The following is a 946,946-nucleotide window of genomic DNA, read 5'->3' on the forward strand; positions in this document are numbered from 1 at the left end:
ATAGTGACTCATACTTTCTTTGTAGATAGACTCATTCTTACACTAAATTTGGTTTGAGCTTTGAGTAAGTTGTAGAGCCTGGGGGAGCAGCTTGGAGTGTTCAAGGTTAATGGAGGTTGCTTAAGGGTATTTAAATTTGATCAAGATTTTATATAGCTTTCCATGTCCTTTCCAAAGAGCTGCCCTAAAGTATTTTTCACACCTGTCAATTAATCAGCCAATATCCAATCAGGTATGAAAATGAGTACCCTGGGAAAAGGAGAAAAAATGTAAAGAAATGATTTGAGTTTAATTTAAAGAAATGGAATTTACCATTTTTGTAGGCATGATGTTTTTATGTCATCAGTTCACAAAATTTTGAGCTGGAAGGAGTCTTAGAACTAGGAATCTTTGAGCTAGAATCATCTAGCTCAATGATTATACAGTCATGGTGGAAAAATTATAAAGAGAGACTGTGCAGCAATTTAAACTTTTGAATTTGTCAGTTGGGTGAATTTTAGTTGAATATGTGGATTGAACATGTTTTTACACCAAATTCCTCCATAAGTCTTATGAAAATTACAACAAAGAAATTTAAAAGAACAAAAAAGAAGTGAGAGAAGACAGTAGCCAAGGAGACATGTCTATGCAGTTTTTTGAAGATGAAAGCAAATGGAGGGGTAAGTGAATGACTTGAATGGAGGAAGTTAATAATATCTAATGATTTTTGAGCATTTATTATGTGCTAAGCACCATCATAAAAGTTTCACATAATTTAATTCAGTAAACCCTCACAACAACACTATAAGGTAAGTAACATTTTTATCTCCATTTAATAGGTGATGCTTCTTAGGCAGAGTAGGTTACTAAGAAAGCTGTTAAGTGACAGTAACTGGTATGTAATCCCAGAGGATCGAACTCCCGCATCTGTGAGAGGGGAATATCAATGACAAGCAAGCCAAATTGCCCCACCCAACACCCCCAAAAGCTAAGTGGAAGAAGGAGTGAGCAGTAGGGCTGAATGATGGTTGAAAGAACATAGAGAAGAAACTTAGACCACTAGCTCCCCTTTACCACACCAAATGAAAGGAGATTTTGAACATCCAAGTGGATCAGAAGATTGGAGGAGTCTTTACGGCAGAAACTGATCTCCTTGAAAAAATATTTACAATACCTGACATTATGGGTTCCCATAAAAAAGCCACATAGCCAACAAATCCCCACACAGTGGTGCCTGTTTACAAGCTCCACTCGTGTACAGAGAGTGTTAACAGTCAGATTTTACTGCATCTTTCTTGATGTCTGTTTATATTGACTGCTTTATCTTTCACAAAAAGGTTGCTTTTCCCTTGCTTCTTTGTGTCTCATTTTCCACTGAATGCCAGACAGTATGTGCAGAAGACCAATGGAGACTGAGGAAAATTTCGTCTGAATATCCATATTAAAAAAAAAAAGAACCTTGACTCCTACCTTGCCCCATACACAAAATTAATTAAATATGAATCATAAACCCAAATACAAGACAATTAAGCTTTTAGAAGAAATCACAGGAAAATATATCCAGGACCTAGTGGAGCTTTCTTAAAGGGCACAAAAGGCATGAATCCTAAAAGAGCAAACCGATAAACTAGATTTCATTAAAATTAAGGAATTTGATTCGCAAAAGACAACATTAAGAAAGTAAAATAAGGGCCTCCCTGGTGGCGCAGTGGTTGAGAGTCCGCCTGCTGATGCAGGGAACGCAGGATCGTGCCCTGGTCCAGGAAGATCCCACATGCCACGGAGCAGCTGGGCCCGTGAGCCATGGCCGCTGAGCCTGCGCGTCCGGAGCCTGTGCTCCGCCAACGGGAGAGGCCGCAACAGTGAGAGGCCCGCGTAAAAAAAAGAAAGTGAAATAAAGACACAAACAGGAATTATAAATCTGTAATACAGATGTATGACAAAATACTTATGAGATTATGCAAAGAACTCCTTCAAATAAATAAAAGACAAGTTATTTGTAAAAATTAAATGAAATACTTGAAAACAAACATCGTAAAAGAGTATATCCAAATGTCCAATGAGCATAGGAAAAAACTACTCAACATCACTAGTCATCAGGGTTATATAATTTAAAATGACAATGGGATATCACTGTTAAACCACCAGAATGGCTAAAATTAAAAAGAGTGACTATATCAAATTTGGGTGAGGCTTAAGAGCAATTTGAACTCATATACTGCTAGTTGATGTGAGTATAAATTGATGCAACCACTTGGGAGAACTGTTTGGCAGTATCTACTAAGTCTAAATAAATAACTAGTATCTACTAAGTCTAAATAAATAACTATTGCACAAGTCAGCAACTCTAGTCCTAGGTATATACTCAAGAGAAATGAGTTTATATGTATACCAAAACATATGTAAAAGAATATTAACAGTAACTTTATATATAATAGCCTCAAACTGGAAATAATCAAAATATCCATCAGTGGGAAAATAGATAAGGAAAGTGTAGTATATTTATATGGTAGAATAGTAAACAGTTACTTTTTTTTTTTAAGTTTTAAAAAAGAATGAACTACTACTATATACAACAACATGGATAAATCTGCCAGGCAATATTTTAGTGAAAGGCAGATGTAAAAACATATATACTACATAATTCAATTTATATGAAGTTTAGGTACAGGCCACACCATCTATGGTATTAGAAGTTAGTGATCACCTCTCTGGGGGTCTTATCTGCAATGCTGAAATGTTCTGTATCTTGACCATCTGTTGGTTACTTGAGTTCATACGTGTAAAAATTCATCACGTACATTTAACATCAGTGCACATTACTGAATATATACACTATTCTCAATGAAAAATTTTAAAAGGCTAAAACAAGTTCAGCTAGGATCATGACATATTTGAAGAAACCTCTAAAAGAGAACAAAATGAAACAAAACAGACTATCCTTTTTCCCAGAAAGGCAAGAGGATATATATATACATCCATGAAATAGAAAGCAGGAATTAAAAACATAAAACAAAGAACAGAGAAAAAGAAATAGGTTTTTTGGGGGAAAAAAAAGATAAAATGTAAAAATTCCATAGAAAATAAAGTTGAGGAAATTATCTAGAAAGCAGAACAAAAAATTGGGAGATAGTCCATAAAAGTTACCAGGGTTTTAAACAACTTAGCCACTCTAGGCAAAAATGCTCATCTCAGGACATGGTAGTCCTTGCCCTCCATGATTTCAGCCTGACCTTGGGAGGGCCTGGGCATATTTTCCTGTAACAAGGCTGCTCAGTGACTGCAACAGTGTATTTTTGATTTTTTGAGAAATTATATCAACCCAGCTTGGTCACAACTATTTCTTCAACTATGATTGGCAAATATAATTTTTTGAAAACAATTGAGAAAGCACATTAGTTAACCTTTACTTAATTTTGTTTGGGAGGTAGAGGAAACATTTCAAAACATGAGGTCTATATGAGAGGGAGAAAATAACAAATATAGTCCCTGGTGGTTATAAAAACAACAGCAACAAAACAATAAGACAGGTGTGAATAGTTGAACATACTCCTTTTGGTGTATCACAGAATTATTCAACCCTCTGGATTTATCCATTTTAGAATATTGTATGTTATCATTTCAAAATTGTTTGTTTTTCTATTTTCTTAAATAAATAATGTACATTCTAGAAAATCTGGATAATACAGTTAAGACACAAATAGAAAAATCAGTGATGTTTCTTCTGCACACAGATAATCACTACTGATATTTAGCTAAGAATTTTTAGAGTTTTTTTCTCTTTTACCATATATATATATTTGGGGTGATAAAATCGAGATCATACTATATATATATCAATATAAGCTTGAACCATTTCTTTAGTTAATAATATATTGTGGACATCTTCCTATGTATATAATCATTTTTAACTGGTAATATTTCACAATATGGATGGTACATGGTTTATTTACCATTATCTTATTGTTGGACATTTAGTTTGTTTCAATTTTAAAATATTATAAATGATATAAAATATTTGTACATTTTTAAGGTATCTGATTCTTATTGCCGAATTGCCCTGAGAAATGTTATCTAAATTTACATTTACACCAGAAACTGCAAGAAGTGCTTGTTTCACTGAGCTGCAGGCAAATCTGAAAATTTTCATTTTCATAAAATCCTCAACAATCAAAAGGGAAAAAAAAGTAACATTGCTCTTTAAACTTGAATGTCTATGTTTCTAATATTGTTGAACATTTCTTCATATGATTGCTGGCATTTTAATTTTTTTCTTTTATGACTTGCTCATTCATGATTTTTTCCCCAAGTTTCAATTTTTCTTATTAAAGTATAAAATCTTTAATAAATTAAGGCTAAGACCAATAATTTTCAAATGCTTTTTCTCTTTGGGTGTTTTTGTTTGGCAAATTATGCATGTCTACACAAAGGAACACGTGTGATGGGAAGATAAGTGGAAAAACAAGGGTCAGAGGGGTTGACAGCTCACAATACCTTAAGTGTGGACATATTTGAAGATGGCATCAGTAAATCAAGAAGGAAAAGAAGGCTAGAAGAAAATGGTTCTTATGGATAAGATGTATTTTGGGGAGTTTTTCATATATTTGTATAACATAAGTAGGGTATTAGCAGAATAAAGTCTCTCTCAAAATCTGGAAGTCAATTCTTTGAATGATGATAGAAATCTTTCTTTTGCAGAATGAATAAGTCTTTTGGCTAAACATAGATAAAAGCTTTTGCTCAATATGGCATAATAATTCCAGTAGGCTCACAGCAGCAAAACTAAGTCTGTCTCAAAGTGTCTTATTACAGTAAAATCAAATTTAACCTCCTAAACCCAAGACGTACATCACTCACTTTTCTTTTCTTTCAAACAATTTGTTAGTATATTATCATAAATGCTACCTGTCACAAGACTGATAGCTGTCAGTAGCTCAAAACTATGAATAAAATTGAAAATGAATTTGAATATGGGAACCATAATAGCATTTCATAGAGAGGTGACAATAATAAGAGGTTGTGGCAGACAAGAAAAATTCTCAGGAATAAGGAAATCAAGAAAACTTTCTTCAAATTAAATAAGCTCCCAAATCAGTCTCACCAGAGTTATATTTCCACCAAACTTAACAGTCAATAAAATACTTATTGGCCCTTGGTAGTCTGTAGCAATGGCAAATTGAGTTTACCTTGTGAATTTTTATATTGTAAGTATGTATCAAGTTGCAGAGCATAATTTCAAAATAACACAATCTGAGTTTATGTTTCTTTCCAAATGATACCTGAAACTTTCATTAATATTTCTCCAACAATGTAAAAATCTCACTTGAATTTTAAAATATAATTTTAATCACTAACTAGGATCAATAAACACAATGCCTTTTAAAAGATCCAAGTCAATATATTTCAGATAAAAGAAGTTTCGTCCAAATTTTAGGACTCAATTTATATTTCTTTTGCATTTTCTGGTTTAAAAAACAGTATTACATGCAATTATTTGGATGGATCTCAAGGGTACTATGCTGAGTGAAAAAACTCAGTCTCAAAATTTATATACTTTATGGTTCTATTTATGCAACATCCTTGAAATGACAAACTGTAGAGATGGAGAAGAGATTACGGTTGCCAAGGGATGGGTGGAGGTGGGTGTGACTAATAAAGGGATAGCATAAGAGAGTTCCTTTGTGTTGCTAGAACTGTTCTGTATCTTGATTGTGGTAGGAGTTGCAGAAATCAATACACAGGACAAAATTGCAAGAACAATACACACACAGATGAATAAGTACATGTAAAAACTGGTAAAAAGTGAACAAAATCTGCACTCTCTGATGGACATACTAATGTCAGTGTCTTGCTTTTGATATTGTACTACAGCTATATAAGTTGTCACTATTGGAGGAAACTGGGTGAAGGGATCATGGAACTCTAGGCATTAATTTTGCAACAGCCTGTGAGTTTAAGTATTTAAAAATAAAAAAGGGTTTTAAAAACATGTTTTCCACTTATCCACATGTTTAACTTTATATAGACAATTGTCAGAAAGGGAGCAAATTAGAACTCTTAGCAGCCACTACTGATCACAAAAATTCATGCACTGACAATAATTCATTTTACTTATTGGAGAATTCCTCAGGTTCTCATGCAGTGCTGACTTGCTCGGACTTCAAACACATTTCTAGTATACTTGGTAATCTGTTTTTCTCAACTATAGCAGATACATTCATCCAATCAGTCAGCAGTCATTTATTCATTTATTTATGTTTATTCATTCATACTTTTGCTGATTGTGCCAAGTAATGTGATAAGCATGACGTCCTGATGAATGACACAGTTTCTGTCCCCAAGAAACTTATGACTTAGAGTGGTGATTTCTACACAGAGGTTCAAAGAGAAATGAGGAAATATGTATCTGAAAGTAACAAGCTTTTCAAAATACATACTACCCCACCCCCCAAACTCTTATATATCCCTGAGGAAGACATCCTCCCACTTCCTAGAATTGAGGGAAGATGATAAATGGGAAGGGAGAGGTGAAGATAGATGGGACCAGATCAGGAAGAGCCATATATGTAGGAGCTTTGGACTTCATCCTTAAGGTAATGGGGCACTACTGAAGGGTTTAGGCAAGGGGGTGGGGTAAATAATCAAATTTACAGTGTCTTTCAAGATTACACCAGCTTTAGCATGCAAGTCTGGAGGATGGATGACTAGTTAAAAAGCTGTTGCAGTGATTTTGAGATGGCATAATAATGGCTGTGGGGATGAAGATAAGTAGACATGTTTTTGAATTCATTAGGAAGAATAACTGACAGGACTTGGTGAGCAGTTATTCCTCATCTCCACAGAAATGGAGGTAGCCAAAGTTTACCCATTGCAAGGTGGAGAGGGTAATGACTGGGTGGGACATAGGAGGCCTTCCAGGTTTCCAGTAATGTTTTGTTTCTTGACTTGGGAGCTAGTTAAACTGATCTATTTACTCTGAAAATTCATTCAGCTTGTACACTTATGATCTGTGCACTTTTGTTCCTGTGTATGTTAAACTATGATTAAAATTTTACATAAATTATGTACATAGTAGCAAAAATGCACTGAAATGCTATATGATTTACATGGTAATGAAATGTATTCAACTGCACATCACATGGGAAGAAAAAAGATAAATTTTAAAGATTCTCCTGTCATAGTGATAAGTCCTTAAAAGCCAATATATATATGCAAATAAAAGAAAGAATTAGGCCTTTGGGCTATCAACCATCACATTCAACAGGCTGAAAAAAATATGTGCAAAATTTGGCAGTTTTGAAAGTACATATTTTGTATTAGACCTACAGAGACTGAAAAAAGTTTTCTTACTGACCTTTGATAAAGATGAACACGACTTTCTTTACTTAAACATCATCTAGAGACAAGTCTAGGTTTACCCATAAAAGTAGGTTCAGGGACTTTGTGTTTCTCATTGGTGTAAGGGGCTTAGAAGATGCCATTTCATCCTAACATCAAGTATAAAAGTGAACAAACTGAAAAGTCAACAACTCTTCCTAGATCTGTCAGAGAAGTGAGGTCATAAGCAAACCCTTGCCCCCCAGATTGGAGAGAGAGACAGGCAAGTTCAGAGAATGCCAACCTACTAGAGCAGGAAACTCAGCAGAACCAGTGCTGGGGTAAGAAAACCTAAACTGTAATTGATGAATTGCTAGAGGCCCAGTGTGGACAAGTCTGAGAGTTAAAAACTCCAGGTAGACACAGTCATAGAGGGTACAATACTTTCATTAGTTGTACCTACCAGTTCCTCATATTGAATATCAGAGAAAAATCTCTCCTTGTGCTTCTGGCAGGGTGAGAGGAAAGGAAACCATTTTGAAATACACCAGAGCATTCTGTTTTTCTTAATATAGCCTGCCTGAGGAGAAACTATTTTACTAGAGCCTAACCTGCTAGGGTGTTATCAGAGCATAGCCTGGGAAGTGAGATACCTAACTCCAGCCTCCTGTAGCCATCCAGATTCACCAAAGGAGGGTAAAGGGAGAGAGAGAGAGAGAGAGAAAGAGAAAGAGAGAGAGAGAGAGAGGGAGAGGCGCATTGGTGAAGTTCACAGTCCAGAGACGCAGGCTCACCAAAGGCTGAGACCTAATCATAGAACTGTAAAATGCTTTTCCTCCACACTTGCCTTGCCACTTCATTATTAAAGTCTTAATTACTGTAGTTCCTTTTCCAAGTACATCATGTACACCATTCAACAAAAAATCAACAAAAAATTACAAGGCATACTAAAAGACAAAAAAATCACTTGGAAGAGACTGAACAAGCATCAGAACCAGAGTCAGATATGGTGAGAATGTTAGAATTATCAAACAGGAATTTTTAAAAACTATGATTAATATGCTAAGGGACTTAATGGAAAAAGTAGACAACATGCAAGAACAGATGGATAATGTAAGCAAAGAGATAAAAATTCTAAGGAAGAATTTTTTAAATACTAGAGATTAAAAACACTGCAACAGAAAAGAAGAATGCTTTTGATGGGCTCATTAGTAGACTGGACATGGCTGAGGAAAGACTCTCTGAGCTTGAGTATACAGCAACAGAAACTTCTAAAACTAAAAATCAAAGAGAAAAAAACCTGAAAAATTAAAACAGACTATCCAAGGATTCTAGGAAAACTAAAAAAGGTATAACATATACATAATGGGATTATCAGAGGGAGAAGAAAGATAAAAAGGAAAAGAAGCAATGACTAAGAATTTCCCCATATTAATGCCAGACACCAAACCACAGATCCAAGAAACTCAGAGAATACTAAGAAGGACAAATACCAAAAAACCCTACACCTAGGCATATCATATTCAAACTTCAGAAAATTAAAGATAAAGAAAAAAATCTCAAAAGAAGTCAGAGGGGGAAAAAATTCTAAGAATTACATCCAACTTCTCCTCCAAAACCATGCAGGCAAGAAGAGAGTGGAGTAAGATATTTAAGGTGTTGAGAGAAAAAATATCCACCTCTCTAAAATTCTGTACCCTGCTAAATTATCTTTCAAACTGAAGGGGAAATAAAGACTTTCTTAGACAAAAAAAAATTAAAGAATTTTTTTTTTGCAAGTAGATCTACCTTATAAGAAATGTTAAAAGAAGCTCTTTGGAGAGAAGAAAAATTATATAGATCAGAAACTTGGATCTACATAAAGAACATTTGAAGAAAGAATAAGTGAAAGTAAAATAAAAACTTTTATTTTTCTCATTCTTAATTGATCTAATAGATAACAGTTTACTCAAAATAATAGTAGTAACAATGTATTTAGATATATGTAAATCATACATAATTATATATAACCATATGTGATACATAATTATATCTATGTACATATATGATTCTGTATGCTTATGTATAAGTGAAATGAATGACAGCAATGAAACAAGGGACAGGAGGGAGATATTGGAATATTTTGTCATTATAAGTTATTCACACTACCCATGAAGAAGTGTAGTGTTATTTGAAAGTGTATTTGGATTAGTTGTAAATATATATTGTGAATTCTAGGGTAACCACTGAAAAAAGCTTTTAAAATGTATGATTGATATGCTAAGAAAGGAGAGAAAATGGAATCAGGTAAAGTGCTCAGTTAAAATCACAAAAGGCAGAAAAAGTGTGGAAAACAAAAATAGGAGCAAGGAAAAAAGACAACAAATAGAAAACAGTAACAAAAATAGTGGATATTAATCTACCATATCAATAATAACTTTGAACATCGATGGTCTAAATACACCAACTAAAACACAGAGACTGTCAAAATGGATCAAAAAACATGACTTATCTATACATTGTCTCAGAAAACCTGCTTTAAAGATAATGGCCCATACATATCAAAACTAAAGGAATGGAGAAAGAAATACACTAATCAAAAGAAAGTGGGACTATGTTTTAAATTTCAGATGGAGCAGATTTTGAACAAGGAAAGTTATTGGGGATAAACAGGGGTACTATATGATAATATCTCAAAGAAGACATAGGAATTCTAATGTGTATGTACCTGGTAACAAAGCTTTAAACTACATGAGGTAAAAAATGGAAAAATCTACAAGGAGAAACAGATGAATCCACTATAACATTTGGAGATTTTAACACAGTTTCATCAGAAATAGACAGATCCAACAGTCATATAGTAAATCAGTAAGCATATAGTTGAACTCAACAGCATCATTGATCAACGGGTTATAATTGACATCTATAGACTAATGCACCCAACAACAGACGCCTACACACTTTTCTCAAGCTCACATGAAACACTTACCAAATAAACCACATTCTGGGCCATAAAACACACCTTAACAAATTAAAAAAAATAGAAATCATATAATGTCTTCTTTTAACCACAGTGGAATTAAACTAGAAACCATTAACAGAGAGATAACTGGAAAAATCCCAAAGTATTTGGAAATTAAACAACATACATCCAAATAACACATAAGTCAAAGAAGAAGCCTGAAGATTAAATTAAAAAATATTTTGAACTAAATGAAAATGAAAATACAACTTATCAGTATTTGTGGATGCAGCAAAAGCAGTGCTAAGAGGGAAATTTATAGCATTGATTGCAGGTATCAGAAAATAAGAAAGATTTAAAACCTAAAATCTAAGCTTCAATCTTAGGGAACTAGAAAACAAAGAGCAAAATAATCCAAAGTAAGTAGATGAAAATTAATAATAAAAATTAGAGCAGTAATCAATGAAATTGAAAACAGGAAATCAATAGAGAAAATCAATAAAAACCAAAGATAGTTCTTTAAAAAAGATAAGTAAAATCAATAAGCGTCTAGCCATGCTAACTAAAAAAAAAAAAAAGAGAGAGAGAGAGAGAGAAGACACAATTGATATCAGAAATGAAAGTGGGAACATGACTACGGATCCCATGGACATTAAAATAAAGATATATTAAAATAAAATAAAATAATTATATTAAAATAAAGATAATAAAGAAACATAATGAACAACTCTATGCCCACAAATTTGATAACCTAGATGAAATGGTCCCAGTCTGTGAAAGACACAATCTACCAAAACCCACACAAGGATAAATAGACAACCTGAATAGGCCTATATCTATTAAAGAAATTGAATCAATAATTAACCTTCCAAAATAGAAATCACCAGGACTGGATGAATTTACTGGTAAATTGTACCAGAGATTAAGGAAGAACTTATACTAATTCTCTACAATTTCTTCCAGAAGATAAAAGCAGAAAGAATATTTCCTAACTCTTCTATGAGGCCAGCGTTAAGCTAATAACAAAACCAGACAAAGGCATTACAAGAAAACTACAGATCAATATCTTTCATGAACATAGATGCAAAAATCCTCAACAAAACACTAGCAAATCAAATCCAACAATGTATAAAAAGAATTATACATGATGACCAAGTGCGGTTTATACCAGCTATGCAAGGTTGGTTCAACATTCGAAATCAATTGATAAAATCCATCAAATTAATAGGCTAAAGAAGAAAAAACTCACATGATCATATCAATAGATGCAGGAAAAACATTTGACAAAATCAAACACCTATTCATGATAAAACTCTTGACAAACAAGGACTAGATGGGAAACTTCCTCAACTTGATAAAGAATATCTACAAAAAAACCTAACAGCTAACATCATACTTAATGGTGAGAAACTCAAAGCTTTTCCACTAAGATCAGGAACAATTCAAATTAAAACAATGAGACAGTACTACCCATCTATCAGAATGGCCAAAATCTGGAACACTGACAACACCAAGGACGTGGAGCAATAGGGACTCTCATTCATTGCTGCTGGGAATGCAAAATGTTACAGGTACTTTGGAAGACAATTTTGTAGTTTCTTAAAAAACTGAACATATTTTACCTACAATCCAGCAATTATTCTCCTTAGTATTTAACCAAATGATTTCAAAGCTTAAATTCACACAGATATTTGCACATGGATATTTGTAGCATCTTTATTCAGAACTGTCAGACCTGAAAGCATCATGATGTCCTTCAGTAGGTGAATGGATAAATATATTGTGGTACATCCAGACAATCAAATATTATTCAGCACTAAAAACAAATGAGCTATCACATCATGAAAAATATGGAGGAAACTTAAAAGTCTATTACTATGTGAAGGAAGCCAATCTGAAAAGGCTACATACTGTATGATTCCAACTATATGACTGACATTCTGGTAAAGGCAAAACTATGCCGATGGTAAAAGATCAGTTGTTACAGGGGTTAGGGAGGAGGGAGGAATGAATAGGGCAAGCTCAGAGGCATTTTTAGGGCAGTGAAACTACTCTGTATGATACTATAATGAATACTTGTCATTATACATTTGTCCAAACCCATAAAATGTACAACACCAAGAGTGAACAAGAGTGACAATGATGTGTCAATGTAGCTTCATCAATTGTAACAAATGTTCCACTCTGGGGGAGGATGTATGTCGATAGTAGGGGATATTGTGCATATGTAGGGATAAGGGCTATGTTAAAACTCTCTTTACTTGGTGCTCAATTTTGCTGTGAACCTAAAGCTGCTCTAAAAAGTAAACTTTATTAATTAAAAAAAGGTATGTTCAGAAAAACTTACACCAATTTTCACACTCACATTTAGAATTTCCCTACACACTGAACTGTGAAAACTAGAGAGAGATGATTTTATTCAGTTGCTTTTAGAATCATTGACACCACTTAGGTCTCTTATTTTTTTGAGCCTTGAGGCAATGCTTCTTTTCATGGCAGAAATATAGAGAAATTCTCTTCTTCTCATGCTACTTTCCATTTCATATTTTTATATAAGATTTCCATTTCATATTTTTATACAATCCTCCATGATTTTATATTTTTATAGAGAAAACTATTTCATTAAATCTCTTAAAAATAACTTTTTGGTGTTTCTGCTGAGGCTTTAAAAATATGCTAATAATTATTTTACTAATCTCTTTTACTTAGGCTAGCATAAATATGAACATATACATAATTTCACTTTAATGCTAATACATAATACATTGTGTTTAGATTGGTTAGATATTGAAAAAAATTTTTTCAATGTGATTTTTTTATTACCGAAGAAGTAATTTATGTACTTGAAGAAAAATGGAGCAAAGTATATGCTATCAGGTACATTTTGTGATTATCTGCAGGTGGTAATGTTTATGAAGAACTAGGCAATTTTTTTTAAAAAAGTGTTCATCCCTGAGCAGATCTTTTTCTGTCGTCTAGTCTGTGCCCCCTTCTAACTGCACCTGTTATATTCAGAGATCATGTTGCATATAATGATATAATTATCTGCTTTGGGAGATTATTGATATGCTATGAATGAACGATAATGGATCAGTCACTATGTGTGATTATAATTTTAAAAAATGTTACCAATAATATTTGGACAATGAACTCCATGAGGAATGAGTAGAAATCGATTCTCAAGACTTGGGGAGTCCTGAGAACCAGTGGAAAAAATATTTTAAAAGACTTCTCAAGGTCTCAAAAGCAGAAAGTTTCTACAGACTCACTGAAAAATTTTTAATGTATGTTTTTTTAAAAAGTAACTCCCAATATATTTATAGAAATGGCCATCTGATGTTTCAAGACTTCATTCTCTACTAGAGAGTATTTCCTTCATACCAAATTTACTGACCTTACTTCTAATTATTTTCAACCTCATTTTTCTCTGATTTTACTTAATTGCCTATCCTCCAAAGAATTCCTATAAATGGTCCTAAATAACTATCTTTTAGTTTTCTTCCATGATTTCTGACTGCACTTCTATGCATTATTCTCTCTTCTGACTCTGTAGGGATAATGAGCTCCATGCTTTGACTCACCTGCTCAGGCCTCTTGAGAGATGTCTGAATGTCACCATGGTGACGGGGTACCACTCAAGGCCCTGTTGGGAATGGGATAGGGCTCAAGGGCTGAGGCATATGTCTGACAGAATGAGTTTAAGTACTCTTAGTTGGGAGAGAATAAGAAGTAGACAGAGGTACATAAAAAAACTATGTTCTGATGCTGACAGGCCTTGGAAGCCAAATTTAATTCACTATTTCAAGAAACTAAATCTTGGTTTTGCAGCTTCTCTCTCTATTCAGGTGTAAGGGTAGTCAAAATTAAGGCCCCAGAAATGTTGCTGTGTCACCTCTGTGTTAATGAACCTGGAAGGGTGTGTGTGTGTGCGCATGTGTGTACGTATGTGATACTATAACACTCTCAAACTAGGCTGAATGTTAGGTTCCTAGTCTTCTATTTGTAGAGGTAGTTTGGGAGTAATTAGTGTTAGGGGAAATAATTATTAGCAACCTTGTTTTATCAAAGTGCCCTAACAGAGGACAAATAATTCAGCCATTTCTTTTTTTTTTTTTTTTTTTTTGCGGTGCGCAGGCCTCTCACCGTTGTGGCCTCTCCCGTTGCGGAGCACAGGTTCTGGATGTGCAGGCTCAGCAGCCGTGGCTCACGGGCCCAGCCGCTCCGCGGCATGTGGGATCTTCCTGGACCGGGGCACGAACCCATGTCCCCTGCATCGGCAGGCGGACTCTCAACCACTGCGCCACCAGGAAGCCCAGCCATTTCTTCACTGACTGATTTTAGATCACTATTGTTTGGAGATGTCCCCACAAATGCTGAACATCTAGGGAAACCTGCTTCCTTAAGAGTCCATAATTAATGATGCAGTAGCCAGGGGCTTCCCTGGTGGGGAAGCAATGGGAGAGGCCACAACAGTGAGAGGCCCACGTACCGCAAAAAAAAAAAAAAAAATGATGCAGTAGCCACTTCACAACTGTGGGCTGGCATATAGAAATATATATATATATATATATATATATATATATAAAGATCTTCAATACAAATTTAAATCTAGGTTTTTCATTACAAACTTTTAGAAAGCAAAATTCTAAACCACATCTTTTCTAAAATGTCAAAGCTATTCCAATAACATTCTCAAATGGCTGCAGAAGGGGTAAATAAGAATCACTTATTGATCAAAGTCAAGAAAAAAGAATCACTGGCTCAAAGGCTAAAGTTAAAGAAAGATTTGAGGTTACAAAATGTGTTTCGAGTTTCAAAATGCAGGAAGTAAAGAAATAACAGACCACTTAGGTAGTGCTTTGTAATTCTAATTTCAAAGGTTTGGTGTGAGAACTGAAATGAACATCTTTTTATATAGGAGAAACATTATAACCCAGCATCCTACATAGTTTCCTCCTCATTATTTGGTTCCATGTGCATCACTCTCCAGTTGGACCCTAAGTTGTTCTTGTCCAGCATGGTGCTAGGAATGAAAATGTTTTCTGCCTCTGGAACACGCCCTCCACAAATACTTCGGGATTAGGGAAATTTAAGGATAATGACTGGATTGGAATGCAGTTTCCTTGAGTGCTAGAGCAATGGATCTCAGACTGGAGCCTGCATCATCTGGAGGACTTGTTAAAACAGAGTTTGCTCAACCGCCATCCAGTTTCTGATTCAGTAGGTCTAGGGTGGGATAAAGAACCTGCATTTCTAACAAGCTCCCTGGTGCTCATTTGGGGAGCACAGGTTGAGGGCCTTTGTTCTAGACCAGTGGTCTCAACCGTGGCTGCACATGACAATAAGCTGGGGAGTTTTTTGACTCCTCACGCCCAGATTATTATCCAGACCAATAACATCAGAATCTATGGTGGTCGTGACTAGGCTTCAGTATTTTTTAAAGCTTCCTAGTAGATTCCAATGTGCAGCCCAGACTGGGAAACACTGTTCAGTCTCATAGTTGTTCTCAGCCCAGGCTGTATATTAGAGTAACTTGAGAAAGCATTTTTTTTAATTGAGCTATAATTGACATGGTATAAAAATTACCCACTTCAAAGTGTACAAATCAGTGGTTCTTATTTATTCACAAAGTTGTACAACCATCACCACTATCTAGTTCCAGAACCTTTTCATCAACTTCTAGGGAGATTTTTAAACAAAGTTCTGATACGTCGGTTCTGCTCTTAGAGATTCTGATTTAACTGTTTTACAAGGTAAAGGCATCAGTGTTTTTGTAAGTTCCTCAGGCGATTCTAACGTCCAGCTAGGGCTGAGAACCACAGCTCCTGAGTTTGATTACTGACCTTCCAAGACTGTTTTAGGAGTTAAGACATATTCAGGAGATTTCACTGACCCAGGCAGGGATGTGGTAAGTACAGAGGAACTAGCACACATTTTCTGTCTAAACTCCTGCTTGTCCATTAAATATGGTCAATCACAATACAGGGAAAACATCATCCTTGATTTCTGGTGCTCAGAGCAGAGAGCTGGGTGACCTTTAACAGATGGACCTGGAGGTGACTCTGGTAGTGAAACTGGCTCCACTGTCTGCGGCATTTCCCTGAAAACCATAGCTCCATCTTAGAGACTTCAAGAGCCTCTAAGGCTCTTTGGGCCCCCAGTAGGACTCAGAGCTGTTAGTTAAATTTTTAAACATTTGCTTCCGTTGGTCTGATGTTGTTTCAGTGACGGGCTTCTGTTGATTAAGGCACAGAAGCCGAGTTAGAGTCCTGGCTCCTGCAATTACTATTGTCTGATGTGGGGTAAAAACAGTTTCTTCATTTTGTAATAATCTCTTCCTCCCAAAGATATTTCCATTATTAAGGAAAATAGTGTATTGGGTGCATTCACCTCTGTACAATTAATTCAGTAGAAAGATGATGAGATTTTACATCATGTGATCTGGATTCAGTCCCTGGCTCTGGCCCTTTTAGCTGATATGATTTGAGCAAAATGTGAGCATTCACACTCTATAAAAGGGGAATCCAACAATGACAACAATAATAATAGTACCTGACTCACCTTGAATAACACCTTTACATATTTTTGTGAAGATAAAATGGTATAGTTCACATGAAAATGTTTTATATACTATGGCACCATATAAATGATTATGCCTTAGGATGTAACTAGAGGGACAGACTTATGAAAGGAGGAAAGAATGCATAATTTATAAATTAAGATGATTCCTTTTGCTATGTAGACAGTTTGAACTTTAGGACCTCAGGAACAAAAGGATACTTCTTCTACAGATCATTTAAAAGCAGCTATTGGGCTTCCCTGGTGGCGCAGTGTTGGGAATCTGCCTGCCAATGCAGGGGTCACAGGTTCGAGCCCTGGTCCGGGAAGATTCCACATGCCTCAGAGCAACTAAGCCCGTGAGCCACAACTGCTGAGCCTGCGCTCTAGAGCCCGCAAGCCACAACTATTGAGCCTGCGAGCCACAACTACTGAAGCCCGTGCACCTAGAGCCTGAGCTCTCCAACAAGAGAAGCCACCGCAATGAGAAGCCAGAGCACAACAATGAAGAGTAGCCCCCGCTCGCAGCAACTAGAGAAAGCCCGCACACAACAAAAAAGACACAATGCAGCCAAAAAAAAAAAAAAAAAAAGCAGCTATTGCCTGAAATCTAGGTAATGAAACCTCATTAAAATGATTTAGGGAGACGGGGACTTCCCTGGTGGCACAGTGGTTAAGAATCCGTCTGCCATTGCAGGGGACATGGGTTCAAGCCCTGGTCCAGGAAGATCCCACATGCCACGGAGCAACTAAGCCCACGAGCCACAACTACTGAGCCTAGTGCGCCACAGCTACTGAGCCTGCGCGCCTAGAGCACTGTGCTCTGCAACGAGAAGCCATGCAATGAGAAGCCCGCGCACCACAACGCAGAGTAGCCTGCTCTCACCCCAAATAGAGAAAGCTAGCGCGCAGCAACAAAGACCCAACACAGCCAAAAATAAATAAAATTAAATAAGTTAATTAAAAAAAAAAAAGATTTAGGGAGAAGGAGATCCTAAGTTGGTATCCCATAAGTAGTCATTTTTTTACTTTTCCTGATTCTATCTATCTCCCCCTTTTCTGGGGTCTTTGCCTATACAGAATTGAGTTAATTCTCCTCTTTAGTTCATAGCACTTAACTGGTCCATATGAGGCCCCTCCTTTTAATTTATTCTCCTCCTTCATCTCCATCCCTGATCCCATTTCCCATCCTTACATAGTCCCTATTCTTGTGCTTGCAATGTGGATTCTTCCAATCTACCTTCTGTACATTTGTTTATATACCTGTAAAAATATTTTTTAGTATGTATGAAATTTTTGACATTTACACAATTATTGTGCTATAAATTTCATTTGTTTCACTTAGCAGTAGGCTTTTATTCATGTGGTAAGAATACTTACATGAGACCTACCTTCTTAATTATGTGTATAATACATTATTGTTGACTATAGGTACAGTGTTGTACAGTAGATCTCCAGAGCTTATTCATCTTGCTTAACTAAAACTTTATGCCTGTTGAGTAATTACTCCCTACTTCCCTCTTCCTTCAGTCCCTGGCAACTACCATTCTACTCTTTGATTTTATGAATTTGACTATTTTAGATACCTCATATAAGTGGAATCATGCAGCTTTTGTCTTTCTATGACTGGCTTATTTCACTTAGTAAATGTTCTCAAGGGTCATACATGTTGTCACATATTGCAGAATTTCCTCCTTTTAAGGGCTGAATAGTATTCCATTGTATGTATATGCCATTGTGAGATTGGTTGTCCTACTATATGAAGATCTAACTCATTTTTTTTTGACTGCTGCATAACATTCCACTTTAGGCAAGTGCTCTATCATACATACCTATTCCCCTAGAGAGGGATACACACTGCCCCCCAACTCCCACTGCCCAAAACAATGGTGCAGTGTTCCTCCTTGTGTGTCCCCTTGTACATCACGGTACCAGGAGTGGAGTCCCATTTTTCTGTTGGGCTTCTGTCTTTCCTTGAAAATTTTTGAGAATTTCTAATATATTCTGGAAGTTAATGTTTGCCGGTTATAGATGTTAAGATCTTCCAGTCCATGAGTTACTATTTATTATTAATTAATTAATTAATTAATTTTATTTTTGGCTGCATTGGGTCTTCATTGCTGTGTGCGGGCTTTCTCTAGTTGTGGCAAGTGGGGGTTACTCTTTGTTGTGAGTGGGGGCTTCTCATTGTGGTGGCTTCTCTTGTTGCGGAGCACGGGTTCTAGGCACGCAGACTTCAATAGTTATGGCACGTGGGCTCAGTAGTTGTGGCTCGCAGGCTCTAGAGCACAGGCTCAATAGTTGTGGTGCAAGGGCTTAGTTGTTCTGTGGCATGTGGGATCTTCCCGGACCAGGGATCGAACCCATGTTCCCTGCATTGGCAGGCGGATTCTTAACCACTGCTCCACCAGGGAAGTGCCCATGAGTTAGTTTTTAATATTGTGTATAATGTTCTTTGTTCAATAGAAACCATGAGTTATTTTGATGTAGTCAAATTCCATCCTTACTCTTTTTAGGGATTGTACTTTGAGGGTCTATTTTAAGACACCCTTTTCTGCCCTGAGGTCCCAAAGGTTTTCCTGCAGGGACTGTTTCATAACTCTATTATTTCTTTATCATTTGTTCTTTCCCCAGTGACATATTAACTACTATAGTTTTTCTTAATATCCATAATATTTCTTAATATCTTTTAGGTCAAGCTCCTTATTTGTTCTTCCTTTTCAAAACTGTCTTAGCTGTTTATGGGCTTGTATTGTTCCATGTTAATCTTAGAAGCACTTTATCCTGTTCTCCCAAAATATTCTGCTGGAATTTTTTTTGAAATTGCATTGAATTTATAGATCAATTTGCAGAAATCTATATCTTTTAATTGTAAAGATATCAATCCATTCACATGATGTGACTTTACATTTATTCAAATCTTTGTTCCTCTTTTATTATAATTTTAAAACTTCTCTATAAAGATCTTTATTAGATCAGTTTGTAGACAGTTTTTAGCTTGTGTGTTATTGTAAATGATGTTTTATTTTCTACTGTATTTTCTAATTGGTTATTGCTGGTATAAAAGAATGTTACTTATCTTTGATATTTTATTTCTCGAACTTGCTAACCTCGAACTCCTTTATTTATTACTTTTCATAGCTTATTAGTTCTCTTGTATTTTTATGTAAATTATATAATCTACAGACAATGGCAATTCTGTCTTCTCCCTTCCAAATTTTATCACTCTTATTTCAATTGATTGTCTGATTGCATTGGCCAAAACCTCCAGGACTATGTTGATCAATAGCATTCAAAGAAATTAGCCTTGTCTACTTCCAGACCCAATCATATCGTGGTTATGAAACTCACTGTCATATCTTCTTGGTTAGAAATGTGGTAGGTTTTTCCATAAGGCTCTTATCTTCCTGTGGTGGGGAAGGGGAATGGGGCAGAACCTGGCTAAAAAAGGAAATATATGAAAAGTCTTAGGTAACACTTATAAAGCCAGGGACTCATTATACCAAAAGCTGGGTAATTCTAGTAAAGATGCATTTTCAGTTTATACTTGAGTGATTACTATAATCCAAAATAAATCCCCTTCCTTTATTTTCACTCTATTCTCTCATGCCTTAAAATTGCTCTGAAGCCCCTCTGTCTTTAAACACCTCCAAACTCTTTCTTGATATGAGCCCACTGGCTTTTCTGTCTCTTCCTCTACAGGTCCTCCTTTCCCGCTTTATTATGTAGCTTACTTTTTCTCCTGGAGAAAACATAACCCTTCATTTTTGGAAATAGAGTATCCAAATAGCAAGTGGGTGCAGAAAGAGGGCTGTGAACATTCTCATTATTAATTTTTATACTTTCTGCTTACATGGCTTGGCACATTGAGGCAGATAATTAGATATCCAGGTAGAAATATTTGGAAACTCTAGTTCCTTTGGCTCTATATCCCTCTGCCCTATCAGTCTAACCACAATTTGTTCAATATGACATCTGCCTCCATCACCATTGTGTCCTATTTATGTGATAAAATGTAGCTTTATCTGTTTATTTATGTAGGCAGCTGTATCACATTTCTGATCCATTTTGAAATTACACTTAACTAAGCTTCTAGTGTTACCCATTTATTTGTATAATTTGTTTTTGGATTTAATTGAAAGATTTTACATTTTTTCTTAAAATTCCATTCTGACGCTCTAACATATGAAGAGTTTTATAAACTGATTTCTGTTATCTAACATACTATCTATTGCTCCAATCATCTTGTCATCTGTGGAATTTGATAGGGAGGCCATCAGTGTGCTCATCCAAATCTTTGATAAATATGTCGAAAAGGACAGGGCCAGGGAAGAACCCTAAGGCACACCACTATAAAATTTCCTTCAGCTTGACATGGAATTAGCATTCTTGGACATGACTCTTCAATTATTGATGAAGTCACCTGACTGTACTTGCATTCACTCCACATTTCTGCACGTTATCCACAAGGTTTTCATGAGAAACACTGTCAGATTCCTTGCTGAAATACTAACTCACTGTGTGTGCAGCATTTCCTTGACCTACCCAATTAGTAAATCCATGTATTATTCAGTTCTATTTTGGCTTCAAGTGACAAAGTTTCAACTTAAACTAGAATAAGCAAAAGAGATAATTCGTAATTTACCTAACTGTACATTCTATACCATCAGAGCACTGGCTCTTTCCACCTCTTGGCTCTACCATCCACTGTGTTGGCTCCATTCTTACATTGTCTCTCTACTCTTGGCTTCAAGATGACTACCCGCGGGCTTCCCTCATGGCGCAGTGGTAGAGAGTCCGCCTGCCGATGCAGGGGACACGGGTTCGTGCCCTGATCTGGGAAGATCCCACATGCCGCGAAGCAGCTGGACCCGTGAGCCATGGCTGCTGAGCCTGCGTGTCCGGAGCCTGTGCTCCGCAACGGGAGAGGCCACAACAGAGAGAGGCCCGTGTAACGCAAAAAAAAAAAAAAAAAAAAAGATGACTACCCGCAACCAGGGAGTTTTAACCCAACAGTTACTCTGACATCTAGAATTGAGTCTCATTGTCTCAGACAGGATCATGAGCCCATCTCTAAATCAAACCCAAGGAGATGGAAGGATCTGAGCAGCCAGCCTGGGTCACATGCCCACCCTTGAAGCTGGAGCTGGAGTTTGCTTCACCCAAATTACATAACCTGAGAAAACCTCAAAGATAGCAATGATATCAAAGGAAGAAGAATGAATGGATATTTTCTCACCCAACAAAAATGTCTCAGCCCTCAGTGTATGCTCCAAAGTATCTTCTCAGGAGCCTCACAACTCAAGGATTATTCATATTATGCCTACATTTGTATAATCAGTTACTTTATACAAATACACACACACACACACACACATATATGGAATACATATATTCAACTATGTATATATATATGTCCAGTTGTTACACAGTTGGAAGCAAAGCTCTGTTTGGATAAACAATGTATCATCAGAAGTTTATTTCTATAGGGATGACTAATGAGTGTTCTCCACTCTGCAGCTGGCCGGCTGACTTCAAACCCACTCACCACAGAAATCTGGGCAAGAGAGTGGTCTACAGATGAGGGGTGAGGGTATCATGTATGTATTTGTGGTGAGTTGTCCTGCAATGAAGAGATAATTTCTTGTTCCTGATTTATCTGGATGGCAACAGTAATATATGGTCCAAAATATAGTGGTCTTAAAGCAACAGGAAATGCCAGGGGTGAAAGCTATAAGAACAAGAACTGTATTTGGCTTTAATATATCTATTACAATTCAGGGCTGAATTGCATTTTCAGAGATGGATTCTCTAAAGGCACTTAATGATCTGATTGGTTTGTCACCAAGGTACTTTTCTATGTGCTTAATTTTATTTGTTCCAACCACATTCAAGTCCATGGAGAAGTCTTACTCACTTGTGCAAATCTGCTAATGAGAGAGCCCAGCAATGAGCACTAGAGAAGATGCTCTTAGGGAACACTTTAAGGGGATGCTCTTGCAGGGGATAACCTTGGGAACTTTTATTTCATGGAGCTTTTCTAGAATCATTTATAACCAGACTCAAGGACAAAATGAGGACACTTCAGGTCTGACTGCCTGATAAGAGCAGCTTTCTCATGTCTATGCTGTCAGGCATCCCAGAAAGAAAACCAATATCAACAAAGGCAGGACCCCACTCCTGCTGCTTGACCACCCAAACAATACAATAAGGCCCTGGCCTGAACTATATACCTCTATACATTTTGGGTAGTGTCTGCTACCTTTCCTGTTCTTATTTAACAAATGTCCTGTCTTTTGTGTTAGACACACTTGATGTTATCAGAGTCAATATCTAGGCAGCAGCAGAATCACTATATCTTACTTACACTGAGAGACAGATAGGCTGGCAGCAGAGAAATAACAAGAGGATTGTCAATTGTCAGGAATATATTAAGCTTTTCCTGAATGTAGTAGATATAAGAATGAAAGCAAAAATCTGTTGGGAATTTTGCAGCTATGCTATGAATATTAGTATTCATATGAATAATAATTCATATTAATTATATTAGGGGACCACCTTCAGAGAATGTAGGGAACCAGTGGATATCTTAGGAATCCAACAGAGAAGACAAATAAGCCTCATGTTTTGACACAGTAGAGCCAACCGTATAACCATAGGAGTGTTGGGGCATCCTAGCACTTTTCAGACTGATCAATAACATTAAACACTGCAGTTAAGTCTGACAAAATGAAACTAGCAAGAACATATCAATGAACACAAAGAACCTGATCATTATCACTCCTAGAGTGTAAAAAGCAACAAAATTGTAATTTATCTGAGGGTCCCACCATTAGAAAATAGGACAGAGTCTGAATTTCCTTTCTCATTTTCACAATAAGAAAGTCAATCCAGTGCTCCAGGCGCTATTACATTAAATACTGATATGGAGTCACTGTATAGTAAGTTTTCCTTCTAAGAAATTGATTAATCCTTAATGAAGAATAGGGAGACAGAGCCCAACCTAAATGGGTAATTCGTTCAAATACAGTTGACTTTTGTCTTTAGAGTCATTCTTTTCCCATATTACACAACGAATGATTTTCTTTGGAATTTAATTTTTCTGACAGTAACACATACATACCTAATAAATCTTTCTAGATTCTAAATGGACACTCTTGGAAAACTTTCATTTGGCACAAATGAAAATGAGCTAAAGCTAGCAGGGAACTGCCTTAAAACCTATGTTTCATGTCAGGCCCAACAATCAATAGTGCCCACTAAGGATAAAAAGATATATATATATATGTGGTTGGCTGCAAGGCTTCTGCTCCTGCTGCTTTCTGAACCCTTTGAGGCTATCAACGTTCTCTGTGCTTCTAGGGAAGAGTGGAGGGTACAGGTTTCTGGAACTAAGAGGGCCCTGAGATGTCCATCTGCATCAGAGCTACACAGAGCCATGGAGGTGCGTCACTGTCAATTCAAGAGTTCAGTTCCATTCACTTCAGCTCAAAAGTTTTCTGCTGAGCACTTAAGTACAGAGGTGTAATGACAGCTAGAGATAGGAAAGGTGCAAAAGACACAATTCCAGTCCTCAAGATGCATATCATCTAGGACTTATTCAAAGCACCCACACATGAGCTAAATAGTCAGGATCAATGTGTGATGATAATATTTACCAAGCTACATGCAGAGATGCTAAGTGGGTGGAGTTATTTTTTGGATTGAAGTGTAAAGAAAATGACAGGGTCATCTTTTGGCCTTAGGATGCACACACCTATGGTATCACTGGAAGAGTGTCCCAACTGAGATGTGCCTTAGGAGCTCTGGATGAAGAAACCCAATGGGGAATGCTCTTGGTAAGCTAAAAAGGTGTGTTTTCTGGAACTGAGTGTGTATTTTTTCTGGAGATCCCAGCAGAGCACTGCTCAGAGGATGGCCAATGAGATGTTCCATACAACTTGCAGATGACCTCTAACCAAATAACCAGAAACTGGAGGGGGCCGCCCAGTCATTATTTTGCTGTTCCCCATTCCAGGATCATACAGAATTGGGGAGCTTACCTGGATCCCAGAAAAAAAGGGATCAGACTGCTAACTGTCTATTCCAGTCTGAAGATGCTGACCATATTCCAGTCTGAAGAAGCTGACCATTCTTATTTACTGAGCCCATAATGGCCCCTTAAAGTCTTGTGACTCTGCTGTTTTGAGACACAGTGGCATATAGGAATCTTTGCTAAGGCTTTGAACATGGTCTCACCCCCTGGGTAGAACCTAAAGCCAATGTTTGTGAAGTTGTGCCTTTTGCGGGGGACATTGCCGCAAAGGACACACTCAGTTCTCTATCTCAGCAAACTCTACGCCCTTTTCTGAATCTTAAGTAATCACTCTCTCTCTCTCCTGTGGCTACCTTCAAAGTCTTCAGGGAACTCAGGTTTTAAGAACGTGCCTTGCAAGGTATCAGTTAATACAAATTTCCCTCCAAGGAAGAAGACAGCCAAAAAGCTGGGCTGCCTTTGTGGAGTGGGGTAGGGAAAAATAGATGGGGAGATCTCCTATTAATTAATATTTCAAGGTGTTTTCCTGCCACACCTGGATATTTGGAATTTTTCTTATAGACAATGATGCTTTAAGTGGTAAAATGATTCTTCTGAGAGCAGGGGGCAGGATGGATTGGAGAGGGGAAGGCATTATTGGGAAACCAGTTAGAAGTGTATTGTCAAAATCTAGACATGATGTGAAAGATCCTGGACCTTAGTAATGGCAGTGGCCATAGGAAACAGGACAGACGTTAGAGGCATATAGTCACTGACTAGACACAGAAGTTGTACGAGAAGGAGGAGTCAACGACAAATGTGAGCTTTCAAGTCTCAGGGACTGGAAGATATTGACTTGGAGAGATAGGAAGGGGAAACAGGGGGAATGGAGATATGAAAGTGTTAGCAAGATAGTCAGTGACGTGAGATATTCAACCAGATGAGCAAGTTGTGAGGTTGAAATTCTGGAAAAGAACTAAGGGCTAGGGAAGAAAATTTGGGGACTCACTTGAAAAAGGAAATAGTTGAAAATGTGAAGATGAATGAGAACTCTGACAGAAAAGTATAAAGGAAACCAAGACAAGGCTGGTTCCTGGAGTTTGCTGGTGTCTGGCATAGGCAGCTAAAATCCAGAAAACTGTCTCATGAAAAGGAAGAGAATCTCTTCAGAGATCTGTCCCTGAAGCTTCAGGGTCAAGTCAGGGTCAATGAAACTAGACGTTTTAGAAAGAACAGGAAGAATGGGAATAGCCAACTCAATATCAAGTTGGGAAACTAATATTAAAAAGTTATTGGAGTGGGTTTCTAGCATCTTTGTGAGAAAAGATTTAGTCATTTAGTGGGAAGACAAACAAGGATTTCAGGAAAAACTAGGTGGTGAAGAAAAGGAGACAGGGCTTATAGACCCATTCTTTAAGAAATCTGGCTGTGAAAATATGGTGACAAATAGAACAATAGCTAGAGGGTATTGTAGAATAAAAGGAAGAGTTGTTTCCTCTTTCCACATACCTCAAGAAAATATCTTTTCTGAGGGCCAGAAGTATCAGCCAGATACTGTTGAAGGAAATAACCAGGTTTTATAAGAGTTTGCCATTTGTAATAGGCATAGTGGAAGCTGTTTGCCTAGATTAGTTGGCTTAGGCTCTACCATGACTCAATAAATGATTAAATGTCCATTTTTGTGGCTTTCTGAAAGAGACATTGACCACCATGGCACGGTCAGCAAATGACAGTGGGTTCTTTATTCTCTGTTGTCATCACAGTCACTAAAGTTGACCACTCCTGCCCAGTGGCTGTCAGTTCACTGCAGAAGATACAGGAAAGAGAGCAAGAAGTTGGAAAGGAAATGTATACTTCAGTCCCACACAGAGATCCAAAGGGCTGGATCTAGACGTGTTCTCTTTTCAGAATTTGGATTAGAAATAGGCAGAGATGGAGTCTAGGAGAACAGTGCCTCTGGCATTATGACTCACTATTTAAGGATTTCATTAGGAGGGGAAGTACATGTCCTTCAGCCAGTCATCAGCAAATCACGACTGGCCGCTTATTCTACCAAATCCTGCAGAATTTAGCTGGAGAGGGTAAGAATCTGGAGGTGGAAACTTCGACATTGTAATGATTTCCTTGCCTAAATCCAATCTTTTCTATTTCAAGTCATGAAAACACATATTTTTAGATGGATTGATAGACATAGACACATACAGAGTGCATATATATTATCTTTTCATAAACATTTACCTGTCAATGTCGGTAACTTAGGGTGCCTTTAAATAAAATCCCAACTGAATTAACCTAAAATACGATGTTCTCTATACCAGTTCCTAAAAGAAGATGGATCCTAAGAAGGACTACTTAAATTCCTTCCAGAGAAAATAGGGAATAAATGAGAATACCAGGTAGAGTTAGAGGGTTATTATGATGAACTGATTTCTATATAATATGACGGAAGATTAGAGCTCATAGGGTTCTGCATTTTAAAATAAATCACTGCATGGAGGCAGAGGAAACATTACTATGAATTTTGTTCTGATGTCTGGTTAACACTTTCCTCTCTTTAGAGATTTCAAAATTTCAGAGGGAAAGCACAATTTAAGCAGTCTTTTCACCCATTCAACAAAAAAGGCATTGAGGGCCTCCCGTGAGCTAGGCACAATGTTAGGCTCCAGGACAAGAAGGTGAACAAAAAAGACCTTTCTCATTCCTGGAGCTGAGAGGATAGTGGGGAGAGGGGGAGAGCAGTAACCAATACTGGCACTGATGAATGTGTAATTACAAACTGAGATAAGTGCTTTAAAAGAAAAGAATGGAGCCCTCTAAAAAGCAAAGAACAAAGGACTCAAGGTGGAAGGGGGGTGCAGGGACACGGAAAGGCTTCCCTGAGAAAGGGCTATTTGAGCTGAGAACCAGGTTGAGTTAAAGCTAACCAAGGAAGGGGTCGGGGGAAGCTGCCGATACCCAGAGAAGAGCATGCGCAAAGGTCGATCCCGCCCCCAAGCTCAACCCTCACAGGGGCCTGGCTGTGCAGCTCCTAGTTAAGGCTTTAGTCTTTATTCCGAGAACAGTGGGACGCCATTCAAGGGTTTTAAGCAGGTTGGTGACATGATCAGATTTGTGTTTTGAAAGAGCACTCTGGCTGCCACGTTGAAAACAAATTGAGAAGACATTGTCTAAAAGCCATTGTTTCACAAAGTAAATGCTAAGGCCTGCAGCTGTCACAATCACTTGCTTGTGGTCACCTGACCCCACTCATATTTTTCTGCCCCCCTGTGGACATTTGGAAGCTATTTGAGGCTGAGGATTAAGAATTTATTGATCCCAGATTATTATACGATTATGTCAACATTTGGGCTAGAGACACAACACCTTTCTGTCTGCTCAAAATTTTGATTAGCATGACAAGTCACCATTCTTGTCCGTGATTGAACAAACAAGGCCTAACAAACAAACTTCCGCATTTTACAGTCAGTCACGGTATCATATTACCCTTCTCCTCCTTCCACCTCCATCGTTGTAAATGCTCATCATCTTTCTAGTGGCCCTGTCTGTGTTTTGACTCTCCATGTATCTCACCCTGTCTCTGACTTCCCTGGTTTCTCATCATGAGCCCCTGGTCAGTCGTTTCAACAGTGCTCTTGCTGTGGTGCGTGACTGAGGACAGCAGAGAAGGCACCGTCAAGAGCAAGGCAGAGTCTTGGGTACCGGGCAGATTCCAGTCATCCTGAGTCGTTTGTAACTTTATTATAGAAAGGCCTGATTGCATAGGCCAATTTACCAAATTTCAACTAACCAGGACTAAAACCATGAGTGTGCAATTGCCCTCACCAGAACCCTGCATTGCCCTCAGGTTGCCTCAGCAGTAGTCCTGGAGCCCAAGGAGGGCTGAGCTGCAGTATACACTGGTGGTCTCGGCTGACATACACAGAGGAAAGCAGGGACGGGGAGCCAGGCCGGTCCTGATGATACCAGCCTGGAGAAACCACCTTTCACCATACCGGCTGTGAAATGTTGCTGTAGAGCTGATGTGCTTAGGGAGCATCCAAAACCTCCCCTCCACCGTGTGAAAAACCCTCTTCAACATTCCAGGCAAGTGGCCATCCCTTGGTGTCAATAACATGGCTTTAGTTGTTATATCTTCCTTATATGGAGCCTAAGCAGACTCCTCCCTTAACTTCCACTAACTTAAACTAACTGTGGCCCCTGCCACCACACAGAAGGCGAATTCTTCCTTGACAAGGTGGCCCTTTAGTACTTTAAGTGTGTCATTATGTTTCCTCAATCTTCTCCATGCTGAAGCTCCCTATTTTCTTGCATGGGTGCTTCTCTGGTGAGGTTACTAGGGCCCTGTTGTCTTGGCTGTAGTTCTCTGGACTTGCTAAGAGTTTGAAAAATACCATTCTTGAGAAATGTGTAATTGGCTGATTAAACAAGCTGGGCCCAATCAACTTTATTCTTGTATCCGTTCTTTTCAAACCAGTTCTTTTTCCATCTGTGTACAAAATTTGAAACAGACCCCATAGCTTTTCCACTATGGGAAATATTATTAGTCTCTTTGTTTGGGCACTAAAAATCTAATAACTCTGTCCCAGTCCAATCCACCCCAGTTCAGTCAAAATTCCAAAATACCAAATTCCAAATTCCAAAATTCCAAATACATGTCCAGTTTAGGGCTTACCCCCCACTCCTGCTCAGATCTGACCCAGTCTTTGAAGCCTGGAGTTGTGAACAGTGTGGTTGCCTGCTTTACTGTTTCATAGCTCTTCCTCTTCTTCTCGGCAGCTGCTGTTTCCAACCACACCAGAGCTGGGCTGGGGTTGAAGAGACTCAGGGAAACTGGCTGGTACAGTTAGGTCCTCTAGGCATAAGAGATAGGCAAAGCTGATTCTCTTATGTGGCACTTTTGCCTGTTCCTCAGAGATGCTCTGCTGGTGACATCTAAGCCACTGCTTCTCAAAGTGTGGTCCACAAATGAAAAAGTTATTATCACCTGGGAGTTTGTTAGAAATACACATTTTGGAGCCCTTCCATCCTAAGGAATCAGAAACCCTAGGAGTACGGCCCAGGAATCTGTGTTTTAACAAGCCCTCTGGGTAATTCTAATGCAGGCTAAAGTTTGAGAAACATCGATCTAAACAATGGCTCCTCCCCTCTGGCTGGTCACTTACAACTTTGTTCATACCCTGGGTTCCTGGGCACATTGCACCTCCAGGCCTGTGTTCTCCTGCTGAGCTGAGCCCACAAACCAACCTCAGGAAGCTACACTTTCCCTGCAGCTAAAGGCGGCACAATTCCCTCCCAACATTATCTTCTCATTGCTGTACTCCTCAGGGGTCCTTGCACCTAGATTGTCCATCTTAGACTTATGGGGACATGTAGATGTGAATGTCTCTGTGCCCCAAACTTCAGGAAGTAAGTGCCAAGCTCTCAAGATGTTCCCTTGAAGCCTCCCTCTCTTGGCTTAAGGAGAAGAGTATGCTCCCCTCCTTTACCTCCTATTGAAGTGGGTGATGAGCTCTTGCTGACCAAACTGGACTTATGATCTGTTAACATGTTTCATGAAATGGATCTAGCACACCCCTTTGGGACATGGGAGGACTTTGATCACCCTTGTACTATTCATGTCCTTTGGGGCCTACTGCAAAAATCCAAGACAACAGTAGAGTTAATATTTAACATCTTTTTGGACATGGCAACCAAAACTCAGTCCAATTGGGTGGTCGTACTTTGTTCTGCATGCTACTTTTAGTAATGCAGTCCAAGCTTACATTGGTCAGATCCCAGCATTGACATATAAGGAATATATTGTCAATTTCCTTAAATAATTTTCACTCATGTTCCTCTTAAGTCATGTCTCCCAAAATTTATTCTTAGTTAGGTCTTTGTGTCAGTTTTAAAACTGATTTATGCTTCTCTTTATATTTAGCATGGTTATGTGCCACTCACGCCTTCTTGTATTCATACATTGCTGAGCTCATGGGACTTTTCAGACATTAACTTGCCTAATATCTAGACTATCTGTCCAACTATGCTATCTACTTTTAAGTGAAATAATCACTGTTCCCATTATTCCTAGCGTTTTTCCTTCTTGTTGATCAGAATTAAGAACAAATTGCTCATTTCCTGATCAATTCCTCTACATCTGAGAGATGAAATCATCAACAAGGCAAATGAAGAACTTATCAGATGTCCTGCTGTCATTGCATTAAATATCCTACAGATGCTCATTCTGTATATGAGCTTTGCACCTTTCCTAGTTGGGCACACACTGCTGCTTGGCAACTGATTTCTTAACTGCTCTTTATTGCATCTCCATGGAGCTTACACTAACTCTTCTTTACCCCTTAAAATCCAGGCACCATTTCTTCCCATCACTACTCATAGATGACCCCTCATCCATTTAACTAAAGAACTAACGTCAGACAATATGAGCTCCCTCAACTTCCCGCCTCTTGATCTCAAAATCTCCCATAATTTGATTCTTTTACTTTCTCCCTGTTATTATCTCAGAAAACATACCTCTTATGCTTGCCAAGACCATGCCTCCATCTTTGTCATCTTTTCTCATCCTCTTTGGGACTTTCATTTCTTGTGCCTCCTTAATGTGTCTCTCTCCACTAGCCCCCTGACACTGGCCAAAAAAACAACAGTTTTAGTCCCATATCCTACAAACCAACCAACAAGAAAACACCCCTAGACGCTGAAGTTGCCATCATGTTGTTTTCCTTTGCTTCACTCCTGTTGACCAATCTCAGCTCGCTTTTCTCCATTCTCCTGATAACTTTCCATTCAGAGTTACTCAATGATCTCCTAACCATCAAATTCAACAGCTTGTTCTTATTTTTCTTCTTCTTGGAACCATAGACTTTTCATATTACACTTTATAGTCTTGACTCTCCACTGGGCACATGATAAGTCCTCAATAGAGATCAGTCTCGATTGTTGTAATCGCATCAGCTTCAAAACTGATCTCCCTACTGAAAATCTCATTGTATATTCCATTGTCAGAATTACTTTTGTAAAGGAAATACAGCTTTGCTTAAATCTCTTAAATAATCTAGCCCCAATATCCATCTCCAGCCTTATTGCCTAATGTTTCTTTTTTTTTTTTGCAGTACGCGGGCCTCTCACTGTTGTGGCCTCTCCCGTTGCGGAGCACAGGCTCCGGATGTGCAGGCTCAGCGGCCATGGCTCATGGGCCCAGCCGCTCCAAGGCATGTGGGATCTTCCCGGACCGGGGCATGAACCCGTGCCTCCTGCATCGGCAGGCGGACTCTCAACCACTGCGCCACCAGGGAAGCCCCCTAATGTTTCTTGACACACCAACCAAAGTGGATGACACAGGATAGAACCATTTCCCTCTTCTCCAAACAAAATGTTTTTTATTTCTTCAAGCTTTTGATTATGATGTTTTTCCACTTTGAACTTCTCCTCCATCCCAGTTCTTTGTCATAATACTTATTCTTTAAAATCTATCACAAATGCTGCCTCTTCTGTGAAGACTTGCCTGATTCTGTTAGATGAGTGACTTCTTTTCCTCTAAATTTCTATAGTCTATTGGCATCCCTCATGTTATGCATTCAAATACACGAATATGAATAATCACTAAATTTAGACAGCATAACTTTTTTTCTAAAATGACTACATCTTTCTTACACAAGGAAAACAGTATAAAACCAATCCAGCACTTCCCTGGTGGTGCAGTGGTTGACAGTCCGCCTGCCGATAAGGGGACACAGGTTCATGCCCCGGTCCGGGAAGATCCCACATGCCGCGGAGCGGCTGGGCCCGTGAGCCATGGCCGCTGAGCCTGTGCGTCTGGAGCCTGTGCTCTGCAATGGGAGAGGCCACAACAGTGAGAGGCCCGCGTACCGCAAAAAAAACAATTAAATTAAAAAAAAAAAAAACCAATCCACCTTTCTTGTCTTGCATTAGTTTAGACAAAACACCATCTGAGAACTGGGAAAACCATAATTTTCTTTAATGTTTTGCCTGTAATTTGTAAAACAACAGAAAATATTCCTGTGGACGTGTTTAAAATTTTTCCCAGATGCCATAATCTCAGTACTGTATGGCAATGTCTTCATGACACCCACTGAACATCCAGATGCTGAAAGAGTCTGGAGGACAGGAACTAAAATGATTAGCAATTGTGGAAATAGGCCCTTTGTGGAAGTAATTTATATATGAAGAAGAAGAAGGAGGAGGAGGACAAAGAGGAGGAGGAGGGTGAATTATTTGACTCAGAGAAGAAAAGGTAGGGGCAGGAAATGTTAGTTATTAGTATCTGAGTGTCTAAAAAAACTATTATATGAGAGACAGTGAGCAGCTTTTTCGTGTTCCTACTCAGAGGAGGACAAATGCTTTGGGCTGTTGCATGAGAGATTACAAAAAGACAGTGGGATAAGTCTCCAGACTCTGAAGTTGATAAAATTGTGAGGTGTGATAACATGTTATCAAAGAAAGGGAGGAGAGACATCTTTCTACACTGGGGTCAGGGTGGTACCTTGGCTGAAAGAAAAGATACTGGAGATAGGGTTTTTATTCCCATGAGGTCACACATGTAGAGAAAGAAATGATTCTATCACACAGCGTATGAGAGAGCTCTTTCAGGAATCTAATTAGGAATCTAATCTATACTCAAGGAAGGAAGAAAGGTTCTGAGAATATGGCCCTGTGGGTAGATGCAGTCTTTGAAATGACATTCTGTTTACTTCTCATGGATCACCCACTCCCTAGCATTGTGACTCTGGGAAAGTTATTCGACTACTCTAAGAATCAGTTTTCTCATCTGCAAAGTGGGGATAATAGCTGTGCCTCCTTCACAGAGATGAGAGTACTCTCTGAGATGATGCTCAATAAATGTTAATTTTTAAAATTGTATTCGATATGTAGCACCTTCTAGGTACTATGTTAGGCATATTCCCAATCATTATCTCCTTTACAGAGCAATCATCCAAGCCCTATATAAAACAGATGATGTGACGACTTTTCACCAGAGTTATGTTCTTTAATTAAAAGTGAAAGCCCTAGGTATCAAAGACCAGCCTGCTGAGTTTCCTTACCTTTCCCAACCACGAGACATTTCCCTGATGTCTGCAGCACGTCTTTGACATCTGGGACAGAAGACCAATTTGCCTTTACCCCCACATGGCTCCACCTGTCACCATTATTATGTGATCTTTATAAAATTAAACAGAGAATATACCAACCTTTTTTTTTTTTTTGCTATGCTTTCTACCAAAGCCATTAAGCTGACAAATATGGTGTCTGTTTAATAAGATGAATGGACACAAGAAAGAAAATTCCTGTATTTAAGTTTATATTTTCAAAACAGTATTTATACCCACTAAAGTATGTGTGATCAATTTGAGCTATAATGTATTTCTCATCATCTGATGAACTTGTGATAGAGGGTCTATTTTTAGCCAGTGGTTATTATAGAAAGCATATTTTCCTCTGGGTCATTGCTTCTTTCTTCCTCTGCCACTTACCTTCACAAAAAACCATTTTCTCAAGGATTCCAGGGTGTGAATCCTTTAACTCTTCTCTGTTTCTATCAAGAGATCACCATTCTGATCTGGGCAGTAGTTACTGTGTATCAATATAGACAACTGGTAAGCTTTCAATACCCCCATTTGAGAGTCAGTTAAGAAGCACAGAATGCTAAAGTTACCTATGTAGTTGTATTAGAGTGTGTATGTGTGTGTGCGCGTGCGTGTATGTGTGCGTGTGTGTATACATATGCATTCCCTTTATTTATTTATTTATTTATTTATTTATTTTTTGCTGTCCGCGGGCCTCTCACTGTTGTGGCCTCTCCCGTTGTGGAGCGCAGGCTCAGTGGCCATGGCTCACGGGCCCAGCCGCTCCAAGGCATGTGGGATCTTCCCAGACCGGGGCACGAACCCGTGTCTCCTGCATCAGCAGGTGGACTCTCAACCACTGCGCCACCAGGGAAGCCCTCCCTTTTTTTAAGGAAAGTTTGGATACTCAGGAGCAAGGATAATGAGACATATGCTCCATTCTTAGCAAAATAAAGAGTTCAGTACAAAGCATTATATATAGCTTAATGCAAAAATATATTAATGACTATCTCTACGCTAATAGTGAAATTTAAAAATCCGAACTGCCCGGTTGAATTTATATGGCTGAGTCAGAAAGAGTCATCATAATTGGAATTCGGCAACATGTCTGGATGATAGAAATCAGTGGGGCATGACAATCTTTACTTTGAGTTATACATAAAGATAGCTTAGGACTGGAATGAGACATGTGTGATGTATAAAGGAATCCTTAGACACTATGAAAATAGTTCGCCACTGTGAAGAGAAAAGGGGAAGGTTAAATTACTTTGGCTATAAAACCCCATGTAAGGCTTCCCTGGTGGCGCAGTGGTTGAGAGTCCGCCTGCCGATGCAGGGGACGCGGGTTCGTGCCCCGGTCTGGGAGGATCCCACATGCCGTGGAGTGGCTGGGCCCGTGAGCCATGGCCGCTGAGCCTGAGCGTCCGGAGCCTGTGCTCCGCAACGGGAGAGGCCACAACAGTGAGAGGCCCACGTACCACAAAAAAAAAAGGAAAAAAAACCCATGTAATGCAAAAACCAACTGAACCAACTTTGTTTTCCAGATGTCTTAAGAACTGCATAATTGCAGAAGTTGGAGGAGTATATGAAGATGATTTCAGGGTATGCCTGATACATTATTACAGAAACAGCAACAATAATGATAAAAGTTTTAACTGATCCTAAGATGAACAAAGGAAATACTACTGCACAGGTTTAATAAGACATCCTTTTATAGAAGATGCCTAAACTATCAGCCTTTAGAGTAAGAACCACTTGAGTTTGAGCCCCAGTGTCACCACTTACTCTCTGTTGGACCTTGAAAATGTCCTTTACCTCACTGAGCTTTAGTTTGCTCATCTGTAAAGGCTGACCAAACAGGGCTAATGTGAGGTTTAAATGAGATAATAAAATAAATTTCTTAGCATAGAGTCAGGAGCAAGGATTAAGGGCTCAATAAATGTCAGCTATGGTGTTGATAATGATGAAGAAGAGGAGGAAGGAGAGAATGAAGAGGAAAATCAGCTAGATTGTCTATCTATAAATGCTTGTTAAAAGAGACTCCCGGGGCCTCCCTGGTGGCGCAGTGGTTGAGAGTCCGCCTGCCGATGCAGGGGATACGGGTTCATGCCCCGGTCTGGGAGGATCCCATATGCCGCGGAGCGGCTGGGCCCGTGAGCCATGGCCGCTGGGCCTGCGCGTCCGGAGCCTGTGCTCCGCAACGGGAGAGGCCACAACAGTGAGAGGCCCGCATACCGCAAAAAGAGAAAAAAAAAAAAAAAAAAAAAAGAGACTCCCAAGAAGAAACAATTGTCTGATGATGAAATGAGAGAATCCTCTCCTTCTAGGGGAAAGTTATATTATAGTAAATCATTTAGGTGCATTCCTATCTGTCCTTGTAGAAGAATATTCACTGTAAAATTGAAATGGGGTCATATGACTTCTCTCAGATGGAAAGAGGAATCTTTTTTACCTAGAATTAAGAACAAACCTTAAATATGCTATTAAAAAAATCTGTCCTTTGGCTAAATCCCTATATAGCTAAGAGTTTATGAAAGAGAGCAGTTTCTTCACTGTCCCTGAGTCTGCAGGGACAGTGGGGGTAGAACGTGGTACATCAAAAGTTAAGGCGCGATGAGCAGCAGTTCTTGAAATTGACAAGCCAATCCTAATATTTATATGAAAATGTAAAAGACTTCAAATATTTGGAGCAATCTTGAAAAAGAATAACAAAGTTGGAGAACTTACACTACCTGATTTCAATATTCTGGGAGGCTACAGTAATCAAAGCAGTGTGATTGTGGATTCACAGAGCAATGGAACAGAATACAGAGCACGAGACTCCCACTCAGGTGGTCATTGGATTTTTGGCAAAGGTGCCAAAGTAATCCAATAGGAAAAAGAAATTTTTATCAATAAGTTGTACAATAAATAAAAGAAAATAAGTATCAATAAATAGGATATCCATATGGAAAAAAGTGAATCTTGGCCTCTACCTCACATATACACATACATTAATTCAAGATGGATAACAGACCTACACATGAAAGTTAACACCATAAAATTTTAGTAGAAAACATAAAAGAATGTCTTCATGATTTGGGGGGAGGCTAAGGTTTCTTTTGTGTGTGTAATGGGACAAAGAAACACTAACCATAAAAAATGTTTTGATAAATTAGTCTTCATTAAATGAAAAGCTTTTTTCATCAAAAGACACTACTAAGAAAATGAATAGGCAAACTGAAGACTGGGAGAAAATATTTGTAAAATAGATATCTGACAAAAGACTGGTATCCAGGATCTAAAGAACTTTTACAACTCAGGGACTTCCCTGGTGGTGCAGTGGTTAAGAATCTGCCTGCCAATGCAGGGGACATGGGTTCGATCCCTGGTCTGGGAAGATCCCTCATGCTGGGGAGCAACTAAGCCCATGTGCCACAACTACTGAGCCTGTGCTCTAGAGCCCGTGAGCCACAACGACTGAGTCCGTGTGCCACGACTGCTGAAGCCCGTGTGCCTAGAGCCTGTGCTCTGCAATGAGAGAAGCCACCGCAATGAGAAGCTCGCACACTGCAACAAAGAGTAGCCTCCGCTCGACACAACTAAAGAAAGCCTGCGCACAGCAACGAAGACCCAAAGCAACCAAAAATAAATAAATAAGTAAATAAGAGCAATCATTAAAAAAAAAAAAAAGAACTTTTACAACTCAGTAATATAAAGTCAAATAACTCAAAAATAAAGGGGGCAAAAGACTTGAAGATGTTTTCCAAAAGAAGATGTATGAATGGACAATAAGTACACAAGAAGATGTTTAACAACATTAGTCGTCAGGGAAATGTAAGGTAAAACTACAATGAATACCAGTATGTATCCATGAGGAAGGCTAAAATAAAAAAAAACTGACAATATCAGAATTTGATAAGGATGTAGAGTGATTAAAACTTGAAAATATTATTGGTAGGAGTGAAAAATAGTACAATCTAAAGTTAGTACAATCTACTTTATGACCCAGAAACTCTACTCCTAGGTATTTACCCAGGATAAATTAAAACATGTGTCTACAAAGGCTTGTACAATACTGTTCATAGCAGATTTATTCATTATAGCTAAAAACTAAAGACAGTCCATCAACAAGATAATGTAGAAACAAATCCTGTTCTATTTATGCAATGGAATACTGCAATAAAAAGGGGAAAACCCATACTGATTACAGACAACAATATGAACAAATCTCAGAAACAATACTGAGGGGGAAAAAGAAATTTTAGAACAGGCAAAAGTAATTTATGGCAGAAAATGTCAGAACAGTGAGTGCCTGAGGTGGGGAATAATTGACTGGGAAGGAGCATGTGGGAGCTTTCTGGAGTGTTGGTGATGTTCTATATAGGGGTTTGGGTTATATAAGTGTCAAAACTCATGGAATGTTTCTTTAAGATTTGTGCATTTCATTACATATAAATTTTACCTCAAGTAAAAATAAGACCATAAACAAATATTGAACCCTAATTAATAATATGCATACTGAAATGTTTGGGGGAAAGTGTACTGACATTTGAACTGGCTTTGAAATGCCTCAAAAAATAAGATGGATTGATAGATGCATTGAGGGATGGATAGATGGACTGTTACATGATATGTGATAAATCATGTGACTGATATGTGATAAAGTAGGTATAGTAAAATGTTAATGGCACAGTCTAGGTGGAGGGTATGTGGGTGTTCACTGTAAAATCCTCTCAACTTGTCTGGATTTTTGAACAGTTTTGTAATAATATGTTAGAAAAAGAAGTTAAGGTTGAATGGGTAGTTGATGGGTTGATCTGGGTCTGACCAAGACCCAGATGAGTGAGTCTGGTCCTCTCCTGTGGAGTATAGAATAGAAGAGCCAGGAAGGTTTTAAGCAGGGCAGTGCTATCATCAGATTTACATTTTAGAACGACCTCTCTGCCTGAAGTGTACAGGGTGAATTGTAGGCAGAGGGAGAGGAACTAACTGCAGTCTAGGAGACCAGTTAGGAAACTATTCCAGTTGCACATGTGAGATATTTAACAGGGTAAGGTCTATAGAATTACAGTAGGTGATAGTTAGGTAATGGGGGAGAGGGCCAGGAAGGAGTCCAAAAGGGCACCCGGATTTCTGGCATTGTTCACAGAAAGAATGGCCTGGCAACCTCTGGAGGAAATGGAGATGAAGCAAATGAGGGGTTGAGGGTGGTGGGTGAGAAGAGATGTTTCATTCCATATCAGACATGCTGACTTTGAGGTTCTCTGTGGTTCTCTGAGATGAAGATGTCCAGGTGGCATTAGCAATAAGGGTCTAGAGCTCAGAGAAGTCTAGGTTGGAGATATGGATTTTGAAATCATCAGCTAAATGATGGCAGTTGAAGCCATGCCAATGGATAAGATGGTCCAGGGGGAGAACATAAGTGAAAGAGCCCTGGGGTTACTCACTCTTTAGGGTTTGGCTGAGGAAGAGGAGCAGGCAAAGAAGGCCAAAGAGGAACAATGTAGAGCAATGTTTGTGGATCTCAAAAGGACTAAGGGCAAAATTCATATAGAGGAGGGTACAAATAACTCTGTTCCGGCTTTTGGAGTGGGAAGAAATGGGTGCAGGAAAGTTTTCACAAAGGAAATACCAGTGGAACAAGACTTGAAAGGGTGAATAGGAGTTTTCCATGTGAACAAGGGAGGTAAAAGAAAGGCAAAAGGAACAAAACGATAGGCCAGAAGTTTCAAGGAGTATTTAGGGAATTTCAGGCCATGTTTTGTGGGGGTTTGTTTTGTTTTGTTTTGTTTTTGACCCTAGGTTGGGGATTACAGTTTGGCTTTTTCACCAAATATCAGCCTGTTGGAATATAGTGTTGGGTTAGGGAAGGACGATTTCTGTACTTCTCCCCGATATAAACTACTAGTTTTCAACTGCAGTGCACACCAGAATCCCCTGGACAGCTTGTTAAAACAGAGTGCTGGGCTCCACCCCCAGAGTTTCTGATACAGTAGGTATGGGTGGGCCTGATAATTTGAATTTCTAATAAGATCCCAGGTGATGCCAATGCTGCTGCTCCAGGGACCACACTTTGAGAACCACTGAGAATGCAGAGAAGAAGAGGTGCCACACTACCCCCCAGAATCAACTTCTAAGGGCAGGCTTTCCCTGTCAGAGGGGACTAGTTATATTGGGAATAAGGGACTGTTCACATCACACAGTCTTCACATCTTTCTCACTTTCTTGGTAGACAGCTCCTTCCTGTTTAATCTTCAACTTATAAAAATTTTGGAAAATTTCAAGGCTGGGTTCTCTTCAACAAAGCAGACTCATGCTCGTGAGTCCCAGGGCCTCCTCTGTCCACTCACCCTGGTGACACACAAAAAAGAAAATGACTGCCGTGCCTTTCTCCCCAGTCTTGGCTGCCTTGTGGAACTGATTTACATCAGTTCATCATTTTCCCCTCCTAAGCCAGCCCAGTTATTACTAGAAGATAAAAGAAGCAAGCATAGGGCCTCCCTGGTGGTGCAGTGGTTGGGAGTCTGCCTGCCGATGCAGGGGACGCCGGTTCGTGCCCCGGTCTGGGAAGACCCCACATGCCGCGGAGCGGCTGGGCCCGTGAGCCATGGCCGCTGAGCCTGCGCGTCCGGAGCCTGTGCTCCGCAACGGGAGAGGCCCCAGCGGTGAGAGGCCTGCGTGCCGCAAAAAAAAAAAAAAGAAGCAAGCTGATAATGTATCAAATTCCCCACAATAGCTCCTGGTCTGGTGGTGACCTTGTGACACCACAGCCTGTCCTAGAAACTGGTGACACTTTCTCATTTAAAATTTATCTCTTCTACAGTTCTGCGACATTTCAACAACACAATCTAATGCAACACCCCCAAATTAATCAGGAATTGTTGTCCCTCCACACTCTCCCCTCCCAGATTGTAGGGGTTTATGGCAGTTGAATTTAGGATGCCTATTACTTTGTGAGAATGAGCTGCTTTTAACTCTCCTCCTTCCCCCCAAACCTTGAGAGTACGGGGGTCTTGCGTATATCTCTGTGCCACCATGGTGTGGGAATAGCATAGTTGATATGTCTGCAAGGTGAGTGCCAATTTACTACCCCAAGCCTCCCTGAATTGGTGGAGAAGAGCTGGGCTGTTCCTGTGCCCACAAGAGGAGCACAAAAGGGATGAGCAGGAATCAGAGGATCAAATTAATCTGTAGCAAGGAGGACACAGCGTGACCTGCGGGGCCCATGACAAAGGCCATGGTGAGAGGGAAACTGAGCTTGTTAGACGACTGATCATAATCCAGAGAGGTGTTTACACCAGGTAAGAAAGTTTAAATAGGGAGAATTATACACAATGGTAGAGACAGGGCCAAACTAGAATATACTTGCGAGATACTTCAGAGTTTTAGAAGGCATTCAAATCAAACTTAGCCAAAGAAGAGATAAAGTGATACAATTCCAGGAGATTCTAAGGGAGACATTATCACCAAAATACGAGGCTCCTATAGTCTAATGCATTCCTCTACCAAACTAGGTTCAGTTTATGATAAAGATATTAAAATGGGGGGAGGGTGTAGGATTCAGAGCATCAAAGAGCCCTTACACAGTGTGTGATCTAATAGAAAAAGAAAACAATGCAGCTGAGCCTCAAAAACAGACAATTCAGGGGGATGTGACACTGAATATTTAAAAGTCTGTCATGTGAAAGGGGATGAAACTTGTATGGATGGGTAGATGTTACAGGGAAAAGATTTTAGAGCAAGAAATATAATAAGGAATTTTCTAGAAGGTAGAACAGCTTGAGGAGTTAGGAGATGGGGTTTGGAGCAAAGCTGCTTAGGTTTGAAGGTCCTGTAGTAACCTTCTGATTGATTTACCCTCTTGGTACCTCAGTTCTCTAATCAGCACAATGGCATTAAGAATAGTATCTTCTAAGAGTGTTGTTGGGAGATTAAAGAGTTAACAGTTCTAAAATGCTTACACAGTGTCTGGCACATGCCAAGGGTTATAGTTGTTGTTATTCTTGTTACTGATAGAGCTACTGATGGAAGAATGGCTTTGAGGGATGGTGTGTACCCTCTGAGTTGTTGTCTGAGCAGAGATGTTCAGGTAGGCAGGAAATCAGAGAGGAAGCAGTGGTAGGAGGGCAATGGCGCCAGATTGATGGTTTCAGCGACAGGCAGACACGGGACTTCAGAACAACTACAAAGGATTAATTCTCCACCATCTCTATTTCCACTCGTAACAGCATCGTGACTACTTGTAAAGGTTGTTTTTGCTTTAGTAAAAGCATGAGAACTCACTCCCACAAATACTTCCACAATTGTAATATCTTTAAAACTGTCTATAGATGATATTTACATTTTCACAAACTAATAAAAGTCAGTCTTGAGAAAAAGTGAGCATTTTGAATCAGGTAAGATGCGGGGACATTCATTCATCCTTTCATTCAATATTTACCTAGTAATTCATACGTCGGGCACTGTGCTAGCATTGGGGATATATATATTAGTAGTGATAAGCTACATTCCCTTGCCTTCAAGGAGTTTACGATTTAGTCACATTGGTCAGAAATAAGATACAAGAGGTTAAGAACCACTATGTGACATAAACCTAAGAGAAGCCTTTCAATACTGAGTGAGAGTCTACAAATCTACAATTCTTGCCCCAGTAAGTAGCAGCAGCAACAGTCCCGTGGACAAATTTAGTACAGAGAACAGATAAAAACCAAAGCCAAACCCCAAAATCACAAAGCACCACTCCCTCCGCCACCCAACCCACAGACAGCAGCCTAGAACCAGCCTTGAGGTTGTATAAGCATGTTGAGTTAAAGGCACTGAGGGTCACTTTGCTTTTGAGAAGTAAAGCATAAGGGTAAGAAAGAGCAATCCCTGTGTGATGAAGCAGAGAAATGACTTCTTCAGAAAGAAAACAGAAATTCTTTAAAGTAAAATATAATCTAAAAAATAAAAATCTACCTGGCTATAGCCATTGAGGTGTTAAATACATACATTAAATTCCAATGGAACGAGGTAGATAAACATAGGGTACAAAAGGGAGATTGTTGAGAACCTTTATGAAAACTACGTATTGTAGTTTAGAAGCTGGATGAAAGAATCTGCTGCTAAAGATAAATTTAACAAAGAATAGAGAATTTAAGACATACAGTTTCAACAAAAGAAGTTTAAGGTAAAACAAAAATTTCTCCTGCAATCATTTTTAGCAAAATGTAGATGGAGACTAAAGTCTCTTCCAGGCAGTCGTTACGTAGCACTTAAGACATGTAAGTGTTTCAACTCTCCAAAGCCAGATGGTATTCATTGTGGGGTCCCAGGAGGACTCACATGTGAATGGCCACAGTATTGGTCAGGATGTAAAATACAGCCTCAGTGTTACATACTTACCTAAACATCAGGCTCCACTGGGATTTTTTTCTTGAATAAAGGTTTGAGAATTGGGTCCCATCATCTATTAGTGCAGAGGAATTATTTCTGGAAATTAGAAAGGTGTTTTGTCCTCCAGAGATACAAGAAATGTAAAAACTCTGAGCCTCTTGAATTCTAAAACACTTTCTTCAAAGATTAATTGAATCACTATGCCGTTATAATCGTGATATATTCTGAAGTAAAAAATAAAATCAATATTCAATTTAAATTCTTTCTGGGGAAGGACAACAAAATGGGGAGAAAAATAATCCAACATTACTTTCTAAAAGTGATTTATATTTTTCTGTTCTTTCCCCCAAATTTTGTCTCTTGAATATGTATCATTTCCATAATCAGGAAAGATGGTTGAAACAAAGAACTATAATATACCAATATTAAGACATTTCTTAAAATATTTATCTTAAAGAGTGCAATTAATTCTGGTAGCTCCACTCAAAAAGATTTAGGATAGCCAAGCATAATAAGAGTTAAGGTGACCACTCTGGATTAAGATTCCAAATAGAGAGTGCAAGTTGGATGGTCCAATACATGGTATGAAATTGAACAGTCTAATGTTATTTTATTCTAGAACACAGAAAAATTATTAGAGACTTTGTTGAGCTATTTAAGCCCTCAGTGTAATCTGAGCAACTCCACATTTTAACCTGTGTGCTAAGGGGAAAAGAGGGATGCTGCATGAAATTAATAACCAGGAGAATTAGTAAAAATATGAATTAATTTTTCACTCCATATAGAGCTGAAGTATAGAATATTGTGTCAAAGTTTATAGTGGGAAAATCATGGAGGTATATGTTTTACAATCATTAGTTATATTTGTCTCCACAAGTATAAAAATATTATTCTATCAAGTAGGTAATATAAAGCTATCAAAAGCAACAGGACATCAGTTGATTACCTACAAAAGAGATTACATTTATTTCCCTTGCTCAGTAATATCACACATACCCATTGGTTATTGTACTATGGGGTCAATGGCCAGCTTATTTTAGTATTAGCAGATGTTAGCTACTAATGAAACAGGACACCTGGTGAGGGGGACCAAATATTTGATCATTTATGAGAGATCTTTATTTCTCTTGCAAGATTTTTCTTTAAGAGAAGCTCTTGGTCCTTAGTTAGGAAGACTAGTATATTTCCCAGGGAACTGAAAGCTCTGTGTAAAATAACCTCTATTATGCATGAGATACCATCTGTCTCTGGGTCAAAGAGATGATATACTGTGTTGCAGGACACTGGTTCCTTTTTGCCCCCATTAGATTAAGTCAGACACTTGGCTTCAAGGGACCGTCTGCACCAGTCCCATACCCCAAAGTTTACCCATGGCCTAATGTCAATCAACAGTCTGGAGGGAAGAAGCTCTTCCTATGTAGCAACAATACTTCATTTTAACTGACAGCTGACATCCTCCTTAATAGCAATTAGCACACGGAAAACTCCCAACAATTAACCTTGGCGGGAAAATAAATAATTACGATTAATGTCTTTACCAGGGTCAAAGACTATCATTTCATTATGCTCATACCCTTGTTAGTACATAGATTTTCTATTAATTTGCTGATCATGTATGGACTTCAGTCTCAGTGTACATATTTAAAATTTGTAGAAGTTGATCCTATAAAAAACACTATCCTGTGACCGCTTTAATAGAATTAAAATGCCTAAGCAGCCCTGCCGATACAATTCTTCCTTTGCGTATCTGACTTCTAAAAAACACACATTCTCTTTGTAGTGTTCAAGCAAGTAGCCTTGAGCTGGAAGCAAGAGTGAAGGTCACATAAGAGAGGAAATCTTAACTAAATCAGATACATTTCATTTTGCACAAGAATTTTCTATCAGTCACCTCTATCAAAAACCAGCCTATTTTCCAGTTTACTTTTTACCAGGAGTAAAAATTAGTTTGCAAATTGTAAATGTAGGGGGGAAAGATAATTCAGCACACTGTTTTATCACCGTCAACCCAGTGGTTTTCATAACGGAATCCCACATAGTCTGAGAACGTCATTACTGCCTTGCAGTGTTTGTAAAGCGGAGTGGAACAAGCCCATCTCCGCCAAAGGTCAGAGAGAGAAACCGAATGACCCAGGGAAGTGACCTGTTTGTGACTAAACTCTGAACAAGATCAGCTGAGTTAGTATAGTAGGCAGAATGAGAGCGAAGGAAGATACACACTGGGAGCTCAGCCATATTCCTGAGGTTTTTCAGCCCGCCTGCCCCTGCACACCCTGATGACGCCAAGGCTGATAACTGCTCTTTTTATTTTATTTTATTTTTATTTATTTATTTATTTATTTATTTTTGCGGTACGCGGGCCTCTCACTGCTGTGGCCTCTCCCGTTGCGGAGCACAGGTTCCGGACACACAGGCTCAGCGGCCATGGCTCACAGGCCCAGCCGCTCCGCGGCATGTGGGATCTTCCCGGACCGGGGCACGAACCCGTGTCCCCTGAATCGGCAGGCGGACTCTCAACCACTGCGCCACCAGGGAAGCCTGATAACTGCTCTTTTTAGACCAGGGCATAAATGCTCTTTCCTCAGTGTAGTCATTAAAGCCGGGAGAAGGTCAGGATCTTACTTAGTGATGCCAGGATGCACTTCTGTTTATTCCTTTCTACTTAAGGACAGAAAGAGGCAAGGGGAGTTTACCCTGGGTTTCAACATCTGTCCACATCCCTACAGAAACGTTCAGCAGCTGAAGTCAATCAGTTTCCACAAAGTGCTAAGCAACCGTACCAAGCGCTCTCAACCAACATTACCTCCGAATGTGCATGACCAGGCATATTTCAACGTGCTCTGCCAGGCGGTGTTAGTAATGTGAGCAATATGCAGCTCACTTTACTTGCTGACTGGCTTAAAAAGAGAAAATTAAATACATTTCTCATAAGGATATTTTGTGGAATTTTTCCACATCATTAAATAAAATGTAGCCCTGGTTTAAAGGCATTTCCTGAGAGAAAACATTCCCTAACCTAAACTAACTGAACGATGTGAAACAATCTGCCTGTATACACCATAATATTTTTTTCCTGATTACATGTAATGGCTCTCCTATCATCCTGCAAGCTTACCCATATCATCGAATGTTTCATGGCCATCCGAAAAAATTGACTGCCAACTTTTTAAAGCTGTTCTAGGGAAATGGGTGGTTATTCAATTTTCTCCTCGTAGGTACAAAAGACTGGATGGTATCAGAGATGACGTTTCGGAAATAATTAAGAAAAATAACGACTTACTTTCTTCAGCTAGGTCCATGCTTCCTTCACGACTTTGGCATAACAAGCTATAACATTGCTTTCTTATTGCTAGAATAAGGAAGATAAGCTCAAATGTGACAGACAGCAAGAAGCAGATGCTATAAAGAAATACAGAATCAAATGGAAAGCTTTCTTGTTTGCCATCAGAATGCATATTTTTCACTTTCTTCCCAAGGAAGGACTGCACATCCCTAGTGATGACTTAAATCCATTCAGAGTTTGGGTTTGCAACACCGTTTAATTACTTTAGATCCCCAGTGAGGTAAATTACCACTCCTAACTCCGTCAGTTTTGGTTCCTGCATAGGGACTGAGGTGCTGTACAAGATTTGTGTTTCTTTTTATTTTCCATTGGAATAGCCACATGAGATGTTCTGATTTTTCAACAGACTCTCCTGGCCTCTTTGTCTCAGTCAGAAGTTTTCTATTAAAAAGAAAGAAAAAAAAAATGCTCCTTACAGGAAGATACCACACATCTTCTGTTTAACCCCAGGAGTCCTCGCTCCAATTTGAAAGTCAACATCAGACAGAGAGGTAACGCTTTTTTGTTTTGTTTCAATCCGAACTCTCACAGTTGTTCAAATTGAATCAAGAAGCAAGAGTTTCAAACTAAGTGGTGAGCTAAAATAAAACTGGGAGACATTCGTTCTAAAGGTTGTATGGGAGAAGTGCTGAGTACACCCTGAGAGAAGAATAAAAGAGGGGGTAAGGTCTCCATAAAGAGGTTATGGCTACACAAAAATCCACAAAGCAATGTGTAGGAAGAAAATGTACATACCGCCCGCAGCATAATCCAAGTTGCTGTAATACAGCTTGGTGAAACATTTCAGCACCGGGGTTTTTGAAAAAACTCTGTGAGTGAGATGCCTTCAGAAATAAAAACAAAGTTGGGTTCCAAGAATCTTAGTGATTCTTGTCCCCATCTGGCAACACGGACAAATGTGCATGTGTGAGTGCGTGTGCACCCACCCCACACACACACGTGATAGGACAAGGCTGCTGTGTCTAAAGAGAAACATAGAACAATTTTCTCTTTGGGATGCTGGATCAAATTCCCAGTCTCCTAACTAGGTTAGGACTTTGTCCCTGCTTTGGGCATTGCCTTGTGGCAGAGAATAACCTCCTGCTCCATTTCTATTCCCTGCAAAAATAAAACCTTCAAGAAGAAAGAATGTCCTATTGTTGGAGCAGAATTATTCCTCCAGCTTCTCAAAGAGGAGGTATTTTTGGCATCTGGGAAGAGATTGTGTCCAGAGGGGCTTCTTAGTTTTACAGCTGGGTCCACTCAAACCAGTCCAACAAGCCAGCATTACATAGAGGAGCCCAGCCAAACACAGGCACTTCAATCACGCTCAATTCACTTGGGTTCTGGTAAATGAAATAAAACCCCAAAGCTTGGGCTTTTTATTTTTCTTAGGGCAAAGTCCATTTAGAATTGATATAATCGCTTGCTATGGTTACATATGCCACATTTATTTTTAAATAGCTCCACATCCCCAGGGCTCCTGATTTCCATCCACACGGCAGGTAGAAAGGCTCCAGGAAAATAATTTTCAACACAGCCTACATTTTACCAGGTTCCAAAAAAGCACATCTGGAGATGCACACCTAAGTTGGTAAGAAGCTGGGCTGCTTGGTAAATATGCCCTGCATTTTGTGTCCTGCTAAAGGATGCCCAGCCAAAGACATGGCTGGGGATGAAATCTATCCCATAATCTGCTAGCCAAGCTGAACATCCTGTCATGGGGCTGCAACTGCCTAGAGGAAGAGGCCTTTTTTTCCCCTACCCTGTGTAAATATGTCATCCACTCATAACTCTTGTGCATGTGGGGCTGTGTCTGCAAGTCACCTAATAGGCGACTGGGGGCCCTGATTAAGAAGTCCCGTGTTTGCTCTCGAATACCAGTGGAGGTGGATCTATAGAAGGCTGTTCCTCTGCTATACGAGGGCTCAGGGGCCAGACTTTCACAGCCCCTGCCAAGAAGCTGACTAAGATGCGGACCAACACTGGGATAAGACTCAAGCTCTCTGACTCGGGTTCCTCTGCTTCCTGGCTGAATGGTATTTTGTGCTTCTCCTGAGGAAGGTGACGACATTTGCCTACTGTTATCCAGGACTGGTGCTTTACTTCTCTTCCTTATCAGTTCCTTGCAGTCAGGGACTGGGTCTCACTCATCTTTGGATGCTAAATAGAGTCCAGCTGAGTCTTGATGGTTAATATCTTGTTTAATCCAGAAACTGCAAACTGTGACCTGTAGACTAGCCTGGCTGCTTGTGTATCATCTGGCACAGATAGAGTTTAGCAAGTTATAAATTAGGTTTTATGTTTTACATACATTCTTACATTTACAAACGGAGAGGTTTCACATTAAAATCTGCATTTCTGGTTTCTTTGGAAAAACTGGGAATGCTGGCATCACTGGCTTTGCTTTGTCTCATGACAGCATTCAGCCAGAGCAAAGGAGCTGCTATGCTTTTTGATCTGGCGTGTTCTCTAGGTCACAGAGTCACCATGGTGCCTTATTCCTTCCTGTGAACTATCTGCCTTGCTCTTCTACGAATATGGTTTAATTGAATAGGAGTCCATTGGAATAATGATCCAATAATCTCCCTTATTATATTCAGTTACCGGATCCAATGCTGTAGCATGGAGTTTGTCAACTTTTTTTCTTCCTTATCATCCATGGTAGATGACTTTCACATGTGCAACACACTCTCAAGGGTGCTGTCAGTGTTATTCTAGCTATAACAAGAATGTGAGATGGTTGCTATAGCCTGGAAAACTCTCTTCTTAGAAAAAGAAAGCAAATACTTTGCAGGCTTCAGAAAAGCTATTACTGGTAACAAATTTCTTGTGACATCTCACAACTGATCATGACACACTAGTGTGGAGTGAGAGTGCAGTTGCGAATAGCTTTGAAGCTGAAAAAGGAAAAGCATAAATAAGTTTAGAGAATTGTGTTTATAAAGCACGATAGAAAAGAAGCATCAACAAGACCTCCCAGTAAATAATTTTAGGTCAGGGTAAATACTAGGTTTACTAACTTCAATTCAGTTTCCCACACATATATTTATGACCAGGGCCAGCTCACTACATGGGAGAAATTGGCAGCCACCTTCTTCTTGTGATCGGGCTGGTAAGGAATCTCTACTATTAGACTCATTTCTAGGATTTAGGTAAAGACAGGGTATTGTCTCTAGGAGACTCTTGAAGACAGAGAAGATCAACAGATTCTCTCAGATGCTCTCCTAGAACTTGAATTAGGGTTGGTGTCTTAGATTTGTAGTTTGTACCAAGAGAGTAGCAGGAAACCTGGATCTGTCTCAAGAGAAGGCATGGAGGCTGAGAGCTCAGCAGCAATCGGGAGGGAGAAACAGTAGGTCTGGACAGGGGGTGATAGAACCAGATGAAGGATTGACAGAGAGCCCTGGGGTGCTGAGTGCTGACTTAGGGAAAGAGACCCAGGAGATGAGGCTTTTGAGAAAGAAGAATGGAGTAATGGCAAAATCCATGGGGATAGATTACTCCAGAAGTTCTTTCCAAAGCTGGCTTTGCTGGTGATTTTGAAATTCACCAGTGTTATACTGGCTCATTTAAGGCATGGTTGATGGATTGCCTTCACCTGGGGGGCAAGTGGAAAGTCAGATGCTAGTCCCTAATGCAGAGTGTGGTTTTTGTCTTAATCACCAATCTTTGTTTTTCAGGATTTTTAATAGGGTGACTGGCATTTTGCCTGAGAGCAATAGGGTCTTAAGATAAAGTATTGAAAGTCTGATGTTTCTAGGAATTAGATTGTTAACAGGCACAGTAAATGGATCAGGTGGTTCATTTTTCTTTGCAGTCTGGATTATGTACAAGTTGGCCTGGGCAAATTAGGAACCATCTATTGAGAATTAAGTATTTATCACTCTGCCCAGGCTCTGATTTCTTCAAATTCTAAGATGAAGAATTTTGAAAGAAAAAGCGGTTTCAGAAGCTTCTAAAAAGGTGGTGTAGACTAATGGTTTTAGTCATAGCTCTTTAAGTTGTTTTTACCACCTCTCAGAGGGACTTACATTTCAGCTGTCTGAGGCTGGCTAATTACTGAGGTAAAGTCAAAAGTTGTTCTGTGCTCAGAGAGGACAGGGGAATAAAAGCAGTGAACCACAAAACGGTGTCAGGAAAGTTTACTTTTCATGGTCATTGAATTAACGAAGGAACACGGCAGCTCTGGTCTGTCTCTGTCTGTCTTCGTGTCACCCTGGGCCTCGGTGCCACAAAGGGAGAGACTCTTGTCAGACCAAGCACCTTTTCCACCAGAGGGGAGCTGGCAAAACAGAATGCTCCTTGATTAGAAAAAAAAAAAAAAGGTTGGAAATCGCTAATTCTCACTTTTTTAAAATGTGACAATTGTGTTTCTGGGGTGTCCTTTGAGAGACACAAGGATGAGAAGTGGAGTGGGGAACAGAAAATACAATGCCTGCCTTTTTTCCCTCTGGAGACGGAGAGAGAGCAGAATGACTTGCAGGTGGCCCCATCTGCAGCCACAAGGAATGCAACGACTTGGAAAAGAGCTCTACTTTTTTTTTTTTTTTTAATTGCAAAAAAAGAATGAGAAGAAAATGCTAATAGTTGCAGCTAGAAAATACGCCTGGGAGAATGGCCTTTATCATCTGCTTTTGAAGTAGCGGTTGAGAAAGAGATGAAGCCGGGGAGAGAACCCAGAGGGCTGATCAGGCTTACAGAGCGCTGTGGGCACCAGGACACATTTGGCACCTGAGGGGGAAACTTTTCTGTAAAGTCATTTCAAACTTGCTCTGTGATTTGGTGAGAATAATTTACATGGTCTTCTAAATGGTATATTCCTGTTTCATCTCCAGACAAGAGCACAAGAGATGTTTATAAAGACCTTAGCCTCTGTTTAGGGATGTCTAAATACATTCTGGTAATTAACTTAACTTTGATCCAATGCAGTGCTTTTTCTTGGTAAAATAAATAAATCAGTGAAGGTTCTGGAACACTCTCCCCATTGAGACCCCTATCATTAATATCAAACTGAATTATTTCAATGGATATTGTTAAGTCTGTTTTTTTTAAATCTCCTATCTGGTTTTCCTATTAATAAATAATATTAACTATCTATTAATAAGAGTTCAAAGTGAAAAACTTTAATTATTAGTGCAATGCTTATCTTTTCTCAGAAAACAAAACCTAAAAGTGTTCTATATAAGACTGTCCACACGTTGGTAATATTCTTGTCATAATCTTCATCTCAGTTTCTCACTGTATTGTTAGAAAGGCTTAGTCACATGGCACAAGCAATAAAGAGAAGAGACCACAGTTCAGCTTCCATAACAATGAATGGATTACGTACATTCAACTCCTCTTGCCATTTTTATGTATCTCTCTTCCCTGAAACCCAGAAGGGAAAGAGTGAGGTAGAATTACTATTTAGCTGAAAAGTATCACAGGCTAATATATACTAGATATGCTGTCACCCCCCTCTTGTCCCTGTTTCCTGGTATTTCCTCAGTTGTGGTGTCTGTGAAATGGGCTGGTCCCATATCAGACCTGGAGTTATGAAAGGAAGTATGATTCTTTTCATAAAGGAAGAAACAGATATATTTAATCATTTCATATGAACATTGAATTTCATCAATATAGAGCATAGTCTCATGTACTAACAGCTGATATCTTTTTAAAGAAAGATTTTAGAATGCTGTTTCAAATTGTTTAACTGTAAGAGTTTCTAGATAATATTCTTCTATAAAATAGACCTGACCCAAAGGTAACAAAAAAATATACTTTAAGGAAGAAAATTTACTTGTATCTCACCACTTAGAGATAATCACAATTAACATTGTGAACTATTCCCTTTCAGAGTTTTTATATGCACACAAAATGACATTTTTATAAAATTTGGATCCTGCTGTATACATACTATTGTACTCTCATTTTTTATTCAAAGTTAAATCCTTTCTCCCATGTGTTATTTTAAAATGACCATTACCTTTTCGTAAATGAAAATTATACCTTTATATGGTGGGGAAAAAACCAATACACTGCAAAATATGATGATGGAAAGGAACACTCCCATTATAGACCTCAGTTTTAAATGCTTCCTAGGGTTAGGTAAGCATGGTCAACAGTTTCTCATAGAGATTAATTTTTAGTGACTGGGCTATACTGTCTTTCTAAATTAGCATCACTCTAAAGCATTGAGCAAAACATCCCACAGAATGTTAATTAATGAGAAAGGGAAAGTTCCCATGCTGTACTTCTAAGATGATGTGAAGTCAAGCCCATTGTTAACGTCAACCGAATTATTTATGTGATTGTGCAGGTGAACAACTGAGGATTTGTATAGGTAAGTGCAAACAGCCCTAGAGAGTCATAGTATGGTTTTGCAGCGGTCCCCAACCTTTTTGGCACCAGGGACTGGTTTCGTGGAAGACAGTTTTTCCACGGAGGGCGGGGATGGGGGTGGGGAATGGTTCAGGCGGTAATGCGAGCGATGGGGAGCGGCAGATGAAGCTTCGCTTGCTCGCCCCTCACCTCCTGCTGTGTGGCCTGGTCCCTAACAGGCCGTAGACCGGTACCAGTCCACCGCCTGGGGGTTGAGGACCCCGAGTTAGACTATCCAGTGACATTGGCCCCTAACGAAAAGACTGTGGCATCCTTGAGAAAGGCAAGGTATTGTCATGCTTGATATAGGATACTGCACCCCACAATTCTTCCCAGCCACACTCTTGCAACTCGAAGGTTACAAATTCAGGTGCCTACTTGGCCAGGAGAGGAAACTGAGTGACTGAAGTGGGAAGGTGTGAGAAATGAATAGGGAAAGATGGGAACCATGGTAAAGAGGAAAGAATGTCTCATGGTGTGAGGGTGGAGTTACCATTCAGACTAGTACTTAATGGAAATGCAGCCTAGTGTTACCCTTTGGATTTTTTAAATGAGAAATATGAAACGTAAATTTTCATGTGAATTTGCCCAATTTTTTAAGGTTGGCAATTTATTAAAAAATTTAACAGTGCTGGACTATCCTTGCCTATTGGCTGCCTTAGAGGGCACTCTTATTTTTCTTCCATAAAAGCCCCCTCACTGAAGACGACCATTGCTTTAACTTTACCTGCAAGCCCTAGCTTCTCTAATCTCTGGAACAGACCTCCCCCTGCCCATCTGTTTCCCAGAAGGAAGCTCATGTGACACGGCTGGCTGGTACAGGCCCTGACATAACATCACAGCATATCCAGGGCAAAAGATGAGCAGGGCCTTGGGGCAGGCATAGAATGAGGACAGTCCCATTTTTGCCATAGACAGAAAGTGGCATTTTGACCTCCTAGCTCTGCTACTGTGATAATATAAGGGGACACCCGAGGCTGCAGGGTTAGGACGGTATCCACTGCCACAAAATGGCCCTGTCTCCGGTGGAATTCTCCTTCCTGTGAGGGAGCACTTAGGCCAGGGAAGTTGTGGGTAAGAGATCTGAAAATGGTCTAAATATCCTTTTTTAAAAATACACTTAAGATGGTCTAAAACCTTTTCCCCCATCCTAAAATACTCTTTCTGAAACCCAGCCCAACTCCCTTTATTTGTGTTAGCATATTTGCCCTTGAGTGTGCCTGGGTGAGTTTACTCTGTCACCTAAGAAGCAAAAGAAAGCAAATTCAATTTTATGTAAGTAGTGAAAGAAAAATACCATCAAGAATCTTCAGGGGGCTTCCCTGGTGGTGCAGTGGTTGGGAGTCCGCCTGCCGATGCAGGGGACACGGGTTCGTGCCCCGGTCCGGGAAGATCCCACATGCCGCGGAGCAGCTGGGCCCATGAGCCATGGCCACTGAGCCTGCGCGTCCGGAGCCTGTGATCCGCAATGGGAGAGGCCACAACAGTGAGAGCCCCGCGTACCGCAAAAAAAAAAAAAAAAGATAAAGATTTCTTGGGCTTCCCTCGTGGCACAGTGGTTGAGAGTCCGCCTGCTGATGCAGGGGACACGGGTTCATGCCCCGGTCCGGGAAGATCCCACATGCCGCGGAGCGGCTGGGCCTGTCAGCCATGGCCGCTGAGCCTGCGCATCCGGAGCCTGTGCTCCGCAACGGGAGAGGCCACAGCAGTGAGAGGCCCGCGAACCCAAAAAAAAAAAAAAAAAAAAAGAATCTTCAGGGCAGCAATTGTAGATGTTTTGCACCAGGGGAACTGAGAATGTGCTTTGTGAAAATGACAAAAGGTTGCTAACAAGTGTCAACAAACCAGTTTGGGAACTGATGTCCCATAAAAATGATGGCCACTTGACAAGGTATGGGTGCCATAAAGGGCACTGGTACACAACAGAGACCTCAGGTCCTATTTTTACAATGAGGCAGACATCAGTTCACTCAAAATGGCTTACAATTGATGTCTTTGCTATTCTCCTACCTAAAGCAGTGTCTCATTATTTGAATATTGAAACATGGAATCAAACAAACCCATCAATCTATTTCTCCTAGTTATTTGCATTTCAAACTAGTGAGGTCTTTTAAAATATTCATGTTCTTCGACTCAGTAACACCACTTGCAGGAATTTACTCCAAGGAAACAATTCTACACAATAGCAAAAAACAGAAAACAAGCTAAATATTCAATAATAGTGGAACGGTTAAGTAAACCACAGTCTATGATCTCAGTGAAATGTTATACAACCATTGCAATGATTATAAGGACTATGCAATAACATAGAAAATACTTATGTTAAAATGTTGTCAGAAAGGCAAGATGCAAAATTCTAAACCAGCATGATTATATATTATACAAACCAGCCAACTAGCGAGCAAAAAAATCCTTTGTACAGGAAATACAGGATTACAGGAAAATTCATTGAAAAGTTAACAGTAGCACTGTCTGGGTGATATCAGTTTTTCTCTTCTTTCCTTAATTTTCTGTATTTTCTTAAATGAGCATATATTACTTGTGTAATGAAAAAAAGTATACATTTAAAAATGGGGCTCAGTCCCAATGCTTTAGAAAATGATAGCTAGGGACTTCCCTGGTGGCACGGTGGTTAAGAATCCGCCTGCCAATGCAGGGGACACGGGTTCAATCCCTGGCCCAGGAAGATCCCACATGCCGCGGAGCAACCAAGCCCGTGCACCACAACTCCTGAGCCCGTGTGCCACAACTACTGAAGCCCGCGCACTCTAGGGCCCTCGTGCTGCAACTACTGAGCCCGCGTACTGCAACTACTGAAGCCCGCGTGCCTAGAGGCTGTGCTCCACAACAAGAAAAGCCACCGCGATGAGAAGCCTGCGCACTGCAATGAAGAGTAGCCCCCACTTGCCTCAACTAGAGAAAGCCTGGGTGCAGCAATGAAGACCCAAACGCAGCCAAAAAAAAAAAAAAAGAAAGAAAAAGAAAATGACAGCTAACAAAATGAAGCAGTCTCTTCAACAAAGTGGATCTAGGGTTATCATTAGCAGGATTTTCTAAAGCGAAAATGTTCATCCAGCACAATAATGATCCAAAAGCACTGCTCATGAGGAGCGGAAATAACTCCAACATTTCCCTCAAATAACTCTGCCAACACTGTGCACAGAATCAAGTTAATTATTCCAAGGATGGTTTACAACCCAAAGCAAGAGATTTTCTTATTTTTATCGTAATCTCAGTGAAACCTTGTACATGTGGTACAATCAGTGAGAAAATTAACCTTATTAAAATCCAGCTACAGTATTAAATAAGGGATTTCCATGGAAGCAGATTCAGAAAGTTGAATGAATGTAATGTGAAGTGGAATTTCCTTTCATTTTGTACCCCCTCCCCTCATAAATCTCTGCCCTTCAATTTCATCAAGTGATCCTTTGTTCTGACATTCTGAGCAGGAAGTATGGAGAGAACTGATCAGCTTTCCTAACACCTCTTGTGAGTTTTGAATATGCACGTGTTTGAATACATCAAACACATCTGCTTCAAGACAGTCCATGCTAAATAATCTCACCATGTGTAATTCATACACCACACCAGCTCCCTTCCTCCTGTCTCCCCTTCATGTAATAGCAACTCACACAGACACACACTAGAGTTTTCCCAGCCTGATCTTTAAAATGGAGGAAAACAAATTTGCAACAGGAATGTGAAAAGCACTATGTTGCTATGTCCAAATAACCATCAAGAGAGAAATAAATCAAATTCAGCAAGTGAGGGGAGAGATGGGAAAGGGAGAGGACTGAGAGGAGAGGAGAGAAATTTAGGCTGGAAATTCCATTGTGTGTTTTCAAAGGCTTTTCTGAGCTTTCTCTTTCTATTATCACCTTACAAATAGCCTACTGAGTAGAAGAGGATGCAAATATTTGTTTGGGGTTTCTCACTACCTTCTTCTACAAGATGGAGAAAAATGTTAAAGAGGATATTTTATTATTCTTGTATTGTTTTTGCTTTATTTCGCTAAAGTGGCAAAAAGACACAAAGTGAACACACAAAAACAAGCATTACTATTGATGCCACATTGACTTACTTTTTCATCTTGTTTTCTTTGTGTGTGTGGCTCAGGCTACTAGAAGAAATATATTGATTGGTCGACAATTATTCCTAAGATCCTTCCATAGGGATGTATGTGAATTAAGTTTGTATGTTTTAAGAATTAAGTTTGAAGTAGACAAAGTTTATATTAGCTTTCCCTAGTCATTATCATCTTTCCTTTCATTTGTACAAATTAAATACTACATGCTTTCCCCTGGCCTCTTTCCTAGTTTGCTTGGTTGTATCTGAAAAGTCTTCAAATTTGCCACGTCTTATCCTCAGAGGAACAGAATCACCGGCATTGACATCTGCAACAAGGCTTCAAATTGGGTTCTGAAAGTAATCTGGGCAGAATTATTTTCTGTCTTTGAGCATTAGTTTACTTATTTGAGTCTGTTCAAAAAACAAGGTTAAGGGCTTCCCTGGTGGTGCAGTGGTTGAGAGTCCGCCTGCCGATGCAGGGGACATGGGTTCATGCCCCGGTCCGGGAGGATCCCACATGCCGCGGAGCGGCTGGGCTCGTGAGCCATGGCCGCGGAGCCTGCGCGTCCGGAACCTGTGCTCCGCAATGGGACAGGCCCCAACAGTGAGAGGCCCACGTACCACAAAAAAACATAAAAAACAGAAAACAAGGTTAATAGTACAGAGCTCAATTGAATGGAATTCCCAAGATGTTAAGTTAAACATTTATGGAAAACCGCATTTAGTTCATAAGCCCATCAGCAACACTCAACGAGGACATGAGGATGGATGTCCGATCACTAAATGCTGCCTCACAAATCCAGCAAGTCCTTCCCTTTCTTAACTGGTTTTCGATTCACAAAGGGATCTGACCTTTACCCTATGGTTTCTTATTTCCTTTAAAAGTCAGAAAAAAGTTATGAAAGAGTTTACTAAAATGTCTTATAAAAGACTGTCCATTCCTCAAAAGCTGGCTCTTGCCTCTCAGCTTTTCTCTTCATCCATTTCCACTGGGATTTGAAACATTACTTTAGTTCCCAAGTCAGGGAGGGCATTTCTCTTTATTTCCCACATATTCCTCTGACCGGAGCGTATATTTAAAATAGCAGTAGCTTGCAAAATTGAATAAACAATTCCACAGGTGTTCCAGTGCCCACTCAGACTTACCAGGAGGTGTGGAGATGGCCTCTGAAAGGTTGGGAGACTGGCACAGTGGTGCTAGAATTAACCAATGTTAAGAGTTCCTCAGTGAGTTGTTTCTCAATTAAAAAAATAAAACAAAAATACGGCCCCATAGCTACTGTGCCCTGTGTTAGGAACATTATGCATTACCTATTCCAATCTGAACGATTCCCTGGGCTCTACGAACCCTTCGTTTTTCCTCCCAGTCCGCTGTCCCAGGAGGAATTTTGCTATGTGTGACCCTAGCAGCCAGCCCAAATCTTTACTGGTCTCAGCTCCTTAGTGACTCCACCAACATCCACCTCGAGAACTTTGACACTTCCTTTTATAGTGACATAGGACAGACCATCTCTTTGTGATTGTCCTAATGAAAATGGAATTCAGCTAGAACGAACACACACACACACACACACACACACACACACACACCCCATATACATACAAATTCTTCTCTTGCTTCCAAATCCAAATGCTTATACTTTCCTTTGATTTTCAGCATGCCTCTTTGGGAGTGAAGAGCTTCATTGTTCGAGGCAAGTTTCAGTGAATGGGTCATTTCCTGGCCTTCTGCATTGGGAACACACTCATGATAACAATTAATGAGAGGAAGGGTTTTTATGATAGTGTCTAGCTTCCGGTTTTCAGCTCTTAGATTCTCCCTATGCGCGCACGGTTCCTATTACCTCTGGGAGAGCTCTTATTAATCTCAGTGTCAGAGCTGTTTCAACAAATCTACTGTAATAATGAAAAGTCATCTTATCACACTTTGCTCTCAGTAAATTTACCATTCTTTGATAAGGTTGCAAACAACTGGGAAGTAATTGATCTGTAATTAGCGTGGCAACTGCTGAAGAGAGTCTGGGCTGGGGTTTCATCATTTATCTGCCCAGCACAGCACATCCTTCTCCCCAATGCTACATTATTTAGCATTCCTTTCAAATACAAATGGTCTCAATGGGTTCTCCATTATTTTAAGAACTTTCTGAAGAGGAGGCTAACATTTAAATTTGTGATTATCTGTCACCAGTTCAGTGCTTAGAGGAGCTGGGAGTGGAAAGGGATCATTTTTCACACATGACTTGCCTGCTGAAGCCAGCCTGTGCTATGAATGGAGAAGGACAGGGGCTCTTTGATCTGAACCAAACTTGCACAATTTATCTTTCAAATGCACTAAAGCTTCTGATAAATGTCAATTTGACAATTAAATTCTTCAAGGGCCACAATATATCACCATCACAGTGTCTATTTTTGAGGGTTGGTCAGCCATAACATCTTTCAGCAGACTGCAGCAAGCAGAAGTCACAGGAGAAATGATAGCTCTCAGGCTTTGCTCTTCTACACATGGTATTTTTATCTCTTGCTGAGTAAAAGAGCTGTGATCTTTTCCTTCAAGACAGGGCACAGCTCTGACGGCAGAGTTTAGGGTTTGCCTTGCAACCCAAAGGGATTGTGTTTGAGATCTGTCCTCTATCATTTCTCTGATAGTTCAGGGGAGAAATGAATGAAATTTTTCTTGTCATTTGCCCTTTTTGACAGTCTATTTGCTACATTAATATATATATGTATAGTCTACTATATTAATATATATATGAATATATATGTATTTCTCTTCTCAAAGGTATTTTCCTTTGTGTTTTGCAAGAGACAAGGCAAGCCTGCCATTTTCAAAAGTGTCAAAGTTGGTAGGAGGGCAAAAGTAGGATCACTGAGTTAGGACTTTGGTTTTATGTAAAACCCAGTTTAATGACAAAAGCCATTGTTAAGTCAAAGAGTGTAGATCGTAGTTGCAGGTTGAAGGGAATGGAGAAAATAAATGGTAGGCATGAGGGTTTGAGGTGAGATTTCACCTTCAAGGCCATTTCAATCTTTTAGGGTACAGGAACTACAAAGTTATTTCATGCCTAAGCCTGGATCTTTCTATGCTTCTTTGAGAACTAAAATAGCTATCGGATCATGAAGAAGGACTGGTCGCTGCCTTCTCAGGGTTGATGTTCAAAAGCACTTCTCCTCTTTGCTCTTTTTGCTCCATGAAAACTCAACCCTTACTGGAAGAATAACAATTGTAATGTGACATTTTGAAATGTTTCACATGAAAGATTATTGCGAACTCCATGGTTACGAAGGAGTTTCTGAAGTGCTGACAAAGGAAGATGCTTTGGACGGAGCAACAGTGCCTCTGTGATCACCTTTTAAGCTCTTCGATCATCACAGATAGTGCTGCCATGGCCCAGTGTGGTCCCACCACCCAGACATTTATTTGGCACGGATATGATGCTATTGTTTCTTTTAAGATTACCATCTCTGGACATCTTAGTTTGCTTATTTATTAATTTATTTATTTTTGCTGTGTTGGGTCTTCGTTTCTGTGCGAGGGCTTTCTCTAGTTGTGGCAAGCGGGGGCCACTCTTCATCTCAGTGTGCAGGCCTCTCACTATCGCAGCCTCTCTTGTTGCTGAGCACAGGCTCCAGACGCTCAGGCTCAGTAGTTGTGGCTCACGGGCCTAGTTGCTCCGCGGCATGTGGGGTCCTCTCAGACCAGGGCTCGAACCCGTGTCCCCTGCATTAGCAGGCAGACTCTCAACCACCGCGCCACCAGGGAAGCCCTGATTCTATCTTTTGACAAAACTGACATTTCAGTATGATTCTGAAGAAGACTAAAGCTCCCTCATCAGTTGGCTGACCTGCTGAAAATACAGACATAAGATGCTGCTCTGATGTCTACGTGGTACCTTGTCTCAAGAACTGAGGAGAATTGCTATAATCCTTACTATCTCTAAGAAAAAGTAAAAAAGAACCAACTGACTGAGTGTCTTGAGGGCATCTCACTGTTTCCAACACAGATTAATTTTTTGGATGGGCTATCATGCACTATTGTCAATCAAACCCTCCTAGAATCATAATGTGACATCAGCCCTCAGTACAGCTAGAGTCATGAGTGCTGAAAGTTAGCTACAAAAGAAATGGAGGTCACGTCCCTGACCTTCAAAATGTTTGCAGTCTCTAACTTTTTTTTAAGGACTGAGAATAACAATTATTCTGTAGTTGGAGCTACCAGGGGATATTTGTCATATGCTTAAGGTTATTTCATGATGGCAAAACTGGGTGTAATGACAGGAAAAGAAAAAGTTATTTTGGTCAATGCCATTTCAAAGTACGGTTCTAAATAGCACCAACAACTCTAGTTGAAATTTAGCAAGTGATCATTTAGCTTTTCTATGGCAGCCGTGTAATATTTACTTCTTTGTTCTGCTGTGCCTATTATTGTAAGGTACACACATGCCCTGCAAGTAAAATTCTCTTTTTTGTTTTTCTCGTATTTTCTCCAACCGTATCTTATTGGATACACTTAATAGATCAGTAAGTAGGTAAACCTCTACGGATGGATAAACAATTATCCATTTTAAGCACTGATATGCAGACATTCCATATATCATAATGCCTTTTTTAAGAGATGGGCAACGTCCTTTGGAACGATATTGCTGATGTAATAAACTTCTAAACTTTCATTCTCTATGTAAATTGTCTACTGAAATATCACTAAATTAATCATTGACATTAAACATATGAAATCAGATTAAAAAATTAATCCATAATTGAAAATTTCATCATTTACCCCCAAATAGCACTTGGTAAGTATCTCATGTTATCTAACACTCTCCCCTGCATCACCGGACGAACTGCTTCCAGAACTGCCCAGATTTTGTCCTTTTCACTGACTTTTGATACATCACACACTGTAGTAGGTGGAGTCTGAGGCAGAAGCACAAATATAGGCCAATATATCACATCTAAATATTTAAAAGTTACACATTATATCTAAAAATTATAAAACTTACACATTAAAACTAGCACTCAATAAAATATGTTTATTCTTCTACTTTGGTAAATATATGTTCATAATAACAAAATTGAGTAACGTGTTAAAAACAAGTAGAGTTTTTATATGACTGAAAGTCAGCAAAATATAAAAGATGACAGGGGCTTCCTTGGTGGCGCAGTGGTTGAGAGTCCGCCTGCCGATGCAGGGGACACAGGTTCGTGCCCCGGTCCGGGAAGATCCCACATGCCTCGGAGCAGCTGGGCCTGTGAGCCATGGCCACTGAGCCTGCACGTCCGGAGCCTGTGCTCCGCAACGGGAGAGGCTGCAACAGCGAGAGGCCCACGTACCACACATACATACATACATACATACATACATACATACATACATAAATGACAGAATTCAGTTACTTTTACACATGTCTGGATGTTTTGGTGATATGCTGCTGATGTTTGGATGAATAATAAAATAAGACATATATAATTCATAAGTTATTATATATATTTATCCCCTAAAATTCTTTTTCTTGCCTTCCTTTCAACAAAATTGTATTGCTTTATTTATTTTTAAAAAATTGTATTTAGGTGAAATTCACATAATATAAAAGTTACCATTTTAAAGTGAACAATCAATGACACTTAGTATATTCACCATGTTGTGGAATCTAATTCCAAAACATTTTCATGACCCAAACAGAAACCCCACCCCCTAAGTACTAACTCACCGTTTGTCACTCCCCCAACACCTGGCAACCATGAACAAAATTATATTGTAATGATTAAGATTTTTTTCATAAATTTTTGTTCTATTGCCAAAAATCATCATGTGTTAAATGTGAAAGGTACTAGTAATCAAATATATGAAATTCAAATATATTTTTTAATCAAAAACTTAAATCACTGGGTGGGAAGGAGGGGACTCTGCCCTGCAGATGCTGGGCCCGCTGGCACCATGCGTGTGGCTGTCCTGCTATACCTGTGACGTTGGGGCAGAAAGGAAGCAGCTATTTCTATGCTTTAGTGCTCAGAACAGTGGGTGCTAAGGATGGTTTGTAGCCTGACATCGCAAAAAAAGCCAAAAAAACAAAAAAAACCCCACTTAAATCAAACATAAAAATTTATTATTATTGGGTTGGCCAAAAAGTGCCTTCAGTTTTTAAGTAAAAATAAGACACATTTTTCATTTTCACCAAGAACTTTTACTGAACAAAGTAGTCTCCATTTTGTTCCACTACCTTCTGCCTTTTTTCAGGCAACTTCATAATTCCATCTTCCCAAAACTTTTTATCTTTTTGAGCAAAGAAGTGCTCCAGGTGCCTTTTACAGTCTTCCAAGGAACTGAAATTTTTTCCATTAAGAGAATTTTGTAAAGACTGAAACAAATGGAAATCCGAAGGTGTGATGTCTAGTGAATATGGCAGATGCATCAGAACTTCCCAGCCAAGCTGTAACAGTTTTTGTCTGGTCATCAAAGAAACATGCGGTCTTGTGTTATCCTGATGGAAGATTATGCACGTTCTGTTGACTAATTCTGGACGCTTTTTGTTGAGTGCTGCTTTCAGTTGGTCTAACTGGGAGCAGTACTTGTTGGAATTTATCGTTTGGCTTTCCAGAAGGAGCTCATAATAGAAGAGTCCCTTCCAATCCCACCATATACACAACATCACCTTCTTTGGAGGAAGACCGTCCTTTGGTGTGGTTGGTGGTGGTTCATTTTGCTTGCCCCACGGTCTCTTCCGTTCCACCTTGTTGTACAGTATCCACTTTTCATCACCCATCACAATTTGTTTTGAAAACAGAACGTTTTTGTTACGTTTCAGTAGAGAATCGCACATGGAAATATGGTCATGGTCAAGAAGGTTTAGCTTCACTTATGTGGAACCCAAACATCAAGGCAATTAACATAACCAAGCTGGTGCAAATGATTTTCAACACCTGATTTGGATATTTTGAGTATGTTGGCTATCTCCCGCGTGGTATATGATTGTTCTCAATTAATGTCTCAATTGGATCACTATCAACTTCCACTGGTCTACCTGACCATGGAGCATCGTCCAGTGAGAAATCTCCAGCATGAAACTTCAAAAAACACTTTCGACAAGTTCGATCAGTCACAGCACCTTCTTCATACACTGCACAAATCTTTTTTTGCATTTCAGCTGCATTTTTACCTTTCTTGAAATGATAAAGCGTAATATGCCGAAAATGTTGCTTTTTTCTTCCATCTTAATATTAAAATAGCTACAAAAAATTCACCGATTTTGATGTTTTTTTAAAAAATGCAAGCTGATATGACAGCTGTCACAATACAATCTAACAAAATTGTTTCGAATGAAGTTAAAGACAACTAAGCACTACTAGAGCCAGCTTACAGAAAAAACCGAACAAACTTTTTGGCCAACCCAATAGTTTTCATACATTTTCCAAGAGTGTTATTTTTCTTCTACAATATTAAAATCACATATTAAAATTAAAAGGCAAAATATAAACTACAATTACTGACTATATGAATTTTTCATAAACTTTCAAAAGTAAAGTTGACTTTTTAATGTACTTTTAAAAAGTTGTATTATTTTTACAAAAATATACACAATTTTAATGTTCAGTGTTCGATACCTACATATATATAAATTTAATAGTAACATTAATTATTTTATATTGCAAAAATTTCCTCAGCTACCACACTTTCAAAACTGTTGCAAATACCATGCTAAGTTGTTGGTACCTCCAGAACAATGAAAAAGGACATGACTAGACAAAAAAAAGAAAAAAAAAAGGAAACTTCACACCAGTATGCTGCTAAACCAGCATAGGGAGAGAGGGGATTACTACTAATTAATTACTAATTAGTACTAGTAATGTCCTGATTAGTAGTATTTACCAATTTCATTTAAGGCTACCAGTGATTTAAAATCTGGCTTGCAAAATTCCTGCCTTTTTAACTACTGGCTCTTGGGAGCGGGTATAAGCTAGCTCCAGCATACCACTGTTAGCACCTTGGGAAATGATACTTCACTAGGCAGGATTTGTAACATTTATGCGCTCTGAGAGTAAGAATTTGACAAGTTACTTAATATGTCTTTTCTCATAACTAAGCATCCTCAGCTTAATGCTCCCCACTCTCGGAAGCAGTCTCCATCTGTGATGTAGAGAGAAGCACAACGTCCAAAGTTTCAGGTCACTTGGACATAGTTCCCTTTTGCTTCAAAGACATAGGGCAAGAGATGTGGTGAAGTGTTTCTCTGGGGCCTGAATGGTGTTAATGAAAAGATGGATGTTTAGGAATTCTAGTCACTCTGTGCCAATGCTGAGCATCAGATTCAGAGAGAAAGAGACTCCTGTGTATTATTTAATCAGTTTTATGTGTTTGCAAAATTCAGAGTCCTTTAAATTACAGGGCCCCAGGGTCCCTTAATGGTGAAACTGCTTATCAATCAGATCAACTATACTACTTATGTTTGTTAGATCTATCTCTTTTTTAGGCTCTGATCTACTTGATCTGTCTTACACTCAGAGAAGTAAATTAAAATCTTCCACCTCTAGGACTTCTATCTATTTCTCTGTACATATCCTTGTGATTCTGACATACATTTGTCTCATGATTAATGATGTTGAACATACATAAAGGTGCCATCTGTATATCTTCTTTGGAGAAATGTCTATTCAAATCCGCTGCCCATTTAAAAACTGAGTAATTTGTCTTTCTACTGTTAAGTTGTAATAATTTTTATATATTCTATCCAAGTCCTTTATCACATATATGATTTACAAATATTTTTTCCCATATTGTGGTTATTTTTTCACTTTATTGATAGCATCCTTTGAATCATAAAAGTTTTTAATTTTAATGAAGCCCAAATTATCTTACTTATTTATATTTTTTCTTTCCTTGCTTGTATCATTGTCATATCTAAGAAACCATTGCCTAACCCAAGGTCGTGAATATTTACTCTAATGTTTTCTTCCACATTTTATAGTTTTAGCTCTTATATTTAGATATATGACCCATTTTCAGTTAATTTTTGTATATAGTGTAAGGAAGGAGTCCAACTTATTCTTTTGCATATGGATATACAGTTGTCTCAGCATTGTTTGTTCAGAGGATTATTCTTTTCCCCATTGAACATTCATGACACCCTTGTCAAAAATAATCTGACCATAAATGTAAGAGTTTGTTATGGAATCTCATTTGTATTCCATGAGTTTGTATGTCTATCCTTATGCCAGAATCACACTGTCTTGATCACTATGGCATTATAGTAAGTTTTGAAATTATGATATATGAGTCCTCCAACTTTATTCTTACTTTTCAAAATTATATTGCCTATTCTGGGTAACTTGCACTTCTGTATGAATTTTAGGATTGGTTTATCAATTCCTTCAATAAAGGTATCTGAAATTTTGATAAGAATTGCATTGAATGTGTAGATGAATTTAGTGATTATCGCCATTTTATCACTATTAGGTCTCCTGATTCATAGACATGAGACATCATTCCACTTATTTAGGTCTTTAATTTCTTTCCACAATGTTTTGTAGCTTTCAGTGTTCAAAAAACTTTATCTTCTTTTGTTTAATTTATTGCTACCTTTTTCTTTTTGGTGCTACTGTAAATGGAAGGCTGGAAGTCCAAGATCAAGGTTTTGGCAGGTTTGGTTTCTCCTAAAACTTCCCTTCAAGCCTTGCAGATGACCTTCTTCTCACTGTGTTCTCACATGGACTCTCCTCTGTGTGTATACACCCCTGGTGTCTCTTCTACCTCTTACAAGGACAAGAGTCCTATTGGGTAAGGGCCCCTCCCTTATGATCTCATTTAACCTTAATTACCTCTTTAAAGACCTATCTCCAAATACAGTCACTTGGGGGCTTAGGTCTTCAACATATTAACTCTGGAGAGGATACAGTTCAGTCCATAATGATCGATAACTTTTGCTTTTGTTTTCTGCCATTTTAAAAAACAGAATCTTTGTATCGATGCTGGGCCTATTCCTTATTTCTTATCACTGAATGAGTTGTATTTTTTCAGATGAACTATTTGCTTGTATAGCTTCCTCTGTTTCTCTGAATCAAAATCAGCCCAGCAGAAGGCTATACAAACTGCCACCCATCATTCAAAACAAAGTATATATAGCTTGTCTGTTTCTGAGTCTCACCTTTAGAAAATGTATTTAAAATTGAGGTATAACTTATATACAGTGAATTGCACAAATCTAAAGTGTTCAAGATGATGAGCTGACCACTGTTCATACCTTGTAACCATCACCCATATCACGTTATGGGACATTTCATCACACAGTAAAGTTTCTTTCTTGTCAATCACTACCCCTTCCCACCTTCATTTTCTTGCATGTCAAATGCTATTCTTATCACCATAGATTAATTTTGCTTGTCCTATGATTTCATATAAATGTAAGCATACACTATGTACTCTTGTATATGGCATCTTTCACTCAGCATAAATTGTTTGAGATTAATTCATGTTGTTGGGTAAAACAGTAGATTATTCTTTTTTACTGGTAAATAGTGTTTCATTATAAGACTATACCACAAGTTGTCTATTTATTCTCTTTTTGGTGGACATTTGTGTTGTTCCTAGTTTTGACTGTTATGCCTAAAGATGGTATGAAATCTCTTATACATGTATTTTTATAGACAAATGTATTCATTAATCTTGGGTAAATATCTGGGAGTGGAATGCTGCATCATAGGCAGATGTATTTTTAACTTTATACATCAATCAAAGTTGTTGTACAATTTTATATCTTCACTGGAAATGTATGAGAATTCTAGTTGGCCCACATTCTCACCAATACTTCATCTTATCAAGCCATTTTAATTTCACCCATTTTCACGGGTTGTAGTGGTATCGGTGTTAATTGGCATTTCCATGATAACTATCAATGTTGTACTACATTTTGTGTACACTTTGATCAATCATATAACTTCCTTTGCAGAGGTTCTTTTGCCCTTTGTAGTAAAAAAGTTAGTCTTCACAAAGAGGAGGTTTGGCCTTTGCCTTTGCTTCTGGAAGATAATCTATATCATACCTGATAGAAGTGTCTTTACTAAGGACAGAGGCTGGCCACCAAAAGATCAGTCATATGAATAGAGGGTGGGTGCTTTAGGTCACATGGAGTCAGTTGACCTAGAGGCTGAGATCAACCAGATGGGCAATCAATCAATCATGCCAATGTAGTGAAGCCCCAATAAAAACTCTGCACCTCAAAGTTTAGATTAGCTTCCCAAGTTGGCAATACTCTATGTGTACGGTTACACATCAATGCTGGGAGGGTAATGCGTCCTGGGGACAACAGAAGCTTCACATTTGGAACCAACCCCAACTATGCCTTAGGAGTCTCTTCCTTTGACTGATTTTCTGAAAAATTTTTTTCTCTCTAATAAACTGTAACCATGAATATCAATAGCTTTCAGTGAGTTCTATGAGTACTTCCAGAGAATAATTGAACCTGAAGGTGGTTTTGAGAACCCCTCTTCTCAGAAGTGAGGGTGGTCTTGTGGAGAACTGTGCCCTTAGGCCCTGTAATTTAGCTAACTCTGGGTATGCCCCCTTTTATTGAATTATAGATGTTTTTACATATTCTGAATACAAACACTTTGCCAGATATATATATAAGGCAAATATTTTCTCCCTGTGTGTGGAGGGCCTCTTTACTTGTTTAACAGTGTCTTTCAATGAGCAAAAGTTTCAGCTCTGAAGAAGTAAAATTCATTATTTGCTTCTTTTATAGTAAGTGCTATCTATGTGCTAAGAAATCTTTCCTGGCCCTGGTGTCATAAAGATATTCTATGTTTTTTCTAGAAGTTTTATGCCCCTTATATGTATTTTAGAATTTCTTGATTATATCTGTCTCCTATCTTCTCACTGAAAATGACGTTTACAGAAATTTCTTCATTTTCTTTTGCTTTTGTACAGAGCAAAGAGGAGACCATGCTGACCTGTACTGCTCTGGTCATACCAGGAGTCTACATCAATGTAATTTGAATTTAGAAAACCAATCCCAATATCCCATTAATTTTATATATTTGGAATCTGTTCTATTACAAAAAGTCATGAATTTATAGCTCATTTAAAAGTAAACTTTGCTCCAGGAGATTGTAGGACCAGCCCCAGATAAGCCAAGTATATGATATTGAAAGAACACCTCAATCCTGAGGGGGGAAGAGGAGGAGATTAATGACATGTGCTTTTGAGACAGGTACACAATGCCCCATGCACAAATATTACCAGCTGGTGTGTGAGTAAAGGAGGAACAATGGAAGAAACAGAACAAAAGAAACCATGGTAAATTCTTCAATCTAAATGTTTTCTTTTTCCTTAAAATAATATTTAGAAAATCTGTAATTCCTCTTTCTATAATAAGCTCAAAAGTCCCTCCCACAACCCTGATGACTTTTACAAATGCTGGTCTGGTCCAGATGAAGGAATGAGAACTACATGCACTTTGCATAGAAAAGAAATATTTGGTAAACACAATCTTGAATAAGATTGGTAAACTAAAGTCATAAATACAAATATGTTACTGTCTAGGCCTACTTACAACTAGTAAAATATAAATGGGCTCAGAATTTCAGTGTTGCAAGAGATTAGATGATGAGTTAGTAAGGTTAGTAGAAGGAATGCATATGACAGTGGATTTAACTATTACTGAGTATCCTAGACTTAGTTGAGATCATGTCAGAGCGTTTACTACTGTGACACTATAATAAGACAGCATTGCTGGGAAAAATCTTTTGTATAAACATTTTGCTGCAGTATCAACCAAATGTGTACCTACATGTATGTGTATACATATGAATGAATATTATTTGTAAAATATGCACATGGTTTTCTCATTCATCATTTCCTGTCTAATAATACAGGGCAAGAACAACGTCTATATGAGTTAAGACCAAGTAATTCTCAATTTTGTTTGTTTCCTTTTGAGTTTTTTATGGTAAAGGTGACTAGTTTAAGAAATTAAGATGTTATATGAGCTTTTTGGTCCCATTTGTAAAACTTATGACATTTAACTCAGACTCTTTATAAAACCCTACTCGCCCTTCTAATATGACAGTCTGAAAAGTTTTTTAAATAGGATATAGTCTGGAGCTTGCCCTCTTGTGGTGGCTCTGAAGGTGTTTTGCGGCCTCCCTGTGTTTAGAAGGCAAACTTAATGTTCGTCATTGGCTATAAAATAGTAATTTCCTCTCACAGATGGCTGCTGAATGCACTACACCCAACAAAAGAATATTCAACTGGTTCTTGCTAATGTAAGTTCATGAAAAAACTGAAGCAGAACTCCTTGGAAAATAGAAAATGTTCTTTCCCTTTCTCTGTTTCCACAAAATGACAAGAGTATCAATGAACTGACAAATGAGCAGAGTGTCAATTTCATCTGAGGATTTCACTATTTCAGAAATACAGGTGCAGATTAATATGTCTTTAGATTTGTGTGTATATATATATATATATATATATATATATATATTATTTTTTTTTTTTTTGGCTGTACGTGGGCCTCTCACTGTTGTGGCCTCTCCTGTTGCGGAGCACAGGCTCCGGACATGCAGGCCCAGCGGCCATGGCTTACGGGCCCAGCCGCTCCGTGGCATGTGGGATCTTCCCGGACCGGGGCATGAACCCATGTCCCCTGCATTGGCAGGCGGACTCTCAACCACTGTGCCACCAGGGAAGCCCTAGATTTATATTTTGAGATGAAATTTTAACATTGTAATACCCTTGATATATAATAAAATATAAATAATATTCAGCTGTTATGTTCCATGCTGAAATTATCCTACCAATTCTCATCATTTATCATTCCTTTCTAACTAAAGAAATCTATAACTCTTAAACTGATGAGTTCTCTTTCATTTACTTTGAGACTGTGATTGTAGCAGGATTAATAAATTCACTTCTTGCCTCAGTTCAGTAGCTATCTATAACCTCCATTTGACATATTTTTAATCCCCTCCCTAATTTCAATAAAATGGTTCTTTAGAAATAATAAAAACAAAATAAGTGTATTATATTCACATTCATTGATTATATTCTGGAAGGTTTACCTATTAAAGCCACCAGGTCATTTGTACTTTTAATAGAACTGCACTCTGCTGATAGTGTTTTCCTTCTAGTTTCATTTTGCGCTAGAAAAACCCTGTAGCAGCTTTTTCCAAAGTGTGTTTCTTGAAATATCAGAGTCCTGCAGGATATTGTAGTTCTTCAGCCAAAATAAAGGGAGGCAGGATTTAATGAGCCAGTGTATTTGGGAACTTCTGGGTTAAAACAAGGGAAGGCATTTTCACCTCTTTACTACAGAATTCTCAGGGTTTTTGAAATGCTGGTATGTACTGTGACTTTCTAAAAATGCCATGAATTCTAAAACTTTTCTCAAATATTGGAAACCATGAAATCATTCAAAAATATATGTTTTTAAAATGAAAACAGGTTGTATCAAGTTAATATCCCAAGTCCCTTTCCATCAAGATACTGAAATCAATCTTAAATCAGTTAAAGAATAAAGAAATAAATTACAGAATATACAGAATATTGTACAGCCATCAGAAATAATTCTTTAAAATATTTTTAATGGTATTGGGACATGCTAATGATATAATAATATTGAATAAAAATAATATACAACTATGGAGAATTTGGCAATATTACTGGATGTTATTGAAAATTACCAGAAAAATAGTAGAAAATTAATGAAAGGAAATACACAGGAAAAAAATGGCCATGGTGTTCTGGCTTATTTTTTTCCTTGCATTTTTCTATAAATTTTACTTTAAATATTAACATGTATTAACTTTATAATACAAAGAAAGTGAAAACTTTCCCCTTCATTTCATTTTCTCTACTATTGTCAACCCATCATTATTTCTCTGTTTTAGCTGACTCTTTACTTTCTCTTTACCTCAATTCAATCCTCTGTATCAGGAGTCAGCAATTGGGATGCTGCCTGTTTTTTGTCAATAAAGTCTTATTGGAACATGGTCATGCCCACTTGTTTATATATTGTCTGTGGCTGCTTTTGCTCTGTGGCAGAGTTGAGTAGTTAAGACACAGACTGTATAGCTTGCAAAGCCTAAAATATTTACTTTGTCACCAGGCTAGGACCAGAGAGGCAAATAGGGCCCCAGGATGCACTCACTCTCAGGAAAGAGGCACTTCCTCTTGGGGCAATGATGGGTTCAAATGTGTATGGAACTCATCTGTCCAGTAGATGCTTGTGTCAGTTTGGCCTGGGAGGAACAGATGCAATAAAAGAATTGGATGTGCAAGCGATTTATTGGAGGAAATGCCTATGGAGAGGAAGAGAAAGAAGCAGCAGGAGGAGGTGTGTGCTCAGGGAGAGGAGTCATCAGACCCACATGCAGGTCTGACCACTGTAACAGGAGACAGGGACAGAAGATCTGTTAGGAGGAGCCTCACAGTGCAGAGCTGTTCTGTTTCAGCACTGGCCCACACGGAGCCCAAGAGCAAGACTGACGGTACAGGAGTCCCACAGTGAGCAGGAGTGGCCTGAATCTAACACCCCTGCTTCAGCAGGAACGTCCAGGTGTGTCCACAGGTGCCACTGCTGGAGGCTGTCACCTGAATATACATGTATCACAGAAAGTTCTTTTGAAGAGACATCTGGGCGGTACATCTCCATCCACCACAGGGCTTATAATCTTTGCCTCTGTGATTTGAGGTGTGTGGTGAGCATTGTGATTATTTTCTCCAAACCATCACACCTCTGATTTTCAGCTTGGGAGAGACTGATTGCATTTTGGACTAAGGCAATCAGGGGTAAGTCATTCTGGGCGATAGTGGTGCATGGATGGTTCAGTCGGAATGAACTTTATGACTTTTATTAAGTGGGTGGAGTTTGTAGCAGGTTCTCTCTCCTTGGATATGAACAAGGAAGCATGTAACCATGGCTGTTGCTGGGTTAGTCAAGAATGCTTTCAGCTAAAGGTATCCAAAACACCTGATTGGAGTAGTCTGTTACAGTTAAAGAACAAGCGGATCAGAGATGCAAGGTTGCTGGCATTAGTTCAATGGTTTTGAGGGAACATCCACTTGGCCTCATGACTGCAGCAGCTCCATCCTCAGGCATTCATATTCAGCAGCAGGGGGTAAAGTGGCACAAGGTACCTGGCATTATTTCTCCTCAAGTGCCTTCCGGCCCTCGTCCCATCAGGGGTGAATAAGTATCATTATCAGACACCTCAGAACCATGACTGGGTTACACACTGACATCTAATGCAGACCGTGGACCCACATTCCCTGAATCAGGGAATCTCTACACATAAAACAAAAGTAGGGTTTCACCTAGCGTGCAGGTTCCAAGGAGGTGGAAAAATAGCTTCTGGAAGGGCAACACACAGAACTAGCACTTAGTTATCTTACAACGCCAGCCTGAGGATGAAGCTGACACACAGAGATAGAGCTGGGAAAACAGAGAGAAGTGGAGCCAGAGCCCCCATCAAACCACAAGACGATGTTCACGACGAATTTTCTGTTACGTGAACCAATGTAACCCTTTGGCAGTACAGTAAGTTTTAATTGGTTTCCTCGTTCCTGCATCTGAAGAATTCTAGTTAACTGAAGGAAAGAAAGGTATCTTTGTCTTTAGACTTTCTAAAGTTGAAAATAAAGGGGGTTGGGCTGTATTAGTTAAGATGCTTTGGGTTATAAATTACAAACAAACAAAAAAATTCCTAACTCAAAGTGACTAAATGGTAATGAAACACATGCTCTCTCTAGCAGGAAGTCCAGAAGTAGGGCAGCATGCAAGAATTCAGCAGCTCAAGAACATCATCAAAAAATGAGATTCTTTCTGTCTCTCCACTCTGCAATCAGCATCAACTTCAGCCTAAGGCAAAGACGGCTGTCACTGGCAATGGAAGCTACATCTAAGAGGAGAGAGAAAGAACACAGAACCCGAGGTTTCTCTTCAGTTTGATAGGATCAACCTGGACCAACAACACATGAAAAAAAATGGAGAAGCAGCAAGGATGAGATTTGGGAATAGCTGATAATGTATGTATATACATGTGCATGCACACACACATACACACATATCTATGTAGCTAGTGGCCTATTTCTTCAGTTTAGAATAAATATAGTCTTAAGTATCACTTTCATCATCATAATTACATAAACGAATAACTGCTAATTGTTTACCATATGCCAGACATTCTTCTAAATATCTGTACATGCACTATCCATTAAATCCTCACTGTAACTGCTCTTTGAGGCTATTTTCATCATCCCTGCTGTACAGAGGAGGCAACTGAAGGCACAGAAATGTTAAGTAATTTGGAAAAAGTCACACAGCTAGTAAGAGGCAGAGCTGACACTTGATTGCAGGAAATTTGAGTACAAGTTTTAGTTTCAAACAGTCCTGGATTTGGGTCCTTGGCTCGGTTATTTTCTGGCTGTGCAACCTTGAGCAAGTCACTTCCATTTCTTCAAGCTTCATGTTCCTCCTCCATGCAATGAATCAGATAATAGATTATGATCCACATCATGGATATGCTCATCACTGTGCTGGAGTTCTCCAAGACCACCCTACAATTCTTCATTAAAAGGACTCAGAACTCAGAAAAGCTGTTTTACTTATGGTTATAGCTTATTACAGTAAACAGATACACATTAAAATCAGGAAAAGGAGTACAGTGCAGACATAAGCTTCCAGTTATCCTCTCTCAGTTGGAATCTCCAGACAATGCTTAATCCTCCCAGCAATGACGTGGAGCAATATGCACAGTGTACTGCCAACCAGGAAAGCTCATCTGAGCCTTGGTGTCCAGGGCTGCTGTTGCAGGTTGGTAATGTAGGCATGGGGTACCCACATGGCTGACCATAGTCACTCAGGCTCCAGCCCAAGGACAAACTGATGGAGTGTGGCCCAAGGCTGCCACCATCAATCACATCATTAACATAAACTCTCTGGGGTGACCCAAGGCCCTAGCTATGCAAAGTCACTCTTATCAAGCAGGATATTCTGAGGATTTAGAGGTTATCTCCCAGAAGCCAGAGAAGGGCCAGTCCTTTCTTTGGGATACGAAATGTTTCAACAACCCAGGCCTGTTAGTTAACCCTTTACTGCATAATCAGATTACATGAAATTTGTAAAATGTAATCAGTAACATTTGTCTCCTGGCAATCACTCGGTTCTCTCCTTTTACCCCCATCTTCATGGCCAGAAAGCAGCATTTAGCAATTAAAGACTTGAGAGGATCTATCCAGTTTCAACTCATTGATTACCCTTATTCAGAGATTAATACTATTCCTGGTCCCACAACTCATAAACATCAATAAACTGCAATTCTTTGAAATCTCAGAACCAAGCGCTTTTAAAAGGGAAGATTCCTCAAAAGTCATAGCAATGGGCAGAGTTCACGTCTCCCCACAACTGGGGCACCTGCCAGATGCTGGTGGGAGAACCCAAGGAGCCCAAGGAGACTGGAAGAACCCCCAAGTGAACCAGTAGGACGTGGGGGGACTAACGGGGGAGGAGAAGTGGAGATCAGATAGGACTGGCGCCCCTGAGGGGTGGCTGAGAGGGGGGAGGGGTTCCCACACCTGGAGGGACCCTCAGGGGCTCAGATCAAGGGGGAACAGGCCCAGTGCTTCTCCTGCCCAATCAGCTGGGGAAGTCTGCCCAGTTCTCAGACCAGGTCCTACACCCTCAGAGGTCCCCTCCGGGCTGGGTTGGTCCTGAGGGCGTAGGAGGGAGGCTGGGGAGATCAGGAGAGGCAGGCAGGGGGGGCCCTCCAGGACCAGAGGAGCAAGAGAGGAGTGGAAGGTGTTTACCCCACCCACTTGAGCCCAGGAAGCCTGCTGGGCTCCCAAGTGGGGTCCCCTGCCCTCTGAGACCAGAGGCGGGAGGCACGTCTGGGCCCCTTCTGTTCTGTTGAACCTAAGCCCACCCCCTACACCTCCCGGGCCTTTTCCAGGCCTGTGGGTCCTAAGTATAGGCCCCGCCCACCACCCAAACCTCACTCCTGCTTAGGCCCCGGCCTCCATATCCAGGGCCTTTTCCACCTTTTTTTTTCCCTCCTCCTCTTTTTTACTACTGTGGTTCTGTTTTACCTTCTGGTTGTTGTTTCATCTATGTTTTTATTTTTATATTTTTTCTAATGTAGCTGTTAGTTTCCTAGTCTAATTGTATTTTTTACTTTGTTATTGTCCTCCCTTTTTTTTGCTGCCCTGAGCAGCTTGCGAGATCTTGGTTCATGAGCCAGGGGTCGGGCCAAAGCTCTTGCAGTGGGAGCTCTGAGTCCAAACCACTGCACTAACAGAGAACCTCAGAACCCAGGGAATATTCATCAGAGTGAGGTCTCCCAGAGGTCCTCATCTCAGCACCAAGACCCAGCTCTACCCAACAGCCTACAAACTCCAGTGTTGGAAGCCTCAGGCCAAACAACCAGTAAGACAGGAATACAATCCCACTCATAAAAAAAAGAAAAAAAAAGAAAAAAAAAGAGAGACAGCAAAAAAGTATGTCACGGATGAAGGAGAAAGGTAAAAACCTAAAAGACCAAATAAATGAAGAGGAAATAGGCAACCTATCTGAAAAAACATTCAGAGTAATGATAGTAAAGATGATCCAGAATCTCAGAAATAGAATGGAGGCACGGATTGAAAAAATATGAGAGATGTTTAACAAAGATCTAGAAGAACTAAAGAATGAACAAACAGAGATGAACAACACAATAACTGAAATGAAAAATACAATAGAAGTAATCAATAACACAATAACTGAGGCAGAAGAACGAATAATTGAGCTGGAAGACAAAATGGTGGAAATAACTGTTGAGGAGCAGATTAAAGAAAAAAGAATGAAAAGAATTGAAGACAATCTCAGAGACCTCTGGGACAACACTAAACACACCAACAGCAAATTATAGAAGTCCCAGAAGAAGAAGAGAAAAAGAAAGGGTCTGAGAAAATATTTGAAGAGATTATACTGGAAAAATTCCTGAACATGGGAAAGGGAATAGACACCCAAGTCTAGGAAGCACAGAGAGTCCCAAACAGGATAAACCATAGGAGAAACACACCAAGACACATATTAATCAAACTAACAAAAATTAAATTCAAAGAAAAAATATTAAAAGCAGCAAGGGGGCTTCCCTGGTGGCGCAGTGGTTGAGAGTCTGCCTGCTGATGCAGGGGACACGGGTTCGTGCCCCGGCCCAGGAAGATCCCACATGCCGCAGAGTGCTAGGCCCGTGAGCCATGTCTGCTGAGCCTTCACGTCCAGAGCCTGTGCTCCGCAATGGGAGAGGCCACAGCAGTGAGAGGCCCGCATACCACCAAAAAAAAAAAAAAGCAGCAAGGGAGGGGCTTCCCTGGTGGCACAGTGGTAAAGAATCGGCCTGCCAATGCAGGGGACACGGGTTCAAGCCCTGGTCTGGGAAGATCCACATGCCATGGAGCAACTAGGCCCATGTGCCACAACTACTGAGCCAGTGCTCTAGAGCCCACAAGCCCCAGCTACTGAGCCCATGTGCCACAACTACTAAATCCCATGCACCCAGAGCCCATGCTCCACAACAAGAGAAGCCACCACAATGAGAAGCCTGCACACTGCAACAAAGAGTAGTCCCCAATCACCACAACCAGAGAAAAGCCCACACGCAGTAACAAAGACCCAACACAGCCAAAAAAAAAAAAAAGCAGCAAAGGAAAAATAAAAAATAACAGACAAGGGAATCCTCATAAAGTTATCAGCTGATTTTTCAGCAGAAATTCTGCAGGCAAGAAGGGAGTGGCAGGATATACTAAAAGTGATGAAAGAGAAAAACCTACAGCCAAAATTACTCTACACATCAAGGATCTCATTCAGATTGGACGGAGAAATCAAAAGCTTTTCAGACAAGCAAAAGCTAAGAGAATTCAGCACCACCGAACCAGCTTTATTACAAAGACTAAAAAAACTTCTCTAGGCAGGAAACACAAGGGAAGAAAAAGACTCACAAAAACAAACCCAAAACAATTAAGAAAATAGTAATAGGAACATACATATTGATAATAACATTGAATGTAAATGGATTAAATGCCCCAACCAATGTAAATTGATACAGCCACTATGGAGAACAGTATGGAGGTTCCCTAAAAGACTACAAGTAGAACTACCATACGACCCAGCAATCCCACTACTGGGCATATACCCTGAGAAAACCATAATTCAAAAAGAGTCATGTACCAAAATGTTCATTGCAGCTCTATTTACAATAGCCAGGACATGGAAGCAACCAAAGTGTCCATCATCGGATGAATGGATAAAGAAGATGTAGCACATATATACAATGGAATATTACTCCGCCATAAAAAGAAAAGAAATTGAGATATTTGTAGTGAGGTGGATGGACCTAGAGTCTGTCATACAGAGTGAAGTAAGTCAGAAAGAGAAAGACAAATACCGTATGCTAACACATATATATGGAATCTAAGGGGGGAAAAAAAGGTCATGAAGAACCTAGGGGTAAGACAGGAATAAAGACACAGACCTACTAGAGAATGGACTTGAGGATATGGGGAGGGGGAAGGGTAAGCTGTGACAAAGTGAGAGAGTGGCATGGACATATATACACTACCAAACGTAAAATAGATAGCTAGTGGGAAGCAGCCGCATAGCACAGGGGGATCAGCTCGGTGGTTTGTGACCACCTAGAGGGGTGGGATAGGGAGGGTGGGAGGGAGGGAGATGAAAGAGGGAAGAGATGTGGGAACATATGTATATGTATAACTGATTCACTTTGTTACAAAGCAGAAACTAACACACCATTGTAAAGCAATTATATTCCAATAAAGATGTTAAAAAAAAATGCCCCAACCAAAAGACACAGACTAGCTGAATGGATACAAAACAAGACCCATATATGTGCTGTCTACAAGAGGCCCACTTCAGACCTAGGGACACATACAGACTGCAAGTGAGGGGATGGAAATAGATATTCCATGCAAATGGAAATCAAAAGAAAGCTGGAGTAGCAATTCTCATATCAAACAAAATAGACGTTAAAATAAAGACTACTACAAGAGGCAAAGAAGGAAACTACGTAAGGATCAAGGGATCAATCCAAGAAGAGACATAACAATTGTAAATATTTATGCACCCAACATAGGAGCACCTCAATACACAAGGCAAATGCTACCAGCCATAAAAGGGGAAATCGACAGTAACACAATAATAGTAAGGGACTTTAACACCCCACTTTCACCGATGGACAGATCATCCAAAATGAAAATAAACAAGGAAACACAGGCTTTAAATGACACATTAAACAAGATGGGCTTGATTGATATTTATAGGACATTCCATCCAAAAACAACAGAATACACCTCTTCTCAAGTGCTCATGGAACATTCTCCAGAATAGACCATATCTTGGGTCACAAATCAAGCCTTGATAAATTTAAGAAAATTGAAATTGTATCAGGTATCTTTTTGAACCACAATGCTATGAAACTAGATATCAATTACAGGAAAAAAACTGTAAAAACCACAAATACATGGAAGCTAAACAGTGCACTGCTAAATAACCAAGAGATCACTGAAGAAACCAAAGAAGAAATTTAAAAAAATACATAGAAACAAATGACAGCAAAAACAAAAGGACGCAAAATCTATGGAACGCAGCAAAAGCAGTTCTAATAGGGAAGTTTATAGCAATTCAATCTCACCTCAAGAAACAGGAAAAATCTCAAACAAACAATCTAATCCTACACCTAAAGCAACCAGAGAAAGAAGAACAAAGAAAACCCAAAGTTAGTAGAAGGAAAGAAATCATAAAGATCAGAGAAGAAATAAATGAAATAGAAACAAAGAAAACAATAGCAAAAATCAATAAAACTAAAAGCTAGTTCTTTGAGAAGATAAACAAAATTGATAAACCCTTAGCCAGATTCATCAAGAAAATAAGGGAGAGGACACAAATCAATAAAATTCAAAATGAAAAAGTAGAAATCACAACTGACACCATAGAAATACAAAGGATTATAGGAGACTACTACAAACAACTTATGCCAATAAAATGGACAACCATGAAGAAAAGGACAAATTCTTGGAAACGTACAATTTTCCAAGACTGAACCAAGAAGAACTCGAAAATATAAACAGACCTACCACAGGAAATGAAATTGAAACTGTAATTAAAAATCTTCCAACAAACAAAAGTCCAGGACCAGATGGCTTCACAGGTGAATTCTATCAAACATTTAGAAAAGAGCTAACACCAATCCTTCTGAAACTCTTCCAAAAAAATTGCAGAGGGAGGAACACTCCCAAATTCATTCTATGAAGCCACCATCACCCTGATACCAAAACCAGAAAAAGATATCACAAAAAAGGAAAATTATAGACCAATATTACTGATGAACATAGATGCAAAAATCCTCAACAAAATACTAGCAAACAGAATCCAACAACATATTAAAAGGATCATACACCATGATCAAGTGGGATTTATCCCAAGGATGCAAGAATTCTTCAATATATACAAATCAAACAATGTGATACACCACATTAACAAATTAAGGAATAAAAACCATATGATCATCTCAATAATGCAGAAAAAGCTTTTGACAAAATTCAACACCCATTTATGATAAAAATCGTCTAGAAAGTAGGCATAGAGGGAACTTACCTCAACATAATGAAGTCCATATATGACAAACGTACGGCCAACAGAGTCCTCAATGGTGAAAAACTGAAAGCATTTCCACTAAGATCAGGAACAAGACAAGGATGTCCACTCTCGCCACTCTTATTCAACATAGTTTTGGAAGTCCTAGGCACAGCAATCAGAGAAGAAAAAGAAATAAAGGATCCAAATCTGAAAAGAAGAAGTAAAACAGTCACTGTTTGCAGATGGCATGATACTATACGTAGAAAATCCTAAAGATGCCATGAGAAAACTATTAGAACTAATCAATGAATTTGGTAAGGTTGCAGGATACAAAATTAATGCACAGAAATCTCTGGCATTCCTATACACTAACAACAAAAAATTTGAAAAAGAAGTTAAGGAAACAATCCCATTTACCATTGCAACAAAAAGAATAAAATACCTAGGAAAAAACCTACCCAAGGAGGTGAAAGACTTGTACTCAGAAAACTATAAAACACTGATGAAAGAAATCAAAGATGACATAAACAGATGGAGAAATATATCATGTTCTGGGATTGAAAGAATCAATATTGTGAAAAAGACTATACTACCCAAAGCAATTTACAGAATCAATGCAATCCCTATCAAACTACCAATGGCAGTCTTCACAGAATTAGAACAAAAAGTTTTACAGTTCGTATGGAAACACAAAAGACCCTGAATAGCCAAAGCAATCTTGAGAAAGAAAAGCGGAGCTGGAGGCATCAGGATCCTAGACTTCAGACTATACTACAAAGCTACAGTAATCAAGACAGTATGGTACTGGCACAAAAACAGAAATATAGATCAATGGTACAGGATAGAAAGCCCAGAGGTAAACCCACGCACCTATGGTCAACTTATCTATGACAAAGGAGGCAAGGATATACAATGGAGAAAAGACAGTCTCTTCAGTAAGTGGTACTGGGAAAACTGGACAGCTACATGTAAAAGAAAGAAATTAGAACACTCCCTACCTAACACCATACACAAAAATAAACGCAAAATGGATTAAAGACCTAAATGTAAGGCCAGGCACTATAAAACTCTTAGAGGAAAACATAGGCAGAACACTCTTTGACATAAACCACAGCAAGTTCTTTTTTGACCCACCTCCTGCAGTAATGGAAATAAAAACAAAAATAAACAAATGGGACCTAATGAAACTTAAAAACTTTTACACAGCAAAGGAAACCATACACAAGACAAAAAGACAACCCTCAGAATGGGAGAAAATATTTGCAAATGAAACCACGGACAAAGGATTAATCTCCAAAATAGCTCATGGAGTTCAATATCAAAAAAACAAACAATTCAATTACAAAATGCGTGGAAAACCTAAATAGACATTTCACCAAAGGAGACATACAGATGGCCAAGAGGCACATGAAAAGATGCTCAACATCACTAATTATTAGAGAAATGCAAATCAAAACTACAATGAGGTATCACCTCACACTGGTCAGAATGGCCATTATTAAAAAATCTGGAGACAATAAATGCTGGAAAGGGTGTGGAGAAAAGGGAACCCTCCTGCACTGTTGGTGGGAATGTAAATTGATAAAACCACTATGGAAAATAGTATGGAAGTTCCTTAAAAAACTAAAAATACAACTACCATATGACCCAGCAATCCCACTACTGGGCATATACCTTGAGAAAACTATAATTCAAAAAGAGACATGTACTCCAATGTTCACTGCAGCACTATTTACAATAGCCAGGACATGGAAGCACCCTAAGCATCCATTGACAGATGAATGGATAAAGAAGATGTGGTACATATATACAATGGAATATTACTCAGCCATAAAAAGAAATTGAGTTATTTGTAGTGAGGTGGGTGGACCTAGAGTCTCTCATACAGAGTGAAGTCAGTCAGAAAGAGAAAAATAAATACTGTATGCTAACACATATATATGGAATCTAAAAAAAAAAAATGGTACTGATGAACCTAGTGGCAGGGCAGGAATAAAGACATAGACATAGGGAATGGACTTGAGGACATGGGGTGGTGGTGTGGGTAGGGGGAAGCTGGGGCAAAGTGAGAGTAGAATCGACATATATACGCTACCCTATGTAAAACAGTTAGCTAGTGGGAAGCAGCAGCATAGCACAGGGAGATCAGCTCAGTGCTTTGCAATGACCTAGAAAGGTGGGATAGGGAGGGTGGGAGGGAGGCTGAAGAGGGAGGGGATATGGGGTTATATGTATGCATATGACTGATTCATTTTATTGTACAAAAGAAACTAACACAGTGTTGTGACGCTTTTATACTCCAATAAAGATTTAAAAAAAAGTCACAGCACTTATCATAGCAAGAAATGTCAATGGTTTGGGGTTACACTTTATGATGCTACATCAGACTGGTTCCTTTTAAAGTCAGATTATCTCTTTTCATTGTATTCAGAAATATGTGGACAGATCAAGGTAGCTATTTTTCTGTTTGCACTTCTATGCCAGTGCTCTCAAAGATTTTTTGATTGCACACCTACTTCTAAAATAACTTTGATCTCTCCCCTCCAATTTATGTGTATTAATTATAAATTACATGTACCTATCCTACTGTACTAATATAATACATGTATGATAACAATTATACTCTCAATAAAAATCTTAAGAGGATGAAATTGAAAAGTAAATGTAAATAGAAGTTCTAATACTGCCTTCCCTTACTTGAGTGGATCATCTTGTGAAACCCTTGGGGTACATGTCTCCAACGCGGATATCGTTATTCTCCACATGGGAACCACACCACAATTCCTTTATGTCATGCTATCCTGGTTAGCCTGGGCCTCTCTGAGGTCCTCACTTTAGTATTATGGCAACAGCATTGAATTATGGAGAATATTACTTGATAAGGGAGGAGGAGAAAGAATCGATATGTAGGAAATAACCCAAAGCAATGGAATGCTAAACTGTGTGTCAAGGGGATTAGAGGTTGAAGGCAATCTCCAGGTGTTGGACTTATCGGACTAGCGTAGCCAGGAAGGGTCCATGAAAGAGGGAGAATATGGCTGGCTTTTAAGATGGATGGAACTGGGTTGGAAGATGGGAAGCATAAAGTGAGCAAAGCCCTGGAGGAAGGATTAAATGTGATCAAAATTGGGGAGAATGTGAGACCGGCCCAGCTGAAAGACACAACCCAGGCCAACCTTGAAGCTCTTGACCCTTTCTCCCATTAGGCCACTAAAGTGATTCAATCTGGTTCCTTTCCTAATTCTCAGGAGCTCCAGAGGCTGAAAGCTGTCCTCTCAAGCCTCATCTGTCAAGGTAACTAAGGACTGTCCATAGTTCTCAGAGGTCAGCTCCTTGCAAACTCCTTTCTGAGCTTTGTAGCCTCTGGCTGGCTTTCAGGCTCTCCCCTGAGAAGTCATCAAGCCCAGGCTTCCCCTAGGTAGAACTAAGCTGTAGGTGATGGAAAGGGAGTTTTTGACAGGATTAGGACCTCCCTGCATGGTAAGCAATTTGTGTTTTCAAGTTAAAAGTCCTGACAGTAAGCTATGTAGTGTCATGTGCTGTGTGCAGTTTTCATTTAAAACGTGTGTGGGGCTAAGGTTGAAATAAGATTTCACTGATACATCAACTCTCTCAGTCAAGTTCACTTGGGATCATGTCTTGAGAACACGCCCTCTCCTGTGAGTGGGTCTGAAGGAAGATCACTGAGAAGAGAGCAAGGATAGTGGGTGGTGTGTCAGGAAGTATGAGTTAATGGAGTTAAAAATTAATCGGTGTGTGTGTGGTAACAGGAAAAATGAAAGGAACAGATGTTGAGGAGAGGCCAGTTGCCAGCACACAGGGATGGATGGTCTGTCTCTCTGCCAGGGCTCAATCCGAGCTCCAGGGAGAAATGATTTCGCTGCCTCAAGGTCTTAATGGAACATTAGTCAGGGCTGTGGGGACTAAGTCTTTGCCAAGGAGACGTCATCTCAGACCAGAATTCAGAGAGGCAGGGGAAGTGTGGGACTCTGCCCCTTATATGCTGTTTCAGACAGACAACTTCCCGGCTTGTGTGCTTTCGTAGCACCTTTACGAAAGCAAAACTGAAGGAGCCTGTGGTTTTCTCTCGACACTCATTCTGAGTGATCGCTGACACATTATAAGCCACTGAATCTCCAGATTCAATCCAGCCACAAAACAGGACTCAGACTGCGTCGGTTATCCTTTACAGAATTACAGCCTGTTAGGACACTGGGGCTTCTGCAGAGATAGGTTTCCATGCATAATTCTGTTCATTCATTAAATCACAACAAAGATACAGTGAGTGCTCCTGCTGTACTTTGTGGCTATGTACCAGAAATATATCAGTGAACAGAACAAACATTTCTGCCCTCATGGAGCTTACATTCCAGTGGGAGAAGATAATCAATAAACAATATTCATAACAAATAAATTATATATTATGATGGAAGGGATGCGTGCTATGGATGGAAAGAAAAAGTAAAACAGAGTAAAGGGGATAGGGAGTGCCAGGGCTGGAAGTGAATGACAATTTTAAATTGACTAGTCAGGGCAAGCTTCTTCATTAAAGGGGGTATATGGATATTAGGGGGAAGAGTATTTAAGGCAGTGGCAACAGCCAGTGTAAAAGCCCAACGTTGGGAGGTACATGAGCAGAATGAGCAGAGGAGAGAATAGTAGCAAATTAGGTCAGAGAAGCATGGGGCCAGAGCACCAAGGACCTTGTAGACCACTGTAAGGGCTTTGGCTTTGAGTCCAAGTGAAATGGGAGCCACTGCAGTGTTTTGAGCAGAGGAGGGACATGATCTGACATGTTTTGAGAAGATGTCTCTGATTGCAGTGTTAAGATAAGGGGCAGTTATAGACACAGGCAGATGCTTTAGGAGGTCACTGCAGTGATGCAAGAAAGAGATGATGATGGCTTGGACCAAGATAGGAAGGTAGGAAGAAGCAATTGGATTCTAGACATATTCTTTTGAGACTGTCCTCCTCTTATGTTTGAGTGTCCTAAAGTATAAGCTACTGCATGGCCTTCACCATGTGTGAGTGACTCACTCTATCTTGAATTTCCCAAACATACTTTTTCATATAACACTCGTTATGATTAATCTTGGAAAATGTTGTTTTAATGTCTAAGCCTCGGGGTGACATGGGTAACTGGCATCCACAGGCTATATCTGGTATGAAGCTTTTTGTTTCTGTAAAAACTGAACTAGCATTCTAAGAACAAGAGATTCACATAAAAATCTGAATTCCCAGTTAGCTTCATTTAAAAAATCAGGAAGTTGGCAACACATTTTCTTATGGCAACCATCAGCTGGAATTGAGTAACTGTTCCCATTGTGTCCTTCAATTCCCCGCAGTCCCTACTTGGCCTCTTTCACACGTTGACCTTACTTGCTTAGACCATATAAGTATCGGGGTTTATGAAATGGCCCTAGTCCAGGGGGAGTTCTGAGGAAGAGGAGGAGGAAGAACAGGGCTATGGGTCAAGACCACAGAAACTACTGGGCCATTAGTCTTGGACTCTGGGACACTCAAGCAGACGAAGAAGTTTAAAGCTCTTTTGTCTAAACAAATACCCTCTTTAGATTTTCTCTATGGGCACGTCTGTCTCTCTTCCTCAGTGGCTCTGTCACCTCTCACACAGTGGTGTGATGAATGAAACCAGGCCTCTTCCAGCTTGTGGGAAGACTGCTTCTCTCCTGTAGAGAGCCCAGTGGGTCCAAGGAGGGCTTCAGGCACTAGGACCCATGGAGTGGGTGGCAGAGGCCACATGTTCTAGTCTTTAGGGTGAAGACTGCTCTCTCTTGCTTTCGTATCTACCATTTTCTGCTTTTTCTTGCCTTCTGACCAGTAAGGATTGGAGGGTCAACACTAGTAAGAAGTTCTAAGTGACAGACTTGAGCCAACGGCCTTGGGCAACTCCCCTGCCCAGCTCTCCAGGGCCAGGGGCTCCATGGAGGCCTCGGGACAAATTTTCTCTAGTCATGAAACATGTGCATCTGCTTAGTTTTCCTTGTAAACCTAGAGTGTCTGTAAACAAGTGTTCAAAGACATGGTGACTTGAGGCTCTGACCACCTTTCTTTACATAAGAGGTATGTGGCCCTCAACTGAGAGTGCTTGTCAAAGAGAAATATTTCAAAAAGCCTTATTTCTGAATTTATTAGGAAAATGCAAGGAAAGACTCATTCTTTCCCCTCTCCTCTTGCTATGGATCCTGAGGATAGAGCAAAAAGGTCTACCTTACCCATTTTACAAAACAACCTCAAGCACACACTCTCTTCCATGACCCTTACCAAAATCATCCACACTCTTTTTTGTGTGTGTGTGTGTGGTACGCGGGCCTCTCACTGTTGTGGCCTCTCCCGTTGTGGAGCACAGGCTCCGGACGCGCAGGCCCAGAGGCCATGGCTCACGGGCCCAGCCGCTCCGTGGCACGTGGGATCTTCCCAGACCGGGGCACGAACCCATGTCTCCTGCATCGGCAGGCGGACTCTCAACCACTGCGCCACCAGGGAAGCCCTATCCACACTCTTGATGAGGCTTGAAATTCCAACAGTCTTTCATTCCACAGCTAAAAATAAGACTCAAAATGCAAACTGCAGAAACACCATCCTCTAGTACTGCTGCTCCTATTAAGGTCTCAGGGAAGCATGGAGAAGGCAGAGGTGATAAGAGAAAGAATCCAGGTGTCTTTACCCTTCATCACATAATGAGAATCAAGCAATTTCTTGGTCTAGGCTAGACTCAGAGGAGGACATATTCACAAAAGTTTTATAGCATCTCCTCATCTTTTCCTAATTCCCATCCTCCCATCACCATGGCAACCCACATGTTACAAAGGCAGGTGAAGAGGTTTGTGAATCTTAGCTCCTTGACCTTCAGGCCTCTTTAAGTTTTATTCTGTGCTTTTGAAGAGCATAAGTTACCTAACTTGTGCATTGCAGGGAAGAGAATTTCTATGGAGGGTGTAAGAAACAGAACTTCTAAATGTTTAGCTGAAAATAGCAGGAGAGCCTTCACACTAATGACTGGCCACTCAAGGCTATTCCACCAAGAGAAGAAGATGTCAGGCCCCTAACTGAGAATGGCTGTGGGGAGAGAACTAAAATGCTTATGACTCATCTAAGTTCACTCCAGTCTTGTTCAAATGTTAGACCTTCTTATCATTAAAGTTTACCTTTGCAGGCTAAACTTATTACTGCATATAAGTAGAAACACGTGAGAAAAGTGATGCGCGCGCGCACGCGCGCACACACACACACACACACACACACACTCTAATTCTCACTAAGGTAGAAATGACTGACTCGAGATCATTCCAGAAGAACCCAGTTTTAAACAGAGGAAAGAGAACACCAAATCTAAGAGCAGAGGTGAACACAATGGAGCAAAGAAAATCAACTAACTAGAAAAGTTAGTAGGCGATAGGTACAGAAGAATGCTGGAGTATAGCATTTAAACAGTTTGCTTTTAGATGTATGAATTACACCTGAGTCTAGAGTGCAATGGGAAGGTCAAGCTGTAGGCATGGTCTTTGCTCTCACAAATGAGTTTACATAGTGAGTTTGATAGGGTTTTAAATTCTAATGCATGTCTTGATTCTGGGTGAATTTCAGAATTTCACCTTTCTGGTTCAAATGGGTCTCAGCATTAAATCATTCCTGGTATGAGGCAAGTCCATTCAATGTGGTTCCCAGATGCCCCTTAACAAGCTCTAATTTGAGCCAGGTGCTCAGGCATGGTCACCTCCCTGTACTCAACTAAGTCTGAGCTGTTGCCTGAATGGCATGTCCATTTTTCTAAGCCCGAAGAAGCATACGGTCAATGCATTATTGCTAACGGTAATTAGTGGCCCTGCTGAGGTCTGGTGCTTTCTCCTGGCTCCTGCACAGAGCCACATTTGTTGCTGCCCACAGCCAAAGAACTGGTTCTTTTCTTTTTCAATCGTTTGAAATCTGAAGAGGGATTTAGACCTCAGGATGTGAATGACAAAATGCACGTTGTACCCTTGTAAGTGGTTGGAGCCCCTGAGATTCTAGTGTTCTCATCACTGACACAAGGACACAACATGCCAAACGAGGAGAAAGATTCTGCTTCAGCAGAGAGCGATTCCCGTGGACAGCCTGCTGTTCTCCAATAATAGCGCCGAAACGGAGAAACAGGAAAACAAGATCAGCCATTCCGGAAATCAAAAAGAGATGGAGTGGAGGGTGAGGAGGGATGAGACAGCAAACATATGGAAAAGTTTTCAGTTATGGAGGAAGGAAGCCAAACACGGGGGCCATTATTTCAATTTTCTTCAGTTTTCAGCCTTAAGAGATGCCCAGGAAATACTTTATGCTAATTCTCTTTTCTTAAAAAGCTGAAAAATCTTTCAAAACTAGAGAGAAGTAATTGTGGCTTACAGCTGGTTTGGTGTTTTTTTTCCCTGTCCTTCAAAATAATCTGCATTTTTTTTCCACCCGGGGGGTTAACTAGTTCAAATTCGATTCATGAGTGACAATTTCACTAAAATAATCTGAAAATATTTGCTATGAGGAAATTCTCATGAAGCTAAAGACTGCATGGGAGCCTTTTATACAACACTGGATTCATTCACTTTAGAAATCCTGAACACATAGAGGATACCTTCTATTAAGAAGAGCACTGTGGACTTTTATAAATTTCCACAGTGCTTCTTGGCCTATTTTCACCTTTTTGTCAGTAGCATTCTCTGTAGAGAAGCAATTTAGCAGAAAACAAGAAACAGATCAGAATTTAAAGCAACTCTTTTATTCTTACAAGCCTTAAATGGCTTCTGACTATTTCAATCAACATAGCTTAAAATTTTCATGGGGATAAACATCCTTTTGTAATATTTTTCTAACAAAAATTTTCATACTTCTTTTCAAAAATTACATTAATTAATGCTCATAGCCATCAAGGTGAAAATTGTACTAGTTCTATTACGAAGTCACTTTAATCACTTAATAAACATAAGGTGTTGATTGTTTCCTTGGATAGCAAGACAATCCAATCAAAATAACAGAGAGTAGAAAATAATCTCAGGCAAATAGACCCCATCATCTCTTCATACACAAGTGTAAGTTTGTGAGTGTATGTTTGTGAATGCAAGGTACATTTTAAAGTAAGTTTTAATTCTCCCAAAATGTCACTTTTGAAACAAAGCAAGATTAAAGGTGAAAATTTGAGAAATTAAATCTTAGCAATAGTTCTATCTTTAAGTTTAGTAATAGTACCACCTTTTAAAACACAGTGTTGCTTGGAAAAGAGTTCCCCTAACCTCGTCTTCATCTTAAAATTTAGGTATTTAAATTAAATATGCCTATTCCTTGGTACATATACCAGGATCACAAAAGCCATCGTATCGTTTGCCACAATCAAGAAATAAATATATCATTATCACAAGTAATAAGGAAAATTGAGATGCTTACAGTCCCTTGGCAGTGAAACCTCTTGTATGTGCCAGTTCCTTGTGGTATCAGAGTAAATCCTTTTAGAGAAATCTGTGGAGAACCACACCAATCCCCATAACCAGTGTCAAGGGAGCAGGTAGTGGAGCCATGGGAACAGAGGTGCGGTTGGGAAAGGACGTCTGTTGCGGGAAACTAATCAGAAGTTCTGGCTCCTCTTACAAAAGGGGACAACCCGACAACAAAGAGCATGCGTTCCTACCAGGAAACGCTGGGCTGGAGCCCTGCCCTCTTTAGACTTTTAGACGGTGCGCTCATTCTGTTTGCAGCGTTTCTCACACCTCGCCTGTTGCAGTCACGTGTTACCTTCCTCACAGCTGTAGGCACTTGAGTTGACTGACTTTATGGAACACGTGACCCAACACCCTTCACCTGGCAAAATTCTCCCCGGCCTTAGGCGCCCTCATCTAGGAGCCTTCCCTGCTCCTCTGAAGACGAGCCTGGTGTCTGCCATTGCGCTTTTCACAGGGCCCTGTACCCTTCTCTGCCCTGGCACTTTTCATGTCACCTGTAGAGGACAGCTTAGTGTGTTTGCCACCTCAAGGTTTGTATATAGCCCCTACTCTCCGCCTGGTCCTGGAAGGATGCTGGAATAAGCATAACATATTCTCCAAAGACATGAAAAGATAGAAGATGGGATAGGATAAGGGCTATATTCATTGCTCACTTAAGGAGATCAAGAAGGGCTTCTTGGAGTAATTGACATGGAAAGTGCTTTGTGGAGGTTTTCACAGGAAAAATGAGGCAAGGGATGTGTTCCAGAAGGAGGAGACAGAAACTGGAGGAATATTTAAGGATCAGTGAGTTTATAGGGTGTGTCTGAGGCACAGGAAGGACCAGCAAGCAGGGTGGAGGAGTGGGCACTCGTATAAATAAATGAGAGCTCTTTGGGTTGCACAGAGTGACATAATCAGTGCTGGACTGTGGTGACAAAGCAGGAGGAACCGGAGAGGAGAGACATAATGGGAAAAGAAGCAAGCATTTGTTGAGTGTGCCAGACCTGAGCTACATGCTTTTTATCTATGGTTTCTCTTATCCTCACAGCCCTGTGAAGAGGTTGCTAGGATTTTTGTTGTAATTTCAGAGGGGAAAGCTCAGACACAGCTGGTTAAGTAAATTGCCAAGCTCTCAATTTCTGTACCCTTAACATCTTGCCCAGTGTTTGTTGTATGAGTACAGAAAAAAAGAAACCAATGGGGACTTCCCTGGTTGAGAATCCGCCTGCCAATGCAGGGGACGTGGGTTCGAGCCCTGGTCTGGGAAGATCCCACATGCCGCGGAGCCACTAAGCCCATGTGCCACAACTACTGAGCCTGCGCTCTAGAGCCCGTGAGCCACAACTACTGAGCCCTCGTGCTAGAACTACTGAAGCCTGTGCACCTAGAGGCCGTGCTCCACAACAGAAGCCACCGCAATAAGAGGCCCGCACACTGCAGTGAAGAGTAGCCCCTGCTCGCCCCAACTAGAGAAAGCCTGCACACAGCAATGAAGACCCAAAGCAGCCAAAAATAAAATTAAATAAATAAATTTAGAAAAAAGAAAGGAATGAACAAACAAATGAATGGAGATGGCACTGAATCAGTTCTGCCTCATGCTAAGCCCATTTCTTGCCTTCCACTGGCTGGAAGATATTCAGTAGGCAAGAACAGGCTCAGTAAAGGCCAGACCTTGGGTTGTGGTGCTGAGGGTGGATGGAGGAGCCAGCAGGAGAGGGGGCGGTGTGCTACAGACACAGCGTGGAGATGTCATTTCTAGGGAGGCCAAGCACCTGATTTCCCTGGTAAAACTGGGACAATACCAGACAAACCAGGACTGTTAGTTCTCCTAACTGGGAGCCCAGAGGTAAGAGTCCTATATTCCAAGGCAGAGGTTCCAGGACACCCACTGGAAAAGAAGTAATGCTATAAGTGGACAGTGGTGGCTCTAAAACCACCAGCAGGCATCCGCATCCCCTGGAGGGCTTGTTGAAACAGAGTGCTAGATCCCACCCCCAGAGTTTCTGACTCGGTGGTGTGGGGTGGAAACTGAGGATTTGCATTTCTAACAGGTGATGCTACTGCTGCTGGTCTGCAATCACACTTTGAGAGATGCTGCTTTCCAGTTTGCAAAGCTCTTCTGCAGCCTCAGCTCATTTGCTCCTCATGATGACCTTGCAGGGTGGGCTGGGACCACTGGGAAGGTCTGAGGATGACTGCTGGCCTGTGGAGCTGTACGGCGTCAGACCAGAGAAAATTAGAAACAAATGTCAGACTAGACACTGCCTTGGAGTCGAGTCCCTGGGGGTTTCTGTGTACTTTCTTGTCAAAACTAACCCTGTTGCTCTTATACTGTATACATCTTCGCACCCCCAGAGAGCTTTTACGCACAGTGAATGCTATCCTGAAGTCCCAGAATTCATGAAGTCGGTCTCTTATAACTAGACAGAATCATAAATGTCTTTCCTTTTCCTGCCATATGCTGTGCATTTCTTACCCTGTGATCGTGAGCAAATGGTTTCTTTAAAAAATTTTATTTTATTGAAGTATAGTTGATTTACAATGTTGTGTTAATTTCTGTTGTACAGCAAAGTAATTCAGTTATATATATATTCAGTTTTATGTATATGTGTATTCTTTTTCATATTCTTTTCCATTGTGGTTTATTACAGGATATTGAATATAGTTCCTGCTTCCCAAAAGTACTCTTCCAGAAGCTGCCCTCTTCTGGTGTTTACAGAGATGCCTGGCTATAGGAAAGGAGCTATTCATTTGTAATTATCCGTTTTCCAAAAGCACCCCTAAATCTTTATCTGACAGTCTCTGGGTTAAGCCAAAAGTCGCTTGCATTAGTTTTTATGCTTAACTATTGAAGATGGTATATAGGCTACCAACTTTTACAAAAGAGATCAGAGGGGAAAAGCTTATTTTTATGTATTCCTTACAATTTACAAAGTCTTTCATAGGTCATGTCGTGCTCAATCCACATAAAATCCCTCTGGGTATATTCCATGTTTCATAGATGAAGAGGATAAAGTGATGTATCTTAGGGTTGACAGCTAAGAAGAAATACAGTTAGGACACATTCTCACTTCTACCCATTGTCTATCTCTACCATTCATAAAGGCAGAAAGTCAAACCAGCTGCATTCTTTCATATGTACATCATGAACATGCATCATTCTTTCATATGAATGTCAAGTCTGTGAAATATCCAGATCCTAGCCAGACCTTCAAACCCATATCCCCATCGTGAGCACCCCCTCCTTTCCTATAGTTCTTCATCCACTTTGTATCATAAATTTCATATGTACATGTTTATTTTCTCCAATTAGATGGTAAGTCCTAGCAGACAGAGTCTTGCATTCCTTCCATTCTTCCTAAGACCCTAGAACAATGCTATATACATAGCAGGAGCTCAGCGAGCATGTGCTGAACGCTCAGTGACTATTAAATAAGAACCTGGCCTTCGTGCAGCTCTATAAATACCAGACAGAGTGAGATGTGTTTTAGTTTCCTATTGCTGCTATTACATATGACCACAAATCTAGTGGCTGAAAACAACACAGATTTATTATCTTACAGTTATGGAGGCCCAAAGTTTGAAATGGGTTTCATGGGGCTGAAACCAAGGTGTTGGCAGGACTGCATGCCTTCTGGAAGCTCTAGGGAAGAATCCCTTTCCTGGCTTTTTCCAGCTTCTTGAGACTGCCTGCATTCTTTGCCACACCCATGACCTCTCTCTTCCATTTTCAAAGCCAGCAGAGGGGGTTGAGTCCTCACACTGTGTCACTCTGACCTTCTCTTCTACCTCCCTCTTCCACTTTTGATGACCCTTGTTGATTAGCAATCTTAATTTCACCTGCAACCTTAATTTCCCTTTGCAGTGTAACATAATATTCACAGGTTTCAGGGATTAGGCTGTAGACCTCTTGGGAGGAGAAGGAGAGCCTTATTCAGCTCACAACACTGAGGGAGGAAGAAAGTAAAAGGTGTCCAGAAATCGGTAAAATCCAAATAAACATAACTCACTAAAAGTGCCTGCTACCACTGCCTACTGTTTGAGCACTTATGAGGCATCTAGCTCTTACATATATGAGCACCTTGTGTATATTTTGTGCATCATTTAATCCTCACATCCATCTAGTGATACTGGTATTAGGCCCATTTTCAGACTAGGAAACAGAGGCAAAGAGAAATCATGCAAATTGCTTATTATCCGCACAAGGGCTCAGTAAGGGAGCCAAGAGGGCGCTATGCTCTTCACACCACTGCACACCCAGCCTCCTGGGGTCCATCTCAGCTCTGCTCTGCAGGCCACACACGGCCTTGCATTTTCCTCAGCTCCCTTTCTGTAACTCCCAGCCCCAGAACCTGCTTAACTACACAACAAGAGGTAGGGTAAAACAAGACCTGGCAAAGCTCTCCAGCAGGTAACTCTTAGGGGATTTGTTTTTCCTCTTATTCTTGTTGTTCAAGGAGACATGATAATTAAAATGTCAGAGCTCTTCATGCTTCCCTGATCAAGATAACTACTTTACCACAGGTGATAGAAAGGCAAGGAGGAAAATGTCTGCTGCGGGGGAAGGTAGGTGATGATTCTGACAGGGGGCAAAGCTGGGGAAACTGATCCCACTGAGCTCAGGGGGGAGTTGATTACAGCTTCGGCTGAACCAGGATGAGTGCTCACCCATGGGGTCTTCAGGGAGCTTCCCTCCCCAGCCCTCCTCCCCAAATCCCCATCCCCACCGGCTCGAAGGGAGCCAGTTCCCAGCAGATCCATCCAACAGCTTGCTAATTCTATCCAATCTCTCCAATTCAGTTAATTCCCAGTTTTAGTGACAGAAGAGCAGCTGTCAAGCTCGGCAGCTGTGTTCTTTGTCTCTCTAGCTCTACCTCTCCCCCTTCTCTCTCCAAGTTAACTGAGTGGATCACATACAACCTTCTAGGGGGAAACAGAATAAAAGTCCTGGATAAGATGAGAGAAGAAAGGAGAAACAAACTGGTAGGTGCTTGAAATTGTCAGGTCAGCTGGAGACAATGGAGAGAATTCTTTCCCAGCCTGAAGTCTCGGCTTAACACTGAACAGCCTCCTCAATGCTCATGTGCTCTCTAGAACAGACAGGGAAGTAGCTTTTAAGTTCTAATCTGTTGCAGGCCAGTGCATGGATCTACTGTGCATGACTAGGGAGCAAGCTCACACCACACGTGACTCACCCCCAAGAGCAACAGTACCCGGGCTGCCCTGCACCCTGTTCAAGAGACCCCATGCATGTATGTTGCAGTAATGACAAGCTGCCATAAAAAATTCCTATACACTTCAATTTCTGTATTTATCTCATTGACTAAGCTGCATTGTCCTATGGGCCTCATGGAGAAAGTATGATCTGCACAAGGATTTAAGTTATGTTAGTTAGCCTTGTGAATTTCTCGGGAAAGCATACTTCAGGCAGAGGGAACAGCTAGAACAAAGGTGGGAGACAGGATGGGTAGAGTGGAAGGAATGAGGGGAGAATTTTAAAAAGATGAGATCCAGCAGGTAAGGGAGGGTAGTAGGCCATGCTGGGCACTGCAGGTTGTTCAAAGATTTTGAATTTTTTTTACTCTGAGTGAAATGGTGTGTGTTATAGGATTTTGAGCAAAGGACTGGCATGATCTAGCTGCAGTTAGGGGGGCAAGCCTAGATGCAGGGAGAACAGTAGGTGCTACAATAATTCAGGCAAGAGATTGGAGGACTGACTGAAGATAGAGGATGGACAGGGTACAAGAGAAGAGGAGCCAGGGATGGTGTCATTGTTTTTGGCCTGAGCCACAGGAAGGGTGGAGTTGCCATCACTGGGTTGGGGAGGGCATCACGCAAAGTAGATCTGGTGAAGGAGAATCCGGACTTTAATATTCAGCACGTTGAGCTATTGAAATATCTAAAACACCTCCAAACTGAGATGAGAGATGCTGAACAGCAGTTGGAGATACAAGTCTGGAGTGTGGGAGAGACGTCTGGGCTGGAAATAGAAATGAGGGAGTTGTATTTCAAGCCATGGGGTTCAATGAGATTTCCAATGGAGTAAATTTAGAAAAGAAGGTACTCCAAAATTAAGAGATCAGGGAGAAGTGGAGGAACGGGTAAAGGAGGGGGAGGATGGAAACCAGAGAGTATAGTGACACGAAAGCCAAGGGAAGAAAGCACTTGAAGCAGGGACTCGGGCAAATTGCCAAGCTTCACTTTCTACATCTGCTAAACGGGAATATTAACGCCTCCTGTGAAGTTATCGTAAAGATTATAAATGAGTTAATCCATTTAATAAATATGTACTAAGTGCAGTCACTATACTGGGTACTTGGATTTGAGTAACGTATGGGTTCCCTACCTCGAGTGGGAGGTTACCCATTTGTAAAACACCCAGCCCAGTGCCTGACCCCAGAAGGTGCTCAAATAGGTAACCTTACTGCTCGGGTAAGAATAGCAATTGCCTGTGTGTGGCCTATGTGGATTCACACTCTCCTCTGTTTCTTGAGGCCAATTAAAATTACTTAGTGCTAATTAGTGAGTCTGGGTAAAGCAGGGGATCTTTCAGTTCCCCACCACACCAACCATCTCGGTCTAATGCTCGGATACTCCACAGAACATATGGATTTCTTTCTTGGTTGGGGAATAAGAAGGGACCGCTTCCGGAACTAGTAACTAGTCTTACTTGTGTACACAACTCAGCCCCAACTCCCCACCTCCCAAGCCTCGAAGGAGATGAAATAAGGTAAAGGGCAGTTTCCAAAGGGGAAGAAGATCAAGAAAGGGGAGCCTGGATCCTGTGGCCTGGAGAGCAGGCCCAGGGAGAGGCTGTAGAGCCTTCATTGCCTACATGTTCCCAGAAGGTGCACATGGATTTATGTGTTGATATATAAGATTCACTTTTTAATTTTCCCATAAGCCAATCAGCTGCCTCCTTCACCTGTTCGCTTTGATATTCCAGCAGCCTACGGCCTCCCTTCTACAGGCTGGATCCGACACTAGGGCTCCACGGGACAGGTAGCCAAGGTAGCCAGAAGCCCCTGGAGCCCAGGAGGCCTCCCTGAGGACAGTCCCCAAGGGCCATGGGCTCCAGGCAGTCAGCATAGGGCGCTCTCCCAGCTGCCTGTTTTCTCCCCTGATGTGCCCTGCCTACCTGGCCTGCTGCAGAGGGAGGCTCCTGGGGCCTGCTGTTTTCCTTATGACTATGGGTGACATTGCACAGGCACTCCAGTTTCTTTCACAATGCCTTTGTTTTGATCTACAAAAGTCTGCTGAGTTTCTTTTGGGCCTTGTCATGTTAACAAAAACAAATGTAATAATATGCACTTGAAAAGGCTCGCAAGTCTTGATATTCTAATAAGCTTTTGATGCTACAGGGACCTCTGAGGTTTTTAAAAGTTTAAAGTTAATAAAGAGAGTAAAAGAAAAAAATATGAATTGTTTTTAATTATTATTATACAAGATTAACCAAACCAGTTGTGTATAATTAGACAGTAGCTACCTTGCATAGTAGAGGCAGTAAATAGGTCCACAGGGGGGCTGCCAGAAGGCTGAGGTGTTTACAAGGCACTGGAGATGTTTTCACCAAGCACATAATCCCCATTGCAGTTACTATTGCTTTTATAATGGATGTGTTCATTACAACCAGAGGCTAATAGACGTATCCGTCTTCTTTCTAGCACAGATGACTCTGAAGTGGGGGATGGCAGTGGAGAGTGTATGATATAATCTGGTGGTAAAATTATTAAGAGGGCCCATTAGAATGCAGCTTTTTTTGTGGTTTTATTTTTGTTGCCATTGTCAAGAGGAATTTTAAGTTAAAGAAACAATTGCCAAAGGAGTGATGATTAAGATGTTGCTAAGAAAGTGTGGTTTAAAAACAAAAAACAAAAAAACCCTCCAGCATTGAAAGCAATGGGTCAGGAGTTCCAGGGCTTTGTTATGAACCAACCTATGACTTCGGGGAATCCATTCATTAACTTAACATTTATTGAGTGCTGCCATATGCCTGGCATTGTCTTAGGTGCTGGGGGAAAATAATGAGTAAGAAACACTGAACCTTTCTTCCCAGGTGTTCTCAAAGAAGGACATCCATCAGAGTCACCTGGAAAGCTTTTCAAAACATACTCATTGAGACTGCAGCCCAGAGTCAACAGAGCTGGGTATGACCCTGGGCGTATGAATTTTTATAAAGTGTTTCAGTGATTCTGAAGGTTGTTGACTGGAGTGGGAGAGATACATAATTAAACAACAAATATGATGAGTGTTTGATCTGAACTTCCAGTCCTATATTTTTATAGTGGGGATAATAATATCTGTCCTACATATCTATCTTGGGTCAGGTTCCCCAGGAAGCAGACTCTGAGAAGGAGTGTGTAGGGAATTTATTGGGGAGTGGTCTCATTTTCGGGAGTGAAATGGACCAGTCATTATCTCCCCCCCGGTAGGGATGTGACTTGGGGCAGGGCAGCTCTCTCCAGCTCTAGGCTAGTTCCTGGTGTAAGTTAGCTGACAGTTGTCAGCCACGACCTCTGCCTGCAGTCCCACTAGCTGAAGGAACAAGGCCCTCAGTCCTGAAGGGGGATGGGAGTGGCATGTCATAGCACCCTACAGTATAGCTCTTTCCTACAGAAATAGATATTGAGATGGAGACTGGGAAGTAGTCTAGACTAAAAGTTACTCAAGACTAGAAGGTACCCATTTTCTATTATTAACCCATCACCAAATTTGCTCTTGACAATGGCTTTTGAATTTTATTCATTTTTGATGTGAGAATGATCTGACTGTGAAGTGTCACCCCATAATTACCAGTGTTGATTAGGCTGAGCTGGCTGGCTGGGTCAAACCTGCACACCGGACTGAGAAGGAAACAAAATGAAAAGACAACCCACAGAATGGGAGAAAATATTTGCAAACAATGCGACCGACAAGGGATTAATCTCCAAAACTTACAAAGAGCTCATGCAGCTTCGTATCAAAAAAGCAAACAACCCAATCAAAAAATGGGAAGAAGACCTAAACAGACATTTCTCCAAAGAAGACACACAGATGGCCATCAGGCACATGAAAAGATGCTCAACATCACTAATTACAAGAGAAGTGCAAATCAAAACTACAATGAGGTATCACCTCACACCAGTCAGAATGGCCATCATCAAAACGTGTACAAGCAATAAATGCTGGAGAGGGTGTGGAGAAAAGGGAACCCTCCTATACTGTTTGTGGGAATGTAAATTGGTGCAGTCACAATGGAGAACAGTATGGAGGTTCCTTAAAAAACTAAAAATAGGGCTTCCCTGGTGGCGCAGTGGTTGAGAGTCCGCCTGCCGATGCAGGGGACGCGGGTTCGTGCCCTGGTCCGGGAAGATCCCACATGCCGCGGAGCGGCTGGGCCCGTGAGCCATGGCCGCTGAGCCTGTGCGTCTGGAGCCTGTGCTCCGCAACGGGAGAGGCCACAGCAGTGAGAGGTCCACATACCGCAAAAAAAAAAAAAAAAAAAAAAAAAAAAAACTAAAAATAGAACTAACATATGACCCAGCAATCCCACTGCTGGGCATATATCTGGAGAAAACCATAATTCAAAAAGATACATGCACCCCAGTGTTCATTGCAGCACTACTTAGAATAGCCAAGACACAGAAGCAACCTAAATGGCCACTGACAGATGAATGGATAAAGAAGATGTGGTACATATGTACAATGGAATATTACTCAGCCATTAAAAAGAATGAAATAATGCCATTTGCAGCAACATGGATGGACCTAGAGATTTTCATACTAAGTGAAGTAAGTCAGACAGAGAATGACAAATATCATATGATATCACTTATATGCAGAATCTAAAAAAATATATATGTGTGTGTATATATATATATATGAACTTATTTACAGAACAGGAACAGACTCACAGACTTATAGAATGAGCTTACCAGGGGGGAAGGGTGGGGAAGAGGGATAGATTGGGAGTTTGGGATTGACAAGTATACACTTATATTTAAAAGAGATAACCAACAAGGACCTACTGTATAGCACAGGGAGCTCTGCTCAATATTTTATAATAACTTAAATAGGAAAAGAATTTGAAATAGGATACATGTATATGTATAACTGAATCACTTTGCTGTGTACCTAAAACTAACACAACGTTGTTAATCAACTATACTCCAATATAAAATAAAATTTAAAGAAAGAGAGAGAGAAGGTACATTTCCAGGGATAAAATAACTGAGTGTTGATAAGAGACATAAATGAGCTGAGTGCTCTTGCTACACGCTTTAAACAAGTTTGCAGGTTCCACTCATAGTCATATTGCAACTACGTAAGAAGCGGTAGTTTTTTAATTCACATCTGTCAAAGTTTTTTCTTTGATTCTCCTACTCAAGGACGAGTTGCTGGAGTTGATTCACGCATTCAAGCAAAGAGTTGAAACCTGTGCTTCTCCATTCCAGCATCTAGAAATGAAGGGATTAATTTAAATGACCTTTAAGATTTCTCTGGCTCTAACCTTCTATGATGACCCAAGTATTTATCTTGGGCTGGGAAGACCAGAATTCCTCTCAGACAAGAGCAAGCAATGCAAGGAGACCTCCAAGCAGAAGCCTGTTATACTAGAATGAAAGCTTTATAAAACGTCTCTAAATAACAATAAAGCTGGAAGATTTTTTCCATGCAGCTTCTCCAGTACTGTCTCTTCCTTGTCTACACTGTGGAGCACGCATGTCAATAAGTGTGTATACACAGTGGCAGGAGGGGTACAAATAGGAAGATACTATAGATGGGAAGAAAAAAATTGATTTAAAATTGGGTAAAAAGTTGGAGTCTCCTCCATTGTCTTGGCTGGACACATGTTACACTTCATCCCCACCCTCAAATCGTATTTACCCATGTTCTTGATGTAGTCAAGCAATCTGATGTGTCAATTTTTTTTTTAATTTTACATTTATTTAAAGAGTCATCTCTTATGAAAGCTGCTCCATCTCTCAGCATGTTCAAGAATATTTTAAACAACAAGAAATGCTCCATGTGACTTCACTGGGGCCTAGAACTCCCTGCTCTGGGAATTGAAAATCATAAACCAGTTTGCTGGGGGATAGTAAGCCAAAACACAAATAGAGCTAGAAAAATACTTGGAACTTGAGAACCTAGATGGCAAGTTGGAAATGAGTTTTCAATATACTCACTTGATTTCTAGGACTTTGAGCTTCAACCACAGGCCATTGTATTGGATAGATATATAAAAAGGTATTTGCATAAATACATGTTTGTATAAAATTTCCATAATTTTCTTCCCTCTGGAGTTAGAGATGGGGCCATCAGGACAACCTGCCAGGCCTGAAACCAGACTATTTTGGGACCTGAAAGGGAAATTAGGAGATGGGGTAGCTACCAGGATTTGGTGACTAGGAAAAGTGAATAATGACAAAATGGTTTAAGAAAAGATGAAATCCTTTGGAGCAGAAATGGCTAGGAGGAATGTTAATGGTCTGCCTTCATTGTGCTGTAAAGGAAGTGAAGTACTGAGAATCCAGCGAAGAACCCTCATCCCCCTGGTATAGCTGAGAGGTATAATAGATGGAATTTAAGAAGAGAAATTTGAGACAGGCATTAGGGAAGAGACCAAACTTCCATGTTCCCAGGGGAAGGGGAACACACTCAAGGCATTTGAAAATTGAGGTTGAATTAAACTCTAGGAAATATTTTCTATTGTCAGCAACAATTCCATGCTGGCCCACTCGGATGGAGGATGTCATCTACCAAGACGTTTTCATTTCTAATTTCTTTAACTTCATGGAAAATCCTTCCTGAATTCTCCACAACTCTCTGTAGTGTTTAATAAGTGAAATAACTTAGTGCCCTCCACGGCCTTCACTAATTTACTATCCACTTGCTCCTCCAAATCAATAATAAACACATTAAATAACATTGGTCCCCAAACGGACCACACTATTAACCTCCCTCCACTCCAAGAGACCAACCGACACTGTTTCCTGCTGCTAGTCTTTGATTGCTCCTGCCCAGCTGAAAGAAGAGTCCAACTCCGCTTTTGTCCTTTCCTGGCTAATGCCGCGTGACTATCAGGTCACAGGGCCTGGACCCCTGGGTGCAGGGGTGGGGTAACACCAGTTGCTTTGATGGGAGGTGCCAAAGATTGAGCAAGGGAGCAAAAGAAGGTAGAAAAAGTTCATTGTTCTTGCTGAAAACTGAATTGCACTGCCATTTTTCAATTCCATTGAGAAATGTCAATGTTCTTTCCTAGCGTCTGGCGGAGGCAGATTTGACCAGGTGTCTCCACACAGAGTGGGTTCTCACAGTTGGGCTGCGTGTGTGTCATAAAGCTAAATAAGGAGCCAGCTCAGCCCGCCACCCCCCCTTCGCTTCTGCCGGCCAGACACACTTCCGCATATGACAGTCTTATAAATAGATGCTGAGCAGCTGGTCCTCCTCTCACCCCCTGACTCCATCAGCTTCCCCCATCAGAAGCCCCTGACAGTCACGCAGCTGGGAGCTCTCCCTTTCCCTTCTCCACCCTCTACCTCCGACACGTGGCCACCACCCTCAGCTCTGTCCACTATAACCATTCAGAGATTGGCTGGTGTGGGAGAAGGGCTCAAGGAGATGGGGGCTGGATTGGACCACTGAAGCAAGCTGTCACCCCACTAAACGAGGGGATGGAAGGTTGTGTGACACCCAACAGTCCATTGTATGGGGCCCAGATGGCTGCCCTAGCCCAAAATCCCAGGAATCATTCCGAAGTGAGTTAAACATTCTAAATATCTATGGGGCTCTGCTATACCTCTATCTATATATGTACCTAGTCAAGAATAGTTTGGGGCAAATAAATATAAGATAAAATGCATTTATTAACGTCTACAAAGTACCAAGAATGTATTCAGGGTTCAAATGAGGGTAGGATTTAGGATAAGGAAAATATATGAAAGAATTAAAGATCTGGAAGCCACTATGTAATTAGGAGGTAATATAATAGAAGTGCTATTTTCTTCCTAAATAGTGTTATTTTTTATGAAAAATTAAGGCTTTACAGGATATCAGAGTTACAGGAATGGTCAGAGTCAAGTCATTTTATAGGAATTAATTGAGTGTCACTATGTGCCAGACACAGGGAATGCAAGGAGATATCTCCTGGCCTCGATTGGCCCCTGGGCTGGTGAGACAGACAGACAAGTCGAGGGCCAGGGAACGATGCAGAAGATGGAGCGGCCAGTTTTGCTTTCCGTAAGGAGAGTTTGGGAAGTATGCCGAGAGGACATAGTGTCGTCTAGGCTACAGAGACAGCAGGAGGTGCATCTCCGGCAGGTCTAGGAAACAGTGAATGGAGCCACTGAGGCACAGGGTGCCTGGTGGGGACTGGCTGACACGGGCTGGGGCGGAGTGTGCCACCACAGGAAGGGGATTAAAAATGTGAGAGAATGAAGTCTTTGGACAAAATGTGTGGTACCCACAGGTTAATGCTGAAACTACAGATCTCGATGGTCACCTAAAGAATCCTTCCACTTTCTGGTTCATTCAGGTAGGCTAACCTGAATATTTAAATCTCTCATAGTTTAAATCTCCTACCGAGGAGTCATCCTTAAACCATGGCCCCATCAAGATCGTTTCCCAAAATACCCAGATATTCACTGGAAATGCACGGGCACACCTCCACTGAGGGATCCTTCACAAAGTGGATAAAAGTTCTGGTCCAGCTAATGCTGGACCAGGGCTCCCTCCTGGGTTAGCACACACCAAGTTGTCACATTCTATGGGAAGCCCTCCCCGGCCCTTCCTTATATACTCTCATAGCACCATGTACCTGTTCTTTTCATTGTTGTTGTGACTATGATTTTTTTATTGATATCTGTTCCTTTCTCCTGGAGGACGGAAGGATAGATTTCCTCCCCGTTGAATCTCCTATTTCTACACCTGCCTGGCACACACTATGCACTCAGGAAATAACTATTTCTTGAAGTTTTATAAGAGCTAGTGTTTATGGAGAAGTTTGTGTTTAATCTTTCACAATATTTTATTTATTGTGAAATAAATAGTGTTAATTGATCCCATTTTACAGACAAGTAAATGGAGAATCAAAGGATTAAGTAATCTGCCAAATGCTAATGAGTGGCAGAGCTGGGATTTGAACTCTGGTGTCTGAGTCTAGAGGCCATGCTTTACCAGCTTGCACGGGCTAGGAGCGGCCATGGAGAGGGCCTGGCGGCAGAAAAGGAAAGCACAGCGACCCAGAGAAGGGGAGGCAGGGAAAGTGGTGGATAAGGAGTGGGGGCTGTATGGAAATCCTTTCTTCCTTTTAGGCTCAAGGGACCCCAGTCTCTGGCTTTACCACTAGCTCACCTCCATCTCAGCTGTTGAGAGTATTTTAGTCAGTGAATGAGGCTGGTCATCCTCAAGAAACGCTGCCCACCCACTCGGACGGCCCTCCCCAGCCGTGCACTGCCGAGTTCAAGCTGTTGATTGTTTCCTCAGGTCCCCTCGGCAGCAGGTCCCCCCAGCTCCCCATGCAGGCTCCCTCGCTCTCACTTCTGACCTAGGCCCTGTTCTTGGGAGGGTCTCCACAGCAGGTTAAGAGGCCAGGTGGCTCTGAGTTCAAGGGTCACATAGTTCCTGGGAAATACAGGAGATGACCCTAAGACTATCATTACATGCGTGAATCTGAAGTGTCCCGTAACCTCCCTGAGCCTGGAATTTAGATGGTCCCCTGCAAATGTGAGTCCTTCTCTATTTCAAAGCCATTTCATTACCTCTAAGTCTTAATTTGATGCCAAGTGGACAATATTTTGTCCTGTCCTGAAAGTCAAGCTGGCTTTCTCAGGGTAGTTTTCTTAAATAAACTGAACACTGACCTGTGCTAAGTGCTCTACATTTATCGTCTCATTTCATCCTCACAGTAGCCAACGAGTAGGTATTAGTATCTCACATTTATAGATGAAGAAACCAAGGCTCAGAGTGATGAAGGCACTTAGTGTCACCAGGGAGTGAATGGTGGAGCTGGGATCAGAACGCTGATTTTTCTAAATGACAACTAGGGTACTGTAGGTTAAGAGCCCATTATAGCATAGCACAGGGAGATCAGCTCAGTGCTTTGTGACCACCTAGAGGGGTGGGATAGGGAGGGTGGGAGGGAGGGAGACGCAAGAGGGAGGAGATATGGGGATATATGTATATGTATAACTGATTCACTTTGTTATAAAGCAGAAACTAACACACCATTGTAAAGCAATTATACTCCAATAAAGATGTAAAAAAAAAAAAAAAAGAGCCCATTATGGCCGCCAGTATACTATATGTATAATTTTTTTCCATTTTGGGCTCTTGAAAATAAGATTTTTGAGCAGTCAAATCTATTACCTGAAACATTGTAAGGAGTCATTGTGAGGATTTCTTTCTCAATCAGCAGCTTGATTGTTTAATGATCTTTTCTTTTAAGAAAATTAGCCACCAGATTAATAAATCCCATCTTGGTCTGTAGTGCTAATTCTAGGAAGCCTAATCTTTATCTTCATAGAGAAAAATGCAAGGGGAAAAGGGGGGGGTAGTATTGGCTGAATGGTTTCATTTGGGGATATTTTCAACAACAGCTTTTGTCTAAGAAATTAAATGTGACAAGAAATTAATCCACATTGTGATCTAATTATTTTTAGAATTATGAGAAAAATGTAAGGTGTCTCAACTATTTAATTTTGAAAAGTGTCTACCAAAATTAACTTTTATTACCTTTCATAAAGATTTTTAGTTTTTTTGACGTCCTTAAATGGCATTTTCAACAGTCACTAATGTTGCTATTGTTGTCATGCAAGGTCACTAGCATATAAGGTAGGGTGTCTTACAAAGCCTGACTTTAAAGAACATGTGACATATGATGATCTGGGCTTGTCCAAATATAATTTATCAAGTTCATGAATCAGAATGTGGGAGTGAATTAAAGACCCAGCCATATTCCTGACTTCCTTTATGTCTCTAAAGGATCAACTATTAATCAGGAAGGAATCCCAAACACGGGGAGCTTCCTTGTGGGGTGTTAAAAGCAATATCAATCTGCCCCTTGAAAATTAGACTAAAGTAAGACCAACAATAATGGAAAAATGGCTAATGGGGATGGAATTAGTTAACCTAATGAAAAATATTTGAATTGGGGAAGAATTCACAATTGTGACATTTTAATAAGGAATGTTTTGAAGATGTTTAAATCCCACCTATCTTTCCCAAAATATGTCCCCCAACTGCAGGATCCAGTGACCCAAATTCTGAATATTGAAGCTGATCTTCAGGGGAAAAAGCCACTGGATCCAGAAGGCACCAATCAAACTCAAGAGTGTACTCTGGGAAGAAACCTGTCTAAGTCGCCTACTCTCAGGAAAAGTGGGTTTTTACAGCATTTGGTAGAGAACAAGTCACAGGTGAACTACAAGAAGTTCTGTTGAGGGGAAAGTAAAGGGGAGAACATGGAGCCCCAACAAGAGAGGGTCCACAGTGATGGTGGAACCCCCAGGACTGCGGGAAGGAGCTCCAGAGGTAGGGAAAGCCAGGGGATGCTACATTTTATTTACTTAGCAATTCTGTAGGCCCTTCCATCATTCAGGATCCTAAATTCAGTGCTAACCCCTGGGTATCTGTAATCCAAAACACCGGTTCTCCTGAATACCACCTTTAAGCCCCGGGGAAACTCACATTCACTTCTCTTGTCCTAGATCCTCAACACAAATGGCAACCACATCCAAACGCCATGCAGGTCTGCAGCTAAGGTGCAAGCTGGAGGGGATGGACTCTGCTTCAGAATATGGGAGGGGGAGGATTTCCTCAGCAGAAGCACTTAGGTAAGAGAAATGACAAATTAATTAACTTGTCAAATTCTTACTTTCACAAAGCTTGAATGCAATGGATTTTAACATAACAGGACACCATTTTCTGGCAGTGTCAAGTATCCATTTACTTGCTTCTCTTCTTTCTCCAACTGGGGATTCCAAAGGTACTCACACTAACGTGGCATTCAGAACAGTTACACATGGCTGCTAATGTGTATCACTCTGGTATTTGAATATATACACTGGTCTCTATGTAACATGAGTGAAGTATGATACTGATTCTTTACATTGATGGCTAGATGGACATTTAATAATGGGGCTACAAATAGTTTTTTTAACAAAAATATATGACAAGATTTATATTTAAAACGTTAAATGGAAATCTAGCCTTTAAATAATGTATATTTAAATTTTTTAAAATTTTAATAGACTTTGTTTATTTTAAAAGAAAAATATTTTTTTGTATAAGGATATTTTAAAAGAAAAATATTTTTTTTGTATAAAATACATAACATAAAATTTACCATCTTAACCACTTTTTTTTTTTCTTTTTTTTTTTTTGCAGTACGTGGGCCTCTCACTGCTGTGGCCTCTCCCGTTGCGGAGCACAGGCTCCGGACGCACAGACTCAGTGGCCATGGATTCTCAACCACTGCGCCACCAGGGAAGCCCCCATCTTAACCACTTTTAAGTGTACAGTATAGTAGTGCTAGCTATATGTGTCTTGTTGTATGACAAATCTCTAGAAATTTTTCACGCTGCAAAACTGAATCTCTATATCCATTGAACGATACTCCCTCTTTTCCCCCTCCCCAGCCCCTGGCAACTACCATTCTCCTTTCTGCTAAAGAAAAAAATTTTTTGAATATATAAGTCAATTTTAACTTCTTTCATTTTTAAGCTTTACTTTCATTTACATTTTTATAAAAATAAATTCAAATTGTATGTATTTTAATAAAATTGTATCTTAATATTTTAATTCTTTAGACTACTTTCAATAAAACACAAATTATATGAAAAATCTTGACTGTAATGTCTTAATTAGTGATTTTGTTGAAATGAAGTCAAAAAATAAATTTTATGGAATAAATACATGATTTTTTATGAATTATGTACATCTTTGTTATTCATTCAAATATCTCTAGCTCATCAACATAACACAGACAAATGCAGTAACAATTAATTCAGTCACTTTTGACATTTTGCCAACTTTAAGTCATATAAAGGCTATAATTTTTCATATTTTTCAATTTTGTCTCTATGAAATATGTTTTTCAAGGAAGGAAAATAGAACATATTTTGTTTAACAGTGTATTAGCTTTAAATATTTAGACATATGGTATGTGGGCCTGTATTTGTACTCCTGTCTGGCCACCAAAATATGAGCCTGCCTGATTGCAATTGCATGTCTAATTATCATTAATAATGATACACATGTTATCACCATGTCTTCACCATGTTACTATAAACTTTCAAGGGGCAATTATTTGTTTTATCATCGTATCTCCAGTGTTTGGAATAAACCTGGTGTATAATTGATCCTCCTACAAATGTGTTACATTATATTGAAGTCACCTTCACTGATGACAACTAATTGAGCTACTGAGTGAGCCATTGTATTAAAAATCCATATAGGTACATACCAAGTGCTATGGACAGTAAGTATTGCTAAATTCTAGATCCCATGTGTAATACAGGGATAATAAAATTACCTACTTTGCAAGGTTGTTGTGAAGATTAGAAAAGAGAATGCATGTGAGGCACTTAGCCCAGGGCTGGCACAGAGTATCCACCCAATAAATGGTGATGGTAATACAAGTAGTAGTTTTGTAATAGTAGTAGTGGTCCTGGAAATTGTAGTGGTGATAGTCGTAACAGTAGTAATGGTAACTGATATGGAAGTACAGGAACAAACAGTGTCTATGGGCTCAGATGGTCAGGAAAGGCATCATGAAGGAAAACACAGAGGTATTAGAGAGTTGAGCATACTTGAAAAAATGCATTTTTGAAAAGATGTGTCAAGGAGTCTAAGCTAGATAAAAAAGAATTGAAGAAAGGTAAAGTGGAGAAACCCATAGGTTAGTAGATGAAAGCAGCTGTAAAGGAGATAGGGTGATATAGCTGAATGGTATAGTTCACAACGGAACTTGATTGCAGGGAAAGAAGGTCAGGGAGTTACAGTCAAGGAATAACAGCAAGAAGCAGAGAGAACAGACTCTGAACCCTCTTGCCAGCCTCGAGGTTTACTGGATGGGAAAGGATTAAGAGTCACACTGTGAAAGAGCTTCAGGGGATGCAAAATTTGGGGGAAAGATACAAGCTTCAATTAAGGGAATGAGTTAAAGAGAGCACTCTAATAAAAGACTATAGACCTGTTTTTCTGGAATATGGCAATTCTAGACAGCAAGGTAGAAGCGTTGACAGACTTATGGTGAGGACTGGATCAGGAGCAAGGAAGAAAACAGGTGATGGAGCAAGGAAGAAAACAGGTGATGGAGCAGCTCAGCAGGATGTGAAGAATATATCATCCCAGTCCTGTCACCAAATCTGTATGAATTTAGATAAGTGACTCAACTTTCTGGGTTCATCTCTTCATTTAAAATATAAACTTAATAATACTTGCTTTGTGAATCAATGAAAAAAAATTTTAATATATAAATATTTGGAAGCTTGAAAAAGTGAAACATGCTTTAAAAATATAAGGTATGATTATGATATTCATATATCAAGTCAGATTGGGTTCTCAGTTCAAATATTCCAAATACACTAGTAAATATGTAGAGACACGTAGGACACCAGCTTCAACTACCTGATGGATTTTTGTGAAATACAAGTGATTCAGAGCATTGGTAATAACAATAACATCGACCATTGGCATGTTACAAGTCAAGCTGGATAAAGAGGTACATGAAGAAAGAAGAGAGCAGACTAGGAGAAAGAAGGAAGGACAGACATCTGGATGGTTCCATGAAAACAAAAAACAGGGGTGATGGAAGAGAGTGCTCCATAGACAGGGCTTCCACTGCCCCACTGGAGCCACAGCTCCATTACATGCCACAAACTCAGCAGTCTTGAGTGCAGAAGCAAAGAATAACTTAACAGGATACAGTTTAAATTAGCCTCATGGGAGGACCTGAGTCATATTTGGGTAGAACAGCGATATGATCTCCCTGGCTCTAGCAATATTTTTCCCCAAAGCTTGGCTGTGTATAGCTTTAGTCACACATCTCTCTAGAAAGCTGTAATTCACTGTAGTTTCTCACGTGTTAATATATCACATTGAGTGTTGACAGAATGGGCATTTAATTATCTGGGGATTGCTGTACTTTCTTTGCTTCTTGAGTAATGAACTGGATTCTATACCAAAGTGTGAGGTACTTACAGCTTCTCTGAAACGCCAGGGACTCTTCCTTAAGTTGCACAGGGATTCAGCTATTCACATATACCCCAAGACAGTAAGTGAAGCAATTATCTGGAGATTTCAGGAAAGCCACTGACTCATCTTAATTATCTGGATATAAGTAAAATCCAGTTTCAACAAACTTTAAGACACTGTCCTAATTACTTTGAATGTTGAATACTGTTTACAAGAAGTGACTCATCATTTGGGCATTAGATCTCTGTTGTATAGGCTGTTATCATTGTAATGGTGTCTGGGATAATTAGATTTAACCTGCTTGAATTATCTAGAAAATGGCCTTAAATTATCACTTCATTTTTGCAAAAGTATGTAATCCACCTTGAGTAGAGACAAGCAAAGCAGAAAATACCCCTATTCAGTAATGTACTTGGATTTGAAGACCATGAACTCTGCCACAGTCAAACTATGATTCTTAGAAAACAATTTATTCTGAGTTCACTGGAATGAAGGCAGCAGTGGGTTTAGGCTCCCTGTCCTAGTTAGTTTTGCATTCCGGGTTGCTTGTTTGATCAGCTTGTACATGGTTTAGTTCAGTTGTTTCTGAGTATTGCCTTTCCTTAGCCTGGCCCTTCATGTGGGCTGGTTTTGTGAGCTGCTTCAGTTGCCAAGGTCATCACTCCCTGGCCACATTTAGACAACACTACAGGAGGCTATGAGGTCTTGTAATGTTACATCTTCATACCATTATAAAGGCTTTAAGTACTACAAGACCACAAGAAGGTGAGCTCCATTAAGAAATGGAAGAGCAGCATACCAAAGTATTACCTGAAGGCCTAGCACGGTGTCTTACACACAGAGGGTGCATGAATGTTTACTAAGTAAATGAGAACATGGTGTGCCCCATATTCAAACACAGCTGCCACAGAGCTATGTAAAAAATTGCTTCACACACTATTATAGTTTGATCCAACTTCCCTTTTCAAATTCAGATTTATACTTTCAACTAACCAATCGACATCAGCATCTTAAGACCCCATAAGCAGCCCAAAACCAACATTCTAAAAGGTGGTGGGGTAGGCAGACCCTAAAATGGCTCCCACTGATCCTGCCCCTTGGTATTCATGCCCTTGTGTAATCTCCTCCTCTGAGCAGGCTGAAGTTGGTGACGCACTTCTAACCAATAGAATATAACCAAAGTTCTGGGGTACTACTTGTGAGGTTAGGTTCCCCAAAGACTCTGGCATTTGATTTGCTTGCCCTCTCTTGCTCCCTCACCCTCTCTCTGTCTCTCCCTTGTTCATTCTCTCTCTCTCTCTCTCTCTCTCTCTCTCTCTTTCTCAGAGTCCTTGCTCTGGGCAAAGTGAGCTGCCCTGTTGTGAGCAGCCCTGTGGAGAGGCCAGTGTGGCAAGGACCTGGTACCTTGGCCAACAACCAATGAGGACGTGTGGCCTGCCACAGCCACACAAGTGAGCTCGACAGTGGGACTGTTGAGACCTTCCAAGAGCCATGTGAGTGAGCTTAGGCATGGATCCTCCCTTAGTCAAGATTTGAGATGTCTGCAGCCTTGGTTACACCTTGATTGCAGCCTTGTGAGAGACCCTGAGTCAGAGACGCCCAGCTAAGCCTTGACTGGATTCCTGGCCTATAATATCTGTAAGATAATAAATGCTTATTGTTTTCAGCTGCAAGGTTTTGGGGTAATTTGTTACACAGCATAGATAACTAATACAGTCAGTTCTGTGTTTTCTAGGTTATATAATGATCTGATAAATGGCATCCTTGCTTCACACTCTATTTTTTCCCACCACAAATGCAATCATACTCACCTCACTAAAGATGTTTTATGGGCTGTTGTTGCTCCAAAAGAAGAATTCTAAAAGTCTGGCACAGAACATCCTAAGTCCTTTGTAATCTGACATTTACCTGCAGCTTTTCAACCTGTTTTCTATCAGTGATCCAACTTCTAAATGTCTCTGCTCCAACTACACCAAATTACTTGCAATTCCCAAGTGCATTACATATTTTTATGTTCCTCTGTTCTGTCCTGGCTGTTCCCTCTGCCTGGTATGCCCTCTCCATCTCACACCTTACCCTCCTGGAGAACTGCTACCCATCCTCCAGGCCTCAGGCCCCAATCTTCCTCTCTGTAAATTGTTCTATTCCAGACAAAGCAAGGCACCCCCTCCTCTGTGTCCCATAGCACTCTGCTCCCACTACACCATTCTCTCTCTGAATACAGCATGGGTTTCTCATAGGTAGGAAACATGTTCCCTAGAGCATGATCATTAAAAGCAAAGGATTGGGAGCCAAACTGACTGGGTTCAAAATCCTGACCCGACCTCTTTACTTAGGGGCAAGCCTTGGACAATTTTTTTAACCTAAATCTCAATATCCTAATCTGTAAAATGAGGATAATAATAGAACCTACCTATTGTGTTGTTTTATAGTAAATGAGATAGTGAAATGTGCCGAGCATAGTGCCTCATGGTAATAAGTGTTCAATTCATGTTATTATTATTTGCATTGCTAGCCACAGAAACCAACACATAGTAAAATTTCAATTAATGTTTCATGATTCTTTGAAACTTATTTGCACTTCCAGTGGGGACAAAGTTTGGCAAAGAAATAAATGTTAACAGTGGTAGAATTTCAGGCATTGTGGACACCTGTTTTGCCTCCTCCTAAGGTTGGCCCTGGATATTAATATGAAAAGAGCTAATAAATTAGCAGGTAGTCAAGAGAGCAGGGTTCATTTATTCACTGGGAACTATTTGTCAAGGGTCTGGAAATGAGAAGATTTTCCCTATTAATGTGATGAAGTGATTATAATTTGAGGATGAATAAACAATTTCCATTTTTTTGAAAGAAAAATTGCCAGGGAATCAATTTGAGAAGCCCATAGTCTTTGACAAGCTCTTTCAAGCAGCATGAGACAATAGAAGGGGCCTAGGCTGAGGAGTCTGAAGACCTGGGGTCTAGATCCAGCTCTGCATTTACTGCTGTGTCTCAGGGCAGGACACACTCATGCCATCTGTAAATGGGGGATGGTGGTACCCATTCTCCCTAAGTCACAGCACTAAGCCACAGTTGGGAGGAGCAAATGATCATATATGGGAAGACAATGTTTGAAAGTTTAAGAAAACAGAAATGTACGATGTGTGTATTTTTGTGGTTTCCTATTTAAATAAGAAATAGTCAAGCACGTGTAAGGACAGCAATGGAAGACATAATTGATTCTGCTTATGTAAATGTGGTGTTTTTCTTACACGCTTTCCAAAAAATTCAAAGGAAGTCATAAGACTAAAAGTCATTTTAAGGAACTTTTTTTTGTAAATTGGAGTAAAAGTGATTTTTCTTTTTTGGAACTAACAGAACATGACTTAAAAAAAGAAAAAAAAAGAAAAAAGGAAACCCTGAGGGATTCAATATTTAACACAAAGGAACTCAACGTTAAGAGCCAGGAACTAGCTTCTTTACTGTGTGCTTGAGTTCTCACAGATGTCATTGGGTCAGGTAGATCAGCTCCAAGATATTAGTAAGTCTCTGTATTCTCAGGGGGTCTATTTGGAATCTGCTCATTGTTACTTGTCTTGAAAGGGCCAACCTATCTGATCTCCTTCAAAACCATTGTTGTAAGTAGGAATTTGAAAACATCAAATGCAAAAGATGATTCCAGATAAACTAGATGAGCATGGTTATCCTTAAAGATTGATTCATTCCAATAGAAAAAAATAATGAAGGAAAATGGCAGCCAACCAACATGGTCTCCATATTAAACAAGGCATTCCAAATCCAGAGGTTTCTCCTTTGATTATCTCTCAGAGACAAAAATCACTCTTCACAATTTGAAACAAAAGTAAATGGAAGTTTGCAATGCTAAGAACCCCTGTGGAAATAAGGCGAAATAAGACAAGGCCTTTAGACCTGTGAGAAAAATCAATCTGATGGAAAATTGACAAACTTGTTTAACGTGAGGCACAAGAGCTGAGGGCTGACCCCAGAGACCTCCACTGAGACACCCCTCAAGTTCCCGTCAGATCCCTTAATCCATTCAATTACACAACAGCATCTCAAAGGGAACCTTTTTGTTTTTTAAAACCAAACATCATTTTATATTAACTTTTTTGCCATTGTGATTTAAATTCCAATTTCTTTCTCTTCATTCTCTCTTCTATACTAAATTATTAAAATCACCAACTGCTCTACAATCAAAAATATTTCAGAAAGCAGTGATGCCAAATTTGGACTGACTAAAGTGAAATCAGACAGAAGGAAAGATATTTTAAACATTTCCATGCTTGGTGCATTGTTTAAGGATATGGCAACAAGTAATTAAAACTGACTACTTGGCTTTTCCCCATGAAACCAACACTAAGCTCAGTGTTTGGCCCCATTACAACCTAATTCAGACCAGGGAGGCATCTGAGTGAAATGAAACACATTAATATATTTGTAAATAAACAGATTTTTTTCTTCATCTATAACTTGTTCCTTTTTTTAATATATTTATAAGCCACGGTAAGATGATAAAATAAGTAAAATTACATGTTGGTTGGAAAGCCAAATTGGAAAGTCAGAATGAAAAGACAAGATAGATAACCTTTTACAACTAGAGAAAGGAAGAGGTTCTTGATTGTTTTTAAAGAACAGATTTTACTCAAATGTCACTTAAATGGACTTGCATGCGTAGCTAGCCATAGCAATTCTGACCTGTATGCTTGTCATTTACCATCATCTATCTATATACACACTTACACAAATAAAATAGCGTACCCAACTACACAGAGGGAGCAGACTTGCACTTCACCTTCACACACAAGTAACAAACACACCTCCACCACTGGCCTTGCTGCCTTCTGATGGGTGATCACCACTGTCTCCTGGTCAGGAGTTTCTATTCAACGCCTGTCAGCTTCTGGCCTAGCCCCTGGCTTTACTATGCTGTCATATGCATCTGTCATCTCAATTTCATTCAGTTCAACAGTTAAGTTCAACCAACACTTACTGAATTTTCTCTGTGCCAAGCACTGTGCTATGCACTAGAGATGCAAAAATGGCCCCTGTTCTCAAAAAATTTATGGAATAGTGAGTCCCTTAAAGTTCCTTCATTGAAGGGCCCTGTATTCCAGGCAGCACGGAGCAGAAAAAAATTGGTGAATCCCAAACTAACAAGTAGGCTTTGTTTAAAAAGAAAAAAAGGGGGGGGGGACTCATTATTTGATTGGAAATCAGTTCACTTTTTTTTTCTGTGAAAAAAGAATATTCACAGCGATGGTGGTGATTACATGGCTGGGTCTATGGATACTTATTTAACTCCTAATGTGGCTGAAATTCCCTTTGATGCCAAAGAAAAGTGCAATGAAAGGAAACTGCACTGCTGTAAATGTGGACCATTTCAGATATAAGTTTCCTACTTTTAAAAAAGTCTGTACTAACTTTCAGAGACTAGAAACCACTTTCAAATATTACCTCGTTTGACCCCATGAGATCAGAGGCTTACTGATCTCAGTTATTACAAATTAGGAAACCAGGCTTGGTGAGGCCAAGGAACTCATTAAGGGTCACCTGGTTAGGAAGTGGTGGTTCCAGGACTGAGGGTCTCGCGATGCAAGAGCCCGTGTTCTTCCTTCTACGTGAGGCTGTCTCGGGAGATCTCTTGGGTAATACAAGCTATTGCACCAAAACATTGAATTACATTTAAAAATAGAAATACAATGTTTCACTTTGTTATAAAGCAGAAACTAACACACCATTGTAAAGCAATGGAGATCCAATGAAGATGTTAAAAAAAAAAAAGAAATAAAACGTTCACCTAGAACTTTCCAGTGCTCCTGGTATATTTGATTTCTTCCTCGTGACTTCAAGGAGTAAATATACCTTGGGGAAGAATGAACTTATCCTGAAGCCATTTTTCTGGCAGTGGATGAGTAGCTGGTGAACCACATTTTACTTGGCTTACTATTGCAATAGTTAGTTCTTGGTTCCATTTCTAGATAATGACAATCTTTAAAAAAATTTTCCCCTTCAGTTTTCAGGTTTGGAAATTGACATACTGATTAATTAGAAAAGAGAGAAAGGAGCTGCTGCTAAGGTAAAAGGGAATGTTTGTAAAGACTGTTTCGTTTTGGACATGGGTCACCTAAATTTTCATTTATTTCTTAAATGAAGGAGTTAAAAAAAATGTCAAGTCGGTTATCAAGGCATTAGTTGGACAAAGATTGCATATTTTATCAAGCATTTTATGCAAAAGATAGATCTTTAAGAAAATCAGACGTAAGTAGCCTTTCTAATTATGGGGGCCCATGGTGTCAGCAAATGAGTGACACTTGGAAAAACTTATTTTAAAATTAAAATGTCTGAATTTCAGTCCTGTGCTGAAGATAAGGAAACAAAGGTGTTTAGACCACAAATTGCTACGCTGAGTGTCAGAAGCAAATCTGTTGTAAGAAACGCAGTATCTCCTGCTATTTTCAAGTCCACAATACATTTTCTGTGTGCAGACTTGCTCTTATCTCCTCCACCTAACTCCATTTCACTTAGAATACACACGTACTTTATTACTCTACCATGCAATGGTGACATATTACTTTTACTTTGTGAGCCGAATATTGCACTTTCCCACATGTTACTGAGCTGCAAGCTTTTGTGAGCTCTCATGGGAAATTTGTGATGGTGTGAAGTGAACTCCTGTCACCACTCAATGGATTGCAAAAATAGTGTAGCTCTTGCTAAAGACCTGCATCATATCTTGAAAGACTGCACTGTTAAAATGAATACCTTCAACAAGATTTGTTGTAGCCAGCCTCGTTTAAATGTGTGAAATGGATATAGTATGCTTGAGAACATATAGTTGGCTATCTCCTTCCATTATACTCCTTCTAGCTAATCTTTTGGTATGGATTTTTATAAGTATAAAAAACAAAAGGTAAGTATCCAAGCACGAATATTGGCATTCTGTGGAAAGAGGATGTTTTGGAGTCTCACAGACCTAGATTCAAAGCCAAGCTCTGTTGCTAAGTAGACATGTCGCCTTGGGCAAGCTTCCTAACCCTTCTGAGCCTTGGTTTCCTTCTATGCAAAATGGAGGTGATGATGTCTGCATCACAGGCTTGAGAAGTACCAAGCACAAAGCAGTTACCCCCTATATGCTGATTTACTCTCTTTTCTTCCCTACTAGGCACCATTCTTCTTTTGCTCCATGATTCACCCACTTCTCATCTCTATATTATCACACTCTTGAGTATATCTGTACACTTATAGGTGTTCATGCATATGTGTGGATTTACCCCTTTATAGTCATACCATTGAATATTGAGCTGAACGGTGACTTTTTTCCTGTATTACCTTTAAGGAATTCCAAAATAAGTTCCTTTTTTTTTTTTTTTTTTTTGCGGTACGCGGGCCTCTCACTGTCGTGGCCTCTCCCGCAGCGGAGCACAGGCTCCGGACGCGCAGGCTCAGCGGCCATGGCTCACGGGCCCAGCCGCTCCGCAGCATGTGGGATCTTCCTAGACTGGGGCAAGAGCCCGTGTCGCCTGCATTGGCAGGCGGACTCTCAACCACTGCGCCACCAGGGAAGCCCAATAAGTTCCTTTTTTATATGATTTAACATAGGCCATTAAAAAAAATTTAATAGCTATTTTAATTTCTAATTGGTACAATCAATAAAAAGAAATGTTCCTCTTAAAAGATGGGATTCCTGACCCCAAAATATGTAAAAGGGATTTGTAATTAAAAAGGAAAGTCTAAATGAGTTCTATTTACTTGAAGCTTATCTGACAATATACTGAAAAATTAAGCATATGAAAAAGGGTGTTTATAAGAGACTTAGTCACATACTAAAGAAAATATTGGCTTCTAAATGGGAGAAATTTAAAGTGAAATACTAGAAAAGGTGTTAAGAAAAGAAAGAGAGCAACATATTGCTGAGGGCCACACACTCCATTTGCATATGAATTTTGCCCTCAGGATATACCAGGAAGAACAAAGGCAGGCTGGGAACAAGACAGATCAGGTCAGAAAGAGTCCTGGTAATATGGCTTTAGAAAGTGTCTGCAGTCCTTTGCTTAAGCCGGGACCTTAGAACACAACAATTTCAGAAAGTAGAAACAAAGTTTAGTGTGCAGAACAGCAGCCATATTTGAAAACCTAGTGGCAAAATTCATAGACTTTGCCCCAAGCCTTCATCCTGATACACTATGCTTCACCCTTAGCAAGCAGGCATTAGGAGCTGCATCAGAGGGACCCCCTCAGGAGAGATTTTTTGTTTATTAAGCTCTTTTACCCTTGTGGCCGAATAATATTTTTGAAATTTTAATCAATCAATTTTAATCAACCCTTTCAAGCAGCTGGGCCACTTTAGGGTCACTGTTCAAGGTTAGGAGGCTACAGCAGGGTGGAAGCCAAAATTGCGTTCATGGCTTTTGTCATCCAAAAGCCAGGGCCCCCGAGTGTCCTGAGGAGAGAAAGTGACAAGAAGTTTGAGAGCGGAGGATCTGAGTGGGAAAATGTTGTATTTCTCCCCACCTTTAACTCCTCAGACTAGAAAAAATTCCCTGGGCTGGAGAAGATGGAAAAGAGATAGGAAAGAATCCATAAGAAAACAGATGGTGGTGGCTCCTGGTTAGAAGGGTCTTTTGTCCCTATCTCCTGGGCTGAACCCTGTGGAAGCAGGAAAACCCTAGGCGCTTTCCAAAAGCTGAGACCGGAGAGCATCTGTGCCCTTTCCCAAGGGGTGAAATGGCTGTGCAGGGAATCTAGGTAGCCAGGGTAGGATCTACAATAGTCTTGCAAAGATTTTCATGTCTCAGCCTGGCACATGGCACAAAAAGAGCAAAATGATGACTCTGACATCAAGCACGGCACCGAGAAGCAGAGAGAAGAGAGAGGGATTGACCTCAGGGGTCCAGGTGAACAGGAACAAGAAGGCTGACAGACTACTAAGCAGAAACCGGAGCGGGAGAGGCTCCAAGGACTAAAAGCGTCCCCTGTCACCCTCCTTCCACGTGGCCCCTCCGTGCCTTCAGATGCCGCCCCAGAGAGAAAGGCAGGGTAGAACCTTCGATGACGGAGGGTAACTTTCCTCCACCTCAGCAGAGCCCGGACTTAATATAAAATTAACCAGAGTTAAAGAAAAATAAACTCCGATAACTCTTGCATACCTGATTTGTGATGTACAGCCTTATCAAAACCTAATAAAAAGTCCAGAGATGAAACTAGATAGGCTGCCGAGGAGAGACAAGGGGGCGGGACAGGGGACAGCTGGAACATGGCTGGGGCAAGAACGTCTCCTTTGGTCGGAAGAGCGTCCCCTCCGCTCCCTTCCTGAGTCTCGCTTACAATTCTGTTTAAGTTTTGAAGCTGAGAGAAGAGAAGGCCCGTCGGAGGGAACTGAGGCCTTTAACACCCTGCACTGCAGTGAGTTCTTGAAGCACAGCAGCTCTGCCAAGGTGTTTAAAAATGAAGTGCAGTTCCTACCTCCCCATGCCTCACATTCAGGAACTTCAGTCAGCTCACATTCCTTTCACATTTGTTGCAGAAGCTCCCCTTACACCTGAGGGGGAAGCTCTGAGTTTTTCAACTGTTCAAATGCAGTGTATTGAGACGAGCACAAAGTTTCCATTCCAAAGCAGTAGCGGTGGAGGATGGAGCCCGAGGCGCAGCAAGCCTTTCTTGCCAGGTCCTGAGCAATGTCAGGGCCTCTGCGAGGCAGCCTCCGAGGAGCTGCGGACTCAGACCCTCCAACAGGAGCCAGAAAGAGCCCGAGTCCAAAGAGAAGACTCTGTGCTCATGAAAACATTGAATAGCTAAGCCAAAAAGACTTCTGGTCACTAAACCACAATAAAGCGGGCTTTACTTTACAATAGGGCATGGGTGTTAGTCCCTGACACGGAAAGAAGCTGACAGATGAGCCATCTATGTCCCAGGAAGGAAACAGGGCTGGCTGAATTTTAAGCAAAAACCTTGGAACAATAGAAACAAATACGTTAAGGGCTGGCCAAGGGCAAGTCAATAAATAAATAAGGGAAAGGCTCCCTGGTGTGGCTGCCAGAGGTTGAGATTGATTACTTTGCATGTGTTATAAGAGAAGTTGCATGTAATGCACTTCATATTTTTGCTTCCAATCACACCATTTCTGTCTAACAGGGGAGAGCTCTGGACCCGGATGCACACTGCCAGGCCTGCCAGATAAGGGAAATGTATTCCTCTGGGCAGCCTCCCTGTAATTTGCGGTCACAGTGAAATCACTTGTGCTGTCTCGGATTCCTTTCAGAGTGTGGGAAGGAAGATGACAAGAGCATCCCCTGGGGGCCGCAGGGTCCTCTTAAGCCACCTCTAAGGCAGGTGGGGCCTTAGAAGGTGCGGGTCTACCTGGTAATATTTCAGTGACACCTGGAAGGCTCTTTGTCCGCCTCCTCCAATTGCTCTCAGTTGCTCAGCACTCTTCTAAATAAATACAATCTTTCTTTCCACTGTTAGAAAGAATTTCATAGTAAGGTGTAAATGACTGATAGCATATCCTTTCCCGAGGATGGGTTTTGATAAGAGGAAAATAAGGGAAACATGGAGTTATTACTGAGAGCTGGAGTAGTGCCTTGAGGAAGGGAGGAAACTCTGCGTTGGGGAAAATGATGAAAAATGGGAAAGGCGTGGTTGCCAAAAGTTGATCACTTCATAAATTTCCATAGAGTCAGTCTTATTCAAAAGTACTGAAATGGCTTTGCTGACCCATGTGAAAGTGTCATTTAGAATAATCTACCAGTTGAGAGATCTTGTATGTTCCACATTAGTAACATCGAGGTAAGAACTCCCACTAGAACATCCTGCAAACGCTTGGCATTCTCCAGCTCTGGCTTTCTGGGTTACGTAACCTCTGAGTAAAACATAGTCCTAATACCTGCCCAGCAGAGCTCATTGCAGTGCCTGGAGGGCAGTGGTCAGAAACCATCAGAATCCCCTTGGACATTTTACAAATGATGGACCCAAAGTGTTCTTGATCAAGAAGTCTTAAGAATCCAGGGCTTCCCTGGTGGCACAGTGGTTGAGAGTCTGCCTGCTGATGCAGGGGACACGGGTTCGTGCCCCGGTCCGGGAAGATCCCACATGCCCCGGAGCGGCTGGGTCCGTGAGCCATGGCCGCTGAGCCTGCGCGTCCGGAGCCTGTGCTCTGCAACGGGAGAGGCCAGGACAGTGAGAGGCCCGCGTACCGCAAAAAAAAAAAAAAAAAAAAAAAAAAAAAGTCTTAAGAATCCGCCTTCCAATGTAGGGGACGTGGGTTCGATCCCTGGTCGGGGAACTGAGATCCCGCAAGCTGTGCGATGTGGCAAAGAAAAAAAAGTCTCTTCATCATAAATATCCTAATTCTTCCTAAACTAAGTTATGAATTTGACATGACCTCAACAGAAGTACTAACAGTTCTTTTCTGTACCTAAACAAGCTGTTTTTAGAGGGCAGGGGGTACTACAAATCAGCTCTAGTAGATATTAGAACATACTAAAAAGCCTCAATATTTAAAAAGTGTGACACTGCCACATAAAATGACAGACCTTTGGAACAGAACAGAAATTATAGAAGAATAAAATACATATAGAATTTAGTATATGATAAAGATGGACTTTTTATACAGGGTGTTGGGACAACCAAGTATCATATGCTAAAGGATAAAATTGGATCCATACTTTACACTATACAGCAAAATTAATGATTTAAATGTGCAAAATGAAACCATAAAAGTACTAGAAGGAAACGGGAGAATTCTTTTATAATCTTGGTATAAAAAAGGCCTTTTTAACTATGACTAAAAATTTAGAATCCATAAAAAAAAGATTGATAAATTCAGCTACATTAAAAACAACAACAACAAAGTCTTCTCCATGTAAAAGTAGCATCAAGTCAAAGAGAAAAAATAATTGGAACTCATATATAGACAAAGTGTTCATTTCTCTACATAAGGAGCTCCTAGAAAAGAAAGAGGCTAACAACCCAAAATAGAAAAATGAACAAATGACATGAGCTAACAGTTTGTAGAAAAAGAAACACAAATGCAAAACATCAAGATTATCAGTGTCACTCATTACAAGAGAAAAGCAAATTAAAAATATACAGAGATGCTATTTTTCCCTGTGAGATTGACAAAAATCCAAAAGTAGGACAACACATTTTTTGGTGAGGCAGGAAAAGAGGAGCTCTCATTCACTGCTGGTCAGAGAGCAAAATAGCAAATTTGGAGGTAGGTATTGGGGTGGCCAAAAAGTTTGTTCAGGGTTTTCTGTAATATCTCACTTTTTGGCCAACCCAATAATTTGTCAGTACCCCTAGATTAATAACGCCATCTGCCAGACTTCTGCTTTCAGCCATGATAGAGTAAGATAAACCAAATTTACTTTCTCATCTTAAACAACAGCAGCAAGAAAAAGGAAGAAACATTTGAAGCAAAAGTTTTTAGACACTGGACAATAAGCAGCACAGGACAATTTTGATGGTTAATTTTATGTGTCAGCTTGACACATGGGTCATGGGGTACCCAGATATATGATCAAACATTATTCCGGGTGTGTCTGTGTGGAGGTTTCTGGATGAGATTAACATGTGAAGCGATAGACTGAGTAAGGCAGATTGCCCTCCTTCATCCAATCAGGTGAAGGCCTGAGAAGAACCAAAAGGCTGACCCTGTTGTGAGTGAGAGGGAATTCCTCCTTACTGACTGCCTTCAAGCCACCACGCTGGCTTTTTTCCTGTTTTCAGACACAAACTGAAACACTGACTCTTCCTGGATCTTGAGTCTGCCAGCCGACAGACCAGAACTACGCACCATCCTGGCTCTCAGGCATTTGGTCTTGGACTAAAACTACACTGTCAGCTGTCCTGGGTCTCTAGCTTGCTGACTACAGATCTTGGGACCTGTCAGCCTCCATAACTACATGAGCCAATTCCTTATAATAAATCTCATATATATTCTGTTGGTTCTATTTTTTCTGGAGAACCCTGACTACCACAACAGTGAACCCTGAAAAGAGAGAAACAAGTAAGGTGATGCTGCTGTTGCTACAGCCTACCACCTAGAGTCAGGTTCCAGCCCAGGGAGGGGCCTCCCCAAGAGCCCACAGCCTTGCTAAGTTGAGGAGACAGAGTTCAGAATTCTGAGAGGCCAGGGAGACTAGAAATCACAGGGCAAAATACCAGAGAGGTAAGAGCTCACAGAAAGTTCAGAGATCAAAGTGTTCCCCTTGAGGGTTACCCTAAGTCAGGACTCTCTCGATCCATAATTTAGTCAGTTCTGGGCTCTCATGGTGGGAGCATCTTTACAGACTATGATTCTTGAGCTTAAAAGACCCACTTCCTACACAACAGGGTCTCTAAACCCCAACCTGCTACTTCATTTGGTGCATGAATTAAGAACAACAATCTACTCTGAAGGAAAATTTGGCCGTGTTGGACTCAGTGGAAGACATGTGTTTGTTTCCAGCATGGTGCCTTTCTAAGAGATTTTCAGAGGCTATTTTTTTGACCATCTGCTATTTTGACCTGATGTAGGCTTCATCTCTGTGCAAAATGCAAATCAAATGAAATGGCAAGAGCGCTCAGTTTTGCATCAGGAGCCTTGCTGTTGGTTCTAGTCTGTCACATAACCTCTCTGGGTTTGTTCTCATCTTTACAAAAGGAAGTTGCTCCACTCTGTGATCTCTAAAGCCCCTTGAGTTCTAGAATTCTATGAAAATTTCTGATAATACATCACAATCACAAAGAATTTACAGTGCTCCGAGATAAGGCATAATTGCACCAGTTCTAAAATATATAGTTATGCTATTTAATTTTACAATGAGATTTAATTAACTTTCCTTTCCCACTGTCAAAAGCCTCCGTGGAATAATTGTCTTTGCAAATCGTGCAGAGCTTTGGTGCCCTGATCAGACACTCCAGATACCCAATTTGCTCTCATAGCAGCAGGAAAAACCTTGGAAAGCAATAATGCTTTATTCACTGGAGAAAAGGACAGCGTAGTTGCCACAGGAAAGCCACCTCCATCCTCCTCTCCACAGCCCCAGAAGAGCTGTGGTACCAGGTGCCGGCTAAATGCCATGAGAAGGATTTAGCCCGATGGATAAATCTTGTTCCTTCGGCTGCCTCAAACAGGTGGATACATCTGAAGCAAAGGTTACGAATTGGACTTTTTCATACAGCCTTGTGGAAATATCCATTGCCCTAGGCCCCCAGAGCCATCAGGGAATGTTTGACTTAACCACAGTTTTACTCATCTTTCAGCTGAAGCAGACCTTCAAACATAAACCTGAGTCACGTTGGGGCACTGAGTGGATTTGTGACCTTCCCTGGAGGCGACTGGCTCCAAACCCCGGGAATGTGTTATATGAAAAAATAAATGCCTTTTTTTTTTTTTTTTTTTTACCATCTGTAAATGAAAAACATTCTTCATATGTTTAACTGTTTCAAATTGCCATATGTCACACACACACACACACACACACACACACACACACGCATGCTGCATGCCTGCTGGGGGCTGGGATCAAGTTGGTACTCGAGATTTTAGGTCCCTCTTCCAACCCTCTGCTTTTTCTTTCAAGGAGGCTACAGGTAAGAAGCTTCCAAGTTCGTACCCACCCGGAAATAGCACAATTTAAATCTTAGTGGGGATGCTATGGCTGGCTTTTCTGGAATTTCAACCATCTGCTGCAATTCTCCCCCTCCCCTTTCAGCCATTCACTTAAACTGTCCCCATGCTGCCACAGAATCATAAACATCTAAGGACTAAAACCATGGCAAAATAGGGTAATGTATTTTATGTTTTATAAGAGGGATGGATGGGTAGAGAGAAAGGGAGAAGGAAGAAACTAAAAGAAACTTTTGAATTCAATTGTCCCTCATTAACTGATTAAGAGGACTAATTAGCTTCTTTCAGAGACTTTTTGTTGGGTGTTTGCTGCTTGAATTAATTTTCCTGGAAAGCTAACAAGCCAGAGCTTTTCTTATTGTCTAAAGTTCCTCATTCCTGCCTCAAAACCATTAGGGGATGAAGGCAAAACCCCTAACAGTACCCACTGCAGGATCTATTTTGGTCTAACCTGACCATGGTGACTGAGGAATGGTCAGTGAGCAAGGTGGTGACCCACGGAAGACATGATTCTCTAAATCTAGAAGGAAACCCTCCCATGGAGGACCTTTTAAATTGACTCACAGGTATTGCCAAATAAGTCCTTTTATAGCGAGCAGTGGGTACTGCTGTTTGCTTATCCAGATCGATCCCTTCCTGACTGGCTGGCACAAATGTTTCTTTGCTTCAGAGGGTTGACACTGACTCCATTCCCCCGGATAGGGTTTCAATGTAGTCATGATCATGTGACCCAATTCTGGACAAAGAGATATAAGAGGCTTAGAACTTCTGGGAAAAGCTGAACAACACAGGTAACGTTCACTAATATCTGGTTCTCCTTTACTTCTGAATACATGGAAAATTGTACCTCCCTACCCCCTTGAAGTGAAGCAGGGCCATGGCAGGTTTCTGGCCAATGAAATCGAAGAGGAAGTTACAAGAACTATAAGAGGAAGTCACTTCGGGCCAAAAGATTTATCAGCAGCCTTCTTTTTTCTTGCCACTACAAACTCTGAAGTTCTTTTTAAGATGAGAACCTCCATTAGTCTGGGTCCAAGACTGAGCCAGCAAATCTGTGTAAGACATGCAGCATGGGCAAGCAATATGCTTTTGTTGTTTTTAAGCCACTAAGATTGGGAGGTTATTTGCTACTGCAGTATAATCTAGTCTATAATGACTGATACAGCTTTTCTTGCTCCTGAGAAACAGACATAAGATGCAATAAGGAAGAGCTACTTTTCCTACCCTGGAGACAATTTTGTGAGAATATGACACTGGATCAATTTAGTTCAGAGGAGGATGCCAACACATAAAAACCTAAAGAAACTGGGCCTTTGACAACATCACTGAACACAGAATAAACCTGGAAGTCACCAGACTTCTTCTTATGTGAGATAATAAACATCTCATTTTTATGCCACTTTCAGTCTCATATTCTCTTATTTGCAACCAAAAGCATCCTAACCAATACACTACAGAAGAGGTTATCCACCTCTCTCCTTCTTTCTGTATCTTTTTTTGTTTCCATCTATCCATCCATTCATTCATCTATATGACAAACAGATATATCAGTTATTTTTCAGGCCACACCAACCATAGGAAACAAAACACAGCAAAAGACCCCCATGGTTTTAACCAAAGCCATAAACAGATTCCCCGGAACTCTGGCTCCACCAAATCCCCCCCGTGATCACTGGTGCTGTTCTTATTACTGACCACCTCCCAGAGTCCACAGTGACTCCTCTTTTTTTTTTTTTTGCAGTATGCGGGCCTCTCACTGTTGCGGCCTCTCCCACTGCGGAGCACGGGCTCCGGACGCGCAGGCTCAACGGCCACGGCTCACGGGCCCAGCTGCTCGGCGGCACGTGGGATCCTCCCAGACCGGGGCACGAACCCGCGTCCCCTGCATCAGCAGGCAGACTCCCAACCACTGCGCCACCAGGCAAGCCCCACAGTGACTCTTAAGGTATTACTGGAAAGCCAAGGGTCATCTGGGCCTGTTTCTTTTATACTTGCAGTTTTTTTTTTTTTTTTTTTTTTTTGTGGTACGCGGGCCTCTCACTGCTGTGGCCTCTACCGTCGCGGAGCACAGGCTCCGGACGCGCAGGCCCAGCGACCATGGCCCACGGGCCCAACCGCTCCGCAGCATGCGGGATCCTCCCGGACCGGGGCACGAACCCGTGTCCCCCGCATCAGCAGGCGGACCCCCAACCACTGAGCCACCAGGGAAGCCCGCTACTTGCAGTTTTTAAATTTACTCCATCTATAAACATGTTTCCTGATATTAGCTCCATGCTGAGCACTGTAGTGACTGCAGGGGACAACACATAGTTACTGCCATGGAAAAGAAACAGGGTGATTGGGCAGGGAGGTGAGACAGGCAAATCAACAGGCCAGTTGAATACAGGGCCTGCCACTGTGATCTGCAGATCCCCTGCAGCTTCTCACCATGTTCTCTTCTGGACACCAGTCTGCCTACCACATCTGGTCACTCCTGTCAGCAGGTTGTGCCTGTCCTATATGCTCCAAACCATCATAACAAAGGATCCGTCAGGTCCTGAAAGGACTTTGCTCTGCGAGGTCTAGACGGATGCCCGGAGTTGGGTTAGAGCTTTTCTTTCATTCTCCACTTGCCACATTGCAGCCTTGCTTTCCCTACCTCTAACCAGTGATTGCTTCAGGACAGTCCCTTACCTGCAGTCACAAAGCCAGAGCTTTTCTTATTGTCAAAAGTTCCTCATTCCTCCCTCAAAACCATTAGGGGATGAAGGCAAAACCCCTAATAGTACCCACTGCAGGATCTATTTTGGTCTGACCTGACCATGGTGACTGAGGAATGGTCAGTGAGCAAGGTGGTGACCCACGGAAGACATGATTCTCTAAATCTAGAAGGAAACCCTCCCATGGAGGACCTTTTAAATTGACTCACAGGTATTGCCAAATAAGTCCTTTTATAGCAAGCAGTGGGTACTGATGTTTCTTTATCCAGATTGATCCATCTATATGACGAACAGATATATCACTTATTTTTTCAGGCCACACCAGCCATGGGAAACAAAACACAGCAAAAGACCCCCATGGTTTTAACCAGAGCCATACACAGATTCCCTGGAACTCTGGCTCCCCCAAATCCTCCCAGTGATCACTGGTGCTGTTCGTATAATGACCACCTCCAGGAGGTGGTCAGTAGTAAGAGCTGGGTCTGCCTGGTCCCCTGGCAGGTGGCTTCCTAAGTATCCATTCCAAGGACTAGAAGGCAAAATTCATCCCTGTTCCTTGATGCTCGGACCAAAGCCCCTACAGAGCTTGAAATGGAATGTGTTCTCCAGAAGCAGACATTTAGATAGACTTTGGGGTACAAGATGGCTTGGGTTTTTTTTTAGCGAATAATGGCTGTGAACAAAAGGCAGGATTAGGCAGAGGAAGAAGTAAAACTATGATGCAGGACTGACCAACCTCAGCCAACCCAGTACACTGTGGGCTGAAATGGCCAGGCCTCCATTCTGCTCCTGCTAGCTCAGTCACCAGATGAGAGGGGCTCCAGGAAGAGTGTGACCCTGAGTGAGGCTCCCCTACAGCTGAGGCAGACCATGACTGAGCTGACAGGGAGAGCTGTGTCTGCTGGGCTCCCTGCAACTGGGCGGCAAGTCCTTCTCCGGAAGGGATCTGGCAGACCCAGCTCAGTGTGAACCACAGTCCACCCTTCGGGCTTCTTGGATCTACTTCTCCAGGTGTGCTCAGTGAGCAGCTCCTCCAGGATTCCTGTGGGCCTCTTTTAGAAAGTGGGAACAGGTGGACAATTATAGCCCCCAGTGTGATCGTCTGAGCAAGGCAAGTGCTTTCAGGGCCCACAGTTGATGCTTATTTTCTCCTCCCCCATTCACTCTTGGGTACCACCTCAGCAGACTCAGACCATCCTCTCCAAAGTTCACCATATCCTTCGCTGATGGGGTTGCTGAATCTGTCCATCCACAGTTACAATCGGGCAAGGAAGTAAAAAGGGGCACCCATTTGGTTCCGTACATATTCCTCACTGGTCCCACGGTGTAACAGAAGCCCACCTCCTCCTGATGATCAGGGTCAGCTACACCTGCAATGATCTTGCCCACTTGTCCCCTGGATACAAGGATCCTAAAATGCCTGGGCAGCAACTGCAGTTCGAATTCAATGGGACTCTTGCTGTGTCCCCTAGAGAAAGTCTGTCCCCTCTGGGACAACTTTGGGTTGCAGGGACATAAAGCACAAAGTTCCCCAGTGAGTCACTGAAAGTGGGGCGGGGGGGTCACTCCTACTTCCACCTGTTGGTTCCCAGATCCATGTATACTTCCTACTGAGAGCATAGTGCTATGGGGACACAGCGCCCTATAAAGGCCTTTGGTTCAATGCATGCATTATATCCTTCTGGGCAGTGGGGAATGTGATACGACCAACCCGTGGATCCCATGGTAGTGTGCCCATTCCTCATATCTTTGCTGTAAAGTGGGTCCCCTGATGGAATGCCATGTTATACGGGATCCTATGCCAATGGATCAAATACTGCACAGGCCCCTAGAGAGTAGTGCTGGCTGAGCCCTGATGGTGGGAAAAGTCAAACTTGTGTCTATTCTTATGACAACAACTGCTGGCTTTTCCAGAATGGAAGAGGCTCAAGGTAGTGAGCTTACCACCAAGTGACCAGTTGATTTCCTTCAGGACTGATGCCATATTGGGCACTCAGTGTCAGTCACTGTTGCTGGAAGGTGGGACAATTAGCAGAGGAGTAGTTAGATCAGCCTTGGGAGGTGGGAATCCCTGCTGTATGTCCTGCATGTAGACTCTATCTCTGTTGCCATGGCCACTACATTCATGTGTCCATTATGCCAGCACTAACGTGGCTGATGGCAAAGGCTAGATAATTTCAACTGGCCTGGTCGTTCTGTCTACTTGGTTGTTTACTGCTTCTTCTGTAGTGGTTGCTCTCTGGTGGCTTTAGCGTGTTGGATGATGATCTTCACACTTGGTGCCACTCCCCACGTTCATCTGCATGCCTCTGCCTCAGATTGGCTTATCCCCAACCTTCTAATCTTTTCTCTATCGGGCATCTAACCAGAAAGCCAGGACATTTGCTATATCTAGCCCACAATATATATTCTAATCTTGGGTCATTTCTCTTTTTGCAATTTGGTGAACAGGTACATTGGGAAACTTCCCACTGGGAAGATTTTCCCTTGATGCTCTCTTTCAAGTCCATTGCTGATGAAGCTATATTGAAGCTGCTGTCCGTTTTTGGCTTGAACCCACATACTGAGCTAATCCATCTGTGTACTAAACTCAGGCGTTTCCCTCTATTTTAAGCTGGTTGTACAAGATGTCCTATGCACTCATTAGCAAGAGCTGAGGCAGGGGAATGTACAAAAATGGTGGATGCTCTGGTCTGGGCTACCTGTTCATGCAGCTTGCTTGTGCAGTAGGTCCTCCTTGGGCTTGATCCCAGATGGATCATGTCCATCTTATGATGGATTGCTGCTGGGCTCACCCAACCTTCTGATGTGAAGGGTGTGACAGGACCCAAACCCTGATGGATAATGCCTGGTAACTTAGTGTCCTGTGCTTAGGGTGACTATCTGTTAATGCAGGACTGAGGGATTTGCCATGATAAAAGACTTTCAGTGTTAAAACTGAAAATCTGGGAAAGTCTTGGGCAAACTGGGATGTGTTCGCCATCCTACCCATGGTCAGTCACTCTGTCTCCAGGAGGGCCCTGTTAACATGCCAGCAGTTGTATTTCAAAAGGTGCATAAGGGTTTCCCTGGTGGCACAGTGGTTGAGAGTCTGCCTGCCGATGCAGGGGACGTGGGTTCGTGCCCCGGTCCGGGAAGATCCCACATGCTGCGGAGCGGCTGGGCCCGTGAGCCATGGCCGCTGAGCCTGTGCGTCCGGAGCCTGTGCTCTGCAACAGGAGAGGCCAGGACAGTGAGAGGCCCGCGTACCGCAAAAAAAAGAAAAAAAAAACCAAAAGGTGCATAATTCTCCACTGAAAGTAACATGGCTTTGTTCCAGAACCCCAGGAGCCTCCTTCGTTGTTCTTCCACTGGGACTTGCCACAACTCTTTGAGGGCATCCACCCAGATATTATTGCATGTGTCAAGGTCCCAGGTTTCCCAACCCGGCTCCTGACCTTGGGTTAACATACCTGTCTTGGTTGAGTTCGTCCACTCCGACTTGAAGTCCTGGGCTTGGTCCTTGGCTTGCTGCACTCTCCAGCTAGAGAAGATGAGAGCTTCACTGTGTGTGAGCAAAGAGACCCTCCGGCTTTAATCCCTGACTTTCAGATAATTGCCTGTTACTCATTTTCAGGTGTTCACGATCTTCTGTGGAGTAGCAACAGCGCCTAGCAACAGCCATCCAGTCCCACTTGAGGGCTAGATGTTCATAAGTTTCAGGTGCCTCATATACTGCTTTCACTAGTACATTCTCTGTTACAAATACACCATCCCAATTCACCACTGAAGGAAGTTTTAATGATAGGACCACCACCTGGTGCCGTAAAATGGGCCCTAATTGCCAGACAGGCGGTGAGTGATTCAGCTTTAAAGCTCCATCTTACCCTCTGCTTTCTAAGACTCTTCTCAGCACCAACTGTTGCAAGGCCGGTTCTTCAAACTGAGACAGTCTGGGGAGCAGGATAGCTATTACAGATGAATATACCTAAAAGGGAAAGGGGGAAGAGACAGGATTGGTCCCAGGAAGAAGACGATCTGTGATGCAGGCCCGACAAAGCTCTGGTGAAGCTGGCGAGGCACTCTGGAATGAGTGTTGTCTGTAGAATCTAGTGCAGGCTGCCCTGAAAGAGTATGACGGACCACGTGGCTTCTGTTGAAGGAGCCAACACCTGGAGGCTGGCTGTTAACTGCACCCACTCCCTGTAGCTGACCAGGAAGTCCTTCCATGATGGGGGCTCTGCACAGTGCACCTCCACACCTACCACCTAACTCTCCTCCGACAACTCAGAGCCCCCCTGCAACATGGCTGTGGCATTGCACAGGGCCCGTGGTAGGCATGGGCCCTAAGCCATACTGTGATTCCTGGCTTGTGGGTTCTACAAAGTGAGTCCTTTGTTTTCCCATCGGGGAGGAAGGGGAAAGATGGCGGGGAGGACCCAAAGAATCACTGTTTGTAAATTAGGAGGTACAAAGAAAAAAGCACCACAACAATCTGAGGAGAAGAAAAATGAAAGCTGGTCTCTCTCCAGATATCCTCTTTCATTGTCTTTTCTTCTCCATATTTTCCAGTCCAAGACCCAGAATAAAAGCATCTGGACTAGGACTTTTCTTAAAGTGGCCTAGAAAAGAGCCAGACATGTCTGTATGGACCTTTCTTCCAGCTTTCTGCCAGAAATGTTCAATCAAATGATGACTGCTCTTCCTTGTATTGGGGTATCCAAATAGGGAAAGAGAAATCTCTTATCTTGTTCCATAAATCCAAGTCCTAGGAATTCCACCACTGGCCGCATTTCCCACTCTCTCCCCAACCATCTGTGTTCACCCCACGCTGGCCATCCTGCAGGGAACTGACCAAGTGTGTCCCTTTGGCATGACCAGCCACGCAAACGTAGTGAGACCACTTTCTAGAGGTCTACTACATTGCATGTTTAAAAAGTTAAGAGCAATTTAAAGTGCAAGTATTACTCTGAAAATGCTCCCTAATTAATAAATGTTCTACATTTTTATGTGGGAATGTTTAATATTTAATTTTTCAATAATTTTATCATTTATAATTTATTAAATTTATTTTATGGCTTGTATTTATTAAAAATTGATATACTTCCTATTTCTTTTACTCCAATGTTAGATTTTTATGCAAAGTGAAAAAAACTGGTGCTTTTCAGTCATATGACTTTTTTTAAAGCCTCAATTGCAGTCTACTAAGGCTCCAACATCCTAAGCTTCCCTTATGGTATCTCTCCTGACATTTTCTCAATGACTTGCATTTGTGTAGGTCAGGGTATCAGCAGCTCTTTGGAAGTGGGCTAAGATGTTCAGCATTTTTCTCCAATGAGCTGGTTATAGCAGTTATTGCAGCACTAAAACTTCATGGTGTTGGAATTGTATGGACTTGGAGCTACAATGTTCTATATGCCCCTGAAAATTCAGACCCTGTATCAAGATGGGCTGAGTAGGGATTTCTGGCCCTCAGGCGTTGACAGCTCAAGTGCATTAAGTTTCCAATCAGGTAATAGAAGGGAGGGGCTGGCAGAGAATACTAGAAGTGGAGTTGGTGTTAAATGCCCCAACCATTGAAAACCAAATATTTTCAAAGAAACAAAGCATGTCTGATGTCTTTGGTCTGGATTCTGCAAGTTTGCAGCCTCTGCAAGGGAATCTTTGAGACTTTGAACTGAAATCTGAATATTGGGCTGTACATCTTCGTAGGTAGAGGGAGTGCCAATATTAAAAGTCTCCTTTCCGTACTGTGGATTTTAGGCAAGCCCAAGTTATGTTTAAGGTCAGGAGACCACATATGCGTTAAGTGGAGGAGGATTTCATACCGATAAAATCAGCAGGCACAGAGTGGGTTCAGTTCATTCAGTGCACACATGTTTATTGAGCATTTACTATGTGAGGTGCTCATGAGGTCAGATAAAAAGAGAGGTGCAAGGAGTGAGAGGGCATTTCGATGAACGATGGCTGCAAAAACAACAGAGGGGAAGAATGACCTTTGTCACTCTGTAAGTCACCACAATTCTATAACAAAAGCCCATCAAACAGGGCTGTGAAGTATTTCGAGATGCTGGGTTAAAAAATATGATATAAGGGCTTCCCTGGTGGCTCCGTGGTTGAGAGTCCGCCTGCCGATGCAGGGGACATGGGTTCGTGCCCCGGTCCGGGAAGATCCCACATGCCGCGGAGCAGCTGGGCCTGTGAGCCATGGCCGCTAAGCCTGCGCGTCCGGAGCCTGTGCTCCACAACGGGAGAGGCCACAACAGTGAGAGGCCCGCGTACCGCACACACACACATAAATGATATAAAATCATTAATGTCAAAATCTACCACTCATCATGTTCGACATTTTTAAAAATTTAATTAATTAATTTGTTTGTTTATTTATTTATTTATGGTTGGGTCTTCGTTGCTGCGTGCAGGCTTTCTCTAGTTATGGCAAGTGGGGGCTACTCTTTGTTGCGGCACGCGGGCTTCTCATTGCTGTGGCTTTTTTTGTGGAGCACAGGCTCTAGGCGCAAGGGCTTCAGTAGTTACAGCACGCGGGCTCAGTAGTTGTGGCTCACCCAATCTAGAGCACAGGCTCAGTAGTTGTGGTGCACGGGCTTAGCTGCTCCACGGCATGTGGGATCCTCCTGGACCAGGGCTCGAACCCGTGTCCCCTGAATTAGCAGGCGGATTCTTAACCATTGCGCCACCAGGGAAGTCCCACATTTGACATTTTTTATGACAACTCTTGAACATGTTTTCTCACCCCTGTTAGAACCGAGGGCAGAGCCCACCTCTGTTTTATCTTTACTTCCCTGCATCCTGTATAGTGCTTTGCTCACAGTAACTCCCATAAAGATGAGCTAAATGAGTTCATGTTTACACCCAGACCATCTCTAGCTTGTAAGCTACAGGAGGATAGGTTGGATGCATTTTTCATTGATGTTTTCCAAGGAGCCTAGAATGGTGCTTTGCACTGAAGGTGCTGAATAAGTGCTGGTTCCGTCAAAGAGAAACCTCTGACACCCTATTCTTTTTAAGATCCAGGCCTCCCCCAGTGCCCTTCTCTCAACCTGGCAATGCTGAGTTGGGGCTCCTTTAGTGCCAAACACAGCTCGCTCCTGTAATATATCTGCTGAGTGTCTGTAGCATTTTGATATAATGCATTAAAACATTTCCTCAGCCAAGTGTTTTACACAACATACAATATTTTCCTATGCTAATGTTTCTTTTATTGAGTTTTTTACAAAAAAATTATCACACATTCTACAGATATTCAGCAACACTTACTCAACTGAAACACAAAATAAAATTACATAAACACCAAATACAGACATTCTCTTAAATTAACTGGAAAGAACTGTTTGTTAGTGAGGAATCAACTCCACGTAAATTGCTGTGTGGCCTCTGCATAGGGCCCTCTTTGGTCAAACGTCACATTGGTGGGGCACTTTCCAGGTGGGTCAACTCCACTGTCCCTTTATCTGCCAACCCAGCAATCAGGACAGAGACTGAGCATCCCAAGTTTAAGTTCATGGAAGAGGGCTTATATTGTAGCTCCAAGGGTCCCAAAGCAGACAGTTGCTACACCTTGTACAGCCCAAGATGAAGGCAAGTGAGGAGGGTATGTAGACTTGGCAAGAGTTACTGAGTTGAGAGAAACACTTGTTGCCAGAAGAATGTGCAAGTGGCCCCTCCCTGTGGAAGGACCATTGTCTGGGGAAAAGGTGACTTAGAGAAGAGAGCAGATAGCAGAGGTCTGGGCATGGAGATGAAAGCATGAGGAGGAGGAGGTGTAGGGAGCAGGTCAGGTAGGAAATCAGTGAGGGGAGGTCATGTGGGGGCACCTCCATCCTGGGAATTGAGACCACAGCTTGTGTCAGGTGCTCAGGGAAGACTTAGAATAACTGCCCAAAGCTCAATCGTTATACTTCCACTTGAACTCTAAATCACACCAATTTCATCCCCCTGTGAGGTAGAGGCAAAGGGTCAAGGAGCCTAGACCTTGGCAGATAGGGTTAATAGCATTCATGCCTACGTGCATCACTTCTGATCCTTGAAATCACCCCCAAATTCATCAAAATAAGTATTTTCACTCTTAGTCAGATGAGGGGACCAAGCACCAGGAAGTTTAAGTATCTTGCAAATTGTTGCACTTGGCATAAAGGGGGAGACCCAGGACTGGGATTCAGGTCCTCTGACCACTCACCTATTGGTTTCCTCCCTTGTTTCCTTTATACCTCTGTGCAAATTTTACCCTCTCAGTGAAGGTGATCACCATTTATAAGTAGGAACCCTTACTCCACATCTGTACTCCCTCACCCCCATCCCTTCCCGAATACTCATCAACATCAGAAATACTAATACTTACTTGTCTGCTTATTTATTGATCTTGCTTCCTTCCCCTATTACAATGTAAGCTCAGTGCAAGCAGGATTGTCTGTTATATTCACTGCTGTATCCTCCAAACCTACAACTGCAACCGGCACGTCACCCTTGCCTAATCCTATTTGAAATGTCTGGATTAGGACTTCTGAATCATCCAGGGATCTTGCTTGAATGCAGATTCAGAGCCTGGGATAGGTCCTGTACGCTCATATGGCTGGTCTGGGGAACACTCGCCATCACATGTGGTTTTCCTTTAGCTCTGATTTGGTGGTAGGTGGAGATGGCTAAAGAAGAGGGCAGGGTGGGGCCCGAATGGAGGGGAATAGCTGAAAGGAATCTCTTATAGGTAATTTTCTATCCTCAGTAGTTCCCCTTTGATCTCACGTGCATCATGAATGTGCAATATTTCTGAATGGTACTTAAGGAATAGGTATTCTCATCCCACAGCACTTTGACAAGCACCCAGCCTCATTTCCACTGGGCCTCCCTGATGAATACGCTAGGAGCCGCATTCCTGTTGAAAACTTGGTTCAATTCCAAAGCCTACCTTAAAAAACAGAAAAGCCTCAAAGGCTGCAGCTAAGGGAACCAACTCTCTCAAACAGGGATTTTCTTTAGGATCTGTTTGGCAAACACGTATGTTTCTTACTTTGAGGCAGGCCATGTCAGCAGTTTAATTTAAGACATCAAATGAGAAACAATCTGTCTGGCATAACCTTTTGCCGGTGAAATGAACAGCCTCTGAGCCAGCTCCCAGAAAACACTCTCATTATCCTGGTCTCCGTGACATGGGACATATTGTCTCTTTTCTTGACTTGACCTTAACACATCACTGATGCAAAACATATTTTTAGTTTGAAAAACAGTCATCTAGAAAATAAAACCATTTCATCGTCTCAGCCACAGTTCTGAGCCTCAATGCTATTGAAAATGTGTGTTATTTGTTTGATTTGCACCACTGACTGGTTCTGGCCTCTTAAAAAATTAGGGAAATATTTGTGAGCATAGAGGTACCCTGCAAAAATTTATTCTTTCCATTCAAAACCTAAGGTTAACAAACTAAGATCAGTGGGAACATGGACTCTTTGACTCTGGTCACAAAATATTCTTGGAAATTGAGGGATAAAGGGAGTTTTGTTTGGACGTAAAGACTCATGATCAAATTAAAGAAAATAATATCTCCATAACTGTTTAAAATAGCAAAAATGTGATCTACATCATGGAGAGTTCCAGTGGAATGGGGGAGGAAAATTAGAGACCATTTAGTTTAATGAGACATTTTCAGAGATGAGGAAACTGTGGCCTGGTAGGGAGACTTGCTCAAAAATATGTAGCTATAGTGGGAAGAAGCAGGACTAGAATTCAGGTCTCCTGGTTTGTGGCTAATGACCTCCCACTTCACCTACTTTCTTCCCTGTAAAAGTCCTACGCGACAGATATACTTGCACTAATTGGTGCATTGCTTATATGAGAGCCTCTCGTACCTACATCAGTTAGGATTAGCATCAACTACTATTAACAGGGGCTAGAGCAAGATAAAAATTTATATTTCACTCATTTAAAAGAAGCCTGGTGGTAGGCAGATCTGGTGTAGTGACTGCACAGAAATTAGGGACCCACTCTCCTGGTAACTCTTTACTCCATCTTTCTATTGCCAATTTATGACCTAAGATAGATGCTGAAATTCCAACTATTATGTCCACACAACATGCTGGAAGATGAGAAGAAAGACAGTGGACAAAGGGGCTTCCTTCTGCTGTCTCTTTCTCTTTTAAGGTGACTTCCACAAATTTCCTCCCAACAACTTCTGCTTATATCTCACTAACCAGAACTTATATTGCCACAAGGGAGACTGGGAAATGTGACTTTCCATCAAATTGGGGTTCTATTCCTGAAGAAGAAAGAGAATATTGGTATTGGAAGGCAATGAGCTGCCTCTGTAACCGTACAAAGTATATTCATAGCACTGAAAGCCATCCTCTGGTCTAAATTTGGCATTTTTACAGTCAATACATTAGGAGTCATGATTCTGATAGTGGTATAGCAGCTTGTATTGGACTAACCATCTCACAGATAATGATTAAACTCTAGGGAAAAAACAAACACAAAAAACTTCCTGAAGTCACTGGAGAACAACCCAAAGTAGGAGCTAAAGGGAATTCAACCATTTAAAGAAAGGAAGGGGGGGGGGCAGAGTCAAGATGGTGGACAAGGAGGACGCAGAAGTCGAGTCTCCTCACAACTAGGGCACCTACCAGGCACTGGTGGGGGGCCATGGACACCTAAGGGGACAGGAGGAACCCCCAGGTATTGGGTAGGATGTGGGGTGTGTGGGGAGTGAAGGGGGAGGAGGAGTGGAGGCGGGACAGGACCGGCACCCCTGAAGGGTGGCTGGTGGAAGGGAAGGGATCCCACGCACTTAGGGGGAAACTGGGGGACCACTGGGAGAGCAGAGGATCAAAAGGGAGCATGGCCAGGTTTCCCCTGCCCACTTGGACCCCCAGGAACCTCTTGAGATCCCCAGCCTGATCCTCTGCCCACCGAGGCCCCCTCCAGCAGTGCGGGTCCTGAGGGAGTGGAAGGGAGGGAAGGGGGAGCAAAAGTTAAGGCCGGACCTCCAGGACTGGCACGGGAGGTAGGAGTTCCTACACCCAGCGGGACCCACCCACAGTTAGGGGTCCAGCAGGGACAGGGGAGACCCTGGGGGAGACAGTGGGGGAGGGGTTCAGAGGAATGGAAGGGAACGCGGCCAGTGCTTTCCCTGTCCACTTAGGCATCGGAAGCATGTTGGGCTCCTGGGCCTAATCCTCTGCCCTTGGAACCTCCCTCCTGCCGTGCAGAACCCAAGCCCCACCCCTACACCCCCAACCAGGGCCCTACCTCTACACTAAGAGACCCCCTCCAGTGCGCTGGGCCTAAACCCCACCCACACACCCTCACCCAGGGCCTTACCTCCAAACTCCAGAAATCCACACTCCAGAGGCCTTCCTTTCCAGGTGCTGCCTCTCCCCTTCCGTACTGGTCCTAAGCAGCAGCCTCGCCCCAAGCTTGAACGTCGCCCCGCTGAGGCCCCGCCCCCAGGGCCTTTTCCAGCTATGAGGGTCCTGAGCCTAGGCCCCGCTCCCCTCTCAAACTGTCACCCTCCCACCCACCTAGGTCCTGCCCCACCCTAAACCCCACCCCTGCCTAAGTTCCACCCCGCCTAAACTCCGCCCCCCATAGCCAAGGCTTTTTTTTTTTTCCTCTTTCAGATTGAGGTTCTGTTTTGCCTTGATTCACTGTTAATTCTTTTATATTTTTAGTTTTCCTAATAAATCTTTTATTTTTCTAATTTTATTTTATTCTTTATATTTTGTTATTGTTCTCTTCTTTTAGCTTCTTTCCCCCTCCCCCACCACTTTTCTTTTTTTCTTTTTTCTGTTGTGGTTTTATTTTACCTTGTTGCAGTTGTTTCAATTATAGTTTTATTTTTCCTAATGTAATTTTTATCTTTCTAATTCTATTTTGTTTTTTATTCTTTGATATTGTACTGCTCCTTTTTTTCTTTCTTTCTTTCTTTCTTTCTTTTCTTTTTTTTTTTTTTAACTGCACCATGAAGCTTGCGGGATCTTGGTTCCCAGGACAGAGGTCAGGCCCAAGCTCCTGTGGTGGGAGCTCTGAGTCCAAACCACTGGACTAACAGAGAACCTCAGACCCCAGGGAATATCAATCAGAGTGAGGCCTCCCAGGTGTCCTCATCTCAGCACCAAGACCCAGCTCTATCCAACTGCCTGCAAACTCCAGTAATGGACAACTCAGGCCAAATGACCAGTAATACAGGAATACAGCACCACCCATCAAAAAAAAAAAAAAAAAAAAAAAGAAAAAACAAAAAAATAAGTTACAGATGAAGGATCAAGGTGAAAACCTACAAGACCAAATAAATGAAGATGAAATAGGCAACCTACCTGAAAAAGAATTCAAAGTAATGATAGTAAAGATGATCCAAAATCTTGGAAACAGAATGGAGAAAATACAAGAAATGTTTAACAAGGATCTAGAGAATTAAAGAGTAAACAAACAATGATGAACAGCACAATAAATGAAATTAAAAATATTCTAGAAGGAGTCAATGACAGAATAACTGAGGCAGAAGAACGGATAAGTGAGCTGGAAGATAAAATGGTGGAAATAACTGCCAGGGAGCAGAATAAAGAAAAAAGAATGAAAAGAATTGAGGACAGTCTCAGAGACCTCTGGGACAACATTAAGTACACCAACATTTGAATTATAGGGGTCCCAGAAGAGGAAGAGATAAAGAAAGGGACTGAGAAAATATTTGAAGAGAGTATAGTTGAAAACTTCCCTAACATGGGAAAGGAAATAGTCAATAAAGTCCAGGAAGCACAGAGAGTCCCATACAGGATAAACCCAACAAGAAACACATCAAGACACATATTAATCAAACTATCAAAAATTAAATACAAAGAAAATATTAAAAGCAGCAAGGGAAAAGCAACAAATAACATACAAGGGAATCCACATAAGGTTCACAGCTGATCTTTCAGCAGAAACTCTGCAAGCCAGAAGGGAGTGGCAGGACATATTTAAAATGATGAAAGGGAAAAACCTATAACCAAGATTACTCTACCCAGCAAGGATCTCATTCAGATTTAATGGAGAAATCAAAAGCTTTACACAGAAGCAAAAGTTAAGAGGATTCAGCACCACGAAATAAGTTTTTAAAAAAATGCTAAAGGAACTTCTCCAGGCAGGAAACACAAGAGAAGGAAAAGACCTGCAAAAACAAACCCAAAACAATTAAGAAAATAGTAATAGGAACATACATATCGATAATTACCTTAAATGTAAATGGATTAAATGCTCCAATCAAAAGACATAGACTGGCTGAATGGATACAAAAACAAGACCAGTATATATGCTGTCTACAAGAGACACACTTCAGACCTAGGGATACATTCAGACTGAAAGTGAGGGGGTGGAAAAAGATACTCCATGCAAATGGAAATCAAAAGAAAGTTGGAGTAGCAATTCTTATATCAGGCAAAATAGACTTCAAAGTAAAGACTATTACAAGAGACAAAGAAGGACACTACATAAGGATTAAGGGATCAACCCAAGAAGAAGATATAACAATTGTAAATGTTTCTGCACCAAACAGAGGAGCACCTCAATACATAAGGCAAATGCTAATAGCCATAAAGGGGGAAATCAACAGTAACACAATAATAGCTGGGGACTTCAACACCCCACTTTCACCGATGGACAGATCATCCAAAATGAAAATAAATAAGGAAACACAAGCTTTAAATGACAAATTAAATAAGATGGACTTGACTGATATTTATAGGACATTCCATCCAAAAACAACAGAATACACTTTCTTCTCAAGTGCTCGTGGAGCATTCTCCAGGATAGACCATATCTTGGGTCACAAATAAAGCCTTGGTATATTTAAGAAAATTGAAATCATATCAGGTATCTTTTCCAACCACAATGCTATGAGACTAGTATCAATTACAGGGAAAAAACTGTAAAAAATACAAACACATGGAGGCTAAACAATATGCTACTAAATGACCAAGAGATCACTAAACAAATCAAAGAGGAAATCAAAAATTACCTAGAGACAAATGACAATGAAAACATGATGACCCAAAACCTATGGGATGAAGCAAAAGCAGTTCTAAGAGGGAAGTTTATAGCAATACAATCCTACCTCAAGAAACAAGAAACATCCCAAATAAACAACCTAACCTTACACTTAAAGTACTTAGAGAAAGAAGAACAAAAAAAAAAACCCCCAAAGTTAGCAGAAGGAAAGAAATCATAAAGATCAGATCAGAAATAAGTGAAAAATAAATGAAGGAAACAATAGCAAAGATCAATAAAACTAAAAGCTGGTTCTTTGAGAAGATAAACATAGTTAATAAACCATTAGCCAGACTCATCAAGAAAAAGAGGAAGAAGACTCAAATCAACAGAATTAGAAATGAAAAAGGAGAAGTAACAACTGACACTGCAGAAATACAAACGATCATGAGAGATTTATTACAAGCAAGTATATGCCAATAAAATGGACAACCTGGAAGAAATGGACAAATCCTTAGAAAAGCACAAACTTCTGAGACTGAACCAGGAAGAAATAGAAAATATAAACAGACCAATCACAAGCACTGAAATTGAAACTGTGATTAAAAATCTTCCAACAAACAAAAGCCCAGGACCAGATGGCCTCACAGGTGAATTCTATCAAACATTTAGAGAAGAGCTAACACCTATCCTTCTCAAACTCTGCCAAAATATAGCAGAGGGAGGAACACTTCCGAACTCATTCTACAAGGCCACCATCACCCTGATACCAAAACCAGACAAAGATGTCACAAAAAAAGAAAACTACAGGCCAATATCTCTGATGAACATAGATGCAAAAATCCTCAACAAAATACTAGCAAACAAAATCTAACAGCACATTAAAAGGATCATACACCATGATCAAGTGGGGTTTATCCCAGGAATGCAAGGATTCTTCAATATACGCAAATCAATCAATGTGATAAACCATATTAACAAATTGAAGGATAAAAACCATATGATAATCTCTAAATGCAGAAAAAGCTTTTGACAAAATTCAACACCCATTTATGGTAAAAACTCTCCAGAAAGTAGGCATAGAGGGAAGCTACCTAACATAATAAAGGCCATATATGACAAACCCACAGCCAACATCATTCTCAATGGTGAAAAACTGAAACCATTTCCTCTAAGATCAGGAACAAGACAACGTTGTCCACTCTCACCACTATTATTCAACATAGTTTTGGAAGTTTTAGCCACAGCAATCAGAGAAGAAAAAGAAATAAAAGGAATCCAAATGGGAAAAGAAGAAGTAAAGCTGTCACTGTTTGCAGATGACATGATACTATACATAGAGAATCCTAAAGATGCTACCAGAAAACTCTAGAGCTAATCAAAGAATTTGGTAGAGTAGCAGGATACAAAAGTAATGCACAGAAATCTCTGGCATTCCTATACACTAATGATGAAAAATCTGAAAGAGAAATTAAGGAAACACTCCCATTTACCATTGCAGCCTAGTAATAAACCTACCTAAGGATACAAAAGACCTGTACGCAGAAAACTATAAGACACTGATGAAAGAAATTAAAAATGATACAAAGAGATGGAGAGATATACCATGTTCTTGGATTGGAAGAATCAACATTGTGAAAATGACTACACTACCCAAAGCAATCTACAGATTCAGTGCAATCCCTATCAAACTACCAATGGCATTTTTCACAGAACTAGAACAAAAAATTGCACAATTTGTATGGAAATACAAAAAGACCCTGAATAGCCAAAGCAATCTTGAGAAAGGAAAACAGAGCTGGAGGAATCAGGCTCCTAAACTTCAGACTATACTACAAAGCTACAGTAATCAAGACAGTATGGTACTGGCACAAAAACAGAAATATCAATGGAACAAGATAGAAAGCCCAGAGATAAACCCATACACATATGGTCACCTTATATTTGATAAAGGAGGCAAGAGAATACAGTGGAGTAAAAACAGCCTCTTCAATAAGTGGTGCTGGGAAAACTGTACAGCTACATGTAAAAGAATGAAATTAGAACACTCCCTATCACCATATACAAAAATCAACTCAAAATGGATTAAAGACCTAAATGTAAGGCCAGACACTATAAAACTCTTAGAGGAAAACACAGGCAGAACACTTTATGACATACATCACAGCAAGATCGTTTTTGACCCACCTCCTAGAGAAATGGAGATAAAAACAAAAATAAACAAATGGGACCTAATGAAACTTAATAGCTTCTGCACAGCAATGGAATCCATAGACAAGATGAAAAAACAACCCTCAGAATGGGAGAAAATATTTGCAAAGGAAGCAACTGACAAAGGATTAATCTCCAAAATATACAAGCAGCACATGCAGCTCAATATCAAAAAAACAAATAATCCAATCCCAAAATGGGCAGAAGACCTAAATAGACATTTCTCCAAAGAAGATATACAGATTGCCAACAAACACATGAAAAGAGGCTCAACATCATTAATCATTAGAGAAATGCAAATCAAAACTACAATGAGATATCATCTCACACCAGTCAGAATGGCCATCATCAAAAAAATCTATAAACAATAAATGCTGGAGAGGGTGTGGAGGAAATGGAACCCTCTTGCACTATTGGTGGGAATGTAAATTGATACAGCCACTATGGAGAACAGTATGGAGGTTCCTTAAAAAACTACAAATAGGGCTTCCCTGGTGGCGCAGTGGTTGAGAGCCTGCCTGCCGATGCAGGAGACACGGGTTCGTGCCCCGGTCCGGGAAGATCCCACATGCCGCGGAGCGGCTGGGCCCGTGAGCCATGGCCGCTGAGCCTGCGCATCCGGAGCCTGTGCTCCGCAACGGGAGAGGCCACAACAGTGAGAGGCCCGCGTACCACAAAAAAAAAAAAAAAAAAAAAAAAACTACAAATAGAGTTACCATATGACCCAGCAATCCCACTACTGGGCATATACCCTGAGAAAACCATAATTCAAAAAGAGACATGTACCACAATGTTCATTGCAGCACTATTTACAATAGCCAGGACATGGAAGCAACCTAAGTGTCCATCGACAGATAAATGGATAAAGAAGATGTGGCACATATATACAATGGAATATTACTCAGCCATAAAAAGAAACGATACTGAGTTATTTCTAGTGAGGTGGATGGACCGAGAGTCTGTCATACAGAGTAAAGTAAGTCAGAAAGAAAAAAAATACCGTATGCTAACCCATATATATGGAATCTAAAAAAAAAAAAAGGTTCTGATGAACCTAAGGGCAGGACAGGAATAAAGACACAGATGTAGAGAATGGACTTGAGGACATGGGGAGGTGGGAAGGGTAAGCTGGCATGAAGTGAGAGAGTAGTAGTGACATATATACACTACCAAATGTAAAATAGATAGCTAGTGGGAAGCAGCTGCATAGCACAGGGAGATCAGCTCAGTGCTTTGTGACCACCTAGAGGGGTGCGATAAGGAGGGTGGGAGGGAGGCTCAAGAGGGAGGGGATATGGGGTTCTCTGTATGCATATGGCTGATTCACTCTGTTGTACAAAAGAAACTAACACAATACTGTAAATATCCGATAAAGATATTAAAAAGAAAGAAAGAAAGAAAGAAAGAAAGAAAGAAGGAAAGAAAGAAAGAAAGAAAGAAAAGAAGCACAGTCATTTCATGAGATCTACTTTTACATGGGTTTTCCCTTGAGGGGACTCCTCAGTCCACATGGTACCAGGAAGATTAGAACCTGAGAAGAAAGCTTCTGTCTATAGACCTGAAGGGGCAGGGAATGTTCCAAGAGATGGGCAAATTAAATGGGAAATCCTGGAAATGAAACAGCCTCATCAGAATCTGCATATAAACCCTATGCCAATCCCTGGCTGACTCCTGTTCTGCACATACATGGGGAAGGCTATAAAGAGACCAGTTAAAGCAACAATTGGAAGGCTGAAAAGATTTAAAAGATATTTCAGCTCTGCCAACACAGGCAAGAGAGAGTTGAGAGTTTAAGTCCTTCAAAGTTAGAGGGACTTGGCTATTATTTTTAAAAATAATTTTCACCTCTATTATTTTCTTCCTCTTTGCCTGGGATTCAAATTGCACATACATTAGGCCAGTTGTACTACTTGTCAGTGAGACGTTTTTCTGCCCCCCCCCAACTTTTTTCTCTCCATTTTCCAGATTAGATCATTTCTACTGCTATATATTCACATCCACTGACCCTTCTGCAAACTCCATTTGCTCTTAAACCATATTCAATAAACTTTCTGTTTTAGGTATTGTACTGTTCAGTTCTAGAATTTCCATTTTTTAAATGTAATTTCTGTTTCTCTTTGGAGATTCCCCATCTGTTCACTCATTATGACCACTTTTTCTCCTAATATTTGGGCATATTTATAATAGTTTCTTTAAAGTCCTTGTCTGCTAATTCTAATAACCGTGTCATATCAGGTCTATTTCAACTGATTGATTTTTTTCTTGAGCATGAGTCAGATTTTCCTTCACATATCTATTAGTTTTTGATTGTACACAGGACATCGTAGATCATGTGCTGTAGAGATTCTGGCTTATGTTATCTTCCTTTGTTGATTTTTAACGATTTTTCCATTAGGTAATTAGATTATTGGCTAATGACCTTGAACTTGTGGAGGCTTGGTTAGAGAGAAACACAGATCTCTTTGTTAGAGAGAAAATATAAATCACCAATGGCAGGATTGAAAAGGGGTATCATCATACAGCTTACAAACATTAAAAAGATTACAGGGAGTTATAAACAACTTTATGGCAATATTCTATAACTCAGGTGTAATGACAAATATCCCTGTGTTGTCCTGATACAAGAAAAATTTCACTGGGGAATTCTTTTAACTATTTAAGAAATAAATAATACCACTTTTACATCCTCCTTCAGAAAATAGAGGGACATTAAGAGGCTAGAGTATACCAGAAGAAAATAAAAGAATCTATATGATCATATCAATCAATTACAAAAAATACTAAAAAAAAATGTTCTTTAGGATGGAGAAAAATGACATTAGAAGAAGCAATAGATATGAATAGACATTAAGAAAAACACTTGACAAAATTCAATATCCTTTTGTAATAAACACTCTCAGCAACCTAAAAATAGAAGTGAATTTTTCAATCTTATGATTGGCATCTACAAAACTCTACAACTAAGATCATACTTACTGGTGAAAGATTAAATGCTTTCCCCTAAGACCATGAACAAGGAGGTCAGCTCTCATCATGTGTATGTAATATTGTACTGGAGTTCATAAGCCAGTGCAATAAATCAAGTAAAAGAAATAAAAGGTATAAAGATTGAAAAGAAATCAGCATTGTCCTTATTATTGCAGTTTTTTTTGGATTAAAAAATCCTCAGAATCTGCAAGACAGCTACTAAGAACTAATAAGTGAATTTAGCAAGGTTGCTGGATACAAAGACAATGTACAAAAATAAGTAGCACTTCTATACACTAGCAGCAAACAAGTCAAAAATGAAAAAAATTAAATTCCATTTACAGTAGCATCAAAGCATAATATACATAGGAATAAATTTAATGAAAGCAGTATAAGACCTCTACTCCGAAAGCTACTCTGAGTTGCTGAGAGTAATTACAGAAGACTGTAATAAGTAGAGAAATGTACCATGCTAATGGACTAGAAGACTCAATATTGTTAAGATGTCAATTATCCTCAAATTTATCCAAACACTGAAATAAAAGCCCAATTAAATCTCTAATGGGCCCCTAAAATGGCTAAATTTGAAAGACTGACAACATCAAATGCTGGTGAGGATGTAGAGTAATTAAAACTCTCATTCATTGGTATTGGTAGTAGTGGAAAATGGTATAGCCACTTTAGAAACCAGTTTGAGAGTTTTCTTATAAGGACTATGTTTATACAAGTATCCTATGACTCAGCAATGCCACTCCTAGGTATTTACCCAAGCTATTCCACTCCTAGGAATATATCACATAAAAAGAGTTACAAAAATGTTTATAGCTCCTTTATACATTAGTCAAAAACTGGTAACATCCCAAATGTCTATTAAGAGGAGAAAGGATAAATAAATTGTGGTATATTTATACAATGGAATACTACTCAGCAATGACTGATACACACAATAGGATAAATCTCAAAAACAGTCATGTGAGGGAAAGACATTAGACACAAAGAATATGTGCTCCATGATTCCATTTATAAGATATTCAATAACAGCCAAAAATAATATGCAATAGAAATCAGAACAGTGATTGTGGTGGGGTGAGGTGATAGGGGAAATTTCTGGGATGGTATACACACACACATACACACACAAGTGTTTATATATGTATACACGCATACATTGTATAGCTTGTTTTATATATATTATATAGCTTGTTTGAGATATTTGTTACAAAATCTACATATTTGTCAAAATGCAAAGAACTGTACCTTAATACATACGTATTTTATTGTAGGTAAGTTATGCCTCAATTGAAAAAAATGTGACTTTTTAAACCAGGAGTGCCTATCAGTTGGGCATCTGTTTTGGTCTAAGCAGGTACAGTAAAAGTCCTCTTATCAGCATAGTAAGGACAGCTAGTTGGCCACTTACTTTTAAAAGCTTATTAAAAATCATTTAAAAACATATATGTACATATATTTTTTCAATATTTTACTTTTAATATAAAAACACACACATATATATATGTGCATTCATTTGCTAATCTTTTGATGTAGAGCCAAGGCCTTTTTTCTTTGATGTGTGTTCTACACTGTCATTCTTGAATAAACCATCTCCATAACGTATCTATGATTTCTAGTTTCAATTTCTTTTAAAAGCAGTAAGAAATTAAATTCATTTTTGAAGCAATCTAAATGCAAAATTCCTCCAGGTTTTAATAATTTTTCCACATTCTACATCTTGTGTGCCCTATAGCTAACCTGAAAGATTTCTCTTGTGCCTATCTTTTCATCTGAATTTCCAAAGCATTCAACTTTGTTTTTATAGCAGAGGAGAGAGAACTCTCTTTTTCCCATTCTTATTTCACTGGTTTACACAGTATTTAATTTAATTACATCATCACAATAACCATACAATTACATAACCTTAATAACCATACAGTTACAGATCCCTGTAATTTCTCATTTAAATCCAAGACAATGGCCTCCTTCCATACAAAAAGATGTAATAACGTCATAGGAAGATAAAGGGCTAAAGTCACAGGAAGATGAAGGGAAAGAAAGCTCTGTCTTTTTAATAAATAAACCTCTTACAGGGTCTCTCACTTTCCTTGCCCTCTTTACATACCTTTTTACCCACGAGCTATGATCCACAGTGAAATTGTGGTAATCCTCTCAGGCCTTTCCTGTCTATGTTCTTTCTTTTATCTGAAACGGGAAGGCAAACATTGGTTTAAAGGTCTTTACAACCATTATTTCCTAAGTAGCCAATAAACATATGAAATGGTACCTAGTTTTTTAATATTCTGGAGAATGCAGACTAAATCATGATAAGATACCACTACAGGGCAATTGGAAGCAAATAGGTGCTCAATAAGAATTTCCATACTCTGCTGGTAGAGATGTGAATTGGTTCAACAGCTTTGGAAAATGGTGTGGCATCACCTAATAAAGTTGATGATATGCAAATAGCAGCACTTCCTCTCCTAAGTATGTATCCTGTGTGCTTGTGTGCACTATGACACTTGTACAAGAATGCTTTCGGCAGCAGAATTTTTAACTGTCCCAAACTGGAAACAAACCAAATGCTTTTCAGTAGTAGAATGGCATTTCCACACAATAAAATGGATGGATCCTACAAACACATTTCATCAAGTAAAAAAAGAAAGTTACAAAACAATACACACAGTATGATTCTTTCATGCAAAGTTCAAAATCAAGCAAAACCAAACTATATTTTTCAGGAGGCACATAGGTGGTACAAGAAAAATAAAAGCAAGAAAATTATTTCTATAGAGGCCAGGAGAGTGATTATATCTGGAAGGAGGGAGATGCCTGGGCTTGGGGAGGGGTATTTTGGGGGGAGCTTCTAGGGTGCCAGTGTTGCTCTATTTCTTAAGTGGTGCTTGTTTTGCGATTTTATTACAACTGTATGTGCATGTGTTATGTGTTTTTCTCTGTTATATTCAAAACAAAATATTTTAAAACATGGAGTATTTTACCTAATTCACTTAATTCTCCCTGTCTCTCCCCAGTTCCATGTTTGGGGATTACTTTCTTTTTTTTTTTTTTTTTTGCAGTACGCGGGCCTCTCACCGCTGTGGCCTCTCCCGTTGCGGAGCGCAGGCTCAGTGGCCATGGCTCATGGACCCAGCCGCTCCGCGGCACGTGGGATCCTCCCGGACCGGGGCACGAACCCATGTCCCCTGCATTGGCAGGCAGACTCTCAACCACTGCGCCACCAGGGAAGCCCTGGGGATTACTTTCAAATCTATCATTAATCCTTGGAGGCATGAAGAGCCTGATCAATAATTTTCTTAGACTCTTTGGTTAATTATAAGAATGAAGTATAGCTAGGAAGAAATGGGGACAGTAACATTCAACAGCAGCCACAGGAAGAGAGTAAGGAAGTGGACTAAACATCCATTAGTATACGTGTGAGCAAATTCGGTCATCTGAATTATCTAATAACAAGGGATGTCAGTAACTTAATTTTCACATTAAACCCAATTATTTAAGTTATCTATGAGTGTGTTTCCCAGTATTTGCCTCTCTATATTCAACCATGAACCCTGAATAGTAATCCATCTTTTGATTTGGAATCGAAGAAACACTAATAAAAGCTTCATTGAAATCCAGTTATCAAAGATGTCTTTTTTTTTCACTTAAGCCAGAAAGTGAGCCAGTTGCAAGATGCTGCTTAAATTACAGTAGAATTATTTGCTAACAAAATTAAGGTTGCTGAGCTTTCTCCATTAATTTTGGTATTATTTATAAAAATCACCCTTGTCAGTAGCCACCAGGCCCATCAAGGCAGCATCTATTATTTTAATAACAATTCTTTTTAAAAGCCCTCCTTTAGGGCTTCCCTGGTGGCGCAGTGGTTGAGAGTCCGCCTGCCGATGCAGGGGAAGCGGGTTCGTGCCCCGGTCTGGGAGGATCCCACATACCGCGGAGCGGCTGGGCCCGTGAGCCATGGCCGCTGAGTCTGCGCGTCCGGAGCCTGTGCTCCGCAACGGGAGAGGCCACAACAGTGAGAGGCCCACATACCGCAAAAAAAAAAAAAAAAAAAAAAAAAAAAGCCCTCCTTTAGTCACTGATTTTTCATTTTTGATTATGTTAATCACTAAAAACTCCAAGGAAAAAGAAGACTAAATAGATTGCACTCAGTAGATGTCATTTATGATTGTATGGTGTATGTGAGCACATGAGCGTACACACATACACACGCACACACATACACACATAGTCACACCATTGAAGATTTCAGGCTAGAGAAAGGAACTCAGTGAGTGCCCATCAGCCTGGTCTAGTCATGAATCCTCATGCCACTCGACATGATGCCAAGCTGTGGAAAAAGTACAAGAAACATCCATCCGTTATGTGGTGAATGAAAGAGTTGAAATAAACACTTGCCCTTCGAATGTTTCTTTTTTCTTGGGCTGATGACATCCATACATAGTTTTTTTTTTTTTTTTTTTTTGCGGTATGTGGGCCTCTCATTGTTGTGGTCTCTCCCGTTGCGAAGCACAGGCTCCGGACGCGCAGGCTCAGCAGCCATGGCTCACGGGCCCAGCCGCTCCGTGGCATGTGGGATCTTCCCGGACTGGGGCACGAACCCGTGTCCCCTGCATCGGCAGGCGGACTCTCAACCACTGCGCCACCAGGGAAGCCCCATACATAGTTTTATTAGCCAAGCAAAATCACAGGAAAGGAGAGAGGAGATGATTTTAGTTTTCTGAAGTTTATTTCTTGGAGACAGAAGATTGCATTTCAGGGACTGAGGAAGCAATATTGATACATTTGTATCTACTATCTCTCTCAAAAAACTGGGATTAATATTAATAAGCATAATGCCCAAACAGGAAACAACCTAATATCCACCAATGGTAGTATGGGTAAATAAATTGTGGTTTATTCATATAATGAAATAGATAGACTTGACCCTGCCTGTTCTATTTCAGCTATAGATTATCACATTATCAGACAAGCCTCTGTATTATTAAAAGGTTTTGATACCAGATTTGTGTAATTAAAAATGAAGTGATAGTTCTATTTGTAGTGTTTTAAGGAACCTCCATACTGTTCTCCAGAGTGGCTGTACCAATTCACATTCCCACCAACAGTACAGGAGGCCCTTTTCTCCACACCCTCTCCAGCATTTACTGTTTGTAGATTTTTTGATGATGGCCATTCTGACTGGTGTGAGGTGATACCTCATTGTAGTACTGATCTGCATTTATTTAATAATTAGTGATGTTGAGCATTTTTTCATGTGCCTCTTGGCCATCTGACCCAGTAATCCCACTACTGGGCATATACCCTGAGAAAACCATAATTCAAAAAGACACATGCACCCCAATGTTTATTGCAGCACTATTTACAATAGCCAGGACATGGAAGCAACCTAAATGTCCATCGACAGATGAATGGATAAAGAAGATGTGGTACATATATACAATGGAATATTACTCAGCTATAAAAAGGAACAAAATTGGGTCATTTGTAGAGACAAGGATGGACCTAGAGACTGTCAAACAGAGTGAAGTCAGAAAGAGAAAAACAAATATCGTTTATTAACACATACATGCGGAATCTAGAAAAATGGTACAGATGAACCTATTTGGAGGGCAGGAATAGAGACACAGATGTAGCGAAGGGACATGTGGACACTGCAGGGGAGGGGGAAAGGGGGGATGAATTGGGAGATTGGGATTGACATATATACACTACCATGTATAAAACAGATAGCTAGTGGGAACCTGCTGTATAGAGCAGGGAGTTCAGCTCAGTGATCTGTGGTGACCTAGATGGGTGGGAAGGGGGAGAGGTTCAAGAGGGAGGGGTTATATGTATATGTATAGTTGACTCACTTCCTTGTACAGCAGAAGCTAACACAACATTGTAAAGCAACTATACCCCAATTTAAAAAAAAAAGCTACTTTCAAATATTAAAAAAAAGAAGTGATAATGAAAGGGTCCCCCACTGTTTTACAAAACGGTGTAGTGGTCCTTTGATTCCTGTAGTGGTAATGACATGACAGGTGTGCCAGAAGAATTCCCACAGCTGTCTCCCTGCCACATGGACAGCTGTTCCACTTAAAATTCCAATGATGGTCGGATAGAAACCAAAGAGTTACGCAACACTATGCTCCCAGCACAGGAGAAAAGAAAGGTGAGACAAGAATGTTCTCCCACTTCTGCCACCTGCTTAGACATGGGATTGTGTAAACTCTGTGTCACACAGAGCTAACCTCCACTACCAAACAGGTAGGGAATCTTGCATCTAGGTTTAGCAATTTTGGATAATCAATCAGTTTAAACAAGGTATAAAATTTTCTTTAAAAAGTTAACAAAATATTTGATACAAAATAATTTGTTACATATGAACACATTATGAAGCATATTAATAAAGCAAACACTGGTGAATCCACACTTCAACTAATGAAGTAGAACCTGCAGATTCAGTTGAAGCCCTCCATGTGGTCCCACGCCTGCCCACCCAAGGGTAACCACCACCCTGAAACTGTGCAGTTGTCACCTTTTCCTTTTTCCATTTTTATTACTACACTGTGTCCCTAAATAATAGCTTATTTAATTTTGCTTGTTTTCACTGGATTCTAGGGTAGAACACACTTCTGGTTGTCCTCCTTCCTCTCAGGTTATTCTGTGTCACTCTCCTTTGAAGAGTTTGCTTCCTCTCCCTGCCTTCTGAATTTTGGAGTGACCAAAGACACAGTCCTTAGACTTGATTTTCTATCTAAAGTAATGGATGATGACCAGAGATGACGATTTCAGACCGGCTTATGGTTTGAAATGCCATCTGTATACCTCTCCTCAGAACTGAACTCCTATATCCAACTGCATACTCAATATACTCATTTGGAAGTCTAATGAGCATCTAAAAATTAAATCATCCAAAACTGAGCCTTTGATATTCTCCTCCAAAATCTTTTTTTTCTTCTTAAATGGAAACTCCATTATAGCTTTAAACACTGCCATTCCCTTATTCTATTTTTTCTTCTGCAAGATTAGATATATTGGAAAGTTTCATACTGTGTCCCATGTGTCTTAACCTCTCAGTCATCCATATGGAAATTATCCACGCAAAAGAAGAAAAGCTTTTTTTTTTCAATTTTCCTTTTAGTTTACTCACATCTACCTTTCTGTTTACAAATTATCCCTATAGCTGAATCTTTTCTACTAATGCCTTTCCATTTTAATGGTCAATTATATTTTTCATTTCTAAAAATTCTATTTAGCTCTTTTAAAAATATTTCTGTTCATTTTTTGGCAGTTTTTTTCTTATATATTATAAATAATTTTTAATATATTTGAATATATCAAACATTTATTCTGAATTATCTATCTTAACATTTAATATTGAAGCCTTTGAGGATGTGGGTCTATTGTTTGTTTTTTCTGTTGACTTGAACTAATGTTGGCTTACCCCTGCTATTCTCTGTGATTTAGACTGTGAGTTCATATTTGCTGGCAGGCTATTTGTTTTTCTTTTGAAGCTTCGGATGATTTTTGTCTGCTTTGTTGGGCAATGAGCACTCCTGAAATGAATCCTTTTAAAAATAAAATTACAAGCGATACAAACAATGCAAATACCATAGATTCAGAAAAACCCATGTGAATGGTAGCCAGTGGCCACTTATTTTCAGAAGAACCTTTTTAAAAAACAATCCATGAATAGCCAAGGCTGAAAATGGTAATTTTTCTTATTGTCTACCTCTTCAACTTTTGTTTTGCTTTGCTTTATTTTAGTTCACTCTTTATAAAAGGGTATTGCCTTTCCTATTTGTGCTCCTTCTAATAATTACATCTACTGTGCTCCGCTACTATGGCTAGTTTTTAAGACTGTCTCCTTGCTATGCTATGAGCAATTGCAGGATGGGAATGAGTTTTATTTATCTTTAAATGCCCAGTGCCTGGCACATGTTTTTTACTCAATAAGTTTATTTATTTACTTTTGAGAAAATGAATAAATGGCTAAGTTAATGAATGAGGGTTTAGGGAATGGTACTTTAAGCGGACCACCTGTTTAAACCCTTGAGGTTTTAATCTTATCTCAGTACTCACTGGCCAAATGCAAATCTCCTAAATTCAGTCTTGTTTATTATTCTGGGTTCACTGAACCTACATAAAGTCTGCAGTGAAACACCCAAGGACACGGACCGCTGCATGCATCACACCCAACCAGCATAAGGGAGGCCATTTATTGTCTCTAAAATAAAACAAAAGACACTGTGTTTTCTTTCTCTTTTATTGCAACCCATTGCAAGGTCAAAAGATTCACAGAAATATAGAAACTCGAAACTGGATGAATTTCCTTTATCCACTCAAAGAGATGTTAAAGACAAAGGACCAAAATTTTCCACCACAGCAATGTATTTCATAGTCTTTATTCTGAAAATACTGTTGACATTTTGGAGAGGATAAAAAGCCCTGCATTAAACATGTTCACATATATTTATGACATTCTAAGCAAAAAAAGAAACTATATTGCCCAGAAAAATCATTTTAAGCCTTATTTCAAAGCATCTAATGAGAGTACATTCAACAACCATCACAGGATCATTCAAGGTGGTGCTTTTTCTGGTTGTTTTTGTGATTAATGCTTTGAGGCTGGATGTGATGTTTCTACAGATTCCTACAAACACACCAAAGCAGTTTTCCAGGTTATGATGCATCAGGCTTTCTGGATTAGTCAACATCTTAAAGAATAAGTGCAAGTCCCCAACCCACCCCCACCCCCAAGCTAAAGCATATTATAGTGCTGTACTTGAGATTCAAACAACGCAACATTAAAAAAAAATTGATTACACACTTCTGAAACCATCTGCCAACCAAACTGTGACATTCCAAGGATTATCACAACTTTGAACTGAAATGGCACCATCTATATCATCGATGGTTCTCCTTCCTTTTGTCTTTTTTAACTATTTAAAATATAGTGTGACATATATAAAAATTAAACTTGCTTATTCACTCAAGCTACTATTACTTTACATATTGTCTTATAAATTAGTTTTGGATTAAAAATCAGTTAAAATATTGTGAATTAAGACAGTTTTCAGTAGTGGGGAAATGAACATGAAGATGATACAGTTCAACGTTTAAGAAGAATAACAGTTTGTTAATAGTGAACAGCTTTTTTTTCTTACATAAATTTTATTCCCTTGAAATTAAATTAGTAAGCCATTTAGTGATGGAAAAAATACTCTCGGTGCTTAGTGACTGGATTTTCCAAACTGATTGGGATTAAAAGCAAAAACATGCCACATCAGAAACAGGTTGACATAATCAAAGGAAAGTTGTTTACACAAAAAGAGTTATTATAAATAAGTGAATGGCATTTGAATGTAAAGCTATTTTTCATTTCTTACAGCTCGTATCATTTTAGCAACACTGGGACTTATATAAAGTGAATCTCAAATCTTAGCATATCTGTTAAAGACCAAAAAACACGTATGTCCACATTGGGAAAGAATAAATAGCAAACTCACAAGTCAGGGTTTTGTATATCTAACTCTACTGTGAAAGACAATCACTCTTTAGCTTAAAAAGCCTCCCTGCTGTCTTGATTATAAATCTAGACATAGGAAAGGTTATTTGAGCCTGAGTCCCCAATATGAATTACTCGTAAAGATGTGTGAAATCAAAACATATATTCATTGACTAACAGATACTGTCTAAACTGAAAACTGGTAATCTTTAATTAAACAAAGAAATGCTTATTTCTGACAAGTGTAAACAGAATCTTAATGAAAAGATTTTCTAATTTTTCCTCTTAACTCATACATTAACCAGCAACAGATCTTTGCCATAGCATAATAGTTATTCAAAATATGATAACATGCATATATCCAAAAAACCTGTTCTAAAGCCCAAAGCAAAAAAAAAAAAAAAAAACTTAATAGAAAGATTGTCTACTCATATCTCACTCATTAACCTTCTATTAACGTGACTAGCCCCAAATCTCAGAAATATACTTTCATAATTACCAATATTAACAAAAATAATTAAATGATCTGTAGAGTTTTTTTTTTTAAATAACTGCACACTAGTAATTACATTGGTGGCTTTAATGTGGATAATGCTAAGATTAGCTCCAAATATCATGAAAACATATCCAGACCAGTTACTATCCATTGTATTATAAAAGCTAATACAATGTTAACATGAAACTCAAAATACTTAGTACTCAACAGAATTTTGTACAATAATGAATAATTAACGTTTGTGAGCTGGTCAGGGGAGTTCAGATTGTTGCCTCCATATGAAAACTTCACAAAAGGTTTTGTCCTCTATAGTCCCTAAGTCGCCCACCAGACAAGCAGGTTGGGCCACCTGTGGGGACAGTGAGTTAGGCAGAGTGACGGTGGATGCCATGCTCCCTCAGTGGCCTGAAGAAAGGCCCCTGTGTCAGAAAACGATCTAGAAAGAAAGTGCTGTGGGGTGTGTGTGTGTATGAGAGAGTATGAGAACCTATATGTGTGTACGTGCTTGAAATCTTGAAAAGTACTGCTTTCCGGGCTTCTAATTGGCGCAACGTGGCTCCTTTCCGGTCATCATCAGTAGAATCGCACAATTCTTTCCCATCAAAAAAGAAGGCAGTTGCCTTCATTTGGGGGCATCTCCAGTGGCAGTCATTATTAGAAGCTCAAAATAATGGATCCGTTTTTTTTTTTTTTGATTCTACAGCAAAAAAAAAAATATTTTTTTTTAGAGAAATAAGCCTTTGAACTTAAAAACTAAATGTCTGTGCCTGTCAAAATCGTTATTTAAGGAAAAAACCAGCTCACCTGGGAACAAAATAGCAATTAAGCTTACGCTACGCAGTATGCAAACGAGACACAGATATACACACTCGGGTACACATGGAGACACGGGACAGTCAAAACCTTTGCAAGAGATCACCCACCCCAACTCTACAATTCCTCTCCGCCCTGCTGGCTGATCCACATGGACCCAAGCATGGGCAGGGCTGTCAGGAGGAGGCAGCAGACATGTTGGGGGTCCAGCCCATCTGGTAGGCTCTCTCCAGGGTCCTCTTGCAGTCCTGAAGGACGGTGCTGAAGGTGATATGGGGGTACTGCTGCACCAGCTGCTCCACCGTCACTTCACTGACCTGCAACCACAAAGAAGAGCCACGGTCACCCACAGGGACCACCGAAACCACCAGCCACCCACGCTCACTGGGATGCGCTTTCCATGGCACCGAGAACCCTCGTCTCCTTCCTTTTCAGCAGTGTGACCAATGCTTCGTGAGAAGACAGTGTCGCTTTTTGTGTGACCTCCCTGATTTCCTAAGTACTACATTCACCCTAAGGGATTTTCTGAAAAGACATGATATCAAGAAGTTAGTGTTTTCTAGACGCATAGATAACTGTGACTTGTCAAGATCTTAACAATGTCCATTGAAAATGGAGTGCTTGGGAGGTGAAGCAGCAGTTAGCATCCTAGTGTGCATTTGACTTCATCATCCACCTGACAGCTTTTTTAGGAGAGAACTGGTGATTGGGGGAGAGGATACACAGGATTCTGGATAGAAGTGTTGGGGAAAATGTTTATTTTTCTTCCCTTTAAACGTTAAGGTATTGCAAACTTCAAGTCCCTTTGTGGAAAGGGCTGAATTGTGAAGAATCAATAATTAAAACATACATGGCTGGCAGGTCAGGGATGGCCCCGATAGACCTTAACCATCAAAGATACCACTTTGATTCTTGATTAGACAAGGCAATCAGACAGGCCTAATTAAAACTAACACCTTTACAATTGCTGTGCTGTGAAGGGATTAATTTGTCAATTATTTTTAAGCTGATTGCAGTTCATATCACAAAAGTAGACAGCTTCCTTCATCCTTTAGATAAATAAATGATTAACCTAAGAACTGCAACTTTTAGGTAGCTTTATTTAAAATCTTTATTGAACACTCGGCATTTTCAAATACATCAATATTTCATTTATACTGGGTAAGCTGGTCTGAAAGAAGGTGCTGGTGATACTCATTTTTGTGCTCCCTCTCCATGTCTGTCCACTATTGAAAAAGATCAGGACCACAAGGAAAAACCTAAAACAACATCAAACCCTTGCTGTTTGCTTTGAAAGAACGCTTGGGAGTATGACGACCATGACATTAAGTCATCTGCACTTTTCTGAAATAACATGGTGTTTTCTGGGTGATTTGGTAAACCATGTTATATATAATCTTTTTGTTACATTTAGATTTGGTATTTCCACATTGCACTGATGATACTTAGTCTTTGTCAGCATTTCTATTCAAGACTTTCTTGTATTAAAATCAATTTTAATTCCAAATTCAACCAAGCCATGCAGTTAATTCTTTTTGTGATATAGATACAATGTATAACATTTTATTCACAAAAACACAAAATAATTTTGAAAAAAAAGAAAAACTGATATACAAATTAGAGTTGAGAATATCAATTAATGATGTTAAAAGGAGTTCTAAGCAACATAATTTTTGATTTTTTAAATTTCAATTTCTATCCTAAATCTTGCTTGAGTTGAGGCTGCTTAGAACAGTACACTTAGAAAGTCATGCATCATCTAGCCATGCCTATCTCTCTAGTATATTTTTGATACTAACCAGTCACCTGACCTAATTTAAAGTTATCAAGCTGTCCAAGTTCCTCCTGGCCTCAGGATCTTTGCACATGCTGTTCTCTTTATCTGGAATACTGTTAAATCCACTTCCACCTGAATGTCCCCTTCTCATGCTTACTCCACCTTATTCTTAGTTCTTAGTTCAGTGTCATTTCCCCAGGGAACGTTGATCACTGCCCTCACTCTGCTCCCCTCCCCACATTAGGTAAGGCTTCCAGGTTATTCACTCTTCCAACACTGCCTACTTTTCGTTCATGGTACCTTCAAAGTTAGTTTATAGTTGCTTTGTTTAATGTCTACTCCTGTTCCCATGTAAGATCTTACAAGAGCCATGACCAATTTTGTATTCATGAGCCAGGCCTACTTCTCAGTGAATGAATGAGAAAACAATGACAAACTACAAATAAAAAATAGAAACCCAAGAACAAGGCAAAGCCAGACACTAACATACTAATCACAACATACTAAAGACCAGCAATTCCCAGAGGAATTTGTATTCAGCTCAGGAATTCCCTCCTTCAGGAAACCTTCCCTAAGCAAGCTATCTCCCCATGAGGTTGGTCTCAGTACACCTTCTCTGTGGACCCATGGCGGGTAACTGAAAGGCTTGTCTCTTATTTAAGCACTCTCACATTGTGTTGCAATCATCTCTTTACTTGCCTCTCTCTTCTACCTGAACCAAAGTCTGGGGACCAGAGACTGCCTTTTATCTTTAAGGCTATAGAGCTGTATACAAAGTAGAGAAGAAACATGACAACTGTAGTTGACTTGAGAGTCAACCAGGCACAGGTTGGAATCCTGGTTTCACTTTACAATTTGGTTTCCTCAACTGTAAAAACTGGATAATAGTACTGATGTCACAGGACTGTTACAAGGATAAAATAATATGCCTAACACTGTGACTGACATAAAAAGGTCCCCAAATGGTAGCTCTTATTAGTACAGCTGGCATTCAGTTAACGGTCATTCACTGAGTTAATTAATGCTATGGTAAGGTGACCAGTTCTCTATAGTGATGCTCAATATTGTTCAACTTCTGAGATATTTCAGAAATAAACCTTGATAACATAAGTTGTAATGCTCAAAATAAAATCATCGCAGGATGAGAAGTAACTATACACTATTGATACTATGTATAAAATAGATGACTAATGAGAACCTACTGTATAGTTCAGGGAACTCTACTCAGTGCTCTGTGGTGATGTAATTGGGAAGGAAATCCCAAAAAGAGGGGATGTATGTATACGTATAGCTGATTCACTTTGCTGTACAGTAGAAACTAACACAACATTGTAAAGCAACTAAACTCCAATAAAAATTTTTTAAAAATACTTCAGATACAAGAAGAATCTATTCTATCTTAATGCTCTCTGGAGAAGAGCTCAGAACTTTTCTTAGTAATACAGTCCAGGTTTTAAATATCCACTTTCAGGAAATCCTCCCTTTTCTTTACCTGACATTCCCCAGGCTGTGGTTAGGTTACGTTCCACCCTCTAGCCATGAACAAACCCAGAAGGATGCAGGTCCTTCTAAGGGACAGATGAAGTCATCTGGTCAGAGGACTTTCAGAAAATCTGCATTGAATTGGAAAGGAAGTAAACACGGCCCAAATCACTTAGCATTCAAGGAACAACTAACTGAAAAATAGACGAAAAACGGAGGGAGAAGGGAAAACATTTAAACCCACCATAAAGATGGGGCCTGTCTTCTACAGTACATCTTTTCTAATCTACACATAGGCCTGTACAAAGTTTTATACCGAGGGTTGACAGGCATTTCGTTTTGGAGGTCCAATTTTTAAAAAGTGAAAATATCACTAAGTGATAACTGTTTTGCAAGAGGAGATATAAAGTTCACCTTAAGCAAACTTGATACATGAGATATGGATTTATGAAGTACATAAATTAGGAGATAATTGTTCACTTTAGCAAAGACTTTCACGGTAGGGTTATTTTGTCAGCTCTCTTAATGTGTTTTATATTCCTTTGATTTACCAAAATTCAATTTACCTATTTCTGTTGCATAAGGTAAGGTCCACCTATAGCTAAGAATATAGAGTGTGTTAGATCTCTGGCTTTCATAGGTTATGGGTCAGAACAGACAGTAATTTGGCTTTGTATAGCTGTATGAAAAACGTTACAGGTAATCTTCCATGGATATAATGTGTCTTCTAAGCAATCTTTTTGCTAACTGTGTTAGCAAAACAAAGCAGTAGGGAAAATGCAAATATTCCATTTTAGAGCTTTGTTGGGTAGAAGCTATTCAGGGGAAATACATGTACTCCCACTAGGGAAGGTTCTATCTTTTACTTATAGTGTCTCCTGGCGATACGGTGTGACAAATTTTATACTGAAGTTATTTTCATTTACTCCTCAGAAGTATAAATTATGCTCACCTCTTTGTATAGACTCCATAAGTGCTTTGGTGCCTCAGAGAAAAAGTTGGGTGCAAGACACCAGGAGGGTCCAAATCATTTTAAATCGTTACGCCTACATACACATTTCTGTAGATATTTTGTCATGCACAACTCCACTTGCTAGAATGAAAAGAACCATTCTCTGTTCCAACTCATAAAATGTATGTAATATAAAAAAAGGAACATAAAGATGAATTTTAAAAAGTTTCCCCACGATCCCTGGTTTTCTGTAATTTCTTTTTAACCTGCTGAAAACTATCAATGGCAATTCTTATATTACACATGAGATTTGAAAAATGCAGAGTATCTTCCTAAAGAAGTATGCAGTAGTGTCATTTGAAGAAATTACTGTGATTAAAGGGGAAAAAAAGCATGTACCACAGGTTTTTTTAATATGTGAAATATAGTTCTCTCCAAAGACTGTATAGCCCTAATTTACATTTTCAAAATTATTATAACTCTTTTTAAGGTAACAGCAATTTGTCTGGTATTTTAATCTATTTTGAGCTAACATCTATTAGCACTTTTTGAAAATGTGAGGCAAACTGCTATGCAAATTAAGGTAAATCATACTATAGTTTCATCCTATTGCTGCTGCTACTATAGAAGCGTGAGGAGAGATCCTTCAGAGTTTCTGAGATTCAGTTTAACCAATTTATCCAGACCATCACCCTGTTTCTTCACCTCCTTATTGACACTTGCCCCAGAAAATTCCAGAAAGTGCAAGCCTAGGCCTGAATTATCTCCTCAATAATACCTATTGTTCAAAAAATACAATTTCTAATGGAATTTGCTGCAGAAACCATTTATGTTAAGTGATTCTTATTTCCTCTTTGACTCTTGTTATAAAATAGAACATGCTTCTTATGTCGGGGGGGAATATTTGACATCTGAGTACATTAAAACCACACTTGAGAATATAATGAACCACTTAGGGACTTCCCTGGTGGCGTAGTGGTTAAGAATCCACCTGCCAAGGCAGGGGACATGGGTTCAAGCCCTGGTCTGGGAAGATCCCACATGCCGCGGAGCAACTAAGCCCGTGCGCCACAACTACTGAGCCCACGTGCCACAACTATGAAGCCCGTGTGCCTAGAGTCCATGCTCCACCACTAGAGAAGCCACCGCAATGAGAAGCTTGTGCACCACAACAAAGAGTAGCCCCTGCTCGCTACAGCCAGAGAAAAGCCCACGTGCAGCAACAAAGACCTAACATAGCCAAAAATAAATAAATTAATTTATAAAAAAGAATATAATGAACCACTTAAAATCATCTTTTTTTTAATGAAGAAAGTTTCTCTGCAAAAAGTGGACACTATTTAAAATACCACAAGCAATAAATGTATTGCATTTTTCCTAGACCGTAAGTTCCTTGACAGCAAGGAGGATTTTAGTCATCTTCTTGTTTTCAGTCCTATACACTCTCTCTGGCACATTCTCATCCCATTAGAATATAAGCTCATGAGAGAGGAGTTTTTGTTGTTTCTGTCCACTACCAAACCCCTAGCAGCTAGTGAATGCCTGGCACATAATAAGTACTCAATAAATATTTGTTGGCTAAATTAATATAGTAGTTGTTCTATGAGTGTGTATTGAAGAAACAAAAAGGCACCAAATAATACTAATACCCAGAAATCATGGAGATAAGCTCACCTTGTTCCCAGGGCATTTAGCTATGGTGGTGGCAGTCTCTAATGTCTTGACATTAGGGCAGCTCCAAACTCCTTTAATCTTCCGAAGTTCACAACCAAGGTGATTGTTTCTGCTACTCTCCTTTCTCTTCTTTCCATCTGATATCACCGAGTGCCTCCTTCCAGATACACCTTGCCTGGGCTTTCCAATAATTTTGCACAGGAGACCAAAGCAGCCCGTGATGGTGGTTCAGCATCATGAGCTGGTGGTCACTGGGCCATGTGGCTGTTGGGCAGTGCTCAGGAAAAGCCTAGGCTATACTTCAGATTAACTGATGGCAGCCTTCCTACTGGAGATGCGTGACACACTACACTGGGTAGGTGACATTGAGAAACATGCTGATGGTCACTGCACATGCGCCAGTTTCCAAAACTTTGCGAAAACCCACATGGTTCAGAAGATTTCATACTTCAGCCTTCAGCATCCAGTGCCCTGCTCAGGGTAGCAGACCCAGGAGGGCCCCACAGAAGATTCTGAAGTTTTGTGATATTTAAGGTTTCTTCTGATGTCACAGTTGTCTGGCGACAGGCGGAACTGTGGGCAGATCTCCTGACTCAAAACAATGCTATTTCCACCCTCTGATTTCTTGGGCTTCAGCAGTTCTACATGTCTTCACTGTTTACCCAGGGGCTGGTTTTTGGTTGTTGTTTTTCCTTGTCACAGTGGTATCTGGCATTTGTTGTCCCAGGGAACATGTAAACAATACTCCAATATACAGTATAGTCCCAGACAAGGAAAAATTCTCCAACTAAAACTGCCTCATGCTCTCTACCGAGAGACACTGTACTCATCAGGATTAGGCTCTCATGTGCTACGGGATAAATCAAACGCATTCTTCAGTGTGGTTTATTTTGGCAAAATACTTGAAAGTAATTTGTTAATTTTTCAGCCTAATGACCAATAGGCAAAATAAAAGTATGTCCCCATTCCAGTAGGGATGGAGGAAGAGGGCAAGGGAAAAACATTCAGTGAGCATCTACTATTTTCCAAGCATCTAAGCATTAATACCACTGATTACAGATGAACTGTGGCTCATACAGAATTAGTATTTCACACAGGGTCACACAGCTAGTAAATGGCAGCCAGGATTTGAATCCGGGACCCTGCAACACAGGCGCTCTCTGCCCTGGGACACATTGCCCTGCACACAATGCGATCCATGAAGCGTCAGACTAGGGCCTAGCTGAGCACCCACTCAGTGAAACGTCCACTGACATTCATTTTCCAGCTAACATTTAAAAAGTGATGGCGGTTTACATATAAATACAATTCAAAGTCCTTTACAAGCTCTTCAAAGTGGCTGCTCTATGGGAATGTAAATTACAATAGATCTCACTTGGCCTGGGGAACATTCTGCTGTGGAACTGTGGTTGTGGAGACTTTGACACATGATGGAAACATGACGGAGCTGTAGGACTAACAAGGGGCCTTTTAGCAGGGCACCATGCCATAAACTGGCGTAGCTTTCCCTCCAATCTTTTACCCTTCAAAACGTTTTTCTGTGTCCCAGAGGTAGAATGGCCAGCATGACAGATATGGTCCCTGCCCTCTTGGTGTGGGAAGATGGACAATTACAACAACAGCAGCAAGGCCTGAGAAGTGCTTTCTAGGGGAAGTACAGGTTGCTGTGGACAAAACTTAGTAGCTCCTGACCTCCGCCAAGAGGGCTGGAAAGGGCTTTCCAAAAAAAGTGATACTTAAGGGGACTCCTGAAGGACAAGGAGGTATCGGCTTGTGTACCCCATGCACTAAATATACACATATTATTCAGGGGAGAAAGGAAACCCGCTCATGAGCTAGAATAAAACAAATAATCTGTCCTTCACTTTGTAAGCTTTGTAAGGCAATGCTTCTCCAGCCCACCTAACAAACTCAAGGGTATAACTGAAGTAAGTTCTTGTTTCCAATAGCACTGCTCTGAGGACAGGGGTGGGTGGGTGCAAAGAAAAGGCCCCCCCTCCCTTTCTGCAGGCTGGAAAAGTAAGGAGCCCAGAGTAAGTCTGTGAAAGTGTCGCAAATAGCACAGTCAACTCCTGCGTCCTAATTCAGGGCTCTTGCCCTCATGCTGGTCTGTCACTATTCACAGACTCCTGGGCAACGCTACTCACTGCTAACAGCCCCACAGGCTGACTCCTGGGCAATATGCCTCCGGAGTTGGCCTCCCTCTGAGCTTCTTGGCTCCCGGGACAGTGTACTGGCTGTCCGTGGGACCTGGCATTCACCAGGTGCCAGCTGCTTTCACCAAGTGCCCACTGGCCCCAAGATGGGCGTGTATTAAAACGGATAAAATAAGGGTGACATGAATTTAGTAATACCTCAAATTTGCATGTAAATGAGATGAGTCATCTAAGTGCAGTTTAAAATATTGTAAATAGGACACTAAGAAGAGAATAAAAGAGCAGACAATGCAGTGATTTGGCCAGGACCCTCACAGCCAACCACATGCACTGGGCTCTCCACAGGCCAGGGTAGATTTCTTTTATGATTCTCTTTCCCTCCCTTTGCAGCAGGACGTTTCACATCCCTGTTTGGGTGACATACCCCATCCGGCTAATGTTTCCCTATGATCAGAGCAGGGAGGTCCAGGACACCAGGAATCTGGCGCCACTGTTACAATCTCTCACCTCATCTCTTTCCCTTCAGCTGCAAGCCTAGCGTCCCAGCAGCCAGCAGCTCCACAGGCAGAAAGAGGCTGCAGGCGGACCCACAGGGAAGGCAAAGGCTGGTGAGGGCTGTGGAATGACTCTGGGCATGAGTGGAGCACCCAGCTCCTTTTCTCCACCCTGCAGGCAGCTTCACGTGCCTTTCCTTCCCGCTTCCTTTCTCCACACTCCACAGTGACTCATACGTAACAAATGATCAATCCACGTTTACTGATGTGGGATGAATTAAGCTGTGTCAATAATGCCCCCAAAGGAGAATCATTTAAGAGTTCTTTGGACTTCATCCTCAGAAGTAGCCAAAGAATTCGAGGGACAGTTTGCCCCAGAAAACCTTTTGCAGTTATTGAAATTAGGGTATAACTAAGAATGTTCAGAACACCACACACACAGTTTAGGTTGTCTTGGTATATAACTCATAGGGGTGGAACAGCAGTGATTGTAAAATGAAAGTAATTAACCTGAACATGCTCTGTCTGGGAGGACTAAGGGGAAGCAGGTGTTCAGCCTCCGAAAACGTTTCTCAGTGGATTTCCTATGAAGTCAAAGTGTCTTGGATTTAACTTTGAAGTACAAGTAACGAATTTAAAAAATTAAACTGCATCTGCAACCAAGAATACAAACAAGAATACAGTGGTTCTCAGCCCAACTGCTCATTAGAATCACCTGGGGATCTCTGAAAAATCCCAGTGCCCAGGCCATATCCCAGACTAAACGTAACCCAACCTTGGAGGAGTGGGACCCAGGCATTAGTATTTTTTAAAGCTCCTAGGAGATTCCAATGTGCAGCTCAGGCTGATTGAAGAGCTCCTAGAGAGCACAGGTGGTTTCTGCACTTGGCAATCTGAAACCAAGGTCTGAACTACCATCACTTACAGGTAACAAGTACCCACCCACCTCCCATGCCACCCACCACATTAAACACTGAGTCAGGGGTTCTGGAGGAAAGAAGCTGTTGCTCCTACAGCTTGTTGGTCCATCTTGTTTCAGATATTCATCACTGTCTGAAACAAAATGTATATTCTTTGAGTGTAGTAAAAACAGACTGGTTTCCTGTCCTTCCACCTTGGCCTTCCATCTCCAGTAGGGCACAGCCAAAGGAGGTGGCCACCTGACCTTCCCAACAGCTAACGGAGAGAAAGATTCCCCTAAACCCAGTTCACACAAGGACGTAGTGCTTCCTCAAGGACCACTCAAGAGGTGGAAGGAGAGGGCACACATAACTGAGTAATATGATTTTTAAAAGAAAATGATTATCTTATTGGAGCCTAAAAGCCACCTGCTAAATTATGGGCATCAGCTGATTATAGGACACCCATAATGCACTAAGCCTCATGCATGAACCTCATACCAAGAGCCTGAGGCCTTTAAGGATGTTTTTTTTTTTTTATATAGAGGTAAGAAATATTACTTTTGGGTGGCAAAAAACTCATCTAAAAATCCCAAAGTGTAGAAGGAGACAGATACTGAGAATGCAATGAACCTGACAGAGGCAGGCTCATAAATTCAGTCAACTTTGTCAAAGGCAGTCATTCCATTTCAGGATCTGCAGTGACTGGAAGTGCCATGCTCTGTCAATATCACAACAGGCCTGGATTCATGCTGTCTCTTTTTCATGAAATGTGGGTTTCCTGTTAACACTAGCATTGCTTCTGTTCACTTGAATTAGCATGGTGAGAAAGCTGCAAAGAACCTGGGAGGATGGAGATCACAGAAACGCCTGCAATATTAAGTGAGAACCGGGGCTCACCAACCTGAAGCCTCTAATTAGAGATTAGTGTGACAGGAGTTCAAAAACTAGACTGTCAGAGAGAAAAATTAGTGACATTTTCATTCCCTGTTTCACCAAGTGATCCTTCACCCAGATGGATGTTTCAAGCCAATTGGCAGCTCCAGGTACACAGTATTCCATAGGACGTTCTGAGGCCACAAACCCATGGAATTGACCCATCGTGCAAGTCTGTACATTTTTGGTATAGATTTGCATGTGCAGTGCAGGTTAGAACCAAAATTGACATGTGTGGGACACCAGGATGGAGAAAGTCACTTGGGGAGTCTTGGTGGTGCTCTAAATGATTCAGTAAAAGACTATTTGAGAAAACCTGGGTCCTAATAAGATAATTAACACTGTCACTAAGTGAGCGGTAAGTGTAATGTATTTACAGAACACATCTGCGTGTTTCTAAATTAAACTTGCAAAGTTAAGCTAAAAAACACAATTGAGGGAGAAAACTCTCAGAACCAAAAATTATGTTTTCTTTTGTGCGTAATGGCTTTCTTGATTTCAGTTTTTATTTTCTTCCATAACGTCTAGGACGGTGGTAATTACCCGTGGACACCTGACGAAAAAGAAATCTCTCTAAAATTGAGTCTCCATCAGGTAGAATTTATGGATTTGACCTGTTTCCTAAAACAAGTTTATTAGCAGCAAAAATGTATTCTGTATAAAAGTGATAAATCCATAAATTAAAATTAAAAAACCTGAAAATAAGTGACATTTTTGGCTTTCAGAAGAGAGACTCTACATAAATCAGAGCATTTCAGGGTTAGGCTCTGAAGGATGCTGAGTCCCGTCACACAGCAGATGTCTGAACTCTGTCCCTGACTGACCTGAACCCTTAAGGCTGCACTCAGAATTCCCCAGCTACAGGAAACTGGTATTAAATCTAAGGTGTCATCTTTCTTATTTATTTCCCTCCGTCTAGATACTTTTTGTTACCTATCAAATTATTCAGAGGCAGTGGGATCTAATGGTTTTCAAACTTGCTTTTGGCTGTACAATACTTCTGCACACCAAAGTAGTAAGTATACAAACCAAATAAATAACCGGATAAAGCAATATAAGTGGGGTTGCTCTGGCTGATGTTAGGTGCGACCAGGCACCGCGGCCTCTTAGCCACTCTGTCATTCCTAGAGGCTCTGAGGAACCTCCTCGGAACCTTGGGGCCACACAGAATGCAGATGAGAAATAACCCCCAATCCATCTATCCATCATCCAACACATATTTGTTTAGCATCTGTTACGTACCAGCCACTGTGGTAGGGCCTGGCAATATAACATAGACTAGAAGCCCATGGATCTTATATTCCAAGGAGGAGGGGAGTCATGGGGATGAGAATGTAAGAATTCACCACCACTACAAGTAAGAGCTAATGTTCACTGTTTACTTCATGTAAGGAATTTTACACATATTAACTCACTTAATCCTCTCAACAGCCTAGGAGATAGCTGCTATTTTTATTTCCACTTTACAGATAAGGGAACAGAGGCACAGAGAAGCAGTATGGGAGGTGGAGACAGAAAAGCCAGGAGTGTGGCGACATTGGAGACAAGAGAAAAGCATCCTCGCTAAGGAGGGAGTGGTTACCATGTGGATGCAGCTGCTCAGAGATGGAGCAAGTTGCGGTCAGAGAAATGGAAACTGGATTTGGTGACACAGGAGTCACTGGTGACCGTGCAGAACAGAAAGAGAGTGTATGGAGTGGTGAAAAGTAAGGACAACTGTTCACAGTCAGTCCTTTTCAGGAACGGAACGGTCGAGTGCCAGAAAGATAAAACAGTAGAGGACCATAGCTGAAAGCCAGGTGGGACCCAAGTGAAGTTCTTCATGTAGAAGAAACAGAATTGCGGGTGCCGCTTTTGAAAATTAATTTGCAGTCTGATAGCACGATAACTGCCCATTTACTTGTCTGTCTTCCCCAGCAGGCTGCAGGCTCCATGGGGTACGAACTCTATCTCGTTCACTGTTTTTTTCTGACCTGTCTCCTATTACAGTTACTGGAACACAGTAAGGAGCTCAATAGATATTTCTTGAATAAATGGATAAAATATATAATAAAAATTGGACGCTGGGGAAGGAAGCTTAGGTTTTCTCTTGAAAAACTACTTGCCAAACAAAGTTTTCACTAGACCCAGCACGGCAGGCCCCGGTAACCTGCTGCTGAGTGGCTGGGCCTCGGGGGTGGGCTGGCCCGTTCCTTTCCACGGAGCCACAGTCCTCCAGTCTCCTGAGCCTCAGCAGGCTGTCCTTGTTTCTACTTTGTGAAGTCAGGTGCTTCGGAGTTCTGGGATCTAATCTGAGCTCCATTAAGAAACTGCTGTTACCTTTTCTATTCCTAAATTAGAAAAATAATACGATCCTGCAACCTAATTCTTTCTTATAATTACTTAAGCCAAATCAAAGTTCCAAGGAGATTATTTACTGCAAAGCAATGATGCTCCAGGGAGCCTTCAGGCAAAGACCAACGTAACATTCTATTCACCCCACAGCATTTGGGGAGCAGTAGGCCCCTCCTGCCTCCTTTTAAAAAAAAACAAACAAACAATTTCACTATACATCCATCCCGTAACAGAAGTGAGCAAAACATAAGCAACTACTTGCACACTCCCTTAAAAAGTTCCAGGGAGATGCCGTTTTTCTTGAAGAAACAAACCAGCCTGGAACTGACTGGCGGTCAGACTTGCTGAGTCTTACTCTTACTTACTCTCTCTGTTCACAGAGCCCTGCTGATCTCTAGGTTTCTTCTTCCTCTATAAGTTTCACTGTAATTTAATGGGTCCTAACTATTAAAAAATAAAAGTGGATCGTATTTTTTTTTTTTAAGAATTGCGGTCTAAGTCTCAGGGGCCTAGTTTTCTTTGGAAGATCTTAGCATGTGAATTTATATTCATGGCTAGCATATATGAACTAGGCAGTTCATATCATGGTTAAGTATCAGATAGGATTCCAGAGCAGCCATGTATACATGAATAAATAATAATGATAATAATTATAATAGTTGACATTTACTGAGTGCTTACAGAGTACATGACATTAGGCTAAGTGCTTTATTGCAATATCTCATATAATCTCATAACAACTCCCTGAGGTAAATATTACCCCCATTTTTCAGATGGTAACACAGGCTTTTAGAGATTAAGTTGTCCAAAGTCCCACAGATAGTAAAGTGAAGGACGTAGAATTTGAAAACGTAGTGGTTTGACACTAGTGCTCACCAATTTAACCTCTGTCATAAAGCTCCACACCAGTGTCTCTTGCTTTATTACTTAAATACAGGAAAGGCCTTTCAGTTACCACTTCGTAGAAGTTTAGGTGAGGAGGGCTGGAAGAAGAAGTGATGGAAACTTAGCTAAAATGAGGTTGAGAGATAACCTCTGAATTTCAGCTGATGTGTTTTTCCCTGTTTCAATTACCAGCAATAATCAGGAGAGGGTTGTAAAAATGTGTTTTAAAGTATTCCTGCGCGGAAATCACTGGAAGAAACTGTTTTATCAGCAAAAGGAACAAGATGCTGATACTTCAAGTGAAGGACTTAAGTGCAGATTTCAGAGCCCCAGCCATACTCTCTCCCCATTTTTCATCTCCCCTTTCTCTTGGCACGCATGGCATTGGGGGCTGTTAGGGCAGTGGTTATTGTCTCCCATGATCTATAGGACTGCACGATCTGATACAGTCAGACCACTCCTGTCTTATTAGGAGAGAAAGTTTTGTTTTGTTTTTTTCACTTTATTTTCTTTGATAAGGCATACTTTGCAATATTCAATTTTGGCCATGGGCAATCTGGAAACAGCTGTGGATACATTGTGGGGAGAGGGGAGTCCCTGCAGGTACGCACTTTGTTTCATGGCTGAATTGCTACCCAAACAGTCCTAGACAAAGTGCCCCACCAATTATTATTGCCTTAAACTGATTTTTCCAGTTAGTTCTGTATATTAGTTACAGAGTCCTATATTATTTTCCCCATAGGGCTTTCCTGCTCATGATTCCTAAACAAGCTGATAAAAACTCCATTTTCCCCACAGAAATCTTTACGTTGTTGAGGCTTTCTCTTGCCATAATTACTTCCTGAAAAATGCAGTGGTCAATTCTTCCTGAATATTTTTACATTAAAATGGGCACATAAAACTTGGCCCTTGAGATTTTAAGGTTGCAAAGCAGATTCCTGGCTTTAAAGAGCTGACTGGTTGCTATTACTTGCTTTCTGTATTGACTTCTCATTGACTTGATTCAATCTCTCTACCATTTCAATGAGGAACTCTGTGCAAAAACAAGGATTCCTTATGACCTGAAGAAATCTTTTCTTATGAAAAAAAATCATGTTTCATTCCTCCACTAAGTACTTCAGGAATTAGGCCAGGTGAGGAGAAAGGTCTTGGCAGTGGCAGTTTGATGAGGAATGAATTAATTTGATTATTTCCATGGTGTGGATCAATAATAGTCAGCCTCCACAGAGGCCCCTGGCCTGAAGGCAGCTGGATAGTCAATAGGATCACACAGAGGTGATCTCCTCCCCCAGCAGCCTCTCTGATCTTTCCTGGGTGGACTCTTCACGCCTGTGTAATTCTAATTTATGTCAACTAGAAATCAAAGAAATTCCAAGAGGCTTTGGTCATAGGACATTGGGATGGACCTTTCAAAATCTATTTATGTCTATTCCTTAAGTAATGTGTCCCCCACAGCCCTCCTGGCGTCTCTACAGGCCAAGGAGAGGTAGCTTCCCAGCAGAAGGGCTGCTACCTGCTCTGGGCAAAGGCAGAGGAACGCAGTTAGGTAAATCAAGGTACCCTTTCTCCTTCCTATTGACAACTCCGCAGAAACATAAGAACTAATAAGCATTTTAAGCAAAATGCTTTGCCAAGAGTGGCTCCCTCAATAACGCTCTTTGATGATACCCCAGACGCTGGCATTTTCAAATCAAACGAACAGTGTATAAAATTAGTTCTGCATGAAGTTAAAAAAAAAAGTAGAAAGTGAAAGGGAGCTTTTAAAAGCTCCAGCACTTCTTCATCCAACTGCTTTTCACAAGGGTTTGGCATTTGAGAATTGTTACATTTATGATGCTATTTGCTGCTCATAATTCAGGCCCTCTGTCTCCAAACTTCTGTATTAACACTTGCTGCAGAGGTTTCCACCGTGACATTTTATCACTGAGGTTTCCCAAACCAGCCAGGCTGCCTCTGGTGAGGTCTGGTTTCTCAGCCAATACCATGCCACTGGGCTTCCTCCCTTTTCATCAACCCTGTTACCCCAAACATTTTTCGTTAACATTGAACATTGCATTTCCATTTGCCCTACAGCTTTCCCAGGAATTTTTTTTTCTTTTTGTCCTTTTTAGTTTTGTTCTCCATCCAAACTGCCATGTAAGAAGTGAGAAAAATATCATATTAGTAGAAGAAACAGATCTGTATAGAATCTAGAATTCACTGAAGTTGTGAAAATGATTTCTATGACCAAAGCCACTGACTGTCTGTAATCGTGGAAAGCAGAAAAAACATACTGCTCTTATTAGACAGTCCCGTTGGTTATACAAGTAGTTTTAACTAAATCACCAAATAAATGCGTGTTAAGTTGATAGGTGATTTCGGGTCAACTCTAATTCCCAAGGTCAAGTAAGCCTTTGAACAGTCTTTAAGAATATAAGTTCACCCCAATTCATCAAAGCTGTCTCACACAGTGTTTTCTTCTCTGGGTTCTTACAATGCACTAAAGTTTAGGAGATTAAGTGGCGTCGGCTTCAAAACCGAAAGTAATGCCTCTAACGTGCTTATTCATCCAGCAATTGGAAAAGCTACTCAAACAGGGGCTTCTTAATGCGCTTCCTAATTTTACAAGTGTGTGGGGAACACTGCATTTGTCTAACCGCTGGAGGACTCCTTCCTAGGAGTCACCAATGTTGCAGCCAAATTTACTGCTTAGACCCTGACCCTGACTGATAATCTATATACATGTTGCTTTCATCTGCAAAGCATACATTTAATGTTTCTTATCTGTTCTTTGTCTACCTAATGAAAATGGGAGAAAAAGAAACAGAGGAAAAACACTTTTTTTCCTACAACAAATACAATGCATTTCGTTAAATAACGTATTAAATAATTCTTCAGAAGCTCAAGTGAGGAAAAAAGCAGACATTTGGTATAGCTTCCAAATCAAATATAAGTGGCCCCAAATGAAAGAAAATATGATTAGCCTTCAAAATTTCTGAGAACCCCAGAATTGCAGGACACGAACCCTGGGACACACAGATATCACAAACCCCATCTCTCTCCAATGCAGGGATCCCATTGGCAACATGCCTGACAAGGGGGCTAGTTGTAGAAACCAGTGAGGTCTCTTGCCCCTTCCTTTAGCTCCAGTTGGTTTGCAGAGGGGAAAGAGAACTCAAATGAACAAGTTTTTAGTGGTTAGCAGATTAGGTTAAGGTACAGGGAGAAGAGTAATAGATCCAAATTAATTTTGTTCTTTAATTCTTTGTTGGCACAGATGATACCGTGAGGCAGACAGTGGCTCTTTGTCTCTGTATCCTAATCGTAATTTCACTGTTTCCTGTTTCTGTTCTTCTATTCTTTCTCCATTATTTTTCTTATCCTAGCCACTAGACCACCAGGGAGCCACATCTCCATTATTCTCCTTAATACTTTCTTTTTGTTTCCTTACCTATTTGAATTGTTTTATCTTCAACCCACCCTTTTCTCCCACTGCCAAATCTTTCTTCAGCATTATGCCTGGATCAGTAAGTTGATTCCAAATACACTGTCCCACAGAGGCATTAGTTTTCCTTCGTAAAGTGTGTTGAAAATGTAACTATTGATATATTTATGTCGAAAATAATAATCTTAAATTTAAGTGAGAAAAAAGTAAAAGAGCAACATCTTCTTTAATCTGAGTTCATTTCTTTCTTCTTTTTTAAAATTTCCTTTCAAAATGGCGGGCAATACAGTTTTTTTTCTCATTTGGAAATTCAAATATCAAAACACAGGTTAATATAATGATGATGATAAGAATAATCATTAACACTGAGCATTTTATATATAACAAGCTTTACTCTAAGGGCTTGATATATGTTCACTCATTTAAATGCTCGTAGCATTTCCACGATTATCATCCTCATAGTAAACGACGAAACAGAGAGGTTAAATAACTGCCCAAGATGACACAACTAAGTGCAGAGCCCAGATCTGAACCTGAACTCTGGCTGTGTCCATGTCCTCGGCTACTACTAACTTCTTTTCTTTGCTACTCATATCTTCCTTTGAATCTTGATAACTTTAAAATCTGGAGACAGACAGCATAATACAAATGTCAAAGACAGAAGAGCTACTCACACTAGATCTCCAACCAACTAAATCAACCCGTAGGCTTTTAAGCGCAAGGCTTTACGTGCACTGTGTGTGTGGTTTGGAAACTTCTTCCGTCCTAACAGAACTTCCCGTGTTTGGCCCTGAGCTGCCTTAAGTCTGAGGATGCCATATGGCAGGGCTGGGCCATGCTGCACCAGGCTGTGGTCGGACGGCTGGGTGCGAGAGCCAACGGGCTCTCCGAGCAGCAGGCTGGTTGGAGAAAGGATTCAGAGGCCACCTGAGGAAAGGGCTAAAACCCTCAGGAATATTGCTCATCAAAACCGCCTTCTGATCCCATTTTGGACTAATTTGCATTTAGGTAGAAAAGGATCCATTAGCTAACTGCAAATTGGCAAAATGCTGGTCAGCAAATATGTCTGGAATAATCTTCTGCACTAACTGGAACACAAATTTCTACAATTCATCTCTGAAGGTGAAGCTGATCTCAACAAATCTAAAGAGTATGGACTAGGAACATGGTGACTTCTGAGGATGGTTGTGGCTACAAAGATACATTTTGAATGCATACATTTTGGCATCCTTGCTTAGGTAGTTCTCATGTAGCAATTCCTTCTGGTGAAGCTGAGAAGCTCTGCTGTCACTGTTTAGTGTTTCTAGAACACTCTGCCTACTGTGGACCCTTTTATCTGTTTTAAAAGAAGTCATTTTAAAGTGACAGGGTTAGTAGCAGTGTTAGGTTAGTTAGTAGTGAAATCTGAGGGAGACTTGCAACCCCTGGGTCTCTGCTGTTGCTTAGTAACAAAGTCAGTCGGTTTCTAGGCTGGGCTTAGAATATATAATAAAATCTCTCTAAACATAACTAACTGGCAAAAGCCTAGTATAAGTTGGGATTGCAAAGCATATGGAGAAAAGAACTAGGTCAATTAACAAAAATGACAAAGATCTTGGACCATTCTTCTTATTTGCCCCCAGATTTGCTACATTTAGAAAATGCATGTCCTTTGAGAGGCATACATTTTTAGTTTCACTCTCATTTGTTGGATTTGCTAGATTTGTCCCTAATCACCAATTGTAAAAGTAGCACACATGTGTAAACCATTACATGATGCCAGCACTTGGAGCAAGTATCTGAGGTGGGTCTTTTCCAAGGAAGCATCCCCTTGCCTGGAGATAGCCCCCAGGGTTTGCCACAGGCACTGGACACAGACTTGAAGATCTGGGGTAAAGTCTTGGAGGAGTGGCCTTGGGCCAGTGCCTGGTCTTTCTGAGCCTCTATTTTCTCCCCTTCACAGTACAAATGATTACTTCCTAGACTTGTTATAGGGGAAAACATAAAAGCGACAAAGGGGAAGGCACCTCTCTAATGCCTGGTTATCAATTCAGGTTTTGATCATCTTTAGTAAATGCAGCACAATTTCTCAAACTCATGCTCACGTCTCTGGCCAGCTCCACTGACCTCCCGTGGGGCCTCTGGGACTATTTCTCATCATGTGCGAGAAGTGGCGCCTGAAACGTGGAGAGAGGCAAATTCCCACATAACATTCCCTCACTGGCCCTTTCTTGCCCCCAAATGGCCAGAATACATAGATGTTGAGCACTGAAATCACACACTTCAGATTGCGACAAAACAATTTGGCACTGTGCTTTTCATCTTACTGTTGTAGGAAACTTGGAACCCAGAACAAAATTTTACAGTTAGACCGTGCACATTGCAGTGTGCCATGGAAACATTTTTAATTGTGGTCCATAGACTTATGGATAGGAAGCCAAAATCTAAGCTGAGCGTGTGTATGATTGTTTTTTCTTTCTGCATAAGCACGAAATTCATTTTTAAACAGAGAAATTCAAAAATAATCTCAGATAAGTTTAGAAAACCAGGCAACTTACAGTGTAATGGTATATGCACATATGTGTATACAAACATATATATATATAGGAAGAGAGGAAGAATATAATATCAAGCTATTAACTACAGTGATATGTAGAAAAGAAACTTGATAGGCAACTCTTACTTTATCGCATCTCATCAGCCCCAAATATCTTAGAGACTTGCTGCTCTGTGCAATCAGGGTGGCTCCTTGGTCTGTAATTTCTTTACACCATCCAACATCCACAGTCTCTATTGTCATGCTGTATCGCCCAATGGCTATCAGTGCTGCAGGGAGGGACAAAGGGGAAGAAAGCAAGCATAAATGTTAGCAGGGTAAGGGATCTCTATCTCATTATGACTATTTCTCTCATTTCCTCACTAAATTTGTTCCTGAAATGTTGTGTGTAAATGAATGTTTTGTAAACGAAATTCAATTTAAAATGCTTTAGGAAAGATTGCTCTATGACAAACCCTTTCACAAAGTGAATAATCATGCCATAATTTCCCTTTCATTGGAACACAACATTTTATCAGTTTTACTCATTACAAGGTTACCTGTACTTCCAAACATTCGTATCTGCAGAAGGCATAAATTAAAATGAATTACACATATAACGTTACAGAAAACCCTAAGCAGTAATTAAATTTTACCCAAGATAACTTTAATAATTAAAAAAAAGAAGAACCCATGTAAACACCATTTTGAGGTGTGTTATACTGCATATGAATTTCTTTACCAATTGGCATTTTTTTCCATCTGTTCATGATCTGTAAAATGTAAGAGTATATAATATTTTTCACGTTAGTCCTTCTTGGGACCGCTAGGAATTAAACGTACATTATACATACAGCTGAATTTAATTGGTGCTATGCTAGAGCACAATAAAGGGAATGCATTTGTTATGGGGAACTTCCTCACCATATCAAAAGTCTTCCTTCTATTAACATATGAAATGAAGCCTGTCATCTGAACATTACGACAGCATCTCTAGTCTTCTTGACTGTTTAGCACTGTACCACTACTGACATGCAGATGCTTAGCCCACAATCTATGATGTGTATTACTTATCACTGCAAAGCTCCATAACCCATCTCCCTGTCAGAGCAACCAGTCGGTGAATTTGGCTCTTTGCTACAGACTTCTGATTAAATAGACGTGCACACTTCTACCTTTGCAGCACAGGAAAACAGATTTCAATACCTCCAGCCAGAAAAATTTACGGTGCATTGGTTTGTAAATGAAAACCCTGAAAACAATGCCAAAAGCGTTAAAAAGAAATAATAAATTGTTTGCTAATTATTTCCTCATTCTAAGATAGGATGAGTTGGTTTCTGTGACATTAAAAGCAGATGATATTTTCCAATTGATTAGATTGATAAGAGCAGAGTGAATTACTCATGTAAATAAACATTAACTTTTTTCACTTTAATTTTTTTTATACAGCAGGTTCTTATTAGTTATCTATTTTATACATATCAGTGTATATATGTCAATCCCAATCTCCCAATTCATCCCACCACCCCACCCCACCTTCACCCCCGCTTTCCCCCCTTGGTGTCCATACGTTTGTTCTCTACATCTATGTCTCTATTTCTGCCTTGCAAGCTGGTTCATTTGTACCATTCTTCTGGATTCCACATATATGCGTTAATATATGATATTTGTTTTTCTCTTTCTGACTTACTTATAGCTTGCAGAAAAAAAACACTTGGCAAAATCTCTTTGCTAATTACCTAAGTAATTTTTTTAACTAGAAAACTCATGCCCATGCATTCAAGTATCAAAGCACTCCGAAGTAGCCAGATATCTAAAGTTTATAAAAACAATAATCATGATCCCAGTGTTTTCCAGTGAAAATGCTATAAAGGAAGAAAAAAATTCCTGGAAGTTCCTCATGTTATCAATTTGTTGATGTTCTCATCTGTGCACATGCTATTTTGGCATTTAGTTTTCCAAGGAGGTGGGGTGGGGCAGGGGAAATCTGCAAAGGTTTGCTGAATGGTCTGAGTGATATTTTCGTGTAGTATAAGCAATATCCCAGGTTAATCCCATCGGTGTTCCTGACCTAAGAAAACTATTGTTCTCTCTGATATTGTCATAAATTTCATTGGTTATGATATCCTGAGGATCTTATATGATAAAAGAAGTAGAAGGTGCAAAAAGAAATTCCTTTCAATACAAAGTGCTCAAACTGTTATTTCAAAAGATGGAGCACAAGATGCAGGATGACTTCACATTAGTGGATAGCATATTTTTACTGAGGTTTGAGACTAGAATGTGAAAGCCCTGCACTATCCAGAAAACAGTAAATCAAGTGATCTGCGGAGTTTCCAGAGGCTGCTTGATAAGCAAATGAAGAGTTAACAGCTACTAAGTCCAGATGCTAAAATCACTAGTGTTTGGTATTTTCCTTTTTTTTTCTTTCTTGTCCAAATTAAAACAAACAGTAAATAAGACAACTGAAGATAAATCAAGGTATTCAGTTTTTGTTTTGCCATAGTTCTATTTACTGAAGAATTAAATTTTATTTTTCCTTAACTCATTCATTTACTCAACAAACACCTCACAAACACTCACCCTAGAGCATTTCTCTCCAATACTTATTGACAATCCATGTGCTAGCATTGGGCTAAGAATTTTAGGTGCATTATCTCGTTTAATCCTCACAGCAACCTTACAAAGTCTTATTGGTAGTTCCATTTTAAAGATCAGGAAACTGAGTCACAGAATGATGAAACACCTTTCCTGGTATCACAAGATAGTAAGTGGGGAGTAGATAAGTAAGCTGAGAGCCGGCTCTCAGTCCTGGCTGCACATTAGATCTACTAGTTCAGAATCATGGGCCCAGGCACCTGGCAATTCCAACATGCTGCACTGCCAGCGTATGGAACTGTGGTGTGACACACCTGGCCTGTGCTCGGTCACAGGGACAGAAAGGTTCACAGAGCTCAGAGGTCAGTTCAGTGGGGATGGCGGGGGGAGGGACGGTTGGGTGGAAATGAGGAACAACCAAGTAAACAGTCACAACACAATGCTCATCCCCCATCTCTTCCCATCCCTAACTTCTCACTTTTCAGATCTTGAGTCAAAGGTCAGCTTCTCAGAACCGATCGCCCTGTCATTTTCTGATATCGGAAAAGTTACTATTTATTTGTTCAGTTATGTACTTTTTTTGCACCTCACTTCTCCCATTAGAATGACGGATTTCCTATTCACTGTTGTATCCCCAGCATCTAGCATACACCTGATACAGAATCAGTTCTTAAAAATATTAGTTGAACATGCCAATGACTAAAATGTGGTTAGGTCTATTATAGAGGCATGCCAAGGGGCATGCGAGCCCCTCACTCTTCAGGGGAGAAGAGAGATCACGGGAGCCCTCATGGAAGAGTTAAGCTAGGTCTTGAGGGATGACTAAGGATTCTCCAGAAAAACAAAGGCATGACTATGGTGGGCTAAGGAAATAGCATATGTAAGGGCAGAGAGATGTGAAAGGACTGGGGAGCTGCAGGTCATTCCGTGTGGCTGAAATAAAAACGAGTACAAGGAAGTGGCAGATTTATTCCAGAAATATTCATTCCATGATTAGTAGCACTGGGGTTGGCATAAGACATACACGGAGTAGCAAAAATAAGCAGAGTCCTTGATGTCATGAAGCCCATATTCTAGAAGAAGAGAGAGATGTGAAGTGGACACAAAAGTATATATAATTCTAAATTGTAACAAGTGCTTTGAAGGAAATGGAATGATCATTGTAAGAATGACATTTACATGGCACCAGGGAGAGTCTTCCTGGTGAAGTTACTTTTCATCCCTCCAACAGCACTGCAAAAACAATATCCATGGTAGAGGTAAAAAAACTAAGGTTAAATACCTCACCAAGGCCCCATGCCTATTAAGTGGCAAAACTAGGGTGCAAATGGAGATAGTTTGGCTCCAAAGCCAGGGCTCATTTTTTCACAGCAGCAGCATCCAGGGTGGTAGAGGAGCCTGTGTATGTTCAGAATGTATTTCCCTTTACCTCCACTCAAAATTTAAACACTACTGCTCATAGGTAGCCAGGTAGCCAAGTATCACCCTGTGACTATAAAACAGGGTCCAAGAGTGTCTTTAAATCCCGAAATATATACTGAGTAATTTACCTCTCTGTGAATATATCCTACCTTTGGATATATTTTTTTATTGTTTTTCATGAGCTAGCTGTGGTAGAGTCTCAAATTCATTTCCAGCCTCACTACTTAGTAGATGTTGACCTCAGGATGACATTTAACTTTCCTGAGTCTCAGCTTCCTCACCTGCACAATAGCGATGGTGACTATATGTCCTGTCTACTTCACAGGGTTGGTCTGAGGTTCATATGAGATAATACATGTAAGGGACTTCACACTACATAAATGTACTACATAAATAAAATACTGATTTATTCGATATTTTCCCACGCCATTCTACAGTGGTGCAGTTGATTGAAAATGAAAAGACTTGGAAGAGTTTTGAAAAATAAGAAGCTCTGGGCAAATGGGACCATTATATAAATACTTAGTCATTATGTCACTGCTAGAGTTCTTGAACTGCCTGCTCTCCATCGGTGACCACAAACTTACAGACTGCACCTGGGATGATACGGCTGTAAATGGAATGTATGATTACTATCTTCACTAGGGGCTGTTGACACATTATAATGGTATTTATTAAGCCTTGAAAAGGGATAAATTATGCAAGACTAATTCCTTATCCCAATGCCATTTTAATGCACTTTTTAATGTGCTAAGTGTAACTAATAAAGTTAAATTTTAAAAAGTTACAAAAATTCAAAGCTGTAATTCAGAAACATATGATGATCAAGGCTATACATTAACCCACTAAAAGGTGTTTCCATAGGCATACAGAGTGATGAAAGACATGAGCATATACGTAATTAATTTTGACGAAGAAACTCCATTTCTAGGAATCTATCCTGAAAATATACTTCTAATTATACAAAATTACACACATACAAGTTTACTCATTAAAGCGTTGATTGTAATTGCAAAATAATGGAAACAGCCCCTAATGCCCATACATAGGAGAGTGGTTAAATAAACTATGCTACATCCTCACAGTTGAACACTATGCAGCTTTAAAAAAAATTAATGGGGGAAGATCACTAGGAGCTTCCAAATCATTCAGTGAAAAAACCAAAGTGCAAAAAAGAGTTTACATGATGTGCTACCACCATCCAAAAGACAATGCAATTAAAAAAATAATCAAAAACAAAAACATGAATCTGCTCACTTGTGAAAAAAGAATATGGGAAAGACACACCAGAAACTACAGAGACTGTTTAACTATAGGGGGTTGGTGGGAAAGGGGAGAAAAGAAGGGGGCATGGAATGTGGAGGTGACGGTGGGCGAGTGAGGGGGACAAACACTTCTTAGACTCTCTCTTTGGCTAGAGCTTTGACTCTCTGAGCCACAGTAATGCTTTACATACTTCCCCAAATTAAAAATTTAAACCAGCCAGGATGGGGAACCCCAAGTGGAATACCAACAGTAACAAATGAACCTAACTGTGTTACAAATGAACAACATGGCCCCAACAAATAATATAACCACACCAAAGGGGATGGGAATTAAGAATTAAGTGGCTTCGGAAAACATGATTTTGACTGGATATTGTAAAGTGAAAACCAAAAAGAACTGTCAGCAAATACTGCATTCTAGTAAGGAAATCTATTTCTCACAGGGGTGTGAGTTAGCAATTCAGTAACTACTTTACGCATAATCTAGGATTATAAATAATGAGAGCCAGTCTTTTCACTGTTAGGGAAAGAAGTTACAAATAAGAAAAGGGGGGAGGCTTATAATGAACCTTGTGGTATTGAACTGGAATCAGAGATATTAGAATGAACTCATGGTGTTTTATACACACATTATAGAAAAATACATGTAGAAATAATATATATGATGTATGTGCATGCATGCATGGCTTAGTATACATACATACATTTCTTAGCTCTTTCTGCTGAGAGGAACTCGGAGCAAGGATACTCCAGTAGCAATGATCTACTAGCACCCAGATCTTAGTTTTTAAGTATCATTCTCCAATAAAGTGAATAAAAGAAATCAGGGCTTCTTAGAAAAATGGTTGATTCCAGAACTGGGGCTGGGAAAATAGACGATGATTCTGGGGTATCTTGTGATTGTATAAAAAAGAAGTGCTTAAAAAAGAGTGAGGGTACATCAAAAAGACAGAGGATCCAATCAGAAAGAGCTACCAATGGCCACAGCTGGAACAATTTGAGCAGCAAAATAAATAATGATTGTACTGGATTATAATTCAGAAAACTGAATAAGCATTCACAGATTCACACTGATATAAATAAAAAAAATAGCCAAGGAAGGGCACCTTACAGAAGAATTCCAATTAATAAATGTATAAGGAATGAGGGAAATAAAAAAAAACATTATCAGGCGAAGACTAGAGTAATAATTATTGCAGGCAAGACCCACCAATGGATGCTCAAATCAGCGAGTGAAAGTTTGAGGTGAAACAGAATATTGGTATAGTGCCAAAGATATTTATCAACTACCGAAAATTGTAACTTTATAGTGGAGAGACCCAGCAGACACCACCTTACCCAAATGATCAAGGTTAACATCACCAGTAATAACATATAGAGATATACTGTATCGCCTGATCACTTCTGCAGTATTCTCACCAAAATGAATAATTTCAATCTACTCATAAGAAAACACCACACAAACCCAAAGTGAGAAACATTCTATAAATAATTCACCAGTACTCATCAAAAGAGTCAAGATAATGGAGTATAAGAAAAGAATGAGGAAGTGTCACAGATTAGAAGAGCCTGAGGAGACATGACAACTAAATACAATGTGGGATGCTGGATTGAATCCTGGACCAGACAAGAAAATTAGGGAAAAACCTGGTGAAATTCAAGTAAGATTTGTAGCTTAGTTAATCTTGTTGTTTCAAGTTAATTTCCTAGTTTGATAACTGTACTGTGGTTATATGTCGTCAACATTAGAGGTAGCTGGATGAAGAGTATACATGAACTCTCTACTATTTTTGCAACTTGTCTGTAATTCTAAAATTGTTTGAAAGCAAAGAGAAAAAAACATGGATAAGTTAATAAGAGATACCAAGTGAACGAACTAAGTAGAGGATTAAAATTTTCTAAGTGAAAGCAGGTATTATTTTTACACTGTAAGATCTGATATATAAATGTTAGGACTAAAAATACATTTTTTCCTCATAGAAGAAAGATTAGTCATATGAGTGCACTAACAAGTGACCTGCATGTGCCATTTTGTCCTTTCCAGTTCTATCATCTGCTGTAGATCTATGTACCTGTAATAAAATCAGAAGAAATGCCCTAGTGCATGAAAGAATCAGGGTTAAAATTTAACAGTAGGATTAACATCTTTCATGTAATACTTGGATAAAAGCCATTTGCAAAGAAATTTCTTGGCACGGATACAGAGAGATAAATAGGAAAAGTGCTCTTCTTTGTGGAAGCCACAGAAGCCCCCAAAACAAAGGAACGGCGCTTTCAGAGACACTTGTTATTGCATCATGGTCCCTGCAAAGGCTCCCTCTACCCCGCAGGGACTACAGCAGTGGCTCCTAACCCTGGCAGTTCAGGAGAATCACAGGTGCCTAAAAAAAGTACAGATGCCCGAGTCTCACCCCTGGAGATTCTGATTCAGGAGAAGCTATAAAAGCTCCTGTGATCCCAATGTGAAGTCAAGGCTGAGAACCACTGGAACAGAGTAACCTACAACTCCAGCAAAGTCAGTCAACTAAAAACAAAAGAACTCATTTTTAAGGATATAAATAACTTATGTGTTCTGATATTTTAAAACAACTTTGCCTCTCAAACAGTTACGACTTCTTGTACATAATCCAATGCTTTTAATCCCTTTATTTCTTATTTATAGCTTTAATTCCACTTTTAAACATTATTCTGTTCCTCCCATTATTATGTAGCAAACCCAACAGTGACTACACCTTACATTTTTCCAAGTTATGCTTTTTTGTACATATTTTTCTTTATTTCACTGCACTTACTTATATTTCTAATGCTGCACTTATCAGAGTTCGTTTCATATTAGAATTATTTATCAAAATGCCCGTCTTCCCCAAGACTGTAAAATCTTTGAAGCAGTGAACATGGAGAGTGTTTTCCTAGGACCCCTGAATCTCTGAAAATCAAGTGTCACACATTTTTTATAGTTTTAATATAGTTTTTGGAAGTATAACATAAAGGTAGAAAATTACACAAATCCTCAAGGTACAACTTGATGAATTTTGACAAAGTTAACATAGCTGTGTAACAGTATCTGGACTGAGAAACAGAGCATGACTAGCACCCCTAAAGCACCCTCATCCCCGACTCCAGTCACTACTATTCCCCCAAAAGGATAACCACTATCTTGACTTCCCATCACACAGATTAGTATTCTTGTTTTTGAACTTCATACAAATAGTCAAACATCCAACACACTTGTTTCTGGTTTTTTAGCTGTCCATCATGTTAATGAGATTCACCTACATTGCTATGTGTACTGGTGGTTCGTTCATTCTCAATGCTGAAAAGTATTCCATTCTATTCTAGATGAACATTCGGGCTGTTTCCACTTTTTGGCTATTAGGTATAACGCTGTTATGAACATTAGCACACATGTCTTTGTGTGAATATATGTTCTCACTTCATTTGGGTAAATAGCTAAGAGTGGGATTTCTGGGTCATATGGTTAAGTTTATGCTTGACTTCCTAAGAAACTGCCAAAATGTTTTCCAAAGTGGCTATACAATCTTACATTCCCACCAGCAGCATATGAAAGTTCCAGTGACTCCACATCCTTGCCAATACTTGGTAATGTCTATCTCTTTGATTACAGCCACTCTAGTAGGTATGAAGTGGTGCCTGATTGGGGGTTTTAATTTTCATTTCCCTAAGCACTAATGATTTTGTGAATCTTTTCATGGTGTCATACATTTTTAAAAAATCCTAGCTTAGTGCCTCTATCCTTGTAAGTACTCAGTAGATATCTATTAAATTAAATTGATGAAGAGGAAAAGCACATAGATAATTTTTCTATTATTAGACTATAGCAGAGAACTAGCTTTCTAGACAACAGATAATTTTCCATGTAATTTGAAGGAAACTACCAGTAAAATAAACTTAGTCTATCCTCTGGAGACATGAAAAGTCTTGAAGTTTCTTAAAATAATAAAGTAAACTCAGGGAAAAAATAAGGTTATAGATAACTTTCCAAATGCTCATTTACTTCTGGAAATTTCAAAGATTGTGGAGTATGCTTTACTTAGGAACTCTAAATCTCTAAAAATCAAGTGAAAAATAAATCTGTACGAAAATTGTCCAAAAATGGTGGATAACAGAGTGGAAACACTGAATTGTGCTAGAATTTTCAAGATGCTGCACATAGGGCATTTATTTTACATAACTCTGCTTATGAGTTCAGAATAGCAACATGCGAGTATTGTCTGACTTACAAAGGGAGCAAGCTGGCTGTGGCCCTTGACCTTACTGGGAAGAGGCTCTCCTGCCCTATACATCCTGAAACAGAAATGCAAGCACTATTTATAGGCTGTGTCTGCTTTCCTTCCTATGAGATAAACAAGTTGGTGGAAAAGTAAAAGTTCAAATGAAGGAATTTTTTAAATAAAGGTCTTTTGATACATTAGGAGCAAGGATAAGTATTTTTCCTGCTTTATCCCTTCTTAATTATTTTTAGTTTAATGCAGAAAGATACAAATCTGATTGAGTAAGTAGAAACTATTTCTGAATATGTGACATCCAAAAATGTAATGAACAAGGGGTGCATTTAGAACTAACCTTCATTTAACAGGAATCTGATCCACTACTCTGGTTTTCAGTGGTGCTGTATTTGGTGGTAACCAACCCTTTGAGTGGAATGTTAGGCTCCCCTGACGATCTCCTTATTAAATCTTAGAATTTGAGATGAGGAAGAAAAAAAGCCTTACCACTCTAACATTAGCTGAGAACCTAAAGTCCCTGGTTCAATGCTTCTTTTTTATTCCAGCCTGCATAAATACATACATTACTTATCAAAGAATTATGCATCCTTTTCAAAATCCTGACATTATATTAGATTTCCTCACTTTATAAGAAGTGAATTCTGGCTTAAATATGTTGGTTCATAGATATGGAAAAGTACATTAGTGTCTCTGTCATCTACCTGCCTTGGCCATCTTTCTGAACTGAATTTTCCACACCACGGTAAAGACAGGGCATCAGTTTCAAGCAGGCGTCAGATACAAACATCTGTCTGCCCCAGTGTGCAGAAAAGTAGGATGTGATTTCAGTGACTACCACTTAAGAAATACCAAGGTTAGTGACAACATATGTGTTGTCGAGCTGCCCAGTAAACATTATAAGAGTATCTTGATACTGAAGGGAAGGAAACCAAAGGAAGAAAGAACATGTGAGGATGTCAGCCGAGTGAATATATCATCTCTTCTTTCTTTCAACAACACTAATTGAGCACCTACTACGCATCAGGAAATGTTTTAGGAGCTGGGGATAAAGAGATCAAATCCCTGCCCCCGTGGAGCTCATATTATGAACACAAATAAATAATACTATATAATATTTTGGATGGTAATAATGCTTTGAAGAAAAATAAAGCAGGGACCAGAGGTAGGAGTGCTCTAATTTTAATTAGGATGGAAGGAGAAGGCCTCACAGAGAAAGTAACATTTGAACAAAGATCTGAAGGGGAGGGGTTCAAGCCATACAGGTATCTGAGGGAAAAGCATTCTGTGCAGAGAAAACCTAGTGCCAAGTCCATGAGGTGGGAAGGTTGCTAGCTTGTTCTAGAGTGAGCAAAGGAGCAAGATGGCAAGCAGCAGATTTTAGATCAAGGAGTTGATGGAAAAGGGGGTGGACAAAATCATCTTACAGGCAAATTTAATGACATTGGCTTTCACTCTAAATGAAGTGGGAATACATTGGAGAATTTGTGGCAGAAGAGCGTCATGAGCTAAAAAATTTTCAAAGGACTTCTCTAGCTTCTGGATTGAGGACAGAGTGTAAGGAGGCAAAAACAGAAGCAGCGAAACCAATAAGGAGGCCATTGCAATTATCCAGACAAGAAGTGATAGTGGCTTGGGCCAGGGCAGCATAATAGAGATGGAGAGGAGTTGAATTATGAATAGAATTTAAATATGGGCCCAACAATATTTGCTGATGGAGTAGATATGGAATGAGAGAAAGAGAACAGTCAAGAATGTCAAGAGAAAAGAAATCTTTTTGGCACTTAGATTTGAAAGAAATTTCCTACGTGGGATTTTACATAGCTGCTCTTGGCGTCCCTGTGTGTCTAAGTGTCCTTGTATTGGTAGGGATTTATTGGCTTCGTCTACCGGATATAAATTCCACTGAGAGTAGCAAAGGCCACCTTTATTCATCTTTATATCATCATTGTCTAGCATAGGGACTTTACTTGTTAGTACTCAAGGTATGTTCATTTAAATATGGGTATCTTAGATATCACAATTACAGGCACTTAGGGAAAATAACTCAGAAAGGGGTTTTATGTGTATTCTCTAGAGTTCATACTATTCTTTTATTCTAAAAATATTTATTGAGTAGCTCTAGTATGTCAGACACTGTGATGACTGTAGGTATCTTTGGGGAGATTATAGGTAACATATATTTCCTTAAATATTTATGCATTCGAAAATGTTCAACACTAGGCAAGTTTTACTTTTATGAAGGATTAAAAACCAGTTTCCACTAAGATCAGGAACAAGACAAGGTTGCCCACTCTCACCACTATTATTCAACACACTTTTGGAATTTTTAGCTACAACAATCAGAGAAGAAAAAGAAATAAAAGGAATCCAATTGGAAAAGAAGAAGTAAAGCTGTCACTGTTTGCAGATGACATGAGACTATACATAGAGAATCCTAAAGATGCTACCAGAAAACTACTAGAGCTAATCAATGAATTCAGTAAAGTAGCAGGATACAAAATTAGTGCACAGAAATCTCTGGCATTCCTGTACACTAATGATGAAAAATCTGAAAGTGAAATCAAGAAAACACTCCATTTACCATTGCAACAAAAAGAATAAAATATCTAGAAATAAACCTACCTAAGGAGACAAAAGACCTGTATGCAGAAAATTACAAGACACTGATGAAAGAAATTAAAGATGATACAAATAGATGGAGATATATACCATGTTCCTGGATTGGAAGAATCAATATTGTGAAAATGACTCTACTATCCAAAGCAATCTACAGATTCAATGCAATCCCTATCAAATTACCACTGGCATTCTTCACAGAACTAGAACAAAAAATTTCAAAATTTGTTTGGAAAAACAAAAGACCCCGAATAGCCAAAGCAATCTTGAGAATGAAAAATGGAGCTGGAGGAATAAGGTTCCCTGACTTCAGACTCTACTACAAAGCTACAGTAATCAAGACAGTATGGTACTGGCACAAAAACAGAAATATAGATCAATGGAACAGGATAGAAAGCCCAGAGATAAACCCACGCACATATGGTCACCTTATCTTTGATAAAGGAGGCAGGAATGTACAGTGGAGAAAGGACAGCCTCTTCAATAAGTGGTGCTGGGAAAACTGGACAGGGACATGTAAAAGTATGAGATTAGATCACTCCCTAACACCATACACAAAAATAAGCTCAAAATGGATTAAAGACCTAAATGTGGGGCCAGAAACTATCAAACTCTTAGAGGAAAACATAGGAAGAACACTCTATGACATAAATCACAGCAAGATCCTTTTGGACCCACCTCCTAGAGAAATGGAAATAAAAACAAAAATAAACAAATGGGACCTAATGAAACTTAAAAGTTTTTGCACAGCAAAGGAAACCATAAACAAGACCAAAAGACAACCCTCAGAATGGGAGAAAATATTTGCAAATGAAGCAACTGACAAAGGATTAATCTCTAAAATTTACAAGGAGCTCATGCAGCTCAATAGCAAAAAAACAAACAACCCAATCCAAAAATGGGCAGAAGACCTAAATAGACAATTCTTCAAAGAAGATATACAGACTGTCAACAAACACATGAAAGAATGCTCAACATCATTAATCATTAGAGAAATGCAAATCAAAACTACAATGAGATATCATCTCACACCAGTCAGAATGGCCATCATCAAGAAATCTAGAAACAATAAATGCTGGAGAGGGTGTGGAGAAAAGGGAGCACTCTTGCACTGCTGGTGGGAATGTGAATTGGTACAGCCACTATGGAGAACAGTATGGAGGTTCCTTAAAAAAGTACAAATAGAACTACCATATGAGCCAGAAATCCCACTACTAGGCATATACCCTGAGAAAACCATAATTCAAAAAGAGACATGTACCAAAATGTTCATTGCAGCTGTATTCACAATAGCCCGGAGATGGAAACAACCTAATTGTCCATCATCGGATGAATGGATAAAGAAGATGTGGCACATATATACAATGGAATATTACTCAGCCATAAAAAGAAACGAAATTGAGCTATTTGTAATGAGGTGGATAGACCTAGAGTCTGTCATACAGAGTGAAGTAAGTCAGAAAGAGAAAGACAAATACCGTATGCTGACACATATATATGGAATTTAAGAAAAAAAAATGTCATGAAGAACCTAGGGGTAAAACAGGAAAAAAGACACAGACCTACTTGAGAATGGACTTGAGGATATGGGGAGGGGGAAGGGTAAGCTGTGACAAAGCAGCGAAAGAGAGGCATGGACATATATACACTACCAAACGTAAGGTAGATAGATAGTGGGAAGCAGCCGTATAGCACAGGGAGATCAGCTTGGTGCTATGTGACCGCCTGGAGGGGTGGGATAGGGAGGGTGGGAGGGAGGGAGATGCAAGAAGGAAGGGATATGGGAACAGATGTATATGTATAACTGATTCACTTTGTTATAAAGCAGAAACTAATAAAAATTTAAAAAATAAAAAAATAAAAACAAACAAACCAGTTTTTAAAAAGGTGCTACTGGACAGATCATTTAATTTTACCAAAGTGAAGAACTTGACATTTCCTATAATACCATTTCTCTCCAACTCAGCGCTCCTTAAGGCAAACAAACACACTTACTGGTGCCAAAATTCAATATCTAAAATCATGGGAAAAAAGCAAAAAGCTATTTGTAAACTAAAATGAAACACAGAAAGTTGAGCTCAGTTATTCCTCCCTGACTATAACCAGAGCAGCTGTAACTCAGGGGCTGTTGTCCAGTATATGGACTAGTTTAGAAACTGGCAATAATTCTTGCTGATGGGCATTTCTGCCATAAGAAGGGCAAAGTAAATAAAAATACGAAATTCAAAGTATCTCAATCTGAGATTTTAAAGTTTAGTGCAGAACTAGATTAAAATGTAGAAAACACTAAACTTTCCTATTCTTTTTGCTTTTGAGGGAGAAGAGAGAGTCCCAGCCCTGGATCCTCTTACCTGGGAGCTTGAACCCTGCACACAGGTTCACACACTCACATGTGCACACAGACACAGATGCAGACATGCAAACACACATTTATTCCTAGGCCCTAGCCCACAGGTAGGCCTACCCTGAAGCTAATGAAGGTTAAGCTTCAGGGTCCATCATTTACATGGACCTTTACCAGGGCCTGGTCCTAGAAATGTATTCACATGGCCATATATTTTTGTAAAATCGGTTAAAGCAAGATATTTTGCATTCATTTTCTTAAAGAGAAACCCCAAACTGTACAAACCTCAGGCCCTGAGAAACCCTGACTTTGTCCCTGACCCAACCCAGAATATTCTGATTCAGTGGCTTTGCGGGTGTATACCAGGAGGCTGTATCTTTTCCTGCTTCTCCTTCTTTTTAAATGTCACCAAGTGATTTTGATACACAGCCAGGTTTGGAAATCACTGACAAAGGACTACAGACTGATCAGTTTAATGAGTCCCTGACATCTAGGTAGTATTTCTTTCTGGAGCTTTGCCACCATTGATTGGGACATAAACCATATAACACTATGTAGTTTGGAAAAAGCTGAATATTGGCAACATTCACTTCCTCATTGCAGTGATGAATCACATAACCCTCTGTGCAGAGTAATTAACTATCCATTTGTATGTATTGGCTGTAGTGATAGAGTTTTTTCCACGAGGAAGGAAGGGAATTTGGACATAACATTAACAGTTGTTAATACCAAGCAAATAGAGTAAATTGGATTTATTAAAGAGTATGTGTGTGGATTTTTTCCCTAGGAGTTGATATAATTTGTCTAGCTTTCTAATTATAGCTAGGACAGAAAATGGCTGAACCCAGAGACCTCTCACGGTATCTAATAAACTTTTACTTACAGGGAGAACATTTCTTGGGCTGGAGAATGACAAATAATTTACTAAGCTTTTCCTGAAAGACAGCTAAAGGTGTTTCACCTATATCTAGCTGATGAATTAGCTTTAGCTAATAATCAGTGTCATGAGACAGGGAAAAAGCAGCCTGTAATTACCTTGAAAGGAATGAAGGAACAGATCTGATAAAGAAACTAAATCAGTTAATTCCTCTAGAGGCATACTGAGTGAGAGAAGCTTACTTTACTGCAAGTTTCAAGTCAGGCAGAGATGGGGGCATCGGTAGTTTTTACCTGCCCGGCATCCATTCATTCCCACTTTCTGGTAACAAACCTTCAATTTTCCTTTCCATAGGTGCAGTTTGGGGGCTCTAATCAAAGGTCCCCTCCCTTCTCCAGGCTGCAGGTGGGCATGTGCCCCAAACTTGACTAAGCACACTCACCAGCAGATATCTGAATTCTGCCTGGAATGACTTAAGAAGAAAAACAGCTAGAGTCCATGTATCCTGGGGGAGTTCCCTAAAGAGACTCTTATTAGTCCCAGCTACTTAGAGATCCCACGTGCTTATCCTTCCCAAGGCCTACCTTATTTAGGTTTTATTTTTGATTCTGGGAATTACCCCATTTTTTTTCAATAATTTCTGTGCTTTTGTTCTTGGTTTTGTTTTCACTTAAAGTAGCCTCTGTTGGTTACTTGCAACCAAAGAATCTTAACTGATACAGAAAACTATGCACAGGATGGCTCAGTTATTTTCTACAATAATATGAAAACCCCAAAAGGATTCTCAACAGTATTCAGCTGAGTCACAACAGCAGAATATATAAATATGGCTCAGTTAATAACCATTTGTTTTGTTGGTAGATGTTACTGAAATATCTGTACTCACTTTTTAAAATTTTACTTTATTTTTTATTGGAGTATAGTTGCTTTACAATATTGTGTTAGTTTCTACTGTACAACAAAGTGAATCAGCTATATGTATACATATATCCCCTCTTTTTTGGATTTCCTTCCCATTTAGGTCAACACAGAGCACTGAGTAGAGTTCCCTGTGCTATACAGTAAGTTCTCATTAGTGTACTCACTTTTTTAGCCATCAAATGAAAATAACTTTATTCAGATTTTTAAACAATGACTCTATTGAGTAAAAATGGCACAACTTATTACAAAAGTTAAATTAATAAAGGAAAGTATAAGAAAGCTTAAAAATTATCCCAAATCCCACTATCCAGAAATAGCATCACTAACTTTGGTAAGCATTCTTCTAGCATCTTCTGCATATACACAGCAAAAGAAAGATAAAAATAATTTCAGAAATACATATTATTATACATGCTTTTAAAAAGTATTTAATTGATTTTTACTTGAATTTAATGAAATAAAGAAACTGAATTGAAATTAAAAGAATCATAGAACTTCAGTTAAATATTTCTTCACCATAAAAGACAGCAACTCTTAAAAGAGTTTACATAAATTAATTTTAAAATTTCATGAAAACTTTTAAGAATTCTGAGCTATTTTAAAAATTCTACACTTTAATCTCAGACAGAATCTATTGACTCTCTTCTAGAAAAGATGAGAAAACTGGCAGGCTTTTCTTCCTCCTCTCATATTTGTTAGCTATATTATTATTTTTACATTATCAGGTTTCAACGTTTCCATCTGCTTTTCTAACCACAATTCTCATGGCTGTTTTCTCTGGTTCTATATTAAATGGGTGAAATACCATGAGTTTCTCCATGATTGTTTTTTTATCCCTGGTTTTTTTTTTTTTTTTTGATTAATCTCTTGGGTGGCTAGGTAGCATCTTTAAGTAGTTTTGCTTTTTTTCAAAGGCAGATTCATTATATAATTCCCGAAGTTCTTGAATGTTTGAGAAAGACTGTTACCCTTATGTTTAAGGAACAACGTAGCTAAGTATTAAATTTGGGGGTCATACTTATTTTTACTTTCAGAGCTTTATAGACAAGTGCTTCAGTTTTGCTGTGGAGAAACCTAAGTACAACCTGATTTCTCCCCCTTCAAACGCGTCTTGCTTTTAATGTCTAGAAGTTATGTGATTTACTTCTTAGGATCAATACTTTTATCAGGATATGTCTTGATTATTCTGTAGTGATTTAATCTCCTGGAACCTGTCAGATGCTTTTGACTTTTCTACAAAACTCTTCAGACACAGGATCCATGTGTTTCACTCTTGTTCTGTCTGCCTAACTTCCCCCCATCCTACCCCTCACCTTGCAAACGATGTGCTCAAATGAAATGAGAAGCATAGATCTGTTCCTTTCAAAATCGTCTTTGATTGACTGGGATTGGTTATCTGTGGGGAATGTGGGGAATATGGGGAGATGAGTCATGAGCTAGAGCCATTTGCAGCAACTACTTGGGAATCTTCATGTCTGGTATCTTCACCACAAGTCCATTATTTCCTTTATCCTCTCAGGTTTCTATGTTCAAGATGTTACATATTACTAATAACTAAACTATTGGGGTCATTTTTGTGTTGAATTTTGGAACTTTCTGCTTCTCTCCCTCATGATTCATCCACTTCACTCTGGCAGTCCTCCCCATTCCAAAGCAAGCTGGTAGATGAGAGAGATGGCTCATCAACATGGTTTCTCCTTGAGTGACCCCTTCCCCAACATTTTTGTAATGTGAAACTGGGACTCTGCTTGAACATTCCCACCTCTTCAGGGACTTGGAGACTCATGGCTCTAATCAAAAATTGCTGGATATGCCTTTCTGAATAGGGGATACCTATTTCATGTTAATCAAAAGTATCCCCCAGGATTTTTTTGTTTGTTTGAGAATTATGAAGTTAAAGAGAGTCAATAACGTTGAGAAATAACAAATTACACACAGAATTGTTGAACTGTAGGTTAATTTGACTAATATTTGTTGTATGATTACTGAATGCAAAATGACAAAGGGGATAAAAAATGAGTAAAAGAAAGTCCCTTTCTTTTATGTTCACTGCTGAGCCAAGTAGTGTACTACGACCAACCTTTATTCCTTAATTTTTATCTGGAGTTTATATTTGCATCATTATTTTTTGAATGTTCCTATAGATGGTTCAAATCCCTACCAATATTTTTCCAAAAGCTTAAACACATAAATTAACTTATTAGTTCCATTACCCAACCACACCCTCCTGTGTCTATGCCCTCCACTCTGAAGTCCTCCAAACTCCTGCTCCTGCTGAGGTGAAGACTGCTACAGATAGGTGCCCAGACATCCTAAGATTTCCCTTTTCAGCTGTCCTGTGGATCCCATTTCTTCCCCCTATTGTAGTTTATTGTCTTTTGTGATGAAACACATCTTCTGAAGTGCTAACGGGAGATAAAATTTGAGCCCTTAAATGTCTAAAAGAATCTTTATTTTATTTTCACAATTAATTACTAGTTGAACAGTGTATAGAATTCTAGGTTGAAAACCATTCCTCCTTAGTTTTGAAGGTATTGCTTCATTATCTTCTAGCTTCTCATACTGCCTTTTCCTCTCTCAGCTTAATTGAGATATAACTGACATATAACATTGTATAAATTTAAGGTATATGTTGATTTGATACACTTATAGGTTGCAAAATAATTATCAATATGGCTTGTAAGAGATTTGGAGCCACTCATTTCTGATCTATAGCATGAATCTGGTCTTCTTTCTTGGGTAACTTCTAGAATTTCCTTTTCATCCTTGGCAATATAAAATTTCATGATGATGTGCCTCCATGTAGATCTATTTTCATACATGTTGCTGGGCATTTGGTGGGCCCATTCAATCTGGAAACTCATACTCTTCCTTCTTTCAGAGCAAACTGTTCTTTTTCAAGGATGTAATTGCTTTTCTTATCTCTGAGAATAGTACTTAAGGTTTTTGATGTTTACTTATGCTATTTGCATTGCCTCTGTTTCCTCTTAGCCTCATTTTTCTGTTTGTTTTCATCTCTCTATTTTACGTCAAAAGCTTTTCTCAAATGTCTGGTCACTTAAGTATTTTTGACCATATCACGAAGGCCTTTTAGCATATCTGATGCTTCTGAGAACTGAGCCTTGCAGGGGTTCTGCAGTCCAACAGGCTCACTTGCAACAAGCTCACCTGTCATGGAGGCCCTCTCTGAAAGCATTGAGGTTATGAGTTCCTCTGCTTTGTTAAGACAGTTAGCACTCTTCCTTCTGATTTCTGTTTTCTAAAAAAGTGTTGACATCTTTCTCATCCTCTCTTATATCCTTTCCTACTCTCTCTCTCTCTCTCTCTTGTTTAATCCCATTAATGTCACTTTAGCAAGATTTTAGGAGGAAGAGAAGATAAAATGCATGTGGTCCATCAGCCATTTCAACTGGTGAGAAAGAACATGGGAAACCTACGGTCTTTCCTAATTGTTCCCAGTTTTAGGCATTCATTAAAAATTGCTTTTTTGGGCTTGAATGAAATATATAGTTAAAGGAAAGGTCAGTCTCTTTACATGTGTACATGTTACATACCCAGTCTATTAAAAGCAAAAATTAAAGGCAGAGTAAAAAGCAGCCCAACTTAGCGTCAAAGTTGAGCAGTATATCCTGGAAAATATAAGTAAACCTAATAATTAAATAATAATATCTTCTTAGTTATTCCTGGTTCTTGCACTATTAATCTGCTCTATATTTTATATTACTCTTCTCTATATTTAGGTTAATCTATGTGGGTGAATAGATTATTTTAAAAATCTATTGGGATATACTTTATCAGCCAGAGTAATATGTTTACCATTGAGTAAAACAATATTTGAAATAGAATCTCAGATGCTTGAAAATTCTCCATATATTCTCAAAGAATAGTTTCTACAATTTAAATCTTTCCTTCATAACATATTTGAAACACTTCTTCTGATTTCACCAAAACCTTAATACGCTAAATATTTTTATTTCAAGATATTTGAAAATAAACAAGTAAACACCTGGCATTTTATGCAAAAGTATATTTTCAGTAAAGGGACTATTTTTGCTAAAGTAAGTGTATTAACATGACTTGATTCAGTGTGTTTTTTGGTAAGAGAATTCAACTCGATTTAATTGCAGCAAATCTTGATGAAATTCCATCATCTATCCACAATATATGAAATAGTCATTAAATTCAGTCAACTATTTTTTAGGTCCAGAGAGAGATGTCTTCAAGAAAATAGACTATGATTGACAGTTCCCTTAAATAAATCAGTAATATCATAAATATTTATATACACAGTTATAAACAAACTATTATCAGTTTAGGAAATGCAATTTATCCTCAGTGATAATAGCTTCGAAATTTAAAAGCAGAATTTAAACATTTTAGTTCTCTGAAATTTTATGCTTTAAACAAAACCAAACTCTTCCAACTAAAGAATATCAGATAATGTAGTTCTCTACTAATTATTACATTTCAATTTTTTGGGATATGTATGTAGCATAGGGTAACCACCATGTGCTTAAAAATTATTTGTGTGCACTAAATACATCACTTGCAAGAATGGTTCAGATGCTAAATGAAAGATTTTAAATAAAACCGCATCCCCAAAAGCTTCTATTTAAGTTCTTTGCATTTACTGAAGATTCTTATAAAATCTACTGAATTTCAGGTGATGATCTCTTTCTCAGGTAAAGCCTATAAAAGGTGAAAGTTGCATCCACAGAGGAAAACAAACGAAGTGCAATGTAGTTAATTTCTAGAACATATTTATTAGATGCTAAATAGAGTAAGTCTCTCTAGAGAAAGCACTACATCTCAGGGGATTAGAAGATTTGTGAAGCTACTATCCTCTCATAATGCAGGGATCATCAACTGCAAAATATTTTCAATCATTACACTCGGAGTACATTAACACATCCATGAACATAAGCTATATTTCAGACTGTAATGAAGCACGGTACTGTATGTTTTAATTGCTTTTATAAGCTTCACATAATATCTGTAAATATTCTTCTATATATTTTGAATTTTATTAACCCAGATAAATCACTATCTCATTTTTTGATATTGTGGGAAAAGAAGGAATTCCATATAAGTGAAATAAGCAGGTAGCAGAAACTTACTACTTTATCGTAGGTTAATTAATGTGAAGCTGCCATTTTTGTGGGTTGAAATGATTAAATATTGGCAACTTCAAATGCTTCAACTTACACACTGAAAGTTTCTTATTTTGGCTATTCTAGACTGAAGTAGTTTTGGAAAGTTTTATCTACTTCTTTATCTTTTAAAATAGCATTTACTGGACCTAGCAAAACTTTTTCTTGATTATTATAACTTTACTGTAATGAGAAGCTGTGCTCCAACCTAGAGAAGAATTCTTTACTAAGCGCAAATGCCTAAACGGCCATGTAGATAAAGTAAATGAGCAAAGCTGCTTTATTATATTTCTTTGACACAGACACACTTTGTTTGCATATTACACACTGAAACATTTTTCTCCTCTATAAAAAAAAAAATGCACTTGCTCCCTGTCTTTTAATAACACTCAGCCCACTAAGCCTGCCTTCCCATTCCTCACTTTGATGGACACTCAGATGTAACAAATACTTTCTTCAGGTTTTTTTTAGCCAGACTGTAGATAAATGTCAACTAACACTAAGCTTCAGTATTGGTGAGACAATGGGGATGAGTGGGGACTGTGAATATTGAAATGCCCTCCTTAAAAGTAGGGGCAGTAGAAAACCAGATACCTCCATCTGCAATCAATATACTGCAGTCAATCTAAATTCCCAATAACTAATTAATGTTTTTTAGGAATGTAGATTCAGTGCTTCCAGATCTTCAGTTCTTCAAGGGAGATGTGAAATAATTTTTTTTAAATGTGAATCACCTGATACTTGTGTTAGGAACTGAAAAAAATCAACAAACAAAAACAAAAATGCTGTGTAGATCAACAGATTGAGAGCTAAACTAAACATGTTTGTGAGATGGATATGGACCATAAAGCATTAGTTTGGAATCTCTGCTCTAACTGTTCCCACATGATGCTGTGTGGTTTTGCATCTCTCTATGTATTTCTCATTTCCCTGTTGTCATAGCTATTTTACAGTAACTCCAGGTTGTTGGACAGCTTGAGAAATCAGATAATCTCACTTGTCACAACATATAAGGTTGGAATGAATGGGCTTGGCAGGAGTAAAGGACAAGAGGGTTCTTTGAAAATATTTAAATTTACTTTATTGATTCCAACATGACATCACAGGGTGGGTTTTAATGAAATATTTACTATTGGTACAGTACTAATGCAACTAGGAGTGCCAGAGGGACAGGAAAGAAGAGCAGGTGCCAAGGATATTACCCTCTCACAGCATCCCCCTTTTAGGGTAGGAGTTACAGTCAGAGTCATTAACACTATAACATTTCAAAAAGCTAAACAAGGATTATCCTTCAGTAACTAAGCAAAGCATGGGTATCTCAGAGGTTGTTTTCTTTCTTCCATAAAGTAAAGCAGCTCTCTGAAGATGATGCAGTCTTGAAGACCATCTAAAAATATCTTTTCATACTTTCTTCTCATCTGTCTTTATTTATTTCTTCAAAGTTCTTATTATGGAAATTTAAAAACAAAAGTACAAGAGATTTTATGCATGTACTTTGTGGTATCTATTTTAATTGCACAGGGTGTTTTTTTTTTTTAATAACTTGCAGGCTTCTGGTTTGTGTTCTAGTTGAAGTTGGTTGATAAGTGATCTCCAGACAACTGAAATTTCACTACAGTTTGTATAATAAAAATCATCATTCATGGCATTGCCTGAATAAAAATTGAAGAGAACAGAAATGTTGTTTTATCTCAGTAATTTATGAGACTGAAGAACTTTTCTTGTGTATTTCATCAACATCTATATAATAAAAATGAAAACCATTAAGTCATTTTGATTTTGTCTTTTTAACTGTAACTTGATTTGTAATCTTTTTTTTTCTTTCATATCTTTATTGGAGTATAATTGCTTTACAATGTTGTTAGTTTCTGCTGTATAACAAAGTGAATCAGCTACATGTACACATATATCCCCATATCCCCTCCCTCTTGAGCCTCCCTTTGATTTGTAATCTTAAGCTTAAACAAAAAGGTTTAAGAAACATACTTCTGGAAAACATTGATATTTCATATTTCACAGATCTTATTGTAAGACATTTCCTCCTATATTTATTTTACTTTAGATTTTCAATGTAAGCAATTTTAACTTTCCTGATATCATTTTGAAAATAGTTAATTGAGGCAATATTTATAGCGGTAGTAGTCAATCATATAATCATTATTAAAAAATTTATTTATTGAGCACTTTCAAGGTAGTCTAAACACAATATCTCATCCTCACTGTAACACTGCACAGTATTGGATTGAACCACTTGAAATTGTTGTCTCTGTAGACTGAACATCTGCAGTTGCAAATGAATCAACCCATAAGTAATATTAGCATAACCCTTATGCTACAGAAAAGAACACTGAGCAGACAGAGGTGGAATGTAGCCAGTTAACAGCAAAGCTAGGATTCACACCCAGGTCGACCTGGTCCCAAAGCCTGTATTCTTAAATTGAAGAGCTGTCACGGGGGCATGTGATGACAGGTGAGGACAGACAAGGGCAAAAAGGAGGAAGACAGTCCCTTAACTATAAGACGTTTACAGTTTGCTTGGGGAGAAAATAATAATCTCAAAATTAACCAGGGAAAATAGAAACCATCATACCACAAAGTGCAAAATGACGGGACATTTGCTTTCACACCATGGTCTGAGCTTTACTATTACAATTTCAGAAGCAATTTTTCTCTGACCCTCTTCATCCCCCCCTGAACTGGTTTTCTTGAGGCCATCAAGGCACCATGTCACAAGCTGGCGAGAGGGAAGCCTTGGTCATATGATCCAAGGACTACAAGGGAGCTTTCTTTAATACACCCATAATCACACATTTATAAGAATAACATTTTGAGGGAGATCAGCTTGGTGCTTTGTGACCACCTAGAGGGGTGGGATAGGGAGGGTGGGAGATGCAAGGGGGAGGAGATATGGGGATATATGTATATGTATAGCTGATTCACTTTGTTATAAAGCAGAAACTAACACACCATTGTAAAGCAATTACACTCCGATAAAGATGTTAAAAAAAAGGGTCATATAAAGCTACTGTTATGCAACTTGTACTTTTCCCTTGTTGGACATCTTTATATTTGTAGAAAAGCACATTCTATTTATAGTAATGCTGTATCAATGTTTGGCCTAAAATCTGTCATTTTATTTTATTAAAAAATGTTTATATCGTTTTCAAAAAAAAAAGGAATAACATTTTGACTTTGATATCAGTACAATTCACTGTACAAGAATGAACTTCTAAAACATTAATGACTCCAAGCCTAGTCCTCTCTCCAGAGCTCCCCATTGCATTTTTGCATCTGGGACCTCACCTAGATATTCCACAGGTGTTCAAAGGCCACGTGTCCAAAAATAAATTCACCATTCTTGACTCCAAACCTATTACTCCTCTGATTCCTTATCAGGTCATGGCACCAATGAGTTGCCCAGATCAGAGCCAGGAGAGTCATCCTTTACTCCTCCTCTTCCTTGGCCGTCATATTCATTCAGGAACTTACTCTACTATTGATTCTATCTCCTCAACAGCTCTTCAACCTCCCCCAGATTCTGCATCCCCACTGTACGTATTTGGATCCACAACATCTCTTGCTGACCAGTGACCCAGTTCAATTAGTTTCCCTGCCTCCAGTCTTGCCCCACTTCAATCTAGCCTTCACAGAAAGAAAGTTTTCTAGTTTCTAGTCGTATCAAGCATACTTAAAAGATGAAGAAACAACCTTATTTACTTGCAAAGCACAGTCTAGGGCTTGAACCCCAAAGCCGGGATATAATAAACATCTCAATTTTTTGATAGGTAAGTAGCCCCCACTGACAGCAAGGTCAGGCCTATAAACTTAAGTTCTTAATGGGAAGTTTATACATGGCAATAATCAAATAAAACAGCGAAAACCAAACAGAAGTATATTTTCCCTAAATAAAGTTACTAAAGGATCAAAGATATAAAACAGTAACAACTATCTCAGTGCCTACGTATTATCAGTCTGGGGTCACGCTTGCGTATTATCAGTCTGGGATCATGCTTGCATATTATCATTCTGAGATGATGCTTACGTATCATCAGTCTGGTGTCACGCTCACGTATTATCAGTCTGGGGTCACGCTCGCATATTATCAGTCTGAGATGATGCTCGCGTATTATCAGTCTGGGGTCACGCTGCGTATTATCAGTCTGGGATGATCCTGAATTGCTATTTAGACTTTTTACTCCAGGAGTAACTTTCCAGAAGATTGCTAAAGAACCCTGAATTCTGCTGAAGTACCCCCAGGTACTTCCTCAATTCCAGGGATGGGGCAAAAGGAAGAGGAAAGTGAAAGAGAAAGCAGAGGGAAGAGGGAAGGAAAATGCAAGTAAGCTGGATTCCTGGTTTCCTGCTTCCAGCTCAAAGAGGGCAGTTCAACTATGTTTTGCTAAATATATTGTGGCTCTTCATAAGACTTAATTATAAAAGGGTAATAATGCTTTAAATAGTAATTTAAAACTTACTGCTCTAGTTTAATAGAGTAGATGAAAAATGTTAATTCAGGTGTAGCAACTAATTATGCAAAGATAGCTTTTAACAAAATAATCATTAACACAATACCAATCTCTCTTTCATAAATATAGAACTGTCTATTCTGTGTCTTCTTAAACATTCTCTGCTTACAAAATATATCTAAAAGCAGCTTATCTCAAACTCAAGATTTTATCTGATATTACTGTAATCAATTCCTTTTGCTCTGATTTCTAACATGATCTACTTTTGATTAATGAGCAAGTATACCCTTAAAACAAGGTATGTGGAATACCTCTTCAGACTTCTATCTTAATATTTGCTTACTATTTGTGGAATAATGTACACTTAGTACTTAGTATCTACTGTGAAAATGAGACCTTGAAATACATCAAATACATACAATTGCAGATATTTATAGTTAAATACAGCCAGTTACAGGTAAATCTGAACATACAATCACAACATATGTGATGTACATATATACATAAATCAGATACACACACCACACCACATAGGTACATACATGCAACAGATGTACACATATACATACATCTCCTGTCTTTGGATATATAGTTGAAGCTATAACTTACCTATACTAAAAGATTATTTTCAGGCCTTTGTCCATCTGGAATGATTCTCACAGTAAAATTTCAAATCATACTATTTGAGTGGAGACTTGCCTTTTAATACATACTATATGTTTTATATTTTCTCTGGGCCTCACCTGCCTTAGGCAGCTGTGGTCTCTAGTGCTAATCTGTGGGTTGCCTTTGGGCAACATTTCTTGAGAATGATGTATGGAACTGCAGTTCAACTAAGCAGGAATATAAGGACATGACCATGTTGGGAACCAATCTAATATTAGGCCCAAATGAACTAAAAAGGAAAAGAGGTAGACTGCATGCCTGGAGCAGACTTTTTTTCTTGGGGAGTTCAGCAAATCTGCTTAAATTCCCTAGATCCAAATGTACATTTTGACCTTTTCTTGGAAGCTAGATGACAGGCCAGTCAAATAGCGAGAATAATTTCTACTAATACATATTTTTTGAAAGCATATTCCTTAAACATCACAGGCATTCAAGGTATGTTATATCTAGCATGTACATCCGGAATTTAGTACTTTAAGGTTTCATATACTAAAGCATAATGGGTAAAAACTACTTTAAGTAAAGGTAAAATAAAAGATAAAGCATACTCTGTAATGACCTATATGGGAAAAGAATCTAAAGAAAAGTGGATATATGTATATGTATAACTGATTCACTTTGCTGTACAGCAGAAACTAACATGACATTGCAAATCAACTATACTCCAATAAAAATTAATTTAAAAAAGAGATAAGCAATATAGCAGCCATCAAAGAGACTATGAATAACATAACAACAACAAAAGGAGTGACAGGGGACTTCCCTGGTGGCGCAGTGGTTAAGAATCCACCTGCCAATGCAGGGGACACGGGTTCGAGCCCTGATCCGGGAAGTTGCTGCAGAGCAACTAAGCCCGTGTACCATAGCTACTGAGCCTGCGCTCTAGAGCCTGTGAGCCACAACTACCGAAGCCCACACGCCTAGAGCCCGTGCTCCACAACAAGAGAAGCCACTGCAATGAGAAGCCCGCGCACCTTAATGAAGAGTAGCCCCCGCTTGCTGCAACTAGAGAAAGCCCGCGTGCAGCAACGAAGACACAACGCAGCCAGAAATAAATAAGTAAAAGTAACAATTAAAAAAAAGGAGTGACAGTTTATGAATATGTATTATCTGATAACATGGTGTTAAGTTCTTTTATATACATTTACTCAATTAATCCTCATCCCCTTCTTGTGATGTAAATGCTATTTGTGTCATATAAATGAGGAGGTTACATTTCAGATGAGGTTGTATGACTTAAGGACCACAGCTAATAAGAGGTAGGGACAGGACTGGAGCCCAGATCTGTTGATTATACCAGACTCCAACATTGCCCCTCCTACCACTGGATAATTAGAAACAACTCATAAAGAAAAGAAGGCAACAGGATTCCGGTGGGGAGAACATATCTAGGAACATGACTAATAAACGTGAATTGTTACGAATAGTAAACTGAAGTAACCAAAGAGATTCAAAAGCAGCTAAGGACTTTCATTTAAACAGTCTGAACAAGACAAAGAAACTACTCAGTCATAAACATTATACAATTTGGGGGTCACTTATAATACTACTGTTACATTAAACTTAATTTTCCTTTAATTAGGCATATCTCTAGTTTCCATTCTGCATGGAAAGTAATTTGATACTAGATTACAAGGGCAGACATTTCCCAGTCAGACTTGGAAATATAGTCAACTTTTGAATCACAATTAATACCTTCATAAAATAGATAAAACTCCCATGACATATACAGTAATTCCTTGATAGAGGAAAATATTAATAGCTAATTTGCACCTTCCTAAACTGTTGTCCTCTACCTCTCCTTGACCATATCATACATTTACACTTCACACATTTACCTTGTAAAGATCTATGAAGTATGACTACAGTGTAATGAATAAGGAATAGTCTCAAAAGATGACTAATTTGAAGGAGATAACAGTGATGTAAATAGGAAAGTTCTAGTATGTTGACTAAAGGTCAGTCATATTACTTTATAGATTGCTACTGAACAGTTTCACATGCAATAGCCACAATACGTACATATAAGCTCAGTACCAAACACTGTAATCTCAGCACAGTGCCAAATCAGAATAGCTGCAAACTATTTTCTCTCCAAAACAAGCAAAAAATCAACCAAGCAAACAAATAACCAACAGGACTCTACTTGGTATCTCCTGTACTTAGTATTAGGGTAAGAACTAATTCTCATGTATTTTGGTTATTTAGTCATGGTAGATTTATTTGCTAATTTCACCAATATTCAAAATACTGTCTTCTGTATACAGAAAAATCTATTCATTTATCCAACAAATGATTATAAGTATCTACTAGGTTCCAGGCATAGTTCTTAGGCACTGGAAAATGAAAGAACAGGTTAGCTGGAAGACAGATAAAAAATACATGATTTTAAAGCTAAAAATGTCCATATATTCAAATTTAAAGGAACCTTGGGCCCATTCAAGAAAACTATATATACAAAAACTGAAAAATGTGACCAAAAATCTGTAAACAATTAATTCCCTATAAAGAGCCATGAGTTTAAAGAAAGGGAGAATCCCTGTGTCCTGGAATCATCAAAAAAGACTCCATAGAAGTGGGTTGTGAGCTGGATCATGAAGCATAAATGGGCTGATAAGTGATGAGAGGGTATTCTAGAAAGTGCATAGGGGAAGCAAAGGCTCTGAGGTGGGAATGTACATGGTAGGATGGGGTTCAACAAGCACATCAGTGAGCATATGAATCTACGAACAGAAACAGTGGGGGGCTTCCCTGGTGGCGCGGTGGTTGAGAGTCCGCCTGCCGATGCAGGGGACATGGGTTCGTGCCCCGGTCCAGGAAGATCCCACATGCCACGGAGCATCTAGGCCCATGAGCCATGGCCACTGAGCCTGCACGTCTGGAGCCTGTGCTCCGCAATGGGAGAGGGCACAACAGTGAGAGGCCTGCGTACTGCAAAAAACAACAACGACAACAACAACAAAAAAACAAGAAACAGTGGGTATCAAGGTCGTAAATGAAGATTGGGCTCTTCCTACAAGGGTCTGAAATGCTAGTTTGGAAAGTTGAACTGTATTGAAAGATCCCAACAGCCTTATACTTATGGATCTGGGATAGTGATCTCCTGCTGAAATGGCTCTTTCTGCTGTGCCAACACACACTTTTGCTGACTGCAGCACAAGTGGCCACAGTGATAGATTCTGCCCCATGTTAATTATGACTAACCAAACCTGTGATGATCTCACTTGTATACTTAAATGAACATAAACAGATATTTAGAACAACTTATACTGAGATTCCGGGGGAATAAATGAACAAAATTAAACAGAATTCTATATTGTGAATCAATGCAGATTGAGTAAAAATACAGTGAAGGGAATGTTTCCAGTCAAACCATTTTGAAGACTCATTATTAACTCCTTTAAGTGGATCCTGAGTACTTAGACAGAACAATTGCACCAAGTTTCCATGGAAAGAACCACAATTTGTGCATAGTGTCTCAAGTCTGTCAAATTAGTTTCAAATAATGATACCTACTGTATGCGAACAATGTTTATTGCTCAGTGGCTACACATAACTTACATATTCTTTAGACTAACAGAGCTTCAAACCATAATTAGCTGCCTTGCTTAATGAGCACATGGAACTTCAGGAAGGTGGCTGAATGAAATTGTCTTCAAAATCCTTAAACGACAATGGAATGATGGAAATACAAAGAATAGCTATTAGTTCCGCAGGTCTCTGAAACATTTTCCCCCGAACTAAAACATTTCTCCAGCCTATCCTGCATCATAAGCTTAAGTAGCAAAATCTTACTTTCCCCACTAATTGAGGCCTCTTTGCCTCAGGGATTTCTCAAGAAAACATAATACAAATGGCAGCAATCTCCTTCAAATCCTTGCCCAATGAATTCTGAGACTTTAAATACAATATAAATCTTGAATGCAAAAACAAGAGAGGTAAGTGGGAGGGCTGCATCCAAAGATGGGGGAGGCTGTTAAAGTTAATCAATGCTAAGGTTAACTTTCCCTAAAGAATCTTGCTCAGAATTCAGTAAAACTCACACTTCAGGCACTGGGACAGGACCTGAGCTATCTTCTGCTTCAAGGAGGTTTAAACATTTCAGGGATAAAATTCAATCTTGAGGAAGGTTAACAAATATGTTTATATTTACCGTACTATAATTGAAGCTAAATGGCTTCATATATAGGATATATATTGGTTGCATTCTAAGAATCTGCTTCTTTAGAAAAGTAGGGTCACTAAATTCTTCTTGGAGAGCTACGCTGAACTAAAGTAACCTCACCATAAACCACTCAAATAAATGCAGTTCAGAATCTCCAATGTCATTTGCTCACAGTATGGGATGGGCGTTGTGAAGAAAGATGTTCCAGGGTGGGTAAAAGCCTGGCCAGGGGGAAATAGGGGACAAACTTTTCAAAGAAGTCAAGAAAAGAACCATTAAAGGAAGGAAAGAAATAATGGAATTGGGCCTGACTTTTCTGAAAACGAACAAAGAAGGAAATGAAGTAAATTAAAATTCTTTCATTCTTAAAAACTTAATCAGTAACAAATTATAAGTAAATATATTAGGACTTCTGCTTTACAGATGAAGAAGGCTGACAAAATTTTTAAGGCAAAAGTGCAAAATGAGAAACAGCATGGTGTAGTAGAGAGAGTCCCACTAAAGAGTGTTCATCTAAAACTCACAGCAAACATCAGACTGGAAGGTGCAATAATGTAAGTGTCCATTAAAGCCAGGAACAAGCCAGAGATTCTCTGACATTCCTAGCACCCAGGGTATTTATGGTCCTAGATAATGGCAATAAAATAAAAAGAAGAAATGTGAAACCTAAAAATTGGAAGGAGACAAAATGATCAGGATTTTCAAAAGATACAATTACTTACCTAAAAAATGCAAGAGACTCAAACTGACAAACTATTAAAAATACTAAGAAAGTTTAGTAAGTTGGACAGTTACAAGATTCATAAAACCAACTGCATTTCAATATAGTAATAACAACCAGTTAGATTTTTTTTTTTTTTTGAGGTTGAGCAGAGGAAGGTTATTGCAGGGTCAAGCAAGGAGAATGGGTGGCTCGTTCTCAAAAACCTGAACTCCAATCAGTTAGAATTTAAAAGAGAAAAAAGATCCTACTGACAATAGTAACACACATGCAAATAACATTATATAGGAATATACCTAACAAAACATGAAATAGCTTTGTGAGGAAAATCATAAAACTTTATTAAAGGGCATAGAAGAAGAAAGAAATGGAGAGTTGCACCTAATTTATAGATGGGACGATTTAATGTTATGAAATACATCCTCTCTTCAGAAAAACCTATACATTCAGTCCAATCCCTCCAAAAACCAATATTGTTTTTAAATAAAATTTAAGAAATTGATTGTATAATTAGTATGAAAGAATACTTTGTAAGAATGAGAAAAGGTAATTTTGAAAAAGAATTAAGGGGGAATAAATCTACTATATTTCCTGTCAAAATATAAAGTTACAGTAACTAAAACAGTATAGTATTGGTGACAGAATAGACAACAGATAGAAGAGATTCCAGAAACAGGCCCATAAATATATGGAACTTCTGTCTATGAGAGAAGTGCCATATCAAATCAAAGGGAAAAGACATGGATAAATGATTCAGAGACAGCTTATGATCATTACATAAAAATGTGTAGATCCCAACCTTACATGTAAAAAAAAAAAAATTCCAGGTCAATTAGAGACCTGAACTAAAGAAAATAAAATTAAAATAATTACAATACTATAGAAGAATATCTTTTTGACTTTCGGTTGAGGAGGGCTTACTTAATATTAGAAAACAAAAAAATAATAGAAAATGGTGCTCATTCTGTGCCTGACACTTTGCATGTATTAACTCATCCACCTCACAACAACCTATGAGGCAGGTATTATTACTATCCTCATTTTATAGCTGAGGAAATGAAGGCATTGAGAGGTTATGTAAGTTGTCTAAGATCTCAGGGTAGGTAAGTGGCAGAGCTGGGATTCAAATCTCAAGTCTCAAGGCCTAAAGCACATCAAAGAACAGACTGATAAATGTGGCCCCATAAAATTCAATCTCTTAAAGACAAATATATTTTAAGCTAGGGTAAATAAGTGGCAGATTGAGAGAAAATATTTGCAGCATGTAACAAAGAATTAGTATCAAGAATATATTTTTAAAAATTTGACAGAAGTCTATAAAAATAGAAAAATAAACAATGGCTATAAATAATTTAGAAAAGAAATCAAACTGGCTAATAAATATGTAAAAATATTCATCTTCACTACTAATTGAGAAAATGCAAATTAAAATGTCACTGAAAGGATTTTCTTATTGGACAGAAGAGCAAATAAAAAGGTTTGCTAATACAAGGTGTTGGGAAGAATTAGGAAAATGAGCACTCTTACACTGCTGAGGGAATTATAAATCTGTGTGGCCACTTTGGAGGGCAATTCAGAAATACCAATTAAACTAAAAATGAGAGTAACTCAGGATCCAGACATTTATGCTGTATCATAAATGCTCACTTTATGGAGCACTTACTATGTTCTGAGCCTGTAACTCAGCACCTGATATATATTACCTCATCTAATGCTTATAACAACTCTATGTTGAGGAGAATGAAGCTCAGATTGTTTAGGTAACTTATACAAGGTCCCACAGCTAGTAACTCGAGAGCTGGGATTTAACCAGCAAAATATATTGCTTTGTTGCACACAAGGAGGTCCACCGAGGAATTTGTAATAGTGAAAAATGAAAAAGAGCTTAATGTTGATCAACAGGGGAATAGATGAATATGACATGGCATGTTCATTTCATGAAATTCACGAAGTGGTTAAAAGAATGAGCTAGATATATATACATCAACATAGACAAATCTCAAAAGGATATTGTTAATATTGTAAGGGTACATACATATGAATATGTATAAAAACAGTCTGCAGGAAGTACACCTGTCACAGTGTTTTCCATTAGGGAAGGGGAGCGGTAGCTAAAAGGAATTTCAGATTTATTTATAACATTATACATGCTCTTTAAAGGACAAAGTATTCATATATTATTAGTATAACTAAAATACAATATTAAAAAAAAGTTCCCAATTTGGTGCCCAAAAGACTTAAGTTCAGATTTTAGGTTTGCCACTTATTTCCATATTTAGCCAATGAATCAAATGTTGTAAAGAGGTGTAATATAAGGACTTGGGGAAGACTTCAGGTTTGATGTCTAGGTGGGCACTGGGGACCATTTCTGAGGGAGTTTCCAGGTGGCTTAACCAGGGTGGGGAATAGCTATCATAAGAGTATAAGTGGTTTACATAGGCAAAACATTCTCTGACATAAATCGTACCAGTGTTTTCTTAGGACAGTCTCTCAAAGCAATAGAAATAAAAACAAAAATAAACAAACGGGATCTAATCAAACTTACAAGCTTTTGCACAGCAAAGAAAACTATAAACAAAACAAAAAGACAATCTACAGAATGGGAGAAAATATTTGCAAATGATGCAACCGACAAGGGCTTAATTTCCAAGATATACAAACAGCTCATACAACTCAACAACAAAAAAACAAACAACCCAAACAAAAAATGGGTGGAAGATCTAAACAGACATTTCTCCAAAGAAGAAATATGCATGGCCAACAGGCACATGAAAAGATGCTCAACATCACTAATTACTAGAGAAATGCAAATCAAAACTACAATGAGGTATCACCTCACACCAGTCAGAATGGCCATCATTAAAAAGACTATAAATAACAAATGCTAGAGAGGGTGTGGAGAAAAGGGAACCCTCCTACACTGTTGGTGGGAATGTAAGTTGGTGTAGCCACTATGGAAAACAGTATAAAGGTTTCTCAAAAAACTAAAAATAGAATTACCATATGATCCAGCAATCCACTCCTGGGCACATATCCAGACAAAACTGTAATTCAAAAAGGTACATGCACCCTTATGTTCATAGCAGCACTATTCACAATAGCCAAGACATGAAAACAACATAAATGTCCATTGACAAATGAATGGATAAAGATGTGGTATATATATTCAATGGAATACTACTCAGCCATAAAAAAGAATGAAATAATGCCATTTGCAGCAACATGGATGGATTTAGAGATTATTATACTAAGTGAAGTAAGTCAAAAAGAGAAAGACAAATATCATATGATATCACTAATATGTGGAATCTGAAATATGACACAAATGAACCTATCTACGAAACAGAAACAGACTCACAGACAAAGAGAACAGACTTGTGGTTGCCAAGGGGGAGGGGGTGGGGAGGTGAATTGGGAGGTTGGTGTTAGCAGATGCAAACTATTATATATAGAATGGATAAACAACAAGGTCCTACTGTATAGCACAAGGAACTATATTCAATATTCTCGCATAAACCATGATGGAAAAGAATATAAAAAAGAATGTATATATATATATATATATATATATATATAACTGAATCACTTTGCTATACAGGAGAAATTAACACAACATTGTAAATCAACCATGCTTCAATAAAAATAAATTTAAAAAGAAGATTGTAAGTGGTTTAAAGACAAGGCCATATTTTGTATCATAACAGTAAGTAGCTTTTCACACAATAGGCTCACAAGAAATACTGATTAGAGATTTTAGGAGGACGTGTGTTTGTGTGGGAGGGTGAAGGCAGAAGGAGTATCAGGAAGCTGGTATGGACTATGATACTGACTACCAAGAGGCTAGCCATGAAGAAAACAGAGGTGTCATTTGTGTGGAAGTGACAGATTGAAGAGAAGTTTGTTTTGCTGCCTTTGTTATATTCTGAATAGGCAGAGGGGGAGGGGGAGAAATGGTGTCAAGTTTTGGAGTAGGACAGAGGAAAATGGGATGAGAGAAGCACACGTGCTGGGTTAAGAGAAGTGACATTTTCTCCTGGGAAGGGAGCAAAGGAAAAGAAGATCTGTAAAGAGTTGGTGGTGATACTGATGATGGTGATGATCACAATGATAATGACGTCACCTTGTAACTTCCCTTGATTCTCTTGGAACACTTCTTAGATACGAATGGTTTAGAGCTTCCCTGAGAATCTCTGATCCTTAAGTGAAGCAGATCCATTAACTCTTCACTGCACTGCATCCTGGAGACTAGGGGTGCAGGTCAGGAGTGATGAAAGGCCACATTCTAATCCCTAGACGCCTTCCCCTTTTTGTCTAAGGACAGCATTCAGGGCTTAGCTTCATAAACTTAGCACGAGAGGATGATATTTGCTAAGGGCAACAGTATCACTGCTCATGCTGCAAATACTGACAGCAGTGGGTAGAAATTCAAACCCAGTTGAGGGCCAAGCCAGGGAACTTTCAGGGCTGTTAAAAACAGCACAAGAGCATGTGCCACACAACTGAAATGGATGCACTCGGATGAGCACAGGTAAAGAAACAGGAAAAACACAGGGAAAAACTTCAGGTTTCATTCTATGAGGTTGGTTTGTTTTTATTTTTTTAATGGGAGACACTTCACACAATCACATGAGTATACAGTGCAACCATGAGTCCACCGTACGCAAGTTCAGCATTCTACAGGAATACATCATTATAAATTTAGTAGAAAATCTAAATGTAAAACTAGTAAAATGTTTATCAAATGTAGCTTTTCTCTAAACCGTATAAGCAGTTCACTGAAACCAGAACAGTGTTTCAAATCGGAGCATACAACTTAAGGTGGAATGATGAGGCACTAGAGTCAAGGGGGAAGACTCCAGTTACATCTGCTGATTACACTCCTCCTTTGAAAAGTGAATTTGTTTTCAAATGGATTAAGAATTAACAGTTGAAGTAAGGTTGCAAAAGTCCTACTGGAAAATACCCAAATAATGGGACTGGATGACCTCTCTGCTGAGAGGTAAAGGGGGATAATGGGCAAGATAAACTTCCCCCGACTGATTAAAGCCTAGGTATCTAAGTCTGTACCCTTTTTAGGTACACAGTTGCAGAGGATATTTGCTGGCTGTTTCCTAATTATTTGCCATCCTCCTTCCCTTGTCCTAAAACCACTCAGATTTCCTTTAAGAATCAACCAATCCCTGAATTCTTAGCTGTACTTGGGTTAAATGGAATCCATCTTTAACCCTGGAGTTAGGCTTTGAAGAGCTTAAACACATCTATGAATTCCATACACCTGGCCAAAGCGATAAGTGGACATTTGATACATGCCAGTCCCACTAGAGTAAACCCCAGGACTTTGCTGGGAATGCTGGGACACAGATTCTTTCTTTCCTTGGGATGATATGTGTGAATTACTGGGTCTACAACTACTATAGCCCTTTTTGCTACCACAAGGAGAGTCAGCCTAAGGGCAACACCAATAGATTGAGGGAGACAAAATGCAAAGAACTGCAGGAAAACAGAACTGGAGCCTGAGAACACGAACCTCACAGGTAAATAGAACTACCTCTTCAGGTCTATGAGTCAATCAAATTCGCCCCTCCTTTTTTGTTTAAATCAGTTGAGTTGGTGTTTTTATTAACTGCAACCAAAAGATTCCTAACTGACCATATTCCATTCGTTTGATTAATGGTTTTTTTTGTTTGTTTGTTTTGTTTTTGCGGTACGCAGGCCTCTCACTGTTGTGGCCTCTCCCGTTGCGGAGCACAGGCTCCGGACGCGCAGGCTTACTGGCCATGGCTCACGGGCCCAGCAGCTCCACAGCATGTGGGATCTTCCCGGACCAGGGCACGAACCTGTGTCCCCTGCATCGGCAAGCAGACTCTCAACCACTGCGCCACCAGGGAAGCCCTGATTAATGGTTTTAAAAATAAATATGGATAGAACACGTAACTACATTTTAGTCTTTGATGAAGAGGCTAATAAACTATATTTTGTGTAGAGAAAAACTAGTTTCTTACTATAATTGAAATCTTAAAATATATTATTTGCTTAGACCCAAGCATCCCTTCATTATTTTGGGAACTTCCTAAAATTTATGCCATATGGAATCTGGAGGGGTATGTCTGAATTCTAAATGAAGACACTCAACCATTAAAAGCTGCATTAAACATAAGTAAAACATTTTTGCCAATTTTTTTTAATTTGTATACCCTATTTTAGATCTGGGAATCTGACGCTAAAAATGGTCTCAGATTTAATGCTGATTTGTATTCAATGCCAACAATAATAAAAAAAAAAGAACCCTAGTTAATGTCTTTGGTGTTTTTATTTTACAGAACTGCTACTTCATAAGAGCTGTTTCCCAGATTGAATAGAGGCTGGGGTCAGGGAATGGTTTGTTCTTTATATGTGAAGAAAAATTTCCACCAATAGTCTGGAAAAAATATGCAACAGTCTTTTCTGCAAGAACTTATGAAAGTAATGAGATTTTTTTTCTTCCTTAGCTTCTAAGAAATTTACAGTGAACCACATTGTTCTTGCGTAATCTAGTCTTGGGACGTATAATTTTAGAAACCAGATGTACCTTTTTGCATGTAAAAATAAAAGTAATTTTGGTGCTTATAATAAATCAATAGCCAAACAGGAGAGCTGTGTTTACTTTAGCCTTGTCTGCTGCCTTGTTCAGCTGCTAGAACAAAATACCTTAATCCAAACTTGACTTCCCAAACATTTCATCGTTATTGCTAGTTCTCGCTGTCTCCCATCTGTGTTCAATCAGGCTGACATCTATTGGTTCAAAGAACTTTACACATATGCCAACAGACAAAGGATGCTTGGTGCCAGATATCCGCGCTCACCCATAGGTACCTTTGGACTTCTCACCTCATCGTTTTGCAGATATTTTCTCTGACTATCTAAAACCTCATTTAATACTTTCTTCCTCAGACAATAGATTTTTCTTCTTGTGGTGGGGCAGTCTAGTAAGCACCTAAACTGGTTGCTTAAAGGTCTTCTGGGTAGAGCAGACTTCACCTATGCCCCACTGGGTGGTGTAGCTGGTGCAGTAAACACAAAATCCAGATCCCAGGTACTATGTCCATATTTATTCAATAAAGACTAGGTGGTTTGGGACTATAATAATCAATCCCTTGTTTTCACAACATTTTATAAAATGTAAGACCACCTAAACATGGTTTAAGGTCATGCTTTTAAAGTCTAAAACAAAATGTACCACAGAGACTGGGAAGGCTCTTAGTCATGGCTAAAGTTACTGTGAGAACTCCACTTGATCCACATGCTAGGTGAACAGAGGGGTGGGTAGAGTTATCCCATTAACTTCAATTTCTTTTCTGATGTAATTTTCCTTAAAGCTGCATCACTTCCTGCTTACCTTTTTTGTTGTTGTTGTTAATATATTGGAAAATGTCTTTTATTCTTTTTTTTAATATATTGGAAAATCTCTTTTATTCTTTTTTAAATGTTATTTTATTTTTTATACAGCAGGTTCTTATTAGTTATCTATTTTATACATATTAGTGTGTATAAGTCAATCCCAATCTCCCAATTCATCCCACCACCGCCACCACTCCCGCTGCCTCTTTCCCCCTTTGTGTCCATATGTTTGTCCTCTACATCTGTGTCTCTATTTCTGCCCTGCAAACCAGTTCACCTGTACCATTTTTCTAGGTTCCACATATATGCGTTAATATACAATATTTGTTTTTTTCTTTCTGACTGACTTCACTCTGTATGACAGTCTCTAGATCCATCCATGTCTCTACAAATGACCCAATTTCGTTCCTTTCTATGGCTGAGTAATATTCCATTGTATATATGTACCACAACTTCTTTATCCATTTGTCTGTTGATGGGCATTTAGATTGCTTCCATGACCTGGCTATTGTAAATAGTGCTGCAATGAACATTGGGGTGCACATGTCTTTTTGAATTATGGTTTTCTCTGGGTATATGCCTAGTAGTGGGATTGCTGGGTCATATATAACTCTAGTTTTAGCTTTTTTAAGCAACCTTCATGCTGTTCTCCATAGGGGCTGTATCAATTTACATCCCCACCAACAGTGCAAGAGGGTTCCCTTTTCTCCACACCCTCTCCAGCATTTGTTTGTAGATTTTCTGATGATGTCCATTCTAACTGGTGTGAGGTGATACCTCATTGTAGTTTTGATTTGCATTTCTCTAGTAATTAGTGATGTTGAGCATCTTTTCATGTACTTCTTGGCCATCTGTATGTCTTCTTTGGAGAAATGTCTATTTAGGTCTTCTGGCCATTTTTGGATTGGGTTATTTGTTTTTTTAATATTGAGCTGCATGAGCTGTTTATATATTTTGGAGATTAATCCTTTGTCCATTGATTGATTTGCAAATATTTTCCCCCATTCTGAGGGTTGTCTTTTCATCTTGTCTGTAGTTTCCTTTGCTCTGCAATAGCTTTTAAGTTTCATTAGGTCCCATTTGTTTATTTTTGTTATTTCCATTACTCTAGGAGGTGGATCAAAAAAGATCTTGCTGTGATTCATGTCACAGAGTGTTCTGCCTATGTTTTCCTCTAAGAGTTTTATAGTGTCTGGTCTTACACTTAGGCCTCTAATCCATTTTGAGCTTGTTTTTGTGTATGGTGTTAGGGAGTGTTCTAATTTCATTCTTTTACATGCAGCTGTCCAGTTTTCCCAGCACCACTTATTGAAGAGACTGTCTTTTCTCCATTGTATATCCTTGCCTCCTTTGTCATAGATCAGTTGACCATATGTGCTTGAGTTTATCTCTGGGCTTTCTATCCTGTTCCATTGATCTATATTTCTGTTTTTTTGCCAGGACCATATTGTCTTGATCACTGTAGCTTTGTAGTATAGTCTGAAGTCAGGGAGTCTGATTCTTCCAGCACCGTTTTTTTCCCTTCCTGCTTACCTTTTTTAAATGTAGTTTCACAAGATAAAAATGACATCAAATAAAGAGATTTGAGGATATGCAGTTTCTGACAAGACTATTCTTTCCTCCAAGAAACTCAACAATAAATAGGCATTATGGTTAATCATTTTAAATGAAGTCAAGTCTAAAATTTGCTATTTTTATTCCAGATCACAGGCTATACCAAACATCTTTCTTCTTTCTTATATAAGAAAGTAAACTTCTTAAATAAGCTATCCTATTTCCCCTGGCAGCTGGGCATAAAATGTGCCATTTAACTAAAGAGTATTTTACCTCTTCCCTTTATCCTGTCCATTTCCAGCAAAATAATGTACATCTTTTACCTTCAGAATAGACTGAATGAGAAAATGCCTCAAACATATGTGGTTAAAGAAGTTTGTTTTCTGAATTAAAAATCCTCAGAATGAGAAACCGTTTTCTCAACATGCTGAAAATTTAGTCTTTGAGCATGATCAAAGGTGTGTCACTATGACATAGCAACTTTGGGTGTAAGAATCCTATTTAGGATTTCCTATTTCACAGCCTGTCAGGGCATTTCTATCCTTTCCTAAGGGCATTTCAAAGACATGAGTAAAAGTTTCTTCAATATATAAACCTTAAATATATTTAACCCTGTTAACTTGCAAATATTAGTAGATTAGGACCACCATGACCACCACTACTATTACATCTATGATTCCTGGTTGCTGACAGAAACTGTCAGCTTCCTAGAAAGGAATAAATGCAGTGTCATGGGGAGGCTTCTCTATTTTTTTTTTTTTCTAATTTCTAAGATTCCTGAGGATTTAAAATGATCTTGTGAGGACGTTGGTAAAACCACAGCTGAAAATCCAGAGACTGAGCATTCTATAAAACCTAAGAACGAAATAATATCAAAAGCTTTAGAAAGCTGTGGATTTTTTTTTTTAAAAAAGAAGGTGAAAGATGAAAGGAAAATCTGCACAAGTAGCATACCAAGAAACAGATGGTCTTTTTAAAAAATGAACCAAGAGTGTGCCTTCCACAAGCATGCTTCTTAATTGTAGCATACTGAGCACTTTTATGCAGATTATTTCATTGCTAAGCAAAGAGCTGAATAAACGGGGTTAGCTCATTGACATTAAATGACATAGTATACTTGGAGCTCATCTACTATTTAGTCTGTAAACACCTGATATGCAAAATCGTATGAAGAAACTAGTGCCAAGAGGGTTTAAGATTGACCAATGTTCAGTGAAGATTTAAAAGCTTGCCTTTCATTTTGCAAAAGATGCTCCCTTTCATATTTAATCAATGAACTCAGTTCTGTTTTAAGCACTCGATTTAGAATATATGATTTTGTTTCATTTCAGCTTATTCCAAATGAGTTAAAGAAAGCTTAGAAACTAGGCGGGGGACGGGGGGAGGGAAAAAATAAGAACTAATGTGAATTAAACAGAAAATTTCGCAAGAAAATTTCCGAAACAAGTAGATTATCAACTTTACCTCCGTTGGACAGACTGAGGAATAATGGTTTAAATGTTTATTTCTATTTAGCACAGGATAGTAGAAACATTAATGACAACCCTCAGCTAAGGTCTTCCTCCTCACTTAGGTTTGCCAGCTTAATGTCCCCTCACTCCTTGCTGAGGAAGCCTTCCAGCGAGGGTGGAGGCAGACCTACCGACACTTAAGAAAGCCAGCTGCTGCCCCAGCTCCTTGATGGGAGAAGAGCTGGACCAATGGGGGGGCCTGCTCTGAAGAAGAGGAGGCAGATGTCCCTTGTCGGGGGGGTGGGGGATGGAGGGGGGTGCTCATGGTGGCAAAGCCGGAAGTCATTCAGAATCTGCACACAGCAGCTCTCCAACCTTCTGGGATGGCTGTAACCCAGGCAGGGGCACCTTTAGAGCTGGGAGGGAGCTCTTGGCACGTCTACGAGAGTTGCTGAGATTACCGCACCCTGTTACTCAATGCACCAGGCTTTTTCAAGGAATCTGGATCAATATCTTCTCATTAACTTGGGTACTAACTTTCCAAACTGATCTTTTTATTTTTGTGGACAAAAAGCTTTGTGTAGCTTACATGACCTCTTACTTTACTATGGCTCTTACTGATCACAGCAGCCAAGCAAATTCTGAAGACTAAAATTTGGAACAAGAATATGCATAAGTTTGTACTCACATCCTATATTGCTGGTCTGTGTATACATAAAAGACATACATTGAAATATCTATCTATACAGATCTATATTTAATATATCTATATTTATATTTGAAATAGTCACATTATTGACATATATCTCTGTAAATGATATAACTAAAATCCTAGTGCTCCACTGAGTTATGGAAGGCAAGGTACTTTCATTAGACTTTAAGCTCCGCAAAGATGAGGATGTGCCGTGTTCCTTTGTTGATTTCCATGCTTAGCCTTGCTGAGTAACTATTGCAACCAATCTGTGTTCAGCTCTCCTCCGGATTTTGTCTCCCCATCCAGGGAACTCATGCATGAGCACTTGTTTTTGTTCTTTCTATATTTCAAATTTGACCCTCCCTCTGCTTCCATTACTCATGGATTGTACTTTGGGAGAGAGGGGTGTAGTACAGAACCTGAGCATCTGGTAATTTAATTCTCAAGCAGCATCTCTATTTTGTTACACCATAGTATAACTTTGTTTACCTTGCAGCAAATACTACTTGTATTGTGTTGTTCTTTTTATATACAGAGACACAGATTTTCACTGAGTCAGAAAGAGAAAAAATATGTAGGGTCCTCAACTAAATGGAAATTGGATTTCTTGTTTTGGCTACTACATAACAAGTAATCGGGACTATAATGCTGGCAGGCTTGACTCCTCTCTTGCTCTCACATCTATATTTGCTCCATCAGCAAGTCCTGTTGGCCCTGCCTTCCATCCATCCAGAATCCAAGTGCTTCTCCCCACCTCCTTTGCTACCACTCGGGTCCAAGCCAACTTCCTCTCCCACCTGAATTACGGATTACTGCAACAGCCTTCTCATCAGTTCCTCTCCATCTGCCTTTGTCTTCCTAGAAACCATTCTCACGAGCAGCCAAAGGGATCCTTTTAAAGCTAATCAGTGCAAGTCCCTCCTCCTTGCAGGAGCCATGATAGAGTCTCACCTCACTCAGAGTAATGTCCTAAAGGCTTAAATGTTCTGGCTCCCTTTACCTCCCGGTCTTATCTGCTTGTGCTTTTGATTTTGCTCACTCCACTCCAGCACACTTGCCCTCTTCACTGTTTCACCAACAAACAAATCATCCTCCCATCTCATGGTCTTTGCACCTGAAGTTCCCCTCACCCAGGTATGCTCAATCCTCCCTCTCCCAAATCTTCATGGCTCACACTCTCACCTCCCTCAGATCTTTAAGAGTTCCCTTCTCAGTGACAGCCTTCCTTGATCCCCTTGTTAAATGGCACTACTTCCCACCCTCCCTTATCTCCCCTGCCAGGTTCTATTTGTCTCCCTATCACTTATGAGCTGATTCTACTTATTTACTTACACTAGAATGTAAACCCCCTGAGGGCAAGAATTTTACCTGTTTTCTTCACTGCTTTATCTCCAGCAAGCCTGGGGTACAATGCTCAATAAATACTTAAAGAATAAATGAATCGAATGATGGCAAAATAGTTCAACCAAGCAAACTCTTAAGATCTAGTTTTATGCCATAGTTGCAGAATGCATACTTAAAACTTAAGCTCAGACAGCCAAGTTATTTAGTTTTGTGACTCTTTTTCAGTCATTAGATATTTCAAAATGACATATTAGTTCTTTTTTGACAAATTAGCAAATTGAGAACCAAAGTGACTGGGGCTGCTGCATTTATATCTAAACTGTGGATGTGAATCTTAGTACATGGCCCACAAGTCTCTGCAGCACTGACTTTATCATTTAATCAGCAAAACTCTGGTGGTCAAAAAGGGTTAACAAAATTTTTAGGTGAATATGAATTATTACAGAGGATTGGGACAACCTAGCTTAATATGAATCTGAGATTTTTTGGATGGTCAACTTTAGGGGACAATGAAGCGATATCTGGGACGTGAATAAATCCACACCCCAAATTCTGAACGTAACTTTTGAGAAAATTGAATGACTTCTGTATAGCACCTTTTATGAATCTAGCAGAAACCAAATTTACATCAATGCCAAAGGCAGAGTGACACTTTCTCCAGGAAGTGCCTAATCCTGCAATAAACCTGTTGAAGAGACAGATTTAATGTTTACCAAGGCTAAGTGTTTAAGAGGTCTCCATGGTATAATTTATCACTACTACAAGTTTTTGCTTTCCTTTCAAAGCTGTGAAAATTGCTCCCCAATCCCACTAGGAACTAAGCTGCTCATGTCAGGATCACAGTTTACAATTCGTTTCTATTTTCATAGCACTTCTTTGTTTATTCCTTGTTGAAAAAATATATGCTATTATATACACTACAAAGCCACAGGATGTAGTCACATGAAAATTCAAAGGATAAAATATTTAAAAACTAACACTGCTTGACTATAATAAACTGGGTAAAAACAAGGCACAATGATTTGAATAAAAGGTTTCAGATTTAAATGGGAATGAGGGAGGTGGTCATTGAATTTTTATTTCCAACCTAGTCAGAAGTTAATTATCCACACTCTTAGCAAAACCTTACAGTCCATGAGGTTTATCCAGGAATTTTGAAGGCAGAACCTTCCTGAGTTCTTTTCATCACACTAGTTGTAAAAGAAAATGTGTGCTAAATTTACCTGCAATAGCGTTCAAAATTAATGCTGCAGGAATCTAAAGAAAACATTTTTGTATTTACATGCCAAATATATAAAAAGAATAAATAAAGACACAGTTGGCAAAGACTTATTTTCCATTTATTCTCCTTTAAAAACAAACCAATTTTTAAAATTGTATAAGTCTATATGCACGCACATGCTAATTTGATGTCAGGGTCCATTTTCAGGGAGACATTCATTTACGACAGTACTGTTTATTAATGGTCACAAGGGGACTGATTAGGCTGAGGAGCTTCTATCATGAATGATAAGCTGAAACCTTTCTCAGACTTCATCTCAGAGCATCCTTTGATAGGGTTTTAGTGTAAAGTGTTAGGAGGAGATTCGGTACGAGTTTTTGAAAATCCTAAACATTTACCCCCCAATTTTTTTTTTTTTTTTTTTTTTTTTTTTTGCGGTACGCGGCCTCTCACTGTTGTGGCCTCTCCTGTTGCAGAGCACAGGCTCCGGACGCGCAGGCCCAGCGACCATGGCTCACTGGCCCAGCCACTCCGCGGCATGTGGGATCTTCCCGGACTGGGGCACGAACCCACGTCCCCTGCATCGGCAGGCAGACTCTCAACCACTGCGCCACCAGGGAAGCCCCCTCCCTCCACCTCTTGCTTTCCAGGGAAGATAAAGGCACATAACTCAAACCTGATTTGGCTCAGATTTACTGAGTCCTGATTCAATTCAATTTCAATATCTATGGAGCACCTGCTGAATACAAAGCTCATATTTCCTGTGACCACACAGGTAGGACAGTACTGCTGGGAACCTAAACCTTGTGGCAGAGACCTGAGCATCACCAGGCAGATCCTGAGCAAGGATGCCTGCATTGGCTTCCTTACAAGGTACCAAGGGATGGCAGAAGTCAGAGAGAGGCCAATAAGATGTGCTTTCCCTCAGTGTACAGAACATTTTATTTCCAAAATGGATTGAGGTCAGACAGAAATACCACAAGGCACACTGAATCTCTGAATGTGGAAGGTTTGCAATGTGTGCTTTGGGCACTAGAGTCACTAATATGTATGGAAGTCCTCAGGACTACCTCACCATGTAATATATTACAGCATCTGAAAAATCAATGTCCTAGGGCACAGAAAGATGAATACAGAGCTTTTCAATTATCTTTTTTTTTTCCTAAAAATATTTCTCCCTTCAAACAGATTCAAAAGGCAATATGATACTGTTTTCATTTTGGTTAAGAAGATGTTGAGTTTATGCAAGGATCTCAACTGCTGCAATCCCACTGGGTAATGGCCCACTGGGCAAAAGCTGTATAGACCCTGAAAACACAGTAGGTTAATAAAACTCTCCCTAAGAGCTCAATGAATGAGGATGAGGCATCTTCAGTAAATTGACTTGTCTGTTTAACAGTCTAGCTGCACCCAACTTCTTTAAGACTGACACTTTTTTTCTTTTTTAAACCAATGTCTTCTGTCAGTAAGTACGTGGATCACAGTATTGTTTTAAAATAAAATTTCCTGTCACACTCACATCTTGGGAAATATAAGAGAAGCAATCCTAAAAGCCCAGCTTCTTCATATTCAGTCAAATGAGAAACCAGAGTGAGTTTAATACAACAGGCAGAAACCTAAGTTTCAATCTCAGTTATCCGAAGGCACAAGGTCATCTGCCACCTTTGAAAAAATAGGCCTGCACACAAATGATGCAATATCAAGAATAGCCTTGGAGACTTCCCAATTTCTTGGTGGGGAGTGGCAGAGAGGAATATTCTGGTGGGACATAGAGCATTTATCCTGTGTTTCAGAACATCTGTATTCTACCTAATGCCCAAGCACTTCCTACTAGTGTTAATAATGTGTGCAGAGAAGGCTTGGTGGGTTTGTTATAGTGGCAAAGCCCTTTTTCCAAACCAAATTTTACAAGAGAAGTCAATGAATAATGAAGTCAAAAGCAGAGTGTCTCCGTAGCAATGGGTACGCAAGTGTGTTGGGGGTGAGAGGAGCAGGAAGGAACGAGGCTGGAGTCTAAATGGTGCTACGATAAAAGAGGTTTGATAAATATTTGTTAAAAGAATAAATGACCTACCATTTCAGGACAGACTGGACTGCTGTGAACTCCCATGGTATGTTTACCTTAAACACACCCAGCTTGTGCTTTCCTCTGGTGGCCTATAATGGCACTTTCATCTTTGTCCTGGTCTTGGTAAATAGGCCCCTGCAACCGGGGAATAGCTCGACTGTTTGAGCCATGAGAAAGTGGAGATTTATTGAGCCTTTGATTCCTCCTGTTTCTTGGCTGATTCATGTCATCTTAACTTCCAGGTACTTCCCAATTATATTTCCACAGCTGCCTGGCACACTGACCAAGAGTGTCTGCTCCTGGCCATCCTCCAAAACCCTGTACCTAGTGCTCCCTTGTCAGAAAATCCATGGTCAATAGCTTAGCATTCTACTCCTGAGAGGATGCCTCTTTTTCAGATCTTTATATTATTGCTGCAGTGAAAGAAAATGCCTCTTTTTAAGCTGGAAAGAGTTAAAGTTTTTTCCTATAACCCTAAGGCACTTGATATGCTACATTGATTTTCAAGGACACAGGATTCTTAATATCCATTCTTTCATTGAGTCATTCAACAAAAATTTATTGAGCGCCTACTCTGTGGGAAGCACTGTCCTTGACATTGGGGTATAATAATGAATAAGACAGATCAATTCTCTTCCTCCATGGTGGTAACGTTCCAGTGGGAGAAGTCAAACAAACATACACATAAAGGAACAAGAATAAATAAAGAACACAAGATAGTGATGAATGTGCTGAAGAAATATAACAGGGTGAGGTGATGAACTGAGTGGCCGGGACAAAGGGCTATTTCAGATGGGATAACCAGCGAAGTTCCACCTGAGGAGGTAACATCTGAGTCAGTGAGACTCGACTTTTGAGAAAGTGTTCCTTTGAGACTTCAGTTTGTATGTAGCTTTCACCAGAAAATATCAAAAATATGAAGGAAGTACATAAAAGATCTTTTCATTTGTCTGCACTTATGTGGTTTAGGTTCCACTAAAAGCTAAGCTTCAGGGCAGAGAGCCACATACATTTCTAATCGGGTACAAGGAGTCTTATTAGAAAAATATTTATTACATGTAACTGGGTAAAATACTCCAGATGGCATCCGGGCATTTGCATAGCGCTTCATGTCAAATTAATAATCATTAATTAAGGGTTAGAGTGTTCAGAATAAGCTGGCTTGAAAGAAGATAAATAAGTAGTCAGGCTAGGACTTAACCCTCTATAAAACTTTCAAGCAGATAAGGTTGGGCCTTGAGGTTGCTCTAGTCTCCTAGAATTCTCTTTTTATCACATTCACCACCAATGTATCTGGAGTCCATGTACTTTACAGTTTAGCAATTCTGGATTTAACAAATAATCAAAAGGATCTGCCCTGAAAAGAATCTGAGGAACCCTCATTTTAACCTAAAAGCAATATCACCAGATGATCTGTTTTAAATTGAGTAAACCACCCATCACAAATTTTTTTTTTTTTTTTTTTTTTTTGCGGTATGCGGGCCTCTCACTGCTGTGGCCTCTCCCGTTGCGGAGCACAGGCTCTGGACGCGCAGGCTCAGCGGCCATGGCTCACGGGCCCAGCCGCTCCACAGCATGTGGGATCCTCCTGGACTGGGGCACGAACCCGTGTCCCCTTCATTGGCAGGCGGACTCTCAACCACTGCACCACCAGGGAAGCCCCCATCACAAAATTCTTGAGACCAATATAAGAATTCAACAAAACTCCTTGTGCCTAATAACACCTTGCTTAGCTGCAGAGGAAAGCTTACAAAGATAATAAGTGAAATACAGCAATTCTGAAATCTTTGCATTTTCCGATTTGTGTTATAGTATAATACAATGAAAGAATTGCTTTTGACCCTGCCAAGTGGAACCTCAAGGACAAAGATTTTACTGTTTCTTTTCCTGGAAAATTGATGTAAAGATTCAATTTACTTTGGAGTGTCCAAGTGCTTCAGCAACTAAGGGGGAAAAAAAAGATTGATTTTTCATATGGATGTTATGTAATTAAGTTCTAATTTGATAAAAGAGTTGATCAAAAAGTGGTGACCATTCTAAAATGTTCCTCAGAGCTGAACAATTACCTGTAATGCTTTTAGAAGGAAAATTTCTCAAGTAAATTTCCTTTATGTTATTCAGGTGTTGTGTTTCCATACTAATGTTCTCACCTTTATTTAAAAATATATACATGTAAATCCAGTATTTGTACACTCCTCTTATGTTTACTATATATTTTGAGCTTGCCACATTCAGCCTCATGTTGTAGCTTTTGGGTGAGGCTCTATGTAGCCAATGCTATTGGTGCCCTCCCATATCCCTCTATAATTACTGTTTCTGAAAAGGCCAACAGTTTCCCATTGCAAGCACCTGTGACTCCACTGAGAGCGCTCTCTGGGCCCAGAGCAGGCCTGGGCAGCACACAGTGCTGGTTGGAAATGCCATGGAATTATCTCCCCAGAAGCAGCCCTTGGCCAACAACATAAAGTCAATGGTTGATAAATACCCCATTTTCTTTTCTCCTTGGGGAGACATGTTCTATGTCAACTTCTTGGGCCCCTCAACTGGGACTGAGCCCCAGTTGCCCACTGCAGTAATGTGTTCATAAATGTGCCCTCTCCTGGCTTTCTTTTCCTGTCCATTTTCCATCCCCAACCCTTACAACTGCTCCTTGAGATAGGCTCCTAAATACTTGCATTCAAATCCTTGCCTCAGAGTCTACTCTCAGGAATTAAAACCTAAAGTAATCTACATCTCAAGTATGCAAAGAAACTATTAATGATAAAGGATAGGTCCAGTCCAAACCTTTTTCTGATTTCTTATAAGACATAACTCAGTGCTTTGTACGCAAAATGTGGCATTAATAATGATGAGGAAAGCATGTAACATCGACTGAGCACGTCCTCTATGTCAGGCACTGTACCCTATTCTATACCCTATTGACTCTCCCCACAGCCTTGTGAGGTAGGTACTATGGAAGGTACAGCCTTTTTTCACGACTCACTGTTCACAAGAAGTACTAAAATGTTCCTAATTTATTTTGAAGCAGAATTAAATACTACCACTACAATCCCTCTACCTGCCTCCTTCCATATTATTACCTTTTTAATAATAATAATAATAAAGGAGATACATTTACTTTTTTTACCTAGCACAGACTGGCTAGTTATTATGCCATCCAAACTTCACTGTTAAGCCTCAGCTCCTAGAATAGTACCTAAAACATATCAGGCACTCATTAAATACTTATTGCATAAATCCAATTTTACAGATGATGTAATAGTGACTTAGAAAGGTAAGTAACTTCCCAATGGTTCTGCTGTAAATGGTAGAGCTGATTCCAGAGTTCAAGCTCTTAATCCCGCATTACACTAGAAGATGATCTACATGAGGAGGAGGAGTGGGGAGTCCACTTAATACTTATTTGCTCTGGGCTTGCAGAGAGACTAAGAGATATGAGGGGTTGCTAACATATTTGTTGTCATACCAAAAAAAAAAAAAATCTGCATTACTGCATCTTCATTTACTGATTATACTAGTCATAATCCTTCTGGCTACCTGCATCCTTTCCTGCTCTTTCTCCTTGCATCTCCTGAATAAGTAAATTCATGTGTCTGCCTTGCGTTTGATGAGACTATTCCTATGTTTAATTTGGTGATTAATGTGTGTCGTGATCTATGGTAAATGTCCTACTTGTCTAACAGTCATTTCTCAGGTCAAAGAAAGCAGAATAACTAGCCTGTCTGTGCTATGTAAAGAAGTAAATGTCTCTCCTTTATTATTAACATGAGGGAGGCAGGTAGATGAGGTAGTGGTGGCAATTTTTTTCCACTTCAAAATAAATTAGGAACATTTAGTACTTTAAGAAAAAAATTTTTTCTCAGTTACTAATGTACATTTTTGAGCTACCTATACCTACCTTCTCCAATTAGTTAATGGAGAACTGGAAACCTATCTATTTTTGTTGGACTACTGACTTGAATTTTGTTTAAAAACAAAGCACAATAAAATTACTGATGAAACATTTAAAGAAAATAAAGCAAAAAATGATGTATCTAAAAATAATAATGGTACATTACACAGGTGAATAAGCAATTTAAAAAATATGCTGAACTTTGTCATCAACAGAATGGGTGTTTAGTGGTTATTAAAATGATGTCTCTAAAGTCCACCGACTTTTAATAAAAAACACCAAATAGAAAAACAAATGCTAAGCCAATTTCTCTTCAAATATTTAAAATGTTAAACGTTCATCTATTTTGGTGAATTACCCATGACAGAGTGAAATGTTGTAAATAATAAACAGCCTCTAATAATAACTGTAACTACATTACATAATAGCAGTATTTAAATAACGGTTCAGAGTCACGTCGCATGCTGTCAGTAATTAGCCACATGAGGAAAAAATGCAATGGTAACTCCTACTCCAGAGTTACGTTACCCAAGATTTTGTAGAAGAGCAAGTGAGTACTTAAGACTCTGTAGAAAGCTTTAAAGTCTTTGATTCTTGAGCATCCCATCTGCCCAACAGCTAAGAACAATCACTTCCTTTTATATAAAAGATTATGAGCCAAATGTGAAAACTGAAACATACAGCAAAGAATTTTTCCAGTTAATCAGCTCTCATAAGATTTTAACTATAAACACATAATGATTCTCTAGTAAATAAAGCTGGATATAAAAAAGCATATTATCTATTACAAGGTTATGTTTTTCACTAACACAGTAATTTTCTTCTGAAGAAAAGATTCTATAATTTCAAAGAAGTATATTTTAGGGGGAGGAAAAAACACTCAGTTTTAAAAAATATTATGGTAATAAATTGACACCCAACATAACAAACTCCTTTTCTTGGCACATGATGATCGGTATTCTACATGTATTCCAAGAAGCTAAGGAGGAAGCATAAAAGAAATTGCACATGACCTCTTTTCATATCATGCTAGCAATCACTCTTTTCAATTCACCTGTTCTTATAACTGACCTCATTTGGCATGTAGATATTAAACATCCAAATATTTTAAGGATGGCAGATGATATTATAAAATGATTAATTTCTTACCATTCGTCTACAGAGGCTTTAAAAATATTAAGGCTACCCTGGGAAAAGAGGTTCTTGGATAGTTCCTCTCAACCATAACAAAGGAAATTCTAAACAATAATTAATATGAGAAAATATGATTGCTCTTTGAGCACTGGTGAAGGAAATGTGGATATATCTCAAAATCTGGTAAAGAGAAGCAGCATGTAGAAACACATAAAGAGAAAATAGGGCTCCTATGGGGCCTTCTCAAGCTCTAAGGAAAGCTTTTCACAAAGATTAAAGAGGCAGTGGGAAAAAAAAGCCTTTGACTAGCTTTGGAGGAAAATACATATACAGTAGCAATCCATCACACCCTTAGTTGTGAAACATTTATTCTTTTAAACCTTTATTTACTTAAGAGAGTTCAGCTCTAGGATTTGTTCTAAGAGACAAAAGCTGTTTTGATTTTTTTATAAGTCAGAAAAGATGACCTCCCCAAAATAATTCCTAGATATTCCTTTTAAAGAGGCTATACTGCATTTAGAAATATTACATTTTAATTTTACATACAGAACCTCAACAATTACTACTACTTCTAAATGACCTTATATACTCAGATTTAAGGAAGGCATGTAGCTTGCACACTTAGTTCATTGATCAATAGCTTCAAAATTTTATTTTATGGGAAGGACAAGAACCTGAAGATAAAGAGGTAGTGGTTTTAGCAGGATTCATTCCTAACATATTATTACTATAAGAGCAAAATGATGTATCCCTAATCTTCCCAGTAAGGGTCTTTCATCTGTTATGTAGTTGTGGGTCTGCCTATGATTACACAATCATCACTATAAGTGTATGTAGCCATCTGTAGAAAATATGCTCTTAAAACAGAAGTTATGTATTTCCTAATTACCTCTCTGGAAGGAGAATTTCTTGCTAAAGCAGATGTTTTTTTTTTCAAACATACATGACACTAGAAAAAAGAAAACAATCTCCTTGTACAGGACTGAATAATCTAAGTCTCTCCATCTCTGCACCGCCATTTTACCATTTACCTTTCTTTACATAGTTCAGTAGAGGGGAAATAACACAAGGCAATGAAAGGCAAAATCTCTCTCTACCTCAAAGGAACTTCCCATATTGGTGGTGAAAAGAAACTCACTGTTAATGCTGGAAACTGTTCAGACTAAACAGATACAATAGGGAAAGTCTTCAGAGAAAAATTCATTTTTAAATGGCTTGTCCTTTTATTTCCTTTGGGGTAGGGTGGAGAATATGGAGCCAAGTGATTTTGAAAGCCTAAATCTAATTATTCTGTGGTTTCCAATTTTTCCTGATGCTTCTTTTCCTTCTCTAGTCTCATTACTTAAAATGAGCCACATTTGTTTGGCATTATTAGATCTGATAAATTAACCTAAATGCTCTAAAATTACTTTTACTACTACTTAGTGGGAAAACATATTAAATTATTATAAAAACAATATTTAACTATGATACGGTATATAAGTGTATAAGTGTATGCTAGTAAAAATAAAAATATTTTAAATATTTTTTCCTGATTTTTAGTTTCTAAATGCTTCAGCAGATTTTCTTGGATTTTACTCTCAATCTAAAATGTTGATTTATTTACAAAATAGAAATAGACTCACAGACATAGAAAACAAACATAGTTACTAAAGGGGAAAAGAAAGTGGGGGGGGTATAAATTAGGAGTTTGGGATTAATATATACACACTACTATATATAAAAGATAACCAGTGATGACCTACTGCATAGCACAGGGAGCTATACTCAGTATCTTGTAATAAATCTATAAGGGAAAATAATCTGAAATATATATACATATATATATGCATATATATAACTGAATCACTTTGCCATATACCTGAAATTAACACATTGTAAATCAACTATACCTTAATAAAAAAGAAATTTTTAAAATAAAAAAATAAAATGTTGATTTATTGACAATCTGAACATGGTATAAAAGTCAAAAATACGAGTTGTAATCAGATATCTGTGAAACACAATGGTTCCAAGAAACATTTTCCAATATAATTATAGGACCCCACAATGCTTACAGATCTTTGTGGGAGGAATCAAAGAGAGAAAGGCTGTAGGAAAGTAACTTGTTCCATCTTCTCCCACATCTGTGTATACAAAGGCAAAACATTTCTGTGGTGACTACCCTAAAGAGGACAAAGTCCAGGGTGAAGAAAGGATGGGAGCTAGCAGCTGTGAAATTTTTATCCCCTATTTGCTTACATTTCTACATCTACAAAGTCTGGATTTACATATATTCTTCCTGAAAATAATGCTCTAATAACTTCATGTAAATTCCAGAAGAAAATCCAATCCATCAGCAAAGTCTGTTTATTCTACCGCCAAAATATACCTTGAATCCGTTCACTTTTGTCCATCTCCATGGTCATCATCATTTGTCCTTGGACCACAGCAACAGTCATCTTTCCACCACAGTGCCCCCACCCCCAATCCATTCTGTACACAGCAGCCAAAGAAAATTTAAAAAACATATTTCTGGGCTTCCCTGGTGGCACAGTGGTTGAGAATCTGCCTGCTAATGCAGGGGACACGGGTTTGAGCCCTGGTCTGGGAGGATCCCACATGCCGCGGAGCAACTGGGCCCGTGAGCCACAACTACTGAGCCTGCGTGTCTGGAGCCTGTGCTCCGCAACGAGAAGCCGCAATAGTGAGAGGCCCGCATACCGCGATGAAGAGTGGCCCCCGTTGCCACAATTAGAGAAAGCCCTCGCAGAGAAACGAAGACCCAGCACAGCAAAAATAAATAAATTAATTAATAAACTCCTACCCCCAACATCTTCACACAAAGAAAACCACAGCTTTAAAAAAAAAAAAACATATTTCTGATCACATTTCTCTGCCTAATACTCTTAAATGGCTTCCCACTGCATTTGGAATAAAAGCTAAGTTCACTGCTTACACAGAACAGTCTACCTATCTATCTGACTTCTTGTGTATTCACCCTGTCATTCAGGTTGTACTGGTCTCCCTTCAACTCATAAGACTTTCCCTCTGCAGGGCCTTTGTGTCTGTCGTTTGCTCAGTTTCTCGATCCAACTCTTCTTGTGCCTGGCTCCTTCTCATCTTTCAGGTTGGGGCTGAGATATTTCCTTCTAGGGGTAGCCTTCTCTGCTAATTCTGTGTAGAGTTGGACCCCTGCCCTGTTCTGTACTTTTCTGTCATAGAATCTTGTAAGTTTCCTTAAGAACTGTTTTATTACTTGGTTTGTTCATGTTTTCATGGACTACTCTCCAACTGGTATACAAACCCCAAGTGGTAGGGGTGATTACATGTGCTCATTCTAGGCTGCAGCCCCAGGGCCTAGGACAGTGCCTGGCACTGTCACTTAATAAGCATTTGTTAAATGAATAAACACAAAAGAAGGAAGTGAAGTGAATAGGAAATCTAGCAGCATCCTAAAGTTCTTTTATATTTCAATGCATGGTATTACCTATTTATATATAATTATGTCCTATAGTACAAACAGTTACTGCATGCTTATCTACGAAAGGTGACTGATTTATAAAATGAGTACCTTATTAATAAATTCTGGAAAGCTATATCCTTTTTGGGGGGCTTTATTTATACTGGTTTGTCAGTGTTTTCTACCTTGACATTTTCAAGTGTTTTCAAGACTGTACAAGCATCTTTTGCAGTTTAGCTCTATTTATCATTCTGTAGTGCTGGGTAAAAAGTAAATAAGGACATTTTTCCTTGGGGCTATATATACAGTCTTTGTGAACAACCACTTTTGGCTGAGCTGAGCAGTTGGTAGAACTGAGCAGAACAGTAAAACCCAGCACTACGAGGCAGTAGTGCTGGCCTCAAGTAGAGTCACTTGATACTGCTTTTGCTGTGAAACATCTAAGAAGCCAAGACCTCTTTAGCATTTTTGAGCTATCTTTTTAATTGAGTAACTTAAATAGGTATCTTTCTACTTTACTGCATGGCAGATTTATTCCCACTCCGTGCAAACATGAGTTCATTCTGACATTTCTACTTCAAAACAGACAGAATCTCTAGAACAGTATGTTTAATTAATTTCTGTTAAGACTTAAAGGCACCAAAGGCATGGAATTTTAGATAAATACTTATCCATGTGCTCACTCCATATGATAGGTCATATGTTCGCATTACATACATTACAAACATAAATTTAAATAAAATATCTATCAATGCCAATTCTATTAGAATAATTATCACTCAGTGTTATACTTATTTCTTTTGAGGTCCAGCTTCTTGATATACAGGGGCCTCTCAAATTAATGAGCCTCAGAATCACTGGATAAGTTATTCAAAAGTGCAGATTCCTGATCCTATCTTCAGATTATGGTGCTAAAGGTCTGAGGTGGGGTCCAGGAATCTGCATTTTTAACAAATTCTGCAGGTGATTTGGATACTGATGGAAAGGGCACACATGCTGGAAGTCACTAGTCCAGTCTTCTCCTTAGCAGGAGGACTTTTATCTTGCACTTTTTAATGTCTCCATCAGCACTTTGCACATCACCTGGCATCTTGTAGGCATCAATAAATTTTTACTGAATGTTCATGAGAATAGAAAGTTTTATGACTTTATGAAACATCTAATGGAATATTATCATTGGTGTATCTTTTGAATAGTAAAATTAGCTAATACTAGTTATTTTTTTTAAAAGGAATACATTTGGGCTTCCCTGGTGGCGCAGTGGTTGAGAGTCCGCCTGCAGATGCAGGGGACATGGGTTCGTGCCCCAGTCCGGGAAAATCCCACATGCCGCGGAGCGGCTGGGCCCGCGAGCCATGGCCGCTGAGCCTGCGCCCCTGGAGCCTGTGCTCCTCAACGGGAGAGGCCACAGCAGTGAGAGGCCCGTGTACCACAAAAAAAAAAAAAAAAAAAAAGGGACTACATTTAAGGAATATGTTTATGTTTAAAACTTTCTGTGAATACAATGAAATTGGATATTTTAATGACTTCCATGTGGCTAGCAGCAGGTGGAATTACTGTGAAGAACAGAAAAGAACTCTTTACTACTTGATCTATTTTATTCAGTTCCATTAAATGGTTTGAAATAAAATGCGACTGTTGTCTACTGAACTCTCAGCACCAAATGTATTTAATAAAACAAATTTGATTTGTTTTATTAATATTATCATATCTCAAATCACTGAACTAAGTCTCTTTTCTCTAATACATGGTAAAAGATTTTTAAAGATCAAAGACAATCTTAAAATATTTGAATTGAACATGATTTATTTCAAAATAAGAGATATCTATTAAAATAAATTTAAAGAGACACTGGAAAGAATACCAGAAGGAGGGGGAGGGACTCATAAACTATCTCTAAAACAGCGTTTAGAATCCAAGTTACTTCTAAGCCTAAAAACTATCAGCACCGAAAGCAAGAAGCATGCTCAGGAATATACAGAATGTCTAGTTCAATGTTGATTGTGCATATAAACTAGGAATTCTAGGAGCTAAGTGTAAGGTTATGGGTATTATAAAAACTGAAAATGGAGATAAAAGTTTGAAGAGGAAAAACTGAATGGTATCAGAAGACAGGAGGAGGCAGCAGTGAAGAAAGGATAGGCTTTAGAATTAGAAGGTAAGAGTTCGAGGAACAGCAATGTGACCCTAGCCAAGTCACTTTAAAGAAGTCTCGGGGACTTTCCTCATGGTCCCGTGGTAAAGAATCTGCCTTCCAATGCAAGGGATGCGGGTTCCATCCCTGGTCAGGGAACTAAGATCCCACATGCCGTGGGGCAACTAAGTCCGTGCGCCACAACTACTGAGCTCGCACGCCTCAACTAGAGCCCATGTGCCGCAAACTACAGAGCCCAGCGCCCTGGAGCCTGTGTGCCACAACTAGAGAGAAGCCTGCATGCCGCAACGGAAGATCCCATGTCCTGCAACTAAAGCCCGACACAGCCAAAAAAATAAGTAAGATAAATAAATAAATTAAAAAAAAAAGGAGTCTCAGTTTTCTTATTTGAGGGATGAAATGGCACTGAATTACTGGCTTATTCTGGGGATCCACCATGATTTATGTTATGGGTGCCTTGTAAATGGCTGTCTTTTATTATTGGCTTACCATTACAGAGGCACAGAAATAGGATCAATGGGTAAAGAATGAGATGGGACTTGGAAGATATCTACATTTGCCATTTTATCCAATTTCATCAGTTTGCACGAAACTCACCCTCTCACGGATCCCTCCATACACAGCCTGGGAAGACGCATCACAACTATTGACTTACCAACAATAAACAGTCACTTAAACTACACCTAAGATAATGTGACTTAATAGGCTTCTCAAGTATTCTTTACACCAGGTTAATTAGAACTCAAAGAAATAGAAAATCTAAATCCCTTCTTATTTTCCTAATTATTTCAAATATATAAGGAATCTGTGGTAGGTATATAGACTTTAAACAATACGCCATCCCCCAGATAGGGTTACAATATAGCCACTGACATGTATCCAATTCTATTTTCTTACTTTTTACCAATTTGCCTTTGATTCTGCTTGTGAGTTTTCATCTTGACTTGCTATTCCTCCTTTTGCAAAGTGTGGGGTAGTGTTACAAGTTAAAAATCTGTGATATATTTCAGGATACATTTCTCCCTAACTGTCTGACTTTGACCATTCCATTTATTTTCATTTGAGAAACTCTAAAAAAAAACCAAACAGATGGGAACTGGAGGAGAGGAAGAAAGGATGTGAACTCTTATCCCACATAGCTTCATACCAGGACTACATAAAGGAAGAGGTCTGGATTCTCAGGATGAGATAAGGACTGTGGCTGCTCTTGAACACAAGGGACTGTGACTATGCTTCCACGTAACATGGACTTGAGGGGTGTAAGCACGGCCTGTCTTTTGACATCACAAGTGCTACGTTGGGAGACCTGAAAAATTGCATATTCCTTTGTGGTATCTGGAATTCTTCTCCCTGTAATTGACTTAGATTTGCATTACCTCTTTTACTTTCCATGACAAATCTAGGCTTTGGGAAAAGAATTATTTCCATGGTAGAATAATAATCTAAAAGTGAAGTTTGAGCAAAAATACTATTTCAAATGACATATTTGACTACATATGTTGCACTGCAGACTTCAAAGAGAACAAGTCTAGTTAAATCACTTTTTCACTATCATCCAATATTAAATGAGCATTTTAACATAAACTAAATGAATCGTTTTCTTAATTTCAAAATAGTCAATATGAAAGAATAAGCAGACTTTTTTTTTTTTTTTTTTGCGGTACTGGCGCCTCCCGCTGCTGTGGCCCCTCCTGCCGCGGAGCACAGGCTCCAGACGCGCAGGCCCAGTGGTCACGGCTCACGGGCCCAGCCGCTCCGCGGCATACGGGACCCGCCCCTGGGCCAGGGCACAAACCCGCATCCCCCACATCGGCAGGCGGACTCCCAACCACTGCACCACCAGGGAAGCCCTTAGACATGATATTTTGATACTCAAAAAATACTTTTAAATTACTCTCCCTTCATTAAAGTTATTGAAAAGTTCAGTTAAGCCTTAAACCTTTTTGAAGCAGGTTAACTTTGCCAAAGATGTTTGTTTTCTTTTTGAAACTAGGTACATACAATGTTAAAGGCTGTTTTCTAACTTTCTTTCCTATTTTGTTTTCTTAATTTCATTTTCTTTTCATTCTTTCACTACACACTCTTTAACTGCAGACTGGCTCTAGTTACCATATCTGAAATGTAGCCTCTGGTGTCCTTATTGGGGGTAGGTGGAGAGGGGAATCGCAACCATTGCTATGACTGCATTTCAGACAGACCCCTGACTTTAGGAGTCTTAAAAGCTGGAATCTCTTACTATGTACTGTATTTCCTACAAAAGTATGAAAATGCATTTTGAACTACTTATACACATTTTATCACATACTTCAATGTACTTTGTAAAGTACATAAAGTCATGTTAAAAAGTTAGGTGCCAGATGTTGGCCTAAAACATAGTACCGGCATTGGAAATAAAATGTGTTCTGAAAGCGTGGACGTCAAGTCAGGTGGTCTGTGAAATTTATTCCAAGGAGGTTATCATTGTCATTTGTCTATAGAAAAGAATGGTCAGTAGATCAACAAGATGTCTTTTGTTTTATGGTACTTGTTCTGTTGAATAAAAAGTGGTATTTTAGGGCCTCCCTGGTGGCGCAGTGGTTGAGAGTCCGCCTGCCGATGCAGGGGATACGGGTTCGTGCCCCGGTCTGGGAGGATCCCATATGCCGCGGAGCGGCTGGGCCCGTGAGCCATGGCCGCTGGGCCTGCGCATCTGGAGCCTGTGCTCCGCAACGGGAGAGGCCACAACAGTGAGAGGCCCGCATACCGCAAAAAGAAAAAAAAAAAAAAAAAAAAAAAGAAAAAGTGGTATTTTATATATTACTTACATGTCTATTTCCTTACAGAAGATGCAAAGCGTGCCTAGATTAGTCTCTTTGTTTGCTATGTATGTACAGCAGCCTTCAAAAGTCAAGGACTCTTAAGAATTGATTTGAAAGTAATTGCTGTCCCTTTTACATTGGCAGGAGACCATAGCAAAGGTATATAAATATTACTGACTCGCCTCAGCTTTCGTGTAAAAACCAAACTAAAGCAAACAAAACAATGCTCTTGATTCTCAGAAGAGGCATATATACACCTCTCTCTCTCTCTCTCTCTACACACACACACACACACACATACACACCTCATCTCAAAATATTGTGCAACATCTTTTTCAAAAAGTGTTGTCAGTGGTAACAGAAAACTTTCCACAGTGATTGTTAGGGATCTTTAAGAGAAAGAAGGTGAATGTGCTCTCATGGTTTGCCTTAAAAACAGCTTTAGAAGGAATGATAAAATAAAAGGTATATCAAATAGAATAACATACACCATTTTTTTTCTTTGACACTTTTGCAAGATACAAACGTGTAAGTTGGCATAAAGGGCCATTTTCCATTTATTAAGCCAAAGAAGAACATTAGGTAACACATCTGAACTGAAATGCCAGCACCAGTTTGTCCAATAGGTTCACGAGACCTCATTCTGCAAATCAGACTGAACAGGGGAAGAGGCAATGGAGGGGAACCTGAGATTGTAGCAACCATGGAGGGAGGGGGAGATGCAGGGCACCACATGCCACCTGCTAAGCAATTAGGAGAACTGTTTGCAAGCTCAAGAAATCCTGGAGAATTTGGGGTTGTAGATAGCACTATAGTTAAGAGTCAAGTAACACACAGAAACTTAATGGGAATTCTCTTTTGAACTTATAACACTCAGTCATAATTTTAACACCCATATATTAATAATACTATAATTCATACCAGCCAATTTGCTGTGTGCCATCTGCTCCAAAAAAGTCTTATATCTTTACATTATTACTATAAGCATGAAAGCTGTTTTTAAAGTTGCACTGATATTTTCCTTTTAGTTTGCATTAATGGCACTGTTGGATGAGTTTGAAAATGAACTTGATTTTTCAAATGCAGTATTTTATAATTTCTCATTAAGGCATTCTGTAGCTTCAATGTTTATGTAACTATTTTACACTCTTAAATTTGTTCAAATTCTTAATACTGAAAAAGTCAAAGTAGAAATTCTTTCCTAAGATTTGTTTTACATAGCGGATGGGGTCAAAGAAGCTTGTAAGTCACTTAATTTACTATCTATTTCTTCTAAAATTATTCCCAGAGTCTCTGAATCCTCTTAAGTCTGTTGCTTTTCTTTTGCCTTCTGGCTAACTATTCCTCCTCCCCTTGTGCCACCTTCTACCTTGGAAGATCTAACAAGTATTCTTTTGTCCTACTTTCTTGTATTCGGAACTATTGATGACTTTACATTAGAAGGCTGACTGATGTGTTACACAAAGGCCCCTATGTAGGTGAAGTCTGAAGATGTGCTAAGCAGCCCATTATTTTCACAGTACAGTGATCCGCTTGTGGAATTTTCTGAAAACATTTCCAAGGGACAAGACATCAGAGCCTCCATTCCTGTTTTGCATTGACTTTTGACCTAACATTGGACCAGTAAATCCCATGTGTAAATAGGAGGCTGGGTGGCAAGGCCACTTTCCTAAATATTTACAGTGGTAAACTCTCCAGGTTATAAATTACAAGAGAGACAAGATGATCACCTTTACCCACCATGAACTTGTATTTAACACTTATTTTTGTATTATATTAAGCAGGCTAGCAGAAGTTTAGCAGTATACAGAAACTCAAAGAGGAACAAAAATTAGATTAAATAATTCATCATTTCAAATAACCATGGATAAGAAAAACAGCTGAGAAAAAAAACAAAACAGCCAATGTTAGCATAGGAAAATGTTTCTTAAATTTAAAAAAGCAAGATAAAACTTGAGTAACAAATAAGTCCTATTATTAAGCAAAAATGCCATGTTCTCATTTATAAACATAAAAGGGTGTGAATTAACAAAACATTATACAATGTATGTGAAACATCCAATAATCGTCTGAACGTAAATAGGCTGAGATGCTCAGTCACCAATCGGTGCAGCAGGGATGCAAATCACCCCATCTTATTCAGTCTGTTGTGTGCAGTGATTCTCTGAGAGTAGAATAAAGGGCTCAGGAGCCAGCGTTAGACTGTGATTTTTGTCCTCTGGGAAACTCCACTTAACAGCTCTGAATATCATTAAAAGCCTGTGAGAGTCATTCAAGGGCTGCTGCTGTAGGTTGACGTGGGAGCTTCCAAAATGCACACATGGAAAGACAGCTCATGGTTACAGATCTTTCTGCAGAATAAATCCAGTGGCCAAGATGCTGAAAAGCTTACTCTGACCTCCAACAGCACTTCTCATCTGTCTCTCCTAATCGTGAGATGGACTTTTATCAGCAGGCAATAATACTGTAAGCCCCTTGAAGGTAGAAAATGTGCCTGCATATCTTTCTAGCCGGTGGCACTTGTGTATTTCTAAGCCAGTGGCAGGTGTGCCATAAATAGATGCTGAACTGAATTACAGAATGAGATCACATACTTGGCCCCGTCAGCAGAACCCCACACACCACTCACTGGCAATATTGAGATTACAGGGGTCACGGGCAGCACTCTGCCTAATGGTGTGCTGACTGACAGAGTAGAAAATCAAATCAAGGAGGCCAGCGTGACCTCTGAGTTGGGCAGACAGGGTGCGCACTTACTGTAGCAAGAAGGTCAAGATCAAAGTGACGAATGTCCAACCTTCCAGTACATGGCTAGAGACCCTGACTGACCACATCTGATTATCTGCGCAATTTCATCAGCATCACCTGTAATACTTTAGCTAATAGTAAACAATGAGAGAGGAGCACAAATAACACAATCCCAGACCACAGCAAATTTACCAGGTTGAAGAAGTGCACTTGACAACAGGCTTCTCGTGGATTATGCAAGCCTGCCGATTAGACATGAAAACAACTGCTTTATGGTGACCCAAAATGGGATTAACGTAAGCCGGATGAGTGTTAGAAATTCTTTAAAGAACTCAGTGAAGTACCATTCAAAATGATACAGCCAAGCTGTTAAAAAAGAAAAAAAAAAAAGTCCTGGGAAAACAGAGAAGCTGAGATGAAGCTGGTTATCAGTAATCAAGAAATGGGACAGCTCCTACTGAGAAAACTTATGTGGGAAAACATGATTCTAGGCATCAAAGTCACTAGTTTCTATGAATCCAGGGTGAAAAGGGTTACTAGTCACTTATCTGTCTGTTAGCCACATCAGTCCTCACAAATGGTAGTCAGGCCATTTAAATACTAAAGACAAAAATAAATATGCTGTATGTAAATATGTATCTAAATGACTTTTACATTTAAAAATAACTTCACTCTCAGCTACTAAAAAGCTCCTTTAATTCTAAGAGAGATAGTCATTGGGTGACTAGGGCACTGCAATTTACATCTGCCTAGTAGTGATATATTAGTCCAGTCTCCAGAGGGCTTCACCTTGATTTTCTCCATATGTTACCCATATGTTACATTACCATAAACATATCTTCTAGAAAATATCCATATGCTTCACTTCTATACCTGAATAATAGTGGCCCTTCTTTATCCTTTGGTTGTTATCTCTTCTGTGGATTTTGAAATATTTATAGGAATTATATATTAAAAGAAATATTTTTAAATCAGTTGAATATAATCCCTATCATGCATAACATTGCATTTCTAGGATCTATACATTTCTTTCCTATAATACTGAAGTTCTCACACTCGAATATCAAGATAGAATTACTATTTACATTTGGGTCAAACAGAATTTAGCCTGAATTTTAATGCATCATCCCAACCAATGTTCCTAAGTGTGCTCTGGAAGTGGAGGATTTTCTCCTTTTGATGAATGAGTCATGGATAATCATCATCAACCCCGTGATATCAATAACAGTTTATGGTTACTGAGTTCAGATGACATGCCAGGTACTGTGCTATGGGACACCACACGTCATTTTTCATTTTACCTACAACTAAAATATAGGTAAAAACGTAGTAATGATGTTTACAGCTATATTATTTTCAGGTAGAATTCACTGGAATTCTCAGTTACCACAATGGTAATTTTGCACATATGAGACCCTAACAATCCTGGTGCTTCTAGGGCACACAGCATGAGAAAGAGTAAATAAATAATCTGACTCTTTGCTCGCTCTCTTTTTTCTCCATCTTCTTTCTTCTTCTAGCTTTCTAACTACTGGAACCTCCACAGATCAGAAAGGGCTATGATGATCTGGTTTCAACGAATGCCTCTGGGTGGATGACTGTAGCCATAAAGTTTTTTATTTCAGGCTGCTTTAAAGTAGGAAATTCAGAGTCAGTCTCTACCCTCAATAGTCTCATTATTTCATGTCAGATTTTGGGGAGAATCACCCTGTTTCCAGTATCTCCTATTTCCAATCATGTAAAATTGTATAGAATAATTCTGCTCATATACAATCTGAATTATTTCACTCTCTTGCTAGAGCATATCCTTTCAAAACCAAGGATCCTCTCTTCGTCTTTCAAAGTCTTCTACCAGCTGAGTCCATGAGCCCTGTGTACTCCTTTCCCAAAGCCAGCCGATAAGGCCTTGGAAGAGAAGGGCAGGAGGGCTCCATCAACCTAGACCGGACTAATGCAAACTTCACTGACCATGTTTCACCTATTTCACGCTCTAATCCCTATCGCAGATAATACTTAGACTTATATCCAGATAGAAAACAATTAGGAGGTAATAAGAATAATAGCAGTGAACATTTATTTAAAGCTTCCTGTACATTAGGTACAATATTAGCCACTTTACAAATAGTATCCCGTTTAATTCTCACAAGTAGGAAACAGTATTATTCTCACCTAACAGAAAATGAAGTTGAGGCTTAGAAACACTATGAAACTTGCTCAAGGTTACACAGATAGTAAGTGGTAGAGCTGTCATTTGAACCCAGGTAGTCTATCTCTGTAAGCCATGCTACTGCTCCCCATAAAATGAATTTTTATAATAAATTTCATTCCTTCATATGTTGAGTCCTCACTATGATTTAGGCACTGTATAATAAGACACAGAGTAAGTAAGGCGCGCCCCACCCCTCAAATAACGCGTGTTTTGTTGGGGGGAGGGGTCGTGTAGCTAAATAGTGGGACTGCCTGTCTGAGAAAATGGAGTATTACTGTGGTAATCATTTAGGTATATATGTCCAATAATTATGCTGTACGCTTTATACTTATACAGAGCTGTAGTATATCAATTATATCTCAAAAAAACTGGAAAACAATGGAGTCATTGGAGGGTATGTACAGCAGACTAGCATGAGCTTATCTGGATGAGTAGTGGAGCCATGCTGGGAAGGATCTTAAATGCTAAGTAGTTAAGCTGTTTTCTGTGGACAAAGGGTTTTAAAGTGTGGAGGCCCCCAGTTGGATGTGCATGTTAAAAGGCAGGGGTTCTCAAACCTGGCTGCACATTAGAATCATCGGGGGATCTTTTAAAGAAATACTGGAGCCCCGACCCCACTCCCAGAGAATCAAATTCAATTAATCTGAGGGAGGGTGTGGGCATGAGTAGTTTTAAAAGCTCTCTAGGTGATCCAAATATGCAGCCTAGGCTGAGGACCACAGCTTCTCGGCTTCTAGTGTCTCATTGACAAAATTTTTTAAATGTACTTTTATTAAACATTTGCCACACAAACAGCAGAACATAACCACCAGTTCAGAAGATTTTACCTAAGATATGATTCTAAACAATGTCTCAAGCAAAATTATTGCTAAATCAAATGAAAAAAATTTTTAATAAATTTTTGGCTTGTGATTATATGCTAAAAGGTAAGGATTTGCTTGCAAGACGTGAGCCAGAATGCTGAAAGGTTAAGTCACAGCACATGATGATGAAACAGTGGGGAAAATGACTTTAAAGGGGTAAAAAGAAAATCAACCACTCATCTTAAAAACCTTCTTTTCCTAAAATTCTGCAGTTCTCTCTCAATGCATCTTGGGTGACAATAGTTAAAAATCAAACGTATCTTTATTCTACAGAATCGTGGCTAAATTCTGCCACAGCAATTGCAGACCACTCTCAGCTGAGTTACATAACAGAAGTATCTGCAATAGTGAAAGTTATTCCAGCTCTTGGGTAAAATGACGGATGCTCCACAGTTTCTTCGGATGTGAAGCCACTAGGGACCTGGCTGCAAGCATGTATTTTTATAGACACCTCAGCTAATGTAAAAGTTCTAATGCGAACTTCAGTGCTTGGGGACATTAAATAGGTTTGGGATGCTTCCCCAGAGAGTTTTAGTTCCATTAACACAAGACTTGGTGGCTGAGGAGGATGTAATCCTGATCCCTTGTTAGAGATATAGAAAGAAAATCTCCTCACTGTCTTCAAGTTAGCACTCACGTTTCAAAAGATAAGGAGAACCTTTCAATGTCGAGAGGACTAAGGAATTCAAGCGGAACCTAATTCAGCATCTTATACACACCCCCTTCCCCCAACAGAACTCAAGTGGCAGAATATAGCTAAATTATTTCAGCTGTTAGAAGAGAGAATTTGTGGGCCTCCTTCAGTGACTACCATGATAGGAAGTTCTGTTTACTAGCTCTTGGCCCTTCAGGCTCTGACTGTTGGCTCTCAAATGGCTACGGGTGGCAGCTGCATGTGAAAATGTCTGCTGCCAACTCAAAGGCACCATGGTGGTCACTGCACATGGAAGGCCTCTGTACACAGATGCTCCTGTATGGAGCTTCTACCTTCTGGCACAAGGCTGAAGTTTGGATACAGGCAACACCAGCAAATCTACTGAGCTCCCATGATTGTTCTCAGAGGGTCTAACGTTCCCTCAGTAGGCCCTTCCCCACCATCATGATCCCAGGAGTCATACAAATTGGACTCTAAAGTAGACTCTAAAAAAAACAAGACTTGGGCTTCCCTGGTGGCGCAGTGGTTGAGAGTCCGCCTGCCGATGCAGGGGACGCGGGTTCGTGCCCCGGTCCGGGAGGATTCCACGTGCCGCGGAGCAGATGGGCCTGTGAGCCATGGCCGCTGAGCCTGTGCGTCTGGAGCCTGTGCTCCGCAACGGAAGAGGCCACAGCAGTGAGAGGCCCGCGTACCGCAAAAAAAAAAAAAAAAAACAAAAAACCCAAGACTTTGTCCTCTTGGAGAGTTCAGAGAATAGTTGGTACGGTGTCCAAGGACATTCAAGGCTTCCTAGAGGCAGGTCCCACAGCAATTCTTCCCTCACTACCAGCCTCCACCCCATTCCAGAATACAACCGTGTCAAGTATACTTCCACAACATGTCCTTAGCCATCCCTTTCTCTCCATCCCTACTTTCACAGTCCTGGTTTGGAAGATTTTTTATTTTATTTTTTTACCCAATCCAGTCCAATAATTCTAGTTCATCTTGTCTCCAATACATCTTCTCCTCAATCTATCCTCTATTCCAGTGGTCAGTAAAGTATGGCCAAGGACCAAATCCTGCCTGCTGCCTGTGTTTGTATATAAGTTTAATCAGGCCACACCTATTCATTTATGTATTATCAATGGCTGCTTTCATGCCACAATGGTGAAAGAGAAGGCATGGCCCACAAAACCTAAATTATTTACAATCTGGCCCTTTACAGAAAAAATTCTCTAACTAACTGCACCATTGTCAGGATGATTTTGATCAGAATATAGATCTGATCACACTGCTTCCATGCTTAAAAGACTTTTGTGGCTACATTGGTGGTGAGGGACCAAACTGAGGTTGCCAAATGTAGTATTTCTGACCACATTAAATAAACTCCTGATCTTGAAGGTGCCTTGCATATTAACACCGACTTTATCCTTCTGTGCCTACGCTGTGTGTTTTGCATATCATGCTCTTCATCTGAAGGATTTCTATTCATCCTCCCAGTTCAGTTCAAATGTCATCTTTATTACCATGTAGACTTCTTTGACTCCTCTCAATGGTCAGATCCTCCCTATGTACTTTCTTCAGTTCCGCAGCACATTTTTCAATTTTGTATTTATCACTCAGTATTTCATTCATTTATCTATCTGCAGATCTGGTTGCCTTGCTAAGTCATAAGGAATTGGCTTAAATATATCAGGATTAAACTTCCAAATAAACATAATGGAGATTTTATGCCCTTATTTATATTGAGATTACTGTTATTTCAAAATAGTTTGAGAATTTCTCTAAAAGTCTGCCTTCAGAGTCATTTTATGTTCACACCAGAAAAGGAGTCTTAACAGTTTGTAGGTGCATCTCATTTCAAGTTAAATGAAAAATCACTCTTTAGTTTCATCACTAAGCTTATTCTAAAGAAGTTCTAATCCTTTCCAAAACTTAAATCTGCCCTTAAAGAAAAATTTACCAATGACGGTAGTTGTGAAATAATTTTTAGCAGGCTTTGAATGTAATTTTAAAAAGATAAATTTCCAAAATATTTTGAGCAATGGCAGCCATCTTGAGAGAATAGATACTTTTGTTAGGCTATTAACTTTCATGGGAATGATACATGGTTTAGAATGTATTTTTTGTTTCATTAATTAAATGGCACTATGTAAAGAATGGAATACTCAACAATTTGGTTAACCACTTTTTTTTTTTTTTTTTTTTTTTTTTGGCTATACGCGGGCCTCTCACTGTTGTGGCCTCTCCCGTTGCGGAGCACAGGCTCCAGACGTGCAGGCTCAGCAGCCATGGCTCACGGGCCCAGCTGCTCCGTGGCATGTGGGACCCTCCCGGACCGAGGCACGAACCCGCGTCCCCTGCATCCGCAGGCAGACTCCCAACCACTGCACCACCAGGGAAGCCCCAATCTTTATAATTTTGAATAGAAAATGCCTCTAAAAGGCAAAATAGAAGCAACAAAACAAAGCAAAAAATGATAAATGCAACTTCATTAAAACGAGAGACTTGTTCATGAAGATACCATAAACAACGTAAAGTCAAGCCATAGCTTTGGAGAAGATATTTGCAAAGCATATAGCTGACAACAGCTTCACATCCAGATTGTCTAAGAATGCCTACAAATCAATAAGATAAAAGCAATCTCCTAAACAAACAAACAAACAAACAAAAAGATAAGAACAGGCAGTCCAAGATAAGATGAAACTTGAAGGTCCAATAAACATACCTAAAAATCCTCTACTTCATCAGAAATCGAGTAAATACAAATTAAGCCATAATGAGATATCATTTCACACCGATCAGATTGGCAAACATTAAAATGTCTGGCAACACCAAATGTTGGCAGGGATGTTGAGCAATGAGAAATCTTATACCTGATGGTGGGAGTGTAAATTAGCACAACTTTGGAGAGCAAATTGGCAATACCTAGTAAAGCTGGAGATGCACTCCTAGGTTTATTCTTAGACACAAAGAGATATATCCAAGGATATTCATTGCAGCACTGTTCGTAATAGAAAAATCACCTAAATGTCCTTCAATTGGAGAATGAATAATTAAATTGGGATTGTTTATAGAATGGCAAAAACGAATTAACTAGGACACATATACCAAGTTGGATAAGTCACAAAAGCATAATGCTGAACAACAGCAAAAAAAAAAGTGAGAAGCAAAAAACATATATAGTAAAATACCACCTACATAAAATTTTAAAACCTGCAAAGGAAAGATCTATATTGTTCAGAGATACATACAAATAAAGCAAAAAAAAAATAGTTGTGTGTGGGACTGATAAGTACCAAAATCAGGAGAGTGGTTACTCTTGGAGGGGAAAGATGGAATGTAATTATGGACTTCATAATCATCTGGTTTTTTTTTTTTTTTTTTTGCGGTATGCGGGCCTCTCACTGTTGTGGCCTCTCCCGTTGCGGAGCACAGGCTCCGGACGCACAGGCTTAGCGGCCATGGCTCACGGGCCCAGCCGCTCCGCGGCATATGGGATCCTCCCAGACCGGGGCACGAACCCGTATCCCCTGCATCGGCAGGCGGACTCTCAACCACTGTACCACCAGGGAGGCCCCATCTGGTTTTTAAAGCTAAGGTATACTGATGTTTGTACACTATCCTCTATGCTTTTCTGAATATCTAGAATTTTCACAATTTAAAAAGTCAATCACTTTGAAGACAATTCTTTTTGAAGGACGTTGATATAACATGCACCTCCACAATAATAAATCCAACAGCCATATTCCAGTACCTGACAGCAAACTGGTGAGATTTTAAACTACTCAGACAGTGTTATCAGGTCTAGAATTAGAATTTACCTTCAAGTTTGGCCAGCCTAGCTCTCTCCCATTTACAAGAAAGGAAATGGCAGGGATAACTCAATTACTCAGTATTGTCAGACTGGCAAGTGACAGGCTTGGAACAGCTGGGTCTGTACCCAAGCTGCTACAACCGCAGACACGGGGTATAATCAAATAGGGGCATTTTCAAGCAATGTCCAACATTCTCGCATGATTACTTTCATCAATCTTACTTAATTTTGAATTATAAATATGTATCTTGAAACTTTCCTTAGGGACAGAAACACCTGGATACATTTTGGATTTAAATGACTCCTGTATCATGATATAATATTTATCAGATGAAAACAGTAAGGTACAGAACAGTGTGCATAATGCAGCACCACTTTGTAAAAAATGAAGGGAAACAAGAACATTGTATTTATTCAGCTTGCATATGCAAAAAAGAAACAAAAAACAAAACTGGACAGGATAAATTAGAACAGTGGTTAGCTGTTAGCAGGAATGGGTACTGGGCAGAGTACCAGAACTGGGAGGGTTACTTTTCCCTATATATTTTTTTATAGATCCTCTATTACAAAGCATACATTATTTTTCTCATCCTCTTTTCTCAATGAACTCCTGTTCCCACTTATTATCATGCCTACGTAACCTTTTTCATGGACTGATCAGACAATGATGGCTTATGGTCAGGGCCTGACAGGTGGTACAATGCCCATTACCTTGGCATTGCTTATGGACCCCAATTTCAATGGCTCAGCTTCTTATGTACTAAGATTCTGGTTTTTAGCTCCCAGGTTGAAATGCCTCATGCCTATTGCTTTCTGCTTAAGCTCTGGTCTCAAGCTCCTGCAGGTCTTAAGCTTTTCTCACAAGGACACTGTCTTATAAAATTTTCCTTAAGACTATGAGGTAATAGAGAAGTAAACCTTTGGAAAGTAGCGAGCTTTGCCTGGGCTGTAAGATGCTCAGCTTTCTTTTGATGTCTGAAATACGCCTACCAGTCCACTTAGCAACCGCTCTACACCTGACACCTAGGCTCCTGGGTGCTTACTGACTCTCATTATCCTGTCTGAGGTTTGACTGACCTTGACTCTGTGCTGTTGACTCTCACCAGGGTATCTACTCTAAGCTCCTTTCTCCTCTCTTCTCACCTGTTGATCCCTAAAATGTAGAGTTCTCACTGATATATTTTTCTATGATTGTTTCCAGCAATCAAGTGGAAGCTACTTCTTCCTTAACTTAGAATTTGGTTCTTGTTCTACAGCTCTTTTCTAAAGAACTGGGTTCTAAAAGATACTCCAAGAAAAATCATGGCAGTCAGGAGAACCCTAGCCTGAGGATCTAAGGCTCCAGGCTGGATGAAGAACAACTTCTCTGGCCCTTAATTTCCTCAACTCTAAAATGAGCAGTTTAGTAAATATTATCTGTAAGGTTCCTTACAGACCTGAAATTCTATGATCCTCCTCTTTCTTTTATTCTCTTCTACCTTCTTCCAGCTCTATTCCTTCTTTCACCTCAACATTTCAAACATACTCTGAACAGATGTGTTTAGACACATGTACCCATGATTTAATCTCATAGGAATATATCAGAGAAGACTAAAAAGCTTGGAAACATAAAGGAACAAATGAGAATTGCTGCCTGCCAACTTTCCTCACGGGAAAAAGGCATTTTCTTCTAGAGAGAAAAATCTCTCGAGGTACTATTGTTAAAAAAAAAAAGGCTCCATTTTCTCATAAGGACACTGTCTTATAAAATTTTCCTTAACAATAGAGGAAAATAGAGAAGTAATAGGAGGTAATAGAGAAGTAAATCTGCAGAAAGTGTTCTTTTAACTTTAACATATATCATCCATTCATGTAGTCACCCACTAAGATATATTATGAGCACATAATCATGTAAGTAATTAGGTCTCTATAACTAATTTGTATTTTTAATCATCACTGTCATGTTGTGGCTGAAGTTAGAAATCTGGGAGTCCTCCCTTTCCTTGACCACAGATCCAGCCAACCACCAAATCCTGAGGACTCAAACTCCAGAAAGACCTTCCCTTCCACTTCTCTGCTGCTCTTCTGCCTGCCTAGCCATGGCTTGCCTAAACTCTTTAATAGCCTCGTGGTGGCCTCTTTGCGCTCTGGCCATTCTCCAATCTTCTCTCTGCAGAGCAGCCAGAGCAATCCTTTTAAAACCACAAACCTGGCTATGCCACTCCCCAGGGAACACACTTCAATGTCATATCAATGGCTTTTCAATCAAATCTACACTCCTTCCTGAGACTTCAGGGCATACAGGATTTGGTTCCTGTCTACCTTTCCGTCATTAACTAGCTATGTGAGCTTCAGCAAGTTATAGGATCTCTCTTTACATTATAAATTTTATGCTATAAAATGCAGCTAAGGGTTTCCCTGGTGGTGCAGTGGTTGAGAGTCTGCCTGCCGATGCAGGGGACACGGGTTCGTGCCCCAGTCCGGGAAGATCCCACATGCCGTGGAGCGGCTGGGTCCATGAGCCATGGCCGCTGGGCCTGCAAGTCCGGAGCCTGTGCTCCACAATGGGAGAGGCTACAACAGTGAGAGGCCCGCGTACCGCAAAAAAAAAAAAAAAAAAAAAAATCTGGTGGATAAATAAGATAATGACAAAGAGCAGAATACCCCACAGAATGCACAAATATTCTGGTCTGGTAAAAACTTTTGGGTATATTACTATGCTTCGATGACTTACATGGTCTCATCTGGCACAATTTTGCAGTGATAGTAAAAAAATACAATTTGCTCATTTAGAACATGTTTTAGAGCTGGGTGAGAAATAATTTCCCTAAATTGAATATGTGGGAACGAATTACAACCCCAAATCTGCTATTAACCTCAAAATAGGTAATTGCAAGTTTGTGTCTAAATCCATTTGTCATAATAGAACAAATGAAGAATCAACATGATGGATGTGGTTAATGTGTGACAGTTATCATGAGCACCACGAGCCCAAACTAAAAACAACATCAAAGAGAGATTCCAAATGTGATGCAGCCATGAAGGCAAAACTAATTTTCGAATTATAATAGCAACATCCAAGAAAGCGAATGTTTTCTTTGTGTGATAGTCACAGCTGGGCATCTGGAGGATGGCCGGCCACTAATGTCCTAATAAATGGTAGGCACACACTGGAAAGGTTGTAATCACGTGGTGAGCTGAACAAAATTGCTGCTGCTTTTGTCATAATGGACCGGCCTGGCAGCACATCACAAGGTGCTGGAAAAAAGTGAGTCTCATTACCAGTTCGGGCTCCGGGCTGGACGTGCCTAAGAATTCTCAATCCTACGGCATAAACACATTTTCAGTGCATACGGGTAATACTCCTTCTTTACTCTTCTGCAACACTTCTTCCCTGTTTTTCTGTTGGAAGAATAGCAGAAGTCCTGGAAACTACTTGGTAGCGTCACAGCAAGAGCTTGCTTTAGGCAACAGTCACCTCGCAGTTAAGACAGAAAACTGCCTGCAGATTTTGTGAGAACAGAGGCTTTCGTTGATGCCACTTGATACCGGGGGAGAATAACCACTCTGGTAGCCACTGGCAGGCCTGGTACTGCCTGGTGAACTGTACAAGGAAAGGCAATGACCCTACCCTGCTAGACTGAGTGTCATGAGATCAGAGAGAAGGTCTTTTTCATCTTTACATCCCTGGCACCAAGCACTGTGCCTGGAATGGATAGCCAAGAAACAAAGGACAATATAGAAGAGAGTTAAGCAAACAGGCTCAGAATCTTGGCTCTGCTGTTGACTAGCCTATGGGACTCTGGGCAACTTATTTCAGCTAAGTCTCAGTATCTCTCTACAAAAAGGAAAAACAGTTGTGGGGATTAAATAGTGTATTAAAGCATTTAATACACAGTTGTGCTAAAGAAACCAGCAGTTTATTGCATCAAATACATTTTAATGATGAAAGCTGCCTAGGAAGTATGAGGTAAGGGAAAATAGAGAAAAAGCCCAAGATGGTCATTTTTCACAGATGAAAGGGGGCAACAAAAGTTCTCTGCATAGCACTTTGAGGTGAATACAAATGACCTTTACTTGTCCAAAGCAGTTTTTTAAAAAAAATCTAATTGGCTTTTTATCATTGGTCATACAAGGGTTCAAAGACAAAGTCTGTCCCAAAACAGTAAATTCTGAGAGTAAATAGAAATTAGAATTAATATTCCTTGTCTCATTTTAGCTCAACAAATTTCTTAAAATCTGGACTATTTTAACACTTGTAGAACCTCAAGGACAGGAATACACATACATTAAAAAAAAAACTTCTTAACTTTTAGTCATTGGTTTAAGTATGAACATATCTGCCAAACTAAGTAAGTGTAGACACATAAAATAATTGATGGCTCCTCTCTTTCAAACATTTTTACATTTATCTACTCTTGGCATTCTTCTATAAAATCATCTTTCTATGGTTTTCTCTCTTTTGACAGGATACAATTTGGATTTTTATTTGCACTGCTCATAGTTTTAAAATTAAAGTAGATTATCTTAGATGTTGGCAGTTTTCCACATCTGCCTCCAACATGACTGAAACTGTCTTGGTATCATCTCCGGGGATAAATAACTAATTAGTTATTTGAGTCTCCAGTCACAGAATTGGTTAGCAATGATGAGTATTTTAATATAATTGTTTCTTATTGGAGGGTTAAATTTGAAAGAAAGAAACTGTTAGGCCTTCGAAGACTTCTCCAAATTATGGATTTCTGATGTGTGTCAAATTTTAGGTTCACAAATGTGTTTGTTATTTTAATATACCATCAAATAGCTCAGATAATCAAATGATGTTTTCAGTGGTTCTGTTTAATACATTGGCATGTTTCCAAAATACAGACCTGAAGTAAGTAATCAGAGATGAAAGCAAGGTTATTTGAACTATTTAAATGGCATAAATGGCACTTTCATACATCCACATATTCTGATTAAACTAGATTGTGTACATGAATGTGTATGTGAACATGATTCAGCCTAAAGAAGTCCAGCTTTTCTTAGAACGGTCAATAAGTTAACTTGACTTTCCTGATGAAAAATACACAAATATTCAATGCAAGGTGAAATCCATATGTATATCTTGTGATTAGTGATTACAGCCTCTTAAGAACCACCACTCCAGTGCTAGAGCATGACATGTGTCTCATCAGATACAGACTGGTCAGAAAGTCAGGAGACATGAACTGTCACTCCTTACTCTGTGATGTCACCACACATGCTGCTTCTCTTCTCTCCTCACACTATCATCTGCCCCATGACAACACATCCCCTTCTGCTTTGTCTTCATCCACTTGGAAACCTCAGTGTTCCTCCAGGATCAGTCTTCCTCCTTTACTCTCACTAAGTATTCCTCTGACCGTAAAAGGTCAGATGTACTTTTATGGGCTCAATTATTACTTGTGTGTAGCAAACTCTGAAATGTTGCTTTATGGAATGTTAAAATGCAAGGAATCTCAGGACTCTTATTTTATGCACAAGAAAATGGAAGCTGGAAGCCATGAAGTCTCTTGGCTAAACTTACCCATCTAGTTGGCATCAGGGAGAGCACTAACTAGAACACAGGTCTCTGCAACTCCAGTTGCCTGCTCTCTACTACACAACACTGCATCCATTTCTATCCTTGGTGCATCATTTGGTCTCTTGCACCTCTACCTTCTTACTGGACCTCACACTTCAGATGTCCAAAACCAGATTCTTCACCTTCTCTCTCAAGCCAACTCCCACGACTTTTTTTTCCCCCCACTAATGTCATCTCAATCTCCAGGTTATCCTAGCATGAAATCTTGAAATCTCCTTTGAGTCCTTCCTTTTATCTTCTGAATATAATCAGTAGCAGGTCTTTGTTATGGATATGATATTGAAATATACCTATCTTTCAAGGACAAGTGTAAATACTAACTCTTCAATCAACCCTTCCAAGGTCATCAATTCATATTGATTTCTCTCTCCTCTGAACTCACAGAACATTGACTGAGTCTACCAATTTTTTTCATACTTAATCATATATCTTATATCTTACTGTGTCACAAATTACCAAACTTTAAATTTTTTTGTAATTCTCATAAGACCTAGAAAAGTTTATGCATATAGTAGGTACTCAATAAATTCTCATTGTATTGAATCATATTTCTTTGTAACTTGTTATTGGCTGACATAGCTCTAAAACATGAATACGATGCTTGCAAATATTTTCTGATAGTTTTGAATATTAAAAGAAAAAAATTGAGTACTGACTAAATATTCCTCTCAGAAGAGCATCTCATTTAATATAATATTTATAAGTGAGAATAAAGGTAAATAGATATGCACAAAACAAAATGAATATAAAATAACTCTATCAAGTATTATGGATATTACCAAAATGTGGCCATTTCAATAATGTTTTTCCTGACACATATATGAAACACAAAAATAATGTAAAATAGCAACATCTTTAAGCGGACAGTGCTGTCTCAGGAAAGATCAGTTGAGAAAGTATACTGAACCACACACCAAACAGCAGTCCACTGGCCTGTAGTGCAAAGGAGGGTGCATTGTTACAGAGTGCAGGGGTCCTCACAAAGAAAACATCCTATTGCAACCTCCCACGTCTAACTTGCGGAATCATTAGTAGGCAAAGACAGCTGATTTGAATTGTTGCACTGGTACACAGGGAGAATGACAATCTCAAAAGTAAAGAATTATTTTTCCCCTCCTAATTAGTCAAAGAAAGTTGACATACCATGGCATATTCATGAGTCTACAGGAGAGGAAACAGATTTTAAAAGGAGAGATGAATGAAAAGATAGCAGGCGGAGGGAAAAATGATTTTGATCACAGAAGACTAGAAATGAAGGAAAATTTAGATAAACTAATATTAAAAAGCTGAAATGGTTAGGACGAAATTAATAAATGTAAAAAGCAGAAAGAAATGGAATAAGGTTATTTATAGGAAAACTGACTTTCTCCTTTTTCTTATCTGTAAAATTAGGCTCAAGGAACTATAGATTGCACAATTACTGCTCTGATACAAAAAGTGACTTTAAAGCCAGAAATTTACTTCAAATTCCACACAGGAAATTTAATCTCATTAATTTACTGACATACCTTAGATATGTTAAGTATGGAATATGTAATGCATTTTGAAAATCAACTCTAAATTTTACCCAACTTCAAGGAAACAAAATTTTTCTTTCAAATAATAAGTTTTTAGAAGTAAATGCTGAAAACTAGTAAACTATAAGGAATTTCATTTTTTAATTACATTTGCTGATATTTGAAAATTGTTTCCAACAAATAGAATAATTCATATGAACAAAATAATGCATTGAGCAGGAGGAAGTACTGACCCTGAAGAACCGCAAATTCAATACACACCACAAAATCATTCTCCCCTTACATAAATAGCTGTTAGTCTTAAGAAAAAAAAAAAAAAAAGAAAGAAATTAGAGTGAATAATATCAGTAGCGTGCGTTTGTGATTTTTTTTAAAACAAATAACTAAGAAAGATTACAAAGATGTTTTACTTTTAAAAAACTAATAACTAGAAAGATCACAAAGATGCTTTACCACAGACTGATTCTGTAACCCTCTTTAATGTTGATTTTGCAGTCAGAGTAGAGGCAGCTCAGAGCTATTGCAGCTCCCTGTGACAAGAGTCTCCGAAGGAGATGAATAAGATCATCCTATTAATAAGGTCGCAATGGATCTGAAGTAGACCTTTTATAAATTAGCAAAATGTTGCAGCACTTTAGTAAGTGTCAACAACAGCCTTTCTCCATGAAAAATGCACTGGCTTATGGAAAACTAATTTTTTAAATTAAAAATTTCTCATAACAAAAGATGTGCTGCTACACCTACTTTTTCCCAATTCGTTATTATTTCAGAGACATAGATTCTCAAGGTAGCCTACACTTACATCTGGGTTCAGAATAGCCCACCTCCCAAAAATCTTTTAAAGTAAGTTATGTCCACTAATTAAAATCAATCTCTATGGTTAAAGTGTCAAAAGAAAGTTTTCTCAAAACACTAATAGACGTCAATCTTAAATAAAATTCTGACCCTATTAAAACGAAAATATCTTTAGCAATACTTGAAAAGACTTAACTCAAAATCAATGAACTCTTGTATCAACCTGAAGAAAGCAAAACCAACCCTTTGGCTTTCTTGGGATGAACAAAGTGGACAGAAAAGGAGTGCTTAGATTTAAAGGGGTTGTCATTAAAAGTATCAAAAACATAACCATCTTTTTTTGTATTTTTATAATGGGATATAGCTGGTTTTCAATGCTGTGTTTTTTGCTGCTGTACATCCACTTGATTCAATTACAGAGACATCAATAAATTCTTTCTAAGAAAAAAAAAACTTAACCATCATGTGGCAAGAGAAGTCAGCCTTTTTTCCTTCAAGTAAAAATTATTACGGAAACTCTTCCAAATATACATACACGATAGATGCATGGATGGATGGATAGATAGATAGATATTTACAGATAATTTTATTAATACTTATAGAAAAGCAGTCCTCAAAGTGGAAATCTGCTTCAAAATTACCTGGGGGTACTTGTTAAAAATTCAGATTCCTGGAGGTATATTCAGATTCCTCTGCAGGTATAATAAGGAATCTGCAATTTTACTATGCTCCCCGTGTGATTATTTTGCACAGTGAAGTTTCAAAACTACTGCTGTAGAAAGACTTGGTTGGCTACTTTGCTGTGTACAGTATGGTGCTGGTAACCTCTAGCTTTCTTTCCACAGGCATGAGGTGTAGTGGTCAGAGTTCAGGTAGAATGAGGCTCCAACTCTTGTCTTCCCTTTACAATCTAACTTTGGGCAAGTGACTTCAACTCTCTGTGATTTGGGTTCCTCATCTTGACAATAAGGATTTTAACCTCCCATAGAGGTGCTTTGGGATGAAAGAAAATGTACGTTAAGTCTGGCACACAGGAGCCTCTCAAAGATCATATTATTAGTTCAATCCCCACAGTGGCAATTAACTTGTCCTGCAGCTGGTCCACAAAATGTACCTCAAAACAGCAGCCAAGGGCTTCCTTGGTGGCGCAGTGGTTGAGAGTCCGCCTGCCGATGCAGGGGACGCGGGTTCGTGCCCCGGTCAGGGAAGATCCCACATGCCGCGGAGTGGCTGGGCCCATGAGCCATGGCCGCTGAGCCTGCGCGTCCGGAGCCTGTGCTCCACAACGGGAGAGGCCACAACAGTGAGAGGCCCGCGTACCGCAAAAGAAAAAAAAAAACAAAACAGCAGCCAAGAAAAGAAACCGACTATTCTGGGGTGATGTGCTCCTAACTCTCTAAGATAAGGTGATATGATGAAACTCTGAGAAGTTCTACCAACCCTTCACAAAATTAATTTTGTAGCAGTGGGCAGAAGAGAGACTGCCAATTGAACAGTTTAGGGAAAGTCAAGAGAAGCACTGAAAAGAAATTGTTCCAAATCAATGGTAAATTTTTAGTTTTTGTGCCCAAATCTAGGCACCGATAGTGTTGGGAAGGTAGCAAATGAATCTGCATCGATTTCACATTTAAAATTAGGACATAATTTGTCACCTTCAGGACTGTGAGGCTGATTCCTTTCATTTTAAATTTACATGGTTTCACTGCTTTGCTTAATATGGTCATTTCTTGATTATTAGTTTCTTTCCCTTGTGCTTTCTCAACCTTCCAGTGTCACTGATTAAAAATCTTGGTGCCAGAAGTATACAGCTAAGAGGACAAAGGGCATTGGCTTTATAACTAATACAGGTGAGGAAAACGGGGATAGAGACCCTGGAAGAGCGGGTGTAAACAACATCTGGTTCCACCAACTGCTCCACTAGACTCAGCCAATTAGTGTGATCAGGAAGTAACATGCTAATAAACAGTTCTAACACTGGAAAGGAGAGAAAGGAAACAGGATTTTTTTCATTGGTTAGAAAAAATGGCTTCAGGCCAAGTTACAAAAAAACCCCCAAAAACCAAAATCACTCAGGAAGAAGAGATTCTTTATTTCCTACTTGAAATACACATTTAGAAATACATTACTAAAAAGTACTACACTTAAAGTTGATATTAGTGAAGGAAATGTTGCATGTCATCTTTCAGAGCTTCATACAGATTTTAACGCATTGACTACATGTGATTCCTCAAATTGGGGCATATTCCTTTTCTCCACCTAACATAACTGTATAACTTTCTGCCCACATCAACTCAGGTGCCACCTAAGCTGCTTTGTATGTCCAAACACAGCACAAGCACACACTTATGTACACATAAAATGAAAACTAGCACTTTGGATTGTATTTTAATTACAGAGAATACAGTTTGCAAGTATTTATAATTAATTGTGGTAGAAACTTCCTGATGATTCAGTTGGATTGAGGAAAAACAAAAAATGTTTTAAAATGAACCCCTATTCCCATTTTTACTAAGCAGTTTTAAGATGACCTAGTTGATTCTAGGCGGCGATGGACATTGACATGTAGAATGCAGCCGTAAACAGCAGTTTGTGAATCAGGCATCCTGTACAGGGCATGAGGCTCTGTGTCCACGCAATAAACTCTTAACTGTTGATGTGGTAGGGAAAAGATCTAAGGTGAAATGGTACAATGGCCACGTAATCCAGGTGGAGAGCATAATTATCTCCCTTATGATTATGAGTCAACTATGGTACACAGAGATGAAGTGGCTTTAAAAAAAAAGTGAATCATGAGTAAAAATAGAAGGAGAAAAGATAGCCCAGATTCTGGTTTCTTTTTTTTTTTTTTTTTGGTCAGTTGTTCTCAGCACATAGAGATATAGAACTGTTCCTTTATTTTTTGGTAATTTTAAATATCTCTCTTCCTTTCATAGGCCATCACCCTTTCCCCTTATTTAGTTTTAAGACTCTTATTGACTAATGTAAAATATTTACTCTCAGAACAAAAGATATACTATACAGACCTCAGAGTGATCCGCACTTCAGCCAGCTCAAAATTTAAGAGTCAACATCTAATATATCTTTTTCTATCTCCTTTTGTGAATAAAGAAAAGCTTAAATTATTTATCCCTCTATAGTTGGGCCAGCTACAAGTTAACTTGTCCTTAAAAAGCACCAAAACGCAAATGATTGGGCTACTTAATACAGAGATATTTACAGTGTGCTTCTCTGACCTATGGCCTCACTTAAAAAAAAAAATCATCCATTTCTTAATTTTATTTCAAAGTGATGTCACACAACTAGAGTTCAGTAAAAACAACATGACAAATTAGAAAGAATTTACAAGAAACCACGTTCTTTTAAAATGTGGCCTGCAGCATGTTTGCATTTTGCACATCTCAAAAAATATATCATTAAGAGCTCCTTCCTCATCCTCAAATGAAAAGTTACCAGAATTTTCCATCCTTCAATCGCTCCCCCTTCAATGGCCACTGCTCATGCTCCAGCTGTGACTCATCCATCAACAGCCTATGATGATACTATCTAATGGGAGCTTTGGGATCACTCAAGCTCTGGCCTCACTTCCTTGAGGAAGGGGGCAAAGGCTCTAAAATGAACACTCCTATGGGTGCTCCTGGCACACCTCTAAACAACAGTCTCCTTCTAGTCCTTGTCTCACCTCAGATCATGTGTCTGCCAGCTAACACCCTGTGGCCCATTTTCCCTACATTGGACAGGCCTGTGCTTTCTCCTAAATTAAAACAGTAACATTCAAAATTACGTAGAAAATAATCCTGTGATAATGCTAAGAAGAAAACGAAGGAAAACTTGAATCAAGTTCCAAATTTTACAGGGAATATTGCACATTTTTCAAAATTTTGCATCCTCAGTTTTATGAATGATGGTGCAATCACATATTTTCTTAAAATAAACTGTCACATTAGAGTTAAAAATGTCAAGTATGGTCAAGGTTCTGTGGAAATTAGTGGAGACATGAAGATCAGGTGCTTTAGCATCAGGAAGTGACTTGAATGTGGTCGCCATGGTAACAGCCTTGGTGCTTACATCAAAGGCCCTTCTCTTATATGCACAATACCCCGTGATGTTTCTGACTTTCTGACGAGTGCTTGGGCCATGGAATTGTTCTCCTCTTAGGTGGGGGCCCACTGCATTCAGGGCTGATCACTAAGTTTAGTTTAGATGCTGGTGGGTGAAATTCTCTCACAGAACCCTGGGTCTAGCAAAGTACAAAGACCACTTTATATAAAGAGAGGGGTTCAGGAATCATGTAGAAGAACCTCATGTATTTTCAACTTACTTTTATTCAGTTACACAGAAAATTAAAACGTTCTGAATCACGATCATTATTTAATATGTAGGGCTGAGAAATAATCACACACACTCACATGCACACAGGCAACTCTTTGTTAAGGAGATAGATTTTACTTCTGTATGCATTTTGTGATATGCCTCACCTGCCTTTCACCTGGTTCTAATCAACTTCATACTCCCTTCTACCCACTCATCAAATTCACTAGTTTATTTGCTTGGTACGTTTCAATGACCACACTGTGAAAAGCATGCTAATCACCCCATCATATGTTATATTTTAGTAGGGGTAGCTTTTATTATGTAAAAAAGTTCACATGCTCAATGTACTAAGTTTTGTTATAGTGGTTCTTATAGCATGGGGACTATGTCTGCTGAATTTCACTGAAAATATCAGTTTCAGGTCCCTTCCAACGTGGTCTCAACCAACACAGACCAGAGCTTAAAGCAGTTTGCTAAAGTTGTGGCCAGAAATGGCCTCTGAGTTCCCTGTTTCTTTTATGCATTTTTTTTTTTTTTTTTGTCTTTCGAACTAACATGGTCTCACAAAGGCAAGAAAAGCTCTGGGAGGTTTATTCAGCGCTTTGCAGTAAAATCCATACTTACTGCAGGGAACATTTCAGTAGATCTGTTCTCAATGACTAAAATTAATCTGTGTACTTTCCTTCTCATGCGACACACAAGTCCTGGGGCCTTATTCTGTTGTGGAAACTGATATTCAGATTAACCAAGAACAGGAATGATATGGGCAGAAGGCAAATTTGGGGAACTTTGTGGTTCCTGTTGGTTCTTGATTCGTTTTTATTTTCACTCCTTTGGATACCTTGCTTTTCATGTGGGCCGGAGCTCACAGTTCTGGGACTCAACTTGTCCTCCTTACATGCACAGTTGCTCATTCATCTACTCTCACCTTAAGAGTAACCCCCAAATGTGAACTGGTACAGCCACTATGGAGAACAGTATGGAGGTTCCTTAAAAAACTACAAATAGAACTACCATATGACCCAGCAATCCCACTACTGGGCATATACCCTGAGAAAACCATAATTCAAAAAGAGTCATGTACCAAAATGTTCATTGCAGCTCTATTTACAATAGCCAGGAGATGGAAACAACCTAAGTGTCCATCATCAGATGAATGGGTAAAGAAGATGTGGCACATATATACAATGGAATATTACTCAGCCATAAAAAGAAACAAAATTGAGTTATTTGTAATGAGGTGGATGGACCTAGAGTCTGTCATACAGAGTGAAGTAAGTCAGAAAGAGAAAGACAAATACCATATGCTAACACATATATATGGAATTTAAGGAAAAAAATGTCATGAAGAACCTAGGGGTAAAACAGGAATAAAGACACAGACCTACTTGAGAATGGACTTGAGGATATGGGGAGGGGGAAGGGTAAGCTGTGAAAAAGCGAGAGAGAGGCATGGACATATATACACTACCAAACGTAAGGTAGATAGCTAGTGGGAAGCAGCTGCATAGCACAGGGAGATCAGCTTGGTGCTTTGTGAATGCCTGGAGGGGTGGGATAGGGAGGGTGGGAGGGAGATGCAAGAGCGAAGGGATATGGGAAGAGATGTATATGTATAGTTGATTCACTTTCTTATAAAGCAGAAAATAACACACCATTGTGAAGCAATTATACTCCAATAAAGTTGTAAAAAAAAAAAAAGAGTAACCCCCCAAAAGGTTCTGATAGACTGAAAATACAAACATAAGCAATCCATTGTACTTGGGTCTGAAAGGTTGACTACAACTGGAAAAACTCTAGTACTGTAACATTTATTAACTATTTACTAACTGCCTCCTCTGTGCCAGTACTGTGCTAGAAAATAGGGTTATAAATATTTATAAGTAACACTACCAAACCTTAGGGAGTTCCCAATCCAGAGGGAAAGAAGGCCGGTGAGTACTTATTCTCAGCAGAGTGTGATGCAGGTTACCAGAGGGTTTGCACAGGAAGCTACCAGAGTACAGAGGAGAGGCAGGTGGGCTGGGTGCCAGAGAAGGTTTCCTTGAGAAGCTGAGTCTGAGCTGACCACAGAGTGATAGTAACAACCAGCCTGGCTGCAAAGAAGTGGAGGTTCAAGTTGGGGAGGGACACTAGGGCAGAAAAAGCAATACATGCAAGAGGCGCAGATACGGGATCACCAAGTGTGGTCACTGTCTGTTAACTAAGGGAATGGCGGTGGGGAGTGGGCCCTAAGAGTGGGGCAAGGCCTGGGGAAATAGAGATGATTTAAACTCATGGGTAAATCAAAATCAGTCAAAACCTGGTACACTGTGGATAAAATAGAACTAATGTCAAATGTTTTTCCTGATAAATATTTACTTCTTGAAAGACAGCTAGTTTGAGAATGCCTTCATTTGGATGTGAGAACCCCTATCTCAGTTGCACAGCTTTCTCAGCTAAACTTCTTAATTTCAAGTGATCATGGGTGGGTATGTGGCAATGGGTGGGAGGGAACAAAGGATAGGAGATGGGTTCTTGGAGTTTGGGTAAGAAAAGATCAAGATTTTTATAATGATACCTTTATTCATTAATTCTTTATAGTAAATGTGACTCATAGAAGAGTGAAATGCCTTTGGAATTTAAAAAAAGGGAACACAGTAAATGTTCACAATAGATCTGTTATATATTTTTTTGTTGTCTAATTCTTTAAAAATGGAAAACAATTTAAAATAAAACATATAACAGTTTCTGTTTGGAAAGTTCTGGAAATGAACAGTGATGATGGCTGCACAACACTGTGAATGTACTTAATGCCACTGAATCGTACACTTAAAATGGTAAATTCTGTGTTATGCATATTTTTACCAAAAAATTAAAAACTATATAAAGTTATATATAATATATATACACACACACATACATATATATATATATATATATACAGTTGACCCTTGAACGAGTTTGAACTGTGTGGTCCACTTATACACAGATGTTTTCAATAAATATGTACTACAGTACTTCATGATTCCTGGTTGGTTGAATCTGGGGATGGAGAATCATGGTTACAGAGAGTCGACTGTAAAGTCATACATAGATTTTCAACTGCAAAGAGAGTCGGTGCCCCTAACCCTTGCATTGTTCAAGGGCCAACTTTGTATATACAAGTTAGGACTTATAGTACAAAACTCTTCATGTAGGGTAAAACACCAGTACTGACATTATTTAACAACCCATGCTTTCACTGTGACTAACATTCCACTATATAAATAGCTACCAATTACTGACCATCTACTCTGTCAGGCCTGTGATACAACCTACAACACATGCCCTTTGATACTGGTATTATTCCCATTTTACAGATGAGGAATATATACTATTAGGATAAGAAATAACATTTACATGCAAAAATTGAAAGACCATTACATGGAAGTTACTGCTACTACCTTACACGCCACATGGCATTTTAAAATTTTTTCTTACATTCTTTTTTTTTCTTACATTCTTAAATGCAATTTTAGAAGATACCTATGGGCCAGTTGGTTGTAAATAACAGAGCAAGTGTTAGTTTTTTAAAATGAACCACTTTCCATTTTATTTTAAGGAATCTTGTGTAACCATAAGCTAATTACTTTCTTCATAAATTAGAACAGATAAGTGGATACCAGTAAATTTACACAGCTGATAAATTTCTTTTAACAATTTAAGTAATTTCAAGATTCATATAGGATTCCTCATAGATATGCCAGAATTTGGCAAAAGCATAAAATTTTATAGAGAAGACAGTTATTTCAAACAATGCATGCCACCCAATAATCTAAATTTAAAAAGCTATCTGAATAATTTCATGGTACAAAACCCACCCTCCTTTAGGGAAGTCTTTATCTGTAACAGAAAATTATGTGTTCATGATGAGGAGGAAAAAAAACCACTTAAAATATTTGGAAGAAGTAATCACACACTATCAAAGAATAAAGTATTTGTAGGATTCTCAAATCCTGATCTTTTAGTAAACTACATATATATTGTAAATCCCAGGACTTTACCTGAATACTTGAAGGGTCTGAGAGTGAGAAGCCTGTGGCTCTGGTCCTGGGCATCCTCCCATTAATTGACAGCCTACTGTGGGCCAGGCACTCTCACTAGGCACTGATGAACAAGACAGACACAGTCCCTTGCTTCTCAAATGGGGAATGAGAAATTTAACAGGAACAACACATAAATATAAATTATAAGACCTACATAAGAAATGTACAAGATGCTAAGACTAAACATAAGGGAAGGGATCTAATTTGCCACCGATACAAGCTGAAAGCAAAGGCTTTGAAGTCAGAAAAACTGGATTTTAGTCCTGGCTTCTCTAGTTAGTAAGTAGTCGGGTTACTTAACAACTGTGCTACTGAGCCTTTCTAAGCTTCAGTATTTTTACCTGGAAAATGAGGATAGCACTGCTTTTTCTTTCAGTCTCATAGTAAGAAGAGATAAAGTATGTAAAATGTCTAATAGTACCAACTGCACACATAGTAGGTACCATTATTATTTTAATACCGCCATTTATTATAAAATACACAAACAGCATGAAACACATTTGACTCTGGGAGCATGGAAAATCATGTTACTACTCTCTGACACTCTGTTGTTGTTATCTTTAGCATACTCAAATTTTGGAGATGCAAATCAACAATTTTATTATTTGAAAACACACTCTAGGGTTTATATAACAGAAAGTAAAGTGTGGGAAGTAAATTCTTTTCTAGTTAAATGAGGTTAATCATCAGATAATTCGGAACATCTAAAATCCTGGATAAATGCTTAAGTTTGTCTTCCTTTGCCAGTACACAGGAGACCTAGCACTTTTATCACCTAGGCAAATGTCCAAATAAACAAAGTTTGAGGAATGTAAATAAAGTGGAATAGGTTTTATGTCAGTAAGAGCTTTTTTTTTTACATCTTTATTGGAGTATAATTGCTTTACAATGGTGTGTTAGTTTCTGCTTTATAACAAAGTGAATCAGTTATACATATACATATGTTCCCATATCTCTTCCCTCTTGCGTCTCCCTCCCTCCCACCCTCCCTATCCCACCCCTCTAGGTGGCCACAAAGCACCAAGCTGATCTCCCTGTGCTATGCAGCTGCTTCCCACTAGCTATCTATTTTACATTTGGTAGTGTATATATGTCCATGCCACTCTCTCACTTTGTCACAGCTTACCCTTCCCCCTCCCATATCCTCAAGTCCATTCTCTAGTAGGTCTGTGTCTTTATTCCTGTCTTACCCCTAGGTTCTTCATGACATTTTTTTTCTTAAATTCCACATATATGTGTTAGCATACAGTATTTGTCTTTCTCTTTCTTACTTCACTCTGTATGACAGACTCTAGGTCCATCCACCTCATTACAAATAGCTCAATTTCGTTTCTTTTTATGGCTGAGTAATATTCCATTGTATATATGTGCCACATCTTTATTCATTCATCTGATGATGGACACTTAGGTTGTTTCTATGTCCTGGCTATTGTAAATAGAGCTGCAATGAACATTTTGGTACATGACTAATAAGAGCTTTTTAAGATTTATCATGGACCCAATCTAATATAGACAGGTGAATTCACTCCACAGCTGCCCTTTCTTTTTTTTTACTTCACTTTATGTAAGGAGGACCCGGCATCAAGCAAAGGTTCCCATTTTCTTTATCCAAATGGATAATTTTGCACAAAGAGATCACTTTGTCATACGAGCTTTCATGTGGTGAGCTGGCAGAGTTGTTGCTGCCTTATATGATCAAACAACAACAATAAAAATCACAGGGGATGCAGTGTATGGGCAAAGCTTAATTAGAGCCACGAATAATTCTCGGGGATAAAAATTATGATTTAGAGAATAAACATCATGAAATTACTGATTATCTCTTCCTTTCGAAAAAATTACCCAAAGTGAAGAGTACTTAAATGTGATACAAATATCAAATGTAATACAGATATGCTAACTGGATCCTAACTGCATGAGATAACAATCCTGAGCCAAGAAGCTGCACCCAATTCGCATGCTTTAAATGAAGAACCTTAATAAAAATCATAGTTTCCATTAAATGTTGTCCCATTATCATTAGCACACAGTTAAGACTCTTTATCTTCAAGGCTATTTATAGGAAGCTAATAACTGGGACCCCAAAGACCTCAATTTGCATAAAAAGGAGGCAAGGCTACATTCACTCAAGTATACAAATGGCAACCTTATAGACAAAAGCTCTAAGAACTCATAATCTCTTCTTTTTGGATTTCATCAGAGATGGCTGGCTAATTGGAGGAACTCATGAAAGTTCCTTACAATCCAATTAGCACTTCAGTGCAATTAAGTGGTAGAGGCTTCCCTATTCTGCAGAGAATGGCTTTGATCTTGCAGTGAAAAGTGTCCTTCCTTAAAGCTGTGGTTTTGATTTTTTTCTCAGTAATTAGTGCTAATTGTAAACCCAAGCCTGACCTGCCATAAACAGAGTGTTTTACCGCATTTGACACTAGGACCTTAAATCAGTGTTCTCTTTTGTCTATATTGTACTTGCTTATTAGAAGTCTGGCTATTTTGCTCATTATTTGATGCACAATGGATAAGTACATACTAAAGTCAGCTGAAACAAATGCCTGGATCTTAAGAGCTTGTGTAGGTATTTTCACTGATGTCTTTTAAGCCCAGTTACCATAAAAGTAGTTGATTGAATTTCACTTAAGGAATATACTGTAGTTTTTCCACACAAAGAATGACTATTCAGAAACAATTTCTAAAGAGGTTTAGTGACCCTTGTATGTTTTGAAAATAAAAACAAAAGATGAAAATGGTCTTTTCACAGGAGCAAACAAAGAACTGTACAAATCAACTGCAGCAGTCTGCTGAAAAATACCTATTACAACAATGTCTGTTAAATCAAATCATTGTTTAGATTCATAAAAATGAATTAAAACATAAGCCTGTTAGTGACTAGGCCAATGAGATATCTCTATATGGAAATAAGATACTGCAAAATATAAAATCCCATTCCTTCTCTAAGGTATAGATAAGACCTTTTGAAATTAGCACACATTTTCTATGCAAATGCAAAGCGGCTGGATATTAGATGGGACACTTTTCCCTAAAATATGTTTTTAAACATACTCTATTCCATTACTTAGTAAATGGAATAGAAAAAATAAAAAAGATAAAGGAAGCTAGCCCAGTCCAGGTTACATCATTAGACATTCTGAATCCGGACCAATTTACTGATCTTGAAGTAGACACAGTCTAATGTACAGACATATAATTACTAGGAGAAAAAATATCTATCTAAATACAAACATACTCTACACAAAAAATATGACGACGCCAATTAGCACTACTTAGAAACAGCTATTTTGGTAAAAAAAAAATTTCCCTTATGGAATAAAGTCAAGAATCTACAAACAGTATTTTCTCTAAAGGACAACATGACTGAATATGACTAAAGCAAACAAAAGGCAAGATGGACCGTTAGAAATCATCCCTTATTTTATGTCTTTTAAATTTATTCTAATCATTAAAAAAAACCAAAGTATTGCATGCATACAGTTTAGAAATCAAATAATAATAAAAGGCCAGTCAAAAACTTAGGGGTGGGCTTCCCTGGTGGCACAGTGGTTGAGAGTCTGCCTGCCGATGCAGGGGACACGGGTTCGTGCCCCGGTTCGGGAAGATCCCACATGCCGCGGAGCGGCTGGGCCTGTGAGCCATGGCGGCTGAGCCTGCGCATCCGGAGCCTGTGCTCCACAACGGGAGAGGCCACAGCAGTGAGAGGCCCGCATACCGCAAAAAAAAAAAAAAAAAAAAAAAAAAAAACTTAGGGGTACTTTCCCATTCCCTCCCCTCCTCCTTCCTAGAGGCAATGAGTTTCAACTCTTTTAGCCATTGCTTCGGCTCTTCTTTGGCTCCATATTTTAAAATCAGCTACGACTGTAGTGACGTGGCTCACAGGGATAAGCCCTGACTATCTGCATTTTGGAGCTCCTCAGGGGAAGAGGCTAGAGGCTCAGGTTTAGGACCACTAGACTTTCACCTGTGTTTTCAGTGTGGTTCCCTCACCCTCTTCAGTCCCTGTAGCCTCTAAGTCCTGAGACTCCCTGATTCTGTCTTCCCCAGAGCATCATCTCCTACCTGGAAGGAAGGGGTGAGGTCATCTGACCAGGGGCAGTGGAAATGACCAGGAGGTCTAGTTGCAACTTGTAACATTTTCAAGCAATCCCTATTTTCACTACCCTCACCCTCTATTACTACATGACCTCCAATTCTGAGATCTTTTTGGGAGGCAGACTGGTAAACTGTTCTTTGGTACTCTCAACCTGCAAGCATTTTTGTTTGACCAAAATCTACTAAATCACTTATCATTCCTTCAAAAAAATTTATTGTGGTAAAAAATATATTCAAATTGTGCCACTTTAACTATTTTTAAAGGTATAATTCAGTGGCAACAATCATACTCACAGTATTGTACAACCATCAACACTATTTCCAAAACTTTTCCATTACTCTAATCATTTATCATTCTCCCATCTGCCTTCCAACTTCACAGGCTGTGTTCTTGGACTACAGTGGGTGATTCCCTACTTTAATCATAATCAAACTTTATGTTTGTGCGTTTTTTTTTCTAGTTGTGGGTGTGATTTTCAAGAGAAGGGTGCAAAAATGCTTTTGTTCTATCATTGTAAAACCTAAATTCCCATCTCCTTATTTTAAAGATGTGACAACTCTTGCCTGGAAAGAGTAAGCAATTTGCTCTGGGTGCCACTGAGATTTGCTTAATTACCCAATGGGGCACTTTCCATCAACTAGACTACTCGTTTCATTACTGGGGTCCTTATGGGTTTAGATAATTTTGTGGGGTACACAAAAAAACTGTGTATACTAAAGAGATTGAGAATGATGTTTCTGTAGAAATTATTAGAACAGTAACTGTTGGACAGTCGATGCTTAGGCACCTAGATCTTCCTAAATTCCTGTGGTGACAGCAACTAGGAAATTGAATAATAGAATTAAGTCTCTGGAACATCTTGGATGTGCAGACATGGAGAACTTGTTGACCAGTGTTGACAGCTAAGCTTATCTCCTCCTAGAGCTGGCAGACTTTATTTTAGGACCTGTTTCATACAAAATTTTCAATGTTTTACTGTGCATGCATGCCAAATTCAATGTAGATAATACCTTAAACATCTAGTAATGTAATAGCAAAAATGATAAAATAACATTTTCTGTACTTGGATGTGGCTTTTTATGTTATAAATCCTCACTTTCTGTATTTCATGCACCACTGTGGCCACCATTTTAAAGTCTGGCAAGTTATTTTAATCTCAGGTGTCATCTGCTTCAACGATGAACTGAAAAAAAAAAAAAGGGCCTTAACAGGATAGTATAACTTAAATAGTATGGTAAGATTTGAACCTATGGTTGATCTGAATGTCTCTTGAGCAAAGGAGGATGAAAAGAGGAGGAATTATAAGGGCAACAACATCAAAGAAACAGAACAACTATGCTCTCGGGTAGGTACCCTTGTCACACCTACTCTGTAGATGAAAGAGCCAAGGCTCAGAAAAGTTAGGTAACTTGCCCAATATCACACAGCTGTAAGTGACAGAATTACAATTTGAACCCAAATCCAGTGCTCTCAACAACTCAGCTATGTGGGCAGATGGAAGAGTTCCAACAACTCAAAACCAAAGTTTAGTTATGTGAATAAAGTAAACTAGAGTAGGCACAAAATATTATAGAACACTGATCATGGTGAGGGCAGGGCAATTTCTTTTCATCTGAAAGGCAATTTAGTCTCTTCTTTTAGAGTAGACACATTTGTTACTCTTGATAAACTAATTCATAAATATGAAAAACAGTGGACGAGACACACTAAATTACACCCATGAAAATGCAGTTGAAAAATTTTTTACTTTTAAGCAAATGTGATGTATAGTTACAAAAGCCCATTGAACTACAACAAAATTCTTTTAACACAAAACTTATTTTCCACATTAACAATTTGTTCAAGAATGTAGAAATAAATAAAAATGGCCCCTGAGCAAGTATCGAGAAGGAAAGCCATAGTAAATGCACTCTGTGCCTTCTTGACTAGAAAGCCTTTTGCCCCTCCCTTGGAGTCTACTGATTCTTACTTTAAGTACAAATCTAACAAGCTACGTTCTTTTCCCCTGTAGGCCAAACCACATCAAAAGCAATAAACAGAAAAGGGTGAGACATTGCTAAAGGAAGGAATACAAGAACATCAGAACAGCAAGAAACGAGAATCATGAACTTCTAATAAGTTACTCGAGAAAGGTGGTAGTTGAGGTCAGAGGTTGTCAAACCACAGCCTGCAAGCCAAATTCAACCACTGCCTATTCAATGACGAAGTTTTATTGGAAATCAGCTATGCTCATTCACTAAATATTAGCCATGACTGCTTTTGTAATACAGTGGCAGCGGAGTAGCAGCAACAGAGACCACCTGGACTGCAAAACTTAAAATATTTACTACCTGGCCCTTTACAGAAAAAGTTTGTCGACCTTGTGGTTGAGGTCATTAAAACCATGAGTAAACAGCGTTCTACACCTCATTAGGCCACGTGGGCCCAGCACAACTGAGTTACCCAGAAATTGTTGGCTTATCTTCAGTATATTTCAGTATATACTGTTTAATAAAGCTTTGAAGGATATGATGCACTTTAGAACAGTTTCCCCCAAAATGATTTTCTTTTAACCAACACAGCTCAAACATTTCAGTTATCCAGAAATCTGATTATAAATGAAATTTAATATTTAAAAAAAACTATTCAGAAGTTGAAATCTTAGAATTATTCACTGGCATAAGCAGGTGAACAAAATGAAATCATTTCGGTTGCACTTGCTAAAGTATTCTTTCCCCTTGAGATCAAAGTTTGTCTTCTAATTTCCTCCAGGTGATCCAGTCTCAGGGCTCTAGAAGCCTCGTGTTCCCTAAACTGAGCACGTTGGAAACACTGATACTGGACAAGTGAATTGGCATTTTTTGAAGAACTAGTGCCGTAATCTAAACTACTCCTTGATCTTCCCCCAAAGCATGCTAGAGAACCTAATTTCCATAAAACTTTCTAACCCAGTTTGAACAGTATAATGTGGACAGTGGGGAATAAATGAGTTTGATCAATTATGAATTTATATGATATGTTAGTAAGCTATTCAGGCTAAGTCTTACAATTCAGTATTTTGAACACTAATGCCATGCTACATAATTTTAAAATGGTGCATTTCAGAAAAGCCTCACTAGGGCATATTTGCATATTTGGAAATCTAATTAACCCAAGCATATCTTAAAGCTTTCAAGAGAGAACATACAATAACATTTTTGTCAGCTGAATGTTTGCTTGAGGCTATGAAAGGATTTTATCATCTGGTATAATTTAACTCTTTAGCTTCCAATTTTTACATAGACCTGTCGGATCTGGAAGTTAAGTGTGGATAGATGGAACCTTTCCCTCTCTCTGGGCCTGTGACTCCCGGGGTTCAGTGTGAACAGGAGGACTCCAGCCACTTCAAGAACACCATCAAGTGCCTCTGACGACCCTGCTACCCAATCCAAACCCAAATGCAAAACTCTCTCTTTTCCCTGACCTCAGATAAGGTAACTCTGAGCTGCCTTTCTTGCACAAACACGTGAATTAAGTGGAAAAAAAAAAAAAAAAGACCTCCACATTGCATAGAGAACAAAACAAAACATCGTTTTTATATCTTTTGTGGTGGAAAATATTTCACAAGGAGACAGAAGCCCAGAGAGGGACGCTGCCTGACCTGCCTCCCCAGCTGCTACCTCCTCTGTCCCTCACGAATTGCCACCACTGGGGTTTTCCTCTCCCCCTAGGCCAGAATCTATGCCCGTTGACAAAAAGGAGAGAGCAAAAAAAGAGTCCAGTTCTAAGGACCTACTGGCTTCCTACTAAAAGGCAGCAGTGATTCCTGTAGGCATCAATCTGTCTGCGAGCCTGGTCATTGAGGTTGATCCATGCCATCTCCAGACATCTTCCTTTGCATTTCTGGCCATTTACCTTGTCAGAGTGAAGAAAAGACCTGCAGTCCTTGTGACTGCATTTCCCCAAGGACTGCTGCAAATATGGAGGCTCAGGCTGCCAAACACTATTTGCAATCTCATGGCCCTCACCTGTTTTGCCATGTTCCCTGCAGATGCTCCCCTGTTACAGAAGCTGAGAGGAAAATGTAGCTCTGGAAAAAATGGAAGTCACTTATATCAGCATTAAGTAGGAGACTGGATTTATGAAGAATTCTGACATGTCCAATAGAATCTAAACACACTATGTTAGAGATTTCAGGATATACTGTAAGAAAATTATGAACTTAATTTGCAACAAATACAGTCAGTTCTGCAATAAGGCTTGTTTGGAAATTGCAAATTTGTTCCAACAGAATTGATACATTAGGGAAGGACTTGAGCATAATGCAAATTTCACATTTGCTTTTACTCCAAGATCTTGGTGAGAAACACTAGGGGAGCACAGAAAACTGTACCCAGCTGAACTGAATTGTGGAGAAATTTACAAAACACACGCAAGCTCACATCTCAAACTTCTCGTTTCACTTCCCGTGTTATGACTCAGTTATGAGCCATATTCATGCCTATCTCTCATCACAATTTTCTATCCTATTTCAGATCACCTCCCTCCACCACTTCACCCTAGGACTTGACTTCCACAAGTAAACTCCAGGTCTTCTTCAAGGTACACTGCCACATTTTTTGTAGAATCTATGTAGTACTGTAGTATTAGTATGTATTCCTTGACTCTTCAATATGTGTAAACCATGCTACCATTTTCATTAAGTTCCTATCATTTAAAAATTTTGTGTCCCCCAGATGAAGTTTTTGGAGTGTTTGTCCCTAACCCCTTTTTCCTCTAAGCTACAATTTTCTGTGCAGCATGATGAATTTAGAAACATGTATGTCACTTATAACAGAACTGACTGTAAATTAGCTTTCATTGTTTTATTAAAGATCAAAGAAAGGGCAGAGGACAGAATCAATAACATTTTAGTTGATAAAAAGAAACAAATGCTTTCATGTATCTTGCCAGGTAGTAACAATCAGTTCCTGTGATAGCCCTCTTGGCATTCTGGAGCACAATGGACTCCCTTCTCACCACGCCACAGTTCAGCTCAGATGGCATCTCCTCCAGTAAACCCTCTGAAATCTCCAGACACTGCCCGAGTCTGTACTAGATGCACCCACCACGTCTCACATGTTTCCAAGCCGCCTGCTTATACCTTTGGCACAGGCCAAGTCACATCACACTGCAATTCCGTTTACTTATTATCCTCATTCACTAGCCTGTGGGCTCTTTCGAGCCATCTTCGCACCTGTAGTTGGATTCTGAGCGCGTCACATAGTGTTTAGCACAGGGGAGATGACTATCAAATGCTTGTGAAGAAAGAATAAAGGAGTGTTCAGTTATTTGTATCACTCATAGCCTTGAGCAGTGCTTTACACAGAGCAGGCACTCAACAGACATTGTTAAATAAATGAAAGAAAAGGAAACAAAAAAGTGTACTTACTTAAGAGATAGGGAAACAGTGAGCAAAGTCATCTCTTGAAATTGTCAAATAAAGCCTTCATATTAATAACGTACATTTATCTTTATAGATGAATAGGAAAGGAAGATGACTACGACATTTTATTTTATAACCACGATAGAACTGTTAAATTCCTCAAAAAGGTTGTCTGGCTCAGTTCTACCATCAAGCAGGTCAACTGTTAAGCCCTCCAACCAGGTGGGTGCTCATTTCATTTTAAACATATTCAAAGATTATATTCTGTCTCTCGGTAACCTTAGACAATGCTTATTGATATTTTATAATCAAGAAATCCCTTCCAATGTAAATGCAAGCTCTCCCTTGCTACTTTAAACTAATTTTCTTTTGTTCCTTCTTCCGTAGGGATAGAGAACTGGTCTGCATTCTTATGATAAACCTCTATATACTATAAGACAGTTATTAAGTCATCTCTTAAGCTTTCTATTTTCCTGGCTAAGCAACCAAACTCCTTTTAATCTTTCCCCACATGACCTATTTTACATCCCATTAAGCATTTCTGTTGTTTTGCTACAGACCTTTTCCAATTTTCACACTTCCTTTTAAAATGCAGAAATTCAAAGCTGACAAAATAATTTAATAAAAGCTTATACAACACCAAACATAACAAAGGATTATTTCCTACCTCCCTAAATGCCGGCATCATAGGAGTTTTATAGCACACTTTGCTGAAAGCCAACAAGCTCTTACAGCCTCTCTGTGTCCGCTGGTCCTCATGCACTCCCTGAACGCGTGGTGTCTGAGGTGGGCCTGGCACCCACATTCTCTCTGTGGACAGTTGCTCAGAGGTGCCCTGAGCACACGCTACACCCTCTGTTCTGCTCTCACCAGCTCGCTGAACTAGAGCTTCGGGGCGTGGCGCTGTCCAGGTGGGCCTCGTCTTAATTTTCTGTAGTTCTGGCCGCAAATGAGCTACACGTGCCTTTTGCGGAGCAGGGCTGGCCCTTGTAGTCTTGTTTTAGGGTGAGCACCACTCTGCTGACTCTCCTGGAGCTCAGTCTTTTTCTTGTCCTATCTGTGCTTGGACAACCTTCCTCCCTCTGCTGACAGTATAGTTTGCTTTTCTCTCTTAGGATATAACCTTGAATTTGTTCCATATTTTTGAAATGAGATTTATATAATTTATTAAGATCATTTCAAATTCTAGTTCTAGCTTTCCAAGCATCGTAACCCCTGTTAGCTTAGTGTAATCTCCAAACTTAATCAGTATGCCTTTTATTCTGTCGCCCAGGAATTAATGAAAAGGCAGAATGGAATCTATCATGAGCACCAGGACTGAATCCTTAAGATCTTCAATTAACAGGCCCTTACAGCTCACAACGAGGACTTTAGAGGGTAATCTCCTAAAAAAATTTTTTTTAAAAAACATGTTTACCTAATTGTGATTGTCTTGGGATCTACTTAGACAAAATCTTATTTATTGATAAAGGGTAGTAATTTATGGGGTGGAATTAAAGGTGATAGTGAATTGATAATGACTTTATCCATTGCTTTTCTTTAGCCTGTATGGGTTAATATTTCATCAGAGAAGGAAATTATACCACTTTGGGTAGATTTGCTATTCACAAAACAGAGCAATAAAATTATAACCAAGATTTTGTAATGATGCTTTTCATTATACTGGTTATTGTCACTGTGCAACTTAAAAATAAATCAATACCTAATTAACTATTAAAATGTAAAAAGATTTTAAGTCAATATAAGAAACTAAAGGTAGAAACTTGATCAATCTAGGTAATTGTGACAGTGGTATTATCATGAGATCAAGTTGCTGAATGATTCAACAAAATACTGAGTAAACTGCAGACAGAAGCAAAAACTAGCGAAAAGTAACTAACATTAAGTGCATTCAGCTAAAATGATTGTTAGCTTCTAAACTTCAAACTAGATATCCTATTTATACAGTTAAAAAACGGTAAAGCAATTATGTCGATAGTTGCAAGGTCTTTCTTCTTTGGTAATTTTTAACTAGATAAGTGAATTTAACTTCCACTCAAAAATATTTAATCCTAGAGCAATTTCCACCAGACATTTCTGTCATTGTTGCTACAATCTTCAAAAGATTGAAGACAATGAACAATAATGTCCTTAAAGAGTAGTGTTCAGTTAATCAAAAATATTTATTGATGGAAAATTTGATTGCTATATGGAATCTCTTTCTTGATTATTTCCTAATTTCTTTTAGTTCCAGGTTCAGTTATTTTAGACTACTAAGTTGTTTCGTGCAACTGTTTTAGATGTTTACAAAACTCCATGCACAAAAATGGGTCAAGGGAGAATTACAAAATATTATCTCACTAGGCTCCGATTTATGGAATGTTTCATAAAGGGATATCTGCTGTTAACACAAAAAGGAAAATATATCAAAAAAGGAAAAAAATCTGAGCTGTGATGTTCAGCAAAGAGTTAGTGAACTGACCTTGGAATAGTATTGTATAAACATACAATTCTCCCGCATTTAGATTTCTGCTGGCATATACCCTCCGTCTGCATATAATGTTAATGCATCTTTTATTTATATCAAAAGGCTGCCCTAGACAATCATCCTAAAAATATAGTAAGATAACAGTCTTTGTTCTGGGAGTAAAAGAACTTGAGAAAGTTCTCATTCTTAAAATATGCCATTTTATAAAATCAGTTCTCAGATATTCAGTGTCTAGTCATTGAGCTATGGATTGCCTATAAATGTGCTCAAATACTTCTCCTCTTCCTTTTTTTCATGTATTGGCTTTGACTGCTCATTAGCATATCCAGGACAAGACAGGCTGGGTGATGCAAATCTATCAGTTTAGAAGCCTTGCCAAAAACTTGTGGAAATTCACTTCCCTACAGTAATCTTATTTTTCATTACAGTTCTTGAAATATGTTTAATTAACAGGATTAAATCCAAGGTCAGGTAAACAGATCACATAAAGAAATATCATAATACACATTCAATTCTAACATATCATCAACTTATAATGTATTCTTACTAAATACTATCTGATATTTGTACTTTTATTTTATATAGTTTTCAAGATTAAAGATGTAAGTGAACCCTTTTAAAATTAATATATTTAAAATTTTGTTTTGGAACAATCTATTCCATTAAAGAGGACTTGAAAAAAACATGTCATTGCCTGAGATTTGGATACTTTTTTATTATAGTATTTTTCATTTTAATGGCATTAGGATTAGTGGAATTTGACTTATGAATTGAAATGGGTTGGATGAACTTACCATTTTCTTAGGTAATACACAAAGAATTCTAGAAATCAAAAGGATGCATGGAATCTGAATCAATCTAAATGTAAATTTGACAGTTCATTTTTGTTACAATGATAATTGAAGTTTTTGAAATAACAAGCTTAAAAATAACACCAAAGATCCCATTTGTAAGGGTCAATGAGGAACCTTGCTCTTACTAGATTGTTTTGTTTTTCCTAGCTTAGTTAAATCTGATTATTCCAAAAAGAAACTTAAAGACAGTTGACCTAATATAGGCAACAAAGTTTTATGGGGGAAATGTTTAATGTTCTAACATGAAGATAATTATACCAATAGTGGGTATGTAATAAAGTGGTTGTATAATATCAAAATGAATATAAATATTAATTTACTCCAGCCCTTTGTTTTATAATACATTGAACAAATGTGGACTTGATAACAGGAAATTCAACAAAAGGTTAGAATGGTTATGTTTGTATATTTGAATGCCGGTGATGGGAATTTTTTTCCCCTATAATTTTTATATCTTTCAAATATTTGACTATGAATATCATGTTTACAGACAAATAAAAACGTATTAATAAGCTAAATACAATTGTGAGAAGACTGGAAGATTTCTGCTAGCATTCTCCAAGAGATCATAAATCTCCAGATGTTATATATGATACAAGCTGACTTCTCTCAGGGCTGATATACGGCCACTTGGAAGAATCATGACTATTTTAAAAGTCTATCTTATCTTCACTAGTTACAAGTATAAAGAACATTTTTTTCTTTCATAATTGAGATTTTATTGGTTTTGAGGATCAGTATGCAGACATTTCAAGTTGTACACAATTCTTAACATATGTACCAAAAATCTAAAATATCAGGTAATTGTGATTCTTTTCTGAACAGTTATTCCAGTGACTTTCCAGCTTAAAATTTGGAGGCAAATTTTCCTTGACAAGATATCAAGTACCAATATCTTCAAATATTGATATGCTGTTACATCGCAAGTCCCACTAATTCACAATTTAATATCATATACACTACATACTCAAATTGTCAATCGTTTACAGCACATTAACAAAGTTACTAGAAGAACTGGACTACCACCACCAAAGATGTTACAGAATGCACAAAATTCTGCCCAGGAGAGCCAAGATCAAGGAGTGAGTGGTTAGCTTTAGGAAACAATTCTACCAAAAACAACATGGGAGGAGAAACACTTTAAAGAACATTTTTAAGTATTAAGGAAGCAGAAGAATCTAGAAATCTGTATCTGCAATTTTTCTTCTCATCACTGAATGTCCCTTAAACCAACAATTATTGAAGTTGGTATAAGAATGTCTGAAATATGGGGGAAAAAGATATTTGAATTGTTCATGCTTATTTGAAGCTAATACATAGCATTCAGTCAACAAAGAGTTATTGGGTAAATTGTTAATTTTACGCAGTACTAGATACTGGACAAAAATGAAGAAAAAAAGACCTACACTTTCCTTCTCAGGGCTCATAATGTATAAACTCAAAGACGAAGTGGCGGTGATACTGGTGTCAGGGATCTGAGGGCAGGTAGGGTCTGCCCATGATTTCCTGTGATTGTAAAGTTTGGGCTTTCAGTTTGACTATTTGGGGACACCCATTCCAGACAACCATGGGAGATAAGATGTGAGTAGAAAAAGAAACATATTTTACTTTTTTAAAAAGTGCTTGAATGACATTTTTTCCTCTTACTTCTTGAGACATTTCATGTTATGGCAAGCAACTGGAGGAAAAGAAAAGGCTAAGACAGTAAAAGAGATCATGGAACAGACTTCCATATAAATAAATGGTGCTTAAATTGTGGTCTCAGGCTGTAACATCTAGAGATAAAACACAATTAATTCTAGTCTTGCTGGAGGGAAATTATAAGTATTAGAATACACTAAGAGAATGAGAGATTTTAAATCCACATTCACCTCCATTCCCTTCCCACTTTCCAAACTCATTATCACTGGGAATTGACTGCAGAAAGTGGTTGGAAATTTCAAAGATGTTTGCTATTTAAGAACCAAATTAAAATTAAAAAATGCTTATCCCTTGCCACTATTATAGGACAAAGAATATATACTTGGGTGTAGGCATGCGAAATCTTATTCGTGTATCATACTAAATTATTCATTGGAGATAATTCTTTCTAAGCAGGTTTACAAAGAATCATAATATACTATTTAGTAAAAACGGGGTTTACTAAACTGTGCATATCCCAAATGTTGTTTTTTTTTTTTTTTTTTTTGCGTTACGCAGGCCTCTCACTGTTGTGGCCTCTCCCGTTGCGGAGCACAGGCTCCAGACGCGCAGGCTCAGCGGCCATGGCTCACGGGCCCAGCCGCTCCACGGCATGTGGGATCTTCCCGGACCGGGGCATGAACCCATGTCCCCTGCACTGGCAGGCAGACTCTCAACCACTGAGCCACCAGGGAAGCCCAGAGATCATATTTTTTTAAAGAAAAAAATACTACTGAACACAGAGGTCAGATTTTTTTAAAGGAAAAATACTACTGAACAGAGATGAACTGCTTATTATTGTGTTGTGAGGGGCATATAGGGGCCTTGTATATAATCTTGATGATACTTTACAGCTGCTACCTGAGAGTCTTCACCTGAACTCCATGGTCATCCCATGGATTGGCGCCAGGGAAACATGATTAATGAGTTCTACATGGACATATACACATGCATTTCTCTGGGCAGGAGGTTCATACAAACCTTTCATCAGATAATGATTAAATAAAGTGCTTGTTCAAGAGTAAAAGCTAGCACATAGTTTGTTCTTTCAATAAACTTAAGTAATATTCCTTGTATGGCTGGATTCGTGAAAGACAGCAGGGTGATTAGAGGAGGGGCTGGAGGGGTCGGGGTAGATGCCAGAAGGCAGCTGCAGCTGGGCACACACAGGCTGGGAACCTATGCTTGAGAGGGGAGAGGAGTGGAAGGCTGTGATTCTCAAACTTCAGCATGACCAGAATCACCTGGAGGGCTTGTGAAAACAGATTGCTGAGCCCCATCCCCCGAGTTTCTGATTCCTGTCGGTCTGTGGTGGGGCCTGAGAAGTTGCATTCCTGACAAGTTTCCAGGTAGTGCTAGATAAGGAACCACATATAAGGGTTGAGGTCTAGGCTCTGGGGCCCGATGGGGTTTAAATCCTTTGTCTACCACTTACTAGTATGGAATCATTGACAAGTTACTTAACCTCTCTCCACCTCAGTTTTCTAATCTGTAAAGTGGGGATGATTATACCTAATGAAATTTAATACGCTAATGCATGTAAAGTGCTTATTCCAGTGCATGACACATTAAGATATATAATAAAGTTATATACACACACATACATACTTGGATTAAACAAAATTATGTAATACTGAAAACTTCCATAGACAATATGTTAAATCAAAGCAAGCTGAGTATGATATAGTTTTGTCTTTCAGATAAATAAACCCTTTTCAAATTACTGAGTCAAGTTAATCGTATCACTGCTATTTCCTTAAATTTGCAGCATTTCAATCACAGCAGGCCTACCAATAAGGGAATCCATGGTAACCACACAAAGTAAACATCCACCTACCCATTAGTGCCAGCAATTATTTGGCATTTGTTATGTTAGTTAAACTGTGTAATGGTGTGTGAGAAATCAGTTTCTGCTTCCTTGACCCTTTGGAAAGCTGGTTTTCCAACCCAGTATGCCTTGCTGAGACTCCAGAGTCTGACAGCTGTGACTTCAGACACTGATTCTCTCACAAGCCTCTTCTGAAAATGAGGCAGCAAACATTGTGGTCTCCTCTAAAAGAGTAAGAATCTATTACAGGGACTTGATTATTGATAATGACCATTTCTATTTTGGGGCTAACAGCTAACTAAGGACTTTTATTGTTCATTTTAATAAGTATTCATCATGAACCCTGAACTATCCTTCAGAGAACATTAATTTTAGATGCATGAGATACACAAGAACACAATGAAAGGATTATTTTCATGCCTTTAGATTTCAAGAAATATAACCTGTTTACTTATACTGAAGATGTACACAGAAAAGGAAAAGAGATTTAAAAATAAAGAAATAAACTTTAACAGAACAGTTTTAAATATAAATGCATCTTCATGCTCTTATAAATCCTTAACCTTAATTCTAAAGATATTACAGACCTAAAACTACACAGAAATTTTACCTAATAAAATAATATTTTTTAACTCTACGGATATTTACTGTCTCTTTAGTAAAGTATCCTGTATTAAATTCTGGAAGAGATTCAAAAGTGAATAAGTGCTTGACTGTTATCAGGGAACTGATACTTCAAAGAGGAGATGATACACGATAGTGAGGGGAAAAGGGAGGGCATTTGAGGCATGGGCAAGGCCACAGAGACTGGACTGAGGCTGAGAATGAGAAGAAGTCCGGCTTGGCTTGAGGAAGAGCTCATGATGGAGAGAAGCAGGAGATAAAGTGAAATAGGAGACTTGGGGGTAAAAATGAATTCTTTGGACCTGATCATCCCTTTCATGGTCAAAGGCCTTCTTAGCCAGAATCCTGATGTCATCATAGCATTTTATTTTTCCTTACTGTTTCTGCACCCCTGTGCCGGTCACAGAGACGCCTTCTCTGTCTCCGCAGGGATAGAGATTTGACTAAGGGAGTAACCCTTTGCTACAGGCAGACAGAAAGTGCAGAGGTGGAAAGCTGCTGAGTCAGGGCAGGGAGAGGAGGAGAGACTGGACTACGTCATTGTTATCTACTCCTTTGGGCTTTAAGTGTCCCATTGGTCTAACGAACATTTGCTCTACTCCTGCCAGAGGAAAGTATGTTTTCTTTAAAGAAATCTGGGTTGGCAGTGGCAGCTTCTATTTTAAAGCATAATACAATATGGCACCAGGGCAGGGGACATTATATGAGAAAAACATTCTCCTTGATACTCTTGCCAGCATGTGAAAGGGAGAAAAACCAATGAATAAACATAGTAAGTAAAAACAAATAGTTATTCTCGAGCCACGCCCAGATGACTTTTTTACTCCACCATGTTGGTTGACCTCTTCCACTACTTTCCTTCACTGCAGCCAAGAACACAATGCCTCCCTATGGATAAAGCTATGTTTGCATATATATAACTTGATTACAGAAATACAAAGAGACTTGAACCAAGGCTGATTATGAAAATGTTAAACATGACTCCTTGGTCATTGTGCAACATTTCTAATATAATTTTAGAGCAATACAGAGTGGAGTCCTAACTATAATGATAACTTAACGAGAAGAGTCACATATTAGGTGAAAAAAAAAAGACAAGAATGAACCTTGAGCACAGGGTAAAATACATTTGAAAATACATACTCTCCACTTAAAGTCAGAGATTCTCATTTTTAACTGGTATGCAGATAATACATAAATGAATTTTCTTTCATTTGTAAACACAAAAGCTTAAAAGGATATTTGTACTTTAAGAAACATCAGGGCATACTTTACAGAATTAGAGTACTGGGCCATCAATATTGACCTTATCTATACAAAAGATTTTTATATTAGGATGTCAAGGAAATGTACCAGGTTCACATAAAAACAAGTCCTTCAATATTCAGTTACACAACTAGGAAGTGAGTACTCTTATAATCCTTTCACACAATGCATTGATGAGTAAAATATATGGCAATGAACTTGCCATGGAAACACTTTTATTTCAAAATGAAACTTTGCTGAGAACCAGAGGAAAAACGCATCCATTTTCTCAGGGTGCTACACTGGCTATACCTCATTTATGCAGAATTTAGGTTAATTGATAGGACTCACAGACAAGGGTTCTATAAACCATTTTACTGAGCATACATCCTGATTATAATGTCATGTTAAGAAATGGAGTGCAATCTGTCTTCGTGTCATATTTAATAGATTTCTAGTAAATAGCCCACAAGTGCTCCTTCTAACAGGTGATGAATTATATTAATGCCCTGTTGTACTTTCCTAATTAAGGGCCTGGCAGGATTTCCATTATAATCAAGACTCCTCCGAGGGAGGGAACAAAAGGAGTGGTTTTCATGTTTCCTGGCACTGACCACAGGGCTCCCCTCATGCTCCGCTATGGGGGCCATGGGGAACACACCTATGAGGCCTCTCTCAGAAAAAAGTTTGGGAAGTTGGCTGTTTAATTATTAGCAACGTTCGTTTTTATCAAGTCGTCCCCTTTCTTTTCCTAGCTTACTTGCCCTTTCTCTCAGCCTCTGCTTCTCTACTTTCTTACTCAAAAGCATCCTATTCTCCTTCATCAGGGGTGGACTTGATGACTTCTCTTTGATGCCATTTTCTTTCCCAGACTTGGTTGCTGCCCTGCTGTTTGCTCTGGAAGAAATCTGTCTGCCCTGCATCTGAGCTGCACAGTGTCAGCATTCTTTGCCTTTTGAATAACAATGAAGGACCTTCATAAGCAAAACCAATACTAAAATGGCAAAGGGAGAGGGGTATATGGTTGATGAGGAACCTCTCTCCACACAATAAACATGAACTTATCAGAAAACTCAGAGGATAAAACTACAGCCTCTAAGGTCCACCCCCAAAGTAGCGTTTCTAACAGTGAGAACGTCAGAACAGCTAAGCCAGAAGAGGTGGGTAGAGCCTGGGTAGGACTGGAAGCTGACGACTTGCATGTTCCCCAAGTTATTTTGTGGGCATGCATCACATCCCACGCGCATTAACACTTATCAGAAATTGAAATAGCAGGGATTGGGCAGTGCAGGGAATAACAAAAGTAGAGGGGAGCATAGGACAAAGAGGAAGACACAATGATAAAAAAGGTGGAGGGGTGTTCTGGATTGGTTTAACCTGCTTTGAAATGAACAACAACAACAAAAAAATTGAGGACCTAAAGAGAAGAAATGGAGTGGCCAATCATGCCTCTCAGACATGTGATTTTTATTTTTATTTATTTATTTTGTGGTACGCGGGCCTCTCACTGCTGTGGCCTCTCCCGTTGTGGAGCACAGGCTCCGGACGCGCAGGCGCAGCGGCCATGGCTCACGGGCCCAGCCGCTCCGCGGCATGTGGGATCTTCCTGGACCGGGGCACGAACCTGTGTCCCCTGCAACGGTGGCAGGCGGACTCTCAACCACTGCGCCACCAGGGAAGCCCCTATTTTTATTTATTATTATTATTAAAAAATTTTTTTTTCCATAAGTGATTTTTAAGTCTTGTTATTTCCATCACAGGCAGATTGTGTGGTCTCATGAGCAAGCACAGCCTTGGGGGCTTGCACAGGTGAGGATTTTGATTCTCAGCTTTTCCCCTTATGAGCTGGTTCATCAACTTGGACAAGTCACCCGGGGACAATAACATAAACTATCTGGAGCTATTATGAAGGCAGGCTTAGATATTTAAAACATTTTCAGAGTCACAGTCACATTTCCATCTCCTATTATGAACTTTCAAGCTATTTAATTCTTTAAATTTGTAACATAAGTTGTGCTTAATTCTTATTTTTATAAAATTCAGATATAGTGTATTGAGTATTAACAAGTGAGCACACATTGTTGGAGTGACAGTATTAACAAAGGTCTACTCCCTCATACTGTGAGGTCCCCAGAGGTACTCTGGATCTAATTCCAGGGTAAAGGAAGCCAGCCACACAATTTCAGTTCCCAGGTGCCCATGAGTTCCTGGTATCCACTTGCTATAAGGCACACTGCATTCTTCTAATGACCTATCCCTTTGCTCATACCCAAGCAAAGTTTTACTTCTTGCACTAAAATAGCCTAAAACAGTTAAATAAAAATTAAAAATGGTTATCACACCATCTAACTTCTTACCTGTTTTGCACTGGAATTATATGATCATAGAGGGCAAAATAATCTGATATGCTTTTAAGGTGGATAAAAGATATTTAAATATTGAAAGACATTATTCAGAAAATTAGTATTCATTTTAGCACACAATAAGGATATTGTACATAGAATCCCCATATATTCATTTTTGGACAAAAAGAAGAAAGTATTTCTGTTGCTGAAGTTGTATATACTTTTCTAGAGTAAAAACTTTATACTAATCTTTTGTAGAAAATCAGAATGAATTAGTATGGTGTATATGATAATCTACTATGTCATCATGCCAGAAGTTTGACCAATTCCTTTTCATGGAAGTTTGAAAATGTCAAGTTCGTTTTTAAACCCATGGCTAGTTTCATCTACTTTAAACCAAAAGTGACAAAATAGGAATCGACTGGGGGGAAAATTCTGCAATCCACTGTTCTTAATATTTGATAATCCATGTGAAGCAGGTTTACCACAAACTGCTGTGACAGAACAAAGATGACAGATAAACTCCTGTGACCAAATTAATTGGAAATAGGTGCCTCAGACTTGTGATCCTATTTCAGTTTTTGAAAGAATTATATGCACCTTCAGAGCATGCCACATCTAAGGATGATTAGTCCTTGTACCTCTGGCATCAGGCTGATATGGCATGTTGCCAAGTGTCTCAAGAGAAAGCTAAAAAGTTCAGTGGAGGTGGTGCAGACTGTGTAGCTATTCCAGGATTACCTCAGAGAACATTCTGGCTTTTCTGTTGAAAGCCTGTCAGAGTTTGATATCTATTCTCTTTGTGCCTATGATGTGTGTTTTCAGACTGCCCTAAGTGGACCTTCTTAAATTGGTCTCTTGTTTTTTTCACTCTGCCATACTGCTAAGAAACATAATACAAAGCAACTTTAGGCATTTTTATCAAGCCATTTTTACCCACATATCTTTTCCTACCTTTATTATGATTTATACATGTCAGAATGATCTAGTATAAACTATGGCAACTAATTCCAAACAGAACTTAGTGTTTTCCATTTGTCTGAAAACAATGACACTATGCAAGAAGTTAATGGTCAACTGTCTATACATTTGCAGGTACGCAAAATACAGCCGAATATTAAACATTGACCAAAAGATCTATTAATTAAATGATTACATGTCATACAAATTGCTAATTGTAAACACATAATAATTTCTCTTGGATTTGCTTCAAAATAATTCTGTGTGTGGGAAGAGAGGAGAAGGTGAGCTATGTATAGAGGAAAAAAGATAAGCTGTCTATTGGTAACTGTTGAAGTTGGGGAGTATGTATTTAGGATTTTATTATTGTTTTTTGTAGAAACTTGTTAATATTTGAAATTTTCCATGATAAGAACATTTTAAAAAGAAAAACCTAGCAACTTTAGAAAGTTATAAAATTATCTAATGTGGCTGAAATCGATTTACTTTACAGAATAGAAATATAATCTATTGAATCACCTGTATTGAATCTACTTTGCACAGTAACCATAATAAATTTATGAGATTAAAATATATCTGCAGCTGGAGTAATATTTCAATGTCTAATATAGATATACATTTTTTTATACTGTTAAATCTACTTCTTGCCTTGTCAAACCAACCATAACTAAGATAATACATGGAAACCTGAAATAAATAATTATTTTAATAGAGAGGGTTTTTGTTGGCATGTTTAACTTCTCTCATCACAAAAGACATCAATGCTCTCAACTTAACTTTTTTTAGGGCTAAGAAAAATTATAAGATTAAACACCCAAAAAAAGCAGCTTATTCAAATGTTAGAACAACAGAACACAAGCATAACACTGATTTAGATATACTTATCACTTTACTTGCAATGTGAATAAGGTTGCAAGAAGTATCCCTATTTACATTAAAAGAACTCAAACTTCAATATCATATATTGATAGCCTTTTGAATGTAACAGGAATACACACTGAAGTCAAGTAAACTGTTTAAAACAGATCTAAATCACTTAGAATAGTCTATTAAATTATATTTTATTGGAATTATTTTGACAACTTGATAATTATTTTAATTAAAAAATAAAGCATATACATTAACACACTAAACATTCTAGTTAATAGTGACACATTTAAAAATGTGCAGTCCTATTTATAATAACAATTTTGAAAACTATCAGTCACTCAAAATTTAACAATATATCCCAGTAATCACATTTGAAGGTGGAAATATCTAACAAATAATATCATTTTAACCTTACTGTAAAATCAACTGTGGGAAAGCTATGTTTATACGGTTAAGCAATATTTTTTCGAATATAAAAGCTACTAAATTTTCCAAAAGTCCATACAAATTTACTGACATCTTAAGTTGAAAATTACTAATAAACTCAGGCTAAAAAAGTCACATAACTGAAACTTTAACACATTTTTTAGCAACAGCATTTATAAAAGGATGGCTGGATATATGATCTGCTCCTTTGAGAAGAGAGAGAAGGAAAAACACAGGAGTCAAATTTAAAATATATGATAGCTCATACACTTCAGATAAAATGTCTGTACGATACTGGATTATTTGAAAAAAAAAGTGGCACTAAGAGAACTATATTTTCTAAGTGATATATAAAAGCCAAAACCACATAAATAGTGAAGATTTCCAGCTTTTCATATATGCTACTGCTTAATTTTTTAACCAACACTCATCTTTTCTTAAAACAAAACAATATATAATGGTCAGGCAGATAAGTAAAAATTTTTTCTCCAGGTGCTAAAACCTACCCTGAAAAAAAAAAATAAGATTTTCATTTTAAAAGAATAATAACAATCAATTACAGAATGAAATCTACTATAAGCCAGGTGTTTTGTATAAGTTCTTTATTCCCTCCTTCGTAAATCCTTCAATTTTTTTCAGGTAAGAAAAAAGACTCACGTATATTTAGTAGCCCAAGACACATACCTAATAAGCAAGTAGTAGTGATTCAGCCTGAGGCCTGCTCATGCTCTTTGCATATTGTGTGTCCAGAAAATAAAACCTGTCTTCAGTGTTTTTAAGGAATGTCTACTATAAAGATATGCAAAGCCAAGAAATCTAGCGTAATTTAGCACATGTTGAATAGATGCTCTGCAACCACGGCTGGGTATGGGAAGACTGAAAAATGGGTTTGAGTGTCCCTAGGAATGATTGAGAAGCTCTGGTCAGGCCAAGTAATCACTAAATCTATACCTATTTTAATGATAAAGACAACACTTTGATAGTGTTTATTATTATTATTATTATTATTTTTTTGCGGTACGCGGGCCTCTCACTGTTGTGGCCTCTCCCGTTGCGGAGCACAGGCTCCAGACGCGCAGGCTCAGCGGCCATGGCTCACGGGCTCAGCCTCTCCGCGGCATGTGGGATCTTCCCGGGCCGGGGCACGAACCCGCGTCCCCTGCATCGGCAGGCGGACTCTCAACCACTGCGCCACCAGGGAAGCCCTGATAGTGTTTAATTGATCATGGATGGATTAGGTGAAATTGAGTTGATGCTGATAGCTGAGAGAATTATTTTCTAAACTAATTAAATCTTTTTGTATAAATATAGGCTAAAAGGGAACACTGTTGGATTTATTTTTTTATACCTACATGTTTGAAAACAAAAGCTAACTAATGATAATTTTAAGTCACCAATACAAACACAAATATCGTCAGGTTTACTTTAGCGCACAGAGCCATTTTAATATATTTATTCTTTTTCTAAAAGAAAAATAATTTAAAAAATAAAGATCAAATGATAAAAAATTCAAATGTCCTCTTCATAATATATGCTGTATAGCTACAATATCCTGAATTCTATGATTAGTCTGAAACCAAGTAATTCTATACCTAGGAGTCTAGCAAGATATTACCTTTCAACTCATTACCACTTTTTTCTACTGCAGAAACAGATTAATCTGAGAACTTACTGGTCAAACACTTTTCTTCCACTTTTGAAATTAAAAAAAAAAGAGTTTCAATCATTTTCTCCTGAAGATGTCATGTAGGGTGCTAACACTTTCATAAGCACGATCAACACCTTTAGAGCACTGAAAAACTGATATACGTTGAATATATAGGCTGCTACAAATAGTCCTTTCCTAAGTAGTATAGTTTTAGGAGTAGTATTCTCATAGAGAACCAAAGAAATTATTTTATAAAAATTCAGCAATGCATTTAAATTAAAGATCATTTTCTATACATGAGTGAAATATCAAACACACAAATAACCAGTACTATTGATAATAGACCAAATTTGGAGGTTTAGTTTTTTTTTTTTTTTTTTCTTTTTGCGGTATGCGGGCCTCTCACTGTTGTGGCCTCTCCCATTGTGGAGCACAGGCTCCGGATGCGCAGGCCCAGCGGCCATGGCTCACGGGCCCAGCCGCTCCGCGGCATATGGGATCCTCCCAGACCGGGGCATGAACCCGTATCCCCTGCATCGGTAGGCGGACTCTCAACCACTGCGCCACCAGGGAGGCCCCGGAGGTTTAGTTTTTAAATGTAAAAATTTTGCTTAAATGGATTAAAAGAATAAAATTTCTCATCTAGATATGGTACTATATTTGAATTTTTAGACCCATTAATTAAATGTAAATTGAAAAACAGCCTGATGATCTGATCTTTTGTTTAGTGTAATGTAGGTAACTGCCCACCTGGAATTTAAGCCCAAGATAAATTTTCTCTTAGACAGCAATGAAATTTGAAAAAGAACGAACTTTGGGCAAAGAAGTCTACTCTTGATTATTCCTGAGAATAAAGAGGATAATCCCAAATGGCTATTTAACCTCATATCATGTCTATTTGCCCATGCGGGTGTTGTCATCTGAACATATAACTAAGAGTGTATTTCCTATATTTGGAGTTTGTAATATTTCTAGATAAATAATGACATACTGTGATTCCTTGAATTAAGATAATTTCTCCACCAGGTTCTCCCTGTTGAAACCATTTGTAGATCTCTACTCAAAAAGGACCACGACTGCTGGGCTCCAAGAGAAAGCTTTGAAGTTCCTTTCTGTTCCTTTCCTAACCCCTCTTCATCTCTCTGTGGAAGAGGAGTGTGGATCTGAAGTTGGATTCCAGGATGGTAATTGAGCAACATGTTCTAGGGATGAAACTTTCAAGAGATAAGAGCTTTTCTGTACCAGCTGTGGTGGCTGCTTTCTTCCGGCATCCTCCCATGAGGCTCTGCTCAGCAGCCTCCCTACCATCCATTTTCCTTCAGCATGCGCAGACAGAACTGGAGCTATTGCCCCAGGGAGGACAGGCGGGTGAGGGTGCGGATAGATGTGCCTTTTTGTTTCAATGGGGTTATTAATTCTAAGATTGGTGTTTAGTGGCAGGAACACCCAGGTGGTCCTACAACCAGGAAAAAAGGAGCCCTCCATGTTTTTTTTTTTTTTCTTAATTAGAGTTCTGTGTTAGGTTTGGGGCCAAAGGTGGTCATCATCATTTATTCAGTTAACAATTAATTATTAGGTGAGTAATGAATAAGGGTACAAACTCTGGGGTTAGTCCTTGTAAATCTGAATTCTAGCTCTGTCACTTAAAACCTGCATAACTTTGGGCAAGTTATTTATTTGTGTCTTCATTTTCTCATCTGTAATAGGAGAAAAATAACAATAATAACTCCCTAGTTAGGACTGTTGTGAGAATTAAGTTAATAAATATGGAAACCCTTAAAATAGACCTCACACATAACAAGTGCTCAATAAATATTATTAGTAATTTTTAATATAAGAAATATGAATAATGCTAAGTCTTGCTTGACAAGCAGCTAAGCAAGGGAGGATGCAGACAGACATGGAAGACAAGGTCCCTGCCAGGGAACCTGTCTGCTGATATTGGGCATGCATCTTCTTAGGGACTGATAGGATCTGTCTGCAACAGGATTCCTGAGGTGAGGTACCATCTTAATAACCACCTAATTTTATCCTTATAACAAACACCAATTTTCAGAATGAAGCCAGGATCAAATCTGAGGCTAAGTGGCTAAAATCTTTTTTAGATTTGAAGAAGCCCAACTTTATACTTCAAGGTTGACTTATATTAACGAAAGATTTTAAAAAGCGATAATATTGATAGGCATATGAAAGTAAGACTTCCTGAAGATGAATTGAAATGTACATGACTGTAGATAACTGGAAGCCAAAAACACAAAGAACGTCCGCCTTTCTTCTCGGCTTCTTGTGCCTATCTTCAAACGCGGGGGCTTGCTTTCTAAAAGCCTCTGTTCGGTTTGTCTAACATGACTACACAGCTTCTGAAAGTAGAGATGAGACTATAAAGGCTGAGTTCAAGGAACAAGGCTGAGGCTTCATGGTTTGTAGTCCTGGAGGCCTGAGAAGTGTTGTGGAAAGCAAATATCATACACATAGAAGATGTATATGTTTCTAAATCCACATTTTTTTTTTTATTTGAAAGAGGATAACGTTCTCTGGAGCAGTGATACCTAAATCTAACTAGTCATAAAATTCACCAGAAAAACACTAAATAACATTAACAAAAAGCTACAGAGCTCTGCCTACCATCCTTACACCCTTACACCACTCCTGCCAAGAGTCAGATTTTAGTAAGTCTGATATAGGGGTAGTAATTTGTACTCCCCAACGCCCCACTTCCCGCAAAGACACCCAGAACATTTGAAGGCACTACCAGGATTGGATGCACTCATCTCGATCTGATCTTTAGAATCATCACCCAGTCCCCAGCTTCCATAGAGACCCTGGTTTCATCAGTCTGGGGTGGGGCCTGATGCTGGTGTGTTAGAGAGCACACCCAAGTGGTCCTAAGGTGCAGTGAGGGCCCCTGTGGACCAGGGGCCCTAGTTCAATGCTTTCCTGCTGAGCCTTTTATTGCAAAACTGGACATGATTTCTGTGCTTCAAAGCAAAGACCAGGTGCTACTGTCATTACCAGAAGGTGTAACCTGAGCTCTTACTCTGCATAAGCTATAGCACTGAGTGAAGACACAAACATAACTTGTTACATCCTAACCAGTGATGAAGCCAAATTACAGATAAGATTTAAAAAATTAAAAAAAAATTAAACTCCAGGATGGCAAACGTGCTATGTAACCTTCATCCACTTCCCCAGAAATAACCTGAAGGCTGCTCTTTCAGATCTAAGTTCCTCTTACTACTTTATCTCTTTCTGCTTTTGGTATTTAGCTACTGCTTATGCTGGAAGAAAAACAATCCTGCATGGTTTATCTGTTATTTTACAATATCCTGTCATCAGCTTGGAAAATGAGGCATCAACATAATTTATTTTCAGGGGCACCTTATATAAAACACACTTTAACATATCTAAGCATATCATTCCATTGCTTCCGGTAGGGAGATTTAATCACAATATTTAATGAAATAAAAACTAAATCAGAATTTCTTTCAAATGAAGGGAGAGGAGAGATGAAATATGACTTCACCTGTTTACATCTAAAAATACCGAGATAAAATTATACACACACACACACACACACGACTTTTAAAAATATTAAATTGGGGCATGTATATAACCATGTAGGCAGGTATATAACCATGTAATGCTGGGATTTTCCTTATGACAAACAAGAACTGGGAGGAACTAGGTACAAATCATCTCTTTTTATACAGTTTAATGATCAACAGATCTAGTCAGACTAGGAAGAAATTTACTTTCTATTATGGAAATATAACATATTACAAACATCCTGCACTAACATGAAAAGTATAGTATTAAATTCAGAGCACGATGAAATTTTCTATTATTGCACATCAGACAAGAATACTTTGTCTCCTTGAGACTGGAACTAGAATCCAAAAACTGTTGGCCTTGAGAAAGATGTATAAACAAAGCTATGACTCTTCCAATTTTTATCATTTTTTTAATGTTAAAAATCTTGCCATTATAAAGCGGATTTTGAAACAGGAAGAATATTTCAGGTCAGTTCTAAGAGTGCTTTGGGGGACAAATTTTTAAAACTTTTTTATCACAGAAAAATTTCAACATACACGAAAGTAAAAAACTAGTATAATGACCTTCCACGTATTCATCACCTAGCTTCAACAATTAACCCATAGGCAAAATTGTTTCACATATACCTCTGCCTACTTCCACCACCCTCATGGGCACACAGACTGGATTGTTTTAAAGCAAATGTCAAACAGCATGACATACCATTGTGGAGGGAGGGTGTCAGCGTTTCATCAAGCGATTATCCAGCACCTGAATAATTAGGATTTTGTTTTCTTTTTCAAGGCATAGCTCTTACACTTTTTTCATTCCTAGAATTTTTTTCTCTTATGTCTTAATACTTTTATTAGATTGCCTGGACAAAATAAGATTCTTCTGGACTCACATGGTGAGATGATGAGTGATCATTCTTTAGCCATGTGTTTTTCTGATGTGTAACCTGTGGCTCTATCAAAACAGATCATCAGGTAAGAAATTAGAGATGCAGGGATTTTCTAAACCCCCATTTGCAAACATGTTCCAAACAAAGCTATTAAACACATGTAGTTTTTCTGACATTTTTGATATATCAGGAAAGTTCAATGTCAGTGCAGCCTTTACTTTTACATTCATTTGACTAAGCAATAAATAGTCTAGGCAGATGTTCTTCATGTATCTAAAAGTCAAGGCCTGCATAATTATGAACATTTCTTATATTTTCCTTTATTTAAGCTGATATATATTCTAATATATATTTTTCCGAGAGTGTCCCATTTTTACATATAATATCTTCTTTTAATATAATGCTTAGCTTCAAAAAGTGGGTGTGTGTTATTGTTCTTCAGGAATCTTCCTCTAAATCATACTCCTCTGTATTATAGTGCTATCCCAAATACATAAGTTATGGCAGTACTAAAACAAAATGTGCTGGTAAACCAAAATTTATACCCAATAATGCCACAGCCAACCAATTTTTGAATACAGCCCATCCTAATGGATGAAGCTCACTTCAGACTAACATCCTTTAGCTCAAGAATGCACGGCTCAAGAATGCACGATCCCGGGCTTCCCTGGTGGCGCAGTGGTTGAGGGTCCGCCTGCCAATGCAGGGGACATGGGTTTGTGCCCCGGTCTGGGAGGATCCAACATGCCATGGAGCGGCTGGGCCCGTGAGCCATGGCCGCTGGGCCTGCGCGTCCGGAGCCTGTGCTCCGCAACGGGAGAGACCACAACAGTGAGAGGCCCGCGTACCGCAAAAAAAAAAAAAGAATGCACAATCCCTTCAGTGTCCTATTCAGGGCTGTGGTGCAGAGACTGAAGAGTAAGAATTAGCTAGTAGAGATTTTCCAAATTATGTTAAAATTATACTAAAATCGACTTCCAGGGAAGATGGCGGAAGAGTAAGACGCAAAGATCACCTTCCTCCCCACAGATACACCAGAAATACAGCTACACGTGGAACAACTCCTACAGAACACCTACTGAACTCTGGCAGAAGACCTCAGACCTCCCAAAAGGCAAGAAACTCCCCACGTACCTGGGTAGGGCAAAGTGGAGAGATTCCCGCACAGAGGATCGGTGCCAACCAGCACTCACCAGCCCGAGAGGCTTCTCTGCTCACCCGCCAGGGCGGGCGGCGCTGGGAGCTGAGGCTCGGGCTTCAGTCGGAGCGCAGGGAGAGGACTGGGGCTGGCGGCGTGAACACAGCCTGAAGGATCTAATGCGCCACAGCTAGCCGGGAGGGAGTCCGGGCAAAAAAAGTCTGGACCTGCCAAAGAGGCAAGAGACTTTTTCTTCCCTCTTTGTTTCCTGGTGCACGAGGAGAGGGGATTAAGAGCGCTGCTTAAAGGAGCTCCAGAGACGGGCGCGAGCCGCGGCTGAAAGCGTGGACCCCAGAGACAGGCGTGGGACGCTGGGGCTGCTGCCGCCGCCAAGAGGCCTGTGTGCCAGCGCAGGTCACTGTCCACGCCCCCCTTCCGGGGAGCCTGTGCAGCCCGTCACTGCCGGGGTCCTGGGATCCAGGGAGGGCTTCCCTGGGAGAACGCACAGCGCGCCTGGGGCAGTTGCAACGTCACGCCGGCCTCTGCCGTTGCAGACTCGCCCCGCACTCCGTGCCCCTCCTTCCACCCCGGCCTGAGTGAGCCAGAGTCCCCGAAGCGGCTGCTCCTTTAACCCTGTCCTGTCTGAGCGAAGAACAGATGCCCTCCGGCGACCTACACGGAGAGGCGGGGCCAAATCCAAAGCTGAGACCCGGGAGCTGTGAGAACAAAGAAAAGAAAGGGAAATCTCTCCCAGCAGCCTCAGAAGCAAATGATTAAAGCTCCACAATCAACTTGATGTACCCTGCATCTGTGGAATACATGAATAGACAACGAATCATCCCAAATGAAGAGCCAGGAGTCAGTGCTGTGCCTCTGAGGTGGGAGAGCCAACTTCAGGACACTGGTCCACAAGAGACCTCCCAGCTCCACATAATATCAAACGGCGAAAATCTTCCAGAGATCTCCATCTCAACACCAGCACCCAGCTTCACTCAACGACCAGCAAGCTACAGTGCTGGACACCCTATGCCAAACAACTAGCAAGACAGGAACACAATGCCACCCATTAGTAGAGAGGCTGCCTAAAATCATAAAAAGTCCACAGACAGCCCAAAACACAGCACCAGACGTGGACCTGCCCACCAGAAAGACAAGATCCAGCCTCATTCACCAGAACACAGGCACTAGTCCCCTCCACCAGGAAGCCTACACAACCCACTGAACCAACCTTAGCCACTGGGGACAGACATCAAAAACAACGGGAACTACGAACCTGCAGCCTGCAAAAAGGAGACCCCAAACACAGGAAGATAAGCAAAATGAGAAGACAGAAAAACACACAGCAGGAGAAGGAGCAAGATAAAAACCCACCAGACCTAACAAATGAAGAGGAAATAGGCAGTCTACCTGAAAAATAATTCAGAATAATGATAGTAAAGATGATCCAAAATCTTGGAAATAGAATAGACAAAATGCAAGAAACAGTTAACAAGGACCTAGAAGAACTAAACATGAATCAAGCAACGATTAAAAACACAATAAATGAAATTAAAAATACTCTAGATGGGATCAATAGCAGAATAACTGAGGCAGAAGAATGGATAAGTGACCTGGAAGATAAAATAGTGGAAATAACTACTGCAGAGCAGAAGAAAGAAAAAAGAATGAAAAGAACAGAGGACAGTCTCAGAGACCTCTGGGACAACATTAAATGCACCAACATTCGAATTATAGGGGTTCCAGAAGAAGAAGAGAAAAAGAAAGGGACTGAGAAAATATTTGAAGAGATTATAGTTGAAAACTTCCCTAATATGGGAAAGGAAATAGTCAGTCAACTCCAGGAGGCACAGAGAGTCCCATACAGGATAAATCCAGGGAGAAATACGCCAAGACACATATTAATCAAACTGTCAAAAATTAAATACAAAGAAAACATATTAAAAACAGCAAGGGAAAAACAACAAATAACACACAAGGAAATCCCCATAAGGTTAACAGCTGATCTTTCAGCAGAAACTCTGCAAGCCAGAAGGGACTGGCAGGACATATTTAAAGTGATGAAGGAGAAAAACCTGCAACCAAGATTACTCTACCCAGCAAGGATCTCATTCAGATTTGATGGAGAAATTAAAACCTTTACAGACAAGCAAAACCTGAGAGAGTTCAGCACCACCAAACCAGCTTTACAACAAATGCTAAAGGAACTTCTCTAGGCAAGAAACACAACAGAAGGAAAAGCCCTACAATAACGAACCCAAAACAATTAAGAAAATGGGAATAGGAACATACATATCGATAATTACCTTAAATGTAAATGGACTAAATGCTCCCACCAAAAGACACAGATTGGCTGAATGGATACAAAAACAAGACCCATATATATGCTGTCTACAAGAGACCCACTTCAGACCTAGAGACACATACAAACTGAAAGTAAGGGGCTAGAAAAAGATATTCCATGCAAATGGAAACCAAAAGAAAGCTGGAGTAGCAATTCTCATATCAGACAAAATAGACTTTAAAATAAAGACTACTAGAAGAGACAAAGAAGGACACTACATAACGATAAAGGGATCAATCCAAGAAGAAGATATAACAATTGTAAATATTTATGCACCCAACATAGGAGGACCTCAATACATAAGGCAAATACAAACAGCCATAAAAGGGGAAATCGACAGTAACACATTCATAGTAGGGGACTTTAACACCCCACTTTCACCAATGGACAGATCATCCAAAATGAAAATAAATAAGGAAACACAAGCTTTAAATGATACATTAAACAAGATGGACTTATTTGATATTTATAGGACATTCCATCCCAAAACAACAGAATACACATTTTTCTCAAGTGTTCATGGAACATCTCCAGGATAGATCATATCTTGGGTCAAAAATCAAGCCTTGGTAAATTTAAGGAAATTGAAATTGTATCAAGTATCTTTTCTGACCACAATGCTATGTGACTAGATATCAATTACAGGAAAAGATCTGTAAAAAATACAAACACATGGAGGCTAAACAATACACTACTTAATAACGAAGTGATCACTGAAGAAATCAAAGAGGAAATTTAAAAATACCTAGAAACAAATGACAATGGAGACACGACCCAAAACCTATGGGATGCAGCAAAAGCAGTTCTAAGAGGGAAGTTTATAGCAATACAATCCCACCTTAAGAAACAGGAAACATCTCAAATAAACAACCTAACCTTGCACCTAAAGCAATTAGAGAAAGAAGAACAAAAACATCCCAAAGTTAGCAGAAGGAAAGAAATCATAAAGATCAGATCAGAAATAAATGAAAAAGAAATGAAGGAAACGATAGCAAAGATCAATAAAACTAAAAGCTGGTTCTTTGAGAAGATAAACAAAATTGATAAACCATTAGCCAGACTCATCAAGAAAAAAAGGGAGAAAACTCAAATCAATAGAATTAGAAATGAAAAAGGAGAAGTAAAAACTGACACTGCAGAAATACAAAAGATCATGAGAGATTACTATAAGCAACTCTATGCCAATAAAATGGACAACCTGGAAGAAATGGACAAATTCTTAGAAATGCACAACCTGCCAAGACTGAATCAGGAAGAAATAGAAAATATGAACAGACCAATCACAAGCACTGAAATTGAAACTGTGATTAAAAATCTTCCAACAAACAAAAGCCCAGGACCAGATGGCTTCACAGGTGAATTCTATCAAACATTTAGAGAAGAGCTAACACCTATCCTTCTGAAACTCTTCCAAAATATAGCAGAGGGAGGAACACTCCCAAACTCATTCTACGAGGCCACCATCACCTTGATACCAAAACCAGACAAGGATGTCACAAAGAAAGAAAACTACAGGCCAATATCACTGATGAACATAGATGCAAAAATCCTCAACAAAATACTAGCAAACAGAATGCAACAGCACATTAAAAGGATCATACACCATGATCAAGTGGGGTTTATTCCAGGAATGCAAGGATTCTTCAATATACGCAAATCAATCAACGTGATACACCATATTAACAAATTGAAGGAGAAAAACCATATGATCATCTCAATAGATGCAGAGAAAGCTTTCGACAAAATTCAACACCCATTTATGATAAAAACCCTGCAGAAAGTAGGCATAGAGGGAACTTTCCTCAACATAATAAAGGCCATATATGACAAACCCACAGCCAACATCGTCCTCAGTGGTGAAAAACTGAAACCATTTCCACTAAGATCAGGAACAAGACAAGGTTGCCCACTCTCACCACTCTTATTCAACATAGTTTTGGAAGTTTTAGCCACAGTGATCAGAGAAGAAAAGGAAATAAAAGGAATCCAAATCGGAAAACAAGAAGTGAAGCTGTCACTGTTTGCAGATGACGTGATACTATGCATAGAAAATCCTAAAGATGCTACCAGAAAACTACTAGAGCTAATCAATGAATTTGGTAAAGTAGCAGGATACAAAATTAATGCACAGAAATCTCTGGCATTCCTATATACTAATGATGAAAAATCTGAAAGTGAAATCAAGAAAACACTCCCAGGCTTCCCTGGTGGTGCAGTGGTTGAGAATCTGCCTGCCAATGCAGGGGACATGGGTTCGAGCCCTGGTCTTGGAAGATCCCACATGCCGCGGAGCAGCTAGCCCCGTGAGCCACAATTACTGAGCCTGCGCGTCTGGAGCCTATGCTCCGCAACAAGAGAGGCCGCAATAATGAGAGGCCCGCGCACCGTGATGAGGAGTGGCCCCCACTTGCCGCAACTAGAGAAAGCCCTCGCACAAAAACGAAGACCCAACACAGCCTTAAATAAATAAATAAAATTAAAAAAAAAAGCAAAAGAAATCTGAATGAAGTATGGTCTTAAAAAAAAAAGAAAAAAAGAAAAGAAAACACTCCCATTTACCATTGCAACAAAAAGAATAAAATATCTAGGAATAAACCTACCTAAGGAGACAAAAGACCTGTACACAGAAAATTATAAGACACTGATGAAAGAAATGAAAGATGAGACAAATAGATGGAGAGATATACCATGTTCTTGGATTGGAAGAATCAACATTGTGAAAATGACTCTACTACCCAAAGCAATCTACAGATTCAATGCAGTCCCTATCAAACTACCACTGGCATTTTTCACAGAACTAGAACAAAAAATTTCACAATTTGTATGGAAACACAAAAGACCCCGAATAGCCAAAGCAATCTTGAGAACGAAAAATGGAGCTGGAGGAATCAGGCTCCCTGACTTCAGACTCTACTACAAAGCTTCAGTAATCAAGACAGTATGGTACTGGCACAAAAACAGAAAGATAGATCAATGGAACAGGATAGAAAGCCCAGAGGTAAACCCATGCACATATGGTCACCTTATCTTTGATAAAGGAGGCAGGAATGTACAGTGGAGAAAGGACGGTCTCTTCAATAAGTGGTGCTGGGAAAACTGGACAGGGACATGTAAATGTATGAGATTAGATCACTCCCTAACACCATACACAAAAATAAGCTCAAAATGGATTAAAGACCTAAATGTAAGGCCAGACACTATCAAACTCTTAGACGAAAACATAGGCAGAACACTCTACGACATAAACCACAGCAAGATCCTTTTTGACCCACCTCCTAGAGAAACGGAAATAAAGACAAAAATAAACACATGGGACCTAATGAAACTTAAAAGCTTTTGCACAGCAAAGGAAACCATAAACAACACCAAAAGACAACCCTTAGAATGGGAGAAAATATTTGCAAATGAAGCAACTGACAAAGGATTAATCTCCAAAATTTATAAGCAGCTCATGCGGCTCAATAACAAAAAAACAAACAACCCAATCCAAAAATGGGCAGAAGACCTAAACAGACATTTCTCCACGGAAGATACACAGACTGCCAACAAACACATGAAAGGATGCTCAACATCTTTAATCATTAGAGAAATGCAAATCAAAACTACAATGAGATATCATCTCACACCAGTCAGAATGGCCATCATCAAAAAATCTAGAAACAATAAATGCTGGAGAAGGTGTGGAAAAAGGGAACACTCTTGCACTGCTGGTGGGAATGTGAATTGGTACAGCCACTATGGAGAACAGTATGGAGGTTCCTTAAAAAACTACAAATAGAACTACCATATGACCCAGCAATCCCACTACTGGGCATATACCCTGAGAAAATCATAATTCAAAAAGAGTCATGTACCAAAATGTTCATAGCAGCCCTATTAACAATAGCCCGGAGATGGAAACAACCTAAGTGTCCATCATCGGATGAATGGATAAAGAAGATGTGGCACATATATACAATGGAATATTACTCAGCCATAAAAAGAAACGAAATTGAGCTATTTGTAATGAGGTGGATGGACCTAGAGTCTGTCATACAGAGTGAAGTAAGTCAGAAAGAGAAAGATAAATACTGTATGCTGACACATATATATGGAATTTAAGAAAAAAAATGTCATGAAGAACATAGGGGTAAGACAGTAATAAAGACACAGACCTACTAGAGAATTGATTTCAGGATATGGGGAGGGAGAAGGGTAAGCTGTGACAAAGCAAAAGAGAGGCATGGACATATATACACCAGCAAACGTAAGGTAGATAGCTAGTGGGAAGCAGCCGCATAGCACAGGGAGATCAGCTCGGTGCTTTGTGAATGCCTGGAGGGGTGGGATAGGGAGGGTGGGAGGGAGACGCAAGAGGGAAGGGATATGGGAACATATGTATATGTATAACTGATTCATTTTTTTATAAAGCAGAAACTAACACACCATTTTTAAGCAATTATACTCCAATAAAAAAAATGAAAATTGCAAAATTACACTAAAATCATCATTATGATTAATTCTACATATTTTAAAATAAATTTTAAAGGTAAAAATGAATAACCAAGAAAGCTTGGAAGAGGCTTATGCTGATTCATAAATAGAATAAACACTGATTCATAAAGCTGGATTGTTTTTCTGACTATTCAAGGAGGTTTCAAAATTATTTCCAATAAAGGCTAGTGACATGGTATCACAAAAATTGTTTTTAAAAAGAAAAGCTTCCATTTTGATGCCAAATAATTCCAAATGCTACCAAAAAATCAGTGAAATAGTGTGTTTTCTTAATATTGCATTGGTTTAAGTCAGAAGAATTTGTGGTAGGGCAAAATCTGTGTGTGTGTGTGTGTGTGTGTGTGTGTATTAGCCTCCCTTTCTCCCTTTGACGCCACAGATAATTCATTTATGAACCATTTATCTTCAGGCTGAAGATAGCATTTTAAATTGAATATTAAAAAAACATAAAAGACAATAAGCATACTAAAAACTTATTTAGATATTTCTATAATGTTACATATGTTTAAAGAAAAATGTTTTTTTAAGTAGAAAAGGAGGCAAAATTAATCTATGCTGTCAGAAGGAATGATACTGATTACCCTTGGGGTAGGGTAATGACTGGAAAGGGTAAAAGGAGGGGTGAGGATTGTGGGGTACTGGAAATGTTTGTTTCTTGATCTGGCTGCTGGTAATATGATGTATTCCATTTGTGAAGAGTCACTGAACTTATATGTTCACTTTATACTATACTTAGAGGTTTTTTTAAAAAGCAGAAAATGAATTAAAATGGTATTAGACCATTTTTCACACTGTATCACCTGTAGCATTTGCTATTTCTGAATTTTATGTATTAATAAATACTTTCATATACATATAAAATATACAGAGGTGGTTCTTCTAAATAATTTCAATGGTGTACAAGGCCAATTTTTTAACCAGATTTATTTAAAATATATGCACCTTTGAGGTTTTAGGAATAATTTTGAATGTAACATAGCCTCCATTAAGAGTAAAGATGGCTAACTAAACTCTTTAGTACAGGATATTTAAACTATGTCAGGTGAATCAAAAGAACCAAAAAACAAGGATATATTCCTTATCAATTCCAGTAGGCCTTATTTTAGAGACTACAAAACTTCCCTTACTTTTAAGGAAAAATATCATCTGTCCCTTAAGAGTTTGTATAGGTATGTATTAATGTAACCCAAAGCCTAATGAACTCAAATTTCCGAGGGGTTTATAAATTATTCAGATCTTTAAAAGAGTTATTTTTGAAAAATAATGAGATGTAAGAAATTCAAGGAGTCTGGTCCCACTTAAAGTTTAATTTAATAATATTATCAAATAAAAATAAATAATATTAAATAAGTAGTATTAAATTAATGAGTATTTAACTTAGTTCTGTGAAACCTAGTAAAAGGCCTAAAACTTCTATTACAAAAGAAGGTGAAAGTTCTAGACATGTAACGTGGAAAATGAAAAAACGCAGACATGGAAAAACGCAGGCAATAAAGGAGTCAAAAAATTGAAATCTGTGACTGATGAAGTACAGTGGGGTAGCTGAGTCTGGAAGAGACAGCCCACCACAACAGATTTATTCCTTTAGCTACAGTTAGACACTCAGGTAGAAGAAGCTACTTAATTTTACGGTTAACTTATCACCAAAAACTCAACAACTTGAACCATGTTGAAATGCTCATAAACCATTACAAATTCCGAATGTTCTCATATCTGCCGTGCCTGGTTTTCACCTTTGTTCATATAACGCTGCTCACTCTGCTGCCCAGTTTTCCTGTCCAAATCCTTCCTTCCTTCTTCCACCAGCCTAAAATCTTCATCCTCTCCAAAATCTTCCCTGATCCCACTCCAGTGCTCAATTATCTTTTTCCTTCTCTGAATTCCTTTGACACGGCTTAACTCTTATGTAAGCAGTGTTTTACGAATGAAACTCTCATTTTTTCTGATGGGGAAAGTAAAGAAAGGACAAATCCTGTCTACTCCATTTTCTCTTTGCATCTCTATGACAGTCCAATTCACAGACAAAGAAACTGGCACTCAGGGAGACTGAATAATTTGCTTGTCTTCACACAGATATTAAGAAGCAAGATTGGGTTCTGAACTAGGGCCTGCTTGACTCCAAAGTATTAAAGCCTCTGCCTTCAAGCAGATGGTGATTTGGGAAGACAGAGAGAATCATATTTCACCACGAAACCTCTCCTAGAAAATGGACTGCATTACTAACTTCACTACTCCCAGCACATTACCTGAGACAGATGTAGATAAAAAATATTGGAAGGAAGATAAAGAATTTGCACATGTTCGTACACACAGTGGCAGGACAGGGACTAGAAACCATCTCCTGGCTCCTCTGTGCCACACTCAAGAGAGTTCAAGGATGAAAGATTATATCTAAGCAGGCAGCACATTGCAGTGGAAAGAGTACCGGATTTAGGGGCAGAGAGATGCGGGTTTAAATCCCTTCTCTACCATTAATTTATATCCTTAGGCAACTTTTGAGTATATTTCCTTATCAGTACAACAATAATAATACAGATATTGAAGGTCTATAATGTGAAGACTAAGGGATCCAGCATATGTTAAATTACTAACAAAACACTCAGAGCTAGTCTCTCTGCTCCTCCCAATTTATATGTAATATTAAAATGCTGAATTCTGGTATTCTACTGATACCACATCATTTCCAAGGGTTCATCATAAAGCACAGCCCAGAAATCAGACGGATGTCCTCTACAGGGGATCCACCCCACATGGGTTTCCCGTGACCCCTCTAGGCAGCCTAATGGGAAAACAGTGCTCCGTGCTTTTCATTACCCAAGAATATTAAAGAGATGGCATCTTGAAAACAATTTCAAGAATCGATTATCATATCACCTAATACAGGTTTCATTACAAAAGGGCCAGGAGTTATGAAGAAGATGGTTTCCTTTTTATTTGTCTGATTTGTTCCTATCTGTCTTCCAGGATATCAGATGGATAGTCTGCTCTATTTATAAATGATACTACAGCTGAGAACAAAGGATGAGATTATAAAAAGAAAGAAAAAGCCTCAGAAAGATGAAGAAGGAGGTAAATTTAAGGCCCGTTAACTAGATGTATGAATTAACACCCTGAGTCACCAAGTCAATAAAATAAATAAAATCCATTTTCAGTGACTGGTTGCATCTTTGCCACAAAGAAGAAAAACAGAAGTCACACTGACATCCACTTTTCTCATATTACACTAATTTAGAATGAATTCAGAAATGGAGTTTTACATTAAAGATGGTTAATCTAGAGCTGCACTCTCCAATATAGTAGCCACTCAGCGAATAGTGCACTGGGGCACTTGCAACATGGAGAGTCCAAATTGAGATGTGCTTAAAGGGAAAATACACACCAGATTTCAAAGACTTCATATAAGAAAAAAGAATGTAAAACATCTCGGTAGTAATATTTTTAATTAATTGCATGATGGAATGATAATATTTTGATTACATTTTATTAAGTATATCATTGAAAGGAATTTCACTAGCTCCTTTTCACTTCTTTCAATATGCTATTAGAAAACTTTAAATTACATATGTAGCTCAAATCTGTGGCTTGCATTACATTTGTATTGGACAGTACTGGCCTAGAATGAGAATCAAAGATATTTGATACTCAGGCAAGTGACAATACATGAGAAATACTCTCTCTGACTCAAACAGAAGGGGTTGAACTTCATTAAGAATTCCATGTGCAAACTGTTTCTTGAGTCACAGATGCTGATGTGGTTTTATACAGTAGGTATTTAGCATGTTACATTGCTACCTGAAACATTTTTGCTCTTTAGGATTATGATCTACCAAGATAAGATTTAAAGAACTTAATTGTAAATATATACTATAAATATAAATTCTAATACATAAATATAAATTCTAAATGACACAGATGTCACTAGAATATGGAGTTCAGTACATATATATATGTGTATGTGTGTGTATATATATATACACACACATACACATATATATATATGTATATGTAAAAGTTTTGAGGTCAGAAAGTCTAAAACAAAAACCTTGAGAAAACTGAGATTTGTCATTTCTTTCCTAATCTACTCCAATATCTTTCCTGTTATCAGTCTCTCCACTGATCTCTTCTCAGTGCAACTCATCCTCACACCGCTGTTAGAGCCCTGTTTTGGAAGATAAATTGGATTTTATCACTTTCCTCCTCAAACACCTCCAATAACTCCCAACATTTATAGCATAAAGTCTAAAATCTTTAGAGTTAAAGCTTGCCAACATCTCACTCCAAATTAACTTTCCACTTTCATCTTTGAGAATTCTCCACCGCAGGCAAATGCCTCGCCCTCCCCAATCATGCCAAGCTTGCTCATAGCTCTGCTGCCCCGTCTCCCTCCTTGTCTGCTGGTGAGCTCTCCCTGCCTTCAGTGCTACCCCCAGGTGACCTCCAGGAATCTGGTACATGGCTATCGTCATATATCCCACTCACCACACTATACTGTACAGGTCTAGCGCCCCTGCCAAAACCAGTTTGATAGGGAGTCGGATAAAGATAAGAACCTAGTAATGTTTTTTTTCTTATTCTTTTAAAAAATTATTATTGAGATATAATCAACATATAACATATTAGTTCCAGGTGTACAACATAATGATTTGATATATGTATATACTGTGAAATGGTTACCACAATAAGTTCACTTAACATCTATCTCCACACATAGTTACAATTTTGTGTGTGTGATGAGAACTTTTAAGACTTACTCTCTTAGCAACTTGTAAATATGCAATGCAGTATTTTTTTGATGTGTTAATGTAGGTTTATTTATTATTATTTTTAAATTTTTATTTCATTTTCATTTTTTATACAGCAGGTTCTCATTAGTTATCTATGTTATACATATTAGTGTATATATGTCAATCCCAATCTCGCAATTCATCACACCTCCCCCGCCCCGCTTCCCCCCGCCTTGGTGTCCATACGTTTGTTCTCTACACCTGTGTCTCTATTTCTGCCTTGCAAACCGGTTCATCTGTACCATTTTTCTAGATTCCACATATATGCATTAATATACGATATATGTTTTTCTCTTTCTGACTTACTTCACTCTGTATGACAGTCTCTAGGTCCATCCACATCTCTACAAATGACCCAATTTCATTCCTTTTTATGGCTGAGTAATATTCCATTGTATTTATGTACCACACCTTCTTTATCCATCCATCTGTCGATGGGCATTTAGGTTGCTTCCATGTTCTGGCTATTGTAAATAGTGCTGCAATGAACATTGGGGTGCATGTGTCTTTTTGAATTATGGTTTATTTTACCTTTGTGTCCCCAGTACCTAGTACAGTGACAGACATGAACTAGGTGTTCAATAAATATTTATTGGTTAAGAAAATTATGTTTTTTTCCTCTATCACCTTAGTCACTAGCCACGTAAGACTCTCACGTTTCTGAAACATGTAGCACTTTCCAACATGCCTACTGTCCCATCACAGCTTGGAATGCTTTTCTTTTTGAAATTTGTTTACTTTTGCTTTTAGATCTATCAGAATAATACATGTTTATTGTTAAAAAAAAAAAAGTTAAATGCTACAACCAGCAGTCTCATGCTGGACGTGTCCTCATTTCCAAACCCTACTTCCTGAAATCAACTACTTAGGTCTTTTTAAAATTTTTCCCTTCATTCTTATATTTCTCAGGCCTTGTCCTCAAGGAGGACATAGGCAAAAGAAGGCAGGTCTATCTTAATCTTCATGCTCACTAAAATGACTTGCAGAGTACTTTACTTTACATATAATAGATACTCAATAAACACTTGTTGCTTGATTAAATGAATGGATAAGTGAATATTCATGCTCTTTGGTGCTTGAGGACAAACTACTCAACAGTCTGAATCAGAGATACCTTCATATACCACAGTCAAAGCAAAGTAACAAGTTAAAATGGGGGTCAATTAAGAAGCAGTAAGGAGATAATGAAAGGCAAGACAAGGTGGGTGGAAAACACGAAATTCTCCAAAGTTAAAAAGGTCAGGGTAGTCACATAATAGAATGTGAATGAAATTTAGATTCAGATAAACTTAGATTTGCCTTCTAGCTGCATAGGCTTGGGTAAATTACAGAACTTTCCTGGGTCTCAGTTTTCTTATCTATAAAATGGGGATAATGCTCCTTCCTTTCCAGATTTGCCATAAGTGTATGGTATGCTCTATAAATGGAAGCTGCTTTATTATTACTGGGTATGTATATGGGAATAATAATAACAATAACAACAACATCACTCTGGAAACCTTGAAGATGAGGCAGACTGATGGTTTAACCAGAAGCTTCTTATACACTTTTTTTTTAAACATCTTTATTGGGGTATAATTGCTTTACAATGGTGTGTTAGTTTCTGCTTTATAACAAAGTGAATCAGCTATATGTATTCATATACCCCCATATCTCCTCCCTCTTGCGTCTCCCTCCCACCCTCCCTATCCCACCCCTCTAGGTGGTCAAAAAGCACCAAGCTGATCTCCCTGTGCTATTCAGCTGCTTCCCACTAGCTATCTATTTTACATTTGGGAGTGTATATATGTCCATGCCACTCTCTCTGTCACAGCTTACCCTTCCCCCTCCCCATATCCTCTAGTCCATTCTCTAGTAGTTCTGTGTCTTTATTCACGTCTTGCCCCTAGGTTTTTCATGACCATTTTTTTTCTTACATTCCATATATATGTGGTTAGCATATGGTATTGGTTTTTCTCTTTCTGACTTACTTCATTCTGTATGACAGACTCTAGGTCCATCCACCTCATTACAAACAACTCAATTTTGTTTCTTTTTATGGCTGAGTAATATGCCATTGTATATATGTGCCACATCTTCTTTACCCATTCATCTGTCGATGGACACTTAGGTTGCTTCCATGACCTGGCTATTGTAAATAGAGCTGCAATGAACATTTTGGTACATGACTCTTTTTGAATCATGGTTTTCTCAGGGTATATGCCCAGTAGTGGGATTGCTGGGTCATATGGTAGTCCTATTTTTAGTTTTTTAAGGAACCTCCATAAGGTTCTTTTTAAAGAACCTCCACTGTTCTCCATAGTGACTGTATCAATTCACATTCCCACCAACAGCACAAGAGGGTCCCCTTTTCTCCACACCCTCTCCAGCATTTATTGTTTGTAGATTTTTTTGATGATGGCCATTCTGACCAGTGTGAGGTGATACCTCATTGTAGTTTTGATTTGCATTTCTTTAATGATTAGTGATGTTGAGCATCCTTTCATGTGTTTGTTGGCCACCTGTATATCTTCTCTGGAGAAAGAAATGTCTACTTAGGTCTTCCTCCCATTTTTGGATTGGGTTGTTTTTTTTTTGATATTGAACTGCATGAGCTGCTTGTACATTTTGGAGATTATACACTTATTGCTGAGGTTTCACCAGACTAGGGTGGAAACAGAAAGAAGCGGTTACACTTGGTAATGGAAAGTATGTGGGGAGGACATGAGGACAGGTTCCTTCTAGCAGCACTGTAAAGGCAGAATTCTATGTACATCTATATGTTAATCATCTTTTTTGTTTGCTTGTTTTTTTCCAGAGAGTCTACCAAGGAAAATCAAGTCTCTTTTTTAGATGGCACACTCAGAAGCACAATAACAATATTTCAGAAATGACAATGGATATGTGATTACTGCTAAAATTTAATACATATGCTTGATGGAAAAGTAAATTTCCTAACATCCTATACTAATGTAATCCATACACTGAATAAAAACTCTATCTTCAACTTTCTATTAAGAGAGATAGCCAGAATCTCAAGACAATAAAATCTCACTAGAGGGTATCAAATAGCAGAGCCTTAAATTGCTCTCAGTATCTCCATGATGATTCAGTGCATTAATGATAAGTGATTGGTTAAAAGCATTTAAATCAACCTTACATCCTTGAAATTTTCCATGAACAAAAACAATATCCATTTAGAAAGATCTCGCAAAAATGAGTTTGTTGTAAAGAAAAAGAGAAATAGCACAATAAATTATTTTAAAGCATTTGGCTAGTGAAGTAACATCATCTGCTAGGTGGAATATAACATAAGCCCTTGAATCACAAAGTAGTCATAGGTGATGGGTAATCAAAAACACCTGTGCTCACTTCTATTTACTATGGACACATGGAATTATGAACTAGCTGAAGCACATAATCATTAAACTGATCTGCAAATAGAAAACCTCAAATGATTGAGGTTTTATATGATGTTTTATATGAATGATGTCCTCATAGCCCTAAATAACCTAAAAGTAGAAGGAAGAAAAATTCTCTTCATATATGGTAGTAGACTTTGCTAGTTTTGCAATATTTTTATATATAACAACTGTAACTATTTACTAGCTATGATCCAGTTTAGAGAAGAGAAAACCCCAAGCAGAAATAAGGACGGTATGCGTGGATGTTTTTATGTTTGTAATGAAAGCATGACAAATCAAAACCAAGTCTCCAAAATGGAACTAATTTCTAATTAAATGACTTCATCATTACAAATTTTTAAGTTAATGCTCATTATAATATTAAATGCTCATTATAATAACAAAAGTAGAACTCAGGTAATCTGAATTTAAATATTTGAGTAAATTAAAAATGTATCTCTTTCAACCTAATTCTTTGGCTGAAAGAACAGAAAAGAAATTAGTTTCTTGGGGTTAGCTCTCTTGGGGTTAGCTCTCCTATGTCCTAGAATAAAAACAAAAACAAACTACAAACAAACAAAAACATTCCCTTTCTGAATGAGAATCTGACCTTTGGTTAACTTCCTAGATGTGTTCTCCAAAAATGGTACATCAACCATGTTGCTAGGCAACACTGCTTATAGTATCAATGATCCCCTAATTGGTAGACAGCATCTGTCTGGTTTAAGGGAACTATAAATACGTGGTGGGGACACCACTGCTTAGATTCCCTGAGTACATTCATTCTTATAACTGGACATGTAACTGTTAGGGATGCTAGATGCTATGCCTATTGGTTGTTTTAAAAGATTATTAGTTCTCAGGGGTTTGAAGCTTCTAAGCCAGAGTAGTGCCCACACCCATGCAATGTGGATCTCATCTCCTGGTACTTGAGCCTTCACCTGGTTGGTGAAAGAAGATGTTTCCTGGCTGCTGGGTGAGCTGTGGAATGGGCTGCTGCAAGGTCTCCCACAGAAAAGGACCGGCTGACACTGCCCTATGGAAAGCTGAGGTCCCCATCCTTAGCCCTTCTGAGTAGACTGTGCCAAGTGCCCCCTGCAACAGCTAAATGTCTAAGTGTTTAGTTGAACCTAATACGACCTCATGGTAGGCAAGGCACCTAAATGTTTAACTTTTAGTATTACTTTTGGTTTTAGCCCTAAAACCAAAGCCCTTTTGGTTTAACCCAGGATAAACAACAATATTGCTAAAGTCGTGAACAAATTAACTTTAATAACATTTTAATTCATTCATTCACCCAAGAATATTTTAGAAAGTTCATCGTAGCTGTTCTGTGATAGACTGTAAGGTAAGGAGAAGACAAATAGGGGATACAATTAAGTGGCCAGTGCAGTTATCAGTGGAGCTGGCTCTATTCGAGATACATTTCGAGGGTAGAGTTGACCTGGCTGGTTAATGCATGTTGATGAGGTATGAAGAAAAGTGAGGCATCAGAGACACCTAAGTTTTGGCTGGAGTACTTAGGTGAATAGTGATGCCCTTTCTGAGTCAGAGAAGGCCGGTAGTGCTAACAAAGACGTGGCAGACATGGTGAAGAGTAAACAGCCTTCCATTCTGCATTCAAATTAACCCACTGAAAAGTAAGTACTTACATAAGCCAGTGTGGGGAAATGATGCTCTGAGAATAGTGATAATAAGGATCCAGTTTTATAATCAGCATTACATACTTAATTCCTTTACAGAGAGCAGGAACGAATAAAGAAGAAAAAGGAGGAAAGGCAAAACACATCTTTAAGTGTGCAGCACATCATGTGTTAAATTGAAACAACCCCAAAGTTCAACTTCCTTCACTGTTCAAGGAGAAAATCCTTTACTATGTACTTCACGATAAAGGATTTGCAACTATATGGTGCTTGAGAAATATGCTGTTGCTGTAATTTAACTCACTGTATGTGGGCTTCAAGATGCACAGTGGCATTCCAAACCAACTTTTAAAGAAAATTGCATGGAATTTTCAAGACATCAGGAGCGTTCTTAAAAGTTATGCAGAGAAAACGGATTTTTGATAGTTATGAATTACATTTAGTGCTGCCAGATTGCAGGGAACGCTCTTTTTGCCTCAGTATGGTAGAATTACTGTTGACAAAGTTTTAATTTAAATTTTTAAGGGTTTAAACGGAAGAATATAGGTCACTGAATTTTCATTCACTGTGTGAGTATTACTAGTGGCAGAAAGCAGGCTTTGTTAGTGAGGGTCCAATTTTGGGCCTGGAGTCCATCTTTTCTGTAGTAGTTGGGAATTGAGTATGTGTTGGCGAGCATAATTTAGCTCTCAGTCAGTCAATCAGTGGACTGAACACGCACAGTTAGAAACCTGCTTGGCACAGAACAGAAACTCGGTTCAGAAAATACTAAATGCATCTGTGAGACAGACTCAAGTCTGCACAAATCATATATTACAATCACAAGCTGGAAGGGATTCGATCTTGCCTAGCAGGTCGTAGATTTAGATAGATTTGTAACAGTCTGAAAACACACTACACAGCTCCAAAGTCTAATTCTAAAATTTTCAACTGGTTTCCTGAAGTTCAAAAAAAAAAAAGAGGTAAATATTTGTAGAGCCCACTGCATGTAAAACATGTTTTAAAGAGGCTTGCAATATATCAGGAAACCTTAAGAAATTACAGTAGGTATCCAATTTAAATGCTGTATCTTAAAATAACTAATTTAAAGGTATATGCTATGTAGGTTATTAAAAATAAAAATTATTTTCTTGAATAAAAAGTTAAAAATTCTATTTTTTCATAAATTTGAGAGACTAGAATAGATTTCAAATCAACATTCTGTTTAAAGAAAAGATGAAGTATGAGCTATGTGAGAAAAGCGGTATAATTATTGAAAGGCTTTTCCCACTTAATTTGCCTTTCTGCACAATTTGTGGGTGGGGAGTGGATCTTTCTCCAGGTTTGTGCTGTGTTTGGTGCCCTATCTGTCCTGAGTGCCCCCAGCTCTAGAATCCATATTTTCCTCCACAGATTGATGAATGTGATGGATAATACTGACATGTGTAGCACATACTCATGCACATTCCCTGAATTTGCTCTAACCCCAAAATACTGTGGAGGTAAATTTTAGGGGAATATGCTTATGTGGAGTAAAGGACTGGCCTTCAATAATAATATATTTTGTAAGCATGTAAATAATTAGTAATGGTATACTGGTAAGTACCGCACTGAATGCTCTGACAACAAAGAAGCCAGAAATTATGTGCAAATTTCAGCATGCCTGCTAAACTTATCTCTCTTTCTGCCACTCAAGAAGAAATTATCAGAGTCCAAGTGGGTGAAAAGAAGAAATCACTGAATCTGTTCTAATTTCTAATTTTTTAGAAAGAAAATCCTTTGCAAACCTTGATTGCAAGGTGTGTTGTAATCCCAAAGTTGAAAACGAATGCTTTAGAGGATTTCACCCAATTTCTTAGGTAAACTAGTGCAAAAGGTATGATTCTCATAAAAAGCCAAGTACATTTGCCTCAACATAAAATAGGACTGATTGAATTTCAAACTCTTCATTTATTTTGTAGAGCTGAAATGTTAATAAGTTCCTTACTGTTGTTCAAAATTGGCTTGGATCTTATTTATTCTGATATATATGTATATATATCATATATATACTATTGTAATATGTATGTACTATTATCAATATATATACATAACAGTAGTCCCTCCTTATCTGTGGGGGATTTGTTCCAAGACCCCCAGAGGATGCTGAAACCTTGGATAGCACCAAACCTTACATATACTATGTTTTTTCCTATACATACATGCCTATGATAAAGTTTAATTTATAAATTTAGGCACAGTAACAGAGTATCCAAATTGCCATCATCACTACTCTTACAACTTTAGGGCCATTATTAAGTAAAATAAGAGTTACTTGAACACAAGCACTGTTATACTCCAGTAATCATCTGAGAACTGAAAGGGCTACTATGGCTAATGGGTGGATACAATAAGCAACCTGGACACACTGGGCAAAGGGATAATTCACCTCCTGGGTGGGATGGAGTGGGACAGTGCAAGATTTCATCATGCTACTCAGAAAGGCACAAAATTTAAAACTTACAAACTTTATTTCTGGAATTTTCCACTTAGTATTTTTGGACCGAGGTTGACTGTGGGTAACTGAAATCATGAATAAGGGAGATTACTGTATTCTCATTCATTTAAAAGAAGTTTTTGGTTACTATAGGATATAAATGATTTAAAATTTCAAATATATTCTCCTTAAGTATGTTCAGAAAGTGTTATTCTAGATGGTTTTGTCTTGGTCATGAGCTGCTTCCTGCATGACTGTCTCATCCTCAGTACCCCAGAGAAGCACCTCTGGACTTCAAATCTCCAAATCTGACTTTCCAAGGCTGACTTCAGAAAGATTCTCAAACAGAGGGCAGAAGAGGGGGCTGGATCCTATGAGGGCATTATTGTGATTTCAAATCTAAAAGAACAGAAGAATCCTTTATGAGAGGAAGTGAAATATCTTCAAAGCAAAACTGCTTTCTTGGAGAAGCTCCTAGAGCCATATGTGAGGAAAGAGATAATAGAAAGAAAGAAAATGGGAAATTTAACCTAAGAAAGAGATAGAGATGATTAAAAATATATTACAAGTATCAAACAGTACTTAGCTAGTTTTCTACACACTTTTTTTTTCCGCTTCTAAGAATTATTTACCATATAAAAGTATTTTTGGCAAGCAAAATTTACATTATACCAGTATGAAGGTAGTTCATTTAAAAAAGCCATACATATTAATATATATAGAATAACTCCCTGAAGACAGAGAGAACTTTTTTGTTTACTTCTTATTTCTAATTTTTAAAATCTCCTTTTCTCTGCCCATACTCAGTCATTCTCAGTGAAAGACAAGTTGCTTGCAGGCATTTGGTATGCACTGCATACAGAGGCACATAGGCTGGATCAGCCACATCAAACTCAACACAATTGTTTGAAAAGTTGAAAAGTTCAAACTATTTATTTAATGTCATGCAGATAAACCCAAGAAAAGGAACATATCTGACAGATAAATTCTCATTGACTGAGTCTTAAAAAGCCAAGGGAATGTTTTAGGATATGGGCTAAAATGAATAGTTTAATATTCAAGTTAAAAGTAACTTTGACTTAATTAGGAAATTAAATTAACCAAACTACCTTTCTGCCTCAAGTGAAAGTTCCATTTAATATCTATCCTAAAGTGAAATCATAAAGGGAATCTATTCGATTCTCTTACTCCCAAAGATATGAGAGGAAAGGAATACTAACTCCTTATTTCATAGATAATAAGATCAACACACTGGATATGATGAGCTTGGGAAGGTTGGCACCTTCTACGTCAAGAACAGTGTCCATTTTGTATCAAGGAAATTCACCAGTTTCCTACTCTTAAGCAGGTCACTGACTGACAGGTCTAGTTTTTATCTATACTTTGAAGGAGATGAACTAGAGCAGTGTTTTACAAACTGCTAGTCATTCTAGTAAGTGATGAAATAATTTTAGTGAAAATCCAACAAGCACTTTAAATGCAAAATGTATTTTTCACGGTAGAACAAGGAAGTTTAAAAGCCCTGAATAAGATTATGTAACACCATACAGTTTGAACACTTTTCTACGTATTTCCAAATGGGTCCAGGAGGTCATATTTTAGGACTTACTTAAAACAAATGCAGAATATCTGAGACAAAATTAGAAGGAAATCCCCAGAAAATTGATGGGGTAGCTAAAATGTAAAAGTACCTCTCCTTCCCAAGTTCCACCCCTAATTTCTCCAAAAGCAGAAAATATGGGTAGAATTAAGAGAGTGTTGGATACAGGCATACCTCGGAGCTATTGCAGGGTAGGTTCCAGACCACCACAATAAAGTGAATATGGCAATAAATCGAGTCACACGAATATTTTGGTTTCCCAGTACATATAAAGGTTATGTTTATACTATACTGTAGCCTATTATGTGTGCAATAGCATTATGTTTTAAAAAACAAGGTACATAACTTAATTAAAATATACTTTATTGGGCTTCCCTGGTGGCGCAGTGTTTGAGAGTCCGCCTGCTGATGCAGGGGACACGGGTTCGTGCCCCGGTCCAGGAGGATCCCACATGCCGTGGAGCAGCTGGGTCCGTGAGCCATGGCTGCTGAGCCTGCACGTCCGGAGCCTGTGCTCCGCAACGGGAGAGGCCACAACAGTGAGAGGCCCATGTACCGCAAAAAAAAAAAAAAAAAAAAAAAAAGATATACATATATATATATATATATATATATTTTATTGCTAAAAACTGCTAACCATCATCTGAGCTTTCAGTGAGTCATAGTAGAACGTCAAAGATTACTGATCACAATAAGAAATAAAGTAATAAAGGGAAAGTTTGAAACATTTTGAGAATTACCAAAATGTGACACAGAGACACAAAATGAGCAAATGTGTTGGAGAAATGGTGCCAGTAGACTTGTTCGACATAGGGTTGCCACAAACCTCCAATTTGTAAATATCGCAGTATTTAAAGTGCAATAAGGCAAAGCAAAATAAAATGAGGTATGCCTGTGTAAGGAACTAGAAATTTCTAGGGTGCTGAGAATCCCTAAATGAGGATTCTCTAAAACCCAGTGGGCTGATGTTACTGGGTTGTAATGGAAAGGTTGGACTTGTGATGAGATCTAAAATAGGTTTTAAGCTGGAGGCTTAAAATACAGAAAATACTGTGATGTAAGATTCAGAGAGCGGCATAGATTTTGAAGATACATTTTTTTAAAAAGCCTAATTCATTCGAAAAACCAAAGTTCTTTAGAAAAATGGCTGATGCCATGTCTCCAGCATGGAATGCACAAGATGAGCCGGGCATATCTTGACATAATCAGTCTATGTCAAATGGACAGGAGAACCATTTTGAAGAAGCTTGTACTACCAAAAGATAGGACAATTTGAGTATCAATTTAAAAATAACTGCAGTGGATTATTGAGCTTATAATAATACTTAAACAAAAGCAACAACAACACCTCATTGGTCACCTCTGAAGAATAATGGAAATGAAATTAGCATTTTAAAAACTGGTAAATAAAGAGAAAGAATCATGTATTATTCCTTCCTTTCCTATATAAATTGAACTCAAGTAAACCAAGAAGTCAATAAAGGAAAGTTTCTCTTAATAATAAGGAAATCCGGGCTTCCCTGGTGGCGCAGTGGTTGAGAGTCAGCCTGCCGATGCAGGGGACACGGGTTCGTGCCCCGGTCCGGGAAGATCCCACATGCCACGGAGCAGCTGGGCCTGTGAGCCATGGCCGCTGAGCCTGTGCGTCCGGAGCCTGTGCTCCGCAACGGGAGAGGCCACAACAGTGAGAGGCCCGCGTACCGCAAAAAAAAAAAAATAATAAGGAAATCCTGTTAATAAATAAAAAGAGAAAGAACTTCTGGTAAGGTTTAATCCTACCAGTGTTAATGGATATAACAATGTGAGACTAATTTGTGAAAGACATACAGTAAAATCAATTAGTTTAATGTTTAATTTATATTTTGCTATGAGTGTTACTATCGTTTTCTAATGGGAAACTTGGTGGACGTTTGTTTTGTTTTGCTTTTTCGTTTTTTTTTTTTTTCCCCAAAATAAATCAGATTCCAACTGTCTTAAGTAGCCTAGTTAACCAGTAAATAGTGAAGGAGATTTAGTCAAACACACAGCTGGGGAGGGCATAATTATCTTAAATTATCTTAAAGAGAAGGTGAGACCCTAAGAGAGCACTTGTAGATATAATTTACTGCTTTAGAAGGAAGAGATGCAGCCCTTGGGTTTTCACCCCCTTTCTGCTCCTACTTCTCATGATATTTCAGAAAATGAGGAGCACTGATGCTAAACAGCATAAAGGAGGCAGAGAGCAAAGCCACGCTGAAGAGCGATTCAATTTTGACTTCTCAGAGGACATTCTCGGAAGTGGCTCTCCTAAGAGAAGAAAAGCAAGGGGCACCTGACGCAGGTGATGACTCTGAGGCCCTGGGAACTTCTGAGCCCAGGTTTAAGGAAGAATTTAAAGAAGAGAACAATTGCTTATGTTTTTGAGAATGGTACAACTGTGTATCTTTAGAAATATCTGTACTTTAAAAAACTGCTATGGAATAAAATACCTAGGAATAAACCTACCTAAGGAGACAAAAGACCTGTATGCAGAAAACTATAAGATACTGATGAAAGAAATTAAAGATGATACATCAGATGGAGAGATATACCATGTTCTTGGATTGGAAGAATCAACATTGTGAAAATGACTCTACTACCCAAAGCAATCTACAGATTCAATGCAATCCCTATCAAACTACCACTGGCATTTTTCACAGAACTAGAACAAAAAATTTCACAATTTGTATATGGAAACACAAAAGACCCCGAATAGCCAAAGCAATATTGAGAAAAAAATGGAGCTGGAGGAATCAGGCTCCCTGACTTCAGACTATACTACAAAGCTACAGTAATCAAGACAGTATGGTACTGGCACAAAAACAGAAATATAGATCAATGGAACAGGATAGAAAACCCAGAGATAAACCCACACACATATGGTCACCTTATTTTTGATAAAGGAGGCAAGAATATACAGTGGAGAAAAGACAGCCTCTTCAATAAGTGATGCTGGGAAAACTGGACAGGGACATGTAAAAGAATGAAACTAGATCACTCCCTGACACCATATACAAAAATAAACTCAAAATGGATTAAAGACCTAAATGTAAGGCCAGACACTATAAAACTCTTAGAGGAAAACATAAGCAGAACACTCTATGACATACATCACAGCAAGATCCTTTTTGACCCACCTCCTAGAGAAATGGAAATAAAAACAAAAATAAACACATGGGACCTAATGAAACTTAAAAGCTTTTGCACAGCAAAGGAAACCATAACCATAAAAAAGACGGAAAGTCAACCCTCAGAATGGGAGAAAATATTTGCAAATGAAGCAACTGACAAAGGATTAATCTCTAAAATTTACAAGCAGCTCACACAGCTCAATATCAAAAAAACAAACAACCCAATCCAAAAATGGGAAGAAGACCTAAATAGACATTTCTTTCTCCAAAGAAGATATACAGATTTCCAACAAACACATGAAAGGATGCTCAACATTACTAATCATTAGAGAAATGCAAATCAAAGCTACAGTGAGGTATCACCTCACACCAGTCAGAATGGCCATCATCAAAAATCTACAAACAGGGCTTCCCTGGTGGCACAGTGGTTGGGGGTCTGCCTGCCGATGCAGGGGACACGGGTTCATGCCCCGGTCCGGGAAGATCCCACATGCCATGGAGCGGCTGGGCCCGTGAGCCATGGCCGCTGGGCCTGCGCATCCAGAGCCTGTGCTCCGCAGCGGGAGAGGCCACAGCGGTGAGAGGCCTGCGTACCGCAAAAAAAAAAAAAAAAAAAACTACAAACAATAAATTCTGGAGAGGGTGTGGAGAAAAGGGAACCCTCTTGCACTGTTGGTGGGAATGTAAATTGATACAGCCACTATGGAGAACAGTATGGAGGTTCCTTAAAAAACTAAAAATAGGACTACCATATGACCCAGCAATCCCACTACTGGGCATATAACCCGACAAAACCATAATTCAAAAAGAGTCATGTACCAAAATGTTCACTGCAGCTCTATTTACAATAGCCAGGACATGGAAGCAACCTAAATGTCCATCGACAGTTGAATGGATAAAGAAGATGTGGCACATATATACAATGGAATATTACTCAGCCATAAAAAGAAACGAAATTGAGTTATTTGTAGTGAGGTGGATGGACCTAGAGTCTGTCATACAGAGTGAAGTAAGTCAGAAGGAGCAAAACAAATACCGTATGCTAACACATATATATGGAATCTTAAAAAAAAAAAATTGTTCTGAAGAACCTAGGGGCAGGACAGGAATAAAGATGCAGATGTAGAGAATGGACTTGAGGACACGGGGAGGGGGAAGGGTAACCTGGGACAAAGTGAGAGAGTGGCATGGACTTATACATACTACCATATGTACAATAGATAGGTAGTGGGAAGCAGCCGCATAGCACAGGGAGATCAGCTCGGTGCTTTGTGACCATCTGGCTGGGTGGGATAGGGAAGATGGGAGGGAGATGCAAGAGATAGGAGATATGGGGATATATATATATATATGTATAGCTGATTCACTTTGTTATAAAGCAGAAACTAACACACCATTGTAAAGCAATTATACACCAATAAAGATGTTAAAAAAATGCTATGAGACGTCACTTGGCATTAACTAAAATTGCTTTTAAAGGATCATTTAAATGAAGAAATCATTTCTATATGAAAGGCAGAGAAACTTAAGAAGTTATCTGCACATAATCCAATAAACGATTTGGAGGGAGGAGATTATAGTTCCGGTTTTGTTAATTAATTAAAACCTGTCTGGGCTCAATTTTCTCATCTATTAAAAAAGTAATATTTCTGCTTCCTTTATAAGCTTTTGGTAATGATTTAGAAGGAGAGTGTAAGAAAAAATTTTAACTCATGAAGAATTATATACAGTTTTGAAATAATTAAGAGAACATTTATTGAATACATGAATACACACTGAATATCAATAAGAGTCTCTATCTTCCAGCTAGGGAATGTTTAATCATAGAATATAACTGATATTTGGTGGCAGCACAACAAAGTTATAGTGAATAAGCACATTAAACCTATTAAGTTCTATAACTATATAATTAGATCTCATGGGGTAGCTGCTTTGAGACATTGTTTTTTTTATACACAGATGGACAAACATGGTTATTATGGGATTCAGTTACCTTTGTTTAAGCTTTGACAACTGGGAAAATCCAACAAAGCTTTCTAGTAATAAATACTACTAAGCATATCACTGACCTATGAGTGATTATCCAAGAGATATTTAACACTGAATCCATACCATATGGTTATTCACAGACAGTGTGAACCTGAGGCTTTCCTAGCCACAGTTTCCACATCTCTAGGCTTGAATACTAACAGCCCATATCTAAGGGGATTAAATGAATAATGCCCCACAGAAAATATCCAATAAATGGTAACTATTCTATTATATTATGATGAAAATTTACACTTGACTTCTCTCAATTGAACTGGGTATTTGATTAGTAGTTAAAAGCCAAAGTAGTGTTTCCTTTTATATATGTTAAGTGAAGTTGTTACCATGGGAATGGTGAATAAGACAGGAAAAGTCTAGATGAAAGTTGGAACTTACCCTGAATTTTCAACTAGAATATTTTCATAAGGTTTCTTCAAAATTTGCCTGTGTGTGCACGTAATCACTTTGGATGATTTCTGCTCTTTCTTTAGATTAACCAATGCATACAAACTCATCCATTCAGACACCTGTTCTTGCTCTGAGCCTTTCCTAAGGCTGTAGTACCTCAAATGCCCTTGCTTCTCATATCTGTCCTCCCATGCCTCCTCCAAAAAAAATCCTTCCCCAAAGACTTCAGCCTCTTATGACCTTGTCCTCCTGAGCCCCTACATCTTGTAGGGCCTATTTGTTAAAAAAAAATTGACACCATCATGTTGCTTAATATGTTGGAAAACATTTTCACTGCTTATGTCTTCTTTCTCTATGTAAGAGTATATACTTCTCACCCATCTCTGTATTCTCCTCAGCACCCAGCCAGTACACATACAGTAAACATTTGCTGAATGAAACAAAAATGGAACTGGTCCAGTATAAATCCCAGGAGTAGAAAGAAATTTAAACATTATGTACGTCAGTTCCTTACCTAGTGCTTCCATCTTTCCATATTCTTTTCGAGAGATTATCTCGGTGTGAATAACTCTTGTAATAGAGAACTCACTACCACTCAAAATTTCTATTTTTAAGAAGTTTTAAACATTAGAAGATTGTTTATTTTGTGGGATACTAGAAATTTAGTATTACTGCAGTTATCTTGGTCCCCTTTAGATCTACTCATTGCTGATACAATACTGATAATGGTCAATAATGACTCTATTTATACTACAGCATATTTCAAGGAAAACAAATGTTTAGTCTGCATACTTAAGGGTACTAAGCAGTGGGGGTTAAAAATAGGAACTCCAAAAAATTACTTTTCATGTGATTTGGGATAAATTTCTTTTATCTGTAACAGGACCCTTCATAAGATTAACGCTGGGCCTCCCTGGTGGCGCAGTGGTTGAGAGTCTGCCTGCCGATGCAGGGGATACGGGTTCGTGCCCTGGTCTGGGAGGATCCCATATGCCGCGGAGCGGCTGGGCCCGTGAGCCGTGGCCGCTGAGCCTGCGCATCCGGAGCAAAAAAAAAAAAGATTAACGCTAAAACAGCTAATTAATACTAAAATCAAACACTCTATTTTAGAAATGCTAAAAGCAGTTGAGAAGACATGCTAAAAGCAGTTGAGAGAAGGAAAGTGGGAAAGTCGATATTTTAGCTAGTGATTCGGTTGTATATGGAAACCGAGTATTTGGCTATAAAAATTAATAAACTAAATAATTTGCAGCAACAACATTCATGTATTTGGAGGTGTAAGAAAGTTCAGGGGCAAGCACATAACGTCCATTCGTCTTTTACATGTAAGTTAAAAGATTCCTTAATCAAAAAAAAAGAACTCTATTATATAGGAAGCTAGAGATGGCCTTTGAATTGGTTATGGGAGACTTTTCTTAAAATAAATGTCTTAAGGGCTTCCCTGGTGGCGAAGTGGTTAAGAATCCGCCTGTCAATGCAGGGAACACGGGTTCGAGCCCTGGTCTGGGAAGATCCCACATGCCGCGGAGCAACCAAGCCCGTGCGCCACAACTACTGCGCCTGTGCTCTAGAGCCTGCGAGCCACAACTACTGAAGCCCACGTGCCTAGAGCACGTGCTCTGCAACATGAGAAGCCACTGCAATGAGAAGTCTGCACACTACAACGAAGAGTAGGCCCCGCTCGCCGCAACTAGAGGAAAGCCCGCGCGCAGCAACGGACACCCAACGCAGCCAAAAATAAATAAATAAAATAAATACATTTATTAAAAAAAAAAAGTCTTAAGAAGTGCTCCTCGGGCTTCCCTGGTGGTGCGGTGGTTGAGAGTCCGCCTGCCAATGCAGGGGACACAGGTTCATGCCCCAGTCCAGGAAGATCCCACATGCCGCGGAGCGGCTGGGCCCGTGAGCCATGGCTGCTGAGCCTGCGCATCCGGAGCCTGTGCTCCGCAGCGGGAAAGGCCACAACAGTGAGAGGCCCGCGTACCGCAAAAAAAAAAAAGAAGTGCTTCTCAATACATTTGAGATGAAAGTCTATTATGATAAGCATGGTTATTGTTCAGTCTTTTATTTCAGGGTTATATAGCTGCAGGCTTAGGATGACCTAGGAAATAGGGAAGAAAGTCAACAATTTCTTTGCTGTTGAGCAAAAAGAAAGCATTTAGAAAACAGTTATAATTAAATACCAATTTTTTGGTTAAAAATCATGACAATTACTGAAAAGAAAGAAAAAAGAGAAAATAACACTTGCTAAGTACAACAGTAGACACATAAATACAATAGTGAGGAAATCCAGGAATGAAAGAATTAGAAGTGGAGAGAAATAACTTTTAAGATGGACATAAAAACAAGGGGAATTTGCAACAGTAGAAGATTTAGCAATTTAGTACTATTTTGTTAGAAACAATAAAAGCTATCTATATTTAAATGACAGAATGGAGAGAAAGTGTGAATAATCAACAGTAAACAATAAGACATCCTTTTTGACTTGCAACTGTATTTTCTAAAGTTCTTCTCTGTCACTTTACAACTATTAGAGTTATTCCTGCTGACAAAAGGACTTGAATCTTACCCAGCAACCTTGGAGCAGTTTGAAATACAATTTGAAAATGAGACAAAACATAAAAGAAAAAGCCAAGAATTAAATATTAAATGGAACATCACTGTATGTAATGCATACCTAATAATATGAAAAATAAGATGGTTAAGAAAGAGCAAAATTATTTTTGGTATAAGATTTTTTTCTTGAATAATATATCAGTGTTGGTTTGGCAAGAAAAAAAAAAGTGAAACACTCCTGATACTAGTATAACCCAGAATGCTTCTTGGGGTCTCCTTTTGTTTCTTTAGTGTGCTTATTTTGAAAATGTATCCCAGATCCCAATTTGGATTAACTAACAGCTAAAGAGGTCTGGTATTCCAAGAAGAGGTAGCGAATGTACAACTTATTAATCTTTCAATAGCGTCAGAAGGCCAACAAGGCTGGGGTGAGGCACGGGTTAGACCAAAGCAAAGATTTATGGCTGCAGGCACTCCCTGCCATTCTTCTTGTCTGGAAAAAGATGCATTACCTGTTTTTTTTTTTTTTTAATAAGCAGGCCAGCCCTGTCCTCTGGATCCCAACAGGATGAAAGCTCCAGGAATGCAGAAACTACATGTCCTGCCTCTAGCACAGAGCCCAGCACATAGTAGGTAGTGAATCAATATTTGTTAACAGAATGAATATACATCACATCTGTCGTGTGGCAGACCAACTGAAACGACAGATCACATGATAACCACTGGAACAAATGACCTCCTTGTCTTGGAAGACCTTTTGCCCAGAGCAATCCAAAAGCTTTTATGGCAAGCCTTGGGGTTAGGTTTAAAAGTCCCAGATCAGGCAGAAGCGCATTGGCAAGCAGAGTAAGGGGCAGTCAAAGACTGTCCTCAGAGAGCAGCCCCAGGGCCTGCGGGAGTGACAGGAGAATGTGGAGCGGCCCAGATGAGCCTGTGGGTTGTCAGAGACTTGTAGGCCCCAGACATCGATGTCAGTAGTTGAGTGTTTACAGTCCTCTTTAATTAAAAGGTTATTTGACAACTTGAGATGGGAAGCAAAAAGATATCCTCTAGAGTGTATTTCAAGGGCCCTGAGGAGTGCTAAATAAAGTCAAAGGAAATGTGATAACAACCCAGAAAGGAACCTGGGTCCTTTTTACAACTGCTCCCTGACACAGGGTCACACTGGTAACCTTCACTACGGAGATGCTAATGGAGATACGGGCTTTATTCATCCATCCCATTTACTATATCACATGTTCTATGCCTTGCAGCTGGAGTAAGACTGGCTCTGACCTCTGTAGGCTTGAATGATACAAGTTGTTTTCCCTTTAATCCTAAGGATACACTGTTCTAAAGGAGGAGAATTTTCAACAGAAAAGTGTTTGAAGGTGAGCAGAAAGGTTGGTTGGAAATTATTAGTTGATAAATTATTATAAGAACAAAAAACAAAAGCAAAAGGGAAGCCAAGAGAAAATTATCCAAACAAAAATGAAGGTAACATAGAGAAGAGATAGGGAAGGAACCTAAGATAGGGAGACAAATTAAAGATTTTATACTTTTTGCTGCATCTTTCTTTTTATTCCCCACTAATAAGAATCTGGTTTAGATAGCTTAGGTGTGGAAGTCAACTAGGCATGTATAGACTAATACAGGTCAAACTTCTAAATAATGATTCCCACAAACAGAAAGCCACACTTGGAGGAGGAGGGCTGATTCTTCTTCAGAAAAAGAGATGATTCTATAATTATAAAAACTGCCAATTAGTGAGTATCCACTATGCCACCAGGCACAACACAGATGTTTTATATTCATTTTCATTACCTTTTATGGTGTGTACTATCATGTGCTTAACAGATGACAAAACTAAGAGGTTAAGTAACTTGCTCAAGGTCACAAAGAAAAGAAGAGGCGAATTCTAACCTACTTCTCTCAGTTTGAGTTTTCTTCCCACGATACGACCTATAACATTTATTTGTTTAGTTACAGAAGAGTGACAATATTAGGTTTCTCTTTAGGGAGCAATTTCCCAAGACTGTATTTTCCATTTAGCTGTGCCTGAATTATTGATTTGTTTATAATTGTTATCCTTTACCATAAAGATCTATGTTCAATCTGGGGAATAAGAAGCCTATTAGAATGATAGTTTTCTTCATGACAACTGTATCATATATCAATTAAAATGAACATAACAGGGCTTCCCTGGTGGCGCAGTGGTTGAGAGTGCGCCTGCTGATGCAGGGGACACGGGTTCGTGCCACGGTCCGGGAAGATCCCACATGCTGTGGAGTGGCTGGGCCCGTGAGCCATGGCCGTTGAGCCTGTGTGTCCGGAGCCTGTGCTCCGCAACGGGAGAGGCCACAGCAGTGAGAGGCCTGCGTACCGCAAAAAAAAAAAAAAAAAAAAAGAACATAACTGGGCTTCCCTGGTGGCGCAGTGGTTAAGAACTCGCCTGCCAATGCAGGGGACATGGGTTCGAGACCTGGTCCGGGAAGATCCCAGATGCTGTGGAGCAACTAAGCCTGCAAGCCACAACTACTGAAGCCTGTGCTCCTAGAGCCCATGCTCCACAACAAGAGAAGCCACTGCAATGAGAAGCCTGTGCACCGCAACAAAGACCCAATGCAGCCAAAAATAAATAATAAATTAATTAATAATTTTAAAAAATGAACATAACTTCCTAACAGCCTGGGCAGGTGTTGCTAAGTACTATAATACTACACTCAACAACTGTGAGAATCTTGAGAAAAATTACAAATGATAAGCCAGGGGAGCTGCTGTTTCTGAATCAATGCATCCTGCAAAAACACTTCAAAAATTGCAGGATACTGTACTGAAAGCATGTACGAACACAGCACCAAAGAAAAAGGAGGTGAGGAGGAGACTAGCTAGAATATGAGCAAAGCAATAGGAAGCAGAATTAGGGAGTAGTCACTTGAAGGATGAAATTCCCCTGGTATCAGGTGTACATCAAATTTTACAACTTCTAAGTAGCCTCAAAACTCAAAAAGTCCCACAGAATATGTCTTTAATTATCCAGTTAAAGAAGGAAGAAAGCATCTGCTTTTCCTTCTTAAAATTTATAATTAACACAGGGCAAGGGATCACAGCCTCCCCTAGTAGAGCAATGACCTCCAATAACATGCTGTTTCTCTGGTTACAATGAAGAATCTTTCTTGCTGTCTTTTTGACAAAAATTGTTCACGTATTATTGGCATGGTACCAGAGAAAAAAAGATGCACTGAGCTGAGTGTTTAGTAAATTCTTTTAATTTTAAAATCAACTAGCAATTATAGTAAAATCTCATAAACTATTGAGCTTTCCCCCTCATCCTCAACTGTGCCCAAACATTTTGAAAAACAGAACCAACAGATGCACAGAGACTTTCGCCACAAATCCTTAGAACACCTAAAACCTCACGGAAGAAAGAAGAGAGACTAGGTGGGGCAGACAGCTTGAAAGCTGGAGGGACTGAGGTATGAAAAAAACTGTCATAGATTTCATGTCTGGGTGGAGGAAGGAAGTCCTCAAAAATTTCACTTCTACTTCCTGTCAACTAGACTAGATGAGTGCTTCTCAACTTTGGCTGACATTGACATCACTCAGGCAGGTTTTATTGCCTGGGCCCCACCTCCTAGAAATTCTGATTTAATTAGTCTTGTGTAAGGTTCAGGCATCAGAATGCTCTAGAAACTCCCCAGGTGATCCTAATGTGCAGAGAGGGCTGAGAACCGCTGACCTAAATAATTCAGAGATAGGAATAAATGCAAACCACATGGGCAAAGTTCCAACAGTTTTCACCTCACCAGGAGAAAAAAAATCCTGAGATCTCAAAATATCAGAACCTGAGAATATCACTCAACAATAGCAATAAACAACAGCAATAAACCTTCCTTCCTTCCAAGGAAAGGAAAGGAGGTAGAAGAATTTTGTGTGAATCTTTTCTCTGTCCCATTCCTGTAGGAAAGCAATTTTTCTCAGCAGTATACATTGTGCTAATCATTAGACTAGGTACCAGGTACACACAGGAGCATGAAGTCAATTCACAAATGAGGAAACAGCCTCAGAGACGTGAAGGAACTTCCCTAAGGCCAAAGAACAAGGAACGAAGACAGAACTTGATCCCAGATTTGTCCCAAGTCCAAAGCTTTTTCTCTTTTCCGTATCTTCTGGAACATTTCTTTGCACTGGCTAACTTAAATGGTACTGGGACAGAGTATAACTTTAGCAACATTTTCCACTGCAGGACCTTGAAGAGTTCATTCTAAGGAACTTAATCCATAGCTCTCCTGGCAATTAGCAATCTGACATTGACAGCAAACAGGTAAAAGGGAGAAATATAAAGTAAGGTTGTAGGGGCAGGTAGGAGACTAATGGTAAAGGATCTTGAATGCCAAGTAAAGAGTTTGCAACGAATGAATGTACTAGTTAATTAACAAATCTACAGGTATTGAGGATATGCCCTGTGTTGGGCAGAGAGAACACTCTAAGGCCTAGACAATAGGGAGATATTGGAGGTTTTAGAGTTACTGTATCTAAATGGCAATCTAATATGCCAAACCAGAAAACAAACTACAAGTAAAAAGAAAACATATCAAAACACTCCTTTCTCATGCTATAATTAGGAAAAAGACAACAACCCAGAAACATTATGGATAAATCCATGTACGACATTTACCATTCTCAAAAACTAAACTTTGAAAAGAAATTAGGGTTATTTTCAAGCCAAATCCTTTATGTTATTTTTTATTTTTTGTTACAGCTTTCATAGAATTTTTCCAAAGGATGAATTTAGTAGCTGATAAAATACAACTCTCCCACCCAGGGCAGATGGTCAGTATGACATCTTAGGATTGGAGTCGGTTATTAGCATATGTTGGAGTTAACAATAAAAAACCTAATGGATTATTAGAGTTTCCTTCAAGGCAGAAAGCATATTCTCCACTTTAAAGGAACAAATTTAAAAATCAGAAAAGAAAAATGGAAACCATTTTAGTCTCCCATAAAGCCAAATAATTAGTTAAAACTCTGTATTTAGATTACATATGCAAATTAATAGGAAAAAATATATAAAGCTGAACAAAAAAGGAAAGGCTAGGTTACTTTTCTTTATTACTCCAATTGGATGATTTCATACTTTTCATATTTTTATAAAACAACTTGCTTTTCTCCACTTTAAAGAGATATTTAAAATTAAGATAATTTAAACTCTTACAAACAAATGTATACTCTTTACTTCCTGTATATCTGAACTTCCTATTGGAAGTTTCCAGCGCTTTAAAGAATTTAAGGCATTAAGAAGGTTGGCATTTGGAATGGCACAAGAATGCATTTTACATGACATTAAGCAAATCAACTCTGTAATAATTACTTTAGTTATATTTATTATATCAAATATTTAACTATCCTAGCATTTATTTTCATCATACAGCAATTTTAGCCATACTTTTTAATCCTATGTGAGTGTGTATGTGCATGTGCACATATGTGTGTATGATTACATGTGGTGATAAACTGATATACATGTTCGTTTTTACTCTGGTTCCATTATCATGATTTCTTGATTCGGGGGTGTATGATCAGAAAGTACAAGTAAAGATAAATCTCCTAGTCTCTATGAGTTAGTAGCTTTTGATTTCTTTTAAAAGAGCTTTCAAAGATCTTGTACCTTTTTATTCTTGAAAATGATTAGGACAATGGCTCATTACATACCATAATCTGTGATTTTACAGGACACCAAATACAGCTCTTTCAGGTTTTGTCCTTCCTTTGCAATGACCTCCACACACCTAAAACATACAAAAAATGGTGAGTTACACTAATGCGTTTCAAGTTAAATTAGCAAGAGTTTGGCCAGGACTGTAACAGGAAGAGGTCAGCGTTTGATGAATGCCACAGCTCTCTCCTTTCAAAAAACCTCTTTCAAGGTGTTTCAGGAAAAAGTATTATATTCCCTGCTTCAAACTCAAGTGCTCTAATACCTAAATGACTTTAATTAAATACATTTATGACTAGCACATCTTTTAAAACCAAAGTGATGAAAGAGAGATATTCCTGTAAGAGTAGTGTTACATTTGGTAATAAAGGATTAGTAAACATGTGCTATATAATGAACATATGTTATTTACATAAAAAATAATGTAATGAAGGTATAGAATATAGACAGATGGTCATTATAAAAGAATGGTAATATTGCTCATGGTTTAATTATTAATGATGGACTTTGATAACACTGAAGTACACATTTTGTGAAATTTTATTCAAAATAAAAATGTTTTAAAAATCTGTAACACTGATTAAAGATGAAAGAAAAATCGTACACTTAAGAACTTTAAAATCTTTTACTTTAAAATGTTTTATTCTTAACATTTTAAATGAATTGTTGCATACATATAGGCCATATCTATAATATATAGATATAGATATGTAAGATTTAAAGACTTTTCTGGTTTCATTTCAGTTAAAAGGTTTTTGAATGGTGTACTCTGCTCTAATGGCCATAGTGGAACATGTAGTACAGAATTGAATAAACTTTGAAAACAATGATTAACAGTGTGGCTCAGTCCCCTGAATTATCAGAAAAACCTGTACAGTCAAACTGACACATTGGCATATGCATCCTTCAAGGCAGCCCCTGTTTTAATCTTTATAAATAACAGTTAAGTAAAAGGGTAAAAGCAAAAAGAGTCATTAACCTTTTCTAGAAAGTAAGGATCAAGTAATTTGATACCTATGTGTGTAATCCATCAAAAAATTACTGAGTATCCATCTATGTCTTTCAGATATTTTATTTGCTGTCTGGCTTATTTGTAGGTATCTTCATAAAATGTCAGGAAATTTTATACAATTTTACTTCACATAATTTATTACTGAAGGTTAAATTAGTTATAGAGAAGATATGTTTTTCTTTTAAAAATATTTTTATAGAATATGGTTTTAATGGAATGATAAACATTTCTAAGTTCCTCAGAATCACTTAATAAACATTTTTTTGGCTATTTAAAAAAAAAGATATATGATAAAAATGGGTAAGCTCTTCCATGGTTACAACAGAAAACTTAAAACAGTAACAATGTAATTATGATTGATACAGGTTATTATGAAGGGAAATTTTTAAACCTAATTCCGTGTCATTTCGCTTTACTATAATATTTGAATAAAGTCATAAAAAAGGGAAAATAAAACATTACAGGCAACAATCATGTTTTACATATGACTTTAAAAACTAATTTTCACATACTAAGGATAAAAATAAAGGCCCTACATGATAATATTATAAATAGTTAATAAAAAGTCTACTTTCTACCGTATCAAATATACATAGCTCTCTGTCCTCCTCCATTACCTACCAAAAAAGTTAGCAGATCCAACATTTGGTATGACCACCACAAAATGAAATACGTTAGTGCAGAAATAATGTTCATATAATTTATTTTGTTCTCATGGTCTTTTCAAATAGTTCAAAACACCTGATTTTACATCTGATTATGGAAAAACTCTAAGAAATACAATATTCTATTTGTGTTCCTGCCACTTGATTCTAAATTAGGTATGCTACAAGCACACGAGAACATTAAAGACACACAGAGCAGACTACAGACAGCAAATAACACAAATTGATTTCAGTGTACAAGCCAGATCAAATGCTATTTCATAGGCAACAAAAACCGGTATTCACATAAAATCAGATAATCAATCACTGGATAAGAACTGTCCTAAAACTGATGAAAGGCCATGAGCATCAGGTTTCCTCCCTACATGACAGAGAAAAGTTATGAATAGATATTACACATATATTTAGCTTACTCAAGAGGCAATAGCCAAGAGAAAACATGTGATTAAGAAAAAAAAAACAGTACAGTACATACCTTTTAGAGGAAAAAAAAGAGAAACATAAGAGAAAAGCATTTTGCTTTTACAAAGGAGCACCTAGGATTTTTGTTCTTTTGTTTAAATTTTTTTAATTAATTAATTATTTATTTAAAAAATAAGGAACGCTTCATGAATTTGTGTGTCATCCTTGCGCAGGGACCATGCTAATCTTCTCTGTATCGTTCCAATTTTAGTGTATGTGCTGCCGAAGCAAGCACTTGCTCTGTTTTTAATAGTTCAGTCACATAAGGTTTTCCAAATACTTTTAAGTACCCTGTAATCACAGCCAGTGTGCTAGAAGTTATGCACAACATAAAACTATTCCGCAAACAGGAATTCATGGAGGAAAAAAAAAGTATTCCTTGGAAGATTTTTAGCAAACATTATTTTTTTAATTTAAATATCACATATTTCATGGATGTGATATTTGAGAAGTCCCAAGTTCTGTGAACCTGGACTGAAACTCAATATCATATTAACACACAAAATTGAGTGGTTCAAATAAATAGGTAAAATAGTTATTTTTTTGAGAGTTGAAAATGGAAGTGGTTTATATTATCCTGTTACTGCAAATTGGTGAAAATGGAACCCCACATCAGGTCCCTGGCTAGTGTCTTAAGTCCTGTGATTAGTCTAGTCCTAGTTTCCCAGGCAGCTTGTAGTGATAGCAAGTCATGATGAGAGACCACGCTGGTGACTGTCCTTTCCTTCTAAAACTTTTAGAGTCCATTCTAGAGTATATTTACAGGAGGTACCCTAACACAAGTCTGTCGACCACATTTACTCTAAATAATTCTACTCTGTTTTAAGAGTCTTGGCTTTAGTCGTGACCTTTAGTGTATTAACATCAGAGAATTTCCCAGTTCACTGCATAGACTGTATGCAGGCAACAAACAAGGCTTAGTAATTATTTACACCTTTTGACTACAGGTATTCATGTAAATTTTTAAGGGGTATTAAAAATGATACCAAAAAAAAGGGAGGACTGTTTGCAAAGTCACAGTCTGTGAGAAGGAGAGCGAAAGAACCAAAGACCACATTTCAAACCTTTGCTTCTCCATCCCCTTTCCTATTCACAGATATCAAATAGGAGAACATTCATTAATCTCAGTGATTAATTATAGTTTTGTCCCTAGGGGTAAGCCATGAATTCCTAAACTCAGAATCCAGAATTCAAAATTTTCCCATTATCCCCCTACCCGTCCCCACCATCCCTAAGGATAAACCTCAGAATACCATATGACCAACATTTTCTATGGGTCAGTGCATTCAAAGATTTCCTATTTCATGCATGACAACCTAAGGAATTACAAAACTTGGGAAAAGAACAATATCCTTAGGGAAAGTAATAATCTATAAGATTATTAAGAACAAATTCATAATATAGGAATATGGCATAGTGGACAAATGCAGGAGAATATCAAATATTGTTAAAGTAGCCCATGAACATCAAACACAAGCCTACTAAACCACCTTTCTGAGTTCTGAGAAACAAGAGGAGACATGTTTTAACAAGAGTGAATAAAGAATCAGAAGACATACATTCTATTTTTACCTGCATGAAACCACAGAACAACCCCTATCTTTTTCGAAGTCCCACATCATTATTCTTTATAAAACTGAGGGCCTATATGAAAAATTTCTCCAAATCAAATGTCCTAGGTTCATTTAAATATATTTTAGTTCATTCTGAATTGCCTCCCCTCAGATTATTTTCTTGCTTTTATGTTTTCGCAGGGTCCTGAAGAGAATTTAAAAATTGCAACCACTGTAAATTCCTGAGTAACAGCTGTTGAGTACACATATATATAAACTCCTTTAGAACAGTGAATAGGGCTAGAAAACCTGCTCCAAAGTATCCAAAGCATCCAGAATTATTTTTTATAATAATGTGATTTTATGCTCACTTGCTTTTGATAATGTTCTAAAATGCACCTAAAAAATTTGATGAAATATGAAAAACAGCAAAAAGGTACTTTTGTGATCAATATAGGTTTTTTTTTTTGTTTTTTTTTTTTAAAGAAGAGAAGGCATTACTTAGTTCAGTGGAGGGAAAAATCTGTTTCCCTAGCAATAGATTCCTAGTAACCTGATTTATGTGAAGGGTAAAGGTTAATGAATTAAGCTGTGTAAGCTTCAAAACTATCAAAGGAATTCAAAAGAGCCTTGAATTATAGAAAACAATGGCCATTCTACATACATACCAAATTTTTATGTTTTTTGTCTCCAACTCAAAAGCTGGAACATGGCATTAGTGACAATTGAAAAGGACTAATGAGGAAATATGACTACATTGCTTGCAAAGAGGAGTGTCCTAGGAGACCTTGTTACTGTTTGTGATGTGTTTCAAATCCAAATGAAGCTAATTGGAGCTGCCAGACACTGGTTTGCAAATCTCACTTTAAAGGACAGGCTCAATCACCTTAGAGGTGTGAAAAGAAATGTCCCCGTTAGAGATGCATTAGTATGTGGCTTGGTGAATTTCTAAATAAACTTTAGGATGTTCTTTCCTAAGTCACTTTTATATTTGAATAATAGATATATCTTCAAGCAGAAGAAAAAATGCAACAAGACAAAAACAACCCTACAGATTTAAAACAAAAGTATGAACAGTGCTATAAAGTAATTGGCAAATAAGTGCAAAGGGGAGCTAAGTTCGTTTAAGGTCGAATAAACACGTAGATCAAACGTTAAAACTCCTGAAATACAAACACATCATAAAAGTAATCTATTTGGGGGTTTTAGAAATCGAACTTCATTTTCATAATTTCCTGAAACTAGACAAGCCAACAAGCCACCCTGTGTTATATAGATTGTAAGTGGGTAAAAGCAGAAGAGCCTGCAACACACACACACACACACACACACACACACACACGAAAAGGAATAAAAAGGATTTACAAGCTCTAAAGAGAGAAACAAGGGAGCAAACTTGGTCCAATTCTGTGCTACAAAAGCTCATCCTGACTAACTCATATATGGGTCATTTAAATGATAGCAGAGGTCACCAAAACACAATTTGGCATCTACAACAAAGAATAATGATATTTGATTGATTTTTCTAAAGCCCCAAATCGAGTTTTACTGAAGTATAGTCCAATCCCAGTGCAACAAATGAATGGACATGATTTATAGGTATACCCTGTTTTCAGAATGTGCACTATATAACAGATTTCTATGTTAAAAAAAGATAAATTTACAGTTAAACATTTACAAGATGAATCAATTCAAGAATTTACTAACAGTACCCTTCCTGTTATATGTGAATATAATTTCATTTATAAACATTCCATTCATAGGTACTTTTCCTAGTAACATGACACCTTAACCTTACATAGCATGCAGTGGTTATTTTTATCTTTAACTTAAAGAAATGTACATAATGACAAATGAAAGCCTATTTTGAGAAAGTGATACATGGCATCAAATTGATACGTTGAGCGCCCTTTGTATTTCATAGTACACTTTCTTGTAAATGTTCTTCTATTCCATCCCTTTAACAGCGTAGTATCAAATGTATGCTTAAGTCAATTTTTCATGCAAACATCTAAAGATAATCTCATAAAAGAGATGTTCACTGCAAGAGAGATTTTTTTAAAAGGATGACTTGCAATTAAAATGCTAACGCGTTTGCTCAAAACACAATATATCTCAGGGGCAAAGACTAGGAGTGACATGCAGCTCCACCAGTTACAATTCTCTTGGGATATTCATTAAGTTCTCACTTACCAAATGTTATTCTCTGGAAAGCCAATATCTGATTAGTGAATCCAAGATTAATTTAGGTAGTTGCTACTTAAACAGCGGAAAACTAATGCCCATTTTGTCACACAGAGATAGTGAAAGATTACACAATGAGAAGAGTGGTTTGTTTGTTTTTAATAAGATGTACCACAATAAGTGGCCTGAGATGTTATTGAAACATAAATTCTATGGGTTTACATCTCTGCCAACAGAGGTGTTACACCTTTGGAAGAGGTGGAGCAGATGTTGTCATCTGCTGATTCTGTCTGGGCCACCCTTTCCCTGACAGTCTCTAGCATTAGGTAGGTTTCCTAACTGGAGAGTAAGTAGGAGTCAGCATTGAAAAAGGAGTAATACCACAGCAAAATAATATTTTCTAACATATTTAGGAGTGACCATCACAAACCAGCTCTTACGGGAACATTTTGTTCCTTCATTTATATAGGAAAACATGTTTAATGTAATTTGAATGTTTCTTAGAGAACTTTAAAAAATGTTTTTCAAATAGAATAAAGCCTGCAGTATTTTTTTAAATGCACATTTTCCTTAAGCTACTAAGAAACAAAATGGTTAAATGTTTTTTTCCAAAGCAAGGGGGCAGGGGAGAGGAAACCAAACTAACACAGTTGGATAAACTTGGTTCTGGCTTTAATATTTCAGATACATTTATCGAAAAGTCTTGTTTTTAATTTTAGCTGTTGTTCCATCCTTTTACCGCAGCTACACTAAACCATTATATAATAACTTGAGCTAACTTTTTCTAAGTGTGCCTCTGAATATGCAAGAAGCAGAAAAAATATTCTAAGCTATTTCTGATTGATTTATTTCAACAAGGTTTTATTAAGTGCAAATTATGTGTTAGAAATGTTAAAAGGTCTAATCAGAAAGCCACATTATTATAAAATGATAGACGTAATACTTATAACCTTGATAGATCAACTACTATTTATTTTTGCTGCTACAGCTGATATTAATGTTCATACCCAGCAGCAGAAAAAGCATACCACTATCTCTATATTTACTGAAAATCAACTGAAAAGAGTCATGTTTCAGGACTGAAGGAAATGCTAGAAAGAAAGGGAAGGGGAAAATTTAAAGGTAAGACCTCCTAATTCAGCAGTTTAGTCATTCTTCGATGGAAAAAAATGTAGTTATTTTGAAATAGGAGAAGTTAAAAAATCTCTTCCATCCTTAAAGGTTTTTGGGGTTCCATCAATTTATAGCCAATATCTCTGGGGGAATCCAGGCATTGCACAATGTTGATACAGTTAAGACTGGTGCTATCTTTATGGTATTCTGGCATATTTTAAGATAGAGGGTGGAAGAGAAGATTTTATTATCCTACATGTAACAAAAATTTACTGTCTGGAAGCAAAAGCCCAGGCCCTGAAAAAAAAAAAAAAACCAGGAATATAAAAACATATAAAACTATGGTCCAGTTCAGTGAATTGTGATTCATCAGAGGCCATTCCTTTTCTGAAAAAAAAAGTCAGGCAAAATTCTGGCAAGTTCCAACTCCTACCCCGTCCTGCAATAATAAATAAGAACTTTAATGGTAAAGCTAGAAATATTTCAGAGACTTGTTAGGCTTCCAAACAGCTAACATGAAATTTAGATGGAATATTAAACATACAATTGATGATAATCTCCCTGCCCATCTCCACCCCCATTACACTTACTTCTTTAAGTATTGATGAGAAAGTCTCAATTCAACAGACATCATATATTTTAAGCTCACCTTTAATTTAAAATGGATAAGACAAAATTATTTTAGTGGACTATAAAAATATACTGAAGATGAGATTTAAGGCATTATTCAGGAAAGAGTTAAGTACTTCCTTACCAGAAGACGCCACAAGTCGGCTTTGTAGTGACTAATTGCCTCTTTAACCTCTGTACTGGGGGAGCTGGCCTGTGCTTCAATACCAGTTTTGTGATAGAGCCAAAGACTGATGTTCAACAGAGACCTCCCATGACCTGTGTAGCCAAGGAGTTAACTCAGAGAAGATGCTGACAAAAGGTTTCCTTCTCACTTGGGAAGGCACAGAATCTCTTTTTGGATAAGGCAAATTCTCAGAAGACTATAAAACACAGCAGTAAAGACAATTATAAAAGTCAAAAGAATGGTTTCACTTTAGCTAACAATGATTCCCAACATCCCAATGTACCACTCAAAATTTTGTTTGAGAATGGTTTTAGCAATATGAAAAAACTATATTTGTAAAATGCAATGAAGAGGGCACCTAATTTGATATCTTTGAAAGCTTATAATTAGATAGCTGTAGTAGGACACAAAGAAAGCAGGTCAACATTCTCCATTCCAAATGTTTCCCACATGCTTCAAGCGTTCATATTCAGGAAGCCTGCACTTTGTCACTAATTTTTAAGCTTAGCAAATTTCTGGCCCAATCAAAAGCCAATAAAAGAATTTTTACAGGTGATTTTAAGTACAATTATAAAAAACTAATTAATCCTGTAATTGGGAGAGGAAAATGGTGAAGGCTTCTTATTAGTTTCTGAAAAAGAAAGTATGAGGAAGGAGTTCTAGGTTAGGGAGTGGGTAAAGTATAAGCAGTAGGAATAAAGTTATCCACATATTCATTCAGAAAGACCAAAGGAGAAAGATCACATGGCACTGATGAAGACAGGGACACTACATAAATTTGACCTTATTGATGTTTAGCTAGATTGAACTCTGAAACTTTTGAGGCTTAAGGGTCATCACTGCTGAATTCATAAAATCTACTTCCAAAGCTCTGGGACTCCCATTACTTTATTCCTATTTTCTTCCATATCATTACATATTAATGTCATGTCAGGGGTGAAATAATCTTTGCTCTAACATTTACAGGAAAGAGAGGCAGTGGGTCACATTTAGTTGTTTTGGTACATTATGTTTACACGGAGAGATAACTTCCTTACTTAGTAAAAAGAAATAATATTTACACTTCTTTAAAAATAAAAAAGAAAGAAACAATTCATATATTTCTACAGACTACAATAAGGGACATTAACCAAGAATCCTCTTATGAAAAGTATGCAGTTTACATTTTTAATCCCAAAGGAAGAATGACAACTGATTTCAGTTAATTTTTATTTATCTGAAGGATAGAGAAACAAAGGCCTCCCCACTTCCTTCTTAAATAATATTCAAGTAAATGCAATAGAATGAGATTTTAAAATTCCAGAGAAAGGCTACTGAACCTTACCTAGCTTCACCTGGCCAGTTCAATGATACTTGACACTATAAAGTCCATTTGCCTGTAAAATATACTTCTAGAGGATTCTTTCTTAACACTTTAATTTATCCATCAATGACAAGAACTGATTATCAGCAATTTAATTTATATTCAAAGTGCTATGTAGTATAGATGTCCACATGTATATAAATACACTTATAAATACAATTTTTAAATACTTTTCCCTTCCCAATCAACAAATATCTAATTGTTGTAAATCAACAAATTATCTCAATCAAAAAATATCTAATTGTTGTAAATGCACATAGTAAAGGAATTTTAGCAGCCTAGCCCCTGAAATGCCATGATCACTAAAATTCAGGTTGCTTTGCTTGAATTAGTCCTCAGTCTATTCCCTATGAAGGGAAAACACATCTCTTTGTTCTTGGAGAAAGTGGTGGAAAGCTAATGAAACCAGTGCTAAGACTGATAGAAACCATAGGGGGGAAGCATTACCCATTTTCTCCTTGCAGAAAGTTGCAAAAGCAAGACAGTAAGTAAGCATGGAGAAAGAAGACAGCACATTTCACAATTTGTTTCAGACAGCGGGTACCTTGCAGGCAACATCATGTCTGACAGCCAGCAGGAACAAGCAACACTCCCAACCCCAGTCCTCAGTTTTATGTTATTTTTAAAAGGTAAATCAGGGCTTCCCTGGTGGCACAGTGGTTGAGAGTCCACCTGCCGATGCAGGGGACGTGGGTTCGTGCCCCAGTCCGGGAGGATCCCACATGCCGCGGAGCGGCTGGGCCCGTGAGCCATGGCTGTTGAGCCTGCGCGTCCGGAGCCTGTGCTCCGCAATGGGAGAGGCCACAACAGTGAGAGGTCCGCGTACCGCAAAAAAAAAAAAAAAAAAAAAGGTATGAACAGCACATCTCTGGCATGTTTCTAAATGTTCCGCTGTTGATTAGTTGTTGATTATTATAGTTACTGTTCTGTCTGCATAATCAACAAACCATGTAGCAAAATGGAGTGGAGTAACAGTATTAATATTTCTGCTCTACACACAATACACTTCTGTCACGTACCCAAGTAAATAAAGAAATACATTCTGATATTCCGAGGAAGAAGTCTGAGGTGAGGAGAGGGGCAATTGATTGTTTTCTAAGGTTGTTAGTGGAATAAAGAGGCAAGAGCAATGCCAGGCGTTTGAAAGGGACGTCGGGTAAATGTGCTTGGAGTCAACTGATCAGTTGTGTGTTCCTATGGTTGGTTACTGGGGGGTACCGTGAGTGCTGCCCTCGTAATGATAGAATTTTATTAAAAAATTAAGTTAGAGAACAAATTCCTTTTTGTGATCCGTTATTGAAAGGTTAAGTGCATGCTCATCAGACACAGGACACTCTTTGGCCATTGGGCAAAATTTGGGGCTTTGGGAAAATTAATGGCAATCCAACGTCACATCATACTTTGAAAAAGGTGAAAGAAAATATAAAGGGTAATAGTATAAGCAAGTCAGTGAACATGATATATACTCAGGGACACATCAGTTGAAATAGTGGCTGTAAAGAGGAAAAAGAAGAAAAACAATATATACAGAACATAACACTATCTATATAAAATAACATTTTATATGTAACATATACAATAATACATTCATATATTTCATAATTACTAAGGAGCCTAAGTTCATTTCATCTGTTTACTTATATCCAGCCTTATTTCCCTAGAAATGCATACAAAACTACAAAAGAAATATTTGAGAGGGGTAAAGAAGGTAGAAAATATGGATAGTAAAATAATAAAGTTAGGGATATACTCACCCTGAAGTGATTGATATGATTCATCCTGAAAAGCTGTTACAAGTGGAATAAGATTTTGGAATAAACTTTCAAGAAACCAAAGTAAAGAGGGAAGTATGATTTTTTAAAAGATTCATAATATCAATGAGTTAAAAAAATCTGATCAAAAGAAGTTACAAAAAGACTATGTAGACTTGACATATCTCTGGGGAAAGGCTGAATTTTTAAGAAAGTGTTAAAATATTTGGTATCATTTGGAAAATTTCCTCCCATTTCTTAATACCACTGTGGATTTAATTCACATGAAAATGGCCTCTCAAAAAGCTAAGAATTTAAAAGTATATTGCACATGATTAATAATATAATGCAGTAATAAAACAGATGATATTTAGCTATATCAAAATTTTACTGAAATTTAATGTTTCTTGTACAAAATCAATCAGTCATGGACAGTAGAAATATGCTTCCAATGCTCACACTGTCAAAGTTTTGTATGTGTGTATGTGTAAGACACAGTCCTGGGGTTCAGAATGTAATTGAACTTCTCTAAGTCTTTTCTGTAAAATTCTGGAAATTACAATACCTATCTCCAAGGATTTTGTAAATGTTACATTTCATAATGTTTGCAAAGGTGCTTTTAGTTATTCAACAAACATTTACTAACCCTTACTCTGCCCCTAACTAATGGATACAAAGATGGAAAAGACAAGTCTCTTCCCAAAGGGAATTCACAATCTTGTCAATTTAAACATCTTCCACACAAATAAGACAGGGTTATTTAGGATCCAATAGAATTTTCAAGTACATTTCTTAGAAAACTAGCACTGTGGGACTTTAATAGTTGACACATGCAAGAAAGAAATGTATGCTCCAATAAGTTCATGTTAAATCAGTTTTTTCCTTAGTAAAAAAATGAATGTAAAGCACATAGGACAACACCTAGCACACAGTAAGCAATTACATTTTAATTATTATTATTTAGGCCCTAGCACAGAACTTGGCACATAAAAAAATGCCTGTGGTAGGCTGAATAATGGCCCCCAAAGACATCAGGTCTTAATCCATGCAACCTTTAAGTGTTACTTTATATATACTTTATACTTTTTTATGGAAAAAGGGTCTTTGCAGATGTGATTAAAGATTTGAGATGGGGAGATTATTTTAGATTATCTGAGTGGGCCCTAAATACAATCACAGGTATACTTACAAGAGAGAGGCAGAGGGAGATTTGACATAGACAAGAGAGGTGATAGTAATATTACCCCAGAAGCAGAGACTGGAGTGATATGACCATAAGCCAAGGAATGTTGGTAGCCACCAGAAGCCAGAAAGAAAAGGAATGAATTCTTCCCTCCAGAGGGAGACTGACACCTTGATTTTGGCCCAGTGAAACTGATTTTGGATGTCTGACCTCCACAACTGTGAGAGAATAAATATTTTTGCTTTCAAGCAACCAAATTTGTAGTAATTCGTTACCATAGCCACAGGAAATGAATATAGTGCCTATAAATGGCATTAAACTAATCACTGGATTACACATGTGGCACCAAGAAATATGACTTATAAAGGTAACAAACTGGGGCTTCCCTGGTGGCACAGGGGTTGAGAATCCACCTGCCAATGCAGGGAACACGGGTTCGATCCCTGGTAAGGGAAGATCCCACATGCCACACAGGAACTAAGCCTGTGTGCCACAACTACTGAGCCTGCGCTCTAGAGCCCGTGAGCCACAACTACTGAGCCTGCATGCTGCAACTACTCAAGCCTGCGTGCCTAGAGCCCGTGTTCCGCAACAAGAGAAGCCACCGCAATGAGAAGCCCATGCACCGCAACAAAGAGTAGCCCCGCTCACCGCAACTAGAGAAAGCCCGCATGCAGCAGCGAAGACCTAACTCAGCCAAAAATAAATAAATAAAACGAATAAACTTATTTAAAAAATAAATAAATAAAGGTAACACACTAATTGCAATTAAGATGACATAATTAGATAAGACAAAATTTTAAGTTGTGAAAGGGAGAAAAAACGAAAACCTTAAAGAATCCTACCAACTCTTCAGCCAGAATTAGAATAAATTCCAAAAAGGTATGTCTTCTAAACTTTTTTAGAATAAACACTCATTTTTGCACAATTTATTATTGAAAATTTGAAGCATACCGAAATTTAAAGGAATTGTTTACTCAAAGCCATTATTCACCACCTAGATTCCATAATTAACATTTTTCTACATCTGCTTTATCTCAGATGTATCCCATCTATTTCTCTATCCACCCAGGTATCTATCTATCCATTCTTACTTTTTAATGCATTTTAAATTTAAGTGCAGACATCAGTACATTTCACCCATAAATACTTTATCATACACATTATTAAAGTTCAATGTTTATAATGGTTCTCTTTTAAAAAAAAAAAAAGTTTTACCTGCTGTGAAACACACAAATCTCAAATGCAATCAGGTTTGACAAGTGCATATATCTGTCTACCTTGAACCCCTATCAGATCTAGACTATCCCTAGCACCCCACCAAGTTCCCTCATGCCCCGCCTTCCAGTCAATGCCCATACCCACCCACAAAGGCAACTACCATTGTATACCATTGTATATGTTTTGTTACTTTATTTTATTTTACCGTAGCTTAGTTTTTTTTTTTTTTTTTTTTCGGTACGCGGGCCTCTCACTGTCCTGGCCGCTCCGGATGCGCAGGCTCAGCGGCCATGGCTCACAGGCCCAGCCGCTCCGCAGCATGTGGGATCTTCCCGGACCGGGGCACGAACCCGTGTCCCCTGCATCGGCAGGCGGACTCTCAACCACTGCGCCACCAGGGAAGCCCCGTAGCTTATTTTTGTCTGTTCAGAAATTTCATAAAAATAGAATCATACTTGAGTAACTTATTTTTACTCAGTGTAAGAGGTTGAGATTCATCTATTTTGTTTAACATTTCAGTAGTTTTTCCTGATTGTACCTTTCAGTTGCCAAGAGGCATTCTATTATACGAATATAGCATAGTTTCTTTATCCATTCTTCTCTTGAAGGGCAGGTGAATTGTTCACAGTTTGGGGGGAATTCATTAATAACAATGCTAGGAACATTCTTATACAGTCTTTTCGTGGACATATGCTTTCATTTCTCATGGGTAAAAACCTGGGAGTAGAATTGCTAAGTCACAGAGTATTACAAGTATGTATGTAGTAGATGAATGAATTTCCTTCCAAAGTTGTTATACCATTTTACATGCCCATCAACATCTATGAGAATTGTAGTTTCTTCAAATCCTCACCAATGCTGATGTTATCAGGCTTTCAGCCATTTGAGTGAGTATGTAATTAAGACCATTCTAAATTAAAAAATTCAAAGATCCCATCATGATAATAATAGTACTCTTTTTTCTTGTTTTTTTTTTTTGCGGTACACGGGCCTCTCACTGTTGTGGCCTCTCCCGTTGCGGAGCACAGGCTCCGGACGCGCAGGCTCAGCGGCCATGGCTCACAGGCCCAGCCGCTACGCGGCATGTGGGATCCTCCCAGACTGGGGCACGAACCCGTGCCCCCTGCATCGGCAGGCGGACTCTCAACCACTGTGCCACCAGGGAAGCCCCTACTCTTTTTATCTTTTAAGAAAATACACAATACTAAAAGATAGCTAGAAACTGATCAATATTTTAAAATTTATTTGTATATTTCCAGAATTTTTTTAATGCACGTGATATAAAAGTACACATACATGATATAATTTATTCATTAAGCAGACAATGCTCACTGCAGACTCTTTGCAATAGCCTTCTGGCCCAGATGCAACATTCCATCTGCTTGTTCTTTGGGATATCTTCAAGGGATATCTAATTCTATCTCGTCTATCATCTTATTCCAAGCACCTGACTATCCAACAATAACTAGATAACTTCAGGAAAGGGATCTCAGACGGTTCTTAGCCTTCAATGCTATATGCTGTCTTCCACGTTATCCCTCATGAGTTGAACTAAAAGTTAAAAACCAATATAAAATCAGCCCAAAAACTATGATCTCCTTGATAAGCATCAAGCTTTTCATTTAAGGTTCCTACCCTAACTGAATATTTGGTGAAAGACATTATATAATGTTGTGCCTTAAAAGGTAGACTGCTTATCCAGTCACCAAGAGCATTTTTTAAAATGTGTTGCCGTAAACTGGGTTAGGATTCTGGCACTAGTCAGCATATAGTAAAAGCTGGATACCATGGACCTTTCAGCAGAGTCTTCCTCAATCTGGGAAAAAAAATAATGGAACTGCCTTTCTTTTAGTGTTACTAATTATCTAAGTGAATTGCTCAATTTTAAGTAACACACAGTCTGGTGATTTTCATAGCTACATATACTGCACATAAAATAAAAGACTTCACCAAAACATGCTGAAAACCATGGAAGTTGCAAATGAACATAAAGATGCTTAGTACTGCTGAAGAGAAAAGGTCAGTGTTTTTCTCTAATCGTAAGTAAACAAAGAACAAAACAGATCAAAGAAAATTTAACCTGACAGTTTATCTTTTTTCATTCCATTGTAAATTTTATTTTTGTCTCACATAAAATGATTCACCTATGATCGAGATGATTTGTGTTAAGCAACCAAACATTAGGTATTTAAAGAACTCTTTGTAAACAAAGCCCCCAAATAGGATCAAGGAAAGAGTCACACATCTCTTAAAGCATTTAGTTAAGGTTCAAGACATACAAAAGTTTGTGAACAGCCATATTAACATTCCCAAGCACAGCATAGGTTTCTATATTTGAGGATATCTATTAGATCTGAAAGATCTTTTTCATACATAATATAAAAATAATGAAGATATTAATAACATTGGGCATATTACTATAAACCTCACATGACCAGTCTGATATTCAATGAGAGGAAAAGATATTATACCTTGATTTCAAAATATAATATATAAAAACATAGTAAGAATTATATAACCATTACATTATTTTTCAAAAGTAATATTTAAAAATGGAAACCACTGAGAAATAATTGCAAAGTTACTGTATGAAAGCCTTTAAAAGTTATTTTATACTTTTATATTATTCAATTACACCATATAACTTTTAAGACATTCAACTTAATTCTTTTCGAAGTAAACTTTAAACACTGATTAGAATCAATGTCTGTAAATCCCTACAAAGGGAGAATAAATGCATGTTTATTGCAAAAATTAATACAGAGCCCAAATCTATGAGTTTGGAAATCTCTCTTAATAGCTAGTACAACCAATGTCAAACATTAATTATAAAGAAACACTCAGAATTATTTGGGGTTGAAAAAAGTTTTAATGGCCAGCAGGTTGTGTATTCATACAAACTGGGTACAGCCACATTTGTTACTGAGCCTACCTTCCAACATCCATGCCCAGTTACCCTGAGTCTGGTCTTTAGCCAAACACCTAATTCCTCTATGCTTGGAATCTTCCATTTTATTGGCTTATCCAGGCCAGATTAAGGCATGTAGAGGCCATGAGTCCTGGAAAAAAATATGGTTCCTCTTCCATCTCTAATTTCATAATAATAATTTAAAACTCCACTAAACTGCACAGTTCATGAACGAAACACCAAACTCTAATTTTAATTTTTTTCTCAGGTTGTTGATGCTGTCCTTCTGGGGGTGATACGCTAGGCATGTGCTTGGTCTGCTTAACGGTAATCCAACAGAATGCCAGACTTGTACCAACCTACTGCTATATCCTTCACTGGAAACCTCTATGCCCCTGTTTTATGGACCAAGATGACTTTGGCACATTTCTTTTGTTCAAATTTTGTCCCCCATTTATTTCTTTCATTGTAGCTTGAAACCCTAGATATTGAGTTCTGGCCCCCAAATTCTACATAAGTCTATCTGACTTGGCCCACTAAACAGAATTATTACATAGATAGTTTCTCAAAACACTAAATTTTTCATGTACTTACACCTTACCAGAGTCACAAATAGGCATCCTAGTCATAGCCTGTGTGGCTGAGTCAGTGTTTTAAACAAACCTGTGAATATGAGTGTCCTTAGATCAGACATGCATTCTTCAGTTGTTACAGTCCCCACTATTCCCCAATAATTACATTTGACCCACTTTACTCATTTACATTCTATGTTTGGTCAGACCCCAGCAGTGGACTCTTCTCACACTGACAGTTGCTCTTGACTCCTAGTTTTTCCTCCCTCTGTTGTGACCACTGTATGAAGTATATGTCATCACCCTGACCTGACTTCGAGTCTGATCTGACATGGGGCCTATGTTTTACTCATCCTTGATGAGATGCTCAAGACAGCTTTGTTGAATGAATGTGTGAAGGATTGGTACACACTGATAAGACAAGTCATGCTCTTATATATACTTGGAATTCTGAATAAAAATAGCAAATGTACCACTTTTAATAAGCATATGTCAACAAAGCAGAACATTATTTTTAGGCACAAGGAATGAATTACTTGCAGTTTTAAAGAGAAATATCTATGTAAAATCTGTCTAATAAAAAGGATGAAGAGCATGTATTAAAATACAGAGGGACTTAAAGGGAAAAAAACTGTACATGAAGATAGGCAGACTTTAAAATATAAATAGGATAAGAATGTGCAAAGGAAACATAAAGTGGATTTTGTTGAATTTCCCTCAGCAAACATATCTCCTACAATAGTTAAGCCAAACTGATTGAGAAGACACTAGAATACTCATCCTTATGTAAGCAAAAGAAGCAACAAAAACTGTAATAATTTCTTTCGTAAATGCTATGGCTATTGAAAATTACAAACTGCCATGAATTTCAAAGAACTCACTTTATATTTCTTGATGTTGCAAAAGAAATGTTTACCTATTTACCTAAGGGAAGTAAGTTTACTTTCTATAAGTTTCACTACAGGAAAAGGAAAATATCACAATTTGTCAATGTAAGAGTAAATATCACAGTAAGAAAATAAACATGGGTTTTATAAGGTATTATTTTCAAAGAAGGTTGATGTGGTAAACAACATAGCTCAAAAGTACTTTTTATTTAAAATATATATCCTTTAACATTCATTTGCTTATAGAATTAAGACAGTATGTTTACTGGAGGGGTCTGGTACACACCTATTTTTAGTGTAATTTAGAAATGTCACTGCCTTCAAGAGGCAGAATGGGTGCTCTGGAGCACAGACTCAGTAGTCTCAGTTCCAGAGACCAGACCAAATCCAGGCTTGGGAACCTCAACAAGTTATTTAGCCTCCCTGTGCCTCACTTTCCTTATCTGTACAGTGGATGTAATAAGAACATCTACTTCAAAAGGCTTTTGTAAGGATTAAAAGAAATGATATATATATATAAAGTGTTTAGAACAGTGCCTTGCACAAATTAAATGATACATATCTTAGCTATTATAACTTAATTTAAAATTTCCATTATCTCTAGATAATATGTGCCTCCTGATTTAATATAATAAGAGCTATCCAGCACTCCAGCACTACCTATGCAGTATATTGCCCCCAAACCAGGAACCTAAATTTAATCGAGACTCTAATTTATCTATCAATTTATAGACAATATATGGGGGTGGGCAGGTAGCAAAGCATATTGAATGGCACCATAAGAAGACAATCAGCTAAATGCAGTATGAAAGAAATTTTGCAGGACAAACAATTCATGTTCTACAACAAATGAATGACAGGCAAAAGAAGAGTAGTATTATTCATTAAAAGAGACCAAATGCAACATGTAACCTAGTTTGGATCCTAATTCAAATAAATGAGCTGAAAAGAGGCTTCAAGAAATTATCGTCATGTTCGTTAGCTGTAATAATAGTATTGTATGTGTGCATTTAAAAAATCTTCATCTGTTAGAGATAACTGAAGCGTTTCCAAATGGTAATTTGTCCAGAATTTAACTTAAAATACTCCAGGAAAAAGTAAGTTGCAGGGATCAATCAATAAAATAAGGGGCTTCCCTGGTGGCGCAGTGGTTGAGAGTCCGCCTGTCAATGCAGGGGACACGGGTTCGTGCCCCAGTCCAGGAAGATCCCACATGCCGTGGAGCGGCTGGGCCCGTGAGCCATGGCCGCTGAGCCTGTTCTCCGCAATGGGAGAGGCCACAACAGTGAGAGGCCCGCGTACCGCAAAAAAAAAAAAAAAAAAAAAAAACCTTCCACAATAAACATAAATTTAAAAAATTCATTATCTTGTGTGTTTGCCCTCAAATCTACTATGCCAATCATATTTGTTATTCTGATTGTGCAATTTAACTAAATGCTACTAAATTTAAAATTTTAAATTGTGCAATTTAAAATTGTGCAATTTAACTAAATTAAATGTGAAAGTGAAAAATAATTATTTTTATAAAACTACACTAAATGCTTCACATATATTTGATAAAAGTCATTAAAAATGATTTTAATTAGGTATGAAATGATTTAAAAGTTTAGGAGAATCAAACATCTTTTACAACCATAATGGTATGAGACTAGAAATCAAGAAGAAAAAAATTACAAAACTCACAAACTGGAGTCTAAATAACATGCTACTAAACGACCAATGGGTCACTGAATAAATAAAAGAGGAAATTTTAAAAATACCTTTAGACAAAATAAAATGTAAACACAAAAATCCAAAATCTATGGGATAGAGCAAAAGTAGTTTTAAAAGATAATTTTATAGCAATACAAGCCTACCTTAAGAAACAAACAAAAAAACCCTCAAATAAACAATCTAACCTTACAACAAAAGGAACTAGAAAAAGAACTAACAAAACTCAATGTTAGTAGAAAGAAAATTATAAATATCAGAGTGGAAATAAATGAAATAGGGACTAAAAAAACATTAGAAAAGATCAATGAAACTAAGAGCTGCTTTTTTAAAAAAATAAACAAAATTGATAAGCCTTTAGCAAGGCTCACCAAGAAAAAAAGAGGTAAGGCCCAAATAAATAAAATCAGAAATGAAAGAGGAGAAGTTAAAACTGACACCACAGAACTACAATGGATCATAAGAAATTATGATGAGCAGTTATATGCCAATAAAATGGACAACCTAGAAGAAATTGATAAATTCTTGGAAATGTACAATCTCTCAAGATGAACCAGGAAGAAATAGAAAATATAACAGACTGACTACCAGTAATGAAATTGAATTAGTAATTTAAAAAAACTCCCGACAAATAAAAGTCCAGGACTAGGTAGCTTCATACGTGAATTCTATCAAACATTTAGAGAAGAGTTAATGCCTATCCTTTTCAAACTAATCCAAAAAATTGAAGAGGAATAAATGCTTTTGAACTAATTTTACAAAGCCAGCATCACACCAATACCAAAACCAGACAAAGATGGCACAAAAAAGAAAAAAAAAAGAAAGAAAATCACATGTCAATATCCCTGATGAATACAGATGCAAAAATCCTCAACGAAATATTAGCAAACTGAATTGAACAATACTCTAAAAGGATCATGCACCATGAGCAAGTGGAAATTATGTCAGGTATGCAAGGATGGTTCAGTATCCACAAATCAATCAATACGATACACAACATTAAAAATTAAAAAATAAAAATCATATGATCATCTCAGTAGATGAAGAAAAAGCTTTTGACAAAATTCAGTATCCATTTATGATTTAAAAAAAACTCTCAGCAAGGTGGATATAGAGGGAATATTCCTCAACATAATAAAAGCCATATGTGACAAATCCACAGCCAACATTATACACAACAGTGGAAAGCTGAAACCATTTCCTCTAAGATCAGGAACAAGACAAGGATGACCACTCTCATCACTTTTATTCAACATAATATTAGCAATCCTAGTCATGGCAATCCCCAGACAAGAAAAAGAAATAAAAGGAATCCAAATTGGAAAGGAAGAAATAAACTGTCACTGTTTGCAGATGACATGATACTATATATAGAAAGTCCTAAAGATGCCACCAAAAAACTGTTAGAACTAATAAATGAATTCAGTAAAGTTACAGAATACAGAATTAACATACAGGAGTTCAGATAGTTTGTTATTAGTGTACAGAAATAACAAACTATCAGAAAGAGAAATAAAGAAAACAGTCCTATTTACAACAGCATCTAGAAGAATAATATACCTAGGAAAGAATCTAAGGAGGTAAAAGACTTGTACTCTAAAACTATAAGAGACTGATAAAAGGAAGTTGAAGACAACCCAAACTAATGTGTTTATGAATTGGAAAAATTAACATTGTTAAAATGATATTACCCAAAGCAATCTACATATTCAATGCAATCCTTATCAAAATATCAATGGCATTTTTCACAGAATGAGAACAAATAATTCTAAAATTTGTATGGAAACACAAAAGACCCCAAAAAGCCAAAGCAATCTTGAGAAAAAAGAACAAAGCTGGAAATGTCACGCCTCCTAATTTCAAATTATACTACAAAACTACAGTAATCAAAAACAGCATGGTACTGGCACAAAAACAGATACATAAATCAATGGAACAGAATAGACAGCCTAGAAATAAACACCCACTTATATGGCAAGTTAATCTATGTCAAAGGAGGCAAGAATATACAACAGGGAAAAGACAGCCTTCTCAATAAATGGTGTTGGGAAAACTGGACAGCTATATGCAAAAGAATAAAACTGGACTACTTTCTCACACCATATACAAAAAGAAACTTAAAATGGATAAAAGACTTAAATGCAAGATGTGAAACCATAAAATTCCTAGAAGAAAACATAGGCAGTGTGCTCTTTGACATCGGTCTTAGAAATATGTTTTTGGATCTGTTTCCTCAGGAGAGGAAAACTGAAGCAAAAATAAACAAATGGAACTACATAAAACTAAAAAAACTTTTGTACAGTGAAGGAAACTATAAACAAAACAAAAAGGTCCCCTACTGAATAAGAGACAATAGTTGCAAATGATATATCCAATAACAGGTTAATATTCAAAATATACAAAAAAACTCACACAACTCAATATCAAAAAAAACCAAACAACTTGATTAAAAAATGGGCAGAGGACCTGGATAGACTTTTTTTTTCCCCCAAGAAAAGGCATACAAATGGCCAACAGATACATGAAAAGATGTTTAACATTACTAATCATCAGGGCAATGTAAATTGAAACCACAGTGAGATACCATCTCACACCTGTCACAATGATAGTAAGACAACAAATAACAAGTGTTGTTAGGGGATGTGGAGAAAAGGGAACCCTTGTGCACTGTTGATGGGATTGTAAATTGGTGCAGCCACTATGGAAAGCAGTATGGAGATTCCTCAAAAAATTAAAAATAAAACTGCCATATGATTCAGCAATTTCACTTCTGGGTACTTAATTGAAGAACACAAGAACACAAATTCAAAAAGATATCACCCACTATTCACTGCAGCATTATTTACAATAGCCAAGAAATGGAAATAACCTAAGTGTCCATCAATAGACATATGGATAACGAAGATGGTATATATACACACAATGGAATATTACTCAGCCATTAAAAAAAAGAAATCTTGTCATTTGTGATAACATGGATGGATATAGAGGGTATTATGCTAAGAGAAATAAATCAGACAAAGACAGATACCATATGTTCTCACTTATACAAAACAAAAATATAGATCCAGAAAACAAACACGTGGTTGCCAGAGGGAAGGGGAGGCGAGGAGAAAGAGGTGAAGGGGATTAAGAGGTACAAATCTCCAGTAATAAAATAAATAAAGCAACAAGGATGTAATATACAGTATGAGGAATATGGTCAATAATAATCTAATAATTTTGTATGGGGACAGATGGTTACTAGATTTATCATAGTGATCATTTCATGATGTATGTAAATGTCATTAGTTAAGCCAAGCAAGCAAGCAAAAGCAAAAACTTAAAAAAAAAAAAATGTTTAGGGAAAGGTCTTTAAAATTTAAAAGGATTCTATTTATATTGCTTTACAAGTATCTTTCTCACCCCACTTGAATGTACTGAAAATTGGAAATCACCGATGATGCAATTGGGGTGTAGTTTACAGAAGAAAGATGACGTGACTCCCATCAGCATGCTCTTATACAAATAAAATGCCTTGGTCCTTCAACAGAATACTCATGAATAAATGGGCATTTATATAATTTTAAATTACGCAAATTCCTTGAATATATTATTTTACAATGCTCCTACCTTAACTCTTTAAATCAACAAATACTAATCTCCATCAGGGCAGAAAAGAGGGCTTTCACTGAGTTACAAGTTTGCTTCGTTGTTCTTTAATAAAAGTTTTGGACCCCTTTTTTGGTTAACAGAGCCCAAAGGTTATTTATGTTTTAAAATCCTTTTCAAAATATTATTTCAAGTATTTAGATTGATTAATTCACAATATAAGATTAAAGTACTATAAAATGAGAAAATGATATGATGTTTTAAAGTTTAAATAATGAAAATCCTATGGCCCAACTATTGTCTCAATAAATATAGTCTAGAAGCTAGAGGCCTTTCCAAATTGCAAAAAGCCATGTTTTGTATTTGACCAAAGACAAAATATACAATAAAATGTACTGATATCAACTAGACTTAATAAATACTATAGCTGTGACAATTTATTTATATTATTCCCATTTGACAAAAGAGTTGGCAGTAGCTTAAAATGAAAGAAAATGTTCATTTTAGTTAGTTATAAAATAAGATGACTTTGAACTTTGCTCTAAAAGGAAAAACAGTGCTTAAAATAGGCTTTCTTCTGAAAGCCGTTATGTAAAATATTCAAAGTCATTATTACAAAGTTCCAGAATTTAAATATCTTTTCTATTAAAAATTATCATTCTTCATTAGTACAGTTGAATATCAACACAAGCATAATTCTGAGTTTGATTCATACACTTTGGGGACAACAGTATAATCACAGAAAGCTAACCAAAATCCTGGCCTGTGTGTTCTAATAAACTGAAGTTGGGGAAAAAAAAAAAAAAACGGATCTCGATAAAAAATATTTTATCATAGATTTGATTTAAATATAGCCCCCATCTCAAAGCTGTTGGAAATTGAGACAAAAGCAACAAATCAGCATAAAATGAATATATAATTAGTGCCTAAAGCCCCATGCCAGAATTCCTCATCATAAATTTTAAAATGACATTGTTTAATTGTTTATTTAAAAATAGTAAAAATATTGAAGCATATTACTTTATATCTTGGGAAACAAAATAGAAAACTTTATATTATAGTTTCTCTAAGCCAAACTTTCAAAATATTAAAAAATATTTAGGTATAATAAAATCTTGAATTACAAATAAGCACTTATGAATCAGACTAATGCCTCTTGAAAAACCAGCGGACTATATGACTGCCCTCTCAGAGCCACTGGAAACAGTCACCACTATGAGTCTCTGGTCATTTGGAGCTTCTATTCTCACTCTAAGAGCAGTTTATTTATAAAAAGGTAACTGTGGACTTAGTTGTCAACTTTCATACCTTGTTGAGGGTAAACAGATACACATGTAGCAACAACACAAATTAGCAAAACCATTCTGGAGTGTAGTCTAGTATTATTCACTCCTTCATTTATATATTTATGGACCACCACATATGCCTAGGGATACACTGGATCCTAGAATTACAGGATGAACAAAACTAAGAAAGCTTTCAATGAATATGTCCTGTGACCCAGAAATTCTATTACTGCAAATAGAATAGGTTAAATAAATTATGGTATCCACATGCAGGTATGTAATAGGATGATATATATTTTCCTTGACATGTAAAGATGCTCAATTATTATATTAATTGCTAGCTATGATTAAATACTTCTAAATCAGAAAATATATATTTGTAAAATATTTTAAGATTTTTTTCCTTAGTATTTTATATTGAAGGTCTCAACCTGAGAATGTTCCTCCTTCCAACAAAGGAGGCTCATGTTTAATCAACTTTCATGACTGAGTGCTAAGTGGGAAGGATTTCTCATACCATGGTGTTGATACAGTGCTGTGCCCAGAAATGGAACTTACAGAAATTCACAGCCTCATACACTCTACAATAAACACCTGATCTATGATCTTGGGCAATGTCACCAATTTAAGCACATCTTAGATGGAACACAGTGTTACCAATAATTTACATGTTTTGAAATCTTTTCTCAACAGTACAATTTTAAGACGTTTTCTGTCTACACACTTAACTCCTACAGGAAATTACAAAATGCCCACCTAACAACTGGCACTTGGAAAGTGAATTATGAATAGATGGCTGCAAGAGACAGAATAAGCAGCAAGGCCTTTAGAGACATACCTGGTAATCTAGATCTCTCTCCTAAATATCCAGTAAGGAAATGGAGATTTATCAGAAAAGACAGGTAACCTATCTACTACCCAAAAGCATTTTGCAGGTGTCTTCAAAACCATTAGTCTATGCAAAGACATCAGATACACAAATGAAAAACTTAGGCAAAAAGTGTTTGACATAATATAAGATAAACACAATACAGGTCTCACAAATTTTAAAATCTAGTTTTTTTAAAAAAAAGGCCTAAGCTTTTTGTACTAAACTATCAAAATCTCCCATCAGAAATTAATTTCAGATTGGGATTGACATATATACACTAATATGTATAAAATAGATAACTAATAAGATCCCGCTGTATAAAAAAATAAAATGAAATTCAAAAAAAAATTTTTTTTAAAAGAAATTAATTTCAGAAGAAAATGCTTTAAAATAATTTGAACAATGGGAGTTCCCTGGCGGTCCAGAGGTTAGGGCTCCATGTTCTCACTGCCAAGTGCCCGGGTTAGATCCCTGATCGGGGGAACTAAGATCCCACAAGCTGTGCAGCACGGACAAAAAAATAAATAAATAAAAATAAAATAAAATAACTTGAACCCGATTTCAATGCCAATCATATCTTTGCGTTATGAAATTGAAAGATTTAATAATGACATATCTTTAATGTGATAGAAATCAGTAGTATGATTTTTCAAGTAAGAATTTACAGCATTAGTTTCCCACAGTTCTAAAATGTAGTTTTTAAGTCAAAAACAGATTTTTTACATCTTTCCCATTTAAGGGTCCCAAAGACATAAATTTTTAACTCCATCTCCCCAAGCTCTATAAATTCTCTTTTTGTAGACTTTCTGATGCATGGATTTGATCTATATACAATTCAGCTAAAAATTAAATGCACAATCTTCAAAAACTCTAAATCTTTTACAGTTGTGCAGTTGAAGATGAAAGAACTTGTACACAAATGTTTAAATTATATAAACCTTCCTATGTAAGATGGAAAACAAGAGGCTCAGTACTGTTTTTTTTTTTTTCTTTGGTGGTACGCGGGCCTCTCACTGTTGTGGCCTCTCCCGTTGCGGAGCACAGGCTCCAGACACGCAGGCTCAGCGGCCATGGCTCACAGGCCCAGCCGCTCTGCGGCATGTGGGAACTTTCCGGACCGGGGCACGAACCCGTGTCCCCTGTATCAGCAGGCGGACTCTCAACCACTGTGCCACCAGGGAAGCCCTCAGTACTGTTTCTTAAATCCGTCCTAAGGGATTCTATTAAAACAGTATGCTCTTACAAAAGATCCTATTACAGCAATCCCATTACAATCCCATAACAATAGATATTGCACTGGAAACAAAAAGGTTCCTTTGTCAGACTAAAAGTCAATAATAATTTTACCACTACTAAAAATAAGTAACATTTATTGGTACTTTTGAAATTAACTACAGCTCTATTATCTCAGTTTATACTTTAAAACACCATGTAAGGTAGTTTTATCTTCATTTGATAAGTGAGGGGGCTGAGTTATAGAGAAATTAAATCCTGGGGCCAACATAGTATATGTTGGGATAGTTAGTAATAAATTAGTAATGAAATGAGACCAGGTTACTCACTCCTAGATCTAGGACCTCTCTGGTAGACAATGAAAGAATTAAAGTAGCTAATATTAGTGAGCATTCATTAGCTGGTAATTTGTTAAATATTTACTTATTTAATTCTATAAAATACAACTCCATTTTACCATGTCCATTTTACAATGCAGAACAATGGCTGAGAGTTAGATCTAGTAAGTGGCAGATTTAAACTGAGCTCAGCATGAGTATGATTACAAAGTTCATGCTTTTTCCCTACAAGAAAAAACTTAAAGCTAGAAATAATTCAGAAGCTAAGATAAGCCTAGTACTAGAAGCCTAGTACTTGTCTACATGGACACTTTCTTACATGAGAAAGGGGAGAGGGGAATGAACTCAAAATACCAGGTAAATTTGGGCCTGGTCTGCAGATTCTTAGTATCCTGACATTCCTACAGTTCTGCCTACCCCTGAACTCATAGCCCAATGCCTTCAGGTGCTCCTGCAGAAGTTGCTCCTGGAGGCCAAAGCAAAGTAGAAGGGCAGATTTTAGGAAGAGGAACACTCACTAAATCTGAGGATCATTTAGTTGAATATGTCTGTGGATAGACTGAAAACAGCCAAAAACATCGTTTCTCAGAGCATAGAGACTTTACACACAAAAAAGGGAGACTTCACTCAAATCAATTGGAAAAACACTGCATTGTGGAACCCTCAGATCCTTGGGTCACAATGCATTCAAGCACAGAAGAAGCTTTGAGCAGTACTGCAGAACAAAGGCTTATTTCATTTGGCTTGACCAAGTATTTCCCAAGGGTAAGACCTATTAATATTCTAGGGAACAGCTTCTGATATTTCAGACTTGAGTCTGAAAATAATCTATGAGTATGAAACCCACTGTGCTTTTCTCTTAGGATAATTACTACAGAGTGAAATCTTTAGGGCATTATCTCCAAGGTCCACACCTCTAGTGCATTATTCTAAAGGTATAGGTAAGAAATAGCCCCAGGGCAGATGAGACTAAATGGTGTAATCTCTGGATATTACAACTGGCTGGGCCTTAAAGGTCTTATCATTCCTTCATTTACATATGAAGAAGCAAGAGCCCTGAGTGATTGAGATCCTGCTCCAAGATCCTAGGACCTTGAGAAGTGGCTGCACTGCTAGTGAGAGATGGCCTCTCCTCACCAGGGTAAGGCCATGGTGTCTTAGCAGCACGGCAAGTCAGAGGCTTCCCATCCACTACATCTTGGCATTCTCTGCTGGTCTGACCCAGGGCCAACAGGCAGAAGGCTAAGGAGGTGTTCTGCCTGCTTGCTTTGCTGTTTTGTTCTCCAAAGGAACCACCCCAAACATAGACAGGTTGCAATTTTGAGCATGAAATGTTTACAGTGGGAATATCAGACAGGTGTCTGACATCCTAAGATGTTTGTTTCTAGGCTAATATACCCACAATTTCCCCCCAACTACTGTATTGACAGGCATTTACAACACCTAAGAGTATTTCTAAATTTTATAAGGATAATTTGAGGTAAAAAAAAGTACTTTTTACCATATCTATATAGGGAGGGATTTTAAAGTGGTTTTCTAGGGGAAATAAATACATAAATATCTTGGAATTCAGCAGGAAATTCTAAGTTGCTTTCTGTGATGAGCGGGACTTTGGGAAGATAGATTTCTGAAAAGGATTTTTGGAAGTGTAACTAGATAGTGAGAGACTAGTGGCTAGATAAAGTGCTACTGAGTCAGGGATTATTGAACTCGCCTGTGTGTGATACTTTCTGCCAGGTGAAAAAAGTATATCCAAAAAGTGCTGTGTCCCCTACACTCATGTTAGCGATGGGTGACTGAGAGCTAAGGATATCAAATAATGGGTTGGTTGAACAGCAGAGGAACGTCCACGTGATCTCACTGTATCTCTTTACCATTTATAACGCAAACCAGATTAAATTCTTAAGTAACAGAGTTACTGAATCAACTCTAATAAAAGCTCTCATTTCCTCTAACCTCCACATTTAAACCTCTAAATTCTACCACCACTCTCTCAAAGACACAGGCTTCTTTGGTTTTAATTTTTCTCCTTCCACCACCACCTCCACACCTTATGCCTCCTTTCTCAATGTAAGTCAAACTTCCCAGTCATCTCCACTCCCCACGCATGCCTTAAACTAATCTGAACACCACCACCAAAAGTGCAAGAGAGAAAAAGACCTTCTGAGTCCTCATTCCTTTGATTTTCTACATCCCCAGTCCCCTGCCCCATAGACCCAGTGCAAGGCAAGTTGAGAATCACAGACCTACATCCAGTCATCCTTAGAACAAGATGGTCTTCTAAAATTAATATTTCAAAAAACTGCCTATTTTCTATTAATCTCTTACTCATGCTTTTATGACTAATAATCCACATTTGAATTCCATTGAGATCATTTATGTCTTTGGCAAAAAAAAAAAAAAAAAAGGGAGAGAGATTAAATGAGGAAGGGGCTCGTTCCTGAGAACCAGCCTCACCTGCTACACTGACTAGACCCCAGCCATAGGCTGCCCTTTCTCTGGCCTGCTCAACCATAGCCACAAAACTCTAAAAAGTCTGACCCTGAAAACACTCTTTCTTTCCAGCTGAGTTCTTTTTATAATTTTGAATTTAAAGACATGAAATGAATAGTCATGCTCATGAAGTTTCCCTCTGTTAGCGCTCATTTTTGTTATGGCACCATTTCCCCTGACTGGGCCATGACAAAAATGTGCTAGTACCAATTTTTACTCTCCACAATTGTGTCACTCTTCAAGCACAGCATATAAACGGATATCCAGGTCAAGAAATCCTGAGTATTTTCACAGATATATATTTAATTAAAATCACAACTTTCATTGTTGCAGGTGTGGGCTTCCTTCAGTCATTTAAGCTCTCTAGGCTTCATTTTTCCTACTTTAAAAAAAAAAAAAGCCAGGGGAAACACTACTTATGCATAAAACACTTTGAGCTCCCCAGATGAAAGCCAGAATATATAAGTGTGATGCATGTTTATTGCCTCTTCTCTGATGAAAAATGGCAGCCTTCTGCTTGAACTGGGATTAGAAATTCTGACTATAATGGAGAAGAGAGAAGCACAAATGAGTAACAAGCAGTCAGAATAAATAAAACTGAAAAGATGGAGAGTACTCCTTTTACAAAAGGAACATCAGTTGCAAAACTTGTGGTTTAATTTGGTATGCTTTCCACTTTTAAAAAATTGGGCTCCGCTGCATGTATAATGAGCTACAAGCAGAAGGTACAGTCAGTAGTACATGAATTAAAAATAACCTTTTCATTTGCTTTTCTGTAGCTTGGCATTCCTATATTATTAAAATATAATGTATTAAAGATTAAGTAAGCATATTAGCCTACAGACATCATGCTTATGTGGCCATGGATATGAGGCTATCCAACATAAAGCTAGAAATCCATCTATATAAAATTCACATTTATCATAGTATAGCTATCAATTAAAAAGAATGCAAACTTTTCTAACAAAGTCGGCTATTCCATCCGGGATAAAAAAGAAAGGAATGAGGAGAGAATCACTAAAGAGAGCCACAAATAATTACAAGCTATTCAGTAATTGGGAGAGAGCTGGATTCTATGCTATAGGAAACATTAAATAAACTCCCTAGCTTAATGAAAATTAATATTCTCCATGTAGAATTTAAAATACTAAGGCAATTTTCATACCAATATTTTTGGGGATAATAAAGCATTTATTAAATATTTTTCTAGTATTTATTCCTTTCTATGGTTTAATATCCTTTCTCATTTTTTCTTTTTGACATGTAATACATAAATTTACAGAATATTAAGAGAATGGACAACGAAGTAATTGCAAAGACATAAACAACTTAAAATTATCAAATTTCCAAGGACAGGGCTTTCCTTTCATCTCATTATTATGTAAGCAATACAGGTTCATAAAAGAAAATTTGGAGTTCAGGAAAGTGAAGTGAGAAAAAAAGAATCCTATGAGTCTAATGCAATCAGTAGTCACTTCTTTTATATTTCCTTTATTGTTTTCCAATACCTAGCTTTTTTTGTTTGTGTGTTTATCTTTCTTGTATCTCATACACTGTTATATTAGGGATACAATGTTATACCATGCTCTTTTCAGTTAATACGTCAAGAAGCATTTTATACCCAAAGCATGTGTTTCTTTTCTATTTAGAGTTCATATTTCCTTTCAAAAAGTTGCTTTATCAACGAAAAGCGGACATTCCCCAGAACTTGGTCATTTGTCCTACAGACTGTTCCTCAATGGCTTCACAAATGATGGTGATGGTCTTACTTAGAGCACTCCAAGAAAAGTAGATGTCATAGTGCACTGGTATCTAAACTTAGAGAGGGGCCAGAATTTCTCCTAGTCAACTATCTAAGAATTTAGCCTCATATTTCAGTTACAGGAAAGCCTGAGGTGTGGTTACGTATAAGGTAAAAGCTATTCAGTAACCTCAGCTTAACTTGGTTTTTAAAGATGTGAGCTGTCAATTTCTCTCTTCAGCAGCTCTTCCACCCTCTGGGCCCCTCAGCCTACTGCTGTTAACATGTAAGAAAATAAGAAGCCCAATCTTTGAACTACTATTCCCAATTTGTCAGATTCACCAGTGAAGGATCTGTGTTTGAACTTGTAAGAATGTACGAGACAGAAATTCCTTCATACTCACATTCATTGAAATGAATAAAATTCTTCCTTATGTTTAAGAAAATTAGGTAAGATGGAAATCACACAAAGAGGAAGACTAAATTGAAAATTTGGGAAAAAAACCAAACCTTTACTTTTAAAATGACATAAAATCAAAACAGACATTTACAATAGATGTGTCTTGTTTTCTCCATTGTTCTCTTGGATGAAAGACAATAGTGATCTTTTTAAAACAGTTTGCTATGAACAAACTTTATCATCTACTGATGCATTATTTCTCAATTTTTTTCTCTTATTATCTCTCAGAGATAAATGGCAATAACAAAGACACATTAAAACGACACTAAGAACAGCGTTTTATAGTTTTAATTATTTTTTTCTGTTTTTGCAATAAAAATGATGTGGTATGTTTGCATGTCTTATATATTGAGAAGCAATAACACTGTTTAAAAATTCATAATTGTGAAGATAATTTTTACTTGATATTTAAAATATGAAACAGATTGCTTCTGGCCTCTAATATTATAGCCCTGTTTACTAACATATATTGTAGGCACACCTATATTTATGTCAGTCACTTACTGTGCTTTTTATTCTGTTCTGAGGTATTCTGCATAGAGATAATATTCACTTACGAGTCCATCAAGTGTTTTCTCTTTCTGAGAAATAATTTCACAGTTTGTAATACAGATAAACGAGCACTCATTTTCCCAACTTCTCTTGGATTTGAACTCAGTCTAGCCTATGAAGTAAAAACTGAAGACCTGAAATGAAAATCTGAGACAAGGGAGACTGTGGATGGGCAGTGAATGACATGTGCCTCCAGCCCTGCTACAGTCATGGAGGAGAGGGGGCATCTGCGGGTGCCCAGCGGAGGCCTGGCAGGCGTCTCAGGGGCAACACTTCATGTAGGTCACTGCAGTCAGGACCTAGTCCCTACCTTCGCACTCCAGAAATGATTTTGTGCTTAAATTAAAACTGAGAAGGCTCTCTGGGATAAACCCATGAAAATCAAATTCCTATAGAGTGCTAATTTATTAATTTAGAATGACACATTACTGTAATGCAAGCTGGATCTCTGGCCTTGTCAGATTAGTGCATTCTCACCCACACAGAAACTGACAGTACAGAGTTTGCATCATGGACAGAGCTAAACCTAAAGGGCTTGGTGATTTTATCTCAGCATTCCTAGGCTTAATCTATTCAGAGCACTCTTCCTTCCTACAACTTCATTCTGTCAGAGGTTCTCAACTGGGCTGCTGCTTTTTAATTTTAACTTTTTAAACATAATATTAATTTTAAACATTCTATTTACTTCTAGATGGGCATTACATTTAAATGATACAACAGTAAGATAGTGAAAATGAAGTCTACCTCCTTCTTCTATTCCTAGATGCCCAGTATCTTTCCCTGGAGGCCAGCTACACTACTAGCAATTTCTTGAGTAGCCTTCCCGAGATAATCTATGTACTTATAAATATATGCCATATGTGTGTGTATACATATACGTGTATCTTACATATATATACAGATACATATGTATCTGTGTATATATGCAATTTGTCTGTCTATAAATACCATATGTTATTTTGGCATTTTTCTTTAAACTTTCCATATACAGAACTTTTTAGTTTTAAAATGTACATTGGACATATGAATAACAACAAACATCCTTAAATATTATTTTACTCATGTGAGAGTTTATCTGTTAGATAAATACCTTGAAATGGAATTCTGGGTCAAAAAATATGCACATTTTTAATTTGAAAAGTACTGCTAATTTTTGGTCATATTTTATAATGGTTAAAACTTGGAATTTAAAAACACAACATGGCAATTAACTTCTTGCATGTCGTGACCACAGAATGGTTTACTGTGAATTTTTACAGAAGGGAAAGACAATTCCAATTCAATAAATTTTGCTTCTAGTCACCCTCTTATCCTCAAAGGTAATAATTCAAGGTGTACGACTGATTACTGAACCCTAGAGAATAGGCCATGAATTACATGAAGTATATGCCTGATAGATGGGAAAGCAAGAAAAATAAACGGAGAGAACATGAAAGAAAAGATTTTAAACTTGGGGTTCAAAAGGTTTCCCTTTTCTAGTAACTTTGGAGTTTCACGGCAAAACTCCTCTCAAGCAAGAGGTGATAAGAATAATTTTTTTTTTAAAGTGAGAAAAGTGAAATAAAACTACCAGGGCCGTCTGAATAGGAAATTCTAACATTACCAATACAGTCTCATATGAGGAAGGAATGGCTGTCAAAGGAAATACTGAGGGAACCTGGGGAAGAAAGGTTTCTTAAGAGGACTGGGGACTACTGAAGATCAGGTTTCTGGCAGGAATTTTCAGATATCCTTACTGGTAAGAACTTCTTCCAAATGCTAAGAAGGGGAAGGGAGGAAGAGAAAATGCGCAGACTAAGTTATGAAACTTCAGACCCCAAACCCAAAATGTCTTTATTGAGAACAAGAGCGATATCATGACATTGATTATGAGGAAGATTACAAAATCTTAGAGCTCCTTCACAGTCTGCTAATACTGTTATTAACTAAGTCAATATGTTGGGCTAAAGAAAAAAATATTTTTTAATATCCAAGGTATAGTAACCATTAAAGGTTTTTTTTTTTTTTTTTTTTTTTTTGCCATATACGGGCCTCTCACTGTTGTGGCCTCTCCCGCTGCGGAGCACTGACTCCGGATGCGCAGGCTCAGCAGCCATGGCTCACGGGCCCAGCCGCTCCACGGCATGTGGGATCCTCCCGGACCAGGGCACGAACCCGCGCCCCCGGCATCGGCAGGCGGACTCTCAACCACTGCGCCACCAGGGAAGCCCCATTAAAGTCGTTTTTAACATAAAACCTAAATTTATAGATTACCTTTTAAATATTTTTAAACTTAAAAAGTCTGGGATATATATTTGGCATGGCCTCATGCATGTATATGACCCTCACTGCCTTATCAGAATACAAAATAAAAGGATCAATCATAATTATAATTTCCATTCTAAAGTGACTTCAAACAACTTATATAATTCTAGAGAACTATAATATAATCTTTAAAATTACCTATATATTGATTTTCTTTAATAAAGCAGAATATAAAATAGGTTTAAATGTATTATTTGCATCTAAAATTTAAGGACAGTGTCAAAATACTGAAGTGCTCTTTTCATTATTTATCATTTTGGAAGGCAAGTAATTACAATTTTCCTCCATTTTATTATCTTTTTTACAAACTTACATATTTTCACAAAACCATCACTTATTTTATAATTTACCTGAAGTGGGATTTAAGAATTTCTCAGTTTTATTCTCAATTATTCAAAATACAACTAATATGCCTTTAGGTTTTCTGATTAGTATATGAAAATAAATGAGATAATTATATCTGAAATTAAATAAAGCATTTGGATCTTGAAAATGAGCACCAAGCATTTAAACATAAAAGCTAAATAATAGTTTAAAGCAAAAATATATTTTACAAATGAAATAATTCAGTTTATCTTCTGAGAATGAATTATTAATTTTCATCTTATATCTACAATAAAGCAAGGTCACAGTATCATATAACTCTGAATCTACACCATGTTTTAAATAGATGTCTTAAAATACATTACCTAGACTTATCTCATGTTTGTTGAATGAATATTCTAAAAGAAATGTGATGGATATCATTAATAATTTATGTAACAGAGAAAAGTTTGTATCATTATCATAACAATATGGATTTTTTGGTACTAACTATATGGAATATTTGAGTCACATAAGATAGACAATATATATACCTCATATCATTTTATTGTTATATGTGTCCTTATTTTATCTTCTCTCCAGCAACATATATATCACTGTATTCCTATTAGTAAGCACCAAACCTCATAAATATTAGGAGTTCAATAATTGATCTCTCAGTGAATACTGAATGAATTAATTGACTATAATATTCAATGTTCAGTTAAAACATGCTAAAGAACTCTTAAAGTAAATGGTAAAATGAGAAAAATTGCTATTATACACAACGAGAAAACAAAACCTTAACAGAATAATTATATTGACTAGAATGTTAGTTTCTGTCATCTACAGTCTTGAGGGCCTCTAGATTGCATGAGCCCCTTCCAAGGCCTGGAAGTACTCCTAGCATTGTAGTCACATGATCATAAGTTTCCATAAGATATTTTAACAGTCATTTAAACTATTGCACATTTAGAACGAATTTTTTATTTGTAATTTTGTGTTTGATTTCTTAAGAGGCGGAGGGAAAGTTATAATAGTGGCAGGCTCCACAAACTTGGATCCGCTCCACCATAGTTTCCTATTACACTGAAGATTCCTGACACAAGAATTGAAAGTAAACCAACATTTCGACAGGTAACAAAGATTTGATTTACAATTATAAATATCTGTCATTTCTTGTTAAAAAATCAAAATATGGCCAATTCTAAGTTATGGGCTAGCACACTACTCTGAAATACAGTTCATCATCTAACAAATCATGTGGTGAGATTTCAATTAGTTATCAGCACATTTTCTCAAACTGCAGTTTTCTTTTCTGATAATTATTCTTGGACATTTATTGACAGTTAACAGCCGCTCTACTACTTCACTTATTTTACTTCATGTGTTGACATTTCACATTTAGTCATATTTTCAGATAGCCTAAGGTACTTGAAGAAAACAGACACTTTGATATTACTTTTTAAATTCTTTATGATTCACTCAGCATGTAAAATATCATCAAGTTGTTGTTTTTGCCTGTGTGATCTTACGTCTCGTTAAAAAATGTGCAGTAATTACAATACACATATAACACTCAATTTTCTGTTAAATATTTTGACATACTTATTCTACCAAAATATCAAAAGTCAACCATCATGAAAGCGCCACGAAATACTTGAGTCAATGTTTTTGTTAAAGCTAGAAAAAAAAAAAAAAGTTCTCTTTACACCAATAAAACATAAATACTCCTAATTGCTAACAGACTTTTTTTGACAAGTGTTAGCCCAAAACGAATGCTTACAACCTATGCTGAGTAATGGATGCCTGGAAAATAATATTTACATGGAAATGCTGACACAGTTTTCACCAGAAAAAAATACTAAACTTATATATCAGTGCTAGCTTAACAGGGCAATTAGAATACTCTTGGCCTTGGAATGATGTAAGAAAACATTTAAAGAACATCTGATTCTGCTGAAAATAAAACAGTAAGATTTTTGTTAAAACAAATGCCTGAATGTGTGAGTATGATATTACTTAGACACACACACACACACACTACACACACGCCACACACACACACCATGGTCTACAGCAAGAAATATTTTGATCCTTTTCAAAGGACATTTTGTTATTTTGGGGGGTAGAAGCTAAGAGAAATAAGAAAAACTATATGGAGAACATGCCCTACAATTTACAACTGAACCATGTTTACTACAACTATTACATCATTTGCTTTCCTTTCTTGTATTATGCTATATCTACATTATTTTGTAGAGTATGTATTTTAAGAGATGGATACTAAAGATTTAGGAGAACAGGACTTAACAGTTTGACTTATAGTAAGGCTACTCTAGAATGCTTATTTTATTTGGAAAGTAGAAACATTAAGAACATACCCTTTTTAAGTCAAGAAGATCAGGAATATGAGTGATGGCCATGTGCAAAGCAAGAATAAGGGAAAAATCATTTTTAAAGGATAATTTTGTGTTATCTGTTACTGTGTTTTCGTGTATGCATCATGCCAACAGTAGGTATAAACAGTAGGTATAAATAGAAAATAAGAACTCAAAGGAGAAAGTCGCAAAGGAAGTTATCCTCATTAAAAAGCTAGATTCTATAACCAGCAAGTCAGAAAATCACAGAGGTAAACTAAACTTCCTGCTGATTCACTGAGAAAAGGAAGATTATTTTATTTTTCCTGCTCCCTCCCCTCACCTAGCCCCAGTGGTTAGAGTCAGTCAAGAAAGCTGCCTTCCTTTTCTTGGTTTCAAAGGGTGTCGTGCCCCCCACACTGCTGGAAGAAGAAATGAGAGCTGACGACCCCATACAAATATCTTTCTAATTTCAAAACCTTCCTCATGCAGATGCCTGAAACCAAGTTCTACAGTGCTGATAAATGATTTTGTTTCACTTTGTATTCTAGGCTGCTAGATATAATTATTTTGAGGCTAGACAGCACTCCAGTGGTCAAATAACAAAACGAATCTGCAGACTGCTCTTACAAGGAGAATTACCCATCCAGATTAGTTGTTGGATTCTTCCTCTACTGACGTCCTAAGATATTTCTTTGGACACATGGCATATATTTCAAATTAAAATATTATGCATTAAAACAGCAGGTTAAGTAGAAGTTTTTCTCCTTATAACAGATTTGTAAATGAATCTATCAATGTTGGAAATCTCATCATAAATTACTCTGTTCACTATGTCATTCCCTTATATCCAATTAGGCCCTACAAAGCCAAATTCTGCAAAACGTTCAATAACACATCTAATCTTAAGGCTCTGATCAGGTTAACGACAGTTTCCTTCAGGATTGCATTCATCTTCACAAAGTGTGGTTGTCTTTAAAAACCACTGTTAGGTTCAGAGACATTAACTTTTAAAGATACTTTTAACAGTTCTTCCCTATTACTAAAAATCTTATCTTTCGTGCTAGTAAATACAAAGAGCGTTTCATGATAGCATAAAGAAAGAAACTGCCATAAAATGAAAACTGAAAAACATACTGTTTTTAAGTTACCAAAAAGGGTTTATTTAACAAGGGTATACTTTATCACTACAAATGCTTTCAACCCATCTCACAAGATGCATCTTCTTTTCCTACTGTCGTTTCTATTGCATAAATCAAAACAGTACTCATTAGGGTAAACCAAACTTCAATTGCAAGGATCTCAGCATTTCTGAAAACATAGATATAAAGATACCCAAGTTAATGTCACTTAATTAAAAATATATAGGTTGCTCTGGACAGTTTTTACTAACTCTGGTCCTTATTATCTGAACTAGTGAGATTAAGATAATTTAGGGCTGAATAGTTCCAGAGTGCAGCAGAGCATAAAGGCCTTCTAAAATAGAGAGGCCCAAATCCAGAATACCCACTACCATGTAACTACCACTGGGAAATGCAATTTTAATTTGCAGGAGGATTTTAAGGAAACTCTTTAGGGTAAATAACAGTGAATCCTAACCAAAAAAAAAGGAGTTCAATAATTTTGCAGATGAAGCAGATAAGACACTGCTACAACACTTTTAAAACCAGCCAAATGCAGTTTCTTGATTGGAAAGAGCTCTCTGAGCTAATTAGAATGCAAAACACCTTGAGATAAAATTTCATGAAAGATCGATTTGTGAAAACATTTTTTGTTACTGACATAAAATGCACTACCACCCATAGACGGCGCGCGGCTAGGACAAACTCAGTCGCCCCACCGAAATTCCCAATGTGTAACTTTTGGCTTGACTGCCAAAACATGCATTTTAATATCCTGTTTTGAAAGTAGGACTACAGGTACTAAGATTTTTATAATTCTATTATACTCAACCTATCTGTATGAAGTTCTCAGGTAAAAGACAATGAGCAAAATCTGTAACAGGAAGTATATGCTTCAGGACTAACATTTGAAAAACAAAACTCCATCTGTGGGCTTCCCTGGTGGCACAGTGGTTGAGAGTCCACCTGCTGATGCAGGGGACACGGGTTCGTGCCCCGGTCCAGGAGGATCCCACGTGCCGCGGAGCGGCTGGGCCCGTGAGCCATGGCCGCTGAGCCTGCGCGTCCGGAGTCTGTGCTCCGCAGCGGGAGAGGCCACAACAGTGAGAGGCCCGCGTAGAGCCAAAAACAAAAAACAAAAAAAACACAAAACTCCATCTGTGTCACATATCTCATGTGTAGGCTTGAAATTAAGCAGAAAACTTCATCTCATTGTTGGCATCTCCAGTTGTGAGGATGACTTAATTGAACTGCATGGGTTCCTCTTTGTGCCAATCTCAATTCAGATTCAAACGGATACCAACCTGATTCTAAGTCTCCTTCCTTATCCACAGCACTTCGGGGTGGAGTTGGTGCTGAGAATCATTCTGTCCTCCGGGGTGGAGTTGGTGCTGAGAATCATTCTGTCCTCCTCTAAGCTTGCCCTGAGGTCACAGAGGAAGCAGCTCTGAACACATCCTTCCCAAACCTAATCTCTTCAGTCCCCCTGTGATATTGTGATGTATAAGAGGAAACAAATACTTGATCTTCCTCCCTCATTTCTGGCACAGAGCTCCTAAAATCCTTAGACTTTCCAAAGCGCTGAGAGATATAAATGTGTTTTTGTTATGATAATGAGGTGACTTTTGGATCCCATTTAAGGAAGGGGCTGATTGCCAGGAGAACCAACCCTGTCACTAGAGGATTGGAACTTCCTGTCCGGACCTCTTCCCCCAACCACCTCTGGGAGGGGAGAGGGGCTGGAGGTTTAATCAATGATTTAATCAATGGTACCAACTTAATGAAGCCTTCATAAAAATCCAAAAGGATGGTGTTTGTGGAGCTTCTGGGTTGGTGAACACGTGGAGATTTGGGGAAAGTGGCCCGTTTAGAGATGGCATGGAAGCTCCTCACCCTCTCCCCATACCTTGCCCTGTGCATCTCTTCCACCTGGCTGTTTCAGAGTTATATCCTTTTACTATAATAAACCAGTAACCTAGTAAATAAAACGTTTCTCTGAGTTCTGTGAGCTGATTTAGCAAATTAATTGAATCCAATGAAGGGCGCATTAGAACCTCCAATATGTAGCCAAATCATTCAGCCAAATGCTTCAGCTGGCATCTGAAATGGAGGGCAGTCTTGTGGGACCAAATCCTTCACTTTGGAATTTGATGCTATCTCTGAGTAAACAGTGTCAGAACTGAGTTGAATTGCAGGACACCCAGCTGGCATCAGAGCTTGTTTGTTGGCGTGGGAAAAATCTCCACACATTGGAATCAGTAATCAGAATCCTTACCTACCTCATTCCAAACCTGACTATTTTTTTCTTCTTATTCTTCTCTCCCAACCTCAGTCAGCCTTTCTCTCTCTCCTGTGTTTCTCCATGCTCCTTTCTCAAATCCTAAAAGAAACTTCCCTTATTCTGTTTTACCCCAAAGTCATTCTCACATTTTTCCTTCCCCTTCATGAATACACATCAAATCAGTTAAACTTGCTGTTCCTTGTGTCTCATCTTTCATTTATTCATTGGTACATTATACTCTAGTTTCTAACCCACAAATATTAGATTACAACTCCAGCAAAACTACCTAAGTCACATGATTTCCTAAACCAAAAATCCAGCTTAGGATCTTACCCTATACAGCTTCCACAATATCTGGTTTTGCCAAATACCCAATTCATGAAGCCATCTTCTCTTTGGCAGCATCAGACTGGTTCTTCTCCTATCGTACTGATTGCTTCTTAGTTTCCTAGCAAACGTTTCCTCAGCTCCCTTGAATGGCGTAACCTCATTTATTCCAAGTGATGTGTATATCACTCTTCCCGAATGCCTCCCAAATGCATCCTTGGCCCTGATCTTTATCCCTAATCTTTATGTCTGCAACACTTGTCTAAATAGACTTCAACTGAGATTTAACATGTCTAAAACCAGTCATCATCTATATCCCCTCACACCTTATTTTACCTAACTAAAGTTTAAGACAGCTTACTTGACCAAATGTAAAGAGTTAAGTAAGAATGCTAAAAGAATTCTTACTAACACCCCCAAACCTTCACAATATGTTACAAAAATGAGAGAGTTAATACCGCAAATTCAAGAATGAGCAAAAGCCAAGTCAAGAACAGTTATAATGTCACAATCTGCAGAAATATTCCTAGAGAGGATGACAAGGAAGTCCTCAGCAATATCTTTTTATTTATTTATTTATTTTTTGCTTTACGCGGGCCTCTCACTGTTGTGGCCTCTCCCCTTGTGGAGCGCAGGCTCCGGACGCGCAGGCTCAGCGGCCATGGCTCACGGGCCCAGCCACTCCACGGCATGTGGGATCTTCCCGGACCGGGGCACGAACGAACCCGTGTCCCCTGCATCGGCAGGTGGACTCTCAACCACTGCGCCACCAGGGAAGCCCCTCAGCAATATCTTGATCTTAACCACCAACTCATTCTTCGTTAACTCTTCTGCATTAGACATTTCAGATGTCTAGCGGCAGGCTAAGGGTCGCTCAACCTTCTCGACATGAAATATGTTGCATTTAGCAGAAAAATGTTATGGAGCTAAACAAATAAAAGGACCATACCTGAAGTGGAAAAGATTAAAAAAGGTACATGGGATCCCATTCCTAAAACTGTTGAAATACACGTGCTTATTTTCTGATAACCTTCTTTTCATTTACACATATTTTTGCTTCAGGAAGAACACTTTTAGTCCTATGTCAAGTTATAAAAGTTAGAAATCCCCATAAGGCTATACTTTAATGCTACTTCATAGCAATAGCTGGCTAAATGGCAGAGTAAAAAGGACAAAATAAAAAATGAAAAGCTCTGTGTCTATACTACTACATTTGGAACATGAAATCTAGGGAGAAACCACACTTAATGGATAAAGACTGAACTGCATTGATTTTGAAATTTCAGAGCTAGAGTGGTTATAAGGATGGAAGAGAAGAGTATTTTAAACATCTATGAACACCTTGCTTACTTTCTGAAGTAGCTATGAAGACTTGAGATATAAACAAATAAAAGAAAATCTTACTCATGAATTTAATTACCATCAATTATAAGGTACTATCTACAGGGATCTAAACTGAAGTCAAAACCTACCATGAAAAACAGTACATAAGAAGAAATGAATGACAACCAAAACTTAAAAATAAAAAAGTAACTAACCTGTTCTACGTGGAAGGCTCAGCAGATGAAGATGAGGAAACAATATAGCAAAGCTTTATAGCATAAGCTAGTTTCCCTGAAAATCCAACATGTTAAGGACTTTATTAAGGAAAGCATTCAGTACTATATTTATAAAGCATTTTCTATGATGAAATATAATGGAATAACAAATTCATACTGAGGATTAGGTCAATCTCATGAAACCAGGCACCAGGAGTTTTTAGGTAGGAAAGAAGTACGGGGGGGAACATGGGGGGGGGTTGGAGGGTGACACGATAACAGCTTCTATACTTGTCTTATAATAAGTCATTGTATGACCAAATCATGCAAAATCAAGTAGATTTGAATCATTTTCTTGTTAGAAAAGTAGGACACTGAAAGCTATAGGGTTGCTCATTCATTCATTCTTTATCCAATATTTACCTATTACCCATTAACTGCCAGGCTCTGTGCTAAGTAACAATGAAGATAGCGCCTCTCCTCACAGAAACAGACAAAACTGAGCAACCTGGTGGGTGCTATCACAGCCGTTTGCGAGGGTGCTATGGAAACCTAGGAGAGATGAACCTAACCTAGCAGGTCTCTTTTGTTTAATGTGGAAGAAACGCAGTTAGAACTAGGTTTGGATAAGATGCCAATAGACTGGGTTCCACAGAAGAGGAAGATGCGTTCAGGAATAACTGGAAGCAAGGACAGTGAAGTCCTACTTTCTCTGTGTTTCTTTCCATTTCTCTCTATACATTGGCTTCATTCTCTCAGAATCATTGTCTGCACAACTCAGAACCACAGCTGAGGAAGCTCTGTTTTGACACCTTCCCGGGCTTTACACTGGACTGGCGATCTTGAGCTATGTTTACAGTTGATCCAGAATAATCACTAAACAAGCCCTCTTAGGAACACTACCTTAGAGATCTGAAGCCAAACCCATTTGATGTCTGAGAAGGTGATGAAATGTGAACAGCAAAGGTGAAGTGGTTAGTCCTGGTTCAGCAGGAATTGCACTCCCTGGGCATGCTTACTAGAAAGCTGCGTGCTTCCTAATGAAGCTGGTGTAAACTTCACTGACGGCCTTGACTATGTTGCTGAAAAATAATTTGTATAATGATGAGGCAAAGTGATCCTGAAACTCTCTCCACAAGGGCCTTTTTAGAATTTTGGACATATTCCTTAAATAGGAAGTCTCAAGATATAATTGCTGACTCCTGATTAAAAATAAAAATATAAATAACATATTTGATATTTGATGTGATGGAAGCCACAGGGTGGAGTTTCAATGTTTTTAAAGACAAGACATTCCTTACCTGTGTTTTAATCCTCAGCATTATAGAAGGACCAGAGAAATTCATTAGAGAAAAATAAAATCTCCTCAAACTCAAAAATTTCATCATTATTAACCTCTGCTTGAAAAAGTTAAATGTGCAATTATAGGCTCACTGGGAAAATATAACCAACATAGTTATAAAATCTGTATGGTTATTTTGTGGGTGCGAGCAATGAGGTTTGAAGGATTATCTCACAGGGGCTTTAGAAGTAGCAAACTTTTCTTGTATTTCTGGTTGCAAAAAGCAGGCTTGTCTCTTGTTTACTACCCAGCAGTTGCAATGGGGGTCATTTACACAACAATCACTTAGAAGTAACTCCTTTGAAATGCATTGTGTGATTAATTGACTTGGCTTCAGGAATGCAATGTTGTTTCTACACTGTTGTTCACTTCAACCTAATGCCCCCTAGAGCACAGATCCAATTAAGAAACAAGGCAGGGAGGCAGATATTAAGCGAACTATTTCTATATCACACAGGACTTTCATACAGGATTGAACACCACCACCTACTGTCTGCAGGCACTTGATTTATTCAGTGCATCCCTGTGACACTGGGGTTATGGGTGATGGAAATGAATAGGATTTAAAGTAAATGTCTTAGAGAAAAATTAAAACCAGATAAATTTAACTTATTAAGAAGTGCTTTTTAACACAAAAGCCTAAATACAGCTAAAACTTAATCTTCTCAAAGAAATACAAAGGATAATGATCTGGCCTATGGATTATTTCGGTATATAGTGATAGTAGAATTTTCCTCTTCAATGAGATGTTTCCAACCAAACTGGCATGGGGAAACAATCTTTTTCACAAGGATTTGCATTTCCCATTCTCTTAAGGAGAAATCACCTACTTTGTTAGTAGAGGCAAAATCAGGAATCAGCAGAGTCACATACCAAATGCTCACACATTGAGCAGTTAGGGCCTTGCCTCCTCTAACATAAAAAGCACAGGACGGTAACACACAGGGTCTCCTTATAATCATAGGTTCAGACAGTACTCAAGCTTCGCCTGGCAAATAATGTCCCAGTTGTTCCCCCAGGCCCCACTCCATCTGAACCCACACAGCTTCCCTTCCCTTTTTTCTCTCTCCAAGTAACTTTCTACTCTGCCTACTTAGCTATACTCCAGCACCCTCTGGGCTGCAAGTTCATTAAGACGAAAAAGCTTAAGTCCAACTCTCAATTCTACATACAAATTGAGGACAAAAGGCTTCCTGGTGAAACAGATCTCCAATGTTTGTCACCAGCATAAGGCCCCAGTGGGTGAGAAAACTGGGGAAGCAGGAAGCACACAGGCTCAACTGTAATTCCATCTCTGTCCCTACTCTCTGACCTTGGGAAAATTACTCAGCGTCTCCCAGCCAGTTACATTTACATATAAGGACATATGGAAAGTAAGGGTTACAGAGTGTTTCTCAGAGTCCCCTCTGGTAACAAAGCACTAAAGCTGTAATGCAGAAAGAGCAGTGGTTCAACCACGGACTTAGGCTCAGATCGCCTGGTTCAAACCTCAGCTGGGTCACTTCCTAGCAATAAATGCCTGGTCTCTCATCTCTAAAATGGTGATACACCTCATAGCACTGTTATGAAAATTAAATTACTCAGTATTATCAATAAGTGCCCAGGATAATGCCTGACACATATCAAATGTTCTGTATGTGTTAGCTGTCCTTATTGTCATTCTAAAAATTTCCAACCACAGATTGGTGTGCAGGAGCCACCTGACACTCTGCCTCTGTTGAGAGTAGATACAATTTCACATAGTAGCAATCTTTTCTACTTATTTCAAGTTTTCTTACTTCCTGGAAATCTTCCTTTATAATTTGCAATGTGAGCTAAAACATGAGCCACAATGACAGCCCAGAGTGATCCATTTCACATAATAGCAATCTCTTCTACTTATTTCAAGTTTTCTTGCTTCCTGGGAATATTCCTTTATAATTTGCAATGTGCGCTAGAACATGAGTCACATGAGTCACAATGACAGCCCAGAGTGATACATGAGTTCCTTTTTGGAAAACATCAACTGATAATAATAATGAAAACAAAAACTGTAATAGGAGCATTATTGTTTTGTCTTCAGTCCCTTTTATAGAATTTATTTCCCAACTTTTGATGAACAGATTGAACTATGCTGTGTCCGATCATCTTTGGCCAAAAGTAATAAGAAAAGATTGTAAAACTAAAGTGAAAAAAGTTGAATTCTTACAATACCTAGGGGTAAGTGAAGCCTTTCAGTAGTATCTCAATAACAAAATTTGTTATTTAAAGAAACGTTGTCAATCAGCTACCTGCATTTTTTCAGGAAGGCAACATTATACATCAATATTACAGAAATTTTATGGAATTAATGCCTCATTTTGTCTTTGTCCATGACTGAAAGGGCAGAAAAATATAAGGAAAACCAATGAAAAATATAACCTCCAAATAATCAATATTTAAGAAGGTATAAAATATGAAAACTCTTTAAATGGTAGAAAACATCTACCTAATGACTGTTTTTGGAAAAGGAAAATAAAGTGAGAAACACTAGACCCCTATTCTTATGGCTTCATACACACACACACACACACACACACACACACATATACACACACAAACACACAGTTAAGATATCAACTATTTTGATCACACATATAGGGATACACATTTTCTATTCCTTCCCTAGCTCTGTGTATACTCACAAAACATCTGTGTATACTCTCTAGGATTTTCCCACTCGTGAAACAAAGCATCATCAGTCTCAGAGTTTATGAAACCATTCAACTATAGACACCTTAAAGTATATGGGAAATGTAAATGTACTCATTAAATATAATTAAACACGACCGAAAATATGTATGGCAGAATTGCACCAAAACAGAGCAGGCAGCCATATACAGAGACCTGGGCCTTGAACCCTGACCAGTTGTCTACAGTTTGGGCAGCAGTGCTTAGCATCATCTGTATGAAGGATCTGTTCGACACCTCAGCTAGGAAAGGTAAAAAAACAACTTCGAAAATGGAAAATAGTTTCAGACTGATTTTCATAAGAAAGGTGGGAAACTCACTGTTTAATCGTTTCTACTTAGCAAATAATTTATCTTTCATATTCTTATAAAGTGGCTTTCTTCTGCGTTATCAGTAAAAACTAACACTGACCTTCCTCCTGGAAGGTTAAACTTTTAGCTTCTGTTTGAAATGCTAGAGTGCCTTTTCTCAGAAGAAATGCTACATATACAGGCAGCGAGCAATGAAAAAGAATACACCATCTCTCCGACCCTTCATTAGTCAGAGAATCTTGCCAACAGCAATGCTACTTGTATACGGTCTCTGCATGAAAAACTGCTTTCAAAGGTAACCTTGCTAAGGGCTATGTCTTGGCAGAAAGAAGCAAACTTTACTTTTCTACCAGTCAGTTTGCTCTGCATGAGAAACAGGTGTTAAGGTATGAAACGGGGCTCAGAGCAGCAGCAAACTAAAACTCACCCCAAATAAGTTTCATCTGGAAAAAAACACATACTAAGCCTGCAGGGCCGACATGTTTTTGCAAAATGCAAATCATGAAAACTGGTTAAGGGATTAAATGCTCTTTTGCAAAAATGACCATAGAGATTATAATCATTAATTAAAATCAGGTAAATAATTTTCTGAAAGAACTCTCCCTTTTTATCTCATAGGTTTCAAACAGCCTAATGGTAGAAAGGTTTAGTCTCAGAAGAGATTCTCTAATTAAAACTAGAAATCTGGTATAATTAGTAAGTGTCAGTCTGCAATCTCAACCACTTAGTAAAGGCAGAGAAATCAAATGCTGTTGTTTTATAAAAACTCCAATAAATCTCCGAGAAAATGAAATTTTTATAGCGTCTACTTCCTATCTATACAATAGGTGTCCCACATGGGACTAGGAACTTGTTAAGTGGATAAATATTTTAACACTTACAATTCATATATGCCAGTTTTATTCATTTTTCTTTCTCTCTGGAGTTTCAACTTGACCCACAAGTCAGCTTTCAGTGATTTAACTGGGGTTTACATTTTTGAATTTTCTGAGCTCCTTGATTCTTTCACTCCCAAATACCCCATTATTATCTCCACGCAGAAGTGAACCAGAGCAAAAGAGACAAGATGAAACTCAACATATCAGTTACAAATGTTGATTCTATTGTCCTGTGTAGTCCCTCCATCCTCCTTCCCTGCATTGGATGTTCCAACTGTATGAAAGCTTCAGTGTTTACAAGTTTAACTTATCCTCCTAGTAACAGCTCAAAGAACAAGGGGAATTGGGTTTTCCACAGCTAAGTTTTTGGTATATAAGTTGGTCTGTAGTTAAGCACACACAAGTTAGGAAAACCAATTAGTGCTATCAGACAACAGCACAGTCAGGGATAGTTATCAAAACCCCATGTGTCATCATTTGTTGGTGGCTTCCCCTCCCTTTTCAATACCCCTGACTTCTCCTGGGAATCCATGGGCTTCTAGAAATAGACTCTATCCCTGGCTCCAGGAATGGGCCGCTGAGCCTCAGCTAAGCCAGTCAGCGCCTTCAGTACCTATGCCCCTGCACTAAGCTCCCACAGTCCAGGCGGGGTCGTCTCAGGACCGCCTGAGCTCTGCATAGCCCCACCAGATGCTCTTTCCTGCTTTGGCCCAGGTGGTACACAGATGCGAGGCCACAGCTTCTTTTCTACCATCAGAGAGGTCAGCCAGTGGGAAGAGCCTTCTATACCCTGAAGACGACAAAGTCAAGAGAATCCCAGAGAATGGAGCTGAAGCTGCTAGATGAGGAACACTCTGAAGCCCACCTGCCCTCTGGGCCTCTGTTTACATGAGCCAATAAAGTCCCTGAATGTTTGAATGAGTGGTTGTTCTTGCTTGTAACACAAAGAATCCAAACCAATATAAATGTATACAGGGTATTCAACTCAATTACATGGAAAATTACAAGATAGTGTGTTAGCGATGAGATGCACTGCTCAGATCTCCCTTCAAACAAGGACTTGCTGCCAAATATGGGGTGGCGAGGGCACCAGCCTCGTCTGTTGACCTGGACTGTAGGGTCAGCCTCGGCTGTTGACCTGGGCTGTAGGGTCAGCCTTGGCTGCAAAGAGCCGGCTCATCCAAGCAGCAGCCTGTAACAGTGGCTGAGGGGTGGGCGGTACACAAAGACCTGTCCATTTCAGCCCTAAGCAGGACACCTGGACTGGCAATGCTAGCTCCACAGGGTTGGCCAAGACCTTGGCTGCACCAGCATCACGGTTTGAATTTTCCCTCTGCCCAATCCTCCCTCCACACTTCCTTTCACAGTAGTTGATACCTAATAAACATCTTAGACCCCAACCAACCTCCAACTGGGTGTCTACTGCCAAAGAACCTAACAGTGTCAACTTTCACATTATAACACATCACAACAACTTAAGAAAACAGAAGAAAAATATATGTGTGAAACCACATACGGAAAATCCTCACCAAATCCCTATAAACAAAATGCATAACAGATTTTCTTCTACCCCACCCAGCCCTCTGCTCTTCCAACCTTTCTTTGATAATACAGTTTCCTTCGGCCACATATATTATAGAAGCCTTGGTAAAGGAGTAAGGCATTATTTAACAAATCGGAGTAATACAATTAAGTTGGCTGGGAACCTACTGAAAATTTACAAGGCCTGTGAGCAATGTGATATTTCCCAAGAGTCACCAGTTTTGCTTTTTTTCAAAATCACTTTGAATGTTGCAACAACTTTTTCTCACTATTGCAATTTTTTATGAAAGGAGATTTGCTGTATAATCTGGGTAAGATTTCAAGTATTTAGGTGATAGGAAATAGATGTTTTCAATCAAAATTTTCTGTGAAGCAAATTTCTTTTAAGTGGATCCCATTTTTAAATTAACTGCCATTGTAAAGTTGGAGATCAACTGAACAATAAAAAGATCACATCTGGGGGCTTCCCTGGTGGCACAGTGGTTGAGAGTCCGCCTGCCGATGCAGGGGACACGGGTTCGTGCCCCGGTCCGGGAAGATCCCACATGCCGCGGAGCGGCTGGGCCCGTGAGCCATGGCCGCTGAGCCTGCGTGTCCAGAGCCTGTGCTCCGCAACGGGAGAGGCCACAACAGTGAGAGGCCTGCGTACCGAAAAAAAAAAAAAATCACACCTGGGAATGCAGGTTTTCTTTAAAACTAATACAGTTAAAGGTATAAATAGCTTTGATAAAACAATAATTTAGGGATTCTATTCTCGTTGCCTCCTCACACGTCTTGCTCTCTAGTCATCAAAGACGTTCATATTCCAAAATCCATGGATACTCATCCATCCCTTTTGGTTGTCTTCTCTAAAACATTGTCATTCCCCTGACACTCATCTTACTTTTTTTGTGGTACACAGGCCTCTCACTGCTGTGGCCTCTCCCGTTGCAGAGCACAGGCTCCGGACGCGCAGGCTCAGCGGCCATGGCTCACGGGCCCAGCTGCTCCGCGGCATGTGGGATCTTCCCAGACCGGGGCACGAACCCATGTCTCCTGCATCGGCAGGCGGACTCTCAACCACTGCGCCACCAGGGAAGCCCACTTCTCTTCCTTTGACTTCTACCACACAACGCTCTTTTAGTTTTACTCTCACTTTTTTCCTCTGTGCTTTCCAGGCTCATTCTCTTCTACCCAGCCATTAAAAGACATCCCTTAACACTTGGTTAAGGCCCTCTTCCCTTCTCACTCTATAAGCAATCCCTGGTGTTCACAACCGTCCCTATGGTTCTAGAGCAGCACCTCTCCACAGATTACTAATACACAGATCACACAGTCCACTTACGCACAGACCACTCACAGAACATGTCAGATGAAAGCCTCAAAGGCGCCTCCCAATTCCACATGCCAAAGACTGAACTCTTGACAGCCCTTCTCCCAGGTTGCCTATCTCAGAGAATGATACTACCTTCCATCCTGTACTAAAAAACCCAAACCGACCAGTCTTAGCTACATCTCCCTCCTTCACTGTCTCCCCACATCCAAATCCATCATCAAGTCCTGTTAGTTCTGCCTCCAAACTTTTCATGTGTCAAGATAAATTCTTCTTTTTATTTATCTTTTCAACCACTGAAATGTAAAAAGCAGTTTTAGCTCATGAGCTTTACAAAAACAGGTGGTGCACCAGATCTGAACTACAGGCTGTGGTTTGATGACCTGGGTCTTATAAGAAACAAACTGCACACCTTCCTAAGTTTGTATTACATGACGGTGTTTTAAGGGGTTCTCAAATATCTGGTTCTGTTTTACTTTGTGGGTTGTTACACATTAACACAACACACATACACACAGTCACCCCCTTTTTTTGGTATACTACAATAACCAGTGAATTAACTTGTGCCACCAAGTTTTGGGTTCCACCCCATTTGGGGATGGGGGCTCTGCTTAAAAGAACCTCTTCTCTGCCATCTTGATTAAAAAGAAGACTATCACAATGTGACAAAGCAAACTACTAAAACCAAACAAAGCTTTCCAGGTACAAGTACTTATTTGTGTGAATCCAGATTTTTCTCTGAAATGTGCAACCTGCACAAAATACAGAAATCGATTTAAAGCTAAAGCCAGTATTGTTTTGCAACTGCTATGCAAAACACGTTATTTAAAACTAATGGCAAAAATAACAAAAGTAACATTTACTGAGTCCTTACTATAGACCAGCCCCTTTGCTTTTTGAATTAACTTCTTAAGTAAATATTATATACATTTGAACTTGTGTGACAAAATTATAGTTTTAAAAAAGTCACATTTTTCTGTTTTCTATGTTGGCATCTTGTGTACAATTTCGTTTGGAAAAGGAGATCTATTTTGACTTTATTTTTCCTTTAATACACCACCTGCTTTGGCATTTTATTGCATATTCTTGTTACCATTTGCTACTTTGCTGTCTGTTTTATGTGAACCTTGCTTCACCCATCGGCAGGCTGTTAAGTATGCTCCTTGAGGTCAGGCATCAGGCCTTTTCTCCCACTCCTTACATGCAAAATATATATTCTACATACTCTCCTAAAACAGGGCTCAGCCCATAGCAGCCCTCCAAGAAATGGACTGCTGCTTATAGAAGTGAATTTTAAACTTAATCTACGAGCTTCTTAAATCTCCATTTGCTTAAAATACATTTCAGTTAAATTGAGGTGTATGTAAGAGTTCTTGTAAATATTTAATAGACTCTAATCCTTATATTACATTGCAGATTAGAATAGTATCTAGTAGCAAAATAAAAAATTTAGTTTTAGTAACAGTATAAAATAATCATGTTTTCTTTTGTTAATTCATGTGTCAAACTCCTCTGTCCAGAAAACACAACATTCCTCCTCTGTTTATATTCCGGCGTTAGCTTTGGCATCTTCTAGGTTGAGAAAAATTGTGATTTCAGATATCAAGTATTTTTTAGTTCCATATATTAATTTACATACTAAAATTTATTTGAATGCGCCAACAAAAATTAACTAGTATCTTTGTTGAGATTAATGATCAGAGTATCTCTACAAAGCCTCCAGTGTACATGTGGACCAGTCCATATCTGGACTTTTTCTAATGACCTGTCACACACCAAGGAAAGGTGAACACAATGACAGTAGCCAAATGACACCCAATGCAAAGCCTTGAGAAACCAGAGGGTGAGGCTGGGGCTGTGTGTCTATATTTATACAAATAAGAAATTTACAGGGAAATATTTATAGGTCTCATTAAAGACTCTCCTGAAATGAGTACACAAATAGGTCTATTAAATACCAGAGGGATGAATGTTTCCCAAAGGGAAGAGAAGGAAAATAAGCAGTAAGTACTGGATTTGTGCATACTGTTAAGATGTACTATATATTTTAGAGAATTTGGTTATTTTGTTCTGTTTTGAAGAAAGCAAGGACAATGAATTGAAGGGCTAATTACAGTATGCTCTCTTCAATCACCAAATTAAATAAATATATAACAAAGCTGTGAGATAATTAGAGAATCAGCAATAGAGAGAAGAATAAAACATTTCTAAACCATTTACTCACATAAATAATAAAATATTCAGTTAAAATTTTAACCTTACACATACACAGACTTCTTCGCACCCCTTCACTCCCCTCTCTCCCTCCCTGCCCCAAAATACCATGCATCATACATACGTCCAAGTATGTTTCTATGGAGAGTAATTAAAATTCAGTTTTTATAATTTATTAAAATCGGTAAATATTTCCCTATTGAAAAATATCCCCTTTTCTGTATTTTACATGCCATAATACACTCTTATGATAATAATCCCACTAAAAATCTTAATCTACTTTAAAAAGGTAAAATGCCTTAGCTTAGGGCAGAGAGTTTTCTCCCAGTGCAACTACAGCCCCCTTGAGTTTTATAAGAAAACTCAGTCTGCAACACCTCCCCTCCCCCCATCTTGTCAGTAATTTACTAAGGAAAAGCAAAACTGTGTTTTTTTTTTTTTTGCGGTACCTCTCACTGTTGTGGCCTCTCCCGTTGCGGAGCACAGGCTCCGGATGCGCAGGCTCAGCGGCCATGGCTCACGGGCCCAGCCGCTCCGCGGCATGTGGGATCTTCCCGGACCGGGGCACGAACCCGTGTCCCCTGTATCGGCAGACGGACTCTCAACCACTGCGCCACCAGGGAAACCCAAAAGGGACACCCATTTTTTTTTTTTTTTTTAAAGGAAAAGCAAAACTTTTTAAGAAAGCAAAGTTGAATCCACTGATGTGGAGCATTAAAATGATTATCAAAGAGATTTCCTTTGAATTTTTAATAAGAAACTCCACCTTGAAATGTATCCAAAAGCTAAAAAGGTAATTTACATTGCTAGATATTCCCTAAGGGTCACTAATGAAAAAAAAAGCATACAGTGCTGAGCATCTTAGCATCTCAGAAGAATTTTCTTTACTACCCATTCAGGTTCACAATCCTACACTGACAGTTTTTAACGTCTTTTGATTTAGTAATTTCACTGCATTTATATTTGCAAAGATTATATGCAGACCTGAGTGAGAGTTAAGTGGGTAGATCTGTCTAAGTGTAATGACAATAGAATAAGATTTAAAATTTTTAACTCAGTAGGGTGTCTACGTTTTATTCTAATGCCTAACTTTACTTCAAGATGCAAGTAAATGTAGGATAATGTGGAAAGAAACAAAGCATGATTTTTAAAAATCAAAGCCATTAAGTACTTAGAAAGCCACAAATTCAGGTTGCTAGAGCCAGAACACATCTGCATGCACTATAATCCTTAATTTGAGATGTCCATATGTGAGATGTGCTCCTTTGTAGTTCCTCAATCACTCAAGATTCCAAAATAGCAGCATAAAGTCTATGGTTTAAACATCAAAATTTGTACTTGTACATAGTATGCTCTCTGAAGCTTACAAAGAGCCTTGGGCTCTTAAACTTAAAATGATTACTAGAGCACAGATATAAATGCAATCTGTGGCACTTAGCGGCATGTGCTACTTCAGTCATTATTCCGTGCAAATTATGCTCCCTGCGACCAGTTAGTTAATCAAGAAGCAAGGGCAAAGCACGAGGGAAAAGCTCTTCTGCACAAGTTACAAAATCATCTTTCTGATAAAATGCATAAAATTAATTATACATCTCTGTGTATCTTCTATCCAGAAACTTGTCCAAACCCTGGTAAACTCGGCAGTTCTATAAGGGAGAGGCTACTATTATATGATCAAGTTTCCTTAGTACCAATGCCAGCAGGACAAGTATATACACTGTGTAAACAGTATGTGCTATTTGGAGAAAAAAATCCAGGAAACCTCTCCTTACTCACTCATTCTATTTCTCTCCTATATCTTTAAAGAATACCAAAACTATTTCTAAATTCCATTCTGTTCATTCACATGGACAATAAACATTTAGAAATTTCTCATTCAGGCATAAAAATGTGTCTGTGGTTAACTAACACAAACAAAAGCTGCCAATGTGCTCCTGTTTTATGGGAGAAAGGTCTTTTTGTAATTGAAAATATATTGCTTTCAAAATCTGTAAGGGCTCTCATATTCTGTTCTAAAAATGTTACTGTCTAAACCATTTCTGGGGACTAAGTATTACATGATTTACTCTGATTAGAAACCTTATGGAAGCTGAAACGAAAATAAAAATGATTTTAAAAGCCTAAATTTTGAAAGGCTCATATCAAAATTGATAGAAACTTAGGGTACCAAAAAATAAACCGGTGAGTGACCTTCTATGAAAAATCAACTTAATATTTATCTTGGCATGCCTATTTCTTACGCATTTTATCAGAACACTTCAAAACTGGTAGGGAACCAATGCTACCAATCATCACACCAAGGGAAAAAAACTTGCTTCTCTGGGCAAATACGGTAAGTGATATATTTAGCTTTTCTATTTTACATATAAGGAGTCCCTCTTAGAAAGCAAATGTGTCGTTTATGACATTCATTTAAAAATCATAACATGTCATATGTTTACATTTGGGGGCGGGAGGACATGTATTTTTGTTTCTATTAAGTATTTTACATGTGCTCAGAAGCCGACTTCTGAAGATCTCTGAGCAACTTTTATAAATACCATCAGATGGCAAAGTTGTTTACCTACAACATGAAAATGAAGGAAGAACTGGGAACAGAAATCAGTGGGACCCTCAGACGCTTTCTCACTTCATATGTGGTATTTATTTAACTTTTACCATACCGTTAGGAAGAAGGAGAGGGGATGGTATTTATGCCCATTATGTGGGAAAACTCAAGCTACATAAAATTTAAATAAATTATTTTAGTAAGCTATTAACAAAGAAATTGGAGAACAGAAGTCTCCTCCAGCTTTCACCCTGTATACTACATAGAATAAATCGAGAAGCTATTCAAATTAACAAGATGAAATCTAACATAGAACTGATTTGATAATTTCCTGACAACTGAGGTCATTTTTCTGTGCAACAAATCTTAACATTTGTTATGTTAGGAACCTTTATGTACAATTTATCACTGTTAATATTAGGCCAGAGGTAATAAATGGCAAATTTAGTTACACTTTATTCACAGTAAGGGCTGATGTGATGATAAATGGCATCATTCATAGAGTTTTCACCTTTAAGTCAGATGCCAGAACAAAATGGCACAAATTCAATTGTTTGAAAAGAACTAGGAATTTTATGAAGAGAACTGTCTTCTTAGAAATAAGAAAAACCGATAAATCAGTTTGCTAGACAGGTAAAATCAATGCTGAACGTAGACATGCTGTCTACAACAAAACATAACTTTTAAAAACATAGATGAAATTGTTGTTTGAAAGTTTAAAATTCTGAAGAGCTGAAAATGCTCTGGGTCTGTTTAAACTATGATTACCATACCAATCTAGTTATCTTCCTAGATATAGACTCAGTGTTTTAAAACGGTTATGCTTGTTAGCAATTTCATAAAGTTAAAGACTCCAGGAAACATGATCGATTACCGCAACACAAAATATTCTATGATTTTGTTTCTAAATGTTAGTTATCCTTTGCATATGTACAACAATTTCTTTAGGCATGGAGAGCCCACATAGGAAGCACTAGCAAAATGATTTTTCAGCTCAGTAAGAAACCATTAATTCATTATCAGTAACACAGCTCCTGTGCAAATGGAAAATATGGTGTTTTTCAGACATGAGCAGGAACAGCTTTTAATTTAGACAGTTAATCACACAGGACAACCTTAGTGTTACAAGGCCCATTTTCTCCAGAATGTCTTTGGTGGCAGCTCAAAATTAACACCAAGTTTATGGACAAACTTCTGTCTCAAAAGACCACTGGAAACTGTGCTTATGCTACCCTGAAGGGAAAGAATGTGATAGAGAGCAAGGTAGAGCGGAGTAGGAGAAAGAGAAGAACATAGTCCACATATTGGCCCAGATTCGGAAATCAGATTATCCAGGAGTAACCTCTTGGAAGAATGAGTTTGACATCAAGCAGACAGAAAACAATAGGTTCCCCTTATCTGGGGAGTTGGGCGGGCAGGGGCGGGGGGTGTCACGCAGCACCAACACTGTGCCTGGATGTCCAGTCAGCATGGAAGGAAAAAGATCAGGAAGTAAGGAGCTGTCTGAACAACCAGGAGGCAGTGTGAAGTTCTGAGTTAGACAGGGCAGGCCCTAAAACAAGGGCTGAAAGGCCCTACAACAAGGGCTGAAAGGCCGGCAGAAGCATGCCAAACCCAAGCGTCCTGCGGGACGTTAAAGAACCCTGTAGAGGGCTTCCCTGGTGGCGCAGTGGTTGGGAGTCCGCCTGCCGATGCAGGGGACATGGGTTCGTGCCCCGGTCCGGGAGGATCCCACATGCCGCGAAGTGGCTGGACTCATGAGCCATGGCCGCTGAGCCTGCGCATCCGGAGCCTGTGCTCCGCAATGGGAGAAGCCACAACAGTGAGAGGCCCGCATACCGCAAAAAAAAAAAAAGTACATATATTATTTGGAAAAAACCCTACCCCTAAGAGAGTGAGTCACAGCTTTAAGATTTTAGTTTTTAACACACAGAACTAAGAAACTCATCTTTGCGTGAAGGGCTCTTTGTGACATTCTGATCCCAGGTTAAAGATTATATCTTCAGAGATGATCTTCTTGACCACCCAACATCTCTCTCCGTCACATTAAGTTACTCTAATTCTCCAAATACCACTTTATACTATCTGATAGGCTTCTTACTTATTTATCTTCCCACAACCCTAAAATAAAAGCTTCGGGAGAACAGGAAATCTGCCTATCTTACTGACCACTGGATCTACTAGACACTCAGTTAACTCTTAGTACACTCTACGTTAGAGTTTAGTTTTAAAAACTAAACTCTAATGTAGTTGATAAGTGGTCAAACTAAGCCAAACAAATATGAAGCATAAAATAGTTTGTTATGTGATATGAATAGACATTGGCATACTTAGCAGTTACTTTTGGTACATAGTACATCTTTCATTCCCTTAACTGATAATCTGTAATCCAAAATTTTTCCATGTCTACAATGGTATGATAAGTCATAACCACAAAAATGCAACCATTTTCTCAGTTACCTTATGGAGAGTAGGTTATGCCTGGTATGGGCTTACTGCTTATACTGCAATATATTAATGTTTTAGAAGAGTGTTCATCTGTGGATAATCCATATTAGAGACTAATTTAACAATCCTAATTATCTCAAGGACGCTAGCATTTTAGCTAATACACTATTCATAGCATGATTTTTATATCCATATCCACCACTAGCATCCTAAATGCAATCACTAAAGGAAAATTAATTATTTACATGTCAGAATATTGTTTGCATATCATAAATCCTTGTAAAGTTTTTTAAGGTATCTTCAATTTCTAGATTTCCTTTAGCAAGAAAACAGTTCATTCAATGAAGCCATCATTTTGAGCAACCAGAAATTATTTTTTAACTTTTTATTATGAAAAATCTCAAATAAGTAAAAAGAAATAGAGGAAATGGTATAATAAACATTCATGTATGCACCCCACAGGTCAACGATGATCAACTCATGGCCAATCTTTTGTCATTTATGTGTTGACACTTCTCCCCATTCCCCTCCCCACTTTGAATTGCTTTCAGATAATCCCAGAAATTATGTTATTAAATTTGTATGTCAAAATATATTTCTAATAAATTCTCAGATTTTAAATATTTACATAATGCAGGTTTTTCATGGGGTTTTTTTTGGTGTCATTCTATTTTATTTTATTTTTAAAATTTTTAAAACTTTTAATTTTATATTGGAGTACAGTTGATTAACAATGTTGTGTTAGTTTCAGGTGTACAGCAAAGTGATTCAGTTATACATATACATGTATCTACTCTTTTTCAAATTCTTTTCATGGTTTTATTAACCTGTTTATACTTTATTAGGAGCCTGTTGCTTTTTTTTTTAACATCTTTATTGGAGTATAATTGCTTTACAATGGTGTGTTAGTTTCTGCTTTATAACAAAGTGAATCAGTTATACATATACATATATCCCCATATCTCCTCCCTCTTGCTTCTCCCTCCCACCCTCCCTATCCCACCCTCCCTATCCCACCCCTCTAGGTGGACACAAAGCACCGAGCTGATCTCCCTGTGCCATGCAGCTGCTTCCCACTAGCTATCTGTTTTACATTTGGTAGTGTATATATGTCCATGCCACTCTCTCACTTCGTCCCAGCTTATCCTTCCCCCTCCCCCGTCCTCAGGTCCATTCTCTACGCCTGCGTCTTTATTCCTGTCCTGCCCCTAGGTTCTTCAGAACATTTTTTTTTTTATAGATTCCATATATATGTGTTAGCATACTGTATCTGTTTTTCTCTTTCTGACTTACTTCACTCTGTATGACAGACTCTAGGTCCATCCACCTAGAAGCCTGGTTGTATTATACAAAACTAAAATATGCTTTAAAAGGACACTTAGGAGGCTCTTCTTGATAATTTATAATATCAACAGTAGTTTTAACACAGCTAAAGTAAGTTTTTATTCCTGGCTTCTTCAGGTACCTTCTGGAAGGCTCTGATTACCAAATTTTTATTCTGTTTTTAAGAATAAAAATTAGAAATGAAAGGCAAGTTATAATGTCATAGTTTTAATCAATCACTAGAGCTTAATTTTTCTTCCTTTCTTTGCTTTCAAGGCGAAAATACTCATAAGAAGATCAATTCATTCTTGGAATTTAGATGTACTACGACAAATTTAGACATTTCACTACAAATACAGATGGAGCTGTAAACATAAAAGATCAGAACATCAGAATTACATAGCAAAAATCTGTGGTAAATTACCACAGATTTCAGAAGGAAGACATTTTGGGGGGAGAGAAAACACTGAATGTCTACACTGCTCTCTAGCTTAAAGAATTTGTTCTCCAGGTCTTTGATGTGAATTTCGGAGAGCTACCAAATAAAGGCGTAAGGCTATGTCATTTTTACATCAGCCACTTGTTTCTGGGCATGCTAGGAGGAGAGGCATTCAAGAACCTCTTCAGAACTTTGCTTTCAACGTTTAATTATGAATGGAATAGCATAGCAGGAAGACAGAGAAATTCAATGTGTGTACGTAGACCTCTGTCCACAGGCCAAGATTTTATTTCCAAAAGGACACAGGGCCTTCTCATTGAACAATGCCATGGTTAGCTCATCATACCGACACAGGGCTTGTGCCAGGACATTTAAGGCTTTCGATGTTCCACTATTCATTACTCCCTGATGCTTGCCAAGGACCAGACTGAACCCATTCACTATAAACTTAGTGCTGGGCCCAATCAAAGGACTTCAAGGAAAACATGAACAAGTGTTTTGTATGCAGAATCCAGCCGCTGGCAGTGTCTATTAATGTAACACTGTTCCCAGCTAATTCTCATTTAAAAAATGGCTTTTGAACTAAATTGAGTTACCTCTCTGCTGTATTTTAACATTAACTGACACAAAAAGAAGAAAATGTTTATAATTAGTCATTTTAAAATATACTTCGTGATAGTAATTTTCCAAGCAATCTTCTCCCATGCTTTAAAATGGCACATGGGCAGGGAAACTGGACAAGTACCAACTTTTAATCATCATCTATTGCTTTTATTTTAATTAACAAAAAATTTTCAAAACCACTAAAAATATAGAATTGAATGTACAAAGGATGTCACTTCAGCTGGGAGAAATGGTAAGGATATACTTTACAAAAATTTCAAAATAGACATCACAGAGGCGAAAAACCCTTGAGAAAATGGTGACAGAGACCCATGTGAATGGGTTCACCAGTTCCCAGGGCATGCGCACTCCAGGGCTGGGGCACTCATTCCATGTGGAATGTGAGCGGCTGTGGCTCAAGTGAGATGAGTTCAACCAGCCTCGGCAGCTTGTCCTCAAGGAAGGAGGATTAAATACAGCTTTCTTCTCTCGATCCCCAGAAAGGGTGGCCATTAAAAACTACAGGGTTTCTGTCTCCAAAGAGTGAGATTCATGAAAATGAAACATGGAGAGATAGAGGGGGCATCAGAGAAGCTGATCCCCCCAAAACAGACTCCTAAGTGGCATTGTATTGATACTATTTTTAAATACTAAAATTTTTAGTGCCAAATCAGTCTCAAATTAGGAAAATAATTTATTACAAGTTTTAATTTCCATTTGGTAGCTTTATTTCCAGCAAATTTTTAGAACTGAGGAAACAAAATCAAGAGTGTGGTGATTAAAGAGATGGAATGTTGAATCGACAGAGCTGAGTTCTAATCCTGATTTCACCACTAACTGGGACCTTGGACAAAATATTTAACCTCTCTTAGTCACAGGTTCCTAATTTGTAAAATGGAAATAATGCCTATATTGTCGCTTTGAATTTGGAGTGTGTGTGGTGATGGGATATCTTTCCCATCACCATCTTTCAGCTTAGTCCACCCTGTTGATCAGAAACACTCCGGTCCAAAGCTACTGTCTTACTGCTGGCCCTCATTATGGTTTTGCTCTTGTTTATGTTCACCACTGTACTTATGGTACCAACAACAACAAATACAAGACAAAAAGCCTTCATGGGAAGAAACTTCTGCAAACCAGCACAGTGTGTTGTAATTTTCCCCATGTAACAGTAATGCTTGACTGCCTAAAGAATTCCTGGCAGAAGAAATATTTAAATCACATCATTTATAAGATTGGAAATCTTATGACAAAGCAGTTTACTCATGATTTTTTTTCTGCTAATAACATTAACTATTCTAAACACTGTAAAGTCAGAGTCGAGAGACTAAATAAAAGAATGTTGGCTAGTAGAAAAAGGTAAGTATGTGATAAATACCACAAAGAAGCCAATCAGGGGGGAAGAAAGGATATTTGCCATCATAATTACTGGGTACTTTGCAAATATGCATAACACCTTGTGAAAGTGTAGAACTACTTATTTTTTCTGTCTTTAAAGGTTTTATTTTATGTGAGCCAGTTAATCTGTCGTTACTCTGCTTAAAATCATCAGCTGTGAATTCACTTGGATAGAATTTAGAAAGCAATCAGAGCAAAAAAGACCCATTTCATCAGCTTTATACAGTTTTGCAGAAGGTAACCTGTATTCAGTAATTCAATTTCTAAAACTTCAGAAAACTTCCTGCAACTTACGATTTTTAAGCTGCAGCCATTTTGCTTTCAAGGGGCATGAAGAACTTTCAAATTCAAACAGCATTCCTTAGAAAAATGCACAAGGCAGGGCATTGCCTCTGCTTCAAAAACAGTACATTTGTTGTTTTTGTCATTGTTGTTTAAATGATCATTTGGTCAGTTTGGATCCTATCATCTAATATTTTCAACATAAACTTGCAGTATAAAACACTAGTAATCTAATTTAAGAAAAAATAAAATATAGCACTGGTCAGCAGAGGTTTGTGAGCACTAAAAGTAAAGAAAATGTGTGAGAAGATTAATTTTGAGCTTTTATGTCATGTCATATATCTTACCAGGAAATCTCACACTCTTGTAGTAAAACTTTTTATTTTTCAAGTGTTTCAGGGAAAATAAGATATTTTCTCTTTCATTTACCACAATACTTATATCTCCTTCACTTTTTTTTTTTTTTTTTTTTTGCGGTACACGGGCCTCTCACTGCTGTGGCCTCTCCCCTTGCGGAGCACAGGCTCCAGACACGCAGGCTCAGCGGCCATGGCTCACAGGCCCAGCCGCTCCACGGCATGTGGGATCCTCCCGGACCGGGGCACGAACCGAGTCCCCTGCATCGGCAGGCGGACTCTCAACCACTGCGCCACCAGGGAAGCCCTTTCTTTCACTTTGATGGAAGAGATATTTTGGAAGCTAGTAGGTCTCTTATTTTATAGTTAAAAGGATAATAGGTCTCTTCTGCAGTTTTTGTATTTACTGTATTTAGTTTACTTCTCAAAAAGTTTCCCTTAATTCACCCTTTTTCTCTAGTTCACAACCAAGTTGCTCTTATGCTTTTTATTGATTTTCCCTCTATTCCCCTCGAGTTGCCATCCTCTTCCTGCTTCCACGGAGCAAACTGTGCCAGACGCTATGTCTTATGCTGGACATTCTCAAATTTCCTTCATCAATTTTATTCTCTCCCTCAGCCAAATATTAATTTTACACATAATTACATTTCTAAATATTATTTTCATTAGAAAGGTTACCTACAATAAAAATAAAGAAATTAATCAATCCTCTAAGACTTCTCCTGAATTTATAGAGGATCACACTAAGATATAGGCTCAAAATGTACAGTTCAACCAACTATACTTATTGAGTGTCTCCTACAGGACATACCTCTGTGCATCCCTGATGACGAAGAACAAAAGCTTAAGATATAGCCTCTGTCCTCCGAGAAGCTTCTTACTTTAGTTGGGTAAGACTAACACATATGAAAATGTTAAAAACAGATACAAAGAGTAAAGGATTCATTCACTGAATGTAAAACATTTTTCAGAGTTTTGGGACAAAGCAAGTGTCACAAAACAACATGTATAGGATGGTCCTATTTCTATTAAAAATATATTTAAAATGACTAGAAAGATACATAGAGAGAACTCTGGGGAATAGAAAGAATTTTACCTTTTTCTTCACACAGTTTGGACATGTTTTTAAAAGTATGAATTAACAAAGAACTAACAATAAATAAAATGGATTCAGATGGGTGAAGGCTTCTTGGAAAAGGCAGAAAGAACTGGTGTGAACCTTGAAGAACAGGCAGAGAAAGCACACAGCACTGTGGAAGAAAAGTTTTTAGCACTTAGAAAAGATGTAATTTTGCTTCAGGAGATGATTCAGGTAAAGCTGTAGTAGAAAAGCCTGGCTGTTGTAAACTGGTGAAGGCTTTGACGTAATGTATTATTAAGCCATTAGAACTTGCATATGTTTCTCAAAGTTGCTTGTAACTATAAAAAAGGTAAAGGATAAAACACAGCTTTCTCTGGGTACATACCCAAGTTACAAATACAGATAGGAAAAATGTGGGAAAAAATTTTAAATGCTAGAAAAGAAAGAGAGCTACATTTAACTCTTAACAATCTGTATATGTAGCTTCATTTCTTATCCTAGACAACTTAAAAGATTCTTCCCAAAAGGAATAGGACAGGAGAGCTCTACTTTCAACATTTTTGCTGATATAACTATTCTAAAGTTAACTAACACTTATAAAGACAAGAAAGAAACATAAAGCTTTTGTAGAGTTTATATTCTATTAGAAAAAAGGTCATTAAAGCAAAAAAACTTAGTATCTCTCCCTATTTATTTACTTAAGAATATGCATCAAAAAGAGAATAAAAGTGACGGTGACAGAGAAGGAACAGGAAGAAGTCTGATGCTTTACAATTTGCAAATTAATTTTACATATTATTTTATTGGATGACTGCCAGAGAGTGAGGAATTAATCCTATTTGAAATGGTGGAAAACTGAGGCTCACAGAGGTGGAGTGATTGAGTTACTCAAGGTCACTCAAGCAGTAAGTAAGAAGCTGGGCCTGAAAGCCAATTCTTCTAAGTTGAGGGCTCTTTCTACTATACCACTTCTACCAACGCCACCACAGTATGCACCAGGGGAAAACTGAGACTGCAGAATAACAAAGCAGGACAGGATTCTACTTCTTGTAAATATGAAAATAAAGTACAACTTAAAAGACAGACAATAACAGGTGCTGACAAAAATGTGGAGAAACTGGAGGCCTCATACACTGCTGGTGGGACTATCAAATGGTACAGATACTTTGGAAAAGAGTCTAGAGTTCCTCAAAATATTATACCTAAAGTTACCATATGACCCAGCCATTCCACTTCCAGATAGACAAACAGGTAAATAGATAGATGGAGAGAAAGAAAGGAGATATATATGTAACCTCCAAGGGAAGTGAAAACATATGCCCACATAACAACTTGTACACAAATGTTCATGACAGCATTATTCATGTTAGCCAAGACGTAGAAGCAACTCAAATGTCCATCAACTAATAAATGGATAGACAAAATGTGGTATATATCTATTCAATGGAATATTATTTGGCAATAAAAAGGAATGAAGTACAAATAAATGCTACAACATGGAAGAAAACTGAAAACATTGTTTTAAGTGAAAGACACAAAAAGGCACATATATACTATTCCACTGATATGAAATGTCCAGCATAGGCAAATCTGTAGACAGAAAGTAGACTGGTGGTTGCCAGGGGCTGGGGAAGGGGGTAATTGGAAGTGACTGCTATTGGTTACTTTCTGGGCTAATGAAAATATGCGATAATTAGATTGTGGTGATGGTTGTACAATTCTGTGAATACAGTAAATACCTCCTGAAGATGGTGAATTTCATGGTATGTGACATATATCTCAACAAAGCTGCTATTTTTAAAGGAGGTGAAAAAATGGAAAGAAATAGAGAAATTAAAAAATAGAAAATAATTACAAAAATAAATTATATAGAATTTCTTTCCTAACAACCTCTGAATTTTAAACACAACTCTGAAAAGTATATTATTTGGAATCTTTTGTTAATTGAGATAAAGAAAGTTTAGAAACTACGATTAGGCATTGTTTTATAATTCAGTTTCTTCTGCAGCTTCAAAACATCATTTCACTAGGCTCCTTTAAAACTTCATTCTTTTCACTCCACAAGTCTTAAAGACATGAGAAATTAAAAGGTGAATTACGGAATTCAAACTGTTTTTATGAAATCCTTCATTTGAATGGAATATGTAGAGAGATAAGGCAAAAGGTATTTTTAAAGGGACAGATGACACATACATAAATAAATACACCTCTCAGGAGTCATAAGGACTTTGACAGGTCAGGATGGACACCTGTTTCCTTAGGGTTGACTCATGTAAGCCCGCCCCACGTCGTCTTTCTTGATCACCTCTCTCTGACATCATGTATCCTTCTAATGGATGTCTGCCAAAAACCACTCTTAGTTTGATTCTGTTTTTATTGAAATTGAATTAATTCTATCCTAGGCAAAAAAATTTTTCTAAGCCTTTATTTTTCTTTGTTTTTCTAAAACTTGAAAATTTATACTATGAAATGTAAATAGCATTGTCCTGTTTCATTTGATTCAACACACATGCTTACTCTTCATGAAATGTATGGTGCAGAATTAAGAGCGGAACAGCAGAGCCAGGCTTCCCGAAGTTCTAATCCTGGCTCTGCAATTTATTAGCTATAGTTCTATGAACCCAAGGTAAGTCACTTGACCTCTCTGGGGTCAGGTTCCTCATCTTAAAATAGGAAAATAATCATAACTTCCTTGCAAGCTTGTGTGAGGGTTAAATGAGTTAACATATGTAAAGCACTTTGATCAGTGCTGTGTACATAATACAACATTAAGCACAGCCTAAGTGTTAGCTAATTCCTTAGTAATGAAATCAAGGACCATCTGAGTGCCTTCCTTTATTTGCAGCTTGCACTAGGGTCAGCCTTAACCCATCTGGGCTTCCAGGCTCACAGAGCACAGCACAAGGAGCAGGACTGCTGACTCTGTTCCCTAGCCTGTCGCTCCATGGAAAACACCCTGTGGGTCCATATCAGAGAGACGAAGGGGTGTTGGGACCATCACTCCTGAGAGATAATAATACGCACGAAAGATAACCCTGCCCATAAATGAGTTATTTCAATTCCCAATGTTCCTTTTTACTATCTACTTATTGCCTCCATTATCTATCCTGTTCCTGATTTATAAGAGCCCTTTCAATTTTTTTTTTTTTTTTTTTTTTTTTTTTTTTGCGGTATGCGGGCCTCTCACTGTTGTGGCCTCTCCCGTTGTGGAGTACAGGCTCCTGACGCGCAGGCTCAGCGGCCATGACTCACGGGCCCAGCCGCTCCGCGGCATGTGGGATCCTCCCGGACTGGGGCACGAACCCGTGTCCTCTGCATCGGCAGGCGGACTCTCAACCACTGCGCCACCAGGGAAGCCAAGAGCACTTTCTAAGCATTTCTTTCTCCTTCTAAAATTACACATGGCTGTCAGTCATTCATTGCTGCACTACTTAAAAAAGGTCACTTGGAATGGAAAGGAGGAATCAATCTTAAAGAAAATGACCTAGAATCTTGAGTATGTTCTTCCAAAAAAATGCAATGAAAATTTTTGTAGTCCTTATGGTGATAAAATAATAATGTGTGTTCATTATAGTCATAATGCTGATACCCAGATTACTGTCTCCTTGCCTGCATATAGGATGGTCTCAGTTTTCTGAATAGAAAGAAATGGAAAGGACAATGGACTAGAAAAAGAATTTAACATCTTTTTTCAGACCCAGTCCAGGTTCTGAAACAGAACAAGCTTTGCGAAAGTACTCAACACCTTAGAACTCCATTCCTTAGCTGCCGTTTAGTGCAGCAACATGGGGTTATATGTGGACCAAGACCGATCATCAAGGGAGGACATTCTCTGCTCTTCTTTTTAGTTCCTGCATATAATCCAGCAGCAAATACTTTTAGCTCTAGCCTTAAACTATATACTAATCTCCACTTCTGTCATGCAGGTCCACACCACAATCATGTCTTACTTAAGCTGTTATAATACTGCCTAACTAATTTCGCTGCTTCCATCCTTTCCCTGGTACTGTCTATTCACTACTCAACAGGCAGCATGATCATTTTTAAATGAGATCATGTCATTCTCTCACTCAAAACCTTCCAAAAGCTTTTCACCATATGTAAAAATCCAGACCCCTTCACATGACCTACAAGGCCCCACATAATCTGCCTGCTGCCATGCACTCCGACCTTATTTTCCTATCCCTCCTTCCTTCACTGACATTTGCTCTGGCCATACTGCCCTCCTTTCTGTTTCTCAAACACACCAATGTGGTTCTGCTTCAAGGACTTTGTACTTGCTATTTCCTCAGTGATTCACACAGCTCACTCCTTGACTTCACTCAAGTCTCTGCTCCAGTGCCAGCTCTTCCATGAGGCAGACCCTCACTAACCTGTAGAAAACTGCAAACTATAATCCCCAGGCACATATCCTACTCCCTACATCCACTTAAGCTGTTATACTTTTCTTACCACTATCTGAAGAATATTTTCACTTGTTCATTATCCATCCCTCCTACTGGAATGTAACTCCCCGAAGGCAGGGTCTATTTTGTTCACTGCTGTAACTCCAGTGCCAAGAATAGAGATCAGCAAGTATTCGTTGAATAAATAAATAAGCAGGTGAACCTCAATGAAAGTGCTTGGAGAACTATGAAATATTATGAGCTCTTCGGATACAGGAATCACCTTCGTACCCTTAGGGCTGAGCACCTAGTAAGTTTGAAGAATGAATTCATGAATGAATGTACCAAGTTAAGTTTGAAGGATGGATAGATGGATTCATGAATGAATGAAGTTGTTGTGTTTAAGGATAATCAGGTTAGGCTAGGTCTATATATCTGAATAAAGTTATAAGTAACTATTACTAAACATTTTTAAAATTTCCTTTGGCTTTTCTATCGTAAAAAATGTTTTTGTTAACCCTCTCCATTTTTTTTTTAGCACTAAGTAGAACACCCCTTAGATATCCTGGGTTTGTGTTCTTACCTAAAACAAGACAAACTGAGGGAAAGCATCCATTAGATCACGTTCCCTAGTAGGCCAAAAGATTCACACCCTTGGACAAAGACCTACTGGGAAAGTAAAAAGGTAGAGTAGGCAGGGAAATACCTGGGCTTTGCAAAAGGAAAGACAAGGAGTGATGGAGAGAATGGAATACTGGCCACTGCTCCCCTCCCAGGATTCCCAAACACGCAGTCCTATGAGCTTTCATTATTTTATTGCATATGCTTAATATAAACAATGTATAGCAATATAAGAGCAATACATGATTAAGATGTTTTGTGATCTTTTTTTATAGTAATACTACATTTTATTTGAATCACTTTTCACACATCAAATACATCAAGTCTAACTTTTCACACATCAAATACATCAAGTCCAAAGAAGGTGAGGGGGTGAGTGGGCAGAGGTGGGAGGTAGAATATATCCACTCTGTTAAAATCAGATAAAGAATTTCTTTTCTTTATAATGTCTGTCATTAGAAGTCTGTCATATAACAGAGTCAAATGCCTTTATTCTCACCTAGCTTAAGGGTCAATAAAGTGACCACAGTTTATCGACACTAAGGTGTGGTTGTTGTTCCTCACCCGAGTCCTGGATGGGACGAGTGCACCCTAGCTCGCTCTGGCTCTTGGACCAGAGCTAGGCAAAGCTCTCAGTGCTCTGTCAGCCTTCGTCTTCACTCATCTGCTTTAAACTGTGTATGAGAAAACCCACTGGATTCAAGAACACCCGAGCAGAACCTGAAGCATAATTCTGAATTAATCTCTTTTTAAGATCCTCTCTTCAAGTTTAATTTGAAACAAATTCTTCAGTAATGCAAGCTATTTATTTATAATAACACTTGAAACTGACTAAAATATGTACTTCCAAATATAGAATTTCTCATATTTCTTACCTGGATACTAATAGATATAATTACAGTGCATTATAGCTATACCATTCAAAAAAGACAAAGACGAATTAATACATGTATCATAAACAAACTTGCCACTTGACTGTGGAATTAGATTTTAATTAATGGGCCCTTTCTCAAGTTTGTAAATAAAGTTTACTGCTTGAAAGCAGTTTCCTATTTAGAGTCCTAATTTCCACACAGAGGAAAAAAAGGCTTTTAAATGATTTAAACTTTCAAATGCTGAGTAATGTCGAATTTTTTCAAAGTATTCTTTATTTTAATACTTAAGAATTTGTTATTTTTGATGAGAATCATCATTTGTCAATTCTACTGCAGTATGCTTTTTTTCCTGGTAGTAAATTGGCATGCTTTAAAAAAAAAAAAAAAAAAAAAAAGCAGATTTGTGCCTGAAAAACATCACACTATCATTTGCTGTACCTTAATTTTTTTAAGGAGAAGAAGCCCCACACACCTAATTAGGATGGAATTTTATGTGCTTCCTTGTTTCTAATTAGTGGTTCAAATAAAATATCCTAATATGAGTAGTTATTAAACCTGGGTTCTAAGTCTCCTTCTTCCTCTTGCCAATACACTGAAGAGTCCATGTTACCAGCACCAAGTCTCTTTCATCAGGCCAATGGCAACAAGAAATCTTCAACAAGTGTTGGCCTGACCCCTTTTCTTTTTCTACAGATCCAGCTGAACATCAAAAACTGCTTGAAATTCAGCAATCACATTTCTCACTGTTCCAGAATGACCTATTTCGCACTAGAATGAACCAGTGAATTCATACATATAAATAACTATCTGCAGACACTGCTTTTAAAAATATGAACAGGAATGAGCAAAAAAAAAAAAAAAAGGAGTGGGGAGCTGTAGTTAAAAATGAAGATTTGATTGAATTGGTATTCTTCAACTGTCTGATATGACAATTAGAAACAAAGCAGAGCTACATAACTTAGCTATCAATGCTACATTTAAAGTCTTAGAAATTGTCAAAAATAATATTCATGAGAGTACAAGCTAAATTAACCTTTTCTTAAAACATATATCATCATATTTTTCTTGTGTATTTATTTAAGCTATCTTTTCTAGATACCTAAGAAAAAATATGTTAACATACTTCTAAGCAGACTATGTCTATAAATTAGTTGCAATATTCTTCATCCATAAGCATTTATTGAACACTATTGTGCACAAGATCTAATGATATACTACATCCTGCAAACACAGTGTTCTAAGACCTTCTGATCTCTCAGAAAGATCTTTCCCATTTTTATAATCTTTCAGTCAGTGTATAAAATTGTACATTCCAGCTTTTCCCACTAGAATATGGGATCATGCTTTATTCATTTCTATATTCCCAGTGACTAACAAAATCCTATCACATAATGAAGTTTCAATGAATATTTGCCAAATGGATCGATTACTTAGTTCCAGTCCTTGAGAAGCTTATGGAAGTCCAGGCAGTGGCCACACAGAACCCACTACATCGCTCACATTAGAGCTCTGTGTGGTAAACCTAGGGCCCTATGGCATACCCTGAACTGACCAAAAGATTCCGACTTCAGGCTCTGATTAAATGACCAAGAATCTTAATTAAATCAAGAGATAAAGATTTTTTAATATGAAACAACAAAATTTCGGTGGATTCTGGAACTTCTGCTTCCAGCCATGATGAGAACAGGAACCAGATTTTCCCTCCTACCTCAGAAAATCACTAAGCTAGACAACATATTAAAAAAATGGGCTTCCATGGTGGCGCAGTGCTTGAGAGTCCGCCTGCCGATGCAGGGGACACGGGTTTGTGCCACAGTCCGGGAAGATCCCACATGCCGCGGAGCGGCTGGTCCCGTGAGCCACGGACGCTGAGCCTGTGCGTCCGGAGCCTGTGCTCCGCAACGGGAGAGGCCACAACAGTGAGAGGCCTGCGTACCGCAAAAAACAAACAAACAAAAAAAATTGGTATTCAGACACTGACAACAGGCAATGCAGGACAGTGATCTCTGACAGCAAGGAAACAAACAAGTGAGCCCTATACATCAAACACTCACTGCTTAGAGCACTTCCAGATCACGGCATGGGAAAGGAGACCCCAAATAGAGCACAACAGTCTTGCTCAGTTCAAGAGACAGAGTTCAGAGTTCTAGAACACCAAGGTGGCTAAAATCTGCTGCATAGAGAACCAGAAAGGAGGGAGCTACACAGAAAGAGCAAGTGAGTGAGCTGTGCAGATATGCACAGGAGTCCAGTAGAGTCTTGGGCTGAATACTGGTCTGGTTCTGCATAAAAGAAAACTACTGAGGCTAGAGAAAGAACCATCATTCAGGACTAAGTGGAACAATGTCTGGAGCTCACAAAGGCCTGGAAATACCTTGATTTCCATGAGCCAGGATACAAAGACCTGCTAATCCACAGGGCATCAACTCAAGGCCTCAGAAGGACAATGCCCCACTAGTGTGGCCAAATTAGCCCTCAACTAAAAGCTGTTCTGGATCCACCTAACAAAACTTAAAAGCGAGGCTTAGATGACCAAACTGTGTCCAAGTAACTTAACTGCATCCCAGAACAAAGTCCAGACATATTTAAAGGGATATAAAAAAAATCAGCACCCAACAACCTAATATTCACAATGTCTGGCATCCAATCAAAATGAACAGTCATGAAAAGGAGGAGGAAAATATATCCCACAACAAGGAGAAAAATCAATCAATAAAAATAGATAAAGAAATGGCACAGATGATAGGATTAGTGAACAAGGATGTTTAAGCAGGTATTATAAATATACTGCTGGCCAAAAAGAAGGAGGAGGAGGGGGCTTCCCTGGTGGCGCAATGGTTGAGAGTCTGCCTGCCGATGCAGGGGACACGGGTTCGTGCCCCAGTCCGGGAATATCCCACATGCTACGGAGCGGCTGGGCCCGTGAGCCATGGCCGCTGAGCCTGCACATCCGGAGCCTGTGCTCCACAATGGGAGAGGCCACAACAGTGAGAGGCCCGTGTACCAAAAAAAAAAAAAGAAATATACACTTTGATTTCTTTCATTTTTTGGAACTTTTACAAATAGAAGAAAATTTTAATTATTAATTTTATGAGTCATTTGAACAACAATCCTTTATATATCTTTTTCAGTTATAGAACTGTGGCAATATCTATTTATATTACACAGCAGGCTGTATATGAAAGTCATAAAGCTAACCTTGGTTGCCATTATCTGTAATAAACAGAAAACACCCTGCAAGAGTTTACACACCATTTTGTAAATATAACATGTACAGATTTTTACATACGCCAATTCCTAGAACTTATTTATTTACGGATTTATTGTGCATAGTGACAATTTGTTTACTCCTGAAGTACTTTTCATTTGTTAGTATCTTAGTGAACACATTTCATTCAATTCCCAAAAGTTGTCTCTGGCTTCCAAATTACTATAAATTCAATATGACATCAAGCATAAATCATCATTTATATTAATTGAGTGTTATTGTTATTGAAAGACAACTAGGTACACATCACTAAATGTCTGACTGAAACAAATTAGGCAAGAAAACAATTTTATAGCCAATAATAAGAAATAAAGTTGTTGTATGTTCAGTTGCCCCACATTCTTTGTTTGTGATGGTGTAGGATACTAAATGACTTTTATATTCTTATCTGTGGCCATTTGTTTTTCAAACTGTGTATATCAGAAAGACATTCAAATGGGCAAAATTTACCCTGATACTAAATGAAGCACACAAATGCTTGGCACATTGCAAAATGTTTCAAGCTTGGTTGGCTTTTCAATGCTTGAAAAGGGAATTAGAGATAGGCCACTGAATGCTAATCACACTGTTGCATCTACTCACCACATTTAAATTCTTAGGGTGAACATATTTATCACTGACTTGTGATGCTACATGATTTTTAAATATTGCTCTCAAGCTGCTGGATAGAATTTCATGTCCTAAGTCCAGAAAACCAAGGTAAATGACAAACATGTTGCAGATTTCTTTTCTTACCCAGAATATTAACAGAGTGCCTCTAATCCTATACAGAAATATAGCCCAAAAAGCACAGCCATGCACTCTTTTGAGTGTATACAAGAGCATAATCTCCAAGCAATTTTTTAAACGAATGCATCAATCACCTGACAATTGGGCAAATTCAAGACATATTAGAAAAAGCTGAGGGATAACTGGGAAATATACGTCTAGGTACAATAACCTGACAGAACAATAAGTGCTCAAGTTACACAAACAAAAATGCTTGTCCCTTCCAATTATGCATGGTAAAATCAGTTAAGTTCTTCCTAGAGGGAAGAAACAGAAACAGAAGAAGCATGGGCTTTATTCATTGACTATGAAACCTAAGTTAGTTTTTAAAATGTGAGAATTCAGTGTGTGTGAATGTTGAAAAATAAATGTATAGTAAGCTAAAAAATTGTTTTCTTTTAAAATGCACATACTATCATACACATAAACATTAGTCCTTAACTTCTAGAACTGGCCTCGTTTTTAGACTCATTTCTAAGTAAACGCCATACATATAGGGGGACTGGGGCAAACTGGAAAGCACAGGTCCATCCAGAGATGGTAGTCAATATTCATCTCAAGCTGCTGGGGGAGAAGTGGGAATGCAGACGTCTCCCAATTTTTAGAAAAAAAGAAAAGAAAAGAAAATCTCCCAATTTTTAAATTTTTGCAACTAATTCAAAGTTGAAAAGTTATTTCTCTGAGGAGTTCTACAATATGGGCCACATATACAGACCATGTCCGTAATGAGCAGCTGAGCGAGATGAAAAGGAGTAATTAGAGCTATCAGTGATAGAGAAGGCCCCAAGACTGCATCTCATCTGGCTCCCTGCCTTCAGACAGGGAAGATATTCATCAAGTTTAAAAAGTGAAGCAGCCAAGTCTCAAAGAGATTAAAATGAACTTGTTCACAGTCACACTAAAATTAAATAACAAAACAGAGGTTGATCACCTTCCACAACTATTTTTTGTTTGTTTTTAAGCTAAAAAACCATTGGCTTAGATATTTTACCGAGTAATTACTGGCTTGAAAAACGACAAAAAGATATACAGTGACAGAAATTTTGAAATGAAGATGACAGTGAACAAAATCTCCTTAGAAAGAATGTAGTAAACCAGAAAGATAATAGAAAGAAATGAGAGCAGCCCTAAAGTCACGGAAGCATATAATACAGAATACAGGAAGGCCCTCAGCCTGACATCAGTGAAATGACTCCAGAAGGGAGGTCTAGAAGAAGGACCAGAAAGCAAAAGAGGAAGTGAGTGCAGAACCAGGTCAGGTGATGAGAGATTAACAATAATTCACGGTGGGGTAAAGAATATCATCAATCCAAATTGAACAACTAAAAATAGTAAGAAAGGTTAAGATAGAGAATAATGGGATGAAAAATGCATGATACGTTTTGCAAGAAAAAGTCATGGGCACAAAAAAATCTAATCATTCTAAAAAGTAGCAGAGATAGATTCCTAAAAGAATGAACACCCAGGTTTTCAATTCCCAGTGTGGCCAACAACCCTGAATCCTTAGCTTCGGCAAGACTGGGATGATGATTCTCTGTACTTTGTCAGGTAAGTGACCTTGCAACCCCAAAGAGGGAAGGGATACATACAAAAATAATGAAGTAGATCAAAACAATAATTTGTATACTTTTGCTAGGGTTAGGAATGTTTTGTTTGATATTTAGCGTGCTTGAAACATTTAAGAGAATCTGACACATTAGGAAATCTGACATTTTAGGCTTGTGATTTTTATTTAAAATATTTAAAAGAAGTTGACTAACAGTAAACTTGAGATTTGAATTTAAACTATTTAAAGATAGTCTGGGGCTTCCCTGGTGGCGCAGTGGTTGAGAGTCTGCCTGCCGATGCAGGGGACACGGGTTCGTGCCCCATTCCAGGAAGATCCCACATGCCGCGGAGCGGCTGGGCCGTGAGCCATGGCCACTGAGCCTGTGCGTCCGGAGCCTGTGCTCCACAACGGGAGAGGCCACAACAGTGAGATGCCCGCGTTGCGCAAAAAAAAAAAAAAAAAAAAAAAAGATAGTCTGATTGATTAAGTTTATACACATCATTTGAAAACTGATTGGCTAATACATACATTAGGTTTCCAGTTTGTAAGTTGTGTTTAAGTGCTCAGGAAGGTTTCTGTAAGGTTATCTTGCTAAAGGTTAAAGTGCTTGGATAAATTAAGTATATTGGGTGTTATTGTTTGAAATGCCTAAAGGAATTTAATTAATCAAGTTTGAAAATGGTGTGAAATGTTTAGGAGAATTTCGGCTGTCAAAATTATGAGCTAATTGACAGTTAATCAAGGAAAAAATGAAAGTGAGTGTTTAAATATTACTAACTTTACTAACTTTAAAAATGAGATTTTAAAATTACTAACTTTAAAAATGAGTTTTGTAAATTGAGCTTAAAGGTTTATAAAAACTCGGCTTTAATACTGGAAACTTTAAAAAACTGAGTATGAATTAAAAACACAAGGAAATGTGAGTATTTCTTTCAAATATAAAAGACCCTCAAAGATTAAAAGTCCAATGACTCTATGGAGATGACATTAACTTCTCCAATCAAGAGGTTTTTTGTTTTGTTTTGTTTTTTTTGCAATACCTTGAGATATTAATAGGTATTCCAGGAAGAAAAGGGGTCTGTAGTTGAAAAAGAAAAACTTGGGAAGGAGCTATTAGCTACATACCCCTCTTGGAAATTTCTAGTGTATGTACATTATTAAAGGTTTTGAGAAGCCCTACAATAAAGAAATGTTCCATTTTTGTGGGGTTTTTTTTGAATACAGGAGTTAATGCTTATTAACATCTGCAGAATTGCAGAAGGTGCTCCATAGAACACAGTTTGGGAAACCCCACATTAAATAGTTGTGGAGGGCTTCCCTGGTGGCGCAGTGGTTGAGAGTCCACCTGCCGATGCAGGGGACACGGGTTCGTGCCCCGATCCCGGAGGATCCCACATGCCGCGGAGCGGCTGGGCCCGCGAGCCATGGCCGCGGAGCCTGTGTGTCCGGAGCCTGTGCTCCGCAACGGGAGAGGCCACAGCAGTGAGAGGCCCGCGTACAGCAAAAAAAAAAAAAAAAAAAAAAAAAATAGTTGTGGAAAACTCCCTCAAGGATTCTTCTTTGTCAGAATGCTGGCAGCAGAAGGAATGAAAAATCAGTTATGCAGGATCCGTTTCCATTATTTGATAGTATCACCCAACAGCTGGCAGGTAGGCTGCCTTAATGAAATGGGATAGTTCTGTCTCAGGAGATGTTCGTGTATTCTCAGAGTTCAAAACCACTGCTTATGCTTTGCTGAGTATTACACTTGAGACTCTTCTCTAGTCCCCATTCATATACACACGATTTTCACTATGATCTACATCCTGATGGCTCCAAAATCTTTATCTCCAGTCCTAATTTCCATCTTCAGATTCAGACCAAACTTTCTAGGTACCTAAGGATTATCTCTGCTTGGGTGACCATGATAACTTCAAAATCAACATGTCCAAAACTGAGTTCATTCTTTTCCACCTAAAATCTGTTTATACTCCAATTTTCTACAATTTAGTAACAGCATACTGCCTACCCAGATGCCCAAGCCAAAAACCAAAGTAAATTCTAGAGTCTCTCAGCTCCCTCAGCCTTTATATCACTAAGACCTATACACATCCTGAATGACTCAAGTTTATGCTTTCCTTTGCATTCTGCTTTTCACTACTGATGTTCAGGATGTCAAAATTGTTTTCCCTGGACCACTGCAGTAGTCTTCTATCAGGTTGCCCTGCTTCTGATCTCCCTCTAATCCACTGTACGTTGCTTTTTTTGTTTGTTTTTAGTATAAACCATTCAATGCCTTCCTATCATCTATAATGACAATTTCCTAAATTCTTAGTGTGATATCCATGGTCCCTTATGCTCTGGCTCCTATTTATCTCTCTAAACCCCTCTCTCACTATGGCGTCCACATTTACCCTGTGTTTTAGGTACTTCTAACTTCTTACACTTCCTAGGATAGGCTATGACCCTTCAAATCTCTCTATCTTTACACATGTGGTTTTCTCGATCTGAAATGCCTTTACTATTCTCTTCTTCCAAAAAACTCCTAACTTATCCATTAAGATTCAAGTGAAATGTTACCTCCTCTCAGGAGCCTCCCCTGTTCTTTGCATACTTCCCTTTCTGTGCTGATTCACTATACTTTTATTCATATACACAAAAGGCACTCACTTCAAATTGCTGCAATTATATGCTTTATATTAGTTACCTTGCCCACTAAGACTGAGGTGGCATGCATTATTTTCCAGGTTTAAAAAAATTTTTTAACTCTCTAATACTGTACCTAAATTGAGATATTTCTTAAAAATAAGTTTTTAAAATCCTAAGTTTGTAATTTGACCATTTCCTTCCTTGTCTTATTCTAACCTTCTTAGAAACTCCAGCAGAAATGCCTATCTCACATCCTTGCCTATTCCCTCAATTTTTTCCCCAACTGTAAACAATACCCCTTTCTATCTTCCACAACTAAAGCACAACATACACTGAAGTTTCAAATATCTTAATTTTAATGTAGGCCTCTCTTGGTCATACATCCATATGCTGGAAGGATGTGAGGATCTGAAGTGCTTGGGCTGATTGTGCTGACAGCATCAGAGACCTCAGTCTCTCTTCCTCTAAGTTGAAAATTGATTCAATTCAACAAATATATACTGAGCAACCACTAGAGTAAAAGTCACCCTGTTAGGAGAGATGCAGCCCCACTAGGAAGATACCAGTTTTCCCCTACCTGGCAAAAACTACTTATGACAGCTAGCCTTCCATTCATTTGGACCTTATTTAAACACTCTAGGACTTACAGTACAATTTACTATCTACAAGAAACCTTTCCTAATCACTTTCTGTGATTTGTTCTTTGTGTTTAAATATAACTTAGTCATTTGGTTAGAACACAGTATATAAGGTGTTACTGATTAATATGTTTCCTTCTACTTGTTTCTCAACTTCTCCATGGCTCCATGTTTTCCCTTGCCTTGGGAGCAGAAGCACTGCTTTCTGTTTTATTTCTGTTGTTGATAGAACCTAGTGCAGTGCTCTGCATACAATACAAACTCTAAAAACACATGGTTTCTAAAAGGCAATATTCCAAGAGTATGATTTTCCTGATCCATGTATTAATATCTTTCATCTAACAATACATTAAATCAGCGCACTTTTTGTAATCAAGTTACTAGAAAGTCAGGCTCAGATAAAAGCAAAAGAGGATGTCAGTACCTCATTAAAAATACAAATAAATGTTAGAGAATGTGTTATTCCAATAGCCTCTTATCACTCTTGGTAAGTGCCCGGGGCGAGGACCTCGCAGGGTCAGATAGGCAGTTCCCACCTGACCATGGCATGGATAATCATGTCCTGAGGTTGTGCAAGGGGAATGCCACTAGTCCCAAATCGACAAGCTCATTCTATTCACAGCCTGGAATAAATTAGGCACTTCAGGGAATGGAAACTGCTATTCTCCCCAGGAGGAACCAGGGCTATATGAGCAGGTCAGAGTACCTGCCTTGGGCATGTCAGGTGCCCAGCCAGCTGTGAAGTTCTTCCTAGCCTTACTCAGTTGGAAGCATCATAATAGGGCCCATTGTTAACACTGAGAAAATCAGGAGCCTCAACTTTAGAAAGAATGTATTTCCCATCTCTCCAAGTCTCAGTGAAGAAAGTTCTGGAATGTAGACCTTTAGAATCAATGAAATTGTAGCATTCATTTTTCTGTCAGAAAATTAAATGAATACATCTAATATTCTAATGAGGAGTTGGCTGTATAGTAACTTCTTAAGTGAATTACACACTTTGCAGAAGTTTCTATGTAATGAGAATACAAGTCAGCATGGTCTACTCATTTGAGATCTATTTAGCCTCCCTACACTGTAACAATAACAACTCCTGATCATTTCTCTATGTTTTCAAATAATTCCGGAGAACAAAATTTAATAAAAATTAATGCATAATTGGATTTCCATGGTATACAACTTGACGAAATTCAGAAGGTGGTCCACAAACAGTGGTAGTGGTCCACAAATAGTGATGAGCCGCCCACTGGCTCTAGGCACTGCTTGATCAGGCCCTGGCATTAGCCTTGCTTCATATTGTGCATTCACCATTGAGCTGCTGTAGTGTTAACATATGCTGCATTGGTGCTATTAGCATTGCCTTTACAATTAACATTCATCTACACTTCATCCCATTCCAGAAAGTAGGTGCTAGGTGAAGGGAAATTTACTTGAGAGCTGCATCTTCACTTCACTGAGGAATACAAACTCCCTGTGGAAAAGAGGAGGGCAGAAAATTTCCCTCTTCCAGCTCCTTCACCTTCTGGAACAAAGAGGTCAGTCCACAGGCTAAATAAAACCAGTTTAAATCAGGTAGCAAACCACAACTTATCCAAATTTGATGAAAAAGGTGGCTTATATATCAAGATGGAAGTTCTACGAACAATTCCCTTGTGTTTAATCTCACCTTCTCTTAGATGGTGTTTCAGACTTAACCACTGCTATAATAACTAAGGTATCTTATGGAAGACAGAAAAAAGTCATTTTAACCCCCATGAAACAGGTAAAAGAAGAACTCTGTGTACTGAATGTGTATATGTATGTCATTAATAATTATAACCATTAAGTTCCTATATCATGGAGTAAAAAAACTTACTAGTTTATTGTCTGATCCAAAAGTTTCACTGATGTATCTTTAGTGCCTAGAACAGTGCCTGGCAGTATAGAAGGCACTCAAATATTGACTGATCAGTTGACTGACTGACAGAATGAATGAGTCTATCCTTTTCATCATATTTATTATTTCTTTATATTAGTCAAAAGCTCAAAAGAATAAACGGATTTCAGATTTAATCCATAACCATTAAAGAATTTCTAAATAAATAGGCTACACTATTAAGAGAATCTTTATGTTTTTTGGCAATGAAATATATAAAACATATAAAATGATGATAGATTGACATACATCTACGCTTCCCCACATACACGAAGGATTGGAAAAGAAATATTTCTAAGTTTTACAGGATGATCTTATGCATATTTTAATACAGCTGTTCATTATACAAAAGACAAAGACTACATAAATCTAATGGACAGAAAAACGTGGTTACAGTTTAAACGTTTTCTTCATCTTATTTTTAAAGGTACTGAAAAGTGACACTTCATTACTCTGTATTTTTATATTCCAACCTAAACATTTTACATTTTATTTGGTAACTAATACTCTTAATTCCATGCACTGGAAGAGGGTGGAATCTAATTAATAAATACTAAAACATCTTTGAAGAGCAATAAAATATTATTCTCTAAATTATAAGTCAAATTTTGAAAGTATATTGGGCACTCAGAATAAAAATAGCAACAATAGGGCTTCCCTGGTGGCGCAGTGGTTGAGAGTCCGCCTGCCGATGCAGGGGACGCGGGTTCGTGCCCTGGTCCGGGAAGATCCCACATGCCGCAGAGCGGCTAGGCCTGTGAGCCATGGCCACTGGGCCTGCGCATCTGGAGCCTGTGCTCCGCAACGGGAGAGGCCACAGCAGTGAGAAGCCCGCGTACCGCAAAAAAAAAAAAAAAAAAAACAAAACAGCAACAATAGCAATAGCAAACTCTTATATAGGGCTTATTATGTACCAGGTAGGTACTATCTATAATATAGATAGATAATTTTATATAATTTGTATAACTTCTAAAATAAAATACCAACTAATATATATACATACACACACAAATACATATATATTTGATCCTCATAAAAATCCTATGAGATAGATACCATCATTTCCATTTCAAACATGAGGACACTGAGGCACACAGAGGTTAAATAATTTACTAATTAGTCATTTAGCAGAAAAAAAAAAAAGAAGAAGAAGCCTCCAGGGAATTCCCCGGTAGTCCAGTGGTTAGGACTCTGCGCTTCCACTGCAGGGGGCACAGGCTCGATCCCTGGTGGGGGAACTAAAATCCCACATGCTGTGCAGCACGGCCAGAAAAAAAACAGGTCACATAGCTAGTAAGTAACAAAGCCAGTATTCAAATTCAGACAGTCTGGCTCTTGAGGTCGTGGTCTTAATCACTGTTATATTTCACAGAGAAATGGATTTTAATTTTTTGTGAAAGCATCATAAATTAAGTACATTGTTAGAAAATGTAAAGATAAGTACTTGCAGTTTATTCTAATAAATCTATTCATGGAAATGCAAATCAAAACTACAATGAGGTATCACCTCACGCCAGTGTCAGAATGGCCATCATCAAAAAATCTACAAACAATAAATGCTGGAGAGGGTGTGGAGAAAAGGGAACCCTCTTGCACTGTTAGTGGGAATGTAAATTGATACAGTCACTATGGAGAACAGTATGGAGGTTCCTTAAAAAACTAAAAATAGAACTACCATATGACCCAGCAATCCCACTACTGGGCATTTACCCTGAGAAAACCATAATTCAAAAAGAGTCATGTACAACAATGTTCATTGCAGCTCTATCTGCAATAGCCAGGACATGGAAGCAACCTAAGTGTCCATCAACTGATGAATGGATAAAGAAGATGTTGCACATCTTCAATATAAAATGGAATATTTCTCAGCCATAAAAAGAAATGAAATTGAGTTATTTGTAGTGAGGTGGATGGACCTAGAGACTGTCATACAGAGTGAAGTAAGTCAGGAAGAGAAAAACAAATACCGTATGCTAACACATATATATGGAATCTAAAAAAAAAAAAAAAGCTTCTGAAGAACCTAGGGGCAGGACAGGAATAAAGACGCAGATGTAGAGAATGGACTTGAGGACACGGGGAGGGGGAAGGGTAAGCTGGGACGAAGTGAGAGAGAGAGAGGCATGGACATATATACACTACCAAATGTAAAATAGATAGCTAGTGAGAAGCAGCCACATAGCACAGGGAGATCAGCTTGGGCTTTGTGACCACCTAGAGGGGTGGGATAGGGAGGGTGGGAGGGAGACGCAGAGAGAGGAGATATGGGGATATATGTATATGTACAGCTGATTCACTTTGTTATAAAGCAGAAACTAATACACCATTGTAAAGCAATTATACTCCAATAAAGATGTTAAAAAAAATCTCATGAATTTCCCTTAAAATGTGCACCTAATTTTTATTATCATAAATGGGAGGTACACGCATACAGGAGGAAAAACACAGAAATAATCTCTAGGGAAAAATATTTAAAATTAGAAAATCAACATTATGGGATTTAAGCTATATGCCAATTTGTATTCATATAAAAACAAGACCTCTGAGTACAATATACTCAAAGTCAGCGAGGCAGATGCAAGTGACTCTCAATAGTGTCTAGTGCATTATCTGTCAGCAAAAGGCTTTAGAGAAAATGCCCATGAGGAGCTACCCAGACATCGCTGCTCCAGCTTCTTCCCACGGCGTGCTCATTCCTACAGCCTTTGAGAAGAGCATGCGCAAGAAGACAGCAAGCTCCCACAATTACCCCTGCTTATTGGTGGGCTATCACATTCATTAGCCTAACATTTAGTTCACTAGAGCACCTGCTTCTAATACTGCTAACACATGACCTTAATCTGGGCTGCAGGATACAAGCATTATTATTTCTTATCTTCTAGTCTGATTTTTACTCTTTATTCTTTTGCTATATATAAGATTTCCTACTTCATGCTGGATCTTTTAGGAAACATATTTTTGTTGTGGCACTGCTTGCTATGTGTATGTGCTTGGTTGAGTTTTTTGCCTTTTTCTTTTTTTATTGCCACCACACAGTTTTGGCAAAACCTTCCACAGGAAAGTCAAAATTCTGTAGGAATTACTCAAATATCTCTATTTTTATTACAGCTTTCTCCTGGGAGAAATGCATTAGTCTGTTAATTTCTCTCAACCTCACATTTTTTTCCCCCTCAGCACAGGCAAAGCTCTAAAAAGTAACATCAAGCACTCAAAGTAATTGAAGGAGGCTACCTAAAGAACAGCAAATCATGTGTGTAGGCCAATTCCTAAAGACAAATCTTAAAATAAACATCACTGTGGGCACTGAAACATATTCAGCTACTATGTTTACATTTCCATTGATAACTTTAATGTAAACAAATTATATTCTGGTGTTTTTATACTATTGAATTTTTCATAAAGACATAGCACTGAATCTTTTCCTTGGAGCTTACTTTCTAGAATGGAAGAAAAAGCAGCAGTCTGAGTGAAAGCAAACCCTAGTTTCATCCTATTTCAGCACACCTCGAACTATCGTCTCATTGTCATCTTTCATTCGCTGATGCGCCCTATTCCTGTGTCTCTTCTACATACCAATAAGGAAAAATAAATCACTGCAAAACATACGACTTCCTAGATCCTGCTACTGGGTAAAGGGGAAGCAAAACCAAGAACTTACCCTTGGAAATGCTCAGTCAAAATCAGTATCTTCACATACAAAACATATTGCATTATTCTTAAAAGAAGGCACTCACAAAATGAATTGAAATTCCTGTGTACCTTGGGCTGTGACTTCCTCTCTTGAGTTCCAACGACAGAGCACCTACCAACTAGTATTCTTTGGAAACTATATTAAAGCGTGCACTAAGTTTGAGTCAGTGACTGTCAACTTATTTGTGGTAAAGAATCTCTTCACACTCCTGATGTTGACATTACTAAACTGCCTTGACAAAGTAAGATAAACATTGGATTTGCTTATGCTTACTTTAGTCTACGGTTTTAAAGTTTTGGCTAACTTCACCAAGTAAGTCCTACAAATTCATCTTCAACACTGCACATTTCAGGTCATCTAGAGGTTAAGTTAAGCTGATAAGGAGAAAGGTATTTATATTCCTGAAATAAATACATATTAATCACAACAATTTCCTTAGATATGAGATATATCAGAAAAGGGCCAAAGTGATGAAGAAAAACTTAATTTTGGTTGCATTCATGCTTATTTCTAGGTCTTTGGCATTGGTATATTTCTTAACGCCGCTGGGCCTCAGTTTCTTCACATGTAAAATAAGAAGGATGGCCCAGATAAACTCTATAGTTGTTTAAAAATTTTAAACTCCAAAACTTAAGCAAATTTATCTGAGTTTTAGAGAACAAACATAATTACAGGTACTTAAGCCCTGGAATTACAACAATATGCAATGGTACTGAAAACATTTCACTCTGGCTCCAAATGTGATTCAACTCTAATAAGAGTGCTACCCAGCTAGTAAGCAAATACCTGTACATTGAAAATATTTTTAGAGCAAGCATAAACAGTTTGACAGTAATTTGTATCATTCTCACGGGAAAATAACTTCTCCAATCTCATCTTTCTAGTCTATGTAGCAGTGCCAATTTATAGGCATATAAAATTCGAAACCTCTTCTGTGCATCAATTATAACTTACACAGCTCCCTGAGCAGCATTTAAAAAGCAAAGAAGTGCAAACAATATTCTGCTTGCTGACATAGTAAAAAATTTAGCTAACGTAGCTTTAGAACTTCACAATTTAACTGCAATCAAATATCCCCTTTTCGAGACAGGAAAGCGACTAGGGCAATTATCCTAAGTATAAAACTCCATCCCTGAAATTATCTAACTCATTACCCAAGGAAAAGGGATGTAGGTTGGAAAACTGGCCAATGATATTTTCCTTGTTATCAATGTACAAGAAGCTATAAAATCCTACATTTTATTTTTTTTAAAAAAGGAATGCATTTAAAATCACAGACATACATATCTAAGTGACACAAGGAAAAAATGTAATGCAACATAAAGAATATTAAATATTTAAAACTTTTCTAATTGTACTATAAAGATAACAAGATTAATGTACATGAAAATAAAGAACTTGAGAATTTTGTGAAAGTTCCAGAAAAATCAATAAAAGTAGGTCAGGATCAAAACTGAACAAAATGAGGAAGACTTAAACATCAATTAGAATTTAAGTTAGACAGAAATAAGAACTTCCTGAAATGAGATACTCAGAATTTATATCTATGTCTATGAGTAACTATTAGAGTCTTTGGGCGGGGAGTAATGGAATTTTATGAAGCCTTTTTTAAAATGGCAGACAGTTTTGATCAATGGTGATGGCTTTGGTTGGCTATGTCAAAGGATATTCTGGCTGATATTTGCATATAATTTTCATTGTGTTACCAGAACTATGTTACAGTTTGTGCGTGGGAGAGAGGGGATCCTTTTTAAGCTGGATGAGTTTATGGTATTATCATTCAAATATTATCCAAACCCCAGGAAGAACTAGAAACCTTTCCTTAGTCCATATATGTTCTTCCATTTTCCTGAGAGATGTAACCAAGTGAAACACAACACCTGTATAAGCTCACAGTCCAAAGAGCCCAAAATAGTCAACAAAAATTCTAAAAACCCACAAGTGTAAAAATCCTATTTCGTAACTCCTTAATTTTATTTATTTATTTATTTATTTTTTGCTGTACATGGGCCTCTCACTGCTGTGGCCTCTCCTGTTGCAGAGCACAGGCTCCGGACGCACAGGCTCAGCGGTTATGGCTCACGAGCCCAGTTGCTCCGCGGCATGTGAGATCTTCCTAGACCGGGGCACGAACCCGTGTCCCCTGCATCGGCAGGCAGACTCTCAACCACTGCGCCACCAGGGAAGCCTACTCCTTAATTTTAGATTGCTCTGATGGAATGGGTCTTTTGAGAATTTTCTCTAGAGCAATCATCTGCAGTTACGAGAGGTGCTGAGGTAAGTAGTTTCTGGTCAGCTGTAGACCAGAGATAGTCCTAGAGAACCCGGCTAATAGCATATGGCTTAACTAAAATAGAGAGTATAATTTAGCCTCTAATTTGATCAGTTTAAAAATCAGGTAGAAAAAAAAATTGGGCCCTAGGCTAGAACCTGGCATATGAGATATCAGCCCAAGGGCGTATTTTCTTAAAAGTATTTTGGAGGTTTTGTAGGTAAAACTAGATTAGGGTCACTCACTTCTCTCTCTTTTCATTTAAGCTTCAGTTTCTTTTGTTAAACCACTAAGCATTTTTTAAAAATTTGTCTGCTAAAGTAACAAACCTGAAAATTCCATCCAATTCAAATCAGACTATCTTTACTTCAGATTAAAAATGATTTTATTAACATTCTAGACAGCTAAGACCCTGGGAGAAACTGCCAGTTTATATTTTTACCATAGTCATAGTTTTATTTCATATATATGTGAAAATATCATTAATTCTCAGAGCAAATATAGAGCATGGGTCAGCTGAGGGCCTATTTTCTAAAAGAAGGGTCAGATGAAAAAGCTTACTGTCTTTAAAGCTATTAAGGCACAACATTTTAGATAACCAGGTTTAATCTATTCTTTAGCTCACTGAGAGACACATTTAGGGAAAATAAAATCTCAGTGGTCACTGAAGAGAATATTACAAACATCACACAGATTCCATTTAAAGTCACCAGAAGCCTTTGGGTGTCTAAAATCTTCAAATCAATACAATTTTAGTCCTGTCTTTGTGTCTCTGATTTATGCTTTGTTGTTGTTACTTGGCTTGTGCCAATAAGAATACGGAGAAAGATATAAACATAAAATTTAAGAAGTCATTTTTGGCTAAGAAAGTAATGATAAATTTGGAAGAGTCAGACATTTATGTCTTTGTAAAAGTGGCTTTCTAATTGTCTGTCATCCTCACTATAGCACAAATTGAGGCTATGGTGAGTCCACGGTGATAAATTCTGATGCTCAGCTACTATGAGGACTAATACCAAACAGCTGCCATTGTCCTGTCCAAAACATAATATGAAGAAAAACAGTATAGAAAAGCTGTGCAAGCTCAAGAGGGTTGTTCATCTTGATTCCCTTTTCAAAACTGCCATCAATGCTTGTTCGACTCATGTAAGTAAAATGCAGAGTCAGCATAACTAAAGGACTTTGGGTTTCAAAGGTTATTGACACAGAATGCTTGGAGAAAGGGAGGTGCTTAGTGTTAGGAAGATGATGAGGAAAGAGGTGCTTAGAAACATAAGAAACTAGAAAGGAGAAAATTCTACAGCAGGCCATTGTTTCAAAAAAAAAAAAAAAACCCAAAACTTTGTTTAATAGATTTTTAAAATTCTGTTTCAAAAAACTATGTGTAGTAAAATAGGAACTAAAGATCACAGTTTTTAGCATTTTGTAAAAAATTTCTTCTCTAATGCCAATTCTTTTTTTTTTTTTTTTTTTGCAGTACGCGGGCCTCTCACTGCTGTGGCTTCTCCCGCTGCGGAGCACAGGCTCCGGAGGCGCAGGCTCAGCGGCCATGGCTCACGGGCCCAGCCGCTCCACGGCATGTGGGATCTTCCCAGACCGGGGCACAAACCCGTGTCCCCTGCATCGGCAGGCAGACTCCCAACCATTGCGCCACCAGGGAAGCCCCTGCCAATTCTTTTTAATGAAATCAATAAAAAAACAAAAACAGGCATGGATTAAAATTTGATTTTTAAATATGCTATGTATAAAATCATCCAAGCATTGAAAAATGATTTGAATAATAAGCCTAATTGAGATTTTAAAATCAGAATTACAAGTTTTCATGAAACAATATTTTTTCTGCTTTCTCTACTTATTCATTATTAAGAATTTCTCCATAACCCTCCATTAACCAGAAAATCTAATTATCATCCAGTCATAATTTTTTGCTTTCCCTGGATTTTGTCTATTATCGGTGGGGAGACAACGTTTTATGTTTTTCATTTCCAGTGTAGTTTTCTCTAATATTAACAGTCAGTTGTGTTACTGAGGGTTCTTTAGTCAACTAGCCTGTTCCAGCTTCAGTGCTAAAAATACTATTATAATTAGAAAGAAAGCCATGAAATAAATGAAAAGTGAAAGAGTTAATATACCAACAATAATTTATCACCTTATTATAACTTGCCCTGTGGCACACAGAAACTCTGTGATAAAAACATAACCAAGAAAGCTTCCCTTAACACAACACTTCTGATGGCTTGTCATGATAGCTGATTAAAATACCAAAATCAACAAGAGTCTACAAAGCACAGTTAAAAATTATGTGAAGATCCATAGCACAGTTTTTTTCAAGCACTTTAAAATTTAATGAGATATAGATCGTGCAACACTAGCTAAAGAAAGTAACTGGGATACACTGGGGAGTACAGCTTCCAATGTATACTTCTGCAGATAATGCCAACTGTAAGGAAAATAAACTTTTCAATATTATATATAATTTCAGCAGAAACATCTGGATATTTAAATATTTGTACTGTAAAAACAAGTACAACCAAGTTCAATTATTACATTTATGTTCATGGTATTATAGAAATTCATTTCCCCATCTAGCTATTTAAATGAAAATTTCTGGTTGATATGATTTTTTAAGTAGATGTGATACCAACTGCTACTGAGAATTGCATTCTCAGAGAATTGCATCACAAAGATTGACTTAAAAATGTACTCCAGTCTTGATTATTGTTAGCAGAAAATCTGAATTTAGGTATTTTCTTTGAACTGTAAGCAATCAATCTACATATATTGCATCCTGACGGGGCACATGAGTTAAGAAAGAGAAAAGCAAAAGAAAGGGTCTTTTAGCACTGTCTTTTCACGAAGTAGGGTTTTACCAATTTGTACTGTGGTTGTATAGGCTGTCAGCTATTATGAAATCAATGCAATGTATTCACTGGTTGTCAGTCACAGGATGACAGTATTGTAAATTAAGGGGATGCATCTTCAAGCAGAGTTCCATACACATATTCCTAAGGAATCCATTTGCAGTCTGATTTATGCTTTTAAAATAGACAACCTACCACTATCTGTTGAAAAGTCTCACAGGTATGAAACTGTCTAATTGAATATCATTTTCCTTTATAATCAAAGTAGGCTCCCATTTAGCTTCAATCACTTTGCAGTTTTAACCTTAATATTTTCTATACAGTGAAAAGGAGTCAAAAGACTTCACGAACAGTTTTGAATAACATTACTTATTTAAATATGTATCTACTGAGATGAAAATTACTGAATAAAAATATGTCACAGTAGTTGCATAACTCCTGAGAATATATTAATAGCATTCCTTAAAGCAGTAATTCATTACCATGATAGATTGCTAAAATCTATTCTAAAACCTAATTAGAACAAAGATTTTTCAAAATAAATGAAAATAATTATTGGCAGGTACACTAAGATCTCTTAAATTTAAAATAATATTAAATTACCATTTTTTGGATAGGTTTTTAAAGACACTGTTGCATAGTCTTTTATCTAAATTAACGATGTCTTTTAATCACATATGCTTAATAATCTATAAAAATGCCCAGGCCATGTAAGAATCGATAAAAGTTCTGATAAGTCTATGTAAACAATTCTGTTCTTCATAATTTTTTATTTAAATAGTAACATTTTAACAGGAGAAAAAATTGTTTTAAAGGAAGGATATTTATAAACAAACTTTTTATTTTTCATGTTCCCTTCCAGATTTTGTCATACATTATTATATAACCATGAACATATAATTGACTTTTAATATATAATTTTTATTATAGGTGAGAAAAGAAACATTAAAAAGGTTTTGTGAAGTCAAAACTGAGACTTAGAATAGGAAAGAAATGAAAGGAAGAAAAATTTCTTTCTCTCATATACACGTGAAATTGCCATTCTAACGTAAGAATCACAAAACTTAAAATTAGCAGAAAAATCATATATCTTAGTAATCAAAAAGCTGTAGTTGGGAGTGAAAAGAAAAAAGATATTCATAAGTATTTGGATACAGTCATATAATTTAGGGAGATGCCTTTAAAACTACAATGAAATTACTATGTGTCAATGTCATTATTAGGCCCATGGATAGGATGTCAAGGGTTGATATTACATGTGGATTCAATTTATGTGGATGAAGAAAAAAAAACCCACTATCTGTTCAAGATTTTACTCTAGGTTTTTCTAGGTAAAAACCTAGGAAAAGTTCACTTGTAAAGTGCTTTTCTTCATGCTGAAAATTTCTTAAACCAATTATTTTCTATTGCTCCCTTATAGGCACATTTATCAACTTCTAGGGTTGAAAGTGTTAAACAAAATCTGCTTCAATACCGCACTGTATTTTTTTTTAAACTTCATATAGACTATCAGTTGTGTTCCAACTACATAATAAGACTTATGTGCTCAAAGATGGCCACAACCAAGTTAGCCAGGTGTGCTGAGAGTAGGACAGCTCTTACACATTCAATTAATAGCCTCATACTGCTGTGACCGAACCTGAAAAACTGCCTTTAAAGTTACAGTCCTCATTTTTAATATATTTCTCATTTAGATTTTGTTTCTGAAAAATGAAGGTAGAATAAGTAATATTTTTCATTACTCCAAGTCTTTCAAGTCTTTCTAAACCTTCAAATTTTAGCAAAACAGCAAAACTCAAGAGATACTATCCACATAAATCTCTATGCAGTTCTTGACTCTGTTACTGAAATAAATAACATATTTCAAACAGGAATAGGAACAGCTTTACAGGTTCAGATCTACTCCTGTTTTATGTCTATTCTGACACAAACTTCTTGGTTCAAGGTACTTCTGACACTAGTAAATTATTACTTCCTGGTTACATTAAAAGATTCCTTGAGTAGCTAATGAATCTTAAATAATAAATGTGTTTCCTTGACTATTTTGCCACTGGAAGTTCTGAATTCTATTATAAATAAGTCCATGACTGGTAATAATATTTTGCTTTAAGAGTGCTTTGTGAAAGATCTGCAAGCAGCCCAAAAGTTCAGGTATCAAAATCACAAATGAAGAGACCCCCAGAGTCTTCATTAATAGGATGACTATAAATGATTTAAAATTGTGGTGAGGCAGATGTTTCTATGGAGAGACAAACTACATGGGCATTATTGGTTTTAATAATGAGAATACACACCTTTGAAGGAAAATCCTAATAAAACATTCCAGTAGGAAAAAAAGTGGGGGGAGGGGATATCCTCCTTACAAGCTAATCACCACTGTGAGTTCCCTTATATTCTCAGAACAGCAAGAGACCACATTTTCATCAAAACATAAATCGTTACTACAGAGGGAATTCAGAACACTGACTGGTTAGTAAAAATGAAATAATATTATAGTATTTGTTATAATTATGAATGCTAATTATTATATAGCTATCATAATTATGGTTCCATTAAACCTTTAATTTTCTCTTATAATATCTAAAATTATCTTAATAAATGTCAAGGCTGAATTTTAGGAATTTTTTTACGAAATCATTTTAGTTATTTAGAGTAAAATTATTTTATGTTAACTTTGACTGAAGTCCCTTTTAAGAAATGCAAAAGTGTAAACAGTTTACACACAGCTTTGACAATTCAAAATTATCCCTTACGGGATATGGGAACATATGTATATGTATAACTGATTAAATTTGTTATAAAGCAAAAAAAAAAAAAAAAAGTATCAGGAATAATATCCAGTTGCGTATGTGCTGGCTGTGCAAATAAACACACATAGGTGAATGAGAAAAAGAAACATTAAAAAAAAAATTATCCCTTACATATCGTTAACAATGACCACAGGAGACTGAAATCTGTATACTGTTATTAATGTTAAATACAAAACAGTTCTAAACCCTAATTAGTTAATACACTAATGAATAAACTTTTCTTGCTTCATATAATATGTTGTGTTTATAACAAATATTCAAAAGTTATATAAATAATATTTTCTCTTTAAGAATTACTTTAAAAGGACTTCATTTTCTAACTGATTTGATTTGCAAGTTTAAAAAGCTTACATTTCAGTAGCCTTTCATTCAAGTAAACAGTGATCTACAAAATACCTTTACCTTCATTACTACTTCCTTTTAACAAACACTTTAACTATTTAACAATGATGTTCTTATAGTGCAAAAAGTAATATGATTTCCCAAGCCAGCCTGTGTAAACATCACCAAAAAACATTTACATTTACACTGCTGGACGTCATACACACTCCATTAACTCCAAATATGAATAGAACATCTCCATTTGGATGTCCTAGATTAGTTTACCTCAAACTCAGCACATAAACATGGAACCAAAAGAAAGGAATATTATATGCATAAAAATGTTGCCTGCAGTATTGTTAGCAGTGGGAAAAATCAGAAATAACTTTAATAAATTTTCCCTTCAAAGAGGGAAATGTAAATGATTAAGTAAACTGTGGTAAATATCCACTCAGAGGCACACTTGGCAGCAAGCTAGTAATGAATATGATCACTCTGACGATTCCAGAGGAATACGGAGGCAAACACTGGTGAACTGTACAAGCACTATGATTACAATTTAAAAGGCACTATTAATAAAGAGTTGGGGGAAAGAACATTAAAAATTCTGAAATTATTAAACCTCAAACTTCTCCCATAAACTATCTCCTCTCTGAAGTATCCTCTTTCTGTCTGTCCATGTCTAAAAATTTTTACATTAAATCTGGTTCTTAGATATAAATAAATAAATAAATCTGGTTCTTTCTTTGAGGGGAGACCAACTAGTACTATATCTTGGGAAAGTGGACACCATTGAGATTTTACTACACTATATTTTAATATTTCCTAATTGTTCATTTTAAATTCTATCTGCCAAGTTAGTCTTATTTACTAATAGCAATAATAAGCTATTTGAAATTATAAGAGAAATCTAAAATTTCTATTTTATTTTCTCCATTCATTCATTCTTCCACACATTCATTCAGAGCACAAAGGAACAGCCTATTCTGGAGAACGAATTTTAAGTTCCCTGATAGCAACAATGAATTCCCAGTGTCAACCCCCGTGTCAGGATTCCAGACAGCATGTAGAGGAAAGAAAGAAATGGGAGGGGTGAGGGGAAAGGAAGGAAAAGGATGTGGTCTGTACACAGCAAATGAAAATAAGGGAAAGAAAAGGAAGAGGAAGAGAAGAAAGAAGAGAGTGAAAAAATGCTTACATTTTAGAGTCAAACATCTCAGCTTGAATTCTGTCTATTCTTACTAGTTGAAAATCTTGAATGCATTTAAATCTTTATGTTCCCTTTTCCTCATCAGTTAAATTGAGAGTCAGATGAGTTGGCATCTGTAAAAGGTTTAGTAGAAGTCCAACACATAGTAGGTACTCAGTACATACTGGCTGCCCTGTTAATGCCTCAATATACTTCGAAGAATATATATTTTAAAATCACTTCTAATGTCCTATACTACAAAGTTAAGCACTGCCAGTAAAGTAAGGCTGAACACTGGCTGCCCTTATTAGCTGTTTTGAAGATATATGACCATTATTTGGAAAAGCCCAAAGATCTAACTTCATTTTTTCCAAAAATGGCAAAAAAACAATAAATAGCAATTCTTAAGTCCAATGGCAAACAACTCTAGTATTTGTTACATGACCATAATAGACCACCAAGGGAAATTATATGGAAGGACAAAAAACCCTTGTATTTCATCTCAAAATCAGAGTTGGAAGCAAATATATGAATAAATATGTGAAAATAAATATAGAAAATATATCAGGAGAGCCAAAGAGAGAATCCTTTTTCTGTCTGTTTGAAGAAATCATTTTATGGTGAAAATAACTCCTTCTTAAATTTGTCTTATTTTTTATTTTATAATTTAATACATCAGGTTTTCTTAAACTGGGGCATACTTGTTATGTCTACCCATAAATTTAAAAATAACAGATAGATGTAATTTCAGAAAATGACAAATAAAAACACAACTAATTTTTCCCTCAAACCACACAACTGAACCACAGCCACTCTTTCTAAGATAATAGCAGAGTTCTCTTTCCAAGGAGTGCCTGGCACAGTGCAGTGAAGAAAAGAAAAGCACAATTTTATCCTCAGAGGCACCAAAGGAGACTAACATTGTGACAAAAGTAAATACTGGAAGTTCTCCATGAAGGAGCAGACTTTAAGATCATACGTGTATGTAAAATGTGTACTGTACTAATGTATCCATTGACGTCCAATCCTAATTCCGACAGCCTCCTGGCTCCTGAAGTCACCCATAGGTTGGCAGCTTCTTCTGTAGAAATTCTCAGATCATGATTCCTTACCCTCCACTTCTGCTACGCCTTAAGCCTCCACTGCAATTCCTTTTCTTTCTCTTCCTTATTGACAAAGAGCTGCTATGAATTTAGAAACGTGTTTCATAAATTTATATATATATATATTTTTTTAAAGAAGATGTTGGGGGTAGGAGTTTATTAATTAATTAATTTATTTTTGCTGTGTTGGGTCTTCATTTCTGTGCGAGGGCTTTCTCTAGTTGTGGCAAGCGGGGGCCACTCTTCATCGCAGTGTGCAGGCCTCTTACTATCGCGGCCTCTCTTGTTGTGGAGCACAGGCTCCAGACGCGCAGGCTCAGTAGTTGTGGCTCACGGGCCTAGTTGCTCCGCAGCATGTGGGATTCTCCCAGACCAGGGCTCGAACCCGTGTCCCCTGCATTAGCAGGTAGATTCTCAACCACTGTGCCACCAGGGAAGCCCCTATAAATTTATATTTTAATAATCACAGCATTATCTAAATACATTTTTTGTTATTATACGTTTAGATAGAAAGTATTACTGCTGTCTCTTATGGTCCAAAATAATGCTTTGTAATCAAACCTTACAGACTTAAAAAGATTAGCAACCACCTAATATATTCCATATATTTGGTGGCAGCTTCAGAATTTCATTAGAGAAGGGGTTTGGGGTGTCAATCAGATGGGAGGAGGTCGTCTATGGAAATCATCTTACCAGCGTGTTTATATAATTGGCCCATAGTGTTTACATGCTATCTGTTCATTTAGCATAGATTTGGAGGGTGAAAGCTGGTGGTAGTTCTAAGGGGAGCTAAGACCCCCCACAAACCACTCCTTGATACAGCTCCTTCATGTTTCAAGAGGATGGTTTCAATGAGGAGTAGAAGCAAAGGTAGGAGTCGAGAGAATACTTACTCACAACGTGCTATTTTTGTTCCTGGTAATTTTACCCTGACATTCAAAAGGGTAAGAATTACGCAAGCATCTGGATCTTGGTGAGAAAAGGGACTTGGCTAACTTCACGCATCCTTGAGATTCAAACCATGTTTGCAAGAGATTCAGTCCTCTGTTAATGCCTTAAGCACTCATCAGCAGTGAAGTGAACAAATCTAGATGTTTCTACTGTTTGGCCTCCTTCACAATTCTTTACACTCTTAAAAATTTCTTTTTGACTAAACAGCATGGAACTTTGGCTACATGTGGGATTTTGAGAAAACCAGAGACAGGAAGGGAGTAAAAAGGTCTTTATTTTAAAAGGTAACATTTGCATTTGGCATTGCCTTTTCTTCTCAATTTTTGATTTGGGGTTTTGGGGTTCAGGGGAGAAAAATAAGACAGTTATTTCCTCTCTAATCAATCATTCTAATCTCTATAATAAGTTGAACATCTCTGATCTCTCAGAAAAAGAAACATTTTAGATGAATATTTTAGGGAGCAGCAGGATGGAGGCAAAGAAAATTCTGAAATATTCACCTCTTCCTCTCACACCATCCAGCTGTCAGTGTCTCCAATACAGTTAGTACTTCGTAGGCATAGCAAAGATAAGGGGTACTTCAATCATCGATGAGCAACAACAGTTGCTATTTCCAAATATGGGAGAAAAAAGTAAGATTCCTTTTGCAGAAAACATTCTGTTTTCATCTCTAAATGTGTACATGTATATATGTGCGCTGTGTTCAGTAAAAGAAAAATACTGCAGCTAAGTTAAATCTCTTAGATTTGGAAATGGAAAGACCCTCTTTTATCTATTTATGAGCTTAACTCTAGAACTAATTCAAATTACTACTGGTTAATGTTTCTTGAATCATTCATTTCCTCTGAATGAGTTTCATTCATTCTCACAAAAAGGAAAATGGATTTTTAAGCTTGCTAAATGTAAGAAAAAAGTATTCATATATCAGATCCAAAACCACTAAGTTGCAGTGATAGCAAGTTTCAGTAACATGTTGCTTGGTATGCTGTAATCAAGTTTAAACAATGGTACTTCTTGTCCTAAAGTGGGCTGTGGATATAAGAACTAGCTTTTCTTGCCCAGCCAGGCAATATGGAATGAAGGACTATGGTCAAAGAAGTAGGTACAAGAACTGCTATAGCCAATCTACACAAACACACACACAATGTAGTATTTAATAGTACGGTGCTTACACCAAAAAATTTATCTACTAATACATAAAACTGATCCCTCAGGAGAAAAGTTTATAATGATACTAAATTTGCACTGTGAAAAGAGCCCAAACTAGTGAAAACTTAGAGGACTTGGTAATCCCAGAAGTTTCTGTGAATGGTTATTAGAAATGTGGTCCAAACTCAGAGGGAACCCTCATGTTTCTATATTAGTCTGAAAAAAGTTATTTTGATCATTCCACTTTTTCTTAATATAGCACAAAAAGAAAATTTAATGAATCTCGGATTGTATGTTATTTTGAAATCAGGTTTTAACTTATTGTTTTAAAACTATAACTTAAAATTATATATACGTAAACATATATAAAGAAAAGGTCACATTTACTTTAAATTCCAAGAAACTCACTTTGATGAGCAGATAACATCATCCATCTTTTAAACAAAAAATAATAGATTAAGAACTAGAGTCATCAGAAATTCCATATTAACCTGTAGTATTATAGAAGTTGCCATTAACTGAAATTCTCTATGAACTAAATACATCTCCTCTATGATGAAAATCATAATGTTAAATCATGAAATATGGAAAAATCTTGAAATGTCTGTCATTTTTAAAGAAGGATAATGACACTCAGTGTCATTTCTTATAAGTGTAATTTATCTCATTCTAACTCTATGGAAATTGGTTATCTGCACCACATGATATACAGCATGTGCTGCCTACCTAAGGCTGTTTTTTGTGGCAGGAGGGTACGAGGATCGGCCACTGCTCTCTTTTTTGTGTTACTGAGAAAAGCCTCCTCCCTGCACTTTGCCTCCACATCAGGACATGTGGCTCCTAACCTCCCTATCACCCACATTCACAAAATCAGGAACATCACCCGTAACCTCTGTGTTTTAAAAAACTGGCATGATCACCTGCTGGTAATCACGTATGACAGTGAAGTGGCATGCCTCCTTTGAAAAAGCTGCTCTAGATGATAACTGTACACTGATGAGAGCATTTAATTATTCCAGAGCTTATCACTGCCCCACAATTATCTGCTTCAGAAGACGCACTATGCTTGTGAATGATGTGTTTCTAGTGAAAGCCATGAAATCAGTTTGATAACCAAAATTTCTGGATAGGTATCTTGTTAGTGCCCTCTTCCTCATAATAAATAGTCTGACATGACCACTTTTACATTTATTTCATACAGTAACTGTTGAACAATGTGACACTTCAAATGATGGGGAAAAGAGGAGTATTACAGTTAAGTTTAGGTCCAGGAAAACTGGATGAGCTGCTAGGAAATACACTATCTATGGCTAGACTATTCATACTCTGAGCACAACACTTCTAAGATAAAAACTCCAAAGCTATTAAAACTATTTATAACTGCTTATTACTTAAATTTTAAGTTACTTCGTCTTATTTTTCTAAATTCTTTATGCCTATTTTTTGTCACTCCCCATAGAAGTTCTCAGGACTAGGGTGCTTAAAATGTAAAGATAACTTAAAGATCCAAAATCAAAAGGACAAGACTATTAGCAAGATAATGTATTGTTAAGGAATTTGTCCAAAGTTATTAAAAAAAAAAAAAGACTAGCTAATTGGGGGAAAGGGTCTTATGAGCAAAAGTGAGAACATGTCAAGCAAAGACAATATGGTTCAGACTACAAACATCAAGATTACTGACATTTATAGAAAACCTTTACTTCTTTCCCATTTTCTCCGTCTTCTGATATGTCTGGCTAATTTTTCATTGGCTTTACTCTAAATATGCATTATCCATAGAACTTAAGCATAGAGAATAAAAGGGAAAATTTAAAACTCAATTTTTTTGTCTCACAGTAATTTTGGTAAAATATTTTGCGTGGGCTTTTAGATTGTATGCAATTTTATGCTTTCTGCCTATTTCATTGCCTAGAATAACTGGGCTTGATATCAAACAGAAAAGTAAACACCCCTTCTTTTTTTTTTTTTTTTTTTTTTTTTTTTTTTGCGGTACGCGGGCCTCTCACTGTTGTGGCCTCTTCTGTTGCGGAGCACAGGCTCCGGACGCGCAGGCTCAGCTGCCATGGCTCACGGGCCCAGCCGCTCCGCGGCATGTGAGATCTTCCCAGACCGGGGCACGAACCCGTGTCCCCTGCATCGGCAGGCAGACTCTCAACCACTGCGCCACCAGGGAAGCCCCAAACACCCCTTCTTGAATTGCAAAGGTAAACCAGAGGAACCGCAGTGGGGTGTAGGGGCAAAGAGAAATTATAGCTAATCACAAATAAAGTTTTATTCTTCCTCTCTCTCACTCATGGCCTTTACACTGAGGAAGTAATGAGTCATTCATGCATTTACTATTATTTTATTCATGCCTTTATTATTTATTTACTGCTTATTTACTGTCTAATTTGTACCAGGCAACGGGGAGACATTGGAAGTACAAAGACTCAGTCCCTGCATTCACAGAACTCAAAAGTGTATGGAAAAAGCCATGAAATTCTGTGATAGATGCTTTACGGACAAGGTATGGAAAACAGGCTGCTAGAACAGGCAGGCAGAGGAGATCAGGTTGTCTATCTAAAAGGGGAAAAAGACCTTAGGGCAAGTTTTATGGAGAGGGCCACATAAGAGCTAGACTCTGAGGTAAGCAGTGCTTCAGATTTACTAATTCATTGGGAATGAGCGTTTATTTCCCTTCAAGGGACATCATTCATCAAAGAAAAAACTTGTATTCTTACATGACCAATTTAGAAATCTTCAATACTTAGAGTAAGTGATCTGACTGAAATAAGGAAGCTTTCCAGGCATAAAATAGGCAATAGAAGAATTAAGATCACATCATACTTAGAGTGAGTGTGTATGTGTGTGTGTGGGTGTGTGTGTGTGGTGAAGAAAGTGGGTAGGGGAAGGGGATGTAGAGTGAATGTACAGTGTTTAAGTAACTGATGATATTCTTGAATAGAAAAACACTAAATAAGAAACAAATTATGTCCATTTAGCACCTGAGATACAGCACTTGCTAATTTTAGAATTCATAGGATTATTGAGTCTACACTGTCATCTACAAATTTGAATTTATGGAATCTGATACCTGTCTTATACCATCCTAGGTTCACAGCACCTCCAGATTCAGTTTCAATCAACGTTTTTTGAGTTTTCATCACCGGGCTGCTGAGTTCTGCTGAAGGAAATACAACAACCATGTGGACTGGTGCCACTACAAATTTACGGTTTCCAAGCTCTCAAAACCACTCAGCAATTCTATATTCTGCTTCTCAGCTCCCTCTGCCACTTCCCACAGCAGCTTTCCAAATTTTAGCTCCTGTCCCAAGGGCCCTACCCAATTCCTTCATTGCCTCGGGCTTTTATCTCAGAACTAGTTTGGCTTCAAAGAACAATTAGGGGCCATCGAGCATGTACTCATTCAACTTCTTATACTCCACAAACCCTAGGAATGTTTAATCAGCATCCACCCTCTATTCTCAGAGCTAGAGGATATCTCTCCCTCTCAAGGTTAATTCCTCCTGACATTCCCTTATTCCTAACCATGTCCCCTGAATTCCTCTTGGACCTCCCTCCATGAATTTCTGCCTCCTCTCACCTATATCTCTCTCCATCTCTCATATCCTTTGCCTCAGCCTCCCAACAAGTTCAAGTCTCACCCACTTTAAAAAAAGGAAACAAAACTCCTCAATTTACTATAATCTTGGTTTTCTCCCCCACTACTTGGCTAAAACAGCTTTCCCTAAAGGCAGCATCATCCTCGCAAATGCTATCAGCACAGGCCTTTCCTCAGTTCTCAAATTCATAACTATCTCTAAGGCATCTGACAGCTCCTTCTAGAAATTTTCTCTTCCTCTGGTTTCAAGTAACAACAACTTTGCCTATTTTTCTGATTCCTCTTTTTCATTTTCTCTGGAAATTCATCTGTCTCTGCCCACCCTTTATCCATGGTTTTGTTGAGGTTACATCTGGATCCTTATACTATAGCAATCCTAGGAGAGTGCATCCACACCCAAGGCTTTAACAGCTGCCAAACAGTACTGACATCTCTCAAAACCTGGCTCAGATTTCTCTCCCAAGTTCTCGCCTCTAGATTCAATGGTGAAGTATATATAAACTCAAGGATATCCCACAAATTCAAGATTACTTACCTTATTCAGTGAATGGCACCATCCAATTACATCCACAAGAAACCTGAGCCATCCCTTTTTTCACTCCCCACATCAAACCAGATGACAAGACTCATTAATTCCATCTCCTAATTTGTAAACTTATTTCCCCTAGTACTTTCTCCCTGTTCCTGCCTTAAGTCTAGGCATCATCATCTCTTACCTGGACCACCCAAATTGTCTCCCTTCATCAATTTTCCTGAACCATGATCTTGAACTTCTCCTATCTGTCCCAACATGGAAATGTGATGATGTTACTTCTCTAGTCAGTTTTCTTCAGGATTGGCCCTGTCTGCCTCTCTCGTTTCATCTCCTACGCTTTATGCTCTCGTAACAATGAACTATCCTATTCCTCCAGATGTGGTGTTCCCTCCTATGGTCTAGATCTGTCTACCCAGAGAGGCTTATTTACCTGGCAGAATGGCTCAACTACTCGACAAAGTTCCACTCAGCTTCCAGGTGACAGATCCGGTGTTCCTCCCTTCTTAGTGTAAACAATCCTCAGATTGCCCCCGACTCCTACCCCTGACACACACACAGCCCTGGCAGTTTCTCACATTCCTTTTCCTTTTGTCAAAATGACCACTAAGACTGTAGTCCTTGCCACACTACCTTCTGATTTGTCGAATGTCTGTTTGCCTCTTATTCTGTGAACAGAGCCAGGCCAGGTTTTCTTTGCTTTGTAACTCGAGCCTCAAATCATGCTCAAGCCATTGTAGGAACCAGTCAATACTTTCTCAGTGAAAAAGGACACCAGTCTGTTCTCTTTCCAATCACTTTTCTCCTTCTACACACCTACATGAGTTCTATTTCTAAAAATGGATCTGAACAGGTTACTCCTCTAGTTAATCTGAAAGCAATGAGAGACCTCTGAAGGAATTTCCAAATACCTCAAGATGGCATCCAAGTCACTACATGACCTACTTGAACCTTGCTTACTTCTCCACAATCACTTTCTGCTCCTTCACCCACAAATCAGACATTCCAGCAGTATCAGACTATTTGTCGTTCTATGCCTCCCGGTCTGCACACATGGGTACGACATTCCTCCAGGGTCTATATGGGAAAATCCCTCTCATCCTACAAGTCATTATGACTGTATGAAAGCATTTAATGTCAGGGCATCACACCTCCATAAAACATTTCTGGCCTCATCATTCAACCCAGGCTGAGTTGATTCACCTGCCCTCTGGTGTACCTTTTTTTTTTATTTAACTTCTCCATTTATTTCACACCCTTTAATTATTTGTTTAAAAGTTTGTTTCTCCTATGAGAATGTCAGCTCCTTCAGAGTAGGAGTTGTTATATTTACCTTTAAATCTCTGACACATAAAAGCCTACGTTTCAAGCACTAGCAGGATAAGAAGACAAGCCAAGTATGTACAAATACAAAAATACAAACAGTTATAACACACTTTAGTTGGCATTAATTTGTCTACACTTAAAATATTCTCTCCCTCTATTCTTATCACTTTTGTACTGGCACTTTAGAAACTATAAGAAGCTACACTCTAATTATAATTATTTTGAATTCAATGTTTTACTTCCCCTGTAATCTTTTTTGCAAACAGTAATTTTTCAAAGACTGCTTGGGGAATTTTTTTCCCACTCTACTTCCAGCAAAAGGAGATTCTTAAAAGGTGTTTAAATGAGCTAAATCTGTACAGAACCAAAATGATACAGTAAATCGTAAATTAGTCGGGCTTGAATTTCCAGATGCTCCTTATTATTTCCTTAAATCAGCTCAAAGCAACTGTACTCTGGCATCTGCAAGAGCACCCCTGTCCAAAAATGCTGTCCGTTTATAAATACTTATCAGTTTGTTAACTGATTTTTTTCCCCTGAAGCCTACATAAGTAATACTAATCATTGTGTTTAAAAACTAATTGGAAACGAGGAAAACAGTAAGGAAAAAAATGTTGATGAGGAATTGGACAAGATTTCTTTTAAACTGTAAAAAGTCCTTACATGATGAATTTCAATGCTTAAAGAAGAAATGATGGCATTACAGGTACCATTATGTAGAATTATTCGGCTATTAAATACATTCTTCAATAAAACAAAATGAACATAGATTGCTAATGTGTTTTACCAGAAGAACAGCATTCACATATACATGAAAAGAACACGCTATTCATGTATTTATTCATTGCTGCAGTATTTTATAAAGAATCGTAAGTGCCACCCCAGGCATCTCTTCATGCCCAGACTTTTCACAACAGACATTCACTCACCATGGAATACTCAACTTTCTGGCTACACCCTGTTCTCTCCTACCTCCATCCTTATTTATGAGTAGGAATATGTGAGTACAGTTTGAAGCCCAAAATGTACTCAAACAGTTCTAACAAAGTTGCATCCAATAAACCTTTGTTGGGCCTTTCAACTGAAGTGAACTGCTCTTCATACCTGTGACCTTGCATTTTTTCATGAAAAAAACAAGTAAGGCTGCTTTCTTAGATGGATACTCCTGCTTTGGGTGCTTCTGCAATTTATCTCCATGCGAATGTGGGAGAAAACTCCATTTTGACAGGAAAAGTACAACTCACATTCTTTAATTCTTTAATTTATGTCCCAGGAAGCTGGTAAAGATAACTTGATTTTTTAAAAACTTGAGCCAATAGAAAAAAACTTATGACTGAAGAATTATAGAGAGATGTTACGACATCTCTTCATCTGTGGCTTTCAAAAAATAGATTAGCAACGCATGTCTCTAAGACGAGCAGAACCAAGGATGTGTGATATCCCTGGAAACCTCTCTGGTTCTATAATTCTTTGGTATTTCCGACACACTCAGATTAAATTTAAAAGAATCAAAAATTAAATAAAAGTTTTTTTTTAATTTGAACCATTTCTCAAAGGAGGAAACTCTACTTCACTAGATTAATGTAATCTCATATACTTGATTATACTCTAATGCACTCAAAAGTTAACGCACGTGCTATTAAGAAAAGTGATTCTTAAAAGGTGTTTAATAAGCTGATCCTATATGAACCCAAATGATACAATAAACGTTAAATCATTTGGGCTTAAATTTATGTACTCTCATGGACCAATATATATATACTAGAATTACTTTTAACATAAAAAGGCCCTCATTTAACCATTTGTCAACTGGAGAAAGCAATTTCCCACAGCTAAAACTATTTAAAATCTGACATAAGAATAAAATTATATTAAAATGCAATAATACATGAATTTGGTAACTTGCCAAGCATAGATATGGACTTCCGCAGATTTCTCTTTCTAAGATATACCAAGCATTCCAACATTTCTAATCATTTGATAGTCAACTGCTGTAGGCAAAAAACTGTGTCTAGTAATTCTGTACTGCCAATATATTTTAAACAATTTCATAAACATTGCTCATACAGTATGTCTAATAGATTTTGCAAATTTTTTCTTATCAGAAACTTTTAAAGCACATATAATCTGCTGAAATTCTCAAACTAAATTAAATCATAATAGGAATGAAACTGACAAAATCTTTTAGTTGGCCTGTTTTACCTGGAGAAACTAGTAAAATGGAACTCATGACTCTGAATCTCCATATATATTGAAAATAAACATGTTTAATATTTAAGTAATTTAGTTAAATCCTCAGACAATAATTTTGAATACTTTTCATATTTAAAAATGCAAATGTGATAGAGGAGCACAATAACATTTTAAACCCATTGTTTTAGAATTATGCATTTTCACTCCAAACCCACCAGAACCAAGAAATTAATGGCATTAAATAGAGAAAACAGTTGCTTCATTATCAGTTTTATGAAAGTTTTTTTTTAATAGTAAAATAGGACCCAATTTTTCCTATACTTTGATAAATTCTAATTTATGGCACTTGCCAATGATAAATTAAGAAACATGATTTGTGACTTAAAAGTATGCAGGAAGTTTACTTGACAGATCATTTTCTAATACTGTTATTGTGCATTTAGATGTACTTGTAGGATAAACACATCAAGAACAAAACAATTAACTTAATAAAAGCAAATGAGTAGGGATCACATGGCAACAAATAGACTTCTATTTTTTAAGGAAACTAGCATCTCAGACCCCCTCTCTCAGAACAGTTAGAGGCAGACAGAACTTTGAAGTTTGTATAATCCAACTTCAGGTAGGTCAAGACAAGTTCCATTTTCTCTCCCCACCAAACCAGCTTACTTAAAAATTTCCCTAATTAAACACATACTAACTCCATTAAACTCATCAGTTTCCTTCATTCTCCTACTTATTTTCATTTACTAATACAAAAGGTAAGAAGTGTCTTACAATGTTTATTACTGTGGGGAAGTCAGGGATATGAAAGAGGTTATATTTTTAGATGCAGTTCTGCAAATAAATAAAGTGACTTAATCAGATAAAGGGAATTACTCTTAAAAAGAGAGGTCAGTTTTAAAGAGTTATTTAAAATCAGAACTTTAGGTGCCTCAGTTAGTTCCCAAAGGGCATTTTTAAAGGACAGAGAAAGATATATAGCACTACATCTCTGTTGCCTTAAAATTTTTTTCTTACAATTTGGAGACAATCATTGTCAACACTGAGAGAGAAATGCACAAAGACAGCAGTAGTAAGCATAAGCTATTAAGCCTCTTATCACCAAAGCAACCAGAATCTTAGAATCTGAATTAAATTGTCACCTCTTTGGCATAAAAAGAGGGATTTACAAATCCCATTTAAATGAGGATTGTGTTAATTCATGCTAAAATAATTCTGAAGTTACTTTCTGTTTCATTATCACTGCAGTAGGACTTAGTAACAGGAGTTTCCCTCTTCCAGCTCAGTTCCTGGTACTCCATGCCTCATCCTCATGTCCAAGTGGCTACAACAATCTACCTCACTGCCTTAGACAAGGAATCACAGGAAAACAATAATCAAACCCTTCTTTTGAGTTTCATAAATCCAGACTTCTGAGTTGCAACATGATTTTTAAGCTTCAAAAGCCATAAAGACTTAAGTTACATGGTTCATGCCATCAATCAAAGATCTAGAAAACTACTGGAGAGTCAGTCATTCCTCCCACCCCCAAGACTACAATTTCCCCACAAGAAAATGAAGTATGAAGAAGGATCCAGCATGAAATGGGAGCAGAATAAATATCTGCTAAGGCAAGAACATCCTCCTCTCTCATCTTCTACACCCTCTCTCCTCTATCATTTGAAAGTACTGTGTTTAGAGAAAATTGGCAGAAATATAATTTGATGACCTCTCTTCACAGAAAAATGAAAAACACTTACATTCTTACTTTCCAAAAATAAAATGCAAACATTCATAATTTATCAAATTATATTTTTCATTTTTGTTTTATAGAGCTATTTTTTTACAGGTATTCCTTTTTTGGTATTATCAAACTAAATATTTATATCTTTTAAAGGCTTATTTCTATTTTTTTCATAGTGTATACATGCTTTAACCTAATTTTACCAATCTGCAATTATAGTGCTGTTAAAGTTTTTTCTCCTTTTTAAAAGAACTTTCCTTAAAATAAAATCTATGATCCCAGTTTTTATTTTCCTTTAAAGGACCTTTCTGTTTTGTTCATTATGTGCTTTCTTTTTTTTTTTTCCATTATGTGCTTTCTTGAAATTTAATTGAATTTTAAAAGGAAATATTAAATTATTCAGCACCTCAAAATCAAATAAACATGTTTTCAATTTTAAAGTGGTTTTATTGGTGCAATGATAGTGAATCAAACAGAATAATTGTAATATTTTTAATTTAAATGACTATTACTCAGAAATTATTTGACATAGAGCCAAGTTCACATCTAGTTGGAGGAGCACTTTTAAAGTAAGAGATTTCTTTTAAACTCATAAATAAAGTCATTTGACACAAATAACAGGTAAATGAAAGGTAAAAGATGCACATAAAACCTTAAAGTTAGCCCTGATGCTAATTAAAATTATTAATACACATCTTAGAAAATAAAATCAGTTGATTTGCTTTCAAATTAAAAAGTAAAATAAGACATTTTTGTGAAATTGGGAAATATTTTTAGATACAAAAAATATAAGTCTCAATTCACATAATTATTTATATGTAAGAAATGTCATTTTTTCATTTTTCTATAGGACTGTGTGAGTATTCTACTGGAGTAAGCCATTGAGACAGCAGCAAATTAATTCACTTTGATGCTTCAAATTCTCATAGAATATAGTATTAAATTTCACTTGTCTTAATTATATTCTTTACAATTTAGAGAAAATCGATATCAAGACCAAGAAGTTCAAGACAAATCTGAGGAAATTATTCAGAATGTAGAACAGACAGATAAAGAGAAGAAAAATATGAAGGAGAGGTTAGGTGATATTAAGCAGGAGATATGTAGAAGGAAACGACATTCTACATAATCAGAATTCCAGAATTCCACACAACACATGGGAAAGGAAAATTTTTCAATGACACAATGGCAAAGATTTTTGAGAACTGATGAAAACCAATCCTCAGATCTAAAGAGTCTAATAAATTATAAGCATAATAATAAAAAGAAATCCACAGCTTGATAAATCATGAAACCGCATGATACCAAAGACAAAGAAATGTCAAAACCTGTCAGAAAGTAAAGACTGCTATCCATAAAGGAATAGTAATTAGATGTATAATGACTTCTTAACAACCACAAAGGATGCCAGAAGATGGTAAAATAATATCTTCACTGAGTTGAAAGAAAATAACTTGTAAATCAAAATTCCATACTCAGCCAAACTATCTTCCAAAACAACAAAGACAAAATATTCAAAAAAACAAAAACTGAAAGAGCCTCTCATTAAAGAAAACTCTAAAGAACACCATGGGGGAGGAAGGAAAATGATCCCAGATGGAAGGAGAGAAATGTAAGACAAAATGTTAAGCAAAAGTACTGGTTAATACATGGGTTAAATCTAAATAAACATCAATTGTATAAAACAATAATTTCTGATGGGAGAAGGGAAAGGTAAGTTTGACCAAAGAATACATATTGATTAACTTTTATACTTTGTTAAGTATGTATCTTAAAATAGAGTGGGTAGCCATTAAAAAAACAAACATAGAGCATATAACTTCTAAAGAGAGAAAAAACAAATGAATCAGTGAATCCAAAAGAAGGTAAGAGTGAATATGGGGGGAAAGGTTAGGAGAGTGAAATAGATAAAAAACATAATAACTTGATCAAAAAAATCCAATATATTAGAAGTCACACGAATCCAAATGATTAAACTCTGCAGCAACAATTAAACTATTTACAGTAAAAGAAAGCCAAGGTCCTACATTAATATCAGACAAAAAATACCTGAAATCAAAAGTATTAAGAGAGAAAAAGAGGGTCATGACAGAATAATAAAACATTCTCAACAGAAAAATATAGAAATTCTAAACTTGTAAGAACACAGTAACAGAGCCTAAAGCAAAAAGTTACGCAGCAATAGATAAGAAACAAAACTGTCATCATTTACAAATGTTGCAACTGTCTATGTAGAAAACCCCAAAGAATCTACAGATAAATTAATAAGAGCAGATAACAAATTTGTTGGATACAAAAATCAACATTAAAAGTTCATTGTATTGCTATATACCAGCAAGAGTTAGGAAACTTAAAAAAATTTACAATAGCAATACCATATCTAGGAATGATTAATAAGATATATACTAGCTCTTGAGGAAAATTACAAAATCTTATTGTAAGACATAAAAAGACCTAAATAAATGGACTAGCATGCTATCTAATCCAGAAAATGCAAATTAAAACTACAATGATATTTCTGTTTAAAACCTCACTAGAGTGAGGAATAATTAAGAAGCTAGTCTCACAAGCATTTGTGAGTATATGGAACAAAGGGACTCTGACACACCTCTGTTTTGAGAGTAAATTTATTTGACCACTTTGGAAAGTAGTTTGGTATTTCACTGGGAAGTGGAAAACACACAATCCTACATACAATTCACCTGTCACATTCCTAGGTGTGAAACTTTTGCACATGTGCTTAGGAGATGTGTATAAGAATATTCATTCATATAAGCAGCATTGCTTGTAATAGCCCCAAACTGGAAACAATCCAAATATACTACAAAATAAAATAGATAAATAAATTATGTTATCTTCATTCAATCAAATCCTAAACAACAGTAAACTCCAACTCCATACAAGATGGATCTCAAAAAATAATTTTGAGTGAAAGAATCAAATCACAGAGAAATACATACAGTATGATTTCATCTATATAAAGAAATAAAAATAGGCAGAACTAAGTTATTCATATGCAATTACATACATAGGTGATAAATCTATGATAAAATGTGACAGACTAAGTGTGATGAGGAGGATTCTGAAAAATTGAATACCCACATCCAAAGATGAAAGATTAATATCTCAGGGAGGGGTCTCAAAGGGCAAAAAAGGTCAAGTTATTTAATCCTCCATACTCGTGTATGTAATTTTGATGACTACCACCAAGTGGCAGTTGATGCTACAGATTCTGGAGAAAACACAGAATGCTGAACTATATAAAAATAGGCCACAACAATATCATTACTATTATTATATATAAAGTACTAACAATGTGTCAGCCACTGGACATTAAGACATTATCACTCCTCATGGCTCATAAGCAAAGCAGGGGTTTCTCACTTTGCTCATGATAAAACCAAGTCTCGGGTCAATTTGTCAAGGTTACATTGTACATGGTAAGTGATAGGGTTCTATTTACGTGACTTCCAAGCCTGTTCTCTCCCCATCACTGTTTTGTGGCACGTACCACAGTGAAGCTTGTAGGATGATGGTGATTTATAGGCATATATCTGATTCAGCTACCCGTACATTCCCTGAAGTTAGGATCTATATCTGATTCATTGTCCTTCAAAGTAAACATTCAATTAAAGAATCTCTAAATTGTACATGGAATAAACACTTTAATTTTTCTAACCTTTTCACATGAGTGATCTCATTTAAACCTTCTAACAAATTCTCTGAGGAAGGTGTGTAGGAGGCATACTGAAATAAAGGCCTGATAAGTTAGATAGTCCAGGCTCAGAATCAACTGTGTCACCACCATGCTGAACCAATCTGTGCCTTGGAGTAAGTCATTTAACAATGTACACTGTACACCTGAAACTAACGCAACATTGTGAATCAACTATACTCCAATAAAAATTTAAAAAAAAACAACGTACATATCACAGGCTTTTATGGAGGAGGAGAAGACTTTTATTAAATAGCCAAAATAGCACAACAACTAAATAAGTGATTAAACAGTAATGATCAGGGGCTTCCCTGGTGGCGCAGTGGTTGAGAGTCCGCCTGCTGATGCAGGCGACACGGGTTCGTGCCCCGGTCCGGGAAGATCCCACATGCCGTGGAGCGGCTAGGCCCGTGAGCCATGGCCGCTGAGCCTGCGTGTCCGGAGCCTGTGCTCCGCAATGGGAGAGGCCACAGGAGTGAGAGGCCCGCATACCGAAAAAAATAAAAAATAAACAGTAATGATCATTATGTATAAACATTAAGAGATACTGACATTTGAAAGATGTCTTAGCTACAAATTTTTTTTTTTTTTTTTTTTTTTTGCAGCACGCGGGCCTCTCACTGTTGTGGCCTCTCCCGTTGCGGAGCACAGGCTCTGGACACGCAGGCTCAGCAGCGATGGCTCACGGACGCAGCCGCTCCGCGGCATGTGGGATCTTCCCGAACCGGGGCACGAACCCGTGTCCCCTGCATCGGCAGGCGAACTCTCAACAACTGCGCCGCTACAAATTTTTTCCTTCAAAGATAGTTTCTGACTGGCACTCAGTTTCTCATTACTCTGATTCTCACCCATTTGTATTACTTAAGTATAAGTAGATTTTACATTTAAGTTTCCTTATTCTCCACTTTGAAGTGCGTTAAGCATGTGAAAAGCATACAAAATCTGGGCTCTAGTCCTAGCTTCATTTACTACCCTTGACACTTGGATAAGGGTAGTAAATGAAATCGTGGACTCTTTGGACAGTCCATGATAGTCGCTGCAGCTTGGCATTCCAAATACCACCCTTAGTATCTTAGCCCACACTCTTTGTACTTTCAGGAAGTCACATTCATTCTTTCTCATATTAAGTCCAAGTTAATTATCCATTAATTTATTATGAACAGAAAATAACAGCCCTAACTTTAAGATATCACACATTCTCTAAGTGTTTTCTTATGAACTATATGGCTTGTGTTTAAAAAAGTACTTCTTTGTACCTTGATTATTTTTCTCTTCCTATCTAAATCCAATGCATGAGAGAAAAAAAAAAAAAAAAACGCTGGCAGAAAACTCTTGGGAGACTTCTCCTGATCCTATCAATGTTGTATATGATGAGGGATCTGATGCTTATTTGTTTAACTTTTAATTTTGAAAATTTTCAAACATACTGAAAAGAAGAAAAAGTAGAATGTATACCTATGAACCTTTCACCTAGATTTATCAATTGTTAATATTTTACCACATTTGTTGTATTGCTCTCTCAATATACATTTTTTTCTTTGCAGAATAATTTGAAAGTCAAGTTGCAAACAACATAACATTTTACCTATAAATGCTTCAACATATATATCCAAAGAACTAGGACATTCTCCTATTACATTACGGTATCATTATCACACCTAAGAAATTTAACTTTGATAACAATCATTTTTTTTCTTATACAGACTATCTCCACCTGTCCCAATCATGTTCTTAATAGATTTTTTTTTCAATCCAGGATCCAATGTAGAATCATGCTTTGCATTTAATTGTCATATTCCTTTAACTTTTACTCATGACTTTCATCACATTGACATTTTTAAAGAAAGAATCCATATAAATTATCTTAACAGGATGTCCTATAATCTCGATTTGTGTGATTACTGTTTTGTGATTAATTTCAGATTAAGCATTTTTGGAGAGAATACTACAGGAGGTGCTGTAATTCCCACAGGCTCACATCTGAATGCACATAATGTCCATTTTCCCCAATACTGGTGGTTCTGATTGATCACTTGATTAAGGTAATATCTGTTGGATTTCAACATTGTACATGTACCTTTTGCCCTTCACAATTAATAACCTTTGAGGTTACAAAAATATCTTTTCCCCAACAACTTTCACACAATGATTTTAGCATCACTGGTAAATCTCACGACTTTAGTTTTCACGTGGGGCCCTCATTCCTCATGGTTGCTATATTAACCAATCTCTCCTCAGAATGCCTATTTAAGGAAAATACCATAAGGTTCTTTTGTGAAGTCTGTAGTTTTAAGTCTGTTACATTTGCTCAAGTTATCAGTGTAAAGAGTCCCTTTTTTTCCCCTTTCTAAATCTTCTGAACTTTCTTCTAGTAAAAGCTTCAAATACAGTATTTTACATAGTAGTTGCCTCATAGCTCATACTGGACAAACTCTAGTCTATCTGCTCACCTTACTTTCTATAGAAAGAAAAAAGTCATCAAAATCCAAGCAGAACTAAACTTAGCCCATCAAACTTGAGCCCATCTGTCTCACTGGTTAATAAAGAAAATTCTCTTTGCTTCACAAAATACAGGACAATCTGTCAATCAAACTCTTAGCTTTTCTCCTAAAAGATTTGTACCAGGTTGTCTGTCGTATCTCCAGAGTTCTGTATTTGCTGTGGATCTTACTTTATCAGCTCTAATGAAGCAAGCTACATAGGAAGGTGAGATAAGGTTTCCATCAAAATCTTAATTCCCAAATCAGAAGTCAAGAGGGCAATCCTGGGAAGAGCATAGCCATCTGTAGACACTGAAAAGAAACTCTGCTAAGACAGATAATTATAATAGTGGAACTTTTTGAGCAAGTAACTATGACCTAGGCTCAAATGTTACCCATAAAAATCAAAACTGATCTTTCTATTATGCAAAATGGAAAAGCAATTTAAATAAGGACACCTATGTTTCCACTTTTTTTCCTCTGTTGAAAAACCTGGCAGACTTTTAAAGTAAGTGATCTAGCAATGAGCAATATGCATTAATGCCTCCAGTAATGAATACAATATGCTCCAATGACATTCTTTATCCTCAAGAACTTTAATATCAAAGGTGAAAAAAAAATGTTTGACTTAAATGATGCATTCTTCCACAGGGAAGCCTAAATGGCCAGCAGAAAGCATGGTGAGCAAGGAAATCTAGTCTCAACTTGGCCACTATGATCGGTTTCTTCATCTATGAAAAAAGAGATTAGACTTGATGAGTTCCAAAGATTTTATAGTCACAGTCATCTATGAACCTGAATATATATGTGACTAAGATATCAAAACATAAATAGATACTAAAATAAAGTAACTCCTTGCTCTCCCCCAAAAGATTGAACCAGAAGCACAAGACTAAAAGAGGCACCAAAAATACTCAGCCATCAAGATAATTAATAGTTTGGTGCAATAGTTTAAAAAATAAAAATAATCGCAAAAATCCATGATGAACAAAATATCAAAATTTTAAACAAAGACAGTCATTGTTGTTTGTTTTATGACCCTGCATTAATTGTGCAACAGGAACTGTCATTTCCAATCAGCTCCCAGTCCATGAGGCTGTTCCCCATCAGGAAGGTTTATAAGGGTCGAGCACAGGGTCCAACAGACTGGGCAATATACTTTATATACAGTCATACTTCTTTTATAGAGCTTTTATCAACTTTTTCCACTTAATACAAAATATGAGAGGATATTTTGATAAATGTACATAGGGACACATTTTTTAATATTTTTCTGCAGCTCTAATGTGATTCAGCAGGGCACTAAATTTAAGGATTCATTTTTTCAACGGGTGAAGCACCAAAATGTTGCAAATAAATGCCTTTACTCCAGGAGCTTTCAGTCATGTAGAAATGAAGAGTCAGTTTTACAAAGAAGTAAAATGAAATACAAAGTACCATAGAGAGAAAACAAAAATCCTAGAATTCAGGGAGATCAGAGCTTCCTCTGTTGGGGGAAAAAGAATTAGGAAAAGACCCCTGGAAGTTGTATAGAGTACTATATTTACCAAATAAAAATACAAACATTGCATGAGATATATTCATACTAAAAAGCATTTGTTGTTTTTATTCTGAAATTCAAAAAAATTTTAACATCTTTATTGGAGTATAATTGCTTTACAATGGTGTGTTAGTTTCTGCTGTATAACAAAGTGAATCAGCTATACATATACATATATCCCCATATCTCCTCCCTCTTGCGTCTCCCTCCCACCCTCCCTATCCCACCCCTCTAGGTGGTCACAAAGCACCGAGATGATCTCCCTGTGCTATGCAGCTGCTTCCCACTAGCTATCTATTTTACATTTGGTAGTGTATATATGTCCATGCTACTCTCTCACTTCATCCTAGCTTACCCTTCCCCCTCCATATGTCCTCAAGTCCATTCTCTATGTCTGCGTCTTTATTCCTATCCTGCCCCTAGGTTCTTCAGAACCATTTTTTTGTTTTTTTTAGATTCCATATATATGTGTTAGCATACGGTATTTGTTTTTCTCTTTCTGATTTACTTCACTCTGTATGACAGTCTCTAGGTCCATCCACCTCACTACAAATAACACAATTTCGTTTTTTTTAAAAGGATCTGAAATTCAAATTGAACTGCACATCTTATATTTTATTTGGCCATCCTAAAGTGGTAGGTAGCATATAAGTTGAATCTTCATATATAGATATAAATAAGAAACTTCTATATCACTACTTTGAAATTACTATTCAACAAATAGGAAGCATTATGACATAGGCACTGAACTGAATTCAAATACAATTTGTGGTACCAACTGACTGGATAATTTATTTCTGTGAACTTCAATTTTTCCACTCAATATACTATTATTTGCCCTATGTACACTGCAGAGTAGGTAGGTTCAAAAAATCTGAAGATGCTTTTTGAGGTGTAAGTATCAGTGAAATAAAAATTTAAGATAAAGCATTGCTTTACTGTGGAAGCCAACACCTATTCTGTTGATCTAATGGGTGGTTACCCCACAGTTCATCCACTTGATCCACGGACCATGGCGTCTGCCACTAAGAGTTAGGAAATTTCATTCAAAAAATACCAAGGACTATCTTGCCTTTTTGAACACAAAGCTTTATTCAAAGTCGGGACCATCCTCTGATAAGGGGTAAAGTTCACAAGAACACTCAGTTCCACTGTCGTCAGGATCCTCTACCAATGATGAATTATTGTGTAAAAATGTGTTTAAAACTGTTTTATAAAGTCCGGAATGCTCAAACACCTTTGACACTGATATCTCTGTGTCCTCTCTAGGTGTCCAGGGCCTAGGCAACTTGTAAAATTTCCTTCTTGCAGGCAGTGTTTCCTTCTCCGACCTGTGAAGGAACTCCCACTTAGCCCAGAAGCCCACAGTCAAATCTAACTGGTATATCAGGTAAATGTCAGGGTAAGACCAATAACAAGTGATTTACCCTGCTGTACTCCATCTTCCACCAAACCAAAGATGTGAACACAAAATTAACCTCAAAATGGAAGGATGGGAGATAGCCAAGAGAAAGGAATAATAAAGAAATAGAGATGGGTAAATTCAAGAGATGAAAGAAGAAAATGGTGTAGAAAGGATTATAGATAATCTCAAAGATGAAATGAGAGAGCTAGGGAAAAAAAAGAGATATGAAAAAAAAGCCAAGGGACGGGCTTCCCTGGTGGCACAGTGGTTGAGAATCTGCCTGCTAATGCAGGGGACACAGGTTTGCAGCCCTGGTCTGGGAGGATCCCATATGCCGTGGAGCAACTAGGCCCGTGAGCCACAACTACTGAGCCTGTGCGTCTGGAGCCTGTGCTCCGCAACAAGAGAGGCTGCGATAGTGAGAGGCCCGCACACCGTGATGAAGAGTGGCCCCCACTCGCTGCAACTAGAGAAAGCCCTCGCACAGAAACGAAGACCCAATACAGCAAAAATAAATAAATTAATTAATAAACTCCTACCCCCAACATCTAAAAAAAAAAAAAAAAAAAAAAAGCCAAGGGACGATGATAAAGAAATGAAAAAAAAGGGGTAAAAAGAGGAAATATGGAGATTTACCCAATCATTAACCCCTGAGCAGACCAACCAACACCAGAGAAATCAGGCAGGACCATAATCCTCACAGACTGCTCTGAAAGCAAGAAGCCAAGGATTGGAGTCAAGAAACTAGGGATTTCTGTAAATTTAAGCAACAGGCCAGAGATAAACAAGAAGTCAGGCCTCCCTTCAGCCTTAATAAGAAAAACAATCCAAATTCGCCACTTTTTTCTAAGTAGCTGCCAGTAAATTAATCTAATAAACTAATATTCATGGTAAACTAATTGAATCATTTTGCAACAAAGTAGGGAAGTAACTTAAAGATACACACACACACATATTCAAATACATACACACATTTTAAAGGTGTCTTCAAGCGAAGTTTCTCAGACTGAGAAAAATGAGATACATAAAGCAGGTTTTTACAGTTGTTTGTTGTTTCCAATTAGAGATAAACATACAAATTTTAGCCCTGGCCTCTAAAATTAACCCCCGAGTACCTTGGCTTTTCTGGGTTTGAACAATGAAGGAAATCCTGACTAGCAGATCCCAGAAATGTTCTGTAAGAATTTATCTTGATTTTTGATTAACCTACAAGTGTGCCTTCCTAATTTCCCTAACCTCCTGGTCTATAAATTCATTATTTGTAAATAAACATCTAGCATACTATTAGAGCTCAGATATAAATCTGTCTTAAAATAAATTCTAATTTAGAACAAAAAATAAAAATAAAACTTCCTTAACAGATCCATCTTGCAATACACACCTTATACTCTCAAGTTATTTTATTTTTTTATTTTTTGCAGTAAGCGGGCCTCTCACTGTCGTGGCCTCTCCTGTTGCGGAGCACAGGCTCTGGACGTGCAGGCTCAGCAGCCATGGCTCACAGGCCTAGCCGCTCCGCGGCATGTGGGATCTTCCTGGACCAGGGCACGAACCCGTGTCCCCTGCATCGGCAGGCAGACTCTCAACCACTGCACCACCAGGGAAGCCCTCAAGTTATTTTTAATTGTAATTATTATCTTTCTTTCTGTGCATTGTTTTTTAAATTCTACTTATAGCATATGAAAGTTACAGAACTCCTAGAGACTGCCTGGAAAGCTAGAGGATTACAAATAAAGAGGCTACCTTTTGTCAAAAAAGGGACACTGATTAAAATTTAATTTTAATTCTATAGAAGCAGCTTATATATTGTTCTGATTAACCGCATACAGTCATAAACTACTAAAATTTAGGGTGAATATTTGCCTTGACCATAATAAGGGATTTACTTTTGCTTCTCTTGATTTCTATTATAATAAGCATCATACCATGATACAGTTATTCATCTGTAAATCTGTCTTTCCCCTTATTGATGCCAATGAGCAACTTATCATAAGAAATCACATTATTTATTTACCTTTTTCTGCCCAGCGCCTAACATAGTATCAGAATATATTAGGTGTTCAAAATACACATACATATTTGAGTTCATACAGTTAATCAACAGGACAAAATTCTTTATGGAATATAAAATGTAAATCTATTCAACCTAGGAACAAAATTTATGTACTTGATATCAAAAAATAATTTCCAGAGAAATGTACATTAATCGTCGTTCTGCTTACAAAATCCTAAAAGGAATAGCTGTGTTTTTTCACAACTTGGGGATTTAAAAATTTCTGGAGTAGAGAAAGTATCAAAGCTAGCTGATAGCTTAGCATCTTACTCTGAATCAACCCCTACTGTTTGCTTTTCCTCACTTAGAGAAATTTTAAATGTGTTGTTATTAAAACACTTAATATCAACAAGTTTTCATCTGCTCATAAAACAGGTTTTAAACATCATTTTATGTATCTATCTAAAATGGAGTTTTTCTTAAAATATACTTCTAGCTTTACATATCAAAAAACAAAAAATAATAGCAGCACTTCTCTCATCTGAAGTTCCAAGAAAAATAATTTGATTCTAATGCACATGTTAGCTCTTTTGCATGGCAAACAGACACCAAAAAAAAAAAGAAAGAAAAGAAAATTAAAATAGTGGGGACCAGTATAATTAGTTATACAAATGGCTACAATAACAATCTATTAAGTTAATATAATTTTATTTTTAAGCACTCTTGAAATGATCTATGTTATTCAAATTAAAAAACAAGAGTTTTGATAAATTTATTTTACATCAAAAGATAAGAGTTAGACCTAGCTGTTAGATATGCAAATATCCATCATCTGAAAATATGCATCATGTAGTATTTGATTTTTCACTTCATGCACCCCTATAAATGGCACTGAACAAACTGGGAAAAAAAGAGTAAGCTAAGGACAACATAAAAATGTGAGATAATTAAGGGGATTTCTTCTTTTAGGATTAGGGGTAGGGGGGAAATATTTTTTTCCGAAACATTTTTCCATTCCAAATAATTCATTTTGTGGTGCAACTTAGAGCCATTAAAATACATTGCATCAACAAATAGTCTAAAATTCTAAATCACTACTATAAAGTATGTTTTATATAGATCTAGTCATAGAAATATGCCAAAGTATCTCTTATAGGAAGGTTCGCTTTTTTGAGAGAAGATGCAACAAAACCCAATGCAACACTTTTTATTTGAAAGATCATGTTTGCTATGTTCTATGGAGTTTTAGGAATGGTCTATGAATACTCAATAACCAGTGAATTCAACTTTGATTTTTCTTAAAAAACAAAACAAAACTAAAGGCATAGATGCATTATTAGTTTCAGTACACTATATACAATATAAATTATATAATGACACTGTTTGAGAACACTCAAATTTTAATATGGCTACGTAATTAAAAGAAAAGATAAAAGAAAAATACCTCTGAAAGCCAATAAATTTATACTTGATAGGAATCAAAAGCAAAAGTAAAACTCAGTTTAGCTTTTTAAATGTTCAGTGTTAAATAAAATTGATGCACCAATTACTTCTATAAGTCACCTTTCAACTCTAATTACCCAGACACAGGTAACTTTCCACTAATACTTTTCACCATTTTCTTTCATTTAATATATCTACTTAAAAAAAAAAAAGGGTGTGTGTGTGTGGCACCACCACTTCTGGTTCGAGGCAGCTGCTGTAGTGGGGTGGACTATGGCAACTCAGAAAGCCACTCCAGGAAGCCATTCAGAGGAGAGCAATGCTTTGGACCTGCCATCAGCTTATGAGGTAAAGGATTACATGTTGCAGAGACCCAGCCAGGAGGCCAACAGTGAGGCTTTTAAGTGCTGAGGAAGCCCTTTCTATTCCTTGCTCTTCTGATGTGGATCCAGCAGTGTGGCTGACAGGGTCTTGGTGCTCCAGCCTGGTGTCAGGCCTGAGCCTCTGAGGTGAGAGAGCCAAGTTCAGGACACTGGACCACCAGAGATGTCCTGACCCCACATAATATCAATCAGCAAGAAATCTCCCAGAGATCTCTGCCTTAACGCTAAGACCCAGCTCCACCCAAAGGCCAGCAAACTCCAATGCTGGACTCCCCAAGCCAAACAACTAGCAAGACAGGAACACAACCCTGACCATTAGCCGAGAGGCTGCCTAAAATCATACTAAGTTCACAGACACCCCAAAACAAACCACCGGACACTGCCCTACCCACCGAAAGACAAGATCCAGCCCCACCCACCAGAACACAGGTACCAGTCTCCTCCACCAGGGATCCTACACAAGTCACTGAACCAACCTCACCCACTGGGGGCACATACCAAAAACAATGGGAACTACAAATCTGCAGCCTGAGAAAAGGAGACCCCAAACACAGTAAGTTAAACAAAATGAGAAGACAGAAAAATATGCAACAGATGAAAGAGAAAGGTAAAAACCCAGCAGACCAAATAAATGAAGAGGAAATAGAAGTCTACCTGAAAAAGAATTCAGAGTAATGGTAGTAAAGATGATCCAAAATCTTGAAAATAGAATGGAGAAAATACAAGAAACATTTAACAAGGACCTAGAAGAACTAAAGATCAAACAGACAATGATGAAAACACAATAAATGAAATTAAAAATTCTCTAGAAGGAATCAATAGCAGAACAACTGTGGCAGAAGAAGGGATAAGTGACCTGGAAGATAAAATAGTGGAAATAACTACTGCAGAGCAGAATAAAGAAAAAAGAATGAAAAGAATAGAGGACAGTCTCAGAGATCTCTGGGAAAATATTAAATGCACCAACATTCAAATTATACGGGTCCCAGAAGAAGAAGAGAAAAAGAAAGTGTCTGAGAAAATATTTGAAGAGATTATAGTTGAAAACTTCCTTAACATGGGGAAGTAAATAGTCAATCAAGTCCAGGAAGTGCAAGTCCCATACAGGATAAATCCAAGGAGAAACATGCCAAGACACATACCAATCAAATTATCAAAAATTAAATACAGGGCTTCCCTGGTGGTGTAGTGGTTGTCCCCCTAATGCAGGGGACACGGATTCTAGTCCTGGTCTGGGAGGATCCCACATGCCACAGAGCAACTAGGCCCGTGAGCCACAACTACTGAGCCTGCGTGTCTGGAGCCTGTGCTCCGCAACAAGAGAGGATGCGATAGTGAGAGGCCCGTGCACCGCGATGAAGAGTGGCTCCCGCTCGCCTCAACTACAGAAAGCCCTCGCAAAGAAACGAAGACCCAACATAGCAAAAATAAATAAATTAATTAACAAACTCCTACCCCCAACATCTTCTTTAAAAAAAAAATACAAAGAAAAAATATTAAAAGCAGCAAGGGAAACGAAACAAATAACATACATGGGAATCCCCATAAGGTTAACAGCTGATCTCTCAGCAGAAACTCTGCAAGCCAGAAGGGAGTGGCAGGACATACTTAAAGTGATGAAAGGGGAAAACCTACAACCAAGATTACTCTACCTGGCAAGGATCTCATTCAGATTCAATGGAGAAATTAAACCTTTTACAGACAAGCAAAAGCTAAGAGAATTCAGCACCAACAAACCAGCTTTACTACAAATGCTAAAGGAACTTCTCTAGGCAGGAAACACAAGAGAAGGAAAAGACCTACAAAAACAAACCCAAAACAATTAAGAAAATGGTAATGGGAACATACATATCGGTAATCATCTTAAATATGAATGGAATAAATGCTCTAGCCAAAAGACATAGGCTCACTGAATGGATACAAAAACAAGACCCATATATATGCTGTCTACAAGAGACCCACTTCAGAACTAGGGACACATACAGACTGAAAGTGAGGGGATGCAAAAAGATATTCCACGCAAATGAAAATCAAAAGAAAGCTGGAGTAGCAATTCTCGTATCAGATGAAATAGACTTTTTTTTTTTTTTTTTTTTTACTTTTTATTTTATATTGGAGTATAGCCGATTAACAATGTTGTGACAGTTTCAGATGCACAGCAAAGGGACTCGGCTATACATATGCATGTACCCATTCTCCCCCAAACTCCCCTCCCATCCAGGCTGCCACATAACATTGAGCAGAGTCCCCTGTGCTATATAGTAGGTCCACTGGTTATCCATTTTTTTTTAAGTTTATTTATTTATTTTTTTAATTAGTTTCTGCTTTATAACAAAGTGAATCAGTCATACATATACATCTGTTCCCACATCCCTTCCCTCATGCATCTCCCTCCCTCCCACCCTCCCCATCCCACCCCTCCAGGCGGTCACAAAGCACCGAGCTGATCTCCCTGTGCTCTGCGGCTGCTTCCCACTATCTATCTACCTTACGTTTGGTAGTGTATACACGTCCATGCCTCTCTTTCGCCTTGTCACAGCCCACCCTTCCCCCTCCCCATATCCTCAAGTCCATTCTCAAGTAGGTCTGCGTCTTCATTCCCGTTTTGCCCCTAGGTTCTTCATGACATTTTTTTTTTAAATCCCGTATATATGTGTTAGCATACGGTATTTGTCTTTCTCTTTCTGACTAACTTCACTCTGTATGACAGACTCTAGGTCTATCCACCTCATTACAAATAGCTCAGTTTCGTTTCTTTTTATGGCTGAGTAATATTCCATTGTATATATGTGCCACATCTTCTTTATCCATTCATCCGATGATGGACACTTAAAATAGACTTTAAAATAAAGACTGGGCTTCCCTAGTGGCGCAGTGGTTGAGAGTCCGCCTGCCGATGCAGGGGACACGGGTTCGTGCCCCGGTCCGGGAAGATCCCACGTGCCGTGGAGCGGCTGAGCCCGTGAGCCATGGCCGCTGAGCCTGTGCGTCCGGAGCCTGTGCTCCGCAATGGGAGAGGCCACAACAGTGAGAGGCCCCCGTACCGCAAAAAAAAAATAAAAAAAATAAAAAAAATAAAGACTATTACAAGAGACAAAGGACACTACATAATGATCAAGGGATCAACCCAAGAAGATATAACAATTGTAAATATTTATGCATCCAACATAGGAGCACCTCAATACATAAGACAAATGCTAACAGCCATAAGAGAGGAAATCGACACTAACACAATCATAGTAGGGGACTTTAACACCCCACTTTCACCAATAGACAGATCATCCAAAATGAAAATAAATAAGGAAACACAAGCTTTAAATGACACATTAGACAAGACAGACTTAACTGATATTTATAAGATATTCCATCCAAAAACAACAGAATACACTTTCTTCTCAAGTGCTCATGGAACATTCTCCAGGACGGATCATATCTTGGGCCACAAATCAAGCCCTGATAAATTTAAGAAAATTGAAATCGTATCAAGTATCCTTTCTGACCACAATGCTATGAGACTAAATATCAATTACAGGAAAAAAAAACTGTAAAAATATACAAATACATGGAGGCTAAACAATATGCTACGTAATAACCAACAGATCACTGAAGAAATCAAAGAGGAAATCAAAAAATACCTAGAAACAAATGACAATGAAAACACGACAACCCAAAACCTATGTGATGCAGCACAAGCCCTTCTAAGAGGGAAGTTTATAGCAATACAATCCTACCTCAAGAAACAAGAAATATTGCAAATAAACAACCTAACCTTACACCTAAAGCAATAAGAGAAAGAAGAACAAAAGAAAACCCCAAAGTTATCAGAAGGAAAGAAATCATAAAGATCAGATCAGAAATATATGAAAAAGAAATGAAGGAAACAATAGCAAAGATCAATAAAACTAAAAGCTGGTTCTTTGAGAAGATAAACAAAATTGATAAACCATTAGCCTGACTCATCAAGAAAAAAAGGGAGAAGTCTCAAATCAACAGAATTAGAAATGAAAAAGGAGAAGTAACAACTGACACTGCAGAAATACAAAAGATCACGAGAGATTACTACAAGCAACTCTATGCCAATAAGATGGACAACCCGGAAGAAATGGACAAATTCTTAGAAAAGCACAACCTTCCGAGACTGAACCAGGAAGAAATAGAAAATATAAACAGACCAACCAGAAGCACTGAAATTGAAACTGTGATTAAAAATCTTCCAACAAACAAAAGCCCAGGACCAGATGGCTTCACAGGCGAATTCTATCAAACATTTAGAGAAGAGCTAACACCTAGCCTTCTCAAAGTCTTCCAAAATATAGCAGAGGGAGGAACACTCCCAAACTCATTCTACGAGGCTACCATCACCCTGATCCCAAAACCAGACAAAGATGTCACAAAAAAAGAAAACTACAGGTCAATATCACTGATGAATATAGATGCAAAAATCCTCAACAAAATACTAGCAAACAGAATCCACAGCATATTAAAAGGATCATACACCATGATCAACTGGGGTTTATCCCAGGAATGCAAGGATTCTTCAATATATGCAAATCAATCAATGTGATACACCATATTAACAAATGGAAAGATAAAAACCATATGATCATCTCAATAGATGCAGAAAAAGCATTTGACACAATTCAACACCCACTTATGATAAAAACTCTCCAGAAAGTGGGCATAGAGGGAAACTACCTCACCATAATAAAGGCCACATATGACAAACCCACAGCCAACATCATTCTCAATGGTGAAAAACTGAAACTGTTTCCTCTAAGATCAGGAACAGACAAGGTTGCCCACTCTCATTACTATTATTCAACATAGTTTTAGAAGTTTTAGCCACAGCAATCAGAGAAAAAAAAGAAATAAAAGGCATCCAAATCAGAAAAGAAGAAGTAAAACTGTCACTGTTTGCAGATGACATGATACTATATATAGAGAATCCTAAAGATGCTACCAGAAAATTACTAGAGTTAATCAATGAATTTGGTGAAGTAGCAGGATACAAAATTAATGCACAGAAATCTCTTTCATTTCTATACACTAATGATGAAAAATCTGCAAGAAAAATTAAGGAAACACTCCCATTTACTACTGCAACAAAAAGAATAAGATACCTAGGAATAAACCTACCTAAGGAGACAAAAGACTTGTATGCAGAAATCTAAAAGACACTGATGAAGGAAATTAAAGATGATACAAACATATGGAGAGATATACTTTGTTCTTGGATTGGAAGAATCAACACTGAAAATGACTATACTACCCAAAGCAATCTACAGACACAATGCAATCCCTAACAAACTACCAATGGCATTTTTCACAGAACTAGAACAAAAAATTTCACAATTTGTATGGAAACACAAAAGACCCCGAATAGCCAAAACAATTTTGAGAAAGAAAAATGGAGCTGGAGGAATCAGGCTCCCTAACTTCAGACTATACTACAAAGCTTCAGTAATCAAGACAGTATGGTACTGGCACAAAAACAGAAATATAGATCAATGGTACAGGATAGAAAGCCCAGAGATAAACCCATGCACATACGGTCGCCTTATCTTTGATAAAGGAGGCAAGAACATACAATGGAGAAAAGACAGCCTATTCAATAAGTGGTGCTGGGAAAACTGGACAGCTACATGTAAAAGAATGAAATTAGAACACTTCCTAACACCATACACAAGAATAAATTCCAAATGAATTAAAGACCTAAATGTAAGGCCAGACACTATAAAACTCTTAGAGGAAAACATAGGCAGAACACTCTATGACATAAATCACAGCAAGATCCTTTTTGACCCACCTCCTAGAGAAATGGAAAAAAAACCCCAAAAATAAACAAATGGGACCTAATGAAACTTAAAAGCTTTTGCACAGCAAAGGTAACCATAAACAAGATGAAAAGACAACCTCAGAATGGGAGAAAATATTTGCAAATGAAGCAACTGACAAAGGATTAATCTCCAAAATATACAAGCAGCTCATGCAGCTAATATCAAAAAAACAAACAACCAAATCCAAAAATGGGCAGAAGACCTAAAAAGACATTTCTCCAAAGATGATATACAGATTGCCAACAAACACATAAAAGGATGCTCAACATCACTAATCATTAGAGAAATGCAAATCAAAACGACAACGAGGTATCACCTCACACCGGTGTCAGAATGGCCATCATCAAAAAATCAACAAACAATAATGCTGGAGAGGGTGTGGAGAAAAGGGAACTCTCCTGCACCGTTGGTGGAAATGTATATTGATACAGCTACTATGGAGAACAGTATGGAGGTTCCTTAAAAAACTAAAAACAGAACTACCATATGACCCAGCAATCCAACTCCTGGGCATATACGCTGAGAAAACCATAATTCAAAAGAGTCATGTACAACAATGTTCATTGCAGCACTATTTACAATAGCCAGGTCATGGAAGCAACCTAAGTGCCCATCAACAGATGAATGGATAAAGAAGATGTGGCACATATATACAATGGAATATTACTCAGCCATAAAAAGAAAATAAATTGAGTTATTTGTAGTGAGGTGGTTGGACCTAGAGTCTGTCATAAAGAGTGAAGTAAGTCAGGAAGAGAAAAACAAATACTATATGCTAACACATATATATGGATTCTAAAAAAAAAAAAATTGGTTCTGAAGAACCTAGGGGCAGGACAGGAATAAAGACACAGACGTAGAGAGTGGACTTGTGGACAAGGCGAGGGGGAAGGGTAAGCTGGGACGAAGTGAGAGAGTGGTATGGACATATATACACTACCAAATGTAAAACAGATAGCTAGTGGGAAGCAGCTGCATCGCACAGGGAGATCAGCTCGGTGCTCTATGACCACCTAGAGGGGTGGGATAGGGAGGGTGGGAGGGAGACGAAAGAGGGAGGAGATATGGGGATATATGTGTACATATAGCTGATTCACTTTGTTATACAGCAGAAACTAATACATCATTGTAAAGCAATTATACTCCAATAAATATGTTTAAAAAGGGGGGGGGGATGTGGAGAAAGTTTACAGTAAAAGCAAGAACTAGACTTTTTAAATTAAGCTTTAAGCACTATAACTTGCCTCTTGACATTCTAGAGAATACAATCAAATATATAAATAAAGGAAATAAAAGGCAAAATCTTAGAAAAAAGAGGGTAAATTTATCATTATTTTCAAATGGTGTGACTGTCTACCTTTAAGAGCCAAGAGAATCAACTATAAACCTATTAGAAACTATATAAATTCAGAAAGATGGTCAATTACAAAATTTACATACAGAAGTATGTTTAAAATGTACAAAAAGTATACTCTCATTGACCAATAATAACCAGTTAAAAAACATTAAATTGATATCATTCACTACAGCAATAAAATAAAAGTAAATTTAATAAAAACTAAATTTAATATGAAATACATAGGACCTATAATAAGAAAACTATAAATCTCAAGAATGAGAGCCTTAAGCAAATAGGAAGTGCTATGTTTTATAATATTTAAAGATATCAGGGACTCCCCTGGTGGCGCAGTGGTTAAGAATCCGCCTGCAAATGCAGGGGACACGGGTTTGAGCCCTCGTCCGGGAAGATCCCACATGCCGCAGAGCAACTAAGTCTGTGTGCCACAACTACTGAGCCTGCACTCTAGAGCCCAAGAGCCACAATTCTGAGCCCGTGCACGTAGACCTAGTGTTCTGCAACAAGAGAAGCCACCGCAATGAGAAGCCTATGCACCGCAACGGAGAGTAGCCCCCTCTCGCTGCAACTAGAGAAAGCCTTCACGCATTGAAGATCCAACGTCAGCCAAAAATAAATAAATAAATTTATATTTTAAAAAAATCAAATTTCCACAAATAAAACTGTAACTATAAAGCCATAACCACCAACTTCTAATGGTGTGTGTGTGTGTGTGTGTGTGTGTGCGCATGGTGGTTGTGGTTGCTGGCATTATTATTCAAACATTAGTAAGTGGAGAGATTGGAGGAGAAAGAACAGAGCCAGGGAGTATTCCAAGGTGACATACGGACCAAGGATTTAAGATCATAAAATCATTTCAATCCAAAATTTGATTTTTAGAGGGTCAGGAAAAAAGTCACTGCATAGAAAAGTGGAATGTCTCAGTCCCAGTTTGACTTAGAGAAAAGTAGGCTTGGTGGGGAGGTTAATGTAATCAACCATGACATATTCAGATCTTGGAGTTCAAGACAATAGCTTCTAAGAGCTAAAACAAGAAAAGAAAGCCATGATAAGTCTACTAAGTTTTACATTTTCTTTTGCATGTAGAAGATACTGAAAGAAGCAAATATAGCTATGGGGAGCTTCAAAGGCCTGAAGGTATACCTTGAATCTTACTGGAACAAGGAAAAAGAAACCAAGATAATAGGTCCCTAGCAAGTAAATGGTGGTATTTCAATTAGTATTCCCATATTTTAGATTTGTAAAGTCTCAGAGAACAGGAATCAGAATGTCCTTGGCTAATATTACAGACAATTACTCTGAATAGAGAAATCTACTCTTGGAATATCAAGTTGTAGGTATGTTCTCATAACCCTCACAAGTCTAAGCCAGACAAACTCAACTTTCCCACCCACCTTTTTCTTGATTCAAAACACTATGCGGGGCTTCCCTGGTGGCGCAGTGGTTGAGAGTCCGCCTGCCAATGCAGGGGACACGGGTTCGTGCCCCGGTCCGGGAAGATCCCACATGCCGCGGAGCGGCTGGGCCCGTGAGCCATGGCCGCTGAGCCTGCGCATCCGGAGCCTGTGCTCCGCAACGGGAGAGGCCACAACAGTGAGAGGCCCGCGTACTGCAAAAACAAACAAACAAACAAACAAACAAAAAGCACTATGCGATTTTATTCAAAAAACTACTAAAGCAAAAGGATTACTTAAGAAGACAACATTTCAGATTTGCGACAACCTGGTGATATGTGATACATCCTGCATGGCATATAAAGATATACTGTGTTCAGACTTTTCATAATGGGTGAAATTAACACAAATATTTAATTTTCAATCATATTTTCTTAATGTACTAAATCAATGATGTTAAAAATCCTTAAATACTATACAGATATAAAAATGGAAATAGCAAAGATAAGAAAATAGCAATGAAAAATCAACTTAGATCCCAGGATTATTTTCTCACTAGGATAGTAAAAGTTTATAGATTTTTCCTATATATAAAATGAAACATCATAGCAATGAGAATTTTAGTTATATAGTATATGTCTGTTTGTCACTGAAAAAAAGTTAGAAAACCTAAATCACAACAGGTTATGTTATTTTGTCAAATAATTAAAAATAAAAGGATCAACCAGTGACTCGGAGAGTCTATTCCTACTTATTATGATGACCAGGTTTTACAAAATCCAGATCCTAAAATCCATGATGAGACACAATGAAAGGATGCACAATTAATATGTCACTCGCAATAATGTCTTTTCCGCAGCACCAAAGGCCTTTAAAAGGGTGAGTGTACTATAATACCAAAATTAGATTTATATATCCTAGAAAACAGGTTACACACTGATGAACAGCATTAAATTGACATAATGGCTCTTAGTGGTTATAAATGTAGCTTTTTCCTACTTTAATTGGCAAGGACTAGACTGACCTTTTCTCTATAATTCAACTACAGTACAGTAATTAGACAAACCACTACTTATTTCTGAAATAAAGAGGAGAGGAAGAAAGCTCTCAGCCACCAGCTTTGAGAATGCAGAGTAAAATTGGGTTGGCATTCTACTGGGGGAAAATGGGCCACCACACCAATAAGAAAAATCACTTTCCATAAATTATGTTCTATGTTTAGTTTAATATCTGAACTAAAGAAAAAAATCCCAGAGGAAAGCCCTTTTCATATACTTAGAGACAGTCCCCCACTTGAGGATAAAAACCAGTCCTAAAACCAAGTTTGAAAGTAAAAAGAAAAGAATTAAGATGTTACTTGGGACAGATGGAGGAAGGGTAGGATAAAATCCCTAATTGTGATCCTGCAGGCATGTCTTCCTTGGGCCTGCATAATTCAGCAGGGAGGTAAGAGTCTTGACAGGGCCTTAAGGAAAAGTCAGCCTCATGGCTGAGGCTGAGAAGGGAACAGTTTCCCTTACCTAAGAACAACCGCCCTTTTTTCCACCCTGTTTCTGGGTCTCAGGTGAAGGTCAGCCAGCCCCTAAGCCGTTTAGCTTCCAAGGTGGGAAACACTAGGTCCCTGAAGGAGAGGTGGGAGAAGCTTTCTTTTTCAGCAGCCCAGATTGCACATAAGTGATCGCCTCTCTGCAAGACCCTGGGGAGAGAATCATGACATGCTGAAACAAAAAACAGTACAAACTCAACCAGTGGGTGAGTTCTCATCACAAGTCACTACCCATTAGCATGCCAAGGTCTCCACACAGGTCACACTCTCCCAGCAGCTGCAGTAGTTGGTAGTCACACCACTGAGCCCTGATAAATCAACTCAGGACCCAGAATTATTTTTTCATTTGGACAGGAAAAGTTTACGCATTCCCCAATATGTAAAATGGAATATAATTGCAGTATGAATTTTAGTTAAACAATATATCCCGTTCGTCACTGAAAATAAGTTAGAAAATCTGAGTGAGAGCCAGGGACCCTCTTTCATCAGTGAGAGCAATGAGATTTGGTATATAAACATCAGTTTAAGGGAGTCATTGTACAATATGTAAAAATCCAGGTTACACAAAAGTGCAATGTACAGTAATTAAAAACTATCTACTCATGGAAACTGGAGACCACTGACTCCCTCAATTATAGGAAGAGCAAACAGGGTTTCAGAGCGTGCTCAACGAAGTTAAAAAGAGTGCATAGAAATGATGAAAATGAAAAGCGGCAAAAGTATCATACAATCATCCAGAAATCCCCTATGTCAGAGGCAAGTATTGCTAACTATCAACTCCATGAAGGCAGGGAACACAAAGATTCTGCTTACTGTCCTAGCCCAAATGTCCGGTCATGGTAAGTATTTAATAAATACCTGGTAAGTGAATAAATGACAAATAAACAAAATCATATGCAGTAATTTTCTCTCACAAATTCTTGGGTCACACGACAATTACTTCTCATAATGCTTATCAGACACAAAAGAGACATGTGAATACTGCTTCTCTAAAGAGTTCACTTGGAATAGAAAACTGTATTTTACTTATGTGACACTCACTGGGCCACTTAATCTCTTGTGCCTTGGTTCCCTTATTTGAAAAATGGGAATAATAATAGTATCTACCTCACAGGGTTGTTAGAAATTTACTATATGTAAAGCACTTAGAACAGTGGTTAGCAAAGTCAGTGCTATAGAAGTGTTAGTGTTCCAGCTGTTATTCTATAATGATATGCAGGTAGGTTTTTTAAATCCTATGGCTATTCACAAGTCTTATTAGCCTCTCACTACCCTCCCCTGCTCTGGGAGGCAGAGACCATTTCTTATTCTACTATGTATTGCCAGTACTAAGCACACTGCCTGGCACATAATCAATGACTAAAAAAAAAAAAAAAAAAAAAAAAAGGAATACAAATTATATTGAATCAAACACTAATATTATAATATGACAATGTTCTCATCTAGATCAGAAAAAAGTCATCTAGGCTCACTATGATTCAGAGCATGAATTTCCTACACAATAAATCCAAATGTGACAAGCATCTTCCTTTAACATTTGATAATATCTAATTAAGAGATAGTTATAATGAGAGCTAAAAAATGTTTCATTTTTGCCAGGGCCCAGCATAGTCAACCTCTATTCCTTTATGTTCTTTCTTACCATTTAGTCATCATTCAAAAACTAAACTCTCAATCTTTTAAATGTATTATTGTGACATCAATGGCAAGGAAAGCAGATAAGAAGGTTCATCTAACAATCAAATATTAGGAAACTGGCTAAGATGCCACCAACACTGCAGGACATTAAAATATTTTTAAAAATCTGTACTGAAGACGTGGAGAACTACACATTGCTCAAAACATGTTTATCACTACAATCACACCTGTGTGCAAAATAACATGTTAGACCTCTAAGGAAGAGTGGATTTGCTTTATTTATAAATTTAAAATTGTCCACCTAACTGCCATAATTCACCCTGAAATATTTCTCCCTTTGGTTTCAGAAAAATAAAGCCTCAGTTGATACCCTGATGCAACATGCTGGATCATCAATAATCCAGCAATAAACTATTGTTCTCTGGCAGTAAACCAAGTTTCTCTTCTAACATTTGTAAGCAGTAAGTGATAGTTAAGAATGAGCTTTCCCCTGAGCACCTGGAAATAAGATTGTCCTCTAAATTAAACTATAAAATTGATCCAAAATAGAACAAATGGGCAAAGATAATAGTCAAAATAGCTCCTAGGCCAAAGCAAGAATTTGACATCACATCATCATCACAATGACATTCACAGAAAGGTATCACTAGGATAAAAGGGTGACCATATAATTTATCATCCAACCATGATATTAGGCCAGACACAAACCAGGACTGTGCTGCACAAATTGAGATATACAATCACCCTAAATCACAGGAGTCTGTCCTGTTGGGAAAAAAAGAATACAAAACAGTAGAGCAAACTGCAGTATTGCTCTTCCAAATGTTATAATGGAAGCCTGTTTCATGAATATACCATTCATTTGGTAATTAATAATGTTTTAGTCCATGTCTGTTCTTACAGTGTAATTTTGTGTTGTTATTTAACTTGATTATGTAACTTTCATTTACTACTTATGCCTTATCTCTGGTATGTGGTGGATCTTTTTGATCAGTGGGATACTTGTGTCTTATATTTCTTTTCAAACCCCATATTCCAGCATTGTGTACTATAAACTGTAGATGGAAATCAAATGCTCACTGACTGATAGTAATAATAATTATTATTATAGCTGGCACGTATTGAGTAATTAACTACGTGCCAGAAACTGTCCTAAGTGCTTTACATGTATAATCACATTTAAATCAGACAAAAACATTATGAAGTGAGTACTATTGGAATCTTCATTTTACAGATAATAAGACAGAGGGAGACTAAGCAACTTGCCCAGTGACAAATGTGTAGCAAGTGGCAGAACAGGGATTCAAATCCAGACTGTCTGGCTCCAGGCATAACTACTATACATACTGTCTCTTAGTGGAAAGTAATTTAGTGCCTAAATAATTTTATTAAACATTAGAAAACATTAAATTTAAACATTAAAGTTATTATTATTATTATTTTTTTTGTGGTACGCGGGCCTCTCACTGTTGTGGCCTCTCCCGTTGCAGAGCACAGGCTCCGGAGGCGCAGGCTCAGCGGCCATGGCTCACGGGCCCAGCCGCTCCGCGCCATGTGGGATCTTCCCGGACCGGGGTACAAATCCGTGTCCCCTGCATTGGCAGGCGGACTCTCAACCACTGCGCCACCAGGGAAGCCCTAAAGTTATTTTTAAGTGCTCCAAAATAGGTGATGATTGCATCCAGGGTTGGCATAGGTATGGAGAAACAGATACGCTTCTCCAGGGATATAGACATATATTGATATAATCTTCTATAGGGAATTAAGCAAGATGTATAAGAAGTTTACATATATTTACCCTTATAAGCAGGAATTCCATTTCAAGAATTTAACCCTAAGGAGACAAAAATTAAAAGTACACAAAGACACAGGTATAAGGATGTTCACCATACAGTTATTTATAAGAGTAAAAATTGGGAATAATTAGAATGTCTATCAATAAGAGATTGGTTAAGTGCAATGTGCTAAAACCCTACCGTAAATCCATGAGAAATGGTGAGAGGTATCTATATTTATTAAAATAAAAATAAGTCCATAGTATATTGTTGACAATAAACACAGACTGCAAAATAGCACACACAATGCAATTCCAAAAGGAGGTGGGGGGAGGACATGCACATATGTGCATATCTAAAAAGATGTTCACCAAAATGTCAACAATGGAAACGTTTAGAAAGTGAGATTTTAGATAGTCTCCATTTTTTTTTAAATATTTACTAAAAACCTCCTTGTGTGTGTGTTGTTGTTTTGCCAAAGGGGCATAAAAGAAACACAAGAGTGTACAATCTAGAGATACCCAGTTCCATTCTAGGCCATGAAAGAAAACAAGTGTTGATGGCAAATAAGTGGCTATAATGGAATGTAAGGGAGAAGCTCAGCCAAGTGGGACCCAGCAGCCTAAGGGCCACCTTCACCACTAGCAGGCTGTGTGAACCTAGACAAGTCACAGATGATCTTTGAGCCTCAGTTTCAAAACAGCAAGATGAAGAAGTTACATGAGGTGTTCTCAGAAGTCTTTTCAACCCCAAAGGGCTGTGGTTAAAATTTTCAGAAAGAGCAGGTAGAAATATAGTAACGCCTCAATCCCTTGCTAGTCACAGGTGTATTCTGCAGTCTATTAGTATACACGTTACGTCAGTTTGTACAAGATGTGAAATACCAAAAACCAGAAAATAAGAACAGCAATGAAAACCCATAAACACACTCAGGCACTTGTTATTGGAAATATGATTATTCCTCAGAGAGTGGGAAACACACTCACCTAAGGCTGGAGCCCACGGGAGACCCCTCACTATCCCAATAAAAGCTCATTTCCAAACAGTTGACAGTGCTCTTGTAACATTTCACTTTTATACAGATAAAAAAACTACAATATGATCCATCTGACATTGTGGTATTTATACTTCTACTGACAAAAATCTAGGGAAAAGAGTCAAGTGAGACCTTGATGTTGCATTTCACTGTTATTCAGATATATCAATAATCAAATCTGGAGAGCTGCCAATAAAAATAGAATAAACATCATTAGCATTTTAATAAACCTGCAAGCCACAGGGCTGGAAAAACAAAGCAAGACAGACAGAGCAAAGGGAAATCAGCATGTGCAGTGTCTTCCCTCTAGCGGTTTACCGCCCCCCCCGCCACCGCCGGGCAGTCCACTGTGTCCTCCCCACTCCACTCCTGCAAAACACACGCTCCAGGGAGACGTCTCTGTATTTTAAAACCTCTCATACACCTGCCCAAGCTCTAAAGTTCAGGGGATGTGTTGCAGTCTTTTTTTTAAAACTGAGAATAAATAACCTGATTTTTAAAATACTTTCAGAAAATGCTGATCTTTTAGTTATGAAGCATTTTGAATGTCAGATAGTCAGAATGTTATTTAATATGTTAACTAAATAGACCCAGATGAGAGATGAAGGGAAAGTGGTAAGAAGATGGGAAGAAAAGAAAGAAAGAACCGCATATATGCAACAGATGAAGAGTCAGCAGTTTACAGGTAGAAGGCTGAGTTACATGTCCTTTGAAACTACTTCCAAATCAGATCCTAGGATTCTTGGAATATATCAAACACAGAATTACATATAAACACTCAAAGTAAGCAGTTAATTTCCTTAAGTTTCAGTCATTATATTTCCTCAACTGAACCAGAAATTAGAAATTGAAAGTCCTGCTTCCTTAGATATTTTGAATTTCATTTAATCTCCTTATTAGTCCATTGTGTGTGTGAGTATGTGTGTGTGCAGATAATGTTCAAGTATATTTTGAAAAGTGTAACTCATTAAAATATACAGTATTTGGATAAAAACTGCAAGTGAAAAACGTTCAGATATAACGTAGCTATATATTAAGGTACTTTACTTTATGGCAACATAAGTAGGGGTCACTTGTTTTTTTTTTTAACTCCATTTATGAATCTGAAAACACTTCACCCATTTAATCTGAAAATAGAGACGTTTATGAAAATATACAATAATGAGTACACACTAATTGCCTTATTTTCTTCAGATAATTGTGAACACTTCAGTATTACCACACAATAAGCAATAAGTAGCCATCAAGAATCTGCTAGTGTCTTTAAAATGTTTGATATAAGACCTTCACTGTCAATTTGCAGGGAACCATGAGGCTACAATGGTGATAAAGCATCAATGGTAGATGGTACCACCCAAGCCACCATTCTAATAATCAACAAATGATTCATACTCAAGTTGCTTTTGGAACATGATTAAGCCTCCAAACATTTCACTAAGGTAGGTCCTCATTAACTCAATCTTATAAAAGAGAACTTAAATAAGTTTACCAAGGTTATATAGTGAATGACAATGATAAAAATCTGGAACAACAATAACAACAACAAAAAGAAACAACACAAAGAACCCCAGACTCCCATAGTCCTCTGCGAGCCCCATTCATTAGTATTGCAGAGAATCTTTTCAGGGTAATTTACTTCATTGCTCCGCGTCTAACTGACCTTCTCTGGTAGCCACTGGCAAGTGTTTGCCAAAATGTCACTGACCAAAAAACTCCTTACAATGCCATGTATTATAAAATGAATATGTCAAGAACCAGATGAAAATGTCATCAGTGACACTGACAACAATAAAAGAAAATACTCTATAGACTGAAGGAATGGAAGAAGATCCAAGTTAAAGGGGAAAAAATTACCCGAGAAAATGTCATCAATGACTTGATCAACAAAAAAGTAAAAGAGACCACGGCTTTAAGTAAGGAAAGAAGGCACAAATTAAAGGAGGAAAAGTTCCTGAGAATCAAATGCTCTGTAATGGATCAGAAAGAGGAAAAAAGACTCCTTTTACAAAGGCTTGTGGGAAAACTACAACATCTCATTTACCGATCCTCCTGTTATTCCTGGCGGGGAGACAGAGGCGACATGTCTAAGCACCTGTGAGAGCTCTTCAGAGCTGAATCCCAAAGTCGCTGGTTTTCTTATTTGCATGTCAAAATTAATGACATAATTTGTAAATGTCAAAAGCAGTCACAGCAAATTAAACAGAAATTGAACGAAAATTTCCTCTGTGCTGCCCTTAAAATATAAAGTCAAAAGTTGTTGGTTATAGATAGCCAGTGGGAAGCAGCTGCATAGCACAGGGAGATCAGCTCGGTGCTCTGTGACCACCTAGAGGGGTGGGATAGGGAGGGTGGGAGGGAGATGCAAGAGGGAAGAGATATGGGGATATATGTATATGTATAGCTGATTCACTTTGTTATAAAGCAGAAACTAACACACCATTGTAAAGCAATTATATTCCAATAAAGATGTAAAAAAAAAAAAAAAAGAGGAGCTTAGGACCAAAAAAAAAAAAAAAAAAAAGTTGTTGGTTTTCCCACTCTGAAGTCTTTGGAAATAAGTTTCACTCGTACAAATCCTTAAACAAACCAGTTGGGTGTATCTACTTTAAAAAAAAAGTAATTTCAGTAAGAAATTACTTTTACACTAAGATTTGGGATATTTTATTTTATTTTTAATGTTTTATTTATTTATTTTTGGCTGTGTTGGTTCTTCGTCGCTGCCTGCGGTTTTTCTTCTAGTTGTAGCAAGCTGGGGCTGCTCTTCGTTATGGTGCATGGGCTTCTCGTTGCGGTGGCTTCTCCTGTTGCGGAGCACGGGCTCTAGGCACATGGGCCTCTGTAGTTGTGGCACACGGGCTCAGCAGTTGTGGCACACGGGCTTAGTTCCTCCGTGGCATGTGGGGTCTTCCCAGACCAGGGCTCGAACCTGTGTCCCCTGCATTGGCAGGCGGATTCTTAACCACTGCGCCTCCAGGGAAGCTCAGGATATTTATTTTAAATGGACCTAGCTTGCAAATGTGATTCTTAAAAGAAATGATTGCAGCTCGATGCTGATTATTATAATATATTTGGGGTATATTCTGGAATTTTCATCTGGATATGATTGGCACTTTTAAGTAACAGCTTTAACAGAACTTTCAAAATAACACGTGTATATTTTTTATTACCTGCCTGAGGATGAGTTGCACTGAAGATTAACTATAGTCCACATTTAACCCTAGGCATTTTGTTCCACCTAAATGCTTACAGGACACCATTATCTCAACAATGAAATGAAATCAATGCCTATCAGTGCTAAAATCATGGAGAGGTGCATGTTAGGATTTCCTGCCACTTTGAATTACTATCTGTCCCATGTTCTCCCCCATACATACTCCCAAGCCCATCAGTGTGGATCACCACAAATTCTAAATTCTTTACCAAGTACAGTGTGCACATATACAATCTATTTAGAGGATTGAAACGTAGTATACAACTAACAGTGACAAGTTAGCAAAGATAAATGTAACCATTCAAATTAAACATTAGAAAGATACTGTCAGTGGGGAAAGAATCACAAGTAAAATATATGTGCATACAACAAGCAACAGGTGTGTAAAGTTACTGCGACCTTGTCCATTTTTAAATAGCTACATTTTCAAAATGGGAGACACCATCAAGTAGCAGCAGTGTCTGTGTGGATGTCTGAATGTCTGTCAGGGCCTGCCTGGTGATAGTTTATACTTCTCCCCCTTTAACAAGCTTCACTGTTACATGTTACACTGTACTTGGAGATGGATGGCTGCCAAAAGCCATCACCAAAACAGAAAACAAAAACAAAGCTCCTCTATAACAAAATGATGTCTCAGTACTGGAAATAAACTCATAAAAGAAAAATCTTGGAAACAAAAAGAAGATGTACATCTATTTAAAGATATAAATTACTAAACATTTCTAATTCCAATAAGACCATAATATGCAAAATACTAACTGTGTGATAAGTAATATATATTTCTTTGAAGATATTTATCCCACAAACGTCTATAAATCTGCAGAAAAAAATGTTACAGAAAAACTCTTCTTTTTTTTCCAAAAATCATTACTAAATTTAATGAAGAAAGCCAGGGCATTGTCTTGACATATTTTGTCATCCCCTTTCCAAATAAATTGCTGCCACAAGGATATGATGTTTCTCCAGGATTTTTCTCCCCTTGTCTTCATTCAGTTTTTTTTTAATCCAGCAAGGTTAACATGTTGTCAGACTAAAACTGTATCCAAGTACCTCACACATAAACCACACCCCTGTCAGAGAATTCAGTGTGTGCCTCTTTAACTCTTCAATTACATTTAAAACGCATTTTTAAAGGCAATGTCTATATTCATTAAATGAACTTGACTCTTTTGACTGACTTATTTTGATTTGCTCTATTTCTTTCTTTTTTTTTTTTTTTTTTGCGGTACACGGGCCTCTCACTGTTGTGGCCTCTCCCGTTGCGGAGCACAGGCTCCGGACGCACAGGCTCAGCGGCCATGGCTCACGGGCCCAGCTGCTCCGCGGCATGTGGGATCTTCCCGGACAGGGGCACGAACCCGTATCCCCTGCATCGGCAGGCGGACTCTCAACCACTGCGCCACCAGGGAGGCCTGATTTGCTCTATTTCTTGACGAATGTGAACAGTTTTTTCTTTTTCTTTTACCTTGAACATAAGCTTACGTTTACTAGGTTTATTTATACTGCCATCTAATCAATCAACACACATTTACTAAACTTCTGGTTAGGAGCCCAGGAGTATGGAAAAGTCAAAATTCCCAGATACAGTTTTAATTCCTATGCTGTTATCAATGTCACATTCTAAGAAATTTACAATCCATCTGCGTGTAAGTTAAAACTAAAAGAAAAAAAATGCAACCTACTCTCTCTCCTCTCCTCAAATGCAGGAGTCTCCAGATATATACTCACACAAAACAAAATATTCAACTCTGTGTGTAATGCAACAAAATATCAAAATATTAAAATACACTGGTAATTTGCTAATGGAAAAAAAAAGATTAATCAAAACCAAAAATAGGAATTGAGTTTAAATTCAAGTTAAAAGGAAAACAAATGGAAACTGTATTTCCCAAATGAAACTACTTCTCCAAATACCATAATAAATCATGGAGGAAATGCTCCCAGGCTTCATTTAACAGGCAATAAAACCCTGAGGCAGGTCTGATTAGTGTGGTGCTATAGTAAATGGTAAGATGAGATATGATATACATGTCAGAATCACCCACTAGTCTTTATTAGTTTATTGATGTATGGTTTCTAAGGTGATAGCTAAAATTTTTTAAAAAAGCATTTCAAAAAATGATAAGACTACCACTTCTATTTGTAGAATTTTTTGTGGCATTTTCGTTATAGGTATTAGTACCATTACTGCCTATAGGCCATAGAAGTTATGTCCTTACAAGACTTATTACTAAAAAACACAGTGTTGAAGGCAAACATGACAGTGATTAAGCTTCAGTCACAATTCTTCTAAAAGACGATCTCCTCTTTTTCCATTTCTCCCTAACTTGACAATAGGGTAGAAAGAGATCTATTCTGAATAACATGAAACGCCAAAAACTGTTTTAAATACATATAAAATCAAGGCCTTATATTTATGTATTCTTAATTTTGTATTCACATTATTCCTTTCAGAAGAACTGCCTCTTTTCCCCATGCATTTTTTAGGTGATTACCCAAGATTAAATAGTTACACTAGAAACTGCAAATGGATGTTATTTTATTGTAATATTTATTTTAATCAATGAGATGTATTTTATTATAATGCAATTTAGCTAGTACTTATATTCATAGACTCTACTTGTAGGTTTAACTGCTTATCGCAACCAAATGTATTTTTAAACTTAGAATAAGCTTTTGGAGCTAATTTGATAGATGAGACTGAGGTCAGGCAGATCTGCATTCAATCCTGACTGCACTTCCTAGCTGTGATCGCCAGCAAGATCTTTTACCTCTCTGAGCCTTTTTTTCTTTACCTCATCTATAAAATAGGGCATAATGACACCTATGTCACAGAGTTGATGCGATAATTAAATAGGATAATGAATAAAGCACTCTTGGCACCTTGCCTAACTTAATACAAAATGTTCAACGTAGAGCAGCTACAAAGTCAATGTCTGAATAACAAACTACACCAAAACTTCACAGCTTAAAAAAACTGCTCTTACTTGCTCACAACTCCCTGGGCTCAGCTAAGCAGTTCTGCAGGTTTCATTCACAGGACTGCAGGAATCCAAAGGTTTGACTGAGGCTGGATGGTCTAAGATGGCCTCTGTCACACGTCTGACAGTTGACCCTGGCTGTTGGCTAGACCTCTATCTCCATGTGATCTCTCATTCTCAGAGAGACTACTCTGGGCCTCTTCAGGTGGGGCAGCTTCCAGAAAAGCAAGTTGCAAGCCCCCTTGAAGCCAAACCTTAGAAGTCCCACAACATAATTTCCACTACATCCTATTGGTTAGAGCAAGTCACAAAGCCAGCCCAAGTTCAAGGGGATAGAGAAATAGATGCCACCTCTTGATGAAAGGGTAGTCAATATACCAATGCACAAAGCCATGCATATAGGGATAGGGTAAATATGTGGCTATAATTTGCAATCTTCTAAAGTCTGCGAAATAGTGACAAATTTTATAGCACCTATGCTGTCTTTCAACTATAAATAATTGCAGAATTCATGTTTTAAAGGCCAAAAAGAAGTACTAGCTTGAGTTTTCCCCAAACTAGAGTAACACTGTTCTGCTACTTCAATGACAGATTCAAAAGAAGACCAACATCATTTAGGTTTCTTTGTTCACTTTTCGGTATTCTAGGAGTCCTCCACACTTTTCTATTTATTCTAATCAATGTATTTATTTTCATCTGATTTGATATTTTTACCTTCAACATGAAGCTTTCTAATCAAACATTCCACAACAAACAGCATCACTGGGATATCTGGATCAAGTATGCTGCACTTCTAGAAACTATGGAGTTTTGTAAAAGAAGTAAAGAAAAATATATCCTTGTAAAAACTAAATATACTTCTGTTCTTCTCCATGAAAGTGATCACTAGAGAAAAATTTAGTTGTGTGATACAGTTAATTAGCTAGGCTTAGAGATCTATTCATATCGATTTAAGCAGAAATAAAGAAAAATAAAGAAAATAATTTTTATATCTATTAACAAAAAGTAGAATGCCAAAACAAAATCTGAAATTTAATTGATTGCATCAAATCTAATTTTAATGAATATCTTCCTAAATTTCTTGTCACACATCCAGAAAGTCACAAAATAACTGCTACCAAGACTTCCTTTAACAGGTGTGTCTCTCAAAGATTCACTCCGAGAGCCACAGTTCTTAATACAATCCAGTCTATTTGCTTTGGATAATTTCATGGGGCAGGACAGGCCACTAAACACACTGCGTGATAAGAATGGCTCCTTAGGGAAGGAGAGAGATGAAAGAAATAGCTACTTGCTGTTTGACAATATGGTGAACAGAGAAGCAGTTTGGGGAATGACTAATTCCCCCACTAATGACATTCCTACATTTCCAATGAAGAACTGATTCCTAGAGTTGCCATTTTTTTTAGCTGAGGTTCTGTTACAACATGGCTTCATATAGAAACAGTTGGAAACTCAAGTTGTTTTCAATTTTAGACAAATTGGTCCTGCCCAAATTATAATGTTCAATAAAGGAAAACTTCAATAACATGAGGTATGCCTAATCTGTTTTTTAAGACATTTAAAAATCCTGATTATGTTAGGACAAGCCATACAAGAACCCAAAAACACATCTGTTAGAGAAAATGTCACTAGCCAGTGCCATCTTCGGTGGTAATTTCTCCCCCTATGTGAACAAACTTCCTTAGTGTGCATTATTGAAACTGGATAATTCTTCTTGATAATTAGAGATTAAAGATAACCCTGTGCTACAGTTGCTGAAAAGGTAATCTACTCAATTTATTTTTAAAGGGAAACTTGTGTGCTAAAATACTCCCATTTTGCTTTAATTATTTCAAAGTCCCACATGGGTGATACATCTACTATATAGGTTCATATGGAATAATTACCATTTTTGAAAAATAGTGACAATTCTAACATTCTTTAATTATATTGCTTACTAATCTTAATTGCCATGATTTCAAAAGACAGTTCCAAAGTGCAACTTGAACAAACAGAAAAGCAATTAGCCTAAATTAATTGCTTTGCTGATGTGATTTGCAGTAGGTATGCATGGTGGTTTTGAAACTCCTGCCACTGCTTTCACAAGTTGATGTTCTGATGATTTTTTAGCCTATTTTTGCACAAGAGCAATTAACCAGATAATTGTTCTAATGTGAACCTGGACTTAAATCAGTATGTTTAGGTTCATAGTTACAATTAACCAAATATTAAACATACATATAAAGAGCAGCACTTAAAAGTGCTACAAGGAAGAATTAAGAAAAAATATGCAACAGTTTTTTCATATAGCCATACTTTTCTCACCAAGAAACAGAAAAAAAAGCCGTTAACTCTCTCCTCTGCCTCTTTTCAATTAATACAAGGTGTCACTACATATGAAAAGCAAATGAAGTTTCTGGATCTTCATTTAAAAGTATTCCAAAGACTCTATTAAAAAAGCAGAAACCAATGATTCAACATTAAAACCTAGGTATTGTTCAAAAAACGAAGCTATGGCTTTCAGATAAAAAGCATGCAATACATAAAGCAAGCTCTATCTAAATCAAGACAATGACATTGTCCTCACTTTATTAAGTATCAACTTTACTCAGAAATAAATAAATCTGGAAGAAGGAGGACATGTGAACCAGTTGCCTGGATTTCAGCCAGAGTTCAAGCCAAATCTAAAAACAGACTTACACATCCTACAAAAGCAACATTTATAATTCCCTCAACACGTAGGTATTAAATTGCTTCTCTGAGCTGGGCTCTATGTCAGGTTCCAGGGGCTGAGGCTGGGGCAGAGGGCCAAAGATGAAGACGCAGATTCGCCCTTGCAAAGAGAGAGATTCATAAACAAAACATTACACAGCCACACAATGATATATGCCACCAGTAGACTGATGTGCTATGGATTTAGCCAACAGTAATGTGATACAGCACTTCATTACAACCACCATTATTATTTCATCTTTTCTTTAAATATAAACGAATTCACATTCATTTTAAGGGAAATTATTAGCAGTGCAACTATAACTGTTAATGAAACAAGTTTGCTTTTGTCAACTTCAATAAGCAAGGAGTTATTTTATACTACCTTAAACTAAATATTTTATCAGTTGAGGAATGATATACATAAAACCTTTCCATCTTCATAAGACAAAAAGGTTCAAGCTGAAAGTACTCTGTCATTCTTCATGTCTTCATGTATTCTTTTTTAATTTCTGAAAGGACCGTCATACAGAAAGTAGCTCAGGCACATACATGTCAGGTCTGCCATTTTTAATTAATACCAATCAAGTTCCAGCTATTTCTCCTCTGGTTAAACATGTGTGTACCTATCTTCTAAGATATTTCTTTATGCCACTGTTCATAAAATATTTTAGGCTGAAGCAAAATCTCTTGCACTAAATTAATAACTAATCACAGGAGATATTTATCATCTCAAGCCTTTTACAAGGAAATTGTCAGATTTAATCACCTTTCTCATATTTTCACTATTTACTGGGCTTCATTTATCATACATTTTAAAATTTTGACAACAGTGAGTTATTTTAATTACCATTTCTGGTTGGGGATTAAGAATAAGACAACAGCTGGGGGGAAGAGGGGGGAGGGCAGGAAGTCATAAATTTGTCTGAACAGTCAATAAACAATTATCGTTTTCATCAGTAAGTGAATATTCTGTTCATTGTTGGTAATTTTAAAATGGGTTTTGAGGTTAGGAAGCCTCCAAATTTATGCGTATACAGCACTGCATTCATCATCATATATTGTACATTGTGTCCCATTCTTTCCCATAATTTGATCATGAATTCTGATTCATAACATATAAGACATAATTTTTTAATCTCACAAACTAAGTGCTTAATATATACTTTTACTCATCTTTATATTGTCTTAAAAACAAAATCAGTGGCAGCATTTAGAATAGCACATCCAGGAATACCAATAATATGATTCTATAAAAGCTCTGTTAATTATTATTATTTGCAGAAATGTTTACTTATGCATTATTGCTCACTAGGAACCAAAGACAAAGCAGAAATTAAAAATTACCATTATATATTGGAACTATCATAAAAATTTGCATTTTTCTATATGACAAAATGTGAACATGGAGAATCAATAAGACAAACTCTTCCACATCAAATCCAGTTTCCATCCCATCTCCAGAACTGGAGTTAAGAATCAAAGCAGGCTGACATAAATGAGATAAAGACGATCTCATACAGATTTCCTTTCAAGTGACGGTACTAGGTTAAATGCTCTAATGTTATATATCAATTAATATTTCCTTTAAAATGATATTCGGCAATTAGAATTATTGAAAGAACCAATATCAGAACTGATACCCAACAGCACTACATACCAAACAATGAAAAAGTACCTTTAATTTGAATTTCATCTGAGGATAAATGCACAAATCGCTTTATCAGAAAAACTTCTCCTTCTGTAGAAAAATATCATTAGCTATTTGAAAAATCACATATGCTAGGAAAACTGTACAGATTAGTTATGGCAGTTATTTTTTACGAAAGGTACTGAAACCTTCAATGAAGTTAACTTCCTTCTTTTTAACTCAGTAACAACTTACTCAAAGTATATACCACCCAGTATTCTCCTTCACTCTGCAACGATTAATTTGTTACAACTGACAGAGAGCATTCATAGATAATAAAATATTTGTAAAAGTAAATGTGTATCATCACATGCTTAAATATCTACTCAAAATTCATTCTGAAATTCTTTCTGATATCAAGTATGAGCTAGATGTGGTAGAAGACACAAAAACAAGCAATACTTTCTACTTTTCTTCAAGAAACTTAGTAAGAAATGAAGAGTGTTTATAAATGGAGTTGTTGGGGGAAAACTGCTTTTTATTACAAAACTAGATGTTTTTAAAATCTATAGGTCTTATCTAAAACTTTTACCTCTCAGATACCCCATATAGAAAAGAGAAGGTAACACTCTAATGATGCTCAGAATGATCAAGCCTAGCCTGAGGTAGGATGACCACATAGTTTATCATCCAAAGCAGGACATCTGGAACACAGAAAGGAGCAATGGCAGTGCAAGTGCTAACCCTGACAGAATTCCAAAACAACAGGAATGGGCTGAGACTGTCCTGAGCAAATCAGGACATTAGGTCATTAGGTCTGAGTCAGAATAAGGTACTGGGAGACAGTGAGCCCCTCGTGGTTAGAGCTTGGACTTTGAAGACACAGAAAAATGGGTTCCAGTCTTGGCTCCACCGCTTACTAGTTGAGAGCAGTCTAACCTTTCTGGACCTTAATTCCTCCATTTTAAAATGAGGTTAATTTCTTCCTCAGGGCTGTTGTAAAGATTAAATGAAACACTGGGTGTAAACCCTTAGCACACTGTATGGCGCAGATTGTAATAAATGGTAGCTATTATTAGCTGTTGTTATTATCCTTGGTTAAAAAACAAAAGAGAGAAAATATTATACCCTCCAACCTCAGGGGCACTACAAAAAGCTATCATGGTTTTAAAGAGAGGGTCTAATGGATAGAAGGACACCTAAGACATCATTTTTGAAGACGGTTAGGAAGCCTGAATAGTAGTTACCCCAATATCATACTATTCTTCTAAGGATGGTCTTACAAATAACTGTGACTATAAAAGAGAGTATCAATAATAAGCCAACCTCAAACAAGCATCACTAGCTCAGAAAGGCTCCATTCTGTCCCTGCTACTCTCCTAGAACTCAGTAAAATATATTCATCCTTTTTTAAAAAATATGAATAGATACAGAACATACTCAAAACTATGTAGTAAGTTACAGAAATAACTAAAGTTCAGCTTTACTAAAGCTCCACCTAACCAGCCCTACCACATTATTAGGCACCAAAAGTATGCAGATAGACTGCTCAGCATGCTACACTGGCAGGAGAGCGCTGCTCTAAATACCACCATGGAGCTGCTTCTATGGGCAGCATTATTTTTACCACCTCTTTATTTCCAAGTTTTCATGCTTTTATAGGAGCAAATTGTTCAAACTTCACACTCAGTACTCCAAGGTGAAAAGTATTCCTCTCCTCCAGATCACTTAACTTTAATAGAAAACAAAATATTCTCCAACTCTAATTCAACCATGCCTGCTGGATGTAATGGATAGGTTTGTCCCCCTTGGGCAATCTTTAAACCTCAGTCTCTAGGAGAATTAAGTAATATTAGGGGATTGAAATGAAATAAAATTCTAAGTCCACTGTGACGTGACATTCACAGGAAGATGGTAGATTATCCACCCAGTCCTCGAACACTTATAAATACAATATATAGCATATGTTCACAAAACAATTCTTGGAACTAAAACACAATGGGCACTCAGCAAATATTTTATATCACCAACACCTGCTCAAATCCTCTTTGAACTTTATTTCTAAATGTCACCGTTTTTTATTGAATCAACGGAAATTTTAAAGAAGAAACAGAATAAACATCCAGAGAAGATCAAGGGAGTTAGAAAAATCTTTATAGAAAGCCTCATTGAGTGTTACATGAGCCAGGATGCTGTCAGTCTCCCTGAAAGAGGTGGTGGAGTAATCTGTCACTCTACAACTTCAATCTCAGTATACCTAAAAGACTAAAAAGGGCTCTGCACAGAAAGAGAAAGAATAGTCTTAAGATTTTTCTTAATATTATAAACAAAGGAATTGTGAATCAAATACTAAGCACTGCAAATAAATTCATTTTAAATCACAGGCTTGGAGTTGGAGTTAATTTAGTAAACTAGTTCAACCCTATTATTCAGGAAACTGTTTAGAACACTCATTTGAACACTAAGTGGGAGTGAGTTCTCCATTTTGGAAGGCAGTCAATGAAAACGAAGGTTTTCATTTATTTTAAACTGAATTCTGTCTCCCTCTGTAACTTCAACATGTTGGCCAAAGTTCTGAGGCCTGAAATAATGAAGAACTAATTTAGGTAAACTAATCAACTCTATATTATCTGTTAACATATGTTATCAGACTCAATTTAAAAAGAACTACTTGATTTAAAATAAGAAATCTTTACCTAAAAATCTCTCCATTCTGGATTTCAATAAAGGAGAATTCAATTCGTAGACTGGGTAAGGAACAAGTAGATAATATAAAAAAATAGGTCATGCTGGGTGGGAATAGTGGAGAAATTGGAGAATGGCCAACGAGAAAAGCCCATTACTCATCCTGGAAAAACTGTTGACATAAGAAAATGTGGGTCCAATGTTGCTAGATTTGCAACTTTCCCAAGAGAAGGCCAAAATTCAGAATTTTTATGTGAACTACCCCAATTTTTTTAAGTTGGTAACTAATTCAATTTTTAAAATATTGTATAGGCCAAACAAAACAGCTTTGTGGGCCGGACTCAGCTGAGCCCACCAGTTGGCAATTTCAAAATGATGGTATTCAAAAGTTTTACTTAAAGAGAAGATATTTATAGTTACTATTCTAAACACAAGTACATACAAAGTGAAAGTAACATATTGTAAACGTTATTTTATACTTGAAAAAAACTGGTTGCAACAGTCTCAGGTTTAAAAGCCCTCAAATTTTAGAGTGTCCACTGATGCAACAGCTGCCTTTACATAAATATAAGATTCATACAGCAAATTAACTCCTTAAAGAAGGTATCCTTAGTTATCCATGTCCAACAAACTTATACATTCAATTTTGTTTTAAACTGCAAATTCAAAGAATAAATCTCTAGCTAGGCAAGTTCAACTAGCTGGCAGCACAAATGGCTTTAACAACCAGCCTGACTTTTGCTGTTTTCTGACTTTAGCTGACGGATGCTAGAGAATCTTTCACTTCTCTTGTATTGTTATCTTCTACTGTTTTCCTAATTCATGAGCAAGCATGGTCAACTGTCAATGAAAGAATCATATATTAGATAATGAGTATATACATTATATGATCAAATTTTATTTTCAGGACTAACGTTAAAAATTGAAATTAGGGGGCTTCCCTGGTGGCGCAGTGGTTGAGAGTCCGCCTGCCGATGCAGGGGACACGGGTTTGTGCCCCGGTCCGGGAAGATCCCACATGCCACGGAGCGGCTGGGCCCATGAGCCATGACTGCTGGGCCTGCGCATCTGGAGCCTGTGCTCCGCAACGGGAGAGGACACAACAGTGAGAGGCCCACGTACCGCAAAAAAAAAAAAAAAATTGAAATTAGGAAGATTAATTCTCTCTTTGGTAGCCAATTTAAATATTAAAAATAGCTTCCATAAAGATCTATTAAAATAAATTAGATTTCACTTAATTCTTCTTGACCAAAAAAAAAGTCATTATAGGCATATTACTATAAAGATGCTCAGAACCATTCACGTTTTTATATATCTGTTTTTTACATCCAAAGCATGCTGCTTCTGGACTCTATACCAAACATACAAAAACAAAGAAGACCAAATTGAATGTGAAATAACAAAGGATTTATATCAAATACAAGTAAACATTCCAATAAACTTACAGTCAGAGAGAGTAGAGGAGACACAATAACCAGATGTTTAATTTAAATCATTGATAGAAATAGTCAGTGCCCTCTTTTCATAAACCACTTGGATTTGATTTGTATTCAAAAGCAATGGTAAATGTCAAATGACTACTAAGACCATCCTTCTGAATACAAGAAAATATCACGCTGTTTAACTCTCTAAACACAAAAAGTCCTTTTAGAAAACAAAGATAAAGAACAGAATGTCTTAGTCACACAGATCAATTCAAGAACCACAGAATGCTAAAAGGTTTCATGAGCTTAACAGTAAAGACCTTCAATTACTAAATATTTTAAAATTTTGAGCTTCAAAAAAAGTTTATTGATAAAATCTTTTAAAAGCCAGAATAAATCTTATATCTAAAGATCTGGGAACAGTATCAAAGTGTATCTTCATGTGAGGAATCCTTTATTAAAGCTAGCAGCATTAAACATAGATCCTTTTCACAGGTATTAAGTTTAAAATAGTATCTAAAGGTTCTATTGTAACTTTATTATGAAAGAAAATAATGAGATTAGTCTAAAAAAAACTAAGAATGTTACATATAAATGTCAATTGTGCGCGAACCTAGATATGAAATGGAAATTGACTCATTAGCCATTTGCTTTTTCTTGTTTGTCCCCATCCAGTTTTTACTGCAGCAAAGATGGAAAACACATACAACTGGAAAAGCCAAAGAAAAGTCAAACAAATGGGCTAAATTTAATAGGAATAGTATGACCTTCCGCTGACAAAAGATGTTGAAAGGATTAAATGAGAACACATGTAAAGTGCCTATCAATTACCTGGGTAATAAAGGTTACCTTCCTCCCCTCTATCCTTACAAGGCTCACTATTATCTCACTCATTAAGTCTTATGTCACCTAAAGAGAAAACCTTCTGAGAGCAGCAGGGACTCAGTGCTCCACAGTCTGAGACACAGCACCAAGTATTTAGTAGGGGGTTAATAAATGCCTCCTGATTTACTAGAGGATACTAATAATGAACAAATGTAAAACAGATGCTAATTGATAGGCTAAATGCATTAGTGCATTCCAGTGTCCTCTATATGAAAGGTTACTAACCCATCTCGGCTAAGTGCTGAAATTATAATTAAGTCTGATGGGAAGTCCTAGATTTATACCAATATAATTACAAATATTACTTAGCTTAGTGATAGAGTATGGCAAGAACAATGAGCTGAGTAATTTAGATGATACTACAAAGTGGGTTTTAATGTTCGGAACTCCTATTACAGTACACAGGGTAAGTGCAAGCAGTGTAATTAAAACCTAAGAGTCTGATCTTTAAAACTCTACCGCTCAGCCTCATTAAAATGCATGTTTTCTCAATTAATCCAAACTTTTCCATTAAAAACATAAAAATACACTTTCATTCCTTGCAAATAAATCTCTACAGTACAGGTATTTAGGATCAAATATCAAATAACCATTATAATTAGGAAAAAAATGACTGAAATAGCAAGAGATTTGAGTAGATGGAACCTAAGACAGGGAAGGTGAGGGCTGCCCACTTTTTCATTTGTAAATACCCAGTTATGGCTAAATAAGCATTTGAAGAGCTAAAAGATGAGAAATCTCTGAATATTTTTGTGTAAATAATACAAACCTAAGCAAAATGTTTACCAAGCAGATAGCCCTTATAATCATATATGGACTGCATCTAATTTGCCTCTGTAGGCTCCAAGTAGAGTCTTCTATGCATGGACATAGAAAACTGTTGTGCAATGAAAGGCAATCATTTTCATAACCATATTGTGGCACAAATAGTTTTCACCTTTCAACCTGAAGCATTACCAAGAAGTTTACCTCAATATTAAGCTAATGCTAAACACCTAAACCACAGGATGATGTTTTTCATGTACTTTATTTTATTAGTTATTATGAAAAACACTTAAAAGATTATTTTTAAGTTGCCACATAATTGGCTATGTAGGCGAATGCTGATTATAGAGAATAATTTAATTTTTAAAGTTTTCATCAATTTCCTTTAGATTTTGATCCACCTCACATAGTGACTGTTACTCAAAAACAATAAACACCTTTTATAAATGATGACCATGGGCCAATTCTGGATTAGTAAATTTTTCAAGAAAAATTTTACTAAGAAAGAGCTAAGTCAAAAGCTATCACATAATTTAAAGAGCAATGCAGGGTAATTTATAAAAATGTCACTAGAATTTACCATACTTGGGGAAAATGTAGTCTACAGGATTTTATTGTTAAAAGTATAAAAGGAAATTAAAAGTGAAAGGGGGAGGTGTATTGAATTTAAAGCATTATCTGACACAAACTTAATAAACCTCTGCTCTAATTTGTGAAAAATATTTAAATCTAAATAGGTTCTAATTATAGCTGAAATAGTGCTTTCTATTTTGAAAGCAAAATATTTTTGGTGGCCTAACATTTAAAAAAAAATTATTCTTGAAAAGTTACTGGGCAAGAATCTTATCTCACGCTTATATTTAAGAACCTATCTAAACTAATCAGCAGTAGTAGAGTAGTGCTAACTCTGCAGCTGTTTTCATTATAAAGAAGTTTATTTTCAAGGGTTCTTGCATATTTTTTATTTCCTTCATTAAATATTTCAGAAAAAACTGGCTTATCATTGTTTGTTTTAAAAACTACCCATTTTACACATTTTTACACTATATATTAAACTGTCCATCACATAACTTCCATTTTCAAAACATTCTATTTATACAGAAAACAAAATGTCATCCTTGAGAAAGGATCTGAATGCATAATGTTTGAAACAGTTTCTCAGAACCATTTTCCTTGATAAGTGAAAAGTAAAATTAACACAAAAGTTGCAAAAATATTAAAGTGACAAATAAACAATATGTCTTGGATGGGTGACAGAGAAAATTCAATAGACTTCTATTATTATAACTGTTCAGGCAAACATTTGAGTCTTAGCACATAAAAACCTTGTTGCAAATATAAGCAATGGATGGGTTAAAAGTATACTTCTAAATGGTTTTCAAAACTTAAACATATCTATTTTAAAAGTCATGGCTTTATCACATTTTCCTTAAAGTAGACATGCCTTATTATAATGATAATCAGTACTTGGTACATAGAGCACGTGTTTCCCTATGGAAAAGTATTTTTAAGATGTTACAATGGTTACCTGTCATTTATGATCCAGTTCAGGCAGAGATTGAGAGAGCTTAGATTTTTGCACCTCTTGACAATTTCCATCACGGTTTCATTATCCAGTTCAGTGATATGACGTAGGTCCAAGCTGGAAAGGTTTCTTAGCTAATGAGATAAATAAAATGAAAGATGAGAAATATAAATACTACATTCATCCTCAAAAACTATAAATATAGTTTATTATAGAGTATCACTGTACAACAGACAACAGTCTAGAATCATTTGATTAAACTAAATGGTTACATAATATTTTAATACTAAATTAGAAATGAGGGCAGAAATCTATGATGAACAAATGAATGGCAAAAAACATTAAAATCAAACAGATTTATTGAGGCATCATAAAAATCAAAAAAGTTAGCAATCTAATAGGTGGGAAAGCTGTTAAATCTCTCACATTAATTACCCACAATTTGATAGGCTTATTTTCTTTAACATTGTTCCATTTCAGATATTTATCTTCGTGATTATAATGCCACTTTTGTATAGGTTTTCTCTTTTTTTTTTTAAAGATAAAATATGAGTAAGTGGTTAATTCAGAGATATCTTGGTGATACTTTTATCAATGTACTCCAAATTGCAGTATTATGGGTTGTATGTTCCACTATGTGAAAAGCAATATAAAACATTGTTTAAGAAGTAAAGATTTTCTCCATGTACCACCTTCCCTATTTGTTCACTTTCTCTACTCCTTTCTTGATGTTTCCTGTCTTCCCCTGATGTTGCCTCCAAGGAAAATTAATAATATCATTTACACAAAGATGGTAGCATCTTAATTATCCTCTTCAAATAAACTGTATCTCAAATAAGCTATTTTTGCTTAATAACATGCAAAGAATTAATTTGGAAGCATGTGGTAGACCAAATAACACCCCTCCCAAGGATATCTATGCCCTAATATGCTACCTCATATGGCAAAAGAGACTTTGCAGATGTGATTAAAGTTACGGATTTTGAGATGAGGAGACTACCCAGGGTAGGCCCAATCTAGTCACGTGAGTCCTTATAAGCAGAGAACCTCTCCCAGCTAAAGTCAGAGAGATGCGAAGGAGGAAGATGCAGGGGACATTTGAATTGTGAAAGGGATTCAACCTGCCTTTACTGGCTTTGTGTCTGGAGGAAGAGGGCCAGGAGTCAAGGAATGTGGGCAACTTGTAGAGCTGACAGCCAGTAAGAAATCTGGACTTCAGACCTACAACCTTAGGGAACTGAATTTCCTCAAAAACCTGACGGAGCAAGAAAACAGATTCTCCTCTCGATCTTCCAGAAAAGAGTACAAGGTGGATGATTTTAGTCTGATGAAACCTGTGGTGATCTTCTAATAAACTATGAGATAACAAATTTGTGCTGTTTTAAGCTGCTAAGTGTGCGGTAATTTGTTACAGCAATAGAAATCTAGTACATGGCCTTTCCAGCACCATCAGGGAGCCCTCCAGGACATGGCAGTCTTCTCTAGGCCACCCTCAAGTCCTGCTGTAGCGGAAGGAGGTAATTCCTGCACGAAGCTGACTTGCAGGCATAACTCAGAGCAGTGAGTCAGGCGAGCTTCGACCCCAAGAGAAGAGAAGACACTGGTATTGCCGCTGCTGTAGGACAAAAGGGAAAGAAACACTCTAAAGCACCACCATCCCAGAGAACTTTCTGCAATGATGGAAGTGTTCTCTAATTCTGCTGTCGAATATGGTAACCACTAGCCACACGTGGCTACTGAGCACTTGAGACGCGACTAGCGTGAGGAAGGACCTGAATTTTTTTTTTTTTTTTTTTTTTTTTGCGGTACGTGGGCCTCTCACTGTTGTGGCCCCTCCCGTCGCGGAGCACAGGCTCCGGACGCGCAGGTTCAGCGGCCATGGCTCACGGGCCCAGCCGCTCCGCGGCATGTGGGATCTTCCTGGACCGGGGCACGAACCCACGTCCCCTGCATTGGCAGGCGGACTCTCAATCACTGCGCCACCAGGGAAGCCCAACCTGAATTTTTTTAATCTTATTTAATGTTGTTTAGTTTACATTTACTTTTTGTATCTGTGGCCAGTGGCTACAGTGTTGGACAGAGCAGCTGTGGAGAACTGGGTCTGCCAGGCAGCACGCACACCCTCCTCCCCACCTCAGCTCACAGAGAGGCTTCATGCAGAGTCTCTGCCCACTGCTCTGATGCATGCTGCAGGGCTATGGAGAGAAACAGGGATGGCTAAGAGGGTGAAATGCGAAAGGGTCCACAACAGTAGGGAACGCTTTCTAGTTGAGACAGCAAGCCTCTGTCACTAAGGCTGAATTCTGAGCCTTCAGCATGAGATTCAGGAAAACCTCTCTGCAATTAGCCTCTCAGGTCAGATGTTCCAAAAAGTTGCCGTCCAGTGTGGGACTCAGGACAACACGAGAGAACGGAGGCAGGACCAGGAAAGAAGAAATGGGTTGGACAAAGTTCTTCCTCAAGTTACCATGGACTGAGGCTTTACCAACATCAGAACATGGTTGGCACTTGGCAACCAAAGCATAACAAAAGGGAACAGACTCACCTTTGTTAAACAAACAAAACAAGAAACACTAAACAAACAAACAAAACGACAGACTGCTCTGGCTGTCTCAGCAGCTCCATACAGTTAACCAGTCAGAACCTGGGCTGCCTCACTGCTTCCCCTTCCTCAAGGGTCTCCTCACTCCACTGTCTGAGAGCTACAGCCAACACCACGCCCAGAGCCCATAGGTGGGCTGCCTGGGCTCTAGCTTTATACCCCAAACATGGCACCTGATTCCTATCCTTTACCTCTCTACCTACCACAAATAAGGTAGGCTGGTATTAAACAAAACCACAAAAATGTTTTGAAGTACCTAAAGGAACAATAACCAAAAGCCTATATAAAGTACAAACCAGATAGCAAAATAAGTTTCTAATAATCTTTCAGACATCATTAAAGTCATTTAAAGAATCAAAGGGCTGATGCACGTGCTCCTTGCTATGCTTTCTTCCCTCCCAACTCCTGACGTGTCTCCATGCAGTGATGGAAACAGAAATCATCCAGAATAACAGCTAGGCTTAGAGCAAAGTACAAGGTTGTGAGGCCGGTACCCATGTCTTTTATGAAAGAGCAGGAGACACAAGGAGTACAGAGAAGACTGCAATAAAACAGGAGAGACAATGGTAATGCCAAATGGAACAAGTCTCAAAGTCTCGATATTTTGTTAGTTATATTTGTTGTTGTTATTTTTCACAACTGTTGGAAGAGTAATGGTCTGGAAGCAGCCGTGGAGAGCAAAGAGGATCCTGCCTCCACTTTCTGACCCTGAGAAACACGGTGAGAAAATAAACAGGTATGGTAGGTAAAATTCTAAAATGACCCCAAGGACCCATGCCCTAACATAATCCCTGACCTTGAGTGTGGGCAGGACCTTATAAGGAAAAGTAAAAGGATTTTGCAGCTATAATTAAGATCCCTGACCAACTAAACACTGAATTAATCAAAAGACAATATCCTGGATGGGCCTGGCCTAATCAGTTGAGCTCTGACAGAGGGTCTAGAGGTCAGAGAGATTCTCCTGCTGGCCTCGGAGAAGTGAGCAACCACGTTTTGAGAGGGACTGTGAGAGGCCCTGTGAGAAGACCACATGGCTAATACCCTCAAGAGGCCTCTAGGAGCTGAGAGCAGTCCCTGGCTGACAGCTAGAAAGAAAATGCGGACCTCAGTCCTATAACTATACAGAAGTTTTTTTTTTTTTTTTGTGGTACGCGGGCCTCTCACTGTTGTGGCCTCTCCTGTTGCGGAGCACAGGCTCCGGACGCACAGGCTCAGCGGCCACGGCTCACGGGCCCAGCTGTTCCGCGGGCCAACAACTACCTGAGCTTGTAAGAGGATCTAAACTCTAGAAAGAGATGCAACCCCAACTGACACCTTGACTGTGACCTTGTGAGACCCTGGAAAAACCAAGTTGCAGCATCTGGACTTCTGACCCATGGATATAGTAAGATGATAAATATATGTGGTTTTAAGATGCTAAGTCTATGGTAATTTGTTGTACAGCAATAGAAAATCAATACAGAAGGGCTATAGGGGACTCTGTACACTTGAAAAGAAGTCAGGTTTCTCTTAAGACAAGGGGAATATCCTTAGCCACTTTAAACTCTGAGGCTCACTGCCCTTCTTTAGATACTTATGTTCACAAAAGCTTAGAAGGAGATGCTTGCTCCATTCAGCCTTCTCTCTAGGTGTATCTTCAGTGGCCAAGAAAACAGTTCCTGGGAAGACAAGCAACTCTGATGTGGTCACTCTTATTAGCTCCAATTGGGGAACTAAATTTCTCAAACCAGTCTTCAATCATGGAAAGATGACTTTAATGGAAATCCTTTATGAAAATGTTTGCATAGCTCCTGGCTTTCAATTCATATTCTGAGAACAGTCACATATTTCCTAAACACATCTTAATACCACAAGGTAACTGTCTTTTCACTTTCACTAAGCTTTTATTTTTCACAAGATTTTGCATTGGAGCTAAGCTAGTAGCTAAAATGGTTTCACTGGTCAAGTTTTCTTATTCTTGATTAAGCAAAGACAAACTTATACATGTCAAGGATCAGAATCACTGTTAAATTTGATATCCCTCTTAATGTTCCCCTCAGTAATGTACCCCGTATTTCTATTTTCTATATAAAAATCACCATTTCTTATGACTATAAATGGAGTATAACCTATAAAAATTTTGAATCAGTCTTGTACACCATAAACTAATATAATATTGCCAACTATACCTCAATTAAAAAATCACCATTTTCTAAAGTCACATTACTTTTATAGTTAGCTTTCTTTACAGGGTATTTTTGATCCCAACACCCCCAAAATTTTCATCACTACTGTTCTGGGAACATGTAAAGAATGAAGTAGCCTCTGTGAGTTGCAGGTACTGGGTGGCTTGCTGAGCTCATGTCCTGACAGCAGCCTCATGTCTGTACCACAGCCAAATCAGAAATACATGAAATGGACGCACAGAGCTGCTAGGAAATATTTTGAAGCATGACTATTAAACCTATGAACGTTAAGGCTGAATTTTGCTACGTGTAACCATACACATATGTGAACTGTTATTAAATATAGCCACGTATAATACACATACAACATCACTTTATTTTCCCAATTATACTGTATTATACTCACTACAAAGATGACAATCATAAAAATTCTATCCAGTCACATAAATATCTCCTACACATGCATATTCTGGGGTCTAGCATAGCTTCTGGAACAAAGTTTCTATGTGAATTATGACTTTATCTCTTAGCTTCCTTCACTGTAAAATACCTTATCCCAACACTGTGAATGTACTTAACACCACTGAACTGTACACTTAAAAATGGTTAAAAAGGTAAACTTTTGTTATGTACATTTTACCACAATAAAAAAAAAATTACTTCTTCGACCAGGACCCAGTGGGAGGATACAATAAAGTTCTGTAGGAAAGAAAACTTTATTTGTGCCAGATCGGTCCCCTCACATTAGGGAAGGTAACCGAGGACCAAAGAGGTTTGAATAACTTATTAAAGTGCCGATAATAGGCAGAGAGTCGATGGCAAATCTAAACTATTTTTCAGACTTAGGAAAACCCAAAGATATCTTCAAGAACTAATGGAATAGCAAGAAGTAACAATTCCAGAAACTATCTACATGTGATAAAATTCTAATTCTAGTTCACTGACTCCTGAGCTTTCAGAAATCCTACATCCATGCCCATTCATCAGTTTAAGGTGGGTCAGATGATGACACTGGGCCACTTGTGGCTGATACTGCCCTGTATTTATTGTCCATAAATGGATCATTCTTTCTCTTCCAATGGAGCACAGACTCAAACATGAGGAAACAGGTTTACTTTGGCTCTCACATGCCAGCTTTCTATTGAGATCTTGAAGAGTGTTTTGCCCTTGGATTCAATTAAGGCTCATTTTTCATGAGCTGACAGTCACTGACTATGCTTGTGTCACCTTCCCTATGACCACACTGACCAGTTCAACTTGAAATATGACAGAATCCAAAGGCAGTTCCAGGAGGCTAATTCCTGGTAGCCGGCATCATTATACGACACATACGGAGCACCTCTACAGGATGTGGCATTTTTATTCAGAACCCCACAAACAGCTCTGTCAAATTCATCATATTCCTTCCCTTGCTGTGGGAATTTCATAATAGTGCCCTCTAGCATTTCATAAAAAGCTACCTAAAATAATCCTTCATAAACAAATAATTACATTTAGGAAACTGATATTTTAATTAAACTTACTTTCCCTTACAAATTCACTGGTAGTCTTGGGTTAACACAAATCACAGAGGATTTGAATAAGCAAAGCCATACCACCAGGATCTTTTAAATGCTTCATTCCAATTTTTAAACAGTAAGATATTTTAAAAGAAATTCAAGTCAGAATGTAGAATGCAGGTAATCAACTTTCAGTTTAATATTGCTTTTATTGCGAAAAAATATTACTTATAGCCAATTCAGGTTAAAGGCTAAAATTAGTCAATGAATGTATGGCTGTGGATGTACTTAAGAATAAAATGAGACACTAAAATGTTACCTAGGAAACACAGACTTGGAGGATTATAAAAAGACCTCAAATAGCTTCTAAATTTTGTTAAGACTCTGGAAAAGTAAAAAATGAGACAAAATCCTCAATCGTGCAGGTTGACTAAAGGGGATGAAGCAGCATAAGACGACTCATAGTACCTTGGCAAAGGCAGCAGGGATGTTCCACTGTTTCAGACTAACAAGGATAATTTACGTGAAGCCAGTTGGAGGTGATAATTTTTGAAAAGAATAAAAACTTCCGTATAGGGCTTCCCTGGTGGCGCAGTGGTTGAGAGTCCGCCTGCCGATGCAGGGGACACGGGTTCGTGCCCCGGCCCGGGAAGATCCCACATGCCGCAGAGCGGCTGGGCCCGTGAGCCGTGGCCGCTGAGCCTGCGCGTCCGGAGCCTGTGCTCCGCAACGGGAGAGGCCACAACAGTGAGAGGCCCGCGTACCGCAAAAAACAAACAAACTTCTGTATAGTTAAATATGTTCAAATGTCAACCAGTACCTAAATTACTTCTTGCCAGCCCTGTGGATGTTGGCTTCATTGGGACTGAGTTTCAAAGCAATCGATTGTAATCTTTTTTTTTTTTTTTTTTTTTTGCGGTATGCGGGCCTCTCACTCTTGTGGCCTCTCCCGTTGCGGAGCACAGGCTCCGGACGTGCAGGCTCAGCAGCCATGGCCCACGGGCCCAGCCGCTCCGTGGCATGTGGGATCTTCCCTGACCGGGGCACGAACCCGTGTCCCCTGAATCGGCAGGCGGACTCCCAACCACTGTGCCACCAGGGAAGCCCTCGGTTGTAATCTTTAGAGAGCAAAGTCAAGGGTTAAGACAGGCTGCTGGGGCCGTAGATCAGCAACACACACTCACCTGCCAATCACCTGACAGGCTGCCAAGATGGGGATCACGGGAGAGACCAAAAGCACAGGGAGACAGAGGGGTCAGAGAAAGGCATTTATAAGAAAGTGGGGAGAGCCACCTATTAAGGACAGCGAGGGAGACACAAGGAGAAAGGGAGGGGGCTATGGTATGGGTTGTGCATGGCAAGACTAAAAATAATAGTAAAGAAACAGACTGCTGGGAATGGAAAGGGGCAGAGAGGGAATTTCTGTCCCTGAGCACAGGAAGGCTTCCGCACCTCGACAGGTTCTGTTATCTACATTTAGAGAAGGATTTGGTTGGACAAAGGAGAGAGTGAGGGGCATCCCTTCTGCTCATCAACTAGGCTGAACCTCAGTTTGGTTAAGGCTGGTACTCGAGTGTGGAGAGAGTAATAAAAGCTAGATAAGTCACATTTAGGACATCAGGCAAATCCTTCCCAGCACCTCACAGAACTGAGACACTCAGGGTATAACTGAAAGCTTTTAAATAGCCTGAGAGCCTGGCAGAGACAATAAAAATTTCTAATTCTAACCATGAAAATAGGACTTCCAGGGTCTGGAATGCTTATCATATCCACAATAGCTACCACGTTAATTCTCTGGCTCCTTCTTTATGTGTTCCTTCCAACCACTGTCTTCTTAATCACAACGGGCTGCTGTCTCTTTGCTTTATTTCCAAATCCAAGGCCTGGTTGGCTCTGCCATTCTCCTACTGGATCTGACATCTTTCACCATTTTATTCATGCTCTGTTTTGCTTTCTAGGACATTTTACTCACTGCTTCTCTTCAGAGCTATCCCTTCTAACTCCTTCTTGCCACATAACCAGTCAGATAAATATTCCTTAAATAACTCTGATCATATCTCCCACCTTCTCTGAAACCTTCAGGAAAACAAAAACATTTCATCTGCAGAAAGGAATCCCAGAGCTTGCGTATCAAGGCCGTTCACTCTCCATACCTACTATTCCCTGACATCTTAAGTTAAAATAGCTCAAATCTCTTTCTCCAAGTTTTGAGAAGTTATTCTCACTGTGCTCAGAGACCTGTATTCATTATTTAAAACTGAGCTCACTTCCTGATTACTTCAGAGAGAGGAAAAATTAGTGAGTCTTAAAATATAATATACCTGCCTTAATACAAATTACTAACTAGGCAGCCCACAACAGAACTATGCCTTTTAGACAGAAATCGTCAATTGGCAACAGCTGCCAAGGGACCAGGGGAACAAACTTTCCTTCCTGCTACAGCTACTTGGGAGTCCCCTCTTTGTTTTCTGCATCTACTCACCTTCCCTTTCCCCTTCCCTTCCTCCTCCCCCACCAGCCCTCCCTGCGCTGTGCTGCTCAGGACCAAGCTCTCATGGCAAATATTTGACATCCAATCCTAATGCCTGAGCTGGTCCAAATCTGCATCTCTGGTGCAGTAGTTGTGGTGCACTTTCATTCATTCATTCATACTTATTTACATGTTCCTGAGCACGTGGCTCTAACCTTGGCTGCACATTAGGATCATATGGGGAAACTTTTAAAGAAACACTAATGACCAGGTCCCATCCTTAGAGGTTCTGATTTAACTGGCTTGGGGTAAGGCTAACCATTCTTATTTCTGAAAAAGATACCCAGCTGATCCCAGCCTGGACAAGGAACCACTTCCCTAGTGCAGAGCAATTGATATTTAAATCCAGGTACTGAAAGTGTAAAAATAATTTAAAAAGCTCAGCCTCTTCAATCACTCAAAAAAGAACATAGAAGACTATTATTCATATAGTCAGTAACTATTTATTGGGTATCCATTATGTACCAGAAAATATTCCAGCTGCTAAAAATATAGCAGTGAACAAAACAGACAAAAAAATCCCTGTCCATAGGGTACTTATATTTCTAGTTGGAAGGGGGCAGTAGAAACAATAAGTAAACAACTTATATAGTATGTTAAAAGGTGTTAAGTACTATAGAGAAAAAAATAAAGCAAGGCAAGGCAGATGGAAACCAGTGGGGGGAAGAAAGATGGAGTGTAATTTTAAATAAGCAGTCAAGAATATCTCATTGAAAAGATATATGGGCACAAGTTTGAAGGAGGTGAGGGAGCAAATAGAACCATGCTGATGCCTGGGACAAGAATAAGTGCAAAGGCCCTGAGATGGGAACTGGTCTAGCGTTTTGGAGGATTAGTAAGGAGCCAGAGGTTCTGGAGCAGAGTGAATAGAAGGAAAACTAATTAGAGGCATGGCCGAAGAGGGGAGCAAAGAAGGGAAGACTTATGAGGCCTTGTAGGCCAAAGTAAGGATTTTAGCTTCTGCTCTAAGGAACGTGGGAATTTGGTGGGTTTTAAGCAGGTATGTGACAGGATCTAAGTTACATTTTTAAATGATTATTCTAGCTTCTGTGTGAGTCTAGCTAGACTAGGAGCAGTGGTAGAAGCAGAGAAGCTGTAATGAATTAATCTAGTCAAGCAACATCAGTGACCTGGGCCACAGTGACAGCAGCTGGAGGTAGTATAACGTGATCAGATTCTGGATATATTTGAAATTAGAATCAACAGAATTTTTTTTTTTTTTTTGCGGTACGCGGGCCTCTCACTGTCGTGGCCTCTCCCGTTGCAGAGCACAGGCTCTGGACGCGCAGGCTCAGCGGCCATGGCTCACGGGCCCAGTCGCTCCGCGGCATGTAGGATCCTCCCGGACCAGGGCACGAACCCGCGTCCCCCGCATTGGCAGGCGGACTCTCAACCATTGCGCCACCAGGGAAGCCCTAACAGAATTTTTTGACAAATTAGTTATGGAGCACAAGAGAAAAATAAGAATCAGGGATAATTCCAAGGTTTTTGGTTTGAGCAACTGGAAGGTATTACTGCAATTAACTAAGATGCTTTGGGGACAGGTAGGGAGAGACTTTGCTTTTGAATATACTATATCTGAGATGCCTGTTAGATATCCAAGGAGAGATGTCAAATAAATGTGGGCCTCATCAGCACATAGGTAGCACTTACACTTCTAAATTTAATATATAAAAGTATTAATTATATATAAATGTGCTAAATTCATTAGGTTAGCTAGGTACAATCATACTAGCCTTTCAATTTATAGTGAGTAAAAAAATTATTAATTAATTGATTAAACTACTTTGTGGGCATACATACCCAGAGTAATAAAAAATAATACATAGTGGACTAGCATGATTCTAAAAAAAAAAGCATTAGCAGCAATATTGTCCCAAGCCACCTGGAGCAGTTACAAGGCTGGCTTCATTTCCTGTCAAAGCATAATTCAGCCTTCACACCTCCAGTACACATCCTCTGTAAAACCTCCCAGGATGCCCACCGTCAGATTAAGAGACTCTGCCCTCTGTACACCCACTGATGTTGCTCATTCTCCCACCACGGCCTTAAACACACTGCTTTATAATTTAGTCTAAGTATATGTTTCTCCCACTAGAGTCTAAGGCAAGCTAATGCAGGTCAGTGACCATGTCTTATTCACTTTTGTGTCACCAGTGCTTCACACAGTACTAGGTGCATCAGACGAAATTATTAAATGCTGATTGCTGAATGAGTAAGTTTGAAATCATGACCAAAACATTAAAAATAATTTCATGTACCTAGGTTTCCGTAAACCAGGTCTCCGTTCTTTTAACTATATCGAATGCAGGATCTGCAGCTCTGAAGCTACATGTTTCTAAAAGTGATATATTTGAACATAAACCTCACTAATACAGAAGCATTAAATAATAAAAAACAACATTCTCACTCTACACAGTTAAAGATCATTTTAGAACAAGAAGCATAATCAGTTCTCTATTTTCATGTTTGTTCTTAAAATGAAGAACATTTAGGGTTTCCCTGGTGGCGCAGTGGTTGAGAGTCTGCCTGCTGATGCAGGGGACACGGGTTTGTGCCCCAGTCCGGGAAGATCCCACATGCCGCGGAGCGGCTGGGCCCGTGAGCCATGGCCGCTGAGCCTGCGCTCCATAACGGGAGAGGCCACAACAGTGAGAGGCCCGCGTACCGCAAAAAAAAAAAAAAAAAAAAAAAAAAAAAAGAAGAACATTTAAACAGTCTCTGTAAGTTTTCAGAGTTTTGATGTGTGTGGCAGGAATTTTGAGTAGTTCACCAAAAATTTTAATCACTGTCTTCTGCTGCAGAAACGTGCATTTGTTAATTGGATTCCTGTTTTCTTCGTACACCAAATCAGAATGGATGCTCCGCTCCTCCTCTTCCACTCTGGCAGGCAGCGCAGTCTCTAATTGACTTTTTTCTAGGACTTCTTTCTACCAAATCCCTTTCTTTTCTCCATAGAAGATTGCTAGAGCTCCTAACAGACTACAAACAGCACTTAAAGTTAGCAGCACTAAGCAGCCCTGTCACTTTTTTACCTAGCAGGAGCTAAGAAAAAGAATTTCTCCTCAGTTAAAAAATAAAACATTCATACTGTTTGACTTAAATAAGAAAAAAATCAAAGCTTAAATAAATTAAGGGTAAATTAAGTCAAATGTGAAGCAAGCAAGGAAAGATTACTTTGTCTAATTGGACTGGTTGTATACTTCTCTTTCATTTCCTCATACCAAATTCACAGATCTGTTTTTTTTAAAAAGACAATTCATGGAATTTTGAACCCATTTCAGTCACCTGAATCCACTTATCACACTTCAATGTGTCAAAAATTTTGGAAATATATTCCAAATAAAAGTTTTACGACCTTATTTTTAAAAGTAGTAAAATAACTGAAATGCCATTAGCCCAAGACAAAAGCTTATCATATCTAAGCCAAGTGACCTGTACATTGACCTCTTGATATTATACTATTAAAGTCAAACAGCCAAATTATTCCATTCTTTATTTCTAAATGTATGAAACTGAAAAACAAAGAAATGACATTAATGATTTTTAATTAAAAATACTCTGGCATATATTGTCATTTTCCGGCATTCAAAAAATGTTACAGAAATGATATACCTACTCTCTAAAATGAAGTGCCTTTTATTTCTTTCTTTCTGGTTTAGAATATGGAACTGATTTCTTTCTTTCTGGTTTAGAATATTCACCTTCACATGGAAAATCTCTTGGGCTTTCACTCTCATTTCTGAGCCTTAGACTAAAGTCAAAGTTCAGAGTGAAAGAGGCCCAAAACTTAATTTCAGACATTAGTCTTGCTAACCTGTGACCAGGTACTGTTCACAGAGGAACAGCATGAGGTCCCTTCAGTAGGTACCTGCAGCTTCTCTCTGAGGCTTACCCCATAGGTCTGGAGCGCCCTGAGTCATTCAGGAAGAAAACAGCTAACCTAGGCATCCATTAGCTTTCTCTTCTCTCAATCTCCAAGCCATTTTTATGAGAAGAAACATTCCAAAATGTATATATAACTCTGCCCCCCTACCCCCCCTCCTGAGTCTCCAAATAAAACCTCAAATACCCCTTCTAGTTGGAAGACAAGTCTGATATTAACAATCTAAAAATGAATCAATCAGATCACCCTTACTAGTGAGAAAAAAAAAAATCAGGATGCACGTTTGGAAAAAATACTATTTCTTCCACAGTCTTCATTTCTGGCATTATACTTGATATTATGTAAGTGCAACAATCACCTATAATAATAAAAGAATGAACACTTTCCAGGTGAGAAAAATCTTAGAAAACTCAAACTTTTTAAAGAGCATGTAAGGATTCATACTCAAAATCCAAATCAGGAACTCTACAAAACACTGAATCAGGTCCCATTTGTTTTACTTAGTTTTACCTTTGTCCTACAAAAGCAGTTCCAAGAAGCAACAGCATTTTGTTTACAATGTATTTAAATTTGGAACTGACAAATCACACTCAATGTTAAGAGCTGGAAGTAAACGATCTAAAATTCTAGGTTAATGACTATGCTATAGGCAGTATATCAGTTACCAAAAAGAAATGGCACTCAGAAAGAAGGTCTTTATGAAGTTTTCCTTGATTTTAAGTAACATAGAACATGAAACTACATTATTATTATAAAATGCAAATTTTTCAAAAATGAAGTGTAAAAATTATATAACTGATTTATATATTAAAGCACTACTTTCTGATACAAAGAACTAATTCTGTTCTCTCAACCAGTTTCTTCCATCTATGAGTTGAAAGCTTCAACTAATTGAAATGAAATTTTAAATAACAGTATCTAGTATACAGCTAACTTTAAATATCAAAATTTATGATTTACTTTAATATTATATACTTTGGGTCACTTATACCTTCTCACATCAACAAAAAGCATGACCAAGATTTCTGAAAATTAAAAAATAAACAGAAGTACTGACACGATAGCATGTTACTTGTTGCGGAGCACAGGCTCCCGACACGCAGGCTCAGCGGCCATGTCTCACAGGCCCAGCCGCTCCACGGCATGTGGGATCTTCCCAGACCGGGGCATGGACCCGTGTCCCCTGCATCGGCAGGCGGACTCTCAACCACTGCACCACCAGGGAAGCCCAGCATGTTACTATTTAATTGTCAGTCAAAACCATCCAAGATATAACTTAAATTAACTGGTAACTAATAATCGATAACTCAAATAACTAGTTCACAGCAATTAACTTATTTAGTCAAATATTTTTCTTTACATTTGCCTCTGTGAATTGACATTATACATTATAGCACTGAGAAACATTTAAATTTTACTCTTTCTAGGGGCATGTATAAAACCTATTCTTTTATAATTAAGCACTTAGCCCTCTATCCTATTCTTGGGAATCACCACAGCCTTGTAGCTTCATTATTCCTAATTACCACATAGCTAGCTTCCTCTACCTCTCTAGTTATAGCTTTTCTAGATCCAAGACCAAAGTATGGCTAGAGAGTGTCTAAGGAATGGTCAAGTCTAATTTAAATGTTATATTATGTGCAATTCTCTGCTTTGTGCTTGACCCCCATTGTTACAAGACTCTCTAAGGGGAAATAAATATCAGTTCTATTCTCTTAGATGTGGTCTCGCATAAGAAACCCTGAATGACACAAAAAGGAATATGTGGGCTTCCCTGGTGGCGCAGTGGTTGAGAGTCCGCCTGCCGATGCAGGGGACACGGGTTCATGCCCCGATCCCGGAAGATCCCACATGCCGCGGAGCGGCTGGGCCCGCGAGCCATGGCCACGGAGCCTGTGTGTCCGGAGCCTGTGCTCCGCAACGGGAGAGGCCACAGCAGTGAGAGGCCCGCGTACAGCCAAAAAAAAAAAAAAAAAAGGAATATGTATTAGGATCTAACCAGGAAAACAGAAACCACCATAAGCATTTATTAAATTACACGAAGGGAATTTCATTAAGGAAAGTGGTTATTCTGATGAAGTAGAAGGTGAGAAGACAAACTGGAGAGACTAATGTAAGCCACAGATTTAGCAGCAGCAGGAGGCCACAAGCACCCTAAGGCTAGAGAAACAGAAAGAAGACTCAGTGTTCATGGCCACAGGCCTGGTCTTCCAATACAAGCTGGAGCTGCAGGAGGTCTGTCCAGGGCTGGAACCATGGAGATGAAGCTGTTGCCAGAAATGCTACCTGAGACAGACAGGGAGGTTGAGAAATACCAGACTGTCTCCTTCCCTTTGCCTTCCTGCCTCCCACTAAATGCAGCCTGCAGGGGGAAGCCCCCTATGATATATAAGAGCACGCTTAGAGAGAAGAAAGGATGTGAGGGCAAACAGACCTAGGACCAGCACAAAGCAAAAGGAAAGAAAGGGGAAGGGGGAGCCAGATTCCAAAATGAAAAGTAGTCAATCTAATGAGAGTGAGAGTTCATTATCACAACCCAGAAAAAGGAATAACTGCCAGAGCATTCCCCACACCTTGTCTGAGAAACCCAGGGTGCTAATAAACTTTTTCTCTTTTGAGCTAGATGAAAGCTGTAAAAGTATCCTGAGCTGCTTTCTGCTTTCTCAGGCACAGGGGTATTGTTTCATTTTTAAAGATCAAAAATTGATAGCCAATTGCATGTTGAAAAGTACCTCTGATCAAACATAATAACCAAGCATTTCCACTAATGAATATAACAGAGAAAGTTCCAGTGGGCACCTTTTTTCTTGGAAAAAAATGTTGATGGCCAATCATCCCACTGGGATACAATCAATTGAAAGGAAGTCTACAGTAGGGAAAGCAGCTATGTTCCTGATGGTTTTGTAAGTACACTGTGATCAACAGCTTTTGTGTATATACCTGTGATACCTCTGGGCTGGAGAGCAAACATATGAAGAGCTCAACTGTCTTTAGTCAATAGACGCTACTGGACTCTATTATTGGGCCAGTGTGCCAGGAGAAGAGGGAGCTCACAACCAAACTTTATTCTAAAAATTATTATGGAAAATAATGAGTAATATTATGTAGACCCAAATTCTGGTTAAATACTGAGGTTCCAAGATAAAATTTTAGAACACACCTCTGCTGTTACATAGATAACTTTTGACTAATAGAGAGTTACCATGGAAATGAATTCCCTGTTTTCAAAGAATGTGACTCCAATAAAGATGCAACATAATTTTTCTTCCCCTCAGTATTCAGGAGCCCCTTAGGCCATCGTTATAAACACTGCACAATGTTAAACAAAATTGTAAAGAAAAATCTGATTATTTGGATTCTCTATGATTAATGATTGGCACGGTGTGGGTATGTACTGTGTTTGTGTATAAATGAATATATAATATGTACATATGCAGGCATTTCCCTGTGGCTAACAGGACCTGCCCAGGGGCAGTGAAAATAGTGTTTAAATAAGACAGTTGAATTAGTTGATAATAAAACACCATTAAATATTTTATAAATGTTCAAAACTATTACGTGAATATAACTGTCAATGTTTTAATCAATTAAATATGTTTTCAAATTAATTGGACTCTGTAATTCTCAGTAAATGTTTATTTTAAATTAATAAATGAAAACTGAATCACTTTGCTGTACACCTGAAACTAACACATTGTAAATTAACTTTACTTCAATAAAAAATTAATTAATAAATGAGATCTGCTTACTTTCTTTCCCTCAGTAGTATATCTCCTCATTAAGTTTCATTATAACATATTCTCATTAAGCCCCAGATCTGGTTTCTCTAATTCAGGTAGTCTATTCTGTCAATTTAGAGATGTGACCCCATCCGTGCCTGATATAACTATGCATTTATGTATAAACCACAAGATTGAATGAAGCAGATTCACACTGATCCTTAAATAAAATTTCTGTTACAACACAGTGTGAATGAATCTGAAAGTCAAAAAGAGCTTGAAAGCAGTGTCTCCTAATATCTTTCTTGGATAAAGACTGACCTCATGTGTTAGAGACCAGATAAATAAAGTTGAAATCCTTTTTTACAAGAATACTGGCAACGAAAACCATAATTTACGAACAAGTGTGTGATAAAAATTCAAGGAGTGAACTGAGGATAACATAAGCAAAGTAAAATAATATTTAAAGTATAAAGCCAAGATCCAGGAAAGGCCCTTTCAAAAAAGATAGCCAGCTTTCCTCATTTTGTATTTATATATTTATAGTAGAGCCTGAAGCAACCATTTTATAAAAGGATAGATGCAACAAAGAAATTCATTTGTTCATTTTACTTGTTAGGACTTTCACAAACTGAGTCATTTGAAAGATGAATTCATTTATTTTACTAGTGTCACATTGATACATCCTGCTGTTGTAGTTGCGGAAATGAAAATGTAGTACAAATATACATTACGACTAGAGTAGGAGTAATAGAGTTATAAAATATAAGAAGAGTAGCCTCACTGAAGATATTACTGACTTAACAGAATGAAAAAAAAATAAGTGTGATAAATTGCCATAGCTTACATAGACAATGCCTATACTAATTTAGAAAAATAAAAATCAAAGTCACTAATTTGTGCAATAACAATAAGGTACAACATACCTCACACCGGTCAGAATGGCCATCGTTAAGGAGTCTACAAAGAACAAATGTTGGAGAGGGTGTGGAGAAAAGGGGACCCTCCTACACTGTTGGTGGGAATGTAAATTAGTACAACCACTATGGAGAACAGTATAGAGGTTCCTTAAAAAACTAAAAGTAGAGGTGCCATATGATCCAGCAATCCCACTCTTGGGCATATATCTGGACAAAAATGTAATTCAAAAAGATACATGCATCCCTATGTTCATAGCAGCACTATTCACAATAGCCAAGACTTGGAAACAACCTAAATGTCCAATGACAGATGAATGGATAAAGAAGATGTGGTATATATATACAATGGAATATTACTCAGCCATAAAAAAGAATGAAATAATGTCATTTGCAGCAACATGGATGGACCTAGAGATTATCATACTAAGTAAGTCAGAAAGAGAAAGATAAATACCATATGATATCACTTATAGATGGAATCTAAAATATGACACAAATGAACTTCTATGAAACAGAAACAGAATCACAGACATAGAGAAGAGACTTGTGGTTGCCAAGGGGGAGGTGGGGTGGGGAAGGGAAGGATTGGGAGTTTGTGGTTAGCAGATGCAAACTATTATACATAGAATGGATCAACAACAAGGTCCTACTATATAGCACACAGAACTATATTCAATATTGTGATAAACCATAATGGAAAAGAATATTTACAAAAAAGAATGTATATATATGTAAAACTGAATCACTTTGCTGTTCAGCAGAAATTAATGCAACAATGTAAATCCACTATATTTCTATAAAAAAATGAAAAACTAAGGTACAAAAGTGTATTCTTCTGATTCAGTATATTGCTATGGTAGGAACTTTTTAAATGATTTTATTAAAAATATTATTTTAGTTGTTCAGTGTATTAAAGGGGAAAAAAACAAAACAAAACCATGAAGAGCAGACAAACAGTTTTTAATCTTAACATTCAGCATTGGCACTCAGGTAGAAAGAAGGGTCATAAAGTTTTTAACTGAGATTTATTTTCATGAAAATTATTTTTCATTCTTATTTTAATAAAAGAATATGAATGGATTAGGACTAAAGAATTATAAGAAGCTTTTATACATAATGATGAATATTTTTCTAATTAATTTATATATATTATTTTTCAAATGCTGCTTTAGTATGTGTCAAGCACTCTTCTTCTAAAACCCGAGAGATAGGTAGATGTTATTATTATCCTCACTTTACAGATGAGAAAACTGAGGCTAAGAGATTAGGTGATTTGCCCTAGGTCATACAATAGCAGTCATCCTATTAGCTTTGATGACAGCAGTAAGCAGTTTGCTCTCTGTTGTGAACTTCAAAGAAAAAATCTATTAATGGATCACACCAGGCCTAGAGAATCAGCGCCTAAGTTCTCAACACTTGATTTTTGGCTCAACTCTTAATTCCCGGAAAGCTAAAAAGAACCAAAAGCACAGTCATCCTACAAATACCTCTTCAGAGTCCTCACTGGTCATACTCACTAGGGAATATTTCAGAGCTGAATGAACTTAAGAACACACACTTGCCACATCTCAAAATATCACTCAAGTACCTATAATTAATCAGAAACAAATGAAATGATAATCTATAAGTTAACAGCTATAACAACCCTAAAGTAGCAAAATAATATGTTCTGCCTTTAGAATAAGACATTCTAAACTGATGAGTTGTTTGGAAATTTGAAAGACAAGAAAGTTCATCTTTCATTTCTAGTCTCTGAATAAACATGAAAAGGAAGATGAAAATTGAGTTAGCTGCATGAATGAACATTCTTTCACTTATGTTAAATTGACTGAAAAAAATCAATTTTGTTTTTCTTTAGAAAATATTTCATATTTTCAGCCATAAGCACTTTTAAAATATGTGTTTTTAAAAAAGTTCTTTAATATGATATGGTCCAAGAAAATATCTGAACTTTGGGCATTTTTTTAGCTGTTACCTTCCAAAAAAAACACCTCTATTTAAAAACAAAAACAAACATACCCATATCTGACACATCCTAAGAATTCAGTTCATGTTTATAAACTGAAAAACTGAGGCAACAATAAGATCTAAGGTATCATCAGAATTAATATCATTAATTAATATATCATCAAAATTAATATCATTAATTAATAAACACAACTTTTAAATTTATCAACAATCTTAAGTTATGACAAATATACATTTTTATATAGCATATAATGAAAATGAACATTTTGTCAAAAATTCTTCACCGTCATCCTTACTAGTCATATAAAATAGCATCTTCCTGACTACTGGTAGAAATCATTTGAACTTATCTAAGTCAATTCACAATGGATCTGTGGCATTAAACTCATGAACCCACAGCATTTCTGAGGTTTGCCCTCCAACTATACATAAAAATAATGTGTCACTTTGACATTTCAGATTCCATTGGCTTATCTGTTCAACTGATTTTAAATTAATATTATATATTAATGCATATGATTATTAATTATTATCCTGAGCATTTTCCATGGTATTATGCATTCTCAAAAAGCATGCTATTGAATAGTATGATTTTATCATGTTATATTAATAGCAACATTTTTAACTTTTTAACCCCTTAAAAGCTTTTTTATTATTATGGAAATTTTCAAATATAAGTAATGAGAATAATATAATGAACCGCTATGTCCTATAGCCCAGCTCAATTATCTATATTTTGCCATTTTTGTCTCCTTTAGTGGCCTATCCACTTTTTTTCTTTTTATCCCTTTGTAATATTTTAATATAAATCCCTAACATTGTGTCATTTCACTAGTAAATACTCAAGTATGTATCTCTTACTGACAAAGTTTTTAAAATATATCAGATATTTGGTAGAATTCACCAGTGAAGCAATCTAGGCACAGAGTATCACTGGAGGGAAGGTTTTTAAAAACAGACGTAATTTCTTTAAGAGATATAGAGGTATTCAGGTTATCTATTTCTTCTTCAGTGAGCTTTGGAAGTTTGCATCTTTCAAATAAATTTTCCATTTCATCTAACTTGTTGAATTTAGAGGCATAAAGATGTCCATAATATTCGCTTGTTATCCTTTTAATATCTGGAGAATCTGTAGCTATGTTACTCCTCTGAGTCATGGTATTGGCAATTTCTCTCTCTCTTTTAAGTAGTCTGAATAGAGATTTATCGAGATTTATAGAGTTTATCAAAGAACCAGCTTTTGCTTTCATTAATTTTCTCTTTTCTTTTTGTTTTCCATTTCATTGATATCCACTTTGATCTTTATAATTTCCTTTCCTCTGCTTACTTTGAGTTTAATTTGCTTTTCTTTTTTCAAGTTTCATAAGGCAGAAGCTAAGGTCGTTGATTTCAGACCTTTTTTTTTTTATACAGGTGTTTGGTGGTATTTAAAGTAAGTACTTTAGTAGCATCACACTAAATCTGATGTGTTGTGTTTTCATTCTCATTCAGTTCAAAATACTTTCTAATTTCTCTTTTGACTTCTTTACTCATGGGTTATTTAGGACTGGATGAGCAAGGAAGGGAGAGCATACACCAACCTCTGGGGTTTTCTATGCAAGTTCTCTCCACCCTGGTACTCTGTCCTCTGAATTCTGGCTATCCTGGTCTCCCTGGACTTTCGGTTCTGTCTCAACTCAGATAGTCTGCTGAGTTTTGCCTGGGTTTTCCCTCTCTGTGCTACAAGCTGGAAACTCTTCCAACATATTAGACGAAGGCAAGCATAGGGCTTCTCTTGTTTGTTTCTTATATCTCAGGGATCACTGTCCTTGGTTGTCTGATATCCAGTGTCTTGAAGACCATTGTTTCATATATTTTGTCAGTTTTTCTAGGTTGTTTCAGGGAAGAGAGTAAATCTGTTCCCCACTACTCCATCTTAACTGGAAGAAGAAATACAGTTCTGTTTTGTTTTCTTTATAGATCATTGTAAACTCATGACTTTTATACATTTGTTTTAATCCATTTCAGCCATTTTCCTTTTTGATGCTCAACGTATCCCAGCTTAGGCCAGTGAGAGGCACTTCATGTTGGCTTTTGGGTCCTCTGACATGCTCCTATTAGTCCTTAATGTGGCAAATGATACTTAGGCACTACAGTCTAGTCACTAGGGGTTAACTATACATTTGCATTTGCTGAACTTGTTTTTGAAAAGTGGGAAGGAGAGCAAAAGTTCAAGATAGAAATATTTTACATTTATAAATAGGTACATGGCAGTGAAAAGAACACACCTGTGTTGGAGGAAGCTCAATTCTGCCGGACACAAGTCATTAACACTCTCAACTGTTAGAGACCTCAAAAGTTCTTATCATTGCTTCCAAACCCACTCCGGTAAAGCTGACTTTATCTTCTCAACCTGTGGGCATTTCAGTCTTGGCTACTTCTGGACTCTCATTTACATACTCACAGCAGCTTAGAAGGAAGGCCTCTTACTTCAATATTGCTTGATATTAGCAGAATCTATCTGAAGACTAAGGGTGTGTCATCAATAAATAGAGTCCAGCCAAGACTCAGAGCATCAAAGTAAAATTAAGTCCACAAGACCACAGTAATAGAATATCAATATTCTTCCATTTATTCCCAATCTTCTTTCTTCTTGCCCTTGATTTAACAATCTAAGATGTCACAAATCCCCAGTTTTCCCTTCTAACTTACTAAAGACTTGACATTCCTTAGTTTCAGTGACAGCCACTCACAGTCCCGTCCAGGCCAATGACTCAAATTCAGAGATTTGTCTGGCTGTAAGAAACTCTAGAGATAGATCACCTAATACAGGCACATCTCTTCATAGGAGGAAACTAAGGCACAGGGATTTTATGGCACCTGCTTCTAGTAGTAAACTTAGAGCCAGAGACTTAGTAAAGTAATAACTTGGAGAGATTTTCTAAATCATATAAAATTAAATGTATTTATACCAGTAACTCTCAACACTCTGTATCTCATATCTCCCTAATCATTTATTTAAGAATTGCATACCATGTTGATAATAAATTATTTAGAGCTATATACCATGATTATAATAAGGGTAACACAACTTTCTAGGAACATTTATATATTTACAAACATTTTGTGAATGTAAATTACATTTTGTATAAATGTCTTAGTAGAAAAACACTGTCAGAATGCAAATATTTTAACAAAAAAGCTTTTATTTTATTAAAACTTGAGTTCTACCCTTGGTTTTCAAGAGATAAGATAACTAAAATAGCTTTGCAAAAGTTATGCATGTTTAAAATGCTATCTTGCCTTTACCTGAATCCATGAAACTAAGCAATATTATGCCACAAACCAGTCTTCTCATCAAAACAAATACTGTGCTGAGCAAGAAAGATGCTCCTAAAACGCTGTGGACCAGCTTTGATATGAATCCAGTATATTCTGACTGCTAACAGGCCAAAACACCAATCCTGGTTATATAATCTTCAGAATAATCTTCTCAGCAAATTAAGCCTTCCAAAGCTGACATTTGCTGTCACTGCTATTTTGTCACAGAAAATAATTCTGATCTTTTAAGTACCAGTGTACAATAATTTTTGGCCATCTCAGAATGCTCAGGGAAGCACTTACTGATCTAATAAGTCTTGTTTAGTCTTTAATGAGTACAATTTCAAGTGATCGTAAAAAGCCCACATATGGTCATTATAACCCTTGTTGTGCACAATCTGTTCATCCAAAGGCATTTCTACTCTACACCATAAACAGCATTAGATGTGACTAGAAAAACAGTCATCTACCAAAATGTTCAGGCCAAGGTTATAGAAAATGAATAAAAAATTATGGTTACATATGGTCTTGGTTACACTGAGATGTTTTGATAGAGCAATAAGAGAGAATAACGTGCCTATCCTCTCTGCTGGCTTTAGGTTCTGATCCTCAAAATATAATTAAAGCTGATCAGTCATTTAAGACACAGAACAACCACAGGCTCTGTTTCAGATACACTAGACTAGAACAGTGATTTGATTTTCTTTTTCAAAGTTTGCTCTGATTTTCCAGCAATTCAGATATTGTAGCACCTATTTTAATAATAGTAGCTAAAGTTTACTTAGCACTTACTGTGGTTTTGATACTGAGGCAAGCATCTTGCATATATTACTTCAATTAATTCCCTGAAAAATAATTTGCTCACTTAGGTAATAAATGGCAGAGCCAAGATTCAAACACGAGCTGACAACAGAGCCCAGACTCCTATACACTGGGCCTTATTGCCATAGATCTAGGTAACTCATAAACATTTGCTCTTTTCCTAGGAAGAAAGAAAAACATTATATCCCGCTAAACTGTAAGCTTGAAGAGACCTGACAAATTTCAGATAATACACAAGTAAATTTTATAGTAGCCAGTTTTCTAAAGCATGTATATAAGAATTAGCTCCTAATTATTTTAGAACTCTGAAAAACAGCAGAGATGACACAATGAAAGGGAGAGATTACAAAGGAACTGGTATTTTCATTATTGCTAAAATATGAGATTTCATATATTTGGTATATAAGTAAACTCTCTTTAATATAAAGTTAATTTTTGACATACATTTGCTTCTCTTTTCACGTTACATACTCAGCTTAATCATATGCACTGACCATATGCACTTCTTAGAAGACAAATGCTCAGAAGAGCTAATGATATGGGACCAGTGAACACTTTCATCAAAATATCTTCTAACACAATACATTAACATCTCAATATGTTCTGTCATATATATCAGTTTCTTTAATATATATATTTCATAGTCATTAGCAAATGAAAAAGCAAAAAAGTTTCTTGTTTAAATGAATGTACCATTTCAGAAAGGATAGATTTTGTATTGTTGCCTTAAACTGATTTTAATTTTACCAAACGCTACTTACACTTCTATAATGGTCTGAGTAGTCCTCATTCAAGTATGTATAACATTGCTAGGGCACTGATATGAATGATACTCGGAAAAACTAAGGAGACGTAGCCACGGTTCCTACCTTGGTTAGATGAATGACTCCTTTAGAAGTAACTGAACAACCCATGAAGCCAACGTACTGAAGTTCAGGACAGTGCTCAGCAAATGCTTTCACCGACTGATCTGTCACCTAGGGAAGAGACATGAAGAAAGTCAAGATGGCATTACAGTGAGTGAATTTAAAGATCTGGCTACTGCTAACTCCCTCTGCCTTACCTTGCATCATTAATATTTCCCTTTCCAATGGATCATTTGAATCCATATACAGCCATGCTGCAATATGTCCTGTGGGATTTTTTTAAAATCCCCCCTCAACCCCACATCCCTTTCTATCACCCCACGTTTGTTTACTTCTTCACAGAAAGTGTCTCAGAGATGTCAACACTATCTACCTCCACTTCTTCACATCTCTCAATAGATATGTACATATTTTATTGACATACACTTCACAAACTACAAAATTCACCCCTTCAAAAGGAACAGTTCAGTGGTTTTTAGCAAATTCACAAGTTGTACAACCATCACCAATATCTAATTCCAGAACATGTTCCTCACCCCAAGAAGAAACCCCATGCCCATCAGCAGTCACTCCCCTATTCCAACTCCAGCCTCCAGCCCCTGGCGACTTTCTGTCACTATGAATTTGCCTAGTCTGGACATCTTTTATAACTGAAATTGTACAATTGCTTCCTAAAGTGCAACAATGGTCTCTTTATAAGGTTTCTCCCTACAAGTGTTTCTTCCAAGAAATCTGGTTTTGCCCCTCACTGCTTCCAATTCCTCAGATTTGGATGGTGTGATGGTTAATTTTATGTGTCACCCTGACTACACCACGAGGCACCCAGGTATTTGATGAAACATTATTCTGGGTATGTCTGTGAGGGTGTTTCTGGATGAGATTAACATTTAAAACAGTAGACTGTGTAAAGCAGATTGCCCTCCCCAAGGTGACCACTCAACCTTAGTCACATCCAATCCGTTGAAGGTCTGAATGGAACAAAAAGGTTGAGTGAAGGAAAAATTGCTCACTCTCTCTCTCTTTCTCTCTCTCTGCCTTGTCTTCAAGTTGAGACACCAGTTTCCTACCTTTAGACTCAAACTTGGACTGGAACTTATATCATCGGCTCTCCTGGTTCCTATGCATTCAGACTCAGACTAGAAGTACACCATCAGCTTTCCTTGATCTCCAGATTGCCGATTTGGGGACTTCTCAGCCTCCATAGTTACATGAGCAATTCCTTACAATAATCTCTTTTACAGACACACACACACACACACACACACACACCTCATACTAATTCTGATTCTCTGAAGAACCTTACCTAATGTAATACATATTAGAATCCCCTGAGGAGTTTAGTAAAATCTCAGAGCCAAAAGGGGTGTGGTCCAAGAATCTGTATTTTTAACAAGCCCCTAAGTGACTCTTAGGGATGTGAAAACTTGAGGCCCCAGAGCTGCAAAGAAGTTACACTGACAGCTTTTGGCATTTCTACATGGCCCTGCTTTAAACAAAGGGCAGACTGAAATTCCTTTTTTTGTCTCCCTCAACCTCCAAAAACTTTCCATGTATAAAATTATCTTCTTATAATTGTGCTAACATTTTCTTCACTGTTCCACAAAGTTGTAGTTTATTAAAGAAGGTCCAAATATTCTCTATCATAGGCTTAATTTCAGATTCACTTTCCACACAGTCAAGATGAAATCAACAAGTTAAACACCACTGTTAGTTTTTCAAACAGCAGTGACTTGCATCTCCTTTGCATTAAATTTAATATGGGTGACTCTTACTTTGTATCTTCCTTATCTATTCTGAATAGATATTGGAAAATAAACGTATGTGGGTAGCATTAATTCTGAAACAACCCAAGAACATTTTTCTAAAATAATGAAACCAACAGCATCCATGGTACGTCTGATAAAAGATTAATTCTGCCCTCAAAAGTAAAGTATGCTTCAGCAGATTAAGAGTAAGGGTGCCATTGATAAATTAAAAATGGGCCTTCCTGACACTCAGCTTTCTAAAAACATTATGTTAACAAAGAATATTTAAGGCATTAAAACTGCCTGAAGCTTTAGTGAAAACAAACCTATTAAAAAGTGGGGTGGGGGGGGAAGATGAGAGAGAGCAAAGGTTAAATAACTATGGCCATTTGGTTAAATAACCCTGCCTAATCTCGCTCTAACATCAGGCCTCTCCTAGGTCCATCTTCCAAAGGGGGAAGAGGAATTCAGATAAGGATTAAGGACACAAGAAAGCTCAAGTCCAAGGTGTTAGAGCTTTCAGAGAGAAGAAAAAAAGGTATTAAAATGTGCTTGGTGGGTCTTTCTCTTTCAGCTCAAGGAATCAGAATAAGAGAGCTCGGAGGAGCCTCCAGCATCAACAGAGTCTTATAAGCCAAACAAAACCAGAGTAAGTCCTTGGAGTACAGAAACACTCTTAGTAGGCTTATATGTGTTTTAGGAGACTTAATAAAAGGCCTTAAACTTAAACAGTTGTGCAACCAACACCAGGATCCAGTTGTAGAACACTTGCATTGCACCACCCCCAAAATTCCCTTTATCCCTTATGCCCATATGTTCAATCACAGCTCCCACCCCTAGACAACCATACTTTACACATCCATACCTGCCTTTTCTAGAAATTTCATATAGAGTTCTATCATAAGTAGTCTTTTGTATCTAGCCTCTTTCACTAGTGTAATGTTTTTGAGATTCATCCTTGGTGTTACATGTATAAGTAGTTGGCTCATTTTATTGCTGAGTAGAATTGCACTGTAGGACTATACTACATTTTGTTTATCTGTTTACCAGTTGATAAACATTTTAATTGTTGCCAGTTTGGAGCTTTGATAAATAATGCTTCTGTGATCATTCACATACAAGTCTTGGTATGGACATTATGTTTCATTTCTCTTGTGTAAATATCTAGGAGTGGAATTACTGAGTCATGTGATAAGTATAAGCTTAATTTTTTTACACATTTTTGGGCTTCCCTGGTGGCGCAGTGGTTGAGAGTCCGCCTGCCGATGCAGGGGACACGGGTTCGTGCCCCGATCCCGGAAGATCCCACATGCCGCGGAGCGGCTGGGCCCGCGAGCCATGGCCGCGGAGCCTGTGTGTCCGGAGCCTGTGCTCCGCAACGGGAGAGGCCACAGCAGTGAGAGGCCCGCGTACCGCAAAAAAAAAAAAAAAAAAAAATTTTTTACACATTTTCAAAATCGGGTTGTTTTCTTATTAAGTTGTAAGAGTTCTTTATATAACTTGAATACAAGTCCTTTATCAGATACTCGTTTCACAAATATTTTCTTCCATTCTGTGCCTTGTCTTTTCATTTCCTTAATGGTGGTCTTAGCTCTAACATTTAGGTCTATGGTGCTCTTGGAGTGGATTTTTGTGAATAGTGTGAAGTAAGGTGAAAGGTTCTTTTTTTTTTTTTTGCATATGAATTGCCCCAGCGCTATTTGTTGAAAAGACACCTGTAACGGTTTGATTTTGAAGGATCATACTTACTCATAGACTGTGGGAAAAGCAGGCAGTAGAAAAGAATTCGTATGCAAAGAGAAATGTGGCTCAGGATTTGGAAAGTAGTATCGGAAAATCAGGGGGGAATGAGATCAGCTTGCAAAGCAGATTTTGATCTTTTAGTCAAAGCTGTGATGGAGAGAAGGAGGACGATGAACCTCAGATTCAATAGTGTCATCTCTTCACATGACAGAGGTAGAGAAGACCGTCTCCTTAAGCTGGCATTCTAAAAGCCAGCCTATACTTTTACAGCGGCATGGAAAGCATGCAAGTGCATTTAGTGTTACAAGGTGGAAAAGCCCTGGTGATAAGGAATGTCTATTGTGCCTTCAGAGTCACAAGAACCAAGAAAAGCCTCAATAATATAAACACACACAAAGATTCCTGTAGAGCTTCCATTTGTGAACCTTAAGGGGGCCTTCTCTAGTTGCTAAACCCTAAGCAAATGAAAACCAGAAACACAGGGGGCAGTGGGAAAAGGAAAATGTTAGTTCTCATAAGCTCTTGAAAGCTGCACTCAGAAATCCTTTGAGGGTGGTTTCTTGTGAGATCAAATGTGGCTACAAGAGAGAAACCTCTCCAGGAGGTAGAAACAATAGGCCTAGAAAATTTTAAAACGGGGCAAATGTAATAGCCACTGTGTTAGAGGTGTTCATACATGACTAAACTATTCTGGGCTAGAAGAAAGAGAAAAAACAGAAGGTGAGCAGTACAGGGTCACTCTTTTTTTTTTTTTTTTTTTTTGCGGTACGGTGGCCTCTCACTGTTGCGGCCTCTCCCGTTGCGGAGCACAGGCTCCGGTTGCGCAGGCTCAGCAGCCATGGCTCACGGGCCCAGCCGCTCCGCGGCATGTGGGATCTTCGCGGACCGGGGCACGAACCCGTGTCCCCTGCATCGGCAGGCGGACTCTCAACTACTGCGCCACCAGGGAAGCCCAGGGTCACTAATTTTGCTTGGAGAGTTATTGTTTACAAAATTTTTTTTTTGAATTGTTGAATCTAGGGATTCAGTCTCTGGACACAGCTCACTCTCTTGAGGTTTGGGGTACTAGCAGCCAAAGAGTTTAAGAGAGAGTAGATAATAAAATGGCTATATTTACTAAGGCCTTACTGTGTGCCAAGCTAAGTCCTCTCTATGCATCACAGGAGATCCTCATAATAGCCTCGAGAGGCAACATTATCCCCATTTAACAGGTGACTAAAATAAGCCTATTAGAGATTGACTTCCCCAAAATCAAATCACTAGCAGGTGGCAAAGTAGGGCTTTAAACTTTGGTCTTTTAGGTTTTGAAACCCATGCCCTTTAACTTATACACACTAGGTTGTGATTCATTTCATGGTGCTACTTTCACTCAAAAGCAAATTTAAGGCCCTCCCTTTAGCCCCAGAGAAGTAGAGTGAAAAGGATCAAGGCACAGTAGGTCTACTTTTTTAAGGAATTTTCTGAAGAGAAGTGCTACCCTTGATTACTTTTTTCAATCTCCTATAGGTAGACCAGGTGTGCTGCCAATGCCGTGGTAGTCCTGTATATCCTGAGAACCCTCTCAAAAGAGGAAAGCATAGGAGAGGGCTGGGGTAGTCTAATTCAGACGTGTTGAAGAAGCTGGATTAACGGTAGTGAATTATAAAACCACGTAAGTAGAACCTGATAATCCAGGAAAGCACTTTCACCTAAAAAGGATTAAAATTAAAGAATAAGAAAAGAAGGATGGGAGAAGCTTTTACAAAAATTTCAGGATTCTAAATAAAGAGATGCAATTTATTCTTATTTTAAGACAAAGTTTTCTTGGAACATGGGAGGAGAGATCTATCTTCATCAGAGTAAGACTGAGTCAATGAAAAGGGTTTTGTAATCTGCACTGAAGATTCACTTTTGGAAATGATGCTAGCATATCTGGGGAGGAAAGGAATTTGTAGTATTAACTCTAAAAAGGTGGAGCAATCTTTGGACATTTTTATACTGCTGGCATCAAATAATTGTTTTGTGTAATCCTACATGAGTATCCTAAATAATATAAAAGTATTTTGTGACCTTGCTCAGAAAAAAAATGTTTTCTCTAGACTTCACCCCAAACCTACTAATTCAGGACCCAGAAATATATACTTTTAATAAGTTCTCTTAAAGAGTCTTATGAAATCCATCCAGAAACAGTCCCATAACTAAATCTAACATTCACAACTAACTAGACCCTCCAAATATTAGTACTGAAGATGACCCTGGGTATACATGGGGCTATCTCTTTGCCATCTATACTGATACCACAGACCACCATGGTCCAAGACATGTCCTCCTTCTCCTGGACATTTTCAATAGCTTGCACACTGGACCTCTTTCTGCCACTCTTGACCCCGCAAATCTGTTCTCCACCCATCAAGCCACAGTGATCTTTTTAAGTGCGAATCTGATCATGTCATTCTGCCATTCAAAATGTTCCAATGGCACTAATTACTCCAAGAATAAAATCCCAACTCCTCTATAACCTACCAGGCCCTGCATAATCTGACTCCTCCCTAACTCTTCCACCTGTTTTCATCACCCCACCACCCCCTACCCTTGCTCACTAAGTGGTGTTCTCCCCACCTATCCCATTCACTGCACTAAGCCCAGTGCTTGGCACAGGGCCTGGCACACAACAGGGGCTCCAAAATGAAAAGGAATGAATGAAGTCCTGTCTTGATGCATGTTAATGCCTTGTTTCGATGTTGAAAAACAAGTCCTTTTTAATGCTAAGAAAATTTGATCTGTTGATCTTATTGGTTCCAAGTGCCACAAAGAAGCCATGGCTAAGAATGGGATATACAGCTTTCAAAGAAAGAAACAGCAGCACTTTGATTCTGGAGTGAACTGGAAAACGAATGGGAGGAAATTAGCAGGGTGACTACCTAATCTCACTTAGGACTTTAGGACCAATTCAAGGCCTTCTTTCCACCTCCAAGGACAAAGAGCAACAGGGATCAAGGACATAGTGAGTCTCCTTCCTAAAGAATTTTCCAGGAAGAATGCTAACCTCATTACTTTTATTCGTGTCTTTCAGCCAGAGTGGTCCGTGGGCCTATGGGGTGCCCTCACCTTCTGAATGCAAAATAAAGCCAGCATAAAGCAATCTGCTTAGGCTGGGTTCTAACTGAGCTTTATAACCGAAGGGCAAAAACATTTCCATGTGTTCCAGTTCAGCAAATTTCATGAGACTAGAAGAGTCATATGACTCTGGACAGAAGTCAGCTGGAGTAGAGTTTGGTTGTCTAGGTATCCCCTATTGGTTTAGGAAAGCAGAAGAGAACTGACCCCAGTAGTCAATGGCTAGAATCAGCAATACCTTCAAAATTGAAGAAAGCACATTTATAGTAAAGGGCTTATTTCACTCAGAGTTGCTCAGTCTCTTAAATCCCTTTAGTTCAACAAACATTTGAGTACCTACGATATGCACAATGCCTCATGTCAAGTACTAGTGCAGTATGAAGATGAGGTACAGAGAGCAGAGAGGAGACAGGTTGGGATATGAACAAGTATAACTGCCACGACTACTAGCGAGATCCCTGGGAATATTTTAGCCTGTGTACTGCATCCCAGTCTAGTTTAGTTCAGTTTCCCAGGACCTTCTGCCTAGATCTGAATCCAAGTTTGAAGAGGTGACTAGACTATGGAGGGCTGAAAGCCTTGCAGAATGGTTATGACTTGATATGGGAGGGAGGGAGGGACGGAATCTATTTTATTGGTAACATGAGTAATATCGGGATTAAAAAACTGTAAGGTCCCCTTGAGTTCCGGCATACTGCAGGCACATAATTGATGGAGCCATTCATTGAAGACTCTAACGGAAGGGTGATAAAGGGAAAGTTGTACTTCAAAATCCAGCAGGTGTACCCAGGACCAGCTACAGGGATATTCTGGCCTCGGAGAGGCTGCCAGTGGACTATGGCTGCAGCAGGGTCCCTGCCCCCACGTGAACAGTAGCACACCACACAGAGGGGTACCTCAGTGAGGCCTAGGCACGTGCCAGAGTCAGAAAGCATCCACGTCTAACAACAGACAAAGAAGTGCTATGTGAAGTACTGTGATGATAAAAGTCCCAAATGAAGAAATTTTACTTAGATACCAAGTAACCATACATTATACTTGTAGGAGCTTTAAAATGGAACACAAAATTTCTCCATTGCTTTAGTGGAGTCTTCAAACTCTACGAAAAAATTCCTTTTCATTTTCACCTTCCTTTGTTTTTCTGTATTATTTTTCACAGGGTGTAGTGTACACTTACAATTAAAGCACTAGAAATCCCCTCCTTTGAAACAGTATAACAAAAACACAAAACAAATTGGTACTGATCATATCAAAGGAAATAGCTAAATATGGAGACAAAACACTTGGTATAGATTCACTTTATAAATCATTTCATTAAGACCTTTTCACTATGCTCTTTATGTAATAAAATTTTCATATCGTTAGTAAATTTTAAAAAGAAATCTAAAATAATGTTATTTAAACAGAAATAGTTTTCTTTTAAACTATGTTCAGACAACAATATTTACTGAGCAAATACTATGTGCCAAGTACTGTGTAACATACAATGATTAAGACAGACTGCCCTCATGAAGCTTACAATCTAGTGAGAAGAGTAAATGTTAAACATTTATTACAAGTGTGATAAAGAAGATGTGGTACATATATACAATGGAACATTACTCAGCCATAAAAAGGAACAAAATTGAGTTATTTGTAATGAGGTGGATGGACCTAGAGTCTGTCACACAGAGTGAAGTAAGTCAGAAAGAGAAAAACAAATACCGTATGCTAACGCACGTATATGGAACCTAAAAAAACGGTACTGATGAACCTAGTGGCAGGGCAGGAATAAAGACGCAGACGTAGAGGACAGACTTGAGGATATGGTGGGGTTGGGGGAGGTGGGAGAGGAAGATGGAATGAAGTGAGAGAGTAGCACTGACATATATGCACCACCAAATTTAAAATGGATAGCTAATGGGAAGCTGCTGTATAGCACAGGGAGATCAGCTCGATGCTTTGTGACGATCTGGAGGGGTAGGATAAGGAGGGTGGGTGGGAGGGAGGCTCAAGAGGGAGGGGATATGGGGATATATGTATACATATAGCTGATTCACTTTGTTGTACAGCAGAAACTAACACAAGATTGTAAAGCAATTATATTCCAATAAAGATATAAGAAAAAACATTTATTACAGGTGTGATCACTACTTTAATATAATCATTTGCAGTAGTCAATGAATTATTACTTTCTATATATATGCCATAATTACATAGTACACGTAGAAAGAAGACAAAAATATGACTAAAAATTATACTCAATTATTACAAATAAGATTTTTCTCAAACATTTTAAGCTATTGTATGCCTGATATCATTATACACCTGATATCATTTCAGTAGCAAGCTAGAATATGTATTGCTTTTATATATCATGAGAAAAATAAGGATTATTTAAGAACTCATATTTACTAATACAACTTTGACTTTTAATTAGCATGATACAACTATTCCATTAAGCAAATCAGAAGCACAAAACAGTAAAATTTTTTACCCCTTTATTATGAAAAATTTCAAAAATATAAAAAAGTAGAAAAAACAATACATAAAACTCCATTTACCAATCATCTAGCTTCAATAGTTACTAACTCATGGCCAACCTTATTTCATTAATAGCCCCATCCACTTCTAAAACATCACATTTATCAGTAAATATTTCAGTATATTTCTAACAATAGGCTCTTTAAAAAATCAGAGCCATAATACCCTTATCATTCCAGCAAAAATGTTCATGTGAGACTTAATATGAAAAATGAACTATGTATAGTTTTATAAAGATAACATTCCAACACGGTAATTTAAAAATCTCATTAAAAATTTACCACAATTTTATAAAAACTGACCTTTTGTCAACAAAGGGCATTGAGATTCATAACTAATCATTTTCTAAAAGTCTAAAATTCCATTAGTGTCCAATGAGAATCTGATCATTTGATTGCTTATTTGACCTTGCCTGATTTTTGCTCATCCTGTCTTGCTTAATGTTAGTCTGGGTTTGGAAAAGTCAGATTGGCTGATAAAAAGAGATTTATAAGTTATGCATTAAAGTATTGTGAAAGGGAAAGACACTGGTCCAGAACTAATGGCATAGATATTTGTCCCTATTCAAAAGATCTATGATAAGTTAGGTATGACTCAACCACTTTCCTTTAATATGCTGACCAAGTTTCTTTGACGAATACTGCTTTATTTTATTGAAATAATATTTGGGTAATGTAAATGAAACAGAACAATTAGTCTATTCTGCATCTGCTCATCCTTTAATTAATGAAAGGAGTAATCTAAAAAGAAATCTACTAACCTAACAGCCATAGTTGTATTCAGCAATAATATTTACAAAGCATTTTCTAGTACACATATACATCTGTCCACTCACCCAGTTAGATAAACAGGCAGGTGTAATTTCCATTTTACAAGTGGAAGAAACAGAGAAGTTAAAGTAATCTGTACAGGGTTACATAGGAGCCCAGTACTCTTTTCATTAGAACATAATATACTTAAAATACAACCAAAGAATCTATATGAGCACTAACTTTGAGACCTTAAACATAATTGATAATAAAGTAGTTGCTTCATAAACATACAATTAATTCTTTGGTCATATCACAGAAAATATGTTTTAATTCTCTGAAAATAAAGCCTCTTCCATTCTGTCAAGCTTTATTTCATTCCTAAATAAAACTTTTAAATTAAGAGATATGGTTAGTTTGAGGATTCATTTCAAAGAGTATAAGGAGAAAATCATAAGAATATGACTGAAGGCTACATTAAATCCACCAGACAGATCACTTACCAAAATTTGACTGTGTGGATGTATCATGAGTTATGTAAGAAAACAGGAAAAAACAGAAGTAGTAAACACAACTTGAATTCTGAATCATCTAACTTTGATTGAGGTTTCATCGCAAAGGGTGAAATGAACTTAAGTCCCAGAAGGCTAACACACAAAAAAACAGGGGAAGTACTCTGAATAGCAGAAGAGCTAGTTAGTATTTCGAAATGCACTTTAAGATTCACAAAGCAAGGGAAAAGCCACCATTATAAGGTAACTTAGACTTCCAAACCATCTGGGTTCTCTCCTTTTCTATATAATTGGGCATTCTCTGCTTCCTTCCTCAACCTCTGCCTGAATATCTCTTCCTCTCCAGGACATTTGCTGTCCTTCCCCCTTTCCTGTGTTTCCATCTGTCACCTTACCTCCTTTCTCTGGTTCTTCCCTTTCCTTTTCCTCATGTTTCTTCTGAATCTTTTATGCCCACTGTCACACCTTTCTTAACTGGCTGGTCATAATATGGAATGAAAGCATTTCAAATATAATTATTGTACTAATTTCAAATCAATGATATTAAACTTTTTATTTATCTCAAAAAGAAATATAAGATTATCTGACTGCATGAAATCACTGAACTCAGACTGGGCTGCAATCCAGCTCCACATCTTACTAGCTTACTACCTTAAAGAAGTGATCTGTTTTCCAAAAAGTGTGAAAATGAGATAGAAACCTAATGGGGTTCTTATGAGCATTCCAAGAGAATTCCCATGTGCTGGACACATACCATACAAAGTGCTTAATAAAGATTAGTCACTACTCAATGTATACACTTCCTTTCCCCAGTTCCATGGAGCTGTCACTTCAAACATGATTGTACAAAATTAACTTTTATTCCTATCATTATACTTGATAGAATATAAAGTAGCATTTAATGATAGTCTCTGTTATGATATGTCCCACCTACCTACCACTGGGCCATTAGAAATAGAAATGACAAAAAAAAAAAAAAGAAATAGAAATGACAATACATAAAGTGTCTATTCTATACTTGTTCACCAGGCTGAAGTTATGTATCAATGGAAAAATGTAAGTTAAATGAGACTTTCATTCAGTAAAATAAAAGTAAAAAGTTTAACTGTACGAAACAAGTTTACCTGTACTTTGTAATATATCTAAAATTATAGATAATAAAAGGAAGTAATCCAAATAACCTTATATTTCTAAGGGTATATTGATTCTACTTTTAATGTTCTCACTTGACAATACTCTAACAGCCCTTGGAGATGACAGTACATTCCTACTGTTGTTAAAGCCTTTGGAAAGCACAACAAAGTATATATACCAAAATTGGGCTAGGTAATGCTCCTAAATATCCAAGGTCTTAGATAATAAGTAGAATAGCAAAGTTTCTTACCTGTGATTATAGGAATTTAACTCATCAATATATAATTAGTTTGATTTATTATAAGTATAATATTCTATAACCACAAAGAACCACCTCCTCCCTGGGAGGCTGATGCATAATTTGCAAAAAGAAAACACATACAAGCAAGAGCACGACCTTCAAAAAGTCACTTGTGTTTGTGAAAATATTTCAGATTAATATTTTAACAAGAGAAAAATGCTTCCCAGGATGAATAAAATCTAACCAAGGTATAAAGTCCTAACAATCCGTGTTTTAATCATAAATGAAAGCCAATAATCACCTGTTTAAGAAAAGCATACGAACACCCTAATGTACGAATATAGAACATTTCTTGCATATTCATGTTTCACATTCTTTAAACAAGAAAACCTATTATCAAAAAACAAAACCTAAAATTAGGTTATACATTTTTCATCATGTCAGACAAATACATTCACAGCTCACTAAATGTTCTTTCTTACATTTCAAACAGCTTATAAAATCCCACCTCCTTTAATAAGGTTCCCACAATAACTGGAAGTAAGATGGCGAGTCCATCACCCACCCTGACCTAGTCCACTTGGTCCACACACTTAACCTTCACAGAGGAAGCCATGCTAAGTAACAAGAATGTGAGAAAAAGGCATTTCCCTTGTCAGTTTTGGCAGAATAAAAAAAAAGTTATGTTGTATAAATATGTTTAATTTCATTTTTTTAAATCAGAAGCTCAGAAAGGGCAGAGCTCATGTTATACAATATCAAGACCCAGATTCATCTCTCCAGGAAAAAGGGGTCAAAGGAAGTTTTTAAGTATTTTCATAACATTCCCCAAGTCCAAGTTAACATATACCTTAACAGGGCTGGACAGATAGTAGGTGCTCACTAAACATTTATGGAATACATGAATGAATCAGTCAAATCTAGGAAAGGCAGGTACTAGAAAAACCGTATCACTGAGGATGAAATGACAAGTATACTGCAGAATTTCTATGTTAAAAGTCAGTATTTGAGTACCTATTTGCCAGGCACTGTGCTAGATGATTTTTATTACACTTATTTAAAGTACAGTGTAAAAGTCTTAAAGGTGTTACACATTTTTACTCAAAAAGAGCACATCTGGGGACTTCTGAGCAATAGGCTCAGCAGACAAGAGACGGATTTGTGGACCAGGATGCTCAATGCAGCAGTATTTGTAGTAATGAAAAAATACAGAAGCCTCCCAAATGTATTAAAATTAGGATAATGGTTAAATGATGGTATATATTTTTGATAGACTGCTATGTGGCCATGAAAGATCATATTTTCTTAAAACATTTAATGAAATCGGAAAATATAATGTAATTGAAAAAGCAGGATATATAATTATTAGGAGTTTAAACATCATTCTATTAAGTATATAAGCAGATTGAAAAAACTGAGGAGATAAAAATGTTAACTACCTCTTGGTAGTGGGATTATATGTGTGATTTTAATTTTCTTTATGTTCTTCTTTTCCAAAGTTCTACATCAATACTCCATTATCACAGAAAACAAATGCTAAAAAAGGAAAAAAAACAATGGGAGAAAGCTTTTTAAAATTGATTTTCGTATTTTAACCTAAATAATTCTCATATAAGTTTAGAAAACTTGGGGACTTCCCTGGTGGTCCAGTGGTTAAGACTCCACGCTCACAATGCAGGGGGCCCAGGTTTGATCCCTGGTCAGGGAACTAGATCCCACATTCCGCAACTAAGAGCCCGCATGCAGCAACTAAAGATCCCGCAGGCAGCAACAAAGGTCCCACGCGTGGCAACAAAGGTCCCGCCTGCCACAACTAAGACCCAGCCAGAGCAGCCAAAAATAAAATAAATAAATAAATGTTTAAAAAATAAGTTTAGAAAATTTTAAGAAACTAAATGTAAATTTTCTTAAAATTTAGAAAAATAGGATGTCGATTACTTTAACCTATAAAATATTAGATATAAATTAGTACCATATGGGCTTCCCTGGTGGCGCAGTGGTTGAGAGTCCGCCTGCCGATGCAGGGGACACGGGTTCGTGCCCCGGTCTGGGAGGATCCCACATGCCACGGAGCGGCTGGGCCCGTGAGCCATGGCCACTCAGCCTGCGCATCCGGAGCCTGTGCTCCGCAACGGGAGAGGCCACAACAGTGACAGGCCCGTGTACCACAAAAAAAAACAAACAAAAATTAGTACCATATTTCTCCCTGGCTTTTATTCTTCCATGCCATAAGAAGAAAATGTATTATAAAACAATATACAATACATCTAAATACACTTTGCTTGGGTAAGCCAAAAACAAGTTTTTGAAAATCTGTTTATATATTTCCCCTACATATTGAAAAAACGTACATTTAAAAAAATTTGTTAAGGAACATAATACTATGTAGAGCCAATTCACTAGTTTAGACCCAAAATATAAAGCAAAAATTTAAAACACTGAATCACTGTTCCAACATATAACTGGACTGCAGAAAAAGACATACATCTAGAACACAGTATTAAAAGGTACTTTAAATGTACACAAATATGCAATGCTTAGTGGAGGGATACATTCCAGGAATTCTCAAAGCCAACGGCTTCGGCAACATGGTGATACTGTGCTTGTATTACACAGCTTCTCGCCTGTACTTTGTGTGAAAACAATAATCAAATATATCCCAGACCTCACGTGCATGGAATTACAAAATAGAGACACATTTGCTTTTAGTGACCTAATTAGGGAGCTAGAATTCCCCACTAGCCTGACTGATGGAAATTAGCATCTCTAAGTTTTCTCCATGGTCTTTTCTGGGATGCCCAAAGTAGTGACTCGCTCCTGCCCAAGCACTCAGCTTTAGCTACTGTCCCACAGGTGCTGACTTGCTGTGGTTCCTGTTGCCTCCGTGTGCCTTGCAGCAGAGCCACTCAACAGAGCTCAAGGCTTTTCCTGCCTCCTATGATCACTCCAGTGTCATGGCATTGAAGTTCCTAGTCCTGGGAGTGCCAGAGCACTGCAGAAGTGGAACCAGTGGCCTCTGCCCCAGTTCTGCCCCAAACCTCACCACCTGAGCCCCGATGGGGCCACCATCTCACAATGTCTGTCTGTCTCTCCATACACAGTTTCTTCAGTTTCTGGCCCTCTCCCTCTAACCATAGGAATTAAAACCAAGTACCAGGGGTCGAATGAGGAATAGATGCCATACAACTTACACCTTCCCTTACTCCCCTACCACAAAGCTCTCCCTCTCCCTCATGTTTTCAAAATATGTGTATCAGGATCTGGCAAATGCTACATATATAAGCATGTATATAAAAAGAGATGGGCCGGCAGGAATCTACAACTTTAGGTGGTTCAGACTTGAAGTCACAAGGACTAGATCTGAGTCACTCATTTCACCTCACACCAACTACATACTTAACTCTCCAAATCCCAATATTCTCATCTCAGTTACTGCAGTACCTACCCCCACTGAGTTGTGTGAGGATTAAAAAATATAATGCATGTGAAGAATTCATATAATACAAACTTAATATAATTGTATTCAAATAAATTGGTTCATTTGGCGAAAGAGAGAAAAGATTATATGTTAATCTGGGTGAAAACTAAGTTTCTGGAATTTCATAAAGAAAGAAACACTAAACCATCAAAAGAAAAACATCTTTGTTCAATGAGATTTCTGGTTTAGTTAGTTGAAGAGGCTTGGTCTTTTGAAATCTTAGGCAATCTGTCCTTACCTAACACTGTAGAGTTCATTAACTATTTAGAGGAGGCAATGCAACATGACAAAGTAGTGTCTAACTGGGAGTCAGATTTTAATTTTAATTCAATTTACAAATGTTTATCATCAAGTATGTAAAAGCCCTGTGTAGTATGTATGTATGTGCAGTGGTGGTGAGGAGTAATGTACACAGATACCCATAATAACATGAGATAAATGCTAAAATAGCCATGCAAAAATTGCTTTTGGATCACAGAAGAGAAAGCAATTAGTTTTACACATTTGTGGGGGGGACCAAATGGTATCTTGAAAGTCACAAAGGAGAGACCTTTAAAAGATCATTTCAGGCATGGAGGAGAGGTAGAACCATTCAGAACAATAGGTACAAGGGCCCAGACACGTGAATGTACAAAACATATGGTAAGAATGAAAAATCCAGGTATCAAATTCTGGCTCTGCCCTAGGCAGCACTGTGGCCACCTTGGACACATTATTTAATCTTCTATACCTCTGTTTTATATTCTTTAAAAATGGAGGTAAGACTATCTGATTAGAGCTTTCTCATAAATAAGGTCACTTTCATAAAAATATAACCTATTATAGTTAACTTTGTTTTATGTGTCATCAGATTTCTTCTAATGTCAGGTTTGAAATTTTTAACTAATACATCTTAAAAATTAATATATCTAAATTTTTGATATTCAAAGTTGAATTTTTAAAGTTTTGAGCATGTTTTAATTTTTACTCATAGCATTTAACTTTTACTGCCTTCTAAAAATCTTCAGGGTGTTCATGGCTTCTGAGGGTTTGTATTATTCATCTGTATGAAGCTAGGAAGTGACGTGATCCATATTCGCCACATGTCAGGGATTAACATTCACACCAGCACTTCTCTTCTGGTTCTAGAATGAGATGTATTATCCTACTCTTCCCACAAAGTACAAAAACAAAACAAAACAAAAAAAACCCTGGGCATCATATATAAAACAAACACATGTAGACTTTTACTTTGGCTAGAAACAGCAGGACAGCAGGGTTTTCCTGAGGTTTGTTTTTGTTTTTGTTTTGGCCTGTGTTCACTGATGTTTCCAGGTTGCTAGCTTCTCCAGGACCCAATGAGGGATGTGTGAGGCAAAAAGGCAATCCAGGGAATTCACCACTGTGTTGTCCTCAGGTTCCCAGGGAAAGATCAAGAGATGCCAACACCATGATGATGCAGATGTTGGAATTATCTGACAAAAGTGTTAAATCAGACATCATAAAAAGTGCTTCAGTAAACAAGTACAGTAGAGACATTCTTGAAGCAATTTTTTAAAAAAGTCTCAGTAAAGAAACATGAAATAAAGAAGAACCAAATGGAAGTTTTAGAACTGAAAAGTAAAATAATCAAAGGAAAAAAGTCACTGGATGATCTCAAAAGCAAAATGAAGACGAGAGGGAAAAACCAGTAAAACAGAAGATAGAAAAATAGAAAGTACCCCATCTGAAAAACAAAGAGAAAACAGACTGCATAAATGTAATATTCATGTCATCAGTATTCCAGAAAAAAGAAGAGAAAGAATGTTGAACTAAAACAGTACTCAAAGAAATAATGCCAGAAATTTCCCCAAATTTGGTTAATGAAATAAACCTACAAATTCAAAAAGATGAGTGAACTCCAAAAGAATAAACATAAAGAAACACATGCCAGAATATATCATAATCAAACTACTAAAAACTAAAGACAAACAAATCTTGAAAGCAGAAAAATCTCTCTATAATTGAAATGTGAAAAACAATTCAATATTACAGCAGATTTCTCATCAGAAACCAAGGACACCAGATGGAAATGGAACAATATTTTTCAAGTGCTAAAAGAAAAGAATTGTCAAGCCGAAATTCTATATCCAGAAAAAGTATCCTTCAGAAGTGAATAGGAAACCAAGACATTCATTCAAAGATGAAGAAAAACTTAGAATTTCTTGCCAGCAGACCTACCCTGAAAAATAACAAGTAGCTCTTGAAAAGGAAAAGAAACGATAAAGAAATCTTGGAACACTGGGAAGTAAGGAAGAGGAAGACAAAAAGTAACAATTTGGATTAATACAACATACTTTACTTCTCCTCTTGAGTCTTCTAAATTATATTTGATACTGAAACATTCAAGCAGAGATAGGCTGAGAAAAATTCAAAGCCAGGTTCAACCCATCTTAATCCTCCCTCCTTCCTATTCCTTTCTCTTTCTCAACTAACAAATAGACACACTGATCTTGATCATGTGGCCTAGAGACCTAAGTCCTTCTTGACCCTGCACTACAATGTCTAGACATGCTTTATCCCTTTTACTGCTTTAAGAAAAGAGGATTTCAGTCTCTTTCCCTGCTAGGGATGGTATGAAACAAGCCAGGAATGCATCTGACTGATATGAGACCTCTGAACATGACTTATAACCATGGTAAAAAAAAAAAAGATTAAAAGTGAAGGCTGATTCCTACTTATGATCTGGTCCAACACTACTAAATATACTGCTTTATTCTGTACCAACATGTTAATTTACAGAAACATATCAAATCAGTATTAAAAATAGTATCATGCATATTTTATTACAAACTGGGAGAATTCTATATTTAACATTCAAATAGTGAAGCTGTTTGGTATCTTTGTAAGGACATGAACTTGCATAAGAGTGCAACTTACACAGAAACAGAAAGAAAAGGGAGCACACTGCACCCCTGCATTAGAAATGCCCTCTACTCTGGCCTTGGTTCATAATCCACTACCCCAAGCAAGATGCCCCGAGGAGCAGTGCAGAGCTGAGAACAACAAAACATACCTGACCCGTATTTTCTGAAACATGCTATTAGAGGTCACCTGCCCACAATTAGACATATTCCTATACTAACAAAATATGAGTGCAGGGGAAGTCCCAATGGAGGCTACCACATTAGGACAGGGAAACTAACTCCTTTTTCCTTTATCCAAAAGTAAACCCCAATGAATGAAGAGATTGTAAAAATAGTTAGAAAAAGCTGACAACTCTCTTCTACATCTAGGAAACACATTTTTTGCATGCAAGAAAAAAGTGACCTTATTATTTTTTAAGAACTGTTACATATCAGAGAAACCATATAAATCTCTTCAAAGGTTTTTAAAAGGTTTAAAAGCCAGGAAATTTAGATGTTTCAGCACCATTAATGCTAACCTTGGCACTGTGACTGCTACCAATCAATTTTTTCCTTTTGGAAAGAATGAATAATTTTGATGAATGCTATTGCAAATTACACACTAAAAACACAATTTTTCATATGAATGGGGCCAATGTCTTTTGGCACGCTTGTCACCATCACAATATAACTGCTAATCTTCAAATACAGTTATTAACAACTTCAGAAAATCATTTAGAAGACCAACTCTCCTTTTTAAGGTCAGTGATTATCACAGTTAATGACCAATTGGCTTTAGCCATTACTGTCCTGAACTTTACATCATGTTTTAAACTAACAAGACAATAAATAACTATTAACACCAACATATTTTGAAGGGTGTTTTTCAGTCACCATCTATGCTTACCAAAAACATAACTGCTTTTGTGTTTTATATAATCACTTGGTCACTTGCTGATTTTTGCTTGTTTCCTTGTTGTAGCTGGTGTTATTTTATCATTAAAGTAGGAATAAGGGTGAAGGGTAAAAAGACAAAATCAGAGATAAACACTATTAGCATTTTTCAAAAATACTAGTTAAACCTGTATTAGTTTAGAAAATATAAAGGGCACTGAAAGGTATCAAATGAAAAATAAAAGCCATCTTCTCTTCATTTTCATTTCTCAAAGGTAATCACTCAAGTCTCTTAGAGTTGCTAACAAAAGAACTGTTTAATGTATATACTTGTGTACAGTATATGTACCTCTTTATTTTTCTTTCCAATTTCATACAACAGTTTCATACATGATACACTGTTCTGCAGCTTTCTTTTTTCCCTTATAATATCTTGGAGATCTTTCCATATCAACATGCATAGGTTTATCTCAATTATATAAGAACTGCAAAGTATTCTATCATGTGAAAATACAAACTTATTTAACCAATCTTATACTGATGGATATCTAAATTATCTATTGTTTTGTTGTCTATTTTGTTTTGTTATTGCAAACAGTACTTCAATGAATATCCTTGTACATATATTTTGAAAAACATGTGAAAGTTATCTGCAGTATTCCTTATAGTGTGACTTCTGCGTGAAAGAACGTGTCTTTTTTTTTTTTTTTTTTTGCAGTACGCGGGCCTCTCACTGTTGTGGCCTCTCCCGTTGCGGAGCACAGGCTCTGGACGCACAGGCTCAGCGGCCATGGCTCATGGGCCCAGCTGCTCTGTGGCATGTGGGATCTTCCCGGACCGGGGCACGAACCCGTGTCCCCTGCATTGGCAGGCGGACTCTCAACCACTGCGCCACCAGGGAAGCCCAACATGGGTCTTTTTAATTTTGAGAGATTTTGCTACACTGTCTTCCAGAAAGACTATACTGACTGATTTTCATTGGAGAGAATGTCTCTTTCTCTACCAGGTATTGTCACACCTCTTATTTTCACCAACCTGCAAGGTAAAAATGATCTCAAGGTGTTCTCACTTCGAATTCTTTAATTATTAATAAGGAGGATGTAAATCTTCTTGTATGTTTATTCAGAGGCGGTTGTTCTTAGCTATTATTATTTTCTTATTTAGTTAGAACAGGAAAATCAAGTCTGATCCCTTTAGTTTAGGGCTTGATACATAACAGCTACTCAATAAATGCCTGATCCCTTATTAGATGAATCAAACAACAGTTTAAAAGAAACCTTCCTTATAGCCACACTGTATTGTCCTGATACAATCTAATACCTGGTTTTCAAAATTCTCAAGCTTCCTTGACAATGAGCCAAAAGAAGTTGGCAAAACTATAGAACAAGCAGGTTACAAACAAAAGGACACACAACAGTAAACGCATTATGTAGTCGCTCTTCTGTAGCTATAATCACAGACGACCTTCTACCCTGTTATACACAACACACATTTCTCCATATTATATAAACCTTTTAAAAAGCTAAATAATATTCCACCAATCCTATAAAGTAGTATTTTCCAGGTTTTATTCTTTCTATAAAAAGTATATTTTATACATCCTTCTACAATTTGCTTTTATCTTTTCATTCAACATTATGTTGCTGAGATGTAGACATAGATACATGTAAATCTACTCCATTAATTCAACCACTTCCAATTATTTAATATACAGTGATTTATCAATTATATTATCAATTTATGTTTAAATTATTACAAACAATGTTGCAATGGAAGTCCACGTGCAGCAACAAAGACCCAACGCACCAAAAATAAATAAATTAATTAATTAAAAAATTAAAAAAAAATTTTTTTTAAATCACCATGCCAATAAAACATTCTCAGAAAAACCATTCAAAATTGTTACTGCATGTTCAAAGCAACTGTCGAAACTAATGTAGAAAAGCAAAGCTTTCCCAACTTGTATATGAAATTTCCCTTTAAAGACAAGAATTATAGAAAGAACATTTTACTCTAAGAAAAAAAGTGTTTTTTTAATCTTCATTTCTGTGCCTCAGCAGGTTTTCTATAATGGTAATCCTTGTATTTAAGCATGTGGAATGGTTCTTTGAAGACTGCCTTCAAATAATTAATACCTGCTAAATGTATTACTTTCAATCTTTACAAATATTTTTGTATTTGTTAAAGCATAATATAAGGTGCCACCTCTCCACTCAAAGTCCTTTGGATTGCAGAAATGCTATCTCACCATTTAATGGCTTCTCTCCCCCTTCCTCTCCCCCTCCCCTTCCCTCCCCTTCCTCTCCCCTTCCCTCTCCTCTCCCTCTCCCCCTCTCCCTCCCCCTCTCCTTTGCTCTCTTTGCAAGATAAAATGAATAAAGTAGGTCATCCTCCTTGATTCTAACATCCAGCATTATCTATTGAGGATAATTAGACTAGCAATAATTTAAGAAATATTTAGGCAAATAATTTAAAATTTGTAAAAAAAAGTATCCACATAAAAGTAATAATAAATATGAAATCAACTTTTCCTACAATATTGGTACCCTTAGGTAAATTCATGTTTTGAATTCATGGAAAAATTAATTAAGGTATGAATACATTTTATAGAATCTAGAACTTCAAATGTAAAGAACTTTCAAGGTGCATTATGATAAAGAAACTTACTGGTAAAATAGTTCTTAAGTGGCCAACTGTGCTTCTAAGAAAGAAAAAGGAATAAAGTTTTAAGAATTTGCAACATATTCAAGTATATTCCCTCAATTGAGCTTGAATTGGCTAAATTATATATTCTCTGATATTTCAGAGGAAACAAGACATCAATTACCAATTCCCCAAATTCTGACTATACATAGCTTCTTCCTTAATTCAGTACCCACCTAGAGAGAAAACTCTGTCCCTCATGCTTTCCTACTCTCCACTATTTAAATCACTGATGTGACTAAGTTTAATGATCCAATAAGAATTTAAAATAATCATCAAGACATCCTAAAGACATCACTTATTCCCAAGGGATGCATCGGACACTGAGAGAAAATGGAAATCATAAATGAGTCTAATTTCTCCATCATTAATTCTGCAATGTTAAAGAGTAACAGATTCCTACTTAATTGTATTCCAAGGAAAGACAATATGTTAACTTGTAGAAATAATATTTAATAATTTAACATAATCCACAATTTCACAAGGGACTTTCCTGGTGGCACAGTGGTTAAGAATCTGCCTGCCAATGCAGGGGACATGGGTTCAAGCCCTGGTCCAGGAAGATCCCACATGCTGCGGAGCAACTAAGCCCATGCACCACAACTACTGAGCCTGCACTCTAGAGCCTGCACGCCACAACTACTGAGCCCACATGCCACAACTACTGAAGCCCATGCGCCTAGAGCCTGTGCTCTGCAACAAGAGAAGCCATGGCGATGGGAAGCCCACGCACTGCAATGAAGAGTAGCCCCTGCTTGCCACAACTAGAGAAAGCCCGTGCGCAGCAACAAAGCCCCAACGCAGCCAAACATTAATTAATTAATTAAAATTTAAAATTAATGAAATTTTTAAAACTTTCATAAAAATGTTTTTTACTCCATAAGTGTAAGCTAAGTTATAATGGTAAGAACAAAGGACAAAAGACAAGCCTACCCTCTGCTTTCTCCTATACAGGGCTGTCAGAGGTACTGAATTATATGCCCTTCAGGAAATCATTCAGAAAACATGAATGGACCTAGGGGGTATTATGCTAAGTGAAATAAGTCAGACATAGAAAGACAAATGCCATATGGTTTCACTTATATGTGGAATCTAAAAAAATAAATGATCAAACATAAAACCAGACTCACAGATACAGAGAACAAACTGGTCTTTGCCAGAATGGAGGTGGGGTAAGGGGGTATGGGTGAAATAGATGAAGGAGATTAAGAGGTACAAACTTCCACTTATAAAATAAGTAAGTCATGAGGATATAATGTACAGCATAGGGAATATAATCAATAATATTGTAATAACTTTGGTGAAAGACGGTAACTAGACTTAATTGTGGTGATCATCTTGTAATGTATAAAAATATTGATCACTATATGTTATACACCTGAAACTACCATAATATTGTAAGTCAATTATACTTCAATTTTAAAAAATGAAAATTACTTAGTAGCAATGTTTATGTTAATCCTAATGTCCTCCTCCTCAAATGGGCTACATACATGTTACTTGTTCATAGATTTATTGTAATAGGACACTGTGCAACCTACATACTAACTATGTTGCTTTATATGCATATCTATGACATTAGAAATAATTTACTGTGGCTTTAGTGAATGTACAAAGGACTTGTACAATGCAATGGAGCAGAGTGTTGAGTAGAACTCTGTCAAAGAGATTAATCAATCTTGAAGAAAAGTTTATATGCATGTATCTCAATACACATTTGCTGTTTATTCTGACATATTGAACTATATTTCTTCCAAAATCCTGAAAACCATTAAGACAGAACATAATTGTGGCATACAGATAATTACTTTATAAATAAAAATAAGTTATGTTCTAGGGTCCTAAAGGCTTAACATGCAGCATATTTTAATACATATACACTGTAAAATGGATTTTAACTTTTTCATTTGGTTGTTCCCACAATGTTTTCTTTGTAGTATTTTATAAAATACTACAAAGAAAATGAAAACGATATGATTTTCAATATATCTTCATTGATCCCTACATTTAGGCAGATTCAAAGGTAAATTCAAAAAAGAGAAAGAACAGGTTTCAGGTTTTTTTTAAGCAATCCAATAACTGACTTTTAATTCAGTAGCCATAGGTTTCCCTGGTTGTTGGGAATATAACAGAACTGTATTGGGTGCATACTGAGGCTCAACCCCAAGGAATCCTGAGTTTGTGTCCATGGAAAGACTGACCAACTGCATAACATGTTATGGTTCCACCTCCCAGGATGTCATTTCTAACATGCGAGACGTCAATTTATTTCCATACTTTATTTTCACACATTATATTCTTGAATTGGTTGAAAATCACATAATGGGAGTTCTTAAGATCTGAAATAATGCAATTTCTTTCCAAGGTTTTTATAAATAACACATCACTTTTTTTCTAAAGCCTCTTTCTAGCAAGGCAACCCTAGACAAATCACTTAGGAAAACTCACATTTAAAGATTTTACTAAAAATAGATTTCAAACTTTGTATCTGGTTATCAGGGAGGGGCAGGAAATAGCACCTAAAACATAAAGCTGTTGTGCTCACGAAGTGAGAAAGTGCTTAGCAAAAAACCAGGCACATGATAAGCATGAAAACATCTTAGCCAAAACTTTGAATACTGGCTTCTCTGTTGACTCTAAAAACAGCCAGCTCTCTGCCCTTAGATAAGCCACTAGACCTCTCCAGGCTTGTTTTTTCACCTGTAAACCATTCTACTGGATTCCAACCCTTGCAGTCAGAAGAGTCTGACTCAAAAGACCAGTCTGGAAGGAAATCTGAGAGAACATCTGGTTCCTATCTCATATAAATATTATAAATAACCTTCAGAACATTTACCTCTGCCCTACCATTGGCACTCAGAAAACATCTGTTCTTATATAAGTAAGAGTAAAATTAAAAATAGAAATAGAACTACTGATGAAGATATTCTGTTCCTGCCTACTGGCTTTCTCTAACTGGGCGAGTATCTTCCTAGGTAAAGTCCACCCAAAAAAGTGCTGAGAAGCCATGAGAAAAGGGTCAGGACCATCAAGACTGGAAACAGATTAAGATCTAGAACAAAGCCAACTCTGCAAATCATAAATGAGACCACAATCACCGGAAATATGAGCTGTATTATTAACCTAAGGCCTGAGGCAAAGCTCAGAGTCAAGAAGGCTCAGGAAAGCCTGCTCTCCTGGCAGGTATTTTGTACCATCCTCCATTTAGGTTATTTGCATATATCTCATCTCTTGACTAGATCACAACTTCCTTGGAAGCAAGGATTACTGTCTAATTTACATTTACATCCCCTGCTATGCCTAGCACATTGCAGACATCAAATTAATATTAGGCAAATTAATTATGATGCCTTCTAAAGAAAATCAATGCTTATCTTGACATTCAAAAAAACATCAGCTAAGTTTTGTTAGCTGACAAAAGTTAGTCAAAACATTTATCACTGGGCTAAAGTTTGGTTTTTTTCTTTATTTTTAGGTTTCATTTTATTAAAATTATATATGCACCTGGCTTGAATTAGGAAATAACTTCAGAAGGTTTTGTTTCTTTTTTGTTTTTGTTTTTGTTTTTTCTGTACGCGGGCCTCTCACTGCCGTGGCCTCTCCCGCTGCGGAGCACAGGCTCCGGACGCGCAGGCTCAGCGGCCATGGCTCACGGGCCCAGCCGCTCCGCGGCATGTGGGATCCTCCTGGTCCAGGGCACGAACCCATGTCCCCCGCATCGGCAGGCGGACTCTCAACCACTGCGCCACCAGGGAAGCCCCAGAAGGTTTATTTTTTTAAAAATAGCAGACTCCTCTCCCCTGCCTTCATTTCCCCCTTCTAAGAAGTAATAAGCATTTTCCGTTCTTTCAGATTATTAATTGACTTCCTTATCTCTAAATACCATGCGTATGTTGCTATTTCTTGATTTCAAGTGTAAGGCATTATCCGTTGACTTTTCAACACGAAACAAGGGTTGAGTTCTATTTCCTCCACTCAGATCCAACATACACACAATCTTTCCCACCTAGTTATATTATAATTTTGGTTAGATTCATATTAGTGTTTATATAATTGTGACTATATAAACAGTATCTAGAGCTGAGCCATTTAGTGTGATATTATTACTTCTATGAGGTTAACAAATGCCTTGGGGTTTGTTGTGGTCGTGGTTCTGTATGTTCGTTGCTTAGTTATCTGTGTATCGTGAATTCAACATCAAATTCTATGCCAGAGAATATTTTTAGAAGTTTTGACACTCATTATGGCCTGCTGTGGCACTTTGGCATTTTCAGGAACAGCACAAATATTTAAATTATTTTTAACGGAGTTTTAGTTATGTTGCTTCACTGAATAGGATTATGTTAGGTCTGGGTCACAAACTGCCTGGGCTTTATATGGGTTACAGGTATTTCTAATGTTACAAAATTTTACGCTAATCAGATTATCACTTAAAAGTGTTAGATTGGTTTTAATGTGGTGCAATGGAAACAGCAAAAGATATGAAGACAGACAGACATTGTAGAGAATTCTGGGCTCACCCTAACTGAACAAGTACTAACTTCTTTGAGCCTCAGTTTGCTCATCTATAAAATAGGGACTGGTGGAATATCATAAGTTGATTTCTGTTTTTTCTACCCACAGGAATAATTTGATAATAATTTTTTTAAACCTGAATAAAAATGCCCATAGGCATTTACCCTATCAAGATAGGATATAAAATTAATTGAAACTTACCAAGGCCCTAAATGACAAAGGGAGGAATAAAGAGAGTAAGTTAGAGTCACTTGGGCCCCAATGGTCAGGAAGAATAGCACATGAAGATGATAATAATCACTATTATTAACTGAATACTTACTATTTGGCAGATACTATCTCCTTTAATCTTCATTGCCAGCAGATGTGAGGTAATTTTGCCCACTGATGAGAAGTTGAGGCAGAGGGACAAACACCCTGTCCAAGTTCACAGTGACTTAGTGGCAGAGCCACGATTCAAACTTAGGTATTCTGATGCCAAAGTATGTGCATGTGTTCACTCAATCATGACCTTGATCGTGCCTTCCATGAAGATTCAAACAGCAATGTAAATGGTGAAATGATATTAAATTGATCACAGATTTAGTAAATGTTTTGAAAGATAGGCCTATTTGTGCCTGGATTGGGGAATTGGGAACAATCCTATGCGGTTGTGTGTGTTTTGTCAAAGGTTGCAGAAGACATTGTGTTTGCATCAATCTGCATCTCCTCAGACCAGTCACACCTTGACCCTGAAGACAGATCACATTAAGGACACTGGGGCAAGCATGTCAGCAGCTGTGAGGAGTGCTAGCTACTTCACAGGGTTATGATATATAGAGCATGCTACTGACTGAACTGTGTACCACCAAAATTCATATGTTGAAGTCTTAACCCCCATGTGATTGTATCTGGAGACAAGAGTCTTTAGGAAGTAATTAAGGTTAAATGAAATAATAGGGTAAGGGCCCTTATGGGATAGGACTGTGGCCTTACAGGAAAAAAAAAAAAAAAAGAGAGGGAGAGAGAGACCTCTCTCTCCCTCTCTTTTTCTCTTTCTCTCTTTTCCTGCCATGTGCCATGTAAGGACAAGAGTGGCAAGAAGAGAGTTCTCACCAGAAAATGAACTCGACCAGACCTTCATCTTGGACTTTCCAGCCTCCAGAACTATGAGAAAATAAGTTTCTGTTGTTTAAGCCACCCAGTCTACAGTATTTTGTACGGCCAACCAAGTAGACTAATACAGAACATGAATTTAGAAGGAACTTGATAATATTAACTCTCTTCTTCCTCTTTCTACCCTTTCATATGTTGGAGTTAAAAACAGGTAGCAAAGAAGCAGTTAGTTGTTGAAACGAAAAATCATGTGAGAGTCCCACAGGAGGAACAGATTCAAGTAAAAAACACAAAATTTCTGTTTACTACTCATTCAGGAGATTAAGTGGAACAGTATAAAGAATGAGAGATAGAATCTAGGGAGGCTTGGGCCCTTACTCGCGAGATGGCTTTGGCCAAGTCATTTAATATTTCCTTTTGCTCAGATTTAATCACGGAAATCAGGCTAGATGATCTTTAACTGTTTTCTGCTAAAATACTCTAGGATCCTATAATGTAGGTGGTAAAAAACTAGTCAACAGAAGAGTCTGCTCAGGATATATTCCTAAAGTAGTAACACACTGAGAATTTAAAATGATATAAATTAGATCCCAGTAACCAAGAGAAAAACTACACATAATAAAAAACCATTATATGCTATATCCAGAGCCTACGTATTTCCAGGGCAGTCTATAGATCATAATGAAAGCAATTACATAATTTCCATTTAAATAACAAGTTTCTGTGATTTAAAAGTGACAGGTTTTTCCCCCCAACAGCAAGTCCTTGGCTGCTATCAGCTATTTTCACAGAATAATTTGACTTGGAGAAAAGAAAGCACAAACAACACTTTTTCAAGCTGTGAGTATCAAGAATTGAAGAGATTTGATCTAGGAGGGATCAGGTACAAGCAAGTATGTTGGTTTAAAGAAAACACAATATGATCTATCAATAATGTTTATCAATATTTAATATATGGGGTGCGGAAATCCTTGACTTAAAAGTTTCTGAACAGCAAAAACTGTGAAACTCATTTTACTATGAAAAAATAGAATTAAGAATAGTTCTCAAAGAATTCAGAGGATTCTAATGTAAAAAAATTATTCCCCATGTAGCTGGAGTATATCAGACAAAGCCCTGGAACTGAAACTGGTCCTGTGTTTACATCCTTGGCTTACCATATACTGGCTGTGTCACTGTGTCCAACAAACTTGACCTCTCTGAGCCTTACAGTTTCTTCCACACAGTGTCAGTTTGAAACAAATATGATTAATAAATGTAAAAAGGCTGTGTAAAAATGTTGTTGCTGGGGCTTCCCTGGTGGCGCAGTGGTTGAGAGTCCGCCTGCCGATGCAGGGGACATGGGTTCGTGCCCCGGTCTGGGAAGATCCCACATGCCGCGGAGCGGCTGGGCCCGTGAGCCATAGCCGCTGAGCCTGTGCGTCCGGAGCCTGTGCTCTGCAACGGGAGAGGCCACGGCAGTGAGAAGCCTGCGTACCGCAAAAAAAAAAAAAAAAAATGTTGTTGCTAAAAATATGAGAGCTTCTAGGAAGTCCAAAGGCATGTTCAATTTCTCAGTGTCAAAGATGTGATAATACGAGATGTAAAAAACACAAAGCAAAGGTAAAAAATAATTCCCAAAACAAAAGGTAAAAAAGAATTCCTAAAGCAAAAGAATCATATAAGGATACAGACAGTACCCTAAAAGACCATTATTTCAATATCTAATAAAATCAAATTTTAAATACCAGAAGGTAATGGAATAAAATACCACTTTTAAGTTTACTAATTTGAGAATACTAGTCTTTTAACCTAAGCTAAGATGAAACTTGCTTTGTAGTTACCTATAAGGTAGTATATTTTCTTGTTTCTATCAAGATGGGTAAACTCCCTACACTACTGGTTCCCTCTACAAAAATCAATACTGGAGAAACTACAGCTTAGTGAGGGAAACAGTTGCAAGGAACTTAAAAAAGAAAGAAAGAAAAAGATAAAACCATACAAAAACAAACAACAAAAACTATGTACGATGGAGTCAGTGTGCTGAACCTAGGTTGGGAGGGAACAAGTTGTTGGAAAACTTTCCAGTGCTGCTCTTGCCTCTCCTCTGAGATAAGCAAAGCATACACCTCACCACATCATAGAAATAAGGCAGCAGGGTAATACGGGGCAGCTTAAAGGCTTTCATGAGGTGAGAGTGAAACCCCTAGGTAGAGAAGAGACAATGAGTGATCAACAGGAAGTCAGCGGTGCCTGGAGTTGAACATGCCAGATTAACAATGACCAGAGGCTGGCCCTCGGCGCTTCCCAATTCACATTAAGAGGCAGAGTGGCTATGTCCTGGGAACGAGAAAAGATCTAGAAATCTAGACACTTAGACAACTGTGAAGAACACCCACAATTAAATAAATACACAAATCTAAACATACATTAGCTTTCCTTTCTGGCAGGTATGAAGAAAGGGTGGGAAATAGGAAATGAAGAAGAGGGCAAAGCCATGCCAGGCAACCATTTCTATAAGCAGAGAGGGAGAAAGTAGGTTCCTATGCTCCCATATTTCTCCTGATTATTCCAATTAGGCCCACAAAAAGAGAGACAACTGCTGCTGCTGTCTTGCACTTAACTAAATCATGCCCATGGAAATTTAAGCCGGGGGAGGAGATGGTCACTAGGGGGCACCAAACCACAGCCAGTACTAGGACAGATTTGGCTCTCAGCCCAATGCCCTGAAATTCTGGCAGGTGAGATGCAAAGACTTGCTTTAGTCAATCCATCAATATTGATATCACACATTCTTGCACTTACACAATTAGAAACTTGGACTCCCTTTACTGTCTTTTGGAAGAGTTTTACAAATCTGCTGAAGCAGAATTATTAGAACTGATGTATCAATAATTTAAAATAAACATGATATAACAAAAGCAATAAGGAAAGATATAAGCATGTGAAGCATGAATAGGAAATCATTAAAAATAATTTTAAATATTGGTACAAAAATATAATAACTGTAATAAAAATCTGATAGAGGAAATACACAGCAGGATGGATACAGCTAAAGGATGAATTATTGATTTAGAAAATCACACTGGAGACCTTTCCTGAAAGGCAACAGGAAAGGATAAGATGTAACAACGTGAAAGAGAAGCCAGCAGATGGAAGCAGATGTGTGAACATCCAGATAATAGGAGTCTCAGGGAAAAATGGTGGGGAGCAGAAAGTAGAAAGAGAGAAAAAGTAAATCTTTGAAGGAATAATTAAAATAAATGTTACAGAACTAAAGAAAGATGAAATATTTCAGAATGAAAGAGCTTTCTGACAGGATAAATGAGGAAAACTCTATATACCATGACACATCTTTAACCTTAAGTTGGTTACATTTTAGATTAAAAAAAAAAAGATAAAATTCCTGAAGTTTCCATAGAGAAAGCAGATAAACTTTGAAACAACACTGGATACAATACAACACAGTAACATTTTAAAGTGAAGAAAAGTAATTTTGACTCTAGAATTTCCCATCAAGCCAAACTGTTTCTCAAAGGTAAGGGCAGAATAAAAATTACTCAGGCATACAAGAGTACAGAAGATTTGCCTCACAAGGCCCAAATTAAAAACATTCTTAGAGAAGGTACTCAAAAAAAAAAAAAAAAAAAGAAAGAAACCAACTCAGGAAGATAATGCAAATATACAGGATATAAGGATTATCAAATATCTTTTTTTCCCAAATGTCTTAACTGTTTATGTCTTACAAAGTAAGCTAAACTAAACACAAACTAAAACAAAGAATACCTATAACAACTGAGAACCAAAACTCTAAACAGGGGGCTTCCCTGGTGGCGCAGTGGTTGAGAGTCCGCCTGCTGATGCAGGGGACACAGGTTCATGCCCCGGGCCGGGAAGATCCCACATGCTGCGGAGCAGCTAGGCCCGTAAGCCATGGCCGCTGAGCCTGCGCGTCCCGAGCCTGTGCTCCGCAATGGGAGAGGCCACAACAGTGAAAGGCCCGCATATGGAAAAAAAAAAAAACTCTAAACAGGAACAAGAAGCAAAGAAATAATATTAATAAGAAGCTAGGAAATAATAAAAAATATAAATCAACAAAATACCGAACAAAAAAGCAGTATGAGAGATGAAAACAAAGGCTGCTTTTCTGAAGACTTAGAATATTAACAATTACTGACAGACTTTTCATCAAAGACATGGGTGAGGTTGGGAGATGGAACAAAAAAGCAAAATACAGAATGAAAAGGGGAAATATTAAATGTTAAAGAGATTTTTAGTGTCATAACAAGTATAGGCTGAGTTGAAAATCAAGATAAAATTGATAAATTCCTATAAAAATGTAACTTGCCAGAAATGGCAAAGGAAGAAATAGAGACCTTAAGTACACCAAAGAGCATGAAATAATTTGGAATAGTAATCAAAACTCTCCTCTCAAAAAGCCCAAGGCCCACAAAAGGGTTTTAATAAATTTTTAGGAAACATTAATGGCTTTATAATACAGGTTGTACATGTATTATACATGGGAAGAGTGTGAAACTTCACAGCTCATTTTAGGAGGCTAATTAATGGAATCTTGATTCCCAAACCAGACACTATGAGAAAAGAATATGGATTTCATTTATGAATTAAATGTAGAGCCAAGAACAGAAACAACCTCCAAATAAAATACTAGCTAACTGAATCCAACATTATATTCAAAAATAATAATACATAATGATGCCATGAGGTGTTTGCAATGCAATGAAATGCTGCAATGCAAAGGTGGTTCAATATCATCATATGATTAGCTCAATTAATGCAGGAAAAGCACATGATAAAGTTTATTACCTATTCACAAAATTTTTTAAAATACTTAACAAATGAAAAATGGAAGAGAACTTCCTTAAGTTGGTATAAGCTACAGAGGAATACTGTTCCATTTGAACTTAGCTGAACACCTGCTAGCAGAACTTAGTAACAAAATTAATTCAAATAAATTTTCAGTTTTCAATTTTCCTCCCTATCTTAGCTCTCACCACTCACTATCCAAAACTGATGAACCATATATAACCAACTAATTGAGATCATCTTGCTCCACCAACTAACTATCTGAATTCAGGCTCCAAGTAATCTTAGATAGCAAAGAATATCTGTATAGCAAAAAGCTACATGAAACATTATATTCAACATAGAATCTCTATTCTCTCTAAGATCAGGAACAAAAGAAAGGAGACTACTCACACCATCACTCTTAAATACAGTTCTTGAGCTCTTGGTCAAAATAAAATGGAAAAGAAAAGTTGTAAAGATTGGAAAGAAAAGGGAAAAAACATCATTATTTTTGTATGATATAAATATCCACCTAGAAAAAACAACACAAATATTTTAAGTTCAGAATAAGAGAGTTCAGCAAGGTTGTCAGATAAATTAAAGGGTTCTTATCATAGAGTCCATAAACTCTAATGGATACATAAATTTGGATGGGAAAATAAATTACATTTTTACATTTGGTAACTTTCATATACTTTCCTTAACCTCTATTATATTTTACTTTCACTTTCCTCTATACAGCACTTACTTCAATTACGAATATAGGCAACAAAGTACAGTAGCTGTCACCAATAGAAACGACAGTTGTTTCCAAACTGCATTACAATATTTTTAGTTATCTTGAAATAGCATTAACGTTCATTATTATTTCAAAATTATGAGAGTTGTTAGGCAATGTTATTATTTAATACATTAAAAACACATCTATATATTTTCATATATCTATGTGTTTTAACATTATCCTGAGAAAGTTTCCATAGACTTCACAAGATTGCCAAAGTGTCCATGATACTTAATCAGCTCTTCAAAAACCAGAATTAGGAAGAGAAAATTATCTTCATCTGAACAAACTACCCAATATGAAAAGAAAATTTCAGTATTTAATGTGGACTGTGTGTTTGTTTTAAAGAATCTCTATACTTTTGTCAATTAACACCTTTTTTTTTTTGCCAATTAACTAATTTTGTCCCAACTGAACCAGAAAAACAACAGGTATTCTTGTCCCAGTTCAGTGTCTACATTTTTTTTTTTTTTTGCGGTACTCAGGCCTCTCACTGTTGTGGCCTCTCCCGTTGCGGAGCACAGGCTCCGGACGCGCAGGCTCATTGGCCATGGCTCACGGGCCCAGCCGCTCCGCGGCATGTGGGATCCTCCCGGACCGGGGCATGAACCTGTGTCCCCTGCATCAGCAGGTGGACTCTCAACCACTGCGCCACCAGGGAAGCCCCAGTGTCTACAATTTAAGAGTACCACAAACTTTCAAACATATGCTCTGTCCCAAAGATAAGGAGAACCAATGATGGAACTAAAATTATATAAACTGGTAAAGAGAGAAGAGACAAAAATATTCAGTCAATTTGGGCTTCCCTGGTGGCGCAGTGGTTGAGAGTCCGCCTGCCGATGCAGGGGACACAAGTTCGTGCTCCGGTCCGCGAAGATCCCACATGCCGCGGAGCGGCTGGGCCCGTGAGCCGTGGCCACTGAGCCTGCGTGTCCGGAGCCTGTGCTCTGCAACGGGAGAGGCCACAACAGTGAGAGGCCCGCGTACCGCAAAAAATATTCAGTCAACTTTATGTATCATTATACAAAGTAAGATAATAAGATGGTCCTTGTCTCTATGCTTTGTTTCAATGTTTATAAATTACAGGAATATAGGCTTAAAATGAAAATAAAGTGATTTCAATTCAAAATAAATTAAAATTTTCTGACACCCAAGTGAATTAGGAAGTAATCAAGATTTTCATCTGGAAGTCATTCTAACTAGATCTTCCTTTGTTGAAAAAAATTCAAGGCTGAGTAAAGAGATGAGATCAGCTCTCTAAGCCTTGCCCACTTTACTCACCCAGGACACTAACTTCAGTAAGACAAATCTTAATGTGAAAGTACCCATTATGACTATTCTAATTTCAATGAAAGATGAATGAACCAGTCAATTAGTTTTTACATCGCTAGCCTACATTTCTTAATGCTATGCAACATTAGTAAACATAAAATACTGTAGAGAATTATGACGATAGTTGAGAAATATATTTTAAACTTTTACTGACATTGTCATAGGGTCAAAGCCATATTTCATTTATCCATGATCATTGGTTTGTTGTATATTTTAAACCTATTTATATGAAGTAATATTGTCAAGAACACAAAACTCTATTTAGAAAATGCAATAGAATAATTTAGAATTTTGCTTTAATCAATGATTTGTCTGCATTAAAAGATTTTTTCTGGGACTCCCCTGGCGGTCCAGTGGTTAAGACTTTGCCTTCCAATGCAGGGAGTGCGAGATCAATCCGTGGTAGGAGAGCTAAGATCCCACGTGCCTCGTGGCCAAAAAAACAAAACATAAAACAGAAGCAGACTTCTGGGGAAGATGGTGGAAGAGTAAGACGCGGAGATCACCTTCCTCCCCACAGATACACCAGAAATACAGCTACACGTGGAACAACTTCTACAGAACACCTACTGAACGCTAGCAGAAGACCTCAGAGCTCCCAAAAGGCAAGAAACTCCCCACGTACCTGGGTAAGGCAAAGCGGAGAGATTCCCGCACAGAGGATCGGTGCCGACCGGCACTCACCAGCCCGAGAGGCTTGTCTGCTCGTCCGCCGGGGCGGGCGGGGCTGGGGGCTGAGGCTCGGGCTTCGGTCAGAGCGCAGGGAGAGGACTGGGGCTGGCGGCGTGAACACAGCCTGAAGGGGCTAATGTGCCACAGCTAGCCGGGAGGGAGTCCGGGAAAAAGTCTGGACCTGCCAAAGAGGCAAGAGACTTTTTCTTCCCTCTTTGTTTCCTGGTGCACGAAGAGAGGGGATTAAGAGCGCTGCTTAAAGGAGCTCCAGAGATGGGCGCGAGCCGCGGCTGAAAGCGCAGACCTCAGAGACGGGCGTGGGACGCTGGGGCTGCTGCTGCCGCCGCCAAGAGGCCTGTGTGCAAGCGCAGGTCACACTGTCCACGCCCCCCTTCCGGGGAGCCTGTGCAGCCCATAACTGCCGGGGTCCCGGGATCCACGGACGGCTTCCCCGGGAGAGCGCACGGGCGCTCCTCGGGCTGGTGCAACGTCACGCTGGCCTCTGCCGCCGCAGGCTCGCCCCTCACTCCATGCCCCACCCCCCCCCCCGCCTGAGTGAGCCAGAGTCCTCGAAGCGGCTGATCCTTTAACCCTGTTCTGTCTGAGCGAAGAACAGACGTCCTCCGGTGACCTACACGCAGAGGCGGGGCCAAATCCAAAGCTGAGACCTAGGAGCTGTGAGAACAAAGAAGAGAAAGGGAAATCTTTCCCAGCAGTCTCAGAAGCAGCGGATTAAAGCTCCACTATCAACTTGATGTACCCTGCATCTGTGGAATACATGAATAGACAACAAATCATCCCAAATTGAGGAGCCAGGAGTCAGTGCTGTGCCTCTGAGGTGGGAGAGCCAACTTCAGGACACTGGTCCGCAAGAGACCTCCCAGCTCCACATAATATCAAACGGCGAAAATCTGCCAGAGATCTCCATCTCAACACCAGCACCCAGCTTCACTCAATGACCAGCAAGCTACAGTGCTGGACACCCTATGCCAAACAACTAGCAAGACAGGAACACAACGCCACCCATTAGCAGAGAGGCTGCCTAAAATCATAAAAAGTCCACAGACAGCCCAAAACACACCACCAGACGTGGACCTGCCCACCAGACAGACAAGATCCAGCCTCATCCACCAGAACACAGGCACTACTCCCCTCCACCAGGAAGCCTACACAACACACTGAACCAACCTTAGCCACTGGGGACAGACACCAAAAACAACAGGAACTACGAACCTGCAGCCTGCAAAAAGGAGACCCCAAACACAGTAAGATAAGCAAAATGAGAAGACAGAAAAACACACAGCAGGTGAAGGAGCAAGATAAAAACCCACCAGACCTAACAAATGAAGAGGAAATAGGCAGTCTACCTGAAAAAGAATTCAGAATAATGATAGTAAAGATGATCCAAAATCTTGGAAATAGAACAGACAAAATGCAAGAAACAGTTAACAAGGACCTAGAAGAACTAAAGATGAATCAAGCAACAATTAGAAACACAATAAATGAAATTAAAAATACTCTAGATGGGATCAATAGCAGAATAACTGAGGCAGAAGAACGGATAAGTGATGTGGAAGATAAAATAGTGGAAATAACTACTGCAGAGCAGAAGAAAGAAAAAAGAATGAAAAGAACTGAGGACAGTCTCAGAGACCTCTGGGACAACATTAAATGCACCAACATTCGAATTATAGGGGTTCCAGAAGAAGAGAAAAAGAAAGGGACTGAGAAAATATTTGAAGAGATTACAGTTGAAAACTTCCCTAATATGGGAAAGGAAATAGTTAATCAAGTCCAGGAGGCACAGAGAGTCCCATACAGGATAAATCCAAGGAGAAATACGCCAAGACACATATTAATCAAACTGTCAAAAATTAAATACAAAGAAAACATATTAAAAGCAGCAAGGGAGGGGCTTCCCTGGTGGTGCAGTGGTTGAGAATCTGCCTGCTAATGCAGGGGACACGGGTTCGAGCCTTGGTATGGGAAGATCCCACATGCCACGGAGCAGCTAGGCCCGTGAGCCACAACTGCTGAGCCTGCGCATCTGGAGCCTGTGCTCTGCAACAAGAGTCTGCCATAGTGAGAGGCGCCTGCACACCGCGATGAAGAGTGGCCCCCGCTTGCCACAACTGGAGAAAGCCCTCGCACAGAAACGAAGACGCAACACAGCAAAAATAAATAAATTAAATTAAAAAGCAGCAAGGGAAAAACAACAAATAACACACAAGGGAATCCCCATAAGGTTAACAGCTGATCTTTCAGCAGAAACTCTGCAAGCCAGAAGGGACTGGCAGGACATATTTAAAGTGATGAAGGAGAAAAACCTGCAACCAAGATTACTCTACCCAGCAAGGATCTCATTCAGATTTGACGGAGAAATTAAAACAGAAGCAATATTGTAACAAATTCAACAAAGACTTTAAAAGGTGGTCCACATCACAAAAAACAAAAATCTTTAAAAAAAAAAGATTTTTTCTGTTTTCATCTTTGGCCACTAATTATCTCACTGCCCTTTTATTTGCTTTTATGATATAACTAAGCTAAAGCAGCTGTTCCCTTATTTCTTGAAATACTGATTTATCAGTCATTCTACCTAATCAGGGAAAAGAACAAAACTATTTGTACTCATCTTCCAGAAAGGAATTTCAATTTGACATATAAGGATATTGATACAATTCTTAAATCTAAACAATTGACCCAATTTACCCTATTTTCAAATGATAGAGACCAAATGCTATCATAGCCAAAACTATTTTCTCAACTATTTCCTTTTATTATATCTAGAGTATGTTCAGCCCAATTTGTTGATTTAATGAGTAAAATCAACACATACTAAAAAGATCCCACTTGTGATTCCCCAATGTGCAGCTGTATTTTGTCAACCTCTGTATTAATCATTAAGATATAAATCAATCAACCATTGTTGTCAGGGCTCACATATATGGTAACATGCTTACTTCCACCAGGACTTATGGAACTTGTTATTATTAAATATCTTAATAATCTCTGAAAAACAATATTTAATCATCTTAAAGTCAGGTTCTTTTTCCTTTTTGCTTAACCAGCTTATTCTAAACCAGAGCATCTCAAACTTTAATGTGCAGTCATATCACATCTTGCTAAAATGCAGATTCTGATTCAGTTAGTCTGAGATCCTACATTTCTTAACAAACTTTTAAGTGACGTCTATATGCTGCTGGTCCTACTTTGAATATCAAGGTTCATAACTGGAATTAAGTTTAACTTCTACAGAAATGCAATATAGTTCTCTTCATACATAGAGATACTTAGTTGTCCTTTAGCTTCCTCTTACACAGGTGAACTAATTCCAATTCTTTCAAGTTTATAAACTTTAGAAAGTGATATATGAGGGAGTATGGTAGAGTTGAGGCATAGATAAATATAAGAATCTTTTCAAGATTTAAAAATATGAACCAAAATTTGCTTGAAATCTTATATTGTAGCTTTAAGTAAGGTGCAACCATTAACCAGAACTATATTAACAACTTTAATGTCTGAATACTGGGAAATAATTTTTAATAACACTAATGATGGGGAAATTTATATTTATTCTATAGCATAATAAGTTGCAACTATTTAAAGTTCCCACAAAAAAATTTAAAAATCAATTTTTTACTATTAAAGGTATTTAACATTTAGATATTAGTGAAATTTTTAAAAGACTAGCATAATATTTTCAGGATTTTCCAGTAACAGATATCATTCGAAATTTTTTAGAGAATCATTAAAAATCTAGTTGGCATTAGAAAACCAGTTTCCCTAAATAAAAATAATGAAAACATGAATTATGGAAAGCTAATACTATTATCAGTACCTTTTATACTTGGCATTATGTTATATAATCTAATTATCAAACATCTAGAAGTGTTTGTATCTAGATACTCAATTTTTTTCTAGAAAAGTCTTCATAATGTGTTCACCTAATCTTATTTTTCTGGGTTGGTATGAGCTAAAAGTTTGTTAAACAAAACTTACAAATGCCACCTTGAAAAAAGTTTCAAGTTTGGAAATGCATTTTCTAAAATGTGTACCCTTGCTGTTATTCCAAAGTTTCTAAATTTACACTCACAAATCTAAATGTTTGAGATTATTTTTTTCCAATGGACTTTTCAGATAATGTATAACAGAAAATCTGACATTTCTGAAATGGCTATGCACAGAATTCTCCAAACATAGCAAAGGTGGTATTTCCAAGACATACTTCAGAACATTAACAAAATAGACCAAATTTTTACTACTAGACTGAAAATCAAAAGACTCCACTATGAAATGATGTATAACCACCAAATATTCAACTTTTACTTTATATAAAGATTAACAAATTTAAGTGGTTAGAAATTCTTAATTATGTAAATTGCAATGTTCAGTATATACATTATACGATTCACGGTGTTACTTAATCCTACCCCTACTAGTAGTAACGTAACCTTGGTAAATTATTATATTTTAGTATTAACTTCCATTTCTATAAAATGGAGAAAATGGCTTCCTTTGCCAGTGGTTTATTCAACAAATATTTTATGCCTAGTCTGGGGCAGGCACTGTGCTAGAGTGAAAAAGACAACTACCTGCCACAATAAACATGGTATATAGGTGGATGGAAGGTAGATGAATAAATAAGTCCTGTGAAGATAAAGCTGGGTAAGAGGATAAAGAAAGACTTCAGGCTGCTGTATTAGACAGGGTTATATTAGGGAAATCCTATCTGAGAGAGTGACATTTGAGTAGAGACCTATCCCTAGGATGTTTGAAAAAACAATGATCATGTCCTTTTCATTTCAAATACATTTTCTAAATGTTATTATTAAAAAATCAACTTTCATTAATCCATTATAATGATAAATAGGGATGGCATAAACAACTATATGCCCAAAGTAATTCCCATCTAATTTTGGTTCTTAGTTTGATAACTGCTAACAAGGTACAAAGCTGGCTAGTTAAAATTACTGTGTGTCCCAGGCATGTTCCACCCTCTAGTAGAGTCAGTAATGAGAAAGAAAAACCAGAAGTTTACTGGTAGGAAACTAATGGGGGGAAACATGTGAAAGGGGAAAAATAAAGAGAAATAAAGGGTCTGAATGATCAATAAACTGGATAAACTGCTCATGAATAAATCATGAGTAAATGACATTTCTATTTTCATTTTATTCCCAAGAGGCAACAATTTAAATGGAGTGGGGTGTGTGTCTATGCACACAGGCGTGTATGTGCCATGGCTTTTATACCTAACTTCATCTAGCACTCTCCCCGTTTTTACTTTCAAAGCATTTTATCTCAAAGTATAAGGTTTAAAGGCAAATCTGTAACTATGAAACGGCTCTGGTTCAACGTTATCAGAAAAGGACCAGAACTTTAGATTATATAAATTCTCATGTTTTTCTTCTGAGATGCATCAGCCACTTCGCACAATACTTCAGTCGTTGCAGGAAGCCTGATGCCTCACTCCTTCCCTGATAAACTGTTCAATCAGAACTATGCTGAATTTACTTTTAAGTATCAAACTAAAAAGTTAGAATTCAACTCCTGAAGAAAATGACATAGAGGGGAGAAATTCATCTTCTTTAAAGATATATAAACACTACTAACAAGAGGCTGATATAAATTATTTCATGTTATAACTCCTTCTATAGGTTTTTAATGTAAGAACTTTGACTGTATTGAATTATTTTGGAATGTATTCTTTCCTTACACTGTTATGAAAGCTTTCAGTCTTTTATTTATATGAGTACTGAGACCATTATCTAGAGATAATCCAAGACAGGAATAATCTGAAGAATTTAACAGGAAGAATGTACACAGAAGGGCTAACTTCATCAAACTTAATTATACTGGATACCAATGAAAAATATAGGAATCCCTTTATTTTTTTAATTGAGACTTCATTTTTTAAGAGCAATTTTAGGTTCAGAGCAAAATTGGGGGGAAAGTATAGATATTTCCCATATTATTTCCTGGGATACGCATAGCCTCCCCATTATCAGCATCCCCCACCAGAATGGTATATTTGTTACAACTGATAAACTTACATTAACACATCACAGTCACCCAAAGTCCTATTTTTACATTATGGTTCACTCTTAGTATTGTAGTACATTCTATGGGTTTGGACAATGTATAATGACGTCTCCATCATTACGGTATCATACAGAGTATTTTACTGCCCTAAAAATCCTCTGTGCTCTGCCTATTCATCCCCTCTAAATTCTTTCATTTGTATGTATTTTTCATAACAGCACTAGCCCCACATCATCATAAAGCTGGTGCACAAAAGAAGAATCTTGATTCTCTATACTGTAGTAATCTGAAGTGAGGCAAGAATATAAAAATATGGGTATTGTATCTCCTCTTCTCTCTCCCTGCCCCTCTTCCACCACCCAGACTAATATCTCCCCAAAAAAAGAGGATCATGTATTATTCATCTTTGCATCTCCAGCACCTAAGACAATACTGCCACAAAAACAGATATTCAAAGAATAATTTTCCTGAAATCTTTTAGATGAGTTTTTTCCCACCAGATTACTTTATTACTAGAAATACCAAACAAAAAATTGGTACTGCTCTAAAACACAATTTCTCCTACTGTTACTACAAATATTAGTGTAAAGTGGTATGGCTATAGCCCCCTCAATAAAGAGACTAGGCAGGTCCCAGCAAAAGCAAAAAAAAGCAGCAACAGCAAATATCCAAAGCTAAAAGATTGCCTCGACAACTTTGAAACTAAGTTTTCAAGCATGTAGATTAAAAAACATTAGAGAAGTAAACAATCTCCAAGCATCTAGAAGATATCCACAGGGAGGTAAAAAGGAGGGATGCCAGGCATGTTACCATATAAATGGTAAGATTCTAAAAAACAGTAAAAGCTCTTAAGAATAAAAAGGGTACCTTAAATACTGAGAAACTCTAAGTGTCTGTAGACATCCTATGAAGAAGTGATGGTCTCCTCTACACTCCTTTCCAGTGGCAGGTTGAGAAGAGGGTGCTCAACCCTCTTAAATGTATGTCATACATTTAACAACTATATAATGAAAAGCAGAGCTTTAAATTGTTTAAATTGTTTAAAAAACCACATGTTCCCAAAGAAATTCATCTATTAAGACCAAAGAAACAGAGAATTCATTAGTCATTAACCTTGAGAAAAATGCCATTTAAAATTTCCTCTCTCAGTATTAAGTTTATGTTTTACATGAACTTAAGTTTTATATATATGTTCATAATATTTTACTAAATTATGTCTCCCATATCCCATTTTAATGTTATCAGTATGGGGAAAATCACATAAAAATAAAGAATAATAGATTGCTGAAACTCACCCCCAAAAGTCTATTTATTCTTGGGAAACATCCCTCTCTATCTCCCTCTTCTTTCCCCTCTCCCTCCTCCTCTCTCGTCACCCCCTGGCAGGCACATGTACTCATCTGATCCCTTCCATATAATTACATCCAAGCAAGCAGTGGAAATGATGAAATGATTTGGTGAATAAAACAATGTAAAAAAAAGAAAGAAAAGAATAACACAGGAAAAATAATGGTTAATGAAAATCAGTACCTATACCTAAGCAAATCATGGTAGAAATCATGACACCTGATAGTCTCGCTTTCCCTAGTGAACCACTGACATAAACTACTAAACTTGGAGCTTTCTTCCCTTTCTATTAAAAGGTCTATCTTCCCTATTAATCCCACAAATGTGCAAGTCACATTCACGTGTAGCAGATGCTTCTCCATCGTTCACTTTACATCCAATATCTGTTTGCGATGAGAAAAGGAACCTACAAGTTAAAGAAAGGGAACATTCATCTCATCCATTCATTTATATTTATTCATCACACTTTTATTAAACATCTTCGAAGTTCCAGGCCCTAAACTTGGGCTAGAAAGGATAACTGCTGAGGTAAGGAGTGCTGAAATTAAGGAGAAAGTTTGCTCCAAACCCAAGATTTAGTCCATGAAATAAATGGGCTCTCTTAGGCTTTTTTTGTTCTTCTTCTACCTAGTAACCTAGTAGAATGTAGGGGAATATACACGTGCGCGCACACACACATAAACACACACAGAACAAAGGCAGTTAAGATAGTTGGTGAGCCCTCGACACCGGGCCAGTTCTCTTTATTCATTACAACACAGATTCAAACTCTGGAGGAGAAAATGGGAAGGTGCAACAACCCACACACGATGAAAAATGGGCCTCTAACACAAATAAAACTCTTCTTACAGCCAACTTCTTGAGAACACATTTGTGGGCTGGCACATGGCTTACGAGTTGGGATATATCTACCAATAAATTACATACTATAAAACAACAACTCTAAAATAACATGCTAAGAGATACTCAGTTATAAATGCAAGGTTTCACCACGTATCTAACCGTGACATCTTAGTATTTCATGTAGATCCTTTCACTCAGTTGGAAGAATCCTTCCAAAGTACTTAGTAAGCGAACTAGACAGGAAGCATAAGTAAGAACTCTTCAAAGATCTCCAGAGCAGGGATTTCTGGTTCCCTCACTTACTACCTATGTGACCATGAGCAAATTAATCTCTGTGTCTTAGTTTCTTCACCTATACAATGTGGCTAGTAACAGTATGGGGTCATAGTGAGGATTAAATGAGCTAATATGCTGGCATAACATACGGCATATAAAAAGCAACCAACAGGTTAGCTATGATGTTTGTAACGAATTATGCCACACTTTCCCAGTAACAGGGTCTCTGATTTCACTGAGAAAACCAATATTCTCTTTGTCAGAAACCTATTACACATAACTAGTCACCTAATTATAAAAAGTCACATTATGAATACTTACTTTTTATACATGTGTGTACATATATATAAAAATAATCCATACAGAGTACGGTATGAAAAAGTAATCATAATTAATGAAGCACTTTCTGGGTATTAGGACCTTTGCATATATTATCTTTTTTTACTTCAGATATAATTGACATGTAACATTATATTAGTTTTAGGTATATGACAATAATTTGATATTTGTATATATCGTGAAATGATCACCACAGTAAATAGAGTGGTAGATTTTCTTTTCCTATAATGATCACTTTTAAGATTCTCTTAGCAATTTTCAAATATACAATACAGTATTATTAACTATACTCATCATGCTGTACATTACATCCCATTACTTATTTTTTAACTGGAAGTTTCTACCTTTTGACTACCTTCATGCCACAGGTAACCACCAACCTGTTCTCTGTATCTATGAGTTGGCTGGGTTTTTTTTTAGATTCCACATATAAGGGAGATCATATGGTATTTGTCTTTCTCTGCCTAACTTATTTCACTTAACATATGCCATCTGTGTTGTTGCAAATGGCAAGATTTCCTTCTTTTTTATGGCTGAATATTCTATTGCATTTATACACAGACCACATTTTCTTTATCCATTCATCTATCCATGGACACTTAGGCTGCTGGCCATTTGTACCACTTATATGTCTTCAGAAAAAAAAGTCTACTCATATCCTTTGCCCATTTTTTAATTAGACTTTTTTGATATTGAGTTGAATGAGCTCTTTATATATTTTGGATATTAACCCCTTATCAGATACGTGACTTGCAAATATTTTTCTCCCATTTGATAGGTTGTTTTTTCATTTTGTTGATGGTTTTCTCTGTGAAGCTTTTCAGTTTGATGCATTCCCACTTGTTTATTTTTGCTTTGGTTGCCTTGGTTTTTAAAGTCAAATCCAAAAAATCATTGCCAAGACCAATGTCAAGGAGCTTATTGCCTATGCTTTCTTCTAGAAATTTTATGGTTTGAGATCTTACAGTCAAGTCTTTAATCCATTTTAATTTTTGTGTATTGTGTAAGATAGGGGTCCAGTTTTCCCAATACCATTTATTCAAGTGACTGTCCTTTCCCCATTGTATATTCTTGGCTCCTTTATCATAAATTAATGGACCATATATGCATGGGTTTATTTCTGGGCTCTCTGAATTCTGTTCTATTGAATTTGTGGCTGTTTTTATGCCAATATCATACTGATTTGACTACTGCAGTTTGTAATATAGTTTGAAATCAGGAAGCATAATGTCTCCAGCTTTGCTCTTCTTTCTCAAGATACCTATATTATCTTATTTAATTAAAAACAGAACCACAAATGTAGGTACTATTATTATCCTAAGTAAGGATATAAGGAAACTTGAAGAACAGAGAGGTTAAATAACTGCTCAAGTCCGCACAAGGGAAGTGACTGATTCACAATTAAAGTGCAGGCTGTGTAACCCCAAACCAGAGTTCCTCGTCAGTATGAACACTGCTCCCACAAATAACTATCAACCTGCTAAGAATTTCATATACATATGTGTGTGTATATACACACACATATATACATAGAGACAGAGAGACAGACCTTTAGGATTACTTACCATGAATGCTAAATGCAAATGTGTACCTCATCAAGTAGATGACAAGGACACTTCCTTCACCATAAACTACAATGAGAGTTCTGACTGACCATTTGATCAAAAAAAAAAAACAGGTCAGGTTTTTTGTTTTGTTTAGGCAGTGGTGCAGGGAGTAATTTAAATCAAAACAGTTACATGAAATCATTCAAAAAAAAAGTTTTTAAAAATATGCCACAATTTTCACCTTCTAGGTGTCCCTGGCCTGTGGTAAGCCTACTGTGACTTACACTTATTTTCATTAGAATGTATAATAGTAACCATGCCTCCCTTCTACCTACCTCTATAGCCATTAAAGAGATCAACTGTTTTGCTATCTTTGCTCTCAGACAGTAGAGGTGGGAAGAGGAATGAACTAACATCTTTGAAGCGCTATTTTGTGTCAAGAACTATAAGCCTCCTACAAAGGCTGTGGTATTAATCCTCACAACCACCACATGGGCAAGGGATTATTATTCCCATTCTGCACAAAAGGAAATGAGGACAAAGAAAGATTTATGGCTCTTGATTAGATCACCCACACATTAAGGACGGAGCCTAAATTTCAACCCAAAACTAACTCTAAGGCCTTGTCAACAAGGATTCCAAGAAGCAGCCTAGGCTATGCTCACTGGAAAACGTACACCCTCACTTTCTTCTCTGGTCTCAGCACTCCTTCCCATTTACTATCCCAGAATTAGTGTGGATGGGGAATCCAGATAAAAGGGAATTTACACTACACAATGCAGATTTCCCCTTCAAGGTAATAAGATAAATTAATTTGAAGAGATATTAAATGTAAATTTTTAACATAGTATTAAAACTTGAAAACAAAAAACAAGAAAGTAAATGTGATCCAAGCTAAAATTATCTTTTATATGTATTCTTTAGCCAGACACTTGAGTAATCTATCACTTGAAGAGAAAACATGTCTATTTCCAAGGATGAAATGAAATGTTTAATGAATTAGCTGGATTTTTTGCATGTTTCCCAACTTTTTAATCCCTTCTATTTCATTACTTGATTGTACCACACACAGAACTTTAGAAAGTGGACATAGTATTTTATTTTAAATATTTGAATTGCTTTGTGAGAATATGAAAACATTACTTTCAGAGACGCTATCAAATGACCTTGATGATCTATACAACATTCATAATAGACTGGTAAACATTTGTGAAAATCCTTGCTGTGATGATTGATTGCTTTTTTTCTTGCTTCAGTTACCTCAAACTAAATTGCCTGTCATTAAAATGATGACTTCTGTCAATGTAGTTTCTTAATCCTTCCTCAATCCTTTCTAGCAGTGACAACCTTAGAATAATATATTGTAAGTCTTTATGGATCAATAATGCTCAGTATAAAACACTGCAATCTACCACCAAGATTTTTATCCCCCTATTTATAATGATGTCTGACAAGCTAACTAACAGTAAAATTTCTTACTGAGGAAAAAAAAAAAGACATCTAACAAATAAGTCAAATACAATACTATAAACAGCATATGCCAATCTAAATAAGTTAAGAATTTTGAGTGAAGCTTAATGTTAGCAAAATGCTTTTATCCTGAAGTAGTTAATGACTGAGATGTCATTTTCAGACTACTCAAGAAAAAAATTATTCAGGCCCTTACTTAGACATTTTGAAATGATTTATGGGAGGTTATTTATGTGAAAAGGCTTCTCGGCAATGTCAAAAACAGAAAGCTTCCACTTAAAAACCATAAAAGATAAGCCAACATGCATACTCTGGGTAAATATTTCCATAGGCAATTAGAAAAGACATTGTTTTATTTATCTATATTTAGATTGTACCTTGAACATCTTTATATGGAAATTAGTTTATAATTACCTCTAAATACTACAATTTAGACGTTTCCATTTAAGCCAAGAATTACTTAAAATAAATGCCATTTTTTTTATATCAATGAAAAGAGCCATGACACTGCTTTACAACTGACAGTACCTCTTTTATATAATGAGTTATATTAACTATGTCTTCTCTAAATCTCCACGTGTTTCATAACTTATTAAACTCAAATAACCTGAAATTTCTGACAGCACTAAACTGGAGGGGAAAAGTTTCAACAAGCTAGAAGTTCACGATATTTTTCCTCCCAAACTGTTTAACTATAGAATGAGAAGAAACAATTTATATTTACTATTGGGCAACTTGAAAAACATTATCAAGCTGGATTTAGAGAATTAACTCCATATCAAATATCTCTTTAAACTGGGGGGGGGGGATGTAAACTCCATTCATTCTTTCTCAAGAAACCATTGGAGGAATTAAAATTGAAGAAGTAGGACTTCCTCGATGGCGCTGTGGTTAAGTATCCGCCTGCCAACGCAGGAGACACAGGTTCGAACCCTGGTCCAGGAAGATCCCACATGCTGCGAAGCAACTAAGCCCGTGTACCACAACTACTGAGCCTGTGCTCTAGAGCCCGAATGCCACAACTACTGAAGCCCGCGTGCTGCAACTACTGAAGCCCGTGCGCCTAGAGCCTGTGCTCCTAGAGCCCGTGCTCCACAACAAGAGAAACCACTGCAATGAAAAGCTCGCACACTGCAACGAAGAGTAGCCCCCACTCGCCACAACCAGAGAAAGCCCGCACACAGCAACAAAGACCCAACGCAGCCATAAATAAATAAATTTTAAAAAAAGATTGAGGAAGTAAAACAAGTGAAAGGAAAATATGGAAACCAAGAACAAAAGACCCAATGCAGCCATAAATTAACTAAAAAACTGAGGAAACAAAACAAGTGAAAGGAAAATATAGAAACCAGGAAACAGGGATCCAACACAGAAAAGAGACAAAAGAAATCTAAACTGAAGAAGGGTTTAGGGCTCCAGGAGCAATGTCTCTAATGAAACACACACACACATACACACACACACACACACAGTTATGTTATTAGTTTGGTCATACTGAAAAGAGTTTATAGTTCTGTCAGAGTTCAAGGTAAGAATTAGTAACTGGTACAAAGAAAACTAAGCAAATGGGCGAAGTTACTAACTCAAAAAACTTTACGCAAGGAAAAAAAGTGAACATAGTACAATATATAGCTCTGTTGTAAATGTTCCCATAGTCATAATAATGTGATATAAATATAATGGAAGATGAGAAAAGAGAAAAAGGAAAACAGACTATGGTAGGAGGAAAGGAGGGAAAATGCTAAATCATTTTTTCACAGTAGAAAGACATTGTGTATTAAAATTGCAAAGTCAGGAAATGGTAGTATGGATTTGGGGAAGGACGATATAGAGGTAAATAAAAAGGAGGAAACAAAAACAAAAAGTTGAAAGCAGTTGTCTCTGTGGAGGAGGACTAAGGCATGAAGACAGAGGTACCCATTTTTCCCTCTAAGCCTAATATACTTTGACTTTTTAAACTATGTACACTTACTGGTTTCTGAAAATTGTTTAATTATTGAATGAAGTGGAACTACATGAATCAACACTGACAAAATCTCTAAAAAAATATTGGGCAAAAAAATAGAAAACTGCAGACTGTTAGTTCACTACTGACATTTATGTATCAAGTTTAAAAACAGAAAACCAAAACAGAGTGGGAAGGGTACAAAATTGTTCCAGACAAACAAGAACACTACTTACTAGCAATGACACCATGGACAAATGACTTACCAGCTCTTCACCTCCACTTTCTCATGTGTAAAATATAGATAACAATAGTATCTATCTGATAATGTTATTTTGTGAATTAAATGAGATAATGCAGGTGAAGTGGTTGGTACACAATATACTTTTGATAAATGTGTCTTATTATTATTCCTTTTGTTTTTCATTTTTCAATTCTTCTGTAATGGATATGTAAATTTTTAATTGAAATTTTTTCCCAAAGTGTTCCAGAATTTATTGAAATAGGAAATGGCATCTATTATTTGAACTATCAGTTGGTGTCAAAAGAATAGCTCAGCCTCAATTATGCCTGCCCTGCGCTGACCCCACACACAAACATGAACAAATATTTAAAGAATCATTGGTTTGAATGGGGTGCCCTAACCTCCTCCTCTACTTTTATTCGTTCAGCAGATACCGACCACTCACTAGGTTTAAGGAATGTATAAGAAGGTACGCGGAACATAAAGATGAAAAATACATGGTTTCTACACTCAAATAGCTTACTGTAATCAAGGTAGGGAAGCTGAGAGGTAGGTAAATGCAGTGTGATATGCCATGTCATGGCTGTGAAGTCAGGCAGTCTGGGGTTCCAATCCTGGTTCTGCAATCTTAAACTCCAAGCTCCAGTGTCCTATGTAAAAATTTGAATAATAGAAATTGCCTTACAGAGTTACCTAAGGATCAAGATAACGTTCTTAAAGCAACTACCACATGACACACAATAGGTGCTCAGTATTTGGAAACCCTTGGTCCTACTAGAATTGTTGTAGAAGATACATACTTTCAGAAATGGAAAATTCAGGGGAAAAGCCCTGCACATCTGTTACTCTGTAAAACTTTCACAAAAAGATATAAATAAATGATTACAAATTCTTAGTGAGAAAATTTACTTTCAGAGAAGGGAAACCAAGGATTATTTTTTGTGGAGACACTGGCATTTTAAATACCATGTTCCAAAGATCCTAAGACACATTATTTTCCTGTTTTAATATCTCTGAAACAGAATGTACCCAGCAATGATGATGTGTCAGTTTAACTGGCAACATTTTTTCTTAATGGTACATAAAATAATAGAATCAGTGAAGTATAGTAGACAGGCATGAAGGGAATTATGTAGAGAATAGCAATACTAAAGGCACAGTACTGAAATTCCCAAGGCATGAATGTTGGCATGTACAGTTCGGGTTGGCCAGTATGCAGTTGTATACAAAGAGGAGTTAGGAAACAAGGGTGAAAAGGCAGTCTGTTCCATTAGTTTGTTTACTGGATCACTACCATACTAGTTAATTAAGTATTGCTGTATGTGGCAAGGTATAAATCTTGGTATGTGGTAGGGTGAGTTCACCCATATTGTTCTTCAAAAGTATTTGGCTCTTCTTGCCCCTTACACTTCCATATCAATTTTAAAGTCAGACTGTCTAATGCTGTAAAAAATACTAGTTGAGATTTTGATCAGAACTGTATTATTGAACTTACTGGACTTATTTGGGGGATAACTTCTATTCTTATGCTTTCCTGTTCAAAAGCATAGTACCTCTACCCATTTATTTAGCTTTTAGGTCTTTCAATAAAGTTGTATAATTTTTTTCCATAAAGGTCTTGCACATCTTTTGTTGGATTTAGTCCCTGGTATTTATTATTGGGTTTTTTTAAATTGCAAATGGCATTTAAATTACCTTATGTAAATTGATGGAATATTCAGTAATCTCAAGTAAATATGGTAATATGATTGTTAACATGTTTAATCTTCTTTTCTGTATGTTTATATGTATCATAATTTAAAATATAACAAAAATATTTCCATGATACACAGATTAAAGCTTCAAAAGTCCAAATAAAAGATTCATAACACATATGCAATTTCATTTAAAACAAGCGAACCACAGATGTAAACTGTCCTTTAAAGAACATAACATCCAAAACCCATATTCATAGATAATATCATACAATACATATAAAATGTTGGGTTATTAAACACTGGACTAGTTCCATTTCTGCAACCTTGAAATAAATGATAGGAGTGGTAGTGATATCAAAACAATTATTCTTGCTCACTTTAGTGATTTTATTAGAGTCAACTCTCTAATTGCCCACACCAACAGAGAGAAACATTGACACTTGCAACAGAAAACTACAGATAACCAACCCAAATGAGTTGAACATACACTAAAAAATTAGGCCTCCCCTAAATTTATAAGTATCCAGAACAGCTGGGTCATCATCTGCTCTACTTTCCCTCAAGACAACTTCATTGATTACATGAGACAGCTTGTGGCAGAGAACTGGCAGCAGAAATTAATCCCAGTTTCCTTAAAATCTGAAACAGACTATACACAGACATTTATTTTTCCAAAATTTCTCTAATTCAAGTTCTAAAATGTCCTTACTCTCATAACTTTACCCTTTTCTTAAAAAGTCATTAGCAGACTAAAGAATAAAATCAATGAAATGAGTTCGGAACCAGTATGCTAACTTCCAAACCTCTGTCTCTTGGGCTCCAAATCTTTAGACATCCAACTGCCTACTTGAACATTTCCTAAACTAGTGTCCTCTGACGTCTCAAACATGACCTTTTTACTAAAGCAGTCCACCCCAAGTCCCAAAACTATGTCCCTTTTCCAATAGTCCCTATGTCAGTGAGTAGCACCTCAACCTAGAAACCTAGAAGTTGACTTGGGTATTCCAACAAACCTAGAAGTTGGTCTAGGTACTCCTAGAAGTTGGTCTTGGGTACTCAAAACAAAACTGTTGTTGTGAACCACAGCATCCATTTAATCGTCAAGGCTGACTCCACCTCAATACTCCTTCTACTCACTGCCACTGCCTTCATCAGACACTCATTACCCTTTCCTCTACTATTGCAGTAATTTCTTTACTTGGTCTTTCTACCCTCATCCCTCCACCAGAAAATCTTCTGAAAATGTAAATAGGTACATGTCACTCTCCCACTCAAAATTCTTTAATGTCTCACCAATGCTTACAGGATAAAATCCAAAATTCTTAGCATAACATCCAAAAAGCTTTTATAGCCTACATTTCCAGTCAGCCTCATAGGTCCATAGTCTCCTTTTCCTAGCCCTGCTCTCTAAATGCCTCCATACCTCTGCACATAATGTTCCCTTAACCTAAAATCCCTTCCTTATTTTCTATTACCACCTGAAAATATTCTTCAATTCTCTGTAAACAAGACAAAGCATCATCATCTCACAAAAACCTTCTCTGAACCCTGAAGAAGACTTAAGCACTGCTCTAAAGTTTCCTTTGAATCATGCCTTATTATATAGCACATATAACACTGCATTTTAATTCTCTATTAATATCTTTCTCTTCCTAAATAACACTTAATTGGGAAATATCCAGAATTAAAGCATAGTGTCAGTATTCATCAGACACCAAAAAACATTTGAATAAATACTGTGTATTTCTATTAACTTCTTATTAATCTGAAAATATAGTTATCACTGATACTTTGAAATTAAAATATTTCTTGGTAGGAGTCATTACATCTCACAATGAGGAATTTTCATTATAAAATGAAACACTGCCTATTAATATGAGTTATATATAAAATTGAAATATTTTACACTAGTTTTAAGTGGCTTATTTGTTTAAAAAAGGATTGAAAATTTTCTAATCTAATACAAAGTATGAAAATTGTAAATCCAATAATTAAAAGCTATTTTCAAATATGGAGACAAGCATAATTTTGTTCCAAGAAAATAATTCTGGAATATTTATGTCTCCTCTAAGTTTAATGTCTCTACTTGATTCTGAGCACACAAATTTGAAGGAATAATTTTCAATTTACTGAACAGTAAAATATAACTTTAAAATTGTACATTTAGACTATATTCATACTCAAATGTTTAATTAAATCCCCTCAAAATTATATTTACTGTATCATCATACATTTGATAACATATGATGAAACAACATACAAAAACTAAACAGAAAGCCATTTGCAGTTAAATTACTCATTTTAAACTGCACAAATTATTTAAGAACACTATCAACAGCAAGGATCTCACTCAGGAGTAATGTATGTCAATAATTAAGAAAAATAATTCAAAGCAGACACACATAATATTAAGCAAACACAGACTGTCAAGTTAATACTTATTTCTAATATAAACACTCAACCACAGAAAAAATGATATATACCAATGATACTTTGTAAAACTTATGCAATATGTACACTCTTAATGATACTAAATTGCAAAATATACAATTCAACCAAAGATCAAATTTCTGTGTACTCTATTGTCTGAAATACATATGTTTTATAATTCCAAGAAGTTGTAAGTTCCTTAAAAACACTTTGCGTTTACAATCTAATATTAATACTACTCAGTGATTCTCATTCATTATGAATGTTTTTATGAATTTTTGAGAACTGTCTAGATTCAGAAGCATAGATCCCAGTGGATGCTTTTAACCTTCATCTTACCAGTGCCAAATGGTGAATAAAAATCTCTAACTGAAGAAATCAGATTTAACTATAACATTATATATGTATATAAAAAATATTTCCTTGACATTTCCTTATGTATCCACCTAGCCTCCCTCCAAAACCAATGAAAGAATATCAGGAAAATCTTTACATTCAACTTGGTTGGAAGTGATGAGAAAATTAATCAGACCAACAAGGACGGGAAAAAGTAAAAAACCAACCCTTCTACTGAGATTACTATACTCAGCCTATCTTTAAAAAACAAAAACAAAAACCTATGCTACGTCTTCATTTTTTAATTTAAAAGTCTACCTAAAAGGATCAGGTGCCAATTTCTGATTTTATTTTCTTAACAACATTTCTCTATATCTCAAAAAAAACCATTTTGGTTCATAGTTATTTAAAGTGATTTTACTGTACCATAATATAGCAACAACTCTAATAAAATATTAGTCATTTATACACGTGCATATTTTTTTAAGTCTTAAGGATAAGCTTACTAAAACTTAACATAATTGAATTCTCAGTTATTAAACTTTTAAACAAAATGGCTTTCAGATATTCAAGAAAAGATTTTAAATTAGTTTTAAAATGTGATATTTTACTGAAAAAATGATCTTTAAGAACTATGCTTCAAATTTATGTACTTTCTCAAATTTTGAAATCTAATATTATCTAACTGGCTTATTTTATTTTTAAAATAAAAACTGTTAACATTTAGTAAGCATTTACTATGTACCAGGCACTATTCTAAGCACATTACATATATAAACATATTTAGGGGCTCAGGAATTAAATAAATTGCTCCAGGAGACAAAGCAAAAGAGCTGGGATTTGAACCCAGGCAGTCTTGTCCAGAGTCCATACCCTTTACTATAAGTTTACAGCCTCTTCTGTGCCAAGGACTATGCTTGGGACTTGCAATTCAAAGTTCACACAATCAAACAAAACACACAGTCTCTGCTTTCAAAGAGTTCATAACTATTTATACATATATAAAACAACAATGTTTCTTCTAGTGATAAGAGAGCTTCTAGTAATATGATCCAACTGCTAGTAGAGCTCAAATCAGTATAACTAATTCTTAAAGTAACTCTTCACAAAGGAGATGACATTCGGTTTCAAAGGGTGGGAATGCGAAGGGAAAAACTCTAGAAAGGTAGATTAGAAACAGACTCTAAGGTCCCAGTGAATGCTGTTCTAAGGAATTTAGATTTGACTGTGTAAGCAACTGAGAGCGAAAGAAGGTTTTTACTCTGTCCAGCCAAGTGTTTTAGTAAAAAAAAAAAAAAAGCAAAAATACTTTTCAGTGTTATTGAAGATAGGTGGAACAAGAAAGAGATTGAAGACAATAACATTAGTTAGAAACCTACTAGAAGAGTCAGAAAAAAAGTACAGAGAGAAGAAAGAATGAAGAGTTATTTCCAAAGTTTAGAAACTGAATTTTATGGGAAAGAGGGAAAGATGAGAGACTGGATTGAGTCTGAAGTTTCTAGCTTGAAAGACTAACAAGTGATAACATTAAATGGATACAGAAGAAAGCAACAGGAGTCAAGGGGAACTGGGATATGATTCATGATTTCAAACAATATAGCTGACACTACAAGTCTTGATCTTTATAATAAAAAAATCAGTTGCTTTCTGTTATGAAACATATTTGTATATAAAATACAAATGTAAGTTTCTTAAACTTGTTTCTTTTGACCCTATTTATACTATTTTCTTGATAAGAATACATCTAATACTAAGCAAGGAACAATTTCTTCTTAGAAAGTATGACCTAAAATAAAAAGATCAACCTCCCTAAAACCCAAAAGCACTGATTTATTTACTGTACATTATTAATGTATGATGGCTAAGACTTTGATACAGCTGTAGCACTTACTTTGATGTCAGCAGTAGCAGAAGTACCCCAGTTGCCTTCTATACCCAGTCTTAATGAAAATATATTTTTAATACCTTTGAGTATCATATGTCACTTCAGACATTTTCTGCTTTGCTCTGAGTAATAGTTTATTTTATTAATTTTGTATTAATATATATTAAAATAAACATTTTAAAATTAATCATTTGTTTTATTAATGCCTACTAGAGTTATAAGTATGCATTTCAGATGAAACAAAACATTCAATAGTCTAAAATTATAAAAGATACATAACTGCAACAAAAAATAGTAATTGCTGCTTTTAATACAAGAATTCATTGTTTTTTACTTCAAATTGTTATTAAATAAAAAAAACAAATAGAAAGGATTTCATTTTCTTAAAAATTAAATCTAGCATAATTCAGTTAAGACACAGTTAACAACTTAGGAACTGACTTCCTCATTTTGATAATTTCCACATGAGGCAAATAAAATAATCATCTCCTTTAATAACTTCATAAATAAACCCAGGGTTAAGACCATTCACTTCCTTAAAAAAGGATAACTTATAATTCAGTAGCAAAGAGCAAAGTGAAGAAAACAAATAGTAAAGGTGGATCATTTTATAATCTATAATAAACAAGGCGTTCTGGTGAATTTCATGAAGTATAGTTTTCAGACATAAATCTATACTGTGACAGAATTATATAATATATAAGACCTCAACAGTTAAAGAATGCAATCATTAAATTAAAACAAAATTTTTTTGCTGAATTCACAAATTAAAATACATTAGTTTGACCAACAGGTGGTGCTCAATCTCCATTTATAAAGAGACTAAACATTCCCCCAAAGCATTTCCAATACAAAGAAATCATCTGCAGACTATGTGGCAATTTTTAAAACTCAAACATCAGAAAATCCCATGTATAAACATTATTTTAACTGTTTCACTGTGCAGAGGAAAATTGGTTACCTTGCAAAAGAATTTTAAAACTGATAATGACTGCCCATTCATCCATAGAAGACTTTGCTAAAAGAGTTTTTTAAATATTGCTGAAACATTGCGTTTAAAAAGTAACATTCAATACCGTAAAATGTTATGCAACACAGAAATAAACTTTTAAAAATTATCCCAGTGTTCATTATAAATTAAGAAAAGACTAAAGTCATTTTATTTTTTTACTTTTTTTTAGTCATTTTATACCAGCTTAACTCATGCTTTAGAATTCTTACTAAGTATTTAACACTCTATCCTTTGCTAGAAAGACAGTTTTTAAAACAAAAACTAAGATATTTGGCTAAACTAGAATCAGCCGATTTTTGAAAATTCAGGTTTTTATATAGCACTATATTCTTTATTTGTAAAAACAGCTTAAGACTCAATTGTCTGGTTGAATTCTAAATGCAAGTTACTCTCACCAAAAGCAATATCCTTACTTCTTATCTGAACTGTGTTCAAACAGTTTCACTCTTTCATTACCACAAATACCCAAGTAGGACTTATACAATTTTAATTTATCTGTCACATAACTAAATTTTTTTTCTTCTTAGAGAGAAACACAAAGTACTACAAAAATTTTGCAAAATATAGCATTATATGATAGAAAATGCCCCAAGACAACTTTTAGTCTATTCAAGTTATAGTCTTCTTGCTACTTAATGTGAAGATAAGAAGGCATACAGTATTTGGTTTCTAAATGTCCAAAAAAAAAAAAAAAAAAAAGGATAGAAGACACTAAGAAAAATTACTTTTTGTATAAATTCTGTGCATAGAAAAAAGACGTTGCTACGTATTAGTCAAAGGGAGAGCAATAAAGCAGGATAGAGATGGATTTAAACTAAAATCTAAACAAAACAATTTCAATGGGCTTATAGTTTTGCTGGAAGCACCTAAAGCCTTAAGTTTTATTTTACAAAAATTAAATGCCACTGATTACTAACTCAATAATGTTAAAAAGAAATCAACTCTAATTCAGTCTGAGATATGGGAAACAATGTTGTAATCGTGGAAAATATTTTAAAAATTTTTAAAAAGCAATGTTCTGGATCAACAAAATACAGTGCATTCCTTGATAACATACTATCTTCCTCATACAGAATTTTAAAGTATCAGAAGTCTTATTCCCAATTCATTCTTTAATTTTTAGACCCATGTTTATTTATTTACTGTTATTAACCACAAATTAAAAGTCTAATTTAGTTCTTACATGTCTTCAAAATGAAACAAAAAAATTTAAAACTGAATATTTTGGCATTTAAAACATATATATTTATTCTTGTTTATAAAATGAAAGTCTTTTTTTCCATATCCACATTGAAATTCTGGCTCATTGATCTAAAAATTAACCTTCAGTTTTACATAGTACCAATATTTCATTAAAATACAAACAAATCATATTTTCCTTTGTTATCTAACTGCCAATATTGAAAACCTAGTTTTAACATGAGTACACATCTGAAATAGTAGCCCCAAATTTATGTTGCTGTTCTAAAGCAGTCTGATTTGTAACAGTTTCTAAAATCCTCTAATAGTGTTAAAGTCACTTAGACAAGATTCTACCAAAATCTTGTTTTTCTTTTAAACTGATGGCAGAGTTGGTTGTATCTTTCTGACACACAGACTAAATTCCCAATTCACAGCTACGTAGCTTAAAGCTCCTTAAGCAAATCCCTCACTTCTACTTCCCTTGTAAACGTGAGGTTATTACCCCCCCGCCCAAGATACCATTAAGGTATATTTTGTGCATACACAGAAAAGTTTCAAACTTTTTTTTTTCATATCTATACAAGCAGGTTTACATAACAGAAATATGCATTAGAAAACAAAAACATGCCTAATTTTTAGGGACAGAAAAATATTTAAGTTACAACGTAAACATTATTGAAAAAGGAAAGAAAAACCAGCAGGTAGGCTCATTTCTACATAATCCTTCCTTTTTAAGATAAATATTCCCTACAGTAAACTTACTGGATTTTACTTTTCAATAGCTAAAATGAGTATCTATACTTTGAAATGCAAAAAATATATAAAAATTTTTTTTAAAAAAAGGCCAGTCTGCCCCTGTTCATGATTGGCCGCTTGTCCAGTAAGACCTGGGTCCCTAGGTATGTTATCCGCTCTGCAGGAGCTGATTGAAGCAGTGCATGTGAAATTCGGAAGAATCCAGGAGGAACTAAATAGCGTGGAACACAATAACACGATAAAATGTCAGTCGAGAATCTGAAAAAAAGGGTAGATGTCATGGAAAAATCATTAGATATTTCTTCCCAGAACATCTGAAATGATGGGTAAATGAACCTACATGTCCAAATTTATAACCTGCACTTAAAGTTTCAGAAGATGAATTTCTTAAAGCTCAAAAGGAATGTGTCCATTCTCACAGAGAATTCTGACTACAGTTTTGAGTTTGTATAATCTATAATTTTTAAAGCCATAAATAGATGGTCACGTATCAGTCTCAGTTGAAATTTTTAAAACACATTTTAATCGAATCATTGGGTCTGCTAATGATTAGATTAAATGATTTAATATTTATATCTCTGACTCAAAAAAATTTTAGGGACTTAATTTTCAAAAGTTTCACTCAACTGATACTAAAGCATTCCTTCTATTTGATGGAAAAATTTTAACAGGGAAGAAAACATATTCAGATCTAAAATGAAGGATACTTTATATAGAGACACACACTCTCTACTACTTGTTCAGTGCCCCAATTTAGAGACAAACAGATTCATGATTCTGTTTTCATGAACAATTTTGGAATTGTACAATAAATGCTTCCAAAAAGAAAGATAATGGTTTTAATTAAATGTGTGGACCAAATATCTACTGTACTATAGGGCAGTTGTTAAAAATTACTAACTATAAAAGAGCTGCTTCTTTTATACTACTTAATTATCTCCATATGGAGGTTTTTTCTGTAAAGTATATTTAACAGTGCTCTATATACAAAAGAGATGTATTCATTCTATGAAGTTTTGTTTAATTTCATTTTGCTATGGTAGCAATTTGAGAAAACCTAGAGGGCAGCTCCTAGACCTAAAAATTATTCATTAGTATAAAATAACTCAGTTTCTTTTACACAGAAAGAGGCAACAAAGAGAAAGGAAAAAATAAAGATGTGTATTTCTGGCTACATTTTTATTACCTAGAATTTTTACAATGAAGATCTATATGCAATTATTTTACACACATAAGGGTAAAATTCCCCTAGTTCCAAAAATTGATGACTCAAAATGATTTATAATTACAGATGGTAGTTAGTAAAATAAAATGAATATTAAAGAATATGTATATATGTTTAAATCTTTATAGTTTAATAGCTTAAAATATAATCTATAACTAGATTATAGAGTAAAATGTAGTATACAAATACATGAACATAATAAAAAGTAACGGACCTACTAAAGTTTTTTTCTATGAAATGAAATTGATTCATGGAGTAACCACTAGAGCATTTTAATTGTAGCTTTCTACTGCATTTTTGTCTACCAATTTTAAGAAAAGATACAGATAAAACTCAGGGATCTCTGAATTCTGTTATTTCCACCACTTATTAATTCTGTGACCTTTGGCTTTACTTTGTTGCTCAGTTTTCTATTACCCTGTCTGAAAATGGAGGGGGCACAAAATTATATAGATGAATTAAATAATAAAAATCTAAGATGAGTTTAAGAGTTTTTAAAAATTCATCTTAATAAAGGAAATTTTAAGAATAAAACAAGTCATCTTTTCATGGAGAACTGTTGGCATTATTTGAATTGCAAAACAATTCTAAGCCAGCAATTTTACTAAATTTCTTTTAGCACACAATTACTACAGCTTGTCTATGCTGCAAAATTCTTACATCTTTCTTACGCAGCACTTTAAGTTACAATTCTAATAGGCAGAAATGTAAACACTACGTTAACTACTATGTGAATGCAATAGAAATTAGTTGTGGTAAATTTTGTATTTTTGTTTTTAGTTGCATTAGCATAGATCTAACCCTAAGAAAAAAGACAAACACTGGAAAAATAACACTTATTCTTACATGAATTATAAATAATAAAACTGCATTATTCCTGGAAAATGTGTATCAGTTATCAGTATAAATGGAGTAAGTTAATAATTATTTTACTAAGAGACATGGTATGGTTCTTCTATTTAGGAGAGCCATAACAAGTTGGAATCCAAAAATCTGTGGCACATCAGTTCCTAGAATGATAATTTCTATGGATCTGTAAGTATCATATTTTTAACTCTGCTAGTAACAAAATCCAGATATTTCTCATTCTTAATGGGATATACAAGTATTGATATAACAGGATAACTAATTTTAAGAATACCTCCTAGTAGGACAGGCAATCCAACCATTTCTCATGTCGTGATTGGAATATGACATTTCTTTGCGCCAACCCATCATAAGTCTTTCTGAAAAACATGCCACAAATTTGGACCAATCAATAAAGCAGTTGGTCAAGGCTAATTTAGCTGAAAATACAGATGTCAATGTAACTAAACTGGCACATCCCAGGAAAAACAAAAGTTTACACTAAAATAGAGACAAAGATACTATAATGATTATCTCTAGATGAGTATAAAGTCATCAACAGTCAAAAATACTTCCATGAATATATCAATACATTGTAACTGAAGTGCAATTTCTCTCAAAAAGGTGGATGGAGGATTCATGTTTGGTTTATGGAATAGCCATTTCAAACAAAACCCCAAAATTAAAGTTGGAAACACATACTGCTTCTTGACCTTATTAAGTCTTAGAAGCCTCCCTAAATGAGTCTTTAGCCTGAGGAAATAATCACTTTCAAATTAACCCTTTTTAAAAAGTAAATTAGCTTATCATTGTTTAGGCTGAGAAAGCCTTGAAAAATCAAAACACTTACAAAATATAATTTCTACAAAGTCTGAAAATTTTCTTCTAACCAAACAACTGTAATTAAGATAATAAGTTTTCTCATCAAATCCTTAAACCCAATTGAACCATTTAAGAAATACATTAAGTGTTTTAATTTAAATGTTTTCCTATATTTAAATAATACTTTACAGAATAATATGTTTGTATTTTGTGGGGTATTTTAATATAAATTATTTTTTTCAGAAACTGACATATATCTTTTATATATACACTAATAGTTTTTTCTATAAGGTAACCTATGGAATTCATATATAGATATATTTCATTTTTTAAAAAACTGATGTTGAAAGAGAAATCAGTGATAATTCACAGTTCAAAGTAATTTTTCATTTTGTTAAAAAAAAAGTTACATAATTTCTTTAGGCCCAAAATGTCACAACTAAATTAACATGTTACCAAGGTAAAATAAAAAAGGAGATTTGCATTCACTTTTTAAAACAGAGAACCTAATACATAAAGCTACAAATACTACCATTGTAAGAAAACAGTTGTACATGAAATTGTATAGCTTTACTATTACATTCAAGTCCCTGATGCAGATCCAGCTAGTGGTAGCAACAACACAAAATGCTGAAATCTTAACATAAACACTCTTCCTAAGCCTTAGAAAAATCATGAGATTCTCTCATACATATGAAATGCTTCAAAATATAGTCCCTTTACTAACTGTGGCCTCTAAACTACCCAGTACAGGACTCAAATAACAGCCATACACTGAACCATAACATATGGCTAAAGACAGAGAGCAAAATGACCACCATTTATTAGATGAGCCACCTAGAACACACTTCTAGTACCAGCTCAATTCCATTTGACTAGATCACTTCCCCCAAACACACACATATAACACACACACACACACACACATCCCACAATCAACACTACCCATTCTTTTTTTCCATATCTTGGTCTTCTAATTTAAGACTAAATGCAAACAAAGACAAGTTCAATTGCTTTATTTCACTGTGGAAAATAACTCTGAATTTGAGAGAGATGAGTCTGTTCAACATAAAATATATATATTCTGAAAACTTTACTTGTTACTTCAACTAAAGCCTTCTCTCCATTTAAAGTAAAGAAATTCAAAACTGAAGTATTTTAACTACAGGAGCAATTTTTAAAGTTTGGTCCAGGGATTCTCACTCAGGACCTGCTCAGGGTATCTGCAATGTCAAAACTATTTTAATAATAATACTAACGCATTGTTTATCCCACTCTCATTCTCTGAATATAGTGAAGTTTTTCACCAACTATATAACCTGTGATGACATCACTCTAAGGAGTGATGGAATATATGCTTGTAAATTAAATTTTCTCATTTTTAATTTCAAATGCAAAACATATCAATAGATACAACAACATGAACAATGTTGTTCATGAGAGTCCTGAATAATTCTTAAGAGTGCAAACAAGAAATCCATAAACCAAAGAGATTAAGAAATACTGAACAGAGGAAATTTGGTCCCCAGAAATACTGCCTTTAATGGAGGGGAGATCATATACTACGTTCCTTCCTCTATCTCCTTCACAGCCCCAAGACATGTATCTCCAGCCCTTTTAATTTTATTACAGTTTCAAACCCAAAACAAATAATCTATCATGAATACTAAACACTCTCAATACAGTTGTTTTAAATAAATACAAAGCAGCCACAATTTCCATGCAAATTTATATCTACTACTTTACGATTTAATTAAATCTGTTTTTCTTCAAGTACCAGCATTCAAGAAAAATTATTTTAGTCTTAATTTGAATTACTGATTCTGTTTTAGTAACTATATTTCAATAGTGTTATTTATTTTTATTTCATTATAACTTTCAGTAGTTAAATCTAATAGGTTAACTCAACATTTATAAACTAACCAAAGAACATAATTATCACTTAATTGTTTTCATGAGAAACCATTTTCTAAATTCCAATCAAATTCATAAATAAACCTATGGAATACAGTTTTCAATGAAGATTTCCTCTAATTATTGAAACAAAGCTACCAAGTATACACAAATATACACGTTGCTTTAATTTTGCCCTTTGGGTTGCCAAGAACAAAAAATCAATTCAAATGAACTCCAGAGAAAGGAAATCTCAACAATCATCACCACAAGAATGAAAAGACCTAGGCACCAAGAGAGCTCTTAAACTCCCTCTCTCTGTGTTGTTTCTACCTCTCACATTCAGTATTTTTCTTACCTCATATCTAACCCTTATACATACTTGATAAAAAACAATTTCCGTACCCTGTGGGGAGTGAGACTTCTTCCCGATCTTTCTTTACAGTAAAATAAAAATAAAAACTTTTCCATTTGAAACCGATTCTCTACTGTACATCTACAATAAAACTTTTCTATTAGGAACTGATTCATTTTTTACAAGTTCTAACTCCCAGGAGAAAAATTTGATCAGTTCTTGGGAAAGGTAAACTTTCTAAGCTTCAATTTCCTCCTCTGAAAAATGGGGAGATAATAATACCTACCTCATAAAGCTGTCATAAATCAACAAGTCTTAAAAGATGAGCCTGATGGAAAAGAGGGGAAAGAGAATTTTGAGCAGGAAGAAGTGAGCATGAATGGCATGTTCTGCAAACCACATATGGATTCAGATAAGGCAGAATGGGTTTGTAAGGACATAGTAGGAGCAAGGCTTGCTAAGCAGAAGTCAGGCCAAGGGGGTATTGTCAACCATTCTAAGGAGTGTGGGGTCTCTACCTTATATGAGAGGAAAAAACATTTAAGGATTTCTACCTAAGAATGAACACAGAAGAAAAACAGGTTGAGAGAAGGGGGTAGGTAAGATTATGAGTTTAGATCTATTGAGTTATGGCATGCTCAATTTGAACTGAAAATAAAGGTTTATAAAAGAGAATAAGACTAAGAGAATTATTCAGCAGTCTGAGCATACAGGGAGTAGCTGAAGTTGGAACTCAAGCAGTTGTTAAATGGTCCTTTTCCAACTATTTAGACCAATCTCCACAGAAACATCCATACATTTACCTATCCACTTCTAAAACTAAAGTTTCTTAAAACAATATTGACCTTTACTATTTAATACATCTGAATGCTTCCATTCCTATTAAAAAAAAACTGCCAAATTGGGTCCAATAAATTTATATCAAAACCCACTACTGGAGGCTTTACTGACAGAATAATACTGAGTTAAGGTACTGTTGTAGTACTCAGAGCAGACTCCTATATCCAAGAGCCATTATATTTGTATTTTTAAGTCTTATCCATAATTGTTTATGTACATGAAGGAATAAACACGTGTGTATTTTTAGAGGATCTTTTTATTTTGAGGGTAAATCTTTATACATTTTCATGAAAAAAAAGGATGTATATATATTTATTGTTGTTTTTATTCTGTGAGCATTTAAATATTCAGAGAAAACGTACTTCCCAGTGCCTCAAGTAGAGCTAAAGGTTTAATGTGTAATGCTGTGAAATAAATGAGAAATCTACACTGGTGGTTATGTGTTTGATACATATTACTAATGGATACAGGTCTCAAAGAGGAATTTTTACTATGTTTAGGTCTAAAACATTAGGTTCAAAAACTTCCTATAACAGAGGTAGTACAGAGCAGTGGTTAGGAACATGTATTTTTGATGTTATACTGCCCAAATTCTAACCTTGGCCCTGAAATTTACTAGCTGTCATCTCTCTGTGCTTCAAGTTTCCTCATCTGGAAAATGGAGATAATAACAGTACCTACCATAGGGATGATGTGAGAATTAAAGGAGTTAAAATATATTTAGTGTTTCACAGAGTGTTGGACTCAAATGTTAAAATATTATTATTTACCTACTTCTTTTAAGTGAAGGGGCTTCCACTGTGTGGTCTATCAAGTATTTCATCATTCTGAGTATAGGGAATAAAGCTGCCATTTTTACCATCATGGTGTCCACAGACTGCTGAGTCATAGGATTTTAAGTTAAGTACAATCTGAAGGTCTTTTATAAAAAAAGAACTTGAACCTTCATATTCTCTTCTCTAATTATCACTTGTGAGTATATAAAAAAATCCAAAATACTGACACTAGTAATTGCTGCTTACCATTTAATGACTATGCCTTCCTCAATACCTGTCAATTTTCAGTTCTTATACTTTCTCTTTTTGATGGTATACCCCCAAAGTACTAAGTCTGGAACCACTGACTATCAGATCAAGTACCCATATACCTTTCAATTATCCCTGCCTGTATCACTGTACATAACATAGTAATGTCATTGATAGTTGTTATAGTGATGACCTTCTCGAGCCACCAAGAAAAGGCTAATTATCTTAATATATTCTCTTTAACATATTTTAGAAAGACTGCCTTTTAAAAGGTTTAAAGTGAAATGAGTGACCTTCAGTTATCTAGTCTAAGGTGTTAACTCTTTGGTAGTATAAGTAAAATCCTGTTTTACTCTATACCATATCAACCTCTGATTCTGTTTAACATATGTATTTCCATTTGCTTATAGATGATCCTTACATGAAGATACTTGGCTGATATGCTGGTAATAAGTTCTATTGGACAAAATATTCTGTATAACGAATTACCTTTAATCTTGGCCCATGAGAGTATACTCATTGTAATAAAAGTTGCTTCTATTGAGATATATTGTTATAAAATATTGAGGAATAAAGAAAAGACTGGCCGTCGTAAGTTTTCTAAGCATCTCCAGTTTGTTTTAAGTTTTATCTATGTGTGTATGTGGTTTACAATGTAACTATTTCATTTAAATAGTATATGTTATAGGAGACATAATAATAAGATAGGATTTCTTAAATATCAGTTGATCAATGAATACTGCCTTAAAAATTCATGTTCTCAGTTGTTTGTTCCTATAAACTGACAGAAACACGACTTTGTCCAATTTCTACCCCATCTACCTAAGAAAATTCCTACTACTGCTGTTTCTAACTATCTTGCTTTTCTTTTTTAAAAATTTTTATCAAATAAAATTAAGGAATGAGAAAGAACATTTTGTATTAATAGTAAAAACTAACAAGGGGGAGGTAGTAGTACTAGTAAGAACAATAGTAGCATGAACAGCAACAACAACAATAACAAATAATGGTGATTTTCATTTTTGAGTGCCTAGAATGCATAGGCACTGTGCTAAGCATATTATATATATTATCTCATTGCAACAATCCTATGAGGAAAATTTAATTATCACTTTATGGTTTAGAAAAACTGTGGTTCAGAGAGGTTAAGTAGCTTGCCCAAGATTACAATGACTAGTAAGTGGTAGAAAAGAAATTCAAACCAACTTGGCTTTCTTAACACTACACACAACCCTGACTCCTGCTGGTATACTTCTGCAGTCCAAAAAAGTTTTGCTTTAGAGAAAAAATGTTAATCTAATTTTGGGGGAACCTCTCTTGTAGATTATATATAAGCAATTATTCTACAAAATTGCTTAACTACTAAAAGAATCTAAGTGAGCGGTGTGACACCTCTTGCTGTTATTTAGAAGAGAAGTAATTTTGTCCTCATTTCCTCCATCCTTTTCCCTTAATGGGTGAGAAAACTATTTTGCTTGAAAAGGAAATAAACAGGTAACATTAATTTTTAAAAAAACATAACTGTTCATTAACTGATTTTCAGGAATTAAAAGATGGATAACAAATGGTTTAGAATAGACACAGGAAAATGAGCATTCAGATATACTGTGGGTGAGAGTACAAACTGACACAGCCATTCACCCTGAAGTGTATTCTGCCAACAGGTAGCAAATTTTAAAAGCAAATACCCTCTAGACTCCAAAATTTCACTCTCAGAATATATTCCCAGGAAATAATTGCAGAAGTAAAAGAAAAAGAAGAAACTGAGGCAAGGATATACAATGGAGAAAAGAGAGTCTCTTCAATAAGTGGTGCTGGGAAAACTGGACAGCTACATGTAAAAGACTGAAATTAGAACACTCCCTAACACCATACACAAAAATAAACTCAAAATGGATTAAAGACCTAAATATAAGAATGGACACTATAAAACTCTTAGAGGAAAATATAGGAAGAACACTTTTTGACATAAATCACAGCAACATCTTTTTTGACCCACCTCCTACAGTAATGGAAATAAAAACAAAAATAAACAAATGGCACCTAATGAAACATAAAATCTTTTGCACAGCAAAGGAAACTATAAACAAGACAAAAAGACAACCCTCAGAATGGGAGAAAATATTTGCAAATGAATCAATGGACAAAGGATTAATCTCCAAAATATATAAACAGCTCATGTAGCTCGATATCAAAAAAACAAACAACCCAATCAAAAGATGGGCAGAAGACCTAAATAGACATTTCTCCAAAGAAGACATACAGATGGCCAAGAGGCACATGAAAAGCTGCTCAACATCACTAATTATTAGAGAAATGCAAAACAAAACTACAATGAGGTATCACCTCACACCAGTTAGAATGGGCATCATCAGAAAATCTACAAACAATAAATGCTGCAGAGGGTGTAGAGAAAAGGGAACCCTCTTGCACTGTTGACAGGAATAAATTGATACAGCTACTATGCAGAATAGCATGGAGGTTCCTTAAAAAACTAAAAATAGAATTACCATATGACCCAGCAATCCTACTACTAGGCATATACCCAGAGAAAACCATAATTCAAAAAGACACATGCACCCCAATGTTCATTGCAGCACTATTTACAATAGCCAGGTCATGGAAGCAACCTAAATGTCCATCAACAGATGAATGGATAAAGAAGATGTGGTACATACATACAGTGGAATATTACTCAGCCATAAAAAGGAACAAAACTGGGTCATTTGCAGAGATGTGGATGGACCTAGAGACTGTCATATAGAGTGAAGTAAGTCAGAAAGAGAAAAACAAATATCGTATATTAACGCATATGTGGAATCTAGAAAAATGGTACAGATGAACAGGCTTGCAAGGCAGAAGTAGGGACACAGATGTATAGAACAAACGTATGGACACCAAGGGAGGAAAGCGGGGGTGGGGTGTGGTATGAATTGGGAGATTGGGATTGACATATATACACTAATATGTATAAAATAAATATAGCACAGGGAACTCCACTTCGCTGTAGAGTAGAAACTACCACAACATTGTAAAACAACTATACCCCAATAAAAAAATAGAAATTAAAAAAAAAAGAAACTGATATAGCAATAGTTAATTATTTCAGGGATGTTTATAATACTGAAAAGTCAGAAATATATGCAATAATAAGTAATAGTTACATAAAGCATAGCAAATCAATACAATGGAATATAAAATAGCTTTTAAAAATTATATTACAGTCTGTATTTACTAACATAGAAAAATACATCTGAGATAATTTAAAAAAAAACACAAAACAGGGCCTCCCTGGTGGCGCAGTGGTTGAGAGTCCGCCTGCGGATGCAGGGGATACGGGTTCGTGCCCCGGTCTGGGAGGATCCCATATGCCGCGGAGCGGCTGGGCCCGTGAGCCATGGCCACTGGGCCTGCGCGTCCGGAGCCTGTGCTCCGCAACGGGAGAGGCCACGACAGTGAGAGGCCCGCATACCGCAAAAAGAAAAAAAAAAAAAAACACAAAACAACACTTAATATGAGCCATTTTTATATTAAAATAAATATTTATATGTGATGCCTATATGCATTAACAAGTTGGAAATGGGGCTGACCAAATTGTTCATAGTAGAGTATGTAGTTGCAAGAACTCTGAAACAATATACTTTATTCATTCATTTATTTATTTTTGGTTATGCTGGGTCTTAGTTGCGGCCCACAAACTTTTTTAGTTGCGGCATGCATGTGGGATCTAGTTTCCCTGACCAGGGCTCAAACCCACGTCCCCTGCATTCGGAGGCAAATTCTTAACCACTGCACCACCAGGGAAGTCCCTGAAACCATATACTTTAAAAAATACTTTTAAACATACACTTTAAAAGTATTAAGTTGCAATCAACATGTATTCCCATCATAATCAGAAAAGGGGGTCATTTTCATGACATTTTCATGTTTTACATCCTTTAAAAACAAAAGAAATAATCAAGATGCCTACCAAGATTCATGTGCAAAGGTATAAAGAGCAAAAAACAAATAATGTAAATACCAAATGAACATACTTCCCAGCCTTGAAGAACTAATGTTCTATCAGATTATTTCTTGTTATGGGATAATGTTCAAAATATATTAATTAGTGAAGCTATACATTAAGTATAACTTCTTTGGAAAATACAAATTACATTTACATAGAAAAATACTGAGAATATTCACTCAGTATAAACAGGTATAAACAGTGATTGATTTGTCTTTGGGTTGTGGATTATGGGTAATTTGTGATTTCTGCCATTTGTGCTTTGTGTTTTCCAAGCTTCCTTTAGTGAGGATGTATTGATTTTGTCATTTAAAAAGCAAAATAAAGAAATATAAGGATTCTTCACTTCTCACCTGTTTATGTTTCAGGCAACAAACTCTACAACCAATACTTCAAATGAAAACTATTCTATTTAGAATAAGTATGACAGATGGCTAAAAATCACTAAAAAGTTTTTCTAAAATTGAAAATTTCTGTTAAAATGCAAAGTATCAGTCTCTAAATTAAATATTTAAGAGTTTTGTAAAGCAGGTGAATTTCTGTGCATTAAGAGCTACTTTTAAATAATTCTGTTTGAGGAAAATTCAAGCTCTTCCTAAGCATCAGCAGGATTTTCTGGAATAGAATTTCCTACAGAAGATCACAGTTCTACAGCTGGAAGATTTCACAAAACAGGTAGTATCTCGGAGTGGACTACCTTCTTCAATAGCTGCAAAAGGACAGTGAAGTTAACAAAAAAGCACTTACCACACTATCCACTTACCCTGACCCTTGAATTATGACCTAACCATTCCTTTTCTACCCAAGTATCTCCTTATTACAAAATGTGAAAGCTGTTTTACTCTAAGAAACCATTTTTAAAAATTTTCTGCCCAAAATTTAACCACTTATTTCCATTTAATGATCCCATTAGGCTATGTGATATCCCTAAATGTTTAATTATGTCAGAAACTGACCACTTAAACTCTGTAGCTTCAATAAATAACCTAACTGTGATTACAATATATATAGTTTGAAATACTGTAGTAAATTGCATAAATAAAAAAATTATTCTATTAGAACTTTGAGTTATTTTTAAACTATTTCAAAAAACCAATATAGAGATATCTACTCAACAATTAACAAATTACGTATGTTAGGAAGTTTGTTCAATTTTATTGCAGGGCCCTTCTCTCATTGCCATGTTAGACAGCCATCACTTAAGCATCATATTGTGGAATTTAAGTTTCTTTGGTTTTAAACAAAAAGCATATGTGACTTACAAGCATCCCTTACTTACACATGTCCTACACAGCCCAAGGCTGAAAAGTCCACAGATAATTTTCCTTCACTATCTGCTGCTGCTGGCTGAGACTTAACCTCCTCTCTTCTCCTAGCTAAACTGTCAGCAAACTTCTTCAGATAACTCCAGCCACTGCCATGCTGGCTTTGAGCAAGGAACAACTCCAGAGCAAGTCAACGCAATTTAAATTTGGGACTGAAGGGGGAAAGAAAATGAGGGTAAGATAAGCACTATTGAAATCATTGCATTTTACCTTCTGTTCCCCACTGCAGAAAAGTTAACTTACCTACCCTTTCCTCAGGTACTTTTTATCACTAATTCTCTTCATGCTGTTCCTTAGGAATGCTCCAAGGAAGTCTCAGTATTCTTCCAAATATATACAGAAAATGACTTTCAGTTTCTGGGTACTCCAAAATACACCACTGGTATCTTTTCTTGGACTGAGCCCTTCCTAAGAGTATTTTTATTCCTTTCCCAAATCTCTGTTTGTTTGGTATCTGTATAAACTCTTACAAAACTTTTTAAAAGACAGAAGAAGACTTGCTCTGATGACAGGAAAAGATAAAGAAATTCTAATACTATTTTGTGTCTTATAGTTGAAGAGGAAAGAAATCCTAGTCACAAAAAGAATGGGTGGTAACAAGAGGCTAATAATGAACTGTGAAAGAGAAGAAGAAAGATGAAGGCTCAACGCCAGGAAACGCTGAGTGTGATCTAGTATTTCCAATGGAAGAGTTCTAGTCAGACCCTTTAGCTTCCAAACTAGAAAACCTGTTCTCCAGACCCCAGCACCGACTCCTGTGCCCCAGCCAACACTTTGGAGCCACCATGAGAACACAGAAATGTATCCTTTGAACCACCTAAGCTAGTGCTCTAAAGATTATTTTTCCACAGAAACATTCTTATAAAGGCTGGCTGGATCCCATATTACCATCAATATGATAGTTCATGTAAAAGACTACTGTAGACCAGATTAGGGACCCATTACACAAAACACTCCTAGAAAGAAAGAGTGTTCCTAGTTCAACTCCTAAAAAAAAGTACAACTTTAAAAAATCAACTCTTCAAACACTGCCTATTTGTATGTCATGAACTACCTATTCTTCTGATGCAACCAGAGCTAGTACAGCAACATTTCCATGTAGAAAAGCAATTTCTTTTCTTCTTATATATATAAGAAATGGATCTCCTTTTTCTAAACTTAAATATCCTGAGTAGCAGATTGCCTGACTGTAGTAGTCCAATGCATTGCTGGAAGGCAATCCAACAGTAGGATGAGAGTAATTTCACACGTATCTTCTATTTAAGCAGTCACACATGTTATGACACTGTCCAAATGCCAAAGTGTGAGCAAAGAAACTAACTTTTATAAAACTAAGTTTCAATTGAAGAGTCCCTTAAAACTTGAGGGAAATAAAGCCTGCTGTTCTAGTTCTGAATTTGTTACTTCAAAAGTACAGGTCATGTACTAAATGTTTTTATATCCTTTAAAATACAACTATGGAAACTTTACTACTCTGCAGAAATACAAAGGAATGATTTTTACTCCATTATTATTTGCAGGCCAACTAAATTATTCTACATAACATGTTCACAAATGTATTATTTTTTCAGAAACTTCTAATTAAAATGCTCCAATAATGACCATTTCTAAGCTAATGCATAGTCATTTCAGTAGGTAAAACGTATTCTTTTCTAATTTCACCATAATAAATTAATGGCAGAGACGCTGAATTCCTGCTTTTATGTCAGACCCAAGTTACTTACACGAAATAAAACATGAATTTAAACTTAATTAATTACAAACTCCAATTGATAAGTTCTTTCATGTTTTCAAATGAAAGTAAACATTTAATATACAGCCAAATCTCAGTTAATAAAGATCAGACTGTTCAATGCTCATGATGCTTTTATTTCTCCTTCCATCTTCCACTTTTAGTTCTTTTTCACTTCTTATCTGTTGAATAGACAGTTAAGATGATGCATAAAGTTGTTACAAAGAAGAATTCATCTATTCCAACTTTCTACCTGATGAATAATCCTTCCAACAATATTGATGTACATATAAGCCCTTCTATTCAGAGAAGTACCTGAGAACACAATTCCTCTGGAATAAGTCCTACACAACACTTACATTTACGCCCAGCCTTGGGCACCTGACTGGATACATATCCTTTGGGACTAGATATGACAATTTGAAAATGATAGGCTGAGTATCTTCAAAAAGAAGAGACTTAAGGTCATTTAATTTCAACCCTACCTTCTACCACATAGAAGTCTACCACGGTGTTATTGAGGGAAAAATTAAAACAGAGAGACCTAATTCTGTCATTCATTTATAGCAAGCTAACAACTGCAAAATATAACCTTAGTAGCTATACTAAACTATTCTGCTCATTTACCTTTCAGTAAAAGTTGGATAGTAGCAAGGGAAAGATTAAACATAGGTCAGTATCAGGTTTGGTGATTGTCCTCAATTATTTATATTTATATATTATATATATATATAATATATATATTATTTCTCTACTCATTACTAAGATAAGGGTTATCATTTCACTCAACAGTCTCAATGACAATGAAGACAGAATATTCTGTAAAATACGTAGGTAAATATCACCATTTATAACTCTATACATTGTAGTTATTTAATGCCTATCAGCCTTAGTTCCAATGCATATATAAAAATCATTTATGAACATTCAATGTTATAGTGTTCACTTTATTTTACATTATATAATAAAAGAGTTACATAGCATAGGAAAAGGAACATCTGATTAAAAATCTGAAAATAAAATTCTTAGTAATATGAGCAGTTATCATCAAGAAAAATTTATGCTTTCACAATTAAAACAGAGGGTGGTGAGAAATATATTGATGGCAAAACGTTAAAAATTAGTGAATCTGATTAACAGATACAAACTACTATACATAAAATAGATACACATAAAATAGATACAGACCAGAAAAGAATTCACTGTATAGCACAGGGAATTATATTCAGTATCTTATAACAAAACTACAGAGGAAAATAATCTGAAAAACATATATTTTATATACATATATATATATAAATAACTGAATCACTTTGCTGTATACCTGAAACTAGCACAATAGTGTAAATGAACCATACATCAATTAAAAAAATTAGTGAATCTGGGTAAAGGGCATATGAGGTATCTGTACTACTCTTGGAACACTTCTACTCTGAAATTATTTCAAAGTAAAACAATTTAAACACCTAAATGAAGGCAAGAAACACCAGATTTAAAACACTGTCTTTAATACAACCAACAGTTAAAAAGTAATCAAGCAGCCTTAAATGCTAACATTTTTCCACATTCTTCAGAATACATTTTCTCCTGAACTGTGGTAAAAGAAAAATCTAGAACTTCAAATACACCCTTAAAAATAATCATAGACTTTGTCTGCCAATATCAAAATGGTTTGATCAAGATCATGTTTACAAAGACTAGATTTAAAAAAGAAAAATAATTCAGTATGCAACAACAAATTCCTAAGATTTTCCCATAGGTAAATTCCAAAAATTAGCACAAAAAGGGAAATAATTTATAATTTAATATCCTATTCATACGGTTGCCGCACGTTGCGCTCCAAATGCCATACTGATATTATTTACTTTAATGCTAAATATTGTTCTTAGCCTATTTCTTCTTCCACATTACAAACTTAATTCAGATTAAGTTTGTTCAAAAGTTAAATGGTCTGTCTATACTACCTGGAAATTAGGCACACACACAAAAAAAAACCCAGTGAAAACTAACATTCAGATTCTGAAATTACTACTTATAAGAGCAACGAGATATGTTTATTTCATTTCATTATTTTGAAATCAGGCAAGAAAATCATTGCAGTTCTAAAAAATAATATTACTATATTTGTGTAACATTAATACTTTATAAAATGCTTTAAAATCTATAATCATATTTTAGTCTCATAATAACATTGTGTACCAGGTAAAATAGGTATCATAATATCAACTTAATAGGAAAATTTCATAACTTATTGCAATATTAAATTTAAGATCATTTACTGTCCTGTTTTCATATTTTTAAAAAGTTTTTCCATTTTAACTTATAGTTTCATGAACAAAAAGATACTCAACAAATGCCATGTAATATATCATTATGTTTACCATGAGAACTATTTCTAAAAATCAATCAAGAATGATAGATTAATTATTTTTGGAACTGATCAACTAACAAGGCTGCAAAATGCAGTTCATAGTAAGTAAGGGGGAAATCATCAAAACTTAGGAAAATAACGTATCAATAAGGTCACTTCATTACTGAAGTAAAAAATAATAAACACACATTCACAAAACGAATTCTCAAGTATATTTTTCAGAATCTATCTATAGCTATGAGATCTAGAGAAGAAGATAGGGAGAAAATCAGCTTGAGTGACTTGTTATCAGTTTTACTTTTTTTAAATTTGTTGTTAAAAATAGAAATGTCTTAGTAAGATTATGAAGATTCTCTCATTCATAATTTAATGTTTTGTTTTTCAATGGTGAGGTGATAATATGTATTTTATGTACAATTTTAGTAACGTTGTTATAAATTAATTGTGTTAAATACACTATATTTCAAAATATTTTTCTAACATCAATAAACTGAAATAACACACTACAAATTACCCCAAATGTGCATAATTTTAACCAAATCTGGTTAACACTTCTCTTTCACTATTTTTCTTCCAATTACAATACAACCAAGAGACCTTTTATTTTCCCCAAAAAATATGAACCTTGTCAAAAAAAGAAAATATCACTTAAGCAACTAAGCATCAAGCATATGCTTATTTAATTCAGCACCACAGTCTCATTAAAAACTCAAAGAATCATCAAACACAACTGAAATTATGCTCGCTAATCTATATCTTTTGGTAATTCAATTAGGGTATAAATCTAATATCTTCCAAATATTTTTAAATATATATAGACTACTTAAAAACAAATTAACGTGTTCTAAATCTATATAACACTTTGGATTTATAATGTTAGGAAACAATTATCTGTGATATACAGAGTACATCTAATAGATAATTATTTTTAAGCATCCCAAAATGGGCACAAAACATAACTAGAGTCTGACTGCAATGCTGCCCTGCAAATACACACCCTTGCTGATAAGGCCGTCTCAGGATATCTATTTAACAAGGGTCTTCAGCAATGAAACCTCTTTGAGTGAGGTCCACACAGATCTATCTCAAACATGATGCATTATGATTCATGAAAAATGATGTATTATGAATCTGATGAAACTCTATCCTTAAGAAATATAAAGACTCAGTAAACTCCATCCTGCTTACCTGACCCTCTAAAAACTTTACAGGAGAAAAACACTGGCGATTTACTAATAAATACTTGCTAGACAAATACATTTTAAAAAGGTTACTGACAACAAAAGAACTATAGTTGAAATGTAAACCATTTTTATATGGCAATATCAATTTTAAATTCTAATTTCTCATTAAATAACTCCCTACAGCAATAAATTACTTCTGTCATAGATTACAAATTAAGCCTAAAAGACACTTAATAGATGATTAATAAAATCCTATCTTTCAAAACACAAGCGCTAGTCATCATTGAGTTGGCAGGCATTCAAAAGTTTATACATATAAATGATAGCTGTCTTTGAATATGAACTGTAAAAATTTTAATATTAAAATAGCAAAACAAAAAGTGAGGAACATCTTCTAATTCAGAAGACAACACTTATTTCCTGTGTTCAATGATGTCTACTCATTATTAGACAATCAAGTAGTCATTTTTAAATAGTATAATAATATTCTAAATATAATAAACAAATAACAAATTAGGTAAAAGCGTAACAGAACAGACCAAAAAATTGTACATATTGGATATTATGCTGTTGATATTTTAGAGATCAGTAATTCTTAAATCACGCCAAATTATTAAACTATTAGAGACCTTATCAGTTATTATAAACCCAGCTAATTACATAAAATATCAGTTTTAATGTCAAGCCAATATAATTTCCTCCACTTTCGCTTTTTAAAAAATTACTTGTTAGTGTATTTATCCATCACATTTAAAATCTTTGTAATAATAATTTCAAGTTATACATAATGGCCTCAATACCTAGTTCTGAGCTACGCTTGTATCAAATCCCATCAAATTTTAAGTGGAATAAGTACACTGGTAAATGTTAAACTTTTTAAATTTAATTTTCCATTATAAAGTTTTTTTTTAATGTAGCTAAAGTTGACACATTAGTTCTCCAAAAATTAAATCTATGTATTATGTTATATTAAACCTATGAATATTTATCTGTTAAAATCATACTCCCAAAACCTTGTACATAACTTTTTAAAAACTCTGATACAAAGGGCACTTTTAATAATGACAGTAATTTTCCTGCAATCTGCTAAAGAATATAAGTATTTTGGCATAAAAATTAATATATGTTACACTGAAGGTTAACCACCTTAAGTACAATAAGAAAACATTTCCATACATCTTAATATGACAGATTCATGAAAAAAATTATACCAGTAGGCACACTCTACTTACAGTCACATTAAAAATATTACCTTAAAACAAAATGATTAAATATCTATTCCAAGACCTATATAAAATGTCAACTGTCAATCGAGTGCAACAGTATTATTTAGTGTAAAATAAGAACCTTACGAATATGGATATTTAAAAGCAAAAGCATTTAATGTATGCTTCCTATCTATCTGCAAATAAAATCACATGAGGCTTGTTTTTATTGTTATTGTATTTGCCAAGATAAAAACTTTAATAGATCATTAAGTCACAATAAAATTCAATACATGGTTTTTCCCAAAACGACTTCTATGAAGTAGTTCATAAAACAATGGACTAAGGTAACTATAAAGACTGTAAACATTTTTCCTTCTAACAAATGAACGTTAGATTTCCTAATACAGAGGAAAAAACAACCCATGCACACAACAAAAAGATGTCCTGTACTCTTAATAATTTTCTACTAGTAGTAATAAGTTTCTACTAGTTCAAAAAAAAAAGTAATGAGCTATAGCTAGCATATCACACATAAAAACAGAACAATACCACAGCCAGTAACTTAATGCCTTATCAGCAGGTTTACACCCTTCCTACGGCTTTGCTAAACAGTAGGTAGGATATACAGATATCAACCAAAAGTATTCACTAACCTCTTGTTATAATGTTAATATACTTGCAGCTATGTGTTACGTTAATATATTTGCATAATTTGTTCTTCAATAACCAACCTGCAAAAAGGCCCTGAAATTTTAGGCAAGAAGTGGAAACCAGTTTTAAAGACTGATAGCATTTAATATCTTTTACTATTCATATACGATTTTTTCAAATATGAAATATTATTTTCATTCTTCCTCATCAAAACTGTGTTTAATTAAGCTTTTCTGGCACTGTATGCAATCATAAATAGAAAACAGAAAACAGCAGTCTAATTTTATAGGCTTGAGAGACTTCTAGTACAAAGAATCACTAGCACACAAGATAAAGATACAATATGACTGCTCTTCTCATAGTGAAACATTTAACGTTCCCACCCATGGCATTTAAAATTATAAACCAAACAAGTGATGGTTATGAAAACAATTGTCTAATGTCCATTATATTAACCATAGGACAACTGTAATTAATAATTTGAAAGCTCTTTTAACTTCATAGCTATAAAAATCACAGTGGAAATTAAATATTCATTTAAAAAATAAATTACAGCAAATCCCAAAATCAAGGCCAAACCCAACCATGACTGACTATGCCTGATCTGACACAGCTGGAACATTCTGCTTTGTCTACTCCCACGAAAGACACGAGGTGGGGACAAACAGAGCTGCCTTCCAATAGTTTTACTCTACACATACAGACAACAAAAGAAATATTTCAAATAAGACATTCCACTTAAAGTTTTCTTCAATGTAACAGTGTTAAATTTATATAACTAATCTAATTCTTGAAATTGATCATTCTAAGTGCAGAATGGGCAGAATTAGCAACATAGAAAAAGAAAAAAAATTCCCATTAAGACATGTTTTAAAACATTTAAGATGTACTTTCTTAGAAATTTTTCTGGATATTTATAAGTGTGGCATTAAACCTACAGTAAAACAAAAGCTAACTATCATATTTCTTGGATTAAAGCAGTCCTATTTTTGTCAGGACAAGCAACTACCATTAGGGGGAGGTTATATTTAATGAATTTTAGCTGTGCACTGCCATGCAAAAAGTATTAACAAATGAAACAACTGGAAGTACTTAATATTTTTCAAGAGAATTTACTTCATAAGACATCTGAAATAATGTGAAGATTTTAATGTTTTCCTATCAGCATTAAATTAATATTTCTTAAATATTTAAAAATATTTTAGTTTTAAATAAATGCAAACTAATTTTGAAAATAACTATTAACACCTCTAAAAATAATATATTTTAAATAGGCAAAAATCAATACTCTAAAAGTAATTATTTTAATTAGATAAAATTATCTCTCAGAAAAACAATGTAATTTAAATTTTTTGATAACTTTCACTTTTTAAGTTTAACAATTTACTTCTAAATATGTCACTTCTATTAATACTGTAGCAAAAACTAGGATAATTACCTCTAGAATCTAGGCTAGGCACTACCAAAAACTGAACAGTAATATTTTTTCTCAAATATATGTATCTGAGATGTGTGCAGTGAAAAATGTTTATCAACTACGATCTAAAATTGTGTCCTAAGGTCCAAAAGTGATCTGTTGGCCTTGAATATTATTTATACACCATGAAAAATTACTCAATTTTGATATTCCTACTTAAAAACAATTATTCTTTCTTTAAAAAAAATTTTTTCCCTTACCTCTAAAAACATTTTGTAAGATGACAATGAGATCCTCCTTTAGAACATTTAGCATTCATACTTATCTCTCCTTACTACTCTGAACTTATTTCATCTTTTTGAATCCTCAACGTTCTCCTGTTCTTTTAACTTGAGCTTTGTTCCTTTCCTTACCTTTTATGCCCTTCTTTGTTTTTGTCTTTTCATATTTCATTCTTTTCTTTAAGCCAGCATCATATGAAGCCAAAGTGGCTTATGTCCCCAGGTTGGAGATAGATATAAAAAATAAATTCTTACTATTTTTAAGGAGAGGAAAACAAGCTAGTTATCATCTGAGAGAGGATGAGGGGATTTTAACCCACCAGACAAGCCTGTCCAATAAAACTCAGACCTGAATCAAGTGATTAGAACTTCTCATGCACACACGTTGAGTTCTTGGAAAGCATCCAAAATTTTTTTTGGTTTCTTCTCCCTTGTCTAGAAAAAAAGGACTAAAAAAACAATTGGACTATAATCATTTAATCAATTTCACAAGTCTATTGAACACAAAAATGCTTTAAACAGAATCTTTAGAAGCTGGGAGTTTAAACATTTTGACAATTTTTAATTACATTTAAATACTTAAATCTGAGGGGAGGCTAAATTCTGTTTTCTGCTTCTCACAATTTCTGCTCAACTAGTAAGAGGATCAATTACTAAATATGTAATTTCTAGCTTATCCTAGAATGAAAATCCTACATTTTGCACTAAAAATAAATAGCTAAAGTAATTCCATAACCCTTTAAAAACTTGATTTTCAGCATATCATCATATTTGAGTAGGTTATTTGCAAACAGTTTTTTTTAAAAAGATTAGCTTTGTAACAACTTACAGATAATGCTGATTTTAATTTCAGAACAATCATACAAATTTATTTAAAGAAAAAGCCAAAATTTAATGCCTATATGCAAAGAAAGCTTTATGACAAAGATCTAAAGTTAAATTATCACCAACTGGTTCACCTAGCAGGGGTGTCCTAATAGTGTGTATTCAATGATATATTTAATGAGCATAATTTTCATGTTGCCTAACAGTTGTTCCTTACAAAAATACTATTATTAATATTATTACTACTACTTACCTATCATATGGCACTTATTGTAGTATGTTCAAATCTATAGCAATACTCACATGTAAAGTCTTTAATTACTGAATATATTACCAATAAGGCACAAAATTTAAAGAAATTGATATGGAAGTGACTATGGCTAGAGATACACTCACAACTTTATAATATTTACTCTGCTTCTTCTTTGAGGGTAGAAGAGCAAAGAAGGATGCTTCTTCCCAAATGCTGACCAAATTTAAATGCATGTCTTTTATTAATGCAGATTTGAAAGAATGGTCACACTCTTCCCACACTTTCTTCACATATGAAGTGGCCTCTGTTTTATACAAAAGCAGACTGGCGTTGATGCTATTATACAAGATTACGTCTGCATATTACTGTCCTGAAAATGTTTCAGTGTCTCTCCCACACATTAAGTTGTACAATTTAGGTGGCTGATGATAGTCCTGTCCATTCAGAAACTACTTCTTTTGCCTTTCTAACTATAACTCAAGATTCAGAGGCCAAAAAAAGGAAACAAAAAAATGATTAATGTAGATAAAAAATCTTTAAAAAATAAAACGTCTGCATGGCAAAACTGCTACAGGCAAAGGCTAAAGCAAAATGACAAAATGGAAAAAAATATTTATAACTCTAATCACATACAAGGAACTAATAACTAATATATAAAAAGTGTTCCAGGAACAAAGAAGAGAAAGATCAGCAACTTGGTAGCAAAATGAGCCAAGGATGAATAATCACAGTTAAAGAAATCCAAGTGGTTTTTTAAACATATGAAAAGATGCCCAATCAGACTCACAATGGGATAAATACAAATTAAAACTAAGATACCATTTCTTGCCTATCAAGATGGCAAAAATCTAATAGACTGACAACACACTATTGGCAAGGCTGTGAGAAACAATCACTCTCAATGCATATCCACTGCTTACATGACTGCAAAATGATACAGCCCCTAAGGAGGGGAATCTGGGAATATCTACCAACATCATAGGTGCCTGTACCCTTTGACCTAGCAATCTTACTCTGATAATCTCTCCTACAAGTACACTTAAATTTGTACAAAATTATAGATGTATAACTGGCCTAACAATTCTTGTAATAGCAAAAGAGTGGGCACAAATTAGATACATACCATGAGTGAATGAATTATGCTACTTCCAAACAATTAACTGCTATATCACAGTTACAGAAGAGAAGAAGAAGAATGAAAAAAAAAAAAAAAAGAAAAAACAATGAGAGCAATCTTATGGATCTATTATGAGAGATCTACGAAGTGAAAAAAATAAAAGTACAGTATATATACCAATTTAACTTCTGTGTAAATAGCATGCCATCCTTTGTGTAAGTACTATCTATTTTTTATTTAAGAAAAGAATATAAAAATATATTATTCTTTTTCTTATATTTTCATAAGAAACACTGGTTACACATAGGGAGAAAGGGAGAAGATGGAAATGAATAGGAGCAAGAGTTCTTGGTATGTATTTTTTAAAAGAATTTTATTTTTGATCCACTAACCTTTCCAAAAATTAAAATCAAAGGGCTGACTTGCCAGATATTAGTGGAAAAAACTATTACCTTAGCCCTCTTAAATCATTTGTAATATTGCCATCAATTATTTAATAGATGTTCCCAAACAGAATAATGAGATCACAAGTGCCATATCAATGCCTGAAAAGTAATTAAAAATATTACTTGGGAGCTTACTATAAGCAAGGCTTCTGGAATAAGACCAAGCTTCAAAACTTTAATGCCAATAATACATGATAAGCTTATGTCTAGAAGCAGTATACTGTGTACATTGGAGGTGACCAATATTGTTCAATAAAAAATAGAAAGGGCTCACCACAGCTAACATCATATTCAATAGTGAAAGACTAAAATCTCTTCTTCTAAGATCAGGAACCAGGTAAGGATTTCCATTTTTTGTCACTTCTATTTAATATAGTACTGGAAGTCACAGACAGAGCAATTAAGCAAGAAAAAGAAATTAAAAGCATTTGAATTAGAAAGGAAGAAACAAAATTATCTCTGTAGATTATATGATCTACACCCTAATATTACACCAAAAAAAACTATTAGAATAAATGAATTGAGTATAGCTGCAGTATACAAAATCAACACAAAAAAATCAGTTGTATTTCTCTACGCTAATAATGAACAACCTGAAAAGGAAATTAAGAAAATAACCCTATTTATAATAGCACCAAAAGGAATAAAATATTTAGAAATAAACTCAACCAAGGAGTTTTAAGAATCGTATACTGAAACTACAAAACATTGTTGGAAAAATTAAAGATGACACAAATAAATGGAAAGACACCCCATGTTCATGGATTGAAAGATTTAATATTAAGATGCCAATACCGGGGCTTCCCTGGTGGTGCAGTGGTTAAGAATCCATCTGCCAATGCAGGGGACACGAGTTCAAGCCCTGGTCCGGGAAGATCCCACATGCCGCGGAGCAACCAAGCCTGTGCACCACAACTACTGAGCCTGCGCTCTAGAGCCTGCGAGCCACAACTACTGAGCCCACGCACCACAACTACTGAAGCCCGCGTGCCTAGGGCACGTGCTTCGCAACAAGAGAAGCCATGACAATGAGAAGCCTGTGCACCACAACGAAGAGTAGCCCCTGCTCGCTGCAACTAGAGAAAGCCCGCACGCAGCAACGAAGACCCAACACAGCCAAAAATAAATATGTAAAGTAAGTAAATTTTAAAAAATTAAAAATAAAAGATGTCAATACTACCCAAAGGGATATACAGGTTTAATTAAAATCCCAACAGCATTTTTTGCAGAAATAGAAAAATCTATCTTAAAATGCATATGGAATTTCAAGGGACCCGAATAGCGACAACAATTTTGAAAAAGAACGAAGTTGGAAGTCTCACACTTCCATGACTCAAAAAATCATTACAAAGCTACAGTAATCAAAAGTATAGTAGTGGCATGAAGACAGACATATAGACCAATGGATAGAATACAGAACCCAGAAATAAATCCTCACTTATAGTCAAATGATTTTCAACAGTGTGGCAAGACCATTCAATGGGAAAAGGACAGTCTTCTCAACAAATGGTGCTGGGAAAACTGGATATCTACAGGCAAAAAAGAATGAAGTTGGACCCTTCCATCATATTCAAAAATTAACTCAAAATAGATCAAAGACCTAAATATAGAATTAAAACTATAAAACTCTTTGAAAAAACCATAGGGGGAAAGCTTCACGACACTGGACTTGGCCATGATTTCTTGAATATGACACCAGACAATAAAAGTAAACATAGGTAAATTGGACTACATCAAAATTTAAAAGTCTGTGCATCAAAAGAAACAGTCAACAGAGTGAAAAGGTAACCTACTGAATGGGAGAAAATATTTTTGAATCATATATCTGGTAACAGGTTAATAACAAGAACATATAAAGAACTCCTACAACTCAACAATAGCAAAAAAATAACCCGATTTTAAAATGAGCAAAGGACTTCAACAGACATTTCTCCAAAGATACACAAATGGCCAAAAAGCATATGAAAAGACGCTCAACATCACTAATCATTAGGGAAATACAAATCAAAACCACAATGAAATAACATTTCATACGCACTGAGATGGCTATCACCAAAAAAAAAAAAAAAAAAAAAGTTTGGTGAAGATGCAGAGAAATTAGAACCCGTGTGCACTAATGGTAAAAATTAAAACGATACAGCCACTATAGAAAACACTACGGCAGTTCCTCAAAAAGTTAAAAATAGAATGACCATATGATCCAGCAATTTAACTCCTGGTTATATACCCCCCCAAAACTGAAAGTAGGGGTCTCAAAGAGATCCTTGTACACCCATGTTCATAGAAGCATTATTCACAGTACCTAAAACAGGGAAGTAACCCAAGTTTCCTTTGATAAATGAATGGATAAACAAACTGAGGTATATACATAAAATGCAACATTATTCAGCCTTAAAAAGGAAGGAAATTCTGACACATGCTACAACATGGATGAAATCTGAAGGCACTATGCTAAGTGGAATAAGTCACAAAAAAGACAAATATTATATGATTCCACTTATGTGAGGTATCAAAAGGAATCAAATTCATAGAGACAGAAAGCAGAATGGTGGCTGCCAGGAGCTTGGGGGAGGGGGATTAGCTTTGTTGCTTAACTGGTATAAAGCTTCAGTTTTACAAGATGAAAAGAGTTCTAGAGAATGGGTCCACAACAACGTGAATGTATTTAATACTACTGATCTGTACACTTTAAATGGTAAAGATGGCAAATTTTATGTTATGTATATTTCACTACAGTTAAAAATAAAATGATTTTTAAAAGAGGAGAAAGCTGATAGAAGGCACTGCATTCAGTCAAGAGAAAAAGGAGTGATCAACCAAGAAGCATCACCTCTATAACCAAAACCTTACCAAGGAAGCAGAATGCATGAATTCTTAACAAGGAAGAAACAATCCAGAAGGGCAAAATATGATATCATGAAATACTCAGCAAGATGAGTTAGGCAAAAACATGATCTTAAGAATAAGTAAAAGACCTGAAGAATAAGTGGAATTTATTTTGGCAGGAGGGAAAGAAATAGTATTATAGGAAGGAGAAAAATAAAGGTAAAAACTATGGAAAATAAGAACATACAGAAAGACAAATATTAAGATGACAGGTTCTACCTTACCATCTACAATAAAACTTTAATCAGTTCTTAACAAAAAAGTAGTATTTTTGAGAAACAGAGTAAATATCTTACTGATTTGTTTGAAATTGGTTTACAGGTAAACCCTAAGCGTGACGGGTTGGCATCTGACATGCATAAGAAAATACTTCAATTCAGACACAAAAGTAAAAGGCCTAGAACTAAAAGAATTAACAGTAACACTAGAGAAGCAAGGCATCAATCAAAACAGTGTAAGGATAAGTGGAATACAAAGGATGGGAGAGAATAAGACAACCAATGGCTAAAATTTTCAAGTCTCTGAGACCAACAAAATCCATTCATTCAAAAATTACTTCTGAGCAATTACTATGTGCCTGGCATCCTTCTAGGCAGAGGATACATCAGTGAATAAGGCAGATGCGCTCCCTACTCCTATGGAGTTTACACTCTAGGAGAGGAGCATGATACACAAGCAATAATAAAGAAAAAACAGCTGACACTATCCAAAGGTTTTACACAAGACACAAAAGCAATTATCATTAAGGAAAAATGATAAATCTGACTTCATCAAAACTAAAACCTGTTCTTCAAAGGAAAATAAAAGGAAAGGAAAAGGAAAGATATAGACAAGGAGAAAGTAATCACAATGCATCTATTTGACACAAGAACTTGTATCTAAAACATATAAAGAACTTACAAATTGATACGAAGAAAACCAAAATTCTTAAAAATAGGCAAAATATATGTACAGACACTTCACAAAAGAAGAGAGAGTAATAGCTAATATGCACAACTAAAAGGTGCTCAAGGGCTTCCCTGGTGGCGCAGTGGTTGAGAGTCCGCCTGCCGATGCAGGGGACACGGGTTCGTGCCCCGGTCCAGGAAGATCCCACATGCCGCAGAGCGGCTAGGCCCATGAGCCATGGCCACTGAGCCTGCACGTCCGGAGCCTGTGCTCCGCAACGGGAGAGGCCACAACAGTGAGAGGCCCGCATACCGCAAAAAAAAAAAAAAAAAGGTGCTCAACACCATAAGACATCAGGGAAAAGCAAATGAAAACCACGATAAGGTACCACCACACATCCACTCAGATTGGCTAACATTTAAAAATCTGACATTACCACTGCTGGTGAGGATGGAGCACAAATGGAGCTATCAAACATTGTAGAAGGACATAAAACAGCACAACCACTTTGTAAAACCCTTTGGCAGTTACACACAAAGTGAAATTTAAAGAAACACTAACCATATGACCCAGCCATACCAATCCTAGGCATTTACTCAAGAGAAATGAAAACCTTTGTCCATTCAAAGACTTGTTCATGAATGTTCATGGCAGCTCTATAGTTAAAAACTGGAAACAACCCAAATGTCCATTAACAGGTAAATGGATAAACAAATTATTGTATGTTTATATTTTGTACCAACTATCAAATTAAGTACAACATACTCAGCAATACACAGGAATTAACTATGATACATGCACAACATGTACTTAGGAACTGTTATCAACAACCTTTAACTACAAGTGGAACCAGACTTAGATTGAAAATGAGATAGCAATGAGCTAAGCAAAGAGTCAGAAAGAACAAGTTCCATAAATACACTGTAAAAGACACTGAATCAAATCAATCCTAAAACCTGACCTACCCCTACACAGAGCAGTTATGAACCAATAAACTTCTTACTGTTTAAGCAAGTTGAGTCAGGTTGTATTATTTGCAATCAAATGAATCATAGATGATATGATGTAGCTCATACTTACTGATTTCAATATTCCCCACTAAACAGTATGAAAATTTAACTAAGGATGAGAACTCATGGCAAAGAAAATGACAGGAATTCATGAAAAAAATTAATTGACTGGAATAACCATTGTGACTAAGTTACTAAAAAATATAAAAGCAGTAAGAAGTATAGGTGGAGTTGAAAAAACACAAATACTAGAGGTTAAAATGACTCTTCCAGAAATTCCCCATAAGATGAAAGGCTCACTGGACCCTCTCAAATGTATAAAGCACCATCGGTTACTTCTCCCCCTTGGCAAGTTGCTCAATAACAAAAATGTTCACTACCAGCAAAGCTCTGGCAATAACTTCCTTCCAGGTTTCCTTTAGTCATAAAGAGAGAGAAGAGAAATGGCAGTTGAGAGGTTAACAAGAAAAGAGAGGAACTTAACATTTTATGAATTGCTATTTTCCAAGATGCCTTCTTGGACAATTTACATATATCATCTCAATCCATATAACTTTCTCAATGACCAAAGTAAACAGTATCATCTCCAATTTATATATAAGGAAATCAAGTCTTCAAGAAGTTTAAATTTTAAGTGCTTAGGGCTTCCGTGGTGGCGCAGTGGTTAAGAATCCGCCTGCCAATGCAGGGGACACGGGTTCAAGCCCTGGTCCGGGAAGATCCCACATGCCGTGGAGCAACTAAGCCCGTGAACCACAACTACTGAGCCTGCACTCTAGAGCCCGCAAACCACAACTACTGAAGCCCACACGCTGCAACTACTGAAGCCCACGTGCCTAGAGCCTGTGCTCCGCAACAAGAAGCCACTGCAATGAGAAGTTCGTGCACCACAACAAAGGGTAACCCCCACTCGCCGCAACTAAAGAAAGCTCATGCAGCAACAAAGACCCAATGCAGACAAAAATAAATAAATAAATAAATAAATAAATAAAAATAAAGATCCCCTAAAAAGAAATTAAGTGCTTAAGAAGAAATCCACAACTTGTGAACTAATAATTGGTAATTCTGGAATTGAAATCTCTACCTGTCTGATACAAAAGCTACCTTTCCTCAACCTCTTGATGAGAATAAGCATCAAGATGTCACTGTGTGTCCCTTTGTCTGACCTGTCCCACAGGAAGGCGTCAGTTACTTCTCACAAGAAAAGTACGTCCCTTAATGATATGACAGAGCACAGAGAATCAAAGATTTTTTTAAAGCATCTTGTTTATTCTTATCTCTGCCTCTAAGTGTAAAACTATTTGATGTTCTCAGAAAACTCCAGCAGCAGACATGGTCACTATTTAAAAGAAAAACAAAAACACCTGGAATGGAGATGAAGGACAGTATGTAGCAAAGACATGTTTCTTGGTTTTGTGAAAATTATCAACAAGATATCATAAAAAGGGTACATATAAAAATATATTCTTTTGATAGAAAACCATTGAAATTTATGGCTATTATCATTTCTAATGGGGAAAAAAAAAAGGAAAGAGCCTAAGTATTCACAAATAATGACATCTGTAGAACAGAATATGTGGTACAGTTTTTTAAATAAAAACATATGTCCTCAAAAAACTAAACACAGAACTACCATATGATCCAGCAAATCCACTGCTAGGTGTATATCCAAAGAAAACAGAAACACTAATTTGAGAAGACACATGCTGTTCACAGCATTATTATTATTATTATTACTATTTTTGCGGTACACGGGCCTCTCACTGTTGTGGCCTCTCCCGTTGCGGAGCACAGGCTCCGGACACGCAGGCTCAGAGGCCATGGCTCACGGGCCCAGCCACTCCACGGCATGTGGGATCTTCCTGGGCTGGGGCACGAACCCGTGTCCCCTGCATTGGCAGGCGGACTCTCAACCACTGCGCCACCAGGGAAGCCCCACAGCAGCATTATTTTAAATAGCCAAGATATGGAAGCAATCTACGTGTCCATCAACAGATGAATGGATAAAGAAGATGTGGTAGGTATGTATATGTATACACACACGTGCGCACACACACACATGCACACGCATACACACACGCGCGCACACACACAATGGAATATTACTCAGCCATAAAAAAAGAATGAAATTCTGCCATTTGCAACAACATGGATGGTCTTAGAGGGGGGTATTATGCTTGGTGAAATAAGATGGAGAAAGACAAATACCCTCTGTTATCACTTACATGTGGAATCTAAAAAATAAAACACGCATAAAACAAAACAGAAATGATTCACAAATATAATGAATAAACTAGTGGTTAGCATTGTGGAGAGGGCGGGGGTGGAGGGGGCTGGATAGAGGTATGGGATTTTGAGATACAAACTACTATGCATAGAATAAATGAGCAACAAGAGCATATTGTACAGCACAGGGAAATATAGCCATTATTTTGTAATAACTTTAAATGCAGTACATCAAGAAAAAAAATACTGAATCACTATGTTATACACCTGAAACTAATATTGTAAATCCACTATACTTCAATTTAAAATTTTTAAATAAAAAAGTTTAAAGAAATAATAAAAAATAAAAACATATGCACACATATTTGTATGTGCATTAAAAGTTTTCTGAAAATAATCACCACAGGGATTAACAGGAAGTTCTCACTTTTCACTTTCTACTTTTCTATACTATTAGAATTTTGTAAACATGCATAAGGATTTTTTATGACAGCAAGGGTTATTTAAGCCTCTTTTCTTATATTTCTTAGTATTTTATAAAATCCTCCCCAAAATTCTTTGAACTATGGTTAGCTTTCAATATTATTAACAGGGTGACAGATAAATGACTAAAGAAAAATATCTTACTATTCCCTTAACATGAGACTACCACTTTTACATAAACTGCCTGAGGTAATATTTTTATTCATTCCTCAAAGAGAAAATCACTCAACTAAGATACAGAAGCCCTATGTAAACCTATATCTTCCTAATTCAAGCCTCAAAGCGCTCTCCATTATATCACAATTGCCTATTCAAAGAAGATGGTGTTTTAAAGTTAAAATAAGCTTATATAAGTACTTCGGTTTGTATTCAGGTATACCCCTCCTCTTTCCAAAAAGGAATTGAGACAGTTCATGAAAATTCACCCTACAGGAGAAAAACAAGTAGAAAATGAGGCAAGGGAAAATAAGGGTTAAAAAGAAAAGTTATTTTATAGTAAAGAGAGAAATTCTGAGTGCTTTTAGATGAATTACTAGTATTTTTCTTGATTTCTAAGATGCCAAAGAAAAGAGGGAAAACAGACCACAACATCTTTTAAAAAAATTCACAGGCCTTCCCTGGTGGCACAGTGGTTAAGAATCCGCCTACCAATGCAGGGGACACGGGTTCGATCCCTGGTCCAGGAAGACCCCACATGCCACAGAGCAACTAAGTCCGTGTGCCACAACTACTGAGCCTGCGCTCTAGAGCCCGTGAGGCACAACTACTGAGCCCGCGTGCTGCAACCACTGAAGCCCACGAGCCTAGAGCCCGTGCTCCACAACAAGAGAAGCCACTGCAATGAGGAAGCTTGCACACTGCAACGAAGAGTAGCCTCGCTCACCACAACTAGAGAAAGCCCGTACGCAACAATGAAGACCCAACACAGCCAAAAATAAATAAATAAAATAAATAATTTTTTTTTAATTCACAGTAGTTAAAATAATAAAGGAAAGCAATTGCTCAGAAGTCTAGCTTTCCCCTTTGCTGTACACCTGGAACTAACACAACACTAAATCAACTATACCCCAGTAAAAATTTAAAAAATAAATAAAATAAAATTCATAACATAACAAAAAAAAAGAAGTCTAGCTTTCTCCAGTACCAAGTCCAGAGGGAATATATAACTGAGGGCTCTCATGAGGTAGAACTCTGTGTGATATAGATGACAATCTCCTTATAAATATCCTAATAATAATTAAAACATTAAACCAACGGAATGCGGGGGTGGGATGAATTGGGAGATTGGGACTGACATATATACACTATTATGTAGAAGACATACACTAAGACAGCAAAGTGTCTTCATAAAAAAACTAACAGAACAAGTCACTGTAATGAATATAGCATGTTTTATACATAATAACTCCTTTAATTTTAATCTTCAAAATATTTCACCTTAATTAGGTAACTAACTTAGAGGTTATCATCATTAGCAAATAAAATATTATCTAGATATCATTATTTTAAAATTCTTACGATTAAAATGTAGTTTTCAATATAAGAAAGGCTAAGAGTCCAGGCTCTAAAGCAATGGCTTTGACAGGGAGATGTTACTGTCCCCCTCCCAGTGGGCTCTTACATAAGTAAATACAAGATGGAAAGAAATTGCTCATGTTAATTGAGTTACTTTATTGTAAGTGGGCTGGCATGACCCAAGAAAAATTGGCTCTAGAAGCATATGTGGTTAGTACTCAATAAATGGTTAATGAATGAATCAGTGAATGGTAGGAGATAGGACTTATGGAAAATAATTAATTGATCCATGTAGCTAATAACCATGAAGGAGCCAAGGAAAACATATTTTCCAGAATTATATGACTTGTAATGACAGCACCATTAATTTCCAAGCTTTCAATATCATTTTCTAGGGTATAAAATGTCATTCCACCCTCTAACCTTTGCCTCTATAAATTTAGCTTCTATTCTCCCAAATATCATAAATCAATGTATTTAATAATTTATTTCCATCAAATTATCTAAATGACCGGTCTACACTGAGAAAAACCAAGAAAGTATACCATTATATCTTTATAAAGCTATTTGACATTTCTAAGAAGGATGCAAGGGATTTACTGCTTTGCTTCTTCAGGTAGGCCTCACATTACAAAACACTGAATAAACCTCAATGGAATGAACTACGTGCAGCTTCTCAAACTACAACCCTAAACACTTTATGCCAACTGTATCTGTCACTCAAGCAATCTCACTAAGATACATTTTTGAGAGCAAAGACAAATCAACACTCCACATGGACCTCTTAGACTCCTTCATAAGGCAAAGAAGCATAATCCATCAATAAAGAAAGAGGAAAAAATCTCCCTCTTAAATTCAAATTACATTAATCTGAAATCACTTCACCACCTTATATTATTTTGTATATATGGATACAAATATATATTACATGTGTGTGTAAACATACATATACACCCACATGTGAGCTCTCCATTTAGACTGAAAATCTCCTAAAAATGGAGATTGGTTCAAAAATTTACTCTATATTCCACATTCTTGTAAATATGATCAATCATAACTTGTTCAAAGGAAAAAATCTGTGTCAATCAAAGTTGAAATGTGCTAATTTGATCTCCAATAATATTTTATTAGTTAGCTCACTCAACATTTACATATCATTAACCATTCTGAGTACTGACTAGTCCTAGGTATAATCAACCACATTTCCAAAGGATTCGCAGAAACAAAAAGGCATATTTTTTTTATACTACATATTAGAAAACAGCAACTGGAGAAAAATCCACCTACAGTTAAGAAAATATTTTGTTTGATTTGATTTCACCAAAACTTGTGTATCAGACCAGTACTGAATTACTGACCAATGTGATTAAGCTGGAAAAAAAAAAAAAAGGACTCTCGTTTGTCTACAAATTAGTAGCTCTAAAATCACAGGGAGTCTTAAAATCAACATAAATATTTAATGTGGTTTCCCCCCCAAAGAAGTTGTTGTTAAATCATAGTACATCTAGAAACCAAAGAAATATCGTACGATCATCTTATCCTTACGAAAGATGACAATGGTTGGATTTACTAAATTACTAGTGATACTCCAAGCTGATAAGTAAAACAAAAAGGTCACTTGGTAAGGTTAAAATTCACTTACCTCCATACCAAACAAGTGATTAGTTAGATATTCCTGACCAGCTACCCTTACCACCTAAAAGAGTTAACTTTTCTAACCTGTAAATCAATTCACAGGAATTGCTACAACTGCAGCAAACCAAAACTAAGAAAAGACCTAATTTGGCATATCTATGAATAAAATTTATAAATGGAAGGTGCAAAATGCAAGGGACCAATATGTAGTTATTGTACCTGCAATCAAAAGATCTAAAAAGAACATGAAAATGCAACAGAGAATATCTTAAAAGTTAGATTTAAATAGTATCAAGTTTAAGATCAGAAACATACTTTCCTTACATTAATTTACTAAATTATACCATGCTTAACTAATATGTTAAAATACCTGCTAAAGCACTACATTTATAGTTCATCAACGACCTCTTTAAAAATTTATTTGATTAAAAACAAGTAAAAACTAAACAATTTATTGTTTAGGCAAATATACATAGGTAACAAATTGGGGAAAATGATAAACATAAAATTTAGGATAGTGGTTACTTCTAATTACCTCTGAAAGGGAGTCAGAGATGAGAGAAGTAAAGAATACAGAGGTAGATGAAAGTTACTGGAAATACTCTAATTCTTGGTTTAGATAGGAGGTTCTTGAGTGAATGTTAAATAATTTTTAGATAAACTGACTTTCATAAGACAATAAGATCATGCATGGACCAATTAGGATAGTATGCCATGAACCAAAGATTATGACTAGTAAAATTTTATGCTGGTGAAGTCCATTTTGAAAAATTGACATTTACTTTAAAAATTTACCTTTCACAAATGTTTCTTCCTAACATTAATATTAAAATATCAGCAAACTCAACTCCTTTTATCAAATATTCAGACTGAAGGACAGACTGGAGGAATGCCCTCAGACAACCCAGAGCCAAACCAAAATCATTCTCCTTAAATCAGAGGAATATTATCATATTGGTTTCAATTTTCAGTCCTTCAAAGGCAGTTCGGGGCAAACATGTGAAAAAAATGATCAGAAACAAAAAAAAGAGTCTAACTGTATTTAGATTGTGTATTGAATCTGTATTAAGATTTCTTAAATTTTAAAAAGCTTCAAAAATAGATACAGAATCTTAATTTACAAAACATTTTATTTCAAATAAAATTAATCAAATAAAAAATTAGGACACCTGACTCAATGCCAACATTAGAATTCCTAAGTCAAACTACTTAAAAAGGAGACCCTGAACGCTTTATGTAATAAGTTTATCTAAAAGCCAAATCAGAAATATCACTATTTATAGGTATGCTCAAATATATTATTCTGAAATTGCTCAAGCATAAAATGTATTTATAGATAACAGTAGTCTAGAAGCCAAATATTAATTTAATGTAAAGGTAATACAACATAATATATATTGTTTTATATTCTTTTATATATCTAAACGTATAAAGGAAGACTTACGTTACTTAATTATCAAAAATAAACAAATATGAGACTTTTGGCAAAGATGAACAAATTATGAGATTAAAAATCACTTTTAAAAGGCTGCCCCACTAAGATTCTTTATTCGTCTTACTGGAAAATCAGTATTTTCAAATCAATTCTTATGTGAGGGCAAATGACTGTTAACTATGAGCCTGAATGAAATTCGGTAATATTTAAAATACCAAAAGTTAAGACACTGAAATCTAGTAGCAGTCAAATCTTTGCTCTTAATGTAAAGGAAAATATCATAATTAAAAATTTTAGAAATATGCCTCAATTGTCAATTTATCCACACAGAAAGCTAATGAAAGATAAAAATACCATCCTTGTTCTAGACTTTAGTCACATACCTCTAAAGATGAAAGGGCAGAGAAAAGAACCACACATACAAAACCCCAATAAGATTGTCTCAAATTGTCTCAAATTTTCTTTCAGCTGACTTAGAAAGGGTTACCTTAAGAGAAAATACAATAATCATTTATAATAATAACATAATAACAATTTTCCCACTTAGGGGTTAAGAGTTAATTCAAATTTTTTGAAATTAGTGAGGTTACTTCCAAAATTTTACCACTGAAGGGTCCTACTATGTGTCAAGCTTAGCACTATCCACTTTGTTACCCACCATTATAATTATATAAATGTTCTAATTAGTTATAGTTAAGATGCTTGAAAGAAAGAGTTTGGTGACTTCCAAGCCTGTAGTATACTGTATTGAAACTTGCTTGTTCATTAGTACTATCTCTAAATATATATTGATAACAAAGTAAGTATGGTTAAGTCTTTATTTTTTTTCAACAGAGAATGACTCTATAACCTCTAGATAATTAAAGTAAAAAATTTAAACACCCAAACTGCTCAAGAACTAGGAAGTAAAAATCTGTACTCCAGTTAAGCTTCCATTCTGACTTCTAATTCACTGTACATCAAAGAAAATCAACTTGTCCTGACACATAAGGACTATTCCCTTCAGTGATCAGGCAGGTGTTGAGGCCAGAAAGAGAGCCTATTTTCCACAGCCCTTTACCTTGTTTGATCACTGGTTACTTTTGATCTGACACTGCCCTCTCTCTAGTAATGACTTCCCCCTCATAGACCCTACCTCACATCTGTCAGAAAGAATAAAGGGCATCAAACTGAGACCTGACAACGCCTATGGGCCATGCGATGGGCTGCCAACTGAATGCTCCCCAGCTCCCACAATTTCTAATTCAGTTTCTTTTGTTCTGGTAGGTACAGGGTTAGGGTACCAATGACAGCAGAAAGGATTATGCACCAACTGTGAAACCGAGCCTTCTTGAATGTGTATCTTTTATCTCTGCTTCTTCATCTTCTTAAATGCTGCAAACTTCATGGTGGTTACTATGAAATACATATTCAACAAGTGCAATAGAAAGGTTGTTTAAATCCTTTTCCAGAAGAAAACAAAGGACACAATGTATTGTAATTCAACTATAAAGCTTTAAGGAAAAAGTTTCAAACCCATGGTGTGAGATTATTAAAGGCCAACTGTCAAAGAGCATGTTAATTGTAAATGAAAGACAAAAGTTTTACGAGGACCACTACTTAGTGCCATACACCATCTAAAATGGAAAGGTCCCCTAAAACAATGCACATATTCAGAAGAGGCAATCATTTCAATTGTTAAATTATAGATTCTCACACTAATTTGGTACTAACCAGTACTGAAAATAAGTTCCTCTAGTCCTGTTTAAAAAAGGTGGTGAGTGTATGTAATCTTTTTTTTAAAAAAGGCATTAGTAACAATCACTTTAAAATGTTAAAATTTTTTAAATTTGGCCAAATATCATTTTGACACCATTTTACTTATAATTTTTCAACTGTCATTAGAATATTGCATGAGTCCTTGTATATTCATTAATAAATAACCTTCTACACACACACACACACACACACACACACACTGGTGGAGAGCTCTTTATCAGTCATGCAATAAAAGGATTTGTAGGAAGCAGGTTTAGAGGCCTTCTAAGATCACTTTCAAGGCTAAGTTACTCTTTTTTTTTTTAAGAAAGGAGGGTCAGAAAAAGGAAGTACATGATCAATAATATAGCCATGCAAGTTTAATGTACCTTTAATACTATAATGCATAAAAACAAATAACTAACATTAGACATCGACAAATACAGAATCTCAAAGGTGAGAGGGAAGCATTAAGGTGATCACAAGTTGACTCTAATGACTGGAGAAGTTAGTTTCTACAACAGCTAAAGAAAGATATGCCTTGATGGACAGAAAGGAGAAAGGCTCTCACATCTGAGAACTAACCTGTGACACTGGGGAAATCCATACACTAGACTGATAATGATTAACCCCTATGAAAAAGACTATATGTGAAATACCTCCTATTCTAAGACTGATCAGTAATCAACACCATTATACTCTTTAAAAAAAAAAAAACCCTGTCTTGATTCTGTAATCTAAAAGTATAATATAAAGTATATTATAAACATGTGATTGTTTTAAATAGACTTTAATATATGAAAACAGATGATGCCTACATACACACTTGGACTGACTGTACAGAAGAAAATCATCTAGGTATACTAGAAAAAGCACTTCTAGATTGAAAAACAAAACTTAATCCAAGGTTAAACAATTCAGTAGGCTGACCCAATACTTGCCCATTTTTTTCCTTAAGTTTTCCAAATGCCACTTAATTGTCCAAGACAATGAAGAAATAAACTGTATTATTCTAATAAGATACCTAGTTATGCTTCCTTTGGGGTATTCTTTTCCTAATTTTTGATTCTACAAAACCATTAGGACATATTAAAGAACAAAAAGATAATAAAATAAATGGAACCAATTTATGATATTTAAAACTAACAATTTTATATAAAGTATTAAAAAAACTGTCAGTGTAATTTCTGCGTGTTATATCACGCTCAAAGCAAGCAATGTCAATGTTCTGACTACATTTACTGCCAGATATGCTTGATGCATTTTCTGGGTACCAAGCAATCAAGATATGTATCAAATATATTTAATTTATCTCTTTCTAATGTGCAACAATAAAAGCAAGCTCTTCTAAACAAACTCAAACATAGAGGCAATTTGTTAACTTTCACCTTTTTAAGAATCAAGTGATGAAATATGACAAGAAAAAGGACTACAATTCTTAGCAAGCTTAAGAGATTTTTGTTAGGGTTTTCTGAAAGCAAAAGAAGGAAAATGCACTGGGAGAAGCACTGAAACAATTCAAATATCCTCAATGGAATGTAAACCAAGAAATGAAAATATCTACCAGGTAATCTGCAATAAAAAGAACTTTAAAGCCACAAGCTTCAACATTCACTCTTTTTTGTTTGTTTTGGCTACATTGGGTCTTCATTGCTGTGCGTGGGCTTTTTTTCTAGTTGCAGCAAGCGGGGGCTTCTCATTGCTGTGGCTTCTCCTGTTGCGGAGCACGGGCTCTAGGTGCGTGGGCTTTAGTAGTTGTGGCACATGGGCTCTACAGTGCGGGCTCAGTAGTTGTGGCCCACGGGCTTAGTCGCTCCCCGGCATGTGAGATCTTCCTGTACCAGGGCTCGAACCCGTGTCCACTGCATTGGTGGCAGATTCTTAACCACTGAGCCACCAGGGAAGCCCTCAACATTCACTTTAAAAAAATCATTTCTTAAAAACTACTTAATTCTTGAAGAGGACATACTTATTTGGGATTTTACTTCCTCAAACTATGACTGCCATTCTTCTGGTAAGAACACTAATGAAGAATCACTTCACACTGCTATAGAATGAAACATATTTCATCAATTCCGTTGTTAATAAAAATTGACACTTGTATACTAAAAGCTGTATTGTATGTACATATCAAAGTATAAATAATCATACTTAAAGTTACTGACATGTGCCTCATTAAAAATATTAATTTTTAATAGTTTTCTTTTTGGCACAAAAAGAATTTTTCCCAGGACAAAACCAAAAGGATTTGAGGATAAATGGTTCATCTTAATTAACAGTCCTTTTCAGAAAATTTATAATTTTTATGTAAAAAAAGATTAATTTTTAACCATTTAGTCAAAACATTGACAAATACACAGTCAGTTACTAACTACAAGTTTACAAAAAAGACAATCTCATCCCCATTTTCAAGGAGCTTACATGACTAAACTGAAGCCTTGAAACCTACAACAAATTATCAATGGATTAATAAGAAAAAATAAAGGAAGCTGATAGAATATTGGAAAGTAATAAATGGGGAAGAATTCTTAAAGAATATTTGACCAAAAAAAAATATTTACCTCAGCTTGAACACATACTGTAAGAAAGCAAGATGACAAGAGAAAATGAAGACTAAGTGGACAAGTTAAGAACGTAATGAGAACAGAGACAAATAACTGCAGAAATCTTTGTAGTTAGCCACTACAGATTCTTGAAATGATAAAAACAGTATTTTAGCAAGAGTATTTCTGTGTTGTGGATGTGAAAAAATAAAAAGTCGATCTTTAGAAATGTCTTAGGTCATGACTGAATTCAGTGGAATACAATATACCATCATATTTCACACTGTTTTCCGTTAAGTTACTCATAAGCTTATAACACTTGCAGTTTATAAAATGTATAATAGATTACACAATGGAACTGACTACATTTATGCATGATGAAAAAAATACTTAATATATCAGTGAAGAGGGGTACATACATATACGTGTGTATGTGCATAAAATTGTGTCCTGCAATAACTTAAAATATATGAAATATCAAACTACTCGTAAGTATCTTCAAATATTTAAAGTTAACATTAACCTAGTAAATAGATATGGAATTATATTTTGATTCCCATTCAGAGGATCTACAAATCACGGTGCCACCTAATTCTACCATGTTCTCAGAGGAGTTAAAACAAAAAGCTAGCATTAAATGATGAAAATATTGATAATTTTATAATCTGTAGGCATTCATGTGGGCATTTAAACAACAATGAATATAAATATATACCTTCCTCTTTATTTTCTCAAAGATATATATTCAATAAGAAGAAAATAAAAGATAAGAATAATCACCCAGATACAGCTCAATTAGAAGGACTCTGATATATAACTATTTTTCTTTGGATTACAAATTCTCAATATATTCATTTATGTATCGTATTATAGTGAATGATAAATACCTAGATTTTATGCTTAAATCAAAAATAGTCAATAAAAACCTGGCAATAGACACTACAAATTTTCTACCCCCAAGAACTCTCCATAACTCATTTCTATCATATTTTAGAAACCAAAAATTGTGAAATAGAGGACCCATTAAAGAAAAGTACTGTATTGATCTTTTCTACAACCTAAATTTTATGTGGCTCCACAAAATAAGAAGCGATAGGAGGGTTAAAAAAAATAATATCAAAAAAGTACAGATTTCATCTGGCCTCAAATTATCAGCTACTAAAAACCAGAAGGTACAGTCCAAGGGAAAGATTTTACCCTAACACTCTCATCTGAGCAACTTTGTCTTTAGATCTTTAATAAGAACTTGAAGAAAGACAATATAGGTAATATGAATAAGCAAAATCTGTAGCAGGAATAGGAACAGTAGTCACCACACAGGATGCCTAGATGCACTTTCATGACAATGTATCTTTCTGATAATAACGACAAGAAAATGCTTGAAAGGAAGCATCTTATCAACTGGTAACCAGATTCAACTATAGTTTGTAAAAGATATTCAGAAAGGCACATCTTAAAAAAAAAGAGAGAAAAAGAAAAAGAGAAATTCTTCTCCCCTTAAGCCTAATCACTAAAACATTAGATGGGATTAAGTCTTGGATATCCTAAGACTCTAACACCTCTGTGATAGGTAGATGAAGAAAAATATAAGCCAAAACTTCTCTCTAGATCCAAGCAATACATCTCACTTGTTGACTGACAGTCTAGAAAGGCAGTTGAAGAATGTGTGCTCATAAATGACAGGCTTAATGTACTCCCAGCATTCCACTGCCATCTAAGGTTATAAAGTTTCTATTTGCTAAGTCTAATGACTTGGCTCTTTATCTCAACCCACTATCAACTGTTACCAACACTTGAGCACAGAGACTGAGACACCACTTTCATGTTTATATCTGAAAGATAATTTGATTTGCTCCAAAACTCTTTGTGATTTTTTTAATATGCACTCCTAAAAGAAGTAAACAAAAATTACATTTTAATAAAAGGATCTAGGGGCTTCCCTGGTGGCACAGTGGTTAAGAATCCGCCTGCCAATGCAGGCGGACACAGGTTCGAGCCCTGGTCCGGGAAGATCCCACATGCTGCAAAGCAACTAAGCCTGTGAGCCACAACTACTGAGCCTGCACTCTAGAGCCCACGAGCCACAACTACTGAGCCCAAGCGCCACATCTACTGAAGCCCGTGCACTCTAGAGCCCGTGCTCTGCAACAAGAGTAGCCACCACAATGAGAAGCCCGTGTACCTCAACAAAGAGTAGCCTCTGCTTGCCGCAACTAGAGAAAGCCTGCGCGCAGCAATGAAGACCCAATACAGCCAAAAATAATAAATAAATAAAAATTTATTTTAAAAAAAGGATCTAAACTACAGACTATATAAGTGGAAAATAACACCAGCAAAAGAACCGCAACACTAGGAATAACCTACCAACTATAAATTTTAAACCCAAAGCAAATTGGGTATTTTTAGTAATCTAGAATTTGATCCAGAAAAATTTTTTTAAGAATATGTAAATACTATTTAGAGTCTCCTATTTTTAGCTATAATAAATTCTGCATTATCAACACTGGAATATCTGTATCAGAGTTTTTAATACTAGGCTAGCTTCCTCCTGCAATCCTGTTTGCATCTGAGCAACTCCTACCATCAGTTGATGGGCTCCCAAAATTTGTGAACTAATTTTAGTATTACTAAATTAATATAATGTTAAATAAATATGCTGGGTAAAAAAAATAATGCATTCCAAAGAAAAATTATTTGGATACTATCAAAGTCACTGCTTGCCCTCTACCAAACTGGTTCACAGGGGAAGAAAAATATACATACACACACACATACTCATTCTTTATGGTTTCCTATGCCTTTCAAATGATGGAATACAATTCTGTCATGCTCTTATCAAGATACCTCATAGATAAAAAAGATACCCACAGGAGAAAAATAGAAAATAGGAAAACAGATTAAAAAGAGAGACAGTAAGCTCTAACAAAGAATGTATAACGAATAAAAATGTATTTATTCTTTAGACTGAAAAATCTGCCAAATAACATTTTAACTTTTTTTTCAAGTGGATCTTTCAAATATCACTGAACAAAATAAAACCAATTTTATTAATCGTAAGAATGTACAAGTCAATGTAATTCAGACAAGAATAGAAATTATACTCTAGTTGATCAAACTCCATATTGTTAAAAAAAATATATTGTCCCAGAAAATACTCCTTGAGAACATTAATGACTCTGGCTAGATAAATTTGATACATGAAGAATGGCATCATTAATATAGTAACTAGATCAAAGAAACTTACTTATTTGAAAAGTCAGAAAACCACTGACTCTGCAACTTTAACCTATTTTTCAAGCTTTTATTTATATGCTTAAATCCACCTTCTTTTTAAAGCATGTTCCCAAAATACTGGAAGAAATATGTTTTTAAAAGTATGTTTAATTCAGCAGTAAGCCATCTGTCACTAAACCAACATTTATTGAATGACTATTATGTGTCAACACGCGGGTGGATGGGCTAAAAAGATAACTAGATACTCTCCACCCTCAAAAGAGTTGACAATCCATCAGCAAGATACAGCTGTAAACCATAATTACAGTTATTCATGGAGAGCAATTTGACATTATCTAGCAAAAATTTCAAAATGTACCCATCCTTGCTCCCTTTAATTACATTTCTAGAATAGATCCTAGAGAAATTCTCACAGATAAGCACAGAGACTTGCACAAAGATTTTACTGCAACACTGCCTATAATAGCAAAACAACAGAAGCAATATAAGTGTCCCTCAATATAAAATGGATAAACAGGAGATATATACATATATAGGATACTAAAAGTTTAAAAGAATGAATTACATATTCATTACGGCTAAATATCAAAACAACTTAAAAGTAAAAATGCAAACTGTAGATTGACATACTTTGTGAGACCAGATTTTAACCATATAATATCAGATATAAACTATCTGGGACCACATACTGAACAATATTATATTGTTGTTCATGGTATCCATTATGTCTGTTAAAGCAGTTGTTTTTTTAAGCATTTTAGATCATCACAGTAGTTGCCTCTAGAAAGAGATAGTGGAATAACATGGGATGCAAGACAAGAGACTTAAAGTTTATTTGCTTTATTAATTCAAGAAGAAGAAACAAATTTAACAAAATGTTAACAACTGTCGATGCCTAGGTGATGGGCATATATATGTTATTACTCTTTTCAGTATTCCAAATTTTTTTAATTTCCTAAAATTAAAAAAAAAATACAAGACCGAAAAATTTGATCACCTTTCACATTTGAAATCCCAAGTATAATCCCAATTACCAAGAGAAATATAAATTTCTTAGCATGACACTCAAGAAACTTAACAACCTGGTCCCCACCTTCCTTTAGAGACCCAACTATGAACACTTCGCCCACCAGCCTGATATAATCCTAATCTTACTTTAACACCCACCACTTATTAAACATTCCACATATCTTCCTGATGCCTTATCTTTGTTAATGATATCACTTTCCTCAAAAAAATGTTTGCTTGCATCACAATTGCCACATCACTATATATCATTCAAGATCCAGTTATAAATGTCACCTACTATTTATAGGACTTCCTGATTCCTCCCTAATCTCTCACACAAGTAACTATTTTGCGATTGGCATTTCCATAGCACTTATCACTAGAAAAGGATATTCTTTCTTTGGCAATATAACTCTTTTTAAATTCCTTAACACTTCTCATAGTGCTTGGCACATAGTAGGTATTCAAATGTTAATTCCACTGAAACATCTGAAACAGTGTTAAGGAACAGAGTAGAAAGTTACCAGTTCATTAATCCATTAAAATTTCTATTAAATACATCGAACAAAAATGAAATGGTATTTAGCTTCTGAATCCAAGTATCACAAAAAACACAATATTATGTTTCTGCCAAGTAAAAAATTTTGCATAATGAGTGCAATTCTACAAAAGTTCATTAGGTTCACATTTATACAGGATTAAAACCAACATTAAATACTATCTTGAAGACAGTTTTCCTCTTTGGTAATTTTACTAATTTTCCTAGAAAAGATTTCAGTGTATCATCCTTCTGCTCATGCTAATAGCTAATTTCCTCCTCTGATGTCTCACAACACCTGACAGTTAAGTGTTTTAATGGGGATAATGCCTTTCGGAAATTATTGCTTGGTTCAAAGGCATATATGGATTAGCTCCACCTGTGATGTATCCATGCAATCAAAGGTCTTGAGGACAAACTTTTGAGAATCCAACAGATCTGGGTTAGAATCTTGACTCTGACATTTATCTGTTGTTCCTTAACCTTTCTAGGCCTCAATTTCTTCATCTGTAAAATGGAATAAAAATAAACTACCTCATGGGGACTTCCCTGGCAGTCCAGAAGTTAAGACTCTGCACTTACAATGCAGGGGGTTCAATCCCTGGTCAGGAACTAAGATCCCACATGCCACAAGACACGGCCAAAAGATAAAAATAAATAAATAAAAAATTTAAAAAGTAAGCCACCTCATATGGTGGTTGTGAGGATTAATTATGTAAAACTACCCAGTGCCTGGTACATTATAAACAGTCAATGAGCTAACTATTATTAAATATTTTTAGATATCAAAAAATGACAGCAAAATACTGAAAGTATATAATAACAAGATGAAGTTTATTAACTTTAGGTCACCTTCTTTAGAATGCCATATTCATGTATCACTGTTTACTGGAAACTACCACTCTCGGTGTAAGTAAATGCCTCATCCATTCAGAGAGGAAAGGGCAATGAAGGCGAATACCTACCCTTGGAGACTTTGGAGGCTGAAGTGTTTACTTATAAAATGGAATTCTTCATAAATGTACATTATTTATGTCTGGGATTACAAGTAAACTCACTTCACAAGGAGTATCTGAGGAATAAGATAACAAGAATGTATTGGGGGTGTTGGGGGGTAGCAGGGACCAAATCCCTTAATGTATTAATTCAAAGTTGAAAAGTAAAAGAGTCAGGAAATGCAAGCCTTAATATAATGCTGAATTAGTTACTGTTATTTAAGCTCTGATGCAAATGCTTACCTTACTTACCCTAGTTGATGATAACATGGCTACCAGTCTATTCACTTAGCTGCTGCAACAACCTCACAATCACAGCAAGCAGCAAAAAAAGAATTAAACTGTGGGTAACTAACAGATGAAATCAGAACATAGTAAGTGACAGTAGGTACTGACACAGCCCAATTCAAACTGGTAGACTCCAGAAAGTGAACTCTGATACGGAGAGGAAGAAAAAAAAAAAAAAAATTTATTAAAGAACTTCCTACGTTTGGGACCATATATTTTGTACTTCACCTCAATCTCATTTAGTCTGATCCTCATAAAAACAAGTCTGAGGTAGTATTATATCTTTTCTACAAACAAGGAAATGAAAGTACAAAAATTAAGATAACTAACTGAATCACATGATTAAGAAACAGTAGGATCAAGACATGAATTGAGTTCAATTCAACTCACACTCAGTATTTGCCTCATTCATCCCAGAAGGAAGCAGAGAGAGGTAAATTTAGGTCCTACGTCATACATGTAAGCCTCCAAAGGATAATAAAATTAAAAACAATGAAAAAAAATGTTACAAATAATGTTACAGCAAGAGCCAAAAGACTATGGGAGATGGCACAGAACTGTAAAACTAGTAAAATAGTTCACCAGGAGGTTGAAAAAAGTAAAAGGTCATAATTAACCATTGGGAAATCAAATTTTAACCAGAAAACATTTACCATTTCCCTAAAACTTTCTAAAATCTATTCATAATACATCACTACTTTCTTGGGTAACTCAGAAATCTATACTAGTTTCATAACTCAACTCTACAGAGTAGAAGGCGTTAAAAAAATAAGCCAAATAAATATAAGACATAGAGATCTCTATCAAATATGCTGACCCTAGAACTTAGCATAGAAGCCATTTTCAAAATCGTAAAAGCCTAGTACTTTAGAACATCAGGTTGGATAACAAATGTAGATAATCTATCTGACCCCATCATTTTACAGCCAAATAAAAAGCTGCCCAAGACATAGGGAATGGACTTGAGGACACAGGGAGAGGGAAGGGTAAGCTGGGACGAAGTGAGAGAGTGGCACTGACATATATACACTACCAAATGTAAAACAGATAGCTAGTGGGAAGCAGCCACATAGCACAGGGAGATCAGCTTGGTGCTTTGTGACCACCTAGAGGGATGGGATAGGGAGGGTGGAAGGGAGACGCAAGAGGGAGGGGATATGGGGATATATGTATACATACAGCTGATTCACTTTGTTATACAGCAGAAACTAACACAACATTGTAAAGCAATTATACTCCAATAAAAATGTTTAAAAAAAAAGCAGCCCAAAGAGCTTCTGTCCAAAAAGTAGAGAAGCAGAATCTGGAGCAAGGAGAGTAAGGAAGCAGAGAAAATATACTTAATGAAGTTTCTAGATCATCAATAACTATACAGACAAACTAAATATGGCTTTAAAATAATTTTGTAGCCACTACTGCACAGAAGTGATACAAATGCTATAGCTAAAAGACGGCGACAGTTGGATATAATATGCTAGACACTCACTATAGTTGTATTCCTCAGATCTGTTTTTATAGTCTATACAACAGTTTTATAACAAATGCAAAATACATCCATGTAGGTGCATGGCAGTTGTCTCACTCAAAAATTACTAAAACAAAAACTCATTCTTTGGGGGTAAGATTTTACATGTATGTCCTCAATTATTTGCCTCACCATAAATCATCTGAGTACTAAGATGTCAGATCATTGTCCTCTTTCCACCTGAATAAAACTCCTTGTGATAAATACAGGAATCCTTTCTCTATGCTAAAGTGTACCTTACTTACAGTGCCACAAATAAGAATATTCAAGTATCTTGCTACTTTGTGTAAGATAGCAAGTTCACCTTGTAACACTCTAGATGCAACTATTATTTCATATATTTTTTTAAAATTTCCCTAAAACCATCTAAAGGACAAAATTAAAAATAAACCATAAATATCTGCAGAAACCATGTACGAGCATTTTATCTTTATAGTTACATCAAGGACACAAAGCTATGTCACTGAAATATACAAAGACAATGCTGCCATCTAAAGGCCAAGATATAATATGAAAAAAATGTATACTTAGTCATATACTGTCAATGTATAAAAACAACCAATTCGATATTTTAAAGTCAGCAAAGTTTATACTTTAAAAAAGCACTATGCTACGATTATTTTTAGGCTACACAATAAAACTCTAATATTATTTTGAGAAGATTCTTTTTGAGAAGACTGATAAGAGAATTAGCGAAATAATTTAGCTAATGATCAATATCTGCACAGGTAAAGTTCTGCTGGCATCCTTTCAGACACAATATTCTCCTGAGTACTGAATATTTCTATTAGTTGTTTATCCTATTTAATGATGTTTATTATTTCCTGTCTGTAATTAAATATACGGTATAATTATATATATGCATATATAAATATTATTTGCGTTTAATCCGACTATTATTTCTACTCACCCTTTTAAAAATATTCGTCATTAAAGGACTAACAATAATACATCTCAGAGTGAAAAAACCCAATCTACTTAAAATTGTAGCTTTGCAAGTAATTCAAATATTTCTCCTTATTTCATAAATTCTAAAAATACAAACTAAAGTTCCTATGGGAGACCAGTTATCAACAGCTCAACTGTTCAACAGAAAGAGTTCATACTATTCTAAATTTCCCTTTCTAAAAACCTTAAATTGAAAGAATTTCATTGAACTGAACTTTACTTAAGATTTAGCAAAATCACTTCTAATTTGCAATGAAATCAAAATGTTTACTGAATAACACTACATAGGAAACTGATTCCCTTAGCATTTAAGTATATAACACCTTTCTAATGGACCACAATATTAAAGAAATTTGAACGTAACTAGAACCTTCAAAACATATGGTTTAATTCCTTTGAAAAACCACTGACCAAAATTTTTAATGTGTCAAGAAAAATGTTTTTCTGGTTTTGCTCAACAAGAAAACAAATATTAATCACTCAACAAATATTCCCATTATGTGAGAAATATAAAAATTGTAAGCTGGGATTACCATCTTTTAATTTATCTTGAGTGTAAAGTGGAAACCAATGGACAACAAATATGGTCAAGTTCTCATAAAGACTACTAGTTTTTTATTGTCTCCTATGAGTCAGAGTTTATACTAGACAATTTAAGGACATTATATCATTTAATCCTCAAAACCACAACCTGCAAAAATACAAATACTAATAACCCCATTTGCAAAGGAGGTTCAAAGATCTTAAGTAACTTTCCCAAGGTCACAGTGCAAGTAAATGGATACTGGGATTCAAAAATTCATTCTCTCTTACCCAGAAGACCTTACTCTATCCACAAGAACATAATGTCTCAGGAGTGATTATTAAATTTGTATTAAATGTGAACAGGAATAGGAACTATTTTTACTGTGTAATTTCACAGAAAAAGATAATTCTACATGGTAATAAAAGTGTTTACTTTTAATTCATAGTATTTCAACTTTTCTAACTGTAATCTTTAAAAAAAAAAAAAGCATTATCTCACTTGAAGTGCTGAGGCTTCTAGAGACCTTTCAAAACTTACATTAATATGTAAATTTTGTAAACTAACTCCAAGGGGCAACAAAAAGATCTCGTTATTTTGAAGATACAGTTAAAAAGCAAATCTTCTTTGTAAATATACATATTCAGGACCACCTTGCCTACATTTTAATGTACAGTATTTTTCAACATTGAGAACTCTACTAATGCCTCCCCAGTGACAACTTTTTCTGTTAACCTGTACTATATACCTATCAAAGCAAAATTAAATGGATTTGGAATATTATTCAGCCATAAAAAGGAATGAAGCTCTGATACATGCTACAATAGGAATGAACTTTGAAAAAATATGGTATGTAAAAGAAGGCAGACACAGAAGACCACATATTGTGCGATTCTATTTATATGAAATGTCTGGAACAGACAAAAGTCCACAGAAAGTAGATTACCAGTTGCCATGGGATAGAGGAAGGGGGAATGAAGAGTGACAGCTAATGGGCACAAGGTTTCTTTTTGGGATAATAAAACTGTTCTAGAATTAGTAATGATGACTGCACAACTTTGTGAATATACTAACAAACACTGAACTGTACACTTTAAAAAGGTGACTTTTATGATATATAAAGTATATCTCAATAAGAGAAAATTACATGGCTTTAAATATATTTATAATATACAATAAGTGTAAATGAGTTACCTACACATGTGCTTAAAATATAATGTAAAACCTATGTAACTAAACTAGTAGTCTTTACAACTAAAAACAAGATTATCTGTCTCAATTTACTGAGTCCTATTTTACACCATACTAAGTGAAGGCTCTATTTCACAAGCATACATCTTCCTGAATATTAAAAATTCCTAACTATCTAAAATTACTACAATCCCTAGGGGAATCAGAAGGAACGACAACTACATACTTATGTTTGGCAGCCAAATTTAATTTTTTCAAATAATTTTTTCCACTGTCAGAGTTTAGAAAAAAGCATATTAGCACATGCTAATGAAGAATTTTTAACATGTAACTACCACATACAAGCACCCACACAGTTATAAAATCAATTTATACAAATCATTGTTTTGAGAAGATTCTTGCTTTTAAGTAGAATCTGCCTCTAAACCATCAAAAAATAAGCAGAAAAAATTTATAAGCTAAGTTATAAGGAATTCAAGAGTTAGAAACAAAATGAAAAACACAAGAATGGTAACAAGTACTTACTAATTTGTTTTCCTGCATGTATATTCTTTGTAATTTCAGACAGCCTTTAGCTATGACGATCATGCCTTCATCTGAGATCTTGTAACACTGGCCGAAATGAATATCTTTGAGTTCTCTGCATTTTGAGCCCAGCTGTAAACAAAGAGATTTGACTGAATGCTCCAAAAATAACAAACGTGACATATTTCGAGTGGGATTTTCATATAATTTTTTTAAATAGCCATACCAAAATTAAATAATTGCTTATAAATTACTCTTAAAATAGAATGTAGGCAATCTATCATTTAAAATAGTGTTGTGTAAGCCTTTTCACCTTCTAATTATCTTCTTGCTTCAACTGCCTCATATACTATATGCCCACCTAGGTGCCTAGATTCCATAACACTTCAAATTCATGTCTTAATTTCTCTTGAGTCTTTTTATCAGTCATAGTGTTAGACTGAGTGGAACACAGGTCCAAGGAATAAAACCAAGGTCCAAGAAGTGAGACAAAGGTCCAGTGAGTGAACGAATATTTAATTCAGGAGATTCTACTTCTAGTTCTGATTGCCCCAATGTATCATTTTTCTCCATCGGTTCATTTACTCTGTGAAAGAGAAAAAAGACTGAATATGCTATAGGCAATATTCTAGTTAATACTTATTTACACACTTATTGCATAAACTAAAAAAAAAAAAAGGACTAGTGGTTTCCTGATTGAAATCTCAAGGGTACCTTAAATAGTTACTGAACAGGTACAATGTTCCCCTTAAAAAACATTAAGTACAACAAAGAACAAATTACATAATTTCTTTTCAAAATCTACAGTAGAAATTAGATGATCTAAGCAAACTATAAATAAATGTTTTATAAGTATTACATATAAAGAAAGTCATCTTAGAGATAAAATAATAAACTTTAGTAAAAACCTATATATCAAAAATTGTCTAAAAAATTACATTAAGACAATAAAATCCAGTTTGGCAAGGGTTCAAAGTGTGCTGATATACCACTGGTAAGAGTGTAAAATTAGTACTAAAATTCTTCTTGGAGGGCTAGTTAGCATAAATGAAAAAATTTTATAAAATTTGCCTGAAAATTATGACTCAGCTTCTAAATATTTACCAAAAAATGTAAGAGGGATGGATAATTGTACAGATACATAGTAAAGTCAACATACTACAACGTTAATTATACAATCGATGTAGTGGGTATACGGGTGTTCACTGTAAAATTCTTTCAAATTTTCCATATATTTAAAATTATTCATAAAGACTATTGGAATAATTAACTAAAGGTGTTTGGTAAGATTTAGCTTCAAGAAATTAGCACAAGAATTTTTTTTTAAATAGTGAAATACAGAAAACCTAAAGTTATAAATTAGGGTGTTTTCATAAAATTGAGTATTATATAGCCATTAAATTGAAGTAAACACTTGACAAATAAAAACTGTACATGTTTTTATAATACAATTCAATTTTTATAAACAAATTAGGCACATTTAAATATACATATACATATTTAATTATACACATGTATATAGAAAAGAGATAAAATATACACCAAGGTGTTTACAGTGGTTATTTCTGATCAGTGCAATAATGGGTACTGTTCTTTTTTTCTTTTCTGTCAGTCTTCTCACATCTTTTTAAAAATAAATATTTTTGTAATAAAAACTTTCAAGTCCTGTTTCAAGTAAAGTAATGATATTATCAGAAAGATATGCAATTTCAGTTAGTTTTTCCAGGGATGGTGATATATACAAGCCATCTTATTTTAATCTAGGTAACACTATAACCAATTATATATTCCACTAGAAATGTAAACTCCATGAAGACAGAAGCTTGTTTAACTAACATAGGCCTGGTGCCCAAGTGTCTTACAGGCAGTTGATACTTAGTAAATATTTGTTGAATGAATGAAAAGGCTGATCAGAGTTATTCACTGTAAAGAGGCCTCTTTGAAAAATGGACAAATAAAGGAAACCATGATTATGGTCTCATATACCACCATGTTCTATTTAATTCAAGAGTTCTAAATTGGGTCCACAGGTGGAAATCAGGGATTCCAGGAAAATGGATGAGAAAAAAAAAAAAAGAGTACATTTTTATTTTCTTACTATTCTCTAAATGAACTTTAGCTTTTCCTTCACTTATTAAACAGAAAATCACAGTAGTTTAGCAGTATGTGTGACTCTGTAAACAACAGAAATCAAAGATAATTTCACATAACACTACTGTTATTGCAGATAGTGAAGTATCATTTTGTTCATCAGTATTCATCATGTTTATTAGATCTACTACCAGATCTTATAATGCATTAAAGAGGCACATATATTTCTAGAACAAACTTACAATGTCATGTTACTTAGACCCAAGAAAGCTGAATCCAAAGCCAATAGTGGGGAAAGCAGAAAAGCAATATGATAATCACTACAAAACTCCCAATAAGCTCACATATGTCTGGCAGTGAGGGCGAGGTTGGTGTTAAAACCACCAGGATTCTTGAAAGTCTACTTAAGAAGTAGTTAACCACTCAGATCACCTCCTCATTTCTGCACAGCCTGCCCCTGCCCACTCTCTCACAATAGCAAGAGACGGGAGTTCACTGAGGGGAGTAAACCATAGGGTCTTTGGGGTATGCCATGCACAGCTGACAGCAGAAGCACCCTCCAGAAAATGTGGGGATGTGAAAGTTTATACAGTGAAAATGGAGGAATTAAAAGAAATAATTCTATAAAATGTTCCAAGATGAAAGGATATGGACTTCCAGACTAAAAGGACTCACTCATATGTCCAATACAAATGACAAAAGCAGACCCGTATCAAGGCAAATCATCATAAAATTTCATAATCGTAGGTATAAAAATATTCTAGACTTCTAGTGAGAATCAGATTTCATACAGAGGATTAAGGATAAAAAAGGCAACAAACTTCTTAATTATTTAAGAAGAATAATTATTTCAAACCTAGAATACTGTACTCAGGATTCAGACTATGAATTAAGTGTGAGGGTAGAATAGAGATATTTTCAGACATGCAAGCTCTCAAAAGATGTACCTCCCATATATTCTTTATCAGGAAGCTATTACAATCTGTGCTCTACAAAACATGAGAATACATCAAGAGAAAGAACACATGACATCTAGGTAATAGGACATCTAATAGAACAGCAAGGTGAGGAAAACATTGAGAATAAGGGTGAAGATAAGGTACTAAGATGACCATTAATGCAAGAGTAGTTATATACAGTAAGTCCAGACTGCTGTCTACTTTAAGAAAATAAATTCGACTAAGTAAATATACATAGGTATACTAAAGCAACTGGGGGAAAGCTGTGGACTCCATATTAAGATATAAAAACTAAGTAAACTAAATGAGGACAAAAAGACATTTATTCATTCCAATAAAAACAAAATTCCAGAGGGGAAAAAAAAGGTAGGTAATTATAAAATGTAAATACTGAATACTTATTTAATAAAAATTATAACAGAATTATTTTGACACAATGAGGGCATAGGAGATAGAAAAGGATAGTGAGCTAAATCCTCATCTTTCCATAGCAAGGAAATAGCAGAGATCAGCGGTCCGCAACCTTTTTGGCACCAGGGACTGGTTTCGTGGAAGACAATTTTCCCACGGATGCAGGGGAGGGAGGTTCAGGTGATAATGCAAGCGATGGGGAGTGATAAGAAGTGGCAGATGAAGCTTCACTCACCTGCTGCTCAGCTCCTGCTGTGCACCCCGGGGGTTGGGGACCCCTGGGATGGTCTAAAATGGATAAATCAAGAAAATACATACAGACATAGATGGCAAATGCTTCTTCTCTACCACTGCTTCCTTCTTCTGGACGGAGTTCAACTGGTCTAACTTCTGGTCTCTACACTGATTAGTTTGTATTTAATAAGCTGAACATGTTCAGTTCATCTCTATCTTTTTTCCGCTTGAGGACAAACTGCCCACAAGGAGCAAACATCTACTTCTACATTTGCAGGACACTGCGGGTCCATCCTAGTAGATGACGACTGGGTCGCCTGGCCAAACTCCAGCATTTGAGTTAACAAGTCTATTTAACTCTATTACTAAGCAACATTCCCAATCTAGCCTTTCTGTGTAATAAAGTTGGTGTTTTTCCTCTGTCACTATTCCAGTGTCTTATTTGTCAATTTATTGAGATGCTGGAGCAATAAAGAGACTTCAACACTTAGTGCACCAGCCAGGTGATCTCTTCCTGTATCAAGTTTACCCCCATTAACTCTTTTTTTTTTTAAGTTTTTTTTTGATGTGGACCATTTTAAAGTCTTTATTGAATTTCTTACAATACTGCTTCTGTGTTTTTTTATGTTTTGGTTTTTTGGCCGTGAGGCATGTGGGAACTTACTTCCCCGACCAGGGATTGAACCCACACCCCCTGCATTGGAAGGTGAAGTCTTAACCGCTGGACTGCCAGGGAAGTCCCCCCCTCCTTAAGTCCCCCCCTCCTCTTACCTTATCCCAGCAAAACGTCAGTACAGCTAAAGGATCTACAAACACCTCAAAATTACCTCCATAACACTTCCTACTTTACCAAAGAACATTCTGAAATAATAACTACTCATCATAAGATACCTATCTGGCTGATATTGACGGGATGCATACCACCACTCACCTTGGTTGGATACTGGAAAACTCCTCCCTGAGGGCCCTTCCAGGTAAGAGAGGTTATCAACCTTGTGAAATTTTAGCTCCAACCACACCTATCCATTCACACCCAGCCTGTCCTTCATTGCTATTTGCACCTGACACTCATGCCAGGTACAATCCTAACTCTCACTCTTCACCAAGTAAATGGTCTTAGTTACCTAAGACATAGAAGCCCAGTATGTCATTTAAGAGGTTCTGAATCTTTATCAATACAAGTCCAATATCTAGTTCCCTAGAAAAGGTGCAAGTCAGATGGACAGTAATAGAAGCCTTCCTCTAACTCTAATAATGTGTCAAGGGCACCCATCAGTCAACCCTGAAGGAAATCATTTAATGAAAAGGGTATTAGTAGCCACTTTATCACTTAAATGAAGCTAGTCCACCTAGTAATCCATGGTTCATTTTAGCACATGACAGTAATTAGAACTGCAAATGGACTAAAGTAAATAAACATAATATAAAAAGGACTGTCTTTGATTTATTCTTTTCTTCTTTGTAATAATCATTTAAGATTATTCACAATTTTGCTCAAGAACTCCAAAGGTATTTTTCAAATTTTTCTATAAATAGTTGGAGGTGATTTTCCCAGCATCTCAAAATTTAATTAAAATTTTGCACACCATCCTTGAGAATTTACAAAAGAGAATTTGTTTTAACAAGCTATACGTTGTTACTGGGTTATTTTTGTAATAAAACAAACACCTTAGGAAGTATATACTTCGACAAAGAATCTAGATAACTGAAACCAGAACATGGAACCCACTGGGATAAAAATAAGATCAGGTCTTCCAATGTCACACGAAATCTGCTCAAAACCAGTATTAAGAACATTTTTTTAGGGCTTCCCTGGTGGCGCAGTGGTTGAGAGTCCGCCTGCCAATGCAGGGGACACGGGTTCGTGCCCCGGTCTGGGAAGATCCCACATGCCGCGGGGCGGCCAGGCCTGTGAGCCATGGCTGCTGGGCCTGCGTGTCCACGGCCTGTGCTCCGCAACGGGAGAGGCCACAGCAGTGAGAAGCCCACGTAATGCAAAAAAAAAAAAAAAAAAAGAACATATTTTTAAAACATGAGGTATGCCACCTTCAACAGAAGAGGGAAGCTGTTCCTTCTACTTTCCATTCCCAATATGTCACCACCGTCACTATTATACACATGCAAAAGAAAACAGTGAAGAAAACCCAATCCATATCTTCTAGTAACTTCACCCAACTATGCTAACTATTCATGTTTGTGAAATTATAAAAATGACAATTTCATAATTTGATTCATTAGTTTCATCATTTGTAGTAGAGTAGTACAGACAATGAGATATGAAAGCAAATTTTTCAAACTGCCACTCATCTGACCCTCTTTAAGGACTCAAATTTGAACCTTTTTCCTAGATTTATGTTGTCTAACTTTGCCTCATTTAAAGAACATTCCATTTAATACAATGAAAATATGCTACATAAGCTCCCAAAATGTGTACCAATACTATTTCTTAGTTGTACTAGCATGATGTATAATTAAAACTCAAGAGTAAATGAAAATTGAGAACATACATGGAATAATCACTTGATTAATTTGTTACACACTAAAAACATTTTTTATTTTTTAGAAAACCAGCAAAAATGCTATTTTAGTACCAGTACATAGAAACATTTGTTACTTATTAATGTTTCAAACTTTAAAATACTGTGATTAAAACTTTTGCAGCAGTGGGCTTCCCTGGTGGCGCAGTGGTTGAGAGTCCACCTGCTGATGCAGGGGACATGGGTTCGTGCACCGGTCCGGGAAGATCCCACATGCCGCAGAGTGGCAGGGCCCGTGAGCCATGGCTGCTGAGCCTGTGCGTCCGGAGCCTGTGCTCCACAACGGGAGAGGCCACAACAGTGAGAGGCCCGCGTACCGCAAAAAAAAAAAAAAAAAAAAACTTTTGCAGCTTAACTTTAAAAACATGGGAAGCCATCAAATGTCCACCAACAGGTGAGTAGAAAAAAATATGGTTTATACATACACTAGAATATTATTCAGCCATAAAATAGAATGAAACTGATATATGCTACAACATAGATAAACACTGAAAACATTATGCAAGTGAAATAAGCCAGACACAAGAGTTAATATTGTATGATTCTACTTACAGGAGGTAGCTAGATAGGCCCAGAAAGTATGCTAATTAGAAATTATAATAGAGCCTACAATGGTTACACAACATTGTGAACACACTTAAAGTCACTGGAACTGCACACTCAAAAGCTGTTAAAATGGTAAATATTATGTAGATTTTGCCACAGTAAAAAAAATCAACACAATGAAACAGCAAATGTCAATAAAACCTGAGATGAAAAAAAACAGTCAAGAGAAAGTGATATTTCTTCCCAAACCTGTTTTTTCTAATTATAATTATTATAACATAATTACATTAGATATTAAATAAACCGACAAATGAGAAGGAAAAAGAAAGCTCTTGCTAAAAAAAGTAGGTTGAATGTTTTATGTTCAATGAAAGCAAGCCATAAAAAAGTGCTGATGAATTAGTTTTCAGTGACAACTATAAAGTTACAAAATATTGGGAAAATCATATTCTAAAACAAGCTGCACCCATATTCCTTCATAAGTAGTGACCACCTGTCCCACTTCAATTAAAAAAAAAACAACAACTGAAAATCATGGGTGCCACATCATTGTTATAGTTTAAGTAAAATAAAGTCGAACTCTAACTAGCTATCTCTAACTCTAGAAAAAGGCCCTGACCCTATATCAAAAGACTCACTAATGAATCTACAGTTACATAGCATTTTTTAATTAAAATGTTTATAGTACATATTGATTTTTGTGATTCTATCATTTAACTGATTTTCAGTTAACTGACCAGCTTCCATCCTCAGGCCCAGAAGGTCTATGCTGAATTATAACAATGCCTACCTATACCTCACTGGGTTGTGGAGAAGATCTAAAAAAAAATAACACAAATGGAAATGCTTATTAAGGCACACTGCAAAGCATATAAAAGCACTAAATAAATGTTTTATATCTCTATTATTATTAATGGGTAAAGAAGGAAGCTATTAGAACACTATTTATTAGGATTCATGTGAAGGGAACTTTTTAGAAGTATTCAATACTATAAAGATAAATTTCCAGAAAGAAGCCTTCTTGAATTACATGAAGGCTCAATACTACCAGTTACAGATGGAAAACTTTCTCTCTAGTCATTGAACTGAAAATTCCAGCTTAACATCCTAGATATGATTCCATATGACATGATTCAGAGATCAAGCAAAATTTAGAGAATATTGGCTCCATATCTTCCCAACTATGTGAACTTGGACAAGTTACTTAACTTCCAAAAGATTCAACTTTTCATCCTGAAATACCTCAGCGCTGCTGTGAAGATTAAATTGGACAACAAAACAAAATACAATGCCTGTCATATAGAACGCACCCAAAATATATTTACTTCCCTTTGCAAATTGTGATGCTAATTTAGAAACAGAATACTTAAAACATTCTTAAACTACCTAAATGTAACACATTTTGATAAAGGAGGCTTTTCAAGATCTCTAGTTTCTCAGTCTCATTATAAATATCACTTATCATTATAGGGATAAAATGAGTGTCATGTAATCTGAAAAGGGGAGGAAATGAGCTAAGTGGATTTAGTATGAACTCAAGACATCCCTGCCCATGCGCAGCAAAGAAGACCCAATGCAACCAAAAATAAAAAAAATAAAAAAAATAAAAGACATCCCTGGATAAGAATGCCAGACCTATCACTTATTACTTTATCTCAGGTAAATTACTTATGGTCTCTCTGTAACTGCTTCCTCATCGATAAAAATGAAATAATACCTATCTCACAGAGTGGCTGCAAATCAAAAGAGAAATTAAATGTATGAAAATATAGTTAGAATATATGAACAGTGCCCTACCCATGGTAGATACTCATAAAGGTTACATACTTGCTCTTTACTTAGTTGACTGAATATCACTAGAACATGTAAAGATAGATGAGACTGACATTTTCCTTTATCTCACAGAAATTCAGCATCTAAAAACAAGTAATGTTTCTTTTTTCCTTTATTGTGGTAAAATATATCAAACATGAAAATTGCTATTTAACCATATATAGGTATATAATTCAGTGACATTATATTCACAGTGTTGTGCAACCAACACCACTCTTTCCAAAACTTTTTCATCACCCCAAATAGAAACTCCCTACCCATTAAGCAACAAGTACCCATTTCCTACTTCCCCTAGCCCCTGAAGCCCTCTACCTACATTCTGTTTCTGTGAATTTGCCTATACTGGGTAATTCATATAAGTAGAAACTTATAAAACTTGTTCTTTGTGTCTGGCCTATTTAACTTTGCATATGTTTTCAAAGTTCATTCATGTGGTAACATGTACAGTGTTTCACTCCATTATAAGGCTGAATAATATTTCATTGCATGACATACATTTCATTCATTCATTCATCTCTTAATGGACAGTTGGGTTGTTTCTACCCCTTGGCTATTGTGAATAATGATACAATGAAAATAAGTGAACAAGTATCTATTTGAGTCACTGTTTTCAATTATTTGGGGTAAACATCTAGGTGGAATTGCTGGGTCAAATGATAGTTCTATGTTTAATCTTTTGAGGAACCACCAAACTGTTTTCCACAGTATGTGCACCATTTATATTCCCACTAGCGATGTATGAAGATTCCAATTTCTCCACATCCGAAGAAGCACTTTCTTATTTTCTGGTTTTTGCTTTTCTTTTTTTTTTTTAATATCCATTGGAGTAGGTGTGAAGTGATGTCTCATGATTTTCATTTGCAATTCTCTAATGACTAATGATGATGAGCATCTTCTCATGTGCTTGAGGGCCATTTGTATTTTTCCTTTGGATAAATATCTACTCAAGTATTTTGCCAATTTTTCAATTGAGTTTGGGGGGGTTATTGTTGGATGGTAAGAGTTCTTTATATATTCTGGATATTAAGCCCTTATCAAATATATGATTTCTACACATTTTCTCTCATTTTATGGGTTGTCTGTTCACTCTCTTGAGCATGTCATTTGAAAAAAAAAGTTTTTAATTCTAATCAACTCCACCTTATCTGTTTTATACTTTTCTTGCCTATTCTTTTGGTGTCATATTTAAGAAACCATTACTAAATCCAAGGTCATGAAGATTTGTACCTATACATTCTTCATAGAGTTTTACAGTTTTAGCTCTTAAAGTTAGTTCTTTGATCCATTCAGAATTAATTTTTGTAGATGGTATAAGGTAAGGGTCCAGTTTCACTCTTTTGCATGTGGACATCTACTTTTCCCAGCACCATTTCTTGAAGAGTGTTCCTTCCCCCAGTGAATGTTCTTGCCACCGTGGTAAAAAAAATCAACTGACCACAGGTGTAAGGGTTTACTTCTGGACTCCCAATTCTACTCCATTGGTCTATATGTCAATCCTTATGCTAATATCACATGGTTTTATTTACTGTACCTTTGTAGTAAGTTTTAAAATAAAGAAGTATGAATCCTCCAGCTTTGTTCTTTGGATTCAAGATTGCTGTGACTCTTCTACATCCCTTAAAATTCCTTATGAATTTTAGGATGGATTTTCCATTTCTGCAAAAACCACCATTGGAATTTTAATAGGGATTGCATCAAATCTGTAGCCCACTTTGGGTAGTATTATCTTAACAATATTAAGTCTTCCAATTCACAAGCTCAAGATGGCTTTACGTTTATTTAGGTCCCCTTTCTTTCAAAAATGTTTTGCCATTTTCAGTGTATAAGTCTTGCGTTTGCTTGACTAAATTTACTCCTATTTTATTATTATGGATGCCATTATAAATGGAATTATTCATTTACTAGGCCAAACAGTTTTTTTGTGGATTCTTTAGGGTTTACCGTATAAAAAATATTATCTGCAAATAGAGATAGTTTTTTGTCTTCCTTTCCAATTAGGAAGCTTTTTATTTCTTTGTCTTTCCTAACTGCTCTGGCTAGAACTTCCAATACAATTTTGAACTGAAGTGGCAAAAGTTGGGCATCCTTGTTTTGTTCCTGAACTTAGGGGAAAAGTTTTCAGCTATTCACCACTGAGTATGATATTAGCTGTAGCTTAGTCACATCTGACCTTTATTATGTTGAGAAAGACCCTTCTATTCCTAGTTTATTGTGTGTGTGTTTTTTTTATCATGAAAAGGTGTTGGATTTCACCAAATGCATTTTCTGAGCTAATTAAGATGATTATGTGGGTTTTTTTCCTTCATTCTGGTAATGTGGTGTATTACATTGACTGATTTTTGTAAGTTGAGTCACCCTTGCATTCATGGGATAAATCTTACTTGGCCATAGTATATAACCCTTTTAATATGTTGTTGACTTCTGTTTGCTATGTTTTTTTGAGGATTTTTGCATCTATAGTCATTAAGGATGTTGGTCTCTAGTTGTCTTCTCTTGTAGTGTCTTTGTCTGGCTTCAGAATCAGGGTAATGCTGGCCTTGTAGGAATTAGCAAGTGTTGCCTTCTTTTAAGTATTTTGAAAGAGTTTGAGAAGGATTGGTATTAATTCTTCTTTATCTGTTAAACCAAATTCAACAGAGAAGCCATCTGATTCCTGACTTTGCTTTGTTGGGAGGATTTTTATTACTGATTCCATCTCCTTACTTGTTACAAATCTGTTCAGATTTTCTACTTATCCCTGAGTCAGTTTTTGTAGTTTTTACATTTCTAGGAATTTACCCATTCCATCTAGGCAATCCAGTTTGTGGTATACATAGTGGTTCATAATTTTCTTGTATAATCCTTTTTATTTCTATAAAGTTAGTGGTAATATCTACTCTTAAATTTCTGATTTAGTAAGTTGAATCTTCTATTTTTCTTAGTCAATATAGTTAAAGGTTTGTCATTTTTGTTGGTACTTTTGAAGAAACCAGTTTTGGTTTCATTGATTTTATCTATAATTTTTCTGTTTTCTAGTTCATTTATCTCTGCTCTGATCATTATTTCCTTCCTTCTGTTAGCTTTGGGTTTAGTTTGCTCTTTTTTTTCAAGTGCTTCCAGGAATACAATTAAGTTACTAATTTCAGATTTTTCTTCCTTTGTAAACATAAACTTTTACAGCTATAAATTTCTCTCTAAACATTATTTTTGTTGCCATAATTTTTGCTATACTGTCTTCATTTCCATTCATTTCAAGATATTTTCTAATTTCCCTTGCAATTTCTTCAATGTTCAATTGGTTGTGCAAGGGTATGCTGTTTAACTTCCACATATTTGTGTATTTTCCAGTTTTCTTTGTGTTACTGATTCTTAGATTCACGTCATTATAGTCAAAAAAGATACTTGCATGGTTTCAATCTTCCCAGATTTATTAAAAGTTGTTTTATGGTCCAAAATATCATCTAATCTTAAGAATATTCCATGTGTACTCTTCTGTTGTTTAGTGTAGACTACTGTATACGCCTGTTAGGTATAACTGGCATACAGCATTGTTCAAGTCCTCTAGTTTCTTGTTGATCTTTTTCTGGTTGTTCTCTCCATTACCGAAAGTAGATTATATTAAAGTTTCCAACTATTAATGTAAAACTGTCTTTTCCTCCCTTCAAGTCTTTCCATTTTTGCTTCATATATTTAGGGGCTGTGTTGTTTGAGTCATATATGTTTATAATTGCTATATCTTCCTGATTAATTGAAACTTTTATCAATACATAATGACCTTCATTGTTTCCTGCAACCTTTTTTCTCTTAAAATTGATTTTTTTTCTGGTGATAATACAGATCTTCCTCAATTTACAATGGGCTTACATCCTGATAAACCCATCGTAAATTGAAAATATCGTAAGTCAAAAATGCATTAATACACTTAACCCACTGAACATCATAGCTGAGCCTAGCATAACTTAAATGGGCTCAGAACACTTATATTAGCCTATAGTTGGGCAAAACCATCTAACATGAAGCCTGTTTTATAATAAAGTGTTAAGTATCTTATGTAATTTCACTGAAATTGAAAAAGAGAACAGTTGTATGGGTACAGAATGGTTATAAGTGTATCAGTTGTTTACCCTCATGATTGTGTGGCTGACTGGGAGCTGCAGCTCACTGCTACTGTCCAGCATCATGAGAGAGTGTCACACCACATATTGCTAGCCTGGGAAAAGATGAAAATTTAAAATCTGAAGTACAGTTTCTACTGAATGCATATGGCTTTCACACCATCATAAAGTTGAAAACTTTTAAGTTGAACCATCATAAGCTGGGGACCATCTGTATAGCCACTCTAGCTCTGATTATTAGTATTTGAGTGGAATATCTTTTCCCATTCTTTTACTTTCAACCTCATTGTGTCTTATCTGAAATGAGTCTCTTTTAGAGATAATAATCAATGCATGATTGATTATTTTTTATTCTGCCAATCTTTGCCTTTTAGAGAATTTAATCTATTTATATTTAAAGTACTGATATGGAAGGATTTATTTCCACCGTTTAGCTATTCATTTACTGTATGTTTCATACTTTTTTTATTGTTGTTCCTCAGCTCCTCCATTACTGCACTTTTTGTATTTGGTAGATTTTATGCAGTGTACCATTTGATTCTCTTCTTATTACTTTCATGTATATATTTTAGTTATTTTTTTAATGGTTATCATGGAGATTACAATTAACATCTGAAACTTATAACCTTATTTGAATATTACCATGTTGGTTTCAACAGTATACACCCTATTCCTGTACATCTCTATCCCTCCTACTTTATATGGTTATTACCACAGATGATACATTATGTGCCCATTAACAAAGATTTATAAATACTGTTCTATACATGTGCCTTTTAAATCATATAGAAAAAAATAGTTAAAAACCAAAAATACAATAAAGCTATCTTTTACATTTACCTATGTGGTTACTTATACTCGCATTCTTTTTTTCTTCATATGGCTTTCAGTTACTATCTAGTGTCTTTTTATTTCAGCCTGAAGAACTCTCTTTACCACTTCTTGTAAGGCAAGTCTACGAACTTCCTCAGTTTTTGTTTACCTTGGAATATCTTAATGTCACCTTTATTCTTGGAGAACAGTTTTGCCAGATACAGAGTTCTTGGTTGACATTGTTTCTTCACCACTTTAAATATGTTAGCCAACTGCTTTCTGGCTTCCATGGTTTCTGATGAGAAATCAGTTGTTAATCCTATTGAGGATCCCTTGTATGCTATGAGTCACTTCTCTGTTGCTTTCAAGATTCTCTTTGGCTCTAGCTTTTGAAAATTAGACTATTATGTGTTTTAATGTAGGCCCCTTTGAAATCATCCTGCTTGGAGTTCACTGAGTTTCTTGGATGTATAGATTCATGTCTTTCACCAAATTTGAACAGTTTGGGCCATATCATTTCTTAAAATACTCTTTCTGCCTCTTTCACTCTCCCTTCACTTTATGGTATCCCACAGGTCCCTTAGACTCTGCTCACTTTCCTTCATTCTTTCTTCTTTCTGCTCCTCAGACATGATCATTTCATTTGTCCTATTCAGGTTCACTGAGTCTTTCTTCTGCCTGCTCACATTTGATGCTAAATCCTTCTACTAAGTTTTTTATATCAGTAATTATACTTTTCAGCATCAAAATTCCTATTTCATTCCTTTTTATACTTTCTAGCTCGTTATTGCTATTCTCATTTTGTTCATGCATCATTTTGTTGAATTCCTTTAGTTCTCTGTCCATGCTTTCCAAACCTTTCAACTTGATTTACAGAATCAACAATTCAATCAATTGCTATGTTTAAGAGTAAAAAAGAAAAAAATACCAGGAAAATTCATCAATTATGAAAGCTCCATACTAGGCCTTTTGAAACTTTATTATACATTTTTAAGTTGTTAATTCACCAGAAGTGTAATGTAGTCCACATCAGAGCTTATCAAATATCACTGGGTCATGAAATTAATTTACTGAGTGGATCAAGATCAACATTTATTTAACATAATAGTATAGAATAGAAAATATCAATTGCACTGTTCATAAGGCTATATATTACTTCATAAAAGTTTTACTTCTATTTTGTGTATATATGAAAGCCATTCTCTTTCTACTATACCATAAAACTATCCCAACAGAAGAAAGAAGCTAAAAGAGGACACACCCTACCACAGCACCATCTTAAGCATAGGAAAGGATTACTCATTGTACTGCAATGAGGTTCATATGCAATTACTTTTAAAAATTACTTAGAATGAAAAAGATTTATTTCACTACTTTTATCAGATTATTACTTCATATACAACTAATTCATAATTCAGAAACCATAAAATATGAAGCAAACATCTAATCTATCATAAATTAATGGGTTCTAAAATACCTCACATTCTAGGGAAGATTTACATAATTAGTCTCAAAACTGTAAATATTAGATAAATTCATAATACTTAACTGGCATATTAAGTCTTGTTCCTTAAAGAACTTTTTAGTTTCCCTCTATTTCAACCATAAATATGACCTTTTTTTACAAGGAGCACCCTTGGCACTCTGGTCAACTGGTACCTATTTGTGTTATATCAGATTTAAATATATAGCAAATTTAATACATTTCTTAATAAATACATAGACTTTTTTAAATGTTTCATTGTGAAGTATAACTTGCTGGGAAATTTCTGTCACAAAAAAGTCACACCATGTCTATAAAATTTATAATTTACCTCAAAGATTAATTTGTTTCAACAGACTTAAGAACTTCATAAAATGCTTTGCTAGTGAATAATCCTGTACATAGCAGGAATAGATCAGGACAAATATTACAACAGGTAAGACTGTTGTTGCACAATTAGCCTGTGCAGACAAAATAGGCTCCCTTCCAAATTGCAGGATTCTTAATACATAAAATGGATTGACACACCTAGTACTATTTAGAATAGTCTTTCCAAATTTCTTCTAATACTGAGCTGTCAGTTAATTCATATGCAGTGTTTAAATTCAGGGATCTTCAGGGAATTCCCTCATGGTCCAGTGGTTAAGACTCCACGCTCCCAATGCAGGGGGACCGGGTTCGATCCCTGGTCAAGGAACTAGATCCCACATGCCACAACTAAGAGCCTGCATGCCACAACTAAAAGATCTCACATGCTTCAACTAAAAAGATCCTGCATGCTCCAACTAAAAAGATCCTGCATGCCGCAACAAAGATCTCACACGTGGCAATGAAGATCCCACGTGCTGCAATTAAGACCCGACACAGGGGTCTTCCCTGGTGGCGCAGTGGTTAAGAGTCCGCCTGCCGATGCAGGGGACACAGGTTCGTGCCCCGGTCCAGGAAGATCCCACATGCCGCGGAGAGGCTAGGCCCGTGAGCCATGGCCGCTAAGCCTGCGCATCCGGGGCCTGCGCTCCGCAACAGGAGAGGTCACAACAGTGAGAGGCCCGTGTACCGTAAAAAAAAAAAAAAAAAAACACCCGGCATAGCCAAATAAATAAATAAGTATTTAAATAAATAAATAAATTTAGGGAGCTTCATATTATTTCTGACTTCATCTCAGATCAGACTTAAGTCTAGGACTTTACTGATACTCTGCTTTTCCTGGGAACTATTAGGACTACATCTCAATTCTAAACTTAAAAAATAGTTCTGACAAAGTGCTTGAGTGGAATTATTAATTCTTTCTTTCAACAAATGTTTGCCAAGGGCACTGTGGGTCGAGTGGTAAATGTGCATAGCCTCTGCCCTCATGGAACAGACTCCTTTATTCGAGGTCTAGAAGAGTACAGTCTATTGGCATGGAAAAGTGGAAAGATTGTAGGGCCGTAGGGCTTTGGAGAATCCAAGCTTCAAATCCCAGGTCCACTGTCTACTACACATTAGGCAAGTTTCTTAATCTCTCTAAGCCTTAATCTCTTCCTTTACAAAATGAGTTTAATATCAACTATTTCCACAAAGTTATTTCAAAGGTTAAATAAAAACTACAAAAAGTGCCTAGTACAAGAGAGGGAACATTACTAAATATTCAAAATATTCACAAATTCAGGGACTGGCACACAGAATCCATTCAATATCCACTCTGAGACAAGAAACCTTAAATACCATTTCCAAAGAAAGTGAATCAACCAGAAAATACACATGATACTATATTTAATCAATTATTGTGCCTAATATAGGTAATTACCATTTTTTTCTTCATTTTATACTTCTTAACTTGGACTTCCATTTAAAAGATATTTTAAAACATGTAAGCATGTCATCTAGTAACATAAAAGAGAAATTAAAAGTTAATTTTTAAAACCTCATGCTGACCTAAACTGCATACTGTTGTTACCTAAAGCAAAATTTCATATAAAATTTAAGTAACAAAAGAATAAATTAATAAAATGGCTGGTCAAAGTTCAGGCACTTATTAAAAAACACAAAAAAGTTAATTTGTCAATTACAGCCATGGCACTCTAGTTCACTAACCCAAATATTCATAGATACATAAAAAGGATGACTTATTTTAGTCTCCGAACATTACAATATGTATGTTGCTACATATGTTGCTACAACATAGCAATCTTTCAAAGTGTTGCTGCAAGAAAACATGTTGAGTTAATACAAGTAAAACCATTTTATAGATGCTAAAATTTACCTGTTTGAGTCCTTCATCAGTAAGTTTGTCCTGGTTGCCTACATGAACTTTCTGAAGTAAAGGACAGTGAGAGGCAACCGCAATAATAGAGGTGTCAGAAAGCTGTTTACACCTGTAGGCTGTATACCTAAGAAGTCCAGGACATTTAAATGCTAGAACACACACGCCAGTATCAGACATACTGCGACAATCAGAAATGTTGATTTCAATTATATTTTGACTTCTTGACGCAATTTTTTCCAATAATTCATCAGTGACCTATGAGAGGAGAGAAGAAAAGCAATAAATTTAAAAATCTGCTAAAAGTAGAAACTTACATTATATTATTTTATTAAATTCTCCCCAATAAATAATATAATAATTAGATTATAGCATGAAAACCACAATCAAAAGAAAACCTTCTTACTTGATATTAAAGCATAATAAGAACTGTGGTATAATAAAAAAATATATTTGGTCTTTGTCTCCAGTTCCTGGAACAGAGCTCCTAAAGTTCTAGGAATTTCCTGAGTGATAGGAATGTCTTTTGTTATTTTTAACAAGCCCCTTTTACCATGCCTGAGTTTATACTAATGAAATGACTTAAGTTGGGGCCCCTAGATAGCTTCAGGATGGGGGCTGGTCACCAGAAAGACCAAACACCATGTGATTAGAGGGTGGAAACTTTCAGCCCCATCCTCCAACTTCCTGGGAGGGAAGGGGAGCTGGAGACTGGATTATAAAAACTCTTGAACACTGATTTGAAGGGCTTCTGGGTTGGTGAATACATCAAAGTGCTGGGAGGTCGATGTGGATGTAAACAATATAGAAGCTCCAAACTCTCTCCCCCATACTTTGCCCTATGCATATTTTCCATTTGGCTGGTCCTGGTTTACATCCTCTATAATAAATCAGTAAACATAGTATTTTCCTGAGTTCTGATCATTTTAGCAAATTATCACACCTAAGGAGGGGGTTGGGGGAACTTCCAAATTTACATCTGGTCAGTCAAAAGTATAGGTGGCTCCTAGGACTTGTGACTGGTATATGAAGTGGAGACAGTCTTATGGGACTGAGCCCTTAACCTGTAAGGTCTACACTAACTCCAGGAGTTAGTGTCATAATTGAACTGTATTGTTGGACGTGCATTTAGTGTCAGAGAATTTGTTGTCAGAATGGAAAAAAACACATATTTGGTGTCAGAAAACACCAAGTGATAAGGTATGTGTTAGTTTTCATTAAACGCCTAAAAATCTATCCTTATTAGGAAAACTTTCAAAACTTTCAAACTCACCAAAAACTTCCCACAAACAAAACTGTATTGAGATTTGGAGTTGGTTCTGTTTTTAACCCAACAAATAGTATATAAAATAGTATATATCAGCCATCATGATGTATGACTCTTGACTTTTCACACTTATTATGAGATGATACCTACCAAAGTATATAAATTTCAATTGTTTTACTACTTTTATCTGAATACATTACATATAACTAAATCCATAGCTTAGACAATATATCATTTTGGGTTTCAGCACACTGAAGACTTCATAGAAAAGTCCATTTAAAAAAGTTTTTCTCGGAAGACTCAAAGCTACATGTAAGTAACCTTAAAATTCATCTGCTGAAATTCATATGGCCATCTCAATTCTTTAAACAAATTTTTAAAACCAACCTCTACACATTTCCTGCCCAATCATATTTCCAAAAAAAGAAAACAGAGTTAACATTATTCAAGTCTTTTGTGTAAAAATAATGGTGAGAGAAAATGCACATGATGAAATTTAGAAAGGAAAAAGAAGGGCTTCCCTGGTGGCGCAGTGGTTAAGTATCCGCCCGTCAATGCAGGGGACACAGGTTTGAGCGCTTGTCCGGGAAGATCCCACATGCCACAGAGCAACTAAGCCCGTGCACCACAACTACTGAGCCTGCACTCTAGACCCCACGAGCGACAACTACTGAGCCTGCGTGCCACTCCTGAAGCCTGCGCACCTAGAGCCCGTGCTCCGCAACAAGAGAAGCCACCACAATGAGAAGCCCATGCACCGCAATGAAGAGTAGCCCCCGGCCACCACAACTAGAGAAAGCCCGCACACAGCAACGAAGACCCAACGCAGCCAAAAATAAATAAATAAATAAATTTATTTTTTTAAAAAAAAAGGAAAAAGGAAAGAATTGGAGTGTTGAGGGATATAAGGAGTAAGAGCCAAGGTTGAAAATACCTTTGTTTATGCTTGTTGGAAACAGCATACCTCTCTTTTTTTTTTTCTTTTTTCTTTTTCACCTCCAGACCTAACTACCAGGAGAGGGGAAAAGCTCTTCTTAGTCTGAGTTTGTAACAAATAGCTCAGACAGCCAAGACTAATGAAGTAAAGAGCCAATGGATTACTTCACGTTACCTCTCTCCACTGTACCAGCTACAACTAACTAAATATTCACCATTCCTCCTGGACACAAATTTCATGAACCTGGACAGGTAAATGACTAATTCTATAACTGTCTTCACCTCTTACCAATGAGACAGAAAAAAAAAAGAAAACTCATACACAAATGCTCAGGAACTTGCTTATTTTGTTTAAAGTACATGTGTTTATAAACACACACAAATGCTACCAGTGGTGTGTTGGAGTTGGCTTGTACCAAGTCACAAAAGTCTATAGTATATACCACTTTCGAAGTCAGTCATATCACTACATTCAGTGACATCACATTGGTAGCTTGAAATTGGTCATGGTGAAAATATTTGTACAACAAAAACTGGAAAATATAACAAAGCAGGGCTTTTTCTTTGCTCTTTTTGAAAGCCAGCTGTTAAACATTTACCAGCACATCACTAACGATATCACGGAAGGATTTAGAGCAGGTTTAGAAGTCTAATAAAATCTTATTCTTATTGGATATCTTTTTAATGTTTCCAATGCCAAGCACTGAAAACCAAGTTTAAGGGAAGAATTTAACAAATCCAACAAATTATTTGTAATAAGCACTATTAACTATTTTCTTTCCTAATTTATGCCACCATATAAACATATTGGCAGTCGGGCAATAGGGAGGATTAGAAAATTCATCAAAATGAAAATTAAAACAAAATAAGTTATCTTATTCCATTTTGCTTCCATTTCTTCACACAAAATAACATTATAAGTATACTGTTATGAAAAGTATAATAATAATAAATTAATAGGGATAATGATAGTATCAACTCATAAGATTGTTGATCAAATGAATACATATAAAGCTCACTGAACAGTATGTACATGGCACGTCAGCAGTACTATATAAATGTTTGCCTTATTTTCTACTATTAAACTAATATTCATAAAATGACCCCTCCAAAAAATGAAAAGTTTAATAACTCTTTTTAAAGGTAGTAAAAACCAGGAGGGATGAAGAGGACTAAGACAAAGAGGATTAAGAACCAACCCAAAATCACCAATCCAAACTAAAAAATGTATTCTTCATCATAGGAACCTAGCTTCAACGTGAATTTGAAAAAAAAGTACTAAAGCACAGAATTATAGATTACAGTCATTTGAACTATCTTGAAAAACTACAGCGTGAAAGAAGTGATTTCTGAGGAGGAAAAAGATATTTTTTGAATAGATCAACCTGAGTGTTTCTTTAGAATTAGAATCCATACCTGCTGACGACTACTAAGATCCAGCTGCTTCCAAAACTGGAAATCTAAACAAAGGTCACGCCAGTACTTGCAAACCAATGATGCAGAAAGGCAACGCTCATCCAGGGATAAATTGGAAAATATCTGTGAATAAAAAAGGAACCACATAATATGTGCTAAAAATTTTAAAGGCAATGAAAAGGTCTTTATCAGTTAGAAAAAAATTACCCTTTTTTTTTTTTTTTTTAATTTATCCTTTCTGTCGAGGGCTGACTTTAAATAGATCGCAGTGAGGGAGCTGCTCTGCTACGTAAGACACCCTGACCCAGAAGCAGGTCATCTACAAATGGTTTAGCACCAGGTTCCCTATGAAAGTGTGTTGTGTGAAGGGCGAGGGTGCACAACAGGCAAGGGGGTGGCCGCCTTTCCAGCCGTGAAAAATCAACTTTAAAAACAGAAAACCATCTTAAGTACAAGTGGCCATTATTAAAAGAATCATTGTTATGGACTGTCCTAAAGAGGAAGTATGATATGGGAGAAGCTAAGAACACAACCAAGAGAGGAAAAAAAAAAGCAAACACTCAAATTACTAAAATCATGAATAAATAGAGACATTATTACCAACCTTACAAAAATAGAATTATAAGAGAGTATTATGAACAATTGTATGCCAACAAATTAGATAACCTAAAGGAAATAGACAAACTTCTAGAAACATAAAAACTACAAAAAACTGACTCAGAAGAAATAGAAAATTTGAATACACCTATAACAAGTAGAAATATTAAATCAGTAATCTAAAAACTTCTAACAAAGAAAGACCAAGGACCAGATGGCCTCAATAGTTATATATTTAAAGAACAAATACAAATTCTTCTTAAATTCTTCCCAAAATTGGAGCATGAGGGAACCCTTGCTAATTCATTCTATGAGGTTAGCAATACCCTCATACCAAAGCCAAAGACATCACAAGAAAACTATAGACCAACATCACAAGAAAACTATAGACCAACGTTCCTTATGAATTTAAATGCAAACAATCCTAACAAAATACATTTGACCCTTGAACAACGCAGAGGTTTGGGGTGCTGACCCTCAGTGCAGTCGAAAACCCAAGTATCACTTATAGTTGGCTCTCCCTATATGCGGTTCCTCACCCATGGATTCAACCAACCAAGCATCATGTAGTACTACAGTATTTACTCTTGATCAAAAGAAATCTGCATGTAAGAAAACTTGCACAGTTCAAATCCATGTTGTTCAAGGGTCAACTAAACTGTATTACCAAACTGAATCCAGCAGCATATTAAAAGGATCATACATCATGTGGTGCCCAACTGGCACCACAACATGAGACTTGCAAATATGTGGGTTTTCACCATTTTTTTTCCTAACAAGTTCATCAGTTTTAGTTGACAAACACAGGTTGTTACTTATTGCCCCAAACTAAGTGGGATCTATCCCAGGACTGCATAGATGGTTCAACATGCAAAAATAAATCCATTTAACATATATTAATCCATTTAACCATATTAATAAAATGAAGGTTTAAAAAACCCAACCATCTCAATTAATGCAGAAAAAGCATTTGACAAACTCCAATACCCTTTCTTGACAGAAAATACTCAGAAAACTAGGAATAAAAGGAAACTTCCTTAATGTGATAGATGGCATGTATAAAAGTTCCACAATTATCATTATACCTAATAGTGAAAGACTGAATGTTTTCCCCTGAGATGAGGAACAAGAAAAAGATTTCTACCATCTCCACTCCTATGCAACATCGTATTAGAGATTCTGGCCTGGGCAATTATGTAAGGAAAAGAAATAAAAGGCATCCAGGCTAGAAAGGAAGAATTAAAATGTTCTATAGTCACAGATATCATGATCTTATATACAGAAAAAAAATACACACAAAAATTTAGAGCTAGTAAGCAAATATTTCTGTATACTAGCCATGAACAATTCAGAAATGAAATAAGAAAGCACTTCTATTTGCAACAGCATCAAAGAATACTTTTTTATACTTTCCACTTCTTCATACTGAGATTTCCCATTTGTTGGGTCAATGTTATCATATCATATCATATAATTCAAATCATGTTTCCTTCCATTCTTTTAACATGTTTATAATAGCAGTTTAAAGTTTTTATCTGCTAAGTCTAATATCTGTGCCTACTCAGTTTCTATTAACTGCTTTCATTTCTCTCAGTATAGGTTCCATTTTTTTCTGTCTCTTTACATGTCTCAATTTTTGATTCAAAACCAGACATTTTAGATAATATATTGTAGCAACTCTGGAATTTGATTTACTTTTCAGAATTTTTTTTCAGCTTAATCTCCCTGGCCCTAAATGGTAGGATATGAGTCCCCTGAAGTTTGAATGTCTCTGCTCAAGTTTTAATTCTTATTCACATTTTTTTTTTAGCCTGGCTTCTTAGGGAGGTCAACCTCTGTCTAAATTGCTTAGTTTCCAGCTAGTTATTTGGGCAAAGATATGCTCAAACATCTCAAGTCTGCTCTCCAATCTGTGCGTGGGATGGGAAAAGCATATTCAAGGCTTATACTCGTCTGCTTTAGCCCTTGCTTTCTGCTAGATACTCTCAAGTCTCCCCTGCACATATGCATAGTTTCAGAGTAAGCCAAGGATATGTGAAGAGCTTATTATCCCTTTATGGTTCTCTCATTTCCAAGGTCTGCCTGTTAAATTCCTAGCTCGTACCCCACTCATCCCAACTGGCACCACAACATGAGACTTGCAAATATGTGGGTTTTCACCATTTTTTTCCTAACAAGTTCATCACTTTTAGTTGACAAACACAGGTTGTTACTTATTGCCCCAAACTAAGTTACCCTCTTAAGACACCTAAGCTGCTGGCTTTCCAAACTCCTGATTCTTGCCAAAGGTACTGGGGTACGAGGGTACAGTAGGGGCCTCATTCAAGTGTGGTGTAGACCTCCACTATTCTTACCTGAAGCTCTAGTAGTTTTCCTAAGAATAAATGCGTCTCATTTTGTTGTGTGTTTCTGGTCGATTTCCAAAGCCCAAATAGTTTTGGGCAATTTTTCCCAGTTATTTATTATAAATATATATAATAAATAAAATATATATAAAATTTATATATATTTATTTTGTGTTTGTGGAGAGGATTCACCAAACTCTTCATGCAGCCAAAGCTGGAAGTCCCTCTCTGGTGGATATTTTTAATGCTTGTTCCCCTCATTTTATAGATGAGAGAATTTAGAGAGATTTAGTGAGACTAGATCATTTGTTTAAGATTAAAGGGCTACATCGCTTTAAAGGGCTAATTCGTCCCTTAACAAAGAGAAGATTCGTGGAACATAGTCACTGGAACCAAGAAACACCTTGCTTAAAATATGTCTGACTTTCGATCGTACCTTCTTTGAACCTTAGTTTTCTCCTTTGTTAAAGTGAGAGGATTGTTATCATTAACAGAAAATTGACTAATCTAGATAGATCTAGATGGGTCTTATTTATTCAGGTGAAAGGAAATAAATAAGTGAGTAAAGATAAAACCAGTACCAGCAAAGATGGATAAAAGTAAAAAAGCAAAATACTCAGCTAAAATACCAATGCATATTTAATAGATCTTTGCATATGGTTTGTGGTAGGCAACCTACAAAATGGCCCTCAATGACCCCACCTGCTGGTATTTACACCTGTGTAATTCTCTCCTCTTGAGGGTAAGCTGGATTTACTGACTCACTTCTAATGAACAGAGTATGGCAGAAGAGATTAGATTAAGAAAACTGTGGCTTCCATTTTGAGTGTTCTTGACACTGTTGCTCTATGTGATTAGCCCTATGGAGAAGCCCAAATGGCATGGCAAGGAACTTAAGCATCTGGCTAACGGCCAGTAAGGACCTGAGGCCTGCCAAAAACCATGCGAGTAAGCTTGGGTGAAAATTCTCAAGTCCCAGTCGAGTAGCCCCAACAAACACCTTGAATATAACCTCATAAGAGACCTTGGATCAGAAGGACCCAGCTAAACCACAAAGGGATTCTAACCCACAGAAAATATGAGATAATAAATGTTTGTGGTTTTAAACTGCATAATTTGTTAAACAGAAATAATTAACTAACACGTGTTTAAATATTCCCGCTTTTCTTTCTGTCATTAAAATGCTATCTTGCCCCTATCCTAACTCCTCAGAAAATAACTACTACGCGCCATGCTATTTTCTTAACTCATTTAACAAACATCTGTGCACATGTACCTAGGCTTCTGTGGGAGACACTAAGACATGAGATTTATTCACTGGTTTCAAGATTAAGTGGTCAAAGGCATTTCTGAATTATCTTTGGATCATCTGAGATTCAAGAGAAAGAACATTTCAAAGGTTGCTTTGAAGAAAGAGAACATAGGTCTGTAAAGGACTGGCCTGGAACATTTTTGCTAAATAAGAAAGAGGAAAAAATGACAATGAAAAAACTGAAATGGCACTTGCATCAAGCCAGGAAATTGCTTACTTTAACACAGGCCTGTTAGCAATGTCTTGAGCGTGACAGAAGTCCAAGCCAAGTAGGTACTCTAAGGCTGTATTAGATCGAGGGATCTATCATCTTATATCTTGTTGCTCTTTCATCACTGCCCTAATTTATAGGGTTGAAAATGGGTTACTCTTTTAATCCAGGTGGTCTAGCCCTGGAAAAGGGAAGAGGAAGCAAAGGACAAGCAGCTGCCTTTTATAGTGTGATCTGGAAGTCGTATACATTGCTTCCACTCATATCCTATTATCCAACATTTAGTCACATAGCCACCCCTATATGAGAGGCTAAGAAAGTCTCTAGCTAGGTGATCATGTGCCTAACTAGAACACGATGGGTACTGTTACTAAAAAGAATATAAGGGGAATGGATATTGGGAAACAACAATGACTTCTAGTCAGGACCTGGGTTGAAAACATGCTTAATATTCTTGATCTTTATTGGCAGATCTGGACAATGCAACTAAGCTATTAATTACCAGAAAATGTACAAGCCATATTACTGATATAATCTGAACTAATCACTACCAGGCCAATATCCAAATATTTCTAAAACTTGAAGATTCTATTTTTGACTGAGGCATTGATATAAGGTATCAGAAGATACTTCAGACTAAAAAAACTTCCAGAGAACGTATCATTGCTTAACATTTGGTCATACATATCCCACAGACCTTTATAGTACTTAAAAATCAACCATGCCAACACCTACATTTGGCCATTTCATTTCTTGATGAAGAGATCTCATCTGCTATCAGATATTACTACAAAAAGGAGTTAAGGCTTATGAGCATGCAGACTGTATGCAAGTTATAGAAATACAAGAAGTAAATCTGTGTAGCTATTTTATATTGATTATCTTCTCTGTGTCAGTTTAACTTTTTTGGCCTTTTCAATTTTTTTCCTATGTACATCATATCTTGCCTCTTTCTTTTTTTTTGTGGTACGCAGGCCTCTCACTGTTGTGGCCTCTCCAGTTGCGGAGCACAGGCTCCAGATGCACAGGCTCAGTGGCCATGGCTCACGGGCCTAGCCGCTCCGCGGCATGTGGGATCTTCCCGGACCAGGGCACGAATCAATGTCCTCTGCATCAGCAGGCGGACTCTCAACCACTGCGCCACCAGGGAAGCCCTTGCCTCTTTCTTAAATATTCTACTTATATTGCTTGCCAAAAGCTTGAAAGTAAAATTTACTAAACAGTCTGTTGAATAAAGCACCATTTAGAAAAAGAGACACAAAACATATTTCTGATACTTTTTTTTTGGCCACACGGGGCTTGTGGGGATCTTAGTTCTCTGACCCAGGATTGAACCTGGGCCCCGGCAGTGAAAGAGGTGAGTCCTAACCACTGGACCTCCAGGGAATTCCCTTTCTGGTATTTTTCTAACCGTACAGCCATAGGGAAGTCACAGATTCTAAAACTATTTCCTAATCTGTAAAATAATTTCTCACAATTTAATCATTAAAATTTAAAGCACAGCAAACTAATAAAACCCCCAACTGTTACTACATAGAGTGTTAGTCTATAGCAAAGTCAGGTATTTACACAAGAATAAGTTTTATTCGAAAGCCAGTCACAGAATTCAATAAAACAAGACTCTTTTTTTTAAGTATTTTGGGAGGAGACACTGAAATGATGTGTTCTTTTGACATATCTCCATTATTCTCTGAGCACTTCCTTGCATTCTGGCTCAAAATATTCCAAGCTCATCTTGTGCTTTACTTGTCCCAGCCCTGGAATCAGTCATTTCTCCAAGGAACACTGATTCCTTTTAGCAGAGAATGATATTTAGAAGCTAAGATCTGGACACTAAGTATACTCACTGTCTTGGGTATTGCTGCTCAAAGACCCTCTCAGAGGGCAGAGCGAGGGAATGCATGCATGTATGTATGTATGTAACCAATCTCCCATTGCTGTTGCTAGCTTCTTCCACCACATGGATGCCCTTACCACATCACTTGAACACCAAATTGGCCAAGACTTGGGCAATATTCTTTATTTTTAATTGAAGTATAGTTGATTCACAATATTATATTAGTTTCAGGTGTACAACATAGTGGTTCAATATTTTTACAGTTATACTCCACTTAAAGTCATTACAAAATAATGGCTATATTTCCCAGTGCTGGACAATATATGTTTGTTGCTTCAAGATTCTTGATAAGCATAAAACAGGATATTTAACCAAAGGTAAGTAACTTTTTAAGAAACTATTATTTTAATATTAAATGCTTCCATATTTGCCTTCACATATCTTCCCTTACATTCCCTATCATTTATACAACCTGGTATCTTAAGTTGGTAAAGAACAGCTTAAGGTTACCCCCCTTGACAGCTACTCCTTACAAGGCACCAAAATGTATAGACTTCTCAAAATGAGAAGAAAAAAAATCTCAGCTTTTGGTAGCCTGATTTGATTAAATTATCCAAGATTACTAGGCATTCTCCAGCAAAGAACAATCTTGAACCTGACTTCCTAAGGACACTCCATTTTAGCACTGGCTAAACCATCCCTAGAACTCCAGAGACATACTTTCTAGAATTTATCTGGTACTGGAACCTTAAGTCAAAGCACTCATGAAAAGCTACATGTAACTTAGCTCCTCTTACCCACTAGTAATCTACATTCAAAGCTTTAAAAAATCGCATCACTTTTTTTCTTCAACTCCCATTGTCATTGCTTTTATCCTTGTTTTCATATCTGAAAAAAATAGATCAGATACATAAGCTTTCCTCCAAAGCACACTTCTCTTATAAAACTCTTTCTTGATCACTAAAGCAACCTGTTCGTAATAGAGCTATAAAAATACAGATTTAATAACTACTGATACATTATCAGAGATGCATTCATGGTGAAGTGGTTTTCTAATGGTGGTGATAGATTTTGGGTCTCTCACCTGGTTTCCTTTGGAAAGAAATAGTCTGCTGACAGAGAGCAAGATATCTAAATATATAGCATACAAAGCCTCTAAAATTTAAATATAGATTCAAAATACCCAGTTACTCAAATAGCTACTACTTAAAGAAAAATATTCCATTGCTATCATTTGGTAAAACTGTTATAGTGGATCCACTATATAAAAATCTAATTGTGGTATCAGTAGGTAAGGTTGCTTAAAGTAATAAAGGCAACAGGTAGCAAAGACTGAAGCTAGCTTATATGATCCAAAACAATCCATTTACCAGTCCAAGTTCATATGTAACAGGCTTAAGTGCTTTAGAAAATGCTATTCCCACAGTTGACCTTTGAAGAGCCATTCCCTGCTTCTCAAATTTCTAATATTTAAAGACACAATCCAACCTTACAGACCCAATTATAAAACTAGCCTCTGACTCATAAGGTTAGATGTTGGTTGGTGTAAGCTTCCCCCCACCCCCTAATTCAGGAATCTCTTTCATAAAATTCTAAGAGAAGACTATTTAAGCCCTTTTACACCATATGTTGAAAAGATCTCTAAACCTGGAAACACTGAGCTGGGTTCTAGCCCAGGGTCTGCCATTCACTATCTGAAATGTCTTGGGGTAAGCCATTTCACTTCTACAGGCCTGTTTCTTCATGCATAAGAAGTAGGGAGTGACAAGATGACCTCAAAGGTCTCTTCCTGAAGTTACATAATTATGACTTCCAATGAAGTTCACCATTTTAAGAAAGAATTCATTTCATCTTTACAGAGCTCCTATAGTTAGAAAGGACTTCCTAAATTTTCAGAGAATCACATTCTTCAACCGTGAAATTCCACTTCTTGAAATCTACCCTAGAAAAATGACCACATGTGCACAGAAAACATCTATTAGCATTGTTTACAGTAGTAATAAATTGGAAACATCCAATTATACCATACTGAAATAAATATAGTATGGCATAATACTATGGGATACTATACAACAGTTAAAAAGAATGAAGGAAACCATACACTCACTAATAAAAAAAGACCTCCAAATCATACTGTTAATGAAAACAATTGCAGAACATGTACATTTTGATGCCATTTATGAAAAAGGCTATGAAGTTTTACACAGGGCTTTCTACAAAGAAAAAAATATTCTGGAGCTGCACAGTCCAGTACAGTAGCTGCCAGCCACGCATGACTACTGATCCCTGAAATGCAGCTACTGTGACTGAGAAACTGAATTTTAAATTTTATTTCATTTTAACTACTTTAAATTTAAATAGCAACATGTAGCTAGCGGCTACTGTACTCCACAGTACAAGTCTAGAAGAAAAATCTAAACTGATAACAGTGGTTAGTGACCTCTGGAGAGAAAACTAGATAGGAGAGTAGGGGGTGAACCAAGGCCAACTTTTGCTTTACAGTCATTATTTGAATACTTTAAAGCAAGTAATACTACTTACATAAAAGTAAAATTGAAAAAGAAAAAGCCTTATTGATATTGGGCCAAAAAATCTGCCTATGAACCACAGTAGAAAGAATTTAGTTTTCTTTTGCTTTTGCCATACCTGGAAAAAACTGAGCAAGTATGGTAGTTTGAGTCAACTTTCCTAAAAACATCTTTGAATCAGATTTTCTCATGTCTCTCTCCCAAACTCTCTCCCCTCCACATCCACCTTTTCTACAACTGTAGTAAATTCTGGTACAAAGGCCACAGCAATACAATTATAGAAGTTATGGCCCATTATCAGGGGAGTAGGACATACTTTCTAATGGGGGTAATGGATTTGTGCCTCTCTATGCAACAACTCTCTGGTACTGTAAAGAAAATTGTCATAGCTCCCTAAGTCTTCTCTTCTCCATGCCTAAGCAGAGTCAGAATCTCTTCACCATCCAATGGCTCTACTGTGGCTCAAAACAACAACTCAGGATAGAAACACTTCTTAGAGACTTCCCTTATTGGCATGGCATATTCACCCAGAGTCTCAGCCCAGACTTCCTAAAAACCTGGTCATTCACTTGTTCATCAGTATTTACTGAGTGCTATTAAATGCCAGGCACTGCACTTAGGGGAGAAGATAGAGAAATGAACACTATATATGTCACCAGAGCCTCTGCCCTGCAAAGCCTTATCCCCAAAAGTTCTACTTCGGTTGGTAAACACTAAAAAACTTGGATTTCAATTCATTCCAGACAGTCTGACTCACTCTGTGCTGAATACCACCAGGACCATGAAAACCACACAGTATCTTTATCCAAGTTTCTAATACAAGTAATGGAAATCTATATAACATGTCTAAATACTCCAACACAATAGGGTAAGTCCAATGAGTAATTTCCCCAAATGTCCCTTAGATCAGGTTTTCAACAGTCCCTAGCAAAAATGTGGAAAAGAACAATGTAGCAAATGAAATAAACTTGTTCTATAAGAAGTCTCTTTATTATGAAATCATGTCCTACCACCTTTTTTTTCTTTTTTTTGTTTTTGTATTAATATTATCTATTTCATGAAATAATAATGGTTTAGGTAGAAAGTGGGAAGTACCTGGGTTTTGTTTTGTTTTTAAACAGTTTTACTTACCAAACAAGACAGCAATCAAACCTCTATACCAAGTATTCGTTGATATTTAATTTGTCCGTGTCATCCACTAATTTAAAAGGTTCAAGAATGTTTCCTCCACCCTAAAATGCACACCCTGAACATACAGAGGTGGCAATTACTCCTCCAAAAATACACCTCTGTAAATTAAACAATTACATTTGGACACAAGGAAAAGGTAAACTTTCCCACTCCTTTGCTATACTATTTACAAAAATATTAATATCACAATAAAACAGACCCCAAAACACAGGATTACAAATAGGCAAAAAGTCTAATCAAAGCATATTGTTGACAGTATATAATTATACTGTCAACAATTACAATTGATGGCACTTCAGTAACAATAAAAGTTGCCAAATTCTTATCTAGGTTTTTCTATCTAGTCTTAAATATCAGCCACACTGAGTAACCGGGTTTATATTTATTAAGCTTCAGAAAGCTGCAGATGTGGGGGTGGGAGAGAAGAGAGAAAATGAGGGAAAAAATAACTTTTTAATAATAGCTTACTACAAACGATCACATAACTAAGTGACTAGCACTAGCATTGACAAAATTGTAAATTTTACTTAGTAGTTGCGAGACGAGGCTCCCACAAGACACCTACCTCTTCCCCCAACAAAAAATACATTTGTCCTTACCTTCTGGTAATCTGTATGCTCTTATGTAAGGGTTAAAATGTAGAAAGGTAATACAACATAGCATAAATAAAAGGGTTTTCAAGTCAGGCAGGCCTGAATTCCCCAGATCTGCCCCTTACTGTCTGTGTGTGACCTTGGGCAAGTCATTCAACCTCTTCAAGCCTCACTAGACTGTAAGCTCCGTAGGAGCAAAGACCAGTTCTGCCTGACTTACTACTGTAGGCACATGGCACTGAAATATCAGTTTCTTCTTGTATAAAATAAGGATGTTAACAATATTTCTCTCACAGCGTTAACTGAAGGATTAAATGAGATATTATGTATATAAAGCTCTGGCACAGTGCCTGATCATGGTAAATGATCAATAAAATTAACTGTTTTTGACATCAACTAGCAGCTATCAAACCTGAAAATACTGTTTGAAGACTTTCAAACACTAATATACAAAGTCTTCACCCAGTCATTGTAAACTGCTCAAGTGATAAAACAATATTTCACACAAAACTTACGAATAGTTTCTAAACCACTGGGCTGGGAATCTAATAATAGATGAACCCTGAATTATGCGCAACAGACCCAAGCTATTAAAATACATTTAGTAGACTCCAAGTTTTTCTACTTCAATAATATGCCATAGGCATCCTCCCCATTGGCTTCCCAATCTCCCCTTCGGACATCTCCGGCTGTCAGGGAGCCCCCTCCTCCGTGCTTAGAGGGAGGAGAGAGAAAACCTCCGAGGCGGGGGCCGGGGTTGGGGGACAGCGCGCATCCCCGCGCCACTCGCCCGGACCCACCTTGAGCAGGATGGATGGCGGCAGCTGATTGATGTCTGGGGTTTCGGGGGATGGCTCCCTATGACAGTCGCACGGATTTTCGGGGGTCTCCTGACAGTCCGCGTCGCCGCATTCGTGGTGCTGCTGGGCAGGCGAGGGGGCGGTGCCCCCCGCTCGGACGGCGTTCCCACCGGCCTCTGTGGGGGCACCTTCCGAAGTGGGAGAGGAGCGCTGGGGGCAGAGAGGCTGCGGTGGCTGCTCTGGGCCCTGGCAGCAGCCGGCGTCGGGGGGCCGCGGCGGCGAGGCGCCTCCCCCCGCAGGTCCTCCTCCTCCTCCGCTGCCGCCGCCGCAGGCCCCCCCGCCACAGCGGGGCTGCTTACAGGGGGTGCAGGCGGGGACCCCGGCCCCCTTCCGCTTGCACACCATCTCGGGAGGCGTGGGGGGCTCGGCCGGCGGCGGCGGCCCCCGGAAGAGCTGCACGGCGGCGGGCGGCCCCAGGAAGCGCACGGGCCCCAGGCTGGCCAAGAAGAGGCTCCGGCCCTGCTGTTCCCAGGCGGCTGCCGCGGCCAGCCCCAGCTCTTTGCAGCAGGAGGCGGGCGACGAGGCCGAAGCGGCGGCGGCGGCGGCGGCGGCGGCCGAGGATAGCAGGAAGCGGCGGGCGGCGGCGGCGCAGTCCTCGGCGGCCAGGGCCGCGTAGCGCCGCGCCAGGTGCTGCGAGGAGGCGGCAGCGGCGTAGGCCCCGTCCCGCGGCGGCGGTGGCGGCGGCGGCGGCGAGAGCGGCAGCTCCTCCTCTGGGCCGGCGGGGGCGGGCGCGCCGGGGCTGTGCACGATGAAGCAGAGCATGCAGGGCCCGCGGAAGAAGCAGTCCCGGCTCCGGGGCTCCGCCGGCTGGGGGGGCGCCTTGGCCGGGGTCCGGCGGGGCAGCCTGAGGAGAGGGCGGCGGCGGCGGCACCAGCTGCAACAGCGAGGCCTCTTCTGGCTTGGGCGGTTACGCGGCTCCTTCGAGACAAGGTGGCCCATATAGAAGGCCCCGAGGAGGGGGACCGGGACAGAGAAGTAGGGAGGCCCGGACAGCCGGGCTCCCGGCAGCGAGGCAGGCCCCTCTCTGGCTGGGCCTCGGGCCCGCGGCGGGCGGCGGGGTCGCCCGCCTCGCGCACACACACGCACACACGCGACGGTGGGGGGGGGGCGTCAGCTGCGGGCCGGCCCGGCGCCGGATGGGGGCTACATGCTTTGCCCCGGGAAGCCGGGAGAACGATGGGCGCGAGCTTTGAGAGCGCGACGGAGGGAGCGAGCCTGCCGGCTCAGTCAGTCAGTACGGAGGCAGGGGGAACGCGGGGTCCGGCTCGGACCATTTTAACTGCAGCTCCGCTGGCGGCGCACGCGCCCGCGACACAGCTCGGAGCCGCAGGAGCGCGCGGCCTGTTCGGGGAGGGGGCGGAGCCGCGGCAGCGGCGCGCTCGGGGCGGGGGCGCGGGCGCCCGGCTGCCTACCCGGGACGGGTGGGGACTGCTGGGAAGTGGGCCGGCGAGGGTGCGGGGCTCGCGGGGAGCGGCGCGCGCCCTTCCCTCCCGTCGCCCAAGGTTTCGCGTAGCCCACGCCCCTTTTGTGGGGCGGGAGGAGACGCTTCCGAGCCAGCTGTGTGGCATCCGTTTGCACTGCCGCGCTGACGTCTCTAGGTATAAGTTCAAGGACTGCCATTGGCCGGGAGCCTCTCGGCTCTTTCTTTCGCCCCCACCTCCCGACTCGGAGACCCGGGCCACGAAGAATAGGTAAACCCGATTCCGCCTGAAGGCCGACTTGGGTCCCCGGCGGCCCCTCGGGTGGAGTGGCAGATGCGCGGCCCTGGGCTGGTGAGGACTCTGGTTCTCACGTGAGGGACTAACAGCAGGTAGTGCGGCACTGCAGTGTTTCTCCACTTGTTTGCATACTTGTTGCTTGTGACAGACTACTGACTTTCCGTAACTTTATTTCAGAATGAAAGCATATATCAAATTATTTATACACACCAGAAAGATAAACAGTTTTTTTCAACCCAGTTAGTCATCCAACATCCCAAGCTGCAAGCTATGGATGACTTTATCGTTTGCACCCTCCAAGTCCCATCTATCCATCCATCAGGTACAGTACTTTAAAAATGATTATGCAGTGCCTGCTCTAAGATAAAAGGTTCTAAGCAGACATGGGAGACCCAGATGAAAAAGAGGAAATAGTCTTGGCAGACAGCCCTTTAGAAGATTTGCCTACAATGAGACCAGAGAAAGAAGGCAATAACTAGGAGCAGTATCTGGTGTTGAGAGAAGGTTAGTTTTCACAAGGGAGAAATCGGGAGAGGCTTTTGCAAGGAATTGGACATGCTGATAGGAATGAGCCAGTATAAAGGAGGAAGTAGGGAAATGAGAAGAGATAATACAACAAGACCCCTGAGAAGATGGAGTGACGATTACCTTCAGAGGGATACCGTCTTCACTGTGACTGGAAGGAAGGAGGAAAGGATAGATCAAAGTTGAATACAGATAGGTGGACATTTTTGGCAAGAAAGTGAAAGAGTTCCTTTCAAAAGGTCTCTACTTTAAGTGGAGCCTGGTTACATACTGAAGGGTGGAAGGCCGATGTTTTTAAAAGCTACTTAGGGTAACTGAGAGAACTGACTGAGGAAGCAGTATTGCAATATTCAAGGCCTGTCAGCGTAGAAACCTTTGTTTGAGCATGCCTGACTTTCCCACCCCAGTGGCCAGCCTCACCCCACCTTCACCCAACGTACCATCAAACCTTTGCTAATAGAAGCCTCTTTGTCAGGAATCACTTTTATTTTGGGTCTGCCAGCATTCACGGATCTCCCTTTCTCAGCTTAAGAACAGTGAGATGGAATTCCAAGAAACCTAGAGGCAAAGATTCATCAAAGGGTTTAACATACATTTCTATCAAGGCACTGCCCAAACTACATTTACCTACAGGTATTATCCACACAGCTTTCATCCCTCTGACTTTAAAGGGTTCTTTCAGGGCCCCAGAGCTTCACTAGTGAGGAAGGGAGGTTAGGAGTGACAGGGTTACCTGAGGCCTTATAACAAATCCTTTGCATCTCTTCCAAGCTACACTTTGAGCAAAAGGAGAGTGTGTCCTAAGCCTTTTTATTACTCTATGTCAAAATTGTGGACCCATTAACTTCATATAAATTAAACACACATTATGACCTAGCAATTCCACTTATAGGTATTTATCAAAGAAAAATAAAAACTATACACACAAAAAGACTTGTACAAAAATGTTCAGAGCAGCTTTATTCATGATAATTAAAATCTACAAACAACCTAGATGTCCATCAGTAGAAGAATGGCTAAACTGGTATGCTCGTTCGATAGAACACTACTCAGCAATTAAAAGGAAGGGAGGGAGGGAAACATGAAGGAATCTCAAAAAATTTAGGCTGAATTAGACTCTGGAGTTGGAGGCCTAGAATTTTTATCTGATTTTAACAAGCTCCCCGTGTGATTTCTACACAAACAGCCTGGCACCATGCAGACCTATCAGAACTACACATAAAATCTAACTACAGCTTCTTGTTTTCAGAGGTGAGGCAAGTGACTCTGAGACTTTTGAAGTGGTTTCTGAAATTTACAGCACTGGTTCTTCCAATTCCAGAGCCATTCAGCCACAAGCAGGTGGCTGCTGTACCACAGCATGTAGCAGAGGGTTTCATATGTTTTAATAAGGATTAAGCTACTACTATTGCCACCAGAGCTATAATGAGTTTTAGAACTCATTACCCTAAGTGATAATACTGATAAGTATTCTAAATATTCAGGAGACAGAACTATGAGTAAGAGTAATAAATTGCAATTTAGAGACAATTATAGCACTGGATGGCCTTTTTAATGAGAAAAAGGAAAGCAGCCTGAACAACCAGGAGCTGGCCTGGAACTATTTGCTAGGCCTTGGTGTTACTGGCATTCTCAACTAGGTTTGAGTGTTCTGTTGTACAAAAACAATCTCACAAAACATCAACATCGAACATGGCCACTCTGTGATCATAATAGACAAGAAAAAAATAAGATGCCTCCGTAATCATGTCTGAACACAACCAACACAAGAACACTCCAAACCACAAAAATGACCAAACATTCTGCCTAATATAAGTGATTACTGTTTCTTGACCAATTACAACCTAAGCCTTGCTCCACTCTTCCTACCTTCTAGATAATAATTATTAAAATATCCAATCATAGAATAACCTCTGCTTCCTGACAGCATCCAATCCAGAGCAAAGCCTTAAACCTTCCTCAAAATCACCAAGCACAAGCCCAATCCTATAAGTCTTTTACACCTTCTTATTGAGACTCTCCCCAATTCCTCACATGTGCTATGTGCCTTTTTGTAACAAGTCAGTAAACTCAACTTGGTTTAACTATGGGTGTGCTCCTGTTGGTCTTTGGCTGGAGAGCATTAACATTTGTTATAATCAAATGTCACCACCCTGTCTAAAATTACTCCCTCTTTATGCTGTACACCTTAAATGTTATAGTGCTGTATGTCAATTGTATCTCAATTAAACTGAAATAAAGTTATACCTTCCTTTACTTTTCCTCTTACAGTGCTTTTATTTTCTTTATATCTCATTAGCATGTGTCTGTTTTGTCATTTTTTTCACTTTTAGTCTCTAGTGGAAGAGTGTAAACTCCATGAGGACAGGGACTTTTCTCAGTTTTTAGGAAGATAATCTGGCAACTGTATAGAAAATGGACTAAAGTAGGAAGAGGCTCTTAGCAGGAAGACCAGTTAAGACTGTTTGAAAGATCAATGGATGGGCCTTAAAAGCATGAATTAAGGCCAGCATGGTGGGGATAATGAAGTAGGGGTGGGATTGAGAAACATTTTTTATGTGGAGTTTTCAGGATTTAGTAACTTACTTATGAATTAGGCAGAGAGGAGGGGATGATGGATAGGGAAGAAATGAAGAACCCCAAAATAGCAATGTGTATATTCATATGACTTATTTCAGTGTGTAACATTGTGGTTAAATAATGGATTCTACAATATAAAATATTTACATATTTGAATAAAATTCAAACCTGGAGTAGATATGTATTATAACATAGATTCACACTGAAAGCACATAAATTTAAAATGTTGAAAACAGTTTAAAAGAAAAGCCTTTTCTTTCTTCTTTGCTGATATAGAATATATGTACTCACTTTGAAATTCACATTTGCCTATAAAAACACACCCACATATAAAAAGCTTTCATGCTTACAGTTGGCTAATGATGGTTGTTATTAATGGCTAAAACATCCTATGGCACCAGTGATGTAAGTAGAGATCAGTTAATGTGCCATTGGTCCCACTGATTGTGGTAGGTGCAATGGATGACCTAGAAGGACACTCTGGGGGCAGAAGACATTGTTTAGCATCTGGAAATCATGCAACACCCCAAGTGTTCGATAAATTTAATCCATTATTGAATTGCATTTTTGCTGCAATACTCAAAGCCAAAGATACAGATAACTTAGCAAGCTTTCAGAGAATTCCCTTAAGGAACTGATCTGTACTCTTTAATAGTTTGTTTCAGGCACAATATAAAAGTGCAACTGGTACCTCATTGGTTTTCCCTCAGTTCTTCCCATGACTGATTCATGCTCATCTTCCAGGTCTCAGCCCAGGTACCACCTCCTGTCACAAAAGCTTTTCCCTGGTGTCATACCACCCTGTTCATTTCCTTTACAGCAGTTACCAGAGTCTGCAGCTGTGGTATTTTCTTTTAGTATTAGTTGACTATCACCAGAATTAAGGCCTACTTTGTTTACCCTTGAATCACCGGCACCTAAAGTCGCTAATCAGTTGCACTTTAAAGGGAAATTATTCTGGGTGGGCCTGATGTAGTCATGTGAAATCTTTAAAGACAGTCTGGAAGTCAGAATAAGGGAGATTCAAAGCAGCAGCGGTTGCTTTACCTATGGCGTTAAAGAAGCAAACTCTCACGTTGAGGAGAGGGCTGCACCTGGCTGATGGCCAGTGAGAAGGCCAGCCCTCCATCCTACAGAATTCTGAATTCTGCCAAGAAATGCATAAGCATGGAAGAAGAGCCTGAACAACAAAGGAGCACAGCCCCACTGATGCCTTGATTCCAGCCCCATGGGAACCTGACCAGAGACTCCGGCTGAGCCCACACCAGGATTTCTGACTTACAGAGCTATGAAATAATAAAAAGGTGTTGCTTTAAATCACTCCATTTGTGGTACTTTGTTATTGTGGGAATAGAAAACGTATTCACCAAACAGCCCTGTGAAACTAAGACTTCATGCAATTTAATGGGAGAAAGAGAAAGCGAAGTAATCAATTATCCATAACTCTCTGAAGATTAATTCAAGCTCATGAAAGGAAACAACCAGAGTTAATACAAAGAATTCATTGTTCTCCCACTTTTATATAAGTTAATGTGGTAATTGAGGCAAATGTAGGGGTTTATTTTACTTTTTTTTTTTTTTTTGCTTAAGATTCACATATTTATCTTTTCCTCTATTTAAATGAAATTAATACAACACAAAGATGTTCTACCATGTTTACATTCCCTCAATTCTGTGCCCAGCTATCTCCTATATTATAACTGGTATTTCCTTATTTTCAACTGGTAAAATAGGGCCTTTAGAAAGAATTAAGTTATGTGTGACTCCCTAGCCAATTTAATGTTTTTCCCTCTTAAGTTTAATAACATTTTTGTTTCTTATTGTATAATTTTAGAATACTTATATATGTGCTCACAATAAACAAAGAAAGGAGAGATAATAATATTTACTTTTAGTGACTCAGAAATGGCAAGCCACAATTCTAAATGTTGACAATTTGTGGTATCAGTATAATAATCAATCAAATGTCTATGCTCCAAATTTGTTTGCTCCACTCCCAAATCTGATCACAAGTATCAGGTTGCCCCTTCCTAACCTGTTCCCTTTATAATACGGGTTTTATCTCTCCTTCCAGAGATAAAACAATCATAACCAGGATCCACAAACTACAGGGACTGAAAGAACCATTCAAGGTGTCATCCCTCCTGGGGCAGGTGGGAGACAGAGGAAGGGTGGCTGGAGTGGTGATGTGAAGTAACTCCCACCTCTCCTCTGATACGGCTGGCTTCATTAATCCCTGGATTATGGGATTTTCTTGTTTTATGTTGCCTCCTTAGCCAAGTGATAAGATGTTATTCTTTGTTGCCACTCAGTGAGTAGATACTTCTCTTTGGATATAGAAAGGGATGATAAAGTACTTTTTTCCGTTGCAGAGCACAGGCTCTGGACGTGCAGGCTCAGCAGCCATGGCTCATGGGCCCAGCCGCTCCGCGGCATGTGGGATCTTCCCGGACCGGGGCACGAACCCGTGCACCCTGCATCGGCAGGCAGACTCTCAACCACTGCGCCACCAGGGAAGCCCTTGATGACAAAGTACTTTTTAAAGTTATTTTTCTTCTCTAAAATATTTTTTTTTATTTTTCTCTAAAAATAGAGTCATACCTAAGTGTGAAAACAATGGAAGAAATGATTTTAGCAACTATTCTCTTTAACCTCATAAATTACATCAATTCCCTCAACTTTCTGGAAGGACACACTTTATCAGTATACCACCTGTGTAACCTTGAGTAGCTTCAAGTTTCAATTCTGTTCTACTTGCTTTTGAATTATACATTACTGTTTGTTTATCTTTTAGTTTTTTGTGTGTTTATTCAGTTATGCCTACAGTATGTTGTGAAGCAAGTGAATCAACCCTATTTGGAGTCCATTATTTCCCACTAATTAAATATTAAGACTAGGGTACAGGGATTAAAAATTATATTGTCTATCATCCAATTGTGAAAGCAGACATAAACATAATCTGCTCTAAATTTGGTTATTCAGCAACACTTGCTATTAAGAGTCACCTCTCCCACCCTCACTTAATAATGGGAATGAGAAATATGCGTGTTAGGGTCTTTTGCCCCCTCCAGGAGAATAGATCCAGATAGCTGAGAACCACCACTGTTATAGGAAGCATGCTGTTCTTTGTGATTTATTGTCCTTTCACCTTATGTATTCATTTCAATCTTATGTTGGAAGTAAGTGTGTGTGTGTGTGTGTGTGTGTGTGTGTGTGTGTCTGGGGAAGAATATGGGGAATCAGGACTTCTTCCCAATTCCTATTGATTTGCCAATGATTTTCCCTGGCAAATTGATATATTTTCTTCCATATTTGTAAAAATTGACATTCCTAAACATTAGTGAATCAAATCTAACTGGAATAATTTGAATCTTTATTGGACTACAAATCAAAGGCATTTACTTACCAACAAGTAACAAAACTGCAGATAGTGATAGGTGCTGTTTTCATGTGCTGTGGATCTAGAGGAACTCTATTTCTAAACTTAATATAACTGTTTTCCATGTCAACCATGAAATGATAAATAATAATCTCCCTATGACCAACATGTTACACATTCTTATAAATAAAAAAAAGAAGAAAATTTACTTTGAAGTCTTAAGAGCACTAAAGTGTGTGAGAATCTTCGCTAAAAATATATGTGGAGCACATGGTCAAGTGACAAGAATCTATAAAGAACTGCAAGAAAATTTGTTACTTCAAAAGGAACTTTAATTCTAATGGAAATTAATCCTAAAAACCTACTTTAAATTGTATTGCCTATTTCATGCTGTTTCACCAACTTTTATTACCAACCAACCTCCCATCACCCCTTTAATGTCTCATTTCTGACTGTGCCTTTCTATTCCAAACTGCACCTCAACAGTGCTGAGATATGCTTCATAGACTCTTCTTATAGATGGAGTTTTGGAGAATAGTCTATGAAGAAAATTAATAATCCTTTCAGACAGGTTATAGGGAATATATGCTAAGATCAAATTGGAGAATGATTACTCTGAATAGAAATTCTGAAGAGTGGGTTAATGGGGGAATAATAGTTTCTAAAATAAAACATGAGCATGGAATACATTTTCTGTGAAATCATCAGTTCTTTGACTACGTGTTAGGTGCACGTAGGTGTGTGTGTGTGAAAGAGAAAGTGGGAGCAAGAGACAGAGAGATAAAGCTACTTGTGTATGCTACCATTGATAACAATTTTCAAGAAGTACCTAACAATTCCAAACTTTAACTCATTTTCTTCCTTTGGTAGAGAAACTCTTATTCACACAAGCATGTAAAAAATTTCAGGTTGGGAAAATTTTGGCATCCTTCTGACTAGGCTGAGACAAGCATCCAGGATTGGTTTATAATCTAGGCCAAAAGAGAGAAAGCGTAAAAGGAGGAAACAAAAAGAAGACAATAGAGAAATGACTTTAATGTTTTGGTGGGATAGGGTACTTCTAATGGCACTCAGTCCAGAAACTATCATTTCCTGCCCCCCGAAACATAGGCCTCCACATCATCATTGATTAAGGCAATTCAAATTAAACTCATAGGGGCTTCCCTGGTGGCGCAGTGGTTGAGAGTCCGCCTGCCGATGCAAGGGACGCGGGCTCGTGCCCCGGTCCGGGAGGATCCCACGTGCCGCAGAGTGGCTGGGCACGTGAGCCATGGCCGCTGAGCCTGCGCGTCCAGAGCCTGTGCTCCACAACGGGAGAGGCCACAACGGTGAGAGGTCCGCGTACCGCAAAAAAAAAAATTAAACTCATAATGAGATACCATCACACACCTACTAGAATGGCTAGAAGTTAAAAGATTGACATAGCGAGTGTTGGCAAGGATGTAGAACAACTAAAACTCTCATATACTGATGGTGGAAATGCAAAATGGTACAGCTATTTTGGAAAACACTTTGGAAAACATTCTGCCAGTTTCTTATAAAATTAAATACACAATTACCATATGATCCAGTAATCCTAATCCTAGATGTTTACCAAAGAGTAATGAAAACATGTTTACACAAAAGCCTTTATGTAAATGTTTATAACAGCTTTATTCACAATTGTCAAAACCTGAACACAAACATTTTCCACTGGTAAATAGATAAACTATGGTACATCTGCACAATGGATAAGTCTCTAGCACATTACACTAAGTGAAAGAAGTCAGATTCAAAAGGCTACATCTTGTATGATCCCATTTACATGACTTTCCCCAAAAGGGAAAACTGTAGGGACAGAACACAGTGCAGTGGTTGCCAGAATCTGGCAGTGGAGGGAGGGGTTTACTACAAAGAGGTAGAATGGAATTTTGGGGGGAGTTAGAAATATTCTATAACCTGATCATGGTTGTGGTTATATGCCTGAATGCATTTGTCAAAACTCATCCACTAAAAAGGATGAATTATCTTTTTATCCACTAAAAAGGATGAATTTTACACTGTATAAATTATATCTTAATAAACCTAAGTTTTAAAGAAAGGAATATAGGTCAATAATTTATAAGACATCTAAACTAGACTCTTCAAAAATTCACTTCATGAAGAAAGAAATGAAAAAAAAGTGGGGTATCTGAACTAAATCTAGAGACCGAAGAAACAAAAATACCAAATGAAATACATGAACCTAGTATGGATTCTACTTTAAAATAATGTAACAAAACAACTAAGAAAATTGTTTTTGTACAATTGGGGATATTTTAATGTGGACTGGATATTAGATAATATTACATAATTATTTTTAATTTTCTTAGGCATTAGAAGAATATTATGATTATATATTTTTTGTTAAGGAGATATAGACTGAAAGATTTAAGCTGAAATGTCATGGTATTTACAACTTACTATCAAATGGTACTGCAAAAAAAGGCAGGAGGGAGACATGAGAAATGCTGATCATTATTGAAACTAGCTGAAGAGTCTGTGGACATGAGTTGTACTCACCAGATAATATCTTTTAAGTGTAGTGATAACACTCTGATCTATAACATCACCTTTATTATATACCAAATGCCCATAACGGTTAGGAGTAAAAGGAAAACTGTAGGCAAGTATGTATCACACAATTCTAGGTTTTTTTTGTTTTTTGTTTTTTTTTTGGCTGTACCGCACGGCTTGTGGGATCCTAGTCCTGCAACCAGGGATTGAACCCGGGTCCTCGGCAGTGAGAGCACGGAGTCCCAACCACTGCACCTCCAAGGAATTCCACAATTCTAGGTTTTCAGAACATATGTGTGATTAGCATATTTACATCTATCTTTATAAACTCTTAAATAATTTGGCGTTGATACACATTATATTGCTAATAGTAGCGCCCACTAGCGGCTTCCCTGGTGGCGCAGTGGTTGAGAGTCCGCCTGCCGATGCAAGGGACATGGGTTCGTGTCCCGGTCCTGGGGGATTCCACATGCCGCAGAGCGGCGGCGCCTGTGAGCCATGACCGCTGAGCCTGCGCGTTCAGACCCTGTGCTCTGCAACGGAAAAGGCCACAACAGTGAGAGACCTGCCTACCGCAAAAAAAAAAAAAAAAAAAAAAAAACCAGTAGCACCCATTGGTAAATCAGGTGGGGGGAGTAGAATTGGAAGTACTCAAGTGGAAACTTCACTTACTACTCTATACTTTATGCATTTAAAATGCTAAAATGCTTTTGGATGATTTCTACTTTTCTTGTAGTAAAAGACTCAAGGTGGAAAGGAGGTCATCTAGAAGCTTATCATTTTCAATTCTTAGTCTCATATCTGTAAAATGAGACCAAAATTCTTTCTGAAAGACTTTTTTTTTTTTTTTTTTTTTTGCAGTACGCGGGCCTCTCACTGTTGTGGCCTCTCCCGTTGCGGAGCACAGGCTCTGGACGCGCAGGCTCAGCGGCCATGGCTCACGGGCCCAGCAGCTCCACAGCATGTGGGATCCTCCCGGACCGGGGCACGAACCTGTGCCCCTGCATCGGCAGGCGGACTCTGAAAGACTTTTGACTCTTCCTAAAATAAAATCCTCCTTAAATGGATGGATTTCTACACTGGGGTATTCACAAGTGTACTTCTACACTTTAAGTGTACTTCTACATTTGAAGGCAATTCCAAAGAAGAATTTCAAGAAACATTCACAACAATAACAGCATCATTAGGAAAAGTATCTGCAGTCCATGGATAATATAGGCAGTTCCCAATATAACAGAGTAGTTTAAAATTCGTTTGTAAATTGTTATTAATCTTGCAGTGATGAGAAATTATGAGAGTAGGACCTTTACCTCCTCTATTTGAGAAAGCTGTAGAAATGTTACTAAGGTTTTTATTTAATCAACAAAAGTTGCTTGAAGTACATAACACATTTTTCCCACAGCAACATTGTTAAACATGTTAGTAAGACATGAAGATCAGACTGGAAAAGTTTTTTCAACCCAAATGTGACTGAGCTGTAGTACTAACAGTAGACCTCAATAAATATTCATAGTGTGAGAGTGAGTGAATGGATGAATCAATATTAAGGACTGGGGGTTCACTAGATCGTGAACTGTCACAGGAAGGAATTGGTCTTCCTTATTCATGTTTATATCCCTAACACCCTGCCACATAGTTGGTGATTAGTAAATGTTGAATGGATAATCCAAGAGCTGTTCTCATTTTTCCTAGGTGTGGAACTGGACTTTTATAATGTTATGTTTGTCTTAACCAATTATTAAGGGACATATTTTTTAAGATAAAATCATGAACCTTGTACAAAAATAAAATAGACATGTGTTAGACAATGGTTTTACTGAATTATTGAGGAAACTAGAAAAGTGTAAAAAGCCAGTTCAAAGAGATTCTGAAGACAAAACACAAATAGAGGCAATCAGAGTACTGAAGAGTACTGAAATAGATTTGTTAACAGACCAAAAAATGGTCAAAATTCACAGGGAAGTTATTAATTGCATCTTTACCAGCAAAAGTCATCTGCATTACCAGCAGTTTTCTACAAGTAACAAAGTGGTAAAATTACTCAGAGGCAATGAAAGTTACAAATCATGACAAAAAGGGGGTTAGAAAACACCTAGCATTTCATGGGATGCCCAGTAATATTTTTTATTTTGTCATTTCAAAGTCTTTCACAGTTTTTCCTTACAGTTTCCTCTCCTTGTGATAATGATAATTTCAAAGATTATTCTTAATCACACACACAAAAAACTGGTTTTATTAGGTTTGGCCTGATTGTCTACATAGGTGAAGCAAGGGCAGGAATCAGCAAACTACAGCCTGTAGGCAAATTCCAGTCAAAAGCCTAACTTGCAAAATATGCAAGTTAAGAATGGTTTTTACATTTTTAAATGGTTGTACAAACACCAAAAGATGAATAATTTGTTGTGACATAAGAATTATATGAAAATCAAATTTCAGTCTCCATAATTAAAAATTCATTGGAATACAGCTACACTTGTTCATTGACACATTGTTTGTGGCTGCTTTCTCACTACAGTGACAGAGTTGAGAAATGTCACAGAATGGCTCACAAAACAAGACCAGGACTAGGTGAGGCAACTGAGGTACATCCCTTGGGCACAAGATTTAAGAGGGCACCGTAAACTAAGTAAAGAATAAATGAATGAATACTACTTTGATGCGTACTTTTTAAAATCAAAAGAATGACCCCCCCAAATTGACCAAAATGTCAAATTTTTAAATGAAGACAGAACAAGTAATACTGTTTTTCCTTTTTCCCTTTTGCCTCGGGCTCCAGTATGGCTTGGCAAGGCTTTGCTACATTTTACTGCACCCTGATCCTGGCCCTGTTGCAAAGCTAAAAATATTTACTACTGGGCTTTTATAGAAAATTTGTGAGTAAGAGTGTTAACCAACCATACAAGCTTCCTTGAGTTTGCTATTCAAACTTAAGCACAAAGCATTAAGGCCACAAATAAACTTCTGACTGGGAAATTTCATAAGGAATCTTGGACTGGAATCTTAAAAGCTGCTATTATTTGTTATCCTGAGGCTAAGAAATCAAGTCCCCAAACCTCTCTCCACCAGATTTCTTCTGCAGTACCTATAAATTTGATGACTTCCACTCTTTTAGAGGTCCTCAAAATAGGCTGTTTCCTGGCTTGCCAGAAAATGACATTTTCTTATCATTTGTAGGCGTGGGACCCTGAAAGTCAATTTTCCTAGGTGGGCTTAACAGGTAGTGGTCCTGTATGTAAAATCAACCTTCTTTTTCCATAAAAATGACCTGTCATACCTGATTAAAAGGGCATCATTCTCAAATCATAAATTCCAAGTAATTTGTCCAATTGTATCCTGATATAAAGGCAGATAGAGTCTTATTGAATGTATGCAAATAACCACATTATCATGAAAAGCAACAAGACTTAGTAAAAGTTTCTGAATTTGAGAGAGCCAGTAAGAATCAAATACCATGTAAAAATGTTTAATTTAGCTCACAAAAGCAGTCTACTAAGTTGTGTGGGTTATAGATTGCTTAAGAAGAAAGAGAAAGGGCTTCTTCATATATCCAAAAAATGAAACAGTAACACAACATCAACAATATTCCAAACAAGGGGGTTCCTGAACAATATTCCAAAAAAGTAACCATAATAATGTTTCCCCCTTCACTCCATTTGGTCCTCTGTAATTAATTTTTGCTTTGCTGGATCTTGGACAGCAGTCTGCTCTCTGGACTAAAAAGAGTTCTGGAAATTCTGACTCAGTTCGTTGGTAAGGTCTGAAAGTTGTCTAAGTGATATCAACTCAGAAGCCTGGGCAAGAGTCTGTTTTTTGAAATGCCAGTATTTTGAAGTACTTGTTATGGTCCTTTCCCACTAGTCTCTAAGACTGTCCTTATTTATTGAAGACACAGACTCTGGGCTGTAACTTATAACAGAGTTTCAGACAAGCATCAGATTACAAGAGATAGATAGATGATAGATAGATAGATAGATAGACAGATAGATGGATAGATGGATAGGTAGATGGATAGATAGGTAGATAGACGGATAGATAGATAGGTAGATAGGAAGATAGATAGAGATAGATTACAAAGACTCAATGGCTGTAGTTCATTTATTACTGTGGCTAATAGTATCAGAATGAAAGAAAGTAAAATTCTCTATTGGGATACAATGCATACTATTTCAAATTTTGGTCTGATTTCTCCTGAGAGTAAAATCCTATTATAGACAACAAGGGCACTGGCAAACTTCTAGGGACATTCAATAAAGAATACAAACTCTGAAAGGTATCTCAATATTTGTCTATACAAACCTATTCTAGAGAAGAGTGAACATCTCTCCTGATATGACAACTCTTCCCATCCAAGTCTCACAATAGGAACATCTCAAACAAACCTAATTATTTTTAGCATCTCTCTTTTTATAAGGTGAGAAACCAAATCTTTGTGGTTTTCCCAGGAAACTTTTGCAAATCCAAAGACACTTTTAGGTGTAAAAGACATCCTGAAATTTTTATTTTATTTTTTCTAAATTTAGGGTTCTCATTTGGGGAAGGCAATTTCCAAAGAATTGGCAGAGGATATGTGGACATTTTATTAAGGTAGGATCATGGGTTACTGAGTAACAATACTTGGTTACTTATCTAATCAAAATGACAATAAAAGATTTTAAAAGTAAATATATAAGGTAACATGAATGTAAAGAACCTTAGTTCTTTCAAAAGTAAGAAGACTTTGTTCTTTTTTTTTCTTAAATAAACAAAATTATTCTGATAAGCCACAGAATCTCTGCTATGTAGGCAGATAACCCAAAAGGTAAAGAAAGCTTTCATATTACAATTGAAGGTTATTAATCAGGGAACCAAGGAAGTAAGCCATTAAAACACAATAATCTTTGCTAAAATTTAACATATCTTATAGCCTCTTTTCAAGCTCAGGTATTATAAAATCAAAGAAAATAAAATTCACTTTCCAAGTTTTCCCCATTACACTATTTTATATTCTGGAATAAACTGACCCTTTTCTTAAAGACTGTATTAATCCATTTGGGCTTGATGGGAGAAATTTTCACATATTCGGGTATGGAGAAGTCATTCTGGCTCATGTGAGATTTGGCTTGAACTTTATGCTAACTCAAACAGCCTTCTTTATGGCCTATATCTGCTTTAACCATTGAAGAAAAGAATGCAATTAAAAATCAAAATGGAGTTATTGTGGTTCAGGCATTCAAAATGAAGCCAGGTGGCCATTGTGAGTGTGGTTTCAGACACATTCCTCCATCACTGAGAACTTGAATTTTCTGAACTGCATCAGTCTCAAGGACACCATCAGCCATTCTCAAAACAATATGCTAGCAGCTGCCAGCTGCAATCTTACAGTCTCAATGTCTCCCTTTGTAACTAGGCAACCATTTTGGACCCTTGCTTAACAAGCACCCTAACTTCCTGTCAGCTCCAATCCTACAAACAACTTATGTAATTCTGTGGGTTTTGTCTTTATAAGCCTCCCCTGTTTTGTAGTCCAGAGGAACACAATGCAAAAGCTCCTTGGATCTGTCTCTCAGGCTACAGTCCTCATTTTGGCTCAAATAAAACTCTTTTCTATTCCTATTATGGACTGGTTTATTGATTATTTCTGTCTACAGGCTGCTATAACAAAATACCATATACTGGGCAGATTAAAATATAAACATTTATTTCTCACAAATCTGCAGGCTAAGAAGTCCAAGATCAAGGTCCTGCCAGAATCAGTGTCCGGTGAGAGCCCCGTTTCTTGGTTCATAGATGGCTGAGTCTCATTGTGTCCTCTCATGATTGGAAGCTGGCAAGAGAGCTCTCTGGAGTCTATTTTGTAAGAATGCTAGTCTCATTCATGAAGGCTCTGCCCTCCTGACCTAAGTAACTCCAAAAAGCTCCACCTCATAATACCAACATATTGGGGATTAGGTTCAACATATGAATTTTCAGGGGGACACAAACATTCAGTCTATAGCAAGGACAGAGCCCTAAAGCTCTTTCAGGGGATGCATGAAGTAAAAACTATTCTCATAGTAATATTAAAATGTTATTTGCAGGTCTTCCCTGGTGGCGCAGTGGTTGAGAGTCCGCCTGCCGATGCAGGGAACAAGGGTTCGTGCCCCAGTCTGCGAAGATCCCACATGCCGCGAAGCGGCTGGGCCCGTGAGCCGTGGCCGCTGAGCCTGTGCGTCCGGAGCCTGTGCTCCGCAACGGGAGAGGCCACAACAGTGAGAGGCCCGCGTACAGCAAAAAAAAAAAAAGTCATTTGCCTTTTTCATTCTCATTTTCTCACAAGGGTACAGTACAGAAGCTATGGGATGTGTAATATTACAACAGATTACATGCAGAAGTAGATATGAGAATCCAGCTTTCTTCTGGTAAGCCAGACATTTAAGAGATTTCTAAAAACATAAAACAATGCTATTGCCATATTTTTTTGGTTTTAGAAAATATATTGTTCATAAAAATGTTATTATTTTAATATGCAATGGGTTCCTTTGATATTGCTGCTTTCCAATGATCAAAAATAATTTTTTTTATATTTCTCATACAAACAAAAGCGCTTTGGAGTCCTCAATAATTTTTAAATGTAAAGGAGCCCAGAGAATAAAAAAATTATTTTATTTTAAAGGAAAAACCTTACTCTTTTTTTTTTGAAAAAAAATGCACAGTTTTATTTCTCTGTCATTCTTGCTCCTATTATGGTCTCAACTACCCCTAATAATTATAACTTTTAACAAAGTTATTGGGGGGGTGGGATGAATTGGGTGATTGGGATCAACATATATACACTACTGTGTGTAAAATAGGTAGCTAATGAGAACTTACTGTATAGCACAGGGAACTCTACTCAGTGTTCTGTGGTGACTTAAATGGGAAGGAAATCCAAAAAAGAGGGGATATATGTATACATATAGCTGATTCACTTTATTGTACAGCAGAAACTAACACAACATTGTAAAGCAACTATACTCCAATAAAAAATAATTTTAAAATTAAAAACAATAAAATAGCTTGGAAAAAAATCAATTAAAAAAAAAAGAGAAAAACAACCAAAGTAATTACCTGCTATTTCACAGAGAAAAATGGGAGTGAAGGAATTAAAATTTCTTTAAGCTTAAAACACCTGAACAATCAGCTGCCACAGAAAGAAACCTTATCTAAACTTAAGCAGATACTCCTGAAAATACAACTGCCATTGACTCTTTTGTGAGAGATTTTCCTGTTTGGAAGGAGACTGACCCTTAGCACCAGGAAGTGCAAATTCAGCTGCTCATTAGCATCATGACGTCCAATAGAACCTTCCATACTTTCCAGTGAAGCCCTAAACCCCTAAACATGCCTCTTTTTTGTTAAGTTGGTATATAAACTTTTACCTCTGGCTAGTCAGTGAGTTACTCATTACTTAGTGACTTCTGTGAGCATGGGTGTAAATAAACTGTGTCTTTTCTTCTGCTTGTCAGTTAATTCACAAACCCACAATGAACTGAACCTTAAGTGGATAAAGGGAAAGTTTTCTTCCCAACAGGGATGGATTATTGAATTGGATGTCATACACAAGCACTTGAGCAAACTAGTCTGTGAACACATTTTATACAACTTTCTACAGCAATGCACATCTCTTTTACACCTCTTAAGATGGCAAAAATGAGCACATTCATTAACATGACTGAAAGATATAGCCTTTCTGTAGCATATAAAATAAAATGAAAAGTTGATAAATCTCAAACTTTGTTTCATAATCAGTGGTTCAGTATTCTAATTTACCCAGAAATTATCCTGATATTCAATGATTATCTATTAATTCATTAATTTAATAACAATCCAAGGTTTTAAATTAACTACAGATCCTGAAAATTATCTTAAAGCTGACATACTTAAAGCTGACATAACAAAACATAACTGCTGTTGAAATTAAAAGTTTGTTGGAATACCAAGACATGGAAGCAACCTAAGTGCCTTATCAACAGATGATTATATTAAGATGTGGTGTGTGTGTATATATATATATATATATATATATATAGTACTCAACCATAACAAAAGAATAAAAAACTACCATTTGCCGCAACATGGATGGACCTAGAGAATATTATGCTTAGTGAAATGTCAGGCAGGGAAAGACAAATTATATGATGTCACTTATTTGTGGAATCTAAAAAATAATACACTAGTGGGAAGCAGCCGTATAGCACAGGGAGATCAGCTCTGTGCTTTGTGACCATCTGGAGGGGTGGATAGGGAGGGTGGGAGGGAGGGAGATGCAAGAGGGAGGGGATATGGGGATATATGTATATGTATAGCTGATTCACTTTGTTATAAAGCAGAAACTAACACACCATTGTAAAGCAATTATACTCCAGTAAAGATGTTAAAAAAATAAAATAGGGCCTCCCTGGTGGCGCAGTGGTTGAGAGTCCTCCTGCCGATGCAGGGGATACGGGTTCGTGCCCCGGTCTGGGAGGATCCCATATGCTGCGGAGCGGCTGGGCCCGTGAGCCATGGCCGCTGGGCCTGCACATCTGGAGCCTGTGCTCCGCAACGGGAGAGGCCACAACAGTGAGAGGCCTGCATACCGCAAAAAAAAATAAAATAAAAAATAAAATAAAATAAATAAAATAAAATAAAATAAAAAATAACACAAATGAATACATATACAAAACAGAAACAGATTCACAGATATAGAAAACAAACTTGTGGTTACCAAGGGGAGAAGAAAGAGAGGAGGGACAAATTAAGGGTATGGGATTAACAGTTACACACTACTACATACAAAATAGATAAGCAGCAAGGATATACTCTATAGCACAGGAATTATACCCATTATCTTGTAATAACCTATAATGGAATATAATCTACAAAACACTGAATCACTATGCTGTACACCTAAAACTAACACAATATTGTAAATCTACTATGCTTCAATAAAATAAAATAAAATAAAAGCAACTACCAAAAAAAAGTTTGTCAGAATAATGACTCAATTTAATCGAACAAAATTTACATTTTCCACAGTCCTAAACGTTATGTAAGAGTAATGTCAATTTATTTGATCAATAAACCTATAGCTTAGGAAAAACAAATCCAAGTAAAATAAAAGGTATGTGAAGGGGTCCAGAATATGTCACTGTGGCACAAAAGTTATTTTGAACAGAAGGCATTTGAGTTCCTGAAATCCCTTATCTGCCTAAAAGCAGAGCCTTCCGAACAACTCAAAAGAATTTAGTTGTTATTACTCCCCTCCCTGGGAGCAACCAGGGAAGATTGACCCATCACCAGAAATGAGAAGACTCTACACCCCACCTAAACAGACATGGGGACAAAACTCTGTCTCCTTTCTATGGCCCATTTATCTATCCAAAAAATCATTTGTTTTCCCATAAATGCCCTTCTGTTTTTGCTCCTGTCCCTATTAAGATGGTATATAAGCCTCAAATTCTAATCGCCCCTTTGAGTCACATTTTTCTGTGAAATTCTCAGTTATATATACATAGGTACATGCATAAAAATCTGTCTTTTCTTGGGGCTTCCCTGGTGGTGCGGTGGCTAAGAATCCGGCTGCCAATGCAAGGGACACGGGTTCGAGCCCTGGTCCGGGAAGATCCCACATGCTGTGGAGCAACTAAGCCCGTGCGCCACAACTACTGAGCCCTCGTGCCACAACCACCGAAGCCCACGTGCCTAGAGCCCATGCTCTGCAACAAGAGAAGCCACTGCAATGAAGAGTAGCTCCTCCCGCCTCACAGCAACTAGAGAAAGCCTGCATTCCAGACCCAAAGCAGCCAAAACTAACTAACTAAATAAATAAATAAAATCTATCTTTTCTCTTGCTAATCTGTCTTTTGTCAATTTAATTTGAAGGCACGCAAATCCTGAACCTAACAATGTAGAGGAAAAGTTTTTTTTGTTTGTTTGTTTTTTTGTGGTATGCAGGCCTCTCACTGTTGTGGCCTCTCCCGTTGCGGAGCACAGGCTCCGGTCGCGCAGGCTCAGCGGCCATGGCTCACGGGCCCAGCTGCTCCACGGCATGTGGGATCTTCCCGGACCGGGGCACGAACCCGTGTCCCCTGCATCGGCAGGCGGACTCTCAACCACTGCGCCACCAGGGAAGCCCCAGGAAAAGTTTTTACTCCATGACATACATTTATATTATACTTAACACTGATAAATCAAAGAGAAGACAGAGTTCTCTTTTTTTTTGGAACGAAAATTACTTAACTATTCTAATTTATTCAAGATTCACATAAATTATGTAAATTTGAATTCTTAAAATGTTTGATTTAGCTCATTCTGTAGGATAGATTTATTTTTAAGTGAAACACTTTTAAAATATTAGATATTTGATTTCCTTATTTTCTGGAAACCTAGAAATATACAATTTATGTAAATTCTTAGCTGTCTATAAACCAATCAGAACAGAGTTGTTTAAGAAACTTTATTAGCTAGTATATTAATATTCTCCAAAGATAGGAAAACCTTTTACAGTTACAAACCAAGAGGTAAAGGCCTTTCTGAATTATAAACACACACATATATATAGACACATTGAATACTTATAACTCCAGTTCTACAGCTTCAGCCATAGGTCAAGACTAACAAAGAAACAGAAAAACTCAGTGATCTATATGAGTTTGTGCCAATGGGAGGAAAAGTCAACAAAATTAAAGTCCCGGTATTGCTTGGTATTCGCCCCAGCTGAGGTACTGGGGCTCCCTCTGAGGTGTACTTCTCCACGGTGCATGTTCCCTGGCTCTGTCAGGTGAAGCCACTGGACATCTTGGAGGATGGTGTTTTAAATTATTAAAATTCAAATTTTTAAAAAAGGAAAATCAGAGCTGTCAGTCAAATGTAAAATGAATGTATGTCAAAGATTTTTTTAAAACGTGGTATTTAACGGGAGAACCAGGAAGGTTAAAAATCAGGTCAGAGGAGAAGTCAAAGAGCAGATAAAGATACAGGCAATCAGATAGGCTGAAATGAATTCAGTTACAGGTGCCAAACTGCTCAATATTGCCAGGACAATAATCAGTTACATCCCCACTAACAAAAATGTATTTGTGTTTCTATGGACAAGGATTATTTGTATTTGTGGGAGATGAAAAAATTTTCCTTGACACTCTTAGAGTCCTTGGATGGGTCTGAAAATTAAACTAACAAAGACAGATGAACAGGAGAGAAGCATATGAGTTTATTTAAGTTTTACCAGACATGAGAGCCTTCATAAGGAAATGAAGACCAAAGAAATGGTTAAACCTGATTGTTTTTATGCTAGGTCTGATAAAGAGTGGACAGCCATGGAGAAAGATGGTAAGGCAAAGGGTATGAGGTAAGTGTAGTAAACTGGAGAAATTTCACAAGACCTGCTTGGATTCTTCTTGGTGTTCTTTCATCTTGGAGATAAGGATGACCCTTTCTTCTGGGTATCGTAAGGGCACCTCACACATGAGGGTCTTATGACTGCTTCAGGGGAGAAGGGCAGAGAGGTGGTGTGGGGAAGGGAAAGTCAGAGACACCTTCTTGCTTCTGTTGTTTTCTCAAACTCCTGCAGCTTCAAATATTCAATTTTCCAAAGTGCCATATTTTAGGACAGTGTGTCCTGACCCCCACCATACTACTCTCTGTTTCCTGCAGCTAACAGTGATAAGATAGCTCTGAGACAATGAAAGATGTGGATAACCAGGGAGCTTGGGCTGAATAACACCTAACCTTCCATAGAACACCCAGTAATCTTTTTTCCCACTTTTCAAAGTCTTCCACAATTTTTCCTGACACAATTTTCTCCCACCTCTCAGCATGTCCCTTCCCCCCATCCTCACAAAGGCAGCCTAGTGAGACCTGCCCTTTCCCTTCTCTATCTTTCCCCTCCCTCATCACAAGTCCATTCACCTTTGGCTCCATCTACTTCATCTCCATTAACTTTGAGAAAAAGCACTAATTTACAATAATTTATAATAAGAAGCTCTCAGCCCTTTACCTTATCTGCCCAAAGGTGTGGGTATGCTAACAGTAACAACAGTAAACATGCTTCTTGTCATAAATGAGATCTCTAATTGAAGGTTTTTTTTTTTTTTTTTTTTTTGCGGTACTTGGGCCTCTCACTGTTGTGGCCTCTACCGTTGCGGAGCACAGGCTCCGGACACGCAGGCTTGGCGGCCATGGCTCACGGGCCCAGCTGCTCCGCGGCATGTGGGATCTTCCCGGACCGGGGCACGAAGCCGTGTCCCCTGCATCGACAGGCGGATTCTCAACCACTGCGCCACCAGGGAAGCCCAAACTGAAGGTATTTTTAATGGATATCAAAGTAAAGTAAAAATTCTTTAGATAATTTACGGAGAACAAGTTTTTGATGTGGGCAAACACTTAGGCAGCCCAACCCCTGGCTGTTCTCTTTTTTTTTTTTTAAGGGAACTTTTAAAAATTATTTTTATTTATTTATTTTTGGCTGCGTTGCATCTTCGTTGCTGCGCGGGCTTTCTCTAGTTGTGGCGAGCGGGGGCTACTCTTCGTTGCGGTGCACAGGCTTCTCATTGTTGTGGCTTCTCTTGTTGCAGAGCATGGGCCCTAGGTGTGTGGGCTTCAGTAGTTGTGGTTCGCGGGCTCAGTAGCTGTGGCTCGTGGGCTCTAGAGCGCAGGCTCAGTAGTTGTGGTGCACGGGTTTAGTTGCTCCGCAGCATGTGGGATTTCCCGGACCAGGGATTGAACCCGTGTCCCCTGCATTGGCAGGCGGATTCTTAACCACTGTGCCACCAGGGAAGGGAAGCCCCCTGGCTGTTCTTGATCTGCAGAATTTCTGACTTCATAGACAAGCTCATAGCAAAGGTCCTATGAGCTCCAGTGGTCAGGGAAGTGAAGTGGGGGTGTGGTCAGCAACAGCCTGGATATGCAGGTGGGTCTTGTATAAGTGGCATGTTTAAAAATCTGTAACTGTCTGTTTTTTGAAGGGGACAATAATCACTGGGTAAATGACTAAGTTCTGGTGATTTAAAATCATTTTGTTTATGTAAGTCAACCTGTGGTGACAAAATGTTGTGAGTAATATGTTTTCCATGTTGCAAAAAGTGGGAGAATTGTTATGAAGTCTTTTATTTACCTAAAAGTAGATACTTCAATGCAGTGATTTAGATCATTTAAATTTGGTAATGTTTCCTATTTTTATTAAGGAGAGTTGAAATAGTTAAAGCTCTAATGTTACAGTCTTTAATATTATTTTTATTTTCACATTTCTTCCATCTCATGCAATTTTTAACATTGTGGAATTTATTGAAACTTACTACACATGTCTATTTTAAGTTACTGAAATATTTTCTCCTGCAAATAATGATGACAAAGATTCTTTGCTTGACCAAACTTTAGTCAGGCTGCTGAACCTTTTCCGAGGTCCATCCATGAACTTCCCTGTAAAAATCTAATTTTAGCAAGAACCCTGCTAAGTCATTTTAGCCAGAGCCCTTCACCCTAGATATCTGATCACCCTGGATATCTGATCAGGTCGCTCATCCCCTCCACCGTCCCCCACCATCCCCCAGGTGATGTCTGTTTACTCTGACCTGTCTTCAGCAAGAATCCTGTTAGGTCAGTTTCTTACCAGAATTTTCCTGATCCCTGATGTTTTCTCTTAGTAATTTGCCATCCACTGACCCCTCACCCTGCTCCTTGGCTATAAATTTCCCACTTGCCCATGATGTATTCAGATTTGAGCCCGTTCTCTCTCTCCCACTGTAAAATCCCACTGCAGTGGTCCCTATACCTAACACAATGGTACTAAATAAAGTTGCCTAACTATCTTTAACAAGTGTCAGTAAAAACTTTTTAACAATGGCTTAGAGAAAAATTCTGTGAGGAAAATTATGTAATTGATTTTGTTAATTTAGAAAATACAAGAAAAGAAAGAAGTGATGTGATGACAGGTGGTATCTTGGACAAGGTTCTTATTCTTCTCATTTTTGGGAGAAAACAATCAATAAAAATTTGTGTTCATCTTATCATCTCTTTAATCCCTACTTTTATGATTTACTGTCTCCAAACAGCTAGAATTCAAGTTCTCATTTTCCTTTCTCCGAGCTGAGTTTCTAAGAACATTTTGAGGAAGTACCAAAGGTATATGTCAAAGCATAGGACAACACATTTTTATCATTTTACACTCACTTTCCTCTAACCCTGTAAGAAATCAGTTATATCTTAGAAAAACATAGAAAATTTGTGTACTTTCTTTATACGTCTGATAGAAATCTTAAGAAGATACATAGCAAATTTTGAAGTTGGATGTAACAAGATTCCCTCGCTTGAGGAGCTAATGATGGGGGGCGGGGAGGAATAAACAATTAGCTATGAAATGAGACAATAAAAGAAGTGCTAAGGGCAGGAGTAATACAAGTCCTTTGGAAGGCCAGAATCTCAGGACAGGAGGTGGAAAGGCCTTTTGGGAAGGCTTCACAGAATAGGGCAGCTGAATGGGTTTTTAAAGGATGATATGATAATGACAACAATTAACATGTGGTAGTTGGGTGCACATCAGTGCTGCTTGGTGGTGGTCTGAGGCTGGAACAGAAGATGATTTTGGAAAGGTAATTTGAATCCAGGTTACGTGAAGTCTTCAGTTACACCCAGGGAAACCAGCAGTAGATATGCAAACCTCAGCATGTCTTGACTGGCAAAAAAAAAGACCAGACAAAAATCACTCTTCTCACCCTATATTCCTCTTCTTCTCAACCTAGTATTTTCATGATCTCTCAGCCATATCCTACCCACACCTTTCCAGTGAGTTTAGCTGCCCTTCAAAAATCCCATTTTCACTAGTAACAATCAGGAAAAATACACACTACTGCAACTGTATCAACCCCCCTCTTCTACAGGAGAGTAGGGAAGGGTGTTTTGGGTTTCTGTGGTGGCTGTTGGTGGTAGCATCAGCATTTCTTAGGGGAGATTTCAGTTACTTCTTAGAAAAATATTACTTTTTAAACCCCAAACTGACTCAGGCTCCTGGTCTTCCAGAATTCCCATTTATATTCCCATCTTCAGTCAGTACTTCAGTCAGTGGGTACTTCCCCCAAGACTTCCAAGGCGGTGCGTACAAACACACACACACACACACACACACACACACACACACACACACCTCTTTCGGGTGGTAAGAGTGCATTTAATCCGCCAAAGTCAGCTGTTCAAATTCATCAGGTGGAGATAGGATTCATTAACATGTCAATGACTGCTATCTCTTATCTAAACCCTTCCTGCTAAACAACGGAAAAGTCAACTTAAACCCAATAATTCTCTGATAGAGCCTCCTCCAGATCATTTATAAAGATGCTAAGAAAGGCGGATTCTACCACTAAGTCTTAAGAGATCAACTCTTCACACTTCTCATTTATCTCCTCCATTTGCATTCTATCTCCAGGCCAACTTTCAGGTTTGGACAACTCCCACCCATTTCCTTATTTCCCATAGCGAATTGTTAGGAAAAACTATGTCAGCATTTTCTGCTTCAAAGAATTCGAATAAGGCATACTTTCATATTGCAAACCACCACCCACGTATTGGTTTTCCATTTGGTAATCCTAAAACTTATAGAATCCACTAGCTTAGTTGCATAAAGTGAAAGTTAAGGCAAATTACTTCTCTGGGAGTCAATATTCTTACGTGTAAAAAAGTCCACACCACAGGCCACTTACATAGCTAATGAACAATTATGAGAGACCCTAGCACACCGGCCTGCAGGTTCGTGATCACTACTGTTCTGCTCCAGCCCAGCTTGCTGGCGCCTCCTCTTTGGTTTACCACTGACTCTGCGACTAGCTTCTGAGTGAGTGTCCACATCTAGCGCAAGTTTACTAAGTCTGACCCACAGCGGTTCAATTTTATCCGCCAATATCTTGAGTTCTCTGGTGTTTTACTTTTTTTTTTTTTCCTGTCCTAAATCCTTACATTAATGAAGCAGGATACTCTATGCATACTTGCATGTGTTTTGTCAAGTGGAACTTGCAGCATTTTAGATGTGAATCTCTCTTTGCTGTAGTAACTCACACATCCATTTCAGGGGATCATATATTCATTCCATCAACAAATACTCTTGAGCATCTACTCTGAGCCACATACTTCTAAGATACAGAGTTGAATAAAACTGTCTTAAAGTACCTGCTCTCAGGGGATTTGCATTTTTAGCAAATGGAGTATGTGTGTTGGGGGCTGGGGGCTATTTTAGATAAGATGGTTAAGGAAAGCTTCTTGGTGAGGTTAACATTTGAACAGAGTGAAAAATGCAATGAACAAGTAGGTTATGCTGATATCTGTGGGTGTGTATGTGGGGGTGGGGGGGATCAAGTAAGTGCAAAGGCCCTGAGGTAGGAATCCCACAACAGCAAAGAGCCAGTGTAACTGAATCAGATTGACTGAAGGCAGAGTGTAGCAGAAGTTACAGAGGTAGGGAGGGGCAATATCAAGAATGACCTTCTTGACCATGAAAACGACTTTGGATTTCATTCTGAATGACATGGAAAGCCGCTAGACAGAATTCTATTTCAAAATGTGTCTTTCTGGTGTTTAAAAAACAATGTGCAAAGTCAGCTCAGTCTGTACACTACTTTATTTTGACTCTGGAGCATACTTTTAATTGTATGATAATTAACTGATGCAGAGATCACAAACATCTGTACAGGACCAGATAGTAAATATTTTCAACATTTCAGTCTATGCAGTTTTTGTTGCAGCTACTCAACCTTGCCATTGTAGTGCATAAGCAGCTGTGGCCAAAAGAACATGACTGTGTTCCAATAAAACTTTATTAATGAACACTGAAATTTGAACTTCATATAATTTTTCTTTCATAAAATATTGGATTGGCCAAAAAGTTCCTTCGGTTTTCAAGTAAAAATAAAAGACTCAATTTTCACCAACAACTTTACTGAACAACATATTCACCGTTTTGTTCCACTATCTTCTGCCATTTTTCAGGCAGCTGTATAATTCCATCTTCCCCAAATTTTTAATCTTTTTGAGCAAAGAACTCTTCCAGGTGCCTTTTACAGTCTTCCAAGGAATTGAAATTTTTTCCATTAAGATAATTTTGTAAAGACCGAAATAAATGGAAATCCAAAGGTGCAACGTCTGGTGAATATGGCAGATGAAGTTTCCAGCCAAGCTGTAACAGTTTTTGCCTGGTCATCAAAGAAACATGCGGTCTTGCAGTATCCTAATGAAAGATTATGCGTTTTCTGTTGACTAATTTTGGACGCTTTTCATCGAGTGCTGTTTTCAGTTGGTCTAATTGGGAGCAGTACTTTTTGGAATTAATCTTTTGGTTTTCCAGACGGAGCTCATAATAGAGGACTCCCTTCCAATCCCACCATATACACAACATCACCTTCTTTGGATGAAGACCGGCCTTTGACGTGGTTGGTGGTGGTTCATTTCGCTTGCCCCACGATCTCTTCCATCCCATATTGTTGTACAGTATCCACGTTTTATCGCCCGTCACAATTTGTTTTAAAAACGAAACATTTTCATTACGTTTAATTTAAGTAGAGAATCGCATGCAGAAATACAGTCAAGAAGGTATTTTTCGCTTTACTTATGTGGAACCCAAACATCAAAGTGATTAACATAACCAAGCTGGTGCAAATGATTTTCAATGCTTGATTTGGATATTTTGAGTATGTCGGCTATCTCCTGTGTGGTATAACTTTGATTGTTCTCAGTTAATGTCTCAATTTGATCGCTGTCAACTTCAACTGGTCTACCCGACCGTGGAGCATCATCCAGCGAGAAATCTCCAACATGAAACTTTGCAAACCACTTTTGACACGTTCGATCAGTCACATACACTGCAAAAATCTTTTTTGTGTTTCAGTTGCGTTTTTACCTTTCTTGAAATAATAAAGCATAATATGCCGAAAATGTTGCTGTTTTCTTCCATCTTTAATGTTAAAATGGCTACACAAAAATTCACCAGTTTTGATAAGTTTTTTTTAAATGCACGCTGACATGACAGCTGGTACAATACAATATAACAAAATTGTTTCGAATGAAGTTAAAGACAGCTAAGTGCTACTAGAGCCATCTTATGGAAAAAAATGAATGAACTTTTTGGCCAGCTCAGTATTATTTTTCTTCTGATTTTTTTCAACAATTTAAAAATGTAAAAAGTTTACAAAACCATTCTTAGCTCATGGGCCATACAAAACATGCATTGGGCCTGATTTGGCTCATTGGTTATAGTTTGCCAACCTCTATCTAAACCATAACTACTACGAAGTTGGGTTTTTATTTCTAGGCTACTGAAAGAGGAAATGAGAACTTGTGGCAGAAGGAAAAAAATTAATCCCACTTGAAATCTCTCAAGTAATGCATTCATTTATATATTTAAGACAAACTCACAACATTGTAAATCAACTAAACTCCAATAAAATTTTTAAAAAAAGAAGAAGAAGAAGAAGACAGGACTTCCCTGGTGGTGCAGTGGTTAAGAATACTCCTGTCAATGCAGGAGACACGGGTTCAAGCCCTGGTCCAGGAAGATCCCACATGCCGTGGAGCAACTAAGCCCATGTGCCACAACTACTGAGCCTGCACTCTAGAGCCCACGTGAAACAACTACTGAAACCTGCGTGCCTAGAGCCCATGCTCCACAACAAGAGAAGCCACTGCAATGAGAAGCCCGCACACCGCAACAAAGAGTAACCCCCGCTCACCACAACTAGAGAAAGCAGCGCACAGCAAGGAAGACCCAACACAGCCAAAAATAAAAAAATATAAAAATTTAAAAAAAGACAAACATATATATGAAAATGTACTGAAATCTTAGTGAATACAATCTCAAGTCTTTATGATCAGAAAGAAATAAGATTATATGTAAAGTAGAGAAGGAAAAAATAGCTTTTGTCAGTAATCTGAAAAAGACACCTACATTTTAGTAGCTCAGAAATAAAATAGAAAGTATATACAGAAATAAAGATTTAAATGTGGATTTTTCTCAAGAATCTAAAACCAGAGTGCATCTTATGTGCAGGCAAAGGATGATAACCATTAATGAGTAATTTCCAGGGCAATGAGCAAGTACTAGCACCTTCCAAAATACTTTTACTACCAGCTCCATGATACCTGAAGTTTCTTTAAACAGGATGAATCCTTTTAGTCCATTAATATTAGGTTTAAAATAGAGTTAAGTTTTAAAAGATAACAATAGGTATGCCCACCCATGGTGATACCTGAAAACTTTCCAAAATGTGCACTTACATGAATAGTTTAAAGTGATGTCAACATCCTTATGTATCTTTTCCTCAAATTGATCTGTCTGAAATATTTGAGTCCCCAGTGGTATGAGAATGGCATACCTGTCTTCCACCCTTAATCCAAATCTCATCACAGTCCCATCACATCCTCTGTGATGTAAATACCTCTGAGGAGGCAAACAAATATCAAAGCTTTTTTTTTCAAGGAACCCTCTTGCAATGATTAATTGAGGCATGGGATCTTACATACATTTCTGTTAAAGGTGAAGGTGAGAAATAGGGTGTTTGGCCCATGTTGGGATACTAAATTCACAACAGGATAGGAAGCATAGATAATGATGCTTATTCCTTTAAATGCAAATGGAATGGTTTGTGAGGCTACCAAAATGTTGACATACATTGGATAAAACCCACAGATAAAAATACAATATCACTTCTTTAGGTGGGCTATGCTTATTCAGCAAGGTAGTTGAGACCTATTTCATCAAATTTTATCTTAAAATATTGATTCCAATTATAATCAATCATCCTATTTTATCTTACCATATATTTAATATTTGTATCCTCTATTAACAAGAAACTAGCTTATTTAAATGTATGATAAAATTTTAGTGATTTTAAAAATGAGCAGCAAGGTATACAGATTTTCATACTTATTTTAAGGGATAAGTGAACAAAAATGTTTGAAGACAGTTGCTCTAGAGAACTGAGAGGGGCACTTGGTTCCTGCAGGGAAAACAAGAGGACAGGGAGAGGTGGGAGGCCTTGGGAAATCTGGGGAGAGCACAAAAAGGTTGTTGAGGAATCCAAACACACACATCTACTTTGCAATTTTCCCAAAGAGCAGCCCTAGTTCTACCCACTAAATCTATCCCCTTCTCCCTCCCCTCCATTAGAGATTGGTAAGAGGAAAGGGAAGAGGAAACATCTTTATTGGGGTTTCCATGGGCAAAAAAAGTTAAGGATTAGCTAGTTTGAGTAATTTTAGTGGGATTTGGGCTATAGGATGGTCTCTAGTTGTCTGGTACCTGGCCCTAGGATGATGTAAAGCAGGAAAATACTGGTTTGGTGTGTGAGAGTAAGACAAGGAGGTGGTTGGGGTTATAGATTTGGGACCGGTTGGTTTGTCTGTAAAAGATGTGCTCCCAGATCAGTCTTTGCTATCTCTAGAATTGGCTATCCCTGGGAGGGGCAGTCTCTCCCCAGCCAGCAAGCTTTGTAAGATGTCAAAACATCATAAAATACAAAAAAAATTTTTTTAAACAATTAATACATTAAAAAGAGTGAATATGATCTTGGGTGGCCTCAGCTTGCAGGGCCTTGAAGCAGGATTTCAGTTCCCAACTGGTTCCCATTCAGTTCCCAATCCTGCTTGAAGCAGGATTTCGGTTCCCAGACTGAAGTCAGGCCACAGCAGTGAGAGCACTGAATCCTAACCACTAGAAGGCCCTGGCCCATACAGCCTTGCAGAAATGTATTCCCATAAAGGCGGAAAGTAGTGAAACAAGTAAAGTGTTTATTAGGAGGAAAAAGAGTACAGGTGGATAGACACACGGGAGGACTCAGAGAGAGAGTCGCGCCCTCGTGGTAGTTTGAATCACTTATATGGGGCATTTTTTCTGGGTTTCCTTTGGCTAATCATCTTGCTTTGCCTTGTTCTGAGTTCATATTTGGTTTATCTCAGGGTCCTCCCACGTGTGCACGCGCATTTCTTGGCCAAGATGGATTCTAGCGAAGAGGTCTATGGATAGGTTGACATCACCTACTATGGTGTGGCACCCCCTCCCTTTCTGACCTTCAAGGAGCCTTTCTATGCATGTGTAGTCAGGAAGGTCTCCTTGACCTTGAAAATGAGAAATATGTGGTCTCTTATCTGGGCAGGGCTTAGCTCCTCCTCCTCTTCATCTTGGAGTATCTGTCCACAGGGGACAAATTCCAGCTGTTCAGCCAGAGGCCCATCTATCTCCTACCTCAAATATATGTATATGTATAGCTGATTCACTTTGCTGTACACCTGAAACTAATACATTATAAATTAACTATACTCCAAAAATTTTTCTAATAAATAAATAAAATGATTAATACAAATTATCTGTTCATATCTTTTGTCCACTTTTAAATTGAGTTGTTTGCCTTATTATTGAACTGTAAGAGTTTGTAACCACAGGACCAGCCCAAACTGGACCTACTCTGTTGATTACAAGATACTTAGTTGTTTTTCAGAGATGACAGAACAAAACCACAAGTCATGCAGCTGAGCATAGGCAGAGGAGAAAATTTTGACCTCAAAGTCTCTACCTCCCCTCCCCAGTGACAGAACCAAAGGACCTGGGACATGACTGGAACCTGAACACTGGAAGCCTTTCAGAAGCGAAGGGTTCACTGACCAGGAATATCCACTGCTGAAACCCCTTTACTGAATCTTACCATGAATGTCCAAGTTCCAAAGCCCTTCAGTTGAAACCTGCCTTGCCAGCGTTTTCACATACCAATCTGTTCCCCAAAACCCCTTAAATTTCACCCTGAATCCTGGATTGGGAAGATAGATTTGAGAGCCCCCAGTCTCCTTTCAGGCTGACCTTGCAATAAAGCTTTTTCTTTTCTGAAAAGCCAGTGACATAGTACTGGCTTCTGTGTGTGTCAGGCAGTAAACCCTTGCTCGATAAAAAGTTCTTTGTAAATTTTGGATAGTGGTCCTTTATCAGATCTGTGTTTTGCAAATATTTTCTCCCAATCTATGACATGTCTTTTTGTTAATAGTTGGAGAGTTGTTCTTAAAGTGTTACCAAACCAAACTTGGGTCTGCTTGACTACTTTTACTGACACCAGGTTGTGGTGAAAAAAAAGTGTGGCATTTATTTGCAGAGTGCCAAGCAAGGAATGAGGGCAGTTCATGTTCAAAAGACTAGATTTCCCCAATGGCTTTCAGGGAAAGGTTTTTAAAGGCAACATTTGGGGTGAGGGCTGCAGGGTGTGTGACTTTCTTGTGATTGGTTGGTGGCGAGGTAACAGGATGGTGTTTCAGGTATCTTAATCATCAACCTTCTAGTTCCAACCAGTCTTGGGTCTACGTGTTTGTGGTCAGCATGTAGTCACCATCCTCCACCTGGGTGGAGGTGTGAACAACTCAAAGATATGTGTCAGAATGGTGTGTATATCCCTTGAGGAGGAATTAGGACTCTGTTTTAGAGCTGAACTATTGTTTCTTAATGGTTTTTCCTTTGTTTCTGCATTCCCTCACTTCCCTAATAAGTAACTGCTTGTGCCTGCTCTTTGGAACCCAGGGAAGGCCTAGAAGACCAAAGCCTTTTTCCTACAAACAAGAAACAGGGGAACCAGAGAGGCTTTTGTACCCAGGAAGGCCCTGCAGGTTCTGCTCGGTTTCCCTTTTCTTTGATACTCCTCAATCCTGAGAACAGGAGCAGGACAAGACAGGGAATAAAGTCTTGGATTGAGAAGTTAATCATAAACTTGGCAGGAAACTTGGTTTTATGGGGACTAGATTTCACAAGTTATGATGATATCTTTCCTTAGCATAAAATTACTCAGGTCAGTGATTCTCAATCATGACTTACACATTAGAACCACCAGAAAAACACATATCTTTGCCTGCCCCCTCCAAAGATTCTGATTTCATTCCTCACTGCTCCCTCTCCTTCAATATTTTTTAAGGTTACCTAAGTGACCCTAATGTGTAGCCGGGATTGAAAACCACCATATTAGGGAGAGCATATAACAAGACTGGTAAAGGCATAGTCAAGGATAATCAAAGAGTGAGGCTTGTTTGATATTCTCTGTTCCTACCAATAAGCAACCCAGCCCACTGGCCAGCTTTCTTGGATATCAGGACTTGGTTGCCTCTCCTCTGAATGCCTCCCTATGTGCCAAGTCATGTTTGGCACTTTTATGTATATTATCAAATTTAACTCTCCTAACAAATCTTTGGGAGTAGATATGATTCCCTCTTTAGCAGATACAGGAAATGAGATTGAGAAAGGCCAAGCAAATCAATTACAAATATGCAGTTATTAGGTGGTAGTGACACAAAACTTGAAATTTGTGTTCTGACTCTAAAAACCACATTCTTTTAATCTACACCTCAATTTCACTACTGGGAGGCAGTACCAGCTTGAGTCAACACTTACTGCATGATGTCATTCTTCATCAGAGAACACCGTCTCATGTCCTGAGGCTTTCAGAAAGAACCGGGTGTTTGAAGCAGACAGGAAGACCACAGCTTCATGCAAAACTTTCTCAATAATTAATTCCCCAGTGCCTTTAAGATTTTCTGAAGCAGATTTCTTACAAAAAGTCAGAGACTTTTAAAGGTGAAAGAGAAGAAATGAGCTCCAGAAAATTTTCATGTTTAAGAAATTCACCCTTGCTTTAAAACTAGGGCACTAGGAGGAGGAAAATATTCATTAAAAAAACCCTTCCCTGGTGGCGCAGTGGTTGAGAGTCCGCCTGCCGATGCAGGGGGCACAGGTGCCCCGGTCCGGGAAGATCCCACATGCCGTGGAGCAGCTGGGCCCGTGAGCCATGGCTGCTGAGCCTGCGCGCGTCCGGAGCCTGTGCTCCGCAACGGGAGAGGCCACAACAGTGAGAGGCCTGTGTACCGCAAAAAAACAAAAAAAACAAACCCTCCCTAGCCCAGAGCGGGGGTGGGGGGGAACCTCTATTAAGTAGAAGAGAAAGAAGTAGATTTAGGGTTAGCATCCTAAACTATTCCCCAGAGTCTCATCTGGAATTTTCAGCTTCTGTCTCTATGGTCAGGTTGTCAGGAAAGAAAACAGGGAGAAAGAAAAAAATCAAATTACTTGGAAGCTTCTCATTTAGAAAAATCCACTAAGGTCTTTAAGAATCTAAAGTTGGCAAAGAAAGAATAACTTGTTTTTTAAATTCTCCTTAAAAATTGTCCAGAACCCCTAAAATCTTCACAAAGTCTCTTCAGGGCCTTTAAAGTGAAAATGAAGAAAATGGTAGAACTTATTTAAAAGCATACAGTCTTAGGTCTTTAAGACTATGAGGAAATAAGAATATCTCTGGGGGAAAATAGGCTCCATGAAAACTCTTAACAAAAGAAAATTAAAAGCGCTAAGTGCGGGACTTCCCTGCTGGCGCAGCGGTTAATAATCCGCCTGCCAATGCAGCGTACAGGGGTTCAAGCCCTGGTCCGGGAAGTTCCCACATGCCTCAGAGCAACTAGGGCCGTGCGCCACAACTACAGAGTCTGCACTTTAAAGCCCGCGAGCCATGACTACTGAAGCCCGCGCGCCTAGAGCCCGTCCTCCACAACAAGTGAAGCCACCACAGTTAGAAGCCCGCGCACCGTAACAAAGACCCAATGCAGCCAAAAATAAATAAATAAAAAATAAGTTTATTTAAAAAGAAATTGCCAAGTGCAAAATAAAGAAATACAGATGACACAAAGAGAATTTTAGTGGAGAAAATGAGTACCCTTATGTAAAAATCTTCTGAGATATTTGAGAATATGTGTTAGAGCAATCTGAACATGTTTAGGCTAGCCTGCTGGAAGGGTAAGAGGAATCAGATTTGGCATGACGAGAGAAAAAAACTTCACAGAAGTAATTACTTTAGGTACGAGAAAAAAAGAAAGAAAGGGAGAAAGAGAGAGAGAGAAAGGAAGGAAGGAAGAAAGGAAGGAAGGAAGAAAAGAAGGGAGGGAGGGGAGGGAGGGAAGGAAGGAAGGAAGGAAGGAAAGAAGGAAGATCTCATGCAATATTTTTAAAATAATTAATTTCCCAGTGCCTTCCATAATTAAGATAAACTACTTCAGAGGGTAAAAAAAGAAATATTGGAGAAAGAAAAAGAGTATTGAAGAAATTACTTTTGCAAAATTTTAGGGTTTCTAAATATTTAAAGCTCCTGTCTGCTGCCCCCTGCACACCCCTATCTGGTTGTATTATCTGCTCCCTCTCTTTATTCTTCAAGCACAGGGACTGCAACTGCTCTCCGCTTTCCCTAAACCCCTACCCACATCTTAAATTCTCATCAAACTATCCAGTTTAAGAAGGTCATTTGTTTCAAACAGGACACTGGCAAACATCATCACCACATTTTAATGCTTAAAAACAAAACAAACACCATACATTTCCTGCTTACCTTATTTGCAGGAATGCAAACGTGAATTAGAGTCCACCAATCAGATGCGACCTCCCGAGATTCGCGGTTGTCGCGGAGTTATCCAGGGAAGCATCCACTTTGCAGTCATGGATTACTGCAGAGGGAGTGTTTCAGTGAAGTTCATTCAGAGAAGCAGAGCCACTACTATGGAATAAGGATTTATTATAGCAACTGGAAGCTTGGTGCCTTTTTTTTTTTTTTTTTTTTGGCTGCACCATGCGATATGTGGGCTCTTAGTTCACCCACTGGGGATCAAACCTGTGCCCCCTGCAGTTGAAGCACAGAGTATTAACCACTGGACTGCCAGGGAAGTCCCTATGATAGGAATTTGTCAGTACACTAGTGGGAGAAGGGTTGGGGCAGTAAAGTTTGGAAAAGGGAGTTGGGGGGTCAGGGAAAAGGGCAGTTGTTCTGGACTATGGGCACAGGTGGACAAGTCCGAGCGTGAGCGTGGAGGAAGCCAGGCACATCCACTACTAGCGTGGGACCCTGAAGGGCTGGCGTCAGCGTCCAGGGAAGGCCGCTCCCTCCTCTTGGCTGTCGCCTCTGAGTTACAGAGGAGCATTTGGTGGTGGGTGTGGGGTTGCTTTGCTGCTTCTCAGAACAGCCAGCTGTCGGGAAGAGCTGGGAGTACCGGAACCCGCCGGCACCTCTGTGTCTGGCTCACACCGTCTTTAACCACAGTGACCTTCAGAGAGCACTGACTGAAGCTTCACTTCTGTTTTCCAGATCTCCCCCTGATTTTTCTTCCGGCCAGCTCTAACCCGGCAGCAGACTGCTGCAGTCTTTCAGGGAGTTTGGGGGTCTGCATTTCCACTAATGGTCACTAGATGGCAGAAGAAGACCCTGGTCTTCTTCAGACTTCAAAGTGATGCTAAATCCACATGTCCAGGAGCAGCCGCAGTCTTTTTTTTTTTTTTTTTTTTTATATATCTCCATCCAATATTTGAAGAGGAGGTTATTTGAGACTAGTCTTTTTAAGCTTTTTAAAAAATATATTTATTTATTTTTTGGCTGTATTCGGTCTTAGTTGCAGCACACAGGGTCTTTCATTGCTCTGTGTGGGTTTCTCTCTAGTTGTGGCCCCCGGGCTTAGTTGCCCCGCAGCATGTTGGATCTTAGTTCCCTGACCAGGGATTGAACCAGCGTTCCCTGCATTGCAAGATGGACTTTTAACCACTGGACCACCAGGGAAGGCCCCAGCCCCAGTCTTTGCTGTCTCTCCTGACAGGTGCTGTGTTGGCTGCAGTGAGGTGATCTGCACACAGGGCGTTTGCGGAATTTCTGTAAAGTTTTTTCCTGTGGCCCCAGGGTTGTTCTAAGTTGTCGCAGCCATTTTGATCATCACCTGAACTGTCATGTAACTCCACCTGGCCTTGCTGGACAGACCAGAGCAGGAGAGTTTGTTAGCATGAGCCAGGTCATATTTGACATGGTATGGAGAAGACCTTAGAACATGGTGACCTGGTGTGGTCAGCAAGCTTTCCTAAAGGGATGTCACGTTCATTTTATCAATGCTACCTTGCAATTAAATTATTGCCTCGACTGGAAGCTCCCTGGGAACAGGCACCTGAAGATATAGCACTTCTAATCTGTTAACAACTAAGGATGATTATTTTTTTCAGAAGAAAAAGAAATCCTCTGTTTGAGGAACAAAGCATGGGTTGCATCAATTGTAAACAGGAAGGTTTGACTGTGTAATCTACCTAGTAAAGAGATTTATAACAGAAATAAATTTTGTGTTTTCACCTCTGCATTTTCTTTTTTTGTAAAATATTTGATAATTAACATTAAACATATACAAGAATATATAACATGTATAAAGTATAAAGAATAAAATAAAAGGCTCACTCTTTTAAAAGAGTCATTCATTCATTCATTCAGCAAATGTAGGAAATCTGCATAGAGATGGAAATGCATAAAAATATACTTATTCATTGGTCTCTCCACTTTCTTTCTGTCTGCCAGCCATTTTTTTTACACTACTCTTTTTTCCAGCTTAAATTAGAAGGTTTATTGTTTCAACAATGTCTTTGCCAATTGTCTAAATTCCTATGCTCTTTTATCTTTTGTCCCATGTCTGGCAAAACCTTACCCTGGATTAACCCAACTATCTGCTGTTCATGTCTGCACCAGCTCAGCTGGACAATGATGATGAAAGTCACACAATAGAGAAGATCACCCTCACTGAAAACTCATGATCGTTGACCCTAATCCCGCTGGATTTATCTAAGCAAGTTGACTGTCTTGTCATTACAAAGTCCGCCCCCTCCCAACCCTGCAGGTTTTACTTGCTGGTCAGGACTAAGATCCCTCAGTGCCTCTTCAGTTCCCTCAAGCAAAGAAGTGAAGAGACACTGGAGGTGAGAACCTCAGCCTACTGGAAACTGCCTATAGCAGGTACACGTGAACTCATGGGGTCAGGGGAGGTGGGATGGGACCAGTTATGTCTGCTACATCTGGGGTGAATGAGGTAGTGAGAGAATAGCTTAGGGAAAGGGTAATAATGTGACCTTTCATGTTTTAAGAATTAAAAATAAAAACTCTGCTCTGTGGATTATTTTCTGTTGTGAAAGGCAGACATAGTTTTGACATCATGCAGAGGCCAAAACAAGAAACCAGTCCCACTCCAGAACTTCTGGCCCAACAGAGACCCAGAGATGTGCCTGTGTATAAAAAATGGAAAGAGCTGAGCACAAAAAGCTATTCTCCAAGGAGCCCAAGAGTGGGACAAACTTGGCTGGGACAGCACTGAGGATCACTCCCTTTTCAAAGGACAATGTACCCCTGACAGGGATCTGTGTCAGGTTTAAATGAATTATATAGACTTTAAAAAACCTTTCTATTTTGAAATAATTCTAGACTTGTAGAAAAGTTACAAAAACTGTACAAAAAATTCCCATTTGCCCTCCACCCACCTTCCCCTAATGTTAACAACAGATTGCATAATCACAATAGAATTATCAAAACCAGGAAATTAACATTGAAACAATGATATTGACTAAACTACGGATCTTACTCAAATCTTTTCAGTTTTCTCAAAGTGTCCTTTTTCTAGTCCAGTATCCTATGTGGGATCCCACATTGCATTTAGTTCATGCTTCCTTTACCTCCTCTATCTGTCACATTTCCTCAGTCCTACTTTGTCTTTTAGGATCTTGACGCTTTTGAAGAGTACTTACTGGTCAGTTATTTTTTTAGAAAGTCCCTCAGTTTGGGTTTGTCCAGTATTTTATTATGCATGATTAGATGCAAGTTATGCATTTTGGCAAAAAAACACGGAAGTGAAGATGCTCTTATCAGTGCATCCTTTCAGGAGGTACAGTGATGTCACTATCTCACATTACTGAGGATGACATTAGCCTTGATCACTTGGTTTAAGTGTGTTGGCAGCATTTTTCCAATGTGATGTTTTCATTTTTCCTTTTCAATTAATAAATATCTTGGAGGGAGATTCTTTGAGACTACCCTATTTCTCATTATACTTGGCCCACTCATTTTTGGCATCCATTGATTGTTCTTGCCTGCCACATTATTACTATGCTATTTGCCTGATGATGATTTGCTATCTCCCTCATTTATATGAACTGATTTTCAGTAACCTGTTGGGTTGCAGTGGGACCTAATGATGGAAATGGACTGATCGTGGTGCAGTTCTATTCCTGCATAGATGTGGAGGCTGGAGTAGCCTCCTTTTGACCTTTTGGAGATTGTAATGGCCACAAGAATTCTTGTATAGATCTGTAAGAGGATGGAGATGCAACAGGAAGATAATTGGACTTCCTGCTAATAAAGCAGTTAGGAAACTGAATAATTAAGTAAAATGAAGGAGACATCAATCATATTTATACATGAGTTTGTGGAGCAGTTTATTTCAGTTAATTAATTTTTATCTGTAATACCATGATCCCTTTAAATCTGTAGATTTAGGTAAGCCTCCATTTAATGAAAAATTTTAAAAATTGTTAGTGTTCCATAGGGCCTGCCCTTTTATTTGTACCAATTATTTATATTTTGGCTTTCTGTAGTCTTTCGTCTATATCTAATTATCTTTTTTCTAAATTATCTTTATCCTTTTTTTCCTCGGCATTGTGTAGATATCTTAAACATATCTCAATGTCATTTTTTCATTTCTCTGTAGGGTAAATTTTGCTCCTAATGAACTTGAGGTCCAACAATGTTATCTTCCTCCTAAAATACTGAACTGTGTTCTGTTTTTATTCAATTCTCTTATGTCAACTTTTCTCTGACATTATTAAACATTGTTTTCTAAATTTTTTTCTATTTTCAAGAGTAAACTTTGTCCAGAGTATTCTCTTTGATGCTGGTGTTTGATTTCTTTTTCTCTTTTATAGATATTACTAAGGATTGTCTCTCTTATTCTCAACTTTGAGTCAGAATAGTTTATTCAGGATTATTATTTGTCTAGAAATAACATCTATGGCTTCTTATTGGCTTATTTTCCTATTTCTCTGGGCACTATTAAGTCTTCACTAGAGCTAGAAGATGAAATGTTCTATCCTCTGTTCATTTACGTAGCTGCATGAGCTGGATAGGGAGGAAGCCATGTCTATGGGTAACTACATTCAGAGAAATTTATCTCCACTTTCTCTTTCTTCATAATTGTTAAAACTCCTGCACCTGAGACTAGATGAATTGAGATAGTGATATTTCCTAACCAATTGTGAGGACATATTATTTTCAATGTGTTTTTCTCTTATCTTTAGGATGAGTGAACCACTTTGGGAACAGTCATCATATGTTTTGTTGTGTGTGTGTGTGTGTGTGTGTGTGTGTGCACCTACACCTCCACACTTATCTGCTTTTCCTTGCCACTATCACTCAAGATTGAGTTAGTGGTCCCAGGAATTATCCCCATCCCCTCCCCACTTCGTGATGGGTCGAGGAGAACACCTCTCCTGCTTGGTATGTCTTCTAGCTTCTGCCTTGGAATGTGGGCTGAAGGGCTCCAAAGACTAGATTCCATGTCTTTTTCCCAGTATGCTCCTGTCATCAGTTCTAGTACTTCCAAACTGGGCAACATGAAAGAAGTTTTTTACAATGTCTTGCCCTGCCAACTTGTCCTTTACTCTTTACTCCTGGCATTTATATTTACCTTGCTCTAAATTGAATTATTCTTCATTGATGCCTTGTGAAGTTTATAGACAAGATTAGACATGTCCCCTTAGTTCAGTGTTGATAATATTGTCTTTATACATTTTTGTTGTTGTTGCAGTATCTTTTTTTTTTTTTTTGCTTTTGATGCCTTTTAAATTGATTTGTGGGAGGAATCTTCTGCAAAGTCCCCATATATTTTCAGAAGAATCAATATATATATATATATATATATATATATATATATATATATATATATTTTTTTTTTTTTTTTTTTTTTTTTTTTTTGCGGTATGCAGGCCTCTCACTGTTGTGGCCTCTCCCGTTGCGGAGCACAGTCTCCGGACGCGCAGGCTCAGCGGCCATGGCTCATGGGCCCAGCTGCTCCACGGCATATGGGATCCTCCCGGACCGGAGCACGAACCCGTATCCCCTGCATCGGCAGGCGGACTCTCAACCACTGCGCCACCAGGGAGGCCCTCAATATACTTTTTGCAACCTAAAAACATGAAACAAGATAAATCTAATTGCCATTTTTGTGTGTGTACTTTTGGAATTCAAAATGTCCCCTAATTGATTTTCATTGCATACAAATCCCTTATTACTTTTGTAATCTTCTACAAATTTTACCTCAAAAAAACTTTTTTTTTTTTTGGCTGCGTTAGGTCTTCGTTGCTGCCCGCGGGCTTTCTCTAGTTGCGGCGAGCAGGGGCTACTCTTCGTTGCGGTGCGTGGGAGGCTTCTCATTGTAGTGGTTTCTCTCCTTGTGGAGCACGGGCTGTAGGCGCACAGCTTCAGTAGTTGCAGCACGCAGCCTCAGTCGTTGTGGCGCACGGGCTTAGTTGCTCCACGGCATGTGGGATCTTCCCAGACCAGGGCTCGAACCCATGTCTCCTGCATTGGCAGGCTGATTCTTCACCACTGCGCCACCAGGGAAGTCCCTCAAAACAACTTTTGAAGTTCACAAAATATGAAAGTACTCACTGAAAAGTTTTTAATTTTATCTTTGTTTCTTTGTTTAATAAAAAGGAGACTTAAAACCCAAACGAAATATTTCCAATGGCATAACTGTATGTAATGAACACATATGACCACCAGATGCCAGTCTTGCTTCATGCTAGAGTTCAACCAGCGGCTAGAGAAGAGATAATGAAAAACTGGTTTTCAAGTGGTAAAATATTTTTATCACTAGGGAAGACTTATATCCTCTAATTAAGCAACAAGGCATAAAAGGAAGTTCATTTTGATAGTAGAAAGACAAAAATTTTGCTTGGCTTTAATTACCAAAAAAAAGAGGTAATTTTTTTTTTTTTTTTTTTGCGGTACGCGGGCCTCTCACTGTTGTGGCCTCTCCCGTTGCGGAGCACAGGCTCCGGATGCGCAGGCTCAGCGGCCATGGCTCACGGGCCCAGCTGCTCCGCAGCATGTGGGATCTTCCCAGACCGGGGCACGAACCCGCGTCCCCTGCATCGGCAGGCGGACTCTCAACCACTGCGCCACCAGGGAAGCCCAAGGTAATTCTCTAAACCGCGTGTCACCTAAAGAATGAAGGAGTTATCTAACACATGGAGCTTAGCTTGCTCTTAATTATATACTGGCTTTATTAACTTGACATACACAATGGCTGCTTCATACTTTTAATTTATGTAAGCAAAATTACAACAAAATTTAAAGGATTATTTTCTCCTAAGTTTTAGCAGAACGGATGAAGTTTAAGTAGGTACAAACTAAAAATTATTATATTATGTTTTGAATTTTTCTTTTAAAGAAACATAAGTGTTAACTTTTTCAAAAGTCACTCTTTTTTAAGATTGGTAAGGCCATTTAATTTCATGAGTACTATACAAAATTATATTAAGGATTTGCACACTTAAATGTAATGTCAATACCTTAAGTTGCATTTCACTTCTAATTCCTAACATTTATTGTGTACTTACTAGATACCAGGCACTATTCAAAGCACTTTATATGTTTTAACTCATTTCATCCTCTCAATAAACCTATTAGGTCAATACACATCATTTCTTTTTTAGAGTTGAACAAACTAAGTCTCAAAGGAATTCAGTAAACTACCCAAGGTCTTGTTTCCAAACCCATGAAGTCTGGTTTCAGGATCCACTGCTATGCCATCTAATAAAATTTTACAAACCAGTAAACTTAAAAGTCTATAGAAGTTAAACTACCAAAGAATATAGAGTAGTTAGTCATTTCAGAGTAGTTTTAGAAGCTTGGTTATATATCAGAAAGTTATAGCCCCTTCACTTAGAGACTAGATTATTTTTGTGTCAGTCTTCCTTACTAACTTTCAGAGGCTAACATTTCCAGTGGAGAACAAACGTAAACACTGTTCAGCAGCTAGAAGAATATATACATCATATATATATATAGAAAACAAAACTACTAAGACTGTAGTTTAAGATGCTGACTGGGATAAAATAATGCATATAATCTCATTCCTTTCCCAAAACATGCTACAACTTCAGCCAAAGTTTCTTTCCCTTCCCTCCCAAAGTTATTGATATAGTTGACATACAACATTGTATTAGTTTAAGTTGTACAACATAATGATTTGATACATGTATATATTGCAAAATGATCACCACAGCAACTTTAGTTAACATCAATTACCTCACATAGTTACAATTTTTTTCTTGTGATGAGAACTTTTAAGATCTACTCTCTTAGCAATTTTCAAATACTGCTGTATTGTTAACCATAGTCACTATGCTGTACATTGCATCCCCAGTACGTATTTATCTTATAACTGTGAGTTTTTACCTTTTGTCCAGAGACAAGGTATACTTTAAGATGTCAGAAATTCTCAACATAGTGACAAGTTGAGAGGAGGAAACAGCAACACAATTTTGTAAGGTGGAAAGTGGATCGTGGAGGGTAAACTGACTAGAAGACCAGATCTTCAGCTAAGAGCTGAGAAAGCTGAGGATGAACACAATTCACAATTTACTCCAGAGTCTTGAGAAGGCTCAGGAACTGTTAGTTCCAGGTACATTTGGAAATGGATGTGAAGTGTGTTCATGTATGGGTGTGTGTGTTGGGGTCAAACTATAAAAAGTAGTACAGGGTTAATATTGTTTCATATATGATTATATTTTAAAATTACCTCTTGCTTTCCACACCTTTGGGCAACTGCCCAGTGTCCATCCAGGCAGAAAGCCAGAGGTTTATCTCTGGAGAGAGTAAATCAGAATCTCTGTACAGGGGGTGATAGGGAAGGGAATTCATCCACAGCTGAGGAAACATGGGTACAATGACAGAAACAGAGGGAATAAGTGACCATACACTTTATTGAATGCTAAATGCAGAGACCTTCATCCTTCACTGAGCATCTGGAACGGTCAGCCAGACTCTTTCCCTCCAGTCAGTGTCAGAAGACTCTTAGAAATCTAACAAGGCCAAGAGGAAATACCTAAATATATCAACATCAAATGAAGTTTATCCAGATAAACTTAAAAAGAAGCTCAGAGTTGATAGCCCTCATTCACATGCCCATTTCTAATTAGCTTTTAAATTTTAATTTACATTTTATTTTATTTTTATACAGCAAGTTCTTATTAGTTATCCATTTTATACATATTAGTGTATATATTTCAATCCCAATCTCCCAATTCATCCAAACACCACCCCCACTTTCCCCCCTTGGTGTCCATACATTTGTGTCTCTATTTCTGCCTTAAAAACTGGTTCATCTATACCATGTTTCTAGATTCCACATGTATGCATTAATATACAATATTTATTTTTCTCTTACTGACTTACTTCACTCTTTATGACAGTCTCTAGGTCCACCCACGTCTCTACAAATGACCCAATTTCATTCCTTTTTATGGCTGAGTAATATTCCACTGTATATACGTACCACATCTTCTTTATTTGTTCACCTGTCGATGGGCATTTAGGTTGCTTCCGTGACCTGGCTATTGTAAATAGTGCTGCAATGAACATTGAGGTGCATGTGTCTTTTTGAATTATGGTTTTCTCTAGACATATGCCCAGTAGTGGGATTGCTGGGTCATATGATAATTTTATTTTTAGTTTTTAAAGAAACCTCCATACTGTTCTCCCTAGTGGTTGTACCAATTTACATTCCCACCAACAGTGCAAGAGGGTTCCCTTTTCTCCACACCCTCTCCAGCATTTATTATTTGTAGATTTTCTGATGATGCCCATTCTAACTGGTGCGAGGTGATACCTCATTGTAGTTTTGTTTTGCATTTCTCTAACAATTAGATGTTGAGCAACTTTTCTTGTGCCTCTTGGACATCTGTATGTCTTCTTTGGAGAAATGTCTATTTAGGTTTTCTGCCCATTTTTTGTTTGGGTTGTTTGTTTTTTAATATTGAGCTGCATGACTTGTTTATATATTTTGGAGATTAATCCTTTGTCCATTGATTGATTTGCAAATATTTTCTCTCATTCTGAGTGTTGTCTTTTCTTCTTGTTTATAGTTTCCTTTGCTGTGGAAAAGCTTTTAAGTTTCATTAGGTCCCATTTGTTTATTTTTGTTTTTATTTCCATTACTCTAGGAGGTGAGTCAAAAAAGATGTTGCTCTGATTTATGTCAAAGATTGTTCTTCCTATGTTTTCCTCTAAGAGTTTTATAGTGTCTGGTCTTACATCGAGGTCTTTAATCAATTTTGAGTTTATTTTTGTGTATGGTGGTAGGGAGTGTTCTAATATCATTCTTTTACATGTAGCTGTCCAGTTTTCTCAGCACCACTTATTGAAGAGACTGTCTTTTCTCCATTGTATATCCTTGCCTCCTTTGTCATAGATTAGTTGACCATAGGTGCATGGGTTTATCACTGGGATTTCTATCCTATTACATTGATCTATATTTCTGTTTTTGTGCCAGTATCATATTGTCTTGATTACCATAGCTTTGTATTATAGTCTGAAGCCAGGGAGTCTGATTCCTCCAGCTCCATTTTTCCCCTCAAGATTGCTTTGGCTATTCGAGGTCTTTTGTGTCTCCATACAAATTTTAAGATTATTTTGTTCTAGTTCTGTAAAAAATGCCATTGGTAATTTGATAGGGATTGCATTCAATCTGTAGATTGTTTTGGGTAGTATAGTTATTTTCACAATATTGTTTCTTCCAATCCAAGAACATGGTATATCTCTCCATCTGTTTGTGTCACCTTTGATTTCTTTCGTCAGTGTCTTATACTTTTCTGAGTACAGGTCTTTTACCTCCTTAAGTAGGTTTATTCCTAGGTATTTTATTCTTTTTGTTGCAATGGTAAATGGGATTGTTTCTTTAATTTCTCTTTCTGATCTTTCATTGTTATTGTATAGGAATTCAAGAGACTTCTGTGCATTAATTTTGTATCCTGCAACTTTACCAAATTCACTGATTAGCTCTGGTAGTTTTCTGGTGGCATCTTTAGGACTTTCTATGTATAGTATCATGTCATCTGCAAACAGTGACAGTTTTACTTCTTTTCCAGTTTGGATTCTTTTTATTTCTTTTTCTTCTCTGATTGCTATGGCTAGGACTTCCTAAACTATGTTGTATAAGAGTGGCGAGAGTGGACATCCTTGTCTTGTTCCTGATCTTAGAGGAAATGCTTTCAGGTTTTCACCATTGAGAATGGTATTTGCTGTGGGTTTGTCTTATATGGCCTTTATTATGTTGAGGTAGGTTCCCTGTATGCCCACTTTCTGGAGAGTTTTTATCATAAATGTGTGTTGAATTTTGTCAAAAGCTTTTTCTGCATCTATTGAGATGATCATATGGTTTTTCTTCTTCAATTTGTTAATATGGTGTATCACATTGATTGATTTGCATATATTGAAGAATCCTTGCATCCCTGGGGTAAATCCCACTTGATCATGGTGTATGATTCTTTTAATGTGTTGTTGGATTCTGTTTGCTAGTATTTTGTTGAGGAATTTTGCATCTATATTCATCAGTGATATTGGTCAGTAATTTTCTTTTTTTGTAGTATCTCTGTCTGGTTTTGGCATCAGAGTGATGGTGGCCTTTTTTTTTTTTTTTTTTTTTTGCAGTAAGCAGGCCTCTCACTGTTGTGGCCTCTCCCGTTGCAAAGCACAGGCTCCGGACACGCAGGCTCAGTGGCCATGGCTCATGGGCCTAGCTGGTCTGCAGCATGTGGGATCTTCCTGGACCGGGGCACAAACCCGTGTCCCATGCATCGGCAGGCGGACTCTCAACCACTGAACCACCAGGGAAGCCCGATGGTGGCCTTTTGAATGAGTTTGGGAGTGTTCCTTCCTCTGCAATTTTTTGGAAGAGCTTGAGAAGGATGGGTGTTAGGTCTTCTTAAATGTTTGATAGAATTCACCTGTGAAGCCATCTGTCCTGGACTTTTGTTTGTTGGAAGATTTTTAATCACAGTTTCAATTTCATTACTTGTGATTGTCTGTTCATATTTTCCATTTCTTCCTGGTTCAGTCTTGGAAGGTTATACCTTTCTAAGAATTTGTCCATTTCTTCCAGGTTGTCCATTTTATTGGCATAGAGTTGCTGGTAGTAGTCTCTTATGATGCTTTGTATTTCAGCAGTATCCCTGGTAACTTCATTTTCATTTCTAATTTTATTGATTTGAGTCCTCTCTCTCTTTTTCTTGATGAGTCTGGCTAAATGTTTATCAATTTTGTTTATCTTCTCAAAGAGCCAGGGTTTAGTTTTATTGATCTTTGCTATTGTTTTCTTTGTTTCTATTTCATTTATTTCTCCTCTGATCTTTATGATTTCTTTCCTTCTACTAACTTTGGGTTTTGTTTGTTCTTTTTCTAGTTCCTTTGGGTGTAAGGTTAAATTGTTTATTTGAGATTTTTCTTGTTTCTTGAGGTAGGATTGTATTGTATTGCTGTAAACTTCCCTCTTAGAACTGCTTTTGCTGCATCCCATAGGTTTTGGATCATTATGTTTTCATTGTCATTTGTCTCTAGATTTTTTTTTTTTTTTTTTCCGGTACGCGGGCCTCTCACTGTTGTGGCCTCTCCCGTTGCGGAGAACAGGCTACGGACGCACAGGCTCAGCGCCCATGGCTCACGGGCCCAGCCGCTCCGCGGCATGTGGGATCTTCCCAGACCGGGGCACGAACCCGTGTCTCCTGCATCGGCAGGCGGACTCTCAACCACTGCGCCACCAGGGAAGCCCGTCTCTAGATATTTTTTATTTACTCTTTGATTTCTTCAGTGATCTCTTGGTTATTTAGTAACACATTGTTTAGGCTCCATGTGTTTGTGTTTTTTACGTTTTTTTCCCTGTAACTGATTTCTAATCTCATAGGGCTCTGGTAGGAAAAGATGCTTGATATGATTTCAATTTTCTTAAATTTACAGAGGCTTGATTTGTGACCCAAGCTGTGATCTATCATGGAGAATGTTCCATGTGCACTTGAGAAGAAAGTGTAATCTGCTGTTTTTGGATAGGATGTCCTATAAATATCAATTAAATCTATCTGGTCTATTGTGTCATTTAAAGCTTGTACTTCCTTATTCATTTTCTGTCTGGATGATCTGTCCATTGGTGTAAGTGAGGTGTTAAAGTCCTCCACTATTATTGTGTTATTGTCAATTTCCTCTTTTATGGCTGTTAACATTTGCGTTATGTATTCAGGTGCTCCTATGTTGGGTGCATATATATTTATAATTGTTATATCTTCTCCTCATATTGATCCCTTGATCATTATGTAGTGTCTTTCCTTGTCTCTTGTAGCATTCTTTATTTTAAAATCTATTTAATCTGATATGAGTATTGCTACTCCAGCTTTCTTTTGATTTCCATTTGCATGGAATATCTTTTTCCATCCCCTCACTTCCAGTCTGTTTGTGTCCCCAGGTCTGAAGTGGGTCTCTTGTAGACAGCATATATACGAGTCTTGTTTTTTAATCTGTTCAGCGAGCCTGTGTCTTTTGCTTGGAGCACTTAATCCATTTACATTTAAGATAATTATCGATATATATATTCCTATTACCATTTTCTTAATTGTTTTGGGTTTGTTTTTGTAGGTCCTTTTCTTCTCTTGTGTTTCCCACTTAGAGAAGTTCCTTTAGCATTTGTTGTAGAGCTGGTTTGGCCATGCTGAATTCTCTTAGCTTTTGCTTTTCTATAAAGCTTTTGATTTCTCTGTCGAATCTGAATGAGATCCTTGCTGGTAGAGTAATCTTGGTTGTATGTTCTTCCCTTTCATTACTTTGAGTATATCATCCCACTTGCTTCTGGCTTCTAGAGTTTCTGCTGAAAAATCAGCTGTTTACCTTATGGGAGTTCCCTTGTTTGTTACTTGTTGTTTTCCTTTGGTTTTTTTTTTTTTTTTGCGGTACACGGGCCTCTCACTGTTGTGGCCTCTCCCGTTGCAGAGCATAGGCTCTGGACGCACAGGCTCGGCAGCCATGGCTCATGGGCCCAGCTGCTCTGTGGCATGTGGAATCTTCCTGGACCGGGGCACGAACCCGTGTCCCCTGCATCGAGAGGCGGACTCTCAACCACTGCGCCACCAGGGAAGCCCCCTTCGTTGTTTTTAATAATTTTTCTTTGTCTTTAATTTTTGTCAATTTGATTATTATGTGTCTCGGCATGTTTCTCCTTGGGTTCATCCTGCCTGGGACTCTCTGTGCTTCCTGGACCTTGGTGGCTATTTCCTTTTCCATGTTAGGGAATTTTTAGGCTATAATCCCTTCATATATTTTCTTGGGTCTTTCTCTCTCTCATCTCATCCTGGGACCCCTATAATGTGAATGTTGGTGTGTTTAATGTTGTCCCAGAGGTCTCTTTGGCTGTCTTCATTGCTTTTCATTCTTTTTTCTTTTTTCTGTTCTGCAGCAGTGAATTCTACCATTCTGTCTTCCATGTCACTTATCCATTCTTCTGCCTCAGTTTTTCTGCTATTGATTCCTTCTAGTGTATTTTTCATTTCAGTTATTATATTGTTCCTCTCTGTTTGTTTGTTCTTTAATTCTTCTAGGTCTCTGTTAAACATTTCTTGTATCCTCTTGATCTTTGCCTCCATTCTTTTTCCGAGGTCCTGGATCATCTTCACTATCATTATTCTGAATTCTTTTTCTGGAAGATTGCCTATCTCCACTTCATATAGTTCTTTTTCTGGGGTTTTATCTTGTTCCTTCCTCTGATACATAGTCTTCTGCATTTTCATTTTGTCTATCTTTCTGTGAATGTGGTTTCCGTTCCACAGGCTGCAGGATTGCCGTTCTTGCTTCTGCAGTCTGCCCTGTGGTGGATGAGGCTATCTAAGAGGTTTGTGCAAGCTTCCTGATGGGAGGGACTGGGGGTGGGTAGAGCTGGCTGTTGCTCTGGTGGGCAGAGCTCAGTAAAACTTTAATCCCCTTGTCTGCTGATGGGTGGGGCTGAGTTCCCTCCCTGTTGGTTGTTTGGCCTGAGGCGACCGGCACTGGAGACTACAGGCTCTTTGGTGGGGCTAATGATGGACTCTGAGAGGGCTCATGCCAAGGAGTACTTCCTAGAACTTCTGCTGCCAGTGTCCTTGTCCCCATGGTGAGCCACAGCCATGCCCCGCCTCTGCAGGAGACCCTCCAACACTAACAGGTAGGTCTGGTTCACTCTCCTACGGGGTCACTGCTCCTTCCCCCTGGGTCCTGATGCACACACTACTTTATGTGTGCCCTCTAAGCGTGGAGTCTCTCTTTCCCCCAGTCCTGTCAAAGTCCTGCAATCAAATCCCACTAGCCTTCAAAGTCTGATTCTCTGGGAATTCCTCCTCCCGTTGCCGGACCCCCAGGTTGGGAAGCCTGATGTAGGGCTCAGAACCTTCAGTCCAGTGGGTGGACTTCTGTGGTATAATTGTTCTCCAGTTTGTGAGTCACCCACCCAGCAGTTATGGGATTTGATTTTATTGTGATTGCACCCCTCCTGCCATCTCACTGCAGCATTTCCTTTGTCTTTGGATGTGGGGTATTTTTTTGGTGAGTTCCAGTGTCTTCCTGTCTATGATTGTTCAGCAGTTAGTTGTGATTCCAGTGCTCTCTCAAGAGGGAGTCATCTATTTAGTTTTTTAATTCTTTACACTTAAGGGCAAAAAGCCAAGGATTTCCAGGCACACAAGGAAAGCTAACACAGAAAACAGGGCTTCCAAAGAAGATGTAGAAATGGCCACTAACCACAGGAAAAGTTGCTCAACATCATTAGTCATTAGGGAAATGCTAACCAAAACCACAATGAGATACCACTTCACACTTACTAGAATGGCTGTACTAATTTATTTTTTAAAAAGACAGTAAATAGCAAGTGTTGGTGAGAATGTCTGACCCTTGAGAGAGGAGGAACTATACTTTCCCACAGACCCTGTGATCTCCTGGTGCACACAGCTAGTATTCTTGTACAACTCCTATAAAAGCCAGCACCTCAGGACTTCCCTGGCAGTCCAGTGGTTAAGACTTTGCCTTCCAATGCAGGGGGTGTGGGTTTGATACCTGGTTGGGGAGCTAAGATCCCATATGCCTCACAGCCAAAACACCAAAACATAAAATAGAAGCAATATTGTAACAAATTCAATAATGACTTAAAAAATGGTCCACATAAAAAAAAATCTTAAAAAAGTAAAACAAAAAAAAGCCAGCATCTCCAAACCAGACTAGGTAGTTCCCTCCCCTTGAATCTAGGCTGGCTTAAGAGACTTGCTTAACTAATAAAATGCAGTAGACATGATATTATGGAACTCCCAAGTCTAAATTCTAAGAAGGCTTACAGCTTCCACCCAAGTCTTTTGGAATACTTGCTCTTGGAACCCAGCTGCATGCTGTAAAGAAGCCCAAGCAGCCTGCAGAAAGGAAATGAGCCTCCCCTAAACATCCCAGCTGAGCTTCTAGACAATAGCTGGTACCAACTTCCTTGTAAGTGAGCTATCTTAGAAGTTGAATTACAAACCCCAATCAAGCCACTCCAACCAAAGCTGTGTTGAGCAGAGGTGGACCATCTCTACCAAGTCCTGCCCAAATTACAAGTTCTTGAGCAAAATAAATAGTGGGTGTTGCTATGTTTTTCCTTTTTAATCTGTTAATATGATGAATTGCATTAGTAGATTTTCTGATGTTAAATTCCCTGTGTTCTTGGAATATACTTTTTTAATCTTGATGTAGTCCCACAATTTTGACACTGTACTGAGCATAACCATTACTGTTTATGGAAAAATAGATTTTCCAAGCAAATAAATAATGCTAATAAATGCATTAAAATGTTTCACCTATTTCAGAAAGTTTCAGACATATGGGTAGAATATCATTAAGTAGCCCAGAAGAACTCCTGGCTGGCAACACTGTAAAAGCCAGTTTTCCTTATTTTACACAATTAGACTTTTCTTTAATTTGGAATCCTTAATCCAAATGAGCTATATATATATTTTTAGCTATTTTGAATGTTGCACTTGAAGTTTAGTTTTTCTTTTTTTGTTTTTTTGGTGTGTGTGTGTGTGTGTGTGTGTGTGTGTGTGTGTGTTTATGATTCAAATTACAGACTTGATTAATGGTATGCCCTTTAGGAAATAACCAAGGCTTTACTAATCTGAAGTACTCAGAGGCGGAATTTTCTCTCTCTCACTCTTTCTCTCTTTGTCTTATCTCACTGAGTGTTTTACTTAATGCATATAATCAGCTGTTTACATAAAAGTGGAGAAACACAAATGAGCCTTGAAAGTCTTTGAAAATGAAAAATTAAAAAAAGAAAAGTAACAAGGCAGACTAGAGGCTTGGGATTGCTCTAGTTTGAAATTTTATCATGTGAAAAGATGTTTTTCTGCTTTTTCAGATACAACAATATTTAGGAGAGACCCTCCCAGCCACCCCTCACTCTCCAGCTTCTACCCCAGGCACACATACACACACAGACACACAGACACACACACACAGACACACACACTCTGTCTCTCTGTCTCTCTCTCTCTCCTATACTTCCCCACCACCTCTACAGTGACTCTCTTTTAACCAGTTCTCCAAAGCAGTCTTTCTAGGGTGGAACCAGTTCTCCGAAGCAGATTTTCTCCCCTCCTTCTACCGTCCTACCACCACCATCTTAAGAAACCTATTTTCTAGGAAAAAGAAAGAGAGAGAGAGAGAGACCTTGAAGTCAAAGCAAATTCCATTTCTAAAGTTTTTCAATAAAAATGTCCTCTAAAAGATGCCTGCTCAGAAAAAGTTACTGAAGTGCCAAACAGTGAGAGACCAGCATTTATTGCCAGAGTGACACAAGCTGAGAGCAGAGCTCCCAGCGGGAAGCTGTCATTATGTAAATGCGCCTGCGTGACAGCCCTCCAAGGAGGACAAATGACTCGACAGTGACTTCTTAATCAGCCTGTCTCTAGCAATAATAATCTAACCACTGGTCACCTAATTAAAAATGAAAGAAATCAGTGTCTTTTCCAAACACTGAGTTTCTAGAGTCTCAGGTTGCAGACTGTCATGAAGCAGAGAGCTGTCAGCTGTTTGCACTTCATGCCACAGACAAGCAGACCCTTGTGAGGGGCCTCAAACTCATGTCTGTGATTTGATTATGTTGCCATCATTCAGTTAATGCATTGATCTGGATGATTTGCTGCCATGGGCCCTTAGTCATTTATTCATTCATTCACCAGTTTCACAAGTATTTATTCATTCACAACTATTTATTACAAGCTTACTGTATGCCAGGGGATATATCCTGGGGATATAAAGATGAATAGGACGCTTATGCAGCATTTGGCGAATCTCTCTGTCGGGGAAACAGATATAAAAATATTTAACTATGATACAATTTGATCTAGCTGTAATACAGAAAACAAATATATATGTGTATTGCATATTATGGAAGATGCAATATGGTGGCCCACTGGACAGAACCATTCTACAGAATTTTTTAAAATTAATTAATTAATTTTTGTCTGCTTTGGGTCTTCATTGCTGTGTGCGGGCTTTCTCTAGTTGTGGCGGGTGGGGGCTACTCTTCGTTGCAGTGTGCGGGCTTCTCATTGCGGTGGCTTCTCCTGTTGCAGAGCATGGGCTCTACGTGCACAGGCTTCAGTAGTTGTGGCACTTGGGATTCAGTAGTTGTGGCTCGCGGGCTCTAGAGCACAGGCTCAGTAGTTGGGGTACACGGGCTTAGTTGCTCCGCAGCATGTGGGATATTCCTGGACCAGGGCTTGAAACCATGTTCCCTGCATTGGCAGGCGGATTCTTAACCACTGTGCCACCAGGGAAGTCCCCATCCTACAGAATTTGAGATGCTTTTATTTGGGGCATGTACCCCTCAGGTTACCAAAGACTCTGCCATATCCTATTCTTTTAAACTTAATCCACTTCATTCATTTACGTTACCTTCTTGGTCCTTGTTAAGCACTTGAGTTTCAGATGCTGGTGTAAAGATAGGTCTAACAAGCAGACACCTGCCATGAAATGTGATATTAAAATTTAAGTATTGTTCTTTTAAATAAGTTTTAAAGAAAATTGTGTTTGATGTGTTAAAAAATTCTAAATCACACTTCTCTCAGGTATGGGAAAAAAAAAACCTCACCAGCCACCTGTGCTGTGTAGCAGCGAAAATAACCAAATATTTAAAACTAGCCGATCAATAGTATCTCAGTCTGTTTCCATTTTAGTTGTCTTCATTGCCGTCATCGAAGGGGAGGTTCATTCTCTCTGGGTTCAATGCTCATTCTTTTTTTTTTTTGCGGTACGCAAGCCTCTCGCTGTTGTGGCCTCTCCCGTTGCGGAGCACAGGCTCCGGACACACAGGCTCAGCGGCCATGGCTCACGGACCTAGCCGCTCCGCAGCATGTGGGATCTTCCCGGACCGGGGCACGAACCCATGTCCCCTGCATCAGCAGGCGGACTCTCAACCACTGCGCCACCAGGGAAGCCCTCAATGCTCATTCTTTTACTTTTCTTCTCTACGAGCTGCTTCTCTTCAGATAGTGTTGGGGTGTCTTTCTTGACTCTGGAAGGGTGTGAGAAGTATCCTTGGAGCCCTGCTGGCCCTCCTGTCCAGTGGCTGCTTGGCTACCTCTGGACCAGTGACTGGGGCAGGACAGCCAGTCCCTGGCCATTTGTGCACTATTCAGGTACAGGCACCACTGGTTAGTCCATGGTCACAGTCACTTGTTCCTGGCTCCAGAGTGTCCTCTCCTGGCAGCCTCCTTTTCCTGACCTCAGCACCTGCTCATGTATAGCCAACACTCGCAGCACTTCTAGGCTACACTAAGGCACTGAAAACTTCTAGATTCCCCAAAACTCATGAATAGATTATTGTGTTAATTGTACCGAGATCAAAGAACATAGTTTATGCCCTAAGACCTTGTTTGTGGTCAATTTAATAAATATTCAATGTGTGGTTGAGAAGAGTATGCTTCTCTAATGGTTGAGTCTATATTGGTGTTCTATTCCTGTGTAACAAATTAACACAAATTTAGAGGCTTAAAACAACATCCTTTCTTTTTTTTTACAACATCCATTTTTAACAGCTCACAGTTTCTGTAAGTCAGAAGTCTGGACATGGGTTCTCTGCTTAGGGTTTCACAAGTCTGAAATCGAAGTATCCACCAGCAGTGTTCTCATCTGCAACTCAGGGGCTTCTTCCAAGCTCATGTGGGTTGTTGGTAGAATTTAGTTCCTTGCAGTTGTAGAACTGCATTTCTCAGTTGAGAACGGCAGGCCTCATTTTCTTACTGGCTCTTGGCCTGGAGTTGCTCTTAACTCCTTGAGCCCACTCTGCTCCTAGCCATGTGGTTTCACCCATGGTAGGTTATTTTTTAAAGCCAGCAGAAGGGTGTCTCTCTCCAAAATGATAAGATGGAGTCATGTATGACATAATGTAATCAAGGAAGTGACTATCCCATCATATTCAAAGGCCCTGCACCCACTCAAGGGGAAGGATTATATAGGATGTTTACCTCAGAGGTGGGAATTTGGGGACCACCTTAGGATTCATCCTACCACAGAATATGAGTTTTTATAAATGTTGATTAAATCCCACTTTTTAACTGTTATTCAAATCTCCCTTATACTTACATTTTTTGGTCTGCTTTACCTATTTTAATCACTAATACAGTTGTGTTAATTTATTCCTACTTGTAGTTCCATCTTTTTCTTTTTTTCTACTTTATCTATTCTGAGAACACTTATTAGGTGTATGCAGTTTAGAATTATGTTGACCCTCTTTAACTCTAATAATGGCTTTTGTCTTAAAATCTATTCTGTTTGGTATTAATATGTAATGTTGAATTTTCATCTTGCTAGTATTTGCCATGTATATATATATTTAATCTCCACTCTGTACTTTATATGTTAGGTGTGTATCAGTTATCTATTGCTGCTTATTATACTGCTCCAAAATTTAGTAGCTTATTATAGCATCCTTGCTCATGATTTAGTCATTTAGGAATATGAGTTAGACTCAGGGGGTTCTTCTGCATTATTAGCATTATTCTTGCCTAGTATTATTCATGTGGTTGCAAGTCATCTGGCAATTTGACTAGAGCTCAGTGGTTTAAGATGTCCTCACAGGTCTGGCAGTTAGTGTTAGTGTCAGCTATTGATTAAGCTACTCTCTTTACACAGTCTCTTATCCTCAAGGAGGATGCTTGGGCTTCATCATATAGTGTTGACAGGTGAAGACAGAGAGCAGAAGCTGCAAAGTCTCTTGAGGACCAGGTTTGGAAATCCACATGTTCCTTCTCTAGTACCCCTGCTGTGCTCAGTCATTGGCTGTGAGCAGTCAGAGGGTGTGTGGCCTCAATGTGAAACTTTGGAAGGTCCAGAGACATGTCAGTCAATAATGCTCCTCAGAGCAGGTCCTTTGAGGGATGAGTCTGAGCAGTGCTCCTTCATGGTCACCACATAGATATGGTTTAATATCATAATTTAAAATATTTCAGACTTTTGTTATTAATGAAAAATCTTGTTATGGACTTCTGTTTTCAGTGGTTGTGTTTTCCTTTCACATGTATCATATAAAACATTCAAAGCATGAAAGAATGAAGATATAGCTATTGGATATAGGTTCACCATTAAAAAACCAATTGCTTGAACTATTGGTCAATTAACTCACACAGAAAAAAAATAAATTTGTTTCCTGATTTTTGGTAAAATTCAAGTACACTTTTCTTCTAAACTATCATTAAGACAATATAATTATGTAGTAAAGATCTTAAAAGACATTAAAACAACAATTAACTTCTGCTTATTAACTCTATTTTTCAGCTTAAGGGTGTAGTCTACAGAGTAATGCTCATCCCGATTCTCGCCTTTCTGAAGCACAGCCCATGGCCTCTCAATATTTGTCTTCCCTTCTTCACTTTTTTTTTGCTGGGCATATGGCTGCTACTAATGAAGACTAGTTGTAGTTGTGTAACTCAGTTCTGGAAAATGGGATATTGATGAAAAGTGATATACATGACTTCTAGATGAACGCTCTTCTCCTCCTGCTTTTCTTCTTCCTATTGACTTAATGTTGACAAAAGAGTGGAGCTGGAGCAGCCATTCTGGATCATCAAATGATACCTGCATGACGGGGTTGACAGAGCAGCGAGGTAAAAGAAGCCTTGTGCTCGCATTCCAACTCTAGGTCATAGGTCTGGGCATTTAGATGAGAGAAAAATAAAATTCTATCATGTCTAAGCTATAGTTATTTGGGGATTTCTGTTATTAGTTGCTAAAGTTAATCCTAAATATCTTTCATATATTTGTTTGGTTTGCTCCCCATTTTATCCCCAGCATCTGTTATGGTACCTGAAGAGAGCAGAACTACAAGAGGCAGCCACCCAGCAGGAGAAATATGATGGACCTTCCCCAGCTGTAATAATATGAGTTGAAATTAAGGACAAAACCCATATCTGGCATACAACATGCACTCAATAAATATTTGTTGAATGAATTCATGAATTCATTAATTAATGAATTCATTAATGGCAGGGGGCTGCCATGTTTTTGAACCCAACATCACACCTGTCTAGAAGATCTCCTCCTTCTTACATTAGTCAGCCAACTGCTAATAATCTTCCAAGATCCAGCTTAATTGTGACTTTTCTGTCAAGCTCCCCCAGCTTTTCCTGGCGTTGGGTAGTGCCTACCTCCCTGGTAGTAAATATCTCTGCCTCTCTTACATTTACCTCCCTTATCTCTCATCATACTGAAACTTCAGACTTTCTTCTTCGTGTTCTTAACGGCCAAGATGATGTTTGGAAGGATGGAGGAGAAGCAAGGAAGGAATACTTCTAAACATGCAAAAAGTCATATAGGACTTTCCTCTGAAGATTTAGGAACTGGATTAATCAGTGTTCTCCAGAGAAACAGAACCAATAGGATGTGTGTGTGTGTGTGTGTGTGTGTGTGTGTGTGTGTATAAGGAATTGGCTTGTGCAATTGCGGGGGCTGGCAAGTCTGAAATCTGCAAGACAGGCTGGCAGGCTGGAGACCCGAAGAAGAGTGGATGTTGCAGTCTCAAGTCTGAAGCAGTATTCCTTCTTCCATAGGGGATCTCAGTCTTTTCTCTTAAGGCCTTCGACTCACTGGATGAGGCCCACCCAGGTGATGGAAGGTAATCTGCTTTACTCAAAATCTAATGATTTAACTGTTAATCATACCTAAAAAATATCTTCACTGCAACATCTAGATTGGTGTTTGGCCAACAACTGAGGTACCATGGCCTAGCTAATTTGACATAAAAAGTTAACTATCACAGGAACCATAAAGAGAAGTGGGTTTATTCCATAATTTTAAGTTCCAGTACTACTATTTAGATGACATCTGCCAGGAAAGTTGCATGTATTAGCAAGTGTCGTAGCAGGTTATCATGAAGCCAGAAAAAAAGACTGATTATGACAATGAGGGAGAAGATCCTACAGAAAACGATTAGAAATATAATCAGATGTGTTTAGTTACTTCAAATTCATTATTACTGTTTGCATGGTTAAAGAAAGTTCACTCTCAGAGAGCATTTGCTATGTAACAAAATTAAGTGAAGCTTATGTAAACAAAGATCTCTGGGGGGAAAACTTCCTGCTTCTTTCAAATTAATTTTATACATATATACAATTTAATTATGTTATATATATATATATTTTTCCCAAATTGAAATAGGTTTTTTGTTTTTTATATTATTTTTTTACTCTGGAAACCTCAAGATGGCAGCGTTTTACTTTGGAAGAAGGTGTTCAGTGTCAGCAGTACCGTCCTGCTTTTCAATTCATAACAGCACCCAGGAATCAGGTTGTCAATAGGGGGAGGGGAATGGAGACAAGCTGGTAGATGTGTTTCGAAAATTTCTGACCTCTTACACTCTTCCCTAATTTCCCATCCACAAAGACCTCTGTAAACTGGCAGTTCAGGTTAATAGTTTCTCTACAGCAGCTGGTCCCCAACATTTTTGGCACCAGGGACTGGTTTCATGGAAGGCAATTTTTCCACAGACGGGCGGGGGTGGGCAGGAATGGTTCAGGCGGTAATGCGAGCGACGCGGAGCGGCAGATGAAGCTTCGCTCCTTGCCCTCTGCTCACCTCCTGCTGTGCGGCCCGATTCCTAACAGGGCCACTGACCACTACCAGTCCGTGGCCCAGGGGTTGGGGACCCCTGCTCTACAGTCATTATAGAAACCAGTATTTTATTCTAGCTGCATTTGTACTGCTCCAGCTAAATAGCTGATTTTTCTGTTCCCAACACACCACTTATGCAGAAACAATTTTTATTTTTCATCTCGGAATTAGGCAGTAAAGAGTCAATATTATAATAGTGCATTAGTGTCAGCCCTTGCTTGGGCTACTGAAACGGCCTTCTTCTTGTCTCCTTAGGGCCTCTTTTCCAAACTTCACATCATGTCCCTCTCCTATTCCCAACCATCCAATGGCTTCCCATTGCAACTAAATTAAAACCAAACTCCTTATCATGACCTGCATGCTCTACAGGGTCTGGCCCTCCCCACTTCTGTGGCCTCATTGTCTATCCTTCTCCCTCTTGCCAGCTCACCCTGTTCTAGCCACCATGGTGTTGCTGTTCCCTGAACACTGTGAGCTTGTTCTGCCTCAGGGCCTTTGCCCTTCCTGATAGTCTCTGAGTTTTACATGACTCACTTCCTCCTTCTAGTTCCTTCTCAAGTGTCACTTTCTTCAGATAGGACTTCCCCTCCCTCTCTCCCTCACCTTATCCTTCCCCTGCTTTATTTTTCTTCAGTGGAAGAATAATACCACCTAATAATTGATTATCTGCCCTCCTCAAGCAGAATATAAGTTCTATGGAGGGTTGGGACTTTGTCTTGTTTACTCCTGTTTCCCTAGAACCTAGAAACATGCCTGATTCATATTAGGTGCTCAGTAACTAGTTGTTGAATGAATGAAAGAATAAAGCAAAGTTCAGTCAATCTGGTGACTTTATTCCATCTCTTTTATATGTGGCAGTGTGCCAGATACCTAGAAAGTAGCAGTATAAACCCTAATGAGGCAGTCTTATTGACACTAACACATTGGGTTTTTCTGACATACGTGATTCTCTATTTTTTAAATAGATATTTGATTTTTAAAAGTCTCCCCCAAATTGTCACTAAAACAAAAGTGATCAGATAAATGATAGCAGTTAGGTGTCTTTAGTATTTACATAATTTAAAAAAAACAAAAAATTAGCATCAGATTTTCCTATAATAGATCTGTGAAATTTATTCCTTTTTAGTATATATTTTTTATTGACGTATAGTTGATTTACAGTGTTGTCTTATTTTCTGCTGTACAGCAAGGTGATTCAGTTATACATATACATACTTCTTTTTTTTTTTTTTTTTTTGCAGTACACGGGCCTCTCACTGTTGTGGCCTCTCCCGTTGCGGAGCACAGGCTCCGGACGCGCAGGCTCAGCGGCCATGGCTCGTGGGCCCAGCCGCTCTGCGGCATGTGGGATCTTCCCGGACCAGGACACAAACCTGTGTCCCCTGTATCGGCAGGCAAGCCCAATATATATACTTCTTAATATTCTTTTCCATTATGGTTTATCATAGCATATTGACTGTAGTTCTCTGTATTATACAGTAAGACCTTGTGTTTATCTATTCTATGTATAAAAACTTACATCTGCTAACCCCAACCTTCCACTCTGTCCCCCCCACCAACTCCCTCCCTCTTGGCAACCACCAGTCTGTTCTCTATGTCTGTGAGTCTGTTTCTGTTTTGTAGATAAATTCATTTGTGCCATATTTTAGATTCCACATGTAAGTGATATCATATGGTATTTGTCTTTCTCTTTCTGACTCACTTCACTTAGTTTGATAATCTCTAGTTGCATCCATGTTGCTGCAAATGGCATTATTTCATTCTTTTTTATGGCTGAATAATATTCCATTGTATATATGGACCACATCTTCTTTATCCATTCATCTTTTGATGGACATTTAGGTTGTTTTAGCTATATTGAATAGTGCTGCTATGAACATAGGGGTGCATGTATCTTTTTGAATTATAGTTTTGTCTGGATATATGTCCAGGAGTGACATTGCTGGATTGTTGGCAGCTCTATTTTTAGTTTTTTAAGGAAACTCCATACTGTTTCCATAGTGGCTGCACCAACTTACATTCTCACCAATGGTGTAAAAGGGTTCCCTTTCTGTGGAATTAATTCTTTTTTTTATTATTGGAGTATAATTACTTTACAATGTTGTGTTAGTGAATCAGCTATATGTATACATATATCCCCTCCCTCTTGGACCTCCCTCTCACCACGTCCCTCCATCCCACCCATCTAGGTCATCACAGAGCACCGATCTGAGCTCCCTGTGCTATACAGCAGGTTCCCTCTAGCTATCTATTTTATACATGGTAGTGTATATATGTCAAACCTAATCTCCCAATTCGTCCCACTCTCCCCTTCGCCCCTGTGTCCACATGTCTGTCCTCTATCTCTATGTCTCTATTCCTGCCCTACAAATATGTTCATCTGTACCATTTTTCTAGATTCTACATATATGTGTTAATATACAATATTTGTTTTTATCTTTCTGGCTTACTTCACTCTGTATGATAGGCTCTACATCCGTCCACATCTCGACAAATGACCCAATTTCATTCTTCTTTATGGCTGAGTAATATTCCATTGTTTATATGTACCACATCTTCTTTATCCATTCATCTATCGTTGGACATTTAGGTTGTTTCCATGTCCTGGCTGTTGTAAATAGTGCTGCAGTGAACATTGTGGTACATGTGTCCTTTTGAATTATGGTTTTCTCAGGGTATCTTCCCAGTAGTGGGATTGCTGGGTCATATGGTATTTCTATTTTTAGTCTTTTAAGGAACCTCCATACTGTTCTCCGTAGTGGCTGTATCAATTTACATTCCCACCAGCTGTGCAAAAGTTTTCCCTTTTCTCCACACCCTCTCCAGAATTTACTGTTTGTAGATTTTTTGATAATGGCCATTTTGTCTGATGTGAGATGGTATCTCATTGCAGTTTTGATTTGCATTTCTCTGATAATTAATGATGCTGAACACCTTTTCATGTATATATAGGCCATCTGTATGTCCTCTATGGAGAAATGTCTATTTAGGTCTTCTGCCCACTTTTTGATTGGGTTGTTTGTTTTTTTGTTACTGAGTGAAGTAAGTCAGACAGAGAAAGACAAATATCATATGGTATCAGTTATATGTGGAATTGAAAATATGATACAAATGAACTGTTTCCCTAGTGGCTGCACCAACTTACATTCCCACCAACAGAGTAGGAGGGTTCCCTTTTTGTGGAATTAATTCTTAAATGAAGCTAATTTTACTGAGAAGTTATTCAAGTTACCAAAAAGAACTTGTCACCTATGTCAAAAGAATATCTGCATTACTAATCATGGGTGATATTTTGCCTGCAAAACAACTCTAAGGCATAGAATATTTAGGCTGCAAAAAGAAGAGTGTAAATAATTAAGATGTAAATCCAATTATGGCTCTCCCCATTACAGTTCTTTTTTTTAGTAATAGAAATATACTGTCTCCTCAGTTTATAAATGAAATTGCATCCAGACGCAAGCAGGTGGAAGAAGTTCTGAAAAATTCTTGGTAAATAAAAGCAATTCATTAAACATTATTCCTAGTAATACAATATTTGATTCAGTTTTGCAACTACATAGAATCCCCAAATTCAAAACATAATAACATAAAAATATTCTATTTTGAAAAATATTAAGATAACTCCCTAAATTTTTTAGTAACAATAAATTATCTTTAAGCTAAAATATATTAAATACCTTCTTCTTTGAATTGGAATTAGGAATTAAAAGAAGTAGGGCTTGTTTTTTTCATAGTAACTTAATGAGTCTCCCTGCCTGTTATTTTTCTAAATGCTCATTAGCTTAATTCTTATTTATTATTTAAAAAAATCATTTTGATTTGATCATTTTTTCACATTATTATATTATAATCAATGATAATAGCTATATCTATTAAGTGTTTACAATGTGCTAGGCACTATACCTAGCATATTCAAATTACTTAATTAATACTCATGGGCTAGCCTTGGAACCCAGTCCCCATTTTTAATACATTTTCAATGGAAAAATGGATTCCAACTTTAAAAGCACTGACTTACAAATGAAGTTTTTTAATACGACGTATTTATAAGTGACTGAATTGGGTGACTGCAGCTTCTAATGAATGGAAATCTATGCAGCCTGACAAACTGAGTTAAATCAGAATAACCTTTGTGTGCAGGAAAATGTAGAAGCTCTTTCACATTTTATTTCCAAATAGAATTCTTGGCATTTGAAGATATTACGGCTGTCAACATTGTCTTCTGCATATTTGCAAAGCTACAAAGTCTGATGCATGCACGACTTGCAGTTACTTTCACAGTAAGCATCATCCATGTGAATTCAATCTGTTGACTGTAATGTGACAAAGTACTTTACTAGCAATGCCTCTCTACCCTCTGTGCTAAAGGTTGCCTTTGCTCAAATAGTCACACCATCTCAGATTGCCACAGCTGGCTGGGTATTCTACTGCTGCTCTGTGTACACATCTGCATTGGTATGATTCAGTGAAACCTTGTTGGTGTTCTTCTGCTCACTCTTGCCTTAACTCACCACAGGCTAGCTCATTGTAGGAAAGTCATTTTTTTTGTTTGTTTTTTTGTTTGTTTGTTTGTTTTTGCGGTACGCGGGCCTCTCACTGTTGTGGCCTCTCCCATTGTGGAGCACAGGCTCCGGATGCGCAGGCTCAGCGGCCATGGCTTACATGCCCAGCCGCTCCGCAGCATGTGGGATCTTCCTGGACCGGGGCAGAAACCCATGTCCCCTGCATCGGCAGGCGGACTCTCAACCACTGCACCACCAGGAAAGCCCTAGGAAAGTCATTTTGATGGAGAACCCCAAATGTCCTCAAAGTGATATGGTAAGATGGAAACTTATTCTTCTGGTGTGCCAGGCTGAATATACTGGACATTTGTGGTTTATACTGTTCAGCATCTATTTCCCTATATTGAGGTAAAACCATGCTCCTTTAGGGGAACCACACTCTTCTACTGATGTAGCTGAGGCACATCATTCTGCTGGAGCTGAACCTTCTTCTGGAGTCAGTGGTTGGTACATGACATATGAGAGCAATATATGCCTTGGCCAGAGAGACTAGTTCAGAGGTAGACCTGAGACCCAAGCAGGCCAGTCACAGCCATAAATGTCAGTTTAGGACTTTCTGCCAGAACCACTGTGAAAGAGAAACTGTTGTTGTTTTCTGGGGTTGATAAGCCTAGACCTTCTAATAGCTATTCTGCCACCACTTGAAATCAGCCTGAGAGTGAAAGCAACATGGGGGTAAGCCAACTGGGAGGTGGAAAATATACAAACTACATTGTTTGAGTATCTAGATCTAGCTTCACCTGAAGCCAGTAGTGAACCCTAAATACTACACTAGCTTAAGTTACATTAGCTTAAGTTAATTGAATTGGTTTCTGCCCTTTGCAACCAAAAGAATCCTGAATAACACATTGGGAATGACCACAGACTGAATCTCAAGAGCAGTTTTATGGCTGTATTTGCCTTCCCAAAGAGGTAAACAGTCATTCTGAGGACTTCAGTTAGCATGGAGGAGCCCACAAAATCAACTGTTGACATGTTCCTGAAGATCAGCAAGTGTGTTGCATGTTCCTGGTGCTGTGTTTTGGAATTCTGCTTTGCTCTCCTTTTTACTTTTCATAAAACTGGAGTGGCAGAGAGCAATAATCAGGGAAGTGCTGGTGCTATATCATCTTGCCAACTCTATAATCTTGAAACAAATCTTAGTATTTGGTTGAAAAATATAGTAATTAATAAACAGAAGAGTTCCCATGTGATGGACATGCTTTTGAATTTAGGTTTTGCTCCCCAGATCATGGTCAAGTTACTAACCTCTCAGCCATAGCTGCCTCATATTTAAAATAGGAATAATAATAGTCCTGCCTAATAGGGCTTTAAAACAATTAAATGGGTTAATTTAGGTAATAAGCTTGGAACAGTGCTTGGGTATAATAAGTACTCAAGGACTTCCCTGGTGGTTAAGAATCTGCCTGCCAATGCAGGGCACACAGGTTCGAGCCCTGGTCTGGGAAGATCCCACATGCCGCGGAGCAACTAAGCCCATGCACCACAACTACTGAGCCTGCGCTCTAGAGCCTGTGCTCCGCAACAAGAAAAGCCACTGCAAAAAGAAGCCCGCACACCTCAATGAAAACTAGCCCCCGCTCACCTCAAGTAGAGAAAGCCTGCACACAGCAGCAAAGACCCAAAGCAGCCAGAAACTAATTAATTGATTAATTAATTAATTATTTTAAAAAAGTACTCAAAATACTTTAATATTAGGCATCACAACATATGGCCCCAGAATGGAACCCTGAATTCTCACATCATGACACCATCCTCATCATTTTCTTTTTTTTTTTTTTCTTTTTGCGGTATGCGGGCCTCTCACTCTTGTGGCCTCTCCCGTTGTGGAGCACAGGCTCCGGATGCGCAGGCCCAGCGGCCATGGCTCACGGGCCCAGCCGCTCCGCGGCATATGGGATCCTCCCAGACCGGGGCACGAACCCGTATCCCCTGCATCGGCAGGCGGACTCTCAACCACTGCGCCACCAGGGAGGCCCTCATCATTTTCTTCAGCCACATCTGGACATGGTCTGACAGCCCAAGGTACAAACACAAGACCCTAGGCTAGACCTTACCATGTTTTCAGTTTCTCGTAGGTTAATGGTTAATACAGAAAAGCAACAAACTATGACTACTGTATCAGGATTGTATTCAGCCTTGAAGAAATTTCCATTTTTCTGTGTTCACTTAGACCAGTTTGTATGATATGAAATCAAATTGGCAAGAACTCTGCCTAGTAAAAAAAGACATTTTCTTAGACCACATATGCCTTTAAACATTGTTATTTAAAAATTTGTTATTTCCTGGCAAAGATATGATTACAGCATTACAAGGAAGATATTGTAGTTGCACAATAGGCTTCGTTCAGCTCTCTTGAAGCAACTATTATAGATGTCTAGTGTAAGTACAACCACATATTATAATGGGAAATTAGGTAAAGTATGTAACATCTGAAACTGGTCAGAAAATCAGAGAAAGTTTGGCTTTTGGGGCACATTTTTAAACCATTCTTTTTTGGCTTGTATTGCATAATATGAGCTTCTATTACAGAAACAAAATTATTAGAGAATGAAAATAAAGCATTAAAATAATTTAGTGAAGACTTTTTTACTGAGGTAATTCATCTCAGTTTCAAGTAAATAATTACCACATCTCTCACTTTATGGCTGCTTTTAATACTTTTTCTGCCTCTTTCTTTATTTTCAGATGGTCAGCTATCAAATGTTAAAATGGTCAGAATGCTTGAGTCTAGAACCTACCTCTTTTAATTTCTTGCTTCTATTCTGCAGTGGAGAGAGGAGTTAGATTTTCTCTAAATTAACAGTGAATAGCCTCTGAGAGTCAATTTTCTCATGGTGCATTGGATGATCTTAGCATAAAGGGTTTATGATTTTCCCCCCCCGGATATTCAAAGGCTGCTTGTTGCTTACTTCTCGTTTTCTCAACCATGTCCAGATGAGGTTGTGACCTTCGGTTAAATGAAGTACTTCTATAACTAATTTTAAATTTCAGGGACTTTTTATACAGCTAAGCTCTGCACTTATGCATAATTTATTTTCCCTTGCTCACTACCTTGTTCATGACCTTTCAGTGAGGGTGTTCAGTGTCAAGAAGAACAAATCCATATTCTATATTTTGTATTAGTTTCTCTAAACTGACCCCCTCTTCCTTCTCTAGCCAATCCAAGACAACCTTTGGCCTTATCATTGGTTCCTAAATATACCATGCTTGCTCTTGCCCTTATGCAATATTTATACAGTTGAGTTACATTTTCCAACACGTCTCAACCCTCTCATGTTCCCAAGTCATCTCACAGCCTAATGTTTCCATGATGCTAACTCTGGTCCATGTGAATCACTCCCCATTCTAATTGTCTATAACTGCATAGTCATTCCCATGCATTGGGGAGCTGATCAAATACTACCACTTATTTTTCTCTATTTGGGAGAATACATGTTTATTATCTCTAAGTATGTTATTATCTGCTTTGAGCAGTTGTACATTCCTTATTCAGTACAGAGAAGAAAAGAATATTATTGTCTCTTTTTACATTCTTCCCATCATCTTGTCTTATGTCTGGTAGAAAGGATATGACATTATTCAGTGAAGGATGATGGAGCAGCACAGGAAGGCTGGTGATTTGAGCAAACTTGTCGACCTTTCTTTGTTCATATCTTTGTTTCTCCTGGCACAAGCTTTCTTTGTTTAAAGGTGTCTGGATATTGTCATGCTACCTTGAAGTGGGTAGGAAAAAGTGATTCCTTGATCATTCACATACACCTGTGAAGGGATTTAAAGGAAACTTGGCCTCCGAGATCCAGTTGCATACACAAAAGTTGAGAGATAAGGTCCGCCGGTACACAAAAGGTGGTTTCAGGCATTTTTTTTTTTCAGATAGAGGATTTCTTGTTTCAAACATATGGTCCAGATATATGACTAATATAGCTCTCTAATCACGAAGACTTCATATTTCCAACTACAAAAGAGCGTCTTTTTATAATTCTGTTATTCCCACCTCAATCTTTATGTTTTATCAAAGGGAATCTTTTCCAATATGTTTCTTCTCTGTTTTGAAACCATTTTGTTGGAAAATTTGCTCTATTTATTTTTGTACATTCCAGATGAAGGTTATTTTACTCTTATTCTAACCACTTGTCAATGAGTCACATAAATCCCTTGGGTTTTCCTGACCCAAATTCCAAGTGGTTTTTTAAAATCTCATAAAATGGTAAACACTTATTAGAGATGAATAAAATCCTTCCTGGAAGTAAAATTTATGTCATTAGTTGGATAACCCATCAGAGTCCCCACTTAATAATTCATGGAACCCAGGGAAAGATTCAAAGGTATCTGGGTTGTTTGCTTACAATAGGATGCTAATTACATAAGGTCAGAAGAGCCTCATTTCAGCCCAGTTAGTTTATGCTGATGAAATTTCTGTTCCAAACATGTACACTATTATTTTTTGGTGTAGGCAGTGATCTCAATGAGCCACCTGCTCTGTCAGGAAGGAAGAAAACTGAGTGGCAACCTCACTACTGTGAGTGAAGTTTCAAAGTGAAGAGCTTACATTTCTGTAGATGCAGGGTCAGTGTATGTCAAACCATAGTCATTTATTTCTAAATAATCTCAGAAATTAAATATCTCTATAATGCTGTGTTCCAGTTTATGTTGACCCACGACCTTTCTCTTCCTGGTGCTATAGCTAGTTTACAAAATGACACAAAGCATCAACCTGCCATATTTCATTACCTATACTCCCACACACTTCCCCAAAGCTTCTTATAAAGGAGAGTTAATTACAGATCTAACTAACTACACAAAGCTGACACATATAACATATAAAAAGCTTTTTGTTGCCAGATAAATGCTTTGTCAGTTGCAGTCATATTGAATGGCAAGTGGTGATACCCAAGAATGGCTAATTACAGGTCTGATTCCCAGTGGATTATGGTGAAGCTGTGCTCTGGACTCACCTCATATTTCAATGCAGAGGCATAAATTTGAATTAGGTAAAACTTCTTACATACCCATTACAGCTAAAAACGTACATTTCATGACTCAAAAGGGCAAATGATTAGTATAAACTGCATTTTATATTTAAAATACATTAAACAACAGGATAACACTGGCATTTGACATTCTTGAAATTTTATACAAAGAGATTTCTGATATTTTCTCACTTATTTCCCAGCACTTACTTGTGAATAACGTGTTCCTTCATAAGTTTTCAGTGGAGACTTGAAAGTTTGAAGGAAAAATGTCATATAAGAGGAAAGTTTTAAAAAATAACCCAAATCTTTATTCTGTTCTGGTTAAAGAAACTTTTAGGATCCTATTATTCTGTGGATGTCTGGTGGAGAATTACTGTTTCTAACTATAGTGTTTAGATTGTTTATGTTTTCACTTCCTACTCTACAGTGTTATCACTTCCTACTCTACTTGTCCAAGTGTTCATTTATTCTTTGGTTGTAGAGGACCGTGATTCAACAATCATAAAATAGGCCAAGCTTCTCATAACATTAATTTTCAGTGTGGCCACACGTGAAAACTCTCCCATGGAAAATGTGTATGCCTTGTTAAGAAAAGGATCTAATTGCAAAAGCTTATTCTATCAACAATTTTGGTGTCTTTTTTTTTGTATAAAAAACCTGCATCATCTTTATTTTGCATACTTTAATTTCAGAACAAAACAAACAAAAAAACACAATACACAACATTCAAACCCCATGTCAAATGTGGAAAGGGAGAGGGCTTGAGGCCCTTATATCCTGCTTTAGACAGAAGGACAGAAATAAAATCACAAGACATCAGCAGAAGGAACCAAGTGGGCCAAGGCCACTGGGGCTGCTGCTGGGGGAGCCATGGGGACGCTATACAGAGGGAACAAAGTCTGCAGGTAGAAATTCCTAATCTACTTCTTCCATGCAAGAGGCATCCTCATCACCCTTAAGGGTGGGGTGGCAGATCTCATCAGGAACAGCAGTACTGGGCTCCTCTGCTGTCATTTCATCTCCATCAATGCCCAAGCCTAGCTTGATCATGCAGTAGATGCTGTTGGAGTGGGTCTGGGGATCCTCAAGCGAGAAGCTGGAAGAGAGCAGTGCACTTTCGAACAGCAGCACAATCAGGTCCTTGACGGCCTTGTCATTCTTGTCTGCCTCTGGCTTCTGCCGCAGGGTCTCCACAATGGGGTGGTCAGGATTGATCTCCAGGTGCTTTTTGGCCATCATGTAGCCCACGGTCGAGTTGTCCTGAAGTGCCTGGGTTTTCATGATGCTCTCCATGTTGGCAGTCCAGCCGTAGGTGCTCATCACGATACAGCAGGGTGAAGACACAAGCCTAATGGAGATTGTCACCTTCTTCACCTTCTTAGCCGAGATCTCTTTCATGAGTTTGCAGAGGTTCTCAAACTTGGCCTTGTTCTCCTCCATCTTCTTCTTCTCCTCCTCATCCTCAGGAAGCTCCAGGCCCTCCTTGGTAACCAAGACCAGACTCTTCCCATCAAATTCCTTGAGCTGCTGCACACATTACTCATCGATCATCTCTGTTGTGTACACCACCTCGAAGCCCTGCTTCCGCACTCGCTCCACAAATGGAGAGTTGGCAACCTGCTCTTTGCTCTCACCAGTGATGTAATAGATGGACTTCTGGGTCTCCTTCATGTGAGACACGTATTCTGAGAGAGAAGTCATCTCATCTCCAGACTAGGAGGTGTGATAGCGCAGCGGCTCAGAAAGGCATTGCCGGTTAGTGGAGTCCTCATGGATTCCAAGCTTTTGATTTTTAGAGAACGCCTCATGGAATTTCTTGTGGTTCTCCTTGTCTTCTGCCAGCTCTGAGAAGAGCTCAAGGCACTTGTTCACAATGTTTTTATGAATGGCCTTCAAGATTTTGCTCTGCTGGAGCATTTCTCGGGAGGTGTTCAGGGGAAGGTCTTCAGAGTCAACCACACCACAGATGAAGTTGAGATATTCTGGTATTAACTGATCACGGCTGTCCACGATGAACACATGGCAGACATAGAGTTTGATGTTGTTCTTTTTCTTTTTGTTCTCAAAGAGGTCAAAAGGAGCCCGATGAGGGATGAACAGCAATGCTCTGAATTCCACCTGACCTTCTACAGAGAAGTGCTTCACTGCCAAGTGATCTTCCCAGTCATTTGTAAGCCTCTTACAGAACTCTCCATATTCTTCCTGGGTGATGTCATCAGGTTTTCTGGTCTTGGTCTTGTTCAGTTCTTCCTGATCAATATATTTCTCCTTGATCTTCTTTGTCTTCTTTTTCTTATCTTTGCCACTATCATTCTCCTCATCTGAGCCCACATCTTCAATCTTAGGCTTCTCCTCCTCATCTTTATCTTCCTCTTCTTTCTCACCTTTCTCTTCCTCTGCCTCATCATCACTGATTTCCTTCTCGCGTGCCTTCTCCAGATAGAGTGTGATGGGATAACCTATGAACTGTGAGTGCTTCTTCACCACTTCTTTGACCCGCCTTTCTTCTAAGTACTCTGTCTGGTCTTCCTTAAGGTGGAGAATCACTTTGGTACCCCACCTAATGGGCTCACCATGGTCAGCACGTACAGTGAAGGAACCCCAGCAGAAGACTCCCAGGTGTACTGTTCATCATCATTGTGCTTTGTGATGACAACCACCTGCTCTGCCACTAGGTAGACAGAATAGAAGCCAACACCAAATTGCCCAATCATGGAAATGTCCGCACCAGCTTGAAGAGCCTCCATAAATGCTTTAGTACCAGACTTGGCAATGGTTCCCAAATTATTTACAAGATCAGCTTTGGTCATGCCAATGCCTGTGTCTACCAGAGTCAGGGTGTGCTCCTGGGGGTTGGGAATGATGTCAATTTTCAGCTCTTTACCACTGTCCAATTTGGAAGGGTCTGTCAGGCTCTCATAGAAAATCTTGTCCAAGGCATCAGAAGCATTACTGATCAACTTCCGAAGAAAAATTTCCTTGTTGGAATAGAAGGTATTGATAATAAGAGACATGAGTTGGGCAATTTCTGCCTGGAAAGCAAAAGTCTCCACCTCCTCCTCTCCATGGTGCATTTCCTCAGGCATCTTAAAGAATAAGAATCGCAGATACTAGAGAGCTGAGCGGGCAAGGACTGCCTCAATCTCACTCGCCACAACAGGGGTGCATGGGGATGACTCAAGAGCTTGGGTGTCTTTTTGACATTAATAATTCCATTAAATTTTTTCAAACCAATTTTTCAATAAGCAATACATGCACATAGAGTTTTAAGAGTTATAAAAATTACATACAGTGAAAAGTAAGCCTCCTTCTTACTCATCTTTAGGGCAACCACTGATACTAACATTCTTTGTATCCTGCTAGAGATATCCTATGCATATATACACACATAAAAAGTTCATCCACTTTTATATACAAACATCAGCATAATATATTACATCTTTACACCTTGCATTTTCATATAACAATATACCTTGGAGATCTCTATATTTAGCTATTTTATTGGTTTTTAGGGTGGTATAATATTCCATTACAATTCTTAAATACACAAAGGACCTCTGACTTTTTAAGACATATTTAAAATGAAAAAACATTGCCTTTCCTGGTAATCAGAATACATGGTGGCTTATTTCCTATTCTTATTTCCGATTCTTATTTTTGTGCAAGAACCTCAATGGAACATATTTTCTTATGCATAAGGCATGCAAATGGAATGTGGTTTCCAGCACTGACACTTTTAGGGAAGTGACTTTGATGTGTTATTTAAACTCTCTGAATATGAGTTTTTTCATTCATAAAATGGGGTAGTACATCTCAAAGGATTGTTGGGAAAATTAAATAAACTAGTGAGTATGACACACTTTAGCTCATTATGTGGCACATAGTGCTGTATCTAGAACATTTACATTTATCTGTATATTTATACCTGTATCTATGTTTATACCTATATATGTCTATGTCATGTGTACAAGAATGCCCATATCTTTACTGTATGGAATTGAAATTAAGATGACTGCCTCATCTGTAACCACCCCCATGACTCTCTATCCTTTTTCTATTCTCTATTTTTCTTTATAGCACTTATTGACATGAGTGATGTAGCACACGTGACATTATATTATATATTTACCTACTATCTGTCTGTTTCCACTAGAATATAAGTTCCACGAGAGCAAAGACCTTGTCTATTTTATTTACCACTGTGTCCTACAGAGTCTAGAATTGTGCCTGAAACACATCATAGGTACTCAGTAAATATTTGCTGAATGAATGAATAAATTTTATAAATATTTGTTGAGTATATTAAATCATACATTGAGCTTGACTCTTACAATAGAGTTTACGTTGAATATTCAGTTTTTATCCTATTAAATATGGTGCATGCTATGTGATAGAATCTTAGAAAAAAAGCAATACGATGTGCATGGCGGGCATTATCATAGCTTCTCATCAAATAGATAAAATAATTAGTATTGTTAGAATCAGACTGCAGCAGGTGAAGAGGATCTGAGTGATCATGGGTCCAGGTTCCTCAATTTACAGATAAAGAGAATTTAGCCTGAGGGGTAAAACTTGAATTAAAAAAAAAATGAGTTCTCCCGACTCAGGTACCTTCTACCACATTAATTTGCCTCTCAAACACCTATTCCATGTTCAATACTCTACAAACCACTGTGGGAATCTAGGGGTATAAAACAAGGTCTCTGTCCTCAGGGACCTAAGTCTAGCACACGTGAACTATTAGAGAATACCAGGAGATAGCACAGTTCTAAAGACCACAATATGCAGTAAAATAATTCAGAGATAGTCAAGGAAAGGCATCATGGGAGCCACAGATCTTCAGCCAGACTGTGAAAAATGACTTAATTTGGAAGGGAAGTTTGGGAGAAATATTACAGATGAGGAAAATATGTGGAAATGGGCATGAGTGTTTATGAATCGGAGAGAAGGGAAGCAGATGACACATCGCAGAAGTATATGATAGGTAAGTGGTGGGAAATACTGTTGGCTAGGGAGTGAGGGGAAAGGAAAACAAAAGGCCTTCACAACATTCATTTCTCTCTGAAGTAAGAGTTGAGGTTTCTTATTTTAATGGTGAAGGAACTAGAAAGAAATGGAAGGATTTAAAGAGGAAATTGAAGTGTTGAAAGTGGCGCTTAAGGCCAGTAGTTGAGGCAATGATGTGCTGAATGGTTTAGGTGGGATTTAGGACAGCTAGAGATATTGGAGGGGAGATATTTTCCTCTTGGGCTCTTTTGGTGCTTGCAACTCTCACTTGGAAGTCATGAGACTGGATGCTGTCAACTCCCTTCATCACTCTCATGTGTCTATTTCCTAATATTACCCTCCCTTGAGTAACTCTGGCAAGCACTACCTTCTCAACAAAGTCTTCTCTGAACTTGTCAAGTTGTTGACTATACTTTCTCCTTTGTATGCCTACTATAATTGGGCATTTCATCTCAATTATTATTTATCACATACTAAATGGGATATTTACCAGTTTTACTCTGAACTCTTTTAGTTCTTATAAGGTCTGATTCATGACTTAATACAGTACCTGACACCAAGAGAGGCTTTATAGGAGTTCATTGAATTGTTGCATTCTTCCTCACCTGAAGTCCTCCCATTCAGTCACCTGCTCCATGGCTGATCCTTCAACCAGATTAGATCCAGATGAAATCTTAGACCCCTGCATGTTACTACATGATTAAAACATCATACCATGTTGGTTCTCATACTGCCTTACACCCTGGTATCCTGTCTCCTAATCCCTCCATCATCTCTCAGGTTATCAGCCTTGTCCTGGCTTCACTTCCTTTCTTCTGGCAGAGATCTATGACACATAAACGCTGTTTACCTTGGTCCCTTGTTTTCACTCTACCATCCATGGAGGAGAATCACACAACCAGGTTGATATGGAACCTCTACAGATTCATGGCCTCCAATGTATGCTGATCTTTTATGCTGACTGGAATTTATCCTAATTCTCGTAATCAGCTGTCTTTCTCATCATTTTGGCGACTATTTCAAGCTTTTATTACTCTCCTCATATCTTTTAACCACCATGACTCTCAAGAAAGAATCTCAAATCCCGCTTCATAGACAAAATAGAATTAATCAGGCAGAAACCTCTTCAATTTCCCCCAAGATACCTGCTGATTCAATTGCAGTCTATGTGCAGGATAATCGCTCTACCCCTGGTCATTGTTTTCACATCTCCAGTCCATGTGAAATAGCACTGGTGTTTCAGTATTTAGCCTGCTATATCAGTCATCTCCTTGGAGGCAGACTTTGAGTTTTTTTCTGTCTGTAGCACATCACCTACAGTAGAAGCTCAATAATTATTTAATGTTAATAAATGAATTAATATATGTGATGGATGAAAATAGCAACACTATTGATGGGGGCATTTATTGAGAAGTAGAAACTGCTATTAGAAGAGGTGTTTTCAGCTATAAAAGAGAATAATTTTAATTTTTCATTATAGGCAGCTTTCTGGAAAGGATAGATGGGACCAGATACTTCTGAATGAGAAAAGATTTGAATTCAAGGAGAACATTGGAGAATATGGAGAGGAACCATGCCAGATTCAGGGAGAGTGGGAAGCCCTGAAGCAAGGCCAGGCCCTGAGATCTTGTTTTGTCCCATAAGACCTGGTCACACTCTGCTTTGCAAGAGGGCTGAAGAACAGACCTACAAAGAGTAACATCAGAAGGTATGACATCTAGTATTAGTTCAATTCTAGTGTAGCTAAAATGCTCTAAAGAGACACTTTTTTTTTTTTTTTGCGGTACGCGGGCCTCTCACTGTTGTGGCCTCTCCCATTGCGGAGCACAGGCTCTGGACGTGCAGGCTCAGCGGCCATGGCTCACGGGCCCAGCCGCTCCACGGCATGTGGGATCCTCCCGGACCGGTGCACAAACCCATGTCCCCTGCATCGGCAGGTGGCCTCTCAACAACTGCGCCACCAGGGAAGCCCTAAGAGACACATTTTGAATAATGAACTTGGTAAAATCTTGTGGAAGACTCTGGGGAGAAGGGAAGCTTACTTGAATCATGAATTATTCATGCTTCACTAGAAAACAATGAGTCAGAACTTTGGCTTTTATTACTGCTTCTGATACAAAGTGATTAGTTTTAATTTTAGATGATTGCACATGCTTATGTAACACACAAAATTCTATATAGATATTAACTTTTCTTTTTTGACTATTCCAATTTGAAATGATTTACTTTAGGTTATGGAATTGTTTCTTTCTAATGAATGCATTAGAATTGAATATCACAACATATGGAAGAATTCTTCCCAGACCTCAGTTAATCAAATTAAGTAATTTTTGCCTCTGATGCAGAACCGGAGACAAATGGATCTTTGAACTAAAATTAGATTAAACCAACACAGTCATCTGAAGAATGGAAATATACATACCCTTTGCTAATATTTATTATAAGAGAACATTCTTCTTTTCTGCTGTTGATTGTAGAGGTGCTGGCTGTACCATGACTGAAGTCACAAGTTGAGTCTCTAAAGTTGGCAAGGTGGTTCAGCTGTTTCCCCACAACCAAGAATATTGGTTATGTAGTGATAAACAGAAACAATTTAATAGCAGATTGTGCACCATAATAATCACATGAATTTAGCCATAGATTTCCTGTTCGATTTTTGCTGATCAATAGTTACCACAGGAATTTTAAATCCAGAATTTCTTTGGTCATCTTGCATATTCTGCATCTCTTCAGGTTAGAGGGAGGAGTAGTTATGGATCCCTCCTAAAGCTTGTTTTAAAACTCTTGATGCTTTTATGTATTTTAAAGTAGACTTATTTATATCATCCAGTCCTAAAAAAAGTGACTGAAGCAGAGAAAATGACCATTCTTCCTGTGATATCATAAATTCTTCTGCTATAGGGAAAGTCAAGAGAATGGCTGCAATAATTTAAAAAACAATGGGTGAATTAGTTTTTCAGTTAACCGAAAGGTATCAATGGAACTTTAACATTAAAAATCCTGGTTTTAGTATTAAGGAGATGATAACTTTTAATCTTATGATCAACACTTAATTTAGATTATCAGACAGAAAACAACAACCCTAAATACCTTTAAACCTCTAGTCATCACAGACTGTGTCAACCTCCCTCAGAAAGAAATGAGGGGACTTCTCCAGTGGCACAGTGGTTAAAAGCCCTGGTCCAGGAAGATCCCACATGCTACAGAGCAACTAAGCCCGTGCACCACAACTACTGAGCCTGCGCTCTAGAACCTGTGAGCCACAGCTACTGAGCCCAGGTGTCTAGAGCCCGTGCTGCACAACAAGAGAAGCCACTGCAATGAGAAGCCCACTCACCACAACGAAGAGTAGCCCCCACTTGCTGCAACTAGAGAAAGCTCGTGCAGCAAAAGACCCAATGCAGCCAAAAATAAGGAAAGAAGGAAAGAAGAAAGAAAGAAAGAGAGAGAGAGAGAAAGAAAGAAAGAAAGAAAGATAGGGAGGGAGGGAGGAAGAAAGAAAGAAAGAAAAGAAAGAAAGAAAGAATGAAAGAAAGAAGGAAAGAAGAAAGAAAGAAAGAGTCTCCTGAAGTGTGTTTTTTTAAGAATTCTTGTGATGGACTGAATTTGAGAAAAGTTTTAGCTTCTACATTTTGAAATGTGGAAAGAATGAAAATATCTTAGATTTCAGAAAATATGTAAAAGGAGGTACATACATGCAGAGGGATGACTTATAGAGTAAAAAACTCATTTAGGTAAAAGGAGAAGGATAGGGAACTGTAAGGGTGAGGAGAGTTTGTTTAGTTTCAATATAAAGTCCTCTACACAATGATAAATAAAACCCCCATTTATGATAGCAACAAAATATTTAAGAATAAAGTTAAGAAATGTCCAAAACCTATATGTGGTAAACCTTAAAACACTCCTGAAAGACACAAACATGAACTTGAACAAATGCAAAATATATACTCTATTCTTGAACAAGAAAACTCATTACATTCTCTTTAAGTGAATTTGTTAATATTATGCAACCCCAATAAAAACAGCAACAAGCTTTAATATAGAGTTAGAAAGTTGGTCTTAAATTTTGTATGGAAAAACAAGCATGCCTGTATTGTCAGGAAAAAACAAAACAAAAATATGAGGAGTACTCTTACTAGGCATGAAAACATAGTACAAAGCCACTATAATCAAAGCAGTGTGGTACTGGTGCATGAATAGACAGACAGAGAAGTAGAACAGAATAGAAAGCCCAGACAGATATCCAAGTTCATTAAGAAATTCAGTGTATGATAAGGGTGGCATCTCAAATCACTGAGTCAAAGATGGACTTGGGTAGCCATTTGGGAAAAGGTAAAATAGATCTCACAATATACACAAGAATAAATTTCATATTCATCAGAGATCTAACTGTAAAATTCTAACAATTTAAGTACCAAAGGAAATATGGGTAATGCCTCTTTAATCTTAGTGTGGAGAATGCTTTGTAATTATAACTCAAAATCTAGAGACAATAAAAAAAAGAGAGCAATAAATTTAACCACAGAAATAAAAGAATTTTCCCATTACTTCTATGATGTTTTTGCCAAAGACACTTACTGAATCTGAATCTCATCACAGGGAAATATTAGACAAACCTAAATTGAGGTACATTCTACCAAATAAGTTGTCTATAATGCTTTAAAGTGCCAAGATCATGAAAGTCACTGAAAGATAAATTTCCTTCCACACTGAAGGAAACTAAAGGGATGTGATAACTCATGGAACACATGATTCTGAACTACACATTTTTGCTGTAAAACAGGGGTCCCCAAACCCTGGGCCGCAGACCACTGCAAGTCCGCGGCCTGTTAGGAACCAAGCCACACAGCAGGAGGTGAGTGGTAGGCAAGTGAGTGAAGCTTCATCTGCCGCTCCCCATTGCTCCCCACCACTCACATTACCACCTGAACCATCCCCCACCTCCATCCATGGAAACATTGTCTTCCACAAAATCGGTCCCTGGTGCCAAAAAGTTGGGGACTGCTGCTATAAAAGACATTGTTGATGAAACCTATATGGGGTTTGATGATTTGATGGTAGTAATATATCAATATTAGTTTCCGGAATTCCTTGTATTTGGGTTATAAAGGAGATTTTCCTTGTTTGTAGAAAAGTTATCCTAATGTTAGGAGATAATAGTGTGTCAGGTCAATGAGTCACTCTCAGAGGGTTTGGGGGAAAAAAAAACTTCTTTGCACTGTATTTGCAACTTTTCTCTAAGTTTGAGATTATATATATTGCATGTATATATATATATAATATGAGATATAATATGACCTTGTGTATATAATATACATCTATCCTGGTAATGTGAGTAATTGCATAGGAAAAATTAAATTACAAAAGCTGATCTCAGAAGACATTTGAAAATACAAACAGCCATTACCAGAGAAGAAATACGAAATGTTGTCGAAAAGCAACGCCCAAAACATCATCAGGTCCAGATGTTCTCACAGGAGAATTCTATTTAGCTCCTAAAAGCCAGATAGTTCCAATGCTATCTAAATTGTTACAGAACATATGAAACAAATTAAGCCTCCAAACTCTTTTCATAAAATGAGAAAACAGCAATACCCAGATCCCAAATATGGCAGCAAAAAAGAAAAAGAAAAAAAAGAAAATGACAGATCAATCTTTCTTATGAATATCTATGTAATAAATCTAAATAAAACATTAACAAACAAAATTCAGCAACACATTAAAAAGATAATAAACCATGACCAAGTGACATTTTATCTAGAAGTGCAGGAATAATTCAACATCAGAAAAAGCTATGAATATAATTTATCATATTAATAAATCCAAACAGAAAAATTACATGATCATCTTCGTAGATGCTGAAAATGTGTTAATAATGCTCAACGTTCATTTTTCATAAAGAATCTATAAATAAAACAGAAACCAGTAGATATGTTTTATTATGTTAAAGATGAATCCATCTACACTCTCAAGTGACACCACTCTCAAGTAATTTAAGATTGTACTGGAACTAGTTCATAAAGTGATGAGCAAGATAAAGATATCAGGGCTACTTCACATTGTTCCAGAAGTTCTGGTCAACACAATTAGACAAGACCAAGAAACAAAATGAATACACATTGGTAAAAAGGAGGTAAAAATATTGTTATTTCTAGATGATATAATTATATACATGGATAACATAAGAGAATCAACTAAAAAACTATGTAAACACTGAGAGAATTCAGTAAGGTATCAGAGTACAAAATTATATAGAAATAGATATCCTTCATAGATATATAAAACAGGCAACATTGATAAATCCAACTCCTGGTATAGGTTGGAAATACTCAACATTTCCAGTAATACCACTGGGAATTTTCTGTATTACATGGATACACCTCAGAGGTCAGTTACCCAAGTCCATCACTGTTCTTTTGTAGGTAATCAGAATTTCTCTTTGGTAGCTTTTAGAATTTTCTCCGTGATTTTCATATTCTCAGCTTCACTATAATGTGGTTAGACGTGAACTGGTTTTACTCTCCTCAGGACCTGGAATGCCCCTTTCATTTGTGACCTCATGTCTATTTACGATTGGAGAATCTAAGCCATTTTTAATTTAAATATTGCCTCTTCCCATTCTCTCTATTCTTTACTCCTGAAACTTCATAGATATATATTGGAACTGATCTTTCTATCCTCCATGTCTCAATGTCTCTTTCATATTTTCTATCATTTTATCTTGCTTTGGAATTCTGTGTGTTTCCTAGATCTGTTTCCCAATTCGATACTTCTTTTTTGGCTGTATTTAAGCCACTGTTCAACTGGGCACTGAGGCTTAAAATGTTTTAAATTGAGCTTATTTATAGATTTAAAAATTTTAAGTGAAATTTTAATGTACTTGAGGTGGAGGAGAAATATCAAACTGTCATACTGGTCAAAAGTCTATAAACAGTTTTTTTATGTATGAATAAATATTCATGATTGCATTAATTTATGGCTAATATGCCATTTGTTTAACATCTTCCTATTCTTGACTACTGAGGTTGTTTCAAATTTTTGCTAATGTAAATAATTTTGAAGTGACTATCTTTATGCACAAGAGATTTTATTTTTTAAATTTTAGATTATTTTCTTAAGAAGGATGGAACAAAAAGTATGCATGCTTTTAATGTTCTCAGTGCATATTGTCAAAATATTCTTTAAAGAAATGAGCCAGTAAAATGGCAGACTATAGCAGAGTGACAGACTCTGCCACCTCAGCTTCACTGGGTACTTTAATTTTGTTTAATTTTTTGCCGATTTAAAGGATGTAAGCAATATCTTTTTTAAAAATTTGCATTTATTGGATTACTGGTAGGGACTGAACATTTCTCCAAGTTTGTTTACTGGCTATTTTTACTCTTTTGAGGATTGTCTCTTTGTGCATTTTGCATTTCATTTATTAGAGTCTTACTGTTTTTCTTGCTGATGTGTTTTACTCCATTCATGATACCAATATAAACCTGTTGTCATATTTGTGGCAGTTTTCTCCCTAGCCTATGGTTTAATTAATCTACAAATTGCCATGAACACATCTATTCTCATGCATTCTATTGAAGCAGAACCAATCCTTTGATCATTTTAGTCAGCTTAATACTGAGAGACACATTTTCTTCATGGAAATATAGAAACCAAAGCTCTGATTTCAGCTTCACATGATTCAAAATGGCCTGTAATGCTGTCCCTCTAATGAGTGAGGGTTACAGTTGTGATGGCCCCTCGATAAAGCTACACTGCTGCAGGTTGGGACAAATAGGGGCTGTCTACCTGAAAGAACTATGGCCAATATATTATGAAGTTACTACAAGATCAGCACACAAATCCATGCTAGCTTGAATTACTCACTTCTGAAGTGTATTCACATAACCAAGAAAAATTCCCAAAGGAATTATTAGACATAATAATATATGAATAACCTGCTCATAGTTAGGTTTCAAAATGTAAACCATGGAAATGCATATATATTGTGGCTGAGTCATTGCCCCTTTTCAAGTAATATGAGCTGAATTATGAACTAAGCAGTTAGTTTAGTTCTGTTTTAAGCGTGGCCAAGTAGACTCACAGATATGGGAAATATATTCCAGCAGGTGTTATAAAATTTGTGAATATAATCTTGCCATTTGCAACCACAGGGATGGACCTTGAGGATATTATGCTAAGCAAAATCAGTCAGATGGAGAAAGACAAATACAGTATGATTTCACTGGTATGTGGAACATAAGACAAACAAACAAAACAAAACAAAAACAAACACATAGATACAGAGAACAGACTGGTTGTTACCAGAGGGGAAAGGGGGGACCGGGAGGAAGGCTAAATGGGTAAAGGGAGTCAACTGTATGGTGACAGATGGAAACTAGACTTTTGGTGGTGAGCACGCTATAATATATACAGAAGTCAAATTATGTTATACATATGAAACATAATAAGTCAAAGTTACCTCAGGGAAAAAAAAGTTGTAAATATATATAGTGTTAGAGATTAAACAGATGGGGTAATTAGGAAAAACTTATCATATGTAATAATCAGCATTATTCAAATTGGAGATAATTGGCCCCAAAAGAGCCAAACCTGAATCAGTGCTAAAAGATTGAAATTGAACTGGCTGTGGCCAACATAGCTAATACTATCAGTAAATCCAAAAGTGGAAGAGTGCTCTCCCTGAATGGAGATAAAAATTGCATCTTTAAATGCAGGTTCCACTCCCCCAGTCCCAGTAGAACTGCTTAGGTTTAGCCTCAAGGCAGGGTTTTTTAAAAACTGTAAATGTAAATCCAATTGTCTTTGGGGTTCCTAGCCTTTCTGCCCAGAGCAGGGCGATTCAGAACTAGTCTTTTACTACTGTACAAGAGCCTCTGCTGTCTGGACGTCCCTCCCTCTGCCCAGAAACTCCCAGTGACCCTCTCCATACCCCACAGAGCCCCCCATCTGATTTCATGGACAATCGTAATCAAAAGAACCAGAGCCCCATCCTCATCCCTTTTATTTCTGGAAGCTAACTGAAGCAATGAATTATATTTCAGACATCCTACATAGAGCTACAGGATTTATTTTCGACTACTTGGCTTCCACTTCTCAGTAAAAGCAGTTATGCTAACCATGGTAATCAGTTCTTTCCACAAGCAATAAAGCACAAATATCACAGGTTTGAGTTCTTTTTTAAAAGAAGCACTGTTTAAAAACCTTTAGAACTCTGATGCCTGGAGTTGGATGGTATAATAATCTCTCCTTTCAAATCAACATTAGACCCAGATTGTATTTCCAAGTGAAAAGGCTGCTGGGCCAGAGAAAGTGACCTTTGGCTGAGAGACTACTTGTTACCTCCTCAGCTTCAGTGCTGCCTGCCATTAGGAAGAACTACCAAGTAATAAACTATTTACAGCCCGCACTTATCTATCCCCTACTGTGCCCCTTCTGGGGAGGAAAGTAAGGCAATTGATTTTTTCTATTCGATAGTCATCATCTTATACTTAATCATCTAACTGCCCAGCATTGCTTATGTTCAATTCTCAGGGTACCTTATATAACAAGGGTGATGTTTTTTTTGTTTGTTGGTTTGTTTTTGACAGATTTTAAAAGTCTAGAGCTTTTGTACAACATAAAATAATACCTAGAGCCATAGACAAAAAACGTACACAGACAAGGAACACAGAAAGAGGTTTTCCTGTCCTAAAGGATATCATTTGAACCAACCTATAAAAGGAAGGACTAAATTCTCTCCCCATCTGCTCCAAACATTTTTATTCTGATGAATTAAGAATCATCAGATTCTTAATTTCTGGAAATTTCTTTTTGAAAATGTTTTTAAAAAAAGCAAATTCAGTTACTCTCTCCAGATCTTGGTTTTCACATCTGAAAAATAAGGAAGTTCTTTTTACCTCTGCAATTGTATAATTTTAAGTAGATTTGCACACACCTGCAACTCCAACCTGCAGTTGGGAGTTCCAGCACACTATAGCCACAGGCAAAGTGCTTGATACCAAGTTGTTCAGAACAGTCCAGTACTGACCCAACTATAGGATTTATTGACCTGAAGACTACAAGACAAACTCTTCAATAGTGAAATATACTAGAGCTCATGTCCTCTGTAATGCATTTATAGCTACTGTGCCTTGGAATAACTATCCTTGTGGAAGTACCCGGCACACCTAAAATCATGTATATTATGTTCATGTATATTATGTTTGAATAAACACAACCATGAATATATTTGAGGCAAACATACTGAGTTTGTGATTTAAAAAAAAAAAAGGTGACACTAGTCTATGTTTGCTAGAAAAATTGCCTAACGCTATGTCTTGACTGACTGGTTAATGTCCTGGCTTTGGTAAATTGTAGTAGTTTGCACCACTTTTACCTTTAGAAGTCCATGTTGCCAAAGACGCAGTATGGCACAGTGGTTTGCATTGGAAAGTTGGTTCTGCCAGTTATTCAGCTGTGAGATGAAGGTAAGTCACTGAACTTCTCTAAGTGTGTTTCCTCATTTGTAAAATGGATAAAATAATAGTTCCTAGCTCATAGGTTATTGATAGGATTAAATAAGGTAATGTGTTACAATGCTTAGCTCAGTGACTGTCTTATGGTTAATGCTTAATAAATATTAACTATTATTGTAACAGTTATTTAAAAGACTTTTGAATGGCCTCTCATACCTATTACCCGCCCCATTCTACTGGGAGTAGGAGCTTTGTCCCATGTGCCAGAAGTCTTACCTCAGTGGCAGTCTTTCACCGTCTGTGAACCAGGAGTGTCAGGCATCAGGGTTGGGGTTTACTCTCCCAGGAAGAACTCTTCTCTCTGGCTCGTGTTTACCACCTCTGGTCTGCAGACAGTGGTACAGAGGGCAATAAAAGGAGCCTGGGTGAGACAGTGCAAGATCCGATTTGGCTGATGTACAACAAATACGTCCCTCCTCTTCACCCCCACTCTAGGGAATGGTGACCTTCCTTTCACTGGTCAGGGAGAAGTCTGGCATAGCTTATTTTGTCCTCTCAGTGAAAGAGAAAGTTAAATACTCTGAGGGAAGGACAGGAACTGATAGAGAGCCAGGGGCTTGAGAGGAAAAGTCTACTTTACTGAAGTGCTATTATACGTCAGGCACTATTGTTAAGTTCCGGGGATGTAAGTAAAATACACACTGTTCCTGCCATCAGAAAACTTAGGAGATTGATGTGGAAGGAAAAGCACAAGAAGTGATAAAAATAGGACCTGACCTAATCAAGAAAGTTCTCCCTGAGGAAGTGACATTTGAAATGAGATCTAAAGTTTCAAGAAAATACAGCCTGCTACAGGGATGGCATACAAAGCGGTCAGCAGATGTCAGAAACCTGGGGCAGGAGAAAGACTAGTGTCCTCAGGCCTGAAAGAAAGCCATTGTGAATGGAGTAGAGAAAACACAGGTGAGAGTGTGGAACATGAGCCTGGAGAGGCCGGCAGGCCCAGACCCTGCAGGATATCTTTGGCCAAGCTAATTATTGTAGTACTTATCCTAAGAGCACCGGGAAGTCACTGGATGGCTCTAATATAGGGAGAGATTGACATGCTTTAACTTGCATTTTTACATGCTGCAGGGTAGAGTATAATGAGAGTGGATACTGAAGGCCATGGAGGAGCTGCTGCAGGAGTCCCTGCAAATGATGAGAGCACTGTGAACTAGGGTGGTCGTCCTCAGGAGGCATTAGATGCATTAGCTGTCATGGACAGGAAGGGGCTCTTATCAAGGATGACTCCAAGCTTCCTGGCTTGTACCAAGCCTGTGTGATTGTGCCATTTACTCATGTTGGGAGTGCTGAAAGGGGGCGGGTTTGAAGGAAAAGATAGTCTAATTTGGAGCATATTGAGTTAAAAACACCTTTAAGGCATTGAACGAGAAGCCTTGCACTGAGCATAGGTTCTACCCCAGTGCCTTTTCACTCGCTGTTTCCGTCTGGACGTTCCTTCCTTCAGGTACCTTCATGACTCACTCCCTCATTTTGATCAGGTCTCTGTTCAAATGTCAGCTTATCTGATGAAGGGTTCCTGACCATGTTGTCTAGAACAGCAGATCTCACTTTTGCTTTCTATTATCTAATCCAAAGAGAGGCCCCTGCCTTTTCTGGCCTCTGGTGCCCTTGAGTGGGCAGTCTGACCTCGTGGTTTCCTGACGCCCGCTCATCCATGATGGCCATTGCCCTCCCAGGTTTCCTAGCCTCAGCAACGGCCTCATCTTGTTCTGAAGCAGAGGCTGTATTTTCTTCCAAACTCCCATAGTTGTCTTGGCATAATTTTTTGGTTTGTTTTTAACATTTCTTCAAGTCCTAAGGTCATGGTTGATCTTCTTGGAGGTTAGGGACAAGCCCTAATGAATGTGTCAGGTTGTATTATTTTCCCCCAGTTTAATTGACCACTTAATGTTCACATGAATGAGAAGATGATGGTTCAAATCTAGTATTTCCTTCTTTGACTTTCAAAAAAATCAGGGTTTAATATTTTTATCAAAGCAACATATTACGTAGAAACAAGAATACCAAAAAAAATGATATGAAGTGTTATAAAGAAAAAGGGTATAATCTCCTAGCCATTTTTTTCCCCACAGAAGCAGCCAACTAAAATCTTTTTAAAAACTTTTTCTGGTGATTATGTCCATACTACTAAATATGCTCATAATGCTGTTTTTTATTTGATCAGTTAAGCCCCTGTCTTTTACTCCCTGCCTTGAAAGATGGATCTTTTCCTCATCTTTTGATCACTTCTGTTCCTTAGCTCATTTCCCACTTCTAATTTTTAGTAGTTATTATTTTAGTTCTTCTATTGGTTACATTTGAATATTTACACATTTATTTATTTAAATTCTATCTCTTGGCTATTCTTCTTTTAAGGTATTTGTTTATTCAAAGAGTTTTTCTTGACTCCTGCTATGGTGGATGAGAATATTTGCATTACTATCATTATGTAAGTATGGTCCCTTGAAGAGGAAAGGAGCCTGCTGGGTCCAATGTCATGACCCCTGAGCCACTAGAAGGCTAATATTCCTATCATGAATATTCCTACATGAATTCTCTTTTCATATTTTGCATCAAGTCCAGCCATAATTTAGTTTGCTTATTCGGAGCATGACTTTTATACTCTTTCCCCCCTAAAATTTCTCATTTTTCTTCTTCAGGGAGAAAGCATTTGCTTTTTTTTTTTTTTAAAAAAAAAAAAACATATCATGAACAGCTATTCCCCTTTTGCTATTTACTTTCTTGGATCCATTCTATTTTGCCCAAGAACACTTCTGATGGTTCTTTTTTTTTTTTTTTTTTTTTTGCAGTACGCGGGCCTCACTGCTGTGGCCTCTCCCGTTGCGGAGTACAGGCTCCAGATGTGCAGGCTCAGTGGCCATGGCTCACGGGCCCAGCCGCTCCGCGGCATGTGGGATCTTCCCAAACCGGGGCACGAACCCATGTCCCCTGAATCGGCGGAAGACTGTCAACCACTGCGCCACCAGGGAAGCCCGGTTCTTTTTTTTAATAGGATTTTTGTTTTGTCTGTATGATGTCTTTCTCTATCTCCTCCATGCTGATGGTTTTCTTTATATGTCTATGATCTTGTTTGACTATGTTGATTGCTCCTGGTAGCTGGCCTGGAGTGTCTGTACTGTTTTGCTCATCTGATCTCTAGCACAATCAGGATGGCTAACCAGTAGTTCTGCACACCTGAGGTGTGGGGACAGGGAGGGAGCTGGCCAGGAGACAGGGGTGGCTCTAAATGTCAAAATGGTAGTGGCTGCAGGCGCCTACCCTAATAACTAACTCTCCTCAGGCAGAGCACTACATGTTTAAGAGAAGAATCCCCTCATTTTTAATTAATTAATTTTTTTAAACATCTTTATTGGAGTATAATTGCTTTACAATGTTGTGTTAGTTTCTTCTCTATAACAATGTGAATCAGCTATACATATACATATATCCCCATATCCCCTCCCTTTTGCATCTCCGTCCCACCCTCCCTATCCCACCCCTCTAAGTGGTCACAAAGCACCGAGCTGATCTCCCTGTGCTATGAGGCTGCTTCCCACTAGCCATCTATTTCACCCTTGGTAGTGTGTATATGTCAATGCTACTCTCTCACTTCATCCGAGCTTACCCTTCCCCCTCCCTGTGTCCTCAAGTCCATTCTCTACATCTCTACATCCCTCCATTTAGATTCCATATACATGTGTTAGCACACGGTATTTGTTTTTCTCTTTCTGACTTACTTCACTCTGTATGACAGACTCTACGTCCATCCACCTCACCACAAATAACTCAATTTTGTTTCGTTTTATGGCTGAGTAATATTCCATTGTATATATGTACCACATCTTCTTTATCCATTCAGCTGTCAATGGACACTTAGGTTGCTTCCATGTCCTGGCTATTGTAAATAGGGCTGCAATGAACACTGTGGTACATGACTCTTTTTGAATTATGGTTTTCTCAGGGTATATGCCCAGCAGTGGGATTGCTGGGTCATATGGTAGTTCTATTTGTAGTTTTTTAAGGAACCTCCATACTGTTCTCCATAGTGGCTGTATCAACTTACATTCCCACCAACAGTGCAAGAGGGTTCCCTTTTCTCCACACTCTCTCCAGCATTTATTGTTTGTAGATTTTTTGATGATGGCCATTCTGGCAGGTGTGAGGTGATACCTAATTGTAGTTTTGATTTTCATTTCTCTAATAATTAGCACTGTTAAGCATCCTTTCATGTGTTTGTTGGCAATCTGAATATCTTCTTTGGAGAAATGTCTATTTAGGTCTTCTGCCCATTTTTGGATTGGAATCCCCTGATTTTTATCTAGGAATAACATTCAGTCAGGGGGAAGGGTGGGGAGAAGGGATAGGTAGGGAGTTTGGGATTGACATGTACACACTGCTATATTTAAAATAGATAACCAACAAAGACCTACTGTACAGCACAGGGAACTCTGCTCAATATCATGTAGCAACCTAAATGGGAAAAGAATTTGAAAAACAGTAGATACATGTACATGTATAACTGAATAATTTTGCTGTACACCTGAAACTATCACAACATTGTTAATCAACTATACTCCAATACAAAATAAAAAGTTGAAAAAAAACAAACACATTCGGGGCCTGGATGGAGAGGTGGAAAGCTAGGGGAGGAAGCTGTCCAGTGGAACTGTTCACAGTGAAGTGTTAAATATGGCGTTCAGGGACTTCCCTGGTGGCGCAGGGGACTTCCCTGGTGGGGCAGTGGTTAAGACTCCACGCTCCCAATGCAGGGGGTCTGGGTTTGATCCCTGGTCGGGAAACTAGATCCCACATGCGTGCCGCAACTAAGACCCAACCAAATAAATAAAATAAATATGGCGTTCAAATAAATGCCTCCTATAAAGTATAAAATGCTGACTAAGCACACAATTGTAAACACTCATCAGACCCAGTCTCGGATAAAATGGGAAACTTCATAAGAAGCAAAAGGATAGAAGGAGAAGATGGACAAGGATAATGAATTCATGAGTCAGCTAGTAGAACTTCCTGTATCGGAGAAATGAACACCACATTTTTCCATAAACATTTAATTTCCATTTGAACATTGCTATTGAGCTTACCATAATTACTTCTTTAGGGAAATGGTTCCATTTTCTGACTGCAGGTAGCTCCAGGAATATTTTCCCAATTTCAGTTTGAGTTTGACCTTTGCTCTTGTTTTACTGTTCTTCAGTTGTCGTCAGTCTAAAGTCTGCCGTCCTCTTAAGTTAGACACTTTTTAAAAAGTGTTTTTCTACCTGAAATGTCATTTCTTTAATCTAAGTAAATCAGATCTCTTGATCTCTTTCTGGCAGTTTCCTTCTAATATTGGCAGCTTTTTTGGTTTGTTTCCAGAATTTAAGGTTCTTTTAATATTTTATCTCCCAAATTCAATTTTCACATAATGGATAAGTCAATCTTTTATCGAAATACAAAATACCACCCTAACCATTAGGTGGTGAAACCCCTTTCATCACCTTTCAAATCACAATTGAGTGAAACTTTCTTTGACAAATGCATACTCTGTATTCAATATGCTTATAATATGTCTCCCGGGGTGGACTCGTAAGGCAATTTTGAGAATCATATGCTATTCACTGCCGTATATGACCTTTCTTTGTGCTGTTCAACCCATAGATTCTGCAAGTGTTACTTTATTGACATTGTGGGTCTTTGTTAAGACCCACAGCTATTCATGCAAAACCTGAGCCCAATCATTCATTCATTCATCACCAGTTATGTGCTAGACACTGTGGTGGGCACTATGAAGCAAGAGGAATTAAAAGGAATCTGGTAGGGGAGAAAATTTTAACCATGATAAGTGCTATGAAGGAAAAGAATGGGATTAACTCTGATGGGACAAGAGGTGCTCAGGAACTTTTGCCTGAGATTGGAGATGCTATATACAAATATATTTATTTGTGTGCATGTGTGTAAGTGATATTTAAGAAGTATCTGGGACTTCAGCAGCAATAGTTTTTTTTTCTTAAATAGCAGGTTTATTGAAATAGAATTCACAAAACACAAAATTCACCTAAAGTACACAATTCAATGGTTTTTGGTATGTTGCATTATTAATTTTAAAAATTGTGGATATATGTAATAAAATTTTATATTTTAACTATTTCTAATTGTACAAATCAGTGACATTAATTACATTCACAATGTTAAGCAACCATTACTACTATCTATTTCCAAAATTTTCAATCACCCTAAACTGAAACTCTGTAGCTGCTAACTCCTAATTCTTCCCCCCCCATACACTGGTAACCTCTATTCTACTTTGTGTGTCCATGAATTTGCCTATTTTAGGTGCCTCATATAATTGGAATCATGTAGTATTTACATTTTAATGTCTGGCTTATTTCACTTAGGTAATGTGTTCAAAGTTCATTAATGTTGAAGCATGTATCAGAACTTCATTTTTATAAATGAATAATGTTTCTTTGTGTATTTATACATCGCATTTTATTTATCAGTTCATCTGTTGATGGACACTCGAGTCGTTTCCACCTTTTGGCTATTGTGAATAATGCTGCAGTAAACATTGGTGTACAAGTATCTGTCTGAGTTCCTGCTTTCAATTCTTATGAGTAAACACCTAGGAGGAGAATTTCTGGATCATATGGTAGTTTTATGTCTAACTTTTTGAAGAACCACCAAACTGTTTTCCACAGTGGCTGCACCATTTTATATTCCCATCTGCAACATATGCAGGTTCCAGTTTCTCTGCATCCTCACCAACACTTCTTATTATCATTAAAAAAATATAGACGTACTAGTATGGGTGAATTGGTGTTCTATTTCAACTTTTGGAGAAGCTGTCAGACTGTTTTCCAAAGTGGCTACACCACTTTACATTCCCAGCAATATATTAAGATTCTGATTTTTTCATATCTTCACTAATACTTGTTATTATGTGCATTTTTTATTCTAGCCATCCTAGTGGGGATGAAGTGATAACTCACTGTGACTTGAATTTACATTTTCTTCATGACTAATGATATTGAGCATCTTTTTATGTGCTTATTAGTCATTTGTTGGTCTTCTTTGGAGAAATATCTATTCAGATCCTTTGCCCATGTTTTAATTGGTTTATTTCTTTTCTAATTATTGAGTCGTAAGTGTTCTAACAACAATAAATTTAATTCCAAACTACTGGGCAATTTTGAAAAGGAGCTCTTCTTCATTTCAGTAGTAAAATATTCCAGTCTGTAAATCCTGGGATGTTTTTCTGAGTTGTCCAGTAATGCAAGGATTTATGGGCAGTAGTTATTCCTTGATTTGATTCCTTTAAAGTTTTCACATGAAGTCAAATGATCAATTCTAAAAAGAAGAGAATCTCACTTTACTTCAAAGCAATAGTCAAATAGCTAAATCTTATTATTATGCTCTACAAATTTCCTATACAATAACTTACCTTGGATTTTTTTTTTTTTGGCTGCATTGGGTCTTTGTTGACACGCACGGGTTTTCCCGAGCTGTGGCGAGCAGGGGCTACTCTGCGTTGCTGTGTGCGTGCTTCTCAATGCCGTGGTTTCTCTTGTTGCGGAACACAGACTCTAGGTGCACAGGCTTCAGTAGTTGCAGCACGTGGGTTCAGTAGTTGTGGCTTGCAGACTCTAGAGCACAGGCTCAGTAGTTGTGGCCCACGGGCTTAGCCGTGGCATGTGGGATCTTCCCGGACCAGGGCTTGAACCACTGTCCCCTGCATTGGCAAGTGGATTCTTAACCACTGTGCCACAAGGGAAGTCCCTTCCTGTATTTTTAAAACTGTTTTGGGTTAGTGTTTAACTATATCTATTTCCACTTTTTATTCCTTTGAATTTGGTTAGACTCATTGAGTTTTTTTTTATTAGTTTCTGCTTTATAACAAAGTGAATCAGTCATACATATACATCTGTTCCCACATCCCTTCCCTCATGCATCTCCCTCCCTCCCACCCTCCCCATCCCACCCCTCCAGGCGGTCACAAAGCACCGAGCTGATCTCCCTGTGCTCTGCGGCTGCTTCCCACTATCTATCTACCTTACGTTTGGTAGTGTATATATGTCCATGCCTCTCTTTCGCTTTGTCACAGCTTACCCTTCCCCCTCCCCATATCCTCAACTCCATTCTCAAGTAGGTCTGTGTCTTTATTCCCGTTTTACCCCTAGGTTCTTCATGACATTTTTTTTTAATTCCGTATATATGTGTTAGCATACAGTATTTGTCTTTCTCTTTCTGACTTACTTCACTCTGTATGACAGACTCTAGGTCTATCCACCTCATTACAAATAGCTCAGTTTCGTTTCTTTTTATGGCTGAGTAATATTCCATTGTATATATGTGCCACATCTTCTTTATCCATTCATCCGATGATGGACACTTAGGTTGTTTCCAGCTCCGGGGTATTGTGAATAGAGCTGCAATGAACATTTTGGTACATGTCTCTTTTGGAATTATGGTTTTCTCAGGGTATATGCCTAGTAGTGGGATTGCTGGGTCATATGGTAGTTCTATTTTTAGTTTTTTAAGGAACCTCGATACTGTTCTCCATAGTGGCTGTACCAATTCACATTCCCACCAGCAGTGCAAGAGTGTTCCCTTTTCTCCACACCCTCTCCAGCATTTATTGTTTCTAGATTTCTTGATGATGGCCATTCTGACTGGTGTGAGATGATATCTCATTGTAGTTTTGATTTGCATTTCTCTAATGATTAATGATGTTGAGCATTCTTTCATGTGTTTGTTGGCAGTCTGTATATCTTCTTTGGAGAAATGCCTATTTAAGTCTTCTGCCCATTTTTGGATTGGGTTGTTTGTTTTTTTGCTATTGAGCTGCATGAGCTGTTTATAAATTTTGGAGATTAATCCTTTGTCAGTTGCTTCATGTGCAAATATTTTCTCCCATTCTGAGGGTTGTCTTTTGGTCTTGTTTATGGTTTCCTTTGCTGTGCAAAAGCTTTGAAGTTTCATTAGGTCCCACTTCTTTATCTTTGTTTTTATTTCCATTTCTCTAGGAGGTGGGTCCAAAAGGATCTTGCTGTGATTTATGTCATAGAGTGTTCTACCTATGTTTTCCTCTAAGAGTTTGATAGTTTCTGGCCTTACATTTAAGTCTTTAATCAATTTTGAGCTTATTTTTGTGTATGGTGTTAGGGAATGATCTAATCTCAAACTTTTACATGTCCCTGTCCAGTTTTCCCAGCACAACTTATTGAAGAGGCTGTCCTTTCTCCACTGTACATTCCTGCCTCCTTTATCAAAGATAAGTTGGCCATATGTGCATGGTTTTATCTCTGGGCTTTCTATCCTGATCCACTGATCTATCTTTCTGTTTTTATGCCAGTACCACACTGTCTTAATTACTGTAGCTTTGTAGTATAGTCTGAAGTCAGGGAGCCTGATTCCTCCAGCTCCGTTTTTCGTTCTCAAGATGGCTTTGGCTATTTGGGGTCTTTTGTGTTTCCAAACAAATTGTGCAATTTTTTGTTCTAGTTCTGTGAAAAATGCCAGTGGTAGTTTGATAGGGATTGCATTGAATCTGTAGATTGCTTTGGGTAGTAGAGTCATTTTCACAATATTGATTCTTCCAATCCAGGAGCATGGTATATCTCTCCATCTATTTGTATCATCTTTAATTTCTTTCATCAGTGTCTTATAATTTTCTGCATACAGGTCTTTTGTCTCCTTAGGTAGGTTTATTCCTAGATATTTTATTCTTTTTGTTGTGATGGTAAATGGGAGTGTTTTCTTGATTTCATTTTCAGATTTTTCATCATTAGTGTACAGGAATGCCAGAGATTTCTGTACATTAATTTTGTATCCTGCTACTTTACCAAATTCATTGATTAGCTCTAGTAGTTTTTCGGTAGCATCTTTAGGATTCTCTATGTATAGTATCATGTCATCTGCAAACAGTGACAGCTTTACTTCTTCTTTTCCAATTTGGATTCCTTTTATTTCCTTTTCTTCTCTGATTGCTGTGGCTAAAACTTCCAAAACTAAGTTGAATAAGAGTGGTGAGAGTGGGCAGCCTTGTCTTATTCCTGATCTTAGTGGAAATGGTTTCAGTTTTTCACCATTGAGGACAATGTTGGCTGTGGGTTTGTCATATATGGCCTTTATTATGTTGAGGAAAGATCCCTCTATGCCTACTTTCTGCAGGGTTTTTATCATAAATGGGTGTTGAATTTTGTCGAAAGCTTTCTCTGCATCTATTGAGATGATCATATGGTTTTTCTCCTTCAACTTGTTAATATGGTGTATCACATTGATTGATTTGCGTATATTGAAGAATCCTTGCATTCCTGGAATAAACCCCACTTGATCATGGTGTATGATCCTTTTAATGTGCTGTTGGATTCTGTTTGCTAGTATTTTGTTGAGGATTTTTGCATCTATGTTCATCAGTGATATTGGCCTGTAGTTTTCTTTCTTTGTGACATCCTTGCCTGGTTTTGGTATCAAGTTGATGGTGGCCTCGTAGAATGAGTTTGGGAGTGTTCCTTCCTCTGATATTGTTTGGAAGAGTTTGAGAAGGATGGGTGTTAGCTCTTCTGTAAATGTTTGATAGAGTTCGCCTGTGAAGCCATCTGGTCCTGGGCTTTTGTTTGATGGAAGATTTTTAATCACAGTTTCAATTTCAGTGCTTGTGATAGGTCTATTCATATTTTCTATTTCTTCCTGAGTCAGTCTTGGCAGGTTGTGCATTTCTAAGAATTTGTCCATCTCTTCCCGGTTGTCCATTTTATGGGCATAGAGTTGCTTATAGTAATCTCTCATGATCTTTTGTATTTCTGCAGTGTCAGTTGTTACTTCTCCTTTTTCATTTCTAATCCTATTGATTTGAGTCTTGTCCCTTTTTTTCTTGATGAGTCTGGCTAATGGTTTGTCAATTTTGTTTATCTTCTCAAAGAACCAGCTTTTAGTTTGGTTGATCTTTGCTATCGTTTCCTTCATTTCTTTTTCATTTATTTCTGATCTGATCTTTATGATTTCTTTCCTTCTGCTAGCTTTGGGGGTTTTTTGTTCTTCTTTCTCTAATTGCTTTAGGTGCAGGGTCAGGTTGTTTACTCGAAATGTTTCCTGTTTCTTAAGGTGGGATTGTATTGCTATAAACTTCCCCCTTAGAACTGCTTTTGCTGTGTCCCATAAGTTTTGGGTCGTCGTGTCTCCATTGTCATTTGTTTCTAGGTATTTTTTAATTTCCTCTTTGATTTCTTCATTGATCACTTCGTTATTGAGTAGTGTATTGTTTAGCCTCCATGTGTTTGTAGTTTTTACAGATCTTTTCCTGTAATTGATGTCTAGTCTCATAGCATTGTGGTCGGAAAAGATACTTGATACAATTTCAATTTTCTTAAATTTACCAAGGCTTGATTTGTGACCCAAGATATGATCTATCCTGGAGAATGTTCCATGAGCACTTGAGAAAAATGTGTATTCTGTTGTTTTTGGATGGAATGTCCTATAAATGTCAACTAAGTCCATCTTGTTTAATGTATCATTTAAAGCTTGTGTTTCCTTATTTATTTTCATTTTGGATGATCTGTCCATTGGTGAAAGTGGGGTGTTAAAGTCCCCTACTATGATTGTGTTACTGTCGATTTCCCCTTTTATGGCTGTTAGTATTTGCCTTATGTATTGAGGTGCTCCTATGTTGGGTGCATAAATATTTACAATTGTTATATCTTCTTCTTGGATTGATTCCTTTATTGTTATGTAGTGTCCTTCTTTGTCTCTTCTAATAGTCTTTATTTTAAAGTCTATTTTGTCTGATAAAAGAATTGCTACTCCAGCTTTCTTTTGATTTCCATTTGCATGGAATATCTTTTTCCATCCCCTTACTTTCAATCTGTATGTGTCTCTAGGTCTGAAGTGGGTCTCTTGTAGACAGCATATATATGGGTCTTGTTTTTGTATCCATTCAGCCACTCTGTGTCTTTTGGTGGGAGCATTTAGTCCATTTACATTTAAGGTAATTATTGATATGTATGTTCCTATTCCCATTTCCTTAATTGCTTTGGGTTCGTTATTGTAGGTCTTTTCCTTCTGTTGTGTTTCTTGCCTAGAGAAGTTCCTTTAGCATTTGTTGTAAAGCTGGTTTGGTGGTGCTGAACTCTCTCAGCTTTTGCTTGTCTGTAAAGGTTTTATTTTCTCCATCAAATCTGAATGAGATCCTTGCTGGGTAGAGTAATCTTGGTTGCAGGTTTCTCTCCTTCATCACTTTAATTATGTCCTGCCACCCCCTTCTGGCTTGTAGAGTTTCTGCTGAGAGATCAGCTGTTAACCTGATGGGGATTCCCTTGTGTGTTATTTGTTGTTTTTCCCTTGCTGCTTTTAATATGATTTCTTTGTGTTTAATTTTTGACAGTTTGATTAATATGTGTCTTGGCGTATTTCTCCTTGGATTTATTCTGTATGGGACTCTCTGTGCCTCCTGGACTTGATTAACTCTTTCCTTTCCCATATTAGGGAAGTTTTCAACTATAATCTCTTCAAATATTTTCTCAGTCCCTTTCTTTTTCTCTTCTTCTTCTGGAACCCCTATAATTCGAATGTTGGTGCATTTAATGTTGTCCCAGAGGTCTCTGAGACTGTCCTCTGTTCTTTTCATTCTTTTTTCTTTATTCTGCTCTGCATCAGTTATTTCCACTATTTTATCTTCCACCTCACTTATCCGTTCTTCTGCCTCAGTTATTCTGCTATTGATCCCATGTAGAGTATTTTTCATTTCATTTATTGTGTTTTCAATCGATGCTTGATTCATCTTTAGTTCTTCTAGGTCCTTGTTAACTGTTTCTTGCATTTTGTCTATTCCATTTCCAAGATTTTGGATCTTGGGAATAGAATCTTGGATCATCTTTACTATCATTATTCTGAATTCTTTTTCAGGTAGACTGCCTATTACGTCTTCATTTGTTAGGTCTGGTAGGTTTTTATCTTGCTCCTTCACCTGCTGTGTGTTTTTCTGTCTTCTCATTTTGCTTATGTTACTGTGTTTGGGGTCTCCTTTTTGCAGGCTGCAGATTCGTAGTTCCCATTGTTTTTGGTGTCTGACCCCAGTGGCTAAGGTTGTTTCAGTAGGTTGTGTAGGCTTCCTGGTGGGGGGGACTAATGCCTGTGTTCTGGTGGTTGAGGCTCGATCTTGTCTTTCTGGTGGACAGGTCCACATTTGGTGGTGTGTTTTGGGGTGCCTATGGCCTTATTATGTTTTTAGGTAGCCTCTCTGCTAATGGGTGGGGTTGTGTTCCTGCCTTGCTAGTTGCTTGGCATAGGGTGACCAGCACTGTAGCTTGCTGGTTGTTGACTGAAGCTGGGTGCTGGTGTTGAGATGGAGATCTCTGGGAGATTTTCGCTGCTTGATATTATGTGGAGCTGGGAGGCCTCTTGTGGACCCGTGTCCTGAAGTTGGCTCTCCCACTTCAGAGGCACAGCACTGGCTCCTGGCTGCAGCACCAAGAGCTTTTCATCCACCCGGCTCAGAATAACAGGGAGAAAAAGCAGAAAGAAAGAATTAGTAGAAGAAAGAAAGAGAGAGGGAAAGAAAGGAAGAAGGGAAGAAAGGAAGGAAGGAAGGAAGGAAGAAAGAAAGAAAGGAGGGAGGGAGGGAGGAAGGATGGAAAGAAAGAAGGAAAGAAAGGAGGGAGGGAGGAAGGAAGGAAAGAAAAAGAAAGTGGAAAGAAGAAGGGTGGGAGGGAGGGAGGGAGGAAAGAAAAAGAAAGAAGGAAAGGAGGAGCGGAGAGAGGGAGGGAGGAAGGGAAGGTAGGAAAAAAAGAAAGAGCAGGTAAAGTTAAATAGAATAAAGCATGAAATATAGTAGCGTTATTAAAATTAGAAAGTAATTATTAAAAAAAAAAACGGACCGATAGAACCCTGGGACATATGGTGGAAGCAAAGCTATACAGAGAGAATCTTACACAGAAGATTACACATACACATTCACAAAAAGAGAGCAGGGGGAAAAATCAAAAATCTTGCTCTCCAAGTCCACCTCCTCAATTTGGGATAATTCGTTGTAAAAAGAGGAAAAGGGCGAGAAGTCTGAAATCTTGCTCTCTAAGTCCACCTCCTTAATTTGGAATAATTCGTTGTAAAAAGAGGAAAAGGGGGGAAAGTCTTAAATCTTGTCCTCAAAGTCCACTTCCTCAATTTGGGATGATTCGCTGTCCATTCATGCACTCCACAGACGCAGGGCACATCAAATGGACCGTGGAGCTTTAATCCGCTGCCTCCGAGGCTGCACAGAGAGATTTCCCTGTCTCTTCTCTGCTCTCACAGCTCCTGGGTCTCAGCCTTGGACCTGGCCCCGCCTCTGCGCGTAGGTCGCCGGAGGGCGTCTGTTCTTCGCTCAGACAGGACGGGTTTAAAGGAGCCGCTGATGCGGGGGCTCTGGCTCACTCAGGCAGAGGGGAGGGAGGGGCGCGCAGTGTGGGGCGGGCCTGCGGCGGCAGAGGCCGGCGTGACGTTGCAGCAGCCCGTGGCGCTCCGTGCGCTTTCCCGGGAAAGCCGTCCCCTGGTCCCGGGACCCCGGCAGTGGCGGGGTGCACAGGCCCCCCGGAAGGCGGGGCGGACAGTGACCCGCGCTCGCACACAGGCCCCGCGGCGGCGGCGGCGGCGGGCCACGGCGGCGGCGGCAGCAGCCCACGCTCGTCTCCGAGGTCCGCGCCTTACCCGCGGCTCGCGCCTGTCTCCAGCGCTTCCCCAAGCAGCCCTCTTAATGCCCTCTCCTCGCGCACCAGGAAACAAAAGGGAAAAAAGTCTCTTGCCTCTTCAGCAGCTCCAGACCCTTTCCCCGGACTCCCTGCGGGCTAGCCGTGGTGCACTAACCCCTTCAGGCTCTCTTCCTGCCGCAAGCCCCAGTCCTCTCCCTGCGCTCCGACTGAAAGCCGATACCCGAGCCTCAGCTCCCAGCCCCGCCCGCCACGGCGGCCGAGCAGACAAGCCTCTCGGGCTGGTGTGTGCCTGAGGGCACCGATCCTCTGTGCCAGAATCTCTCCGCTTTGCCCTCCGCACCCCTGTTGCTGTGCTCTCCTCCGCTACTCCGAAGCTTTCCCCCTCCGCCACCTGCAGTCTCCGCCCGCGAAGGGGCTTGTAATGTGTAGAAACCTTCCCTCCTTCACGGCTCCCTCCCACTGGTGCAGGTCCCGTCCCTATCCTATTGTCTCTGTTTATTCTTTTTTTCTTTTGCCCTACCCAGGTATGTGGGGAGTTTCTTGCCTTTTGGGGGGTCTGAGGTCTTCTGTCAGCGTTCAGTAGGTGTTCTGTAGGAGTTGTTCCACGTGTAGATGAATTTCTGATGTATCTGTGGGGAGGAAGGTGATCTCCGCGTCTTACTCTTCCGCCATCTTCCTCCGGGCCCTCATTGAGTTTTATAATTATACAATTTATACCACTCCCAGGCCATGGGCAATTTTGATTCATGTCAAATTAACTCACATTTGATTAATGTCAAATTCATTTAAGGTTATTAATGAGAACTCATACTTGGGATTTATAAAGCAAGTGTAAAGAGTGTACTACATGCACTCTTCAGATAGTAACTAATTATACTTTACAATATACCTGAAAGATAGATTTATTATTAATAATATTTGTCCTGATGTCAAACTCCATGAAGCACCCGCTTGACATAAATGTCTAATGTGATATAAGTTAATTGAGAAGAACCTTTGCTTTTCAACTTGCAGGCAACTGTTTATCCAGATATTACATTACTAATCTCTTGGCAAATGTTCTTTTCAATAGCAATACATCAAAATGTTACTAAAGCTTGATAAAGTATACCTTGTCTTAGTAGAGGGACTGTGAATAAAAATCTGTCCTGTGGCATCTTATTTCAAGATAAAAGGAAGGGGAAATGTTTCAAATTTTTTTAGTTTGAAAAGTAAATGTCTCGAGAAATGATTAACCTATTTAAATCATTTTGAATTTCAAGTGGATTATTTGACTACATAACAGTGGAACAAATTTCAGTGAATACTTAGGATAAAGGGAGTGTGAGGGACAACAAGAATTGAGCTCTAATCCAAACCCTGACACAAGTACTTTCATGATGCTCAGGCAGGTCTCCTAATCTATTATTTTACTTACACAGTCATGGGATCACAGTAAGTCAGTTCCATAAACTGATAGGTAGTAGTCTGAATACAGTCCCAGTTTTCAATTGTTTGGCCAACACATTTTTCAAAATATTTGGCTAGTTTGCAACATTTTTTAAAATGACAGATTACACATACAAATTCAAATTTCTAACTTCCCTTGAAAAAAATCAGGTGATCTGGCAATAGTGGTCCACATCCTTGAGTGACATTTGTTTGGGGACGAGTAGCTGCTTCTCCTGCTAAACAGAGCAAGGCTGTGTCATTTGCCAAACCTGGCTCAGGTTGCTCATTTATGTCACCTGCCTATCTTCTGTAGTCACTTCAGTGTGCTTCAAAAAAAAGTAGGATATTTTGGGGATTTTTTCCTAAAATATCTGTGATATCTGTGGCAGAATTCCAAGATGGCCCTAAGTTTACTACCCCTGGTGTACAACCCCTGTATAATCCCACGTCTTGAGTGTGGTCTGAACCTGTGAACATGATGGATGTAACTCTCATGATTATGTTATGTTATATGGCAAGAGATATTATAGACGCAATTAAGATCCCTAACAGTTGACTGACTTAATCAAAAGGGAGATTACCCTGGGTGGGCTAAACCTAATCAGGTGAACCCTGAAAGAGTCAAGAAGCAACAGCAAATACTTTCCTGTGGATCTTAAAGAAGAAGAAACCAGTAATGTTGTGAACTGCCTATAGACAGTGGTGTCTCTAGAAGCTAAGGTTCTCGGACCCACAACTGCAAGAAACTGAATTCTGTCAACAACCTGAATGAACTTGGGAAGAGAGCCCCGAACATCAGATAAGACCCCCATCACCGGTCGACATTTAATTTCAGCTTGGTGAGACCCTTAACAGAGGATCCAGCTACTTCATATCCAGAGTCTTGACCCAGAGAAACTGAGAAAATAAAGGTGTTTTATTTATTTTTTAAATTTATTTTTATTAAATTTTTTTTTAATTTTTGGCTGCGTTGGGTTTTCATTGTTGTACACAGGCTTTCTCTAGCTGCAGTGAGCGGAGGCTACTCTTTGTTGTGGTGCACGGGCTTTGCATTGTGGTGGCTTCTCTTGTTGTGGAGCACAGGCTCTAGGTGCGAGGGCTCAATAGTTGTGGCATGTGGGCTCAGTAGCTGTGGCTCATGGGCTCTAGAGCACAGGCTCAGTAGTTGTGGTGCACAGGCTTAGTGGCCCCACAGCATGTGGGATCTTCCCCAACCAGGGCTCGAACCCAAGTCCCCTGCATTGGCAGGATGACTCCTAACCACTGCGCCACCAGGGAAGCCCAAGGTGTTTTATTTTAAGCTGTTAATTTTGTGGTAATTTTTTATGCAACAATAGAAAAGTAATATGGTATCTATGAAGGAATAATAAAAAGGATACATATTTAAAAATCAAGGAATATGCCAAGAAATTGAATTATTTAATGTATGATATATATTTCATTTAAAAAGAAGGTTATGACTATAAAGGGAGAGCGTGTGAGAGAGGTGGACTCTTACAGTTCTGAAACAACTTTGAATGTATAATAGAATTAAGCAAATGAATTAATATGTTGATGTTGGGCACAAGGGTTTTCAGTGAAGAGGAAGGGACATACGAATGTGGAATATAGGAAGGGATTGGAGTTGGAGATATGAATGTGAAAAAATATATATGTATGTGTATATGCATATATCAATTATCTCTTGCAGCTTAAAATTTAGTAGCTTGAGACAACAAACATTTGTTATCTTACAGTTCCTGTGGGTTAGAAATCAGGGAATGACTTGGCAGGGTGGTCTGTCTCATTGTCTTTCATGATGTTGCCATCAAGCTGTTGACTAAGGCTACAGTCATCTTAATGGTTGGTTGAGGCTGGGGGACCATTTCCAAACTCACTGATATGGCTGTTGGCAGAAAGCTTCAGTTCTTTACCCTGTTGGCCTCTCCAAACACTGATCATGGCAGCTGACTTCCCCCAGAGAGAGGAAGGAGAGGAAGAAATGGAAAGCCAGAGAAACCACAATGGAAGCCACAGTGTCTTTAATAACCTGAACTCAAAAGTAGACATGTCATCACTTCTGCCATGTCTGGTTGGTCACTCAGACCAAACCTTATACAATGTTGTATGTACACCAGAGTGTGAAAGTCAAGAGGCAGGGATCACTGGGGGCCATCTTGGAGGCTGGCATGGCTACTATAATGCATGTGTATATGTACATGTATATATGTGTGTGTGTATGTTTATTTGTGTGTATGTTTGTTTGTGTGTATGTATATGTATATATAGATATACATACATGTATGTCCTAGCTCTGTCTGTTGAAAGGGCCAAGAAGCAAAGACACGGTAGCAGCAATCAGTGTACCTAGCATCCAGATTTTTATCTTTACTATCATTTTCACTAAAAACAACTAAGTTTTCTCAGAGAAATAACTGATTCCAGGGTTGGGGCAGGGTAGGTACAAGATGATACAGGAACATCATGTTATTCTAGAGAGTAAAGAAGTACTCAAAAAACATGATAGGGACATGTCACAAAGACATAGAAGCCAGCTCAATGAATTTCCACTTGCCAAATAAGTAAAATAATGAGTTTTAAATCACTGAAAAAATATGTACTCATGAATTTTTACTGGTGCTGTATAGACAGGTGACTTCTCTTGCTTAAAGTGGAATGACTGGGCCTTTCTGGTAAATGTAGAGGGAATGCTGGATTTGGGAATCATCATTTGCAACCATAATGGTAAAGACTGGATTATACAAGAATCATCAATGCATGGTAAACCTAGAAGTGAAGAATAGGATATTTGCATAGTCTTAAAGTACCTCCCCACACACTGCTTATTGGTTGCAACTGAGGAAAACAACTCAGTAATTAAGGAGTGGAGAAACTGGGCAACACTTTAAGCAGGTGATCAAAATTAACATCGTCCATCAGGGACAGATGCACACTGTGTGCTTCCAAATGATATACTCTAAGAAGAACACAACATCTCTGTCCTATGCAATACTCCACCCAAGAATGCAAAACCTTAATCTAAGTAAGAGAAAACATCGGACAAACACAAAAGGAAGAAACTTCTATTTAAAAAATTATGTAGAGGGACGGCATTCTTTAAAAATGTCAAAGTTGTAAAAAAAAAAAAAAGGCTAAGGAGATGTTCCAGATTAAAAGAGGCTAAAGAGGCATGACAATTACATGCAATTAACCAACACTAGATTCAGTCCCGTACTGGAGGAGGAAAAAGTGCTGTAAGTCATCTGGCAAAATGAAATATGGGCAATAGCTTACATAAAAGAATTGTGGAAGGAAAAGATTGGTCTTTTGTGTTGGCTAGAGTTTGGTTTGAATGCTATATTCACCACTCCTCAGTGTATGATTTCTGTGCCATGTAGAAAAACAAATGTGATCACTACAAAACTACCTGTCACCCCTAATGCTGTGAAAGATTTAAATAATTTCCCTAGGGATATATCTTACTACCATGGGGTAATTAAGGCCATTGCTACATGTTGTCTGATTTTTTTCAGCTACTTTAATTTTAATGGTTGGTGTTGGCACAGTCAATCAGACTGGCCGTACAGCCTTGCTATTTGATTATTAACTGCCAAAACCAGTTTTGATTATTTTCAAAGTGTTAGATGCCTTCTGAACACAAAATAAGACATGACACCAACCCAACAAGCTGGTTGTCTTAATGCCAAGACTATCTTTTCTCGTGTCCTATAGCTTCTATTTTGGGCATTCTATCAAGGGCATTCTTCAGAAAGGTAAGTGATATTTCAATAAATATAGAGTTGAATTAGAACAACCACATGCTTTAAGTAATTACTGGAATTTCTTAGAGTAATAGAACTAATATTGAAAGAGACTGTATAATTCTCTGGCACAATTTTTACCTTTTTAGTAGTCTTTTAGCAATTACCTTTTTAGTAACAAAGGCAACTCATTAGGAACACTAATAGTCACCAAAAATCAACACACAGCACAAAACAAAACAAAACAAGAGTCTCTGGAGCTCTCACATAACTGTACACCACACATTGACTGTCTCTCCTACTGACACCTTAAAGCTGGATAAGATCACCCTTTGCACCCAAGGTGATTTTGATCTATTCCAATCTGCAAGGATTACCTGAAGATACAGAAATTCATAGGCATATTTTTTAAAATGTCTTCTTTTATTTTGGAAACAATTAATACCTTCACTCTAATATTCAAAGGGTGCAAAAAGCCATATGGTGAAAAGTCCTTCTTGAACCTTTGTTCCCAAGTCACCCAGTTGCCCTCACTGGGCAATCAATGGTATGAATTTCTGGTACATCTTTCCGGGCATATTTTGTGCCTCTACAAGCAAATCTTAATATATACTGTCCCCCTCTTGTGCGAATGATAGCATATTACACACACTGTCCTGCACTGTTTTTATTTTTCACCTGCAGTAGATCTTCGAGACCCTTCCATAGCAGCTCATAAAGAACATTCTCGTTCTTTTCTGGGGTTAAGAATATGTCATTGTACGACTGTAACATTATTTAATCAGTCTACTACAGATAGACATTTAGATTGTTTCTCATCTTCTGCTCTTGTAAGCAATGCTGTCATAAATACCCTTGTATATGTGTCAGTTTGCTCATGCTTGAACATATCTGTAGGTTAAATAGTAGAGGAATTGCTGTGTCAAAAAAAAAATCCAGGGCTTCCTTGGTGGCGCAGTGGTTGAGAGTCCGCCTGCCGATGCAGGGGACATGGGTTCGTGCCCCAGTCTGGGAAGATCCCACATGCCGTGGAGCGGCTAGGCCCGTGAGCCATGGCCGTTGAGCCTGCGCATCTGGAGCCTGTGCTCCGCAACGGGAGAGGCCACAAAAGTGAGAGGCCCACATACTGCAAAAAAAAAAAAAAAAAAATCCGTTTGTAAATGTGATAGATACTATCAAATTGTCCTCCATAAAAGTGATATCAATTTACATTCCCCTGTAGTATAGAAGTGTGTCTGTTGATCTCCTTGATCTTCCCACAGTGTTATCAATCTTTTTGACCTTTAACAAGCTGGCAAACAAAAAGTGCTGTTTCAATAAAGTTTTATTTGCATTTCTCTTATTATAAATGAGATTTAACATTATCTTATATGTTTATGACCCACTTGAATTTCTTTCTTCTGTGAACTGTAAGTTCATATACTTTGCACACTTTTTTCCTTGGGTTGTGGATTTTTTCCTTTTTTTTTTTTGTTTTTTAGGAGGCTTAGTATTAGGAAAATTAGCCATTGGTCTGCGATATGAACTGAGAATATGTTTTCAAAGTGTATTATTGTAGAGGCTTTTATAGTACCTATTTAAAAAAAACATTTTATTGAAGTATAACATACACACAAAACATACTTAAATTCATGATTTTATTTTAAGTGAAGACACTTCTGCAACCACTATCCAGATCAGGAAATACAATTTTTTTTTGGTATTCACAGATATTACTAATTTCAAGAAGAAGTGTAAAAATAGATCTTTCAAGCAGATATATTATTATGGACAGATTAGAGACAATAGCCAATTAGCATTTTAATTTTCATTATTTGTTCAGTGGAGTTGTTTGGATAGTGATATCAAAAAGTGGCATTTTATAGAAAAACAGAAAATTGTAAGGAATAATAATTTTTTTCGGGCTAGATTGTGTATTTTAACACCAGTTTATGCATACTCTTCTCTGATGAAGTGAAACATAAATGCTATGTAAAAAGTGAAAAGTAAATGCTATGAAGGGAGTCTTGAAGAATGTTAATTTTAGATGGGCCCCAGAAGGATGATTCACCACTTTGCTCTTGAAGCAAAGATCTAGCTTATTCCACTGTAGTCATACTTGCTATTAATTATTTTAGGTTTTCTGATGCATTTAAAATAATATAGAATCTTTTCTTGTTTGGGTCAATGATTCATTCAAATGCTTATTTCCTCTGAGTTCTGTAAATGTTCTAAGTGATTGTCCATTTTAACTTCTCTCCAAGTACAGCACTGAGAGCCTGTGGCAGCCACATCCAAGCAAATAATTTCAAGGCTAAGCATGCAGCATCAAAAAGACCTTTCTAAAGTATCGATTTTAAAAGGCATTTATAAAATTTGGCCTTAGACCATACTTGATAGCTATTAAGAATGATAACAGAAGAAATCTTTTTTGAATAAATGATATTCAGCCATATTCTCAAAGTGGTGCAATTACGTGTTGTCTTCCTTCCTTCCTTCCAAAAAACGTATTGAAGTTTTAACTTCATTTTTAATAACAAATCTTCACACCCAATATGGATTTTAGAAATATCTAAATTTATATCAGCTTGGTAGCCCATAAAAATCACAGATGAGCAACAAAAAACCCCCAAGTAAGGCAGTCCAAGTAAACTGTAGATGTACAGTGTCTTCCACCCTAAATTTGATCAGTTCTGAGCTTAGGCTTTAGTTGAATCCTGGAGAATAATGAAGAAAATGTACTAATTTTGTAAATTTTGTGAGGGTTTTTGCCTGATTTACATAACAAACATACCAAAGACTCCTTTCTTGCATAGCATTGTTTTAAATTGTCATTATGAGTGATGCCCTTTGTTTTTGTTTTTTTTTAAATTTTTATTGGAGTATAGTTGTTTTACAATGTTGTGTTAGTTTCAGGTGTACAGCAAAATGTAATCACAAACATATATCCACTCTTTTTAAATTTCTTCTCCCATATAGGCCATTACAGAGTACTGAGGAGAGTTCCCTGTGCTATACGGTAGGTCTTTATTAATTATCTATTTTATATATAGTAGTGTGTATAGGTCAATCCCAATCTCCCAATTTTATCCTCCCCCCAACTGGTAACCATAAGTTTGTTTTCTACATCTGTAACTCTATTTCTGTTTTGTAAATAAGTTCATTTGTATCATTTTTTAAGATTTCACATATAAGCAATATCATATGATATTTGTCTTTCTCTGTCTGACTTAATTAGTGATGTCCTTTGTATAAGACTTCCCTGTAAATATGATAAGGTCAGAAAATCAAGGCTACAGAGGTTAACTAAAAGCCGCAATGTCCATGAGAATTTCTACGGATGAGGAAAGAGCTTCACCTGCTGTGAGAACTTTACCTCTCTCTTTTTGTAACAAGCAGAATGTGAAACAATGGGAGACAGAAATCCTCCGTTCAACCCCAGTATAAGAATAGCATTGTTCTCATGGTTGATATTCAAATATGTGGTTTGCATGCGTGCTCTGAAGAGCTCAGAGCATCTTGCAAACTTCAGTAGGAATAGCACACACGTCAGCTTTTTTGAGGCTAGTTCAGTATTCCAAAATACCCAACTCATCTCTCTTAGTCAAATTTGATCAAGAGCTAGGACTCAGCAAAATACAAAAGCAAACAATGCTTTTCATTTCTACCTTCCTTTTTTGTATCCTTTTCCACATGGTTAACATTCACAACCTAGCCCAAAGCACTGAGGATCCTTGGCTCCACTTATAAAACTCCTGTTCTTGTCTCCACCATGAAGAGGCAATGGGAATGAAGAAAACACTTCTTCAGATACTTGAATGAGTATCTGAATTTTTATAGTCCTGACTCTATAATGAAGTAAATGTCAGATTAGAGTTTCTTGCTACATCTCAGTGGTCTCTAAGTATCCCAGAGTATCTGCATTCTGTATTTTACATTAAAGTATAAATGACTGACAACCAGACTTGTTAATTTATACACAAAGTAAGTTCAAATCCTGAAAATAGAAGTCTCCCCTCTTTCTCAGCCTTTCTGTTGGAATTGGGAGAAGGACAGGTAAAGCAAGCAAGGACCACAGAGGCACACAGGAAGAAGGATGATGAGAAGAGAATATCAGAGCCTATACTGGGCTATTCTGTTGCTTCTGCTCCTTCTAAAGAGACCAACCCAAACTGGTAGTGGCTAGAGCTGGGTTATAATGGGTATATATGGCTTATATGTTGCAAGGCTAAAAATAAAATATTGGCCCAGATTTCTATAGCTCTGATATTTCCTCTGATCCTTTACTGATACTATAGTTACCTTTCACGTATCAAAATTTCACCTGAAGAACTGGCATAAAGACAGACATATAGAGCAATGGAATAGAATATAGAGCCCAGAAATAAATCCTTGCAAATATAGTCAAATGATTTTTGAACAGGGTGGCAAGACCATTCAATGAAAGGACAGTCTTCTTAACAAGTGGTGCTGGGAAAACTGGATATCCACATGCAAAAGAATGGAGTTGGACCCTTACCTTACATTATATACAAAAATTAACTCAATAAATGTTGGCTGAATGAAGATAAAAACATTGGTTGAATGAAGTTCGTTTTTTCTTTTTTTCTCCTTTCTTGTTTTGCTTAGTGGAAAAAAGAGAAATTAAAATCTGATTTCAGTTGTGTGTTAGAAAAAGGGACAGTCGGTAATTATTCATCATGTTGAAGTACTTAGAACTAGCAGCTGTGAGAAAAAGGTTTTTGATGACCATAGATTTGATTGTGAAACTCTTTTTCTAGGAGAGAAGTTCTCAGCCCTAGCTGGACACAGAAATAATCTGGGCCATTTGAAAAAAAATACAGATGTCAAAGTCCTACCCGAGAATAACTGAACCAGTTCCTAGGCATCAGTGTGTTTTATAATTACTCCAGATGTAATGCACAGTGCAGTTTCTAAGAGCCATATATCTCCCAGAGACAATTTCAGACAAGTTAGAAGGCAATTATTAATACAACATTGAGAATTAGCCAGAGAAATATTAAGCTATGATATCATACCAAATTAGGATTTATTATTGGAAAAGGTATCAAATTATCTTTTATGGGCAGTAACTCATTTCCTTGTTTTTCTTATTTCCCATGAGTTAATTCAAACAATTGTCCTTATATGCTATTCCACCCCATTTCCAGAGTCCATACCAATGGAAGGCAGTAAGAATATTTGGAGTCCTCTGCCATAACTTGGTGATGCTTATTCTTTTAGCCAAGTTACAACTCTAGCACACTTCCTATACAACACAGCCTGTGTCTTACTAATTTTAGCTAATGTTCATTGAGTTCTTACTGTATGCCAGGGTGATATTCTAAGTGCTTTATCATGTATTGATACTAATCTTCACAACAACACCATGAGTTAGGTGCTATTGTCATGCTTGTTTCACATATAAGAAAACTCAGTCTTAGAGAAGTAAAGTCAGTAAGTTGTGGAGCTAGGAGACCAAGCCAAGCCTCTGCCTGTCCCCAGCTCACTAGAGTGCCAAGGTCCCCTCATCCTTTGCAGCTGAGCCAACCCCCAAGTTAACAATTTGTGTGTTTATTTCATTAGAAATAGCCAATGACACCAAAAACATTAATATTTATTAAATCCTCACTATGTGCTGTGCACTGTTGCAAAGCACCTTCTATGTACTTTTGCATTTGACCCTCACAATAACTCTATTAGCTAATGTGACAATTAACCCTATTTATTCACAGGTAATGAAACAATGGCACAGAGAGAGAGAAAATAATTAGCCCCAAATCAAAGGTAGAGAGGGGTAAAGCATGAACTCAAAATCAGGACTCTGACTCTTTAACACACTATGCTATCTGCCTCTTAAGAAAAATGTTAAATATATCTTTGTGACTTAGAAATTATAATAAAGAGTTACAGTTTGACGTTTTGTTTTTCTTTCAGGTAGACTTTGAAAATACAAGATTTGTGGTATAAATTTCTTATGTATTTCTGGAAACATAAGCATCTTTGGTGGCAGTTCCCTTAATTGTAAAAAAAGAATCTTAATAGATTTCTTCAAAGAACTTGTAAACTTAGAGTCAGTGATGCTTGGTGGACCACTCTCACTGACTCATGTAGTCTGACTACCTGCATCTCTTCTCAACTCCAGAATCCATGTCACATTTGTAGCTTGAAATCGTCCATAGTAGGCACATTTACACTATGGAAATTGGCAAATGATACAAATCCTCCAGAACATTTTCTCCCCAAAGAGCCAGTTGTTAAACATTTATCAGCACATTACTGTCTAAAGTTATAAAATAGTAACAAGTTGTCTTGTTAATATTTTAGTAATTTAAAATGAAGGAGACTGTTGTCGTTTCGGGAAATTTTATTTCTTTTTAACAGGAATTTTGCTTATAGGAAACTGAAGAGTAAAATTCATTAAGTTTTTCAGATGTCATCAAATGTCAAACGCTTTACCTGTTAACTTAGTTCAGCTTCAGAGGAGATACTGAAAATGATTTTACTCTCATTTTTTGCAGTGGACATACTATCTGGGCTACTGGCCAGAAGACTTTGGTAATGATTTCGCCTTACAAATTCAAGTACATACTAGAACACTAATATTCTAACTCCCCTTGCCTTTCTTTAGTTTTATATAACTGAATATTAGAACTTCAGATGTTCTGCCTCAAAAGGAGTAAATGTGAAACATCTGTAAAAGACTGTGATAGACGTGACTTTGAATCCTTGCTTTTTGGGACAAGTACTTTATATGTCTATTAATAGTCATGTTTGAATTTGAGAGTGATTCTCCCCCTTGCTGTTTAATAAAATGGAATGTTTTATCAATTTATGTGACTTTCAAATATTCAGTGTATTCAGTATATATGCAATTGCTGCTGTGTGGGACCCATTCTTTCTGAATACTTCCTTCAGCACTACTATCTCACCACCACCCTGCCCCCTGAAGATCTGGGGCTCATCCACTGGAATGTCAGGGCTGGGAACTGTAGCCAAGGCTGGAGCTGGTTACTATGACAAAGATACCTCAGCATGCTGACATCCCAAGTGACAATTCCACAGGGGAAAGCTGAGGTTCAAGGACATTGAGAGAAGAGTTGAAGGAGGGGCTTATAGAGCTAGGGATTCAGAGTCAGGTCCATGAGTTCAAGAGTTAGCAAGGTGAATGTCCCAGCACTAGTAGGGACTCTTAACTCACCTCACAGTCTGGATGTTGTGGCGCATATATACAATGGAATATTACTCAGCCATAAAAAGAAACGAAATTGAGTTATTTGTGATGAGGTGGATGGACCTAGAGTCTGTCATACAGAGTGAAGTAAGTCAGAAAGAGAAAAACAAATACCATATGCTAACACATATATATGGAATCTGAAAAAAAAAAAAAAGAAAAAATGGTTCTCATGAACCTAGGGGTAGGACAGGAATAAAGATGCAGATGAAGAGAATGGACTTGAGGACACGGGGAGGGGGAAGCGTAAGCTGGGATGAAGTGAGAGAGTAGCATTCATATACATACACTACCAAATGTAAAATAGATAGCTAGTGGGAAGCAGCCGCATAGCACAGGGAGATCAGCTCAGTGCTTTGTGACCACCTAGAGGGGTGGGATAGGGAGGGTGGGAGGGAGATACAAGAGGGAGGAGATATGGGAATATATGTATACGTATAGCTGATTCACTTTGTTATACAACAGAAACTAACCGAGCATTGTAAAACAATTACACTCCAATAAAGATGTTAAAAAGAAAAAAGTTTCAAGGTGTGTTAAAAGCCCTGATTCAATTTTATAGTCTCCCATTAGAATGACACCTCCATGAGGGCAGGATCTTTGTCTAGCTCTTGCTTATATCTCTAGCATCTAGAACTCTGCCTGCCATATGGTGATCATAAATACTGAGCATTCATAAATATTTGTGCAATGAATGAATGGATGGATATTGGAAATATCCATCCATCATCATATTGTGAACTATATGAAAAAAAGATTTAAGGAACCTCCCATCTGGTTGGGTTATCATTTTATTCCCTTAGAACCTGTTTACTTCAAATGTGCTAAGGAAAAAAATTCTTTTCTTCATCCAAAATTATAGCATCTTTCCCCCAAAATGTTCTATGACACATTATTTCTGCAAGATGCTATCACAAAAGGGTTTAATAATAAAATAAAATGGGGAAATGATGAGTGAAACAGAAATTAGAAGTATTCTTTGATGCTGGACCTCTCAGAGCTCTTAATATGCTACTGTCGTGTGGAATCTCCAAAGAAATGAGAAACAGTGTGTGGGATTTTTCAAAATCAATTTGCCATGGAGCACTTTTATGCAGAGAAACTTGGGTATTCCAAGGAAAAACTTTTAGAAATTCTTGTCTAGATGTTTTGTTACTGAACCAGGTTCGTTTTGCCCAAGGTGTAACAAACCAAAGCACTGAGATGCCAAGATTTGCAGCAAAGAGGGTTTATTCACAAGGCACACAAGCAAGAAAACATAAAAACAAGTCTCAGAACCACCTCCCCAAAGGCAAGGGGCTTGGAGTATTTATGGGATAAAGAGTAAAGCAGCAGGGCGGTCTGAGGTGTGGGGAGCGTGGGGAGCATGGGGAAAGGTGTTTGGAAAGAGGTTCGGTAATCATTGTCCTGCGCAGGTGTAACTAAGTTATGGGCCTCTGCAGGTATAAACATGGAGGCATTTAGCAGGATCTGAGGGTGGAGTTTTCAGCCCTCTAAATCAAAAGGTTGCCAAGGCTTCCCTGGTGGCACAGTGGTTAGGAGTTCGCCTGCCGATGCAGCGGACGCGGGTTCGTGCCCCGGTCCAAAAGGATCCCACGTGCCGCGAAACGGCTGGGCCCGTGAGCCATGGCCGCTGACCCTGAGCGTCCGGAGCCTGTGCTCCGCAATGGGAGAGGCTGCAGCACTCACATATGACCACTTGGAGGGTTGGTGGTCCTGCCCAGTCTTAACCAGCTCAGCTTAAACTAGACACAGCTGACCCCAAGTTCCTGGAAATCAACTCCGGTAAATATCTTTTTTTTCAAATAAACATTTGTTTTGTTTATTTATTTTTGGCTGCGTTGGGTCTTTGTTGCTGTGCGCGGGCTTTCTCTAGTTGCGGTGAGCGAGGGCTACTCTTCTTTGCGGTGCGTGGGCTTCTCATTGCGGTGGCTTCTCTTGTTGTGGAGCATGGGCTCTAGACACGCAGCTCAGTAGTTGTGGCGCACTGGCTTAGTTGCTCTGAAGCATGTGGGATCTTCCTGGACCAGGGCTTGAATCCATGTCCCCTGCATTGGCAGGTGGATTCTTAACCACTGTGCCACCAGGGAATCCCTCCGGCAAACATCTTAATATTTAGGCTACGTGCCACTTGGAGGATGTGCAAGTCTTTTGTAGCAAAAATTAAAATGACCTTGATTTGTGAAGGCAGGTGAAATGGATTTGACTAATGATTACCCACAGTTTCATTTTCTACAGTTTTACCCTATCTAAAACAAATGCATGTGGAATCTTTTTCATGATCTGACTCTTTCTTCACCTGCTCCATACTCCATCAAAATTTATGATTTTAACCCATTTCCACCAGAGTCTGCCAGGGAACTGACTAGTCTGCTAAATTATATTGAGGTAAAATGTTAGCACCCGATAAGAGCTTTCTTACCTCCCCAGGCTACCTTGGCATGGCAAAGAAACTCCAGGTAGCCCCAGCTCAAGAGTCAGCCAATTCAGAATTTCAGGTAGGATCAATCAATGGAATGGCAGCAGAAACAGGGCTGAGGATAACAAGCAGTTTGGTTTGGAAGCATAAGGTTTTTGATAACCCTTCAAATTATATCTTATAGGGATCAACTGCTTTATCTACACAAACAGCAAACTATGTCCCCTGCTATAAAACCTATTGGGGGAAGTCTCTTTTTCAGCATCAGAGGGAGAAATCAATAAGATGACCAACCATCCCAATTTTTCTGAGACTAAGGGGTTTTCTGGGACATGGCTTTTCAGTTCTAAAGCCAGGAAGGTTCTAGGCAACCATGACAAGTTGGTCACCCTCACAAAGCAGTCACTTCACAAAATGAAATGACTCTCTAGGTCTTTAAAATTTCTGGAATCAGAAGCTTCAATGTGAACCACATATAATATTTTTCACTGAATTGCAGAAGTGCATTTGTGAGTTTGCTTATGGTGAAGGAAAATAATCCAGGAAAATAAAATGTACAGTATTCTCTCAGTCATTTGAAACCTAATCATGTAGTTGGTGGAAGGCCCAGCCTCTTCCTTCACTTTCCCACTCTTCTTCTTTCCTTTTTGACCGTTTCACTGCTTTTTTTGGTAAGAGCATCACAGGGGGCGCTGAAGCTGGAGGGAAAACTCTTGGCTCTATAGGTCGAGCCTACTACTCGTGTTCTGACCCTGCTTTTTCTCACTCCCCAATCTCTCTAACCTATGCACTGATGTGCATCCAGGCTTTCTATTATTAAATTTTATTCATTTTTCTTCTACTTATTATTTTGTTTGCTTTCCTAGTGTTATTCCCTAATTTTTTTAAACCATTTATTTTTATTACTTATTTATTTTATTTATTTTTGGCTGTGTCGGGTCTTAGTTGGGGCACGTGGGATCTTTGTTGAGGCGCATGGTCTTCTCTCTAGTTGTGGTGTGCGGGTTTTTCTCTTTTCTAGTTGTGGTGCACAGGCTCCAGGGTGTGTGGGCTCTGCAGTTTGCAGCACGCAGGCTCTCTAGACGAGGCGCGTGAGCTCAGTAGTTGTGGCGCACGGGCTTAGTTGCCCTGCAGTATGTGGGATCTTAGTTCCCTGACCAGGGATCGAACCCGCGTCCCCCGCATTGTAAGGCGGATTCTTTACCACTGCACAACCAGAGAAGTCCCTATTCCCTAATGTTTTTTTGTGAAAAATAAGAATGATGTCCAACATTTACTCTGTGTCATGAACTGTGCTATAGATTTTGAATACATTTATTTTATCTAATTTTCACAAAACCTTAAGGTGAAAAAATAATTTATCCCCATTTTACCATGAAACAGGTGAAGCGACTTGCCTGAGGTCATAATTGATAGATGGTGAAGCTAGGATGCAAATCTGGGCTGAGTCTGAGCCACTATTCTTAAATCCTGCTTTAGCTACACTGTCTCTATAGCCTTCCAAGGTTTGAAAGAAACCTAATGAGTCTTTGCCACCTTAGGCTGTCATCACCAGGTGAGATGGGTCTGGATGTTAAAAACTCTTACCAGTCTGACTGTCAGGTATTTTTATTACACACAATCTTATTTCAATAGCTGGATTTCCACTTTTCTCTCTGGCTGTTCCTTCTCAGTCCATTTGCATGCTTTGCCTCTAGCCAGTCATTTAATGATGGATTCCTCAAATCTCATTCCCAGCCCTCTCCTCTTTTCACTCTTTACTCTGCCCTTAGGCCAACTGATCTATGCCCACGTCTCACAAATTTACATCTTTAAATCCTCTCTTCTGAGCTCCAAACCCCTACATCCAGCTGGCTACCTGCCCTTGTCCTGGATGCGGCAAGTGCTCCTCATACCAAATATATTCTGAATCAAAATAAAGGAACTCCTTGCTGTGCTCGCTTGCTTGGATTTGGAAAGCCTGGTTCTTTCCACCATTCTCCGTGTTACAGCCACTATATCATCTGGTTATGCAATCTGGAAACCTGGGAGTAATCTTCATTATCTCCTCATCTAATCTGTGACAAGCACAGATTCTCTTGGGCAGTTGAAAAAATGTCCTAATTGATCTACCCACACCCATTCTGGCTTTCTTACAATTTTTTTTTTTAAATTACACCAACAGAAATCTTTTTAAAAAGTATATCTGATCATATTAGTATGATTGTTCCCCTACCTATCTCTTCAGTCTCATCTCATACTAAAATTATCTATCTATATCAGTCAGGGTTCCAGCAAAAATTATATGGTATAATCAAGTTGGATAATTTGTTAAGAGTTCAATAAAGATATGGGCAGTGTTAATGTCCTATGGGGCTACTAGTAAGAGGTCCTATAGGTTACCACCCAATGCCAGAAGGGGCAAGAGAGGGGAGAATTACCATAATGAGGAGGTGGTAACAGTATGGAAATATTACCTGGCAGGAGCTGTGGCCTTGGGTAGAGGGATGCAGATAATCCATGACTACCTGTCAGGGAGGGTGCTGGGGAAATAAATAACCTGACTTATTCTCTTTCTACCCTCCAGTCCCATCCCAGGGCTGCTCATTGGTTGCAGTCAAATGAAAGTCAAGTGTCCAAAAGAGACCACTGTGAGTGCATCAGCCTCCAGGGGCCAGAGCAGGGCAGAGAAGGATAGACAATGGAGGAGGGGCAAATGGAAGATGGACAGGATGCTTACTAAATCAGGAAGGATTTTCAAATGTAGAAAGAGTATCAAAGCAAAATAAAGACTAACTCATACAACCAATAAAAACGATCATAAACTCAAAACTTGAACTCACTTGGAATAATAATCTACTTGTTTTGCTGTGTGTAGTTCTAGAAGAAGACTTTCCAGGTTTACACAGAGTTCCATTCGCCGGAACTAGAGTTATACTTGCTCGTACTCTCAACCGCAAAACCCCATTTTATTAGACAATGGGCCCCTTCTCATACTTGAGTTAGTCAACTCAATTCAGAAATGCTCTCTCTCACTAAACCTGGTCTAACCACTTTGGAGACTGTCCCTTTCTTCTTCTTCTTTTTTTTTTGTTTTACTTTTTTTTTTAAACCACTCTACTAATTGCCTCTGAAAGATTTCCCTCTCTTTTTACCTTAGTGAAGGAAAAGTTTGTTAGGTTTTTTTTTTTTAACCTATTAGGCATGTGTTGTTATTCTCTATTTGAAACTATAGAAAATGTATTTATGTAAACAAAAAGCATCATATGAATGCATTAACGCTGAAACAAAGTGAGTTGTTTAAATGAAATTGACACACCTCTAAAAAAAATCCAGCAGGTGTTTCGTAAATATCTGTCAGCTATTTAAATTGTGAGATTCTTATGGGAGATGATTGTATGCTTGTGTTAACTACAATATTTTTAGAATGTTTAGGAAATATTTTGAGACTTTTACTTCCAGAAATTTCTCAGATTAGATATTCTGAAAAACTCTCCTGCTACAAACACCCAGAAATGCTGCATAAGGTAAAATAAACATCATTTTAAATGTATAGGTGAGCTCACTATAAAACAATGGAAATCCTCAAGTGTCAAAAAGGAAGAGAGATACAGTGGTACACATATGTGTAAAAATTAAATCTCTGCAAAAGACAAAAAAAAAAAAAAAAAAAAAAAAAAAGGAAGAGAGAGACAAAATCCCCGAAGGTGGTGATGCCGACAGGCTGCCCTGGGGCATCTCAAGTCCTGAGGAATCTGGAGACTAGGCTGTGAATAGGTCCTCAGACTAGGCATGGGGCCCTTGTCAGGTGGGGAGTTGGAACTGACACCCCTGAAGAAAGCCCAGACCCTCAAAAAGTCAGTATTTCTCTTTTTCTTTCTAGAAGAGGATGCTATATAAAGTTTTAAAATAATAAAAACTAATATTAGATATTTGGGGAGGGATATAAAATAATTAACAAATTCTGGTTATGGGAGGAGGAGAGGAAGGAGAGTGAAGGAGGTGAACACAATGGAAAAAGTGCACAAGTAGGCTTCTAGTATATTTGCAATGTTTTACTTCTTGAGGTATGTCCAAAGGTGTTTGTTATATTACTTTCTGTATTCGTGAAATATTTTAGGATGAAAAAACATAAAGAAAAACATGAGGCTACAAAGTAGCATGTATAGTATGTCTGTATATGTGTGTGCACAAGTATGTGTGTAGAACTTCTAGAAGGATGTACACTTAAATGTAGACTAAGGTAAATTGCAGAAGAATTCACACAGTACAATAACACACAATTTAAAATATGCAACACAATAAATAAACCATGGGATGTAACATAACAGCATAAGGAATATGATCAGTAATATTGTAATAAATTTGTATGGGGACAGATGGTTTGTACACTTATTGTGGTGATCATTTAATAATATATGCATAGTCAAATCACTATGTAGTACACCTGAAGCTAACATAATATTGTACGTCAACTATATTTCAATTGATAATTTTAAAAAACATGCAACAGAATACTACTGATGCTTAAAGATATATATCCATATAATTACCAAAAAAATATGAGATTGATAAATACCAAATTATGTCCAATGGTTACACTGCAGGGGAGAGTGGGGAAGTCATCTGGGGAGGGCCACACTAGGTGAACTGAACATTGTTGACAATATATTGTCACTTAAGCTGGTGGTAGTACATCGGTATTAGTTATGTTATTCTTCATTCCCCTTTTGTAATAACTTAAATACTATAAAATTTTAAAGTGAAATATATTGGTGCTGTAATCTGAATAGCAGCTGTTCATTCCTCAGGCTCTGAAGAGATGCTGGTGGTCTGATAAACTTAGAGAGTGAATACCTCTCCCAGAACAGTCTTTTAAATTTTTTTCTAATGCAATGATGTATCTTATCAATAATATTTATTGAGTGTCTACTATGTCCCAGGCCCTGTTCTAGGCACTGGAGATACAGTGGTGATTAAAACAGACAGAAACTATATTCTCGTGCATATCAGGTTCAGACAACATCAGAAAAATTGCTGAGCATTTTCTCTTATTTGCTGTTAGTGGGCTTGGCAGATGGGTTGGTAGAAGGTGCTGGAAGGTTCTTTGGGATTCGATTCTGAGAATGCTGTACATCCTCAAACAAACCTAGAAATTGTGATTGGATCCTGAATCAGCATAAAGTGCACCTATAATTACTACATTACACACTCTCTGGGTAGACTCATTAGACAGGCCTGGACGAAAATTGGATTGGAATTAAATTGGATACTATGATGGTATTTTTTATTTACAGGTCGTCCTGAGTAGATATTCTTGATATTTTTGTGGTTTAGATTGGCTCTCTTAGAAAATAGCCAGGAATCTGCTTCTGAATTTGTGAAGCCACCATTCATCACCCCCGTTCTTAAGCATTGATTATAGTTTCTTTGCATATCAGTCATATCACTAAGTGATTACAACCATCTTTTTTAAAGGAGTAGAGAGTCATGCTTTCTTGGAAGGATAAAAGTCAATCTACCTGCTTGTCCTCTCACCTATTGTCACTTCACAAACCCAAAACTTAATTCCTTAAAACAAGAACCATTTCATTAAGCTCAAAAATCTTCGGGTTAGGAATTTTAGCAGGGCGCAGCTAGGCAATTATTCTACCCCATGGGACATTGATTGGGATCACTCAATTGTATTCATTTGGTGGCTATTTAAATTTGGAGGGTCCAAGAAGGGTTCATTTACATGTCTGGTGCCTTATTTGTGCTGACTGATGTCTGGGCTCAGGTGGGCACCTTTCCCTCTCCTGTAATTTGAGAGCTTCTCCACGTGGTCTTTCCACAGGGTAGTTGAACTTCGTACATGGTGGCTCAGGGCTCTAAGAGAGTGTGTTCCCCACGGCGGGAAGTGAAACCTACCAGTTTCTTAAGGCCTGGACCCAGATACTGGTAATGTTACTGTTACCAACCCTCCAGGGTCGGTTCCCAACAAGGGTCCTCCTGCCCAGTGTCCTTCCTGCCAAGAGAACGAGACCCAGTTCCATCCACAACAAAGGAAAGCTTTATTCTTTGATCAAATAACAGAGAGGGCTTCCCTGGTGGCGCAGTGGTTGAGAGTCTGCCTGCAGATGCAGGGGACACGGGTTCGTGCCCCGGTCCGGTAAGATCCCGCATGCCGCGGAGCGGCTGGGCCCGTGAGCCATGGCCGCTGAGCCTGCGCGTCCGGAGCCTGTGCTCCGCAAGGGGAGAGGCCACAACAGTGAGAGGCCCGCATACCGCAAAAACAACAACAACAAACAAACAGAGAGGTGCAAGCTCCGCGCTAAAGTACATGCTCGCCCCTAAGAGGCCCCAGGTGCGGCTGCTTTATAGGGTTATTGTCCTTGGGGAAGGGAGACGGCGGAATTCTCACAGGTCGGGCGCAGGTGTGCTGCTTCCCGCGCTCTAGACCAAAGCACCGGCACAGTATCCCCGCGATCGGCCAGCCGCCGCCATCTTGAATTGCAGTGCCGTGCACAGCGCTTGCGCACATGCCGCAGGGGGCGCTGAGGTTTCGGGAGCAGCCGGTTGGCGTGAGGAGATCTCGTCTGAAGCGACAGGTGCAAGGCCTTCACACGCAGCACCCTGTGAGCAAGTGAAACCGGACCAAGCACAAAGGAAAGAAAGGTTAGACTTTATTTTATTACCCAGATTCTTCTTTTATTTCCCAAGAATTGTTAATGGTAACAAATCCCTCCTCTGCCTTTTGTCCAGCCCCTCATTACTGAGAGGTGCTGAGGGGTGAGGTAGTCTTGTGAAACTATTTCCTGCTGGGTCTGTGTGTCGTTATAACCACCATTTGTCTAACCTTTCGGAGACAAAGAATGCCAGACAATTTAAGATACATGGCCCAAATATTAGCAAGAGAATAATGGTCACAAGTCAAATTTTTCCTAAAAATGAAGATATAGTCAAAATTTTCCTAAAAATGAAGATATCTAGGTCTTTCCCCTGTAGGCACAAGTGTGCCCTGATGTTGAGGCTCACTGCCATGGCCTGAATCGCCCTGGTCACACTTTCGTTGTTTTTCCGGAAGAGAAGCTTCAGGTCAGAGTTTCACACAAATGGTCAAAGGGGGGCATGGCCTCAGGGTGTCTTTCCAGAGGTTGGGGCTCAGGGCCCTCTTCACTTGAGTGTGATGTCCCCATGGAATGATCCCCTGCACATTCAGGGCATTATGGGTGGTTAGGATCCCCAAGTGGTGTCCATTCCACTTAGGGGTGAGTGAGTCTTGCAGGCTGACAGTTTTCCAGGTTTTTAGGTGCACCCAGTCTCCTGGCGGAAGGGGTGGAGAGTCAGGTCAGTGGGTGCACACAGCACCTGGTTACCATATTCAGTGAGACCTTTCATGGTTGCTCCTACCTGAGGCCATACTTGAGTTGTTCCACTTCAAGGGGTTTAAGGGGTCTGTTTTCTCAGGCTTGGGGAATGTATCTAGCATACAGGAGTTCAAATGCAGTTAACTTTAACTTATTCCTTGGGGTTAACCACATGCAGAGCTGGACAATGAAAAACAGCTTAATTAAATTTTCTTGGGCTTCCTGATATAGCTTGTCTCAGGCCTGTGTCAAGTTCTAATTGAATCTCTACTTGCCCAGACAATTGAGGTCTCCAGGATGAGTGCAAGATCCATTTTATGTCCAGGGTATTGATTATCCCCTTCATCACTTGAGACACAAATGCTAAATCATTCTCACTTTGTAGGGATCCTGGAAGCCCAGACTTGGAGATTATTTCTTTCAGTAATGCTTTGGCCACTTCAGCTGCCATTTCAGTTCTAGCAGGAAATGCTTCTGTCTATTCCAGAAGATGTGTCTACTTGCACCAAGAGATACCTGAAATTTCCCGGTACTCTTGGCATGACAGTGAAATCATTCTGGCAGTCTTCCCCAGGATATGTTTGTCTGGTCTGAATGGGCCTTATCTGGGGACCTCTCGGGGTGGGGGTGTCTAATGTTGGGGTTGTTTATTGTGCAGATGGGGTGTGTCTCAACTATTCAACTGATTATACTTTTCATGCCAGGAATTACCATGACCTCAACTGACCAGTTATATAGGGCTTCCCTCCTGTAGTCATTTCCTTGATGAGCCTCCCTGATGGCTTGACAAGCTGTAGTCTGGGGAAAGAAGTATCGCCCATGATCATTAACTAGCCACACATGGCCTCCTAGACCTCTATTGAAGTCCCATTTTCTGGCTTTGTCTAATTCTTCTTTTGTGTAGATTGGGGAGTAATTGGATGGATCTGGCCTTTGAGGTATGAGAGGTAGTTGCCAAGTTAGTGGCTCTAGGGCCACCCTTTTGGCAGTCGTGTCCTCTTTGTTATTTCCCTTTATTACCTCTGCATTGCACTTTGGGTGACTCCTACAATGAATCACTGCCACCTTTATTGGAAGCTGCACTGCTTCTAGGAGTCTCAGTGTGTTTGAGCCATGTTTCACCTGCTTATTCTCCTCATTAAGCATAACTCTGTCCTTCCAAATAGCTCTGAGTGCATGTAGGATGGCATACACCTACCGGGAGTATGTGTAAACATTTAAAATCTTCCCTGTCCTGAGCTCTAAGGCTTGGGTGAAGGCTATCAGCCTGGCCTTTTGGGCAGAAGTCCCTGGGGGTAGGCTTCTCACCTCTATGACTTGGGTCTGGGAGGCCACTGCATATCCCACCAGCCTTCTTCCCTCTCTCTTAAACTGCTCCTGTCTGTGAACAACTCCTCTTCAGCATTTGAAAGAGGTTTACTTCCTAGGCTGGGAGACTGGAATAAATCGTGACTGTGGTTTCTATACAATCACGCTCCGGGGACTCTGTTTCCGTGGGTAGCAGGGTGGCAGAATTTAGCATGTGGCAGAATTTAGCATGTGACAGGTTTCTATGGTAGCCACTGGGTTGTCTAAAAGCATAGCCTGACCTTGAATCCACCTTCTGGGGGACAGCCATTCTGTTCCCTTAGAACTTACTAAAGCCTGAACCTGGTGGAGTCTATGCAGTGACTGGCTGACCAAACGTTAACTTTTCAGCCTCCTTTAGCTAGGTGGTAGTAGCTGCTCCTGCCCGTAGGAAAGTAGGCCATCCATTAGTGGTTTGATCTAATTTTTCAGAAAAATAAGCCATCATCTGAGTAAGGAGTCCCAGTTTTTGAGCTAATGCCCTGAGGGTGATTCCCGTTCTCTCCTGAGTGTAAATATCAAAGGATGTAGCTAAATCTGAGAGGGTCAGGGCAAGGGCCTGAAATAATTGCTTTTTCAATTCTTGAAAGATCCCTTTGCATTCTGAGTTCCATTCAAAAGTATTATCATCCTTTCCTTTCAACTTTTCACATAGAGGCCTTGCTATTAGACCCTAGTTAGGGATCCAGATGCAGCCAAACCAGGCCATCCCCCAGGAAATGCCTAAGCTGTCTTCTAGTTTTAGGACGGGCAAGGCTGCAAGTGACTTCTTTCCTTTCCTTTCCTGGGATGGGTTTCTCTGATCTTCTCTGAAAATGAATGCTACATAGGTCACCCTAGTTTGTGATATTTGAGCCTTTTTCTTGGATACTGTACATCCTTTATTGGCTAGGTGGTTCAGGGTGGTTACAGTATTTTTGTCAGAGGCCTCCTTAGTAGGACTGGCCATCAGAATGTCATCTACATACTGGAGGAAGTTTCCTTCTCCAGACGTAGATCTTTTAGGTCTTTAGCTAAAGTTTCCCCAAAGATGGTGGGGTGATTTTTGAACCCTTGGGGAAGGACTGTCCTGCAGTGTTGTTGTTTTTGTTGCATGTTTGGGTCCTCCCATTCAAGACTAAAAATTTCCTGTGACTCTGAGGCTAATGGAATACAGAAGAAGGCATTTCTTACATCTAATACAGAATGCCAGGTACTAGTGTACAGTAGAGTGGCCAGCAGGGTGCAGGGATTGGGGACCACTGGATGTATATCCTCGATGGCTTCCTTGACTGCCCTGAGGTCCAGCACCATTTGGTATTCCCCATTGGGTTTCTTTACAGGGAGAATGGGGATATTACATCCTGATTGGCATGATCTAATAGGCCCTGGTCAATTAGGCCCTGTATAACAGGAGCAATGCCCCAAAAGACCTCCTGACAGAGAGGATACTGTTTTCTATTGGGCCATGTATGTCTGGGTTTTAAATGGACTGTTATGGGACCAGCTCCTACAGCTCATCCTACCTGTCCCTGGGCCCAGAGCTCAGGATTTACTCCGTAGAAGTTGACTTACTCTGGCTGGGGAGATTTGTCCTCAGCCATTAACATTATCATCTTGTGCCCTTTGTCTAAGGGGACGGCAATCTCCAGTTTATCTTCCATCAGGTGGATAGTAGCCCTCAATTTATGTAAGCTATCCCTTCCTAGAAGGGTTATAGGGCATTTGGGAACATATCAGAAGGAATGGGTAAGAGTTTGTTCATCCAATTTGCATTCTAGTGGCTCTATGAAAGCCTATTCTTGGGCCTTCCCTGATAGCCCCATAATGACTGAGTTTGCCTGATCTTGTGTTCAGAACCAAGTAAGTGGTACTGGTGTTGACTAAGTATTCAACAGACTTTCTCCCTATTCCAGTGTCACCCAGGGCTCCTCAGAGGTCATTTGAAGTGCCAGCTTAGGACCCCCTGGGCCTGTCACCCTTCATTGATTTGGACCATCTGCCTTCAAGGGGAGTGGTCGGGAACTGCCAATTCTGTCCCCCTTTGGGGGTGAGGAGGGCATTCTCTCTTCCTGTGTCCCTCTTGTCTACATATGGTGTGCTGATCGGGTCCTAGTTTCCTTGGCCTGCTATCCCTCAGTGGGGGGCGGGGGTCACTCATTGGAGTAGAGGCTCCGTGGGCAGTTAGTCAAGGTTCCTGTGCCTACCAGTTGACATTGGAGGGCAACAGCCAGAAGATGGGTTTACATCCAGGCCTTTTTATCCTCTGACTTTTCCTCCTCTATATCTCCGTTTTTAAACACCTAGTAGACAACCGCAGCCAGAGATAGGGTTATCTGGTTCTATTTCCAGTTTCTGAAGTTTATGTCTAATATTGGGGCACTTTGAGAAATGAAATATGACCTCAGGATTGTGTTCCCTTCTGATGATTACACAGGGCCATTGTTAGTATAGATTTGGAGACATTCCCTCAGGTGCTCTAGGAATGCCAAAGGGTTTTCTGTTGGCTCCGGATGGATTTCCTTTAATTCCAATTGACAGGTTTCTTTCCTGCTGCCTGGATTCCCTTTAGGATCATATTTTTATAATGGATCAGCCTCTGTCTTCCACCCCATTCTCCATTGTCTCAGTGGTCCCAGCTGGGTTCATTATCTGGCACCATTTGATTCCCCCATCTGAAAATATTATGACCTGCATTGTTTCTGTTTTGTTGTCTGCTTCCTCTTGGGCTTTTGAAAAGATTGTGGCCTTTTCTTCGTCTGTTAGGAGTACATTGAGGTGGCTCTCGATATCAGCCCAGGTGGGGTCATGGGTCTGAAAGTTTCCCCTAATCAGGTTCAGAAGCCTCTCTGGATCTTCCCTCAACACTTACTTTGACTTTCCCAGTTATACAGATCAGAAGTGGTAAATGGGATGTGTATCTGGATGAGCCTTCCTTCTCCATGGGCGACTTGTCTCAAAGGGCGTTCTTTTCCTGGCAGGTTGTTGGGCCCTTGCTGGTAATGATTCCTGCTTCATGTACTTGCTGGACTGGGTTCTGAGGGAGGGGTCTGGTATGGAGGGGGCCCCTAGGGCATCTTGAATTGCAGTGTCATGCACAGTGCTTTTGCACATGGCCTGCTGAGTTACAGTGCTAAACTTAGCCATTTGGCACCAGGAACTCTGGTCTGAAGTGCCGGGTGCAAGGCCTCTGCACGTGGTACCCTATGTGCAAGTGAAACTAGACTAAGCACAAAGGAAAATAAATTAGACTTTATTACCCAAATCCGATTTTTATTTCCTGGGAATTGTTGATGGGCTTTGCCAGTAACACTACTTCCAATGTACTCCATCAGCCAAAGCAGTCACAGAACACACCCAGATCCATGGGGAGTAGACATATTCTCCCAGACATATACCGAGGATTAGGGTCAATGAATTTGTGACAATCTTCAATCTGTTGCACCATCCTTTTCCATTGTTAGCTAGTAAACCTGGATCATAGGTACTCATTGTCAGGACCCCATACATAGGCTCAGTCCACTGTCTTAAGCCAAACTCAGTCAAAGCAGAATAGGTCAGAAGGTGACTAAAATACCAAATTGTCTCCTGGACAATTTTTTTTTGTTTTGGTTTTTAAAATTGTTTTATTTGGGAAAAGTGCATCTTACCAAAAGGCAGCTGCAAAATACAGAGACCTCTGCAACAATTACTTGTTTTTGCTTAATGTGAAAGAATGAGTGGTATCCAAGGAATCAAAGCAGTAGATGGACAAATCAGGGGCATCTCCAAGTTATTTCCAGGAAATAACTGAAATATCAAATTGTCTGAGAGGAAAGCCAGATAATATAACACTGGGCAGCAGGTTAACCTAATAACTAGAACAATAACTCCAGCACCTTGGAGCCAGGGGCTAAAACCAGAATGTCATTCCTTCATTCATTTACTTCATTCCATTTAATACATGTTTATTGAATGCCTACTAGGTGCCAGTTAAAATTAGGCACAAGGGTGAGATACTTGTTCTTATGGAGCCTATAGTCTGTTGGAGGTTAACAACAAGTGGATAAATGATTAAGTAATCTACAACATGTGACAGATTTGTCAGGGAGTGAAAATCTATTGGTGATCAGGAAGGACTGTTTATGGAGTGGACGTTTACATCAGATTACCTGAGCGTTACAAAGGAGTCAAGATCAGAAGGAAGCACGTTCTAGACAGAGAGAGAAGTGCCAAGTAGAAGGAGCAGAATAAAGGTCAGTGTGTTTGGAGCAACATGAATGATGGGAGAGTTGTAGGAAATGAAAATGGAGAGAGGCAGAAGTCAGATAATCAGGGGCTTTGAAAGCCATGGTAAGGAGTTTAGATTTTATTTGGAGTGTGAAAGGAAGCCAATAAAGGGATTTGATTCAGGAGAGTGACATATCTTGATCGATGTTATAAAAAGACCTCTCTGGCTACCATGTGAGGAATGGACTATGATAGCACAGGAATGAGAGAAAGGAGACCATGGAGTGGGAGTGGCAGGTGTGTGTGTGTGTCCAAGGGAAAGCTGAAGTCTAGGTATTCGTCGTGGAGATGGAAACAATGGATGGATTCAAGAGATATTTAGGAGGTAACATCAATGGGGCTTCATAAAGGATTGAAAGGGGTACAGAGGGAGAGGAAGGCCTCAAAGGGGGGTCCTAGGTTTCTGATAACTGAGATCCGCTGTCATCTCAACCTGCCTTGTCATCCAAACCAGGACAGAATATTTATTTAGATCATTATTTTCACTCATCTCAGCTTGCTTTTGAGAATGAGGCTTCTCTATCACCATGTGGCTTTTATAAATGCTACGAGCAGTGAGCACAGAAAAGTTCAAAGACACTAAATGTATTTTCAAAGTGCCTTTCAATTCACGAACGGAAGGAAAGGGGGAAGTGCCTTCCTAACCCTTTCACTGTCAGCGTATTTAGCTGAGCCAAGTAACACAAGCTTTCCCCTATGTGAGTGTCACAGTGCATCTTTGAAAAGCAGCTAACCTGATTATGAAAATGAAATTGAGAGACTCAAGCTCTGTGGGACACTGACTTGTTCTCCCAGCTTGCACAGAAATAGCTCTGGGATACCTTACTTCCCTGCCACATGGTGCTGCGCCCCTTGATTTATTTTCTCAAATGAAGGGATGTTGAGTGATCACAGATCTAGCTTTGTGCTGTCATGACCGACCTTAATCAATTATAGCCTCAGATTCTGGGCCAAACAAGAAGCCAGAAGAAAATCTGAGTGAGAATTATTTTCTGGGCAAACCTTTACAACTCTTCAGATTGTAGTTTATCATTCCAGTGTGAGTGGAAGGTGAGTTGGACACCAGAATAAAAATGTAGTTTATTGATGTGAGGAGTGACAGACAGGCACACTCTGAAGACGTCACAATAGAAGGAAATAAACATGCTCCGTTAGCCAGATGTTGTGGTCTCTGTCAAGGAAATGCCCTGGGTTCAAATTTTCAGGCCGGCTTGGCTTCACTGCTTAGCTGGTTGCTGATTTTCCTTGTGTAAATATTTCCAGGCTCATGTGAGAAACTTGTACAAGTAAATTTAAAGGTGAGGGCTTCCCTGATGGCTCAGTGGTTAAGGATCTGCCTGCCGATGCAGGGGACACGGGTTTGAGCCCTGGTCCGGGAAGATCCCACATGCCGCAGAGCAACTAAGCCCGTGAACCACAACTACTGAAGCCTGCGTGCCTAGAGCCTGTGCTCTGCAGCAAGAGAAGCCACCGCAATGAGAAGCCCGTGCACCGGAGCGAAGAGTAGCCCTCGATCCCCGCAACTAGAGAAAGCCTGCATGTAACAAGGAAGACCCAACACAGCCAATAAATAAATAAATAAACAAACAAATTAATTTTAAAAATCTATTTAAAAAGAGAAAAAGAAAAAAAATTTTTTTAAATAATAAAAAAAATAAATTGTTCTTCCTCGGTCCAAAAAAAAAAAAAATTGAAAGTGAGAAACAAAACACATTGGTATTCAAAAGTCACAACCCTTACCTCCAACAAATAAATTCTGCTTCAGCAGAACTGCTTCCCTGCCTCTTCACATTCAGCAACGTGCTATGCTCAACGTGGAGCAAGAGGTTTTAGAATTATTTCTAAATCAGTCTAAATGTGCACAAATAAATAGAAATATACAGTCAGTACCTTCTGCTCTATATGCACCAGGCTAAGGGTTGTACTTAAATGTGTGGACTAGGTATCTTCCGCTCAGGGCTACCACATGGGATGACTCCAGTGGACACCATTCACATTGTGTTCCCTTTGAATTCTGTCCGCTGGGCAATGCCAAAGGGTGCCGTACACATGCCCCCTGGAGTTGTGGAATGAAGCAATCTCTTTGCTCATCCATCCATGAACCAACCTCATTAAATGTCTCTTTCCCAGCTGTGGCATGGTCTGTGGCACCTAGGATGGCTCCCAGGCAGTCTTGGGCTTACCAGGCTGCAGACTTTCCCCTTCACCCTGGTGGTGTACACTGCTTATAACTGGGCTTTTGCTTTGGTTTCTTATTTTGTCCTACTGGTACTAGAATCCTGCCCTAAACCCCACCCAGCACTTTTCATTCCCTTCTCTAGGGGACTGGAATCTGTTCTCTGTACCCATTGTTTGGCTATGGTCTTGTCCCACCAAGCTAAGTTTGCTTCAGTTTACTCTAGAAATTCTTTCTAGCAAAACTCATCTGCCAGATCCAACCCAGATCAAGCTCAGGTGTGTTTGACCCCCTAAAACATTGTGACTCATCCTGCTGTGAAATCAAGACCAGGCTTCATCCTTCCATTTTGGAATTATTCCCTTCTTACAAGATCACTTTTGAGAGTCCTGTGGGCAACACAAGAGATGACATTATCCCATTATAGATCCATATTTTTGGACACTTCAGTGTGGGCCGAGTTATAAATTACTTCAAGAGTCTCTGACAGCAAAGTTTTAAATTTAGTTCATGAAACATGTCAATAAATACCACATTCTTTCTATTTTTTATATGAAAAGCTCAAAATATTTGGAATATCAATTCCCAAGCATCAGATCCTCTTATATTGAGTCAGCTAGTGACATAAACTTTCTTGTCCTGCACTGTAATTCTCTCCTTCCCATCCAAGCTCCCCTATCTTTTCACCCCATGGAAACCTTAGGAATTTGGACAAAAGGAGGAAGTTAGATATAAGAGATGTAAGCCACAATGTATCTTCAATGGTTGTTTTCCTTGTGGTGAGTAAGATGTGATCTGTCCTTATCTTCCAAAAGGGACTCATAAAGCTTTGGATGTAATGAGTTCTATTCTGGGAAATAAACCAAAAATTGAAGTTTGGGTTTTTTTTAGTGCTACACTCCAGTCATCCAAAGAAAATAATGAGTTAAATATTTATAAATACTGTAATATGACTTAGTTACACGATTGTAATCTGGACACAGATTTAAGACACATGAAATCCCAGTGCTCCCTGGTGGTCCCCCCAGGGGTGACATCACTTATTATGAGGTTGAGAGGGCGTATCTCAAAGAATGTAGTGGAAAAATCCCAATGCACATGTAATTGGTTATGAATTCCAGAAAGTTCACTGTGTTTATACCGGGAAGACTGACTGCATCTTTTAGGAATCAAGAGTCTTTTGCTGTTACCACAAAACTGTCTGTTGGAGATCCTATTCCTCCCACTTATGAACCCAGATTTTGTTGGTTAGGAACCCAGATGTAAGCACAGGGACCTTCGGGCACTGCCTTTTTTTTTTTTTTGGCGGTACGCGGGCCTCTCACTGTTGGGGCCTCTCACTGTTGGGGCCTCTCCTGTCGCGGAGCACAGGCTCCGGACGCGCAGGCTCAGCGGCCATGGCTCATGGGCCCAGCCGCTCTGCGGCATGTGGGATCCTCCCGGACCGGGGCACGAACCCGTGTCCCCTGCATCGGCAGGCGGACTCTCAACCACTGCGCCACCAGGGAAGCCCACGGGCACTGCCTTTTTGAGAAGAATGGGAGGTGGGGTATTTAGGGACAAGGGGCAAAACACCAATCCTTGTCTCTTACAACCTCTCCCCACTTTCAGAATGAGGGGATTTGGATAAATGACCAAAGACTGTTTCCCTGGTTCTGTGCAGTAGCCATATATGTACTGGTATAGTGAAAAGAGCCCTGCTTTGGCATTGGACTCACTGGCCACCACTGGTTAAAAGTGCCTTAATCTCCCTGAATCTGTTTCCTCATATGCAAAAGTGGGGATAAAAATACCTACCTTGCAGGAATCATTGTGAGAACTGAAGATGATAAATAACTATTATTTTCATGTTTCCCACAAGTAGAAATTTATAGCCAATAATAGCTATTATAAGTATTTGTAATCATTATTATTTTCTTATCATCTCTTTCTTCTATTGCTTCCTCCTAAGAATTCCTTATAGTGACAGCTAAGTCCTGAGAAACATTCTCTTTCTTCCTTTCTCTAGGAGTGACCTAGGTACTGAGGCAGAAATATTGTCCACTGTTTCCCCCACAAATTGCTGAGAATTCCTCAGCCTAATGCATGCCCTATAAGTCTCCTTACTCAGAACCTGAATGCACAGGAGCTGTCTTGCTTTAGTTACCTTTGTGGGGTCTCCTCTCCCATGCTGAGGGCCTCCCGGAGACATTCTGCACCTCCACTTTACCACTTAAAATCTGGCCATTGAATGGAGCACAGCATCATGGGAGGCTAAGTCAATGTTTGCCTAAATAGAGGAATTAGCTTAATCATCAAACTTCACTTAGATATCAAAAATGGTCAGACACTTATATCTAATGTTTAATGCCTTTCGCACCATAATCATAGACTTACCCATGATTATAGATTTAAAATTTATATACTACTCAAGTGTGCAGAAATGTAACTTTTTTATATTTTTATGATTGAATTCAAATGACTCAGGACCCCACCCTATCCCCGCTTACCATTTCTTCAGATGGTGGGAAAAATAATCTTGACCTTAACAGATTAAAGATAATTTAGTCACATTCAGTTTAAAAATTAGTCTCTCAGCTAATTAGGTTCAGTTCAGGATTTAGAGTCATACGGTTCAGAGTTCATAGCCTATCTTTCCATCCCCCAATGGTACCGGGGTGCAGGGGGAGCTTATGTACCATTACTTATGTTGGGGCAGTGTATGTGGTCTATAGTCTGGCCTCAGCTCTTCACCAACCTCCATTGGCTCTTTAGAGATCAGCCTCTGTAGCACTTCATCTGCTGCTGATGTACCTGGTCACATTTGGTTGGGGGGCTTGGATGGAAATATGATGCTGATGCATTGTTGTTTCTGCCAGAGCCTCTGGTGAGCAGGTCCACATCTTCTGCATCTTCTTCACCCCAACTGAGGCCTCTTTTAGTCCCCAGCTCCTCTCTTTGCCTAAACACACCGCTCTACCCTTCCTGCCCATCCATCCTGTGACAATGCCAGCAAACTGAGAGTGAGTCTTCTCGCACAGTTCCAGACAGGAAGTAGAGCAGAAATCTCTTCCACTTTCAGCCTTCTCCCAAACCCCCTGGGATTTTCATAGTCTTCCTTAGGCTGAGGATCAGGGGATGGGGACATTACTGGTTATGATTCTGATAGCTCTTCCTTCTGTCCTCCTTGCTAAAAGAAACCCAATTTTTTCAGGGTATCAAAGTTATTAGTACAAATATTTACCCTTTCAGACTTCTTTTCGCTAGGCATGGGCAATAAGATAATAACTGAAAATTACTGGGTAAACTTCTCAAAAGTTACTGTTTCCAGGACTTAGAAAAAAAAAAGCTGACATGTGCCTTTAGCCTTTGCCTTTCTTCTTTCTTGTTGATTAAAATACATATGCGATGCCAGGATGTAGAGTGGGCATCTTGTAACCAGCAAGACACATACTAAGGCAGCAGTTGTAAGCTAGGAGACACTGATGATTGAGTACAGATTTGAACTACTTATCTTCAGATTTCTTGTTAGAGGGGAAAAAAGAAAATCCTGTTTACTTACACCTCTGTGATCAGATTACTTGTACATGAAGCTAAAAGCAATAAAAATTGATTGACTTGTGCACCATATTTATCTTAGTCTTGCTGCCTGTAAATATACCTCCACCTGAACCCCCCAGATTAGCAAGTGTTCTTATTGCCATCCTACATGTCAGGAAACCACTGTTACATCATGGCGGGGAAATAAAACTTCCCTGGATTCCTTAGTGCTGTTGTAAAAAGCTGAGCTTCCTGAGACACAGAAATATAAATGATATAAAGATAGAGAATATTGGCTTCCATTTCCCCTGGACACATTTTCATGTATCATAAGGATTAGATCTGTAGCCATTTGTTCCCTAATGATGTAGCTAATTGCTCTGATCTGGAAGGATAATACAACTTTTCTTATCCCTCCCAAAGCCAAATATCCAGAGACAGGCACCCAGGTTAGCTCCTAGGAATATATCTGTAAAAATATATGAAGCCAGAGACCTCTCTAGGTGGAACGCTCTAGGCTCTTTGACTCCTGGAGAGACTTTATTTACAATCCAGATGGTTAGGGTAAGATCCCAGCATCCTTTTCATCCTCATCTCAAAGCAACAAAAGGTTTTTTCCCCTTTCTTCTCTTGTTTTGGGAGGAGAGTAGAGGCAGCTTCTCTCCTGTACATAAACAGAAAATCCATTATTCTTCACCCAACCCCACCCCTGCCGACACGAGTTAAAAGATTCCATGGCTCTCATCGAGAAGCCTGTGGGACTAGGTTTGGGGGACTCATGCTGCAACGTTATTCTGGTTGTTGATCTGGTTGTGTCAATAAAGAATTCTCTGGCCCACATGCCTCCTGTCTCTGCAGTATTCACATATAAAAAGTAACTGTGCAAGTGGCATAACATGTCACAGTTCTTGAGAAAACAATCATATCTTTATCCTTGCTATTCTGTGGCCCATTTTATAACCTCTATTTTTGATTCTCCATAAGTTCAGGCTCATTTAAAACTGCAAGTCCTTACTGGCTCTAAACAACCTGACTTTCACACTCTTGTGTGAAATGGACTTCATGAACTTAATGAAGAAGTCCAAATGGGAACATATAAACGTTTGTCTTTCCTGTGTTCTTCCCTCACTCTGAAGAGCGCCTTTGGAGAAGTAATCTTATAGGAATAAAATACGGGTAGTATAATACTTCAAAATATTAACCTGTTGTACTTTTTTGTATTAGCTAGCATGACATTGTCATGTTACAGATGCTATAACCTTTCATGATATTGTAAATTTAACTCTTTGTCAGGTTCCTCCAGGACCACAGTAGCACTACCTCTGCTGACCTTACTGTTCATTTTGCACTGGGCCATTTCCCTCTGTCTCTTTTCTCAATGTCTTTCCTGCATGGACATGGTAGTTTGCATCTTGGAGAGGTGTAATGTGTGTCCATCAACCTCTTTTTCTCTTTCAAATTTGGTGGATTAAGTGGCCAAAAGTTCTTTGATCCTTTTCCATTGAGGGGGGATGCTTATTTTCCTTCCCTCTAAGTCTATGCACCACCTGTGATAGTGACCAGTATAATACAGCAGAAATGATGCTGCACTAGTTTCTGGGCTGCTTCCACTTCTACTTCACAGGAAACACTCGCAGCCCTAAGTCACCATGTAAACAGTTCAGTTACCCTGCAGAAAAGATCATACGGAGAGGACAAGGGGCCCAGCCAAGCCTAAGCTTCCAACCCTCCTTGTCAAGGCATTGAGCACATGAAATAGATCATCTTGAACCTTGCAGATCAGCCCGTCCTCCAGCTGAATACCTTAGTGACTCTAGCGGATGCCTCATGGAGCAGAAAAATTGTGCAACTGAACCCTACCTTAATTCCTGACCCCAAAATTATGAGATATAATTAAGTTGGCTATTGTTTTTAGCTGCTAACTTGAGGGGAGTTTATTACACAGCAATTGATAACCAGAACACCCTGGTTCATTGCTGTCCTTCCTCTTTGTTGCCTCTGTTTGTCACTAGCATTTATTTTTTCCCTTCTTCTCTCTAAGACAGCCTCATAGCATCCCCAACATTGATTTTACCCAAATGCTATTTATTATGATAACAGTGGTTTAAGGAATCATATAGTTAATTGCCAGACAAATTGCTTAATAGCCTAGAATATGAATTGTAATCATTATGTTTAGATATCTTCAGGATCTAGGTCTGTCCTCTACATGGTGAGACAAAGTATTCACTCAGAAATAGATTTTTTTAAAGTTCTAATCAGCATTATCATTATGCTGATGGAAGTATTGGTATTAATAAACCCTAAGCAGCCTCAAGGTTTGAATTTCTTTTCCATTTAGATCTATCAGAATTCATAAAACAAAACTTGGATTAATGCAAAGAAATATATCCAACATGCAGTGATGTAATTAGTGTCCAAAAACGTAGGGGAAAAAGAAACATTTAACAAATGTTCAAAGCAGAATCAAGATTGAAATTACAGTATGTTTCTCAGAGGGATTTAGAGAGATGTGAAAGGAAGAGGTGAAGTGGTTGCAATATGTTTGCGTAGTCATGCCATTTTGATTTTTCTTGTAAAATTTTAGAACCTTTCTTCCTTCAAAGTTCTTTTTTCCACTGGAGCCTATCCACGTTGCATGGTAGGCAAAACAGGTCCAAGTCCCCTCCAGCAGTGGGTATCGAACTTATCAGACCCAAGTTCCCCTTACTCTTCTGAAATGAAATTCATAGGTAATGTGATCTATCTCTGCAAATATTTTGAACAAAATATATTATGCCTTAATTTTAATGTAAAAGAGAAATAAAAGGAATTTATAATACAATATTTTCATAGGTAAGAATTTGGGCTCAATATTATAAGAATAATGAAGAATCTGGTGATGCACACACACACATATAGAATCATTATGATGGTAGCAGCTACAAATAATTTAAGTGTGGTATATTGGTGACTCAAATACCACCAGTACTGTTGCCACAAGTGATATGATTTTCTGGAGTGATGAACAACTGTTGGTAACATAATGAACAAAACAAAGTAAAATCATCCTTTAATTTACATAGTTGTTGCATTCTGATTTTTAAGACTCTGTTATATGTTAAATTCATTATACATTAAAACTATCCCTACTTACTTTGTTTTCATGAGTGTCCAGTGGGCTATTCAGAAGTCATGTGGCTACAGGACAATTTTTTACTGTGTAAGATTGGTCAACACGTCACAATATCTAGCATCCCTGTTCCCTCCATCACTGTGGTGACAAAATTCCTTCCACAAATTATAGAAAATCTCCCTAGAGTAGGGTCATCAGATTAAATCCAGGATGCTTTGTTATATTTGAACTTCAGAGAAACAAAATATTTTTCAATATAAATATATCCTATACAATATTTGGGATGTAGTTTCACTAAAAAAATTATTTCTTTGAAATTCATATTTTACTAGGCATCCTATATTTTTATTTGCTAAATATGACCACCATACCCTCAAGGGAGGTACTGATCTCTTGCGAACCACTGCTCAGCAGGCTACTCTCAAGACCTCAAACCAAACCTCCAACATCTGGAATCATGACCCCAGGGCACATGGCGGCATCTCACAGGGAGAAGAGATAGGCAGCAGGGTGCAAGGGCACAGCCACTTTCCCTTTGTGTCATCCACTCAACATGTAGAAGTTCTCTCATATCAGAAACTGGTTTTGGGGTCACTCCAAACTTGCCTATGGCATTGTATTTACTTGTCATTCTGTTCTCTGTGCTAATTTTAATTTAAAGGAAGTTACAAAGGAATACAAGGTCAAATTTTTCTAAGAAACCATTTAAAACATTTCCTTTATTAGGAGAAAGGGACAGTTAACCTTTCACTGATTTTCACATTGGCATATTTTCTCTCTGGAGATAATGAAGATAAAGAGAGAAATAACATAGTACTTTATTGCATCTTTTGCTGCACATATTTCTTCTGAATACCAGAGACAGATATAGGAGATATGAAGAGAGAGGGGACAGATGGAAGAGAGAAATAAACATATATGTACATGTCTGTCTCTCCGACATGACTGAGAGATTTCTTGAGGGGAGGTGTCATTATTCATTCTCATGAGTCTCCCCAAAAGTGCCTAGCATAGTACCTTGTAATGGTGGAAACTCAGTTTCTCTCTAATGTGATAGAAACAAACAAAGGCACCAGAGTAAAGTAGATTTCATATTAAATAACATCATGACAAATGTGAGTCAAAAATAAGTAAACTATTTTTACAAGATCTAAAAATATTTTGGAGCAAATTTCCTCAACTTTATAGATGAAGAAAAGTCAAAGAGGTCTTCTGTGAATAAAATGTTAGAGCTGGAAGTTAGACCTCTTGAAAATAGCTCCAGATTTCATTTCATTTTCCAAAAAGTGTGCTTAAGAAGAATGGTCTCGGGAGGTACCCTAGGAAAAACAAAAGTTTCTTTAATAAAAGAAGATAGAAAGAGGGAGTTCCCTGGTGACCCAGTGCTTCAATCACTGGTTGGGGAAGTAAGATCCCTCAAGCTGTGTGGCACAGCCAAAAAAGAAAAAAAAGAAGACGATAGGAAGCATTTCATACTATCCTTCTCTACTGCAGTTCACAATGTACATTATCCTTTTAAATTTTTGAAAAGTCCTACAGTAAGTAAATTTATTTCACTCTGATTAACTCAATTTCCCAAACATTTAATCATGGATCTCTGCCAATATCATGCCTAGGAGCTTTAAGAAATAATGTTCTATTTTGCCCCAGAAGAATTAGAAATACGTAAAACTGACATTGGACTTGGCAAGCAGTGGTCAGAGACTCACTGGGAACTGAACTCTACCCTAGAGGTTCCCGAGTACTGTCCTGTGAGTATAGCTGCATCAAAATCACAAAAGGAGCTTATGAACACACAGACTTTTTGATTCTGTACCCCAAAATATGATTCTCTAGATCTGTATGGGGCTCAAGAATGTGTATTTGTAAAGTTCTATAAGACTGTTAACTACTGCCCTTCTAGAACTTAGTCTGGAAAAGGGTGTAAGTTACCTGATGTTCTGTCAACACGCATTAAGGGAAGGTAAAATGTGTACTGCCTTGGACTTATGTTTCCTGTGATCCCAGGCTTTGAGGAACTTGCTCTGGAGATATCTGCATACATGTAACAGGGGAAAATGCATGATCATCTAAAATCAATTGCAGATTGTTGGGCTGTGAAGGCAGACATCTATATGGTTACAAAGAAAGAGAGAGACTTCATGGAGTCTTCAGGATTTAGGTGGAAGTCTGGATTTTGGACCTATAAAGAAATAACATTTTGAATTACATGGTATTATGGGTTGAATAGTGTCCCCCTGCACAAATTAATATGTTGAATTCCTAACCCCCACGACCTCAGAATGTGACCTTATTCAGAATAGGGTTGATTGTTGCAGATATAATTAGTTAAGATGAGGTCATTAATCAAATATCACTGGCTGTCATAAAAAAAGGAAACTGGGACACAGACATGTACCGAAGGATAGCACCATATGAAGATGAAGGAAGTGGTTAGGGTGATGCTTCTACAAGCCAAGGAATGTTAAAAATTGCCAGCAAACCATAAAAAGCTAGGGCAGAGGCACGGAACAGAATCTTCCTCACAACCCTCAGAAGGAACCAATCCTGCTGACACCTTGCTCTCAGACTTCCAGCCTCCAGAACTGTGAGAAAAAACATTTCTGTTGTTTGAGTCACCTAATTTGTGGTACTTTATTATTACAGCCCTAGCAAGTTAATACACAGGGACAGAAGTTACCATAGCCCATGAGGTTATCTTCCTGTTCCTGTGTCTCCAATGCCTCCAGAGTTCCCCAGCCTCTGATGCCTTCAACCCTACTGCTTCCACAGCCCTTCAGTAGCAACCGTCTGTGGATAAGAGGTTAGGAAAGCTGTTGGTAATGATAAAAAACTGCCCCCCTCCTCTTTCCACTTCCTCTACTATCCTCCATATTATAAAAGCAAACATGGCCTTTCAGACTCATCATTATTATTATGTATTACTATTAGTGATAATCGTAATGAAAAAGCTGTATTGATTATATACAACTAAGAAGCTTAGAGTTTGCTTCTTAGTACTTTTTTGTCCCCAAACACACTTAGGAGTTGAGCTCAGGGCAGGAGAGAAGCACAGACTTTCGACGACACAGTTATTAAATCACTTAGCATAAAAACCTGATTCTGAAACCAGTTCCCTTGACTTTCAGTTCACACACAACACAAGTCTAATGGTTGTAGCAGATGTTGTTGGATCCGGCCCGTAGAAACGTTTATCACTCACCATGCTGGTAGACTTAGATATCACAAGCACTCAAAACTCTTTGCCTGAGTGCTTTCTCTCAACCCAATCAAGAACAGGCTAGCTGTTCCTCTGAGAACAGCCCTCAGCCAGTGACAGACAGGGGTTAAAGGGAGAATATCCTACTTTACTTATCCTACAGGTAGGATAACTCTTTAGAGTATTTCCAGAGGGTTTGAGCCCCAGTTGCCCACAGTAGCAACTGTTATCACACACTCATTTTTAGCTTTCTTTCCTTCCTCTTTCACATCCTTATCCACTATAATCACTTCTAAAATAAACTACTTCTACTCAATTTCTTATCTCAGGGTTTGCTTCTAGGGGAAGCCAAGCTAAGACAATGATATAATGGTATAATTAATTTGTTTAATTTTTAACCTGTTATTTTATGCATTGATCTGTTTGTAGCTGGTGAATCCCTCTACAGAGCCCAAAGTAATTTTATTTCATAGACAAAACATGGCTGTCATTGGGGTTGTTGGTAAATAATTGTTTCTCCTCTCCCCAGGCATATGTAGACTTGTATCTCCCCTCTCCTAAGACAGGTATGGCCATATGACTTGGTATGGCCAATGAAATGTAAGTGGAAGTGATGTGTCTTTAAGGGCCAGTGCCTGGCCCCTCATGTTTACTTTTCTCTGTCTTGGTGAGTGGTGGACAGACCCTAAGATGATCCCAAAAGACCTCCACATCTTAGAATTCATGTCCTTGTGCAGTCCCTTCGAGTGTGTGCTGGTCTGGTGACTTGATACTAACCAATAGAATATGGCAAAGGTGATGGGATGTCTTTTCCCATATTATATCACATAAGATTGTAAGTACAGCCTTGCAAGCACATTCTTTTCCCTGCTGGCTTTATTGAAATAAGCTGCCATGTTTTGATTTGCCCTGTGGTGAGGTCCACATGGCAAGAAACAGAGGCCCCCATCCCAACAACCTGCCAGGTACTATTTCTTGCCAACAACCACATGAGCTTGGAAGTGAATCCTTCCCCAGTCATGCCTTCAGATGAGACTCCCAGCCCTAATACCTTGATTGAAGCCCTGTGAGAGATCATAAATCCAAGGACCCTGCTAAGCTGTACTTAGATTTCTGGCCCACAGACCCTATGACATAAGTGTGTGTGTTATTTTAAGCTGCTAAATTTGTGATAGTTTGATACACAGCAGTAGAAAAATAATTGGCAGTTGTGGTAGCACAGAGATGTCACCTCATCCCAGCTAGGTCTTGGCTGACCCAGTGAACATGTAGTATGATTGAAAGATAAAGCTTTGGTATTTAAAGCCACTATGATTTTGGAGTTGTTACTGCAGCATAGTTTAGCCTATCCCAGCTGAACTATAATGCAAAGTCTTTTGCTCTCCCCCACCTGGCTACCAGATTTTTTAAATAAAGAAAAAAAAAATCCATCTGTGCTAGTCACCTCAAGTTATGCAGAAAACAGAATTTTACATGGAACCAAACTTGGTTTAAAAATCTTCCCCCCTAAATCAATATTCAGCTATAATTATCTCTGTCTTTCTCAGCTACTGGTTCTAAAATGTGACCTCATCAAAGTTAAAACATATTCAGATCTCATCTTTGACATGCAAATATCCTAATACAAAAGTGCTAATATCCTTCCAACTTTCAGAGTAGTTGCCTCAGAAACTAAAACAGCTAGTTCTATCCCTATTGAAAATAACAACAACCCAGCCTCTAGCTCTAGTTTGATGATTCGCCTTTCTGACATTTTGCGTTTAGCAGGAGGTTAATTAGACACAATTGCAACACTGCTGTGCTGCCCTAGGTCACAATACAAAGGGCCAATTTGGAGACAACTGTATCTTAGAAACCCTGGGATATACCAGCTTGAAATTTCCAGCAGGTTTAAAACAGAATCTTCTTTACAAATTTAGTGGCTTTATTGGAACCTTAAGTCTGTGGCATAAGCCCTAATTGGGCTAAAGTTTCCATTGCAATGATCTGCTCAAGAACATAATGAAAAGTCAACTTTCTGATGTGTTTATCTACTTCCTGGCTCCAAGGCACAATTGGACATGCTAGTATCCAGATGCCCTTCTACATAAAGAAACTGAGGGCTTTTTATTTGAATTATAGTGTGCAGGTTTTTCTGTAACCTGAACTAACTCACAATTAGAAAGTGAGTATAGAAGAGACAGCCAACTGCTTAGCTCTAGGTATGTTATAACAAAAGGAAGAGGTAATCACCCCCAGGATTGAAGGCATTTCCTGGGCTGGCAGGCAAGCCTCAGGCTCCACCTTCCAGTCCTTGGTTCCTTCAGACCCCAACTCAGGAGGCCCTTGCTCTTCCCTCGGCCAAAGCTTCCTTCCTTCAAGACTTTGCTCAAGATCACTTCTCCCCCTAAAAACTCAAGTCATTGGAGGAGACAGGTCTGGATTCTAGTCCTTGACCCCTCACTTACTAGTTTACATGAATTTTTATCAAATTATTTTACCTTTATAAACTTCAGTTTCCCCAAATGAGGATAATCGCTCAGAGGTTGTGGAGAAGATTGGGTAAGACAATAAGTGGAAAGTCCTTGACCCAGGGCTGGGCACCTGGTTAAAGAGTTTTGACTACTTTTTTATACCACTCATTCTACTTAGCCGCTAATTATGATTGGCCTTGAAATACCTGAAAAACGGTTGAACCTGTCACACTTGTGTTTGCTCCTCAGCCAGCTTCTAGGTTTCATAAAAGCAATGACCAGTTGTCATTATTCTTTATATTCAATGCAACATCTAACACATAGTAACAGTTGGTTTTATGGTGAAAATGGTGAAGACATTCACCTTACAGGGACCTGTCACAGTGCCTTGCCCTCAAGAGTGACTTAAGGCATTGAATGATTGGTGGGACACACAATAGAGGGGTCACAGTGCTAATTTCGGTGACCTTCCTCGAATATGATAATCTCACTAATGTGAATTATAAATGTGACCACTTGAAATAAATAACTTGTATTTTCAAGATTTGTGGGCAAGAAACATTGTTTGCTGAGCTTTATAAAGTTAAGGAGTGATTTGATTTGCCTCTATATGAGTGCTTTCAGGCATATTCTTGTATTAATTAAGTCTGTTTTTCAGGGGTTTTCAGCAGTGCATGCCCCAAGTACTCAGGCATGAAAGGCAAGATCCTCTATACATATTCATATATTGGGAGAAGAGATTTGAACTTCTCAGGAGAGGGTAAATTTGTGGCAAGGAAGGTCTCAGATGCTTGAGGCTGTTTCCTCTTCCAAGGAGAAATGTTCACATTGGCCTCTTTTATGGAATGTACAAGGGAGTACACACGTCTGTGAAACTTCTAATACCCAGAGACATTGTCCTGAGTCTAGAATAAACTCTTTAGTGTGTAGCTAAGCAGGACTAGTGAATAATACAAGTATTCTAATATATTCCATTTTTGCATTAAAAACCTTTGGAAATAGAATTCTAATAACACACAGAAACCTATAGACAGCTTCACTGCCAGGAATTTCTGTCAGCCTGCAGCTGCCCTGAGTCTCTGCTTAGCCAGCCTTCTCTCTTGAGGATAAAAGGGGTGAGTGACAGAAAACAGGCCTGTTCCATGTCAGTCTGAACAGGTGAGGGATTTTACCTAATGGCACAACAAATTGGATGATGCATGTTATTCCTCTGCCTTTTTGCCCTCTGTGGGTGGTATATTTGCCCTAAAGTTTCACTGAAACTGTCAATTTTAGTTTCAAAATATATTTTAGTACCAGTTACTTAGCAGCAAATGTCTTTCCAAGAGAGATACAACTTGTGGTTCCATACTTAGCCACATCTCTCTGTTCCCATTTCCCAATTACACTCTTGCCTTTTCCAAAGCATCTGTAGACATGTCACCTCCTGTCTGATACTCCAGTCTCTGGTGAAGAGATGTGAAGTCTGCACATGCACACTACTCTGGCATGAAAACACTGCTCAGGACGTATGTCTGCTATTGTCATTGTAAACTTCACAGTGTGTTATATTGTACCTATTATGTTGTATGGTGTCATTGTTGATTTTGAAATATGGTAATCTTGACATGAGAAGTTTATTAGTGAATACATCAGGTGATCATATTATATCATTAGGACAATGAAAATGATAACGACTGTGCTGGATCTTACAGCAGTTAAGATTTTCTACGTTGTTCCATTAGTCAGGACACAGGCTAAGCTGAGGTAACAGAGACCCCAAAATAACGTAGCTTAAATTAGAAGCTTCTTTCCTTTTCATGTAACAACTCAAAAGTAAGCAACCTGTGCTCCACGTGTTCATCCAAAGACCAGGCTGCTGGGTTGGCCCAACCATGCTTAATATGCAGCTTACGTCTCTACACGTAAGGCAGCTCCTCTTGTTGCCATTTCCCCCGATGGTGGGAAGGGGGAAAGAGGGAGCCCAAGGGAAGGGGCTTTTCTTTATGGACATGACCAGAAGTTCCCACATTTCTTATGCTCTCATCCCAATAACCTGCATCCCATTCAGCCTCATGTAACTACGATGCAAGCTGAGACATGTAATTTCCAGCTGGTCGGTGATGTGCCAAGCTAAAACCTAGGGCATTTTTTTTTTAAAGTAAAAGGGATAAAGGAGAATGAATCTGAGAGATAATTAGCACTATCTTTTAAATTCCTTTCAATGTTAAACAAAATGGAGCAAGAAAAGAAACAGACCCGCCAGGACAGCCAGGAGAGGCCACTCATCTTTGTTATACAATTCCTCTCTGACACTTATATCCAGAAATGTTTGATGATCAATTAAGACACATATTTCTGGTCTCCGTCTAACCTTTATGGCATTTATGGAATCATTGGATCCACCAAATAAAATAGCAGTTCTAGAAAGCATAGAAACAAGAGGCCTACTCAGACCTGAACATTATTTCCCACTATTCTTCAAGAGTTGCTAGATTTCCTGCACAAGATGGCAGTCTTCGGCCCAGCTACAGACCTTGTGAGCCCCATGGTATGGGAACCAACACTACACATCCCTCTTTATGGAGAACCAGCATGTGGAGAGCAAAAAGGGGGTGATCAGTAGACATTAATAGAAAAGACTGACCCAGAATGCATCAGCAATAATAATAACAACAACAATAGATCTTGAATGTGTATGTGTTTGTCAGATACGTACAATTACATTCAGTTTAGAACCGTATGGTTTTGCTAACTGATAAATAAAAGAGGTCACCCTCTCTAGGGCTGAACCCATCTTCTATTTTCATGAGGTATAAATAACAACAGGTAATTGATCAGTGATAAAAATGCCTTTCTTCTTGTTAACCTTGCTAAAATAGAATTTTACAAATATAAGTGTAAAGCTCAAAGCCTCAGTTTAGCTCAGGGTTCTTTTGGTTCCAAAAATAGTAGATGAAGGAACAGTCTTCTGACAGCAAAAATTTAATAATTTAAATGATGGTTAAAATTTGCACACAAAACTTATTGGGAAAATATGTATTTTAAAAATATAACTACAGGGGAGACCTTCATGATTGTGGAGGAGTAAGATGTGGAAATCACCTTCCTCCCCACAAATACATCAAAAATACATCTATATATGGAGCAACTCCTACGGAACACCCACTGAATGCTGGCAGAAGACCTCAGACTTCCCAAAAGGCAAGAAAATACCCATGTACCTGGGTAGGGCAAAAGAAAAAAGAAAAAACAGAGACAAAAGAACAGGGACAGGACCTGAACCTCTGGGAGGGAGCTGTGAAGGAGGAAAAATTTCCACACACTAGGAAGCCCCTTCACTGGCGGAGACGGGGGGTGGGGTGGGCGGGGGGAAGCTTCGGAGCCATGGAGGAGAGCGCAGCAACAGAGGTGCAGAGGGCAAAGCAGAGATTCCCGCACAGAGGATCAGTGCCGACCAGCACTCACCAGCCCAAGAGGCTTGTCTCCTCACCTGCTGGAGTAGGAGGGAGCTGGGAGCTGAGGCTCAAGCTTTGGAGATCAGATCCCAGGGAGAGGACTGGGGTCGGCTGCGTGAACACAGCCTGAAGGGGGCTAGTGCACCACAGCTAGCCGGGAGGGAGTCTGGGAAAAAGTCTAGACCTGCCTAAGAGGCAAGAGACAAGGAGAGGGGATTCCTTCCCCATCTGCCCACAGAAGGCAGAGCAACGCCTAAATGAGCTTCAGAGACTGGCCCAAGCCACGGCTAGCAGCTCGGACCCCAGAGACGGTCATGGAACGCTAATGCTGCTGCTGCAGCCACCAAGAATCCTGTGTGCAAGCACAGGTCATTATCCACAACCCCCAGGAGCCTGTGCAGCCTGCCACTGACAGGGTCCTGTGATACAGGGACAACTTCCCCAAGAGAACACACGGTGAGACTCAGGTTGTTGTAATGTCATGTTGGCCTCTGCCGCCACAGGCTCGCCCCGCATTCCAAATATGACTACTGTACCCCTCCCTCCCCCCAGCCTGAATGAGCAAAGACCCCCTAATCAGCTGCTGCTTTAACCCTATCCTGTCTGGGTGGGAACAGATGCCTGAAGGTGACCTACAGCAGAGGCGGGACCAAAACCAAAGCTGAACCCCAGGAGCTGTGAGAACAAAGAAGAGAAAGGGAAATTTCTCCCAGCAGCCTCAGGAGCAGTGGATTAAATCCCCACAACCAACTTGGTGTACCCTGTACCCTGCATCTGTGGAATACCTAAATAGACAACGAATCGTCCCAAAATTGAGTCGGTGGATTTTGGGAGCAACTGTAGACTTGGGGTTTGTTGTCTGCGACTGATTTGTTTCTGATTTTTATGTTTATCTTAGTTTAGTGTTTAGCGCTTGTTATCATTGGTGGATTAGTTCATTGTTTGGTTGCTCTATTCCCTTTTATTAATATTATTATTATTTTTAAAATAATTTTTAAAAATTATTATTATTTTTTCTTTCTTTCTTTCTTTTTTTCCTCCCTTTTCTTCTGAGCCACATGGCTGACAGCATCTTGGTGCTCCAGGCTGGTGTCAGGCCTGAACCTCTGAGGTGGGAGAGCTGAGTTCAGGACATTGGTCCAACAGAGACCTCCCGGCCCCACATAATATCAATCAGTGAGAGCTATCCCAGAGATCTTCACCACAACACTAACACTCATCTCCACCCAACAGCCAACAAACGCCAGTGCTGGATGCCCCATGCCAAACAACTAGCAAGACAGGAACACAACCACACCCATTAGCAGAGAGGCTGCCTAAAATCATACTAAGTTCACAGACACCCAAAAACACACCACTGGATGCGGCCCTGCCCACCAGAAAGACAAGATCCAGCCCCACCCACCAGAACACAGGCACCAGTCCCCTCTACCAGGAAGCCTACACAAGTCACTGAACCAACTTCATCCACTAGTGGCAGACACCAAAAACAATGGGAACTACAAACCTACAGCCTGCAAAAAGGAGACCCCCAAACACAGTAAGTTAAACAAAATGAGAAGACAGAAAAATATGCAGCAGATGAAGAAACAAAGTAAAAACCCAGCAGACCCAACAAATGAAGAGGAAATAGGCAGTCTACCTGAAAAAGAATTCAGAGTAATGATAGTAAACATGACCAAAATCTTGGAAATAGAATGGAGAAAATACAAGAAATGTTTAACAAGGACCTAGAGGAACTAAAGAGCAAACAAACAATGATGAACAACACAATAAATGAAAGTAGAAATTCTCTAGAGGGAATCAATAGCAGAATAACTGTGGCAGAAGAAGGGAAAATGACCTGGAAAATAAAATAGTGAAAATAACTACCACAGAGCAGAATAAAGAAAAAACAATGAAAAGAATTGAGGACAGTCTCAGAGACCTCAGGGACATTAAATGCATCAACATTCGAATTATAGAGGTCCCAGAGGAAGAAGAGAAAAAGAAAAGGTGTGAGAAAATATTTGCAGAGATTATAGTTGAAAACTTTCCTAACATGGGAAAGGAAATAGTCAAGTCCAGGAAATGCAGAGAGCCCCATACAGGATAAATCCAAGGAGAAACATGCCAAGACACATAATAATCAAACTATCAAAAACTAAATACAAAGAAAAAACATTAGGGCTTCCCTGGTGGCGCAGTGGTTGAGTCTGCCTGCCGATGCAGGGGACACGGGTTCGTGCCCCGGTCCGGGAAGATCCCACATGCCACGGAGCGGCTGGGCCCGTGAGCCATGGCCGCTGGGTCTGTGCATCCGGAGCCTGTTCTCCGCAATGGGAGAGGCCACAACAGTGGGAGGCCCATGTAACACACACACACACACACACAAAAAAAAAAAAAATTAAAAATGGCTAGGGAAAAGCAGCAAATAACATACAAAGGAATGCCCATAAGGTTAACAGTTGATCTTTCAGCAGAAACTCTGCAAGCCAGAAGGGAGTGGCAGGATATATTTAAAGTGATGAAAGGGAAAAACCTACAACCAAGATTATTCTAACTGGCTAGGATCTCATTCAGATTCAATGGAGAAATTAAAACCTTTACAGACAAGCAAAAGCTAAGAGAATTCAGCACCAACAAACCAGCTCTACAACAAATGCTAAAGGAACTTCTCTAGGCAGGAAACACAAGAGAAGGAAAAGACCTACAAAAACAAACCCAAAACAATTAAGAAAATGGTAATAGGAACATACATATCGATAATTACCTGAAATGTAAATGGATTAAATGCTCCAACCAAAAGACATAGACTGGCAGAATGGGTACAAAAACAAGACCCGTATATATGCTATCTACAAGAGACCCACTTCAGACCTAGGGACACATACAGACTGGAAGTGAGAGGATGGAAAAAGATATTCCATGCAAATGGAAATCAAAAGAAAGCTGGAGTAACATTTCTCATATCAGACAAAATATACTTTAAAATAAAACTATCACAAGAGACAAAGAAGGACCCTACATAATGATCCAGGGATCAATCCAAGAAGAAGATATAACAATTGTAAATATTTATGCACCCAAAATAGGATCACCTCAATGCATAAGGCAAGTGCTAACAGCCATAAAATGGGAAATAGACAGTAACACAATCATAGTAGGGGACTTTAACACCCCACTTTCACCAATGGACAGATCATCCAAAATGAAAATAAATAAGGAAATCTAAGCTTCAAATGACACATTAAGCAAGATGGACTTAAATGATATTTATAGGCCATTGCATCCCAAGACAACAGAATACACTTTCTTCTCAAGTGCTTATGGAACATTCTCCAAGATAGATCATATCTTGGGTCACAAATCAAGCCTTGGTAAATTTAAGAAAATTGAAATCATATCAAGTAACATTTCCAACCACAATACTATGAGACTAGATATCAATTACAGGAAAAAAACTGTAAAAAATATAAATACATGGAGGCTAAACAATACACTACTAAATAACCAAGAGATCACTGAAGAAATCAAAGGGGAAATCAAAAAATACCTAGAAACAAATGACAATGAAAACACGATGACCCAAAACCTATGGGATGCACCAAAAGCAGTTCTAAGAGGGAAGTTTATAGCAATACAACCCTACCTCAAGAAACAAGAAACATCTCAAATAAACAACCTAACCTTACACCTAAAGCAATTAGAGAAAGAAGAACAAAAAGACCCCAAAATTAGCAGAAGGAAAGAAATCATGAAGATCAGATCAGAAATAAATGAAAAAGAAATGAAGGAAATGAAAGCAAAGATCAATAAAACTAAAAGCTGGTTCTTGGAGAAGATAAAAAAAATTGATAAACAATTAGCCAGCCTCATCAAGAAAAAAAGGGAGAAGACTCAAATCAACAGAATTAGAAGTGAAAAAGGAGAAGTAACAACTGACACTGCAGAAATATAAAGGATCATGAGAGATTACTACAAGCAACTATATGCCAATAGGATGGACAACCTGGAAGAAATGGACAAATTCTTAGCAAAGTACAGCCTTCCAGGAGTGAACCAGGAAGAAATAGAAAATATAAACAGACCAATCACAAGCACTGAAATTGAAACTGTGATTAAAAATCTTCCAACAAACAAAAGTCCAGGACGAGATGGCTTTACAGGCAAATTCTATCAAACATTTAGAGAATAGTTAACACCATCCTTCTCAAACTCTTCCAAAATACAGCAGAGGGAGGAATACTCCCAAACTCATTGTACAAAGCCTCCATCACCCTGATACCAAAACCAGACAAAGATGTTACAAAGAAAGAAAACTACAGGCCAATATCACTGATGAACATAGACGCAAAAATCCTCAACAAAATACTAGCAAACAGAATCCAACAGCACATTAAAAGGATCATACACCATGATCAACTGGGGTCTACCCCAGGAATGAAAGGATTCTTCAATATACACAAATCAGTGGGATTGCTGGGTCATATGGTAGTTCTATTTTTAGTTTTACCATATGACCCAGCAATCCCACTACTAGGCATATACCCTGAGAAAACCATAATTCAAAAAGAGACATGTACCAAAATGTTCATTGCAGCTCTATTCACAATAGCCCGGAGCTGGAAACAACCTAAGTGTCCATCATCGGATGAATGGATAAAGAAGATGTGGCACATATATACAATGGAATATTACTCAGCCATAAAAAGTAACGAAACTGAGCTATTTGTAATGAGGTGGATAGACCTAGAGTCTGTCATACAGAGTGAAGTAAGTCAGAAGGAGAAAGACAAATACCGTATGCTAACACATATATATGGAATTTTAAAAAAATGTCATGAAGAACCTAGGGGTAAAACGGGAATAAAGACACAGACCTACTTGAGAATGGACTTGAGGATATGGGCAGGGGGAAGGGTAAGCTGTGACAAAGCGAAAGAGAGGCATGGACATATATACACTACCAAACGTAAGGTAGATAGATAGTGGGAAGCAGCCGCAGACCACAGGGAGATCAGCTCGGTGCTTTGTGACCGCCTGGAGGGGTAGGATGGGGAGGGTGGGAGGGAGGGAGATGCATGAGGGAAGGGATGTGGGAACAGATGTATATGTATGACTGATTCACTTTGTTATAAAGCAGAAACTAATAAAAAAATATATACACAAATCAATCAATATGATACATCATATTAACAAATTGAAAGATAAGAACCATATGATAATCTGAATAGATGCAGAAAAAGCTTTTGACAAAATTCAACATCCATTTATAATAAAAAAAAAAACCCTCCGGAAAGTAGGCATAAAGGGGACTTACCTCAACATAATAAAGGTCATATGTGACAAACCCACAGCCAACATCATTCTCAATGGTGAAAAACTGAAACCATTTCCTCTAAGATCAGGAACAAGAGAAGGTTGCCCACTTTCACTACTGTTATTCAACATAGTTTTGGAAGTTTTAGCCACGGCAATCAGAGAGGAAAAAGAAAGAAAAGTCATCCAAATCGATAAAGAAGAAATAAAACTGTCACTGTTTGCAGATGACATGATATTGTAGGTAGAGAATCCTAAAGATGCTACCAGAAAACTACTAGAGCTAATCAATGAATTCGGAAAGTAGCAGGATACAAAATTAATGCACAGAAATCTCTTGCATTTCTATACACTAATGATGAAAAATCTGAAAGGGAAATTAAGGAAACACTCCCATTTACCACTGCAACAAAAAGAATAAAATATCTAGGAATTAGCCTACCTAAGGAGACAAAAGACCTGTATGCAAAAAACTGTAAGACACTGATGAAAGAAATTAAAGATGATACAAACAGATGGAGAGATATACCATGTTCTTAGATTGGAAGAATCAACATTGTGAAAATGACTATACTACCCAAAGCAATCTATAGATTCAGTGCAATCCCTATCAAACTACCAATGGCATTTTTCACAGAACTAAAACAAAAAATTTCACAGTTTGTATGGAAATACAAAAGACCCTGAATAGCCAAAGCAATCTTGAGAAAGAAAAACAGAGCTGGAGGAATCAGGCTCCCTGACTTCAGATTATACTACAAAGCTACAGTAATCAAGACAGTATGGTACTGGCACAAAAACAGAAATATAGATCAATGGAACAAGATAGAAAGCCCAGATAAACCCATGCACATATGGTCACCTTAACTTTGATAAAGAAAGCAAGAATATACAATGGAGAAAAGACAGCCTCTTCAATAAATGGTTCTGGTAAAACTGGACAGCTACATGTAAAATAATGAAATTAGAACAATCCCTAACGCCATACACAAAAATAAACTCAAAATGGATTAAAGATTTAAATGTAAGGCCAGACATTATCAAACTCTTAGAGGAAAACATAGGCAGAACACTCTATAACATAAATCATGGCAAGATCCTTTTTGACCCACCTCCTTGAGAAATGGAAATAAAAACAAATAAACAAATGGGACCTAATAAAAGTTAAACGCTTTTGCACAGCAAAGGAAACCATAAACAAGACGAAAAGACAACCCTCAGAATGGGAGAAAATATTTGCAAGCGAAGCACCTGACAAAGGATTAATCTCCAAGATATACATGCAGCTTAATATCAAAGAAACAAACAACCCAATCCAAAAATGGGAAGAAGACCTAAATAGACATTTCTCCAAAGAAGATATACAGATTGCCAACAAACCCACGAAAGGATGTTCAACATCACTAATCATTAGAGAAATGCAAAACTACAATGAGGTATCACCTCACACTGGTCAGAATGGCCATCAGTAAAAAATCTACAACCAATAAATGGCTGGAGAGGGTATGGAGAAAAGGGAACTCTCTTGCACCATTGGTGGGAATGTAAATTGATACATCCCCTATGGAGAACAGTATGGAGATTCCTTAAAAAACTAAAAATAGAGATACCATATGACCCAGCAATCCCACTCCTGGGCATATACCTTGAGAAAACCATAATTCAAAAAGAGTCATGTACCACAATGTTCATTGCAGCACTATTTACAAGAGCCAGGACATGGAAGCAACCTAAGTGTCCATCAACAGATGAATGGATAAAGAAGATGTGACACATATATACAATGGAATATTACTCAGCCATAAAAAGAAACAAAATTGCGTTATTTGTAGTGAGGTGGGTGGACCTAGAGTCTGTCAGACAGAGTGAAGTAAGTCTGAAAGAGAAAAACAAATACTGTATGCTAACACATATATATGGAATCTAAAAAAAAAAAAAAAGGCTCTGACGAACGTAGGGTCAGGACAGGAAAAAAGACACAGACATAGTGAATGGACTTGAGGACACTGAGAGGGGGAAGGATAAGCTGGGATGAAGTGAGAGAATAGCACTGACATATATACACTACCAAATGTAAAATAGCTTGTGGAAGCAGCCTCATAGCACAGGGAGATCCGCTCAGTGCTTCTGACCACCTAGAGGAGTGGGATAAGGAGGGTGGGAGAAATATGCAAGAGGGAGGGGATATGGGGATATATGTATACATATAGCTGATTTACTTTGTTATACAGCAGAAACTAACACAACATTGTAAAGCAATTATACTCCAATAAATCTGTTAAAAAAAAGTAACTACAGGGGGCTTCCCTGGTGGCGCAGTGGTTGAGAGTCCACCTGCCGATGCAGGGGACATGGGTTCGTGCCCCAGGTCTGGGAAGATCCCACATGCCGCGGAGCGGCTGAGCCCGTGAGCCATGGCCACTGAGCCTGCGCGTCTGGAGCCTGGGCTCTGCAACGGGAGAGGCCACAACAGTGAGAGGCCCGCGTACTGCAAAAACAAAACAAAACGAAACAAAACAAAACAAAAAAGTAACTACAAAGAAAAGTAAATAATTCTAAATACATTTCTGTGATTTCACTTTATGCAATTCCTAAAGAATAATGCAAGTAAATTTAAGATTTTTTTCTACTATAGATCCAGAATCATATTTGTATCAGTGTACTGGGCAAGGCATATTTGAAGTTCAGAAGTAGGTAGATATTTTTTAAAATATCATATTACTCATTATTGTATATAAGAAGACTCCTTGGCTAGTTGTTTCTGTGTGTATGATAAAACATCCTATGATCTCCTTAGTAAAGCACTACAAAAAAATGAGGAAGAGGATAAAATTTTTTAAATGTGATTACAGAACTAACAGAAAGCCTTCAAAGGAAAAGAAAAGGCCTTGCTTGTTTTGACTCACAAAATTATAATATAGAAATTCCTTCATTATAAATAACTGAATATTTATATGAAACCACTCCTTTCTTTTAAAGAAACTCTGATGAATTGAGGTATATAATGTTGTAAATTAAAATTTAGCCACATACAGCAGATTCTTAGGAGAAAAGATTGTGTGATGAAGATAAGAAATTTCCAATTTTCAGATTGCTTTTCAATTTTCTTCCTGTTAAAATAAAAAGTGTCATTGAATTTACACTTTTGGCCTCCTCTCATCCTCCTATAAGGTTAAGAATTTCAGAGAGTGAAAGTTCTGGTTGATTGAGTTTTATAATAAGAATCTTCAAGTCAAATCCAATTAGGGTGGCCTTCAAGGACTAACTCAATTCTATATTTATACTGATATTCAGCTTCAACTTGTGAAAAAGCAAACCAAACAAGCATATTGTCTTGGACTTAGGGAAATTTAAAGTCCAGAGAGATTTCCATTGTGATGTTATATCGAAAATTGGGACTTAGTTTGGAGCCAAAGCAGTGAAGCCTTGTGGAAGAGCCAGTAGGTTAATGGTAGAGCACCAAAGAAAGGCCAAGAATTGGGAAGGGGAACTAAGCACAAAAGCAGGCAACAATCTGATAATTGATGACATCTGTCACAAGCAGGTTACATGCTAAGCAAGGAGTGGTAAGACAGGGGAGAGTTAGAATACTCATGTTGCTTCCATGAGAAGGAGAGAAAAGTGTTCTATGCCAGACTAGTCAGATTTAGAGGACATTTTCATATGCTAACTATTGTTTTTTATGTGCGCTTTGTTCCTCCCTACTGCATGTATAGTTGACAACTTTAAGCGCTTTTTTGGACATCTAATCTTTCTAGATGTTACGAAGTACATGATACATGTTAAATGTAGAAGTAGTAACACATCACATTTTGTAAATATATTTTTGTTAAAATTCATATGAAATGTTTTTTGGGAGGAATAGCCAAAGCACCTCTTTAAGCAGTGCATACGGGAGGGCAGAGGAGAAGGAAGTAGAGCTCTATGCCACAGTGTTTATACTGAGGCAAGAATTAACCACTGTCTCTTGTGTTCCTGTGTTTTATTTTACTTTGCTATGTATATTGTGTGTATCATGGACAAATGAGTTCTAACTTACAACATCTAGTCTTTCTAGATGTTAAAGAGGTTGCAGTGTATGACAAAACTAGACTTAGTAACCAGTAAATTTTGTACATTTTGCACAAAAATTCCTGGGAAAGATTATCTTCTGAAAATTTGAGCATTATATTCCGCTGGGTTGATAGAGGAATGAGAGGAGGAAAGGATTTTAGGCCAGCATATTCACATTTTGAAGATACTTTCAGATTAGGACTGTTGTTACATGTGTGCAGTTTATTCAAGACTGTTGTGTATATAATGGAGAAATTAAGTCCTTATTTGAAACACTTAGTCTATCTAGATATTTAGAAGTGCCTGGTGTATGTAAAATGTAGAGGTAGTAAAATATCACTTTGTAAATACCTTTTTGCTAAAATTCATAGGAAATATTGTCTTTGGAGACTAGAATTGTTAAATCACCTCTGTGAGCAGTATACTATTATCTATACTTGTTCATTGGTTTGGAGGAAGTGGGAGGGAAAAAATTGCAAAAGGTTAAGGCTAGTATGACCATATTTGGAACATGAGTCCTAATTTTGCAACACCTAATCTCTAGTTGTTAAAGAAGTTGCCAGTATATGACAAAGTATTTAGTAATACTAGCACATTTTGTACCCTTTGTGTTGAAATTCAGGGGAAACTTGTCTTCTGTAAATGACTTTCAGGTATGAATTTGTTCAGCCACCTCCAAGCATTACACATGCCTTTACTTGTCCACTGGATTGGTGGTGGAGAATAGGAGATGAGGAGGGAATTGTTTAAGGCCAAAATGGTCATATTTAAAAGATACCTCAAATTATAACCATTGTTATGTGCATGCAGTTTTATTTAGCAGTGCTGTCTGTGTACATAGCAGACAAGTACGTTCTTATATCTAGTATTTCTAGATATTTAGAAGTGCTCAATATGTTTAAGAGTAGAAGTAGTAAATAACACTTCTTGTAAATAGCTTTAAAAAATTGATGGGAAATATTGTCTTTGGAAAAATGAAATGGCTAAAACACCTCAATGAACAATATACTCTTTGTACCTGTTCATTGGGTTTAGGCGGTAGAAGGGAAGAAATTCCAAAAGGTGTTTTGTTAGTGTGTAACAGAAAATTTTAGCTTATCTATATGTTACGTTTAACTGAACTTTGCTGTACAATTATTTTTACCCACCTATCTATCCTTCTTTGGTTACTAAATCCTGCTTTCCTCTCAGAATCATCTCATCCATTTTCATTTCATGAAATGAAACTTCCTCAAGGAAGTTCAGGTGACTCATCTAGCCAATCAGAGCACTGCATTCCCTAATTTGTAGTTATTGGTTCAGAGATGGACACACACCCAGTCAGAGCTAATGAAATAGAGTAAGACTTTTTGCTGGGTCTGCTGAGGGAAAGGCATATTTTTTTGCTATTAGACTTAAACCTGGAAGGTTGTTGGCGTGAAATTATTGGTGCCATCTTGTCACTATCTGGAAGCTAAGAATGAAGAAATGTAAAAGTTGCAGAGCCACAGAAAACTGGAGATACACTGGATCCTGATGACATTGTTCCATTTCCTTAATTCAGCCATTTCTGAAGCCAGATCCACACTGGACCTATCAGATACATGAAGCAATAAATCCTTATTTGATGAGCTACTTCTAGTTGAATTTTTTGAATCTTGGAACCAAGAGAGTTATGAATGATCAACTGAACAGCATGATAATTTGTTAAGAAATAAAAAGCCAACTGGTGTACCATTTTTTTCTTGCCCTTACTCCTGAAAAGAAGGTCAACACAGTGTTTCTGAAAGTTTGAGCACATCTCTCAGGGGGAAGTTAAGTGTTTTTCCATTTCAGGCTCACTGAAGTGACTTGCCCTAAAACAACAATAATCCTTTATTACCTCTTATGATTTCTGTGAGTGGAGATGACTTATCCCTGCTCCACAATGTTCAGGGGCTGAAATCTTCTAAAGGCTTATTCATTCACTGGTCTCATTGTTGATCCTGGCTGTTGTCTGAGGACCTAGCTGAGGTTGTAGGGCAAAACACCCATATGTGGTCTCTCTATATGGTTAGAGCTTCCACACAACATAGTGGCTGGGTTCCAATGGCAAGTGTCCTGAGAGAGAGATCAGACAGAAGTCACAGAGCATTGCTTCTCCCACATTTTGTTAGAAGTGAGTACTGCCTACATTCAGGGAGAGAGGAATTAGATTTCATTTTTTGAAAAGAGGAGTGTCAAAGAATTTGTAGACATGTTTTGAAACCACCACAAAGGAGAAGGGGAAAAAGAAGAGTTTCCCTGACACTAGGTAAAACTGGAACAGTGTATTTTTCTGATAAACAGTTCCTTCCAGATTTCTCATTATATGTATTTAGGTATGCTTGGGAGAAATTATGTGGGTTTCTCTATCAGCTTTTCTGTGTGTTTTCCGAAGTGGACTATTGGGGATATTATGTAGCCATTATGATTTTCTGAAAGATTCTGGTTTCTATATTATTTCCCACTAACAGAATCAGGACTCCTTGGAAAAATGGTCGATTCTAGGTGTAGGGCAGGTAAAGAACAAGCTGTTTTGCCAAAAAACAAATCAGTAGTCAAAGATTAATGGAGGGCTTCCCTGGTGGCGCAGTGGTTGAGAGTCCGCCTGCCGATGCAGGGGACACGGGTTCGTGCCCCAGTCCGGGAAGATCCCACATGCTGCGGAACGGCTGGGCCTGTGAGCCATGGCTGCTGAGCCTGCGCGTCCAGAGCCTGTGCTCCGCAACGGGAGAGGCCACAAGAGTGGGAGGCCTGCATACCACAAAAAAAAAAAAAAAGATTAATGGAGATGTATTAAAAGAACACAGGAACCAGCTTGAAGGGACTCCCACCGGTGAAACTTGACATAACTTTAGCAAAAGAAGGATAATTATAATTTATGGTTAAAAAGAAGTTGGATAAATAAAACTTCATGAGGATTGTTGGGTGCACACAAGAATAGGTGCATTTCTGACATTGGCTATTAAGAAGAGGATGTGTGATGTAGGCCAAGAGTTGCTAGGCTGATCAGGTAATCGCTAAGGCAAAGTGAAAATTAGATGGGTCACCTAAAATAGAAAGAAGCTCACCAAGGCTCTGACTTGTACAGTATACAAAAAAGAAATAAAGAATAATGTATATGTTGGAAACCTTCCCACCACTGTCCATTGGGTAAAAAACATATTTCAAATCTGTTTTCAGCCGAAGTATATTCAAAATGTGCATTTTTAAAGAAAATGTTATTCTTTTGTGATATTTGCAAATTCTGGAGAAGTTACTCATGCTCATCCAAAATGTGCACATAGGTTGGGAATTCCCTGGAGGTCCAGTGGTTAGGACTCTGCACTTCCACTGCAGGGGGCATGGGTTCAATCCCTGGTTGGGGAACAAAGATCCCACATGCTGCGCAACATGGACAAAAAAAAAAAAAAAAAAACAGAAAAAAGAAAACAAATGTGCATATAGGACTTATGAAGGCCGAAGGCTGATTTTGAATATGGCACATGTTTCCCACAGAAATTATCTGCATGCAAAGTGACAGGATCTGACTACTTATGTGTAAAATCATTTAACTGCAAGTGACATTGATGTAGTGTAACTTCAGGAATAATCTGGACCCCCAAATATACCATAAATGTGGAGCACTAGAGTTTTCAGATGTAAGAACCTGACTAATTGCTCCCCTGCTCCAGAAATAGTGGAAAGTATTTTGAAAAGAGATTCAAATTAATTATCTGTAGTCTGACTTATACATTCTTTTTATTTGTGCCTTCTGACCTCCAAGCAGTTCAGCTTTCCCATTAGTCCTATAGACCACTTCATTGTCCCCAAGGCCACCATGAATGAGAAGAAAGAATAGCTAGAGAGGTCTCTAACTCAGGCAAAAGTTCACCTAGTTAGCTGAATGAACACAAGGCAGAGACTCCTGTCTATGTCGCACAGTGTCCTAAGTCTACAGTGCCTAGGACAGACTGGGGACTCAATCAATGTGTTAAACTGAACATTTGGTATTAAACTCAGTCAAATTATTCAAAACAATGGCAAAGCTGTACTGACTCACAGATCACCAGGCTGAGACCATTCTCCTTATGAGGTTACAGCTCCAATCAAGAGAAGACAACCCAGATTTTAAATCTAACCTCTCTGTTTTTCAAACTCCCCTCCTTTCTTGACTTTACACAGGGCAAAGCCTACATGTCCATTATGACAAGAAAAGACCCTGCTCAACCAGAGAGCGCCCAGAGATCCTATCTGAGGGGCTATTATTCAAACTGTTAAACCACAGTGACTCATAGTTTCGCATTGCCAATTTTAAGTGAAGAGTGAAATTTGAAGCTGAGAAAAGCAATCAGCATGAGTGTACAAAGAATGCAGATGGCAAAGATGTCGACAATAAACTTTGTCATGACATCAATAGACTCACATTCATCTAGGAGAGAAGTGCAGGCACACGGTGAATTCGAATGTAACTTCCCTTCCCAGTCAATTAGCAACCTCAACATGCTTCCTCGACATGGAGGAAGAAAGAATTTCCAACTGAAAATCTTTCTGTATTTAAAAAAAAAAGACTAGAAAACCTTTCCAGGGAAGCCTAGGTTACTAAAGTTGGCTCATTAGTGGAATAAAAAGTTGATTGTAAATGAAAAAGACTGAGGTACAAAATCAGGGAGTAAGAAAATCAAAAAGAATTACTTTTCCTTGATATATGAAGTAATATGTAGCAACTACTAGAAAACTGGTACATCCTTGAGCAGAGTTTTACTTCCACACACCTAGAAATCCCAAAATACACTCTCTGTGAAACAGAATTAATTCCCCACTGTAAACCAGGGTAAAAACAATCCTTTGGGAATGACTCAGATAATTATTATTATTATTATTTTTGATCCTACAAACTGAGACTATCCCAATCCATTTTGTAAGTCAGAAGAATTTTAGGGGATAAAGTTTCGAATTATCACTAGGATAACTGGAGTCAAGAAATCTAGAATTTAAGGAGATACTGGAGAACATCCAGCCAGTTCTTTCCTTAGACTCATCATTCTGTCCTTATAAACCACATGCCTTTCACTGTCATTTTTCCTCCTAAATAAATTAACCCCTGAAAATCCAATTTATTTGGAATAAGCAACTTGGTCAATCAAACACTCTGAGCCATTAGAATGTATTATACTTACAGGCTTAGCAATAATTGAAGTAAGTGAGCTAAGAAAGGAGAATACACAATTCTACTACTATCCACAATCTAAGTCTAGTTTCCTATAACTGGATTAAGGTCAACTGAAAAAAAAAGATAAAAACAAAATTAGTTTTAGGGAAAAAACATTTTAGTTAAGCACTTCTCAAATATATGACTTGCAAAAGAAGGCCCTCATTATGGATAAGTAGTATCCAAGTTTTAAACCTGGCTTTTAGAAGCACATCTTCTGCCAAAGCTGGGAGACCAGGCATTGTTTGGCTCTAGGACAGTCAGGACACAGGCTGTGTGACATCAACTCGCTGTTACATCAATTCTCTTTCATAGAATTCTGAGTTCTGGTTCATGTTCAGGCATGTTATAGAAAAATAAAATGTTAGAATATTAGTTTTAATCCTTTCATTATAGGTTTTTCACTTTTGAGGTTTTCTTTTTCTCCAAAGAAAATTTTCAGGGTTTGTCTAATCAAAAACCTATTTGGGAATTCAGTTTTTAAAAATGGAACAAAAATCAGGCAACTGGGGAGGATAATCATGTCTTTAAAAGTCTAATCGTAGAAGAATGTTCAAATTTTATGTTTTAGTCACAAAATGGAACACTATGTAGTCATTTTAAATGATCCATATATATGTTGACATTGAAAAGATTTTTCATACTATATGATTAAGTGAAATTAAAGTTACAAAAGAGAAGGTAAATACTTGTTCTCATCAGGTTTGTGTGACTGCTAATTTCAGTAACTCAACCATGTCAGTCCAATTAAATGAGGGTTATTTTAACTACAAAGGGATTCTTATGGATTTCCAGAAACACAAACCACAGTACAGTAGGGCATCATGAAAACAGGTGTGGAATCTGGGAGGACATCTAGCCCTGGGACAATTCTCTCAGATATACAATGACCACACAGGAAGTAAAAAATGACCAAGGGCTACTTTAAATTATTTTATTCTGTTTTTTCACCTTAGCTTTTTGTTTTACTGAAAATTCTTAATAATTGTCTTTCATTCAAAGCTATTTTTTTCTGTTTTTTTCACACACACACACACTGTATTTTATTTTTACAAGAGATAAACTGACACCAAGCATTGTAAATGGATGACCACAACAAAAGCAACAATGATTGCAATTACCAAACATGAAACACTCTCATACTATGTCATAATATTGACATTCAGTCCAGTAATCCTCCCATGTAAAATGTCCTTTACTTTGCAGTGAAAATTGATTTGTATATTTTTTGCCTCTGAGTCCTTGTGGGATTTTTTTTATTCAAACAGAAAGTCACAAAAATTATAATCATCCTCATCAGTTCACTCAGTCCCATGTAATTAATTTTTTTCATCATCTTTTTTTAGCACTTTTCTGAATTCATCAGTTTTCCATTAGAGTTCTGAAAATGCTTATTCATTCAGTGCAGCAGTATAGTCAGTTACCAGAAACGTGTACTTGTCAGAGTCTTTTCCATGAATTCCTTGAAGATGAAACCCTTTTATAGGAACAGTTTTGCAAAAGCATCAGAGTACACCCAGAACTGTCTGTAAATGACAGAAGACTTAAAAATGACATGGTTAAAGATTTGATGAAAGTTCATAATAATGCAATTAACAAGGAAATTTAGTTATTTCTGAGATACACATTTTAAAGTAATAACTAGAATTATAACTTATAACATTATACCAGAACATATAAGATTTTTAGAAATTTCATGTAATGTCTGAAACATTTATATTAACATATTTCCATACAAATAACCCAAAGAAAGTTTAGTATTTTTGTTTGTTTGTTTGTTTATACTGCAGGTTCTTATTAATCATCAATTTTATACACATCAGTGTATACATGTCCATCCCAATCGCCCAATTCAGCACACCACCATCCCCACCCCACCACGGTTTTCCCCCCTTGGTGTCCATATGTTTGTGCTAATATTAGAATTAATATTCTTTTCATGTGGCCCATTTTGCAAGCCCTGGCTTTCTCTAAAACATTTTTCCTCTGATTCCCTTTATACTACTTTCTGCTGAAAGTCATGTGAAATGGCTCTCCCTTTTCCTATATGTCAGTTACTGTTACTCTCTCAGGGCCTGAATTTATGCTCTGGTCTCTTATATGCATTTAACATACAAGTATACTCAAGTATACTATAAACTGAGTTAAAAATCTGACCACCTGTGAGTTGGACTAGTCTCTCTCTATATATATACATATATATATATATATACACACACACATACACACACATATATATGTTATATATGTTGTTTGATCTAATACTTACACGCCCCTTTCAAAATCTGATTCTTTAAAATCTCTCCCTTAAATAATGGGCTAAACCATGCTGTGTTATCTCTTGATAAGACATTGTGCACTTTATTACCTAGTTAGGAAACTCCATGATTCTCTGTGAGGTTGTGCTCTCTCCGTGTTTTCCACATTAGTTCCCTAAGAGAAGTTGCTAACTTGATTCCACTCTCTTTTTGCTTTCGATGGCTTATTAAATAAGCCTATTTCATGAAAATGTTCTCATCATTTGAAGGCAATGAAAGTGCCTTGGTTATCCATGCACTGGGTATTCAGGTGGGGAGAGAATGCACTAATCAGAGGCTTCATTATAGCCAGAAATTTCAACCAAAATCAACTTTTTCACAGTGGATAAACACAGAAGGAAAAGTAGTATTTGATTTTCATATTTGCCTTTTCTCTGTCCTTTATACTTGGAGAACTAAGGAGGGAAGAGTAAAGATTAGAAGAGCAAAGGGTAAGGATAACAGTTTGAGAGCTTTATTAAATTATCTACGTGTAGACAGTTAACCCTAATTGCAAAAAAATCTTGATTTTGTAAAGTTAAAAACATCAAAATTAGAAATTAGAGCAAAATGATGAAATGGGCAAATGCATTTACCTCCCTTCCTAACTCAAATCCCTTTTAAATATAGAAAATATATTTTACGGTGAATAAATCTTTAGCAGCATGAGAAAGCAAATTTTAAAATTATGCTGTCAACAGATAAAAGATTGTGAGAAATTCCTGGAAGATAGAAAGTAGATGGGACAAAAATGGAGAAAAAGATACCCTCAAACACACATACCACCACCACCACCACCACCACCACCGCAACCAACAGCAACTACAGAGGTAACAACAGATCCAGAAAAACTGCAAGCTCTGAATAAATAGCAAGCTCAGGAGGGAGTTTTGGGACAGCCGTTAGGAAAGTTAATTAGAGAGATGAGCAAAGAACAGCAGGACCAGTGAGACCACCAGCGCAATCCATCTCAGCAACACTTGATCACAGGTTGAAACCCGGCATGATGAAGAAAGTAAACTACCTACTTAAGAAAGTTCCTGGTTGAGTGTAGGAAATTAAGAGAAGAACAGACTTCATGGTTACTGGATATCCCATAGAAAAAAAGTCATTTTCCTGGAATAAAATGTCCTAAGAACCCTCATTCCTCATGTAAAGCTTCCTTATTTTGGATAACGTGCAAAACCAGCGAGTCAACACACTTCCATCCCCACTCCACTTGGCTAGTTTTCAGTTCACTGTCCTACAAGAGAAATAGCGAGCCTGTAGGGGAAACAGATCGACACTTACAGAAAAAAATTATGCCTCCTCTGATAGAATTCTGAGATGGCACCCAAGATTCCGGCCCCTTGGTGTACACATTCTGTGTAATCTCCTTCCCCTGAATGAGGACAGAACCTAGGAATACAGTGGGATTTCACTCCCACGATTAGGTTACTAATAATTTGACTTTGAGTTAATCAAAAGGGAGATTACACTGAGTGGGCCTGGAATTATCAGGTGAGCCTGCAAAAGAAGTCAGGGAAATTCAAAGCAGCAGAGATGTTTTCCTGCTGTCCTTGAAGAAGTAAACAATCATGTGAACTGCATTTGGCAAGGCTCTAGGAGGTGACAGTTACCCTGAAGAAAGTAACCAAGGAAATGAGGACTTCACTTATTCAAGAAGGAACTGAATTCTGCCAACAACGAGTGAGCTGGGAAGAGGACCCTGAGCATAAGATGAGACCCCAACTATGAGTCACATCCTCATTTCAGCCTAGTGAGACCCTGAGTAGAGGAACTAGCTGACCCACACTGACTCCTGATGCACAAAAACTGTGAGATAATACATTTGTCTTGTTTTCAGCTGCTAAATTTATTGTAATTTATTACAGTTGCAATAGAAAGCTAATGCACTACCTATTATTATGACCTTTTTTTTTCAGTCATAAGAGTACCCTGACAGCCAAGGATACCAAATGCGTGAACAAGTCTGAGATGGATGAAGAGAACAAATGACTTCTGAGAAAACAAAGATAATTCAGAGACCAGAAAAGAACTTTTAAAAAAATGTATTGATATTCTCAGAATAGAGAGGATATTGTATCCATTAAATAAGAAAATACCACATTAAAAAAAAGCACAAAAAGTTTATTTTAACTTAAAGACATGATTGTTGTAATTAAAAAAAATAGAAGGGTTTAACAATAAAATGGATGAGGCTTAAAACAAAATTAGTGATCTAGAAGATCAAGTTTAGAAAATATCCTAGAATACAAATTAAAAGAAGAGAAATGGAGTAAGGGAGAAAGAGAGGGAAGGAGAGAGAGAACGAGAAAGAGGACAGAAAATTGGGCACATGGAAAATTATCCCAGAATAATAATAATAAGTTGTTTAAATATGTCCATTAAATATATAAAAACAACTTCTAGAAGAGTAGAATCAGTATGACTGACTTCCAGATTATTAGCAGAAATATTAAAAGAGAAAATTAAAATTCAATTAAGCCAATACATGGTAAAAATATGAAAAAAAGAATAATTAAAAGGTCAATAGAAACATAAGATGAAAGGGAAAAGTCCAAGTATAATCCAAAAATTGAATGAGTTGAACTCCAAATAAAATAACCCAGGGTTACAGAAAAAAAAAAAAAAGAAAAAACCAACTGTATGCTCTTAACCAAGAGACAAACTTAAAATGACACAAGAAATTTAAAAAATAAAAGAAAAACAGATATACCAGACAAATGCTATAAAAGAAAGAAAACAAGTGTAACAATAGATTTGAAAGATAAAATGTATTAAAAGAAAAAGAGAGTGATATTTAAATTGAGCAAGAAGTTATTATCCACCAAGTCATTATAACAGGAAATTTTATGCATCTGAAAAAATAGATTTGAAATATGCTGACAATCACTGATATGTAAACTTATTAAGTTTACAAAGAAAGGTCAAAAAAACAATTTAGGGCTTCTCTGGTGGCGCAGTGGTTGAGAATCTGCCTGCCAATGCAGGGTACACGGGTTCGAGCCCTGATCTGGGAAGACCCCACATGCCGCAGAGCAGCTGGGCCCGTGAGCCACAGCTGCTGAGCCTGCACGTCTGGAGCTTGTGCTCCACAACAGGAGGGGCCGCGGTGGTGAGAGGCCCGCACACCACGATGAAGAGTGACCCCCGCTCGCCGCAACTAGAGAAAGCCCATGCACAGAAATGAAGACCCAACACAGCCAAAAATAAATAATCAAAAATAAATAAAAATAAATAAATAATAAATAAATAAACAATTTAAATAGGAGATGTCAACTTACTCCTCTCATAAATAGTTGACAAAATAGATGAAAAATAAACAAGGGTATTGAAATAACAAAATTAGCAAGTATGATCTAATAGCTATACAAAGAATTTTGAAACCTACAAATTGAGAATAGTGTGGTACATACTCCATCAGATATCAAAAATTTATATAATGTTATAGCAATTAAAATAGGGCAGTATTTGAGGGGCCATTTACAAATGTATGTATAGAACAGATTTGAAAGTTCCAAAAAAAATCCAAGTATATAGGGGTATTTAGTATAAGATAAGGGAAATATTTCAAATGCACGAGGAAAGAATATTTAGTAATAGTTGGATCAATTAGTTATCCATTGGAAAAAGACAAAGGGAAGATGACTACTCTGTACACCAAAAGAAATTTCTGTGATTAAGGAATTGTCTGTATAAAATAAAAACCTACAAAAGTATTAGAAGAAAATATAGGATAATATTTTTACAACACTGGAGTGGAGAAGACTTTCTTTTTTAAAAAAAATATATTTATTTATTTATTTTTGGCTGTGTTGGTTCTTCATTGCTGCATGCAGGCTTGCTGCACGCAGACTTTCTCTAGTTGCATCGAGCGGGGGCTGCACTGCATTGCGGTGCACGGGATTCTCATTGCCATGGCTTCTCTTGTTGCAGAGCACGGGCTCTAGGCACATGGGCTTCAGTAGTTGGGGCATGTGGACTCAGTAGTTGTGGCTTCCGGGCTCTAGAGTGCAGGCTCAGTAGTGGCACATGGGCTTAGTTGCTCTGCGGCATGTGCGAGCTTACTGGACCAGGGCTTGAACCCATGTCCCCTGCATTGGCAGGCTGATTCTTAACCACTGCGCCACCAGGGAAGTCTGAGAAGATTTTCTTAAACAATACCCCAAAGTCAGAAATCATAAAGAAATGAAAAATTTGACTATATAACAGTTTAAAACTTCTGAAAGACAAAATGACATCTTAAAGTTAAAAGATGAGTAACATACAACCCAAAACAATATCAGGATTATATAATGAGTTCCTAAAACTCAATAAGAAAAAGGCAAATATTCAAACGTTAAAATGCATACAAAGCACAAATAGTACACAGAAGAAAATAAATGAGTAGCTAATTAAGGTAATTAAAAAATGGTTCACTTCTTTAGATATGAGAGCAAAGCATATTAAAATAAATAGGTGTAATTTATCCTCTATCTTATTTGCATAAATAAATAAAAATGAATATCCACTAAGGGCAAGGGTGTAAGGGAAGCAGGTATTCTCTTGCATTCTTGGTGCACAATGACCAAGCCTTTAGTAGAGGACAGTTTTGTAGTATCTAGTAAAATCTTTTGATTTTACCTATGACCTAGAAAGTCCACTCTCAGATATCTATCCTAGAAAAATACAAATGTGCACAGTAATGGAACAGTAATGTTGTTTGATACATTATTTGTAGCAGTGAAAACTAGAAACAACTAAATATATATCAAATAGGTTATACGGTGCATGCATTACTATGAAATACTGTATGGAGCAAGTTTAAAGAAGTGGGGTGGATCATAGGGCAAGGTTACCACGATACATCATTAATAGATAAAAAGCAAGTTGAACTATAATACATTGTTGTTTAACTTCAGTATTGTTAAAGGTAAAGAAAGCAATACTAGATATTTTTATGTGTGTCTATACATATATGAATAAAAGGATAAAAGTCTGGAAAGTTACACACAAAACTGTTAAGAGCACTTGGTTTTCTCTGGAGAGTGGATTCGAATTTGAGGGGAGTGGTAAGGATTATGATCTTCACTTTATATTCTTTTGTACTGTCTGTGTTTTTAATAAGGAGAATATATTTGCAGTTTCCTTACAAAAATTGATGATAAAAATATTTAAAGAAGAGCAGTTCTCTAAACAGTCTGTATTTTCCCTTAGGGTTAATTTTAATTTAGCTCCAAACATGTACAGAGAAAAACACACACTGCTTTCCAAATTAATTAATACTCAAGTGAGTAAAATTAAGAAAAGGTGTTATTAATTTTTTCTATCTCATTACTGGGAATTAAAATAATTACCAAGGAATTTCTCCTAGAGACTGCATATTCTTACTGAGGAAAAATGCTGGAAAACTAAGCAGCAAGTTTCTATGGGCTGTAATGGATGGGAGGTGGGAGAATGCAAAGGGTACAGAGATATTCAGGAACAATGGAGAAGGTGAATTGTGCATTGAACTACAGATAAGAAGACATCTATACTTTAGTCATGTCCAAATGCATTTATTTTTCATACTGATTTGAGAACCTATACCCTGGGTGAGCATGATCCCACTTAAGGGGCCCTGAGACCAATTCCCAAAGGAATTGCAGTTTAGCAGAGTCTCAAGAAATGCATATTTGAAATGACAGGCAGCAGGCAGCTGAGTATTTCTCTATTACTTTTTAAAGTCATATTCATGTGGATCTGATCAAGCAAATCTTAGGCTCAAATCAGTTCCTATTTATTTATTGAGAACCAACCATGTGCTAAGCCCTGGACCAAGTGCTTTCACATACATACCTCATTTATTCCTCAAAACTACACACAAATTAACAAGTGTGAAAATAACTGTGCTTATTGCCTTTGAAACATGAAGTCAATCTGAAGATACGCAAAAGCAGTTTAGAATCCCCTTCCTTCCTCTATTACATTCAGAGATTTAATGATTATCTTAAAGGCTGAATGATTCTAATGCTAAGACATCAGCATTTAGAGCTTATTTTTGTCCCCCACCTCCCGCCTTTTTAAAAAGACTAACTCAATAGTGCTCAAACTTTAAAATTACTATTTAAAGTTACATACACAAACCATTTTAGAAATTTTCAAAGACTGTTTTGACTACAGGGGATTTCTGACTTACACAAATGACTTTAGAACCCAATGCTACTGGAAGATATATAATCTAAAAGACATGGGATTGATTCCCATGTTTTTAACTTCAGAAGTTCCTACCCTTATGTACAGGTTAGATTTCCAAGTTTGATCCTAAGTCCATTTATCTATGAGGACAACATGTCTAGGGACAAAGTATATTTGTGTAGAGACAAGATCACTTTGGTTTCCATCATAATCATGTACCTGTTTTTCTAAACACATTCAATACTACTATGTTTTTGCACTTATGGGATTTGACAGGGTTTGTAACAGATCTGGAAACAAAGCACAAATGTGACAAACTTACTGTGGGTTAACAACCAGCACTGTATCACCACACAACTGCTGACCCCATTTTCTACAGAGGGGGCTGATATGACACTCTTGCACAAGCATGCAGCTTTGCTTAATCTCTCCAAATTCCTAAGTGAAAGTTGGTTTGTAGAGGAGCTTCTGTTTTACAGTCTTTATTCCCAACGCTCCCATCTCCACTATATTTTGTCAAAGCAAATTTGGTCAGTTAAAGGGAAGGAAGAGAATTTCATATCATTAATTACCTTCTCCTGACTTCTATGGATACTGAGATATTATTTACACAATGCAACTATTGATGTATAACCATCACCTAAACTGCTGTTACCACCCAACAGTACCACCCAACAGTAAAGTGGGGAAATGGCAGCCTATCTTTCTACACTGCTTTATTATAATTCATTCACTGTCTGTCTCTCCAAATAAAATAGTTTTTTAAGGGCAGGGATTTCATCTGTGTTGTTCATCTCTGTACTCCCATGCATAGAAGGATGTCCAGTATCCATGTAGTAAAGGAAGAAAAGAAAGGAGAAAAGGAGGAAGAAAGAGAAGAAGGAAAAAATAGGAGCAAGAGTGTAAGAAGTTAATTGATCTTTATTACAGTTCTTATCTAGCAATTATATTTCCTATTATACTTTTATGCAACCAAAAATTATATTTGACAAATGGGACTTCCCTGGCGGTCCAGTGGTTGGGACTTCGTGCTTCCAGTGCAGGGGGCGAGGGTTCGATCCCTGGTTGGGGAACTAGGATACCACATGCCGCGTGGCGCGACCAAAAAAAAAATTATATTTGACAAATGATGCAAGAGAATGCAGTTCTCTGCATATAGATTTTATTTTCAATAAGCTTTTGATCAAGTCAGTTGTCATCCTTATGAAAAAACTTTTTAGAACTTTTCCTCTCTTGCAAACAAATTTGCACTATAAACCAAGATAACTGCTAGAAAATCCTCTTCAATATCCTGCTGATCTTTAGTTCAAGTAAAGAAGGGAAAATGTGTGTATGGTAGGCGGGTGGGGGGGTGGCATAAATCAGAAACTAATAGAACTGAACTGATTACCCACAAGTGATGAATGAGAACAGAATGGAAGGAATAGGGAAGGAAGTGAGACCTTCTGAATATATCTTTTTTTTTTTTTTTTTTTTTTTTGCGGTACGCGGGCCTCTCACTGTTGTGGTCTCTCCCTTTGCGGAGCACAGGCTCCGGACGCGCAGGCTCAGCGGCCATGGCTCACGGGCCCAGCCGCTCCACGGCATGTGGGATCCTCCCGGACCGGGGCACGAACCCGTGTCCCCTGCATCGGCAGGCGGACTCTCAACCACTGCACCACCAGGGAAGCCCCTGAATATATCTTTTAATATAAGTTTTACCTTTGAACCAAATCAGTGTTTTACATATTTAAAACAGTATAATTATAACAACAAGGAGGGGAAAACCCTAAAATTGAATATAAACAAAAACAAATGAACCTAAAATTTTGCATATCAAATTTGTAACGAGCACAAAAATGCATCAAGTAACATCTGAACACAGTATGTTATATGTATACAGTATGTACACTCAGAACTGCAAAGGAATCTGAGATTTTACTTGGTTTGTCATTGGTAGTAGTATAAGTATAGTGCTTCTAAAGTAATTTTATTTTTATTTTAGAATAGAGTAAATGATTAAATATATCAGTGTTTGGAACCAAAGCTCTCACTGAGGGAGTTAAAATACAATAAGGAATGGAGGTGGTGTTGAAATGGAATAGGCAATATCTATACGAACTCACGATTAAAAACAACCCTCTTATTTCTTCACTTCGTCACTGAAATGGTTTAGAAATAATGATGCATGTGGCAATGTGCACATTTAGTGCTCAGGTTTCTCATTGCTACTCCCCAGTAAAAGGAACCAAATATCCATGGAGAAATAACCTGACTCCAGGCCTGAGGCAAGGAAAGCACAAAGCAAGCTGGAAGATCTTATGCTAGAAGGAAAATGCTCAAGGACAAATGACAACATATCAAAAAGTCACAAGAGCCAGCTTGAGGACATTGTGACTGGCCAAATTTGGAATCTGGGACAATTTGAACATCAAAAAGAATAACTGTGAAAGATAATACATTGAATTTTAAAAATAGAGTGAGCTTCTGGCTTCTTCTTAGGATCTGGAAAGTTGGAAGGAGTGTCATTCCCACCCTAGGATCAGGCAAATGCTGCATATTGTATAAAATCATTTTCTTGAACCCATTTAAGAGCTAAGTTTTCAGTGCGTCCAACTATCATGAAATCTGAATTAAAAATGGATGCCTTCAGGAAGAGAGAGTGCATGAGCCCTGGTTTGCCTGAGGTAGGGCACTGAGGAAGGTGGGGTCACTATGCAAGCAAGTAAGATTTCAGGTCACTTTTAATGAATTGCTAAAAGAAGAGAGTGAGCAAGCATAAGAACAGAACGCCTCTGGGAACCTCATACACAAGGATGTCATAGCACTTCCAGGCTCCTCTCTCAGACCCCAGAGGGTGCTTGCAAGGGGATTCTGTGGGTAGAGAGGGTAGATAACCTCCCTCCTGGGACTAGCTGGGAAGGGGAGAGCAACGGTCACTGAAGAGACCTGACAACTAATTATAAGGAGCCTGGCTTTTTAAACAAACAAATAAACTACATGACATTATTGAGGAAATTGAGAAAATCTGAATACAGAATTTACATAAGAAACAATTTTTTCAATATGATAATTGAATTGTGGTTATGTAGTACTTTCGGTTCATGTCCTTGTTCTTAGAAATACACACTGAAGAATTTAGAAGTGAAGTGTAGTAATGTCTACAACTTACTCTTAACTGGTATAGATAAAATGTGTGTGTATGTGGATAGAGAGAGGGAGAGAGAAGAGAGAGAAAACAAGTGTGGCAAAATTTTAACAACTGGTGAATATAGGTATAGAGTATATGTGCGTCCAATTGTATTAATAGTCTTTCAACTTTTCTGTAGGGTGTAGCAAAGAGTGAGGACCTGTTAACATTTGAGTTCAGGTGTTATTTGAGTTTTAAAACTTTTTTATTGAAGTATAACAGCTACAACGTTTATACAGAGAAGTAAGCAAATTATGAGTGTGCTGTTGGATGCATTTTTATAAATTGAGCACTCCTGTATAATCAGCACCCAGATAAAAACACCGTGTATTCCTACATATAAGCCCACATATAAAGCAAAGATGTATGTACTGTGTAGACCCTGTGCTTTGAGTCAGCAGACTGGGTGGGAGGAATAGTTATACACATGATCCAAGAAGGAGATAAATGCAACTTTCCTTGCCTGTCCATGTAGTACAGGTAGATACTAACACAAGACCTACCTGTTATCTTTGGCTAGTTGACCATATGTACTAACAAGGAGACATAGGAGAAAGAACATCAAATAACTAAACATCCTAAAAGGTGAAAAAACTATACTTTAAAAAAAATTTTTATTGGAGTATAGTTGATTTACAATGTTGTGTTAGTTTCAGGTGTACAGCAAAGTGAATCACTTATACATGTACATATATCCACTCTTTTTTTAGATTCTTTTCCATATAGGCCATTACAGAGTACTGAGTAGAGTTCCCTGTGCCATACAGTAGGTCCTTATTAGTTATCGATTTTATATATAGTAGTGTGTGTATGTCAATCCCAATCTCCCAATTTATCCGTCCCCCCCAACCCTCTGGTAACCATAAGTTTGTTAGAAAACTATACTTTTTGACAAGCTTATTTCATTGAATTCAGTTTGGCATTTTTTTGGTGACCAATGAAGTTGAGTGTATTCTCATATGTGTATTGGCCATTTGGATATTCCCTGTTCAAGTAAAAGTTTATTTTTGTATGGTCTGTGTTTTTCTTTATGACTTTCTTTACATAGCATGTTTCCAAGTCTTTGGTTGGTTATCTGTATCACAAATATCTCTCCTCATACCATGGGCTGTAGTTTTGCTCCTGTAATGGTGTCTTTTGATACACAGTTCTTCATCTTATAGTTCAGTTTATCAATTTTTTTCTCAATATACTTAAATGCCTTGTGTGTCTTTTTTTTTAATACATCTTTATTGGAGTATAATTGCTTCACAATGCTGTGTTAGTTTCTGTTGTACAACAAAATGAATCAGCCATATGCATACATATATCCGCATATCCCCTCCCTTTTGAGCCTCCCTCCCACCCTCCCTATCCCACCCCTCTAGATCGTCATGAAGTACCGAGCTGATCTCCCTGTGCTATGCTGCACCCCACTAGCTATCTATTTTACATTCGGTAGTGTATATATGTCAATGCTACTCTTACGTCGCCCCAGCTTCCCCTTCTCCCCCACTGTGTCCTCAAGTCCATTCTCTATGTCCGAGTCTTTATTCCTGCCCTGCCACTAGGTTCATAAAGATATTTTTGCCTGTGCCACAGTCATGAAGATATTCTCCTGTTTTTTCTTCTAAAACGTTAACCTTTCACCAATTAGAACGCACAACCCTCTTAGAATTTATTTTTGTATATCCTTGGGGGGATACAGATTCTTTTTTTTTTCATATGGACATCCAATTTACCCAGCACTAATTGCTGAAAAGATAATCCTTTCCCCCACTGCACTGCATTGTCACCTTTGTGATAAATAATTTCTGGAGATCTAGTGTACAGCATGGTGACTATAGTTAATAATACTGTATTGTATATTTGAAATTTGTTTAAGTGTTCTCACCAGAAAAAAAGAAAAGATGGTAACTGTGTGAGGTGATGGATATGTTATTAGCTTGATTGTGGTGATCATTTAACAGTGTATACATATATCAAAATGTCAAGTCGTACACCTTAAATGTATACAAGTTTTATTTGTCAATTATACCTCAATAAAGCTGTTAAAATATATAACCATCCTAGATAATAGATATTATTCAAGTAAAATACACTGATCCATATTAATCCCTAACTTTAACTCTCCATTCTTGAGTCTCGTCATTTCGCATCACAGAGTAGTCAAGGCAAATAATGATGAAAAAATTAGAAAGAAATTACAGAGTTCAGAGTTCACATGAAACTTGCTAAAATCAGATCCCTTTGCATTTCCAGTCAATACATTTCACTTCCTTTCATTTTGTTCCTTTTTACTCACGTTGAAAGGAAACAAAAGTGGAGCCATGTCCTAACATTACCATTTGTTACGCAGGTCATGGCTGCTGTCACCTTCTCTGTGGAACAGCCCCTCATTCCCAGCTGTTCTGTATTATCATGGTCTGCATATATTCACTCTTTCTCCTAATTTTCACATTCCACTTGCAGCCCCTGGTATCATTTTGGTGTTGTCTCTGGGTGACAAATGAGTGCTCAACTTTCTCTCTTTTCATGAGAGTGTTATGTCATAGTCTCTAAAACTCAAGAAATGCCATAATATCTTTGTGAAACCGATGATAATACTGTCAAAGCTACGGGAAATTTCTTTAGACAAAGGAAAAAAGAGAATAAATCTTTGTCAACAAGATTCTCTATCCATTAGAATAAGAATTTCATGCCAGCCACATTTAAAGTCTTGTATGATATTAATACCAATCAGTGTTTATTAACATTCAGACATGTTCACAACTGTTGTAGCAGCTGAGTGCCTGTAAGTTAAATTGATTTTAGTCCTTAGCTACCCATTAACACCATTGCTTCCCATTTCAGTAATGGAGTACAGTTGTTTGGGGGGTGTTTATGAAATGACATCTATTTGATTTATAAGTAACCCTGACTAGGAAATCTCTGTGTGTTAGAATGTAAATGATCAGCTCCCGCACTTTGACTGCCACATTGCAGCTGTGCATTCTGATTTCCAAACCGTAAGAGACCAGAAAGATCTGGAAACACAGCAAATACTTAGTCTCGCAGCCTAGAGCAGATGCATTAGTGGAAATAGCTTTCAGATTTGCTTTTAACCGGCCCAGCCACAAGCCCACTAAGGGGACTGTGTGAGGATGTAGTGAAGAGACCTGGGAGTTTTTCTGAATTCGAAAGAAGACATTTTTTTTGAATTCTGGTTCAATATGCTAACAACCTATTCTCAGACACATTTTAACCCTAAAAAAACTTAGAGTCTGACATGCCTTGTATTGATTTGAGATATTCAATCAAAGCAAGCTCCAGTGTTATAGAGGAAAGAAAATACCACCTCCTGGTTTTCTGCCCAAATGGAACTCAGCGTCGTTTCAGAGATTTGCTGGAACCAACCTGGTTGCAGACCCCAGGGTCAAGACACCTCCCTCTCATTCTCTGAAAAAGTCTGCACAGAGAGAATAGAGAGGTTGACAGACTGTTCCTCTGCTTCCGTGATACTCCCTTCTGAGTACTTTTATTTAAAGATTTTTTTTTTCTTTTGGAAGAGAGTGAGTGCACTGGCCAAGAAAAGATAACTCCAAGTGCTACTCTTCTCTACTGAGGGGAAAAGAGTCAGGGAAACATCCCAACCCAAGCCCACTTTTAGATTATAACTACCTACTTTCTGAATTTTAGCTTGAGAATTACATCAATTTTATTTTAAGCACGGCAGAAGTCCCAACAATGTTTTGTACTTCAATGTTTTATTATTCAAGGCTGAATCACAATCTCCCTTACGTAGGTATTGCAAAGTAGATTTATAGATGTGCTTACTTACTTTCCAGGGGGATTCTTTTTTAAAAAAAATAAGTTTATTTATTTATTTATTTATTTTTGGCTACTTTGGGTCTTTGTTGATGCACAGGGGCTTTCTCTAGTTGCAGCGAATGGGGGCTACTCTTCCTTGTGGTGCGCAGAGTTACTAAAGTGGCTTCTCTTGTTGTGAGCATGGGCTCTAGGCACGCGGGCTTCAGTAGTTGTGGCTCGCGGGCTCGAGAACACAGGCTCAGTAGCTGTGGCACATGGGCTTAGTTGCTCCGTGGCACGTGGGATCTTCCCGGACCAGGGCTCGAACCTGTGTCCCCTGCATCGGCAGGCAGATTCTCAACCACTGTGCCAGCAGGGAAGTCCCCAGGGGGATTCTTTAAGTACCAGATTCTTCTTTGTGTAACACTAAAGGGGAAAGTTTGTATATGAGGACAGGTTCCCACTGGGCTCCATGGCTAGAAGGTTTTCTGAATGCTGATGTGCTGAGCATCTCCATTTTAATTTACAGGCAATATTACTGTTTCCACAGACTGTAATTTTTTTTAGGGAATTTTATGGAAAAAAGCAAATAAATGACTGTAGAATTAAGAAGGAAATGTAAAAACTTGCAGGTTTCATTTGCAATATTATAGATAGTAGAAAACATGGCAGGAAATGGGAGGTAAGAAAATATGCAAGATAGAAGTACAACCTCATGCATGCATCAGGAAGAGATCCAGTAGGGTTATCCTCACAGAAAGGACAAGACAAAATGCTTTCTTTGCGGGGAAGAATGGAGTTATTAGTTGTTGGGACTGGGGAGAGCTGACCTAAAATAATATGATAACAACAACAATGAAACCCACGTCTATTTCATGGATAATTTTTATGAATCTCCATCCTAGATTCTTGTCCATTCTACAACATAACACCCACCTCACATGTCCTATACTTTAAAAACGGAGCAGTCCCGAAGTGGAAGGTTTACAGATTCTTCAAGGCTGTTCACAGTAGTTGTCTTTCCTCTTTTTTCTGCCTTCCCCTCATCTACATCTCTGCTTCCACCAGACCAACCTCTTGGCTCTGTACCTTCAACTTCAGTCCTGCCTCTGACCCTTTGTCTGCCCTTCTCCTGCAGAGTCTGCTGGCTTGCTTTGTCCTTTGGCTCTATAAACCCTCAGGACAAACCCTCAGATCCACACCAACAATTTATGCAGTGCCAAGCCAGCCAAACCACCATTCACTTCCCATAAGAGGTCCTGAGTTCACAACGAGGTCCAAAGCCAATAATTTCTATCCATAAGGAACTCACAAGCCAGGCTAGGAGACACAGGCAGAATTTTTCGGAGGGATGTGTGTGTGTATCTTCCTGTCTGGTTTTGTTTGTTTGTTTGGTTGGTTTTTGGTATTTGTTTTTTGGAAGGGAAAGTCTTGATGAGGGAGAAATTATACGGGTTCTCCTGGACTATCATTTTAGTAGTTTTTTTTTCTTTTAATGTTGAGCCTTCTTTTAATTTATTTATTTTTATTTTTGGCTGTGTTGGGTCTTCGTTTCTGTGCAAGGGCTTTCTATAGTTGTGGCAAGCGGGGGCCACTCTTCATCGCGGTGTGCGGGCCTCTCACTGTCGTGGCCTCTCTTGTTGCGGAGCACAAACTCCAGACGCGCAGGCTCAGTAGTTGTGGCTCACGGGCCTAGTTGCTCCGCAGCATGTGGGATCTTCCCAGACCAGGGCTCGAACCTGTGTCCACTGCATTGGCAGGCAGATTCTCAACCACTGCGCCACCAGGGAAGCCCATTTTAGTAGTTTTTAGAGGGATATGACCACATTTTTCCTAGGACTGCTGTTTTACTCTGCTTCAAATTCCCATGCTCATGCAAATAGGAAAAGGGAAGAGAAGCCCGTGGAAGTGAAAATACAGAAGGGAAACTTGCATTACTTGAGGTATGAGTAATTTGCTCCCCAAAGGCATAATATTTCCATATAGTTCTTCCTCTAAAAATTGAGCAGCCTCAAGGTGGGAAAGGGTTACTGAAATCTGCTTTCATTAAGTCATATCCCAAGTTGAAATGTGTAATAAAAAGAGCATAGAGTCAGACAGGTCAAATTCTAGTTCACTCACTCTCTGTGTAGAAACCTGGGCAATTTACATATTGTCAGCCTCAATATCCTTACCTGTAAATATGGAAATAATAATTCGGATGTAACAGGGTTTTCTAGGACTGTATGAAATAGGGTATGTGAAAATCCCTTATACTGAGGCCTAGCCTTAAATACGCACTCAGTACCTACTTGTTTCCTTTCCTTTCACTATCTTTATGGATGCCAAATAAAGAAGCTAATGTACTTTAATTTATTCTCCCATTCTTGTGGGGATAACAGTTATTTGAGCACATTAGAATGAATTTGTTGTGCATTTTCACTGACTTATTCCCTGACACGTGTCTTTAATAATTAGTCCTTTGCAGTCCAATCATGAGGATGTACAATATATGCATTACATAAACAAAAGTTGTCTTTAAGCTGCATCTAATAAAAGGGATGGATCTTAAAAACACACTCTGAATATACCTAAAAGCACTATTCAGCAGAGAAGAGCAGTAATAACAGGGAAATATTCTTTTGGAATGAAGAGGTAGAAATCTGGTTGAAGCCAGCTGACATGTCACCAAGCTTTGTGGCCCCTTCTGCTCTATGGCTCTCAGACCTTTTATACCTTAACCTCACAGGGGATGTCACAGTTGTGAGAAGTGCTTGTTTGTTCCCAGACCACACAGCAAGTCGCTGATCCTATGTTCTGTCTCTGGCCTGTACTCTAAGCTTGGTGCACGGGACTTCTCAAATGCAGTCTGCTCTCTTGGTTGCTGTTGACAATTATGATTTTATAGCCTGAAGTAATTTGTTTGAGGGAAGGAGCTGCAGCTTTGGGTATCCTCTGCCATGATTGGTGGGATGGGCTTTCAGCCTCCATAATAATGCACAACAGCTGCTGAAGAACATCTCATTCTAAGTGACACCACATTGGAAATGGAGAACCAGCCTCCACAGTCATTTGTACAGTCATTTGTATGATTGAATTTCCCATTTTGAGGGAGGCAGATGACATTTTTATCTAAAAACAATTTAGCTTTCTTTCTTTGGTGAGGAGGAGCTAGATCTACCAGCAGAATACAAAACAGGTTATGGAAAGAGGGAGAAGGTCTGGATGGAAGGAAATGAAGCAAAGCAATAAAGTGAGGAATTTGCATCCACTTGTTTTTGTGGACAATGATAACACAATAACTATTTCTGCCCTTGAATGCTTACTCCCTTAAACTGGCTCCCCAGTGCTCATAATAAAGAAGGATTGGAACAGCCAGAAGTTTAATTTGTATTTATCACATGGTCGAATTGCTGGGCATTTGAGCAGCTTGGGAAACAGGATAGCTGCCTGGGTGAGAAGTGAGAGCTGTTCTGAGACACCCCAGGTGCCCTTGCACCAGAGCCTTGAGCAATTTAGACTGGTTGTCCATTAACTAAACTCCAGCGGTCTCCAATCCGGCAGTTCCCTCCCTAAAATGAAATACTTCAGGCTGTAAATGTGTAGTCTTTAATCTGTTGTCACGACTGAGTTGGCATCAGATTGTACTCTGCTTGGTTGTGACATCTAAATTCAAAAAGGGCATTGTGATGGGGAAAGGCTGGGTTTTAAGACATAGTTCTATGTATGGTCCCAAAGAATGGCATCTGGGGGAAGAATTAGGAGCTTGAACCACCGAATCCAATGTTAGTTTGCTGCAACTTCTGAGTTATTTGTGCTCTCTTCCAAATTTCCCTTCTTCTGCTCTTTCTCTTTGGGAATTTCCCAGAACTTCTTTTAAGAAGGAGGGAGCCTTTTCCCCTGACTTCCCACAGGCCCTTTTCTGTACACCTCTGCACATTTCACAGACACAGAGCAGGAGGGTTAGATTCCTGCCTTGGCAGGTTTCTAGGTACCACTCTGACCACATCTTCCTTATAACCTGCTTTCTTTCTAGTTAAACATGTAGTTGGACATTCTAAGTAAACCCAGGTTTACATATGAACTACTCTATTACTGAGTTCATTCTTAAGGAAGTGGTTTGAATTCTACTTGAAAACCATGTGTTGGGCTATGCTTTAGCAAAAAGGAATAGAGTAGCAAGGGCTAAGAGTCTAAAATACAGCTGTGCTGGATACAAAGTGCTGTCCAGGGACCCTCTGCAGAGCTGGCATAGAAGTGCAACCAGATCTCTAAATTCCAGGGTGTATGTGTAAGGTGAGTGGTAACCTCATCTCAACAGCTGTTTCTCCTTTGAAGGAGGACTTGTTCCTCTTTCTCTTGACACTTCTACAAGCAGGAAGAGAGCTATAAAGGAAGAAGTAGTGTAATAGTGTTTCTTTCCTGGCACAGCCCCTTTCCCAGGGTTTTCCCATTTTTACCAACAATGAGGCATCTTCTTTGCTCTCAGACTTCAATCTGGAAATAAGAAAATTATTCTATTTGAGGGCAAGAGGAAAAGAAAAATGGGTCACTGAGTTTGGGAAGAGAAAAACCTTCTTAACATAAAGTACTCTGAAATAAAATGCTTGTGAAAATTGATAGCTGGACTGAGATTTCCTTTCTCCTTATTACATGAGGGGATTACATTTTGTCAGGGGTACATGTTGAGTTAATACATGGAGATGTGGAAGCTATTAAGTACAACTTAGTTATGAACCAGAGCTGCTGTCTCTCTACTAATGTGACAGAAAAACTGAAATTTAGAGAGAAATTCATTATTTGTAAATAAGAAACATGTAGCCTTGTTAGTCATTGGCAGCCATCTCACTACCATGAAGGAAGCCAGATTGAGGACCAAACCAACACAGTGTGAGGGCAGAGCCAGCAGTACAGAGAAATGGGGCCAAAGTCCTGATCAAACCATGCTTGAAGGCTATCCTACCACCAAACTGTTTATCACACGAACCGATAAAGCACTTTTGATATTTAAACCACACTGCATGTTCTATTCCCTTCAGTCAAATACATCCTAACAGACACAATTTATTCCCAGAAATAAGGTGTGGAAAGTAACAGACTATAAAATGTGAGAATAATTGAATAGAAATTAGGTAGTGAACGTACTTTATTCGAGGCTGGGAAATTGGCAATCATTGTCATATGATAGCAAAACAATTGGTTAAACATAAGGATGGTGATCATGTGCCTAATGAGGATATAGAACTAGAAAAACTGGTAAGAAAAATTCAGTAGGTTAGAATGCCTTGTGGTCTTCAGTTTGATCCTAAAATAAAAAGGCAAGCTTAGGCTTAAGAGGGCTTGTACAAAAACAAGGAAGAAAGTACATGTTTTCTAAGAGAGGCCCTCTCTGGAAGCTTGAATCTAGCAGTGCTGGAAAAGCCAAGAGAATTACAGAGAAAGACATGCAACCCTGATTAAAGCTCACCTGAAGCCCCAAACATAAATGATATAAGCTATAAATCCCCCTTCCAAGCTCGAGTTGGGGTTTCAGTTACTTACAGTTACTTATCTTCCATTGAAGTTTTACTTACCTTTGGTTACTTTCTTTAAATCAATACAACAAGGCCTAAAATGTGTTGTTGCTGTTGCTTTTTAACCTTTATTCCATTGTATTGTTTCTGCCTCTTCCAAGAGATTAAAGATTTGAATATTCTTCTCTTGAGTATCTGGCTTCTGCCTAATCCTAAAAGACAGATAAACTAAATGCTATATATTTGAGTAGGGTGACTCCTTAACTACATGATATCAGATCAGGATTCAGAAAATAAACCTGAATGTGTGCTTCAGCAATGGTTGCATAATAAGACATTCATCATTAAGGCTAGCTCTGGACAAATCTGGTGTCTGAATGGTGAACCAGCAGTCTTTTCTTGGTGTTGGCTTGTAGCTTTCTCCCTGTCTTTCTACTGAGGGCTTGATGATTTCTCCTGGGGCCAAGCCTTGGGAATGTAGCTCTCTATACCAGGGGTCCCCAACCCCTGGGCTGCGGACTGGTACCGGTCTGAGGCCTGTTAAGAACTGGGCCACACAGCAGGAGGTGAGCAGGGGGCAAGCGAGCGAAGCTTCATCTGCCGCTCCCCATCGCTCGCGTTACCACCCAAACCACCCCCGCCCTGGTCCGTGGAAAAATTGTCTTCCACGAAACCGGTCCCTAGTGACCAAAAGGTTGGGGACCGCTGCCCTACACCTTCTCTGCCTCCAACTTTCCAATATACACATTATCTCTCTAACCCTTTTTTAAAACCCCCTTCTTAGGATGGTCGTGACAACAATTGGATAGTCTTTTCCATATTCTTTTTTTTGATGTGGACCATTTTTAAACTCTTCATTGAATTTGTTACAATATTGCTGCTGTTTTTTTGTTTTGGTTTTTTGGCTGCAAGGCATGTGGGGTCTTAGCTCCCCGACCAGGGATCGAACCCACACCCCCTGCATTGGAAGGCGAAGTCTTAACCACTGAACCACCAGGGAAGTCCCCATATTCTTACCTAAAGCAGAAATGTCCACAGATTCTCAAGATCTCAATTGTAAGGTGCAGAAACACAGTTCCAACTATCTGAAGAAGGAATGAATTAGCTCACATAACACACCATGGAAAAGCTGGGATCTGATTCCAGGGATGATTGGATATAGGACTCAAAAGCCAAACAGGACAATTGCTATGTGTGTTTGTGTCTCTCTGCAAGTTTCATCTCTGCTTCTTTCCATAAGTCAGCTTTGGTCTTCCAGGCCAGCTGTCCTTATGTCCTTCCAGGCTCTAATGATGACCAGATTTAGGTTTACATCCTGATAACTTCCTGACCAGATATGAAAGAGAGTTCTGCCCAGCCAACTCCAAGTACGAAAATCTTGAGGAATGATAGAAGCTATAAATGCTCTCATTGGCTTCACATAGGTCACAAGCTCTACTACAGTCACTGTGGCCTAGGGGAAGAGATACAAGATTGGGCCAACCTGGGCAGGTGCCCACTTTTCCTGATAGAAGAGGATCATCTGTATCTCTCTACAGAGTCATGTGGTTGAAATGAGTGAGGAGCACTTCCCAAAAGAAAGGGAGGGGGTACTGTTCTAGGGAGACACAATAATACCTGTCTGTCCACTAAAGACAGCACTGCCAGCAAAGGAACAATCTGTTTGGTAGTGAAGTGGACAAATAGTATAATAATTGCTGACTCACATGCAATATATCCTCAATAAATGCTACTGAATAGATAAGTTAGTCTTGAGTTCTCTAGCTTTAGAAATGGATTTTACTCATTTCTCTGCCTAGAGATTTCTGTTTAATCTCTGTCTCACCCCTATTCTCAGTCTGGAGTCCTTCTGCCTAACTTCTCAAGAAACCTTATGACTCTTTCAGAAATAAAGCTACCAGTAAGTCACGCCATTTACTTGCCTCATTCCTTTTGAAAATGGAAATATTTTCTCCTTCTCAATCTTTGCTATCCCTCAGCCTCAACTCCTGGCTCCTCTTTGAACTTAGTGGTTTCTATAGCCACAGTCATGACAGTTTCCTAGAAGAATCATCCTGTCAGCCAGATGCAAGATTTATTTAAGGTATGTAAACACCAATGGCAAAAGTACAATTACACACACAGACTATATTTAGGAACCTTCACATGGGGATGCCTCCATTTATGATAAATCCCTGATAGGCTGTTGGTGACAAGTGCAGAATGAATACAGGCATACCAAGAGATTTCGTGGGTTCAGTTCCAGACCATCACGATAAATAACTGCAATAAGCTGAGCACAGGAATTTTTTGGTTTCCAAGTGGGTATATAAAAGTTATGTTTATACTATACTATAGTCTATAGTATGTACATACCTTAATTAAAAAATAGTTTATTGCTAAAAAATGCTAACCAACATCTAGCCTTTCATTAGCTGTAGTCTTTTTACATTAGTAACATCACAGATCATAGATCACCATAACAACTGTAATAATAATAAAAAAGTTTGAAGTACTGTGAGAATTACCAAAATGTGATACAGTGAGCAAATACTGTTGAAAAAATGGCACCAATAGAGTTACTTGAGGCAGGATTGCCACAAACCTCCAATTTGTAAAAAAACAGTATCTGCAAAGTGCAGTAAAATGAAGTAAAGCTGTACTTCCCAAGTCCTATTTCTAACCAGCAATAAATGTGGAAAATCCTGAAGCCAGTTTTTGAGGGGTTTCTCTTTGAAATTTCTTGCCAGCCGACTGCTTTGTTGCAATCAAACATGTGGGACACAGACAAGAGTTCCTGAAGAGTGATCATTAGGTGACTATAAATAACCGGGAGACAAATGTCCACTGGAAGCACAAAGAGGATTAGCTTGGCAAATAATGTAACAGAGAAGAAGTAGAAATGGATAATTGCTTCCTTCTTCTTGGTACAAATACAGAGAAATGGAATAATCTCTCAATGTCTTAGAAATAGGAAAGTGCATTCTTCTGAAAAACAAGGCAATAAAATTATGTATTGCTTTGGAAGAAGAATAGACTCAGGATCACACCATTTTGCAGCATAACTACAAGTAAGAAGCTCAGATAATTTCAAATAGAAACACATGGTATACAGCATTACCACCATGAATCCTCTGAGAGACACAGAATCTAAAACATTGATTCTGGCAACTCTTGTATGACTTTCCATTTACAGCAAAGTTACCGAAGGGGAAACGTGGACTGCCATTTTGCAAAAAGGATAATCTCAAAAACATGGCCATCTTGAGAACAAGAACATACAGACATTGGACTATTTATTTCTTGTCTATTATTGCTAGATTTATCAGAATTCATGAAAACAAAACAAAATACTTGGTTAGCATTTACTAAGATGGAAAAAATAAGAATCTCCTATCTGGTATGTCAGATTAGTCATTGAGAAAAATGCAAATTAAAACAGCTTGTGGGGAAAATGTGATGTTCTGTAAATATATCTAGCAAGTTTAAAAAAGGAAAGTGTAGAGGATAAAAGGAAGCTCATAATATTAAGAGCAGCTGATGTGACCTTGTCCAAAAATATCTATCAGAAGTTTGTACACTGTGAGCTTCATAGCTTATCACTGATGATGTCAGTCTCTGTTATTAATTGAATGATGAGCATTCAGAGTTAATTTCAAACACTTAATTTTTATTGTGATTTTAAAGCAAAATATATTTCAGGAGAAAATCATAAAGATTAAAAATAAAAAAAATTAAATTTCAAACCAAATAAACCATTTATTTATGATATTAAGGATATTCTTCCCAAAGGAAGTCACATTTTAAATGCATACATATTGTATTTCTCTTTGCAAGAGATGGGTGTGAATCCCAAGATTAATGGCTAGAAGATAACATAAGTGAGAATTGGCATTTCCTTAGATAATTTAGTTATCCAAAAATAGTGTAGGCAGGGATCAAAGTAAAAAAAAAAATAGAAGAAGAAGAAGCAAGGGACTTAGGACTGACCACAGTCATGGATAGATGTGGCCAAAGCTAGAGAATTAATAGAAAGACAGTGGAAGAAGTGGTAACATGTAGTACTGAGGCTTTTGATCCAGTACCCACCCACATTGGTGGTGTGAAGAAAGTTCATTGAGTTGATTCCAGGAGTATGTGATATCATGGAACGTTTGCCCTAGTAGAAACCCTTCAATGAGCCCCACCCTTCCATCTGACAGGCAGACCAAAATGGGCTGCGGGATTAGCTCAAGGTCACAGCGTCTTTCCAGCTCTTTCTGTCTGAAGACCACTTACAGGTGAGAGTTTCTCTAGTTCTTCTCACCATCACAAACACAAAATCTTTGAGGACCTTGCCCGTGGAAAAGAAGCATAGATTTAATTTCATTTTTTTGTCTTCATTTTCTGTCTTTTAAAAAGCAGTTTCAAATCTGTGATTCAGAATATATATATTCTGGGGAAGTCCAAAGTGACAGAGCTTTTTCATTTGACTTGCATTTTGGATCAGCCCACACACCACCTGGTGAATATTAGAATCTCAGAATGTTTGCAGTGAAAAGGCCTCAGGGAGCATTTAGAAGCACATCCCTGCTTAGAAATGGCGGGCTCTCTCACCTGCTGGAGTCTGAAAGGAAGCGGTGAGGCAGAGCAGGGCATGGGCCCAGCACTCCGGACCTCCACTCTAACACTACTTCCACTGTTCCCTGCTTTCTCTCTAGCTTTCAATTTCTTCCACAGCAAGAAAAAAAAAAGAGAGAGAGGGAGAGAGAGAGAGAGGGAGAGAGAGAGAGAGAGAGAGAGAGAGAGAGAAATAGGAAGTTCTCATACTGACCTGATATAGAAAGCCTTTTAATTATCTGACATTTTTGCCAATAATCTGTAGCATCTATTTGGGGAAATCATCATTCAGGTAGATAAATCACTAGTCCAGGCCTCTCATCTATAAATGATCATTATTCATGGACTGTTTGGGACTTGCTTTTTTTTTTTTTTTTTTTTTTTGCGGTATGCAGACCTCTCACTGTTGTGGCCTCTCCCGTTGCGGAGCACAGGCTCCAGACACGCAGGCTCAGCGGCCATGGCTCATGGGCCCAGCCGCTCCGCGGCACGTGGGATCTTCCCGGACTGGGGCACGAACCCGTGTCCCCTGCATCGGCAGGCGGACTCTCAACCACTGCGCCACCAGGGAAGCCCTGGGACTTGCATTATAAGAACCACCTATGACAAATGATTCTTTCATTCATGCATTCATTCAGCAAATATGTATTGAGAAGTTACTCTCTGCCAGAAACTGCTAGATATGGGGAGAAAAAAGCCCTTCCCTTAAGAGGCTCATGGTCTAGTAGGAAGGACAGATGTACGTCAAACATAAATGCACTTCCATGTTATGAGTGCTATGCTACAACCGCTGTACAATATAGTAACTTAGCACAGCAGTTAATTGTCTCACAGTGCCAGGGGAGACGTCTCACTTCTGACACTTCTGAAAACTTAATCTCTCTGAGCTTCAGCTTCCTCCTTTTCAAACTGTAAACAAATAATAGTTCTTATGGCATAGGTTGTAGGAGGATTAATGGAAATATAACTTGTAAACATGACTGGCATATAGTAGGTGCTCAATAAATGTTAGCTATTGTTATAATTCTTTGTAGAGTAGAAATGAAAAAGAGACAGTGTTTTATTTGACTTGTGAGGGTCTAAAAATGCTTCATGGAAAGGATTTTCTCCAGCTGAGTCTAGAAAATGAACTATATTTCTGCCAGGTAATTGTGGGGAGAGATAGGTTCTGGGCAAAAGTTACATGAGTAGAGTGCTAAAAGCAGGGCACAGCCTGACACATTGGAGAATCTTCTGGCCATAGGGAGTAGCCAGTATTCAGGATGCAGGCCTGGCTGTCCCGCACACAAGGCCCAGACAGGGCCAGGGCCAAAATGCTATGTGTACTTGGTTCTGTCCTACTCTCCGTGACCTGGGCCAAGCCAGTCCTTTGCCTTGGCCTTAAGTTTCTTATTTGGAAATTAAAGTGATAAAAGTAGATGACCTATACTGTGCCTCCTAGCTCCAAAACGCTATAGTTTTATCTTAGGATCTAATCAAGTCAAACCGGAAGATTTATCATGTGTACTGGCCCAAACTAAGTGAGTGCTACGAGTTGGGAAGCTGCTTAAGAAAGGTATCAGTTCTTCTGTTACCAAACCAAACTTGGGTTCATTTGCCTGATGTGCAGCAAAGCCAATTTACTGATCCCAAGTTTTGGTGGAGGCAAGGACAGCATTTATTGCAAGGTGTCCAACATGGGGCCAAGCAAGTAGAAAAAGCAGCTCATGCTAAGAAGACCTGAACTCCCCGATGGCTTTTAGGGAAGTGTTTTTAAAGACAAAGTGAGGGACAGGGTCACAGCTTGATCAGCTTATGCATGGTTCTCTGATTTGTTGATGGTGAGGTCACAGGGGTCAGCATTACCAATCCTCAGGCTCCAGCTGGTCTGGGGGCTATGTGTTCATGGTCATCATTCAGTTAGCTTCTTCCACCTAGTGGGGGTCTTAGTGCCTGCAAAACAGCTAGGATATGGCTCGGGATATTACCTGTAGCCCTTGAGGAGACACTAAATGTCCTTGACTTTGTTTTATGACTAAACTATTATTATTTTATCTTACTTGACTGTTTTCCTTTGTTTCTGCATTTTCTCACTTCTCTGATTAAATTTGCTCTTTGGAACTTGAGGAAGGCCTAGGAGGCTAAAACTTTTCTACACACAAGAGGCAGGTACTGGACATGGGGGTTTGGGGGTCTGTCTCTGGGAAGGCCCCTCAGGGTTCCTGCTCAGTTTCATCTCAAGGAAGTCTGTGTGGGGAGGTGCAGAACTGTGGGGAAAGGGTGGGCACAAATTCCTGAGCAGCCACTGAATTAAAGGATCAGCTCCTTCATCCTCATACTAATGACTACCCAAAAGTGAAGGATTGATATGACTCAAGTATAGTGCACTACTCTCTTTCAAACTTGTGAAATTGTTCAGTTTTTTTTTCAAGGTGTTCAAATGCTTCTGCTTTTGTCACTAAGTAATTTTTCAATCGGTGGATACTAAATGTTCTGCTCCTACAATGTGGGGATCAGGAAACATTTTTAACTTGTTAAAGGGTCTTAAGTATGAAAATCCTGAGAATCACTAAACTAGACACTGCTAAATTGCTATGAATTGACTTTTACCTCAAGGTTAAAAATTAATCCACCCAGGGCTTCCCTGGTGGCACAGTGGTTGAGAGTCCGCCTGCCGATGCAGGGGACACGGGTTCGTACCCCGGTCCAGGAAGATCTCACATGCCGCGGAGCGGCTAGGCCCGTGAGCCATGGCCACTGAGCCTGCGCGTCCGGAGCCTGTGCTCCGCAACGGGAGAGGCCACAACAGTGAGAGGCCTGCGTACTGGAAAAAAAAAAAAATTAATCCACCCAACCTGAAACTTTAAAAATATAAAGAAAGTAAAATGATGCCCAGGCAAATAACATGACACTAAGAGAAAGTGAACTATGACAAAAATGGAGAAGCATCTCCTGAAGAATGAATGCAGTCTTTGTTGGAGCTTTTAGAGTTTTTCTGTACCAGAAATCTGGTACTGAAGATACTGATAATGTGGGACAAATTATGGACTTTCTGTAACCACTCCTCACCCCCATGAGTTTGAAAGCTCCCAATAAGACAATTTACATAGAAGACTTTTGCATGGCAGAAACCACCACCAGGCTAGGTTAGTCCTCATTGGTGCTGACTGGTGTGATAGTAAGAGCCTTTCATATTTTCAAAAGCCCAAGTGAGCTCCATGTTTGAAGACAGGGTTCATTCATAGTGGAAGCTGCCCCAGGAAGGGTGCAGGACATAGATCAGAATCTCAAAGACAGTTCTCTACTCTAATCCAGGGGTATTATCTCCCATTCATGAGGCACATCTCAGAATATTCACATAGATGGTGTTTTAAGAAGTTTAGGCTCCAACCTAAGAGATGCAGAGTGGTAGTGGGGAATTGGGTTCTGAAAGACAAGTGTGTGAAACTTGGTAACAGCTATAACTGGCACTGAGATCACATGCACCCTTCAGTCTATCCATAGGGTTCAAACCATGACTTGAAATGTGGTCTGTATTTAACAAAGGACATTGTCTACCTCTGCCACTCCCACTTGCCAATACTCTTCTCACAGGTCTCTTCAACACTCTCAATGTTAAGTCAGTGGCAGGTTTTTTAGATTTGAAGAGACTTTCTCACTTCTACTTGTATAAATAATTCAAAATTATTTTATAATTATATACAATAATTCAAAATTAATTTATTTTGGGGTTTTTTTTGTTTTTCCTTCTTAGAAGAATCTTCCATTTATGGTTGGAGGATTGGGGAAAGGTAATTGCTTATGGGTCCAACTGTAGCAAAACCCTAAACCAAAATTTGGTGGTATTCTTCCTTTGAAGTTGTCACAGATTCCATATTTGGTTATCTACAATGTCTCAGAAACAAATCTTGCTTTGTTTCTGATGTCACTGAGATGCTTCAAGGGTAATAGGCAGCAAGTGGATGCAAAGTCTGTTGCCTTCTGGGCTTTGTACTAGCTAAGATGAAAAGACAACAAAGGTGAGATGAGAGGAAAAAAATGGAGCTCCCCATGTTGACCAGCACTGCCACATATAATATTGCAGCACAAAGTCACTGCACTGCTACCCTGAGAGAGTCCTGGAGTAAAGGTGCCAGAAAGAAAGGAGATGGGCCCCATGCAGGACACATGAAATTTGCATATATTATTTCATTTAATCTTCACACTAACCCCTACTGATTTATAAATGAGAGATCTTATGTTTCAAGAGATGAAGCAACTTGCCCAAAGAGCTAAGAAGTGACAGAGCCAAGATTAAAATCGTGCTATAATTTCAGGCTCAGGAGAAAGGACTTATGGAGAGTAAAAAATTATTGCCTTGACTGGTACATGAAGCTTTGTTGTTAAAATTAATTTTGTGTAGTGGTTTTCCAAATATATTCTTAGAAAAACCACTTCTCTGAAGTTTTAGTGGTTCTTCAGTGGTTCTAGAATAATCTATTTTAACTTCATTCACAAGATAGAGTTCTAATTTTAATAAAACACGTGTGTTATATACCAACACCTAGGAAACCATGAAATTATTCATTTAAATTCTTATCGGTTAATTTCATAAGTAAATGTTACAATTTGGGACTTGCAAAAAAAGGGGAGGGGGGATTCTAGTGAGAAAAAAGTTTTTTTCTACAGTTGGAATTCTGTCACCATCCCATTTCCACCATCCCATTTCTCTGCTTCTCTTTTCAGCAATATTTATTGAAAGAATTCCTATTTTTGATCACATCTCCTAAACCCCCGTGCTCTCTTCAACCCACTCCAGTCAGCGTTCAACCCCATCTACTTCACAGAAGCTTACTCTAGTCTGTGCCAACACTCCCTTGGCCAAATTAAGTCAGCCACATTTGGGGGGTTTTTTTGGTTTGTTTTTTGTAGGTTTTTTTGGGGCTCTGATTTTATGTGACCTCTCAGAAACATCCAACATAGATGACAGCTCCATTCTCCAAACCTCTTGCCCACCCGCACTCCCCCAACCATGTCTTGCAGGATACCACGTTCCTCTGGATCTTCCACCTTAATTTGGCCCCTAAATATTGGGGAGATCAGCACTCTCACCTCTGCCCCTCCCAGTCACCGCTTCTTCTTAGGTTATCTATCTAGTCTCAAGCCCTTAAGTACTATCTACATTATGCTAACTGTTACTAAAGTAGGTTCGATTTGCTAAAGCCCTGACATGCCGAAATCTGCAGCAAAGAGAGGATGTATTTGCAAGTCAGTCAAGCGAGGAGACAGGAGAGATCTCAGATCTGCCTCTCTGAAAGCAAGGGGCTGGGGTAATTATAGGATAAAGCATACAAAGCAGGGTGGTCCGAGGCACGGGGAACGTGGGGAAAGGTGATTGGAAAAAGGTGTGGTAATCGTTCTGTGCGGGGGTGACTAAGCTACAGGTCTCTGCACATTCAAAAAATTGAGGCATTTGCCAGGCTCTGAGGGTGGACCTTTTGGCCCTCTGACGTCAGAAGGTCACCAAACTGGACACTCGCGCATGCCCAGTTGGAGAGTTGGTGGTTGTAACCAGTCTTAACCAGCTCAGCTGGAACTAGACACAGCTGACTGCAAACTTCTTATTGTTTAGGCCATGTGCGGCTTGCGGGATAGGCAAGTCTTTTGAAGACAACCTTGGTGAGCGAAGTCAGGTGAACTGGATTTGACTAATGATCATCCATGGTTTCATAACTAACCCTGACCTTTAATTTAGATTCAGACTCCTATTCAGCTGCTCAGTTGGTATCTCCACTGTCTAACAGACGCCTAGAACAAAACTCTTGAACTTTCCCTTCTCAATCTATTTCTTGCCTATTCTTCCCCATCTAGGTAAATGACCTGACCATCTACTTAGTTGCTCAGACTAGAAACATGGGAGTCACCTTTGACTCCCTTCCTTAACTTCCCACAGCCAACTTATCAGCAGGTCCTGTCAGCTCTATCTGCAAAATATATCCTGAATCACTCTACCTCTCTCCAACTTTGTTGCTGCCATTTTAGTCCAAGTAACCATCATTTCTCCTGGGTTCCTGCCCCGGCCTTCTGCTTCCACTCTTACCCCTTCCCGAAAAATCTATTCTCTATATCATTAGCTCAGGGTTTCTCAACTACAGCAGTACTGACCTTTTAGCCTGCCTATTTATTTGTTGTGAGGGCTGTCCCAGGCATTATAGGATATTCAGCAGCATCCCTGGCCTCTACCCACTAGATGTCAGTAGTACTTTCCAGTTGTGGCAACCGAAAATGGCTCCAAACATTGATGAATGTCCCCTGGAGGGGAGGGCAAAATCTCCCCCTGTTAAGAATCACTGCCATAGCAAGAGCAATTTTTATTTAAAAAATGAATCATAGATAATAATGATAATAAATATTAAAATAAAAATAAAAAATAATGTCACCTCCCTACTTTAAACCCTCCAGTGACGCCCCAGGTCTTTCGCGTGTCCAGGAAGGCTCTGCATGATCTAACTCTGCCAATTTCTCTGATTTTAAGGCTCTCGGTGGCCTTACTTCTATTCCTCATATAAATTAAGCTCATTCTCACTGCAGGACATTGCCCTTCCTATTCTTTCTATTTAGGGTACTTCTCCCCTAACTTCCTAACTTTTGCATGACTTCTCTCTGCACATAATGGATCTAGCTTCTCAGCAATTCTTCTGTCACTGCTCTGTCTTATGTGTCCCACTTTACATTTCCACATCTCCTTTCTTCATAGCATCTACAGGTACCTGAAATTACCTTATGTCTATGTTTGCTTGTTTGTCTCTCCAACTACAGTGTAAGCTCTGTGAGGGGAAGCTCCTAGTCTGTGGAACACCCTGACTGCATCTCCAGTGCCTAGAATTGTGCCAGGCACACAGTAGCTGCCTGAGTAATATTGATTTTTAAAATTCTTCACGTCTTGGCTAAACATACTGAAGGGGTTACACGTGAAGCTTTGCAGTCTAATGTTTGCAGGTGTTTTTTAATAGAACAGGATACCTATCACACAGAGCTCAAATGAATTCCTGTGTTGACACCATGTGTTTGATGTGACAAATGTGGAAAATGCCCCTTTTGTAAGGAAAAGCTGCTAGCCTGATGGGATTGTGATTGGAGCCCAAATGCCAATAAATAAAGTTTGGCAAAGTTAACACCATGAAACTCTTCCTTTCAAGTGACCTAAGCTGTGTGGAAACCCATTCCCAGAGGTGAAAGCCTAATGAATCTGTCTCCTGTGCCATCGAGCCTTCTGTTTGATATAAGTTTTGTCAGGGGAATGAGGTATTGATGTTTTAATGTCTGTGGATTATGGTAATGTGCTTAACTATATTGATCTGTTCAGCATTCTGTACTTGCTTTGGCTGCCATCCCAAAAACTCCAAGAGAAGGAGGTGTCCAGATGGTCATAACACGGGCTATGAAAAGGGATCAAAGAAGTAGCACATCAGTGTTACTCATAAAATATTAGACATCACATTTTGACACTTCACTTAAGCCACAAGCCTAAGGGGAAGGTGCTTAACGGGCTAAATTAATCCTACCACTGACAAAAATCGTGTGTGACAAGAATAAGAACTTCCCAGCTGACCTGCAGTCTGGGAGGGACAGAGAAGTAGCTTTCCATGGGTGAAACCTTGGGCTGTGCCATTCAGGCAAGGACCTCAGAAGTAATGCAGGAGTGGTCACACAGACAGAGGAGGCACAGAGCACTGGGGGGTCCAAGAAGGCCTGGCAAAAGAACCAGGACAAAAATCAGAAGGGTGAACAGTACTCAGGCTGTGAAGTTGGGCAGTCCGGGGTTAGCCCCCAGCTCTGCCACTTGCTGATAACTTCTTATCTGCATCCCTGCCTGTGGGTTATTTTATTTCCCGATGCTTTCTTTTCTTTTTAACCTATAAAATGAGGTAAATAATGTGTCTTCTCTCATAAGATGGAAGGAGAATAAAATGTGCTAATGTAAAGTACCTGCAGCAGAATAGGCACGTCAATTTTCCTCTTCCTTCTTCTCGATTTCCTTCCAGACTCTGTAGTGTCTACTCTAAATAAGACACCGTGTGCATTACCTACCTGACCTTGAAATCAGCAAAGACCTTCAGAGAGGGAGCCCAGAGTCACTCTTCTGTTCCCAGGAGAGTTTTTGTCGGCTGCCTCAGGGGAAAGATTAGCATGTGTGAGTTGCTGACATTGAGTCGCCCTCTGTTCTGTAAAGGTGATCTAAGGTTTGGCTGCAGACATTGGGGGATGGGAGGAAGTGCTTGGGGCAGCATCTGCGCCCACTACCCCAAATTGCCAGCCTGCAGGAGAAGAGCAGGGAACAGCAGAACCCTGTCCTGCTAGGCTGATTCTCATCACAGATGCCACAGACACTTTACAGCTATTATAATAAAAGCTGAATCTGCCAGCCCTGGCTTCATAAGATGAGGGAGTAAACAATAGCTTGTAGATTAAATAACACAGGACATTTTACATTCAAGTTTGAGAGTTTAGTAGAAACTGAGAGCATAATAAATAAAAAGGACTGCAATAGCCTTTAATAAAGCAAACAGACCAAGGAGTCATTCATTTACCATATGAAGGATTTGTTTTCCAGGGCGATCATGCAAAAAGGCTTAGCCTATACTGCAGATGAAAGATTGGCCTGACCCTATCCTGCCCAGCTGAATGAACTCTGCAAACAGGATTTTCAAAGTGCTCTTTTTCAATTAATGTTTTAATATTTTGAGCCTTTTCATGGAAATCATAGCTTTAGCTGCTCAAGATGACTTAAGCGACTGCCTGACTTACAAATGCACCCAAGCAATGCCAATGGCCTTTGCAAATTAGATTTTTAAAATAATTCACATGGTGGCTTTTTAATGTACTCAAGTGCTTCCCATATGCTGCCTTCTAGCCTCATTCTGAAAAACAGATTTTCAGAGCATGGTGCACATTTCAGCTCTTTTTTCATACTCGCCCTTTCCCTTTTAGATAGCTTCAACACTGCTTTTATTTATCAGTATAGTGAAAAAAGAGTCATAGAACTCAAGATGAGATGTCAGTCATCAAGGTTTCCTTCACGTTGAGTCTCAGATCATCACCAATCTTCAACCCTCTCCTCATCTAGCATCTGTATCGTTGCCGCAGCCCCTTGCTGTTTGATCCACTCCATACATTGTGGCCAAGGTGTTCTTCTTAAAACATTGCTCTCATCACTATTCCCTGCTCAAGAAATACAGAAACACCCTGCTGCCTCCAGCCTAAACTTTCCATTCCCCATACTGGCTTTTTTTCTCCATTAAAAAAAAAAAAAAAAAAAAAGGCTATTTTTTAGAGTAGTTTTAGGATCACAGAAAAATTGAGCAGAAAGTAAAAGAGTTCCCCTATACTCCTTCCCCCCAACACAAATAGCCCCCCTCCCCCCCATTATCAGTATCCTGACTTAGAGTGGTACATTTGTTAAAGTTGATGAGCCTACATTGATACATCATTATCACCCAAAGTCCATAGTTTACACTAGGGTTCACTCTAGGTGTTGTATATTCTTTGGGTTTTGACAAATGTACAATGACATGTATCCACCACTGTAGTACAGACAGAATGATTTCACTCCCCTCAATCCTCTGTGCTCTGCCTATTCATCCCTCTTTCCTCTCCAATCCCTGGCAACCACTGATCGTTTTGCTATCTCCATAGTTTTGCCTTTTCCAGAATGTCATACAGTTGGAATCGTACATTACACAGCCATTTCAGATTGGCTTTTTTTCACTTAGTAATATACATTTAAGATGCTCCATGGCTTTTCATTCTTTTTAGCACTGAATAATATCCCATTGTCTGGATGTGCTAAAGTTTATTTATCTGTACACCTACTGAAGGGATTCTTATTTGCTTCCAGGTTTCAGCAATTATGAATAAAGCTGCAATAAACATTTATGTGCAGGTTTTTGTGTGGACACAATTTTCATCTCATTTGGGTAAATCCCAAGGAGTGCGATCGCTGGATTGTACGGTAAGAATACGTTTAATTTTGTAAGAAACTGCCAATTTATCTTCCAAAGTGGCTGTTCCTTTTTGTATTCCCACTAGCAATGAATGAGAGTTCCTCTTGCTTCACATCTTTGTCAGCATTTGGTGTTGCCAGTGTTTTGGATCTTTGCCATTCTAGTAAGTGTTGCAGCCTGACTTTTAAATCCTGATTTCAATTTACCTTGTCTCTCCAAATGTGTTTGCAGTTTTTTCAAACAAGAGCATCCTACTGTTGTCCAACGTGTATTCCAACTGAGCCTCCACCAGCCTCAGTTCAAGCTCTGCGCCTTTACCCATGCTTTCCCTCACATGAAAGTACGCCACCTTCTTTTGTGTCAAAATATCCTTTGCTCTTGTCTGTGGGATCTTCTTGACTGTACCAGACATTATTTCCCCTCCTTTGCTATGAATTTCTCTAAGGATACGGTTGTCAACCCTAGACAGCTTTAAGAGATACTGGAGGCTAGGTCCCATCCCTAGAGATTCTGATGTTTTTGAGCTGCAAGCAAGGACTTTTTAAAAGTCCTCCAGATGATTCTAGATGTGCCCCCAGTGTCAAGAACCAAACACTGGGACTTACAGTCTTCACTGGACTATCAAGTACATTGTATGATCCAGTTCTCCGGAGGTAGGACTCAGCACCAGTAAGTTTTAAAGCTCCCCAAGTGATTACAATGTATAGTTAAGATGGAGAACCACCGGCATTCTACCTTACAATTTACTTCACATGTATATTCTCTACCCAGTTAGATTCCCAGTTAATAAACGGGGTTTCTACTTTTTGATTGCTGATCCCACCCCACCCCCTATTCCTAAAACACACCGTAATACTGAACACACAACAGAAAGTAGTCAGTAAGTAAATATCTAAGCAGGTAAATTAGTAAGTCCTTCTGGTGGCCTGTTTGATTTTATCAATTGTTGAGGTCCAAGGATTAGAAGCAAGATCATAGGTTTCAATGTCAAACTGGTTATTAATCTTCACTCAAATTAAATTACTGCCCTATCACCAAAGGCTAAAAATTTACCCTCTGCTAATTACCTGATAAATGTGCCATCTTTTAGAGCAAAGACCAGCTGAGCAAGTGTAGATGATATGGTACAGCCTGTCACACCATTGAGGAAAAGAAAAATGTCAATAAAAGATGAAGAAAAGAAGCATTCACATTCATTACTGATTTTTTGTTTTGAGGATTTTGCTGAGTCTTGTTCCATGGCTTTGTTATGATGCCATCATTATCATTTGCTGACTTAAAAAAAAAAAAAAAAAAGACTGTCAACCAGACAACAAATGCTACTTGCTGGCCCACCTCAGCTGAGCTTCTAGATTTTTCTTACCAACTTCGGCCCATCCTGAAAATATGATTCAGCCCTCTAGAAATTAGTTTTCTTCATTTCTTTACCAGGCACAAAGCATATCAGGAAAAATCCACTGATGGTCAGTCACAGCAAAGTTTCCAGGGAATGAGTCCCTTCCAGATAGTGATGGCAAATATTAGTCCATTGACTCAGTTCTCTGCTGGAGTGGTTGAACTTTGCCTTTCCTAAAATTCACCTCTTTTAAAGTTTTCTGCTCACTGTGATGCTGCTATAATACCAGAGCAGTTAGAATGTTTATTTTGTGAAAACATACTGCTTTCAAGGATACACATGATGTTAAAGTGAACTAAGCCCATCAAAATGCAGAAGCCAGGTTTTGTTTCAGAAAGTTGACTGAAAACCTGTATTTATTTATTCTCCTCCATGTCCCATAGAAATGACAGTAAAGATAGCCAAAGAGGGATAAATCCATAGTAATATGTGACATGCCTCCTTTCTTTTACCCTTTCAAAAAAGAAATCTCCTTTGAGTAACCTTTAAATATTTCTCTGAAATGTGTTGGTAAGGTCCCCTGATACCATAAGGATGTAGAAATCCTCCCTCTCCTTTATCATTTATATGCTCTTCTAGGCATATATAGCCATATACATCAGCAATACATTATGAGCTGGCTTGTCCTGGATGGACCAAGCTTTGGAATGTTTGCCATGCTCACAGCTCTTTTAAGACGTGATCTTCCCAAAAGTTGCCTCACTGTTGCATGTGGTCCCAGGTGAATGAACAAGGGCAGCCAATCAATAAACCTACTGGCTGGAAACACTTCAGGGGGTGAACAGGTGAGCTTTGCCTAAAAAGATCTCTCTCAAAAGTTCTGAATTTAAGGCATTAGAATGAACCATTCATTTTGGGAATGAAGTAAAATACACAAGGAGAGACAACAAAGTCATGAATAATCACGAGTAATGAGGGGCAATAAATAGAAGCCATATAAAAGAGAGGAAAGTGGAGAGAAGTTGGTGGGAAACAGCAGGAGTAGTAAAAGCAGAGATAATAAGTAGATGAATGGACCAGTAGAAGAAAGATAGGGCTTTGGGGAATCCTTTTTAAGGACAGTCTTGACCAGCATGTTTTTCTGGCTTTTAGCCTTTCATGAAAATAAAAGTCCCATACACTAAAAATATCAGTGCAGGAAGTTAGAAAAAGGCATAGACTGTATAAAATTCCTTTTCTCAGCTACTTACCAAGGTAAACACAACCTCCCAGATTTTTTTTCTGCTTAACTGTAAAGAAGCTCTTCAAGTATATGTAGCCTATGGCAGTGAGGAAATAAAGGGAAAAAAGGTCTAGATTTCAGTCCTAGAATTCCTTTTGAATTCAGCATCTGATTCTATAGGTTGTGTTAATATGACATCAAAGTAACTATTTTAACTTGTGGGATAAAAAACGAGTCTTTGACACCACATAGACAAGAGACTCAAGGATTTTTCTTGTTTAACCTCTCCAGTTAGCATCTATAGAAAGAGCCCCTCTTCTGCCAGACTGCAGTGTCATTATTTTCCTCATCCATAGAGGAGCTGTAAATCACTCAGTGGATAAACTGACAGGTGCTATATAAACACTGAATACAACTGAACATTCCTTTCAAATAGTGTCATGGTAAAACTCACAAAACTCAAAGAATTTGCAATACTCTGAAGAAGAAAGCAATACAATAGCCTCAGAAATACATTGCTAGTGAAATAGATCTACAGTATTGACTTTGAGAAAAAAAACAAACAAAACAACAACAAAGTCTATATGTAAAAGGAAGCAACCAATGTTATAGTAAATAAAATGTCTTCCTATAACCAGAAATACTGCTGCTTCCGACAGGTTTAAAGTGCTTTTATGCTGCAAAATTACAGTTTACAGTTGCTTGTGTGATTAAGGAAGTGCAGTGAAAATGCCTACCTATCTTCTGGAAGAAGCAAAAGCCAGGTATGAAGTAGGAAGGATAAAATCTATTTCCTGTTATTTTTCTCAGGACTTAAAGTCAGTTCACTGCAACAAATGTTAGCTTCATTTCTACGTGGAAAGCCCTTCATTTTCCTTTTCTCTTTGATCCAAGTCACACTAGTTTATTGAGCATCTACTCTGCGCCACTGGTGAAAGATGCTGAATATTTAATGACAAAGAAGATTCACTGGGGGGAGTGGGATTCAAATGGGGATAAGAACCTATGTGGCTGGAGGGCAGAGAAGGTACCAGATGGGAAGTAACATCTGAAAGAGACCTTAAAAGAATGAGCAGGTGGAGATGGCTACAGATTGTGTTCCACATTGAAAGAACCGCACAAGAAAAAGCATGAATATACAGTCATCAGGCTCTGAGACAAGAGCAGATAGTTTGGCATAATTGTAGAGGGGTAAGAGGAGATGTTTGAAAAGGTAGATGAAAGCTGTATTAGTCAGAATTCCTTAGGTTCAGGATTCTTTTTTTTTTTTTTTTTTTTTTTTTTTGCGGTATGTGGGCCGCTCACTGTTGTAGCCTCTCCCGTTGCGGAGCACAGGCTCCGGACGCACAGGCTCAACGGCCATGGCTCACAGGCCCAGCTGCTCCGTGGCATGTGGGATCTTCCCAGACTGGGGCACGAACCCGTGTCCCCTGCATCGGCAGGCGGACTCTCAACCACTGCGCCACCAGGGAAGCCCAGTTCAGGATTCTTTAAGCTCAGAAATTGGCCCACAACTGGAAAGTCAAGGGGGGCTCTGGCTTCAGTCATAGGTGGATCCAGGGACTCCCACCTTGCTCTCTAAATGTCACCTCTTTTCTCTCTGTTGGTTTCATTATCATGTTTTACCTGTTAACTCCTGGCAGCTTCAGTCTTTTATCATACCACTTCTAGCAGTCTCAACAGAAAATGAGCTTCTTTTTCTCAACTGTTCAGCCAAAAGACTCAGAATAGAGATTCATTGGTCTGATTTAAGTCATTTTTGCCTATCCCTGAACCAATTACTGTGTCATAAGTCCACTCCTAGAGCCAAGAAGAGGGATCGGTGCCAGCCAATCCACATGGACGAGGGAATGGGGAGTGGGTCCCCATAAGGAATCTTAAAGACACCTACCAAAAAAAGAACTGGCTTCTGGGAAGGAAAAACAGCAGGTGTCCCCACCAGGGGCCATATTTTGGGGGCTCTGAAACCAAACTGAAGAATATGCACTTGATTCAGCCATGGAGAGTCACCGAACATTTTTATGCAGAGAAGCAGCATAATGAGAGGTATTCCAGAATGATCTAGCACGAAGATGAAGGAAAAAGTAAGAGAGATGAGATATAAGAGGATCCAGTAATAATTTCTGAAAAAGAAAATGAGGGTTCAAACTAGAATTGTGGCCCTGATGGGAAGGTGATGGAGTAGAGATGGAAGATGTATCAACTTGGTTATTGGTTGAACTCTGCGTAAGAGAAAGAAAATGAGGCAATCAAAGATGATTGTTGTTTTCAAATCTGGTCAACTGGAGAAACAGGGAGTCAGGAGGAGAAATAGTTTGGGGGTGGAGTTAGTTGAGCTCGGCGGCACTGAGTTTGAGGATAGATGGTGCTCCCAGTAGAGATTTTCATCAGGCAGCTGGGAAGTGAAGTCTGAGTAAAATCCAGAAGCAGAGCCAGGTCCATACAGGTAACAATGGGAAACATCAAGGTAATCCCAGGAGGCAGTAAGGTGGGCATAGGACAAGAGCAATCCGGGAGCAGAGAATGACCAGTAGAGCTGGTTTCCATGTTCACACCCATTGGTTGTGTGTGAGGTCCTGACAGGTACTGAAGAGCAGTCAGGGGCCTGGGGTTTTGCCCAGGTGGTCACCATGGATAGGTAACAGAGGTAAGGAAAGAGGACAGGGCAGATTGTTGTGTGATCAGCTGATTCTTTTCTTGATCTCTTCCCTAATAATTGAAAGTTTTCATTTCTTCCTTCCACTGTCTTACTTTTCATTATTCATATATATTCTAACCCTCCAAGGTTGTTAGCTGGTCTGCATAATCTTTCTATTCCCAAGTCTCTAGATTATTGTTGTGAAAATTGCTCCTCTGTGGTTTATCAGCTCCACCCCCGCCCCTTACCTCTGTCACACTCATTCCAGCAGTTCTTGTGAAAGAAGCCATTCCAGCACGGCACTAAGAACTTTGCTCTGGATCACAGTTACTGTGTGACTGTGGCCAAATTATTAGCCTTTTGAATCCTCAATTTCCTCATCTGAAAAAAAAAGTTAGTAACCATACCTACTTCATAGGGTCGCCATGAAGATTAAATACATGTGGTGCAGAAGCAATAATGATGTGTTTAACTTACCCAATTTTGTGTCTTAGTGGAGAATAATTTGCAAGGAAGGAGTTCAAATCTGGATAAGGATTCCATCTTTCTGTTCTTGAATTTTTTACTCCACTCCTCATGGGCCCTGTTCCATACTACCCTCCCCAGAAGCACATGGACAAGCTCAGTGTGAGATTCCCATGGACAGCCTTCACTTTCACAGGTCACAGCAACTGAACAGATGGAAGAGTGAGGTGACCTCCTTCACCTTCACTGTGAGCGCAGTGAGGCCGTTGTCATGGCAAAGACTCTCATGACCCTGGGTGTGCAGCAGCAAAGGAGGATGAGGCGAGCTTCCAAACCTCTGAGCTGCTATCTCCTCCTTCACAAATAAACCAGGATACCGTTAGCATTAGTTCCACCAAGGTGAGGACCTAGGGATGTGTGGTGTGTGTAGGGTGTGTTGTCACCAGAGATATGTAGGAGAGAGGCTGGCATATAATAGTAAAGAGGAAAGGAGCAGGACAGTGTTACACGCACAGACCAGCAAGTGAACTAGGAATACAGGGGATGAGAAGGAAGTGGTGCCATCTGGATGAGATGCAAAAGGCAGGACAGGGTTGCCAGAGCCAAGTGTGTGTCTGAGGCCAGCCTCTATCCTCTCACTGTATAGAGGGTAGAAAAGAATAGAAAGCGTTAAGGAAGCCCAGGAATATCTACTTGAGAAAATTTGCTTTACGAGATTTTCTGCTTCCTTCATTTGCTACGGATTAGAGTCAAGAGCCTACACCTTCTTTATTCTTTAAATGTTGTGGTAATCCCACCAAAAGAGTGAAGCAGGAGGACATGGACAGCCAGCACAGGTGGCCTTGGAGGGGAACAGGAGGCCTGTGTGTACTGCAGGTGCGGCCGCGTGCAGCAACACTGATTCCTCATTCCCACAGTGGGACCAGGCCAGCCCCAAGAGCATATGTAGGAACGACTCTTTAATGAATCATGCTATTTTGAAAGGGCCGTTCATCTATCAGGCTGACCCAAAATAAATACAACTGTCACAGTCGGAAGCCCTGAAGAAAGCCCTTCTCTTTGGCACTCTGATTACAGCTGGAGCTGACATTCCACAGAATGCGATGATTTATGCAGCAGGAAGATGACTGGCTGCGGGGCAACAGGGAGATTTTCTTCTGCAAGAATTTCTGTCATGGCCTTTCCTGACCCTTCACCCTGGTGATTGAAATTTAAAAGTAAAATGAATGCCTTTTCCATGAGTTATTGAGTTTTCCTACCCTGTACTTAGCATAACTTGCTACTTGGGGGGAAAAAAAGGGATAAAGGGCTCTGTTCAGTCAAATGTCTGAATTAATGATCTCCCTAAGCGTCTTGGATTTAAATCGTAGGTTTGAGGGTGTAGAGAACATGGGTGTTTTCAATGACATATGCAGCTTTAATAGGGCTTGTTATAGAAAGAGAAGCTAGTCAGCAAAACGGTGATGAAACTCCAGTGAGGATGATGACCCCAGTTTGAAGTGATTTTAAGCTGTTCTAGTGAACCAGAGGAACTTGGTTTCCAAGTCCTCTCTGCTCATGTTGACCTGGTTTCAGGAAATTGATTCACAAAATCACCAGCCCTGACACTACCAAAGGGGGGTGGTAGAAAGAGGGCAAAGCGTATTTATCTTAGATTTGCCAAAATAAATCTGGTGATTTAATTGAAAAAGAATGGGTATCAATTAGAGCTGGGGGCAGAGAAAGCTAAAAGGAACCATATGGCAGCTCTCCATTTCCCTGAGATTGCTTTACAGAGAATTTTTATATTTAAATCCAAAGTTTCCAAGATCTTTTTACAATAACCATCTGACACTACAGGAAGTCAGAGAGAATGGATGTATGTTTTACTACAATGGACAAAAAACCTGTGCACTCAGCACCAGCCTGTGGGTTGGCACTGTTTTCTTCCAGCTAGAAGTTTACCCTAAAGCCATCAACATCTGCAACAAGGCAACTTAAAGAGAGTGAGGCTGGAAATACAGAGGTCCACATTAAACAGCTGAGATAAGCAGTGTAATGCAGAGAGAACAGCATCTGACTGGAACCAGGAACACCTTCATCCAAGCTGGCTGCTTAGACAGCCCTCACCACAGCAGCCTCACACTGGAAGGACACAGAGAGGTGTGAAAGAGAGGCTTTCTGAAAGCCTTCCATCCACTAAGCATACCTACCAAGTGTCAAGAGCCAAGGGGACTATACACAGAAACGAGGCACAGCATTTGATGAGTAAGAAATGCCTACATAAACAGCCATAATGCAAAACACAATATCATAAGCATACAAAAATCTCATAGTTAGCTTTCTGACAATCTCTGGGACCCACCAGGCATATCAGTAACTGCCTGGGAAGTCAAGATGTGACTATAGTACCCAACAAGCACTTATTTAGCAGCACCCGTTAGAAAGTATACCCCACAAGGCAGGGGATTTTTGTCTGTATGGTGCACTGCTTTACTGTTCCCAAGAGAACAAGAACAACAACAATAGCAGCTACCCGTTACTGAGGGCCAATTATGCCAAGCACTGTGGTACAAAGTGTACATGTATTAACTCATTTCATCTTTTCAACAACCTAATGAAATAGACATCATTATCCCCATTTTATGGCTGAGGAAATTGTGACAGATCGGAAAATTAACTTGCCTAAAATCTGACAGAGCTAAAGGACAGAGAAGCAAAGATGGAACCTGAGCCAACCACTGAAGAATAGGTAGGAGGAAGGCATGGAGGTGGCCAAGCAATAAGAAACGCAGAAGTACGAGATAGTTAGATGCAAGTCAGATTGCAAGCCAGGGTTTGGCAGCTGTGTCAAGTTTGTACAAGGGGATGACAGATAACAGAGAATGTTCTTGCTGGACAGCATTGAGTCTAAGGCTTCTCACACTTTAATGTGCATACGAATCACCTGGGGATCATGTTAAAATGTAGACTCTGATTCTGCCAGTCCTGAGATTTGGCATTTCTGACAAACTTCCAGGTGATGTGATATTCCTGGTCTAAGGCTTCAATTTAAGTAGAAAGAATCTAGTTGATTGGTCCTGAACACTGGCCTAAGAACCAGTGCTCAACAGTCTATAAGGTCCACAAAGCTAAGTTAAAAACAATAAAGACAGGGCTCCCCTGGTGGCGCAGTGGTTGAGAGTCCGCCTGCCGATGCAGGGGACACGGGTTTGTGCCCCGGTCCGGGAAGATCCCACATGCCGCGGAGCAGCTGGGCCCGTGAGCCATGGCCGCTGGGCCTGCGCGTCCGGAGCCTGTGCTCCGGCAACGGGAGAGGCCACAACAGTGAGAGGCCCGCGTACCACAAAAAAAAGAAAAAGAAAAAAAAAAGTTTAAAAAAAAAAAAACAATAAAGACAAACTAAGTGGTTTTGTTTTTTTCTGCTTACTAGATTGCCGGTTTTTTAATAAAAGGATACCACTCAGAACAGCCAGATGGAAGAGGCTCACAGGCCAAGGTATGGGGAAAGGGGTACAGTTTCCATGCCCTCTCCAGGTGTGCCTCCCTCCCAGCACCCCAATGTGTTCATCAACCCAGAAGCTCTCCGAACTCCAGTTGCTGAGTTTTTTATATAGTTAACTTTATTCAGTGTTTTCTTGTTATTTATGTTAAGTTGAAATTCACTTTATTTGCAACACAATCCTATTAATCCTAACTGTATGAACATCAAATTTAATTGTAGACTAAAACACTGGGAACCCTATGTCAGTCTCCACATTTAAAGAAAAAAGAAATCTAGGAACCAATGATGTGATCCAACTTCTTATTTTATAGATGGGGAGACTGAGGCCTGGAGTGGAGAAGTGCTTTACCAATTGATAGAAGATGTAGGCTGGGAGTCTCCTCGTTCTGAAAGGTAAAGCTAAGGCTACAGAGGTAGGTAGATTAGAACACACTGCAGAGAGCGTTACTTGTCACATTGAGAAACGCAGATTTTATCATATAGGCAAAGGCAAATTATTGAATATTTTGACAAGGAGAAGTGTCAATGAAAATTCTGAGTTAGGGTAACTAATCTAGCAACACAGCACAGCATAAGTGCCCAGAGGCTGGGAGATCAATTCAGAATCTTATGCCTTATTACCTTGATCTATAAAATAGAACCTAAGATGCCACCAGTTATAAGAAGCACTTATGTACCCCAAAGAAAGAAAAATTTCTGTCAGTAGAACTATGAAAAAATGATTTCTTATTGCTTTGGAATGTTGGTTTTATACGTATTGAATTGCTCTTATATACTAATTTAGACATTACTTTTCTATTATGTATTATTCTCATGCATTCATAAAAATAAACCATGAGCCAAAAGGATTGACTAAGGCTATGGTTCCCAAAATATGCACCAAGCCACCTCAAGGAGCCACAAGGAGTGGTTCCTCAAGGAGTGAACTAACAGGGTACCATGGGATGGTTTTATTTTCAGAGGAAACACAGTAAAACTTGACATCTGTTAGACGCAGTACCAACTATGAGCTCAAAGTTATTTATAATTTCAACATTAGATCAGGCTACACTCCTTTTGATGACATCGTATTTTGTGAATCTGGGTTATTGGCAATTGCTGCGATAAAAAAGCAAGTACTGAAAAAAATAACGTGGAACAGGAAATGAGGATGGCAGTGTCCAATTTGATTACAAGGTTTGGAAAGTTGTGTAGTGCCTCCAAAGCACGTCCGTACTATTAGTAAGTAATTCTAGTTATTTAAGAGTGAAATTAAAAGTTATTTTTTCAAATGGCTATTAAGTTGTTGAACCAAAGCATTTAAAAAAATGAAACCGTTAGATAATTCTTTTAGCCTAGGGGTGCTATGTATGAAAAAGTACTCAGACCCTGGAAGTGTCATGAACCAAGAAAGTTTGAGAATCTCTGGGGTAAGGTATTCCTAAAGCTTCTTCACATTCATAGTGCAACTCACCTGGATCACTCTTTGTTTCAAAGTAGTCTGCACGCATGTTTTATCTATATAGCACCATCCTCTGTGCCATGGATGCATTGGTGATATGCCATATTTTTAAGAATGCTCCACTACTGCTTCTGCAATTTTTAAAGCCCCATTCATCCTGAAAATTTTGTTGCTGGCAAATATCCCAGTTTGTTCAATAAAAGGTTTTTAGGCAATAACCAGACCTCATATTCCTTCCTTGAACAATCTATTAGGAGCTAGCAGTTGAGAACAGTGAATTAACATTTATTTCACCAGGAAAAATATGTCAGAATGAGCTAGCATAGACAATGACAAATACACCACTACTGCTATCTTCTGTTAATACACCACTACTACTACACCAATAACAATTGTAAGTTGACATTGAGAGTAAAACCTATTACAATTTCAAATATATTAAAATGTGAAAAAAGGTATATGTATCAAGAAACCAACAAAATATGATATCTATCTCACAATGCCATGAGAGTTGAGGTAATAATGCGAAAAGGTGTGTTGGAAACTGTAAAGCACTACCAATATTGATCTGATTAGGCACCAGGAGATAAGGGCCTGAAGGAAAGTATTGAAAGAGGCCATAGAAAAAGGGCTACAATGTTAAGAGGCACTGAAGTAGAATCAACAGGATTTCAAAATTAGAACACAAACTTGGGTCATTCAGCAACTCTCAACTCATGAAGATTGTCCTATAAGTGCTTGGTGAGGTACCTGTACCCACCATAACTCATAAGTTAGAACTTATGAGAAACATACAATCCACCTGGCAACTCCTTGATCCTCTGTTACATCTTGTTCCAAAGTCATGGCCACAGATTCAAGTTACATGTGCTTGACCCTGATATTTATTCAGTGGTAGAATCTAGAGCCCTTAGTAAAATTATGAAGAAAATGTCCTAGATATTTACAGAAAATCACATACATTTCATTCTTGAAAAGCAGTTTAGGTTGGTAGCTAAATTTTAAACTAGTTTTGGTAGAAACAGTCCTAGGTTATAGGACTGTTTTTCTTAAAACATTTATAGGACCTTTTTTTTCTTAATTGAAGTGTAGTTGACTTACAATATTAAATTAGTTTTGGGTGTGCCAAAAAGTGATTTGATATTTTTATAGATTATACACCACACAAAGTTATTATAAAATACTGACTATATTCCCTGTGCTATACATTACAACTTTGTAATTTATTTATTTTATAACTGGTAGTTTGTACCTCGTAATACCCTTCACTTATTTTACCCCTCCTCCCACCCCTCTCCTGACTGGTAACCACTAGTTTATTCTCTATGTCTGTGACTTGTTTCTGTTTTGTTATATTTATTCATTTGTTTTGTGTTTTAGATTCCACATATAAGTGAAAGCTTATAGTATTTGTCTTTCTCTGTCTGATTTATTTCACTAAGTATAATACCCTCTAGGTCCATTCACGTTATCACAAATGGCAAGATTTCATGCTTTTTTATGGCAGAGTAATATTCCTCTGTGTGTATGTGTACACCATATCCTCTTTTTTCTTCATAAATGTATTTATTTATTTTTGGCTGTGTTGGGTCTTTGTTGTTACGTACAAACTTTCTCTAGTTGTGGCAAGCAGGGGCTACTCTTCATTGCAGTGCATGGGCTTCTCATTGCAGTGGCTTCTCTTGTTGCATAGCATGGGCTCTAGGTGTGCAGGCTTCAGTAGCTGTGGCATGTGAGCTCAGTAGTTGTGTCTCGCGGGCTCTAGAGCCCAGGCTCAGTAGTTGTGGCGCATGGGCTTAGTTGCTCCGCGGCATGTGAGATCTTTCCAGACCAGGGCTCGAACCCATGTCCCTTGCATTGGCAGGCAGATTCTTAACCACTGCACCACCAGGGAAGTCCCTACACCATATCTTCTTATCCATTCATCTGTTGATGGACACTTAGGTTGATTCCATATCTGGGCTATTGTTAACAATGCTGTTATAAACATTGGAGTGCATATATATTTTCTAATTAGTGTTTTTGTTTTCTTTTTATAAATACCAGGGGTGGAATTGCTGGATTGTATGGTAGTTCTATTTTTAATTTTGGGGATAACCTCTATACTGTTTTCCATAGTGGCTTCACCAATTTACATTCCCACAAACAGTGGACTAGGTTTCCCTTTTCTCCACATCCTCACCAACACTTGTTATTTGTGTTCTTTTTCATGATGGCCATTCTGAGAGGTGTGAGGTGATATCTCATTGTAGTTTTGATTTACAATTCCCTGATAATTATAGTAGGCACACGAAAAGATGTTTAGCATCTTTTCATGTGCCTATTGGCCATCCGTGTATCTTCTTTGGAAACATAACTATTTAGTCCTCTGCTCATTTTTTAAATTGTATTGTTTGTTAACTATACCTTTTTTTAGCTATGTGACCTTGGCTCTCTAAGCCTCAGTTTCCTCATGTCATAAAATAGAAATAATTATAATACCTCCTTCATAGGGTTGAAAGGAGGATTAAATGAGATAAAGCATAAATCACAGAGCTTGGCTTACATTTAGTATTTAAATGTCAAAAAAACCAAGATATTCTAGTTCTTTTGCCAATTCTTTGACATAATTGGATTCATTTCTCATGGGAGTTTGTTCTCCTGCCTAAAATTTCATTTGGAAAAGTTTCATGAGCAATTAATAAACTGAAGCCAAGTGTGAATCACATGTAGAATCTTTTCACTCATTCCATCTTCACAAGTATCTCCCTAGTCTGTGCCGCCACCATGTTTTCACTGATGAAGAACTATTCCTTCTAACTAGAAATCTTGCTTCCACTCTCAACTCACTGGAATCTGCTCTCTACCCACATTTCTAAATTTTCTTCAGAGTCTGCCACTACTCATGTTAAAATACGTCCAGCAGCTTCCCATTGCACTAAGAATAAAATGCAAATTCAGTACCTAGACTTTCCAACTCTACTGTTTCATCTCACTTCCTGCCATATACTTACCACTTCTCTCCACCCATGTTGACCTGCCTTTTTTTCCTTCAACATGCCAACCTCATTCCCACTGTAGGGACTTTATGTTCCCTGTGCTTAGCACTTTTCACTCTCTGGCATTTTCCTTGTTCATTAATTTATTTAACAACCATGTTTTCTTCATCCACCCCCAGCCCCAGCCTTCAGAAGGTAAACTCTGTGATAGCAGGTATTGTTTTGCTCTCTGCTATATACCCAGTGCCTAAAGGACTATCTGGCATTTATGAGGTATTCTATAAATAAGTGCTTCATCATAAATAAACACATACAAATTAAACATCAGCAAAATACCATTACATATGTACCCTTCTGGGTATACATTTCTTCAGAGACAACATTCTGTAAACAATAAATAAAAGCACATATTATAATTCATATCTGACAGTGAAGAACTGAAAGAATCTTACTCAGGTACTGATAAACTGAATTTGCACAAAGCCAAGGAAATTGTTTTATTGTCACCTCCCTTTGTTTTAAATTGCTCTGTAACCAAAAGCTCACTCTAAGATTTTTCCTTTTATATTTAGAAAGTCTTCTGGTTCTGGTTCCTGAAAGATTTTCTTGTCAGTTTATTTGCTCAGACAGTACGTCTCAAAGATTGACATTCTATTGCAAATTGAATCCCTTACAATTACTTGATCCTCCTAGCATTTAACAAGTAAGCTATTCCAAAATTCCAGGCTAGTAGTATGCTCTGAATAGCTATCAAAGGAGGAGAAATTTATCTCCCTATGTATCAATAAACATATAGGAATCTCCCTTTCTCTCTCTCTCTCTCTCTCTCTCTCATTTTCTCTATTTGTTATTGGTGGAGAAAATGTCAATTTACAGTAGAGATTTATTTCTTCAAATTCTTTACTCATGAAGCTGGCAAAAACTGAGAGCCAGATACATTTATTCCATTCTGAAGGACTAGTCTCTTTCAAGCAATCAGCAGTAACAGCATATAAATCTGTCAGCATAATAGTAGTTGTTTGAGGAAAATCCGTAACTTAATTACTGAGAAGGTACAGCAGAAGAAAATGGTCCTCAAACTCTGAATCAATGTAAATAAGATTCTATTCAATTCATTTAAATTAAAATGTTCATTGAACAACCACTATTACTCTCCAAGTACAATGCAATAGCAAGTCAGACACCTGAAGAAAGAGCTTTAGGAAAAGTGTATGAACTGTCAAGCACAAGACTAGGCACACAGAAGTTGCTCAGCAAACACTGGATTTCTCCCAAAGTCTCTTGATTTTGTGCTGTGACTCTGGGGATGTGTCTTTAAAAGTACTATCAAGCAACTTGACTCAGACATACCCCCAGGTGGGCAAAGGTGAGGGCAGCAGCCCAATGGGACAGCCTTGTCTGTGCCCAGCATGGGGCAAGACACTCATGTACATAAAATCTCATTTCTGTCCTCATAGATAGGTATTTTATTCCCATTTGCCAAAATAGGAAACGGAGGCACTGGGAGATTAAATAAATTGCCCAATAATGTGTGATAGATACAGAACACAAATTAAATTTCTCTCATCCATAGCCATACTCATCTCACTCAGAACACATTTATTGATCACCTTGAATCCCTGAGGCTGAGAATTCAAACAAACAGTACATGCTCCAAATAGCCAAAGAGCTTTCATTTAATGTGGGATGATACATATAAAAGAATTAACTTTCTTTTTAACATCTTTATTGGAGTATAATTGCTTTACATTGTTGTGTTAGTTTCTGCCGTATAACAAGGTGAATCAGCTAAATATATACATATATCCCCACATACCCTCCCTCTTGCGTCTCCCTCCCACCCTCCCTATCCCACCCCTCTAGGTGATCACAAAGCACCGAGCTGATCTCCCTGTGCTATGCAGCTGCTTCCCACTGGCTATCTATTTTAAATTTGGTAGTGTATAAATGTCCATGCCACTCTCTCACTTCGTCCCAGCTTAACCTTTCCCCTCCCCATGTCCTCAAGTCCATTCTCTGCTTCTGTATCATTATTTCCATACTGCCCCTAGGTTTTTCAGAACCATTTTTTTTTAGATTCCATATATATGTGTTAGCCACAGTATCTGTTTTTCTCTTTCTGACTTACTTCACTCTGTATGACAGAATCTAGGTCCATCCACCTCACTACAAATAACTCAATTTCATTTCTTTTTATGGCTGAGTAATATTCCATTGTATATATGTACCACATCTTCTTTATCCATTCATCTGTCGATGGACACTTAGGTTGCTTCCATGTCCTGGCTATTGTAAATAGGGCTGCAATGAACACTGTGGTACATGACTCTTTTTTTTTTTTTTTACAACTTTATTGGAGTATAATTGCTTCACAATGGTGTATTCGTTTATGCTTTATAACAAAGTGAATCAGTTATTCATATACATCTGTTCCCATATCCCTTCCCTCTTGCGTCTCCCTCCCTCCCACCCTCCCTATCTCACCCCTCCAGGTGGTCACAAAGCACCTAGCTGATCTCCCTGTGCTATGCAGCTGCTTCCCACTAGCTATCTACCTTATGTTTGGTAGTGTATACATGTCCATGCCTCTCTCTCGCTTTGTCACAGCTTACCCTTCCCCCTCCCCATATCCTCAAGTCCATTCTCAAGTAGGTCTGTGTCTTTATTCTTGTTTTACCCCTAGGTTCTTCATGACATTTTTTTTCCTTAAATTCCATATATATGTGTTAGCATACGGTATTTGTCTTTCTCTTTCTGACTTACTTCACTCTGTATGACACACTCTAGGTCTATCCACCTCATTACAAATAGCTCAATTTGGTTTCTTTTTGTGACTGAGTAATATTCCATTGTATATATGTGCCACATACTTCTTTATGCATTCATCGGTTGATGGACACTTAGGTTGTTTCCATCTCTGGGCTATTGGAAATGGAGCTGCAATGAACATTTTGGTACATGACTCTTTTTGAATTATGGTTTTCTCAGGGTATATGCCCAGTAGTGGGATTGCTGGGTCATATGATAGTTCTATTTGTAGTTTTTTAAGGAACCTCCATACTGTTCTCCATAGTGGCTGTACCAATTCACATTCCCACCAGCAGTGCACGAGTGTTCCCTTTTCTCTATACCCTCTCCAGCATTTATTGTTTGTAGATTTTTTGATGATGGCCATTCTGACTGGTGTGAGATGATATCTCATTGTAGTTTTGATTTGCATTTCTCTAATGATTAATGATGTTGAGCATTCTTTCATGTGTTTGTTGGCAGTCTGTATATCTTCTTTGGAGAAAGGTCTATTAAGGTCTTCTGCCCATTTTTGGATTGGGTAATTTGTTTTTTTGCTATTGAGCTGCATGAGCTGCTTATAAATTTTGGAGATTAATCCTTTGTCAGTTGCTTCATGTGCAAATATTTTCTCCCATTCTGAGGGTTGTCTTTTCATCTTGTTTATGGTTTCCTTTGCTGTGCAAAAGCTTTGAAGTTTCATTAGGTCCCATTTGTTTACTTTTGATTTTATTTCCACTTCTCTACGAGGTGGGTCAAAAAGGATCTTGCTGTGATTGATGTCATAGAGTGTTCTGCCTATGTTTTCCTCTAAGAGTTTGATAGTTTCTGGCCTTATATCTAGGTCTTTAATCCATTTTGAGCTTTTTTTGTGTATGGTGTTAGGGAGTGATCTAATCTCGTAGTTTTACATGTCCCTGTCCAGTTTTCCCAGCACCACTTATTGAAGAGGCTGTCCTTTCTCCACTGTACATTCCTGCCTCCTTTATCAAAGATAAAGTGGCCATATGTGCATGGGTTTATCTCTGGGCTTTCTATCCTGTTCCATTGATCGATCTTTCTGTTTTTGTGCCAGTACCATACTGTCTTGATTACTGAAGCTTTGTAGTATAGTCTGAAGTCAGGGAGCCTGATTCCTCCAGCTCCGTTTTTCACTCTCAAGATTGCTTTGGCTATTCGGGGTCTTTTGTGTTTCCATACAAATTGTGAAATATTTTGTTCTATTTCTGTGAAAAATGCCAGTGGTAGTTTCATAGGGATTGCATTGAATCTGTAGATTGCTTTGGGTAGTAGAGTCATTTTCACAATGTTGATTCTTCCAATGCAGGAACATGGTATATCTCTCCATCTGTTTGTATCATCTTTAATTTCTTTCATCAGTGTCTTATAGTTTTCTGCATACAGGTCTTTTGTCTCCTTAGGTAGGTTTATTCCTAGATATTTTATTCTTTTTGTTGCAATGGTAAATGGGAGTGTTTTCTTGATTTCACTTTCATATTTTTCATCATTAGTGTACAGGAATGCCAGAGATTTCTGTGCATTAATTTTGTATCCTGCTACTTTACCAAATTCATTGATTAGCTCTAGTAGTTTTCTGGTAGCATCTTTAGGATTCTCTATGTATAGTATCATGTCATCTGCAAATAGTGACAGCTTTACTTCTTCTTTTCCAATTTGGATTCCTTTTATTTCCTTTTCTTCTCTGATTGCTGCGGCTAAAACTTCCAAAACAATGTTGAATAAGAGTGTTTAGAGTGGGCAACCTTGTCTTGTTCCTGATCTTAGTGGGAATAGTTTCAGTTTTTCACCATTGAGGACGATGTTGGCTGTGGGTTTGTCATATATGGCCTTTATTATGTTGAGGAAAGTTCCCTCTATGCCCACTTTCTACAGGGTTTTTATCATAAATGGGTGTTGAATTTTGTCGAAAGCTTTCTCTGCATCTATTGAGATGATCATATGTTTTTTCTCCTTCAATTTGGTAATATGGTGTATCACGTTGATTGATTTGCGTATATTGAAGAATCCTTGCATTCCTGGAATGAACCCCACTTGATCATGGTGTATGATCCTTTTAATGTGCTGTTGGATTCTGTTTGCTAGTATTTTGTTGAGGATTTTTGCATCTATGTTCATCAGTGATATTGGCCTGTAGTTTTCTTTCTTTGTGACATCCTTGCCTGGTTTTGGTATCAAGGTGATGGTGGCCTCGTAGAATGAATTTGGGAGTGTTCCTTCCTCTGATATTGTTTGGAAGAGTTTGAGAAGGATGGGTGTTAGCTCTTCTCTAAATGTTTGATAGAATTTGCCTGTGAAGCCATCTGGTCCTGGGCTTTTGTTTGTTGGAAGATTTTTAATCACAGTTTCAATTTCAGTGCTTGTGATTGGTCTATTCATATTTTCTATTTCTTCCTGAGTCAGTCTTGGCAGGTTGTGCATTTCTAAGAATTTGTCCATTTCTTCCAGGTTGTCCATTTTATTGGCATAGAGTTGCTTGTAGTAATCTCTCATGATCTTTTGTATTTCTGCAGTGTCAGTTGTTACTTCTCCTTTTTCATTTCTAATTCTATTGATTTGAGTCTTCTCCCTTTTTTTCTTGATGAGTCTGGCTAATGGTTTGTCAATTTTGTTTATCTTCTCAAAGAACCAGCTTTTAGTTTTTTAAGTTTTTTTTTTTTTTTTTTTTTCGGTACACAGGCCTCTCACTGTTGTGGCCTCTCCCGTTTCGGAGCACAGGCTCCGGATGCGCAGACTCAGCGGCCATGGCTCACGGGCCCAGCCGCTCCGCGGCATGTGGGATCCTCCTGACCTGGGCACGAACCCGTGTCCCCTGCATCGGCAGGCAGACTCTCAACCACTGCGCCACCAGGGAAGCCCCCCCAGCTTTTAGTTTTATTGATCTTTGCTATCGTTTCCTTCATTTCTTTTTCATTTATTTCTGATCTGATCTTTATGATTTCTTTCCTTCTGCTAACTTTGGGGTTTTTTTTTTCTTCTTTCTCTAATTGCTTTAGGTGCAGAGTCAGGTTGTTTACTCGACATGTTTCCTGTTTCTTAAGGTAGTATTGTATTGCTATAAACTTCCCCCTTAGAACTGCTTTTGCTGTGTCCCATAGGTTTTGGGTTGTTGTGTCTCTATTGTCATTTTGTAGGTATTTTTAATTTCCTCTTTAATTTCTTCAGTGATCACTTCGTTATTAAGTAGTGTATTGTTTAGCCTCCATGTGTTTGTATTTTTTTACAGATCTTTTCCTGTAATTGATACCTAGTCTCATAGCGTTGTGGTCAGAAAAGATACTTGATACAATTTCAATTTTCTTAAATTTACCAAGGCTTGATTTGCAACCCAAGATATGATCTATCCTGGAGAATGTTCCATGAGCACTTGAGAAAAATGTGTATTCTGTTGTGTTTGGATGGAATGTCCTATAAATATCAATTAAGTCCATCTTGTTTAATGTATCACTTAAAGCTTGTGTTTCCTTATTTATTTTCATTTTGGATGATCTGTCCATTGGTGAAAGTGGGGTGTTAAAGTCACCTACTATGAATGTGTTACTGTGGATTTACACTTTTATGGCTGTTAGTATTTGCCTTATGTATTGAGGTGCTCCTATGTTGGGTGCATAAATATTTACAATTGTCATATCTTCTTCTTGGATCGATCCCTTGATCATTATGTAGTGTCCTTCTTTGTCTCTTCTAATAGTCTTTATTTTAAAGTCTATTTTGTCTGATATGAGAATTGCTACTCCAGCTTTCTTTTGTTTTCCGTTTGCATGGTATATCTTTTTCCATCCCCTTACCTTCAGTCTGTATGTGTCTCTAGGTCTGAAGTGCATCTCTTGTAGACAGCATATATACGGGTCTTGTTTTTGTATCCATTCAGCCAATCTGTGTGTTTTGGTGGGAGCATTTAATCCATTTACCTTTAAGGTAATTATCGATATGTATGTTCCTATTCCCATTTTCTTAATTGTTTTGGGTTCGTTATTGTAGGTATTTTCCTTTTGTTGTGTTTCTTGCCTAGAGAAGTTCCTTTAGCATTTGTTGTAAAGCTGGTTTGGTGGTGCTGAAGTCTCTCAGCTTTTGCTTGTCTGTAAAGGTTTTAATTTCTCCATCAAATCTGAATGAGATCCTTGCTGGGTAGAGTAATCTTGGTTGCAGGTTTTTCTCCTTCATCACTTTAAATATGTCCTGCCAGTCCCTTCTGGCTTGCAGAATTTCTGCTGAAAGATCAGCTGTTAACCTTAATGGGAGTCCCTTGTATGTTATCTGTTGTTTTTCCCTCGCTGCTCTTAATATGTTTTCTTTGTATTTAATTTTTGACAGTTTGATTAATATGTGTCTTGGTGTATTTCTCCTTGGATTTATTCTATATGGGACTCTCTGTGCCTCCTGGACTTGATTAACTATTTCCTTTCCCATATTAGGGAAGTTTTCAACTATAATCTCTTTAAATATTTTCTCAGTCCCTTTCTTTTTCTCTTCTTCTTCTGGAATCCCTATAATTTGAATGTTGGTACATTTAATGTTGTCCCAGAGGTCTCTGAGACTGTCCTCAGTTCTTTTAATTCTTTTTTCTTTATTTTGCTCTGCAGCAGTTATTTCCACTATTTTATCTTCCATGTCACTTATCCGTTCTTCTGCCTCAGTTATTCTGCTATTGATCCCATCTAGAGTTTTTTTAATTTCGTTTATTGTGTTGCTCATCACTGCTTGCTTCATCTTTAGTTCTTCTAAGTCCTTGTTAAATGTTTCTTGCATTTTTTCTATTCTATTTCAAAGATTTTGGATCATCTTTACTATCATTATTCTGAATACTTTTTCAGGTAGACTGCCTATTTACTCTTCATTTGTTAGGTCTGGTGGGTTTTTATCTTGCTCCTTCACCTGCTGTGTGTTTTTCTGTCTTCTCATTTTGCTTATCTTGCTGTGTTTGAGTCTCCTTTTTGCAGGCTGTAGGTTCATATTTCCCATTGTTTTTGGCGTCTGTCCCCAGTGGCTAAGGTTGTTTCAGTGTGTTGTGTAGGCTTCCTGGTGGAGGGGACTAGTGCCTGTGTTCTGGTTCATGAGGCTGGATCTTGTCTTTCTGGTGGGTAGGTCCACGTATGGTGGTGTGTTTTGGGGTGTTTGTGGACTTATTATGATCTTAGGCAGCCTGTTTGCTAATGGCTGGGGTTGTGTTCCTGTCTTGCTAGTTGTTTGGCATAGGGTGTCCAGCACTGTAGCTTGCTGGTCGTTGAGTGAAGCTGGGTGCTGGTGTTGAGATGGAGATCTCTGGGAGATTTTCGGCATTTGATATTATGTGGAGCTGGGAGGTCTCTTGTGGACCCCTGTCCTGAAGTTGGCTCTCCCACTTCAGAGGCACAGCACTGACTCCTGGCTGCAGCACCAAGAGCCTTTCATCCACACGGCTCAGAATAAAAAGGAGAAAGAAAGAATTAATAGAAGTAGAAAGAAAGAAAGAAGGAAAGAAAGAAAGAGAGGAGGGAGGGAGGGAGGAAGGAAGGAGGGAAGTTAGGAAAAAAGAAAGAAACAAGATAAAGTAAAATAGAATAAAATATGATAAAATATAATAAAGTTATTTAAATTAAAAATAATTATTAAGAAAAAAATTTTTTAAAAACACAAAACGGACAGATGGAACCCTCGGACAAATGGTGGAAACAAAGCTATACAGACGAAATCTCACACAGAAGCATACACATACACACTCACAAAAAAGAGGAAAAGGGGAAAAAATTATAAATTTTGCTTTCAAAGTCCACCTCCTCAATTTGGGATGATTCGTTGTCTAAAGGAGGGAAGGAAGGAAGGACAGAAGGAAGGAAGGAAAGAAAGAAAGAAAAGATAAAGTAAAATAAAGTTAGATATAATAAAGTTATTAAAATAAAAAATATTAAGAAAAAAAATTTTTTTAAATTAAAAAAAAATGGATGGATAGAACCCTAGGAGAAATGGTTGAAGCAAAGCTGTACAGACAAAATCTCACACAAAAGCATACACGTACACACTCACAAAAAGAGCAAAAGGGGAAAAAAATCATAAATCTTGCTCTCAAAGTCCACCTCCTCAATTTGGGATGATTCGTTGTCTATTCATGTATTCCACAGATGCAGGGTACATCAAGTTGATTGTGGAGCTTTAATCCCCTGCTTCTGAGGCTGCTGGGAGAGATTTCCCTTTCTCTTCTTTATTCTCACAGCTCCCAGGTCGCAGCTTTGGATTAGGCCCCGCCTCTGCGTGTAGATCGCCGGAGGGCATCTGTCCTTTGCTCAGTGAGGACGGTGTTAAAGTAGCAGCTGCTTCGGGGACTCTGGCTCACGCAGGCTGGGGGGAGGGAGGGGTACGGAGTGCGGGGTGAGCCTGCGGTGGCAGAGGCCAGCGTGACGTTGCACCAGCCCAAGGTGCGCTCTGCGCTCTCCCGGGGAAGCCGTCCCTGGATCCCGGGACCCCGGCAGTGGCGGGCTGCACAGGCTTCCCAGAAAGGGGGCGTGGACAGTGACCTGCACTCACACATAGGCCTCTTGGCATCAGCAGCAGCAGCCCCAGCGTCCTACGCCCGTCTCTGGGGTCCGCGCTTTTAGCCGAGGCTCATGCCCGTCTCTGGAGCTCGTTTAAGCAGCGCTCTTAATCTCCTCTCCTCGCGCACCAGGAAACAAAGAGGGAAGAAATAGTCTCTTGCCTCTTCGGCAGGTCCAGACTTTTTCCTGGACTCCCTCCGGGCCAGCTGTGGTGCACTAACCCCTTCAGGCTGTGTTCACGCCGCCAACCCCAGTCCTCTCCCTGCGCTCTGACCGACCATGACTCTTTTTGAATTATGGTTTTCTCAGGGTGTATGCCCAGGAGTGGGATTGCTGGGTCATATAGTAGTTCTATTTTTAGTTTTTTAAGGAACCTCCATACTGTTCTTCATAATGGCTGTATCAATTTACATTCCCACCAACAGTGCAAGAGTGTTCCCTTTTCTCCACACTCTCTCCAGCATTTATTGTTTGTAGATTTTTTAATGATGGCCATTCTGACTGGTGCCTGATGCCTCATTGTAGTTTTGATTTGCATTTCTCTAATGATTAGTGATGTTGAGCATCCTTTCATGTGTTTGTTGGCAATCTGTATATCTTCTTTGGAGAAATGTCTATTTAGGTCTTCTGCCCATTTTTGGATTGGGTTTGTATTTTTGATATTGAGCTACATAAGCTGCTTGTATATTTTGGAAATTAATCCTTTGTCAGTTGCTTCATTTGCAAATATTTTCTCCCATTCTGAGGGTTGTCTTTTCGTCTTGTTTATGGTTTCCTCTGCTGTGCAAAAGCTTTGAAGTTTCATTAGGTCCCATTTGTTTACTTTTGATTTTATTTCCATTTCTCTAGGAGGTGTGTCAAAAAGGATGTTGCTGTGATTTATGTCATAGAGTGTTCTGCCTATGTTTTCCTCTAAGAGTTTGATAGTTTCTGGCCTTACATTTAGGTCTTTAATACATTTTGAGTTTATTTTTGTGTATGGTGTTAGGGAGTGTTCTAATTTCATTCTTTTACATGTACCTGTCCAGTTTTCCCAGAACCATTTATTGAAGAGACTGTCTTTTCTCCATTGTATGTCCTTGCCTCCTTTGTCATAGATTAGTTGGTCATAAGTGTGTGGATTTATCTCTGGGCTTTCTATCCTGTTCCATTGATCTATGTTTCTATTTTTGTGCCAGTACCATACTGTCTTGATTACTGTAGCTTTGTAGTATAGTCTGAAGTCAGGGAGCCTGACTCCTCCAGCTCCATTTTTCTTTGTCAAGATTGCTTTGGCTATTCGGAATCTTTTGTGTTTCCATACAAACTGTGAAATCTTTTGTTCTATTTCTGTGAAAAATGCCATTGGTAATTTGATAGGGATTGCACTGAATCTGTAGATTGCTTTGGGTAGTATAGTTATTTTCACAATGTTGAATCTTCCAATCCAAGAACATGGTATCTCTCTCCATCTGTTTGTCTTGTCTTTAATTTCTTTCATCAGTGTCTTATCATTTTCTGCATACAAGTCTTTTGTCTCCTTAGGTAGGTTTATTCCTAGGTATTTAAATCTTTTTGTTACAGTGGTAAATGGGAGTGTTTCCTTAATTTCACTCTCAGATTTTTCACCATTAGTGTATAGGAATGCAAGAAATTTCTGTGCATTAGTTTTGTATCCTGCAACTTTACCAAATTCATTGATTAGCTCTAGTAGTTTTCTAGTAGCATCTTTAGGATTCTCTATGTATAGTATCATGTCATCTGCAAACAGTGACAGCTTTACTCTTCTTTCCGATTTGGATTCCTTTTATTTCTTTTTCATCTCTGATTGCTGTGGCTAAAACTTCCAAAACTATGTTGAATAATAGTGGTGAGAGTGGGCAACCTTGTCTTGGTCCTGATCTTAGTGGAAATGATTTCAGTTTTTCACCATTGGAAACGATGTCGGCTGTGGGTTTGTCATATATGGCCTTTATTATCTTGAGGTAAGTTTCCTCTATGCCTACTTTCTGGAGAGTAAAACAAGTAACTTTTTAAAAGTGGAAATATTGTCACAGAGGTACACCTGGTAGGACAGAAGAGAAAGTAACTCAGTCTGCCAAGGTGGAGTGAGGGTGAGGGATAGTGAAGGCTTTACCAGAATGTAATAACAGATGAGTCTTGAAAAAATGAATCGGAGCCCATGGGGCAATCTATGGGAGGAGGAGAAAGAGGAGATGGTGGCGGTGTAAGAGTGAGGTGAGTTGGGCATTGGGAACTGCAAATGTGGGTCCAGGGGACTTTAGAGAACAGCAAGTCATTTGATTGGTCTGGAATGTCAATGTGTGATGGGGATGGCAGGAGTTGAGCCTGGAGGAGGGAGCAGAGGCCAGGCAGGAGGACTTTGTGTCAGGCTGAAGAGTTCAGACTTTATCATGAAGGTCACAGGGACCCAATAACAGATTATTAAGGAAGAGGATGACATCCTTAGATTGGTATCTTCTAAAGGTCCTCCACCAGTGGTTTGGAAGAAAGATTAGAAAGAGACTTATTCAAGGATGCAGGAAGGCCTGAGAAGAGGCTTCTCCTCCAGTCCTGGCAAAAAAGGCCCCAGTCCAAAGCAGTGGCTCAGAGATGCTCCTGTCTGGGCCCTCTCCACTGCATAGCTCAGCGTGGTGTGCTCCTTGAAGCAGCTCTGTTCCCTCAGCGAAGTGAACCAACTTCAAGGAACAGGAGAGCCCTGCTGTCAGCCAGTGCCTGGCACTCACTCTCCTGTTCAGTCCTGCAGTTGGATTTTGACCTTGCAAGAGTCCTGAAATTAGCCCATTAATCACTTCTTTGCATCAAGTTAAGGAGACCCCTACTAAATTTACAGCAGATGCCCTAAGAGGAACAGAACATTATAAGCCACTAATGCCCTGCCCTTAATTGCTTCCCCAGATTAATTAGGTGGCTCCCCAGCAAGGCCCTAATCAAAGGGGGACAGAACAGGTAAATGTTGATGAGGTGAGGGAGTAAATGAGATTCAAAGCACTGGGCACAAGCTGGGAGGGACTGCGCTCAGCAATCCGGGCAGAAATGGAGCACCAAATACAAAGAAGAGTCAAGAAAGAAGGAAAGGCAAAGAGCTTTAAATTCAAAGGAGGCCAGCTGGGCTCATCGGGCATGGATTCCACTTACATCCCTTTCACCATCTCTGATGGCTCCTCTGTCCTAAAAAGAGATCCTCACCTGGGACAGCAGTGGGGACTAATCAATGTCGTTTTTACATCCAGCCAGTTCCTATAACATGCTGAGCAGAGTACTGGATGCTTTCTATGCGTTCCCTCAGTCAACCTACATGAGCATGCTCTGAGCTACACTTACTGTTTCCCAGGAGGAAATTGAGGCTCAGAGAGCTTAAATAAATTGCCTACAGTCATACAACTGAGCACCAGAGTCAGGATTTGAGTCTAGATCCACTTGACTCCAGTATCTTAACTGCTAAGTCAACCGCGCCACGTCTTACCACTCACTCCAGCAATCACTACCTCAGCTCTTCTCACTGGTTTAGGGTTCCCATGGCTTGCAGATGTAGTTTGATATTTAGAAGTCCTTGGATGCATTAAAAAAAAAAACCCAGTCCAGCTCCATTTGCACCCCATATGGGCATCTTACTGCATCCTCACCATAGCCTGGCGCTGCACTCTGTGGTGCACCAGGAGACTCTATCACTGCAGTCTGAGCCCCAACAGAAGAGTTTACATACCAAGGGAGCTGCTGGATTCTTACAGCAGTAAGTGGTAGAACTGGAATTACAACCCAGGTCTGTTTGACCGTAAAGCAAATGCATGTGTATTGTATGACTTTCTCAGGTGATGCTTGAGATGAACTTGAACAATGAGTCACAGAGGTGCAGAAAAGTAGAAATTGTAGACAGAGGCAACACCGTCGGCAAAGGCATGTAATGTAGGCCTGATGTGGCAAAAAAAATGCTTGGAGTACAGTGAGGAGCTTAATGTGCTTGTGAGAGAAGACAGATGACAAGAGATGAGGTTGGAAAAGAAGTCTGGATCGATGTTGGAAGGTGATGATCTGGGAAGCATTCAGTGGAGGGGAATGCCCTCATTGATGAGATGATGCAGGCATCTGAAAACCATGGGGAGAACACGGCCTGCAGTGCTGTTGGCTCGTTACTACTAAGTTGTATTGAAGCCTCACAGAGGGATAATTAGGAGCCAAGAGCTCCTAACAGTTAAAGGATCAAAGTGAGCGCTTACCTGGTAGTTTACAATGAGACCTTTATATCCTGCAGAGGGAAAGCATCATAGCTGAGGAGCCAAATCAAGATCTGGTAGTTGAGGTTCCTGAACTCTAGTGATATTTAAGTATTCAGCCAAAGCAGGTATGTGTGATAAGGTAAGGACTGAAATTGGGAAAACCTGGGACCCTGAAATGTGAAATGGGGACATCTGGGTGGGTGCTTCTTTGTAGAGCTCCCTGAAATATCAGAGCTTGAAGAAGTGGCCCACCTCTCTGGAGGAAGAGCTAGCAGCCCCAAGAAGGAAGATTCTGCTGAGTTCTTTTCCCCATAAAGCAATAGATAACCCCCTCAGGAATTAATTCTACCTGCACTTCTGGCTGCAGGCTAATTACTAGGATTAAGCGCACATAATCTGACTGGGGACTTACTGTACCTAAGAAGGAAGGAAAGAGATTTCTGTTGAAGGAGCTACAAGAATTAATCAGCATGTATTATATATGAGCTGGGGGATTGCCTCTAGGATTGAATTTGGGGGGGGTACTTGATCAAGGGAATCACAACATAAAACTGGATAAGCAAAAAGCCCGTAACTTGAGACACTTTCTCAGGTCACAGGATTTACCACCCTGGCAAGGACTCAAGGGGATGGGACAAACCTTCAGCTATGATGGCTCTTAGAAGCCTGGAAAACGCAATGTCCTATGCTAGACAAAGTAGAAATGCCTGAGTTGCCCTGCACATAATATAGGAGGGAATAAAAAGGCTAAAGAAAGTGGGTTGCTGGAGTAGATATATTATTGAAACCAGAAGATCTACTGCAGGATTATAGATTCCACAGAGGGGCCCCGAAGATACCAAGGCCATTGGGAATATGCTGGTGAGAGGGGCACCAGCAGCATTCAAGAGTTCAGGGCCGGCCTCATGTGCAGGCCAGGGAGATCACAGAACTGGACTCATGATGGGAAGTGAAGTAATAGTGGCCAGTGAGTGGAGCTCAACCATTAAAAGCCAGAAGGCCACAATTATCATAACAACCAGCAAGGATAGAGGGGCAACCAAGGATACTTGATCCAGGAAGTTGTGGAGAAAATTAAAAGAGCATGGTATCCCAAGGGGCAAAGTTGATCAGTGTCACTTAACATCTACAAGCAGAAGCAAGACCAGAGGGCACAAATAAGCTGCATGAACAGTAGCCTAGCCCTTTACCTCAGTTGTACAAGAACCCCTGTCCCAGATCACATCTGTGACTATCTATAGGGCCCCTTATGACCAGCTGTAGGAGGGGAAAAAAGCCTAAGCTTGGTTTGCATGTGGATCAGGTCAATATGTGGGTACAAACTAAAAATGAATGGCAATTGTATATAGCCGTATACAGAGATGGCTCTGTAACACAATGGAGAGGCAAAATCTTCCCAGTGAGCAAGTAATATGTCTCATCATTAACTGTGTTTGTAACAAAAAGTGACTCAAGGCAAGAATATATATAGATTCCTTAGCAGTGACCAATGACCTAAGCAGGTCATTAACCAGGAGCCTAAAAGGTAAAGCACTGGAAAATCAGAGACAAGAAGCTCTGGTGTAGACACAAATAGATAGCAAATGGTAGCGGGTACAAAGTATGAGGATTTTTGTTTTCCACAGTAATGCCCAGCAGAAAATATCTGCTATGGAAGAGACAGTGAACAAGCAAGTAAAAAAAAAAAAAAAAAAAAAAAAAGGCAGTTGACATTAGCCAGCTTTCATTACTGGCACCGCAGAACGGGAATGATGACCCAGTAGAAGAGATGAAGGCTACACATGAATCTACAACGTGTACTTCCATTTGCTAAGGCGGATCTAGCTGCCACTGCCTCTGAATATTGAACCTGTGAGCAACAGAAACAAATCGGTGTTGATCCCTCAATCTGGCATTACTCCTTAAGCAAACCAGCCATCTACTTGGTGGCAGGTGAACAATATTGAGACCCTTCTACTTTAGAAGGGCCAGTAGTGCACCCTCAGAGGGATAGATACCTATTCTGGATATGAGTTTGCCTTTCCTCTTCATAGATCCTCAGGCAGCACCCCTGTCTTGAGGCTTACAGAATGCTTGATCCATTGGATGGAATCCCACATAACATGGCATCCAATCAGGGGAACCACTTCTCAGCAAACAACACAGTTTCTATCACCCACTGTCCCATCCAGAATCAGCCAGCCTCACAGAACACTGGAATAACGTACTGAAGGCACATCTGAAGTACCATCTTTAGGCACAGCATGCTACAAGCATGGGCTGGCATCAGAGGACCTCTAAATGGTCTCAATAGGAAGAACACATACATCTGGGAACCAGAAGTAGGCACAGAAGTGGCCCCACCTATTTTCACTCTCAAGACCTACTGGGGAGCCCCATTCAATTCTGGACTCTGCAGGGCTAGAGGGCCTGGTCACCAAAGGGGCACACTCTTGTGAGGAAGCATAGCAAGTGTCCCTGTGAACTACAAACTATGACTGCTGCTAGATCCTCAGGTCCAAGGATCAGCAGGTGAGAAGAGGAGTCACCATCTTGGCAGAGAGAATTTACCCTAACCAGCAGAAGGAGGTAGGAGCTGTATTGACAAAATGAGGGCAGAAAAGATATGTGGAACCTAGATGGTCCACCTGACTGTTTCTTGGTACTCCTGACACAATTGTAACTATGAACGGGCATGTGCAACAACCCTGGCCTGGGAAGGGTATGATTTCCAAGATATCAGACCCATCAGGTATGAGGATTTGGGTTATACCACTAGGTAAGCCAACAAGACCAGCAAAGGAGATATCTGGGGGTGAGAGGAATTTAGAATGGAAGGAGGGAGAGCATGGTTATCATTATATGGCAGTCCTGGAGAAGGGCTGTCCAGATCTCCAGCCTGCTGTAAGGAACATAGTTCCTGATAATTTCTCCCTGCTGCCCCTGGCAGCACTAAGACACACTTCCCACAGGCTGCTCCCAATCACTGACTGAGCACAGCAGTGGTAGGAGAGCCAGTCCACTCCTGCTCAACACAGTTTCTCTAACAGGAAACTTTTTCTCACTGATGTCTCATCAGCACAGCTGAGATTTTCTTAGAGCTTCGCTATGGCCTGTGACTTTTCTCATCCAACCCTTCCTTCCTTCTCTACTTGCACAGCATCTAAGAGCTCTCCCTGCCTATGGCAGCTCCTGTATCCTGCCCAGGCATTTCCCTCAATATATCTCTTGCATGTCTAATCCTGTCTCGGCAACTGTTTTTTTCAAAAGTCCCAAACTGATACACCTCCTATACTTTATGTTCCATGAAGGCAGGAATCATATCTGCCTTGTTTGCTACTGTATCCCCAGTGCCTAGCAACATTCCTAGGAATTGAATTAATGCACTCATTAATCATAGCAGCATCGATTACATGGAAGGAATGGAATCCAGACTGGATGGAAATGGAGACAATAAGTCCAGGACACACTTTCAGGAATACTGGCAGTGAAAGAGAAATAAGACTGGGGGTTGAAGGTAGCTAGAGGAGATTAACAGGAGTTCTTTTTGGATTGGAGAGGCTTGGTCACATTTATATGCAGAGGAGAAGTCAATGAAGAGGGCAAGACTGAAGATACACTTGACATGGAAAAAAAATAAGTGAGGAACAGAGCTCAGATGGGAGTAGAGGAGGAATGAGGAGTTGAACACCTGCCTTGGGGTCTCTCTTTTTCTAGTGTCATAGGAGGAAAGATCATCTGCTGAGAAAGAGAATGGGTAGTGAGGGATAGTAGAGACCATGGGGTAGTGAGGGATAGTAGAGACCATGAGGGGGAATGAAGCAACTAGCCCCCAGTGGTGAATGGACACAAGAACACTCTGGGCCATGTGTAAGGCTGACAGAAGGAGTTCTTCTGAGGCCAGAATCATGAATCTATAATTCCAGCCATGGGATTTTCTTCAGCATCCCTTAGGGGTCCCTATGAAGAACTGGAGATGTTAGACAACTATGGTGATACAGGGTGGGGAAAGGCAGCCTATGAGGAGGGTTCTGGGGTGGAATTACAGGAATGAGAGGAGGTTGATGGTGACTGATTTTAAGCAGTGATTTACCAAGGTCCAAGTTTGGAGGAAGGAACTCCCATTGAGGGAATAATAAACTGACCACATTTCCTCCCTGTATCTTGTCTAATTCTCCCACATGAAAGTATTTTCTGCCCACAGATGAGGTCCTGGAGGCTCAGAGAGGTTTGTAGAGCATGCCCAGTTTCCCTCAGTTTTTGTGTATTGAAAAACTCTTCCAAGATGTAGAATTGGCTCATTCCACAAGAAGGTTTTTCTTCAAGGGAACAGAGACAGTTGCCCTGGTTATGTTCAAAATGGGCTCTGACAAGAATTTTAAGAAGTTTTGCAAATGAGATTGCTCCCAGAAACTTGTTTGCTCATTATGAGGGCCCTCATCCATTATCTGATAAAGATAATTTGAGTCAAGTAAAGGGTGAAGTTCAAAATGAAAGCAATAAAGGATTTATTTTCAAATCTGGTGATGACTATGTTTCCATGAGCATTCTAGTGAATTTAGATTTATGGACATATGTGACTCTGCAACATGTCTTAAAATTATATTGCATTCCCCGTGGTGCCATCTTTGACAGCTGGTCCCATGTAAATGTGAGACTGGACTATTAACCACACAACATCACAGATGAATGTGAGAAGCATGGTTCAGGCTGTCATTTGTTTTAATTTTTTAAGAAATTAACTAGAAGAAATGTGAAAAGATTCATTATATACAGAAGAGGGAGCGAAATTTCTTTCCTGATGTTTTCCTATTGGAGTTGAAAGAAATAGTTCACTGAATTATCAGTAATGGATAAGCTCTTCATTAAGGAGGAATTTTATTAAAATAATATTTTAAAAATCCAAAATGAATCAAATCTACCAAAATTTTGTGAATTGTTAAAAAAAAAAGTAGTTCAATAGGAGTACCAGGAAGAATTTGTGCTACAGGTTGATTCTGAATCACTGTTAATGTGGTAAGACCCTTGCTCATTACAAGTAATACCCAATTTACAGTGGGTTTATGTTTCCATTTTTTCATAAGTGGGTAATTTAGAGCTTCAGAGACATCTTGCTAAAGAAAAAAAAATACTGCCACAGAACCAATGTGGGTCAGACTCATAGTAGGAGTTTTAGATACCTAATGCTTTAGACAACTAATCCTGCAAGGCTGCCCGTTTCATAAGTGAGAGAGTGGAGGCCCAGAGGTTACCTGCGTGGAGCTAGTCAGGACCAGCAGTGTCAGTCTAAGCTCTGCATCCTGTGAGAGGGCCATGGCATTCGAGAGGAAAGACATGAAGCTTAGAGAAATTCTACCTAATTCTTAGTCCTGGAGCAGGGCAATGAAGAGGGCAAGTGCTCAAAAGGGCAAGTATCCTGAAGGTCTGGAGCCTTAAGGTTAAGAACTTTTTATTTTCAAAATCCTGACTCTTTTTTTTTTTTTTAAGAGAAGGAGGGCTCTGTTAATTGAATAACAGGGAAGAGCCCAGCTGTAAGTAGAAGTGGAGGGGTGGTGGGGTCTAGTGGTTGATAGTTGTGCCCAGTGGCTGACTTGGGTGCAGAGGTAGCAGATGCAATGATCAGCAGAAAACCACATAATGATGAATAATGAGGATCTCAGTGCAGTTCTGATGAGCTCAACACCAGGCTACTTGGGATTCCTATATAATGCTTATAATGCTAGAGAGGAAGCCCTCCTAAACAGGACTTATACTGAATTTCCTTGCATGCAATATGATTTTGAAAACTTAAACAAAATATCCTTTGTTGTCCCAAAGATTTTTCAAACCAATCCTGCCCAGCTATATACATACATTCCTGAATGACAGATATTACCTTAACCATCCCAGAAGTTTTTGCAATCCTTATAAGAGGCTTTGATATTAATTAATCAAATGAATTTCTCATTGGTGAGAATTTTAAGCAATGTAAAATAATGAAAATTTAAGAAAAAGTCACGGGAAGATAGTCATCTGGGCTTTGGGGGATCCGTTAAGCTGCCTTGCACCTGAGCATACCATTCCTCCACGTCTGAAACTACAAGATCTTTCGAAGTTCCAAGATGGTTTCAGCTCTTAAAGTTTCCAAGGTGATATTCATTTGTTTATTTGTTCCCTCTGGTGGAGATGTCAAATGCAGAAGTTTGTGTAACACAAAATATCCAGGTACACATAGCTATTGCTATGAATCAAATCTTCTCTATACCAGGGAAGATCTCCCAAACTACTCTCATTTTATTTCCCAGTAGCCTTTAAAATAACCAGATAAGATCAGTCATTTGGGTTTAGAGACCCAGAAACTGATTGCTGGAAGCATTTAATCCTTAATGTTGCCTCACTGAAATAAACCAGTCATTTGTCTTTGTCCATGAAATAAAACTAGATAGACTAAGGTCTCTTCTCAATATTTTTTTTCTCTCCTAAATATGTATTACACTTGATCAGAGCAATTAGCCATGATCCAATTCAGGTAGGAAGGTATTTTCAAAAACCTGACAACCAATCTGAATTCCAAATCCATGAAGAAGACTTGCCAGAATGCTGTTAGTGTGTACAAATATATGCACTGTTCAAAATCAAAGAGAAAAAAGATGAAATTCTGTTAAAGGTGGCCCAAGATAAAGGCATTGAAACTCCTGTTCCTGAGAACTGCTGCTGAGTTCTTTCTTTTATTTATTTTTTATTTTTTAAACAACTTTATTGGTGTATAATTGCTTTACAATGGGGTGTTAGTTTCTGCTTTATAACAAAGTGAATCAGTTATACATATACATATGTTCCCATATCTCTTCACTCTTGTGTCTCCCTCCCTCCTACCCTCTCTATCCCACCCCTCTAGGTGGTCACAAACCACCTAGCTGATCTCCCTGTGCTATGCGGCTACTTCCCACTAGCTATCTATTTTACGTTTGGTAGTGTATATATGTCCATGCCACTCTCTCACTTTGTCACAGCTTACCCTTCCCCCTCCCCATATCCTCAAGCCCATGCTCTAGTAAGTCTGTGTCTTTATTCCCGTCTTACCCCTAGGTTCTTCGTGACTTTTTTTTCCCCTTAGATTCCATATATATGTGTTAGCATACGGTATTTGTTTTTCTCTTTCAGACTTACTTCACTCTGTATGACAGACTCTAGGTCCATCCACCTAACTACAAATAACTCAATTTCGTTTCTTTTTATGGCTGAGTAATATTCCATTGTATATATGTGCCACATCTTCTTCATCCATTCATCTGTCGATGGACACTTAGGTTGCTTCCATGTCCTGGCTATTGTAAATAGAGCTGCAATGAACATTTTGGTACATGACTCTTTTTGAATTATGGTTTTCTCAGGGTGTATGCCCAGTAGTGGGATTGCTGGGTCGTATGGTAGTTCTATTTTTAGTTTTTTAAGGAACCTCCATACTGTTCTCCATAGTGGCTGTATCAATTTACATTCCCACCAACAGTGCAAGAGGGTTCCCTTTTCTCCACACCCTCTCCAGCATTTATTGTTTGTAGATTTTTTGCTGATGGCCATTCTGACGGGTGTGAGATGATATCATTGTAGTTTTGATTTGCATTTCTCTAATGATTAATGATGTTGAGCATGCTTTCATGTGTTTGTTGGCAATCTGTATATCTTCTTTGGAGAAATGTCTATTTAGGTCTTCTGCTCATTTTTGGATTAGGTTGTTTGTTTTTTTAATATTGAGCTACATGAGCTGCTTGTAAATTTTGGAGATGAATCCTTTGTCAGTTGCTTCATTTGCAAATATTTTCTCCCATTCTGAATGTTGTCTTTTGGTCTTTATGATTTCCTTTGCTGTGTAAAAGCTTTAAAGTTTCATTAGGTCCCATTTGTTTATTTTTGTTTTTATTTCCATTTCTCTAGGAGGTGGGTCAAAAAGGGTCTTGCTGTGATTTATGTCATAGAGTGTTCTGCCTATGTTTTCCTCTAAGAGTTTGATAGTGTCTGGCCTTACATTTAGGTCTTTAATCCATTTTGAGTTTATTTTTGTGTATGGTATTAGGGAGTGTTCTAATTTCATACTTTTACATGTACCTGTCCAGTTTTCCCAGCACCACTTATTGAAGAGGCTGTCTTTTCTCCATTGTATATTCTTGCCTCCTTTATCAAAGATAAGGTGACCATATGTGCATGGGTTTATCTCTGGGCTTTCTATCCTGTTCCATTGACCTATGAGTTCTTTCAATGTGAGGTGCGCCGTTGTGTGCAGACAGGACATAAAGGGATCAAAGGAACAAGTAAACAAACAGAAAGTGTTCTCAGAACTCCTGCTTGATGGCCTCAAAGAAGAAGCAGAAATAAATCAAATAAAAGCCTTTTTTATAGGTGCTGAGATGGCTTTTTAAACATCAGCATCCTAAATGCCAGATGGTTAATGAAGGTCAGGCAGGCAACTTTCATAATTTGTCATTATGATGTTTAGTCATGTGCCTTTATTAGGAACTGGTGGATAACTTCCCAGTTGGCAATATTTTAGGGAGTATTTTTCCTATAATAAGTAAAGTTTTAAAAATATGAGGATAAAAGTAATTTAAAATTATTTTTTTTGATAGAGTTAGGAAGGCAAATGAATTGCTCAATGGCCATGTTTATGCAGCCAAATGAGATTAATTGCCTGCTTTACTTTCACCTGGAACAGTTTCTGTGACTCTGAATCACATTTTTGCTGACTTTTGAGTTCAAGAACAAAAGTTGAGGGGGATAAAGCTGAAGCAACCACTGTTAAAATGGCTTTTGCAATACAGATTTCAGAGGCTAGAGGGCATAATTGTTTTAGCTGATCCAAAGCAAGGAAAAGCAAAATCTATTCATCTGTTTCTTACACAGTGACCTAGAGGCTTTAAAATTTGGATCATGAGTGCAAGCTCGTTTCTCATTAAAAACCAAATCAGTATCTGCAGAAAGGAGCAGCATAATAAGATGTACATTTTCTATAGTTGTTGGGGGTGTTTTTGCAGAGGCCCTGGGCTTGTGAGAGAATGTAGAGCACACTCAGAGGGACCCTTTGGTTCTGCATATATTCCTATCTTTAGGTTTGTCAAGCGGTCTACTTGATCTCCACTTGGGCTAGTTTTTCCCCAAAACAGCAGCCCTCCCACCGAAGAATATGTATATATGTATGTATATATACAGTGTCATCAAGGATCTTGATAAGTAATTGAATATCATTAGGAAATGAGAAGGCTGATTCCAGGTAGTAGGATTTGACTTTTATGAAAATGGTTTCTTTTTAAAATGTGTGAACCTCGATAATTTTTCTTCCAAAGTGGTTAGCTAATCAGTGACATTGTATGGAACTAACGTGGTTTCTACCTTTATTTGGCCTCTTCCTACTTAGGACTTTCTGAGCCTTCTTTGCCATTTTACCTTCTTTATTATGATATACTTCTTATTTCCTCTCCTCACATATTGTATGTGACCCCAAGCCCCAGATCACCTACCTCTTCATTCATTTATTCTACTCCTGTTCATGCCAACATACCCAAATGGAAGGAGAACAGTGGAAAAAGTAACTTCCACACTCACAAATTCCTCCTTAATTTCTTCATGTCTTTGCCTCACAAGCCACAATTTCTATGACCACATTGAAATTTTTCTTGACTGACAGTTGTCTTTCCCCTCTTTCTGCACACCAAAAGCCCTCAAACAGGATATTTGTAGACTAATGAATGCAAGTACTCAAGGAAATGATGGGGTGTCTTTAAGAAGTTTCTAAATAAGGGATAAATGTATCATTAAATAAAATGTTAAACACTTTTTGAAGCAAATCTTTTCACCTACACCTCCAAAATATATTCCAAACTTACCTATGGTAGGCAGAATTTTGGTCCCCATGATCGTTATTCCCTGATGTTACTCCAGTGAATATGTTACTTTATGTAGCAGAATGGATTTTGCAGGTGTAATTAGGGTCACTAATCAGATGACCTTAAAACAGGAAGATTATTCTGGATTATCCTGGTGGGCCCAATGCAGTCACATGAGTTCTTTAAAGCAGAGATATTTCTCAAACTGTAGCAGAAGATGAAGTCATATTTGAAGCATGAGAAGGATGTGTTGATGTACCACTGTTGGCTTGAAGATGAAGAAGACCATATCAAGGAAATGGAAACCTAGTCCTATAACCCCCAAGGAATTGAATTATGCCAACAACCTGAATGAGCTTGAAAGCAGAATCTTCCCAAGAGCCTCCAGATAAGAGCCCAGTCCAGCCGATACCTTGATTTCAGTTTTGTGAGGCCCTGAGTAGCATACCCAGTTGAGAGATGCTGTGCCCAGACTTCCAACCCATGGAACTGGGCTTGTGGTAATTATTTACAGCAACAGTAGAAAACTATTAGACCACTCCTTCTTGTTATGTGGGATTTTAAAAGTCTTTGCTACTTAATGTCTTCATTTTTACTCTTCTGTTATTTATAATTGAAAACTAAAGTTTTATATCTGCTTCTCAAGCTGTGAAAAATTGTCCTAAAATTCAAACTTTCCCTTCTTTTCTGATGGACTGTTGTATGTACTGGCCTTTTGATGAAAGAATACAATTTTCTTTACATTAGCTGAATGTCTATCAAGGACAAGGCTCTATGCTATTCAGTTTACAGATCCTACTTCCAATCTTCAGAACAACTTTTATGTCCCAGAAGGGAATATAAATGTTCAAATTTGGGAAGAAACAGTAACCATCTCTGATGGTAAGAAGAACAGGAAACAGTATTCCAAAGGAAGCAGGTATGTAAGGAAACAGTTTATTTTTGAATCTGACTCCAATATGCAAAATATCCAGGATTTCAGGAACCAGCTACAGAGCAGAAATGTTTCTATTTTTAAGTCTTATGTCACAAACTGAACTGTCCAATAAATGAAATTTAAAAAATTTTATATGACAGATTAATGGTTTACTTTCGAGTTCTATAAAAGAAACATTGTGCCAGACCAGTAAAACAGTCAGAGAAAACTTTATTCAACACAGTTGCAATAGGGGAGAGAAACTGAATTCAACTCCACTGAAACAAAAGGTGGGAGGATTTTTAAATGCTGGGATGAGCTAGTGGAAAAGTACAGGGGACTTTAGGGAAGTTGGTCACTGTGATTAGACCATCCAGATTTACTAATTGTCACTTTTCAAAGTTAGGATCCTACCTTCCCCCAGAGACTATGAGACAGGGCTTCTATCTTTCTTGCTGAATTACATTTCAAAGGGATGACTCCCTTGTTCTTGAGAAAGACATTTCTGAGTTGTGTAAAATTTACATTACAAAGAGACAAAAGATTTACAACTGCAAGTTTTCTAAAGTAAATGCTCTAGGAAAAAGTTGGTCAGGAACCTATAGTCAAGAACAAGCTTGTCTAAAGTTTAGTCAAGCTGAAGGGAATATTAAGCCTATCTTGGTCAGTCCCCATTTTGCTTACCTTCAGGAAATTTAAACATAGTGTTTTTGGAGAGTTTTGCTTCTCAATTCCAGGATTCATTCCAACCCCTACCTACCTCTCAGCCATTGAGTTGTGGTTCCAGGCACCCCGCTGAATATCAATTGTCCACCTGCCCAGTTTATGGCAGAATGGTCCATTGTGCTGGTTAGCACAGCTCCTTCAAGACCAAAGGCTCTTTGCTGCTTCTATGCCATATTTGGAGCACAGGAATATTACTTGTAAGTGGCTTGTGAGCCAGTCCGCCTACATGACCAGGATAGTTCTCTCTCTGCCACATTTCTCATCTAATCATCTAAACTTAGCCTGATGGAGACAACAGGAGTAGAAGAAATAAAAAGAAAAATAACACAGTTAATTTCTCAAACATATTTTCCTGCCACACATCCTAAAGAATAGGTGGATTCAGTCAACAGACACGAAAGCATTAAGATGCTAATGTTTTTCATTCACATGCTAATTCAGAAAACAAAGGAAATGTATCTCATTAGCCTAAAGTCATTAGAGTGAATTTCACCATCCTTTCAGTTTAGTTTCTGTAGTATTCAAAGAACTTGTCAAGATGGAGCAGTAAATTTAAATATTAAATACATTTTCTTTTCAGTAACACCCAGTATTGGAAACCATCATAATCATTCAATTTTAAAATATGCTTTTTACTCTCATATTTTTAGACGTTTTTGATTGTGTACTATTGTTAGCTATATAGGGATTTTATTTTTTAAGGTTTTTTTTGACCTTTCTGATAATCACATTTAGTGAGAAAAGAATAGGACAGAGCATACCACATAGAATGCATCTATTTGTGTAATTCTGCAAAAATAAGGTATAGTCTTTTTTTTGAATTTTATTTATTTTTTTATATAGCAGGTTCTTATTAGTTATCCATTTAATACATATTAGTGTATATATGTCAATCCCAATCTCCCAATTCATCACACCACCACCCCTCCCCCACCACTTTCCCCCCTTAGTGTCCATACGTTTGTTATCTACATCTGTGTCTCTATTTCTGCCCTGCAGACCAGTTCTTCTGTACCATTTTTCTAGGTTCCACATATATGTGCTACTATGTGATATATGTTTTTCTCTTTCTGAGTTACTTCACTCTGTATGACAGTCTCTAGATCCACCCACGTCTCTACAAATGACCCAGTTTCGTTCCTTTTTATGGCTGAGTAATATTCCATTGCATATATGTACCACATCTTCTTTATCCATTCGTCTGTCAATGGGCATTTAAGTTGCTTCCATGACCTGGCATTGTAAATAGTGCTGCAATGAACATTGGGGTACATGTGTCTTTTTGAATTATGGTTTTCACTGGGTATATGCCCAGTAGTGGGATTGCTGGGTCATGTGGTAATTCTATTTTTAGTTTTTTAAGGAACCTCCATACTGTTCTCCATAGTGACTATATCAATTTACATTCCCACCAACAGTACAAAAGGTTTCCCTTTTCTCCACACCCTCTCCAGCATTTGTTTGTAGATTTTTTGATGATGCCCATTCTAACTGGTGTGAGGTGATACCTCATTGTAGTTTTGATTTGCATTTCTCTAATAATTAGTGATGTTGAGCAGCTTTTCATGTGCTTCTTGGCCATTTGTATGTCTTTGGAGAAATGTCTATTTAGGTCTTCTACCCATTTTTGGATTAGGTTGTTTGTTTTTTTAATATTGAGCTGCATGAGCTGTTTATATATTTTGGAGATTAATCCTTTGTCTGTTGAATCATTTGCAAATATTTTCTCCCATTCTGAGGGTTGTCTTTTCGTCTTGTTTATGGTTTCCTTTGCTGTGCAAAAGCTTTAAAGTTTCATTAGGTCCCATTTGTTTATTTTTGTTTTTATTTCCATTTCTCTAGGAGGTGGGTCAAAAAAGATCTTGCTGTGATTTATGTCAAAGAGTGTTCTTCCTATGTTTTCCTCTAAGAGTTTTATAGTGTCCAGTCTTACATTTAGGTCTTTAATCCATTTTGAGCTTATTTTTGTGTGTGGTGTTAGGGAGTGTTCTAATTTCATTCTTTTACATGTAGTTGTCTAGTTTTCCCAGCACCACTTATTGAAGAGACTGTCTTTTCTCCATTGTATATCCTTGCCTCCTTTGTCATAGATTAGTTGACCATAGGTGTGTGGGTTTCTCTCTGGGCTTTCTATCCTGTTCCATTGATCTATATTTCTGTTTTTGTGCCAGTACCATATATACAGATTCAATGCATTCCCTATCAAATTACCAGTGGCATTTTTTACAGAACTAGAACAGAAAATCTTAAAATTTGTATGGAGACACAAAAGACCCTGAATAGCTAAAGCAGTCTTGAGGGAAAAAAACGGAGCTGGAGTAATCAGACTCCCTGACTTCAGACTATACTACAAAGCTACAGTAATCAAGGTATAGTTTTGTATATAATCTCTGTACATGAAGATGAAGCCTATGATAAATTTTTTAGAGATCATTTATGTGTTAAATATGGATCTGGTGTTCACATCAGGAATAAGCATCATAAGTCCATGGAATGATTTCTGAAAAGATTGAAAGATAAAAATTGAAGACTTTTTAAAGAAAACCTTGCAGTTTTAAATAACATAGCAGACATCAACAAACATTAATGTTGAACTACTCAATTCATGATGTTGTCATGACAACAGATCTCAAAAACTGAAAGGCGAGGATAAAGTTGAATGAAAATTTGGGTTTTAGACCTTATGCTCAAATCCTTAATTTGTTTAAAAAGAAATTTTCCAATGGACAAGGTTCCTGTAAGAATCCGTGGACAATAGTACTTCTCTCTTTGCCTCCTAAGGGTTTCCTGATGCTGCCACTGCACCCAGCCTCTTGAGTCTTTCTGCTTCCCTTGACTGTTGGTTGAAAAGTGACAAAAAAAATTCCATTCCTTGGTAGTGCAACAGAAACAGCTTGGAATGCTCCAAGAGAGACTTTAATAAGAAAACAGAGAAAAACAAAAAAACAATATGAAAGCTCCCCAAATCATTTTTCAACGATTCCTAGGTGTGTCTCTCTTGTGTGACCAGTTATGGAACTATGACTAGGGAGACTAACCTGTCCAAGCTTTCCCAGGAATTGCTTGGTTTTAGTAACTGAAAGTCCCACATCCTAGGAAACCTCTTAGTCTTTTGCAAACTGAAATGGTTCATCATCCTAGCTGTCTGTTCGGGGGAATTCCATAAAGGGCTTCTTTTCCAGTCCTTGGACTTTTTCCTATTCAACTCCTCCAGTGTCCCTTGATGGTAGACACAGATGATAAGAAGGTTGAATGAGCTGGTTTCAGTCTGAGAATGGAAGGGTCCTGCTTATTCAGATATGTTAGTTTGGCAATAACTAGTCAGAGGGTCATTGAACCATGGACTTGTAAATGAGTATTTCACCATAGACCCTAATCAGTACTCTTAGAAACAGATGTCATCAAACTCCAATAGTAGACAGCTGCCCAAAAGTTTATCACAAGTATAGCAGGTACTGGTGTCAGAGATAAGCTGAGGGGTTCCCTGATGGTGCAGTGGTTGAGAGTCTGCCTGCCAATGCGGGGGATATGGGTTCATGCCCCAGTCCGGGAAGATCCCACATGCCGCGGAGCGGCTGGGCCCATGAGCCATGGCCGCTGAGTCTGTGCATCCAGAGCCTGTGCTCCGCAACGGTGAGAGGCCTGCATACCGCAAAGAAAAAAAGAAGATAAGCTGAATCTTTGGATAGTGTGAATATTCAAACAACAGCTATTCAACTGAGTAATGTGTAAGTGGTCAAAACAAAGTGGCTTTAAAGACTTTTTGACCCAAAAGTCCAGCACACTTGGTCTTTTGTAGACTGAACGCACAAGTATGGACAAAGAGAACACTCTCAGAAATATCAGAATACCATATACAGTGATAAATTACAAGTGGAGGATTGACTTTACTAAAATTAGAGTTGCCATTAACCTCAAATATGAGTGGAATTTTTATAAGTGACTTTTATTCTTTTTTATGTGTACCCATGTAGAAATATATATCTATACAAAATAGAGAAGACAATGAAAATCACCAATAATCTTATTACACAGAGAAATCAACAGATAACATTTTATAATTTCTTCCTGATCTCTCTCTGTATATACTAACACATATATGCATATGTATCATATAGATATAATATATGTAGTTTTCTAATCTTTTTTTGACATAATATTTGTTAGGGACTGAATGTTTGTGTCCCCCTCCAAATTCATATGTTGAAGCTCTAATCCCCAATATGATGATATTTGGAGATGGGGTCTTTTGGAGGTAATTAGGGTTAGATGAGTTAATGAGAGTGGGACCCTCATGATGAGATTAGTGACATTATAAGAAGAGACACTAGCTCTCTCTCTCTCCCTGCCATGTGAGGACACACCAAGAAGGCAGCCATCTACAAGCCAGGAAGAGAGCTCTAACCTGACACCAAATCAGCCAGCACCTTGAACTTGGACTTCCCATTCTCCAGAACTAAGAGAAATAAATTTCTGTTGTTTAAGCCACTCAGTCTGTGGTATTTTGTTATGGCATCCCCAGCAGACTAAGAAAACTACCATGAAAATTTTCCTATGTTAAACATTCTTCTCATACATTTAAAATGACCAGTCATCCACCATACAGTATGAATGTACTGTAACTTATTTTACCAAACCACTAGTTTAATTCATTTACATATACAATGTACACTTTTGGTTGCCCTTCCTATTTTCCAAAAAAGAATAACGATTTTGTTCAGGAATATACTTCTCCTCCATGTAACCTCGCACCTCAAAGAGAAATAATTCCACTACAAAATCCAGGAGTGGACCTGATTGGTCTAAGAGTAATACAGTTCTTTCCCAGTGATTGGTTCAGAAATGGCATATGGCCACTTCTAGCCAATAAGATGTGAAGGGAAATTCTGATGGAGAGATTTGAGGAAGTTTTCTGACATCTAAGACAGAATCATAAGAAGTAACAGACTCTCTTCTTCTTGAGGCCATTGTGAATTGCGAATGTGCAGCCATCTTACTTTTGGCCAGCTTTGAAAACTGCAGAAGAGATTAATGAAACCTAGTTCTTTGGTGAACATTGATGAACCACTGAGTCACAACCCTGAAACCTACCTCCTCCTCTGTACTTCCTGTTATGTGAGATAAATTTCCTCTTTATTTAAGTCAGCTTGTGTCAGGGTTTCTGGTACTTGCAGCTAAAATATTTTATAAATTTTGCTGTTACACTCATCTTTGTACATAAACCTTTGTCTTTGTACATAAACCTTTGTACATATACCTCAGATTATTTCCTAGGATAGAATCTCTGAAGAGAAAATCCTAGGTCAAAGGTAGGAACACGTTTAATATTCTTCATACCTATTGCCAAATTTATTCTGAGAAAGGCTGCATGACTTTACACTCCCATCAGCAATATATAACTGACTATTTCAATGTACCTTTACTAGCATCAAATACTATCCTTTTAAAACCTTTCATTGCTGTGATGGAAAAATAATGGTACCCTGTTGTGATAACAATTTGAGTCTTTGTTAAGGGGGTTGAGTATATTTTCATATACAGTATTTATTAGTCACTTATATTTAGGCATCTGTACATTGTCTATGGCTGCTTTTTCTTACTGTTTTCTTGAATTTGAGGACAAGTAGTCATTTTAAAATGTTGGTTATAACATACTTTTTATTGTAGTATGTTTCTAGTTTGGATGGAAAGGCATATTATTACAGGAAAGAAATTGATTTTGGCTTTTTAGTTCATAAAATGAAAAAAACCCCAAAACCCCCTAAAACTCACTAGAGACACAAAAAGCTTCTCTTCTTTAAAAGATGTTCTTATCTATGGAGTTTGGGTAAATTCGTGAAATAGTTTGATTGTTGTAACCCAAATTCACATGGAATCTTCTTTTTTGATTTCTCTAATCAGTACTCTTAGGCTATCTAACTACTCATTTTAAAGCTTCATTTATTGTAAAACTATGGATGGCTAGTGGGAAGCTGCTACATAGCACAGGGAGATCAGCTCGGTGCTTTGTGACCACCTAGAGGGGTGGGATAGGGAGGATGGGAGAGAGGCTCAAGAGGCAGGGGATATGGGGATATATGTATACATATAGCTGATCCACTTTGTTGTACAACAGAAACTAACAACATTGTAAAGCAATTATACTCCAATAAAGATACTTAAAAAAAAAGAAATACTACAAAAAAAGCTTCATTTATGACCTGTTCAGCAATATTTAGGTTTCCGTCTACTGTTTTAATAACTCACTATGACTTTCTTCATGTAACCTCTTGCTAAAAATTGCTTTATGTCAGGGCTTAGCAAATTTGTGATCAGCTGGAGAAAAACATGGGTGTGTGAAAGAAAAAATGAGCTCTAGTAATAATACATACTCAAGATATAGGAGCCAACACTTGTCCATTTTTATTCTGAATGTGGCAGTTTTCAGTGTGTCTGTAACCCTGAAAAATAGCATAATGCAGTCTTCATTATTAGTGTGTTCAATTACACCTTTTTATATGGGTTGGCATTAGCTAGGTGCTCTCTTGAGAGAAAAGGGGAGATGTGATTACTGATATGTACTTCCTCATTGCCAAACTCCTCCCATGCTTTTGGCTGGATTGGAAAGAAGAATATTGCCAAGTATGGCAGCCTGTTTTGCCCAGAAGCTTTGTGAAAAGGAAAATCTTTGTCACCTTTGGGTCTGGCCTTGTGTGTAGGTGTGCAGGAAGAATGGCAGCCTCCTCAGTGTGACTCAATAGGTCCCTCTCAGGCAGGAGCACAGGAGCCAGGAATCCTGGATGGGTGATCCTTGAGTCAGACAGGCTTATCCTAGAGGTCAGTCCCCAGACCAGGCAGTGGGGCTGCAATGACTGAAGTCTTGGGGCAGGGCTTTAGTAACCCAGGAGAAGCTGGCAAGGGGAAGACAGGGTAGCAGGACCAGATAAAAAAAAGCAAATCCTGGAAACTGAAACACATAGTGGTAGAAAGAGCTTCTGCCAGATTTGACTGGTGGCAAAGGAGACTCAGACATGTAGAAGCCCAGTGGTTGGCTCTGCACAACCCAAATTCCAGGTCTGTTGGAAGTGACAAATCTTTGCAAACTAGTTTTAGCAAAAGAGTGAGGTACAAAAGGGTATCTTAGGACCCATGGGCAGGAATTCAAGGAAGGATTAGAATCAAGAATAGGAAAATCATCATTGAGCCATGTTCTGCCATCTCTGCTTCCCATTGTCCATCTGCTACATTCTTCTCTCTATGTGCCTGTGGATAACTTACTTTGCTCCACACAGAATGTAGCAGCTCCCAGCTCCAGAGTTTACATATTAAAGTCCAGCCACACAAACCCCGAATCTTCTTTTTTTTTGTCACTCTTAGTCTCTTGCAAACGTTTCTCTTTTTTTTTTCAAACGTTACTCTTTAGATAGATTGCTAGATAGATGGTAGATAGGTAGATAGATAGATTCTATTCCAATTTCTATTCACTAATTGGCCCAGCTTTAGTCCAATGGGCTGTGTTTATGGCAGGTGAGGTCACAGTGAACAGACAGGACTGTGGAAACTCAACCCTGGGGACTGGAATGAATGAGGGGTATCAGGATGGGGAGTTAAGAGATTATTGTGAACCATTTACTCAAATTCTGAATTTCATTAGATTGGAGAGGAAGAGTGAGGCTGTTGATATACTGCCTGCTGCATAATGAGACTGGCCTTTCATCTATGGACACAGCTATTATTGAATTAAGGACAGTAGAAGCCACTACTGATATAGTTCCTTTCTTAAGAAATATTTCTGAGGAAGTGGCTATGTAAGTGCTTATAAATTGTTTTGTTAAATAAGCATATATATTTAATATGTATTTGTTTTTATACTTTAAAAAAATACTGAAAACTTTCTGCCATGATGGAGCAATAGTGTCTAGATTTGCCCTCCCACCTTCAACAGTTAAAAGATCAGATAAAATATATAAAATGATGGTTTTCAAACATTAAACAATGAGTACTACAGGACTCATAATCTACAAGAGTGGAAGCAGTATACCCCAGTTTGCTGCCTGGAGAGGCTGCAGAACAGGCAAGCAAACCCAAACACAGCCCAGCACTTTCATGAGTTGAAAGTTCAAGGAGGCCAAGGGAGCTAGAATTTGTGGGGCATGGTGATGGAGAGAAGGAGAGAGAGAGCTCCATAGATCTGCAAAGGGCCTTCCTCATATCTTCATTTGAGTAATGATCTGAGTAAGCGTGCATGTGAGGAAACTACCCGAGGCCAGGGAATGAACCAACAGAAAAGAATAAGCATAAACATCACTGGAACTAATGCATAGCTAGGAGTAAGTCATGTTCCTACTAGCCCAGATGAAAAGATTTCCTAATACATAAGGCATTGGGTAGACCCCTCAAGGACTGTTGCCTTGGTTTTGGGACCAAATTAGCTCTAGACCAAAGGCCATTCTGGTCCAAACCAAAGCTTAAAAGCAAGCCTCAAAATGATTAAAACTCATCCCAAGTGACTCAACTATGTCCCTAAACAGAGCTCATCAATGGTTATCAAAAACAAAAACAAAAACAAAACCACTTAACAACATAAAATTCAAAATGTCTGTATCAAACCAAAAATCACCAGACATCCAAAAAGCAGGACAATATGATCCTTAGCTAAGAGAAAATCAATCCCACGTATGTTAGAATCAACAGACTAAATATTAAAACAGCTATTGTAGATGTATTCCATATGTTCAAGAAGATAGACAAAAACATGAATACATGAATATGATAAGAGAAATTGAAAATATAAGAAAGACCTATGTGGAATTTCTAAATGAAAATACAATATCTGAGATGAAATCTGAAAAGAATACCTGAAATGAAAAATACATTGCATGGTGTAGACGAAAAATTGTCACTCACCATCTGCCTTTACAGGGATTAGGTCACTATCCCCTGAAGTCACTGACCTTCAGAAAGGAGTTCAGGGCAGAGATCAGGAATGAGACACCCTATGCTCTGGGAAAAACTGGCAGAACAGGCCTTCAGATAGTTAGATGTTTTCTGGAGAAGATTTTATGAGCCAAATGTCTTGCATCTTCTCATATCTAGAAAAGCACTAAAATCATTAATGGAGACACATCTGCTCCTTGTGACTAGAAGCAAACTTCTGCCAAAATATGGGCTTAATTGCACATAGCCCCCCTTTGCTAAAACCATATATATACTGACCTCCCCCCTACTTCTTCAGAACAGTTCCTCAAAGCTATCTGAGAGGCTGTCTTCCAGGCTATAATCCTCATTTTGCCCCAAATAAAACTTACGCACAATTCTTGTGTTGTGCTTTTTTTTTTCTTTTTTCAGTCGACAGTGGAATTAACAGCAGATTGACACTAACAAAAAAAAAATTATTGGACTTCAATGCAGCAACAGAAACTACCCTCAAAGAAAAAAAGAGGGTGAAAAAAAAAATGAATACAGCATCACTGCCCTGAAGAACAGCATTGAGCAGTCTCATACACGTTTATTGGAGTCACAAAAGAAAAGATGGGCTGCAAAATGGAAAAAAATTTCTGTGAAGAAGTATTTTCCAGCAGAAGCAAGAAGAACTACAATCCTCCAGCCTGTGGAACAAAAACCACATTCACAGAACGATAGGCAAGATGAAAAGGCAGAGGACTATGTACCAGATGAAGGAACAAGATAAAACCCCAGAAAAACAACTAAATGAAGTGGAGATAGGCAACCTTCCAGAAAAAGAATTCAGAATAATGATAGTGAAGATGATCCAGGACCTCGGAAAAAGAATGGAGGCAAAGATCGAGAAGATGCAAGAAATGTTTAACAAAGACCTAGAAGAATTAAAGAACAAACAGAGATGAACCATACAATAACTGAAATGAAAACTACACTAGAAGGAATCAATAGCAGAATAACTGAGGCAGAAGAACAAATAAGTGACCTGGAAGACAGAATGGTGGAATTCACTGCTACAGAACAGAATAAAGAAAAAATAAGGAAAAGAAATGAAGACAGCCTAAGAGACCTCTGGGACTACATTAAACGCAACAACATTCACATTATAGGGGTCCCAGAAGGAGAAGAGAGAGAGAAAGGACCCGAGAAAATATTTGAAGAGTTCATAGTCGAAAACTTCCCTAACATGGGAAAGGAAATAGCCACCCAAGTCTAGGAAGCACAGAGAGTCCCATACAGGATAAACCCAAGGAGAAACACGCCAAGACACATAGTAATCAAATTGGCAAAAATGAAAGACAAAAATTATTGAAAGCAGCAAAGGAACAACAACAAATAACATACAAGGGAACTCCCAAAAGTTTAACAGCTGATTTCTCAGCAGAAACTCTACAAGCCAGAAGGGAGTGGCATGATATACTTAAAGTGATGAAAGGGAAGAAGCTACAACCAAGATTACTCTACCCAGCAAGGATCTCATTCAGATTATATGGAGAAATCAAAAGCTTTACAGACAAGCAAAAGCTAAGAGAATTCAGCACCACCAAACCAGCTCTACAACAAATACTAAAGGAACTTCTCTAAGTGGGAAACACAAGAGAAGAAAAGGACCTACAATAACAAACCCAAAACAATTAAGAAAATGGTCATAGGAACATACATAATAATTACCTTAAACATGAATGGAATAAATGCTCCAACCAAAAGACACAGGCTTGCTGAATGGTTACGAAAACAAGACCCCTATATATGCTGTCTACAGGAGACCCACTTCAGACCTAGAGACACATACAGACTGAAAGTGAGGGGATGGAAAAAGATATTCCATGCAAATGGAAATCAAAAGAAAGCTGGAGTAGCAATACTCGTATCAGATAAAATAGACTTTAAAATAAAGAATGTTACAAGAGACAAGGAAGGACACTACATAATGATCAAGGGATCAATCCAAGAAGAAGATATAACAATTGAAAATGTTTATGCACCCAACATAGGAGCATAAACATGCCCAATACATAAGGCAACTGCTAACAGCTATAAAAGAGGAAATTGACAGTAACAAAATAATAGTGGGGGACTTTAACACCTCACTTACACCAATGGACAGATCATCCAACATGAAAATAAGGAAACAGAAGCTTTAAATGACACAATAGACCAGATAGATTTAATTGATATTTATAGGACACTCCATCCAAAAACAGTAGATTACACTTTCTTCTCAAGTGCTCATGGAACATTCTCCAGGATAGATCACATCTTGGGTCACAAATCAAGCCTCAGTAAGTTTAAGAAAATTGAAATCATATCAAGCAACTTTTCTGACCACAACACTATGAGATTAGAAATGAATTGCAGGGAAAAAAACGTAAAAAACACAAGCACATGGAGGGTAAACAATACGTTACTAAATAACCAAGAGATCACTGAAGAAATCAAAGAGAAAATCAAAAAATACCTAGAGACAAATGACAAGGAAAACACGACTATCCAAAACCTATAGGATGCAGCAAAAGCAGTTCTAAGAGGGAAGTTTACAGCTATACAAGCCTACCTCAAGAAACAAGAAAAATCTCAAACAATCTAACCTTACACCTAAAGGAACTAGAGAAAGAACAAACAAAACCCAAAGTTAGCAGAAGGAAAGAAATCATAAAGATCAGAGCAGATATAAATGAAATAGAAACAAAACAATAGCAAAGATCAATAAAACTAAAAGCCAGTTCTTGAGAAGATAAAATTGATAAACCATTAGCCAGACTCATGAAGAAAAAGAGGGAGAGGAGTCAAATCAATAAAATGAGAAATGAAAAAGGAGAAGTTACAACAGACACTGCAGAAATACAAAGCATCCTAAGAGACTACTACAAGCAACTCTATGCCAATAAAATGGAAAAACTGGAAGAAATGGACAAATTCATTGAAAGGTATAACCTTCCAAGAGTGAACCAGGAAGAAACAGAAAATATGAGCAGACCAGTCACAAGTAATGAAATTGAAACTGTGATTTAAAATCTTCCAACAAACAAAAGTCCAGGACCAGATGGCTTCCCAGGTGAATTCTATCAAACATTTAGAGAAGAGGTAACACCCATCTTTCTCAAACTCTTCCAAAAAATTTCAGAGGAAGGAACACTCCCAAAGTCATTCTATGAGGCCACCATCACCCTGATACCAAAACCAGACAACGATACTACAAAAAAAGAAAATTACAGACCAATATCACTGATGAACGTAGATGCAAAAATCCTCAACAATGTACTAGCAAACAGAATCCAACAACACATTAAAACTATCATACACCATGATCAAGTGGGATTTATCACAGGGATGCAAGGATTCTTCAATATACGCAAATCAATCAATGTGATACACCATATTAACAAATTGAAGAAGAAAAACCATATGATCATCTCAATAGTTGCAGAAAAAGCTTTCGACAAAATTCAACACCCATTTATGATAAAAACTCTGCAGAAAGTGGGAATAGAGGGAACTTACCTCAACATAATAAAGGCCATATATGACAAACCCACAGCAAACATCATTCTCAATGGTGAAAAACTGAAAGCATTCCCTCTAAGATCAGGAACAAGACAAGGATGTCCACACTCAGCACTATTTTTCAACATAGTTTTGGAAGCCCCAGCCACGACAATCAGAGAAGAAAAAGAAATAAAAGGAATACAAATTGGAAAAGAAGAAGTAAAACTGTCACTGTTTGCAGATGACATGATACTACACATAGAGAATCCTAAAGATGCCACCAGAGAACTACTAGAGCTAAACAATGAATATGGTAAAGTTGCAGGATTCAAACTTAATGCAGAGAAATCTCTTGCATTCCTATACACTAATGATGAAAAATCTGAAAGAGAAATTAAGGAAACACTCCCATTTACCATTTCAACAAAAAGAATAAAATACCTAGGAATAAACATACCTAGGGAGACAAATGACCTGTGTGCAGAAAACTATAAGATACTTATGAAAGTAATTAAAGATGATACCAACAGATGGAGAGATATAACATGTTCTTGGATTCGAAGAATCAATATTGTGAAAATGTCTATATTACCCAAAGCAATCTACAGATTCAATGCAATCCCTATCAAATTACTAATGACATTTTTTACGGAACTGGAACAAAAAATCTTAAAATTTGGAGACACAGAATACCCTGATAGCCAAAGCAGTCTTGAGGGAAAAAAACGGAGCTGGAGGAATCAGACTCCCTGACTTCAGATTATACTACAAAGCTACAGTAATCAAGGCAGTATGGTACTGGCACAAAAACAGAAACATAGATAAATGGAACAAGATAGAAAGCCCAGAGATAAACCCACACACATATGGTCAACTAATCTAGGACAAAGGAGGCAAGGGTATACAATGGAGAAAGGACAGTCTCTTCAATAAGTGGTGCTGGGAAAACTGGACAGCTACATGTAAAAGAATGAAATTAGAAAACTACCTAACACCATACACAAAAGTAAACTCAAAATGGATTCGAGACCTAAATGTAAGACCAGACACTATAAAACTCTTAGAGAAAAACATTAGAAGAACACTCTTTGACATAAATCACAGCAAGATGTTTTTTGATCAACCTCCTAGAGTAATGGAAATAAAAACAAAAATAAACAAACGGGACGTAATGAAACTTCAAAGCTTTTGCACAGCAAAGGAAACCATAAACAAGAAGGGAAGACAACCCTCAGAATGGGAGAAAATATTTGCAAATGAATCAACGGACAAAGCATTAATCTCTAAAATATATAAACAGCTCATGCAGCTCAATATTAAGAAAACAAACAACCCCATCCAAAAATGGGCAAAAGGCCTAAATAGACATTTCTCCAAAGAAAACAAACAGATGGCCAAGAAGCACATGAAAAGCTGCTCAACATCACTAATTATTAGAGAAATGCAAATCAAAACTACAATGAGGTATCACCTCACACCAGTTAGAATGGGCATCATCAGAAAATCTGCAAACAAAAGTGCTGGAGAGGGTGTAGAGAAAAGGGAACCCTCTTGCGCTATTGGTGGAAATGTAAATTGATATAGCCACTATGGAGAACAGTATGGAGGTTCCTTAAAAAACTAAAAATAGAATTACCATATGATCCAGCAATCGCAGTACTGGGCATATACCCAGTGAAAACCATAATTCAAAAAGACACATGCACCCCAATGTTCATTGCAGCACTATTTACAATAGCCATGTCATGGAAGCAACCTAAATGCCCATCAACAGATGAATTGATAAAGAAGATGTGGTACATATATACAATGGAATATTACTCAGCCATAAAAATGAGCGAAATTGGGTCATTTGTTGAGACACGGATGGATCTAGAGAATCTCATACAAAGTGAATTAAGTTAGAAAGAGGAAAACAAATATCACATATTAACGCATATATGTGGAACCTAGAAAAATGGTACAGATGAACCAGTTTGCAAGGCAGAAATTGAGACACAGATGTAGAGAAGAAACGTATGGACACCAAGGGGAGAAAGCGGTGGAGGGGTTGGGGTGGTGGTGTGATGAATTGGGAGATTGGGATTGACATGTATACACTGATATGTATAAAATTAATGACTAATAAGAACCTGCTATATAAAAAAATAAATAAAATTCAAAAAAAAGTATTTTCCCAAGTCTAATGAAAATTATAAACCCATAGATGCGAGAAGTTCAACATGAAAAAAACAACAACACTTTGGTAGGCAAAATCATGGTCCACCAACGATATCCATGTACTAATCTCCACAACTTGTGACTATGTTACCTTACATCACTTTGCAAGGTAAGGTTCTTGAGATGGAAGATTATCCTGAATTATCTGGGAGGACCCAATATGATAACGAGGATCTTATGAGATTGTTGCACGAGAGAGGCAGAGAAGGAGATGTGACAGTGGAGGCAGAGGTTAAAGTGATGCAAGGAACAGGCCAGGAGCACAGGAATGCAAGCAGTCTCTAGCAGCTGAAAAAGACAAGGAATGGATTCTCACCTAGAGCCCCTAGAGGAAGACCGCCCTGCCACCACTTTGATTTTAGCTCCATAGGACCTATTTTTGGACTTCTGACATCTAGAACTGTAAGATAATAAGTCTGTGTTATTATAAGCTACTAAGTTTATCATCATTTGTGACCACAGCAATAAGAAACTAATATGAAAGCTTTGTCTAAAGCACATCATAGCGAAACTGCCAAAAAAAAAAAATGATAAAGAGAAAAATCTTGAAAGCCGTCAAAAAAAAAGAAGAGAGCAGTCAAAAAACAACAACAACATTGCATATTGAGGAATGAATCTTAAAAGCAACCAGGGGAAAAAATGCACAATATATATAAAGGAACAGACCCGTTCTGAACACACTGACACTGTTGGAGTTCACTCGCTATGCCTTCAGTATATGTTTTGGCTCTCATTTTTACGCAGCTTGGAATACCATCCTTTCATGAGTAATAATAATAGTTCCCCCCGCTTTTTTTTTTTAATGTGCCCCTGCTAGAATCCAGGCTTTTTGGTTATAGTTTCACTATTCCCAACCCCACCCCTAAACTAACCAGTAAGGTTTTGAACCTGAAGATAGATGATTAGTAAATGGAACAGGCAGGATTCAAATCCAGATCCTCTTGAGAGGATATGCTCATTTCACCATGAGCACTTTTCTTTCCTTAGGGAGAACCTACACATCCATCAAAGCCTTATTTAAGTCCCACCTCTTCAGCGAATGTCTTCCTCGACAGTCCTAAAGACAATAATCCTTATTGTCACTGAGCTATGGTACCTTGTCTTTAAGGATATACCACTCACCTTACCCTCATCCCCTACCCTACAAACTATACACCTGATAAACTCAAGGCCAGCATAGCCCTCATCTGAGCTGACTCTGTAACTCACTTTTTGACCAATGGATTGTGATGGAAATGGAACTGCATAACTTCCAAGCCTAGGAAATAAAATATCTAGAAGCTTCTTCCTGTGTCTCTGAAATGACTCCCTCCTGGGGACGCCAGCCTTCATGTAAAAATTCGGACTACCCTGGGACTGCCCTGCTTTGAGGAAGCCAAATGAAGGGGACACGTGGGGAAAGAGACAAATGTCTGATCAGCCTCTAACACTTCCAACCATCCCCATCCCAGCTGAGGCAGAAGAAAATGATATTGGATGGAAATTTGATCCTAGGTAGAGAAATGAAGGGCAGTAGGAATAGTAAATATGTGCAGAAATAAAAAATAATTTTTCTCATTTAAAAAATCCTTAAAAAAAGATAATTGGCATTAAGCAAAAACAATAACAGTGTACTATGGAGGTTATAACATGTATAGGTAACATTTATGACAATATGACCACAACAGCACAAAGTAAGAGAGGAGAGAAATGGAAGTGAACTGTAGCATAGTTCTTAAAAGATACTTTCAAGTGGTATAATATTATTTAAAGGTATGTTGTGATAAGTTAAAGATGTATATTGTAAACCGTAGAGCAGGTGTTGGCAAACTAAAGCCTGTGAGCCAAATCTGACCTGCCATCTGTCTTATAAATAAAGTTTTATTGGAATACAGCCAAGCCCATTTATTTTCATATCTCTATGGCCCACAAAGCCTAAAAGATTTACTCTCTGGACCTTCAGAGTAAGATTTGTCAACCCTGCCTTAGAATAACCACCAAAAAAACCAGCAAAACAAGGGAGTATAGCTAATAAATCAATAGTGGAGCTAAAACAGAAACATAAAAAAATACGCTTAATCCAAAGGAAGGCAGAAGAAAGAGGAACAAAGTAACAATCTTTCTGCTCCATCTTAGGCAGCTGAGCATGCTGTCCTTGATTCTCCTTCTCTGGCTCGGGCTTCTCCTTCTCAGTCTCCTCCCCAGATTTCTCTTCCTCTGCTCCTCTCTGAAATGCTGGCCCCTAGCTACCAGCTTGTCTACCTCACTAGCTTGTCTGCCACTTGCCACATGCGTCCTCCTCTCCAGAACCAACTACCACACTATATACTCTATGCTGAGTCTTTGCCCAAGATATTCCCTCTGTGTGGACCTCCTCACTCCTTTCATCCCTCAGTCCCTACACCAGCTGCTGCCCTGTGCCCTTGTTAACTCTGGTTAACTCTAGTTCAAGTTTGAGGATTTAACTTAGACGTGATCTCATTCATTCCCAAAGCCTCCCCTCAAACCACCCCCCACATGCCCAAGCTTGTTTCTGCTATTAAGGCTCTTACTGCATTGAACTGTAATTATAAGTTTACATGATTTTCTTTTCCATGAGACCCTAGGATCCTTGAAGCTAGTAATAATGTCTTACGTGGCTGTTTTTTATCCCCAATACCTATACAAAGTAGGGTGATGAATAAATATTTGTTAAATAAATAAATGAAAAGTTAAATGAATATCTACTTATAAAATAAGGATATTATAAAATAACTTGAATAATTATTAAAGGATACTTATGTGCTAGGCACTGTCCAATGTGCTTTACATGCATTAACTTATTTAATTTTTTTTTTTTGCGGTACATGGGCCTCTCACTGTTGTGGCCTCTCCCGTTGCGGAGCACAGGCTCCGGACGCGCAGGCTCAGCGGCCGTGGCTCATGGGCCCAGCCGCTCCGCGGCATGTGGAATCTTCCCGGACTGGGGCACGAACCCATGTCCCCTGCATCGGCAGGCGGACTCAGTCACTGCGCCACCAGGGAAGCCCAACTTATTTAATTTTTATAGTAATACCTATTAGTCAGGTATTATTATCCTCATTAACTGATAGGTTAAGTAATTTTCCTAAAGTGGTAGAGAAATAATCAGGATTCAAACCAAGGCATTCTGATCCCACAGCCTAAGATACAGAATGTTAGAGTTAAAAGAAACCCTAGAGATTGTGTGTTCTAACCCCTTCACTTTAGAGATGAGGAAGCTGAGGTTCACAGAGCTGATGTGTCTTAATCTTCAAGAGGATAACTGAACATTCAGAAATATTTATAAATTTGTCTTATTTAATTTATGAACTAAGTATCTTCAAACTATTAACACCTCCAGAGAGTGGCATTGTGTAATCCCAGTTGGGTTACAGGAAAGCAAGCAGTTCTCCTGGCAACTACTGTCTTAATGAAAGAGTGGAATGTAAAGAATTTAATAAACATTTTGAAATCCTTGGAAGAGGGAGAGATGCTGCCAAAGACAGAGGAAGAAGGTTAATTCAAAGAGAATGTATGGATTAAAACACAGCAACAGAAATCTTTGTACTTAAAATTAAAAATGAAGAAAGATAATAGAAGGCAGGAATACAATAATTTTGTTATCTATAAATAAGCACTCATGATGGACACTGTGTGACCTTATTTGTGCTTGTGTTTATGAAAATGTAATATCCAGGAGTCTATATGCTGAGGTTATGTTTTCACTAATATAGACATAGCATGACAAGAAATGAAGTCCTGTATTCCTACTCAGTCCTTGGTAGTCAGGTTTGTTTATTCATCTTTGAAAATAAGTAAGAGACTCTGAGACTGGCTCTTTTTACCACCCCCCTAAGTAGGATTTACAATTTTTATCTCATGTTTTAGAAATGGTTATACTTGATTATTTCAAGAAAAGTTTTTCTTGTTTTACCTCAAATGTTTTTCTGTGAGCAGATATCAATAACAAAATAATCCTTTGTACAATAGTAATTCTAATGGTGAGACTGGTGATACCAGTTGCAAAGGACAGGTAAAATATGTTCTACATTCCTGGTGTCCTAACACAAAGAGATGATCAAAATAGGTTATAACTGAGACCTAAGAAATAATTGCAGACAAAGCAAACAGGCAGAGAATTTTACAAGAGTAACTTCGTATTCACAGAGTACAAGGTCTGGCAGTTTTAGGTTAAGTTTTTGCCTAATGAACTTGTAGTAAAAAAATTCTCCAAATTCCCAAGGTTGGCCACCTAGATGGATTCAAATACTGAATGTTAAATTAGAAACAAGACTTTGATTATGATGGAAAAAGGATACAGTCTTCTATTATTCATTTTTAAGTTGTTATTTAGTCTAATTATCCTATGAGGCACTTTTCTAGATTTAAAGAAAATATCCATGGTAACAACCACATATTAAATAAAAATTACACCCTAAGTCCCATTTGGATTTTTTGCCCACTTTTTTTTAGAAGACCAAAAAAAAAAAAATCTTTAGAATGACTATATATTTCCCATCAACAAGTACAGTTTTCAACTTTTCAAACTCTGGGGACTTTTAGTCTTCTTAGACCTACCTCTGGATTTATATCAATCTCTCTCTCTCTCTCCTTAAGCAGATGGGTTGTGGGTGCTTTCTTTTTATGAGGCGATAACTGCAGTCTCCACTAAATAAACTCAGTGGCTGAGGCTTTTATAGGAAATAAACTCAAGACTAAAAAGCTAAAGGGTTTTTTAACTTAGGATTTGATGATAGTTGAGTATTTCCAGGGGTACACCCTCAAGTTAACTCTGTTATTCTGAACTGGCATCTCTCTCCCCCTTTCCATTTTTCTTCAAGATCTTAACTGACTCTCTCCACATTTAAAAAGTAGCTCTAAAAATTCTGTAATTAATTTCTCATTTCTCCATAACAAATGCTTTATTTTTAAACTGTCAGACTTTAAACTTCCTGCAAACTCACCAATTACAAAGTCAACACAGAGCATTCAAAATTTTAAAAGAGAGGGGCTTGGGTCTCCTCTTCCTCTACTACAAGCTTAGGAAAAACATTTATTAGCACTCATGATTTAGAATCAATTAAAAACTATAGTCATATGATAAGGAAATAAACAATATTAAAACAGTCCTGAGCTCTGTCCTTTGGGGAAATTGGGATTCGACGGTTTACTACCTTAGCTTGTTTCAGTTCTGAAATCCAGTTTGTTACCTATATAAAGAAAATGGGGTCTCAAATAAAAGGGAGTCTTTGCTTGCTTATTGCTACAGCATGAAAAAAGTAGCTGAACAGATTTTCACCAATTTTGTAGGGTATGTTTAGAATGGTCTGATGTAACAAAAAACAAACAAAAATTAGTTTACAAGGGTGTACACATGATTCATTTTGAAAAGTCATTAGGATGGAACTTCAAAGAGACAGGACAGTATCCTCCGGAACAGCTGTAGGCTTTCAGATTTGCAGGGGCAATTTGATCACATGTACATACATATTACATGTAAAAGCAGCATTTATTTGACAATGGCTAGTGATACTCCAAAGCAATGCTGGGTTGGCCCAGTTAATGCTGCCAATGTTTTTAAATATGTAAATCTATAATCAATTGTAGTATGGTCTTAGAAATGAATATCATTTGAGTTTCTCTTTTTATAAGTCTTCCTTAAATTGGGAATTAAAAGCTGAAAGCTAATTTATTTTATGATACAATTTGACTGAAGCAGAAATTCACTTATTTATGAAGTAGACTGTTCTAATACAATTAATAAAATTTCTGGTGATTAATTGTTTTGAATTAATTCATGTCCTGTAGCAGATGCTGTCAACGTCCAGCTCATATCTCATGGGTCCAACCCATGTGTGTTTCAGTGGTGGTTTCCACATATACCAAGGATATCCTTCCTTAAGCACCTGCATCTCCTGCTCAGCACATCTATGCTACAGACCAGAAATGCCAGGGAATTCACCTCTTTAGGAACTACAATCAATCAATGGGGATGAAAACTGGCAGGTAAATACACCAACTTCCTTGCCCCTTGGTCGGTCTGTTTTGAGCCATGTTCTCCACAGTATCTCATAGTTCCCGGGGGACTGAGCCCACACAGTAATGTATTTGTTGATGCACGCTTTATCAGCTGTCCTCCTTTCTCTGCCTTACCTCCTCACACTGTGCCTCCCGAGATCACCTCTCAGATGACCTCGCATGCATCCAAAGCCTTGTCTCAAATTTGCTCTGAGGGGAATCCAAACTAAGATAAATTTAAAGCAGTAGCAATTCCATAACTTGGTAGCACTAATTTTTTCCTTTTTTACATCTAATGAGGAGTTTTAAATTACATGCTTTTCCACCAAGCAGGCCCAGATTTAAATCCTGACTTCCCCTCTAATTAGCTGGGTAATTTGAGCAAGTTACTTAACTTCTCTGAGCTTCAGTCTTCTGTATCTATGTAGTGGGGATAATAACAGCACCTATTTTAAGGTGTTGTGTCTTGTGTCTATGGAATTAAATAATACACTCAACATAGTGTAATACATATAGTGCCTAATACAGGCATATCTCAGAGACATTTCAGGTTTGGTTCCAGACCAATGCAACAAAGTGGATATTACAATCAAGTAGGTCACAAAAAGTTGGGGGTTTCCCAGCGTATAAAAGTTATGTTTACACTATACTGTATATTAAGTGTACAATAGCATTATGCCTAAAAATTAATGTACCTACCTTCCTTAAAAAATAATTTATTGCTAAAAAATGCTAAACATCATCTGAGCCTTCAGTGAGTTGTAATCTTTTTGCTGGTAGAAGGTCTTGCCTTGATGTTGATGGCTGCTAACTGATCAGCCTGGTGATTGTTGAAGGCTGGAGTGACTGCGGCAATTCCTTAAGACAAGACAACGATGAAGCTTGCTGCATCTATGCAATCTTCCTTGCACAAACAATTTCTCTGTAGTATGCAATGCTGCTTGATAGCATCTTACCCACAGTAGAACTTTCAAAACTTGAGTCAGTCCTTTCAAACCCTGCTTCTGCTTTATCAACTAAGTTTATGTAATACAATCCTTTGTTGTCATTTCAACACCTTTCACAGCATCTTCACCAGGAGTAGATTCTATCATAAAAAAAACTCCTTCTTTTGCTCATCCATAAGAAGCAACCTCTCATTCATTAAAGTTTTATCATCAGATTGCAGCAATTCAGTCATCTTTTCAGGTTCCACTTTTAATTCTAGTTCTCATGCTATCTTTTTTTTTTTTTTTTGCGGTAGGCGGGCCTCTCACTGTTGGGGCCTCTCCCGTTGCGGAGCACAGGCTCCAGACGCGCAGGCTCTGCGGCCATGGCTCACGGGCCTAGCCGCTCCGCGGCATGTGGGATCTTCCCAGACCGGGGCACGAACCCGTGTCCCCTGCATCGGCAGGTGGACTCTCAACCACTGCGCCACCAGGGAAGCACTCATGTTATTTCTATCACATTTGCAGTTACTCCTTCCACTGAAATCTTGAACCCCTCAAGGTCATTCATGAGGGTTGGAATCGATTTCTTCCAAACTCTTGTTAATGTTGATACTTTGACCTCTTCCCATGAATCACAAATGTTTTTCATGGCATCTAGAATGGTGAATTCTTTCCAGGAGGTTTTCAGTTTAATTTGCGTAGATACATAAGAGGAATCACTGTCTATGGCATCTGTAGCCTTACGAAATATATTTCTTAAATAATAAGAATTGAAATTCAGAATTACTCCTTGATCCATGGGCTGCAGAATGGATATTGTGTTAGCAGGCAAGAAAAGAGCATTAATCTTCTTGTATGACTCCATCAGAGCTCTTGGGGGACCAAGTGACCATTGTCAATGAGCAGTACTATTTTGAAAAGCATATTTTTTTCTGAGCAGTAGACAAGTGGGCTTAAAATATTCAGTAAACCATGTTGTCAACAGATGTGCTGCCGTCCAGCCTTTGTTCCCCCATTTACAGAGCACAGGCAGAGTAGATTTAGTATAATTCTTAAAGACTCTAGAATTTTTGGAATGTTAAATGAGCATTGGCTTCAACTGTAAGTCACCAGCTGCATTAGCCCCTAATAAAAGAGTCAGCCTGTCCTTTGAAAATTTGAAGCCAGACATTAACTTCTCCACTCTAGCTATGAAAGTCCTAGATGGCATCTTCCAATAGAAGGCTGTTTTGTCTACACTGAAAGCCTATTGTTTAGTGTAGACACTTTCATTCATTATCTTAGGTAAATCTTCTGGATAACTTGCTGCAGCTTCTACATCATCACTTGCTGCTTCACCTTGCATTTTTGTGTTATGGAGATGGCTTCTTTTCTTAAACCTCATGAACCAGCCTCTGCTAGCTTCAAACTTTTCTTCTGCAGCTATCTCACCTCTGTCAGCCTTCATAGAATGAAGAGAGTTAGGACCTTGCTCTGGATTAGGTTTTGGCTTAAGGGAGTGTTGTGGCTGTTTTGATCTTCCACCCAGATTGCTAAAACTTTCTCCACATCAACAGTAAGGCTGTTTTGGCTTTTTTTTTTTTTTTTTATCGTTTGTGTGTTTCCTGGAGCACTTTTCATTTCCTTCAAGAACTTTTCCTTTGCATTCACAGCTTGGCTAACTCTTTGGTGCAAGAGGCCTAGCTTTTGACCTATCTTGCCTTTTGATATGTCTTCCTCAACTAAGCTTAATCGTTTCTAGCTTTTGATTTAAAGTAAAAGACGTAGTACTCTTTCTTTCACTTGAACACTTAGAGGCTATTGTTGGCTTATTAATTGGCCTTATTTCAATTTATTGTGTCTCACAGAAGAGGGAGGCCCAAGGAGAAGGAGAGAGATAGGGAAATAGCCAGTCAGTGAAGCAGTCAGAACACATACAACATTTAAAGTTAAGTTCACTGTTTTATATGGCTGTAGCTTGTGGTGCCCCAAAACAATTACAATAGTAACATCAAAGATCACTGATCACAAGTCACCATAACAAATATAATAATAATGAAAAGTTTGAAATATTGCGAGAATTACCAAAATGGGACACAGAGACACAAAGTGAGCAAGTGCTGTTGGAAAAATGGTACCAATAGACTTGCTCAAAGCAGTGTTGCCAGAAACCTTCAATATGTAAAAAATGTAATATCTGCAAAGTGCAGTAAAGTGAAGCACAATAAAGCGAGGCCTGCCTGGACATACAATACAGTGCCTAATAATAAAGTATAATACAGTGCGTAATACATATTATAAATATTCAGTAAGTGTTAGTGGTGGCTTCTTGGTTTAATATCTTCTTGTTTTGTTGCTAGAAGCATATAACCTATAGATATTTGTTGAATAAAAAAATTAAATTTTAAAAATCACAACCTTGGATGTCTAGAATGACCAAAGATACTTATAGAATCTTAATGTAGGAAGGGCTCTTACAGATGCTTTATCCTCCTCACTTTAAAGTGTGAATGAGAAACTTAGGCTTTAAAAGGTCACATAGCCAGTAACTGGCGGTGCTTGATAGAACACAGGCAGTGTTCTTTACTTCAGCCTGACACTTCCCGAAAAAGCAGGTGGCACTCAAAGCCCTGCCAGAGGCAGCGTGGGGCCCCTACTATTGCCACTCTTGTCCACAGCCGAGACCCCAGCATGTTCTTTCAGCAGCACTGCCCACCAGCAGCGTTGTTGATACATAACACCCTCAAGCCGTTGCCCCAAAGTTTCCCAACCTCCTATTCCTCTGGATTCTTGCTGGCAAAAAACAACTACTGATTCTAGATAATTTAGACTAAAAACAAACCAAATGAACTTACTGTAAGTAGCCCATTGAGCTGGTAGGGCAGCTGGAACCTAGACTCAAAAATGGACAGGAGCGAACAGGGCCAACCTACAGTCAAAATTACATCATAGTATCAGTCTGTGGCCATTGGAGGGATACTCAAGCCACTCTGCTGAACTCCACATTCCAGCAGGGTGGCATGAGTACTGGCTACCATGAGGCAACCATCTCAGGTTATCCCCTGACCCTCACCCCACAAAGCCACATCCAATTGGCCAAGACTGGTTTTATCCACCATACACTTCCCCTCCCCAAGTGCCTTAGCTTCCGAGAGCAGGACTATTTGCTGCTCTTCAAGTTTAATCATGGGAGGCAGTGCCTTTTTTTTTTTAATGGTTTCTATGGGAACTTCTTACTAATACATTTCAACAAAATCATTGCCGTTAGTATAAATTAGAATTAGGATTAAAAGTACATGTAATTTTCTGCTCTTGGATTGGAAGAATTAATATTGTTAAAATGGCCATACTATCCAAAGCAACCTAGAGATTTAATGCAGTTCCTATCAAAATACCCATGACATTTTTCACAAGACTAGAACAAATAATCCTAAAATGTATATGGAACCACAAAACACCCAGAATTGCCAAAGCTATCCTGAGGAAAGAGAACAAAGCTGGAGGCATAACCCTCCCAGACTCCAGACAATGGTATAAAGCTACAGTAATCAAAACAGAGTGGTATTGGCACAAAAACATACATATGGATCAACAGAACAGAATAGAGAGTTCAGAAATAAACCCACACACCTATGGTCAATTAATCTTTGACAAAGGAACAATGGAGAAAAGACAATCTCTTCAGCAAGTGGTGCTGGGAAAGCTGGACAGCTGCATGTAAATCAATGAAGTTAGAACACTCCTCCACACCATACACAAGAATAAACTCAAACTGGTTTAAAGCCCTAAATATAAGACACGACACCATAGAATTCCTGGAAGATAACATAGGCAAAGCATTCTCTGGCATAAATCATAGCAATATTTTCTTGGATCAGTCTCCCAAGGAAAGAAAAGCAAAAATAAACAAATGGGACCTAATTAAACTTAAAAGATTTTGCACAGAAAACCATAAACCAAACAAAAGGACAACCTATGGAATGGGAGAAAATATTTGTAAACAATGCAACTGATAAGGGGTTAATATCTAAAATATATACAACTCAATATAGAAAAAACAAACATCCCAATCAAAAAATTGGCAGAAGACCTAAACACACATTTCTCTTAGGAAGACATACACACATAGCCAATAAGCACATGAAAAGATTCTCAACATTGCTAATTATTAGAGAAATGTAAATCAAAACCACAATGAGGTGTCACCTCACTCCAGTCAGAATGGCCATCATCAAAAAGTCTCCAAATAATAAATGCTGGAGAGAGTGTGGAGAAAAGGGAATGCTCCTACAGTGTTGGTAGGAATGTAAATTGGTGCAGCCATTGTGGAAAAAGTATGGAGCTCCCTTAAAAAAACTAAAAATTGACCTACCATATGATCCAGCAATCCCACTCCTGGGCATATATCAGGAAAAGATGAAAACTCTAATTTGAAAAGATACATGCACCCCAATGTTCATAGAAGCACTATTTACAAAAGCCAAGACATGGAAACAACTTAAATGTCCATGAACAGAGGAATGGATCAAAAAGATGTGGTACATATATACAATGGAATGTTACTCAGCCATAAAAAAATAAAATATTGCCATTTGCAGCAACATGGATGGACCTAGAGAATATAATACTAAGTGAAGTAAGACAGAGAAAGGCAAATATTATATCATTTATATGTGGAATCTAAAAATTAATACATGGACCTAGAGACTCATACAGAGTGAAGTAAGTCAGAAAGAGGAAAACAAATATAGTATATTAACACATATATGTGGAATCTAGAAAAATGGTACAGATGATCTTATTTGCAAAGCAGAAATAGAGACACAGATGTAGAGAACAAACATACGTATACCAAGGGGGAACGGGGGTGTGGGGTGAATTGGGAGATTGGGATTGACATATATACACTACTGATACTATGTATAAAATATATAACTAATGAGAACCAGTAGGTTCTGAGCTCTACTCAGTGCTTTGTGGTGACCTAAATGAGAAGGAAATCCAAAAAAGAGGGATATATGTATACATATAGCTGATTCACTTTGCTGTACAGCAGAAACTAACACAACATTGTAAAGCAACCATATTCCAATAAAAATTAATTTAAAAAATAAAAATAAAAAGTAAAAATTAATTCAAATGAATCTATGTACAAAACAGAAACAGACCCACAGACATAGAGGACAAACTTATGGTTACCAAAGGGAAAGGGGAGGTTGGTGGGATAAAATAGGAGTACAGGATTAACAGGTACAAACTACTATACATAAAACAGATAAGCAATAAGGATTTACTGTATAACACAGGGAACTGTATTCAACATCTTGTAATAACCTATGATGGAAAATAATCTGAAAAAATATGTATATATATAATGGAATCACTTTGCTGTACCTCTGAAACTAACACAATATTGTAAATCAACTACACGTCAATAAAATAAATAAATTAATTAAATTTTAAAAAAAATTTCTAGCACCAAAAAAAAAAAAATAAGTACATGTAATTTTCATGGAGTTGAAAATTGAATACAGCGTATAATGATGGAGTGCTAAAGTTACTCTAGCTGTGCTAAAAATCTTAATATATTCACTGTTAGAGCCCCTTTAGAGATTTTTTTCCCTTTCATAAACCCCACAGTAGTAGGCTAACAAAGTTACAACTGTAAGTTTGATAGGATTGTGACTATGACAGGAGCAAATTATATTTAAAACATATCTTAAAATTAAAGTGTAAAATTTTTTAAATTTCATAAGGACATTCCAAAGATACTGTGTTGTCTTGTACTCTACATGTTGCTCAAATGTTTGGTGTGTATTTCTTTATTCTCACCAAAGTGACTGTAAATTCCTTGAGAGCATAAGAGAGGCTGTACCTTGTATTATTTTCTTGGGCCCCACAGACCTCCAGTATTCTGTGAATAGCAGACATTTAATGAATGAATCGCTGGCTGGTGTACTAAATGAATATATACATGCACTATGCATTACTTTTCCAGGAGTAGATTTATATTAATTTGCAGTCACTTTCTTGCTCTTCATCACAATGAGAACCACTGGCATGAGGTAGAGTCTGTGACCACAGAACATGTGGGTTTTCCTGAAATCGGGATTCTATCTTGTTAGGCTACACCAAATATTAATTCCTTTGCCTCTGCCAGATTCATGTGTCATGAATTCTGCTTAGTCATGAGAGATAGAACAAATTCATACTCTAGGAGGGTGGTAAGGGCAGCCTGTGCCCTTGGGCAAGTTCTTCACCTTACTTGTATGTGCAGACCATAATGGTACCTCCTCCTCTTGGGATCATCCTAAGAATTAGAAGGAATAATGACCTCTGACAAGCACTCCAAGAATGCTAATCGTTGTTATTACTTCTCTCTGTGAATTGTGTAGGTAAGAATGCTGCACTAGTGAACTCATAGTTTCCATCCTTGGTGGCCCAGTTCTTGGCCACACCCCCTCTTGTGCTGTCCTTAGGGCAGGGTTGGTAAACACGATGAAGTCACGGGGGCTGGAGGTTTTGGTGAGAGGCATAAACCTATAAAGGGCTCTACTGTAGGTTTTAAGATGAAGGAATGAAGGTGTTTCTAAAACAATTCTATATATTACAGAGATAGGAGAGCAAATGGAGATGTGGGGTATTCTATATGATTAAAATATCACATGGTTAACGTTTGTAAAAATTTTTAACCTATCTTTGGTGTTGTAATTGAGCTACTAATGCCACTTGTGTTTCAGGCAGTGTGGGATGAGTTTTCTTCCCATCTTATTATGTAGAGATGTGTACAATTGATAAAATAAAAATTTATTTTCTAAGGCAAGTCAAGGAAAATTTAAACATAAAAAATTTCCCTGCCCTTTGACCTTTTCTCTCCCTTTTACTGTAAACAGTGTATCCTCATTATGCGTCAACCAAACTTCCCCCTCCGCAGAAATAGCTGCTCAGCCATTAAGAGCAACATATCCTAGCATCAACAAGATAACTCCTTAGAAGGTAACCTTCTTGCTTAATCTTGGAAGGGGCCACAATGATCCATGACCCACTACTCATTTTGTATGCTTAGATATGGATTATGTAAACCATCAATAATATGTTATTTAATGTACAGCCTTCTGTCTCAAAAACTTATATATAACTGTGGTTTGACCTTACCTAGTGGAACAGTTCTTGGAGCTTCCTGAGAGGCTGTTCCCAGATGATAGTCCTCAATTTGGCTCATATAAAATCTTCCATTTTTTTCTTAGAATGACTGATTAATTTTTTTGTCGACAAACCAAAGATAACACCTCCAATTTTACTTCTTAGAATTTACTGTATTCTCAAAGATGTTCATATTTAGATCGACGTTGATTGGTGCATTGTTTGTAATAGCAGAAAGTTGTAAGTGTACTACATATCACCCCCCCACACACACACACACACACAACTGGGGACTGGTTAAGTAATTTGTAGTGGATGGATACTGTGGAACACTGTGTGGTTTACGGTCAATTAGCACTCAGCACCCATTTCTACCCCTCTCTATGTTCTTTCCCAAAGGAAAAAACTATTTTTCTCAAACTCACTTACAGATAGGCTTCTGGATGAGAATTTGCTTCCACCAATGAGAAGTGTGTGTGTGTGTGAGACTTGGAAGTTGGAAGTTAGAGGGAGGGTTCCTTCATAATGAGCTTATTAGTATTTGAAGCTAGTCTCAACATTCCAATGTCTCGTTATCTCCCTTGTCATTATCTAGAGGCAGCAGCCCAGATGCAGCAGTCAGAGTCTGGTCACCAGCTTCAGGGGGAACTGAGGCAGCTGTGGGGCTCTAGCAGTAGAAACATCAACAATTTGCCAACCTCTGGGTTATAGTGGTGTGCCTTTGAAATCAGTATTTGGTAACACATCACTGTCTTCTGCTCCTTGAACCCAAACTACAATTTTGTAAGCACCTAATTTAAATCCCTTTCTATCTGAAGTACTTACTTAGAGTGATTTCTGTTTCCTGCACTAAATTCTGACAGATAAAAATACTATATGGATGTCAAGAAGAATTAAAATAGCTATGGGCTGTAGAACAATATTCAAGTTATAGCATTAGAGTACAAAAATAAAAGTAGAGAATAGTGTGTAAAGTATATTTTCATTTGTGTAAAAATTAAGTGTGTGTGTATATTAACTTATATTGTTGACCTGAAACAAATGACTGCCAGATATTTCTCCAGCAAGGATGGGTTTATTCTGGATCAGCAAAGAATTGCAGTTGGGGGTCTGAAACCAACTGCATGTAAGTCACCACCTGGCAAGGGAAAAAGAAGTCTTTTATAGAGAGGAAAAGGAAGTTGGGAGGGCTGTAGTAAACAGAGTCCATGGCTTTTCATTGGCTGAGTCCCTGCCAGGAAAGAAGAGAAGTCTTTTTCCTGGCCTCTGTTATCGTCATAGGGCATGAGAGTTCCCCATCTGGCCTCCCAACCCTATTTAATTATGATTTCTGTTTATTAATTTTTTTACAACATATACGTACATATATATGCTTCTTTATATGTAGAAAAAATTCAAAAAGTTTACATAAGAAAATGAAATCAGTAATTGCCTCTGGGAAAACAAAAATGGAGTCTGGGATAGGAAAGAGCTTTACATTTCATTTATATACCCCTTAAACTGTTGACTTTCTTTTTATATGTTTATGAAATACATTTTTTCAATTAAAAACATTTTTAATTATAAGAAAATGGCAAGTTTTTGTAACAATTTGAAAGCAAAAGGAAAAACACCCATTAACCCACCAACCTGACATATTATCATGTGTTTTCATGTATGTTTTCTCTAACTCTTACAGAAAGATATGTACACAGACTACTTTATAGTCCAGTTTGGTTGTTTTGTCTGTTTTGTTTGTTTTGTTTTTGTTTTGCTTATCATATATAACTAGCACTTAGGAAGTACTGTTCATTTCTCAGGCACAATGGTTAGAAGTTTCCTTGAATTATATTTCATTGAAACTAAGATGTTATTGATTGTAAGATGTACCATTACCTTATGTATCATTTTTTTAATGTATCATTAAGAAAGGAATTAAAAAAAACTGCCTGCTAAATTCTTACACAAACCACACATGGGCTTTCTCCCTCAAATGAACCATGTATCTCTGGAAGTTAAGTAACTTCTATCTGAAGGCAACAGGACATTTCTGACACACTGATGCTACCACTCTGATGTTGGTTTTACAGAAGGCATGAATTGGTCAGACCAACCTCTCACTGCTTTGAGATTTCTTTTCATCTCTTTCAAGCTATTTCACAGTTTCTCTTGCCTTTAATGGCATTGGCTGGTGTATGACAGGCTCATCTCACAGTGACAAAATGCAACACAGCTTCCTCTTCAAGGTTGCTTTGCATGAATGTGTGGAATTGCAATCTTTCTTTCAGGGACAAATATTTGTTTGCTAGGATCGTATGTAAGCCCTCCTGCTCTACTTCTGTACCTTATCCATACACAATAACATTTATTTCCATGCTGAATCATAGTGTAATTTTAAGGCACTTAAAATGGCAGTTAAATTCAAATTGTGTGGTACCACGATGTACATAATCCAGTTGATGTGACAACCACATGAACAGAAATGGCCAGGTTTACATGTGTAAACAATACCAACTCTGTGATTATAAGACACTTTCAACTATAAGTCACAGCCCAATATCAGAGATGTTAAAATAAATGTGAAAAAAATATTCTCCTTAGAATAGATGAAACATTATCCATTTGATCCTCAAACAACCTTTAAGTCAATTCTATTAAGCCTCAAGTAAGAAAACTGGGAAACAAGGAGGTTATCAAGGTATTTAGCTATTAAAAAGCAGGTCTTTTAAAAATGTAGTCAATCTGGTTCTGATGCCCAGAGTCTTAATCAATAAGCTATGTTGTCCTCTTGTTGTTATAAAACTTTTCCTTTATTACTACATACTATTCATAATATGGCTGCTTAGTATTCCATTAAAAGGACAAATCAGCATTTAATAATTATCAAATATTAGATAGATTGCTTCTAATTTTCCCATAATAAAGTTATGCAATTAACATAACAATGCATATGGCTTTTCACAACCCAAAGAGATATATTTTATTTTTTTAAATACAAAAGCAACACATGTTCTAGAAATTTTGGAAAATGCAGAAATTATAAAGAAGCAAACAACAAAGTTATTATAATCTCATCACCTAGGGGCAGTCATTGCCAACATGGTAGGAAGTTTCTTTTCAGTTTTGTCCATAAGCCTTTTCATATAGTTAAGATTATAGTGGAAATACCTTTCCATGTTCAACTTTATTCTCTTAGAGTGTTGTATTAGTTTCCTGTGGCTGCCATAACAAATTACCATAAACTTTGTACCTTAAAACAACAGAAACCTATTCTCTCACAGTTCTGGAGGCCAGAAATCCAAAATCAAGCAGTGAACAGGACCACTGTACTCCCTTAATCATAACTGATCAAAACGTGTTGCTTTTATAATGTTCTAAGATTATAATCATAAATGAAGAGGGTAATAACCAGTTGTGAATACTGGCACCTCACTGCATTCTCTTTAGAAGCTAGACACACTCAAATCAAGGAAGACTCATTCTCTATAGTCAGTAATCAACACTTTTCCTTTATAAATTTTATTTATTTATTTATTTAGGCCCTGCCACGTGGCTTGCAGGACCTTAGTTCCCCAACCAGGGATTGAACCCTGGTCCAGCAGTGAAAGCGCTGAGTCCCAACCGCTGGACCGCCAGGGGATTCCCAATCAACACTTTTCTTGTTGCTTTAAAATTGGCTTGGAGAGATGTGGATGTGACTCATTTGTGACTGTGGCAAATGACGATGTGACTTCAAGTTGACGGGTCCTATGCCCTGTGTGTACCACTTTCCTAAATAAGGCTAGACATGTTTGCTTCAGGTAAGTGTTCAAAATACAACAAAAATGCTGAGAAATTTCCACAGTCTTGGTGAATATCTCATTTAACAATGTTGCTTTATAAAGAGACTGATGAGTCAGCTGTGTTGGATTTGTAAAGATTGCTGTCCTTTATATTCAGGTGGTTAATTTGAACGTAGAACTACCATTTTAAACTAAAGAATGGATTTGCTGGAGAGGCAGTGCTTTGTGAAAAGAGGAAATATGAAGTCAGATATGGATTCAAATGCTGGCTCTGGCTGCTTTATTTTCTATAACATTTGGGAATTAAACCTACCTTTAAGAGTAAATGAAGATGATAAGGAGTATTTAGACATTTGTGAAGATTAGAGATGGAATATATAAAAAATATTGCACAGCCAAATTGTTTTAGATGGCAGATTATCCTTCTAGAGAATAAGGCAGTGAGTGGACAACTAAAGACCTTGTTTATTACTCAGATGCCATTAAGCTTCAGTAGCGGTACAATGTGCTGCCTTAATGCTAATGTTAGCTGCTTTGCATCAACAATGAAAACCAGTTAAATGCTTAGTGAAAGATTTCTCTTTGAAGGCATATATTCTCCTTCTCCCCATTCAAAAGCAAAGGTTCCTGGAATGAGGCAGTCTACATTTAAGGGTAAATCTACACTTCAGTAGATCAAATGAGTGATTCACTATTCACAGCACATTGAAGAATTAAGTTGACACTGATGCTTTGGCCTTTCAAATAAAGTAAATAAAATGATGAAAGATAAATTGATGTTTCTAGGGTAGCAAACTTAATGAAGTGTAATATAATTAGCAGACCAGCTCATGGTGCTTCAGCACTGATAATTCTGACACCAGAGTGATCTTGAAATGACTTATCAATGAAGATATAAATTATTCTCTTATTGCAAAATGAAATTATAAACCTGTTATAGTAAAGGTCTTTGGATATATTTAAGTTATTATGTGTTGCTTTAAATTTACAAAATTCTGTAGTATTTAGAAAAGTCTTTAGCTGTCTTGGAAATTAAACCAAAAAACCCTTTGGCAAGAAAAAACCCCTCATGACTGACAGCAGCTGGGGTCATGGGCTTCTCAAGGAACTGCCGGGACAGAGCTCCAAATGCAGGAGATCACTACCCCAGAGTTGTGAGTTCTTTGATGACAGAAACGTTGTCATATATGTTCGTTCCTTATACAACACTGTGTGGCTGGACCAGAGTTCATGCTCGATAAATGTTTGATGGATCAATAGCTTATCTAGAGAAGCATTGTTTTCCATTGTGGTGCAGCATCATTGTTTAGGAAGTTCTTCACATACAAATCCTACGAAAGTAGTAATCCTAAAGTATTTGCATTTCTGTTCTATTCCCTTCGTGTTCTCCATGTGTGATATTGATTCATTAGATAGAAAAGGGAAGCATGTTAAACTTATAATTAACCTTTTCTCTTGACATGTAATTAGCTAGAATTTATGAGATGCTAAAGACTTCAATGTCTGAGAAAGGGAGCATAAATAGGGCTAATTTTGTATTACTAAGCTTGGAGTAATACAGTCATTTATTTTCATTGAGACATTATGTATCTGATATATTTTTATTTTAAAGTGGCTAATGATCTTCTAAAACCTTAGTTATATTATTCTAGTCTAATCCTGGAATAGAGATCTGATTTTAACTTTTCTCCACCATAATTGGGGATCATATCAGTTCAAGTCCACATGAAATTTTACAGAGTGTGAACTCACTTTCATCTTCATTTTGTTAAGATAATTTTATTATTCTACTATCATAATTCAAAATTATACTGTCGATAGAGTAACATTTTAGATGAACCAAATGAATCTTACAGGAAAATATATTAACATTTATATTAAACTAGAACTTAAAACTATTTGTACTGTTTTACAATACATTGCAAGCAAACTTTTATCAAATAATAGTTATCTTGCATTAGATGGAATTAATTTTTAAGGTTTCTTCTCCTTTATTTAGGAAGAAATATTTCCCCCCTAAATTTAGTAGGCTACCTTCAAGAGAAAAAAATGCCTATAGTAAGGAAATAGATTACAAAGTATCTAATTTTTCACTTATTTGGAAACAAATCTAATTGGCTTGCCCAGCGAAATATGAGAGATTTTTAAACTTTGGAGTCTTTCTCCTAAACTTAAAAGTGTCTCACAATTTCTGTGTTGTCAAGAACATAGACATCCAACCTCACCTGAACTGTCTTTTACCTTACAATTCTTGTGCTTCTAAATCTTGTGAAAACCTCTCTAACATCAGATCAGATATTTTCTTCAGGTCCTATACTTTATCATGCCAATTGATTAAGGAGGCTAAAATTAGTAGCTGGAACTCTTGTTCAAAGCATCACTTTTCCTCATCCGTACTGTAGTAAAGCACTCTTCTTATACTTTTTAAATTCACTTTCTAAAGTTTAAACCAGAAATAGTAGATATTTGCTCCATACTTAGCAATATTCCTTGGCTTCCTATTTATTTCAATGTTCAAATAGGAGCTCTACCTATAATTAGTATCATTATTAATACTATTCTTAGTCTTTCATAAGTACAACTTATGTTCTGCTGATCCCCTTCCCTTCTTGCTAGTTAGATGTGTGTGATCTTTCACTGATAGGCTTATATTATAGTCTTCACAACCCCTTTCCTGTATTTACTTTTCCTAATCATTTGAATAGCATTTATTTTGTTCTATGATTTAATAATTGTTATTAAACTTATTGTTGTGACTTATGGTAAAGAGTTTTTTAAGAAACACATTTTAATAGCATAAAATATATGAGTCGCAGGAAGTAAAAATGCAATAAAAACAAGAAAGACATATGAGAAGAAAGAAGCAAAGTTAAGTTAGCTGAACAATGGTCTTTTGTTTAGGAAGTTCCATACCTTCTTATGAGACCCGCCGTAAATCAAAGATAGGCTGGTCTAGGTTCTTCTTGATTTTTGCTTATGATAGGGAGGAAAAATGGCTTTTAGTTACCCATTCCATTACCTATTCATCAAGAATCTGGGCATTAGTTTTCATTTTATATTTTGACTACTATCCTCAGAGAAATTCTTTGTTTCCGGTGATTGCAGTGGTTTCTCTCTTTTGAGAGTTGCTGATCCAAAGTTAAAGTTGATTATTCCCTCAATCTTCTTACAAGTGTTTTATTAAATGGTACCTGTCTGTGCTTAAATATTAGATAGCAGAGCTATTAAAAAGGAAAGCCAGGAGGATAGCAGACATAAATACCTTTTTCTGTGCTGCTGGGACAAGGTGACCTGGAAACCAGTTGCTGTGTTACTGTTAATGAGGATAAACAAGCCCTATAGGAAGACTCAGATTGCAGAGCCCAAATCATAATGTTAGTTCAAAGGGTACCAGGCTCTGTGGTCGGAATGCAGAGATGAATGAGATGCTCTGCCCCGTGAAACTTGTCTAGATTCTTTTTTTCTCTGAGGATAGGAAAGCCCTATAGAATTGAGGCATCACTATTGGAATAACGTAGAGGAACCCCTCACAGTGAGCCAGTGGGCATATCTCAGAATGAGAAAAATCAGACTTCATGTGACACAGAATTTTTAGAAAAAAAAAATAGGATTTTTAGCAATTATTACTATTCATCTCCAACTTTTTACTACTAGACTTTTCAAACAGCTGGTGTGCCACTACCATCTTTATTTCCTTGCCACTTCATTCCTTAACCTCTTGAGATCATCCAGCCTGATCACTCCTCTGAAACTACATTCTGATCACTTAACTGAAACTACATTCTAAAAGGACATAATTTCCTGATTGTTAATTTAATGGTAAAATGTAGATGGAACAGCAAGGTAGTTAGTAGAATGAGCTTTGAAATCAGCAAACTTGGGTTAAGATTCTGATTCCACCACTTACTAACTAGCTCTGTGACTTTGAGAAAGCATTTTTTAAAGTCTCATCTGAGAAATCAGGATAATAAAATCAATCTAATAAGATTATCATAAGGATTGAGAAAATATATAAAGCACCTATCACAGGCCAAGGCACACAGTTGATACTCAATACTTTCATGATTTTTTTAAAAGGCTTTTCACAGTCTTTATTTCTCCTGACATTTCTATAACATGTAAAAAACGTCACCATCTCATACTTACTAAAAATGTTTTCTTTCTTCTTCTAGGTCACAAACCTTAAACGATCCTTAATGTTCAATCCTTGTACTGCTATTCTTTATTCCATAAGAAGCTGTTATCACATTTTACCTAAAGGGATGAAGGGAGTGACTTAAAAAGGCAGTGCTTCACTTTGAAAGAAGAAATAACCCTCAGTGGAGGGACATAGCCAACCCAAGACAACCTTGTAGGAGCTAGAGTAGTCAGTATTACCCTGATCTCACTCTCTTCCTTCTCTCTGATCTGCTGCTGGGGCCCCTTATTGGCTAAGAGAGCCAGAAAGCATAGGAAACCATGGATGGAGTCTGTGTAGTCTGTACTTCAACATAAGTTCCACATGAATACTGACAAATTTTCAAATCAGTTTGTGAAAATTAATTATTCTACTGATACTGTCTTTGATATGTTCTATAGGAAATGCAGCTTTGATCTTTGAATGTTCTTGTGTACAGAACAGATGCGATTAGAAAAAAATTACAGCTAGAATGAATGAATGATCCCATCAAAGAATCTGTTATTTTAAAATATTTTACTCTCCTATTTCTCAGGGTTGTATACAAGCAGGCCTGATTTTTTCCCCAAGGGACATTTGACAGTGTCTGGAGACATTTTTATTTGTCGTACTTGTGGATGAGGGTGGGTGCTACTAGCAGTTAGTGGGTTTAGTGTGTAGAGAGCCAGGGATGCTTCTAAACAGCCTATAGTGCACAGGCCAGTCACCCACAATACAGAATTATCTAGCCCCAAACCAAAATATTAACAGTGCCAGGATTGAGAAACACTCCTCTAGAAGAAACTAAAGATACCAGCAGTATATTTAAAAAGATAAAATAGATCTTTTTAAAGATATATATGTATATATATATTTACACTGAATACACATGTATGACCTGTGCTTATAAAGTAATGAGACGGGCTTCCCTGGTGGCGTAGTGGTTAAGAAACCTGTCAATGCAGGGGACACAGGTTTCAGCCCCGGTCCGGGAAGATCCCACATGCCGCGGAGCAACTAAGCCCGTGAGCCTAGAGCCCGTGCTCCACAACAAGAGAAGCCACCTCAATAAGAAGCCCGCACACCACAACGAAGAGTAGCCCCGCTCCCCTCAACTAGAGAAAGCCTGTGAGCAGCAACGAAGACCCAACGCAGCCAAAAATAATAAATAAATAATAATTTAAAAAAATAAAGTAATGAGACCACTTTGATAGCATATGAAATTAATTGTTAACATTTCAATAATGGTCTACTGTTTATGAAATTCCTTCTAAACACTCTCCCTGGCAATATTATCTATTCCCACAGCCTCAACTTTCATCTCTATAATTATGGCTGTCAAAGATTTATCTCTAGCCCAGGCTTCAATATGTTACCACATACTGATTTTCTGTCCTCAGTATTTCCTGTCACTCCCCCTGCCCTCATACCACTGCATTAGTTTGGCCTCATCCTTGTTTGCCTGGATTACTATGTGACCTCATTGTCCAAGATCACACCATCTTGTGGCTATAAATAAGGAGACATCTTTTTCTTAGTGCACAAACTATAATAGTCTCAGTTCTGATTCACTTCCAGAAATCAGCTCTCATCAAATTACCTGCTGGCTGCTTCTGAGAGCTCCCAGGGTTCTGCCGTGTAGTCTCCTGAGCAGGTCCACAGGGATCCCTGGTAAGGTTTGAATGCTGCCATGTCTCCCTGTAAGATCACACTGAGGACTCAGCTGGGCATGGCTTTCTGCAGACTGTTACCAGCACCCCAGTCTCAAAGAGGAGGTATACTGCTCACCCCTTTGCAACTCTTTCTGAAGCACAGGAGGAGCACTTCCTGCATCCCCCACAGTGTAACCGAGTCCAGACTGTAACTTTTGACAAAATTTTACTGCATGTTTAGGAATTTTAAAAAAGGGGTGTAGAATGAGGTAGTTACAAGCTGCCCAGGCCCAGACCCATGCAAAATTTCCATGCAGGGATCTCATTCCCAGCCAGTCCTCACCTGGCAGGGTACCTTCCACTCCAGAAATGCCCCAGGAATCTTTATGCTTGAAGTCCATTCCAAACTGATTCTGGGACCAGAAACAGGATAGTTTTCATTCAGTCTGAGATATCAAGTATGACTGGAAGAAGAATTTAAATTTCTTGTAGATAGAACTTCACCACACCCCGTACATAGAGGGATATGACCCAGTCCCCCAAAATAATCATTTCAGAATACAGTGGCCAATTTCAGTTCATTTACCAGAGGCTGGATAATTCAATCTTAAAATAATCTCTCATGGGCCATCAACAGCCTAGTGGAAGCTGGGCTGCACCAACTTCATGCTAGCTTATTTTCAGTCTCTCCTTATGAAGCATTTAAAATCTTCATGTCAATCTCACAAAGAATCACCTTGTTATGACAGAGATGAGTTTCCAACTAATCTCCTTCCTCCAGTCTGGTCTCATCAAGTTCACTCCTTCCCTGCTGCCTATGTCCCATCAGAAATGCAAATCTGATCACTTTTTTACTTAAGACTCCATAGTGATTCCTCTTGCCTATTTCTCCACCCCTGTCACTTCTGTTTTCCCTACCCACACCCTGTGTTCAAGTCCAGATGCTCAGGTTTCCTACAAACCCCTAACCATGGATTCTCTCTCATGGATCTGCCTTTGCTGTTGTCTAGTCTAGGAATGCTTTTCACCCAGTCATCAGGGGGCCATATCTTATTCATCTTCCAAGATGCAACTCAGTTGCCACTCTCTAGGACTTCTCTGTTTGCCCCATCCCCAAGCCTAGAGCACATTGTACTTATGTCTGACATACCTCTTATCACACTGTAGTGAAATGGTCTGTGTCTTCCAGAAGACCATGGGAACTCCCTAAAGGCAGAGGAAATGGTGTTGCCCTCTGTATTTTCATGCACCTGGCACAAGCATGCAATATAGTAAATCCTCAGTTAAGTTTAATTGATGTTGACTCAATATTTTCATTTGATCCTCTTAACAACACTGGGAAGCTAGTATTATTTCCAACAGTGCTTGTGGAAAGCAGTGAATGCATTTAATTTAAGACTAAGATGAAAACAACCATGAAAATTACGGTTACAGAATAGAATGTAAAGTTTATGAATCATGACAATGTAGAAATAATTAACAAAGAAGAAAGGAGAATGGGGTGAAAAAGTGGGATGTGTGTAAGTTGTTGATTTTCTCTGTTATAGACGAGGTTATAAAGGTAGGTTTTAAAGCTGACAGATCAAGTAATAAATGTACAACCACATTATGCTATATAAAAGCAAACAGAAAATATAGAAAAATAATGCAGTTAATTAAAATCAGGGTTTAGAGGGTAGGGAGTGGAAAAGGGTGATACTACTCACAGTGGGGATATATATATATTTAGATATATTTTTAAAAGAAATAGAGAATAAAGTATGTTATATAAAGTTATGGTAACTTTTAGCCTAAAAACTACCCAGAGTACAATTAATTTTTTTTCATATTCAGGAGAAATACATGTACAAAATATGAAATACAAATATAAAAATATATGGAGCATATATAGTAAAAAATAAAAACTAGAAAACATAAGAAGGGGTATCTATCATACCAATAAATTTACCTATGAAAACAAAATGGCTCTCAGAAGGATTAGAAAACAAAATCTAATTAAATGCTATACACAAGATATATTCCTAATACAAAATATCGGAAAATGTTGAGTATTAAAAAGTACAGAAGCAAGTCACAGGGTGAAACAAACATAAATAACTAATACTGAGAAAATACTTGCTATAAAATATTAAGGAAAAGACTGAAGGAAAACAATAGAAAAATGGGCAAGAAACTTGAGCAGACACTGTCAAGAGCACATCTTTTCATTAACACATGGAAAGGTGCTCTACCTCATTGCTGATCAGGAAATTAAAGTCTCTACATGTAGCTGTAAGAGTGGGTTTGCCAATCCCACACAAGTTTCTCTCTTTGTCTCTGCCTCTGCAATAGGCAGTGTTTCAGATGGTGGCTGGAGTTCTGGAGTAAGGATGCCACAGAGGAGCATCCTCAGCCCACCACAAGGACATGACGTGTGATCAAAAACTGTGTGGCTGACAGGATCTTGGTGCTCCGGCCTGGTGTCAGGCCTGAGCCTCTGAGGTGGGAGAGCCAAGTTCAGGCCACGACCACCAGAGACCACCCAGCCACATGTAATATCAATCGGAGAGAGCTCTCCCAGAGATAGATCCCCGTCTCAATGCTAAGACGCAGCTCCACCCAACGGCCAGCAAGTTCCGGTGCTGGATGCCCCATGCCAAACAACAACAAGACAGGAACACAACTGCACCCAACCTCCACAAATCACATCTTGGGTCACAAAGAAGTAAAACTGTCACTGTTTGCAGATGACATGACACTATACATAGAGAATCCTAAAGATGCTACCAGAAAACTACTAGAGCTAATCAATGAATTTGGTAGAGTAGCAAGATACAAAATTAATGCACAGAAATCTCTTGCATTCCTATACACTAAGGATGAAAAATCTGGAAGAGAAATTAAGGAAACACTCCCATTTACCATTGCAATAAAAAGAATGAAATACCTAGGAATAAACCTACATAAGGAGACAAAAGACTTGTATGCAGAAAACTATAAGACACTGATGAAAGAAATTAAAGATGATACAAGCAGATGGAGAGATATACCATGCTCTTGGATTGGAAGAATCAACATTGTGAAAATGACTATACTACCCAAAGCAATCTATAGATTCAATGCAATCCCTATCACACTACCAATGGCATGTTTCATAGAACTAGAACAAAATTTTACAATTTGTATGGAAACACAAAAGACCCTGAAGAGCAAAAGCGATCTTGAGAAAGAAAAATGGAGCTGGAGGAATCAGACTCCCTGACTTCAGACTATACTACAAAGCTAAAGTAATCAAGATAGTATGGTACTGGCACAAAAAAAGAAATATAGATCAATGGGACAGGATAGAAGGCCCAGAGATAAACCCACGCACATATGGTCACCTTATGTTTGAAAAAGGAGGCAAGAATATACAGTGGAGAAAAGACAGTCTCTTCAATAAGTGGTGCTGGGAAAACTGGACAGGTACATGTGAAAGTATGAAATTAGAATACTCCCTAACACTATACACAAATATAAACTCAAAATGGATTAAAGACCTAAATGTAAGGCCAGACACTATCAAACTCTTAGAGGAAAACATAGGCAGAACACTCTATGACATAAATCACAGCAAGATCCTTTTGGACCCACCTCCTAGAGAAATGGAAATAAAAACAAAAATAAACAAATGGGACCTAATGAAACTTAAAAGCTTTTGCACAGCAAAGAAAACCATAATCAAGACGAAGAAACAACCTTCAGAATTGGAGAAAATATTTGCAAATGAAGCAACAGACAAAGGATTAATCTCTGAAATATACAAGCAGCTTATGCAGCTAAATATCAAAAAAACAAACAACCCAATCCAAAAAATGGGCAGAAGACCTAAATAGCCATTTCTCCAAAGAATATATACAGATTGCCAAGAAATACATGAAAGGATGCTCAACATCACTAATCATTAGAAAAATGCAAATCAAAACTGCAGTGAGGTATCACCTCACACCCGCAGGAATGACCACCATCAAAAAATCTACAAACAATAAATGCTGGAGAGGGTGTGGGGAAAAGGGAACCCTCTTGCACTGTTGGTGGGAATGTAAATTGATACAGCCACTATGGAGAACAGTATGGAGGTTCCTTAAAAAACTAAAAATAGAACTACCATATGACCCAGCAATCCCACTACTGGGCATATACCCAGAGGAAACCATAATTCAAAAAGAGTCATGTACCACAATGTTCGTTGCAGCACTATTTACAATAGCCAGCACATGGAAGCAGCCTAAGTGTCCATCGACAGATGAATGGATAAAGAAGATGACACATTTATACAATGGAATATTACTCAGCCATAAAAAGAAATAAAATTGAGTTATTTGTAGTGAGGTGAATGGACCTAGAGTCTGTCAAGTAAGTCAGAAAAACAAATACAGTATGCTAACACATATATATGGAATCTAAAAAAAAAAAAACAAATCGTTCTGAAGAACCTAGGGGCAGGATAGGAATAAAGACGCAGACATAGAGAATGGACTTGAGGACACGGGGAGGGGGAAGGGTAAGCTGGGACGAAGTTAGAGAGTAGCATGGACATATATACACTACCAAATGTAAAATAGCTAGTGGGAAGCCCCTGCATCTCACAGGGAGATCAGCTCGGTGCTTTGTGACCACTTAGAGGGGTGGGATAGGGAAGGTGAGAGGGAGACGCAAGAGGGAGGGGATATAGGGATATATGTATACACATAGCTGATTCACTTTGTTATACAGCAGAAACTAATACAACATTGTAAAGCAATTTTATTCTAAGAAAGATGTTAAAAAACAAAAAAAAAGAGCCTCTACCAACCCACCAGAATGGCTAAATATTAAAAAGACTAAGAAACCAAGTATTTGTGAGGATACAGAGAAATGGGAATTCTCATACAGTGCTGGTGGGTGTATTAATTGATAGAACCACTTTGGTAGACAACTTGTTATGCCATTATGTTGAAGAATGTGTTCTCTATGATGCAGCCACTCAATTTCTAGATATATACCCATCATAAATGTGGGCATACGTGTACCAGCGGACATGTATAAGAATGCTCACTGGCCAAAAACAAGAAACAATTAAATGTTTGTCAAGGGTAATGATAAATTCATACAATTTAAAACAACACAACAATGTAAATAAATGGATTATAGTGTAAGCAATGACACAGGTGAATCTTACAAACATAATGTTGAGCTAAAGAGAAAAGACTACACACTGTATGATTACTGAATGATTACATTTGTATAAACTTCAAAAACACACAAAACTAAATTCTAATGAAAACAGATGGCACACTTATATAGTAAAAGAATTAAAAGAATAAGGAATAACTACATAATATTTCCATAAATATCAGGAAAGGACTACATTTAAGGAGAGAGAGGAAGCCGTGGTTGGGAATGGGCATGGAAGTAGGGGTGCTTCTTGAGCTTTACCAGTGAGCTACTTCTTGAACCTGAATTGATTACACGATTTTCTAATTGTAGTAATTCACTAAACTGCATATTTATGTTTTATGCAATGTTCTATATATGGGTTTCATTTGACAATAAGAAACTTTTTAAAAAGTAAAATATAACAGATTCTAAAAACTTCCCCTGAATTTTTTAAATAGACTTTGAGAGATGTTTATAAATTTCTAGTGTAAGAATGTTTTTCTTTTAAAAAACTTTTGAAAACTAAAAATATGAAAGAGTTTACAATGATAAAAAATCTATCAAATACATTATATGTGTGCATGGAAACTTTATCAAGATCACTCATTTAGCAAATTCACTCCTCCCAAAGGCTGTAAGTTCTAACGCTTTTCTCACGATGCTACTATATCTTTGCTTTGAGATAACTTGGGCTGTATTCATTCAAAGTCAACTTTTAAATTTTAAATAATAACAAACCCATGAGTCATAAAGAAGGCATATTCTAAGAGGAGAGAAAATTCCTGAATATGGTGGCATGACTTCAGAGCTAATAAAAATTTAAAACATCTAATTTTTAAAAATTTCTAGTATTCATTCGATATTAACTATTTCTAAAACAAAATATGAAAAGCAAATAGGAAAGCATTTACTATTGATTTGCTAATAGCCATTTGGTAGTGTCAAAAAAAGAAAAAATGCTTAATGTTATTTTATATAATTATGTAAATTAATTGATTTTGTCCCCCAAGGGATATTTGGCAATGTCTGGAGACATTTTTGCTTGCTGCAGCAAAACGGGGAATGGTACTAATGGCATCTAGTGGGTAGAGGTGATGCTGTTAAACATCCGACAATGAACAGGAAAGCCCTGCCCCCGTCCCCAACATACAATTATCTGGCCTCAATAAATCTAAGGTTGAAAAAAACCCTGGAATAAGTGAATCAAGAGAAAAAAGTTATCACATATTGTTAAGCAAAAAGGGAGATTACAAAAGATTAAAGTTAAGGGGACTTCCCTGGTGGCGCAGTGGTTAAGGCTCTGCACTCCCAATGCAGGGGGCCTGGGTTCGATCCCTGGTCAGGGAACTAGATCCCACATGCACGTCACAACTAAGAGTTTGCATGCTGCAACTAAGGAGCCCGCTTGCCGCAACTAAGACCCTGCACAACCAAATAAATAAATATTTAAAAAAAAAGATTAAAGTTAAGTGTGATTCCATTTTTGTTTTAAAAAAAGTGATTGTCTCTGTGTATGTAATATGTGTTTAGTATATTTACATATAAATGCACAAAAATGTCAACAGGGTTTGGCCCTCAATGATGAAATCATGGATGAGTTTTATTTCCTTTTGCTTTGTCTTACTTGGCTTACCTGGAATTTCTAATTTTTTCTATTGATCATTATATTACTTGAACAACAAGAAAAATACAAAGTTTGGTTTCCACCAAAGAAAGAACACGGCTTTGGCATCAGAAAAGAACTGAGTTTGAACACTGGTCATCTTTCACTAAGAGTATGACCACTTTTAAAATTCTGAGACTGTTTTCTTATTGGGAAAATGAGGAATTAATACCTCATATACTTGCTCCTTTTCTTTTGTTCAGTTTAAATACAACTATACATACTCACACATACATGCATACTTACCCCAACTCAATAGAAAAATGTTGAGAAAGAATTCATTTTACTGCTATCTTCAATGTTTGGAGAGTATATTTATTTAAAGGGTAAAAAGATAGATGAAGATGTGTGACGATTCTGAAGGGAATTTCTAGGCATTTTCAGACTTCAGAAGTTAACCTCCCATTTACACCTATTTCACTTAAAACTTTAACAATGAATTCCTTTTTTTTCCATTCAAAATACATTCACTGAGTACCTATAATATACCAGGCATTATGCTAAGCACAGGGAAAACAAATGGAAAGAAAGAAGGAAAAAAAAGACTCAGTCTCTATCAGTAAGGAAGTCTAATTAATGAGTGGAGAATAATACAAACAACTAGTCATAATACAATGTGGTAAATACAGTCATAGACATATTCACTGGATATTATGGAAACAAACAGGAGGAACAGTTAGCTATACTAGCTTATACTAGCTAGTATTACCACTATCCTATAGTACTATGCTTATGCTACTTATGATTAGATCTCTTTTTTAGTTCATAAATAAAACTGATAAAGTAATTTTCTAATCATAAACAAAAAAGACAAAAAAAGAAAAAGCAATGGATATGAACATATGAAAGGTGCCTAAAGTAGAATTACAGTGCTGTGAGCAGCAATAAGCAAAGGAAATTAAAGAATAAGATATGTACACAATATCCAGTCAGGCAGGAAAGTCGATGGTGGGGTGAGCTGAATCAGTCTCCATCCAGTTACTATCGGATGGTTCTGAAATGCCTGGCTGGCATCTGGAGTGGAGGAATAGGAGATGAAAGCCTCCTGAGTGGGAAGAAAAGGAATCCATGCATAGTAAACAATTTATATGTTGGATTGGGATAGAATTCTTATAAATAAAAAAGTACGCCTATATTCAATAATTGCAACTATTTAAAATAATAGTATTAGTCTATTGTGTTAGCAAACAGTGGTTAAAGGATAAACATTTTCTGGAGTTAGGGAAATATTTGGGATATCAAGAATCGGTGCGCTAAATAAGAACACAACTGCTTCATAATACGCAATGCTTTGAACAGCTTTTAGATTAGAGAATTGAGATAAATACAGGCTCCAAAAGAAGTCAACATCAACTGAAGAAAACAGTGAAGGGTGCAGCAGAGCAAAAGTTGGAATTGAATATGGATCCTTGGTTTGATAGAGAACTTTGCAAGCAAGTTAGTTTAAATTTGATTTAGAAGGCAATGAGAAACCATAGATGATATGATACTGTTTTCTTCAGCTTTTCAAAAATACCTGTTTTGATCAAACAGGTCATAGGAAGAAACTGCATGGTGCTTACTATAAGTAAAAAAGATTAGGACCAAAATTAGCTGCCGGCTTCATTGCCTTACTATGGGGAGGGCAGGGACATAAGGAAGGGGAGAAAACATATGAGTAAAGCTCGCTATCGGTGCTTTGCCAATACTTCCAGCGTGAGTCCTCATACTCTTCCCTAGGCTTGCAATACTAGTAGAATCTCGTTGATTCCTCCACATCTTTTAGGTCTCTTCCCCATCTCCACCTCCTCCCCATAGGAATCTCCCTGTTATAAATTCTCAAACTTATAATTGTGTTTTTTGGTTAATTATTTAGAGTCTGTCTCCTCTTCCATACTCCAACCAACCTCTCATCTTCAAATAAGCTTCAGAAGGGCGCGGACCCTGACAGTTTTCCTCACCAAAGTGTGAGTGTTCTTCTCCAGCACCTTGCACTATTGATTGATGCATAGCATGCTACAAGCATGTCTTGAATGAATGAGAATGAGCTTCCGTGTTTAGTGGTTAACAATACCAGGCCCCCAGGAAGCGCTCAAGAAATAAACAGCACTTACTGGTATTCACATTTATTATCTCATTTATTTCTCACAAAACCCGGTAAGTATCAAACCCGGTACTGGGATCTAGAAAACTAAGGAAGGTTAAGCAGCCCGCCCGGCGTCAAGAGACACCAGAATAACAGCGCCGGGCCTGGGACCAGCACCGAGTACCTCCCTGGCCGGGTTCTTCTCAGCTACCCCAAGCAGCGAGCTACAGTCTCGCCCTCCGCGGCTCGGTCTTCAGCCACCGGCCTGCCGCAGACGAAGCTCGTTTCCGTGGTTGGAAGGAGGCTCGGGGCAGGAGGCAGCGCCGAGGGCGGGACGAAGACGACCTAGGGTCAACACAGGCGGGCGCCGGAACCGCCCGAGCCTGTGGCTGCTCAGTAGGCGGAATCCCGCTCCTCGAAAGGAGCCGCTCCCCCTGAGGGTCGCAGCCCGGCGTAGGGACTCGAGGTCCTCTCCCCAAAGGGCGAGACGGCCCTCCTCTTCCAGGCCTGGAGCTGGCAGCTGAGCCGAAGCAGCGAAACTCATGCGGGGACCCCAGCCGCGCGCCGGCTCTCCGCGGCCGCTCTAGGACCCCGGAGGAAGGGCGGGGCGGCGGTGGGGGCCCTCCTCTCTGTGGTTGGGACTGGGCCGCCCTCCGCCGGAAGCCGGCCACCTTCGGGCGCGTCCTGGCCTGGGTCCTAGGTGAGGCGCAGGTCCGGCGTTAATCCTCCTGCGAGCGAGATGGAGTAGGAGCTGGGGGACGCTGGGAGAGGCTTACGCTCTGGCCTGTGTTCCCCTTCCACGCGCAGGCTATCTCTAGAAAATCTCTGATTTCTAAAAATCTCGGAGAACAACCGTGGTCAAGTTTTGCTCACAATTCCACCTTCCTTTGCTGTGTAAAAAAAAGGAAAAGAAATGCTAGTATTTCTTAGTTTGTCTTTATTATTTTCAAATGATTTCTTGTGTATTTCTTAGTTTTGTTTCTAATTCTTGCAAAAGAAGCTTCACGTGGTGGAAGCACATGAAAGGAGCCTCTCACTGCAATTTCCTAAGCATTGGGCAGAGTATGGGATCAGGACGTAATTTTTCCCCCATACAGAGCTAACAGCCTTTTTTTTTTTTTCCTTTTTTAAGGATCCAGCATTTGCTCTACTACACTGTAGCCAACTCAGCTAATTAATTAATAAATTTATAAGTACCAAGGGAGAGGGGAAAAATTATACCGTTAGAACCACAAATATTAAAGATGAGAAGTTTATAGAGCTCCAAGTACTGAAAGTGAGTGCTACAGATCCCATTTGAAACTTGAGTAACTCTGTATGAGATAAATGGAAATAGCAAGGGAAAATGAAGTGATTGGTATACATATTAATAAATGTACAATTATCAACTAAAAAACCCCTTTTATGACTAGGTTTATTGAAGTGACATGCACTAATCCTTTAAAAAAATTTTTTAAATTTTATTATATTAATTAATTTTTGGCTGTGTTGCGTCTTTGTTGTTGCACGTGGGCTTTCTCTAGTTGTGGCGAGCGGGGGCTCTTTATGTTGTGGTGCGTGGGCTTCTCATTGCGGTGGCTTCTCTTGTGGAGCACGGGCTCTAGGTGCGTGGGCTTCAGTAGTTGTGACACGTGGGCTCAGTAGTTGTGGCTCGTGGGCTCTAGAGCACCAGGCTCAGTGGTTGTGGTGTGCGGGCTTAGTTGCTCTGCAGCATGTGGGATCTTCCAGGACCAGGGATTGAACCTAAGTCCCCTGCATTGGCAGATGGATTTTTTTTTTTTTTTACTTATCTCTGAGACATACATTTTAAAGTAATAACTAGAATTATGACTTATAACATTATAACAGAACATATAAGATTTTTAGAAATTTCATGTAATGTGTGAAACATTTATATTAACATATTTCCATACAAATAACCCAAAGAAAGTTTAGTATTAGTTGTTTTTTTTTTTTATACTGCAGGTTCTTATTAGTCATCAATTTTATACACATCAGTGTATACATGTCAATCCCAATTGCCCAAGTCAGCACACCACCATCCCCACCCCACCGGGTTTTCCCCCCTTGGTATCCATACGTTTGTTCTCTACATCTGTGTCTCAACTTCTGCCCTGCAAACCGGTTCATCTGTACCATTTTTCTAGGTTCCACATACATGCGTTAATATACGCTATTTGTTTTTCTCTTTCTGACTTACTTCACTCTGTATGACAGTCTCTAGATCCCTCCACATCTCAACACATGACTCAATTTCGTTCCTTTTTATGGCTGAGTAATATTCCATTGTACATATGTACCACATCTTCTTTATCCATTCGTCTGTTGATGGGCATTTAGGTTGCTTCCATGACCTGGCTAATGTAAATAGTGCTGCAGTGAACATTGGGGTGCATGTGTCTTTTTGAATTATGGTTTTCTCTGGGTATATGGCCAGTAGTGGGGTTGCTGGATCATATGGTAATTCTATTTTTAGTTTTTTAATTAATTAATTTATTTTTTTGCAGTACGTGGGCGTCTCACTCTTGTGGCCTCTCCTCTTGTGGAGAACAGGCTCCGGATGCGCAGGCGCAGTACCATGGCTCACGGGCCCAGCTGCTCCACAGCATGTGGGAACTTCCCAGACCGGGGCGCAAACCCGTGTCCCCTGTATTGGCAGGCAGACTCTCAACCACTGCACCACCAGGGAAGCCCTATTTTTAGTTTTTTAAGGGACCTCCATACTGTTCTCCATAGTGGCTGTATCAATTTACATTCCCACCATCAGAGCAAGAGGGTTCCCTTTTCTCCACACCCTCCCCAGCATTTATTGTTTATAGATTTTCTGATGATGCCCATTCTAACTGGTGTGAGGTGATACCTCATTGTAGTTTTGATTTGCATTTCTCTAATAATTAGTGATGCTGAGCAGCTTTTCATGTGCTTCTTGGCCATCTGTATGTCTTCTTTGGAGAAATGTCTATTTAGGTCTTCTGCCCATTTTTGGATTGGGTTGTTTGTTTCTTTCATGTTGAGCTGCATGAGCTGTTTATATATTTTGGAGATTAATCCTTTGTCCGTTGATTCATTTGCAAATATTTTCTCCCATTCTGAGGGCTGTCTTTTCGTCTTGTTTATGATTCCCTTTGCTGTGCAAAAGCTTTGAAGTTTCATTAGGTCCCATTTGTTTATTTTTGTTTTTATTTCCATTATTCTAGGAGGTGTATCAAAAAAGATCTTGCTGTGATTTATGTTAAAGAGTGTTCTTCCCATGTTTTCCTCTGAGAGTTTTATAGTGTCTGGTCTTACATTTAGGTCTCGAATACATTTTGAGTTTATTTTTGTGTATGGTGTTAGGGAGTGTTCTAATTTCATTCTTTTACATGTAGCTGTCCAGTTTTCCCAGCACCACTTATTGAAGAGACTATCTTTTCTCCATTGTATATCTTTGCCTCCTTTGTCCTAGATTAGTTGACCATAGATGTGTGGGTTTATCTCTGGGCTTTCTATCTTGTTCCATTGATCTGTGTTTCTGTTTTTGTGCCAGTACCATATTGTCTTGATTACTGTAGCTTTGTAGTATAGTCTGAAGTCAGGGAGTCTGTTTCCTCCAGCTCCGTTTTTTTCCCTCAAAACTGCCTTGGCTATTCGGGGTCTTTTGTGTCTCCATACAAATTTTTTTTTTAGAAGTTGCGGGTAGGAGTTTATTAAATAATTTATTATTATTTTTTGTCTGTGTTGTGTCTTCGCTTCTGTGTGAGGGCTTTCTCTAGTTGTGGCAAGTGGGGGCCACTCTTCATCGCCATGAGCGGGCCTCTTACTGTCGCAGCCTCACGGCCTCTCTTGTTTCAGAGCACAGGCTCCAGACGCACAGGCTCAGTAATTGTGGCTCACGGGCCTAGTTGCTCCACGGCATTTGGGATCTTCCCAGACCAGGGCTCGAACCTGTGTCCCCTGCATTGGCAGGCAGATTCTCAACCACTGCAACACTAGGGGAGCCCTCCATACAAATTTTAAGATGATTTGTTCTAGTTCCGTAAAAAATGCCATTGGTAATTTGATAGGGATTGCATTGAATCTGTAGATTGCTTTGGGTAGTATAGTCATTTTCACAATATTGATTCTTCCAATCCAAGAACATGGTATATCTCTCCATCTGTTGGTATCATCTTTAATTTCTTTCATCAGTGTCTTATAGTTTTCTGCATACAGGTCTTTTGTCTCCCTAGATAGGTTTATTCCTACATATTTTATTCTTTTTGTTGCAGTGGTAAATAGGAGTGTTTCCATAATTTCTGTTTCAGATTTTTCATTATTAGTGTATAGGAATGCAAGAGATTTCTGTGCATTAATTTTGAATCCTGCAACTGTACCAAATTCATTGATTAGCTCTAGTAGTTTTCTGGTGGCCTGTTTAGGATTCTCTATGTATAGTATCATGTCATCTGCAAACAGTGAGAGTTTTACTTCTTCTTTTCCGATTTGTATTCCTTTTATTTCTTTTTCTTCTCTGATTGCCGTGGCTGGGACTTCCAAAACTATGTTGAATAATAGTGGTGAGAGTGGACATCCTTGTCTCATTCCTGATCTTAGAGGAAATGCTTTCAGTTTTTCACCATTGAGAATGATGTTTGCTGTGGGTTTGTCGTATATGGCCTTTATTATGTTGAGGTAGGTTCCCTGTATGCCCACTTTCTGGAGAATTTTTATCATAAATGGGTGTTGAATTTTTTCAAAAGCTTTTTCTGCATCTATTGAGATGATCGTGTGGTTTTTCTTCTTCAGTTTGTTAATATGGTGTATCACATTGATTGATTTGTGTTTATTGAAGAATCCTTGCATCCCTGTGATAAATCCCACTTGATCATGTAGTATGATCCTATTAATGTGTTGTTGGATTCTGTTTGCTAGTATTTTGTTGAGGATTTTTGCATCTATATTCATCAGTGATATTGGTCTGTAATTTTCTTTTTTTGTAATATCTTTGTCTGCTTTTGGTATCAGGGTGATGGTGGCCTCATAGAAAGAGTTTGGGAGTGTTCCTTCCTCTGCAATGTTTTGGAGGAGTTTGAGAAGGATGGGTGTTAACTCTTCCTTAAATGTTTGATGGAATTCACCTGTGAAGCCATCTGGTCCTGGCCTTTTGTTTGTTGGAAGATTTTTAATCACAGTTTCAATTTCATTACTTGTGATTGGTCTGTTCATATTTTCTATTTCTTCCTGGTTCACTCTTGAAAGGTTTTACCTTTCTAAGAATTTGTCCATTTCTTCCAGGTTGTCCATTTTATAGGCATAGAGTTGCTTGTAGTAGTTTCTTAGGATGCTTTGTATTTCTGCGGTGTCTTTGTAACTTCTCCTTTTTCATTTCTCATTTTATTGATTTGAGTCCTCTCCCTCTTTTTCTTTGGTGTTTTTTTTTGCGGTACGCAGGCCTCTCACTGTTGTGGCCTCTCCCATTGCGGAGCACAGGCTCCGGACGCGCAGGCTCAGCAGCCATGGCTCATGGTCCCAGACGCTCCGTGGCTTGTGGGATCTTCCCGGACCAGGGCACGAACCCGTGTCCCCTGCATCGGCAGGTGGACCCTCAACCACTGCACCACCAGGGAAGCCCTCCCTCTTTTTCTTGATGAGTCTGGCTAATGGTTTATCAATTTTGTTTATCTTCTCAAAGAACCAGCTTTTAGTTTTATTGATGTTTGCTATAGTTTTGTTTCTATTTCATTTATTTCTGCTCTGGTCTTTTTGATTTCTTTCCTTCTGCTAACTTTGGGTTTTGTTTGTTCTTCTTTCTCTAGTTCCTTTAGGTGTAAGGTTAGATTGTTTATTTGAGATTTTTCTTGTTTCTTGAGGTAGGATTGTATAGCTGTAAACTTCCCTCTTAGAACTGCTTTTGCTGCATCCCATAGGTTTTAGATTGTCATGCTTCCCTTGTCGTTTGTCTCTAAGTATTTTTTGACTTCCTCTTTGATATCTTCAGTGATCTCTTGGTTATTTAGTAACGTATTGTTTAGCCTCCATGTGTTTGTGTTTTTTACGTTTTTTTCCCTGTAATTCATTTCTAATCTCATAGCACTGTGGTCAGAAAAGATGCTTGATGTGATTTCAATTTTCTTACATTTACTGAGGCTTGATTTGTGACCCAAGATGTGATCTATCCTGGAGAATGTTCTGTGCACACTTGAGGTGAAAGTGTAATCTGCTGTTTCTGGATCGAATGTCGTATAAGTATCAATTAAATCTATCTGGTCTATTGTGTCATTTAAAGCTTCTGTTTCCTTATTTATTTTCATTTTGGATGATATGTCTATTGGTGTAAGTGAGGTGTTAAAGTCCCCCACTATTATTTTGTTACTGTCGATTTCCTCTTTTATAGCTGTTAGCAGTTGCCTTATGTATTGAGGTGCTCCTATGTTGAGTGCATATATATTTATAATTGTTATATCTTCTTCTTGGATTGATCCCTTGATCATTATGTAGTGTCCTTCTTTGTCTCTTGTAACATTCTTTGTTTTAATATCTATTTTATCTGATATGAGTATAGCTACTCCAGCTTTCTTTTGATTTCTATTTGCATGGAATATCTTTTTCCATCCCCTCACTTTCAGTGGCAGATGGATTCTTAACCACCCTACCAGGGAAGTCCGACATGCACTAATTCTTAAATATTCTGCAATTAGAAGAGTTTCTATGTTATGAAGGCAATTTAGAAGATTATAGCAAGATGGTGAAGCCTGACTCCTTTTATATGCTTATTCTTCATTCGAGAGGCTTTTACCAGTAACCCAGATCTTTTAAAAGGAAGCCTAATTCCACTTATTTTCATATAAGTACTCTAATAAATACCAATACCAAAATCAAATGTTTCTTTGTGTTTAGATACAGGTAGAAACATTCTTGCATGGATCAAAAAAGAGGTATGGATAATTTAAACAGAATAAAAATTAAAAAGTTGATGCCTTTGACTAGTTAAGAACCCTAAGGAATTCAGTTTCAGTTGGAAAACCTTAGAGCTATTTCAGAATACTTATTAACGAGCTTATTATATTATCCATTTTAAGACTCTGTCTTGGCAATCTTTTATTCATAGTGGCTCCCTCTGACAACTTCCTCGTTTTGTTGCTGTGTGCATAATGATGTTCTTTAGTATATCCAAGAGAGTTTTTGATGTTGGAATATGCAATGACTCAAGTTTCTCTCTAGCAGCTTGAAAGAGTGATAATGAGGTGCTCTGTTTTTTTACTCTGTTTATATGCCCCTTCCAGGTATATAATTTCATTTAAAAGTTGATGTTGTTCTTCTAGATTTTCTATTCAATAATGAAATGCAAAGCAATGATTATTCCCCTAAGAACAACTTTAAGTTTTCTGAGAACTGTGTTAAAGACTTTGCAGCGAACTCTGAAGGTATCATTTTGGGAATTTAACACAATATACTTCAAAGCCAAATAAAAAGGAAGGTTCTGAATTAAAAAGTGTGGATGATAATCTATAATCTGGCACTAAATCAGTTGAGATGTAGTGGCAAAAAAAATTGCAAGAAGAAAGTGAAGATTTTGGTTGCCTGTAGCTTTTATGAGTAGAGCTCAACTCCAGTTTAAAATTATAGGAAGAATTACTTAGACCACAAAGACAGAAGGAAAAATGGTGTTTGAAGATGAGAAGATCAAGCAAGTAAAATACTAAAAATAATAGTAACAGTAACTAACACTTATAGAGCATGGTGTCAGGCACCATGATAAGCACTTTATGTGCATGGTGCCATTTAATCCTCACAACAACCCTGTGAAGTTGGCACTGTTGCTATCCTCATTTGACAAATGAGAGAATTAAGATTTAGTTAACTAATTTCCCCAAGGCCACAAGCTGGGAAATTGTGGAGCAGGTTCTCAAACTTAAGTCTGTCATACTTTTAGAGCTATTAAGAGATTTTTATATCAGCTACGCTATTTTTTACTTTGAAAGATCTGATCTCCCCTCCATTTTGTCATTTTGCTTGGATGTTGATCATCTTTCTTTCCTCTCAGAATCACTCCTCTACTTCTGAATCAATGGACTTAACTGGCAGAGCAGCCTGATAACAGTTAAGAGGCTCTTGCATTAGATCATGTGAATTCAAATCACAATACCTGTACCAACAAGCTGTGAGACTATAAATCATGTATAAATCATGTATTTAACTTCTCTTTGCTTTTTTTATTTAACACCTGTAAATTGGGATAATATTAGTGCCTATCCTACAGGGTTTTTATGACTTAAATAAGACAATATGTGTAAAAGCACTTGGTACATATCTGAGCATATAATAAGTACTTAGTTTATATTATTTTTACTGGGACCCAATAGTGCATATGAAAACATTCTCTAACAAGATCCTATGAAGAATCATAGGCCCAGCTGGTAGGAGAATGAAGTAAAACATTTACCTCCAGGCCCCTTTGGATCTTATGAGCAGTTCACTCAGGGTTGGGGAAGAGGAGATGAAATAAAATCTTATCAGTGACTAAATACAATCTATAACTGCTGTAGAAAAATCAATTTCTGTGTATTTTATACCATTGGTGATGGACTAAGTACTAAAGACTTCTTACTAAATTTAGACATTGATTAACATCATTAAATAGGCAGCAAAAGCTCAGGCTCACTCTGCATGGAAAGGATTTATAAAGAATGCTTTTTTTATATCAATCAAACAGTGCTTATTAAAGCAGGAAAAAAGTGCTGTTAAAGGTGCTAAAATACAAGGCTTTTTTTCCCTTTCTTCTGCAGCCTCTCTTTCTTTCTCTCTCTCTTGAGATGTGCTTTTTATTTGCTACTAAATAAAAGAATCTTTAATTTTAAATTATTAGCATGAATTTACTGTTCTTCTTTCTATGGTGTATTAACAATTTTAAACGCGAATATAAGAGCATTTAACTTATATGCAGAATCACCAAAACTACAGAATTCATATTACATAGTTCATATATGAGTACAGTATATATTTCATTCTTACCAGAACAGTGTAAACTACACAAAACTAACTCAGTTTTTAAAATTTCACTTTTTGATGTATGCACATCTATCATCCCTCTCTAGCTTTAGCTTGCTAATGAGTAAGAAAGGACAAAAAGGGAAAGTAACTATATGATGCCCTGTGTCCCCCTTTCCTCCTATATCATCATTTTAGTATGAATAGTTGGCTAATACAGGAAGTAACACAAATAAGAAAGAATATGATAGGATTCCTTGCGTGTTCATATTTCTTTTTTTTTTTTTTTTTGCGGTACGCGGGCCTCTCACTGTTGTGGCCTCTCCCGTTGCGGAGCACAGGCTCCGGACGCGCACGCTCAGCGGCCATGGCTCACGGGCCTAGCCGCTCGCGGCATGTGGGATCTTCCAGACTGGGGCACGAACCCGTGTCCCCTGCATCGGCAGGCGGACTGTCAACCACTGCGCCACCAGGGAAGCCCGCATGTTCATATTTCTTAGAATGGCATTGCCTTCTTTATGCACTTGAAGCAAGTTCTGGTTTGAATGGAAAGCAGACCCTCTCAGGCTTGTCAGTGTTCCTTTTAACTCAGTCATAGATGTAACACACTGACCTTGTGCTCACTTTGAACTCGCTGAACTCTCATGCACTGTGGGTCCACCTGAAGGCTGTACTCGCGAGGCATTGGGAATACTACTGAGAACAGAGTGGCAAGGAGCAGTGCAAATGCGTATCTTGCATACCTTCTCTGTTTACATGTATGTTCCATCGTTCCTTCAGACTTCAGTTACAAAACACAACTTCAAAGATAAAATTACTAAGAATTTCAAGATGGCGACAGGAGAGCATTAAATGAAGGAGAAGGCCTTCTAAGTGAGGTGACATGTTCAATTATATTGTACCTGTGCCAGCAGGTACAATTATATTGTACCTGTGTTCACCTGCTGAGTGGGCCCACCTTTCCTTAATGTGTATTTATTGGGAAGCTCTGTATATAGTAAGCCTATTATCTTAAAATATTTGGAGGAAATATCCATGTTACATATTTTCCTGGACTCTTGGAATACTGTTGCCTAGGATATTAATTTATTAAGGGCTCCTTATTTGGTCCTTAGCACTAATTCTAGGCCTAGCAAAGGGGGCTGCATTTAAATTTAGCAAATCATGGCTTTTTGAAAAATGCAGTTGGGCTAAATGACCTCCAGAATAGACAAAAGCTTCTGATTTTCAGAGAAAATGATAATACAGTAATGTTTGGCAAAAACTGAAACTGAAGAGGATTGCTATTTCAACAAAATCGATAAAATATATAACTTAGAATTTTTCCATTTTTTTAACTTTCTATAACTGTATACTTAGACAAATACATATTCAGAGATCCATACCAGACATTATATATAGTTACAAAATATACTTTACCAGACCTGCCCTAGTTAGATATAACCTCCCTAAGGCTAAGATATAATGTAAGCAATTTGGAGTCTGTAAGATAATGCCATCCATCCATAGTACTTATTATTTCAGTCAATACAGTTTCATTTCATTCCATGGGAACATACTGAAATATATCAAGTGTCTGGCAAATACATTCAGGTTTTTAGTTAAAAAGAGGACCAGAATATAAAGGTATATTTATTAGTGTATACATTGTATTTTACAGGAAAGTAATAATGGCTGAGAAATGTTCATTCATTCATCCACTAATGGTCCAGACATATGGATTCTAGCTCATCTGGTCTTTGAAGTTTTCACAGAGCTGAGATTTGAGTTGAGCCTGAAAGAAGGGAAAGCATTTCTTTAAAATCAGAGAGTTGTATGCTGCATATATGCCCTTCTTCAGATGTGTGATTTGAAAATAGTTTCTGTGGCTTGTCTTTTCATTCTCCTGCCCATATCTTTCATAGATCAATTTTCTTTTCTAATTTTAATCAAGCCCAATTTACCAATTTTTTTCTTCCCCATGTAGTGCTTTCAGTGTTGTATCTAAGCACTCTTTCCTTAACTGAAGTTCACAAAGATTTTCTCCTGTTTTTTCTTCTGAAACGTTTGTTGTTTTATTTTATATTTAGGTCTATGATCCATTTTGTGTTAATTTTTGTATAAGGTGAGAGATATGGGTAAAAAACAAGCCACCAGAAAACTTTTGCATGTCAGTGGCCAGTTGTTCCAGCAACTTGTTGAAAAGGCTGTCCTTTTCTCCACTGAATTGTCTTTGCACCTTTGCCAATAATCAACTGATCATGTTTACATGGGTATATTCTGGATTCTTTATCTATTCCATTGATCTGTATATCTATGTTTTCACTGATACCTCACTCTCTTGTTTATATTGTCTTAAAATCAGGATAATAGTCCTTCAACTTTGTTCTTTCTTTCAAAACAACAGTCCAATTTTAAAAAAATTTTATATTTTCTTTTATTTATTTATTTATTTGGTTGCTCTGGGTCTTAGTTGCGGCAGGTGGGCTCCTTAGTTCAGCTCATTGGCTCCTTAGTTGTGGCACACGGGCTCCGTAGTTGTGGCATGCGAATTCTCAGTTGTGACATGCATATAGGATCTAGTTCCCTGGCCAGGGATTGAACCCAGGCCCATTGCATTGGGATTGTGGAGTCCTTAACCACTGTGTCATGCAGGAAGTCCCAACAACTACTGAAGCCCATGTGCCTAGAGCCCGTGCTCCACAACAAGAGAAGCCACCACAATGAGAAGCCTGTGCACCACAGTGAAGAGTAGCCCCTGCTCACTGCAACTAGAGAAAGCCTGCATGCAGCAACAAAGACCCAACACAGCCCAAAAATAAATAAATTAAATTAAATAAAAAAATTTTTAATTAAAAATAAGAATTAGTGCATGTCACTTCAATAAACCTAGTCATAAAAGGGTTTTTTTAAGTTGATAATTGTACATGTATAAATACATATACCAATTACTTCATTTTCCCTTGCTATTTCCATTTATCTCCTACAGAGTTACTCAAGTTTCAAATGGGATCTGTAGCACTCACTTTCAGTACTTGGGGCTCTATAAACTTCTCATCTTTAATATTTGTTGTTCTAATGGTATAATTTTTTCCCTCTCCCTTGGTACTTATAAATTTATGAATTAATTAGCTGAGTTGGCTACAGTGTAGTAGAGCAAATGTTTGATCCTTAAAAAAGAAAAAAAAAAAAGGTTGTTAGCTCTGTATGGGGGGAAAAATACATCCTAATCCCATACTCTGCCCAATGCTTAGGAAATCGCAGTGAGAGGCTCCTTTCATGTGCTTCCACCACGTGAAGCTTCTTTTGCAAGAATTAGAAACAAAACTAAGAAATACACAAGAAATCATTTGAAAATGATAAAGACAAACTAAGAAATACTAGGATTTTTTAAATTTATTTTTAAAATAAATTTTATTTATTTATTTATTTATTTTTAGCTGCGTTGGGTCTTCTTCGTTGCGCGCGGGCTTTCTCTACTTGCGGTGAGCTGGGGCTACTCTTCGCTGCGGCAGGCAGTCCCCCCATTGCGGTGGCTTCTCTTGTTGCACAGCACAGGCTCTAGGAGCGCGGGCTTCAGTAGTTGTGGCATGCAGGCTCAGCAGTTGTGGCTCGCGGGCTCCAGACCATAGGCTCAGTAGTTGTGGTGCATGGGCTTAGTTGCTCCGCGGCATGTGGGATCCTCCCGGACCAGGGCTCAAACCCATGTCCCCTGCATTGGCAGGCAGACTCCCAGCCACTGCGCCACCAGGGAAGTCCCTAGGATTTTTTTTTTTAATGGGCAAAAGCTTTGAACAGATACTTCACCAAAGAAGATATGTGGCTGTCAAATAAGAACATGAAAAGATGCTCAACATTATTAGTCCATAGGGAAATGCAAATTAAAACCACGATAATATACCACTACACACCTTTCAGAATGAGAAAACAAACAAACCCACCAATCCACCTCCCCCTCCTCAAAAAAACACTTGACAATACCAAGTTTTGGTGAAAATGAGGAAAAATTGGAACTGTCATGCATTACTGGTGGAAATGTAAAATGGTGCAGCCACTTTGGGAAAAGTTTGGCAGTCTCCTACAAATATGTACTTACCACAGGACCTAGCAATCTCACTCTTAGGTATTTGCCCAAGTGAAATAAAATGATCACACATATATGTGTTAATATATGATATTTGTTTTTCTCTTTCTGACTTACGTCACTATGTATGACACACTCTAGGTTCATCCATGTCTACAAATAACCCAATTTTGTTCCCTTTTATGGCCAAGTAATAGTCCATTGTATATATATACCACATCTTCTTTATCCATTCATCTGTCGATGGGCATTTAGTTTGCTTCCATGTCCTGGCTATTGTAAATTGTGCATGGAATCTAGAAAAATGGTACAGATGTACCTATCTGCAGGGAGAAATAGAGATGCAGACATAGAGAACGAATGTGTGGACATGGATTGGGGAAGGGAGGTGGGATGAATTGGGAGATTGAGATTGACATATATACACTACTATGTGTAAAACAGATAGCTGGTGGGAACCTGCAGTATAGCAGAGGGAGCTGAGCTCAGTGCTCTCTGATGACCTAGATGGGTGGGGTGGTGGGGTGGGGGTGGGAGAGAGGTCCAAAAGGGAGGGGATATAGGTATACATATAGCTGATTCACTTCCTTGTACAGCAGAGACTAACACAACACTGTAAAGCAACTCTACCCCAATTTTAAAAAAATGATCACACAGTAAAACCTGTATGTGAATGTTTATAGTAACTTTATTCATAATAGCCCAAAACTGGAAAAAACCCAAATGTCCCTGAACTGGATGAACAATGAAATACTACATACACTGCAATAAAATGAGAGAAACTGCTAAGACATGCTATAACATAGATGAATCTCAAATGCATTATTCTTAGTGAAGAAGTCAGACTCAAAAGGCTATATACACTATGACTGCAATTATATGACATTTTGGAAAAGGCAAAACTATAGAGATGAAGAACAGATCAGGGGTTGTGTGAGGATAGGGTTGACTACAAAGGGGTAACATAAAGAGACTGTGTTCTGTGTGTGTGTGTGTGTGTGTGTGAGGGCAGGAGAGGTTTGGAACTGTTCTGCATCTTATATGGGTGGTGGTTTGATGGCTATAAAATTGTCAAAACTCATAGAACTCTACACCAAAAACAGTGAATATTATTGTATATAAATTTAAACTACATGTGGAGGTGTAAAGTATTCTACTGCTGAAGGGAAATGGGGAAAGGTAACAGTGAGGTGGGAGGGAAGTCTGGATAGTTAAATTGCTTGTAGATTTGTAAAGGCTGAAGTCAAGGTTAGGAAAATAGATTTACCTCTAAGTTAAAGCATTTGAATGTGGAAACATCAAAATTAAAATGATGGTTAGGTGGGTTAAATCTGTTGACAATATGTACCATAGAACCTTAGGGAAGCAGTCAAGGAAAACAGTTAAGAACTGATAAGGGCTCCCCAAGAGTAAAAAACTTATGTTTGAATAGGAATTTATATACTGAAAATTCATTCATTTACTCTATCTCAATTTATTGTCATAAGAACCAGTCAAGTTAGAATTATTATTTGCAATTAATAGATATAAAAATGGAGGCTCAGAATGGTTAAGGGATTTGCTTAAGTTCATAGTATAAAACTGTGAAGCTAAGACCCAAATCTTAGTTGTTTGATTCTTTCCAGTTCTCTTTATTTTCTCACATTTTATTCATTTCCTTCCTGGCATTTATCAAATCTATAGATGGTCTGTTAATTTGTTTTCTTGCTTATCGTCTGTATCTCCTACTTGACTTCAGGTGAAGAACCCTGCCTCTACAGTTTCCTGTCATATCCTCAGAACTTCTCACACTGTTTGACACATAATAGGTGCTCAAGAAATATTTACTGAGTGAATAACCATCTAAGTTAGAAGGCAGATTATGTCTGGTTTTATTGTTTTTACCATGTATGCTATATGCAGTGATAGAGACAGGTGTTCCTGTTCCTTGTCCTGTTCTTTATCCCAGTAGTTCTTAAACTGGCTGTGCAACAGATTCACCAACAGACTTTTTTTTTAATGTTTATGTTTATCAAAGCAATGCAAGTGAAATGATAGCCCAAGGTTGATAACCTCCAGCCCTAACCACTGTTACTTTTCAGTTCCTATCCTCATCCCCATAGTTGAACTCTACTTCTCAACACTGGTGTTTATCCTTCCTAGCATGAAGCAGGCTTTGAATACCCTGTCTTGATTTTTTCAGAATTAGCAATTATCTACTAACTTCCTACTATGGAAGAAGAGGATTTAGCTCTCTTACATTATTTCCACTCAAGAATTTCCTTTACTCTATTCCTACAATATTGTAGGAATTACCGTATTGTAATTTTTTTGTTAAATCAACATTCAGTGCTTAGAATAGGATGATTATGTAATTATCTTTTTAGGCTGAGTCAAATGTACACTATGGTTGCATTTTTTAATGTAAAATTTTTTTAAATAAATTTTTTTTTCCTGTGGCTAATAATTGCTTCATCTTTTATATGCCTACTCTTAAGTCATCTCCAAATTGTGTCATAATGCTAATACATCTCTCCTTGTAGTAAAATGCATCAGGTAATGTATTGATCCCATTATTGTTTTGTTGTTGTTGTTCTTTTTTCTTGGAAACATCAGTTCTGGAGACTTCCATTCTCCTGCCTCAGTCTCTACTGGCTGCTTTTTAGGCCCCTCATACAGTTATTATTCTGGAAATTTCCTTCACCATCATTCTAGGCATTCCCTTTTCCTTTCTCCAGTGTTGATCCATGTCTTCATCTCTCATTTTTCAATCCCTCTTTTTGGTGGAAAACACTTTTAAGTAACTTCCTAAGAAGAGGTTTCATAGGAAGAAAACTTTCTGAGATCTTGCATATGTGAGGATAATTTTATTTTGCTGTTAGACTTGATTGATGGTTGGGTTTATAGGAAATTCTAAATTGTAAATAATCGCCCTTTGGAATCTAAAGATATTGCTCTATTTTCTTCTAGTTTCCAGTATCATTGTTGAAAAGTCCAGTGTCATTCTCTATTATCATGCCTGATTTTTTGTCTGCAATCTGTTTGTTATTCTATTTGAAGCATTTAGGGAATTTTCTTTATCTCTGCTATTCTGATATTTTAGGATTACATGAGTCTTTTTCATTTATTTTTCAGACACTCACTAGATCCATATGATTTGGAAACACACTTCTTTCAGTTCTGTGGAAATGCCTTTATTTGATAATTCCACCCCTCCTCCATTCTCCTCCTTTTCTTTTTTTATAACTTTTATAGTTTAGCTGTGCAATCTCCTGGATTGATCCTAAATTTCCTTTTATCTCATAACTTTCAATTGTATTTTTGATCTTCTTTTGAGACTTCTCCACTTCATTTTGTCATCTACTACTGAATTTTAAAATTTATTTTTTAATTTCCCAAACTCACTTTTTTCCCTCTGAATATTTCTTTAAAAAAAAAAAGAAAAGCATCCTCTTTTTATTCATATAATTTCTTTCTTTAATGACATTGCTCATAGTTCTGAAATTTTCTTCTGCTCTCTGCTTTGGTTTTGTTCAACTCTCCCCCGCCTCTTCCCATATTTTTTTCTGTTTGTTTTGGTGTCTGATTTTCATGACTGTGGGTTTCCTCAAAAGTGTGGTGATCCCCAAATGTCTCCTCATATTTAAGAGTGAGAGAAGCAACCTGCATGCTTGGAACTCGTGGATTGGCAGACTTCATTTTTGATGTGATTAGGCAAGGAATCACAATGTTGGAAGATTCTCCCCTCCCCTCCACTACTCGTGAAAGTATTTTCCTTGGGCAAGTCAGTTAGTTTCTCAGAAAGTGTTGACCTTAAAAACAGAAGAGCCAGGGCTTCCCTGGTGGCGCAGTGGTTGGGAGTCCGCCTGCAGATGCAGGGGACGCTGGTTCGTGCCCCGGTCTGCGAGGATCCCGCGTGCCACGGAGCAGCTGGTCCCGTGAGCCATGGCCGCTGAACCTGCGCGTCCGGAGCCTGTGCTGTGCAACGGGAGAGGCCGAGGCAGTGAGAGGCCCGTGTACCGCAAAAAAACAAAAGAGCCAGCTATTTTACCAGCAAAATAAGTTTATTTGGGAATAGCAGAGAATTTCAACTTGGGACAAGCAAACGGTGGTAAACCATAGGTAAATCTGGAGAACCAAGGAGAGAGACTTGCTTTTTTAGAAGAAAGGACGAAATTGGGGAGGCTGTGGTGGTTCTTCACAGGCTGCAGGTAGCGGGCAGCTTGTTGTTGGGTCAGAAGGCTACAAACTGTGGTGTGATACCTGCGCGAGAGCTCCCCCTTCAGGGCTTCCCAACTCCACTTTAAATGAGGTTTCACACACATGAAAGGGCACTCAACATCACTGATCATTACAGAAATGCAAATCAAAAGTGCAATGAGGTATCACCTCACACCTGGCAGAATGGCCATCATCAAAAAATCTACAAACAATAAATGCTGGAGAGGGTGTGGAGAAAAGGGAACCCTCTTGCACTGTTGGTGGGAATGTAAATTGATACAGCCACTCTGGAGAACAGTATGGAGGTTCCTTAAAAAACTAAAAATAGAACTACCATGTGACCCAGCAATCCTACTATTGGGCATATACCCTGAGAAAACCATAATTCAAAAAGAGTCATGTACCAAAATGTCCATTGCAGCTCTATTTACAATAGCCAAGACATGGAAGCAACCTAAGTGTCCATCGACAGATGAATGGATAAAGAAGATGTGGCACATATATACAATGGAATATTACTCAGCCATAAAAAGGAACGAAACTGAGTTATTTGTAGTGAGGTGGGTGGACCTAGAGACTGTCATACAGAGTGAAGTTAAGTCAGAAAGAGAAAAACAAACACCGTATGCTAACACATATATATGGAATCTAAAAATAAATTTTAAAAAATGGTTATGAAGAACCTAGGGGCAAGAAGGGAATAAAGACACAGACCTACTAGAGAATGGACTTGAGGACACAGGGAGGGGGAAGGGTAAGCTGTGACAAAGTGAGAGAGTGGCATGGACATATATACACTACCAAACGTAAAACAGCTAGTGGGAAGCAGCCGCATAGCACAGGGAGATCAGCTCAGTGCTTTGTGACCACCTAGAGGGGTGGGATAGGGAGGATGGGAGGGAGATGCAAAAGGGAGGGGATATGGGGATATATGTATACATATAGCTGATTCACTTTGTTATACAGCAGAAACTAACACAACATTGTAAAGCAATTATACTCCAATAAAGATGTTAAAAAAATTGCATTTCTTAGCATGGTGCTTGGCATATGGCAGGCAGTTTTTAAGTTGGGAGTGAATAGGTGAGAACTGAGAGAATTGTTGAAGAACTAGGAAGATTCTTACTCTTTTCAGAGATCTGAGTTCCTTAAAACTCACGCACACACACACACACACACACACAATGTATAGCAAACAATTCTGTTTTTCACACCAGACTTTTATTTAAAGCTACTTTCTGCACATATGTAATAACAAATTCATAAACCACATCTTTCCAGATTTAGATTTTCTTTGTATAAAGACAGAGAAATCCTAAGGTTCTTGGAAAAGATATGCCTTGGTGAAGCAATCCCCAAAGTTGTATTTTGGCTTTGTCTAACCATATAATGCATAAACATTCATCAATTTCTTTCATATTGACTTGACATATACCACAGTATTTAATATTCATAGAAAATTAATTTCTTTTCTATTTTAAGAGGTTTATTCACATATGTTTAGTTTGTGCAGTTAACAGTCATTCCAAAATACATACGAAACATTAACTTTCTTATTTCTGACTCAAAATGTATTTTTAGTTCGGCAACACATTATCATCTAATGTGAGGTCATTTTCGAGAACAAGTTAAAAACTAGAAACTAATTACTTTCTTTAACTTCACAGTCTTGATATTTTAGGCATAGGTATTTTTTGTGGAATATAAATAAAAAGAAAATGTTCTCCCAACCCAGAAATTCTCTCCACAAACGCACTGGAGAAATAATACTTTTCTTATTGAATAAGCATTACACCAGAATGTGATGCGCATTGCAGGCAATCTGCAAAGAGACTGCAAAGACAGAAAGCAATCTCACCCTTTTATACAGCCTAGCAGATGCAACCCATTACCTATGTTTTCAAGATAAACAATAACTAGTCACAAGTAATAGGCCTTGATAACATGGCACACATAATTCATCTTGACTTTTATTTCCTAATTGGGGTGACCATTAGAGTTAGCTAATAAGCATTATTCACAGGCAAAACAAATGTCTCATCTTTATGACAGAAGGTAGTTTTGCAACTTGGAAAAATTTGCCCACAAAGTTAGGTTCCTACTATCCCATAGAAACTGGGAGAGAGGGGTGCTATCTCTCTCTCTCTCTCTCTCTCTTTTAATTGAGGTATAATTGACATATAATATTACAACAGTTTGAGGTGTACAACATAATTCCATATTTGTATATATCTCTAACTGATCACGACAGTAATTCTAGTTAACATCTGTTACCATATATAGTTACACAATTTTTTTCTTGTGATGAGAACTTTTTAAGATCTACTTTCCTAGCAACTTTCAAATATGCAATACAGTATTATTAACTACAGTCATCATGCTATTACATTCCTATTTTTTATTTTATAACTGGAAGTTTGTACTTCTTGACCATTTTCACACATTTCACCCACCTCCCACCCCCTTCCTCTGGCAACCATCCATTTGTTCTATGTATCTATGAGGGTTTTTTTTGTTTTTTTCTAATTCCACATATAAGGGAGATCATATGGCATTTGCATTTCTCTGTGACTTATTTCACTTAGCATAATGCCCTCAAGGTCCATCCATGCTGTTGAAATGGCAAGCTTTCATTCTTTTTTTAAGGCTGAATAATATTCCATGCTGTATATATATGTATACCACAACATCTTTATCCATTCAAGGGCGCGCTAGCTCTTGACATTTGCATTTCAAAGAGATAGTTCCCAGGTCCTTGAGAAACACATTTCTGGGATATAACGCTAACAAAACACAAAATGACAGAGACCTATCCAGTCTTCAAAATAATTTATATACATTTCAAAGAGATGAAGAAGTATACAATTACCAGTTTTCTAAGGCAAGTGCTCTAAGAAAGGGAAATCCCTTCTTCCATATCCAATAGGGAGAATTAAGCTTTTTTTTAAAAAAAAATTGTCATTACATTTGTCTAATTAGTTATGTGTAACCTTTGTAATTTTACTTAACCTTTCTCAACAGAATAATTTAAGAATAAAATAAAAGGTCTTTTAGGCTTAAAAAATACAAATAAACAATTAAAACCCCCATAACACAATGGAAAAAAAATAAAATTCTTGTCTTTATAGCACGTTTTGGTTTCTTTAAAAGAGTAGACATGGGCTTCCCTGGTGGCGTAGTGGTTGAGCGTCCGCCTGCCGATGCGGGGGATGCGGGTTCGTGCCCCGGCCCGGGAGGATCCCATATGCCGTGGAGCGGCTGGATCCGTGAGCCATGGCCGCTGGGCCTGCGCGTCCGGAGCCTGTGCTCCGCAACGGGAGAGGCCACAACAGTGAGAGGCCCGCGTATCGCAAAAAAAAAAAAAAAAAAAAAGAGTAGACATGAAAAGTCCCGTTTAAAATTTGTCTATGTGTAGGGGCGTTCACTGCAGTAAAATAAATTAACTCTGTTTAGAAATTATTAATTATGAACTAATTATTCACTCTTCTTTGGCTCCCATTGTAATACACAAGTTTTGGAGGAGGAGGGTCGAGATAGGGTTGACCTTAGAATTTGCTCCAGGCAAAGAATGTGGTTCAACCAAAGCAATGTACGATACAAGCAATGCCTTAAAGAGTCGGCTACAGAAACATACCCTGCAATAGTGACTAACACCTATCATACTGTTACAGATCACCTACGTCTCTTTGTTTAGTTCAAATTACTCATTTTCCACTAAATTCTTTTGGTGATGGACGCTTCAGAAACAACCCTCACTGGAGGAGCAAACCAACTTCGGTTCTTCACGCATGCTAGACTC

The 946,946-nt window shown here is 38.1% G+C and overlaps 1 protein-coding gene and 1 pseudogene across 3 annotated transcripts; both read right to left on the bottom strand.

The window, feature by feature from the left end:
• Positions 1 to 154,924: 154,924 nt before the first annotated feature.
• FBXL17 (F-box and leucine rich repeat protein 17) lies at positions 154,925 to 646,215 on the bottom strand. 2 transcript variants are annotated; one of them, XM_081230860.1, is made up of 9 exons: positions 645,097 to 646,214; positions 633,683 to 633,805; positions 630,064 to 630,321; positions 612,818 to 612,949; positions 503,653 to 503,760; positions 479,376 to 479,506; positions 328,693 to 328,769; positions 177,169 to 177,311; positions 154,925 to 157,810 (listed from the first exon to the last, which is right to left on the bottom strand). In XM_081230860.1, exons 1-9 carry the CDS (start codon positions 646,093 to 646,095, stop codon positions 157,670 to 157,672), a joined length of 2,112 nt encoding a protein of 703 aa, XP_081086986.1. In that variant the 5' UTR covers positions 646,096 to 646,214; the 3' UTR covers positions 154,925 to 157,669. The 2 variants fall into 2 exon arrangements, with proteins under 2 accessions (XP_081086986.1, XP_081086987.1); XM_081230861.1 differs by lacking the exon at positions 633,683 to 633,805 and having other exon boundaries at positions 645,097 to 646,215.
• Positions 646,216 to 715,072: 68,857 nt separating this feature from the next.
• On the bottom strand, positions 715,073 to 717,617 carry LOC308616510 (heat shock protein HSP 90-beta-like; annotated as a pseudogene). Its single transcript has one exon. The product of its transcript is annotated as a heat shock protein HSP 90-beta-like (transcript).
• Between the last annotated feature and the right edge of the window lie 229,329 nt (positions 717,618 to 946,946).

This window comes from Mesoplodon bidens, assembly GCF_964165515.1.
Source record: "Mesoplodon bidens genome assembly, chromosome: 4".
NCBI classification, from domain to species: Eukaryota; Metazoa; Chordata; class Mammalia; order Artiodactyla; family Ziphiidae; genus Mesoplodon; species Mesoplodon bidens.

Excerpts from the sequence above, each read along its gene's own strand:
- FBXL17 (XM_081230860.1), bottom strand. The coding sequence starts at position 646,095 with ATGGGCCACCTTGTCTCGAAGGAGCCGCGTAACCGCCCAAGCCAGAAG. Across the intron at positions 328,770-479,375 it reads AACTGGATCATAAATGACAG|GTGTGTGGAGGTCATTGCAA; the intron begins GTAACCATTGTA and ends TGTATGTTTTAG. Across the intron at positions 157,811-177,168 it reads GGCTGATGAGATGCGATAAA|GTCAGTGAAGTGACGGTGGA; the intron begins GTAAGAGTTGCC and ends TTGTGGTTGCAG.